This window comes from Hyperolius riggenbachi, chromosome 1 (genome assembly GCF_040937935.1).
Source record: "Hyperolius riggenbachi isolate aHypRig1 chromosome 1, aHypRig1.pri, whole genome shotgun sequence".
NCBI lineage: Eukaryota > Metazoa > Chordata > Amphibia > Anura > Hyperoliidae > Hyperolius > Hyperolius riggenbachi.
Genome location: NC_090646.1, coordinates 663,746,735 through 664,611,358, shown reverse-complemented (window position 1 = coordinate 664,611,358; position 864,624 = coordinate 663,746,735). Strand labels below are relative to the sequence as shown.

Here is an 864,624-nt window from a genome sequence, read left to right as displayed (position 1 = left end):
TGCGTGTGCTGCTTTTTTCAGAACGGAAATCGGCCCAGCAGGGCCTGAGCGGCGACCTCCGGCGGCATACCCCGAGCTCAGCTCGGGATTACCGCCAAGGAGGTTAAAGGGAACCAGAGATGAATGATTCACACAAAATAAACATATCAGTTGATAGTTTGTAAAGAATAAATGCTCTACCCGATAATTTCACCACTCTGGTGTGCCTTTTTGAGTGCTTTTTATCCATTATTGCTCCAGGAAATATCCAATATGGCCGCCGGCTCATATTCCTTCTGCTTCCAGGTTATGAGGTGTTCTGGATGTGCTGTCTACGCTATATGAGACTATAGACAAGCAGGGCTGCTGTAGGCTTTCATCTGTGTGCTTTCAACTTCATATTCTGGTATGCTTTGTGGCTGCCTGTAGGAAGTGTCTCTCATAGTAATGAAACTGCATACAGTAGATAATGATGACTGGCTGCACAGACAGAGCACACAGATCACACAGCCACACTTGTCTGTTAGACAGAGATTTTTCCTGCAGCAGCAGCCCCTCCCATGTCATCAGAGCTCTCAGTATGTAAAGTATGAAATTTGAGCCAGGAGGGGGAAGGCTTGGGCTTGAAAAGACTCCACAGAAGAGTGACTCAGCTATAATGATTCCAGGTCAAACCTCGACTGAATAGTCGGTGGATTCTTATCACAGTTGATAACAGATAGATTAGACTGAGAAGAATAAAACTAAAAGCAGGGTAGGTGTTTACTGTCATGTTCCCACTGATAAATGTAATAAAATACATGAGGGTGCTTCGTCTCTGGTTCTCTTTAAGGGGTAGAAAGACTGTGGTCCTCAAGTGGTTAACATGTTACATGGAAACAAACACATTGTGAAAAGTGCAGGAAATCATGAAACAGAAAGAAAATATAAGGAGAAAGAGAGTATTTTGTATACTCCTATCACATAGTTACATAGTTATTTTGGTTGAAAAAAGACATACGTCCATCGAGTTCAACCAGTACAAAGTACAACACCAGCCTGCTCCCTCACATATCCCTGTTGATCCAGAGGAAGGCGAAAAAACCCTTACAAGGCATGGTCCAATTAGCCCCTAAAGGGAAAAATTCCTTCCCGACTCCAGATGGCAATCAGATAAAATCCCTGGATCAACATCATTAGGCATTACCTAGTAATTGTAGCCATGGATGTCTTTCAATGCAAGGAAAGCATCTAAGCCCCCTTTAAATGCAGGTATAAATGGGGGCCAAAAGGACATCTCATCAGTTTGAGGTCTATCAGGCTTTGTTACCATAAGCAATGCCCTAAGTTTAGACAATACTGCATCCATCAAACCCCACTGTGTAGCCGGCCTACTCTGAAACCAGGACCTGCGTCAGGATGAATGCATAGTAATACATCTTGACATCGGGCAGGCTCATACCACCTCCCTCCTTGGGGAGGGGGGGGGGGGCAGAGGAGATTGGAATGAATACAATGAGGATTAAGGTGCCCATACATCAGACAATGTATGGGTAGATCGACCAAGAAACAGATCTCTCTCTGATTGAATATGTTTAGCGAGAGAACTGTGGGCTGACCATACACCTCAGGCCAATTCTCGATCGATTTAAGCATGAAATCTCTCTGAAATCGGGCTTGTGACTCCACCTCCCCACCCCGTGCTGTCACTTCTAATGTAAAATTTCCTCTGCCTCCTCCCCCTTCCTCCCCGGTGCTCTATACTTACATACACGTGTCCCATATGGTTGCCGACGCATAAACGTGGCCACGTTACTCTGGCAACCACGTGGGGCGCATGTATGGGGATTGCACATGAAGTCAGCAAGGGACAGGTAAAGTATACTTCATCAGGAGGGCACATTTTACATTAGGGGGACAGCACTGGGGGTTTCGTCGCTCATCCCAATCTCGCTTGCCGTTACTGCCCTACATCTTGCAGCATGTCCGATTGATAAACACGGGACCGATTTCTTCCCAAAATTGGTAACATTATTGATCGGTCATGCTCTTGGCAGTACCGATTTAATTTAACCTCCCCGGCGTTCTATTGAGATCGCCAGGGCGGCTGCGGGAGGGTTTTTTTTTTTATAAAAAAAATCTATTTCATGCAGCCAACTGAAAGTTGGCAGCATGAAAGCCCACTAGAGGGCACTCCTGTTGCATATTTCTGATCGCCTCCGGCGATCAGAAGTAACAAGAAGGGCCGCGATGAGCGGCCCTCCTTGTTTTGCTTTTCTCGTTGCCATGGCGACGTCAGCCGCCCGTCCTGACGTCAGCCGCCTCCGATCCAGCCCTTAGCACTGGCCGGAACTGATTGGTCCGGCTGCGCAGGGCTCGGGCGGCTGGGGGGACCCTCTTTCGCCGCTGCTCACGGCGGCGATCAGGCAGCACACGCGGCTGGCAAAGTGCCGGCTGCGTGCTGCTTTTTATTTGATAAAAATCGGCCCAGCAGGGCCTGAGCGGCACCCTCCGGCGGTAATGGACAAGCTGAGCTCGTCCATACCGCTCAGGAGGTTAATCAAAAATTAGATGGTGAAACGGCCACCAAGTCAGTAGATGTATGGCTACCCTTATTGTCCCATATAAAGCAGGATTGTATGATTACAGGAATGTTGTGGAAAGCCAGGCAGGTAAAGCCTGCATAACAAATAACAGTTTAGGCATAATATCCATTCAGTCTCACCTCCTTTGAAATGAAAAATACCCCATCAGTGTTTGAATCTATTGAACCCTCAGAGCATTTGACAATAAGGACCCATTTACACTATAGGCAAATCCACATCGAAAAAAACGCACACGAATATGGTTTTTCCATGCAAATTCACATGCGTAAGCAAATTTTTTTTCTAGGCAAAAAGGTATTCGCAGGCAAAACACGTACACAAAAGATCAAGCCAAAACGAGTAAACGGCATAGAAAATGGCTACAGAGGTGGCCAATTTTTTTCGCCTGTGGGGGGAAAGCAAATTTCGCTTGTAATGGAAACAGGCCCATGGAAATACATTTCATATGCAAATTTGCATGTCGCTAATGCACAAAAATTCGGCATAGTGGAAACAGGCCCTAAAGGTAGCCACAAACAATAATCAAATTACCTTTCAGCCAGAGAGCAGCAACAGATAATGGGCTTGATTCACTAAACCGTGCTAACACATAGCACGGCCGTGCTATAGTTACATAGTTACATAGTTATTATGGCTGAAAAAAGACATACGTCCATCGAGTTCAACCAGTACAAAGTACAACTCCAGCCTGCCCCCTCACATATCCCTGTTGATCCAGAGGAAGGCGAAAAAACCCTTACAAGGCATGGTCCAATTAGCCCCAAAAGGGAAAAATTCCTTCCCAACTCCAGATGGCAATCAGATAAAAAATCCCTGGATCAACATCATTAGGCATTACCTAGTAATTGTAGCCATGGATGTCTTTCAACGCAAGGAAAGCATCTAAGCCCCCTTTAAATGCAGGTATAGAGTTTGCCATAACGACTCCCTGTGGCAATGCATTTCACATCTTAATCACTCTTACTGTAAAGAACCCTTTCCTAAATAAATGGCTAAAACGTTTTTCCTCCATGCGCAGATCATGTCCTCTAGTCCTTTGAGAAGGCCTAGGGACAAAAAGCTCATCCGCCAAGCTATTATATTGCCCTCTGATGTATTTATACATGTTAATTAGATCTCCTCTAAGGCGTCTTTTCTCTAGACTAAATAAACCCAGTTTATCTAACCTTTCTTGGTAAGCGAGACCTTCCACGTATACCATCCCACGTATCAATTTTGTTGCTCGTCTCTGCACCTGCTCTAAAACTGCAATGTCTTTTTTTGTAATGTGCCCAGAACTGAATTTCATATACCAGATGTGGCCTTACTAGAGAGTTAAACAGGGGCAATATTATGCTAGCATCTCAAGTTTTTATTTCCCTTTTAATGCATCCCAAAATTTTGTTAGCTTTAGCTGCAGCGGCTTGGCATTGAGTACGATTATTTAACTTGTTGTCGATGAGTACTCCTAAGTCCTTCTCCAAGTTTGATGTCCCCAACTGTATCCCATTTATTTTGTATGGTGCTAGACCATTGGCACGACCAAAATGCATGACTTTACATTTTTTCAACATTGAATTTCATCTGCCATTTATGTGCCCATATAGCCATCCTATCCAGATCCTGTTGCAATATGACACTATCTTCCTGAGAGTTGATGATTCTGCACAATTTTGTATCATCTGCAAAAATAGCAACATTGCTCACTACTGCATCTACCAGGTCATTAACCACTTGAGGACCGTGGGCTTTACCCCCCTTAAGGACCAGGCACCTTTTTTCCATTCAGACCACTGCAGCTTTCACGGTTTATTACTCGCTCATACAACCTACCACCTAAATGAATTTTACCTCCTTTTCTTGTCACTAATAAAGCTTTCTTTTGGTGCTATTTGATTGCTGCTGCGATTTTTACTTTTTATTATATTCATCAAAAAAGACATGAATTTTGTAAAAAAAATGATTTTTTTAACTTTCTGTGCTGACATTTTTCAAATAAAGTAAAATTTCTGTATACATGCAGCGCGAAAAATGTGGACAAACATGTTTTTGATAAAAAAAAAAACCCATTCAGTGTATATTTATTGGTTTGGGTAAAAGTTATAGCGTTTACAAACTATGGTGCAAAAAGTGAATTTTCCCATTTTCAAGCATCTATGACTTTTCTGACCCCCTGTCATGTTTCATGAGGGGCTAGAATTCCAGGATAGTATAAATACCCCCCAAATGACCCCATTTTGGAAAGAAGACATTCCAAAGTATTCACTGAGAGGCATAGTGAGTTCATAGAAGATATTATTTTTTGTCACGAGTAAGCGGAAAATGACACTTTGTGACAAAAAAAAAAAAGTTTCCATTTCTTCTAACTTGCGACAAACAAAAATGAAATCTGCCATGGACTCACCATACCCCTCTCTGAATACATTGAAGTGTCTACTTTCCAAAACAGGGTCATTTGTGGGGTGTGTTTACTGTCCTGACATTTTGGGGGTGCTAAATTGTAAGCACCCCTGTAAAGCCTAAAGGTGCTCATTGGACTTTGGGCCCCTTAGCGCAGTTAGGCTGCAAAAAAGTGCCACGCATGTGGTATTGCCGTACTCAGGAGAAGTAGTATAATGTGTTTTGGGGTGTATTTTTACACATACCCATGCTGGGTGGGAGAAATATCTCTGTAAATGACAATTGTTTGATTTTTTTTTTACACACAATTGTCCATTTACAGAGATATTTCTCCCACTCAGCATGGGTATGTGTAAAATTACACCCCAAAACACATTATACTACTTCTCCTGAGTACGGCGATACCACATGTGTGGCACTTTTTTGCACCCTAACTGCGCTAAGGGGCCCAAAGTCCAATGAGTACCTTTAGGATTTCACAGGTCATTTTTGTTTCAAGACTACTCCTCACGGTTTAGGGCCCCTAAAATGCCAGGGCAGTATAGGAACCCCACTAATGACCCCATTTTAGAAAGAAGACACCCCAAGGTATTCCGTTAGGAGTATGGTGAGTTCATAGAAGATTTTATTTTTTTGTCACAAGTTAGCGGAAATTGATTTTAATAGTTTTTTTTCACAAAGTGTCATTTTCTGCTAACTTGGGACAAAAAATAAAATCTTCGATGAACTCACCATACTCCTAACGGAATACCTTTGGGTGTCTTCTTTCTAGAATGGGGTCATTTGTGGGGTTCCTATACTGCCCAGGCATTTTAGGGGCCCTAAACCGTGAGGAGTGGTCTTGAAACCAAATGCCGCAAAATGACCTGTGAAATCCTAAAGGTACTCATTGGACTTTGGGCCCCTTAGCGCAGTTAGGGTGTAAAAAAGTGCCACACATGTGATACCGCCGTACTCAAGAGAAGTAGTAGAATGTGTTTTGGGGTGTATTTTTACACATACCCATGCTGGGTGGGAGAAATATCTCTGTAAATGACAATTGTTTGGTTTTTTTACACACAATTGTCCATTTACAGAGAGATTTCTCCCACCCAGCATGGGTATGTGTAAAAATACACCCCAAAACACATTATACTACTTTTCCTGAGTACGGCGGTACCACATGTGTGACACTTTTTTTGCAGCCTAGGTGCGCTAAGGGGCCCAACGTCCTATTCACAGGTCATTTTGAGGCATTTGTTTTCTAGACTACTCCTCACGGTTACGGCCCCTAAAATGCCAGGGCAGTATAGGAACCCCACAAGTGACCCCATTTTAGAAAGAAGACACCCCAAGGTATTCCGTTAGGTATATGGCAAGTTTATAGAAGATTTTATTTTTTGTCACAAGTTAGTGAAAAATTACACTTTGTGAAAAAAAAAACTATAAAAATCAATTTCCGCTAACTTTTGACAAAAAATAAAATCTTCTATGAACTCGTCATACACCTAACAGAATACCTTGGGGTGTCTTTTTTCTAAAATGCGGTCACTTGTGGGGTTCCTATACCGCCCTGGCATTTTACGGGCCCAAAACCGTGAGTAGTCTGGAAACCAAATGTCTCAAAATGACTGTTAAAGGGTATAAGCATCTGCAAATTTTGATGACAGGTGGTCTATGAGGGGGCGAATTTTGTGGAACCGGTCATAAGCAGAGTAGCCTTTTAGATGACAGGTTGTATTGGGCCTGAACTGAATAGGATAGGAGTGCTAGGGGGGTGACAGGAGGTGATTGATGGTTGTCTCAGGGGGTGGTTAGAGGGGAAAATAGATGCAATCAATGCACTGGGGAGGTGATCGGAAGGGGTCTGAGGGGGATCTGAGGGTTTGGCCGAGTGATCAGGAGCCCACACGGGGCAAATTAGGGCCTGATCTGATGGGTAGGTGTGCTAGGGGGTGACAGGTGGTGACAGGAGGTGATTGATGGGTGTGTCAAGGTGTGATTAGAGGGGGGAATAGATGCAAGAAATGCACTGGCGAGGTGATCAGGGCTGGGGTCTGAGGGCGTTCTGAGGGTGTGGGCGGGTGATTGAGTGCCCTAGGGGCAGATAGGGGTCTAATCTGATGGGTAGCAGTGACAGGGGGTGATTGATGGGTAATTAGTGGGTGTTTAGGGTACAGAACAGATGTAAACAATGCACTTGGGAGGTGATCGGACATCGGATCTGCGGGCGATCTATTGGTGTGGGTGGGTGATCAGATTGCCCGCAAGGGACAGGTTAGGGGCTGATTGATGGGTGGCAGTGACAGGGGGTGATTGATGGGTGATTGACAGGTGATCAGGGGGGATAGATGCATACAGTACGCAGGTGGGGGGGGGGGTCTGGGGAGAATCTGAGGGGTGGGGGGGGGTGATCAGCAGGGGGCAGGGGGGGGATAAAAAAAATAGCGTTGACAGATAGTGACAGGGAGTGATTGATGGGTGATTAGGGGGGGGATTGGGTGCAAACAGTGGTCTGGGGGGTGGGCAGGGGGGGGTCCTGAGGGGTGCTGTGGGCGATCAGGGGGCAGGGGGGGAAATCAGTGTGCTTGGGTGAAGACTAGGGTGGCTGCAGCCTGCCCTGGTGGTACCTCGGACACTGGGACCACCAGGGCAGGAGGCAGCCTGTATAATACACTTTGTAAACATTACAAAGTGTATTATACACTTTGTATGCGGCGATCCGGGTGCTAGTAACCCGCCGGCGCTTCCGAACGGCCGGCGGGTTACAGCTCGAGGGGGGCGGAGCCAGTCGCCGGCGGCCGATCGCATCACGAATGACGCGATCGCGCCGCCCATGCCCCTAAAAGGACCGCCGTCTTTGGGCATGAGCTGGTCCTTGCGGGATCCACTTCCCGGCCGCCTCTGTGCGTTAGGCGGTCGGGAAGTGGTTAATAAATAAATTAAAGAGCACTGGACCCAGTATAGACCCCTGTGGGACCCCACTGCTAACAGTCTCCCATTTTGAGTACGATCCATTGACCACAACTCTTTGTTTTCTGTCCATTAGCCAGTTCCCTATCCATGCACACAGACTCTTCCCCAGTTCTTGCATCCTCACCTTTTGCACCAGACTTTTGTGGGGAACAGTGTCGAAGGCCTTTGCAAAGTCCAAGTATATCACATCTACAGCATTCCCAATATCCATATTAGCATTCACTACCTCATAAAAGCTGAGCATGTTAGTCAAACAGGACCTGTCTTTAGTAAACCCATGTTGATGCTGAGAAATAAGATTATTTTCTACTATGAAGTCATGTATAGTATCTCTTAGTAACCCCTCAAATAGTTTGCATACAACTGATGTTAAGCTTACAGGTCTATAATTTCCTGGATCTGATTTTTGCCCTTCTTAAATAATGGGAAAACGTGGGCTGTACGCCAATCCACTGGAACTCTGCCAGTTGAAAGAGTCACAAAAGGTAAGATAAAGGGGTTTATCTATAACTGAACTTAATTCCCTTAAGACCCGAGGATGCATGCCATCCGGGCCAGGTGCCTTGTCTATTTTTAATTTATTTAGTCTTGCCTTCACTTCTTCCTGGGTTTAGTATTTAATATTACAGTTAGAAGATTGAGTCTCTTCTGCCTCTGTAATTTGCAACAGTGCTGTTTCCTTTGTGAAGACAGAAGCAAAGAAAGCATTTAATAACTCTGCCTTACCTTGGTCATCCACCATTGAGTTCCCACCCTCATCCTTTAGGAGTCCTATACAGTCAACCTTTCTTTTTTTAGAGTTGATGTACTTGTAAAACTTTTTTGGGTTAGATTTGATATCCCTAGCGATTTGATTTTCAGCTTCGATCTTTGCCAGCCTAATTTCTTTTTTACAATTTTTATTGCACTCCTTATAATTGCTTAGTGCAGCCTCGGTCCCCTCCTGTTTTAGGACCTAATAGGCATTATTTTCCCTCTTCATTTTATCCCTAACCTTTCTATTCATCCATAGAGGCCTTTTTTTATTCCTAGACATTTTGTTTCCATATGGGATATACATACTACAATATTGATTGAGAATAAGTTTAAAAGCTTGCCATTTCCCTTCAGTGTCCTCCCCTTGTAGTACATTATCCCAGTTCACCAAACTTAGTGCATGCCTAATTTGATTGAACTTTGATTTTCTAAAATTCATAGTTTTAGTGGTCCCGCTGCCCCGTGGCCTATCAGTCACCAGATCAAACGTTATCATGTTGTGATCACTATTTCCCAAATGTTCTTGAACCTGCACATTTGATACATTATATGGTCTATTAGAAATGATCAGATCCAGTAACGCATTCCCCTAGTTGGTTCCGTTACCATTTGAGTCAAGTAATTGTCCTGTAGTGCTGACAGAAATCTGCTGCTTTTACCAGAATGGGTAGCCTTAATACTCCAATGTCTGGAAAGTTGAAATCGCCCATAATTATGACCTCATTTTTACTTGCAGCTTTTTCAATCTGCTGTAGTAATCGCAGTTCTGCAGCTTCATTAATAAGAGGTGGCCTGTAGCATACCCCAATAAGCAATTGGCAACTTTTATTTCCACCATGAATATTTACCCAAACAGACTCCACATGTTCGCAATCTTCCTCCATCTCATCGTTGAGGACAGCTGTAAAATAATTCTTAACAAAGAGACAAACCCCTCCACCTTTTTTCCCTGTTCTATCCTTCCTAAACACATCGTATCCTTTTAAATTAGCTATCCAGTCATGGCTTTCATCCATCCATGTCTCGGTTATTCCCACAATGTCATAGCCTTTGTCATTCAGAATGAACTCTAGTTCGTCTATTTTATTTGCAAGGCTCCGAGCATTGGTTACCATGCACTTTATATTTTTACCACCACATTTACCAATTTTGTTTACATGAAATAGGCTACTTGAAGTTTTACCAACCTCCTTAATCTTTACACTGTCCCCACCCCCCTCTCCACCCCCCATAATGTTAGGCTTCCACTGTCTTTTTACCTTATCTTGTCTACATATTGAGACTTTATCCTCCCGCCTCCCCCCAGATCCTAGTTTAAAATCTCCTCCAACCGTTTAGCCATCTTCTCCCCCAATGCAGCTGCACCCTCCCCATTAAGGTGCAGCCCATCCCTGCTGTAGAACCTGTAGCCGACTGCAAAGTCTGCCCAGTTCTCCAGGAACCCAAACCCTTCCTTCCTACATCAATTTCTCAGTCACTTATTTAACTCCCTAAGCTCCCTCTGTCTCTCAGATGTAGCACGTGGCACTGGCAGTATTTCAGAGAACACCACCTTGGAGGTTCTTGCTTTACGTTTATCTCCAAGTACCTGAAAATCATTTTTGAGGACCTTCCATCTCCCACTAACTTTGTCATTGGTGCCAATGTGTACCATGACAGCTGGGTCTTCCCCAGCCCCATCCAATAATCTGTCAATTCTTTCCGCTACATGCCGAACCCGACCACCCGGGAGGCAACAGACTATACGGCATTCACGGTTTCTTCGACAGATTACCCTATCTGTGCGCCTAATAATTGAATCCCCTACCACCAGTACCTGTCTAGCCTTAGCTGCACTCCTATTCCCTTTCTCGTTACAGCAGTCTGCCCCTTGGTTGCTAAGGAGCACATCCTGCTGCAGCATTGCTACTCCTGAATCCTCCTCCCCAATATTACGCAAACAAGCATACTTATTAGTGAGTGACAACTCGGGACTAGCCTCCCTGCCACTTTTTCCCCTACCCCTTCTAACTGTGACCCAACTAGCGGCTACCTCTGCTTCTTGCTCCGGCTTTACTCCACCCACCTCATCTTCACCGGTTCCATCCAGTGTCTGGATCGTGAAATCCAAGCTCATCTCCATGTTGTGTATGCGTCTCAGTGTTGCGAGATGCTTATACTTCACGCGCGTTTCACCAAGCGTACAGGTTTACGCACGCTATAACAAACATTTGCGCTGGTTAACGCACCACAACCCATGTAAAAATACACGCTGCACTGCGTTAACTTGCACAAACTTTATAGCGCACATAAACCTGTGCGCACGGTAAAAAGCACACAAAGCATAGCGCGATCGTGCTATGTGTTAGTACGGTTTAGGGAATCAAGCCCAATGAGAGATTGGGAAGTGTGAGGAAGTCGGCCTGCAAGTCTCCCAGTCTGACAGGACACAGCCATGAAATGTAAAAAAGGGTGCCGAGCTCTAATGACTGCATCAAGCAATGAGAATACATGTCAGCAAATAACAGATGTATTGTTAGGGCAGGGGACAGCAGGAGATCGGGGATGTGTGAACGTTTATATGTTTATGACAGGCAGATGTTTATCTGGCTCATAGTTTATCATAAAGCAGGTATTTCTTGGGCTTATAGTTATGCTTACAGCGCAAACTATGAGCTCTGGAAACATTTGCCTGACATAAACATATAAACTTTTGCACATCCTAGTCTCTTGCTGTCCCCTGGCCTACCAATACATTTGTTAAAACCAATGTAAATTGAAGGTTCAAGTAACAATTGGGCCCTAGGGCAAAATTACCCTGGGGGCCCCCCAACAGGCACCCCCTGACCAAAAAGCGTCATTAGAGGCCCTTTGTTGCAGCTAAATTTCCCTCCTGGGTCCCTGAGCTGGCTGCTGACCCTCCCCCAATCACCTCCCAACTTAACAGACTCTGCAGAGTCCCTGGGGAACAACAGTTAAGATGGGGAGGGACAACTTGGGGGCCCCCACAGGCTCTGAGGCCCTGGGGCAATTGCCCATTTGTTCCTATGGTAGCTCCGGCCCTACAAATGCAATCCCCTTGTTGCAGCGCCCTCAGCTCTGTTACATCACTTGTGTTCATAGGGAAGAAAGGGGAGAGCGCCGGCACTGCTGTCACATACTTTTATTTCAGAATCATTGGAAAGTTAAAAATACATTGTCCGTACAAAAATTGAAAAGACAATTGGAGGTCAATATACATAGGTTAGGATTTAGTTAGTGTTAGGCCCCTCCCATGGAGGATTGACTTCTTCGCAGTGGGAGGGACGAGTACTTAATAGGTTGCATGCAAGCTGTTACAGGAAACCAACATCCTCCAGTGGTAGACAGGTCATGTGTATGCTCGGTGTGTATTATATCCCACAAATGGGGCTTGCACTCTTTTGCAGGTAGGCACTTGCCTGTTTTTAAGTAGCGCTGTTCATTTCCTTGCTAGGAATTATCTGTTTACAGCTGTCTCTAACAGCCAAAACAGCTAGGAGCAGCTACATAACCTGCCCACAGTAACAATGTCACCATGTAATAAATGTCAGAATGTAAATCGGAGAGAGGAAAGATTTTACAATGAGCAAACACTGACTAAATCATTTATACATAATTATTGTAAAAGTGAAGCACTTTTTTTACTACATTATTTTCACTGGAGTTACTCTTTAAAGCTTGTGTTTTCTCTAGGGTGGCCATACATCTAGCAATTTGCCGTCCAATCTACCAACAATTCAATAATTTGAAAGGGGGCACTAGGCACGTTTCATGCTGGAATCTATAGGGTATCACTGCTTTACTGCTTGCCACAGAAGGTGCCTGGTTATATGTTCTGTCATCAGAATGGACAGGATTTGGTTAAACAGACAGGTCCCGAGCGCTGGCTGAAGACATTAATCTAGCTGTGAATGACGAGTAATCTTCCCTCGTGAGATGCGTCACCGCTGGCGGGTGACAATTTTCTCCAAAGGAGATACCTGCAACTATAAAAAGGCCCACAAGAGGGAGCACTGCGTATGTGTATTTGCCTTGAGAAAGTCAAAAGGATTTGATGAATCGCGTTGGCTAAAATTGGAACATCCAGGCTGCCGTAGTTAGCAACCGCGGAAGTACGAGTCCCTTCTGAGCCGCTGGAACTGCCTGGGGTGCAGCGTGGAGCCGGGGACAGGAGTGTGCAGCTCAGCGGACCCAAGTCAGCAATGCTGGAGGTCATGTGTTGAAAGCGGGGACGCCCGCAAACATGGGACACGTGAGTGTATGACCGGCTGACACCGGCGATAAAGTTGAAAGGGGACTAGCGGTTGCCAAGGGAACCCCCCAAGTGCACTGGGGAGGGTTACTACGGACTAACCTGTAATGCATGTGAATTGTATCCGTCTGGTGAAGTGGTGAGCCGTTCTCCCTAACCTCTATTAACACGCAGCATGCTATATAAGGACTGTCATTGTTGATCTGAGACTGTGGAAAGCAGGTGCCCGGCTGGGGGCAAGCTGAAGGAAATTGTCATTGAAACCCTTCCTGGATGTGGACAGCGTCCATTATTTGCTATGCCGGCCGGCAGGGTGTGAACTCAGAGGCATGTGGGGTTATGGGGGAATAGTACAGGTGATCACCTGCTCCAGGGTTTTTATGTAAGGGGTAGTGCAATTCTTGGGGGTGGTTTGTATTGTGTGTATTTAATATTGTGGATAATAATACAGCACATTTGAAGCAATCATGTCCTCAAGGTTTTTATTCAGTTGTGATTCTGTGTTAGGCACAGGGAGTAGTATGTTATATTAGTGTATTAGGTACTAGGCACGTACCCCAGGTTGATACGGAAATCGGTGGAGGGGGGGACCCAGGGGGGATTTAGGGACGCCGCCATAGTTTGGCTGCAGCACTATTTAGTTTGAGCCAATTTTAAGAAAAGATAATCAAATTGGGATTCCTTCAAGTAGCGGTTGATCGATTGAATATTGAGACATGGCGTATGTACCGGTCATTAACGTGGAGGAAGAAATTAGTGCTACAGTAGAAATAGTCCAGCGAGGAGATGGTGACATCGGTCTGGACAAAAAATTCAGAATGTACCAAAAAATAGCAGTAAAACTAGTTAAAAGAAAGTGGAACATAATCTACATGGAAAAATATATAAAAGCAAAAATGATCCCCAGAGGGATCAGGGAAAGGGTGATTCCAGCAGCCCATTTACTTACGGAAAGATTTCTTCCTAATTGGAAGAAGGAGTGTATTGAGCATGGGTTGAGAGTTATGACCATGATGGTGATAGAAGAAAAGATACAATTGGAGGAAATAGAACAAAATGTACAGAAGCTGCTTGAGGAGGTTAATCAACAAAAGTCGGATAAACTATTTGATAAATATAATGAAAGGACTAAGAAGATCATTGAAAAAGAACAAAACAACATTAAGAGGGTAAAAGCAGACAAATTCCTGAGAGATCAAGATGATTGGACTAAGGGAAACATCTTTAATACCCACCCCAAACCTGTCAATCCTAAAAAGGAAAGACAAAAAAGATATAAGGATAGGAAAAATAAATCTAAGAGAGTTAGATGGGGAGAAAATACGTACAGTTCCTCAGAGGGAATTAGTGACAGTGATATGTCATCAGGTCCGGAATCAAATACAGAGGAGGAGTTTTTGATGACGGCACAGCAGCTAGTACAAGAAATTGATAAAGCCCTGGATCAACAAAATAAAAAAGCTTTTTTAGACAAAGAAATAGAGGGGACCCAATTACAAATGACAGAGGGGGCCTTGACGAGAGCACGAGCGAGTGCGTTAGAGAAACAGGTGGGGGACCTTCAGCTGACAAATCAGTAGAATTTAGTGTGGTAAACCTCACCGACCTCACCTTGTCAGAGGATCATTTGTTCGTATTGAGTAGGGGATTAACGTTCTGCCCCACAATGCATGGGGACGAATTTGAGGTTTTCAAGGATCTAAATCTATTTTTGAGACGAATACTCTTAAAGAAAATGTTTTCTAAAAGACCGGGGGAGGTACAGCAGGAAATGCTGGATGTCTAATCCCCGACGGATCAAGGTGAACAAATGGTGGGTGAGCTTTGCCACTGGGATGATTAGACGGATGAATTTGAGGAAGGACAGAGTGATGTGAAAATGTATACAGACTTGAAGTCAAGGTCTAGATTTATGCCCTCGCTATATTCAAATCGATCAACCGCAGTGTTCATGGAGGTAATGGAAAAAGAATTAAAAACCATTAGGTGGAATGATAATGGAAACAGTAATTTGACTATGGGGCAACAAAAGGCATTGAGGGAGTTACAAGCGATGGACAATGTGGTAATAAAAAAAAGTGACAAAGGAGGAAATGTCGTTTTGATGAGTGTTGAAAAATATGTGGGGGAGGCAGAGAGACTACTGGCAGATGGTGATTGTTATAGGAAAATTAGGGGGAACCTCTTCGTGCAATTGGTAAAGGATATAAACATGAAATTATCATGGGGGTTGGTGGAAGGTATTCTATTGGAAAGGGAATTCAAATATATGGAAGTAAAGGAATTTAATATTCCGACATTCTATATTATCCCCAAATTACATAAGAATTTAACTGATCCCCCTGGGAGGCCAATTATTTCAGCAAATGGGGGCCCTCTGGAAAGAGTAGCCCAATATGTGGAAAATAAGTTGAAGCCAATGGTGGTCTCTCTGCCCTCCTACGTTAGAGATACAACAGAAGTGTTGAATAAAATTGAAAAGGTGGAGTTGCCGGAGAATTGTCTCCTTGTAACCTTAGACGTGGAGTCTCTTTTTACATCCATTCCTAATGTAATAGGTTTGAGAGCAGTATCATGGTTCATGGAAAAATATTATGGGGAGGAAGAAGAAGCCCATAATAACTATGTATTGGATTTGATGAAACTGATTTTAACAAGAAATTTCTTTCAGTTTAATGGAGAATATTACCAACAGCTGAGGGGCATAGCCATGGGGGCGGTGCTGCCCCCCCCTCCCTGCTTCCTGGATGGTAGACGGTCTGCAGTGCCAGCATTTCTTTTCCCCCTATCCTCCTCTCAAAAACATCACTTGTGTACAGCTCTGATCCAGTTCTGTATCGAGCCTGAAGAAGAAATTGAAAGTCTTGAATGCTTGCAGAGAAATCTTGTACAGTCATGAAAGGTATCACCTTGAGTGAGAGTGGTTAAAATCTGGACTTACCTCAGGAAGTGGAGAAGCTGGGACATGGAGAGGTAGCGGGAACACAGGAGATGGAAGCGGGGAGACAATGGAGGTAGCAGGGAATGAGGAGGGAAGCAAAGGCACAGGAGAGAGCGGCACACAGGCAGGGAATCCCCGACGTGGAGGCGGGCGGCAGTTCGTAAAGGTGGGCATGTGGATGTCAGGGATTCCCTGCCTTTGCCATGCAGGGACTTTTTCTCCGCATTTTTGGGGGAGAAAAAGTGTGTTTGATATTGCAGAAAATACAGTAATCCCCAGAAGAGTTGATCAAGAGATTTATCTGAGTGCCATCTGGAGCCAGGAAGGCATTTTTTCCTTTTTAGGGCTGATTGGTCCAGGCCTTGTAAGGTTTTTTGCCTTCCCTGGATCAACTGGGATATGTGCGGGTTCAGGATAGTGTTTTTCATTTATTTGGTTGGGGTTTTTTTGATGGACGGATGTCTTTTTTCAACCAAACTATTTAACTTCTGTTGCTATGTCTTTTAATTCTCTCCATGACTAACACCAACTTGTCTATTAATCCCCTATGTCACAAAGCATTGAATGGTGATGAAATGTAATTTTGAAATAAAGGTGTCATTTTTCAGCATGTACTTTTTTTGCTTTGACCTTTAACCATATTTTAAAAAATAAATAAATAAAAACTGGGTGTGATAATTCTTACTGACAATTTTTACCTTTCAGCATGTCACTATTAATTGATACAGCAATAACTTTTTTTCATTACTTATGAAATCCAAGTGAAAAAAAAAATACATATTTATTTATTTTTTCCAGGACAATCTAGGCTTTCTCTGGGTAGTATTTTCCCCACATTTATTCTATATTATGGCCATTTTATAGGGGAGAATAGACATAAATGCAGGAAATCCCTTTTCCCAGGTTTCATCCTCCCCAGTTATATAAGGAGTGCAGCTGCTATAAAACACCTCACAATACAGTCTTCCACTGTTCCCAGCTGAAATCAGAATCAGAATCTTTATTTTCGCCAAGCACGACTGGGTCGTGCCCGGAATTGGTCTTGGCATGTACAGGATACAGGTAGGATAGAGGACACAGAAAACATCAGAAAGGGTCAACACTTATCATACATTTCATACAGAGAAAACACACAAGCAAAAACCAACACTCAATTTTGTATAGTTATACAACCCTCAAGTTATTCACTGGGCTTGGCGCTGCTATGGATATGTGTGACGGCAAACCATGATCACGCTGTGGTGGAGAGCGCGTGGAGGGAGTTTAGTGAGTTTACAGCTGAGGGGAAGAAGCTGTTTCTGTGTCTAGTGGTCCTGGTGTAGATGGACCGATACCTTCGGCCCAAAGGGAGCTGGCTGAAAAAATGGTTGCCTGGGTGTGAGGGGTCATTTGCAATCCTCAAAGCTCTGGAGCTCAGCCTTGAGTGGTAGAGGAGGTCCAGAGCAGGTAGCGGTTTTCCTATAATTCTCTCCGCTGATCTGATGACTCTCTGTAATTTGTGTCTGTCGCTGGCGGAGGAGCTGGCGTACCAGACTAGGATGGAAGAGCAGAGGACAGATGCAATTGTAGCAGAGTAGAAGCTGGTCTGAAGTTTCGGGGACATGCCAAACTTCTTCAGTTGGCGGAGAAAGAATAACCTCTGCTGGGCTTTCCTCTGGATATAGGAGGTGTTTTCCTTCCACTTCAGGTCGTTGGAGATGGTTGTGCCCAGAAGTCGGACACAGGGAACTACTTCAACTTCTTTGTCCTCAATAAGGATTGGAGGGGGGGGCGTTTGCGTGCTTCCTGAAGTCAACAATCATCTCCACAGTTTTTGCCGTGTTTAGGACTAGCCCGTTCTCCCTGCACCAGTGGCAGATGCTCTCAACCTAGAGGCGGTACGCTTCCTCGTCATTTTATTTTTGACGGAGTCCGCTGTGGATCTGCAAGCATTCGTGTACAGGGAGAACAAGAACGTCGACAGGACGCACCCTTGTGGTGCTCCTGTATTTGTAATCCGAGGTTGAGAGGAGATGGTGCCTAGCTTTACGACCTGGGATCTGTTTGTGAGGAAGTCTGTGATCCACAGGCGTAGAGAGGGGTGGACCCCGAGTGCGGCAAGGTTCACCTGGAGTATTTTAGGGCTGATGGTATTGAACGCTGAGCTAAAGTCAAGAAGGAGGATCCTGGCATACGTGCCAGGTTTGTCCAGATGATCATGGATGAGCTCCAGGCAGATATTGATGGTGTCGTCAGTGGACCCGTTTGCTCTGTATGCAAACTGGTGCTGATCCAGCAGGGCCTCAGTGGTGAGCTTGAGGAGGGGGAGCACCATACTCTCAAGAACCTTCATGATGACTGATGTAAGTGCCACGGGCCTGAAGTTGTTGAGGTCTGTGACGCCTTGCTTTTTGGGGACAGGGATGATGGTGGACCTCTTGAAGCAAGCGGGGACTTTACCGCTCTGATGGGACTTGTTGAAGATGGAGGAAAGAATAGGGGCGAGCTGTCGAGCGCCGGTTTTCAGGCAGGCTGGTGACATTCCATCCGGGCCAGAGGCTTTCCTGACATTTATCCTTAACAAGTGTTGCAGAACGTCTGTCTCATTCACCGGTGGAGGGGGCGAGTTTGGACTCGGGGCCCCAGAGGCAGGGGAGCGGGGAGGTGTCCGTAGCTGTGGGGGAGACTGGTTCTCAAATCTACAGTAGAATTCACTGAGATTCTCGGCGAGCTCAGCGCTTGGTGTTGCATGCTGCGGGGGAGGCTTATAGTTGGTGGCGGCCTTGAGCCCCTTCCACACAGCTCGCGTGTCGTTTGAGGAAAGGTTCTGTTCCAGTTTATCCGCAAAGCCCTTCTTGGCAGCCCTCAGTTCTCTGTTCAGGTCATTTCTTGGCCTTCTGTACCACATGTGCCTTTATCATTATTAGTCAGGCAATTAGCAGACCATCATCCCCAAATTACACCTCTGTAGCAATCGGATCTGATCACTAGGGTGGCAGTTTAGGTCTTGTAAGTTATTCATTATTTGATTTCCTAATATTGTAAATTCATTCAATATGAATAAGGGACCAGAATAGTATCTCCTTTAACTACAATGAAGGAACAGATGTGTCACTTCAAAAAGATCCTTGGACAAACTTAATCCATTTATCACCTCAGGGCTAATTCAAATTTCCCATTCTTCCACGATTTGCGATTGTGATTCTCATTCAATAGAAGGAGGATCACAACACAATCGCCCCCAAAGCTCTGCATGCAGCATGTTTGCTTCCAATCGCAATCACTGCAGTGAGAATGTATCCATAGGGATCCATTAGCAGTAGTGTTGTGCTGATCGCCGGTGATCAGCAAAACGCTACCAAAGCGCCCAGTGTGAACCAGGCCTGAGAAATGCGGAGCCGTCTATTGTAAACTTTGCATGACTGGGAATGACACCCTACTGAAACTGTATTCTATTGGCCAATGCTTCCTACTTGTAACTTTCACATGTAAATGTAAACATGTTACAATTACCCTACCTCACAGTTGTAGAGCAGCTGGCCACTTAAAGGGAATTAAGCACCCTTTTTTTCCCTGGAATTTCTCCTGGGTTGTAATAGCTATAGGCATTGCCAATGTTCCCCCTCCCCTTCTCACCTCCCTATTTACAGAAGTCACAGATGCTATCTTCACACCTCCCTTCTGGATAAACTCTTTGAAGCAATTGTCCTAATACCAACCCCCCGATGATGAAAAGGTATTGTTTACTTCTGGTTTATGTGTGCAATAATACAATTATATTAGCCTTTAGCTGTCTGAAACCTCTGTGGTCGCGAAGTCTGGCTTAAAGGGATACTTAAGTCAAAAATAAAAAATGATTTTTACTCCCCTGGGGCATCCCTCAGCCCCCTGAAGTTGTATGGTGCCCTCGCAGCCTCGCTCCGATCCTTCTGTCCCCGCCGGCGGCTACTTCCGGGTTCCCAGCCTGTCAGCGGCTGTCGCCGAACCAGGAAGTAGCCGCCGGCGGGGACAGGAGGATCGGAGCGAGGCTGCGAGGGCATCATACAGCTTCAGGGGGCTGAGGGATGCCCCAGGTGAGTAAAAATCATTTTTTATTTTTTACTTAAGTATCCCTTTAAAGAGACACTGAAGCGGAAAAAAAATGATGATATTATGATTTGTATGTGTAGTACAGCTAAGAAATAAAACATTAAGATCAGATATATCAGTCTAATTGTTTCCAGTACAGGAAGAGTTAAGAAACTCTAGTTGTTATCTCTATGCAAAAAAGCCATAAGCTCTACGACTTTCAAAGTCGTAGAGAGGGCTGTTTTCTGACTTTTATTATCTCAACTGTAAGTGAACTAATTACTTTTTCTCTGCCAGAGGAGAGGTAATTAGTTTGCAGACTGCTCTGAAAGAATCATTTTGAATGCTGAGTGTTGTGTAATCTGCACATATTATAGAATGATGCAATGTTAGAAAAAACACTGTATACCTGAAAATAAAAATATGAGAATATTTTCTTTGCTGCTAATCTTCTAGTAATTATTCATAGTACACAACCAATTCACTATATCATATATTTTTTTTCGCTTCAGTGTCTCTTTAAGTAGGCTAATAAACACTCTGCTACACTTCAAATGTAAAAAGAAAAGGTAAAAGTGAAAGGTTTTTTTTTTTTTTTTTTTGTAATAATAATCCACATTGTTGGCATGCATTTTTAATGTGCTATTGAGATGCCCTGGGTGCTAAAAATGGTGCTTAGTTTACTTTAGGGGGAGCAACACCATCATGTTGATTGAATATTTCCTGAATGAACTTTGTCCCGTGGTAAAGTTGTAAACTGAAACAGTATCTGTATTTGCATTTGCTTGCCTGAAAGTGTATATATACTGGACCCTGAAGGTGGATAAGCCGGAGTATAGGATGTACATTTGAGGGTGCTAGCTCTATGCTTTCCTGCGCAGATAAGACAGTATTTTGGCATCTTGGAAGTCTGAGGGTGGAGGCCACACAGTTGAGGTTCCCCTATGTCCTCTCGGCTCCTCTCCTGGTCCTACTGGCGGCTCCATTAATTGGCAACTTCTGCCTGAAGTCACCAGTACGAGTCCCCGCACATTACGCGTCATCATGCGGGTCGTCACGGGTCATGCCAGGCGGCGAGAGAGTCCTGCGCATGCGTGGTTCCCTAACTGAACCACGCATGCGCTGGACTCTCACGCCGGCCAGCGTGATGAAGCATAGCGGCCGGCGTGATGATACGTAACGTGCGGCAGGGAACGCCAGCGGGACCAGGAGAGGAGACAGGAGGACGCCGGGAGACCTTGCGGCCTACGGTGGGCTGGAGGAAGCCCCAGGTAAGTAAGTACAAATTGTGATTTTGACACCCCCCCCCCGGCGGTAATCCAAAGCGTAGCTCAGGCTAAGAATTAACAGCCACGAGCTATGCTCAGGCTAGCAAAAAGCACCACTCCAGCTTCTTACCTGGGCCCCTCATGCGATCAGCGCTATCCAGGTCTCTCCTGCAGGCCACTGGGATCCCCAGCTTCTCTTTTCTTCCTGGATCCTGGTGGTCAATCAGCAGCGGTGCACGTGACATTTTCCCAGTGAAATTTGTCTCCAGCCACTGATTACCTGGCGTTGCCCGTGTATGTATTTGACTGGTTTTGGTTCCACCCACTTTTTCTAACCCTAACGCACAAACACTCAATGACCAAATTTGTGAGCTTTGGGGTCTTTGGCATCAATAATTTGTATATTCCCATAGAAATTAAACAAATCAGATTGGCTGTTTGTGGCTGCACCCCTCTCCAGCATTTGAACCCCAGTCACCCAACGACCAACTATAGCAGGTTTGAGGCATCTGCTATTACTAGTGTAAAAATGGCAGCAATTTAAATGTTCCCCTTGAAAATCAACAGGTGAATATTGATTGACTATTAAAGGCTCCACCCACTTCCCTGAATATTAATCTCAGTAACCCTGTGACCATCTGGGCAAGGTTTAAGATCCCTGCCATTAACAGTGAAGAAGGGCTGCAGTTTACATTTTAGGTAATGACCCTGCCATTAACGGTATAAGAATGGCTGCGGTTTATATTTTCCCAGTGAAACTTGTTTTGGGCTCCGCCCACTTTTTGTAACCTGGACACACAGTCAGTAAATGACCATGTTTGTGAGCTTTGGGTCCTTGGCATCAATAATTTGTATTTTTCCAGTGACATGAAACAAATCTGATCGGCTGTTTGTGGCTCTGTCCCCTTTTCTGAATTTGAACCCCAGTGATACAATGACCAACTGTATCAGGTTTGAGGCTTGTGCCATTAACAGTGCAAAAATGGCAGCAATTAAATATTCCCCTTGAAAATCAATAGGTGAATTTTGATTGGCTTTTGTAGGCTCCACCCACTTTCCTGAATATTAATCCCAGTCACCCAGTGACCAACTGTGCAAAGTTTGAAAACCCTGCTACTAACAGTGAAGAAGGGCTGCAGTTTACATTTTCCCAGAGAAATCTGTTTTTGACTCCACCCAGTTTTTGTAACCTTGACACACAGTCACTCAATGACCAAGTTTGTGAGCTTTCGGGTTCCTGGCATCAAAATTGTGCTAATGGAAGCAGTTTATCCAGCAAAGAAATCTGTCTGTGACTCTGCCCCTATAGTGAATTTGAACCCCAGTCACTTAACGACCAACTGTAGCAGGTTTGAGGCCTCTGTCATTAACAGTGTATGAATGGCAGCAGTTTCAATATTCCCCTTGAAAATCAATAGGTGAATTTTGATTGGCTGTTGTAGGCTCCACCCACTTTTCTGAATATCAATCCCAGTCACCCAGTGACCAAATGTGTCAAGTTTGAGAACCCTGCCATTAACAGTGTGAGAATAGCTGTAGTTTATATTTTCCCATGTAAAAAGTCAGTTGTTTTTGTCATCAATAAGTTGCATTTTCTCATTGCAATTAAACAAATCTGTTTTTGGCCTGCTCCCTTTTCAGCATTTAAACCCCAGTCTCCCAGTGACTGACTGTACCAGATTTGAGGCCTCTGCCATTAAGAGTGTATGAATGGCAGCAATGTAAATATTCCCCTTAAAAATCAATAGGTGAATTTTGATTGGCTGCTGTAGGCTCCACCCACTTTCCTGAATATTAATCCCAGTCACCCAGTGGCCAACTGCGTCAAGTTTGAGAACCCTGCCAATAACAGAATGGCTGAAATCAATCTAACAAATCTGCTTGGCTGTTTGTGGTTCCACCCACTTTAATGAATTCGGACCCCAGTCACCCAATGACTGACTGTATCAGGTTTGAGGCCTTAGACATTAACAGTGTAAGAATGGTAGCAATGTGAATATTCCCCTTGAAAAATCAATAGGTGAACTTTGATTGGCTGTTGTAGGCTGCCTCAACATTTCTGAATAATAATCCCAGTCACCCAGTGGCCAATTGTGTCACGTTTGGGAACCCTGCCATTAAAAAATTATGATGCTGGCACCGCCCACTTTTTCTAACTTTGACATACAGTCACTTAATTACCAAGTTGATCAGCTTTGGGGTCCTTGGCATAAATACTTTGTATATTCCCTTTGAAAAATAAACAAATCTGATTGGCTGTTTGTGGCTCCGGCCTATATTTGAATTTGAACCCCAGTTACCCTAGCATCTGCTATTAACAGTATAAGAATGGTAGCAGTTTCAATATTCCTTTTGAAAATCAAAAGGTGAATTTTTATTAGCTGTTGTAGGCTCCACCCACTTTCTAAAATCTTAATCTCATTCACCCAGTGGCCAACTGTGCAACGTTTGAGAACCCTGCCATTAGCAGTGTAAGAATGGCTGCAGTTTATATTTCCCAGTAAAATTTGTTTTTGGCTCCGCCCACTTTTTCTAACCTTGGCACACAGTCACTCAATGACCAAGTTTGTGAGCTTTCACGTTCCTGGCATCAAAAATGTGTGAATTGAAGCAGTTTATCCACCAAGGAAATCTGATTGGCTGTTTGTGGCTCCATCCCTTTAGTGAATTTGGACCCCAGTCACCCAATGACCGACTGTAGCAAGTTTGAAGCCTCTGCCATTAACAGTGTAAGAATGGCAGCAGTTTAAATATTCCCCTTGAAAATCAATAGGTGAATTTGGATTGGATGTTGTAGGCTCCACCCACTTTTCTGAATCTTAATCTCATTCACCCAGTGACTGAGATGTGTGTCAAGTTTGAAAACCCTGCAATTAACAGTCTAAGAATGGCTGCAGTTTACATTTTCCCATTTAAAATGAATGGCTGAAATTTGATTGGCTGTTTTATGCTCCGCCCACTTTTCCTAGATTTGTAACCTCGGTTACCAAGTGACCAACTGTGCCAAGTGTGGGGACTCTGGTTACTGTGAGAATGGCAGCCTTTTAAATTTTTTCCATTGACATGAATGGGTGAAATCTGATTTGCTGTTTGTAGTTCCGCTCAGGTGTGCAGGGGGGACACGAGACCAGGCACGTGCACAGGGGGGTGCTCTGGGTGCCCAGGCACCCCCCTTTTCAAAATCCTCAAAAAAAAAGCCCCACTCGCGTGCAAAATAAGCTCCGCCCCCGGCCGCGATAAGCCCCGCCCACCCGGGGAAGCTCCGCCCCCGCCTGGGACACTTTCAAAGTGAAGAGGCCCAGACAGAAATCCTAGTGTGGCATACTGACCTCTCCCTCCACCTAGGACCCATATTGACCTCTCCCTCCCCCAGCACCCATAGTGACCTCTCCCTCCACCTAGTACCCAGTGACCACTCCCTCCCCCAGTCACAGTGACCTCTCCCTCCACCTAGGACCCATAGTGACCTCTCCCTCCACCTAGTACCCAGTGACCTCTCCCTCTACCTAGGACCCATATTGACCTCTCCCTCCCCAGTACTCATAGTGACCACTCCCTCCACTTAGTACCCAGTGACCTCTCCCTCCACCTAGACCCATACTGACCTCTCCCTCCCCAGTACCCACAGTGACATCTCCCTTCACCTAGTACCCATATTGACCTCTCCACCCTCTGTACCCATAGTGACCTCTCCCTCCACCTAGTACCCAGTGACCACTCCCTCCCCTAGCACTCACAGTGACCTCTCCCTCCACCTAGGACCCAGTGACCTCTCCCTCCACCTAGGACCCAAATTGGCCTCTCTCTCCCCAGTGCCCATAGTGACCTCTCCCTCCACCTAGTACCCAGTGACCTCTCCCTCCACCTAGGACCCATACTGACCTCTCCCTCCCCAGTACCCACAGTAACATCTCCCTTCACTTAGCAATCACAGTGACCTCTCCCACCACCTAGGACCCATTCTGACCTCTCCCTCCCCAGTACCCACAGTGACATCTCCCCTACCCAGCACCCACAGTGACCTTTCCCTCCATCTAGCACCCACAGTGACCTCTCCCTCCCTAGCACCCACAGTGACTTCTTCCTCCACCTAGCACCCACAGTGACCTCTCCCTCCCCCAGCACCCACAGTGACCTCTCCCAACCCCACCACCCACAGTGACCTCTCCCTCCACCTAGCACCCACAGTGACCTCTCCCTCCACCTAGCACCCACAGTGACCTCTCCCTCCCCCAGCACCCACAGTGACCTCTCCCTCCCCCCAGCACCCACAGTGACCTCTCCCTCTCCAGCAGTGATCCTGCCTACCCCAGCACCCACACTGACCTATCCCTCCCCCAGCACCCACAAAGATTTTTCCCTCCCCCAGTGGCTACCCTCCTGTCCCCTGCAGCACCCACAGGGACATTCCATCCCAAAAGCAGCACCTACAGTGACCTCTCCCATTGCCAGCTCCCACAGTGGCCTTTCCCAACACCCAGCATCCACTCCTTCCTCCCGTAACCACTCTGACTTCTTCCAGCACCCACAGTGACCTCCCCTTCCTCCAGCATCCATACTGATCTCTTCCTTCCACAGCACCCACAGTAGCCTACCCTTCCCCCAGCACCCACACTGACCTCTACCTCCCTTAGCAGCAACTATGCCGTTCATAGCAGCACCCAAAGTGACCTCCCCTTCCTCCAGCACCCACAATGACCTCTACCTCCCAAGACCCACAGTGATCTCCCCCAAAGGACCCACAGTGACCTCCCTTTCCTCCAGCACCCATACTGACCTCTACCTTCCACAGCACCCACAGTTACTTCTCCCCCCAGCACCCACAGTGACCTACCCTTCCCCCAGCAACCACACTGACCTCTACCTCCCCTAGCAGCAGCTATGCCATTCATAGCAGTACCCACAGTGATCTCCCACCCCTTGCACCCACAACAATCCCACCATATATTCAGCTCCCACATACATTACACTCAACCAGTAACCCCCACTATAGCAAGCACCCAGTACTTGCACCGAGCACCCTCCACCCAATACTCACATCCGGCCTCAACATGGCACTGAGTACTTGCATCAAACAGCCACATGACACCCAATACCTGCACCCCTTCACCCTATAGCTGGCACCCAGTACTCACACCTACATGGCACAGTACTTGCACCCAGCCCCAACATGGCACCCATTACTCACACCTGCACACAGCCTCCACATGGCACCCACTATCTGCACCCACATAACTAGTACTAGCACCCAAAGTACCTGCACTCAGAACCCACATGACACAATGCCCAACAATAGCTAGCACCCAGGCATGGCACCAAGTATTTGCACCTATGTGATACCCAGTACCTGCACCCAACACCCACATGTTTCATCTGCAGTAGTTCCAGTTGCACTAAGCCTTCACTTGGTGCCCAGCACCCACACCAAGCACTCACATATGACATCCAGTACTTGCACCCAGAACTCACAAGCGACTGAGTACCTGCAATCAACACTTACATGATGGTTGATACCCACCCATACAGCCAGAATCCACATGACACCCTGTGCCAGCACCCAGAACCCACATGGCACCCAGCATCTGCCTTTAGCACCCACATGACAACAAATACCCCACTAGCCAGCACCCATCACCCATATGTCACCATGTACTCACTCCCAGTACCCACTTGGCACTCAGTATTTGCACCTAAGACCCACATACCCCCATAATCAACACCCACATGGCACAGTACTCACACGTCACCAAGTTTCAAAGCCATTACATGCACCTAGGCTAGTTCCCATCCATGGCCAGCACCCAAATAGCACCCAGTACCCATCCTTGGTCCGAACCCATATAAGACTCAGTACTCTCCCATGGCACACATCCAGACCACACATGGCACTCCCTACTCACTCATGTCCAACACTCACATGGCTCCCTGTACCAATTAGCACTCACATGGCACCCACTATTGTTTATCACCATCTGCTACTCATTCAGCACTCAATACTGCATAGCACCCACTGCAAAAAAACACCCAATACAAACTAGACCTTGGTACCCAAAGCAGCTTGATACAGACTTTACTGCTAACTTGCTAACACTTAGCACCGGTTAGTGAATCAAGCCCCAAGTATCTGCACCCAGGCCTAAAATTGCACCCAGTACTCACACCTGCACACAACTTCCACATGGCACCCGCTATCTGCACCAAGCACCTACTTAACCCGTACCCAAAGTACCTGCATTCAAAACCCATGTGATGCCCAAAGCATTCACACCCATGTCACATCCAGTACCTGCACCCAGCATCCACATGACATCCAGTACATGCATCCAGATCTTACATGGCACTAAGTACTTTCAATCAACACCCGCATGGCACTCGATACCCAACCATAGCCAGAACCCACATGACACTCTGTACTCACACCCAGAACCCACATGGCACCAAGCATTTGCATTCAGCAGCATGACAATCAATACCCCCTCGCCAAAAACGAGGGGGGGGGGGGCATGCGGGGGAAGGCATTGCCAGGCCCCTTTTTTAAATTTGAGCACCCCCCACTTAAGGACCCTCTGCACGGCCCTGCACGAGACCCCCAGAACATATCATCCCAGGTAGTAAGGGCTCTGTGTACTAAGTTTCGTTCAAATCGATCAAGCCGTTTTCGAGTGATCGCGGCACATACACACATACATACACACACACATGCATCCAATTTTATATATATATATAGAAAACACAGAGACCCCAACAACCAGGACCTAAGGGAAGCCCATGACCACCTACAGAGACAATACAAAGACACCCTCAGGCGGAAAAAACAGAGCCACATCTCCCACAAACTCCAACAGCTGGAGGACTCCCTCCAAGACAACTCATTCTGGGAGACCTGGAACCACATTGGGACTAAGCCCAAGAAAAGCCCTCTACACATCCAAAATGGCCACATCTGGCTCCACTACTTCAGGGACCTCTACAAAGACATCCCAGAAAATGCTTTGCATTAACCAACTGGCTGTAGCCCTGGAATCCTCCCCAGCACCAGGCCTCCTCCTGCATGACCACGAGGTGAAGTTCCTGCTGTATGCAGATGATCTCCTGCTGCTCTCCCCAACAGAAAGGGGCCTACAAGACAGCCTGGCAGTACTGGAGAGTTTCTGCACCACATGGGCACTGCCCATCAACCCAAAGAAGACAAAAGTGATGGTGTTCCAGAGAAAAAATCTAAAAAAGCCCACCTCCTCATTTATATTAAATGGCTGCCCACTGGAGACCACAAACAGTTACACCTACCTGGGGCTGGAAATTAACCAAACGGGGAGCTTTAAACCAGCAGTAGAGGCCCTGAAGGAAAAAGCCGGCAGAACGTTTTATGCCATTAGAAGGCAACTTTACCACCTAAAACCACCGGTGAGAGTCTGGGTAAAGATATTCAACAGCATCATCACCCCAATCCTGCTCTATAGCAGTGAGGTATGGGGCCCGGTCACCTACCCTGACCAATCAAAATGGGACTCCAGCCCAACAGAAATCTTCCATCTAGAGTTCTGCAAGTATCTTCTCCAAGTCCATCGCAGCACTTCGAACTCAGCTTGCCAGGCAGAGCTAGGCAGATTCCCACTATGGCTGACTATCCAGCAGAGGGCGCTCTCATACTGGGCGCATATACAGAGCAGCAGCCCCAGCACTTACCACCATAAAGCCTCACTGAGCCAGGGTGGCGAGGCCATACCACGCGTCTTGAAACAAGGCGTCAACAGCCAGCCCAGCCAAGACCACCAACACAGGCTGACAAAAGCCCAAATAAAGGGAATGATAGAAAGCTGCAAGGACCAATACCTAGAGGAATGGAGAAGTGACATAAAGAACTCCCAGAAACTCACTATCTACCAATCACTACAGAGGGGGTACACAATGGCTCCATATCTGGAGAGGCTACACCACCACAAAGACAGACAGGCCTTGAGCCTGTACCGTCTGAGCGCCCACAACCTGGAGATAGAGAAAGGACGACACAGACAGACATGGAAGCCCCGGGAGGAGAGACTGTGCAGGCAATGTGACCAGGGGGTCCTGGAGGATGAGGCCCACTTCCTGCTACACTGCAGCAAATATACACCGTTGAGGACCACCCATTTCCAAAGACTCTCCGCCCACATCGCAGATTTCACCTCCACAGATAAGGAAAGGAAACTCTATATCCTACTGGGGGAAGAGGAAAAAACTGTGCAAATAGCAGCCCGATATGTCACAGCCTGCCACCAACTGAGAGGAACATGATACCACATGGACTGTATAACCCCATACTCCCCTCCCCTATGGACTGTATGCCTATACCCCCCTCCCCTATGGACTATATATCCCATCCCCCCCATACCATCCATTACATCCTCCACACTCCTATGGACTGTATACCTATATCCTCCCCCTATTCCCACAATACCCCCCCCCCCCCCCCCCATGTTAATGTTTTGTTTTGTTTTGCTTTGGCAATGCTAAATGTATTTGGTCCTGCCAATAAAGCTTTTTGGATTTGGATTTGGATTACCCATGCTTTATCTATTATATGGGTTACAAGAAATAGATCTTATATATTATTTTTATAAGATTTAATGCTGAATAGGGAAATCCAGAGAAGATGGTTTAGTTAGTGACAGACTGCTGAATCAGAAAGATTTCCCTCTGTCTGAAGAATGTTTACTGGAGTAATAATCTTAAACTTTAAAGAGACTCTGTAACAACATTTTCATCCTTATTTCTTCTATCCTATAAATTCCTATGCCTGTTCTAATGTGGTCTGGCTTACTGCAGCCTTTTCTAATTGCACAGTGGCTGTGTTATCTCTGTTATATGATCTAATCTGGTTCCTTTTGTCGGCTCTGTCGGACTGAGACAGTCAGACTGGAATGTGCAGGGCTGCTTGTGATTGGATAGAAGCTATACACACCCTCTCCAGGCCCCATGCAGGCTCTGTATGACTCACACACACTGCTTATGTGAGCCTATCACCAGCTGGTTAGTTTGTTTGTAAACACTGCCTAAAACTGGCAATTACAAGCCAGGATTGCAGCAGGGAGTGGCAGAAACAGCACAGAGGGGCCCAGGAGAACATAATGAATAGAATGGTATGCTTTTTGCTGTAAGAATTTTAGAGTACAGATTCTCTTTAAGCAAATCTTAAAAGTTTACCCTGACTCTCTGACAATATTGAAGTCCCAGTGTCTTTATTTGCCATCCAAAGGGTAGGAGTGGAGACGGCTTGAGAATTTCGGAATGTGAACAGTGATATATTTCTTTTATGCATCATTCTTCATTATTGAAAATATATAATTGTTCATAGAAAGTTCCACATATGTAGTGATAAAATAAACATACATAATTTTAAAAATCTAAATGTGTGGTTTGTATTTCAGGATATACTGGAACATTAGTGACCTTTTAAATGGTGAGCGCAAGACCCTTATATTCCAGGAGGTAATTTTTAGGGGGATCTCCATTTAGGAATAATATGTAATCTCATATATAGCATCTTATTCAAAAAGACTACTTTCAGGGGAGGTGTCACCCCAGAGACCAAAAAACTAAACATTAGCTTACCTGGTAATTTAATTTTAAGTAACCCTCCAGGACAGGTATACATCGAGATTTGGCCCCTCCCAGGAAACAGGAAACATCCACAAGCCTCTCTATAAATAAAAAAACTTTGTCAGGTATCCGGCAGTATTAAATAAAGAAACATTCCAACAGGTCTTAACTACCTGACACCTAACCATTAACATAGTGTCCCACATACATTTATATATAATTCATATCTCTACATTTTAACACTATTTATCATACAGAAAAAAGTTGGGGTGGGTTACCCCACCTGTCCTGGAGGGTTACTTAAAATTAAATTACCAGGTAAGCTAATGTTTAGTTTTTTCCATTAACCCTCCAGGACAGGTATACATCGAGATGATTCTCAAGTAAACACTAACCTTAGGGTGGGCTGACTGCCTCCAAGACTTTTCTTCCAAAGTCTTGGTCTGATGAAGATATCCGATCCAATCTGTAATGCCGCATGAACGTTCCCAAGTTCTTCCACGTTGCTGCCTTACAGATTTCCAGAGGAGAAGCACCAGCTCTGAAGGCCCAAGTTGTTGCTGTCCCTCTAGTAGAATGAGCTTTTAGATCTTTCGGAGGAGCCGTTTCCATTACTTTATAGGCTTCCATAATACACAATTTGATCCAGTTAGCTATCGTTCTTTTCGAAGCCCTCTGCCCCACTAGTTTTCCCGTGAAATTTACAAAAAGGGCTTCAGTTTTCCTTAAACTCTCTACTCTCTGCAGATAATCTTTAAGTATTTGTCTTACATCCAATAAGTGTCGTTGTTTCTCATTATCATTTGTTGGATTCGGATAAAAAGATGGTAGTATAATTTCCTGTGACCGGTAGAAAATATCACCCACTTTCGGAATAAATTCTGAACTGGTTCTAAGGACTACCCTATCGTTATAAAAAATACAATAGGGCTCCCTACAGGATAAGGCCTCAAGTTCACTCACCCTCCTTGCTGAGGTGATTGCTACTAAAAAAATAGTTTTGAAAGTTAACAAACGTAAATTCATGTTACTGGCACAGTCAAAAGGAGGCTTCGTTAAAGCCTTCAAAACCAAAGATAGATCCCACTTCGGGAATGGTTTAACAGCAATTGGTCTATTCCTCTCTATTGATTTGACAAAACGAGCAATCAAAGGATGGCCAGCCAATTGTCTGTCCAAAAAAACAGAAAGTGCTGAAATTTGTACCTTAATCGTACTTAAGGCCAATTTCTTATCAACTCCATTCTGGAGAAATTCTAAAACAGTAGCAACTTCATTAGACCTAAATCCTGACTGTTCCTTCCATAAATTATAAGTTTTCCAATATTTCAAGTATATTGCTCTAGTGTTCTTTTTACGACTCTTGATCAGAGTATCTACTACCTTATCTGAAAGTCCGTAGGTTTTTAGAATACGCTCTTCAGTAACCAGGCTGTTAACTTCCATTTGTTGATGTCTGGAACAACCTGTTTCTGAATCAGAATTAAATTGTCTAGAAAAGGAAGTAGTATCGGCTCCGCCACTTTTAATTTCAGAAGCAGAGGATACCACGACCTTCGTGGCCAGTTTGGAGCAATAAGAATCACCTTTGTTCTGGATATTGCAATCTTTCTCAATACCAACGGTAACAGATTCAGAGGAGGGAATGCAAATGCTAGATTGAAATCCCACGTCTGTGACAAAGCATCCACTGCCGTTGGATTGTCTTTGGCGTTCAGGGAAAAAAACTGACGACACTTTGTATTTTCCCTGTTGGCAAACAGATCTATGACAGGCGTCCCCCACACAGATGTTATCCACTGATATACTTCGGGGTTCAATTGCCATTCTGCATTCGACAGCTGTTTTCGACTTAGTAGATCTGCTAGTATATTCATGGACCCCTTCAAGTGAATTGCTGTAATTGACAACAGCGTCTGTTCCGCTATGTCCAGTATTTCTAATGCCAGGGTCAATAGCTTGTGTGACCTCGTTCCCCCCTGGCGATTTATATACGCCACAACTGTGGAATTGTCCGTCCTTATCTGAACATGCTTGAATGCTATTAAGTGTTGAGATGCTATCAGAGCCAACTTCACTGCCATCAATTCCCTGTAGTTTGAAGACTGATTTTTCATATGATGTTGCCAAAGACCCTGTGTTTTGAAATTCTGAACATGGGCCCCCCAACCTAATAGGCTTGCATCTGTGGTCAAAACTACCTGTGTTGGAAACTGCCAAGGTCTGCCCTGTGATAGCGAGTGGGGAACAGTCCACCAATCTAGACTTTCCTTTACTGGCACTGGAATCTGTACCAACTGATCCAAAGTCTCGACTGTCTTGCTCCAATTTTTCAAGACCCAACTTTGTAGGATTCGTGAATGCTTCATTGCCCATTGTACTGCTGGTGCCACTGAGTTTAACAGTCCCAGGAGTCTCATTGCATCCCTTATCGAGATGACATCCAATTTTTTGAAATTTTCCACCTGCTGTATTACCTTCGCAAGCTTTTGCTCTGGTAAGAACATCTTCTGTTCTATTGAGTTTATCATAAATCCCAGAAAAAGAATATTCTGAGTGGGCTCTAACTGTGATTTTTCCAAGCTTACAATCCATCCTGCTTGCTGGAGTTCCCTCACCACTATTTCTCTGTGGAGCAATAATGTTTGCTTTGATTCTGCCATCACCAGAAGATCGTCCAAATAGGGAACAATCATAATACCCCTTTTGTGCAGATGTGAGATCAGCTCGGCAATCACCTTGGTGAAAATTCTCGGAGCGGACTTTATGCCAAAGGGGAGGCAACGGAATTGGTAATGAGTCACCATGGAGTTTTCTTTCACTGCGAACCTTAGAAATCTTTGGGATTTCAGTTCGATTGGGACATGCCAATAGGCGTCCTTGAGATCGATACTGAGCATGAAGCAATTGGCTGTCAGCAGATTTCTCAGTGAATAAATTGATTCCATTCTGAATGTCTGATGCTTTATAAAAGGATTGAGTGGCTTGAGATTCAGAATAAGACGATACTTGCCCGACGGTTTTTTCACTAGGAAGATTTTTGAATAAAACCCCTTTCCCTGCTCCAGAACTGGCCCCAGAGTGACCACCTCTCTTGCTAACATATCTTGTAGAATGCAAGATATGGCTCTCTGTTCTTCGTTTGACCTTAACTGTTTTGTCACTATGAACTTTGATGGAGGTCTTTGTTGGAATACAATATGGTATCCCAACTCGATCAGATTGAGAATGAATGGACTGGTCGCAAATTTCTGCCACTGCGGAAGGAAGGAGCCCAACCTTCCTCCCACAGCTTCTTCGCTGTCACTGCTGCTTTCTTGTAGTGGAGTCTGAACCGCCAAACAATGCATTTGGCTTGTTCTGCTCGCGCGAGAAGGACCAGGGTTTACGTCTGTTTTGGGGTCTAGTTTTATTCTCTTGTCGGTTCTTTCGAAAAAACTGTTTCCCCTGTCTAAATTGCCTTTTCTTAGGGAATCCCTTCTTTTTATCTGATGTCCTTTCAAGGATTTCATCCAACTGGGGACCAAACAACAGGTCACCTGAGAATGGAATGGTACATAACTTGTTTTTAGAAACATTACTCCCCTCCCAGGTTTTCACCCAGATGTTTCTTCTAGCCACGTTAGACAATGCTGCCGCTCTTGCGGTCAAACGGATAGACTCCGTTGCCGCATCTATAATGAAGTTTATAGCTTTAAACATTACGGTAAATGAATTTAAAATAATTTCTTTACTTGACCCCATTTTAATATGATGCATTACTTGATGCATCCATAAATCTAGTGTACGGCCTACACATGTAGCAGCAGCAGGACGGAAATTTGCGCAGATAGCTGACCAGGTCTTCTTTAAAGCAAACTCAGCTTTTTTATCTGATTGCTCTTTTAGAAAACCTAGATCCTCAAAGGACAACTCATTCTCCTTGTGGACCTGCGAAAAGGCTGCATCCAACTTAGGGCATTTATCCCACTGTTTACAGTCCTCTTCTGCAAAAGGGAACCTTCTTTTAAAGCCTCTTGACAAAAAGACCTTCCTATCGGGGTTCTTCCACTGACTATTAATCAATTGTTTAGTAGATGAATGTACTGGAAAAACCATCGGTTTCTCCCCTTCCATGCCCGCATATAATGCATCATGCGTGGACACTGAAGAAGGAGCGTCATCCTTCAAACCTAAAGAATCGTAAATTGCTTTTAATAATTCGTCTGTCTCATTAGCAGAAAATCTAAATTTAGACATTTTAATCTGATCTTTTCCAGACAAGTCCTCATCAGAGTCACACTCAGAGATATCATCAGAATATTCCTCTGGTTCAGAGTCTGACAAAACAGGACGATTTGTTTTAGCGGATGCTTTCCTATGTCCTGTTACAGGTGGTGTAGATTCTTCCATAGGTCTATCAGCAGCTCCGTCAGCAGGCACTGCTGTTTGATCTATGGGATAGTTAGGCAAAGCAGTAGGTGACTGAGTAATGACTACTGGTTGCTGTACAATTGGCTGTGGCACCGTAGCAGCTGACGATATGGTCCCAGAAGCAGACGGTACTTGTGCAATAACAATAGGTGGAGGGTTAACAGAAGATTGAGCCGACATGGATTCTCTAAATACTTTCATTGACTCTGCCATCTCTTTGCGAACCATTCTAAGGAAATCTTTATAAGCCACAGCCGACTCTTCATTTAAAACACGAGTTGCACACTGCTGACATAATAACTTATTCCACGGCACTGGCAGCTTCACATTACAAGAGGGACAGCGTTTTTTAGGCCTGGCAGTATCTGATGCTTCAGTAGCAGTAGCAGATGGAGCCGAGGATGAAGCTGCAGTGCTCTGTAATACAATAACACAATACAGATATTGTTTTAACTGCCCTGCAGCCAAAGTAATCATAATTCACCACAGTGTGAGGCAACTTCCCACAAGAAGCTATTCACCAAACAATTCCCCATAACACAGCCAGTACAGTGAGCCTTAGAAAAGAAGCCTTCACACAAACAACAGTTTTACATGTGATACCATAAGATACCTTAGTATCCGGCTTAGGCTCATGTGCCCTGGGATCCTCCTGAGCAGCCTGCTGGCCTCCGCTCGTCCCAGATGCTGGCTGTGCCTCCATGCTGCGTCTGTACGAGTGCCCAGACGCGGGGAACGCTGCGCATTCTTCACTCCGGCGGGCGGAAATGACGACACAGGCGGAAGCGGAAGTAACCCATCCGCCATCTTGGATACTGGCACGCTGCGCCCACTCGGCCTCCGCCTTCCCCGCAGCGTGCTCTCATCATTCCAGCCGGCGGCGCCTGCCAAACCAGAAGCTACCACAGCCATCTCTCTCCCCAGACCCTCCACAGCGGCTTATAGAGAGAGGTAAGCGGCTGGCAGCAGATAACATTGCCTAATGATCCTCACCTGCCCCCGCAGCACCAACAGTCCCTAGCCCCCCAGGCTCTCCAGGACATGCAGCGCAGGTATAGAGAGACCTGTCCCTGGAACAGGAAACATCCATACTGCCGGATACCTGACAAAGTTTTTTATTTATAGAGAGGCTTGTGGATGTTTCCTGTTTCCTGGGAGGGGCCAAATCTCGATGTATACCTGTCCTGGAGGGTTAATGGAAAAATATTGTTTCAGAGGCATTCAACCGAGGACAGGACATGTGCATTATTCGACATTTTATCATTTTGGCTAGATTAATTAAAGTACTATACCCTACTGTAGTACCAACAAACAATACCATATACCACAGCTTTATTCCCAACAAAAACACAAATCAATATTCGAATCAAACCTGTGATAACGAATATCGATTTGTGTTACAAACCAAAGACCCGTTGCCTTAAAATAGAATATAAAGAGGTGAGAGTAAGAGGAAGTATGAGCAAGTACCGTATATACTCGCAAGCAAGCCGAATTTTTGACCCCCAAAAAGTGGGCCAAAAGTTGGGGGGTCAGCTCGCTTGCGAGTCATGTTGGTCCGCGATGTTCTCTCCCCCCCCCCCCCCCCCCACGGCCGCCGCTGCTATTAGCTTACCTAGCGGCTTCCTCCATTCCCCTCTCTGTCTCCTGCTCGCCCCGTGTAAATAATTCACTGCAGTTCGCCCCACGGCGGCTGCTGTGTGATGAGGGAGGAAGCCGTAGAGAGAGCGGTTCCCATAGTAACGGCGATACACATCGCCGCTACAGGAAGCCGCTCTCTCTACGGCTTCCTCCCTCATCACACAGCAGCCGCCGTGGGGCGAACTGCAGTGAATTATTTACACGGGGCGAGCAGGAAACGGAGAGGGGAATAGAGGAAGCCGCCGGGTAAGGTAATAGCAGCGGCGGCCGTGGGGGTGGGGGGGGGGGGCACTACCTACCCATACTGGGACGCTATACTGAGCACTACCTACCTATACTGAGTACTATACTAGCTATACTGGGGCACTATACTAGCTATACTGGGGCACTACCTACCCATACTGAGCACTATACTAGCTATACTGGGCACTATACTAGCTATACTGGGCACTTTACTAGCTATACTGAGGCACTACCTACCCATACTGGGCACTATACTGGGACACACTGGGGGGGGGGGGGGGAATCACGCGGCCAGCATTTCCTACCCCCGGCTTATATGAGGGTCAATCATTTTTTCCTGGTTTTTCAGGAAAAAGTTGGTGGGGGTCGGCTTATATGCAGGTCGGCTTGCTTGCGAGTATATACGGTATACAGAAAAAAGAGATGGAAGAGAAAGAAAGCGATGAAATTAAATCTCCTTACAGGAGTTTCTTGCTCTGTCGAAAGATGGGATGGGGTGGGCCTCACTCTGGAGGACCGTCACCCAGCCTCAACAGTAGGCTGAGGGTAAACTTATGTTAACCGTACCGACTTATTGGTACTATCATAAATAGTATATTGTTTGCTAACCTCGTATTGGATTATCCAGGTACCTATTGGTTCAGTTGGAATATAGTGATATGATATCATAGTTACAGTTAATGAGTAAGCAATTCACAGGGTACCGGAAAAAGTGAAATCACCAAAGAGGGAGAAAGGAATGATACAGCCACATCTAAACTATATATCTGCCCATCTAACTTGTCCTAGAGCAGTACAATATAGGAGAATGTTTGATATCTAGTATGCTGACAAATCCACTTCCCTAAATAAACCCATTAAGTCAGACAATGTTATAATTAGGCCAGTTTGGGCTAGCACCACACATAAAGAAGATACGTAAAGCAGCATAGAGTCTAACCAAGTAATGTGATGGAATTCGTTGCTCAATGGTAAGATTAGGTTTCTACCAATTCGGGCCTGAGCCCACTAACGCAGTTGTGCGTAGTTGTGTCCGCTTTTCAGCAACACATCAATGTTACAGATTCTGAAAAGCAGACAGAAGTGGACACAACTGCAAACAACTGCATTGGTGGGCTCAGGCCCTTAGTGACACATTAGTCCTCTGACCTCTAGTGGTGCAATAAGGGTATTGCTTTTAAAATAAGGCTATATTAGGTCATTTCATAACCCAGTTACTATCTCAGCATGCAGATCCTCAGTGAATTATACTGCATACAGTATATTAGTTCATAGCCAGGAGTGACAATATCTGTTGAGACAGCAGGGAAATCCAGATATGGCACATCACACTCCCTTCCTCAACAGTCATATACCTAATAGTATTTGATAATGGTCACTGTACCACTAGCAATGCAACGCTTAGCAGATATATTTCAACTGCATTAATTAGAGGTCAGCATTATTCATAGTACAAGCGTTAAACATCCCGGCACACGGGAACTAAACTCAAACTTCGCCCGTGGCTGGGTATAAAAGAAGTATTTAGTTTATTTATTTATTTAAGTATTTATATATCATATTACGCAGCGCTGTACAGAGTATATATTGTCTTGTCACTAACTGTCCCTCAGAGGGGCTCACAATCTAGTTCCTACCATAGTCATATGTCTATGTATATATCATGTAGTGCATGTATCATAGTCTAGGGATAATTTAGGGGGAAGCCAATAAACGTATCCGTATGTTTTTGGAATGTGGGAGGAAACCGGAGTGCCCGGAGGAAACCCAGGCAGACACAAGGAGAACATACAAACTCCTTGCAGATGTTGACGTTTCTGGGATTCGAACCAGGAACCCGGTGTTGCAAGGCAAGAGTACTAACCACTATGCCACCGTGCTGCATGTTATACCTGTGTTATACCTGTGTAACGATCAGTAGTGTCAGCTAAGCTCAGTTATCTGATCATTTGATGATCTGCAGAATCATCAAATAATACAGATATATGATGGTTGGAACAGACAGTATTATACTGATGGTAGATCAGCGGAAACCTCACCAGTGACAGCTCACTAGCACAAATGTCAGTACTTTAATTAGAGTGTGATCACACGTGTATTAGGTGCATAGTAACACAGGAGTACTCCTATGTGATAGCCCTTGGCAGTAGGGACTATCACTAGTAGAGTGGTCGTACAGGCAAGGTCGGCAACGGGTCGGTCAGCAGCGGTACAGAATCGTCAGGCAAAATCATAGTCAAATACAAGCCGGGGTCGGCAGCGGGTCGGACAGGTGAGGTACAGAATCAGGAGGCAAAAATCAGAGTCAGAGGTTCAGGCTAGAAATCGGCAACAAATCAGATAAGCGAAGTATAGAATCGGAAGGCAGGAGAATAGTCAAAAGTACAGGCAGAGTTCAAAACACAATAGGATAGCAATGGTATTGAATACTACTGATTACAGCTATCAAAGGTCTGAGCGCTAACACGAAGTATTCGCAACAACAGACAAAGAACAACTGACAGGCAGATCCTTATATGCTAAGGATCATTCAGCAGAGCCGCCCAGAAGCCCAGCCAATCAGAGTGCTTGCTGAAGTCAGCTGACCGGTGGGTCAGCTGACACTTCTCAAAGAATAAAGGTCCTGTCGCTGGGCGCACGCGCGCGTAGCCCTGAGCCTGTGAGCAGCCGAAGGACCTGACTGAGGCGTACTGTACGCCTGCGAGGCGGGGACGGCCGCCAGCTGAGATGCAGAAGCGGCGGTCATGCCGCTCTCCACCGTGGCGGTGTCCCCGCCGCTCGTGACAGTACCCCCCTCTTGAGGACTGGACTCCAGACACCCTTTACATGGTTTCTCAGGATGTAAGTCATGAAACTTTTGTCTCAACTCCTCTGCATGAAGGCGATGTGCCGGAACCCACAATCTTTCCTCCGGCCCATACCCCTTCCAATGGACCAGGTATTGCACTGAACTCCGCACCCACAGCAAATCCAAAATCTCCTCAATCTCGAACTCAGGCTCCCCATCAATCACCATGGGGGGGGGGGGGAGGGGGGAGGAATCAACATGCACAGCAGGTTTTAACAAAGACACATGGAATGTTTTAACACCTCTCATACCTGCTGGCAAAGACACTCTGTATGTCACGTCATTAATTTTTTCAGAAATGGGATATGGCCCAATGTATCGGGGTCCCAATTTAGCTGAGGGTTGTCTCAAGGAGTTGTGACATGTCGAGACCCAGACCATATCCCCAGGTTCAAACTCCCACTTAAGTGAACGTCTCCTGCCTGCCTGTCTCTTTTGCACCTCAAAAGCTTTCCTTAAATTATCCTTCACTAATAACCAAATCCTTTTGAGTGACTTCTGCCATTCCTCCAAGACAGGAAATGGAGATGACACCACAGGCAGTGGGGAGAACTTAGGTGACCTTCCTGTGACCACCTGAAAGTGAGAGAACCCTTATGACCCGTTCTTAAGGTTGTTATGTGCAAACTCTGCGAATGGAAGGAACTCTGCCCACTGGTGTTGGGCATCTGCCACATAACACCTCAAGAACTGCTCCAATGACTGATTAAACCTTTCTGTTTGTCCATTAGTTTGTGGGTGGTAACCAGAAGAAAATGACAATGACATTCCTAAACTCGGACAAAATGCCCGCCAAAATCTAGCCACGAATTGGACTCCCCTATCTGATACCACATTCTCCGGTATGCCATGGAGATGAAAGATGTGTTTAACAAATAGTTCTGCCAATTCCTGGGCAGACGGGAGTCCTTTAAGGGCCACAAAGTGAGCCATCTTGCTAAACCTGTCAGTTACCACCCAGATGACGGTTTTCCCCTCAGAACTGGGAAGCTCACCCACAAAGTCCATGGAGATGTGGGTCCATGGTTCCTCGGGCAACGGCAATGACTGTAAAGTTCCAGCAGGAGCCTGTCTGGAGGGTTTGCTCCTGGCACATACAGTACATGCCCTTATAAACTCTTTACAGTCTGATCCCATACATGGCCACCACACAGATCTGGACAGCAACTCCTGAGTCCTAGCAACTCCAGGATGTCCAGCATTTTTATGATCATGAAAGATCTGCATAACTTGAAATCACAACTGTAATGGGACAAAAAGTACCCCCTCTGGTTTTCCCTCAGGTATCTCTGATTGATACAGTCTCAACATGACCGCTAAATCCTCAACCGTTTCTGTAGCAGCCAGAATAATTTTATCAGACAGGATGCTTTCTGGGGGTGAGGGCTGAACCGTCTCTGACTCGAAACATCGAGACAAAGCATCTGCCTTGACATTTTTGCTCCCTGGCTTATAAGTTATGACAAACTTGAAACAGGAGAAAAAGAGGGCCCACCGGGCTTGTCTTGGGCTGAGTCTCTTAGCACCCTCAATATATTCTAAATTTTTATGATCAGTATAGACCGTGATCACATGCTCAGCCCCCTCTAGCCAGTGACGCCACTCCTCAAATGCTAATTTTATGGCCAACAATTCCCTGTAGCCAATGTTGTAATTTCTCTCGGCCGGAGATATTTTTTAGAAGAAAACACACATGGATGCAGTCTGCCTTGATGTCCTGAGTGCTGAGACAGAACTGCCCCAACTCCAATTTCGGAAGCATCTACCTCCACTATAAATGGACAGGTAACGTCCACGTGACGCAATATAGGAGCTGAACAGAACAATTTTTTAATAAAGAAAAAGCAGCACATGCTTCCTCAGACCAGTTGTAAGTATCAGCTCCTTTTTTTGTAAGATCAGTGAGAGGAGTGACTACCGTGCAAAACCCTTTAACAAAGAAATCTCTGGAGTGCTTTGAGCCCGGCTGGCTGCGGCCAGTCTAGCACTGCAAATACTTTTTTTTGATCAATGGACAAACCAGAGGTAGAGATGATATATCCTAAAAAGGAGACCTCATTCACCTCAAACAAGCACTTTTCAAGTTAAGCGAATAACAAATTCTATTTGAGTTTCTGTAAAACAAATTTTACATGTACCCTGTGTTCCCTAATATTTTTAGAAAATATTAATATATCGTCAAGATATACCACAACGAAACGGCCTAAGACTTCTCTGAATATTTCGTTAACAAACTCTTGGAACACTGCAGGGGCATTACACAACCCGAAGGGCATCACCAGATATTCGTAATGCCCGTCGGGAGTGTTGAAGGCCGTTTTCCATTCATCCCCTTGTCTTATACGTATTAGATTATACGCTCCTCTCAGGTCCAGTTTAGAGAATATACAGGCATTAGTAATTTGAGAGAACAAATCGTCAATTAAGGGAAGAGGATAATGATTTTTAATCGTGATTTTGTTCAATTCCCTATAATCAATGCAAGGTCGAAGACCGCCATCTTTCTTTTGGATGAAAAAGAAACCGGCCCCTGCAGGGGACTTAGAGGGACGGATGAACCCCTTCTCTAAGTTCTCTTTATTGTAATCCTTCATAGCCAACTTTTCTGGACCTGAGAGATTGTATAAATGTCCTCTAGGAGGCATAGTACCCGGTCTCAGCTCTATAGGGCAATCAAAACTCCTATGAGGAGGAAGTTTGTCTGCTGACCGGGGACAAAAAACATCTGAATAGTCTGCATACTGAGAGGGGAAACCTTCAATGTGAATTTTGGCAGAACACAGCGTAACACTCTCCAAGCAGTGATGATGACAATGGGGAGACCAGGCTGACAGTTGCCCGTTGCTCCAGTTGATCTGAGGAGAGTGCTTACGCAACCAAGGTAAGCCCAAAATCACAGAAGAGGTGGACATTTTTAGTACATAGAATTGAATATTTTCTTTATGCAGAATTCCCACATGAAAAATGAGAGGTGGTGTCTGAGAGAGGGGATGCCTGTCTTGTAGTGGAGAGTCATCAATGGCAGTAACATACAAGTGTTTCTCCAGTGGGAGAATTGGAATATTCCATTTTACAGATAAATCTTTATCGATAAAATTAGCTGCAGAGCCTGAATCGACAAAGGCCTCAGTAAGAAAAGGTTTGCCCTTTCCAAGAGATAGAACAGGGCAACAAGACTTTATCTTGATGCAGAGGTAAAACTGGTTTGCTTAGGGTAGAACCTCCTTCCACACCCAAGCGGAGAAGTTTTTCCGACTTCTTATTACATTTTTGTAGATGATGAGCCAACTGTATGGGCCCTTCAGAAACACATGCGACTGAACTAGTGGGACCACCAAAGATGTGCAATTTGTCACGTTTATGATACCTTAATCGTCTATCAATTTTAATAGATAGAGAAATGGCCTCATCAAGAGTTTTAGGCTCCGGATGACTAATCATCACATCCGAAACAGCCTCTGATAGCCCTGACAGGTATAAGTCTAGTAAGGAAAAATGCTCCCATCTAGAGCATACTGCCCACTTCCTGAATTTGGAGGCATAATATTCAGCCATGCTACATCTCTGACGGAGATCCTTTAATTTACTTTCAGCCATGGCGGCAATATCGGGATCATCGCAGATCACCGCCATGTTTTTAAAGAACTCCTGAACAGAAGATAGAGCCACCTGCCCCTCACATAGACTATATGCCCATGTTTGAGAGTCACCATGCAAGAGTGTCTTTATGAGTGTCACTCTCTGTAACTCTGTCCCTGAAGAAATTGGTCTCATTTCAAAATAAGACAGACACCTGTTTCTAAAGTTTGTGAAATCTGATCTAGACCATGAAAACCTCTCAGGTAACACCATCTTAGGCTCTATGACAGGAGTGGGAGGCAGTGAATATGTATATATCTCTAGATTACGCATAGCCTCAGTCAACAGGGCCAATCTATCCCGCTGTAGAACAACTGAATGATTCTGTTGATCTATGGCTGTGTTTAAATACTGCGCGGAAATAAATTGCCAAACTTCAAGGTTAAAGTCATATTCGTAAAAATATTGTGGGATCTTATTAGAGATGGGCCGAACGGTTCGCGGCGAACTTCGGTGGTTCGCGTTCGCCTCCCGCAGGCGAACGTTTCCGGAAGTTCGGTTCGCCCCACAATGCACTATGAGGGTCAACTTTGACCCTCTACATCACAGTCAGCAGGCCCAGTGTAGCCAATTAGGCTACACTAGCCCCTGGAGCCCCACCCCCCCTTATATAAGGCAGGCAACGGCGGCCATTACGGTCACTCGTGTGCCTGCATTAGTGAGAGTAGGGCGAGCTGCTGCAGACTCTCTCTCAGGGAAAGATTAGTTAGGCTTAACTTGTTCCTGTCTGGCTGCATACCTGTTCTGTGAACCCACCACTGCATACCTGTACTGTGAACCCACCACTGCATACCTGTGCTGTGAACCCACCACTGCATACCTGTTCTGTGAACCCACCACTGCATACCTGTGCTGTGAACCCACCACTGCATACCTGTTCAGTGAACCCACCACTGCATACCTGTGCTGTGAACCCACCACTGCATACCTGTTCAGTGAACCTGCCACTGCATACCTGTTCAGTGAACCCACCACTGCATACCTGTTCAGTGAACCTGCCACTGCATACCTGTTCTGTTCAGTGGACCCGCCACTGTATACCTGTGCTGTGAACCCACCACTGCATACCTGTTCTGTGAACCCACCACTGCATACCTGTTCAGTGAACCCGCCACTGCATACCTGTTCTGTTCAGTGGACCCGCCACTGTATACCTGTTCAGTGAACCCGCCACTGCATACCTGTTGTGTTCAGTGAACCTGCCACTGCATACCTGTTCTGTGAACCCGCCACTGTATACCTGTTCTGTTTAGTGAACCCGCCACTGTATACCTGTTCTGTTTAGTGAACCCGCCATTGTATACCTGTTCTGTTTAGTGAACCCGCCCGTGAGTTTGGTGTGTCAGTGTGAAGCAGTACCTTAATTACACTACCTGATTGATGTATACACATGCAAGATGTTTGAAAGCACTTTAGGCCTGTCATTTAGCATTCAATGTGATTTCTGCCCTTAAAACGCTGCTTTGCGTCAAATCCAGATTTTTCCCGGGGACTTTTGGCATGTATCCCACTCCGCCATGCCCCCCTCCAGGTGTTAGACCCCTTGAAACATCTTTTCCATCACTTTTGTGGCCAGCATAATTATTTTTTTTTTTCAAAGTTCGCATCCCCATTGAAGTCTATTGCGGTTCGCGAACTTTACCGCGAACCGAACCTTCCGCGAAAGTTCGCGAACCCGGTTCGCGAACCTAAAATCGGAGGTTCGGCCCAACTCTAGATCTTATATTATAGAAGAGTAGCTGGCCCGAGTGCATTATTTAGCATTACTTAACATCGGCAGAGAGTTATAGGCTTATTTAGGGTGACCATATTTTGATTTCCAAAAAAGAGGACGATCACAACAGCATGTGGGCGTGGTCATGGGTGGGGCCAAATATACAAAACCTTAGCATGGAGGGCCGGTTTTTTTTTCCAGACCACATGGTGGAGGGCCGGCTGACCACAAAATGCAATCTTATTGGCAGCACATTTCCCCACAAATGCAATCTTATTGGCAGCACATTTCCTCACAAATGCAATCTTATTGGCAGAAGATTTCCCCACACACAACAGATGGGATAAAAAGTTTAAAAATTAGTTATTGCTGTATGCTGCTTATGGTGATGTAGACAGAAGTGCAGGGCAAGAAAACTATCATATCATTGAAAAGAGTGAAAATGCACATATCCCAACTAAGAACTCCTAACCAGCAGTGAGGAAGTTAATGCAGAACGCTGAAGTGAGAGAGCTTGGAGTGATTAGTGAGGGGAGAAGAAACAGCACAGATAAGCAGCTCACCCAAAGGAATGCCAAGCATGTATGTTGTGTCCTCATCCCGATCTGTCTGGCTGCATCATGCAATTCTCTTTTGAATTCACCCGCACTGGCTCTGGAGGATGTGTCAGAAGCAGCCCAGCCAGGCAGCATGTGACAGCATTACGCTGAGAAGTAGTGAAACAGGAGAAGAGGAAGCGTCTGCATAGAGGTGAGGAGGGAGAGGAGAGAGACACTCAGGGAGGGGAGGGACCCGCCTCTCCTCCAATCAGGCGCCTGTAGGCTCTGTGCCTCGTACTTTAAAGCATCGGCTCTTCCAGCTTGCTTGGCTGCCCAGCTCCCAAAGAGTCGGCTCGTGTTCGGCTCTCTGTCTCTTCAAGCGGCTCTTCTGCCGCTCGGCTCGCTGGTGTTCGGCTCTCTTCACCGGACATTTCAAAAACCTGGGAGGACAGCCCTGACAGGTCTGAAAAAGTGGACCTGTCCGGGCAAAAGGAGGACACCTGGTCAGCCTAGCTTATTGCAGAAACACACATAAAGTTAGGGAAGTGACTCCAGCCACGACATGGCTTCCTCTGGTCTATCAAAGAATGGAACAGACTCACCATTCTGGATTCTTAATTTTGCAGGAAACAGCATAGCATAGATGAGCCCCTTTTCTCTCAACTTAGCTTTAACTTGAATGAACTGTGTGACTATGGGCGCTCTTCAAAGCTATTAGCAGTTATTTATGAAAATAACCTGAGTGCAAAGCACACAGATATAACAATACGGGTCGCCACACACTGGGAGGGGAACACCTCCCTAACGGACAAATAAAGTATATGTGTGCAGGCGCTCAACGTAAGACATGTAAAAGTCCAGAAATTCAAAAGTCAATGTCCATCAGAAACAGCAACTTCAAACAGCGATTCCACTAAATCCCTCACCAAATTAGATGGCTGATTATGTTACAGATCAGCATATAGAGCAGCTTATACACATCCACTTCTTTTTCCAGGACTAGACCCCTGGGTGAGCATATAGTTATACTTTTGGCACGGACGGTGGTAGGATCACAGTGTGATTTGTCACCCAGTACCAGAGTGTGGCTGAGGGCTTTCAGTCAAAAATGTCCAATATTTGAAACTGTATTACGCTATGTCTGCACCATCTGCTTAAGTTTTAGATACTAAGAAAGCCAGAAGATCACTGGATGTGTATAAGCTGCTCTATATGCTGATCTACAACATAATCAGCCATCTAATTTGGTGAGGGATTTAGTGGAATCGCTGTTTGAAGTTGCTGTTTCTGATGGACATTGACTTTTGAATTTCTGGACTTTTACATATGTCTTACGTTGAGCGCCTGCACACATATACTTTATTAGCTTTAACTTGATTAAAGGATCTACGTAGCTTCTGGGTCTCAGTTGTGAAGTCAGCAAACAACATCAGGTGGACATTTTCATAGAAAAGGTCTCCCACTTTCCGTGCTGCAGCCAGAATATCATCTCGATTGCGGTAGTTTAGAAATTTGAAGACAAGTGCTCGTGGCAGAGTCCCAGGGGGACCCCTGCGAGCCGGCATTCGGTGGGCTCTCTCGATGACAAAATGTGGGGAGAAAATGTTGTCCGGCAGCAACTTCCGTAAAATCGCTTTCACAAACTCCAGGATTTTATCTCCTTCAGAGCCCTCCGGCAACCCAAGGCGAAGATTATTTGATGGCTTCGGTTCTCTGCATCAATGGCTCTGGCCTCCAGCTCCGTAAGACGCTTCTCTATCCGCGGTATGGAGCGCAAGTACATTTTCTGGGTGTCCTCTGCATTAGAGACTCTTTGTTCCACCTCCCCCATTTGGTTTCTGAGGTTTGGCATATCTTGCCTCAAGAGGCTTAGTCCAGCCTTGTAGTTGACCATTTTTGAAGTTAACATAGTTTGGCATTGTCTTATGGCATCTAGGATTTCAAACGGATTTGGTGGCAGCAGCTGATCGCCATCTTGATTTTCCACGAGGTCTGGCTCAGTGGCTCCATCTGGGCTTGCTTGTTTTAGGTTGCAGATTTAGCGGGCTTCGGTATAGAGATTGATCTTTCAGGAGATTTATGTTTGTATCCCTTCACTTTGATTGATTTATTTGCCTCTGCGTCATGTCTTCGATGGTGTAAGGGGAGAAGCGCTACGTGTCTCTACATAGTCTATGCGGGCCCGGAGAGTCCTGTCTGCGTGGGAGCGGAGATATATCTCCTTCTCTATATACCTGTGGTTAGGTGCTGGCAATTAGCTAATTTGTTTAACGTGTGAATGTCTCTACCTATTGTGTAGAGCCTTTAGAGTGAATAGATCTAAGCTGTGATGGGATCATTTACATTTCAAAAATAGAGGAAGACTAAGATGAGATCAGATTGCAGGAGACTCTACAAAATAATATATAAAGCCTGTGCATGTGATAGTACTTTGTATGGTTCTGATCTAGGTAAGACTAAGGAAGCAGGAGGAAATAAATTATATATAAAAGTACAAATTTTATTACCGTTATTTTCGGACTATAAGACGCTCCGGACTATAAGACGCACCTAGGTTTAGAGGTACAAACCAGGGAGAAAAAATATATACTAAACCTGGTGCATCCATGGTCGAGGAGCGTCTTGTAGATGTTCTCCCCCACTTATTGTCCTCCTCCTTTCCCCCTCAGTTTCCTCCTCCTGTTCCCTTGGTGCCCTCCACTCCCTCTAGTTTCTTTCTTCTGTCTTCCCAGTTTCCTCCTGTCCCCCAGCGTCCTCATTCTGTCCTAATGCTGTCCTGCTTGTGTTCTCTTCGGTGTCCTGCTCCAGTTCCTCGTGTCCTCCTCCTGTCCCCCCAATGTTATTATATGGTCCAGCAGTGTAATAATGCTATTCCCCTCAGTTTCCTCCTTGTGTCTTCCTCCTGTCCCCCAGTGTCCTTCTCCTGTCCTCGCAGTGTCCTCATGCTGTTCCCCGTGCCTTATTACTGTCCCCCAGTGTCCTATTTCTGTCCCCCAGTGCCTGCCTATGTGCCCCCTAATTGCGCTGAGCGTGCAGTAATTAGCGGCATTAAAATCACTCACCGGTTTCTGTCTGCCGCTGCCTCCTTTTGTCCGCTCGCAATGTCGGGTCCCCGCTGCTGCACTGTCACTCACTATACCGATCGTGCCCGCGATGAGCAGCGGCTCCTCTCTTACACACGCTTTCCCCCTGAAGCCGCACTTCCTGGTCGCGTGCGTGGCCGCGTCATTATCTCCAGTCATGTGCATAATGACGCGGCCACGCACGCGACCAGGAAGTGCGACTTCAGGGGGAAAGCGTGTGTAAGAGAGGAGCCGCTGCTCATCGCGGGCACGATCGGTATAGTGAGTGACAGTGCAGCAGCGGGGACCCGACATTGCGAGCGGACAAAAGGAGGCAGCGGCAGACAGAAACCGGTGAGTGATTTTAATGCCGCTAATTACTGCACGCTCAGCGCAATTAGGGGGCACATAGGCGGACAAAAGGAGGCAGCGGCGGGCACAGATGACAGTGAATGATGCTAATGCTGCCAATTACAGCAAGGAGAAGGCATACCAACGGGGCCCCGACACAATGCGGGTGGTCACAAGGTGGGCGGACACAGGCAATAATGAGCAATGCAAGCGGCTGCTGCCGCTAATTGCAACATGCAGAGGCACAGCAACGGCCCCGAAACAATGCGGGCGGACGGACACAGATGCTTTGGTTGATATTCGGACTATAAGACGCAGGGACTTTTTCTCACACCTTTTGGAGGAGAAAAAGTGCGTCTTATAGTCCGAAAAATACGGTAATGACCAAAATACAAACACATATATATGCAAATCTATTTAAAATTGACCAGAACACACAGGTGTGCCACCACGTCTAGGCCAGATGAAAAGATGTAGGGGATCCCCTAAAGAAAATATTGATAGTGCGCAATACATCAAATATCTTAATGCAAAAAGAGGTGGAAGCGACTCCTAGCAGGTAACATTGAAACAAAACAAAACAAAAAAAAAAAGGAAAAAAAAAAAACCCTTGGAGAAAAATATATCATTGGTTTTAAAGGCCAAGTGTCCAGGACCTAAATGGGAAAAGACATCCTAGTAGAAAAAGCACAGGTGTATCAGATTCCGGCTGTGTTGCTGCAATGTTTCATTGGTTTTAAAGACCAAGTGTCCAGGACCTAAATGGGAAAAGACATCCTAGTAGAAAAAGCACAGGTGTATCAGATTCCGGCTGTGTTGCTATAATATTTCCAGTGATTTGCAGGATCAAAAAGCTGAATAACGGCTGATAGAGAGATTCAATCCATCACAATAGGTGGTCTTACTGCATATGTAATCACAAAATAATTGATGTGCAGGTCCACAGGTCAGGCAAGCTGTCTCATTTTAGAGCTATAACAATGGCCAGGTGCACAGAGGTAGATTGATAGGCACACACTGTATGTGGCAAGCACTTCGGGCTAATAAACAAAAAATTAAAAAATTATATTCACAGCGAGCCTGACACATCCGCAAGCCCCAGGAGCAACAAGCAATTCACCAGAGTTAGTGCCCCAATCAGAAGTATATTCTGAGACAGATTCACAGGTAAGTGTTTAAACCACAGACATATGCAGGTATGGATGGTGTGATATTAAAGTTGATATAGTTCATCCATGGAACAATCCGCCAGTCATCCCTTCAGCAGCATCAACTTGACATCGACAAACTCAAAGTTTCAGCAAACAACAGCATATAGCAGCATATAGGTGCATCCTAGGAAGCTGTTTCAATGATCATATGGTAAGCAGTGGTTACTCCATAGGAGGCTGTTTTCAAGTCACCAGTAGAAATGCATATCATTGAGGTATACTCATCTGAGTAGCTGGTCACTGCAAAGTCCATCCACAAAAGCCCATGTGCTGCCACCACAAGTGTGTCTGGTCACAAAGAGAGCCTTAGAGGCCAACCGGTTTCACTGGTGAGATTACCAGCATCATCAGGGCAGGCTCAGAAGTTTTGCTGTCTGTGGGAGAGAGGAGCCGGCCTAAAATGGCACTGGGCGGCCAGAGGATGCTACCACGCCCCCCCATGACCACTTCCACCCCACCACCACAGGATGCAGGTGGTGAGTGAGAGGTGGAGGCAGAGGCGTGATGCATCCAATTCTCCGCATGTACGCACGGCGTTCCCCACGCGTCCGCATGCGGTGATGCAGATCAAAAGGAGGGAACGCGTTTCCCTCGCGTCCGCATCCGCCAAGCGGATCAAGTAGGAGGGAACGCGTATATGCGTACGACTGTACGCGACCCACAGAGACCCCCAACAGGGCCGCTGGGGAATGCGGCCGACGCAAAAGGGCTCCAGGAACGCTGAGGGGCACGGACTGTCAGGACCGCACCCCCAGATAGACCCCTGTCCCCTATCGGCAGGACAATAGTCTATTTATTATCATTTCATTATACTTTCGTATTCAATTTTTTTGCTTATGATTATTTAATTATATATATATATATATATATATATATATATATATATATATATATATATATATATATATATATATATATATATATATATATATATATACCGTATTTTTCGGAATATAAGACGCACTTTTTCTTCCCCAAAACTGGGGGTAAAAAGTGGGTGCGTCTTATATTCCAAAGGTACGGTATTTTTGCCCCATAACATACTTACCGGATCCTGCCACCGCGATCCTCGCCTCCTTCGTCTGTCCGCCGTCATCCAATGTGGCAGCAGCAGTCATCAGAGGGTCCAGCAATCCCATCCAGTATCCCCGCTCTTCAGTGTTGCCAACTCATCCCTTTAAATACGGACACTTATGAATTATACATGTCTTGTGGCTAGTTAGAGGCAGTTTAGGCACTGATTATGTGTGAGAAGCCCCAGAACCTGTATAACTTAGATGTGTCAGTATTTAAAGGGATGAGTTGGCAACCCTGCCGCTCTTTAAGTGTCCAAGTCGCCGGCTCCTTTTCACTGCAGCCATGCTTGTATGCAGGCTCACGGTGATCACGCGGTGATTACGCGCTGCCGGGGCCGCCTTCCTCCATAGTTACGGCGTCCTCTTCTTAGATACAGTGACCCCTTCTGTGTGACGAGCGGCGCATGTGCGCCGGGGTCACGCATGACGTCAGGCGCACGTGCGCCGCTCGTCACGCAGAAGGGGGCACTGTAACTAAGAAGAGGACGCTATAACTATGGAGGAAGGCGGACCCGGCAGCGTGTAATCAACGCGTGATCACCGCGAGCCTGCATACAAGCATGGCTGCAGTGAAGAGAAGCCGGCGACTTGGACACTTAAAGAGCGGGGATACTGGATGGGATTGCTGGACCCGCTGATGAAACCTAATGGGACCCTCAGATGACGGCTGCTGCGACTCTCGGGTGATGACAGGCAGATGGAGGAGGGGAGGATCGCGGCGACAGGATCAGGTGAGATGCAGCAGGGGTGTAGTGTAGTGTAGTTTGGGTTGGCTGGAGGGGTTACTTAGTGAAGTGTAGTGTAGTTTGGGTTGGCTGGAGGGGTGACTTCGTGAAGTGTAGTGTAGTTTAATTTGGCTGCAGGTGTTAGTGAGGGAAGTGTAGTATACTGTAGTGTAGTGTAGCTGTTGTAGTAGGGGTTAGTGAAGTAATGTGTAGTTGATGGGGGCAGCAGGGGTAAGGGAAGTGTAGTGTAGCAGGTGTTAGTATAGATGGGCATTGTAGCCTAGATAAAGACAGTTTTTGTGGAGTTAGAGGTCCATAAGAAGCCCCTGCACCATAGATGCACCTAGGTTTAGTTTATATTTTTTTCCTGATTTTTGCCCTCTAAATCTAGGTGCGTCTTATATGCCGGAGCGTCTTATATTCCGAAAAATACGGTATATATATATATATATATATATATATATATATATATATATATGCGTACAGATGCACGCATAGCGTTTCCCTCGCGTCCGCATCCGCCAAGCGGATCAAGTAGGAGGGTACGCGTATATGCGTACGACTGTACGCGACCCACAGAGACCCCCAACAGGGCCGCTGGGGAATGCGGCCGACGCAAAAGGGCTCCAGGAACGCTGAGGGGCACGGACTGTCAGGACCGCACCCCCAAATAGATGGTAAGGAGAAAAGGGTGGCCCGAGTGTCCCGCAAGGCGGGGCCCCAGGTCCCCTGGGCCGCCCAGTCGCCATCACCACCGGAGCGCCACCATAGCCGCGGCCAAGTGTGGCCCAGGGCAACAGGAAATGGGGTAGGGGGGGGGGGAGGGGAGGGCCACGGGGGGAGGGGAACGGGGAAGGCCCACAGGCAGGCCAAGGGCCAGCAGGCATTAGCCCAATATATGGTCCATGTCAAGCCAAAGACTGGGCCGACCCCGAGCACCCCCCCAGGGCGCACCGATCCCCCACCGACCACACCCCACATCCAGGACCACCAGCCAGTGTGGCGCGCCGGGGGGGCATAGCTACCACCTCCCACAGGATCAGCAAAGTCATCGAGAAAAGTTACATATTGAAAAAAAACAATATAATAATGCAGAAATATTTCCATTAATAATAAATCCCCAATAGCTATATATATGCGTTCCCTCCTTTTGATCCGCATCACCGCATGCGGACGCGTGGGGTACGCCGTGCATACATGCGGAGAATTGGATGCATCACGCCTCTGCCTCCACCTCTCACTCACCACCTGCATCCTGTGGTGGTGGGGTGGAAGTGGTCATGGGGGGGGCGTGGTAGCATCCTCTGGCCGCCCAGTGCCATTTTAGGCCGGCTCCTCTCTCCCACAGGCAGCAAAACTTCTGAGCCTGCCCTGATGATGCTGGTAATCTCACCAGTGAAACCGGTTGGCCTCTAAGGCTCTCTTTGTGACCAGACACACTTGTGGTGGCAGCACATGGGCTTTTGTGGATGGACTTTGCAGTGACCAGCTACTCAGATGAGTATACCTCAATGATATGCATTTCTACTGGTGACTTGAAAACAGCCTCCTATGGAGTAACCACTGCTTACCATATGATCATTGAAACAGCTTCCTAGGATGCACCTATATGCTGCTATATGCTGTTGTTTGCTGAAACTTTGAGTTTGTCGATGTCAAGTTGATGCTGCTGAAGGGATGACTGGCGGATTGTTCCATGGATGAACTATATCAACTTTAATATCACACCATCCATACCTGCATATGTCTGTGGTTTAAACACTTACCTGTGAATCTGTCTCAGAATATACTTCTGATTGGGGCACTAACTCTGGTGAATTGCTTGTTGCTCCTGGGGCTTGCGGATGTGTCAGGCTCGCTGTGAATATAATTTTTTAATTTTTTGTTTACTAGCCCGAAGTGCTTGCCACATACAGTGTGTGCCTATCAATCTACCTCTGTGCACCTGGCCATTGTTATAGCTCTAAAATGAGACAGCTTGCCTGACCTGTGGACCTGCACATCAATTATTTTGTGATTACATATGCAGTAAGACCACCTATTGTGATGGATTGAATCTCTCTATCAGCCGTTATTCAGCTTTTTGATCCTGCAAATCACTGGAAATATTATAGCAACACAGCCGGAATCTGATACACCTGTGCTTTTTCTACTAGGATGTCTTTTCCCATTTAGGTCCTGGACACTTGGTCTTTAAAACCAATGAAACATTGCAGCAACACAGCCGGAATCTGATACACCTGTGCTTTTTCTACTAGGATGTCTTTTCCCATTTAGGTCCTGGACACTTGGTCTTTAAAACCAATGAAACACTGCAGCAACACAGCCGGAATCTGATACACCTGTGCTTTTTCTACTAGGATGTCTTTTCCCATTTAGGTCCTGGACACTTGGCCTTTAAAACCAATGATATATTTTTCTCCAAGGTTTTTTTTTTTTTTTTTTTTTTTTCCTTTTTTTTGTTTTTTGTTTTTTGTTTCAATGTTACCTGCTAGGAGTCGCTTCCCCCTCTTTTTGCATTAAGATATTTGATGTATTGTGCACTATCAATATTTTCTTTAGGGGATCCCCTACATCTTTTCATCTGGCCTAGACGTGGTGGCACACCTGTGTGTTCTGGTCAATTTTAAATAGATTTGCATATATATGTGTTTGTATTTTGGTCATTAATAAAATTTGTACTTTTATATATAATTTATTTCCTCCTGCTTCCTTAGTCTTACATTGGTCATATTGAGAAGTCTCAGACTTGTGGAGGATTATCTGTGATAGGAATCTTTAGGACCCATTTGTCTAAAAAATGGTTCTGATCTAGCTCTGAAAGATGCCTGAAGAAGAAACTTAACCACTTCCCGACCGCCGTATTGACAATTGGCGGCCGGGAAGTGCACCCCGCAAGGACCGCCGTATTGACAATTGGCGGCGGTCCTTGTAGGGGCATGGGCGGAGCGATCGCGTCATCAGTGACGCGATCCTCCGCCTCCGCCTGGCGCCGCTCACCCGCCGCAACATCCCGCCGGCCATACGGAAGCGCCGGCGGGATGTTAACCCCGCGATCGCCGCATACAAAGTGTATAATACACTTTGTAATGTTTACAAAGTGTATTATACAGGCTGCCTCCTGCCCTGGTGGTCCCAGTGTCCGAGGGACCACCAGGGCAGGCTGCAGCCACCCTAGTCTGCACCAAGCACACTGATTTTACCCCCCCCCCCTGCCCCAGATCGCCCACAGCACCCATCAGACCCCCCCCCCTGCCCACCCCCCAGACCCCTGTTTGCACCCAATCACCCCCCTAATCACCCATCAATCACTCCCTGTCACTATCTGTCAACGCTATTTTTTTTTTTTTATCCCCCACCCTGCTCCCTGCCCCCTCCTGATCACCCCCCACCCCTCAGATTCTCCCCAGACCCCCCCCCAGACCACCCCCCCTGTTTACTGTATGCATCTATCCCCCTGATCACCTGTCAATCACCTGTCAATCACCCATCAATCACCCGTCAATCACCCCCTGTCACTGCCACCCATCAGCCAGCCCCTAACCTGCCCCTTGCGGGCAATCTGATCACCCCCCCACACCAATAGATCGCCCGCAGATCCGACATCAGATCACCTCCCAAATCCATTGTTTACATCTATTCTCTCCTCTAAACACCCACTAATTACCCATCAATCACCCCCTATCACCACCTTTCACTTTTACCTATCAGATCAGACCCTAGTCTGCCCCTTGCGGGCACCCAATCACCCGCCCACACGCTCAGATTGCCCTCTGACCCCCCCTTATCAATTCACCAGTGCATTAATTACATCTGTTCTTCCCTGTAATAACCCACTGATCGCCTGTCAATCACCTGCCAATCACCTATCACCCATCAATCACCCCCTGTCACCCCCTGTCACTGCCACCCATCAATCAGCCCCTAACCTGCCCCTTGCGGGCAATCTGATCACCCACCCACACCATTAGATCGCCCGCAAACCCGCCGTCAGATTACCTCCCAAATGTATTGTTTACATCTGTTATCTTCTCTAAACACCCACTAATTACCCATCAATCACCCATCAATCACCCCCTATCACCACCTGTCACTGTTACCTATCAGATCAGACCCTAATCTGCCCCTTGCGGGCACCCAATCACCCGCCCACACGCTCAGATTGCCCTCAGACCCCCCCCCTTATCAATTCGCCAGTGCATTAATTACATCTGTCCTTCCCTGTAATAACCCACTGATCACCTGTCAATAACCTGCCAATCACCTATCACCCATCAATCACCCCCTGTCACTGCCACCCAACAATCAGCCCCTAACCTGCCCCTTGCGGGCAATCTGATCACCCACCCACACCAATAGATCGCCCGCAGATCCGACATCAGATCACCTCCCAAATCCCTTGTTTACATCTATTCTCTCCTCTAAACACCCACTAATTACCCATCAATCACCCCCTATCACCACCTATCACCACCTGTCACTGTTACCCATCAGATCAGACCCTAATCTGCCCCTTGCGGGCACCTAATCGCCCGCCTACACGCTCAGATTGCCCTCAGACCCCCCCCTTATCAATTCGCCAGTGCAATATTTACATCTGTTCTCCCCTGTAATAACCCACTGATTACCTGTCAATCACCTATCAATCACCCCCTGTCACTGCCACCCATCAATCACCCCCTGTCACTGCCACCCATCAATCACCCGCTGTCACTGCCACCCATCAATCAGCCCCTAACCTGCCCCTTGCGGGCAAACTGATCACCCACCCACACCAATAGATCGCCCGCAGATCCGACATCAGATCACCACCCAAGCGCAGTGTTTCCATCTATTCTCTACCCTAAACACCCACTAATTACCCATCAATCACCCCCTGTCACTGCTACCTATCAGATTAGACCCCTATCTGCCCCTAGGGCACTCAATCACCCGCCCACACCCTCAGAATGCCCTCAGACCCCAGCCCTGATCACCTCGCCAGTGCATTGCTTGCATCTATTCCCCCCTCTAATCACACCTTGAGACACCCATCAATCACCTCCTGTCACCCCCTAGCACACCTACCCATCAGATCAGGCCCCAATTTGCCCCGTGTGGGCTCCTGATCACTCGGCCAATCCCTCAGATCCCCCTCAGACCCCCTTCCGATCACCTCCCCAGTGCATTGATTGCATCTATTTTCCCCTCTAACCACCCCCTGAGACACCCATCAATCACCTCCTGTCACCCCCCTAGCACTCCTATCCATCAGATCAGGCCCAATACAACCTGTCATCTAAAAGGCCACCCTGCTTATGACCGGTTCCACAAAATTCGCCCCCTCATAGACCACCTGTCATCAAAATTTGCAGATGCTTATACCCCTGAACAGTCATTTTGAGACATTTGGTTTCCAGACTACTCACGGTTTTGGGCCTGTAAAATGCCAGGGCGGTATAGGAACCCCACAAGTGACCCCATTTTAGAAAAAGACACCCCAAGGTATTCTGTTAGGTGTATGACGAGTTCATAGAAGATTTTATTTTTTGTCAAAAGTTAGCGGAAATTAATTTTTATTGGTTTTTTTTCACAAAGTGTCATTTTTCACTAACTTGTGACAAAAAATAAAATCTTCTATGAACTCGCCATACACCTAACAGAATACCTTGGGGTGTCTTCTTTCTAAAATGGGGTCACTTGTGGGGTTCCTATACTGCCCTGGCATTTTAGGGGCCCTAAACCGCGAGGAGTAGTCTAGAAAACAAATGCTTCAAAATGACCTGTGAATAGGACGTTGGGCCCCTTAGCGCACCTAGGCTGCAAAAAAGTGTCACACATGTGGTACCGCCGTACTCAGGAAAAGTAGTATAATGTGTTTTGGGGTGTATTTTTACACATACCCATGCTAGGTGGGAGAAATTTCTATGTAAATGGACAATTGTGTGTAAAAAAATCAAACAATTGTCATTTACAGAGATATTTCTCCCACTTAGCATGGGTATGTGTAAAAATACACCCCAAAACGCATTATACTACTTCTCCTGAGTACGGCGGTACCACATGTGTGGCACTTTTTTACACCCTAAGTACGCTAAGGGGCCCAAAGTCCAATGAGTACTCACCTATGGTGAGTTCATAGAAGATTTTATTTTTTGTCACAAGTTAGCGGAAAATGACACTTTGTGAAAAAAAACTATTAAAATCAATTTCCGCTAACTTGTGACAAAAAAATAAAATCTTCTATGAACTCACCATACTCCTAACGGAATACCTTGGGGTGTCTTCTTTCTAAAATGGGGTCATTAGTGGGGTTCCTATACTGCCCTGGCATTTTAGGGGCCCTAAACCGTGAGGAGTAGTCTTGAAACAAAAATGACCTGTGAAATCCTAAAGGTACTCATTGGACTTTGGGCCCCTTAGTGCAGTTAGGGTGCAAAAAAGTGCCACACACGTGGTATCGCCGTACTCGGGAGAAGTAGTATAATGTGTTTTGGGGTGTATTTTTACACATACCCATGCTGGGTGGGAGAAATACCTCTGTAAATGACAATCTTTTGATTTTTTTTTACACACAATTGTCCATTTACAGAGGTATTTCTCCCACCTAGCATGGGTATGTGTAAAAATACACCCCAAAACACATTGTACTACTTCTCCCGAGTATGGCGATACCACATGTGTGGCACTTTTTTGCACCCTAACTGCGCTAAAGGGCCCAAAGTCCAATGAGTACCTTTAGAATTTCACAGGTCATTTTGAGAAATTTTGTTTCAAGACTACTCCTCACGGTTTAGGGCCCCTAAAATGCCAGGGCAGTATAGGAACCCCACAAATGACCCCATTTTAGAAAGAAGACACCCCAAGGTATTCCGTTAGGAGTATGGTGAGTTCATAGAAGATTTTTTTTTTTGTCAAAAGTTAGCGGAAATTGATTTTAATTGTGTTTTTTCACAAAGTGTCATTTTCCGCTAACTTTTGACAAAAAATAAAATCTTCTATGAACTCACCATACTCCTAACGGAATACCTTGGGGTGTCTTCTTTCTAAAATGGGGTCATTTGTGGGGTTCCTATACTGCCCTGGCATTTTAGGGGCCCTAAACCGTGAGGAGTAGTCTTGAAACGAAATTTCTCAAAATGACCTGTGAAATTCTAAAGGTACTCATTGGACTTTGGGCCCTTTAGCGCAGTTAGGGTGCAAAAAAGTGCCACACATGTGGTATCGCCGTACTCAGGAGAAGTAGTATAATGTGTTTTGTGGTGTATTTTTACACATACCCATGCTGAGTGGGAGAAAGATCTCTGTAAATGGACAATTGTGTGTAAAAAAAAATTAACAAATTGTCATTTACAGAGATATTTCTCCCACCCAGCATGGGTATGTGTAAAAATACACCCCAAAACACATTATACTACTTCTCCTGAGTACGGCAATACCACATGTGTGGCACTTTTTTGCAGCCTAACTGCACTAAGGGGTCCAAAGTCCAATGAGCACCTTTAGGCTTTACAGGGGTGCTTACAATTTAGCACCCCCCAAAATGTCAGGACAGTAAACACACCCCACAAATGACCCCATTTTGGAAAGTAGACACTTCAAGGTATTCAGAGAGGGGCATGGTGAGTCCGTGGCAGATTTCATATTTTTTTTGTCGCAAGTTAGAAGAAATGGAAACTTTTTTTTTTTTTTTTTTTTTCCACAAAGTGTCATTTTCCGCTTACTTGTGACAAAAAATAATATCTTCTATGAACTCACTATGCCTCTCAGTGAATACTTTGGGATGTCTTCTTTCCAAAATGGGGTCATTTGGGGGGTATTTATACTATCCTGGAATTCTAGCCCCTCATGAAACATGACAGGTGGTCAGAAAAGTCAGAGATGCTTGAAAATGGGAAAATTCACTTTTTGCACCATAGTTTGTAAACGCTATAACTTTTACCCAAACCAATAAATATACACTGAATGGGTTTTTTTTTATCAAAAACATGTTTGTCCACATTTTTCGCGCTGCATGTATACAGAAATTTTACTTTATTTGAAAACTGTCAGCACAGAAAGTTAAAAAAATCATTTTTTTGCCAAAATTCATGTCTTTTTTGCTGAATATAATAAAAAGTAAAAATCGCAGGAGCAATCAAATAGCCCCAAAAGAAAGCTGTATTAGTGACAAGAAAAGGAGCCAAAATTCATTTAGGTGGTAGGTTGTATGAGCGAGCAATAAACCGTGAAAGCTGCAGTGGTCTGAATGGAAAAAAAGTGGCCGGTCCTTAAGGGGTAGAAAGCCCTAGGTCCTCAAGTGGTTAAAGTTTCGAAAGCTTGCAAAGGAATCTTGTACAGTTAGTCATTAAAGGTATCCCCTAAACAACTTTTGTTGTTATGTCTTTGGATTCTCTCCATGACTAATACCGGACCTGATATCTCCTTCTGTCTCTGCAGGCGATTCGTACCACTCCAATTTGCTCTCAGGAGGTTCAGCAAGTGATCAGGGATCAAGTGAGGTAATTTTCTGCTGGAACATAGTGGTTTTTTTTAACTTTAATTAGAGGCTAGGCAACGGAGCTCTCAAGAATGCATGCTATCTCGTTGCCATCTTGTGTGAAGAAATGGTTAGCAGAAAACAATATTAATGTTTTGGAGTATCCTAGCCAGAGTCCTGAATTGAATCCAATTGAGAATCTGTGGAGGGAGCTAAAGATCAGGGTGATGGCAAGAAGACCCTCCAACCTGAAAGTTGAATGTGCAAAAATGCATGTGGAGACTTGTTAAAAGCTGGTCTGCAATTATAGGAAGCGTTTGATTGCTGTAATAGGCAATAAAGGCTTTTTTTATTGATTACTTAGAAGGGTATGAATAATTTTCGACTGGACTCTTTTTGCTCAAATGTAAATAGAAGCTGAGAATGTTTTTTCCCACAATAATGCCTCTTGTACATCGTCTTATCTTTTGGGAGACACCTACAGTACAGACCAAAGGTTTGGACACACCTTCTCATTCAAAGAGTTTTCTTTATTTTCCTGACTATGAACATTGTAGATTCACTCTGAAGGCATCCAAACTATGAATTAACACATGTGGAAGTATGGTACACAACCAAAAAGTGTGAAACAACTGAAAATATGTTATGATCTTCAAAGTAACCACCTTTTGCTTTGATTACTGCTTTGCAGACTCTTGGCATTCTCTTGATGAGCTTCAAGAGGTAGTCTGAAGGAGAAGGTGTGTCCAAACTTTTGGTCTGTACTCACAGGCGTCCGCATGTATGGCAAAATAGGGCGGACGTCACCCCCTGGCCAGCTGCTGCCCCCCCCCCCCCTCCCAGCCACCTGAACCCGGAAGTATCGATCTGCCAGTCAAAGACAGCTCTCAGGGGGACAGTCACTCTCCCTGGGCAGCTGGATGGTCAGTGACAGCGTGGAGGGGCGGGTGGCTGTGCTGCCAAATTTCTGTCACTGCTGGATCCATAAATAATTGGATGGGCCGGGAGCTGTGGGCTGGGCGTGATTTCATGCTCTGATTCTGAGCTAAGGGCCAATCAGAAGCTGCTGTTTATGTGCTGGGCTACAACAATATGGCGGCACACAGTTGCAGGGACGGAAGCCGCTCTTTCTCAGGGGTGATTATTCAAGCAGCACACTGTACAGGATGGGAAAGCTGCCTACAGCAGCCAGTTGTGCAGGGAGGCTGAGTGATGACAGGGTTCCCAGTGCTCTTTAGCATCCCTGGCTCGCCTTGCTGACACAGCTGAGGAGGTGAGAGAAGATTGCACAGCAGGGGGATCTTGATGTTCTCACAGCTTGCTGGCTTTCCTGTACACGCCGCCCCCCTCCTCCACTATCCTCCTGCAATCTCAGAATCCCCGGGCTGAATATAGCACACTGGAGCCACACAGTCACACTCTCCTGCACTGCATGAGGCTACAAAACAGTCTACAGGTACAACAGTGTGCTGCTGGACAAATGGCTTTTTTTTAATTAATTTTCTGCGGACGCCCAAGTCTGTACTGTATGTCATTTCCCATCAAAAATTACTTGCTGGTTGAACAGAAGTAACTTTAAGTCAAAAGTTGCCAGGGCTATGAATAATAATGGCCAGCACTGTATAACTTTCATGTACAGCAGCCCCCTCTTCTATATATTACTTGCATATAATGCAGCCCCCTCTCCCATATAAAACTTCCATGTAGAGCAGCCCCCTCTCCCATATATAACTTCCACTTACAGCAGCCCCTCTCCCATATACAGTATTCGGCCCCCTTGAAGTTTTCCACATTTTGTCATATTACTGCCATAAACATGAATCAATTTTATTGGAATTCCACGTGAAAGACCAACACAAAGTGGTGTACACGTGAGAAGTGGATTGAAAATCATACATCATTCCAAACATTTCTACAAATAAATAACTGAAAAGTGGGGTGTGCATAATTATTCAACCCCCTTTGGTCTGAGTGCAGTCAGTTGCCCATAGACATTGCCTGATGAGTGCTAATGACTAAATAGAGTGCACCTGTGTGTAATGCAATGTCAGTACAAATACAGCTGCTCTGTGACGTCCTCAGAGGTTGTCTAAGAGAATATTGGGGATATTATATATATAGGGATCACGTTATTGAGAATTTAAAGCAGGCTTAGGCTACAAAAAGATTTCCAAAGCCTTGAACATCCCACGGAGCACTGTTCAAGTGATCATTCAGAAATGGAAGGAGTATGGCACAACTGTAAACCTACCAAGACAAGGCCGTCCACCTAAACTTACAGGCCGAACAATGAGAGCACTGATCAGAAATGCAGTCAAGAGGCCCATGGTGACTCTGGATGACCTGCAGAGATCTACAGCTCAGGTGGGAGACTTTGTCCATAGGACAACTATTAGTCGTGCACTGCACAAAGTTGGCCTTTATGGAAGAGTGGCAAGAAGAAAGGCATTGTTAACAGAAAGCATAAGAAGTCCCGTTTGCAGTTTGCCACAAGCCATGTGGGGGACACAGCAACCATGTGGAAGAAGGTGCTCTGGTCAGATGAGATCAAAATGAAACTTTTTGGCCAAAATGCAAAACGCTATGTGTGGCAGAAAACTAACATTGCACATCACTCAGAATGCACCTCCACTGTCAAATATGGTGGTGGCAGCATCATGCTCCGGGGGTGCTTCTCTTCAGCAGGGACAGGGAAGCTGGTCAGAGTTGATGGGAAGATGAATGGAGCCAAATACAGGGCAATCTTGGAAGAAAACCTCTTGGAGTCTGCAAAAGACTTGAGACTGGGGTGGAGGTTCACCTTCCAGCAGGACAATGACCCTAAACATAAAGCCAGGGCAACAATGGAATGGTTTAAAACAAAACATATTCATGTGTTACAATGGCCCAGTCAAAGTCCAGATCTAAATCCAATCGAGATCTGTGGCAAGATCTGAAAACTGCTGATCACAAACTCTGTCCATCTAATCTGACTGAGCTGGAGCTGTTTTGCAAAGGAGAATGGGCAAGGATTTCAGTCTCTAGATGTGCAAAGCTGGTAGAGACATACCCTAAGAGATTAGCAGCTGTAATTGCAGCAAAAGGTGGTTCTACAAAGTGTTGACTCAGGGGGGCTGAATAATTACGCACACCCCACTTGCAGTTATTGATTTGTAAAAAATGTTTGGAATCATGTATGATTTTTGTTCCACTTCTCACATGTACACCACTTTGTATTGGTCTTTCACATGGAATTCCAATAAAATTGATTCATGTTTGTGGCAGTAATGTGACAAAATGTGGAAAACTTCAAGGGGGCCGAATACTTTTGCAAGCCACTGTATAACTTCCATGTACGGCAGCCCCTCTCCCATATATAACTTCCATGTACGTCAGCCCCCTCTCGCATGTATCACTTCCATGTACGGCAGCCCCCTCTCGCATGTATCACTTCCATGTCCGGCAGCCCCCTTTCCCATATATAACTTCCATGTACGGCAGCCCCTCTCCCATATATAACTTCCATGTACAGCAGCTCCCTCTCGCATGTATCACCTCCATGTCCAGCAACCCCCTCTCCCATATATAACTTCCATATACAGCACCCCTCTCCCATATATAACTTCCATGTACAGCAGCCCCCTCTCCCATATATAACTTCCATGTATGGCAGCCCCTCTCCCATATATACTTCCATGTACAGCAGCTCACTCTCCCATATATAACTTCCATGTACAGCAGCTCACTCTCCCATATATAACTTCCATGTACAGCAGCCCCTCTCTCATATATAACTTCCATGTACAGCAGCTCCCTCTCGCATGTATCACTTCTATGTACAGCAGCCCCCTCTCCCATATATAACTTCCATGTATGGCAGCCCCTCTCCCATATATACTTCCATGTACTGCAGCTCACTCTCCCATATATAACTTCCATGTACAGCAGCTCACTCTCCCATATATAACTTCCATGTACTGCAGCCCCTCTCCCATATATAACTTCCATGTACAGCAGCTCCCTCTCGCATATATAACTTCCATGTCCAGCAGCCCCCTCTCCCATATATAACTTCCATGTATGGCAGCCCCTCTCCCATATATACTTCCATGTACAGCAGCCCCCTCTCCCATATATAACTTCCATGTACAGCAGCTCACTCTGCCATATATAACTTCCATGTACAGCAGCCCCTCTCTCATATTTAACCTCCATGTACTGCAGCCCCCTCTCCTATACATAACTTCCATGTATGGCAGCCCCTCTCCCATATATACTTCCATGTACAGCAGCCCCCTCTCCCATATATAACTTCCATGTACAGCAGCTCACTCTCCCATATATAACTTCCATGTACAGCAGCCCCTCTCTCATATTTAACCTCCATGTACTGCAGCCCCCTCTCCTATACATAACTTCCATGTATGGCAGCCCCCTCTCCCATATACAGTATAACTTCTATGTACAGCAGCCTCCTCTCCAATATGTAACTTCCATGTACAGCAGCCTCCTCTCCCATATATAACTTCCATGTACGGCAGCCCCTCTCCCATATATAACTTCCATGTACGGCAGCCCCTCTCCCATATATAACTTCCATGTACGGCAGCCCCTCTCCCATATATAACTTCCATGTACATCAGCCCCCTCTCCCATATATCACTTTCATGTCCAGCAGCCCCCCTCTCCCATATATAACTTTCATGTACAGCAGCTTCCTCTCTCATATATACCTTCCATGTACGGCAGCCCCCTCTCCCATATATAACTTCCATGAACGGCAGCCTCCTCTCCCATATATAACTTTCATGTATGGCAGCCCCCTCTCCCATATATAAGTTCCATGTACAGCAGCCCCCTCTCCCATATATAACTTCCATGTACGGCGGCCCCCTCTTCTATATATAACGTTCATGTACGGCAGCCCCCTCTCCCATATATAACTTTCATGTACAGCATTCCCCTCTACCATATATAACTTCCATATACGGCAGCCCCCTCTCCCATATATAATTTCCATGTATGGCAGTCCCCTCTCCCATATATAACTTCCATCTATGGCAGCCCCCTCTCCCATATATATCTTCCATGTAGGCAGCCCCCTCTCCCATATATAACTTCCATGTACAGCAACCCCCTCTTCCATGTGCAGCGGCCCCTCTCCCATATATAACTTCCATGTACGGCAGCCCTCTCTCCCATATATAACTTCCATGTACAGCAGCCCCCTCTCCCATATATAACTTCCATGTACTGCAGCCCCTCTCCCATATATAACTTCCATGTAGAGATGCCCTCTCTCCCATATATAACTTCCATGTACGGCAGCCCTCTCTCCCATATATAACTTCCATGCACGGCAACCCCACTCCCATATATAACCTCCATGTACAGCAGCCCCCTCTCCCATATATAACTTCCATGTACTGCAGCCCCCTCTCCCATATATAACCTCCATGTACAGCAGCCCCCTCTTCCATGTACGGCTGCCTCCTCCCCCATACATAACTTCCATGTCTAGCAGCCTCCCTCCCATATATAACTTCCATGTATGACAGCATCTCTCCCATATATAACTTCCATGTACAGCAGCCCCTCTCCCATATATTACTTCCATGTACGGCAGCCCCCTCTCCTATACATAACTTCCATGTACGGCAGCCCCCTCTCCTATACATAACTTCCATATACGGCAGCCCCCTCTCCCATATATAACTTCCATGTACAGCAGCCCCCCTCCCATATATAACTTCCATGTACAGCAGACCCCCTCCCATATATAACTTCCATGTACAACAGCCCCCCCCCATATATAACTTCCATGTACGACAGCCCCTCTCCCATATATAGTCTCCATGTACAGCAGCCCCTCTCTCACATATAACTTCCATGTACTGCAGCCCCTCTCCCATATATAACTTCCACGTAAGGCAGCCCCCTCTCCCATATATAACTTCCATGTACGACAGCCCCTCTCCCATATATAGCCTCCATGTACAGCAGCCCCTCTCTCACATATAACTTCCATGTACTGCAGCCCCTCTCCCATATATAACTTCCATGTACGGCAGCCCCCTCTCCCATATATAACTTCCATGTACAGCAGCCCCTCTCCCATATATAACTTTGTACAGCAGCCCTCTCCCATATATAACTTCCGTGTACTGCAGCTCCCTCTCCCATATATCATTTATTGGCTAACTTAGAGATGGATAAACAGTGAGCTTTCGACTTATAAAAAGCCTTCGTCGGACTGGTCGAAAGCTCACTGTTTATCCATCTCTAAGTTAGCCAATAAATGGTATCATCCTGATTCAAAACTTTTTGCTTTTACTCATGGCTAACACGGTACAACACTTTACTGCTTCTCCCATATATAACTTCCATGTACAGCAGCCCCCTCTCCCATATATAACTTCCATATACAGCAGCCCCATCTCTCCCATATATAACTTCCATGTAGGGCAGCCCTCTCTCCCATATATAACTTCCATGTACAGCAGCCCCTCTCCCATATATAACTTCCATGTACGGCAGCCCTCTCTCCCATATATAACTTCCATGTACTGCAGCCCCCTCTCCCATATATAGCTTCCATGTACTGCAGCCCCCTCTCCCATATATACCTTCCATGTAAGGCTTCCCCCTCTCCCATATATAACTTCCATGTACTGCAGCCCCTCTCCCATATACAACTTCCATGTAAGGCTTCCCCCTCTCCCATATATAACTTCCATGTACTGCAGCCCCTCTCCCATATACAACTTCCATGTACTGCAGCCCCATCTCTCCCATATATAACTTCCATGTACTGCAGCCCCCTCTCCCATATATAACTTCCATCATAGCCCCCAACCGTCCCGGATTGGTCGGGATTCTCCCGATTTGGGGGGGCCCTCCCGCTGTCCCGGGCCCCCCCCTCTTGAATCCCGGCCGGCTGGGCAGATAATGGAGGCGGAAAAACTGATCGGGGCTCCAGCCGCGGTAATGACGGATGCGGGAGCTTCACTGCTTCCTCCCTCCCTCTGAATGCCCCCCTATGTATGTCTGTGTGCCCCCCTCCCCTTCCTGTAGGCAGAGTGAGCGCAGCGGAGCGGCCAGTCGGGTCCTCTTACCGCTGATGCACGCCGCGCGTACTGTCTCTCTGGCATCGGACCTCCATGTGCTTCCTGTGACGTAGGTAAACAGGAAGCACATGGAGGTCTGATGCCAGAGAGACAGTACGCGCGGCGTGCATCAGCGGTAAGAGGACCCGACTGGCCGCTCCGCTCACTCTGCCTACAGGGAGGGGGGCACACAGACATACATAGGGGGGCATTCAGAGAGAGGGAGGGAGGAAGCAGTGAAGCTCCCGCATCCCTCATTACCGCGGCTGGAGCCTCTATCAGTTTTTCCGCCTCCATTATCTGCCCAGGCAACCCCCCCCAACCTAAAAGTGGCACCCTCCTCCCCACCCACAGGCACCCTTACCCTCCTCCCCACCCACGGGCAGGGTGTATGAGGGTGTCTACTTATAAAAAAAAAAAATAAGGGTATAAATATTTAATTAAAAAAAATCTTCAAAAAACGATGGTAGGCGTGTTGGGGGTGTGGTTAGGGGTGTGGCCAGTGTCCCGGTTTGTTATGTTAAAATGTTGGGAGGTATGCTTCCATGTACGGCAGCCCCTCTCCCATATATAACTTCCATGTACGGCAGCCCCCTCTCCCATATATAACTTCCATGTACGGCAGCCCCCTCTCCCATATATAACTTCCATGTACGGCAGCCCCCTCTCCCATATATAACTTCCATGTACGGCAGCCCCCTCTCCCATATATAACTTCCATGTACTGCAGCCCCCTCTCCCATATATAACTTCCATGTCCTGCAGCCCCCTCTCCCATATATAACTTCCATGTCCAGCAGCCCCCTCTCCCATATATAACTTCCATGTACAGCAGCCCCATCTCTCCATATATAACTTCCATGTACGGCAGCCCCTCTCCCATATATAACTTCCATGTACGGCCTCCCCTCTCCCATATATAACTTCCATGTACAGCAGCCCCCTCTCCCATATATAACTTCCATGTACTGCAGCCCCCTCTCCCATATATAACTTCCATGTACTGCAGCCCCCTCTCCCATATATAACTTCCATGTACTGCAGCCCCCTCTCCCATATGTCACTTCCATGTACTGCAGCCCCCTCTCCCATATGTCACTTCCATGTACAGGCAGCCCCCTCTCCCATGTCAGTCGCAGCCTCCAGCAGCTGTAATGGAGCAAATAATGCGATGGGTGGAGCTGTTTGTGTTGATTTTACTTCTATCTCCGGCAATGAGAGTGTAATCCCCGCATCATCTGCTTATTAGATGACGTTCATTTCCATACTGCGTATTTAACCTGCTCAACATGGAGGATTTCCTCTGTGCGTGCGAGATGCAGAGACATCACCCCAACACGCGCCGCCCTATTCTCCATTCTCGTATAATGCTCTGCTGTGGTTGGCTGCTGCCTGCCCTATACTGCGCTGTGATTGGGCGATGCAGTTGGGCGTGTTTGTCTAGTTGAAGTAGCGCGCGGGAATGCGGAAGTGATTTCCCTCTGCGCTGTGACAGGTGTGGTCTCCGTGTGTCTCTGAGGTGATTCTCCTGTGCAGGTGAGCCCGTGTCCCCCCGCCCCCTGCTAACATCATCTCTCCTGTATATAAGTGTGGTCAGTGTACCTGTTACTATTATAGGCAGCGATAGACAGGGATAAGGCTATTGAGATACAGGACATTCTTATAGCTGGTTTCTCCCGACCGGCTAAAAGCTGCAGCCACTAAGGCACGCTGTATAGGCAGGAGCAGGGTTAGGGAGTCTTTCCCAAGGTCTCCTATTGAATAGGTGCTGGTTTAAAGGAAACCTGTAATGGGAAGAAAAAGGAGTAGAAACACTTCAAGTACCCCTGACCTCCCTGAAAAGCAGCACATTTTTTATGATATTTTATTTTCTGCGCTGTGACATATATCACAGCACTTTCCTCCCTCTTCAGTCCCCCCATCTCTTCCCCCTCTGCCACACCCCCGACCCCCCTCTGCCTCCTCTCTCTCTCCCCGCCTGCCCCCCTCTCTACCCCCTCTGCCCCTCCTCTCTGCCCCCCCCCCCCCCTGCCTCCCTCCCTCTCTCCCCCCCCCTCTCTCTGCCCCCCCTCTCTCCCCACCTCTTCCTCCCTCCCCCCCCCTGCCCACTGTTTTGCGCATCCAAAATCTTCGACTTGAACAGAACATTGAGGACGAGCTGGGAGGAAGTATCAGTACTTCCTGCTCTCTTCCTGTCATGAGAAACGTCCCCTGAACTCGCCGCTATTAGTTCCGCTGCGCTGTGTGCGGTACTGAGGTCATTTAGCTCAGACCGAAAGTGTACCCTCAGTACCGCAAGCAGCGCGCGGGGAAGTTATTCATGAAGCAGGGGAAGTTACTCATGATGGGCAGAGAGGAGGAAGTACTGATACTTCCTTTCAGCCCTTCCTTGAGCTCTGCATCTCTACAAAGCGTGTGTGGGGGGGGGGGGGGGGGGATTGTGCTGTAACTCTTGAGTCATAGCACAGATAATATAGATCAATTAAAACATTTTATCTGAAAACGAGGTCAGTGGTGCTTACACCTCCAAGGGTTTTTCCCCTTAAAGTGAACCAGAGGTGAATAATACTGTTTTATACATACCTGGGGCTTCCTCCAGCCCCAGGTGCACGGATCGCTCCCACGCCGCCGTCCTCTGCTGCCTGCAGCTCTGGTATTGGATCCCATTAGTTTGGCCAGTCTGGAGGATGCGCAGTGCAGTCCTTCTGTCTTTCTCCGGCAGAGATTAGTGCTGCTTCTGCGCAGTACTATTCTCCACTGGAGGGAGATCGAAAGAGCGCACTGCGCCTCCAGCCCAATACCATAAAGAGAAACCCTGGTGCATGGCGTGGAAAGTGCGGAGCCCAAAGAGCATGTGGCTAAGAATTTTATCTGCCGTTATGCAGGGTACACACCATACAATTTCCTGTCAGATCGATGGGTCCAATCGATAATTTACAACGGGTCTGATCACCTACCGATTAATAATGGGTTGAATTTTCCTATCTCTACTGTAGAATATTGATCGCATTATCTATCGGGAGATGATCGGACCTGTCAGAAATTATCAATTGGACTGAATCTGAAGGGAAATTGCATGGTGTGTGCCAGGCATAAAGGCCTGAAGAAGAGACCTTCTATAGACACGAAACAAGCTGCCATTGTCGCCTAAACACTGTATTGTAGAAAACCTTCAATCCTGCACACTGCATATCTGCAAGTGTGGTGCGGCCCGAAAATAGGCCTTTAGGGATTACTACGTTAATACGCGGTAATCCCTGTCTGACAGTAGGCCAAGCAGGAAGTAATGTTCACTTCCTGTTGCCAAATCAATGATGTGCACAGAAGTGTATTTCTAAAAAAACGTTTCAGTCCATGTGCGATGCGTAACACTTTTAAAACACGTGAATCGCAATACACTTGTGTGACTTCCAGTCTGCCGCACGTTGCTGTAGAGGTCACATGGTAACGTGGGTTTGTCGCTTGTGTTAGAGTACCTGTGCAGTGTAATATGACCGGTAAAATGCAGCACTGCACCGCACCAGTGTGACGGGGTCCTCAAAGAGGAGTGCATGAGTATTTATTGCAGTACTGTCTGCTTAGAACTTGATTATTATTATTATTATTTATTGTACTTATAAAGCGCCAACATATACATTTTTGATACTTGGAAAAAAAAAAGACATTTTTATAATTGTTCAAGATTTGGTTCGGTGAGGTCTCTTTTCCACGAGCAGTTGATCTGTGTGCTCAGCAAGCAGTTACCAGGCAGCAATGAGCAAGCAGTTACCAGGAAGTGGTGAGCAGTTACCAGGTAGCTGCGCGCAGTTACCAACTTACCAGGTAGCGGCGAGCAGTTACCAGGCAGCGGTGAGTAGTTACCAGATAGCTGCGAGCAGTTACCAACTTACCAGGCAGCGGCGAGCAGTTACCAGGCAGCGGCGAGCAGTTACCAGGCAGCGGCGAGCAGTTACCAGGCAGCGGCGAGCAGAAACCAGGCAGCAGCGAGCAGTTACCAGCAGGGCTGTGGAGTCGGAGTCGGGCAATTTTGGGTGCCTGGAGTCGGAGTCGGGAAAAAATGCACCGACTCCGACTCCTAATGAATTTGTAACTGTAATTAAAATAGAAAATATGATAAAATGTTCTATTTCTCAGATAATAGTCATTAAAAATAATGTATATATACAGTAATAGCTGTGCTTAGTCCACAAAAATGAAATAAACCAAAATTAGTTACCGTACTTGTGCTGCTTCAATAAAGCAGTCGCCGTATTTTTAAGGTCAGATATACACAACTGATTGTGACTGTATATATGATGTGTACACAGGAATCTCTTATATATACTAAATAACATCTATACTGTAAGAATAAAGCCTGATGTGTAGCTGTGTCACTAATAGAGATGGTCAACGAGATGGAAATAATTCTGCATTGATGCTGATTTATGCAAATGTATGCACTCCCTTTGCTGATGAAATCAAATAATTTGATATGTTGTTAAAATTTGGTTTGGTGACTACAAATTAAAGGGTACCTGAGACGGATGAAAAGTAAAGTTTTATACATACCTGGGGCTTCCTCCAGCCCCCTTCAGGCTAATCAGCCCCTCGCTGTCCTCCACCACCCGGATCTTCTGCTATGAGTCCTGGTAATTCAGCCAGTCAGCGCTGTCCGGCCGCATGCCACTCCCTTAGCCAGTAACATTCTGCACCTGCACAATAGTGCTGCACAGGTGTAGTATGCTCCTGGCGGTGGAGTGTGTGCATGCGCACTACGCCTGACTGGCTCAAGTACCTGGACTCATAGCAGAAGATCCAGGTGGTGGAGGAGGACAACGAGGGACTGATTATCCCGAAGGCGGCTGGAGGAAGCCCCAGGTATGTATAAAACTTTAATTTCATCTGTCTCAGGTTTACTTTGTTACACAGTAGTACTATACTCTACATATGCACTCCCCACAGAGCTGCAGGGAATCCACTGAGAATGCTGTGCACATTGAACACAGAGGTGTTGTCACCCATAAACCTTGTTCAGATTGTTCATGAAGAATGTGTAATAGAGAAAGAATCTCCTCATTCCCCTGCAGAGTACCTGCACATTATTCTTACATGTACCCACAGTTACATTGCCTAGGGCCTGATAGATGTTCTTTGTTCCAGTTTGTACCTTTTACAAGTACTCTTACCAAGGACTAGTTTTAGTCTAAAGGGAATAAATATAGTAGTCTCCATATCCTTCTCCCTTCAGTTGTCTTGTAAAATTCCTAAGCGTTGGCAGTTAAGAGACAAATTTCATGTTACATACTTTTAATCAACAAAATTGTAATATGCAAATTAGAGGAGTCGGAGTCGAGGAGTCGGTGGAATCCTAAACTGAGGAGTCGGAGTCGGTGGATTTTTGGACCGACTCCACAGCTGGTTACCAGGCAGCGGCGAGCAGTTACCAGGTAGCGGCAAGCAGTTACCAGGCAGCGGTGAGTAGTTACCAGGTAGCTGCGAGCAGTTACCAACTTACCAGGTAGCGGCGAGCAGTTACCAGGCAGCGGTGAGTAGTTACCAGGTAGCTGCGAGCAGTTACCAACTTACTAGGTAGCGGCGAGCAGTTACCAGGCAGTGGCGAGCAGTTACCAGGCAGCAGCAAGCAGTTACCAGGCAGCAGCAAGCAGTTGTGAGATTTTGAGAGGAAAAGCCTAATTTCCATGGACGGTTGATAGGCCGTGAAATGCCACTCAAACTCTCACAACTGCTCACTGCTGACTTATAACTGCTCACTGCTGCCTGGTAACTGCTTGCTGAGCACACAGCTCAACTGTCCGTGGAAAAGAGGCCTAAAAGAGAAGTAAATTTTTGCTGCAACAATCTGTGTGTATGTGTATTTTTTTATTAAGAAGACTTGAAAGGAATAAAGTGCCCAGAGGGGCCACTTACCACGGGAGGGGAAGCCTCTGGATACTGATGAGGTCCCCCCCCCCCCCTCATCGGGGGTCCAGCGGTAGCAGTCCCTGGAAAAAAAACAAAAACATGCACACTACCAATTTACTGCTCAGTCTCCAGCAGAAGTAGCAGAGCCCGATCAGGTCCGTTGCACTGCGCAGGCACATGGACCCAATCAGAATAGGCTATTTCCACTGGAGCTGGGGGGAGAGCCACTAGTGTGCATTTGCACACTGCCGGAAAGCATATCTTTGGGGGTTCCAATGCAGGATCCCTTCTACTGACGGGGGGAGCCCCTTTAGGATCCAGAGGCTTCCTCTTCCCAGGGTAAGTATCCTCTAGGGTAGGGGTCTCAAACTCTTGGCCCTCGATACAATATTTTGTAGCCGGCGCCAGCAAAAGCAAAAGAGACACGGAAGCAAACTATTTTACCTTATAGTTCGCTTCAGTGCTCCCAAGTAATCCGCCGCATCCCCGCCGCTAAACGATGGCTGCAGAGCCCCCAAATCCCCTGGGCAAACATCCACGACTGCGCTGAGGGGCAGAGATTCCAGCTGTAGCTCTGCCCCTCCTGACGTCAATCGCCGCCTCTCCCCGCTCCTCTCTGTGAAGGAAGAGTGAGAGGGGCGGGCAGAGGCGGTGATCCGCCGCGATTGACGTCAGGAGGGGCAGAGCTGAAGCTTAAAGCTCTGCCCCTTCCAGGAAATGCTGGCGGATTGGCCCGGGGCGATTTGGGGGCTCTGCAGCCCTCGTTTTGCAGCGGGGACACGGCGGATTGCTTGTAATGGGAGCACTGTAGCGAACTATAAGGTAGGACACTTCATGTTCAGAAGAAATAATTAAAACCGTTAATAATGACATTTGAGGACTTTTTTTGTGAAATCCCTTATGCGGCCTAGCCTCATCCTGACTTTGCCTCCTGCGGCCCCCAGGTAAATTGAGTTTGAGACCCCTGCTCTAGGGGCGCTTTTTGTCACTACAGGTACTTTTTAAAGAACACCTGTAGGGAAAAAAATATCCACTATGGGGTACTCCCCTCTGGAGGGGGAAGCATCTGGATCCTAAAGAGGCTTCCCCTGTTGTCCTTTGCAGACTTCTTCCACCTCTGGCACCCCCAAAGGCAGCCTCCTCACACATGCTTGCTAGTTTTGGCGTTTGGGTCTGTCCTACTGCGCAGGAGCAGACCTGATCCAGTCCAGCTTTTTCTGAAGAAAGCCGAGCAGTACAAAGCTACTGTGCCTGCGCTAGCTGCAGTAATGCATCTACCAGCTCTTTGTCGTGTTTGCCAGCGCTGGGAGGGAAGAGGATGGGGGCAGCCTCTTTTGGATCCAGAGGGTTCTCCCTGCTGAGGTAAGTACCACATAGGGGCACTTTTTTCCCTTACAGGTAGATTTTAATATTTTCTCATGTACAATATCCTTTTTATATTCATAGACACTAAGGACTTGGCTAATAATTGTGGGTACATTTTGAGATCCCAGATGTAGAGATATTGGACAGAAGTTGAAGGGAGCTGTGGGGTCCTTCCCTCGTTTAGTATAACTGTAATTATAGCTTTAAGGTGGCCGCACACCATACAATTTTTTTAAATATCTGTTCAATTCAAGAATAGCAATCAATATTTCTAACTGATTGTAACAATTCAAAAATCTGACCAATGTACCACACATGCATGTTCAATTTTTCCCCCAATCATGAATAAAATAATTGAAAGCTCAGAAAAAATTTGTTGGACCTGTACATCAAGTAATTGACAATCCATCACACACCATACAATCTATATATAATAAAATCGGATGTGGGTATGTGTGTGTGTGTGTGTATGTGCCGCGATCACTCAAAAACGGCTTGACCGATTTTAACGAAACTTGGTATACAGATCCCTTACTACCTGGGATGATATGTTCCGGGGGTCTCGCGCCCCCCTGCACACCTGGGCGGAGCTACAAACAGCAAATCAGATTTCACCCATTCAAGTCAATGGAAAAAATGGAAAAGGCTGCCATTCTCACAGTAATCAAGCCACAGTCCCCACACTTTGCACAGTTGGTCACTTGGTGACTGAGGTTACAAATCCAGGAAAAGTGGGCGGAGCATAAAACAGCCAATCAAATTTCAGCCATTCATTGTTAATGGGAAAATGTAAACTGCAGCCATTCTTACACTGTTAATCGCAGGGTTCTCAAACTTGACACAGTTGGTCACTGGGTGAATGCAATTAAGATTCAAGAAAGTGGGTGGAGCCTACAACAGCCAATCAAAATTCACCTATTGATTTTCAAGGGGAATATTTAAACTGCTGCCATTCTTACACTGTTAATGGCAGAGGCTTCAAACTTGCTACAGTCGTCATTTGGGTGACTGGGGTCCAAATTCACTAAAGGGGCGGGGCCACATACAGCCAATCAGATTTCCTTGGTGAATAAGCTGCTTCCATTCACGCATTTTTGATGCCAGGAACCTGAAAGCTCACAAACGTGGTCATTGAGTGACTGTGTGTCAAGGTCACAAAAAGTGGGCGGAGGCAAAAACAGCTTTTACTGGGAAAATAAAAACTGTAGCCATTCTTACACCGTTAATGGCAGTGTTCTCAAACTTTGCACAGTTGGTCATTGGGTAACTGAGATTAAGATTTTGGAAGGTGGGTGGAGCCTACAACAGCCAATAAAAATTCACCTTTTGATTTTCAAAGGAAATGTTTAAGCTGCTACCATTCTCTTATAATGTTAAAAGCAGATGCCTCAAACCTGGTACAGTTGGTCACTGGGTGACTAGGGCCCAAACTCAGAAAGGGGGCGGAGCCACAAACAGCCAATAAGATTTGTTTATTTTTAAATGGGAATATACAAAGTATTGATACCAAGGACCCCAAAGCTGATAAACTTGATAATTGAGTGACTGTATGTCAAGGGTAGAAAAAATGGGCGGTGCCAACAACTACATTTTTAACATGGCAGGGTTCCCCAACTTTACACAATTGGCCACTGGGTGACTGGGATGAATATTCATAAATGTGGGTGGAGCCTACAACAGCCAATCAAAATGTACCTATTGATTTTCAAGGGGAATATTCACATTGCTACCATTCTTACACTGTTAATGGCAGAGGCCTCAAACCTGATACAGTCAGTCATTGGGTGACTGGGGTCCAAATTCACTAAAGGGGTGGAGCCACAAACAGCCAATCAGATTTGTTAGATTGATTTCAGCCATTCTGTTATTGGGAGGGTTCTCAAACGTGACACAGTTGGCCACTGGTTGACCGGGACTAATATTCAAGAAAGTGGGTGGAGCCTACAGTAGCCAATCAAAATTCACCTTTTGATTTTCAAGGGGAATTTTGCAACTGCAGCCATTCTTACACTGTTAATGGCAGAGGCCTCAAACCTGCTACAGTCGATCGTTAAGTGTTTGGGGTTCAAATTCAGTAAAGGGGCGGAGCCAAAAACAGCCAGATTTATTTGCTGGATAAACTGATTCCATTACCATAATTTTGATGCCAGGAACCCAAAGGCTCACAAACTTGGTCATTGTGTAGTGACTGTGTGTCCAGGTTACAAAAAGTGGGTGGAGTTAAAACAGATTTTTCTGGGAAATTGTAAACTCCAGCCCTTCTTCACTGTTAATGGCAGGGTTCTCAAACTTAGCATAGCTGGTTACTGGGTGACTGTGATTAATGTTCAGAAAAGTGGGTGGAACCTAAAAATGCCAATCAAAAATCACATGTCGCTTTTCAAGGAGAATATTACAATTGCTGACATTCTTGCACTGTTAATGGCACAAGCCTCACACCTGGTACAGTTGGTCATTGGGTCACTGGGGATCAAATTCAGAAAAGGGGGTAGAGCCACAAACAGTGAATCAGATTTGTTTCATTTCATGGGAAAATACAAATTATTGATGCCAAGGACCCCAAAGTTCACAAACTTGGTCATGGAGTGACTGTGTGTTCAGGTTACAAAAAGAGGGCGGAGCCAAAAACAAATTTCTCTGGGAAAGTGTAAACTGCAGCCCTTCTTACACTGTTTATGGCAGGGTTCCCAAACTTTGCCCAGATGGTCACTGAGTGACTGAGATTAATATTCAGGGAAGTGCGTGGAGCCTATAATAGTCAATCAAAATTCACCTGTTGATTTTCAAGTGGAATATTAAAATTGCTGCCATTTTTACACTGTTAATAGCAGATGCCTCAAACCTGCTACAGTTGGCCATTGGGTGACTGGGGTTCAAATGCCGGAGAGGGGGTAAAGCCACAAACTGCCAATCTGATTTGTTTAAGTTCTATGGGAATATACAAATTATTGATGAGAAGGACCCCAAAGCTCACAAACGTGGTCATTGAGTGTCTGTGCGTTAGAGTTAGAAAGTGGGCGGAGCTAACACCAGCCAAATGCATACACGGGCAATGCCGGGTCATCAATGGGTGGAGACAAATACAAATTTCACTGGGAAAATGTAAACTGCAGCCATTCTTACACTGTTAATGGCAGGGTTTTTAAACTTTGCACAGTTGGTCATTGGGTGACTGGGATTAATATTCAGAAAAGTGGGTGGAGTCTACAAAAGTGAATTAAACTTCACCTATTGCTTTTCAATGGGGAATATTTAATTGCTACCATTCTTGCACTGTTAATGGCACAGGCCTCAAACCTGGTACAGTTGGTTATTGGGTGACTGGGTTTCAAATTCAGAAAAGGGGGTGAAGCCACAAACAGCCAATCAGATTTTTTCATTTCAATGCAAATTGATACCAAAGACCGCAAAGCTCACAAACTTGGTCAGTGAGTAATTGTGTGTTAGGGTTGGAAAAAGTATGCAGAGCCAACACCAGCCAAATACATACCCGGGCAAGGCCGGGCAATCAGCTAGTTCTTGATAAAGTTGGTCTGAAATTTCCAACATGTCCAATCACCAAAAATCAAAATAAAAAATTGGGAAATTGTACTTTTAATTGTATGGTGTGTGGCCACTTTTAGTATAATCAGAAGGGTTATATCCTGCGATGATGCGCACCCCGCGTAGCGATAATTTGCGGCTCTGACAGCTGCCATTACATCTCCTTCCCAGTTGTGGCAACTCAGAGGAGGAATAGTGTTTAACGCCACCTCGGAGTTTAGCGGCAGCAGGGAGAGCCGTCATTCAGCTCACCCCACGCCAAACTGAGCCCCACCCAGACTACTCAATATCCTGTGGAGATAAAATAGTAGAATAAGGCTCCATACACACATCCAATTTGTATCTGGCTGGCCAATTTTACCACCTCCATGTAGTATGAAGACTTACCTACACAATCTGCTCATAGTATTCTAAATCTGTCTCCCCTCATACTACATGGCAGTGGTGAAATTGGTCTGTCATCTGTGGATTAAAGAGAACCCGAGGTGGGTTTGAAGAATATTATCTGCATACAGAGGCTGGATCTGCCTATACAGCCCAGCCTCTGTTGCTATCCCAAACCCCCCTAAGGTCCCCCTGCACTCTGCAATCACTCATAAATCACAGCCACGCTGCTGACAAACAGCTTGTCAGAGCTGGCTGTGTTTATCTCTATAGTGTCAGTCTACTGCTCTCCCCGCCTCCTGCAGAACTCCAGTCCCCGCCTGCATCCTTTCCCTCCCTGCTGATTGGAAGGAAGGGACGGGGGCAGGGACCGGAGCTATGCAGGAGGCGGGGGAGCAGCTGAGACTGACACTACAGATGTAAACAAAGCCTCACAGCATGGCTGTGATTTATGAGGGATTGCAGAGTGCAGGGGGACCTTAGTGGGGTTTGGGATAGCAACAGAGGCTGGGCTGTATAGGCAGATCCAGCCTCTGTATGCAGATAACATTTTTTAAACACACCTCGGGTTCTCTTTAAAGAGACTCTGTAACAAAAATGTCATGCTTTGTTCTACCATCCTACAAGTTCCTAAACCTATTCTAATGTGCTCTGGCTTACTGCAGCACTTTCTACTATCACCGTCTCTGTAATAAATCAATGTATCTTTCCCCTGTCGGACTTGTCGTCCTATGTCTGGAAGGCTGCCAACTCTTCCGTGCTGATCTGTTATGCATACACCTCTCCAGGCCCCTCTATGCACACTCCAGTGTGTGTGTTATTTACATAAGCCAGCAGCGTCTCTGCTTATCAGTGAAAGAGAGCTGGATAAAAATCCTCCTCTGTTAGGCTGTGAAAGGAGCTGGCTGACACATACTGAGGAATTACAAACTCAGGCACAGGCAGACCTGTCTACAGGAAGCCTGTCACTTCAGTGCATGAGAGCTGCAGGGGACAGAAGGTAAACACACAAATGATCTCTTGAGATTCAAAAGGAAGGCTGTGTACAGCCTGCTTGTGTATGGATGTATTGTCTATGTGTGGACATACTGTACATCAACCTACTTCCTGTTTTGGTGGCCATTTTGTTTGTTTATAAACAAACCTTTTAAAACTGTTTTTGACTACTTTTAATGTGGCGGGGAGCGGCGAAAATTGTGACAGAGGGGAATAGGAGATTTCCCCTAAAGCCGCATCTACACGCGTAGATGCGGCCGCGATGTTCCTAGCGCGGCGAGCGGGGACGCGGCGGGCACGCGGAAGAGGCGATCCGGTGGCTAATTGAGCCGCCGGATCGCTGCCTCATCTACTCGTGTAGATGAGGCTTTACGCACTGGTATGTTTACTTTTGTGCGATTTTAACAATACAGATTCTCTTTAAATTTGGCTGTGTGTACGAAGCCTAAAGATGAATACTCACCACCCAACTGAGATAGATGGATCCAGTGACATCCTCCTCTGGGCAAGCATTCCATGATCCATCTTCCGGCTGGCAGGTATGTGCGACGTCACACAACGGGCGCGAAGGGGAAGTAAAGCAATTGACGTACTTTGCGCAGAGTCATCAAGGATCATCTGATACATGGTGACGGACATTATCGGCATTGCAAAGCTAAACAACGTTCACATGATCGCACCCCTGTACTCACATTGCGAGATCGCGGATGCGATCACTTCTCACTCAAACTATCACCGGTCGTGGAAACACGGGAAAATAGCATAGTGGATACTGGCCTTAAAGAAAATCAATATACAGTGGGTTGCGAAAGTATTCGCCCCCCCTTGAAGTTTTTCACATTTTGTCATATTACTGCCACAAGCATGAATCAATTTTATTGGAAATCCACATGAAAGACCAATACAAGGTGGTGTACACATGAGAAGTGGAACGACAATTATACATGGCTCCAAACGTTTTTTTTTTTTTAAATAACTGCAAAGTGGGGTGTGCGTAAATTTCGGCCCCCTGAGTTAATACTTTGTAGAACCACCTTTTGCTGCAATTTCAGCTGCCAGTCTTATAGGGTATGTCTCTACCAGCTTTGCACATCTAGAGACTGAAATCCTTGCCCATTCTTCTTTGGAAAACAGCTCCAGCTCAGTCAGATTAGATGGACAGCCTTTGTGAACAGCAGTTTTGAGATCTTGCCCCAGATTCTCGATTGGATTTAGATCTGGACTTTGACTGGGCCATTCTAACACCAGGATATATTTTGTTTTAAACCATTCCATTGGTGCCCTGGCTTTATGTTTAGGGTCGTTGCCCTGCTGGAAGGTGAACCTCCGCCCCAGTCTCAAGTCTTTTGCAGACTCCAAGAGGTTTTCTTCCAAGACTGCCCTGTATTTGGCTCCATCCATCTTCCCATCAACTCTGACCAGCTTCCCTGTCCCTGCTGAAGAGAAGCACCCCAGAGCATGATGCTGCCACCACCATATTTGACAGTGGGGATGGTGTGTTCAGGGTGATGTGCAGTGTTTGTTTTCCGCCACACATAGCGTTTTGCATTTTGGCCAAAATGTTCCATTTTGGTCTCATCTGACCAGAGCGCCTTCTTCCACATGTTTGCTGTGTCCCCCACTCGGCTTGTGGCAAACTGCAAATGGGACTTCTTATGCTTTTCTTTTAACAATGTCTTTCTTCTTGCCACTCTTCCATAAAGGCCAACTTTGTGCAGTGCACGACTAAGGCCCCGTTCAGACTGCAGAACGCAGACCGCAACGCATGCGGACCGCAACGCGTACGAACGCACGCCATCCGCGTTCGTATGCGTTGCGTGGCTGATCCCATCACTGAAAAGTGAATGGGACAGCCATGCGTTTTTACAAAAAATGCGTGCAGCATGCGTTTCCGGACCGCACAGGTCCGGAACGCATGCAGTGTGAACATCAGACATTGCACTCTATGCAATGTCTGATGTCGTGCGTGTCGGCCACCTGCACGCGTTTCCAAAACGCGGCTGGAAACGCGTGCAGTGTGAACGGGGCCTAATAGTTGTCCTATGGACAGATTCCCCCGCCTGAGCTGTAGGTCTCTGCAGCTCGTCCAGAGTCACCATGGGCCTCTTGACTGCATTTCTGATCAGCGCTCTCCTTGTTCGGCCTGTGAGTTTAGGTGGACGGCCTTGTCTTGGTAGGTTTACAGTTGTGCCATACTCCTTCCATTTCTGAATGATCGCTTGAACAGTGTTCCGTGGGATGTTCAAGGCTTTGGAAATCTTTTTGTAGCCTAAGCCTGCTTTCAATTTCTCAATAACTTTATCCCTGACCTGCCTGGTGTGTTCTTTGGACTTCATGGTGTTGTTGCTCACAATAGTCTCTTAGAAAACCTCTGAGGCCGTCACAGAGCAGCTGTATTTGTACTGACATTAGATTACACACAGGTGCACTCTATTTAGTCATTAGCACTCATCAGGCAATGTCTATAGGCAACTGACTGCACTCAGATCAAAGGGGGCTGAATAATTATGCACACACGACTTTGCAGTTATTTATTTGTAAAACATGTTTGGAATCATGTATGATTTTCGTTCCACTTCTCATGTGTACACCACTTTGTGTTGGTCTTTCATGTGGAATTCCAATAAAATTGATTAATGTTTGTAGCAGTAATATGACAAACTGTGGAAAACTTCAAGGGGGGGGGGGGGCGAATACTTTTGCAACCCACTGTATATAAAAGTGTATGTACAGTGATGTGAAAAACTATTTGCCCCCTTCCTGATTTCTTATTCTTTTGCATGTTTGTCACACTTAAATGTTTCTGCTCATCATAGACCGTTAACTATTAGTCAAAGATAACATAATTGAACACAAAATGCAGTTTTTAATGATGGTTTTTATTATTTAGTGGGGAAAAAAAACTCAAAACCTACATGGGCTTGTGTGAAAAAGAAATTGCCCCCTGAACCTAATAACTGGTTGGGCCACCCTTAGCAGCAATAACTGCAATCAAGCGTTTGCGATAACTTGCAACGAGTCTTTTACAGCGCTCTGGAGGAATTTTGGCCCACTCATCTTTGCAGAATTGTTGTAATTCAGCTTTATTTGAGGTTTTCTTAGCACGAACTGCCTTTTTAAAGGACTTACAAGCCCAATAGCGGAAAAAAAGATAAGTACCTTAATCAGTTTTAAATGCACGGAGGACGCCGTCCGCGCCCTCCGTGCAGTTCCGCCGGGTCCCCGCAGACTGATCGCCCCCCGTGCCGCTCCCGACCCCACGGACGGGGTCGGGCTCCCCTTCCTCTCCCAAGATGGCCGCCGCAGCCGGCCGCGGCTGCGCAGTCCGCATACGCGTTAGTGCGGCTGCGCAGCTCTAGGGCCTCCCCCCTCGATCCACGCTACTGTGCGTGGATTGGGGGGAAGGGCCCTAGAGCTGCGCAGCCGCACTAACGCATATGCGGACTGCGCAGCCGCGGCCGGCTCCGGCGGCCATCTTGGGAGAGGAAGGGGAGCCCGACCCCGTCCGTGGGGTCGGGAGCGGCACGGGGGGCGATCAGACTGCGGGGACCCGGCGGAACTGCACGGAGGGCGCGGACGGCGTCCTCCGTGCATTTAAAACTGATTAAGGTACTTCTCTTATTTTCGCTATTTGGGCTCGTAAGTCCTTTAAGGTCATGCCACAACATCTCAATAGGATTCAGGTCAGGATTTTGACTAGGCCACTCCAAAGTTTTCATTTTGTTTTTCTTCAGCCATTAAGAGGTGGATTTGCTGGTGTGTTTTGGGTCACTGTCCTGCTGCAGCACCCAAGATCGCTTCAGCTTGAGTTGACGAACAGATGGCCGGACATTCTCCTTCAGGATTTTTTGGTAGACAGTAGAATTCATGGTTCCATCTATCACAGCAAGCCTTCCAGGTCCTGAAGCAGCAAAACAACCCCAGACCATCACACTACCACCACCATATTTTACTGTTGGTATGATGTTCTTTTGCTGAAATGCTGTGTTACTTCTACGCCAGATGTAACGGGACACGCACCTTCCAAAAATTTCAACTTTTGTCTCGTTGGTCCACAAGGTATTTTCCCAAAAGTCTTGGCAATCATTGAGATGGTTTTTAGCAAAATTGAGACGAGCCTTAATGTTTTTACTTAAAAGTGGTTTGCGCCTTGGATATCTGCCATGCAAGATGTTTTTGCCCAGTGTCTTTCTTATGGTGGAGTCGTGAACACTGACCTTAATTGAGGCAAGTGAGGCCTGCAGTTCTTTAGATGTTGTCCTGGGGTCTTTTGTGGCCTCTCGGATGAGTTTTCTCTGCGCTCTTGGGGTAATTTTGGTCGGCCGGCCACTCCTGGGAAGGTTCATCACTGTTCCATGTTTTTGCCATTTGTGGATAATGGCTCTCACTGTGGTTCGCTGGAGTCCCAAAGCTTTAGAAATGGCTTTATAACCTTTACCAGACTGATAGATCTCAATTACTTTTGTTCTAATTTGTTCCTGAATTTCTTTGGATCTTGACATGATGTCTAGCTTTTGAGGTGCTTTTGGTCTACTTCTCTGTGTCAGATAGCTCCTATTTAAGTGATTTCTTGATTGAAACAGGTGTGGCAGTAATCAGGCCTGTGGGTGACTACAGAAATTGAACTCAGGTGTAATAAACCAGTTAATTTATTTTTTAACAAGGGGGGCAATCACTTTTTCACACAGGGCCATGTAGATTTTGAGTTTTTTTTCTGACTAAATAATAAAAACCATCATTTAAAACTGCATTTTGTGTTCAATTATGTTATCTTTGACTAATAGTTAACGGTTTTTGATGAGCAGAAACATTTAAGTGTGACAAACATGCAAAAGAATAAGAAATCAGGAAGGGGGCAGATAGTTTTTCACATCACTTGTATGTATGTATATGCGCGTGTATGTGACGCGATCACTCGAACAGCTTGACCGATTTGAACAAAACTTGGTACACAGACCCCTCACTACCTGGGATGATATGTTCTGGGGGTCTCGCGGCCCCCTGCACACCTGGGTGGAGCTACAAACAACCAGTCAGATTTCACCCATTCATGTCAATGTAAAAGGCTGCCATTCTCACAGTAATCAAGCCAGAGTCCCCACACTTGGCACAGTTGGTCACTTGGTGACCGAGGTTACAAATCCAGGAAAATTGGGTGGAGCATAAAACAGCCAATCAAATTTCAGCCATTCATTTGTAATGGGAAAAAGTAAGCTGCAGCCATTCTTAGACTGTTAATCACAGGGTTCTCAAACTTAGCACACTTGGTCACTGGGTGGCTGGGATTAAGATTCAGGAAAGTGGGTGGAGCCTACAACAGCCAATCAAAATTCCCCCATTGATTTTCAAGGGGAATATTCAAACTACTGCCATTCTTACACTGTTTATGGCAGAGGCTTCAAACTTACTACAGTCAGTCATTGGGGGACTGGGTTCCAAATTGACTAAAGGGGTGGGGCTACAAACAGCCAATCAGATTTCTTTGCTGGATAAACTGCTTCCATTCACACATTTTTGATGCCAGGAACCTGAAAGTTCACAAACTTGGTCATTGAGTGACTGTGTGTCAAGGTTACAAAAAGTGGGTGGAGCCAAAAGCAAATTTCACTGGTCAAATATTAACTGCAGCCAAGGGCCTGTACACATTGCTGTGCTTGCACTGCATTTTTAAAAGGGCAGCACAAGCACAGCAGTGTGTACAGGCCCTGTCAATGGCAAGGATCTCAAACTTTGCACAATTGGTCACTAAGTGACTGGGATTAATATTCAGGAAAATGGGTGGAGCCTATAACAGCTAATCAAAATTCACCTGTTGATTTTCAAGGGGATATTTAAATTGCTGCCATTCTTAAACTGTTAATAGCAGATGCCTCAAACCTGGTACAGTTGGTCACTGGGTGACTGGGGTTCAAATTCAGAAAGTGGGTGGAGCCACAAACAGCCATTCAGATTTGATTAATTTCAATGGAAATATACAAATTATTGATACCAAGGACACCAACGCTCCTAAACTTGGTAATTGAGTGACTGTGTGTAAAGGTTAGAAAAAGTGGGCAGCGCCAACAACTAATTTTTTTTACATGGGGAAATATAAATTGCAGCTTTTCTTACACAGTTAATGGCAGGGTTCCCAAACTTGACACAGTTGGCCACTGGGTGACTGGGATTAATATTTAGAAAGTGGGTGGAGCCTACAACAGCAATTCAAAATTCACCTAATGATTTTTTAAGGGGAATATTTACATTGCTACCATTCTTACACTGTTAGGGCCCTTTCACACGGGCAGTTGAACTGTATGCTCAGCAAGCAGTTGCCTGGCAGCAAGTGAGCAGTTACCAGGACGCAGCGAGCATTTACCAGGCAGCAGCAAGCAGTTGTGAGAGTTCGACAGGCTTTTCACTGCCTATCAACTGCTCGTGTGAAATGGCCCTTAATGGCAGAGGCCTCAAACCTGATACAGTCAGTCATTGGGTGGCTGGGGTCCAAAATCACTAAAGGGGTGGAGCCACAAACAGCCAATCAGATTTGTTAGATTGATTTTAGCCATTCTGTTATTGGTAGGGTTCTCCAACTTGACACAGTTGGTCACTGGATGACTGGGATTAATATTCAGGAAAGTGGGTGGAGCCTACAACAGCCAATCAAAATTCACCTATTGATTTTCAAGGGGAATATTTAAACTGCTGCCATTCTTACACTGTTTATAGCAGAGGCCTCAAACCTGCTACAGTCGGTCATTAAGTGACTGAGGTTCAAATTCACTAAAGGAGTGGAGCCACAAACAGCCAATCAGATTTCTTTGCTGGATAACCTGCTTTCATTCACAGTCATTGAGTTACTGTGACTCAAGGTTACAAAAATTGGGGGGAGTCAAAAACAGATTTCCCTGGGAAAATGTAAACTGCAGTCCTTCTTCACTGTTAATGGCAGGGTTCTCAAACTTTGCACAGTTGTTTACTGGGTGACCGGGATTAATATTCAGAAAAAAATGGGTGGAGCCTAAAAAAGCCAATCAATATTCCCCTGTTGATTTTCAAGGGGAATATTAAAATTGCTGCCATTCTTGCACTGTTAATGACACAAGCCTCAAAACTGGTACAGTTGGTCATTGGGTCACTGGGGTTCAAATTCATAAAAGGGGGCGGGGGCCAAAAACAGCCAATCAGATTTGTTTTTATTGATGTCCAGGACCCAAAAGCTCACAAACTTGGTCATTGAGTGACTGTGTGTCCAGGTTACAAAAAGTGGGCGGAGCCAAAAGCAAACCTCACTGGGAAAATATAAATTGCAGCCATTCTTACACTGTTAATGGCAGGGTTCTCAAACTTTGTCGAAATGTTCACTGGGTGACTGAGATTAATATTCAGGGAAGTGAGTGGAGCCTATAATAGCCAATCAAAATTTTATGTGAATTAGCTGTGATATTCCTGTCATTCTCGGTGTCCTGGTAGAAAAAAAATGAATTGTGATTTGCTGCATAGTACCACTTTAAAATCATGTACTGTACTGCTGACAAGATGAGGAACCATGCAGCAGCTAGTCTCTCCATCAGCACAATTGCTTGACATTCACTCACCCACCCCCTGATGTGCTGCATTGATGGATGCAAAGAGTTAAACTGTCAGCATCACATAAAGTAGCTGGAGAGGGATAGCTGTTCATGATGTGGGTACTGACACTTCACTGTTAGCTTCATGTTTCAGTGATTTCTGGGTTATGCAAACAGCCCATACACTAACAATAAATGCTTGTTTACAATGGAAATGCTTCCTCTCACCTCAATTTCTCCTGTGGCTGGTTAGTTATTCATGTGACGTCAGAGCTACAGCACCCAGCTAGTGTTTCCTCAAAGGATCCTGTTAGTTTAGGTTAACTCAAAGATAAGTGTTGGCAAATAAAAGCAGCCACATTTCTTAGTGCTTTTCAGACTGCGCACCACTTTGGCTTCTGGGACCCAGAATTCAATAGCATACAAATAGTGCTGTTAAGAATTCACCATGCCTTCTAACCACACCCCTTTTGGGAAATGGAGAGAGCAAAAGCATTGCATTATGGTCTGTTCCTTTTAGTGCAGTTTGTGGAGAATGGCTCTGTCGCTGCAGAGGAAACTTGTGTTCTCTGCACTGTTCTAATGTGCTCTACATCTCCTGCCCAGTCTCTTGCCTTGTGTTTTGACAAAAAGCATTAGAGAAGATAGAGGTCTACAGAGGCCAGGGTGCCAAAGGTCTTATGCGGACTATTGCAGTACCGTGAAAGATCATTTCTACTGGGCTGTGGTTGACAGATATTGGTTGACAGATATTATTGGCTATTGGGTTATTGGTTGACAGAAAATGGTTGACAGATATTAAATATCCTGTTTCGCTAGCATTTGCTATATTATTTTCACACGGTATAATAGTGCCAAACTAAATGATGACATAACATAAAGAGCACAGATCATGTTACCCCTCCTCACACACCTCACTATGAATGGGGACTGGTGCTCTCAAGTAGCCCAAACTCGCAAGCACTTCCAGGCCAAGCAGCACTTTCATGGGAGCAGGTTCCACAGCTATTTAGGGGGTCAGGCGGTGTGGTGGGTGACTGCAGCAGTTCCTCAATGACAGCGCTAGCCCAGGATATGCGCTGCCGCCCGCTCACACAGAGCGAATCTCGCTCTTCATAGCTGTTCCGGCTGCGCTGCCTGCCCATACAGTCAGACCTCTAGATCAGCGGCAGTCCGCAGGGATGAGAGAGCGGAGCGATGTGCAGTAATGTGCCATAGACTTCAAATACAGGCGTGACAAGTGATGTCACTTTCTGTATTTGAAGTATACGCCACGTCACCACACATCGCTCCGCTCTATCTCATCCCTGCGGGCTGCCGCTGATCTAGAGGTCTGACTGTACGGGCAGGCAGCGCAGCCGGAACAGCTATGAAGAGGGAGACCCACTCTGCGAGCAGGCAGCAGAGCATACAAATAAATGACAGAGCGGAACTGTGTGGCGGGCCTTGGATAGCACCCGGGCGGGATTTCAAAAGAGCCGGGTGGCCCGCCCACCTAATTAGCCCTGGGGAGAACACTGAATTTTTACACTGTTAATAGCAGATGCCTCAAACCTGCTACAGTTGGTCATTGGGTGACTGTGGTTCAAATACTGGAGAGGGGCGGAGTCACAAACCGCCAGTCTGATTTATTTAATTTCTATGGGAATATACAAATGATTGATGCCAAAGCTCACAAACTTAGTCATTGAGTGTTTGTGAGTTAGGGTTAGAAAAAGTGGGCGGAGCCAACACCAGCCAAATATATACCCAGGCAACGCCGGGTCATCAGCTAGTGCATGTAAATATGTATATACGTATATACATGTGTATATACGTGTATATACATATACATATACACGTGTATATAATATATATATGTATGTATGTATGTATGTATGTATGTATGTGTGTGTATATATATATATATATATATATATATATATATATATATATATGTATGTACCGACCGACGTCTGCCTGGGTTTTGACTACTCTCTGCCTGCTGCCTGCACCGACATCTGTCTGGATTTTGACTACTCTCTGCCTTCCTTATTTTTACAGTTTCAACAGTTTTGTGCTCCAGTCTTTTATTTATATGCAGAATGTCTACCAGGCCTTTATTCTTATATACTTTGCTGAGTTATGACTTAAAGGAAACATCCAAGGTATCTGAAAAAAAAAGATCCACTTACCTGGGGCTTCCTCCAGCCTGTGGCTGCTGTCCTGTGCTCTCGCCGCAGCTCTGGAGGCTCCTGGTCTTCTCCGTTGCAGAATCCGACCTCGCCAGGTCGGATTCCGGGTCGGCATCTTCTGCGCTCCACAGCGCGGGTCACGTGGTCCCTGCGACGTCATCAGGATGGTATTGCACAGTAGTAGTAGTTCTGTGCCTGCGCAGTACCGTCCTGATGAAGGCGCAGGGACCATGTGACCCGCGCTGTGGAGCGCAGAAGAGGCTGACCCGGAATCCGACCTGGCGAGGTCGGGTTCTGCAACGGAGAAAACCGGGAGCCTCCAGAGCTGCGGCGAGGGCACAGGACGGCAGCCACGGGCTGGAGGAAGCCCCAGGTAAGTGGATTTTTTTTTTTTCAAATACTTTGGATGTTTCCTTTAAGAATCGGAGCCCTAAAATTCTTGAAGAAGAAATGTACCGCTTTTGACTCATAATTCCAGTTACAAATGCACCACCAGGGATGTTAAAGGACATTATCCCTGCACTTTGATTGGCTCAATAGGCTGTCCTTCACTTGACAGGAAACTTGACAGGCAGCCTATTGTGCCAATCAAAGTGCAGGGATAATGTCCTTTGCTGCCCGGGGGAGGCAGAGCTTAGAGCTATAGCTCTGCCTCCATTCACGTCAATCTCCTCCTCTCCCCGCCCCTCTCAGTGAAAAAATATTGAGAGGGGCAGGGAGAGGCGGCGATCAGCGGGGATTGATGTGAGGAGAGGCAGAGCTACTGCACAAAGCTCTTCCTCTTCCAGGAAGGAGCCCTGCAATTGGCCCCAGGGATTTAGGGGTGATTAAAGCCTCATTTTGCCACGACAATACGGCGTTTCAGCACTGCCATTAATGCTGAAAAGGTCTGTCTAATAAAAACAAGTCATTTTGAAGGCTTCCGACTCTCTTTAACCACTTCCACACCATGACATTTTATGCTGATCTGTGCAGCGTGGGCTCTCCAGCCCACAGCACAGATCAGCTAGCAGCCAGGGCGATCAGACTTCCCCCCTTTTTCCCCCACTAGGGGGATGTCCTGCTGGGGGGGTCTGATCGCCGCCGGCTGCTTGCGCTTGCGGGGGGGGGGGCTCTTCAAAGCCCCCCTCCGCAGCGCTTCCTGGCCTCCTTCCCCTTCCCTCCCTCTCCCTCCCCCTGTGAGCGGCGCAGGACGGAAATTTGTCCTGCGCCTGATGGGATAGGCTTTAGCCTATCAGATGCCGGTGATCCCCGGCCAATCAGAGGCCGGGGATCGCCGATCTCCTCTACGGCGCTGCTGCGCAGCAGCGCCGTATACATGTAAACACCGGGGAAGATCTTCCCCGTGTGTTTACATTTACCCTGCGAGCCGCCGATCGGCTCACAGGGTGTTCACGGAGACACCCTCCGTGAGCTGACATGGAACGGCCGCTCATACGAGCGGCCGTTTCCATGGTATACACTTCTGGATTCAGGGGCGTGTATATACGCTCCGAGAATCCGGAAGTGGTTAAAGTGATTGGGCCCAAAGGGGCTCTGGGCAGGACGATTGGAGCTCTTGTCATTGCCAATTAGCAGCCATAAATTTGTAGCGCTCGCTCTGTTACTCTGATAAGGCATGCTAACTCTAATGAGACATGTCAGCTCTGATAAGGCACACTATTTGTTATAGTGAATCAACCCCTATGCCACATATAAAATGCAGAAACTGTTACCCTAGATGTCAAATGCAGAAACCATTTATCACGCTGGTGCGTGATGAGATAACTGACACAGATATAACAGTAATATAAGGTCTAGACCTGTCCGTACTTGTGCACAAGTATAATATCGAGGAACAAAGTCGTAAGGCGTAAATCATAGTCAAATTCAAGCAGGGTCATACACGTGTATCAGATGTCTGTCGTATTGCAAGGATCAAACGGAAGCAAAGTCAGGGACAGGCCGAAGTCAGTAACGTAATCAGATGGCTGTCGTACAGAAGGATGAGGCTAAAGCAGAGTCAGGAGGCAGGCAAAAGTCGGTACACAGATAAATACACAGAATGATAAACTCAATAATATCAGGAGTATATTACGAGAAATTACAATTACAGCTATCAATAGTAAGCAACAACAAGACTAACTGGAGTACTTATATATGGTGAGTCAGTATGGTGGTGAGTAGGGCCGAGAACCAGCGAACTGATTAGTATCAAAGCCAGTGAGCTACTGAAGCTCCTGGCCTTAAGTATTCCCTGGCAATTTCCGCACAACTATTCCCCCAGGTGATGTCATCGAATGACGTCACCTCAGATTCTCGTCCTCAGCCTGTAAAGGCTGCTCTGACTCGCGCGCGTGCGTCTGGCTGAAGTGCGCAGGTGCGCGTCCTGATTCACCGCCGAGGAGATGCCGGGGATGCCGCCCAATGTTGAAGATCCAGCCGAGGACTCCAGCGCACAAGTCCCGCCGCTCGCCCAGACCACGCCGGAGACGCCGCGGGACCTGCCACTGGAAGGTAAGGAGGTTACATTACCCCCCTTCCCCCGAGGAGTGGTCTCCGGACACTCATTTTCAGGTTTATCAGGAAATTTCAAATGAAAATCATGGATTAATAGATCCGCATGGATTTGTCGGGCTGGAAGCCAACATCTTTCCTCAGAGCCATAACCCTTCCAGTCCACTAAATATTGTAATGAACCACAAACTTTTCTAGAATCCAGAATCCTTTCGACCTCATATTCTGGTTCTCCATCCACCTCAACAGGTGGGGGAGGAGTTGAAGGTATGGTGTTGGCAGCTGGTTTTAATAAAGAAACATGGAAAGATTTAATTCCCCTAATTGACTGAGGTAATGCTACCCTGTATGCTACATCATTGATCTTTTCTTGAATGGGGTAGGGACAGATAAATCTGGGACCCAATTTTGTAGAGGGCTGACGTAGGAGAATATTACGGCTAGACACCCACACCATATCTCCCGGTGAAAACTCAAACTCTGGTAAGCGTCTGGCATCAGCATAAACTTTCTGACGGGAAACAGCATCTTGTAATTTTTTTGTACCTGAGGCCAAATCTGCTGAATATGTGTACTCCATTGCTCTAACACAGGAAATGGAGAGGTAGAGGATGGGAAGAAAGTAAACTTGGGATTCTGACCTGTAACTACCCAAAATGGTGATAGTTTGGTAGAGGAGCTGACAAGTTGTTAAGCAAACTCTGCAAATGGTAAATACTCTAACCACAACTCTTGACAGGCAGAGACGAAACAGCGGCGATACTGCTCTAAGGACTGGTTAGTTCTCTCCGTCTGTCCATTAGTCTCTGGATGAAAACCAGAAGAGAAGGACAGTTTGATTCCCACCAAAAGGTCACAGAAAGCACGCCAGAAACGAGAAACAAACTGGACCCCTCTGTCTGATACCACGTTTTCAGGAATGCCATGCAATCGAAACACATGTATAATGAAAAGTTTGTATGAGGGAGGGAGGCGAGGTGAGGCCAGCACTGCGATTCAGAATGTTTATTAGGATAATCAATAGTGAAGATCACTTACAGTCAGCATTTGGTCGGATGCAATGCGGATGTGGTGGGCGCCAGGTCTAGATCCCCCTGCGGACATCCGTTTCGCGCGTCTAGCGCTTGTTCACCGCAATGGGTAAAGATTGAAATGAAAAGTTTGGCTAATTCCTGCACAGGGGGCAATCCAGCGAGTGGCACAAAATGTGCCATTTTACTGAAACGGTCGACTACGACCCAAATTACTCTTTTACCTCCAGAGGAGGGCAAATCTACCACAAAATCCATCGAGAGATGGGACCAAGGTCTCGATGGAATGGGTAGTGGCCTAAGATGACCCCGGGGGGCAGCCCGGGAAACCTTACTTCTGGCACGGGTAGGACAAGCTGCTACAAAAGCTTTACAATCCTTGCTAATAGAAGGCCACCATACATGGTGGGACAACAGATCGAGACTTTTAGTCTCTCCCGGGTGTCCTGCCAATTTTGAGTCATGGAACACTTGATGTACTTGAAGTCTTAACTGCAATGGTACAAACTCAAGGCCAGGGGGTTTCTCAGGAGGGCTATCCTGTTGAAAAGGCTGTAATGTCTCATACAAATCTGAAAATTCTTGTGTGTGGGTGGCAGCCAACACACATCGTGTGGGCACAATACTTTTTGGAGGAATGTCCTGAGACGTCTCAGTTTCAAAGGTTCTAGATAGTGCGTCTGCTTTTACATTCTTGGACCCTGGTTTGTATGTGATTATAAAGTTAAACCGGGAAAAGAAATGTGCCCACCGTGCCTGTCTGGGGTTAAGTCTTTTGGCCCCCTCAATGTATTCCAGATTCTTATGATCTGTATAAACTGTGATGGGATGATTTGCTCCCTCTAACCAGTGCCTCCACTCCTCAAACGCCATTTCAAAAGCCAATAATTCACGATTACCAATGTCGTAATTACGCTCTGCTGAATTAAATTTCCTAGAAAAGAAGGCACAAGGCTGTAGACGTTCCGGCCGGCCGGAATACTGAGACAGGACCGCTCCCACCCCTAGTTTTGAAGCATCAACCTCCACAATAAAAGGTAGATTAACATCCGGGTGAGTGAGGATGGGAGCAGAGCAAAAGGCTGTTTTAAGGTCAGAAAAAGCCTTGTAGGCCTGCGGAGACCAATTTTCTGGATCCGCATCTTTTTTAGTCAGGTCAGTTAGAGGGGCAACCAATGAAAAGAAATTCTTAATAAATCTGCGGTAGTAGTTGGCAAAACCAATGAACCACTGAATAGCTTTAAGCCCCTTAGGAGGAGACTATTCTAGTACAGCTGACAGTTTTTTCTCGTCCATAGACAAACCGGTATCGGAAATGACATACCCCAGGAAAGGAATACTTGTAACTTCAAACAGGCATTTCTCCAGTTTAGCAAATAAAGAGTTTTCTCCTAACTTCTGCAGTAGCATTCTCACATGACCCCGGTGTTCAGGCAAAGATTTGGAAAAATTTGGATGTCATCTAAATAAACGACAACAAATTTCCCCAACATGTCTCTGAAAATATCGTTTACAAAATCCTGGAAGACGGCGGGTGCGTTACAGAGCCCAAACGGCATTACTAAATACTCATAATGGCCGTCGTGAGTATTAAAAGCCGTCTTCAACTCGTCCCCTTGTCTTATTCTGACTAAATTGTATGCTCCCCGTAAATCAAGCTTGGAGAAGATCCTAGCACCTGACACCTGAGCAAATAAATCATCAATTAACGGCAAAAGGTACCGCTTCTTTACCGTAATTTTATTCAACCCTCTGTAATCAATACATGGCCGAAGCCCACCATCTTTTTTTTTTCATAGCTACCTTTTCGGGCCCTGTGAGATTATACAAATGACCTCGAGGTGCCATCATCCCTGGTATAAGTTAAATGGGACAATCATAGGGTCTATGAGGTTGTAATTTGTCGGCAGACTGAGGGGAAAATCCATCAGAGAAATCTGTGTAGGGTTGTGGAATTAAATTCTGTTTAAGTTCGAGACTGAAAAGAGGAACGCCCCTTAAACACTCATCCTGACAGTGATGTGACCAGTTTGTGAGTTGTCCTGTGGACCAGTTTATGTGAGGGTTATGCAGTTGCAGCCATGGTAACCCTAACACAATAAGACTAGACGGCATTTTAAGCATGTATAACTGAATTTTTTCATGGTGCAAAGCTCCAACTTTGAGTGAAATTTCAGGTGTAATAGTGATCGGTGTTTTGGCCTGTAAAGGCGTATCATCAATAGCCGTGACGTACAACTTGCTCTGCAGAGGTATGGCAGGAATCCCCAGATCAGAAGCTAGGGTAGCATCAATAAAATTCCCTGCCGCACCAGAATCTATAAAGGCTTCAGACTGAAGCGACTTATCGCCCCAGTGTATGGTAACAGGAACCAAAATTGTCTTCATTTTAAGGGGAAAAACCGGCTCGCCCAGATGAAGTTCCCCAACTTCACCTAGGCGCTGGAGTTTTCGAAGCCTTCGTTGCTGAGCAAGTGTGAACGAAATGGCCCTTCTCTCCACAGTACATACACAATCCCTCCAGCTTCCTCCTAAGTTTCCCCGTTGGTGACAGTCGGGAGAAACCTAGTTGCATTGGTTCCTCATCGGTAGTTGTTTTGTCTGCCCTAAGGTTCCCTGAGGAGGAATAGACCCTACCCGGACGACGGTATCTAATCCGTCTGTCAACCTTAATGGCTAGAGAAATGGCCTCCTCTAGATTCCTGGGCTCAAGATGGCTAACCAATGCATCGTTAACTGAATCTGCTAAACTGAAAAGGAATTGGTCCAGGAGTGCTGCCCCACCCCATTTGACTGATACAGGCCACTTCTTAAATTCAGCCGCATAATCCTCAACAGTATGTTTCCCCTGCTGTAAACCTTGTAATTTACGCGCATATGTGGCTGAAACATCAGGCTCATCATATATAATGGCCATGGCCTCAAATAATTTTTCTACTGAGGATAAAGCTTCATGACCTGGCTCCAACCCATAAGCCCAGGTCTGAGCATCACCCTGCAACAAGGTCTTAACCAATGTAATATTCTGGGACTCAGTTCCCGAAGATCTGGCCCTGACTTCAAAATAGGACATACATCGATTACGGAAGTTACTGAAATCAGAACGTACCCCTGCAAATTTCTCTGGTAACGGCATTTTAGGTCCAATAATGGGTTGAATATGAACATTAGGCTGCGAGTTATTAGCGTTAACGGTGGCACTTAGCTGAGCAACAGAGTTGGTTAAATAGAACCAGAGATGAAGCACCCTCATGCATTTTATTACATTTATCAGTGGGAACATGACAGTAAACACCTATCATGCTTTCAGTTTTATTCTTCTCAGTCTAATCTATCAGTTATCAGCTGTGATAAGAATCCACCGACTGATTCAGTCTAGGTTTGACCTGGAATCATTATAGCTGAGTCACTCTTCTGTGGAGTCTTTTCAAGCCCAAGCCTGCCCCCTCCTGGCTCAGATTTCCTACTCAGAGCTGTTGACATGGGAGGGGCTGCTGCTACCGAGAAAGAAGCTCTGAAACAGACAAGTGTATCTGTGTGCAGTGTGCAGCCAGTCATTATCTACAGTATGCAGTTTCATTTCTATGAGAGACACTTCCTACAGGCAGCCACACAGCATACCAGAATAATAAAGTTGAAAGCACACAGATGAAAGGCAGCAGCAGCCCTGCTTGTCTATAGTCTCATAGAGGCTAGACAGCACATCCAGAACAGCTTATAACCTTGAAAGAAGAAGGGATATGAGCCGGCGACTATATTGGATATTTCCTGGAGGAATAATGGATAAAAAACACTCAAAAAGGCACACCAGAGTGGCGAAATTGTCAGGTAGAGCATTTATTCTTTACAAGCTATCGACCGATAAGTTTATTTTGTGTGAATCGTTCATCTCTGGTTCCCTTTTAACTGAGTCAGCTGATTCTGCTGAGTGGCCACTTGCTCAGAAAGTTGATTAACCACTCCGGCTAAAGAAGCAATCTGATTTTGCAGCTCATCCATTTTATGGGCCTTGATTGATAATATCACACTGGTGCGTGACGCGATAACTGACACAGATATAACAGTAATATAAGGTCTAGACCTGTCCGTACTTGTGCACAAGTATAATATCGAGGAACAAAGTCGTAAGGGGTAATCATAGTCAAATTCAAGCAGGGTCATATACGTGTATCAGATGTTTGTCGTATTGCAAGGATCAAATGGAAGCAGAGTCAGGGACAGGCCGAAGTCAGTAACGTAATCAGATGGCTGTCGTACAGAAGGATGAGGCTAAAGCAGTGTCAGGAGGCAGGCAAAAGTCGGTACACAGATAAATACACAGAATGATACACTCAATAATATCAGGAGGATATTACGAGAAATTACAATTACAGCTATCAATAGTAAGCAACAACAAGACTAACTGGGGTACTTATATATGGTGAGTACCACCATATATGATGTAGCTCAAAGCTAGCTAGGTCAAGAACCAGCAAACTGATCAGTATCAAGGCCAGTGAGCTACTGAAGCTCCTGGCCTTAAGTATTCCCTGGCATTTCCTCCACAACCACTCTCCCAAGGTGATGTCATCAAATGATATACCCTCAGATCCTCCTCCTCAGCCTGTAAAGGCTGCTCTGACTCGCGCGCATGCGTCTGGCCAATGTGCGCACGTGCATGTCCTGATTCACCGCAGAGGAGATGTCGGGGATGCCGCCCGACGTAGAAGATTCAGCCGAGGACTCCAGCGCAGAAGTCCCACCGCTCGCCTGGACCACGCCGGAGATGCCGCAGGACCTGCCACTGGAAGGTAAGGATGTTACACCATTACTCAAAATATCAAATGCATACACCATTACCACACATGTGAAATGCAAAAATCATTTACCAGTACCACAAATGTAGAAACCATTACCCAGATGTAAAATGCAGGAACCATTACCATGGATGTGAAATGCAGAAACCATTACCGTGGATGTGAAATGCAGAAACCATTACCAAACATGTGACATGCAGAAACCATTATCACAGAAATGGATGCAGAAACCATTACCACAGATGTGAAATGTGGAAACTGTTACCACAGATATGAAATGCAGACACCGTTACCATAGATGTGACATGCAAAAAAATGTTTGCCTCCGACACGTGAAATGCACATATTACTCCACATACATGAAATACAGCAAATGTTACCTAAATTCACATAACCCCTTATTTGTACTGTGGGGTGGATAAATGCGGGCTGTGGGAGGGAGAGAGAGAGAGGGAGGGAGGAAGGCTTAATTGCTGTTGGGGTGGAAAGGAGAAACGCTGGGTGCTGGTGGGGTGGGTGGGAAGAAGGGATAAATAGAGGTGGGAGAATTGCTGTTGGGGTGGGTGGGAAATGACGCTGCAGTATGTTGGATACGTGGATGGGAAATGCCACTGTGGTGGGTGGAAAACACGGGTGGAAAATGCTGGTGGGGTGGGTCACACTGGTGGCTGGGGGGGAGGGTGGGTCATACTGATGGGAAGGGTGGGGAATGGGTCAGGCTGGGGGCTAGTGGGTGGGTGAGGGGGGTGGGTCAGACTGATGGCTGGAAGGTGGAGTCAGGCCGGTGGCTAGTGGGTGGGTAGTAGTTGTGGGTCAGGCTGGTGTGGTGCCTAGTTGGTGAGTGGTTGTTTGGGGGTAGGTCAGACTGGTGGCTAGTGGGATTGGTTGGGCAGGCTGGTGGCTAATGGGGTGGGTGGGTCAGGCTGGTGGCTAGTGGGATTGGTTGGTCAGGATGGTGGCTAGTGGGGTGGGTAGGTCAGGCTGGTGGATAGTATGGTGGGTGGGTCAGGATGGTGGCTAGTAGGGTGGGGTAGGCTACAGCCTGGTGGCTAGTGGGGACAGTGGATCAAACTGTAGGCTGATGGGTCACACTGGTGGGCTGGTTGGGCGGGTGTGCAACTCACTTTGGGGCCCCTCTCCTGTCAATGAGCTCTCTTGCCACAGAAGATACAGCTTCACAGGCTCTGGGCTCTCTCAGACGCTAGAGCGTCAGCCAGCTGCCTGGTCCCTCTGTCTCTGCAATGCTGTGCACACTGAAACAGGAAGTAGTGTGAGCAGCATTGCAGAGGAGACAGTGTGGACCAGGAAGCTGGTAGCAGGTAACTAGCATCTGAGGGAGCTGGTGGCTAAAAGTCGGGCCCCTCTCCCCGTGCCCGGGCATTCCTGCGCCCCCCTACACCATCACCTGCAGTGATACCGGCCCATTGCGCCCCGCCAGAAACATTCGAGGGACTGTGGGAGGAGATTTGGGATAAGTGCCCTGAATCTCTTGCCCTATCTACGTGCCTGCTATGAGCAGATTGTGTAGGTAAACCCTCATACTACTACATGGAGGTGGTAAAATTGCTTAGTGATTGGCCAATCATAATTGAAAATCTGTACCAGGCTTTATGCCTGTTTGGTAAAAAATTCATGGGAGATAAGTTAACTCTACTAGGGGGAGGAGCCTGGCCTTATGAGCTTACATTCTAGAGGGGAGTGGGATGGAGACACTAGGGGGAGGAGCCTAGTCTTGTGAGCTTACAATCTAGAGGGGAGTGGGGTGGAGACACTAGGGGAGGAGCCTGGTCTTTTGAGCTTACATTCTAGATGGCAGTGGGGTGGAGACAGTAGGGGAGGAGCTTGCCCTTGTGAACTTACGGTGTAGATGGCAGTGGGATAAAGACAGTAGGGGGAGGAGCTTGCCCTTGTGAACTTACGGTGTAGATGGCAGTGGGGTAAAGACAGTAGGGGGAGGAGCTTGCCCTTAGTCTGCTGAAAGTGTGGTGGAGACACTAGGGGGAGGAGCCTGGTCTTGTGAGCTTACAATCTAGAGGGGAGTGTCATGGAGACACTAGGGGAGGAGTCTGGTCTTGTGAGCTTACAATCTAGATGGCAGTGTGGTGGAGACACTAGGGGAGGAGCCTGGCTAGGGGGAGGAGCCTGGTCTTGTGAGCTTAGAATCTAGAGGGGAGTGGGGTGAGACAATGGGCTCAATTCTGGTAGCTCTGTGAGGTAAATATTTTTTTGTAGGTAAAATACCTCATGAGGCATTTTCCTCTTCTTTTATCAATTCTGAAAGATTTTTCTCCATTTCCGAACATGAGGTAAAACATGAGGTAAATGCATAGAGTGAGGTAAAACATGAGGTATTTCAGTGGTAAGCCTACAGCAAATAAGTAATAGTCTTTAATTGTCTTCCATAACTTAGGATAGTCTTTGGAAGTTTTTTTTTTTGTTTTTTTTTGAGGTAAGGTGTATTTGATTATGTAGCAACCTATGAAAAGTAAATTTATAGGCATCCATTTAAAAAAAAAAAAAAAAATATCCAGCTCATTTACCTTTAGAGGCGGGGGGGGGGGGGGGGGGGGGGGGGTTAGGAGCACTTTTAGAGGCTGGGGGGAGGGGGGTCGGAACACTTTTAGAGGCTGAGGGAGGGGTCAGCACTTTTAGAGACTGGGGGTGTGAGTACTTTTAGAGGCTGGAGGTCTGGAAGGGGGGTTACAGCACTTTTACTTTTAGAGGCTGCTGGGGGGGGGGGGGGGGGGGGGCTCGGAGCACTTTTAGCCAGAGGGGGGGGGGATAGGAGTTTGCCGCAGTTTTACTTAATTTTTTTAAAAATAGAGGCTGTGGGTTGGAGCATTTTTTTTTTTTTTTTTTTTCCAACCAGAGGTTGGTGAATGGTGATGTTGAGGGGGGGGGGGGGGGGTTGTTATGTGACAGATATCACAATTCTGTCACAGCACTGCATTTATCATGTGGTAGAGGTAGGTCTAATTATGTGAGGTAAAAGACATGCAAACACGCACCTTATTTCACTTTAGAATTCAAGTGTGAGGTATTTCACTACTAAATACCACACATTTTTAGTAGAAAATTACCACATGCATTACCTCATGAAATTACATGAGGTAAAACTTTACTTAATCCATTCTCGTTCCGTCGTTTTCACTTGAGCAATGTTCACCTCCCATTCATTAGCCTATAACTTTATCACTACTTATCACAATGAACTGATCTAGATCTTGTTTTTTCCGCCACCAATTAGGCTTTCTTTGGGGGGTACATTTTGCTAAGAGCCACTTTACTGTAAATGCATTTTAACAGGAAGAATAAGAAAAAAACGGAAATAATTCATTATTTCTCAGTTTTCAGCCATTATAGTTTTAAAATAATACATGCCTCCATAATTAAAACTCACGTATTGTATTTGCCCATATGTCCCGGTTATTACACCGTTAAAATTATGTCCCTATCACAATGTATGGCGACAATATTTTATTTGGAAATATAGGTGCATTTTTTCCGTTTTGCATCTATCACTATTTACAAGTTTAAAATAACAAAAATAGAAATATTTCATCTTTACATTGATATTTAAAACGTTTAGACCCTTAGGTAAATATTTACATGTTTTTTTTTTTTTTATTGTAATGTTTTTTTTTTTTTTTTTTTTTTTTGTATTAAACATTTTATTTGGGTAGTTTTGGGAGGGTGGGATGTAAACAATAGGTTTATAATGTAAATGTGTGTTGATTTTTATTTTTTTTACTTTTAGTTGTAGTATTACTTTTTGGCCACAAGATGGCGGCCATGAGTTTGTTTACATGACGTCACTCTAAGCGTAACATACGCTTAGAGAGACGCATGGGGGACGCTACAGCCAGAAAAAGCGAAGCTTCCGAGAGAAGCTGTCGCTTTTTCAGCGGGGGAGAGGAATCAGTGATCGGGCACCATAGCCCGATTCACTGATTACCTGGCTAACGAACCGGGGGGCGGGAGCTCGCGTGCACGCGCGCGATCGGCCGCGGGATCGGGCATGGTTCCTGGACGTAGTTTCTACGTCCAAACTACGTCCAGGAACTAAGATAGGTTAAACTACCAGAATTCAAAAGTTGATTTCCCTCATGAGGTAAACCCAATTCCATGAGGTAATTATTTACTAAAACGCTACCAGAATTGAGCCCAATGAGCCTTGGCATCTGGCGATAACAAATGAGAAGCTTGTATGAAGAGATGCATTATAAAATGTGTCAGTGCCTCCCAGTGTTCTGTCCCGGGCGAAATGATGTTACTGTAGCCACTATAGAGACATGCAGCATTCACCTGTAATATTGTACCATGAGAAGTAATATCTGCTTCATGTGAGTCAGTAATGGTGCTTGTGTTGTTGTGTTCAGGTCTTCAGGCTGGCTTCAGCTGAACAGTAATACCCAGCAGCTGACAAGATGGCGGCATCCAGCACTTCAGGTAAAGAAACATAATTGTCTGCTGTCTGATGTTTATATGTGAGGCAGCGGCAGCACCGGCGCACACCCAGTTTAATAGGACACTTACAACTTTGTATAGGATTTGTTTTATAAAGGTATGTATTATAGGCCGCTGGATTCGGGGAGCAGTAAGTAATCAGCAGTCACATCAAGGTGCCAGACTGAAGTGACAGCAGAGTGTCCGGCACCTTGCTAAGTGCAGTGGCTACTTGTTCAGGAGGCACTTAAATATTCACTATATAGGTAGTCCCTGGTTACTGAACAAGATAGGGACTGTAGGTTCATTCTTAACCTGAATCTGTTCTTAAATTGGAACACTGTACCATCCCTGTCCCTCTGTCCTCCTCTGTGTCACCTCTGTCTCCTGTATCTCCTTAAGGTGCCCATACACTCGTCAGATTGGCAGCAGATAGATAAGAAATGCATCTGATGATCTATCTCAGTGTTTCTCAACATTTTATAAGTGTGTACCCCTTTTAAAACCCTGAACTCATCTAGTACCCCCTAGCATAGTAAACATGATCACAAATACCCCTTGACAAATATATATTTAATCGTAGTACATGCTAATTGCTTCTAAACAATGTGCAAGCATTTATTATTGCTTTTAATTAGCTAAAATACTAATTTGGTGTTGTTTAAATAAGAATTATAATTTTCTAAATCTCTAAATTTGTTATTCTTGGTTAAGTATATCAAGCCCGAGTACCCCCTGGACCCATCAGAAGTACCCCCTGGGGTACGCGTACCGCATGTTGAGAACCTAGGATCTATCTGATGCGTTTTTAGAACATTTTTTACCAGGATAGAATTCCAATAGATTTCAGTTTGAAATCTGTTGAAATTCGATCTGATGGCATTTTTTTGCCATCAGATTTCCATTAAGGCCAATGCAAACTGATAAGCAATCTCATCAGATCGACCTAAATTTTCCACCCTGCTAGTTCGATGGAAATCCATCGAAATCGGCCATCGATCGGTCGATTAGCCAAGCGATTTGCAATCGATCTATCGATCGATCGATTGGAATCGATCGGTCGGCCAGAAAATCGGCTGAGTGTATGGGCCCCTTTATACAAGTTTAAAAGCCATTTTTTTTTCTTTGAATTTTTTAAAATCGATTTTCTCAAAAATGATGTCCAATTTGAAAAATGTTTTTTGACTTGTTCCCACAAAATCACATAATCCACGCCGTTCATAAGTTGGGGACTACCTGTAGGGAGAACTTTGGATTAATATTCACCCATAATAATAATAAAGCATCCCTCCTTATCTGAGATTTGAGATTGTACTTCCATAGGAAAACTATTGTTAAGGAGTGTAATAACTCCCCTGTGTTTAGATGTTGATGATATAAAGTATCTTTGAGGCCTCTTGCACACTGCACGTGATTCCGATTCAGATTCCGCTTTTTAATCAGTTTTTACATCCGATTCAGATTCCGATTTGCAGTGTGCAGGGAGCAGACTGCAAATCAGAATCTGAATCGGATGTAAAAACTGATTAAAAAGCGGAATCTGAATCTGAATCGCGTGCAGTGTGCAAGAGGCCTGATAGTGTTTGTTGAAGTACATAGGGTGGGAAGACACCATGAAGTGGGTTTCTGTATACATGATACGTGTGTTTTAAGAAGGCAAACCTGTTTTGCATAACATTTTTAGTAAGAGGGCTTTTTGGCCCATTGTCGCCCCTTACACACTCCTGGGGGTTCTGGTTCACCATGAGCTTGCTGGTTAGTCTGTACCTCTGGGTGTTACAAGCCCTACTGCATAGAGCCAAATTAATCCATGCCATGCACTGATGAGGATCAAACAATCCAAAACAGTCTGTATGCATGTTGGATTATTGTGGCTCTGTACTAATAACAAGCTGACACACCATTGCATTCCAGCGGATCTGGAGGTGTGTCTAGCTTACTGGGGCAACAAAGAGTGATTTACATATTTAACAGTGATGCTATTTGCATATTCAGCTGTGTTGCATTGTGGGAGACATCATATGCTCCCTCCAATCTGAATGATCACAAATACCTTCTGTTTTAAGAAGGCAAACTTTTGTTTTGCATAACATTTTAGTAAAGCTGCATCCGCACGGTACAATTTTGCATCAGATCGACGGGTGATTTGATAAGAAGTTGCATCGTAGGTAGGCGTCCAAACTGCTCCCGACTGATAATGCGATCGATTTTGCATTTATAACTACCCAAAATTGGCCGTGTTATCAATCGCGATCCAGTCGGAGCGGTTGGAAATTATCGGATTGATCCGTTAATCATACTGAAAATTGTTCTGTGTATATGTAGCTTAAAGGGAAGGTTCAGGGTGGCTGTTAAAAAAATAAAAATGCCCATCCACTTACCTGGGGCTTCCTCCAGCCCGTGGCAGCCAGAACGTGCCCTCGCCGCCGCTCCACAGGCTCCCGGAGGCCGACCCGACCTGGCCAGGCCGGCGGCCAGGTCGGGCTCTTCTGCGCTCCAAGGCCTGGCACTTCTGCGTCCCACGCCGGCGCGCTGACGTCATCGGACGTCCGCCGGGCTGTACTGCGCAGGCGCAGAACTACTGCTACTACGCCTGCGGTTCAAATCCCAGCCAGGGCTCTATATGCATGGAGTTTGTATGTTCTCCCTGTGTCTGTGTGGGTTTCCTCCGGGGACTCTGGTTTCCTTCCACATCCCAAAAACATATACATGCGCTACACAATACACAAAGAGACACATTTCATTCTGAAATCTATTAGAAATCTGTTCCTAGTGTGTGGCACACATCAGATAAGTTCCTGTCAGATTCGACTTGACAGGCATCTGCCAGAAATCTATCTGATGGTCGAATCTGCTGCAAATCTATAAGTGTATGGCCACTTTTACACATCATCACAGCACAGCTCAGGCACAGTTCACAGCCCTCATTACCCTTAGGGCTGGTTTACACGGACGGCAGGTGACGTTGGGGCGGCCGGGAATCAGCGTCGTCCTTTGACGTCTCGTCTGGGGGCGGCGGTACTGCAATAGTCTGCTTCCCGTCGCAATGACGTTTCTCGTCCCCATAAGGGGACATGAAGCCGCGGTGGCTAGCCGGCCCTGGATGTCGCATGCGGCTTCTAAAGCCGGCCGAAAAGACGCAATAAATCGGGATCGGAAAAAAAAATTATATAACCAAAGCAGTTCATTACCCCCTGCTGGACTCACTTTTGCCCTCTCTCTGCTTGGCTCTCATGCCTGCTGGGCTTCTTGTAATGCTGCCTCTGCCTGTCTCTATGCTGTGTTCTCTCTCTGCTTGGCTCTCATGCCTGCTGGGCTTCTTGTAATGCTGTCTCTGCCTGTCTCTATGCTGTGTTCTCTCTCTGCTTGGCTCTCATGTCTGCTAGGCTTCTTGTAATGCTGTCTCTGCCTGTCTCTATGCTGTGTTCTCTCTCTGCTTGGCTCTCATGCCTGCTGGGCTTCTTGTAATGCTGCCTCTGCCTGTCTCTATGCGGTGTGCTCTCTCTGCTTGGCTCTCATGCCTGCTGGGCTTCTTGTAATGCTGCCTCTGCCTGTCTCTATGCTGTGTTCGCTCTCTGCTTGGCTCTCATGCCTGCTGGGCTTCTTGTAATGCTGTCTCTGCCTGTCTCTATGCTGTGTTCGCTCTCTGCTTGGCTCTCATGCCTGCTGGGCTTCTTGTAATGCTGTCTCTGCCTGTCTCTATGCGGTGTTCTCTCTCTGCTTGGCTCTCATGCCTGCTGGGCTTCTTGTAATGCTGTCTCTGCCTGTCTCTATGCGGTGTTCTCTCTCTGCTTGGCTCTCATGCCTGCTGGGCTTCTTGTAATGCTGTCTCTGCCTGTCTCTATGCGGTGTTCTCTCTCTGCTTGGCTCTCATGCCTGCTGGGCTTCTTGTAATGCTGTCTCTGCCTGTCTCTATGCGGTGTTCTCTCTCTGCTTGGCTCTCATGCCTGCTGGGCTTCTTGTAATGCTGTCTCTGCCTGTCTCTATGCTGTGTTCTCTCTCTGCTTGGCTCTCATGCCTGCTGGGCTTCTTGTAATGCTGTCTCTGCCTGTCTCTATGCTGTGTTCTCTCTCTGCTTGGCTCTCATGTCTGCTGGGCTTCTTGTAATGCTGTCTCTGCCTGTCTCTATGCTGTGTTCGCTCTCTGCTTGGCTCTCATGCCTGCTGGGCTTCTTGTAATGCTGTCTCTGCCTGTCTCTATGCTGTGTTCTCTCTCTGCTTGGCTCTCATGCCTGCTGGGCTTCTTGTAATGCTGTCTCTGCCTGTCTCTATGCGGTGTTCTCTCTCTGCTTGGCTCTCATGCCTGCTGGGCTTCTTGTAATGCTGCCTCTGCCTGTCTCTATGCGGTGTGCTCTCTCTGCTTGGCTCTCATGCCTGCTGGGCTTCTTGTAATGCTGTCTCTGCCTGTCTCTATGCGGTGTTCTCTCTCTGCTTGGCTCTCATGCCTGCTGGGCTTCTTGTAATGCTGTCTCTGCCTGTCTCTATGCGGTGTGCTCTCTCTGCTTGGCTCTCATGCCTGCTGGGCTTCTTGTAATGCTGTCTCTGCCTGTCTCTATGCTGTGTTCTCTCTCTGCTTGGCTCTCATGCCTGCTGGGCTTCTTGTAATGCTGTCTCTGCCTGTCTCTATGCGGTGTTCTCTCTCTGCTTGGCTCTCATGCCTGCTGGGCTTCTTGTAATGCTGTCTCTGCCTGTCTCTATGCGGTGTTCTCTCTCTGCTTGGCTCTCATGCCTGCTGGGCTTCTTGTAATGCTGTCTCTGCCTGTCTCTATGCTGTGTTCGCTCTCTGCTTGGCTCTCATGCCTGCTGGGCTTCTTGTAATGCTGTCTCTGCCTGTCTCTATGCTGTGTTCTCTCTCTGCTTGGCTCTCATGCCTGCTGGGCTTCTTGTAATGCTGTCTCTGCCTGTCTCTATGCTGTGTTCGCTCTCTGCTTGGCTCTCATGCCTGCTGGGCTTCTTGTAATGCTGTCTCTGCCTGTCTCTATGCAGTGTTCTCTCTCTGCTTGGCTCTCATGCCTGCTGGGCTTCTTGTAATGCTGTCTCTGCCTGTCTCTATGCTGTGTTCTCTCTCTGCTTGGCTCTCATGCCTGCTGGGCTTCTTGTAATGCTGTCTCTGCCTGTCTCTATGCTGTGTTCTCTCTCTGCTTGGCTCTCATGCCTGCTGGGCTTCTTGTAATGCTGTCTCTGCCTGTCTCTATGCTGTGTTCTCTCTCTGCTTGGCTCTCATGCCTGCTGGGCTTCTTGTAATGCTGTCTCTGCCTGTCTCTATGCTGTGTTCTCTCTCTGCTTGGCTCTCATGCCTGCTGGGCTTCTTGTAATGCTGTCTCTGCCTGTCTCTATGCGGTGTTCTCTCTCTGCTTGGCTCTCATGCCTGCTGGGCTTCTTGTAATGCTGTCTCTGCCTGTCTCTATGCGGTGTTCTCTCTCTGCTTGGCTCTCATGCCTACTGGGCTTCTTGTAATGCTGTCTCTGCCTGTCTCTATGCGGTGTTCTCTCTCTGCTTGGCTCTCATGCCTGCTGGGCTTCTTGTAATGCTGTCTCTGCCTGTCTCTATGCTGTGTTCTCTCTCTGCTTGGCTCTCATGCCTGCTGGGCTTCTTGTAATGCTGTCTCTGCCTGTCTCTATGCTGTGTTCTCTCTCTGCTTGGCTCTCATGCCTGCTGGGCTTCTTGTAATGCTGTCTCTGCCTGTCTCTATGCGGTGTGCTCTCTCTGCTTGGCTCTCATGCCTGCTGGGCTTCTTGTAATGCTGTCTCTGCCTGTCTCTATGCGGTGTTCTCTCTCTGCTTGGCTCTCATGCCTGCTGGGCTTCTTGTAATGCTGTCTCTGCCTGTCTCTATGCGGTGTGCTCTCTCTGCTTGGCTCTCATGCCTGCTGGGCTTCTTGTAATGCTGTCTCTGCCTGTCTCTATGCTGTGTTCTCTCTCTGCTTGGCTCTCATGCCTGCTGGGCTTTTTGTAATGCTGTATCTGCCTGTCTCTATGCTGTGTTCTCTCTGCTTGGCTCTCATGCCTGCTGGGCTTTTTGTAATGCTGTCTCTGCCTGTCTCTATGCTGTGTTCTTTCTCTGCTTGGCTCTCATGCCTGCTGGGCTTCTTGTAATGCTGCCTCTGCCTGTCTCTATGCTGTGTTCTCTCTCTGCTTGGCTCTCATGCCTGCTGGGCTTCTTGTAATGCTGTCTCTTCCTGTCTCTATGCTGTGTTCTCTCTCTGCTTGGCTCTCATGCCTGCTGGGCTTTTTGTAATGCTGTATCTGCCTGTCTCTATGCTGTGTTCTCTCTGCTTGGCTCTCATGCCTGCTGGGCTTTTTGTAATGCTGTCTCTGCCTGTCTCTATGCTGTGTTCTCTCTCTGCTTGGCTCTCATGCCTGCTGGGCTTCTTGTAATGCTGCCTCTGCCTGTCTCTATGCTGTGTTCTCTCTCTGCTTGGCTCTCATGCCTGCTGGGCTTCTTGTAATGCTGTCTCTGCCTGTCTCTATGCTGTGTTCTCTCTCTGCTTGGCTCTCATGCCTGCTGGGCTTCTTGTAATGCTGTCTCTGCCTGTCTCTATGCTGTGTTCTCTCTCTGCTTGGCTCTCATGCCTGCTGGGCTTCTTGTAATGCTGTCTCTGCCTGTCTCTATGCGGTGTTCTCTCTCTGCTTGGCTCTCATGTCTGCTGGGCTTCTTGTAATGCTGTCTCTGCCTGTCTCTATGCTGTGTTCTCTCTCTGCTTGGCTCTCATGCCTGCTGGGCTTCTTGTAATGCTGTCTCTGCCTGTCTCTATGCGGTGTTCCCTCTCTGCTTGGCTCTCATGCCTGCTGGGCTTCTTGTAATGCTGTCTCTGCCTGTCTCTATGCTGTGTTCTATCTCTGCTTGGCTCTCATGCCTGCTGGGCTTCTTGTAATGCTGTCTCTGCCTGTCTCTATGCGGTGTGCTCTCTCTGCTTGGCTCTCATGCCTGCTGGGCTTCTTGTAATGCTGTCTCTGCCTGTCTCTATGCTGTGTTCTCTCTCTGCTTGGCTCTCATGCCTGCTGGGCTTCTTGTAATGCTGTCTCTGCCTGTCTCTATGCTGTGTTCTCTCTCTGCTTGGCTCTCATGCCTGCTGGGCTTCTTGTAATGCTGTCTCTGCCTGTCTCTATGCGGTGTTCCCTCTCTGCTTGGCTCTCATGCCTGCTGGGCTTCTTGTAATGCTGTCTCTGCCTGTCTCTATGCGGTGTTCTCTCTCTGCTTGGCTCTCATGCCTGCTGGGCTTCTTGTAATGCTGTCTCTGCCTGTCTCTATGCTGTGTTCTCTCTCTGCTTGGCTCTCATGCCTGCTGGGCTTCTTGTAATGCTGTCTCTGCCTGTCTCTATGCTGTGTTCTCTCTCTGCTTGGCTCTCATGTCTGCTGGGCTTCTTGTAATGCTGTCTCTGCCTGTCTCTATGCTGTGTTCTCTCTCTGCTTGGCTCTCATGTCTGCTGGGCTTCTTGTAATGCTGTCTCTGCCTGTCTCTATGCTGTGTTCTCTCTCTGCTTGGCTCTCATGCCTGCTGGGCTTCTTGTAATGCTGTCTCTGCCTGTCTCTATGCTGTGTTCTCTCTCTGCTTGGCTCTCATGTCTGCTGGGCTTCTTGTAATGCTGTCTCTGCCTGTCTCTATGCTGTGTTCTCTTTCTGCTTGGCTCTCATGCCTGATGGGCTTCTTGTAATGCTGTCTCTGCCTGTCTCTATGCTGTGTGCTCTCTCTGCTTGGCTCTCATGCCTGCTGGGCTTCTTGTAATGCTGTCTCTGCCTGTCTCTATGCTGTGTTCTCTCTCTGCTTGGCTCTCATGCCTGCTGGGCTTCTTGTAATGCTGTCTCTGCCTGTCTCTATGCTGTGTTCTCTCTCTGCTTGGCTCTCATGCCTGCTGGGCTTCTTGTAATGCTGTCTCTGCCTGTCTCTATGCTGTGTTCTCTCTCTGCTTGGCTCTCATGCCTGCTGGGCTTCTTGTAATGCTGTCTCTGCCTGTCTCTATGCTGTGTTCTCTCTCTGCTTGGCTCTCATGCCTGCTGGGCTTCTTGTAATGCTGTCTCTGCCTGTCTCTATGCGGTGTGCTCTCTCTGCTTGGCTCTCATGCCTGCTGGGCTTCTTGTAATGCTGTCTCTGCCTGTCTCTATGCGGTGTGCTCTCTCTGCTTGGCTCTCATGCCTGCTGGGCTTCTTGTAATGCTGCCTCTGCCTGTCTCTATGCTGTGTTCTCTCTCCCTCTTTCTGCTGGGCTATCTGCTGTGCAAGGGGAGGAGGGTCTCATCCGTGCTCTTGTACTGGTCTGTCTCCACTCTGCTTTATGTCCCTTCACTTCTCTGCACTGACAGTTTCCCTCTTTCGCTTTCCACACCTCTCTGAGTCTCTATCCTCCCTCCAGCTTTGTGGTCGCCTCCCTCCATCCCCTCGTCTACTCAGTTCTTTCCCTCCCCTGACACTTTGCATCTCTCTCACATCTCTTCACATTCCTGCTCGCTGCTGTCTGCTTGCTGTAATATCCCTACTGTCAGCATTCTTTTTACATTGGATGTCAAGGGGAAATTTCCCAACCCCCCCAGTTAGTGTTAGTGGGCTGAGATTTCCCCTCTGATATAGCCCTGTGTGCAGAGCCCACTAAATCTGTGACTGCTCATGATGCGCTGTGCATGCTCCCCCAGCAATTTTTTAAAGCATGTCATTAGAAAAGTGAAAAGGTTAAAGTGACTAGGGGTGCTTGGATACCCCCGATCATGTACTGTATATACATGTATACATGTATATACGTATATACATGTGTATATATACACATGGGCGATCTTAGTAAAAGAAATAAAAAAAGCACCACTTTCATTTTTCCCTCCCCCCCCCTCATGTCACGCCGCCCAATGTCACACCGCACCACCGCTCGGCCGTCCTGATTGGCTGGAAGAAGATCGGAGCAGAAAGGGATCCCGCCGGCTAGGGAGAGACGCCTGGATCCTGCTGGCAGCGCCGATCGCGTGCAGGACCCAGGAAAATGCAGTGCATGGCAAATTTGGGCCAGCCCGAGCTGAGCTCGGGAATACCGCTCTGGGTAAGTGAAACCCAGCCCGAGCTCAGCTCGGGAATACCGCCAGGGGGGTTAATATGTGTGTGGTGACTGGTGACAATTGGACAAATGTACGTTTTTGTTGTTGTTGTTTTTTTACGGACCAATATACAAATACAGGTCCTTTTCAAAAGATTAGCATATTGTGATAAAGTTCATTATTTTCTTTAACTACTTTCGCCTCCTGGACGTACTAGCTACGTCCAGGAGGCCATGTGCGCATGCGCCCGCTCCTTGCCCGCGGTTCGTTAACCAGGCAATCAGTGAATCGGGCTATGGCGCCCGATCACTGATTCCTCTCCTCCGCAGAAAAAGCGTCAGCTTCTCTCGGACGCTTCACTTTTTCTGGCTCTAGCGTCCCCATGCTTCCCTCTAAGTGTGTATGTCACGCTTAGAGTGACATCATGTAAACAAACTCATGGCTGCCATCTTGTGGCCAAAAAGTAAAACTACTGTACAACCAAATGTAAAAAAAAAAAAATCAACACATATTTACTGAAACAAAATTACTGTTTACATCCCACCCTCTCAAAAATACCCAAATAAAATGTTTAATATTAAAAAAAACAAATAAAATGTACATAAAAAAAACATGTAAATATTTACCTAAGGGTCTAAACTTTTTAAATATATATTTTTTTTTTTTTTAATTTTAAACATGTAAATAATGATGGATGTAAAAAGGAAAAAATGCACCTTTATTTCCAAATAAAATATTGTCGCCATACATTGTTATAGGGACATAATTTAAACGGTGTAACAACCGGGACAAATGGGCAAATACAATACGTGAGTTTTAATTATGGAGGCATGTATTATTTTAAAACTATAATGGCTGAAAACTGAGAAATAAGAATTTTTTCAGTTTTTTCTTATTCTTCCTGTTAAAATGCATTTACAGTAAAGTGGCTCTTAGCAAAATGTACCCCCCCCCCCCCCAAAGAAAGCCTAATTGGTGGCGGAAAAAACAAGATATAGATCAGTTCATTGTGATAAGTAGTGATAAAGTTATAGGCTAATGAATGGGAGGTGAACATTGCTCGGATGCATAAAGTGAAAATGACTGAAGGCTGAAGTGGTTAATGTACTGATAAACATTACACTTTCATATATTTTAGATTCATTACACACAACTGAAGTAGTTCAAGCCTTTTATTGTTTTAATATTGATGATTTTGGCATACAGCTCATAAAAACCCCAAATTCCTATCTCAAAAAATTTGCATATTTCAATCGCCCAATTTAAAAAAAAAAGTGTTTTTAAAACAAAAGTCAACCTTCAAATAATTATGTTCAGTTGTGCACTCAATACTTGGTCGGGAATCCTTTTGCAGAAATGACTGCTTCAATGCGGCGTGGCATAGAAGCAATCAGCCTGTGGCACTGCTCAGGTGTTATGGAGGCCCAGGATGCTTCGATAGCGGCCTTAAGCTCATCCAGAGTGTTGGGTCTTGCGTTCTCTTCACAATATCCCACAGATTCTCTATGGGGTTCAGGTCAGGAGAATTGGCAGGCCAATTGAGCACAGTAATTCCATGGTCAGCAAACCATTTACCAGTGGTTTTGGCACTGTGAGCAAGTGCCAGGTTGTGCTGAAAAATGAAATCTTCATCTCCATAAAGCTTTTCAGCAGATGGAAGCATGAAGTGCTCCAAAATCTCCTGATAGCTAGCTGCATTGACCCTGCCCTTGATAAAACACAGTGGACCAACACCAGCAGCTGACATGGCACCCCAGACCATCACTGACTGTGGATACTTGACACTGGACTTCAGGCATTTTGGCATTTCCCTCTCCCCAGTCTTCCTCCAGACTCTGGCACCTTGATTTCAGAATGACATGCAAAGGTTGCTTTCATCCGAAAAAAGTACTTTCGACCACTGAGCAATAGTCCAGTGCTGCTTCTCTGTAGCCCAGGTCAGGCGCTTCTGCCGCTGTTTCTGGTTCAAAAGTGGCTTGATTGGGGAATGCGGCACCTGTAGCCCATTTCCTGCACACGCCTGTACACGGTGGCTCTGGATGTCTCTACTCCAGACTCAGTCCACTGCTTCCGCAGGTCCCCCAAGGTCTGGAATCGGTCCTTCTCCACAATCTTCCTCAGGGTCCGGTCACCTCTTCTCGTTGTGCCGCGTTTTCTGCCACACTTTTTCCTTCCCACTGAGGTGCCTTGATACAGCACTCTGGGAACAGCCTATTCGTTCAGAAATTTCTTTCTGTGTCTTACTCTCTTGCTTGAGGGTGTCAATGATGGCCTTGTGGACAGCAGTCAGGTCGACAGTCTTATGCTGGGGATACACGGTACGTTTCTGTACCGTGTATCGACCAGCTGATCCGGCCAGCATAATATTCAGCTGGCCTGATCAAGCCGCTCGACCCCCACCCGCTCGGGGACACGGGGACGCGGCTGGGGTCGATCCGGCGGCTAATCGGATCTACCTGTGTATTCCCGGCATTACCCATGATTGCGGTTTTGAGTAATGAACCAGGCTGGGAGTTTTTAAAAGCCTCAGGAATCTTTTGCAGGTGTTTAGAGTTAATTAGTTGATTCAAATGATTAGGTTAATAGCTCGTTTTGAGAACCTTTTCATGATATGCTAATTTTTTGAGATAGGAATTTTGTGTTTTCATGAGCTGTATGCCAAAATCATCAATATTAAAACAATAAAAGGTTTGAACTACTTCAGTTGTGTGTAATGAATCTAAAATGTATGATAGTCTAATATTTATCAGTACATTACAGAAAATAATGAACTTTATCACAATATGCTAATTTTTTGAGAAGGACCTGTAGTAGTAGCTCACTTCACTACATGTACACAGATGGTCAGTGACGGTGAGTAAACTACTAGTATACTACAACGCAAGTGAAAGTAACAGTCAGTAAGTCTAGTCAGTCACTAAACTGAACTGACTCTGGTAATGAACAGAACACTAATGACAGAGAGAGTGACAGTGAGTGCAATGGTTTGTTTGTGTGGACACGGCAAGAGACGCAGACTGTCTGCAGACACAGCCATGTTTGAGCGATTCAACTGGTGAAACTCTTGTGATTTTTGTCTCACAAACCGTCACTTAGTCTGTTGATGTCCTGTCATGTGTACGAAAATCTTCTACAGACAGCAGAGTCGCTACCATAGTACTACTACTATACATAGTCTGTGGCAGACAGCTTCCGGCGTGATACATTTGGAGAGCCTGCATTTTTACCATACGGTCTTGGTGTGAGCAGGAAGCATGGAGGGGTGCACTTATTTTTGCATGTGGAGGTGTTGGTGAAAGGAAGTTGTATCAACTGGATTACGCTATGGTTTGTACGATTTTGTCTTTGAGTTTTATATAGGAAGAAGCCGATCGACTGATAAGTTATATGAACAAGTGCAGCACGGTGGTGTAGTGGTTAGGGCTCTCGCCTTGCAGCGCTGGGTCCCCGGTTCGAATCCCAGCCAGGGCACTTTCTGCAAGGAGTTTGTATGTTCTCCCCGTGCCTGCGTGAGTTTCCTCCGGGTACTCCAGTTTCCTCCCACATCCCAAAAACATACAGATAAGTTAATTGGCTCACCCTTAAATTGGCCCTAGACTACAGTACTTACACTACATAATACAAACATAGACATATGATAATAGTAAGGATTAGATTGTGAGCTCTTTTGAGGGACAGTTAGTGACAAGACAATATATATATACTGTACAGCGCTGCGTAAGATGTTGGCGCTATATAAATACGAAATAATAATAATAACTAGCCGTATGCATACGAGGGTAGAGGGCAGGAAGGGGGTATTGGGCACAACGGCAGGGAGGGGGGTTGGACCCCCCTCAACTGGGTCCCCCATGTGCACTCCCCCTCCAGCTTAAGCTCAGCAGGAACCCCCCTCACCTGGGTCCCCCATGTGCACTCCTCCTCCTGCTTAAGCACAGTAGCAGCCACCACTATTAGTAAGAGGCAGCGGGCGGGGATGACTCACCTCTTCCGTGTTCCATCGTGCGTTCCACTGTCATCACTTCCTGCAATGCCGCACGCTGTATTGGTGTAATTTGCCTTTTTAAAACATTAGAAAATCTGCAATAATTCAGCTATAAGTGAACATTTGTGGTTACCCACAATGCACTGCTACTAAATATGCAAATTACCCCTTTTCCCCCTTGGTAAGCCAAGCAAGCATCTAGAGCCGCTGGTGTATAGCAAGCATATAGCTTTAAATTTTACACAGTTATATCAAACCCACATGTAGACAGCCTGTTTCAGACTTTTGGTCCTCATCAGTACATGGCAGGGATTGATACAGCTGTATGAGATAGGGCTTGGACCAGTACAACAGAGTAACCAAGCAGCTCAGGGTGACCCAAACCACTCGGAATGTATAGGGGGATAAAAGGGACCAAAAAGACCTCCTACTAAAAAAAGCAAAGCTTGGTGTAATTTGCCTTCCTAAAACAGAAGAAAATATGCAATAATTGAGCTGTAAGTGAACATTTGTGGTTACCCACAATGCACTGCGACTAAATATGTAAATAATTCCTTTTCACCCTTAGTAAGCCAAGCAAGCATCCAGAGCCACTGGTGTATAGCAAGCCTATAGCTTTACATTTTACACAGCCATATCAAACCCACATGTGACAGCCTGTTTCAGACTTTTGGTCCTCATCTGTACATGGCAAGGATTGATATGGCTGTATGAGATAGGGCTTGGTAGTGTTGTCCGGATCATGAACGATTCGGATCTTTGATCCGAATCTCTTTTGTGAGTCGAATCATCCGAATCATCAAAATGAGTGATTCGGATCGCAAAGGGGGCGGGGCCAGGAGCGACACGCCCCCTCTCAGCGGCCAGCGGGGTCCTGGAAGCAGAGCAGAGATGGATCGCTCTGTTGGAGGGGAGCCAGCCTTGCAGGGACAGGTAGATAAGAGAGAGGGGACATCGGTGCCACTGCCAGATATGTGTAGAGCACACATACTGGCTGCAATATGCTGCTCATTATAGGCTGTCTGATCCGTAGTTGTGCAGTGAACAAATTGGAAACTTTTGGCACAGCTCAGTAACTTTGTAGACAGTGTGCTGGGCTAGGACAGGGCAGGCACTGTGATTGCTGCGCAATATGATCCTCCTGCACTCTGCTCTAAACAGCTGCACGTCACTTCTGGGAATGCTTTGGGGAATGCTTTCTTTCACTGTGCGACGTTTGCATTCAAAGTATACAGATGAACATATAGGTGAAATATATGTAAAGCATATGATTGCAGCATGTGGGTATTGTGTGCAAACAAACATTTCTACTCCCTGCTCGTCCCTCCTCCCTTCTCTGTCCACTCCCTGCCCTCTGTCCATCTTCTCCCCTTCTCTGTGTGTCCACCCCCTCCCCTTCTCTGTCCTCTGCAGGGAAAGTCCTGTCCTGCTAGTCATTTCACCCCCGAATGCTTCCGTAGTAAAATGATCCGAGATTCGGATCAAAGATCCGGAGCTTTTCAATGATCCGATTCGAATCATCCGGATCATTGAAAAGATCCGAACTTCGCATCTCTAGGGCTTGGACCAGTACAACAGAGTAACCAAGCAGCTCAAGGTGACCAAACCACTCGGAATGTATAGGGGGATAAAAGGGACCAAAAAGACCTCCTACTAAAAAAAGCAAAACTTGGTGTAGTTTGCCTTCTTAAAACAGAAGAAAATCTGCAATAATTCAGCTAGAAGTGAACATTTATGGTTACCCACAATGCACTGCTACTAAATATGCAAATTATTCCTTTTCACCCTTTGTAAGTCAAGCAAGCCTATAGCTTTAAGTTTTACACAGTCATATCAAACCCACATGTGACAGCCTATTTCAGACGTTTGGTCCTCATCAGTACATAGCAGGGATTGATAAGGCTGTATGAGATAGGGCTTGGACCAGTACAACAGAGTAACCAAGCAGCTCAGGGTAACCCAAACTACTAAGAATGTATAGGAGGAAAAAAAGAGACCAAAAAGCCCTCCTACTAAAAAAACAAAGCTTGGTGTAGTTTTCCTTCTTAAAACAGAAGCAAATCTGCAATAATTTAGCTATAAGTGAACATTTGTGGTTACCCACAATGCACTGCTACTGAATATGCAAATTATCACTCTTTGCCCTTGGTTTGATATGACACTACTTCGTCTTCTTGCTTGGACCAGCCCCTTCTTCTTGCTTGGACCGGCCCTGGGGGCAGGGCACTACTTCTTCTTCTTGCTTGAAGGTTGAGGCACTTACTCTATTATATATATATATATATAGATTATGCTGATCTGTGATCCAGACAGCCATTTGAGTCGGTGAGAGAGTTTTTTGTACTAATTGTGATTGGACATACAGACTAGAAAAGACTGTGGGACTGTTGTTACGATCATTTAATGTGGGAAATTACAGGACACACAGCTGGCTATCCATGGGGGAGGGGGAGGGAAAAGGGCACACACCTGGCTATCCATGGGGGGGAGGGGAGATTTAAAACCACACCCGGACAACTATTGGGGTGGGGAGGGGATAAACTGCCTCATCTAAACTTTTATTGTAGGTTTGAGGTTCCGGGTACCTCTGGGGGGCAGTCAACTTCCTCTGCCCCTCCCCCCTCTGCCTCTGAGAGCATTGAACCTAGCTGGAGCACATGCTCGTCCCCGACAGTATCCGAGGCCGATGTTCTGCACCTGTTGTCTTCCTTGAATGCCAGGAAAGCATCAGGCCCTGATGGCGTGTCACCTGCATGTCTGAAGTCCTGCTCACGTCAGCTGGCCCCCGTCCTGACCTCCATCTTTGCCAGGTCCCTCACCGAAGGGAAAGTCCCTACTTGCTTCAAAGCATCCATCATCATTCCTGTCCCGAAAAAGCCCGGGGCTTCTGACCTAAACAACTTCAGGCCCGTGGCGCTAACATCAGTGGTCATGAAGACCTTTGAAAGAGTGGTCCTGGCGCTGCTCAAGAACGCTACCCTGGACCGACTGGACCCTCTCCAGTTCGCGTACAGGGCATACAGGTCCACTGACGATGCTATTAACATCGGCCTGGAGTTTATCACTGACCACCTCGACAGGCCGAACTCATATGCTAGAATTCTTCTCCTGGACTTCAGCTCGGCCTTTAATACCATCTGTCCCCGGATCCTGCATGACAATCTCACAGAGCTAATTGTCCATATAACCCTTGGCCTCTGGATCATAGACTTCCTCTCGAACAGGTCCCAGGTTGTTAAGCTGGGCAACATATTCTCCAGACCCAGAGTGACCAACATTGGAGCCCCTCAGGGCTGCGTCTTGTCACCATTTCTGTTTTCTCTATACACGAATAACTGCATATCCACAGAGGACTCTGTCACAATCATCAAGTTTGCGGACGACACCACAATTGTTGGCCTTGTCAGTGAGAACGATGAGCAGGCTTACCGCAAGGAGGTAGACAGAATCTGCAATTGGTGCAATGAGAATGGGCTAGTTCTTAACACTGCCAAAACAGTAGAGATGGTCATTGATTTTAGGAAGCACGCCAGTATTCCTCCCCCAATACATATTGAGGGCACTGAGGTCACTAGGGTTCCCAGCGTTCGCCTCCTGGGTACAACCATCTCTGATGACCTGACCTGGAGGGCAAACACTACTGCAACCCAGAGGAAGGCACAACAAAGACTCTTCTTTCTTCGCCAACTAAAGAAGTTTGGTATGGCCCATGAACTTCTGAGGTCCTTCTACTCTGCTACAATCGAGTCAGTCCTCTGCTCATCCATTCTGGTCTGGTTCGCTAGCTGCACCACCAGCGACAGATATAAACTCCAGAGGGTCATCAGCTCAGCGGAGAGGATTATTGGAAAACCCCTCCCCCCTCTAGATCCCATCTACAACACCAGACTGCGAAATAGAGCACTGAAAATTGTGGACGACCCCTCTCACCCTGGTCACAGTTTCTTCAGCCGTCTCAAACTAGGCCGGAGGTTCCGGTCCATCCCTGCTAAGACTACCAGGCGCATGAACACTTTTTTCCCCACAGCCGTTAGACTCCTGAACTCTGCCCATTCCACTGACCCCCCCCCCCACCCCGCTGCCGCCTACGGATTAATACCTGACTTCGGCTGCGGCCGCTCTTGTTTACCGCCTTGCCTGGTCGTACTAGGACTATTATCCTCTGTCACACACTGCTATTCCTGCTAGACCCGCAATCGCGCTACTGCATATGTTGCATTACTCCTGTTCTGTTGCATTGCTCTGTTCTGTTGTACTACTCTGTAGCATCTTGCCTGTTGTATTACTATCTATGCCAAATTATGTGCCAAATCCAATTCCGTGCACGGTCCAACCGTGCTTGGCGAAATAAATTCTGATTCTGATCTGGCTAACTGAGGTGGGGGGTTGCAAAGGCACATCTGGCCAACTATGGGGGAGAGGGGTAATATACAGGAGCACATCTGGCTAACTAGGGGTGGGGGTTGCAGAGGCACATCTGGCTAACTAGGGCTGTGAATGGGTACAGAGGCACATCTGGCCAACTATGGGAGAGGGAGATAATATACAGGAGAACATCTGGCTAACTAGGGGTGGGGGGGATACAAAAGAGCCACATAAATTGCAGGTAAGGCCAAAGACACAAAATGGAAAAAAATTACCTTTATTTTCAAATAATATATTGTCGCCATACATTGTACTAGGATCATAATTTAAATGTTGTAATAACTAGGGCAAACAGGTAAATTAAATGTGTAGGTTTAATCTACAGTAGCACTTATTATTTTCAAACTATAATGGCTGAAAACTGACAAAAAATAACTTTTTTGATTTTTCTTCCCTTATTCCCTTTAAAATGCATACAAAATAAAATAATTCTTAGCAAAAAGTAACGCCCAAAGAAATCCTGGTGAAAAAACAAGGTATAGATCATTTATGTGAGAAAAGTATTGATAAAGTTATTGGCTAATGAATGCGAGGAGTGTGAAATGCAGAAAATTGCTCTGGTTTTTAAGGGGGAATAACCCAGGGTAGGGAAGTGGTTAAATTATGTCCCTAGTACAATGTATGGTGACAATATTTTATTTGGAAATAAAGGTGCATTTTTTCTGTTTTACATCCATCACTGAGCACAAGCCCGTAATTTAATAATAATATACCCTCTTGAGATGCATATAAAAAAAAAAAAATATTCCCTATTGTATGTAGGTGTAATTTTATATTTGGCCACAAGATGTCCTTGCACATTATTTCCTATAAGCGTACAAAAGTACGCTAAATAGGAGGTAATGCATTACAGTTTTACTTTGGAGGTGACGCAGGCATCCATGCATGACTGTAATCACAGTGGCCTAGAAGGGAGATGAATGAATGGGAACAACGTTCCTATTCATTAATCTAATGATTGGTGGCTGGAGCGTCAGAAACGAGCGAGCGGGACGCAGTGCAGTGGCACTATTTAACCACTTGCCGACCGCCCACAGCCGATGGGCGGCGGCAAAGTGGACACCGAAAGGACCGCAATACGCCCATCGGCGGCGCGTCCTTTCGGCTCTGCGGGGCAGCGATCGCGTCACTGGTGACGCGTGCTGCCCCTGGCAACAGGCTCCGCCCACCCGTGACAACATCCCGCCGGTCGTACGGAAGCGCTGGCGGGATGTTAACCTCCGATCTGCCGCAATACAAGCGTATATTACGCTTTGTATTGTATACAAAGCGTATTATACAGGCTGCCTCCTGCCCTGGTGGTCCCAGTGATCGAGGGACCACCAGGGCAGGCTGCAGCCCTCCTACTGTGCACCCAATCACACTGATCTGCCTCCCCTTCCCTCTGATCGCCCACAGCACCCCTCAGACCCCCCTTCCCACCCCCCAGACCTCTGTTTGCACCCAATCACCCCCTAATCGCCCATCAATCACTCCCTGTCACTATCTGTCAATGCTATTTTTTTAGGTTAGGTCCTAACTGCCCCCTGGGGGCTTCTGATCACCCCCCACACCCTCAGATCCTCCCCAGACCCCCCCCCCCCCTGTGTATTGTATACATCTATTCTCCCCTGTCAATCACCCATAAATCACCCCCTGTCACTAACGCCCATCAGATCAGACCCTAACCTGCCCCTTGCGGACACCTGATTACCCCCCCCCCCCCCCCACACACCCTCAGATTGCCCGCACACCCGTCCTCAGATCGCCTCCGAAGTGCATTGTTTACATCTGTTCTCCCCTCTAATTACCCATCAATCACTCCCTGTCACTATCTGTCAACGCTATTTTTTAGGTTAGGTCCTAAACTGCCCCCTGGGGGCTCCTGATCACCCCGCCCACACCCTCAGATCCTCCCCAGACCCGCCCAGACCCCCCTTCCCCCCCTGTGTACTGTATACATCTATTCTTCCCTGTAATCACACACTGATCACCAGTCAATCACCAATCAATCACCCCCTTTCACCACCTGCCACTAACACCCAACAGATAAGACCCTAACCTGCCCCTTGCGGGCACCTGATCACCCGCCTGCACCCTCAGATCGCCCGCAGACCACACTCAGATCGCCTCCGAAGTGCATTGTTTACATCTGTTCTTCCCTCTAATCACCCACTGAACATCCATCAATCACCCATCAATCACCCCGTCACTACCTGTCACTGCTACCCATCAGATCAGGCCCTAATCTGCCCCTTGCGTGCACCCAATCACCCGCCCACACCCTCAGAATGCCTTCAGGCCCCAGCCCTGATCACCTCGCCAGTGCATTTCTTACATCTATTCTCCCCTCTATTCACACCCTGATCACCTATCAATCACCCCCTGTCACCACTACCCATCAGATCAAACCCTAAGCTGCCCCTTGCGGGCACCCACACACCCGCCCACACCCTCAGATCACCCTCAGACCCCGCCTGAACACCTCTCCAGTGCATTATTTACATGTGTTCTCCCCTCTAATCACCCATCAATCGCCCATCAATAAACCCCTGTCACTGCTACCCATCATACCCATCAGATCAGACCCTCATCTGCCCCCTTGCGGGCACCCAACCACCCGCCCACACCCTGGATCGCCCTCAGACACCCCCCCCCCAAATCACCTCCCCAGTGCATTGCTTGCATCTATTCCCCCCTCTAATCACACCTTGAGACACCCATCAATCACCTCCTGTCACCCCCTAGCATACCTACCCATCAGATCAGGCCCTAATTTGCCCCGTGTGGGCCCCTGATCACTCGGCCAAACCCTCAGATCCCCCTCAGACCCCCTCCCGATCACCTCCCCAGTGCATTGATTGCATCTATTCTCCCCTCTAATCATCCCCTGAGACACCCATCAATCACCTCCTGTCACCCCCTAGCACTCCTATCCATCAGATCAGGCCCTAATCTGCCCCCTGCAGGCTTCTGATCACCCGGCCAAACCCTCACCTGCCCCACCGCAGTGACAGTTTTTTTTTTTCTGATCACTGCTGGTCTCTATGACTTAATTGTCGCTGAGACCAACCGTTATGCCACACAATACGCAACCGCCAATCCAAGAAGCTACAATCCCCCAGTCTTTTCGGTGGAAACCACTCCAAGTTTCCGAACGTAACATTTTTTGGGGCCTTCTCCCTAACATGGGTCTAGTCAAAAAGAATGTATTGCGGTCTTATTGGTCTACGCACCCAATACATCACATGCCCATGTTCTCTGCTGTCATGTCCAGGTCACGATTTGAGAACATCCTGCGCTTCCTGCACTTCAGTGCCAATACAACCTGTCATCTAAGAGGCCACCCTGCTTATGACCGGTTCCACAAAATTCGGCCCCTCATAGGACCACCTGTCATCAAAATTTGCAGATGCTTATACCCCTGAACAGGCATTTTGAGGAATTTGGTTTCCAGACTACTCCTCACAGTTTTGGGCCCCTAAAATGCCAGGGCAGTATAGGAACCCCACCAAGTGACCCCATTTTAGAAAGAAGACACCCCAAGGTATTCCATTAGGTGTATGTTGAGTTCATAGAAGATTTAATTTTTTTGTCACAAGTTAGTGGAAAATGACACTTTGTGAAAAAAAAACCAAAACAAAACAATACAAATCAATTTCCGCTAACTTGTGACAAAAAATAAAATCTTCTATGAACTTACCATACTCCTAACAGAATACCTTGGGGTGTCTTCTTTCTAAAATGGGGTCACTTGTGGGGTTCCTATACTGCCCTAACGTTTTAGGGGCCCTAAACTGTTAGTAGTCTAGAAACCAAATGCCTTAAAATGACCTGTGAATATGTCATTTGCCCCTAATTTGCCCCTTAACGCACCTAAGCTGCAAAAAAGTGTCACACATGTGGTATCGCCGTACTCAGGAGAAGTAGTATAATGTGTTTTGGAGTGTATTTTTTTCACATACCCATGCTGGGTGGGTGAAATATCTCTGTAAATGACAATTTTTTTTATTTTTTTACACACAATTGTCCATTTACAGAGATATTTCTCCCACCCAGCATGGGTATGTGTAAAAATACACCCCAAAACACATTATGCTACTTCTTCTGAGTATGGCGATACCACATGTGTGACACTTTTTTGCAGCCTAGGTGCGCTAAGGGGCCCAACGTCCTATTCACAGGTCATTTTGAGGCATTTGGTTTCTAGACTACTCCTCACGGTTTAGGGCCCCTAAAATTCCAGAGCAGTATAGGAACCCCACAAGTGACCCCCATTTTAGAAAGAAGACACCCCAAGGCATTCCATCAGTTGTATGGTGAGTTCATAAAAGATTTTATTTTTTTGTCAAAAGTTAGTGGAAAATGACACTTTGTGAAAAAAATAAAATAAAAATTAATTTCCACTAACTTGTGACCAAAAATAAAATCTTCTATGAACTACCTATACTCCTAATGGAATACCTTGGGGTGTCTTCTTTCTAAAATGGGTTCACTTGTCGGGTTCCAATACTGCCCCGGCATTTTAGGGGCCCTAAAGCGTGAGGAGTAGTCTAGAAACCAAATGCTTCAAAATGACCTGTGAAATCCTAAAAGTACTCATTGGACGTTGGGCCCCTTAGCGCACCTAGGCTGCAAAAAAGTGTCACACATGTGGTATTGCCATACTCAGGAGAAGTAGTATAATGTGTTTTGGGGTGTATTTTTACACATACCCATTCTGGGTGGGAGAAATATCTCTGTAAATGGACAATTGTGTGTAAAAAAAAAAATCAAAAAATTGTAATTTACAGAGATATTTCTCCCACCCAGCATGGGTATATGTAAAAATACACCACAAAAAACATTATACTACTTCTTCTGAGTACGGCGATACCACATGTGTGGCACTTTTTTGCACCCTAACTGTGCTAAGGGGCCCAACGTCCTAGAGTACCTTTAGGATTTTACAGGCCATTTTGAGACATTTGATTTCAAGACTACTCCTCGCGGTTTAGGGCCCCTAAAATGCCAGGGCAGTATAGGAACCCCACAAATGACCCCATTTTAGAAAGAAGACACCCCAAGGTATTCCGTTAGGAGTATGGTGAGCTCATAGAAGATTTTATTTTTTTGTCACAAGTTAGCGGAAAATGACACTTTGTGGAAAAAAAAACAGTAAAAATCTATTTCCGCTAACTTGTGACAAAAAATAAAATCTTCTATGTATTTTTGGGGGTCCTATACTGCCCTGGCATTTTAGGGGCCCTAAACCGTGAGGAGTAGTCTAGAAACCAAATGCCTCAAAATGACCTGTGAAATCCTAAAGGTACTCATTGGACTTTGGGCCCCTTAGCGCACCTAGGCTACAAAAAAGTGTTACACATGTGGTATCGCCGTACTCAGGAGAAGTAGTATAACGTGTTTTGGGGTGTATTTTTATACATCCCCATGCTGGGTGGGAGAAATGCCTCTGTAAATGGACAATTGTATGTAAAAAAAAAAATAAAAGAATTGTCATTTACAGAGATATTTCTCCCACCCAGCATGGGTATGTGTAAAAATACACCACAAAACACATTATACTATTTCTCCTGAGTACGGCAATACCACATGTGTGGCACTTTTTTTGCAGCCTAGGTGTGCTAAGGGGCCCAACGTCTTATGATCACCTTTAGACTTTACAGGGGTGCTTACAATTTAGCACCCCCCAAAATGACAGGACAGTAAACACTCCCCACAAATGACCCCATTTTGGAAAGTAGACACCCCAAGGTATTCAGAGAGGGACATGGTGTGTCCGAGGCAGATTTTTTTTTCGTCACAAGTTAGCAGAAATGGAAACTTTTTGTTTTGTTTTATTTTTGTTTCAAAGTGTCATTTTCCGCTAACTTGTGACAAAAAATAAAATCTTCTATGAACTCACCATGCCTCTTAGAGAATACTTTGGGATGTCTTCTTTCCAAAATGGGGTCATTTGGGGGGTGTCACAAGAGCCCTTAGTGGTCAGACCGCAGTTGGCCTTCTAGACGGTGCCAGCGCACAGATCGTGCAAACTCTGGTCGCAGTCAATGCTCAGGAACCGTTAAGAATTAGCCGCAGACAAACCAGAAGGGAGCCTGTGAGATATGGGTAATTACAACTTTACACGATTTCAGGGTATCTGCCACCACCTCGGTTACCCTGGGACCGAGGAGCCCACTGACTGACTAGTCCTGCGAATAAAAACGGTTAAACACACTCTATTCTGTCTAGGTAACCACAATACAATAGTAGTAGCGTCTCTCCAGAGGTCTGGTTCAGTTGTGCGGCTGATAAGCAGGGTAGCGGACAGTGAATGACTTGATAAAGTCGTTTATTCACGGCAATATAAATAATTAATATATACAGACAATTATTAAAATCAACAATTATTAAAACAGTGATAGCCAGTATGAAAAATAAAAGAAGGGAGAAAAAATACTTAGTTCCTGGAAAGATGTCCTTTTTGTGGGAAGAATCATAAAGTTCTTGGTTTCAATCAAAGTCCAGAGTTCAGACCAGGTGGATGCCAGCATATCTTCAAGCTGGCACAGATGAGTTCAAGATGTTTCAGGGTGGAGGACACTGAGTTTGGGTCCTCTGCCATTCTTATGCCCCTGATTCAGTAGGAGGGAGTGAGGGCGGGGAGCCACACACCCCCTTAGAAGATGAGATGAGCCCTCCCCTTGTCCTGGGGACCAGAAATCATATCTACCCATATATGGGCTCTATCTCACAGAACCGTACAGGTCAGGGCAGATTTATTAACATTTTCAGGTCTGTCTCGATTTACCCAGCGCCCTGATACCAGACATGAGAGGTGGGACCCCTGTGGTATCATCAGGGCACTTTCAAACTGCCTAACTGGCAGTCTTTACCTTAGAATGTTCTGAAACTTCCTCAGAACCAGCACTGGGACTCATGCTACACTTCCCCCACGTTTGGCGAAGCTGCCATCTCAGGAACCCCAGAAATATGACAGATCTGGGAAGTTATGGATTATGCTATGAGACTCAGGTTATTCAGGATGTGTGCTAGCTGCCAGCAGCTGGCTTCCCTTTGATCCTTACCAGGGAGCAAGGTGTCAAGACCTCCCGGGGATTCGTAGCCTGCCTGGCTGCACCTAGGCATCCTTATCACCCTTTGGTTAATTAACATCTAGGTGTCACCTGGTTCCCAGAACAGAAAAGGGGAATTAATGCCTCCATGTTATTCTGCCTTCCACAGGGAATATGTCCAAGCTAATTAACACCTCCCCCCAGGCTTTTACTCAGCTGAGACAAATCCCCCAGCTGTTCCTAGGTAGAGGGATACTACACATCAAATCTTGGTTCTATTGATCTGAAGCACAATCGATGCAGGGAATCGAGTGCGATCGCTTTTTCTTCACGGGCGGTTCCAGGACGCGCCTGCGGCCCCACAACCGTCCGTGACAGCCCCCCTCTTGTCTGCGGCTTAGCCACATATCCGCAAGATGTGTGGCGGCGCCGCTAACCTGGCTGACGGGCCTCGAGTTGCCGTTACGGTGGGAAAACCCATTGGAGCCTGTGGCTCGGTTCCCCTGGACCAGTCGCAGTCCGCTACCCTCAGGCTTGACCCGACATGGACCGTTCTGGACAGGGTGTTTGCGCCACTGCGGTCGGATGTGGCGTCTGCCGGAACTGCTGACAACGGGCAGTGGATTGGTTAAGCCAACAGCCAGCCCACGCAGGGTTCCCCTGCTAAGTGGCTGTGGACCTAAGGGAACCCCGCGGGAATCCCTGGACCTTCCCAGCTCCCGACAGACGGCACATGCTTTGCAGTAGTTCGCTACATCCCTGTTCATCCGGGGCCAATAAAACTGTTTCCGAATACCGGCAAGTGTCTTGCGGACACCTGAGTGCCCTGTCAGAGGATTACCATGTGCGGATTTCAGCACATGTCTCCTGAACGCACTCGGGACCACAAGCCATTTAGTATTCGTGTGTGATCTACCTGTATGGGGCTGTACAGACTCACTGTACAGTCTCCCACCTTCCCAGTACACCTTGAAAGCGGCCCCGTCTGCGAGGGGCTCAGAGGCTTGCTGCCTGAGCATCTCCAGGCTTGGGTCGCTTTGTAGTGCTGCTGTGAGTACAGTGCTGTCAGTTTTAGCCAACTGGCTCATGTCACACAAGGCCAGCGGCTGAAAGGTCTCATCCCTGCGGTCAGAGGAGGGGGAGGAGGCCGGAACCCCCTCCACCTGTTCTGAGCTCGGGTTCTGAGCAGTGTAGCTGCGCGGTACTGCTAGCACAGGTACACTTTCAGAATGGAACAGACGGGCATTACTCAAATCATGAGTGCATGCATTAATGACATTGACAGGTATAGACATTTTTTCATTACAGACAGGTTGTACGGTAAACTCAGGTACAGTTACATCATCATCACAACAGACAGTCTGTACATCAAACTCAGGTGCCCTTGAAGCAGGCACTATCGAACCGGGTACCCTTGAACTGGGCACATTCAACCCACCTCCCCCTGGTGCTCCCCCAAGTGTATAAAGTACCTGGTGGTGGGTGGAGAGTCCGTCTCCTTCCGTGAGCGACAAGGCGGTCGTGGCAGGTTCGTAGTAGGACACAAGCTTGCCCAAATCAGTCCCTAGCAACACAAGGACGGGGAGATCCTTCATAACCCCAACAACCCTTTCTTGGATTCTCACCCCCCAATCCATCTTCACTCTCGCGTGGGCTATGTGAAAAAGGATGCCCTCTACTCCAGTGAGGGCAAGGGATCGGCTGGAGCTGATGCTCTCCTTTGGCACAAGGCGAGAGTGAACTACTGTGATGTCAGCTCCGGTGTCTCGGAATCCGGTGACAACTTTGCCGTTCACTCTAACAAGTTGCTGCTGGTCGGTTCGGTCGCGGATTTCCTTTCCGCGGGCAAACAGAACAAAATCTGAGAATCCAGGCGGTGGTTCGCTGGCGGGTTGCCTCTGCTGTGGGTGAGGTACAGGGGATCCAGGTGATGCAGGTGCTGGTGGTGTCTGTCTCCACTCCGGACAGTCGAATTTCATGTGTCCGGGCTGGCGGCAGTAGTGACAGTTGACCTCTCCAGGGGCTGCAGGCCTGGGTGCAGCAGCTGCGCTGAGTGGCCTCTGTGGCTGACTGCTCACAGGGGCAGGAGAGTCTGCCAGAGTATTGGGCTGACCTCCTCTCCAGGTGGATGGGGCAGTTCTGCGGGCATCAGACACCCGGGTAGTTGCAAAAGTTTCAGCAAGATCTGCAGCGACAGTTGCTGACGCCGGCTTGCGCTCTAGCACAAACTGTCGTACATCAGCAGGGCAAATGTTCAGAAATATTTCCAGGACTATCAAGTCCTCCAGGACATCATAAGACCCTTTGGTGAGGCCTCGAGTCCACTGGCGGAGTGTGGTGAGCAAGCTGCTGACCACATCTCGGTACGAATCAGAAGACTTTTTCTGCCAGGCCCTGAACTTTTTCCGATAGGCTTCTGGCGTCAGCTGGTACTTAGTAATGATAGCGTCTTTTATAGCAGCATAATCATTATCCTTCTCCGCAGGCAATTCTGCGAAGGCATCAATCGCTTTGTAGCGCAGCAAAGGTGTCAGATGTCTGGCCCACTGGTCTTGGGACAGACGATACTGACGGCATGCTTTTTCAAAAGATCGCAAAAACAAGTCAATGTCTGTGTCTTTCTCAATATTAGCAAATTTAAATTTTGCACTTACGGGTGGTGCAGCTCCTTCAGCAGGGGGGCTGGGCGAAGAACTCCGGCTGGCCTGTTGCACTTTTGCCATGTTTAGCTCATGCTGTCGTTGGCGCTCCCGTTCTCGCTCAGCGGCATCCCTCTCCGCGTGGCGTTCTGCAGCAGCAGCCTTGCATTCTGCAGATTGGCGCTCCCGTTCCTCTCGTGCTACCATGCACTGCATGTACTTTTCCAGGTCAGTCTCCATCAGCTTTCGTAATGCCTGCTGCATTACCGGGTCAGCACCCATGGACAGTCCAGTACTGGCCAGTTCCGGGCGAGTACTTTCAGAAACTCTGGGATTGGGGACCATACTGACATTCTCCTGTGTAACTGTTAATGCAGGGCCCTCAGGATGCACAACCTCTGTATGGTCAGGATTCTCAGTCTCTGGTTCCCCTCGATTTGAGTCAGATGGGCTGGTATCCACTTCAGCGGACACTCCCGGCTCCCGCAGTTGCTGGGTATCTCATTGAAACAAGTCCGTGACCAGGTCCTGGTGTTTCTTGCGGCCGACTTCAATGCCTCTCGCTTGGCAAAGAGTTTGCAGGTCGGCCACGCACATTTGCTGGTAGTTCCCGGACATTTCCATGCCAAATAAAATAAAACTTTTGGGGAGGGGTACTGGCTATACAGTCTCTCTGTATATATAAAAAATATATTGCCTTCCAGCTACACCAACGAATTAGTTTGTTTCTCGATAGCGCTAGCGCTATCTTAGATACTTTCAGCACAACACAGGTCCCAACCGCTGCCTAACACTGTCACAAGAGCCCTTAGTGGTCAGACCGCAGTTGGCCTTCTAGACGGTGCCAGCGCACAGATCGTGCGAACTCTGGTCGCAGTCAATGCGCAGGAACCGTTAAGAATTAGCCGCAGACAAACCAGAAGGGAGCCTGTGAGATATGGGTAATTACAACTTTACACGATTTCAGGGTATCTGCCACCACCTCGGTTACCCTGGGACCGAGAAGCCCACTGACTGACTAGTCCTGCGAATAAAAACAGTTAAACACACTATATTCTGTCTAGGTAACCACAATACAATAGTAGTAGCGTCTCTCCAGAGGTCTGGTTCAGTTGTGCGGCTGATAAGCAGGGTAGCGGACAGTGAATGACTTGATAAAGTCGTTTATTCACGGCAATATAAATAATTAATATATACAGACAATTATTAAAATCAACAATTATTAAAACAGTGATAGCCAGTATGAAAAATAAAAGAAGGGAGAAAAAATACTTAGTTCCTGGAAAGATGTCCTTTTTGTGGGAAGAATCATAAAGTTCTTGGTTTCAATCAAAGTCCAGAGTTCAGACCAGGTGGATGCCAGCATATCCTCAAGCTGGCACAGATGAGTTCAAGATGTTTCAGGGTGGAGGACACTGAGTTTGGGTCCTCTGCCATTCTTATGCCCCTGATTCAGTAGGAGGGAGTGAGGGCGGGGAGCCACACACCCCCTTAGAAGATGAGATGAGCCCTCCCCTTGTCCTGGGGACCAGAAATCATATCTACCCATATATGGGCTCTATCTCACAGAACCGTACAGGTCAGGGCAGATTTATTAACATTTTCAGGTCTGTCTCGATTTACCCAGCGCCCTGATACCAGACATGAGAGGTGGGACCCCTGTGGTATCATCAGGGCACTTTCAAACTGCCTAACTGGCAGTCTTTACCTTAGAATGTTCTGAAACTTCCTCAGAACCAGCACTGGGACTCATGCTACACTTCCCCCACGTTTGGCGAAGCTGCCATCTCAGGAACCCCAGAAATATGACAGATCTGGGAAGTTATGGATTATGCTAATCCCCCAGCTGTTCCTAGGTAGAGGGATACTACACATCAAATCTTGGTTCTATTGATCTGAAGCACAATCGATGCAGGGAATCGAGTGCGATCGCTTTTTCTTCACGGGCGGTTCCAGGACGCGCCTGCGGCCCCGCAACCGTCCGTGACGGGGTATTTATACTATTCTGGAATTCTAGCACCTCATGAAACCTGACAGGTGTTCAGAAAAGTCAGAGATGCTTCAAAATGGGAAAATTCACTTTTGGCACTATAGTTTGTAAACGCTATAACTTTTACCCAAACCAATAAATATACACTTATTGGATTTTTTTTTTTATCAAAAGACATGTAGCAGAATAAATTTGGACAAAAATGTATACAGAAATTGTACTTTATTTGAAAAATGTCAGCACAGAAAGTTAAAAAAAATCATTTTTTTGACGAAATTCATGTCTTTTTTGATGAATATAATAAAAACTAAAAATCGCAGCAGCAATCAAATAGCACCAAAAGAAAGCTGTATTAGTGACAAGAAAAGGAGGTAAAATTCATTTAGGTGGTAGGTTGTATGACCGAGCAATAAACCGTGAAAGCTGCAGTGGTCTGAATGGAAAAAAAATGTCTGGTCCTTAAAGGGAAGGTTCGGGGACACTAAAAAAAAAAAACAAAAAAAACAACGAAATCCACTTACCTGGGGCTTCCTCCAGCCCGTGGCAGGCAGGAGGTGCCCTCGGCGACGCTCCGCAGGCTCCTGGTGGTCTCCGGTGGCCGACCTGACCAGGCCGGTGGCCAGGTCGGGCTTCTTCATGCGCTCCATTATGCGTGTCACGCCGGCGCGCTGACGTCATCAGACGTCCTCCAGGCTTTACTGCGCAGGCTCAGAACTACTGAGCCTGCGCAGTACAGCCCACATCCCAGCGGCAGAAATGGTTAAATACAAATTGCAGCAACAAAGTACGCTATGTTAGTTTTGGATAACGTAGGAGGGGCTTAGAACATCATTTGGGTGTTTAGTCCTGTCTGGGATCCCATTTGTATGATGCTGTGCCTTACATTGCCATGGCCTTATATGTTCTAAAAAAATCATCATTGTTATCTAAGATTCAGCCCACAAGCCTGAAAATGTGTTTCTTGTGTGTTCTCTAGCTGATATAATCCACAAGCTGTCTACCTGGGATGCGGCACCTCTGAGGATAATATGGGAATATTATAAGGAGGATCTGAACATTATTGTACAGAATACGAACACAGCAGCCTTACTGAGCAGAATAACATCTGAGACAGCCTTAGATACAGAGGTAAGACAGAGCGACATCTACTAGAGATGTGCAGAAATGATCTCCTGCTAGGCATATTTTATATTTCAAGTCATTGTTATTAGGAGGATAGGTACAATTTTTTTTCTCATAAGTTTATTTTCACCTTGGATGTCTTTTAAGTAAGTATACACACCAATAGACATGTTTTATTTTTTATTTATTTATTTTTAATATCAGTTCAGGTGTGCTTTAACCACTTCGCCACTGAGAGGTTTTTACCCCTTGAACACCAGAGCAATTTTCACCTCAGCACTCCTCCCATTCATTCGCTAATAACTTTATCACTCTTATCACAATGAAATGATCTGTATCTTGTTTTCTTCGCCACCATTTAGGCTTTCTTTGGGTGGTACATTATGCCAAGAATTATTTATTCTAAATGTTTTTTAACAGGAAAAAAATCATTATTTTTCAGTTTTCAGCCATTATAGTTTTTAAATACTACATGCTACCATAGTTAAAATCCACATATTTTATTTGTCCATATGTTCCGGTTATTACACCATTTAAATTATGTTCCTATCACAATGTCTAGCACCAATATTTTATTTAGAAATGAAAGTGCATTTTTTCAGTTTTGCATCCATCACTATTTACAAGCCCATAATAATAAAAAAAAACAACAACAAAAAAACAGTAATATACACTCTTGACATGCAGTACATATTAAAAAAAAGTTTTGTCCCTAATGTAACTATTTTTTTTTAATTGTCTTTTTTTTTATGTAAAAATGTTTTATTGGGTACTATGGGAGAGTGCAGTAGGGAAACAGTTAATTTTAAATGTAATTGTGAGTCTTTACTATTTGGCCACTAGATGTCATTTTTTTTTCCAATGCGTCCTGCAAGTGTACTATGGATGTGTAACTTTTTTTCAGAACGATCGCGGCTTCTCATAGAAGCTGCCGATCATTGCAGTGGGAACTGTGTTCCCATTCATTGATCTCTGAGCACATGGACAAGGATATGTACCCCACGGTTGCGCATGCATGTGCAAGCGGGAATGTGGACAGCGGCAGTGATGCCGGGGATGCGTATATCTACTCCCCAGGCACGGAAGTGAAGTCTGGAGGGGCGTAGATATACGGTCCCCGGGTGCCGAAGTGGTTAAAGTACACATCCGACCTATGAAAAAAATGAAATCTACTTACCCGGGGCTTCCTCCAGCCCCTAGCAGCTGATCTTTCCCACGCCGCAGCTTCCCACTCTGCCGCTGTCTCTTGGACCTGGCGGCACCTTGCCAGCCTGTCCTCTACTGCACTTGCGCGAGCGCCGCTGTCAATTAAATCCACGTTGTCCGGAGCATACTGCGCAGGCTTAGAACTACTACGCCTGCGCAGTACACTCCGGCCACGATTTGATTGACAGAAGCGCTCGTGCAAGTGCAGTAGAGGACGACCTGCAAGGCACCACCAGGTCCGAGAGACAGCGGCAGAGTGGGAAGCTGCGGCGTGGGAGAAATCAACTGCTAGGGCCTGGAAGAAGCCCCGGGTAAGTAGATTTCATTTTTTTTCATAGCCCTTCTCTTTAAGCTAAAAATTTGAATTTTAATGTGAATGAAGGCTCCTCCCACCTGGCCATCCTGCTGATAACAGTAGCTTCTGCCCTCTAGTGGCTGACAGAGATGAGTATGAGAGCTTTGTAAAGTGTTGCTGCCATGCACAGGAGGTTTTCTCTCAAGCCAGCTGTCCTCTCCTGCCTGTGGTCGGCTCCAGATGTGCACAAAAGAAAGCTGATCATCCATGGTGGAGTGTCATGCTTATACAGAGTATGTTGTTTAGTAATAATATCTACGTGTGTTCCAGAAATACCAGCTCATGAGAGATGAATGGGGGACCTCCACCTTCTCTAGCCGTCTGTTACGAGATATATCAGAGCTGGGAAGAGAAGCTGTGATTGGATTCTGGAAGTGTCTCTGGGAGCTGCAGGAAGTGAGACCTCATCCTAATTTCCGGGCAGTTCTGGGGGAAATCCAGCATACAGGTAACTGGGCTTTGTATCTTCTCTCCAAATTCTTACAGAGTATTAACACTAATGCTGGGAGAGCTGGTCATTATGCATCCGGGACCTGCTGTCTTCTAAACTATTGACGATGACCACTGTTGATGACCACTTACCAGTTCACATTCTTTCTACCCACAGTCCATTGCATGAGAATAGCATAGTTACCTATAATTGATTGGACCCGTCTGACGGGAAATTGCATGGTGTGTACCAGGCATAAGATCCTTGTGCTCCGAACTATTCCAGTGAGCCCAGACAAAGTCCCCCATTGGGCGGCCTCTGATGGTGTGCGCCTGGTGACAGCTGTCTGCCTTGTGTGTGGAAATCCCACTATGGGCTTTCCTGAATGTAACAGGACACACCTTCTGGCATATAGTTAAGGTTCCCATGCATCAGATGTATGGGCAGATCAACCGAGAGACAGTTCTCTCTCTGATCCAATCTGATTAGAGAGATCTGTTGCCTGCCCATACACCACAGACCAATTCCCGATCAATTTCATGCTGAAATCGTGATAACAAGAATCACATCACAATTGCCCCCAAAATGCTGCATGCAATGTGCTTGCAATGTATGGAAATCGCAAGCGCTGCAGTGAGAGTTTTACATTTTATACGATATACCTAATGGTATTATTGTATTTTTATATTGTATCTTGTGGAGATGTGTATATCTCTTTAAGAGGTGGTCTGTGTGTCTCCGGGGGTGGAGTTCTCTCTCCCCTGGTCCCATATAAACTTCCTCTTGCACTGGTTCACTTTAACTACGACTAAGGGCAGATGGAAGGCCCGATACGCGTTAGTTGATCCTGTGATTTTATTGTACTGTCTGTGGATTTTTGAATAAACTTTCTAGCCCTTTTACCTCAACCTATCCTGGTTTGCGGATCCTCCTTTGTACACCGCTGCAGTGAGAATGATCCCAATAGGGACACATTAGTAACAGCGGCGCCAAAAGGATAAAAACAATGTTTAAAACGTTAAAAAATTGGAGTAACACCTGGCGCCTTTGTGTTACTCTGACACTTGCTGTGTGCTCCTATTTTATACTGCCTGATGAAGCGGGTGTAGACCTGTGAAACGCGTTGTACTAAACCCCTTGGAGTATACTATTAAAATTTTTTGTCTATGTTGAATTGCACAGCTTCCTGTGTCTGCTTGAGGGAGGTAAGTCCACCACTGCCTCCTAAGCAATTTTTTAACGTTTTAAACATTGTTTTTATCCTTTTGGCGCCTCTGTTCAGTCTATAACACATTATATATCCACCTTTGGCGGAGGGGGATACCCCTTCTTTTCACGTCTACAGAGAGCGACTTCTTAATCCTGAGTGGGGACAGGTCAATTTCCTCACCTGCTTATACAGTGGTTGCCTGGAGGTAACCCGTGTTTGTGAGTATACAATTTACTCCTTTCTCAAATATACCAATTGCATTGACATACTACACCATATTGGGCTCTCGGTTCTCCTTTCTTTTTACATTAGTAACGGCCACTGTTCCACCACTGCCGAATTCAGCACAAATCTGCAGCGTTTTCCTGCCGGCAAGATTTTGGCTTTTTGTTGTCCAGATCACACTGTTATGTAAATCTGGATGACATGCTGCAGATTTCTGCATCACACAGATGAATCTCCATAGCTGTCGCAACAGCAAGAGAAGACAGTGGGCCGGCACTCAGAAATCAAAGATGGTGGAGAGGATGACTGAGGCTGCTGTGTGCAGCTTGTCAGTGTGTTCAAAGCCAAAACAGTTCAATGCAGCAATAACAAGACAGTGGAAATGCTTGGCACTACTGAGCGTAATTTATTGCTTCATTCACTTGAATTCACAAAGCATGCATAGAGAGTTCATATTGTGCATAGCATACAGTATAAAAGGTGATACTTATCGTGAGCAGCGTTGTGAGGATGGCAGGGGGTGCTGCAGGGTGCACGGCTTGACGACCGTTTCACTTAATCAGCTTCTTCTGATGCTTAAAACTGCACACTGTGCTGGATTTGTGCTGCTCAGCGAGGAGATGTTATGTTGGGAATACATGATGAGATTTTTCAACAGATTTACTGTCCGATTGATTTTCCGATTCTGTTTTTGATCGTTTTTAATTCACAAAAAAGGAGAACAGGAAGTCCCCCCATATATAAGCAGCACCAGACTAATAATCAAAATATTATAAATCTTTATTATTTTTTCAAAAACCATCCAAAATTTCATAAAAACAATTAAAAAATGTCACACAATGTGACCACCAAGGTCTCTCAACACAATATGTCATGTAATACAATATATATATATATATATATATATATATATATATATATATATATATATATATATATATATATATATATATATATATATATATATTGATCGGTGTCAGCACACGGAGAGAATCTGATTATTGATGATCTGCAGAATCATCGACAATACAGATGTATACCTGATTATGGATGATCTGCAGAATCACCAATAATACAAGTATGACTAACCTCTGGACACCTAATGAGGTGTAAGTGTTTGGTGCAACTGTAGGGTATCTCCCGTGAGGCGGGAGATACAGGCAGCTTAGCCAAGAACCACCTGAGGAGCAGGTGGCCCTGGGAAGTGCAGGAACTATTTCCTAGAGAGAGGGAATAGAGAGAACCTGGCAAACAGGGATTTCTGGAGATCAGATAATAGACTGTACTGCAGCCAGTGGACTCCAAGGGAAGAGGCCACTGGCTGCTAACAGGCCGGACTCCCTGTGGAGCAGGAGTCCTAGTTGCAACTGACACTTGGTGGAATTGTGTCACTGCTAGTACAGATAGACTGAGCACTCAAGGAGTGAGTGACAGCCTGGAAGGTCGGGCAGGCCAGGTCGGCAACACACAAGCAGATAAGGTACAGAGACAGAAGGCTGATTCGGTAACCGGGTACAGGCAGGGTATGGCAACAGGAAGGCAGATATGCAGGGGTACCGAATCAGAAGGCAATAGAAAGGTCAACAGAGCAAATAGTCATAACAGAAATAGAGCAGAGTCCTAGTCTGGGGTGTGAGGTCCGTGGTCTCGACACCCAGGAACTAGTCTAACGAATAACACAGCAATGACACAGTAATCCTAAGCTTGGGTGTGAGGTCCTCGGTCACAACACCCCGGAACTGGTCTAAAGTATCACACAGCAATGACACAGTAATCCTAAGCTTGGGTGTGAGGTCCTTGGTCACAACACCCCGGAACTGGTCTAAAGTATAACACAAGCGTAATCTGGCTAAGTGTGAATTCCCAGGTCCACCTGGTTCTAACACACTGTGGGATCTGACTATGGTCTGAGTGCTCACACGTATGTATTCGCAACGGCAGACAACTTGAGACTTACCAGCGAGATCTATATATAGTGCAGCGCTCCTCAGCGCCATCCAGCGCTACTCGGCCAATCAAAGCCTGCGCTGGGATCAGCTGATCAACCAGATCAGCTGATCCCTCTCCTAGTAGCATAAAGGTCCTGCCTCCCAGCGCGCGCGCAGCTCTCCATCTGTGTGCACTAGAAGGCTCAGCCAAACCAGATGCATGCTGCTGTGCGGAAACCGCCGATCTGAACGCGGAGACAGCTGCCCCGCTGCCAGACCGCGCGGCGGCGTCTCAGCAATCCATTACAATAGGTAATACACCAACTGGCGTCTGGAGATTATATAACTATATAAACAGCGTGCAGCCACCTAATGGTATTGAAGATAATTGATTAAGAAGTGCACACCTACAAACTATGATAAATAGACCCAGAAAATGATGATCCCGATAGGGGAACTATATAAAATTGATTACCATAAAACGTGTATGTGCACACAAAATCAATAATATATTACATGGTAAAAATGCATAACCAGGTGCAGGGTAATGCTGATAATAGGTAACCCGTAAAGGTATAAATAAAGTGCTGAGCGCAAGGCAGTGAAAACCATAAGAAATAAGTAAGTGGAACTCACACAGCAATGGAGGCAACCGACAGTCCAAACAGCCAGAGGGAGGAAGAGAGACGCCTGGAAGACAGCCTTAGTGCACCACGCGGGCTCGACCCGCTTCAGAGGAGGCCTGTAATATTGTATTACATGACATATTGTGTTGAGAGACCTTGGTGGTCACATTGTGTGACATTTTTTAATTGTTTTTATAAAATTTTGGATGGTTTTTGAAAAATAATAAAGATTTATAATATTTTGATTATTAGTCTGGTGCTGCTTATATATGGGGGGACTTCCTGTTCTCCTTTTTTGTATACTATTTAAGTGTTTTGTCCCCCTTCCAGCACATTCTAATTTTTGTACTATTATTTTCAAATATTTATTCATATTTGCATGGTGCTGGTCCCAATTTTTATGAGTAAATTCGTTTTTAATTCACTTCTATGAGAAATTGATCAGAAAAACTATCGAAAAATTAGATTGGACCTGTCGGAAATTATCTATCGAACCGTCTATCTGCCAAAAAAATATCATGGTGCATTCTCAGCATTAGTCATGTGACACATAGATCCGCCTTTCAAAAAACCAGACTACACCTCCAATATGGCAAAATTAGCCAGTTGAATGATCAAATATGTGGTATGGCCTTTTAGGAAGATTTTCTCAGCTTAGAGTTATAATATGCCACCGTGTAGACGTGGAACCACAAATAAATGCTGGAGAAATTTCTCGAGCCAAGCTTATTAGCTCATACGAGGGCACATTAGTGACACCTGCTGGCAATAATGAAGTCATAACCACATAAAGCAAACTTATGCAATTTTTGAATAAAATTGCTTGCAGGAAGTAAGCATGCTGTATGGTTAGAGAATGGCGGAATAGAGAAGTGCACCAGTGCTGTGACGTGAATAAATGAGTGACATGTCACAAAAGGAGTGGAGGGTGGAGCACTATCCTGTCAAAATGCAACTTTTATGCAAAGCATAAAAGTGTGTTAAAATGCATTAAAATAGGTGGGCATCTCCCAAAGAGGACCTCCCACATAGGGCTATAGGAGAGTTGCTACAAAAAAAAAAAAATACTGAAAGGGACATAAAATAAAGGGACATTGGGCAGCACGGTGGCCTAGTGGTTAGCTCTCTCGCCTTGCAGCGCTGGGTCCCTGGTTCGAATCCCAGCCAGGGCACTATCTGCAAAGAGTTTGTATGTTCTCTCCGTGTCTGTGTGGGTTTCCTCCGGGCACTCCGGGTTCCTCCCACATTCCAAAAACATACAGATAAGTTAGTTGGCTCCCCCTAAAATTGGCCCTAGACTACAGTACTTACACTACATAATATAGACATATGGCAATGGTAGGGATTAGATTGTGAGCTCCTTTGAGGGACAGTTACTGTACAGCGCTGCGTAATATGTCGGCGCTATATAAATACTAAATAATAATAAAAAATAATAATAAAAGATCTTACTCAGAGATGCACACCAAGCCGCTCACTCTGCTCCTCCAAAGAACTTCGCCTGACCGTCCCCCGCATCACCCAGTCCCATGCACGCCTCCAGGACTTCTCAAGAGCTGCTCCAACACTATGGAACTCCCTACCTCCACCCATTAGGGAAGCCCCCTCCTTCAAGAAGGCCCTCAAAACTCACCTTTTCACTCTGGCCTACCACCCCTCACAATTGCTCTAAACCCACAGCTGAACTCTGGTCCCCTACCTCTCCCTCTAGATTGTAAGCATTTGGGCAGGATCCTCCTCCTTTTGTGTCCTACCTGATCATGCACCTCCATTACTGTGCACCCATGCTATGCATCTGAGTGAACCTAACTTGCCTAATCTCCATGCTCCCCTCCAGTGACTGACTAAGCATTACCTTATACTCATACTGTGCTGCGTGATCTGGTCTTCTTGTATTCCTGTATTGTCATAGTGCTGTGGCTGGATGGTGTAATGGTTAAGGGCTCTGCCTCTGACGCAGGAGACCAGGGTTTGAATCTCGGCTCTGCCTGTTCAGTAAGCCAGCACTTATTCAGTAGGAGACCTTAGGCAAGTCTCCCTAACACTGCTACTGCCTATAGAGTGTGCCCTAGTGGCTGCTGCTCTGGTGCTTTGAGTCCGCCAGGAGAAAAGCACGATATAAATGTTATTTGTCTTGTCTTGTGTCTTGTAAATATTGTCTGTAACCTAAATTGATGTCCAGCGCTGCGTAATATGTTGGCGTTTTATAAATACAATACATAATAATAATAATAATAATAATAATAATAATAATAATCTGTGCGGGAAACTGCAGTCACCGAAAAAGTTCACTTGCAAAAAATAAAAAATGCAAAAATGAACATAATTGGAAAGGGATACATAAACCTGTGAATAGGACCTCCATCTATTGGTGGCGGAGACATTCACGTTAGTCCCGGGTGGCCACGCCTTATGTGCAACACCACTGCCGCCAGTGGCTTTACATGGGCGGAGGCAGCCGGGACAGCATCTCCTGATTTTCCAAAAAATCAGGATGCATCAGGTGAAATGACACTGAAGGCTGAAGTGGTTAAACCTACTTTTTGATACTTGTTTATTTTAACCACTTGAGGACCGCCCCCAGCCGATGGGCGGCGGCAAAGTCCGGGCCCAAACGACCGCAATACGCCCATCGGCGGGGGCGGAATCAGCGGTGGCTGTGCGGCGATCGCGTCATCAATGACGCGATCGCCGCCGGCAATAGGCTCCGACCACCCTGCTCGGAAACCCGCCGGCCAATTAGCAGCGCTGGCGGGTTTCAAATGCGGCGATCCGTCCAATCAGAGGAGTATAATACACTTTGCTATTGTAACAAAGTGCATTATACTGCCTGCCTCCTCCGCTGATGGTCACTCGTCGTGCGACCATCAGAGAGGACAGGCAGCCCGCAGATAAGTTTCCAAAATACCCGGTTTTCGCCACACAGACCCCCGATCGCCCACCCCAGCCCTCAGAACCCCCCCTGACCACCCCAGCACACCACTGCTAGCACCCCACCACCCACCTAAAAACCCATCAATCACTCCCTGTCACTATCTAGGGACGCTATCCCCTAGGTTAGGTCCCTAACTGCCCCCTAGGGTCCCCTGATCACCCCCCTTACCCTCAGATCCCCCCCAGACCCCCCTCCCAGACCACCCCCCTGTATAGTGTATACAGCTATATAGCTGCCTTACCCACTGATCACCTGTCTATCACCCATCTATCACCTGTCTATCACCCCTTGTCACCACCACCCATCAGCGCAGACCCTAAACTGTCCCTTGGGGACACCTGATCACCCACCCAGATCCTCAGATTGCCCTCAGACCCCCCCTCCTGATAACCTCCCCAGTGCATTGTTTACATCTATTCTCCCCTGTAATCACTCACTGATCTCCCATCGGTCACCCCCTGTGTCTGCCACCCATCAGATCAGGACCCAATCTGCCCCGTGCGGGCACCTAATCAACCCCCCATAACCCTCAGATCGCCCTCAGAAACTCCCCCCCCCCCCCCCTTTAATCACCTTCCCAGTGCATTGTAGTTGATTGTGCTGTAATTGTATTTCATTGTGCTGACATTCAGTTTCATTGTGCTGTAATTGTATTTGATTGTCCCGTGATTGGCTTTGATTGTCCCGTGATTGCCCTGTGATTGTCCCGTGATCGGCTTTGATTGTCCCGTGATCGGCTTTGATTGTCCCGTGATCGGCTTTGATTGTCCCGTGATCGGCTTTGATTGTCCCGTGATCGGCTTTGATTGTCCCGTGATCGGCTTTGATTGTCCCGTGATCGGCTTTGATTGTGCCGTGATTGGTTTGATTGCCCTGTGATTGGCCTGTGATTGGCCTGTGATTGGCTTTGATTGTCCCGTGATCAGCTTTGATTGTGCCGTGATTGGTTTGATTGGCCTGTGATTGGCTTTGATTGGCCTGTGATTGGCCTGTGATTGGCCTGTGATCGGCTTTGATTGTGCCGTGATTGGTTTGATTGCCCTGTGATTGCCCTGTGATTGGCTTTGATTGACCTGTGATTGGCTTTGATTGTGCCGTGATTGGTTTGATTGCCCTGTGATTGGCTTTGATTGTCCCGTGATTGGCTTTGATTGTCCCGTGAATTGAGTGCCCTGTGATTGGCCTGCGATTGCCCTGTGATTGCCTTTGATTGTCCTGTGATTGTTTCTGATTGCCTCTGATTCCCCACTCGCCACCACCCCCCCTGTCACTATCCTAGTGATCTAAAAACAGTGATCAGTGAAAACTGTCACTTTTTTAGTATCACTAGTGTTAGCAGTTAGGCCAGTTAGCTTGGCCCCTTTGTGTCAGTTAGTGCTCAGCCCACTGCACCACAGTCACTAATTAGCGTCATCACTGTCGCTAATCAACATTGGTACCATATAGTATCTGTAAGTGATCATTACTGATCGCAGTCAGATCTATTAGGGTCACTAGGATCCACAAAAAAAACGCAGTGTTTGCCCGATCAGGCCTGATCGTTCGCCTGCACTTGCGTTCAGCCCGCCCCACCGCAGTGACAGAATTTTTCTTCTGATCACTGCAAAAAACACTGTACAATAGCTGTGGCACTGTAAACCTCAGTTTTGATTTATTTTTTTATCAAAACTCAGTGACCACAGCTTTCTACCTCTCAAATACTCCCTTTTGCGAGGTAGGTGCTCTTTTTTTCTGGGTAGTCTCAGAGAAATACCCCCTAAATTTAGCAGACCACCATGGCAAGAAAGGGGTATTCCGATGATGAGGTTCTCAGGTACATGGCCCAGTCGGATGAGGACGATTGGGACGCCTCATTCGACGAATCTTCCGGGTCAGAGTTTGAACCTGAATTGAGCAGTGGCTTACTGACCGATAGTGATGATGAGGTTGAGGTCCCGGCTAAAGCCAGGCGTACCACACCCCATGTTGTTGGACCACAGGTGGCGCAGGATCGGCCTCAAGGGCAGCAGAGTGGTGTTCGTGCTGGTCTGAGATTTCATGGTGGGGCAGGCACCAGCAGCACAGCATCTCCTGGACCTAGCACCAGTACTTCCGTAGACCCTGGTGAAGTGACGAGCACCAGCATGGAAGTTGAAACTGGTTCGGTGGCACGTGCAGTAAGATCCCAGTCGCAGCCACCAAGAAGACGGGCCCGTACTACCCCTAGTTTACCAGAGGTGCTGGCAAACCCAAATTGGCAATCCCCTGATTCCGCCGCACCCGTACTTCCCCCTTTCACCGCCCAGTCTGGAGTCCAGGTGGAGACAGATAATCTAGGATCGGCCCTAGACTTCTTCTATCTGTTCTTCACCCAGGATCTCTTAGACTTAATTGTGGCAGAGACCAACCGTAAGGCCACACAATATATAACCGCCAATCCGGAAAAGTTCCTTGCCCAACCTTTTCGGTGGAAACCAGTCCAAGTTTCCGAAATTAAAAATTTTTTGGGCCTTCTCCTTCACACGGGACTAGTAAAGCAGAATGTGTTGCGGTCTTATTGGTCTACGGACCCAGCATATCATGTTCCCCTGTACCCTGCTGCCATGTCCAGGACACGATTTGAGAACATCCTGCGCTTCCTGCACTTCAATAACAACGAAACCTGTCATCGAAGTGACCACCCTGCTTTTGACCGGCTCCACAAAATTCGACCCCTCATAGACCACCTGTCATCCAGATTTGCAGATGCTTATACCCCTGACCAGGACATCTGCGTAGACGAGTCCCTCATACGATTTACCGGGCGCCTTCGCATCAAACAGTACATCCCAAACAAGCGCGCCCGGTATGGGGTGAAACTGTATAAGCTCTGTGAAAGGGCCACAGGCTATACATCTTATTTTAGGTTCTATGAGGGAAAAGACTCAAAATTGGAGCCGGTCGGATGCCCTGACTACCTGGGGAGCAGTGGAAAGGTTGTGTGGGACTTGGTGTCACCCTTGTTCCAGAAGGGGTACCATCTTTTTGTGGACAATTATTACACAAGTGTGGCCCTCTTTCAGCACTTAAAAATAGAAAAAATCCGATGCTGTGGCACCGTGCGGCCTAGTCGCCGGGGCTTCCCCCAACGGCTCATTACCACCAGACTTCAACGGGGGCAGAGGGCCGCCTTGTGTGCTGACGACCTGCTCGCGGTGAAATGGAAGGACAAGAGGGAGGTTTACTTCCTGTCCACCATTCACGCAGACACGACAGTTGAAATTCAACGGCGAACTGAGGTCATTGAAAAACCCCTTGTCGTCCACGAGTATAATACTAACATGGGAGGGGTGGACTTCAATGACCAGAGGTTAGCGCCCTATTTAGTTGCCCGAAAAACAAGACGCTGGTATAAAAAAGTGTCTTTTTACCTCATTCAATTGGCAATTTACAACAGCTTTGTTCTCTACAGTAAGGCTGGGAGAACTGGATCGTTTATTCAATTTAATAAACAGATCGTGATGGAACTCCTGTATCCAGGAGGTGCCGTGGCCCAACCCCAAGATGCAACTAGCCGGCTGCATGGAAGGCATTACGCCTATCCAATTCCGAGTACCCCAGGTCAACGAATCCGAAGAAAACGCTGTCGTGTCTGCAGCAGTGCTGGAATAAGGCGTGACACCACTGTTTATTGTCCCACCTGTCCTGACCAGCCTGGCCTATGCCTAGGGGAGTGTTTTGAGAGGTACCACGAGCAGGTACACTATTAGAGAGTAGGGAACTCCACACACAGCGGTAGGCACACAAGGGTCTCTCAGTGCTATTTCACACTGCTGCGATGCGTTAGGGCAAAATGCCTAGCAAAAGTCACACTTTGCGGTCCCCCCCCTCTACGCCGGAAGTGCTTGACTTAACGCTAGTGCATGCCTACGTTACTGCGTGGCTTCTGTGGCAATATCGATCGGCCCGGAAGTCATGTTGGTCTATGGCGACGCAGTTCATTACTAGGCCGAATGCTACTCTTGTGGTATTGCCTGAAGGTCTGTTTTGGACGATACGGTGCGGCGGGCTCGACCCACCGGGTATGTCAATATGCAGTGTGAAACCAAACATCGGGTTTCCAGAGACCCTAATACACAGGGCTGCCAGAAACCTCTCCTTTCACTTGGGACAAATTGCGTAATGTACTTCGCCACAATTCTGTGCGATTTGCACTTCGCACATTGTTCCATGGGGGAGGAGAGGTTTGTCCTCGGGAGGTAAGCTAAAAAAAAAAACAAAACAAAAAAAAAAACAGGTAAGCAAAGAAGTTAATGTTTGGTTTGCAATGTTAAGATTTTATTAAAAATAGTTCAAAGTTTATTAATGTTAATGAAGTAATTGCTTTGCTGCTTGCTTGTTTTTTGGGTTGTTTTGTATTTTTTTTTTCTCTTTTTCCATCCAATAACCTTCCAGGTGGACCGAGCGAACGACTAACCAGCTGCAGCACTGATGGTGCATCCTGACAGAACATTGCGCGTCTGTCAGCTTACACACAAGTCGGTGCATGCAGCGCTGCAGAACGAGATTTCTCCCCCGCAGTCAAAAAGATACGTTTGCCGAGGCATATGGGCCGAGGAGTGGTGTTGGGGTTTCATATGCTTTGGCAAACACTTTGTATCAAAAAAGAACTCTGGCAATGATTTGTTCATCCACATCGATCGGTGTGAATGGATAAATCAGGTTTGCCAGGGCATACGAGCTGGTGGGTTTGGATTTTTGGTGCGGCAGCTCCTATGTCCTGGCAGACACCTTCCCCTCTTTATTTTTTTCAAATTTTTTTGGCAGATATTTTTTCATCCACATTGATTGATTGATTGTTTGACGTTCATTTTTCCTTTCAGCCCAGAGTGCATTACCCTTATGCCCAATATAAGGCGTATAGCAGAAACTCCTAATACTGGCCATACATGTAATGATTGCAGAGACCCTAAAATGCCAGGACAGACCCCACGAATGATGCCATTTTGGAAAGAGGACACCCCAAAGTATTCCGTTAGGTGCATGGTGAGTTCATAGAATATTTTATTTTTTGTCACAAGTTAGCAGAAATTGTGTATTTTTTTTTTTCACAAAATGTCATTTTCCGCTAACTTGTGGCAAAAAATAAAATTTTCTATGAACTCACCATGGCCCTCATGGAATACCTTAGCGTGTATTCTTTCCAAAATTGGGTCATTTGTGGGGTTTAACTGTCCTGGCAAGTGGGGGGGGGGGGGGGGTGCTAAATTGTAAGCATCCCTGTAAAGCCTGAAGGTGCTCATTGGACTTTGGGCCCCTTAGCACAGTTAGGGTGCACAAAAGTGCCACACATGTGGTACCGCCGTACTCAGGAGAAGTAGTATAATGTGTTTTGGGGTGTATTTTTACACATACCCATGCTGGGTGGGAGAAATATCTCTGTAAATGGACAATTGTGTGTAAAAAAAAATAAAAAGATTGTCATTTACAGAGATATTTCTCCCACCCAGCATGGGTATGTGTAAAAATACACCCCAAAACACATTATACTACTTATCTTGAGTACGGCGATACCACATGTGTGGCACTTTTTTGCACCCTAACTGCGCTAAGGGGCCCAAAGTCCAATGAGTACCTTTAGGATTTCACAGGTCATTTTGAGAAATTTCATTTCAAGACTACTCCTCACGGTTTAGGGCCCCTAAAATGCCAGGACAGTATAGGAACCCCACAAATGACCCCATTTTAGAAAGAAGACACCCCAAGGTATTCCGTTAGGAGTACGGTGAGTTCATAGAAGATTTTATTTTTTGTCACAAGTTAGCGGAAAATGACACTTTGTGAAAAAAACTAATAAAAAGCAATTTCCGCTAACTTGTGACAAAAAATAAAATCTTCTATGAACTCACCGTACTCCTAATGGAATACCTTGGGGTGTCTTCTTTCTAAAATGGGGTCATTTGTGGGGTTCCTATACTGTCCTGGCATTTTAGGGGCCCTAAACCGTGAGGAGTAGTCTTGAAATGAAATTTCTCAAAATGACATGTGAAATCCTAAAGGTACTCATTGGACTTTGGGCCCCTTAGCGCAGTTAGGGTGCAAAAAAGTGCCACACATGTGGTATCGCCGTACTCAGGAAAAGTAGTATAATGTGTTTTGGGGTGTATTTTTACACATTCCCATGCTGGGTGGGAGAAATATCTCTGTAAATGACAATGTTTTGCTTTTTTTACACACAATTGTCCATTTACAGAGATATTTCTGCCACCCAGCATGGGTATGTGTAAAAATACACCCCAAAACACATTATACTACTTCTCCTGAGTACGGCGATACCACATGTGTGGCACTTTTTTGCACCCTAACTGCGCTAAGGGGCCCAAAGTCCAATGAGTACCTTTAGGATTTCACAGGTCATTTTGAGAAATTTCATTTCAAGACTACTCCTCACGGTTTAGGGCCCCTAAAATGCCACGGTTTAGGGCCCCTAAAATGCCACCCAGCATGGGTATGTGTAAAAATACACCCCAAAACACATTATACTACTTCTCCTGAGTACGGCGATACCACATGTGTGGCACTTTTTTGCACCCTAACTGCGCTAAGGGGCCCAAAGTCCAATGAGTACCTTTAGGATTTCACAGGTCATTTTGAGAAATTTCATTTCAAGACTACTCCTCACGGTTTAGGGCCCCTAAAATGCCACGGTTTAGGGCCCCTAAAATGCCACCCAGCATGGGTATGTGTAAAAATACACCCCAAAACACATTATACTACTTCTCCTGAGTACGGCGATACCACATGTGTGGCACTTTTTTGCACCCTAACTGCGCTAAGGGGCCCAAAGTCCAATGAGTACCTTTAGGATTTCACAGGTCATTTTGAGAAATTTCATTTCAAGACTACTCCTCACGGTTTAGGGCCCCTAAAATGCCAGGACAGTATAGGAACCCCACAAATGACCCCATTTTAGAAAAAAGACACCCCAAGGTATTCCGTTAGGAGTACGGTGAGTTCATAGAAGATTTTATTTTTTGTCACAAGTTAGCGGAAAATGACACTTTGTGAAAAAAACTAATAAAAAGCAATTTCCGCTAACTTGTGACAAAAAATAAAATCTTCTATGAGCTCACCGTACTCCTAACGGAATACCTTGGGGTGTCTTCTTTCTAAAATGGGGTCATTTGTGGGGTTCCTATACTGTCCTGGCATTTTAGGGGCCCTAAACCGTGAGGAGTAGTCTTGAAATGAAATTTCTCAAAATGACCTGTGAAATCCTAAAGGTACTCATTGGACTTTGGGCCCCTTAGCGCAGTTAGGGTGCAAAAAAGTGCCACACATGTGGTATCGCCGTACTCAAGAGAAGTAGTATAATGTGTTTTGGGGTGTATTTTTACACATACCCATGCTGGGTGGGAGAAATATCTCTGTAAATGGACAATTGTGTGTAAAAAAAAGCAAAAGATTGTCATTTACAGAGATATTTCTCCCACCCAGCATGGGTATGTGTAAAAATACACCCCAAAACACATTATACTACTTCTCCTGAGTACGGCAATACCACATGTGTGACCCCTTTTTGCAGCCTAGGTGCGCTAAGGGGCCCAACGTCCAATGAGCACCTTTAGGCTTTACAGGGGTGCTTACAAATTAGCACCCCCCCAAAATGCCAGGACAGTAAATACACCCCACAAATGACCCCATTTTGGAAAGTAGACACTTCAAGGTATTCAGAGAGGGCTATGGTGAGTCCGTGGCAGATTTCATTTTTTTTTTGTCACAAGTTAGCAGAAATGGAATTTTTTTTTTTGTTTTTTTTTTTTGTCTCAAAGTGTCATTTTCCGCTAACTTGTGACAAAAAATACAATCTTCTATGAACTCACTATGCCTCTCAGTGAATACTTTGGGATGTCTTCTTTCCAAAATGGGGTAATTTGGGGGGTATTTATACACCTCATTTTAGCACCTCATGAAACATGACAGGTGGGCGGAAAAGTCAGAGATGCTGGAAAATGGGAAAATTCACTTTTGGCAGTATAGTTTGTAAACGCTATAACTTTTACCCAATCCAATAAATATACACTGAATGGGTTTTTTTTTTTAATCAAAAACATGTTTGTCCACATTTTTCGCGCTGCATGTATACAGAAATTTTACTTTATTTGAAAAATGCCAGCACAGAAAGTTAAAAAAATCATTTTTTTTGCCAAAATTCATGTCTTTTTTGATGAATATAATAAAAAGTAAAAATCGCAGGAGCAATCAAATAGCACCAAAAGAAAGCTTTATTAGTGACAAGAAAAGGAGCCAAAATTCATTTAGGTGGTAGGTTGTATTAGCGAGCAATAAACCGTGAAAGCTGCAGTGGTCTGAATGGAGAAAAAGGCTCTGGTCCTTAAGGGGCGAAAAGACTGTGGTCCTCAAGTGGTTAAACTGAAGTTGAAAAATTATCTCCTAGTAGAAAAAGTGAATTGCATATGGCCCCAGGAATGCACATATATCATATTCTTTTCTGCCTGACATGACAGAGGGTGGAGCTGGGGCAGGTAGCAGAACTGCCCATCTCACATTACCATCTTCACCCTCCAGCGAAGAAAAGGTTAAAAACTGCTGGACACTCAGGCTGAAAAAGAGAGTCCCAGCCTATCCATATAACATGAAGGATTTGGCTGTTTAACAATGGAATATTACCCACAGAACTTTCCATAGTTGGAAATACTATTCCAAAGGACACGGTAACTTGACACACTGCTCGGACTATAACTAGGTATCATTTTTCACTTTTAATCCTTATTATTTTTACTGTATTGATCTGTATAAAGAGCTGTATTTAGTTTATGCATTATGTTATTATAAAATGAACTATAAAAATTGTTTGGCTAAGTGCTTGTCCTGAAAGCTCCACAAAGAGCTCCAGCCTCCTAAGGGGAACATTTCCATGACCATTTTTATTATTAGTTTCCTATTTTGCTGTCTAGAAATGATGTTGAATTAATCCTTTTTTCCTCCAGGATTTAGCTAGAGTTAGATTTGCATATTCGCATGCTTATTGCAAATTAGTGGCAGCGACCTGTTCTTTATATCACAGATCGTATCAGTTGTACATACAATCATAACTGTACTGTGTGTGGACTCCCCAACCAATCCAAAAGGTTACTGAAAGGTTTTTATTAATGTGCTGCTTGAATCGCCCTGATATTAAAAGATATACAGCACATCAAAATGTCTTAAATTACATTTTGTCTCCAACTAGTCAGAAACACATTCTTGTGCTTTACAGGTAAATTACATTAACACTTTAGAAGAAAATAAATTGGTTCAAGGCATCCCTGCCAGACAGGATAGAAACCTGTATTTGTATAACCACTTGGTGTATTACCATAAAAGCCAATTTAACAGAGATCTGAAGACCTTTTCATGCATTGTTGTTAAAGGGACTCCGAGCTCATCTAAAAAATTAAAGTTGTACTCACCAGGGGCTTTCTCCAGCCCAGTGCTGGTCGGGAGGTCCCACGCCGGCGTCCTGGCTCCTCCTCTTCACCCCGCTCCGGAATGGCTGACAGGCCGCAGCCCGGGCGACACTCTCCCGAGTGTCGGGCTGCTCCTTCCGCATATGACGCGGATTACGTCACACGCCAGCCGCCTCGCGTCATCACGGCGGCCGGCGTGAAAGTACTGCGCATGCGCGATTAAAGAGCGCATGCGCAGTACTTTCACGCCGGCCGCCATGATGACGCGAGGCGACCGGCGTGTGACGTAATCCGCGTCATATGCGGAAGGAGCAGCCCGACACTCGGGAGAGTGTCGCCCGGGCTGCGGCCTGTCAGCCATTCCGGAGCGGGGTGAAGAAGAGGAGCCAGGACGCCGGCGTGGGACCTCCCGACCAGCACTGGGCTGGAGAAAGCCCCTGGTGAGTACAACTTTTATTTTTTAGTTGAGCTCGGAGTCACTTTAAGAACCTGGTGTATTGAAAATGAACACTTGTAACCAATTCTACCTCTACAAGTGTTGTCTTTTCACATGTTCACTCCAGCTCAATCTATTTTTCTCCATCATCAGTGTATATAAGATTTATCCTACATAATAAAACCTCACTGTCGCTGCGTCCAGCAGCCAGCTGTCCCTGTGTCCCAGGTTTTTTGTTACTGCACATGTGCGCAGTAACTGACAGCTGGGACCAGGGAGCTGGGAGGACGAGCGAGGTGGGCGGGTGCGTGCCCGGCATGCGGCGGTTGCGCGGGAAAAAGACCTACAGCCCGTTTTTAAACGGAGTGGGTCTACTAGTTTGTGAATAAAGAGTTCAGATGCTGTTCCATCAACTTGAATGTTGTGTAGTTCTGTATCTCCCAGCTGGAGAGAGAGTACTCGCTTCGAAGGTGGGGGGGGGAATTTAACGTGGGTTGCAGATCTTGGATCTGCTAAATCATCTTGTAGCTGCCTCCCATGAAATCAAGTTATCAGTTATTTTGCCTGCAGTGCTGAATGCCTTCAGGATTCCCTCAGGGTCTGAGGCTAAATGGTAAACTGCAGCAAAGGGAACAGGAATTGGAATTACAATGTAGGGCACCTAGGAAGATTCTGTAGGTGTGAGGACACTGCAGGGCACCTGGGAACATTCTATGGGATGGGAGGGCATTGCAGGGCACCTGGGGACATTCTATAGGATGGGAGGATACTGCAGTGCACCTGGGGACATTCTATAGGATGGGAGGACACTGCAGGGCACCTGGGGACATTCTATAGGATGGGAGGATACTGCAGGGCACCTGGGGACATTCTATAGGATGGGAGGACACTGCAGGGCATCTAGGAAGATTCTGTAGGTGTGAGGACACTGCAGGGCACCTGGGAACATTCTATGGGATGGGAGGACACTGCAGGGCACCTGGGGACATTCTATAGGATGGGAGGATACTGCAGGGCACCTGGGGACATTCTATAGGATGGGAGGGACACTGCAGGGCACCTAGGAAGATTCTGTAGGTGTGAGGACACTGCAGGGCACCTGGGAACATTCTATGGAATGGGAGGACACTACAGGGCACCTGGGGACATTCTATAGGATGGGAGGATACTGCAGTGCACCTGGGGACATTCTATAGGATGGGAGGACACTGCAGGGCACCTGGGGACATTCTATAGGATGGGAGGATACTGCAGGGCACCTGGGGACATTCTATAGGATGGGAGGACACTGCAGGGCACCTAGGAAGATTCTGTAGGTGTGAGGACACTGCAGGGCACCTGGGAACATTCTATGGGATGGGAGGACACTGCAGGGCACCTGGGGACATTCTATAGGATGGGAGGATACTGCAGGGCACCTGGGGACATTCTATAGTATGGGAGCACACTGCAGGGCACCTGGGGACATTCTATAGGATGGGAGGACACTGCAGGGCACCTGGGGACATTCTGTAGGATGGGAGGACACTGCAGGGCACCTGGGAACATTCTACAGGATGGGAGGACACTGCAGGACACCTGGGGACATTCTGTGGGATGGGGGGACACTGCAGTGTACTTGGGGACATTCTATAGGATGGGAGGACACGGCAGGGCACCTGGGGACATTCTATAGAATGGGAAGACACTGCAGGGCACCTGGGGACAGTCTATAGGATGGGAGGACACTGCAGGGCACCTGGGGACATTCTATAGGTTGGGAGGACACTGCAGGGCACCTGGGGACATTCTATAGGATGGGAGGATGCTGCAGGGCACCTGGGGACATTCTGTGGGATTGGGGGGACACTGCAGTGTACCTGAGGACATTCAAAACACACCAATTATCATGGGATATCAACCCGAACCAATTAATCAAATCTCTGTCTCACCTATTAGGAAAAGGTTAAGCAAACATAGATCATAGGGAGCTGAGATATATAGAAAAATTGCAAAATTTTATTTATCAAAAATTACATAGCAAGTGCATAATCAATTACCACATGATTAAAATCAATTAAAACTCACGATTCCATAGCCCTAATCATAAACCAGACCAATTAATTGCGGGCAGCATAACTTGCAGGTGCACCTATTGTCCCGGTATATGCATGCATTAATAATCTTCAGGCCCCTTTAATTTCAGATATGATAGGCTATAGAGCGTCATCCATTCATTCATAGAGCAATATCTTCAATTCACCCTATATTCACATTGAATTGTATTGCCTCTCATCCACATAAAGATTCACTGGAAACACCCCCATTACATGTAGCATCTAGCTACACAACCTTGTTGGCCTTAAACTACCACCAGAGCGTGATTTAGGCATATAGCATTCAGCAGATAGCAAAGCAATAGTAAGCCGGCACTTTCCTTATATCAAACTTTGATGAGATCATTCCGATCAATGTAGCAGTTACTCGCGTGCCCTAGCAGATAAACCAGGGACTAGGTCAGCAGCACAACAAAGTTCATATTGGAACAATCTTCTGCGGCGGTCCTGTCCAGCCGCCGCATCTGCGGGACGCCCGGGAGTCCGGCCAAACTAAAAAAGAGGGGCGGAGGCTAGGGTGAATCGCTGCAGCCACAGAGGTGGCGGGATGACGTCACAGAGCACGTGACGTGTTTCGCCAATAGGCTTCTTCAGACGTGCATGGACGGAAGCAGAGTACATCTCATACTTATATTCATCTGATAGATGCCGCCCACTCCCTTGCGTATAGCGTAGATACTGACTATGCTGATTATGAGACAAACAGACTCCATCTAGTGGCTATTTTTGAAAGAGGCAGGTGGAACAGTTCAGATAGGAGAATACTGGAACTCCCAAACCATTTTTAAAGGAATACTTTTAGATTCATATCACAGTTCATGCCTTTTGGCTGCATAGAGCCACATTTATAAATCCAGAATGATTCTTTTTTCAATAACTGACAGTCAAAATCACCTCTGCTTGGGCTTATATTCAATTTATAAATTCCTTTTGCTTTTAGGAATCTAGGGTCTGAATTATGAAACATTTTAAAGTGCATTGCCACTGGGCTTTTTTCACAGCCGGATTTAATGTTGTTGACATGTTCCTGTATCCTATCTCTCATAGGTCTGTATGTTTTACCAATATAGATTTTATTGCAGCTGCACCTCAACTGGTACACTACTTTGTCTGTACCGCAATCTATATATTCTTTAATCTTAAAGGTTTCTGAACCATCATAATTAGGAAAAACATCTCCCTTTTCCATATATGGACACATAGAGCAGTTACAATAGCGAAACATTCCCTTTTTATTTCTCCTCACCAATCCTGGTCGATTTTTTTGGTTTAAACTCACTGCTCACAAGCACATCCGAAAGATTCCTACCACGCCTTGCTGCAATATGAGGGTATTCTCCTACCAATTCTCTAATAATTGGATCTCTGCCTAACAGATGCCAATGTTTAGAAAGTATATTTTTAATTTCGTTATAGTGAGATCCGTAGGTGGTCACAATTCTGAACACATCTGGATCGTTATTGGCCCCCCTAATGTTTGATTTTTTGGATAACAATTCAGCAGGGCTGTGGAGTCGGAGTCGTGGAGTCGGGCAATTTTGGGTGCCTGGAGTCGGAGTCGGGAAAAAATGCACCGACTCCGACTCCTAATGAATTTGTAACTGTAATTAAAATAGAAAATATGATAAAATGTTCTATTTCTCAGATAATAGTCATTAAAAATAACGTATACATACAGTAATAGCTGTGCTTAGTCCACAAAAATGAAATAAACCAATCAAAATGAGTTACTTGTGCTGCTTCAATAAAGCAGTCGCCGTATTTTTAAGGTCAAATATACATATCTGATTGTGACTGTATATATGATGTGTACACAGGAATCTCTTATGTATACTAAATAACATCTATGCTGTAAGAATAAAGCCTGATGTGTAGTGTCACTAATAGAGATGGTCAATGAGATGGAAATAATTCTGCATTGATGCTGATTTATGCAAATGTATGCACTCTCTTTGCTGATGAAATCAAATAATTTGATATGTTGTTAAAATTTGGTTTGGTGACTACAAATTAAAGGGTACCTAAAAAGGATGAAAAGTAAAGTTTTATACATACCTGGGGCTTCCTCTAGCCCCCTTCAGGCTAATCAGTCCCTCGCTGTCCTCCACCACCCGGATCTTCTGCTTTGAGTCCTGGTAATTCAGCCAGTCAGCGCTGTCCGGCCACATGCCGCTCCCACAGCCAGGAACATTCTGCACCTGCGCAATAGTGCTGCACAGGTGTAGTATGCTCCTGGCGGCGGAGTGTGTGCATGCGCACTACGCCCGACTGGCTCAAGTACCTGGACTCATAGCAGAAGATCCAGGTGGTGGAGGAGGACAACGAGGGACTGATTATCCTGAAGGCGGCTGGAGGAAGCCCCAGGTATGTACAAAACTTTAATTTCATCTGTCTCAGGTTTACTTTGTTACACAGTAGTACTATACTCTCCCCGCAGAGCTGCAGGGAATCCACCGAGAATGCTGTGCACATTGAACACAGAGGTGTTGTATGTTTACAATCTCCTCATTCCCCTGCAGAGTACCTGCACATCACTCTTACATGTACCCACACTTACATTGCCTAGGGCCTGATAGATGTTCTTTATTCCGGTTTGTCCCTTTTACGAGTACTCTTACCAAGGACTAGTTTTAGTCTAAAGGGAATAAATATAGTAGTCTACATATCCTTCTCACTTCAGTTGTCTTGTAAAATTCCTAAGCTTTGGCAGTTAAGAGACGGATTTCATGTTACATACTTTTAATCAACAACATTGTAATATGCAAATTAGAGGAGTCGGAGTCGAGGAGTCGGAGTCGGTGGAATCCTAAACTGAGGAGTCGGAGTCGGAGTCGGTGGATTTTTGGACCGACTCCACAGCCCTGCAATTCAGAACGCCTCTTTGAAAGAGCCTTATGATAGGCTCTATTAATAATATGTCTAGGGTACCCTCTAGCTAACAATCTAGTTTCTCTGGACATCCTCGGACAGCACCCTGAGAAGATGTCCACTCCCACATTCACTGGACAGGACCGCACTAAAGAATTTGCATAGTTAGGCAGTATAAAAGGCAGCATTTCACATACCACATCAGTTTTTTGTCCTGTCCACGCAGGATGCACTTCGTCGAAACGTCTGAGGCTTTCCATGCCAGGGAGCAGGGGCTGCTGCCAGAAGGCTGCCAGGAATACCGTAAGCCAGGCTGGTCTAAGGTGGGGAGCTTTCCGCAGCATAGACGCCAGACGCTACGGAAGCCCGCCCAGAGCGCGCGCACACGCGGAAACCGGAAGTTCCGGTTTACTCGCCCTCTGTCAGCTGATCGGGTCATGTGAGGCAGCCAGGAGGGGAACGCCGAGCGCCATTGCGGGCTCAGGAAGCCTGTCAGCGTCCTACGGAACTTGCGGACGGCAATGGTTGTAGGTAGGCACCTCTTTCGGCTGCACAGGGGGCGTTTTGGCTGGGTGGGCTTGTGGGTATTTAAGGCTCCTGGTTTTCAGCCTCCAGTGTGAATCGGCTGACCATGGAGCAGGCTGCTGGATCCTCCTCTCAGGCTGCGGAGCAAGGTTCCAATTCCTCTCTGGTAAACTAATCCTGCTGGTGGGATTGCTTTACATTTATATTTTATATACTATATTAGTATATTTTACTGAGGGGCCTTTTTTTCTGTTTTGTTCTCTCTCCTTCTCTTATACAGCCCAATCCAAGAGATAAAGGAGAAAAACATAAGAAAGCAGAACAGAAAACTGATACAAAGAGATGTTCAATTTGTTCCACTAGGATTCCTATATCTTCAAAATCTTTATGTCAGAAATGTGCTGATAAGGTTGTGAAGCAAGAATCTTCTGGGGTATTAAAGGAGTTTGTGGGATGGATGAAATCTGAACTATCATCTACCTTTCAAGCTTTCAAAGGAGTGGCTACCCACACCTCTCCTCCCCCTCCTACCCCTCCCCTTCCTTCAGCACCTACAGAGGTTACTTCTGATAAAACGCAACATCCATCTAAGAAAAGGAAGCTTGATAGAGAGGAGGAAGTATCAGATCTCTCTGAGGGAGAGGTGAAGGATTCATCTTTTGAGGGTAGTTTTATTGATTCGGAGGAAGAAAAGGAAAAGGCATTGAAATCTGCAAAGTTTGCTTTTGCTGTTGATGACTTGGATAAGTTACTGTCTACAATGCATATTACTATGGGTGTTAAAGCCGAACATAAGGAATTGTCTGCTATGGATAAAATGTATGAAAGCCTGTCAGTGGTACAATCAACCTTCATTCCGGTTCATGAGAACCTTAAGGAGATGATAGACAAAGAATGGAATGTACCAGAAAGGAGAGTATTTTGGCCAAAATCGTTAGCTAGAAGATATCCTTTTAGACTTGAGGATCAGAAATTTTGGGGTCCAGTTCCGAAGCTGGATCCCTCAATTTCTAGAATGTCTAGAAGTTCAGACCTCCTGTTTGAGGACTCAGGTGTTTTAAAAGATATCATGGATAAAAAGATGGACAACTTATTGCGTAGAGCATGGGAGTCATCTACTACAGGGTTTAAACCTGCTGTTGCATCCACAGCCATGGCACGTTGCTTAAAAATCTGGTTAGAACAACTTCATATGCATATAGCAGGAGATACGCCAAGAGAGGAGATCTTGAAAGCATTCCCTACCTTGTTTCTAGTAGTAAATTATCTTTCTGATGCAGCAGATGAATCTGTAAGGCTGTCAGCTAGGACATCAGCATTAGTAAATTCTACAAGACGTGCGGTTTGGCTAAGAACATGGCAGGGAGATTCATCATCAAAATCACGTTTATGTGGCATTCCGTGTGAGGGAAACCTTTTGTTTGGTAGCAAGTTGGAGGAGACCCTTGACAGATCATCAGATAGGAAGAAAAATTTCCCAATTAAGAGGAAAACTTTTCGTTTCCAGAGATCCTTTCGTAACCAGAAGAAGCAAAGCAATACCTCTACAGGAAGTGGTAGAGGAAGATGGAATACAGCAAAAGGTCCAAGAGCCAGATCAAATTTCCTACTTAATCCCTCCAGCTCAGTTACAACGCCAAAGCAACAATGACGCCATAATTCCAGTAGGAGGAAGGATCACGCATTTTTTCGAGACTTGGCAGGAACATTTCCAGAACAAATGGATAAGATCGATTGTATTAGAGGGATACGATCTGGAGTTTGTAAGGATTCCTCATTCAAGATTTTGTGTAACCCCCCACCCAAAGGATATGATTGTTCAGAAGGCACTGATGGAATCGATTGCCTCCCTACTGGAGAAGAAGGTGATACGCCAGGTACCCGCCTCTCACATGCATGCAGGCTTCTACTCCCCTGTCTTCCTAGTCAAAAAACCCAAAGGAGATTACAGGTTCATCATAAATCTAAAGTCATTGAACAGATTCATCTTATACAAAAGATTTCGAATGGACAATATGAGGACAGTAGTGAACCTACTACAGAGAGACTGTTATATGGTGTCCCTAGACCTCAGAGATGCATACTTACACATCCCCATGAGTCTGAGATCACAGAGGTTTCTGAGATTTGCCATCAGGACTGCAGGGGAGGTAAGACATTACCAGTTCACTTCTTTACCATTTGGGTTATCATCAGCACCATGGTTATTTACTAAGATAATGGCAGAAGTTCTGTCAGTGCTTAGAATACGATCTATTCAGGTTATATCATACTTAGATGACCTGCTGATATGGGGCCCTTCTACAGAGTCCGTTTCATATCAGTTGAGCTATACAATTAACTTTCTGGAGTCATTAGGTTGGCTCATGAACTGGGAGAAATCTTGTCTTCAACCTTCAAAAGTCATGAATTATTTAGGCCTTACGATTAATTCTTCTGTTCAGAAAGTTTTTCTGCCTGTTGATAAGGGTCAAAGATTAATCAATTGTATTCTTTCCTTTCAGAGTGCTCAGACCACAACAATAAGAGAAGCTATGTCACTTCTGGGGCTCATGACTTCTGCCTTCATGACTATGGTTTGGGGACAGTTTCATTCAAGGCAACTCCAGGTATGGATCCTGAGGGTATGGAACAAGAAGAAGTCTTCTCTAGACGACAGGGTACTGATCCCTCCCAAGGTGAAGCTTTCTTTGGACTGGTGGAAGGAACAAGTACATCTCTCGACAGGCCGTCTCTGGAACTTTCCAACAGAATGCATTCTGACAACAGATGCAAGTGCAATAGGGTGGGGGGCACACTTCAAGAATATGCCAGCCCAGGGTCTATGGTCTCAAACTCTAAGCAGCATGCCATCGAACAACAGAGAGTTGGAAGCAGTCAGATTGGCTCTAGAACATTTCTCCTCATTCCTCCAGATGAAACATGTGTTGATCCAGACAAACAATTCTTCAGTAGTGGCATACCTGAACAGGCAGGGGGGTACCAGGAGTGCTTCCCTTTGGAGTCAGACTCAAAGGATAATGTCCTGGGCGGAACTATGGACTTGTTCTCTAAAAGCTATACATTTGAAAGGTTCTCGAAATTGCATGGCAGATTTCCTCAGTCGGGAGACTTTGTTACAGGACGAGTGGAGCCTTCACCAGGAAGTGTTTCAAGAGATTCTGCAGAAATGGGGCAGTCCAGACATAGACTTATTTGCTTCCAAGCACAACAACAAATGCCCTCAGTTCTGTTCCCTCTCTCGGGAGGACAACTCAAAGGTCATAGATGCCTTCTCAATCAAGTGGGAGTTTCCTCTGGTCTATGCCTTTCCACCAATTACAGTGATTCCGAAAGTACTGAACAAAATAATGCAGGAGAAGGTCAGAGCGATATTGATAACTCCTTTTTGGCCAAAAAGACCTTGGTTTTCGCTGCTGAAAAGGTTAGCTGTAGAGGATCCCTGGATATTACCGAACAGACCAGACTTACTATCTCAGGGCCCGTTCTTCCATCCACAGCTGACCATGTTCAAGCTAACAGCGTGGAACCTGAATGGACACTCCTGAAACAAAAGGGATTTTCAGAAGAACTTATAAAAACTTTGATTTGCAGCAGAAAGGAGGTAACTAGAAAAATGTATGCGAAGGCTTGGAGAACTTATTCTGATTGGTGCTCAAGGAAAGGGGTCTCAAGAACTTTGATATCCTCTGTATTAGAGTTTTTACAGGCAGGATTCGCAATGGGCCTAAGCATCAGCACATTAAAAGTACAGACGGCTGCATTAAGTGTATTCTTGGAGAAAAAATTGTCAGAAGATCGCTTTATAATTCAGTTCTTCCATGCAACGTGTAGGTTGAAACCAAAACAGAGAATAAGGACCCCACCTTGGGATTTAAACACAGTGTTACAGGCATTTTCATTACATCCCTTTGAGCCATTATCAGAAATATCGGAGAAAAACCTTACTTTGAAGGCAGTGTTTCTACTAGCAATTTGTTCTGCAAGGCGTGTAAACGAGATCCAGGCCTTGTCGATTGATGAACCATACTGCATTGTTTCAGACGATCACATCACTTTAAAGATGGACCCTACCTTTCTACCAAAAGTGGTCTCGGATTTTCACCGGTCACAGGAGATTTACTTACCTTCCTTTTGTCCAAATCCTTCAAATGACAAGGAAAGGAAGTTGCAGGCTGTTGATGTTAGACGCTGTATCTTACAGTATATGGAGGTCACTAACAGTTGGAGAAGGTCTAGGGCGATGTTTGTCCTTCATTCAGGACCAAACAGAGGAAGGCAAGCTTCAAAAGCTACCATAGCACGATGGTTAAGACAGGCCATTTCCCTGGCCTACAGCGTGCAGAATAAGAGAGTGCCAGCATCCATCAAAGCTCACTCCACGAGATCGATGTCAACTTCTTGGGCAGAGAGGGCAGGAGCCAGTATTGAGCAGATTTGCCGAGCAGCTACCTGGTCTTCTTCAAACACTTTTGCTAAACATTATAAGCTAGACGTATCTGCTAGTAGAGATTTAGCCTTTGGCAGAAAGGTTTTACAGGCAGTTATCCCTCCCTAGATATCAGGTTCTTGTTTATCTTCTCAGGGTGCTGTCCGAGGATGTCCAGAGAAAGACTAGATTACTTACCGGTAATGTCTTTTCTGGTAATCCGAAGGACAGCACCCGTTGACGCCCACCCATGTAAATAAAAAATTTATATTGAAGCATCATTTGGTGTCTTGTCTTTTTTTATAACTGATGTGGTATGTGAAATGCTGCCTTTTATACTGCCTAACTATGCAAATTCTTTAGTGCGGTCCTGTCCAGTGAATGTGGGAGTGGACATCTTCTCAGGGTGCTGTCCTTCGGATTACCAGAAAAGACATTACCGGTAAGTAATCTAGTCTTTTAAGGTCCTCTGCTTCAATTTTAAAGTCTTCAATTTCACTACAGTTGCGTCGCAACCGCATGAACTGTCCAGTAGGTACAGCCCATTTTTGTGACGGCAAGTGTGCACTTTTGGCAGCTAACAAGGTGTTACCTGCAGTCTCCTTACGGAATGTGCTTGTGACCAACGAGTTCCCAACTTTCTTGATCTTCAGATCCAAGAATGAAATCTCTAAATCACTGACGGTATAAGTCAAAAATATATTTCTATCGTTGTTGTTCAATTCATCAACAAATTCTCGTAATTGGCTTTCAGTACCTTTCCAGACAACAAGTATGTCGTCCACATACCTAAGCCAGAGGGCGACGTGCTCCCGGTACCCACACATACCCCCAACCACGACCTCCTCCCAGAAGCCGAAGTGTAGGCATGCGTAGGACGGGGAGCAGGGCGCCCCCATAGCTACGCCCTTTTTCTGTCTGTATAGTTCCCCTTTAAATTCAAAGTAATTGTAATTTAGTATTAATTTCATCATGTCCATAACATATTCAGAATGCTCTTGCCGATCTCCTGTGAAGGATTGCGGAAAAGCCGCCACGTGCTCTGACGGCGTGGCGGCTAGTTCCGCGTCCAGCCCGGCGGTTTACGCGCGGCGACATGTGTCTGATGTAGTGCAGCCTTCCTGTGCACATAGGCTGAGGAATACACGCGCGCGCGGAGAGACAGAAGCTTTATGGGAAGCAGAGAGGAATCAGCTGACTCCCTTGGTCAGCTGATCTCAGGATGTATGCAGATTGGCTGGAGGGGACTGGGCGGCGCTGATCAGCGCTGCACTATATAACCACTCGTCCCTCAGTCTCACGTTGTCTGCCGTTGTGAATGCTATGTGTTGGCACACAGACCTCAGTCAGATCCCACAGTGTGTTGTAACCAGGAGGGCCTGGGAATTCACACTGAGCTAGATTATTCTCGCATTGTTATGTTATGCTATAGACTAGTTCCAGGGTGTTGTGACTACGGACCTCACACCCAAGCCTAGGATACTGTGTCATTGCTACGTTATGCTATAGACTAGTTCCAGGGTGTTGTGACTACGGACCTCACACCCAAGCCTAGGATACTGTGTCATTGCTACGTTATGCTATAGACTAGTTCCAGGGTGTTGTGACTATGGACCTCACACCCAAGCCTAGGATACTGTGTAATTCTATGTTATGCTATAGACTAGTTCCAGGGTGTTGTGACTACGGACCTCACACCCAAGACTAGCATTGTGTACTTGTATTACTTTAGCACGGTTACAGGGTGTAGAGAGCTAGGATCTCACATCCAGTTAGGGCAAGTCTGTTCATCTTAGCAGCAGGGCATCCTGCAACCAAGCCTAGGTCCCTCTCCTAGGGAGCCTTTAGGCTATAGGGATTCACCCACAGTCTGGGGTGAATTCCCTTCTTCTTCTAACCTCCAGCTCCTCTGGTGGTCCTTACTCAAAGTGGTACTGTTACACCAAACACTCATATCTCAGGTGTCCAGAGGTTAGACATACCTGGATTATTGGTGATTCTGCAGATCATCCATAATCTGGTGTTAAACTGTATTACTGGTGATTCTGCAGATCACCAATAATCAGATTCTATCTGCGTGTTGACACCAATCGTTACATCTCCATATTTGTTTCCCAGATAATAGTTTAGTGCTTCTAGGCCCTTTTGGTGCGGGATGGACGTAAAGAGAGACTCCACGTCCAGACCCACCAACAGCCAATCTTTTTCCAAACGCACGCCAGTAATCTCAACCAGAACTGCCTTTGTGTCCATCACAAAAGATGGTAATCTTTGAACTATATCTTTAATTTTGGACTCGACAAATTGAGCGACCCTCTCCAGAGTGCCATTGTTACCTGACAATATAGGGCGTCCAGGAGGATTTTTTATATTATTATGAGTTTTTGGTAATATATAAAACGTAGGGATAGTATGTACATCAACTTTAAAAAATTTCATTTCTCTCTCCAACAGGACTCCATCCAAATATCCCCATATTATTTTATCATTAATTTTATCTATTAATTCTTTAAATGGATTCTTGTATATTCTCTCATAGGTAAGTTTATCGCTCAATAGCCGTCTAATCTCTTTTTCATACATATCTTTACTCATTATCACTACGTTTCTTCCTTTGTCACTTCTCTTAATTTCTATTTCTTTATTGTTTTGTAACTCCTCCAAGGCTTTTCTCTCCATATTGTCAAGGTTATCTACCCCTCTTCTTTTCCAATTGATCATTTTTAGGTCCTCTGCAACTAGGTCCATAAACATGGCCGTGTATTTGTTACTGCTTAGTGCAGGCATGTAGTTAGATTTTGGGCGTAAATCAGTATGTAGAACGGGGGGAGGTTCCCCATGTTCCACCTCATAGAGAAGATCGCTCAAGTAAAGTGTATCAACATTCAATTCATGATTATCGATTGAGGCGTCTGAAGGAGTAGTGGCGTACATTCTTTTTAGAAGAACCCGTCTTAGAAATAATTGAACATCCTTATACGTCTCAAATTCACAGCTAGTTTGCTTAGGACAAAATGATAGGCCCTTTTGCAACACCTTAATTTGTGGTTCACTTAAAGGTATATCAGTCAAATTAATCACATCAAAGCTTGAATTTGTTACCGGGAGCAATTGCTGACTCTCGCCTGATTCCCCCGTGTTTGCATGCCTTCTCTTCTTCCCCCGCTTACCTCTTCTTCTAAATTTCCGTCTAAATAAATAATCATTTTCACTGAATTCATCATTATCCTTATTCCTATTTCTATTTCTTGGGTTTCTCTTCCTATTTTTCTTCCTATCTTTATTCCTATTCTTATAACTATTCTTTCCTGACTTTTTTAAGATCCCTGATTTTCCAGACCCCCCACTTTCCTGTCCTGAGGAGTCTCCTGCTGACTCTTCAGAGGTATTGCCCCAGCCGACTCTTCTACCTTTCCCTCTCCTTAAACCATATTTTTGGCCACTTAAATTAAAAATATCGCCACGTTTGTAATCCTCAACATCTCTCAAAAATTTATTTTCTTTATTATTTTTAATTCGTTCATTTTCTTTTTCTATAATATTCTTAAGTTTAGTGTTTAAACCGTCAAAATTAGGATCATTTTTGAATTCATTGAGCTTCAGAGTACTAATCTCGAGCTCTTTTTCTACATCTTTAAATTGTATTTTTTCTTCTTTGGCGAAAATTTTCATTACACGGATACCATGCAATTTGCATTCAATTTCCCATTCTGGGAGCATTCGAAGGGTCTGTAGATGTTCAGCTGGGGCTACCCTCTCTCTGATTCCCCGGGGGATAATCTGTGTATCAATATAGCGGTCCATCCCTAGGATTTCCCACTTTTTTTGACAAATTTAATGGATATTTTTTGGTGTTGTCGGAAGAGACATACTAAACTTAATTTGACTTCATTAGCTACTTCAACCTGCATTTCATCATAGACTTGCTGCTCATCAGAATCTAACTCGAAGACTGGTACATATGCCATTTTAATCTTGCTTAGAATCAAAAAATGGGGATATCAACCACAATTACACTATAAATTCAAAACACACCAATTGTCATGGGATATCAACCCGAACCAATTAATCAATTCTCTGTCTCACCTATTAGGAAAAGGTTAAGCAAACATAGATCATAGGGAGCTGAGATATATAGAAAAATTGCAAAATTTTATTTATCAAAAATTACATAGCAAGTGCATAATCAATTACCACATGATTAAAATCAAACATACTAATTTACGCCCAAAATCTAACTACATGCCTGCACTAAGCAGTAACAAATACACGGCCATGTTTATGGACCTAGTTGCAGAGGACCTAAAAATGATCAATTGGGAAAGAAGAGGGGTAGATAACCTTGACAATATGGAGAGAAAAGCCTTGGAGGAGTTACAAAACAATAAAGAAATAGAAATTAAGAGAAGTGACAAAGGAGGAAACATAGTGATAATGAGTAAAGATATGTATGAAAAAGAGATTAGACGGCTATTGAGCGATAAACTTACCTATGAGAGAATATACAAGAATCCATTTAAAGAATTAATAGATAAAATTAATGATAAAATAATATGGGGATATTTGGATGGAGTCCTGTTGGAGAGAGAAATGACATTTTTTAAAGTTGATGTATATACTATCCCTACGTTTTATATATTACCAAAAACTCATAAAAATATAAAAAATCCTCCTGGACGCCCTATATTGTCAGGTAACAATGGCCCTCTGGAGAGGGTCGCTCAATTTGTCGAGTCCAAAATTAAAGATATAGTACAAAGATTACCATCTTTTGTGATGGACACAAAGGCAGTTCTGGCTGAGATTACTGGCGTGCGTTTGGAAAAAGATTGGCTGTTGGTGGGTCTGGACGTGGAGTCTCTCTTCACGTCCATCCCGCACCAAAAGGGCCTAGAAGCACTAAACTATTATCTGGGAAAAAAATATGGAGATCAGCAAGAGCATTCTGAATATGTTATGGACATGATGAAATTAATACTAAATTACAATTATTTTGAATTTAAAGGGGAACTATACAGACATAAAAATGGCGTAGCTATGGGGGCGGCGTGCTCCCCGTCCTACGCATGCCTACACCTCGGCTTCTGAGAGGAGGTCGTGGTTGGGGGTATGCGTGGGTACCGGAAGCACGTCACCCTCTGGCTTAGGTATGTGGACGACATACTTGTTGTCTGGAAAGGTACTGAAAGCCAATTACGAGAATTTGTTGATGAATTGAACAACAACGATAGAAATATATTTTTGACTTATACCTTCAGTGATTTAGAGATTTCATTCTTGGATCTGAAGATCAAGAAAGTTGGGAACTCGTTGGTCACGAGCACATTCCGTAAGGAGACTGCAGGTAACACCTTGTTAGCTGCCCAAAGTGCACACTTGCCGGCGCAAAAATGGGCTGTACCTACTGGACAGTTAATGCGGTTGCGACGCAACTGTAGTGAAATTGAAGACTTTAAAATTGAAGCAGAGGACCTTAAAACTAGATTGTTAGCTAGAGGGTACCCTAGACATATTATTAATAGAGCCTATCATAAGGCTCTTTCAAAGAGGCGTTCTGAATTGTTATCCAAAAAATCAAACATTAGGGGGGCCAATAACGATCCAGATGTGGTCCGAATTGTGACCACCTACGGATCTCACTATAACGAAATTAAAAATATACTTTCTAAACATTGGCATCTGTTAGGCAGAGATCCAATTATTAGAGAATTGGTGGGAGAATACCCTCATATTGCAGCAAGGCGTGGTTGGAATCTTTCGGATGTGCTTGTGAGCAGTGAGTTTAAACCAAAAAATCGACCAGGATTGGTGAGGAAAAATAAAAAGGGAATGTTTCGCTGTTGTAACTGCTCTATGTGTCCATATATGGAAAAGCGAGATGTTGTTCCTAATTATGATGGTTCAGAAACCTTTAAGATTAAAGAATATATAGATTGTGGTTAAGACAAAGTAGTGTACCAGTTGAGGTGCAGCTGCAATAAAATCTATATTGGTAAAACATACAGACCTATGAGAAATAGGATACAGGAACATGTCAACAACATTAAATCCGGCTGTGAAAAAGCCCAGTGGCAATGCACTTTAAAATGTTTCATAATTCAGACCCTAGATTCCTAAAAGCAAAAGGAATTTATTAATTGAATATAAGCCCAACGAGAGGTGATTTTGACCGTCAGTTATTGAAAAAAGAATCATTCTGGATTTATAAATGTGGCTCTATGCAGCCAAAAGGCATGAACTGTGATGTGAATCTAAAAGTATTCCTTTAAAAATGGTTTTGGAGTTCCAGTATTCTCCTGTCTGAACTGTTCCACCTGCCTCTTTCAAAAATAGCCACTAGATGGAGTCTGTTTGTCTCATAATCAGCATAGTCAGTATCTACGCTATACGCAAGGGAGTGGGCGGCATCTATCAGATGAATATAAGTATGAGATGTACTCTGCTTCCGTCCATGCACGTCTGAAGAAGCCTATTGGCGAAACGCGTCACGTGCTCTGTGACGTCATCCCGCCACCTCTGTGGCTGCAGCGATTCACCCTAGCCTCCGCCCCTCTTCCTTAGTTTGGCCGGACTCCCGGGCGTCCCGCAGATGCGGCGGCTGGACAGGACCGCCGCAGAAGATTGTTTCAATATGAACTTTGTTGTGCTGCTGACCTAGTCCCTGGTTTATCTGCTAGGGCACGCGAGTAACTGCTACATTGATCGGAATGATCTCATCAAAGTTTGATATAAGGAAAGTGCCGGCTTACTATTGCTTTGCTATCTGCTGAATGCTATATGCCTAAATCACGCTCTGGTGGTAGTTTAAGGCCAACAAGGTTGTGTAGCTAGATGCTACATGTAATGTGGGTGTTTCCAGTGAATCTTTATGTGGATGAGAGGCAATACAATTCAATGTGAATATAGGGTGAATTGAAGATATTGCTCTATGAATGAATGGATGACGCTCTATAGCCTATCATATCTGGAATTAAAGGGGCCTGAAGATTATTAATGCATGCTTATACCGGGACAATAGGTGCAGGGGCAAACGCAGGATTTTTAAGGGGGGGATTCCTGAAAGGTCCAGAAGCACTTATGTCCCCGAGTGTTTCCGAATACAGGTGGCTCCATACTGCCCATGCACAAAAGTGCGCTGGCGTATTACGGAGCTGCCTATCTTTGGAAGTACTCAAGGACACGAGTGTTTCTGAGGGCTTCTGGAAGCAGCACATTTGAACGGGGGACATCGCTGGAACAGCTCCTCGAGAGAGGAACGGGAGATAGACTTAGTTTGGACAATTCAGTGGAATATGCTACATAGTGTCACATAGCACAAGCGATAGCCATATGATGCAGGGATATATGCATCTGCGGAAGATGGCGGCGCTATATAAATACTAAATAATAATATTTTGCCTCACCAGGATTGCACTTTTATTTAGCTTTCCTGTATGACAAGAAGATACAGCCAGCACTAGGGGAAGAGGGAAACAAAGGTGAATGAAGGAGGCTGGTGCACACCAAGAGTGCTTCTGAGCGTTTTTCAAATCAACAGTGATTTGAAAAGCGCTTGGCTAATGTTACTCTATGTGGGTGTTCCCACAGCAGCGTTGTGACTTTTTCAAAATCGCACGTATACTGCATGTAGCATGTTTTTGAGCGATTCATTCAAAAATCGCTGTGAAAATTCGCTTCACAAACTCACACTCACAAATTGCTAGCGATTGCTATTGTCATTTTGGCATTGCACTAGCCCAGAGATAGGAGTGGAGAAATTGAGAATAGCTTGAGATGGAGCAGAGAACTTATCTGTATTGCAGTCCCACATCAGACATGTTACTTGCCTGTAATCGGACTCCTGTCCCTGTCAGTCTCTCACCCAAGTCAGAAAGAAGCCCTCCTGGAGTCTAGGGACTGTCAAAAACTTTTCAACTTGTTTAACACCTTATCCACACATGCAGTCATTATAACAATGAGGAGAGACCAGACAGATGTTTGCCCACGGACCCTGAGTCCAGGCAAGCTCTGCATCATGCTGTGTATATTTACCAGCTTGCCTGCCCTCTAATTGCATCATGTCTGACACTTCTGTGCTGTGGAGAGTCTGGGACTCCAGAATCAACATTCTCTCACTGCAACCAGCATCTTCTTGTGGGGGAAGCTGGGCTGCCTCTCTCATTCTATTAGCTGGAGGGAGGCACCTGAAGTAAGAAGGGAGGGAAAATGAGGCTGTTTATATTATGCTGGCTTCCCTGGCTGAATACACAGCTCTCAGCAGGGGGGAGGTTCCAGACACCCGGAATAGCCCCCTCCGTTCGCCAGTGAGGTGCACCTGCAAATTATGCTGCCCGCAATTAATTGGTCTGGTTTATGATTAGGGCTATGGAATCATAAGTTTTAATTGATTTTAATCATGTGGTAATTGATTATGCACTTGCTATGTAATTTTTGATAAATACAGTTTTGCAATTTTTCTATATATCTCAGCTCCCTATACCTGAGGACATTCTATAGGATGGGAGGACACTGCAGGGCACCTGGGACATTCTATAGGAAGTGAGGACACTGCAGGGCACCTGGGAACATTCTGTAGGGTGGGAGGACACTGCAGGGCACCTGGGAACATTCTGTAGGATGGGAGGACACTGCAGGGCACCTGGGGACATTGTATAGGATGGGAGGCACTGCTGGGGACATTCTATAGGATGGAAGGACACTACAGGGTACGTGGGAACATTCTATAGGATGGGGGACACTGCAGGGCACCTAGTAACATTCTGTATAATGGGAGGACACTGTAGGGAACCTGGAGACATTCTGTAGGATGGGAAGACACTGCAGTGCACCTGGGAACATTCTGTAGGATGGGAAGACACTGCAGAGCACCTGGGAACATTCTGTAGGATGGGAGGAAACTTCAGGGCACCTGGGGACATTCTATAGGATGGGAAGACACTGCAGTGCACTTGGGGACATTCTATAGGATGGGAGGACACTGCAGGGCACCTGGGGACATTCTATAGGATGGGAAGACACTGCAGTGCACTTGGGGACATTCTGTAGGATGGGAGGACACTGCAGGGTAACTGGGGACATTCTACAGGATGGGAGGGCACCTGGGGACATTGTGTAGGGTGGGAGGACACTGCAGGGCACCTGGGGACCTTCTATGGGATGGAAGAAGACTGCAGGGCGGCTGGGAACATTCTATGGGATGGGAGGACACTGTAGGGCGCCTGGGGACATTCAATAGGATGTGAGGTCACTGCAGGGCACCTGGGGACATTCTATGGGATTTGAAGACACTGCAGGGCACCTGGGGACATTGTATAGGATGGGAGGCACTGCTGTGGACATTCTATAGGATGGGAGGACACTACAGGGCACCTGGGGACATTCTATAGGATGGGAGGACACTGCAGAGCACCTGGGGACATTCTATAGGGTGGGACGACACTGCATGGCACCTGGGGACATTCTATACGATGGAGGGCACTGCAGGGCACCTGGGGACATTCTGTAGGATGGGAGGACACTGCAGTGCACCTGGGAACATTCTATGGGATGGGGGGACACTGCAGAGCACCTGAGAACATTCTGTAGGATGGGAGGAAACTTCAGGGCACCTGGGGACATTCTATAGGACGGGAAGACACTGCAGTGCACTTGGGGACATTCTTTAGGATGGGAGGACACTGCAGTGCACTTGGGGACATTCTGTAGGATGGGAGGACACTGCAGGGTAACTGGGGACATTCTACAAGATGGGAGGACACTGCAGGACACCTAGGAACATTGTGTAGGGTGGGAGGACACTGCAGGGCACCTGGGAACCTTCTATGTGATGGGAGAAGACTGCAGGGTGGCTGGGGACATTCTATAGGATGGGAGGACACTGCAGGGCACCTGGGGACATTCTGTAGGATGGGAGGACACTGCAGGGCACCTGGGGACATTCTATAAGATGTGGGGACATTACAGAGCACCTAGGAACATTCTATAGGATGAGAAGACACTGCAGGTCACCTGGGGACATTCTATAGGATGGGAGGTCACTGCAGGGCACCTGGGGACATTCTATAGGATGTGAGGACACTGCAGGGCACCTGGGGACATTCTATAGGATTTGAAGACACTGCAGGGCACCTGGGGGCCATTGTATAGGATGGGAGGCACTGCTGTGGACATTCTATAGGATGGGAGGACACTACAGGGCACCTGGGAACATTCTATAGGATGGGAGGATACTGCAGGGCACCTGGGGACATTCTATAGGATGGGAGGACACTGCAGGGTAACTGGGGACATTCTACAGGATGGGAGGACACTGCAGGGCACCTGGGGACATTGTGTAGGGTGGGAGGACACTGCAGGGCACCTGGGGACCTTCTATGGGATGGGAGAAGACTGCAGGGCGGCTGGGAACATTCTATGGGATGGGAGGACACTGTAGGGCGCCTGGGGACATTCTATAGGATGGGAGGACACTGCAGGGCACCTGGGGACATTCTGTAGGATGGGAGGACACTGCAGGGCACCTGGGGACATTCTATAAGATGTGGGGACACTGCAGAGCACTTAGGAACATTCTATAGGATGAGAAGACGCTGCAGGGCACCTGGGGACATTCTATAGGATGGGAGGTCACTGCAGGGCACCTGGGGACATTCTATGGGATTTGAAGACACAGCAGGGCACCTGGGGACATTCTATAGGATGGGAGGCACTGCTGTGGACATTCTATAGGATGGGAGGACACTACAGGGCACCGGGGAACATTCTATAGGATGGGAGGATACTGCAGGGCACCTGGGGACATTCTATAGGATGGGAGGACACTGCAGAGCACCTGGGGACATTCTATAGGATGGGAGAACATTGCAGGGCACCTGGGGACATTCTATAGGATGGGAGGACACTGCAGGGCACCTGGGGACATTCTATAGGGTGGGACGACACTGCATGGCACCTGGGGACATTCTATACGATGGAGGGCACTGCAGGGCACCTGGGGACATTCTGTAGGATGGGAGGACACTGCAGTGCACCTGGGAACTTTCTATAGGATGGGGGGACACTGCAGAGCACCTGGGAACATTCTGTAGGATGGGAGGAAACTTCAGGGCACCTGGGGACATTCTATAGGATGGGAAGAAACTGCAGTGCACTTGGGGACATTCTATAGGATGGGAGGACACTGCAGTGCACTTGGGGACATTCTGTAGGATGGGAGGACACTGCAGGGTAACTGGGGACATTCTACAGGATGGGAGGACACTGCAGGGCACCTAGGGACATTGTGTAGGGTGGGAGGACACTGCAGGGCGGCTGGGAACATTCTATGGGATGAGAGGACACTGTAGGGTGCCTGGGGACATTCTATAGGATGGGAGGACACTGCAGGGCACCTGGGGACATTCTGTAGGATGGGAGGACACTGCAGGGCACCTGGGGACATTCTATAAGATGTGGGGACATTGCAGAGCACCTAGGAACATTCTATAGGATGAGAAGACACTGCAGGTCACCTGGGGACATTCTAGAGGATGGGAGGTCACTGCAGGGCACCTGGGGACATTCTATAGGATGTGAGGACACTGCAGGGCACCTGGGGACATTGTATAGGATGGGAGGCACTGCTGTGGACATTCTATAGGATGGGAGGACACTACTGGGCACCTGGGAACATTATATAGGATGGGAGGACACTGCAGGGCACCTGGGGACATTCTATAGGGTGGGACGACACTGCATGGCACCTGGGGACATTCTATACGATGGGGGGCACTGCAGGGCACCTGGGGACATTCTGTAGGATGGGAGGACACTGCAGTGCACCTGGGAACATTCTATAGGATGGGGGGACACTGCAGAGCACCTGGGAACATTCTGTAGGATGGGAGGAAACTTCTGGGCACCTGGGGACATTCTATAGGATGGGAAGACACTGCAGTGCACTTGGGGACATTCTATAGGATGGGAGGACACTGCAGGGCACCTGGGGACATTCTATAGGATGGGAAGACACTGCAGTGCACTTGGGGACATTCTGTAGGATGGGAGGACACTGCAGGGTAACTGGGGACATTCTACAGGATGGGAGGACACTGCAGGGCACCTGGGGACATTGTGTAGGGTGGGAGGACACTGCAGGGCACCTGGGGACCTTCTATGGGATGGGAGAAGACCGCAGGGCGGCCGGGAACATTCTATGGGATGGGAGGACATTTAGGGCGCCTGGGGACATTCTATAGGATGGGAAGACACTGCAGTGCACTTGGGGACATTCTGTAGGATGGGAGGACACTGCAGGGTAACTGGGGACATTCTACAGGATGGGAGGACACTGCAGGGCACCTGGGGACATTGTGTAGGGTGGGAGGACACTGTAGGGCGCCTGGGGACATTCTATAGGATGGGAGGACACTGCAGGGCACCTGGGGACATTCTGTAGGATGGGAGGACACTGCAGGGCACCTGGGGACATTCTATAAGATGTTGGGAGACTGCAGAGCACCTAGGAACATTCTATAGGAAGAGAAGACACTGCAGGGCACCTGGGGACATTCTATAGGATGGGAGGACACTGCAGGGCACCTGGGGACATTCTATAGGATGTGAGGACACTGCAGGGCACCTCGGGACATTCTATAGTATGGGAAGACACTGCGGGGCACCTGGGGACATTCTATAGGATGGGAGAACATTGCAAGGCACCTGGGGACATTCTAGAGGATGGGAGGACACTGCAGAGCACCTGGGGACATTCTATAGGATGGGAGAACATTGCAGGGCACCTGGGGACATTCTAGAGGATGGGAGGTCACTGCAGGGCACCTGGGGACATTCTGTAGGATGGGAGGACACTGCAGGGCACCTGGGGACATTCTATAAGATGTGGGGACACTGCAGGGCACCTGGGGACATTGTATAGGATGGGAGGCATTGCTGGGGACATTCTGTAGGATGGAAGGACACTACAGGGTACGTGGGAATATTCTATAGTATGGGGGACACTGAAGGGCACCTAGTAACATTCTGTATAATGGGAGGACACTGTAGGGCACCTGGAGACATTCTGTAGGATGGGAAGACACTGCAGTGCACCTGGGAACATTCTATAGGATAGGGGGACACTGCAGAGCACCTGGGAACATTCTGTAGGATGGGAGGAAACTTCAGGGCTCCTGGGGACATTCTATAGGATGGGAAGACACTGCAGTGCACTTGGGGACATTCTATAGGATGGTGGGATACTGCAGGGCACCTGAGAACATTCTATAGGATGGGAGGACACTGCAGGGCACCTGGGAACATTCTATAGGATGGGGGGACAGTGCAGGACACCTGGGGACATTCTATAGGATGGGAGGACACTGCAGGAAACCTTAATCTTGGTGGTGGGCTGTTTCACTTCACTGCTGGGAATTGTGAGCTCTGATTATATTATATTGCTGTTGTTTGTAAATTTGTGTTTTGCTGCTTTGATATCTGGTAGGCTTGTGCATTGCAGTTCATCAGATATCTAGCCGCAAGTGTTCGTTTTAAAAGTTTTTAAAAGTACATTTTTTTTCCCTCTAGTGTGCTTGCAACAGGCAGGTAATTAGCTAGGGGGAGGGATTAGCTGTAACTGGAGGTATTTGGTCAGCTTCAGGACTCAGTACTGAGCTTGCTCAGTCTGTGGCTTGCTCACTAAGTGGCTTCAACACAAGTGGCATAGGCGTTAAAAACAGGCGTTAGAACACAGGCACAAAGATAGAGGTGAGAGGAAGCAGGTAAAAAAAAATAAAAAAAAAAGTTAAATATTGCGGTTCCTTGCATTGGTTAGGATGTGCTAACACGTTGTGGTGTAGTCTTTAAGTTTTGAGGACTCCACCCCAGCTTCACTCACTCCCCCTCCTCCACCCCAACTTTACTCACTCCCCCTCCTCCACTCCCCCTCCTCCACCCCAACCTTACTCACTCCCCCTCCTCCACTCCAACTTCACTCACTCCCCCTCCACCCCTCCCCCTCTTCCACCCCAGCTGCACTCACTCCCGAACTTCACTCCCTCTCCCGTTTCAACTTTTACCGCCACAGTTTACTTTAAATAAAATTTCCCCACACAATAGTCATCATGTTGGACTATGCTGTACAGTGTACATCCTGTGACATGTATGCATGCCTTGATCAGCGGATTGAGGGTGTTTACTGTTGCCCTGGGTGTGTGCGTGTTGCTCAGTTAGAGGCGGAAGTCGCAGAGCTAAATAAGCATCTCGCAACACTGAGACGCATACACAACATGGAGATGAGCTTGGATCTCACGATCCAGACACTGGATGGAATCGGTGAAGATGAGGTGGGTGGAGTAAAGCTGGAGCAAGAAGCAGAGGTAGCCGCTAGTTGGGTCACAGTTAGAAGGGGTAGGGGAAAAAGTGACAGGGAGGCTAGTCCCGAGTTGTCCCTCACTAATAAGTATGCTTGTTTGCGTAATATTGGGGAGGATGATTCAGGAGTAGCAATGCTGCAGCAGGATGTGCTCCTTAGCAACCAAGGGGCAGACTGCTGTAACGAGAAAGGGAATAGGAGTGCAGCTAAGGCTAGACAGGTACTGGTGGTAGGGGATTCAATTATTAGGCGCACAGATAGGGTAATCTGTAGAGATGAGCGTAATGGAGTAATTACGATTTCGCGAAATTTCGCGTAATTAGTGTAATTACGTTTATGGCCGTAAGTACATAATCGTAATGAAGAAGGATTTCGCGAAATTTCGCGTAACCGTAATTTTCGCGTAATTTTCGCATTGCAACGGTTATTACGAAATGAATGCGTATGGTCATGCTCCCGAAGCGGAAAAGTTGACGCATGTATCAATGTTAGGTAGCCGCCGACTTTAAGGGTTAATAGCAAAGCCCCCTTAAATGCTAAGAGCCTCAAATTTGGAGAATATATTAAGGAGATCAGGTGGAATAAGAGGAAAAAATTTTTTTTTTCAAAAAGACCTTATAGTTTTTGAGAAAATCGATGTTAAAGTTTCAAAGGAAAAATGTAAACATTTAAAAACCCGCCGACTTTAACGGTTAATAGCAAAGCCTGCTTAAAGTTTAGGAACACCAAATTCCCAGGGTATATTAAGGGGATCAGTGGGAATAAGAGGAAAAATTTTTTTTTCAAAAATACCTTATAGTTTTTGAGAAAATCGATTTTTAAGTTTCAAGGGCGAAAATGTCTTTTAAATGCAGAAAATGTCAGTTTTTTTTGCACAGGTAACAATAGTGTATTATTTTCATAGATTCCCCCAAGTGGGAAGAGTTTTACTTACTTCGTTCTGAGTGTGGGAAATATTAAAAAAAAACGACGTGGGGTCCCCCCTCCCAGACCTCTTTAACCCCTTGTCCCCCATGCAGGCTGGGATAGCCAGAATGCGGAGCACCGGCCGCGTGGGGCTCCGCACCCTGACTATACCAGCCCGCATGGTCCATGAATTGGGGGGTCTCGGAAGGGGAGGGGCAGCCAAGCTTTCCCCTCCCCCTCCGAGCCCTTGTCCAATCCAAGGACAAGGGGCTCTTCTCCACCTCCGATGGGCGGTGGAGGTGGAGGCCGCGATTTCCTGGGGGGGAGGTTCATGGTGGAATCTGGGAGTCCCCTTTAAAAAGGGGTCCCCCAGATGCCCACCCCCCCTCCCAGGAGAAATGAGTATAGAGGTACTTGTACCCCTTACCCATTTCCTTTAAGAGTTAAAAGTAAATAAACACACAAACACTTAGAAAAAGTATTTTAATTGAACAAAAAACATAACCACGAAAAAAGTCCTTTAATATTCTTAATTAACCATTAATACTTACCTGTCCCTTTAAATAAATGATCCCTCGAAATAGCCTCGGAAATGTTCTATCAGTTACAATGTAACAAAGTTATTACAATGTAACAACTTTGTTACATTGTAACTACGCCGCACCCGACATCACCCGCCGCTCACCCGCCGCACGGACCCGACAGAGCTCTGAGCTATATAGCTCAGAGCTCTGAGAAGCATCTTTGTATTTTGGCTCCAAGGAGCCCCATTGGTCCTTAGCAGACCAATGGGGTTCCTTCAAATCAAAAGGAACCCCATTGGTCTGCTAAGGACCAATGGGGCTCCTTGGAGCCAAAATACAAAGATGCTTCTCAGAGCTCTGAGCTATATAGCTCAGAGCTCTGTCGGGTCCGGACTCAGTCCGTGCAGGACGCTAAGTCCCCGCCGCCTCCGCTGCCCTCCCCGCCTCTCCCACATGTCACCCACATGTCACTCACATGTGGGTGACAGATGTGGGCGGGGAGGGCAGCGGAGCCGGCGGGGACTTAGCGTCCTGCACGGAGTCCGGACCCGACAGAGCTCTGAGCTATATAGCTCAGAGCTCTGAGAAGCATCTTTGTATTTTGGCTCTAAGGAGCCCCATTGGTCCTTAGCAGACCAATGGGGTTCCTTTTGATTTGAAGGACCCCATTGGTCTGCTAAGGACCAATGGGGCTCCTTGGAGCCAAAATACTAAGATGCTTCTCAGAGCTCTGAGCTATATAGCTCAGAGCTCTGTCGGGTCCGTGCGGCGGGTGACGTCGGGTGACGTCGGGTGCGGCGTAGTTACAATGTAACAAAGTTGTTACATTGTAACTGATAGAACATTTCCGAGGCTATTTCGAGGGATCATTTATTTAAAGGGACAGGTAAGTATTAATGGTTAATTAAGAATATTAAAGGACTTTTTTCGTGGTTATGTTTTTTGTTCAATTAAAATACTTTTTCTAAGTGTTTGTGTGTTTATTTACTTTTAACTCTTAAAGGAAATGGGTAAGGGGTACAAGTACCTCTATACTCATTTCTCCTGGGAGGGGGGGGTGGGCATCTGGGGGACCCCTTTTTAAAGGGGACTCCCAGATTCCACCATGAACCTCCCCCCCCAGGAAATCGCGGCCTCCACCTCCACCGCCCATCGGAGGTGGAGAAGAGCCCCTTGTCCTTGGATTGGACAAGGGCTCGGAGGGGGAGGGGAAAGCTTGGCTGCCCCTCCCCTTCCGAGACCCCCCAATCCATGGACCATGCGGGCTGGTATAGTCAGGGTGCGGAGCCCCACGCGGCCGGTGCTCCGCATTCTGGCTATCCCAGCCTGCATGGGGGACAAGGGGTTAAAGAGGTCTGGGAGGGGGGACCCCACGTCGTTTTTTTTTTATATTTCCCACACTCAGAACGAAGTAAGTAAAACTCTTCCCACTTGGGGGAATCTATGAAAATAATACACTATTGTTACCTGTGCAAAAAAAACGGACATTTTCTGCATTTAAAAGACATTTTCGCCCTTGAAACTTAAAAATCGATTTTCTCAAAAACTATAAGGTCTTTTTGAAAAAAAAAATTTCCTCTTATTCCCACTGATCCCCTTAATATACCCTGGGAATTTGGTGTTCCTAAACTTTAAGCAGGCTTTGCTATTAACCGTTAAAGTCGGCGGGTTTTTAAATGTTTATATTTTTCCTTTGAAACTTTAACATCGATTTTCTCAAAAACTATAAGGTCTTTTTGAAAAAAATTTTTTCCTCTTATTCCGCCTGATCTCCTTAATATATTCTCCAAATTTGAGGCTCTTAGCATTTAAGGGGGCTTTGCTATTAACCCTTAAAGTCGGCGGCTTTTTTATATTATACGGAGCGTTACGGTTTAACGCGAAATTACGGTAGCGTTTAATGCGAAATTACGGCATGAATGAAACGCGAAATTACGCGTTGAAAATTACGCTTACGGTATTTTCAATTACGATTTTAATGGCAATTACGCTACTGTAATTTCGCATCGTAATCGCAAATTTCGCATGCGTAATTTTAGTAATGCAAAATTTCGAAAATTTCAGCTCAACTCTAGTAATCTGTCGAAGAAACCGTGAATGCCGTACAGTCTGTTGCCTCCCGGGTGCTCGGGTTCGGCATGTAGCGGAAAGAATTGACAGATTATTGGGTGGGGCTGGGGAAGACCCAGCTGTCATGGTACACATTGGCACCAATTACAAAGTTAGTGGGAGATGGAAGGTCCTCAAAAATGACTTTCAGGTACTTGGAGATAAACTTAAAGCAAGGACCTCCAAGGTGGTGTTCTCTGAAATACTGCCAGTGCCACGCGCTACATCTGAGAGACAGATGGAGCTTAGGTAGTTAAATAAGTGGCTGAGAAATTGGTGTAGGAAGGAAGGGTTTGGGTTCCTGGAGAACTGGGCAGACTTTGCAGTCGGCTACAGGTTCTACAGCAGGGATGGGCTGCACCTTAATGGGGAGGGTGCAGCTGCATTGGGGGAGAAGATGGCTAAACGGTTGGAGGAGATTTTAAACTAGGATCTGGGGGGAGGCGGGAGGATAAAGTCTCAATATGTAGACAAGATAAGGTAAAAAGACAGTGGGAGCCTAACATTATGCGGGGTGGAGAGGGGGGTGGGGACAGTGTAAAGATTAAGGAGGTTGGTAAAACTTCAAGTAGCCCATTTCGTGTAAACAAAATTGGTAAATGTGGTGGTAAAAATATAAAGTGCATGGTAACCAATGCTCGGAGCCTTGCAAATAAAATAGACGAACTAGAGTTCATTCTGAATGACAAAGGCTATGACATTGTGGGAATAACCGAGACATGGATGGATGAAAGCCATGACTGGATAGCTAATTTAAAAGGATACAATGTGTTTAGGAGGGATAGAACAGGGAAAAAAGGTGGAGGGGTTTGTCTCTTTGTTAAGAATTCTTTTACAGCTGTCCTCAACGATGAGATGGAGGAAGATTGCGAAGATGTGGAGTCCGTTTGGGTAAATATTCATGGTGGAAATAAAAGTTGCCAATTGCTTATTGGGGTATGCTACAGACCACCTCTTATTAATGAAGCTGCAGAACTGCGATTACTACAGCAGATTGAAAAAGCTGCAAGTAAAAATGAGGTCATAATTATGGGCGACTTCAACTTTCCAGACATTGACTGGGGTATTGAGGCTACCCATTCTGGTAAAAGCAGCAGATTTCTGGCAGCACTACAGGACAATTACTTGACTCAAATGGTAACGGAACCAACTAGGGGGAATGCGTTACTGGATCTGATCATTTCTAATAGACCAGATAATGTAGCAAATGTGCAGGTTCAAGAACATTTGGGAAATAGTGATCACAACATGATAACGTTTGATCTGGTGACTGATAGGCCACGGGGCAGCGGGACCACTAAAACTATGAATTTTAGAAAAGCAAAGTTCAATCAAATTAGGCAGGCACTAAGTTTGGTGAACTGGGATAATGTACTACAAGGGGACGACACTGAAGGGAAATGGCAAGCTTTTAAACGTATTCTCAATCAATATTGTAGTATGTATATCCCATATGGAAACAAAATGTCTAGGAATAAAAAAAGGCCTCTATGGATGAATAGAAAGGTTAGGGATAAAATGAAGAGGAAAAAGAATGCCTATAAGGTCCTAAAACAGGAGGGGACTGAGGCTGCACTAAGCAATTATAAGGAGTGCAATAAAAATTGTAAAAAAGAAATTAGGCTGGCAAAGATCGAAGCTGAAAATCAAATCGCTAGGGATATCAAATCTAACCCAAAAAAGTTTTAAAAGTACATCAACTCTAAAAAAAGAAAGGTTGACTGTATAGGAATCCTAAAGGATGAGGGTGGGAACTCAATGGTGGATGACCAAGGTAAGTCAGAGTTATTAAATGCTTTCTTTGCTTCTGTCTTCACAAAGGAAACAGCACTGTTGCAAATTACAGAGGCAGAAGAGTCTCAATCTTCTAACTGTAATATTAAATACTTAACGCAGGAAGAAGTAAAGGCAAGACTAAATAAATCAAAAATAGACAAGGCACCTGGCCCGGATGGCATGCATCCTCGGGTCCTAAGAGAATTAAGTTCAGTTATAGCTAAGCCCCTTTATCTTATCTTTTGTGACTCTCTTGCAACTAGCAGAGTCCCAGTGGATTGGCGTACAGCCCACGTTTTCCCATTATTTAAGAAGGGCAAAAAATCTGATCCAGGAAATTATAGACCTGTAAGCTTAACATCAGTTGTATGCAAACTATTTGAGGGGTTACTAAGAGATACTATACATGACTTCATAGTAGAAAATAATCTTATTTCTCAGCATCAACATGGGTTTACTAAAGACAGGTCCTGTTTGACTAACATGCTCAGCTTTTATGAGGTAGTGAATGCTAATATGGATATTGGGAATGCTGTAGATGTGATATACTTGGACTTTGCAAAGGCCTTCGACACTGTTCCCCACAGAAGTCTGGTGCAAAAGTTGAGGATGCAAGGACTGGGGAAGAGTTTGTGTGCATGGATAGGGAACTGGCTAATGGACAGAAAACAAAGAGTTGTGGTCAATGGATCGTACTCAAAATGGGAGACTGTTAGCAGTGGGGTCCCACAGGGGTCTGTACTGGGTCCAGTGCTCTTCAATTTATTTATTAATGACCTAGTAGATGCAGTAGTGAGCAATGTTGCTATTTTTGCAGATGATACAAAATTGTGCAGAATCATCAACTCTCAGGAAGATAGTGTCATATTGCAACAGGATCTGGATAGGATGGCTATATGGGCACATACATGGCAGATGAAATTCAATGTTGACAAATGTAAAGTCATGCATTTTGGTCGTACCAATGGTCTAGCACCATACAAAATAAATGGGATACAGTTGGGAACATCAAACTTGGAGAAGGACTTAGGAGTACTCATCGACAACAAGTTAAATAATCGTACTCAATGCCAAGCCGCTGCAGCTAAAGCGAACAAAATTTTGGGATGCATTAAAAGGAAAATAAAAACTCGAGATGCTAGCATAATATTGCCCCTGTTTAACTCTCTAGTAAGGCCACATCTGGAATATGGAATTCAGTTCTGGGCACCACAATACAAAAAAGATATTGCAGTTTTAGAGCAGGTGCAGAGACGAGCTACAAAATTGATACGTGGGATGGAAGGTCTCGCTTACCAAGAAAGGTTAGATAAACTGGGTTTATTTAGTCTAGAGAAAAGGCGCCTTAGAGGAGATCTAATTAACATGTATAAATACATTAGAGGGCAATATAATAGCTTGGCGGATGAGCTTTTTGTCCCTAGGCCTTCTCAAAGGACTAGAGGACATGAGCTGCGCATGGAGGAAAAACGTTTTAGCCATTTATTTAGGAAAGGGTTCTTTACAGTAAGAGTGGTTAAGATGTGGAATGCATTGCCACAGGAAGTCGTTATGGCAAACTCTATACCTGCATTTAAAGGGGGCTTAGATGCTTTCCTTGCGTTGAAAGACATCCATGGCTACAATTACTAGGTTATGCCTAATGATGTTGATCCAGGGATTTTATCTGATTGCCATCTGGAGTCAGGAAGGAATTTTTCCCATTTGGGGCTAATTGGACCATGCCTTGTAAGGGTTTTTTCGCCTTCCTCTGGATCAACAGGGGTATGTGGGGGACGGGCTGGAGTTGTACTTTGTACTGGTTGAACTCGATGGACGTATGTCTTTTTTCAACCAAAATAACTATGTAACTATGTAACTATGAAAGGGGTGGTGCTCAAATTTGGAAAAAGGGTTCCTAGTCAATTAATTATGCTTAATTGTGTATGCAATACCCTCTCTCCAGAATGTAGTCTTTGCCCCCTTACCACCACCCATGAGTGGGTACTGGTTACTGTTTTGGTGCCATCCATGGAGGGGTACTAGGTGCATATAACTTGGTTCTGTGTGAGTACTGTGCCATGCGGATGTGGGAGTTGATTATGGGTGGTATAGGGTGTCCTGTGAGTTCTAGGTGCAAATATTGGGTGCCAAGTGAGTTTTGGGAGTGAGTACAGCATGCCATATGGGTATTGGCTAGTGTAGTACTGGTTGTCATGTGGGTGCTGAATGCAGATGCCTGTGTTTCACGTGGGTTCTGAGCGGGGGCAAAGGGTTTCATGTGGGTTTTAGCTATGGGTGGGTATAAAGCAGCATGTGAGTGTTGATTGCAGGTACTCGGGGCCTTGTGAGGTCTGGGTGTGTGTACTGGATGTCATGTGAGTGCGTGGTGTGGGTACTGGGTACCAAGTGGAGGCTAGATGCAGCTGAAACATGGGTGCAGGAAAAGGAGTAAAGGATACACAATCTCAAAGAAGATTTATTTGTTTCAGGTGATGATCTGGTGCAGCAGATTCTGCTGGATGAACATGGCCACACACTGCCTGCACAGCTCAGAGGTAAGTAGACTGTTCTGTATATGAAAATCAGAAAATTAACAATTGGCTCAGTTTCTCCAGAGCTTTTGCCATGAACAAAAAATAGCAAATTCAATTTTAAATGTCATTCCAGTTTACATACCGGATTCTAACTTAAATTTGAATTTTTGCAAAATGCATTGAAGTTAATGTCAACTTAAAAGATTTATAGATACCTGGGGCTTCCTCCAAGCCCCATGGACACACATCGCTCCCACGCCGCCTCCCTCAGCCTTCTCCTCCTCTGGTATCGGGTCCCGTTAGTTCAGCCATTCAGGGCCTTCGCAATAGGAAGTGCGCCCTCTACGTATCTCTCCAGCAGCTGCTGGATATATATGCAAAAAGCGCACTTCCTTTTGCGTAGACTGGCCCCGACTGACTGAACTAACAGGACCCAATACCAGAGGAGGAGGAGGCTGAGGACGGCGGCGTGGGAGCGATGTGTGTCCATGGGGCTTGGAGGAAGCCCCAGTGTCACGGAACAGCTGTGAGAAACGCAGGCGATTTGGGAAGATTTGCGCAGTTGATTTTCTGATCGCTTCCCGGTTAGATTTGCGCAGTCATTGCAGCGATCAGAATGACATTTTTTCTTTTCCTGAAGTATGTTTGCTGATCAGTGAAGACATGTTGGTTTAAATTAACTTGATCAAAAGAATGCAGTTCACACGTACCTGTCACAACTCTGAACAGGTAATTAACCTCATCACAGTTACCTGTGAAGGACAGCATACACAGGAATAGTCAGGAAAGCCACAGCAGGGGTCCTCTTCAAAAACTGCAGTGCCATAGACAGAACGGCAGCAACACAGCAGGACATTGTCATATGGACAGCCCAAAGTGAAAATATAGCCAGTCATTTTTTGGTAAGATTGTAGCAGAATGCCACTGACTATCTCTACTAAAATAACACATTTAGGCACAGTTGAAATTGCGCACGTTTTAAGAGATTGTGGGAGTTTGTAGCCCATTCCTAAGCAGAGTTTTTAATCTTGGTGCAACCACTTGGGCTAGACTCAGGATTCTTGGTTTTTGTAGGATTCCCCAAATCCACTGTGTATTAATCTGTTATCAGCGCAAATGTGGCATTTATCGGTTTTGAGTTACAGCTTTTTATAAGTATAAACCTAAATCTCTCTCCAAGGACTTGAACTGTGATTGCTTTGTCAACCAGAGGGGCGGGCTTGGTCCCACCCCAAAACTAGCTTCCATAAAACCAGGATGCATACAAGGAGGGGCAGTCCTCCCCTGTGTACCATCACCTGATCAAGCCAGCCAGCCGGAGGACCATGGGGCTGGTGGCCATTTTGCCTGAACTGAAACAAAGGAACTTAACGAGTTTTCCCAGAAAGGACATATTTTCACGAACTTAAGTATTTTCTCCCTTTTTATTTTCATACTGGTTACTATTGTTGATAGCTAGACAAAATAGCTTGTGTTTACCCGTTTTTATTTGCAGGTCTAGAATCAGCCAGTCAATGGGTTCCTCTGTCCCATTCAAACAGAGGTGGTGGCAGTTATACCCTGAAATAGTGTGTAATTTGTATTACCGTAACTCACAAGCTCCCTTCTAGTCCGTCCGCTGCCAAAATCCCAGCAGTTTCTGCGTACCGATTACGACCAGAGATTGCATGGTTTGTGTGCTGAAACCGATTGGAAGGCATTGTGCGGTCCGGCCACCAGGGGGCTTGTGACACCCAGGTATGTTTTTTGTTATGTAAACTGGACCAGAGGTTTAACCTCCCTGGTGGTAAGCCCGACCTGAGCTCGGTTTAGGAAAAATGAGTTGCAAGCGGTAAGCCCGAGCCCAGGTCGGGGTAACTAATTCCCTGCTTTTAATGCACTTTTGGAGTCCCGCGCGCGGTCGTCGCTGCGCTGCGGGACTCCAGCCTTTCCCCTCGGCTACCTGCTATCTTCTCTGGCCGCCGGGATCCCCATAGCCCCGCTCATCTTTCCTGATGACCTGAAGAGTCCTCATGCTGTTTGTATAATTTTTGATACAAAAAGCGCCACCTACCGACCTGTATGCAGAAAGCAGCCCACAAAACATACTACACACACACACACACACACACACACACACACACACACACACACACACACACACACACACACACACACACACACACACACACACACACACACACACACACACACACACACACACACACACACACACACACACACACACACACACACACACACACACACACACACACTGTGTATATATGTATATATATATATATATATATATATATATATATATATATATATATATATATATATATATATATATATATATATATATATATATATATATATATATATATATATATACTAGCTGATTGCCCGGCATTGCCCGGGTATGTATTTGGCTGGTGTTGGCTCCGCCCACTTTTCCTAACCCTAACACACAATTACTCAATGACCTAGTTTGTGAGCTTTGTGGTCTTTGGCATCAATAATTTGCATTGAAATGAAACAAATCTGATTGGCTGTGGCTCCACCCTCTTTTCTGAATTTGAACCCCAGTCACCCAATGACCAACTGTAACAGGTTTTAAGCTTGTGTCCTTAACAGTGCAAGAATGGCAGCAATTGAATATTTCCCCTTGAAAAGCAATACATTAATTTGGATTGGCTTTTGTAGGCTCCACCCTCTTTTATGAATATTAATCCCAGTCACCTGTGACCAACTGTGCAAAGGTTGAGAACCCTAACGTTAACAGTGTAAGAATGGCTGCAGTTTATATTTTCCCAGTGAAATTTGTATTTGTCTTTTTCTAACAGTAACAGACAATTACTTAATTACTAAATGACCAAGTTTGTGAGCTTTGCAGTCTTTGGCATCAATAATTTGCATTGAAATGAAACAAATCTGATGGGCTGTTTGTGTCTCCACCCCTTTTCTGAATTTGAACCCCAGTCACCCAATAAATAACTGTACCCAGTTTGGGGCTTGAACCATTAACAGTGCAAGAATGGCAGTAATTAAATATTCCCCTTGAAAATCAATAGATGAATTTTGATTGGCTTTTGTAGGCTCCATCCACTTTTATGAATAATAGCTGGTCGCCCAGCGTTGCCCGGGTATGTATTTGGCTGGTGTTAGCTCCGGCCACTTTTTCTAACCCTAACACACAAATACTCAATGATCAAGTTTGTGAGCTTTGGGGTCTTTGTCATCAATATTCCCATAGAAATTAAACAAATCAGATTGGCGTCACCCAGTGACCATCTGGGCAAAGTTTGAGAACCCTTGCCATTAACAGTGTAAGAATGGCTGCAGTTTAAATTTTCCTATTGAAATGTATTTTTGGCTCCGCCCTCTTTTTGTAATCTTGACACACAGTCACTCAATGACCAAGTTTATGAGCTCTGGTGTCCTTGGCATCAATAATTTGTAATTTACCAGTCAGATTAAACAAATCTGATTGGCTGTTTGGAGCTCCACCCCTTTTCTGAATGTAAACCCCTGTGATCCAATGACCAACTGTACCAGGTTTGAGGCTTGTGCCATTAACAGTGCAAGAATAGCAGCAATTTAAATATTCCCATTGAAAATCAACAGGTGAATTTTGATTTTATTTTTAGGCTCCACCCACTTTTCTGAATATTAATCCCAGTCACCCAGTGACCAAGTTTTAAGCTTTCGGGTTTCTGCCATCAAAATTGTGTGAATGGAAGCAGTTTATCCAGTAAAGTAATCTGATTGGCTGTTTGTGGCTTCACCCCTTTAGTGGATTTGAACCCCAGCCACTTCATGACCGACTGTAGCTGTTTTGAGGCTTCCGCCATTATTAGTGTAAGAGTGGCAGCAGTTTCAATATTTCCCTTGAAAATTAATAGGTGAATTTTGATTGGCTGTTGTAGTTTTCACCCACTTTCCTGAATATTAATCCCAGTCATCCACTGACCAACTGTGTCACGTTTGAGAACCCTGCCAATAACAGAATGGCTGAAATCAATCTAACAAATCGGATTGGCTGTTTGTGGCTCCACCCCCTTTAGTGAATTTGGACCCCAGTCACCTATCAAGCAAGAGGCCTCTGCCATTAACAGTGTAAGAATGGTAGCAATGTAAATATTCCCCTTGAAAATCAATAGGTGAAATTTGATTGGCTGTTGTTGGCTCCACCCACATTTCTGAATATTAATCCCAGTCACCCAGTGGCCCACTGTGTCAAGTTTGGGAACCCTGCCATTAACAGTGTAAGAATGGCTGCAGTTTATATTTTCCCCTGTAAAAAATGGATGTTGGCTCCACCGACTTTTTCTAACCTTGACATACAGTCACTCAATGACCAAGTTTATGAGCTTTGGGCTTTTGGTATCAATAATTTGTATATTCCCATTGAAATTAAAAAAAATCTGATTGACTGTTTGTGGCTCCGCCCCCTTTTTGAATTTGAACCCCAGTCACCCAGTGACTAACAGTACCAGGTTTGAAGCATCTGCTATGAGCAGTGTAAGAATAGCAGCAATGTAAATATTCCCTTTGAAAATCAACAGGTGAATTTTAATTGGCTGTTGTAGGCTCCACCCACTTTCTTGAATATTATTATTATTATTATTTAGTATTTATATAGCGCCGACATCTTACGCAGCGCTGTACAGTATATATATATTGTCTTGTTACTAACTGTCCCTCCAAGGAGCTCACAATCTAATCCCTACTATTATCATATGTCTATGTTTTGTATTATGTAGTGTAAGTACTGTAGTCTAGGGCCAATTTAAGGGTGAGCCAATTAACTTATCTGTATGTTTTTGGGATGTGGGAGGAAACCGGAGTACCCGGAGGAAACCCACGCAGACACGGGGAGAACATACAAACTCCTTGCAGATGGTGCATTCACCCAGTGACCAACTGTGCAAAGTTTGAGAACCCTGCCAGTAACAGTGTAAGAATGGCTGCAGTTTATATTTTCCTAGTGAACTTTATTTTTGGCTCACAGTCACTCAATGACCAAGTTTGTGAGCTTTCAGGTTCCTGGCATCAAAAATGTGTGAATGGAAGCTGTTTATCCACCAAGAAAGTCTGATTGGCTGTTTGTGGCCTCGCCCCTTTAGTGAATTTGGACCCCAGTCGCCCAATGACCGACTGTAGCAAGTTTGAAGCCTCTGCCATTAACAGTGTAAGAATGGCAGCAGTTTTAATATTCCCCTTGAAAATCAATAGGTGACTTTTGATTGGCTGTTGTAGGCTCCACCCACTTTCCTGAATATTAATCTTATTCACCCAGTGACCAAGTTTGCCAAGTTTGAAAACCCTGCGATTAACAGTGTAAGAATGGCTGCAGTTTACATTTTTCCATTTAAAATGAATGGCTGAAATTTCATTGGCTGTTTTATGCTCCGCCCACTTTTCCTGGATTTGTAACCTCGGTCACCAAGTGACCAACTGTGCAAAGTGTGGGGACTCTGGCTCAATTACTGTGAGAATGGCAGCCTTTTCCATTTTTTCTATCACTTTAATGGGTGGAATCCAGAACATATCATCCCAGGTAGTAAGGGATCTGTATACCAAGTTTCGTTCAAATCGGTCAAGCCGTTTTCGAGTGATCGCGGCACATACATACATACACACACACACACACACATACATCCGATTTTATATATATAGATTATATTATTTTACATTTAAAATTAGCAGTTTCCCTCCCACACCAAAAATTACCCGCATACATTATTTATTAAAAAAAAAAAAATACAATAAAAACAAAAAAAAAAACAAATAGTTACCCAAGGGTCTGAACTTTTTAAATATGCATGTCATGTTATTATATTATTTAAAATTATAATCTTATAAATAGTGATGGACGCAAATTGAAAAGATGCACCTTTTATTTCTAAATAAAATATCCGCACCATAAATTGTGATAGGGACATCATATAAACGGTGTAATAACCGGGACAGATGGGCAAATAAAATACATGAGTTTTAATTACAGTAGCGTATATTAATTTCAAACTATAATGGCCAAAAACTGAGAAATAATGAATTTTTTTCATTTCTTTCTTAAGCTTCCTGTTAAAATAGATTTAGAAAAAAATAATTCTTAGCAAAATGTACTACCCAAAGAAAGCCTAATTAGTGGCGGAAAAAACAAGATATAGATCAATTAATTGTGACTAGCCAAACCGCGGCGTAGCATACGCCGCATAAGGGGGTAGAGGGCAGGAAGGGGGTATTGGGCACAGCGGCGGGGAGGGGGGTCGGACCCCCCGCAACTGGGTCCCCCATGCGTGCTCCCCCTCCAGTTTAAGCTCAGCAGGAACCCCCCCCCACCTGGGTCCCCATGTGCACTCCCCCTCCAGCTTAAGCTCAGCAGGAACCCCCCCTCCTCCCTCACCTGGGTCCCCCATGTGCGCTCCCCCTCCTGCTTAAGCTCAGCAGGAACCCCCCCTCCCTCACCTGGGTCCCCCATGTGCGCTCCCCCTCCTGCTTAAGCTCAGCAGAAACCCCCCCTCCCTCACCTGGGTCCCCCATGTGCACTCCCCCTCCTGCTTAAGCTCAGCAGGAACCCCTCCTCCCTCACCTGGGTCCCCCATGTGCGCTTCCCCTCCTGCTTAAGCACAGTAGCAGCCGCCACTATTAGTAAGAGGCAGCAGGCGGGGATGCCTCACCTCTTCTGTGTTCCAGCGTGCGTTCCACTGTTGTCACTTCCTGCAATGCCACCCACTGTATTGGTGTAATTTGCCTTTTTAAAACAGAAGGAAATCTGCAATAATTCTGCTATAAGTGAACATTAGTGGTTACCCACAATGCACTACTACTAAACATGCCAATGATTCCTTTTCATCCTTAGTAACCCAAGCAAGCATCCAGAACCACTGGTGTATAGCAAGTCTATAGCTTTAAATTTTACATAGCCATATCAAACCCACATGTAGACAGCCTGTTTCAGACTTTTAGTCCTCATCTGTACATGGCAAGGATTGATACGGCTGTATGAGATAGGGCTTGGACCAGTACAACAGAGTAACCAAGCAGCTCAGGGTGACCCAAACCACTCGGAATGTATAGGGGGATAAAAGGGACCAAAAAGACCTTCTACTAAAAAAAAAATCAAAGCTTGGTGTAATTTTCCTTCTTAAAACAGAAGAAAATCTGCAATAATTCAGCTATAAGTGAACATTTGTGGTTATCCACAATGCAACGCTACTAAATATGCAAATTATTCCTTTACACCCTTGGTTAGTCAAGCAAGCCTATGGGCCTGATTCACAAAGTGGTGCAAACTGTTTAGCACGGGTGTGCTAAACAGCACGTGAAGTACCGTTCGCATACTTTTGCGTGCGCAAAAGTCCACAATCGTGCGAATCGAGGCAAATTGCGCACGCAAAAGACCGCGATCGCACAAATCGCAGGACTTTGCGCGCGCAAAAGTCCACAAACAGCACACCCATGCTAAACAATTTGCACTGCTTTGTGAATCAGACCCTATAGCTTTAAATTTTACACAGCCATATCAAACCCACATGTGACAGCCTATTTCAGGCTCTTGGTCCTCATCAGTACATGGCAGGGATTGATATGGCTGTATGAGATAGGGCTTGGACCAGTACAACAGAGTAACCAAGCAGCTCAGGGCGACCAAAACTACTAAGAATGTATATAGGAGGATAAAAGGGACCAAAAAGCCCTCCTACTAAAAAAAAAGCAAAGCTTGGTGTAATTTTCCTTCTTAAAACAGAAGTAAATCTGCAATAATTCAGCTATAAGTGAACATTTGTGGTTACCCACAATGCACTGCTACTAAATATGCAAATTATTCCTTTTCACCCTTGGTAAGTCAAGCAAGCCTATGGGCCTGATTCACAAAGCGGTGCAAACTGTTTAGCACGGGTGTGCTAAACAGCACGTGAAGTGCCGTTTGCGGACTTTTGCGCGCGCAAAGTGCCGCGAATATTGGCATTTTGCACGCGCAAAAGACCTCAATCGCACAAATCGCAGCACTTTACGCGCACAAAAGTCCACGTACGGCACTTCACGTGCTAAATAGTTTGCACTGCTTTGTGAATCAGGCCCTATAGCTTTAAATTTTACACAGTCATATCAAACCCACATGTGACAGCCTATTTCAGACTTTTGATCATCATCAGTACATTGCAGAGATTGATATGGGTGTATGAGATAGAGCTTGGACCAGTACAACAGAGTAACCAAGCAGCTCAAGGTGACCCAAACTACTAAGAATGTATAGGGGGATAAAAGGGACCAAAAAGCCCTCCTACTAAAAAAAGAAAAGCTTGGTGTAATTTTCCTTCCTAAAACAGAAACAAATCTGCAATAATTCAGCTATAAGTGAACATTTGTGGTTACCCACAATGCACTGCTACTGAATATGCAAATTATCCCTCTTTGCCCTTGGTTTGATATGACACTACTTCTTCTTCTTGCTTGGACCAGCCCCTTCTTCTTGCTTGGACCGGCCCTGGGGGCAGGGCGTTACTTCTTCTTCTTGTTTGAAGGTTGAGGCACTTACTCTATTATATATATAGATAAGTAGCAATAAAGTTGTTGGCGAATGAATGGGAGGTGAACGTTGCTCGGATGCATGAGGTTTCCGACACTGCGGTGCTGAACCGGTTAAAGAACTGCAAATGGGACTTCTTATGCTTTTGTGTTAACAATGGCTTTCTTCTTGCCACTCTTCCATAAGAGCCAACTTTGTGCAGTGCATGACTAATAGTTGTCCTATGGACAGATTCCCCCACCTGAGCTGTAGATCTCTGCAGCTCATCCAGAGTCACCATGGGCCTCTTGATTGCATTTCTGATCAGTGCTCTCCTTGTTTGGCCTGTGAGTTTAGGTGGACGGCCTTGTCTTGGTAGGTTTACAGTTGTGCCATACTCCTTCCATTTCTGAATGATCGCTTGAACAGTGCTGCGTAGGATGTTCAAGCCAAATCAGGACCCCCCTCCTGATAACCTCCCCAGTGCATTGTTTACATCTACTCTCCCCTGTAATCACTAACTGATCTCCCATCGGTCACCCCCCTGTGTCTGCCACCCATCAGATCAGGACTTAATCTGCCCCGTGCGGGCACCTAATCAACCCCCTCACCCTCAGACACCCCCCCCCCCCTCCCCCCCCAATCACCTTCCCAGTGCATTGGATTTGATTGTGCTGTCATTATATTTGATTGTGCTGACATTGTATTTGATTGTGCTGTAATTGTATTTGATTGTGCTGTAATTGTATTTGATTGTCCCCTGATTGGCTTTGATTGACCCGTGATCGGCCTTGATTGACCCGTGATTGGTTTTGATTGTCCCGTGATTTGAGTCCCCTGTGATTGGCCTGCGATTGCCCTTTGATTACCGTGTGATTGGCTTTGATTTCTCCTGATTGGCTTTGACTGTCCCGTGATTGTTTCTGATTGCCTCTGATTCCCCACTCGCCACCACCCCTAAACCCCCCACACCACCCCAGATCAGATCACCCCCCTCCCCCCTGTCACTATCCTGGTGATCTAAAAACAGTGATCAGTGAAAACTGTCACTTTTTTTGTATCACTAGTGTTAGCAGTTAAGCCAGTTAGCTAGGCCGCCTTGTTAGTGTCAGTTAGTGCTCAGCCCACTGCACCACAGTCACTAATTAGCGTCATCACTGTCGCTAATCAGAATTGGTACTATATAGTATCTGTAAGTGATCATTACTGATCGCAGTCAGATCTATATTAGGGTCACTAGGATCCACAAAAGAACGCAGGGTTTGCCTTTTCAGGCCTGATCGTTCGCCTGCACTTGCGTTCAGCCCGCCCAACCGCAGTGACAGAATTTTTTTTTCTGATCACTGCAAAAAACACTGTACACTAGCTGTAGCACTGTAAACATCAGTTTTGATTTTTTTAATCAAAACTCAGTGACCACAGCTTTCTACCTCTCAAATACTCCCTTTCGCTAGGTAGGTGCTCTTTTTCCTGGGTAGTCTCAGAGGAATACCCCCTAAATTTAGCAGTCCACCATGTCAAGAAAGGGGTATGCCGATGATGAGGTGTTCAGGTACATGACCCAGTTGGATGAGGACGATTGGGACGAACCATTCGACAAATCATCTGGGTCAGAGTTTGAACCTGAATTGAGCAGTGGCTCACTGACCGATAGCGATGACGAGGTTGAGGTCCCGGCTAGAGCCAAGCATACCACACCCGATGTCGTTGGACCGCAGGTGGCGCAAGATCAGCCTCAAGGGCAGCAGAGTGGTGCTAGTGCTGGTCTGATTTTTCATGGTGAGGCAGGCACCAGCAGCACAGCATCTCCTGGACCTAGCACCAGTGCTTCCTTATACCCTGGTGAAGTGGCGAGCTCCAGCATGGAAGTTGAAACTGGTGCGGTGGCACGTGCAGTAACACCCCGGTCGTTTTTTATCTGTTCATCACCCAGGATCTCTTAGACTTAGTTGTGGCAGAGACCAACCGTAAAGCCACACAATATTTAACCGCCAATCCAAATGTCTTTCTTGCCCAGCCATTTCGGTGGAAACCAGTCCAAGTTTCCGAACTTAAAATTTTTTTGGGCCTTCTCCTACACATTTGAATAATCAAACAGAATGTGTTGCGGTCTTATTGGTCTACGGACCCAGCATGTCATGTCATGTTCCCCTGTACTCTGCTGCCATGTCCAGGACACGATTTGAGAACATCCTGCGCTTCCTGCACTTCAATGATGACGAAACCTGTCATCAAAGTGACCACCCTGCTTATGACCGGCTCCACAAAATTTGGCCCCTCATAGACCACCTGTCATCCAAATTTGCAGATGCTCATACCCCTGAACAGCAAATCTGCGTAGACGAGTCTCTCATACGTTTTACCGTGCACCTTGGCATCAAACAGTACATCCCAAGCAAGCGCGCCCGGTATGGGGTGAAACTGTATAAGCTCTGTGAAAGGGCCACAGGCTATACATCTTATTTTAGGGTCTATGAGGGAAAAGACTCAAAATTGGAGCCGGTCGGATGCCCTGACTACCTGGGGAGCAGTGGAAAGATTGTGTGGGACTTGGCGTCACCCTTGTTCCAGAAGGGGTACCATCTTTATGTGGACAATTACTACTCAAGCGTGGCCCTCTATCAGCACTTAAAGTTAGAAGGAATCCGATGCTGTGGCACCGTGCGGCCTAGTCGCCGGGGCTTCCCCCAACGGCTCATTACCACCAGACTTCAACGGGGGCAGAGGGCCGCCTTGAGTGCTGTTGACCTGCTCGTGGTGAAATGGAAGGACAAGAGGGACGTTTACTTTCTGTCCAAATTGAACTCAGGTCACTGAAAAACCCCTTGTTGTCCACAACTATAATACTAACATGGGAGGGGTGGACTTCAATGACCAGAGGTTAGCGCCCTATTTACTTTCCCGTAAAACAAGACACTGGTATAAAAAAGTGTCTTTTTATCTAATTCAATTGGCAGTTTACAACAGCTTTGTTCTCTACAGTAAGGCTGGGGGAACTGGATCGTTTCTTCAGTTTCAGATACAGATCATCATGGAACTCCTGTGTCCAGGAGTAGTGTTGGGCCGAACAGTTCGCCTGGCGAACCTCTCTGGGCCTCTTACTACTTCCGGGTCGCAATGACCCGGAGTAGTACGCCTGCGCTGCCCGGCGGAGCGCGTCCTAGATCGCGCTCCTGTTGCCGGGCACTCTCTGCGCATGAGCGTGACGTCACTCATGAGTAGTAAGAGGCCCATGGATTTAGAGATGTTCGCCGGCGAACGGTTCGGGAACCGTTCGCCACATCTCTATCCAGGAGGTGTCCGGGCCCAACCCCAAGATGCAACTAGCTGGCTGCATGTAAGGTATTACGCCTATCCGATTCCGTGTGCCCCAGGTCAACGCATCCTAAGAATACGTTGTCGTGTCTGCAGCAGGGCTGGAACAAGGCGTGACACCACTGTTTATTGTCCCACCTGTCCTGACCAGCCTGGCCTATGCCTAGGGGAGTGTTTTGAGAGGTACTACGAGCAGGTACACTATTAGAGAGTAGGGAACTCCAGACACAGCGGTAGGCACACAAGGGTCTCTCAGTGCTATTTCACACTGCTGCGATGCGTTAGGGCAAAATGCCTAGCAAAAGTCACACTTTGTGGTCCCCCCCTACGCCAGAAGTGCTTGACTTAACGCTAGTGCATGCCTACGTTACTGCGTGGCTTCTGCGGCAATTTCGGTCGGCCCGGAAGTCATGTTAGTCTATGGCGACGCAGTTCATTACTAGGCCGAATGCTACTCTTGTGGTATTCCTTGAAAGTTTGTTTTGGATGATACGGTGCGGCGGGCTCGACCCACCGGATATGTCAATATGCAGTGTGAAACCAAGCATCTCGTTTCGAGAGACCCTAATACACAGGGCTGCCAGAAACCTCTCCTTTCACTTGGGACAAAATGCGTAATGTACTTCACCACAACTCTGTGCGATTTGCACTTTGCACATTGTCCCATGGGGAGGAGAGGTTTGTCCTCAGAAGGTAAGTAAAAAACAAAACAAAAAAAAACCAGGTATGCAAAAAAGTTAATGTTTGGTTCGCAACGTTAAGGTTTTGTTTAAAAAAGTTCAAAGTTTATTAATGTTAATGAAGTAATTGCTTTGCTGCTTGCTTGTTTTTTTGTTTTTTTTTCTCTTTTTCCATCCATTAACCTTCCAGGTGGACTGAACGAACGACTAACCAGCTGCAGCACTGATGGTGCATCCTGACAGAACATTGCGCGTCTGTCAGGTTACACAAAAATGGTGCATGCAGCGCTGCAGGACGAGATTTCTCCTCCGCAGTAAAAAAGATATATTTGCAGAGGCTGAGGAGCGGTGTTGGGGTTCATATGCTTTGGCAAACACTTTGTATCAAAAAAGAACTCAAGCAATGATTTCTCCATTCACATCGATCAATGTGGATGAATAAATCAGGTTTGCCAGGGCATACGAGCTGGTGGGTTTGGATTTTTGGGGCGGAAGCTCTTATGTCCAGGCGGTCACCTTCCCCTCCTTTTTGTTTTGTTTTTTTTCTTCTCTCTTTTTTCTATCCAGACCGACCGACCAACCAGCTGCAGCACTGATGGTGCATCCCGACAGAGGCATTGTGCGTCTGTCAGATTACTCACAAGTCGGTGCATACAGCGCTGCAGGACAAGATTTCTCCTCCGCAGTAAAAAAGATACTTTGCCGAGGAGCGGTGTTGGGGTTCATGTGCTTTGGCAAGCACTTTGTATCAAAAAAGAACTCTGGCAATGATTTTTTCATCCACATCGATCGGTGTGAATGGATAAATCGGGTTTGCCAGGGCATACAAGCTGAGTGGGTTTGGACGTTTTTGGGCGGCAGCTCCTATGTCCTGGCAGACGCCTTCCCCTCTTTTTTTTCACATTTTTTTGCAGATATTTTTTCATCCACATTGATTGATTGATTGTTTGACGTTCATTATTCCTTTCAGCCCAGAGTGCATTACCCTTATGCCCAATATAAGGAGTATAGCAGAAACGCCTAATACTGGCCATACATGTAATGATTGCAGAGACCCTAAATGCCAGGACAGACCCCACGAATGATGCCATTTTGGAAAGAGGACACCCCAAAGTATTCCGTTAGGTGCATGGTGAGTTCATAGAATATTTTATTTTTTTGTCACAAGTTAGCAGAAATTGTTTTTTTTTTCTTTCACAAAATGTCATTTTCCGCTAACTTGTGACGAAAAATAAAATTTTTTGATGAACTCACCATGGCCCTCATGGAATACCTTAGCGTGTATTCTTTCCAAAATGGGGTCATTTGTGGGGTTTGTTAACTGTCCTGGCAAGTGGGGGGGGGTGCTAAATTGTAAGCACCCCTGTAAAGCCTGAAGGTACTCATCGGACTTTGGGCCCCTTAGCGCAGTTAGGGTGCAAAAAAGTGCCACACATGCGGTATTGCCGTACTCAGTAGAAGTAGTATAATGTGTTTTGTGGTGTATTTTTACATATACCCATGCTGGGTGGGAGAAATGTCTCTGTAAATGAAAATTTTTTGATATTTGTACACATACCCATGCTGGGTGGGAGAAATCTCTCTGTAAATGGACAATTGTGTGTAAAAAAAATTCAAAAGATTGTCATTTACAGAGATATTTTTCGTCCAACCCTCCAGGACAGTGACATTGAGATTTGGGCTCCGCCCCCCAGAAACAGGAAACACCCAGCGTGAGCTCTATAAATCTGTTCCCAGGTATCCACACCTCAGTTGTGTGTTTCCTTCCCTGGGAACATGAGCTCTGTAAAGGGAGCTAGCTGGTCAGCAGCCTGGGAGTGCTGAGGCTGGTAATAGTTCCCTGAGGGAGCCTGCTTCACTACCCTGGAGGGTTGGAACATTGTTGCAGCAGAAAGCTCCTTACCTGCTTAAACAGGTTTTTCCCCTCTAGCAGCCACCTGAGCGGCTGTGCGTGCTAGAGGGAGGACAACGCGGAGCAGCCCTGACGGAGGTCCTGGACGCAGCGGTGGGGGAATATCGGCTCTGCACGGAGGAAGGATGGCTTTGCCCCCAGTCTAGCGGTACTTACGCCGATGAGTGACTTCACTTCCGCATTTTTGCGCGGCTGCAAAACAGCGTTGTGTGCGTTCCTTGTGGCACTTAGCGTTTGGCCTTTGCCGAGGATGGACGCACGAAAACTTAAGGATCAGGTAAGCCGGCGGAGATCTTGTGGGGAGCCGCGTTTTGATCACGGTCTGACTGGTCGCCGCACTGGTCTGAGGTTTGATTATGCTGCTTAGATGTATTTAGTCAGCATATTAATGACAGTGGCTAGATCAAGGATATTTGCTGAAGCTGTCTTTTTGTGGTGGCACATTGTTGTTTAAAACCAGTTAAACATGGATAACTGCACTGATCTTAAGTTTAATTAATAGATCAGAAAAAGCATGTTAGACTACTTGGTGATTTGATTACTTAAATGGAGCAAGATGTTTGTTACCAGTTTAAGTATTGTAAAAGTCCTGATAGTTCAGAAAAGCATTTGTTCACATGTGACTGATTGGTTTTTGTGCAGCTCAATGTGTTTTGCATAAGTAATTGTTGCATAAGCTACCTGAATGAATGTTAACTACATGGTGCATTCATTGTGGGGAGTGAGCTGGTTACTGGGTCAGCTGCATATAATGTTGGATGTTTTCCTTCTAAGTTTGCAGGAGGGATTTATTGGTGCAGTATCACCAAATATATTAAGTTTTTAAAAAAAAAAAAAAAAATAAAAAAAAAAAAATTTTTTTTTTCCTCTCTCTCTCCTGCAATACATTTTAGCAGCTGTATGCATCTACATTCTGTCTAGATGAGCTACACTTCAGTTGATATGCATCCTAAATTATCTGTCTGATTGCTGTACTTAAGCTTATTTTACAGATAATTATATTCCTTTTTTTGGTAAACAGCTCACTATATACACAGAGTATATATGAATAAACATCACATCTGTTCAGGAGAGGATTTATGTGATTAATTACAGGCTTTAATGAATTATAGTAATTAATCTCATGGTATTATTCTCTTCATATGTTTTTCAGGAGACTTCGGACTTATCCGATAGCTCTAACAGGTCCAGGGGTTGCCTTGTCTGTAAGGTTGTTTTGCCAACTAGCTGGACAAAAGCATCTTGCCAAGGATGTGTTACAAAGTTAATTAATGAAGAGAATACTGCCTCCTGCAAAGAGTTTATGACTACCATGAGGCATGAAATGGTAGAGACATTTAGAGCATTCAGGGAAAATCTGCCTACAGGGTCAGCTCCTGTGGTACCTCCTGTGGCAGTTATTCCCAAGGAGAATCCTAAGCCAAGAAAAGCTCTTGTAAAAACTACAAGACATTTAATTTCTTCAGATGAAGAAGAAGAGGAAATACAGGATGTTCTTCCTGGAGGACAGGTTAACAGGGATTTATCACAGGATGATATGTCAGACCAAAGTGATACGGATGAGAAACTTATGTTTTCAAGATTCAGATTTCCGGTGGAAGAGACTGATGAATTAGTGCGGGCTATTCACACTACCTTGAATATTAATCAGACCACTCCCGCTCCTGTGTCCATACATGATAAATTATATTCTGGAATGGATCCCACACCACATTTAAATTTTCCTGTACATCCCTCAACAAAAAACCTAATTAATACGCAATGGAAATACCCAGAGAAAAAACTTTTTATTTCCAGAGGGTTTAGAAAGCGATTCCCCTTTTCAGAAGAAGATGCAAAACTATGGGAAGGTTGTCCCAAGTTAGACGCAGCGTTCAGTCTAATGAATAGGGAGAATGAACTTGCTTTTGAGGATTTGGGTTTCCTTAAAGACCCAGCAGACAAGAAAATTGATTTGTCACTTAAAAAAGCTTATACAGCAGCAGTAACTAACTTTAAGCCTGCTGCAGCCACCACCTGTGTCTCTAGGACCACTTTATTATGGATAGAGAGGGTGGAAGAATTAGTCAAAACTGATGCTCCTAAAAAGGACATTTTAGAAGCTCTGAGTGTTGTTAAGAAATCTAATAATTATGTTACTGATGCTTCAACAGAGTCACTAAGAGTTACAGCAAAGACAACAGCACTAGTTAATAATGCCCGCAGAAATCTGTGGCTCAAGACATGGGACGGTAGCCAATCGTCCAAGTCTAAGGCATGTAATCTACCCTTTACGGGGGATCTGTTATTTGGCCCTCAGCTCCAAGAAGTCTTGGAGAAGACGGGAAGCAGGAAATTATCATTTCCGAAGAAAAAGAAATTCAAGCCGAATAGGCCCTTTTTTCGCCGCAATAACCAGGCGAGAGATAAAGGGGTCCAAAAAAGGACTTGGCCAATTAATAAGGAAGGGCCTAGGAGGACTCCGCTGCATAAGCCAGCGGAGCCCCAAAGCAAGCACCAGTGACGCCAGGCTGAAAGTAGGGGGCAGGTTATCTCGCTTTTATCCAGAGTGGAGAGAGATAACCGCGAATCAATTCATTTTAGACCTAATAAAAGACGGGTACAAGATAAGATTCATAAAAAAGCCCCCGGTGAGATTTGTAAAGACTTTAATGCCGAAAGACAGAGAAGCCAGGATGGCATTACAGGAATTACTAAGAGACATGATGGACAGAAATGTCATAAAAGAGGTACCACCTCAGGAAAGAAACCGAGGGTTCTATTCTCGAATTTTTCTGATCAAAAAGCCAACCGGAAAATTCAGAATGATTCTGAACTTAAAACCACTAAACCCCTTTATTGTATACGAAAAGTTCAGAATGGAAACTGTGTATACGATGAGGAACTTACTGAATGCAGACGTGTTTATGGTGAACATAGATCTGACAGACGCTTATTGGCACATCCCAATCAGAAGGGAGTCTCAAAAGTACCTAAGATTCAGTGTACAAGGAGACGGTGGAGTGCTGCATTATCAATTCTCGTGCCTTCCTTTCGGAATATCTTCAGCACCAAGAGTGTTTACGAAAGTAATGGCAGAGGTGGTAGGAAATCTTCATCTCCAGAACATTATAATAATCCCTTATCTGGACGACCTATTAGTTCTAGCAGACAATGCGGTACTGCTTCAAAGAGATCTGAAGAGGGTGTTAGGTCAGTTAGAAACCCTGGGTTGGTTAGTAAATTACCAAAAGTCACATCTGGATCCATCCCAGGTGATCAAATTTTTGGGGTTCATAATAAATTCACCCCTTCAAAGACTGTTCTTGCCAGAGGACAAGGTGACAAAAGTGCAGTCGACAATAGTCAGCCTTCTAGAGGCAGACGCCATCTCAGTACGGCAGTGCATGAGTATAGTGGGTCTTCTAACCTCAACAGCACCAGCAGTAGATTGGGCAATGGCTCACGTAAGAGTTCTCCAGAACTGGCTACTGGAAAACTGGAACAGAAATCAGGGCGATTTAGAAAGCGTGTTATCAATACCAACCTGGGTAAAGGAATCACTGCCTTGGTGGATGGATATAAAAAATCTTCAGTTAGGAAGACTATGGCGGTCTCCTCCAACAAAGATTATAACAACAGACGCAAGTTTGATGGGTTGGGGAGCCCATGTGGACGGACTATACCTGCAAGGGTCATGGACAGACCCAGTAAGGGGAGAGTCATCCAACTTCAGAGAAATGAAGGCAGTTCATATGGCCCTATTACAAGCATCAGAGTGTCTAAAGGGGCATCATCTTCAGGTTCGTTCAGACAACATAACAGTAGTAGCCTATCTGAACAAACAAGGAGGGACAAGGTCCAGAAAACTCCTAGAAGTGTCACTGAAGATCTTAGATTGGGCAGAGCTGAATCTGCTATCGTTAACAGCAGTCCATCTGAAAGGGACATTAAATCGAATGGCCGACCTTCTAAGCAGACAAAGACTGTCAAATTCCGAGCTGAGGCTCAACCCGGAAGTATTCAGAATGATAACGGCCAGATGGGGGTGGCCCGAAATAGACCTTTTTGCCAATCAGACGAACTCTCAGTGCAGAAGGTTTTTCTCTCTAGATCCGAAGGGAGCATGTGCAATAGATGCGTTGGGCCAAGATTGGATCTTCAGCAAAGCATATGCCTTTCCACCAATCCCCTTGATTCCGCTTGTATTACAGAAGTTGAAACTGTCCAGAATGACTCTGATATTAATAGCACCAGATTGGCCAAAACGATCATGGTACCCGTTGTTACTAAAAATGCTGAAAAAAGATCCTTTACTCCTCCCTCAGGAGGAATTACTTTTAGATCAAGAGGAACACAGATGGGTACATGTTCCAAATCTGCATCTAAAAGCGTGGTTTCTGAAAGGGATGTTCTGAAGTCCAAGGGCCTGTCAGACAGAGTGATCAAGACGGTTCTGAATAGCAGAAAGAAAGTAACCAGATCGATCTATTCTAAGTATTGGAAGACTTTTTTAGACTGGAAAAAGAGAAATAAAGTTAAAGACAATAAATTACCGACAATTCTTGAGTTCCTGCAAGATGGAATTGAGAGGGGTTTGGCCTTAAGTACAATTAAGGTACAAGTAGCAGCAATTTCTGTTTTCGTTGATAAGAAATTAGCCTTAGATCCTTGGGTGATCAGATTTATGAAATCGGTAGAAAGATCAAGGCCAATAGTTAAGAAATCATGTCCTAGGTGGGACCTATCTTTAGTTCTCAATGTACTTATGGAAGAGCCATTCGAACCTCTAGAAGAAATTTCGTTAAGGAATCTTACAATTAAAACCATATTCTTAGTAGCGATTACCTCTGCAAAAAGAGTAAGCGAATTAGAGGCACTAAGCAGTGATGAACAATTCTGTTCTATATTTGAAGACCGAGTGATATTGAAGACGGTAACTGATTTTTTACCAAAAGTATCATCAGTGTCTAATAGGGGGCAAGAGATAATATTGCCTACCTTCTGCAATAAAGCAGTTCATCCAAAAGAGAAGCAGTGGCACAAGCTGGATGTAAGGAGGTGCTTACTAATATACTTAAAAAGAGTGAAGCAACTCAGGAAAACAGACAGGTTATTTGTTAATTTCACTGGAAATAAAGTGGGAGAAAAAATGACCAAAGCTTCGATAGCAAGATGGCTCAAGGTTTGTATTGAGGAAGCTTACAAATTGAGGCAGTTGGAGTCACCTAAAGAGATCACAGCACACTCTACTAGAGCTATGGCAACCTCCTCGGCCTATAGAGCTGGGGCATCGGCATCGGAGATCTGCCGGGCAGCAACATGGAGGAGTGTCAACACGTTCGTCAGACATTACCGTCTAGATCTGATGACAGCAGGAGAACAGTCCTTCGGGAGGAAAGTTCTACAGGCTGTGGTCCCGCCCTAAGGTGGGTGATTCCTTGTTTATCATCTCAATGTCACTGTCCTGGAGGGTTGGACGAAAAAACCAGGATTACGACCTGGTAATTCTATTTTTGACAACCCTCCAGGACAGTCCTTAGTTCCCACCCGTTAAGCATCATGTATTTTGATGTGGGTAAGAAGTATTAGGGTATCCAGTATGACTAGGTTCAGGTCTTGTGCACAACTGAGGTGTGGATACCTGGGAACAGATTTATAGAGCTCACGCTGGGTGTTTCCTGTTTCTGGGGGGCGGAGCCCAAATCTCAATGTCACTGTCCTGGAGGGTTGTCAAAAATAGAATTACCAGGTCGTAATCCTGGTTTTCTCCCACCCAGCATGAGTATGTGTAAAAATACACCCCAAAACACATTAAACTACTTCTCCTGAGTACGGCAATACCACATGTGTGGCACTTTTTTGCAGCCTAACTGCGCTAAGGGGCCCAAAGTCCAATTAGCACCTTTAGGCTTTACAGGGGTGCTTACAATTTAGCACCTCCCAAAATGCCAGGACAGTAAACACACCCCACAAATGACCCCATTTTGGAAAGTAGACACCCCAAGGTATTCAGAGAGGGGCTGTAACGATTGGTGTCAACACGCAGAGAGAATCTGATTATTGGTGATCTGCAGATTCACCAGTAATACAGATATACACCAGATTATGGATGATCTGCAGAATCACCAATAATCCAGGTATGTCTAACCTCTGGACACCTGAGATATGAGTGTTTGGTGTAAAAGTACCACTTTGAGTAAGGACCACCAGAGGAGCTGGAGGTTAGAAGAAGAAGGGAATTCACCCCAGACTGTGGGTGAATCCCTATAGCCTAAAGGCTCCCTAGGAGAGGGACCTAATCTTGGTTGCAGGATGCCCTGCTGCTAAGATGAACAGACTTGCCCTAACTGGATGTGAGATCCTAGCTCTCTACACCCTGGAACCGGGGCTAAAGTAATACAAGTACACAATGCTAGTCTTGGGTGTGAGGTCCGTAGTCACAACACCCTGGAACTAGTCTATATCATAACATAGAAATGACACAGTATCCTAGGCTTGGGTGTGAGGTCCGTAGTCACAACACCCTGGAACTAGTCTATAGCATAAGGTAGCAATGACACAGTATCCTAGGCTTGGGTGTGAAGTCTGTAGTCACAACACCCTGGAACTAGTCTATAGCATAGCATAACAATGCGAGAATAATCTAGCTCAGTGTGAATTCCCAGGTCCTCCTGGTTACAACACACTGTGGGATCTGACTGAGGTCTGTGTGCCAACACATAGCATTCGCAACGGCAGACAACGTGAGACTGAGGGACGAGTGGTTATATAGTGCAGCGCTGATCAGCACCGCCCAGTCCCCTCCAGCCAATCCGCATACATCCTGAGATCAGCTGACCAAGGGAGTCAGCTGATCCCTCTCTGCTTCCAATAAAGCTTCTGTCTCTCCGCGCGCACGCGTGTATTCCTCAGCCTATGTGCACAGGAAGGCTGCACCACATCAGACACACGTCGCCGCGCATAAACCGCCGGGCTGGACGCGGAACTAGCCGCCACGCCGTCAGAGCACGCGGCGGCTATTCAGTAACCCTTCACAGTACCCCCCCGAGGAGTGGACTCCGGACACTTCCCACCAGGCTTCCCAGGATGTAAGTCATGGAACTCTTTCCTTAATTCCTCTGCGTGCATGCGGCATTCTGGTACTCAAGTTCTATCCTCCACACCATAACCTTTCCAGTGTACCAAATATTGCACAGAATTTTGCACCAGCCGGGAGTCCAGAATCTTCTCAACCTCATACTCAGGTTGATCATCAATCAATACAGGGGGGGGGGGGGGGGGGGGGGGGGAGTGGAATCCACCTGTACTACCGGCTTCAGCAATGACACGTGAAATGATCTTACACCTCGCATACTGGTAGGAAGATCAACAGCATAAGTGACAGCATTAATTTTTTTGGTGACTGGAAACGGCCCAACAAACCTAGGCCCTAATTTGGGTGACAGCTGTTTCTATGCCAGATGTCGCGTAGACACCCAGACCAAATCTCCTGGTGAAAAGTCCCATTCAGCAGAGCGTCTTTTGTCAGCCTGCTTTTTCTGAGACTTGAAAGCCTTCATACACTTAGTCCTTAAGACCAGCCCTATGGGTACATATACAGCCAGCAATAAGCTGAACCTAAAATTGATAGTTCAAGGTGCTGGATAGATGTATTACTATGTTGTGAAAGGAAGTGGATTAGCCGGCACTTGCTGTGAACTGTCATTTATTTCAAAAGGTGGTAACATATCACATCATATTCATAGGTGCAATGGAGGTAAACCTACCATATGGAAGGCTGTGCGGTGGTGGTGGGTGCTGGGCACAGATGATCCTTACGGCCATTTCGCGCTAGGCATGCGCTTCTACGGAGGCTGTGCAGATATATATTGATATATATTGAGACTCAATATACAAGCACTTTGTAAATAGACACCTTCACTTTTATATAAAGCCTTCCCCAAATTTGTTTTCACCACAGCCCAAATTTGTTTTAACGCCACCTGCCAATCCTCTAATGCTGGGAAAGGAGTAGATGCCACTGGCAAAGGAGCAAACTTAGGGGACCTTCCCGACACCACCTGAAATGGGGAAAACCCGGAGGAAGAACTTTTCAGGTTGTTGTGCGCAAACTCCGCGAAAGGTAAAAACTTTACCCAGTCGGTTTGCACATCAGCCACATAGCATCTGAGAAACTGTTCCATGGATTGGTTGACCCTCTCGGTCTGGCCATTTGTCTGCGGGTGGTAGCCTGATGAAAATGAACGACCCATGCCCATAAGATGACAAAATGCCCTCCAGAACTTAGAAATGAATTGGACTCCCCTATTTGACACTACATTCTCCGGAATGCCATGCAGCCGGAAAATGTGCTGAATTAAGAGGTTAGCCAGCTCTTGGGCGCAGGGGAGTCCTTTCAGAGGAACAAAATGGGCCATCTTGCTGAATCTGTCTACTACCACCCAGATGACAGTCATGCCTTCAGATCTGGGGAGTTCACCCACAAAATCCATGGACAGATGAGTCCACGGTTCACTTGGAACCGGCAAAGGCTGCAAAGTTCCCACCAGTGCCTGTCGAGAAGGTTTGCTCCTAGCACACACAGCACACTCTCTCACAAACTCCTTACAATCTGTGGCCAACGATGGCCACCATGCACACCTGGCAAGGAGATCCTGTGTCCTGGTGGCCCCCGGATGACCAGCATTCTTATGGGAGTGGAACAGCTGTAAGAGCTGTAGGTGAAAGGGCAGGGGCACAAACAACACTCCCTCTGGCTTTCCCTCTGGGACATCCTGCTGATATGGGGCCAGGGTGGCAGCCCAATCCTTCCAGGTTTCTGTGGCTGCCAAAACCACCCTCCGAGGCAGAATAGTCTCGGGTGGCGAGGGCTGTGCCGTCTCGGGCTCGAAACACCTGGACAAGGCATCAGCCTTAACGTTTCTACTACCAGGAGTGTACGTAATTACAAAACTGAATCTGGAAAAGAACAGTGACCACCGGGCCTGTCGGGGACTGAGTCTCTTAGCATTCTCTATGTACTCCAAGTTTTTATGATCTGTAAACTGTAATAACATGTTCTGCTCCCTCTAACCAATGTTGCCATTCCTCAAAGGCTAACTTGATGGCCAGGAGTTCTCGGTTGCCTATATCGTAGTTTCTCTCCGCTGGGGAAAACCTACGGGAGAAGTAGGCGCATGGATGAAGCTTACCCTGCAAACCGGAACGCTGAGACAGCACAGCCCCCACCCCCACCTCAGAGGCATCAACCTCTATTATGAACGGGAAGGTGACATCGACGTGTCTCAGAATAGGAGCAGAACAGAACCGTTTTTTTAGGGTATCAAAAGCCGTGAGAGCTTCCTCGGACCAGTGGTGAGTATCAGCCCCTTTCTTAGTGAGACTGGTGAGGGGCGCAACCACTGTAGAGTACCCCTTAATACATCTCCTGTAGTAATTCGCAAAACCCAGGAATCTCTGGAGGGCCTTCAGACCTACAGGCTGTGGCCAGTCCAGTACAGCAGAGACTTTCCCAGGGTCCATAGAGAGGCCCGAGGTAGATATTACATACCCCAAAAAAGCAACAGAGGTCACCTCAAAAATGCACTTTTCCAGTTTGGCATACAATTGATTCTGTCTTAGTCTTTCCAACACATACTTGACATGTCTCCGATGTTCGGAAAGAGTGGCTGAAAAGGGTAGTATATCATCAAGATATACTAATGCAAATTTACCCAAAATTGGTCTGAAAACTTTGTTAATCAGCTCCTGGAAGACGGCCGGGGCGTTGCATAACCCGAAGGGCATCACTAAGTACTCGTAATGCCCATCGGGTGTATTAAAAGCCGTCTTCCACTCATCACCGTCCCTGATGCGCACCAGGTTGTATGCACCCCTTAAGTCCAATTTCGAGAAAATTTTAGCATTGGTGATCTGGGAGAATAAATCGTCAATCACGGAGCGGGTAACGATTTTTCACAGTGATCTTATTTAGGCCCCGATAGTCAATGCAGGGACGGAGGCCTCCATCTTTCTTTTTAACAAAAAAGAATCCAGCGCCCGCAGGTGACCGAGATGGGTGGATAAATCCCATAGCTAAATTTTCTTTGATGTACTGCTGCATTGCCAGCTTCTCTGGCCCGGACAAGTTATAAAGGTGACCCCTAGGAGGCATACAACCAGATCTTAAATCAATCGGACAATCAAAGGGACGGTGAGGAGGTAGTCTGTCTGCTGACTTAGGACAAAAGACATCAGCAAAATCTTTATACTGCGCTGGCAATCCTTCCACCTGAATTCTGGTGCTACCCATGGTTACCTTCGCCAAACAATGACAATGGCAGCGGGTAGACCAGCTCGTTAGCTGACCAGAGACCCAATCAATCTGAGGAGCGTGAAGTCGTAACCATGGCAGACCAAGGATAATGGTGGAAGTTGCCATTTGTAACACAAAAACTGCAGACTCTCTCTATATAAAACTCCTATGGTGACCCCCAACTCCGGAGTCTGAGACAGAGGGTATTTACTCTGCAGAGGAGAGTCATCCACCGCAGTAACTAACACCTTATGACTTAATGGGACAATAGGAATTCCCAATTTTCTAGCAAAATCATAGTCAATAAAATTGGCGTCCGAGCCAGAGTCGAGAAAGGCCTCAGTAGAAACTGTCTGGTCCTCCCATGAAATGGCGCATAGGAGGAGCAAGCGATCATCTTTGAGAGGCAAATTCTGCGCGCCTAGGGTATTACCTCTGACTACTCCTAGACGGCAGCGTTTCCCGACTTTTTGGGACAGTTCTGTGCTTTATGACCCTCCTCTGCACAGTACAAGCAGAGCTGTTCAGCTTTTCTATGACTCTGCTCGACCCGGGACAATTTTGACCGACCAATCTGCATGGGTTCAGGGGAGGTGACGTGGGTGGAGAGGAAGCATAGGAAACGTATCTCACACTATTCCTGCCCCGACTTTGTCTCTGATACCGTAGGCGACGGTCCACTCTGACTGCTAGAGAAATGGCCTCATCAATAGTTTTTGGTTCAGGATACCCCAACATCAGATTAGACACTGCATCTGATAATCCTGACAAGAAACAATCTAATAATGCAAATTAGCCCCATCTAGCTGACACCGCGCACTTCCTGAACTCAGCTGCATAAGTCTCAACCGAATCCTTGCCTTGCCGCAACATCTTGAGCTTCCGCTCAGCGGTCGAAGCAAAGTCCGGATCATCGTAAATTCTAGCCAAAGCTTTGAAAAATTCCTCCACAGTGGTCAGGGCCCCATCCCCTGGTTGAAGACCATATGCCCAGGTCTGGGAATCCCCAGTCAACAGTGTCTTAATAAAGATAATTCTCTGTGCGACAGTACCTGAAGCATTAGGTCTTAACTCAAAGTAAGATAATGTGAAGGATTGCGGAATGGCCGCCGCGTGCGCTGACGGTGTGGCGGCCGTTTCCGCGTCCAGTCCGGCGGTTTACACGCGGCGACATGTGTCTGATGTGGTACAGCCTTCCTGTGCACAGAGGCTGAGGAATACGCGCGCGCAGCAAGACAGAAGCTTTATGGGAAGCAGAGAGGGGTCAGCTGACTTTCCTTAGTCAGCTGATCCAAGGATGTATGCGGATTGGCTGGAAGGGACTGGGCGGCGCTGGCCAGCGCTGCACTATATAACCGCTCGTCCCTCAGTCTCACATCGTCTGCCGTTGCAAATGCTTCATGTGTTAGTGCTCAGACCTCAGTCAGATCCAACAGTGTGTTTGAACCAGGAAGGACCTGGGAATTCACACTGAGCTAGATTACCTTCTCATGTTTTGCTATGTTATGCTATAGACTAGTTCCGGGGTGTTGTGATTATGGACCTCACACCCAAGCTTAGGAAACTGTCTCAATGCTATAATATGCTATAGACTAGTTCCGGGGTGTTGTGATTATGGATCTCACACCCAAGCTTAGGAAACCGTCTCAATGCTATGTTATGCTATAGACTATTTCCGGGGTGTTGTGATTACGGACCTCACACCCAAGCTTAGGAAACTGTCTCAATGCTATGTTATGCTGTAGACTAGTTTCAGGGTGTTGTGACTACGGACCTCACACCCAAGCTTAGGGAACTGTCTCAATGCTATGTTATGCTATTGACTAGCTCCAGGGTGTTGTGACTACGGACCTCACACCCAAGCTTAGGGAACTGTCTCAATGCTATGTTATGCTATAGACTAGCTCCAGGGTGTTGTGACTACGGACCTCACACCCAAGCTTAGGAAACTGTGTTCATGCTATGATATGTAATAGACCAGTTCCGGGGTGTTGTGACTACGGACCTCACACCCAAGTCTAGGCTACTGTTTCTATGTTATGAGATGAAACGATAGAGACCGAGAGCCCAATATAGTGTAGTATGTACTGGCAAAATATAGAAAGTATGAAAAAAGTAAGTATTATACTCACAAACCAGGGTTGCCTCGAAAGCAACCACTGTCCAAGCAGGTGGGGAGAACAAGCCTGTCCCCACTCAGGAATAAAACGTCGCTCTCCGTGGATAGAGGAAACAGTAGGGTAAAACACCCTTCCACCAAGGGTGGACTTCTGGATAGGTAAACGGTGTACAGAGGCGCCGATAGTATAAAAGTAACTAAAAAGTTAAAAGTGTTTTGGTTGCGGTGGTGGACCAGCTAACCATAAACGGACGACAAGGTTGTCGAGTATCAAAATATACAATTTATTCCAAAGCTCCCAATTAACATTCGCAACGCGTTTCACGGGCAATATCCCGCTTCTTCAGGCAATAAGGGTCAGGAGCAACAACACTGAAAATGACAGAGATACATGACATGCATCAGCACACTGTGTGTGGTACAAATGTATAGTCAGTTACAAACATCATGTATAATCTTTTTGGTATGAAAAGTGTTAGTGCTTGCATGTCTTTAATGACAAGTTATACATCATCCTTCATCTTATGTTAAACATTGCACTAGTCCATGTGTGTTCTTGGATGATTATATTTACATATATAGCTAGAGAACCTATGTGCCTTGGGCTGTGCAGGTTAGGTAAGGAAAAGTATAGTGCAGTGGTGTGGATAGCAATGTATATGAAATGAACAAATCTACAAGCATTTAGTGAGAGGAGGGAGATAAAAAATAAAAAACTTACCAGCGTTTCGTCTGGATGAATGCTTGGCACCTCTGTGCCGTTATGGCGTGTGCGCGGGGTATATGAATGAATGGTGGGAGGTGCCATGTTCGTGAAGGGGGTGGGGCGGTGGAGGCAGCGTGATTGGGCCAATCTCCACTACTCGGCCAATGCGGGAGGGCTGGGCGGGGACCTATACACAACGGTGATGCGCGCGCTGCTGGGTATGGGCATGGCAGCAGCGCGCAGGGGATTGTGGGGCGAGTACGACGTGGCCTGATCGTGGTGCGCATGTGGTTAAATGTGCGGAGAGTGTGGAACGCACCACACTTCCGCAAATCTAATGGGCAACTGATAAGAGGGAAAAAAGGAAGGGGGTAATGTGAGGGGCGAGTTGCCCAGACCTGTGATAAAAAGGCTCCATATTCAAATCTGCATATAGACAATTTCACACTTGTTTCGTAAACATCTCTTTTTCATATATATGATAGTATAGTTTTAGTCAATGAAGAGCGCTGCTGCCCTCCAGTGGACAATACATACAATGGTCCATAAATCATATGCAATTGTAAAGAACATCACATTGTGTCCATAAAAGATTGTTTATGTCAGTAGTGAGATTTGCTTCTAACATTGTGTAACCAGTCTGCTGTAACAAAAGGACTTTGAACCGCAAGTAGGTATATAGACATAACATCATATAAATGTACTTAGATACATCTGCATCATATCCATTGATCCATACATGTCATAAAAGCAGTGTTCTGACCTAAATGGCCATAATGACCAACTAGATATGGGTAATATTCTCGATGAAAAATATAGTAGGAGAATATATTTAAAAAACAGCCTAAATAAACAACAATCTAACTAAAACTACGATCTCGACATAAAATGGTAAATAATTTAAAATGGGTCATCAGGCGACTATTTTGTAAAAAGAGAGGACGGTTAAAAAGCATAAGCTAAAGTCTGTGAAGGGATGATATGTTAATAAATTTTTTCCAGCTGCTCGTTAAGGCCGCCTGGAGTAAGAGATTTAAGAATTTGGATCCAGTACATCTCACGTGATTTCAGGAGCTCAAACGAGTTGAAACGGTTTTGTGGGATTGTGTCAATGAGTGTGATATGGAATAGTTCTGGGTTACTGTTGTGGTGGGTAGTGAAGTGTCGTGATACACTATGCAGGGGGTATTTATTGATAATATTCCTTTTATGTTGTCCTATTCTTGATCTCGCGGGTTGGGTGGTTCTCCCCACATATTGGAGCTGGCATGGGCAAGAGATAATGTAGATTACATATTTTGATTCACAGTTAAGATGGTGTCTGATCTGGTACTCTGTTTTGGTGATCTGGGATTGGAATGTCGTGGTTTGGTGGACGAAACTGCAGGCTAGACATTTTTTGTGGTTACATGGCCCCGATCCTGCGGGAAAACGTGTTGGAGTCGGGGGGTTGGTTTCCTGGGGTGTGCGTAGTTTACTAGGAGCCAGTAGACCACGTAGGTTAGGGGCACGTCTGTAGGTAACTGCTGGTTTGGGGGTCAGGATGGGGCGGAGGTGGGGATCCTGTAGTAGGATTTCCCACCTCTTGTCAAGTATGTTGCGGATGGCTGAGTGTTGGGCACTGTATTTTGTGATGAACCGGGGTGTGTCGTTGGTCAGGGCTTTGATGGTGGGGAGTGGAGGATTGTGTGTCTTAGCTTTCATTTGCGCGTCTTTTAGTAATTTTTTGGGGTATCTACGATCTGAAAATTTTTTGTTAAGATTTTAGATTGAGTATTGTACATTTGTATTTCTGTGCAGTTACGGTATATCCTTCTGTATTGGCTATATGGAGTGTTCCTCGTCCAGGGGCGATGGTGGAAGCTGTGGTAGTGTATGTAGTTGTTTGCATCAACCGGTTTAAAATAAGTCTTGGTTAAAATACGGGACGAGTTGGTGTGTAGGACTAGATCCAGAAATTCTATGGAACTGGGGTCATGGTGGAAGGTGAATTGTAAGCCTGCTGGATTTGAGTTGAGGAAGTCAACAAAGGGCTGAATCAGACTGTTAGGGCCTTTCCATATAAACACTAGATCATCGATATATCTTTTGTAGAAAACGATGTTACTAATAAAAGGGTTTTCGTTGTACATTTTTAATTGTTCTAGGTATCCCATTGCCAGGTTTGCATAAGAGGGCGAGAAAGAGCTCCCCATCGAAACCCCATTTATTTGTTGGTATATGTTGTCACCAAATGTAAAGAAATTGTTTTGGAGGATGAATTCAACGCAATTTATCAGAAAGGTTTGTTGTATTAGGGGCATGTCGCTATTCGTTTTTAGGTAATATTGTAGGGCAGTGAGTCCGAAGTGATGTGGTATGTTGGTATACAGGGACGTGACGTCGCAGGTTAGCCATGTGTAGTCATCCTGCCAGGGTATATGCTGTAAAAAGCTGATGAGATGCTGTGAGTCTTTGATGTATGAAGGGAGAGCTTGAACGTGAGTCTGTAAGTGTGCATCTATGAATCTGGACAGGTTGCTGGTAACTGAGTCCATTCCTGAAATGATGGGCCTTCCTGGAGGTTTATGGAGGTTTTTGTGTATTTTTGGGAGATAGTAAAAGAAGGGGGTTTTAGGGTGCTGGTTAATAATGAAATTCCTTTCATTTTTGGTGATAATATTATTAAGCAGAGCATTATTTATGAAATCTTTTAGAGTTTTGTTGAGTTCTAATGTGGGGTCAGTCTTCAGTAGGGTATAGTGTCTGGAGTCGCTTAATAGTCTGGTGGATTCCTCTAAATAGTCTGTTGTGTTGAGGATGACTATCCCTCCCCCTTTGTCGGCGGGCTTGATAGTAATGTTGGTATTGTTACGTAGGGTTTTGAGGGCCACCTTTTCAAAAGGTGTGAGGTTCGATTGAGGTAGAGAGTCGGGAGTGAATATTTCTTGTAAATCATTAAGGACCAGGGTGTAAAATGTATCGATGAAATTGCCCTTGGAGGCCGTGGGGTAGAATCTTGAACGACCTTTCAGGTTCGTACTAATACATTTTTCTACGGCTAGGTCCGCAGGGGATGCTGTGACTAGTGGGATGGAATCGTTATTGGTGATGATTAAGTTAGTTGGGTCTGGGTGTAATGAACCTTGGAGTTTTTTTATGGCAAAATGTCGTTTTAACGTTAGTTTGCGGATGTATGTGTTAAGGTCACTGTAGAGTTCAAATAGATCGGAATTGTTTGTGGGACAAAAAGACAAACCTTTTTGTAAAAGATTGGTTTCATATTTTGTCAAGATGTGGTTAGATAAATTGAAGATGCTTCTTTTACTGTTAGTTAAAGCGTTGGTGGATACGATGGGGTTGGGTATTGCTAGCGTTTGTTTCTTTTTTCTTTTCCCTTGACATCCTCGTTTTCTGTGTCTGAAAATTGGCGTTTTGTTTTCCGAATTGGTTGCATCAATGTGCGAGTCGTGATGGGGCTGGGTAGTTGAGTGGCGAGAAGGTTCTGGGAGAGGGAGGTTGGTAGGTCTAAAAAAGACGAGGACATATTGATATTATGATTTTGAGGCCCCTCGGTTACAGTTGTATCCGTGGGTTCGGGGTGTTTGTCGTTATTGGTGGTCAGTTGCGGATTCGTGATGGTAGATGGTTGACTCAGGGGGTCGGGTGATGCGGTGGGTTGACTAGGTGATGTGGTGAGGCTGGAGTCTGACATGTATGTACTGATTTGAGATACCCTCAGGTCAGTAGGGGACGGATTTTTATCTGGGTTGGGTAGGGGTGGAGAGGGGCTGATGGTTGTGGGGGGTTCAACAGTGGGGGCCTCGTCAATGACCCATTTTTTAAAACTGAACTTGTAGGAGGAGGGAAGTGTAGCAGTATTGGTTTTTGTTTGATCCGCTCCAATATGTGGGTTCTTGGAGTTGACTGTTGTATGTGGAGACACGGTGGACAGTAAGTGCGGTTTAGAGGGTTTCGGGTGTTGCGTCTTAGGTGCATATTTGTCATGGATGGATTTAGTGTATATGAAACTGTGAGGTGGTGGTGCTATGAACTTGGGTTGGATTATGGTGTTCGGGGGTGCCGGATTGTGAGGTGGTGGTGGAAGTGTTGGGTAGACTATTGGGGTCGTGGAGGTGAGGGGGGGGGGGGGGGAGGGTACGGTGGATATTTGATTTGTGTGGGCTTGGGTATAGTCAAGCTCATTAATGGGGGTGGTGGTATGGTGGGCCCGGTTGCCGGTGTAGGTGGAGCTGGTAGATTTGGTACAAATCGTGGTTTGCGTTCCCGTTCTCTGTGTTCAGCGTAGGCCAACCTATCACGGTTTAATTTTTTTAATTTTGTTTCAGTGGTGTCCTGCTCAAATCGTTTGAGTCTGGATGTGAGGTTGGATAGGAGTGGATAATATTGGGGGTTAGTCTTATGTTGAGCTATGAAATTTTTACATTCATTGATGTTTGGTTGGAGTTCAGTGACTAGGGATTTTCTTTTTTTGATAATTCTTTCCATGATGCCCTGGGTACATATTTCTAGATAATTATAAAGTTCTGATGTAAACACTGTATCTTTTGGGAAGGCGGACAATATTTTAATGCGTATGCCATCGGGGGAGATCTTTTCATTAATGTATGTCTCCTGCATGGCTACATCGGCTAAGTTGAAAAATTCGTCTTTCAGGGAAGCTTCTAACTTTTGGAAGGTGGGTTTCAGATCGACATGGGGAGTGGTATCAGGAGTTGAAATAGTGTTGATGGGTTCCGCTGCGGAGACATTGTTCATTTTAAATTGCGCCAATAGGGCCTTCCTGTGTGAGGTGTGTTCTTCAAGGAAATCCATTCTGTAATGGGCTGCAATCGAGTCAGGGTTGCCGTGTCGTCGTCGAGAGACTTGGCCAAGCTTGCTTGCAAAATATGAAACGATAGAGACCGAGAGCCCAATATAGTGTAGTATGTACTGGCAAAATATAGAAAGTATGAAAAAAGTAAGTATTATCCATTTAGGGACAATGTAACGCATTAAAACGTCATGTTCGCCGCTATTAATGGCAACAGGACGTTTTAATAAGTTACATTGTAACTCTGCTGCTGTGTGCGAGCGGGCGCGCTCCCGCTGCGCGCGCACGTCGGGTCCCGCGGCTTGGTGATTGGACCAGGGAATCACATGGTCCCTGGGCCAATCAAGTGCCAGTAACAAGGCAGATCATTGTTACAAGCCAGTAACAATGATCTGTCCTGTAGTGTCAGTAAACAAAGTTGCTTTCTCCCTCCCAGCTCATCTGTCACCTCAGACTGCTGTCAATCAGCATTCAGAGGTGACAGGAGCTGTGAGGGAGAAAGACTGTGTGATTGTGGTAGGATTTTTATATTTTTAAATAAAATTTTATCCCCATACTTTTTTTAACCCCTTATCCTCCCCCTCCTTTGCCATTTACTGGTTTTCTGTTTTATTTTAGTACTTTTTAGTACTTCTTAGTACTTTTCTGTACTTTTTCACCCCTCTTTTACCCTCACTCTGATATTTCTATCTATACTTTCTATCTATATTCTTTCTTTTCATCTTCATATAAAAATAAATAAATAAATAAATAAATCTTTCTGTTATTGATCAATCGCTTGGTTGATCGATCGATCTGTCTGTCTGTCTGTCTATCCCATCCATCCATCCATCCCATCCATCCCATCCATCCCTCCCATCCATCCATCCATCCATCCATCTATCTATCTATCCCCTTTGCTTACTATGGCGAGGAGACTGTATTCTGTTGAGGAGGCAGCCGCCTTCCTCCAGCAGAGCAGCAGCAGTGGGGACGATTCAGGGAGCGAATGGCACCCAACGAGCAGCAGCTCTGAGTCAGATTCTGACAGTTCAGAGAGCGTTGGGCAGCCATCTCGCCGCTTCAGGAGGGATGATGAGTCCACTGTTCAGGGCCCTTCAGAATCCACCGCAGGGGGCTCGGTGGGTAGCACAGCTGCAGCTAGCAGCACAGGCCAGAGGGGAACCACTGTCCAGGGCCCTTCAGATGCCACCGCAGGGGGCTCAGTGGGTAGCACTGCTGCAGCTAGCAGCAGAGGCCGAAGGGGAGCCAGGCAAAGGCAGGTACGCCCACCGGTACCTGAGGACATAATTCGGGGCACCTGGTCACCCGCTAACCTTGTAGCACCCAACATCCCGCCTTTTACAGGGGCAAGCGAAATATTAGTGCCCACTGACAACTTCGGGCCTGCTGACTTCTTCCAGCTCTTTGTGGGTGATGATTTGCTGCAGCACATTGTGGAGCAAACTAATTTGTTTGCGCAGCAGTATATTGCCCAGAAGCCCACCTGCTATTTGGCTGAGAAATGGGAGCCCACCACCATACCTGAGCTAAAGGTGTTTCTGGCCCTAACACTACACATGGGCATACTCCAACAGCCAGAAATAAGACTGTACTGGTCTAAGGACTTTATGCACGCAACACCCCTGTTTCCAGCTTCCATGAGCAGGCAGCGCTATGAGGCTCTTATGAAGTGCCTGCACTTTGCCGACAATTCGGACAATGTCCCCAAAGGTGATCCTGTCCATGACAAGCTTTTTAAGCTGAGGCCCATCCTCACCCACCTCAGTACAAAATTTAGCGAGGTGTACACCCCAGAGAGAGAGGTTGCAGTGGATGAATCCCTCCTACCCTTCCATGGCAGATTAGGGATAAACAATATATTCCAAGTAAGGCTGCCAAGTATGGGATAAAATTTTATAAACTATGTGAGAGCAGCACTGGCTACACCTATTCTTTTTTTCTGTATGAGGGCAAAGATAGCCATTTGCAACCAGCTGGGTGCCCACCATACATGCCAACCAGTGGGAAAATTGTGGTGGAACTAGCCAACCCACTCCTCCACCAAGGCTATCATCTGTACGTGGATAACTTCTACACCAGCATTCCCCTTTTCAAATTTTTATATTCTGCAGAGACTGGTGCCTGTGGGACAGTGAGGCCAAACCGCAAAGGCCTCCCACCACAGGTGGTTAATAAAAAATTATCCAAAGGGGAAACACACAGTCTCAGAAGTGGTGAGCTCCTGGCTATAAAATTCAGGGACAAGAGAGACGTCATGGTCCTGACTTCAATTCACAATGAAGAAGTGGTTCCTGTCACAACCTCCAGAGAGCGGATCGAGAAGCCAATGGCATTGGTCGACTACACAAAAAATATGGGTGCGGTGGATCTTGCGGACCAAATGCTCTCCTACTACTTTAAAAAAAAAAAAAAAAGAGGGCCTGGTACAAAAAAGTTTTTTTTTTTTTACCTCCTGCAGATGGCCATGCACAACGCATTTGTGCTTTATAAAAAGAAATGCCACGGTGACAGCTACCTCCCGTTTATGCGACAAGCTTTGAGATCGCTGATCAATGAAAGCGTAAACCTTATGGAGGAATTCAATCCAATGCAACTGGATGGAGCAGTTCGCCTAAGGGGAAAACATTTTCCTGCCCTGATCCCCCCGAACCCAATTAAGGCGAAGCCACAGAAGCGATGCCGGGTGTGCACCAAGCACAAGAGGCGGAAAGACAGCAGATACCACTGCCCAAAGTGCCCCCTCACAGCCGGGACTCTGCGTTGTCGACTGCTTTGAGGCATACCATACCCTCAGCAGCTATTAGACTTTTTTATTTTTATTCTATTTTTTTCTTCTTCATTACCCTAAAATTTCCACTGGACTTTTTCCGCTCTACTTTTATTTGCCACTTACTGTCCCTCAAAGGAACTCACAATTACCACTAGTTAACATTACCACCTTTTTTGGGGGTGTGGGAGGAAACCCAGAAGCTTAGAGGAAACCCAAGACTCCTACAACCTGCAAATAGTTTTTTCCCATTTGGACTTGCTGCTGCAAGGTGAGAGTGTTCGCCACAAGACTTTACTCTGCAGACCACCCCCCATCTTCTGACCACTGGCTTGCCTTGGCGTATGACCTCTGGCCTTTCTCCATCCTGCTAGACCTGCAATGGTGAGTTCCAATGTATTTGTCATTCATGTTATGGATAGTGATTTAGGCCTCACCTAAATTATTCTATTTGCAACTGAGTAGGCCTGAGTCTCTAGTTTTCAGAATGGTAACATTTGTGTCTTTTATTGCATGGGTACACTCCTGGGGCTTTGAGAAGAAAGAATTACATTGTTGCATTTGGTAAAAAAGGGCCTTAAAAAAATACATTGGCGCTGCTCATGATTAACAGTGTATTATGTGGCCAAAACACTATCTGATGATGTGTGTAGGGTATCATTTTAACCGTGACAAGCAAGAGAAGAGAATTTGGGGTGTTTGAGAGATTATGCATATGTCATTTGAATTGTTTTTTCATGCCAAAGTAAAGAAAACTGTAAAAAAAAAAACATTTTCAAAGTTACGGTGCAATTTCATCAAAACCGCAAAAGTGCAAATGTTACAAAATATGTATATTTGGGTAGGTCTGGTTCTCTAGTTTTCAGAATGGTATAATTTATGACCTATATCCAATGTTCTGAGACACCAGGGGTTTTGCTAGGAAAGTATGACTGTATTGTTTCTGGTGCAAAAAATGGCCTTGAAAAATACATTGGCGCTGCTCATGATTAACAGTGTATTATGTGGCCAAAACATTATCTGATGATGTGTATAGGGTATCATTGTAACCGTGACAAGCAAGAGAAGAGAATTTGGGGTGTTTGAGAGATTATGCATATGTCATTTGAATTGTTTTTTCTTGCCAAAGTAAAGAAAACTGTAAAAAAAAAACATTTTCAAAGTTACGGTGCAATTTCATCAAAACCGCAAAAGTGCAAATGTTACAAAATATGTATATTTGGGTAGGTCTGGTTCTCTAGTTTTCAGAATGGTATAATTTATGACCTATATCCAATGTTCTGAGACACCAGGGGTTTTGCTAGGAAAGTATGACTGTATTGTTTCTGGTGCAAAAAATGGCCTTGAAAAATACATTGTGCTGCTCATGATTAACAGTGTATTATGTGGCCAAAACACTATCTGATGATGTGTATAGGGTATCATTTTAACCGTGACAAGCAAGAGAAGATAATTTAGGGTGTTTGAGAGATTATGCATATGTCATTTGAATTTTATTTTTTGGCAAACTGAATGAGAAGCAATAAAACTGTTATTTCCATATACTCTGTACCAAAATAAAACACTTGTAAAAAACACCAAAAGTGACAGAATTGAAAACCGAATGCATAAATAGTTACCTTAGGGACTCAGCTTTTAAAATATGTATGCTATGAGGGTGAACTACTGTTATATTTGCAAATAAGGGCTTGAATTCATTGGTAGTATGCAATGAGAAAACAAAAAACACAACATAGGAAAAATACACCTTTATTTCCAAATAATATATTGTCACCATACTTTGCACTAGGGACATAATTTATATATTGTGATAACCAGGACAAATAGGCAGATAAAATGTGTGTGTTTTATGCACATTAGCAGTGTTTATTTTAAAACTATAGGGGATGAAAATGGAGAAATCGTGTATTTTTTCATTTTTTTCCTTGTTTTTCCCTTTAAAATGCATAAAAAGAAAAGGTATTACTGAAAATAAATATCGCCTCCAAAAAGCCTATTTAGTGGCAATAAAAACAAGGTATTGATCAATTTGCTGTGATACGTAGTGAAAAAGTTATTGGTGAATGAAAGGGAGGAGCGCTGAAAGGTGAAAATTGCTCTGGTCTGTTAGGGTAAAAACCCTTGGGGGTGAACTGGTTAAACTCACAAACCAGGGTTGCCTCGAAAGCAACCACTGTCCAAGCAGGTGGGGAGAACAAGCCTGTCCCCACTCAGGAATAAAACGTCGCTCTCCGTGGATAGAGGAAACAGTAGGGTAAAACACCCTTCCACCAAGGGTGGACTTCTGGATAGGTAAACGGTGTACAGAGGCGCCGATAGTATAAAAGTAACTAAAAAGTTAAAAGTGTTTTGGTTGCGGTGGTGGACCAGCTAACCATAAACGGACGACAAGGTTGTCGAGTATCAAAATATACAATTTATTCCAAAGCTCCCAATTAACATTCGCAACGCGTTTCACGGGCAATATCCCGCTTCTTCAGGCAATAAGGGTCAGGAGCAACAACACTGAAAATGACAGAGATACATGACATGCATCAGCACACTGTGTGTGGTACAAATGTATAGTCAGTTACAAACATCATGTATAATCTTTTTGGTATGAAAAGTGTTAGTGCTTGCATGTCTTTAATGACAAGTTATACATCATCCTTCATCTTATGTTAAACATTGCACTAGTCCATGTGTGTTCTTGGATGATTATATTTACATATATAGCTAGAGAACCTATGTGCCTTGGGCTGTGCAGGTTAGGTAAGGAAAAGTATAGTGCAGTGGTGTGGATAGCAATGTATATGAAATGAACAAATCTACAAGCATTTAGTGAGAGGAGGGAGATAAAAAATAAAAAACTTACCAGCGTTTCGTCTGGATGAATGCTTGGCACCTCTGTGCCGTTATGGCGTGTGCGCGGGGTATATGAATGAATGGTGGGAGGTGCCATGTTCGTGAAGGGGGTGGGGCGGTGGAGGCAGCGTGATTGGGCCAATCTCCACTACTCGGCCAATGCGGGAGGGCTGGGCGAGGACCTATAAAAAGTAAGTATAATACTTACTTTTTTCATACTTTCTATATTTTGCCAGTACATACTACACTATATTGGGCTCTCGGTCTCTATCGTTTCATATTTTGCAAGCAAGCTTGGCCAAGTCTCTCGACAACGACACCCTGCAACCCTGACTCGATTGCAGCCCATTACAGAATGGATTTCCTTGAAGAACACACCTCACACAGGAAGGCCCTATTGGCGCAATTTAAAATGAACAATGTCTCCGCAGCGGAACCCATCAACACTATTTCAACTCCTGATACCACTCCCCATGTCGATCTGAAACCCACCTTCCAAAAGTTAGAAGCTTCCCTGAAAGACGAATTTTTCAACTTAGCCGATGTAGCCATGCAGGAGACATACATTAATGAAAAGATCTCCCCCGATGGCATACGCATTAAAATATTGTCCGCCTTCCCAAAAGATACAGTGTTTACATCAGAACTTTATAATTATCTAGAAATATGTACCCAGGGCATCATGGAAAGAATTATCAAAAAAAGAAAATCCCTAGTCACTGAACTCCAACCAAACATCAATGAATGTAAAAATTTCATAGCTCAACATAAGACTAACCCCCAATATTATCCACTCCTATCCAACCTCACATCCAGACTCAAACGATTTGAGCAGGACACCACTGAAACAAAATTAAAAAAATTAAACCGTGATAGGTTGGCCTACGCTGAACACAGAGAACGGGAACGCAAACCACGATTTGTACCAAATCTACCAGCTCCACCTACATCGGCAACCGGGCCCACCATACCACCACCCCCATTAATGAGCTTGACTATACCCAAGCCCACACAAATCAAATATCCACCGTACCCTCCCCCCCCCCCCCTCACCTCCACGACCCCAATAGTCTACCCAACACTTCCACCACCACCTCACAATCCGGCACCCCCGAACACCATAATCCAACCCAAGTTCATAGCACCACCACCTCACAGTTTCATATACACTAAATCCATCCATGACAAATATGCACCTAAGACGCAACACCCGAAACCCTCTAAACCGCACTTACCGTCCACCGTGTCTCCACATACAACAGTCATCTCCAAGAACCCACATATTGGAGCGGATCAAACAAAAACCAATACTGCTACACTTCCCTCCTCCTACAAGTTCAGTTTTAAAAAATGGGTCATTGACGAGGCCCCCACTGTTGAACCCCCCACAACCATCAGCCCCTCTCCACCCCTACCCAACCCAGATAAAAATCCGTCCCCTACTGACCTGAGGGTATCTCAAATCAGTACATACATGTCAGACTCCAGCCTCACCACATCACCTAGTCAACCCACCGCATCACCCGACCCCCTGAGTCAACCATCTACCATCACGAATCCGCAACTGACCACCAATAACGACAAACACCCCGAACCCACGGATACAACTGTAACCGAGGGGCCTCAAAATCATAATATCAATATGTCCTCGTCTTTTTTAGACCTACCAACCTCCCCCTCCCAGAACCTTCTCGCCACTCAACTACCCAGCCCCATCACGACTCGCACATTGATGCAACCAATTCGGAAAACAAAACGCCAATTTTCAGACACAGAAAACGAGGATGTCGAGGGAAAAGAAAAAAGAAACAAACGCTAGCAATACCCAACCCCATCGTATCCACCAACGCTTTAACTAACAGTAAAAGAAGCATCTTCAATTTATCTAACCACATCTTGACAAAATATGAAACCAATCTTTTACAAAAAGGTTTGTCTTTTTGTCCCACAAACAATTCCGATCTACTTGAACTCTACAGTGACCTTAACACATACATCCGCAAACTAACGTTAAAATGACATTTTGCCATAAAAAAACTCCAAGGTTCATTACACCCAGACCCAACTAACTTAATCATCACCAATAACGATTCCATCCCACTAGTCACAGCATCCCCTGCGGACCTAGCCGTAGAAAAATGTATTAGTACGAACCTGAAAGGTCGTTCAAGATTCTACCCCACGGCCTCCAAGGGCAATTTCATCGATACATTTTACACCCTGGTCCTTAATGATTTACAAGAAATATTCACTCCCGACTCTCTACCTCAATCGAACCTCACACCATTTTAAAAGGTGGCCCTCAAAACCCTACGTAACAATACCAACATTACTATCAAGCCCGCCGACAAAGGGGGAGGGATAGTCATCCTCAACACAACAGACTATTTAGAGGAATCCACCAGACTATTAAGCGACTCAAAGACACTATACCCTACTGAAGACTGACCCCACATTAGAACTCAACAAAACTCTAAAAGATTTCATAAATAATGCTCTGCTTAATAATATTATCACCAAAAATGAAAGGAATTTCATTATTAACCAGCACCCTAAAACCCCCTTCTTTTACTATCTCCCAAAAATACACAAAAACCTCCATAAACCTCCAGGAAGGCCTATCATTTCAGGAATGGACTCAGTTACCAGCAACCTGTCCAGATTCATAGATGCACACTTACAGACTCACGTTCAAGCTCTCCCTTCATACATCAAAGACTCACAGCATCTCATCAGCTTTTTACAGCATATACCCTGGCAGGATGACTACACATGGCTAACCTGCGACGTCACGTCCCTGTATACCAACATACCACATCACTTCAGACTCACTGCCCTACAATATTACCTAAAAACGAATAGCGACATGCCCCTAATACAACAAACCTTTCTGATAAATTGCGTTGAATTCATCCTCCAAAACAATTTCTTTACATTTGGTGACAACATATACCAACAAATAAATGGGGTTTCGATGCAGAGCTCTTTCTCGCCCTCTTATGCAAACCTGGCAATGGGATACCTAGAACAATTAAAAATGTACAACGAAAACCCTTTTATTAGTAACATCGTTTTCTACAAAAGATATATCGATGATCTAGTGTTTATATGGAAAGGCCCTAACAGTCTGATTCAGCCCTTTGTTGACTTCCTCAACTCAAATCCAGCAGGCTTACAATTCACCTTCCACCATGACCCCAGTTCCATAGAATTTCTGGATCTAGTCCTACACACCAACTCGTCCCGTATTTTAACCAAGACTTATTTTAAACCGGTTGATGCAAACAACTACATACACTACCACAGCTTCCACCATCGCCCCTGGACGAGGAACACTCCATATAGCCAATACAGAAGGATATACCGTAACTGCACAGAAATACAAATGTACAATACTCAATCTAAAATCTTAACAAAAAATTTTCAGATCGTAGATACCCCAAAAAATTACTAAAAGACGCGCAAATGAAAGCTAAGACACACAATCCTCCACTCCCCACCATCAAAGCCCTGACCAACGACACACCCCGGTTCATCACAAAATACAGTGCCCAACACTCAGCCATCCGCAACATACTTGACAAGAGGTGGGAAATCCTACTACAGGATCCCCACCTCCGCCCCATCCTGACCCCCAAACCAGCAGTTACCTACAGACGTGCCCCTAACCTACGTGGTCTACTGGCTCCTAGTAAACTACGCACACCCCAGGAAACCAACCCCCCGACTCCAACACGTTTTCCCGCAGGATCGGGGCCATGTAACCACAAAAAATGTCTAGCCTGCAGTTTCGTCCACCAAACCACGACATTCCAATCCCAGATCACCAAAACAGAGTACCAGATCAGACACCATCTTAACTGTGAATCAAAATATGTAATCTACATTATCTCTTGCCCATGCCAGCTCCAATATGTGGGGAGAACCACCCAACCCGCGAGATCAAGAATAGGACAACATAAAAGGAATATTATCAATAAATACCCCCTGCATAGTGTATCACGACACTTCACTACCCACCACAACAGTAACCCAGAACTATTCCATATCACACTCATTGACACAATCCCACAAAACCGTTTCAACTCGTTTGAGCTCCTGAAATCACGTGAGATGTACTGGATCCAAATTCTTAAATCTCTTACTCCAGGCGGCCTTAACGAGCAGCTGGAAAAAATTTATTAACATATCATCCCTTCACAGACTTTAGCTTATGCTTTTTAACCGTCCTCTCTTTTTACAAAATAGTCGCCTGATGACCCATTTTAAATTATTTACCATTTTATGTCGAGATCGTAGTTTTAGTTAGATTGTTTTTTTTTTTAAATATATTCTCCTACTATATTTTTCATCGAGAATATTACCCATATCTAGTTGGTCATTATGGCCATTTAGGTCAGAACACTGCTTTTATGACATGTATGGATCAATGGATATGATGCAGATGTATCTAAGTACATTTATATGATGTTATGTCTATATACCTACTTGCGGTTCAAAGTCCTTTTGTTACAGCAGACTGGTTACACAATGTTAGAAGCAAATCTCACTACTGACATAAACAATCTTTTATGGACACAATGTGATGTTCTTTACAATTGCATATGATTTATGGACCATTGTATGTATTGTCCACTGGAGGGCAGCAGCGCTCTTCATTGACTAAAACTATACTATCATATATATGAAAAAGAGATGTTTACGAAACAAGTGTGAAATTGTCTATATGCAGATTTGAATATGGAGCCTTTTTATCACAGGTCTGGGCAACTCGCCCCTCACATTACCCCCTTCCTTTTTTCCCTCTTATCAGTTGCCCATTAGATTTGCGGAAGTGTGGTGCGTTCCACACTCTCCGCACATTAAACCACATGCGCACATGCGCACCACGATCAGGCCACGTCGTACTCGCCCCACAATCCCCTGCGCGCTGCTGCCATGCCCATACCCAGCAGCGCGCGCATCACCGTTGTGTATAGGTCCCCGCCCAGCCCTCCCGCATTGGCCGAGTAGTGGAGATTGGCCCAATCACGCTGCCTCCACCGCCCCACCCCCTTCACGAACATGGCACCTCCCACCATTCATTCATATACCCCGCGCACACGCCATAACGGCACAGAGGTGCCAAGCATTCATCCAGACGAAACGCTGGTAAGTTTTTTTATTTTTTATCTCTCTCCTCTCACTAAATGCTTGTAGATTTGTTCATTTCATATACATTGCTATCCACACCACTGCACTATACTTTTCCTTACCTAACCTGCACAGCCCAAGGCACATAGGTTCTCTAGCTATATATGTAAATATAATCATCCAAGAACACACATGGACTAGTGCAATGTTTAACATAAGATGAAGGAAGGATGATGTATAACTTGTCATTAAAGACATGCAAGCACTAACACTTTTCATACCAAAAAGATTATACATGATGTTTGTAACTGACTATACATTTGTACCACACACAGTGTGCTGATGCATGTCATGTATCTCTGTCATTTTCAGTGTTGTTGCTCCTGACCCTTATTGCCTGAAGAAGCGGGATATTGCCCGTGAAACGCGTTGCGAATGTTAATTGGGAGCTTTGGAATAAATTGTATATTTTGATACTCGACAACCTTGTCGTCCGTTTATGGTTAGCTGGTCCACCACCGCAACCAAAACACTTTTAACTTTTTAGTTACTTTTATACTATCGGTGCCTCTGTACACCGTTTACCTATGTTATGAGATAGACTAGTTCCAGGGTGTCGTGACTACGGACCTCACACCCAAGACTAGCACTGTATACCTGTACTTCCTTAGCCCGCCACTAGGGTGTAGAGAGATAGTATCTCACATCCAGTAGGGCGAATCTGTTCTTGTTAGCAGCAGGGCTTCCTGAAACCAGGCCTAGGCCCCACTCCTAGGGAGCCCCTGGCCTAAGGGATTCACCCACAGTTTGGGGTGAATTTCCTTCTTCTTCTTGCCTTCAGTTCCCCTGGCGGTTCTCTCTCAAAGGGTTACTGTTACACCGTACACTCATATCTCAGGTGTCCAGAGGTTAGACATACCTGGATTATTGGTGATTCTGCAGATCATTCATAATCTGGTGTATATCTGCATTACTGGTGATTCTGCAGATCACCAATAATCAGATTCTCTCTGCGTGTTGACACCATTCATTACAGAACGGCAGACCAAAACAATATGAATGCACTGGACAGTCGTCTGCTTGCACTCACCACCTCGGTGGAGAATTGCATCAGCGTGCTGGATGGTCATCAGACCCTGATTAGTGCTTTGTCTGGGTCTATACAAGCCCTTCAGACGACTGTTAACACAGTGCGATCCCCCCTTGTTACAGACTTACGTATGCCTGTGCCTGAGAAGTTTTCTGGTCATAGATCTGACTTTCGAAACTTTATAAATCGTGTGCTATCTTACTTTGAGTTGAGACCTAATGCTTCAGGTACTGTGGCCCAGAGAATTACCTTCATTGAGACACTGTTGACTGGGTATTCCCAGACCTGGGCATATGGCCTTCAACCAGGGGATGGGGCCCTGACCTCTGTGGAGGAATTTTTCAAAGCTATGGCTATAATTTACGATGATCCGGACTTTGCCTCGACCGCTGAGTGGAAGCTCAAGATGTTGCGGCAAGGCAAGGATTCGGCAGAAACGTATGCAGCGGAGTTCAGGAAGTGGGCGGTGTCAGGTAGATGGGGCTCATTTGCATTATTGGATTGTTTTTTATCAGGATTATCAGATGCAGTGTCTAATCTGATGTTAGGATATCCTGAACCTAAAACCATTGATGAAGCCATTTCACTAGCAATCAGAGTAGACCGTCGCCTACGGTATCAGAGACAAAGTCGGGGTAGGAGTAGTGTGAGATACGTTTCCTATGCTTCCTCACCACCTACCTCACCTTCCCCTGAACCCATGCAGATTGGACGTTCAAAATTGTCCCGGGTCGAGCAGACTCGTAGAAAGACTGAGCAGCCCTGCTTGTACTGTGCAGAGGAGGGTCATAAAGCACAGAACTGTCCCAAAAAGGTCGGGAAACTGTAACGATCGGTGTAACACAGAGAGGATCTGATTACCGGTGATCTGCAGTATCACCGAGAATGCAGATATATACCCGATTATTGATGATCTGCAGTATCAACAATAATCAGATATATCTCTAACCTCTGGACACCTGAGAAGTGAGAGTGTTTGGTGCAACAGTAATACTTGAAGGTCTGCACCTCATGAGTTGGTACAGAGGCAGTAAGGAATACTGCACTGAAGTATGTTCCTTCCGATAGTCTAAACTCTCCCGGGGGAGGAGTTTAGGCTGAGAGTGAGAAGGATCACGAGTGAGCGACACCAGAGAGGAGGTGTCACTAACAGGTCTGGGAACTGCCTCTAACAGTAAGGCCAGTTCTCAAAGTCGGGCAAGCCAGGTCGTTAACACACAGACAGATAAAGTACAGATTCAGGAGACAGATGCGGAATCCAATAAACAGGCAGGGTCTGGCAGCGGAGTATCAGATATAGCGAAGTACAGAATCAGGAGGCAGATACAGAGTCCAGGGACGAGCAGAGTTTGGCAACAGGATATCAGAAATAGCAGGGTACAGAATCAGAGTTCAGAGGGATAGTCAGGCAGGCAGAAGGTCATAACAAATAATACAGTTCAATATTCCTAGCGCTAAGGTGTGAGCTCCTTGATCATCAACACCTTTGGAAACTATGCTAGAACACAGATACTGACAAGGTCTGAGTGCTACCACGTAGTGATCGCAACGCCAGACACCAGAGAAATGACCAGCACCCAGTATATATATACTATAGCGCTCTCCAGCGCCACCCCTAAGTGCTGGACCAATGGAAGATGGTAAAAATGTCAGCTGACCAGCTTGGTCAGCTGACTCTTCTCTGGCTGTCATATAAGTTCTGCCTCTCCGCGCGCGCGTCCTTCTGAACCTGTGTGGACTAGCAGTCCCAGCCACACCAGACATATCTTGCAATGTATCTGCTGATACGGGCGTGGAAGCCGCCGCACCGCTCTCCAAGCAAGCAGTGGCTTCCCCGCGCCCACCTACAGTGTTAGTAGTACTGCTATGCACACAATCCGCCGCATCCGATGCGGACTCCACCGCTCTGCCCATGCGCCATGCGGCGGTTTCTTCGCGTTGTGCCGCCATGTCAAACGCGGAAACAGCCGCCTCATCCTGAGTACTTGTGGCGGCTTTTCCGCGTTTCCTCACAGTACCCCCCCCCCTGAGGAGTGGACTCCGGACAGCTCCTACCAGGCTTATCAGGATGCAATGCGTGGAATTCCCTCCTTAATTTGTTAGCATGCATGCGACCCTCAGGTACCCATGGTTCTCTCCTCAATACCATACCCTTTCCAGTGTACCAGATATTGTACTGAGTTCTGAACTATGCGTGAGTCTAAAATCTTCTCTACTTCATACTCAGGTTGGTCATCTATCATCACAGGAGGAGGAGGAGTGGGACCCACATGGACTGCTGGTTTAAGCAGGGACACATGAAAGGATCTTACGCCACACATACTGGCAGGAAGATCGATGGCATAAGTAACATTGTTGATCTTCCTAGTTACCGGAAATGGACCCACAAACCTGGGCCCCAACTTGGCTGAAGGCTGTTTTAAGGTCAAGTGGCGTGTGGACACCCAGACTAAGTCTCCTGGTTGAAACTTCCACTCTAAGGAACGTTTTTTGTCAGCTTGAGCTTTCTGACTTTGAAACGCCTTCTCCAAATTATTTTTCACGATCCACCACACGTCCTTAAATGACCTTTGCCAGGCCTCCAGAGCTGGAAACGGAGTGGAGGCGACTGGCAATGGGGAGAATTTAGGCAGCTTCCCAGTTACTATCTGAAATGGACAAAATCCAGAGGAGGAACTTTTCAAATTATAGTGCGCAAATTCTGCGAAGGGCAGAAACTTGACCCAATCACTTTGCGCTTCTGCAACGTAACACCTCAAAAACTGTTCCAACGATTGGTTGACTCTCTCAGTCTGACCATTGGTCTGTGGGTGGTAGCCCGACGAAAATGACAGTTCCATGCCCATTTGGTGACAAAATGCCCTCCAAAATCTTAAAACAAATTGGACTCCCCGATCTGACACTATGTTTTCCGGAATGCCATGCAATCGGAAAACGTGGATGATGAACAAATCGGCCAGCTCCTGGGCCGAGGGGAGTCATTTCAAGGGCACAAAATGGGCCATTTTACTAAAGCGGTCGACTACCACCCAAATGACCGACATGCCCTCAGACCTGGGAAGCTCACCCACAAAATCCATGGACAAGTGGGTCCACGGCTCACTCGGGGTGGGCAAGGGCTGCAACAAGATCCCGTGTTCTGGAGGCCCCAGGGTGTCCCGCATTTTTGTGTGAGTGGAACATCTGTAAGATCTGAAGACGGAATGGCAGTGGTACAAACATAACCCCTTCCGGCTTCCCCTCTGGGACATCCTGCTGAAAGGGCCCTAACGTCTCCGTCCAATCTTTCCATGTCTCAGTTGTTGCTAGTACCAGTTTCTGTGGGACAATGGTCTCTGGGGTGGAGGGCTGTGCTGTCTCTGGCTCAAAGCATCTGGACAGGGCATCTGCCTTAATGTTTTTGCTACCTGGAGTGTACGTAATTATGAATCTGAACCTCGAGAAGAACAATGACCATCGAGCCTGACGGGGGCTTAATCTCTTAGCTCCCTCGATGTATTCCAAGTTTTTGTGATCAGTGTAAACTGTAATCGTATGTTCTGCTCCTTCCAACCAATGACGCTATTCTACAAAGGCCAACTTGATGGCCAGGAGCTCCCTGTTGCCTATGTCGTAGTCTCTCTCTGTCGGAGAGAACCTACGGGAAAAATAGGCACATAGGTGTAATCTACCCTGCAACCCTGATCGCTGAGACAGCACAGCCCCCACCCCAACCTCTGAGGCGTCCACCTCAACAATAAAGGGGTAGGAAATGTCAACATGTCTTAGGATGGGTGCAGAGCAAAACAAGTCTTTCAAAGTGGAGAATGCCTGCAGAGCTTCTGGAGACCAGTGGGTAGTATCTGCCCCTTTTTTAGTGAGACTGGTGAGGGGTGCAATGACAGTGGAGTACCCCTTTATGAACCTTCTATAGTAATTGGCAAAGCATAAAAATCTTTGAAGAGATTTTAACCCCACTGGTTGAGGCCATTCTAACACCGCAGAGACCTTGGCAGGATCCATAGACAGGCCCGAGGTGGAAATTATGTACCCTAAGAAGGCGACAGATGTTACCTCGAAGATGCATTTCTCCAATTTAGTGTAAAGCATGTTTTGTCTTAGTTTGTCCAATACAAACTTGACGTGTGTCCTGTGCTCAGAGAGGTTGTTCGAGAAAATAAGTATATCATCTAGGTATACTAACACGAATTTGCCCAACACCTCCCTAATTACCTCATTATTAGTTCTTGGAAGACGGTCGGGGCGTTACACAGCCCGAAGGGCATCACTAAGTACTCGTAATGCCCGAGCGTGTTAAAGGCCGTCTTCCATTTATCGCCCTGTCTAATCCGCACCAGGTTGTATGCACCCCGTAAATCCAATTTTGAAAAGATCTTAGCGTTGGTAACTTGTGTAAACAGGTCATCTATCAGGGGCAAAGGGTAGCGATTCTTCACTGTGATTTTATTCAGACCCCGGTAATCAATGCATGGCCGCAGGCCTCCGTCCTTTTTTTTAACAAAAAAGAACCCTGCGCCAGCGGGCGACCGAGAGGGGCGAATGAATCCCTTTGGCCCAGACAAATTGTAGAGATGACCCCTAGGGGGCATACAACCAGATCGGAGATCGATGGGGCAATCAAACGGGCGATGTGGAGGTAACTTATCCGCAGCCTTGGGACAGAACACATAGTTACATAGTTATTTTGGTTGAAAAAAGACATACGTCCATCGAGTTCAACCAGTACAAAGTACAACTCCAGCCTGCTCCCTCACATATCCCTGTTGATCCAGAGGAAGGCGAAAAAACCCTTACAAGGCATGGTCCAATTAGCCCCTAAAGGGAAAAATTCCTTCCCGACTCCAGATGGCAAGCAGATAACACATCAGAATACTCGGAATATTGTACTGGTACACCCTACAAATGAATCCTGGTCTGGCCCAATGTCACCTTCCCTAAACACTGCTGGAAACAATGAGTTGACCAGCTAGTTAGCTGCCCAGTGGCCCAATTGATCTGTGGGGAGTGAAGGTGCAACCATGGCATGCCAAGGATAATTGTGGAGGTGGTCATATGCAATACAAAAAACTGTAACTTTTCCCTATGTAGCACCCCTATAGTGACTTCCACCTCTGGTGTCTGAGACAGCGGATGATCACTCTGCAGGGGGGAATCATCTACTGCCGTAACCTGAATGGGTGGTTTTACCGGGGTGAGCGGAATACCTAATTTCTTTGCAAATTCGAAATCCATAAAATTCGCTGCAGAGCCTGAATCAACAAAGGCCTCAGAATCTTCGGTTTTATCTCCCCATGTAACTGTACAAGGAAGAAGCAACCATTTATCTTCTAGGGGTAGAAGTCGTGCGCCTAGGGTGTTACCCCCTACAACTCCTAGGTGGTAGCGTTTCCCGACTTATTAGGACAATTACGTACTCTATGACCCCCCTCTGCACAGTAAAGACACAGCTGCTCAGACATCCTACGTCTTCGCTCCACTCGAGATAGTTTTGACCAACCAATTTGCATTGGTTCGGGTGGAGGCGAGACGGGAGGAGGTGGAGTTACTGGAGGCGCAGCGTAGGACACCATTCTTACATGACTACTACCCCGGGTCTGTTTCTGATAGCGCAGCCTGCGGTCGACTTGAATAGCCGATGTAATGGCCTCATCGACTGTTTTGGGTTCAGGCAGACTTAACATGAGATCTGAGACCTCATCTGACAACCCCGATAAGAAACAATCTAAGAGGGCATAGGTGTCCCACCTGGCTGAAACTGACCACCTCCTAAATTCTGCTGCGTAATCCTCGACCGGACCCTTGCCTTGACGCAAAAGCTTGAGCTTCCGTGCAGAAGTCGCGGCAAGGTCTGGGTCATCGTAAATTACTGCCATAGCTTTAAAAAATTCATCCATTGAGGTGAGGGCTAAGTCTCAGGTGGGCAAACTGTACGCCCACGTCTGAGAATCGCCTGATAACAAAAGTCCTCACAGAAACGCTGTCGCTTAGGAGTGGTCAGAGGTAACACCCTAAACGCGCAGAGTTTACCTCTCAAAGATGATCGACTGCTCCTCCCATGCACCATTTCATGGGAAGACCAGATTGTTTCTACTGAGGCCTTTCTCGACTCTGGCTCGGCTGCCAATTTTATTGACTATGACTTTGCTAAAAGATTGGGAATACCTATTGTCCCATTGAGCCATAAGGTGTTAGTTACTGTGGTGGATGACTCTCCTCTGCAGAGTAAATACCCTCTGTTTCAGACTCCGGAGTTGGGGGTCACCATAGGGGTTTTACATAGAGAGAGTCTGCAGTTTTTTGTGTTACGAATGGCAACTTCCACCATCATCCTTGGTCTGCCATGGTTACAACTTCATGCCCCTCAGATTGATTGGGCCTCTGGTCAGCTAACGAGCTGGTCTACCCGCTGTTATCATCATTGTTTGGTGAAGGTAACCATGGGTAACACCGAAATCCAGGTGGAAGGATTGCCGGAACAGTATAAAGATTTTGCTGATGTCTTTTGTCCTAAATCAGCAGACAGATTACCCCCTCACCGTCCCTTTGATTGTCCAATTGATCTAAGATCTGGTTGTATGCCTCCTAGGGGTCACCTTTATAACCTGTCCGGGCCCGAGAAGTTGGCAATGCAGGAGTACATCAAAGAAAATTTAGCTAAGGGTTTTATCCGCCCCTCCCGGTCACCTGCGGGCGCCGGGTACTTTTTTGTTAAGAAAAAAGATGGAGGCCTTCGTCCCTGCATAGACTATCGGGGTCTAAATAAGATCACTGTGAAAAATCGTTACCCATTACTTCTGATTGACGATTTATTCTCCCAGATCACCAACGCTAAAATTTTCTCAAAATTGGACTTAAGGGGTGCATACAACCTGGTGCGGATTAGGGACGGTGACGAGTGGAAGACGGCCTTTAATACACCCGATGGGCATTACGAGTACTTAGTGATGCCCTTCGGGTTGTGCAATGCCCCGGCCGTCTTCCAGGAGCTAATTAACGAGGTTTTCAGACCAATTTTGGGTAAATTTGCATTAGTATATCTTGATGATATACTAGTCTTTTCAGCCACTCTTGCCGAACATCGGAGACATGTCAAGTATGTGCTGGAAAGACTAAGACAGAATCAATTGTACGCCAAACTGGAAAAGTGCGTTTTTGAGGTGACCTCTGTTGCTTTTTTGGGGTATGTAATATCTACCTCGGGCCTCTCTATGGACCCTGGGAAAGTCTCTGCTGTACTGGACTGGCCACGGCCTGTAGGTCTGAAGGCCCTCCAAAGATTCCTGGGTTTTGCAAATTACTACAGGAGATTTATTAAGGGGTACTCTACAGTGGTTGCGCCCCTCACTAGTCTCACTAAGAAAGGGGCTGATACTTACCACTGGTCCGAGGAAGCTCTCACGGCTTTTGATACCCTAAAGAAACGGTTCTGTTCTGCTCCTATTCTGAGACACGTCGATGTCACCTTCCCGTTCATAATAGAGGTTGATGCCTCTGAGGTGGGGGTGGGGGCTGTGCTGTCTCAGCGTTCTGGTTTGCAGGGTAAGCTTCATCCATGCGTCTACTTCTCCCGTATGTCTTCCCCAGCAGAGAGAAACTACGATATAGGCAACCGAGAACGCCTGGCCATCAAGTTAGCCTTTGAGGAATGGCGACATTGGCTAGAGGGAGCAGAACATGTTATTACAGTTTACACAGATCACAAAAACTTGGAGTACATTGAGAATGCTAAGAGACTCAGTCCCCGACAGGCCCGGTGGTCACTGTTCTTTTCCAGATTCTCTTTTGTAATTACGTATACTCCTGGTAGTAAAAACGTTAAGGCTGATTCCTTTTCCAGGTGTTTTGAACCCGAGATGGCACAGCCTTCGGCACCCGAGACTATTTTGCCTCGGAAGGTGGTTTTGGCAGCCACAGACACTTGGAAGGATTGGGCTGCCACCTTGGCCCCATATCAGCAGGATGTCCCAGAAGGAAAGCCCGAGGGAGTGTTGTTTGTGCCCCTGCCCTTCCGGTTACAGCTCTTGCAGCTGTTTCACTACCATAAGAATGCTGGTCATCCAGGGGCCACCAGGACACAGGATCTCCTTGCCAGGTGTGCGTGGTGGCCATCGTTGGCCACAGACTGTAAGGAGTTCGTGAGAGAGTGTGCTGTGTGTGCTAGGAGCAAACCTTCCCGACAGGCTCCGGTGGGAACCTTGCAGCCTCTGCCGGTTCCAGGTGAGCCGTGGACTCACCTGTCCATGGATTTTGTGGGTGAACTCCCCAGATCTGAAGGCATGACTGTCATCTGGGTGGTGGTAGACAGATTCAGCAAGATGACCCATTTTATCCCTTTAAAGGGACTCCCCTCCGCTCAAGAGCTGGCTAATCTTTTCATCCTGCACATTTTCCGGCTGCATGGCATTCCGGAAAATGTAGTGTCAGACAGGGGAGTCCAATTCGTATCTAAGTTCTGGAGGGCATTTTGTCATTCCATGGGCATGGATCTTTCATTCTCATCAGGCTACCACCCACAGACGAATGGCCAGACTGAGAGGATCAACCAATCCATGGAACAGTTTATCAGATGCTACGTGGCTGATGCACAAACTGACTGGGTAAAATTTTTACCTTTTGCAGAGTTTGCGCACAATAACCTGAAAAGTTCTTCCTCTGGGTTTTCCCCTTTTCAGGTAGTTTCGGGGAGGTCCCCTAAGTTTGCTCCTTTGCCAGTGGCATCTACTCCTTTCCCAGCATTGGAGGATTGGCAACAAAAAATTGGATGCAGGGAAAGCAGCAATCCAAGTAGTTTCTACTTGGGACACAATGCCGGTGCCTTGCCTCAGCTGGACTGCTCAAACAGCTCGTAACACATCAAACATAAAAAAGAGACGGCACTCCACTGGCTGCAAATCAAGTTGCTGTGTATTACTCGAACAGGAACACTACATGTTACGGAGGAACATCCTCCTTCATCAGGTGTAAACAGCAATGAAACATACCCAGGCATATTTATACAAACACATGTAAAGGACCACACCCTTAGTGGATCCACCCACCAGTCAATTAACCCCACAAAACCAGGTTATATAATTCAAGCGGTCATATGGCACTCCTCATCGGCTACCAATAAAAATTGTAAAGAAACTGACCGTGTACAGGCACTTCCGATCAAGGACTGCCACAAGACCACCTGTGAATAAAACATACAATAAAAATTGATGTACATACCAACTCCTACAGCAATATTAAATGACATGTTTAGCAAACTGAGTACTGGCTCTACAAGAAACAATTGAGCGGTAACCGTTCATTCATCCCCCTAGGGGCCACTACGTCCAAACTGTGGATCCAGCGTGCCTCTTTTTGTTTTAATACCTTCTCTAGATTCCCTCCTCTGCTCATGGGTGTCACAGCCTCCAAAACACACCATCTAAGCTGTGCTGCATTGTGCCCTGCTGCATCAAAGTGTCTGGCTACCGAAGTATCGTAGCTACCTCGCTTCCCTTCTGCAAAATTGCTAATGGCTCTTTTGTGCTCCTGTATACAGGACCTTACTGCTCTAGTAGTCTCCCCTACATACATGAGCCCGCATGGGCACTTAAGCCCATAGATGACCCATGCAGTAGAACAGTAATGTCTCCCTTTGATCACAATGTTGCGGCCTGTGTGTGGATGCCCAACTGTGCTACCTCTAATGAAGTTTTTATGTTTGGAGGATTGGCAGCTGGCATTGAAACAAATTTGGGCTCTGATGAAAACAAATTTGGGAAAGGCTTTTTCAAGTCTCAGAAAAAGCAGGCTGATAAGAGACGCACTGCTGAATGGGACTTTTCACCAGGAGATTTGGTCTGGGTGTCTACGCGGCATCTGGCATTGAAACAACTGTCACCCAAATTAGGGCCTAGATTTGTGGGGCCGTTTCCAGTCACCAAGAGAATTAATGCTGTCACCTATGCTGATCTTCCTACCAGTATGCGTGGTGTAAGATCATTCCACGTGTCATTGCTCAAGCCGGCAGTGCAGGTGGATTCCACTCCACCCCCCCCCCCCTCCCGTACTGATTGATGATCAACCTGAGTATGAGGTTGAGAAGATTCTGGACTCCCGGCTGGTGCAAAATTCTGTGCAATATTTGGTACACTGGAAAGGTTATGGTGTGGAAGATAGAACTTGGGTACCAGAGTGCCGCATGCACGCAGATGATTTGAGGAAAGAGTTTCATGACTTACATCCTGGGAAGCCTGGTGGCCACTCCTCGGGGGGTGTACTGTGAAGGATTGCGGAATGGCCGCCGCGTGCGCTGACGGCGTAGCGGCCGTTTCCGCGTCCAGTCCGGCGGTTTACGCCCGGCGACATGTGTCTGATGTGGTACAGCCTTCCTGTGCACATAGGCTGAGGAATACACGCGTGCGCGCGGCAAGACAGAAGCTTTATGGGAAGCAGAGAGGGGTCAGCTGACTTTCCTTAGTCAGCTGATCCAAGGATGTATGCGGATTGGCTGGAAGGGACTGGGCGGCGCTGGCCAGCGCTGCACTATATAACCACTCGTCCCACAGTCTCACATCGTCTGCCGTTGCAAATCCGTCATGTGTTAGCGCTCAGACCTCAGTCAGATCCAACAGTGTGTTTGAACCAGGAAGGACCTGGGAATCCACACTGAGCTAGATTACCTTCTCATGTTTTGCTATGTTATGCTATAGACTAGTTCTGGAGTGTTGTGATTATGGACCTCACACCCAAGCTTAGGAAACTGTCTCAATGCTATGTTATGCTATAGACTAGTTCCGGGGTGTTGTGATTATGGACCTCACACCCAAGCTTAGGAAACTGTCTCAATGCTATGTTATGCTATAGACTAGTTCCGGGGTGTTGTGATTATGGACCTCACACCCAAGCTTAGGAAACTGTCTCAATGCTATGTTATGCTATAGACTAGTTCTGGGGTGTTGTGATTACGGACCTCACACCCAAGCTTAGGAAACTGTCTCAATGCTATGTTATGCTGTAGACTAGTTTCAGGGTGTTGTGACTACGGACCTCACACCCAAGCTTAGGGAACTGTCTCAATGCTATGTTATGCTATAGACTAGCTCCAGGGTGTTGTGACTACGGACCTCACACCCAAGCTTAGGAAACTGTGTTAATGCTATGATATGTAATAGACCAGTTCCGGGGTGTTGTGACTACGGACCTCACATCCAAGTCTAGGCTACTGTTTCTATGTTATGAGATAGACTAGTTCCAGGGTGTCGTGACTACGGATCTCACACCCAAGACTAGCACTGTATACCTGTACTTCCTTAGCCCGCCACTAGGGTGTAGAGAGATAGTATCTCACATCCAGTAGGGCGAATCTGTTCTTGTTAGCAGCAGGTTCTCTCTCAAAGGGTTACTGTTACACCGTACACTCATACCTCAGGTGTCCAGAGGTTAGACATACCTGGATTATTGGTGATTCTGCAGATCATTCATAATCTGGTGTATATCTGCATTACTGGTGATTCTGCAGATCACCAATAATCAGATTCTCTCTGCGTGTTGACACCATTCATTACAGATAACACTCGATTTTTAAAAGTTTCGAAAGTCAGATCTATGACCAGAAAACTTCTCAGGCACAGGCATACGTAAGTCTGTAACAGGGGATCGCACTGCGTTAACAGTCGTCTGAAGGGCTTGTATAGACCCAGAAAAAGCATTGATCTGGGTCTGATGACTATCCAGCACGCTGATGCAATTCTCCACTGAGGTGGTGAGTGCAAGCAGACGACTGTCATGTGCGTCCATATTGTTTGGGTCTGCCATTCTGTAACGATTGGTGTCAACACGCAGAGAGAATCTGATTATTGGTGATCTGCAGAATCACTAGTAATACAGATATACACCAGATTATGGATGATCTGCAGAATCACCAATAATCCGGGTATGTCTAACCTCTGGACACCTGAGATATGAGTGTTTGGTGTAACAGTACCACTTTGAGTAAGGACCACCAGAGGAGCTGGAGGTTAGAAGAAGAAGGGAATTCACCCCAGGCTGTGGGTGAATCCCTATAGCCTAAAGGCTCCCTAGGAGAGGGACCTAGACTTGGTTGCAGGATGCCCTGCTGCTAAGATGAACAGACTTGCCCTAACTGGATGTGAGATCCTAGCTCTCTACACCCTGGAACCGGGCTAAAGTAATACAAGTACACAATGCTAGTCTTGGGTGTGAGGTCCGTAGTCACAACACCCTGGAACTAGTCTATAGCATAACATAGAAATGACACAGTATCCTAGGCTTGGGTGTGAGGTCCGTAGTCACAACACCCTGGAACTAGTCTATAGCATAAGGTAGCAATGACACAGTATCCTAGGCTTGGGTGTAAGGTCCGTAGTCACAACACCCTGGAACTAGTCTATAGCATAGCATAACAATGCGAGAATAATCTAGCTCAGTGTGAATTCCCAGGTCCTCCTGGTTACAACACACTGTGGGATCTGACTGAGGTCTGTGTGCCAACACATAACATTCGCAACGGCAGACGTGAGACTGAGGGACGAGTGGTTATATAGTGCAGCGCTGATCAGCGCCGCCCAGTCCCCTCCAGCCAATCCGCATACATCCTGAGATCAGCTGACCAAGGGAGTCAGCTGATCCCTCTGTGCTTCCCATAAAGCTTCTGTCTCCGCACGCGCGCGTGTATTCCTCAGCCTATGTGCACAGGAAGGCTGCACCACATCAGACACACGTCGTCGCGCGTAAACCGCCGGGCTGGACGCGGAACTAGCCGCCACACCGTCAGAGTATGCGGCGGCCATTCCGCAATCCTTCACAGTGGCATGTTGAGTCCGTGACAGATTTCATTTTTTTTGTCACAAGTTAGCAGAAATGGAAACTTTTTTTTTTGTGTGTCACAAAGTGTCATTTTCCGGCTAACTTGTGACAAAAAATAAATTCTATGAACTCACCATGCCTCAGTGAATACATTGTGATGTCTTCTTTCCAAAATGGGGTCATTTGGGCAGTATTTATACTATCTTGGAATTCTAGCACCTCATGAAACATGACAGGTGCTCAGAAAAGTCAGAGATGCTTCAAAATGGGAAAATTCACTTTTTGCACCATAGTTTGTAAATGCTACAACTTGTACCCAAACCAATAAATATACACTGAATGTTTTTTTTTTTATCAATGACATGTAGCACAAAAAATTAGGACAAAAATATATACAGAAATTTTACTTTATTTGAAAAATGTCAGCACAGAAAGATGACAAAAATGACAAAATTCATGTCTTTTTTTGATGAATATAATAAAAAGTAAAAATCGCAGCAGCAATCAAATAGCACCAAAAGAAAGCTGTATTAGTGACAACAAGAGGAGCGAAAATTCATTTAGGTGGAAGGTTGTATGACCGAGCAATAAACCATGAAAGCTGCAGTGGTCTGAATGGAAAAAAAGTGCCTGGTCCTTAAAGTGAATGTTTACCTATTAAAAAAGAAAAAAGTCAGATACTCACCTAAGGAGAGGGAAGGCTCGGTCCTAATGAGCCTTCCCTCTCCTCTCCCGGTGCCCGGTCCCGCGCAGGATCCCCCGTGGCAGTATTCGACCAGTTCGGTCAAATACTGCCACTTCCGCAGTCGAAGGGAGCTTTCGGAAGCCTTCGGGAGCACTCGGGCTCCCAAAGACTGGCCGCTCCATACTACGCATGCGCGAGCGCCCTCTATGACGCACTCGCGCGTGCGTAGTATGGAGCGGCCCGTCTTCGGAAGCCCGAGTGCTCCCGAAGACCTCCGAAGTACCTGCGGCGGCGGACGCGAACGGGGGAGCCAGCGCAGCACCGAGGGCACCGGGAGAGGAGAGGGAAGGCTCATTAGGACCGAGCCTTCCCTCTCCTTAGGTGAGTATCTGACTTTTTTCTTTTTTAATAGGTAACCACTGGCTTTAAGGGGTAGAAAGACTGTGGTCCTTAAGTGGTTAAAGGAGTAAGTGCAGCAGTATGTTACGATAAAGCAAAAAAGCATACTAAGAAACTACTGTGAGAATGGCAGCCTTTTCCATTTTTTCCATTGACATGAATGGGTGAAATCTGATTTGCTGTTGTAGCTCCGCCCAGGTGTGCAGGGGGGCCACGAGACCCCCAGAACATATCATCCTAGGTAGTAAGGGATCTGTATACCAAGTTTCATTCAAATCGGTCAAGCCGTTTGAGTGATCGCGGCACATACATACATACATACACACATCTGAATATATATATATATATATATATATATATATATATATATATATATATATATATATATATATATATATATATATATATATGCAGTACAGCTTTAACGGTTTATTGCTAAGTCATACAACTTACCACCAAGATGAGTTTTACCTCCTTTTCTTCTCACTAATAGAGCTTTCTTTTGGTGCTATTTGATTGCTGCTGTGATTTTTAGTTTTTATTATATTCATCAAAAAGAAAGGAATTTTGTAAAATAAAAAAAAAGATATTTTCAACTTTCTGTGGTCAAATTTTTCAAATAAAATAAAATTTCTATACAAGTTTTTGTCCAAATTTATTGTGCTAAAAAATCCAATAAGTGTATATTTATTGGTTTGGGTAAAAGTTATAGCGTTTACAAACTATGGTACAAAAAAGGGAATTTGCGCAGTTTGAAGCAGATCTGACCTTTCTGAGCACCTGTCATGTTTCTTGAGGTGCGGGAATGCCAGGATAGTATAAATACCCCCCAAATGACCCCATTTTGGAAAGAAGACACCCCAAGGTATTCGCTGAGGGGCATGGTGAGTTTTATTTTTTGTCACAAGTTAGCAGAAAATGACACTTTGTGACAATAAAAAAAAAGTTTCTATTTCTGCTAACTTGTGACAAAAAAAAAAAAAAAAGCGCCCTGCCCATGCTCCTCAGTGAATACCTTGAGGTGTCTACTTTCCAAAATGGGGTCATTTGTGGGGTGTTTTTACTGTCCTGGCATTTTGGGGGGTGCTAAATTGTGAGCACCCCTGTAAAGCCTAATGGTGCTCATTGGACTTCGGGTCCCTTTGCGCAGCCAGGCAGCAAAAAAGTGTCACACATGTGGTATCGCCATACTTAGGAAAAGTAGTATAATGTGTTGTGGGGTGTCTTTTCACACGTACCCACCCTGTGTGTGAGAAATATCTCTGTAAATGACAACTTTTTCAAGTCACATACATGACTTTTTTGCAGCCAAAGTCCAATAAGTACCTTTAGGATTTCATTGGGGATTTTTCGGCATTCGGTTTTCAGGCTTCTTCTCATGGTTTAGGGCCCCTAAAATGCCAGGGCAGTACAAGTAACCGTCAAGTGACCCCATTTTGGAAAGAACGCACACAAGGTATTCCGTGAGGGTTATGGCAAGTTCATAGAAAAAAATATTTTTTGTCACAATAAAAAGAAGGGACATCGAGAGCCCAATATAGTGTAGTAAGTAGAGTAATGGGTAAATGAAAAAGTATATGATAGATATACTCATAAGTCAGGGTCACCGTATAGGCAACCACTGTATAGGCAGGTGAGGAGATTAGACCTGTCCCCACTCAGGATTAAGATGTCGCTCTCTGTAGATTAGGAGAAGAAAAGGGGATTTGACCCCTCCACCAGGGGTGGAAGCTGATATTGTAAGGAGAACCGAGGCGCCAAAAGACTAAAAACATATATCTAAAAGTTTTAAAATTCCTCAGGAGGTGGTGGTGGACTCACCTCCCCGAAGTAGGCATGATACTGTCGATTTTAGCACAAACAAATTTATTTTTTATACTCCATATATGTTTTTATGCTTTTGGCACCTCTGTTCTCCTTACATTTATTTTGTATCACAACTTGTGACAAAAAATATAATCTTCTATGAACTCGCCATACCCCTCACAGAATACCTTGGGGTGTCTTCTTTCCAAAATGGGGTCACTTGTGGGTTTTTATACTGCTCTGCAAGTAGCCTGAAACCAAATGCCTAAAAATAACCTATGAAATCCTAAAGGTACTCATTGGACTTTGGGCCCCTTTGCACAGCTAGGCTGCAAAAAAGTGTCACATACTCAGGAGGAATAGTATAGTGTATTTTCACACATACCCATGCCTTGTGGGAGAGATATCTCTGTAAATAACAATTTGTTCAATATTTTTTTTTTTTTACACAAAGAGAGATACAGAGATATTTCTCTCACCCAACATGGGCATGTGTAAAAATGGAAATAAAAATACAAAAAAAATACACTCCAATTCACATTATACTACTTCTCCTGAGTACGGCGATACCACTTGTGAGACTTTTTTGCAGCCTAGGTGCGCTAGCGGGGCCCAAAGTCCAAAGCTTTACAGGGGTGCTCACAATTTAGCCCCCCCAAAATGCCAGGGCAGTAAACACACCCCACAAATGACCCAATTTTAGAAAGAAGAAACCCCCAAAACAACAAAAAAAACAATTTTTGCTAACTTGTGACAAAAAATAAAATATTTTATTAACTCACCATGCCTCTCAGTGAATACCTTAAAGGGATGTCTTCATTCTAAAATGGGGTCATTTGTGGGGTCTGTCCTGGCATTTTAGGTTCTCCGCAATCATTACATGTATGGCCAGTATTAGGAGTTTCTGCTATACTCCTTATATTACGGGTGATGCACTTTTTTCCGTTCAACCTCTGGGCTGAAAGAAAAAATGAACTACAAAGATTCCTTCATTCGCATCAATCAATGTGAATGAAAAAATATTTGCCAAAAATGTGCACACACAAAAAAAGATGGGAAAGGCATCTGCCAGGGCATAGGCGCTCCGCCCATCACCCAAACCCACTTTAGTTTGTATGCCCTGGCAAACCCGATTTCTCCATTCACATTGATCGATGTGGATGAAGAAACTGTTACCAGTTTTGATACAAACTGCTTGCCAAAGCATGTGAACTCCAACACCACCCCTCAGCTCATATGCCTCTTCAAACGTATATTGTTAACCGCAGAGGAGAAATCTTGTCCTGCAGCGCTGCACGCACCTACTTTGTGTAATCTGACAGACTTGCAATGCTTCTATCAGGATGAACATCAGGGCTGCAGATGGTCGGTCGGTTGACCTGGAACAGTAATGGTTGGAAAAAGAACAAGCAGCAATTCAATAAATTCATTAACATTAACTTTTATAAACTTTATTGAACATTTTTAAACCAGACATTAACATTTGGAACCAAACTAACTTTTTTGCTTACCTGTTTGTTTTTGTTTTTTTGTTTGTTTTTTTGTTTTTTTTTATACTTATCTTCCGAGGACAAACCTCTCCTTTCTCATGGGACAATGTGCACAGCGCAAATCACACAGAGATGTGGCGAAGTACACTATGCACTTTGTCCCAAGTGAAAGGAGAGGTTTCTGGCAGACCTGTGTATTAGGGTCTCTCGAAACCTGATGTCTGGTTTCACACTGCATATTGGCATAACCGGTGGGTCGTGCCCGCCGAACCACATCACCAAAAACAGACCTTCAGGGAATACTGCGTTAGTACATGGTATTCCCTGTCTTGCATTTGGCAAATTGGGAAGTGAACATCTTTGTGTCGCCATAGACTCACAGGACTTCCGGGGCTGATGCAGATCGCCGCCGGAGTTGCGCAGTAATGTAGGTATGTGCTAGCATTAAATTGGGACACAACAAATAGAGAGCAAAAAGCCCACACAAAGGGCAACTGCCATGAACCTGTTAAACCTCATATATTCAAAAAAAGAGTCCATCTAGGCAAAATAGTCAATAACCATCATCAGCCGCCAAATATATAATAATATAATACTTTATTAAGGACTTGTCCCAATACAGTTAAAATCATTTAAAACCATCCAGTGCACAGGTAGAACGTTGCGGATCAAGATAAATGAATACATGATACAATCATATCTGCAGAGAACTGGTAATTTGTAATTTGTAAGCATTAAATTGGGCACTTTCCGGCCCAGCGTACTGCAACGTTGGGAAATGTGAACTTCCCGAACATTTTCATTACGCAATTTGCTGCAACGCATCGCGGCAGTGTGAAAGAGCCCTGAAAGACCCTTGTGTGCCTACTGCTGTGTCTCGCATACCCTACACTAAGGGCTCGTTCACATTGCGTAGCGTTCGTGTTTGGCTTTTTTTCCGATTCCCACTGCTTTGGTGGTGCGTTTTTTGTGAAAAGCGTTTTTATAAGTTATTTTCGTTTTTTTGTATTCACTCCCTGTCACAAGTCAGGTAGTGAACTCTTTGATCTGGAAAATAATGCATACAATGGGCTCAATTCTGGTAGCTCTGTGAGGTAAATATTTTTGGGTAGGTAAAATACCTCATGAGGTATTTTCCTCTTCTTTTATCAATTCTGAAAGATTTTTCTCCATTTCAGAACATGAGGTAAAACATGTGGTAAAACATGAGGTAAATGCTTAGAGTGAGGTAAAACATGAGGTATTTCAGTGGTAAGCCTGCAGCAAATAAGTAATAGTCTTTAATTGTCTTCCATAAGTTAGGATAGTCTTTGGAAGATGTTTTTGTTTTTTGTTTTTTTGAGGAGGGAAGGTGTATTTGATTAAGTAGCAACCTATGAAAAGTAAATTTATAGGCATCCATTACAAAAAAAAATCCAGCTTATTTACCTTTAGATGCTGGGGGGGGGGGGGGGTGGTAGGAGCACTTTTAGAGGCTGGGGGGGGGGGTCGGAGCACTTTTAGAGGCTGGGGGAGGGGTCAGCACTTTTAGAGACTGGGGGTGTGAGTACTTTTACTTTTAGAGGCTGGGGGTCTGGAGGGGGGGGTTACAGCACTTTTACTTTTAGAGGCTGCTGGGGGGGGGCTCGGAGCACTTTTAACCAGAGGAGGAGGGGGGGAGAAATCGGTGTTTGCCGCAGTTTTACTTAATTTTTTTAAAAAATAGAGGCTGTGGGTTGGAGCATTTTTACTTTTTTTTCCAACCAGAGATTGGGGAATGGCAATGTTGAGGGGGGGGGGGGGGGGGGCAGATGAAGGATTGTACAGGGTTTGGAGCACTTTTTCTTTTTTAAAACAAAATGGAAGCTGTGGGGGGGTGGGGGGTGGGGGGGATTCGTTGGTCAGATCACTTTTACTTATTTCAGCAAAATATGGGGGCCCTGAACACAGAACAAGCTGAAAAGGCTCCATGTTATGTGACAGATATCACAATTCTGTCACAGCACTGCATTTATCATGTGGTAGAGGTAGGTCTAATTATGTGAGGTAAAAGACATGCAAACACGCACCTTATTTTACTTCAGAATTCAAGTGTGAGGTATTTCACTACTAAATACCACACATTTTTAGTAGAAAATTACCACATGAATTACCTCATGAAATTACATGAGGTAAAACATTACTTAAACTACCAGAATTCAAAAGTTGATTTCCCTCATGAGGTAAACTCAATTCCATGAGGTAATTATTTACTAAACGCTACCAGAATTGAGCCCAATGTATATATTCTTAAAAAACAAACGCAATCTCTGCACAAAGCGATTTTGTGAGAGTGTTGCGTTTTTCTTATACCTTCCATTGAGGCTGGATCGCCTCAAAAATGGTTCAGGCACCACTTTGCTGACTGCAAAGCGGGCACAACGCGCTGATATGAACCTTCTCATAGAGATTTTTCGCACAAGCGTTTTGGGGGCAATTTTGAAAATCGTTTGCGCTTGAAAAGCATGAAAATGCCCCTAGTATGAATGAGCCCTAATAGTTTATCTGTGAGTGATATTTCTCGAAACACTCCCCTATGCATAGGCCAGGCTGGTCAGGACAGGTGGGACAGTAAACAGTAGTGTCACGCCTTATTCCAGCTCTGCTGCAGACACTATAACATTTTCTTGGGGAACGGTGAGATGGGGTACTCTGCCAGCTAACTACATCAGGGCGTTGGGGCACAACCCTCCTGGATACAGGAGTTCCAAAATGATCTTTTCCTGAAATTGAAAGAAGGATCCTGTTCTCCCAGCCTTGCTGTAGAGAACAAAACTGTTGTAAAAAGCCAATTGGATTAAATAAACAGACACTTTCTTATACCAGCGTCTGGTTCTGTGGGAAACTAAATAGGGAGCCAACATCTGGTTGTTGAAGTCCACCCCTCCCATGTTAATGTTATAGTTGTGGATGGCGAGGGGCTTTTCAACTACTCCAGTTGCCCCTTCAATTTGGACTGTCGTGTCTCTGTGAATGGTGGACAGAAGGTAAACGTCTCTCTTGTCCTTTCATTTCACTGCAAGCAGGTCTTCATTACACAAGGCAGCCCACTCCACCCCCTTTCAAGTCGGGTAGTAGTGAGCCGTTGGGGGAAGCCCCGGCAAATAGGCTGCACGGTGCCACAGCAGCAAATTCCAACTATCTGTAAATATTTATGGTGATAGAGGGACATACTTGTGTAGTCGTTGTCCACGTATAAATTGTACCCCTTCTGGAATAAGGGTGACACCAAGTCCCACACAATCTTGCAACTGCACCCCAGGTAGTCAGGGCATCCAACTGGCTCCAATTTTGATTTTTTTCCCTCATAGACCCTAAAATGATAAGTATAGCTTATGACCCTTTCACAGAGCTTATACAGCTTGATCCCATACCAGGCGCACTTGCTTGGGATGTACTTCTTAATGCCAAGGTGCCCGGTAAAATGTACAAGGAACTTGTTTATGCAGATATTCTGTTTGGGGGGTATGCACATCTGCAAATCTTGATGACAAGTGATCTATAAGGGGCCAAATTTTGTGGAGCCAGTCATAAGCAGGGTGGCCTCTTGGACGACAGGTTGTGTTGTTGTTGAAGTGCATGAAGTGCAGGATGACCTCAAAACGTGCCCTGGACATGGCAGCAGAGAACAAGGGCACGTGATATATTGGGCGCGTAGACCAAAAGGACCGCAATTTTTGTTTTAAGTTAAACCGATGTTGACGAGAAGGCCCCCAAAAAAATAAAATTCGAAAGCTGTGACTTGTTTTCACCGGAAAGGCTAAATATAGTAGCCTCCCGGATTGACGCTTATGTATTGTGTGGCATAACGGTTGGTCTCTGCCACGACTTAGTCGTAAAGCAGTGCTTTTCAACCTATGGTACGGGTTCCAGCAGTGGTGCCTTGTGTCTGGCCAGGTGGAGATGAAAAGGAAGTGTTGGCTGGTGGGGGAGATCAAAGGGAAAAGTAATTTAGGGCTTGTCCAGTGTCTGGTGTAATTATGTTTGTTTTTGTATAAGACAATGTGAAGAACTAGGCTAGCTGATAAAAGTGCAATTACAGAGCAATGAGAGGGCAAGTTGGCAAATGAACACAGCATGATACAGAGCTTGTCTGGAGGGTCTGTGGGAAAAAATCTGTCTGGTCTCTCCCCACTGTTATGACTGCATGTGTGGATAAGGTGTTAAACAGGTTGAAAATTCTTGACAGTCCCTAGACTCCAGGAGGGCTGCTGGCAGCTTGTTTGAGAGAATGGCAGGGACAGGAGTCCTATTACAGGCAAGTAGCCTCTGTGTAATGTGGGACTGCAATACAGATAAGATCTCTGTTCCATCTCAGGCTATTCTCAGTTTCCCTCCACTCCTCTCTCTGGGCTAGTGCACGCCAAAATCGCAATAGCAATCACTAGCAATTTGCGAGTGCGATTTTGTGAAGCGATTTTCAGATCGATTTTTGAATGAATCGCTCTAAAAAATGTTACATGCAGCGTGTTTGTTATTTTGATAAAAACAACAATGCTGCTGTGAGAACACCCTCATAGTGTAACATTAGCCATGCACTTTTTAAATCGATGGCTGTCATGATATAGCAGCTAGTTAGGAGGTTGGGGTAATACAGAAGCATATTTTTCATTTTTCTGACTGTATCATATGTGATGTCGGCTACAGCCATTCTGGCTTTGGGGAAAGCTGTGTTTGTTTGTATGGCAGAATTAAGTACTTTGAGCTTTTGTAGTCAGTTCCTCTGGAAGTTGGATGCTGCTAATTGAATCTCCTGTAGTACATTTGCATTTCAGGGGGTACAATAGCAGACAATCTCAGATGTGATTGTCTGTGTCTGTTTACAGGTAATTACAGGCAAACTGCTACCTGTAACCAAAATACAATATTTTGATGTACAGACTAGACTATAGTTGCCTGTGGGAATTGGATTTTGAACAAACACAGGATTGCTTTAAAGTCTGCAAAGTGTGACAGGAAAAGCTTTGAAGTTTGCCTGTCACAGTCTGGGAAATTGCATTAGATTGTGGGATGAAACATCCTTTGCCCTGGGCAACACTTGGGACTATAAAACAGCAGCTAGGACAGTCACAACTTGTAGTCTTTGGAGATAGCACAACGCTAGGACTAACCTGGTTCCTGACCCGAAGTTGCGTCCTCCTGCAAACAACGTTCAGATCGATAAGCTGGTAACGTTATCCCATTTTTATTTATATGCAAATATCGTGTGTATCTTTGTAACTTTTATCTTTGTAACTTTTATCTTTGTAACTTTTATTTGGTAACTTTTATTGTTTTTGTAAATCTTTTGTATATATTATTTTCTGCATTGTTCCTCTTTTTTCCGGGAATATTAAATCGTTATTTAGTAAGTTTGACTTCTGCTGTACTAAACTAACACTCATAGCCTAGAAGAGACTAAAGTGTAACTGTGTATAAGTCCATGCCTGATTGTACATTTGAGAAACATTACAGTATGAGATTGTAATTGCATTGTGTGTATGGGGCACTTTTGCGCTCGACAGCAGAGTGGCTAACAGTATCGTTCGGAACGACTGTTAGTTGTTTTGCTGCACGACAGTGTAACTTGCATTACAAGTCAGTGCCTGACAGTGCTGTGTTACTGTACAACTGTACTGTGTGTGTGTGTGTATGTGTGCGTGGCGTTCCCGTATTCGGCCTAAAGCGCAAAGCTGACCCGAATACGAAAACGCGGATTGCGTGCTGAGCACTCAACAGCTGAGTGGACGTGTCTAGCAACAGCTAGTGGTGGCAGTGAGAAGTGTTTGAGGGGTCACAGCCTTGTGGTAGCTCGACTAAGGCTGCTTCCCCTCTCGATCTTTTCAAACCCGCAGTCGGGAACCGTATACGCAGGCGTGCCGTGGCCCGGTTCCTGACATAATTGGCTGGCAGTGGTGGGAACATTTAGTACATTAGTACGCAGTTTAGCTCACTATTCTTAGTACTAAAGGTTGGAAGCTTGCTAGAAGCGACTAGCCTACAGAAGTCTTCTCAGTGCAGAATCTATATACTTTTTTTTCAAGGATACACACTTGGTATTTTGCGTTCCCTCCCCCTTTTTCTTTTTATTGTGCAACACGATGGCTCAGAAAGAAACCAGCTATGCAAGGCAAAGCAAAGAAATACTACTCAACCTGTGTGAGCACAAAGGCATCGAGACGGAAAGCGGCCAGGTTAAGGAGCAGTTAGTTTGTGCCCTCGGGGAGTATGATGAGGCAGAGCAAGCCTGTGCTCCACCGCCAGCGTATGCAGCTCGCAACACGTCAGGGGAGGAATTGCTCCCGCCGCAGGATGCGAGTGGAGACGATGTCCTGGATGATCCACTGAACACGGAGATGACATCTCTGGAAGCTGATGTACAGCTACTGAACTCAGCTGATCCTGAACTGCGCCTAAAGCTGATCCTACTGCACCGACAGGCAGAGAAGGAACAAGCTGCACAGAGACGCCAGGCCGAGAGGGAACAAGTTGCCCAGCGATACCAGGCCGAGAGGGAAAGAGCTGAACGGCAACACCAGCTGGAGCTGGCTAAACTTCAGCAGCAGAACCGGTCTGCTGGACCCGCAGAACGCGAAGGTGAGCGAGTACACAGAACCCCTGGATAAGTTCCCCGCTATGGACAAGGACTCTGACATAGAAACTTTCTTACAGGGGTTTGAAAGGACTTGTCGTCATTATTGGGTGCCCCGTGAGCAGTGGGCAAGATACCTCACACCAGGGCTGAGAGGCAAGGCCCTGGAGGCGTTTGTAAGTCTCCCCCAGGAGGAAGAAACAGACTTTGAGGCAATTAAGAAAGACATCATTGCGCGATACCACCTCATGCCAGAGGTGTATCGCAAATGTTTCAGGACAGTGCAGCGAGGTCCTAATGACAGTTACCTGGATCATGTGTGCAACCTGCGTACTGCCTTCCAGCAGTGGCTAAAAGGACTGTCAGTTGAAACCTTGGATTCCCTGCAGGAACTGATGATAAAATACCAGTTCCTCCACACGTGTCCTGTGGATGTACGGCTGTTTGTGCTGGACCGAGGACCAAAGACAGTGGATGAGGCTGCAGAAATGGCCGATTCCTACATGGCCCATAGAGCACCCGAGTCCCAGAGGACTACTTCATCCAGCTGGAGGGGAGAACAGATTGCTAAACCTGTTTCACCCAGCACCCAGAGGAGGCAAGCACCGCTGTCTCCTGGGTTCAAGCAACCAACCACTGACACTCGGAAATGCTTTGTAGGCGACAGGGTGGGTCATACCAGCACGACTTGCCCAGAGAGGAAGAAGGAGGCCCCAAAATCCAGTGAGGCCTCAAACCCCAGTGAAGTCCCAACTGCTTTGTGTGCTACCAGAAATGCCACTGGCTATGCAGAGAATCTGCAGCTTGTCACGGTTGGGGGTACAGTTGCCACTGGGCTGAGAGACACTGGAGCAGAAGTGACTCTCATTCATCCCCAGCTTGTGAACCCGGAGCAGTACATACCTGGGAAAATGATTGCTGTCAGAGGAGTTGGGGGTGTCACCCCAGCCATACCCACCGCCTTGGTCCACCTGGATTGTGGGGCCGGCAGCGGAATGAAAGAAGTTGGGGTAACTGACAAAATCCCCACCAGCGTTTTGCTGTGTACTGACCTGGGACGGTTAGTAGCCCGATATGAGCCTAATCTAACCCCTGTGGAGCCTGCCTCCCCAGCAGAAGTTCAGGACTCTTGCAAGGTACTGTTTGATAACTTTGTGCAAGTGGGGGGTGCTGGTGGGCCTCCCAGGGCTACGGACTGTATACTAGGAGCCAGCCCTAGTGTGTCTCCAGTGCCTAGGCCTGGAGTGGGACATGTTGATACAGAGAATGCAGAAACTGATGATGTCATTTATGATGCACGGACTATCGAGGCGATCGATGCAGGAACTGTTGATGCTACTTGTGAAGTGCTGAGTAGCAATGGGTGCAATGCTGCAGATAATGTGGATGCTATATGTGATGTTTTAAATGACAGTGTGTGTAAGATAGATCCTGCTGATGTCATATGTGTTGTGCTGCAGGAATAACCAGCAGTGTTCGCTGGCCTATAGCAAATGAACTGCCCACTGAAGGGGCAGACGGCACCAGGCCAGATCTTCCCCCTTCAGATGTTTTTAAAACCAAATGTGATGTGGTTTATGATATGTGTGATGTGGGCGCTTCCTCAGCTGCAGTGGTAACCAGCAGCGCTAGCCGGTCTACAGCAGAGAGACTGTCCACTGAAGTGACACATGTTGCTGGGTCAGCAACATCCACTTCGGAACCTGGCCCTGAGGGCCCGGGAGCCTCTCCGTCTGCAGCCTTCCTGGAATGTGTGACAGGCAGCACTGAGCTCTCTGGGGCTGTTCGATTTGACAGCAGCCTGGAAGAGCTCAAGGGTCTGGCCAGCAGGTCACCAGCTGGGAGGGGCGGGCTGAGAGGGTTCAGGGAAGTTATTCCCTCGGAGCTGTCCAAGGTGGAGGAGGCAGACCAGCAGATAATCGTTCCCCAAAGGGACCGAGAGATAGCCCCTGCCACTATAGAGAAAGTGCGTGTAGCGACGGTTGGAACCCTTCCCCAGCTGCAGCACTGTCTCTATAGTCGCGAACTCACGGTCGTCCTTGACCCTCATTCCCCTGGTTGGTTACGTCAGGTTGCCAGAGGCAACGACACATTGCAGAAACCTGACCTAGCTTTCCAGTCGTGTAGCTTGGAGCTAACTGACAGGTGGGGAACCCTCCTGAGGATGCTAAGGGGTTACCCCACCTGGCCAGGCCATCAGTGTAGGCTTTGGCAGGACGATTCGTTAGAATCATCTGCCAGCGCCATCTGGAAGAGGGGGCGTGTCATGATATAGCAGCTAGTTAGGAGGTTGGGGTAATACAGAAGCATATTTTTCATTTTTCTGACTGTATCATATGTGATGTCGGCTACAGCCATTCTGGCTTTGGGGAAAGCTGTGTTTGTTTGTATGGCAGAATGAAGTACTTTGAGCTTTTGTAGTCAGTTCCTCTAAAAGTTGGATGCTGCTAATTGAATCTCCTGTAGTACATTTGCATTTCAGGGGGAACAATAGCAGACAATCTCAGATGTGATTGTCTGTGTCGGTTTACAGGTAATTACAGGCAAACTGCTACCTGTAACCAAAATACAATCTTTTGATGTACAGACTAGACTATAGTTGCCTGTGGGAATTGGATTTTGAACAAACACAGGATTGCTTTAAAGTCTGCAAAGTGTGACAGGAAAAGCTTTGAAGTTTGCCTGTCACAGTCTGGGAAATTGCATTAGATTGTGGGATGAAACATCCTTTGCCCGGGGCAACACTTGGGACTATAAAACAGCAGCTAGGACAGTCACAACTTGTAGTCTTTGGAGATAGCACAACGCTAGGACTAACCTGGTTCCTGACCAGAAGTTGCGTCTTCCCGCAAACAACGTTCAGATGGATATGCTGATAACGTTATCCCATTTTTATTTATATGCAAATATCCTTGTGTGTATCTTTGTAACTTTTATTTGGTAACTTTTATTGTTTTTGTAAATCTTTTGTATATATTATTTTCTGCATTGTTCCACTTTTTTCCGGGAATATTAAATCGTTATTTAATAAGTTTGACTTCTGCTGTACTAAACTAACACTCATAGCCTAGAAGAGAATGAAGTGTAACTGTGTATAAATCCATGCCTGATTGTATGTTTGAGCAACACTACCGTATGAGATTGTAATTGCATTGTGTGCATGGAGCACTTTTGCGCTCCACAGCAGAGTAACTAACAGTATCGTTCGGAACAACTGTTAGTGGTTTTGCTGCACGACAGTGTAACTTGCATTACAAGTCAGTGCCTAACAGTGCCGTGTTACTGTACAACTGTACTGTGTGTGTGTGTGTGCATGGCGTTCCCGTATTCTGCCTAAAGCGCAAAGCTGAACCAAATACTAAAACGCGGATTGCGCGCTCAGCACTCGACAGCCGAGTGGACGTGTCTAGCAACAGCTAGTGGTGGCAGTGAGAAGTGTTTGAGGGGTCACAGCCTTGTGGTAGCTCGACTAAGGCTGCTTCCCCTCTCGATCTGGTCAAACCCGCAGTCGGGAACCGTATACACAGGCGTGCCGCGGCCCGGTTCCTGACAATGGCGATTTGAAAAGCACTCAGAAGCACTGTTGGTGTGCACCAGCCCTCCCTTATTCACCTTTGTTTCCCCCATTTCCCCTAGTGCTGGGTGTCTTCTTGTCATACAGGAAAGCTAAATAAAAGTGCAATTCTGGTGAGGCAAATATCTGCTTCCCTCTTTTTCAGCTTTTCCCCCTCCCTCCTTACAGTTTCTCCCCTTCTCTGCATAAGTATTTCTACACCGCCAGTGAGCTGGGCGCAGGTTGAACTGAATGACGACTCTCCCTGCTGCTACTAATCTCCCCTGCGACGTTAAATACTATTCCCCCTCCGAGTCTGTACTTTACCTGTCACACTATCCCTTGGATGTTCTTGCTGTATTCACCCCACGTGACAACTGGCATATACGATGTGGGGTGCGTGTGTGACGTCATTTGAGCTGATGTTGCCCTGATAACAGGCCTCTAGTTTGAGTTTTCCCCCCAGGCCAAACGGTACCAGTCCTCACCTGGGGGGAGGGGGGGGGGGAGATGAAAAATAATTGTCTGCCAGGGTGGTTGAGAGAAGATAAGGAAAAGTGGAGGAAATCAATAGGAGGAGAGCAGCAAGGTCTCCAGGAGTGTTCCTTCCTTTCTCTGGGTTGCTATTTGCCATATCGCGTGGCAGGAGAGGCTCATATGTGCTGTTCGTGAGTGCCCCGACAATGTGGAAGGCTGCAAGGTAATGTAGAACAATTTCTATATATAGTATATTTGGAAAAATGTACAAAATGCATCATTATATTCCTGGTTGGACCTGATTCCAAGGCACAACCAAAAGGCAACCATGATCAGTGTTTCACCATGTTCATACAATCAATTCTTATCCTGTGACCTAGTTCGGCATCATGGTTTTAAAATCTACTGTGTAGTCAGTGACATGTATAAAAACTAAAAAAAGGAACTGTCTTCAGCTGGAATCAGACTTGATTTTATCAGTAAGCACTCTCCAGCCACGACTGCAAAGACTGATGTCAGAGAAACAGGCACAAATTTCCCCTTAAGTGTAATATTGGTTAATACGGTATGTATCCCTAATTATTGGCCAGCACTGCATAATATGTTGGTGCTTTAATAAATAATAATAATAGTGTTATTATTATTAAATGTACATACTTTATTAATGTTTCTTTCACTTATTGAGTTGTTGACATCTTGCAAAATCACAGGTGTTACTTGAAAAATATCATGCGATAAAAGTGGTACAATTTCTGAAAAAGGTTGAAAAGCCCTGTCGTAGAGAACCTCGCTGAAGAACAGATCAAAAAACTCAAGGGCCGATCCTAAATGATTTGTCTCCACCTTGACTTCAGACTGGTGAAAGGGGGCAATATGGGTGCGGCAGAATCAGGGAATTTCCAATCTGAGTTTGCCAGCGCCTCTGGGAGTATAGGGGTAATACGGGACTGTGTTTCTGGTGATTGCAATGGGGGTCTTACTGCACGTGCCACTGAACCAGCTTGAACTGCCATACTGGTGCTCGTCACTTCACCAGGGGATATGGCAGTGCTGGTACTAAGTCCAGGATGTGCTTGCACTGCTGGTGTATGCCTCACCATGAAAACCTGGATCAGTGCTAGCACTTCTTTGCTGGGGATCCTACACAACCTGCAGTCCACTGACGTGGTCGGATACGCCTTGCCATAGCAGGGACTGTCGGGTTATTTACTAAATTAAGGTGTGGTTATAAACCTGCTGATGATGATGTCACACAAACTGTGACTATGCTATCAAAATAACTTAAGATCCCTTTTAAAGTTTGATCTCTGATATACAGATATGCCCACTCTATGAGTTCTTTTTCCGAACTATTCCTATTATACTGGTACAAATATGAAAAAATGCAACAAACCTATAATAAAAAATATAACAATAATTTATTACATAAATATATTAATTCAATAAAAAGATGTAATTAAGTTGTTTTTCAGATAAAATGTAACAATACTTCAAGTGGTAAGCTTATTTATAAAACGTTACTTTACAGTTCAGGCATTAGATAAAACCCTGCAAACAATACTTGCAAAACAATAGGCTTGGTTTGAGCCTTCAAGCCTGTCTAATCAGATATTATTGTGCAGCAAACCCAATACAAAGAGTACAAAGCACATACCATGAGTCATCACTATCCATAAACTGAACAGGGCATGTCAATCATACAGCTTACCACAGGACTTATGGAATCAATATGGCTGAATCAATAACAGTCTATTTACCCAAAAACTAAATGGTGGACGAAAACAAAATGGCGGATGCCAGCTATCCCATATAACTATAACAGGTTAGGATGACTCAGTTGATATAATAATTGGGCGTTGTCCCACACGTAAAATCAGTATGCAATTAATTATCTAGCCGTCATACCATCTTTATCAGCATTTTAGCTAATGCTGGTCTATATTACTATACAGAGCAAGAGGGTAACAATATAATTCATTTTTGAATGAAATATCCAATGAGTCAGCATAAACTTTGCTAGGTGTGGCCTGATAATGATATGGTAGATAGTTTGAAATATCTAGTGCTTACTTCCAGAAATGAGTTATACAACAGCCAGCTATCAATGAACATATGGTAAGCATAAATATTTACTATGAATTTGTCCAATTTGCAACGTTTGGGAAATTCATCCCTTTTCGGGTGGTTATAAACTATCAAATAATGAAACACAATGAATACATCATATGTTCAGATATGCTGCGCTTGTGATAAGCAATATAACTAAAATTATCATTATTAATATTTACCAAAATGGCATCTAGGGCATGCTCCTTTGGGCGTGGCAGTTGTGATAATCACTCAGATGGCATGGATTCCTTATGATGACCTGTGATGATCTGATGATCCCTTGTGCTCTCTGCACATATATACCCCCTTACAATCTTTTCAACCCTGCTTTCAGGCTTATTGGTAACCAATCAGCAGCATAAGGGGAGTTTTTAGAGATTACCTTTTCACCAATCAAGAAGCAGGGGTGTAACTTGGAAATTCACCTGCATTGATTCTTGTGACCAGAGATGGCGCCCAAGCTCATCGATCACTAACTTGTTATATGAATATTTGACACTAGGGGCATTTCGATTATGTTCCTATTAATTATAGCCCACAGTGAATTAATCAATGATATGATATAAATTCCCTGTTCTATGGATAGCTGATTTTAATTGGATCACTGGTTATCATTTAGTATACAGTGACGTTTTCCCATAATCAAGATAAATCCAATAGTATCTGAAAATTATAGTGGCATATTTAACCACTTGCCAATGGGCATCGGCAAAGTGGCACCTCCAGGAGCACGTAACGCCAATTGGCGGTGGCTCCTGGGGGACTGAATTGCCAAGGATCACGCGCAGTGATGCGCGCGCATCCACCGGCATTAGGCTTCGCCCACCCGCGACGTCAACCTGCCGGCCGATTAGCTGCGCCGGCGAGTTGTTAACCCCCGATCTGCCGCATAGTAAGCGTATAATTCGCTTTGTAATGTATACAAAGAGTATTATACAAGCTGCCTCCTGCCCTTGTGGTCCCAGTGATCGAGGGACCACCAGGGCAGGAGGCAGCCCCCCTAGTAAGCACACACACACTGATCCTGCCCCCTGATTACCCACAGCCCCCCTCAGACCTCCCCTGATCACCCCCTCAGACCACTGTTTGCACCCAATCACCCCCCTAATCACCCATCAATCACCCCCTGTCACTATCTGTCAATGCTACATTTTAGATTAGGTCCTAAACTGCCCCCTGGGGGCTCCTGATCACCCTCCCACACCCTCAGATCCTCCCCAGACCCCCACCCCCTCCCTGTGTACTGTATACATCTATTCTCCCCTGTAATCACCCACTGATCACCTGTAAATCACCCATCAATAACCCCCTGTCACCACATGTCACTGCCACCCATCAGATCAGACCCTAACCTGCCCTTTGCTGGCACCTGATCACCTGCCCACACCCTCCGATCGCCCACAGACCCGACCTCAGATCACCTCCCAAGTGTATTGTTTACATCTGTTCTCCCCTCTAATCACCCACTGATCACCCATCAATCACTCCCTGTCACCACCTGTCACTGCTACCCATCATACCCATCAGCTCAGACCCTCATCTGCCCCTTGTGGGCAGCCAATCACCCGCCCTCACCCTCAGATCACCCTCAGACCCCCCCCCCCCTAATCACCTCCCCAATGAATTCCTCTAATCACACCCTGAGACACCCATCAATCTCCTCCTGTCACCAACTGCCACCCCTAGCACACCTACCCATCAGATCAGGCCCTAATTTGCCCCTTGTGGGCTCCTGATCACTCGGCCAAACCCTCAGATCCCCCTCAGAGCCCCTTCCGATCACCTCCCCAATGCATTGATTGCATCTAATCTCCCCCTGAGACACCCATCAATCACCTCCTGTCACCACCTGTCACCCCCTAGCACTCCTATCCATCAGATCAGGCCCTAATCTGACCCCAGCGGGCTTCAGATCACCCAGCCAAACCCTCACCCACCCCACCGCAGTGACAGAATTTTTTTTTTTCTGATCACTGCTGGTCTCTACGACTTAATTGTGGCTGAGACCAACCGTTATGCCACACAATACGCAACCGCCAATCCAAGAAGCTACAATGCCCAGCCTTTCTGGTGGAAACCACTCCAAGTTTCTGAACATAACATTTTTTGGGGCCCTCTCCTTAACATGGGTCTAGTCAAAAAGAATGTATTGTGGTCTTATTGGTCTATGCACCCAATACATCACATGCCCATGTTCTCTGCTGCCATGTCCAGGTCACGATTTGAGAACATCCTGTGCTTCCTGCACTTCAGTGCCAATACAACCTGTCATCTAAGAGGCCTGCTTATGGCCGGTTCCACAAAATTTGGCCCCTCATAGACCACCTGTCATCAAAATTTGCAGATGCTTATACTCCCTGAACAGTCATTTTTGAGGCATTTGGTTTCCAGACTACTCCTCACGGTTTTGGGCCCCTTAAATGCCAGGGCAGTATAGGAACCCCACAAATGACCCTATTTTAGAAAGAAGACACCCCAAGGTATTCTGTTAGGTGTATGATGAGTTCATAGAAGATTTTATTTTTTGTCACAAGTTAGTGGAAAATTACACTTTGTGAAAAAAAAAACAATACAAATCAATTTTCGCTAACTTGTGACAAAAAATAAAATCTTTAATGAACTTACCATACTCCTAATGGAATATTTTGGGGAGTCTTCTTTCTAAATGGGGTCACTTGTGGGGTTCCTAAACTGCCCTGGCATTTTAGGGGCCCTAAACTGTGAGGAGTAGTCTGGAAACCAAATGCCTCAAAATCACCTGTGAAATCCTAAAGGTACTCATAGGACTTTGGGCCCCTTAGCGCACCTAGGCTGCAAAAAGTGTCACACATGTGGTATCGCCGTACTCAGGAGAAGTAGTATAATGTGTTTTGGGGTGTATTTTTACACATACCCATGCTGGGTGGGAGAAATATCTCTGTAAATGGACAATTGTGTGTAAAAAAATAAAAAAATTGTCATTTACAGAGATATTTCTCCCACCCAGCATGGGTATGTGTAAAAACACATTATACTACTTCTCCTGAGTACGGCGGTACCACATGTGTGACACTTTTTTGCAGCCTAGGTGCGCTAAAGGGCCCAATGTCCTATGAGTACCTTTAGGATTTCACAGGTCATTTTGAGGCATTTGGTTTTTAGACTACTCCTCACGGTTTAGGGACCTAAAAAGCCAGGGCAGTATAGAAACCCCACAAGTTACCCCATTTTAGAAAGAAGACACCCCAAGGTATTTGGTTAAGTGTATGGTGAGTTCATAGAAGATTTCCTTTTTTGTCACAAGTTAGTGGAAAATGACACTTTGTGAAAAAAAAAATAAAAATCAATTTCCGCTAACTTGTGACAAAAAATAAAATCTTGTATGAAATCACCATACTCCTAATGGAATACCTTGGGGTGTCGTCTTTCTAAAATGGGGTCACTTGTGGGGTTCCTCTATTGCCCTGGCATTTTAGGGGGACCTATGCCGTGAGGAGTATTCTAGAAATCAAATGCCTCAAAATGACCTGTGAAATCCTAATGGTACTCATAGGACATTGGGCCCCTTAGCGCACCTAGGCTGCATAAAAGTGTCACACATGTGGTATCGCCGTATGATACCACGTGTGACACTTTTTTGCAGCCTAGGGGCGCTAAGGGGCCCAAAGTCCTATGAGCACCTTTAGACTTTACAGGGTTGCTTACAATTTAGAACACCCCAAAATGCCAGGACAGTAAATACACCCCACAAATGACCCCATTTTGGAAAGTAGACACCCCAAAGTATTCAGAGAGGGGCATGGTGAGTCCGTGGCAGATTTCATTTTTTTTTTTTGTCACAAGTTAGCAGAAATGGAAACTTTTTTTTTGTCACAAAGTGTCATTTTCCGCTAACTTGTGACAAAAAATAAAATCTTCTATGAACTCACCATGCCTCTCAGTGAATACTTTGGGATGTCTTCTTTCCAAAATGGGGTCATTTGGGGGGTATTTATACTATCCTGGAATTCTAGCTCCTCATGAAACATGACAGGTGCTCTGAAAAGTCAGAGATGCTTCAAAATGGGAAAATTCACTTTTTGTACCATAGTTTGTAAGCGCTATAACTTTTACCCAAACCAATAAATATACACTTATTGTATTTTTTTTTTTATCAAAGACATGTAGTACAATACATTTGGACAAAAATGTATATAGAAATTTTACTTTATTTGAAAAATGTCAGCACAGAAAGTAAAAAAAAAAAATCATTTTTTTGACAAAATTCATGTCTTTTTTTGATGAATATAATAAAAACTAAAAAATCACAGCACCAATCAAATAGCACCAAAAGAAAGCTGTATTAGGGACAAGAAAAGGAGGTAAAATTCATTTAGATAGTAGGTTGTATGACCGAGCAATAAGCTGCAGTGGTCTAAATGGAAAAAAAGTGTCTGGTCATTAAAGGGTTTTATGACTGCAGTCCTTAAAGGAGTTGTAAGGCAAATTTAAATAAAATAAACGCTACTTACCGGGGCTTCCTCCAGCCCCAAGCTCCCAGGACCTCCCTCGCCGCATCTCTGCGCGCAGCCGTTTGCCGGAGCTCCGACCCGGTCCCCGGCGATGACGTCAGAGCGACCTGGAGGTCACTCTGTATTGCGCCTGCGTGATCGGCGCTGTCAATCACCGCCACGTGGGCCGGAGCAGACTGCGCAGGCGCAGAACTACCCCAGGTCGCTCTGACGTCATCGCCGGGGACCGGGTCGGAGCTCCGGCAAACGGCTACACGCAGAGATGCGGCGAGGGAGGTCCTGGGAGCTTGGGGCTGGAGGAAGCCCCTGGTAAGTAGCGTTTATTTTATTTAAATTTGCCTTACAACTCCTAAATTGCAATGGATCTTTCTCTTTATAAAATTTTAGCAGAGTCTTTAATGTTTCTAACTATTAATATGATTGTATATAAAAGGGTTTAAGTTTATATACTTTTACATAACATTCTGGATACACTTATTCAAATTATTTTGATATTAATATACAAAACGGGTTTATATAGATTCTTATTGAAACCTGATTGTTTGTAAGATACACAAGAGGTCTAAGTCTTTAAGTCACATATAATGCTGGGAATACACGAGTCGACCCGGCGGCTTGATTAGCCGCCGGATCGACTCCTGCCGCGTCCCTGCGGGCACTTCCTTATCAGCGGTTAGTTTTTAACCATTGTACGCTCGCAGGGATCGAGCGCGGAATCGATCTGCCACGTGATCGGACACGTCGGAAATTATCAATTGAACCATCAGAAACGCACCGTCTATTCCCATCATTACTGGCCTAGTATAACATGTCTAGTTTTAAAGGAACAGAGGTAATATATAAAGCCATAACATTTTAGACATATCTCATTTTTAATTAATAAGAGTATTCATGCGTGCAGATGTGTGTTGTCCAAATTAAATCCGATTAAATCCGACATGTCCGATCGTGATTCGATTCAATTCGATTTGCCATTGCAAAACAATGGCAAATCGAATTGAATCAAATCGATTCCCGATCGGACATGTTGGATTTAATCAGATCATAAATAGAATTGTAATCGAATTGTACAAAGAATCGTATCGTGTAGATGGGGCTTTATGCTGGGAATACACCATACAATTTTCTGCTAGATTTACCTGCCAGATAGATAAAGTTCAGCATGTTGGAAATGTATCTATCTAACCATCTATCTACCAAACAATTAGGCATTGTTATACTCAGCAGGAGATAACCAGAAGACAATGCACCAGAGATAATTACCATTCTCTACAGAAAATAATCTATTTATGCATTCTAACAGAATGGCGAGCAGGGACGCACCGGCATCGAGCCAGCGGCTCAATTCCGGTGCATAAAGGTCCGTACACACGCCGGACTTTAGGCAACGACGGGTCTGTCGTTGCCTCCCGCTGGGTGGGCGTGCCAGCGACAGTCCGGCGTGTGTACAGTCTGTCGTCAGACTGATACGGCTGTTTCTGAGCGATCCGCCGGGCGTCGTTGCCTAAAGTCCGGCGTGTGTACGGACCTTAAACGTGCCGTGTATGCCCAGCATAAGAGATTGTATACAGAGATTGAACTACCCAGCAAATATATCTGCCACTGAGACGTCTCTGTTCATTGTTTCTTAATCCTCTGTTGTTTGGCAAAGCAAGGTAACTGCGTTAAATATTAGGCAGATTGTGGTCTCCAAGTCAGTAGACTAGGGGCCTGATTCACAAAGCGGTGCTAACAGTTAGCACGCTGGTGAAAAGCCCTTTATCATGCCTAAACTCAGTTTAGGCATGATAAGTTTAGGTGTGATGAGTTTAGGTGTGATAAGTTTAGGCATGATAAGTTTAGGTGTGATAAGTTTAGGCATGATAAGTTTAAGCACCAACTGCGTTAGCACCGCAGTGCACAGCTGATCAAAAGTTTTGCGCTAGCAAAGTCTGGTGCACTTCACATAGAGTTTAATGGCGCTGCTTTGCGTGCGGGACTTTGCATGCGATCTAAACTTATCTAAACTTAGCATGCCTAAACTTATCACACCTAAACTTATCACACCTAAACTTAGCACGCCTAAACTGGCTTTTCACCATCATGGTGCAATGGTTATCACGCCTAAAGTCTCTAACTGGGTTAGCACCGCTTTGTGAATCGAGCCCTATGTGTTATGAAACTTTCCTGGGGTGAAATGCTTGATTCATTATATTGCTATACTAGCTGATTGCCCGGCGTTGCCCGGGTATGTATTAGGCTGGTGTTGGCTCCACCTACTTTTTCTAACCCTAACACACAATCACTCACTGACCAAGTTTGTGAGCTGTGCATTGTTTGGCACCAATAATTTGCATTGAAATGAAACAAATCTAATTGGCTGTGTGTGGCTCCACCCCCTTTTCTGAATTTGAACCCCAGTCACCCAATAACCAACTGTACCAGGTTTGAGGCCTGTGCCATTAACAGTGCAAGAATCGTAGCAATTAAATATTCCCCTTGAAAAGCAATAGGTGAAGTTTGATTCACTTTTGTAGGCTCCACCCACTTTTCTGAATATTAATCCCAGTAACCCAGTGACCAACTGTGCAACGTTTAAAAACCCTGCCATTAACAGAATTGCTGCAGTTTACATTTTCCCAGTGAAATTTGTATTTGTCTCCAGCCACTGATGACCCGGCGTTGCCTGTGTATGTATTTGACTGGTGTTGGCTCCGCCCACTTTCTAACCCTAACACACAAACACTCAATGACCAAGTTTGTGAGCTTTGGGGTCCTTGGCATCAATAATTTGTATATTCCCATAGAAATTAAACAAATCAGATAGGCTGTTTGTGGCTCCACCCCTCTCCAGCATTTGAACCCCAGTCACCCAATGACCAACTGTAGCAGGTTTGAGGCATCTGCTATTAACAGTGTAAAAATGGCAGCAATTTAAATATTCCACTTGAAAATCAACAGGTGAATTTTGATTGGCTATTATAGGCTCCACCCACTTCCCTGAATATTAATCTCAGTCACTCAGTGACCATCAGGGCAAAGATTGGAAACCCTGAAATAAACAGTGTAAGAATGGCTACAGTTTCACTTTCCCAGTGAAATTTGTTTTTGGCTCCGCCCACTTTTTGTAACCTGGACACAAAGTCACTACTCAATGCCCAAGTTTGTGAGTTTTGGGGTCCTTGGCATCAATAATTTGTATTTTCCCATGAAATGAAACAAATCTGATTAACTGTTTGTGGTTCTGTCCCTTTTCTGAATTTGAACCTCAGTGACCCAATGAGCAACTGTACCAGGTTTGAGGCTTGTGCCATTAACAGTGCAAGAATGGCAGTAATTTTAATATTCTCCTTGAAAAGTGACATGTGATTTTTGATTGGCATTTTTAGGCTCCACCCACTTTTCTGAATATTAACCACTTAACGACCGCCCCCAGCCGATGGGCGGCGGCAAAGACCGGTCCCAAACGACCGCAATACGCCCATCGGCGGGGGCGGCTGCGGGAGTGGCTATGCGGCGATCGCGTCATTCGTGACGCGATCAGCCGCCGGGGACTGGCTCCGCCCCCCGTTCGCCGTAACCCGCCGGCCGTTCGGAAGCGCCGGCGGGTTACTGGCATCCGGATCGCCGCTGCAACAGTGTATAATAGGCTTTGTAATGTATACAAAGCCTATTATACTGGCTGCCTCCTGCCCTGGTGGTCCCAGTGTCCGAGGGACCACCAGGGCAGGCTGCAGCCACCCTAGTCTGCACCCAAGCACACTGATTTCCCCCCCCCCTGCCCCCTGATCGCCCACAGCACCCCTCAGACCCCCCCCTGCCCACCCCCCAGACCACTGTTTGCACCCAGTCACCCCCCTAATCACCCATCAATCACTCCCTGTCACTATCTGTCAACGCTATTTTTTTTTTAAGTCCCTAATCTGCCCCCTACTCCCTCCTGATCACCCCCCCACCCCTCAGATTCTCCCCAGACCCCCCCCCAGACCCCCCCCCCGTGTACTGTATGCATCTATCCCCCCTGATCACCTGTCAATCACCTGTCAATCACCTGTCAATCACCTGTCAATCACCCGTCAATCACCCCCTGTCACTGCCACCCATCAATCAGCCCCTGATCTGCCCCTTGCGGGCAATCTGATCACCCCCCCACACCAATAGATCGCCCGCAGATCCGACATCAGATCACCTCCCAAATCCATTGTTTACATCTATTCTCTCCTCTAAACACCCACTAATTACCCATCAATCACCCCCTATCACCACCTGTCACTGTTACCCATCAGATTAGACCCTAATCTGCCCCTTGCGGGCACCCAATCACCTGCCCACACGCTCAGATTGCCCTCAGACCCCCCCCCCTTATCAATTCGCCCGTGCAATATTTACATCTGTTCTCCCCTGTAATAACCCACTGATTACCTGTCAATCACCCATCAATCACCCCCTGTCACTGCCACCCATCAATCACCCCCTGTCACTGCCACCCATCAATCAGCCCCTAACCTGCCCCTTGCGGGCAATCTGATCACCCACCCACACCAATAGATCGCCCGCAGATCCGACATCAGATCACCTCCCAAATCCATTGTTTACATCTATTCTCTCCTCTAAACACCCACTAATTACCCATCAATCACCCCCTATCACCACCTGTCACTGTTACCCATCAGATTAGACCCTAATCTGCCCCTTGCGGGCACCCAATCACCCGCCCACACCTCAGAACGCCCTCAGACCCCAGCCCTGATCACCTCGCCAGTGCATTGCTTGCATCTATTTCCCCCCTCTAATCACACCTTGAGACACCCATCAATCACCTCCTGTCACCCCCTAGCACACCTACCCATCAGATCAGGCCCTAATTTGCCCCGTGTGGGCTCCTGATCACTCGGCCAAACCCTCAGATCCCCCTCAGACCCCCTTCCGATCACCTCCCCAGTGCATTGATTGCATCTATTTTCCCCTCTAACCGCCCCCTGAGACACCCATCAATCACCTCCTGTCACCCCCCTAGCACTCCTATCCATCAGATCAGGCCCAATACATCCTGTCATCTAAGAGGCCACCCTGCTTATGACCGTTTCCACAAAATTTGCCCCCTCATAGACCACCTGTCATCAAAATTTGCAGATGCTTATACCCCTGAACAGTCATTTTGAGAAATTTGGTTTCCAGACTACTCACAGTTTTGGGCCCGTAAAATGCCAGGGCAGTATAGGAACCCCACAAGTGACCCCATTTTAGAAAGAAGACACCCCAAGGTATTCTGTTAGGTGTATGATGAGTTCATAGAATATTTTATTTTTTGTCAAAAGTTAGCGGAAATTGGATTGTTATTGTTTTTTTCACAAAGTGTCATTTTTCACTAACTTGTGAGAAAAAATAAAATCTTCTATGAACTCACCATACCCCTAACGGAATACCTTGGGGTGTCTTCTTTCTAAAATGGGGTCACTTGTGGGGTTCCTATACTGCCCTGGCATTTTAGGGACCCTAAACCGTGAGGAGTAGTCTAGAAAACAAATGCCTCAAAATGACCTGTGAATAGGACGTTGGGCCCCTTAGCGCACCTAGGCTGCAAAAAAGTGTCACACATGTGGTATCGCCATACTCAGGAGAAGTAGTATAATGTGTTTTGTGGTGTATTTTTACACATACCCATGCTGGGTGGGAGAAATCTCTCTGTAAATGGACAATTGTGTGTAAAACAAATAAAAAAATGTGTCATTTACAGAGATATTTCTCCCACCCAGCATGGTTATATGTAAAAATACACCACAAAACACATTATACTACTTCTTCTGAGTACGGCGATACCACATGTGTGACACTTTTTTGCAGCCTAACTGTGCTAAGGGGCCCAAAGTCCAATGAGTACCTTTAGGATTTCACAGGTCATTTTGAGACATTTGGGTTCAAGACTACTCCTCACGGTTTAGGGCCCCTAAAATGCCAGGGCAGTATAGGAACCCCACAAGTGACCCCATTTTAGAAAGAAGACACCCCAAGGTATTCTTTTAGGTGTATGATGAGTTCATAGAAGATTTTATTTTTTGTCACAAGTTAGCGGAAATTGATATGTATTGTTTTTTTTTTCACAAAGTGTCATTTTCCGCTAACTTGTGACAAAAAAAAAATCTTCTATGAACTCACCATACTCCTAACAGAATACCTTGGGGTGTCTTCTTTCTAAAATGGGGTCACTTGTGGGGTTCCTATACTGCCCTGGCATTTTAGGGGCCCTAAACCGTGAGGAGTAGTCTAGAATCCAAATGCCTCAAAATGACCTGTGAATAGGACGTTAGGCCCCTTAGCGCACCTAGGTTGCAAAAAAGTGTCACACATGTGGTATCGCCGTACTCAGAAGAAGTAGTATAATGTGTTTTGGGGTGTATTTTTATACATACCCATGCTGGGTGGGAGAAATCTCTCTGTGAATGGACAATTGTGTGTAAAAAAAATCAAATAATTGTCATTTACAGAGATATTTCTCCCACCCAGCATGGGTATGTGTAAAAATACACCCCAAAACACATTATACTACTTCTCCTGAGTACGGCGGTACCACATGTGTGGCACTTTTTTGCACCCTAAGTGCGCTAAGGGGCCCAAAGTCCAATGAGTACCTTTAGGATTTCACAGGTCATTTTGCCACATTTGGTTTCAAGACTACTCCTCACGGTTTAGGGCCCCTAAAATGCCAGGGCAGTATAGGAACCCCACAAATGACTCCATTTTAGAAAGAAGACACCCCAAGGTATTCCGTTAGGAGAATGGCGAGTTCATAGAAGATTTTATTTTTTGTCACAAGTTAGCGGAAAATGACACTTTGTGAAAAAAAACAATTAAAATCAATTTCCGCTAACTTGTGACAAAAAAAAAAAATCTTCTATGAACTCACCATACATCTAACGGAATACCTTGGGGTGTCTTCTTTCTAAAATGGGGTAATTTGTGGGGTTCCTATACTGTCCTGGCATTTTAGGGGCCCTAAACCGTGAGGAGTAGTCTTGAAACGAAATTTCTCAAAATGACCTGTGAAATCCTAAAGGTACTCATTGGACTTTGGGCCCCTTAGCGCAGTTAGGGTGCAAAAAAGTGCCACACATGTGGTATCGCCGTACTCAGGAGAAGTAGTATAATGTGTTTTGGGGTGTATTTTTCCACATACCCATGCTGAGTGGGAGAAATATCTCTATAAATAGACAATTGTGTGTAAAAAAAATAAAAAAATTGTCATTTACGGAGATATTTCTCCCACCCAGCATGTGTATGTGTAAAAATACACCCCAAAACACATTATACTACTTTTCCTGAGTACGGCAATACCACATGTGTGGCACTTTTTTGCGGCCTAACTGCGCTAAGGGGCCCAAAGTCCAATGAGCATCTTTAGGCTTTACAGGGGTGCTTACAATTAGGCACCCCCCAAATGCCAGGACAGTAAACACACCCCACAAATGACCCCATTCTGGAAAGTAGACACTTCAAGGTATTCAGAGAGGAGCATAGTGAGTCCGTGGCAGATTTCATTTTTTTTTGTCGCAAGTTAGAAGAAATGGAAACTTTTTTTTTTTTTTTTTTTTTGTCACAAACTGTCATTTTCCGCTAACTTGTGACAAAAAATAAAATCTTCTATGAACTCACCATGCCTCTCACTGAATACTTTGGGATGTCTTCTTTCCAAAATGGGGTCATTTGGGGGGTATTTGTACTATCCTGGAATTTTAGCCCCTCATGAAACATGACAGGTGCGCAGAAAAGTCAGAGATGCTTGAAAATGGGAAAATTCACTTTTGGCACCATAGTTTGTAAACGCTATAACTTTTACCCAATCCAATAAATATACACTGAATGTTTTTTTTTTTATCAAAGACATGTAGCAGAATAACTTTCGCGCTCAAATGTATAGGAAATTTTACTTTATTTGAAAAATGTCAGCACAGAAAGTTAAAAAAGTCATTTTTTTGACAAAATTCATGTCTTTTTTGATGAATATAATAAAAAGTAAAACTCGCAGCAGCAATCAAATAGCATCAAAAGAAAGCTGCATTAGTGACAAGAAAAGGAGGTAAAATTCATTTAGGTGGTAGGTTGTATGACCGAGCAATAAACCGTGAAAGCTGCAGTGGTCTGAATGGAGAAAAAGGCTCTGGTCCTTAAGGGGCGAAAAGACTGTGGTCCCGAAGTGGTTAATCCCAGTCACCCAGTAACCAGCTATGCTAAGTTTGAGAACCCTGCCATTAACAGTGAAGAAGGGCTGCAGTTTACAATTTCCCAGAAAATTCTGTTTTTAACTCCACCCACTTTTTGTAACCTTGACACACAGTCACTACTCAATGACCAAGTTTGTGAGCTTTTGGGTTCCTGGCATCAAAATTGTGCTAATGGAAGCAGTTTATCCAGCAAATAAATCTGGCTGTTTTTGGCTCCGCCCCTTTACTGAATTTGAACCCCAAACACTTAACGCCCGACTGTAGCAGGTTTGAGGCCTCTGCCATTAACAGTGTGAGAATGGCTGCAGTTTCAATATTCCCCTTGAAAATCAATAGGTGAATTTTGATTGGCTCTTGTAGGCTCCACCTACTTTTCCAAATATTAATCCTAGTCACCCAGTGACCAACTGTGTGAAGTTTGAGAACCTTGCCATTAACAGTGTAAGAAAAGCTGCAGTTTACATTTCCCCATGTAAAAAGTTAGTTGTTTTTGGCTCCGCCCACTATTTCTAATCTTGACATACAGTCAGTTAATGACCAAGTTTATGAGCTTTGGGGTCTTTGGCATCAAAAAGTTGCATTTTACCATTGAAATTAAACAAATCTGATTGGCTGTTTTTGGCCCGCTACCTTCAGAATTTAAACCCCAGTCTCCCAGTGACTGACTGTAGCAGATGCTAGGCCTCTGCCATTAAGAGTGCATGAATGGCAGCAATGTAAATATTCCCCTTGAAAATCAAAAGGTGAATTTTGATTGGCTGCTGTAGGCTCCACCCACTTTTCTGAATATTAGTCCCAGTCACCCAGTGGCCAACTGTGTCACGTTTGAGAACCCTGCCAATAACAGAATGACTGAAATCAATCTAACAAATCTGATTGGCTGTTTGTGGCTCCACCCCTTTAGTGAATTTGGACCCCAGTCACCCAATGACTGACTGTATCAGGTTTGAGGCCTCTGCCACTAACAGTGTAAGAATGGTAGCAATGTGAATATTCCCCTTGAAAATCAATAGGTACATTTTGATTGGCTGTTGTAGGCTCCACCCACATTTCTGAATATTCATCCCAGTCATCCAGTGGCCAATTGTGTAAAGTTTGGGAACCCTGCAATGTAAAATATGTAGTTGTTGGCACCGCCCACTTTTTCTAACTTTGACATATAGTCACTCAATCATCAAGTTTATCAGTTTTGGGTTCTTGGTATCAATACTTTGTATATACCCATTGAAAACAAAACAAATCTGGCTGTTTGTGGCTCCGCCCCCTTCCTGAATTTGAACCCTAATCACCCAGTGACCAACTGTACCAGGTTTGAGGCATCTGCTATTACCAGTATAAGAGAATGGTAGCAGATGAAACATTCCCTTTGAAAATCAAAAGGTGAATTTTTATTGGCTGTTGTAGGCTCCACCCACCTTCCAAAATCCTAATCTGTCACCCAATGACCAACTGTGCAAAGTTTGAGAACCCTGCTATTAACAGTGTAAGAATGTTTGCAGTTTATATTTTCCAGTGAAATTTGGTATTAGCTCCGCCCACTTTTTGTAACCTTGACACACAGTCACCCAATGACCAAGTGTGTGAGTTTTCAGGTTCCTGGCATCAAAAATGTGTGATTTGAAGCAGTTTATCCACCAAGGAAATCTGATTGGCTGTATTTGGCCCCGCCCCTTTAGTGAATATGGACCCCAGTCACCCACTGACTGACTGTAGCAAGTTTGAAGTCTCTGCCATTAAAAGTGTAAGAATAGCAGCAGTTTAAATATTCCCCTAGAAAATCAATAGGTGAATTTTGATTGGCTGTTGTAGGCTCCACCCATTTTCTTGAATCTTAATCTCATTCACCCAGTGACCAAGTGTGCCAAGTTTGAGAACCCTGCGATTAACAGTGTAAGAATGGCTGCAGTTTACATTTTCCCATTTAAAATGAATGGCTGAAATTTGATTGGCTGTTTTATGCTCCGCCCACTTTTCCTGGATTTGTAACCTCGGTCACCAAGTGACCAACTGTGCCAAGTGTGGGGACTGTGGCTTGATTACTGTGAGAATGGCAGCCTTTTACATTTTTTCCATTGACTTGAATGGGTGGAATCTGATTAGCTGTTTGTAGCTCCGCCCACATGTGCAGGGGGGCCGCGAGACCCCCAGAACATATCATCCCAGGTAATAAGGGATCTGTGTACCAAGTTTCGGTCAAATCGGTCAAACCGTTTTTGCGTGATCGCGGCACACACACACACACACACACACACACACACACACACACACACACACACACACACACACACACACACACACACACACACACACACACACACACACACACACACACACACACACACACACACACACACACACACACACACACACACACACACACACACACACACACACACACACACACACACACACACACACACACACACACACACACACACACACACACACACACACACACACACACACACACACACACGATTTTATATATATATAGATTACATAGGATATTCACTTCTTAAAGGGAACCAGAGATGAAGCACCCTCTTGTATTCTACCTTATAAATCAGTGGGAACATGACAATAAACACCTAATCTGCTCTTTGTTTCATTGTTCTCTGTTTAATCTGACTGTTATCACCTCTGATAAGAATCCCCAACTGAGCACTCAGTCTAGCTTTGCTACGGAAAGATTATAGCTGAGTCTATCTTCTCTGGTGTCTTTTCAAGCCCAAGCCTGCCCCCTTGTGGCTCTGCTATAATAACTCAGCTAAAATGATTCCTGAGCAAAGCCAGATTGAATGCTCAGTCGGAGATTCTTATCACAGCTGATAACAGACACTTTTAGCAGTGAGGATGAAATGGAGAGCAGGGTAGGTGTTTTCTCTAATGTTCCCACTGATATATATGGTAAAATACATGAGGGTGCTTCATCTCTGGTTCCCTTTAAAGGGACTCTGAGCAGTGCAGAAACTATGGAAAGATGCATATCATTTTGAAGCTCTTTTTTCAATGATATACAAACCGCCACCCTATACCTTTTAGTTTTCGCTATTTTTGTGATCGAAATCGTGACTGGCAATTTCGATCGTGAAAATAGCGAAAACTAAAAGACGTAGGGAGGTGGTTTATATATCACTGGAAAGAGGAGAAAGAGAGCTTCAAAATGATATGCATCTTTCCATAGTTTCTGCACTTTTTGGAGTCCAGCATTGTATTACACAGGACGGCACTTTCCCCAGTGTCGGCAGCTCGATTCAGCACAATGCAATGAAATATAAGGAACCCAGGGGGATATCATTACAAATATCATGCTGGTAGGTGTGAGGATGTAATTAGTTGTGGGTATGCTTAAAGGAACTGTATCGAAGAATGTATTTTTGTGGCAACATTGGTAAAGGATGTAAAAGAATTGTAAATAAAGGACTCTACATATATTTTCGTCATTTAATGCTTTTTTTTGTCAAGAAACCTGTTTTGCAGTTTCCTATAGACAGCAGCGGACAGAGGAATAGTCCACTTTTGTAGGTGCCGGCGCTGAGGGTAAAAATGTGTTAAAGCTTCCCCCCACTCCACACACACACACACATTGTAACTTATGTGGCCGCAGTAGAATTTACTCATATGCGATACGATGTAACAAGAGCTGAGAGCTTCTCTCCCCTTCTCGCACTCCTGTCTTGTGTATTTCTGCTAATATGCCCGTCAATAGGCTGTAACAGTAGCTGAGAGCTTCTCCCTCTTATCTCGCTCCTGTCATAAATTACTCTGAACACACTGTGTCCAGTGCGTCATTGTTGGTATGCGGTTGCTATGCAATGGCAAACTAGGCAAAGGGGAGCAGAAACATTCCATTCTGCAGAGCAATTTGAACATGTTTTAGTACAGATGATGCGCTGCAGAGTGGGACACCTCTACCCTCCTTTGCATTAGTTTGCTTTTGCATATCAACCACAGCACACAATGACGGGGCAGACTCAGTGCGTGCACAGAAGATACAGGGCAGGAGCGAGAGAAGGGAGATAGCTCTCCCTCCTCTTACATACTATTGCCGGGCACAATAGCAATTTCTGCAGCGGCCACCTCAATTAAAACTTGCATTGAGGAGGGGTGGTCTGCATCATAGGAGCGAGAGAGGTTGCCTCTCCTTCCTCAAACCTAACTGCGTGTTGGGAGAGGGGGCGGAGCCAGGATATACACTGTGGCGCTCAGATTTTACATCAGCTGCATCCCCTATGAATGTGGACTGTTCCTCTGTCCCGACGCAGTCAGTTAATTCAGGGTAACCTGATGTGCAGGTACCTGGGATGTAAAAAGCATTATATGACAAAAATATATGCTGAGTCCTTTTTGAATAAACTTTCTAGCCCTTTTACCTCAACCTATCCTGGTTTGCGGATCCTCCTTTGTACACCATTACTATTGTTAGCACACTAATGATTTCTTTGATACTATTCCTTTAAAGGCATACTCACAGGCACTGCTCGGAGTCCCTTTAATGCTAAAGGAAAATCATATACATTACTAATCAATACAACTACATAAAACCATAATAATCATACATCAAAAGTCTTTGTCTTCTGTACCTAAGGGAAGGAAAATACAACAATCTTTGTTCATATATATATATATATATATATATATATATATATATATATATATATATATATAAACGACTTTCATAATCATACGATTGGTCATCCGCCATCTTGAATAATCCTACAGGACCTCAACCTCCTAGTCAGAGCTAGCAGTCAGAGTGCCACTGCTATCTACAGGTTCATATTGTGACCCGGATGATTCGTCAGATGAGGCGTCCCAGTCGCTCTCATCCGACTGGGTCAGAATCCTGTTGGCCTCTTCAGTGGAATACCCCTTTCTTGCCATGTTAGACTGCTAAGTTTAGGGGGTAATCCTCTGAGACTACCCAGGAAAAAGAGCACACCTACCTAGCAAAAAGGAGTGCTTGTGAAGTAAAAAAGCTGAGGTCGCTCAATTTTGATAAAAACAAATCAAAACTGATGTTTATCAAGCCGCAGCTGTTGTATTGTGTTTTTGCAGTGATCAGAGAAAAAAATGTCTGACACTGCGTTTTTAGTGGAGCCTACACTAAGGAGACCCTAATCTATATACAGTATATAAAATCGGATGTATGTGTGTGTATGTATGTGCCGCGATCACTCGAAAATGCCTTGACCAATTTGAATGAAACTTGGTATACAGATCCCTTACGACCTGGGATGATAGGTTCTGGGGGTCTCGCGGCCCCCCTGCACACCTGGGCGGAGCTACAAACAGCAAATCAGATTTCACCCATTTATGTCAATGAAAAAACTGTAAAAGGCCGCCATTCTCACAGTAATCAAGCCAGAGTCCCCACACTTGGCACAGTTGGTCAATTGGTGACCGAGGTTACAAATCCAGGAAAAGTGGGCACAGCATAAAACAGCCAATCAAATTTCAGCCATTTATTTTAAATCGGAAAATGTAAACTGCAGCCATGCTTACACTGTTAATCACAGGGTTCTCAACCAGCACAGTTGGTCACTGGGTAACTGAGATTAAGAGTCAGGAAAGTAGGTGGAGCCTACAACAGCCAATTAAAATTCACATATTGATTTTCAAGGGGAATATTTAAACTGCTGCCAATCTTACACTGTTAATGGCAGAGGCTTCAAACGTGCTAAAGTCGGTCATTGGGTTCAAATTCACTAAAGAGGCGGGGCCACAGACAGCCAATCAGATTTCCTTGGTGGATAAACTGCTTCTATTCACACATTTTTGATGCCAGGAACCTGAGAGCTGACAAACTTGTGGTGCCCATACATAGTACAATTTTTTCTTTTTTTTTTTCTTTTTTTTTAAACATTTTGTTTTTTATTTAACCCATACAAAGCATTACAGGTTGTTGGCCGTAGGCCCATACAGTGGTAAATATATGTACATAAACCCTCAAGCTCTCCCACCCTACTAACCTCCCACCAAACCTATCCCTCCCCTCCACCCCCCCCCCCCCCTGCTGTCACCAAGAGGCCGCCCTCCCTTAAGTCACAGACTGAAGTAAAGCAATTTTACCAAGGTCCACCACAATATATCCAGAGCAAAGAAAATAAACTAGGATTTCAGACAGGCCTTATTACGGTCCACAAATCTCACCAGCACACCACCAGTCAAAGCACACCGTTTATTGTGCCAGTTTCCACAGTTTTCCAACAATTGTTTCGGGGGCCTCGCAGGGTCCCCCTTTCTCAAGGCATGTGGTTACACTGCACATACAAAACAATCCCTCTATATACATTTCTAATCCCCAATACCCCACCTAGAAAACGTGACCTCATAACGACATCATATTAATTAGCATAGATAAACACCGTCCTATTTCACATGCTGTAAAAGATCACAATACAATTTGTTTCAAATAAACATTGCTGGATGCACAATATGCAATCCTGCATCAAGACCTACCGTCATGAGATGTGCCCAGATCGCCCTCGGTGTATTTCAAAGTTGCTTAGAGAATTTTGAATTTCCATGCCTTCCCCTCCGTCCGTTAACCTGTACACGTCGTCTCCTTCGGGTGGAGTTTCCATCATCAAACCCGAGTGCTTACGAGTCTGTGGGCGTTCCCACAGTGTCGCCCCACAATTCCCTGCCAAAGTGTCGTCATGGGGCGTGGTAGCACGGAATCCGTGTCTCCAGCCCCCATGCGCGTCACCGCTGTCCAGCCCCATCATCCCCTAACTTTGCGCATTGATGGGATGACGAGATGCGGAATCCGCATCCTAAACCCATCAGCGCTGTTGCGGTGCGCCAATCACGGGTCATGGATGAGGTGGGCGGGTGACTCCACCCCAGCCCCGCCTCCGTCCATCGTTAGGCCGCTCATTTGGGTGTCACTTAGTTACATCAACGTGGTGTGTCCACGTGGTGTGTCCACGTGTGTTCTTCAGTCAAAGAAGTCAGTGTTGTGAGATGCTCCGAGATCGCCAGTGGTGAGTAATAAATTAAATTTGTATTATAATCTCTTTGTCCCCATGCCTTTCCACCAGAAGTTTGACTAGTCCTGTGGGCAGTCACTACAACGTGTATAGCTAGGCTGCATCGTTCAAGATGCAGCAGTTACACTTACATGGGGTTTGTTTACATCACGTGGACACACCACATTGATGTAACTAAGTGACACCCAAATGAGCGGCCTAACGATGGACGGAGGCGGGGCTGGGGTGGAGTCACCCGCCCACCTCATCCATGACCCGTGATTGGCGCACCGCAACAGCGCTGATGGGTTTAGGATGCGGATTCCGCATCTCGTCATCCCATCAATGCGCAAAGTTAGGGGATGATGGGGCTGGACAGCGGTGACGCGCATGGGGGCTTGAGACACGGATTCCGTGCTACCACGCCCCATGACGACACTTTGGCAGGGAATTGTGGGGCGACACTGTGGGAACGCCCACAGACTCGTAAGCACTCGGGTTTGATGATGGAAACTCCACCCGAAGGAGACGACGTGTACAGGTTAAAGAGAATCTGTATTGTTAAAATCACACAAAAGTAAACATACCAGTGCGTTAGGGGACATCTCCTATTACATTCTGTCACAATTTCGCAGCTCCCCGCCGCATTAAAAGTGGTTAAAAACAGTTTTAAAAAGTTTGTTTATAAACAAACAAAATGGCCACCAAAACAGGAAGTAGGTTGATGTACAGTATGTCCACACATAGAAAATACATCCATACACAAGCAGGCTGTATACAGCCTTCCTTTTGAATCTCAAGAGATCATTTGTGTGTTTCTTTCCCCCTGCATCTCTCATGCACTGAAGTTTCAGGCTGCTCTTTTCTTCCTGCAAACAGCTTTGCCCTTGTCTGTAATTCCTCACTATGTGAAAGCTCAGCCAGCTCAGAGGACGATTTATCCAGCTTGTAAAAGAGAAGAGAGAAGCTGCTCTAATCTAAATAACACACAGGCAGTGTGCATAGATTGGCCTGGAAGGGGGAGTTCATAGCAGAACCACAACACTGAAGAACTTGGCAGCCTTCCAGACACAGGCTGACAAGTCTGACAAGAGAGAGATAAGTTGATTTATTACAGAGACTGTGATAGTACAAAGTGCTGCAGTAAGCCAGAACACATTAGAATAGCTTTTGGAACTTGTAGGATGATAAAAAACAGGATGCAATTTTTGTTACGGAGTCTCTTTAACGGACGGAGGGGAAGGCATGGAAATTCAAAATTCTCTAAGCAACTTTGAAATACACCAAGGGCGATCTGGGCACATCTCATGACGGTAGGTCTTGATGCAGGATTGCATATTGTGCATCCAGCAATGTTTATTTGAAACAAATTGTATTGTGATCTTTTACAGCATGTGAAATAGGACGGTGTTTATCTATGCTAATTAATATGTCGTTATGAGGTCACGTTTTCTAGGTGGGGTATTGGGGATTAGAAATGTATATAGAGGGATTGTTTTGTATGTGCAGTGTAACCACATGCCTTGAGAAAGGGGGACCCTGCGAGGCCCCCGAAACAATTGTTGGAAAACTGTGGAAACTGGCACAATAAACGGTGTGCTTTGACTGGTGGTGTGCTGGTGAGATTTGTGGACTGATTTGGAGTGTGGCATTGCCTATGCCACTTCACCAAGCACCCCGGAAAACTTGATGGATGGTGTGCCTGCTTCAACTGGAAAACACTGTATCTGAGGCCTTATTACGGGGTATTACTAGTTGGTAGCATGCTCCCCTACATATACCAAGAACAAAACTAGCGACCCGGAACCTTTAACCTGCCAAGTTTGTCCTGCAAGTCGAGAACTGCATACCAAGAGGTATATTGAAAGTGTTCCATCATTTTGTGGATCTCGGCATCTGAGTATGAATAAAGAATAAACTGTTTCCATGTGTTGAATAAAGATTTTGTGAATTTCTCCTTATGTTGTAGCGTCTCCAGTTTGGCCAGGTTGAAAATGTGCATTAATTCCTCTTTTAGGTCCCACAACTTGGGGGGACTGGAATAAATTAATTTATGGTAAATCGTTTTTCTTGCTGCAGCCAAAATTAAGTGAGCCAATTTGTTGGTTCCCTTGGGGGGAGGTTGAGAAGGTACCCCTGTATTAGCTGGATCTTCCTTGTAGTGAAATAGAAAAAGTTGAGGGGTGAGTGTCCAGTCAATATTGCAGACGTCCTTGATATACCTTTGGACTTTCATCCAGAACCAAGAAATGGGAGCACAGGTCCAGATGCAATGGAACATATCCGCCCCTGGTTCTCCACATTTAGGACATACTGGAGAATACTAAGAAGGGGGAGTTGTATATTTCAGATTGAAGGCATATTTTGCCTTATTTATCATCTTATAGTGTGATTCTCTGCAGGATTCACTGATCATTATATATCTAAACACATTATTCCCCTCCATTACCTTATGTCCGATCAGAGGATCATTTATATATTTTGACCAGATCTTTTGGTATACCTCGCTTGCTCCACTCAATGTTCTAAATTCTAATTTTTTCTGGATATCCGCTAAAGATAGTTTTTGGATTGTGGGTGAAAAGAAAAGATCAAAATCATTTATGGAATATACTTTGGACATATCCCGCGTCTGGGAGGTGATATATGAACGCAACTGAGCGTAGAATAGGAAATGAGAGTGGGGTATACCAAACTGATCTCGGATTTCCCTAAAAGATAACCACCTATGTTTGTCCAGTACTAGAATGTTTCCCAACTTAGTTATACCCATCTCCTCCCAATCACTAAAACCACTATGTGCCATGCTGGCCCTAAAACCAGGATGTCCCCAAAAAGGCATATATTTGGATACGTGCATAGGGACCTGGAACAATTTGCGTGTTTCCTTCCAGGTAACCCATGTATCCCGAATTAGTCTACTGCACTTCAGTCTCGCTGGTAGAGACTTATATGGAGTGTGAAGTGCAGCAGTCAGTGACCATGGCTCTACATAGGCACTCTCTAACCTAAAATTAGAGAAGACGCTCGTCTGGCGGACCCAATCTCTCACATGTCTGAACAAGCAGGCTAGGTTGTAACGGCGTATATCTGGCAGTCCCAATCCACCCTTGTCTTTAGGAAGTTTTAATTTGGACAGAGCAATCCTCGCCTTCTTTCCCTTCCATAGAAAGCGTGTGAATGATTTCTCCAGCTTTTGAATATCCACATGTTTAACTAATAGGGGAATTGTTTGGAGTGGATAGAGCAGTTTGCCGAAGCAAACCCGATTTAAGGATTGCCACCCTTCCCTTTAAGTTAATAGGTAAACGGGGGCGTGGCCTGGCAGCGCTTGAGGACGGCTGACTGAAAGGAGAGCTCCGCGATCCAGCCTCACGAAACGGCACACCGCAACTCCAAATCTCGGCAGAACCTACATCCATGGACGGGGAACAGTGGATGGACACAGACGCTACCCGCAAACGCAAAATGGGTAGCGCCAGACCCCAGAAACTTACAGACTACTTTCCTCCACGCTCTGATGAAGGCCTCCAAGATGGCGCTGGCACGAGCGCCCGAGGTACGCACACAGCTCCAAAGGACTCTGGCACCTGTACACAAGCGGCAGAGCTGGATGCAGAAGCAGAGTGCACTTCTTCAGCATCCGAATCACCGCAGAGTGGCAGCCCTGCAAAGTCCAGACCTAGGCTGGCTGATACGAACCAGAAGCTGCCTCAGGTAGGCCAAACAACACTGTCTGTCCCTGCAGACACCAGAGCTGACCTAACGCTTGCTGATATCAATACCTCTGATCAAACATTAACACCAGACAGCCTAAAAACCATGCTCTTATTGCTGCAGCAATCTCTCTCCGCTGACTTTGCTTCTCTTTCCAAATCAGTACAATCTTCAGTAAATGTACTAGGAGAGAGAGTCGCCATGAAGGAGGACAGGCTATGCGCTTTAACACAAGAACACAATGAAATAGTGGACACGCTGGACCATAACTCAGACGATATGGACCAGATAAAACTAAAAATGATAGATATGGAAGACGGACAGAAGACAAAATTTGAAGCTAAGAGGCATACCAGAGACAGTACCAGATGACCAAATCAAGCCTTACATCCTGAAACTAACCAGATCACTAATACCATCTATTCCGGAGCGAGATGTTATTATTGAAAGGGCACACAGAATCCCAAAACCAAAGCATCTACCATCAGCGACTCCAAGAGATGTGATCGTGCGCTTTGCTTTCTACTTTGTGAAAGAGGCCATCCTACTCGCCCTACAAAAGTCTAATACAATGCCAGAAACCTACAAGAACATCCAGATCTTTCCGGATTTCTCAGCGGCCACCCTAAAATTTCGGAGATCACTACAACAGATCACGGCTACTTTAAGAAATCACCAGATAAAATACAAATGGGGCTACCCCTTAAAGCTGCTGATCACCTGAGCAGGTTCAACACATGTAATTGTCGACACAGAAGGAGGTCATAAGCTGATAAAAAGCTGGAAGCTCAAGCTGGAAGAACCTCCTATACATGCCATTGTTACTTCCTCCTCTAGAAAAATCTTCCAGGGAAGGAGATCTAACAACTGAAAGCTGGATCAGGTATCCCACTACCAGACACCTAGTTGTCCTATTGCTGCACTGTATCCTGAGTGTTGCTACTTACCATAAGCAATACTCCAATCCCCGAGATATTGTCACCTTCTTCCACCCAGGTGAATATAATTTTTGTTTCATCCTAAGACTGTGTTTTTCAAGCGCCTTACAAGAAACGTCTACTGCTTATCTCTCTCTCGACACCTCCTGACACCCAGAGAGGTTCACCTCCTAAACCTGGTCATACAACAGGTATCACACACATCACAAATCTGAAAGAAACATGTCTCTCAGCTTTATATCACTTAATGTAAATGGACTGAACTCCCCTATAAAAAGGTTCTCATTCAAAAAGGAGATACAACAGCTCCACCCTGACGTTCTGATACTACAGGAGACACACCTTCTAGATTCAACACAGCACTATTGTAAACTGCAGGAGTTTCCTACCATCCTTTTCAATAATTTTTGTAAGAAGAAAAGAGGTCTGCTTATAGCCTTCCATCAGAATCTGGCTTTAACAATCTTGGAAGAAGTAAGGGATCCACAGGGGAGATTCATCTTGGTGACTTGCAAAATCAACAACCAATTATACACCATTGCAAATGTGTACGCACCCAATACAAAACAACTGTCATTCCTTAAAGCTAAAATCAAAAAAATTAAACACTCAGGTAAAGGCTCCATTATAATTGGGGGTGATATGAACATATGCACTGATCCTAAACTGGACTCAACACACCCTAACCGAGACTCAGTGCCCTCCCTACAAGGAACTCTACATAAGGAACAACTTTATGACGCATGGAGAGTGATGAATGCATCCGAAAGAGACTTCACGTTCTATTCGCGGGTTCATAAGTCATGGTCCAGAATTGATCTATTTCTATTAGATAAACATACACTACAGAAGGTTAAAGATGTTAAGATACATCAAATAACATGGTCGGACCATGCTCCCGTTTCACTGACCTTGAGTTTTTCGGGTCCATCGCCGGATAGACCTGCATGGAGGCTCAATACAACATTATTAGCTTCTAACACCAACAAAGAGAATATAATTAATGTTTTAAAAGAATTTTTTGAAATAAACGAGAATGGTGAAGTTGGAATGGCTACGATTTGGGCAGCCCATAAGGCGCAAATAAGAGGCTATCTAATAAAACTAGGGGCAAACAAAAAAAAGGACCAAAAAGCAAAAATGGAAGCATTATCAACAGAAATACATAAATGTGAAACTACCCTGAAGCGCACATTCTCCCAACAAACATCTAACACCCTCTTCCAGCTAAGGCAGGAGCTTAGGCTACTTTTACAAAATGAATATGAGTTCCTCCTCAAAAAATATAAAACCAATCATTACTCCCAAGGTAACAAAGCCAGCAAAAAATTAGCTAATATTATCAAAAGTAGACAAGCCAAAACCAACATTAAAATGTTAATTCACCCCACTACCAAGGTAAAACTGTTCAAACCCAGAGACATAGTTAACGCATTTAGCGATTACTATAGCGCCCTTTATAACACCAAACAAGATCCGAACACCACCCAACCTACCCCCCAATCTATCACTAAATTCCTGGATACTATAAATTTACCTCACATCTCAACAGAGGACTTAGAACACCTTAATAAACCCATCTCTCTCTCTGAAATCTTCCATGGCATCAAATCTATAAAATCAAACAAAGCGCCGGGCCCTGACGACTTTAGGGGGGAATACCTCAAGACTTTTTCTGATATATTAGCCCCTAAGCTCCAAACTTTATACAATATATTTCTGCAATCTGGTACAATACCGCAGGAATACCTATCAGCCACAATATCCATTTTACCCAAACCTGGAAAAGACCTAAGTAGCCCTTCCAACTACAGGCCGATCTCTTTCCTGAACGGAGATTTGAAATTGTACGCTAAGATATTAGCCTCAAGACTATTAATGGTTCTTCCTAAACTAATCAACTTAGATCAGGTTGGCTTTATGAAGGGCAGGCAGTCAGGCGATGGCACTAGGAGATTTATAGACCTCTTAAGGTTCACTGAGCTCGGTCGGATGCCTTCTCTGTTCCTATCCTTGGATGCGGAGAAGGCATTCGACCGGGTAAACTGGACATTCTTGAGAAGCATCTTACACAGGTCCGGCTTAACAGGAAATATACAGACTGGTATTATGGCCCTCTACACATCCCCCACAGCCAGGGTGGTGTCGTCTGGCTTTCAATCTAAAATATTCACAATCACCAATGGCACCCGTCAGGGGTGCCCCTTATCCCCTCTCATATTCACACTCATCATGGAGACTATGGCTCAAAAAATATGAGAAAATCCTTTAATCAAAGGAATACAGTGCCATGATCAAACTCACAAAATAGGCCTATTTGCAGACGACACCATCCTGGCTATCACTGATCCCCTAAACTCCATGAAATACCTCATGAAGGATCTTGAGGCCTTCTCTGGGGTATCATATTATAAAATTAACGGGTCTAAGTCATATATACTAGGGTCTAATATTCCCTTCGAGGTGCAGAAAATACTTAAAGCACAATATACCTTTCCATGGGCAAAGGACTCAATCCAATATCTAGGCATTAAATTGTCAGCCTCAGCAAATAAATTATTCAAGCTAAATTTCACCCCCTTACTGCAGACAGTTAAGACTGAACTCCAAGATTACGCCAAACATCAACTATCATGGGTAGGTAGACTAGCAGCATTAAAAAATGTTTACCTTACCTGAAATAACATATATATTTCGGACTGTCACAATCCCAATCCGTAAGAATTTTTTTGCAGACCTCAATAAAATCACTCTAGAATATATATGGGGCAAAGAAAGGAAACACAGACTAGCTCGTTAAAAATTTAATAATTCCAAAACACTCTGGAGGTTTTGGACTACCTTGTTTCAAATCCTTATATATAGCTTGCAACCTAGAGATCTCTAAGGCTTGGTGGATGGATAAGGATAGGCCCCTTTGGGCCACACTTGAAAGCAACATACTGAACCACCACCCCAAAGATGTATTGATAGCTAATTGCATCCAAAGTAACACGCAAATTCCCAACTATCCTACTATTAAGGCCACTATTAGTGCCTGGAAAACGTTATCAGAAACTAAATTTATAGGGCACAAATTGTCCTGCCCAAACATACCTCTATCCTGTCTCAAAGTCCTAATAGACAATATTAATATAGCAGAACTAGCCGTCCCGCGGCGTAGCATACGCCACATAAGAGGGTAGAGGGCAGGAAGGGGGTATTGGGCACAACGGCAGGGAGGGGGGTTGGAACCCCCTCAACTGGGTCCCTCATGTGTGCTCTACCTCCAGCTTAAGCTCAGCAGGAACCCCCCTCACCTGGGTCCCCATGTGCACTCCCCCTCCAGCTTAAGCTCAGCAGGAACCCTTACCTTGGTCCCCCATGTGCGCTCCCCCTCCTGCTTAAGCACAGTAGCAGCCGCCACTATTAGTAAGAGGCAGCGGGCGGGGATGACTCAGCTCTTCCGTGTTCCATCGTGCGTTCCACTGTCGTCACTTCCTGCAATGCCGCACACTGTATTGGTGTAATTTGCCTTTTTAAAGCAGAAGAAAATCTGCAATAATTCAGCTATAAGTAAACATTTGTGGTTACCCACAATGCACTGCTACTAAATATGCAAATTACCCCTTTTCCCCCTTGGTAAGCCAAGCAAGCATCCAGAGCCACTGGTGTATAGCAAGCACATAGCTTTAAATTTTACACAGTTATATCAAACCAACATGTAGACAGCCTGTTTCAGACTTTTGGTCCTCATCAGTACATGGCAAGGATTGATACAGCTGTATGAGATAGGGCTTGGACCAGTACAACAGAGTAACCAAGCAGCTCAGGGTGACCCAAACCACTCGGAATGTATAGGTGGATAAAAGGGACCAAAAAGACCTTCTACTAAAAAAATCAAAGCTTGGTGTAATTTGCCTTCCTAAAACAGAAGAAAATATGCAATAATTCAGCTATAAGTGAACATTTGTGGTTACCCACAATGCACTGCGACTAAATATGTAAATAATTCCTTTTCACCCTTAGTAAGCCAAGCAAGCATCCAGAGCCACTGGTGTATAGCAAGCCTATAGCTTTAAATTTTACACAGCCATATCAAACCCACATGTGACAGCCTGTTTCAGACTTTTGGTCCTCATCTGTACATGGCAAGGATTGATATGGCTGTATGAGATAGGGCTTGGTAGTGTTGTCCAGATCATGAACGATTCAGATCTTTGATCCGAATCTCTTTTGTGAGTCGAATCATCCGAATCATCAAAATGAGTGATTCGGATCGCAAAGGGGATGGGGCCAGGAGCAACACGCCCCCTCTCAGCTGGCAGCGGGGTCCTGGAAGCAGAGCAGAGATGGATCGCTCTGTTGGAGGGGAGCCAGCCTTGCAGGGACAGGTAGATGAGAGAGAGGGGACATCGGTGCCACTGCCAGATATGTGTAGAGTACACATACTGGCTGCAATGTGCTGCTCATTATAGGCTGTCTGATCCGTAGTTGTGCAGTGAACAAATTGGAGACTTTTGGCACAGCTCAGTAACTTTGTAGAAAGTGTGCTGGGCTAGGACAGGGCAGGCACTGTGATTGCTGTGCAATATGATCCTCCTGCACTGCTCTAAACAGCTGCACTTCACTTCTGGGAATGCTTTGGGGAATTCTTTCTTTCACTGTGCGACGTTTGCATTCAAAGTATACAGATGAACATATAGGTGAAATATATGTAAAGCATATGATTGCAGCATGTGGGTATTGTGTGCAAACAAACATTTCTGCTCCCTGCTCGTCCCTCCTCCCTTCTCTGTCCACTCCCTGCCCTCTGTCCATCTTCTCCCCTTCTCTGTGTGTCCACCCCCTCCCCTTCTCTGTCCTCTGCAGGGAAAGTCCTGTCCTGCTAGTCATTTCACCCCCGAATGCTTCCGTAGTAAAATGATCCGAGATTCGGATCAATGATCCGATTCAAATCATCCGGATCATTGAAAAGATCCGAACTTCGCATCTCTAGGGCTTGGACCAGTACAACAGAGTAACCAAGCAACTCAGGGTGAACCAAACCACTTGGAATGTATAGGGGGATAAAAGGGACCAAAAAGACCTCCTACTAAAAAAAGCAAAACTTGTTGTAGTTTGCCTTCTTAAAACAGAAGAAAGTCTGCAATAATTCAGCTAGAAGTGAACATTTATTGTTACCCACAATGCACTGCTACTAAATATGCAAAATATTCCTTTTCACCCTTGGTAAGTCAAGCAAGCCTATAGCTTTAAGTTTTACACAGTCATATGAAACCCACATGTGACAGCCTATTTCAGATGTTTGGTCCTCATCAGTACATAGCAGAGATTGATAAGGCTGTATGAGATAGGGCTTGGACCAGTACAACAGAGTAACCAAGCAGCTCAGGGTGACCCAAACTACTAAGAATGTATAGGAGGAAAAAAGAGACCAAAAAGCCCTCCTACTAAAAAAAGAAAAGGTTGGTGTAATTTTCCTTCTTAAAACAGAAGCAAATCTGCAATAATTTAGCTATAAGTGAACATTTGTGGCTACCCACAATGCACTGCTACTGAATATGCAAATTATCCCTCTTTGCCCTTGGTTTGATATGACACTACTTCTTCTTCTTGCTTGGACCAGCCCCTTCTTCTTGCTTGGACCGGCCCTGGGGGCAGGGCGCTACTTCTTCTTCTTGCTTGAAGGTTGAGGCACTTACTCTATTATATATATATAGATGGTTGAAACCAGGAGTTTACACACTACAACAGGTCTTATCCACAACAGGGGTAAAGTTGTTCCAAGAACTAAGAGAGGAATGTGGTTTGAATAATAGAGAATTTCATACGTATCTTCAGATACGCCACTTTATACAATCGACACAATCTAAATGGCCCCTATGGCCAAAAAGTCTCTACACCTGTTTCGCAGACCCAGGTAAATTTAAGAAAGGAATCGCTATTTGTTATGAAACCCTTACACGTGACTCCTCTACAAGCCTAGAGAAATATTTACAATACTGGACAGTATCTCTTAGAGAAAATATTACAATAGAAAAATGGTGCCAGGCCTCAAAAAACATAACACACTTATCCAAATGCATATCGCATTGGGAAACTGTATTAAAAATAATGTACAATTGGTATATTACCCCCTCTAAGATAGCCAAATATTCCAAATCACAACAGGGGCTTTGCTGGAGAAACTGTGGAGAGGAGGGAACCCTAACGCATATATTATGGGAGTGCCCATACATAAAACCAATATGGGCCCAAGTGTTTGAGGAAATATCGGACCAACTGGGGAAACACATAATACCCTTCCCCAGTCTAGCATTACTACATATAGACTTGGACACCATGCCAAAGCCACACAGATTAAAAATAACCCACCTACTATGTGCCACAAGACAAGCAATATGCTCACATTGGAAAGATCCTGATCCTCCCGCTTGGGTATACATAAAAAACCTAGAGGTGCTAAACTTAGAAATGGAATTCAAACTACGCAATATATCCAATTGAAATGCCACAACAGGGGAAATCCAGAAACTCAAAGAGTTATAGACATGATATAGGTTTTAGACTGTAAAAACCAAGTCACCCACCACACGAGAGTGAACACCCTAAGAGGAGACTGGTAAGGCAGCTTGATACATGTTATAGTTCATTATCTGTTAAGGTTTCGTTGTTCTATGTTAATTTAATGTGCTATTATCCATATATAAGGAAAATTATCGAGCTTGGTACTATGGAACTATTAATAACTATTTGACATACCATATAATTGATGTAATAACTCAGTTTTGAATACACATATGTCAAGTTGCAGAAGTGAATATATGTACACGTGTTTTTGTATTGCCATATAGCGCATTTGAGATTTGTTCTACTAAGCTTCATAGTACTTACTGTATGTATTCTTGAAAACCTTCAATAAAAAATTACGTTTAAAAAAAAAAAAAAAGTCAATAGATAAACTCTCCCATCTGTGTAGTTTATCTTGGAGGTCTCGCACTAGTGGGTCATAGTTCAAAGAGTAGAGTGAAGATAGGTCCCTATTACAGTAAATACCTAGGTATCGTACCTTATTGGTAATTTTTACGGGTAAAGCTCCTACTCCTGATTGTGCTTGGCCCGCCCCTGTAAGAAACAACAGCTCACTTTTGGATTGGTTTATCTTGAAACCACTAAGGGGGCTGAGTTCCTCTAATAATTCAAATATTATCGGGATCTGAGCTATTGGGTCGGCCAGAAAGAGGACTAGGTCATCTGCAAACGCTGCCTGCAGAACTTTTGTTGAGCCAATGGGTATTCCCTTCAGTTTGGATTGGAGTAGTCTGAGAAGGTGCTCAAGAGCCAAATTAAACAATAAAGGGGATAAGGGGCATCCCTGTCTTGCCCCTTTAAATAACGAAAATTTGGGAGAGAGGAAACCTGGAGTATAGATTTTGGCTGTAGGATGTGCATGCAGTATAGCCAATATATTCAGAAACATTGGGGGAAATTCAAGCTTATGCATAATTCTTTCTAACCAAGGCCATTTGACATTATCAAATGCCTTTTCCGCGTCGAGGAACAGTAAGGCATATTTTTTTGAAGTTACTGGATAATTCTTTGCATAATCAAGAAGAGTAAGAACCCTGCGTACATTTGCCACTGCAGATCTATGATGCGTGAAGCCTGATTGACATGGGCTCACCAATTTAGGCATGATGTCAGCTAGTCTATTGGCTAATATTTTTGTTAGTATTTTCCTGTCCACGTTTATTAGTGAAATCGGTCGGTAAGACTCTGGGAGGGTGTTATCTTTGCCTGGTTTTGGCAATAATTTAATATAAGCTAATTGTGAGGCTTCAGTGGCTTGTTGTTTAGATATAGAGGTGGTATATACTTTTTGCAATGTGTTACTAATCTCATTTTTTAGGATTTAAAAAAATTCCCCTGTCAGGCCATCGGGACCAGGGGCCTTGTTATTTGCTAGTGAGGTAATGCATAGCCTAATTTCCCCTTCCATTATATCTGCATCTAAGCACTCCTTGTCTTCTTCAGATAGCTTTGGCAGGTTAATCCTGGATAATATACTATAAATTTTTAGTACTAAAGAGAAAAGATACCCCTATACACAGCACCACTGCAGACCATATGTATCAATCAAAAAAATATATTTTTATTACAAGCTTTGCAAACACATATCAATGATACACAAAAATTTAAAAACATCTAAAAACAGCATAATATTGTATTTCCAGCCATATTCAACATAATGGGCCTGCTAGATATAATAATCTATTATGTTCAGTCTCAGTGGATGTATAACCTGTAACCACTGGGGGCTCAGAGAATGAGCCCCCTCGTGGATGAACCCGGGTTCAGTAAGAATTATAAAGTGCAAAAAATTGGAACCATGAAAGTGCATATAGTGCTACACAAAAATAATCATTCAACATATGCAATAACTGTGCAACCTATCAGACTAAAAGTGCAGTTTAAATACAGTCAGAGTCACTAATGACTAAGTGGAAGCAGCCTATTAGGATCTGCAAAGAAGTGAATAAGTAAAAGATACTTAGCCGGGTATGAAAAGAAAGGCAGGCAGACTGGCATGGAAAGACGGAAGTATCCCCTCAGGACATAGCCCACATGCTCCGCGGTCGTCACTCCGCTTTGAAAGGTGAAGTAGATAGCCGTGCTGTGTAGCCGCCATTGCAGCTTTAAATAAGAAAGAGAAGGGTGAACCACTCCCTACATCATCTCCAGCTGCCGGAAATGATGTAAGCCAGGAGGAAGAGGAAGAACCAGTGTGGAGAGCAAACCTCAGAGCAATGAAAAAGCCATATAAGGAGATGTCTCAGAGAGATGTGGGCTGCAAATCCGCGCCACCCAGTGGTAGAAAGCAGAAATGCAGATAATACACATCTATATCAGGTTACTGCAATAAGATATAGGATATTCTTTCTACCACTGGGTGGTGCGGATTTGCAGCCCACATCTCTCTGAGACATCTCCTTATATGGCTTTTTCATTGCTCTGAGGTTTGCTCTCCACACTGGTTCTTCCTCTTCCTCCTGGCTTACATCATTTCCGGCAGCTGGAGATGATGTAGGGAGTGGTTCACCCTTCTCTTTCTTATTTAAAGCTGCAATGGCAGCTACACAGCACGGCTATCTACCTCACCTTTCAAAGCGGAGTGACGACCGCGGAGCATGTGGGCTATGTCCTGAGGGGATACTTCCGTCTTTCCATGCCAGTCTGCCTGCCTTTCTTTTCATACCCGGCTAAGTATCTTTTACTTATTCACTTCTTTGCAGATCCTAATAGGCTGCTTCCACTTGGTCATTAGTGACTCTGACTGTATTTAAACTGCACTTTTAGTCTGATAGGTTGCACAGTTATTGCATATGTTGAATGATTATTTTTGTGTAGCACTATATGCACTTTCATGGTTCCAATTTTTTGCACTTTATAATTCTTACTGAACCCGGGTTCATCCACGAGGGGGCTCATTCTCTGAGCCCCCAGTGGTTACAGGTTATACATCCACTGAGACTGAACATAATAGATTATTATATCTAGCAGGCCCATTATGTTGAATATGGCTGGAAATACCATATTATGCTGTTTTTAGATGTTTTTAAATTTTTGTGTATCATTGATATGTGTTTGCAAAGCTTGTAATAAAAATATATTTTTTTGATTGATACATATGGTCTGCAGTGGTGCTGTGTATAGGGGTATCTTTTCTCTTTAGTACTATGTATACATGCTCTACCCCAGCACACGCAGTCATTATTACTTGGGGTGCTGACAAACTCTTTTGTATACTATAAATTTTTCCTATATCTAAACTGTGGGAGTCTGGACCATATAAATTAGCATAGTACTCGCGAAATATTAGATTTATTTGTTTCGGGTCAGAAGTATATATATTTGAGTTTGTTTTGAGAGATAGTACATGGGAGTTAGCCTTGGAGCCCCTGATCAGACCACTCAGAATTTTCCCCATCTTATTCCCATATCTTTTAAACTTGATTTCTCTAAATGAGCCTTGTAGGACCTCCTTATATTTAAGAAGTTTATCAACTTCTAATTTAGCTTTCACCCACTTTTCTTTATTAGGAATTGTAGGGTGTAACTGGTAATCGCATATTGTTTTACGTACCCTCGCTACTGCTTGGTGATATTTCTCATTAGCCTGCTTTTTTTCTCCCGCCATGCAAGCAATTATCCTTCCTCTAAGGACTGGCTTGGCAGCTTCCCATAGCAAAATCGAGTCATTTAAATGTGCCCTATTGTCATGTACATACTCCTGCCACCACTGGATTAGCTGATTAGCAAAATTCTCATCTGTGTATAGCTGGGAGGGAAATCTCCATAAGATATAATTTCCCCTGGGAGCTATTTCGCGTAGGTGTACGTAATGTAATGTAATGTATACTGGCGAATGAGCTGAAATGAGTAAATCTGCAATTTCTGACTTTTCGATCCTTGTAGTTAAAGAAGACGAGATAAATATATAATCAATTCTCGAACACACATCGTGGGGAGAGGAAAAAAAAGAGTATTGTCTATCGTATGGGTGCAGGAAACTCCAATAGTCAAGTTGACATCAGCTGCAAACTGACTGAATCTTTCTGACTTTTTAACTATGGGATGCATTGTTGATTTCTTATGCGTTCTATCCTCTAACTCATTCATTACTGAATTAAAATCTCCTCCTACTATGAGATGAGATCCCGAGGAACTTAGTAATAGTGTTGTAATATCAGTCAGAAATTGCTCATTATCATTATTCGGCCCATAAATATTTAGAATTTCTACTATTTCTGCTGCCATCTTAATCCTTACTTTGACCCATCTGCCATTGTCATCTGCCTCGTGGTCTATTACTGCACCTCGTAAGTTTTTATGTATGAGGGTTAGGACCCCCACTTTCCTGCCTTGTGCAGCAGAACCATAAACCTCCCCTACCCAGAATTTCTTCATTTAACAAAACAGTTCTTTTGGTAGGTGGGTTTCCTGAAGTACCGCTATGTCTACTTTATGTTTCTTAACCTGCTGAGCGGTCTGGACAAGCTCAGCTCGTCCAACACCGCCAGAGGCTGCCGCTCAGGCCCTGATGGGCCGATTTTCGTCAAATAAAAAGCAGCACACGCAGCCGGCACTTTGCCAGCCGTGTGTGCTGCCTGATCGCCGCCGCTCTGCGGCGATCCGCCGCGAGCAGCGGCGAAAGAGGGTCCCCCCAGCCGCCTGAGCCCAGCGTAGCCGGAACAAAAAGTTCCGGCCAGCGCTAAGGGCTGGATCGGAGGCGGCTGACGTCAGGATGTCGGCTGACGTCGATGACGTCACTCCGCTCGTCGCTATGGCGACGATGTAAGCAAAACAAGGAAGGCCGCTCATTGCGGCCTTCCTTGTTTATTCTGGGCGCCGGAGGCGATCGGAAGAACGCCTCCGGAGCGCCCTCTAGTGGGCTTTCATGCAGCCAACTTTCAGTTGGCTGCATGAAATAGTTTTTTTTTAATTTAAAAAAAACCCTCCCGCAGCCACCCTGGCGATTCAATCAGAACGCCAAGGTGGTTAATATGGTGTAAAACTATAGATTTCTTTGCCGGGGTGCGTAGCCCCTTAACGTTCCAAGTTAATACCTGGAGAGGCATTTTCCGCCATTATGTGATTTTGACAGAGGTTACATACATATTCATATACACGCGGCAGATTAATAAGACACATTGCAGTATGACCATACATAACTCAATATAAGATTGGACGACTGAACTTGGTGACAGCCCCTCTTCCCCCCCCCCCCCTCCCTAACCCCCCTAACACAAACTCCCCAACTGGAGCACATAGTCACAAGATCTGAGATGAACTCAGATCCTAGCTCCTAACTTTTCCGTGACCTCACTTCTTCCCTGTGAGGCAAACTATACTTTTCTGATCGCTGAGGATCCAAAAACGGTAACACCAAAAGGGAACTAGAAACAGATATCCTCACGAGCCAGCCCGCCCTTCTGTATAAGGTATATACCAAGTATATGAAATGATGATTGTCAGTGCCCGATGAAGAAAAGAGAGACTCCATAGAGTCTCGTTGTTGTTAATGAGCTGTGGAGTTAAAGTTCCTGAAATCAGGGTAACCTCGAGTTCATCGTGGCGCAGCAAATAACTAGGTTTCTTCATTGCTAGCCAGTTCCTCCACGTATTTTTCTGCTTCTTGAGCCGTTTTGAACACGTGCTTATTTTTTTTATCATCAGTGATTTTCATAGTGGCAGGGTACAGAAGCATGAATCTCAGATTTTTAGTAATGCACATTGAACATGCTTTATTGAATTGTTGTCTTGCTTTGGACACTTCTAGGGAATAGTCATTAAAGAGTCTCAGAGTGTGTCCTTGGTATGATAGAGCCTGTTTGGATTCTTTATAAGCTTTCATTATGGCTACCTTCTCCATGAAGTCCAAGAACTTCATGATGACTACCCGTGGACCTTTCCGTGTGCTGTTTTCCTTAGGGGGCCCAATCCTGTGTGCACGCTCAATTTTACATGGTGATGGTAGTCCCCGTAGTTGGGGAAGGGTTGCTGAGCAGATATCATGTAAAGTATTAGCTGCAAAAGATTCAGGGAGACCCACCATTCTAAGGTTGCTTCTACGTGACCTGTTCTCCAAGTCCTGCATCTTGTCATACATCTCCTTGTTGTTAGTCTCCAGCTTTTTAATACGCTCCTTATTCTTAGCTCTGTCATCCTCTAATTTAGAGATTCTGCTTTCTGCCTGTTTAAGCCTGTTTGAGTGGGCCTGTATATCTTTGTGAATCTGCTTCAGGGATTGTGCTAGGGCGGATTGTATCATACTGTGCAGTTCTGGAGTCAGTTTGGATACTACTGCGTCAGCTATCTCTGCGTAGTCTAATGATCCTGCAGGGTTTTCACCTTCATCTACGGGATCATCCGAGTCACTGGCCCCATCTTGCACATGCTTGCTCGCCGTCTCCTTACCAGATGGAGAGGTCTGTTTATCCTGCTGAGTCCTCCGCTCTTTGCCTTTAGGCGCCATCTTGGAATCCCCGGCCATGGATGATCTAGCGTCGGACCGAAGTAAGTACCGGTCCATGCCACGTCCCCCGAGCCCTAGGGGTTGTCTGCCGTCTCCCCTTGCTCTTGCACTGTAAAGCAGGCACTTTTCGCGGTGTTTGAGCGGGCGGGCGGAGGTCCGCAAGCGGAGCTCCTTACACTGCCGTCTTCCCTCACAGGCGCCAGAACCGGAAGTCTTCATTTTTTTTTCGATCAGATAAATTAGATAGATTAGTTTGATTATCCCGTTAGATCGAAAAAATTGCATAGTTGTTTTCGAGGTACCATACACAAACATTTAATTCGGCTGAAAATCAGGATGAAAAAAATCAATTTGAGAAATAAGATCAAGACAAAAAATAAAGTATTCGATCTAATGGTTTATTCGATCGGAGGTGACATTTTTTCTCAACCGGATTTGAATGAGTCATAGCCCATAGACAATACTGGTCAGTTTATGCCTAGTCAGTAGTCATAGCTGTGACTCTACTTGATCACAAACCAGATCTTACCTGAAGTGCTCGGACAGTACAAGTCCATTTGTTGCTGTGAGCACAACATCAAACATTACTATACCTGTCTTTCAGAAATATGCAAATATACTAGCTGATGACCCACCGTTGCCCGGGTATGTATTTGGCTGGTGTTGGCTCCGCCCACTTTTTCTAACCCTAACACACAAACACTCAGTGACCAAGTATGTGAGCTTTGGCATCAATAATTTGTATATTCCCAGTGAAATTAAATCAGATTGGTGGTTTGTGACTCTGCCCCTCTTCAGCATTTGAACCCCAGTCACCCGATGACCAACTGTAGCAGGCTTGAGTCATCTGCTATTAACAGTGTAAAGATGGCAGCAATTTAAATATTCCCCTTGAAAATCAACAGGTGAATTTTGATTGGCTATTATAGGCTCCACACACTCCCTGAATATTAATCTCAGTCACCCAATGACCATATGGGCGAAGTTAATAATTTATCAGTTAGCCAGTAAAAAGGTATTACTTTTACAAGACTTTGTTTTTTTTCTACCTACATATATTGTTTGGCTAACACGGTACAGAAACATTTTTACTACTAATAATCAACTTGAAAATCAGCAGGTGAATTCTGATTGGCTTTTTTAGGCTCCACCCACTTTTCTGAATATTAATCCCAGTCACCCAGTAACCAACTGTGCAAAGTTTGAGAACTCCGCCATTAACAGTGAAGAAGGGCTGCAGTTTACATTTTCCCAGTGAAATTTATATTTGACGCCAGTCTAGGGTTGCAACGGTATGAAATTCCACGGTATAACCGTCAAAAAAAATACCACGGTATGACGGTATTATGGTATACGGTATTGTAAAATTATTTGGACCCGGGGCCCCCCTCTGTAGCCAGTAGTAGGTTGCCGCAGCATAGGTAGCCAGGGATAGGTGTAGCCAGTAGTAGGTGGCCGCAGCATAGGTAGCCATAGGCAGCAATTTTAATATTCCCCTTGAAAATCAACAGGTGAATTTTCATTGGCGTTTAGGCTCCACCCACTTTACTGAATATTAATCCCAGTCACCCAGTAACCAACTGCGCAAAGTTTGAGAACCCTGCCATTAACCGTGAAGAAGGGATGCAATTTACATTTTCCCAGGGAAATTTGTTTTTGACTCGACCAACTTTTTGTAACCTTGGAACACAGTCACTCAATGACCAAGTTTGTAAGCTTTTGGGTTCCTGGCATCAACATTGTGTTAATGGAAGCAGTTTATCCAGCAAAGAAATCTGATTGGCTGTTTGTGGCCCCACCCCTTTAGTAAATTTGAACCCAAGGAACTTAATGAACGACTGTAGCAGGTTTGAGGCCTCTGCCATTAACAGTGTAAAGGCTCATACACACATCAGACCATAGTCTTTTGAAAATGAAAGATCACAGACCAATTTTACTCCCTTCCATGTAGTATGAGAGCCATACCTACACAGTCTATTCTATGGAGCTGAACTCCCCATCAGACAGAAATCTTTGCAAGATGCTGCACACAAAGATGCTGTAGACATTCATAAGATCAGTATCTGCAAAAGATCTGTTCCTGCAAAATGCATTCATAGTCTATGAGATCTGCAGATCATCATACACACCTTGTTTAACAGACATTCATCTGCAGATCAGATCCACCAGGATGGATTTTCAGATCTGCAGATGATTGTCTGATCTGCAGATGAATGTCAGTTAAACACGGTGTGTATGATGATCTGCAGATCTCATAGACTATGAATGCAATTTGCAGGAACGGATCTTTGGCAGGAACAGATCTTTTGCAGGTACTAATATTTTGTGTCTGTACAGCATCTGTGTGTGCAGCATCTTGCAAAGATTTCTGTCTGATGGGGAGTGCAGCTCCATAGAATAGACTGTGTAGGTGTGGCTCTCATACTACATGGAAGGGGGTAAGATTCCTGTCTGATGGGGAGTTCATCTCCATAGAAAAGACTGTGTAGGTATGGCTCTCATACTGCATGGAAGGGGGTAAAATTGGTCTGTGATCTTGAATTTTCAAAAGACTATGGTCTGATGTGTGTATGAGCCTTAAGAATGGCAGCAGTTTATTCCCTTGAAAATCAATAGGTGAATTTTGATTGGCTGTTGTAGGCTCCACCCACTCTTCTGAATATTAATCCCAGTCACCCAGTGAACAACTGTGTCAAGTTTTAGAACCCTGCCAATAACAGTGTAAGAATGGCTGCAGTGTATATTTTCCATGTAAAAAGTTAGTTGGTTTTGGCTCTGCCCACTGTTTCTAACTTTGACACACAGTCACTCAATGACCAAGTTTATGAGCTTTGGGGTCCTTGGCATCAATAAGTTGCAAATTCCCATTCAAGTTAAACAAATCCAATTGGCTGTTTGTGACCCGCCCCCTTTTCAAAATGTAAACCCCAGTCTCCCAGTGACTGAGTGACTACCACAATTGAGGCCTCTGCCATTAAAGGGAACCAGAGAGGAACCTTATCTAAAAAAATAAAAAAGCAGTTATACATACCTGGGGCTTCCTCCAGCCCCATACACGCTGATCGATCCCACGCCGCTGTCCACCGCTGCCCGCATCTATGAGAACGGGCTCTCGTCGCTGATGTCATCGGAGCTGGGCTACGCAGGGGAAGTGCGCCCTCTACGTATCTCTCCATACACTTCTGCAGAGATACGCAAGGAGCGCACCTCTGCTACGCTTAGACTGACTCCGACTGACGGATCAGCGTGGAGCCGGTTCTCGTAGCTGCGGGCAGAGGAGGACGGCAGCGTGGGATCGATCAGCGCGTATGAGGCTGGAGGAAGCCCCAGGTATGTATAACTGCTTTATTTTATCCTCTCTGATTCCCTTTAAGAGGGTAAGAATGGCAGCAATGTAAATATTCCCCTTGAAAATCAATAGGTGCATTTTGATTGGCTGTTGTAGGCTCCACTGTGTCAAGTTTGAGAACCCTGCCAATAACAGAATGGCTGAAATCTATCTAACAAATCTGATAGGCTGATTGTGGCTCCACCCCCTTTTGTGAATTTGGACCCCAGTCACCCAATGACTGACTGTATCAGTTTGAAGCCTCTGCCATTAACAGTGTAAGAATGGTAGCAATGTAAATATTCCCCTTGAAAATTAATAGGTGAATTTTGACTGGCTGTTGTAGGCTCCACCCACATTTCCACCCATTAACAGTGTAAGAATGGTTGCAGTTTATGTTTTCTAATGTAAAAAATGTAGTTGTTGGCGCCGCCCATTTTTTCTAACCTTGACATACAGTCATTTAAACACCAAGTTCATGAGCTTTAGGATCCTCGGTATCAATAGTTTGTATTTTCCCATTGAAAGTAAACAAATTTGATTGGCTGTTTGATGCTCTGCCCCCTTTTTATTACTAGGTTAATTACTAGGTAATGCCTAATGATGTTGATCCAGGGATTTTATCTGATTGCCATCTGGAGTCGGGAAGGAATTTTTCCCTTTGGGGGCTGGTTGGGCCATGCCTTGTAAGGGTTTTTTCGCCTTCCTCTGGATCAACAGGGATATGTGAGGGAGCAGGCTGGTGTTGTACTTTGTACTGGTTGAACTCGATGGACGTATGTCTTTTTTCAACCAAAATAACTATGTAACCCCAGTCACCCAGTGACCAACTGTACCAGGTTTGAGGCATCTGCTATTAACAGTGTAAGCATGCCAGCAATTTAAATATTCCCCTTGAAAATCAGCAGGTGAATTTCGATTGGCTGTTTCAGGCTCCATCCATTTTCCTGAATATTAATCCCAGTCACCCAGTGACCAACTGTGAAAAGTTTGAGAACCCTGCTATTAACCACTTAAAGGGGCACTATGGCGAAATATTTTTAAATTTAAAATGAGCCATAAATTACTTTTCTCCTATGTTGCTGTCACTTACAATAGGTAGTAGAAATATGACAGAAGTGACAGGTTTTGGACTAGTTCATCTCTTCATAGGGGATTCTCAGGGATTTATTTATTTTCAAAAGCACTTAATGAATGGCAGTTGCTCTGTCCAACTGCCAAAAAACTATGTAGCGAGCAGGGAAGCTGGCCAACATCATTGTTTAAATCCTTTTTAGGGAATAGAATATATTTATAAAGAATAAAAGCCTGGCTGAGAATCACCTATGAAGAGATGGACTAGTCCAAAACCTGTCACTTTTGTCAGATTTCTACTACCTACTATAAGTGATGGCAACATAGGAGAAAAGTAATTAATGCCTCAGTTTACTCTGAAAAAAACATACTGATTTGTTTATATTTTCACATATTTTAAATTTTACAATTTCTCGCCATAGTGCCCCTTTAAGGACCATGGGCTTAAACCCCTTTAAAGACCAGGCCATTTTTTACAAAATGGGCCATTGCAGCTTTAAAGAGAACCAGAGACGGAAAAAAAACATATTTATACATACCTGGGGCTTCCTCCAGCCCCATCAGGCTGGATCGCTCCCACGCCGCCTTTCTCCGCATCCTCTGTCCGCCCGTACCGGGTCCCGTCATTTCAGCCAGTCGAGCCAGTCGATGCAAGCGCACTGCGCTCCCAGGCGCATTGCGTACAGAGCCAGAGGGAGCCCCTGTGCATGCGGAAAACTGGCCGCGTCCGGAGGAAGTGACTGGACCCGGTACCGGTGATAGAGGCAGAGGAGGACGGCGGCATGGAAGCGATCCAGGCTTATGGGGCTGGAGGAAGCCCCAGGCATGTATAACATCTTTTTGTCATTTTTAAAAGTCGTTCGTCTCTGGTTCCCTTTAAGGCCTCGCTGCAATGCCGCACAACTCACCACACAAGTGATTCCCCCCCCCCCTTTTCTGCCCTCTTAAAATAAGCCTCTTTTTTACAAATGTTCCCTCTCCCCCTTCTTTCCTTCCCCCTTGCCAGCCAATCCCTGTGATCGTCTGTAAGATCGCCCCTGAGCCTGCCAGGGGGACAGCCATGTGAAACGGCTGTCCCCAGTACAGCAATGCCATAGATCGCAGTGCTGTACCAAGTAAATAGAAGGCGGTTTCACCATCTAACAGTCTCCTAGCGGTAATCGCTGCTGGGAGACTGATGGCAGGGCGGAGCTCTGTCATCCATGCAGAGATTCCTGCAAATCCCCGCCCCAGGACTTTACACCCATTGGCGTGACGCGGTCGGCAAGAAGTTAAAAGTGTAAGAATGGCTGCAGTTGGCTTAGCCCACTTTTTGTAACCTTGACACACAGTCACTCAGTGTTTGTGAGCTTTCAGGTTCCTGGCATCAAAAATATGTGAATGAAAGCAGTTTATCCACCAAGGAAAGAATGTAAGAATGGCAGCAGTTGAAATATTCCCCTTGAAAGTCAATAGTTGAAATTTGATTGGCTGTTTTAGGCTCCACCCACTTTCCTGAATCTCTGCCCAATTTTCCTGGATTTGTAACCTCGGTCACCAAGTGAGCAACTGTGCCAAGTTGGGGACTCTGGCTTGATTACTGTGAGAATGGTAGCGTTATACATTTTTTCCATTGACATGAATGGGTGAAATCTGATTTGCTGTTTGTAGCTCCACCCAGGTTTGCAGGGGGGATGCGAGACCCCCAGAACATATCGTCCCAGGCAGTAAGGGCCCATTCACACTTGAAAGCGCAAAACGCCGGCGCTTACTGAAAAATCACTGAACACTGGGGAGATTTTTCAGCAATCGTGTTTAGCGCTTCTCTAGCACTGAAACACGATCGCCGGGAAATCACCTAAAAATAGTGCAGGCGACATGTTTGCATTTCACATTTTTGGGTGATTTGCAGCAATTAGCGCAAATCGCCCAAGTAAGGCCCGGTTCACATTAGCGGTGGCTATCCGGAATCGCCGTGCCGGAGCCGCACCGCATGCGGAACGGATGAAACGGACGCACGGCATAGCAATGTAAGTCTATGCCACCGTTCACATGCGTCCGTTTCGTCCGGACCGGAGCCGGACCGGATCCGGACTCCGGCGTCCGTTCCAACATGCGCTATTTTTTGGTCCGGCTCCTCCGGCAGCCGTATCCGGGGCGGAGCCGGACTGCACCATCCGGCCAATACAAATCAATGAGAACCGGATAGCGCACAACACACTGGCTAAAAATCCGGATGTTCTACCCCACTTCCTATGAGGATTGTTGCGGCGATATTGGATCGGGGACACATGGGCAAGCATTTTGGAGTGGAGCAGCACGAGCTGGAGATGTTGGCAGCATGTTGGAGGTGGAGGTGAGTGCTAAACAGCGGAGGGCCTGATTCCACAGGTCCCCCTTCTGCTGACCTCCCAGACCCCAACATTTTTTTTGTTTTTTACGTAACTTTTGCCAAACGGATCCGGATCGCATCCTGATGAACACCTGATGCAACCTGACCGGATCCGGATCGGATCCGGATCAGAACCGTACGGTTCCGATCCGGATCCGGTCTGGATCCGGTCAGGTCATCCGGTCCGTTTGGCAGACAACCGCAAGTGTGAACGGGGCCTAAGAATGGGCCGAAAGACTTATTACACTAGAGCTTTCAAAAACGTTAGTGTTTAAGGGTTTTGCTGAAATCGCCAGCAAAACGCTCAAGTGTGAATGGGCCCTAAGGGATCTGTATTCCAAGTTTCCTTGAAATCGGTCTAGACGTTTTCGAGTGATCACGTCACACACATACGTTTTTATATATACAGTGGCTTGCAAACGTATTCGGCCCCCTTGAAGTTTTCCACATTTTGTCACATTACTGCCACAAACATGAATCAATTTTATTGAAATTCCACGTGAAAGACCAATACAAAGTGGTGTACAGGTGAGAAGTGGAACGAAAATCATACATAATTCCAAACATTTTTTACAAATATATAACTGCAAAGTGGGGTGTGCGTAATTATTCAGCCCCCTGAGTCAATACTTTGTAGAAGCACCTTTTGCTGCAATTACAGCTGCCAGTCTTTTAGGGTATGTCTCTACCAACTTTGCACATCTAGAGACTGAAATCCTTGCCCATTCTTCTTTGTAAAACAGCTCCAGGTCAGTCAGATTAGACAGACAGCGTTTGTGAACAGCAGTTTTCAGATCTTGCCACAGATTCTCGATTGGATTTAGATCTGGACTTTGACTGGGCCATTCTAACACATAGATATGTTTTGTTTTAAACCATTCCATTGTTGCCCTGGCTTTATGTTTAGGGTCGTTGTCCTGCTGGAAGGTGAACCTCCGCCCCAGTCTCAAGTCTTTTGCAGACTCCAAGAGGTTTTCTTCCAAGATTGCGCTGTATTTGGCTCCATCCATCTTCCCATCAACTCTGACCAGCTTCCCTGTCCCTGCTGAAGAGAAGCATCCCCAGAGCATGATGCTGCCACCACCATATTTGACAGTGGAGATGGTGTGTTCTGAGTGATGTGCAATGTTAGTTTACCACCACACAGCGTTTTGCATTTTGGCCAAAAAGTTCCATTTTGGTCTCATCTGACCAGAGCACCTTCTTCCACATGTTTGCTGTGTCCCCCACATGGCTTGTGGCAAACTGCAAACAGGATTTCCTATGCTTTTCTGTTCACAATTGCTTCCTTCTTGCCACTCTTCCATAAAGGCCAACTTTGTGCAGTGCACGACTAATAGTTGTCCTATGGACAGATTCCCCCACCTGAGCGGTAGATCTCTGCAGCTAATCCAGAGTCACCATGGGCCTCTTGACTGCATTTCTGATCAGCGCTCTCCATGTTCGGCCTGTGAGTTTAGGTGGACGGCCTTGTCTTGGTAGGTTTACAGTTGTGCCATACTCCTTCCATTTCTGAATGATCACTTGAACAGTGCTCCGTGGGATGTTCAAGACTTTGGAAATCTTTTTGTAGCCTAAGCCTGCTTTAAATTTCTCAATAACTTTATCCCTGACCTGTCTAGTGTGTTCTTTGGACTTCATGGTGTTGTTGCTCCCAAGATTCTCTTAGACAACCTCTGAGGCCGTAACAGAGCAGCTGTATTTGTACTGACATTAGATTACACACAGGTGCACTCTATTTAGTCATTAGCACTCATCAGGCAATGTCTATAGGCAACTGACTGCACTCAGATCAAAGGGGGCCGAATAATTATGCACACACCACTTTGCAGTTATTTATTTGTAAAAAAAATGTTTGGAATCATGTATGATTGCTGTTCCACTTCTCATGTGTACACCACTTTGTGTTTGTCTTTCATGTGGAATTCCAATAAAATTGATTCATGTTTGTGGCAGTAATATGAAAAAATGTGGAAAACTTCAAGGGGGCCGAATACTTTTGCAACCCACTGTATATACACACACACACACACACACACACACACACACACACACCACTTCCTGGTTAGCGGCCATGTTTTTTGTTTGTAAACACTGCCTAAAACTGCCGATTAAAAGCCAGGATCGCTGCAGGGAGTGGTGGAAACGGCAAAGAGGGGCCTGGGAGAACATAATGAATAGAATGGTATGCTTTTTATTGTAAGAATTTGTGAGTACAGATTCTCTTTAAGTCCACATGGCATCATATTACATCTCCCTTGAAAATGACACCTATTGTACCTAATATTGCAGTAATTTCAGTGAGATAAATAAGTATGTAATGTTCTCTCAACCCATCATGTTCTCAGTAATTATACTGTTTATTTCTCCCCAGATATACAAGAACAGCACAAGACACATCTGCTGGAGAGAAGTCAAACTCTAGTGGAGCACAGACCACCAGGATCTACTCTGGTGGAACAAAGCTTCCTCATCAATGAGCGTTATGTGAACCTGGTTGTTGTCTCCACTGACCAGTTCAGGAAGCGTCCCCAGAATGAGCTATTAGAGACCGGGAGAAAACATGAGGAATGCATGCAGAAAGTACAGACTGGACTGGAGCACATCTCCCCTAGCAGGCTGTTCCGCTGGACCCCCCAGTCACAATGTATCCCTCGTGCAGTAATGGTGAGCGGAGTGCCAGGAATAGGGAAGACCACGCTGATGCAGAAGCTTGTCTATGACTGGGTGACTGGAAATCTCTACCAGAGATTTGCTTTTGTCTTCTTCTACAGATTCCGGGAACTTAATAAACTGGCTGAGGTCAGCTTAGAGGAGATGATTCTTCATAAATATCCACATCTGGAGGGGCACCTGGGAGATATTTTATGTCATCCAGAAAGACTTCTGTTTATATTCGATGGTTTAGATGAAAGTATTCACCAAATGGATTTCACATCAAGTAAACTATCCAGCAGCCCAAAACAAAGAGGAGATGTTGGTGTGATTGTGGGTAGTTTAATCACAAAGACACTGCTTAAGGGTTGTTCTGTACTGTTAACCAGCCGTCCTACCAGACTGGCAACAGTGGATACTCGTGTTTTCCAGAGAGTAACAGAGATCCTGGGATTTCTCCATGCAGATAGGCTGGCTTACTTTGAACATTTCTTTAATAATAAGGAATTGGGAGAGAAGAATTTTCACCATGTGCAGGAGAATGGCTCATTGTACACTTTCTGCTACATCCCAGCCTACTGCTGGATCATCTGTACCGTGTTATCAATGTGCTACAGAAACCAACCAGCAAATACTGACCAGCTGGTGACACCATTGCCCAAAACTGTGACACAACTATTTGTGGCTTTTGTCTCCAACATTCTGGCCAATCACAACCAGAACAGAGATGACCCTCCCGCTGCTCGGAATATCCTGACATCTCTGGGGTGGATGGCAGAACATGGAGTCATGAATCACAGGATTGTGTTTGATAAGCATGATCTGGAGTCATTCAATGTGACGGCTGATAAGCCTCTCCTTTCATGTTTCATGATGGAATCTGGTCACCCTCCTGATGTGGATTACTCCTTCTTACATCTCACTCTGCAGGAGTTTTTTGCTGCTTTAGCTCATTTTATTAACTATAATCCTGACAAATTACATGAATCCCTTAACAAGGCTGATTCCTATGAAGATGGTCGTGCTGAAATATTTCTCCGTTTCCTCTGTGGTCTCTCTGACAACTCTACTAGATCCATGCTGAAACCTTATGTGGGGGAGTTGTCTCCTGAGGCTTCCAGATGGGTGATCACCTGGTTACAGCAGAACTTTACAGAAAAACAAAGACATAAAAAATATACTAGGAAGCTTCTTAATGTTTTCTACTGTCTGTATGAAAGCAGGAATAAGGCTCTGGTGTCACAGTGTGTCGGGTCACAGAAGCTTATTGACTTCTCAAATGTTCGGCTCACCCCTCTGGACTGCTCTGTGGTGTCTTACATCCTGAAATACTGCAAAGTGACAAGAAAAGTGAAGCTGTGGAGATGTGATATTCCAGATGAAGGACTGAGGAAACTTGTACCAGCCCTGAACAACGTCAGGGATTTAAGGTACATTTAAAAAAAATATAATTTTTTCCCCTAAAATTCCTGTTTTTAGGAACTATCCCTGTTCATCTATACTGCCATAGTTTTCCGAATATAAGACACACCTAGGTTTACAGGGCAAAAATCAGGGGAAAAAAAATTAACTTAACCTAGGTGTGTCTATAGTGCAGCGGAGTCTTATGGACCTTTTACCCCCTAAAACTGTCTCTACGCTACTCTACACTACACTAATCCTTGTTTCCCCTACCAATTACTTTACACAATACACTATGCTACACTATACTTTAACTTTCTGCCCTACCAACTAAGCTATACAGCAATACACTACATTGCACTTAAACTACATTAACACTACACTTCACTAAACTACACTGCAATTAGCTGAACTACACTCCACTGCCCTGAACTACACTGCACTGCACTACAATATCATACTATACTAGCTCCTGCCGCTTCGAACCTCTTCCCCCGGCTCCAGGTCCTGCAGCCTCCGCGATCCTCCCCAATATTCTCCTCCTGCAGTGCGCTCCTCTTCTGTTGCAGTGGTAGGTAGGGACACCAGCCACCTACCGTTGTGCAGAATCGCCGGGGTCCACCCTGCCGCTGCCACCGTGGTCCTCCAGCCGCTGTCTCTAAACATGCTGATCCTAGCAGGTATAGTATACCCATAGCTTCCCAGTGTGCTCTGCATAGTAAAATTCGGTATCTTTGTAATATAAGACATGTCCACTTTTCTCCCCAAGTTTTGGGGCAAATAATTTGTCTTATATTCTGAAAAATACGGTATGTTCTCTAGTACTATGTGACAATGAGGCTGAACATTTCATTACAAGTGCCCATACACACATCAACCTTCCCATGTGATTCCCTCCAGATTCCATCACTCTTATTAATTCTGATGGGACTTGATTCCTCAAAATTTTAGATCAGTTGCACTTCAATCAATTTTAGCCTAAAATCAATAGTATTGATTGGACAGGATGGAAAACCCACAGTAGGTGAATTTGTGTTGGGGCCGGAGTGACTTTAGATCGATGGCCCATAACGTTGCATTGTATCAAACATGGCAACTCTGTGGTTAGATCTATTTTCAGTAGATTCTTTGCTGGAATGAAAACTGATGTGGTGAGAGTGGCAGGAATGGATTCCTTTCTGAAGTGATTGTGTTTTGAATGGAATCAATTCTTTTAGAACACTGAATGGGAAAATATACAGTATTTTTTGGAATATAAGATGCTCCGGAATGTAAGACACACCTAGGTTTAGAGGGGGGGGGGGGGGGGGGGAAAGGCGAAAAAATACTAAACCTAGGTGCATCTATATTTCAGTGGTGTCTTATGGAGCTTTGCCCCCCCCCCCCTTCCCCCAAGCTGTCTATCTAAACCACACTATCCAGCTACAATAACCCCTGCTGCTCCCACCAGCTATACTATTCTCCCTCCAAACAATGTAGAATTATGCCGCACTTAGGCTATAAGATACCAGTCTCAGTATAAATAGTGGAGCGCTATAATAAAAAGTCACTTACAGCTTCAAAGTGATAAAAAATGGGTATTCCAGATGTATACCAGTATACCAGATATATACCAGTATATACAGGCTCACAGTCCCATTGGATGTAGACACTTCCAGATGATCAGCAGAGTAGTTCATCCACGGCCACTGTGTAAGACACTTAAAAAGACAAAAAGAATTCCATAGGGTAGTACTGTAGGCACTCAATATGAGTACTGTAGGCACCCCAATATGGATTCCACACCCCGTCTACAAGCACAAAGTGAGTGATAGGCACTCCCACACTTAGCCCACACTCACCCAGTTAACCTCTCAAACAAGAGATATATAAGCGCTCAGGGGGGATCAATACATAAGGTTCTGCAATCAGCTTTGTCTTTAGAAGGAGGTCCATTACGGGCCTCAGCCAGATCCAAAGTCTAGGGCTCAAACAAATTGTATATAGTGAAGTACAGTTTAATAAAATCACAAGCAAGCGGTATTGCACTTACAAACATCGAAGATAAGCGAGCATGTAACAAGTGGTGTTCCCGGGACACCGCACCCAATGCATCTGCCTCTGCAGGTTCAAAGAAAGCCAAACCGTGCTGCCATAAATGACTCCCACTCCTCGCACCTCTCAAGGCTCCGCCCTACTTTTTTCAACCCTGAAGTCTCATCAGGTGCTACTGATTGGCTACAAGGATGAACTTTAACCTCCGTGGCGGTAATGATGAGCCTAGCTCGTCCATTATCGCCGGAGGGTGCCGCTCAGGCCCTAGTGGGCCGATTTTCTTAATTTTTTTTAAAACATGCTGCCAGCACTTTGCTAGCTGCGTGTTTACGACGATCGCCGCCGATGCGCCGCTACCCGCCACGTTATGCCGCCCCCCCCCCCCAAGACCCCGTGCGCAGCCTGGCCAATCAATGCCAGGCAGCGTTGAGGGGTGGATCGGGACTCCCGATCACGATCATCGCCATGGCAACGGGGAAGCCCCAAAGGAAATCCCGTTTAGAACAGGATTTCCGGATGGGACTTCGCGCCGGCGGCCATCAGAAGGGTGTGAGGGAGGGAGCAGGGAGGGGGGAATCATGTAGCTAGCGCTAGGTTAGCTACATGATTTAAAAAAAAAAAATACTGCTGCGCTGCCACCCTGGCGCATTTAATAGAATGCCAGGGTGGTTAAAAATCCCCTCCTCAAACTTTATTGGTTAAAACTTGTGAAGAAAGGCTGCAGTACCAAGAATCACCTGTCTGCGTCACCACCATAAAAATCAAACTGCAATACCAAAAGATGACTGTCTGTGCCACCCCAATTACACCTTAGGCTGCAGTACCAGCTGCTGCCTGCCTGCTCCACCCTACCCCCAAGATATAATTAGAAGGCTGCAGTGCCAGTATTCTATTATCTGCGCCACAGTTCTATTCTATTAAAAAATAAAATATAAAAAAAAAATTAAGCCACTTAATTAAAATTTTGTCATGATCTCCTACTTCTGTACAATTTTTTTTTATAAATTTTTATATATAATTTAATATGCCTTTAGTGTGTTTTCTATATATTATAGTGCAATTGAATTCATAACATGGGTGTTTAAAAGCTACCGTCTTCCCCCAAAAATAAGACAGTGTCTTATATTAATGTTTGCTCTAAAAGATGTGCTAGGGCTTATTTTGAGGGGGTGTCTTATATTTCTATAAGGAAGTGTCTCTCAGCAGAACCTTTCCTGTTCCTTTGTACTGTGATGTTCATGGATTTGAAAGTATGCTACTGTACTGATCAGGCACCCGCCCTGTCTTCCCTGCACACAGCTGATAACCTTGCTGTGTGCTGGGATGACAGGACCAGTGCCCGATTGGTACTGCACCACTGTGTCCCCACTTACTGACTGCCTCTTCCTCCTCTTTAACTTCCACTAGGGCTTATTTTCGGGTAGGGCTTATATTTCAAGCATGCTCAAAATTCCAGCTAGGGCTTATTTTCAGGGTAGGTCTTATTTTCAGGGAAAGAGGGGTAATAGGGGTGCTGGTAAGAAGAAAAAGATCCCATTAGAAGTGTGGCGCAGATAGTAGAATACAGGTACTGCAGCCGTCTAATTAAATCTTGGGGGTAGGGTGGAGCAGGCAGGCAGCAGCTGGTACTGCAGCCTACCCTATGGAACTCTTTTTGGCCTCAATTCACTAAGCTTATCTCCTGTCTTTAATAACGTTTCTAGAGTTGTTACCATGGTGATAAGGCATGTAGTATTCAGGAAACATTTTACCTCAGGCAAACCTAAAGTTAACTCTTCTGTCTTTAAGTTAACTCTCCAATCCTTAAAATAACTCCAGAGTTAAAGACAGACTGTTAATTAACTGCGTGTGAAAATAACTACAGAGGAGGTAACTTAACTACAGAGGAGGTAACTTAACTACAGAGGAGGTAAATTAACAACAGAGGAGGTAACATAAGGAATGAAGAGATAAGATAACTCTCTGTATGGAGGTAAGTTTTCTCTTGCCTTATTATCTACAGCATGATCTTAGTGAATTGAGGCCTTTGTCTTTTTAAGTGTTTGACACAGTGGCCGTGGATGAACTACTCTGGTGATCATCTGGAAGTGTCTACATCCAATAGCACTGTGAGCTTGTAGTGCGATTATGCCCAATTTTTATTACTTTTAAGTGACTTTTTATTATTGCGCTCCACTATTTATACTGAGACTGGTATCTTATATCTTAATCACTTATTTACTGCAGGTATGGATGCTAATATGGATGTTTTTGAATCTAGGAGAAAATGAAAAATCAATTTGGATGAGGTGTTTGGTTATGGGATTCTGACTGCAAATACTTTAGATAATGATTTTAAACAATTACAAGGTGTAATGCTTAAAGGGAACCTTAACTGAGAGTGATATGGATGTTTCCTGTTAAACAATACCAGTTGCCTGGCAGTCCTGCTGATCTCTGTGGCTGCAATAGTGGCTGAATCACACCCTGAAACAAGCATGCAGCTAATCCAGTCTGACTTCAGTCAGAGCACCTGATCTGCATGCTTGTTCAGGGGCTGTGGCTAAAAGTATTAGAGACACAGGATCAGCAGGTGATTCAGGCAACTGGTATTATTTTAAAAGGAAAAATCCATATCCTTCTCAGTTTAGGTTCCCTTTAAAGAACAGCAAACCTGGTGGGATGTCGCTGCTCTGACAAAATGTCATAAAGAAGGGATCGTACCTAAAAAATTAAGGTGGGGTGGTGAAGAAAATTAGGTTAATGATGCAGAGTGGTAGGAGTATTTCCATAAATGTGGGATGGGGTTTATTGAATTATTAATTAATCAGAAATAAGGTCGGTTGGAGCGGTTGGGGAATGAAATAGAAACATTAAAGAGGAACTCCAACCAAGAATTTAACTTTATCCCAATCAGTAGCTGATACCCCCTTTTACATGAGAAATATATTGCTTTTCATCCAGGCCGCAGAGCTTTGCATCCAACCCTCAGAGCTTTGCATTCAACCTTCAGAGACTTGCATCCAGGCCGCAGAGCTTTGCATCCAACCCTCAGAGACTTGCATCCAGCCCGCAGAGCTTTGCATCCAGCCCGCAGAGCATTGTATCCAGCCTGCAGAGCGTTGCATCCATCCCGCAGAGCATTGCATCCAGCACGCAGAGCATTGCATCCAGCCCGCAGAGCGTTGCATCCAGCCTGCAGAGCGTTGCATCCATCCGCAGAGCATTGCATCCATCCCGCAGAGCGTTACATCCAGCCTGCAAAGTGTTGCATCCAGCCTGCAAAGTGTTGCATCCAGCCTGCAGAGTGTTGCATCCAGCCCGCACAGGCTTCATTGGGATTTCAGCCAACGGCCCAGCCAGGTGCTCAGCCAACGATCCAGATCCCTAATGTTGTTCAGCCTGCTGCCTCCCTGTCTGAAGCTCACCAGCCTGCTGCCTCCCTGTCTGAAACTCACCAGCCTGCTCCCTCCCTGTCTGAAACTCACCAGCCTGCTGCTTCCCTGTTTGAAGCTATTCAGCCTGCTGCTTCACTGTCTGAAGTTGTTCAACCTGCTGCTGTCCTGCCTGAAACTAAGTAGCATGTTTCCCTGCCTGCCGGTCTCCAGGTCATTGTTCAGCCAGATGCTTTCCGGCCTCCTGCCATCCAGCTTCCTGATGCTCAGCCTTTTATCCAGTCAGTTTCATGGTCCTCTGCTGACCCCCAGTTTATGCAAACTTTAGTTGGCATGCATACTCTAAAGATTTTTTTTTGGCACCCTGCTCCCACAAGCTATTGTTGGCATCCTGTTTGCAAAGACTTTTGATAAAGCTCAGTTACTACATACTCATGCTGGCATTCAATTTCCTCCTGTTTATGCTGCTATCCAGTTGATACAGACTTTTGTTCCTGCTGCTATATGGCCATTATGGACTTCTACTGTGGCTCAGCTATTACAGACTTTGTCTGCTGTTCCTGCTCTTGATGGCATCCAGTCTGCTGTTCCTGCTCTTGATGGCATCCAGTCTGCTGTTCCTGCTCTTGATGGCATCCAGTCTGCTGTTCCTGCTCCTGATGGCATCCGGTCTGCTGTTCCTGCTCCTGATGGCATCCAGTCTGCTGTTCCTGCTCCTGATAGCATCCAGTCCGCTGTTCTTCCTAATGGTGCCCAGTTCAGTGTTATTCCTGGTGGGGCTCAAGCTGCTACCCAGCCTGTGGTTCCATCTCATGATCTCCAGTCTGTTGTCAAGTCTATAGTCTTGCCTGGTGGTTTGCAGTCTTTTTCAAGCTCATTATTCTGCATGACTCTTTTAAGTCACTTACTGTCCAGCTTCTCCAGTGTCCAGCAGCTCAGTCTCCAAAGACTTGTGGTTTTGTTTTTGAATCATATCCCTCTCTGCCCATGCAGAATTGAGCCAGCACTGTTGCCTGCTCTGCCATGGTATTTGCTGCATACCACTTTGCCTGATTATTGGGACCCAGGTGGGTGTAAGTTAGAGGTCTGGTGGAGCGTCCAGAGGCCACTCCTAAAGGGGGAGGGGGGTAATGTCATGCTGCTTGCTGTTTGAATTCCTGCTGGTGTCACACTATGGTTTTTACATGAACTTCCGCTGTCCACCAGCAGAGCTCTCACCTCATCTCTGGAACCCTGTGAACAGTCACCTGACCATTGTGCAGTATTTAAGACTGCCTCTAGCTGAAGAACATTGCTAGATCATTGTGTGCTGTAGGCCTTGTGCTCTGGTCACCCGTCTTTGCTCCTAGCTCCTGGCCTCCTGTATTTGTATTGATCTCCCGGTATTGACCTTTTGCATTGTCTAACTATTCTCTTGTCCACTGTCTGTATACTTTTGATATTCTGATAATTGATCCTGGCTTGTACGACTATTCTCCTGTGTGCTGATTCTGCTGATATGAGTCTGTATATATTTTATTATTGTATATATATTATGATCCGGGTTTCTGTGTGCTGCTATTGTATATATTGTGTGATCCGGGTTCCTGTGTGCTGCTACTGAGTATATATTGTGTGACCCGTGTCTTTGCATATTCATTGTAAATATTAGTTAGTCAGTCAGGGTGATATCGGGGCACGGTGGTCATATTGTACGATTGCATGCATATTGTTTGTATGTGTATATATGTTCATTTGCACTCTGTAATTAAACACGTTTATCCACCATCTCTATTTCTTGTTTTGCCTTGATATGGATCTGCATGCGCAGATCCTTACACTCCAATCTCGGAAGCATCCACTTCAACAATAAACGGACATAGCACGTCAGGATGTGTGAGCACTGGAGCAGTGCAGAAGGCCCTCTTCAGTTCCTGAAAAGCCTCTACTGCCTGAGTAGGCCAAACTGAAGGATTAGCGCCCTTCTTGGTGAGGTCAGTAAAAGGTGCAGCTTTGGTAGGAAACTGTAATGGATTGCGGAGATGCCGCCGCGCGGTCTGGCAGTGGGGTGGCTGTCTCCGCGTTCAGACCAGCGGTTTCCACACAGCAGCATGCGTCTGGTTTGCCTGGGACTTCTAGTGCACACAGGTGGAGAGCTAAGGCAAGCCCTTTATGCCAGTAGGAGAAGGATCAGCTGATCAGGTCGATTGGCTAAGTGGCGCAGGGTGGCGCGGAGGAGCGCTGCAGTATATATAGATCTTGCTGGTCAGTCTATGGTTGTCTGCCGTTGCGAATACTTACGTGTGAGCACTCAGACCTCAGTCAGATCCCACAGTGTGTTAAAACCAGGTGGACCTGGGAATTCACACTTAGCCAGATTACCACTGTGTTATACTTTAGACCAGTTCCAGGGTGTTGAGACCAAGGACCTCACACCCAAGCTTAGGTTTACTGTGTCATTGCTGTGTTATACTTTAGACTAGTTCCTGGGTGTCGAGACCACAGACCTCACACCACAGACTAGGACTGTGCTTTATATATGTTATGACTATTTGCTCTGTTGACCTGCTCTTGCTTTCTGATTCGGTACCTCTGCATGTCTGCCTACCTGTTGCCAAACCCTTCCTGTACCCGGTTACCGAATCAGCCTTTCTGTCTCTGTACCTTATCTGCTCGTGTGTTGCCGACCTGGCCTGCCCGACCCTCCAGGCTGTCACTCATCCCTTGAGTGCTCAGTCTATCTGTACTAGCAGTGACACTATTCCACCAAGTGTCAGTTAGCTATTAGGACTCCTGCTCCTCAGAGAGTCCGGCCTGCTAGCAGCCGGTGGCCTCTACTCCTCTTGAGTCCCCTGGCTGCAGTACAGTCTATATTTGATCACCAAGTATCACTGGTTGCCAGGATCTCTCTATCCCCTCTCTCAAGGAGATAGTCCCTGCACAGCCAAGGGCCACCTGCCCCTCAGGTTGGTCCTGGCCGAGCTGCCTGTGTCACCCGCCTCACGGGAGATAGCCTACAGTTACTCCAAACACTTACACTTCATTAGGTGTCCAGAGGTTAGTCATACTTGTATTATTGGTGATTCTGCAGATCATCCATAATCAAGTATACATCTGCATTATTGGTGATTCTGCAGATCATCAATAATCAGATTCTCTCTGTGTGCTGACACCAATCATAACAGAACGGCAGACCTGAAAAACAAAATGGACGCACTCAACAGCCGTCTTGATGCACTCACCACCTCGGTGGAGAATTTCATCAGGGTGCTGGACGGTCATCAGACCCAGATTACTGCTTTGTCTGGGTCTATACATGTCCTTCAAACGGCTGTGAATGCAGTGCGATCCCCTTCAGTTACAGACTTGCTTATGTCTGTACCCGAAAGGTTTTCTGGTCATAGATCTGACTTTCAGAACTTTAGAAATTGTGTAATGTCGTATTTTGAGTTAAGACCCAATTTGTCAGGAACTGAGGCACAGAGAATTACGTTCATTAAGACCCTGTTGTCAGGAGATTCTCAAACATGGGCATATAGCCTTCAGGCAGGGCATGAGGCTTTGACATCGGTTGAGGAATTTTTTAAGGCCATGGCCATAATTTACGATGATCCGGACATCGCTTCTACTGCTGAGCGGAAGCTTAAGACTTTGCGTCAGGGTAAGGATCCAGTAGAGGTCTACGCAGCTGAGTTCAGAAAGTGGGCTGTGTCAGCTAGGTGGGGGACATTTGCGTTATTAGACTGCTTTTTATCAGGGTTATCAGACGCAGTCTCTGATTTGATGTTGGGACACCCTGAACCGAAATCTATTGATGAGGCAATCTCTTTAGCAGTACGGGTTGATCGCCGTTTACGCTATCAGAAACAAACCCAGGGTAAGAACACTGTAAGATATGTCTCCTACGCCTCTCCTCCACCCGTTTCACCTCCGCCAGAGCCAATGCAGATTGGACAGTCAAAATTGACACGGGTGGAAAAGAATCGCAGGAAAACAGAACAGCTCTGTTTGCACTGTGCAGAGGAGGGTCATAAGGTACAGAATTGTCCTAAACAGTCGGGAAACGCTGCCGCCTAGGTGTAGTCAGAGGTAATACCCTAGGCGAGCAATTATTACCTCTAAACAATAATCGTCTGCTCCTTCCCTGTTCCGTCACATGGGAGGGTCGGACTGTCCCCACTGAAGCTTTTATAGACTCTGGTTCAGCGGCTAACTTTATTGATTACGAGTTTGCAAAGAATTTGGGGGTTCCCATACTTCCGTTAGACCAACAGGTTTTGGTCACTGCGGTAGATGACTCTCCTCTGCAAAGTAGACATCCCTTATCACGGACCCCGGAGTTGATGTTCAGTGTTGGGGTGCTACATTAAGAGAGCCTACAGTTTCTGGTCCTGCGTATGGCAACCTCCACCTTTATTCTTGGCATGCCATGGTTACAACTTCACTCCCCTCAGATAGATCGGTCTTCAGGTCAGCTAACGAGCTGGTCGACCCATTGTCATCGTCACTGTTTAGCAAAAGTAACCGTGAGTAACACCAAGATTCAGGTTAAAGGTGTGCCAACTCAATACGCAGAATTTGTTGACGTATTCTGTCTCAAATCAGCAGATAAACTTCCCCCCCCACCGTACTTTCGACTGTCCCATCAATTTAAGATCTGGTTGTATGCCCCCTCGGGGTCACCTCTATAATCTATCTGGGCCTGAGAAACTGGCAATGCAGGAATACATCAAAGAGAACTTGGCCAAGGGTTTCATCCGCCCCTCTCGTTCACCAGCAGGGGCAGGTTTTTTTTTTGTAAAAAAAAAGGATGGAGGCCTTCGTCCCTGCATTGATTATCGAGGCTTAAACAAGATTACAGTGAAAAATCGTTATCCTTTACCTTTGATTGACGATTTGTTCACTCAGGTTACCAACGCCAAGATTTTCTCTAAACTGGATTTGAGAGGCACATACAACCTACCGTATATACCCGTGTATAAGCCGACCTGAGTATAAGCCGACCCCCCAACTTTTACCCCAAAAAACTGGGAAAAATGATCGGTATAAGCCGATGGTGGAAAATGCATTAAGCGGACCTGAACTCAGAACTTCTTCCCTGCTCTAAAAGATATCCAACAGCATAATAACCTTTAAAAAAAACATTTTAAAGGGACTCCGAGCAGTGCAGAAACTATGGAAAGATGCATATCATTTTAAAGCTCTCTTTCTCCTCTTTCCAATGATATATAAACCGCCGCCCTACGCCTTTTAGTTTTCGCGACAATAGAGAAAACTAAAAGGCGTAGGGTGACGATTTAGGTGTCGCCAGAAAGAGGAGAAAGAGAGCTTTAAAATGATACCCATCTTTCCATAGTTACATTGTATTACACAGGGCGACTTTTTCCTAAAGTCAGCAGCTCCATTCTGCTGAATGGAGCTGCTGACACTGGGGAAAGTGTCGTCCTGTGTAATACAATGTAACTATGGAAAGATGGATATCATTTTAAAGCTCTCTTTCTCCTCTTTCAGGCGACACCTAAATCGTCGCCCTACGCCTTTTAGTTTTCTCTATTTTCGCGATTAAATTCGCGGCCGCGGCAATTTCTATCGTGAAAATAGCGAAAACGAAAAGGCGTAGGGCGGCGGTTTATATATCATTACAAAGAGGAGAAAGAGAGCTTTAAAATGATATGCATCTTTCCATAGTTTCTGCACTGCTCGGAGTCCCTTTAACCTTTAAAAAAAAACATTTCTTTGTAACATCTGATACAAAACCCTCAATAAATCTGCAGTGTGCCCACTTCCTGCTTTCATGGAAGCAGACATAGCATTAACATCCTGTGTGCACCTATTAACTCTCTGCTGAGACAGACAACTGAAGTACAACTTGTGCTTAGCCACAGAAGTGGAAATGAAGACAGGCTAAACCCTCTGAAACCATGCAGGGTGCATGAGAGGGAATTAGACAGGCTAAACTCTCTGACAACATACAGGGTGCATGAGAGGGAAAAAGACAGCCTAAACTTTTTAAATACATACATGGAGCATTTCACTCCCTCTGTCCTGTGCAAGAGTTCAGGTCCACTCAGCCAAGTAGCTCAGTGCGGCCGCATAAGTCCCGCCCACCGCCACCATTGCCAGTGTTGTAAAGTGGTACGATTGCTACCTTGTTCTCCCCCACGCTCCGTGCGCTGCCTCATAGGAATATGTCCTGCAGCCCTCTGTGTCCAGGTCTGGGTATGCAGAGCTGCGGTGTGGGGTGCATGCGTTTCACTTACCGATGCACGCATTGATTCCTCTCCAGGCCAGTCGCAGGCTCCTTGTTATGACGCCCTCTAGTGGCGCCTCTTATGCATCACTGGAGGGCGTCATAACAAGGAGCCTGCGACTGGCCTGAAGAGGAATCAATGCGTGCATCGGTAAGTGAAACGCACGCACCGCACACCGCAGCTCTGCATACCCAGACCGGGACACGGGATAGAGAGGGCTGCAGGACATATTCCTATGAGGCAGCGCACGGAGCGTGGGGGAAAACAAGGTACCAATCGTACTACTTTACAACACGTGGCGGCAGGGGGCGGGGCTTACGCGGCCACATTTAGCTGTTACATTGCGGCGCAAGATGCAGGGACGGGGGTCGGGGGGGGCACCACAAGATACTATTGACTCGTGTATAGGCCGGGACCCCCACTTTGGGGGCATTTTTTAACACAAAAACTCGGCCTATACACGAGTATATACGGTAGTTCGAATTAGGGATGGTGACGAATGGAAGACGGCCTTTAACACACCCGACTCGCACTACGAGTACCTGGTGATGCCCTTCAGGTTGTTTAACACCCCGGCCGTCTTCCAGGAGTTGATTAATGAGGTATTCAGGGAGGTGTTGGGGAAGTTCGTCTTAGTATATCTGGACAATATACTGATCTTTTCGTCCAATCTCTTGGAACATCGAAAACATGTTAAGTTTGTCCTAGGGAAGTTAAGACAGAATCTGCTTTACGCTAAATTAGAGAAATGTCTTTTCGAAGTAACTTCTGTTGCCTTCTTGGGGTACATTATCTCTACGTCTGGCCTCTCCATGGGTCCTGGAAAGGTTTCTGCTGTCTTGGAGTGGCCTCAGCCTGTGGGACTGAAGGCGCTCCTAAGATTTTTGGGCTTTGCCAACTACTACAGGGGGTTTTGTTCTGCACCCATATTAAGACATGTGGATGTCTCCTTCCCCTTTATCGTGGAGGTTGATGCCTCAGAGGTGGGGGTGGGAGCTGTATTGTCTCAGCGATCGGGTTTGCAGGGCAAACTCCACCCATGCGCCTACTTCTCTCGTAGGTTTTCACCCGCAGAGAAAAAGTATGATATAGGCAAATGGGAGCTCTTAGCTATCAAGTTAGCTTTTGAGGAATGGCGACATTGGCTACAAGGGGCAGAACATACTATCACAGTTTATACAGATCATAAAAATCTGGAGTACATAGAGGGCGCCAAGAGACTTAGCCCTCGTCAGGCCCGGTGGTCTTTGTTCTTTTCAAGATTCAGATTTGTAATTACGTATACCCCTGGTAGTAGAAACGACTTGTCCAGGTGTTTCGAGCCCGAGACAATACAGCCCTCAGCCCCTGAGACCATTCTACCTCAGAAGGTAGTTTTGGCAGCCACTGAGACCTGGAAGGATTGGACAGTCACTCTGAGTCCCTACCAACAGGATGTTCCAGAGGGGAAGCCCGATGGGGTTATGTTTGAACCACTGCCTTTTTTCGTCTGCAACTCCTACATTTGTTTCATTCCCACAAAAATGCGGGTCATCCCGGGGCCACCAGAACTCAGGATTTACTGGCCAGATGTGCTTGGTGGCCTACATTGGCAACAGATTGTAAGAAGTTTGTAAGAAAATGTGCAGTGTGTGCTAGGAGTAAACCTTCTCGCCAGGCTCCTGCTTGTACTTTACAATCCCTGCCAGTGCCAAGAGAACCATGGACTCATTTGTCCATGGATTTTGTAGGAGAACTCCCCAGGTCTGAGGGAAAGATGGTCATTTGGGTGGTAGTAGACAGATTAAGTAAGATGGCTCATTTTGTTCCATTGAAAGGACTCCCCTCGGCTCAGGAATTGGCCGATCTCTTCATCCAGCACTTTTTACGGCTGCATGGCATTCCGGAAAATGTAGTGTCAGATCGGGGAGTCCAATTTGTGACTAACTTTTGGAGAGCTTTTTGCCATCAGCTGGATATGGACCTTGCATTCTCATCAGGCTACCACCCACAGACCAATGGCCAGACCGAGAGAGTTAACCAGTCTCTAGAACAATTTCTCAGATGTTATGTTGCAGATGCTCAATCCGATTGGGTAAAATTTTTGCCGTTTGCGGAATTTGCGCACAACAACCTGAAAAGTTCCTCCTCAGGATTTTCCCCATTCCAGGTAGTGTCAGGAAGATCACCCAAGTTTGCCCCGTTGCCTGTGGCGTCTACACCATTCCCAGCCTTGGAGGATTGGCAGAGGGCTTTGAAGCAGATTTGGGGAATGGTTAAGAGGAACTTGGGGAAAGCTTTCCAGACCCAGAAAAAAACAAGCAGACAAGAGGTGGTCTATAGAGTGGAAATTTTCTCCAGGAGACTTGGTGTGGGTGTCCACTCGGCATTTGGCCCTGAAGCAACTGTCACCCAAACTGGGTCCTAGATTCATAGGACCATTCCCAGTGACCAGAAAAATTAATAATGTCACTTATGCAATTGATCTCCCAGCCAGCATGCGAGGTGTGAGATCATTCCATGTGTCTCTGTTAAAGCCGGCAGTGCACGTGGATTCCTCTCCCCCCCCCCCCCCCCCCCCCTGTGATGGTTGATGATCAACCTGAATATGAGATTGAAAAGATTCTGGACTCTCGATTGGTGCAGAATTCTGTGCAGTATCTGGTCCACTGGAAAGGATATGGTGTGGAGGAAAGATCTTGGGTGCATGCGGAAGAATTAAAGAAAGAATTTCATGACTCACATCCTGGGAAGCCTGGTGGAATGTGTCCGGAGCCCACTCCTCAGGGGGGGTACTGTAATGGATTGCGGAAATGCTGCCGCGCGGTCTGGCAGCGGGGTGGCTGTCTCCGCGTTCAGACCGGCGGTTTCCGCACAGCAGCATGCGTCTGGTTTGCCTGGGCCTTCTAGTGCACACAGATGGAGAGGTACGCGCGCACGCTAGAAGGCAAGCCCTTTATGCCAGTAGGAGAAGGATCAGCTGATCAGGTCGATCAGCTGATCCCAGCGCAGTTACTGATTGGCTAAGTGGCGCAGGGCGGCGCGGAGGAGCGCTGCAGTATATATAGATCTTGCTGGTCAGTCTATGGTTGTCTGCCATTGCGAATACTTACGTGTGAGCACTCAGACCTCAGTCAGATCCCACAGTGTGTTAGAACCAGGTGGGCCTGGGAATTCACACTTAGCCAGATTACCGCTGTGTTATACTTTAGACCATTTCCGGGGTGTTGTGACCAAGGACCTCACACCCAAGCTTAGGATTACTGTGTCATTGTTGTGTTATACTTTAGACCAGTTCCGGGATGTTGTGACCAAGGACCTCACACCCAAGCTTAGGATTACTGTGTCATTGCTGTGTTATACTTTAGACCAGTTCCGGGGTGTTGTGACCAAGGGCCTCACACCCAAGCTTAGGATCACTGTGTCATTACTGAGTTATCCTTTAGACTAGTTCCTGGGTGTCGAGACCACGGACCTCACACCACAGACTAGAACTGTGCTTTATATATGTTATGAATATTTGCTCTGTCGACCTCGCTCTTGCTTTCTGATTCGGTACCTCTGCATATCTGCCTACCTGTTGCCAAACCCTGCCTGTACCCGGTTACCGAATCAACCTTTCTGTCTCTGTACCTTATCTGCTCGTGTGTTGCCGACCTGGCCTGCCCGACCCTCCAGGCTGTCACTCATCCCTTGAGTGCTCAGTATATCTCAGTATACTAGCAGTGACACTATTCCACCAAGTGTCAGTTAGCTATTAGGACTCCTGCTCCTCAGAGAGTCCAGCCTGCTAGCAGCCGGTGGCCTCTACTCCTCTTGAGTCCCCTGGCTGCAGTACAGTCTATTTTTGATCACCAAGTATCACGGTTGCCAGGATCTCTCTATCCCCTCTCTCAAGGAGATAGTCCCTGCACAGCCAAGGGCCACCTGCCCCTCAGGTGGGTCCTGGCCGAGCTGCCTGTGTCTCTCGCCTCACGGGAGATAGCCTACAGTTACACCAAACACTTACACTTCATTAGGTGTCCAGAGGTTAGTCATACTTGTATTATTGGTGATTCTGCAGATCATCCATAATCAAGTATACATCTGTATTATTGATGATTCTGCAGATCATCAATAATCAGATTCTCTTTGTGTGCTGACACCAATCGTTACAGAAACCCCTTAATAAACCTTCTATAAAAGTTAGCAAAACTAAGGAAATGCTGTAAGGACTTCAAATCATGGGATTGAGGCCAGTCTAAAGCTGCCTTGAGTTTCCCAGAATCCATGGGCAACCCCCTATTGGAGACAACCTATCCCAAAAAGGCAACCTGATCGGTTTCAAAAATGCATTTTTCCATTTTAGCATATAATTGGTTTTCACAAAGTTTCTGCAACACCATCCTTACATGTTCACGGTGTTCAGAAATGGAGGCGGAATTGACCAACATATCGTCAAGATAAACAATGACAAATTTACCCCAAAATTCTCTAAAAATGTTGTTTACGAAGTCTTGGAAAACTGCTGGGGCATTGAAAAAAACAAAGGGCATAACTAGGTATTCAAAATGTCCCTCTTGAGTGTTAAATGCAGTCTTCCACTCGTCCCCCTGTCAGATACATATGAGATTGTAAGGCGCCCCCCCCCCCCCCCCCCCCGTAAATCTAGTTTGGACCATCTTAGTAAAAAGATCATCAATGAGAGGTAAGGGGTACCTATTCTTCACCGTGATCTTGTTCAAGGTTTGATAGTCTATACAAGGTTGCAAACCGCCATCTTTTTTTTCAACAGAAAAGAATCCTGCCCAAGCAGGGGAGAATGAGGGACGGATGAAACCCTTACCTAAATTTTCTTTTATGTAATCCTTCATGGCCTGTTTTTCTCGGCAAGAGAGATTATACAAATGTTCCCGAGGTGGCATGGTACCGGGTAACAGATCAATGAGACAATCATATGGTCTGTGGGGTGGGAGCTTATCGGCAGCCTGAGGAGAGAAAACATCTGCAAATTCTTTGTAACTGGAAGGCAGTCCCTTGATTTTAATGTCAACATTATACAATGGGAGTGACTTAAGACAGTTGTCAAAAAAATAGGAAGACCAATTAGTAAGTTGACCAGAAGACCAGTTAATGTGTGGGTTATGTAGTTGTAACCACGGAAGACCCAAAACCAGTGGACTAGATGGCATTTTTAACAAATAGAATTGTAAACTTTCACAATGCAATGCCCCAATTTGAAAACAGATTTTTGGAGAAATAATGATAGGCTGATTTGCCTGAATAGGTGAATCATTAATGGCTGTGACATAAACTTTATCCTGCAAATCTAAAGCCGGAATTCCAATTTCGGAGGCGAAATTGGAGTCCAGGAAATTTCCAGCTGCCCCCGAATCAATAAATGCTTGACAGTGATAGGATTTATCCTGCCAGTATATGGTAACAGGTAAGAATACCTTCTTCATTTTTAGGGGAAAAACCTGATCGCCCAAGTGAAGTTCCCCAACTGCACCTAGGCGCAGGAGTTTTCTGGCTTCCTCTTTGCAGGACAGTTAACAGCAATATGTCCTTTAACCCCATAGTACAAACATAGGCCCTCTCTGCATCTTCTGAGTTTTTCTGTGGACGAGAGTCTAGACAGCCCTATCTGCATGGGCTCTTCTTCAGATAGAGACACCTTGCTACCTGAGCCCGAGGCCCCTAGAACAGGCAACAAAGCCTTGCCTTGACGTCGATGCCTAACCCGCCTGTCTACTCAAATGGCCAAAGAAATGACATCCTCCAGAGTCTGTGGATCTGGGTAACTGCCTAATACGTCATTGACAGAATCAGATAACCCCAAACAGAAATTGATCCCGTAATGCGGCCTCCCCCCACTGGGTTGAGACTGACCAACGCCTGAATTCTGCAGCGTATTCCTCTGCAGTACGGCGACCCTGGCGTAGTTCCCTTAACTTGTGTACTGCAGTAGCAGAAACATCAGGATCAGAATAAATTATAGCAATAGCCTTAAAGTTTTCCACAGAGCTGAGAGCTTCATGGCCAAGAGGTAAGCCATAAGCCCAGGTCTGTGAGTCCCCCTGCAGTAGAGACTTGATCAAAGATACTTTTTGAGTCTCAGTACCAGTAGACCTAGGGCGAATCTCAAAATAAGTCAGACAGTGGTTTCTAAAGTTATCAAAATCTGATCTAGAACCAGAAAACTTCAATGGTAGCGACATTTTTGGCTCTAGTGGAATTTGTACCGGAGAAACAGGAGGAGGTACAGACTGAGCGTTAGGAGCCGCTGATTTCTCAACACGGGGCTGTATATTAGCCAAATGGGTCAACTGAGCTTGTTGAGCAGCCATTTGTTCAGTGAGCTGGTTAACAGCCCCTGTGAGCAACATGACCTGTTGTTGTAATTCCTCCATAGTAAAATGTAGTCAAGGAGTAGCAAAAGTCATACACAGAATATCAAGAAAATAATAACACTAGTCTAAAGGATAGATATATATCGCAAACACTGCATATATATCTATCAGCGCAACCAGACTAAACACAATATATATCACAATGACATAGTGCCCTGCACCAGCATACTGATTGCTATCACGGGCAAAGACTGACTGAGAGACAGGGGTTTAAATATCCCAAAGCCAGCCAAACCCACAGCAACCAATCAGCACCAAGCTCAGTGTCAGCTGACCAATTCTCAGCTGACACCATCATTGCTGACGGCAAGGGGCATAAAAGCGGCACTTAGCAGCATGCGCCCGCCCAGGGATGCAGGGGAGATGCACTCCCAGTCACCGCCGCAGGGGTGCTGGGGATGCCGCCATACGAATAGGAAGAGGAAGCTCGCTGCCGCACCCTGTCATCTGAGCCGCCCGAACCAGCGCTGGAACCGTTGACAGGTGAGTCCCTTACAGTTGGATGGGTGATGTAACTATGTGAAGCTTAGAGGGACATTCATTTCCATTAAAGTGTCAGTACACAGGATCCAACAAAGCATCTTACAATGGGACTTCATAAGTCAACATAGACAAACAGCAGCTAGCTGAGGCCTCTGTGGTGTGCGTCTTTGGTGGGTCCACACATGAGCCATCATTATTGGTGGCCAAGACGATTTTCATAGGCCTTGGCTGGGCGATCGATCTTCAGCATTACCTGATGGGGATCAGTAGAAATAATGAAGGAGCACTCTTTCCAACCCTAGCATGTTTTTAGATGTTTTTATTTGTTGGGGATTTCATGCTGTTGGACGTGATATTTTTGTAACAAACATTTTTTGACAAGCACGTGCAGAGTCACCAGACCTATTTATATCAATATATGCATGACAAATTTACTGGTTGACACTCCCCAAACAGTGCAGTGCTGTAATTTTTTCGAGCTTTGGCTGTCCACTTTAATATTAAATTTATGGGAAAAAATGACAGGTAGAGGCAGGCCACCCCGCAGGTCTTTTCGAGGTTGTGCTGGCGTGATTTTGTGTGGCCCTCGACCAATGCACAGTGTTCAGAGGGCACATATCCTCAACCCCAAAAATTCCGAGGTGATAGTTGACAGCAGCACACCTCAGCTTCCGCACGGAACTGTGACATATCTTCTTCCTCCTGCTCTGATTTAGGCACCCCACAACTACTTACCACTCAGCTGGCAGCCACTACTACTAGCACCACAGCTGATGTCGCAGGAGTTATTCACACATGTTAGTGGTGAATTTACTGATGCACTAGCATTATTGGTACAAGATGAAGGCGCTAAGGATGGTACACCCAACACCACCATATATGTCTGAGTTAGGCGTCACTACACACATGGACGTAAGGTGTGAGTATGATGATGAACTACCTGTAGTTGGTGCAGTTTTGGAAGTCTGATATAAGTGAAGCTATGGATGATGATGATAATGTGGGCATGGATGCCACATGGGAGCTCGGAACACTAGATGAACAGGGGGAATGTTTAGAGGGGGAGACAGAGAGGATCAGGAGACAAGTTGATGTAATCAGCAGGGGGAGCACGTCGCTAACAGCTTGTGACAGTATCCGACAGCATGTATCGCCACCTAAGGTCAGCCAGCCAACATGCCCTTCAGTACTAGCTGCTGCTGCCACTATCAAAATGCCACCATACCAGAGCTCACCAGTGTGGCATTTTTTTTGTCTCTCTGCCTCAGATTACAGCGATGCCATCTGTAATCTCTGCCACCAAAACTGAGTTGTGGAAAAAGCAACACCCACATAGGGGCAAATGCCTTACGAAGGCACTTAATCTCAAAGCACAAACAACAATGGGATGATCACATAAGGAAAAGCAGCACACAAAAGCAAAGCCACCCTCCGCCTCCTCTTCTTCCTCCAGGTGCAGCATCTTCAGCTGTTTTATCCTCTGCGGCCCTTGCACTTTCACAGCCACCCTCCTGCCCGAAGTCTTAGTCAGTCCCCACACAGCATCTCTGCCTGCAGGCTGCTTGACTGTTTTCTCTGCCACCACCAATAGGGTCCAGGACTCCAGGTGGATTGCTGAATTTTTAAGACCGCTGCTAACCAATTATACAGGCTAAATTTTACCCTTATATTGGAAAAAAATCAAATCAGAATTGCGGAGGTGAGAATCATTACCCCTTTCTTTGACTGGGAGGATCTACCTTATTAAAATGATTAGCTTCACTCGACTCTTATACCCACTCCAAACTATTCCATTATTAATTCGTCATAAAGACGTCCAGATGTTTGAGTCTGCGTTTACAAAGTTTTTATGGCTACATGGAAAACCTAGAATGTCCCTGGCCAAATTAAAAAAATCTAAGGAGATGTTAGGATTTAATTTTCCTGACGTAAGGGGGTACAATTTAGCCCCATTGATTCACCATGCCCGAGACTGGTTGGGAGGTACATCTTTTTAGTCTAACTACTCCCTGGAAATAGAGATGGTGGCTCCTTGGTTGCTAAGAGGCGTTATACACACTAAATTATCTCAGATACCTACTTTTATAAAACAAAATGCAGTATTACGAAATACTATTATAGCATGGAGAGACACTAGAAAACTGTTTGGTCTACCTGGTCCCTTGTCCCCAAGAGCAACTTTGTTAGGGAACCCTGGTTTTCTGCCAGGCGCACTGCATCCAATTTACCAGACATGGGCAACACGGGGTGTGGAATATCTATCCCAGCTGCTTCGACCAGATGGGTCCCTTAAGACCTATTATGAAGCTGTTTCACAATACCCCTTTTTAAAGCCGTATGCCTTTTATTATAATCAGATACAGAGTTTTTGTTCCACAGTTCTGGGGAGGCAAGGTACATTTTTACGAGTACAAGCTTTCGATAATTTGATGACGAACTTGAACACCAAACTGTAACGATCGGTGTCAGCACGCAGAGAGAATGTGATTTTTGGTGATCTGCAGTATCAACAAGAATACAGATATATACCTGATTATTGATGATCTGCAGAATCACCGATAATCCAAGTATAACTAAACTCTGGACACCTGTATATATCGTGAGTGTTTGGTGCAACAGTAATGACTTTGAGTAAAACCACCCGAGGAGCAGGTGGTCCTTGGCAGTATGGGCAATACTGCTCTTTGAGAAGCACAAGAGCCTTCCAGCAGCCTGAGACCTTCCAAGGGGTGGAGTCCCAGGCTGAAGGTAGGAAGGGCCAGTGAGTGAGTGACACCTGAAGGTGGATGTCACTAGCAGGTCTGGAGACTATCTCTTAAAGGAGAGAGATAGCTCTCGAGGTCGGGCAAGCCAGGTCGGCAACACACGGACAGACAAAGTACAAAGACAGAAAGATGATTCGGTATCCAAGGCAGGCAGGGTTGGCAACGGATAATCAGATATGCGTAGTTACCGAATCAGAGAGCAGAGAGATAGTCAGGAAAGCAATAGGTCATAACAGATATCAAGCAATGCCTAGTCTTGGGTGTGAGGTCCGTGGTCTCTACACCCTGGAACTAGTCTGAAGTATAACAGAATGATAACACAAGTTCCCTAATCTTGGGTGTGAGGTCTGTGGTCTCTACACCCTGGAACTAGTCTGAAGTATAACAGAATGATAACACAAGTTCCCTAATCTTGGGTGTGAGGTCTGTGGTCTCTACACCCTGGAACTAGTCTGAATAATAACACAATGATAATACAAGTTCCCTAATCTTCGGTGTGAGGTCCGTGGTCTCTACACCCTGGAACTAATCTGAATAATAATACACTGAGGTAATCTGGCTCAGTGTGAATTCCCAGGTCCTCCTGGTTCAAACACACTGTAGGATCTGACTAAGGTCTGAGTGCTTCCATGTAGTGTTCGCAAAAGCAGACAACTTGAGACTGGCCAGCAGTAACTATATATAGAGCAGCGCTCTCCGGCGCCACCCATCAGTGATAGTCACTTGCTCTGAGGTCAGCTGACCAGCCTGGTCAGCTGATCCCCCTTTGGCTGTCATAAAAGTTCTGCCTCTCCGCGCGCGCGCGTATTCCTGAATCTGTGTGAACTAACAGACCCAGCCACACCAGACGCACGCTGCTGCGTACAAACCGCCGCGCTGGACACGGAATCAGCCACCTTGCTGTCAGTACACACAGCGGCTTTTCCGCGTTCTCTTACAGTACCCCCCCTGAGGAGTGGACTCTGGACACTTCCCACCAGGCTTTCCAGGGTGCAAGCTATGGAACTCCTTCAATTCCTCTGCGTGCATACGACAGTCTGGCACCCAAGCTCTCTCCTCTATGCCATACCCTTTCCGGTGAACCAAATACTGCGCGGAGTTCTGCACAAGCTGTGAGTCCAGAAATTTCATACTCAGGTTGGTCATCAATCAACACGGGGGGGGGGGGGGGGGGGGTAGCGGAATCCATGTGCACCGCCGGCTTGAGCAAGGACACATGAAATGATCTCACACCTCGCATGCTGGTAGGGAGATCAATGGCATAAGTGACATTATTGATTTTTCTGGTCACTGGAAAAGGACCCACAAATCTGGGACCTAACTTGGGTGACCGTTGCTTTAGAGCCAAATGTCGTGTGGACACCCAGACCAAGTCTCCTGGACGAAATTCCCATTCTATGGAACGTCTCTTGTCAGCCTGTTTCTTCTGGTTCTGAAAAGCCCTCCCCAGATTTCTTTTAACCATTCCCCAAATCTGTTTTAAAGACCTCTGCCAATTCTCCAGGGCTGGAAACGGAGTAGAAGCCACTGGCAATGGGGTGAACTTAGGTGACCTTCCCGTCACCACCTGAAATGTGGAAAATCCTGAAGAGGAACTTTTCAGATTGTTGTGTGCAAATTCTGCAAACGGCAAAAATTTGACCCAGTCGGTTTGTGCATCTGCAACATAACATCTCAGAAACTGTTCCAGGGACTGATTGACTCTTTCGGTCTGGCCATTGGTCTGTAGGTGGTAGCCTGATGAAAAAGAAAGCTCCATGTCTAACTGATGGCAGAATGCCCTCCAAAACTTAGATACAAATTGGACTCCCCGATCTGACACTATATTTTCCGGAATGCCAAGCAGCCGGAAAATATGCTGGATGAAGAGAACAGCCAATTCCTGGGCCGAGGGGAGTCTTTTCAGGGGGACAAAATGAGCCATCTTACGGAATCGATCGACTACCACCCAAATGACCGTCAGACCCTGGGGGAGTTCGCCCACAAAATCCATGGACAAATGGGTCCAAGGTTCACTTGGAACTGGTAAAGGCTGCAAAGTTCCAACAGGTGCCTGACAGGAGGGTTTGCTCCTAGCACACACTGCACACTCTCTTACAAACTCCTTACAGTCTGTTGCCAATGACGGCCACCAAGCACATCTAGCAATTAGATCCTGAGTTCTGGTGGCCCCAGGATGCCCAGCATTCTTGTGGGAATGAAACAGCTGCAACAGTTGTAGGCGAAAAGGCAATGGTACAAACATGACCCCCTCAGGCTTCCCCCTCTGGAACATCTTGTTGGAACGGACTCAGAGTGACAGTCCAGTCTTTCCAGGTCTCAGTGGCTGCCAGGACCACTTTCTGAGGGACAATGGTCTCTGGGTCTGAGGGCTGTGCTGTCTCGGGCTCAAAGCACCTGGATAAGGCATCAGCCTTGATGTTCTTACTACCAGGGGTATACGTGATTACAAAGCTGAAGCTAAAGAAAAATAATGACCACCGGGCCTGTCGGGGGCTAAATCTCTTAGCGCCCTCAATGTACTCCAAATTTTTGTGGTCAGTGTAAACAGTAATGGTGTGTTCTGCCCCTTCTAGCCAATGTCGCCACTCCTCAAAGGCCAATTTGATGGCTAGACGTTCCCTATTGCCTATATCGTAGTTTTTCTGTGGGTGAAAACCTACGGGAAAAATAGGCACAAGGATGCAGTTTTCCCTGTAAACCAGAACGCTGAGACACCACAGCCCCTACCCCTACCTCTGAGGCATCTACCTCCACGATAAAGGGAAAGGTGACGTCTACATGTCTCAGTATGGGTGCAGAACAGAACAATTTCTTCAGAGTGGAGAAAGCAGCATGGGCCTCTGGGGACCAGTGGTGAGTATCTGCCCCTTTCTTGGTGAGACTGGTGAGAGGTGAGATCACCGTAGAGTACCCCTTTATAAACCTCCTGTAGTAGTTGGCGAACCCCAGGAATCTCTGGAGAGCTTTCAGTCCTACAGGTTGGGGCCATTCCAAGACAGCTGAGACCTTTCCAGGGTCCATAGAGAAGCCAGAGGTCGAGATTATGTACCCCAGAAAGGCGACAGAGGTCACTTTGAAAATGCACTTTTCCAATTTAGCATACAGCATATTCTTTTTTAACTTCCGTAACACAAACCCCACATGTTTCCTGTGTTCTGAGAGGTTGGATGAGAAAATTAGTATATCGTCTAAGTACACTAAGACGAATTTGCCCAATACCTCTCTGAAGACGTCGTTAATCAGCTCTTGGAAGACGGCCGGGGCATTACACAACCCGAAGGGCATCACCAGGTACTCGTAATGCCCGTCGGGTGTGTTAAAGACCGTCTTCCATTCATCACCGTCTCTGATACGCACAAGGTTGTATGCACCCCTTAAATCCAGCTTCAAGAAAATCTTAGCATTGGTGACCTGGGTAAACAAATCGTCAATTAAAGGCAGAGGATAACGATTTTTTACTGTAATGTTATTTAAGCCCCGATAATCAATGCATGGATGGAGGCCTCCATCCTTCTTTTCCACAAAAAAGAATCCTGCCCCTGCTGGTGACCGAGAGGGACGAATAAAGCCTTTAGCTAAATTTTCTCGGATGTATTCTTGCATAGCTAATTTCTCTGGCCCAGATAAATTATAGAGATGACCTCTAGGAGGCATACAACCAGACCTGAGATCAATGGGACAATCAAAAGCACGGTGCGGAGGAACTTTATCTGCTGACTTGGGACTAAACACGTTTGCAAATTCTGAATACTGGTCTGGCAAACCTTCCATCTGAATCTTGGTGTTACCCAAGGTTACCTTCGCTAGACAATGATGATAACAATGGGTAGACCAGCTCGTTTGCTGACCTGAAGCCCAATTGATCTGAGGAGAGTGAAGTTGTAACCATGGCATACCAAGAATGATTGTGGAAGTTGTCATCCGCAAGACCAGAAACTGTAGATTCTCTTTATGTAACACCCCCACCGTAACCCTTAACTCTGGGGTCTGAGACAGAGGGTATTTACTCTGCAGAGGAGAGTCGTCCACTGCAGTGACCAGAATCCGTTGATTCAACGGGGAAATAGGAATCCCCAATTTCTTAGCAAATTCGTAATCCATAGAATTGGCTGCTGAGCCAGAGTCAATGAAGGCCTCAGTGGTCTCTGTCTTATCCTTCCAAGATATAGTACAAGGGAGGAGCAAATGTTTATCATCTAGAGGTAAAGATTGCGCGCCTAGGGTATTACCTCCGACTACACCTAGGCGGCAGCGTTTCCCGACTTCTTGGGACAATTCTTTACTCTATGACCCTCCTCTGCACAGTATAGACAGAGCTGCTCTGTTTTTCTGCGCCTCTGCTCCACCCGGGACAATTTCGACCCGACCAATCTGCATTGGTTCTGGTGGAGGTGAAATGGATGGGGATGAAACAGATGGAGGCGCGGCGTAGGAAACATATCTGACATTGTTCCTACTCCGAGTCTGTCTTTGGTAACGTAAGCGATGATCAACCCTGACTGCTAATGAAATGGCCTCATCAATAGATTTAGGTTCGGGGTGACCCAACATTAGATCAGAGACCGCGTCTGACAACCCTGACAAAAAAACAGTCTAGAAGTGCGATCTCGCTGAAACTGCCCATTTCCTGAACTCAGCTGCATAATTTTCCACCGGACCCTTGCCCTGCCGTCTTGAGCTTCCGCTCAGCGGTAGAGGCAATGTCCGGATCATCATAAATTATAGCCATAGCTTTAAAGAATTCCTCAACTGAGGTTAGGGCCTCATGCCCTGTCTGAAGACTATATGCCCAGGTCTGGGAATCCCATGACAACAGAGTTTTAATAAACGTAACTCTCTGTGCCACGGTTCCTGATGAATTAGGCCTTGACTCAAAGTGTGATAACACTCTATTTCTAAAATTCTGGATGTCAGATCTGTGACCAGAAAACCTTTCGGGTACAGGCATATGTATGTCTGTGCTAGGAGGAGATCGCACTGTATTCACAGCCGTCTGAAAGACTTGTACAGACCCAGACAAAGCGTTGATCTGGGTCTGATGACTGTCCAGCACTCGGGTGTAATTCTCCACCGAAGTGGTGAGTGCATCAAGACGGCTGTTGAGTGCGTCCATTTGGTTTTGGTCTGCCGTTCTGTAATGATCGGTGTCAGCACACAGAGAGAATCTGATTATTGGTGATCTGCAGTATCGTCCAAAAATATAGATATATACCTGATTATTGATGATCTGCAGAATCACCGATAATTCAAGTATAACTAACCTCTGGACACCTGTATATATCGTAAGTGTTTGGTGCAACAGTAATGACTTTGAGTAAAACCACCCGAGGAGCAGGTGGTCCTTGGCAGTATGGGCAATACTGCTCTTTGAGAAGCACAGGAGCCTTCCAGCAGCCTGAGACCTCCCAAGGGGTGGAGTCCCAGGCTGAAGATAGGAAGGGCCAGTGAGTGAGTGACACCTGAAGGTGGATGTCACTAGCAGGTCTGGAGACTATCTCTTAAAGGAGAGAGATAGCTCTCGAGGTCGGGCAAGCCAGGTCGGCAACACACGGACAGACAAAGTACAAAGACAGAAAGCTGATTCGGTATCCAAGGCAGGCAGGGTTGGCAACGGATAATCAGATATGCGTAGTTACCGAATCAGAGAGCAGAGAGATAGTCAGGAAAGCAATAGGTCATAACAGATATCAAGCAATGCCTAGTCTTGGTTGTGAGGTACGTGGTCTCTACACCCTGGAACTAGTCTAGAGTATAATATGATGGAATACGGTATTCCTAGTCTTGGGTGTGAGGTCCGTGGTCTCTACACCCTGGAACTAGTCTGAAGTATAACAGAATGATAACACAAGTTCCCTAATCTTGGGTGTGAGGTCCGTGGTCTCTACACCCTGGAACTAGTCTGAATTATAATACAATGATAATACAAGTTCCCTAATCTTGGGTGTGAGATCCGTGGTCTCTACACCCTGGAACTAGTCTGAATAATAATACAATAACAGAAGTAATCTGGCTCAGTGTGAATTCCCAGGTCCTCCTGGTTCAAACACACTGTAGGATCTGACTAAGGTCTGAGTGCTTCCACGTAGTTTTTTGCAACGGCAGACAACTTGAGGCTGGCCAGCAGTAACTATATATAGAGCAGCGCTCTCCGGCGCCACCCATCAGTGATTGACCAATAGTCACTTGCTCTGAGGTCAGCTAACCAGCCTGATCAGCTGATCCCCCCCCCCCCCCTTGGCTATCATAAAAGTTCTGCCTCTCAGCGCGCGCGCACGTATTCCTGAATCTGTGTGAACTAACAGACCCAGCCACACCAGACGCACGCTGCTGTGTGCAAACCGCCGCGCTGGACGCGGAATCAGCCGCCTTGCTGTCAGCACACGCGGCGGCTTTTCCGCGTTCTCTTACACAAACAATCACTATCTTGGATATTTTGTTTTATCAGAGATAGACAACTGTCTAGGAAAAAAGGCCTGACCTCACATTTTTTGAAATGGGCTGCACTGGGGAAAAAAATCACTAGAAGATACTCAAGAATCTATTGTAGATGCTTGGGGAAAAACTATGAGTAGTATAAGTGCAGATTGGTGGGAGATGCAGCTTAAAATAATAAATAGGGCATATCTTCCCATAAAAGGCCCTTACACTCACCCGGAATCTACAAAGGACTTAATACAATGTCCCAAATGCCCTTCGGTGGAACCAAACCTTGACCATATGTTACGGACATGTCCTGCTATTGAATTGGTTTGGAAAGATTTCCTTGAACTAATCCATTCCATAGGAGGCTGCAAAAGAGAATATAATATGTTTTACTGTCTCTTCCATAGCCCAGATTATTTAGAAGGTGACCAAGTAAAATCTCTCACACGATTTGAACACTTAGTCCTTCTGGCGACCAAGAAGTCGATCCTCCGTCATTGGCTCTCTCCAACAGTTCCAACTAGAGCCAGGCTCAAGGAGAGACTGGGGTTTCTGATACAAATGGAGAGTATAAACATAGAACGAGAAAAAAAGCACTCTGTTAAGAAATTCTTTAAAACATGGAGAAACTATATCCAAAAGGAGTGCTCTAGAGAACAAATTGTGGCCATCATGACACCTTTACAGAATACCACTTGGTACCTGACACAAAAGATAGGAGGTTACCTGGGGAGATTGGAAATATGACTTATACTCTTATAAGGTATCAACGTGTGTGACGTGGGAGCTAGGGGGAGAGAGGGGAAAAAGAGGTTCATATAGGGAGCGACCCAACTATGTACACAGTTTGTTATGTTTCTAGATTGGTTTAACTTTTAGCAGGAGGTCGAGAAGTACCTTAACGGGTCGGCCTCCTGATCTTTATTTAACCACTTGAGGACCCACCCTTTACCCCCCCTTAACGACCAGCGCTGTTGTTGCTGATCTGTGCTGGGTGGGCTCTCCAGCCCCCAGCACAGATCAGCGTGCAGGCAGAGCGACCAGATCGCCCCCCTTTTTTCCCCACTAGGGGGATGATGTGCTGGGGGGGTCTGATCGCTCCTGCCTGCGGGTGTTGCGGGGGGGGGGGGGCACCTCAAAGCCCCCCTCCGCGGCGAAATCCTCCCCCTCCCTCTCCTACCTGGCCCCCCCCTGGAGATCCGGGCTGCACAGGACGCTATCCGTCCTGTGCAGCCAGTGACGGGACGTCCCCTGTCACATGGTGGCGATCCCCGGCCGCTGATTGGCCGGGGATCGCCGATCTGCCTTACGGCGCTGCTGCGCAGCAGCGCCGTACAAATGTAAACAAAGCGGATTATTTCCGCTTGTGTTTACATTTAGCCTGCGAGCCGCCATCGGCGGCCCGCAGGCTATTCACGGAGCCCCCCGCCGTGAATTGACAGGAAGCAGCCGCTCACACGAGCGGCTGCTTCCTGATTAATCAGCCTGCAGCTGGCGACGCAATACTGCGTCGCTGGTCCTGCAGCTGCCACTTTGCCGATGCGCGTTATGAGTGCGCGGTCGGCAAGTGGTTAAAAGAACTTTCTATTCTAAAGGGATGAAGCCTTGCAATAATATGTTCACATGCATTGCACTGGATAATGATAGAGGTGGCTGCACCTGCTTAGTTATATTTACCATTACTTCACTATGTAAAAGGTAAAATGTTGGGATATGTTATGTTTCTGCCATATCTGTCTTCAGACCTGTAAGCTTTGATGTCATATGCAAATGTGATATTTATGTTATGTGACTAATTCCCAATAAAAATCTTAAAAAAAAGACAGCTGCTAACATCGGCCGCTACCAAAAATAATAATAATTTTTCTGGTGTATGAACATGCCTAATTTTTCTGGCTGCACTGTGGCTGCAACAACAACAAAACAAAAGGCATGTACATGTGTCAATTCCCCTTCGTGATCGTTACCTTGCTGCGGTGAAGGGGCTTGCTTATCACAATGAAGCAATGGCCTATATGAGTGTATTGGGGGCACACCCAAGATAATAAGGTCATTGCTTCATTGTGGACAGACCAAATTTGATCATCTGGACTTTCACTGTTGTTCTGTCATTGAGCTACCTCAGCCCGACCATATGAGCTAAAAAACTGCCATCGCCTGCAATCTCGCCAACGTGCGCACCAGCACGGCCATCACTACACAAACCTCTGTTTGTGGTGTTAAACAGTGAGTTTGGTCTGTCAGTGTGAAGCAGTACACTACTTACACTACCTGATTGATGTATACCCACACAAGATGTTTTAAAGCACTTTATGCCTCCAATTTAGGAATGCAATGTGATTTTTGCCCTTTAGGGAGTATAACCCTACTCTTGTGTCAAATACGTTATTTTCCAAGGGACTTTTGGCATGTATCCCACTCCGCCATGCCCCCTCCAGCTGTTAGACCCCTTGAAACAACTTTTCCATCACTTTTGTGGCCAGAAATAGTTCCTGTAGGTTTTAAAATCCGCCTGACCATTGAAGTCTATGGCGGTTTGCACAAACAAACATTTTTGAGGATGTTCGTGTTCGCAGTTCATGAACCCAAAATCTGAATTTCGGGCCATCTCTATACAGTTCTTTACATCCTAGCAAAGCAGATTCTTCTGTAGTAAGTCTTTGCATTACAGCTTCTTGAGTCCATTCCTGGTGAATGGTAATCAGGTTATCTTCTGTCTATACTATGTTACATCTATATTACATAGCCCAGAGGCCTCTCTACTATATACAGCATACAGTTATATAAGATGACAAGACCTAAATAAGAGTAAAAGGTTGAAAGCCAGCAAAGAGAGAAGTGTCTCTCTGGAGCCCGCTTGCTAAATATGACATCACCTGAGCCATACCCCCAAGCCTACCATTGGCTCAGACCCCTCGTGGTATCATGACATGCACCTAATTAATTAATATTCCGGTTGATTTCTAACCTAGTTACAAGGAATGCAATGTTTGGTAAATATTGGCTATGTTTACCTCTCTGTCGGTCTGGGGGCAGCTTAGGCCTATGGCCTTCCACCAGGAACATGTTCCTGGTACCTGACCGCATCATTTCTTCTGCGAGTAACTGCTTAAAGGAGACTCTGCGAATCAAGCCTTTCAACTAACTCAGTTCAAGTAACTGAGGCCTACACATATAATACTTAAATTATAACAGATACCACCCACCTCTTGAACAAACTGACAGCCATTGGCCCAGTACCTGATGGAACCATTCTGGACACGATGGATGTGGAGTCCCTATACACAAACATCCCCCAGGATGGGAGCAAACCCTCGATCGAAGGCAACTCCCCGGTTCTCTGATTCACTGAGACCTGGTTAAATGACAACATCCCGGACAACTCCCTCATCCTACCGTGCTTTAATCTTTTCCGAGCACACCTTGACCACCCTCTCTCAGGGAAAAGTAAAGGCGGTGGAATCTGCTTTTACATCAACGGCGCTTGGTGCTCCAACACAACCATCCTGCACAAAAGTTGCTCTCCAGATGCCGAGCTTCTAATTATCAACTGCAGGCCTCAGTACTTGCCAAGGGAGTTCACCTCCTATGTCCTAGCAGGCGTCTACATCCCCCCAGTTGCGGACACCAAGAAGGCCCTGTGTACACTCAGCGACACCATATCACTGTGGGAGACCTCCCTCCCGGACTCCCACTTAATTATTTTAGGGGATTTTAATAGGGCAAACCTTCGCCAGGAGCTGCCTCGATACAAGCAACACGTCACCTGCCGTATGTAATGCACTTACCTTCCAGCGGCAGATCCCGCCGCATCTCCAGCGTGGTCCGGGCGAGTGGCGGGGCTTCTGCGCTGGAGTCTTCTGGCGGCATCCCCGGTATCCCTACGGCGGTGTCTTCTAACTCGTGCGTGCGTCATTTGACAATTGGGTAGCGCGTGAGTTCAAGTGAGCCTTATAGGCTCTGGAGGAGGATCTAGGATGACTGCAGGTGATGTCACTAAGTGACATCACCAAATGGGAGTGGCTACTGGTGGAGTATTTTTGTGTATAAGGCCAGAGCATTCAGTGCTTGCTGACCTTGATACTAATCAGTTCGCTGGTTCTAGCTCTAGCTAGCTACTTTGAGCTACATTGATATATTGTGTAGACGCACAATATATATGTACTCCAGTTAGTCAGTCTTTAATATTTTCCTATATATTTTCGTAATATTATTGTAACATCATATTGTATATTTTCTGTGTACCGACCTCTCGCTTGCCTCCTGACCTCGCTTTTGTCTAGTCCTTCTGTACCGCTGCTATCTGATTTACGTTACCAACTCGGCCTGTCCCTGACTCTGTTACTGCTTGATCCTTGCAATATGACTGACATCTGACTCACGTGTATGACCCTGCTCGAATATTTGACTACGATTTAGCTTACTGCCTTGTACCTAGATATCTCTGACCTGTACTTGACCTTAGCCAGATTTGTCTACGCTTTGTACTATTGTTGTATTTATCTGTACGCTACCTCACGTACCTAAACGCTAGCTCATCACGCACTAGCGTGATACCCCACCAGGAACCAAAACACCCTGGACTATTGCTACACGGTCCTCAAAGATGTGTACAAGGCTACTCGCCGGGCTGCCCTAGGCAACTCCGACCACTGCCTAATTCTCCTGATCCTCACCTACAGAAGGCCCCTTCAATCCTCCAAGCCGATTGTCAGGACTGTTAAAAAGTGGACTGAGGAGGCTAAGGATCAACTACAAGCCTGCTTTGACAGCACTGACTGGTTGGTCCTGGAGGCTCCCTGCCTAGATGAATGGACGGAGAATGGCACCTCCTATATCCGCTTCTATGCTTCTATCCGCTTCTATGCATCCCAACAACGAACAGCAAAGTCTTCCCAAACAATAAACCCTGGTTTAATGGCAGGCTACACCACCTACGGAAAATCAAAGATTAAGCACACAAATCTGGCACTCCATAGTTCAGGGAAGCCAGGAGCTCCTTGAACCGAGAACTAAAGGCGGCAAAGCGAGACTACTCAAACAAACTAAGACAGGACCTTCAGTCCAACAACACACGGGACGTCTAGAAAGGCCTCAGGGCAGCCACTAATTTCAAGCCCCCTCCCCAACACACACTACCTAGCATCGCGCTAGCCGAGGAGCTCAACAAATTCTATTGCAGGTCCGAGCACCAACCCACCCACTCCGGGGACCTACTACTCTCATCCTCACCCAGGGAGCCTCCCACCACATCCCTCCCAAGCTGCCACTGCCCTCCAGACACCGGTAATTGTCTAGGAGGCTGACATACTACTGCACCTCCAGAAGCTCAACACCAGAAAGGCTCCAGGCCCGGACGACATATCCCCAACCTGCCTGAAAACCTGTGCAAGCCAGCTAGCCCCGAACCTCACTTCAATCTTCAGCAAATACCTGACAGTGAGCAAGGTCCCTTCCTGCTTCAAGAAAGCTAATATCATACCGGTCCCCAAGAAGCCAGGTGTCACAGATCTAAACAACTACAGACCGGTTGCCTTAACTCCAATCATCATGAATACCTTTGAAAGACTGGTTCTCTCCCATCTGAAGGGGCACACAACCACTAAAATGGATCCCCTGCAATTTGCATACAGGGCCAACTGGTCCATGGAGGATGCTATTAACATCAGTCTAGCACACATCATGGAACATCTGGACAAACCCAACTCCTATGCCAGGATCCGGCTCCTAGACTTCAGCTCCGCTTTCAACACCATTTGTCCGGCCATCCTGTATGACAACCTGTTACGACTTGGTGTTGACCCTAATCTGGGCACCTGGATCTAAGATTTCCTTACTAACAGGTCGCAGTTAGTCAGGATTGGCGGCTGCTCTTCCAGTGCTAGAATCGCCAACACTGGTTCCCCGCAAGGGTGTTGTGAGAAAACGCGGAAAAGCCGCCGCGTGTGCTCAGAACAAGGCGGCTGATTCCGCGTCCAACGCGGCGGTTTGCACGCGTAGGCCTACATCTGTCAGTGTAGCTAAACGCGGAGAAACCGTCGCATGCCCTGATAGCGGTGCGGCTGGTTCTGCGTCTAGCGCAGCGAGTGGTATACAACACATGTCTGGTGTGGCTGGGACTGATAGTCCACATAGGTTCAGAAGGACGCGCGCGCGCGCTGAGAGGCAGAACTTTTATGACAGCCAGAAGGGAGTCAGCTGACCAAGCCGGTCAGCTGACGATTCAACCAGTTCCCATTGGTCCAGCACTTAGGGGAGGCGCTGGAGAGCACTGTGCTATATATACTGGGTGCTGGTCATTCACTGGTCGTCTGCCGTTGCGATCACTACGTGGAAGCACTCAGACCTTTCTGTCAGAATCTGTGTTACCATTCTGTTATACTTCAGACTAGTTCCAGGGTGTTGATGATCACGGACCTCACACCCCAGTTTAGGGACTTGTGTTATCATCCTGTTATATGTCAGACTAGTTCCAGGGTGTTGATGATCGTGGACCTCACACCCAAGATTAGGGACCTTGTACATATTACTCTGTTATACTTCAGACTAGTTCCGGGGTGTAGAGACCAAGGACCTCACACCCAGACTAGGCATTGTTTGATATCTGTTATGACTTTCTGCTTTCTTGACTATCCCTCTGATCACTAAGTCGGTACCTCGCATATCTGATACTCTGTTGCCAAACCCTGCTTGCCTTTGATACCGAATCAGCCTTCTGTCTATGTACTTTATCTGACCGTGTGTTGCCGACCCGGCTTGCCCGACCTCGAGAGCTATCTCTCCCTTTAAGAGATAGACTCCAGATCAGTCAGTGACATCCACCTTCTGATGTCAATCACCTTCTGGCCTTTCCTACCTCCAGCCCGACTCCACCCCTTGGAGAGTCAGGCTGCTGGAAGGTTTCTGTGCAGTATCACTATACTGCCTTTGTACACCTGCACTGCAGGTACATCACTCAAAGTATTACTGTTACACCAAACACTCATATCACTCAGGTGTCCAGAGGTTAGTAATATATCTGATTATCGGTGATACTGCAGATCATCAATAATCGGGTATATATCTGTATTTTTGGTGATACTGCAGATCGCCAATAATCAGACCCTCTCTGTGTTACACCGATCGTTACAGGTGTGTGCTGTACCCGATTCTCTTTTCACTGTACACGAACAGCTGTACCTCATCCGCTGACTCCGTCATGGTCATCAAGTTTGCGGATGACACCACCATACTAAGCCTCATTGACAAAAACGGTGAGCATGAATATCGCAAGGAGATTGAGCGGATCCTCAGGTGGTGCAAGGAAAATAAACTCGTATTAAATATGGCAAAAACTGTGGAACTAATTGTGGACTTCAGAAGAAACTCTCCGTCTCCCAGTCCGGGCTCCATTGATGGTACTGAGGTCTCCAGGGTACACAGCGCTCGGTTCCTTGGTACTATCATCACAACAACCTGAAGTGGGATGTGAACTCCTCCGTAACTCAAAAGAAAGCCCGGCAGAGGCTGTTCTTTCTCAGGCAGCTGAGGAAGTTTGGGATGTCGCAGGAGCTTATGATCAGCTTCTACTCTGCCACCATCAAGTCTGTCCTTTGCTCCTCCATCATTGTCTGGTACTCCGGGGCCAACGCAAGAGACAAGCACAAACTCCAGAGGGTAATCAGTGCTGCTGAGAAGATCATCGGGCCACCCCTGGACATCCTTCATTCATCTAGAATGAGGTCCAGGGCAAACAGGATCACTCAAGACCCTCATACCCGGGCAGTTGCTTCTTCGACACCCTTCCCTTAGGTCGCTGTTATAGGACCATTCTCACCAAAACCACCAGGCATAAAAACACCTTCTTTCCCCAAGCGGTTGTCCTACTCAATTCATGCACTCTTCCAACTGACATCCCCTAATCTTCCTCGGCCACCCCCTGCGGAAATGCGCACGAAAGAAACTGTCTTCAGCTGGGCACGCTGCACCATATGCCACCATACTTTGGCCTCAATTCACTAAGCTTATCTCCTGTCTTTAATAATGCTTCTAGAGTTGTTACCATGGTGATAAGGCATGTAGTATTCAGGAAACATTTTACCTCAGGCAAACCTAAAGTTAACTCTTCTGTCTTTAAGTTAACTCTCCAATCCTTAAAATAACTCCAGAGTTAAAGACAGGCTGTTAATTAACTGCGTGTGAAAATAACTACAGAGGAGGTAAATTAACTACAGATGAGGTAAATTAACTACAGAGGAGGTAAATAACTACAGAGGAGGTAACGTAAGGAATGAAGAGCTAAGATAACTCTCTCACTGTGTGAGGTAAGTTTTCTCTTGCCTTATTATCTCCAGCATGATCTTAGTGAATTGAGGCCGTCTCTTTTGCAAAACATAATCCTGCCCATCTGAGCTACGAGCGTCTGCTGTCTGTTAAATTGACGTTATGATGTCTCTGGAGCTAAGACCTGTACCGTGTTGATGTTGCTATTTTTGCACTACCTGCTTTATGCCAATTGCTGATACTGTCAAATTGATGTTGTGTCCATATAGCTATTATCTGTACCATGTTGTTGTAGCACTCGGCGGCACTGGGTGGCCAAGATTTGTGCAGAGAGAAGTGCTGATAAGGAATGTGTGCAGTAAGGAGACACAATGGGCTTGATTCACAAAAGCGTGCTAACAGTTAGCACGCTGGTGAAAAGCCCCTTATCACGCCTAAACTCAGTTCAGGCGTGATACGTTTTGGCATGATAAGTTTAGGCATGATAAGTTTAGGCGTGATAACTTTAGGCGCGATAACTATAGCACCAACTGGGTTAGCACCGCAGTGCACAGCTGATCAAAAGTTTTGCGCTAGTAAAATCTGGTGCACGCAAAATTTGCATAGAGTTTAATGGCGCTGCTTTGCGTGCAGGACTTTGCGCGTGATCTAAACTTCGCACGCCTAAACTTATCATGCTTAAACTGAGTTTAGGCATGATAAGGGGCTTTCCACCAGCGTGGTGCAATGGTTATCACGCCTAAAGTCTTTTAGGCGTGATAACTGGGTCATCACCGCTTTGTGAATCGAGCCCAAGTGTCTAGATTAAAACAAAAAAGTGGGGTTTTTTTGCAATGCGTTTCAGGAGCCCTTTCTCCCTTTATCAAGCTGACAAACAGTGTATATAGGTAAAAGCATTATTTAAATACAAGGCTGGAAACATTGGTTGGTCGGGTGATTTCCAGAACGACCTATCACAAGTCTCTATGCAAATTAACTCCCATAATGCCTCTTTGGAATCAATAAGGGCTAATGTGGGGATATATATATATATATATATATATCTTTCCTTATGCCTTCATGGCAGCACTTTGGGCAGTGGCTCCGCCCCCACTACCTCATTGGACCAGTAGATATTAAAAAGAGTCTGAGAGGAGGAGCTCGCTGTCTTTGTTTTTTGTCCTCACCTCATAGGATCAGCATTCTGGGTGTAAAGCTCAGAAATTTTTTTATTCTTTTTTGCGCCTACCTGACTGTTTTCTTACAGTCCCCACACACATACTCCCCTGTGTGAAGGCCCCCTGTCTGGCCTATAAATTAGGTCTAAGAGGGGCACCCCGTTCTGCTGGTCTTGGGGGTTATGGGTGGCCTGCTGTAAGCACACTAATAGTGTGTGGGAAGATGCAGCCGTACCCTGTCTCTATTTAGACTCTAAATGAGTCTCTACCTTTGCGCAGTGTCCCCTTCCCTGCTTTCCTACCTTCTTCTTCCTCCAGCCTTCCTCGTGGTGGTAGCGTGCGCTCCACAGTCGCATGGTGGAGCGCAGTGACGTCAGGGGGCGGCGCCATACGCGTACTTCCGGTCGCATCGATCGCGGATTGGACGGGCCGCTGCAGGAAGGCCAGTGATTGGTGGGGCGGGGAGGACAGCACTCTGGGTCTCCCATCCAGCCATTGGGCAGCTCATGCGCGTCTCCCATTGGTCGCAGCGGCGAATCTGGTAGGGGGGCGCGCCGCTTAAAGAGCTCAGACTATTTCAGCCTCAGGGCTTAGTGGTCACGCTCTGCGAAGCTGCATCCATGTCGGGCTCTGCTGATTCAGACGCAGCTGCGTCTCTCTCTGCCTCGGAGGGTCCCTTTTCTGAAGAGCTGGATTCAGACAGCATGCAGTAAGTGTGATATCTGCATGGCTTGTTTATGGTACCTAACCTCTTTTTGCTTGGCAACTTTGCCTCACTTTCTTGCTATCTCTATGATTTTCTTGTAGACCTGATTTGCCTGCTCGGCCGGTTCTATCTCCCCTTCCTTCGGACACTGTTGCGCTCCAAAAAGACCAGCGTATTGTTGATAGGTAGGTGCATTTCACGTAAGTATATGTGTATTTTTGGGAGTTTATGAACAAGTTAGTCATAATATGACTATTGTTTTTTTCAGCCCTGGAAGACGACCGCCTCCAAGGATAGAAGGGAAGAAAGCGGCGAAAAAGTCTTCTCCACCTCGCCAGCACCGCTCTAAGGACAGAGACAGGAGTCGCTCAAGGAGCAGATCCCGTTCTCATCGCAGAGAGCACCACTCGGAGCGTTATTCGTCTCATAGACGTAGCAGATCTCCCAGACGCCGCTATTCGCCAGAGCCTCATGCACGGAGAACACGAGGGTGTTGGGCATGTGGAGACATTGTCCTTCCCGGGAAACTTGTATGTGCATCTTGTTTCAGCCAAATGTCTGGAGAACCAGCACAATCTCCGTTAGATGTATCGGAATTAATCAAGAAGGCGGTGCAAGAATCTATGCAGTCTTACATCACAAAGCTTCCACTAACCCAAGTGGATGGACAACAATTACAGACATCGACAGCTGCTGACCCTACATTGGAAGATACTTTACAATGTGGGTTTGACTTCACCTTAGTGCAACCATTTATAAAATCAGTGAAGGAGGCCATACAATGGGAATCTGATGATGATGCGGGAGAAGGAACTTCAAAGCGTAAGGAGAAAAAGCGATATTATACCCACCTAAATAGGTCAAGGGAATACTTTCCTTTCCTTGCAGAGATGGAAGATGTAATGAAGGAGGAATGGCAAAAACTGGAGAAAAAGCCACCTTTGACTAACAGATTGTCGAAACTATATCCGTTACCGACAGAGGAGTCTAAAGCACTAGACAACGCTCCAGTAACCGACGCCTCTGTGATAAGATTGGCGAAACATGTGACTTTACCACTTGATGACTGTGTGTCCTTCAGAGATGTCATGCTAAGAAAGGCGGATTTAGATCTCAAAAAATCATATTTGGCAGCCGGGGGCGCTTGTAAACCAGCTGTGGCGCTAGCCGCAGTTGGGAAGGCTGTCAGGTCATGGACAGACAACATAGAAGCAGATATAAATTCAGATGTAGACAAAGACGCAATTGTCTCAGCTCTGGAAGATCTAAAACTATCAGCTGATTTTATTGGAGAAGCGGCCTTTGACGTAGCAAGATGTGCCCCACGTTCCATGCTCTATTCTGTAACAGCCAAGAGAGCACTTTGGTTGAAGTCATGGTCGGCCGATCCAAACTCCCGACAAGCATGGTGTAAGATTCCATTTGATGGGAAGTCGTTATTTGGGGAAAAAATGGATACAGCCATTTCCAAAGTGACCGGAGGAAAATCTGGCTTACTACCGCAAGACAGGCGTCCACCAAAGCCAAATCCCTCTAGTTCACAGCAGAACCGATACAGGAACGCCAGAGCATACCGGCCAGGGAAGAACTTCAAAAGGAACTGGAAGAGCACACAAAGCACTTTACAGTCGCTAACCAAGAAAAAATCCGCAGGTCCTTCAAGCAATCAAAAGAAGTCTTTTTGACAATTTCCGGGTCCAGGAGACACCAGTGGGAGCACGATTAAAGGCTTTCAAGGAGGTGTGGAGGTCGGAAATAGACTCATGTTGGGTAAACAGGACAATATCTGTCGGCCACTCCTGGACTTTCAAGACGATTCCCCCAAAGACTTTCATCCCTACCAGAGTTCCAGACTCAGATCAGAAGAGACTCATCTTGTTCTCCTATCTGGAGGAGTTGATGCAAAAACAGGCCATATCACCGGTTCCTTGGGAGCAAAGAGGAGAGGGGTTTTATCCCCATTATTCTTTGTTCAGAAAAAATCAGGGAAAATGCGGCCAGTACTAGATCTAAAGAGGCTAAATCGCTTCATAAATCTAGACAGCTTCAAGATGGAGTCCCTGCAGTCAATAATTCAGGCAGTTTCCCGCAGAGATTGGCTACTATCAGTAGACCTCCAAGACGCGTACCTGCATGTCCCAATAAAAACAGAGCTACAGAAATATCTGAGGTTCGCGGTCGGCGAAAATCATTTCCAGTTCCTATGTCTGCCTTTCGGCATCTCGACTGCCCCAAGAACCTTCACGAAAATCCTTGTCGCAGTCATCGCCACGTTAAGAGTCCAAAACCTACGCGTTTACCATTACCTGGACGACATCTTACTGTTAGCAGAAAGTCGAGAAGTTCTCCTCAGGCACAGACAGATTCTTCTTCAGACTCTGATCAGATTCGGTTGGTTGATAAACGAAGAAAAAAGTCAACTAGAACCAAGCCAAGACATGGTGTTCCTAGGGGCCCAATTCCGGACACAGGAAAATTCAATAGCCATCCCGGAAGAAAAAATCCCGACAATTCAGCGTCGGGTGCAATCGGCAATGGATCAGAATTGGGCGACAGCAAGGGATTGCCTCAGGCTGCTGGGAACCCTTTCAGCGACCATTCCTATGCTGCCGTGGGCCCACTGGCATATTCGGGGCTTCCAACAGGGATTCCTTCGCCAATGGAAAAAAGAATGCATGCAGCAGCATATACTAATTTCCAAAAAGATGAAGCACAGCCTGGCTTGGTGGATGTCCGACACTGCCATTCGCCAACACGTTCAAATTACCCCGGACCCGCCGATTATAATCACGACGGATGCCAGCAAAAAGGGATGGGGAGCAACTTGCAGAGGCCTGGTAGCTCAGGGCAGCTGGGAAGCGGATACAACCTGCCAGTCATCAAACCTGTTGGAGCTAAAAGCCGTGCTGTGCGCCTTACAGACTTTCCTCAGTCAGATCCAACACAAACATTGCCTACTGAGAATAGACAATATGACGGCAGTGGCCCATATACAGAGACAGGGGGGGGGGGGGGGGGGCGCGCAGTCAGTCCCTAATGAAGGTTACAGATCAGATCTTTCAGCTAGCGGAGGAGAATCTGACATCGCTCAAGGCTGTATATATCCCGGGAGCACAAAACACGGAAGCAGACTATCTAAGCAGAAAGACTCTGGACAACAACGAGTGGTGTTTGGATCACAAGACGTTCAGCATGATCTGCTCTTTATGGGAGAAGCCGGAGATAGACATGATGGCATCCCACAGGAATGCGAAACTGACGAGGTTTTTTTCGAGATACCCTTCCCCGGGCACGGAGGCAGTGGGCGCTTTGACAGTTCCATGGAACTTTCAAGTTGCATACATATTCCCACCGGTACCAATGATTTACAAATTCCTCAAGAGATTACAGCAGGAGGAGGTCATAGTGCTGGCCATAATCCCGAATTGGCCAAGACGTCCATGGTTTCCATTACTACTCCAAATGTCAACACACAGTCCGGTTCCAATACCGGTCAAGAAGACGCTACTGTCGCAAGGGCCGATATTACATCCCAATCCAGCCCGGCTCAACCTGATGGCATGGAGATTGAGAGGAGGAAACTGGAGAACATAGGATGTAATCCGCAAGTGATAAACACTCTTCTCCAAGCTAGAAGACCTTCTACTAACAGAACGTATCATAATATCTGGGATAAATTCAGAGAATTTGCTGCCAACTCATCCTTCGACCCACTACGGCCAGAGGCACAACAACTTCTAGCCTTTCTTCAATCAGGAATAGAAAAGGGCCTTAGCTACAGTGCTATCAGAGTACAAATTTCAGCAATCTCGGCATTAACAGACTATAGATGGGCTCTCCATCCATTAGTAAAACAGTTCATGTTGGCAGTCATAAAAATCAGGCCTCCAAGGAGAGCAGTATATCCACAGTGGGATCTTCCGCTAGTACTAAATTCCCTGATGGGAAACCCCTTTGAGCCAATACAGGACTCATCTCTATGGAATTTGACTTTAAAAACATGTTTCTTGGTGGCAATAACATCGGCCCGAAGGGTTTCGGAGCTAGGAGCCTTGAGTTGCAGAGAACCATACCTGCTTTTCTTTCATGACCGAGTACAACTTAGGCCAGTGGAACATTTTTTACCAAAGGTGGCAAAAACTTATCACATAAATCAAGAGCTATCATTGCCAGTATTTAGGGAAGAGGCAAATGCGGCCATACACACCTTAGATGTGGCGAGAGCTTTGACGCACTATATCGCGGCAACAGAACCAATACGGAAATCGGATCATCTGTTCGTGGTCCCAGCAGGCTACAGAAAGGGTCAAGCAGCTACCTCAAGGACTATAGCATCATGGTTGGTTAAAACCATACAAGCATCCTACAGGGCTATCAACTTACAACCACCAGTGGACGTCAGAGCACATTCGACTAGAAGCGTGTCATCTTCCTGGGCGGCGTACTCAAATGTTTCCGTGTCGAAAATTTGCCAGGCAGCCAACTGGTCCACCATTAACACATTCATCTCACACTACAAAGTGGACGTGTCATCAACAACGTCTCTTGAGTTTGGGAGAGCTGTTATCTCCTCTTCTATGTCTACCTTGTGAAATAACATTTTCTGTTCTTTTGAAGCATATCTTTGACTCCCTCCCTATTTGTTTACTAGTTAGATCCCAATGTGCTGCCATGGAGGCATAAGGAATACGGAAAATTGTATACTCACCTATGGTAATTTTCCTTTCCTGATGCATCCATGGCAGCACATGGGTCCCACCCATATTCGGTGAGTTAAGAGTTTCAAAAACAGCGAGCTCCTCCTCTCAGACTCTTTTTAATATCTACTGGTCCAATGAGGTAGTGGGGGCGGAGCCACTACCCAATGTGCTGCCATGGATGCATCAGGAAAGGAAAATTACCGTAGGTGAGTATACAATTTTCCGTAATCTATATATATAATAGAGTAAGTGCCTCAACCTTCAAACAAGAAGAAGAGGTAGCGCCCTGCCCCCAGGGCTGGTCCAAGCAAGAAGAAGGGGCTGGTCCAAGCAAGAAGAAGAAGTAGTGTCATATCAAACCAAGGGCAAAGAGGGATAATTTGCATATTCAGTAGCAGTGCATTGTGGGTAACCACAAATGTTCACTTATAGCTGAATTTTTGCAGATTTGCTTCTGTTTTAAGAAGGAGAATTACACCAAGCTTTGCTTTTTTTAGTAGGAGGGCTTTTTGGTTCCTTTTATCCTCCTATACATTCTTGGTAGTTTGGGTCACCCTGAGCTGCTTGGTTACTCTGTTGTACTGGTCCAAGCCCTAGCGCATACAGCCATAGCAATCCCTGCTATATACTGATGAGGACCAAAAGTCTGAAATAGGCTGTTACTTATGGGTTTGATATGACTGTGTAAAGTTTAAAGCTATAGGGCCTGATTCACAATGCGGTGCAAACTGTGTAGTGCCTTTCGTGGACTTTTGCGCACTTAAAGTCCCAGGATTTGTGCGATCGCGGTCTTTTGTGCGTGCAATTCGTGCGATCTCGGACTTTGGCGCGCACAAAGTGCCGCAATTCGCGGCAAATTGCGCGTGCAAATCGCGGCACTTTACGCGCGCAAGAGTCCGCGAACGGCACTTCACGTGCTAAACAGTTTGCACCGCTTTGTGAATCAGGCCCATAGGCTTGCTTGACTTACCAAGGGTGAAAAGGAATAATTTGCATATTCAGTAGCAGTGCATTGTGGGTAACCACAAATGTTCACTTATAGCTGAATTATTGCAGATTTGCTTCTGTTTTAAGAAGGAAAATTACACCAAGCTTTGCTTTTTTTAGTAGGAGGGCTTTTTGGTCCCTTTTATCCCCTATACATTCCGAGTGGTTTGGGTCACCCTGAGCTGCTTGGTTACTCTGTTGTACTGGTCCAAGCCCTATCTCATACAGCCGTATCAAGCCCTGCCATGTACTGATGAAGACCTAAAGTCTGAAATAGGCTGGCACATGTGGGTTTGATATGACTGTGTAAAATTTAAAGCTATAGGGCCTGATTTGCAAAGCAGTGCAAATTGTTTAGCACATGAAGTGCCGTTTGCAGACTTTTGCACGCAAAGTGCCGCTATTTGAGCGATCGCGGTCTTTTGCTTGCGCAATTTGCCGCAATTCGCACGATCGTGGACTTTTGCGCGCGCAAAAGACTGCGATCATGCAAATTGCGGCACTTTGCGCGCGCAAAAGTCTGCGAATGGCACTTCACATGCTAACTGTTTAGCACACCCGTGCTAAACAGTTTGCACCGCTTTGTGAATCAGGCCCATAGGCTTGCTAGACTTACCAAGGGTGAATAGGAATAATTTGCATATTTAGTAGCAGTGCATTGTGGGTAACCGCAAATGTTCACTTATAGCTGAATTATTGCAGATTTTCTTCTGTTTTAAGAAGCCAAATTACACCAAGCTTTGATTTTTTTAGTAGAAGGTCTTTTTGGTCCCTTTTATCCCCCTATACATTCAGAGTCGTTTGGGTCACCCTGAGCTGCTTGGTTACTCTGTTGTACTGGTCCAAGCCCTATCTCATACAGCCATATCAATCCTTGCCATGTACAGTTGAGGACCAAAAGTCTGAAACAGGCTGTCACATGTGGGTTTGATATGGCTATGTAAAATTTAAATCTATAGACTTGCTATACACCAGTGGTTCTGGATGTTTGCTTGGATTATTAAGGGTGAAAAGGAATAATTGGCATATTTAGTAGCAGTGCATTGTGGGTAACCACAAATGTTCAGTTATAGCTGAATTATTGCAGTTTTTCTTTTGTTTTAAAAAGGCAAATTACACCAATACAGTGGGCGGCATTGCAGGAAGTGACAACAGTGACAACGGAGGAGGAGGAGGAGGAGGTGAGGGGGGGGGGGGGTTCCTGCTGAGCTTAAGCTGGAGCACACATGGGGGACCCAGTTGAGGGGGGTCCAACCCCCCTCCCCGCCGCTGTGCCCAATACCCCCTTCCTGGCCTCTACCCTCTTATGCGGCGTATGCTACGCCACGAGTCGGCTAGTCACCAATAATACAGATACTATGTCTGATTATACGGTGATCTGCAGAATCACCAATAATGCAGATATAGTAAATAATGACGTATGAGATGTGACACAGGTCACTAGCTTTATTGCACAAGTGTAGTGATTGGTGCAAACAATATTTTACTGATAGATCAGTGGTAACCTCACCAGTAGCAAGGGCCCACTGGTGAGAGAGTAGTCAGGCAGAACTGGTTGGCAGCAGACGGGCAGATTGAGGAACAGAATTGACAGGCAGATACGTAGTGAGGTACAGGCAAAGGTCAGCAACTAGGTCAGATAAGCAGAGGTACAGAATCGGCAGGCAGATTCAGAGTGAGGTTCAGGCTAAAGTCGGCAATGAGATCAGATAGGCAAGGTACAGAATCACTGGGCAGAAGAATAGTCAGAAAACAAGCAAGAGTCAAAACACCAGTAAATACAATAATATTGAATACTACTGGTTACAGCTATCAAGGTCTGAGTGCTAACACGAAGCATTCGCAACAACAGACAGCGGGCAACTGACAGCCCGTGTCTTTTATACAGGCAGGGATTCCCAGCGCCTGTCCAGCCAATCAGCGGCGAGGCGCATCCCCGTGACGTCAGCCAACCCGCAGGTCAGCTGATGCGTCTACGGGAAGCGTAAAGGTCTCGCCGCTGGCCGCGCGCACGCGTAGCTCTGAGGCTGTGCGCGGGCGAGAGTCCCGTGCACGACGTGCGCTGCCGAGCGGCGGGGATGGCGGCGGCCACACTGCTCTCCGTGACCGCCGTATCCCCGCCGCTCGTTACAGTACCCCCCCTTGAGGCGTGGACTTCGGACACGTTTTACACGGTTTCCCTGGATGTAATTCATGAAACCTACATCTCAACTCCTCCGCATGGAATCCACATGCACAGCAGGTTTCAACAAAGACACATGAAAAGACTTCACACCTCTCATACTAGATGGCAGTGCAATCACATATGTCACATCATTGATCTTTTTGGAAACGGGGTATGGGCCGATAAATCTGGGGCCGAGGGTTATTTCAGTGCCAGATGCCGGGTCGAAACCCAAACCATGTCTCCAGGTACAAAGTCCCATTCCACTGACCGTTTCTTATCTGCCTGTCTTTTCTGAGACTGGAAAGCTTTTTCCAAGTTATTTTTGACCATACACCACATTTTCTTAAAAGATCCCTGGCAATCCTCCAGAGCAGGGAAAGGAGAGGACACTACAGGCAGTGGAGAAAATTTGGGAGATCTCCCTGAGACCACCTGGAAAGGAGAAAAGCCAGATGAGGTGCTTTTCAAGTTGTTGTGTGCAAATTCCGCGAATGGCAGAAACCTTGCCCATTCCAATTGGGCGTCCGCTACATAGCACCGAAGGAACTGCTCCAGAGTGTGATTAACCCTTTCCGTTTGCCCATTGGTCTGTGGTTGGTAGCCGGATGAAAACAACAGGTTCATCCCCAAATGCTGACAGAAGACTCTCCAGAATTTGGATAAGAACTGGACTCCCCTATCAGACACCACATTCTCCGGAATACCGTGTAAACGGAAAATGTGTGGAATAAAAAGATCTGCCAGTTCCTGAGCAGAGGGGAGTCCGTTCAAAGGGATAAAATGAGCCATCTTGCTGAACCTGTCGACTACCACCCAAATGACCGTCTTCCACTCAGAGCTGGGGAGTTCGCCCACAAAGTCCATGGACAAGTGGGTCCAAGGTTCCTCGGGCACTGGAAAGGACTGGAGAGTACCCGCAGGAGCCTGCCTGGATGGTTTGCCTCTGGCACAGATCGAGCAATCCCTCACAAACTCTCTAAAATCCAGGGCCAGAGATGGCCACCAAACACATCTAGAAAGTAGATCCTGGGTTCTCGCAACCCCAGGATGCCCTGAATTCTTATGTGCATGAAACAACTGCAAAATCCGCAATCGGAAGTGTAGAGGTACAAACAGGACCCCATCAGGTTTCCCCATCTTGTTGATAGGGGTCTAATGTACGTGACCAATCTTCCCAAGTTTCAGTGACTGCCATCACGACTTTCTCGGGCAGGATATTTTCGGGGGTTGGTGACTTTACTTTCTCAGACTCAAAACATCTAGACAGTGCGTCAGCCTTAATGTTTTTGTTCCCTGGTTTGTAAGTAATGATAAATCTGAATCTCGAGAAGAATAACGACCAGCGAGCCTGTCGGGGACTGAGCCTCTTGGCCCCCTCAATATATTCCAAGTTTTTATGGTCCGTGTAGACCGTAATAACATGTTCTGCCCCTTCGAGCCAATGTCGCCATTCCTCAAACGCAAGTTTGATGGCCAACAATTCTCGGTTTCCAATATCGTAACTTCTCTCTGCGGGAGAGAATTTACGTGAAAAAAATGCACATGGATGTAATCTGCCTTGGAAACCAGAATGTTGGGACAGTACAGCCCCAACCCCGACCTCCGAGGCATCCACCTCCACTATAAAGAGACAGGTAACGTCCACATGTCGCAAAATAGGAGTGGAGCAAAACAATTTCTTCAAAGACGAAAAAGCAGCATGTGCTTCGGGTGACCAATTGTAAGTGCCCGCCCCCTTCTTGGTAAGATCAGTGAGAGGCGATACCACGGAAGAGAACCCCTTGATAAATTTTCTATAGTAATTGGCAAAGCCCAAAAATCTCTGGAGTGCCTTTAGCCCCATAGGCTGTGGCCATTCCAGAACTGCCGAGACCTTTTTGGGATCCATGGAGAGCCCGGAAGTGGAAATGACATACCCCAAAAAGGGAACTTCAGACACTTAAAAAAATGTTTTTCAAGTTTAGCATATAACAGGTTTTGTCTAAGCTTCTTTAAAACAAACTTTACATGCTCCCTGTATTTTGTCAAGTTAGGTGAGAAAATCAGTATATCGTCCAGGTACACCAGAACGAACCGCCCCAGTATCTCTCTGAAGACCTCATTGACCAACTCCTGGAAGACGGCGGGAGCGTTACACAACCCGAAGGGCATAACAAGATACTCGTAGTGCCCGTCGGGTGTGTTAAACGTCGTCTTCCATTCGTCACCCTCCCTTATGCGTACCAGGTTGTATGCCCCTCTCAGATCAAGTTTAGAGAAGATACATGCATCAGTAACCTGGGAGAATAAATCATCAATCAAAGGGAGTGGGTAACGTTTTTTAATGGTAATCTTGTTCAATGCTCGATAATCGATACATGGGCGAAGCCCACCGTCCTTTTTCTGGACGAAAAATAATCCTGCTCCGGCCGGAGACTTAGAGGGACGGATGAAACCCTTTGCTAGGTTTTCTTTTATGTAATCCTGCATAGCAAGTTTTTCAGGACCGGAAAGGTTATACAAATGACCTCTAGGGGGCATACAACCTGGTCTTAATTCAATAGGACAATCAAAACTCCGGTGCGGAGGAAGTTTGTTGCTGACTTGGGACAAAAAACGTCAGCGAATTCTGCATATTGGGAGGGAAAGCCTTCCAACTGAACCTGGGTGGCACAAATCGCAACTCTCTGTGCAATGTTGATGGCAAAATGGAGACCAGCTTAACAACTGGCCAGAGCTCCAATCTATCTGGGTAGAGTGTTTTTGTAGCCACGGCATCCCAAGAATCACGGTGGAAGTGGCCATTTTGAGCACAAAAAACTGTAAACTCTGTTTGTGTAATACTCCCACGTGACACCGGAGACTGGGCATTCGTGAAATGGCCTGACTGCCCTGTAATGGTGAGTCGTCAACTGCTGTAACAAAAATTTGCCTGTCTAAAGGAAGTGGTGGTATACCCCATTTCTTAACAAAATCATAATCAATAAAATTGGCAGCAGAACCCGAGTCTATAAATGCCTGGGTAGACAAAACTTGGTCTTCCCAGGTGATAGAACACGGGAGCAATAAACGATTATCGGTTAGAGGTAAAACTGGCTCGCCTAGGGTAATACCTCTAGCTAAACCAAGGTGGCAAAGTTTTCCGACTTCTTAGGACACTTGTGTGCTACATGACCCTTTTCCGCACAGTACAAGCAGAGCCTCTCCGTCCGTCTCCGATTTTTCTCTACCTCTGAAAGCTTTGAATGTCCGATCTGCATCGGCTCATCCTGAGGAGGAGAAGGAGAGGCGGTGGGAAAAGATCTCTCGGAGTATCTACCACGAGTTTGCCTTTGGTAGCGAATGCGGCGATCAATTTTAACTGCTAATGAGATGGCCTCGTCAACGGTTTTAGGCTTCGGATGACTCAGCATCACATCAGAGACGGGGTCAGACAAACCTGATAAAAAACAATCTAATAAAGCAAAGGGTCCCCATCTAGCCGACACAGACCACCTTCTGAATTCTGCGGCATAGGTTTCCACAGTGTTATGTCCCTGCCTGAGGGTCTTAAAGTGGACCCAAATTAAAAATACAAGATTTCAGAAATAAAATCTATTTTCTAAATTATAATAATAAATAGCAGCCTTTTTTCAGCTGCATGATGACAAATATAAAATATTTTACATTTATTGGAGGAACCCCTCCCTTTCTTTCAAATTGCCGGGATTTTTCCGGCAAACTGGTGGAGTAGATGGTGTCCGGCAATGGAGGAATTGCTAATGGCTGCCCCCAGTATAACCCTAGCTATGAAAAGAGAAGGGTGAAAAGCATGCACTGAAATGATCATAGGTTTGAAGGAGTGTTTATCTTTGTATGTGTCAGAATAGTGCAACTAAATATTTTTAATTAAAAAAATGTTTGGTTTAGGTCCGCTTTAAGCTTCCTTTCAGCAGTAACTGCAATGTCAGGATCGTCGTATATTATCGCCATGGCTTTAAAAAATTCCTGAACTGAAGATAAAGCCTCATGACCAGAGGGTAGACTGTAAGCCCAAGACTGTGAATCCCCTGATAACAGTGTCTTAATAAAAGTCACTCTCGGGGTCTCGGAACCGGAAGACACGGGTCTCATTTCAAAATAAGAAAGACAGCGGTTTCTGAAATTCTGAAAATCAGATTTATGTCCAGAAAATGTTTCGGGCATGGGCATTCTGGGTTCAACGACTTGAGGGGACTGCCCTGGTGCGCCCACAGTCTTGAGGGTCCGAACGGCCTCCGACAAGTGGTTGATCTGGGCCTGTTGGTTATTGACCGTCTCGGTTAAAGTGTTCACCGCTGTGGTCCAGGCCTCAACCTGGCTGCACAAAGCGTCCATAGACATGTTGTCTGTTTTTCTGTAACGATAGTGTCAGCAGGAACAAATTTCTGATTATGTGGTGATCTGCAGTATCACCAATAATACAGATACTATATCTGATTATACGGTGATCTGCAGAATCACCAATAATGCAGATATAGTAAATAATGACGTATGAGATGTGACACAGGTCACTAGCTTTATTACACAAGTGTAGTGATTGGTGCAAACAGTATTTTACTGATAGATCAGTGGTAACCTCACTAGTGGCAAGGGCCCACTGGTGAGAGAGGCAGGCAGATTCAGAGTGAGGTTCAGGCTAAAGTCGGCAATGAGATCAGATAGGCAAGGTACAGAATCACTGGGCAGAAGAATAGTCAGAAAACAAGCAAGAGTCAAAACACAGGTAAATACAATAATATTGAATACTACTAATTACAGCTATCAAGGTCTGAGTGCTAACACGAAGCATTCGCAACAACAGACAGCGGGCAACTGACAGCCCGTGTCTTTTATACAGGCAGGGATTCCCAGCGCCTGTCCAGCCAATCAGCGGCGAGGCGCATCCCCGTGACATCAGCCGACCCGCAGGTCAGCTGATGCGTCTACGGGACGCGTAAAGGTCTCGCCGCGCACACGTGTAGCTCTGAGGCTGTGCGCGGGCGAGAGTCCCGTGCGCAGCTGAGTGGTGGGGATGGCGGCGGCGGCCACACTACTCTCCGTGACCGCCGCTCATTACAAAGAGGGGTCAAAAAATCACTATAAAAGTAAGACGAATTTCCTTTTATGGTATAAAATGTTAAGGTTATGGATAAAGTAAGATGTTGATCTTGGGGCTGACAGTTCCACTCCTCAATAACAAGAAGCAGCAAAGTACCTGTACATTACAAAGCATTAGACATATGCATAGGTACGTGATGTATAAAATCCTGCACATCACAATGCAATAAACATATAATTGATAGAGTCCACAATTTGATCTGTGAATAAAGATTAATTATGCAGAAAATTACTCCTTACATTCTCATAAAAAGTGCATAAAAATTGTATTAAATAAAAAAAAAAAGATTAAATAAAAGGGTTTTTATGAATTATTTCACTGATTCGTATTTTCTATAGCAATATTCAGTCCATTTGGCATTAGTGTCTACATTTGTAGTATCCAGAAAGTCTCTCTGTTACAAAGAGTTCTGAAGTGGTCAAATTTGTTTGTTCCAATTGTTTGCTCTATGATTGTAATGGTCATCTTGAATGGATCCCTATTGTGAAATTCATTAAAGTGTTTGGAAACACTATGGGCTCGATTCACAAAGCGGTGCTAACCCAGTTAGCACGCCTAAAAGACTTTAGGTGTGATAACCATTGCACCACGCTGGTGAAAAACCCCTTATCACGCCTAAACTCAGTTTAGGCGTGATAAGTTTAGGCGTGATAAGTTTAGAACGCACGCAAAGTCCCGCGCGCAAAGCAGCGCCATTAAACTCTATGCAAAGTTTTGCGTGCATCAGACCTTGCTAGCACAAAACTTTTGATCAGCTCTGCACTGCAGTGCTAACCCAGTTGGTGCTATAGTTATCACGCCTAAACTTATCACGCCTAAACTGAGTTTAGGCGTGATAAGGGGTTTTTCACCAGCGTGCTAACTGTTAGCACCACTTTGTGAATCAAGCCTCATGTTTTAGGAAACCTTTTCTAATATTTTCTCTATGTTTATTTATCCTTTTATGAAGTTTTGTGCATCCTATGTATTGCAGGTTGCAGGGGCATTCCAGAACGTAGACAACATAGTCTGATTCGCATGGCTTGATGGATCTGACAGATTTTTTTGGTTATTATAGATTGAAACGTTTTTTGACCATTTTGGATATTTTTGCAACATAGGCATTTTCTTCCTTTGCATGCATATGACCCTGTTTTTTGTGTGGCTGGAAGTGTAGTGAGGGGGACGTTTTTTGTAGGTTTTAATCTGCATGGAGCTATAATGTTACGGATTTTTTTGGCCCTTCTAAAAGTGATTTGTGGTTTTTGAGGTAGAACTGTTTTCAGTAGGGGGTTGTTGATTAGAAGGCTCCAATGTTTTTCAAGGATTTCTCTTCATTCTCTGTGTTGACTTGAATAGTTTTGTCATACTCACCAGCCTGCCCGTCCTGTTTATCGGCTCCGGTGTCCGTCTCGCGCAAATGTGCGCACGCATAGCCGGCATTTTGTTTGCCTGACGCATGGCATCACGCCGTTTGGCGTGTTGGCCACTTCCTGTTTTGGATCCCGGGGGCAACGCGCCTGCGCGGGTGTATGCGGTCATATGTACGCATGCGCGGCAGATGATTGCTGACAGATGTACGCGTGCGCAGCAGGTTGTCCCTGTCAAAAGTACGCATGCACCGAGGGTTAATGCGGACGTTAGTTTGCATGCATAGCATCATCAATTGGCGCCAAAGGCCCTATATAAGCCAGTCTGCCCTGCATGTTAGTGCTGTCTGTTTGTACAGCTTGCCAGCAGTGTACCTTGTGCTCTGTCAGCTATTACCTTGATTGCCTTCTCGTTGCCGACCTTAGCCTGTTCCTGTTTGTGCCTGCCTGCCGCCTGCCCAGACCTACTGCCTGTTTACCCGTTCCTGATTGTACTCCGCCTGCCTCGACCTTTGCCTGAATTATCGTGTTGATTGAACTCTGCCAGCCCTGAACCCGGATTGTCTGACTACTCTTCTGCCTGCTGATTCTGTTCCCTGATATCTTTCCTCCACAACGCAGTGTCAACTGTTCTCCCTTGTCTCCGGTGGGGCAATCCTGAGGGTCGTGACCTTTGGCTACCAGGCAGCAAAGTAGTCCGTTGCCCACTAGGGGTAGCGGCCCATCATCCCTTGCGGGGTGCTCTGGTGAAGACCCGTAGGCACATAGACTCCACGCCTTGGGAGAGCCCACGCCAACCACTGGTGACAGGGTCAACAGCACCTGCTCAGAACGTGACAAGTTTAACATCATGTTCAGACCCCGTCTGAATGTTTCGTTTTCTATATTTTCCTTCTATTTTTGATGTTAGGCAGTCTTTTTGTGTGAGTTCTGCTGCTCTTTTTTGTGCCTCCTCCACAAGTTATGGGGGTATATTTTATATAGGAACCTATTTTTGACCAGATCTGATTGTAGTTTGTAGTCTTCCCCCCTGGTACAGTTCCTTCTTATCCTCTTAAATTGTCCATGGAGGATGTTTTTGAGTCAGGATTTGTAATGGTCACTGTTAAAATCCAGATATCCGTTACAATCTTTTGTTTTAACCACTTACGGACTGCAGTCATAAAACCCCTTAAGGACCAGACACTTTTTTTCCATTTAGACCACTGCAGCTTTAAAGGTTTATTGCTCGGTCATACAACCTACCACCTAAATGAATTTTACCTCCTTTTCTTGTCACTAATACAGCTTTCTTTTGGTGCTATTTGATTGCTGCTGTGAGGTTTAGTTTTTATTATATTCATCAAAAAAGACATGAATTTTGTAAAAAAAAAAATGATTTTTTACCTTTTTGTGCTGACATTTTTCAAATAAAGTAAAATTTCTATATACATTTCTGTCCAAATGTATTGTGCTACATGTCTTTGATTAAAAAAAAATCCAATACAGTAAGTGTAAGGTGCAAAAAGTGAATTTTCCCATTTTGAAGCATCTCTGACTTTTCTGACCACCTGTCATGTTTCATGAGGTGCTAGAAATCCAGGATAGTATAAATACCCCCCAAAATGACCCCATTTTGGAAAGAAGACATCCCAAAGTATTCACTAAGAGGCATGGTGAGTTCATAGAAGATTTTATTTTTTGTCACAAGTTAGCGGAAAATGACACTTTGTGACAAAAAATAAAAGTTTCCATTTCTGCTAACTTGTGACAAAAAAATGAAATCTGCCACAACTCACCATGCCCCTCTCTGAATACTTTGGGGTGTCTGCTTTCCAAAATGGGGTCATTTGTGGGGTGTGTTTACTGTCCTGGTATTTTGAGGGGTGGTAAATTTTAAGCACCCCTGTAAAGCCTAAAGGTGCTCATAGGACTTTGGGCCCCTTAGCGCAACTAGGCAAAGTGCCACACATGTGGTATCGCCGTACTCAGGAGAAATAGTATAATGTGTATTGGGGGTGTATCTTTACACATACCCATGCTGGGTGGGAGAAATATATCTGTAAATGAGATTTTTGAGATTTTTTTTACACACAGCCAGCATGGGTATGTGTAAAAATACACCCCAAAACACATTATACTACTTCTCCTGAGTACGGCGATGCCACATGTGTGACACTTTTTTGCAGCCTAGGTGCGCTAAGGGGCCCAAAGTCCTATGGGTACCTTTAGGATTTCACAGGTCATTTTGAGGCATTTGGTTTCTAGACTACTAATGGTTTAGGGCCCCTAAAATACCAGGGCAGTATAGGAACCCCACAAGTGACCCTATTTTAGAAAGAAGACACCCCAAAGTATTCCGTTAGGTGTATGGTGAGTTCATAGAAGATTTAATTTTTTGTCACAAGTTAGCGGAAATTGATTTTTATTTTTTTATTTTTTTCACAAAGTGTCATTTTCCACTTGTGACAAAAAATAAAATTTTCTATGAACTCATCCTCCTCCTACCGGAGGCAAAAGCCCGCTTCCTCAGGCAATAGTGGACGGAGTACACAACAGCATTAGGTCCGGGTAACACGAGGCGCCAGGTGTTACCCGGACCTAATGCTGTTGTGTACTCCGTCCACTATTGCCTGAGGAAGCGGGCTTTTGCCTGCGAAACGCGTTGCGACTACCCCCGGAGTGTACCAATAAATTTAATTTGTTCTAAATACACAGCTTGTTGTGTCTGCCTGCTGGAGGTAAGTCCACCACTGCCTCCTCAGCAATTTTTAAACCTTTTAAGTATTGCTTTTATTCTTTTGGCGCCTCTGTCTTTGTCATATTGAATATCCACCCTTGGTGGAGGGGGATACCCCATTTCTTCCTATCTACAGAGAGGGACTTCTTAATCCTGAGTGGGGACAGGCTAATCTCCCCACCTGCTTATATAGTGGTTACCTGGAGGTAACCCGTGTTTGTGAGTATATTATTGTACTCTGCTTTATTTTCCCATTATCATAACCTACTACACTATATTTTGGCTCTCGGTTCTTCTTTTCACATCCTCCTACCGGAATACCTTGGGGTGTCTTCTTTCTGAAATGGGGTTACTTGTGGGGTTCCTATACTGCCCTGGCATTTTAGGGGCCCAAAACCGTGAGGAGTAGTCTGGGAACCAAATGCCTCAAAATGACTGTTCAGGAGTATAAGCATCTGCAAATTTTGATGACAGGTGGTCTATGAGGGGCCGAATTTTGTGGAATCGGTCATAAGCAGGGTGGCCTCTTAGATGACAAGTTGTATTGGCACTGAAGTGCAGGAAGCGCAGGATGTTCTCAAATCGTGACCTGGACATGGCAGCAGAGAACATGAGCATGTGATGTATTGGGTGCGTAGACCAATAAGACAGCATTACAATCTTTTTAACTAGACCCATGCTAAGGAGAAGGCCCCAAAAAATGTTACGTTCGGAAACGTGGAGTGGTTTCCACTGAAAAGGCTGGGCATGGTAGATTCTTGGATTGGCGGTTGCGTATTGTGTGGCATAACGGCTGGTCTCAGCCTCAGTCGTAGAGGCCAGCAGTGATCAGAAAAAAAGATTCTGTCACTGCGGTGGGGCGGGAGAGGGTTTGGCCGGGTGATCAGAAGCCCGCAGGGGGCAGATTAAGGCCTGATCTGATGGTTAGGAGTGCTAGGGGGCGACAGGAGGTGATTGATGGGTGTCTCAGGGGGTGATTAGAGGGGAGAATAGATGCAATCAATGCACTGGGGAGGTTATCGGAAAGGGGTCTGAAGGGGATCTGAGGGTTTGTCCGAGTGATCAGGAGCCCACACAGGGCAAATTAGGGCCTGATCTGATGGGTAGGTGTGCTAGGGGGTGACAGGTGGTGACAGGAGGTGATTGATGGGTGTCTCAGGGTGTGATTAAAGGGGAGAATAGATGCAAGCAATGCACTGGGGAGGTGATCAGGGGGGGTCTGAGGGCGATCTGAGGGTGTGGGCGGGTAATTGGGTACCTGCAAGGGGCAGATTAGGGTCTGATCTGATGGGTAGCAGTGACAGGTGGTGACAGGGGGTGATTGATGAGTGATCAGTGGGTGATTAGAGGGGAGAACAGATGTAAATAATACACTGGGAGGGGGTGATCAGGGGGGGGGGGGGGGGTCTGAGGGTGATCTGAGGGTGTGGGCGGGTGTTTGGGTGCTCACAAGGGGCAGATTAGGGTCTGATCTGATGGGGAGCAGTGACAGGTGGTGACAGGGGGTGACGGGGTGATTGATAGGTGATCAGGGTGTGATTAGAGGGGAGAATAGATGCAAGCAATGCACTGGCGAGGTGTTCAGCGGGAGTCTGAGGGCGATCTCAGGGTGTGGGCGGGTGATTGGGTGCCCCAAAGGGGCAGATGAGGGTCTGATCTGATGGGTATGATGGGTAGCAGTGACAGGGGGTGATTGATGGGTGATCAGTGGGTGATTAGAGGGGAGAACAGATGTAAACAATGCACTGAGGAGGTGATCTGAGGGTGTGGGCGGGTGATCAGGTGCCCGCAAGGGGCAGGTTAGGGTCTGATCTGATGGGTGGCAGTGACAGGTGGTGACAGGGGGTGATTGACGGGTGATTGACAGGTGATCAGTGGGTGATTACAGGGGAGAATAGATGCATACAGTACACGGGGGGGGGGGGGGGTCTGGGGAGGATCTGAGGGTGTGGCGGGGTGATCAGGAGCCCCCAAGGGGCAGTTTAGGACCTAATCTAAATTTTAGCGTTGATAGATATTGACAGGAGGTGATTGATTGATGATTAGGGGGGTGATTGGGTGCAAACAGTGGTCTGAGGGGGTGATCGGGGGGGTCTGAGGGGTGCTGTGGGTGATCAGGAGGCAGGATCAGTGTATGTGTCATTAGATACACTGCTACCTCCTGCCCTGGTGGTCCCTTGATCACTGGGACCACCTGGGCAGGAAGCAGCCTGTATAATGCACTTTGTATAAATTACAAAGTGTATTATACGCCTTTAACGTGGCAAATCGGGGGTTAACAACCGGCCAGTGCTGCTAATTGGCCGGCGAGTTGATGATGTGGGTGGGCGGAGCCTAATGCCGTCGGATGCGCGCTCATCACTGTGCGCGATCCCCGGCTATTCAGTCCCAAAGGAGCCGACGCCGTTTGGCGTTAGGCGATCCTGGGGGTGCCACTTTGCCGCCGCCCATAGGTAGTGGGCGGTCGGCACGTCGTCAAAAAAGGTTTTAGTATAAATATTATCCGATGTTTCGTCTGTAAAGATTGTGGGATCTAAAAAGTCAATTGTTTTTTTTTTTATGAATATTGGCTGTGAAGGTCAGTCCAAAGGGGTTATCATTAAGGTAATTGATGTATTCATGTTCCATAGGGCTGTTCCATATACATATGATGTTGTCTATGTAACGTCTATGGAGGACTAGGTTCGCGCCAAAGGGGTTGTCAGAGGACCAAATCATTATATCCTCCAACCAGCCCATATAAAGATTTGTATACATGGCGCGAACCGCGTCCCCATAGCTGTGCCCCGTAACCAGTGGTGCTCATCTGGATTCTGGATATCCGGATTACCCGGATAATCAGAAATTTTTCCACTATCCGACTCGGACTCTAATTCCGAATAGTTGGGGCAAATCCGCATAGCACTATGTGGATATTTATCTGCAACACGGATATCCGACCAGATATCTCGGATATCCGAATCTCAATACTGTAACTAAGGAGATGACATCATTGAGCCAATCAGAGGGCTCCCAGCCTAAGCCCTAGCACCCAATCACAGAAGGGAACCCTGGCCAGCCCCTCCTGACCTCATTGAGCCAATCAGAGGGCTCCCAGCCTAAGCCCTAGCACCCAATCACAGAAGGGAACCCTGGCCAGCCCCCCGTATATTAAGGAGGGGTGCCATGATGAGAAATGTCCTGGCTTGTGACTGCTCACTGAGACACATGCTCCAGTGCTGCTGGCCTAGCAAGTGCTGTATACAGTGATAAACCTAAAGCTGTTCAGCTCTTCACTATCACTACACTATTGTTCTATTGTTTATTATGTAGCTAGCTTGATTTCATTCAGTGACAGAGTGTGTGCTGCAGGCCTGCTGCAGCAGCTGCTATGTGTCTTTGTGTGTGCTATGCACAGACCAGGCCAGCGGCCCGCCTGCTATTAGCCTTAGCTACAGTATAGGTTAGGGAATAGGATTACTGTGTTATTATGTAGTTAGTAGTACTGCAGTCAGTTCTAGTTAGTTGTTAGATTAGTAGTACTGTGTTAGCTTACTACAGAACTGCTGTGCTGCTGAGCAGTGCCAATGTGACCGTTGTTCACTAGTGTCTTCTCCTCTGCTGTCTGACTGTCACTCCGTGCTGATTTGCTTTAAAGTCCAACCCCAATTTTAATAAAGTACAAGTACCCCACATAATGTGGCTGAAGCAAGCTGGAGCACCGGAACCCCCTCTGCCACTCCTGCCGACACTGAGGCCTGTTCAAGCAGCCAGTCCTCAGTGGCCTTCTCTGCTCCCTCCATCGCTTCCCGTGCAAGGAAAAACCACCACTAGACCCTGTTGGGCGAGTCTTTCCCTATTGTTGGCAAGAGGTGGACATGAAGTGGCTGAGAATCACTTTGCCGGCCTTACCACCCTTTACCACCACCACCACATCCTCCTGGCTCTTCCTGATTAACTATTACTAACTAAGCCGCCTGGTTCACAATTTTTTTTACAGCTGTGGTACCACCAACGCTACGTGTCACATACACGTGCCACGTACACATGCCATGTGGCACTTGGCACGTGCCACTGCCAAGTGCCACGTCCGGCATGCTTCTGGCAGACGTTACACCTGCTGCTGCTGCATTGCCCTGCTCCTGCTGCCTTTGCTGCTCCCACTGCCAGGGTGCCACAGGCCACTGCTGCTGTGCTGATACCACCTATATTTAACCCAAAACACAATTGCTGCGTAATTTGTTGGAGGTGTCCAGCTTGAAAACTGTCATGACCCAGTTGTGCGGTTGGACTTTGGGCACAATGTGGGCTGCACGACGACCTGATGTTAATTGATAGCCATATTTTTTTTTTGGGGGGGGGGGGATTTTAACCATTTCAGCTGTGCTCCCGCGCTCGTGTCCCCGTGGTGTCCCCCGGTAGCCCTGGGATCAGTGAACGGGAACATGGTTCCCGATCACCGATCCTTGTCCCCCCGCAGAAAATCCGAAGCGCTCACACATGAGGCTTCAGTTCTTCTGCCCGGAAAAATTTTTGCATCCCCCTTGTACTTCCGCTTAGCGAGAAGTACAAGGAGGGAAAACAAAAATGAAGGTGGCCATCTTGTGGCCAAATAGTAAAACTACATCTACATATTTTTTACGTTACAATTTACACATATAACAACATTAAAAATTAACTGTTTATGTCCCACACCAAAATATTACCCAAATAAAATTTTTAATGAAAAAAAAAAAAAATTAGAATAAAAAAAAAAAGACAGAAATAGTGTAGGGGGTATACTACAATCATTTTTTAAATTATAAGCTTGAAAATAGTGATGGACGCAAAACGGAAACAATGCACCTTTATTTCCAAATAAAATATTGGCGCCATACATTGTGATAGACAAAATTTAAATGGTATAATAATCAAGACAAACGGGCAAATAAAATACATAGGTTTTAATTATGGTAGCGTGGATTATTTTAAAGCTATAATGGCCGAAAACTGAGAAATATTGAATTTTTTATTCTTAATCCAGTTAACACTAGAATTACAGAGTTTTCTATTTTCTGTTGCAAGGCTAGAGGTGTTATTCACCCCTGCTGAGATGTTCACAGGTCTTCAGGGTTGATTATCTTCAATCTATTGTTGTGCAAACCACCCATTACCTGTAAGGCCTTGCACATTTGAATTTGTGTACAGAGTACTGTGTGAGACTTGGAAACCTTCAGAAATGCCTGCCCTATCTATACAAAATATCTCTTACATTCACTGACCTGCAAATTCGCAATATATGGAAACACAAGTCTTTTATAAAGAATTGTGTAAAAATAGAATGAAAAGTTGCTGATACAATGACATGAATACAATGAAAACTTGCAGATTGTATTTAAGTATTTATATAGTGCCAACATATTACGCAGCACTGTACAGAGTACCGGTATATTGTCTCGTCACTAACTGTCCCTCAGAGGGACTCACAATCTAGTCCCTGTCATAATCATACAGTATGTCTATGTATGTATCATGTAGTGTATGTATCGTCATCCAGGGCCAATTTTATGGGGAAGCCAATTAACTTATCTGTATGTTTTTGGGATGTGGGAGGAAACCGGAGTGCCCGGAAGAAACCCACGCAGACACAAAACTCTGTTGCCGATTCATGCAGCAAAATGCAATCAGAGGGCAATTGGTACTTTTGGCAGTGTTCCATTGACATGACAAATGATGACAGACTGAGGCATTCCATTGCCATAGCATTGATGGCAGTATGGCAGATACTGTAATGCAATAAGGCTGGCTTTTCACAACATATGAATGCTGTAGAGGTGGCCAAAAGGTGTGATGCTGTCCATCCATTGTAGCAGTGTATGTAACGGAGTGGCATGACACAGTGCTGTGCATAAAAGCAGACCGACGCAGGTGGGAGAATCATTTCTTCTTCGCATTTCTAAGAACACACATCAGGATGGCCTGCGCATCACTGCCACGCAGGAAGAACCTCCCGTGCAACAGGCTTTGGCCTGGCTTCAGGAAATGGACGAAGCAGACTCTGATGGAGGAGAGATTTCATTTGTCCAGCAGGCCACTGATACCTCCTCAGAAGAATCAGAAAAGGAGACAGAAGAAGAAGAACCCAACATGCCTCCACGGAAGATGCTGGTACTGGGAAGCCCAGTCTGAGCCAGACAGCAAAAGACGGCACTGTGTGGGTAGAGGAGGAGTGTCCAGTGCAGTAGCAAATCACTTGTGCTTCACTGCGCAAGCTGGACCCACAAAGTCTGCTAAGGTTTGTCATAGACATAGTACATATAATGTTTATATAAACCCATTTAGAGTGAGGTTCTTGTAAATTTACCAGTCTCTATTTGTTTATCTTCCAACAGCGTAAAATTACAAGCGTGCTCCAAAGCTTCCTTTGCCTGTTAGACATGGGAATGCTGCAGACCATCATGGAGTGTATGGTCCATCAAGCCCGCAGAACAGAGCCGGACTGGAATTTGGCAATTCATGAACTGATGGCATTCATTTCAATTCTGTTTGTAAGAGCAATCATGTGTCCTGTTGGTGCCATTGTGGATTGCTGGTCAGAAAACTTTCTGGTGCCAGTAATCAAAGAGACAATGCCCCGAAATAGATTCATTTCAATTATGCAACACCTTCGATTTGATGACAAGGACACGCGGGAAGAACGGGTGAAAACAGACAAATTTGCTGCAATCTCCGACATCTGGACACGCTTCAAGAAGAACTGTGCTGAGAGTTTCACTCCAGGAGAACACATGACCATAGATGAACAACTGTTCCCTACCAAGGTTCGTTGTCCATTCACACAGTATATCGCAACCAAGCCAGACAAATTTGGGATCAAGTTCTGGATGGCCACGGATTTGGAGACCAAATATCTCTGCAATGCATCTCCTTACTTGGGAAAGGACCCCAGTCGTCAGAAGGGAGAGAGGCTGGCAGAGAACGTGGTCATGAATCTGATGGAGCCATTTTTGGATGATGGGAGAAATGTCACGACGGACAATTTCTTTACTTCACTGTCACTGTCGCACAGACTGCTGCATCGCAAAACAACGCTATTGGGCACGGTGAATAAAGTCCGGCGTGAACTTCCTCAGCTTGCAAAAGACACGGCACAGCGAGAGGTATTCTCCACTTCAGTGCTTAGAAGTGGCAGTGTCTCCTTGACAATTTATGCACCTAAAAAAAAACAAGACTGTGTGTGTTCTAAGTTCCATGCACCAAGACGTGACGATCGGTGACGGCAGAAAGAGGAAACCCAACACGATAACAGACTATAACCACATGAAGGTATGTGAATGTGTGTATAATTTTATACCAGTGCTCAGTGGCGTCGCTATCGCTATTTTGGGGGGCCCGTGCCCCCGACATTTTCTGGGGTGACCCCAATCTATTTCCAGGGTTGCCCCGGCCCTGCTGCCCCCCCCCCCCCCCCTGGCTGCCGCAGCTGTCCCCGCTGCCAGACAGCCAGCAGCGTCAGACCTCGATCAGCGGGCGACCAGTTAGAGCGGGCGCTAGCACCTAGCAGACACCTCTGATATGCGGAAGTGACATCACTTCCACAGATTTGCGCCCGGCGCCCGCTCTAACTGGTCAAGTCGCCCACTGATCGAGGTCTGACGCTGCTGGCTGCGAGGTGAGGGGTCACTGTCACTCACTATCTAACGGGGGTCCCTGCTGTCACTCACTACCTAACAGGGGTCCCTGCTGTCACTCACTACCTAACTGGGGGACCCTGCTGTCACTCACTACCTAACTGGGGTCCCTGCTGTCACTCACTACCTAACTGGGGGTCCCTTCTGTCACTCACTACCTAACTGGGGGTCCCTGCTAATGTCCCACCATTGCTAAGTTCATGTAAATGTATCTCCACCCGTGACCACACCCACATTTTGATCCATGGCCACACCTATTTTTAACGTTATCCTCATATTTTTCGGCGCGCTAGCTGCAGTGTGCGGATCTCTGCTGCCTACAGTATGTACAGTATAAGCTGTTCTCTAGTGCCTGCACTGTGTGCTGATCTACCTTCAGTGTGTACAGTGTAAGGTATTACTCTGTGCCTTTATTGATTGTAAACCAGCTGTATTGTATGCTGGTCCCTGCTACATTCAGTATGTACAGTATTAGCTGTAAAGCCTGGTACACACATACAATTTTGATTAGCCAATTTTAGCTCTGTTCATCAAATTCATTGTCTGTTGGCCCACTTACTGCATGGGGGTGGTAAAATTGGTCAGTGATTGACCAATCAAAATTGTATGTGCGTATACATCTTTGATCTATGCCTATACTGATTGTAAATTATCTAAATAAAGGACAGGGGGCTCCATCCAATATTTTGATGGGCAGGCCCGTTATCTGTAGCTTACACCACTGCTGGCCACGCCCACTCATTACATGACCACACCCAATTTTTGTTGGGACTGCACAGGTGCCCCCGATCTCCAAGGACCCAAGGAACGCCCCTGCCAGTGCTACAATGTTTTCTGATGTGTACTATACAGGCCTATAGAAAAAAAGCACATATACTCATGTCTCTCTCTCTCTCTCTGCTTTTACAGTGTGGTGTAGACGTGTTGGACCAAATGGCACGGATGTATTCCGTAAGAGCAGCAACACGCAGGTGGCCAGTAGCGGTTTTTTACAATATGCTGGACCTGGCGGTGGTGAATGCCTACATTTTGTACAAGGCATGTACAGGGTGGACAGGCAAAAGAAGATTGTTTCTGAGTCTTCTAGCTAAGGAACTCCGTTGCCGATTCATGCAGCACAAGGAAATATTGGCACAAAGGCGGGCTGCTGAAGCTGTTGCAGCTGCTGTGCCAGGGACTGTACAGACAACACAGTGCCAGGTGCAAGAGAGCTGCAGCAGGAATCGCAGCAGGTTTACCTGTGCAACATATCAGAAATTAACCTGTGCCAAATGCAGGGACGATGGACACTGGGTCGGCAAACGCTGTAAACTCTGTAAAGTTTGAGACACTGAAATATAAAACAGAATTTTTGCGTTTTGCGTGATCATGAATTTTCACGTGAAACGATAACATTTTCGAGCGCAAACGAGAATTTTCGCGCTAAACCAATATCTATAAACGTTATCGATACACACCAAGCCGCTCACTCTGCTCCTCCAATGAACTTCGCCTGACCGTCCCCCGCATCACCCAGTCCCATGCACGCCTCCAGGACTTCTCAAGAGCCGCTCCAACACTATGGCACTCCCTACCTCCACCCATTATGCTGGATACACACGGTGAGTTTCCGCATCGAATGCGCCACTCGATTCCCATTGATTCGAATATTTCCGAGCATTTCCGAGCGCATTTCGATGATTTTTAGGTCGATTGCCATGTAAAGTATGGCAAATCGACCTAACGATCCATCGAAATGCGAATTGGACATGTCGGAAATAAACGAATCGACGGGAATCGAGCGGCGCATCGAGTGCAGGAACGCACCGTGTGTATCCATAGCTATGCACTTGAGTGAACCTAACTTGCTTAATCTCCATTCTCCCATCCAGTGACTGACTATGCATTACCTTGTACTCATACTGTGCTCACACAAAGAACAGAATTCTCTGGTTGTGGGGGATGGGAGGTGGGCAAATGAACTAAATCACCTTGGATCTGAGTTACTCTAAAGGTCCGTACACACGCCGGACTTTAGGCAACGATGGGTCCGTCGTTGCCTCCCGCTGGGTGGGCGTGCCAGCGACAGTCCGGCATGTGTACGCTCTGTTGTCAGACTGATAAGGCTGTTTCTGAGCGATCCGCCCGGCGGGAGGCACGCCCACCCAGCGCACGCCCACCCAGCGGGAGGCAACGACGGACCCGTCGTTGCCTAAAGTCCGGCGTGTGTACGGACCTTAAGTAAACAAATGTAAATGTGCGTGTTTTCAGAACAAAAGAAAGAGAACAATGGAGTTGATAGCATGTTAAAAAACTCAGCAGGGGTGCTAGGAGGTGTGAGGTCAAGGGAATTTACGCAGATCTGCGCAGCCCTGGTAAATCTAGTGTTAAAATGCATTTCCAGTAAAGTGGCTCTAACAAAATGTACCACCCAAAGAAAGCCTAATTAGTGGCTGGAAAAACAAGATATAGATCAATACATTGTTTTAAGTAATGATAAAGTTATTAGCGAATGAATGGGAGGTGAAAATTGCTACGATGCATAAGGTGAAAAATCCCCGCGGGCTGAAATGGTTAAGTCCCCACATCATTAATTAGTGTTTCCTTTTAAAAAAACATGATGATACATGCCTCATTTACCCTAAAAAGAAGTTTTAAAAGCAATTTAAAGGCCACTACCATTTAGATAATATGGAGGCCCTTATCTTGTGGTGTATTGCTGTACAATGAACAATCGTCTATAGTGGCCCATATATATTCAGGTTTCTATTTTATTGTTTAATGTGTTGATAACATGGGTTGAAAAGATAGGATGGTAATGCTTGTACACATTTTTGAAGATGTAAATCAATGTAGTGAGAAAGATGGCAAGTAATAGAGTTTATTTCAGATATAATTGGTCAGCCTGGTGGATTTTGTGCATCTTTATGGATTTTAGGTACATTATAAAAGAAGGGAATTTGAGGAGTATGTACTGTAAGAAATCTGAATTCATCTTTGTTGAGTATGTGGTCTTTATATGCCTGGTCAATTAGTGATTTGTATTGGCATAAGAAGGTTTCAGTGGGATCATGTGTTAGTGTTCTATAGTAGTTTTTGTTGTTGAGAATTTGTCTCACTTCTGTATAAGTTGTTCTGTTTTGTATTATGATGCCCCCCCCCCCCCTTATCTGCTTCGCGGAACACTATTTTATCATTACTTCTAAGTTTTTTTAGGGTCATCTTCTCAGATTTTGTGAGATTACTCCTTATTACTGGATTTTCTTTGAGAGAGTTGAAATCTCGAGTCACCATAGTCCCAAAAGTTTCCACAAAGCTTCCTCTGAAGTTGGTAGGGTTGAATGTGGATTTTCCTTTTAAACATGTACTAATGGGAAGGGTAGCAATGTTCTTCGCTGTTGTAGTTGGATCATTTGTATCATATTATTCAGTGATTATTGCAAGTGGTATATTTGTATTGCCTGTATTTTTGTTCTTCAATTTTTGGGTTAACAAATAACACTGTAATGAGAGTTTTCTGATGTATGTTTGAAGGTCCACTAATACTTTGTATATGTTTATTGTGTTACTTGGACATAAAGACAGTACTCTACCTAGAACTCTATTTTCATCAGTGCTGAGGGTATAGGTAGAGAGGATATATATTTTTGTTGGTTTGTCCTTTAGCTTAATGCTCTTTTATTTTGAGTTCACGGGCTCAGATGTATTTTCCCCCTCTTTTTGACCAGCTCTCTCTGGGCAGCTATACCATAGTTCTTCCTTCCAAATTTCCACGGCCAGTGACACCGCACAAGTGTGCCCCACCAGCCAGGACACCACTCTCGCCGTTCCACAGGTGAGGCTGAATATACCTGGCTACAAGAGGCACTGGGCGCATAGTCACCTGTGCCACATTACTATCCATTCCCTCCTCTTCACCTCTCTGCTTTATTACTCCACACATTCCACCATCACCTATCCCCAAACTGGGAGGATTACAAGTACCAGCCAGCTTGGAGACCACACCTGGAAGTACCAAGGCGGAGTTATCCTGTGACCAAAAGGAGACAGCAGGCGAAGGCAACACTGTATCCAGAGCCTATGTCTCTGGCCTAAAAAGGGACAAAAGAGCTAACACTGACCAACCCATACGGGCGAGTCAGAAACTTATAGAGGTGAGAATATTCCACGGAGAGGCTTGTCGTCTATATTGTTTTAATATTGAGTGTGCTCTTCCCCTTTTGTCTTGTCCCTACTCCATCCCTGTCTACACAGATATTCTGCTAACCAACCAAACAAACAAACACAGAACATTTATATCGCGCTTTTCTCCTGGCGGACTCAAAGCGCCAGAACTGCAGCCACTAGGACGCGCTCTATAGGCAGTAGCAGTGTTAGGGAGACTTGCCTAAGGTCTCCTACTGAATAGGTGCTGGCTTACTGAACAGACAGAGCCGAGATTCGAACCCAGTGAGTGGTCATCATAGAGCCACACCACGCCACCATCATACAACTGTTGTTTCTACAAATCCACACCACCTATCCAGATCGCTCCTCCTGTGCACATATGAATAATTGTATACCACACAGTATATAGGATCATCCACCTTAAAACAACTTTGGATAACGTTTGATAACGTGTGATATTTTTGATAAGGTGTGATATTTGTCTTATCACGGTTTAGTGAATCAAGCCCATAGTGTGGGAAATTTTAAAAAGAAATAACGTGGGGTCCCCCATCCCAAGCCTCTTTAACCCCATGTCCCCCATGCAGGCTGGGATAGCCAAAATACGGAGCCCCGGCCAAGCGGGGCTCTGCACCCTGAGCTATACCAGCCCGCATGGTTCATGGTATGGGGGGCTCCAGGGGAGAGGGGCAGCCAAGCCTTCCCCTCCCCCCGGAACCCTTGTTATATCCATGGACAAAGGGGCTCTTCCCCACCTTCGGTGCCCCAGGAGGAGGTGGGGTTCGCTGACTCTTTAGGGGGGGGGTTTAGAAGGGTCCCCCAGATGCCTACCCCCCTCTCAGGAGAAATGAGTATTGGGGTACAAAGTACCCCTTACCCATTTCCACAAAGGGTTAAATGAAATAAAAACTCTACGACAAAAAATGTCCTTTATTAATCTTAATTAACCAGAAATACTTACCTGTACCTTTAAAAAAATGTTCCCATGCCAATATCCTCTTGCGATCTTGTGATCTTCTTTAAAGTGGAACTTTAGCCTTAAAGAGAACCCGAGGTGGGGTTCTTCCATCACAATCCCCATACAGAGGCTGGGTCTGCCTATAGAGCCCAGCCTCTGTTGCTAGTTAGTTCCCTCCAAAGCCCCCCCTGCACGCTGTCAGACCCCATAAAATACAGCCACGCTACGCGGCTGTGTTTACCTCACTAACGTCAGTCTCGGCAGCTCCCCCGCCTCCTGAATCGCTCCGGTCCCCGCCCGCGTCCCTGCCCTACAATCAGCGGCGAGGGAAGGGACGTGGGCGGGGACCAGAGCGATTCAGGAGGCGGGGGAGCGGCGAGACTGACAGTAGTGAGCTAAACACAGCCGGCTGCGACACGCTGCGTGTCGCCAGTGCGGCTGTGTTTTATGGGGTCTGACAGCGCGCAGGGGGGGCTTTGACGGAAACTAACTAGCAACAGAGGCTGGGCTCTATAGACAGACCCAGCCTCTGTATGGGGATTGTGATGGAAGAACCCCGCCTCGGGTTCTCTTTAACAAACAGTCATTAAAGAGAGTCTGAAGCCATAATTAAAATGGCTTTTTTGCTTATATATAGCAGGGGCATGTGTGCCCCTGCTAAAACGCCGCTATCCCGCGGCTAAACGAGGGTCCTTTCCCCTCCAAATCCCCCCCGTGCTGCCCGGGGAGCGCTTCCGTGTGAAGCGGGGCTATGAGCTGCAGCCCTGCCTCACACGCATCTATCAGCGGCGGATCTCCGCCTCTCCCCCGCCCCTCTCAGTCTTCCTTCACTGAGAGGGGCGGGGGAGAGGCGGAGATCAGCCGCTGATAGACGCGTGTGAGGCAGGGCTGCAGCTCATAGCCTTGCCTCGCACGGAAGCGCACAGGGGTAGCAAAATCTACGACCAAGTTGGTCGTGATTTGGAGGGGAAAGGACCCTCGTTCAGATGCGGGATAGCGGCGTTTTAGCAGGGGCGCACATGCCCCTACTATATATAAGCAAAAAAGCCATTTTTATTATGGCTTCAGACTCTGTTTAAGTGACATTAGTTATGTTAATTAAAATAAATAGGTAATATAATCTCTTACCCACCCTGTTTTAAAAGAACAGGTAAATGTTTGTGATTACATGGGGGCAGCCATCTTTTTGGTTGAAAGGAGGCAACAGGGAGCATGAGACATAGTTCCAACTGTCCTGTGTGCTGATCACCTCTCCCAGCTGCACGCGCTACGATTCAAATCTCAAATTCAAAGTTAATAAAAAAAATTGTGCCAAAACAGTAGAAGGAGAACAACAGAAATCTCATCATGCTTTGCACAGCATTAGGGGAAAAATGCCCAGGCAGTTTTCTTCTGTGCAGCTTAAAATGAGGCTTAGGTCAGATAAACAAAGCTCTAATGCTGTGAAATTGGTAAAGAAACACCAAGCCTTTTCAATGCTGCTGAGTAGATTTTAAGTCTGGAGGTTTAAGTTGATTGACGATCTCCGCCAGCCGCCGCCACAAACCGATCCTGCCGCACTGCTCTCGGCTATACTAAGTATAGCTGAGAGCGCGTCCTATGCGGATGCTTTGCCACCAGCTCTCGTTGTATTTTCCGCCCCCCACACCTGTCACCCCCACCTATGCTAGCACCCAGTACATGGGTGCACTGGGTGATAGGTGTGGGCAGATGGAGAGGACAGCGGGAGCTGGCGGCAAAGCATCCGCATGACGCGCCCTCAGCTATACTTATTATAGCCGAGAGCAAAAGCATCTTTACATTTCCCTCCAAGGCTCTCCATTGGTTTTTTAACTACATTGTACAGTCCTGCGATCTACTGTAGTGGGGACAACCGTGTCGGCTGTCCCCTAGAGAGGCTCCGGCTCTGAAGCCTATGAGAGAGGATCACCCTGATTGGCTGTCGGGGGTAGGGAGGGAAATAGGAAAAAGAAATAAAAAATAGACACATTTATTTAAAAAAATACAAATACCGTATATACTCAACTACAAGTCGAGAAATTTAGGTCTGATCTACTTTTGTGAAGTAGGGGGGTCGACTTATACTCGCGTCAGACCTACATTTCTGACTTGCAGCCGAGTATCAAGAGTCCCCTCTACTCTGCATCTACTGTATTCTGCCCTCCTAGTGCTGCCAGCCAGTTAGATCGTATCCCCCTGCTGTAATAAAATGTTTAGTTGCCATAATGTCGCTCACCCCTCCATGCAGGAGAATAGGCTAACCCCCGCTCATTACATATGCCTTCAGGCAGCTGATCCCCGCTCAGCACGTGATCCTCCATAGCTGCGGGGGTAGGAGCTGCTCACTGTGCCTCACTCTTACAGGATAGCTGAGATGATTTATGCAGCTCCCTCCCCTGCAATCACTCTATAAACAGCGCTGGCACTTCAGGGAGAGCAGCTATTAGCCAGGCTGTGCTTATGACAGTGATGCAGGGGCGGAGCTTAAATCGCGGGGGGCGGAGCTTAAATTGCCGGTTTATTGTTAAAAAAAAGCTGCTTGCATCAGGGACAGCTGGTAAGGACAATGATTGGAGATAGGAGCCGCTCTAAATCTCTCCGTTCCAGCCACCGATCATTGTCCTCACCAGCTGTCCCTGATGCAAGCAGCTTTTTTTAACAAGACACCGGCGATTTAAGCTCTGCCCCCCGCGATTTAAGCTCCGCCCCCACACCACTGTCATAAGCACAGCCTGGCTAATAGCTGCTCTCCCTGAAGTGCCAGCGCTGTTTATAGAGTGATTGCAGGGGAGAGAGCTGTATTAATCATCTCAGCTAGACAGGCATAGCTCCCAAGTGTCCCTCTTTCGGAGGGACAGTCCCTCTTTTGGGAGCCCTGTCCCTCTTTCCTCCTCATTTGTCCCTCTTTCAGGACTTTGTTCCTCTTTCTATGTAAATATATATATTTCTCAACTAAAAAATGTGTTTGACTCTAAACTTTATTCCCAACATTTAAATTGATATAATAATAATTTTAAAATGTTAATATGAAGGAAAATGAACCAGGACAGAAAGGACCAGTGTGGTTTGTTTTATAAAACAACATATTTTTCTTATGAAATCTGTATGGTATGCGTGACTAGGGGTGTGACAGGGCGTGATCAGGGGTGTGGCTAAAGTGTCCCTCTTTCTCATCTCAAAAAGTTGGGAGGTATGGACAGGTACAAGTGAGGCAGTGAGCTGGGTCGACTTATACTTGAGTCATCAAAAAAATCCAGCTTGAGAGGGTCAAATACTTGGGTCGACTTATACACGGGATCGACTTGTATTCGGGTATATACGGTAAAAGAAATAAACAAAAATTACACAGGGGACCAGAAGGCTCTGTTGGTGGGCAGAAAAGGGGGTGGGGATTCTCTTGCCTGCTAAGTGATATGGCTCTGCAGCAAGCTATTACGCTATGTTTCCACTGTAGCGTGACATTTTCGCCTGCAAAAAATCATATAAGATTTTTCTGATTGGCGTAAATTTGCATTAGTTAAATAAAATAATCTGCCTAGTAACAGCTTAGTCATGACTGCTGACAACTTCCTGTAACCATTGATCTAATGTGAATTTTCGAACGAATAACTCAAAAATTCGCATTGCCCATATGAAGCATTGTACGCGAACCGAACGTGATGTCCGAAAATATGATGCAATATTTTTCACACGTACGAACGCTAACGAAAATTTGCATGGAGTGGAATCGGCTGCATTGACCTACATTAGTTTTAAAATCTATGCACATTTTCTGAGCAAAAAAACTGACACAAAACGCACAAGTGGAAACATAGCCTTAAAGCTGCAGAGCACTAAATTGTAAAAAATAGCCTGGTCACTAAGGGGTGTAAGCCTGTGGTCCTGAACTAGTTTTAAAATGCCTCAAATGAAAGCTTTGTGGTGTATCGGCAGCAGTGGGGGCTGCATTTTAGTGCTGAGGACCGAGAGCTCTCCTCTCAAGCGTCCGGCATAGGGCACAGCAGACAAGGCCCTCTTTAAGGATTGATTAAAATTATTAATTCATGTTAAATTAATTAAACAATTTTTAATTTTATATACGGAGCATAAATCATACAAATTGTATGGAGTTTTTTTTAGATTTATGGTAACATTCTTCTCTTTTTCTACAGTCTGCGGGAAAATAATCTGCGCTCCAGTTGCTGCCCCCACCTGGCATCCTGGATAAGGAATAACCAGACTCTGAGGAAGCTAGGCCTGCATAGTAACAGGCTGGGGGGTGATGACCTCGGTGTCCTGATGGCGGCTCTGCCAACAAGCCAGATAGAGGAATTAGAGTGAGTATAACAGCTCTGATTGCAGCAGAGATCAGCAGATTTATTTCCCTTTATTTCATCATTTTCCATTCTCACATTCCTCAATAGTGACACCCATTGCAGTGACTGGGGAGGGATTATGGGGGATTGTGGCTGGTTTGGGGGTACATCCATACTGCAGCCCCCAGTACACCTGCCTCTGTGTATATGTGACACCCATTGCAGTGCCTGGGGAGGGATTATGGGGGGATTGTGGCTGGTTTGGGGGTACATCCATACTGCAGCCCCCAGTACACCTGGCTCTGTGTATATGTGACATCCATTGCAGTGACTGGGGAGGGATTATGGGGGATTGTGGCTGGTTTAGGGTACATCTATACTGCAGCCCCCAGTACACCTGGCTCTGTGTATATGTGGCATCCATTGCAGTGACTGGGGAAGGAGTATGGGGGGATTGTGGCGGGTTTGGGGGTACATCCATACTGCAGCCCCCAGTACACCTGGCTCTGTGTATATGTGACACCCATTGCAGTGACTGGGGAGGGATTATGGGGGATTGTGGCTGGTTTGGGGGTACATCCATACTGCAGCCCCCAGTACACCTGGCTCTGTGTATATGTGACACCCATTGCAGTGACTGGGGAGGGATTATGGGGGGATTGTGGCTGGTTTGGGGGTACATCCATATTGCAGCCCCCAGTATACCTGGCTCTGTGTATATGTGACATCCATTGCAGTGACTGGGGAGGGATTATGGGGGGATTGTGGCTGGTTTGGGGTACATCCATACTGCAGCCCCAGTACACCTGACTCTGTGTATATGTGACTAATAAGGCCATTTCCAGGCTGTAGACAAGTGAATAAAAGGACATGTCTGCAGGTTCCGTGTTGTCTATAAGATCAGTTCAGACGTGTCCATAGTCACCATATCCATTGTCTACCACAATATTTTTGCACCCCCATACACTATATATGCCAACACTCACAGCGACAGTCTACAGAGATGGCCAACATCTGTTCTCACTAGTGGTTTCTATGGAAATCGGACATGACCAAAAATATCAACACCCCCCCCCCCCCCCCCTTCCCAATCAGGTTTCCCTTGCTGTGCATTGTCAGTGAGTCATTGTTATGTCCAGTGTGAGCCCGGCCTCATCCCTATATATATATATATATATATAAAGAGGAGTGACGTCACACCCGGAAGAAACGCCCTAAGCGGCGTGAAACGCGTCGGTGGGCGGAGCTACGCCACGTCTGGCCAGGCCTGGAAAAGTCACGTACTGCATAGGACGCCAGTGATGCGGAAGACACCGAGCGAGGAGGAAAGGTGTTAGCGGAGACCCGATGGAGGATTAGGCTGGGACGCCAGCCGCGAAAGGGTCCGCACACCGCCGCTCGGCGTGAACCCCTCATATAGCAACTGCTGTCTACAGCTGCCTGAGATGACCTAAACCAAAAGGAGTGGTGAGATATAGGTCTAGTACCTTTTCAGTGCAATACCGGACTGCTATGGCTGCCTGCTTATTTATGACAGATAAGAGAACTGCTTGCTATTTTTTGCCCTAAAGCTAATGTGCATTAACACTTGCTTAATATAGCTAACTGAACTGGACTATCATTATGCTACTAGGAACAAGCAGCCCAACTATGCTAATGGCCTTTGACTGTTAATTATTGATCAGAGGATTTCCATATGCCATATTGCGCAAATGAACTGCCTAGGTGGTACCACCTCAGACTAAACTTGCTAACAAATTGTATGTCTGTGGCGTATGCATGTATGAATGGCTTTTGACTTATGAAGCTGGCCAGCAAAGTGGAACATATAGCTCCGCTGCGTTTCTATTGATTTTATCTGTTTTCCTTCCCTTCCTATCCCTGATCCCAGATTTTTAAACATTTTGTTAACTCATAAATAAAGAAATTGCTAATTTTGTCAAAATTACACGTGAGACCATATATTTATTTATTCCATATAAGACTGGTTGTGTATTGAAGTGCAGCGCTGTCAATTTTGCATATCGCACATAGTGGACTGTTAGCCCACAAGAAAGGGATGCTACAGCGTGCACTGCTATGCAGATCCAAGAGGTTTAGTCACCTCAAATATTAAGTAATATATTTTTTGGATAGATTGTCAATTTTTCTGCAATTAAGAGTTTACATTTAATTTTGGTTGAAATATTTGCTTCTCATTGGTGTTGTGTCCTGTGCCCCAAATCACCCCTCCTCCTCACCTCCCCAAAACAACCCCCCACCTTCCCTATTCTGCTTTTATTTCAATCTCCCATTCTTCCCTTTCATTATCCTACATATCTTTAGGACCATGGCTTATTGTATTAGTGAGGATTTTGATGAAGAAATCAGAGCCTAATTTAATGAAAACAATCTAACAGATAGATCAGGTTTTCAAGAACTCAGAGGTCATTTCCAGATACATAAAAATTTACTGGTGAAACAGCTCAAAAGAAAGTGGAATTTGTCATTACTCGATTCCTACTCCAAAGCCAGGGTCATACCGGAGGGTATCCTAGAACGCATCATCCCAGCAGAAAATCTGCATACAGAAAGATTCATAGAAAAATGGAAAGTTAGTGCCTTGAAAAGGGGCTTGGAAATTTTAGAACTCTTTGCTGAAGAGGAAAAACAACAATTGAAGGAAATTACCCAGGAAGTTCAGGAAAGTGTAACGGTACTGAACTTGTTTCAGGGTAATGAGCATTTTTCTTCCTTCAATGAACAATTAAAAAATCAAATTCAAAAAATTCAAAGTGAAATCAAAAAAGATAAACAGGCAAAATTTGCCAAAGATTTAGCGAATTGGGATGTTGATGAGGCATTGGATCCCTCCGTGAGACTTTTTAAGAAAAGGAATAGGAATTAGAGAGGTAAAGATAGAAGATCCTCAGGAGAGGGCTCAGGTGGAGAAACTGACACTTCTATAGTATCAGGAGCCAGCTCGAGGAAAAATTTTACTTTTTTAGGCGAAGATCACCCAGAGAGGAGATGGAGGGGAAGAGGACGTGGAGCAACCCGCAGAGGAAGGGGGGGCAGATACAGGCGAGGAAGGGGGAGATGGGAGGGAGCGAGTTACGAGGAGGAGGAAGAAAGTTATCAAGAGAGGCAAAACAGACAGGAAGAGAGGGGCATGAAAACACGGAGCAAAGACAGTCAAGGAGCAAAATAACTGATACAAATATGGTTATAAATCTGTCTGATTTTCAGCTAAATGACAGCCATTTGTCAGTTTTGAACAAGGGGCTGTCATTTTCTCCCCAAATAGGGGGCGATCCTTTTGAAATTTTTAAGGATCTAACCTTGTTCCTACGTAAAGTGGCATTCAGACTATGGCATCAGAAAGGGGAGGATACATTGGAGAGGATTGATGGTGGAGATGATACCAATTCCCAATTAGATACTAACGATCAAATGGTTCTGACAGATCTGATTGAGCTCTGTGAAAGTAGAGAGAATAGTGATGAAGATGAAGATGATCACTCAGATGATTATGTAGAAGAACCTCTGAGCTTTTCCTCTGAACCCTCCTCAGATCTGCCTCTCTCAACTAAATTACGTAAAAAATCAATAAAAATGCCCCCTTTGTCTAAAAATAAGTATATATCAGTATTTTTGGAAACTATTAAACAAGACCTTGATAGATATGACTGGACTAAAAATGTGCAAAAATCCAATTTGACGAAAAATGAAAGACGAGCCTTAATGGAATTGCAACAGGCAAAAGATCTGGTAATAAAACTAGGAGATAAAGGTGGCAACATAGTCCTCCTTAAAGAGGGGGACTATGTTGCAGAGATAAAAAGACAGCTAAAAGACGAGACGACCTATTGCAAATTGGAAGGAAATCCCTTTACTTATGTTGTCCAGAGGGTCAATGATCTGGTAGATGATGCATGGCATAATCAGGTAATTACAGAGACTGAAAGGAAATATATGAAGGTAGAGTCCTTTAATATTCCTACGTTCTACATCATCCCCAAAATCCATAAAAATCCTACTAAACCACCTGGACGGCCCATTGTGGCTGGAATAGGAGGACCGACAGAAAGGCTGGGCAAATATATAGATAAACGTCTGAAGCCATTGGTAAAAAAACTTCCCTCTTTTGTTTTAGACACCAAAAGTCTCCTGGGAGAGCTGGACAAATTTATCTGTCCCCCTGGGTCCCTCCTTGTCGGAATCGACGTGGAATCTTTATACACGTCGATCCCCCACGGGGAGGGACTCAGGGCAGTCAGATTCTATCTCGAGGCATTCCATTCAGAAGCTGTCACGACCAATCAGTTCGTGATTGATGCAATGGAGCTAATACTTAATTACAATTGCTTCTCATTTGATGGTAGATTCTACAGGCAGACCAGGGGCACGTCTATGGGGCCGGCGTGTGCTCCAGCATATGCCTGTCTCCATTTGGGCCTATGGGAACATCAAGAGGTCTACAGGGATGAGGGTTATCGAGCACACGCTGCCCTCTGGCTTCGCTATATAGATGACGTGCTCCTGGTCTGGACAGGTACTAGAGAGGAATTGGATAGATTCCTTGAAAGGCTCAACATAAATGATAAAAACATTAAATTGACCTACACTGCCAGTGACCAGTCGCTGACATTCCTGGACTTAAGGGTGACAATACAAAATGACAGGCTAACGACATCTACTTATAGAAAACCAACTGCGGGAAACCGCCTGCTGCATGCCTCTAGCCACCATCCTCCCTCTCTAATTAGAGGCATACCATATGGACAATTTGTACGCTTGGGTCGCAACTGCTCAACGGATGAGCTGTTTAGAAATGAAGCACGCGAGATGTACCAAAGATTTCGCGAAAGGGGTTACCCCCATCGCACACTCAGAAGGGCTCTCAAAAGAGCCTGGAATCTGAATAGATGTTCCCTGATTCAGGCTCCATCAGTGCAAAAAGACAAAGATGAAAGTGATCAATTCATTAGGATGGTGTCTAGGTATGGGTCGCATTGGGAAGACTTTAGAGAAATGTTAGTTAAAAATTGGGGGATTTTGACTTCATCCCCAGAAATAGCGCAAATTATAGGTCCTAGACCATTACTAACTGCTCGACGGGCACAAAACCTAAAGGACAAATTAGTCCATAGTGAATATGTGAGAGACAATACCACCTGGTTAAATAAGACGATTCCCAATGGGACCTATAGATGTGGTAGGTGCAAACTGTGTCCATTCATCAGCAGACACGATAATAAAACATTCACTAATAGCTCTGAGACTAAAACTTTTGAAATAAGATCTCATATAAATTGCCAAACCAAAAGGGTAATCTATATGATTGAGTGTCCCTGTAAACTCAAATATGTAGGAAAAACTAAAAGAAAGGGTTCTAGAGCACTTACGTCACATAGAGGAGGGCGATGAGGAAAAGAGCCAATTAGCAGCACATTATGCTGAGGTACATGGAGGAAGTCTAGAAGGTACAGTCATTAAGGGGCTATATAAACTTAATGTGTCGGCCCGAAGAGGTGACTATGATGACTTGCTCTATTGTAAGGAGGCCATGTGGATATATAAGTTGGGGACTCTGTATCCGCATGGCCTCAATAGAGAGCTGGACCTAAAGGCATTTTTGCGCTTGGAGGCATATAGGTAGATGTCTCTGTTTTTGCTATGGTGGGGTCTGCATGGTATGTCTGTGTCGTGTTGATTGACATATGGTGTCTTGCAAAGTTCCCCCCCCTTCATCTGTCCTTTTTCGAACTTCAAATGTATTTGGTTTAAATCCAAAAAGAAGAAATGCTACTGCCCTGTTGTAGGGATGAAAAATCTATAAGTGGCTATGTTTGAGCTTTTCTGTTGCCTTATTGCCATCTAATGGCAGCTTTGAGAATTGTCTCGCTCCCTTGTAGAAGTCAAGTGTTCTAAATAGAATAGACTCCTGGTCCTATCAGAATGGAGAGGGGAGGAGACGACACTGAGTATAAGAGAAGCGCAAAGAGGAGTGACGTCACACCCGGAAGAAACGCCCTAAGCGGCGTGAAACGCGTCGGTGGGCGGAGCTACGCCACGTCTGGCCAGGCCTGGAAAAGTCACGTACTGCATAGGACGCCAGTGATGCGGAAGACACCGAGCGAGGAGGAAAGGTGTTAGCGGAGACCCGATGGAGGATTAGGCTGGGACGCCAGCCGTGAAAGGGTCCGCACACCGCCGCTCGGCGTGAACCCCTCATATAGCAACTGCTGTCTACAGCTGCCTGAGATGACCTAAACCAAAAGAAGTGATGAGATATAGGTCTAGTACCTTTTCAGTGCAATACCGGACTGCTATGGCTGCCTGCTTATTTATGACAGATAAGAGAACTGCTTGCTATTTTTTGCCCTAAAGCTAATGTGCATTAACACTTGCTTAATATAGCTAACTGAACTGGACTATCATTATGCTACTAGGAACAAGCAGCCCAACTATGCTAATGGCCTTTGGCTGCATATAGGTAGCCAGGTACAGGTGGGGCTCTCAGTATTGGTAGTGAGTTATAAGTGTTGCATATAGGTAGCCAGGTACAGGTGGGACCCTCAGTATAAGTAGTGAGCTATAAGTGTTGCATATAGGTAGCCAGGTACAGGTGGGACCCTCAGTATAAGTAGTGAGCTATAGGTGCTGCAGCATAGGTAGCCAGGTACATGTGGTGCCCTCAGTGTAGGTAGTGAGCTGTAGGTGCTGCATATAGGTAGCCAGGTACAGGTGGGACCCTCAGTGTAGGTAGTGAGCTGTAGGTGCTGCATATAGGTAGCCAGGTACAGGTGGGGCTCTCAGTATCCTTCCTACTAATATAATAAATGGGAAAGTTTGGATATTTGGATGTTTGGATGTTTGTTACTCAATCAAGCAAAAATGGCTGAACGGATGTGAATGAAATTTGGCACACACATAGTACATTACCTGGAATAAAGTATAGGATACTTTTTATTCCCATAACCAAAAAGAGACAAATACAAATTTCACTGGAAAATGTAAACTGCAGCCATTCTTACACTGTTAATGGCAGGGTTCTCAAACTTTGCACAGTTGGTCACTGGGTGACTGGGATTAATATTCAGAAAGGTGGGTGGAGTCTATAAAAGCCAATCAAAATTAACCTATTGATTTTCAAGGAGAATATTTACATTGCTGCCATTCTTGCACTGTTAATAGCAGAAGCCTCAAACCTGGTACAGTTGATCATTGGGTGACTAGGGTTCAATTTCAGAAAGGGGGTGGAGCCACAAACAGCCAATTAGATTTGTTTCATTCCAATGCAAATTATTGATGCCAAACACCGCAAAGCTCACAAACTTGGTAATTGAGTAATTGATTAATTGTGCGTTAGGGTTAGAAAAGTGGGCACAGCCAACACCAGCCAAATACATAAGCGGGCAACGCCGGGTCATAAGTGGGCGGAGACAAATACAAATTTTACTGGGAAAATGTAAACAGCAGCCATTCTTACACTGTTAATGGTGGGGTTCTCAAACTTTGCACAGTTGGTCACTGGGTGACTGGGGTTAATATACAGAAAAGTGGGTGGAGTCTATAAAAGGCAATCAAAAATTACCTATTGATTTTTCAGGGGAATATTTCATTGCTGCCATTCTTGCACTGTTAATGGCACAAGCCTCAAACCTGGTACAGTTGATCACTGCGTGACTGGGGTTTACATTTATAAAACGGGGTGGAGCCACACACAGCCAATATGATTTGTTTCATTTTAATGCAGGTTATTGATGCCAAAGACCACAAAGCTCACAAACTTGGTCATTGAGTAATTGAGTAATTGTGTGTTAGGGTTAGGAAAAGTGGGCGCAGCCAGCACCTGCAAAATACATAATCGGGCAATGCCGAGTCATCAGTAGGCGGAGACAAATGCAAATTTCACTGAGAAAATGTTAACTGCAGCAATTCTTACACTTTTAATGGTAGGGTTCTCAAACTTTGCACAATTGGTCACTGGGATTTATATTCAGAGAAGTGGGTGGAGCCTACAAAAGCCAATCAAAATTCACCTATTGATTTTCAAGGGGAATATGTAATTGCTACCATTCTTGCACTGCTAATGGCACACGCCTTAACTCTGGTACAGTTAGTCATTGGGTGACTGGGGTTCAAATTCAGACAAAGGGGTGGAGCCACAAACAGCCAATCAGATTTGTTTAATATCAATGCAAATTATTGATGCCAAAGACCGCAAAGCTCACAAACTTGGTTATTGAGTAATTGTGTGTTAGGGTTAGAAATAGTAGGCGGAGCCAACACCAGCCAAATACATACCTGAACAATGTTAGGAAATAAGTGGATGGAGAAAAATACAAATTTCATTGCGCAAATGTAAACTGCAGCCATTCTTACACTGTTAATGGTAGGGTTCTCAAACTTTGCACAGTTGGTCACTGGGTGACTGGGATTAATATTCTGAAAAGTGGGTGGAGCCTATGAAAGCCAATCAAAATCCACCTATTGATTTTTAAAGGGAATATTTAATTGCTGCCATTCTTGCACTGTTAATAACCTGTACCTGGTACAGTTGCCCATTGGGTGATTGGGGTTCAAATTCAGAAAAGGGGTGGATCCAATCAGATTAATTTTATTTCATTGCAAATTATTGATGCCAAAGACCGCAAAGCTCACATACTTGGTCATTAAGTAATTGTGTGTTAGGGTTAGGAAGAGTGGGCAGAGCCAACACCAGCCAAATACATACCTGGGCAACGCCGGGCGTCCAGCTAGTAGGTAATAAGCTGTAAGTGCTGCATATAGGTAGCCAGGTACAGGTGGGGCTCTCAGTATAGGTAGTGATCTATAGGTGATGCATATAGGTAGCCAGGTACAGGAGGGGCTCTCACTATAGGTAGTGAGCTATATGTGATGCATATAGGTAGCCTGGTACAGGTGGGGCTCTCAGTATAGGTAGTGATCTATAGGTGATGCATATAGGTAGCCAGGTACAGGAGGGGCTCTCACTATAGGTAGTGAGCTATATGTGATGCATATAGGTAGCCTGGTACAGGTGGGGCTCTCAGTATAAGTAGTGAGCTGTAGGTGCTGCATATAGGTAGCCAGGTACAGGTGGGGCTCTCAGTGTAGGTAGTGAGCTATATGTGATGCATATAGGTAGCCTGGTACAGGTGGGGCTCTCAGTGTAGGTTGTGAGCCATAAGTGCTGCATATAGGTAGCCAGGTACAGGAGGGGCTCTCACTATAGGTAGTGAGCTATATGTGATGCATATAGGTAGCCTGGTACAGGTGGGGCTCTCACTATAGGTAATGAGCTATAAGTGCTGCATATAGGTAGCCAGGTACAGGTGGGGCCCTCAGTATAAGTAGTGAGCTGTAGGTGCTGCATATAGGTAGCCAGGTACAGGTGGGGCTCCCGGTATAGGTAGTTAGCTATAAGTGCTGCATATAGGTAGCCAGGTACAGGTGGGGCTCTCAGTATAAGTAGTGAGCTATAAGTGCTGCATATAGGTAGCCTGGTACAGGTGGGGCTCTCACTATAGGTAGTGAGCTATATGTGATGCATATAGGTAGCCTGGTACAGGTGGGGCTCTCAGTGTAGGTAGTGAGCTATATGTGATGCATATAGGTAGCCTGGTACAGGTGGGGCTCCCGGTATAGGTAGTTAGCTATATGTGATGCATATAGGTAGCCAGGTACAGGAGGGGCTCTCAGTGTAGTTAGTGAGCTATAAGTGCTGCATATAGGTAGCCAGGTACAGGTGGGGCTCTCAGTAGAGGTAGTGAGCTATATGTGATGCATATAGGTAGCCTGGTACAGGTGGGGCTCTCAGTGTAGTTAGTGAGCTATAAGTGCTGCATATAGGTAGCCAGGTACAGGTGGGGCTCTCAGTATAGTTAGTGAGCTATAGGTGCTGCTGCATATAGTAGTCAGAAGTGGTGCCCAGCACCCAGGCAGAGTGACTTACTTGAATCTTCGTTCCAATGCAGACTCCTCAGTGCGCTCTCCTGCTCTTCCCATACTCTCCTCCTGTCGCCATCTCGCTGCATCCTATGCCATTGTTACTTCCGGTGACACCTCTGATGTCATTAAAGGCGCCACAGTGTAACCATGGAGATAGGATGCCAGCAGCGGCGACAGGAGGAGAGCGCGGTGAGAGGAGTCCATGCAGGAGCGAGGTTGTGTAAGTAATTTTCTCTGGGGACCCCCGGGACCACACAGAGCAGGTCGGCGGCCACCAGCAGCAGAGTGAGGCCCCCCACCACAGTGAGGCTTAAAGCGGGGGCTTGCTTCACTTGTATGCTGGCGGCGCCCCTGCAGACCTTACACATAAACATGCACATAGTTTACACAACACACACCACTATGTACAACTATTAGCAGGGTGTGTGAAAAAAGCATATGAAAATCCGTCTAAGCTCCCTTAGGGATATAAAGTGTTTCCTTTAACAGAAATGCTGTTTTCAGCACTATTTCACAGCATCATAGGGCTGTGGAATCGGAGTCGTGGAGTCGGAGCAATTTTTGGGTACCTGGAGTTAGAGTCGGGAAAAAGTGTATTTAAACTGCAATTAAAATAGAAAATATGATAAAATGTTCTATTTCTCAGATAATAGTCATCATAAATTATATATCCAGTAATACCTGTGCTTAGCCCACAAAAATGAAAACAAAAAACAATCAAAAATAGTTACTTGTGCTGCTTCAAAAAAGCAGTCCGCGTATTTTTAAAGTCAAATATACACATCTGATTGTGACAGTACAGTATATATGATGTGTACACAGGAATCTCTTATATATGTTACGGCCAGAACCCGAAGTCTGGCCACTTCGGGTTCTGGCCGGTCAAAACTAGAAGTGGCCGGCTGATCCGGCCAGTGTGCAAAATGAGGGTTCATATCGGACTTTGGCCGGCCAGAACGCATTATGACTAGATGTGGCCGGCCAAGTTCCGAAGTCCCCACTCGCAGCTTCTCTTCCATGCCGAAAGTGAGCAAACAGCTGCCACCACCGCCCAGATATTCCCATTCCAAAGCACCGTCTTCGTCACAGGACCCAGGGCTGCCCTTAATGCTGCCGGCTGCATCTCTGCCACCTTCTTCTTCCGTCTCATCTGCATTCCGTCTTCAGCACTTCACCGCTCCCCACTGGCTCATTCTCACAGAGACCGTGCAAAGCTATCGGCGGCTGGAGCTGCAGTGCCGATAATTCGTATCACTAGCCGCCTGGCAGCGGCAGCGCCCCTCCCGCCACCACCCGGTGCCTTGAATTATCGCGCACCTCTTTAGTCTGTATCCTCCCTGATGTCTCTGTTTCTGCGCACCGACAGCACAATTTCTTCCAAAACTTTCACGGATGTCACACGTGATGCCCGCACATCATTGCCTGGTGGAGCTGCTGACTGTGAAAGGCAGATTGCGATTCCTCCAATGTGTGTGTGAGGGGGATCTATAACAGGTAGCAATGGCTGTAATTATTTCTCAATCATCATTATATAATCCGATCCATGTGGCTGTGCCTCTAAATCCAGGTGCATGTCACCCTGAAATGCACCCTGTATGTATTTAGAGAGTTTATCCTGTCTAATTCACCCTAATCTGTGACTAAGCACAAATTGTAATTTGATCTCTCAGGCATGGCAGCAGATCAGTAAATTGTAAACACGGGATTGTTAATAGAGATGTAGCGAACTGTTCGCCGGCGAACGGTTCCAGGCGAACTTTGGGGGTTCGCGTTCGCCTGCACTAGGCGAACTTTTGCGGAAGTTCGATTCGCCCCATAATGCTCTATTGAGCAAAACTTTGACCCTCTACAACACAGTTGTAACCCTGTGTGCGTGTCATTGCAACGGACACACACACCAAGGGTTAAATATGCATTAACTTTTTGTGGGGAGTGCTGCTATAAGGGGAATCTCTCAGGTGCCGCCAGGGGGAGCCCATGAGCAGGAAAGAGGAGAGAGAGGCTGGGCATGTGCAGGGTGGAAGTAACAGGTTTTGGCAGTTGAAGGCTAGTGAGGGGGAGGAGTCAAGTAGCCGTGGAGACTGAGCTGATGAGGCAGCAAGAAATAAGCTTGATTTGTGAGGAGATAGAGGGGAGACACAAGAAGAGACCAGCTATTGGTGAGACAGTCTGAGCAAGGCAGAGCCACAGACAAGTGAGCACTACTGAAAACTAAAATAAGGAAGAGAGAGAGCTGCAGACATTACATGAGAGGAGAGCGACCACTCACAACTACAGGCCAGTAAAGAGCAGCGATACTGGAGAGATAAGCCAGAAGAGAGAGAGAGCTGCAGACATTACAGGAGAGGAGAGAGGCCACTCACAGCTACAGGCCAGTAAAGAGCAGCAATACTGGAGAGATAAGCCAGAAGAGAAACAGTAAGCAATAAGAATGAAAGACAAGGATATTAAAATGTACCTGTAACAGAGAGAGATAACAGAAACCAGCAGAGACATTACAGTGACACAGAGACAGCAGGACAGCAATGCATACAAGAGTGAGACAGAGAAACAAGTGACAGGATTACAGAAAAGGAGTGAAGACTGCAGTGCAGTGTCTGGAGAGATTGTGTGATAACAGCTGGCAGACAATACAGAGGAGACAGCAGTGCTTCTTATATGTTAAGTGTTCATTCACAATCATCAATTTCACATATTCTGTCCCATCCTGGATGTTGCTAGGTAACCGCCAGACATTTCTCTACGTTTCCTTCTGTCCTGTGCAAGAATTCAGGTCCACTTTAAAAAGACAGTGGTGAAGAAGTGGCAGACAGCGGAGCGCTGTGTGAGGAAAATTCTGGCAAGTTAATGCAAATAAACTGTATCACATATATGTTTCCTGAGCTAGCCCTGATCCTAGCAGGCGGATGTATACAGAGGCCTACCTATACTCATCTGCTAAGAAGAAGTTTATGAATGTGTTTTGTCACTAAACTTTTTTATCCATATGATTTAATACAAATATTTCTTAAAAAGAACTTAATTGGTGTCTGGAGGATTTCTTTGCAGTTCAAGCATTATAGAGGTGTTACACAGTCAGCAAGCACATTATTACCAAACACACTGCTGGAGGCCCGACCCCCCCTCCAAGCAAGGTCCTTATACCATTTGAATCACTTGTCTGCCTACACTAATTAGTTAAGGGACAGCTGCTACACACTCTGCTAGGGAGATTTTAATTAGCCTCTTGTGGCTCGCTCCCTCCTCCCTTCACCCCTTCTACCATTCTACCTATTCCCTCCTACCGGAGGGAGGAGGGTCTCATCTGCCAGGGAATTCCAGTATTTCAAAAACCAGCTTATATACCGTGACAGGGATTTGAACCCAGCTCTCAGTGTATGGTAGGTAACTAACATATCCATTATACCACCAACACTACTAGCTGAAAGTAGCTGAAAGTAGCTGAAAGTAGCCTAGCATGTACCATTTATGCTCAATGCAAGAGAAAAATTAGACAAGACAAATAACATTTATATCACACTTTTCTCCTGGCAGACTCAAAGCACCAGAGCTGCAGCCACTAGGGCATGCTCTATAGGCAGTAGCAGTGATAGGAAGACTTGCCTAAGGTCTCCTACTGAATAGGTGCTGGCTTACTGAACAGACTGAGACAATATTCAAACCCTGGTCTCCTGTGTCAGAGGCAGAGCCCTTAACCATTACACCATGCAGCCACTGCTTACAGATATGTAGCCAGACATGGCCTTGTCTTTTGTGTTCAACAGTTGTCAAGAGAAAGATTAGACAAGATAGCAGTGTTAGGAAGACTTGCCTAAGGTCTCCTACTGAATAGGTGCTGGCTTACTGAACAGACAGAGATGAGATTTGAACTCTGGTCTCCTGTGTCAGAGGCAGAGCCCTTAACCATTACACCATCCAGCCACTGCTTACGGATATGTAGCCAGACATGGCCTTGTCTTTTGTGTTCAACAGTTGTCAGTTGTCAAGAGAGGGTTTGAATCTCGTCTCTGTCTGTTCAGTAAGCCAGCACCTATTCAGTAGGAGACCTTAGGCAAGTCTTCCTAACACTGCTACTGCCTATAGAGCGCGCCCTAGTGGCTGCAGCTCTGGTGCTTTGATTCTGCCAGGAGAAAAGTGAGCTATAAATGTTATTTGTCTTGTCTAATTTTTCTCTTGCATTGAGCATAAATGGTACATGCTAGGCTACTTTCAGCTACTTTTAGCTACTTTCAGCTAGTAGTGTTGGTGGTATAATGGATACTAGCCGACCCGCAGCGTAGCATACGCCGCATTAGGGGGTAGAGGGCAGGAAGGGGGTATTGGGCACAGCGGCGGGGAAGGAGGTGGACCCCCCCTCAACTGGGTCCTCCATGTGTGCTCCAGCTTAAGCTCAGCAGGAACCCCCCCTCACCTGGGTCCCCCATGTGTGCTCCCCCTCCAGCTTAAGCTCAGTAGGACCCCCCCTCACCTGGGTCCCCCATGTGCACTCCCCCTCCAGCGTAAGCTCAGCAGGACCCCCCTCCCTCACCTGGGTCCCCTATGTGTGATCCCCCTCCAGCTTAAGCTCAGCAGGACCCCCCCCCCCTCACCTGGTTCCCCCATGTGCGCTCCCTCTCCAGCTTAAGCTCAGCAGGACCCCCCCTCACCTGGGTCCCCCATGTGTGCTCCCCCTCCAGCTTAAGCTCAGTAGGACCCCCCCCTCACCTGGGTCCCCCATGTGCACTCCCCCTCCAGCTTAAGCTCAGCAGGAACCCCCCCCTCCCTCACCTGTCCCCCATGTGCACTCCCCCTCCAGCTTAAGCTCAGCAGGAATCCCCCCCTCCCTCACCTGGGTCCCCCATGTGCGCTCCCCCTCCTGCTTAAGCTCAGCAGGAACCCCCCCTCCCTCACCTGGGTCCCCCATGTGCGCTCCCCTCCTGCTTAAGCTCAGCAGGAACCCCCCCTCCCTCACCTGGGTCCCCCATGTGCACTCTCCCTCCAGCTTAAGCTCGGCAGGAACCCCCCCTCCCTCACCTGGGTCCCCCATGTGTGCTCCCCCTCCAGCTTAAGCTCAGCAGGAACCCCCCCTCCCTCACCTGGGTCCCCCATGTGTGCTCCCCCTCCAGCTTAAGCTCAGCAGGAACCCCCCTCCCTCACCTGGGTCCCCCATGTGTGCTCCCCCTCCAGCTTAAGCTCAGCAGGAACCCCCCTCCCTCACCTGGGTCCCACATGTGCGCTCCCCCTCCAGCTTAAGCTCAGCAGGAACCCCCTCCCTCACTCACCTGGGTCCCCCATGTGCGTTCCCCCTCCTGCTTAAGCACAGTAGCAGCCGCCACTATTAGTAAGAGGCAGCGGGCAGGGATGCCTCACCTCTTCCATGTTCCAGCGTGCGTTCCACTGTTGTCACTTCCTGCAATGCCGCCCACTGTATTGGTGTAATTTGCCTTTTTAAATATATCATATCAAACCCACATGTGACAGCCTGTTTCAGACTTTTGGTCCTCATCAGTACATGGCAGGGATTGGTATGGCTGTACGAGATAGGGCTTGGACCAGTACAACAGAGTAACCAAGCAGCTCAGGGTGACCCAAACCACTCGGAATGTATAGGGGATAAAAGGGACCAAAAAGCCCTCCTACTAAAAAAAGCAAAGCTTGGTGTAATTTTCCTTCTAAAAACAGAAGCAAATCTGCAATAATTCAGCTATAAGGGCTGGAACCCACAGGAGCGCTTTTAGCAGCGTTTTGGCAGCACTGCGATACGCTAGCAGTTTGCCAAAACGCTGTGCTAATGTTAATGGATGGGGCAACTTCCACAGGAGCGTTTGCGTTTCTCAGAAACGCAAACGCAGGACCTGCAGCATTTTGGGAGCGCTAGCGCTTCAATGTAAAGTATTGAAACGCTAGTGGAAACGCTCAGCAAAACCTAAACTGAGCGGTTCTGCTAGCGTTTTGCGGTGCAGCGCAATGTAACAAAATGAAAAATTATTCACACGACCAATCAGGATAAAACCGCAAACCGCAAAACGCTACGCACCCGCTGGGCAAAAAAATACAATGTTGCAAAACGCGACCGCAAACGCGCATGAATCCGCTTGCAAACCGCTGTTACAAATTGCTAGCGGTTGCGTTTAGCGTTTGCGGTTTGCAGTGGGTTCCAGGCCTTAGTGAACATTTGTGGTTACCCACAATGCACTGCTACTGAATATGCAAATTATTCCTTTTCACCCTTGGTAAGTCAAGCAAGCCTATGGGCCTGATTCACAAAGCGGTGCAAACTGTTTAGCACGTGAAGTGCCGTTCGCGGACTGTTGCGCGCGTAAAGTGCCGCGATTTGCACACGCAATTTACCGCGAATCGCAGCACTTTGCGCACGCAAATGTCCGAGATCGCACGAATTGCACGCACAAAAGACTGCGATCGCACAAATCCCGGGACTTTGCGCGCACAAAAGTCCACGAAAAGCACTTCACGTGCTAACTGTTTAGCACACCCATGCTAAACAGTTTACACTGCTTTGTGAATCAGGCCCTATAGCTTGAAACTTTACACAGTCATATCAAACCCACATGTAACAGCCTATTTCAGACTTTTGGTCCTCATCAGTACATAGCAGGAATTGCTATAGCTGTATGAGCTAGGGCTTGGACCAGTACAACAGAGTAACCAAGCAGCTCAGGGTGACCCAAACTACTAAGAATGTATAGGGGGATAAAAGAGACCAAAAAGCCCTCCTACTAAAAAAAGCAAAGCTCGGTGTAATTCTCCTTCTTAAAACAGAAGCAAATCTGCAATAATTCAGCTATAAGTGAACATTTGTGGTTACCCACAATGCACTGCTACTGAATATGCAAATTATCCCTCTTTGCCCTTGGTTTGATATGACACTACTTCTTCTTCTTGCTTGGACCAGCCCCTTCTTCTTGCTTGGACCAGCCCTGGGGGCAGGGCACTACTTCTTCTTCTTGTTTGAAGGTTGAGGCACTTACTCTATTATATATATAGATGTTAGTTGCCTACCGTACACTGAGAGCTGGGTTCAAATCCCGGTCATGGTATATAAGCTGGTTTTTGAAATACTGGAATTCCCTGGCAGATGAGATCCTCCTCCCTCAGGAGGGGAGAGGGACTTTTGATGTGTATCTCACTCAATCATGTCTGCCTCCAGGTATTAGAGCTCTCGAAACATGTTTTCTATCATTTTTCCAGCCATCAGAATTTTTTGTATTTTTCAAAGTTCACCTCCCCATTGAAGTCTATTGTGGTTCGCGAACTTTTTCGCGAACCGAACCTTTCGCGGAGGTTCGCGAACCGAAAATCGGAGGTTCGCGACATCTCTAATTGTTAACAATAGGTCTACTTCCATGAAAGCAGAAAGTAGACAAACTGCAGATTGTCGGATTTGTATCAGCTGTAACAAAGAGAGATTTTTCTGTAAAGGTTATTATGCTTTTGAGTATATTTCAGAGCAGGGAGGAAGTTCTGAATGCCATTCATGCTGCCAGACAGGACCCAGGATGTTCTGGGATTTGTGCGTTTTGGACTTTGGCCGACTGACTTTGGCCGTTTCTAGAACTGGCCGGCCAATGTCAGAAATTCCCAGCATTTTGGACTTTGGCCGACATTAAATCGGCCAGTTCTAGAAATGGCCGGCCAATTCTAGAATTGGCCGATTTCTGGTTTTGGCCATAACATATATACTAAATAACATCTATGCTGTAAGAATAAAGCCTGATATGTAGCCGTGTCACTAATAGAGATGGTCAATGAGATGGAAATAATTCTGCATTGATGCTGATTTATGCAAATGTACGCACTCCCTTTGCTGATGAAATCAAATAATTTGATATGTTGTTAAAATTTGGTTTGGTGACTACGAATTAAAGGGTACCTGAGACGGATGAAAAGTAAAGTTTTATACATACCTGGGGCTTCCTCTAGCCCCCTTCAGGCTAATCAGTCCCTCGCTGTTCTCATCCGCCACCTGGATCTTCTGCTATGAGTCCTGGTAATTCAGCCAGACAGCGCAGTCCGGCCACATGCCGCTCCTACAGCCAGGAGCATTCTGCACCTGCGCAATAGTGCTGTGCAGGTGTGGTACGCTCCCGTTGGCGGAGTGTGTCCATGCGCACTACGCCAGACTGGCTCAAGTACCTGGACCCATAGCAGAAGATCCAGGTGGTGGAGGAGGACAGTGAGGGGCTGATTAGCTTGAAGGGGGCTGGAGCCCAGGTATGTATAAAACTTTCATCTGTCTCAGGTTTACACAGTAGTACTATACTCTACATATGCACTCCGCAAAGAGCTGCAGAGAATCCACTGAGAATGTTGTGCACATTGAACACAGAGGTGTTGTCTATCACCCATAAACCTGGTTCAGATTGTGCATGAAGAATGTGTAATAGAGGAAGAATCTCCTCATTCCCCTGCAGAGTACCTGCACCTCACTCTTACATGTACCCACACTTACATTGCCTAGGGCCTGGTAGATGCTCTTTGTTACGGTCTGTACCTTCTACAAGTACTCTTGCCAAGGACTAGTTTTAGGCCTCATTCACATCTATGCAGCGCAGATGGTCGTGCGTTCGGAATGCAACGCATACGATCGCACGCCATCTGCTACCCGCTGCACTGCTGATCCCATCAATTGACAGTGAATGTGTCAGCTGTGCTCTTGCGGGCAGAATGTATGCAGCAGTACGCAAGTGCATCATAGCGCATCGTACTACTGTGAAGCACATTTGATGTGAACGGCAGAAGGGCTGTCTATATCCTTCTGCCGTTCTTGCATGTTACCATGTCATATGCGCTTCCAAATGCGCACAGAAGCATGTATGATGTGAACAAGGCCTAAGTCTATGTCTAAAAGTATTAGAGGCAGAAGATCAGCTGGATAGCCAGGTAACTGGTATTGTTTAAAAGGGAATAAATATGGCAGCCTCCATATCCCTCAGTTCAGTTGCCTTTTAAAATTCCTAAGCGTTGGCAGTTGCATTTTATGTTACATACTTCTAATCAACAAAATTATAATATGCAAATTAGAGGAGTCGGAGTCGCAGGATTTTTGTACCGACTCCACAGCCCTAGTAAGCAAGGACATCCGTACTGAGAGACTAATTGTGATTTCTGATATCAGTTTAGGGACACCTTTATTTAGCACATGATGGAGTCTCCTGTAATTGTCTGATAACATCTCCTCTGTGTCTGCAGTCTGGAGTATAATAAACAGACCTCATATTCTGCACAGGTGATAGGAGGCATCCTGGGTTTCCAATAAGTAAAAAGCACCCCCTTCATGCCCAGAGGCACCCCCTGTAAAACTGATATAAATGGGACAGAGCTCATCCCATTTACTCTATTCTGACAATGTGGGGGATGGGTGCCCTCCTGTGTGAGTCAGTCTGCTGTGTGAGGTGACCTGAACTCTCTGTAGCATGGCTGTACATTGCTGCTTGCCTGCAAGTGGTAATAATGGAATATTCATGTCACATATATACAGTGTGTTAAATTAAAATAGGATTGTTTTGTGTAACACAGAGCAAACAGTATTACTTATGAGTAGAGGTAATCCCTGACTTACGAACACCAGCCGATATGAACAGCATGCATTATGTGGGAACAAGTCAATAAAAAAAATATTTTTAAATTAGATTTTTAGTTTTTAAGAAAATTGATTTTTAAAAATTCAAAGAAAAATATGTGTATAAGCAGGTACAGGGGGCAGAGGTGACACAGAGGGGGGCACAGGGGGAGACAGAGGAGGTACAGGGGGGAGAGGTGACACACAGGGGGACACTGGAGGCACAGGGGGGCACAGAGGAGGTAAAGGGAGCAGAGGTGACACAGAGGGAGGCACAGAGGAAGTAAGGAGGGCAGATGTGACACACAGGGGGACATTGGAGGCACAGAAGGGCACAAAGGAGGTACAGGGCGCAGAGGTGACACAGAGGGGGACACTGGAGGCACAGGGGGCACAGAGGAGGTAAAGGGAGCAGAGGTGACACAGAGGGAGGCACAGAGGAAGTAAGGAGGGCAGATGTGACACACAGGAGGACACAGAGGAGGTACAGGGGGCAGAGGTGACACAGAGGGGGACACTGGAGGCACAGGGGGCACAGAGGAGGTAAAGGGAGCAGAGGTGACACAGAGGGAGGCACAGAGGAAGTAAGGAGGGCAGATGTGACACACAGGAGGACACAGAGGAGGTACAGGGGGCAGAGGTGACACAGAGGGGGGCACTGGAGGAACAGGGGGCACAGAGGAGGTAAAGGGAGCAGAGGTGACACAGAGAGAGGCACAGAGGAAGTAAGGAGGGCAGATGTGACACACAGGGGGACACTGGAGGCACAGGAGGACACAGAGGAGGTACAGGGGGCAGAGGTGACACAGAGGGGGACACTGGAGGCACAGGGGGCACAGAGGAGGTAAAGGGAGCAGAGGTGGCACAGAGGAAGTAAGGAGGGCAGATGTGACACACAGGGGGACACTGGAGGCACAGGAGGGCACAGAGGAGGTACAGGGGGCAGAGGTGACACAGAGGGGGACACTGGAGGCACAGGGGGCACAGAGGAGGTACAAAGGCAGAGGTGACATACAGGGGGACACTAGAGGCACAGGGGGCACAGAGGAGGTACAGGGGACAGAGGTTACACACAGGGGGCACTGAAGGCACAGAGGAGGTAAAGAGGGCAGAGGTTACACACAGGGGGACACTGGAGGCACAGGGGGACACTGTGGAATTACAGGGGGCAGAGATGACACAAATGTGGTCACTGGAGCAACAGAGGGGGGCACAGAGGAGCTACCAGGGGCAGATGTGACACACAGGGTAACACTGGAGGTACAGGGGGGCACAGAGGAGGTACAGGGGGCAAAGGTGACACAGAGTGGGACAAAGGACAGAGATGGCACAGAGGGGGGATATTGAAGGCAAAGGGGGCACATAGGAGACACAGAGGACAGAGAGAGGTGGAACAGTGTTCCGACTTAAGAACAGATTCAGGTTGAGAACAAACCCACAGTCCCTATCTCATTCATTAACCTAATAACATTGTACTGCCCTCTAGCTGAGGATATATGTAGGGACGGCATTTTCATTTTAAAGATTGTTTAAATACAAATTGTATGCAGATTTTATAGACTTCTTCTCTTCTCCTGCAGTTTGGGGGATAATCATCTGCCCTCCAGTTGCGGCCCCCACCTGGCATCCGGGATAAGAAATAACCAGACTCTGAGGAAGCTAGACCTGTCATATAACAAGCTGGGGGGTGATGAATTCAGTGTCCTGATGAAGGCTCTGCCAACAAGCCGGGTAGAGGAATTACGGTGAGTATAACAGCCCTGATTGCAGCAGAGATCAGCAGAAATATTTCCCTTTATTTCATCATCATTTTCCATTCTCACATTCCCCAATAGTGACATCCATTGCAGTGACTGGGGAGGGATTATGGGGGATTGTGGCTGGTTTGGGGGTACATCCATACTGCAGCCCCCAGTACACCTGGCTCTGTCTATATGTGACACCCATTGCAGTGACTGGGGAGGGATTATGGGGGATTGTGGCTGGTTTGGGGGTACATCCATACTGCAGCCCTCAGTACACCTGACTGTGTATATGTGACACCCATTGCAGTGACTGGGGAGGGATTATGGAGGATTGTGGCTGGTTTGGGGGTACATCCATACTGCATCCCCAGTACACCTGGCTCTGTGTATATGTGACACCCATTGCAGTGACTGGGGGAGGGATTATGGGGGGTGTGGCTGGTTTGGGGGTACATCCATACTGCAGCCCCCAGTACACCTGGCTCTGTCTATATGTGACACCCATTGCAGTGACTGGGGAGGGATTATGGAGGATTGCGGATGGTTTGGGGGTACATCCATACTGCATCCCCAGTACACCTGGCTCTGTGTATATGTGACACCCATTGCAGTGACTGGGGGAGGGATTATGGGGGGTGTGGCTGGTTTGGGGGTACATCCATACTGCAGCCCCCAGTACACCTGGCTCTGTGTATATGTGGCATCCATTGCAGTGACTGGGGGAGGGATTATGGGGGATTGTGGCTGGTTTGGGGGTACATCCATACTGCAGCCCCCAGTACACCTGGCTCTGTGTATATGTGACACCCATTGCAGTGACTGGGGAGGGATTATGGGGGATAGTGGCTGGTTTGGGGGTTCATCCATACTGCAGCCCCCAGTACACCTGGCTCTGTGTATATGTGACATCCATTGCAGTGACTGGGGAGGGATTATGGGGGGATTGTGGCTGGTTTGGGGGTACATCAATACTGCAGCCCCCAGTACACCTGGCTCTGTGTATATGTGACCCCCATTGCAGTGACTGGGGAGGGATTATGGGGGGATTGTGGCTGGTTTGGGGGTACATCCATACTGCAGCCCCCAGTACACCTGGCTCTGTGACTGGGGGAGGGATTATGGGGGGATTGTGGCTGGTTTGGGGGTTCATCCATACTGCCGCCCCAGTACACCTGGCTCTGTGTATATGTGACATCTATTGCAGTGACTGGGGAGAGAATATGGGGGGATTGTGGCTGGTTTGGGGGTACATCCATACTGCAGCCCCCAGTACACCTGGCTCTGTGTATATGTGACACCCATTGCAGTGACTGGGGAGGGATTATGTGGGATTGTGGCTGGTTTGGGGGTACATCCATACTGCAGCCCCCAGTACACCTGGCTCTGTGTATATGTGACACCCATTGCAGTGACTGGGGAGGGATTATGGGGGGATTGTGGCTGGTTTGGGGGTACATCCATACTGCAGCCCCCAGTACACCTGGCTCTGTGTATATGTGACATCCATTGCAGTGACTGGGGAGGGATTATGGGGGGATTGTGGCTGGTTTGGGGGTACATCCATACTGCAGACCCCAGTACACCTGGCTCTGTGTATATGTGACACCCATTGCCGTGACTGGGGAGGGATTATGGGGGGATTGTGGCTGGTTTGGGGGTACATCCATACTGCAGCCCCCAGTGTACCTGGCTCTGTGTATATGTGACACCCATTGCAGTGACTGGGGAGGGATTATGGGGGGATTGTGGCTGGTTTGGGGGTACATCCATACTGCAGCCCCCAGTACACCTGGCTCTGTGTATATGTGACACCCATTGCCGTGACTGGGGAGGGATTATGGGGGGATTGTGGCTGGTTTGGGGGTACATCCATACTGCAGCCCCCAGTACACCTGGCTCTGCGTATATGTGACAAATAAGGACATTTCCAGGCTGCAGACAAGTGTATAAATGGCCATGTCTGCAGATTCTGTGTTGTCTATAAGATTTATACAGATGTATCCATATTCATTATCCATTGCACAACGTCAGTCTACAGAGGCAGGGGTGCTCGCCAGAGATCGCAAATTCGAATTTACCCGTGATCATGGGTTGTTTTGCTTGGTTTCCGAACTCGAATTTGAATTTGAAGATCGCTGCTGATCCCAAATTAGAATGTACCCGAATAGTCACTCTCGAATTCAGCCGTGATCACGGGTGTTAACCCGTGATCATGAATTATGATTCGGTATCCAGGGGATGACGTCATTTGGCCAATCAGAAGGCCCCCAGTTGAGGCCCTAGCAACCAATCAGAGGAGGGGAGCCTGGCCCTCCCCTCCTCTATATAAGGTGGCGGCCATCTTAGGTAGCCGTCCTTGCTGTGTGACTTTGTGTGGTACTGAAGGCCAGGGGTGCTCGGATACCAATTTTTAAAATCCGGATAGATACGGATCCGCATACCCAGATATCCGGATCCGAATCCAAACTTTTGGGTATCCGAGTAGAATGGGATATCCAAACCCAATATCCGGTCAGATTCAGATATCCAGGTTGAAAACCGGAAGTGGTCCCTCCTCCTCACTGTTCATGGATCTTGTCTTCCGGAGATTTGTAGGATGTCAAAAGCAAGCTCACATACATTGGCCAGGAATCGAACCCAGGTCAACTGCTTGGAAGGCAGCCATGCTCACCACTATACCACCAACACTACATGCTGAAGCCAACCTAGCATGTACTATCGCGATATACCTGTAATAATCTTACCTTCCAGCAGCAGGTCCCGCAGCGTCTCCGGCGTGGTCCGGGCAAGCGGCGGGACTGCACAGCAGTTATCTTCTGGTGGCATCCCTCCGGCAGTGTCTTCCAGCTCATGCGCGGCTCGAAGGTCGCATTACGCGCGCGCGCCTAAGTGAGCCTTATAGGCTCAGGAGGAGAGTTAGGGAGGACGGCAGGTGACGTCACCGTGACATCACCTAAAAGGGGAAGTGACTGCTGGATTGGGAGTTTGTATATAAGGCCAGGAGCTTCAGTTGCTCGCTGGCCTTGATACTAATCAGTTCGCTGGTTTCAGGTCTAGCTAGAAAGCCTATTAGAGATACATTGATATATTGTGTAGACGCACAATATATATGTACTCCAGTTAGTCAGTCGTTTGTTATTTTCGTTTTGATTATTGTTACCACTGTATTTTTCTGTGTACCGACCTTGCTTGCCCTCTTACTCTGCTTAATCCTCTCAATTCTGTACCTCAGTCATCTGATTCCTGTTACCGACCCGGTCTGTCCCTGACTCCGTTATTCTTTGACCCTTGCAATACGACTGACATCTGATTCACGTTTATGACCCTGCTCGAATTTGACTACGATTAAGCCTGACGATTTTGTACCTTACTTTGTAAAACTTGTGCACAAGTTATGACTGAATATCTATCTTGATTGTACATTTATTGTATACTACCTGTGTTATTATCCTGTCAAGCACCAGCGTGATAATTGTATTATCTGTGTATATTGTCTGATCACGCCCTGCGTGATATTATCAAGGCCCATAAACATATATATCATGGAGGTCATGCAGGAACAAATTTAGACTCTTAATTGGCACGGTAAATCATCTTACTGAGCAATTGAATAATCAACAGACACAAATTACGCAGCTTTCTAATGTGATTGCTCAGATCAATATACCCGCCAATGTTTCGCAGGCTTCTCCACCGGCTCTTGTTCCACCTATCGTAGAGCAGAAAATTCCATTACCTGAGAAGTTTTCAGGGCTCTGTGTTGATTTCAGTAATTTTCGTAATAGGTGCATGTCATATTTTGAAGTCGGACCCAGATCTTCTGGTACAGAGGCACAGAAAGTCACCTTAGTCAAAACATTGTTACAGGGTGATTCACAAACCTGGGCATATGGATTATCTTCTGAGGATGTGACTCTTACCTCGGTAGAAATATTTTTTGACGCTATGGCTGTAATTTATGCAGACCCAGATATTACAGCTACAGCAACTCGCAAGCTGCGAGATTTACGTCAGGGAAAGCATACCGTGGAAGTGTATGCAGCTGAGTTTAGAAAGTGGTCGGTATCTATTAAATGGGGAGAAGCAGCACTCCTCGACCAGTTTCTTTTTGGGCTAACCGATTCAGTTAATGATATGTTAGTGAGTCATCCTGAACCCAGAACTCTGGAGGAGGCTATCTCCCTGGCTATAAAGGTTGACAGACAGATTAGACATAGGCGTCAACACAAAGTTTACTCCGTCTCAGGGAACCTTGGGGCAGGCAGTACTCCTTCCATGGAAGAGCCAATGCAATTGGGGTTCTCGCGTTTATCTCCAGCTGAGAAACTTAGGAGGAGAAATGCTGGCCTCTGTATGTACTGCAGAGAAAAAGGTCATTTTGCTCAGAAATGTTCTGCAAAGAGACAGGCTCCGGAAAACTCCAGCCCCTAGGTGACGTTGGGGAACCTCACCTGGGCGGGCAAATTGTTCCCCTCAAAATAAAAAAAAAAATTGTTTCCTATCACCTTACATTGGGGTATGGCCTCAATTCACACCGAGGCCTTTATTGATTCTGGGGCGGCTGGAAATATCATAGATTCTGTCCTTGCAGCCAACCTGGGAATTCCAGCACTCTCTTTGCAGAACAAAATCTATGTCACTGCCATTGATGACACTCCTTTGCAGCCAAAACAACCAATCTCTATAACACCTGAGATCTCTTTGCAAGTAGGGGCATTGCATCATGAGTCTATACAGCTGTATGTGTTTCGTATGCCATCTAGTCCACTCGGGTTGGGGTTACCTTGGCTGCAGAAACCCAATCCCTCTATTGATTGGTATTCAGGACAGCTTACAGGTTGGTCACAACAGTGCCAGGAAATGTGTCTTCACACTATAGAGGTTAAACAGCTATCTATTCCCTCACAGTATCTTGATTTCATGGATGTGTTTTCCCCTCAGTCGGCAGATAAACTACCTCCCCACAGACCGTATGATTGTCCTATTGACTTACTTCCTGGTACTATGCCCCCGAGAGGTCATTTATACAATCTCACCGGTCCTGAGAAAGTCTCCATGAAGGAGTACATTAGAAAAAATTTAAAGAAAGGTTTTATCAGACCGTCTACATCACCAGCTGACGCCGGCTTTTTCTTTGTCGAAGAAAAAAAGATGGGGGTTTACACCCTTGTATTGATTACCAGGGTCTGAATAAAATCACTGCAAAAAAACAGATATCCCTTACCTTTGATTGACGACCTATTTGCACAGGTGTCAGGGGCAAGGATTTTCTCTAAACTTGATCTACGAGGGGCATACAACCTGATCAGAATTCGTGAAGGGGATGAATGGAAGACGGCCTTCAATACTCAAGATGGCCACTATGAGTATTTAGTGATGCCTTTTGGGCTGTGTAATGCCCCGGCCGTCTTCCAAGATTTTGTGAACAATGTGTTCAGGAATGTATTGGGAAGATTTGTGGTCGTGTATTTGGACGACATCCTGTTATACTCCCAGCCAGTGTCTGAACATCGAGGTCATGTGAAATTTGTATTACAAAAATTAGGAGAGAACTCATTGTATGCTTGTGATGATCCGCTCAGCTGGCTGCACAGGCAGAAAGCTGTTTGTCCATTCCTCTAGTCTGTGGGCTGCAGGTCTCTGGAACAGAGACCTGTCTTTCCATTGCAAGTTTCTGGTCTGTTTTCTTGCTGGGAAATTTGCATACATTCGTTATGCAAATCCCCTACCTGCCTTCTTTGATGACTGGCACTATAAGAGCTTTATGTTTCCCAGAAGGCTTTGCTAGTCATTTCCCTTCCATGCTTAGTTCCTGATGGACACTGCTGGAGTGTCAGCCATTGCTATCTAGTATAGTTAATTCCTGGGGGTTGCTTTAGGCTCCCCTTCTAGCCCAGTCAGGTTGTATTATCTGTATTGCCTGTTCTGTTTTGTCTTGCCTTGTTGCCATTGTCCTGTCCCTATGGTGGTGGACAGGAAATGGTTCTGATCTCTGTTCTTGGAGTATAGCTGGTGCAGCGGTTGCTACCAGCTATCTCTTCTGTTCTGTTTCCTGGGATCGCGCTAGCTACTTTTTGCTAGCGCTGGGGATCCTTCTGTTCTGTCTTGTCTGTCGCGATTGCGCTGTCACCAGCGGCGGTTGATAGCGAATCGTTCTGCCTTGTTTAGATCGCACTAGCCGCTAGCGTTAGCGGCTGTGGATCTTTCTGATCTGTGTTCCTGCTTGGATCGCACTTGCTCTGGCGGAAGAGCGGTGGATCCTTTCTGCCTAGTTCCTGTTTTTCGTGTGTCTGTCTTGTCCGCTACGCTTGCTGCAGGCTCGGTGAGGTAACCGTTAAGCAAGTGCTCGCGTCCTCTGTTTCATGTTTGTCTGTCGATGGTTAGTTAGGCGTGCTTGTCTCTGTTGTGCTTATCACGTGGAGACCGCGCATAACCGCGTGCACTGTTGCGAATGAGTGCGGTGTTCGCGGTTAGCTAGCGTTTTATTTTCCATATCTCCTTATTGTATTATTTGCTGTGCCTTTGCTACCCTCGTATTCTATTCTGATCTGCCTTGTGTCACGTCTGGCGATCGCACCTCTCGCGATCGCGTTCCTATTTCATATCTGCTGTGTGTGTGCGCGGTCGTGGAGTGGCGACTGGATTGGCGCACACACATACAATCTATCCCTTTGCTCAATCTCATTCGCAATCGCCTCTCTTGCGATTGTGTTCTGCGTTTCGTACAATTCCTGTCTGGCACTTGTGGAGGTACAGAGGATTGGTTCCTCTGCACTCCCCAGCGCCATCTGCCGACAGGAATTTCCCTCTACAGGTGCGTAGCACCTTTTGCTGGGTTCCTGCAAATTATACGCTTGTGGAGGATTTCCGCCGTGTCAGCGCACGCGTTGTGTGCTGATCACGGGGAAAGTTCCACAATCGTTACAATGCTAAACTGGAGAAATGTGTATTTGAGGTTTCGCAGGTTCCTTACTTAGGATATGTTATTTCGGACACTGGTCTACCCATGGGCGAAAATAAGCTTTTAGATTAGCCACCTCCTAAAGGTCTTAAAGCTATCCAGCGATTTCTTGGGTTTGCCAATTATTATCGCAGATTTATTAAAAATGTTTCATCCTTGGTGGCTCCCTTAACTGATCTGACCAAAAAAGATGCAGATCCAGTTAATTGGTCTCCACAGGCTTATAAAGCCTTTTCCGATTTAAAAACGGCCTTTTGTTCTGCTCCCATTTTGACACATCCAAACGTGAATTTTCCTTTCATTGTTGAGGTAGATGCCTCAGAGTTAGGAGTGGGAGCAGTCCTCTCACAATATTCTGGTCGACCTAAACGTTTCCACCCCTGCGCCTTCTTCTCCAAAAAATTTACCACTGCTGAGAAAAAATATGATATCAGTAATAGAGAGCTATCAGCTGTAAAGATGGCGTTTGAGGAGTGGAGGCACTGGTTGGAGGGAGCTGACCATCCAATTACAGTTTTTACTGATCATAAAAATTTACAGTATATCGAGGGGGCTAAAAGGCTAAATCCTAGACAGGCCAGATGGGCATTGTTTTTCACTCAATTTAATTTCATAATAACCTACAAACCAGGTTCCAAGAATGTCAAGGCAGGTGCCTTATCCAGAACTTTTGAACCCGAAATTGCACCTGATCTGTCTCTTAAAGAAATTATACCCACACATTGTGTTCTGGCCGCTAATCATAGCCAAGAACTTCCAGAATTAGCTGAAATTTTACAATCTTTCCAGCAGAATCGACCCCAACATACACCTTCGGGTCGCTTATTTGTACCATTACATTTACGTCTACAAGTTCTGCAGATGTTTCATGATTCTAAATTAGCAGGACATCCAGGGGAAAGCAAAACATTTAATCTGTTGTCTCGTCATGTGTGGTGGCCTTCCATGAGCAAGGATTGTAAGGCCTTTGTTGTAGCCTGTCCTACCTGTGCCCAAAGCAAAGTGTCCCAGGCTGCTCCCCGGGGTCAGCTCATGCCACTGCCCATTCCATCCAAACCATGGTCCCATCTTTTGATGGATTTTATAGTAGATTTACCTCTATCAGATGGTAAAAAAAGTTATCTGGGTGGTGGTGGATAGATTCAGTAAGATGGCACACTTTGTGCCACTCCCTGGGTTACCTTCTGCCCAGGGACTGGCTAAATTGTTAATCGAACACATTTTTCGCTTACATGGAATCCCGGAGAATATTGTTTTAGATAGGGGGGGTTCAATTTGTCTCAAGATTGTGGCGTGCCTTTTGTGAATTATTGGGTATTAAGTAGTCCTTCTCTTCTGGGTTTCACTCGGAGACCAATGGTCAGACAAAAAGGACCAATCTGTCTTTAGAACAATACCTCCGTTGCTTCGTATCTGATTGTCAAGAATCATGGACAGAGTTTTTATCATTTGCCCAATTCTCATTTAATAACTTAAAAAAAAGGAAAATGGAGGGCGCTTGTATGGGTACTCCTGTATAATATTGATTTCACCCTCTGCTAACCGATTAAATGTGGGCTCCCACTTCACCACACATGAAGGACAAAATATTCAACATGAAAAAGTAGGTTGCGCTGGGTTAGTGTATTGTTGTATAACAACACTAGTAGTTATATAGGTAACTATAATCAGACCACATAAAAGATCATGTATTCATAAAAAATATATATATACTTTAATGTTGTATTGAGATTAAAACTTCCTTTTCTTGCTGAAATATATAATTCACATTGGGACACATAGGCATATACAATAATCAAAACATTTCCAAAGGTCAATATTCCCACATGTACTCGTTCATTCACACTCGGACCATCCAATGTGTGCAAAAAAATCCCTTGCTAGTATAGGGAGAAGTTAAAAAATTGAAAAATGAAAAGACCTTATGGTACCAATTGAATAGCGAGGTCACCATGTAAAAAGCAGGAAAGGCATGCCTGCACTCAAAGATGTTTATAAATATATACAATAGGTTCCTCCTGTGAGCAAATGTAGATTCCTAAGGCAGATGTCAAAAGTATAGTGCCTTAATTGGGATAGTTCTGGGTAGGTGCTTCTATTAAGTTCAAATAATTCAACCTCAGTGGGGCTTCCAATCCAATAGGCAGTGCTCACACTGTAGTTAACTCCGGGGTTAGAACCATTCAGAGGGTACTCACACTTCCCATTAGATGTCATTTAATAACTTGCCTAATACCTCCACCAAACTGTCTCCATTTTGGGTGGTCACGGGTCAAAATCCCAAATTCACATGTTTTTCCTCTATCAACTCCTCTTTTCCGGTTTTAGAGGAGTGGAGCACACATGTCCAAAACATCTGGACACAAGTACAGCAAAATTTGAAAGAGGCGCTCTCCCGTCAGAAGTTGTATGCTGATGCCCACAGATCCCCAGAATATGTGTTTTTCCCAGGAGATTTAGTGTGGGTATCTACCCGTAACATCCCGTAATGTCAACCTTCGGTTAAACTAGCGCCTAGATTCATTGGTCCTTACCCTATTCAGGAAAAAATTAATGATGTGGTTTATAAAGTGACACTTCCTCGGTCTACGAGGGGTGTCAAGTCATTTCATGTCTCCCTGCTGAAGCCTGCCACCAATACCATTTTACCAACAGCTCCCCTCCTCCTGTCGAGGTGGATGGGGAAATGGAATATGAGGTAGAGAAGATTTTGGATTCCAGGAAAGTTAGAGGGTCCTTACAGTATCTAGTTGACTGGAGGGGATATGGCCCTGAGGAGAGATGCTGGATTCCAGCCCGTCAAGTCCATGCCGACTGGTTAATTATTTAATTTCACACGAAATTTCCTGATAAACCCAGTAATGTGTTCGGAGACCACTCCTCAGGGGGGTAATGTAATAATCTTACCTTCCAGCGGCAGGTCCCGCGGCGTCTCCGGCGTGGTCCGGTCAAGCGGCAGGACTGCACAGCAGGCATCTTCTGTTGGCATCCCTCCGGCGGTGTCTTCCAGCTCGCGCGCGACCTGAAGGTCGCATTACGCGCGCGAGTCTAAGTGAGCCTCATAAGCTCAAGAGGAGAGATAGGGAGGACGGCAGGTGACGTCACCTAAAAGGGGAAGTGACTGCTGGATTGGGAGTTTGTATATAAGGCCAGGAGCTTCAGTTGCTCGCTGGCCTTGATACTAATCAGTTTGCTGGTTTCAGGTCTAGCTAGAAAGCCTATTAGAGATACATTGATATATTGTGTAGACGCACAGTATATACAGTATGTACTCCAGTTAGTCAGTCGTTCGTTATTTTCAGATTGATTATTGTTACCACTGTATTTTTCTGTGTACCGACCTTGCTTGCCCTCTGACTCTGCTTAAGCCTCTCGATTTTGTACCTCAGTCATCTGATTCCTGTTACCGACCTGGCCTGTCCCTGACTCCGTTATTGTTTAACCCTTGCAATACGACTGACATCTGATTCATGTTTATGACCCTGCTCGAATTTGACTACGATTAAGCCTGACGATTTTGTACCTTACTTTGTAAAACTTGTGCACAAGTTCTGACTGAATATTTATCTTGATTGTACATGTATTGTATACTACCTGTGTTATTATCCTGTCAAGCACCAGCGTGATAATTGTATTATCTGTGTATATTGTCTGATCACGCCCAGCGTGATAATACCCAAGAGAAAAATGAGCTTGGGTACATTAGTTGAAATAGTTACACTACAATCTATGTTTTACAGGAAGGCCCTAATGACACTTTCTCTTAAGGGGCTATGGCCGCCGATTGGCCCATGTGGTAAAGCAAGCTGAAAAAAACAAAGTACACCTAGCAGAGGATGTGTAACGATTGCGGAATAATCTCCGTGATCAGCGCACAAGGCGTGCGCTGACACGGCGGAAATCCTCCACAAGCGTATGAAGGGGGGAACCCAGCTTTGGTGCAAGCACCAGTAGAGGGAAATTCTCACCGGCAGGTGGAGCTGTGGAGCGCAGAGGAGCAAGGTCTCCACGCTACCACAGAAGCCAGATGAGAAGTGTCCGATTTGCAACCGGGTAGGGCAAGATAGCCCTTAAAGAGAAGGAGCACAGATATAGGATGAATGTGTATCCACCAATCTAGTCGCGACCCAGCGACGGTGAACACACATCAGCAGAAACCATAGCAAGAACGCAATAGCAGAGAATGGCGATTGCCAAGAGACACCAGACAGAAAAAGGACAGGGCACGAGAGGAGCAAAGGCACAGCAAACAACAATGAGAAAACAACAAAAACAACAAACGCTAACTAAAAGCGAACACCGCACTCATTAGCAACAGCGAACGCGTTTACAGCGCGATCGCCGCACGTTAAGCGCAACAGAGACAAGCACGCCTAACTAACCACTGACAGACAAACACGAAACAGAGGACGCGAGCGCTTGCTTAACGGTTACCTCACCGAGCCTACAGCAAGCGTTCGTATCAGACAAGACAGACAAACGAAAAACAGGAATACGAGAGGAAAGATCCACTGCTCTTTCCGTCAGAGCGAGTGCGATTCGAGCTCAGAAACAAGAAAGCAGATCAGAAGGATCCACAGCCGCTACCGCTAGGGGCTAGTGCGATCCAAACACGACAGACAGATGAGGTAGCCGGTAGCAACCGCTGCTCCAGCTACACTCCAAGAACAAAGATCAGAAGGATCCACAGCCGCTACCGCTAGAGGCTAGTGCGATCCAAACACGACAGAAAGATGAGATAGCAGGCAGCAACCGCTGCTCCAGCTATACTCCAAGAACAAAGATCAGAAGGATCCACAGCCACTACCGCTAGAGGCTAGTGCGATCCAAACACGACAGACAGATGAGATAGCAGGGAGCAACCGCTGCTCCAGCTACACTCCAAGAACAAAGATCAGAAGGATCCACAGCCGCTACCGCTAGAGGCTAGTGCGATCCAAACAAGACAGACAGATTAACAGAAGGGACTACCAGTAGCGACCGCTGCTCTGGTTAGCACCCCAGACAGACAGAACGATTTCCTGACAACCACCGTTGGTGACAGGACAATTGCAACAGAGAGGCAATACAGACAAAACAGATAGCAAGCTAACTGCACTAGGGAAGCTGCCTAGTGCAGTCCCAAGAATTACTCTGAGATAACTTTAACAAGAAATAGCATGGCTAACACTCAAGGAGTGTTTCAACAAACCCTGAAAGGATGACCAGCAAAGGACTCTGGGAAACATAGCTTTTTATACTGCCAGCCTACAAAGGAGACAGCTAGATGATTTGCATAACCAATGGATGCAAATTCCTCAGCAGCAGAGCAGATCTGAAACTTGCAAAGCAAAGCCAGGTCTCTTATCCAGAGACCTGCATCCTTCAGACATAAGGAATGGTCAAACAGCTGTCTGCCTGTGCAGCCAGCTGAGCGGATCCTTACAGTACACCCCCTCTAGGGACGGATTCCAGACGTCCCTCGAAACTGGTATTTCCACAAAACTCTAACTGAAGACTGATGAAGGTCGGGACAGCTCGACAAGGCCCAATTCCAGAGTCAGTCCAGCCGAAACCGACCTCATCGGAAGCAAAAGCCACCGAAACATGCCCATCAGTACTACAAGTCTCAGTGTAACACCCATCAGGACTGTGAATGCCAGAGAAGAAGCCACCGACACCCTCCAGACAATACCCACCACCTTCCAGGGAGCGTCCGAAAATACCAAACCTGCCACAATACCTGTTCGAAGTGTCCCTTTCAGCACAAAAGCCACTGTTGATCTTATCCAGGGTACCAAGCAAAATTTTTCCTGGAATCTCCCAGAACCCTTTGAAGCTCCGCAGAGATCCCAAGAGGCCAGAACGCTCACCAGGCTCACATGGAGAACTATCATGAACCCCTATGGAACCTATGATTATTCTGGATTCAGAATTACCAGGATACCCATCAAGATCAGGACTTTCAGGGACCACTTCTGGGCATGCAAGCAGGCAGGCAATATCAGAGCATGTCTCCACCGAGGAAGCATCTGAGCATGCTGGTAACCGAGGCACACTTGGGCTTTCTGGGTCACAGAGCATATCGGGGTACATCAGCACAGGAGAAACCTCAGGACATGTCGGGGAACTGCCAACCTCAGAGTCCGACACGACAAGACCAAAACCAGTACCGGGCAGAAAATCATCATGAGTAGAGGTCACAGGTACTGGTCTTTCAAAAGAAGACTCGGACTTAAGTTCAGAATGTTCTGTGACTGTAATATCATCGACTACACGAGTGAAGCGCCACAAGAGCTGCAAAGGTAGTCAGCACAAGAGCAATGCCTACCGAAGTGGGCAAAACCTCAGACGGATCTGGGGGGCAGGAGGTATCTCCTAGAAGTTCTGCACCCTTTAGGAGGTACTTGGAAACCTCCAAAACATCAACTAAGACCTCAGAAATGTCATTTTCCAAGTTTTCTATGAAGGATTCTGAACTATCCATGTTACAGAGCTGAACATTAAATACCTCCTGCAGGCAGGGCAGATGTCCCAGGAATGGTTCCACCATAAGCTGAGACTGAATTTCATCATCATGAGCGGGATGTACAGGAATATTTACTGGAACACACACGGACTCCCTAACTTCAATCTCACTGCACCCAGAATTCTGCGTAGCAGTCAAACTAGCTTGCAACTCCAAAACTGCAGAAAAACAGGTGAGAATAGTAGCAATACCTAGACGAGCCTCTAGGGTCACTGCAGGAGATTCTAAGCAAGGCCATATTGACTCATCCAAAGTACAGGGTGCAGAATCAGCACTTTCCTCAGAGCAATAAAGGGACTCACAGATGTCAGTGCGAGTGGAAATCATGTTTTCATTCATGGTACAGGGCAGGCTCAGAGAAAGCTTCTCTGGACAAGGCAAAGAAGCTTCAGCATCAGATTCGCAAAACCGAAGCGCTGTCTCACTCTTAGATTCGGCTAACAATGTCGAATCCGAGGAGTCAGAACGCAAAACTTGCGAATCCAAGACCGCTTTAGGTTGTGAAACTGACGCTTCCACAGCGCAAACCTCCGCGATCTGCGGAGCAGACTGTAAGGCGTTCAAGACAGAAACACTGGAGCAACTGTCATCAGGCAACAGGCCCCCACAGGTGTGAACAGGGTGAGACAGAGACTCATTTGCAGAAGAAATAGCAACATCAACAGGATAAACTTTATTAGACATATTAATTTTACTTTTGATGCTGCATAGTTTAGGACTTTTCCCCATAGCAGGATCATAGATGGAAGATCTTAAAGATCTGTTTTTAGATGACAAAGGATCCTGCATATCTTTGAGAGAAATTACACATTCATGTTGAACACACTTTGCAGGAACATCTGAGAAACAGGCATTAGATCACATAGATTCAAACTGCACACAGTCAGGAGAGAATCTTTCAGGATTCGCACAGGAATCAACCACAAAGACACACCCATTCATCTCAGATCGCATGCTTTACCCCAGGAAGGCAGGAACAATCATCCGATAACGATGTCTCTTTATTGGAATCAATTGACTGGTGTGTGTGCAACTCATCCAAGATCGTCTGCCAGACACACATCACTGGATCCACAAAACATTTGTCACACTCATCCGAATCTATCAGAGTGTACACAGAATTTATACAAGCGTTTAGCGTCTCTGCGCTTTCTGCGATGTAGAAATCGCAAAACGCCTTCCAATCAATCTCAAAATCATCAATTAACGCTCCAATATCCCACAGAGCAAATGGGGGCTCAAACAACCCGGTATCTAAGTAGCACTCATAAGGGTTGGGGTCTGGAACATGCATAGACTTTCTTACTCCTTTAATATAGAAAACTAGCCGACCCGCTGCGTAGCATACGCCGCATAAGGGGGTAGAGGGCAGGAAGGGGGTATTGGGCACAGCGGCGGGGAAGGGGGCGGACCCCCCCTCAACTGGGTCCTCCATGTGTGCTCCAGCTTAAGCTCAGCAGGAACCCCCCCCTCACCTGGGTCCCCCATGTTCACTCCCCCTCAAGCTCAGCAGGAACCCCCCCTCCCTCACCTGGGTCCCCCATGTGTGCTCCCCCTCCAGCTTAAGCTCAGTAGGACCCCCCCTCCCTCACCTGGGTCCCCCATGTGCACTCCCCCTCCAGCGTAAGCTCAGCAGGACCCCCCCCCCCTCACCTGGTTCCCCCATGTGCGCTCCCTCTCCAGCTTAAGCTCAGCAGGACCCCCCTCCCTCACCTGGGTCCCCATGTGTGCTCCCCCTCCAGCTTAAGCTCAGTAGGACCCCCCCCCTCACCTGGGTCCCCCATGTGCACTCCCCCTCCAGATTAAGCTCAGCAGGAACCCCCCCCCCTCCCTCACCTGTCCCCCATGTGCACTCCCCCTCCAGCTTAAGCTCAGCAGGAACCCCCCTCCCTCACCTGGGTCCCCCATGTGCGCTCCCCCTCCTGCTTAAGCTCAGCAGGAACCCCCCCTCCCTCACCTGGGTCCCCCATGTGCGCTCCCCTCCTGCTTAAGCTCAGCAGGAACCCCCCCTCCCTCACCTGGGTCCCCTATGTGCACTCTCCCTCTAGCTTAAGCTCGGCAGGAACCCCCCCTCCCTCACCTGGGTCCCCCATGTGTGCTCCCCCTCCAGCTTAAGCTCAGCAGGAACCCCCCCTCCCTCACCTGGGTCCCCCATGTGTGCTCCCCCTCCAGCTTAAGCTCAGCAGGAACCCCCCCTCCCTCACCTGGGTCCCACATGTGCGCTCCCCCTCCAGCTTAAGCTCAGCAGGAACCCCCCTCCCTCACCTGGGTCCCCCATGTGCGTCCCCCCTCCTGCTTAAGCACAGTAGCAGCCGCCACTATTAGTAAGAGGCAGCGGGCAGGGATGCCTCACCTCTTCCGTGTTCCAGCGTGCGTTCCACTGTTGTCACTTCCTGCAATGCCGCCCACTGTATTGGTGTAATTTGCCTTTTTAAAACAGAAGGAAATCTGCAATAATTCAGCTATAAGTGAACATTTGTGGTTACCCACAATGCACTGCTACTAAATATGCCAATTATTCCTTTTCACCCTTAATAACCCAAGCAAACATCCAGAACCACTGGTGTATAGCAAGCCTATAGCTTTAAATTTTACACAGCCATATCAAACCCACATGTGACAACCTGTTTCAGACTTTTGGTCCTCATCAGTACATAGCATGGCTGTACAAGATAGGGCTTGGACCAGTACAACAGAGTAACCAAGCAGCTCAGGGTGACCCAAACCACTCGGAATGTATAGGAGATAAAAGGGACCAAAAAGCCCTCCTACTAAAAAAAGCAAAGCTTGGTGTAATTTTCCTTCTTAAAACAGAAGCAAATCTGCAATAATTCAGCTATAAGTTAACATTTGTGGTTACCCACAATGCACTGCTACTGAATATGCAAATTATTCCTTTTCACCCTTGGTAAGTCAAGCAAGCCTATGGGCCTGATTCACAAAGCGATGCAAACTGTTTAGCACGTGAAGTGCCGTTCGCGGACTGTTGCGCGCGTAAAGTGCCGCGATTTGCACGCGCAATTTGCCGCGAATCGCAGCACTTTGCGCGCGCAAAAGTCCGAGATTGCACTAATTGCACGCGCAAAAGACCGCGATCGCACAAATCCCGGGACTTTGCGCGCACAAAAGTCCACGAAAGGCACTTCACGTGCTAACTGTTTAGCACACCCATGCTAAACAGTTTACACTGCTTTGTGAATCAGGCCCTATAGCTTTAAACTTTACACAGTCATATCAAATCCACATGTAACAGCCTATTTCAGACTTTTGGTCCTCATCAGTACATAGCAGGAATTGCTATGGCTGTATGAGCTAGGGCTTGGACCAGTACAACAGAGTAACCAAGCAGCTCAGGGTGACCCAAACTACTAAGAATGTATAGGGGGATAAAAGAGACCAAAAAGCCCTCCTACTAAAAAAAGCAAAGCTCGGTGTAATTCTCCTTCTTAAAACAGAAGCACATCTGCAATAATTCAGCTATAAGTGAACATTTGTAGTTACCCACAATGCACTGCTACTGAATATGCAAATTATCCCTCTTTGCCCTTGGTTTGATATGACACTACTTCTTCTTCTTGCTTGGACCAGCCCCTTCTTCTTGCTTGGACCAGCCCTGGGGGCAGGGCACTACTTCTTCTTCTTGTTTGAAGGTTGAGGCACTTACTCTATTATATATATATAGATAATTTTGCCTATTAAAGGATCCACAAATGCTTCAGATTGGGGCAAAAAATCCTGACATTGAGCAACATCATTGTCAACATCAATAGGAAAGGTTTTATTCAGATGTTTGTGTTTTTTAGATTTTTTCTTTTTAGCAACTTTGGATGGCTGCTGTTTAAACGCAAGAGAGGAATCAAAGCATTCCTCTTGCATCGGCTTAAAACCTGAAGTGGCAACAGAAACATTGAACTGATTGTCATACTGCATTGTTTTGTATGGAAGGGATAGATCAGCTGACTTATTAACAGCTACAGACTCAAACAGAGCAGGTGGTAAGCAAGGCAGCTTAAACCAGTGAGAGAAGATAAATGTAAGAAATTGATACAGATTATTATTCCAAGGATTGTCTTTTAATACATTATAAGCCCAGGAGAACAGATCCCCTTGCAAGAGCACATAGGCTAACTGGAGAGCTGACGTGGACGGATCAGTAATCTGAAAGGTAGGATTCAGGCAAAATCTCACACATTCAGAGAGGAATTCCGTCTTGGTCTCTGAATTTAGCCTTTTAAAGCTCTTAAAGACATAGGACCCATACTCGACAAAAGTGTACAAATCAGAAATTCCCTCTACACTGGGAATTTCGGTTTGGCTGGTCATTCTGTAACGATTGCGGAATAATCTCCGTGATCAGCGCACAAGGCGTGCGCTGACACGGCGGAAATCCTCCACAAGAGTATGAAGGGAGGAACCCAGCTTTGGTGCAAGCACCAGTAGAGGGAAATTCTCACTGGCAGGTGGAGCTGTGGAGCGCAGAGGAGCAAGGTCTCCGCGCTACCACAGAAGCCAGATGAGAAGTGTCCGATTTGCAACCGGGTAGGGCAAGATAGCCCTTAAAGAGAAGGAGCACAGATATAGGATGAATGTGTATCCACCAATCTAGTCGCGACCCAGCGACGGTAAACACACATCAGCAGAAACCAAAGCAAGAACGCAATAGCAGAGAATGGCGATTGCCAAAAGACACCAGACAGAAAAAGGACAGGGCACGAGAGGAGCAAAGGCACAGCAAACAACAATGAGAAAACAACGAAAACAACAAACGCTAACTAAAGGCGAACACCGCACTCATTCGCAACAGCGAACGCGTTTACAGCGCGATCTCCGCACGTTAAGTGCGACAGAGACAAGCACGCCTAACTAACCACTGACAGACAAACACGAAACAGAGGACGCGAGCGCTTGCTTAACGGTTACCTCACCGAGCCTACAGCAAGCGTTCGTATCAGATAAGACAGACAAACGAAAAACAGGAATACGAGAGTAAAGATCCACTGCTCTTTCCGTCAGAGCGAGTGCGATCCGAGCTCAGAAACAAGAAAGCAGATCAGAAGGATCCACAGCCGCTACCGCTAGGGGCTAGTGCGATCCAAGCACGACAGACAGATGAGATAGCAGGGAGCAACCGCTGCTCCAGCTATACTCCAAGAACAAAGATCAGAAGGATCCACAGCCGCTACCGCTAGAGGCTAGTGCGATCCAAACACGACAGACAGATGAGGTAACCGGTAGCAAACGCTGCTCCAGCTACACTCCAAGAACAAAGATCAGAAGGATCCACAGCCGCTACCGCTAGAGGCTAGTGCGATCCAAACAAGACAGACAGATTAACAGAAGGGGCTCCCAGTAGCGACCGCTGCTCTGGTTAGCACCCCAGACAGACAGAACGATTTCCTGACAACCACCGTTGGTGACAGGACAATTGCAACAGAGAGGCAATACAGACAAAACAGATAGCAAGCTAACTGCACTAGGGAAGCTGCCTAGTGCAGTCCCAAGAATTACTCTGAGATAACTTTAACAAGAAATAGCATGGCTGACACTCAAGGAGTGTTTCAACAAACCCTGAAAGGATGACCAGCAAAGGACTCTGGAAAACATAGCTTTTTATACTGACAGCCTACAAAGGAGACAGCTAGATGATTTGCATAACCAATGTATCCAAATTCCTCAGCAGCAGAGCAGATCTGAAACTTGCAAAGCAAAGCCAGGTCTCTTATCCAGAGACCTGCATCCTTCAGACATAAGGAATGGTCAAACAGCTGTCTGCCTGTGCAGCCAGCTGAGCGGATCCTTACAGGATGGTTTCGATCCATCGACCTTTGGGTTATGGGCTCAGCACGCTTCCGCTGCGCCACTCTGCTGCCATACAGCAGACACTTTGTTATAGGAAAAAGTGAGTGAGACTGCTTAGCCGTACGTGAAAATGGGCACTCCTTTGCCTACTTCTTTCTGGCCTTTGTCATCATGAAAGGATCATAGAAAGACCAAAATTACTTACGGTAATTACTTTTCCAGTAGTCAGGAGGACAGCACCCCTGAATGAGACTTGTCTCCCTCCCTCACCGTGGACAGGAAGCTGAAACAATAAGAATTTGCATAACAAATAGGCAGCAGTATATCAGGCAGGCAGGTCAGACCTTATCTCAGTTAATACAAAAGAAGACACGGACACCAAGGATATAAATCTTTATCTTTCACCCCAAAACAGGGTGGGTTGTAGGGGTGCTGTCCTCCTGACTACTGGAAAAGGCATTACCGTAAGTAATTTTGGTCTTTCCCAGGACGTCACTCGGACAGCACCCCTGAATAAGACGATATACAAGATATAGTTTACCTAGGGAGGGACCACTGCCTGCAAGACCTTTCTCCCAAAGGACAGATCCGAGCTTGCCGCCACGTTAAGTCTATAATTCTTCACAAATGTGTTGTGGCTGGACCATGTTGCAGCCCTGCAAAGCTGCTCAATTGTGGCACCTGCCCTCTCTGCCCATGAAGTAGAGACTCCTCTAGTTGAATGAGCTCTGATGGTTGAAGACAACTGTTTACCTTGAACTTGATAAGCCTCTGCAATGACCTGCTTGATCCATCTGGCCAATGTACTTTTTGAAGCTCTCTCTCTCCTATATCTCTTCCAGGAAAATAGAACAAAGATTGCCTATGACTTTCTCCAAGGTCTAGTTCTCTCTATATAATGGAGCGGACACCTTCTAACATCCAGGCATTGAAGATGTTTCTCTTTATCATTAACTGGATTCTCACAGAATGAAGGAATATATATCTCCTTAGATCGATGGAACTTAGAGACTACCTTAGGAAGGAAAGCTATATCCAGACGTAATGTACAGGTCCTGCTCAAAAAATTTGCATATTGTGATAAAGTTCATTATTTTCTGTAATGTACTGATAAACATTAGACTTCCATATATTTTAGATTCATTACACACAACTGAAGTAGTTCAAGCCTTTTATTGTTTTAATATTGATGATTTTGGCATACAGCTCATGAAAACCCAAAATTCCATCTAAAAAATTTAGCATATCATGAAAAGGTTCTCGAAACGAGCTATTAACCTAATCATCTGAATCAACTAATTAACTCTAAACACCTGCAAAAGATTCCTGAGGCTTTTAAAAACTCCCAGCCTGGTTCATTACTCAAAACCGCAATCATGGGTAAGACTGCCGACCTGACTGCTGACTAGTGATGGGCCGAACCTCCGATTTTAGGTTCGCGAACTTCCGCGGAAGGTTCGGTTCGCGGAAAAGTTCGCGAACCGCAATAGACTTCAATGGGGAGGCGAACTTTGAAAAATAGAAAAAATTATGCTGGCCACAAAAGTGATGGAAAAGATGTTTCAAGGGGTCTAACACCTGGAGGGGGGCATGGCGGAGTGGGATACATGCCAAAAGTCCCGGGTAAAAATCTGGATGTGATGCAAAGCAGCGTTTTAAGGGCAGAAATCACATTGAATGCTAAATTGCAGGCCTAACGTGCTTTAAAACATCTTGCATGTGTATACATCAATCAGGGAGTGTAATTAGAGTACTGCTTCACACTGACACACCAAACTTACTGTGTAACGCACCGCAAATAGCTGTTTGTTGTGTGTTGTGACGGCCGTGCTGGACTACTGCGCAACATGGCGAGATTGCTCTTCCTCACTCAGTGATGTCAGGTAATGTGTGACTTCCTTCTCAACTTTCCATGGCATTGTTAAAAAGCTTACATTTTGTTTTTAAATTACATTTTCTACTTGCTGTGTACTTGTTCAGTACCGCTACAATGAGAATCCTATGGAGGCGGGCAAGTCTGACATTGTGACTAGACCCCGGGTAATGGCCGGGGAATGAGGGATGGAATCCGGTGTGGAGCCTGAGCAACGGCTACCACTACACATCCAAGGAGGGCAGCAGGCAGGCATGCACGCCCGCCCCGAGGTAGTGACCAAAAATAACAATACAGGAGGAGGACTTTCGAGGCCCTGCTGTGTATTTGAAATGAATGTACTTTAAATCCTTTAACGAGAACCAGTTATGGCAGGCAAAGATGACACCACATTCCTTTCACGAGAATCATATGGAGGCGGGCAAGTCTGCCATTTGTGACCCCGGGTAATGGCCGGGGAATGAGGGATGGAATCCGGTGTGGAGCCTGAGCAACGGCTACCACTACACATCCAAGGAGGGCAGCAGGCAGGCATGCACACCCGCCCCGAGGTAGTGACCAAAAATAACAATACAGGAGGAGGACTTTCGAGGCCCTGCTGTGTATTTGAAATGAATGTACTTTAAATCCTTTAACGAGAACCAGTTATGGCGGGCAAAGATGACACCACATTCCTTGCACGAGAATCATATGGAGGCGGGCAAGTCTGCCATTTGTGACCCCAGGTAATGGCCGGGGAATGAGGGATGGAATCCGGTGTGGAGCCTGAGCAACGGCTACCACTACACATCCAAGGAGGGCAGCAGGCAGGCATGCACGCCCGCCCCGAGGTAGTGACCAAAAATAACAATACAGGAGGAGGACTTTCGAGGCCCTGCTGTGTATTTGAAATGAATGTACTTTAAATCCTTTAACGAGAACCAGTTATGGCGGGCAAAGATGACCCCACATTCCTTTCAGGAGAATCATATGGAGGCGGGCAAGTCTGCCATTTGTGACCCCGGGTAATGGCCGGGGAATGAGGGATGGAATCCGGTGTGGAGCCTGAGCAACGGCTACCACTACACATCCAAGGAGGGCAGCAGGCAGGCATGCACGCCCGCCCCGAGGTAGTGACCAAAAATAACAATACAGGAGGAGGACTTTCGAGGCCCTGCTGTGTATTTGAAATGAATGTACTTTAAATCCTTTAACGAGAACCAGTTATGGCGGGCAAAGATGACACCACATTCCTTTCACGAGAATCATATGGAGGCGGGCAAGTCTGCCATTTGTGACCCCGGGTAATGGCCGGGGAATGAGGGATGGAATCCGGTGTGGAGCCTGAGCAACGGCTACCACTACACATCCAAGGAGGGCAGCAGGCAGGCATGCACGCCCGCCCCGAGGTAGTGACCAAAAATAACAATACAGGAGGAGGACTTTTGAGGCCCTGCTGTGTATTTGAAATGAATGTACTTTAAATCCTTTAACGAGAACCAGTTATGGCGGGCAAAGATGACACCACATTCCTTTCAGGAGAATCATATGGAGGCGGGCAAGTCTGCCATTTGTGACCCCGGGTAATGGCCGGGGAATGAGGGATGGAATCCGGTGTGGAGCCTGAGCAACGGCTACCACTGCACATCCAAGGAGGGCAGCAGGCAGGCATGCAATACAGGACTTTGAGGCCCTAATTGTAATGAATCAACTTTAAATCCTTTAACGGGAATCCGTTATGGAGGGCAAGTCTGCCATTGTCACCACGGGGAATGAAGGTTGTATTGCAGCCCAAAGTGGGAGCCTGCTGCGACCCATGCTGTAGCTGCCCTGACCGTGCTTTGCAGACCAGGCATTTGTGGTCAGATGGACCCTTGACCCAGCGGAAGACAAACCAAGTCGAAAGCATTTGCCAAGAATGTTTTACGGAGGGCAAGTTTTTTTGGGCATTTTTTAAAATTGTTTGAAAATGTAGATGGTTGTATTTTTAAATTAATTTAAACTTTAGATGGTTGTATTTTTAAATTGTCTGAAAGTGTAGATGGTTGTATTGCGTTCTGGATTTGGAGCCTGATCAACGGCTACCACCAGTCCACCACACATCCAGGCAAGGAGGGCAGCAGGCAGGCAGGCATGCATGCCCGCCCCGAGGTAGTGATCAAAAATAACAATACAGGACTCAGGAGGACCTTTTGAGGCCCTAATTGTAATCAATCAACTTTAAATCCTTTAACGGGAATCCGTTATGGAGGGCAAGTCTGATGGTGCCTTCACTGCGATTCACCAGGTTGAGATGGCAAGTCTGCCATTGTCACCGCGGGGAATGAAGGTTGGATTCCGGCCCGAAGTGGGAGCCTGCTGAGACCCATGCTGTAGCTGCCCTGACCGTGGTTTGCAGACCAGGCATTTGTGGTCAGATGGACCCTTGACCCAATGGAAGACAAACCAAGTCGAAAGCATTTGCCAAGAATGTTTTACGGAGGCAAGTTTTTTTTGGCATTTTTTAAAATTGTTTGAAAATGTAGATGGTTGTATTTTTAAATTGTTTGAAACTTTAGATGGTTGTATTTTTAAATTGTTTGAAAGTGTAGATGGTTGTATTTTTCAATACAGTTTTTTTAAAACTGTATCCATTCAAGTGCAAGTTATGCACTGACTGCCAGGTATAATGTGCAGTCAGTCACAGATGCAGTGAAAGGTATGCAGTGACTGCAAACAGCCGTTTGTGTAGTGACGGCCGTGCTGGACTGGTGCGCACCATGACGAGAGTGCAGGTGATGGTGGCTTTTTTTGGTGGCTTTTCAGCCCATATGCTCGCCCGGCTGATGTAGCTGAATGACAGAACAGTGACTTTCCAGCTGATCAAATTTGGTCTGACCACAATGAAACAACGACCTTATTATCTTTGGTGTGCCACCCCCACCCGAGACACTCATATAGCCGGCGGCCATTGCTTCATTGTGATACGCAAGCCCCTTCACCGCGGCAAGGTAATGATCACGAAGGGGGATGGGCACATGTACATGCTTTTTTTTTGTTGCAGCCGCCTGCAGTTCAGCCAGAAAAATTAGGCAGGCATGTGCATGCCCAAGAAAAATTAGTATAGCGGCCGCTGCTAGCAGCGGCCTTAAAAATTCTGGAATCCGCCTAGAGTCCTGGACCCTGGTGGTGGTGGTGGCGGGGTGGTGGTGGCGGAGAAGGCAGTCAAGCGGCATGCAGGCATAGATGCTGTGTGTGTGGACTGACTTAGTCTTCGGTCGTGCAATAGCCCTCAGGGATCCATGCCTTGTTCATTTTGATAAAGGTCAGGTACTGAACACTGTCATGACTTAGGCGACTTCTCTTCTCAGTGACAATGCCTCCAGCTGCACTGAAGGTCCTTTCTGACAGGACGCTTGCGGCAGGGCAAGAGAGAAGTTGGATGGCTAATTGGGACAGCTCTGGCCACAGGTCAAGCATGCGCAACCAGTAGAGCAAGGGTTCATCGCCGCTGCTCGCAGTCGCAGTGTGTACATCCACACTTAAGGCCAGGTAGTCGGCTACCTGCCGGTCCAGGCGTTGTTGGAGGGTGGATCCCGAAGGGCTACTGCGAGGCGTTGGACTAAAGAATGTCTGCATGTCCGACATCACCCCGAGATCGCTGGAACGTCCTGTCCTTGCCTGCGTGGACTGGTGAGGAGGAGGATTACTGCCAGTGGTACTTTTATTGCGTTGTACTGTCACATAATTGTCACATAAATGCATTGTAAAGCATCATTGACAGCTTGTTCTGCAAGTGCTGCATCCTTTCCACCTTGTGTTGAGTTGGTAACAGGTCTGCCACTTTGTGCCTGTACCGAGGGTCTAGTAGCGTGGCCACCCAGTACAGGTCATTCCCCTTGAGTTTTTTGATACGGGGGTCCCTCAACAGGCTGGACAACATGAAAGAGGCCATCTGCACAAAGTCAGATCCAGACTTACTCTCCATCTCCTCTTGCTCTTCCACAGTGACGTCACGCAACTCCTCTTCCTCCCCCCAGCCACGGACAATACCACGGGAACGTGGAGCAGCAGAAGCCCCCTGTGACGGCTGCTGCGGTTGTTCTTCTGCCGCTGCCACCTCTTCCTCCTCCACAGAAACACCTTCCTCATAATCATCCGAGTCGGACTCCTCTCCTTCCCCACACGACTCCTCTTCTTCCTCCTCCTCCCCCTCTGTGGTGCCGCAGGTGTTGAGGAAACCTGTGCTTCGGCTGAAAATTGGTCCCACGCCTGCTCTTGCCGTAGCTGTTCCTGTAACCGCTCCTCCACAGCTTCATCCACCACTCTACGCACGTCACGCTCCAGGAAGTAAGCGTAGGGGATCAAGTCGCTGATGGTGCCTTCAGCGCGACTCACCAGGTTGGTCACCTCCTCAAACGGCCGCATGGTCCTGCATGCATTTTGCATCAGTGTCCAGCTGTTTGGCCACAACATCCTCATCTTCCCAGATTGTGTCCTTCTACTGTAGTTGTACAGGTACTGGGTGACGGCTTTCTCCTGGTCTAGCAGGCGAGAGAACATGAGCAGGGTGGAATTCCAGCGAGTCGGGCTATCGCATATCAAGCGTCTCACCGGCAAGTTGTTTTTCCGCTGAATGTCTGCAAAGCGTGCCATGGCCGTATAAGACCGCCTGAAATGCCCACACAACTTCCTGGTCTGCTTCAGGACGTCCTCTAAGCCGGGGCACTTGGACACAAATCTATGCACGACCAGATTAAGCACATGTGCCATGCAGGGTATGTGTGTCAGCTTTCCCAAATTCAATGCAGCAATGAGATTGCTGCCGTTGTCACACACCACGTTGCCGATCTCAAGCTTGTGCGGGGTCAGCCATTGCTCCACCTGTTTGTTAAGAGCAGCCAGGAGAGTTGCTCCAGTGTGACTCTCCGCTTTGAGGCAAGACATGTCTAAAATTGCGTGACACCGTCGTACCTGGCATGCAGCGTAGGCTCTGGGGAGATGGGGCTGTGTAGCTGGAGAGGAAGAGGAGATGGCAGCACCGCTAGAGTTCAACCGACACTCAGCCAAGGAGGAGGAGGTTGACAGCAAAGAGGATGTAGCTGGAGGAGAAGGAGAGGAGGTGGCAGGAAGCCTGCCTGCAAGCCGTGGAGGTGTGACAAGTCGGTCCGCTGCGCAGCCACGTACTCCCTGCTTGCTGCCATCGGTCACCAGGTGGACCCTTGACCCAATGCTCTTCGCAATAGATGACACCACTTGACTGTGAACTGCACGGTACAGTTTGGGTATGGCCTTTCGTGAAAAATAAGTGCGGCCTGGTATCTTCCACTGTGGTGTCCCAATGGCCACAAATTTACGGAAAGCCTCTGACTCCACCAGCTTGTATGGTAATAGCTGGTGAGCTAATAGTTCCGCCACACCAGCTGTCAGACGCCGGGCAAGAGGGTGACTGGCTGAAATTGGCTTCTTCCGCTCAAAGACTTCCTTCACGGACACCTGGCTACTGCTGTGGGCAGAGGAGCAGGAACCGCTCAAGGGTAGAGGCGGTGTGAAGGAGGGTGGCTGTGAAGGTTCAAGGGAGAAAGCGGATGAAGACGATGCACCTGAAGGAGGAAGATGAGAAGGAGGGTGGCTTGTCTTTTGAGGGGTGCTGCTTTTCCTCAGGTGTTCTTCCCATAGCTGTTTGTGCCTTTTCTCCAGGTGCTTTCGTAAGGCACTTGTCCCTACGTGAGTGTTGACCTTTCCACGGCTCAATTTTTGGAGGCAGAGAGAACAGATGGCTTTGCTCCTATCTGAGGCACACACCGTAAAAAAATTCCAAACCGCAGATCCCCCCTGGGGTGATGGCACTACGGTGGCATCAACAGCTGACCTTGAAGGGCATGTTGGCTGGCTGGCCATAGCTGGTGATACTTGGCGCCGGACACTGCCCCCAGCTGTTTCTGAGGACGAGCTCCCTCTGCTTCTATCATGGAGTCGTCTCCTCCTACTCCTCTCTGGCTCCCCCTCTGAACTGTCCCCCTGGTCATCTCCTCTATTGGGAACATACGTGACATCCGTAGAATCGTCATCATAATCCTCCTGCCCAGCTTCGCTTTCCTCAGACGAGGTGTCTGAGGAAAGCGAAGCTGGGCAGGAGGATTATGACCTCCTCAACTGCACCAACTTCAGGTGGTTCATCATGCCCCTCCTCACACATTACGTCCATACTATCACCACCTAACTCAGACCTATGAGGTGGTGTACCTGCGCCTTCTTTTTTTTTTTTTTTTTTTCTTTCTCAATACATTTTTATTGAATTTTATAACAGTACAGCTTATCGTTGTGAGTAATTACAGTTTAGATAACAATCGTAGATTTGAAACAACTGATAATTAGCATGTGGTATAACATTGTAACAGAATCTAATAATATAACAGAGTATGACAGTAGATTATTAAAGTGAGATAATAATGATTTCGTTGGAGAGATAACCTTTGATCGTTCTCAACCAGGGTCTGGGGTTGCTGGGGGACTAATGAGGGGTTTTAATAGTTTGAGTAATGGTGTACGGTGAGAGGGAAAGGTGTGACCTGACTGTCAGACCTTAGTAATGATAGTTTGTAGAGGGGGTTATTATTGTTGGCTGCAGGGGCAAAGCCATCTACCTGCAGCTTGGTCTAAGGGAGGGAGGGGGCTTTGGACGGTTTATTGGCTCTTAGTGGGTTTTGAAAGTGAGTAAGGGATTACTCGGTTGTTTGATAGAACTGGTTGAGGATGATGAGGGGTCTTGGCGGTATACCAGGGAAGTAGGACTAGGTATACCCATGAGTAGACATGAGAAGGGTAAGGGAAGGGGAAGGGAACCAGGGGAAGGGGTTTTAAATGACTATATATAGTAACTAAAGTTCAAAAGAGAACAGAAACGAAAGAAATTTTTAGCAACATTAACAAGAGATTTCAGTTGGAAGTAGTCACCATGTATAAAATAACCTGGCTTCCTGTATTTCAGGTCTGTCTGTTTGTGGTAGTAGGTTTTAATGTTGTTTTGTTTTACATTTATAGGTTTGATAGGTCTAAATGAGATATTGTGTGAAGGGATTTGTTTGTGTCTTGATTTTTCTTGAAGATGAGTTCAAGCTTTAAATTGTTGAGGGCGAGTGTCCTTATTTTTGGGAGGGGAGGGATTATGGGGGTGCCCCATTGTTGTAGGAGAGCTTGTCTAGTAGCACAGATTAGGTGGGAGATTGAGGTGCGGGAAGTTGTTGGGAATGAGTTAATTCCTATGTGGAGCAATGCAAGCTCAGGGGGGATTATAAATTCATATCCCAGAATTTGTTCTATTAATTTCCTTATTTTACCCCATAAAATTTGCGCTGGGGGACACTCCCATAGTATGTGTAAGAGAGAACCTGGGGATTTGCAGTTCCTCCAGCATAGGTTAGAGTTTTGGGGAGCAAATTTGGAGAGGGAGATTGGAGTTAAGTACCAATTCAGGGTGATTTTTTGGAGAGTTTCCCAGTGTAGAATATTGGAGGAAGTCTTAGTGATGATGTGGTTGGCTTTAATTATTTGGTTGATGTCTATGTCACAACCTATTTCTTTTGACCAGTGAGTTGCATACTTTTGAAGGGGGGTGGGGTTAGTATGTATGAGGAAATCATACCAAAGTGAAATACCTTTTTTAAGCTGCAGGTCGGAGTGGAGATGAGCATGCAGTGATCTGGGCAGAGAGGGGATTGTGATCTGCTTCTTGGGGAAGAGGTGCGAGAGTTGGGCGTATTTAAAGAAGTCCTCTTTTGGGAGTTTATATTGGGACTCTAGTTTTGGAAATGATTTGATAGTATTATCTTCCAGCAGGTTGTTAATGAGATTGATGCCTGCTTTGGACCAAGTTTTGGTGGAGAGATTGGGGATATAGTACTGGAGTAAGGAGATTGGAATTTTTAGTTGGTTGTGATCAGGATTAGGGGATTGGATGGAGCAGACGGTTTTCCATACTTTTATGGTGGCGGTCATAGAGGGAAGTTGGGGTAAAGAATATGGTAGGTTTAATGCGACTGCTGAGAGGAGGGCTCTGAGCTCCATTTTATGATGATCTTGTTCTACTTTAACCCAGAGATTGTGTGAGGAGGGGGACCACCATTGCTTAGAGGTTTCTAGTAGAGAAGCTTGATAGTATAGATAAATGTTGGGAGGGCCAAAGCCTCCGTCTTTTTTTGGTGTATATAGAGTGTTAATAGCTATTCTATGTTTTTTCTTTTTCCAGAAGAAGGAGGCTAATAAGGATTGAATTTTATTAAAAAAGGATTTCGGGACCGGGATGTGTATTGTTCTGAAGATATAGAGAATTTTGGGTAGGATGATCATTTTAAAGGCATTTGCCCGCCCTACATGCGATAGTTCTGTTCTGGTGATTTTTGGATATTTCATTTGAGATCATGGAGATAAGTGGAAGGTAATTGGTTTTATAGAGGTCCTTTGTCTGGTTGGGTAGTGTGATTCCTAGGTAAGGTAAGTTATTTTTGGTCCATGGGAAGGGAAATTTTTCTGATAAGGTGCTAATTGTTTGAGTGTCAAGGTGTTTCCCTAATAGCAGCGATTTCCCTTCGTTTATCTTGTAGTTAGAGGCTTGGGCAAATGAGTTGAGAGTGGAGATGATATGCTCTAATGAATGGAGAGGGTCTGTTATTGTTAAAATAACATCGTCGGCAAATAGGCCGATTTTGTGGTTGTGACTTCCAACTTGTAATCCAGAAATGTCTGGGCTCGATCTAATGGCCTCCGCCAGGGTCTCCATCATTAATACAAATATAATGGGGGATAGAGGGCATCCCTGGCGGGTGCCATTGGATATGTTGAATGGCTGAGAGTTAAACCCTGCGTGGTTGACCGATGCAGAGGGGTTTTTGTATAACGCTAATATGGCAGAGGCAAAGGTACCGGTAATACCAAATGCGTTTAATGTGTGGTGTAGAAAGGACCAGTGCACCCTGTCAAATGCCTTCTCTGCATCTAAAGTAAGATACAGAGAAGGCACTTGCTTGATTTCAGCCAGCCTCATTAGGTCGATCACCCTTCTTGTACCATCAAGAGTTTGGCGGCCCTTGACGAAACCTACTTGTTCTGGCCCTATAATTTCGGGGAGAATGTTAAATAGTCGGTTGGCCAAAATTTTGGCATATATTTTCGTGTCGGAATTTAGGAGGGAGATGGGTCTATAATTGGTTACACAGGTAGGGTCCTTCCCTGGTTTAGGGATAACCGAGATTGAGGCGGCTAGGAATTCTTTGGGTGTAGTGTTGGTGGTAATAATGTCGTTGAACATGCTGACCAGCCTGGGAGCCAAGACTTTGCGAAAGGAACGATAATATTCGTTTGTAAAACCGTCAGGGCCAGGGGCTTTATTGCTTTTGAGGTTTTTTATAACTGAGAAGACTTCTTCGAGGGAAATGGGGGTATTGAGATGGTTTAATTGGGAGTTTGAGATTTTGGGTAGGGAGAGAGGTTCTAAAAAGGCGTTGATTGTCTGTGTTGTGGGTTGGAGGGTTTTGGGATCGTTAGCTAGATTGTAGAGTGAACTATAGTAGTCGCTGAATGCGTCAGCAATTAGTTTGGGGTTGGTGATAAGTTTGCCAGAGGTGGGGTGCAGGATCGACTTAATGTTGCGATTAGCTCTTTTGTTTTTGATTTTTTGGGCTAACAATTTCCCTGCTTTATTGTTTTGGGAGTAAAAGAGGGATTTAGATTGGGTTATTGACCATTCATATTTAGTCAAGAGTAATAATCATAGCTCCTGTCTTAGGTTGAAAAGGGCTAATTGGATTGAGGTAGAAGGGTTGCTAATATTTGCCTTTTCTTTTTCTTTAATTTGGAGTAAAAGGTCTTCAGTTTGTTTGTAAATATTTCGTTTGTGTCTGGCTCCCAGCTTGATCAGCAAACCTCTCGTGTATGCTTTATGTGCATTCCAAACACTGGAGGGGTTAGCTTGATCAACTTCATTAAAGAGGAAAAATTCTGATAGTTGGTTTTGTAGGAGGTCACTATTAGCAGGATTGTTTATAAGAGAGTTATTAAGTTTCCAAGACGTGTGCTTGGTGTGACGTTCAGGGATATCCAGGGATAGGAAAATGGGGGCATGATCAGACCAGGATATCGGACCTATTGAGCAGTTGGAGGCATATTGTAAGGTAAAGGAGTTGAGAAGAAAAAAGTCAATTCTACTGTAGGTTTTATGGACTAGGGAATATAAGCTGTTCGTTACTATGAAGAGCTCTTCATGGATCAAACAACTGTTCTTTGTGTGACCAATTGAGCAGTGAAGGTATTTTACGTCCACCAGAGTAGGAAGAGTCCAGGGAGGGGAATAGACATGTATTAAAGTCTCCTCCTATTATTAGGTGACCAACTTTGATGGCATTTATTTTATCCAGGCATTTGTTAAGGAAGGGGACTTGCGCTGAGTTGGGAGCATAAATGCACGCCAGTGTATACTTAACTCCAAGGATAGAGCAAACAACCACTAGAAATCTGCCTTGCGGGTCTCTAATTATTTTGTCGATGGAGGGTGACAGTCTGTTGTGAAATGCAATTAGGACCCCTCTCTTCTTCTTTCTAAAGCAGCTCAAAAGAGGAGACGAAAAGTTCTTGTGGGAACATTTGGGGACTTTCCCTTCGGCAAAATGAGTTTCTTGGGCCATTACAATATCAGAGTTGGATCTGACTGCTTCAGACCAGAGGAAGGCCCTCTTTTGCGGGGAGTTCAACCCGTGGGTGTTGATGGAGAGAATGTTAAGTTTCATAAAGGAGTAGGAAGAGGGCTGCAGGTGTAGCGGAGTCTGCAAGGATTATGGGGTAGACCTGATGGAGGAAGCATGTTAACCAGACGAGGACCTTAAAACAGGGAACAAAGTGACCAACTATGAACTTTAATATTAAAGGTAACCACAGAACTGGGACTGTGGGGAAGGACTGAGAGATCTTACGTCTCATATTGGGGGCTAGCGCAAAGAGCGCTACAAGAAGGACAAAGAGAAAATGACAATGTACTCCCCTGTTTAATGAACTGTGTGCCATTCCAAGGCTAGCTTTTGGGCTGGGGACTTTGTGATGGACTTGAGTTGTGGATGTGGTGGAGTGATGTTCCAGCTTTGGATTAACTTCAGACCTTCTTCCAGTGATTTAATAATGTGGGTGGAGCCATCTTTATTAATTAGCAGCTTAGTTGGGAAGCCCCATCGATATTGTATGCTATTGCTTCTGAGGGCTCTTGTGATTGGTTGAAGGGCTCTTCTGGCTGATAAAGTGGCCTGCAAAAGGTCAGGATAAACTTGTATGTTCTTGTAAGGGTCTGGGAGAGATCCGTTCTTTCTAATTGCTTCTAGGAGGTTCTCCTTGGTGGTGAAGCATAGGAATTTGGCTATGACATCTCGGGGTAGGTTTTCTGGGATAGCGGCAGGCCTAGGAAGTCTGTGGGCTCTTTCAATCATTAGCTGATAGTCAGCCAGGCCTGGTATTGTGGCTTTGATTATTTTGGTTAGGAGGGGTTTTAGTTCAGTCGGAGTTACCTTTTCGTTTATACCCCTGAATTTCAAGTTGGAACGCCTATTTCTATCCTCTGAGTCAGCAAGTTTGGCTTTCAGCCATCCAATGTCATTGTTGTGATCAGAGATTGAGTCGACTGTTTTATTGTGCTCTGTAATGAGCTCCTCCATACGTGTTTCTGTGTGGGATACTCTCTCTCCTAAGTCATCTACTGATTTCTGCAGATTGGTCGTTATGGGGAGGATTTCTGATAGTAAGGAGCGTTTGAAAGCAATCAGCATTTCTTTCATTAAGGATTGCGTGAGAGCTATGTCTGAGGCTGGAAAGGCTTCTATGTTTAGTAAAGGATCGGTGTCCTGTAGGGCCTCATGATCAGACAGGTCGTCAGTGTGAGTCTCCTGTGGGGGCTGTGCAAGCCGTGGTCTGGCTTTCAGGGGGCTCCTGAGGTCAGGGGAAACAGAGTCTGGAGTTGAGGTACCTGAGTCCGCTTTGTCTCCTCTGTGCTCTGCAGGGAACGAGGGTTCCTGAAGTGATGCGAAAGATCCCTTATTCCGCCTCGTGGAGTCTGAGCCGCCGCCATCTTTGGAGCCGCTCGTGCTTCTGCGGGAGCCGGAGAAGAACTCTGTGAGTTTACGGGGCACAGAAGTGGTTTTTTTTTTCCGTTTTCGGATGCTGTCTGTGTCCATCCCTTCTTCCTCCACTTCAGCGTGAGGATTAGGCTTGGGTGGCATTGCGGAGAGTCGCTTTGGTAGATCGGGGAGTACGGAGCGAGGGATTCAAGCGTCCAGTCTCTACTTCCGGCGGACACGACCCCCCCCCCCCCCCTGCGCCTTCTTCTTGTTGTTGTTGCAGTAGTGGCTGTGAATCAGTGATTTCACCTCCACCACCACCACCACCAAATAACTCCTGCGAAGTGTCAAATGCAGCGGATGTGGCTGCAGGAGGTGAGGTGTTCTGTGTTAAAAACTCAAGCAAGTCCTCACAATTTTGGGAAGTGATGGCACGTGCCTTCTTCTGAGCACTGTACTTTGGGGCAGGTCCGCACAAAATCACAGCAACACCACCTCGCACAGACCTGCCAGTGCCAGGTGGCCTTCCTCTGGGTCTGCCTCTACCTCTTCCTCTACCTGGTTTGTCCATTTTGTCCATCTCGGGGGGAAGCTAGGTGTATGCAGTCAGCTGAGTTCACTCAACACAAAAGGTAGCTATATGCAGTGAGGTGAGATTACTGAACACAAAAGGTAGCTATGTGCAGTGAGGTGAATTCACTCAACCCAAAGGTAGTTATATATGCAGTCAGCTGAGTTCACTCAACACAAAGGTAGTTATATATGCAGTGAGGTGAATTCACTGAACACAAAAGGTAGTTATATATGCAGTGAGGTGAATTCACTCAACCCAAAGGTAGTTATATATGCAGTCAGCTGAGTTCACTCAACACAAAGGTAGTTATATATGCAGTGAGGTGAATTCACTGAACACAAAAGGTAGCTATGTGCAGTGAGGTGAATTCACTCAACCCAAAGGTAGTTATATATGCAGTCAGCTGAGTTCACTAAACACAAAGGTAGTTATATATGCAGTGAGGTGAATTAACTGAACAAAAAAGGTAGCTATGTGCAGTGAGGTGAGTTCACTCAACCCAAACGTAGTTATATATGCAGTGAGGTGAGATTACTGAACGCAAAAGGTAGCTATGTGCAGTGAGGTGAGTTCACTCAACCCAAACGTAGTTATATATGCAGTGAGGTGAGATTACTGAACACAAAAGGTAGCTATGTACTGAACACAAAAGGTAGCTATGTGCAGTGAGGTGAGTTCACTCAACCCAAACGTAGTTATATATGCAGTGAGGTGAATTCACTGAACACAAAAGGTAGTTATATATGCAGTGAGGTGAATTCACTCAACCCAAAGGTAGTTATATATGCAGTCAGCTGAGTTCACTCAACACAAAGGTAGTTATATATGCAGTGAGGTGAATTAACTGAACAAAAAAGGTAGGTATGTGCAGTGAGGTGAGTTCACTCAACCCAAACGTAGTTATATATGCAGTGAGGTGAGATTACTGAACACAAAAGGTAGCTATGTACTGAACACAAAAGGTAGCTATGTGCAGTGAGGTGAGTTCACTCAACCCAAACGTAGTTATATATGCAGTGAGGTAGTTATATATGCAGTGAGGTGAGTTCACTGAACACAACAGGTAGTTAGTTAGATGCAGTCAGCTGAGTTCACTCAACACAAAGGTAGTTATATGCAGTGAGGTGAGTTCACTCTACAGAAAAGGTAGATATGAAGTGAGGTGAGTTCACTCAACTTAAAAGGTAGTTATATGCAGTGAGGCATGTTCACGCAACACAAAAGGTAGTTAATAGTTATGTGCAGGGAGGTGGGTTCACACAACACAAACGTAGGTGTATGCAGTGATGAGGTGGGTTAACTAAACACAACAGGTACTAGTAGTAGGTAAATGCAGTACTGAGTAGGTAGTACAATGTGCAGCTCCCTGTCACACACACAGGTGTCACTGAATGTGCTGCTGAATGCTGGTGGGCTGCTGGCAGTGGTACACACACATTATGAATTAGCAATGCTGTCTAAGCAACACAAGTGTCTCACACACACAGGTAGTAGTCAGTCACTGAATGTGCTGCTGCTGCTGGTAGTGGGACACACAGTATGAATGAGCAATGCTGTCTAAACAACACAAGTGTCAGTTTCAAACACAGAAAAAAACAATTTCGCACGAGCAGGATGAGCTCTAAAAAGAGCTTTTCTGGAGCGCTATTATAGCAATAAGATTCAGCTAAGCAAGCTAAGAAGGCAAGAGCCTGACTAATCTGTCCCTAGGAGAACAAGTCTGCATCAGCTGTCCCTATTCTGTCTCTAGCAGGCACACGAGTGAATGTAATGGCCGGCGGACGCTGCCTTATATAAGGGGGTGTGGGGCTCCAGGGCTTAGTATAGCCGGATTGGCTACAATGCGCCTGCTGACTGTGATGCAGAGGGTCAAAGTTGACCCTCATAGAGCATTATGGGGTGAATCGAACTTCTGGGAAAGTTCGCCTTCGCCAGCGAAGGGGAACCACCTAAAGTTCGCCTGGAACCGTTCGCCGGCGTACCGTTCGGCCCACCTCTACTGCTGACCAGGCCATCATTGACACCCTCAAGCAAGAGGGTAAGACACAGAAAGAAATTTCTGAACAAATAGGCTGTTCCCAGAGTGCTGTTTCAAGGCACCTCAGGGGGAAGTCTGTGGGAAGGAAAAAGTGTGGCAGAAAACACTGCACAACAAGAAGAGGTGACCGGACCCTGAGGAAGATTGTGGAGAAGGTCCGATTCCAGACCTTGGGGGACCTGCGGAAGCAGTGGACTGAGTCTGGAGTAGAAACATCCAGAGCCACCGTGTACAGGCGTGTGCAGGAAATGGGCTACAGGTGCCGCATTCCCCAGGTCAAGCCACTTTTGAACCAGAAACAGAAGCAGAAGTGCCTGACCTGGGCTACAGAGAAGCAGCACTGGACTGTTGCTCAGTGGTCCAAAGTATTTTTTTCGGATGAAAGCAACTTTTGTATGTCATTCGGAAATCAAGATGCCAGAGTCTGGAGGAAGACTGGGACGAGGGAAATGCCAAAATTTCTGAAGTCCAGTGTCAAGTACCCACAGTCAGTGATGGTCTGGGGTGCCATATCAGCTGCTGGTGTTGGTCCACTGTGTTTTATCAAGGGCAGGGTTAATGCAGCTAGCTATCAGGAGATTTTGGAGCACTTCATGCTTCCATCTGCTGAAAAGCTTTATGGAGATGAAAATTTCATTTTTCAGCACAACCTGGCACCTGCTCACAGTGCCAAAACCACTGGTAAATGGTTTACTGACCATGGTATTACTGTGCTCAATTGGCCTGCCAACTCTCCTGCAGCAACAAAACAAAAAAATGACTGGGTCTCCACCTGGATAATGCAGTTATAGCATAAATGTATTGCACCATAGTAGCAGAAAAACACGACGTTGTTGCCATGACTCGATTAGATTTACTCTTGAGTTTCACCCCACCAATTTACACTTCTTGGATGTGGATGTACAGTTCGATGGGGAAAAATTTCATACCGATTTATTTAAAAAAAGCACTGATCGTAATAATGCCTTATTGGCAACGAGCTGCCATCCACGTTCCTTGATACGGGGACTCCCCAAGAGTCAATTCATTCGAGCAAGACGAATTACATCTGATGATGATGCTTATGCTAAGCAAGCAAAAAAATTGGTTAAGGATTTTACTGTACGTGGGTACGCTAAGAAGGAAGTTGTGGATGTAGCACACTCTGTTGCACAAATTGATAGGGAAGATCTAAGAAAGAAAAATGTTAAGATACAGGATTTCAGGAAAGTACAGTTTATTTCCACATATGATAACCACGCAACTTTGGTGAAAAAAACCATCCTGGAGAACTGGTCATTGATTGAGGCGGACCCTTTGTTGTCCAAGGTGTTTTCCTCTCCTCCATCATTTGTCTATAGGAAAGGAAAAAGTCTACGTGATAAGTTAGTGCGTGCAGATATTAAGAAATGCACCACACGTCAAAATACCTTCCTGCCACAAAAAATGGGCACGTTTGCCTGTTTGAGTTGCCAAAATTGTTCCAGTATTATTAAGGGTGACCACATTAGACATCCCACTAGGGGCTACAAAATTAAAATTAACGGATGTTTTTCATGCGTTACGTCTAATGTAATCTATTTTTTAAAATGCCCCTGTGGGATTGGTTATGTGGGTCAAACCTCTCGTGAGGTCAGAGTGAGGATCAATGAACACCGAAGTAACATCCGTTTATATAGAAAATATCGGGATGATCCTAACAGAAAATATGATTCTCCTATAGGGAAACATTTTTACGACTGTGATCACATGGTTGGTGAATTGCGATGGTGTGTACTTGAAAAAGTCGTTATTGCAGAGGGAATGGACGGACAGACATCCCTGCTTAGACGCGAACATAAGTGGATTAATAAGCTAAGTACTTTAGCACCCAATGGACTGAATGATGAATTCAATTTGAAATGTTTTCTATAATGGGTTTCCACTTACTGTGTTGGTCCTTTAAAAATGCATTCTTGGTCAAACTGCTCTTTAAGTATGTGCCCGCCTTTTTAAGGCGTGTTTTTTAACTAGGTAGTGTGTTATATATTTGTGAGTATCTACTCTGTTTTGTAACACTTGATAAAGGCCTGCTGGCCGAAACGTCGTGTTTTTCTGCTACTATGGTGCAATAAATTTATGCTATAACTGCATTATCCAGGTGGAGACCCAGTCATTTTTTTGTTTTGTTGCTGTGGATAGTGACACCCTTAAGGATCCGAGTGTAGACTGGTCGACTCCCTGGTTCATCCCTGGATCACTAGGAATAAAAAAAGGCCTCTATGGATGAATAGAAAGGTTATAGATAAAATGAAGAGGAAAAAGAATGCCTATAAGGTCCTAAAACAGGAGGGGTCCGAGGCTGCACTCAGCAATTACAAGGAGTGCAATAAAAATTGTAAAAAAGAAATTAGGCTAGCAAAGATCGAAGCTGAAAATCAAATCGCTAGGGATATCAAATCTAACCCAAAAAAGTTTTACAAGTACATCAACTCTAAAAAAAGAAAGGTTGACTGTATAGGACTCCTAAAGGATGAAGGTGGAAACTTAATGGTGGATGACCAAGGTAAGGCAGAGTTATTAAATGCTTTCTTTGCTTCTGTCTTTACAAAGGAAACAGCACTGTTGCAAATTACAGAGGCGGATGAGTCTCAATCTTCTAACTGTAATATTAAATACTTAACGCAGGAAGAAGTAAAGGCAAGACTAAATAAATTAAAAATAGACAAGGCACCTGGCCCGGATGGCATGCATCCTCGGGTCCTAAGGGAATTAAGTTCAGTTATAGATAAACCCCTTTATCTTATCTTTTGTGACTCTCTTGCAACTGGCAGAGTCCCAGTGGATTGGCGTACAGCCCACGTTTTCCCATTATTTAAGAAGGGCAAAAAATCTGATCCAGGAAATTATAGACCTGTAAGCTTAACATCAGTTGTATGCAAACTATTTGAGGGGTTACTAAGAGATACTATACATGACTTCATAGTAGAAAATAATCTTATTTCTCAGCATCAACATGGGTTTACTAAAGACAGGTCCTGTTTGACTAACATGCTCAGCTTTTATGAGGTAGTGAATGCTAATATGGATATTGGGAATGCTGTAGATGTGATATACTTAGACTTTGCTAAGGCATTCGACACTGTTCCCCACAAAAGTCTGGTGCAAAAGATGAGGATGCAAGGACTGGGGAAGAGTCTGTGTGCTTGGATAGGGAACTGGCTAATGGACAGAAAACAAAGAGTTGTGGTCAATGGATCATACTCAAAATGGGAGACTGTCAGCAGTGGGGTCCCACAGGGGTCTGTACTGGGTCCAGTGCTCTTCAATTTATTTATTAATGACCTAGTGGATACAGTAGTGAGCAATGTTGCTATTTTTGCAGATGATACAAAATTGTGCAGAATCATCAACTCTAAGGAAGATAGTGTTATATTGCAACAGGATCTGGATAGGATGGCTATATGGGCACATACATGGCAGATGAAATTCAATGTTGACAAATGTAAAGTCATGCATTTTGGTCGTACCAATGGTCTAACACCATACAAAATAAATGGGATACAGTTGGGGACATCAAACTTGGAGAAGGACTTAGGAGTACTCATCGACAACAAGTTAAATAATCGTACTCAATGCCAAGCCGCTGCAGCTAAAGCTAACAAAATTTTGGGATGCATTAAAAGGGAAATAAAAACTCGAGATGCTAGCATAATATTGCCCCTGTTTAACTCTCTAGTAAGGCCACATCTGGAATATGGAATTCAGTTCTGGGCACCACATTACAAAAAAGATATTGCAGTTTTAGAGCAGGTGCAGAGACGAGCAACAAAATTGATACGTGGGATGGAAGGTCTCACTTACCAAGAAAGGTTAGATAAACTGGGTTTATTTAGTCTAGAGAAAAGACGCCTTAGAGGAGATCTAATTAACATGTATAAATACATCAGAGGGCAATATAATAGCTTGGCGGATGAGCTTTTTGTCCCTAGGCCTTCTCAAAGGACTAGAGGACATGATCTGCGCATGGAGGAAAAACGTTTTAGCCATTTATTTAGGAAAGGGTTCTTTACAGTAAGAGTGATTAAGATGTGGAATGCATTGCCACAGGAAGTCGTTATGGCAAACTCTATACCTGCATTTAAAGGGGGCTTAGATGCTTTCCTTGCGTTGAATGACATCCATGGCTACAATTACTAGGTAATGCCAATGATGTTGATCCAGGGATTTTATCTGATTGCCATCTGGAGTCGGGAAGGAATTTTTACCTTGTAAGGGTTCTTTCGCCTTCCTCTGGATCAACAGGGATATGTGAGGGAGCAGGGTGGAGTTGTACTTTGTACTGGTTGAACTCGATGGACGTATGTCTTTTTTCAACCAAAGTAACTATGTAACTATGTAACACTGCCACAGTTGAAGCTCCAGGGACAATTGTTTTTTTCCGTTGGACTGCCAACTCTCCTGACCTGAACCCCATAGAGAATCTGTGGGATATTTCGAAGAGAAAGTTGAGAGACGCAAGACCCAACACTCTGGATGAGCTTAAGGCTGCTATCGAAGCATCCTGGGCCTCCATAACACCTGAGCAGTGCCACAGGCTGATTGCCTCCATGCCACGCCACATTGAAGCAGTCAATTCTGCAAAAGGATTCCCGACCAAGTATTGAGTGCATAACTGAACGTAATTATTTGAAGGTTGACTTTTTTTGTTTTAAAAACACTTTTCTTTTATTGGTCGGATGAAATATGCTAATTTTTTGAGATAGGAATTTTGGGTTTTCATGAGCTGTATACCAAAATCATCAATATTAAAACAATAAAAGGCTTGAACTACTTCAGTTGTGTGTAATGAATCTAAAATATATGAAAATCTAAAGTTTATCAGTACATTACAGAAAATAATGAACTTTATCACAATATGCTAATTTTTTGAGAAGGACCTGTAATCCTATCAGCAGAAATCACGCAGTAGGGTTCTTGTAACAATGTGTGTCAGCACGACAACCGATATCTGATTATTTGACGATCTGCAGTATCGTCAAATAATACAGATGTACAAACAGGAACGTAACTTTATTGCACAAGTGTAGTGATTGGTGCAAACAGTAATTCAGGAGTACTCCTTTAGTGATAGCCCTTGGTGACTGAGGCTATCACTAGACAGAGAGTGGTCGTACAGGCAGAGTCGGTAACTGGTCGGTCAGCAGCGGTACAGAATAGTTAGGCAAAATCGTGGTCAAATACAAGCCGAGTGTAGTGAACTCCACTCTAAGGGCTGAATGAAGCACAATATCCAAACCCAGAGGACTCTGATCATGAGCGAACCACATATTGTACTGTAGGTTACTTGCCTGTCTTGCTTATATGCTTGTATTGCTGTTATTGTCTTATGCCTGTCTCGCTTGTATTATTGTTATTGTCTTATGCCGATGTCTGTCTTGCTCTGTTGCTACTGCCATGTAAACCACAACCAATGCCGGGTACGACCTCGGTCGCACTTGGCGAAATAAAGTTCTGATTCTGATAATGATCCGCTCAGCTGTCTGCACAGGCAGACATCTGTTTGACCATTCCTTAAAGAGAATCTGTAACGTCAAAACGTCCCCTGGGAGGTACTCACCTCGGGTGGGGGAAGCCTCAGGATCCTAATGAGGCTTCCCACGCCGTCCTCCTTCCCTCAGGGGTCTCGCTGCAGCCCTCCATACAAGATGACGTCAATATTTACCTTCCCAGCTCCTGCGCAGGCGCTCTGACGGCTGTCGGCTCCGAAGTAGGCGGAAATATCCAATCGCCCTCGGGTCTGCTCTACTGCGCAGGCGCAAGTTTCCGGCGCCTGCGCAGTAGAGCGGACCCGACTGAGATCGGGTATTTCCGTCTACTTCGGAGCCGAAAGCAGCCACAGCGCCCCCGCTGGAGCCAGCAAAGGTAAATATTGAATTGACAGTCGGGTCTGTCGCCGGCTGTTCGGAGGGCTGCAGTGAGACCCCCGTGGGACAGAGGACGGCGTGGGAAGCCTCATTAGGATCCCGAGGCTTCCCCCACCCGAGGTGAGCACCCCCCAGGGGATGTTTTTGATGTTACAGTGTCTCTTTAAGTCTGAGGGCTGCAGGTCTCTGGAAAAGAGACCTGTCTTCACTTTGCAAGTGCCAGACTTGCTCTGCTACTGAGGAATTTGCATACACTTGTCATGCAAATTGCCTAGCTGCCTCCTTTGATGGCTTGCAGTATACATACCTTGTGCTCCCAGAATTCCTTGCTGGTCATGATGGTTTGTACCTGCTAACACCTGGAGTGTCAGCCTTTGCTATTGTTTGCTAAAGATTATCTTAGAGTAATTCCCTGGGACTGCACTAGACATCCCTTCTAGTGCAGTCAGGTTGTATGATCTGTTTTGCCTTGTTCTGTTTCTCTGCCTCGATTGTCTTGTCGCCAGCGGCGGTCGACAGGAAATCGTTCTGTCTGTCTGGGAGTGTAGGCCAGAGCTGCAGTTGCTACTGGCTGCTCCATCTGTTCAGATTGCATTCGCCCTAGTGGTAGTGGCGGTGCTTCCTTCTGTATTCTGCCTTAGGGGTGCTAACCAGAGCAGCGGTTGCTACTGGTAGCCCCATCTGTTTGTCTGTCTGGATCGCATCCGCTCTAGCGGTAGCAGCGGAGGTTCCTTCTGTATTCTGCCTTAGGGGTGCTAGTCAGTTGCTACTGGTAGCCCCATCTGTCTGTCTTGTCTTGTACGAACGCTTGCTGTAGGCTTGGTGAGGTAACCGTTTAGCAAGCGTTTGCGTTCTCTATTTCGTGTTTGTGTTCATTGGTTAGTTAGGGTGGCACGCTTATCACTGGGCGCCTAACGCGCGGTGATCATGTCTTAAATGCGTTCGCTGTTGCGAATGAGTGCGGTACAATTCCTATCTGGCATCTGTGGCAGAACATGTCTTTCCTGCTACACTTGTGCTCTGTCTAATTCGGTCTTGTGTCTCTATTGGCAATCGCCACTCTTGTGATTGCGTTCCCACTTCGTTTCCGTTGTTGTGTGTTCACCATCGCTGGGTGGCGACTAGATTGGTGGACACCCATACATTCTATCTCTGTGCTCTTTCAGTCTTGTGTCGCTGTTAGCAAACGCCATCTCTTACGATTGCTTTCCCACTTGGTCGTCACTGTTGTGTGTTCATCGTCACTGGGTGGCGACTAGATTGGTGGACACACATACATCCTGTCTCTGTGCTCTCTCTCTTTAAGGGCTATCTTGCCCTGCATTGCTTTCCCTCGTACAATTCCTATCTGGCATCTGTGGCCGAACAGAGGGGTTGTTCCTCTGTTCTCCACAGCTCCATCTGCCGGCGGGAATTCCCCTCTACAGGTGCATAGCACCATTGCTGGGTTCTCTCAGATTATACGCTTGTGGAGGATTTCCGCAGTGTCAGCGCGCATCCTGTGCGCTGACCACGGAATTAATTCCACAATCGTTACAGTATGACCAGCCAAACCGAAATTCCCAGTGTAGAGGGAATTTCCGATGTGTACGTTTTTGTCGAATATGGTTCTTATATCTTTAAGAGCTTTAAAAGACTAGATTCTGAAACTAAGGAGGACTTCCTTTCTGAATGTGTAAGATTTCTTCTGAATCCTACCTTTCAAACTACTGATCCGTCCACGTGAGCTCTCCAATTAGCTTATACGCTGTTGCAAGGAGATCTGTTTGTGTGGGCTTATGAGATTTTGAAAAACTATTCCTGGAATGATAATCCTTATCAGTTTCTTACATTGATTTTTTCCCACTGGTTTAAACTGCCTTGTTTACCACTCAGTCTTGAGGAGTGTGTACCTGCTAATCAGTCAGCTGTTCTATCCCTTCCATGCAAAACCATTCATTGTGATAATGAATGCAGTAACAGCTCCCTTGTATCCAAAAAGCAGCCATCAAAAGCTACTAAGTTTAAACATAAAAGGTCTAGAAAGGCTTCTCAGTTAAAAAATCCCTTGCCCATAGCAACCACTAATAAAGAAATGATTTCTGTAAAGTCTGAAATGTGGAAAACACTTGAATATGATGAATCCAGGGAGACTTCTCAGTCTCAGGTTTTGTTGCCCCAAGCAAAAGCATATGTGGATCCTATGATGGGCAGGATTATACATTATATTGAAGCTGTAAGAAAGTCTATGCTTGTTTCTGATCCCAACCCGTATGAATGTTTCTTTGATACAGGGTTGTTTGAGCCTCCATTCGCTCCGTGGGAGATTGGGACTTTGATGGAAGAGTTTGAGTTTGATTGGAAGGCATGTTGCGATTTTTACATCGCAAAAAGCGAAGTAATTCTTAATGATTGTATTGAATCTGTGTACGCTTTGATTGGATCTCATGAGAGTGACAAATGTTTTGTGGATCTGCTGATTTGTGTGTGGCAGACGATTTTGGATGAATTGCACACACATCAACCAATTGACTCCAATAAAGCGACACCGTTGTCTGATAATTGTTCTTGCCTTTCTGGGGTAAAGCAAGTGAGTTTAGACACTGTGCGATCTGAAATGAATGGGTGTACTACTGTGGTGGACACCTGTGTGAATTCTGAAAGATTCTCTCCTGCTTGTGTGGAGTTTGAATCTGCACGATCTGATGTCTGTTTCTCAGATGATCCTGCTATGGTAAAAATTCCTAAACCATGCAGCCTCAAGAGTAATATTAATATGACTAATAACGTTTCTCCTGTTGTTGTCACAACTTCTTCTGCAAATAAATCTATTTCTCACTCTATTCACACCTGTAAAGGCCTGTTGCCTGATGACAGTTGCTCCAGTGTGTCTGTCCTGAACACTTTACAATCTGGTCTGCGGATTGCGGAGGTTTGCGCTTTGGAAGCGTCAGTTTCACAACCTAAAGCGATCTTGGATTCGCAAATTTTGCGTTCTGACTCCTCGGATTTGACATTGTTAGCCGAGTCTAAGGGTGAGGGTTTTTTTTTTTTTCAATAGATTTTTATTGAGTTTTTAACAAAAATCATACATAATATGATAGACCATTCGTTACAGTCCATTTGTAGTAACCATTACATTTACATTTACAATCCGTTTATTATTAACATACCACTCTGGTTTGTGTTTAGTCTTTATATCCTGTAATATAACTTCAAATAGGTATTGTGGCAGGTTTAGCATTTTTGGACGGTCCCTGGAAGGTGGTGGGTATTGCTCGGAGGGTGTCGATGGGTTCTTCTCTGGCATTCACGGTTCTGATGGGTGTTATGTTGAGACTTGTAGTACTGATGGGCATGTTTCGGTGGCTTCTGCTTCCGACGAGGTCGGTTTCGGGAGGATTGACTCTGGAATTGGGCCTTGTCGGGCTGTCCCGACCTTCATGAGTCTTCAGTCAGAGTTTTTTGCAAATATCAGTTTTGTTTTTTATGTTTTTTTTCAATAGATTTTTATTGAGTTTTTAACAAAAAACATACATAATATGATAGACCATTCATTACAGCCCATTTGTAGTAACCATTACATTTATATTTACAATCTGTTTATTATTAACATACCACTCTGGTTTGTGTTTAGACTTTATATCCTGTAATATAATGGCTTTTATGTCATATCCTTAAGCTTAGCATATATTTTAACAGTTTCTATTCTATAAACCAATTAACAAAAACTTATTATAGTAGGCCTATCCGGTACCTACTTGAAACTTATGAACCTTGGGAGTATCTATTACTCCCCTAGATCGCTTTGTTGACACATATTTGCCTCATGAGGTTAAGACTGGAGGAGACCTAGGAACTTATTTTACCCTAGGGCTCCAGTCAATCGAGAAGGGCACAACTAGCAGAGGGTGGATAAGGGGGAGGGGAGGGTGTAGCGGAAATTGGGGATGAAAGGGATCCTGATGTTTGCCGGTGGATTGGAGCAGTCAAGTCTATCTACCTAATTCTTCTCTTACGTCCTGAAAGGGGTATTACATGAAACTTTGGGTCAAGTTATTCCAGTCATAATTCCATTCGTGTGTGTGGACATTTTGGTTATTTCGACTTCTGAGAAGTTTTTCCATTTGCAGGTTGTGTTGTAGTATTTGAATTAGTTGTGCAATATAGGGTCTCTCCATTTGTTTCCAGTCTGATAAGATCAGTGACCTGGCTATACAGCAGATCTGTGTGGTTATCAATCTAAATTGAGGGGGGAAGTTATCTAAACTTATAGATAGTAGGACTAGTTTAGGGGAAAGGTCTATTCTAGAGCCTATTATTTTAGAGATTAACTCATTTACTTCTTCCCAGAAGGGGGATATTATTTTACAATCCCACAAGAGATGTAGCAGAGATCCGGTTTGTGAACACTCTCTCCAGCAGTCTTTAGATGTGTTGTGGGAAAATCTGGAGAGTTTGAGTGGGCTAAAGTACCATTTAGACAGGATTTTCTGTGCCTCTCACTCTGTTTACACCTTTAAAGGCCTGTTGCCTGATGACAGTTGCTCCAGTGTGTCTGTCCTGAACACTTTACAATCTGGTCTGCGGATTGCGGAGGTTTGCGCTTTGGAAGCGTCAGTTTCACAACCTAATGCGATCTTGGATTCGCAAATTTTGCGTTCTGACTCCTCGGATTCGACATTGTTAGCCGAGTCTAAGGGTGAGACAGCGCTTTGGTTTTGCGAATCTGATACTGGGGAATCTTTGCCTTGTCCAGAGAAGGTCTCTGTGAGCCTTCCGTGTACCATGAATAAAATTATGATGTCCACTCGCACTGACATTTGTGAGTCCCTTTCTTGCTCTGAAGATAGTACTGACTCTCCACCCTGTACTCTGGATGAGTCAATATTGCCTTGCATAAAATCTCCTGCTGTGACCCTAGAGGCTCGTTTAGGTATTGCTACTATTTTCACCTGTTTTTCTGCTATTTTGGAATTGCAGTCTAGTTTGACTGCTATGCAGAATTCTGCGTGCAGTGAGATTAGACTTAGGGAGTCAGTGTGGGTTCCAGTAAATATCCCTGTGTATTCGGTTCATGAAGATGAAACTCAGTCTCAGCAGATTGTAGAACCACCCCTGGGACATTTGCTCTGTCCGCAAAATGTATTTGATGTTTTGCCCTGTAACATGGATAGTTCAGAATCCTTGTCAGAAAATTTGGGAAATGATGCTTCTGAAATATTGTTTGATGTTTTGGAGGTCTCTGAGTTCCTCCCAAAGGGTGCAGAACTTTTAGGAGGTGCCTCCTGCCCCGCAGGGCCATTTGAGGTTTTGCCCACTTTAGTAGGCACTGCTGCTATACTGACTACCCTTGCAGCTCTTGTGGAGCTCCAGTCATGTGTAGTCAATGATGAGTTCTGGTTGGATACAATTACAGTCATAGAGACTTCTAAGTCTGAGTCCAGGTCTGCTTTTGAAAGACCAGTGCTTGTGACCACTACTCGTGATTATTCTTTGCCCGGTCCTGGTTTTGGTCTTGTCATGTCGGACTCTGAGGTTGGCAGTTCCTCGACATGTCCTGAGGTTTCTCTTGTGCTAGTGTACCCCGATGTGCTCTGTGACCCAGAAAGCCCAAGTGTGTCTCGGTTACCAGCATGCCCAGATGCTTCCTCGGTGGAGACATGTTCTGATATTGCCTGCCTGCTTGCATGCCCAGAAGAGGTCCCTGAAAGCCCTGATCTTGATGCTTGTCCTGGTAATCCTGAATCCGGAATTGTCATTGGTTCCATAGGGGTTCTTGGTAGTTCTCCATGTGAGCCTGGTGATCGTTCTGCCCTCTTGGGATCTCTGCAGAGCTTCAAAGTGTTCTGGAAGATTCTGGGAGAAATATTTCCTGGTACCCTGGATGAGATCAACAGTGGCTTCTCTGTGGAAAGGGACACTTCAAATAGGTATTGTGGCAGGATTAGCATTTTTGGACGGTCCCTGGAAGGTGGTGGGTATTGCTCGGAGGGTGTCGATGGGTTCTTCTCTGGCATTCACAGTTCTGATGGGTGTTACGTTGAAACTTGTAGTACTGATGGGCATGTTTCGGTGGCTTCTGCTTCCGACAAGGTCGGTTTCGGGAGGATTGACTCTGGAATTGGGCCTTGTCGGGCTGTCCCGACCTTCATGAGTCTTCAGTCAGAGTTTTTTGCAAATATCAGTTTTGTTTTTTTTGTTTTTTTTCAATAGATTTCTATTGAGCTTTTAACAAAAACCATACATAATATGATAGACCATTCATTACAGTCCATTTGTACTAACCATTACATTTACATTTACAATCTGTTTATTATTAACATACCACTCTGGTTTGTGTTTAGACTTTATATCCTGTAATATAATGGCTTTTATGTCATATCCTTAAGCTTAGCATATATTTTAACAGTTTCTATTCTATAAACCAATTAACAAAAACTTATTATAGTAGGCCTATCCGGTACCTACTTGAAACTTATGAACCTTGGGAGTATCTATCACTCCCCTAGATCGCTTTGTTGACACATATTTGCCTCATGAGGTTAAGACTGGAGGAGACCTAGGAACTTATTTTACCCTAGGGCTCCAGTCAATCGAGAAGGGCACAACTAGCAGAGGGTGGATAAGTGGGAGGGGAGGGTGTAGCGGAAATTGGGGATGAAAGGGATCCTGATGTTTGCCGGTGGATTGGAGCAGTCAAGTCTATCTACCTAATTCTTCTCTTACGTCCTGAAAGGGGTATTACATGAAACTTTGGGTCAAGTTATTCCAGTCATAATTCCATTCGTGTATGTGGACATTTTGGTTATTTCGACTTCTGAGAAGTTTTTCCATTTGTAGGTTGTGTTGTAGTATTTGAATTAGTTGTGCAATATAGGGTCTCTCCATTTGTTTCCAGTTTGATAAGATCAGTGACCTGGCTATACAGCAGATCTGTGCGGTTATCAATCTAAATTGAGGGGCGAAGTTATCTAAACCTATAGATAGTAGGGCTAGTTTAAGGGAAAGGTCTATTCTAGAGCCTATTATTTTAGAGATTAACTTATTACTTCTTCCCAGAAGGGGTATATTATTTTACAATCCCACAAGAGATGTAGCAGAGATCCGGTTTGTGAACACTCTCTCCAGCAGTCTTTAGATGTGTTGTGGGAAAATCTGGAGAGTTTGAGTGGGGTAAAGTACCATTTATACAGGATTTTCTGTGCCGTCTCTATGTGGTTGGCACATTTGGAGTGTTTTTGGATATTTGAGAAGGCTCTTTCTATATCTGAGTCTGAAATACTAGTGTTTAGGTCATATTCCCACACTTTTATATATTTACGCATGGAGGACCCATCTGATTCCGATAGTAATTTATACCAGAATGAAATGCCCCCTTTTCTTTTTTTTTTTTTTTGTAACACTGTTTTTATTAAAGGCAAATCGTCTCTTACAAACATTTGAAGAATCGGCATATAACTGTATAATAGCTGTAAGATACAGGTTATTTCCAGAATACCAATAAATGAGAGTTCTTAACAAATGCTAGTCACATCTAATTGCATATTTTATCTTTATCCAATGTCTATACTGGTATTCACATTTTGCTTAATATAATGAAAGTGATAGAATGAAAACAACATAACCTTATAAGAGCTTGTATATTTGGTCTGTTCATCTAGGTGGAAAGCGGTATTGTATATATGGTTTAATCCGTGTCCCACAAAAGGAGAAAAGTAGGCACATATGCCAATAAAAGGTAGATTTTCTAAACAGGTTTGATTACGTTATTATTTAAGACCCTCCTTAAAAAATTGTTCTGGTTGTGTCATAAGGAATCAAGGGGGAGTATAGTTGAGGAAGTAAGTTTCCCATGGATCCCATATTTGTTGGAATCTCTCCTCTGTATCTCTTAACATAGCTGTGAGATATTCCATAGTCTTAGTCCATTTGATTTTGCTATAACAGTAGAGATCGTAGGAGATAGGGAGTTACGCCAGTTAGATGCTATTGACAGTCTATTGGCAGTCTATTGGCGGTAAGAATATGTGTAACCAGTCTCATATTATTTTTCTTTAGTCGCGGTATTGGTTTACCTAAGACCATATAGATAAGATCAAGGGGAATCTTAGAGTCTAATATTTTGGAAATCAGAGATTGGGTTTCAACCCACAGTGGCTGGATCATTGGGCATGACCAGAAAATATGCTCGAGGGAGCCTATATGACCGGAGTCCCTCCAGCACTGATTGGACATTTCTGGATATATTTTTGACAGTACTTCCGGTGTTCTATACCATCGGAAAAGCAATTTGTATATATTTTCCTTTGTTTGTGTACATATGGACGTATGTTTGGCATTTTCCCATATTGAGGTCCAACTTTCCCAATCTATAGATTGCCCAATAGCCTGTTCCCATTTCTCCATATAAGAGTGTTTAAGTCTAGTAGTACCAGAATTATCTAAAAGCAAACCATAAATTGTTGATATAAGACCTTTTTGATGACCTTTGAAGTCGTATAATCGTTCAAATGGGGTATGTGTAGGCAAGGGGTGTACTCCCTTAGTATAATTCCTAAGGGAATGAGTGATCTGGTTATATTCCATGGTCAGTTGTGGTGTAAAAGTTATCTTTTCCTCTAATTAATTTTTGGTAAGAATTTTTTTAGTTGATGCATTTGACCAGTTGTGGAGATTGGTGTATTTAAAACTATACCATTTACCCATAAATCCCTCAGTCATACCTGGGGTGAAAGCAGGGTTTCCCAGCACAGGGTATAGAGGAGAGGCCGAAGATCTAAGATTAGCCTTTAGAACTGTAGAACGCCATATCTGAAGAGTAAACTTGACCGTTGGGAGAAGTTTAATTTAAAGTAGCTTGGGGGGAGATCGAGACCATATCAAGGATGCCAATGAAATTGGGTATATACTTAATGCTTCAATGAGACCCCATTTGGTGAATACTTTCAGATCCGACCATTCAGGAAGTTGGCGTAAATGAGCAGCTTTATAATATTTCTTCAAATGGGGCAAACCTAGTCCCCCATATTCTCTTGATGCTGATAGCACAGAAGAGTGGACTCTTGGTCTAGCATTATTCCACACAAATTTAAGGAATGCTCGTTGTAAAATTTTAAATTGTAAGGGGGGGACCTGAATAGGAAGTGTCTCGAATAGATATAATAAACGCGGGAGTATGTTCATTTTCAATGAGTAAATCCTACCTATCCACGAGATTTTATAAACCGACCATTTGTGAAGGTCTTGTAGAATAGACTGGATTAGGGAGGGGAAATTAGCTTTATATAAAGTATTGTATGTGGGTGTCAGCTGGATACCTAAATATTTAATAGAATGTGTCCTACATTTATAAGGAAAGGATTGTTTTAAAATTTGTAACATATTTGCTGGTATTTTGATAGGGAGTGCTTCTGACTTATCCTGATTTAGTTTGAATCCAGATATAGATTCGAATTCTTTTAAAATTGAGTGTAATACTGGAAGAGAGGTAAGCGGGTTGGATAATGTTAGTAGAACATCGTCGGCGAAAAGTGAGATCTTATATTCTTGGTTTTTTTGTTTAATTCCTGTAATGTCTGAATTTTGCCTGATGGCACAAGCCAGGGGTTCAATACTAATAGCAAATAGCAGTGGGGATAGAGGACATCCCTGGCGTGTGCCATTTTTTATAGAAAAGAAAGACGGGGTAGCAGAGGGGAGTTTGACCATTGTGGAAGGAGAAGAATATAAATAACGAACTAAAGTCATAAAGGATCTACAAAAACCTTGGCGTTCCATAACTTTGAATAGGAATGGCCATGATAGTCTATCAAAGGCCTTCTCTGCATCCAAACTAAGAAGCAGAGAAGGCCTCCCAGACCTATTCATCAGTTCAATTAGATTGATAGCTTTCCTTGTGTTGTCTCCTGCCTGTCGGCCTAATATAAAACCCACTTGGTCGTTATTAGCCAAAGATATGAGGATTGGGTTCAATCAATTTGCTAGGACTTTTGTTATAATCTTTAGGTCAGAATTAAGAAGAGAGATAGGTCTATAATTTTGTGGGAATTGTGGATCCTTCCCTTCCTTGGGTATCATAGTGATTAATGAATTGAGAAATGACTGAGGTGGAATAAGTATAGATTGGAATTTTTTGTAGTAAGAGTATGGTAGGCCGTCAGGGCCAGGTGCCTTCGTAGAAGGTAGGTGTTTGATTACCTCTAAAATTTCTTCACTGGTTATTGGAGCATTAAGTATTTTGATATGATCTTCTGTTAGGTAGGGCATAGATAACTGGTCAAGAAACGCATCAACTTTAGATATATGTTCAGAAAGGCCAGACTTCTGTGGTAGGTTGTATACGTTTTTGTAATAATCTGTAAAAATTTGGGCTACTTTTTGCGGATGGTATTGTATTGTTCCATGAGGATCTTTCATGGAATGAATATAACTATGGGAGGATTTTGGGTTTAGTTTTCGAGCAAGGATTGTGTGTGGCTTATTTCCCCTTTCATAAAAAAGTTGTCTGGTCCATCTTAAGCTTTTCTCTAATTGTGTACACTGTATTGTTTGAATTTCTTGCCTAAGGGCCTGAATTGCAGAGTGGTTTGCTCGGTTTGGGGTGGATTTGTATAAATTTTGGGCTGTTGCAAGGTCTAGGTGTAATTTTGATAGTTTAAGGGAGGACATTTTTTTACGTTTGGTGCCTTCTGATATGAATAGCCCCCTAATAAAGGCTTTGTGTGCCTCCCAGACCATCCCAAAAGAAGAGACCGAGTCAGAATTAATTGTAAAATAAGATTGCAATTCATCCGTAAGTTTAAGCAGGATTTCTTTATCTTGTAACATGGTTTCGTTCAGCCTCCAAAAATGTGGCTTATGGGCATAAGAATATAGATCAATATCTGTGATAACAGCTTGGTGATCTGTCCAAGCAATTGGGAGTATTTCAGTATTTTTAAGTAAAGGTAGAATCACAGACGTGGAAAAAAAATAATCCAATCGGGAATGGGATGCATGGGGGGGAGAAAAAAAAGTATATTCAATGGTAGTGCGGTTGGATATCCTCCATAGATCCAGTAGTTTGTACTGTCTTAAGAGAACTCTAAACTTACGGGAATTGCGACTATGTGTAGCTGTTGTGGTGGTGCTAGGTGGGGTATAGCGATCCTTGACGTTAGAAACTGCCAGATTAAAATCCCCTCCCATCAGCAGAGTCCCTTTAATATTTTTGTATATTTTTCTAAAGAATGATGTTAGAAAGGATATCTGGTTCTGGTTGGGGACATAAACATTAACCAGAGTAATATCCTTGCCTGCCAGATTGCCTATAAGGATTAAGTAATGGCCATTAGGGTCAGTTATAGTTTAAGTAACCTGTAAAGGAAAGTCTTTTTTATGTATTATGGCCACTCCCGCCCTCTTTGCAGGACCAGAGGCCAAATACACCCCAGAATACAGTTTATTATATAAACGTATTTGATCTGTTTTACGTAGGTGAGTTTCTTGAATGAAAGCCAAATCGATATTTAACCTTTTCAGATCTTTAAATAGAGAGAATCGCTTCTGGGGTGTATTTAGGCCTTTGGAGTTCAATGTCATGAAATTAACCATTTTCGGTATAGGAGCGAATTGGCATAGATAATTTGTGAACAGACCATATTAACCTTAATTAAACAAAAGGATAGAAAAAGAAAGATTAATAAGAACATCATAAAAAATCAAAACAGATTCGCGGAATGTACATTGAGTATGTAATTGGAGTAATTTACACCATTTATCCAAAAGTGAGCCATAGGTAATCCAATGGCAAAACATACGGGCAACATAAAACTGTTGCCAACGTGGATAACGTCCCGAGTTGACTGGATGTCGCAACAACCAGGCAAGGGGGGTCTCCCGAGGGTACATGTAGAGTCCCAAGAATATTAACATAAAAACAAATATGTTCATAAACATTTTACGTGTCATTGAACCGTATCAAGCAAAGCTCTTTCCCGCCACATTTAGAGAAAATCTTAATTAGGGGCAAATGAACAAAAAGAAGAGCCCCGCTAGTCCAGGTGGAGCCGGATAAAGACAGTATTGAACTTAATTGAAGTCGGGATGTAGAAAGTGATCGTAAAAATTGGAAAAAACATAGAAACTAGGTTGTCTCGAAGTATTTAAGAATCGCAGTGATCGGAAAACATCTTCAGGCAGGATGATCGTCCATATTCTCTGATCTATCTGGAAACGTGATGCTTCGTATCGGTTGTTTAGTCCATTCAGATATGTGGCGGATTTTTCTCGGAGGAGAGGACGTTAGTGCTTGGCGGGTCGGTGAAATAGAAGTGTTAGGGAATTTGAGGCCAAGCTGTTTAACCTCCTTGCCGGTCTAAAAAATCCGGCAAGGAGGCAGCGCCGCACTTTTTTTTTTATTTATTTTTTTTTAAATCATGTAGCGAGCCCAGGGCTCGCTACATGATAGCCGCTAAGCGGCGGCATCCCCCCACCCACTCCGATCGCCTTCGGCGATCAGAGTATGCAGGGAATCCCGTTGAGAACGGGATTTCCTGCAGGGCTTCCCTGGTCGCCATGGCGACCGGGCGGGATGACGTCACCGACGTCATAGACGTCGTGACGTCAGAGGGAACCCCGATCCGCCCCTTAGCGCTGCCTGGCACTGATTGGCCAGGCTGCGCAGGGGTCTGGGGCGGGGGGGGCGGCGGGTAGCGGCGAATCGGCGGCGAGCGGTGGCGATCGCGTACTACACGCAGCTAGCAAAGTGCTAGCTGCGTGTAGGGAAAAAAAATTATGCAAACCGGCCCAGCAGGGCCTGAGAAATCCTCCTGCGCAGGTTACCCCGAGCTGAGCTCGGGATAACCGGCAAGGAGGTTAAGAAACATCGGTGCATCATCCAAATCAGTCAGTGTCAGTATCAGACCCTGTTTGTTTACAATCAAGCGAAAGGGGAAGCCCCATTTGTATGAGATGCCAGCATCCCTGAGAAGCTGTGTAACAGGTTTAAGTTGCCTGCGTTTTGTAAGAGTGATTAAGGATAGGTCATTATAGATAGCAATCTCATCTCCTTTAAATGCGATATTAGTAGTGTTCCGTAGAGCTTTAAATAGGGCCTCTTTTGCTTCATAATAATGTAACTTAGCAATGATGTCCTTAGGTGTTTTTGAGCCTGGTTTTCTCTCCCCCAGGGATCTATGAGCTCTCTCTATTCTCCACATCTCTTCTGGTAAATCAGACACAATAGTATGAAACAGTTCTTTCAGGTATGGAACGATATGTTCATTTTTCAAAGACATTGAGACCCCCTTAATGCGAACATTCTGCCTTCTCTCCCTATTTTCCATATCTTCCTGAGATAAACGCATTGATTTTATGTCAGATATCATAAGTTGTTGTTCTTCCACCAAGTCTGCCTGTTTTATAGCCAGGGCTTCTACCCTTTCTTCCAGCAAGTGTGTGCGCTCCCCTAGGCCTGCCATATCAGCGCACAGTTCCCCCACAGCAGCCATAATAACTTTTTGTAAGGAGTCTTGTAGGCTGTGGTAGTGTTTTTCTAGGGTTAGTTCAAGAAGAGCAGCCGTTAATGGAGCTTTCCTCTAAGGGCGGCCATCTTGGGTGGCTCGCGCATGCGCCCTCTATGCCCCCTTTTCTTAGTTTAGGTCTAGCTAGAAAGTTCCAGATAGAAGTAGGAATTTGGGGTATGGATGGTGGATGATTCTTAATCAGGTGTGCCAACTGTAGGTAGCCATATTTGTCTGCATCCTTAAGCTTATATTTCCATTTCAGGAAGTCAAAGGAGCTCAGTTGATCTCCTTCAAATAGCTCATTCAACCATGTTATATTTGACCCCTGCCAGATATTGGTATGCCAGTAGGGTATGACATGTCTCAGGGTACTGATTGGAACATTCAAGGTGGTCGTATCAGTAGTACCAAACTTAAGTTTTGTGACATATTTCCATGCCAGGTTTGTGGCAGAAACTATCGGATGATTCGAGAAATTTGTAGGTAGTTTCAAAAGATTGAGATATATAATGTCCTGAGTTGGGCTACCAATGAGGTCTTTTTCTAGTTTGGCCCAGAGTTTACTTGGGGAATCCTCCCACCAATACTGAGACATGTCTAATAAGGAGGCTCTATAATAATTTTGAGGATTTGGTAACCCAAATCCTCCTAATTTAGTTGGGGTGAAGAGGGTCTTAAGAGATATTCTGTGTTTTCTTTTGTTCCATATAAATTGTGAAACTAGAGAATTGAGATCCGAGAATTTTTTTGTGTGGAAGAATTATTGGAATAGTTCTAAAATAGTATAGTATGTTAGGAAATACTGACATCTTGTACGCTGCAATTTTGCCCGAAATTGAAAAATCATGGGGACTAAGATTTGTAAGGTCAGCTCTCACAGATTGTAATAATTTTGGAAAGTTGGCAGAATATATCTTGGCAAATATCAGTTTTGAGAGACGTCTAGAAGCCGTTTCTAGAGGGGTGGGGTGGGGGTACTGTAATGACTCGCTCAACTGTCTGCACAGGCAGACAGCTGTTTGACCATTCCTTAAAGTGAACCTTAAGTCCCCAAAAAAAAATGAGATGAACTCACCTGGGGCTTTCCTCAGCCCCCTGCAGCCGATCGGTGCCCTCGCAGCTCCGCTCCGATGCCTCTGGACCCGCCGGCGACGACTTCCGGTTTCGCCGTCACCGGCCGACAGGCATGGGAACGCGAGTGATTGTTCGCGTTCCCAGCCTGTATATCGCCCCCTATGCTGCTATTGCGGCCAGGAGGTCGCAATAGCAGCATAGGGGGCGATATACAGGCTGGGAACGCGAACAATCACTCGCGTTCCCATGCCTGTCGGCCGGTGACGGCGAAACCGGAAGTCGTCGCCGGCGGGTCCAGAGGCATCAGAGCGGAGCTGCGAGGGCACCGATCGGCTGCAGGGGGCTGAGGAAAGCCCCAGGTGAGTTCATCTCATTTTTTGGGGGGGACTTAAGGTTCACTTTAAGTCTGAGGGTTGCAGGTCTCTGGAAAGAGACCTGTCTTCACTTTGCAAGTTTCAGACTCGCTCTGCTACTGAGGAATTTGCATACACTTGTCATGCAAATTGCCTAGCTGCCTCCTTTGATGGCTTGCAGTATAAATACCTTGTGCTCCCAGAATTCCTTACTGGTCAAGATGGTTTGTTCCTGCTAACACCTGGAGTGTCAGCCTTTGCTATTGTTTGCTAAAGATTATCTTAGAGTAATTCCCTGGGACTGCACTAGACATCCCTTCTAGTGCAGTCAGGTTGTATTATCTGTTTTGCCTTGTTCTGTTTCTCTGCCTCGATTGTCTTGTCGCCAGCGGCGGTCGACAGGAAATCGTTCTGTCTGTCTGGGAGTGTAGGCCAGAGCTGCGGTTGCTACTGGCTGCTCCATCTGTTCGGATTGCATTCGCCCTAGTGGTAGTGGCGGTGCTTCCTTCTGTATTGTGCCTTAGGGGTGCTAACCAGAGCAACGGTTGCTACTGGTAGCCCCATTCTGTTTGTCTGTCTGGATCGCATCCGCTCTAGCGGTAGCAGCGGAGGTTCCTTCTGTATTCTGCCTTAGGGGTGCTAGCCAGAGCAGCGGTTGCTACTGGTAGCCCCATCTGTCTGTCTTGTCTTGTACGAATGCTTGCTGTAGGCTCGGTGAGGTAACCGTTTAGCAAGCGTTCTCTATTTTGTGTTTGTGTTCATTGCTTAGTTAGGGTGGCACGCTTATCACTGGGTGCCTAACGTGCGGTGATCGTGTCTTAAACGCGTTCGCTGTTGCGAATGAGTGCGGTGTTCGCGTTTAGCTAGCGTTTGTTATGTTCCTTGATGTTCTGATCATTGTTATTTGTTATGTCTTTCCTGCTACACTTGTGCTCTTTCTAATTCGGTCTTGTGTCTCTATTGGCAATCGCCACTCTTGCGATTGCGTTCCCACTTCATTTCCGTTGTTGTGTGTTCACCGTCGCTGGGTGGCGACTAGATTGGTGGACACACATACATTCTATCTCTGTGCTTATTCAGTCTTGTTTCCCTGTTGGCAATCGTCATCTCTTGCGATTGCGTTCTTACTTGGTTTCCGCTGTTGTGTGTTTGCCGTCGCTGGGGGGCGACTAGATTGGTGGACACACATACATTCTATCTCTGTGCTTATTCAGTCTTGTTTCCCTGTTGGCAATCGTCATCTCTTGCGATTGCGTTCTCACTTGGTTTCCGCTGTTGTGTGTTCGCCGTCGCTGGGTGGCGACTAGATTGGTGGACATACATACATTCCTTCTCTGTGCTCTTTCAGTCTTATGTCGCTGTTAGCAATCGCCATCTCTTGCGATTGCTTTACTACTTGGTCGTCACTGTTGTGTGTTCATCGTCGCTGGGTGGCGACTAGATTGGTGGACACACATACATCCTGTCTCTGTGCTCTCTCTCTTTAAGGGCTATCTTGCCCTACATTGCTTCCCCTCGTACAATTCCTATCTGGCATCTGTGGCCGAACAGAGGGGTTGTTCCTCTGTTCTCCACAGCTCCATCTGCCGGCGGGAATTCCCCTCTACAGGTGCATAGCACCATTGCTGGGTTCTCTCAGATTATACGCTTGTGGAGGATTTCCGCAGTGTCAGCGCGCATCCTGTGCGCTGACCACGGAATTAATTCCACAATCGTTACACCGAGGTCGGCAGCGTGTCGGACAGGTAAGGTACAGAATCAGGAGGCGAAAATCAAAGTCAAAGGTTCAGGCAGGAAATCGGCAACGGGTTAGACAAGCGAAGTACAGAATCAAAAGGCAGGAGAATAGTCAAAGTACGAGCAGAGATCAAAACACAATAGGAATACAATGGTATTGAATACTACTGATTACAGCTATCAAAGGTCTGAGCACTAACATGAAGTATTCGCAACAACATAGCGCATAGCCCTGAACCTGTGAGTGGTCGAAGGACCTGACTGCGTACTGTACGTCTGCGAGGCAGGCACCGCCACCAGCTGGGATGCAGAAGCGGCGAAAATGCCGCTCTCCACCGCGGCGGTGTCACCGCCGCTCGTAACAGTACCCCCCCCCCCCCTTGAGGAGTGGACTCCGGACACCTTTTACATGGTTTTTCAGGATGTGACTCATGAAACTTCTGTCTCAACTCCTCAGCATGGAGGCGATGTGAGGGAACCCACGATCTTTCCTCCGGCCCATACCCCTTCCAATGGACCAGGTATTGCACTGAATTCCGCACCCACCGAGAATCCAAAATCTCCTCAATCTCAAACTCAGGCTCCCCATCAATCCACACAGGGGGGGATGTGGGAGGGGAGAGGAATCAACATGCACAGCAGGCTTTAACAAAGACACATGAAATGATTTGACTCCTTTCATACTTGCCGGCAGAGTCACTCTATAAGTTACATTATTAATCCTCTCAGACACAGGGTATAGGCCTATGAATCTGGGTCCTAACTTGGCTGAGGGTTGCCTTAAAGCAGTAGGATCAGCCATAATGTGCCAGGGAAAAAAAACACATACATAAGTAGATAAATACTTGATCTACTTACATAACACATGTATTATACTGTCCACGTTTTGATTTCAGTGAATGTTATATAGTAAATGACGAGAATTCTGTTCCTGGTGGGGGCCATGTCTTTTGCCCACAGTTAAAGCTAACTCGTGATGACACTTCTGCCTTTTACTTTTTTTCTTGTCTCCTCCAATCGCTGAGTCACCTCAGCCTTGCTTGTAAACACAAGTGAGTAGAGGATTAGGTTTCAGATAAGCAACTGGCAGGGAAACAAAGAGAAGAGGAGGAATAGATTATAGATACAAAGAACCCCCAGCATGCAATTCTTTGGCATGACTACTAAAGGGCCAGTGCTCCTTAAGTATGTAATAACTCCAAATCATAACAGCAGAAAAAGTTTTGAAAGTTTTGAATGCAGGATTAGCATCTTGCTGTTGAAATTTGATTTTTATGGTGACGATACCGCTTTAAGGCAATATGACGTGTAGAGACCCACACCATATCACCTGGTTCGAATTTTCATTCCAAAGAACGTTTCCTGTCTGCCTGTCTGCCTGTTTCTTTTGAATCCCAAATACCTTTTCCAAATTGGCCTTCACCATAGTCCAAATTCTTTTCAACGACCCCTGCCAGTCTTCCAGAGCAGGAAACGGAGAAGCCACCACCGGCAATGGAGAAAACTTAGGTGTTCTACCAGTGACTACCTGAAAAGGAGTGAACCCTGAGGATGCGTTTCTGAGGTTGCGTTTCTGAGGTTATTATGTGCAAATTCCGCAAATGGAAGGAATTTTGCCCATTCATGTTGCGAATCAGACACATAGCACCGAAGGAACTGTTCCAAAGACTGATGTTTTCTGGAATCCCGTGCAGACGGAAAACGTGATGCACAAACAGATCTGCCAATTTTTGAGCCGATGGGAGACCTTCCAATGGAACAAAATGGGCCATTTTGCTGAAACGGTCTAGCACGACCCAGATGACCATCATCCCTTCGGATCGGGGAAGTTCACCGATGAAGTCCATGGATACGTGCGTCCCTGGCTCCTCAGGTACAGGAAGCGGCTGCAAAGTACCTTACCTTCAATAGTAATAGAGCTTAAATAGAGCTTAAACGGGATATGTAGTTTGCAGAAAGCCTTTCCTATATGGTGACCTGGCAGACAAAGCGATAGAGGGGGACCCCCAGAGACTACAACCTACATATCCCCTCAACCTAACAGTATATCCTAGCAGCGCTGTGGAAGTCTGAAGCCAGTGTGGTGAGATCTATGCTTTTCTATCATGCCATGCACGCTATATGCTAAATGCTGAAACTTGCTATTGGCTGCTTTCTGCTTTTTGAACTTTCGTTTGGATGCTAACGCACCGTTTAAGCTCTATTACTATTGAAGATGTATCGGTGACTTACTGGACTCTGAATCATGTTATTCTGTGAAGTATTTCCCAGCGCTGAGCTCTATTAGGTTGTATGGGGGGATTATTGGTGTGTTTGGAGTGAGTGGTCTGTAGTGAGTGATTGGCCGGCCATGCATTATGCTGTATTTGACTCCGCAACATTCCTTCCCCAGTTTTTAATTATCCTTATTTTTTACTCTCCCTGAATTTTGATACAATAAAAGTATTTATATGTTGGATTTAGTGTTGGGCGAACAGTGTTCGCCACTGTTCGGGTTCTGCAGAACATCACCCTGTTCGGGTGATGTTCGAGTTCGGCCGAACACCTGACGGTGCTCGGCCAAACCGTTCGGCCGCATGGCCGAACTAAGAGCGCATGGCCGAACGTTCGGCTAGCGCTGTGATTGGCCGAACGGGTCACGTGGTTCGGACCCGAACGCGCTCTGATTGGCCGAACGGTCACGTGGTTCGGGTAAATAAATACCCGAACCACGTCATATCTCCGCCATTTGTCTGTGGGTTTAGCTTTGGGTAGGCAGGCAGGGTAGTTCGCGCTCCAGCCACGCTAGCCAGGGTCCCCCCCCAGTCATTGTGTGTCGCTGCTGGGAACAGTAGTACACCGCTCGCTCAGCCAGACTATATATAGCATTGTTTACTGCCACTGTGTACCTCGCTCAGCCACGCTATATATAGCATTGTGTTTTCTGACACTCTGTGTACACGGCTTAGCCTGACTATATAGCATTGTGTGTACTGCCACTGTGCACCTCGCTCAGCCACGCTATATATAGCATTGTGTTTTCTGACACTCTGTGTACACGGCTTAGCCTGACTAATATAGCATTGTGTGTACTGCCACTGTGCACCTCGCTCAGCCACGCTATATATAGCATTGTGTTTTCTGACACTCTGTGTACACGGCTTAGCCTGACTATATAGCATTGTGTGTACTGCCACTGTGCACCTCGCTCAGCCACGCTATATATAGCATTGTGTTTACTGACACTCTGTGTACACTGCTCAGCCAGACTATATACCATTGTTTACTGACACTCTGTGTACACGGCTCAGCCAGACTATATAGCATTGTTTACTGACACTCTGTGTACACCGCTCAGCCAGACTATATACCATTGTTTACTGACACTCTGTGTACACCGCTCAGCCAGACTATATAGCATTGTTTACTGACACTCTGTGTACACCGCTCAGCCAGACTATATAGCATTGTTTACTGACACTCTGTGTACACCGCTCAGCCAGACTATATAGCATTGTTTACTGACACTCTGTGTACACGGCTCAGCCAGACTATATACCATTGTTTACTGACACTCTGTGTACACCGCTCAGCCAGACTATATAGCATTGTTTACTGACACTCTGTGTACACGGCTCAGCCAGACTATATAGCATTGTGTGTACTGCCACTCTGTGTACACCGCTCAGCCAGACTATAAAGCATTGTTTACTGACACTCTTTGTACACGGCTCAGCCAGACTATATAGCATTGTGTGTACTTCCACTCTGTGTACACCGCTCAGCCAGACTATATAGCATTGTGTGTACTTCCACTCTGTGTACACCGCTCAGCCAGACTATATAGCATTGTGTGTACTTCCACTCTGTGTACACCGCTCAGCCAGACTATATAGCATTGTGTGTACTGCCACTCTGTGTACACGGCTCAGCCAGACTATATAGCATTGTGTTTACTTCGACTCTGTGTCTGCTGGGCCTGGGAACAGTAGTACACCGCTCACCCGCCACTGTATAGCATTGTGCTCTGTGTCGCTGCTGGCAATAGTGGTACACCGCTCACCCACCACTGTATAGCATTTCTGTACTGCCACTGTACTGCTGCCAGTCAGCGTGTACTTTAAGGATAAGTGAAATGAGGAAGAAATCCGGTGAAAGAGGGAGGGGCAAGGGAAGAGGTGTTTCCCCTGACGGTTCACGTACAGGCCACAGGGGAGCACCCAAGAAAACCCACTCAATACCGCCCATGTTGTCCAGGACAACAACCCTCACAGATCCAAAAGAACAGGACCAGATAATTACTTGGATGACATGACCTCTCAAGCGTCCAGCAGTGGGTTAAGCAGCACCAGCACATCACGCACGAGGTCCAAGTCCTCAGCCAGTTACAAGGAGCCAGTGGGCACAAAGCTGACACAACCGGCAGCGACACCACGCACACAACTGCCAGATAACCAGTCCGATGAATTACCTCAGGACACAATGGGGTATTCGCAGGAGCTATTCCCAGCCCAACAAATTTCCACCTTTGAAAGGTCAATGGAGGAACAGCCAGAAATGTTGTGCCCGGATTCACAACCATTAACTGTGGGAAATGCACCGGGCACTGAAATACAAGGCGAGTCCGAGGACTTTGAAACCCAAATTCCAGAGCAAGTTGGGCAGGAGGGGTTGCAATTGCAGGAGGTCGGCCGAGAAGCTCTGGAAGACGACGTTGGAGTGAGCTGCGCAGAGGTTGTTCTGGGGAGCTCTACTCCACGGCGGCGGCCCCCCACAATGACATATGACGAGTTTGAGGAGATGGAAGAGGAGGGTATGGACAATGTGGACATAGACCCAGATTTTGTTTGTGAACGAGAACATCGCCGTCGTAGCAGCAGCACAGATGAGTCTGTTGAAGAACCCACTGCTGCACGTGCACGAGTTCGCCTTGTGCCACAAGGTAGGCGGCGCGCAATTTCAGGCACCACAAGCGTGGAAGTTCAAGTGAGAGGCAAAAGAGGCGCAAACAGAAATCGCCAGCAAGGCAGGTGCTCCAAAGTCTGGGCTTTCTTTGAAGACTGCACTGAGGATGTTACCATGGCGATTTGCAAGGTGTGCAAGACCCGCCTGAGCAGGGGGGAAAGTATTAACAACCTCTCCACCACCAGCATGAGCCGCCACATGCTATCCAAACATCCCACTCTGTGGGCAAACGCGGCAGGACAGGGTACCACCAGCAACACTGCCTCCCTTGGGTTCACCAGACTCACCACCAGACCCGCCTCAGCAGCAGCAGTAGCCCAGCCATTGCGTGGTTCACAACATTCGCAAACATCAGACGACGCTGACACTGTCACTTTCCGGAGTAGTGCTCTTGAGGTCTCCCAGTGTTCATCATCAAACACAACAACCAACAGCCCTTCCGTGTGCAGCCCTACGGTTCAGTTGTCTGTGTCGGAGATGTTTGAGCGCAAGAGGAAATTGCCAGCAAATGACCCCCAGGCCGTGGCAGTAACAGCCAGCATAGCCAAGCTTCTGGCCTGCGAAATGCTGCCATATCGAGTGGTGGAGACAAACAGCTTCAAGGGCATGATGTCAGTGGCCATCCCACGTTACGTGGTTCCCAGCCGCTACCACTTTGCGCGCTCTGCAGTGCCTGAGTTGCATGAGCACGTGGTCAGCAAAATAACCCGAAGCTTGAAGAATGCCGTTGCCTGCAAGGTTCACCTCACTACTGACACCTGGACGAGTGCGTTCGGCCAGGGTCGATACATCTCCCTTACCGCGCACTGGGTGAACCTTGTGGAGCCTGGCAGCGATTCCTCACCTGCTACGGCGCGGGTGTTGCCCACGCCGCAAACAGCTGCACCGCCGTCCCTCCCACTGGATAACAACAGCAGCACCTACCTCTCTGACTCCTTCTCCTCCAACGCATCTCAAAGCTGTACCTCATCCGGAAACGCTAACCCAGCAACAGCAGCAGTAGGATCGTGGAAGCAGTGCAGCACAGCTGTTGGCATGCGTCAGCAAGCATTGCTGAAGCTGATCTGCCTTGGGGATAAGCAGCACACAGGGGAGGAAATTTGGAGGGGAATAAAGGAACAGACGGATTTGTGGCTGGCACCGCTGGACCTGAAACCGGGCATGGTTGTGTGTGATAATGGGAGTAATCTCATTCGCGCTTTAAGGTTGGCTAAGCTGACACACATCCCTTGCCTGGCGCACGTGATGAACCTAGTAGTTCAGCGGTTCCTGAGGACGTACCCAGGCGTGCCCGATCTTCTGTTGAAGGTGCGTCGAGTGGCCAAACATTGTAGAAATTCCAGTACTGCTTCGGGGGCACTCGCCAAGATGCAGGAGCGCTTCAATCTCCCCCACCATCGCTTGCTGTGTGATGTCCCTACGCGCTGGAATTCTACGCTGCACATGCTAGCCCGCTTTTGCGAGCAGAAGAGTGCAGTGGTCCAGTACATGACGGTGCAGTACCGAGGCGCATCCGGACAGCTGCCAAGCTTCTGTGGATCCGATTGGGCCAACATGTTGGACCTCTGCCAAGTCCTCCAAAATTTTGAGCAATCCACGTTGCTTGTGAGCAGTGACAACTCTTCAGTCAGCATTACCATACCACTGCTGTGTTTACTGAAGAGGTCAATGTTGAAAATCAAGGAAACAGCTGTCATGATGCAACTGGGGGAATCTGAAGGAGAAAACGATCAGCGTGATGGTACCAACATCAGGCCATCCGCCTCAGGAAACGCTGGCCCCAGCAGCTATGACGAAGAAGAGGAGGAGGAACAGCTGGAGTTGGAGCAGGAATTTCCTGCCACCACTGACGAGGGCCAGAGCGGTGCACGTTGGACTTCCACAATTCAGCGCGAATGGTCAGCAGAAGCAGACCAGGAGGAAGGTGACGACTATGATGCATCACAACAACTATCACAACGCTCACAAGAGGATGATGAGGATTCTGGTAGGACTCTGGCACACATGGCTCAATTCATGCTAGACTGCATTGAACGCGACCCACGCATTGTGCGTATTCTGGACAACACCAATTACTGGGTTTATACCCTTCTGGATCCACGGTACAAACACAATGTTCCAAAACTGCTTGAAGAAAGAGTCAGACAGGTCAAAATGGAAGAATACCAGCAGGCCCTTGTGGAGACTTTAGAGAGGAGATTGACATCCTCCCCCTCCTCTAGCCAGTTGTACGCCGACAGACTGACTTCCGCAAACCCAGGACAACCAGGTGGGCAGCAAACAACGCAAGCCGCAGCTAGTGCCCAAAAGGGAATGGTATTGGCAGTGTCCTTGGAGTGGGAACATTTTCTGACACCCATGCAGCAGCAGCCCACTAAACAGCAAGCGTGCAGATCCACCTCCAACACCGATCGCCTGGAGAAGATGGTCAAGGACTACATGTCAGATGGCGTAGCTGTGTCGAACAATCCATCTGCACCCTTCAACTATTGGGTATCGAAGCTAGACACCTGGCACGAACTGGCAATGTACGCAATAGAGGTGCTGGCTTGCCCGGCAGCCAGCGTTATGTCGGAACGCTGTTTCAGTGCTGCGGAGGCATCGTCACAGATCGGCGTATCCGCCTCTCCACAGAAAATGCAGACCGTCTGACTCAAATTAAAATGAATCAATCCTGGATTGGAAACGACTACGCAACACTCCAGGACCCCAACCAAGTAACATGACCAATGAACATCTGGGATGGTTTAGCGTTTTTCCGGTCCCTGTTTATTGAACCTCTCATCTTTATTACATTTATGACTGCATGGCGGCAAAAAGTATTGCTGCTATATCCGCACGCTTTTTGTCCTCATGCAAGGCCGGTGTTGTTGTGTCTCAAAAAGCATGGCCTTCTCCTCCTGCGCCTGCTCCTGTTCCATCACGTTTGCTGCTGCTGCTGCGTTAGCGTTGCCGGTCCCTGTTTATGGAACTTCTTATCTTTATTACATTTATGACTGCATGCATGGCGGTACAAAGCATGATATCCGCACGCTTCATTGTCCTCATGCAAGGCCTGGGTTGTTGTCTCACAAAGCGTGGCCTTCTCCTCCTGCGCCTCCTCCTAGTCCATCACGTGTGCTGCTGCTACTGCGTTAGCGTTGCCGGTCCCTGTTTATGGAACCTCTTATCTTTATTACATTTATGACTGCATGCATGGCGGTACAAAGCATGATATCCGCACGCTTCATTGTCCTCATGCAAGGCCTGGGTTGTTGTGTCTCACAAAGCGTGGCCTTCTCCTCCTGCGCCTCCTCCTGTTCCATCACGTCTGCTGCTGCTGGGTTAGCGTTGCCGCGTGGTCCCTGTTTATTGAACCTCTTATCTTTATTACATTTATGACTGCATGGCGGTACAAAGCATGCTATCCGCACGCTTCTTGTCCTCATGCAAGGCCTGGGTTGTTGTGTCTCACAAAGCGTGGCCTTCTCCTCCTGCGCCTCCTCCTGTTCCATCACGTGTGCTGCTGCTACTGCGTTAGCGTTGCCGGTCCCTGTTTATGGAACCTCTTATCTTTATTACATTTATGACTGCATGCATGGCGGTACAAAGCATGCTATCCGCACGCTTCATTGTCCTCATGCAAGGCCTGGGTTGTTGTGTCTCACAAAGCGTGGCCTTCTCCTCCTGCGCCTCCTCCTGTTCCATCACGTCTGCTGCTGCTGGGTTAGCGTTGCCGCGTGGTCCCTGTTTATGGAACCTCTTATCTTTATTACATTTATGACTGCATGGCGGTAAAAAGTATGCTATCCGCACGCTTCTTGTCCTCATGCAAGGCCTGGGTTGTTGTGTCTCAAAGCGTGGCCTTCTCCTCCTGCGCCTCCTCCTGTTCCATCACGTGTGCTGCTGCTGGTGCTGGGTTAGCGTTACCGGTCCCTTTTCCTGGAACCTCTTCTCTGTATTACACTTATGACTGCATGGCGACAAAAAGCATGTTACCTGTGCAAAGAAACATGACATTCTCCACATTTAAAAGACAGTTTTTCCTTTGAAACTTTACAATCGATTTTCTCAAAAACTATAAGCTCTTTTTCAAATATTTTTTTCCCCTTGTACCCACTCCCAAGGTGCACATACCCTGCTAATTTGGGGTATGTAGCATGTAAGGAAGCTTTACAAAGCACGAAAGTTCGGGTCCCCATTGACTTCCATTATGTTCGGAGTTCGGCGCGAACACCCAAACATCGCGGCGATGTTTGGCGAACGTTCGCGAACCCGAACATCTAGGTGTTCGCCCAACACTAGTTGGATTACACTTGAGACCAAAGTATCTTGAGTCATGTTTCATAGTTCTCATTAACTGGTTGTGTTCACGGCAGTAAGACAGATCCCTATATTTTTTTATTTTGTTGGAGACTATATGCCCCATACCTATGTCTAAGAAATTTGCTTACTGCAATGGATCTTTAAATTATTAACATTGTATTTTGGGATTGACTGTCCCCCACTTAGATCCCTGTGGAGAATTTTAGCATTTATCCTTTTTAAAAATTATTCCCCTGTGCATTTAGAGAAAAATTGGGACCTACTGTCTAATCATAATGGCATATTGTATACCTGATAGCCTGGAGGACGAAATTGGTATTTCCTTTAAAGAAAATGTAATTAAGGACCAATCAGCCTATCAGGAAATTAAGGGACACTTTAAAATTCACAAAGCAATACTGATTAAGCAATTGAAACGCAAATGGAATCCTCATTGTTAGACTCTTATTATAAAGCAGGTGTGATACCTGAGGGAATACTGGAGAGAATTATCCCAGCTGAAAATTTGCTTACTGAACGTTTTGTAAAGAAATGGAAAGAAAGTGCATTGAAACGTGGGTTGGAAATAGTTCAGCTGTTCGCAGAAGAGGAAAAAGAACAATTAAAAGAAATTACCTCAGCGGTTCAGGAGAGTGCTTCTGTCCTGAATCTATTTCAAAATAATGAACATTTTGCTCCTCTCAATGAACAGCTGAAACAACAAATGGAAAAAATACAGATAGAAATTAAGAAAGACAAACAGGCGAAATTTGCAAAGGACTTAGCAAAATGGGATATGGACAAGGCCCTTGATCCGGTAGAGAGATTAAATAAAAAAAGAGATTATAATAGGAGAAGGAGGGGTAATAGAACCTCAGATGAAGGATCAGGAGGGGAAACAGACACCTCGGCAGGATCAGGCACAAGTTCAAAAAAGTCGGTATCTTTTTTAGACAAAGAGGAAAGAAAAAGTCAGAGGGGGAGGAGTTATACAAGAAAAGAAAGAAACAAAAGGACCAGAAGCAGACAGAGGAAATGGCAAAATTGGGGGAGGGACCAGTCGAGAGAAGAGGACAATGGCAGACAGGGAAAAGACAGAGAAGAAAGACAGGGAGCTACAGGGGGTATGTTGACCCGGAGCAAAACGGATCAATGGAAAAAATAGGAGAAGATGATTTAACAGTCATAAATCTCTCCAGATTCCAATTAGGCAAACACCATCTGTCCCTATTAAGAAAAGGCTTATCCTTCTCACCAGTGACTAAGGGTGATTGTTTTGAAGTTTTCAAAGATGTAAATTTATTTTTGCGCAAACTGACTTTAAAATTATGGCATCAAACCAGAGATCAAAATAATCAGACTGAAGACCCTGAATATGACCCATCCCCGGACCGAAATGAAATAGATCTGTCCATTTCCATTCATAATGACCACTTACAGTCCCTTGACATGGACGCTATGGGGCGCCTTGACTGCATAGAGGGTGGGAGTGATGACTGGATGCATGAACTTGAGTTAATTGACTCCCAGATTGATGCCCCCCTGGTCCCTACCAAATTAAAAAAGAGATCTATAAAAATTCCCCCTTTGTCGAATAATAAATATATAGCAGTCTTTCTAGAAACAATTCAACAAGACATAAAAACATTGGATTGGTTGAAGAGGCCGGAGAAATTTAATCTAACAAGGGATGAACAAAGAGCTCTTAAGGAGCTTCAAGAAGCCAAGGGTTTGATTATAAAACCAGGCGATAAAGGAGGTAACGTGGTCCTTCTCAATGAGGAGGACTACGTTGCCGAATGTAAACGATTACTCGGGGATCAAGATACCTATCAGAAATTATCTGACAATCCATTTTCCCTAGTAGTTCATAGGGTCAATTCCCTGGTAGATGACGCATGGAATAAAGGTGTCATCACAGAGGAAGAGCGTAACTATATGAAGGTAGATACCTTCAATATACCTACCTTCTACACAATACCAAAGGTTCATAAGAGTATGTCCAGGCCCCCGGGGCGCCCGATTGTGGCGGGCATAGGGGGTCCAACACAGCGTTTGGGCAAATATGTGGATGAACGCTTAAAACCATTGGTAAGTCAATTACCATCTTTTGTATTAGGCACTAAAAATCTTTTGGTTGCATTTAGGGACCTGGTGATCCCCCCGGGGTCCCTCCTTGTCGGAATCGACGTGGAATCATTGTATACGTCGATTCCACATGAGGAGGGACTCCGGGCTGTACAATTTTTTCTGCAAGGTCACTACCCAGAATTTACTGATTTCAATCAATTTATTTATGATGCGGTTGATCTAATCCTGCATTTAAATTGTTTTTCCTTTGATGGAGTTTTCTACAGACAGACCAGGGGCACGTCGATGGGGGCGGCGTGTGCACCGGCTTATGCTTGCCTTCATTTAGGCCTTTGGGAACACCAGGATGTCTATGGTGACCCTGGCTTCCGGGCACACACCGCCCTTTGGCTTCATTACATGGATGACGCGCTCCTGGTCTGGACTGGGAATGAGAAAGAACTTGAGAAGTTCATGATGAGAATGAATCAAAATGGCAAAAATATCAAATTAACTTATACAGTGAGCAAACAAATATTAAGCTTTCTGGATCTACAGTTGAAAGTTGATGGAGATAAACTATCTACCTCTACATTCCGCAAACCGACAGCAGGCAATAGCCTGCTTCATGCATCCAGCCATCATCCCTCCCCTTTGATTAGGGGGGTACCATACGGACAATTCATTCGTTTACGACGTAATTGTTCTAACGACGAGACTTTTCGTATGGAAGCTAGATCAATTTATGATCGCTTTAGACAAAGAGGGTACCCACATCGCACCCTACGCAGAGCTCTGCGGAAGGCGTGGGATGTGGACAGAACTGACCCTTTGAGTAGTCAAGTGACTACAAAAGGGGAAAATGACAATTATTTGCGCTTAATTAGCACTTTTGGGTCCCATTGGGAGCCCTTACGTAATGTTTTGGAAAAAAACTGGAACATTTTGACTGCTTCGCCAGAGATTTTAAAAATAGTTGGGCCCAGACCCCTCATGACAGCCAAGCGTGCACCTAATCTCCATGACAAATTGGTTAAAAGTGAGTACAAGAGAGATACAGCTACCTGGCTAGACAAACACATACCCAATGGGACTTATAGATGCTCTAGGTGTAAGCTATGTCCATTCATAGACCGTAGAGATAATAAAAACTTTTATGACAGTTCTGGCCAAAACATGTATGAAATTAGATCACATATAAATTGCCTAACTGAGAAAGTCGTATATATGATCGAATGTCCCTGTGGACTAAAATATATAGGGAAAACTAAAAGAATGATGAAAGACAGAGTTCTAGAGCATCTGCCCTTGATTGAGGATAACAATGAGGAAAAAAGCTTCCTGGCGGTACATTATGCCCAATTTCACAATAGTGATCTAACTGGGACCAAGGTGAAGGGCATATACAAGCTGAACATTTCAGGTAGGAGGGGGGATTATGATGATGTCCTATATTGCAAAGAGGCCATGTGGATATATAGGTTAAATACCTTGTATCCACATGGCCTCAACAGAAAATTAGATCTGAGAGCATTCTTGCGCTTGAATGCGTATATGTGATGGAATGCATGTGATAGGTTCATATGGCATGACTCTCTGAAGATTAACCCTTGGATGGCCCTCTCCTTGGCTCTATACTTGATGATGGAACTTTATATAAGATGTCCCTTTAAATGAGTGATATGAGATAATTGTGCAGCCAAAAATATTGTCAGAGCTCTGCTGCTGAAGTGCCCTCCATGAACTCTGATACTGAAGTAGAGGACACTTTGAATCTTAGAAAATATGAGTAAAGAATATTGATGTTTCTGAGATAAAAGCAGGGGACTTGTACTCCATCAGTTACAATATAAATATGAATGACATTAGAAATTGATTGCTGAAGTGAAAGGTATATCCCCCCCTGATGTGGGAATAATTTTGAAACTGACAACTTCAATTGCTTGATTAATATCACAATACCTCCTCTGTATAACAGTACTAGGAGTCTGCCTCCCCTTTTTGATTGAATGGAGGTTGTACATGTTTGTGCTGGGTGCTTTAAGCTGCAGTGGCTATAGCGAACGCTGACCAATAGTGGAGGAGCGGTGACGACAGAGGAGGAGGTCCCAATGAAGTAAAAGCGAATGCACAGGGGGGAGGGAATCACACCCTGAAGAAACGCCCACGGCGTGAAATGCGTCGGTGGGCGGAGTCAAACGCAACGTCTGGCCGTACTGACTACTCCTCACAGGGAACTACCCTACCCAGGAGCCATTGCAGGCAATAGAGCGGGCGTTCCCATTGGAGGATCGTGGAGACTGCTGTTGGAGCTGTGCTGGGACGCCAGCCAACCTTGATCCCACGCTGTGCCTTGCAGAAAGCCTTTCCTATATGGTGACCTGGCAGACAAAGCGATAGAGGGGGACCCCCAGAGACTACAACCTACATATCCCCTCAACCTAACAGTATATCCTAGCAGCGCTGTGGAAGTCTGAAGCCAGTGTGGTGAGATCTATGCTTTTCTATCATGCCATGCACGCTATATGCTAAATGCTGAAACTTGCTATTGGCTGCTTTCTGCTTTTTGAACTTTCGTTTGGATGCTAACGCACCGTTTAAGCTCTATTACTATTGAAGATGTATCGGTGACTTACTGGACTCTGAATCATGTTATTCTGTGAAGTATTTCCCAGCGCTGAGCTCTATTAGGTTGTATGGGGGGATTATTGGTGTGTTTGGAGTGAGTGGTCTGTAGTGAGTGATTGGCCGGCCATGCATTATGCTGTATTTGACTCCGCAACATTCCTTCCCCAGTTTTTAATTATCCTTATTTTTTACTCTCCCTGAATTTTGATACAATAAAAGTATTTATATGTTGGATTACACTTGAGACCAAAGTATCTTGAGTCATTTTTCATAGTTATCATTAACTGGTTGTGTTCACGGCAGTAAGACAGATCCCTATATTTTTTTATTTGGTTGGAGACTATATGTCCCATACCTATGTCTAAGAAATTTGCTTACTGCACTGGATCTTTAAATTATTAATAATGTCGTAGCTCAGATGTCTGATTATATGGTGATCTGCAGAATCACCAATAATACAGACGCTATACCCGATTATGAGTGATCTGCAGAATCACCAATAATACTAGTATAGCAGACAATGAGCAGAGAGTGTAGTGATTTGGTGCAACCGTAACGTTAATGGTTAATGAGACCTCACCAGAGGGGCTGGTGAGGTACAAAACAGTACACTGACCGTGCACTACCGTACAACCTCCAGCAAGCTGGAGGAACAATACTGAAGAGGCTGAATCTCCCGGGGAGCGGTTGATTCAGAATATACTGCAGGCAAATCAACACCCGAGGGGCGGGTGAGACAGACTGTACTGCAGCCTGCGAGACACAGTAATACTACAATGACAGGTACCTAACGAGCAGGTAATAAGGCTGAACTATAGCCTAGCAGAACTGCTTCACCAGCGGAGCTGGCATAGTTAACACCTCACCAGTGGCGAGGTCCCACTGGTGAGTAGAATGGTCAGGCAGGCATGGTTCGGCAACAGAGAGGTAAGTATCAGTACAGGATCGTGAGACAAGAGAGTAATCGGTAATCAGGCGGAGGTTCAGCAACAGGAAGGTACGTCTCGGTACAGAATCGTGAGACAAGAGAGTAATCGGTAATCAGGCAGAGGTTCAGCAACAGGTAGGCAGATAAGCGAAAGTACAGGATCGGAAAGCAGAATCAGAGTCTGGGTAATTGCAAAGAGTCATACACAGGAGATCAAACAGTAAGCAATGTCCTAGTCTGGGTGTGAAGTCCTTGGCATCAACACCCGGGAACTAGTCTAAACAATAACAATAACAAGATAGCAATATCCTAGTCTAGGTGTGAAATCCGTAGCATCAACACCAGGGAACTAGCCTAAGGTATGAGCGCTAACACGCAAGCATTCACGACAACAGACAAAGAACAACTGGCAGCAGGGCTCTATATATGCTGAAGAGGACTCAGCAGAGCCACCCATTAGCTCAGCCAATCAGAAGGGCTTCCAGAGTCAGCTGACCGGAGGATCAGCTGACTCCCCTTCTAGAAGCATAAAGGTCCTGACGCTGGGCGCGCACACGTGCAGCCCGTATTCTATGCGTGACTGAAGGACCTGTAGGAGGCACACTGTCACTAAGAGCAGCGTGGACCGCCGCCAGCTGGGACGCGGAAGCGGCGGATCTGCCACTCTCTGCTGCGGCGGTGTCCCCGCTGTTCACTACAACCTGTCAGAAAACAATCTAACAAGGCAAATTGTCTCCATCTAGCCGAAACCGCACACTTCCTAAATTCTGCTGCATAGGTCCACAGTGTTATGTCCCTGCCGGAGGGTTTTCAATTTCCTTTCAGCTTTAACCGCGACATCAGGGTTGTCATAAATTTTTGCCATAGTTTTAAAAACTCCTGCACTGAAGACAATGCTTTATGGCCGTCTGACAAACTGTATGCCCAAGTTTGGGAGTCCCCAGACAACAGGGTTTTAATAAAGGTTACCCTCTGTCTTTCCGAACCTGAAGATATGGGTCGCATTTCAAAATATGATAAAAAACAATTCTTAAAGTTACTAAAGTCTGACTTATGACCTCTCTGGGAGAGGCATTCTCGGTTCCACAACAGGAGGGGATTGCACTGGTAATGCAGGAGTCTGTAAAACGCGTATCGCTTCAGACAGTTGATTGAGTTGTGTATGTTGCGTATTGACCGTGGCAGTTTGGCTGTTTACTGCAGTGGTCAAAGCCTGGACCTGATTACACAGTGCTTCCATAGACATTTTGGTCTGTTGTTATGTAACAATGTGTGTCAGCACGACAACTGATATCTGATTATTTGACGATCTGCAGTATCGTCAAATAATACAGATGTACAAACAGGAACGAAACTTGCACAAGTGTAGTGATTGGTGCAAACAGTAATTCAGGAGTACTCCTTTCGTGATAGCCCTTGGTGACTGAGGCTATCACTAGACAGAGAGTGGTCGTACAGGCAGAGTCGGTAACAGGTCGGTCAGCAGCGGTACAGAATCGTTAGGCAAAATCGTGGTCAAATACAAGCCGAGGTCAGCAGCGGGTCGGACAGGTAAGGTACAGAATCAGGAGGTGAAAATCAGAGTCAAAGGTTCAGGCAGGAAATCGGCAACGGGTCAGACAAGCGAAGTACAGAATCAGAAGGCAGGAGAATAGTCAAAGTACGAGCAGAGATCAAAACACAATAGGAAATACAATGGTATTAAATGCTACTGATTACAGCTATCAAAGGTCTGAGCGCTAACACGAAGTATTCGCAACAGCAGACAAAGAACAACTGACCGGCAGATCCTTATATGCCAATGATCACTCAGCAGAGCCGCCCAGCAGCCCAGCCAATCAGAGTACTGCTGAAGTCAGCTGACTGGCGGGTCAGCTGACTTTTCTCCTCAAAGAATAAAGGTCCTGCCGCTGGGCGTAGCCCTGAACCTGTGAGTGGCCGAAGGACCTGACTGAGACATACTGTACGCCTGCGAGGCGGGGACCGCCGCCAGCTGGGATGCGGAAGCGGCGGACATGCCGCTCTCCACCGTGGCGGTGTCCCTGCCGCTCGTAACAGTTCTCTAATAGAAAGAGCCTGTAGTTCTCATATTCTTCTTGCTGTAGTAATAGCCAGAAGAAAGGCTGTCTTTAGCGAAAAAGATTTATCAGAAATCTGCTCCAAAGGCTCAAAGGGAGCTTCACATAATCCCTGTAATACTGTATTCAGATCCCATAAAGGAACCTTAGTTACATAGTTACATAGTTACATAGTTATTTTGGTTGAAAAAAGACATACGTCCATCGAGTTCAACCAGTATAAAGTACAACACCAGCCTGCTCCCTCACATATCCCTGTTGATCCAGAGGAAGGCGAAAAAACCCTTACAAAGCATGGTCCAATTAGCCCCAAAGGGAAAAATTCCTTCCCGACTCCAGATGGCAATCAGATAAAATCCCTGGATCAACATCATTAGGCATTACCTAGTAATTGTAGCCATGGATGTCTTTCAACGCAAGGAAAGCATCTAAGCCCCCTTTAAATGCAGGTATAGAGTTTGCCATAACGACTTCCTGTGGCAATGCATTCCACATCTTAATCACTCTAACTGTAAAGAACCCTTTCCTAAATAAATGGCTAAAACGTTTTTCCTCCATGCGCAGATCATGTCCTCTAGTGTTAAGCTTGGGGGTGTAATCTCCACAGTCAGCATACAACACATAAGCTGACGTGAAGGAGGTACACACACCAGCACAAGGGATCAGGATATCCCCAGTTTAGTGGAGGAGAGGACTGACTCCAATAGGAGATTGTGGTGCACAGAGCCGGTGCAGATCTGAACAGCCACAAACACTTTCGTAATAACGTCTCAGCGCAAGGTAGCGCTGAGCGCATAAACCAGGACTGAGGAGACCAGGACAGGTAGATAGAATGAACGCTTGCTAGCTAGCGATTACTTAGCGACAGCAAGCGTCCAAAACCAGACAGACTGGAATGAGGCAGCCAATGCGTTGCGGCGATGGCGTGCCTCACAAAGACAGGACAGGAGAGACAGGAAATAGCAGGATCGAGATAGATGAACGTAACACAGATAAATATACAATAAGTATGTTTTCCTAGCGTATTACAATTACAGCTATCAATGAAACTATTCGTAACGTCTGACTAACATATGTATATATTGGCAATGAACCGATATATGACATAAGCAGGAACTCTGACTAAGACTGAAGTAATACAGGGATCAGGACTCAGAAGGATTCGCTATCTCTTCGCAGAGATGAACGCAATCCACAAACAGGACCAGGAACAGGATAACTAGCTCAGCACGGGTGTTCACGATACGCGCAAACTACCAAAACGTGCTGGAAAACTGACTAGCTGAACACAGGAAATAAACAGTTCGTGTACGTATATATCAGCGACACTGATATATTAACGTAACACGAATACAAGGAAAATAACAAAATGCGCAAGTATGCGTATATATTGGCGATGAACCAATATATGACACAAGACAAGCAAGTAGCAACTTCTAGAACAAGAGCAGAACTAGGAGGACTCGCTGACCCCTTCGCAGGAGTCAGCGCAGTCCACACGGACCAGGAACGAGGTGGGGCACGAGCAGAGTAACAGATAGAGTCTGAAACTATGATAGCCCATGAGGCATTGCAGGAAGCAGTTCTTTATACTGAGGTCATCCAATGGGAGCAGACCTGCAGATTCCCACACAAGTGAATGGTAATTAATCACAGGCTGATAGCAGGAAAAGGCAGACAATGATATGCAGCCTGCAGGAAAGGGACCGCCCCTCCACTGCAGCAGACAATGTTTGTTTACACAAAAGCATATTAAACTGTCATAAACTTCAGAGCGACTGCAGATGGAATCAGCAACTAGTTTAAGTGCAAACCAAACTATGCAAGCAAATGCATGTAATGACATTAGAACTGCTTGGTTTGCAATACCAGTGCAGTCAGCAGTAAACGCTGCAGAAGCGATCATAACAGTACCCCCTCCCTTAAACGCGGCCTCTGGACGCCTATGAAAACTGACATATTTCTCCTGAACCACCCAAACCAAAAAATCAGAAGTGGGAAATCCAGCAAACTGATCTGACTGAAAATTCATGAAGGTCGGATCCGTCCGACAAAACCAAATTCCCGAATCAGTCTCACCAAAACTAGACCAATTGGAACCAGAACCTACCGAACCATGCCCGTCAGCACTACAAGCCTCAGTGTGACACCCATCAGAACCACGACTTCCAGAAAACAACCCCAAGAAACTCTCTGCGCGATACCCACCGCCTTCCAAGGACTGTCCAAAAACGCCAAAGCCTTTGCAATGCCCACCGGAACTGTCCCTACCAACACAAAACCCACCGTTGAACCAGTCCAAGGTACCAGGACAAATTTCCTCAGAGATCTCCCAGAACACTTGGAAGCTCCAAAGAGATCCCCACAGGTCAGAACGCCCCTTAGGCTCACATGGAGAACTATCAAGAACCCCTATGGAACCCAGGGCAACTCCAGAGTCAGGGTCACAAGGACAAACATCAAGATCAGGGCTTTTAGGGACCAGAACCATCTCCGGGCATGCAGGCCAACCGGCAACATCAGAACATGTCTCCACTAGGGAAGCACGTGAGCACGCTAACACAGACACATCTGGGCAGTCTGGCATACGAAGCACATCTGGGCACACCGGCACAAGAGAAACCTCTGGGCATGTCAAGGAACTGCGAACCTCAAAGTCAGTCAAGACAGGACCGAAACCAGAACTGGGCAAAAAAAATTCATCATGACTAGACTTCATAGTTACTGGATTCTCACTAAAAACTGCAGGATCAGACTTAGATGTCGCTGATTCCAGCAGGGTTATTAACAAATCATGTTCAGGGGCATTTACAAGACAGGGCAAATCTTCTGATGTATGCACTGAACTAGACAGGGTTCCCATAGCTTCTTCTGGACTAGACAGAGACTCATCAAATACACTGGACTGGAGCTCATGAAGGGCAGCAAAGCAAGTCAATATTGCAGCAATCCCCACTGAACTAGGCAAAACTGAGTAACTCACTGGACAGGAAGGGGGCTCTGGAACTTCTGCCACACCGGCCAGAGAACCAGAATTTTCCAGGATACAGGGCTGGGTTTCAGAAACACTCATTAACCCGGACTGAAATTCTGAGATTTCTATTATTTTTTCCAGCGAGTCAGAATTATCCATGTTACAGGGCAAGACCTTTGAAACATTCAGAGGACAGGGCTGGAGTTCCTCGGCTGTTACAACACTGGAGAGGGACTCAACAACATTGGTTAAATCAGACTGTGTACAGGGCAAGGTATCTAACACACTTGCTGACAAGGACAATATTTCAATGACCTCTGCTTCGCTGGGCAGAAATTCATCAAGTTTTATTAGAGCAGACTGTAATTCCAAAACAGCTGCTAGACAAGTGAATATTACTGCAACACCAACTGAGGTAAGCAGTGCCTCAGACTGTTCTGCTAGAGGGTTTGAAGTATCCAAAGTACTGGGTGAAGCATAAGACTCTGTGACCACAGCTTCACTGGACAGGATCACCGAACAGTCCACACTGCAGGGCAAAACCATGGAAGCACCTGCTGGACAGCATAATGATTCTGTGACCTGAGTTTCATTGGAGAGATCTACTGCACAATTCATGGTACAGGGCAAGTTCACTGGAACATTTTCTGAACACGGTAATAATTCTGCGATTTCGGACTCACATAGCAGACGCTCTGAGTTATTCATGAAACTAGAGTGAGGTGTAGAAACAGGAAGATCAAAACACAATGTTTGCGCATCTAAATCACCATTCAATTGTGAAATTGGAAAATTCAGATGCTGGGGTTCTGAGATTTCTGGACAGGATTGTTGGGACTCAGAAACTGATGTAGTGCATCTATTGGCATCTGCTGGATCAGACAGGAGTTGAACTTTATTAACACAGGTAATTTCTGCAGAAGTGTTTTCAGAGACAGGTAAGATTTTTCTGGTGTCTGTTTCACTGAACAAAGATTCATGAGTACTGGCTAGGCTGGACTCAGAAGTCAGCAGGACCTCTGGGTCCTCTGCTGAGAAATTTGTGCAGGGCAAGATTAAGGAAGTATTAGTAATTTCTGTTTTACTGGGAAGTAACACTGAGTTATCCATGGTACAGGGTGGAATTACAGGAACTTCGATTTCACACAAAAGGAGCTCTGAATCACTCGCTGAATCAGCCAAAGGTGCTGAAGCAGGCGAGTCCTCAGGAACTGAGGAAGTGGAACAATCTCCACTTGACAGTGTGTCTTCCCTGGTATCAACTGATTGAATCGCATAAAAATCGTCCAGAATCATTCTCCACACATCGATCAATGGAGCCACAAAGTCATACCCACACACACCAGTTTTTATTAGGTTATAGGCAGACTTAATGCATGCATTCAATACTAATTCACTTTTTGCACTGTAAAACTGACAAAATGAACTTGCATCTTTCTTCCATTCATAGACCAGAGCTTCCATCTCTCCTTTCTCAAATGGAGGATCCCATGCATATTTAACAGCTGAGCATTCCGGCTGATCATAGTTTGCAAATGTGTTAGTGGCAGAAACATACATTGGGTTATTTAGCAGGTGATTGGCCGATTTCTTATTCCTAAGGATCTCCAATACCTGTAGCAAGTATTGAACTGTAGTGTATGCAAATTTCCCTTGCTGCACGAATAAATTGATCTGTTCAATACTCTGTAATATATCTTCATAATCATATTCAGATAATTCATTTAAACAAGAACTTTTATTTTCCCTGGCTAGCAATGAAAGTTCATTAGTAGTTTCATAGGTCCATTTGACTCCCCTGAATGGTGACTGAATTTCATTATCTACTACTGGCGGAGTCTCATTACAGATCTGATGCGCAGTCGCCAAGGGCAACGACTCCGCTGATTGTAACGCTTTTCTTTTGGAGCGTTTACGTTTGGCTTTAGACCCTGCTGCCTTAGCAGAAGAAAAGTTATCAGAACAATTATCTGCTTGCTGATTATTTTTGTAGGCAGTAGAAGGAGCAGCTGATTGACAAGCTGCCAGGAGCTTATCAAAAGGGCTAGGCAAATCGGTTTTGCGCAGCCAGTTATGGATCACAAACGCTAGAAATTCCAGTGGTCTTTCTTTTAAATTGGTATGATCCAAGACATCGTAGGCCCACTGAAACAATCTTCCCTTAAATAAAACATAAACTAGCTGGGGGGCCCACGTTGAAACAGGAGTAGCCTGGAGCTCAGGATTGGCCAGGAACCTGGCACATTCAGAAAAAAACTCATTTTCTGTTTCAGAATTGAGCTTCTCAAATTTCTTAAAGGAACAGGAACCATAACAAACAGTGTCATTTTTGCTGGGAACCCCCCCCACAATGGGGATTGGTAATGGGGCTATCATAATGTTAAGCTTGGGGGTGTAATCTCCACAGTCAGCATACAACACATAAGCTGACGTGAAGGAGGTACACACACCAGCACAAGGGATCAGGATATCCCCAGTTTAGTGGAGGAGAGGACTGACTCCAATAGGAGATTGTGGTGCACAGAGCCGGTGCAGATCTGAACAGCCACAAACACTTTCGTAATAACGTCTCAGCGCAAGGTAGCGCTGAGCGCATAAACCAGGACTGAGGAGACCAGGACAGGTAGATAGAATGAACGCTTGCTAGCTAGCGATTACTTAGCGACAGCAAGCGTCCAAAACCAGACAGACTGGAATGAGGCAGCCAATGCGTTGCGGCGATGGCGTGCCTCACAAAGACAGGACAGGAGAGACAGGAAATAGCAGGATCGAGATAGATGAACGTAACACAGATAAATATACAATAAGTATGTTTTCCTAGCGTATTACAATTACAGCTATCAATGAAACTATTCGTAACGTCTGACTAACATATGTATATATTGGCAATGAACCGATATATGACATAAGCAGGAACTCTGACTAAGACTGAAGTAATACAGGGAACAGGACTCAGAAGGATTCGCTATCTCTTCGCAGAGATGAACGCAATCCACAAACAGGACCAGGAACAGGATAACTAGCTCAGCACGGGTGTTCACGATACGCGCAAACTACCAAAACGTGCTGGAAAACTGACTAGCTGAACACAGGAAATAAACAGTTCGTGTACGTATATATCAGCGACACTGATATATTAACGTAACACGAATACAAGGAAAATAACAAAATGCGCAAGTATGCGTATATATTGGCGATGAACCAATATATGACACAAGACAAGCAAGTAGCAACTTCTAGAACAAGAGCAGAACTAGGAGGACTCGCTGACCCCTTCGCAGGAGTCAGCGCAGTCCACACGGACCAGGAACGAGGTGGGGCACGAGCAGAGTAACAGATAGAGTCTGAAACTATGATAGCCCATGAGGCATTGCAGGAAGCAGTTCTTTATACTGAGGTCATCCAATGGGAGCAGACCTGCAGATTCCCACACAAGTGAATGGTAATTAATCACAGGCTGATAGCAGGAAAAGGCAGACAATGATATGCAGCCTGCAGGAAAGGGACCGCCCCTCCACTGCAGCAGACAATGTTTGTTTACACAAAAGCATATTAAACTGTCATAAACTTCAGAGCGACTGCAGATGGAATCAGCAACTAGTTTAAGTGCAAACCAAACTATGCAAGCAAATGCATGTAATGACATTAGAACTGCTTGGTTTGCAATACCAGTGCAGTCAGCAGTAAACGCTGCAGAAGCGATCATAACATCTAGTCCTTTGAGAAGGCCTAGGGACAAAAAGCTCATCCGCCAAGGTATTATATTGCCCTCTGATGTATTTATACATGTTAATTAGATCCCCTCTAAGGCGTCTTTTCTCTAGACTAAATAAACCCAGTTTATCTAACCTTTCTCGATAAGTGAGACCTTCCATCCCACGCATCAATTTTGTTGCTCGTCTCTGCACCTGCTCTAAAACTGCAATATCTTTTTTGTAATGTGGTGCCCAGAACTGAATTCCATATTCCAGATGTGGCCTTACTAGAGAGTTAAACAGGGGCAATATTATGCTAGCATCTCGAGTTTTTATTTCCCTTTTAATGCATCCCAAAATTTTGTTAGCTTTAGCTGCAGCTGCTTGGCATTGAGTACGATTATTTAACTTGTTGTCAATGAGTACTCCTAAGTCCTTCTCCAAGTTTGATGTCCCCAACTGTATCCCATTTATTTTGTATGGTGCTAGACCATTAGTACGTCCAAAATGCATGACCTTACATTTGTCAACATTGAATTTCATCTGCCATGTATGTGCCCATATAGCCATCCTATCCAGATCCTGTTGCAATATGACACTATCTTCCTGAGAGTTGATGATTCTGCACAATTTTGTATCATCTGCAAAAATAGCAACATTGCTCACTACTGCATCTACTAGGTCATTAATAAATAAATTGAAGAGCACTGGACCCAGAACAGACCCCTGTGGGACCCCACTGCTAACAGTCTCCCATTTTGAGTACGATCCATTGACCACAACTCTTTGTTTTCTGTCCATTAGCCAGTTCCCTATCCATGAACACAGACTCTTCCCCAGTCCTTGCATCCTCAACTTTTGCACCAGACTTTTGTGGGGAACAGTGTCGAAGGCCTTTGCAAAGTCCAAGTATATCACATCTACAGCATTCCCAATATCCATATTAGCATTCACTACCTCATAAAAGCTGAGCATGTTAGTCAAACAGGATCTGTCTTTAGTAAACCCATGTTGATGCTGAGAAATAAGATTATTTTCTACTATGAAGTCATGTATAGTATCTCTTAGTAACCCCTCAAATAGTTTGCATACAACTGATGTTAAACTTACAGGTCTATAATTTCCTGGATCAGATTTTTTGCCCTTCTTAAATAATGGGAAAACGTGGGCTGTACGCCAATCCACTGGGACTCTGCCAGTTGCAAGAGAGTCACAAAAGATAAGATAAAGGGGTTTATCTATAACTGAACTTAATTCCCTTAGGACCCAAGGATGCATGCCATCCGGGCCAGGTGCCTTGTCTATTTTTAATTTATTTAGTCTTGCCTTCACTTCTTCCTGCGTTAAAGAGACTCTGTAACGACAAAAAGATCCCCTGGGGGGTACTCACCTCGGGTGGGGGAAGCCTCAGGATCCTAATGAGGCTTCCCACGCCGTCCTCTGTCCCACGGAGGTCTCGCTGCAGCCCTCCGAACAGCCGGCGACTGTGCCGACTGTTCAATTCAATATTTACCTTTGCAGGCTCCAGCGGGGGCGCTGTGGCTGCTTTCGCTCCGAAGGAGGCGGAAATACCCGATCTCAGTCGGGTCCGCTCTACTGCGCAGGCGCCGGAGACTTGCGCCTGCGCAGTAGAGCGGACCCGACTGAGATCGGGTATTTCCGCCTCCTTCGGAGCGAAAGCAGCCAGAGCGCCTGCGCAGGAGCCTGCAAAGGTAAATATTACGTCACCGCTGTACGGAGGGCTACAGCGAGACCCCCGAGGGACGGCAGACGGCGTGGGAAGCCTCATTAGGATCCTGAGGCTTCCCCCATCCGAGGTGAGTACCCCCCAGGGGACGTTTTAACGTTACAGATCCTCTTTAAGTATTTAATATTACAGTTAGAAGATTGAGACTCTTCCGCCTCTGTAGTTTGCAACAGTGCTGTTTCTTTTGTGAAGACAGAAGCAAAGAAAGCATTTAATAACTCTGCCTTACCTTGGTCATCCACCATTGAGTTCCCACCCTCATCCTTTAGGAGTCCTATACAGTCAACCTTTCTTTTTTTAGAGTTAATGTACTTGTAAAACTTTTTTGGGTTAGATTTGATATCCTTAGCGATTTGTTTTTCAGCTTCAATCTTTGCCTGCCTAATTTCTTTTTTACAATTTTTATTGCACTCCTTATAATTGCTTAGTGCATCCTCGGTCCCCTCCTGTTTTAAGACCTTATAGGCATTCTTTTTCCTCTTCATTTTATCTTTAACCTTTCTATTCATCCATAGAGGCCTTTTTTTATTCCTAGACATTTTGTTTCCATATGGGATATACATACTACAGTATTGATTGAGTATAAGTTTAAAAGCTTGCCATTTCCCTTCAGTGTCTTCCCCTTGTAGTACATTATCCCAGTTCACCAAACTTAGTGCCTGCCTAATTTGAGTGAACTTTGCTTTTCTAAAATTCATAGTTTTAGTGGTCCCGCTGCCCCGTGGCCTATCAGTCACCAGATCAAACGTTATCATGTTGTGATCACTATTTCCCAAATGTTCTTGAACCTGCACATTTGATACATTATCTGGTCTATTAGAAATGATCAGATCCAGTAACGCATTCCCCCTAGTTGGTTCCGTTACCATTTGAGTCAAGTAATTGTCCTGTAGTGCTGCCAGAAATCTGCTGCTTTTACCAGAATGGGTAGCCTCAATACTCCAGTCAATGTCTGGAAAGTTGAAGTCGCCCATAATTATGACCTCATTTTTACCTGCAGCTTTTTCAATCTGCTGTAGATCTGCCTTAGATCTTATAACTGGTCTTAGCCTTTTGAGCGCCTGAAAAAAACGGATGACTAGCTCTTCCTGAGCCAGTTTCTTATCCAGAAAAACACTTAGTGCGGAAACCTGAACCTTCAAAGTACTTATGCTGAGACCCTTTTTATAACCATCCTGAAGAAATTCTAAGATGGACGTTAACGATCTGTTGCTTACTGAATTCTCTGTACACCATATATTAAAGACTTTCCAAGCTTTGAGATATATTTGACGTGTTACCTTCTTTCTACTCTTGATTAAGGTTTCCCTTAAATCATCTGAGAATCCCTTAGATTTCAGGATGCTCCACTCAGGTTCCATGCGGAAAGATGAAGAAGTTCCGAGGTGGAAGAATGATCGGATCTGACACTGCTAAAGCTTGTAGTGATGTGAACCAAGATCTCTTTGGCCATAGAGGAGCAATTAGAATAACCCGAGCTTGGTCCTGCACAATCTTCTTCAGAACTCTTGGTAACATTGGAAAGGGAGGAAACCCGTACATTAGACCCGTACATTAGACCCTGATTCCAATTGATTGAAAAAGCGTCCACTCTCCAAGGTCTGTCCTCTGGATAAAGAGCACAGAACTTGCGACACTTTGCATTTTCTTTTCTGGCTAATAGGTCCACCTCCAGAGACCACCAATGAGCTACAATCTGCTGAAAGATCTCCTGATTGAGAGACCATTCGTTTTGGTCCAGAATTCTTCTGCTCAAGAAATCTGCTACTTGATTTGATACCTGTAACGATTGTGGAATTATCTCCGTGGTCAGCGCACAAGAAGTGCGCTGACACTGCGGAAATCCTCCACAAACGCCTGAATAACAGAACCCAGCTGTGTTGCAATGCACCTGTAGAGGGAGAATTCCCACACAAGAGTGAATAAGCACAGAGATAGAATGTATGTATGTTCACCAATCTAGTCGCCACCCGGCGACGGCGAACACACAACAGCAAAAACCAAGTGGGAAAGCAATCGCATGAATGGCGCTTGCTAACAGCGACACAAGACTGGGTTAAGACAGAGCATAGACGTAGTAAGAAACAATAATGATCAAAACGCCAAAGAAAATAACTAAACGTGGTCGCCGCACGAAAAGCGCAACAGCGACAAAACACGTTAATGGCGCGGTCTCTGCACGAGAAGTGCAACAGAGACAAAACACCCCAACCCTAACTATCAAATGAACCTAGAAACACAAACAAACAAACAACAGAAACGCTTGCTAATCGGCTGCCTTACCTCAGGCAACAGCAAGCGTTTGCTCCAGAACAAGACTGAAAGAATCCACTGCTCTCCCGCAAGAGCGAGTGCGATCCAAACAGACAGAGCGGTCCTCTGTCCGCAGCCACCGGCGACAGAACAATCTCAACGGAAAGAAAGAGCGATTCGCTACCGCCAACCGCTGGCGACAGCGCAATCGCAAGAACAAGACACGACAGAATAGGCAGTACAAATATACACAATCCTGACTGCACTAAACAGGAATGTGCAGACAGCTGAGCAGATCATTACAGTACCCCCTCCCCCCCTCCTCTAGGGACGGATTCCAGACGTCCCTCAAAACTGATATTTCCAACAAAACAGTCTGACTGAACACTCATGAAAGCCGGGGCAGCCCGACAAGGCCCCAATTCCAGCGTCAATCCTCCCGAAACCGAACTCATCGGAAGCAGGACCTACTGAAACATGCCCATCAGTACTACAAGTCTCAGTGTAACACCCATCAGAACCGCGAGTGCCAGAGAAGAACCCATCAAAACTCTCCGAGCAATACCCACCACCTTCCAGGGACCGTCTAAAAATACCAAACCTGCCACAATACCTATTTGAAGTGTCCCTTTCAACAGAGAAGCCACTGTTGATCCCATCCAGGGTACCAAGAAAAATTTCTCCCAGAATCTCCCAAAACACTTTGAAGCTCTGCAGAGATCCCAAGAGGCCAGAATGCTCAGCAGGCTCACATGGAGAACTATCAAGAACCCCTATGGAACCTATGACAATTTCGGATTCAGGATTACCAGGACAATCATCAAGATCAGGGCTTTCAGGGACCACTTCTGGGCATGCAGGCAGGCAATATCAGACCATGTCTCCACCAAGGAAGAATCTGAGCATGCTGGTAACCGAGACACACTTGGGCATTCTGGCTCACAGAGCGCATCGGGTTACACTAGCTCAAGAGAAACCTCAGGACATGTCGAGGAACTGCCAACCTCAGAGTCCATCACGAAAAGACCAAAACCAGGACCGGGCAGAGAATCATCACGAGAAGTGGTCACAAGTACTGGTCTTTCAAAGAAGACTTGGACTCAGACTTAGAAGTCTCTATGACTGTAATAATATCTAACCAGAACTCATCATTGACTACGCATGACTGAAGCTCTACAAGAGCTGCAAAAGTAGTCAGTATAACAGCAATGCCCACTGAAGTGGGCAATACCTCAGACGGCCCTGCGGGGAAGGAAGCATTTTTCCAAAAGTTCTGCACCCTTTGGGAGGAACTCGGAGACCTACAAAACATTAAACAAAATCTCAGGAGCATCATTTCCCAAGTTTTCTGACAAAGTAATCAAGGATTCTGAACTATCCATGTTACAGGGCCGAACATCAAATACATTCCACGGACAGGGCAGATGTCTCAGGGATGGTTTTACCATACGCTGGGACTGAATTTCATCTGCATGACCAGGATGCACATGAATATCTAGTGAAACCAACACTGACTCCCTGAGGCTAGTTTCACTGCAGGCAGAATCCTTCATAGCAGTCAAACCAGACTGCAATTCTGAAATGGCAGAAAAACAGATGAGACTAGTTGTAATACCTAGACGAGCCTCTGGGCTCCCTGCAGGAGATTTCCTGCAAGGTAGCATTGACTCATCCAGAGTACAGGGTGGGAAGTCAGTACTTTCTTCAGAGCAAGAAAGGGACTCACAAATGTCAATGCGAGTGGACAACATTCATGGTACAGGGTAGGCTCACAGAAATATTCTCTGGACCAAGCAAAGATCCCTCAGTATCAAATTCACACAAACAAAGCGCTGTCTCACCCTTAGACTCGGCTAACAATGTCGAATCCGAGGAGTCAGAACGCAAAATTTGCGCATCTAAGATCGTTTTTGGTTGTGAAGCTGAAGCTTCTAAAGCGCAAGCTTCCACAATCTGAGGCCCAACCTGCAAGGTGTTCAAGACAGAAACATTGGAACAATTTTCATCTGGCAACGAGCTTTCAACGGTGTGAACAGAGTGAGACATAGGTTTATTTGCAGAAGAAGTAGCGACAACAACATGAGAAATTTTATCAGTCATATTAACATTACTCTTGAGGTTGCATAGTTTAAGAATTTTCCACATAGCAGGATCATAGATGGAAGATCTTAAAGAACTACAGGGAGAAAAAGATCTGTTTTTAAATGACAAGGGATCCCACATATCTTTGACAAAACTGACACATTCATGTTGATCACAATCTGCAGGAACGCCTGAGAACCAGGCACTAGATCGCACAGATTCAAACTCCACACAAGCAGGAGAGAATCTCTCAGAAGTCACACGGGTGTCAACCACAGTAGTACACCCATTTATTGCAGATCGCACAGTGTCTAAACTCACTTGCTTTACCCCAGAAAGGCAGGAACAATCATCTGATAACGGTGTCTCTTTATTGGCGTCAATTGGTTGGTGTGTGTGTGCAATTCATCCAAAATTGTCTGCCACACACAAATCGCTGGATCCACAAAACATTTGTCACACTCATTAGATTCAATCAAAGTGTACACAGAATCAACACAAGCATTAATAATCTCTTCGCTTTTTGCGATGTAAAAATCACAAAACGCCTTCCAATCAATCTCGAACTCCTCAATCAAAGCCCCAATCTCCCATGGAGCAAATGGAGGCTCAAACAAGCCTGTATCAAGGTAACACTCATACGGATTGGAATCAGGAACATGCATAGATTTTTTTACTCCTTTAATACACTGAATAATTCTGCCTATCACCGGATCCACATATGCTTTTGCTTGGGGCAACAAAACCTGAGACTGAGAAGTCTCTCTGAATTTATCACATTCCTCCTGCATATGCTTAGTAACCAAAGCAGTAACAGGAACATGTATAGGTTCGGATTGCACAAGGTCAATGTTCACACACTCAGAGATTTTACATTCAGTAGCTTTAGATATAGGAACATTACACTGATTGTCACACTGAATGGTTTTGCATGGAAGGGATAGGACAGCTGACTGATTAGCAGGTACGTACTCATCAAGGACAAATGGCAAACAAGGCATATTAAACCAATGGGAAAAATCAATGTAAGGAACTGATAAGAATTATCATTCCAGGAATGATTTTTCAAAACCTCATAAGCCCACGTGTTACAATCTGCATCTGCTGGTAAATTCCTGTATGTACTACCTTTGCTTCACCAGCAGATGTCACCAGCCTCTGTGAATTTGCAGCCTGAACTTTCCTCTGCCCACCAGCAGAGGGTGGACTTTCTGGATATCTCTCCACAGACAGGGAGGAGGCCTGGACTATCACATGGTCTTTCAGCATGGCATTTAAAGTGGATCCGAGACTAAGCAAGGATGTCCGCATTTTTGTGCTGGTGGACATATTTTGGGGGCATTAAACGCTTTAAATAGCTTTTTTTTTTATTTCCCAATAAAAGCCTTATAAAAATATTAAGCCATGCCCCCATCGCATGTAACGCCGCGGCGTTCAGTCCTGGGATGCAAAGGGTCATGGGATCTAATTATAGGCAGGAGGAGGCAGAGGCGGAGATTCTAGTCTGCAGCTGCTGAACTCACGCGATATTAGCGTGAGCAGCACAGTGGTGATTCTTAGGGGAGTGACACCCGGACACAGTGTAGTAAGGATGCAGAGAGGGGGGACCGACCTTACTCCTCCATCACTCACCATGGACCCCCTTCCTGTCAGAGCGCAGCGTGTAGTCTCAATCAGCTCTGCTCCCATCCCTCCCTCACCATGGCCCCCCTCCTCTGCTTGTGTGTGTGTATCAGAGCGCAGCGTGTCTCTTACCAGCTCTGCTTCGCTGCTCCTAGACGTTCCCTCTGTGTTGAATCCGTGCAGGCAGAAATTATGGTACCGTCCAGCCAGCAGCTGTCCGCTCTCTGCCTTCTCTCCCGCATGTCTGTATAAACACGCGACATGCAGAGAATAGGAAGTGGTGAGAGTTGCCAGCTGCTGGCTGGACGGTGTACCATAATTTCTGCCTGCAAGGATTCAACACATAGAGAATGTCCAGGAGCAGCGCTGATAAGAGACGCTGTGCTCTGATACACACACAGGCAGAGGAGGGGGGCCATGGTGAGGGAGGGATGGGAAGAATTTCTATAGCAGCCTCACTGCCTGGAGCTGGAGGATCGGATGTCAGGTGGTACTTTAGCTGCAGCCCAACGACTATCCCTCCAGCTTTTATTGCTCCCCCATCCAGAATTCTCAAAGCCCCCCACCCTGAATGACCCTTTCCTCACCCTCACCATGCTGCAGCCTGTCACCACTTTTCCCTTCTCTCCCATCACCTTCAGCATGAATTTCTCATCTACTCTCCCCTCCTCTACTACTACCTCTCTCTCTCTGCCACCTTTCTGACATCCTCCCCTCCCTTTGCGGTGCCCTCTCTGCCACCTTCCCCCTCCTGTCACCCCTATACCCACCCCCTCCCCTCCTGTCACTCCTATACCCTCCCCCCCCCCTCCTATCTCTTCTCTGCCATTCTCCCCAGCTCACACTGAGCATGCACGGGATTTCAGAGGCGAAGGGGAGGAGAGGGGCGTGACGTTATCACAGGTTGAGGTGTGGAGATGCATAGCTAATTACCTGTGTAATGATTACAAGCCTAACATGGCAGCTCTCGTTGTATCACAGGAAGAAATGTTCATATATTGTTTAAGCTGTATGCAGCTAGATTTGCTGTGTAAACCATCTAAACTTTAGATAAGATACAAAGACAAGTTACTTGTTATAGTTAGTTTTTCACCTCGGATCCGCTTTAAGCCACACCTGAACACTCAGTACTTGCTAGCTCTTTGTTCCTGGTTCTAGCCATCCTGTCCTGAGTTCCCTGTTCCTGGTTATCTTGTTCTTTGATTCCCTGCTCTATTGATCTCCCAGTTTGACCTTGTGCTTTGTATTACCGACTATTCTTTGCCTAGCGATTACTGTACTGTTTGATCTCCTGTGTATGACCTATGCTTGCTGAATATCCGTGTGTCTCCTCCTCGATTGTTAATCTTGCATTTATATATATATATATTGTGCTTACTATTCTGGATCCAGGGTCCGTGTGCACACAGTTCTATACACTGGATCTACTCTGCATAACTTGCTTTATGCAGAGAGGTCCTTGTATAAACCCCGATTTTCATACCTTTTGTATGCTTATTGAATGTATCTGCCTGTATTATTTGATGCAGTGTATGTATGTGTGTAGAATACATTGCCTGCAAGTCAATGCTGATTGTTTCCATGCATGAGGTTAATGCACAGCATTACTTTATTTTCATTTAATAATAAATTCTTATTATTCATTTACTCCTGGTTTTGTCAGTCTTTTCCTAAACAGTGACATCTCTGCCTGGTTGCGGGTTTGTGCGTTGGTTTCTGTTTGCTTCAGGTGCAGCGCACAAACTCCATGCAAAACATAACACCACGAAAACAGATCCCCCTGCAATAGAACACAAGCCAATTGGAGAGCCCATATGGACAAATCAGTAATTTGAAAGGTAGGATTCAGAAAGAATTTTACACATTCAGACAGGAAGTCCTCTTTAGTTTCAGAGTCCAGTTTTTTAAACCTCTTAAAGGTATAAGAACCATAACTGACAAAATCGTACAAATCGGAAATTCCCTCTACACTGGGAATTTCGGTTTGGCTGGTCATACTGTAACGATTGTGGAATTATCTCCGTGGTCAGCGCACAAGATATGCGCTGACACTGCGGACATCCTCCACAAACGCCTGAATAACAGAACCCAGCTGTGGTGCAATGCACCTGTAGAGGGAGAATTCCCACCGGCAGATGGAGCTGTGGAGTGCAGAGGAATAAATCCTCTGCATAGCCACAGACGCCAGACAGGAATTGTACGAGAGGAAGCAATACAGGGCAGGATAGCCCCTAGTGAAGGAGAGTGAGCACAGAGACAGAATGTATGTATGTCCACCAATCCAGTCGCCACCCGGCGACGGTGAACACACAACAATGAAGATCAAGTGGGAAAACAATCGCAAGAAATGGCGATTGCTAACAGCGACACAAGAGTGAATAAGCACAGAGATAGAATGTATGTACAGTGGTGTGAAAAACTATTTGCCCTCTCCCTGATTTCTTATTCTTTTGCATGTTTGTCAAAGATAACTTAATTGAACACAAAATGCAGTTTTAAATGATGGTTTTTATTATTTAGTGAGAAAAAAAACTCAAAACCTACATGGCCCTGTGTGAAAAAGAAATTGCCCCCTGAACCTAATAACTGGTTGGGCCACCCTTAGCAGCAATAACTGCAATCAAGCGTTTGCAATAACTTGCAAGGAGTCTTTTACAGCGCTCTGGAGGAATTTTGGCCCACTCATCTTTGCAGAATTGTTGTAATTCAGCTTTATCTGAGGGTTTTCTAGCATGAACCGCCTTTTTAAGGTCATGCCACAACATCTCAATAGGATTCAGGTCAGGACTTTGACTAGGCCACTCCAAAGTCTTCATTTTGTTTTTCTTCAGCCATTCAGAGGTGGATTTGCTGGTGTGTTTTGGGTCATTGTCCTGCTGCAGCACCCAAGATCGCTTCAGCTTGAGTTGACGAACAGATGGCCGGACATTCTCCTTCAGGATTTTTTGGTAGACAGTAGAATTCATGGTTCCATCTATCACAGCAAGCCTTCCAGGTCCTGAAGCAGCAAAACAACCCCAGACCATCACACTACCACCACCATATTTTACTGTTGGTATGATGTTCTTTTGCTGAAATGCTGTGTTACTTCTACGCCAGATGTAACGGGACACGCACCTTCCAAAAAGTTCAACTTATGTCTCGTCGGTCCATAAGGTATTTTCCCAAAAGTCTTGGCAATCATTGATATGTTTTTTAGCAAAATTGAGACGAGCCTTAATGTTCTTTTTGCTTAAAAGTGGTTTGCGCCTTGGATATCTGCCATGCAGGACGTTTTTGCCCATTCTCTTTCTTATGGTGGAGTCGTGAACACTGACCTTAATTGAGGCAAGTGAGGCCTGCAGTTCTTTAGATGTTGTCCTGGGGTCTTTTGTGGCCTCTCGGATGAGTTTTCTCTGCGCTCTTGGGGAAATATTGGTCGGCCGGCCACTCCTGGGAAGGTTCATCACTGTTCCATGTTTTTGCCATTTGTGGATAATGGCTCTCACTGTGGTTCGCTGGAGTCCCAAAGCTTTAGAAATGGCTTTATAACCTTTACCAGACTGATAGATCTCAATTACAGTACTTTTGTTCTCATTTGTTCCTGAATTTCTTTGGATCTTGGCATGATGTCTAGCTTTTGAGGTGCTTTTGGTCTACTTCTCTGTGTCAGATAGCTCCTATTTAAGTGATTTCTTGATTGAAACAGGTGTGGCAGTAATCAGGCCTGGGGGTGACTACATAAATTGAACTCAGGTGTGATAAACCACAGTTAAGTTATTTTTTAACAAGGGGGGCAATCACTTTTTCACACAGGGCCATGTAGATTTGGAGTTTTTTTTCTCACTAAATAATAAAAACCATCATTTAAAACTGCATTTTGTGTTCAGTTATGTTATCTTTGACTAAGGTTAATGGTTTTTGATGAGCAGAAACATTTAAGTGTGACAAACATGCAAAAGAATAAGAAATCAGGAAGGGGCAAATAGTTTTTCACACCACTGTATGTCCACAAATCTAATCGCCACCCGGCGACGGCGAACACACAACAGCGAAAACCAAGTGGGAAGCAATCGCACGAATGGCGATTGCTAACAGCGACACAAGACTGAGTAAAGACAGAGCATAGACGTAGGAAGAAAGACACAGTAAACAATAATGATCAGAACGCCAAAGAAATTAACAAACGTGGTCGCCACACGAGAAGCGCAACAGAGACAAAACACGCCAACCCTAACTATCAAATGAACCTAGAAACACAAACAAACAAACAACAGAAAAGCTTGCTAATCGGCTGCCTTACCTAAGGCAACAGCAAGCGTTTGCTCCAGAACAGGACTGAAAGAATCCACTGCTCTTCCGCAAGAGCGAGTGCGATCCGTACACGGGAACAGAACTGAAAGGGTCCACTGCTCTTCCGCAAAAGCGAGTGCGATCCAAACAGACAGAGCGGTGTTCTGTCGCCGCCGCCAGCGACAGAACAATCGTAACAGAAAGACAGAACGATTCGCTACCACCAACCGCTGGCGACAGCGCAATTGCAAGAACAAGACACGACAGAATAGGCAGTACAAATATACACAATCCTGACTGCACTAAACAGGAATGCAAGGAGCACTCCCAAAGGGTATCTACTCTAAGCTAGAAATAATAGCCAACAATGAGCAGAGGGCTGAGACTCCAGGCAAGTTAGCAGGAACAAACCATCATGACCAGCAGGGAATTCTGGGAAGAAATGGCATTTATACTGCAAGCCATCAAAGGAAGCAGCTAAGCAATTTGCATGACAAGTGGATGCAAATTCCTCACCAGCAGAGCAACTCTGAAATTTGCAGAGTGAAGACAGGTCTCTTTTCCAGAGACCTGCAACACTCAGACCTAAAAAATGGTCAAAAAGCTGTCTGCTTGTGCAGACAGCTGAGCAGATCATTACAATACCCCCTTCAGATGGACTGCTGAAAATGAACTGAGGTTCCTTTCTGCCCAAAACAAAATTTGAGAAGTCTGTTCCCATAACCGAGGACTCCTTGTGCCTCCCTGACAATTCAGAAAAGCCACCACGCTTTTGTTGTCTGTTTTTACTACCACATGAGATGCCTTGATCCGAGTACTGAAATGTTGTAATGCATGCCATACTGCTTCCAACTCTCTGCTGTTTGAGGATTGTGAACTCATCTCCCTGGACCATTGACCCTGTGCTGGAAGGAGATCCATGTGAGCTCCCCATCCCCAAGCTCTTGCGTCCGTAGTGATTGTTGACTGAATTGGGTAACACCATAGACGTCCCAAGGATAGGTGAATCCTTGTCTGCCACCAGAGTAGAGCAACCTTTATGCTGTGAGGAATTAACACTGATCTGTCCAGAGTCAAAACTTAAAGCTATAGGCTTGCTATATACCAGCGGTTCTGGATGCTTGCTTGGCTTAACAAGGGAGAAAAGGGATAATTTGCATATTCAGTGGTAGTGCATTGTGGGTAACCACAAATGTTCACTTATAACTGAATTAATGCAAATTTCCTTCTGTTTTAAGAAGGCAAATTACACCAAGCTGTCCAGAGTCGATAGACTTCTGTTCCATGCTTTTAGGATCCATAATTGTAGATTTCTTGAGTGGAAATGACCCCATTGAACTGCTGGAAATGAAGCCGTCAGGAGACCTAATAAAGTCATCGCTTTTCTTAGGGTTATTGCCCTTGTATTCTGAAAAGAAAACACAGTATTTATAATAGAAGTAATATTTCTTTCAGGTAAATAAACTCTCTCAACAGAAGAGATGCTGAAACCTAAAAATTACATAACTTGGGATGGAAGTAAATCAGATTTCTCCCAGTTAATCAGCCACCCCAACTCCTGAAGTAAAGTTAAGGAGGAGTCCAACTGAGAATGGACAGAGACTTTCGAGGGGCCCCACACTAAGAAATCATCCAAATAACCCACCACATTAATGGATCTAAGTCTAAGAACTGCAAGAACCTCAGCCATAATTTTAGTGAATAACTAGGGTGCTGAAGAAAGTCCAAAAGGTAATGTGTTGAACTGAAAATGTCTTACCTCCTTTCCCATAAGAATGGCAAACCTCAGGAACTGCTGTATTGAAGGATGGATTGGTATGTGCAGGTATGCATCCTTCAGATCTAGCGATGCTAGAAAACAGTCCTTCTGTAAAAGATAACTCACAGAACAAATATTGTCCATTCTGTACCTCCTATATTTTATTGCCTTGTTTAGACCCTTGAGATTTAGAATGAAGCTGAAGGTTCCCTGAGGCCTTTTTACTAAAAAGACTGGAGAGTAATAACCCTTTCCTTGCTGACAGAATGGAACCTGTTGGATAACTGTTTTTTGAAGAAGACTCTGGACTTCCTCTTGAAGTGCCGGGTTTCGAACGGGATATTTAGGGAGGGGAGTCACACAAAACTTCTGAGGTGGAGGTTGATCGAACTCTTAATATGTAGCCTTCTAGAATAATCTTTAGTAACCACTGGTTTGTGAAGATCTGTTGCCATGTTTTTTTTTTCAACAATAAAGCTTTTATTGAAAAATCTTCATGTACATACAGCGTGATTCAATATGCAAAAGTTTCATTTTGGTATCAGTCATTGATTAACTACAGAATAATATCAAGACAATATCCATGCCATAGTGACTGCAAATACAATGGTATATTAGCCCCATATATCTACAGCGAGCATATAAAACATATAATAACTACTTGACTCAGAGGGTCTGAAATGTCCGGAAGCGTTGTCATGGGAGAAGAAAAGATAGTTAGAAACATAAGCCCTCTGGGTAAAACTTTCTTACAAAAATCTGTCCGCCCAGGGTGACCATATCTTATCAAACCGATCCTCTTCATCATACAAAGAAGCTGTTATCTTCTCCATCCAATAGTATTCATTAATTTTGTGCTTAAGGGCATTTTTTACCAGGGAAGAAGATTTCCATTCTTTTGCAATAATGGCTTTGGCGGCATTACAAAAGTGTACTAGCAATTTATTATTATGATTGGAAAGGAGAGGATCAGTGTGGCCAAACAGGGCCACCCATGGGTCAGGCGTAACCTCTACGTTCAAAACTTCAGAAGCCAGTTGGAAGCATAGTTTCCAGAAATCCTGCACTATCTTGCAGAGCCACCAACAATGTGCATGGTCTGCCTGCTGTGCACAGCCTCTAAAGCAGATATCTGTAGGGGAAAGACCCCTTCTAAAGAGGAGTGCGGGAGATCTGTACCAATCGTAAAGAATTTTGTATCCCCTTTCTCTGACTAGGCTGTTTCTGGAGGATTTAGCTAGACCCAGAAAGATAGTTTCCCAGTCATCTAGGGACCATACTTTCTGGAATCTCTCCTGCCACTTAATCATGGCAGGGGAGATCTCTTCCAGATGTCGGTACCAGATTTCGTGATAAAACAATGATATCATACCAGGAGTATGTTTATAAGAATGAAATTCTTTAGCGATGGGTAGTGTTGAGGTCTCGAGACCCTCCACTGCGCAACTCTGCACAAAGTGCCTAACCTGCAGATATCTGAAGAAATCTTGTGCTTGTAGCTTAAATTTAGTCTGGATTTCCTCCCAGGGGGCTATGATACCTCCAGGAGCAATATCTTTAAGCAAAGGGGAACCCGACTTCATCCAGTTTACCCATGGTTGGATCTCTAAACCCGGTGGAAAGTCCCGATTTAAGAGGATGGATTCATCTAGTGAGCGTTTGTAGAGGAGCCCAAGTCTAGATTGTTGTCTTTTCCAGATAGATAGGGATTCTAGGATTACAGTTATAGGGCCTGATTTATTTAAAAAAGGGCGTTTCGTCCAGAGTAGAGATGGCAGAGGGAAGGGATGTAATAGGGCTGCCTCGAGGTCGACCCATCTAATTGTACCCCTAGGGGCTGACCATTGTGCTAATTGAGCTAGCCTAGAGGCATAGAAATATTTTAGTAGCATAGGTGCTCCCAAGCCACCCTGATTTTTCCCTCTGGCCAAATATTGATAGCTGATTCTAGGGACTTTTCCTGCCCATAAGAATCTCAGGAAATGTGACTGTAGTTTTTTGATGTCGAGGAGGGAAATCCTAATGGGGAGAGCTCGAAAGAGGTAGAGGATTTTCGGCAAGGCTGTCATCTTAAGGGCATTTATACGGCCGGTTAAAGAGATGTTGTATTGATTCCACTCATTCAACAGAGTGTGTAGCTTTGCGAAAATGGGGGTGTAATTAGCTGCATAGAGTTGCGCAATAGAGGGCGTCAGGGTAACCCCTAAGTATTTCAGACCCTTGTTTTGAATCTTAAATTTGAAAGAGGTGGCCAATGCTTCTTGTTGCAGCTGTGACAGCCCAAATGCCATTGCTTCGGACTTAGAGCGATTAATTTTGAAGCCAGATACAGAGCAAAACTTGTCTATAAGCTGAAATAAGGCCGGCAAGGAGGTGTGAGGACTGGAGAGGGTGAACACTGTATCATCTGCAAACAATGCAATTTTAAATTCCTCCCCTCCAATCCTCACACCTCTAATATTATTATCACTTCGAGCCAGTATAGCGAAGGGCTCGAATCTGTTGCCATGTTTTGAAGAAGTGTGCCAGCCTTCCGCCTACTGGAAGCCTGGCGTCATTGTTTATTTGATTTATTGGCAGAATTAGGGTTGGGTCTAGCCTTCTGTGTTCTGTAAGGGGCCCATCTTTTTCTTGTGGAAGTCTTATTTTCTGATTCATCTCTAGTGGGTCCACAAAAGGACCGCTTAGACTGATGGGGTCTCTTTTTGGATGAAAAATTTTTCTTGGCGTCTGCAGTTCTGTCTAGAGTCTCGTCTAGCTTAGAACCGAATATTAATCCACCTTCACAGGGTATACCACAGAATCTGGATCTAGATGAGTTATCGCCATTCCAGGTCTTAACCTACACTCCTCTTCTAGCTGAGTTAACTAACTCTGTGGTTCTAGCAGTCAATTTTACAGTGTCATCAGCTGCATCTGTCATATACCGTAATTAGTAGCATTAATAATATTAGGAAAATCATTAAGGATCTCCTCCCTTGGCACTCCAGAAGCAATCTTGGCCTGAACATCCAAGATCCAGGATTTTAAGGACCTTCCTACTGCCGTAGATGCAACAGCAGGTTTAAATGTTAACGATGAAGATTCCCAAGCTCTTCTTAGGATATTGTCCATCTTTTTATCAATAGGATCCTTAAGGTTCCCAAAGTCCTCAAACAAAAGATCAGTCTTTCTTGACACCCTGGATAAAGATGGATCAAGTCTAGGCGGAGGACCCCAAAACATTTGATCCTCAGAACTGAAAGGATAACGTTTAGCTAAAGATCTAGGCCAAAAAGCCCATTTCTTAGGGTTACTCCATTCCTTCTTAATCATTTCTTTTAGAGTACAATGGACTGGAATAAATCAAGATTGAGGATCCGCCAAACCCTCATACATCTCATCCAAAGGTGTCAAAGACTTCCGCTCAGTTTTATTTCCCATGGTATTATGCATGTCAGATAAAAGATCTCTCATTAAATCAGGTGAAAAGGCAAACTTATGCGATCTATCAGTCTTTTCCACATTTTCTTCCTCAGAAATTTCCTCCAATTCTGAGATCTCTCCCTCTGACAGTTCTGAACCCTCAGAATCTATTGCTCTCCTTTTTCTCTTAGTGGCAAGAGGAACAGAGGTTGGAGAGGTAAGGATAGGAGGGATCCCAGAAACGGCAGATTCCGTGGATCCCTGCGCAGGTTCAGGTATAGGCACCTGTGAAGTAGCAGTTATAGTAGAAATATCAGAAGAAGCAGAAGCTGAGGTAGAGGCAATGGCCGAATCCTTTATATCTTTAATGGCATTAGACATTTCAGATTTCATCCAGCTCATTAAATCTTTAAAAACGACTGGAGATTCGTCCTTAAAAATCTTCTCGGTACAATGTTTACATAATTTCTTAGAAGATGAAGATGAAATGTGATTGCCACAAATAGAACATTTCTTCTCAGGTCTAGCAGTGTGCTGACTGGATTGACTGGACTGACTAGACCGGGCAAATACTATTAGCCTAATCCCTCAAATCGTCATAAAAGCTAGCAAAGCAGAAAAAAAACATAATCTACTTGCCAGAGAGGGATCCTGACCGCACTCCGCAGACTACACAGGAGATGGGCCAGCTGCGTCCTCCATGTTCACAGAAGCAAAAGGCTCCAATCCATCCACTGTCTGGTTCGCAATGAAGTCTCGCCAACGCCGCCCCTGCCGCCTGACATGGATAGCCCCTGGAGACCTCTCCCTGCATTCCGTCCGGGACAGGAAACTGAAATGAGGTAATGTCTAACCTGCCTGCCTGATACACTGCTGCCTATTTGTTATGCAAATTCTTATTGTTTCAGCTCCCTGTCCATGGTGAGGGAGGGAGACAAGTCTCATTCAGGGGTGCTGTCCGAGTGACATCCTGGGAAATATATGTAGAAATTTGATATATACAGGTTTTGTTTAAAGTGGCGTTAAACTTCTTGGAGCAGACTTTTTTCCTCCCTCCACAAGACACACATGCATCCACATAAAATTGTTTAGCAACAACTGTGTGCACAGTCTCTGTGGTGCAATCAGTTAGCGTGTTCGGCTGTTTACCTGAAAGGTGCATGGTTCAAGCCCACCCAGGGACGGCCTTGCCTTTTGTCTTCAACAGTTGTCCGAAGAGAACCCCAGATAGCCATGTAGAATCATCTCTCTCTCTCTCCTCCCCCCCCCCCCCCCCCCCCGAATTCTCAGCTTAAAACCATCAACAGATACCGGCAGAATTTCACATGTAATTTCGGAATCCCGCCGGATTGAAAAAGCAATTCCGTTCCAACAAAACGGAACGAAATGACCAATTTCCGCCCGTAATCGCAGAAAATACAATTCTGCGGAAAGTGGTGACCATCCCTACTAGAGAGAGAGAGATTAATCTACATGGCTATCTGGGGTTCTCTTCGGACAACTGTTGAACACAAAAGGCAAGGCCGTCCCTGGGTGGGCTTGAACCACCAACCTTTTGGTTAACAGCCGAACACGCTAACTGATTGCACCACAGAGATTGTGCACACAGTTGTTGCTAAGCGATTTAATGGGGATGCATGTGTGTCTTGTGAAGGGAAGAAAAAAGTCTGCTCCAAGAAGTTTAACGCCACTTTAAGCAAAACCTGTATATATCAAATTTCTACATATATTTTTATGATCCTTTCGTGATGACAAAGGCCAGAAAGAAGTAGGCAAAGGAGTGCCCATTTTTCCGTACGGCTAAGCGGTCTCACTCACTTTTTCCTACAACGAAGCCTCTGCTGTATGGCAGCAGAGTGGCGCATCGGAAGCATGCTGAGCCCATAACCCAGAGGTCGATGGATCGAAACCATCCTCTGCTAGGTGTACTTTGTTTTTTATACCTTGCTTTACCACATGGGCCAATTGGCGGCCATAGCCCATTAAGAGAAAGTGTCATTAGGGCCTTGCTGTAAAACATAGATTGTAGAGTAACTATTTCAACTAATGTACCCAAGCTCATTTTTCTCTTGGGTATATTGCAATAGTACATGCTAGGCTGGCTTCAGCATGAAGCGTTGGTGGTATAGTGGTGAGCATAGCTGCCTTCCAAGCAGTTGACCTGGGTTCGATTTGTGGCCAATGTATGTGAGCTTGCTTTTGACATCCTACAAATCCCTGCAAGAGAAGATCCATGAACAGGGAGGAGGAGGAGGGAGAAGGAGGGGAGGTAGGAAGAAGGGGAGAGAATTTTTTTCCCCGCCGGAACGGAAATTGCACTATACGGATCTATGCTGCCAGAAATCCGCATAGTGCTATGCGGATTTCAGCCCAGGTATCCGAATTCAGTCGGATAGTGCTAAAAAGTTTGGATATCCGGGTTACCCGGATATCCAGAATCCGGATGAGCATCCCTGCTGAGAGCATCTCCAGTGCTGCTGTGTGTCTTAGCAAGTGCTTTCTCACTAATGAAGAAATGTGTCTGCAACACCTGTATATGCCTGCAGTGTGCTAGGGTCCAACAACATGTATATACAATAGAAGAGAAAAGAAACCCTTTAAAAAGCACCACTGAGGATAATGTATTGAAATTTATCAAAAATAGTAATATTTATTGTTACAAAAAATTCTATATAGGGTACACTTCACAAAACATTCATGATTAAAATCAATTAAAATACACACAATAACCCCCATGTCTCAACTCTCTGCCAGAGAAATACATATATCAAAAACATTCTCACCATGCATATGTAAATGTTTACAAACTACCTATATCTAATAATAATACTTATCCTCAAAGGGCTCAGGAACTGTGCCCTAATCGGAAAAAACCCGGGTTCAGCATAAATATGAGGTGTGTGAAAATAGAGACAAAGTTCCCTTGTCATATGACCTGTGCTTAATGAATAAATCAACAAAAATATACAACTAATTGCACAAAAATTCCTGAAATATATGAATAAAAAACAATTTACCCTGAAAAATAGTGACACAATTAGTTATAGGCAGGACCAGTGAAACTACTGTGGCAGTCCATAGTGAAATAAGGAGATATACTTAGCCCAGTAATGGTGGATAGGAGGCAGGCAAGGTGAAGGCAGAGAGAGGCAGAGGGTTCCCTCAAATGGACCCACTAGTTTTGCGGGCGTTTCGCAAGGAAGGAGGGAGACATCCGTGATCAGTGGTGCTCATCACAGCTAGGATATCCGAGATACTCGGATATCCTAGCTCTTTTTTCACTATTCGAGCTCGAATACCGAGCTCGAATAGTATTAGCTATCCGGGCTGTGCTATCCGAGCGCACCCGGATAGCAAGCAGATATCCGGAGATATCCTAGCTATCCGAGCTCGGATAGCGTCACCAGCTCGGATAGCGTCACGACAGACGTCACCCCGAGTCCTCACAAGTGAATCAGAGGGCTCCCAGCCCTCTGACTGCAGCCAATCACAGAGGGGGAGCCTGGCCAAGCCCCCCTCTATAAATAGCGGACGCCATCTTGCCTCACTCGTCCTGCTTGCGACTTACTGACTGATAGTACTGAGAGACTGCTCCAGTGCTTTTTGTCTGTGTGCAAGTGCATTTCTGTTGTCCTAAACCAAGCATTTTTACACTCCAACACTTGATATTCAACTGTATTGCTTTGTATTGTAGATAGATTGTATTTTAGGCAGTTTAGTTTGTGTGATTACTAGGGACTAGGGAGGGAGACAGTCTGTCACTGGTGCTGCTGCAGGCCTGCAGCCAGCAGCTAGGCCCTGTGCCTAGGCAAGGCAGCCTGCCCTGCTCTGTGCTCTAGTCTCTAGTTACCTTACCTGTGCTCTCACCTGTCCTACTCTACTCCTGTACTACTACTACTTCTGTGTTAGGTAGATTTGTACTATTTTGTAGTTAGCAAGGCCCAGCTTTACTGCTATACCTGTCCTGCTGTATCTGCTCTCTGTAATCTAGTCACACCTGTTCTATTATTTAGCTAGATTATTCTATTGTTTAGTTAGTAGTACTGTAGTGTACTGTACTCTAGTCTGTGTATAGGGACCGTCCGTCACCGCGTTACCTAGGGTCTTTGTGTGCGGAGTGCACATCTGCGTTATCCGCACCCTCTCGTTAGTGCTACACCCGTCCTATTGTTTATATATTACTTCTATTGTGTATTCGCTGAATTGTACTGTAGTCTGTGTATAGGGACACCGTCAGTCAGCGTCAGCTAGGGTCTTTGTGTGCGCAGTGCACATCTGCGCTGTCCGCACCCTCTCGTTAGTGCTACACCCATCCTATTTTTTCTATTACTTCTATTGTGTATTTGCTGACTTGTACAGTAGTCTGTGTATAGGGACACCGTCACTCAGCGTCAGCTAGGGTCTTTGTGTGCGCAGTGCACGTCTGCGCTGTCCGCACCCTCTCGTTAGTGCTACACCCATCCTATTTTTTTCTATTACTTCTATTGTGTATTTGCTGACTTGTACAGTAGTCTGTGTATAGGGACACCGTCACTCAGCGTCAGCTAGGGTCTTTGTGTGCGCAGTGCACGTCTGCGCTGTCCGCACCCTCTCGTTAGTGCTACACCCGTCCTATTGTTTATATATTACTTCTATTGTGTATTCGCTGAATTGTACTGTAGTCTGTGTATAGGGACACCGTCAGTCAGCGTCAGCTAGGGTCTTTGTGTGCGCAGTGCACATCTGCGCTGTCTGCACCCTCTCGTTAGTGCTACACCCATCCTATTTTTTTCTAATACTTCTATTGTGTATTTGCTGACTTGTACTGTAGTCTGTGTATAGGGACACCGTCAGTCAGCGTCAGCTAGGGTCTTTGTGTGCGCAGTGCACATCTGCGCTGTCCGCACCCTCTCGTTAGTGCTACACCCATCCTATTTTTTTCTATTACTTCTATTGTGTATTTGCTGACTTGTACTGTACTGTAGTCTGTGTATAGGGACACTGTCAGTCAGCGTCAGCTAGGGTCTTTGTGTGTGCAGTGCACATCTGCGCTGTCCGCACCCTCCACCCATCCTATTTTTTTCTATTACTTCTATTGTGTATTTGCTGACTTGGACTGTACTGTAGTCTGTGTATAGGGACACCGTCAGTCAGCGTCAGCTAGGGTCTTTGTGTGCACACTGCGCACTCTCTCGTTAGCGCTACACCGATCTCTGCTGTAGAGTACACCTGTCCGTCACCTCACACACCAACCACCACCAGTCCCACCCCATTAAAGTACCCCACTTGTCCCACCCGCCTTTACATACATACGTTTTTTTTTTCATTTGTATAATATTAAAAATATATGATGTCTGGCACTGGCAGCCGCGGTTTGGGCAGGGGCAGCAAGGGCATCGCCAAGAGAGGAGGTCGTGGGCGTGGCAGCCACGCCACCACCACCATGCGCAGTTCTGCGTCTGCACCAGTGGCTATTCCGCCATTAGCCACTGGCCGTGGACGCCTTGGCCGCCCAACAGCTGGGAGTCACGCTGCAGAGACACAGCAGCAGCGTGTGGCACAGATGTTCCTCCCACCGCCAGGTCGTAGCCGTCCTATTGAGGAGAAGGACACAGACGCTGTGGTGGAACTGATGGTGGATGAGCAGGCCACCATTAGCTCTGGAACTGAGTCCTCCACCCCCGCCACCACTCCTTTTTGCAAGAGCAGCAGCAGCCGCCCAGCACTGCCTGGGGGGAGGAGGAGGAGTGCAGTTCTCCAGCCCCAGCGGGCAACACCAGCACCCTGTCACTCAGCAGCACCTTCATGTTATCCCCAAGCACAGCGGGGCTATGGAGTGCTGTTGCGGCAGAATTGGAGGAGGAAGGAATGCTCATGGGCACTTTGGGGGATGATGCTTTGGACAGTCAGACAGTGGTGACTGTCCATCCGCCCATGCATGCAGCAGAAGGGGAGTTTGGGGGATCCCAGCAGGACATGTTTGTGGAGGGGGAGGATGATGATGACAGGGTGAAGGACAAAGACTGGGTGCCAGGTCCTGGGAGTGGGGATGTCATCAGCTCTGAGGAGGAGGAGGAGGATGCGTCTGCGGGCCTTGCTAGAAGGATCAGCATCGCAGGCATGGGCAGGATCACAAGTGGGCGTGGTATGCAGGCCACACAGCGTGCTGATCAGGAGACGAGTTCTGCCAGTGCCACCACCAGCCGCACCAAGGACCCCCCCAACCACCACAGGGAGACCAGCGGCAGCAGCACCTTCCAGCCGAAGGGGAAACTTCACCTCCCCAATATGGAATTTTTTCACCCTGCCATATTTGGAGTGCAAGTATGCCACCTGCAACCAGTGCCGCAAGCAGCTCAGCAGAGGGAAGGAGCCCTCTGCGTTTGGCACCACCTCTCTGGTCAACCATCTTGCAGGGAAACACTTTCATGAGTATGAGGAGTTCGTGAAGTTGAAGGAAGCTGGCAGTGGCAGACCCGCCACCACTACAAAGCCGTCGGCAGCAGCCACCCGCCCTCCTCCACCTCCTCCAGCAGCACCAGCAGGAGTGCGTCAGCAACGCACTGCTCCTCCTACCTCTGCAACTCCTGCCACCGACACTGAGGCCTGTTCTGGCAGCCAGTCCTCAGTGGCCTCCTCTGCTCCCTCCACTGATTCCCGTGCCAGCAAAAGGCGTCGCCAGACCCTGCTCAGCGACACCTTCCAGGGGGTGGTCAGGGTTTTGCCTGAATGGCTTGCTGGCACGGGCCATGTGCTCCCAACTCCTGCCTTATTCCCTTGTGCAGGAGGGGAGCGACATGCGTGCGCTCCTGATGTGTGCAGCCCCCGATTGGCCAATCCCCAGCCGACATTTTTTCGCACGCACGGCCATCCCTGCACTTCACCGCTCTGTGATGGCCAATGTCGGGAGAGGGCTGGATCACGCGGTGGGTCAACAGGTCCACGTCACCATGGACTCGTGGAGCAGCCGGTTTGGGACAGGCTGCTATCTGTCCTTCACCGCGCATTGGGTCAGCTTGGTGGAAGGGGGTGAGGAGGGGGGAGCAGCATCGGGTACTGTCAGAGCAGCAGCACCAACAACGCAGTGGGTGGTGCCACCATGCAGGGTCAGCGGAACAGCAGCAGGTTCCTCTGTTCCGCTTCCATCCTCCGGCACACCAGCCCAAACTCCCCGCCTCAGCAGCAGCGTGAAGCCCCGCCACTGCCAAGCGCTGCTGGAATTGGTCAGCCTGGGGAAGACCAAACTGACGGCGAACCACGTCCTGGCCAAACTCCGAGAGCAGGAGAGGAATTGGCTGACCCCCAGAGGCCTCAGAGTCCGAGAGGTGGTGTCCGACAATGGGGCAAACCTTGTTGCTGCCATCAACAAGGGAGACCTGACCCACATCCCCTGCCTGGCACACATCCTAAACCTGGTAGTCCAAAAGTTGCTGCGGACCTACCAGGGGATGGACCGACTCCTTGAGGCGGCAAGGAAGGTTGTGTGTCATTTCCGGCACTCGCCTGCAGCCGTGGCGAGCCTGAAAGAGGTGCAGAAGGAGCTGCACCTGCCACAGCACCGGCTCATGATCGATGTTCCAACTCGCTGGAACTCCACCCTGGCGATGTTGGAGCGTCTGGTTCAACAGAGGCAGGCTGTCAGCCAGTACGTTGCATGAGCAACAGTTGCCTCCCTCACTGCAACTGGGCGTGCCGCCACCAACCTCCCGTCCTTCATCATCTCCACGGAGGACTGGGGGCACATGCAGCAGGTGTGCTCAGTCCTGGCACCCTTCCTGCAGGCCACCAACATGGTGAGCAGGGACCATGCAATGGTGCGCGAGTGGGTCCCCTTGGTGTGTGTGCTGGACAGGGCCCTGTATGCACTGGTGGAAGAGGGAGCGGCAGCCTTGGACCAGCAGGAGCTGCAGGCAGCTTCACAGGCCACCTCTGAGGAGGAGGGCTCGTAGTTGGTGGAGGTCCCTGACCTTGCTGCTGATGAGGGGGAGCAGCAGAGCGCAGCTATACTGGTGCGGGGGTGGAGAGAGGATGAGGTGGAGGGGGCAGAGGAAGAGGAGGACAGCCCTGTCGGCTCTGGGGCTGCCGATGATGTGCCAGCAGACGTGGCCAGACTCTTCCCAATGGCAGCGCACATGCTGAGGTGCCTGCACAAGGACCCAAGGGTCATCCAGATGAAGAAGAGGGAGGACATCTGGATCTGCATGATGCTGGACCCACGTCGGAAGGGGAAGCTCAGCCAGTTCCTGCCTTCAGGAGGAGACCGTGCGCAACAAATGAGGGATTTGCAGCTGTCCCTTGTTAAGCGCTTGCAGGAAGCCTTTCCTGAGCCATCCACGCCCACTGTCCAGCCAGCACAGAGGCAGCAGCAGGTGCCTGCATCCACCAGCAGCAAGCGCACACGCACCACAGACCTGCTGTCTCTGACCAACAAGCTCTATATGAGTGTAGAGCTACCAGGGACTAGAGAGGAGGTGCCTGCAGCAGCATCCTTCTCCAGTCACAGACAGCGCTTGACCCGCATGGTGGCTGACTACATGGGGTCCTTCAGCGGGCTTGACAGCGTGGCCCCTGTTGATCTCATGGAGTACTGGGTCAAGACCCTGTCGATCTGGAGCGAGCTTGCGCAGTACGCCCTGGAAGTGCTCTCCTGCCCCCCTTCCAGCGTACTGTCAGAGCGTTGCTTCAGTGCAGCCGGTGGAGTCGTCACTGAGAAGCGATCTCGTCTGTCTCACAAGTCTGTAGACAGACTGACGTTTCTCAAAATGAACCAGGCTTGGGTGAAAGGCGAATTCCTGGCCCCTGTTGTCGGCGAGAGGGGGACATGAAGTGGCGCACACACACATTACACCTGCTGCTGCTGCTGCTGTATTTCTTCCTGCTGTCTGTGTGTCTCCACTGCCAGGGAACACATTACACATTACTGCCCTCCTGCCTGCTGCCAAATCCCAGTCTGCCACACACTTATCCTCCTCACGCTGCCTGCTGTTATATTTCCTCCTGCTGTCTGTGTGTCTCCACTGCCAGGGAACACATTACAAGGTGGTGCTGCTGCCATGTGCCACCAGCTATTACGCTCAACAATAGCTGCATTAATTTGAAAAAAAAAATTTTTTTAATTAATTTAGAGGTGTCCGGGTTGAAAACTGTGCTGTCCCAATTGTGTATTGGACACAATGTGGGCTTCACGACCGCTGTCTGGAACCTCATGCTGTTCATTTACGGCCCTAGAACCACCGCTAGGACCCAGGGCCTACTATGTCTCGCTGCCTGCCCTCCTGCCTGCTGCCAAATGCCAGTCTGCCACACACTTATCCTCCTCACGCTGCCTCCTGTTATATTTCCTCCTGCTGTCTGTGTCTCCTCTCCACTGCCAGGGAACACATTACAAGGTGCTGCTGCCCATGTGCCACCAGCTATTACGCTCAACAATAGCTGCATTAATTTGAAAAAAAAAATTGTAATTATTTTAGAGGTGTCCGGGTTGAAAACTGTGCTGTCCCAATTGTGTATTGGACACAATGTGGGCTTCACGACCGCTGTCTGGAACCTCATGCTGTTCATTTACGGCCCTGGAACCACCGCTAGGACCCAGGGCCTACTATGTCTCGCTGCCTGCCCTCCTGCCTGCTGCCAAATGCCAGTCTGCCACACACTTATCCTCCTCATGCTGCCTGCTGTTATATTTCCTCCTGCTGTCTGTGTGTCTCCACTGCCAGGGAACACATTACAAGTTGCTGCTGCCCATGCGCCACCAGCTATTACGCTCAACAATAGCTGCATTAATTTGAACAAAAAAAAATTGTAATTAATTTAGAGGTGTCCGGGTTTAAAACTGTGCTGTCCCAATTGTGTATTGGACACAATGTGGGCTTCACAACCGCTGTCTGGAACCTCATGCTGTTCATTTACGGCCCTGGAACCACCGCTAGGACCCAGGGCCTACTATGTCTCGCTGCCTGCCCTCCTGCCTGCTGCCAAATGCCAGTCTGCCACACACTTATCCTCCTCACGCTGCCTGCTGTTATATTTCCTCCTGCTGTCTGTGTGTCTCCACTGCCAGGGAACACATTACAAGGTGCTGCTGCCCATGCGCCACCAGCTAATACGCTCAACGATAGCTGCATTAATTGGAAAAAAAAAATTGTAATTAATTTAGAGGTGTCCCGGTTTAAAACTGTGCTGTCCCAATTGTGTATTGGACACAATGTGGGCTTCACGACCGCTGTCTGGAACCTCATGCTGTTCATTTGCGGCCCTGGAACCACCGCTAGGACCCAAGGCCTACTATGTCTCGCTGCCTGCCCTCCTGCCTGCTGCCAAATGCCAGTCTGCCACACACTTATCCTCCTCACGCTGCCTGCTGTTATATTTCCTCCTGCTGTCTGTGTGTCTCCTCTCCACTGCCAGGGAACACATTACAAGGTGCTGCTGCCCATGCGCTACCAGCTATTACGCTCAAAAAAAGCTGCCTCCTGCCTGCATCAATTTGAAAAAAAAATTGTACTTAATTTAGAGGTGTCCAAGACACATAATATAATGATAGAGAAGAAGATGATATAGAAGAAGAAGATATAGAAGAAGAAGATGAAGAAGATATAGAAGAAGAAGATATAGAAAACAAAGAAGAAGAAGATATTGAAGAAGAAGAAGAAGATATAGAAGAAGAAGAAGGAGAAGGAGAAGATATAGAAGAAGAAGATCTAGAAGAAGAAGAAGAAGAAGATCTAGAAGAAGAAGAAGAAGATATAAAAGAAGAAGAAGATATAGAAGAAGAAGAAGATATAAAAGAAGAAGAAGATGAAGACGACGTAAATGAAGACTGTTCCAACAACCATTTTGGACACACCTTCTCATGCAAACACTTTTCATGAAGTTAATTTATTATTTTTGATACCTTTTTTATAACTACTACATCACCACATAATCACTTGATGTTTTTCTTCATAAAAAAAGGTGGTTTCATGCATCATTGACCTCCAATAAAAGTTTTACAAGCAATTTAAGGCCAGCTCGAATATTTTACTCGAATACAGACTCGGATAGTGACGTCGGATATCCGAGGTCGGATCGGATATTCGATTAACTCGAATATCAAACTTCGAGTGAATTCGGATAGTTTACTATCCGAATTCGACCAAACTCGAATAGGATAATGAGGTATCCGAGCAACACTGTCCGTGATCTCATATTTATGCTGAACCCGGGTTCTTTCCGATTAGGGCACAGTTCCTGAGCCCTTTGAGGATAATTATTATTATTAGATATAGGTAGTTTGTAAACATTTACATATGCATGGTGAGAATGTTTTTGATATATGTATTTCTCTGGCAGAGAGTTGAGACATGGGGGTTATTGTGTATATTTTAATTGATTTTAATCATGAATGTTTTGTGAAGTGTACCCTGTATAGAATTTTTTGTAACAATAAATATTACTATTTTCGATACATATCAATACATTATCCTGAGTGGTGCTGTTTAAAGGGTTTCTTTTATCTTCTGTTGTATATAAGTGCTTTCTCACTGTAAAACCCAGCGTTTTACATCCTACACACATTCTCTACACATTGATTATATTATACTAGCCGACCCGCGGCGTAGCATACGCCGCATAAGGGGGTAGAGGGCAGGAAGGGGGTATTGGGCACAGCGGCGGGGAGGGGGGTTGGACCCCCCTCAACTGGGTCCCCCATGTGTGCTCCAGCTTAAGCTCAGCAGGAACCCCCCCCTCACCTGGTCCCCCATGTGCACTCCAGCTTAAGCTCAGCAGGAACCCCCCCTCCCTCACCTGGGTCCCCCATGTGTGCTCCCCCTCCAGCTTAAGCTCAGTAGGACCCCCCCTCACCTGGGTCCCCCATGTGCACTCCCCCTCCAGCGTAAGCTCAGCAGGACCCCCCTCCCTCACCTGGGTCCCCTATGTGTGATCCCCCTCCAGCTTAAGTTCAGCAGGAACCCCCCCCCCCCTCACCTGGGTCCCCCATGTGCGCTCCAGCTTAAGCTCAGCAGGACCCCCCTCCCTCATCTGGGTCCCCCATGTGCGCTCCCCTCCTGCTTAAGCTCAGCAGGAACCCCCCTCCCTCACCTGGGTCCCCCATGTGCACTCTCCCTCCAGCTTAAGCTCGGCAGGAACCCCCCCTCCCTCACCTGGGTCCTCCATGTGTGCTCCCCCTCCAGCTTAAGCTCAGCAGGAACCCCCCCCCTCCCTCACCTGGGTCCCCCATGTGTGCTCCCCCTCCTGCTTAAGCACAGTAGCAGCCGCCACTATTAGTAAGAGGCAGCGGGCAGGGATGCCTCACCTCTTCCGTGTTCCAGCGTGCGTTCCACTGTTGTCACTTCCTGCAATGCCGCCCACTGTATTGGTGTAATTTGCCTTTTTAAAACAAAAGGAAAACTGCAATAATTCAGCTATAAGTGAACATTTGTGGTTACCCACAATGCACTGCTACTAAATATGCCAATTATTCCTTTTCACCCTTAATAATCCAAGCAAACATCCAGAACCACTGGTGTATAGCAAGCCTATAGATTTAAATCTTACACAGCCATATCAAACCCACATGTGACAGCCTGTTTCAGACTTTTGGTCCTCAACTGTACATGGCAAGGATTGATATGGCTGTATGAGATAGGGCTTGGACGAGTACAACAGAGTAACCAAGCAGCTCAGGGTGACCCAAACGACTCGGAATGTATAGGGGGATAAAAGGGACCAAAAAGACCTTCTACTAAAAAAATCAAAGCTTGGTGTAATTTGGCTTCTTAAAACAGAAGAAAATCTGCAATAATTCAGCTATAAGTGAACATTTGTGGTTACCCACAATGCACTGCTACTAAATATGCAAATTATTCCTTTTCACCCTTGGTAAGTCTAGCAAGCCTATGGGCCTGATTCACAAAGCGGTGCAAACTGTTTAGCACGGGTGTGCTAAACAGTTAGCATGTGAAGTGCCATTCGCAGACTTTTGCGCGCGCAAAGTGCCGCGATTTGCATGATCGCAGTCTTTTGCGCGCGCAACAGTCCACGATCGTGCAAATTGCGGCAAATTGCGCATGCAAAAGACCGCGATCGCGCAAATAGCGGCACTTTGCGCGCAAAAGTCTGCAAACGGCACTTCATGTGCTAAACAATTTGCACTGCTTTGCAAATCAGGCCCTATAGCTTTAAATTTTACACAGTCATATCAAACCCACATGTGACAGCTTATTTCAGACTTTAGGTCTTCATCAGTACATAGCAGGGATTGGTATGGCTGTATGAGATAGGGCTTGGACCAGTACAACAGAGTAACCAAGCAGCTCAGGGTGACCCAAACCACTCGGAATGTATAGGGGATAAAAGGGACCAAAAAGCCCTCCTACGAAAAAAAGCAAAGCTTGGTGTAATTTTCCTTCTTAAAACAGAAGCAAATCTGCAATAATTCAGCTATAAGTGAACATTTGTGGTTACCCACAATGCACTGCTACTGAATATGCAAATTATTCCTTTTCACCCTTGGTAAGTCAAGCAAGCCTATGGGCCTGATTCACAAAGCGGTGCAAACTGTTTAGCACGGGTGTACTAAACAGTTAGTACGTGAAGTGCCGTTCGCGAACTCTTGCGCGCGTAAAGTGCCGCGATTTGCACGCGCAATTTGCCGCGAATCGCGGCACTTTGTGCGCGCAAAAGTCCGAGATCGCACGAATTGCACGCACAAAAGACCGCGATCGCACAAATCCTGGGACTTTGCGTGCGCAAAAGTCCACGAAAGGCACTACACAGTTTGCACCGCTTTGTGAATCAGGCCCTATAGCTTTAAACTTTACACAGTCATATCAAACCCACATGTAACAGCCTATTTCAGACTTTTGGTCCTCATCAGTATATAGCAGGGATTGCTATGGCTGTATGCGCTAGGGCTTGGACCAGTACAACAGAGTAACCAAGCAGCTCAGGATGACCCATACTACCAAGAATGTATAGGAGGATAAAAGGAACCAAAAAGCCCTCCTACTAAAAAAAAGCAAGAAGTTTTAAACCAGGATGATACCATTTAGTTTAAACTTCTTGCTTTTACTGATGGCTAACACGGTACAATACCCTACTGCTACTAAAAAAAGCAAAGCTTGGTGTAATTCTCCTTCCTAAAACAGAAGCAAATCTGCAATAATTCAGCTATAAGTGAACATGTGTGGTTACCCACAATGCACTGCTACTGAATATGCAAATTATCCCTCTTTGCCCTTGGTTTGATATGACACTACTTCTTCTTCTTGCTTGGACCAGCCCCTTCTTCTTGCTTGGACCGGCCCTGGGGGCAGGGCGCTACTTCTTCTTCTTGTTTGAAGGTTGAGGCACTTACTCTATTATATATATAGATTAAGAGATCAGCTGTGTTTTTTAGCTATGATTAAGGGCATATCTGGCCTGAAACATGTCAGCTGTGCTTTTTTACTGATATGAGGATATGTCATAAATAAACATTGAGCATTAAGAAGAGACATTGTTGCGGACCTTCCTTACTACTTTGTATATTGATTGGATCAAGCAACCAAGGGTCCAGCACTGTCTCTGGCAGCTTGCAGTGAAGCGGTTAACCCTTTCTTTTGATACATTGATTATATTGTTGTATTATATTGTTGTATAGTTAGTTAGTGATTTGATTGTTATAGTTCAGTCGGCTAGTGTAGTGTACTGTATACTGTATACTGTTAGTCTGTGAGTTTATTAGCTTCAGTACTGTGTTAGTTACTTTACAGGCCAGCATCTGTTGTGATCTGTGACTGTCTGTCATCTGCCCGACCCTATTGATTGTGTCTGTGTGTGACAGACTTTTATTGTCACTATCTGTCACCCGAGTTACTTATCGACTACTACTACACTACTACTAGGGATTTGTAACGATTTTGGAATATCTCCGTGGTCAGCGCACAAGATGTGCGCCAACACTATGGAAATCCTCCACAAACGTCTGAATAACAGAACCCAGCTGTGGTGCAATGCACCTGTAGAGGGAAAATTCCTACCGGCAGATGGAGCTGTGGAGTGCAGAGGAATAAAGCCTCTGCACTGCCACAGACGCCAGACAGGAATTGTACGAAAGGAAGCAATACAGGGCAAGATAGCCCCTAGTGAAAGAGAGTGAGCACAGAGACAGAATGTATGTATGTCCACCAATCCAGTCGCCACCTGGCGACGGTGAACACACAACAATGAAGATCAAGTGGGAAAGCAATCGCAAGAAATGGCGACTGCTAACAGGGACATAAGACTGAATGAGCACAGAGATAGAATGTATGTATGTCCACCATCTAGTCGCCACCTGGCGACGGTGAACACACAACAGCAAAAACCAGGTGGGAAAGCAATCGCACGAATGGCGATTGCTAACAGCGACACAAGACTGAGTAAAGACAGAGCATAGACGTAGTAAGAAAGACACAGTAAACAATAATGATCAAAACGCCAAAGAAAATAACAATCTAAACATGGTCGCCGCACAAAAAGTGCAACTGCGACAAAACACGTTAATGGCGCGATCTCCGCACGAGAGGCACAACAGAGACAAAACACGCCAATCCTTACTATCAAAAGAACCTAGAAACACAAACAAACAAACAACAGAAACGCTTGCTAATCGGCTGCCTTACCTCAGGCAACAGCAAGCGTTTGCTCCAGACAAACAGACAACAGGAACAAGTCAGATTGGATCCACTGCTCTTCCGCAAGAGCGAGTGCGATCCGTACACAGGAACAGGACTGAAAGAATCCACTGCTCTTCCGCAAGAGCGAGTGCGATTCGTACACAGAAATAGGACAGATAGGATCCACTACTCTTCCGCAAGAGCGAGTGAGATCCGTACACGGGAACAGAACTGAAAGGGTCCACTGCTCTTCCGTTGGAGCGAGTGCGATCCAAACAGACAGAGCGGACCTCTGTCCGCCACCACCGGCGACAGAACAATCGCAAAGGAAAGACAGAACTATTCGCTACCGCCAACCGCTGGCGACAGCGCAATCGCAAGAACAAGACACGACAGAATAGGCAGTGCAAATATACACAATCCTGACTGCACTAAACTGAAATGCAAGGAGCACTCCCAAAGGGTATCTACGCTTAAGCCAGCAATAATAGCCAACAATGAGCAGAGGGCTGAGACTCCAGGCAAGTTAGCAGGAACAAACCATCATGACCAGCAAGAAATTCTGGGAGGAAATGGCATTTATACTATAGCCATCAAAGGAAGCAGCTAAGCAATTTGCATGACAAGTGGATGCAAATTCCTCACCAGCAGAGCAACTCTGCAACTTGCAGAGTGAAGACAGGTCTCTTTTCCAGAGACCTGCAACACTCAGACCTAAAGAATGGTCAAAAAGCTGTCTGCCTGTGCAGACAGCTGAGCAGATCATTACAGGATTATAGTTAGTTGTTTACCTACGTACTAGTTTACTTAATTTGTACTGCTAGTCTGTGAGTTTATTTAGTGCCGCAGCTTCACTAGTGTGTAATAGTTACTTCATAGGCCAGCATCTGTTGTGATCTGTGACTGTCATCTGCCTAACCCTATTGATTGTGTCCGTGTGTGACAGACTTTATTTGTCACTGTCTGTCACACGAGTTAGTTATCGACTACTGTAGACTACACTACTAGTACTACTACTATTTAACTACTATTTTAAAAAAAAAATTATTAAAGTTTACAGCCTTTTGCCCTATATATATATATATATACAGTGGAGGAAATAATTATTTGACCCCTCACTGATTTTGTAAGTTTGTCCAATGACAAAGAAATGAAAAGTCTCAGAACAGTATCATTTCAATGGTAGGTTTATTTTAACAGTGGCAGATAGTACATCAAAAGGAAAATCGAAAAAATAACCTTAAATAAAAGATAGCAACTGATTTGCATTTCATTGAGTGAAATAAGTTTTTGAACCCTCTAACAATAAAAGACTTAATACTTAGTGGAAAAACCCTTGTTTGCAAGCACAGAGGTCAAACGTTTCTTGTAATTGATGACCAAGTTTGCACACATTTTAGGAGGTATGTTGGTCCACTCCTCTTTGCAGATCATCTCTAAATCCCTAAGGTTTCGAGGCTGTCTCTGTGCAACGCTGAGCTTGAGCTCCCTCCATAGGTTTTCTATTGGATTAAGGTCCGGATACTGACTAGGCCACTCCATGACCCTAATGTGCTTCTTCTTGAGCCACTCCTTTGTTGCCTTTGCTGTATGTTTTGGGTCATTGTCGTGATGGAACACCCATCCACGACCCGTTTTCAGTTTCCTGGCAGAGGGAAGGAGGTTGTCGTTCAGGATTTCACGATACATGGCTCCGTCCATTTTCCCGTTAATGTGATTAAGTTATCCTGTGCCCTTAGCAGAAAAACACCCCCAAAGCAAAATGTTTCCACCCCCATGCTTGACGGTGGGGACGGTGTTTTGGGGGTCATAGGCAGCATTTTTCTTCCTCCAAACACAGCGAGTTAAGTTAATGCCAAAGAGCTCTATTTTGGTCTCATCAGACCACAGCACCTTCTCCCAGTCACTCACAGAATCATTCAGGTGTTCATTGGCAAACTTCAGACGGGCCTGCACATGCGCCTTCTTGAGCAGGGGGACCTTGCGAGTTCTACAGGATTTTAATCCATTGCGGTGTAATGTGTTTCCAATGGTTTTCTTGGTGACTGTGGTCCCAGCTAATTTGAGGTCATTCACTAACTCCTCCCGTGTTGTTCTAGGATGCTTTTTTCACCTTTCTCAGAACCATTGACACCCCACGAGGTGAGATCTTGCGTGGAGCCCCAGAGCGAGGTCGATTGATGGTCATTTTGTGCTCCTTCCATTTTCGAACAATCGCACCAACAGTTGTCACCTTCTCTCCCAGCCTCTTGCTAATGGTTTTGTAGCCCATTCCAGCCTTGTGCAGGTCTACAATTTTGTCTCTGACATCCTTGGACAGCTCTTTGGTCTTTCCCATGTTGGAGAGTTTGGAGTCTGCTTGATTGATTGATTCTGTGGACAGGTGTCTTTTATACAGGTGACTAGTTAAGACAGGTGTCCTTAATGAGGGTGACTAATTGAGTAGAAGTGTCTAACCACTCTGTGGGAGCCAGAACTCTTAATGGTTGGTAGGGGTTCAAAAACTTATTTCACTCAATGAAATGCAAATCAGTTGCTATCTTTTATTTAAGGTTATTTTTTCGATTTTCCTTTTGATGTGCTATCTGCCACTGTTAAAATAAACCTACCATTAAATTGATACTGTTCTGAGACTTTTCATTTCTTTGTCATTGGACAAACTTACAAAATCAGTGAGGGGTCAAATAATTATTTCCTCCACTGTGTATATATATATATATATATATACATATATATATATATATATATTATTATTTTTTTTCTTGTTGTATTTGCATATTGTACAATGACTGACAGAGGTAGAGGTACCACCAGGAGAGGCAGCGCTGTTGCTGCAGCCACTGCCAGCACCAGCAGGTAGGTGACTGGTCCGCCGCCAGCCACTGACCGCAGAGTTGTGGCGGAGGGTACAGAGGTGCAGCAGCAGCGTGTTGCGCCCATCTTTGCCATGGGTCGTCGTCCCCGGCCCATTGCGGAGATTCAGACACAGGCTGTGGTGGAAATGATGGCGGAGCAGCAAGCCACCGTTTCCTGCCAGACCTCCAGCGCCAGCAAGACCAGTGCAACCACCTGCACTCCGGTCCGCAGCAGCAGCCGCCCTCCACCACCGCTTGAGGTCACATCGACCCCAGCGACCGGTCTGCCCTCAATGAGCGGGCTCTTCACCCCAGGGACCGCAAGCATTTTGAGGGATGTGGTTGCCCAGTTTGAGGATGACATCATGAGGACATGCAAGGAGGAGGAGGATTTTGAGGTGGAGGAGTTTGTTGTTGGTGGCGCACAACAACTGGAATTTCATTAAGAGGAGGAGGGGCCTGATGCAGGGGATGTTGGGGCAGAGTTGGTTGAGGGCTCAGAGGAGACTTTTGGGGATGATGATGATGATGAGGTGCTGCCACCACCAGCACAGTTGGGTGAAGGCGGCTTGTCATCGGAGGAGGAGGCGTCTCTGGCACAGAGGCATGGAGGTGGGCACAGAGCGTGGAAGGCAGGAGCCACAGCTTGCTGCTTCAGCCGCTATCACCACACGCACCAAAACTCCTCCAAGCAAAGGGGGAAAAAAAGTAGCCCTCCAAACTCAAAAAAAGCTCCTCAGCCCTCAGGTTTGAAGGGCAAGTTAAAATCCCCAGTCTGGTGTTACTTCACTAGCTGCAAAGATAAGACCCGTGCCGTTTGCCACAGTTGTGGTGACATCCTGAGCAGAGGTCACGATCTGAACAAGTTGGGTACCTCGTGCCTGCAGACCCACTTGCAGACAAAACATTTTGAGGACTACAGTGAGTTTCTGAGGCTGAGGGACAGTGGCGCAGGCAGTGTTCAGAGACAGACAGCCACTGCACAGCCTTCAGCAGCATCAGGAGCACAGAAAGTCACTGCTCCCCCCCCCTCCCCCCCCAGCAGCCAGTCTTCAGTGGCCTAATCTGCTCCCTCCACAGTCGCCTCCTCTTCCTCCCATGCAGGCAAATGCCGCCAGACCCTTCTCAGCGAGTTATTTCCCAGTGTGACCAAGAGTCTGCCTGACACCAACAGGCGCATCCGGGTGCTGAACGGGTTGCTTGCCCGGGCCATGTGCTCCCAGCTCCTGACGTACTCCTTTGTGCAGTAAGGGAGTGACATGAGAACGCTCCTGCAGTATGGGATCCCGGAGTGGCAAATCCCCAGCCACCATTACTCCTGCATGGCGATCCCAGCACTGCACCGGTTCGCTATGACGAACGTGGGCCAATCACTTGATCACTCCATGAGTGAGCAGATCCACATTACGATGGACTCCTAGAGCAGCCGTTTTGGGACAGACCGCTACCTGTCCTTCACGGCTCACTGGGTCAGCCTGGTGGAATGCGCCAGCAAGTAAGCAGCAGGTCCATCCTGGGGTGCATCAGCAGCACCAGTAGTCCACTATGTGGTGCCACCACGCGGGGTCAGGGGAGAAGCAGCAGCTCCCACCGCCAAGCGACCCTGCTTCAACAGCAACGTGAAGGCCCGCCACTGCCAAGCGCTGCTGGAGATGAGAAGCCTGGGAAAGAACAGTCTAACAGCAGCCAACATGCTCCGTTACCTGAGAGAGCAGGAGAAGACGTGGCTGACCCCCAGAGGCCTCAGTGTCAAATTGGTGGTGTCCGACAATGCGACAAACCTGCTGGCTGCTATCACCAGGGAACACTTGACCCACGTCCCCTGCTTTGTCCACGTCCTGAACCTGGTGGTGCAGAAGTTCATGCGCACCTACCACGGGATGGACAATCTGTTGGAAGGGGCTTGGAAAATTGTTTGCAGTTTCCGGCACTCAGCCGCTGCCGCAGCAAGCCTGGCCGACATTCAGCAGCGCGAGGGCCTACCACGACACAGGCTAGTCATCGATGCGCCAACTCGGTGGAATTCCACCCTGGCGATGTTGGAGCGGCTGGTTGAGCAGAGGAGGGCTGTCAACATCGTTGACGCCACTTTCGCCGGCACCACCAAACTCCAGCTCCTCTCCAATGCACAGTGGGGTCAGATGCAGCAGGTCTGCTTGGTGTTGGCTCCCTTCCTGCAGGGAACCAACCTGGTGAGCGAGGAAAGGGCATCCCTCTGCCAGTGAGTTCCCTTTGTTTGTCTGCTAGACAGGGCACTTTGTGATTTGATGGATGTGGGAGAGGAGGCCCTGATCCAGCTGGAAGGGCAGCCGCCTGTGCAGTCCACTTCTGCGCAGGAATTTGAGTTGTTGGAGGAGGAGGAGTTTGAGGTGCTGGATGTTGCTGTTAAGGGGCAACAGCGGAGCGCAGCAGCAGTGGTAAGAGGGTGGAGAGAGGAGGAAGAGGCTTAGGGGCCAGACGAGGAGGAGGACAGCAAACTTGTGGCCACTGACCCTGATGTCTCTGCTGGACGGTCCACCCTGTTCCCCATGGCAAGGCACATGCTGCGGTGCCTGCGTACAGACCCTGGGGTTAAGCAGATGCTAGCTCGGAAGGACGCCTGCATCAGCATGATCCTGGACCCACGGCTGAAGAGGAAGGTGGCTCAGTTCCTGCCTGCTGGAGACCGTGAGCAGCGAACAAGGGAGTTGCAGGAGATCCTTGTTTGGCAATTGGAGGAAGCCTTCCCCCAGCCTTCCACCCCCTCTGCCCCTGTCCAGCCAGTACAGCAGCCAGCAGAAGCAGCAGCATCAGGCACCCAGGAGACCTGCTGTCATTGACAAAGGCACTCTACATGACGGTAGAGCAGCCGAGAGAGGAGATGCGTGTAGCAGCATCCTCCTCTCAAAGTCTCAGCCAGCGCCTGACCTGGATGGTGGCCGACTACATGGGCCCTTCAGCGGGTTTGACACCGGCGGTGAGGAGCCTGTGGACCCCTTGGAGTACTGGGTCGAGCTCTTGCAGATCTGGAGTGAGCTGGTGCAATATGCCCTGGAAGTCCTGTCTTGCCCCCCTTGCAGCGTGCTGTCCCGAGAGGTGCTTCAGTGCGGCCAGTGGCATGGTCACCAAGAAGCGCTCTCATCTGTCCACAGAGTCCGTGGACAGACTGACATTCCTAAAGATTAACCAGGCCTGGATTGAAGGCACGTTCCAGGCCCCTGTTGTCTGCGACAGGAGGACATGAGGTGCCAGGGAATTATTTTTGGAGAACATCAACCTTCAGTCCCCTGCTAATTTTGCCTGGTTTTTCTTTAGGTGCTGTGGTACCACCGCTAGGTGCCATGGCCTAGGCTGTCTGCTGCCATATATGTCCTTCTGACTGCTGCTGCATTAAACCTCCTGTCTGTGTTACCACCACCAGGGTCCACTCCGTTATGCACTGCTGCCACTAGCTATTTTACACACCCTCAAAATTGCTACTACTATTACTGTTCTTGTGTAAAAAAAAATCTGAGGTGTCTGGGTTGAAAACTGTGCTGTCCCAGTTGTGTATTAGACACAATGTGGGCTGCACGATTGCTGTCCGGAACCTCCTGCTATATGGTGTTTATTACTACAGCCGTGGTACCAAGAGCTAGGTGCCATGGCTTGTTACATTGCCTGCTGCCACACGTCACTCCTCCTTCTCCTCCTCCTGCTGCTGCATTTAACATCCTGCTGTCTGTGTTCCCACCGCCAGGGTCCACAGAATTATGCGCTGCTGCCATGTGCCACTAGCTATTACGCTGCAACAATAGCTACATTTTTTGTCAAAAAAAAAAAATACTGAGGTGTCTGGGTTGAAAACTGTGCTGTCCCAATTGTGTATTGGACACAATGTGGGCTGCACGATTGCTGTCCGGAACCTCCTGCTATATGGTGTTTATTGGACTATTTACAAATTTATAGGGAGCCAAGGTATCAATTTATAAATCTTTAATTACTCTAAATAACAAAACCAGATACGACATACACTTAAGATCAATTAAAACTCATGAACATAGTGGCACAAGTAACAATATTACCCTCAGAGCTCATATAGGTGCACCTATTATAATTCTAATACCGGTATGTACCGTATTTTTCGCCGTATAAGACGCTCCGGAATATAAGACGCACCTAGGTTTAGAGGTCAAAAACCAGGGAAAAAAATGTATGCTAAACCTGGTGTGTCTATATACTGGAGCATCTTGTATATGTTCTCCCCCAATTAAAGTCCTCCATGTGACCTCAGTTGTCCCCCATGTGCCCTCAGGGGTCCCCAGTGTGGTCCCCGTGTCCCCAGTGTGGTCCCCCTGTGTCCTTAGGTGTCCCCAGTGTGGTCCCCCTGTGTCCTTAGGTGTCCCCATGTGTCCGCAGTGTGGTCCCCCTTTGTCATTAGGTGTCCCCATGTGTCTCTGGTGTCTGCAGTGTGGTCCTTAGCTGTGCCCCATGTGCCCATAGCTGTACCCCATGTGCCCATAGCTGTGCCCCAGGTGCCCATAGCTGTGCCCCAGGTGCCCATAGCTGTGCCTCAGGTGCCCATAGATGTGCCTCAGGTGCCCATAGATGTGCCCCAGGTGCCCATAGCTGTGCCCCAGGTGTCCATAGCTGTGCCCCAGGTGTCCATAGCTGTGCCCCAGGTGTCCATAGCTGTCCCCCAGGTGTCCATAACTGCCCCCCAGATGTCCATAGCTGTCCCCCAGGTGTCCATAGCTGTCCCCCAGATGTCCATAGATGTCCCCCAGGTGTCCATAGATGTCCCCCAGGTGTCCATAGATGTCCCCCAGGTGTCCATAGATGTCCCCCAGGTGTCCATAGCTGTCCCCGCTACATGTGTGGTCTGCTCTCCATGTACGGTAATGTCTGCAGGGGCATGTATGTATCTGCTGCCCCTATGTGTTCCTGGCTCCCCCCATGTGGTGCGCAGACTCGTTCCCCTGCCTGCTTGTCCGTTACCGCATAGGTGCGCTCCCCTCCCCGCAATTGTACTCTACCCTCCCCGCTCGTTTCTGCAACCCTCCCCGCTCGTTTCTGCTACCCTCCCCGCTCGTTTCAACTACCCTCCCCGCTCGTTTCAACTACCCTCCCCGCTCGTGTGCGCTGCCCCCATGTCAGCATAGCAGCCTCAGTCTTACTATGCCAGCGGCTCCCGGGATCGCAGACCTGGTCTTCTGTCTTGCCGCTCTAGTGATGGCTTCTGCAATACGCGTCATCAGCAGAAGCCATCACTAGAGCGGCAAGACAGAAGACCAGGTCTGCGATCCCGGGAGCCGCTGGCATAGTAAGACTGCGGCTTCTATGCTGACATGGGGGCAGCGCACACGAGCGGGGAGGGTAGCAGAAACGAGCGGGGAGGGTAGAGTACAATTGCGGGGAGGGGAGCGCACCTATGCGGGAACAGACAAGCAGGCAGGGGAACGAGTCTGCGCACCACATGGGGGGAGCCAGGAACACATAGGGGCAGCAGATACATACATGCCCCTGCAGACATTACCGTACATGGAGAGCAGACCACACATGTAGCTAAATGCAGGGAATTCCCGACGTGGCGGCGGTTGGTATCGGCGGGTGTTCCTAAGTCGGGGATTCCCTGCATTTGCCGTATAAGACGCAGGGACTTTTTCTCCCCATTTTTGGGGGAGAAAAAGTGCGTCTTATACGGCGAAAAATACGGTAATTTCTTCGGGCCCCTTTAAGGATAAACTTGTAAGCACCACAATGTCAGCCATCAATCAAAGCCATGTCTTCAATCCAGCCCGTGTGCTCATATGCACGCCTCTTATTCACAAAGAATACGCTCTCATTACAGGCATTATTATGCCTAACCTTTTGGCATTAGCATCCACCAGACATATTGGACAAATAGAACCATAAACACAAGCGGCAAGCAAATGCACAGCTCCCCTTAAGTGAGCACAAGCGGGCAGAAAGCTTCAGCACGTAATGCTATTCTGATCTTCCGGAAATTCGGTACTCACGTAACCTTAACAAGGCTTTGCGGTATCAGCTGTTGCTTCAAACTACTCATTTTCCGGGCGCAGTCCTCTTTCAAGATACGCGCTATACCGGCGTCCAGGTGCACAGCCTAGAGGAAGAGAGCGGAGGCACGGGCGGATCAGCGTGATGGCGTCAGGACACGTGACGCGTTTCGCCTATCGGCTTTTTCAAACGTGTATGAGTGCTGATTGGTCAGTGGCTTGCTTTTATGCTACGGCCTGGCCAATCCACATATTCATTGTATATCGTTAGCTGTAAGCTGCGGATTGGAGCCATCTTGTGGTCTTTTTGAGAATGCATCCTCGCTTTATTTTATAGAAATACTTTCAAATTCATGTCGCTATTTAAACCATATGGTTGCATAGAATTGCACTTATAAATCCATAAGGACTCCTTTTTTAACAATTGCTCATCAAAGTCTCCTCTCCTGGGGCTTATCTTCAGTTTATACAGTATAAACCCCCTCACCTCGGGGCTCTCCCCTCTGCGGTCCCCTCCAGTTTAAAAAAGTGTGTGGTGAGCAGCGGCGGGCAGCGGGCAGATACATACCTTCCATGCGTTCCACCGCATACTCCTCGCTCTAGCGTCTGACGCAACTTCCGGTTATACCAGAAGTTGCGTCAGACAATAGAGTGAGGAGTATCTGTAGAACGCACAGAAGGTATGTATCTGCCCGCTGCCCACCACACACTTTTTTAAGCTGAAGGGGACCGCAGAGGGGAGAGCCCCGAGGTGAGGGAGGGGGGGGGGGGGAACCGTCTGTTGCCATGGCTCTCCCCTCATGCTGCGACCCCTCCAGCAGGCAAGCTGCTTGGGTCCCCGTTGACTTACATTGGGCTCGGTGTTTGGCCGAATATGCCGAACATCTAGACGATGTTTGGCCGAGCCCGAATATCTGGGTGTGCGATCATCACTACATAGTACCCCCACCTGTAGGTCTGCCGCATAGGTAAGAATATCACATTTATATTCATAAACCATGAACAATACAGATGCACCTAGCGCTGCCTTACAGTCCACTAAAATGTCCACAAATTCCACCTTATAACAGGGTTTTTTTCTTCCAATATTTAACTCTAATGCACCTCAAAAGTGTAATAGATAGCGGACATGCTGCCGCAGCGGTGAGCGGCATGGTGGCTGTCTCCGTGTCTCAGCTGGCAGTTGCATGGTGGAGTTTTGCCTGGTCCTTCAGTTGCACATAGACTGAGGGCTACGCATGCGCGCACCAGGCGACAGGACCTTTATGCGAATAGAAGGGGAGTCAACTGATTGGCCGGTCCGCTGACTCCAGCAATGCTCCTGATTGGCTGAGTGACTGGGGCGGCGCTGTGCGGCGCTCTCAGTATATATAGGACCTGCTTGTCAGTAGCTCCTTGTCTGCTGTTGCAAATGCTACGTGTTAGCACTCAGACCTTAGCCAGATCCCAAAGTGTGCTAGAACCAGCAGGAGCTGGGGATCCACACTTAGTCAGATTCTGTTGATAGCTAAAGTACTAATTGAACTGTATTATTTGTTATGACCTTCTGCTAGCCTTGACTACTCTTCTGCTTACTGATTCTGTGCTTCTGCCTATCTGATCCTGTTGCCGACTCAGCCTGAACACTATTCTGATTTAAGCCTTCTGTCTTTGTACCGTATCTGTCCGTTTGTTGCCGAATCTGCTTGTCTGACTCTCCTGCCCTCACCAGTGAGCCTAGTCCCTGGTGAGGGATTCTCTGTACAGTCTTAATCACCTGCTCCTCAGGTGACCAGTAGCTGCAGTACAGTCTTAATCACCTGCTCCTCAGGTGACTAGTACTACGGTACTGTCCTCATCACCTGCTCCTCAGGTGATTAGGAGCTGCAGTACAGTCTTGATCTCCTGCCCCTCAGGTGATCACCTGCTGCAGTACAGTCTGAATCACCCGCTCCACAGGTGATCAGTATATGTTGTCTTACTGAGCACCACCTGCTCCTCGGGTGAACTGATTACTAGTTCATCTGCATCTCCAGCTTGCTGGAGTGCTGATCCCTGTGTTCTATAGAGATATCTCCCTCTACCAGCTTCTCTGGGGGAGTTGGTATCTCTATCTGTATTACTGTTGCACCAAACACCTATCTTTACATCTGGTTGCCCTGTGTCTCGCTATACTAGCATTATTGGTGATTCTGCAGATCACCACATAATCAGGTATAGTATCTGTATTATTGGTGATACTGCAGATCACCAATAATCAGAAAATCTGTTCTTGCTGACACCAATCGTTACAGAACAGCAGACCAAACATTACGGACGCACTGAGTAGTCAGGTTGAAGTCCTGACCACCGCGGTAAAGAATCTTACCGGGGTGATCAATACTCAACAGACTCAGATCACTCAACTGTCTGGGACAGTACAGGTACTTCAAACGACTATTGATACAGTGCGATCCCCTTCAGTCACAGACCTTCATATGTCTGTACCCGAAAAGTTTTCTGGGCATAGATCTGACTTTCAGAATTTCAGAAACCGTGTGCTATCCTATTTTGAGTTGAGACCCAATCTGTCAGGATCTGAGAACCAGAGGGTAACCTTTTTATAGACCCTTTTGTCAGGAGATTCACAAACATGGGCATATAGTCTTCACACAGGGTATGAGGCATTATCCTCAGTTCAGGAGTTTTTTTAAGGCCATGGCCGTTATATACGATGATCCGGATATTGCTATCACGGTTGAGAGGAAACTAAAGACTCTCAGGCAGGGTCTTAATCCAGTCGAGGTTTATGCCGCAGAATTTAGGAGGTGGGCTGTATCAGCTAGATGGGGAATGTATGCTTTATTAGATTGTTTCCTGTCAGGGCTATCCGATGCAGTTTCTGATTTGATGTTAGGTCATCCTGAGCCTAAATCTCTAGATGAAGCAATTTCATTGGCGGTGCGGGTTGATCACCGCCTTCACTATCAAAAACAAACCCGTGGCAGAAATGCTGTAAGATCTGTTTCCTACGCTTCTTCTCCACCCTCGTCACCTCAGGACAAACCGATGCAGATCGGTCAGTCTAGGTCAACACAAGTGGAGAAGAATCGCAGAAGGTCAGAAAGACTCTGTCTATACTGTGCTGAGGAGGGTCACATTGTCCAGAATTGCCCTAAAAAGTCGGGAAATGCTGCCGCCTAGGTGTAGTCAGAGGTAATACCCTAGGCGAGCCGTGTTTACCTCTAGATAATAACCGCTTACTCCTCCCTTGCTCCATTACCTGGGAGGGTCGGGCCACGCCACAGAAGCATTCGTAGACTCAGGCTCTGCAGTTAATTTTATAGATTATGACTTTATCAAAAAATTGGGGATTCCCTTACTTCCTTTAGACCGTCAGATTTTGATCACAGCGGTAGATGACTCTCCGTTACAGTGTAGACAGCCTCTCTCCCAGGCCCCCTTATTCTTGTGTAATATAGGGGTTCTAGATACGGAGAAACTACAGTTCTTTTTCCTGTAAATGGCAACCCCCACCATAATCCTCGGTATGCCTTGGTTGCAACTACACTCCCCTCAGATCGACTGGGCTTCAGGTCAGCTACTGAGCTGGTCAGCCCATTGTCATCATCATTGTTTGGAGAAAGTTGCTGTTTGTGCCACCAGGGTTCAGGTGAAAGGGGTGCCAGTGCAGTACGCAGAATTTTCTGATGTGTTTTGTCCAAAATCAGCAGAGAAACTCCCGGCTGGGTTCTTTTTTGTACAGAAAAAGGACGGTGGGCTTTGACTTTGTATTGACTATCGGGGTTTAAATAAGATCACAGTGAAAAATCGCTATCCACTGCCTTTGATTGACGATTTGTTTGCTCAGGTGACTAATGCCAGTTTCTTCTCTAAGCTAGACCTACGAGGAGCATACAACCTGGTACGCATTAGGGACAGTGATGAATGGAAGACGGCATTCAACACGCCCGATTGGCACTACGAGTATCTGGTCATGCCTTTCGGGTTGTGTAATGCTCCTGCCGTCTTCCAGGAGTTGATCAATGAAGTCTTTAGGGAAGTTCTGGGAAAATTTGTGCTAGTGTATCTAGACGATATACTGATTTTCTCACCCAATCTAACAGAACATCGGAAACATGTGAAGTTCATTTTAAGAAAATTGAGGCAGAACTCGTTGTATGCAAAGTTAGAGAAATGCCTCTTTGAAGTCACTAAGGTCCCTTTTTTGGGATATATTATTTCCATTTCAGGTCTCTCCATGGATCCTGAAAAAGTCGCTGCTGTATTGGAATGGCCTCAACCTGTAGGATTGAAGGCACTCCAAAGATTTCTTGGCTTCGCCAATTACTACAGGAAGTTCATCAAAGGGTTTTCTTCTGTAGTGTCACCCCTCACCAACCTTACCAAGAAGGGGGCTGACACTTACCATTGGACAGTAGAGGCACAGTCTGCCTTCGCTACGTTGAAAAAGTTATTTTGTTCTGCTCCCATCTTGAAACACGTGGATGTCACCTTCCCCTTCATTGTTGAGGTGGATGCGTCGGAGATTGGGGTTGGGGCTGTGCTGTCTCAACGCTCTGGCCTTCAAGGCAAACTACATCCCTGTGCCTTCTTTTCTCGTAGGTTCTCTCCAGCCGAGAGGAACTACGATATTGGCAATAGGGAGCTCTTGGCCATTAAGTTAGCCTTTGAAGAATGGCGCCATTGGCTGGAAGGGGCAGAACATACGATCACGGTCTATACTGATCATAAAAATTTGGAATACATCGAGGGGGCCAAAAGACTTAGCCCCCGACAGGCTCGCTGGTCCTTGTTCTTTTCAAGGTTCAGATTTGTCATCACGTATACATCGGGAAGTAAGAATGTCAAAGCAGATGCATTATCTAGGTGTTTTGAGCCCGAGACAGTTCAGCCATCAACCCCTGAGACCATCTTACCTCAAAGACTGGTGGTGGCAGCCACGGAAACCTGGTAAAACTGGGCAGTTACCCTAGGGCCTTACCAGCAAGGTATTCCAGAAGGGAAGCCCGAGGGGGTTCTGTTTGTGCCACTTCCTTTTCGCCTACAACTCTTGCAATTGTTCCACGCCCATAAGAATGCAGGGCATCCCAGGGCTGCTCGAACTCAGGACCTATTGGCCAGATGTGTATGGTGGCCTTCGTTGGCTCTTAATTGCAAAGAGTTTGTGAGAGAGTGCTCTGTGTGTGCCAGAAATAAACCCTCTCGTCAAGCACCAGTAGGTACGCTACAACCTTTTCCGGTGCCAAATGAACCATGGACCCACTTGTCCATGGACTTTGTAGGAGAACTTCCCAGGTCTGAGGGCAAGTCGGTCATCTGGGTGGTAGTTGATAGGTTCAGTAAAATGGCTCATTTTGTCCCTCTGAAGGGACTCCCCTTGGCCCAGGATTTGGCTGATCTCTTCATCCAGCACATTTTCTGGCTGCATGGCATTCCGGAGAATGTGGTGTCAGATAGGGGAGTCCAGTTTGTGTCCAAATTCTGGAGAGCCTTTTGCCACCAGCTCGGTATGGACCTATCATTTTCATCAGGCTACCACCCACAGACCAATGGACAGACCGAAAGAGTTAACCAGTCCTTGGCGCAATTTCTCAGGTGTTATGTGGCAGATGCGCAGTCAGATTGGGTAAAGTTCCTGCAATTTGCGCATAATAATCTGAAGAGTTCCTCTTCAAATTTTTCTCCTTTCCAGGTGGTTTCGGGGAGATCTCCCAAATTCTCTCCAATACCAGTGGCATCTATCCCCTTTTCCGGCTCTAGAGGATTGGCAAAGGGCATTAAAGGAAATTTGGGTGCTTGTAAAAAGGAATCTGGGAAAAGCCTTCCAGACGCAGAAAAAACAGACGGATAAAAGGCGGTCTGTTGAGTGGAAGTTTTCCCCAGGAGACATGGTGTGGGTGTCTACTCGGCATCTGGCGTTAAAGCAACCATCACCTAAGTTAGGACCCAGATTTGTAGGCCCATATCCTGTGTCCAGAAAGATTAATGACGTGACATATGTGATTGATCTCCCAGCCAGCATGAGAGGTGTGAGATCATTTCATGTTTCTTTGTTGAAACCTGCTGTACATGTGGATTCCTCTCCCCCCCCCCCCCCCGTGATGATTGACGACCAACCTGAGTATGAGATCGAGAAGATTTTAGATTCTCGATTAGTGCAGAATTTTGTACAGTACCTGGTCCATAGGAAGGGGTATGGCCTGGAGGAGATAACTTGGGTTCTGGATTGCCGCATGCATGCCGAGGATCTAAAGAAAGATCCTCATTAGTTACACCCTGAAAAGCCGTGTAAGAAGTGTCCGGGGTCCACTCCTCAGGGGGGAGGGGGGTACTGTAATAGATAGCGGAGATGCCGCCGCAGCGGTGAGCGCCATGGCGGCTGTTTCCGCGTCTCAGCCAGCGGCCTTCGCCGCGCAGTTACATGGTGGAGTTTTGCCTGGTCCTTCAGTTGCACATAGACTGAGGGCTACGCGCGCGCGCCAGGACCTTTATGCGAATAGAAGGGGAGTCAGCTGATCGGCCGGTCAGCTGACTCCAGCAATGCTCCTGATTGGCTGAGTGACTGGAGCAGCTCTGTGGGGCGCTCTCAGTATATATAGGACCTGCCTGTCAGTAGCTCCTCGTCTGCTGTTGCAAATGCTACGTGTTAGCACTCAGACCATAGCCAGATCCCAAAGTGTGCTAGAACCAGCAGGAGCTGGGGATCCACACTTAGTCAGATTCTGTTGATAGCTAAAGTACTAATGGAATTGTATTATTTGTTATGACCTTCTGCTAGCCTTGACTACTCTTCTGCTTACTGATTCTGTGCTTCTGCCTATCTGATCCTGTTGCCGACTCAGCCTGAACACTACTCTGATTTAAGCCTTCTGTCTTTGTACTGTATCTGTCCGTTTGTTGCCGAATCTGCTTGTCTGACTCTCCTGCCCTCACCAGTGAGCCTAGTCCCTGGTGAGGGATTCTCTGTACAGTCTTAATCACCTGCTCCTCAGGTGACCAGTAGCTGCAGTACAGTCTTAATCACCTGCTCCTCAGGTGACTAGTACTACGGTACTGTCCTCATCACCTGCACCTCAGGTGACCAGTAGCTGCAGTACAGTCTTAATCACCTGCTCCTCAGGTGACCAGTAGCTGCAGTACAGTCTTAATCACCTGCTCCTCAGGTGACTAGTACTACGGTACTGTCCTCATCACCTGCACCTCAGGTGACCAGTAGCTGCAGTACAGTCTTAATCACCTGCTCCTCAGGTGACCAGTAGCTGCAGTACAGTCTTAATCACCTGCTCCTCAGGTGACTAGTAACTACGGTACTGTCCTCATCACCTGCTCCTCAGGTGATTAGGAGCTGCAGTACAGTCTTGATCTCCTGCCCCTCAGGTGATCACCTGCTGCAGTACAGTCTGAATCACCCGCTCCACAGGTGATCAGTATACTTTGTCTTACTGTGCACCACCCACTCCTCGGGTGAACTGATTACTAGTTCATCTGCATCTCCAGCTTGCTGGAGTGCTGATCCCTGTGTTCTATAAAGATATATCCCTCTACCAGCTTCTCTGGGGTAGTTGGTATCTCTATCTGTATTACTGTTGCACCAAACACCTATCTTTACATCTGGTTGTCCTGTGTCTCGCTATACTAGCATTATTGGTAATTCTGCAGATCACCACATAATCAGGTATAGTATCTGTATTATTGGTGATACTGCAGATCACCAATAATCAGAAAATCTGTTCTTGCTGACACCAATCGTTACAAAAAGTATGCAAAAATAGAAGGTTAGTCGCATAGATCGTAATGCAGCAGGAATCTTCCACTTTTCCCCGTGTGGTGTATTACAATTCACCGCCTTTTCGTGCTCCACAGCCATTAGGGACTGCTCTCACCTTTTGCTATGACTCCCCCGACCCACAGACATCTCACTGCAGGCACGTGCAGAGGGGGGTGCTCTGAGTTTATTTGAATGAAAAAGGCCCCTTTGACCGAACAAAATAAGCCCCACCCCTACTGTGGTAAGCACCACCCACTACCCGCAGGTGACTTTCCCTCCAATCAGGACGCTGGTTGAGAGGCTGCCCCCCACAGGAGACCTTCTCTAGCTAAGTTTGGGAGCAGGTAAGACCCTGATGGCCTCCCTCCTCAGCACCCACAGTGACCTCTCCCTCCCCTCATCTGCACTTTGACCTCTTCCATCGGCACCCACACTGACCTTTCCCATGCCCAGCATGCACAAGGACCTCTCTTGACAGACACACTGACCTCTCCATCCCCTAGCACCCACACTGACTTTTTCCTCCCTGAGCAGCGCTTTGACTGTTTCCAGCACCCACAGGGACCTCTCCCAAGCACCCACAGGGACCTCTCCCTCCCCCTGCACCCACAATAACACCCCCATACCCAACATCCACATTACATTGAACCAGGAGCCCCCATCCTACCCCCTATACCAAGCACACACATGCTACCCAGAACCCGCACCATTTCCTCCCACATCTGGCACCCAGTACTTTCACCCACATGATATCCAGTACCTGCACCCAGCCTTGACATGGCACCCAGTACTTACACCTGCACCCACGTGATATCCAGTACCTGCACTCAGCCTCAACATGACACCCAGTACTTACCCCTGCACTCAGCCTCCACATGGCATCCACTATCTGCACCAAACACCCACATGATAACCAGTACTCACACCCAAAACCTTCATGGATCTGAATACGGTACTTGCACTAAGCACCCACATAATACCCAATGCCCACCCATAACCAGCACCCAGTGCAGGCATGGCACCAAGTATTTGCACCCATGTGGCACCCAGTACACGCACCCAGTACTCACACCTAGCCACCATATGGCATGCAGTACTTGCAACCACCACCCACATGGCACCTAGTAGTTTCACTTGCACCCAACCTTTATTTGGCACCCAGCACCCATTCCTAGCACCCCGACTACATCTAGTACCTGCACCCAGAACCCACATGGCACTGAGTACCTGCAATCAACACCCACATAATGAACAATAGCCCTCCCCCCCATAACCAGCACCCACGTCTACATCACAACCAGTAATCACATGGCACTAAGTTTTCCCCATAGCCAGCACTCAACCCCCACGTGGGATTTAATATTTCCCATACCTAGCAACTAGCTAACATATGGTACCCAGTAGCCAGTACCCACCTAGGCCAACACCCACATGGCACCAAATAACCTTCATGGCCCATATCCAGTACCCAACCATGGTTTGTACCCACATAGCACCCAGTACCTAGTCATTATGCACCTAGTACCCTTCCATGGCCTGCACCCAGTACCCACCAATGGTCCAAACCTATATGACATCCAATGTAAGAGTGAACAGAGGTGCCAGCAGGATAAAAGGTTCTAAAAGGCTTAAAATCCATCAGGAGGTGGTGGTGGACTCACCTTCCCGAAGCAGACAAGATACCGTCAGTTTTATGACAACAGGTTTATTAATATACCCCAAAACAAACAGTGCAACGCGTTTCACAGATATGTTTCTACTTCCTCAGGCAATAAACAGATAGGAGTACACTGTAAAGACAGAGACAGATAGCGTGTCCTTAGACCAATGCAGTGTTCTCCCCAGGCTCTTTTAGCCGGGTGCTCCACCCGGCTAGTTTTGGTGAGCACCCGGCTGTCATCGGCTCACCTCCTGCAATGATGTAAGCATAGTTGCTCACAGAAGCACTGGCCCTGCATTCTCTCATCTCGCCCCACCCGGCTACCATTTCCTGCCACCCTGCTGGTAAACATTTTTGGGGAGAACACTGCAATGTATATGTGAGCTGATGATTTTTGGTGTATAGTTACGTTAACATGAATAATGGGTAAACAATGCTATGGTTAGAGGTATATTGGGAGAGGGGGTGAGGGGCTGTGCAGGGATTGTTATATGAGTAAAAATCGTAGTGAAAAAGGGGGTGAAAAAGGGGGAGGGGACTTTTAGGGGGGTTTAGGGAGAAAATAAGGGTGGCAAAACACAATGCAATCAAATGTAGTAAAATGCAGTAAAACAGACTCACCAGTATAGTCTCAAGGTCACGAATAGCGCCTCTGTTCTGGTGAGTCTGGAGATCAAGGTTTATATACCTAAGAGTATATGGGTGGACCAATTGCATGGTTTGTAAGGGGTGGGGGCTGTTTGATGGGCAGGTAATGTGTTTCTATGGGTAGGGAGGAGGCAAGCTGGGGGGGCGTGTTTGTGGGCTAATAGGAGCAGGGGACAGGTTATGTAACCTATGTTGGGCCAATAGCAAGAGGGGATGTGGTTGTATAACTTCGGAGAACAGAAAATAGACAAATGTGTACAAAGTGTATCTATTCAGTGGCTGAATAGAGTACTGCTTAAGGGCACTGCCCCCGACATGGGGGACCAGGGTTCAAACCCTGACCAGGGTCAGTACCTATTCAGTAAGGAGTTCAAGGCAAGACTCCCCAACACTGCTGGGTGGCCTCCCGAGCGTGTCCCAGTGGCTGCAGCTCCTGAGCGCTTTGAGTCCAACAGGAGAAAAGCGCTATACAAATGTTCGGATTATTAGATGTACAGGATGCATGTTGCTGCCCCCAAGTGGTTATTTTTTAGACTGCTTGGGGAAATAAAGTATAGATAACAAATATCATTCATTCTAACAGATACAAAGTGCATATTGGTGCATCTTTGGCCCTAAAAGACTGTAGGTATAAAAGGCATAATTAATCATTGACATACAAAGTATGTACAAGTATATAAAGAAAATAATATATAAAAAATGTATAAGATGAAGTTTAATTTAAAAGAGAGGACCATTAAAAAAAACTAGTATTGGATGAGTATTCATGAATTTTTTCCAGTTGTTCGTTGAGACCTTCTGGGTTCTCGACATCTGTATCCAGAACATTTCACTTTTTTTAGCAGGTCAAAGGAATTCGAACAGTTTTGTGGTATGGATTCAATGAAGGTTATCTGGAATAGGTCTTGATTGCTATTGTGTAGCATAGTGAAGTGAAGTGATACGCTGTGCAGTGGTTATTTATTGAGGATGTTGCTTTTATGTTGACCGTTTCTGCATCTTGCCAATTGGGTGGTTCTGCCCACATACTGGAGTTGACAGGGGCATGTGTTAATGTAAATGACAAATTTAGATTCACAGTTGATGGTGTTCTTTATTGAATAGGTTAATTCTGTAATTTTAGATCGAAAAGTGTTGGTAGGGGTAATAAACTTGCAGGCTTGGCATTTTGAGTGATTGCAGGCCGAGCAACCTGGTGAGTCGGTTGATGGAATGGGGTTGATGTAGTGGGTGTCGGAGCGTAAACGACTGGGGGCCAGAATGTTGTGAAGGTTGGGTGCTCGTCGGTAAGTGATGGCTGGTGTGGTGCGGTGGGAATGATGGAACGGAGGTGTGGATCCTGTAGGAGGATTTACCATCTATTTATTGAGGATTTTCCATATATTCTGGTGTTGCGCACTGTACTTTGTAATGAATCTTGGTGCGGGTTCTGTGTTCTTGGTATTAATCATATTCCGTTTTTTTTTTATTGTTTTGGCTTTATGACTAGCATCTTTGAGTAGTTTCTTGGGGTAATCTTGGGTATCGGTGCAGTTTCTTTAAATTCTTTTATATTGGCTGTGGTAATCTTGGGTATCGGTGCAATTTCTGTAAATTCTTTTATATTGGCTGTAAGGTGTATTTTTGGTGCAAGGGCGGTGGTGGAAACTGTGGTAGTGGATATAATTGTTGGCATCAACGGGTTTGAAATAAGTTTTGGTTTTGATTTGATCTGTGTCTATTGATAATGTTAGGTCTAGAAATTCTATGGAGGTGGGGTCATGGTGTGATGTAAACTGTAGACCCGCTGGGTTGGCGTTGAGGAAATCTATGAAACTGGGGATGGTGGTAATGTCTCCTTTCCAAATGAAAATCAAATCATCTATGTAAAATTTCTAAAAGAGAATGTTATGGGAGAATGGATTGTCTGGAGTCATTTTGAGTTGTTCAAGATATCCCATGGCCAAATTTGCGTAGGAGGGGGAGAACGAGCTTCCCATCGAAACTCTGCTCGTCTGACGATAGATATGGTCTTGGAAAGTGAAAATGTTGTTATTGAGTATAAATTCTGTACATTGTGTAATGAAGGTTTGTTGTAATGGTGGCATGGGGGATTGGGCACAGAGGAAATATTGTAAAGCAGTAAGACCAAAGATGTGTGGGCTGTTTGTTTAGAGAGATGTGACGTCACAGGTGAGCCCGATGTAGTCTGGCTGCCAGATAATAGGCTGTAGGAGATCTATGAGGCATTGGGAGTCTTTTAGAAATGAAGGCAATGCTTGTACGTATGTTTGTAAGTGTGCGTCAACAAACTGGGATAGGTTACTAGTGACTGAGTCGATACCGGAAATGATGGGTCTACCTGGTGGTTTACTGATGTTTTTATGAATTTTGAGAAGATAATAAAAAAAATTGGGTTTTCGTATGGTGATTAATTATAAAATTCCTTTCATTTTTTGTGATGATGTTGTTGAGGTAGGAGGTGTTGATAAAACTCGAGTGCTTCATTGATATCTGGGGTAGGATCCATGGTTAATGTTTCATAATATCTGGAGTCACCCAAAAGGCGATGTAGTCTGATTTGTTAAGAATGACAATCCCTCCCCCTTTGTCAGCTGATTTTATAAACTATTTCTGTTTTCAATGCAGTTTTTTCTATTTTTGTAAGGTTGGTGGGGGATGGGGTATTGTCGTTTTGTAGTTTTTGTAGGTCATGGAGGACTAGGGAATAGAAGGTGTTGATGTAGTGTCCTTTGGATTCAATGGGATAGAAACGGGATCGTCCTTTCAGATTGGTATTAATATATTTTTTCTGTTTGTAGTTCTGCAGTTGACACTGAACAAATGGGGAGGTCTTTATTGCTGGTGATAATTAGGGACGTGTTGTCTGGATGGAGGGATGGAAGGTGTTTTTTTATTGTGAAATGTCGTTTTAGGCTGAGTTTTCTTATATAGGTGTTGAGGTCACTAAAGAGTTCAAACATATTAGACTGATTTGTGGGACAGAAGGAGAGGCCCCTCTCTAATAGGTTTGTTTCATGTTTCGTGAGGTTGTGGCTGGAAAGGTTAAATATACTCCTAGTAGGTATGGTTGGCGGGGGTTCGCTAGTGAGTGGATCGGTTAAAGTATGTTTCTTTTTTCTTTTCCCTCTCCCTCTGCACCCTCTTTTACTTTTTCCTCGAGTGGGCATTAGTTTGGTTGTTTCACAGATTGGGGTGTGAGTGGTAGATGGAGGATCGTGCAAGTGGCTATAGAACTTGGTAGTTGGTTGGACAGAAGGTTCTGGGATATAGTGGAAGGAAGATCTAAAAAAGAGGAGGTGAGTGAGTTACTGTCCTGATCTAGGTTTTCTGGGTCTGTGTTTTTTGTTGGCTGGAATAATTTTCCAAGGGTCATTTGTTGTGGCAATTTTTTATTATTAATCTTATTTCTTTTAGTGTTTTGGGGGTTTGTCTGGGGGGTGGTGTCGGTGGGTATGGGAGGTGTTACGGACTGTGTGGGGGATATGGGGGGGCTAGGGTGTGTGGAGTAAATACTGATCTGTGAGCGTGGGGAGTTGGTAGCAGAATTTGGAGAATTGGAAGGGGAGGGATTGTAATTCTCTTGGTCTATAATGGTGTTGTTATTGTTAGAGGTGTTGATGTTGTTGCGTGGGATTAGGGAGTCGGGAGGGTTTAGGATGGAGAATTGGAACTTTTGAAGTGTTTGGTTTAAAAGTGCTTTCAGCCCTACCAACTTCAGTAAGTGGGCTGTTGGTGGAGGGATGCGTGGTCTTGGTGTAGGTTTTTTTTTTTTTAAGGAAATCTGCATTGTGGGGGGTGCGTTGGACGGGGGGTGGTTTAAGATTTGTGATGGTGGACTTGAGGTAATCAAAACTATGTGCTGGTGGTGGTAACAATGTGTTGGGGTTGGTGTTAGGAGAAGCTAAGGTGTGGTTCGGTGGCGGTGGAGTGGGGTTAGTGTATGTAAGGGGGGGTGGATAGGGAGGATATTTCATAGGGGGAGGGGGCAGGGTGAGGCTCATGAGTGCAGGTAGGGGGTTGGTGGTTGGTGCCTGTGCGACAGGACCGGCTGGTGGGGGGCGTGGATTACGCTCCCTCTCTCTATGCTCAGCATAGGCCAGCCGGTCCCTGATAAGTTTTTAAGTTTCATGTCAACTTAAAACTCAATAACAACATTTTTACTTTCCAAGACCATATCTATCGTCAGGCGAGCGGAGTTTTGATGGGAAGCTCGTTCTCCCCTCCTACTCAAATTTGGCCATTGGATATCTTGAACAACTAAAAATGACTCCAGACAATCCATTCTCCCATAACATTCTCTTTTACAAACGGTACATAGATGATTTGATTTTCATTTGGAAAGGAGACATTACCACCATCCCCAGTTTCATAGATTTCCTCAACGCCAACCCAGCGGGTCTACAGTTTACATCACACCATGACCCCCCCTCCATAGAATTTCTAGACCTAACATTATTTATAGACACAGATAAAATCAAAACCAAAACCTATTTCGAACCCATTGATGCCAACAATTATATCCACTACCACAGTTTCCACCACCGGCCTTGGACCAAAAATACACCTTACAGCCAATATAAAAGAATTTACAGAAACTGCACCGATACCCAAGATTACCACAGCCAATACAAAAGAATTTACAGAAACTGCACCGATACCCAAGATTACCACAGCCAGTCCAATATCCTAACCCCAAAATTTCTCGATCGTAAATACCCCAAGAAACTACTCAAAGAATCTAGTCCTAAAGCCAAAACAATAAAAAATCCCCCGAATACGATTAATACCAAGAACACAGAACCCACACAAAGATTCATTACAAAATACAGTGTGCAACACCAGAATATACTGAAAATCCTCAATAATAGATGGGAAATCCTCCTACAGGATCCTCACCTCTGTTCCATCATTTTCACCGCACCAGCCATCACTTACCGACAAGCACCCAACCTTCGCAACATTCTGGCTCCCAGTCGTTTACGCTCCGACACCCACTACATCAACCCCATTCCATCAACCGACTCACCAGGTTGCTCGGCCTGCAATCACTCAAAATGCCAAGCCTGCAAGTTTATTACCCCTACCAACACTTTTCGATCTAAAATTACAGAGTTAACCTATCCAATAAAGAACACCATCACCTGTGAATCTAAATTTGTCATTTACATCAACACATGCCCCTGCCAACTCCAGTATGTGGGCAGAACCACCCAATTGGCAAGATGCAGAAACGGTCAACATAAACGCAACATCCTCAATAAATAACCACTGCACAGCGTATCACTTCACTTCACTATGATACACAATAGCAATCCAGACCAGTTCCGGATAACCCTCATTGAAACCATACCACAAAACTGTTTGAATTCATGAATACTCATCCAATACTAGTTTCTTTTAATGATCCTCTCTTTTAAATTAAACTTCATCTTATACATTTTTATGTATTATTTTCTTTATATACTTGTACATACTTTTACAACGATTTTATATGTCCTATAGAGCAGAGTTCCCCAACCCTGTCCTCAAGGCCCACCAACAGTACATGTTTTGCAGAAAACCACAAACATGCACAGGTGAGGTAATTAGTGTCTCAGCAGAGCTGATTAACTACCTCTGTGAATTTCCACAAAACATGCACTGTTGGTGGGCCTTGAGGACAGGGTTGGGGAACATACTATACTATTTATATTATATACATTTTTTTATATATAGACTTTTATTATTCTTTGTATGTCAACAATTAATTATGTCTTTTATGCCTACAGTCTTTTAGGGCGCAAAGATGCACCAATAAGCACTTTGTATCTGTTAGAATGAATGATATTTGTTATCTATACTTTATTTCCCCAAGCAGTCTAAAAAATAACCACTTGGGGGCAGCAACATGCATCCTGTACATCTAATAATCCGAATAATAATCCGAACATTTGTATAGCGCTTTTCTCCTGTTGGACTCAAAGCGCTCAGGAGCTGCAGCCACTGGGACGCGCTCAGGAGGCCACCCTGCAGTGTTTTGGAGTCTTGCCTTGAACTCCTTACTGAATAGGTACTGACCCTGGTCAGGGTTTGAACCCTGGTCTCCCATGTCAGGGGCAGTGCCCTTAAGCAGTATTCTATTCAGCCACTGAATAGATACACTTTGTACACATTTGTCTATTTTCTGTTCTCCGAAGTTATACAACCACATCCCCTCTTGCTATTGGCCCAACATAGGTTACATAACCTGTCCCCTGCTCCTATTAGCCCACAAACACGCCCCCCCATCTTGCCTCCTCCCTACCCATAGAAACACATTACCTGCCCATCAAACAGCCCCCACCCCTTACAAACCATGCAATTGGTCCACCCATATACTCTTAGGTATATAAATCTTGAGCTCCAGACTCACCGGTACAGAGGCGCTATTCATGACCTTGAGACTATACTGGTGAGTCTATTTTACTACATTTGATTGCATTGTTTTTTTCCACCCTTATTTTATCCCTAAACCCCCTGAAAGTCCCCTCCCCCTTCCCCCCCCCCCCCCATTTTCACTATGATTTTTACTCTTATAACAATCCCCGCACAGCCCCTCACCCCCTCTCCCAATATACCTCTAACTACAGCATTGTTTACCCATTATTCACGTTAACGTAACTATACACCAAAAATCATCAACACGCATATACATTGGTCTAAGGACACACTATCTGTCTCTGTCTTTACAGTGTACTCCTATCTGTTTATTGCCTGAGGAAGCGGGAACATATCTGTGAAACGCGTTGCACTGTTTGTTTTGGAGTATATTAATAAACCTGTTGTCATAAAACTGATGGTATCTTGTCTGCTTCGGGGAGGCGAGTCCACCACCACCTCCTGGGGGATTTTAAGCCTTTTAGAACCTTTTATCCTGCTGGCGCCTCTGTTCACTCTTACATTATCAATATCCACCCCTGGTGGAGGGGTGTTGCCCCTTATTTCCTTATCTACAGAGAGCGACTTTTAATCCTGAGTGAGGACAGGTCTAATCTCCTCACCTGCCTATACAGTGGTTACCTAGGAGGTAACCCACGTTTGTGAGTATATACGTTATATACTTTTCATTTCCAACCCCTTACTACACTGTATTGGGCTCTCGGTATTTCTTTTTGTCTTTATCATATATGACATCCAGTACCCACCCATGGTGCACATCCAGAACCTACATAACACTCACTGCCCACTCATGTCTTATCAATAGCACCTACATGCACCCAGTACCCACCTTTGGCCTGTACCCATAACTCACATGGCACCCTGTACCAATTTGCACTCATATGGCACCCACTACTGTTTAGCACCATCTGCTGCTCAGTCAATACCCAAAACTGTTTAGCATCCACTGCAAAATAACACCCAATACTTCCTAGCATCCACTACAACTTATCACAAACTAGACCTTGGTATCCACTGCAACTTGACACAAACTGTACTTTGGCACCTCAGCACCCACTGCAACTTAGGACAAAGTGGACTGTAGCATCTTAGCACCTGCTGCAACTTTGCACCTACTGATGGTTAGCACTTATCAAGTGTATATTGGCAACCACTTCCTTTTTGCCTGAAATACAGCCTGGAAGCTTATCAAGAGGGACAAAGATCCTAGTCATATAGGTGAGGCTGGGCCTTCATCAGGTTCCACTATGCCCACTCTAATAGTGGGATCCTATTACTGTTGATTTAGATTGGTGGAGCAAAAAAGCTTCCTAATGCTGCTACACAATTGAAACTCCCAAAATTAGAATATCATGCAAAAGTCAATTTATTTCAGTAATTCAACTTAAAAGGTGAAACTGATATATAAAATAGACCCATTACATGCAAAGCGAGATATTTTAAGCCTTTATTTGTTTTAATTTTTATGGTTATTGCTTAAAGCTTATGAGAACCCCCAAAATCAAAATCTCAGGCCATTCGAATATTGGGAAAATGTTAAATATTCTCGGCTCAAAGTGTCAGTCTCTAATCAGCTAATTCATCCAAAACACCTGCAAAGGGCTCCTATTTCATATATTAGTTTCACCTTTAACCACTTCCCAACTGAGGGGTTTTACCCCCTGACCACCAGAGCAATTTTCACCTTTCAGTGCTCCGTCCTTTCATTCGTATATAACTTTATCATAACTTATCACAATTAAATGATCTATATCTTGTTTTTTCCGCCACCAATTAGGCTTTCTTTAGGTGGGACATTATGCCAAGAATTATTTTATTCTAAATGTGTTTTAATGGGAAAATAGGAAAAATGTGGGAAAAAAAATAATTATTTTTCAGTTTCCGGCCATTATAGTTTTTAAATAATGCATGCTACTGTAATTAAAACCCATGAAATGTATGTGTCCTTTTGTCCCGGTTATAAAACCGTTTAAATTATGTCCCTATCACAATGTTTGGCGCCAATATTTTATTTGGAAATAAAGGTGCATTTTTTTCAGTTTTGCGTCCATCCCTAATTACAAGCCCATAGTTTATAAAGTAACAGTGTTGTACCCTCCTGATATAAATATTTAAAAAGTTCAGTCCCTAAGGTAACTATTTATGTATTTTTTTTAATTGTACATTTTTTATTTTATTTTTTAATTACAAAAGAAAAAAATTTGGGGAGTGTGGGAGGTAATGAGTTAATTATTTGTGTATAAGTAATGTATGTGTATGTGAAAAATAGTTTGGGTGTAGTTTTACTATTTGGCCACAAGATGGCAACAGTAACTTTTTGTTTAATGCGACCTCCAAGCTTCCTTCCGGAAGCTTGGAGGAAGTATAAAGAGGCTGGGATTTTTTTTTCTGTTTCACAATGATCGCGCTGCTTAGCGAAAGCAGCAGATCATTGCGGGGGCAGAGATCAACGAACGGGAATGTATTTTCCCGTTCATTGATCTCCGGGCGAGCGGGCAGCGGCGTACACGATCGCGGGAGTGCGAGCGGGGAGCGCGGACAGCGGCGGTAGCGGCGGGGGGTGCGTATATCTACGCTCCGGGCGGGGAAGTGAAGTCCAAAGGAGCGTAGATATACTGTACGGCGGCGGGGAACCAGTTAAAGATGAATTACTGAAATAAATTGACTTTTACCACAATATTCAAATGTTTCACCTGTACAGGGGGTTGGGAGAATGGACACAAAATCTGCCTGACACTGCTATTAAGGAAAGGAGGGCTGGGGGGGGGGGGGGGGGGGGGTGTGGCGGGAGACGGCCTAATACTGCTTTTACATGGAATTATATACATAATGTTTGACAATTGATTTCTCCTCTGCATGGCCCTGGCACACTGAGCTTATGTACTCCAAACTTCTAGGCTCTCCGATTCCTTAAGCCTTACAGCGATCCTCGTATAAGGCAAATAGAAACAACATCATAGTGTGGACTGTTTTAAACACCTTCTGGCAGAGCCGGGTTATCCACCAGGCAACACAGACAGCTGCTTTGATCTATTGAAAGGTCAGGGCCCTGGCAGCCCCAATAAAGATTTATTGCCCCGGTTGATGTAACTTTATGGTCTTCAGGATTTCTCTCTGTAACAGATATTAAGACACATACAAACAGTGTTTCCTCCTGGATATTCCCCTCCCTCCCCTCCTTAGTTTAGCTGTCAGACACAGGCTAGGGTCTGAAATGACTAATGTTATTTGTGTGATCTCTGTCCAGCATTCTCCACTAATAAAAATGTTTTGACACAAAGTAATAGTTTGACACACTGTGGCATTATTTGCAGACTGTGAACAGAGAGGAGCAAAGCATCTATTACAGGGGGGAAGGGGGGAGATTTCCACCAGACCTTTCATTCAGTGATTTAGGGCTGGTCCAGCTCTGGTGTATTCAGGTTTGTTGTTGTAAGGCAAAGTGAAACACTAGGCTAGCTGTTAAAAGTGCAATTAGAGGAAAGGCAAGCTGGTAAATATACACAGCATGATGCAGAGCTTGCCTGGAAGGTCTGTGAACAAAAATATGTCTGCTATCTCCCCATTGTGATAATGACTGCATGTGTGGATAAGGTGTTAAACAAGTTGACAAGTTTTTGACAGTCCCTAGACTCCAGGAGGGCTGCTTTCTGACTTGTGTGAGAGACCAGCAGGGACCGGAGTCCTATTACAGGCAAGTAGCCTCTGTGTGATGTGGGACTGCAATACAGATACGATCTCTGCTCCATCTCAGGCTATTCTCAATTTCTTTCCACTCCTCCTCTGGGCTAGTGCAATGCAAAATCGCAATAGCAATCGCTAGCAATTTGCAAGTGCGATTTTGTGAAGCGGTTTTCAGAGTGATTTTTGAATTAATTGCTCCAAAAAATGCTACATGCAGCATGCTTGCGATTTTGAAAAAATCACAACGCTGCTGTGGGAACATCCTCATAGGGTAACATTAGCCAAATGCTTTTCAAATTGCTTTTGGTGTGCACCAGCCCTCCCTCATTCACCTTTGTTTCCCTCTTTCCGTAGTGCTGGCTGGCTGTGTCTTCTTGTCATACAGGAAAGCTAAATAAAAGTGCAATCCTGGTGAGGCAAATATCTTCTTCCCTCTCTGGCCCAGTGCACACCAAAAACCTGTAGCAGATCCGCAAAATGCTAGAGGTTTTTGAAGCAGATTTCAGAGCGATTCAAGGCATGTTTAGAGAGGTTTTCTAAACATGCCTAGCGTTTTTTGGAGCGTTTTTGTGTAGCAGATTTCATATATTGTTACAGTAAAAGCTGTTACTGAACAGCTTCTGTAAGAAAAACGCCTGGAAAACCGATCTGATACTGTATAGCGTTTTTCAGAGCAGTTTTCCACTTTCCTATACTTTAACATTGAGGCAGAAATGCCTCAGAAATCTAAAAAAGGCTGCAGCCCCCGAGTTTGTGTTTGTGGAAAAAACAAGCCGCTCTGGTGTTCACCGGCCCATTCACTTTCATTAGCCAAGCGGTTTACCCCCTGCAAGCGTTTTAAAAAAACGCTTCAGAACCGCTCTGGTGTGCACCAGCTCTCTTTCAGCTTTTCTCTCCTCACTTTCTTTCCTTCTCTGCATAAGGGCTCAGACACACTATAAGCACTTTTCTGAGCGATTTTACCGCAATCACGATTTTACCATAAATTTAATGTAAGTCAATTTGTTTTTTAAAAAAAGCTCTCAGAAAGCTCTGATAGCTAAAAGCGATCAGAAAATCGCTTATAGTCTGTCTGAGCTCCTAGTATTTGTACGCTGCGGGTGAATTGGGCGCCAGGAGCGCTGAATTGACAGCTCTTCCTGCTGCCACTAAACTCCCCGGTGGTGTTAAATACTATTCCTCCTCCAAGTCGTTGCAACTCTGAGGGAGGTGTAATTTGGGGTATGGCGATCACCGGAGCCCGAATTTTCCTTGTGCGACCCACGCAGCATATTATTGCTGCTATGGGGCTCCTGGTTTAGGTAGCCGGTGCTGAGCGCCGACGCTGTGCACCAAAACCGCCTGCTTTGCCTTCTTCCTTCTCTAATCTTGTTATTAGAAACTATAATCTAAAGCATGCATAAATGGTTGCAGGCAGATTCTTTCTCTATGTTCGGATCATAATGGCTTTTCCACCTGTCAGTACTGAGTATGGATGTTGCCTATAGGGTTTCATACTATAGTAAAGTGGGTTGTGTGCGGGCAGTGATGCACTGCCACTGACCACCAAAAAGGCATGGATGTTAAGGGGGGCTGTCAGGAACCAGCCTCGCGGCACGCCTGCAGATACGGTTCCCGACTGTGGGTTTGACCAGATCAAGCGGGGAGCAGCCTTATCCAAGCTACAATAAGGCTGTCACCCCTTAAACACTTCTCACTGCCACCCCTAGCTGTTGCTAGACACGTCTACTCTGCTGTCAAGTGTTCAGCACGCAATCCGCGTTTTCGTATTCGGGTCAGCTTTGCGCTTTAGGCTGAATACGGGAATGCCACGCACACACACACAGTACAATCGTACAGTAGCACGGCACAATCAGGCACTGACTTGTAATGCAAGTTACACTGCAGTCTCTTCTAGGCTAGGAGTGTTAGTTTAGTAAAGCAGAAGTCAAACTTTTAAATAACGATTTAATATTCCAGAAGATAGTGGAACAATGCAGAAAGTAATATATACAAAAGATTTACAAAAACAAAGTAAAAAAGTTACAAAATAAAAGATACAAGGATACACAGCTGTAACGATCGGTGGGCGCAGAGAGTATCTGATTACCGGTGATCTGCAGTGTCACCGGAAATACAGATATATACCAGATTATAAGTGATCTGCAGTCTCACCGATAATCTGATATACAACTAACCTCTGTTCACCTGAGTAGAGTGTAGTGTTTGGTGTAACAGTATCACTTTGAGGACTAGGCCTCAGTGCAGCAAGGAGTACTGCACAGATTCCTTCCGCAGACCTGAGCTCTCCAAGACGGGAGGAGTCAGACTGACAGTAGGAAGGATGTCTGAAAGTGACCCTCAGGAGAAGGGTCGCTAACAGAGCGAGGAACCGCCTCCAACGGTAAGGTCGGTTCTCGAGGTCGGATAAGCCAGGTCGTACACACACGGACAGATAAAGTACAAGATAAGGAGGCAAAGGCGGAGTCAAAGTACAGGCAGGGTTCAGCAACGGGGTATCAGATATATCGGGGTACAAAATCAGGAGGCAGAAGCAGAGTCAAGGAACGAGCCGGGGTTCGGCAACAGAGTATCAGAAATATCGAGGTACAAGATCAGAGTTCAGAAGGGTAGTCAAGGCAGGCAAAAGTCATAACAGATAATCACAATCAAACTAGTACTTTAGCTATCAACAGAATCTAGCTAAGTGTAGGATTACAGCTCCAGCTGGTCCCGGCACACTTGCGGATCTGACTACGGATCTGGGTGCTCCCACATGTGTGATCGCACGCCAGACAAAGAGCAAGTGAACAACCAGCAGTATATATACTCTAGGATCTTTCCAGGACCTCCCTAATTGCTGGTCCAATGAGAGCAGTGGAATTTGTCAGCTGACCCAGCTGGTCAGCCGACTCCCTTCTAACTGCTATTTAAACTCTGCCTCTGTGCTCGCGCGCGTGTAAGTCTGAATCTTGGTGGACTATCAGTCCCAGCCACACCAGTACTGTCATGCAATGTATCTAATGCGGGGGCCGCCTCTGATGCGGATTCCGCTGTTACCAATGCGGATTCCGCCGTTACCAATGCGGATTCCGCCGTTACCAATGCGGATTCCGCCGCACTGCCTATGCGGCATGCGGCGTTTTTTCCGCGTTGTGACGCCATGCTGGACGCGGAAACAGCCGCCTCACCTCGAGAGGCCTTTCCGCGTTTCCTTACAGTACCCCCCCCCCGAGGAGTGGACTCCGGACAACTCCCACCAGGTTTCTCGGGATGTAAGGTATGAAACTCCCTTCTCAACTCGTCTGCATGCATGCGTGAACCCGGTACCCATTGTCTCTCCTCAATGCCGTACCCTTTCCAATGTACGAGGTACTGAACCGAGTTTTGTACCGTGCGGGAATCTAAAATCTTTTCCACTTCATATTCAGGTTGGGCATCTAGTAACACAGGAGGAGGAGGAGTGGGACCCACCTGGACTGCGGGTTTAAGAAGTGATACGTGGAAGGACCTCACTCCCCGCATGCTGGTGGGAAGATCAACGGTATATGTGACCTCGTTGATCTTCCTGGCAACCGGGAATGGACCCACGAACCTGAGACCAAGTTTGTCAGAAGGTTGTCTCAGGGTCAAGTGACGTGTGGATACCCAGACCAAGTCCCCTGGTCTGAACCTCCACTCCACTGAGCGTTTTTTGTCAGCTTGACCCTTCTGACTCAAAAACGCCTTTTGTAAACTATCTCTCACCGTGCGCCAAATGTCTTTAAAAGACCTCTGCCAGGCCTCCAGAGCTGGAAACGGGGTGGAGGCCACTGGAAATGGTGAGAACTTGGGCAATTTTCCAGACACAACCTGGAACGGAGAGAATCCGGTGGAAGAGCTTTTCAAATTATTTTGTGCGAACTCCGCGAAGGGCAGAAATTTAACCCAGTCGCTCTGCGTCTCCGCAACGTAGCACCTCAAAAATTGCTCCAATGACTGGTTGATTCTCTCCGTTTGCCCATTGGTCTGTGGGTGGTAGCCCGATGAAAATGACAGCTTCATGCCCATCTGTTGGCAGAATGCCCTCCAGAATCTAGAAACGAACTGGACTCCCCGATCCGACACTATGTTCTCCGGAATGCCGTGCAGCCGGAAGACATGTGTAATAAACAAGTCAGCCAATTCCTGGGCCGAGGGGAGTCCTTTCAAGGGCACGAAATGGGCCATTTTACTGAAGCGGTCGACTACCACCCAAATGACCGACATACCTTCTGACTTGGGAAGTTCGCCCACAAAATCCATGGACAAATGAGTCCATGGCTCACTCGGGATGGGTAAAGGCTGCAAGGTACCCACAGGTGCCAGCCGGGAGGGTATACTCTTAGCGCAAACTGCACACTCCCTAACGAACTCCTTGCAGTCTGCTGCTAAAGAAGGCCACCAAGCACACCTGGATACTAGATCCTGAGTTCTAGATGCCCCAGGGTGTCCCGCATTCTTGTGAGAATGAAACATCTGCAAAGTGCGGAGACGAAAGGGTAGGGGTACAAACATCACCCCTTCAGGTTTCCCTTCGGGGACATCCTGCTGAAAAGGCCTCAGGGTCTCTGTCCAGTTCTCCCAAGTCTCAGCTGCCGCTAACACTAGCCTCTGTGGGATAATGGACTCTGGGGCAGGAGGCTGGGCTGTCTCTGGCTCAAAGCATCTGGACAGAGCATCTGCCTTAACGTTCTTGCTGCCCGGTGTGTATGTAATCAGGAACCTGAACCTCGAAAAAAATAACGACCATCGAGCCTGACGGGGACTTAACCTCTTAGCCCCCTCGATGTATTCCAGGTTTTTGTGATCGGTGTATACCGTAATCATATGCTCTGCTCCTTCCAGCCAATGACGCCACTCCTCAAAGGCAAGTTTAATGGCAAGGAGCTCTCTGTTGCCTATATCGTAGTTTCTCTCTGCCGGAGAGAACCTACGAGAGAAATAGGCACAGGGATGTAATCTTCCCTGCAACCCTGATCGCTGAGACAGCACAGCCCCTACCCCGACCTCTGAGGCGTCCACCTCAACAATAAAGGGGTAAGAAGTGTCAACGTGCCTCAGAATGGGTGCTGAGCAAAACAAGTCTTTCAGAGTGGAGAATGCTCGTAGAGCTTCTGGAGTCCAGTGGTTAGTATCTGCCCCTTTTTTTGTAAGACTGGTGAGGGGTGAAATGACCGTGGAATACCCCTTTATGAACCTTCTGTAATAGTTCGCAAAGCCTAAGAACCGCTGTAAAGATTTTAACCCCACGGGTTGGGGCCACTCTAACACAGCAGAGACTTTGGCGGGATCCATACACAGGCCCGTGGTGGAAATAATGTAACCCAGAAAGGCGACAGATGTTACTTCGAAAATACATTTCTCAAGTTTAGCGTATAACGAGTTTTGTCTTAGTTTGCTGAGTACAAATTTCACATGCGTTCTGTGCTCAGAGAGGTTGTTGGAGAAAACAAGTATATCGTCTAGATAGACCAGCACGAATCTCCCCAACACCTCTCTGAAGACCTCGTTGATGAGTTCCTGGAAAACGGCCGGGGCATTACATAACCCAAAGGGCATCACTAGGTACTCGTAATGCCCGTCTGGCGTGTTAAAGGCCGTTTTCCACTCATCACCCTTTCTTATGCGTACCAGGTTGTACGCGCCCCGTAAATCCAGTTTTGAGAAGATCTTGGCGTCTGTGACCTGCGTAAATAAATCGTCTATCAGGGGTAACGGATATCGGTTCTTTACCGTGATTTTATTCAGTCCCCGGTAATCGATACAGGGCCGCAGGCCCCCGTCTTTCTTTTTAACGATAAAAAGAAACCTGCTCCAGCAGGCGATCGGGACGGACGAATGAAACCCTTGGCTAAATTCTCACGGATATATTCTTGCATGGCCAACTTTTCTGGCCCAGATAAATTGTACAGATGACCCCGAGGAGGCATACAACCAGAACGGATATCAATGGGGCAATCAAAAGAGCGATGTGGGGGTAATTTGTCTGCTGCCTTGGGACAGAACACATCAGAATATTCTAAATATTGCTCAGGTACCCCTTGTACATGAACCCTGGTTTGGCCCAGTGTCACCTTCCCTAAACATTGCTGAAAGCAGCGTGCTGACCAAGAAACCAGTTGGCCAGTGGCCCAATCGATGTGTGGAGAATGAAGGTGCAACCATGGCATGCCGAGTATAATGGTGGAAGTAGACATATGCAACACAAAGAATTGTAATTTTTCCCAGTGCAGAACCCCTATGGTGACTCCCACCTTTGGTGTCTGAGACAGTGGGTGACTCCCTTGCAGAGGAGAGTCATCCACTGCCGTAACCTGGATGGGTGGTTGTACAGGTGTGAGTGGGATACCCAATTTCTTAGCAAACTCAAAATCCATAAAATTTGCCGCGGAGCCTGAATCGATAAAGGCTTCCGTGACCTCGGTTTTATCTTCCCACGTAATGGTGCAGGGAAGAAGCAACAGTTTTTCTTCTAAGGGTAAAAGTCGGACGCCCAGGGTGTTACCCCCTACCACTCCCAGGCGGTAGCGTTTTCCCGGCTTATTAGGGCAGTTTCGTACTATATGCCCCCCTTTAGCGCAATACAGACACAGCTGTTCGGTCATTCTCCGTCTTCGCTCCACCTGGGTCAATTTTGACCGACCAATCTGTATTGGCTCGGATGGAAGCAAGACCGGAGAAGACGAAACAGTAGGAGGTGGAATCACTGGGGCTGTGGTGTAAGACACCCCTCTGACACGGGAACTACCCCTGGTCTGCCTTTGGTAGCCCAGCCTGCAGTCGATCCGGATGGCCGCTGAGATGGCCTCATCGACTGTTCTGGGTTCGGGCTGACTTAACATCATGTCAGAGACCTCATCGGACAGCCCTGACAAGAAACAATCTAACAGGGCATGAGTGTCCCACCTGGCCGTAACTGACCACCTCCTAAACTCGGCCGCGTAATCTTCGACCGGACCTTCGCCTTGACGCAATAGCTTGAGCTTCCGCTCAGAAGTCGAGGCAAGGTCTGGATCGTCGTAAATTACCGCCATAGCCTTAAAGAATTCCTCTACAGAGGTAAGCGCTTTGTCTCCGGTGGGCAGGCTATATGCCCATGACTGGGAGTCGCCGGACAACAAAGTTTTAATAAACGTGACCCTCTGGGTCTCAGTACCCGAAGATTGGGGTCTCAACTCAAAATAGGACAATACTCTACTCCTAAAATTCCGGAAGTCAGATCTGTTATAATTTAAGTAGGCCTCAGTTATTTGGACTGAGTTAGTCAAAAAGGCTTGATGAGCAGACCTGCCCTTTAAGGGGATTTTCTCTGAAGAGAGAAAACCTGCAGTTCTGTCAGCAGAACTAGAACATACCAAGAAGCTGTTCTGAACAAGGCCGCAGGTCTCCCTGACCTGGGCCTGGAACAATAAACATCAGTCATGTTTTGTAAATATTCACATTCCTGCATGTATGTCAAATGTCTCATTGATTATTAATCGAGTAGGTGTGTATGATGACACCACAAGTGGGTCCACCAATAGACTTATCTAGGGGGTGGCGAAGATGATGTCATATTTAACTCTTTCCTAGTCGGTATTAAATCTGGAGCAAGCGATGGAGAGGGCACTTCTGCTTCTTCCTTACGCACTAGCTCGCAAGGCTGACTGGGACCTCTAACCTCTAAGCATGTTCGTCCTTTATGTAAGCTGATATAATGTATGCTATGTACATAGGTAGTTTAGTGTAACGTAGGTAGGAAGAAGGTACCTGATAGACTTCAGCAGGGAGTCTAATCATGAGCTTATAATGCAACATGAAGATTTGCATAGCTAGGATATGATGACTGTATCTATCTGTCTTTCTGTGACTTGAATAAATAACGTAAACATTGGAGAAGCCTGAGAAAGTCTATTTCCTGTTTGCTGTGTGGAGAGTCAAGTGATCTCACAGTCTGTGAGACGATGGTGTCGAAGCAAGGTGATAAGAACAGTTTATAACAATTGGTGCCTGAAATCCTTCCCTGCCTAGCAGTACAGGCAGACGGGGCCGAAGGAAAATGGTTTCAAGATATTCCACAGCAAAACAAGCGGAATGGACGGACACGGACTGTAAAGCTTATCAAGCTGAGACTGATAAGCTGGTGTGAGTGTGTGGGAGCCGAGCACACACGGGCTGCAATTCGAGAGAACCAGCGGCGACACTCGTGGATGTTAAACTTAGACTGAAAGTGCACATCAGTCCTAGCCTAAACCGGATCGCAGGTGTCTGGAAGCTCCGAGGCCGGCTGGCAGCTGCCGCTGGAGATTGATCCGCTGAGCCAGTGTGGGTACACAGAGCTGACGCTCAGTAGTTCCAGAGATCCACTCAGTGTCGTGGAAAGTTGCCAAAAGCTGGTCGAATTCGCAGGCTTACAAAGTCTTCTGCTCAGGCAAGTATGTTTTACGTTGTTGTGTTGCATTATCTTTATTGTATGAGAGGAGGATAATGTGTTAATGTGTATATTCTGTGTTAATTGCAGCATGGTGGCTGCGGGCTGTTGTATATTTACGTAGTGGTTATCTCTGCATTTGTCTCAGGCATGTTTTTGCTGGAAAGAAGTCGATTGGGTTTTTTTTTTTTTTTTTTTTCTCTTCTCTCCCCGTCTCTACAGAGGCTGGGAAAAAGGGGGGGGGGGGGGGTCCCCCGCAGCAGGAGATAAGCCAGCGGTGCTTCTGTTAGTACTGGATGGGAGGGAGAGGTGATAGAGAGGAGTGTAGTGAGAGGTGCAAGCTTATCTATTTCCAGTCAGAGCTGCTAACATGCTTGTAAATATCTGCATCTGTTATGTTGTTCAGCCAGCTCGTCTGTTGTTCTGTTGTTCTGATGTTTTGTGAGGAGGGAGAGGGTTCCACGTTCCTGGGTGATGCTAGGATGTAAAATATTTAGCATTGCAGCTGTGACGCGGTTGGTCTCAAGTTTGGCAAGCATCCCAGAGAGTATAGGTAGCGGAAACTCTCGGTAAAATGTATAGATGCTGTGTGTAACTATGCATAACAAATGTATGTTTGTGTGAGTTTTGTTTTCTCTCCTAGGTCTATAGGAACGAGAGGCTGCTATGGGAGCAGCCATCTTGGCTGGCAGTCCAGGACTCAAAATGGCGGCGGTGGAGAGAGCCCGCCCCCGTGAGTCATGGCCCCCACACGTCATGGCAGGGGGGAGGAGAGGCTGGGGGATCCACGTCACGTCAGGCTGTGCTCGCGGCTCCGGGCAGAGCAGCTGAAAGGAAGGGGGGTAGAAATACAGAGACATTCTCCTGTGTGTCTCGGTTCTCAAAGTATTTCCCCAGAGCTTTTCCCTGGGTCCATGGAAAGGAATGCCAGAATAGGAAGTGTTTCCCAGCTAGGTGCGGGGACACACGTAGCAGTGCAGATCAGGAAAGGGTCTGTACTGAGTTGCTTATGGGATTATTCCTGTAAGTGGGGCACCTTAATAAGTGGTGCAGCATGAGTTCCCAATAGCGTATAGGGGGGGACAGTGCATCAGGGGGGTGCCGGAGTTGGAAAAAAGGGAGTTGACCAATTCGGGTTTCCGTCGCCGCTTCTGCAGAGCGGTAACGTTTTTTTCCGGTTTTTGTCGTGGACAGGGCCAGAGCTTGACTGAGTAGTCTATGCTGGGCTGGGGCTGTTTTTTTGTGCGTTTTTTTCGTCCACTGATTGGTCAAATATGTTTTTTTCCAGCTCCTATCAATTGTAACACAAAGAACAAAAACTGACCGCAGTTCTTGGGGCAATTATACAGATGATAGAATTGCCATGTACAGAGTGACAGTGTATCAGTACGCTGTTTGCCATGTGACTACCTACCAAGTGGGCATTCAGGGATCTGCATACAGGCATGTGACGCTGGTATGCTTAGCCCTGCACCCTGTGTAGTTTAAGTGCAAAGTGCTCCTTCCGACAGGGAGGCAGCAATTTTTTGGTAGTTTAGGTGGTGGCACGGCAAACATTGATCAGAGGGTACAACACACAGAACTTTTAGCAGAGCTGGTATCGCAATGAAGTTCTAGATAAGTAAATGCGATAATGAGTAAGAGCATTGCAGGCTCACCTGCAAAGCAGCAACAGGTGTGGCATCCGTAATCTGTGCATGCGACGGCCGCGCATGGACAGATAGGGGGGGATGTGGAGTGAGCTGCAATGGGGTGAGAGCTTCCAAAGGTGAAGCGAGCTTCCAAAGGTGAAGTCCGCGGGAGCATATTTAAAACAGGTAAGTACTGAGGATAGTACTGAGGTAGGGGGGTGAAGTTTAACTCCAATCTACCAATAAGAGTAAACAGAGTTCATGAGAACCATAAAGCAACGAGATCAATTACGATATATATTGATCAATTTAAAGTGTAAAGAGTACAAGCCGCAGGGCGAATCCCAAATCATTAATAAGAATTGATTTGTTTGTATTTCGATTTCAGGTGTTTGGCAATATGGATTTGAGACAGATGCCGTGCTGGCAGCGAAGCTGGAGATGTCAGTCGGATACGCGAAAGGTTCCAGATGCCAATCTAAGCTTGGAGAACAGCGAGATTCCTGAGAGTGGAAAGAGACTAAAACACGAGATTCCTGAAATGGGAAAGAGACTAAAAACCGAGGTTCCTGAGATCGGAAAACGTCTAAAAGAACTGTCTGAGCAAAGCATAGTGCAAATTGCTAATGTTTTTCTTTCCCAAGGTGGTGCTTTTATAATGAGGAGTACCGTGCTGATGGTGATCCTAGGTTGCCATTTCGTCCTAGGAGAACGAAGAGAGGACATTCTCATGTATAATAAGGGGTTAATGAGAATGCAAGGCCCAAGCATGTTAATGTTGGGTGACAAAGGTACTAATCCTTTCACACCTCCCTCCGCTTGGCACAGATGGACCATGCAGGGACGGAGGAAAAGAGCACTTGTGCCAGGAGAAAGCAAATTTCATGGCACAAGGTGGGTGAAAGGTCTGAAGGGTCAGGTGTGTGGGCAGTGGGAATTTAATGGCAGTGTAAATCTGCTATTGAATGCCACACTCCCAGAATCAATGCACCGATCCAAAGGTTTGTTAAAAGGTACATTGCAGTACAATGGGTACATGCAAAAGGTGGAGTGTGTGATTCAGGGGTACCTTGTCTTGGTTATACAGAGTGAGATGGTTCCAGATTGGAGAGGAACGAGCAGGAGGCGTCAATTCTCTTACCAGAGAGACGCAAGTGACCACATCACACTCTGGAGCTACCAACAGAGAGTGCCTCTGAAACAACTATACACACGTAAAGGCTGGAAAGCCAAGGGTGGGTGGTTCTCGAAACAAGAAGTAAAAATCGAGATCAAGCCACATTTCCAGGTGACAAAGAGGGTGGGGAGAGCGGTCCCGGGGGAGGGAAAGCCCACACAGGGAACCCCATCCACACTACACGGGTCACAACAGGGGACGATATTACACAGTCCATATGCAGCAGCTTATCCTCATGATAGTTGGGTAAGTGAAGAGGTACTCTTAATCGAAAGATTGCAGAGAGTACAGTCTTCCCGACCTCAGGTACATATTGTGCCTCAGGATGTAAGGGGGGAAGAGGTCCAATCAGGACAGCTGGGGACATATTTTGTCAGCGAGAGATTGGACAAGGGGAGGTATATTAATTTTTCTGGAGAAGGATCTTTTGCATGGCAGCTTCGAGATGTTTGGGTGAACAAATGGAAACGGTGCAACATTCCTTTAGGCACCGCTACTTCCTTAGTTCCCACCTCAACCCGTGTCTTACACCAGGACCTGAGAGGTCAACCTTTTTTGGTGCTAGACGGGGTGGTGAAGCAAGTAGAGTTGTCCTCATGTGGGCAATTCTTGCAGAAGTACCTGCGTTGGCCGGGGCAAGTCAAATTTAGTGAAGAAGCCTGCAGGCTCAATAACGCAGAATGCGAGGCTACCATTCAAAAGATCCACCCTGAAGCCAAACCGATAATTCCGGTGGCTGAAGGAAAGGTTTGGTTTTTTAACATAAGGTCTAATGATACATTCAAGGTATATTCTCATAATTGTTCCGATAAGGGGGAGTTTCCAAGGGGAACATATTGTGTGAGTGGAGATCCCATATGGATCCTGTCATCCAGGTTTGATGACGTTGTTTCTCAAATTGTTAAGAGAACTCTAAAGGTCAAAGTTTCACGGGTAGTTCCCGTCCTGAAAGAGAACACGACATGGGACGAAGGGGAACAGGGTTTGATCCAAGACGACCACATTTTGTTACAAAGGTTAAACAAACAGTACACTAAGTTAAAGGTAAGATTTCACCATGATACAGGTGATCTTAACGAGGTAGAACACAAAAATGAGCAGGTGAGTTCCAGTCTGCCCTGGTGGTCAAAGGTTCTGGTGATGTTCCAGGGACACTCGGACTGGGCCTCTGCAGTTCCAAAGTTCTTTCTACACCCACTGGTCGTCTGGATGGGGATGACAACGTTAGGCATCATTATCCAGGTGAGGTTGCGTGTTGAAATTACGTAAAATAAATTAACCTGGTCCAGAGATTGGTGCCTCATAAACAATCTACTGAACCAATAGTTTAAATTAAGGGATCTACAGGGTTACGGGTATAGGTTTAGTAGTACCTGTGATGGAGCTGATTGTATAAAGGCGCTCTTTTAGAAGGCACCTGGCACTGCTCCCTCGAGTAACAAACAAACGAGTTTCACTTTTCTGTGGTCATGCAAGTTTGTGAGTGATACGCAAGTGACGCAAATGCTGAGCATGAGGTATTGAGGGACTTAGAAGTAGGGCCTCCCCAGAGAGCCTGGTTACAGGAAGACCAAGAGGTCTTGCTCTCTCTCTTCCAGGGGTAACCGCCTAGAGCAGAGAAGTTGTGTGAGCACGAACATCGAAAAGTGAAACATACAAGAAAGAAACCAGGTACTGGGAGGTTCAGACGCTGGGATCTGCGGGTCAAGCCGTTTTAGGGGGGATTGTTATAATTTAAGTAGGCCTCAGTTATTATTTGGACTGAGTTAGTCAAAAAGGCTTGATGAGTAGACCTGCCCTTTAAGGGGATTTTCTCTGAAGAGAGAAAATCTGCAGTTCTGTCAGCAGAACTAGAACATACCAAGAAGCTGTTCTGAACAAGGCCGCAGGTCTCCCTGACCTGGGCCTGGAACAATAAACATCAGTCATGTTTTGTAAATATTCACATTCCTGCATGTATGTCAAATGTCTCATTGATTATTAATCGAGTAGGTGTGTATGATGACACCACAAGTGGGTCCACCAATAGACTTATCTAGGGGGTGGCGAAGATGATGTCATATTTAACTCTTTCCTAGTCGGTATTAAATCTGGAGCAAGCGATGGAGAGGGCACTTCTGCTTCTTCCTTACGCACTAGCTCGCAAGGCTGACTGGGACCTCTAACCTCTAAGCATGTTCGTCCTTTATGTAAGCTGATATAATGTATGCTATGTACATAGGTAGTTTAGTGTAACGAAGGTAGGAAGAAGGTACCTGATAGACTTCAGCAGGGAGTCTAATCATGAGCTTATAATGCAACATGAAGATTTGCATAGCTAGGATATGATGACTGTATCTATCTGTCTTTCTGTGACTTGAATAAATAACGTAAACATTGGAGAAGCCTGAGAAAGTCTATTTCCTGTTTGCTGTGTGGAGAGTCAAGTGATCTCACAGTCTGTGAGACGATGGTGTCGAAGCAAGGTGATAAGAACAGTTTATAACAAGATCTGTGGCCGGAAAAGCTTTCAGGGACAGGCATACGTATGTCAGAGCTAGGAGAGGATCGCACATGATTCACTGATGTCTGGAGGGTTTGTACAGACCCTGATAGGGCATCAATAAGAGTTATGTGGGTGCCCAGTACTTGATTGATGTTGTCCACCGAAGCGGCAAGTACACCCAGACAATCAGTGTTTGCGTCCGTTTTGTATTTGGGTCTGGCGTTCTGTAACGATCGGTGGGCGCAGAGAGTATCTGATTACCGGTGATCTGCAGTGTCACCGGAAATACAGATATATACCAGATTATAAGTGATCTGCAGTCTCACCGATAATCTGATATACAACTAACCTCTGTTCACCTGAGTAGAGTGTAGTGTTTGGTGTAACAGTATCACTTTGAGGACTAGGCCTCAGTGCAGCAAGGAGTACTGCACAGATTCCTTCCGCAGACCTGAGCTCTCCAAGACGGGAGGAGTCAGACTGACAGTAGGAAGGATGTCTGAAAGTGACCCTCAGGAGAAGGGTCGCTAACAGAGCGAGGAACCGCCTCCAACGGTAAGGTCGGTTCTCGAGGTTGGATAAGCCAGGTCGTACACACACGGACAGATAAAGTACAAGATCAGGAGGCAAAGGCGGAGTCAAAGTACAGGCAGGGTTCAGCAACGGGGTATCAGATATATCGGGGTACAAAATCAGGAGGCAGAAGCAGAGTCAAGGAACGAGCCGGGGTTCGGCAACAGAGTATCAGAAATATCGAGGTACAAGATCAGAGTTCAGAAGGGTAGTCAAGGCAGGCAAAAGTCATAACAAATAATCACAATCAAACTAGTACTTTAGCTATCAACAGAATCTAGCTAAGTGTAGGATTACAGCTCCAGCTGGTCCCGGCACACTTGCGGATCTGACTACGGATCTGGGTGCTCCCACATGTGTGATCGCACGCCAGACAAAGAGCAAGTGAACAACCAGCAGTATATATACTCTAGGACCTTTCCAGGACCTCCCTAATTGCTAGTCCAATGAGAGCAGTGGAATTTGTCAGCTGACCCAGCTGGTCAGCCGACTCCCTTCTAACTGCTATTTAAACTCTGCCTCTGTGCTCGCGCGCGTGTAAGTCTGAATCTTGGTGGAGTATCAGTCCCAGCCACACCAGTACTGTCATGCAATGTATCTAATGCGGGGGCCGCCTCTGATGCGGATTCCGCTGTTACCAATGCGGATTCCGCCGTTACCAATGCGGATTCCGCCGCACTGCCTATGCGGCATGCGGCGTTTTTTCCGCGTTGTGACGCCATGCTGGACGCGGAAACAGCCGCCTCACCTCGAGAGACGGCGGCCTTTCCGCGTTTCCTTACAACTGCAAGACAAGTTGCAAAATAAAATAACGTTACCAGCGTAGGTTAGAACGTGGTTGGCGGGAGAACGCCGTTTCCGATTCGCTCGGGATCCTCCCTAGCTATGCGCTACCTCCAAGAGAAGATGATTTGTGAGAGTCTTCTGCTGGGTCTTATAGCCCCATTTGTTGCCCCGGGCAATGGATGTTCAGTCCCACAATCTAATGCAATTTCCCCAAAGTGTGACATCACCGTCATATCCTTTCTGTAACATGCAAACTTCAAAGCTTTCCTGTGTTAGCTTCTAAAGTTTGCAGAGATTTCAAAACCACTTCCAGCAGGCTGTCATATGTACATTCCTGGCTCAGGCTGGTGTGGTGTACAGCCAGTCTAGGTGACACATCTGAGACAGTACTTCACAGCAGATCACAGCAGATTAAAGGTGGGGACTTGACTGCTCTTGGCATAATAAGCCATTTCCTGGCCAGAGGCTAGTTAGCCAATTAGCAGTTCCTGCTCCTATTCACCATCGGTCACCTTCAGATGCAAATGTAGTTGTCATTGACATACAGACAATGCAAGCTTCCTTGAGCCAGGTGACAATACCTTCAAAAGCTATGCAGACAATCCAATTAGCAGTCAGTTTCCTCCAAAGCCAGAATGGCTGTAGCCCACATACACATATGATACAGTCAGAAAAATGAAAAATATGCTTCTGTATTATCCCAACATCCTAACTAGCTGCTATATCATGACAGGGGCGAGGGGGATTGGAGTGAAAACAGTGATGGAAGGAGGGGTACCAAAACTTTTGGAAATTAGAATTAGCGAGGTAGGGATCATGGTGCCAGGAGGGAGGTCAGTAAATATGTGGGGCATATTTGAGGGATTAGTAGAGATGGTGGTGAAGGGGAGGACATAAGTGGGGGTGGGGGGAAGGGATGAGCCTTGGGGAATTAAAATGACCATACATCTGTTGGCATCTGGCTACCTATACTGGGGGGTGACAGCTGGCTATATATACTGTGGGGTCTTCTGACTACCTATAGTGGGGGGGTCACTTGGCTACCTATACTGGGGGAACATCTGGCTACCTTTCCTGGGGGGTTGTCTTTCTATCTATTCTGGGGGGACATCTGGCTACTACCTATAGTAGGGGGACATCCAACTACCTATACTGCAGGGACATCCGACCACCTATATTGGAGGGGCATCCTTTCAACAGGGTGGCAGAAAAAGGTGGCCCCAAATTTATTGCTCTGCTTAGGGCCCTGTGTGGTCTTAATCCGGCTCTGCCTTCTGGGGCGACACCACTGCCAGGTAAATCACAGTGTATAAACTTAGGGCCACCGCAACCACAACCGTGCACCAGCACCTCCAGGGACCGTGCTCACCTTATATCTCACGAAAAAGGCGGTGATTGTAATACACCACACGGGGAAATATAAGGTCGAAGATTCCTGCTGCATTACAATCTATGCGATGAACCTTCTATTTTTGCGTTCTTTTGAGGTGCATTGGAGTTGAAGATTGGAAGAAAAAAAAACTTTTATAAGGTGGAATTTGTGGACATTTTAGTGGACTGTAAGGCAGCGCAAGGTGCATCTGTATTGTTTATCTATATATATAAAATCGGATGTGTGTATGTATGTATGTATGTGCCGCGATCACTCGAAAACGGCTTGACCGATTTGAACGAAACTTGGTATACAGATCCCTTACTACCTGGGATATGTTCTGGGGGTCTCAGGTCCCCCCTGCACACCTGGGCGCTCTCATACTACATGGAAGGGGGTAAAATTGGTCTGTGATCTTTCATTTTCCAAAGACTATGGTCTGATGTGTATATGAGCCTTAAAGAGGAACTGTAACGAAAAAACGGCCCCTGGGGGGTACTCACCTCGGGTGGGGGAAGCCTCAGGATCCTAATGAGGCTTCCCACGCCGTCCTGCGTCCATCGGGGGTCTCGCTGTAGCCCTCCGTACAGCGATGACGTAATATTTACCTTTGCAGGCTCCTGCGCAGGCGTTCTGGCTGCTTTCGCTCCGAAGGAGGCGGAAATACCCGATCGCCGTCGGGTCCGCTCTACTGCGCAGGCGCAAGTCTCCGGCGCCTGCGCAGTAGAGCGGACCCGACTGAGATCGGGTATTTCCGCCTCCTTCGGAACGAAAGCAGCCACAGCGCCCCCGCTGGAGCCTGCAAAGGTAAATATTGAATTGAACAGTCGGCACAGTCGCCGGCTGTTCGGAGGGCTGCAGCGAGACCTCCGTGGGACAGAGGACGGCGTGGGAAGCCTCATTAGGATCCTGAGGCTTCCCCCACCCGAGGTGAGTACCCCCCAGGGGATCTTTTTGTTGTTACAGAGTCTCTTTAAGAATGGCTGCAGTTTACATTTTCCCATTAAAAATTAATGGATGAAATTTGATTGGCTGTTTTATGCTCCGCCCACTTTTCCTGGATTTGTACCCTCGGTCACCAACTGACCAACTGTGCCAAGTGTGGGAACTCTGGCTTGATTACTGTGAGAATGGCAGTCTTTGACATTTGTTCCATTGACATGAAAGGGTGAAATCTGATTGGCTGTTTATAGCTCCTATAAACAGCCAATCAGATTTCACCCTTTCATGTCAATGGAACAAATGTCAAAGACTGCCATTCTCACAGTAATCAAGCCAGAGTTCCCACACTTGGCACAGTTGGTCAGTTGGTGACCGAGGGTACAAATCCAGGAAAAGTGGGCGGAGCATAAAACAGCCAATCAAATTTCATCCATTAATTTTTAATGGGAAAATGTAAACTGCAGCCATTCTTAAGGCTCATATACACATCAGACCATAGTCTTTGGAAAATGAAAGATCACAGACCAATTTTACCCCCTTCCATGTAGTATGAGAGCCATATCTACACAGTCTATTCTATTGAGCTGAACTCCCCATCAGACAGAAATCTTTGCAAGATGCTGCACACAAAGATGCTGTACACATGCAAAAGATCAGTATCTGCAAAAGATCTGTTCCTGCAAAAGATCCATTCCTGCAAAATGCATTCATAGTCTATATCTGCAGATCCTCATACACACCTTGTTTAACAGACATTCATCTGCAGATCAGATCCACCAGGATGGATTTTCAGATCTGCAGATGATTGTCTGATCTGCAGATAAATGTCAGTTAAACAAGGTGTGTACGATGATCTGCAGATCTCATAGACTATGAATGCAATTTGCAGGAACGGATCTTTGGCAGGAACAGATCTTTTGCAGATACTGATCTTTTGTGTCTGTACAGCATCTGTGTGTGCAGCATCTTGCAAAGATTATTATCTGATGGGGAGTTCAGTTCCATAGAATAGACTGTGTAGAGTATGGCTCTACTAGATGAAGGGTGGTAAGATTGGTCTGTGATCTTTCATTTTCCAAAGACTATGGTCTGATGTGTGTATGAGCCTTTAGACTGTTAATCGCAGGGTTCTCAAACTTGGCACACTTGGTCACTGGGTAAATTGGATTAAGATTCAGGAAAGTGGGTGGAGCCTACAACAGCCAATTAAAATGCACCTATTGATTTTTAAGGAGAATATTTAAACTGCTGCCATTCTTACACTGTTAATGGCAGAGGCTTCAAACTTGCTACAGTCGGTCATTGGGTGACTGGGGTCCAAATTCACTAAAGGGGCGGGCCATAAACAGCCAATCAGATTTCCTTGGTGGATAAACAGCTTCACACATTCTTGATGCCAGGAACCTAAAAGCTCACAAACTTGGTCATTGAGTGACTGTGTGTCAAGGTTACAAAAAGTGGGCGGAGCTGCGATTTTTAGTTTTTATTATATTTATCAAAAAAGACATGTATTTTGTCAAAAAAATTATTTTTATTTTACTTTCTGTGCTGCCATTTTTCAAATAAAGTAAAATTTCTATATACATTTTTGTCCAAATTTATTGTGCTACATGTCTTTGATAAAAAATAAAAAAAAACATTCAGTGTATATTTATTGGTTTCGGTAAAAGTTATAGCGTTTACAAACTATGGTGCCAAAAGTGAATTTTCCCATTTTGGAGCATCTCTGACTTTTCTGAGCACCTGTCATGTTTCATGAGGTGCTAAAATTCCAGGATTGTATAAATATCCCCCAAATTACCCCATTTTGGAAAGAAGACATCCCAAAGTATTCACTAAGATGCATGGTGAGTTCATAGAAGATTTTATTTTTTGTCACAAGTTAGCGGAAAATGACATTTTGGGACAAAAAAAAGTTTCCATTTCTGCTAACTTGTGCCTAAAAAAAAATGAAATCTGCCAGGGACTCACCCTGCCCCTCTTTGAATACTTTGGGGTGTCTACTTTCCAAAATGGGGTCATTTGTGGGGGTGTGTTTACTGTTCTGGCATTTTGGGGGGTGCTAAATTGTAAGCACCCCTGTAAAGCCTAAAGGTGCTCATAGGACTTTGGGCCCCTTAGCGCATCTAGGCTGCAAAAAGGGGTCACACATGTGGTATCGCCGTACTCTAGAGAAATAGTATAATGAGTTTTGTGGTGTATTTTTACACATACCCATGCTGGGTGGGAGAAATATCTCTGTAAATGAGATTTTTTTCACACACAATTGTCCATTTACAGAGAGATTTCTCCCACCCAGCATGGGTATGTGTAAAAATACACCCCAAAACACATTATACTTCTTCTCCTGAGTACGGTGATACCATATGTGTGACACTTTTTTGCAGCCTAGGTGTGCTAAGGGGCCCAGCGTCCTATGAGTACCTTTAGGATTTCAAAGGTCATTTTCAGGCATTTGGTTTCTAGACTACTCCTCACGCTTTAGGGCCCCTAAAATGCCAGGGCAGTATAGGAACCCCACGAGTGACCCCATTTTAGAAAGAATATACCCCAAGGTATTCCGTTAGGAGTATGGTAAGTTTATAGAAGATTTTATTTTTTGTCACAAGTTAGCGGAAATTGATTTTTATTGTTTTTTTACAAAGTGTCATTTTCCACTAACTTGTGATAAAAAATAAAATCTTCTATGAACTCACCTTACACCTAACTGAATACCTTGGGGTGTCTTCTTTCTAAAATGGGGTCACTTGTGGGGTTCCTATACTGCCCTGGCATTTTAGGGGCCCTAAACCATGAGGAGTAGTCTAGAAACCAAATGCCTCAAAATGCCCTGTGAAATCCTAAAGGTACTCATAGGACGTTGGGCCCCTTAGCGCACCTAGGCTGCAAAAAAGTGTCACACATGTGGTATCGCCGTACTCAGGAGAAGTAGTATAATGTGTTTTGGTAACCACAAGAAAATGTATGCGTGCTCAACACCAAGCTTAACCCTTACAAATCTGTCTGTGCAAATCTGGCTAAATTGGCTTATCATGAGGCATTGCTCATGCAAAATTGCATTTACTTTCGCATGCCAAACTTTTCAGGGTCAAAAACTAATACCGCGAAGCGGTTGCCCTGCGGGAATTAGTTCATGCTACATAGCACTATCCAGGAGCGCCACGGGGAGGCTTCCCAATGCCCCCATACAACCGGGGGGCTGCGGGGCCCCAGGCTCTCTTACTGCCTAGGGACCACAGCGACACCCCAGAGGGGGAGGCTGGGTGGCGCAGACGGCCCCCCAAGCGTGGCCAGCGCGGGGAGGGCCATCCGCACCCACCTCCCAAAATTAAAAACAGGCACTTACCTTAACGTTCATTGCGTTCTGCTACTGCGCATTAACTTGGGGGCACTGTATGGGAAAGGAGTGACGTATGGGTCACCCCGAGCTATAGGGCTCAGGGCTGGCTCACACATATCACTCCAGAAGGGGGGGGAGGAAGACAGGCACAGACAGCCCACTCCAGGGCTCACACTACCTAGAGCAAGCCATCCACCACCTGCCTCCAAGGACAGAAATTGCAAAATGCTAACCACAAGAAAATGTATGCATGCTCAACACCAAGCTTAACCCTTACAAGTCTGGCTATGCAAATCTGGCTAAATTGGCTTATCATGAGGGATTGCTCATGCAAAATTGCATGTGCTTTCGCATGCCAAACTTTGCAGGGTCAAAAACTAATACCGCAAAGCGGTTGCCCTGCGGGAATTCGTTCATGCTATATAGCACTATCCAGGAGCGCCACGGGGAGGCTTCCCAATGCCCCCATACAACCGGGGGGGGGGGGGCTGCGGGGCCCCAGGCTCTCTCACTGCCTAGGGACCACAGTGACACCCCGGAGGGGGAGGCTGGGTGGCGCAGACGACCCCCTTAAGCGTGGCCAGCACCGGGGAGGGCCATCCGCACAAGTTAGTGGAAAATGACACTTTGTGAAAAAAAACAATAAAAATCAATTTCTGCTAACTTGTGACAAAAAATAAAATCTTCTATGAACTCACCATACTCCTAACGGAATACCTTGGGGTATATTCTTTCTAAAATGGGGTCACTTGTGGGGCTCCTATACTGCCCTGGCATTTTAGGGGCCCTAAACCGTGAGGAGTAGTCTAGAAACCAAATGCCTCAAAATGACCTGTGAATAGGACGTTGGGCCCCTTAGAGCACCTAGGCTGCAAAAAAGTGTCACACGTGTGGTATCGCCGTACTCAGGAGAAATAGTATAATGTGTTGTGGTGTGTATTTTTACACATACCCATGCTGGGTGGGAGGACTATCTCTATAAATGGACAATTGTGTGTAAAAAAATCAAAAAATTGTCCATTTACAGAGATATTTCTCCCACCCAGCATGGGTATGTGTAAAAATACACCCTAAAACACATTATACTACTTCTTCTGAGTACGGCGATACCACACGTGTGACACTTTTTTGCAGCCTAGGTGCTCTAAGGCAGTGTTTCCCAACCGCTGTTCCGCGGCACACTAGTGTGCCGCGGAACGTTGCCTGGTGTGCCGTGCTCTTATCCCCCCTCCCGCCCGTCCCCGCGGCCGCCGCTGTTATTACCTTAGCAGCGGCCGCTCTCCCCTCTCCGGCGCATGTATATGCTAGCAGCGTATCTCCGGCTGCTCTGTGTGATGCACTGATGCGGAAGGAGGCAGGGCTCGGTTACCATAGTAACGGCGATACATATCGCCGTTACAGGAAGCCGCTGCCCTCCTTTCTTCCGTATCAGTGCATCACACAGAGCAGCCGGAGATACGCTGCTTGAATATACACGCGCCGGAGAGGGGAGAGCGGCCGCTGTTAACAAGGTAATAACAGCGGCGGCCGCGGGGACAGGCACTAAACTGGCTATACTGGGGCACTATTCTAGCTATACTGGGGCACTATTCTGGCTATACTGGGGCACTATACTAGCTATACTGGGGGGCTATACTGGGGCACTATACTGGCTATACTGGGGCACTATACTGGGGCACTAAACTGGCTATACTGGGGCACTATTCTGGGGCACTATACTAGCTATACTGGGGCACAATACTGGCTATACTGGGGGGGCTATACTGGGGTACTATACTGGGGCACTATACTGGCTATACTGGGGCACTATACTAGCTATACTGGGGGGCTATACTGGGGCACTATACTGGCTATACTGGGGCACTATACTAGCTATACTGGGGGGCTATACTGGGGCACTATACTGGCTATACTGGGGCACTATACTGGGGCACTATACTGGGGCACTAAACTGGCTATACTGGGGCACTATTCTGGGGCACTATACTAGCTATACTGGGGCACAATACTGGCTATACTGGGGGGCTATACTGGGGTACTATACTGGCTATACTGGGGCACTATACTGGCTATACTGGGGCACTATACTAGCTATAATGGGGGGCTATACTGGGGCACTATACTGGGGCACTATACTGGCTATACTGGGGCACTATTCTGGGGCACTATACTAGTTATACTGGGGCACAATACTGGCTATACTGGGGCACTATACTGGCTATACTGGGGGGCTATACTGGGGTACTATACTGGCTATACTGGGGCACTATTCTGGCTATACTGGGGCACTATACTGGGGCACTATACTGGCTATAGTGGGGCACTATACTGAGGCAACTAAACTCCCTACACTGGGGCAACTATGCCAGCTATGCAGCCGCACCCCAGCCCCCCCCCCCCCCCCCCCCCCCCATAGCGGCACTGTCCACTAGGTCACGCAAACAACCGGGGGCCGCATCGCCCCCACCGCGCGCGCGCGCCGTTCCCCGGAGAAAAATTTGGTCAGACAGTGTTCCCCGGGCCGGAAAAGGTTGGGAAACACTGCTCTAAGGGGCCCAACATCCTATTCACAGGTCATTTTGAGGCATTTGGTTTCTAGACTACTCCACGCGGTTTAGGGCCCCTAAAATGCCAGGGCAGTATAGGAACCCCACAAGTGACCCCATTTTAGAAAGAAGACACCCCAAGGTATTCCGTTAGGAGTATGGTGAGTTCATAGAAGATTTTATCTTTTGTCACAAGTTGGCGGAAATTGATTTTTATTGTTTTTTTTTATTCACAAAGTGTCATTTTCCACTAACTTGTGACAAAAAATAAAATCTTCTATGAACTCATCATACACCTAACGGAATATCTTGGGGTGTCTTCTTTCTAAAATGGGGTCACTTGTGGGGTTCCTATACTGCACTGGCATTTTAGGGGCCCAAAACCGTGAGGAGTAGTCTGGGAACCTAATGCCTCAAAATGCCTGTTCAGCGTTATAAGCATCTGCAAAATTTGATGACAGGTGGTCTATGAGGGGCCGAATTTTGTGGAACCTGTCATAAGCAGGGTGGCCTCATAGATGACAGGTTGTATTGGCACTGAACTGCAGGAAGCGCAGGATGTTCTCAAATCGTGACCTGGACATGGCAGCAGAGAACATGGGTATGTGATGTATATGTGCCTAGACCAATAAGACCGCAATACATTCTTTTTGACTAGACCCATGTTAAGGAGAAGGCCCCAAAAAAGTTACGTTCAGAAACTTGGAGTGGTTTCCACCTAAAAGGCTGGGCATGGTAGCTTCTTGGATTGGTGGTTGCGTAATGTGTGGCATAACGGTTGGTCTCGGCGACAATTAAGTCGTAGAGACCAGCAGTGATCAGAAAAAAAAAATTCTGTCACTGCAGTGGGGCGGGTGAGGGTTTGGCCGGGAGATCAGAAGCCCGCAGGGGGCAGATCTGATCTGATGGATAGGAGTGCTAGGGGGGGGGTGACAGGAGGTGATTGATGGGTGTCTCAAGGGGTGATTAGAGGGGAAAATATATGCAATAAATGCACTGGGGAGGTGATCGGAAGGGGATCTGAGGGTTTGGCCGAGTGATCAGGAGACCACACGGGGCAAATTAGGGCCTGATCTGATGGGTAGGTGTGCTAGGTGGTGACAGGAGGTGATTGATGGGTGTCTCAAGGTGTGATTAGAGGGGGGAATAGATGCAAGCAATGCACTGGGAAGGTGATCAGGGCTGGGGTCTGAGGGCGTTCTGAGGGTGTGGGTGGGTGGTTGGGTGCCCTAGGGGCAGATAGGGGTCTGATCTGATGGGTAGCAGTGACAGGGGGTGATTGATGGGTGATCAGTGGGGGATTGGATGGCAGAGAGATGTAAACAATGCACTTTGGAGGTGATCTGAGGGTGGGTCTGTGGGCCATCTGATGGTGTGGGTGGGTGATCAGATGCCTGTAAGAGGCAGCTTAGGGTCTGATCTGATGGGTGGCAGTGACAGGGGGTGATTACAGGGGAGGATAGATGTATACAGTACACAGGGGGGAGGTCTGGGGGGTCTAAGGGGATTCTGAGGGTGTGGGCGGGTGATTGGGTGCCCTAGGGGCAGATAGGGGTCTGATCTGATGAGTAGCAGTGACAGGGGGTGATTGATGGGTGATCAGTGGGGGATTGGATGGCAGAGAGATGTAAACAATGCACTTTGGAGGTGATCTGAGGGTGGGTCTGTGGGCCATCTGATGGTGTGGGTGGGTGATCAGATGCCCGTAAGAGGCAGGTTAGGGTCTGATCTGATGGGTGGCAGTGACAGGGGGTGATTACAGGGGAGGATAGATGTATACAGTACACAGGGGGGAGGTCTGGGGGGTCTAAGGGTGTTCTGAGGGTGTGGGCGGGTGATTGGGTGCCCTAGGGGCAGATAGGGGTCTGATCTGATGAGTAGCAGTGACAGGTGGTGACAGGGGGTGATTGATGGGTGATCAGTGGGTGATTAGATGGCAGAACAGATGTAAACAATGCACTTTGGAGGTGATCTGAGGGTGGGTCTGCGGGCGATCTGATGGTGTGGGTGGGTGATCAGATGCCTGTAAGAAGCAGGTTAGGGTCTGATCTAATGGGGGGCAGTGACGGGGGTGATTGACGGGTGATTGACAAGTGATTACAGGGGAGGATAGATGTATACAGTACATGGGGGGAGGTCTGAGGGGGTCTAAGGGTGTTCTGAGGGTGTAGGCGCGTGATTGGGTGCCCTAGAGGCAGATAGGGGTCTGATCTGATGAGTAGCAGTCACAGGTGATGACAGGGGGTGATTGATGGGTGATCAGTGGGTTATTAGATGGCAGAACAGATGTAAACAATGCACTTTGGAGGTGATCTGAGGGTGGGTCTGCAGGCGATCTGAGGGTGCGGGCGGGTGATCAGATGCCCATAAGAGACAGGTTAGGGTCTGATCTGATGGGTGGCAGTGACAAGGGGTGATTGACAGGTGATTAGTGGGGAGAATAGATGTATACAGTAAACAGGAGGGGGGTTCTGGGGAGGATCTGAGAGTATGGGGGGTGATCAGGAGCCCCCAGGGGGCAGTTTAGGACCTAAGCAAAAAAAATAGCGTTGACAGATTGTTGACAGTGATTGATGGGTGATTAGGGGGGTGATTAGGTGTAAACAGGGGTCTGAGGGGTGGGCAGGGGGGGTCCGAGGGGTGCTGTGGGCGATCAGAGGGAAGGGGGGAGGCAGATCAGTGTACTTGGGTGCTTACCTGGGTGGCTGCAGCCTGCCCTGGTGGTCCCTTGATCACTGGGACCACCAGAGCAGGAGGCAGCCTGTATAATACGCTTTGTATACATTACAAAGCGTATTATACGCTTTGTATGCGGCGATCGGGCAGCTAGTAACCCGCCGGCGCTTCCGAATGGCTGGCGGGTTTCTGCATAAGGGTGGCGGAGCCTGTCACGTGACGCGGTCGCCGCTTAACCACACCTGCCGCCGCCGATGGGTGTATTGCGGTCGTTTGGGTTTCAGATTTGTTTAATTTCATTGAGTGACTGTAAGTTACATGAGAAAATATAAACTGCAGCCATTCTTACTCTATTATTGGCAGGGTTCTCAAACTTAACACAGTTGGTCACTGAGTGACTGGGATTAATGTTCAGAAAAGTAGGTGGAGCCTACAACAGCCAATCAAAATTCACCTATTGATTTTCAAGGGGAATATTGAAACTGCTGCCATTCTTACACTGTTTATGGCAGAGGCCTCAAACCTGCTACAGCCAGTCATTAAGTGACTGGGGTTCAAAATCACTAAAGGGGTGGAGCCACAAACAGCCAATCAGATTTCTTTGCTGGATAAAATGCTTCCATTCACACCATTTTGATGCCAGGAACCCGAAAGTTCACAAACTTGGTCATTGTGTGTCAAGATTACAAAAAGTGGGTGTAGTCAAAACAGATTATCCTGGGAAAATGTAAACTGCAGCCCTTCTTCACTGTTAATAGCAGGGTTCTCAAACTTTGCACATTTGGTTACTGGGTGACTGGGATTAATATTCAGAAAAGTGGGTTTAGCCTAAAAAAGCTAATCAAAATTCACCTGTTGTTTTTTAAGGGGAATATAGAAATTGCTGCCATGCTTGCCCTGTTAATGGCACAAGCCTCAAACCTGGTACAGTTGGTCATTGGGTCACTGGAGTTCAAATCAAAAAAGGGTGCGGAGCCACAGCCAATCAGATTTGTTTCATTTTATACAAATTATTAATGTCAAGGACCCCAAAGCTCACAAAATTGGTCATTACTGACTGTGTGTCCAGGTTACAAAAAAGTGGGTGGAGCCAAAAAAAATTACTGGGAAAATATTAACTGCAGCTATTCTTACACTATTAATGGCAGGGTTCTCAAAATTTGCCCAGACGATCACTGGGTAACTGATTAATGTTCAGGGAAGAGGGTGGGGCCTATATTAGCCAATCAAAATTAATTTGTTGTTTTTCAAGTGGGATATTTACAGTGGCTTACAAAAGTATTCGGCCCCCTTGAAGTTTTCCACATTTTGTCACATTACTGCCACAAACATGAATCAATTTTATTGGAATTCTATGTGAAAGACCAATACAAAGTGGTGTACACGTGAGAAGTGGAACGAAAATCATACATGATTCCAAACATTTTTTACAAATCAATAACTGCAAAGTGGGGTGTGCGTAATTATTCAGCCCCCTTTGGTCTGAGTGCAGTCAGTTGCCCATAGACATTGCTTGATGAGTGCTAATGACTAAATAGAGTGCACCTGTGTGTAATCTAATGTCAGTACAAATACAGCTGCTCTGTGACGGCCTCAGAGGTTGTCTAAGAGAATCTTGGGAGCAACAACACCATGAAGTCCAAAGAACACACCAGATAGGTCAGGGATAAAGTTATTAAGAAATTTAAAGCAGGCTTAGGCTACAAAAAGATTTCCAAAGCGTTAAACATCCCACGGAGCACTGTTCAAGCAATCATTCAGAAATAGAAGGCATATGGCACAACTGTAAACCTATCAAGACAAGGCCGTCCACCTAAACTCACAGGACGAACAAGGAGAGCGCTGATCATAAATGCAGTCAAGAGGCCCATGGTGACTCTGGACGAGCTGCAGAGATCTACAGCTCAGGTGGGGGAATCTGTCCATAGGTGTAATAGCAGCAGCGGCGAGCGGTGCCGGCGCTGCAGCTGCCTCCACGGAAGAGACCTGGGGGATATCGGCTGCGGCGAACGCTTCCGCCGCCGCAGCCGTCTCGGTGCTCCTGCCCGTGTCCTCGGCGTGTAGGACGCCGAGGACAGGGCTTTCTGCCGTTCATAGGGTCGCTGTATTGCGCGGGCGCGCGCATAGACAGGACCTTTATTCCGGGAGGAGAGGCGTCAGCTGACCGGCCGGTCAGCTGACGTCAGGGGAGACCCACGGCGCCCAGGATTGGCTGATGAGAGAGGGGCGTGCCAGTGAGGTCTCCTCTGCTTCATAAGCCTCCAGCCTGCATTTCCACTTTGTCTGTCGTCGTGAATACTTGCGTGTTAGCGCGCAGACTTTAGATAATTCCCTGGTGTTGATGCTACGGATTTCACACCAAGTTAGGAATATTACCCTTGTTATTGTTATTGTGTTCAGATTAGATCCAGGGTGTTGATACCAAGGACGTCACACCCAGGCTAGGATATTATTACTGTACTGATCTCCTGTATACGACTCTGGCTAGCACTCAGACTTTGTATCTGTCTTCTGATCTTGTACTTCTGCCCATCTGTCTACCTGTCGCTGAACCTCTGCCTGATTACTGATTACTCTCTTGCCTCACGATTCTATACCAATACGTACCTTCCTGTTGCTGAACCTCTGCCTGATTACCGATTACTCTCTTGCCTCACGATTCTATACCAATACGTATTTTCCTGTTGCCGTACCTTGTCACTCTACTCACCAGTGGGCCCTCGCCACTGGTGAGGTACTGCTTACACCAGTTCCGCTGGTGGAACCATTTTGCTAGCTGTTGCACAGCCCCAATTCCTGCTATAATAGGGCATCTGTCATTAAAGTTGTTTTGTATCTCCTTGACTGCTGTTCATTCTGGGTCACCCGCCCCACGGGTGTCCTTGAGCCTGCAGTAGTATCTGAATCACCCGCTCCCTGGGAGATTCAGCCTCTTCGTTACTGTTCTCTCCAGCCTGCTGGAACTTACGCTAGTGCACGTATAGTGTACTGATAGTTCCTCACCAGCCTCTGGTGAGGTCTGGTCTAACTATTAAAATTACTGTTGCACCCAAACACTTACACTTGTTACGTGTCCAGAGGTTAGTCATACTTGTATTATTGGTGTTTCTGCAGATCATTAATAATCAGGTATACGTCTGTATTGTTGGTGATACTGCAGATCACCAATAATCAGACACTCTCTGTGTGCAGACACCCATCACTACAATAGGACAACTATTAGCCGTGCACTGTAAAAAGTTGGCTCTTATGGAAGAGTGACAAGAAGAAAGCCATTGTTAACAGAAAAGCATAAGAAGTCCCGTTTGCAGTTTGCCACAAGCCATGTGGGGGACACGGCTAACATGTGGAAGAAGGTGCTCTGGTCAGATGAGGCCAAAATGGAACTTTTTGGCAAAATTCAAAACGCTATGGGTGGCGGAAAACTAACACTGCACATCACTCTGAACACACCATTCCCACTGTCAAATATGGTGGTGGCAGCATCATGCTCGGGGGGTGCATCTCTTCAGCAGGGACAGGGAAGCTGGTCAGAGTTGATAGGAAGATGGATGGAGCCAAATACAGGGCAAACTTGGAAGAAAACCTCTTGGAGTCTGCAAAAGACTTGAGACTGGGGCGGAGGTTCACCTTCCAGCAGGACAATGACCCTAAACATAAAGCCAGGGCAACAATGGAATGGTTTAAAACCAAACATATCCATGTGTTAGAATGGCCCAGTCAAAGTCCAGATCTAAATCCAATCGAGAATCTGTGGCTAGATCTGAAAACTGCTGTTCACAAACGCTGTCCATCTAATCTGACTGAGCTGGAGCTGTTCTGCAAAGAAGAATGGGCAAGGATTTCAGTCTCTAGATGTACAAAGCTGGTAGAGACATACCCTAAAAGACTGGCAGCTGTAATTGCAGCTAAAGGTGGTTCTACAAAGTATTGACTCAGGGGGCCGAATAATTACGCACACCCCACTTTGCAGTTATTGATTTGTAAAAAAATGTTTGGAATCATGTATGATTTTCGTTCCACTTCTCACGTGTACACCACTTTGTATTGGTCTTTCATGAGGAATTCCAATAAAATTGATTCATGTTTGTGACAGTAATGTGACAAAATGTGGAAAACTTCAAGGGGGCCGAATACTTTTGCGACCCACTGTAAATTTCTGCCCTTTTTGCACTGTTAAGAGCAGATGACTCAAACCTGCTACAGTTGGTCATTGCTTGACTAAGGTTCAAATGCTGGAGAGGGGCGGAGCCACAAACAGCCAATCTGATTTGTTTGATTTCTATATACAAATTATTGATGTCAACGAACCCAAAGCTCACAAACTTGATCATTGAGTATTTGTGTGTTAGGGTTTGGAAAAGTGGGTGGAGCCAACGCCAGCCAAATACATACCCGGGCAACGCCGGGTCATCAGCTAGTTGTCTATAGAGATGGCCAACATCTTTTCTCACTAGTGCTTTCTATGGAAATCAGACGTGACAAGAATATCAAAACTCCGCCCCAGCTCCGCCCAAATCAGGTGTCCCTTGCTGTGCATTGTCAGCGGATCATTGTAATGTCCAGTGTGGGCCCGGCCTCATCCCTATATATGATGGACACACTGGCTTGTCTCACAGAGCAAATCTCCAAACAGCATTATAATCACAGAGTAATTTTATAGAGGGTATTTTTCCTTTTTTTTTTCTGTCGCAATTTTTAGGCACTATGGCCACATTCACATTACACGCGTTGCTGTCCTGATTTTGGCAATTCGTACGGGAGGCAGATATGCATGAACATCAGACGTGCATAGACTGCACTGTCTGATGTTCACACTGCATGCGGTCCAGACCAGTGTGGTGCACGAACGCATGCTGCAAGCATTTTCTGACAAAACGCCCGGCTGACCCATACACTACAAGTGAATGGGATCAGCCACGCAACGCTTTGAAACACAGATGGCGTGTGTTCATGTGCGTTGCATTCCGATCACACGGCTATCTGTGTTTGATAATATGAATGAGGCCTTAGGGCTGGAACCCACAGGAGCGCTTTTAGCAGCGTTTTGGCAGCACTGCGATACGCTAGCAGTTTGCCAAAACGCTGTGCTAATGTTAATGGATGGGGCAACTTCCACAGGAGCGTTTGCGTTTCTCAGAAACGCAAACGCAGGACCTGCAGCATTTTGGGAGCGCTAGCGCTTCAATGTAAAGTATTGAAACGCTAGTGGAAACGCTCAGCAAAACCTAAACTGAGCGGTTCTGCTAGCGTTTTGCGGTGCAGCGCAATGTAACAAAATGAAAAATTATTCACACGACCAATCAGGATAAAACCGCAAACCGCAAAACGCTACGCACCCGCTGGGCAAAAAAATACAATGTTGCAAAACGCGACCGCAAACGCGCATGAATCCGCTTGCAAACCGCTGTTACAAATTGCTAGCGGTTGCGTTTAGCGTTTGCGGTTTGCAGTGGGTTCCAGGCCTTACAGTTTTGCAGTATTCTGGCATGTTTGACAGAAGCACAATCACTGAATAATGCTGCCGGCACCGAGTGTATCAGTTTTTAAAAGTTGAATGTCCAGTGGGATCACCCTTAGGCCTGGTTCACACTGCAAGAGCTTTTTAAGCGCTAGTGGTTTGATAAGCTCTTGCTAATATAATGCTATGTGCAATTTTTTATAAAATGATATTGCTCCAGTGAACACACACAGATAACATTAGCAAGAGGTTTAAAAATCACATGCACTTAGAAAAACTCTTATAGGATCACATTGGCAAAGCACTTGTAGTGTGAACCAGCACTAACACATACACATAGCTTACACAGCACACACACCACTATGTACAACAATTTACTTAGCAGGGTGTGTGAAAAAGCATATGGAAATCCATGTAAGCTCCCTCAGTGATATGAAGTGTTTCCTGTAACAGAAATGCTGTTTTCAGCTCTATTTCACAGCATCATGTAAGCAAGGACGTCCGTACTGAGAGACTAATTGCCATTCCTGATATCAGTTTAGGGACACCTTTATTTAGGACATGATTGAGTCTCCTGTAATTGTCTGGTAACATCTCCTCTGTGTCTGCAGTCTGGATTATAATAAACAGACCTCACATTCTGCACAGGTGATAGGAGGCATCCTGGGTTTCCCTATAAGTAACCCCACCCCACCCCTGCATGCCCAGAGGCACCCTGTAACACTGATATAGATAGGACAGAATACATCCCATTTACCCTATTCTGACAATGTGGGGGATGGGTGCCCTCCTGTGTGAGTCAGTCTGCTGTGTGAGGTGACCTGTACTTGCTGTAGCATGTCTGTACATTGTTCACTAATATCTGTGAGGTTCCAACTGCTGCCTGCAAGTGGTAATAATGGAATATTCATATGTCACATATCATTTACAGTGGGTTAAATTAAAATAGGATTGTGTTACACAGAGCAAACAGTATTCCTTATGAGCAAAAACATTATGCTGCCCTCTAGCTGTGGACATATGTATGACAGCATTTTTATTTTAAGTATTGATTAAAAGCATACATTCATGATAAATGTTATGAAAACTATGTTTAATTCATTTGATGAAAAATCATACAAATTGTATGCGGTTTTTATAGATTTCTGGTAATATTCTTCTCTTCTCCTGCAGTTTGAGTTATAATTATCTGCCCTCCAGTTGCTGCCCCCACCTGGCATCCGGGATAAGGAATAACCAGACTCTGAGGAAGCTGAACCTGTATAGGAACAGTCTGGGGGGTGATGAATTCAGTGTCCTGATGGCGGCTCTGCCAACAAGTCGGATAGAGGAATTATAGTGAGTATAACAGCCCTGATTGCAGCAGAGATCAGCAGAATTATTTCCCTTTATTTCATCATCATTTTCCATTCTCACATTCCCCAATAGTGACATCCATTGCAGTGACTGGGGAGGTATTATGGGGGATTATGGCTGGTTTGGGGGTACATCCATACTGCAGCCCCCAGTACACCTGGCTCTGTGTATATGTGACATCCATTGCAGTGACTGGGGGAGGGATTATGGGGGATTGTGGCTGGTTTGGGGGTACATCCATACTGCAGGCCCCAGTACACCTGGCTCTGTGTATATGTGACACCCATTGCAGTGACTGGGGAGGGATTATGGGGGATTGTGGCTGGTTTGGGGTACATCCATACTGCAGCCCCCAGTACACCTGGCTCTGTGTATATGTGACACCCATTGCAATGACTGGGGAGGGATTATGGGGGGATTATGGCTGGTTTGGGGGTACATCCATACTGCAGGCCCCAGTACACCTGGCTCTGTGTATATGTGACACCCATTGCAGTGACTGGGGAGGGATTATGGGGGATTGTGGCTGGTTTGGGGTACATCCATACTGCAGCCCCCAGTACACCTGGCTCTGTGTATATGTGACACCCATTGCAGTGACTGGGGAGGGATTATGGGGGGGGTTGTGGCTGGTTTGGGGGTACATCCATACTGCAGCCCCAGTACACCTGGCTCTGTGTATATGTGACACCCATTGCAGTGACTGGGGAGGGATTATGGGGGATTGTGGCTGGTTTGGGGTACATCCATACTGCAGCCCCCAGTACACCTGGCTCTGTGTATATGTGACACCCATTGCAATGACTGGGGAGGGATTATGGGGGGATTATGGCTGGTTTGGGGGTACATCCATACTGCAGGCCCCAGTACACCTGGCTCTGTGTATATGTGACACCCATTGCAGTGACTGGGGAGGGATTATGGGGGATTGTGGCTGGTTTGGGGTACATCCATACTGCAGCCCCCAGTACACCTGGCTCTGTGTATATGTGACATCCATTGCAGTGACTGGGGAGGGATTATGGGGGATTGTGGCTGGTTTGGGGGTACATCCATACTGCAGCCCCAGTACATCTGGCTCTGTGTATATATGACACCCATTGCAGTGACTGGGGAGGGATTATGGGGGGATTATGGCTGGTTTGGGGGTACATCCATACTGCAGGCCCCAGTACACCTGGCTCTGTGTATATGTGACACCCATTGCAGTGACTGGGGAGGGATTATGGGGGATTGTGGCTGGTTTGGGGTACATCCATACTGCAGCCCCCAGTACACCTGGCTCTGTGTATATGTGACATCCATTGCAGTGACTGGGGAGGGATTATGGGGGATTGTGGCTGGTTTGGGGGTACATCCATACTGCAGGCCCCAGTACACCTGGCTCTGTGTATATGTGACATCCATTGCAGTGACTGGGGAGGGATTATGGGGGATTGTGGCTGGTTTGGGGTACATCCATACTGCAGCCCTCAGTACACCTGGCTCTGTGTATATGTGACATCCATTGCAGTGACTGGGAGGGATTATGGGGGTATTGTGGCTGGTTTGGGGGTACATCCATACTGCAGGCCCCAGTACACCTGGCTCTGTGTATATGTGACACCCATTGCAGTGACTGGGGAGGGATTATGGGGCATTGTGGCTGGTTTGGGGGTACATCCATACTGCAGACCCCAGTACACCTGGCTCTGTGTATATGTGACACCCATTGCAGTGACTGGGGAGGGATTATGGCGGATTGTGGCTGGTTTGGGGTACATCCATACTGCAGCCCCCAGTACACCTGGCTCTGTGTATATGTGACATCCATTGCAGTGACTGGGGAGGGATTATGGGGGATTGTGGCTGGTTTGGGGTACATCCATACTGCAGCCCTCAGTACACCTGGCTCTGTGTATATGTGACATCCATTGCAGTGACTGGGAGGGATTATGGGGGTATTGTGGCTGGTTTGGGGGTACATCCATACTGCAGGCCCCAGTACACCTGGCTCTGTGTATATGTGACACCCATTGCAGTGACTGGGGAGGGATTATGGGGGATTGTGGCTGGTTTGGGGGTACATCCATACTGCAGCCCCCAGTACACCTGGCTCTGTGTATATGTGACACCCATTGCAGTGACTGGGGAGGGATTATGGGGGGATTGTGGCTGGTTTGGGGGTACATCCATACTGCAGCCCCAGTACACCAGGCTCTGTGTATATGTGACATCCATTGCAGTGACTAGGGAGGGATTATGGGGGGATTGTGGCTGGTTTGGGAGTACATCCATACCGCTGCCCCCAGTACACCTGGCTCTGTGTATATGTGCCACCCATTGCAGTGACTGGGGAGGGATTATGGGGGATTGTGGCTGGTTTGGGGGTACATCCATACTGCAGCCTTCAGTACACCTGGCTCTGTGTATATGTGACATCCATTGCAGTGACTGGGGAGGTATTATGGGGGATTGTGGCTGGTTTGGGGGTACATCCATACTGCAGCCTCCAGTACACCTGGCTCTGTATATATGTGGCATCCATTGCAGTGACTGGGGGGGGGGATTATGGGGGTTGTGGCTGGTTTGGGGGTACATCCATACTGCAGCCCCAGTACACCTGGCTCTGTGTATATGTGACACCCATTGCAGTGACTGGGGAGGGATTATGGGGGATTGTGGCTGGTTTGGGGGTACATCCATACTGCAGTCCCCAGTACTCCTGGCTCTGTGTATATGTGACACCCATTGCAGTGACTGGGGATGGAGTATGGGGGGATTGTGTCAAGTTTGGGGGTACATCCATACTGCTGCCCCAGTACACCTGGCTCTGTGTATATGTGACACCCATTGCAGTGACTGGGGGAGGGATTATGGGGGGATTGTGGCTGGTTTGGGGTACATCCATACTGCAGCCCCCAGTACATCTGGCTCTGTGTATATATGACACCCATTGCAGTGACTGGGGAGGGATTATGGGGGGATTATGGCTGGTTTGGGGGTACATCCATACTGCAGGCCCCAGTACACCTGGCTCTGTGTATATGTGACACCCATTGCAGTGACTGGGGAGGGATTATGGGGGATTGTGGCTGGTTTGGGGTACATCCATACTGCAGCCCCCAGTACATCTGGCTCTGTGTATATATGACACCCATTGCAGTGACTGGGGAGGGATTATGGGGGGATTATGGCTGGTTTGGGGGTACATCCATACTGCAGGCCCCAGTACACCTGGCTCTGTGTATATGTGACACCCATTGCAGTGACTGGGGAGGGATTATGGGGGATTGTGGCTGGTTTGGGGTACATCCATACTGCAGCCCCCAGTACACCTGGCTCTGTGTATATGTGACATCCATTGCAGTGACTGGGGAGGGATTATGGGGGAATGTGGCTGGTTTGGGGGTACATCCATACTGCAGGCCCCAGTACACCTGGCTCTGTGTATATGTGACATCCATTGCAGTGACTGGGGAGGGATTATAGGGGATTGTGGCTGGTTTGGGGTACATCCATACTGCAGCCCTCAGTACACCTGGCTCTGTGTATATGTGACACCCATTGCAGTGACTGGGGAGGGATTATGGGGGATTGTGGCTGGTTTGGGGGTACATCCATACTGCAGCCCCCAGTACACCTGGCTCTGTGTATATGTGACACCCATTGCAGTGACTGGGGAGGGATTATGGGGGATTGTGGCTGGTTTGGGGGTACATCCATACTGCAGCCCCAGTACACCTGGCTCTGTGTATATGTGACACCCATTGCAGTGACTGGGGAGGGATTATGGGGGATTGTGGCTGGTTTGGGGGTACATCCATACTGCAGCCCCCAGTACACCTGGCTCTGTGTATATGTGACACCCATTGCAGTGACTGGGGAGGGATTATGGGGGATTGTGGCTGGTTTGGGGGTACATCCATACTGCAGCCCCAGTACACCTGGATCTGTGTATATGTGACATCCATTGCAGTGACTGGGGAGGGATTATGGGGGGATTGTGGCTGGTTTGGGGGTACATCCATACTGCAGCCCCAGTACACCAGGCTCTGTGTATATGTGACATCCATTGCAGTGACTAGGGAGGGATTATGGGGGGATTGTGGCTGGTTTGGGAGTACATCCATACCGCTGCCCCCAGTACACCTGGCTCTGTGTATATGTGCCACCCATTGCAGTGACTGGGGAGGGATTATGGGGGATTGTGGCTGGTTTGGGGGTACATCCATACTGCAGCCTTCAGTACACCTGGCTCTGTGTATATGTGACATCCATTGCAGTGACTGGGGAGGTATTATGGGGGATTGTGGCTGGTTTGGGGGTACATCCATACTGCAGCCTCCAGTACACCTGGCTCTGTATATATGTGGCATCCATTGCAGTGACTGGGGGGGGGGGATTATGGGGGTTGTGGCTGGTTTGGGGGTACATCCATACTGCAGCCCCAGTACACCTGGCTCTGTGTATATGTGACACCCATTGCAGTGACTGGGGAGGGATTATGGGGGATTGTGGCTGGTTTGGGGGTACATCCATACTGCAGTCCCCAGTACTCCTGGCTCTGTGTATATGTGACACCCATTGCAGTGACTGGGGATGTAGTATGGGGGGATTGTGTCAAGTTTGGGGGTACATCCATACTGCTGCCCCAGTACACCTGGCTCTGTGTATATGTGACACCCATTGCAGTGACTGGGGGAGGGATTATGGGGGGATTGTGGCTGGTTTGGGGTACATCCATACTGCAGCCCCCAGTACACCTGGCTCTGTGTATATGTGACATCCATTGCAGTGACTGGGGGAGGGATTATGGGGGGATTGTAGCTGGTTTGGGGTACATCCATACTGCAGCCCCCCAGTACATCTGGCTCTGTGTATATGTGACACCCATTGCAGTGACTGGGCAGGGATTATGGGGGATTGTGGCTGGTTTGGGGGTACATCCATACTGCAGCCTTCAGTACACCTGGCTCTGTGTATATGTGACATCCATTGCAGTGACTGGGGAGGGATTATGGGGGATTGTGGCTGGTTTGGGGGTACATCCATACTGCAGCCTTCAGTACACCTGGCTCTGTGTATATGTGACACCCATTGCAGTGACTGGGGAGGGAGTATGGGGGATTGTGGCTGGTTTGGGGGTACATCCATACTGCAGCCTCCAGTACACCTGGCTCTGTGTATATGTCACATCCATTGCAGTGACTGGGGGAGGGATTATAGGGGATTGTGGCTGGTTTGGGGGTACATCCATACTGCACCCCCCCAGTACATCTGGCTCTGTGTATATGTGACACCCATTGCAGTGACTGGAGAGGGATTATTGGGGATTGTGGCTGGTTTGGGGGTACATCCATACTGCAGCCCCCCAGTACACCTGGCTCTGTGTATATGTGACATCCATTGCAGTGACTGGGGAGGGATTATGGGGGGATTGTGGCTGGTTTGGGGGTACATCCATACTGCAGCCCCAGTACACCTGGCTCTGTGTATATGTGACATCCATTGCAGTGACTGGGGAGGGATTATGGGGGGATTGTGGCTGGTTTGGGGGTACATCCATATTGCAGCCCCCAGTACACCCGGCTCTGTGTATATGTGATACTTATTGCAGTGACTGGGGAAGGATTATGGGGGATTGTGGCTGGTTTGGGGTTACATACATACTGCAGCCCCCAGTACACCCGGCTCTGTATATGTGACATCCATTGCAGTGACTGGGGGAGGGATTATGGGGGATTGTGGCTGGTTTGGGGGTACATCCATACTGCAGCCTCCAGTACACCTGGCTCTGTGTATATGTGACATCCATTGCAGTGACTGGGGAGCAGTGGTGCTCATCCGGATATCCGGATTACCTGGATAAACCAAACTTTTTCCACTATCCGACTCGGATTCGGATTCCGGGTAGTTGGGGAAAATCCGCATAGCACTATGCGGATATTTATCCGCAACCCGGATATCCAGTCGGATATCTCGGATATCCGAATCTGAATACTGTAACTAAGGAGATGACGTCATTGAGCCAATCAGAGGGCTCCCAGCCTAAGCCCTAGCAACCAATCACAGAAGGGAATGCTGGCCAGCCCCTCCTGACTTCATTGAAGCAATCAGAGGGCTCCCAGCCTAAGCCCTAGCACCCAATCACAGAAGGTAACCATGGCCAGCCCCCCTGTATATAGGGATGCTCGCTGAATTCCACGGAATTGTTAATTCTGTGATTCCGGCCAGAATTAGGTAAATTCCGATTCCGGCACTCGGAACGGAATTGCTAAACCTCTCAAACGGAATTCCGTGGAAATTTTTTTATTTCCGCGGAATTTTCCGGAAAAGCACAAAATCTGTCTCTCTTCCTCCTCCTCCTCCTCCTCCTCCTCCTCTCCATCCATCCTCTTGTGTCATCCATCATCTTGTAGGGAATTGCAGTTTTTCAAAAGCCAGCTTACATACCATGGCTGGGATTTGAACCCAGGTCTCAGTGTGTAGTAGGTATCTGACTTACCCCCTAGACCACCAACCACACTACATGCTAAAGCCAGCCTAGCATGTACCATTATGATCAATCCAATAGAAAAAGTAGCATGTTTAAGGATTTGTACTTTTTCAAAAGCCAGCTTACATACCTTGGCCGGGAATTGAACCCAGGTCTCAGTGTGTAGTAGGTATCTGACTTAACCCCTAGACCACCAACCACACTACATGCTAAAGCCAGCCTAGCATGTACCATTATGATCAATCCAAGAGAAAAAGTAGCGTGCTTAAGGATTTGTACTTTTTCAAAAGCCAGCTTACATACCATTGCCGGGTAATTGAACCCAGGTCTCAGTGTGTAGTAGGTATCTGAGGTATTTGACTTACCCCCTATACCACCAACCACACTACATGCTGAAGCCAGCCTAGCATGTACCATTATGATCAATTTAAGAGAAAAATGAGCTCTCTCTAAGGATTTGTAGCCAGGCACGGCCTTGCCTTTTGTGTTCAACAGTTGTCTGAAGAGAACCCCAGATAGCCAGGTAGATTCATCTCTCTCTCTCTCCCTCTCTCTCTCCCTCTCTCTCTCCCTCTCTCTAGTAGGGATGGTCACCGCTTTCTGCGTAATTGTATTTTCTGGAATTTTTAGGCGGAAATTGGTCATTCCGTTCCATTTGGTCAGAACGGAATTGCTTTTTCAATCTGGCGGAATTCCGAAAATGCCTGTGAAAATCTGCCGGTATCCGTTGATGGTTTTAAGATGAAAATTCAGTTCAATGGCATCAAGTCCTAGAGAGAGAGAGAGAGAGACAGAGCTCATTTTTCTCTTTGATTGATCATAATGGTACATGCTAGGCTGACTTCAGCATGTAGCGTGGTTGGTGGTATAGGAGGTAAGTCAGATACCTACTACACACTGAGACCTGGGTTAAATTCCCAGCCCAGCCTGGGTTCAATTCTCGGCCAAAGTATGTAAGATGGCTTTTGAAAAAGTACAAATCCTTAAGCATGCTACTTTTTCTATTGGATTGATCCTATTGGTACATGCTAGGCTGGCTTTAGCATGTAGTGTGGTTGGTGGTCTAGGGGGTAAGTCAGATACCTACTACACACTGAGACCTGGGTTCAATTCCCGGCCAAGGTATGTAAGCTGGCTTTTGAAAAAGTACAAATCCTTAAGCATGCTACTTTTTCTATTGGATTGATCATAATGGTACATGCTAGGCTGGCTTTAGCATGTAGTGTGGTTGGTGGTCTAGGGGGTAAGTCAGATACCTACTACACACTGAGACCTGGGTTCAATTCCGGGCCAAGGTATGTAAGCTGGCTTTTGAAAAAGTACAAATCCTTAAGCATGCTACTTTTTTATTGGATTGATCATAATGGTACATGCTAGGCTGGCTTTAGCATGTAGTGTGGTTGGTGGTCCAGGGGGTAATTCAGAAACTTACTACACACTGAGACCTGGGTTCAAATCCCAGCCATGGTATGTAAGCTGGCTTTTGAAAAACTGCAAGTCCGAGGAGGAGGAGGGAGATTTTTTAAAAATTTCCGACGGAATCCGGAATTCCGCGGAATTTAATACAAATCCGGCAGAATTTTCATAGTGACGGAATTTATCACTGACGTAATCCGTGATTTCCGGCGGAACGGAATTTGCTGGTTCCGATCATCCCTACCTGTATATAAGGAGGGGTGCCATGATGAGAATTCTCATCCTCACTTGTGACTGCTCACTGAGAGACTTGCTTCAGTGTTGCTGGCCTAGCAAGTGCTGTATACAGTGATAAACCTAAGGGCCTGTTCAGACTATATGCGTTCCTAGCCGTTTTCAGGGAACGCGTACTGGTACCAAAAACGCATAGAAACGGCTCCTAATGCTTTTGAATGGGCTAGTTCACATGTATGCGTATGAGACGCATACGTTTCTCATCCGCATTGCTGCACGCAGTTCTGTGCGATACGCATAGAAACGGACGCAATGAAAGTCTATGGACGCGTATCAAAAACGCGTACTATTGCGTTTTTAGCGTCCGTTTTCCTCTGCGGTTCCCATAATTCTTTTTTTTCCCCTGGGTCACGTGTTTGTGCAAAACGCAGTAGAAAACGCATTCAAACGCAAGAAAAACGCATGCGTTTTTCAACTTGCGTTTCTTTGAATTTATACGCGTTCTACAAACGCAACAAGTATGAACAGGCCCTAAAGCTGTTCAGTGATTAACACCTTCACTATCACTACACTATTGTTCTACTGTTTATTAGGTTGATATAGTGGGGAACACTGCTTTGATGGATTTATCCAGGTGATCCAAATTAATGTTAACCTGTTTCTAAGCATGCATTAGAAACCTGGAATCATAGAGACACAGACACCATCTCTCATAGATTCATAATTAACAAGTGTTTATTCAGACGTAGTCCTTACTTTTTATAGATTACGGTACATGACGTACAATTAATGTTTATTCATTTTTAGGGAGGGTTTATTGGTTAGTAGAGGTGTGCATAATTATTAGAAGGTGTGTTATGGGTGTACATATTTAACATAATTAACTATGATGCAATCAACCAAACTCAATCCTGTAATGTATGCTCTGGGTAAAGCTGTCCTTGCAGCCTTCCTCTTAACAGCGTCTATGCTGCTGACCTTCACCGCTGACTTACATCACTCGAACAGAGCTGGAACATTCAACATCCCAGGAACAGAGCTGAACGGATTACAGCACATTGTAGCAAATTACACATACAAATACACAGTATAAAGCGACATATATGAATATTGAAGAATATGAGCAATGGCTGTTTGAGGGAGGGGTTTAATCAATCAATCAATCCTGGATTTAATCAATAACCTATGAGGTAAAGAATGTTATTCAATACCTAATCAATAATATGCCTATGACAGCTCCCTCCTCTGGATCACATTATTTACCGAAGCTAACCATAGGTTTTCAAATTGGAGATAATTAATGATTTTATTAATTTTTCAATTCAGGCTTTTAGGATTGAAATCTAAACTACTCTTGTACTATTGTAACATTATCCCCTAAATTGGTTTAAAACTAAACTAACCTTTAACATGACACTACCCAAACACTAGGGCCTAACACTAATACTGAAACCCACCCCTCTTTGTGGCTGATGCAATCATTGATTGTAAATTGGCATTAAAAATATCCAGCCCCAAATCAGATAAGTGTACCCGATCTGAGCGAAATGAGCTAGGGTTAAAACCTTCAAGCGTATGGTGTCTATTGATAAATCCCCCAATAGATGGTAAAAATCTGGATAACACCCTATTAATACGCCTTTTAATGTGGAACCTAAAATTATTCTGGGGGGAAACCCACAACCGTCTAGGAATTATTTCAGAAAAGACCAGAACACATTCAGGTATAATATTATGAATGCGCATAACATCATACCTCATACGGCGTAATAGAACAACAGTGTTAGAATTTCCCACATCATTTCCCCCCAAATGACAAATAAAAATATCTGAAAAAGAAAAAACCTGCAATAAATAAGAAAATCCTCAAACAAACTTTCCCATCGCATTCCCCTTATACCATACCAATAGACAGAAAAATTGTCCTTAGATAAAGCAAGATGTTCCCCATATTCACTGTCACTAGCCCTTCTTTGAGCCCAGAATATAAAAGAATGGGCCACAGTCCAAACAATCCTTCTGCGATGAGAGGACTGCCGTCCAAGGTTCAAATTGGCTTCCATTCTCTAGTGCAGGCAAACTAGTTGTATCCTAGCACTCTCTTCTATCAGGGAGGGGGGGGGGCTAGGTGTACTGTCACTATCACACTGATGAAAGTCTTTTACAGATAGAGGTGCTTCCTCAGAATCCTGCCAAGCCAAACTCTTCAGGCTGTGGCAAGCCACTTTTCAGGGATTTTACACCTGTTTCACCCTCTTTGTTCGGGGTGTTTCTACCTGCTTCGCCCCCTTTACCTGGTACCTTCCTTAATCTCTTCAGATTAAAAGGGTGGATCCTTTTCCCTCTGCTGTTGTGGATCCCTCTGTATGGACAACGATCCTGGTCACGGCTACCACTCTCATCAAAGGCCCAAAAGGAAAATTGCCTTGTTCACTACCTGTGGACAGGTTCTGGTGTATGATCACATCTCCTGCCTCCGAAAAGACATATACTGTCACCTGCAGAAGTGTGAAAAATAAAAACACATCACCATAGTGGCCATTCAATTTATCAACAATTTTTATTACATTTTTATCCCGTATAAGGCCAGGAGCAAACCACAAATCTGACCCGTGACTCTGACTTCCCTCATTACATCAAAAGAAAAACGCAGAAAAACATAGCATCCTTCCCCCGGAAAATCGATAAATCGCTCCTTGTCAAGTCTCAGCTGTAAAGGAGCTTTACCTTTTAAAAAGGCTTGCGCCATTCAGGGCTGTGGAGTCTGAGTCGTGGAGACGGAGACGGAGCAATTTTGGGTGCCTGGAGTCGGAGTCAGGAAAAAATGCACCGACTCCGACTCCTAATGAATTTAAACTGTAGTTAAAATAGAAAATATGATAAAATGTTCTATTTCTTAGATAATAGTCATCATAAATAATGTATACTTACAGTAATAGCTGTGCGTAGTCCACAAAAATGAAATAAACCAATCAAAATTAGTTACTTGTGCTGCTTCAATAAAGCAGTCCCTGTATTTTTCAGATATACACATCTGATTGTGACTGTATATATGATGTGTACACAGGAATCTCTTATATATACTAAATAATGTCTATGCTGTAAGTATAAAGCCTGATGTGTAGCCGTGTCACTAATAGAGATGGTCAATGAGATGGAAATAATTCTGCGTTTATTCTGATTTATGCAAATGGATGCACTCTCTTTGCTCATGAAATCAAATAATTTGATATGTTGTTAAAATTTGGTTTGGTGACTACGAATTAAATGGTACCTGAGAAGGATGAAAATAAAAGTTTTATACATACCTGGGGCTTCCTCCAGCCCCCTTCAGGCTAATCAGTCCCTCGCTGTCCTCCACCACCTGGATCTTCTACTATGAGTCCTGGTAATTCAGCCAGTCAGTGCAGTCCGGCCGCATGCCGCTTCCACAGCCAGGAGCGTTCTGCACCTGCGCAATAGTGCTGCGCAGGTGTAGTACGCTCCCGGCGGCGGAGTATGTGCATGCGCACTACGCCCGACTGGCTCAAGTACCTGGACTCATAGCATAAAATCCAGGTGGTGGAGGAGGACAGCGAGGGACTGATTAGCCTGAAGGGGGCTGGAGGAAGCCCCAGGTATGTATAAAACTTTAATTTCATCTGTCTCAGGTTTACTTTGTTACACAGTAGTACTATACTCTACACATGCACTCCCCACAGAGCTGCAGGGAATCCACTGAGAATGCTGTGCACATTGAACACAGAGGTGTTGTCTATCACCCATAAACCTGGTTCAGATTGTGCATGAAGAATGTGTAATAGAGGAAGAATCTCCTCATTCCCCTGCAGAGTACCTGCACATCACTCTTACATGTACCCACAGTCACAATGCCTAGGGCCTGAAAGATGTTCTTTGTTCCAGCCTGTACCTTTTAAAAGTACTCTTACCAAGGACTAGTTTTAGTCTATGACTAAAGGGAATAAATATGGCAGTCTCCATAGCCTTCTCACTTCAGTTGTCTTTTAAAATTCCTAAGCGTTGGCAGTTAAGAGACGAATTTCATGTTACATACTTTCAATCAACAAGATTGTAATATGCAAATTAGAGGAGTCGGAGTCGAGGAGTCGGAGTCGGTGGAATCCTAAACTGAGGAGTCGGAGTCGGGGGATTTTTGTACCGACTCCACAGCCCTGGCGCCATTATCTTAAAATCTGCTGTTAACTCAGTCTGCATTGACAGGCATGCTGTTTCCCATGCAGTACCCCTAGCATGTGCAATCATCTTCTGAAAAATTATTAGAATGTGCCTTGAGTGTACCCCGGAACTTTATATGTGTTGTGTGTTAACTGTTCCAAGACCAAGTTCAGATGATGTTGGGTACCCACATTCTGTTGTCCCAATGTGCCTAATTGTTGAAACCAAAAATGGATAAAAGGCTGCGCATCCCTGACCTAATACTGCAGTTGAATGGTTAATCGCTGTGGCGTGCACCGCTCCTCCTGGACTAAAATGCACGCCCCGCATCCAAACAATGCAATACTGGTTTATGGAGAAAGTTTAGCTTCGATCATAGTTTGCATGCAAAATACAATTTACTGGACATCTGCACCAACATTGAGGTAATTCTCTGGAGCAGATGGCCTACACTATCTGACCTAAGTTAAAAGCATATATCATAACCCTGGTAGCAGCTAAGCAGAAATGTGTAACATTCAATATGGACAGCAGAAAATAAAGCCAGCGCTCACCACATGGGCTGCATCTGAATGACTTATCACCTTATGTGCACCGCTTATGTAGCTCAAATACACACTCAGCAATCAATCAAACGCAAAACATATGCATACCTAAAATACCTACCATACAAACATTATTGGTGCCTAATTGTTGAATGACCTCTGTTATACCTTCTATGTCTACACTGTTTGCTACCCCCATCTCAGCTCTTATGCCTCCCAAGATTGTATCTGCTAGATCCCGGGACCGTTCTTCTGGCTACACTATTCCCTGTGGAATGTGCCCATGACATAAAAGCCTGTACCAGGGTGGCAGTGACAGTGCTGCAGTTAGGGTAGATATTACCCACTCTTCGAAGTTAATCTGCCAAGTGATCAATTGTAACTGGGCCTCCATGATAACTGGAGTCGCCCTCAGTTGATTTAACTGAAAAGGGACACTTTTTACAACTTGATGTGTATCACATGACAGTAGGTGGGTTTCCTGGGTAGTCACTGGCAGACTGACTACCTGAGCTTTAGGAGTCATGGGAACCCCAAATTTTACTGTCACGGTTCCCCTTCTCATTATGCAAGATCTATTTGGACCTTTAAACTCTAGGGACTGTGGGATGCAAAAACCGTATGTCCATGGTCCCTCATCCTCCCGGACTAAGGGCGCTATTTTTATACTCCCCCGTTTTAGCCCCATCTGTAGGAATGGCGGCTGGGGACACGCAGGGAGTACCCGCAGCCGCCTTTGTTCCCTCTTCCCAGACCTCATCCGTTCCGTCGGCGTCTAGCACGCCAGGAACGGTATTGTCATCTGTTCATAGGGTCGCTGTCTCGCGCGCGGAGACAGGACTTTTATGCTGGGAGATGGCGCGTCAGCTGACCTGCCGGTCAGCTGGCGTCAGAGGTGACTCTCGCCGCTCGGATTGGCTGTTCCGAGATGGGCGTGGCTTAGAGCCTTCCTCTGCTTTATAAGCCTTCGTTCGCCATTTGCAAACTGTCTGCTGTCATGAATACTTCATGTTAGCGCTCAGACCTTAGACTAGTATCCGGTGTGCTTTGATCTGGGAGGAAACCAGGAATTTCACACAAGACTAGGACTATTGTATATTGTTGTTATTTGATTACCTGTGTATGATTCTGTCTATTCTGGGACCTCGCATTTGCTTACTGATTCTGTACTTCTGCCTATCTGACCCTTGTTGAACCTCTGCCTGATTACCTATTATTCTCCTGCCTATCATTTCTGTACTGATACTGCCTCTCTGTTGCCGAACCTTGCCTGTCTGACCTCCCCTCTCACCAGTGGGCCCTTGCCACTGGTGAGGTGTTATTGTATGCCCACCAGCTCCTCTGGTGAGGTGACACTTGTTACTGATAGTACCTTACCAGCTCCTCTGGTAAGGTCTTGACAAACTATACAGTTACCGTGTCTGATAGTACCTTGCCAGCTCCGCTGGTAAGGTCTTGTCAAACTATACAGTCACTTATCACTGATAGTACCTTACCAGCTCCTCTGGTAAGGTCTTGTGAAACTATACAGTCACTTATCACTAATAGTACCTTACCAGCTTCACTGGTAAGGTCTTGCCAAACTATTCCGTTCAGTTGTAGCTAGTACCCACCAGCTCCTCTGGTGAGGGCTAGCGTTGATCTCAGTTAGTGCCCACCAGCTCCTCTGGTGAGCACTCAGTACTTTCTTATAGGATCTTGCCAGCTCCTCTGGTAAGGTCTTGCTTATCGTAGCCATTACCTGTACGGATAGTACCTTACTAGCCCCTCTGGTAAGGTTCATTCAAACTATTAAAGTACAGTGTTGCCAGGCCTCCCAGCTCCTCTGGGAGGCTCTAGCTTTTATTGTTTACTGTTGCACCAATCACTATCACTCAATACCTTGTGAGCTATACTTGCATTATTGGTGATTCTGCAGATCACCACATAATCAGGTATAGTGTCTGCATTATTGGTGATACTGCAGATCACTCAATAATCAGACGTCTGTGTTGCTACACCAATCATTACAGAACAGCAGACCAGAAAAAATATGGAGACACTGTGCAATCGGGTCGATGTTTTGGCCACCACTCTTAATGAACTTATCAAAACGGTTAACACACAGCAGACTCAGATAGATCAGCTAGTTGAGTCAGTTAACCGTCTCATAGACCCTAATGCACAAGTGTCATCCCCTTGTGCGATTGAGCCTAGGGTGCCCCCTCCTGAAAAATTCTCGGGGCATCGGTCTGATTTTCGAAATTTTAAACACCGTTGTTTATCATATTTCGAGCTACGGCCAGTCTCGTCAGGATCAGAAGGTCAGAGAGTGACATTTATTAAGACATTATTATCTGGTGATTCGCAGTCTTGGGCCTACAGTCTTCCCCAGGGGCATGAGGCTTTGCCTCAGTTGATGATTTCTTTAAGGCACCCTTTTGTGTCATGGACTGTTATTAATTTAATTGCTTGCACACTGTTAGACATTTATACATTTTAGTCGTCATGTTAAATCAAATTGTAATCAGCAATGCTGTATCTTGTATCAGTGTCCATATTTGATGTATATCATTGTCTGTATCATTATGTATCCCTTGTTTGTTTTCTTACATTGTACAGCGCCACGGAATATGTTGGCGCTTTATAAATAAATAATAATAATAATAAAAGGCAATGGCAGTTATATACAATGATCCCGATTTGGCAATGACCGCAGAAAGGAAATTAAAGACCCTCAGGCAGGGGCATAATCCTGTCGAGACTTACGTAGCTGAGTTTTGGAGATGGGCAGTGTCAGCCAGGAGAGGGCAGTATGCACTTCTAGATTGCTTTTTATCGTAGTTATCCGATGCAGTAGCCGATTTAATGTTGGGACACCCCGAACCTAAATCAGTGGATGAAGCCATTTTACTGGCTATTAAGATTGACAGGCGAGTTTGCTATCAGAGACAGACTCGGGGGAAAGTTCTAGGCAGATTTGCTTCTAGTACTTTCACGGCTCCTGTGCCGTCTTCTCCACCTCGTGATGAGCCAATGCAGATAGGACAAGCCAAACTCATGGAGGTCGAAAAAAACAGGAGACGTAACGAGAAGTTATTTTTGTATTGTGCTGAGAAAGGGCACATGGTGTTTACCTGTCCCAAGAAGGCGGAAAACTCTATCGCCTAGGAGTAGCTGGAGGTACTAGCCTAGGCGATCCAGTCTTACCTCTAACCAATAAACGTCTTTTGCTCCCATGTTCCATTTCCTGGGAGGGGCAGGTTCACCCCACTCAGGCCTTTATAGACTCGGGTTCGGCTGTTAATGTTATGGCTTATGATTTTGCTATTAAGTTTGGTTTTCCTTTGACTCCTGTGGGACGACAGGTTCAGATTACAGCAGTGGATGATTCCCCATTGCCCCTTAAAGAGAACCTGTACTGAGTAAAATTATTTAAAATAAACACATGAGGTAACTTCAAATGAACATTACATAGTTACCTTACCATCAGTTCCTCTCAGAAGCTCACCATTTTCTTCTGACAATTATCCCTTCCAGTTCTGACAATATTTTGTCAGATCTGAAATATATCAGTTGCTGTCAGTTATAGCTGAGAGGAAAACTGACGTACCAGGTAATGTCCATGTTTCCCTATGGCTCAAGTGGGCGATGTTACAGTTTAACTGTGTGCTGACCAGGAAGCTGTTATGGGTAATGGCCATTTTCAAAATGGAGGACGGAAAATTACCTTGATCACAGTGAACAAACAGGATGCGGGACAGGAGAAAGACACTGAGGAGTAGACTACATGGAAGGTAAGTATGACTTGTGTATGCTTATTTTGACTTTTAATTTTCAATACAGGTTTTCTTTAAACAGTCCATTACCCAGACACCTGTATTATCATGTCAATTAGGGGCCCTGCATAAGGAACTAATTCAGGTTCTGGTCCTCAAGATGTCCACCTCCACTGTCATTTTGGGTATGCCGTGGCTTAAAAAACATTCTCCTCAGATTGACTGGAGTTCCATGCAGTTGTTGAGCTGGTCTCCGTATTGTCATCATCATTGTTTGGAGAAAGTTAACATAGCCGCTACCGAACTTCAAGTGGAGGGGACCAATGAGCCATCCTCTGAACACCCTGAGATAGATACCTGGGAGGAATGGGTATCTACGTTAAGCCCATTCCAGCAGGAGGTACTGGAAGGGAAACCAGAGGGGGTTCTGTTTGTACCTTTACAGTTCAGATTAAAAATTCTTCATGTTTTCCATACCTATAAGACTGCTGGTCACCCTGGGATTGCTCGCACTCAGGAGTTGTTAGACCGTTGTATATGGTGGCCCTCAATAGTATCTGATTGTAAGGAGTTCGTTGGGAATTGCTCTGTGTGTGCCAGAAGTAAGGCATCCAGACGGGCTCCTGTAGGTACCCTACAGCTCCTGTAGGTACCCTACAGTCACTTCCGGTGCCTGAGCAACCATGGACCCATGTGTCCATGGATTTTGTGGGTGAACTGCCCAGATCTGAGGGTAAAACAGTCATATGGGTGGTAGTCGATAGGTTCAGTAAGATGGCCCACTTTATCCCACTGGATGGACTCCCCACTGCACAGGAACTGGTGGAACTCTTCATCCACCACATCTTTAGACTACATGGGATTCCTGAGAATGTGGTGTCAGATAGGGGAGTCCAGTTCGTGTCCAGGTTTTGGAAGGCCTTCTGCCATCACATGGGAATGAACCTATCATTTTCCTCCGGCTACCACCCACAGACGAACGGGCAGACCGAAAGAGTCAACCAGTCACTAGAGCAGTTCTTAAAGAGAATCTGTACTCTAAAATTTTTACAGCAAAAAGCATACCATTCTATTCATTATGTTCTCCTGGGCCACTCTGTGCTGTTTCTGACACTCTCTGCTGCAATCCTGGCTTGTAATTAACAGTTTTAGGCAGTGTTTACAAACAAACTAACCAGCTTGTGATAGGCTCACATAAGCAGAGTGTGTGAGTCATACAGAGCCTGCAGTAGGCCTGCAGAGGGTGTGTATCGCTTCTATCCAATCACAAGCAGCCCTGCACATTCCACACATTCCAGCCTTAACCCGACAGAAGAAAACAGATTAGATCATATAACAGAGATAACACAGCCACTGTGCAATTAGGAAAGGCTGCAGTAAAACAGACCATATTAGAACAGGCAAAATAACTTATAGGATAGAAGAACTAAGGCTGAACATTTTGTTACAGAGTCTCTTTAAGGTGTTACGTGGCTGATGCTCAGATGGATTGGGTCAAATTCTTGCCTTTTGCAGAATTTGCCCACAATAATTTGAAAAGTGCTTCCTCGGGTTTCTCCCCTTTTCAGGTGGTAACGGGGAGATCACCGAAATTCTCTCCATTGCCGGTGGTGTCATCACCACTCCCAGCCTTGGAGGAATGGCAGGAAACTTTAAAAGAGATCTGGGGGAGAGTAAAAAGGAATTTGAAAAAGGCCTTTACCACCCAGAAAAAACAGGCAGACAAGAGACGTTCCGCGGAGTGGGAGTTTGTTCCGGGGAGATTTAGTGTGGATCTCTACTAGACACTTGAGTTTAAAGCAGCCCTCTGCTAAATTAGGTCTCAAATTTATAGGGCCATATCCTGTGTCCAAGAGGGTCAACAGTGTCACTTATGTTGTTTCACTCCCACCCAGCTTCAGAGGTGTTAGAACGTTCCATGTATCCCTCTTGAAACCTGCTGTGCATGTGGATTCCTCACCCCCCCCCCCCTCGGGGGTGATTGATGGAGAGCCAGAGTACGAGATAGAGCAGATATTGGATTCTCGGGTGGTGTGTAACTCCATACAGTACCTGGTCCACTGGAGAGGGTATGGGGCAGAGGAGAGATCTTGGGTACCAGCTTCTCGCATGCATGCGGAGGAAGTCAGAGAGGAGTTTCACAGTTTGCATCCTGATAGGCCAGGAGGATCGTGTCCGGAGTCCACGCCTAGAAGGGGGGGTACTGTAACATCTGTAGGAATGGCCGCTGGGGACACGCAGGGTGTACCTGCAGCCGCCTTTGTTCCCTCTTCCCAGACCTCATCCGTTTCGTCGGCGTCTAGCACACCGGGAAAGGTATTGTCATCAGCTCATAGGGTCGCTGTCTCGCGTGGAGACAGGACCTTTATGCTGGGAGATGGCGCGTCAGCTGACCTGCTGGTCGGCTGACGTCAGAGGTGACTCTCACCGCTCGGATTGGCTGTTCCGAGATGGGCACGGCTTAGAGCCTTCCTCTGCTTCATAAGCCTTCGTTCGCCATTCGCAAACTGTCTGCTGTCATGAATACTTCGTGTTAGCGCTTAGACCTTAGACTAGTATCCGGTGTGCTTTGATCTGGAAAGAAACCAGGGATTTCACACAAGACTAGGACTATTGTATATTGTTGTTGTTTGATTACCTGTGTATGATTCTGTCTATTCTCTGACCTCGCATTTGCTTACTGATTCTGTACTTCTGCCTATCTGACCCTTGTTGCTGAACCTCTGCCTGATTACCTACTATTCTCCTGCCTATCGTTTCTGTACTGATACTGCCTCTCTGTTGCCAAACCTTGCCTGTCTGACCTCCCCTCTCACCAGTGGGCCCTTGCCACTGGTGAGGTGTTATTATATGCCCACCAGCTCCTCTGGTGAGGTGATACTTGTTACTGATAGTACCTTACCAGCTCCTCTGGTAAGGTCTTGCCAAACTATACAGTTACCGTGTCTGATAGTACCTTGCCAGCACCGCTGGTAAGGTTTTGTCAAACTATACAGTCACTTATCACTGATAGTACCTTACCAGCTCCACTGGTAAGGTCTTGCCAAACTATTCCGTTCAGTTGTAGCTAGTACCCACCAGCTCCTCTGGTGAGGGCTAGCGTTGATCTCAATTAGTGCCCACCAGCTCCTCTGGTGAGCACTCAGTACTTTCTTATAGGATCTTGCCAGCTCCTCTGGTGAGGTCTTGCTTATCGTAGCCATTACCTGTATGGATAGTACCTTACTAGCCCCTCTGGTAAGGTTCAATCAAACTATTAAAGTACAGTGTTGCCAGGCCTCCCAGCTCCTCTGGGAGGCTCTATTTTCTATTGTTTACTGTTGCACCAATCACTATCACTCAGTACCTTGTGAGCTATACTTGCATTATTGGTGATTCTGCAGATCACCACATAATCAGGTATAGTGTCTGCATTATTGGTGATACTGCAGATCACTCAATAATCAGACGTCTGTGTTGCTACACCAATTGTTACACCATCACCCTTCCATCATAGAGAGTCCCCGGGGTGCTACCTGATGTATCCCAGGATTCTACCTCTCTACTCCAAAAAGTCCCCTGATCCATTAAACTCACATCCCATGCTAACCCTTGTGGCCCTCCCCAGAAGAATACGGTAGGTACTCTTTCTTCTGGGAAATTGATTAGCACATCAATGACAAAAGATGTTCCCAACTGTCCTGATTGGACCTTTGCCCCCCTTATGTCCTGAGGCAAAATGCGTACCTTAGGTCGGGAAGAATGTACTCTTTGCAATCTTTCAATTAAGAGTACCTCCTCACTTACCCATCTAGCATGAGGATAAGTGCTTGAATATGGACTGTGTGGTATTGTCTCGTGTTGTGACCTGTGTAATGAGGACGGTGTTAACTGTGTTGACAAAAATGTGGCTGGATCTCGATTTTTTTACTTCTTGTTCCGAGAACCAAACCCTTCTGCTCTCCAGCCTTTACGTGTGTAGAGTTGTCTCAGAGGCACCCTCTGTTGGTGGCTCCAGAGTGTGGTATAGTTCCCTGTTCCTCTCCTGTAGGAGAAGTGACGCTTACTGCTCATTCCTCTCCAGGCTAGAACCATCTCACTCTGGAGAACGAAGACAAGGTAATCCCTTACCACACACTCCACCTTTTGCATGTACCCATTGTAATGCAATGTACCTCTTAACAAAGCTTTGGATCAGTGCATTAGTTCCAGGAGTGTGACATGCCAGAGCAGATTTACTCTGCTGTTCACATCCTACTTCCAGCACACCTGACCCTTCATACCTTTCACCAACATTGTGCCATGAAATTTGTTTCCACCTGGCACGAGTGATCTTTCCCTCTTTCCAGCTAAACTCCTCTCCACTACTTAAGTACTATCCTAAGTATTTACCTTTTTAAAAAAATATATATATGCTCCCGCGGACTTCACCTTTGGAAGCTCTCACTGCACTGCAAACTCTTCCCACATCCCCCCTTCTGTACATACTCAGCCGTAGTATGCACAGAGTACGGATGCCACACACCTGTTGCTGCTTTGCAGGTGAGCTTGCCATGCTCTTACTCCTTTTCGCATTTACTTACCTAGAACTCCAATGATCGCAACCAGCTCTGCTAGAAGTCCTGTTTGTTGCACCCTCCTACCAATGTCTGCCAATGCTACTCCCTCCATACTACAAGAAACGGCTACCTCCCTGTAGGAAGGAGCGCTTTGCACTTAAACTATACAGGGCGTAGGGCTACACATGCCAGCCTAAGATGCCCGCATGATAATCCCTGAATGCCCACTTGGTAGGCAGTCCCATGGCAGACACTGTACTGGTACACTCACAATGGCAATTCCTTGCTTACTTGTAATTGCCCCATGAACTGCTTCCAGTTCTGTTCTTTGTGCTACGCTTGGTAGGAGCTGGAAAAAAAACACTTGACCAATCAGTGGACGAGGAAAACACACAAACAGCCCAGCATTGACCTCTTTGTCAAGCTCTGGCCCTGTCCACGACAAAAAACGAAAAAATGTTTACCGCTCTGCAGTCGCGGCGACGGACACCTGGATTGGTCAACTCCCTTTTTACTCCAACTCCGGTACATCCTTATGCACTGTTCTCCCCCTTTCACTCTATTGGGAACTCATGCTGCACCCCTCGTTAAGGTGCCTCACTTAAAGGAATAATCCCATAAGTAACCCTGTCCAGATACCCCCCCCCCCCCTTGCATATCACTCCCTGGGAAATATCTGACTGCTACGTCTCTCCATATTGAGTCCTAGAATGCCAGATAAGATGGCTGCAGTGCACTCGCTCATAACAACCTCTTAATCCTATACACATTTGGAAAGGGAGAAAAAAAAGAAAAAACAATCAGAAAAAACATAGCAATACAATACCGACCAAAATCGCAAATCGGAATCACATGTAATGTGCAAACGGCCTAACTACTTTACCAGACTTGAACATAAACATGTGTACTATCACCAATAAGTACTTATTTTCTCCTAATAATTAAAATCACTTTCATTTTACACACGGCATATAACATTCAGACTGCTATCATTCTTCCATACTATCCTACACAATACCATTCAACCACACCACAAATACTAAACAGCTAATCTTGAGAAGTATTTTTTCTAAAATCTCGGTAATAATCAAATCCCAATAATTGAGTTACCCCCACCATCCCTTCTTTTTGACCAAAAAATCAAGTTTTAATCTTCCTACACTAGACCAGATATGTAATAACTTTCGGTGATGCTGGAACTTGTAGTCCCTCAAAAATATATTATTATCAAGAAAGAAAAATATGGAAAACTGCTAGCATCAGAAATGGGAGTAGCTTATTAATTTGCACTTAGACCTTAAAAATGTATCATCATGTTACTCCTAAATAGGGATATGGACATTTTTTTTTTCTTCTAAACTTAAAACTCAAATACAAAAAATTAAATGACTTCATATCTTGTAAAATATCATATGTCACAAGACATGCTAAACATGATATGTGATATGCCTAATAACAATGTGACCCATAATTACATGTTGCCTTAACGGCCTGCTGTTAGCGCATGCAGCAAGCTGCATACCGCAGTGTTGCCAACTCATCCCTTTAATTACTGACACATATGAATTATACAGGTTTTGTGGCTAGGAAGATGCAGTTAAGGCACTGATTATGAACAAATAGCCCCAGAACCTGTATAACTTAGATGTGTCAGTAATTAAAGGGATGAGTTGGCAACACTGGCATACCCCATACAGATTTTTTGGTAACCTCAATGTTTTCCCTACAAATTTTTTCCCAGATGAATATTGCTTACACAGTTTTACAATATTCTCTAGAATACATACATACAATACACAATGCAACATTTCCTCAGCAGTGGCATTTAGAAACATTGATTTTACAATATCTGTGCTTTATTAGTGCGGTGGGGAGGAGCATTTTTCACTTTTAACCTCTGGGTGGCGCAGAGGAATGTGGTGCTTACTGGCTGGGCAGACCAGATTTTATTATTGTCTTATTTTTTGTTTGTGGAGCATAAAAGTCAAACATTGTACAGTTGCAAGACAAATAGTATTTCAACAATGAGGTAGCAGCGACTCTGCATGGCTATCTGCTAGGATTCATTACAGGATTTGACAAAAACATAACCTGATAACCATGTTACAATATTCAAAAAGAAATCAACTCACGAAGCACCACTGAGTAACGATATATGAATGTATATACATCTGCAGCATAAGCTACATCAAGCATATATATTCTGCTCAAAAATGAACACTTCTACTGACTAAGATTTCTTATCAGCAAAACCTATGCCAAACTTTACTTTACTTTACTTTAATCACACACATTATAGGTCTGGGTGACAACTGTCATTATAGCAATAACTGACAAAAGGTTAACCACTTCCCGACTGCCGCATGTACAAATGGCGAACGGGAAGTGGATCCCGCAAGGACCGCCGCATGTACAAATGGCGGCGGTCCTTGTACGGGCATGGGCGGAGCGATTGCGTCATTGTGACGCGATCCTCCGCTGATGTAACCCGCCGGCCGTTCGGAAGCGCCGGCGGGTTACTAGCACCCAGATCGCCACATACAAAGTGTATAATACACTTTGTAATTGTAACGATTGTGGAATTATCTCCGTGATCAGTGCACAGGACGTGCGCTGACACTGCGGAAATCCTCCACAAGCGTATAATTTGAGGGAACCCAGCAAAAGGTGCAAGGCACCTGTAGAGGGAAATTCCTGTCAGCAGATGGAGCTGTGGAATGCAGAGGAACAGATCCTCTGCCCTACCACAGACGCCAGACAGGAATTGTACGAAGGGAAGAAACGCAATCGCAAGAGAAGCAATTGAGAATGAGCACAGAGACAGATTGTATGTGTGTGCACCAAACTAGTCGCCAACCCGCGACGGTGCACACACAACAGCAGATATGAAGTAGGAACGCAACTGCGAGAGAGGCGATTGCCAGAGGTGACACAAGGCTACAGCAAGGCAGAGCACGAAAGTAGCAAAGGCACAGCAAATCATACAATGAGAATGATAAGGAAAATAACAAACGCTAACTAAACGCGAACACCGCACTCATTCGCAACAGTGCACGCGTTTATGCGCGGTCTCCACGTGATAAGCACAACAGAGACAAGCACGCCACCCTAACTAACCACCGACAGACAAACATAAAACAGAGGACGCGAGCGCTTGCTTAACGGTTACCTCACCGAGCCTCCAGCAAGCGTTCGTACAAAACAAAACAGGAATACGATCCACTGCTCTATCCGTCAGAGCGAGTGCGATCCAAGTAAGGCAACAACGGAACAGAAGAGGTCTACCAGTAACAACCGCTGCTCTGGTTAGCACCCCACAGATGGACAGAACAGGCAATACAAATAATGCAATCCTAACTGCCCTAGCAAGGATGCCTAGTGCAATCCCTGAGAATTACTCTAAGCTAATCTTCAACAAGAAGTATGGCTGACACTCCAGGAGTGTTTCACAGGAAGAACCCTTATGACCAGCGAAGGTCTGTGATATCACATGGTATATATAGAGCAAGCCTACAAAGGATGTGGCTAGGCAATTTGCATGACAAACGTATGCAAATCCCTCAGCAACAGCAAGCTGCAAAACTGACAAAAGGTCTCCTTTCCAGAGACCTGCAGAATGCAGACCTGAACAGTGGTCAAAAAGCTGCCTACCTGCGCAGGCAGCTGAGCAGATCATTACAGTAATGTATACAAAGTGTATTATACAGGCTGCCTCCTGCCCTGGTGGTCCCAGTGTCTGAGGGACCACCAGGGCAGGCTGCAGCCACCCTAGTCTGCACCCAAGCACACTGATTTCCACCCCCCTGCCCCCTGATCGCCCACAGCACCCCTCAGACCCCCCCCTGCCCACCCCCCAGACCCCTGTTTGCACCCAGTCACCCCTCTAATCACCCATCAATCACTCCCTGTCACTATTTGTCAACGCTATTTTTTTTATGCCCTAAACTGCCCCCTGCTCCCTCCTGATCTCCCCCCACCCCTCAGATTCTCCCTAGACCCCCCCCCAGACACCCCCCCCCCTGTGTACTGTATGCATCTATCCCCCTGATCACCTGTCAATCACCCATCAATCACCCCGTCACTGCCACCCATCAATCAGCCCCTAGCCTGCCCCTTGCGGGCAATCTGATCACCCACCCACACCAATAGATCGCCCGCGGATCCGACGTGAGATCACCTCCCAAGTGCAGTGTTTACATCTGTTCTCTACCCTAAACACCCACTAATTACCAATCAATCACCCCCTATCACCACCTGTCACTGTTACCCATCAGATCAGACCCTAATCTGCCCCTTGCGGGCACCCAATCACCCGCCTACACCCTCAGATTGCCCTCAGACCCCCCCTTATCAATTCGCCAGTGCAATATTTACATGTGTTCTTCCCTGTAATAACCCACTGATCACCTGTCAATCACCTGTCAATCACCCATCAATCACCCCCTGTCACTGCCACCCATCAATTACCCCCTGTCACTGCCACCCATCAATCAGCCCCTAACCTGCCCCTTGCGGGCAATCTGATTACCCACCCACACCAATAGATCATCCGCAGATCCGACGTCAGATCACCTCCCAAGTGCATTGTTTACATCTGTTCTCTACCCTAAACACCCACTAATTACCCATCAATCACCCATCAATCACCCCCTATCACCACCTGTCACTGTTACCCATCAGATCAGACCCTAATCTGCCCCTTGCGGGCACCCAATCACCCGCATACACGCTCAGATTGCCCTCAGACCCCCCCTTTTCAATTCGCCAGTGCAATATTTACATCTGTTCTTCCCTGTAATAACCCACTGATCACCTGTCAATCACCCATCAATCACCCCCTGTCACTGCCACCCATCAATTACCCCCTGTCACTGCCACCCATCAATCAGCCCCTAACCTGCCCCTTGCGGGCAATCTGATTACCCACCCTCATCCGCAGATCTGACGTCAGATCACCTCCCAAGTGCAGTGTTTACATCTGTTCTCTACCCTAAACACCCACTAATTACCCATCAATCACCCATCAATCACCCCCTATCACCACCTGTCACTGTTACCCATCAGATCAGACCCTAATCTGCCCCTTGCGGGCACCCAATCACCCGCATACACGCTCAGATTGCCCTCAGACCCCCCCCTTATCAATTCGCCAGTGCAATATTTACATCTGTTCTTCCCTGTAATAACCCACTGATCACCTGTCAATCACCTGTCAATCACCCATCAATCACCCCCTGTCACTGCCACCCATCAATTACCCCCTGTCACTGCCACCCATCAATCAGCCCCTAACCTGCCCCTTGCGGGGAATCTGATCACCCACCCACACCAATAGATCGCCTGCAGATCCGACGTCAGATCACCTCCCAAGTGCATTGTTTACATCTGTTCTCTACCCTAAACACCCACTAATTACCCATCAATCACCCCCTGTCACTGCTACCTATCAGATTAGACCCCTATCTGCCCCTAGGGCACTCAATCACCCGCCCACACCCTTAGAACGCCATCAGACCCCAGCCCTGATCACCTCGCCAGTGCATTGCTTGCATCTATTCCCCCCTCTAATTACACCTTGAGACACCCATCAATCACCTCCTGTCATCCCCTAGCACACCTACCCATCAGATCAGGCCCTAATTTGCCCCGTGTGGGCTCCTGATCACTCGGCCAAACCCTCAGATCCCCCTCAGACCCCCTTCCGATCACCTCCCCAGTGCATTGATTGCATCTATTTTCCCCTCTAACCACCCCCTGAGACACCCATCAATCACCTCCTGTCACCCCCCTAGCACTCCTATCCATCAGATCAGGCCCAATACAACCTGTCATCTAAAAGGCCACCCTGCTTATGACCGGTTCCACAAAATTGCCCCCTCATAGACCACCTGTCATCAAAATTTGCAGATGCTTATACCCCTGAACAGTCATTTTGAGACATTTGGTTTCCAGACTACTCACGGTTTTGGGCCCGTAAAATGCCAGGGCGGTATAGGAACCCCACAAGTGACCCCATTTTAGAAAAAAGACACCCCAAGGTATTCTGTTAGGTGTATGACGAGTTCATAGAAGATTTTATTTTTTGTCAAAAGTTAGCGGAAATTGATTTTTATTGTTTTTTTTTTCACAAAGTGTCATTTTTCACTAACTTGTGACAAAAAATAAAATCTTCTATAAACTCGCCATACACCTAACAGAATACCTTGGGGTGTCTTCTTTCTAAAATGGGGTCACTTGTGGGGTTCCTATACTGCCCTGGCATTTTAGGGGCCCTAAACCGTGAGGAGTAGTCTAGAAAACAAATGCCTCAAAATGACCTGTGAATAGGACGTTGGGCCCCTTAGCGCACCTAGGCTGCAAAAAAGTGTCACACATGTGGTACGGCGATACCACATGTGTGGAACTTTTTTGCACCCTAACTGCGCTAAGGGGCCCAAAGTCCAATGAGTACCTTTAGGATTTCACAGGTCATTTTGCGACATTTGGTTTCAAGACTACTCCTCATGGTTTAGGGCCCCTAAAATGCCAGGGCAGTATAGGAACCCCACAAATGACCCCATTCTAGAAAGAAGACACCCAAAGGTATTCCGTTAGGAGTATGGTGAGTTCATAGAAGATTTTATTTTTTGTCACAAGTTAACGGAAAATGACACTTTGTGGAAAAAAAACAATTAAAATCAATTTCCGCTAACTTGTGACAAAAAAATAAAATCGTCTATGAACTCACCATACTCCTAACGGAATACCTTGGGGTGCCTTCTTTCTAAAATGGGGTCATTAGTGGGCTTCCTATACTGCCCTGGCATTTTAGGGGCCCTAAACCGTGAGGAGTAGTCTTGAAACAAAAATGACCTGTGAAATCCTAAAGGTACTCATTGGACTTTGGGCCCCTTAGCGCAGTTAGGGTGCAAAAAAGTGCCACACATGTGGTATCGCCGTACTCAGGAGAAGTAGTATAATGTGTTTTGGGGTGTATTTTTACACATACCCATGCTGAGTGGGAGAAATCTCTCTGTAAATGGACAATTGTGTGTAAAAAAAAATCAAACAATTGTCATTTACAGAGATATTTCTCCCACCCAGCATGGGTATGTGTAAAAATACACCCCAAAACACATTAGACTACTTCTCTTGAGTACGGCGGTACCACATGTGGCACTTTTTTACACCCTAAGTGCACTAAGGGGCCCAAAGTCCAATGAGTACCTTTAGGATTTCACAGGTCATTTTGCGACATTTGGTTTCAAGACTACTCCTCACGGTTTAGGGCCCCTAAAATGCCAGGGCAGTATAGGAACCCCACAAATGACCCCATTCTAGAAAGAAGACACCCAAAGGTATTCCGTTAGGAGTATGGTGAGTTCATAGAAGATTTTATTTTTTGTCACAAGTTAGCGGAAAATGACACTTTGTGAAAAAAAACAATTAAAATCAATTTCCGCTAACTTGTGACAAAAAATAAAATCTTCTATGAACTCACCATAATCCTAACGGAATACCTTGGGGTGTCTTCTTTCTAAAATGGGGTCATTAGTGGGTTTCCTATACTGCCCTGGCATTTTAGGGGCCCTAATCCGTGAGGAGTAGTCTTGAAACAAAAATGACCTGTGAAATCCTAAATGTACTCATTGGACTTTGGGCCCCTTAGCGCAGTTAGGGTGCAAAAAAGTGCCACACATGTGGTATTGCTGTACTCAGGAGAAGTAGTATAATGTGTTTTGGGGTGTATTTTTACACATACCCATGCTGAGTGGGAGAAATATCTCTGTAAATGGACAATTGTGTGTAAAAAAAATCAAACAATTGTCATTTACAGAGATATTTCTCCCACCCAGCATGGGTATGTGTAAAAATACACCCCAAAACACATTATACTACTTCTCCTGAGTACGGCAATACCACATGTGTGGCACTTTTTTGCAGCCTAACTGCGCTAAGGGGCCCAAAGTCCAATGAGCACCTTTAGGCTTTACAGGGGTGCTTACAATTAGGCACCCCCCAAAATGCCAGGACAGTAAACACACCCCACAAATTACCCCATTTTGGAAAGTAGACACTTCAAGGTATTCAGAGAGAAGCATAGTGAGTCCGTGGCAGATTTCATTTTTTTTGTCGCAAGTTAGCAGAAATGGAAACTTTTTTTTTCTTTTTTGTCACAAAGTGTCATTTTCCGCTAACTTGTGACAAAAAATAAAATCTTCTATGAACTCACCATGCCTCTCAGTGAATACTTTGGGATGTCTTCTTTCCAAAATGGGGTCATTTGGGGGGTATTTATACTATCCTGGAATTGTAGCCCCTCATGAAACATGACAGGTGGTCAGAAAAGTCATAGATGCTTCAAAATGGGAAAAATCACTTTTTGCACCATAGTTTGTAAACGCTATAACTTTTACCCAAACCAATCAATATAGGCTGAATGGGTTTTTTTTTATTTAAAAACATGTTTGTCCACATTTTTCGTGCTGCATGTATACAGAAATTTTACTCTATTTGAAAAATGTCAGCACAGAAAGTTAAAAAAATCATTTTTTTGACAAAATTCATGTCTTTTTTGATGAATATAATAAAAAGTAAAAATCGCAGCAGCAATCAAATAGCACCAAAACAAAGCTTTATTAGTGACAAGAAAAGGAGCCAAAATTCATTTAGGTGGTAGGTTGTATGAGCGAGCAATAAACCGTGAAAGCTGCAGTGGTCTGAATGGAAAAAAAGTGCCTGGTCCTTAAGGGGGGCAAAGCCCACGGTCCTCAAGTGGTTAAATTAACAGCTCTCAGATTCTAATCTATATCTGAAATAATGGTGCATTTCCTTTTAAAAATATCTGTTTCAAAAAAGATTCGAAAAGCTGAAGCCTGTCACGGGAAGAGACAGACTTTAGATGCTCTGTTCAGTTCGGCATTTCATCACAAATCTAATACTCTGATGGCAAAGGGCATGCTTGGAGATATAGTCCTCCCTGTATATCCACATATATACATACACACATTTTGTACAGCTGCCCAGAGCAGAGGAGGCACAAAACAAAACAAACTGACTTCTCTCCCAGCATGCACCAAAGAACTTGTGGATACTTCGGATGGATGAGGGCAAAGCGAGTCAATGACAAATTGAGCCAGCAGTATTACTCACTGTATGGCTGCAGGCTGGGGTTAGTCTCCCCTGCACACAGATGACAGTCACATTTTACATGTTTAATCGCAGCTCTGTTCATTTCACACAGAGCTGCAACTCGAAATTGGGATGGATGGATGTCTGGATCAGTGTGCACTTATAAACATTCTAGTAACAAAATAAAGAGCCGGACTTCCCCTCACGCGGAAAGAAAATCAAACAATCGCTCAGCGCAGTCAGTTTTTTTTCTTTTTCTCTCGCTGGACATTCCCACAAACCAACACAATAGCACATTCCAGGAACATCACATTCCTCCATGTACAACCAGGAACTACATACTTTCTTCCTCAATCCCTCCACCTACAAAGATTCTGTTTCAATATATTTTTATTAACCACTTGCCGACCAGGGGATTTTTCACTGATCGGTGCTGCGGGGGCTCTGCAGCCCGCAGCACCGATCAGGAGTGCAGCAGGGCGATCAGACTACCCCCCTTTTTTCCCCACTAGGGGGATGTCCTGCTGGGGGGGTCTGATCGCCGCCGGCCATCTGCGTTTTGCGGGGGGGCTCCTCAAAGCCCCCCTCCGCAGCCATTTCCGCCCTCTGCCTCCTTACCTCCCTCCCTCCCTCTCTCCGTAATGCGCAGGATGGAGTTCCGTCCTGCGCATTGAAGGATAGGCTTCAGCCTATCATATGCTGGCGATCCCCGGCCAATCAGAGGCCGGGGATCGCCGTTCTGCCGCGCCGTATGATGTAAACAGCGGGGATTTCTTCCCCGCCTGTTTACATTTTGCCGGAGAGCCGCGATCGGCGGCTCTCCGGCTGTTCACGGAGACACCCTCCGTGAACTGACATGGAAAGGCCGCTCTATCGAGCGGCCGTTTCCATGGTAACCCGCAGATGACCAGTTTACGCCAATCGGCGTTAGCTGGTCGTCAAGAGGTTAAAGTAGAAACATAATAAGGATATACAGTTACAACATTGTGAGGTTCTGTGTACATTGTAATACAATTGCCATTGCATAAGAATATATAGTTACAGCATATTAAGAGGTATAGCCGTTAACGTTTGCATTTGGGTTGCGGTACAATGTTGTAGATAGGAAGGTGTAGGATGCTTATGACAAAGTAAGGTATTAAGCAGTAAGAGCAGCTTGATTTACTGTGGGTTTTTATCCTTAACAGATCACTTTGGAGTGTAGTAACACAGTATTGCTTGGGAGGAGGTAGTATAGAAAGTGTGGAAAGTGTGAAGCGAGAAATGGAAGAGGAGAGTAGGGAAGAAGTAACGAGAGTTAAACTTGGGGTTGAACACGCGGTGGAGGAGGTAGCATGAGTTCCTGTGGACAATTTTTTAAAGCATGATGTTCTTAAATTCTAGAGATTCTGTATATTCGTGCCAGCGTGCCCAGGTTTTTGAAAATTTATCAATTTGATCATGTGCCGCTAGGACTATCTCTTCTAGTTCTTCGACTCTCTCCACTCTTAAGAGCCATTGTTTTACTGAGGGGATTGTTTTTGTTCTCCATAGTGCAGGAATGGTAGATCTGGCTTCTGAGATCAAGTGGGGAAGTATGGATTTTTTATATTGAGTTGGTGGTATGGGCGAGTTATGTAGTAGGAAAGTGTCCGGGTGATAGGGAAGAGTATGTCCTGAGATGTGCTGGGTTATTCTATGGACCTCCCTCCAGAATCCGCTCAGAAGGGGGCATGTAAAGGCGATGTGGAGTAGATCCCCAGGTCCGCTTTCGCATCTCCAGCAGGAGTTAGGTAGATTGGGTAGAAAGTTGTGAAGCTTTTCTGGGGTTCTGTACCATTGGGTTAGGATTTTATAGTTTTGTTCCTTAATTCTAGTGCATCTAGTTGATTTGTGTGTGTTTAGGAAAATTATGGACCATTGGTCATCTGGTAGAGGAGAACCTAATAATTTGTTCCAGTGTTTTTTTGAGGGCTTATCTGAGATCGGTAAAGCGTTTAGCAAGAGATTATAAAGCCATGCAAGAGCATGTCGTTTCTCCCTCTTTGAAGTGCATTTCAGGTCAAATTGAGTTAGGCTTGATGTTACTTCCTGTTTGAGTTGCTTGGTGTTTAGGAAGTGGCGGATCTGGAGGAACATCCACAGGGGTATTGGCTCTTCTGAGCTAGGGTGTTTAATTGCTTCCTGAGGTTTAAGTTTACCTTTTGAGATAAAGTGGTGTGCCCGAGGGATTTTGGTCACTGCCCAGGTTTTTAGGTATGGTGATTCATTGCCCGGTAAGAAGAGGGGATGCCCTATCAGGGGGGTCATAGGCCCTGTCAATGAGGATATTTTGGTATTGGTTGCAGCATACGGTAAAAGCTTTCTTAGTTGCCGTTATGAGAGGGTGGTCAGTCTTTGATTCGTTTGGGGGTGGAAAGTCAACCCATGGGAGGGCCCCTGATCTAATTCCGCAGGTTTCTTGTTCTATTAGTACCCAGTCTTTCTGTATTGGGTGGGTAGTCCAGTCTAATATTCTGAGTAAGTGAGACGCAAGGTAGTATAGCTTTACGTTTGGTAGACCAGAGCCCCCTTTATCAATTGGGAGGGAGAGGGTTTTGTTGGAGATTCTAATTTTCTTGTGCTCCCAGATGAATTTGTTGAGGGAGCCTTGTAGGGATTTGATGAAGGCCGAGGGTAGGTGAATGGGCATGGTCTGAAAGAGGTATAACAGTTGTGGCAGGATAGTCATTTTGATAGAGGCCATTCTGCCAAACCAGGATATTCCCTTAAGCTTATTCCAGTCAGTGATTTCCTTTGTGATTTTGTCTTTTATGGGGGTGTAATTACAGTCGAATAGGTTTTCATATTTGGCAGGAAGCTTAATCCCTAGGTATGTGATTGCTTTTTGCTCCCATTTAAAGGGAAATCTCTCTTTGCATAGGGTTAAATTGGTTGAGTTGAGTGAGACGTCTAGCGCCCAGGATTTGTCGAAGTTGATTTTTAAGTTAGATATTTTCCCAAAGTCTTAAAGTGCCTTTACTAGGTTGGGTAATGTGATCAGGGGTTTTGATAAGAAAAAGAGCATATCGTCAGCAAAGGCTGCGATTTTGTACTCTTTTTGGGCGATATGGATACCATGTATGTTGACGTTAGATCTAATTAAGTTCAAGAACGGTTCTAGGGATAGTACGTATATTAAGGGGGATAGGGGACACCCCTGTCTTGTCCCATTTGAAATGGGGAAAGAGTTAGATAATGAGAGATTTGCCTTTACTTTGGCTGTTGGATTGCTATATAACAGGCATATCCATGACAGTAGATGAGGGCCCAGACCCAGGCCAGACAGAACTGCCTGAACATAGTCCCACGCCACCCTATCAAAGGCCTTCTCGGCGTCGGTGGAGAGAAAGAAACCCTCCACTCGACGCCGAGAAAGCCAGTGGAGAACCCCCACCGCTTTGGTGGTGTTGTCCCTTCCCTCCCTGCCAGGGACAAATCCTGCCTGGTCCTGATGTATCAGTTGAGGGAGTAGTGGGTTGATCCTATTCGCCAAGATTTTCGCGAAGATCTTAATGTCACCGTTGAGTAGTGAGATTGGTCTGTAGTTATTACAGAGTTGAGGGTCTTTGCCCTCTTTATGGATAACTGTCACATGTGCTTCAAGCAGTTGCGTAGATGGTAATGTATTTGCTGTAACGCTATTAAAGGCTATCGTAAAGCATAGAGCTAGATCTTTGGCGAAAAGCTTATAGTATTGGGACGTTAGTCCGTCAGGTCCTGGGCTCTTTCCTGCTTTTAGGCCTTTAATCACGGTTAAAAACTCTAGTTGGTCAATGGGTTGGTCTAGTTTTGTGATAGTTTCAGTGGGCAGGGATCGTAATCCATGTTGTTTTAAGAAGTCTTGGATTTGGGTGAGTCTGCTTGCCTGTAAGGTCGGGCTTTTTTGGTTAGGGTAGAGGTTATAGAGACCCATATAATAGTTTCGAAATGCTTCTAAGATTGCGGGGGTAGTTATATGGTCAGGGCCCTTGGTGTTTTTAATTCTAGTGATAAGGTTTCTAGCAGTTTTCTTTTTGAGTTTTCTAGCAAGAAAGGTACCTATTTTGTTGTCCCATTCATAGAGCACTTTTTCTGAGTGAAGGATGGTATTTTTAGCCTTTCTGTTAAGTGTTTTTTTGAGCTCTGACCTTTTGTTCTGAAGTTTGCTTAGGATTTCTTCATTGGAATTTTTTTTGTGCAAAGATTCCAGTTGTGCGATTTCTTTTAGGAGAGTGGTTATTAGGGCGAATTTGTCTTTTTTTTTTTTCTAGCTCCTAATTTGATTAGCTCCCCTCGTAGGACCACCATGTGGGCTTCCCAGATGGCTACTGGAGAAGCTTCGCAGTTTAACCCTCCTGGCGGTATAAAAAATTCCGCCAGGAGGCAGCGCAGCAGTATTTTTTTTTTTTTAAATCATGTAGCGAGCCTAGGGCTCGCTACATGATAGCCGCTGCTCAGCGGCATCCCCCCGCCCTCTTCGATCGCCTTCGGCGATCTCCAATTAGGAAATCCCGTTCAAAGAATGGGATTTCCTAGAGGGCTTCCCCCGTCGCCATGGCGACGGGGCGGGATGACGTCAGCGACGTCGTGACATCATTAGGAGTCCCGGCCCACCCCTCAGCGCTGCCTGGCACTGATTGGCCAGGCAGCGCAGGGGCTCTGGAGGGGGGGGGGGCGGCACGGCACGACGGATAGCGGCGATCAGGCGCGGGGCGGCGGCGATCGGTATGCTGACGCAGCTAGCAAAGTGCTAGCTGCGTCCAGCAAAAAAAAAATTACGCGAATCGGCCCAGCAGGGACTGAGAAAACCTCCTGCGCGGCTTACCCCGAACTACGTTCGGGGTTACCGCCAGGAAGGTTAAGTTACATTTCATGTAGTCTGAGATAAGCTTGGATATAGTGTGGAAGGCCTCTGGATCCTCCAAAAGCTCTGAATTCAGTCTCCAATTGAACTGTGAAGTTTTTAGGAAGGGGATTCTTAGATGTAAGAATACAGGCGCGTGATCTGAAAAGGCTATAGAGCCTATGGAGGCTTTTTAAACATATTCTACATCTAGTTGGGTGATAAAGAGGTGGTCGAGTATTTTTCGTGAGGAGCAGAGTAGTACGTGAAGTCTTTGTTTTGGGGATTCAGAGCTCTCCACACATCTATCAGAGAAAGGTCTGAGAGCTTTTCTTTTATTCTCTTAATTGCTTTGAACGAGAACAGTGTTTTACCATTAGAGGTGTCCAGTGGAGGGTGTAGGGGTATGTTGAGATCGTCTCCCCAGATAATCATGCCTTTAGCGTAATCTAGTAATTTGTTAGTGAGGGAAGTTAGAAATGATTCTTGTTTGTTGTTTGGGGCGTATACAGAGACTAAGGTAATGTCTCTATTACCCAGTGTGCCTAGGACAAAGATAAATCTGCCTTCTGGGTCTGATAGGTGACTTTTCACCTGGAGTTCACAGGATTTGTGCAATAATATTGATACTCCTCTTGTCTTCCCTGTCGGTGAGGTGGAGTGGTAGCCTCTAGTGTAGTTATTATCCCTCAAATAAGGGGTGTATTTGTTTGAGAAATGCGTTTCCTGGATCATTGCGATCATAACTTTTTGGCTTTGGAGAAGATGTAGTAAGGATGAACGCTTCTCTGGCGTATTAAGTCCATTGACATTGTGTGATGTGACAGTCCAGGAGACTGTGTCTTTATTTTTATGCGTCATTTTGGGTTGAGAGGGTTCACCACTCCACCAAACCGTTCCTCCACCGCAGGGGAGAGTATGAAAGCGGACAGATAGGGAAAAGAAAGAAAGAAAAGAGGAAGCAGAGCGATATCATAAGTTGGTGTGAGTTTATTCCGGTAAAGATGAGAGAGTAAGAGAGACAATTTCCCTGGAGAGGGATAAGGTATCAACAACGGTGTAGGCGTACCAGCCAGTGGGACGCCTAGTTCTTAGACCGAATGGAGGTCAGTGCAATAAACGACACTGTTTGGGGTAGTAAGGTGACAAGAACTCAGTGAGTGGAGCTCGAAGAAATTACTGGTGCTACCCCACTTCTTAAACCACGGTTTCGTTTTGCTAAATAAGAGTAGGAAGTCTATAAATATGAGGTGTAATGCTAATTTTATATGTAAATTGGATGAAGTATATCGGGGGACTAGTCGATCCTATGGCCATCTGTATTTAGCTATTAGGTGAGTTATCAGCTTCCCTCTGCTGGGGAGATTTAGTACTTTTTGCATGGTGTAGTTAGCAAGGCATGGCCGGGAAGTGTTTCAGTAACTGAGCATTTACTTCTTAATTAAGCGGAGATAATGGTTGTTTATGTCTAAGAGATTATAATTAACATGAAGCATTTTTAGTCTTATAACTTCTACAGCAAAACAGATTAAACATCAAACTTTGCATGACATGGCAACTGTCCGATTAGGCAATGAAGCTTATACAAAGATGCTCAATGTCCATTGTTAGGGATTGCATTCGGCCCAGTCTATTATGGAACGGGGACAGTCGGTATCAGAACTGGGATTAACAGGGTGAAGTAGTTTCAGAGAGGGGAGTTATAACTTGCATAAAAAAGGTTGGGTGGTGCAATGTTCTAATCTAACAGACCATATATAATGCCATTGAGCATAACGGGGACTGTTGCTAAACATAGATGCATGGGTTACCGTACGTTCCTCAGCATGGTGGTGTTAAGGACACAGGATCATCTTGCACGGTGGATGTCTGTTCGTTGTCGCTGTCTTCAGCTTCTGAACCTTCAGCATTTGGCGATGGGCTCTGTTCGCCAAGGTCAGATGATTGGCTTTGGCGTCTTCTGCGAGGGTGTTGTTGGAAGCTCTGTTCGCTTGGGAAGCGGTCTCGCCTTCTGATTGCTCCCGGGCACTCCATGGTTGTTAGGGTAGGTGGGCCGTCGTTTGTGGTTAACGGTTGCCAGTCCGGTAACTCCACCGTAGGTATATTAAGTGATCTGCAGAAGTACTCCAAGTCTAGCGGGTGTTTCAGGTTGACTGTGTTCGCGCCCTTTGTGGCTTGAAGGCAGAAGGGAAAGCGCCATCGGTACGTTATAGCGTTCTCTCTTAACACTTGGAGAAGCGGTCTTAGGGCCCTTCTTGTCTGGAGTGTGATAATGGATAGTTCTTGGTATAGTTGTATTGTGAAGTCATTAAAATGGATCTCGTCTTGTTCCCTCGCCTTCTTCATTATCTCTTCTTTAAGTGCAAAGCTGTTTAGGCAGCAGATTATATCACGGGGCAGTCCGCCCTCTCTTCCCTTGGGGCGAAGTGCCCGGTGAGCTCGTTCGATCTCTATAGGGGAGTCCTTAGGTCTCTCGAGTAGTTGATTAAAAATGACGGTAACTGCAGAGAGAATAAGATCCTGCGACCATGTCTCCGGTAGGCCTCTGATCCTTATATTGTTCCCGCGGCCTCTATTATCAAGGTCTTCTAACTTTTGTTGGAATTTGAGCATCTTAAGGTCAAGCTGGTTGGATTTAACCTGGAGATCGCTTACTTGGGAGCGGGTGCCTTTCTCTTCTTTCTCTAGAGTGTCCAGCCTGGTGTGTATGTGCGACACTTCGTCTCTCAGGTCTGCTATAGCGGTGGCAAAAGTTTATTTGATGTCATTCGCTATTTCTTTCATCATGGCGACAGTAGGCATGTTGTTTAGATTTTCCAACACCTTGTGAGGGTCAGAGGATCCCGCTGTGAGGTTCTCCGACACATTGGGAGGAGAGGGCGCCATGTTAGACTGGCTGCAACCTGGGCCTGAGTTCTTTTGTGCCCTGAACATCACGGGTACTTGCTTGGAGGGTTGTACGGAGGGGTCTCCCTGGGCTTTGGGGTCCCCTGATGTCTTTTTGTCTTCCTTCATGTTTAGTATTAAGGCTGGAAACCGGGTTTTAGTGGGCGCAGGAGAGGAGCTCTTTCAGCAAGCAGCCATCACAGAGCGGTGCCAGGCCACGCCCCCACCTACAAAGATTCAACATACCAGATACGCTATGTGCACTAGAACCAAATACTTAAAGGTGAATAAACACATTACAAATTTCAAAAATAACCAATGATTTACATTAGAAATCCACACATGAATCATACAGTTTATCTTCCTGATATTGTCACCATGGCTCAAAAATCACTTGATAATACATTTCTATCCTCCCATTTATATTATTGATAAATGGATAATGACAAATTTACACTAATTTAATTCTAACTGATTAAAGGTATGGCTCTATATGGCTCTAACACAACACAATTAACCTTTCCAGACCAATAACGGTGGTCTCAGTACAAAACCCAGTATGACAGATGTTTAGGAACACAAGGTATCTAAAACCCATCTATGGTAGCTACTTTCTCATACTGGTAATTCTGTCTCTGACCGCTCAATCTGTCAAGGTTTTCTTGAGGTGTCATCATTTTTAATTTTAAAAATAATATCTGTCTACATGAGATACCTAATTCCTATCTAAACTCAAAGCACTAATGGTAAAAATATTCAGAAAACAAACAATAATCTATTCTTCCAACTATTATACTACAAACTACAGTACCTTCAAATCATAAACAGCATAGATAAAAACTGACCAAAAATGTTCTAAACCTATACTTACCACACAATCTGCTTACCTTCAGATTAATATGTGTAATGATCCGCTCAGCTGGCTGCACAGGCAGACAGCTGTTTGACCATTCCTCTAGTCTGTGGGCTGCAGGTCTCTGGAAGAGAGACCTGTCTTTCCTTTGCAAGTTTCTGATCTGCTCTGCTGCTGAGGAATTTGCATACATTGGTTATGCAAATCACCTAGCTGCCTCCTTTGAAGGCTGGCAGTATAAAAGCCCATGTTTTCCCACAATCCTTTGCTGGTCATCCTTTCATGATTTGTTACTGAGAAACACTCCTTGAGTGTCAGCCTCCTCTGTTGGTTGTTAAAGTTATCTTAGAGTAATTCTTGGGACTACACTAGGCAACTTCTCTAGTGCAGTTAGCTTGTTTATCTGTTTTTGTCTGTGTTGCCTCTCTGCTGCGATTGTCCTGTCGCCGACGGTGGTCGTCAGGAAATCGTTCTGTCTGTCTGGGGGGTGCTATCCAGAGCAGCGGTTGCTACTGGTAGCCCCTTCTGTTCATCTGTCTGTCTTGTTTGGATCGCACTAGCCTCTAGTGGTAGCGGCTGTGGATCCTTCTGATCTATGTTCTTGGAGTGTAAGCTGGAGCAGTGGTTGCTACCGGCTACCTCATCTGTCTGTCGTGCTTGGATCGCACTGGCCCCTAGCGGTAGCAGCTGTGGATCCTTCTGATCTGCTATCCTGTTCCTGTACCCGGATCGCACTCGCTCTGGCGGAAAGAGCAGTAGATCTTCCCTATCCTGTTCCTGAACCCGGATCGCACTCACTCTGGCGGAAAGAGCAGTGGATCTTTCCTAGCCTGTTTCTGAACCCGGATCGCACTCGCTCTGACAGAAAGAGCAGTGGATCTTTCCTATCCTGTTCCTGAACCCGGATCGCACTCGTTCTGGCGGAAAGAGCAGTGGATCTTTCCTCTCATGTTCCTGTTTTCCATTTGTCTGTCTTGTCTGATGCGAATGCTTGCTGTAGGCTCGGTGAGGTAACCGTTTAGCAAGCGTTCACGTTCTCTCTTTTCGTGTTTGTCTGTCTTTGGTCAGTCAGGGTGGCGTGCTTGTCTCTGTTGCGCTTTTCGTGCGGAGACCACACTGTAAACGCGTTCGCTGTTGCGAATGAGTGTGGTGTTCGCGTTTAGCTAGCGTTTGTTGTTTTCATTATTTCTCGTTGTTGTTTGCTGTGCCTTTGCTCCTCTCGTGCTCTGTCCTTTTCTGTCTGGTGTCTCTTGGCAATCGCCATTCTCTGCGATTGCGTTCTTGCTTTTGTTTCTGCTGATGTGTGTTCACCGTCGCTGGGTGGCGACTAGATTAGTGTACACACATTCATCCTGTATCTGCTCTTTCTCTTTAAGGGCTGTTCAGCCCTGCATTGTCTTAGATCTGTACAATTCCCATCTGGCATTTGTGGCCGTGCAGAGTCTGTGCTCGTCTGCACTCCACAGCGCCATCTGCCGGTGGGAATTGCCCTCTGCTGGTGCACTGCACCTAGCCTGGGTTCACCCAATTATACGCTTGTGGAGGGTTTTCGCTGTGTCAGTGCGCATCTTGTGCGCTGACCACGAAAACGATTCTGCAAACGTTACAATATGCAGACAATATAACAAACTCATGCATAAACATGCACTATGTCTATAACAAAACATACATATATTCATGCAGCATGCAACATATATTTAGACAAACAGTTTTTGGTACTTATCCGTTAGCCGGGCGCATCCGGCAGGTGGCGCTGTTGATGTTAATTCCAATCATAATTACTTCACATAACTGTGAATGCAAACGCCGGATGCGCCCGGCTTAACAGATCAAGCCGCCGGCTTGCTTCGTGTCTCGCTCTTCTCCCCCCCCCCCCCTTGCCCTCTCTCCTATAGAACACTGGGGAGGGGACATGCGTGTCCTTCCAGAGTCGTTCGTCGCAATGCCGCGACGAACGACTCTGGGGGGACACGCATGTCCCCTCCCCAAGGCTCTATACGAGAGAGGGCAAGAGGGGGAGGAGAGCGAGACACGAAGCAAGCCGGCGGCTTGATCTGTTAAGGCGGGCGCATCCCGCGTTTACATTCACAGTTACGTGAAGTAATTATGATTGGAATTAAAGGACAAAACTAGGTTGCGCTAGGCTAATATAGCAATAATAATATTTTAATAATATCAAATATACATAAAATCAAATAAGGTTTTATTACTTCATGTATGGACATAAAATATAAAATCAATTATCAGCTTAATGTCACCTCCAAATTCATATATACACTTCACAATAAAAAATCAATCATGCATGACCCTCAGATACACATAGACTACCCAATGTGTGCTCATAAAAAAGTATATATACAATTAAGTAAGGAATGTCACTAAAAAGTAGAAAAATACGTATGTAAAATCAACAAAAAATGATAGATTGTAGGTAGCAGCATGATTGGAATTAACATCAACAGCGCCACCTGCCGGATGCGCCCGGCTAACGGATAAGTACCCAGTTTTTTTTTTTGTTTTTTTTTTACCGAGTCCAGTGTTATACAAACCTAGTTCCATTCTAACCTACTAAAAAACAGTATTTCATTATGTAACGGAAAACACAAGGGATCCCATAATAACACTGGAAAAACAACAATCAACTACAAATTCAAAAACTTACATCAAATTCATAGATACTCAATTTACCCCATTTACAACACAATCAACTGACAATTCAAATAACTATGAGTATTCCAACGTTCACCCATTGTACATACACAGACATGAGCACAAACGGATCACCCAGAACAACAATCAAAAAAATCAAATACATTTATCCGCAGACTTCAACTTCAAACAGTCACCCTGTGCCTTAGCACAGCTCACAGATATACTCAAACTCACAGCTACTCAAACAGATGCATTCCTTAATCATACATCCACAAATTATTTCCTGACAAACAGCTCAGAAAACCACAACAACAAATGTGTCCTCACATAAAACAAAACTCCCACTAATATGTTCTCATATAGAAACATAAATAAAACTTTATTTGTATCAAACAGTGATACACGGTGCAAACTTTGTTACAGAAACGTATCTTGAAAATAACATGGATAGTAGCGGGAACACAGAATATAACTGACATCAGCATATAACAAAACTGGATATGGGAAAGACCTGAGTTTAATATGAGCGCTCTCTACGACCTTTAGAAATACATCTTATTAGTGTTGGGCGAACACCTAGATGTTCGGGTTCGCGAACGTTCGCCGAACATCGCCGCGATGTTCGGGTGTTCGCGCCGAACTCCGAACATAATGGAAGTCAATGGGGACCCGAACTTTCGTGCTTTGTAAAGCTTCCTTACATGCTACATACCCCAAATTAGCAGGGTATGTGCACCTTGGGAGTGGGTACAAGGGGAAAAAAATATTTGAAAAAGAGCTTATAGTTTTTGAGAAAATTGATTGTAAAGTTTCAAAGGAAAAACTGTCTTTTAAATGTGGAGAATGTCATGTTTCTTTGCACAGGTAACATGCTTTTTGTCGCCATGCAGTCATAAGTGTAATACAGAGAAGAGGTTCCAGGAAAAGGGACCGGTAACGCTAACCCAGCACCAACAGCAGCAGACGTGATGGAACAGGAGGAGGCGCAGGAGGAGAAGGCCACGCTTTATGAGACACAACAACCCAGGCCTTGCATGAGGACAAGAAGCGTGCGGATAGCATGCTTTGTACCGCCATGCAGTCATAAATGTAATAAAGATAAGAGGTTCAATAAACAGGGACCACGCGGCAACGCTAACCCAGCAGCAGCAGCAGCACACGTGATGGAACAGGAGGAGGCGCAGGAGGAGAAGGCCACACTTTGTGAGACACAACAACCCAGGCCTTGCATGAGGACAAAAAGCGTGCGGATAGCATGCTTTGTACCGCCATGCATGCAGTCATAAATGTAATAAAGATAAGAGGTTCAATAAACAGGGACAGGGCGGCAACGCTAACCCAGCAGCAGCAGCAGCAGCAGCACACGTGATGGAACAGGAGCAGGCGCAGGAGGAGAAGGCCACGCTTTGTGAGACACAACAACCCAGGCCTTGCATGAGGACAAAAAGCGTGCGGATAGCATGCTTTGTACCGCCATGCAGTCATAAATGTAATAAAGATAAGAGGTTCCATAAACAGGGACCGGTAACGCTAACCCAGCACCAGCAGCAGCACACGTGATGGAACAGGAGCAGGCGCAGGAGGAGAAGAAGGCCATGCTTTTTGAGACACAACAACCCAGGCCTTGCATGAGGACAAAAAGCGTGCGGATATAGCAGCAATGCTTTTTGCCGCCATGCAGTCATAAATGTAATACAGATGAGAGGTTCAATAAACGGACCGGAAACGCTAAACCATCCCAGATGTTCATTGGTCATGTTACTTGGTTGGGGTCCTGGAGTGTTGCGTAGTCGTTTCCAATCCAGGATTGATTCATTTTAATTTAAGTAAGACGGTCTGCATTTTCTGTGGAGAGGCGGATACGCCGATCTGTGACGATGCCTCCGGCAGCACTGAAACAGCGTTCCGACATAACGCTGGCTGCCGGGCAAGCCAGCACCTCTATTGCGTACATTGCCAGTTCGTGCCAGGTGTCTAGCTTCATGCCCGGTTTCAGGTCCAGCGGTGCCAGCCACAAATCCGTCTGTTCCTTTATTCCCCTCCAAATTTCCTCCCCTGTGTGCTGCTTATCCCCAAGGCAGATCAGCTTCAGCAACGCTTGCTGACGCATGCCAACAGCTGTGCTGCACTGCTTCCACGATCCTACTGCTGCTGGGTTAGCGTTTCCGGATGAGGTACAGCTTTGAGATGCGTTGGAGGAGAAGGAGTCAGAGAGGTAGGTGCTGCTGTTGTTATCCAGTGGGAGGGACGGCGGTGCAGCTGTTTGCGGCGTGGGCAACACCCGCGCCGTAGCAGGTGAGGAATCGCTGCCAGGCTCCACAAGGTTCACCCAGTGCGCGGTAAGGGAGATGTATCGACCCTGGCCGAACGCACTCGTCCAGGTGTCAGTGGTGAGGTGAACCTTGCAGGCAACGGCATTCTTCAAGCTTCGGCTTATTTAGCTGACCACGTGCTCATGCAACTCAGGCACTGCAGAGCGCGCAAAGTGGTAGCGGCTGGGAACCACGTAACGTGGGATGGCCACTGACATCATGCCCTTGAAGCTGTTTGTCTCCACCACTCGATATGGCAGCATTTCGCAGGCCAGAAGCTTGGCTATGCTGGCTGGCTGTTACTGCCACGGCCCGGGGGTCATTTGCTGGCAATTTCCTCTTGCGCTCAAACATCTCCGAGACAGACAACTCAACCGCAGGGCTGCACACCGAAGGGCTGTTGGTTGTTGTGTTTGATGAACACTGGGAGACCTTAAGAGCACTAGTCCGGAAAGTGACAGTGTCAGCGTCGTCTGATGTTTGTGAATGTTGTGAACCACGCAATGGCTGGGCTACTGCTGCTGCTGAGGCGGGTCTGGTGGTGAGTCTGGTGAACCCAAGGGAGGCAGTGTTGCTGGTGGTACCCTGTCCTGCCGCGTTTGCCCACAGAGTGGGATGTTTGGATAGAATGTGGCGGCTCATGCTGGTGGTGGAGTTTGTTAATACTTTTCCCCCTGCTCAGGCGGGTCTTGCACACCTTGCAAATCGCCATGGTAACATCCTCAGTGCAGTCTTCAAAGAAAGCCCAGACTTTGGAGCACCTGCCTTGCTGGCGATTTCTGTTTGCGCCTCTTTTGCCTCTCACTTGAACTTCCACGCTTGCGGTGCCTGAAATTGCGCGCCGCCTACCTTGTGGCACAAGGCGAACTCGTGCAGCAGTGGGTTCCTCAACAGACTCATCTGTGCTGCTGCTACGACGGCGATGTTCTCGTTCACAAACAAAATCTGGGTCTATGTCCACATTGTCCATACCCTCCTCTTCCATCTCCTCAAACTCGTCATATGTCATTGTGGGGGGCCGCCGCCGTGGAGTAGAGCTCCCCAGAACAACCTCTGCGCAGCTCACTCCAACGTCGTCTGGTTATCTGGCAGTTGTGTGCGTGGTGTCGCTGCCGGTTGTGTCAGCTTTGTGCCCACTGGCTCCTTGTAACTGGCTGAGGACTCGGACCTCGTGCGTGATGATGTGCTGGTGCTGCTTAACCCACTGCTGGACGCTTGAGAGGTCATCCAAGTAATTATCTGGTCCTGTTCTTTTGGATCTGTGAGAGTGGTTGTCCTGGACAACATGGGCGGTATTGAGTGGGTTTTCTTGGGTGCTCCCCTGTGGCCTGTACGTGAACCGTCAGGGGAAACACCTCTTCCCTTGCCCCTCCCTCTTTCACCGGATTTCTCCCTCATTTCACTTATCCTTAAAGTACACGCTGACTGGCAGCAGTACAGTGGCAGTACAGAAATGCTATACAGTGGTGGGTAAGCGGTGTACCACTATTGCCAGCAGCGACACAGAGCACAATGCTATACAGTGGCGGGTGAGCGGTGTACTACTGTTCCCAGCAGACACAGAGTGGCAGTAAACACAATGCTATATAGTGTGGCTGAGCCGTGTACACAGAGTGGCATTAAACACAATGCTATATAGTCTGCTATATAGTCACCCCGAACGGGGTGATGTTCTGCAGAACCCGAACAGTGGCAAACACTGTTCGCCCAACACTACTGGGAACGCAGATTTTAGTACCTAAACACACGATACAACATGTTTTCCGGGGTCGGACTCTGAGGCACATACAGATGGTCCCGATCATCATCCTCATCATACAACTCTTGTCCTGAGTCTGACCCACCCACCACCTCTGCCACCCCAACATCCCCAGACACAGACCCCTCATCGTCCTCAACATTAACTTGGGATGCTGGCCTGAGCCAGACCTCCTCCTCCACATCAGGCCCCATCATCTCCTCAATGGCAGCCCTCATTAATTGCTCTGGCGACGGACCGATGGACACAACGTTCTCCTCCGGGGAGGGCTGCTGCTGACCACTGGCTGCTGGGGTGGATGTTATAGCTTGCGTGGGGCGTTGGCTGTTGCTGTTGTTGGGAGTGCTGCTCACAGCGGAGGTCTCTGGGGAACTCATGTTGAGCTCATATAGTGGTTGACGGTGAGTGGAGTATTACTGATCCCAGCAATATACACACTGACTGGCAGAGTACGCAATGCTATATAGTGTGGCTGAGCGGTGTACACAGAGTGGCAGTAAACACAAAGCTATATAGTCTGGCTGAGTGAGCGGTGTACTACTGTTCCCAGCAGAATCAGAGTGGCAGTAAACAATGGTATATAGTCTGGCTGAGCGGTGTACACAGAGTGTCAGTAAACAATGCTATATAGTCTGGCTGAGCGGTGTACACAGAGTGTCAGTAAACAATGGTATATAGTCTGGCTGAGCGGTGTACACAGAGTGTCAGTAAACAATGCTATATAGTCTGGCTGAGCGGTGTACACAGAGTGTCAGTAAACAATGGTATATAGTCTGGCTGAGCGGTGTACACAGAGTGTCAGTAAACAATGGTATATAGTCTGGCTGATCGGTGTACACAGAGTGTCAGTAAACAATGGTATATAGTCTGGCTGAGCGGTGTACACAGAGTGTCAGTAAACAATGGTATATAGTCTGGCTGAGCGGTGTACACAGAGTGTCAGTAAACAATGCTATATAGTCTGGCTGAGCGGTGTACACAGAGTGTCAGTAAACAATGCTATATAGTCTGGCTGAGCGGTGTACACAGAGTGTCAGTAAACAATGGTATATAGTCTGGCTGAGCGGTGTACACAGAGTGTCAGTAAACAATGGTATATAGTCTGGCTGAGCGGTGTACACAGAGTGTCAGTAAACAATGGTATATAGTCTGGCTGAGCGGTGTACACAGAGTGTCAGTAAACAATGGTATATAGTCTGGCTGAGCGGTGTACACAGAGTGGCAGTAAACAATGGTATATAGTCTGGCTGAGCGGTGTACACAGAGTGGCAGTAAACACAATGCTATATATAGCGTGGCTGAGCGAGGTGCACAGTGGCAGTACACACAATGCTATATAGTCAGGCTAACCCGTGTACACAGAGTGTCAGAAAACACAATGCTATATATAGCGTGGCTGAGCGAGGTGCACAGTGGCAGTACACACAATGCTATATTAGTCAGGCTAAGCCGGAGCTGGGAAAAAAGGGCGCAGGCAGCTAGTGGACAAAAAGGGCGCCGCCATTCACTCCCATAATAAATAACGTTTAATGGGCGCCGAGCAGGAAAAAAGGGCGCCGGAGCTAAATAAAGTTTACAAACGGCGCCCGGTGCTAAATAAAGTTTACAAACGGCGCCCGGAGCTGTTTAATGATTTATAACTGAGCTTGTGTTGATTTACGTTTATAAAATGCACCCGTGCAGAATAACGTTTATGAAAATACTAAATATATTTATCTTATTTAAATAATTTAAACATTATTTAAAGTTTTATCCCTTACTGTTTTTAAAACATTATTAACAAAATAAAGCGATCAGTATGTAATGTAAATTGCAATATATTTTTTTATTTAAAGTTTTATCCCTTACTGTTTTTAAAACATTATTCACAAAATAAAGCGATCAGTACGTAATGTAAATTGCAAAATATTTTTTGCATCCATAATTAGTAAAACATTATTATCCACATAATAAAGGGGGGTCTTAGGTTTAGGCACCAACAGGGGGGTCTTAGGTTTAGGCACTAACAGGGGTGTCTTAGGTTTAGGCACCACCCGGGGGGGTCTTAGGTTTAGGCACCAACAGGGGGGTCTTAGGTTTAGGCACCAACAGGGGGGACTTAGGTTTAGGCACCAACAGGGGGGTCTTAGGTTTAGGCACCAACAGGGGGGACTTAGGTTTAGGCACCAACAGGGGGGTCTTAGGTTTAGGCACCAACAGGGGGGTCTTAGGTTTAGGCACCAACAGGGGGGTCTTAGGTTTAGGCACCACCAGGGGGGTCTTAGGTTTAGGCACCAACAGGGGGGTCTTAGGTTTAGGCACCAACAGGGGGGTCTAGGGGTTAGGGGTAGGTACAGGGAGGGTTACTTAGGCACCAACAGGGGGGTCTTAGGTTTAGGCACCAACAGGTGGGTCTTAGGTTTAGGCACCAACAGGGGGGTCTTAGGTTTAGGCACCAACAGGGGGGTCTAGGGGTTAGGGGTAGGTACAGGGAGGGTTACTTAGGCACCAACAGGGGGGGGGGCTTAGGTTTAGGCACCAACAGGGGGGTCTTAGGTTTAGGCACCAACAGGGGGGTCTAGGGGTTAGGGATAGGTACAGGGAGGGTTCTGTGTAAGAGTAGGCTTAGGTATAGTTTTAGTAAAATTTTAGTAATAATTACTAATGTTTTACAACACTTATTACGAACGTACTTATATTTATATCATCGTTATAAAGAATATTTTCAGATTTTATTATAAGAACAAACCATAAATGAAGGTTATTCACAATAATATACAATTATAACAATTAAACATATATTATTGTTTTTTTAATAAACGTAATTATAAGTTTAACTTTACAAATAGGGAAGATTAACGTTTTCACAATTTCCGATTTTATAAACATTATTTAATGATTTATAATTTTGTTAAACTTTATTTGTAAACGAAATATAGCACACTATTTTTATAAACCCTATTAAAGATTAATTATTATTTAGAGTTTACACCCCGCGCCCTTTTTGTCCAGGCGCCCTTTTTGTACGTACGCGGCTAAGCCGTGTACACAGAGTGTCAGAAAACACAATGCTATATATAGCGTGGCTGAGCGAGGTACACAGTGGCAGTAAACAATGCTATATATAGTGTGGCTGAGCGAGCGGTGTACTACTGTTCCCAGCAGCGACACACAATGACTGGGGGGGACCCTGGCTAGCGTGGCTGGAGAGCGAACTACCCTGCCTGCCTACCCAAAGCTAAACCCACAGAGAAATGGCGGAGATATGACGTGGTTCGGGTATTTATTTACCCGAACCACGTGACCGTTCGGCCAATCAGAGCGCGTTCGGGCCCGAACCACGTGACCCGTTCGGCCAATCACAGCGCTAGCCGAACGTTCGGGGAACGTTCGGCCATGCGCTCTTAGTTCGGCCATGTGGCCGAACGGTTTGGCCGAGCACCGTCAGGTGTTCGGCCGAACTCGAACATCACCCGAACAGGGTGATGTTCTGCAGAACCCGAACAGTGGCGAACACTGTTCGCCCAACACTACATCTTATATATATATGAAACCCTCGAAATGAACAAATATTAACTACCTCTGAGAATGGGATATCGCACCCGATCCAGATGTCACCAGTCTCACGCTCTCTACTGCGCAGCTGCGAAAACCCATGACCATACTGAGAATGTTGTGGAACATAGACAATGTTTACACTTACCAATCCCAGGCCGAAACAGCCAGTCTGCACATCGAGTAGATACTGGTGCATTTACAAGATCTTACAGAACAAATGTTCACTGTTCTCCTCAGAATACTGCTCTCTTAACCGAGAAAACTCTGCATCCAATATTTTACTGAAACAATGATTAGCTTAGCTAAAATAAATGAGGGTAACACCTGACAAATACTGGGTGGCGACTAGATTAGTGTACACACATTCATCCTGTATCTGCTCTTTCTCTTTAAGGGCTGTTCAGCCCTGCATTGTCTTAGATCTGTACAATTCCCATCTGGCATTTGTGGCCGTGCAGAGTCTGTGCTCGTCTGCACTCCACAGCGCCATCTGCCGGTGGGAATTGCCCTCTGCTGGTGCACTGCACCTAGCCTGGGTTCACCCAATTATACGCTTGTGGAGGGTTTTCGCTGTGTCAGTGCGCATCTTGTGCGCTGACCACGAAAACGATTCTGCAAACGTTACAATATGCAGACAATATAACAAACTCATGCATAAACATGCACTATGTCTATAACAAAACATACATATATTCATGCAGCATGCAACATATATTTAGACAAACAGTTTTTGGTACTTATCCGTTAGCCGGGCGCATCCGGCAGGTGGCGCTGTTGATGTTAATTCCAATCATAATTACTTCACATAACTGTGAATGTAAACGCCGGATGCGCCCGGCTTAACAGATCAAGCCGCCGGCTTGCTTCGTGTCTCGCTCTCCTCCCCCCCCCCCCCCCCCCCCCCACCCTTGCCCTCTCTCCTATAGAACACTGGGGAGGGGACATGCGTGTCCCCCCAGAGTCGTTCGTCGCAATGCCGCGACGAACGACTCTGGGGGGACACGCATGTCCACTCCCCAATGCTCTATATGAGAGAGGGCAAGAGGGGGAGGAGAGCGAGACACGAAGCAAGCCGGCGGCTTGATCTGTTAAGCCGGGCGCATCCGGCGTTTACATTCACAGTTACGTGAAGTAATTATGATTGGAATTAAAGGACAAAACTAGGTTGCGCTAGGCAAATATAGCAATAATAATATTTTAATAATATCAAATATACATAAAATCAAATAAGGTTTTATTACTTCATGTATGGACATAAAATATAAAATCAATTATCAGCTTAATGTCACCTCCAAATTCATATATACACTTCACAATAAAAAATCAATCATGCATGACCCTCAGATACACATAGACTACCCAATGTGTGCTCATAAAAAAGTATATATACAATTAAGTAAGGAATGTCACTAAAAAGTAGAAAAATACGTATGTAAAATCAACAAAAAATGATAGATTGTAGGTAGCAGCATGATTGGAATTAACATCAACAGCGCCACCTGCCGGATGCGCCCGGCTAACGGATAAGTACCCAGTTTTTGTTTTTTTGTTTTGTTTTTTTACCGAGTCCAGTGTTATACAAACCTAGTTCCATTCTAACCTACTAAAAAACAGTAGTTCATTATGTAACAGAAAACACACGGGATCCCATAATAACACTGGAAAAACAACAATCAACTACAAATTCATAAACTTACATCAAATTCATAGATACTCAATTTACCCCATTTACAACACAATCAGCTGACAATTCAAATAACTATGAGTATTCCAACGTTCACCCATGTAAATACACAGACATGAGCACAAATGGATCACCCAGAACAACAATCAAAAAAATCAAATACATTTATCCGCAGACTTCAACTTCAAACAGTCACCCTGTGCCTTAGCACAGCTCACAGATATACTCAAACTCACAGCTACTCAAACAGATGCATTCCTTAATCATACATTCACAAATTATTTCCTGACAAACAGCTCAAAAAACCACAACAACAAATGTGTCCTCACATAAAACAAAACTCCCACTAATATGTTCTCACATAGAAACATAAATAAAACTTTATTTGTATCAAACAGTGATACACGGTGCAAACTTTGTTACAGAAACGTATCTTGAAAATAACATCGATAGTAGCGAGAACACAGAATAAAACTGACATCAGCATATAACAAAACTGGATATGGGAAAGACCTGAGTTTAATATGAGCGCTCTCTACGACCTTTAGAAATACATCTTATATATATGAAACCCTCGATATGAACAAATATTAACTACCTCTGAGAATGGGATATGAGTGCGTTCCAGATGTCACCAGTCTCACGCTCTCTACTGCGCAGCTGCGAAAACCCATGACCATACTGAGAATGTTGTGGAACATAGACAATGTTTACACTTACCAATCCCAGGCCGAAACAGCCAGTCTGCACATCGAGTAGATACTGGTGCATTTACAAGATCTTACAAAACAAATGTTCACTGTTCTCCTCAGAATACTGCTCTCTTAACCGAGAAAACTCTGCATCCAATATTTTACTGAAACAATGATTAGCTTAGCTAAAATGAATGAGGGTAACACCTGACAAACACTGACACCAATACACAAACAGCTGCACTCACTTGCAGAATTAATTTATTCACACATTCACAGAGTACTCAAAATACAGGCATTTTCAATAAGATATATATCTTTACAGTACAGAAAATTAGAAACCCAGTTAGTCAAACCATGTGAAGGTAATCAATATGAGATCAGCTAGCTACTTCTTAATATCACCTCCCAAGAAATAGCCCAAAGAACTCTGAAAAACCCTCTTCCTGAAGTAATCCCCCTGTACCACCCAGACCACTTACTCTGGCCCTGTCCAACCAAACAATTAGACCAGCTAACTGCTAATTGCACAGGACCCCTGGATGCAGGCGTGAATTTTTCCCCGCAATCATGTGTAAATGTTTAACTAACCGACTTACAACCTAGGCTAGGTTAACTTTATGAGTCAAGAATAATTCCAATATTAACCATAGGAAATATCAAGCGTTCTCCTTATCGACTCAATCCACACAGGATATACTTTACAACTACCAGTTTAAAGATAAACAGCAAAGGTCCTGTGACATTAACCACCAGCCAAACAGTAATTAAAGGGACTCCGAGCTCTGGAAAAAAAATAAAATTTGAACTTACCTGGGGCTTTCTCCATCCCAGCCCTGGTCGGGACGTCCCACGCCGGCCTCCTGGCTCTTCTCCCGGCGGCTGTCCGCATAGCGCGGACAGGCCGGCCCCCCGGGCGACACTGGCGAGTGTCGGGGCTTCTTCTTCCCTATACGTCACGAATGACGTCACACGCCGGCCGCCGCGCGTCATGAGTACTCTGTGAATGTGTGAATAAATTAAAAGAAGAAGCCCCGACACTCGCCAGTGTCGCCCGGGGGCCCGGCCTGTCCGCGCTATGCGGACAGCCGCCGGGAGAAGAGCCAGGAGGCCGGCGTGGGACGTCCCGACCAGGGCTGGGATGGAGAAAGCCCCAGGTAAGTTCAAATTTTATTTTTTTCCAGAGCTCGGAGTCCCTTTAACTAACTTCCTTCACACAAATCCACTGTTCACTCACCTCACAAACAACAACAGTCCAACATAACATATCAAATACCCCACTCATACACACACCATGGATAAATCCCTTATACAGGGTAAATTCAATCCCTGGAGCTTTTAACACCCCCTGTAGAAAGCAGTAACAATGTTTGGACTGAGTCAACAACACAGCAACACATTTTACAGGCTTAGGTAAGCATTTTTTCTCACCTCCTTATAGTGGAATGCGCATTCCCTGTACAGCCCAGAAAGTTGCAGCTATGCTGTTCCTCCAAAGTGTCCGACCAGAGGTGCTGCTAATCGCTCCAGGGCCCACCCAGGGACACCAAATTGATATAGCGGAGAACAAATTAATGTTAACCTGTTTCTAAGCATGCATTAGAAACCTGGAATCATAGAGACACAGACACCATCTCTCATAGATTCATAATTAACAAGTGTTTATTCAGATGTAGTCCTTACTTTTTATAGATTACGGTACATGACGTACAATTAATGTTTATTCATTTTTAGGGAGGGTTTATTGGTTAGTAGAGGTGTGCATAATTATTAGAAGGTGTGTTATGGGTGTACATATTTAACATAATTAACTATGATGCAATCAGCCAAACTCAATCCTGCTCTACCCAGAGCTTTGCTCTGGGTAAAGCTGTCCTTGCAGCCTTCCTCTTAACAGCGTCTATGCTGCTGACCTTCACCGCTGACTTACATCACTCGAACAGAGCTGGAACATTCAACATCCCAGGAACAGAGCTGAACGGATTACAGCACATTGTAGCAAATTACACATACAAATACACAGTATAAAGCGACATATATGAATATTGAAGAATATGAGCAATGGCTGTTTGGGGGAGGGGTCTAATCAATCAATCCTGGATTTAATCAATAACCTATGAGGTAAAGAATGTTATTCAATACCTAATCAATAATATGCCTATGACAAGGTAGCTAGCTTGATTTCATTCAGTGACAGAGTGTGTGCTGCAGGTCTGCTGCAGCAGCTGCTATGTGTCTGTGTGTGTGCTATGCACAGACCAGGCCAGCGGCTGGCCTGCTATTAGCCTTAGCTACAGTATAGGTTAGGGATAGGATTACTGTGTTATTGTGTAGTTAGTACTGTAGTACTGCAGTCAGTGTGCTAGTAGTTGTTAGAGTAGTAGTACTACTGTGTTAGCTTACTACAGAACTGCTGTGCTGTGAGCAGTGCCAGTGTGACAGTTAGTGTTCACTAGTGTCTTCTTCTCTGCTGTCTGACTGTCACTCCGTGCTGATTTGCTTTAAAGTCCAACCCCAATTTTAATAAAGTACAAGTACCCCACATCATGTGGCTGAAGCAAGCTGGAGCACCGGAACCCCCTCTGTCACTCCTGCCGACACTGAGGCCTGTTCAAGCAGCCAGTCCTCAGTGGCCTTCTCTGCTCCCTCCATCGCTTCCCGTGCAAGGAAAAACCACCGCCAGACCCTGTTGGGCGAGTCTTTCCCTGTTGTTGGCAAGAGGTGGACATGAAGTGGCTGGGAATCACTATACCGGCCTTACCACCCTTTACCACCACCACCACATCCTCCTGGCTCTTCCTGATTAACTATTACTAACTAAGTCACCTGGTTCACAATTTTTTTACAGCCGTGGTACCACCAATGCTACGTGCCACATACACGTGCCACGTACAACTTCTAGCATGCTCCTTCAGATGTTACACCTGCTGCTGCTGCTGCATTGCCCTGCTCCTGCTGCCTGTGCAGCTCCCACCACCAGGCCAGGGTGCCACAGGCCACTGATACCACCTATATTTAACCCAAAACACAATTGCTGCGTAATTTTGTGGAGGTGTCAGGCCTGAAAACTGTCATGTCCCAGTTGTGTGGTTGGACTTTGGACACAATGTGGGCTGCACGACTGCTGTCTGGAACCTAGGCCTAATGTTAATTGACAGCCATTTTTTGGGGGGTGGAGGGATCTGAAGTTCCCACTTCATCAATTAGTGTTTCCCTTTAAAAAGAAACATGATGCTACATGCCTCATTTACCCTAAAAAAAACTTTTTAGAAGCAATTTAAAGGCCACTTCCGGTTTTCTATCCGGATATCCGAATCCGGGCGGATACCTGGATACTGGGTTCAAATATCCAATTCTATTCAGATACCAAAAATTTCGAATTCGGATATCCAATTCGGATTGGATTTCTGGGTACCTGGATACAAATTCAATTCGGATTTTGAAAAGGGGTATCCGAGCAGCCTTACTGGGGAGAGATTATGGGTGATTGTGGCTGGTTTGGGGGTACATCCATATTGCAGCCCCAGTACACCTGGCTCTGTGTATATGTGACACCCATTGCAGTGACTGGGGAGGGATTGTGGTTGGTTTGGGGGTACATCCATACTGCTGCCCCCAGTACACCTGGCTCTGTGTATATGTGACATTCATTGCAGTGACTGGGGAGGGATTATGGGGGATTGTGGCTGGTTTGGGGGTACATCCATACTGCAGCCCCCAGTACACCTGGCTCTGTGTATATGTGACATCCATTGCAGTGACTGGGGGAGAGATTATGGGGGATTGTGGCTGGTTTGGGGGTACATCCATACTGCAGCCCCAGTACACCTGGCTCTGTGTATATGTGACCTCCATTGCAGTGACTGGGGAGGGATTATGGTGGGATTGTGGCTGGTTTGGGGGTACATCCATACTGCAGCCCCCAGTACACCTGGCTCTGTGTATATGTGACACCCATTGCAGTGACTGGGGAGGGATTGTGGTTGGTTTGGGGGTACATCCATACTGCTGCCCCAGTACACCTGGCTCTGTGTATATGTGACATCCATTGCAGTGACTGGGGAGGGATTATGGGGGATTGTGGCTGGTTTGGGGGTACATCCATACTGCAGCCCCTAGTACACCTGGCTCTGTGTATATGTGACACCTATTGCGGTGACTGGGGACGGATAAGGGGGGATTGTGGCTGGTTTGGGGGTACATCCATACTGCAGCCCCAGTACACCTGGCTCTGTGTATATGTGACATCCATTGCAGTGACTGGGGGAGGGATTATGGGGGGATTGTGGCTGGTTTGGGGGTACATCCATACTGCAGCCCCCAGTACACCTGGCTCTGTGTATATGTGACATCCATTGCAGTGACTAGGGAGGGATTGTGGCTGGTTTGGGGGTACATCCATACTGCAGCCCCAGTACACCTGGCTCTGTGTATATGTGACATCCATTGCAGTGACTGGGGAGGGATTGTGGCTGGTTTGGGGGTACATCCATACTGCAGCCCCCAGTACACCTGGCTCTGTGTATATGTGACATCCATTACAGTGACTGGGGAGGGATTGTGGCTGGTTTGGTTGTACATCCATACTGCAGCCCCCAGTACACCTGGCTCTGTGTATATGTGACATCCATTGCAGTGACTGGGGAGGGATTATGGGGGATTGTTGCTGGTTTGGGGGTACATCCATACTGCATCCCCTAGTACACCTGGCTCTGTGTATATGTGACACCCATTGCGGTGACTGGGGACGGATTATGGGGGGATTATGGCTGGTTTGGGGGTACATCCATACTGCAGCCCCCACTACACCTGGCTCTGTGTATATGTGACACCCATTGCAGTGACTGGGGATGGATTATGGGGGGATTGTGGCTGGTTTGGGGGTACATCCATACTGTAGCCCCAGTACACCTGGCTCTGTGTATATGTGACATCCATTGCAGTGACTGGGGAGGGATTATGGGGGGATTGTGGCTGGTTTGGGGGTACATCCATACTGCAGCCCCAGTACACCTGACTCTGTGTATATGTGACACCCATGCAGTGACTGGGGGAGGGATAATGTTAGATTGTGGCTGGTTTGGGGGTACATCTATACTGCAGCCCCAGTACACCTGGCTCTGTGTATATGTGACATCCATTGCAGTGACTGGGGGAGGGATTATGGGGGGATTGTGGCTGGTTTGGGGGTACATCCATACTGCAGCCCCAGTACACCTGGCTCTGTGTATATGTGACATCCATTGCAGTGACTGGGGAGGGATTACAGGTGGATTGTGGCTGGTTTGGGGGTACATCCATATTGCAGCCCCCAGTACATCTGGCTCTGTGTAGATGTGACACCCATTGCAGTGACTGGGGGAGGGATTAAGGGGGGTTTGTGGCTGGTTTGGGGGTACATCCATACTGCAGCCCCAGTACACCTGGCTCTGTGTATATGTGACATCCATTGCAGTGACTGGGGAAGGATTATGGGGGGATTGTGGCTGGTTTGGGGGTACATCCATACTGCAGCCCCCAGTACACCTGGCTCTGTGTATATGTGACACCCATTGCAGTGACTGGGGGAGGGATTATGGGGGGATTGTGGCTGGTTTGGAGGTACATCCATACTGCAGCCCCCAGTACACCTGGCTCTGTGTATATGTGACATCCATTGCAGTGACTGGGGAGAGATTATGGGGGATTGTGGCTGGTTTGGGGGTACATCCATACTGCAGCCCCCAGTACACCTGGCTCTGTGTATATGTGACACCCATTGCAGTGACTGGGGAGGGATTATGGGGGATTGTGGCTGGTTTGGGGGTACATCCATACTGCAGCCCCCAGTACACCTGGCTCTGTGTAAATGTGACACCCATTGCAGTGACTGGGGGAGGGATTATGGGGGGATTGTGGCTGGTTTAGGGGTACATCCATACTGCAGCCCAAAGTACATCTGGCTCTGTGTATATGTGACACCCATTGCAGTGACTGGGGGAGGGATTATGGGGGGATTGTGGATGGTTTGGAGGTACATCCATACTGCAGCCTCCAGTACACCTGGCTCTGTGTATATGTGACACCCATTGCAGTAACTTGGAAAGGGATTATGTGGGATTGTGGCTGATTTGGGGGTACATCCATACTGCAGCCCCCAGTACACCTGGCTCTGTGTATATGTGACACCCATTGCAGTGACTGGGGAGGGATTATGGGGGATTGTGGCTGGTTTGGGGGTACATCCATACTGCAGCCCCCAGTACACCTGGCTCTGTGTAAATGTGACACCCATTGCAGTGACTGGGAGAGGGATTATGGGGGGATTGTGGCTGGTTTGGGGTACATCCATACTGCAGCCCCCAGTACACCTGGCTCTGTGTATATATGACACCCATTGCAGTAACTTGGGGAGGGATTATGTGGGATTGTGGCTGGTTTGGGGGTACATCCATACTGCAGCCCACAGTACACCTGGCTCTGTGTATATGTGACACCCATTGCAGTGACTGGGGAGGGATTATGGGGGATTGTGGCTGGTTTGGGGGTACATCCATACTCCAGCCCCCAGTACACCTGGCTCTGTGTAAATGTGACACCCATTGCAGTGACTGGGGGAGGGATTATGGGGGGATTGTGGCTGGTTTGGGGGTACATCCATACTGCAGACCCCAGTACACCTGGCTCTGTGTATATGTGACACCCATTGCAGTGACTGTGGAGGGATTATGGGGGGATTGTGGCTGGTTTGGGGGTACATCCATACTGCAGCCCCCAGTACACCTGGCTCTGTGTATATGTGACACCCATTGCAGTGACTGGCGGAGGGATTATGGGGGATTGTGGCTGGTTTGGGGGTACATCCATACTGCAGCCCCCAGTACACCTGGCTCTGTGTATATGTGACACCCATTGCAGTGACTGGGGGACAGATTATGGTGGATTGTGGCTGGTTTGGGGGTACATCCATACTGCAGCCCACAGTACACCTGGCTCTGTGTATATGTGACACCCATTGCAGTGACTGGGGGAGGGATTGTGTGGGATTGTGGCTGGTTTGGGGGTACATCCATACTGCAGCCCCCAGTACACCTGGCTCTGTGTATATGTGAGATCCATTGCAGTGACTGGGGAGGGATTATGGGGGGATTGTGTCTGGTTTGGGGGTACATCCATACTGCAGCCCCAGTACACCTGGCTCTGTGTATATGTGACACCCATTGCAGTGACTGGGGAGGGATTATGGGGGGATTGTGGCTGGTCTGGGGTACATCCATACTGCAGCCCCCAGTACACCTGGCTCTGTGTATATGTGACACCCATTGCAGTAACTTGGGGAGGGATTATGTGGGATTGTGGCTGGTTTGGGGGTACATCCATACTGCAGCCCACAGTACACCTGGCTCTGTGTATATGTGACACCCATTGCAGTGACTGGGGGAGGGATTATGGGGGATTGTGTCTGGTTTGGGGGTACATCCATACTGCAGCCCCCAGTACACCAGGCTCTGTGTATATGTGACATCCATTGCAGTGACTGGGAGAGGGATTATGGGGGGATTGTGGCTGGTTTGGGGGTACATCCATACTGCAGCCCCAGTACACCTGGCTCTGTGTATATGTGACAGCCGTTGCAGTGACTGGGGGAGGGATTATGGGGGGATTGTGGCTGGTTTGGGGGTACATCCATACTGCAGCCCCCAGTACACCTGGCTCTGTGTATATGTGACACCCATTGCAGTGACTGGGGCGGGATTATGGGGGGATGTGTCTGGTTTGGGGGTACATCCATACTGCAGCCCCCAGTACACCAGGCTCTGTGTATATGTGATATCCATTGCTGTGACTGGGAGAGGTATTATGGGGGATTGTGGCTGGTTTGGGGGTACATCCATACTGCAGCCCCAGTACACCTGGCTCTGTGTATATGTGACAGCCGTTGCAGTGACTGGGGGAGGGATTATGGGGGGATTGTGGCTGGTTTGGGGGTACATCTATACTGCAGCCCCCAGTACACCTGGCTCTGTGTATATGTGACACCCATTGCAGTGACTGGGGGCGGAAATATGGGGGGGATGTGTCTGGTTTGGGGGTACATCCATACTGCAGCCCCCAGTACACCTGGATCTGTGTATATCACACAAATAAGGGCATTTCCAGGCTGTAGACAAGTGAGTAAATGACCATGTCTGCAGGTCCTGTGTTGTCTATAAGATCCATTCAGACGTATCCATATTCATTGTATCCATTGCCTTCTGGCCCCCTTCCCCATATACTTTATATGCTGACACACACACAACAACAATCTTATTTCTATGGAATATCAAAACTCTTCCCCCAGCCCCACCCACATCACCAAATCAGGTGTCCCTTGCTGTGGTTTGTCAGCGGATCATTGTAATGTCCAGTGTGGGCCCGGCCTCATCCCTATATATGATGGACACACTGGCTTGTCTCACAGAGAAAATCTCCAAACACCATTATAATCACAGAGTAATTTTATAGAGGGTATTTTTCCTTTCGCTATTTTTAGGCACTATGGCCACATTCACATTACACGCGTTGCTGTCCTGATTTTGGCAATTCGTACGGGAGGCAGATATGCATGAACATCAGACGTGCATAGACTGCACTGTCTGATGTTCACACTGCATGCGGTCCAGACCAGTGTGGTGCACGAACGCATGCTGCAAGCATTTTCTGACAAAACGCCCGGCTGACCCATACACTACAAGTGAATGGGATCAGCCACGCAACGCTTTGAAACACAGATGGCGTGTGTTCATATTCCGATCACACGGCTATCTGTGTTTGATAATATGAATGAGGCCTTACAGTTTTGCAGTATTCTGGCATGTTTGACAGAAGCACAATCACTGGATAATGCTGCCGGCACCGAGTATATCAGTTTTTAAAAGTTGAATTGCTCCAGTGGGATCACCCTTAGGTCTGGTTCACACTGCAAGAGTTTTCTAAGCGCTAGTGGTTTGAAAAGCTCTTGATAACATAATACTATGTGCAATTTTTTATAAAAAGGACATTGCTTAAGTGAGAACACACACAGATAACATTAGCAAGTGCTTTACCAATCATATGAGCTTAGAAAAACTCTTATAGGATCACATTGGCAAAGCAATTGTAGTGTGAACCAGACCTAACACATACACATAGCTTACACAGCACACACACCACTATGTACAACAATTTACTTAGCAGGGTGTGTGAAAAAAAGCATATGATAATCCAGGTAAGCTCCCTCAGTGATATGAAGTGTTTCCTGTAACAGAAATGCTGTTTTCAGCACTATTTCACATGTAAGCAAGGACCTCCGTACTGAAAGACTAATTGCAATTCCTAATATCAATGTAGGGACACCTTTATTTAGCACATGATGGAGTCTCCTGTAATTGTCTGGTAACATCTCCTCTGTGTCTGCAGTCTGGATTATAATAAACAGACCTCACATTCTGCACAGGTGATAGGAGGCATCCTGGGCTTTCCAATAAGTAAATAGCACCCCCTGCATGCCCAGAGGCACCCTCTGTAACACTGATATAGATGGGACAGAAATCATCCTATTTACCCTATTCTGACAATGTGGGGGATGGGTGCCCTCCTGTGTGAGTCAGTCTGCTGTGTGAGGTGACCTGAACTCGCTGCAGCAGGGCTGTACATTGTTCACTAATATCTATGAGGTTCCAACTGCTGCCTGCAAGTGGTAATAATGGAATATTCATATGTCACATATCTTATACAGTGGATTAAATTAAAATATTATTGTGTTGCGTAACACAGAGCAAACTGTATTTCTTATGAGCAATAACATACTGCCCTCTAGCTGTGGAAATATGTATGAAAGCATATTTATTTTAAGGATTGGCTAAAAGTTTACATTCATGATAAATACTATTAAAAATATATTCAATTCATTTCATGAAAAATCATACAAATTGTATGCAGATTTCATAGACTTCCTGGTAACATTCCTCTTTTCTCCTACAGTTTGCAGTGTAATTTTCTGCCCTCCAGTTGCTACCCCTACCTGGCATCCGGAATAAGGAATAACCAGACTCTGAGGAAGCTGTACCTGACTGAGAACAGGCTGGGGGGTGATGAATTCAGTAAACTGATGGAGGCTCTGCCAACAAGCCGGGTAGAGGAATTATGGTGAGTATAACAGCCCTGATTGCAGCAGAAATCAGCAGAATTATTTCCCTTTATTTCATCCACACTTACCATTCTCACATTCCCCAATACTGACACCCATTGCAGTGACTGGGGAGGGATTATGGGGGGATTGTGGCTGGTTTGGGGGAACATCCATACTGCAGCCCCCAGTACACCTGGCTCTGTGTATATGTGACACCCATTGCAGTGACTGGGGGAGGGATTATGGGGGATTGTGGCTGGTTTGGGGGTACCTCCATACTGCAGCCCCCAGTACACCTGGCTCTGTGTATATGTGACACCCATTGCAGTGACTGGGGGAGGGATTATGGGGGGATTGTGGCTGGTTTGGGGGTACATCCATACTGCAGCCCCCAGTACACCTGGCTCTGTGTATATGTGACACCCATTGCAGTGACTGGGGAGGGATTATGGGGGATTGTGGCTGGTTTGGGGGTACATCCATACTGCAGTCCCAGTACACCTGGCTCTGTGTATATGTGACATCCATTGCAGTGACTGGGGAGGGATTATGGGGGATTGTGGCTGGTTTGGGGGTACACCCATACTGCAGCCCCAGTACACCTGGCTCTGTGTATATGTGACACCCATTGCAGTGACTGGGGAGGGATTATGGGGGATTGTGGCTGGTTTTGGGGTACATCCATACTGCAGCCCCAGTACACCTGGCTCTGTGTATATGTGACACCCATTGCAGTGACTGGGGAGGGATTATGGGGGATTGTGGCTGGTTTTGGGGTACATCCATACTGCAGCCCCAGTACACCTGGCTCTGTGTATATGTGACACCCATTGCAGTGACTGGGAGGGATTATTGGGGATTGTGGCTGGTTTGGGGGTACATCCATACTGCAGCTCCCAGTACACCTGGCTCTGTGTATATGTGACATCCATTGCAGTGACTGGGGGAGGGATTATGGGCGGATTGTGGCTGGTTTGGGGGTACATCCATACTGCAGCCCCAGTACACCTGGCTCTGTGTATATGTGACACCCATTGCAGTGACTGGGGAGGGATTATGGGGGATTGTGGCTGGTTTGGGGGTACATCCATACTGCAGCTCCCAGTACACCTGGCTCTGTGTATATGTGACATCCATTGCAGTGACTGGGGGAGGGATTATGGGGGGATTGTGGCTGGTTTGGGGGTACACCCATACTGCAGCCCCAGTACACCTGGCTCTGTGTATATGTGACACCCATTGCAGTGACTGGGAGGGATTATGGGGGATTGTGGCTGGTTTGGGGGTACATCCATACTGCAGCTCCCAGTACACCTGGCTCTGTGTATATGTGACATCCATTGCAGTGACTGGGGAGGGATTATGGGGGGATTGTGGCTGGTTTGGGGGTACACCCATACTGCAGCCCCAGTACACCTGGCTCTGTGTATATGTGACACCCATTGCAGTGACTGGGGAGGGATTATGGGGGATTGTGGCTGGTTTTGGGGTACATCCATACTGCAGCCCCAGTACACCTGGCTCTGTGTATATGTGACACCCATTGCAGTGACTGGGAGGGATTATGGGGGATTGTGGCTGGTTTGGGGGTACATCCATACTGCAGCTCCCAGTACACCTGGCTCTGTGTATATGTGACATCCATTGCAGTGACTGGGGGAGGGATTATGGGCGGATTGTGGCTGGTTTGGGGGTACATCCATACTGCAGCCCCAGTACACCTGGCTCTGTGTATATGTGACACCCATTGCAGTGACTGGGGAGGGATTATGGGGGATTGTGGCTGGTTTGGGGGTACACCCATACTGCAGCCCCAGTACACCTGGCTCTGTGTATATGTGACACCCATTGCAGTGACTGGGGAGGGATTATGGGGGATTGTGGCTGGTTTTGGGGTACATCCATACTGCAGCCCCAGTACACCTGGCTCTGTGTATATGTGACACCCATTGCAGTGACTGGGAGGGATTATGGGGGATTGTGGCTGGTTTGGGGGTACATCCATACTGCAGCTCCCAGTACACCTGGCTCTGTGTATATGTGACATCCATTGCAGTGACTGGGGGAGGGATTATGGGCGGATTGTGGCTGGTTTGGGGGTACATCCATACTGCAGCCTCCAGTACACCTGGCTCTGTGTATATGTGACATCCATTGCAGTGACTGGGGGAGGGATTATGGGGGATTGTGGCTGGTTTGGGGGTACCTCCATACTGCAGCCCCCAGTACACCTGGCTCTGTGTATATGTGACACCCATTGCAGTGACTGGGGGAGGGATTATGGGGGGATTGTGGCTGGTTTGGGGGTACATCCATACTGCAGCCCCCAGTACACCTGGCTCTGTGTATATGTGACACCCATTGCAGTGACTGGGGAGGGATTATGGGGGATTGTGGCTGGTTTGGGGGTACATCCATACTGCAGTCCCAGTACACCTGGCTCTGTGTATATGTGACATCCATTGCAGTGACTGGGGAGGGATTATGGGGGATTGTGGCTGGTTTGGGGGTACACCCATACTGCAGCCCCAGTACACCTGGCTCTGTGTATATGTGACACCCATTGCAGTGACTGGGGAGGGATTATGGGGGATTGTGGCTGGTTTTGGGGTACATCCATACTGCAGCCCCAGTACACCTGGCTCTGTGTATATGTGACACCCATTGCAGTGACTGGGGAGGGATTATGGGGGATTGTGGCTGGTTTTGGGGTACATCCATACTGCAGCCCCAGTACACCTGGCTCTGTGTATATGTGACACCCATTGCAGTGACTGGGAGGGATTATTGGGGATTGTGGCTGGTTTGGGGGTACATCCATACTGCAGCTCCCAGTACACCTGGCTCTGTGTATATGTGACATCCATTGCAGTGACTGGGGGAGGGATTATGGGCGGATTGTGGCTGGTTTGGGGGTACATCCATACTGCAGCCCCAGTACACCTGGCTCTGTGTATATGTGACACCCATTGCAGTGACTGGGGAGGGATTATGGGGGATTGTGGCTGGTTTGGGGGTACATCCATACTGCAGCTCCCAGTACACCTGGCTCTGTGTATATGTGACATCCATTGCAGTGACTGGGGGAGGGATTATGGGGGGATTGTGGCTGGTTTGGGGGTACACCCATACTGCAGCCCCAGTACACCTGACTCTGTGTATATGTGACACCCATTGCAGTGACTGGGAGGGATTATGGGGGATTGTGGCTGGTTTGGGGGTACATCCATACTGCAGCTCCCAGTACACCTGGCTCTGTGTATATGTGACATCCATTGCAGTGACTGGGGAGGGATTATGGGGGGATTGTGGCTGGTTTGGGGGTACACCCATACTGCAGCCCCAGTACACCTGGCTCTGTGTATATGTGACACCCATTGCAGTGACTGGGGAGGGATTATGGGGGATTGTGGCTGGTTTTGGGGTACATCCATACTGCAGCCCCAGTACACCTGGCTCTGTGTATATGTGACACCCATTGCAGTGACTGGGAGGGATTATGGGGGATTGTGGCTGGTTTGGGGGTACATCCATACTGCAGCTCCCAGTACACCTGGCTCTGTGTATATGTGACATCCATTGCAGTGACTGGGGGAGGGATTATGGGCGGATTGTGGCTGGTTTGGGGGTACATCCATACTGCAGCCCCAGTACACCTGGCTCTGTGTATATGTGACACCCATTGCAGTGACTGGGGAGGGATTATGGGGGATTGTGGCTGGTTTGGGGGTACACCCATACTGCAGCCCCAGTACACCTGGCTCTGTGTATATGTGACACCCATTGCAGTGACTGGGGAGGGATTATGGGGGATTGTGGCTGGTTTTGGGGTACATCCATACTGCAGCCCCAGTACACCTGGCTCTGTGTATATGTGACACCCATTGCAGTGACTGGGAGGGATTATGGGGGATTGTGGCTGGTTTGGGGGTACATCCATACTGCAGCTCCCAGTACACCTGGCTCTGTGTATATGTGACATCCATTGCAGTGACTGGGGGAGGGATTATGGGCGGATTGTGGCTGGTTTGGGGGTACATCCATACTGCAGCCTCCAGTACACCTGGCTCTGTGTATATGTGACATCCATTGCAGTGACTGGGGGAGGGATTATGGGGGATTGTGGCTGGTTTGGGGGTACATCCATACTGCAGCCCCCAGTACACCTGGCTCTGTGTATATGTGACTTCCATTGCAGTGACTGGGGAGGGATTATGGGGGATTGTGGCTGGTTTGGGGGTACATCAATACTGCAGCCCCCAGTACACCAGGCTCTGTGTATATGTGATACCCATTGCAGTGACTGGGGAGGGATTATTGGGGATTGTGGCTGGTTTGGGGGTACATCAATACTGCAGCCCCCAGTACACCAGGCTCTGTGTATATGTGATACCCATTGCAGTGACTGGGGAGGGATTATGGGGGGACTGTGGCTGGTTTGGGGGTACATCCATACTGCAGCCCCAGTACATCTGGCTCTGTGTATATGTGACATCCATTGCAGTGACTGGGAGGGATTATGGGGGGATTGTGGCTGGTTTGGGGGTACATCCATACCGCAGCCCCCAGTACACCTGGCTCTGTGTATATGTGACACCCATTGCAGTAACTGGGAAGGGATTATGGGGGATTGTGGCTGGTTTGGCGGTACATCCATACTGGAGCCCCCAGTACACCTGGCTCTGTGTATATGTGACACCCATTGCAGTGACTGGGGAGGGATTATGGGGGATTGTGGCTGGTTTGGGGGTACATCCATACTGCAGCCCCCAGTACACCTGGCTCTGTGTATATGTGACACCCATTGCAGTGACTGGGGGAGGGATTATGGGGGGATTGTGGCTGGTTTGGGGGTACATCCATACTGCAGCCCCCAGTACACCTGGCTCTGTGTATATGTGACATCCATTGCAGTGACTGGGGAGGGATTATGGGGGGATTGTGGCTGGTTTGGGGGTACATCCATACAGCAGCCCCAGTACACCTGGCTCTGTGTATATGTGACATTCATTGCAGTGACTGGGGAGGGATTATGGGGGATTGTGGCTGGTTTGGGGGTACATCCATACTGCAGCCCCCAGTACACCTGGCTCTGTGTATATGTGACATTCATTGCAGTGACTGGGGAGGGATTATGGGGGATTGTGGCTGGTTTGGGGGTACATCCATACTGCAGCCCCCAGTACACCTGGCTCTGTGTATATGTGACACCCATTGCAGTGACTGGGGAGGGATTATGGGGGATTGTGGCTGGTTTGGGGGTACATCCATACTGCAGCCCCCAGTACACCTGGCTCTGTGTATATGTGACATCCGTTGCAGTGACTGGGGAGGGATTATGGGGGGGTTGTGGCTGGTTTGGAGGTACATCCATACTGCAGCCCCCAGTACACCTGGCTCTGTGTATATGTGACACCCATTGCAGTGACTGGGGAGGGATTATGGGGGATTGTTGCTGGTTTGGGGGTACATCCATACTGCAGCCCCCAGTAGACCTGGCTCTGTGTATATGTGACATCCATTGCAGTGACGAGGGGATTGTGGCTGGTGTGGGGGTACATCCATACTGCAGCCCCCAGTACACCTGGCTCTGTGTATATGTGACACCCATTGCAGTGACTGGGGGAGGGATTATGGGGGGATTGTGGCTGATTTGGGGTACATCCATCCTGCAGCCCCCAGTACACTAGGCTCTGTGTATATGTGACATCCATTGCAATGACTGGGGAGGGATTGTTAGGGGAATGTGGCTGGTTTGGAGGTACATCCATACTGCAGCCCCAGTACACCTGGCTCTGTGTAAATGTGACACCCATTGCAGTGACTGGGGAGGGATTATGGGGGATTGTGGCTGGTTTGTAGGTACATCCATACTGCAGCCCCCAGTATACCTGGCTCTGTGTATATGTGACACCCATTGCAGTGACTGGGGAGGGATTATGGGGGATTGTGGCTGGTTTGGGGGTACATCCATACTGCAGCCCCAGTACTCCTGGCTCTGTGTATATGTGACATCCATTGCAGTGACTGGGGAAGGATTATGGGGGATTATGGCTGGTTTGGGGTACATCCATACTGCAGCCCCCAGTACACCTGGCTCTGTGTATATGTGACATCCATTGCAGTGACTGGAGGAGGGGTTATGGGGGATTGTGGCTGGTTTGGGGGTACATCCATACTGCAGCCCCCAGTACACCTGGCTCTGTGTACATGTGACATCCATTGCAGTGACTGGGAGGGATTATGGGGGGATTGTGGCTGGTTTGGGGGTACATCCATACTGCATCCCCAGTACACCTGGCTCTGTGTATATGTGACACCCATTGCAGTGACTGTGGAGGGATTATGGGGGATTGTGGCTGGTTTGGGGGTACATCCATACTGCATCCCCAGTACACCTGGCTCTGTGTATATGTGACACCCATTGCAGTGACTAGGGAGGGATTATGGGGGGATTGTGGCTGGTTTGGGGGTACATCCATACTGCATCCCCAGTACACCTGGCTCTGTGTATATGTGACACCCATTGCAGTGACTGGGGAGGGATTATGGGGGATTGTGGCTGGTTTGGGGTACATCCATACTGCAGCCCCCAGTACACCTGGCTCTGTGTATATGTGACATCCATTGCAGTGACTGGGGAGGGATTATGGGGGGATTGTGGCTGGTTTGGGGGTATATCCATACTGCAGCCCCCAGTACACCTGGCTCTGTGTATATGTGACATCCATTGCAGTGACTGGGGTGGGATTATGATGGATTGTGGCTGGTTTAGGGGTTCATACATACTGCAGCCCCCAGTACACCTGGCTCTGTGTATATGTGACATCCATTGCAGTGACTGGGGAGGGATTATGGGGGGATTGTGGCTGGTTTGGGGGTACATCCATACTGCAGCCTCCAGTACACCTGGCTCTGTGTATATGTGACACTCATTGCAGTGACTGGGAGGGATTATGGGGGGATTGTGGCTGGTTTGGGGGTACATCCATACAGCAGCCCCAGTACACCTGGCTCTGTGTATGTGTGACATTCATTGCAGTGACTAGGGAGGGATTATGGGGGATTGTGGCTGGTTTGGGGGTACATCCATACAGCAGCCCCAGTACACCTGGCTCTGTGTATATGTGACATTCATTGCAGTGACTGGGGAGGAATTATGGGGGATTGTGGCTGGTTGGGGTACATCCATACTGCAGCCCCCAGTAGACCTGGCTCTGTGTATATGTGACATCCATTGCAGTGACGGGGGGGTGGTATGGGGGGATTGTGGCTGGTTTGGGGGTACAACCATACTGCAGCCCCCAGTACACCTGGCTCTGTGTATATGTGACACCCATTGCAGTGACTGGGGAGGGGTTATGGGGGATTGTGGCTGGTTTGGGGGTACATCCATACTGTACCCCCCAGTACAGCTGGCTCTGTGTATATGTGATACCCATTGCAGTGACTGGAGGAGGGATTATGGGGGGATTATGGCTGGTTTGGGGGTACATCCATACTGCAGCCCCCAGTACACCTGGCTCTGTGTACATGTGACAACCATTGCAGTGACTGGGAGGGATTATGGGGGATTGTGGCTGGTTTGGGGGTACATCCATACTGCAGCCCCCAGTACACCTGGCTCTGTGTATATGTGACACCCATTGCAGTGACTGGGGAGGGATTATGGGGGCATTGTGGCTGGTTTGGGGGTACATAGATACTGCAGCCCCCAGTACCCCTTGCTCTGTGTATATGTGACACCCATTGCAGTGACTGGGGGAGGGGTTATGGGGGATTGTGGCTGGTGTGGGGGTACATCCATACTGCAGCCCCCAGTACACCTGGCTCTGTGTATATGTGACACCAATTGCAGTGACTGGGGGAGGGATTATGGGGGGATTGTGGCTGATTTGGGGTACATCCATCCTGCAGCCCCCAGTACACTAGGCTCTGTGTATATGTGACATCCATTGCAATGACTGGGGAGGGATTGTTGGGGGAATGTGGCTGGTTTGGATGTACATCCATACTGCAGCCCCAGTACACCTGGCTCTGTGTATATGTGACACCCATTGCAGTGACTGGGGAGGGATTATGGGGGATTGTGGCTGGTTTGGGGGTACATCCATACTGCAGCCCCAGTACACCTGGCTCTGTGTATATGTGACATCCATTGCTGTGACTGGGGAGGGATTATAGGGGATTATGGCTGGTTTGGGGTACATCCATACTGCAGCCCCCAGTACACCTGGCTCTGTGTATATGTGACACCCATTGCAGTGACTGGAGGAGGGGTTTTGGGGGATTGTGGCTGGTTTGGGGGTACATCCATACTGCAGCCCCCAGTACACCTGGCTCTGTGTATATGTGATACCCATTGCAGTGACTGGGAGGGATTATGGGGGGATTGTGGCTGGTTTGGGGGTACATCCATACTGCAGCCCCCAGTACACCTGGCTCTGTGTATATGTGACACCCATTGCAGTGACTGGGGAGGGATTATGGGGGCATTGTGGTTGGTTTGGGGGTACATCCATACTGCAGCCTCCAGTACACCTGGCTCTGTGTATATGTGACATCCATTGCAGTGACTGGGGAGGGATTATGGGGGGATTGTGACTAGTTTGGGGGTACATCCATACTGCAGCCCCCAGTACACCTGGCTCTGTGTATATGTGACATCCATTGCAGTGACTGGGGAGGGATTATGGGGGGATTGTGGCTGGTTTGGGGGTACATCCATCCTGCAGCCCCCAGTACACCTGGCTCTGTGTATATGTGACATCCATTGCGGTGACTGGGGACGGATTATGGGGGATTGTGGCTGGTTTGGAGGTACATCCATACTGCAGCCCCCAGTACACCTGGCTCTGTGTATATGTGACATCCATTGCAGTGACTGGGGAGGGATTATGGGGGGATTGTGGCTGGTTTGGGGGTACATCCATACTGCAGCCCCCAGTACACCTGGCTCTGTGTATATGTGACATCCATTGCAGTGACTGGGGAGGGATTATGGGAGGATTGTGGGTGGTTTAAGGGTACATCCATACTGCAGCCCCCAGTACACCTGGCTCTGTGTATATGTGACATCCATTGCAGTGACTGGGGAGGGATTATGGGGGGATTGTGGCTGGTTTGGGGGTACATCCATACTGTAGCCCCCAGTACACCTGGCTCTGTGTACGTGTGACATCCATTGCAGTGACTGGGGAGGGATTATGGGGCGATTGTGGCTGGTTTGGGGGTACATCCATACTGCAGCCCCCAGTACACCTGGCTCTCTGTATATGTGGCATCCATTGCAGTGACTGGGGAGGGATTATGGGGGATTGTGGCTGGTTTGGGGGTTCATCCATACTGCAGGCCCCAGTACACCTGGCTTTGTGTATATGTGATACCCATTGCAGTGACTGGGGAGGGATTATGGGGGGATTGTGGCTGGTTTGGGGGTTCATCCATACTGCAGCCCCCAGTACACCTGGCTCTGTGTATGTGACACCCATTGCAGTGACTGGAGGAGGGGTTATGGGGGATTGTGGCTGGTTTGGGGGTACATCCATACTGCAGCCTCCAGTACACCTGGCTCTGTGTATATGTGACACCCATTGCAGTGACTGGAGGAGGGGTTATGGGGGATTGTGGCTGGTTTGGGGGTACATCCATACTGCAGCCCCCAGTACACCTGGCTCTGTATATATGTGACATCCATTGCAGTGACTGGGAGGGATTATGGGGGGATTGTCGCTGGTTTGGGGGTACATCCATACTGCAGCACCCAGTACACTGGGCTCTGTGTACATGTGACATCCATTGCAGTGACTGGGAGGGATTATGGGGGATTGTGGCTGGTTTGGGGGTACATCCATACTGCAGCCTCCAGTACACCTGGCTCTGTGTATATGTGACACCTATTACAGTGACTGGAGGAGGGATTATGGGGGATTGTGGCTGGTTTGGGGGTACATCCATAATGCAGCCCCCAGTACACCTGGCTCTGTATATATGGGACATCCATTGCAGTGACTGGGGGAGGGATTATGGGGGTGTGGCTGGTTTGGGGGTACATCCATACTGCAGCCCCCAGTACACCTGGCTCTGTGTATATGTGACATCCATTGCAGTGACTGGGGTAGGGATTATGGGGGGATTGTGCTTGATTTGTGGGTACATCCATACTGTAGCCCCAGTACACCTGACTCTGTGTATATGTGACAACCATTGCAGTGACTGGGGGAGGGATTATAGGGGGATTGTGGCTGGTTTGGGGATACATCCATACTGCAGCCCCAGTACACCTGGCTCTGTGTATATGTGACACCCATTGCAGTGACTGGGGAGGGATTATGGGGGGATTGTGGCAGGTTTGGGGGTACATCCATACTGCAGCCCCAATACACCTTGCTCTGTGTATATGTGACATCCATTGCAGTGACTGGGGGAGGGATTATGGGGGGATTGTGGCTGGTTTGGGGGTACATCCATACTGCAGCCTCCAGTACACTAGCTCTGTATATATGTGACATCCATTGCAGTGACTGGGTGTGACGGATTGCGGAAAAATAATGTCACGTATGCCATTGATCTCCCAGCCAGTATGAAAGGTGTGAGATCATTCCATGTGTCCCTGTTGACGCCAGCAGTACAGGTGGAATCCTCTCCCTCCCCCCCCCCGTGTTGATGGATGACCAACCAGAGTATGAGATTGAAAAGATACTGGATTCTCGCCTGGTACAGAATTCTGTGCAGTATCTGGTCCACTAGAAGGGATATGGCATAGAGGAGAGATCTTGGGTGCCAGATTGTCGCATGCATGCGGAGGAATTAAAAAAAAGAGTTCCATGACTTACATCCTGGGAAGCCTGGAGGAAAGTGTCCCGAGTCCACTCCTCGGGGGGGGTTACTGTGACGGATTGCGGAGAAACCGCCGCGCGCTCTGACAATGAGGAGGTGGTATCCGCACACAGAGCGGCGGTTTCCCCGCAGCAACATGCGTCTGGTTTGTCTGGACCTAGTGGTGCACACAGAGGGAGAGCTACGCGCGCGTGCGCCGCAAGACAGGCTCTTTATGCCAATAAGAGAAGGGTCAGCTGATCAAGGCGGTCAGCTGATCCCAGCTCAGCAGATGATTGGTTGATGGGAGCTGGGCGGCGCTGGGGAGCGCTTCACTCTAAATATCTCTTGCTGTTCAGTTGCTGGTTGTTTGGCGTTGTGAATACCTATGTGTTAGCACTCAGACCTCAGTCAGATCTTCAGTGTGGTGGAACCAGGTGGACCTGGGAATCCACACTTAGCCAGTTTACTGTGTATCATCTGTGTTATTCCTTAGAACAGTTCCAGGGTGTAGAGACCACGGACCTCACACCCAGACTAGGAATACTGTGTATCATCTGTGTTGTTCCTTAGACCAGTTCCAGGGTGTAGAGACCACGGACCTCACACCCAGACTAGGAATACTGTGTATCATCTGTGTTATTCCTTAGACCAGTTCCAGGGTGTAGAGACCGCGGACCTCACACCCAGACTAGGAATACTGTGTATCATCTGTGTTATTCCTTAGACCAGTTCCAGGGTGTAGAGACCACGGACCTCACACCCAGACTAGGAATACTGTGTATCATCTGTGTTATTACTTCAGACTAGTTCCAGGGTGTAGAAACCACGGACCTCACACCCAGACTAGGGAACTTGTGTTATTCATCAGCCTAATTCCAGGGTGTAGAGACCACGGACCTCACACCCAGACTAGACATTGTTTGATATCTGTTATGACTTATTGCTTTCCTGACTACTCCTCTGATCTCTGATTCGGTACCTTGCACCTCTGATTTCCCGTTGCCAAACCCTGTTTGTCTTGGATACCGAATCAGCCTTCTGTCTTCGTACTTTATCTGTCTGTATGTTGCCGACCCGGCCTGCCCGACCTTTCTGGCTGTCACCCACTCCTTGGGTGCTCATTTCTCCGGCAGGGGCCCCTGCTCCTCAGAGGGGGCACTGCTTTAAAACCAGTCAGGGTCTCCTCCTCCTGGAGCCCTTGACTGTAGTAGAGTCTGTCTCTACTTATTGGACCACCTGCTACCCCGGTGGTCCAATTCATATTGTTACACCAATCACTTACACGCTTCAGGTGTCCAGAGGTTAGTAATATATCTGTATTATCGGTGATTCTGCAGATCATCAATAATCAGGTATATATCTGTATTCTTGGTGATACTGCAGATCACCAATAATCAGATTCTCTCTGCGTGCTGACACCGCTCATTACAGAACGCCAGACCAAACCAATATGGACGCACTTAGCAGTCGTCTTGACACACTCACCACTTCAGTTGAAAACCTCATCAGAGTGATGGACGGTCAGCAGGCCCAGATCTCTGCTTTATCTGGGTCACTACAGGTCCTTCAGACGACTGTAAATTCAGTGCGATCCCCTCCAGTTACAGACTTGAGAATGTCTGTACCCGAAAAGTTTTCTGGCCACAGATCTGACTTTCAGAATTTTAAGAATCGTGTAATGTCATATTTTGAACTGAGGCCTAACCTGTCTGGAACAGAGGCACAGAGAATTATCTTTATTAACCTCCCTAGCGGTATGGACAGAAATGTCCGTTCAAAAAAACATGCTGTGAACAGTATAAACATGCATACACATCAATACTCTCCTGCACTGTATACTAGACCCTTGCTTGACACATTTTGGCAAGTTACAGGGAAAAAAAAGTTTTAAAAATAAATTTTATCACTGTTTGCACAGAAATCCTGGGGAAATTGAACGCTGGGAAGGTTAAGACTTTACTCTCAGGGGATGCTCAGACCTGGGCGTATAATTTAGAATCAGGGCATGAAGCACTCAGGTCAGTTGAGGAATTTTTTAAGTCCATGGCCGTAATTTATGATGATCCAGACATTGCCTCTACCGCTGAGCGGAAGTTGAAGACATTGCGCCAAGGCAAGCAACCAGTGGAGGTTTATGTAGCTGAGTTCAGGAAGTGGTCGGTACCAGCTAGGTGGGGGGCTTTTGCGTTGCTGGATTGTTTTATGTCAGGGTTATCAGACGCAGTCTCTGGGTTGATGTTGGGATACCCTGAACTGAAAATCATTGAGGAAGCTATCTCTTTGGCAGTACGGGTTGATTGTCGGTTACGATATCAAAAACAAACCCGTGGTAAGGACCGGATCAGATATGTCTCCTATTCCTCTCCCCCACCTGCATCACCGCCACCTGAGCCAATGCAAATTGGTTAGTCCAAACTGACGCGGTCAGAAAGGTATCGCAGGAAAACAGAACAGCTCTGTTTATACTGTGCAGAGGAGGGTCATAGAGTGCAGAATTTCCCCAAGGTTGAAGGTGTACCGAGACAATACGCAGAATTTGTTGAAGTCTTCTGTCCTAAGTCAGCGGACAAACTTCCCCCCCCCCCCATCGTACCTTCGATTGTCCCATCGATCTGAGATCTGGTTGTATGCCACCCAGGGGTCATCTTTATAACCTATCTGGGCCAGAGAAACTAGCTATGCAGGAATACATCAGGGAAAACTTGGCAAAAGGGTTCATCCGTCCCTCTCGTTCACCAGCAGGGGCAGGTTTCTTTTTTGTAAAGAAAAAAGACGGAGGCCTCTGTCCTTGTATTGATTATCGAGGCCTGAATAAGATCACAGTGAAAAAACGCTACCCGTTGCCATTGACGATTTGTTCACGCAAGTGACCAACGCCAAGATTTTTTCCAAGCTAGATCTCAGGGGTGCATACAATCTAGTCCGCATCAGGGATGGCGACAAATGGAAGACGGCCTTTAACACACCCGATGGGCATTACGAGTACTTGGTGATGCCCTTCGGGTTGTGCAACTCACCGGCTGTCTTCCAGGAGTTATTCAATGAGGTGTTGGGGAAGTTTGTTCTGGTTTACTTGGACGATATACTAATCTTTTCGTCCAGTCTCTCTGAACATTGCCAGCATGTTAGATGGGTGTTGAAAAAGTTAAGACAGAATCAACTTTATGCCAAATTGGAGAAATGCCTCTTCGAGATAGAGTCAGTAGCCTTCTTGGGATACATTATCTCCACTTCTGGCCTCTCGATGGACCCAGGGAAAGTTTCTGCTGTTCTGGAGTGGCCTCAGCCTGTGGGGCTGAAGGCACTTCAGAGATTCCTGGGGTTTGCCAATTACTACAGAAGGTTCATTAAGGGGTACTCTACCATCATCTCCCCTCTCACCAGTCTCACCAGGAAAGGGGCTGACACTCATCACTGGTCCACAGAGGCTCATGCGGCCTTTTCGACCTTAAAAAAAATGTTTTGTTCTGCCCCGATACTGAGGCATGTTGACGTCGCCTTTCCTTTCATTGTGGAGGTTGATGCCTCAGAAATAGGGGTAGGAGCTGTCTTGTCTCAGAGGTCAGGCTTGCAGGGCAAGCTGCATCCATGTGCCTACTTTTCTCGCAGATTTTCACCCGCCGAGAAAAACTATGACATCGGCAACCGGGAGCTCCTGGCCATCAAATTAGCTTTTGAGGAATGGTGACACTGGTTAGAAGGTGCAGAACACATTATCACAGTTTATACAGATCACAAAAATTTGGAGTACATTGAGGGGGTAAGAGACTTAGCCCTCGCAAGGCCCGGTGGTCCCTGTTTTTTGCAAGATTCAGATTTATAATCACGTATACTCCCGGAAGTAAGAATGTCAAGGCCGATGCTCTCTCCAGATGTTTTGAGCCCGAGTCAGTGCAGCCTGCAGCCCCTGAAACCATCCTACCTCCAAAGGTAGTTTTGGCAGCCACTGAGACATGGAGAGATTGGACAGCCACGTTGAGTCCCTACCAACAGGATGTTCCAGAGAGAAAACCTGAGGGGGTCTTGTTTGTGCCACTGCCTTTCCGTTTTCAAATCCTGCAATTCTTCCACTCTCATAAGAATGCTGGTCACCCTGGAGCCACCAGAACTCAGGATTTATTGGCTAGATGTGCCTGGTGGCCTACCTTGGCTACAGATTGCAAGGAATTTGTAAGAGAGTGTGCGGTATGTGCGAGAAGTAAACCCTCTCGTCAGGCCCCCGTTGGCACGTTACAGTCCTTGCCAGTCCCCAATGAACCCTGGACTCATATATCCATGGATTTTGTGGGTGAACTCCCTCGGTCTGAAGGCAAGTCAGTCATTTGGGTGGTAGTGGACTGTTTCAGTAAGATGGCACACTTTGTCCTAGTGTTGGGCTAACAGTGTTCGCCACTGTTCGGGTTCTGCAGAACATCACCCTGTTCGGGTGATGTTCGAGTTCGGCCGAACACCTGATGGTGTTCGGCCAAACCGTTCGGCCACATGGCCGAACTAAGAGCGCATGGCCGAACGTTCCCCGAACGTTCGGCTAGCGCTGTGATTGGCCAAACGGGTCACGTGGTTCGGACCCGAACGCGCTCTGATTGGCCGAACGGTCACGTGGTTCGGACCCGAACGCGCTCTGATTGGCCGAACGGTCACGTGGTTCGGGTAAATAAATACCCGAACCACGTCATTTCTCCGCCATTTGTCTGTGGGTTTAGCTTTGGGTAGGCAGGCAGGGTAGTTCGCTCACCAGCCACGCTAGCCAGGGTCCCCCCAGTCATTGTGTCGCTGCTGGAAACAGTAGTACACCGCTCACCCACACTATATAGCATTGTGTTTACTGCCACTCTGTGTACACCGCTCACCCAGCACTATATAGCATTGTGTTTACTGCCACTCTGTGTCTGCTGGGAACAGTAGTACACCGCTCACCCGCCACTGTATAGCATTGTGCTCTGTGTCGCTGCTGGGAATAGTGGTACACCGCTCACCCACCACTGTATAGCATTGTGCTCTGTGTCGCTGCTGGGAACAGTAGTACACCGCTCACCCACACTATATAGCATTGTGTTTACTGCCACTCTGTGTACACCGCTCACCCAGCACTATATAGCATTGTGTTTACTGCCACTCTGTGTCTGCTGGGAACAGTAGTACACCGCTCACCCGCCACTGTATAGCATTGTGCTCTGTGTCGCTGCTGGGAATAGTGGTACACCGCTCACCCGCCACTGTATAGCATTGTGCTCTGTGTCGCTGCTGGGAATAGTGGTACACCGCTCACCCACCACTGTATAGCATTGTGCTCTGTGTCGCTGCTGGGAACAGTAGTACACCGCTCACCCACACTATATAGCATTGTGTTTACTGCCACTCTGTGTACACCGCTCACCCAGCACTATATAGCATTGTGTTTACTGCCACTCTGTGTCTGCTGGGAACAGTAGTACACCGCTCACCCGCCACTGTATAGCATTGTGCTCTGTGTCGCTGCTGGGAATAGTGGTACACCGCTCACCCACCACTGTATAGCATTGTGCTCTGACTCGCTGCTGGGAACAGTAGTACACCGCTCACCCACACTATATAGCATTGTGTTTACTGCCACTCTGTGTCTGCTGGGAACAGTAGTACACCGCTCACCCGCCACTGTATAGCATCGTGCTCTGTGTCGCTGCTGGGAATAGTGGTACACCGCTCACCCGCCACTGTATAGCATTGTGCTCTGTGTCGCTGCTGGGAATAGTGGTACACCGCTCACCCACACTATATAGCATTGTGTTTACTGCCACTCTGTGTACACCGCTCACCCAGCACTATATAGCATTGTGTTTACTGCCACTCTGTGTCTGCTGGGAACAGTAGTACACCGCTCACCCGCCACTGTATAGCATTGTGCTCTGTGTCGCTGCTGGGAATAGTGGTACACCACTCACCCACCACTGTATAGCATTGTGCTCTGACTCGCTGCTGGGAACAGTAGTACACCGCTCACCCACACTATATAGCATTGTGTTTACTGCCACTCTGTGTACACCGCTCACCCAGCACTATATAGCATTGTGTTTACTGCCACTCTGTGTCTGCTGGGAACAGTAGTACACCGCTCACCCGCCACTGTATAGCATTGTGCTCTGTGTCGCTGCTGGGAACAGTGGTACACCGCTCACCCACCACTGTATAGCATTTCTGTACTGCCACTGTACTGCTGCCAGTCAGCGTGTACTTTAAGGATAAGTGAAATGAGGAAGAAATCCGGTGAAAGAGGGAGGGGCAAGGGAAGAGGTGTTTCCCCTGATGGTTCACATACAGGCCACAGGGGAGCACCGAAGAAAACCCACTCAATACCGCCCATGTTGTCCAGGACAACAACCCTCACAAATCCAAAAGAACAGGACCAGATAATTACTTGGATGACCTCTCAAGCGTCCAGCAGTGGGTTAAGCAGCACCAGCACATCACGCACGAGGTCCGAGTCCTCAGCCAGTTACAAGGAGCCAGTGGGCACAAAGCTGACACAACCGGCAGCGACACCACGCACACAACTGCTAGATAACCAGTCCGATGAATTACCTCAGGACACAATGGGGTATTCGCAGGAGCTATTCCCAGCCCAACAAACTTCCACCTTTGAAAGGTCAATGGAGGAACAGCCAGAAATGTTGTGCCCGGATTCACAACCATTAACTGTGGGAAATGCACCGCGCACTGAAATACAAGGCGAGTCCGAGTACTTTGAAACCCAAATCCCAGAGCAAGTTGGGCAGGAGGGGTTGCAATTGCAGGAGGTCGGCCGACAAGATCTGGAAGACGACGTTGGAGTGAGCTGCGCAGAGGTTGTTCTGGGGAGCTCTACTCCACGGCGGCGGCCCCCCACAATGACAAATGACGAGTTTGAGGAGATGGAAGAGGAGGGTATGGACAATGTGGACATAGACCCAGATTTTGTTTGTGAACGAGAACATCGCCGTCGTAGCAGCAGCACAGATGAGTCTGTTGAAGAACCCACTGCTGCACGAGTTCGCCTTGTGCCACAAGGTAGGCGGCGCGCAATTTCAGGCACCACAAGCGTGGAAGTTCAAGTGAGAGGCAAAAGAGGCGCAAACAGAAATCGCCAGCAAGGCAGGTGCTCCAAAGTCTGGGCTTTCTTTGAAGACTGCACTGAGGATGGTACCATGGCGATTTGCAAGGTGTGCAAGACCCGCCTGAGCAGGGGGAAAAGTATTAACAACCTCTCCACCACCAGCATGAGCCGCCACATGCTATCCAAACATCCTACTCTGTGGGCAAACGTGGCAGGACAGGGTACCAGCAACACTGCCTCCCTTGGGGTCACCAGACTCACCACCAGACCCGCCTCAGCAGCAGCAGTAGCCCAGCCATTGCGTGGTTCACAACATTCACAAACATCAGACGACGCTGACACTGTCACTTTCCGGAGTAGTGCTCTTGAGGTCTCCCAGTGTTCATCAAACACAACAACCAACAGCCCTTCAGTGTGCAGCCCTACGGTTCAGTTGTCTGTCTCGGAGATTTTTGAGCGCAAGAGGAAATTTCCAGCAAATGACCCCCGGGCCGTGGCAGTAACAGCCAGCATAGCCAAGCTTCTGGCCTGCGAAATGCTGCCATATCGAGTGGTGGAGACAAACAGCTTCAAGGGCATGATGTCAGTGGCCATCCCACGTTACGTTGTTCCCAGCCGCTACCACTTTGCGCGCTCTGCAGTGCCTGAGTTGCATGAGCACGTGGTCAGCAAAATACCCCGAAGCTTGAAGAATGCCGTTGCCTGCAAGGTTCACCTCACCACTGACACCTGGACGAGTGCGTTCGGCCAGGGTCGATACATCTCCCTTACCGCGCACTGGGTGAACCTTGTGGAGCTTGGCAGCGATTCCTCACCTGCTACGGCGCGGGTGTTGCCCACGCCGCAAACAGCTGCACCGCCGTCCCTCCCACTGGATAACAACAGCAGCACCTACCTCTCTGACTCCTTCTCCTCCAACGCATCTCAAAGCTGTACCTCATCCGGAAACGCTAACCCAGCAGCAGTAGGATCGTGGAAGCAGTGCAGCACAGCTGTTGACATGCGTCAGCAAGCGTTGCTGAAGCTGATCTGCCTTGGGGATAAGCAGCACACAGGGGAGGAAATTTGGAGGGGAATAAAGGAACAGACGGATTTGTGGCTGGCACCGCTGGACCTGAAACCGGGCATGGTTGTGTGTGATACTTGGAGTAATCTCATTCGCGCTTTAAGGTTGGCTAAGCTGACACACATCCCTTGCCTGGCGCACGTGATGAACCTAGTAGTTCAGCGGTTCCTGAAGACATACCCAGGCGTGGCCGATCTTCTGTTGAAGGTGCGACGAGTGGCCAAACATTGTAGAAATTCCAGTACTGCTTCGGGGGCACTCGCCAAGATGCAGGAGCGCTTCAATCTCCCCCACCATCGCTTGCTGTGTGATGTCCCTAAGCGCTGGAATTCTACGCTGCACATGCTAGCCCGCTTTTGCGAGCAGAAGAGTGCAGTGGTCCAGTACATGACGGCGCAGTACCGAGGCGCATCCGGACAGCTGCTAAGCTTCTGTGGATCCGATTGGGCCAACATGTTGGACCTCTGCCAAGTCCTCCAAAATTTTGAGCAATCCACGTTGCTTGTGAGCAGTGACAACTCTTCAGTCAGCATTACCATACCACTGCTGTGTTTACTGAAGAGGTCAATGTTGAAAATCAAGGAAACAGCTGCCATGATGCAACTGGGGGAATGTGAAGGAGAAAACGATCAGCGTGATGGTACCAACATCAGGCCATCTGCCTCAGGAAACGCTGGCCCCAGCAGCAGCTATGACGAAGAAGAGGAGGAGGAACAGCTGGAGTTGGAGCAGGAATTTCATGCCACCACTGTCGAGGGCCAGAGCGGTGCACGTTGGACTTCCACAATTCAGCGTGAATGGTCAGCAGAAGCAGACCAGGAAGAAGGTGACGACTATGATGCATCACAACAATCACAACGCCCACAAGAGGATGATGATGGTTCTGGCAGGACTCGGGCACACATGGCTCAATTCATGCTAGACTGCATTGAACGCGACCCACGCATTGTGCGCATTCAGGACAACACCAATTACTGGGTTTATACCCTTCTGGATCCACGGTACAAACACAATGTTCCAAAACTGCTTGAAGAAAGAGTCAGACAGGTCAAAATGGAAGAATATCAGCAGGCCCTTGTGGAGACTTTAGAGAGGAGATTGACATCCTCCCCCTCCTCTAGCCAGTTGTACGCCAACAGACTGACTTCCGCAAACCCAGGACGACCAGGAGGGCAGCAAACAACACAAGCCGCAGCTAGTGCCCAAAAGGGAATGGTATCGGCAGTGTCCTTGGAGTGGGAACATTTTCTGACACCCATGCAGCAGCCCACAGAACAGCAAGCGTGCACATCCACCTCCAACACCGATCGCCTGGAGAAGATGGTCAAGGACTACATGTCAGATGGCGTAGCTGTGTTGAACAATCCATCTGCACCCTTCAACTATTGGGTATCGAAGCTAGACACCTGGCACGAACTGGCAATGTACGCAATAGAGGTGCTGGCTTGCCCGGCAGCCAGCGTTATGTCGGAACGCTGTTTCAGTGCTGCCGGAGGCATCGTCACAGATCGGCGTATCCGCCTCTCCACAGAAAATGCAGACCGTCTGACTCAAATAAAAATGAATCAATCCTGGATTGGAAACGACTACGCAACACTCCAGGACCCCAACCAAGTAACATGACCAATGAACATCTGTGATGGGTTAGCGTTGCCGGTCCCTTGTTACGGAACCTCTCATCTGTATTACATTTATGACTGCATGGCGGCAAAAAGCATTGCTATATCCGCACGCTATTTGTCCTCATGCAAGGCCTGGGTTGTTGTGTCTCAAAAAGCTTGGCCTTCTCCTCCTGCTCCTGTTCCATCACGTGTGCTGCTGCTGGGTTAGCGTTGCCGGTCCCTTGTTACGGAACCTCTCATCTGTATTACATTTATGACTGCATGGCGGCAAAAAGCATTGCTATATCCGCACGCTATTTGTCCTCATGCAAGGCCTGGGTTGTTGTGTCTCAAAAAGCGTGGCCTTCTCCTCCTGCGCCTGCTCCTGTTCCATCACGTGTGCTGCTGCTGGGTTAGCATTTCCGGTCCCTGTTTATTGAACCTCTCATCTGTATTACATTTATGACTGCATGGCGGCAAAAAGCATTGCTATATCCGCACGCTATTTGTCCTCATGCAAGGCCTGGGTTGTTGTGTCTCAAAAAGCATGGCCTTCTCCTCCTGCGCCTGCTCCTGTTCCATCACGTGTGCTGCTGCTGGGTTAGCGTTGCCGATCCCTTGTTACGGAACCTCTCATCTGTATTACATTTATGACTGCATGGCGGCAAAAAGCATTGCTATATCCGCACGCTTTTTGTCCTCATGCAAGGCCTGGGTTGTTGTGTCTCAAAAAGCGTGGCCTTCTCCTCCTGCGCCTGCTCCTGTTCCATCAAGTGTGCTGCTGCTGGGTTAGCGTTTCCGGTCCCTGTTTATTGAACCTCTCATCTGTATTACATTTATGACTGCATGGCGGCAAAAAGCATTGCTATATCCGCACGCTTTTTGTCCTCATGCAAGGCCTGGGTTGTTGTGTCTCAAAAAGCGTGGCCTTCTCCTCCTGCGCCTCCTCCTGTTCCATCACGTGTGCTGCTGCTGCTGCTGGGTTAGCGTTTCCGGTCCCTGTTTATTGAACCTCTCATCTGTATTACATTTATGACTGCATGGCGGCAAAAAGCATTGCTATATCCGCACGCTTTTTGTCCTCATGCAAGGCCTGGGTTGTTGTGTCTCAAAAAGCGTGGCCTTCTCCTCCTGCGCCTCCTCCTGTTCCATCACGTGTGCTGCTGCTGCTGCTGGGTTAGCGTTACCGGTCCCTGTTTATGGAACCTCTTCTCTTTATTACATTTATGACTGCATGGCGACAAAAAGCATGTTACCTGTGCAAAGAAACATGACATTTTCCACATTTAAAAGACAGTTTTTCCTTTGAAACTTTACAATCAATTTTCTCAAAAACTATAAGCTCTTTTTCAAATATTTTTTTTTCCTCTTGTACCCACTCCCAAGGTGCACATACCCTGCAAATGTGGGGTATGTAGCATGTAAGGAAGCTTTACAAAGCACAAAAGTTCGGGTCCCCATTGACGTCCATTATGTTCGGAGTTCGGCGCGAACACCCGAACATCGCGGCGATGTTCGGCGAACGTTCGTGAACCCGAACATCTAGGTGTTCGCCCAACACTACTTTGTCCCTCTGAAAGGACTCCCCTCGGCCCAGGTATTGGCTGATCTCTTCATCCAGCACATCTTCCGGCTGCATGGCATTCCGGAAAATGTAGTGTCAGATCGGGGAGTCCAATTTGTTTCAAAATTTTGGTCGCATCTACTCCTTTTCCAGCTCTGGAGGATTGGCAAAGGGCCCTGAAAGAGATTTGGGGAATGGTTAAAAGGAACTTAGGGAAAGCTTTCCAAACCCAGAAGAAGCAGGCAGATAAACATCGGTCTGTAGAGTGGAGATTCTCCCCAGGAGATTTGGTGTGGGTGTCCACTCATCACTTGGCCTTAAAACAATTGTCACCCAAGCTGGGTCCTAAGTTTATAGGACCTTTTCCAGTGGCCAAGAAAATTAATAATGTCACGTATGCCATTGATCTCCCAGCCAGTATGAAAGGTGTGAGATCATTCCATGTGTCCCTGTTGAAGCCAGCAGTACAGGTGGACTCCTCTCCCTCCTCCCCCCCTGTGTTGGTGGATGACCAACCAGAGTATGAGATTGAAAAGATTCTGGATTCTCGCCTGGTACAGAATTCTGTGCAGTATCTGGTCCACTAGAAGGGATATGGCATAGAGGAGAGATCTTGGGTGCCAGATTGTCGCATGCATGCGGAGGAATTAAAAAAAGAGTTCCATGACTCACATCCTGGGAAGCCTGGAGGAAAGTGTCCCAAGTCCACTCCTCGGGGGGGGGGGGGGGGGGGGGTTACTGTGACGGATTGCGGAGAAACCGCCGCGCGCTCTGACAATGAGGCGGCGGTATCCGCACACAGAGCGGCGGTTTCCCCGCAGCAACATGCGTCTGGTTTGTCTGGACCTAGTGGTGCACACAGATGGAGAGCTACGCGCGCGTGCGCCGCAAGACAGGCTCTTTATGCCAGTAGGAGAAGGGTCAGCTGATCAAGGCGGTCAGCTGATCCCAGCTCAGCAGATGATTGGTTGATAGGAGCTGGGCGGCGCTGAGGAGCGCTTCACTATATGTCTCTCTTGCTGTTCAGTTGCTGGTTGTCTGGCGTTGCGAATGTGTTAGCACTCAGACCTCAGTCAGATCTTCAGTGTGGTGGAACCAGGTGGACCTGGGAATCCACACTTAGCCAGTTTACTGTGTATCATCTGTGTTATTCCTTAGAACAGTTCCAGGGTGTAGAGACCACGGACCTCACACCCAGACTAGGAATACTGTGTATCATCTGTGTTATTCCTTAGACCAGTTCCAGGGTGTAGAGACCACGGACCTCACACCCAGACTAGGAATACTGTGTATCATCTGTGTTATTCCTTAGACCAGTTCCAGGGTGTAGAGACCACGGACTTCACACCCAGACTAGGAATACTGTGTATCATCTGTGTTATTCCTTAGACCAGTTCCTGGGTGTAGAGACCACGAACCTCACACCCAGACTAGGAATACTGTGTATCATCTGTGTTATTACTTCAGACTAGTTCCAGGGTGTAGAGACCACGGACCTCACACCCAGACTAGGGAACTTGTGTTATTCATCAGACTAGTTCCAGGGTGTAGAGACCACGGACCTCACACCCAGACTAGACATTGTTTGATATCTGTTATGACTTATTGCTTTCCTGACTACTCCTCTGATCTCTGATTCGGTACCTTGCACCTCTGATTTCCCGTTGCCAAACCCTGCTTGTCTTGGATACCGAATCAGCCTTCTGTCCTCGTATTTTATCTGTCTGTGTGTTGCCGACCCGGCCTGCCCGACCTTTCTGGCTGTCACCCACTCCTTGGGTGCTCAGTCCTCCGGCAGGGGCCCCTGCTCCTCAGAGAGGGCACTGCTTCAAAACCAGTCAGGGTCTCCTCCTTCTGGAGCCCTTGACTGCAGTAGAGTCTGTCTCTACTTATTGGACCACCTGCTACCCCGGTGATCCAATTCATACTGTTACACCAATCACTTACACGCTTCAGGTGTCCAGAGGTTAGTAATATAACTGTATTATCGGTGATTCTGCAGATCATCAATAATCAGGTATATATCTGTATTCTTGGTGATACTGCAGATTAGAGTTGGGCCGAACGGTTCGCCTGCGAACGGTTCCATGCGAACTTCAGTGGTTCGCGTTCGCGTCCCGCAGGCGAACCTTTGCGGAAGTTCGGTTCGCCCCATAATGCACATGGAGGGTCAACTTTGACCCTCTACATCACAGTCAGCAGGCCCAGTGTAGCCAATTAGGCTACACTAGCCCCTGGAGCCCCACCCCCCCTTATATAAGGCAGGCAGCGGCGGCCATTAAGGCCACTCGTGTGCCTGCATTAGTCAGAGTAGGGCGAGCTGCTGCAGACTGTCTCTCAGGGAAAGATTAGTTAGGCTTAGCTTGTTCCTGTCTGGCTGCATACCTGTTCTGTGAACCCACCACTGCATACCTGTGCTGTGAACCCACCACTGCATACCTGTGCTGTGAACCCACCACTGCATACCTGTTCTGTTCAGTGGACCCGCCACTGTATACCTGTTCATTGAACCCACCACTGCATACCTGTGCTGTGAACCCACCACTGCATACCTGTGCTGTGAACCCACCACTGCATACCTGTGCTGTGAACCCACCACTGCATACCTGTTCTGTTCAGTGGACCCGCCACTGTATACCTGTTCTGTTTAGTGAACCCGCCACTGCATACCTGTTCTGTTCAGTGAACCCACCGCATCAGTGCGCATACCTGTTCTGTTCAGTGGACCCGCCACTGCATACCTGTTCTGTTTAGTGAACCGCCACTGTATACCTGTTCTGTTTAGTGAACCGCCACTGTATACCTGTTCTGTTTAGTGAACCCGCCACTGCATACCTGTTCTGTTCAGTGAACCCACCGCATCAGTGCGCATACCTGTTCTGTTCAGTGGACCCGCCACTGCATACCTGTTCTGTTTAGTGAACCGCCACTGTATACCTGTTCTGTTTAGTGAACCGCCACTGTATACCTGTTCTGTTTAGTGAACCCGCCACTGCATACCTGTTCTGTTCAGTGGACCCGCCACTGCATACCTGTTCTGTTTAGTGAACCCGCCACTGCATACCTGTTCTGTTCAGTGGACCCGCCACTGTATACCTGTTCTGTTTAGTGAACCCGCCACTGCATACCTGTTCTGTTCAGTGGACCCACCGTATCAGTGCGCATACCTGTGCAGTTAAGTGAACCCGCCACTGCATACCTGTTCTGTTCAGTGAACCCACCGCATCAGTGCGCATACCTGTGCAGTTAAGTGAACCCGCCACTGCATACCTGTTCTGTTCAGTGAACCCACCGCATCAGTGCGCATACCTGTGCAGTTAAGTGAACCCGCCACTGCATACCTGTTCTGTTCAGTGGACCCGCCACTGCATACCTGTTCTGTTTAGTGAACCCGCCACTGCATACCTGTTCTGTTTAGTGAACCCGCCACTGCATACCTGTTCTGTTCAGTGGACCCGCCACTGCTTACCTGTTCTGTTTAGTGAACCGCCACTGTATACCTGTTCTGTTTAGTGAACCCGCCACTGCATACCTGTTCTGTTTAGTGAACCCACCGCATCAGTGCGCATACCTGTGCAGTTAAGTGAACCCGCCACTGCATACCTGTTCTGTTCAGTGAACCCACCGCATCAGTGCGCATACCTGTGCAGTTAAGTGAACCCGCCACTGCATACCTGTTCTGTTCAGTGAACCCACCGCATCAGTGCGCATACCTGTGCAGTTAAGTGAACCCGCCACTGCATACCTGTTCTGTTCAGTGGACCCGCCACTGCATACCTGTTCTGTGAACCCGCCACTGTATACCTGTTCTGTTCAGTGAACCCACCGCATCAGTGCGCATACCTGTGCAGTTAAGTGAACCCACCTACCTACGTGAGTGCACGCAGTGTGATATACCACTCCGTGCATACCCGATATGGACAAAACAGGTAGAGGAAGAGGTAGTGGCAGAGCCAGAGGAAGGCCACCCGGCAGGTCTGCGCGAGGTCGTGTAAATGTAATTTCGTGTGGACCTGGCCCACAGTACAGTGCTCGGAAGAAGGCACGTCCCATCACCTCCCAAGATTGTCAGGACGTGGTTGAGTATTTAGCGACACAGAACACCTCATCTTGCTCAGCCACCAGTGCTACTACTAGCACCACTTCCGCTGCATTTGACACTTCGCAAGAATTATTTAGTGGTGAAATCACTGATGCACAGCCATTGTTGTTACAGCCAGATGAATTTTCACCAGCTCATATGTCTGAGTTACGCGGCAACATTATGGATGTAACGTGTAAGGAGGATGAAGGACCTACTGATGTTGGTGCATGTTTGGATTTGTCTGAGGCCAGCGAAGCTGGGCAGGATGATTACGATGATGACGATGATAGGGATCCACTGTATGTACCCAATAGAGGAGATGAAGAGGGGGACAGTTCAGAGGGGGAGTCAGAGAGTAGGAGGAGGAGAGAAGTTGCTGAAAGAAGCTGGGGCAGCTCTTCGTCAGAAACAGCTGGTGGCAGTGTCCGGCACCATGTATTGCCACCTATGTACAGCCAGCCAACTTGCCCTTCAGCATCAGCTGCTGAGGTCCCGATAGTGCCCACATCCCAGGGTGGCTCAGCGGTGTGGAAATTTTTTAATGTGTGTGCCTCAGATCGGACCAAAGCCATCTGCTCGCTCTGCCAACAAAAATTGAGCCGTGGAAAGGCCAACACTCACGTAGGGACAAGTGCCTTACGAAGGCACCTGGAGAAAAGGCACAAACAGCAATGGGATGGCCACCTGAGCAAAAGCAGCAGCAGCACACAAAAGCAAAGCCACCCTCCTTCTCCTCTTCCTCCTCCATCAGGTGCATTATCTGCTTCTGCCGCTTTCTCCCTTCCACCTTCACAGGCACCCTCCTCCACTCCGCCTCTGCCCTTGAGCGCTTCCTGCTCCTCTGCCCACAGCAGCAGTCAGGTGTCCGTGAAGGAAATGTTTGAGCAGAAGAAGCCAATTTCGGCCAGTCACCCCCTTGCCCGCCGTCTGACAGCTGGCGTGGCGGAACTGTTAGCTCGGCAGCTGTTACCATACCGGCTGGTGGACTCTGAGGCCTTCCGTAAATTTGTGGCCATCGGAACACCGCAGTGGAAGATGCCAGGCCGCACTTATTTTTCGAGAAAGGCCATACCCCAACTGCACCGTGAAGTTGAGAGGCAAGTGGTGTCATCTCTTGCGAAGAGCGTTGGGTCAAGGGTACACCTGACCACGGATGCCTGGTCTGCCAAGCACGGGCAGGGCCGCTACATTACCTACACAGCCCATTGGGTGAACCTGGTGGTGAACGATGGCAAGCAGGGCGCAGCGGACCAAATTGTGACACCTCCACGGCTTGCAGGCAGGCCTCCTGCCACCTCCTCTCCTCCTGCTACATGCTCTTCGCTGTCCTCCTCCTCCTTGGCTGAGTGGCAGTTCTCCTCTCCAGCTACACAGCCCCAGCTCCGCAGGGCCTATGCTGCATGCCAGGTACGACGGTGTCACGCCATCTTAGACATGGCTTGTCTCAAAGCGGAGAGTCACACTGGAGCAGCTCTCCTGGCTGCTCTTAAGAAACAGGTGGATGAGTGGCTGACCCCGCACCACCTGGAGATAGGCAACGTGGTGTGCGACAACGGCAGCAATCTGCTTGCCGCTTTGCATATGGGGAAGCTGACACACATACCCTGCATGGCACATGTCATGAATCTAGTGGTTCAAAGATTTGTGGCAAAGTACCCTGGCTTAGCGAATGTCCTGAAGCAGGCCAGGAAGTTCTGTGGGCATTTGAGGCGGTCTTACACAGCCATGGCACGCTTTGCGGAAATTCAGCGCAAAAACAACATGCCGGTGAGACGCCTCATTTGCGATAGCCCGACTCGCTGGAACTCGACCCTGCTCATGTTCTCCCGCCTGCTAGAACAGAAGAAAGCCGTGACCCACTACCTCTACAACTGGAGTAGAATGAAACAGTCTGGGAAGATGGGGATGTTCTGGCCCGACAACTGGACACTGATGGAGAATGCATGCAGGCTCATGCGGCCGTTTGAGGAGGTGACCAACCTGGTGAGCCGCAGTGAGGGCACCATCAGCGACTTAATTCCCTACGCTTACTTCTTGGAGCGTGCTGTGCGTAGAGTGGCGGATGAAGCTGCGAATGAGCGTGACCAGGAACCGTTACGGCAGGAACAGGCATGGGACCAATTTTCATCAGACCCAGCTGTTTCCTCAACACCTGCGGCAGCACAGAGGGGGGAGGAGGAGGAAGAAGAGAAGTCGTGTGCAGAAGACGAATCAGACTCAGAGGATGATGAGCAAGGTGTTTCTTTGGGGGAGGAGGAGGAGGAGGAGGAGGGGACAGCGGCAGGAGAACAACCTCAGCAGGCATCGCAAGGGGCTTGTGCTGCTCAACCTTCCCGTGGTATTGTTCGCGGCTGGGGGGAGGAGGTTGACTTACCTGACGTCACTGAGGAAGAGCAAGAGGAGATGGAGGGTACTGGATCCGACTTTGTGCAGATGTCGTCTTTTATGCTGTCCTGCCTGTTGAGGGACCCCCGTATAAAAAACCTCAAGGGGAATGAGCTGTACTGGGTGGCCACACTACTAGACCCTCGGTACAGGCACAAAGTGGCGGACCTGTTACCAACTCACCGGAAGGTGGAAAGGATGCAGCACATGCAGAACCAGCTGTCAACTATGCTTTACAATGCCTTTAAGGGTGATGTGACGGCACAACGCCAGCAAGGTACCACTGCCACTAATCCTCCTCCCGTGTCCACGCAGTCAAAGACAGGACGCTCCAGCGATCTCATGGTGATGTCGGACATGCGGACGTTCTTTAGTCCAACGCCTCGCCGTAGCCCTTCCGGATCCACCCTCCACCAACGCCAGGAACGGCAGGTAGCCGACTACCTGGCCTTAAGTGTGGATGTAGACACTGCTGTGAACAGCGATGAGGAACCCTTGAACTACTGGGTGCGCAGGCTTGACCTGTGGCCAGAGCTGTCCCAATTTGCCATCCAACTTCTCTCCTGCCCTGCCGCAAGCGTCCTCTCAGAAAGGACCTTCAGCGCAGCTGGAGGCATTGTCACAGAGAAGAGAAGTCGCCTAAGTCACAAAAGTGTTAAGTACCTCACCTTTATCAAAATGAATGAGGCATGGATCCCGGAGGGCTGCTGCCCGCCCCAAGACTAAGTCAGTCCCCGCACATACAGCATCTCTGCCTGCACGCCGTGTGACTGGCTGCCTGGCCTGCCCCAAGAAGACTAAGTCGCTCCCAGTCCCTCCACACAGCATGTCTGCCTGCAGGCCGCTTGACTACCTTCTCCGCCACCACCAACAGGGTCCGGGACTCCAGGCGGATTGCTGAATTTTTTAGGCCGCTGCTAGCAGCGGCCGCTGTAATAATTTTTCGGGTGCGTGTACATGACTGCCTAATTTTTCTGGCTGCACTGCGGGCAGCTGCAACAACAAAAGAAAAGGCATGTACATGCGCCCATTCCCCTTCGTGATCATTACCTTGCCGTGGTGAAGGGGCTTGCGTATCACAATGGAGCAATGACCGGCGCCTAGATGAGTGTCTCGGGGGGCACACCCACGATAATAAGGTCGTTGCCTCATTGTGGTCAGACCAAATTTGATCAGCTGGACAGTCACTGTTCTGTCATTCAGCTACATCAGCCAGATGACCATATGGGCTGTAAAGCCACCAAAACCTGCACTCTCGCCATGGTGCGCACCAGTAAAGCACGGCCGTCACTACACAAACAGCTGTTTGCGGTGCGTTACACGATGAGTTTGGTGTGTCAGTGTGAAGCAGTACCTTAATTACACTACCTGATTGATGTATACACATGCAAGATGTTTGAAAGCACTTTAGGCCTGTCATTTAGCATTCAATGTGATTTCTGCCCTTAAAACGCTGCTTTGCGTCAAATCCAGATTTTTCCCGGGGACTTTTGGCATGTATCCCACTCCGCCATCCCCCCCTCCAGGTGTTAGACCCCTTGAAACATCTTTTCCATCACTTTTGTGGCCAGCATAATTATTTTTTTTTTCAAAGTTCGCATCCCCATTGAAGTCTATTGCGGTTCGCGAACTTTAACGCGAACCGAACCTTTCGCGAAAGTTCGCGAACCCGGTTCGCGAACCGAAAATCGGAGGTTCGGCCCAACTCTACTGCAGATCACCAATAATCAGATTCTCTCTGCGTGCTGACACTGCTCGTTACACTGGGGAGGGATTATGGGGGATTGTGGCTGGTTTGGGGGTACACCCATACTGCACCCCCCAGTACACCTGGCTCTGTGTATATGTGACATCCATTGCAGTGACTGGGGAGGGATTATGGGGAGATTGTGGCTGGTTTGGGGGTACATCCATACTGCAGCCCCCAGTACACCTGGCTCTGTGTATATGTGACATCCATTGCAGTGACTGGGGAGGGATTATGGGGGGATTGTGGCTGGTTTGGGGGTACATCTATACTGCAGCCCCCAGTACACCTGGCTCTGTGTATATGTGACACCCATTGCAGTGACTGAGGAGGGATTAAGGGGGGATTGTGGCTGGTTTGGGGGTACATCCATACTGCAGCCTTCAGTACACCTGGCTCTGTGTATATGTGACACCCATTGCAGTGACTGGGGAGGGATTATGGGGGGATTGTGGCTGGTTTGGGGGTACATCTATACTGCAGCCCCCAGTACACCTGGCTCTGTGTATATATGACACCCATTGCAGTGACTGGGGAGGGATTGTGGTTGGTTTGGGGGTACATCCATACTGCTGCCCCCAGTACACCTGGCTCTGTGTATATGTGACACCCATTGCAGTGACTGGGGAGGGATTGTGGTTGGTTTGGGGGTACATCCATACTGCTGCCCCCAGTACACCTGGCTCTGTGTATATGTGACACCCATTGCAATGACTGGGGAGGGATTATGGGGGGATTGTGGCTGGTTTGGGGGTACATCCATACTGCAGCCCCCAGTACACCTGGCTCTGTGTATATGTGACTTCCATTGCAGGGACTGGGGAGGGATTATGGGGGGATTGTAGCTGGTTTGGGGGTACATCCATACTGCAGCCCCAGTACACCTGGCTCTGTGTATATGTGACTTCCATTGCAGGGACTGGGGAGGGATTATGGGGGGATTGTGGCTGGTTTGGGGGTACATCCATACTGCAGCCCCCAGTATACCTGGCTCTGTGTATATGTGACACCCATTGCAGTGACTGGGGAGGGATTATGGGGGATTATGGCTGGTTTGGGGGTACATCCATACTGCAGCCCCCGGTACACCTGGCTCTGTGTATATGTGACATCCATTGCAGTAACTTGGAAAGGGATTATGTGGGATTGTGGCTGGTTTGGGGGTACATCCATACTGCAGCCCCCGGTACACCGAGCTCTGTGTATATGTGACATCCATTGCAGTGACTGGGGGAGGGGTTATGGGGAGATTGTGGCTGGTTTGGGGGTTCATCCATACTGCAGCCCCAGTGCACCTGGCTCTGTGTATATGTGACATCCATTGCAGTGACTGGGGAGGGATTATGGGGGGATTGTGGCTGGTTTGGGGGTACATCCATACTGCAGCCCCCAGTACACCTGGCTCTGTGTATATGTGACACCCATTGCAGTGAATGGGGAAAGATTATGGGGGGATTGTGGCTGGTTTAGGGGTACATCCATACTGCAGCCCCCTGTACACCTGGCTCTGTGTGTATGTGACACCCATTGCAGTGACTGGGGAGGGATTATGGGGGGATTGTGGCTGGTTTGGGGGTACATCCATTCTGCAGCCCCAGTGCACCTGGCTCTGTGTATATGTGACATCCATTGCAGTGACTGGGGAGGGATTATGGGGGGATTGTGGCTGGTTTGGGGGTACATCCATACTGCAGCCCCCAGTACACCTGGCTCTGTGTATATGTGACACCCATTGCAGTGAATGGGGAAAGATTATGGGGGGATTGTGGCTGGTTTAGGGGTACATCCATACTGCAGCCCCCTGTACACCTGGCTCTGTGTGTATGTGACACCCATTGCAGTGACTGGGGAGGGATTATGGGGGGATTGTGGCTGGTTTGGGGGTACATCCATTCTGCAGCCCCAGTACACCTGGCTCTGTGTATATGTGACACCCATTGCAGTGACTGGGGGGGGATTGTGGCTGGTTTGGGGGTACATCCATACTGCAGCCCCCGGTACACCTGGCTCTGTGTATATGTGACATTCATTGCAGAGACTGGGGAGGGATTATGGGGGGGATTGTGGCTGGTTTGGGGGTACATCCATACTGCTGCCCCCCCCCCCCCCCCCCCCAGTACACCTGGCTCTGTGTATATGTGACATCCATTGCAGTGACTGGGGTAGGGATTATGGGGGGATTGTGGCTGGTGTGGGGGTACATCCATACTGCAGCCCCCAGTACACCTGGCTCTGTGTATATGTGACACCCATTGCAGTGACTGGGGAGGGATTATGGGGGGTGTGGCTGGTTTGGGGGTACATCCATACTGCAGCCCCCAGTACACCTGACTCTGTGTATATGTGACTAATAAGGCCATTTCCAGGCTGTAGACAAGTGAATAAATGGACATGTCTGCAGGTTCTGTGTTGTCTATAACAGTGGTGCCCAACCTTTTTTGGCCCGAGGGCCGAACTTGAAATCAAGAAAAATCTCGAGGGCCGGAACACATGCATACAAATTTTCGATGTAAAACTTTAAACGTTTTTCTAGTAACAGTTAACATGGTGTTGGAAATGGAAAGAAAACGACAATATAAGAATTGTTGTACTCACCGTTTGATGCACATTTTCTTAATGAGAAGTTTGCGGCTGTTTTTCAGAAACCAATTTCTGGATATTTGGCTCCAAATTTGTAACATTTATTCTTAATACAGAATGAAGATGATCATCTGTGATGCGAGAACGTGAGCCAGTTTCTGTGTGGGGCTGCCCACTCTGTGTGGGGCTGAGGGGGCTGTCTGCTCTGTGTGGGGCTGAGTGGGCTGCCCTGTCTGTGTGGGGCTGAGGAGGCTGTCCTGTCTGTGTGGGGCTGAGGAGGCTGCCCTGTCTGTGTGGGGCTGAGGAGGCTGCCCTGTCTGTGTGGGGCTGAGGAGGCTGTCCTGTCTGTGTGGGGCTGAGGAGGCTGCCCTGTCTGTGTGGGGCTGAGGAGGCTGTCCTGTCTGTGTGGGGCTAAGGAGGCTGCCCTGTCTGTGTGGGGCTGAGGAGGCTGCCCTGTCTGTGTGGGGCTGAGTGGGCTGCCCTGTCTGTGTGGGGCTGAGGAGGCTGCCCTGTCTGTGTGGGGCTGAGGAGGCTGCCCTGTCTGTGTGGGGCTGAGGAGGCTGCCCTGTCTGTGTGGGGCTGAGGAGGCTGCCCTGTCTGTGTGGGGCTGAGGAGGATGACCTGTCTGTGTGGGGCTGAGGAGGCTGCCCTGTCTGTGTGGGGCTGAGGAGGCTGCCCTGTCTGTGTGGGGCTGAGGAGGCTGCCCTGTCTGTGTGGGGCTGAGGAGGATGACCTGTCTGTGTGGGGCTGAGGAGGCTGCCCTGTCTGTGTGGGGCTGAGAAGGCTGCCCTGTCTGTGTGGGGCTGAGGAGGATGACCTGTCTGTGTGGGGCTGAGGAGGCTGCCCTGTCTGTGTGGGGCTGAGGGGGCTGCCCTGTCTGTGTGGGGCTGAGGGGGCTGCCCTGTCTGTCTGGGGCTGAGGGGGCTGCCCTGTCTGTGTGGGGCTGAGTGGGCTGCCCTGTCTGTGTGGGGCTGAGTGGGCTGCCCTGTCTGTGTGGGGCTGAGGAGGCTGCCCGGAGGAGGAGAGGATCTGGTGGTATTGCGTAGTAAAGTATCGGCGTAGTCCCGCGCATACTTGAGAATGTGCTGGTATTCAGCCCCGGGTAGCGCTGGGATAGTTAGAAAGCCTCGCTCATTGGTTAGTGCAGGAACCTTCCTGCAATAGGAATCAGCCTAATTCCTATTGGAGGAAGGTTTCTGCACTAACCAATGAGCGAGGCTTTCTAACTATCCCAGCGCTACCCGGGGCTGAATTCCAGCGTGTATGCGCGGGACTACGCCGATACTTTACTACGCAATACCACCCGATCCTCTACCCCTCCGCGGGTAGCCTCCTCAGTCTCCCCCAGCCTCCCCCTCTGCAGGACACCGCCGCGCGGGCCACAGAAACTGGCCTCGCGGGCCACAAATGGCCCGCGGGCCGTAGGTTGGGCACAGCTGGTCTATAAGATCAGTTCAGACGTGTCCATAGTCACCGTATCCATTGTCTACCACAATATTTTTGCACCCCCATATACTATCTATGCCAACACTCACAGCGACAGTCTACAGAGATGGCCAACATCTGTTCTCACTAGTGGTTTCTATGGAAATCGGACACGACCAAAAATATCAACACCTCCCCCCCTTCCTTCCCAATCAGGTTTCCCTTGCTGTGCATTGTCAGCGAGTCATTGTTATGTCCAGTGTGAGCCCAGCCTCATCCCTATATATATATATATATATATATATATATATATATATATATATATATATATAATGGACACACTGGCTTGTTTCACAGAGCAAATCTCCAAACACCATTATAATCACCAAGTGATTTTATAGAGGGTTTCCTCCCTTTTTTTTTATGCTGTGATTTTGTGGGCACTTGTGGTTTTGTTGTATTCCAGCATGTTTAACAGAAGCACAGTCACTGCATAAATGCTGCTGGCAGCGGGTGTGTCAGGTTTTAAAAGTTGAATTGCTTCAGTGGGATCACCCTTAGGCCTGGTTCACACTGCAAGAGCTTTTTAAGCGCTAGTAGCTTGAAAAGCTCTTGCTAATGTAATGCTATGGGTAATTTTTTTTTCTAAAAGGATATTGCTCAAGTGGGATCTAGGTTGTCGCGGTATACCGCGGTTTGATTATGCCTGGTAATCATACCATGCACAATCGCACTTTACTGGGGGTGGGGCAAAGCAGCGGCTGGCGTACAAACTGTGCTGGGGTTAAAAAAATACTCACTTCGCCAGTTTCTTGCACACATGTGCTACTTACGTCTTCCTTCTTCCTGTTCTTGCATTCTTTGTCCTTGTAACAGCGCTCCCTGGGCACTGTTAAAATGAGATGTACGCAAGAACAGGAAGAAGTAAGTAGATCACGTGTGCAGGACCTCGGCGAAGGGAGTATTTAACCACACCACTGTGTCCCCCCTCCCCTCCACCTGGCTCTCTATACTGCGGGCTCTTCTCCTGGCTAACTATACTCCGGCCACCCATTATTGGCTGCACCTATCCTGGCTACCTATTCTCTGGCCACCTCTTACTGGCTGCACCTATTCTGGCTACCTATACTCCGGCTACCTATTACTGGCTGCACCTATCCTGGCTACCTATACTCCGGTTACGTATTACTGGCTGCACCTATCCTAGCTACCTATACTCCAGTCACTTATTACTGGATGCACCTATCCTAGCTACCTATACTCTGGCCACTTGTACTCTGGCTGACTGTACTGTACTGGCTGCACCTATCCTGACTACCTATACTGCAGCCACTTATTTCTGGCTACACCTATTCTTGGCTACCTATACTCCGGTCACCTATTACTGGCTGCACCAATCCTTACTACCTACACTGCAGCCACCTATTACTGGCTACACCTCTTCCTGCCTACCTATACTGTGGTCACCTATTACTGGCTGCACCTATCCTGACTACATAAACTGCAGCCACTTAATACTGGCTACAATTATTCCTGACTACCTATACTGCGGCCACTTATTACTGGCTACACCTATCCTTGGCTACCTATACTGCGTCCACCTATTACTGGCTACACCTATCATAGGTACCTATACAGCAACCAGCTATTGCTGGCTGCACCTGTTCCTGGCTACCTATACTCCAGCCACCTATTACTGGCTGCATCTATTCCTATCTACTTATACTGGGAGCACCTATACTTAAAGGGACTTCAAGCTCTGATTAAAATCAAAATTTGAACTTACTCGGGGCTTTCCGCAGACACGAGTTTCGCGCTCCTCTTCCGCATTCGTCACGTCTTACGTCACTACGCCGGCCGCCTTGTGTCGGCCGGGAGCCGGCGGCCAGCCATTTCTGTCCAGGCCCTGGGAGAAGACCCGGATGTACGTCGTGGGCCCTCCCGACCAGCACTGGGCTGCGGAAAGCTCCGGGTAAGTTCAAATTTTGATTTTATCAGAGCTCGGAGTCCCTTTAAGCACTTCACATTCAGTCGTTTTCATTTTATGCATCCGAGCAGTGCTCACCTACCATTCATTAGCCTATAACTTTATCACTACGTATCACAATGAACTGATCTATATCTTGTTTTTTCCACCACCAACTAGGCTTTCTTTGGGGGGTACATTTTGCTAAGAGCCACTTTACTGTAAATGCATTTTAACAGGAAGAATTAGAAAAAAACTGAAAAAATTCATTATTTCTCAGTTTTCGGCCATTATAGTTTTAAATTAATACATGCCTCCATAATTAAAACCCACGTATTGTATTTGCCCATTTGTACCGGTTATTACACTGTTTATGGCGACAATATTTTATTTGGAAATAAAAGTGCTTTTTTTCCGTTTTGCATCCATCACTATTTCCAAGCTTATATTAAAAAAAAAAAAAAAAAATTTCATCTTTACATTGATATTTAACCACTTCAGTGCCAGGGGGGGGGGGGGTTGCCTGATCGGTGCTGCGTGGGCTCTCCAGCCCGCAGCACCGATCAGCTGGCAGCCAGGGCGATCAGACTTCCCCCCTTTTTTCCCCACTAGGGGGATGTCCTGCTGGGGGGGTCTGATTGCCGCCGGCTGCATGCGCTTGCGGGGGGGGGGGGGGCTCTTCAAAGCCCCCCTCCGCAGCGCCCCCTGGCCTCCTTCCCCTTCCCTCCCTCTCCCTCCCTCTGTGAGCGGCGCAGGACGGAACTCCGTCCTGCGCCGGATAGGATAGGCTTCAGCCTATCAGGTGCCGGCGGTCCCCGGCCAATTAGAGGCCGGGGATCGCCGATCTCTGCCACGGCGCTGCTGCGCAGCAGCGCCGTTTACATGTAAACACCGGGGAAGATCTTCCCCGTGTGTTTACATTTACCCTGCGAGCTGCGATCGGCGGCTCGCAGGGTGTTCACGGAGACACGCTCCGTGAACTGACATGGAACGGCCGCTCGTATCGGCCGCTCATACGAGCGGCCGTTTCCATGCAATCCACTTCAGGATTCAGGGGCGTAGTTAAGCGTACGCCGAATCCTGAAGTGGTTAAAAAGTTGAAATCCTTAAGTAAATATTTACGTGTTTTTTTTATTATTATTGTAATTTTTTTTTTTTTATTAAACATTTTATTTGGGTATTTTTGGGAGGGTGGGATGGAAATAGTATTTTTTATATAAATATATGTGTATATATTTTTATTTATTTATTTATTTTTTACATTTAGATGTAGTTTTACTTTTTGGCCACAAGATGGCAGCCATGAGTTTGTTTACATGACGTCACTCTAAGCGTAACAAGTATGCTTAGAGCGACGTAGGGAGACGCAAGAGGCAGAAAAAGCGAGGCTTCCGAGAGAAGCTGTTGCTTTTTCTGCAGGGGAGGGGAATCAATCATCGGGCACCATGTCACGATTGATTGAATCCTGGGCTAACAATCCACGGCCGGGAGCGCGCGTGCACGCACGATTGGCCGCGGGAGCGCACATGGCCTCCTGGACATAACTTTTACGTCCAGGAAGCTTAAATGGTTAACTATCTATACTGGAGGCACCTATACCTAGGGGGGTGAGAGAGTGGAGCTCTGTAACAACAGCGCCAGAGATTTGGGTGCAGCTGGCGCCACCATAGGCCGTAATAGGAATTACGGCTATTGCGGCTCTCGGTGAATAATTTGTGCGCTGTCAAAAGACAGAGCAGAAATTACTACAAAAACGCTGTAATTCAGCCACCAGCAATAGCTGGAAGCTGAATAACATCTTTCACCACTATCCATGGCGACCTGGAGGGGGAATAGTATTGAACTCCACTAGGATTTATGCAGGAGCAGCGTGCAACATTTTACAGCTTTACCCTGTTCCTAAATCTCCCGGCGGCTGAATCATAGGTATGCCGAGGAAGTGGGGCACATCTGGCTACCATACTGGGGGGGCATGGCACATTATTTAATGTAAAAGGGAGGCCCGGGTCAAAATAATTGTGTAATACCGTATACCGTGGTATTTTTTTAGATGGTTATCATACCGTGGATATTCATATCTTTGCAACCCTAGTGGAACACTCACATAGGATAACATTGCCAAGAGGTTTTCAAATAACCAGCGCTTAGAAAAAGTGCTTGTAGTATGACCAGCCTTACAGGGGTGCAGCTAAGGTTTTGGTGGCCCCAAGCAGCCCATGACTTGAGGCCCAACTTCCACCCCCAATAAGTGAGGCAACACCGCCGAATAAATCCGCACAAAGTGGGTGTGGCCAAGATGTGATGTGGGTGGAGCCAAATACTAGCAAAACACAGGTAGTTCCCGGTTAAAATATGAGATAGGGTACAGGTGGTGACCTCAGTATAGGTAGTGAGCTATAAGTGCTGCATATAGGTAGCCAGGTACAGGTGGGGCTCTCAGTATAGTTAGTGAGCTATAAGTGCTGCATATAGGTAGCCAGGTACAGGTGGGGCTCTCAGTGTAGTTAGTGAGCTATAAGTGCTGCATATAGGTAGCCAGGTACAGGTGGGGCTCTCAACGTAGGTAGTGAGCTATAGGTGTTGCATATAGGTAGCCAGGTACAGGTGGGGCTCTCAGTATAGGTAGTGAGCTATAAGTGCTGCATATAGGTAGCCAGGTACAGGTGGGGCTCTCAACGTAGGTAGTGAGCTATAGGTGTTGCATATAGGTAGCCAGGTACAGGTGGGGCTCTCAGTATAGGTAGTGAGCTATAAGTGCTGCATATAGGTAGCCAGGTACAGGTGGGGCTGTCAGTATAGGTAGTGAGCTATAGGTGCTGCAGATAGGTAGCCAGGTACAGGTGGGGCTCTCAGTATAGGTAGTGAGCTATAGGTGTTGCATATAGGTAGCCAGGTACAGGTGGGGCTCTCAGTATAGGTAGTGAGCTATAAGTGCTGCGTATAGGTAGCCAGGTACAGGTGGGGCTCTCAGTATAGCTAGTGAGCTATAGATGCTGCATATAGGTAGCCAGGTACAGGTGGGGATCTCAGTATAGTTAGTGAGCTATAGGTGCTGCATATAGGTAGTCAGGTACATGTGGGGCCCTCAGTGTAGGTAGTGAGCTATTGGTGCTGCATATAGATAGCCAGGTACAGGTGGGGCTCTCAGTATAGGTAGTGAGCTATAGGTGCTGCATATAGGTTGCCAGGTACAGGTGGGGCTCTCAGTGTAATTAGTGAGCTATAAGTGCTGCATATAGGTAGCCAGGTACAGGTGGGGATCTCAGTGTAGATAGTGAGCTATAAGTGCTGCATATAGGTAGCCAGGTACAGGTGGGGCTCTCAGTGTAGGTAGTGAGCTATAAGTGCTGCATATAGGTAGCCAGGTACAGGTGGGGCTCTCAGTGTAGGTAGTGAGTTATAGGTGCTGCATATAGGTAGCTAGGTACAGGTGGGGCTGTCAGTATAGGTAGTGAGCTATAGGTGCTGCAAATAGGTAGCCAGGTTGGGCTCTCAGTATAGTTAGTGAGCTATAAGTGCTGCATATAGGTAGCCAGGTACAGGTGGGGCTCTCAGTATAGTTAGTGAGCTATAAGTGCTGCATATAGGTAGCCAGGTACAGGTGGGGCCCTCAGTGTAGGTAGTGAGCTATAAGTGCTGCATATAGGTAGCCAGGTACAGGTGGGGATCTCAGTATAGTTAGTGAGCTATAAGTGCTGCATATAAGTAGCCAGGTACAGGTGGGGCCCTCAGTATAGGTACTGAGCTATAAGTGCTGCATATAGGTAGCCAGGTACAGGTGGGGCTCTCAGTATAGGTAGTGAGCTATAGGTGCTGCATATAGGTTGCCAGGTACAGGTGGGGCTCTCAGTGTAATTAGTGAGCTATAAGTGCTGCATATAGGTAGCCAGGTACAGGTGGGGATCTCAGTGTAGATAGTGAGCTATAAGTGCTGCATATAGGTAGCAAGGTACAGGTGGGGCTCTCAGTGTAGGTAGTGAGCTATAAGTGCTGCATATAGGTAGCCAGGTACAGGTGGGGCTCTCAGTGTAGGTAGTGAGTTATAGGTGCTGCATATAGGTAGCTAGGTACAGGTGGGGCTGTCAGTATAGGTAGTGAGCTATAGGTGCTGCAAATAGGTAGCCAGGTACAGGTTGGGCTCTCAGTATAGTTAGTGAGCTATAAGTGCTGCATATAGGTAGCCAGGTACAGGTGGGGCTCTCAGTATAGTTAGTGAGCTATAAGTGCTGCATATAGGTGGGGCTCTCAGTATTGGTAGTGAGCTATAAGTGCTGCATATCGGTAGCCTGGTACAGGTGGGGTTCTCAGTATAGGTAGTGAGCTATAGGTGCTGCATATAGGTACCAAGGTACAGGTGGGGCTCTCAGTATAGGTAGTGAGCTATAGGTGCTGCATATAGGTAGCCAGGTACAGGTGGGGATCTCAGTATTGGTAGTGAGTTATAAGTGCTGCATATAGGTAGCCAGGTACAGGGGGGCCCCTCAGTATAGGTAGTGAGCTATAAGTGTTGCATATAGGTAGCCTGGTACAGGTGGGGCTCTCAGTATAGATAGTGAGCTATAAGTGCTGCATATAGGTAGCCAGGTACAGGTGGGGCTTTCAGTATAGGTAGTGAGCTATAAGTGTTGCATATAGGTAGCCAGGTACAGGTGGGGCCCTCAGTGTAGGTAGTGAGCTATAAGTACTGCATATAGGTAGCCAGGTACAGGTGGGGATCTCAGTATAGTTAGTGAGCTATAAGTGCTGCATATAGGTAGCCAGGTACAGGTGGGGCCCTCAGTATAGGTACTGAGCTATAAGTGCTGCATATAGGTAGCCAGGTACAGGTTGGGCTCTCAGTATTGGTAGTGAGCTATAAGTGCTGCATATCGGTAGCCTGGTACAGGTGGGGCTCTCAGTATAGGTAGTGAGCTATAGGTGCTGCATATAGGTAGCAAGGTACAGGTGGGGATCTAAGTATAGTTAGTGAGCTATAAGTGCTGCATATAGGTAGCCAGGTACAGGTGGGGCTCTCAGTATAGATAGTGAGCTATAAGTGCTGCATATAGGTAGCCAGGTACTGGTGGGGCTTTCAGTATAGGTAGTGAGCTATAAGTGTTGCATATAGGTAGCCAGGTACAGGTGGGACCCTCAGTATAAGTAATGAGCTATAGGTGCTGCAGCATAGGTAGCCAGGTACACGTGGTGCCCTCAGTATAGGTAGTGAGTTATAAGTGCTGCATATAGGTAGCCAGGTACAGGTGGGGCTCTCAGTGTAGGTAGTGAGCTATATGTGCTGCATATAGGTAGCCAGGTACAGGTGGGGCTCTCAGTGTAGGTAGTGAGCTATATGTGCTGCATATAGGTAGCCAGGTACAGGTGGGGCTTTCAGTATAGGTAGTGAGGTATAAGTGCTGCATATAGGTAGCCAGGTACAGGTGGGGCTTTCAGTATAGATAGTGAGTTATAAGTGCTGCATATAGGTAGCCAGGTACAGGTGGGGCTTTCAGTATAGGTAGTGAGGTATAAGTGCTGCATATAGGTAGCCAGGTACAGGTGGGGCTTTCAGTATAGGTAGTGAGGTATAAGTGCTGCATATAGGTAGCCAGGTACAGGAGGGGCTCTCAGTATCCTTCCTACTAATATAATAAATGGGAAAGTTTGGATATTTGGATGTTTGGATGTTTGTTACTCGATCACGCAAAAATGGCTGAACGGATTTGAATGAAATTTGGCACACACATAGTACATTACCTGAAATAAAGTATAGGATACTTTTTATTCCCATAACCAAAAAGGGGGCGGAGACAAATACAAATTTCACTGAGAAAATGTAAACTGCAGCCATTCTTACACTGTTAATGGTAGGGTTCTCAAACTTTGCACAGTTGGTCATTGGGTGACCGGGATTAATATTCAGAAAGGTGGGTGGAGTCTATAAAAGCCAATCAAAATTAACCTATTGATTTTCAAGGGGAGTATTTACATTGCTGCCATTCTTGCACTGTTAATAGCACAAGCCTCAAACCTGGTACAGTTGATCATTGGGTGACTAGGGTTCAATTTCAGAAAGGGGGTGGAGCCACAAACAGCCTATTAGATTTGTTTAATTTCAATGCAAATTATTGATGCCAAACACCGCAAAGATCACAAACTTGGTAATTGATTAATTTTGTGTTAGGGTTAGGAAAGTGGGCACAGCCAACACTAGCCAAATACATAAGCGGGCAACACTGGGTCATAAGTGAGCGGAGACAAATACAAATTTTACTGGGAAAATGTAAACTGCATCCATTCCTACACTATTAATGTTACGGTTCTCAAACTTTGCGCAGTTGGTCAGTGGGTGACTGGGATTAATATTCAGAAAAGTGGGTAGAGTCTATAAAAGCCAATCAAAATTAACCTATTGATTTTCAAGGGGAATATTTACATTGCTGCCATTCTTGCACTGTTAATGGCACAAGCCTCAAACCTGGTACAGTTGGTCATTGGGTGACTAGGGTTCAATTTCAGAAAGGGGGTGGAGCCACAAACAGCCAATTAGATTTGTTTCATTCCAATGCAAATTATTGATGCCAAACACCGCTAAGCTCACAAACTTGGTAATTGAGTAATTGATTAATTGTGCGTTAGGGTTAGAAAAGTGGGCACAGCCAACACCAGCCAAATACATAAGCGGGCAACGCCGGGTCATAAGTGGACGGAGACAAATACAAATTTTACTGGGAAAATGTAAACAGCAGCTATTCTTACACTGTTAATGGTAGGGTTCTCAAACTTTGCACAGTTGGTTACTGGATGACTGGGGTTAATATACAGAAAAGTGGGTGGAGTCTATACAAGGCAATCAAAAATTACCTATTGATTATTCAGGGGTATATTTCATTGCTGCCATTCTTGCACTGTTAATGGCACAAGCCTCAAACCTGGTACAGTTGATCATTGCGTGACTGGGGTTTACATTCATAAAACAGGGTGGAGCCACAAACAGCCAATATGATTTGTTTCATTTGAATGCAGGTTATTGATACCAAAGACCACAAAGCTCACAAACTTGGTCATTGAGTAATTGATTAATTGTGTGTTAGGGTTAGGAAAAGTGGGCGCAGCCAGCACCTGCAAAATACATAATCGGGCAATGCCGAGTCATCAGTAGGTGGAGACAAATGCAAATTTCACTGAGAAAATGTTAACTGCAGCAGTTCTTACACTTTTAATGGTAGGGTTCTCAAACTTTGCACAATTGGTCACTGGGATTTATATCCAGAGAAGTGGGTGGAGCCTACAAAAGCCAATCAAAATTCACCTATTGATTTTCAAGGGGAATATGTAATTGCTACCATTCTTGCACTGTTAATGGCACAAGCCTTAACTGTGGTACAGTTAGTCATTGGGTGACTGGGGTTCAAATTCAGACAAAGGGGTGGAGCCACAAACAGCCAATCAGATTTGTTTAATATCAATGCAAATTATTGATGCCAAAGACCGCAAAGCTCATAAACTTGGTTATTGAGTAATTGTGTGTTAGGGTTAGAAATAGTAGGCGGAGCCAACACCAGCCAAATACATACCTGAACAATGTTAGGAAATAAGTGGATGGAGAAAAATACAAATTTCATTGCGCAAATGTAAACTGCAGCCATTCTTACACTGTTAATGGTAGGGTTCTCAAACTTTGCACAGTTGGTCATTGGGTGACTGGGATTAATATTCGGAAAAGTGGGTGGAGCCTATGAAAGCCAATCAAAATCCACCTATTGATTTTTAAGGGGAATATTTAATTGCTGCCATTCTTGCACTGTTAATAACCTGTACCTGGTACAGTTGCCCATTGGGTAATTGGGGTTCAAATTCAGAAAAGGGGTGGATCCAATCAGATTAATTTTATTTCATTGCAAATTATTGATGCCAAAGACCGCAAAGCTCACATACTTGGTCATTAAGTAATTGTGTGTTAGGGTTAGGAAGAGTGGGCAGGGCCAACACTAGCCAAATACATACCCGGGCAACGCCGGGCGTCCAGCTAGTAGGTAATAAGCTGTAAGTGCTGCATATAGGTAGCCAGGTACAGGTGGGGCTCTCAGTGTAGGTAGTGAGCTATAAGTGCTGCATATAGGTAGCCAGGTACAGGTGGGGCTCTCAGTATAGTTAGTGAGCTATAGGTGCTGCTGCATATAGTAGTCAGAAGTGGTGCCCAGCACCCAGGCAGAGTGACTTACTTGAATCTTCGTTCCAATGCAGACTCCTCAGTGCGCTCTCCTGCTCTTCCCATACTCTCCTCCTGTCGCCATCTTGCTGCATCCTATGCCATTGTTACTTCCGGTGACACCTCTGATGTCATTAAAGGCGCCACAGGGTAACCATGGAGATAGGACGCCAGCAGCGGCGACAGGAGGAGAGCGCGGTGAGAGGAGTCCATGCAGGAGCGAGGTTGTGTAAGTAATTTTCTCTGGGGACCCCCGGGACCACACAGAGCAGGTCGGCTGCCACCAGCAGCAGAGTGAGGCCCCCCACCACAGTGAGGCTGAAAGCGGGGGCTTGCTTCACTTGTATACTGGCGGCGCCCCTGCAGACCTTACACATAAACATGCACATAGTTTACACAACACACACCACTATGTACAACTATTAGCAGGGTGTGTGAAAAAAGCATATGAAAATCCGTCTAAGCTCCCTTAGTGATATAAAGTGTTTCCTTTAACAGAAATGCTGTTTTCAGCACTATTTCACAGCATCATAGGGCTGTGGAATCGGAGTCGTGGAGTCGGAGCAATTTTTTGGGTACCTGGAGTTAGAGTCGGGAAAAAGTGTATGTAAACTGCAATAAAAATAGAAAATATGATAAAATGTTCTATTTCTCAGATAATAGTCATCATAAATTATATATCCAGTAATACCTGTGCTTAGCCCACAAAAATGAAAAAAACAAACAAAAAACAATCAAAAATAGTTACTTGTGCTGCTTCAAAAAAGCAGTCCGCGTATTTTTAAAGACAAATATACACATTTGATTGTGACAGTACAGTATATATGATGTGTACACAGGAATCTCTTATATATGTTACGGCCAGAACCCGAAGTCTGGCCACTTCGGGTTCTGGCCGGTCAAAACTAGAAGTGGCCGGCTAATCCGGCCAGTGTGCAAAATGAGGGTTCATATCGGACTTTGGCCGGCCAGAACGCATTATGACTAGATGTGGCCGGCCAAGTTCCGAAGTCCCCGCTCGCAGCTTCTCTTCCATGCCGAAAGTGAGCAAACAGCTGCCACCACCGCCCAGATATTCCCATCCCAAAGCACCGTCTTCGTCACAGGACCCAGGGCTGCCCTTAATGCTGCCGGCTGCATCTCTGCCACCTTCTTCTTCCGTCTCATCTGCATTCCGTCTTCAGCACTTCACCGCTCCCCACTGGCTCATTCTCACAGAGACTGTGCAAAGCTATCGGCGGCTGGAGTGCCGATAATTCGTATCACTAGCCGCCTGGCAGCGGCAGCGCCCCTCCCGCCACCACCCGGTGCCTTGAATTATCGCGCACCTCTTTAGTCTGTATCCTCCCTGCTGTCTCTGTTTCTGCGCACCGACAGCACAATTTCCTCCAAAACTTTCACGGATGTCACACGTGATGCCCGCACATCATTGCCTGGTGGAGCTGCTGACTGTGAAAGGCAGATTGCGATTCCTCCAATGTGTGTGTGAGGGGGATCTATAACAGGTAGCAATGGCTGTAATTATTCCTCAATCATCATTATATAATCCGATCCATGTGGCTGTGCCTCTAAATCCAGGTGCATGTCACCCTGAAATGCACCCTGTATGTATTTAGAGAGTTTATCCTGTCTAATTCACCCTAATCTGTGACTAAGCACAAGTTGTAATTTGATCTCTCAGGCATGGCAGCAGATCAGTAAATTGTAAACACGGGATTGTTAATAGATATGTAGCAAACTTATATACTATTGTCACCAGGCGCTGATGGGTTCTTAGCTAGATAAGCAGCGTTGTTAAGACAAGGGATCCCTTAAAACCCAAAAAGTAAATTGCAATAATGTATTAAGTCTAACACGCGCTAAAAGACATATGTACTTTTTATTCAAATGTTAAAACATTCAACAGAACTTTACCTCACACTCCATCCTATTCATACCATATCCTAGTAGAAGGGCCCTTCCAAATATACTTCTCTCTAAATGTGCACAAAAAATTAAAAAAGATAAAAAATCAAAGTACCACTGAAAAATGTGAAAACATCCACATATGGGTAGAAGATGTTATTAGTAAGACTTGTTATGTGCAGACCAAGATAGCGTCTGCCAACCTCAATAGGGTACAGTCTATACGCATTCAGAGTTGCAACTTACGGTACCGCAGAGCCTCTGATCACATTGGGCACTACTGCCGGTTTCTCCGGAACTTCCTGGCAGTCTGGTTCACTGCCCCAAAATCCAGCGTGTTCCCGCTGTACTGACAGCACTCAGTCTCTTCGTCCTTCCAGGCGGGTTTTACCGCCAGAGAGTCCGGCCTCCTTGTAACAACCTTCCCGTGTGATGCTGGTATCCGGGCGCGGCCTGCGTCACTTCCTGCTGCTAAACACCGAAGCCCGCTCGCCACACTTCCGACCAGTGAGTTAGATCCACACAGTTACTCAGGGTGACGTCACCACTCTGGTCTCTTGGATCTTTGTATAGAAACGGCCGTTGCGCGCTCCACAGCACGTATCTCATCCAAGACCAGTCCTCTTGTTACAAAACAAATAGATATGTTAAAACCTCTACGCGTTTCTGCCAATCAGCGTTGGCCTTCTTCAGGAGGGTTTCCTTAACAGTCTGAGGCTGCCATCTTTCACATTGCTTTTATGTGTCAGAAGTAGTTACCACCCCTCAGTTTAATGAGGTCAGGGGTCACGATTTCAATGGCGTTTTTTCTATACAGTAAGTGTTTGTCCATATATTCCCATTTGTTCGATATTCCACCAAGGGGAAAAGATGTACATTCTTATATCAACATTATTCAGTACCTAAATACATTATTCAAATCACAGTCTCCACCCATACGTTTACAGTCAAACCTCTAACCCTCCATTTATCCTACTATAACAGACATTTCATATATTTACAAGATCTAATATCTCATGTGTTACCTTGTAGGTGAAAGGTGAAGATATTTCAATTAAATGAACATTACTTGAAAAATGCAAAGAATTCCATTTCGCTGTTGAGTCCCTTAGGGATTAGTGAATCCAGCTGAAAGATCCATTTTGATTCATATCTTGACATTTTATCTATATAATTGCCTCCCCTCTCACTGCGTTCCACTACTTCAAGACCAAAAAAGATAGTCCCCCATACACGACCCCCATGTTGTTCTTTATAATGCTTGGATAGCGGGTGTCCCTCATATTTGTTCTTAATATTATTAAAGTGCTCCCCTATCCTCCTATGGAGGGACCTCTTTGTTCTCCCCACAGAAGGGAATGATTTTAGTATTGTCTTACAATATACATCCCAATCAAATAAAATATCAAATATTATTCGTAAACATTGGGACGTACTGAAGGAAGATAAGTTTTTGGGTGAAAAATTGCCTGATATTCCTAAGATGATATTCAGGAGGGCACCTAATCTAGGACTCTCGATAGCTACAGCAGCTAATGAAAGGAAAAAGGTGGGGAGGGACGGTGCCAGGAAAGGCAAGGGGGGTTTCACCAGATGTGGAATATGCCTCAATTGTAAGAGGACCAGAAATCCAGGCAGGATAGTAGAGATTGAGGCAATGGATTCTGTAAAATATAGAATTAGGGATTCAATGACATGCACGTCATGTGGTGTCATTTACTGTATACAGTGTCCTTGTCAGAAAAGATATGTGGGGAGAACAAAGAGGTCCCTCCATAGGAGGATAGGGGAGCACTTTAATAATATTAAGAACAAATATGAGGGACACCCGCTATCCAAGCATTATAAAGAACAACATGGGGGTCGTGTATGGGGGACTATCTTTTTTGGTCTTGAAGTAGTGGAACGCAGTGAGAGGGGAGGCAATTATATAGATAAAATGTCAAGATATGAATCAAAATGGATCTTTCAGCTGGATTCACTAATCCCTAAGGGACTCAACAGCGAAATGGAATTCTTTGCATTTTTCAAGTAATGTTCATGTAATTGAAATATCTTCACCTTTCACCTACAAGGTAACACATGAGATATTAGATCTTGTAAATATATGAAATGTCTGTTATAGTAGGATAAATGGAGGGTTAGAGGTTTGACTGTAAACGTATGGGTGGAGACTGTGATTTGAATAATGTATTTAGGTACTGAATAATGTTGATATAAGAATGTACATCTTTTCCCCTTGGTGGAATATCGAACAAATGGGAATATATGGACAAACACTTACTGTATAGAAAAAACGCCATTGAAATCGTGACCCCTGACCTCATTAAACTGAGGGGTGGTAACTACTTCTGACACATAAAAGCAATGTGAAAGATGGCAGCCTCAGACTGTTAAGGAAACCCTCCTGAAGAAGGCCAACGCTGATTGGCAGAAACGCGTAGAGGTTTTAACATATCTATTTGTTTTGTAACAAGAGGACTGGTCTTGGATGAGATACGTGCTGTGGAGCGCGCAACGGCCGTTTCTATACAAAGATCCAAGAGACCAGAGTGGTGACGTCACCCTGAGTAACTGTGTGGATCTAACTCACTGGTCGGAAGTGTGGCGAGCGGGCTTCGGTGTTTAGCAGCAGGAAGTGACGCAGGCCGCGCCCGGATACCAGCATCACACGGGAAGGTTGTTACAAGGAGGCCGGACTCTCTGGCGGTAAAACCCGCCTGGAAGGACGAAGAGACTGAGTGCTGTCAGTACAGCGGGAACACGCTGGATTTTGGGGCAGTGAACCAGACTGCCAGGAAGTTCCGGAGAAACCGGCAGTAGTGCCCAATGTGATCAGAGGCTCTGCGGTACCGTAAGTTGCAACTCTGAATGCGTATAGACTGTACCCTATTGAGGTTGGCAGACGCTATCTTGGTCTGCACATAACAAGTCTTACTAATAACATCTTCTACCCATATGTGGATGTTTTCACATTTTTCAGTGATATGTAGCAAACTGTTCGCCGGCGAACCAGGCGAACTTTGGGGGTTCGCGTTCGCCTGCACTAGGCGAACTTTTGCGGAAGTTCGATTCGCCCCATAATGCTCTATTGAGCAAAACTTTGACCCTCTACAACACAGTCAGCAAGCACATTATTACCAAACACACTGCTGGAGGCCCGACCCCCCTCCCTCCTCCAAGCAAGGTCCTTATACCATTTGAATCACTTGTCTGCCTACACTAATTAGTTAAGGGACAGCTGCTACACACTCTGCTAGGGAGATTTTAATTAGCCTCTTGTGGCTCGCTCCCTCCACCCCTTCTACCATTCTACCTATTCCCTCCTACCGGAGGGAGGAGGGTCTCATCTGCCAGGGAATTCCAGTATTTCAAAAACCAGCTTATATACCGTGACAGGGATTTGAACCCAGCTCTCAGTGTATGGTAGGTAACTAACATATCTATTATACCACCAACACTACTAGCTGAAAGTAGCTGAAAGTAGCTGAAAGTAGCTGAAAGTAGCCTAGCATGTACCATTTATGCTCAATGCAAGAGAAAAATTAGACAAGACAAATAACATTTATATCACACTTTTCTCCTGGCAGACTCAAAGCACCAGAGCTGCAGCCACTAGGGCACACTCTATAGGCAGTAGCAGTGTTAGGAAGACTTGCCTAAGGTCTCCTACTGAATAGGTGCTGGCTTACTGAACAGACAGAGCCGAGATTTGAACTCTGGTCTCCTGCGTCAGAGGCAGAGCCCTTAACCATTACACCATGCAGCCACTGCATATGGATATATAGCCAGACATGGCCTTGTCTTTTGTGTTCAACAGTTGTCCAAAGAGAACCCCAGATAGCCAGGTAGATTCATATCTCTCTCTCTCTCTCTCTTTCTCTCTCTCTCTCTCTCTCTCTCTCTCTCTCTCTCTCTCTCTCTCTCTCTCTCACCAACACTACATGCTGAAGCCAGCCTAGCATGTACCATTTATGCTCAATCCATTTATGCTCAAAAATACAATTCCGCGGAAAGCGGTGACCATCCCTACTAGAGAGAGAGAGAGAAAGAGAGAGAGAGAGAGAGAGATATGAATCTACCTGGCTATCTGGGGTTCTCTTTGGACAACTGTTGAACACAAAAGACAAGGCCATGTCTGGCTACATATCCATATGCAGTGGCTGCATGGTGTAATGGTTAAGGGCTCTGCCTCTGACACAGAAGACCAGGGTTTGAATCTCGTCTCTGTCTGTTCAGTAAGCCAGCACCTATTCAGTAGGAGACCTTAGGCAAGTCTTCCTAACACTGCTACTGCCTATAGAGTGTACCCTAGTGGCTGCAGCTCTGGTGCTTTGAGTCTGCCAGGAGAAAAGTGAGCTATAAATGTTATTTGTCTTGTCTAATTTTTCTCTTGCATTGAGCATAAATGGTACATGCTAGGCTACTTTCAGCTACTTTCAGCTACTTTCAGCTACTTTCAGCTAGTAGTGTTGGTGGTATAATGGATATGTTAGTTGCCTACCATACACTGAGAGCTGGGTTCAAATCCCGGTCACGGTATATAAGCTGGTTTTTGAAATACTGGAATTCCCTGGCAGATGAGACCCTCCTCCCTGAGGGAGGAGGAGGAGGAGGAGGGGAGAGGGACTTTTGATGTGTATCTCACTCAATCATGTCTTCCTCCAGGTATTAGAGCTCTCGAAACATGTTTTCTATCATTTTTCCAGCCATCAGAATTTTTTTCACCTCCCCATTGAAGTCTATTGCAGTTCGCGAACTTTTTCGCAAACCGAACCTTTCGCGGAGGTTCGCGAACAGGGTTCGCGAACCGAAAATCGGAGGTTCGCGACATCTCTAATTGTTAACAATAGGTCTACTTCCATGAAAGCAGAAAGTAGACAAACTGCAGATTGTCGGATTTGTATCAGCTGTAACAAAGAGAGATTTTTCTGTAAAGGTTATTATGCTTTTGAGTATATTTCAGAGCAGGGAGGAAGTTCTGAATGCCATTCATGCTGCCAGACAGGACCCAGGATGTTCTGGGATTTGTGCGTTTTGGACTTTGGCCGACTGACTTTGGCCGTTTCTAGAACTGGCCGGCCAATGTCAGAAATTCTCAGCATTTTGGACTTTGGCCGACATCAAATCGGCCAGTTCTAGTAATGGCCGGCCAATTCTAGAATTGGCCGATTTCTGGTTTTGGCCATAACATATATACTAAACAACATCTACACTTAAAAACAGATGAATGCTTACCTGCAAAAAAGTGCAGACCCCACTCATGGGATACAAATACACAATGAGCACACATACAACCTGTCTGCCACTTGGAGTTAGTGTTAGGTCCCCTCCCATGGAGGAAAGACTTCTTCGACAGTGGGAGGGACGAGTACCTAACAAATTGCATGCAAACTGTTAGTGGAAACTAACATCCTCCAAGTGGCAGACAGGTTGTATGTGTGCTCATTGTGTATTTGTATCCCATGAGTGGGGTCTGCACTTTTTTGCAGGTAAGCATTCATCTGTTTTTAAGTAGCGCTGTTCATTTCTTTGCTATGTTTGATTTAATTCTGGTCAGCTGCTCCCACTTGATAGTTTTTCTTTGGTGTATATGCAGAGCCTCTGTTTGGGTTCAAGGTGCGTTTTGTAGTTCCTGGGGGGGCTCAGCGCATCTCTGAGCTGAGGCCATCCAGAGGCGGCCTGGTGATGCGCTGATCCCACTTTTTCTGCGTAAATAACATCTATGCTGTAAGAATAAAGCCTGATGTGTAGCCGTGTCACTAATAGAGATGGTCAATGAGATGGAAATAATTCTGCATTGATGCTGATTTATGCAAATGTATGCACTCTCTTTGCTGATGAAATCAAATGATTTGATATGTTGTTAAAATTTGGTTTGGTGACTACGAATTAAAGGGTACCTGAGGCGGATGAAAAGAAAAGTTTTATACATACCTGGGGCTTCCTCTAGCCCCCTTCAGGCTAATCATTCCCTAGCTGTTCTCATCCGCCACCTGGATCTTCTGCTATGAGTCCTGGTAATTCAGCCAGACAGCACAGTCCGGCCACATGTCGCTCCTACAGCCAGGAGCATTCTGCACCTGCGCAATAGTGCTGTGCAGGTCTGGTACGCTCCCGGCGGCGGAGTGTGTCCATGCGCACTACGCCAGACTGGCTCAAGTACCTGGACCCATAGCAGAAGATCCAGGTGGTGGAGGAGGACAGTGAGGGACTGATTAGCTTGAAGGGGGCTGGAGCCCAGGGATGTATAAAACTTTCATCTGTCTCAGGTTTACACAGTAGTACTATACTCTACATATGCACTCCGCAAAGAGCTGCAGAGAATCCACTGAGAATGTTGTGCACATTGAACACAGAGGTGTTGTCTATCACCCATAAACCTGGTGCAGATTGTGCATGAAGAATGTGTAATAGAGGAAGAATCTCCTCATTCCCCTGCAGAGTACCTGCACATCACTCTTACATGTACCCACAGTTACATTGCCTAGGGCCTGATCCATGTTCAGATGTGTAATAGAAGAAGTATCCCCTCATTCCCCTGCAGAGTACCTGCACCTCACTCTTACATGTACCCACAGTTACATTGCCTAGGGCCTGATAGATGTTCTTTGTTTCTGTCTGTACCTTCTACAAGTACTCTTGCCAAGGACTAGTTTTAGGCCTCATTCACATCTATGCAGCGCAGATGGTCGTGCGTTCGGAATGCAACGCATACGATCGCACGCCATCTGCTACCCGCTGCACTGCTGATCCCATCAATTGACAGTGAATGTGTCAGCTGTGCTCTTGCGGGCAGAATGTATGCAGCAGTACGCAAGTGCATCATAGCGCATCGTACTGCTGTGAAGCACATTTGATGTGAACGGCAGAAGGGCTGTCTATATCCTTCTGCCGTTCTTGCATGTTACCACTTCATACGCGATTCCAAATGCGCACGGAAGCGCGTATGATGTGAACGAGGCCTAAGTCTATGACTAAAAGTATTAGAGGCAGAACATCAGCTGGATAGCCAGGTAACTGGTATTGATTAAAAGGGAATAAATATGGCAGCCTCCATATCCCTCAGTTCAGTTGCCTTTTAAAATTCCTAAGCGTTGGCAGTTGCATTTTATGTTACATACTTTTAATCAACAAAATTATAATATGCAAATTGGAGGAGTCGGAGTCGCAGGATTTTTGTACCGACTCCACAGCCCTAGTAAGCAAGGACATCCGTACTGAGAGACTAATTGTGATTTCTGATATCAGTTTAGGGACACCTTTATTTAGCACATGATGGAGTCTCCTGTAATTGTCTGATAACATCTCCTCTGTGTCTGCAGTCTGGGTTATAATAAACAGACCTCACATTCTGCACAGGTGATGGGGAGGCATCCTGGGCTTTCCAATAAGTAAAAAGCACCCCCTTCATGCCCAGAGGCACCCCCTGTAACACTGATATAAATGGGACAGAGCTCATCCCATTTACTCTATTCTGACAATGTGGGGGATGGGTGCCCTCCTGTGTGAGTCAGTCTGCTGTGTGAGGTGACCTGAACTCTCTGTAGCATGGCTGTACATTGCTGCTTGCCTGCAAGTGGTAATAATGGAATATTCATGTCACATATATACAGTGTGTTAAATTAAAATAGGATTGTTTTGTGTAACACAGAGCAAACAGTATTACTTGTGAGTAGAGGTAATCCCTGACTTACGAACACCAGCCGATATGAACAGCATGCATTATGTGGGAACAAGTCAATAAAAAAAATATTTTTAAATTAGATTTTTAGTTTTTAAGAAAATTGATTTTTAAAAATTCAAAGAAAAATATGTGTATAAGCAGGTACAGGGGGCAGAGGTGACACAGAGGGGGGCACAGGGGGAGACAGAGGAGGTACAGGGGGGAGAGGTGACACACAGGGGGACACTGGAGGCACAGGGGGGCACAGAGGAGGTAAAGGGAGCAGAGGTGACACAGAGGGAGGCACAGAGGAAGTAAGGAGGGCAGATGTGACACACAGGGGGACATTGGAGGCACAGAAGGGCACAAAGGAGGTACAGGGGGCAGAGGTGACACAGAGGGGGACACTGGAGGCACAGGGGGCACAGAGGAGGTAAAGGGAGCAGAGGTGACACAGAGGGAGGCACAGAGGAAGTAAGGAGGGCAGATGTGACACACAGGGGGACACTGGAGGCACAGGAGGGCACAGAGGAGGTACAGGGGGCAGAGGTGACACAGAGGGGGACACTGGAGGAACAGGGGGCACAGAGGAGGAAAAGGGAGCAGAGGTGACACAGAGGGAGGCACAGAGGAAGTAAGGAGGGCAGATGTGACACACAGTGGGACACTGGAGGCACAGGAGGACACAGAGGAGGTACAGGGGGCAGAGGTGACACAGAGGGGGACACTGGAGGAACAGGGGGCACAGAGGAGGTAAAGGGAGAAGAGGTGACACAGAGGGAGGCACAGAGGAAGTAAGGAGGGCAGATGTGACACACAGGGGGACACTGGAGGCACAGGAGGGCACAGAGGAGGTACAGGGGGCAGAGGTGACACAGAGGGGGACACTGGAGGCACAGGGGGGCACAGAGGTGGTACAAAGGCAGAGGTGACATACAAGGGGACACTAGGGGCACAGAGGAGGTACAAAGGCAGAGGTGACATACAAGGGGACACTAGGGGCACAGAGGAGGTACAGGGGACAGAGGTTACACACAGGGGGCACTGGAGGCACAGAGGAGGTAAAGAGGGCAGAGGTTACACACAGGGGGACACTGGAGGCACAGGGGGACACTGTGGAAGTACAGGGGGCAGAGATGACACAAATGTGGTCACTAGAGCAACAGAGGGGGGCACAGAGGAGCTTCCAGGGGCAGAGGTGACACACAGGGTAACACTGGAGGCACAGGGGGGCACAGAGGAGGTACAGGGGGCAAAGGTGACACAGAGTGGGACAACGGACAGAGATGGCACAGTGGGGGGATACTGAAGGCAAAGGGGGCACATAGGAGACACAGAGGACAGAGAGAGGTGGAACAGTGTTCCGACTTAAGAACAGATTCAGGTTGAGAACAAACCCACAGTCCCTATCTCATTCATTAACCTAATAACATTATACTGCCCTCTAGCTGAGGATATATGTAGGGACGGCATTTTCATTTTAAAGATTGTTTAAATACAAATTGTATGCAGATTTTATAGACTTCTTCTCTTCTCCTGCAGTTTGGGGGATAATCATCTGCCCTCCAGTTGCGGCCCCCACCTGGCATCCGGGATAAGAAATAACCAGACTCTGAGGAAGCTAGACCTGTCTATTAACAGTCTGGGGGGTGATGAATTCAGTGTCCTGATGGCGGCTCTGACAACAAGCCGGATAGAGGAATTAGAGTGAGTATAACAGCCCTGATTGCAGCAGAGATCAGCAGAATTATTTCCCTTTATTTCATCATCATTTTCCATTCTCACCCCCCTCCCCCAATAGTGACACCCATTGCAGTGACTGGGGAGGGATTATGGGGGATTGTGGCTGGTTTGGGGGTACATCCATACTGCAGCCCCCAGTACACCTGGCTCTGTATATGTGACATCCATTGCAGAGACTGGGGGAGGGATTATGGGGGGATTGTGGCTGGTTTGGGGGTACATCCATACTGCAGCCCCCAGTACACCTGGCTCTGTGTATATGTGACACCATTGCAGTGACTGGAGAGGGATTATGGGGGGATTGTGGCTGGTTTGGGGGTATATCCATACTGCAGCCCCCAGTACACCTGGCTCTGTGTATATGTGACACCCATTGCAGTGACTGGGGAGGGATTATGGGGAATTGTGGCTGGTTTGGAGGTACATCCATACTGCAGCCCCAGTACACCTGGCTCTGTGTATATGTGACACCCATTGCAGTGACTGGGGAGGGATTATGGGGGGTGTGGCTGGTTTGGGGGTACATCCATACTGCAGCCCCCAGTACACCTGGCTCTGTGTATATGTGACACCCATTGCAGTGACTGTGGGGGGATTATGGGGGATTGTGGCTGGTTTGGGGGTACATCCATACTGCAGCCCCCAGTACACCTGGCTCTGTGTATATGTGACACCCATTGCAGTGACTGGGGAGGGATTATGGGGGATTGTGGCTGGTTTGGGGGTACATCCATACTGCAGCCCCCAGTACACCTGGCTGTGTGTATATGTGATACCCATTGCGGTGACTGGGGAGGGATTATGGGGGATTGTGGCTGGTTTGGGGGTACATCCATATTGCAGCCCCCAGTACACCTGGCTCTGTGTATATGGGACACCCATTGCAGTGACTGGGGGAAGGATTATGGGGGATTGTAGCTGGTTTGGGGGTACATCCATACTGCAGCCCCCAGTACACCTGGCTCTGTGTATATGTGACACCCATTGCAGTGGCTGGGGAGGGATTATGGGGGAATTGTGGCTGGTTTGGGGGTACATTCATACTGCAGCCCCCAGTACACCTGGCTCTGTGTATATGTGACATCTATTGCAGTGACTGGGGAGGGATTATGGGGGGATTGTGGCTGGTTTGGGGGTACATCTATACTGCAGCCCCCAGTACACCTGGCTCTGTGTATATGTGACATCTATTGCAGTGACTGGGGAGAGAATATGGGGGGATTGTGGCTGGTTTGGGGGTTCATCCATACTGCAGCCCCAGTACACCTGGCTCTGTGTATATGTGACACCCATTGCAGTGACTGGGGAGGCATTATGGAGGATTGTGGCTGGTTTGGAGGTACATCCATACTGCAGCCCCCAGTACACCTGGCTCTGTGTATATGTGACACCCATTGCAGTGACTGGGGAGGGATTATGGGGGATTGTGGCTGGTTTGGGGGTACATCCATACTGCAGCCCCCAGTACACCTGGCTCTGTGTATATGTGACACCCATTGCAGTGACTGGGGAGGGATTATGGGGGATTGTGGCTGGTTTGGGGGTACACCCATACTGCAGCCCCAGTACACCTGGCTCTGTGTATATGTGACACCCATTGCAGTGACTGGGGAGGCATTATGGAGGATTGTGGCTGGTTTGGAGGTACATCCATACTGCAGCCCCCAGTACACCTGGCTCTGTGTATATGTGACACCCATTGCAGTGACTGGGGAGGCATTATGGAGGATTGTGGCTGGTTTGGAGGTACACCCATACTGCAGCCCCCAGTACACCTGGCTCTGTGTATATGTGACACCCATTGCAGTGACTGGGGAGGCATTATGGGGGATTGTGGCTGGTTTGGTGGTACATCCATACTGCAGCCCCCAGTACACATGGCTCTGTGTATATGTGACATCCATTGCAGTGACTGGAGGAGGGATTATGGGGGGATTGTGGCTGGTTTGGGGGTACATCCATACTGCAGCCCCCAGTACACCTGGCTCTGTGTATATGTGACATCCATTGCAGTGACTAGGGAGGGATTATGGGGGGATTGCGGCTGGTTTGGGGATACATCCATACTGCAGCCCCCAGTACACCTGGCTCTGTGTATATGTGACATCCATTGCAGTGACTAGGGAGGGATTATGGGGGGATTGCGGCTGGTTTGGGGATACATCCATACTGCAGCCCCCAGTACACCTGGCTCTGTGTATATGTGACATCCATTGCAGTGACTAGGGAGGGATTATGGGGGGATTGTGGCTGGTTTGGGGGTACATCCATACTGCAGCCCCAGTACACCTGGCTCTGTGTATATGTGACACCCATTGCCGTGACTGGGGAGGGATTATGGGGGATTGTGGCTGGTTTGGGGGTACATCCATACTGCAGCCCCCAGTACACCTGGCTCTGCGTATATGTGACAAATAAGGACATTTCCAGGCTGCAGACAAGTGTATAAATGGCCATGTCTGCAGATTCTGTGTTGTCTATAAGATTTATACAGATGTATCCATATTCATTATCCATTGCACAACGACAGTCTACAGAGGCAGGGGTGCTCGCCAGAGATCGCAAATTCGAATTTACCCGTTGTTTTGCTTGGTTTCCGAACTTGAATTTGAATTCGAAGATCGCTGCTGATCCCGAATTCAAATGTACCCGAATAGTCACTTTCGAATTCAGCCGTGATCACGGGTGTTAACCCGTGATCATGAATTATGATTCGGTATCCAGGGGATGACGTCATTTGGCCAATCAGAAGGCCCCCAGCCGAGGCCCTAGCAACCAATCAGAGGAGGGGAGCCTGGCCCTCCCCTCCTCTATATAAGGTGGCGGCCATCTTAGGTAGCCGTCCTTGCTGTGTGACTTTGGGCCTGATTCACAAAGCGGTGATAACTCAGTTATCACGCCTAAAAGACTTTAGGCGTGATAACTTTTGCACTAGCTAAACAGTTATTACGTGAAGTGCATTTCGTGGACTTTTGCGCACGCAATTTGCCGCGATTCGCGCGATCGCGGACTTTTGCGCGCGCAATTTGCCAAATTGCACGCGCAAAAGTTCGCGATCGCGCGAATCGCGGCAAATTGCGTGCGCAAAAGTCCGCGAAATGCACTTCAGGTGATAACTGTTTAGCTAGTGCAAAGGTTATCACGCCTAAAGTATTTTAGGCGTGATAACTGAGTTATCACCGCTTTGTGAATCAGGCCCTTTGTGTGGTACTGCGGCCAGGGGTGCTCGGATACCAATTTTTTAAATCCGGATAGATTCGGATCCGCATACCCAGATATCCGGATCCGAATCCAAACTTTTGGGTATCCGAGTAGAATGGGATATCCAAACCCAATATCCGGTCAGATTCAGATATCCAGGTTGAAAACCGGAAGTGGTCCCTCCTCCTCACTGTTCATGGATCTTGTCTTCCGGAGATTTGTAGGATGTCAAAAGCAAGCTCACATACATTGGCCAGGTATCGAACCCAGGTCAACTGCTTGGAAGGCAGCCATGCTCACCACTATACCACCAACACTACATGCTGAAGCCAACCTAGCATGTACCATCGCGATATACCTGTAATAATCTTACCTTCCAGCGGCAGGTCCCGCAGCGTCTCCGGCGTGGTCCGGGCAAGCGGCGGGACTGCACAGCAGGTATCTTCTGGTGGCATCCCTCCGGCGGTGTCTTCCAGCTCGTGTGCGGCTCGAAGGTCGCATTACGCGCGCGCGCCTAAGTGAGCCTTATAGGTTCAGGAGGAGAGTTAGGGAGGACGGCAGGTGACGTCACCGTGGCATCACCTAAAAGGGGAAGTGACTGCTGGATTGGGAGTTTGTATATAAGGCCAGGAGCTTCAGTTGCTCGCTGGCCTTGATACTAATCAGTTCGCTGGTTTCAGGTCTAGCTAGAAAGCCTATTAGAGATACATTGATATATTGTGTAGACGCACAATATATATGTACTCCAGTTAGTCAGTCGTTTGTTATTTTCGTATTGATTATTGTTACCACTATATTTTTCTGTGTACCGACCTTGCTTGCCCTCTGACTCTGCTTAAGCCTCTCAATTCTGTACCTCAGTCATCTGATTCCTGTTACCGACCCGGCCTGTCCCTGACTCCGTTATTCTTTGACCCTTGCAATACGACTGACATCTGATTCACGTTTATGACCCTGCTCGAGTTTGACTACGATTAAGCCTGACGATTTTGTACCTTACTTTGTAAAACTTGTGCACAAGTTATGACTGAATATCTATCTTGATTGTACATTTATTGTATACTACCTGCGTTATTATGCTGTCAAGCACCAGCGTGATAATTGTATTATCTGTGTATATTGTCTGATGTAGTAGAATATGAAGAGGAGGCACACCTTCCAATAGTAATAAGGATGTGCCAAGGCCGTCCGGGGACCAACCGGATAAAGCTTGTAGTGAAAGATAGGCCGGCACCATCCAAGGTAACTTATAGCTCTTTTATTGAAGTATCATCGAGACAAACTTGTCACAAAGATGCGATGTTTCGAAAAGGATTTCTTTCTCAAGCAAGTGTTCAATTGTATACATAGAACAAGCAGTTAATATACCCCACCTATTTACAAACCACACCTACATTGTGACTCACTAACCAATCATTGGTCCTCTCTCTCCAGCGGACCTGAGGGGAAACTAGTAGTGGTATATAGCGGCCTGTGTGTATAGCACCGCTTACCTGTCCTGGCCTCCACGCCCCATGCAGATAGGGACCACTGGGATAGCGGCGCCGCCGTCTGCGGCAGGGCACGCCCACCGAAGGCGGACGCGTCCACCACATTGGAGTGCGCCTGACGCCAGCGCCTTGTGACCAACCCGGAAGTGGTAGGCCACGCAACAGGGCAACGCATGGAGCGCAGAGGTCGCACGCTATGCAGATGTTATTGCGTGTACTGCGTACCCCTACGCATATACGTCACCCCATAGACATCTGTGCAGACGCATCTCCCTGGCGACGTCCATCCCCGCGCGAGCCATCTCCATGGAAACGGGGAAGCCAGTAAACCAGCAGGGTCTGTAGAAAGAAAAAGGCCATAATATAGGGAAAAGCCAAGTTAAGCCTAGTTAAAGGGGACAAACATAAAATATCAAAACTAAATATATAAAGAGACCTAGACGGGTGATGGCACAGTGTCGAACGTGGCCACCCATCACAGGAGCGGTGACAGGTCATATTCTTTATTGAGACCTCTCGGATGAAGACAGTCAAGTGTCCTGATCCAAAAGGCCTCCCTGTAAAGGAGTCTTTTTAATCTACTACCCCCTCTTTTATTGGGAGGGATTGCTTCAATAATAATGGCAGTATTTGTATAGCACCTTTCTCCTGTCAGACTCAAAGCGCTTGCGAGGCAGCCACTAGAGCGCACTCAGTAGGCAGTAGCAGTGTTAGGGAGTCTTGCCCAATGAACTCCTTACTGAATTACTGGCTTACTGAACAGGCAGAGCCGAAATTCAAACCCAGGTCTCCCATGTCAGAGGCAGAGCCCTTAACCAGTACACCATGACCTGATATCGCAACTGATTGACGCTGTGACCACATTCAACAAAATGCGCCGGAACCGATTGATCAATTCGTTTGTTACGAATAGCAGATTTATGGGCTGATATTCTGACTTTAACCTTGTAGGTCGTTTGACCCACATAGATAAGCCCACAGGGGCACTTAAAGAGACACTGAAGCGAAAAAAAAAATATGATATAATGAATTGGTTGTGTACTATGAATAATTACTAGAAGATTAGCAGCAAAGAAAATATTCTCATATTTTTATTTTCAGGTATATAGTGTTTTTTCTAACATTGCATTATCCTATAATATGTGCAGATTACACAACACTCAGCATTCAAAATGAGTCTTTCAGAGCAGTCTGTGAAGTAATGAATTCTCCTCTAGCAGAGGAAAAGTAAACAGTTCAATTACAGTTGAGATAATAAAAGTCAGATAACAGCCCTCTCCACGACCAAGTTAGTCGGAGAGCTTAATAGCTTTTTTGCATAGAGATAACAACTGGAGTTTCTCAACTCTTCCTGTACTGGAAACAATTAGACTGATGTATCTGATCTTAATGTTTTTTTTCTTAGCTGTACTACACATACAAATCATAATATCATCATTTTTTTTTCGCTTCAGTGTCTCTTTAAGTAGGTAAACCACATATTGTGTATCACAATTAAAACATCCCCTAATATAAAATCTTTTACCAGAGTGAGGGTGAACAAAGTATGGGGACCTAATGACTGAGTGACAGTGCACGCAGTTGAGACAAGGGAATGTACCCCTGCGAGTAGAAAGTTCAGGAGGTCTAACAAGTGTCCTCATTTCAGCGTGTACCAACCTATCACGTAAGGTAGGTGCACGTTTATATGAAAGCAGGGGGGGCTGTTGAAATTCGCTAACCGAGGGGAAGGAGTGCGACAAAGAAGGCCAATGCTTTTTTAAAATATTACCAATGGAATTACTCCAAATGTTGAACTGTGAGACAAAAGGCAAACGGTTGCCCGCACTCCTTCTCATCTGTCGACCAGCCAGAGATTCACTCGCCTCACCGCGTGCAGCCCGCACCAAGTCAGAAGAATACTCAAAGGCCAAAAATTTACTGGACATCTCATCGAATCTAGATTCACGTGTCCTATCATCACACACTATACGGCCTATTCGCATAAACTGGCTTTTTGGAATGGCTCGTTTTGTATTAGTGGGGTGAAAGCTGTCATAAGACAGAATGGCATTGCGGTCTGTCAGCTTAGTATAAAGATCGGTGCGTAAGCTGCCTGATTCAAAATATACCATCGTGTCTAAAAAGTTAACACGCTGGCAATCACTATGAAATGTAAGGCGAATAGCTTCGCACTGTTGATGTAAATAGGTCACAAGCTCGTCAAGGGTCGAACGCGGCCCCGCCCACACGCAAAATATATGTCCGCTCCCTTCCCAATAAACTAGATGAACTTCGCCTCCTTGGCGATAAGCGGGAGATCGGCAGCAACACCCCAGTACTCTGTTTTACAGAGACATGGCTACACGAGAACATTCCAGATAATGCTCTACTTCTCCCGGGTTTCAACCTCATCCGAGCGGACCGAGACCATACACTGTCAGGGAAACGGAAAGGCGGTGGGGTCTGTCTTTACATTAACTCCTTATGGTGTCCGAACACATCGGTATTGGCCAGGAAGTGCACCCCCGAACTTGAACTCCTACTTGTCAACTGCAGGCCGACGTACTCACCCAGAGAGTTCGCCTCCTATGTCTTCGCAGGAGTATACATCCCGCCTGATGCCGACGTCAAACTTGCTGAACGTGACCTTAGTGATATCATAATGCAGTGGGAAACGACCCTGCCGGACTCCTTGTTCATAGTTATGGGCGATTTTAACAAAGCCAACCTCCGCCGGGAGCTGCCACGGTTTCATCAACATGTATCCTGCCCCACCAGGAATGCCAGCACACTCGACCACTGCTATACAATCCTGAAAGACGCTTATAAAGCCATCCCATGGGCAGCACTGGGCTCATCCGACCACTGCCTCATCCACCTGGTCCCCACCTACAGGAGGCGACTGGACTCAGCAAAGCCGGTCCTAAAGTCTGCAAAAGTGTGGTCAGACGAGGCAAAAAGCCAGCTCCAGGCCTGTCTTGATAGCACAGACTGGAAAGCTCTGGAATCACCAAACCTGGACGAGTGGGCAGACTCTGTCACATCCTACATAAGATTCTGCGAGGAATCCTGCATTCCCTCAAAGTCCTTTAAAATCTACCCGAACAATAAACCATGGTTTTCGAATAAGCTACGCCAGCTGCGTAAGAGTAAAGAAGCTGCACACAAGTCCGGCTCCTTAGAGGACTTCAGGAAGGCTAGGAACTCCCTCAACAAGGAACTAAGAGCTGCAAAAAGGGCGTACGCAGAAAGGATAAAACAGAACCTTAGCTCAAACGACCCACGGGCCGTTTGGAAGGGGCTCAAGTCGGCCACAAATTATAAGCCTTCCCCTCAACATGCAACACCAACTGCTGAGCTAGCCGAGGAACTCAGCAACTTCTATTGCAGGTTCGAGGACCCGGCAGACTCACAGAGGCAGACAGCAACCTCTGCCCTCCTCTCCGCAACCCCGAACGCTCCCCCTCTAGCAGTGAGCGAGGCTGAAGTTTTGCGGCACCTTTCCACGCTGAATGCCAGGAAAGCCTCAGGCCCGGATGGTGTGTCTCCAGCCTGTCTGAAAACCTGCTCACGGCAGCTGGCCCCCGTCCTCACTTCCATATACTCCAAGTCCTTAAAGGAAGGCAAGGTTCCCACATGCTTTAAAAAGTCCACCATTATCCCTGTTCCAAAGAAGCAAGGAGTCTCAGACCTTAACAATTTCAGACCAGTGGCCCTCACTTCTATTGTCATGAAAACCTTTGAGAGAGTGGTCCTATCCCTTCTTAAGCACTCCACACTGCACCGAATGGATCAGTTCCAATTCGCATATAGAGCAAATAGGTCCACTGACGATGCGATTAATATCTGCCTGGAGTACATAATGGACCACCTGGACAGACCGGACTCATACGCCAGAATGCTCCTCCTGGATTTCAGCTCAGCATTCAATACCATTAGCCCACGCATACTGCACAACAACCTCATGGCACTTGACGTCCACCCTACCCTCCGCTGTTGGATTACGGACTTTCTCACAAACAGGTCCCAAACTGTGAAGCTGGGTGACATCTCCTCCAGTCCAAAAATCACCAACACTGGAGCCCCACAGGGATGTGTCCTTTCACCTTTTCTGTTCTCGCTTTACACAAACAACTGCGCATCCATGGCCGACTCAGTAAAGGTCATCAAATTTGCTGACGATACCACCATTGTTGGCCTCATAAGCAAGAACGATGAGCGCACCTACCGTCAGGAGGTGGAAAGAATCTGCCATTGGTGCAGGAAAAACAAGCTGGTCCTCAATACTACCAAAACCGTTGAGATGCTCATTGACTTCAGAAGGCAAAACACCACCCCCCGTCCGATCCATATTGATGGGTCTGAAGTTGAAAGAGTATCAAGTGTTCGTCTCCTGGGCACCACGATCTCCGCGGACCTGAACTGGAAAGCAAACACCATCTCAACCCAAAAGAAGGCTCAGCAGAGACTTTTCTTCCTGCGCCAACTAAAAAAGTTTGGCATGACCCATGAACTACTTAAGTCTTTCTACTCTGCCACCATCGAGTCGGTCCTTTGCTCCTCCATCCTCGTCTGGTATGCCGGCGCCTCGGCCAGCGACAGATACAAACTACAGAGGGTTATCAGAACAGCAGAGAAAATAATTGGAAAACCCCTCCCCCCGCTGGAGCTCATTCATAACTCCAGGATGAGGTCGAGAGCAATGAAAATTGTAAATGATCAGTCGCACCCAGGCCATCGGTTCTTCAAACGACTTCCATCGGGCCAGAGGTTCCTGGCCCTCCCCACCAAGACATCGAGGCACAGGGACACTTTTTTCCCCACAGCGGTGAGACTCTTGAACTCCCTCCAAACCAGGACCCCCCCTATAGTCGCACCCCTTTAGGGGCCGCACCCATGTCACCGAGTGGGTTCTGCACTACTACTGTTATGTGTGTTTATATCTTTTATTTTTTGTCTCAGTGGTCTCCCGCTGTTTCTGTAATGTCATTGCATCATTGTACCTATAGAGCATTGTCATCTGTCTTTCACTGTCTTGTTTTCTCGCTTTGACTACCAGTGAGGCCTGTTTTGTTGCTAAAACCAATTCCGGGTATGACCCAGTCATGCTTGGCGAAATAAATGATTCTGATTCTGATTCTGAAATATATCATCTATATATCTAAGCCAAATTTTGGCATATTTTTGAAAAATACGATTCGTGTATACAAAACTTTCTTCGTAAACGTTCATGTATATATCTGCGTAGGACGGAGCGACGTTCGACCCCATCGCTGTACCCCGAACCTGTAAATAGAATTGATCGTTAAAGGCAAAGTCGTTACAATTGAGCACTATACATAACAGTTCAATCACAAAAAAACGACCGATACGACCGAGACAGCCCCCCAAACAGCCCAAGGGAGGACCTCAGGCACCTAAACCTATTGAACAACAACCAGGAGATGGTTCCTCTGATTTTTTGCCCGTCAGTACCCCAGAAGACTCCACCGATCCATCCAGCCAAGACGAAAACGGCGTGGTGGACGCCGCAGGAAACATCAAAGAGAGACTGCTCCAAAGACAGAAGCCAAGGAAATAGGTCCTAATAACATTGTGGTGAACATCTCTGCCATCACACTTACGAAACCACAACAACGAGTGCTCAACAAGGGACTTTCTTTTTCCCCCACACATTGGCCTGATCGTTTACAGCTGGACATTGAGCTACAGCAGTTCTACAGACGGGTTAAGTTGAAACATTACTTCAGCCAGCCACGATTTCTACCGACGTCTCATAGCGATGGAGAGTCATCTACGCTTACCTTGAGGGATACCCCTCTACGTATCAAAAGTTCCTTCAATCCCCCATCATGTCAAGTGATTGATAACTACATTAGAAATGTGACAGAGGACATTGACACTTTATTTAGAAGTAATAACCCAGGTATCCATGTGAAACATAACCTCACATCAGAGGAACGTCTAGCGATTTCAGAATTGGAGAACATTAAATCCATCATTATTAAACCGGCGGACAAGGGGGGAGCAGTGGTTGTGATGGATACTACAGATTACCTGTCGGAGGCATTTCGCCAACTTGGAGATATCAACACTTACCAGCCACTACCCTGCGACCCTCTGCCTGATATCAAAAAACGGATTTCACTTATTATAGAGAAATCCTTGAGAGACAATCTCATAGATGAGCATTTAGCTAAATTTTTGCAGATTGAATATCCAAGGATACCGGTTCTGTATCTATGTCCAAAAATCCATAAGTCACTCAATCACCCCCCTGGCCGACCCATCGTGTCGGGCATAGACTCGGTACTATCACCTCTAGCAAAATATTTAGATTACCTGTTAAGGCCCTATGTTCTAGCTCAAAAGTCATACCTAAGGGACACAGCTATGTTCCTTGAGTCTATAGACAAACTTGGGGATCTCCCCGAGGATTGCCTATTAGTTACCATGGATGTCGAGAGCCTCTACACCTCCATCCCACATGATGGGGGTGTAGAGGCGGTGCGACACACATTATTTGTGGCTTCTGATTTTTCCGACCCTCAGATTGACTTTGTGATTGAACTGTTACGTATAGTGCTCAATTGTAACTACTTTGCCTTTAACGATCAATTCTATTTACAGGTTCGGGGTACAGCGATGGGGTCGAACGTGGCTCCGTCCTACGCAAATATATACATGAACGTTTACGAAGAAAGTTTTGTATACACGAATCGTATTTTTCAAAAATATGCCAAAATTTGGCTTAGATATATAGATGATATATTTTGCGTGTGGGCGGGGCCGCGTTCGACCCTTGACGAGCTTGTGACCTATTTACATCAACAGTGCGAAGCTATTCGCCTTACAGTTCATAGTGATTGCCAGCGTGTTAACTTTTTAGACACGATGGTATATTTTGAATCAGGCAGCTTACGCACCGATCTTTATACTAAGCCGACAGACCGCAATGCCATTCTGTCTTATGACAGCTTTCACCCCACTAATACAAAACGAGCCATTCCAAAAAGCCAGTTTATGCGAATAGGCCGTATAGTGTGTGATGATAGGACACGTGAATCTAGATTCGATGAGATGTCCAGTAAATTTTTGGCCCGCGAGTATCCTTCTGATTTGGTGCGGGCTGCACGCGGTGAGGCGAGTGAATCTCTGGCTGGTCGACAGATGAGAAGGAGTGCGGGCAACCGTTTGCCTTTTGTCTCACAGTTCAACATTTGGAGTAATTCCATTGGTAATATTTTAAAAAAGCATTGGCCTTCTTTGTCGCACTCTTTCCCCTCGGTTAGCGAATTTCAACAGCCCCCCCTGCTTTCATATAAACGTGCACCTACCTTACGTGATAGGTTGGTACACGCTGAAATGAGGACACTTGTTAGACCTCCTGAACTTTCTACTCGCAGGGGTACATTCCCTTGTCTCAACTGCGTGCACTGTCACTCAGTCATTAGGTCCCCATACTTTGTTCACCCTCACTCTGGTAAAAGATTTTATATTAGGGGATGTTTTAATTGTGATACACAATATGTGGTTTACCTACTTAAGTGCCCCTGTGGGCTTATCTATGTGGGTCAAACGACTTCCAAGGTTAAAGTCAGAATATCAGCCCATAAATCTGCTATTCGTAACAAACTAATTGATCAATCGGTTCCGGCGCATTTTGTTGAATGTGGTCACAGCATCAATCAGTTGCGATATCAGGTCATTGAAGCAATCCCTCCCAATAAAGGAGGGGGTAGTAGATTAAAAAGACTCCTTTACAGGGAGGCCTTTTGGATCAGGACACTTGACTGTCTTCATCCGAGAGGTCTCAATAAAGAATATGACCTGTCATCGCTCCTGTGATGGGTGGCCACGTTCGACACTGTGCCATCACCCGTCTAGGTCTCTTTATATATTTAGTTTTGATATTTTATGTTTGTCCCCTTTAACTAGGCTTAACTTGGCTTTTCCCTATATTATGGCCTTTTTCTTTCTACAGACCCTGCTGGTTTACTGGCTTCCCCGTTTCCATGGAGATGGCTCGCGCGGGGATGGACGTCGCCAGGGAGATGTGTCTGCACAGATGCCTACGGGGTGACGTATATGCGTAGGGGTACGCAGTACACGCAATAACATCTGCGTAGCGTGCGACCTCTGCGCTCCATGCGTTGCCCTGTTGCGTGGCCTACCACTTCCGGGTTGGTCACAAGGCGCTGGCGTCAGGCGCACTCCAATGCGGTGGACGCGTCCGCCTTCGGTGGGCGTGCCCTGCCGCAGACGGCGGCGCCGCTATCCCAGTGGTCCCTATCTGCATGGGGCGTGGAGGCCAGGACAGGTGAGCGGTGCTATACACACAGGCCCCTATGTACCACTACTAGTTTCCCATCAGGTCCGCTGGAGAGAGAGGACCAATGATTGGTTAGTGAGTCACAATGTAGGTGTGGTTTGTAAATAGGTGGGGTATATTAACTGCTTGTTCTATGTATACAATTGAACTTGTCACTTGCTTGAGAAAGAAATCCTTTTCGAAACGTCGCATCTTTGTGACAAGTTTGTCTCGATGATACTTCAATAAAAGAGCTATAAGTTACCTTGGATGGTGCCGGCCTATCTTTCACTGTATATTGTCTGATCACGCCCTGCGTGATATTATCAAGGCCCATAAACATATATATCATGGAGGTCATGCAGGAAATTTAGACTCTTAATTGGCACGGTAAATAATCTTACTGAGCAATTGAATAATCAACAGACACAAATTACGCAGCTTTCTAATGTGATTGCTCAGATCAATATACCCGTGTAACAATCGGTGAAGCACAGAGAGGATCTGATTACCGGTGATCTGCAGTATCACTGGGAATACAGATGTATACCAGATTATAAGTGATCTGCAGTATCACCGATAATCCGATATACTAACTAACCTCTGTTCACCTGAGTAGAGTGTAGTGTTTGGTGTAACAGTAACACTTAGAGGACTAGGCCTCAGTGCAGCAAGGAGTACTGCACAGATTCCTTCCGCAGACCTGAGCTCTCCAAGACGGGAGGAGTCAGACTGACAGTAGGAAGGATTGTCTGAAAGTGACACTCAGGAGGAGGTGTCACTGACAGGACGGGGAACCGCCTCCAATAGTAAGGTCGGTTCTCGAGGTCGGACAAGCCAGGTCGTACACACACGGACAGACAATGTACAAGATCAGGAGGCAAAGGCAGAGTCAAAGTACAGGCGAGGTTCAGCAACAGGGTATCAGAAATATCGAGGTACAAAATCAGGAGGCAGAGGCGGAGTCTAGGAACGAGCCGGGGTTCGGCAACAGAGTATCAGAAATATCGGGGTACAAGATCAGAGTTCAGGAGGATAGTCAAGGCAGGCAAAGGGTCATAACAGATAATCACAATCAAACTAGTACTTTAGCTATCAACAGAATCTAGCTAAGTGTAGGATTACAGCTCCAGCTGGTCCTGGCACACTTACGGATCTGACTACGGATCTGGGTGCTCCCACATATGTGATCGCACGCCAGACAAAGAGCAAGTGAACAGCCAGTGGTATATATACACAAGGACCTTTCCAGGACCTCCCTAATTGCTGGACCAATGAGAGTGGTGGAAAATGTCAGCTGACCCGCCTGGTCAGCTGACTCCCTTCTGGCTGTTATTAAAGCTCAGCCTCTGTGCACGCGCGCGTGTCACTCTGAATCCAGGTGGACTATCAGTCCCAGCCACACCAGTACTGTCTTGCAATGTATCCAGTTCCAATGCGGATTCCGCCGCTCCCGATGCGGATTCCGCCGTTCCTAATGCGGATTCCGCCATTCCCAATGCGGATTCCGCCGCCCTGCCTATGCGGCATGTGGCGGTTTTTCCGCGTTGTGACGCCATGCTGGACGCGGAAACAGCCGCCTCACGTTGAGGGACGGCGGCTTTTCCGCGCTTCCTCACAGTACCCCCCTCCCGAGGAGTGGACTCCGGACAACTCCTACCTGGCTTCTCTGGATGTAGAGCATGAAATTCCCTTCTTAACTCATCCGCATGCATACGAGTCCCCGATACCCATTGTCTCTCCTCAATGCCGTACCCCTTCCAATGCACTAGGTATTGTACCGAGTTCTGAACAATGCGTGAGTCCAATATTTTTTCCACCTCGTACTCAGGTTGGTCCTCCACCATCACCGGAGGAGGAGGAGTAGGACCCACATGAACCGCAGGTTTGAGTAGGGACACATGAAACGACCTTACGCCCCGCATGCTGGCAGGAAGATCAATGGCGTAAGTGACGTTATTAATTCTTTTGGCCACTGGGAATGGACCCACAAACCTGGGACCCAGTTTGGCAGAAGGCTGCTTCAGGGTCAAGTGACGTGTGGACACCCAAACTAAATCCCCTGGCTGAAACTTCCACTCCACGGACCATCTCTTGTCTGCTTGACCCTTCTGACTCTGGAACGCCTTCTGCAAGTTCCCCTTAACAACTCCCCAATTGTCCCTGAGTGACCTCTGCCAATCCTCTAGTGCTGGAAATGGAGAAGAGACAACTGGAAAAGGGGAGAATTTGGGTGACCTCCCTGTCACAATTTGGAATGGAGAGAACCCAGATGAGGAATTCTTCAAATTATTTTGTGCAAATTCTGCGAAGGGCAAAAATTTTACCCAGTCACTCTGTGCCTCCGCAAGGTAACATCTTAGGAATTGCTCCAAAGACTGGTTGATACGTTCCGTCTGCCCATTAGTCTGTGGGTGGTAGCCTGACGAAAAAGACAATTTCATGCCCATTTGGTGGCAAAATGCCCTCCAGAATCCAGACACAAATTGGACTCCCCTATCCGACACAATGTCTTCCGGAATGCCGTGCAGCCGGAAGACGTGAATGATGAACAACACGGCCAGTTCCTGAGCCGAGGGGAGTCCTTTCAGGGGCACAAAGTGGGCCATTTTGCTAAAAAGGTCGACTACCACCCAAATGACCGACATTCCTTCAGACCTGGGCAATTCTCCCACAAAATCCATGGACAAGTGGCTCACTCGGGGTGGGCAAAGGCTGCAGCTTACCTACAGATGCCAGCCGGGAGGGTTTACTCTTGGCACAGACCGCACACTCCCTGACATACTCCTTGCAATCTGTTGCCAAAGAAGGCCACCAAGCACACCTAGCAATCAGATCCTGCGTTCTGGCAGCTCCAGGATGACCAGCATTCTTATGGGCGTGAAAGAGATGCAGGACTTGTAAACGAAAAGGCAGAGGGATAAACATAACCCCTTCGGGTTTTCCCTCAGGAACATTCTGCTGAAAGGGGCCCAAAACCTCCGTCCAATCCTCCCAAGTCTCCGTGGCGGCTAACACTAGTTCCCGTGGGATGATCGACTCAGGAGCGGGCGGCTGTGCTGTTTCTAGTTCAAAACACCTGGAGAGGGCATCTGCCTTGATGTTTTTGCTGCCTGGGGTGTACGTGATTATAAACCTAAACCTTGTAAAAAATAAAGACCATCGGGCCTGACGGGGGCTTAGCCTCTTCGCCCCTTCGATGTATTCCAAGTTCTTGTGGTCGGTGTAAACTGTGATCGTGTGTTCTGCCCCCTCTAACCAGTGGTGCCATTCCTCAAACGCTAATTTAATGGCCAGAAGTTCCCGGTTGCCTATATCGTAATTTTTTTCTGCAGGTGAGAACCTACGGGAAAAGTAAGCGCACGGGTGTAATCTGCCCTGCAAGCCTGATCGTTGAGACAGCACCGCCCCCACCCCAACTTCTGAGGCATCAACCTCCACGATAAAGGGAAAGGACGTGTCCACATGCCTCAAAATTGGTGCTGAGCAAAATAATTTCTTCAGAAGAGAAAATGCTGCCACGGCTTCAGGGGACCAGTGGTTGGTATCCGCCCCTTTTTTTCATCAGACTGGTAAGGGGGGCAACTAACGTGGAGTACCCCTTAATGAACCTCCTGTAATAGTTCGCAAAACCTAAAAATCTTTGTAGGGCTTTTAACCCCACCGGCTGTGGCCACTCCAACACAGCTGTGACCTTGGCAGGATCCATTGAAAGGCCTGAGGTGGAAATTACGTACTCTAGGAACGTGACAGTGGTCACCTCGAAAATACACTTTTCCACCTTAGCATAGAGCCTATTTTGTCTTAATTTGTTCAAAACAAACTTCACGTGGACCCTGTGCTCGGAGAGGTTATTGGAATAGATTAGTATATCATCAAGGTATACCAGCACGAATCTACCCAATACCTCCCCCGAAATACCTCATTGATTAATTCTTGGAAGACGGCTGGTGCATTGCACAACCCGAAGGGCATCACTAAGTACTCGTAATGCCCGTCGGGTGTGTTGAATGCCGTCTTCCACTCATCGCCCTCTCTAATGCGGATTAGATTGTATGCCCCCCTCAGATCCAACTTAGAGAAGATTTTCGCGGCTGTGACCTGCGTGAATAAATCGTCTATCAAGGGTAACGGATAGCGATTTTTCACCGTGATTTTATCGAGGCCCCGATAATCAATACAAGGTCGAAGACCCCCGTCTTTCTTCTTAACGAAAAAGAAACCGGCCCCAGCAGGCGACCGGGAGGGCGGGATGAACCCCTTGGCCAAGTTATCACGAATGTATTCCTGCATAGCCATTTTCTCTGGACCGGACAAGTTATACAGGTGACCCCTAGGAGGCATACAACAAGCACGGAGATCAATGGGGCAATCGAACGGGCGATGAGGAGGTAATTGATCAGCAGACTTAGGACAAAATACATCAGAGAACTCAGAATACTCTTCGGGAACCCCCTCCACACAAATCTTGGTCTGACCCAATGTCACCTTCCCTAAACACTGTTGGTGACAATGATCGGACCATCTGGTTACCTGACCCGTAGCCCAGTCTATGTGTGGAGAATGGACTTGTAACCACGGCATGCCTAGGATGATAGTGGAGGTTGACATACACAATACAAAAAACTGTAGTTGTTCCCCATGTAGTACCCTTAACGTGACTTTCACCTGCGGGGTCTGTGACAGGGGACGATCCCGTTGCAGAGGGGAATCGTCTACTGCCGTGATCTGAATAGGGGGACTTACTGGAGTGAGGGGAATACCCAACTCCTGAGCAAATTCAAGGTTCATAAAATTAGCCGCTGAGCCAGAATCAATAAAAGCCTCAGTGTCTACAGACTTATTCTCCCATGTAATCGTACAGGGGAGAAGCAATTTTTTCTCTTTTTGGGGTGAGAAAGGTGTGCCTAGGGTGTCACCCCCCACTACTCCTAGGCAGACTCGTTTCCCGGCTTGTTAGGGCAGTTTCGCACTCTATGCCCCGCTTCTGCACAGTACAGGCACAATTGTTCAGCTATTCTCCGCCTTCGCTCCACCTGGGTCAGTTTTGATCGACCAATCTGCATTGGCTCGGGTGGAGGCAGGGGCGGAAAGGAAGAAACAGACGGAGATATCGTTACTGGGGGTGCAGCGGAAGGTGCCGCATAAGATGTCACCCTGACACGGTGACTGCCCCGAGTCTGCCTCTGATGGCGTAGCCGACGGTCGACTCGAATGGCCGATGAGATGGCCTCATCGACTGTCTTGGGCTCGGGTAAGGTTAACATTAGGTCGGAGACCTCCTCCGACAACCCAGACAGGAAGTAATCCATCAAGGCATAGGTGTCAAATATGGCGGGAACTGACCACCTAAAAGTTTGAGCTTCCGCTCAGAGGTTGCCGCAAGGTCAGGGTCGTCGTATATCACTGCCATGGCCTTAAAACATTCCTCTACCGAGGTCAAAGCTATATCTGTGGGAGGCTGGTTGTATGCCCAGGACTGGGAATCACCAGTTAACAAGGTTTTAATAAAAATGACCCGTTGGGTCTCAGTCCCCGAGGATCGGGGTCTCAACTCGAAATATGATAACACTCTACTCTTAAAATTCCGGAAGTCAGACTTGTGGCTGGAAAATTTGTCTGGTATGGGCATACGTATGTCATCACTAGGAGGGGATCGCACCGAATCAACTGACGTCTGAAGGGTTTGCACAGAGCCTGTTAGGGCATCAATTAAAGCTTTGTGCTGGCCCAGTGCTTGATGGATAGTATCCACCGAAGTGGCAAGCACAGTCAGAGGGTCAGCGCGTGCGTCCATCTGTTTATTGGTCTGGCATTCTGTAACGATCGGTGAAGCACAGAGAGGATCTGATTACCAGCGATCTGCAGTATCACTGGGAATACAGATGTATACCAGATTATAAGTGATCTGCAGTATCACCGATAATCCGATATACTAACTAACCTCTGTTCACCTGAGTAGAGTGTAGTGTTTGGTGTAACAGTAACACTTAGAGGACTAGGCCTCAGTGCAGCAAGGAGTACTGCACGGATTCCTTCCGCAGACCTGAGCTCTCCAAGACGGGAGGAGTCAGACTGACAGTAGGAAGGATTGTCTGAAAGTGACACTCAGGAGGAGGTGTCACTGATAGGACGGGGAACCGCCTCCAATAGTAAGGTCGGTTCTCGAGGTCGGACAAGCCAGGTCGTACACACACGGACAGACAAAGTACAAGATCAGGAGGCAAATGCAGAGTCAAAGTACAGGCGAGGTTCGGCAACAGGGTATCAGAAATATCGAGGTACAAAATCAGGAGGCAGAGGCGGAGTCTAGGAACGAGACGGGGTTCGGCAACAGAGTATCAGAAATATCGGGGTACAAGATCAGAGTTCAGGAGGATAGTCAAGGCAGGCAAAGGGTCATAACAGATAATCACAATCAAACTAGTACTTTAGCTATCAACAGAATCTAGCTAAGTGTAGGATTACAGCTCCAGCTGGTCCCGGCACACTTACGGATCTGACTACGGATCTGGGTGCTCCCACATATGTGATCGCACGCCAGACAAAGAGCAAGTGAACAGCCAGTGGTATATATACACAAGGACCTTTCCAGGACCTCCCTAATTGCTGGACCAATGAGAGTGGTGGAAAATGTCAGCTGACCCGCCTGGTCAGCTGACTCCCTTCTGGCTGTTATTAAAGCTCAGCCTCTGTGCGCGCGTGCGTGTCACTCTGAATCCAGGTGGACTATCAGTCCCAGCCACACCAGTACTGTCTTGCAATGTATCCAGTTCCAATGCGGATTCCGCCGCTCCTGATGCAGATTCCGCCGTTCCTAATGCGGATTCCGCCGTTCCCAATGCGGATTCCGCCGTTCCCAATGCGGATTCCGCCGCCCTGCCTATGCGACATGCTGCGGTTTTTCCGCGTTGTGACACCATGCTGGACGCGGAAACAGCCGCCTCACGTTGAGGGACGGCGGCTTTTCCGCGCTTCCTCACAACCCGCCAATGTTTCGCAGGCTTCTCCACCGGCTCTTGTTCAACCTATCGTAGAGCAGAAAATGCCATTACCTGAGAAGTTTTCAGGGCTCTGTGTTGATTTCAGTAATTTTCGTAATAGGTGCATGTCATATTTTGAAGTCGGACCCAGATCTTCTGGTACAGAGGCACAGAGAGTCACCTTAGTCAAAACATTGTTACAGGGTGATTCACAAACCTGGGCATATGGATTATCTTCTGAGGATGTGACTCTTACCTCGGTAGAAAATTTTTTTGACGCTATGGCTGTAATTTATGCAGACCCAGATATTACAGCTACAGCAACTCGCAAGCTGCGAGATTTACGTCAGGGAAAGCATACCGTTGAAGTGTATGCAGCTGAGTTTAGAAAGTGGTCGGTATCTATTAAATGGGGAGAAGCAGCACTCCTCGACCAGTTTCTTTTTGGGCTAACCGATTCAGTTAATGATATGTTAGTGAGTCATCCTGAACCCAGAACTCTGGAGGAGGCTATCTCCCTGGCTATAAAGGTTGACAGACAGATCAGACATAGGCGTCAACACAAAGTTTACTCCGTCTCAGGGAACCTTGGGGCAGGCAGTACTCCTTCCATGGAAGAGCCAATGCAATTGGGGTTCTCGCGTTATCTCCAGCTGAGAAACTTAGGAGGAGAAATGCTGGCCTCTGTATGTACTGCAGAGAAAAAGGTCATTTTGCTCAGAAATGTTCTGCAAAGAGACAGGCTCCGGAAAACTCCAGCCCCTAGGTGACGTTGGGGAACCTCACCTGGGCGGGCAAATTGTTCCCCTCAAAATAAAAAGAAAATGTGTTTCCTATTAGTGTTGGGCGAACAGTGTTCGCCACTGTTCGGGTTCTGCAGAACATCACCCTGTTCGGGTGATGTTCGAGTTCGGCCGAACACCTGATGGTGCTCGGCCAAACCGTTCGGCCACATGGCCGAACTAAGAGCGCATGGCCGAACGTTCCCCGAACGTTCGGCTAGCGCTGTGATTGGCCGAACGGGTCACGTGGTTCGGACCCCGAACGCGCTCTGATTGGCCGAACGGTCACGTGGTTCGGGTAAATAAATACCCGAACCACGTCATATCTCCGCCATTTGTCTGTGGGTTTAGCTTTGGGTAGGCAGGCAGGGTAGTTCGCGCTCCAGCCACGCTAGCCAGGGTCCCCCCCAGTCATTGTGTGTCGCTGCTGGGAAAAGTAGTACACCGCTCACTCAGCCAGACTATATAGCATTGTGTGTACTGCCACTGTGTACCTCGCTCAGCCACGCTATATATAACATTGTTTACTGCCACTGTGTGTACACGGCTCAGCCAGACTATATGGCATTGTGTACTGCCACTGTGTGTACACCGCTCAGCCAGACTATATAGCATTGTGTGTACTGTCACCCTGTGTACACCGCTCAGCCAGACTATATAGCATTGTTTACTGCCACTGTGTGTACACCGCTCAGCCAGACTATATAGCATTGTGTGTACTGCCACTCTGTGTACACCGCTCAGCCAGACTATATAGCATTGTGTACTGCCACTGTGTGTACACCGCTCAGCCAGACTATATAGCATTGTTTACTGCCACTGTGTGTACACCGCTCAGCCAGACTATATAGCATTGTGTGTACTGCCACTCTGTGCACACCGCTCAGCCAGACTATATAGCATTGTGTACTGCCACTGTGTGTACACCGCTCAGCCAGACTATATAGCATTGTTTACTGCCACTGTGTGTACACCGCTCAGCCAGACTATATAGCATTGTGTGTACTGCCACTGCCACTCTGTGTACACCGCTCAGCCAGACTATATAGCATTGTTTACTGCCACTGTGTGTACACCGCTCAGCCAGACTATATAGCATTGTGTACTGCCACTGTGTGTACACCGCTCAGCCAGACTATATAGCATTGTGTGTACTGCCACTGTGTGTACACCGCTCAGCCAGACTATATAGCATTGTGTACTGTCACCCTGTGTACACCGCTCAGCCAGACTATATAGCATTGTTTACTGCCACTGTGTGTACACCGCTCAGCCAGACTATATAGCATTGTGTGTACTGCCACTCTGTGTACACCGCTCAGCCAGACTATATAGCATTGTGTACTGCCACTGTGTGTACACCGCTCAGCCAGACTATATAGCATTGTTTACTGCCACTGTGTGTACACCGCTCAGCCAGACTATATAGCATTGTGTGTACTGCCACTCTGTGTACACCGCTCAGCCAGACTATATAGCATTGTGTACTGCCACTGTGTGTACACCGCTCAGCCAGACTATATAGCATTGTTTACTGCCACTGTGTGTACACCGCTCAGCCAGACTATATAGCATTGTGTGTACTGCCACTCTGTGTACACCGCTCAGCCAGACTATATAGCATTGTGTACTGCCACTGTGTGTACACCGCTCAGCCAGACTATATAGCATTGTTTACTGCCACTGTGTGTACACCGCTCAGCCAGACTATATAGCATTGTGTGTACTGCCACTGCCACTCTGTGTACACCGCTCAGCCAGACTATATAGCATTGTTTACTGCCACTGTGTGTACACCGCTCAGCCAGACTATATAGCATTGTGTACTGCCACTGTGTGTACACCGCTCAGCCAGACTATATAGCATTGTGTGTACTGCCACTGTGTGTACACCGCTCAGCCAGACTATATAGCATTGTGTACTGCCACTGTGTGTACACCGCTCAGCCAGACTATATAGCATTGTGTACTGCCACTGTGTGTACACCGCTCAGCCAGACTATATAGCATTGTTTATTGCCACTGTGTGTACACCGCTCAGCCAGACTATATAGCATTGTGTGTACTGCCACTGCCACTCTGTGTACACCGCTCAGCCAGACTATATAGCATTGTTTACTGCCACTGTGTGTACACCGCTCAGCCAGACTATATAGCATTGTGTACTGCCACTGTGTGTACACCGCTCAGCCAGACTATATAGCATTGTGTGTACTGCCACTGTGTGTACACCGCTCAGCCAGACTATATAGCATTGTGTACTGTCACCCTGTGTACACCGCTCAGCCAGACTATATAGCATTGTTTACTGCCACTGTGTGTACACCGCTCAGCCAGACTATATAGCATTGTGTGTACTGCCACTCTGTGTACACCGCTCAGCCAGACTATATAGCATTGTGTACTGCCACTGTGTGTACACCGCTCAGCCAGACTATATAGCATTGTTTACTGCCACTGTGTGTACACCGCTCAGCCAGACTATATAGCATTGTGTGTACTGCCACTCTGTGTACACCGCTCAGCCAGACTATATAGCATTGTGTACTGCCACTGTGTGTACACCGCTCAGCCAGACTATATAGCATTGTTTACTGCCACTGTGTGTACACCGCTCAGCCAGACTATATAGCATTGTGTGTACTGCCACTCTGTGTACACCGCTCAGCCAGACTATATAGCATTGTGTACTGCCACTGTGTGTACACCGCTCAGCCAGACTATATAGCATTGTTTACTGCCACTGTGTGTACACCGCTCAGCCAGACTATATAGCATTGTGTGTACTGCCACTGCCACTCTGTGTACACCGCTCAGCCAGACTATATAGCATTGTTTACTGCCACTGTGTGTACACCGCTCAGCCAGACTATATAGCATTGTGTACTGCCACTGTGTGTACACCGCTCAGCCAGACTATATAGCATTGTGTGTACTGCCACTGTGTGTACACCGCTCAGCCAGACTATATAGCATTGTGTACTGCCACTGTGTGTACACCGCTCAGCCAGACTATATAGCATTGTGTACTGCCACTGTGTGTACACCGCTCAGCCAGACTATATAGCATTGTTTATTGCCACTGTGTGTACACCGCTCAGCCAGACTATATAGCATTGTGTGTACTGCCACTGCCACTCTGTGTACACCGCTCAGCCAGACTATATAGCATTGTGTACTGCCACTGTGTGTACACCGCTCAGCCAGACTATATAGCATTGTGTACTGCCACTGTGTGTACACCGCTCAGCCAGACTATATAGCATTGTGTGTACTGCCACTGTGTGTACACCGCTCAGCCAGACTATATAGCATTGTGTACTGCCACTGTGTGTACACCGCTCAGCCAGACTATATAGCATTGTGTACTGCCACTGTGTGTACACCGCTCAGCCAGACTATATAGCATTGTTTACTGCCACTGTGTGTACACCGCTCAGCCAGACTATATAGCATTGTGTGTACTGCCACTCTGTGTACACCGCTCAGCCAGACTATATAGCATTGTGTACTGCCACTGTGTGTACACCGCTCAGCCAGACTATATAGCATTGTTTACTGCCACTGTGTGTACACCGCTCAGCCAGACTATATAGCATTGTGTGTACTGCCACTGCCACTCTGTGTACACCGCTCAGCCAGACTATATAGCATTGTTTACTGCCACTGTGTGTACACCGCTCAGCCAGACTATATAGCATTGTGTACTGCCACTGTGTGTACACCGCTCAGCCAGACTATATAGCATTGTGTGTACTGCCACTGTGTGTACACCGCTCAGCCAGACTATATAGCATTGTGTACTGCCACTGTGTGTACACCGCTCAGCCAGACTATATAGCATTGTGTACTGCCACTGTGTGTACACCGCTCAGCCAGACTATATAGCATTGTGTGTACTGCCACTCTGTGTACACCGCTCAGCCAGACTATATAGCATTGTGTACTGCCACTGTGTGTACACCGCTCAGCCAGACTATATAGCATTTTTTACTGTTCTGTGTCTGCTGGGAATAGTGGTACACCGCTCGCTCAGCCACACTATATAGCATTCTGTTTACTGTTCTGTGTCTGCTGGGAATAGTAGTACACCGCTCGCTCAGCCACACTATATAGCATTCTGTTTACTGCCACTCTGTGTATCTCGCTCAGCCACATTATATAGCATTCTGTTCACTGTTCTGTGTCTGCTGGGAATAGTGGTACACCGCTCGCTCAGCCACACTATATAGCATTCTGTTTACTGTTCTGTGTCTGCTGGGAATAGTAGTACACCGCTCACCCGCCACTGTATAGCATTGTGCTCTGTGTCGCTGCTGGGAATAGTGGTACACCGCTCACCCGTCACTGTATAGCATTGTGCTCTGTGTCGCTGCTGGGAATAGTGGTACTGTATAGCATTTCTGTACTGCCACTGTACTGCTGCCAGTCAGCGTGTACTGTAAGGATAAGTGAAATGAGGAAGAAATCCGGTGAAAGAGGGAGGGGCAAGGGAAGAGGTGTTTCCCCTGACGGTTCACGTACAGGCCACAGGGGAGCACCCAAGAAAACCCACTCAATACCGCCCATGTTGTCCAGGACAACAACCCTCACAAATCCAAAAGAACAGGACCAGATAATTACTTGGATGACCTCTCAAGCGTCCAGCAGTGGGTTAAGCAGCACCAGCACATCACGCACGAGGTCCGAGTCCTCAGCCAGTTACAAGGAGCCAGTGGGCACAAAGCTGACACAACCGGCAGCGACACCACGCACACAACTGCCAGATAACCAGTCCGATGAATTACCTCAGGACACAATGGGGTATTCGCAGGAGCTATTCCCAGCCCAACAAACTTCCACCTTTCAAAGGTCAATGGAGGAACAGCCAGAAATGTTGTGCCTGGATTCACAACCGTTAACTGTGGGAAATGCACCGCGCACTGAAATACAAGGCGAGTCCGAGGAGGACTCGGAAACCCAAATCCCAGAGCAATTTGGGCAGGAGGGGTTGCAATTGCAGGAGGTCGGCCGACAAGATCTGGAAGACGACGTTGGAGTGTGCTGCGCAGAGGTTGTTGTGGGGAGCTCTACTCCACGGCGGCGGCCCACAATGACATATGACGAGTTTGAGGAGATGGAAGAGGAGGGTATGGACAATGTGGACAGAGACCCAGATTTTGTTTGTGAACGAGAACATCGCCGTCGTAGCAGCAGCACAGATGAGTCTGTTGAAGAACCCACTGCTGCACGAGTTCGCCTTGTGCCACAAGGTAGGCGGCGCGCAATTTCAGGCACCACAAGCGTGGAAGTTCAAGTGAGAGGCAAAAGAGGAGCAAACAGAAATCGCCAGCAAGGAGGCAGGTGCTCCAAAGTCTGGGCTTTCTTTGAAGACTGCACTGAGGATGTTACCATGGCGATTTGCAAGGTGTGCAAGACCCGCCTGAGCAGGGGGAAAAGTATTAACAACCTCTCCACCACCAGCATGAGCCGCCACATGCTATCCAAACATCCCACTCTGTGGGCAAACTCGACAGGACAGGGTACCAGCAACACTGCCTCCCTTGGGTTCACCAGACTCACCACCAGACCCGCCTCAGCAGCAGCAGTAGCCCAGCCATTGCGTGGTTCACAACATTCACAAACATCAGACGACGCTGACACAGTCACTTTCCGGAGTAGTGCTCTTGAGGTCTCCCAGTGTTCATCAAACACAACAACCAACAGCCCTTCCGTGTGCAGCGCTACGGTTCAGTTGTCTGTGTCTGAGATGTTTGAGCGCAAGAGGAAATTGCCAGCAAATGACCCCCGGGCCGTGGCAGTAACAGCCAGCATAGCCAAGCTTCTGGCCTGCGAAATGCTGCCATATCGAGTGGTGGAGACAAACAGCTTCAAGGGCATGATGTCAGTGGCCATCCCACGTTACGTGGTTCCCAGCCGCTACCACTTTGCGCGCTCTGCAGTGCCTGAGTTGCATGAGCACATGGTCAGCAAAATAACCCGAAGCTTGAAGAATGCCGTTGCCTGCAAGGTTCACCTCACCACTGACACCTGGACGAGTGCGTTCGGCCAGGGTCGATACATCTCCCTTACCGCGCACTGGGTGAACCTTGTGGAGCCTGGCAGCGATTCCTCACCTGCTACGGCACGGGTGTTGCCCACGCCACAAACAGCTGCACCGCCGTCCCTCCCACTGGATAACAACAGCAGCACCTACCTCTCTGACTCCTTCTCCTCCAACGCATCTCAAAGCTGTACCTCATCCGGAAACGCTAACCCAGCAGCAGTAGGATCGTGGAAGCAGTGCAGCACAGCTCTTGGCATGCGTCAGCAAGCGTTGCTGAAGCTGATCTGCCTTGGGGATAAGCAGCACACAGGGGAGGAAATTTGGAAGGGAATAAAGGAACAGACGGATTTGTGGCTGGCACCGCTGGACCTGAAACCGGGCATGGTTGTGTGTGATAATGGGAGTAATCTCATTCGCGCTTTAAGGTTGGCTAAGCTGACACACATCCCTTGCCTGGCGCACGTGATGAACCTAGTAGTTCAGCGGTTCCTGAGGACATACCCAGGCGTGGCCGATCTTCTGTTGAAGGTGCGTCGAGTGGCCAAACATTGTAGAAATTCCAGTACTGCTTCGGGGGCACTCGCCAAGATGCAGGAGCGCTTCAATCTCCCCCACCATCGCTTGCTGTGTGATGTCCCTACGCGCTGGAATTCTACGCTGCACATGCTAGCCCGCTTTTGCGAGCAGAAGAGTGCAGTGGTCCAGTACATGACGGCGCAGTACCGAGGCGCATCCGGCCAGCTGCCAAGCTTCTGTGGATCCGATTGGGCCAACATGTTGGACCTCTGCCAAGTCCTCCAAAATTTTGAGCAATCCACGTTGCTTGTGAGCAGTGACAACTCTTCAGTCAGCATTACCATACCACTGCTGTGTTTACTGAAGAGGTCGATGTTAAAAATCAAGGAAACAGCTGTCATGATGCAACTGGGGGAATCTGAAGGAGAAAACGATCAGCGTGATGGTACCAACATCAGGCCATCCGCCTCAGGGAACGCTGGCCCCAGCAGCTATGACGAAGAAGAGGAGGAGGAACAGCTGGAGTTGGAGCAGGAATTTCATGCCACCACTGACGAGGGCCAGAGCGGTGCACGTTGGACTTCCACAATTCAACGCGAATGGTCATCAGAAGCAGACCAGGAGGAAGGTGACGACTATGATGCATCACAACAACTATCACAACGCTCACAAGAGGATGATGAGGATTCTGGTAGGACTCTGGCACACATGGCTCAATTCATGCTAGACTGCATTGAACGTGACCCACGCATTGTGCGCATTCTGGACAACACCAATTACTGGGTTTATACCCTTCTGGATCCACGGTACAAACACAATGTTCCAAAACTGCTTGAAGAAAGAGTCAGACAGGTCAAAATGGAAGAATATCAGCAGGCCCTTGTGGAGACTTTAGAGAGGAGATTGACATCCTCCCCCTCCTCTAGCCAGTTGTACGCAGACAGACTGACTTCCGCAAACCCAGGACGACCAGGAGGGCAGCAAACAACGCAAGCCGCAGCTAGTACCCAAAAGGGAATGGTATCGGCAGTGTCCTTGGAGTGGGAAAATTTTCTGACACCCATGCAGCAGCAGCCCACTGAACAGCAAGCGTGCAGATCCACCTCCAACACCGATCGCCTGGAGAAGATGGTCAAGGACTACATGTCAGATGACGTAGCTGTGTCGAACAATCCATCTGCACCCTTCAACTATTGGGTATCGAAGCTAGACACCTGGCACGAACTGGCAATGTACGCAATAGAGGTGCTGGCTTGCCCGGCAGCCAGCGTTATGTCGGAACGCTGTTTCAGTGCTGCCGGAGGCATCGTCACAGATCGGCGTATCCGCCTCTCTACAGAAAATGCAGACCGTCTGACTCAAATTAAAATGAATCAATCCTGGATTGGAAATGACTACGCAACACTCCAGGACCCCAACCAAGTAACATGACCAATGAACATCTGGGATGGTGTAGCGTTTCCGGTCCCTGTTTATTATTATCTGTATTACATTTATGACTGCATGGCGGTACAAAGCATGCTATCCGCACGCTTCTTGCCCTCATGCAAGGCCTGGGTTGTTGTGTCTCACAAAGCGTGGCCTTCTCCTCCTGCGCCTGCTCCTGTTCCATCACGTCTGCTGCTGCTGCTGCTGGGTTAGCGTTGCCGGTCCCTGTTTATGGAACCTCTTATCTTTATTACATTTATGACTGCATGGCGGTACAAAGCATGCTATCCGCACGCTTCTTGCCCTCATGCAAGGCCTGGGTTGTTGTGTCTCACAAAGCGTGGCCTTCTCCTCCTGCGCCTCCTCCTGTTCCATCACGTCTGCTGCTGCTGCTGCTGCTGCTGCTGGTTTAGCGTTGCCGGTCCCTGTTTATGGAACCTCTTATCTTTATTACATTTATGACTGCATGGCGGTACAAAGCATGCTATCCGCACGCTTCTTGCCCTCATGCAAGGCCTGGGTTGTTGTGTCTCACAAAGCGTGGCCTTCTCCTCCTGCGCCTCCTCCTGTTCCATCACGTGTGCTGCTGCTGGGTTAGCGTTACCGGTCCCTTTTCCTGGAACCTCTTATATGTATTACATTTATGACTGCATGCCGACAAAAAACATGTTACCTGTGCAAAGAAAACAGACATTTCCCGCATTTAAAAGACAGTTTTCCCTTTGAAACTTTAAAATCGATTTTCTCAAAAACTATAAGCTCTTTTTGCTAATTTTTTTTTCCTCTTGTACCCACTCCCAAGGTGCACATACCCTGTAAATTTGGGGTATGTAGCATGTAAGGAGGCTTTACAAACCACAAAAGTTCGGGTCCCCATTGACTTCCATTATGTTCGGAGTTCGGGTCGAACACCCGAACATCGCGGCCATGTTCGGCCTGTTCGGCCCGAACCCGAACATCTAGATGTTCGCCCAACACTATTTCCTATCACCTTACATTGGGGTACGGCCTCAATTCACACCGAGGCCTTTATTGATTCTGAGGCGGCTGGAAATATGATAGATTCTGTCCTTGCAGCCAACCTGGGAATTCCAGCACTCTCTTTGCAGAACAAAATCTATGTCACTGCCATTGATGACACTCCTTTGCAGCCAAAACAACCAATCTCTATAACACCTGAGATCTCTTTGCAAGTAGGGGCATTGCATCATGAGTCTATACAGCTGTATGTGTTTCGTATGCCATCTAGTCCACTCGTGTTGGGGTTACCTTGGCTGCAGAAACACAATCCCTCTATTGATTGGTATTCAGGACAGCTTACAGGTTGGTCACAACAGTGCCAGGAAAGGTGTCTTCACACTATAGAGGTTAAACAGCTATCTATTCCTTCACAGTATCTTGATTTCATGGATGTGTTTTCCCCTCAGTCGGCAGATAAACTACCTCCCCACAGACCGTATGTTTGTCCTATTGACTTACTTCCTGGTACTATGCCCCCGAGAGGTCATTTATACAATCTCACCGGTCCTGAGAAAGTCTCCATGAAGGAGTACATTAGAAAAAATTTAAAGAAAGGTTTTATCAGACCGTCTACATCACCAGCTGGCGCCGGCTTTTTCTTTGTCGAAGAAAAAAAGATGGTGGTTTACACCCTTGTATTGATTACCTGGGGTCTGAATAAAATCACTGCAAAAAAACAGATATCCCTTACCTTTGATTGACGACCTATTTGCACAGGTGTCAGGGGCAAGGATTTTCTCTAAACTTAATCTACGAGAGGCATACAACCTGATCAGAATTCGTGAAGGGGATGAATGGAAGACGGCCTTCAATACTCAAGATGGCCACTATGAGTATTTAGTGATGCCTTTTGGGCTGTGTAATGCCCCGGCCGTCTTCCAAGATTTTGTGAACAATGTGTTCAGGAATGTATTGGGAAGATTTGTGGTCGTCTATTTGGACGACATCCTGTTATACTCCCAGCCAGTGTCTGAACATCGAGGTCATGTGAAATTTGTATTACAAAAATTAAGAGAGAACTCATTGTATGCTAAACTGGAGAAATGTGTATTTGAGGTTTTGCAGGTTCCTTACTTAGGATATGTTATTTCGGACACTGGTCTACCCATGGGCGAAAAGAAGCTTTTAGATTAGCCACCTCCTAAAGGTCTTAACGCTATCCAGCGATTTCTTGGGTTTGCCAATTATTATCGCAGATTTATTAAAAATGTTTCATCCTTGGTGGCTCCCTTAACTGATCTGACCAAAAAAGATGCAGATCCAGTTAATTGGTCTCCACAGGCTTATAAAGCCTTTTCCGATTTAAAAACGGCCTTTTGTTCTGCTCCCATTTTGACACATCCAGACGTGAATTTACCTTTCATTGTTGAGGTAGATGCCTCAGAGTTAGGAGTGGGAGCAGTCCTCTCACAATATTCTGGTCGACCTAAACGTTTCCACCCCTGCGCCTTCTTCCCCAAAAAATTTACCACTGCTGAGAAAAAATATGATATCAGTAATAGAGAGCTATCAGCTGTAAAGATGGCGTTTGAGGAGTGGAGACACTGGTTGGAGGGAGCAGACCATCCAATTACAGTTTTTACTGATCATAAAAATTTACAGTATATCGAGGGGGCTAAAAGGCTAAATCCTAGACAGGCCAGATGGGCATTGTTTTTCACTCAATTTAATTTCATAATAACCTACAAACCAGGTTCTAAGAATGTCAAGGCAGGTGCCTTATCCAGAACTTTTGAACCCGAAATTGCACCTGATCTGTCTCTTAAAGATATTATACCCACACATTGTGTTCTGGCCGCTAATCATAGCCAAGAACTTCCAGAATTAGCTGAAATTTTACAATCTTTCCAGCAGAATTGACCCCAACATACACCTTCGGGTCGCTTATTTGTACCATTACATTTACGTCTACAAGTCCTGCAGATGTTTCATGATTCTAAATTAGCAGGACATCCGGGGGAAAGCAAAAAATGTAATCTGTTGTCTCGTCATGTTTGGTGGCCTTCCATGAGCAAGGATTGTAAGGCCTTTGTTGTAGCCTGTCCTACCTGTGCCCAAAGCAAAGTGTCCCAGGCTGCTCCCCGGGGTCAGCTCATGCCACTGCCCATTCCATCCAAACCATGGTCCCATCTTTTGATGGATTTTATAGTAGATTTACCTCTATCAGATGGTAAAAAAAGTTATCTGGGTGGTGGTGGATAGATTCAGTAAGATGGCACACTTTGTGCCACTCCCTGGGTTACCTTCTGCCCAGGAACTGGCTAAATTGTTAATCGAACACATTTTTCGCTTACATGGAATCCCGGAGAATATTGTTTTAGATGGGGGGGTTCAATTTGTCTCAAGATTGTGGCGTGCCTTTTGTGAATTATTGGGTATTAAGTAGTCCTTCTCTTCTGGGTTTCACTCGGAGACCAATGGTCAGACAAAAAGGACCAATCTGTCTTTAGAACAATACCTCCGTTGCTTCATATCTGATTGTCAAGAATCATGGACAGAGTTTTTATCATTTGCCCAATTCTCATTTAATAACTTGCCTAATACCTCCACCAAACTGTCTCCATTTTGGGTGGTCACGGGTCAAAATCCCAAATTTACATGTTTTTCCTCTATCAACTCCTCTTTTCCGGTTTTAGAGGAGTGGAGCACACATGTCCAAAACATCTGGACACAAGTACAGCAAAATTTGAAAGAGGCGCTCTCCCGTCAGAAGTTGTATGCTGATGCCCACAGATCCCCAGAATATGTGTTTTTCCCAGGAGATTTAGTGTGGGTATCTACCCGTAACATCCCGTAATGTCAACCTTCGGTTAAACTAGGGCCTAGATTCATTGGTCCTTACCCTATTCAGGAAAAAATTAATGATGTGGTTTATAAAGTGACACTTCCTCGGTCTACGAGGGGTGTCAAGTCATTTCATGTCTCCCTGCTGAAGCCTGCCACCAATACCATTTTACCAACAGCTCCCCTCCTCCTGTCGAGGTGGATGGGGAAATGGAATATGAGGTAGAGAAGATTTTGGATTCCAGGAAAGTTAGAGGGTCCTTACAGTATCTAGTTGACTGGAGGGGATATGGCCCTGAGGAGAGATGCTGGATTCTAGCCCGTCAAGTCCATGCCGACCGGTTAATTATTTAATTTCACACGAAATTTCCTGATAAACCCAGTAATGAGTGTTCGGAGACCACTCCTCAGGGGGGGTAATGTAATAATCTTACCTTCCAGCGGCAGGTCCCGCGGCGTCTCCGGCGTGGTCCGGTCGAGCGGCAGGACTGCACAGCAGGCATCTTCTGTTGGCATCCCTCCGGCGGTGTCTTCCAGCTCGCGCGCGACCCGAAGGTCGCATTACGCGCGCGCGAGTCTAAGTGAGCCTCATAAGCTCAAGAGGAGAGATAGGGAGGACGGCAGGTGACGTCACCTAAAAGGGGAAGTGACTGCTGGATTGGGAGTTTGTATATAAGGCCAGGAGCTTCAGTTGCTCGCTGGCCTTGATACTAATCAGTTTGCTGGTTTCAGGTCTAGCTAGAAAGCCTATTAGAGATACATTGATATATTGTGTAGACGCACAGTATATACAGTATGTACTCCAGTTAGTCAGTCGTTTGTTATTTTCAGATTGATTATTGTTACCACTGTATTTTTCTGTGTACCGACCTTGCTTGCCCTCTGACTCTGCTTAAGCCTCTCGATTCTGTACCTCAGTCATCTGAGTCCTGTTACCGACCCGGCCTGTCCCTGACTCCGTTATTGTTTAACCCTTGCAATACGACTGACATCTGATTCATGTTCATGACCCTGCTCGAATTTGACTACGATTAAGCCTGACGATTTTGTACCTTACTTTGTAAAACTTGTGCACAAGTTCTGACTGAATATCTATCTTGATTGTACATGTATTGTATACTACCTGCGTTATTATCCTGTCAAGCACCAGCGTGATAATTGTATTATCTGTGTATATTATCTGATCACGCCCAGCGTGATAATACCCAAGAGAAAAATGAGCTTGGGTACATTAGTTGAAATAGTTACACTACAATCTATGTTTTACAGGAAGGCCCTAATGACACTTTCTCTTAAGGGGCTATGGCCGCCAATTGGCCCATGTGGTAAAGCAAGCTGAAAAAAACAAAGTACACCTAGCAGGGGATGTGTAACGATTGCGGAATAATCTCCGTGATCAGCGCACAAGGCGTGCGCTGACACGGCGGAAATCCTCCACAAGCGTATGAAGGGGGGAACCCAGCTTTGGTGCAAGCACCAGTAGAGGGAAATTCTCACCGGCAGGTGGAGCTGTGGAGCACAGAGGAGCAAGGTCTCCACGCTACCACAGAAGCTAGATGAGAAGTGTCCGATTTGCAACCGGGTAGGGCAAGATAGCCCTTAAAGAGAAGGAGCACAGGTATAGGATGAATGTGTATCCACCAATCTAGTCGCGACCCAGCGACGGTGAACACACATCAGCAGAAACCAAAGCAAGAACGCAATAGCAGAGAATGGCGATTGTCAAGAGACACCAGACAGAAAAAGGACAGGGCACGAGAGGAGCAAAGGCACAGCAAACAACAATGAGAAAACAACAAAAACAACAAACGCTAACTAAACGCGAACACTGCACTCATTCGCAACAGCGAATGCGTTTACAGCGCGATCGCCGCACGTTAAGCGCAACAGGGACAAGCACGCCTAACTAACCACTGACAGACAAACACGAAACAGAGGACGCGAGCGCTTGCTTAACGGTTACCTCACCGAGCCTACAGCAAGCGTTCCTATCAGACAAGACAGACAAACGAAAAACAGGAATACGAGAGGAAAGATCCACTGCTCTTTCCGTCAGAGCGAGTGCGATTCGAGCTCAGAAACAAGAAAGCAGAACAGAAGGATCCACAGCCGCTACCGCTAGAGGCTAGTGCGATCCAAACACGACAGACAGATGAGGTAGCCGGTAGCAACCGCTGCTCCAGCTACACTCCAAGAACAAAGATCAGAAGGATCCACAGCCGCTACCGCTAGAGGCTAGTGCGATCCAAACACGACAGACAGATGAGATAGCAGGGTGCAACCGCTGCTCCAGCTGTACTCCAAGAACAAAGATCAGAAGGATCCACAGCCGCTACTGCTAGAGGCTAGTGCGATCCAAACACGACAGACAGATGAGATAGCAGGGAGCAACCGCTGCTCCATCTACACTCCAAGAACAAAGATCAGAAGGATCCACAGCCGCTACCGCTAGAGGCTAGTGTGATCCAAACAAGACAGACAGATTAACAGAAGGGGCTACCAGTAGCGACCGCTGCTCTGGTTAGCACCCCAGACAGACAGAACGATTTCCTGACAACCACCGTTGGTGACAGGACAATTGCAACAGAGAGGCAATACAGACAAAACAGATAGCAAGCTAACTGCACTAGGGAAGCTGCCTAGTGCAGTCCCAAGAATTACTCTGAGATAACTTTAACAAGAAATAGCATGGCTGACACTCAAGGAGTGTTTCAACAAACCCTGAAAGGATGACCAGCAAAGGACTCTGGGAAACATAGTTTTTTATACTGCCAGCCTACAAAGGAGACAGCTAGATGATTTGCATAACCAATGTATGCAAATTCCTCAGCAGCAGAGCAGATCTGAAACTTGCAAAGCAAAGCCAGGTCTCTTATCCAGAGACCTGCATCCTTCAGACATAAGGAATGGTCAAACAGCTGTCTGCCTGTGCAGACAGCTGAGCGGATCCTTACAGTACACCCCCTCTAGGGACAGATTCCAGACGTCCCTCGAAACTGGTATTTCCACAAAACTGTAACTGAAGACTCATGAAGGTCGGGACAGCCCGACAAGGCCCAATTCCAGAGTCAGTCCAGCCGAAACCGACCTCATCGGAAGCAAAAGCCACCGAAACATGCCCATCAGTACTACAAGTCTCAGTGTAACACCCATCAGGACTGTGAATGCCAGAGAAGAAGCCACCGACACCCTCCAGACAATACCCACCACCTTCCAGGGAGCGTCCGAAAATACCAAACCTGCCACAATAACTGTTTCGAAGTGTCCCTTTCAGCACAAAAGCCACTGTTGATCTTATCCAGGGTACCAAGCAAAATTTCTCCTGGAATCTCCCAGAACCTTTTGAAGCTCCGCAGAGATCCCAAGAGGCCAGAACGCACACCAGGCTCACATGGAGAACTATCAAGAACCCCTATGGAACCTATGATTATTTTGGATTCAGAATTACCAGGATACCCATCAAGATCAGAACTTTCAGGGACCACTTCTGGGCATGCAAGCAGGCAGGCAATATCAGAGCATGTCTCCACCGAGGAAGCATCTGAGCATGCTGGTAACCGAGGCACACTTGGGCTTTCTGGGTCACAGAGCATATCGGGGTACATCAGCACAGGAGAAACCTCAGGACATGTCGGGGAACTGCCAACCTCAGAGTCCGACACGACAAAACCAAAACCAGTACCGGGCAGAAAATCATCATGAGTAGAGGTCACAGGTACTGGTCTTTCAAAAGAAGACTCGGACTTAAGTTCAGAATGTTCTGTGACTGTAATATCATCATTGACTACACGAGTGAAGCGCCACAAGAGCTGCAATGGTAGTCAGCACAAGAGCAATGCCTACCGAAGTGGGCAAAACCTCAGACGGATCTGGGGGGCAGGAGGTATCTCCTAGAAGTTCTGCACCCTTTAGGAGGGACTTGGAAACCTCCAAAACATCAACTAAGACCTCAGAAATGTCATTTACCAAGTTTTCTATGAAGGATTCTGAACTATCCATGTTACAGGGCTCAACATTAAATACCTCCTGCAGGCAGGGCAGATGTCCCAGGAATGGTTCCACCATAAGCTGAGACTGAATTTCATCATCATGAGCGGGATGTACAGGAATATTTACTGGAACACACACTGACTCCCTAACTTCAATCGCACTGCACCCAGAATTCTGCGTAGCAGTCAAACTAGCTTGCAACTCCAAAACTGCAGAAAAACAGGTGAGAATAGTAGCAATACCTAGACGAGCCTCTAGGGTCACTGCAGGAGATTCTAAGCAAGGCCATATTGACTCATCCAGAGTACAGGGTGCAGAATCAGCACTTTCCTCAGAGCAAGAAAGGGACTCACAGATGTCAGTGCGAGTGGAAATCATGTTTTCATTCATGGTACAGGGCAGGCTCAGAGAAAGCTTCTCTGGACAAGGCAAAGAAGCTTCAGCATCAGATTCGCAAAACCGAAGCGCTGTCTCACTCTTAGATTCGGCTAACAATGTCGAATCCGAGGAGTCAGAACGCAAAACTTGCGAATCCAAGACCGCTTTAGGTTGTGAAACTTACGCTTCCACAGCGCAAACCTCCGCGATCTGCGGAGCAGACTGTAAGGCATTCAAGACAGAAACACTGGAGCAACTGTCATCAGGCAACGGGCCCCTACAGGTGTGAACAGGGTGAGACAGAGACTCATTTGCAGAAGAAATAGCGACATCAACAGGATAAACTTTATTAGACATATTAATTTTACTTTTGATGCTGCATAGTTTAGGACTTTTCCCCATAGCAGGATCATAGATGGAAGATCTTAAAGATCTGTTTTTAGATGACAAAGGATCCTGCATATCTTTGAGAGAAATTACACATTCATGTTGAACACACTTTGCAGGAACATCTGAGAAACAGGCATTAGATCGCATAGATTCAAACTGCACACAGTCAGGAGAGAATCTTTCAGGATTCGCACAGGAATCAACCACAAAGACACACCCATTCATCTCAGATCGCACAGTGTCTAAACTCACATGCTTTACCCTAGGAAGGCAGGAACAATCATCCGATAACGATGTCTCTTTATTGGAATCAATTGACTGGTGTGTGTGCAACTCATCCAAGATCGTCTGACACACATCACTGGATCCACAAAACATTTGTCACACTCATCCGAATCTATCAAAGTGTACACAGAATTTATACAAGTGTTTAGCGTCTCTGCGCTTTCTGCGATGTAGAAATCGCAAAACGCCTTCCAATCAATCTCAAAATCATCAATTAACGCTCCAATATCCCACAGAGCAAATGGGGGCTCAAACAACCCGGTATCTAAGTAGCACTCATAAGGGTTGGGGTCTGGAACATGCATAGACTTTCTTACTCCTTTAATATAGAAAACTAGCCGACCCGCAGCGTAGCATACGCTGCATAAGGGGGTAGAGGGCAGGAAGGGGGTATTGGGCACAGCGGCGGGGAAGGGGGCGGACCCCCCCTCAACTGGGTCCTCCATGTGTGCTCCAGCTTAAGCTCAGCAGGAACCCCCCCCCCTCACCTGGGTCCCCCATGTTCACTCTCCCTCCAGCTTAAGCTCAGCAGGAACCCCCCCTCCCTCACCTGGGTCCCCCATGTGTGCTCCCCTTCCAGCTTAAGCTCAGTAGGACCCCCCCTCACCTGGTTCCCCCTTGTGCACTCCCCCTCCAGCGTAAGCTCAGCAGGACCCCCCTCCCTCCCCTGGGTCCCCTATGTGTGATCCCCCTCCAGCTTAAGCTCAGCAGGAACCCCCCCCCCTCACCTGGTTCCCCCACGAGCGCTCCCTCTCCAGCTTAAGCTCAGCAGGACCCCCCTCCCTCAACTGGGTCCCCCATGTGCACTCCCCCTCCAGCTTAAGCTCAGCAGGAACCCCCCCTCCCTCACCTGTCCCCCATGTGCACTCCCCCTCCAGCTTAAGCTCAGCAGGAACCCCCCCTCCCTCACCTGGGTCCCCCATGTGCACTCCCCCTCCTGCTTAAGCTCAGCAGGAACCCCCCCTCCCTCACCTGGGTCCCCCATGTGCGCTCCCCTCTTGCTTAAGCTCAGCAGGAACCCCCCCCCCCTCCCTCACCTGGGTCCCCCATGTGTGCTCTCCCTCCAGCTTAAGCTCGGCAGGAACCCCCCCTCCCTCACCTGGGTCCCCCATGTGTGCTCCCCCTCCAGCTTAAGCTCAGCAGGAACCCCCCCTCCCTCACCTGGGTCCCCCATGTGTGCTCCCCCTCCAGCTTAAGCTCAGCAGGAATCCCCCCTCCCTCACCTGGGTCCCCCATGTGCGTTCCCCCTCCTGCTTAAGCACAGTAGCAGCCGCCACTATTAGCAAGAGGCAGCGGGCAGGGATGCCTCACCTCTTCCGTGTTCCAGCGTGCGTTCCACTGTTGTCACTTCCTGCAATGCCGCCCACTGTATTGGTGTAATTTGCCTTTTTAAAACAGAAGGAAATCTGCAATAATTCAGCTATAAGTGAACATTTGTGGTTACCCACAATGCACTGCTACTAAATATGCCAATTATTCCTTTTCACCCTTAATAACCCAAGCAAACATCCAGAACCACTGATGTATAGCAAGCCTATAGTTTTAAGTTTTACACAGCCATGTCAAACCCACATGTGACAGCCTGTTTCAGACTTTTGGTCCTCATCAGTACATGGCAGGGATTTGTATGGCTGTACGAGATAGGGCTTGGACCAGTACAACAGAGTAACCAAGCAGCTCAGGGTGACCCAAACCACTCGGCATGTATAGGGCATAAAAGGGACCAAAAAGCCCTCCTACTAAAAAAAAAGCAAAGCTTGGTGTAATTTTCCTTCTTAAAACAGAAGCAAATCTGCAATAATTCAGCTATAAGTGAACATTTGTGGTTACCCACAATGCACTGCTACTGAATATGCAAATTATTCCTTTTCACCCCTGGTAAGTCAAGCAAGCCTATGGGCCTGATTCACAACGCGGTGCAAACTGTTTAGCACGTGAAGTGCCGTTCGCGGACTGTTGCGCGCGTAAAGTGCCGCGATTTGCACGCACAATTTGCCGCGAATCGCAGCACTTTGCGCTCGCAAAAGTCCGAGATCGCACGAATTGCACGCGCAAAAGACCGCGATCGCACAAATCCCGGGACTTTGCGCGCACAAGAGTCCACGAAAGGCACTTCACGTGCTAACTGTTTAGCACACCCATGCTAAACAGTTTACACTGCTTTGTGAATCAGGCCCTATAGCTTTAAACTTTACACAGTCATATCAAACCCACATGTAACAGCCTATTTCAGACTTTTGGTCCTCATCAGTACATAGCAAGAATTGCTATGGCTGTATGAGCTAGGGCTTGGACCAGTACAACAGAGTAACCAAGCAGCTCAGGGTGACCCAAACTACTAAGAATGTATAGGGGGATAAAAGAGACCAAAAAGCCCTCCTACTAAAAAAAGCAAAGCTTGGTGTAATTCTCCTTCTTAAAACAGAAGCAAATCTGCAATAATTCAGCTATAAGTGAACATTTGTGGTTACCCACAATGCACTGCTACTGAATATGCAAATTATCCCTCTTTGCCCTTAGTTTGATATGACACTACTTCTTCTTCTTGCTTGGACCAGCCCCTTCTTCTTGCTTGGACCAGCCCTGGGGGCAGGGCGCTACTTCTTCTTCTTGTTTGAAGGTTGAGGCACTTACTCTATTATATATATAGACTAGCCAACCCGCGTCGTAGCATACGCCGCATCTATCTATCTAATAGAGTACGTGCCTCAACCTTGAAGCAAGAAGAAGTAGGCTTTCCATGAGAAAATGTATGTGTGCTCAAACACCAAGTTTAACCCTAGCAAGTCTGGCTTTGCAAATCCGACCTAATTGGCTATTCATGAGGCAATGCTCATGCAAATTTGCTTTTGCTTTCGCATGCCAAACTATGCAGGGTCAAAAAACCAATACTGCAAAGTGCTCTCTCGCTGCCTGGGAACCACAGCGGCACCCCGGAGTGGGAGGCTGGGTGGCGCAGCCGCACCCCCCCCACAAGCGTGGCCAGCGCTGGGGAGAGCCGTCCGCACCCACCTCCTAATATTAAAAACAGCCACTTACCTTAACGTCCATTGGGTTCTGCTACATGCGCATTAATTTTCTCATGGAAAGCATTTTGTGCAGTTCGTATCCTTTGGAGGCAGGTGGTGGATGGCTTGCTCCGGTGGTGTGAACCCTGGAGTGAGTGCGCCTGTCCCCCCCCCCCCCCCCCCCTCTGGAGTGCTGTATGTGAGCCAGCCCTGAGCTCTAAAGCTCGGGGTGACCCATGCTTCTCTCCTTTCTCATGTGGTGCCCCCAAATTAATGCGCATGTAGCAGAACGCAATGAACGTTAAGGTAAGTGCCTGTTTTTAATATTGGGAGGTGGGTGCAGACGGCTCTCCCCGGCGCTGGCCACACTTGGGGAGGGTCATCCACGCCACCCAGCTTCCCCCTCCGGGGTGCCGCTGTGGTTTCCAGGCAGTGAGAGAGCCTGGGACCCTGTGGTCCCTACAGTTGTATAAAAAGGGGGCATTGGGAATCCTCCCCGTGGCACTCCTGGAGGCCTGCAGCACACCAAAAACTGCTAGCAGATCCGCAAAATGCTAGCAGATTTTGAAACGCTTTTTCTTATTTTTCTGTAGCATTTCACCTAGCATTTTGCGGTTTTGTAAAGCGTTTTTGGTGTAGTAGATTTCATATATTGTTACAGTAAAGCTGTTACTAAACAGCTTCTGTAAAAAAAACGCCTGCAAAACCGCTCTGAACTGCCGTTTTTCAGAGCGGTTTGCGTTTTTCCTATACTTTACATTGGAGGCAGAAACGCCTCCGCAATCCAAAAAATGCCTCACCTCGGGAGTATGTGTTTCAGCAAAACGCCTCCCGCTCTGGTGTGCACCAGCCCATTGAGATACATTACCCAAGCGTATCCGCAGCCGCAAGTGGATCGCAAAACGCTGCCGAACCGCTCTGGTGTGCACTAAGCCGGATAGTGCTAATGTAGCATGTAGCAGGGTGACTGCTTTGTGGTATTGGTTTGTGCATGCATTTGCATGAGCATTGCCTCATGAATAGCCAATTAGGCCAGATTTGCAATGTCAGACTTGCTAGGGTAAGGCCTCTTTTCCATGGACTGTGAATAGGCAGTGAAATGGCTCTCAAACTCTCACAACTGCTCGCTGCTGCCTGGTAACTGCTCGCTGCTGCCTGGTAACTGCTCGCTGCTGCCTGGTAACTGCTCGCTGCTGCCTGGTAACTGCTCGCTGCTGCCTGGTAACTGCTCGCTGCTGCCTGGTAACTGCTCGCTGCTGCCTGGTAACTGCTCGCTGCTGCCTGGTAACTGCTTGCTGATGCCTGGTAACTGCTTGTTGCTGCCGGTAACTGCTTGTTGCTGCCTGGTAACTGCTTGTTGCTGCCTGGTAACTGCTTGTTGCTGCCTGGTAACTGCTTGTTGCTGCCTGGTAACTGCTTGTTGCTGCCTGGTAACTGCTTGTTGCTGCCTGGTATCTGCTCACTGCTGACTGATAACTGCTTGCTGCTGCCTGGTATCTGCTCACTGCTGCCTGGTAACTGCTTGCTGAGCACACAGCTCAACAGTCCGTGGAAAAGAGGCCTTAAACTTGGTGTTTGATCACGCATAAATTTTCTCATGCAAAGTACTTCTTCTTCTTGTTTGAAGGTTGAGGCACTTAGTCTATTATATATATAGATAATTTTGCCTATTAAAGGATCCACAAATGCTTCAGATTGGGGCAAAAAATCCTGACACTGAGCAACATCATTGTCAACATCAATAGGAAACGTTTTATTCAGATGTTTGTGTTTTTTAGATTTTTTCTTTTTAGCAACTTTGGATGGCTGCTGTTTAAACGCAAGAGAGGAATCAAAGCATTCCTCTTGCATCGGCTTAAAACCTGAAGTGGCAACAGAAACATTGAACTGATTGTCATACTGCATGGTTTTGTATGGAAGGGATAGATCAGCTGACTTATTAACAGCTACAGACTCAAACAGAGCACGTGGTAAGCAAGGCAGCTTAAACCAGTGAGAGAAGATACATGTAAGAAATTGATACAGATTATTATTCCAAGGATTGTCTTTTAATACATTATAAGCTCAGGAGAACAGATCCCCTTGCAAGAGCACATAGGCTAACTGGAGAGCTGACGTGGACGGATCAGTAATCTGAAAGGTAGGATTCAGGCAAAATCTCACACATTCAGAGAGGAATTCCGTCTTGGTCTCTGAATTTAGCCTTTTAAAGCTCTTAAAGACATAGGACCCATACTCGACAAAAGTGTACAAATCAGAAATTCCCTCTACACTGGGAATTTCGGTTTGGCTGGTCATTCTGTAACGATTGCGGAATAATCTCTGCGATCAGTGCACAAGGCGTGCGCTGACACGGCAGAAATCCTCCACAAGCGTATGAAGGGGGGAACCCAGCTTTGGTGCAAGCACCAGTAGAGGGAAATTCTCACTGGCAGGTGGAGCTGTGGAGCGCAGAGGAGCAAGGTCTCCGCGCTACCACAGAAGCCAGATGAGAAGTGTCCGATTTGCAACCGGGTAGGGCAAGATAGCCCTTAAAGAGAAGGAGCACAGATATAGGATGAATGTGTATCCACCAATCTAGTCGCGACCCAGCGACGGTGAACACACATTAGCAGAAACCAAAGCAAGAACGCAATAGTAGAGAATGGCGATTGCCAAGAGACACCAGACAGAAAAAGGACAGGGCACGAGAGGAGCAAAGGCACAGCAAACAATGAGAAAACAACGAAAACAACAAACGCTAACTAAACGCGAACACCGCACTCATTCGCAACAGCGAACGCGTTTACAGCGCGATCTCCGCACGTTAAGTGCGACAGAGACAAGCACGCCTAACTAACCACTGACAGACAAACACGAAACAGAGGACGCGAGCGCTTGCTTAACGGTTACCTCACCGAGCCTACAGCAAGCGTTCGTATCAGATAAGACAGACAAACGAAAAACAGGAATACGAGAGGAAAGATCCACTGCTCTTTCTGTCAGAGCGAGTGCGATCCGAGCTCAGAAACAAGAAAGCAGATCAGAAGGATCCACAGCCGCTACGGGCTAGTGCGATCCAAGCACGACAGACAGATGAGATAGCAGGGAGAAACCGTTGCTCCAGCTATACTCCAAGAACAAAGATCAGAAGGATCCACAGCCGCTACCGCTAGAGGCTAGTGCGATCCAAACACGACAGGCAGATGAGGTAGCCGGTAGCAACCGCTGCTCCAGCTACACTCCAAGAACAAAGATCAGAAGGATCCACAGCCGCTACCGCTAGAGGCTAGTGCGATCCAAACAAGACAGACAGATTAACAGAAGGGGCTACCAGTAGCGACCGCTGCTCTGGTTAGCAACCCAGACAGACAGAACGATTTCCTGACAACCACCGTTGGTGACAGGACAATTGCAACAGAAAGGCAATACAGACAAAACAGATAGCAAGCTAACTGCACTAGGGAAGCTGCCTAGTGCAGTCCCAAGAATTACTCTGAGATAACTTTAACAAGAAATAGCATGGCTGACACTCAAGGAGTGTTTCAACAAACCCTGAAAGGATGACCAGCAAAGGACTCTGGGAAACATAGCTTTTTATACTGCCAGCCTACAAAGGAGACAGCTAGATGATTTGCATAACCAATGTATGCAAATTCCTCAGCAGCAGAGCAGATCTGAAACTTGCAAAGCAAAGCCAGGTCTCTTATCCAGAGACCTGCATCCTTCAGACATAAGGAATGGTCAAACAGCTGTCTGCCTGTGCAGCCAGCTGAGCGGATCCTTACAGGATGGTTTCGATCCATCGACCTTTGGGTTATGGGCTCAGCATGCTTCCGCTGCGCCACTCTGCTGCCATACAGTTATAGGAAAAAGTGAGTGAGACCGCTTAGCCGTACGTGAAAATGGGCATTCCTTTGCCTACTTCTTTCTGGCCTTTGTCATCATGAAAGGATCATAGAAAGACCAAAATTACTTACGGTAATTACTTTTCCAGTAGTCAGGAGGACAGCACCCCTGAATGAGACTTGTCTCCCTCCCTCACCGTGGACAGGAAGCTCAAACAATAAGAATTTGCATAACAAATAGGCAGCAGTATATCAGGCAGGCAGGTCAGACCTTATCTCAGTTAATACAAAAGAAGACACGGACACCAAGGATATAAATCTTTATCTTTCACCCCAAAACAGGGTGGGTTGTAGGGGTGCTGTCCTCCTGACTACTGGAAAAGGCATTACCGTAAGTAATTTTGGTCTTTCCCAGGACGTCACTCGGACAGCACCCCTGAATAAGACGATATACAATATATAGTTTACCTAGGGAGGGACCACTGCCTGCAAGACCTTTCTCCCAAAGGACAGATCCGAGCTTGCCGCCACGTTAAGTCTATAATTCTTCACAAATGTGGTGTGGCTGGACCATGTTGCAGCCCTGCAAAGCTGCTCAATTGTGGCACCTGCTCTCTCTGCCCATGAAGTAGAGACTCCTCTAGTTGAATGAGCTCTGATGGTTGAAGACAACTGTTTACCTTGAACTTGATAAGCCTCTGCAATGACCTGCTTGATCCATCTGGCCAATGTACTTTTTGAAGCTCTCTCTCTCCTATATCTCTTCCAGGAAAATAGAACAAAGATTGCCTATGACTTTCTCCAAGGTCTAGTTCTCTCTATATAATGGAGCAGACACCTTCTAACATCCAGGCATTGAAGATGTTTCTCTTTATCATTAACTGGATTCTCACAGAATGAAGGAATATATATCTCCTTAGATCGATGGAACATAGAGACTACCTTAGGAAGGAAAGCTATATCCAGACGTAATGTACAGGTCCTGCTCAAAAAATTTGCATATTGTGATAAAGTTCATTATTTTCTGTAATGTACTGATAAACATTAGACTTTCATATATTTTAGATTCATTACACACAACTGAAGTAGTTCAAGCCTTTTATTGTTTTAATATTGATGATTTTGGCATACAGCTCATGAAAACCCAAAATTCCATCTAAAAAATTTAGCATATCATGAAAAGGTTCTCGAAACGAGCTATTAACCTAATCATCTGAATCAACTAATTAACTCTAAACACCTGCAAAAGATTCCTGAGGCTTTTAAAAACTCCCAGCCTGGTTCATTACTCAAAACCGCAATCATGGGTAAGACTGCCGACCTGACTGCTGACTAGTGACGGGCCGAACCTCCGATTTTAGGTTCGCGAACCGGGTTCGCGAACTTCCGCGGAAGGTTCGGGTTCCGCGAACCGCAATAGACTTCAATGGGGAGGCAAACTTTGAAAAATAGAAAAAATTATGCTGGCCACAAAAGTGATGGAAAAGATGTTTCAAGGGGTCTAACACCTGAAGGGGGGCATGGCGGAGTGGGATACATGCCAAAAGTCCCGGGAAAAAATCTGGATGTGTTGCAAAGCAGCGTTTTAAGGGCAGAAATCACATTGAATGCTAAATTGCAGGCCTAACGTGCTTTAAAACATCTTGCATGTGTATACATCAATCAGGGAGTGTAATTAGAGTACTGCTTCACACTGACACACCAAACTCACTGTGTAACGCAAGCGCAAATAGCTGTTTGTTGTGTGTTGTGATGGCCGTGCTGGACTACTGCGCAACATGGCGAGATTGCTCTTCCTCACTCAGTGATGTCAGGTAATGTGTGACTTCCTTCTCAACTTTCCATGGCATTGTTAAAAAGCTTACATTTTGTTTTTAAATTACATTTTCTACTTGCTGTGTACTTGTTCAGTACCGCTACAATGAGAATCCTATGGAGGCGGGCAAGTCTGACATTGTGACTAGACCCCGGGTAATGGCCGGGGAATGAGGGATGGAATCCGGTGTGGAGCCTGAGCAACGGCTACCACTACACATCCAAGGAGGGCAGCAGGCAGGCATGCACGCCCGCCCCGAGGTAGTGACCAAAAATAACAATACAGGAGGAGGACTTTCGAGGCCCTGCTGTGTATTTGAAATGAATGTACTTTAAATCCTTTAACGAGAACCAGTTATGGCGGGCAAAGATGACACCACATTCCTTTCACGAGAATCATATGGAGGCGGGCAAGTCTGCCATTTGTGACCCCGGGTAATGGCCGGGGAATGAGGGATGGAATCTGGTGTGGAGCCTGAGCAACAGCTACCACTACACATCCAAGGAGGGCAGCAGGCAGGCATGCACGCCCGCCCCGAGGTAGTGACCAAAAATAACAATACAGGAGGAGGACTTTCGAGGCCCTGCTGTGTATTTGAAATGAATGTACTTTAAATCCTTTAACGAGAACCAGTTATGGCGGGCAAAGATGACACCACATTCCTTTCACGAGAATCATATGGAGGCGGGCAAGTCTGCCATTTGTGACCCCGGGTAATGGCCAGGGAATGAGGGATGGAATCCGGTGTGGAGCCTGAGCAACGGCTACCACTACACATCCAAGGAGGGCAGCAGGCAGGCATGCACGCCCGCCCCGAGGTAGTGACCAAAAATAACAATACAGGAGGAGGACTTTCGAGGCCCTGCTGTGTATTTGAAATGAATGTACTTTAAATCCTTTAACGAGAACCAGTTATGGCAGGCAAAGATGACACCACATTCCTTTCACGAGAATCATATGGAGGCGGGCAAGTCTGCCATTTGTGACCCCGGGTAATGGCCGGGGAATGAGGGATGGAATCCGGTGTGGAGCCTGAGCAACGGCTACCACTACACATCCAAGGAGGGCAGCAGGCAGGCATGCACGCCCGCCCCGAGGTAGTGACCAAAAATAACAATACAGGAGGAGGACTTTCGAGGCCCTGCTGTGTATTTGAAATGAATGTACTTTAAATCCTTTAACGAGAACCAGTTATGGCGGGCAAAGATGACACCACATTCCTTTCACGAGAATCATATGGAGGCGGGCAAGTCTGCCATTTGTGACCCCGGGTAATGGCCGGGGAATGAGGGATGGAATCCGGTGTGGAGCCTGAGCAATGGCTACCACTACACATCCAAGGAGGGCAGCGGGCAGGCATGCACGCCCGCCCCGAGGTAGTGACCAAAAATAACAATACAGGAGGAGGACTTTCGAGGCCCTGCTGTGTATTTGAAATGAATGTACTTTAAATCCTTTAACGAGAACCAGTTATGGCGGGCAAAGATGACACCACATTCCTTTCACGAGAATCATATGGAGGCGGGCAAGTCTGCCATTTGTGACCCCGGGTAATGGCCAGGGAATGAGGGATGGAATCCGGTGTGGAGCCTGAGCAATGGCTACCACTGCACATCCAAGGAGGGCAGCAGGCAGGCATGCAATACAGCACTTTGAGGCCCTAATTGTAATGAATCAACTTTAAATCCTTTAACGGGAATCCGTTATGGAGGGCAAGTCTGCCATTGTCACCGCGGGGAATGAAGGTTGTATTGCGGCCCGAAGTGGGAGCCTGCTGAGACCCATGCTGTAGCTGCCCTGACCGTGCTTTGCAGACCAGGCATTTGTGGTCAGATGGACCCTTGACCCAGTGGAAGACAAACCAAGTGGAAAGCATTTGCCAAGAATGTTTTACGGAGGGCAAGTTTTTTTTGGCATTTTTTAAAATTGTTTGAAAATGTAGATGGTTGTATTTTTAAATTGATTGAAACTTTAGATGGTTGTATTTTTAAATTGTCTGAAAGTGTAGATGGTTGTATTGCGTTCTGAATTTGGAGCCTGATCAACGGCTACCACCAGTCCACCACACATCCAGGCAAGGAGGGCAGCAGGCAGGCAGGCATGCATGCCCGCCCCGAGGTAGTGACCAAAAATAACAATACAGGACTCAGGAGGACCTTTTGAGGCCCTAATTGTAATCAATCAACTTTAAATCCTTTAACGGGAATCCGTTATGGAGGGCAAGTCTGATGGTGCCTTCACTGCGATTCACCAGGTTGAGATGGCAAGTCTGCCATTGTCACCGCGGGGAATGAAGGTTGGATTCCGGCCCGAAGTGGGAGCCTGCTGAGACCCATGCTGTAGCTTCCCTGACCGTGGTTTGCAGACCAGGCATTTGTGGTCAGATGGACCCTTGACCCAGCGGAAGACAAACCAAGTCGAAAGCATTTGCCAAGAATGTTTTACGGAGGGCAAGGTTTTTTTTTGGCATTTTTTTAAATTGTTTGAAAATGTAGATGGTTGTATTTTTAAATTGTTTGAAACTTTAGATGGTTGTATTTTTAAATTGTTTGAAAGTGTAGATGGTTGTATTTTTCAATTGTTTAAAACTGTATCCATTCAAGTGCAAGTTATGCACTGACTGCCAGGTATAATGTGCAGTCAGTCACAGATGCAGTGAAAGGTATGCAGTGACTGCAAACAGCCGTTTGTGTAGTGACGGCCGTGCTGGACTGGTGCGCACCATGACGAGAGTGCAGGTGATGGTGGCTTTTTTTGGTGGCTTTTCAGCCCATATGCTCGCCCGGCTGATGTAGCTGAATGACAGAACAGTGACTTTCCAGCTGATCAAATTTGGTCTGACCACAATGAAACAACGACCTTATTATCTTTGGTGTGCCACCCCCACCCGAGACACTCATATAGCCGGCAGTCATTGCTTCATTGTGATACGCAAGTCCCTTCACCGCGGCAAGGTAATGATCATGAAGGGGGATGGGCACATCTACATGCTTTTTTTTTTGTTGCAGCCGCCTGCAGTTCAGCCAGAAAAATTAGGCAGGCATGTGCATGCCCAAGAAAAATTAGTATAGCGGCCGCTGCTAGCAGCGGCCTTAAAAATTCTGGAATCTGCCTAGAGTCCTGGACCCTGGTGGTGGTGGTGGCGGAGAAGGCAGTCAAGCGGCATGCAGGCATAGATGCTGTGTGTGGGGACTGACTTAGTCTTCGGTCGTGCAATAGCCCTCAGGGATCCATGCCTCGTTCATTTTGATAAAGGTCAGGTACTGAACACTGTCATGACTTAGGCGACTTCTCTTCTCAGTGACAATGCCTCCAGCTGCACTGAAGGTCCTTTCTGACAGGACGCTTGCGGCAGGGCAAGAGAGAAGTTGGATGGCGAATTGGGACAGCTCTGGCCACAGGTCAAGCATGCGCAACCAGTAGAGCAAGGGTTCATCGCCGCTGCTCGCAGTCGCAGTGTGTACATCCACACTTAAGGCCAGGTAGTCGGCTACCTGCCGGTCCAGGCGTTGTTGGAGGGTGGATCCCGAAAGGGCTACTGCGAGGCGTTGGACTAAAGAATGTCCGCATGTCCGACATCACCCCGAGATCGCTGGAGCGTCCTGTCCTTGCCTGCGTGGACTGGTGAGGAGGAGGATTACTGCCAGTGGTACCTTTATTGCGTTGTACTGTCACATCACCCTTAAACGCATTGTAAAGCATAGTTGCCAGCTTATTCTGCATGTGCTGCATCCTTTCTGCCTTCAGGTGAGTTGGTAACATGTCTGTCACTTTGTGCCTATACCGAGGGTCTAGTAGCATGGCCACCCAGTACAGCTCATTCCCCTTGAGTTTTTTTATACGGGGGTCCCTCAACAGGCTGGACAGCATGAAAGACGCCATCTGCGCAAAGTTGGATCCAGACGTACTATCCATATCCTCTTGCTCTTCCTCAGTGACGTAGGGTAAGTCCTCCTCCTCCCCCCAGCCTCGAACAATACCATGGGAACGTCGAGCAGCACAAGCCTCCTGCGACGTGATGAAGTGGGTTCACTGAACACAACAGGTAGGTAAATGCAGTGATGAGGTGGGTTTACTGAACACAACAGGTAGGTACAGTTGTGTTCAAAATTATTCAACCCCCACTGAAATTGCGTGTTTTGGCCAGTTTGACATTGATTTTTATTATTTCAGTCATCTTGTTTACAATTAAATCAAAGAGGCACTTGTAAGTCAGACAAATATAACATACATAATATAATTTCATTATAAATAACTACAAATGTCTTTTCTGTGCTCACATCATTATCAGTTTTATTCAACCCCCAAGTGACATTCATTCTTAGTACTTAGTACAACATTCTTTTCCAGTTATAACAGCTTTTAACCACTTGAGGACCACAGTCTTTTCGCCCCTTAAAGAGGAACTCCAGTGAAAATAATGTAGTAAAAAAAGTGCTTCATTTTTTACCATAATTATGTATAAATGATTTAGTCAGTGTTTGCTCATTGTAAAATCTTTCCTCTCCCAGATTCACATTCTGACATTTATTACATGGTGACATTGTTACTGTGGGCAGGTTATTTAGCTGTTTCTAGCTGCTCTGTCTGTTACAGACAGCTAATAACAGCTATTTCCTGTCTCTGAACATTGTTACATTGTGGCAGTTTGCCAGCAGTACCGCGGTATTCAGAGCCTCTTGTGGGAGGGGTTTCAGCACAAAATCAGTCACACAGCGCCCCCTGATGGTCTGTTTGTGAAAATCATTGTCTTTCTCATGTAAAATGGGGTATCAGCTACTGATTGGGAAAAAGTTCAATACTTGGTTGGAGTTTCTCTTTAAGGACCAGAGCCTTTTTCTCCATTCAGACCACTGCAGCTTTCACGGTTTATTGCTCGGTCATACAACCTACCACCTAAATGAATTTTACCTCCTTTTCTTGTCACTAATACAGCTTTCTTTTGGTGCTATTTGATTGCTGCTGCGAGTTTTACTTTTTATTATATTCATTAAAAAAGACATGAATTTTGTAAAAAAAAAATGACTTTTTTAACTTTCTGTGCTGACATTTTTCAAATAAAGTAAAATTTCCTATACATTTGAGCGCGAAAGTTATTCTGCTACATGTCTTTGATTAAAAAAACCATTCAGTGTATATTTATTGGATTGGGTAAAAGTTATAGCGTTTACAAACTATGGTGCCAAAAGTGAATTTTCCCATTTTAAAGCATCTCTGACTTTTCTGAGCACCTGTCAGGTTTCATGAGGTGCTAAAATTCCAGGATAGTATAAATACCCCCCAAATGACCCCATTTTGGAAAGAAGACATCCCAAAGTATTCACAAAGAGGCATGGTGAGTTCATAGAAGATTTTATTTTTTGTCACAAGTTAGCGGAAAATGACACTTTGTGAAAAAAAAAAATTCGATTTCTGCTAACTTGTAACAAAAAAAAAATGAAATCTGCCACGGACTCACCATAGCCCTCTCTGAATACCTTGAAGTGTCTACTTTCCAAAATGGGGTCATTTGTGGGGTGTATTTACTGTCCTGGCATTTTGGGGGGTGCTAAATTGTAAGCTCCCTGTAAAGCCTAAAGGTGCTCATTGGACGTTGGGCCCCTTAGCGCACCTAGGCTGCAAAAAGGGGTCACACATGTGGTATTGCCGTACTCAGGAGAAGTAGTATAATGTGTTTTGGGGTGTATTTTTACACATACCATGCTGGGTGGGAGAAATATCTCTGTAAATGACAATCTTTTGATTTTTTTTACACACAATTGTCCATTTACAGAGAGATTTCTCCCACCCAGCATGGGTATGTGTAAAAATACACCCCAAAACACATTATACTACTTCTCCTGAGTACGGCGATACCACATGTGTGGCACTTTTTTGCACCCTAACTGCGCTAAGGGGCCCAAAGTCCAATGAGTACCTTTAGGATTTCAAGGGTCATTTTGAGACATTTGTTTTCAAGACTACTCCTCACGGTTTAGGGCCCCTAAAATGCCAGGACAGTATAGAAACCCCACAAATGACCCCATTTTAGAAAGAAGACACCCAAAGGTATTCCGTTAGGAGTACAGTGAGTTCATAGAAGATTTTATTTTTTGCCACAAGTTAGCGGAATTTAATTTTTATTGGTTTTTTTTCACATAGTGTCATTTTCCGCTAACTTGTGACAAACAATAAAAACTTCTATGAACTCACTGTACTCCTAACGGAATACCTTTTGGGTGTCTTCTTTCTAAAATGGGGTCATTTGTGGGGTTCCTATACTGCCCTGGCATTTTAGGGGCCCTAAACCGTGAGGAGTAGTCTTGAAAACAAATGTCTCAAAATGACCCTTGAAATTCTAAAGGTACTCATTGGACTTTGGGCCCCTTAGCGCAGTTAGGGTGCAAAAAGGTGCCACACATGGGGTATCGCCGCACTCGGGAGAAGTAGTTTAATGTGTTTTGGGGTGTATTTTTACACATACCCATGCTGGGTGGGAGATATCTCTCTGCAAATGACAATTTTTTGTTTTTTTTACACACAATTGTCCATTTACAGAGATATTTCTCCCACCCAGCATGGGTATGTATAAAAATACACCCCAAAACACATTATACTACTTCTCCTGAGTTTGGCGATACCACATGTGTGGCACTTTTTTGCACCCTAACTGCGCTAAGGGGCCCAAAGTCCAATGAGTACCTTTAGGATTTCACAGGTCATTTTGAGAAATTTTGTTTCAAGACTACTCCTCACGGTTTAGGGCCCCTAAAATGCCAGGACAGTATAGGAACCCCACAAATGACCCCATTTTAGAAAGAAGACACCTCAAGGTATTCCGTTAGTAGTATGGGGAGTTCATAGAAGATTTTATTTTTTGTCACAAGTTAGCGGAAAATGACAATTTGTGAAAAAAACCAATAAAAATCAATTTCCGCTAACTTGTGACAAAAAATAAAATCTTCTATGAACTCACCGTACTACGAACGGAATACCTTGGGGTGTCTTCTTTCTAAAATGGGGTCATTTGTGGGGTTCCTATACTGTCCTGGCATTTTAGGGGCCCTAAACCGTGAGGAGTAGTCTTGAAACGAAATTTCTCAAAAATGAACATCAAACAATCAATCAATCAATGTGGATGAAAAAATATCTGCCAAAAAAATGTGAAAAAAAAAAAGAGGGGAAGGCGTCTGCCAGGACATAGGAGCTGCCGCCCCAAAAATCCAAACCCACCAGCTCGTATGCCCTGGCAAACCCGATTTATCCATTCACATCGATCGATGTGGATAAACAAATCATTGCCAGAGTTCTTTTTTTGATACAAAGTGCTTGCCAAAGCGTATGAACCCCAACACCACTCCTCGGCCCATATGCCTCGGCAAACGTATCTTTTTGACCGCGGAGGAGAAATCTCGTCCTGCAGCGCTGCATGCACCGATTTTGTGTAACCTGACAGACGCGCAATGTTCTGTCAGGATGCACCATCAGTGCTGCAGCTGGTTAGTCGTTCGCTCGGTCCACCTGGAAGGTTAATGGATGGAAAAAGAGAAAAAAAAATACAAAAAAAAAACAAAAAACAAGCAAGCAGCAAAGCAATTACTTCATTAACATTAATAAACTTTGAACTTTTTTAATCAAAACCTTAACATTGCGAACCAAACATTAACTTTTTTGCTTACCTGTTTTTTGGTTTTTTTTAACTTACCTCCCAAGGACAAACCTCTCCTCCCCCATGGGACAAAGTGCGAAGTGTAAATCGCACAGAGTTGTGGCAAAGTACATTACGCAATTTGTCCCAAGTGAAAGGAGAGGTTTCTGGCAGCCCTGTGTATTAGGGTCTCTGGAAACCCGATGTTTGGTTTCACACTGCATATTGACGTATCCGGTGGGTCGAGCCCGCCGCACCGTATCGTCCAAAACAGACCTTCAGGCAATACCACAAGAGTAGCATTCGGCCTAGTAATGAACTGCGTCGCCATAGACTAACATGACTTCCGGCCGATCGATATTGCCACAGAAGCCACGCAGTAACGTAGGCATGCACTAGCGTTAAGTCAAGCACTTCCGGCGTAGGGGGGGACCGCAAAGTGTGACTTTCACTAGGCATTTTGCCCTAACGCATCGCAGCAGTGTGAAATAGCACTGAGAGACCCTTGTGTGCCTACCGCTGTGATTGGAGTTCCCTACTCTCTAATAGTGTACCTGCTCGTGGTACCTCTCAAAACACTCCCCTAGGCATAGGCCAGGCTGGTCAGGACAGGTGGGACAATAAACAGTGGTGTCACACCTTATTCCAGCCCTGCTGCAGACACGACAACGTTTTCTTCGGATTCGGTGACCTGGGGTACTCGGAATAGGATAGGCGTAATGTCTTCCATGCAGCCGGCTAGTTGCATCTTGGGGTTGGGCCACGGCACCTCCTGGATACAGGAGTTTCATCACGTTCTGTTTATGAAATTGAATAAACGATCCAGTTCTCCCAGCCTTACTGTAGAGAACAAAGCTGTTGTAAATTGCCAATTGAATGAGGTAAAAAGACACTTTTTTTATACCAGCGTCTTGTTTTTCGGGCAACTAAATAGGGCGCTAACCTCTGGTCATTGAAGTCCACCCCTCCCATGTTAGTATTATACTCGTGGACGACAAGGGGTTTTTCAATGACCTCAGTTCGCCGTTGAATTTCAACTGTCGTGTCTGCGTGAATGGTGGACAGGAAGTAAACCTCCCTCTTGTCCTTCCATTTCACCGCGAGCAGGTCGTCAGCACACAAGGCGGCCCTCTGCCCCTGTTCAAGTCTAGTGGTAATGAGCCGTTGGGGGAAGCCCCGGCGACTAGGCCGCACGGTGCCACAGCTTCGGATTTTTTCTATTTTTAAGTGCTGAAAGAGGGCCACACTTGTGTAATAATTGTCCACAAAAAGATGGTACCCCTTCTGGAACAAGGGTGACACCAAGTCCCACACAACCTTTCCACTGCTCCCCAGGTAGTCAGGGCATCCGACCGGCTCCAATTTTGAGTCTTTTCCCTCATAGACCCTAAAATAAGATGTATAGCCTGTGGCCCTTTCACAGAGCTTATACAGTTTCACCCCATACCGGGCGCGCTTGTTTGGGATGTACTGTTTGATGCGAAGGCGCCCGGTAAAACGTATGAGGGACTCGTCTACGCAGATGTCCTGGTCAGGGGTATAAGCATCTGCAAATCTGGATGACAGGTGGTCTGTAAGGGGTCGAATTTTGTGGAGCCGGTCAAAAGCAGGGTGGTCACTTCGATGACAGGTTTCGTTGCTACTGAAGTGCAGGATGCGCAGGATGTTCTCTAATCGTGTCCTGGACATGGCAGAACAGTACAGGGGAACATGATATGCTGGGTCCGTAGACCGATAAGACCGCAACACATTCTGCTTTACTAGTCCCGTGTGAAGGAGAAGGCGCAAAAAAATTTTAATTTCGGAAACTTGGACTGGTTTCCACCGAAAAGGCTGGGCAAGGAACTTTTCCGGATTGGCGGTTATATATTGTGTGGCCTTACGGTTGGTCTCTGCCACAATTAAGTCTAAGAGATCCTGGGTGAAGAACAGATAGAAAAAGTCTAGGGCCGAGCCTAGATTATCTGTCTCCACCTGGACTCCAGACTGGGCGGTGAAAGGGGGAAGTACGGGTGCGGCGGAATCAGGGGATTGCCAATTTGGGTTTGCCAGCACCTCTGGTAAACTAGGGGTAGTACGGGCCCGTCTTCTTGGTGGCTGCGACTGGGATCTTACTGCACGTGCCACCGAACCAGTTTCAACTTCCATGCTGGTGCTCGCCACTTCACCAGGGTCTACGGAAGTACTGGTTCTAGATCCAGGAGATGTTGTGCTGCTGGTGCCTGCCCCACCATGAAATCTCAGACCAGCACGAACACCACTCTGCTGCCCTTGAGGCCGATCCTGCGCCACCTGCTGTCCAACAACATGGGGTGTGGTACGCCTGGCTCTAGCCGGGACCTCAACCTCGTCATCACTATCGGTCAGTGAGCCACTGCTCAATTCAGGTTCAAGCTCTGACCCGGAAGATTCGTCGAATGAGGCGTCCCAATCGTCCTCATCCGACTGGGCCATGTACCTGAGAACCTCATCATCGGAATACCCCTTTCTTGCCATGGTGGACTGCTAAATTTAGGGGGTATTCCTCTGAGACTACCCAGAAAAAAAGAGCACCTACCTAGCAAAAGGGAGTATTTGAGAGGTAGAAAGCTGTGGTCACTGAGTTTTGATAAAAAAAAAAAAAAAAAAAAACTGATGTTTACAGTGCACAGCTAGTGTACAGTGGTTTTTGCAGTGATCAGAAGAAAAAAAAATCTGTCACTGCGGTGGGGTGGGCTGAACGCAAGTGCAGGCGAACGATCAGGCCTGATCGGGCAAACACTGCGTTTTTTTGTGGATCCTAGTGACCCTAATAGATCTGACTGCGATCAGTAATGAGCACTTACAGATACTATATAGTACCAATGTTGATTAGAGACAGTGATGACACTAATTAGTGACTGTGGTGCAGTGGGCTGAGCACTAACTGACACTTACAAAGGGGCCTAGCTAACTGGCCTAAATGCTAACACTAGTGATACTAAAAAAGTGACAGTTTTCACTGATCACTGTTTTTAGATCACTAGGATAGTGACAGGGGGGTGGTGGCGAGTGGGGAATCAGAGGCAATCAGAAACAATCACAGGACAATCAAAGGCAATCACAGGGCACTCAATTCACGGGACAATCAAAGCCAATCATGGGACAATCAAAGCCAATCACAGGCCAATCAAAGCCAATCACAGGGCAATCAAACCAATCACGGCACAATCAAAGCCAATCACAGGCCAATCAAAGCCAATCACAGGGCAATCACAGGGCAATCAAACCAATCACGGGACAATCAAAGCCGATCACGGGCCAATCAAAGCCAATCACAGGGCAATCACAGGTCACAGTGCAATCAAAGCCAATCACGGGACAATCAGAGCCAATTACGGGACAATCAAAGCCAATTGCGGGACAATCAAAGCCAATCACGGGACAATGAAATACAATTACAACACAATCAAATAGAATGTCAGCACAATCAAATTGAATGTCAGCACAATGAAATTGAATGTCAGCACAATCAAATACAATTACAGCACAATCAAATACAATGCACTTGGAAGGTGATTGGGGGGGGGGGGGTCTGAGGGCGATCTGAGGGTGTGGGGGGTTGATTAGGTGCCCGCACGGGGCAGACTGGGTCCTGATCTGGTGGGTGGCAGACACAGGGGGTGACGATAGGAGATCAGTGAGGGATTACAGGGGAGAATAGATGTAAATAATGCACTGGGGAGGTTATCAGGAGGGGGGTCTGAGGGCAATATGAGGGTCTGGGTGGGTGATCAGGTACCCCCAAGGGACAGTTTAGGGTCTGCGCTGATGGGGGGTGGTGACAAGGGGTGATAGACAGGTGATAGATGGGTGATAGACAGGTGATCAGTGGGTAAGGCAGCTATACAGCTGTATACAGTATACAGGGGGGGGGTCTGGGGGGGATCTGAGGGTAGGGGGGTGATCAGGGGACCCTAGGGGGCAGTTAGGGACCTAACCTATTGGATAGCGTTGCTAGATAGTGACAGGGAGTGATTGATGGGTTTTTAGGTGGGTGGTGGGGTGCAGATACTGGTGTGCTGGGGTGGTCAGGGGGGGTTCTGAGGGCTGGGGTGGGCGATCGGGGGGTCTGTGTGGGGCAAAGTGCGCTGGTATACTTCTCTGATAGGACTGCCTGTCCTCTCTGATGGTTGCACAACAAGTGACCATCAGCGGAGGAGGCAGCCAGTATAATACACTTTGTTACAATCACAAAGTGTATTATACTCCTCTGTTTGGCCCGATCGCCGCATTTGAAACCCGCCGGCGCTGCTAATTGGCCGGCGGGTTTCCCGAGCAGGGTGGGCAGAGCCTATTGCCAGCGGCGATCGCGTCATTAATGACGCGATCGCCGCACAGCCACCTCTGATGCCGCCCCCGCCGATGGGCGTATTGCGGTCATTTAGGCCCGGACTTTGCCGCCTCCCATCGGCTGGGGGCGGTCCTGAAGTAGTTAAACGTGAAACATAGCTTGACACAAGTGTCTTGCAGCGATCTACGGGTATCTTAGCCCATTCTTCATGGGCAAAAGCCTCCAGTTCAGTCACATTCTTAGGCTTGCAACTGCTTTCTTTAAGTCCCACCAGAGGTTCTCAATCGGATTTAAGTCTGGTGACTGCGATGGCCACTTCAAAATGTTCCAGCCTTTAATCTGCAACCATGCTCTGGTGGACTTGGAGGTATGCTTGGGATCATTGTCCTGTTGAAAGGTCCAACGTCTCCCAATCCTCAGGTTTGGGAGGACTGCATCACATTTTCATCCAATATCTCCTGGTACTGAAGAGAATTCATGGTATCTTGCACATGCTGAAGCTTCCGTGTACCTGCAGAAGCAAAACAGCCCCAAAGCATGATTGACCCCTCCGCCATGCTTCACAGTAGGCAAGGTGTTCTTTTCTTCATAGGCCTTGTTCTTCCTCCTCCAAACATTGCATTGATCCATGGGCCCAAACAGTTCTAATTTTGTTTCATCAGTCCACTGAATACTACCAGAAAAGTTTTGGGATAGCGTTCTGTGGACTGATGAAAACAAATTAGAACTGTTTGGGCCCATGGATCAACGCTATGTTTGGAGGAAGAAGAACAAGGCCTATGAAGAAAAGAACACCTTGCCTACTGTGAAGCATGGCGGGGTGCCAATCATGCTTTGGGGCTTTTTTGCTTCTACAGGTACAGTGAAGCTTCAGAGTGTGCAAAGTACCATGAATTCTCTTCAGTACCAGGAGATATTGGATGAAAATGTGATGCAGTCCGTCACAAACCTGAGGCTTGGGAGACGTTGGACCTTTCAACAGGACAATGATCCCAAGCATACCTCCAAGTCCACTAGAGCATGGTTGCAGATTAAAGGCTGGAACATTTTGGAGTGGCCATCACAGTCACCAGACTTAAATCCGATTGAGAACCTCTGGTGGGACTTAAAGAAAGCAGTTGCAGCGCGCAAGCCTAAGAATGTGACTGAAGTGGAGGCTTTTGCCCATGAAAAATGGGATAAGATACCCGTAGATCACTGCAAGACACTTGTGTCAAGCTATGCTTCACGTTTAAAAGCTGTTATAACTGGAAAAGGATGTTGTACTAAGTACTAAGAATGAATGTCACTTGGGGGTTGAATAAAACTGATAATGATGTGAGCACAGAAAAGACATGTGTGGTTATTTCATTATAAATGTTATATTTGTCTGACTTACAAGTGCCTCTTTGATTTAATTGTAAACAACATGACTGAAATGATCAAAATCGATGTCAAACTGGCCGAAACACTCAATTTCAGTGGGGGCTGAATAATTTTGAACACAACTGTATATGCAGTGATGAGGTGGGTTCACTGAACACAAAAGGTAGGTATGTGCAGTACTGGGTATTACAATGTTCACACAGGTAGTCACTGAATGTGCTGGGCCTGGCAGTGGCACACACACAGTATGAATTATCAAGGCTGTCTATAATGCAACACAAGTGTCAGTGGGACTCACAGAAAAAAATAATCATAAGAACAAGATTAGCTCTCAAAAGAGCTGTTGTGGGGTGCTATTTTAGCAATTAGAATCAGCCAGGAGAAAGCTAACAAGCCTACAAGAGCCTAACTAATCTTTCCCTATGAGAGTCTGCCAGCAACTGTCCCTTCTCTCACTACTGCAGGCACATGAGTGAGTGTAATGGCCAGCGCTCCCTGCCTTATATAAGGGGGTAAGTGGCTCCAGGGGTGAGTGTAGCCTGATTGGCTACAATGTGCCTGCTGACTGTGATTTAGAGGGTCAAAGTTGACCCTAATGGAGCATTATGGGGGCGAACCGAACTTCCAGGAAAGTTTGCGGTTATCCGCGATCGCGAACCCCCGAAGTTTGCCGGGAACCGTTCGCCGACGAACCATTCGGGCCATCTCTACCAGTGACCATTTGGGCAAAGTTTGAGAACCCTGCCATTAATATACACTTTTAAGGGCTGCAGTTTATATTTTCCCAGTGAAATTTCTTTTGGCTCTCTTTAGTGAATTTGAACCCCGTCACTTAATAACTGACTGTAGCAGGTTTAAAGGGAAGGTTCACGGTGGGGGGAAAAAAATAAAAATGCACATCCACTTACCTGGGGCTTCCTCCAGCCTGTGGCAGGCAGGACATGCCCTCGCCGCCGCTCCACAGGCTCCCGGTCGCCTCCAGTGGCGCACCCGACCTGGCCAGGCCCGGCTGCCAGGTCGGGCTCTTCTGCGATCCAAAGTGCGCCTCACGCGGGTACGCTGACGTCATCGGACGTCCTCCAGGTTGTACTGCGCAGGCGCAGAACTACTGAGCCTGCGCAGTACAGCCTGGAGGACGTCCGATGATGTCAGCGCGCCCGCGTGATGCGCACTTTGGAGTGCAGAAGAGCCCGACCTGGCAGCCGGGCCTGGCCAGGTTGGGTGCGCCATCGGAGGCGACCGGGAGCCTGCGGAGCGGCGGCGAGGGCACGTCCTGCCTGCCACGGGCTGGAGGAAGCCCCAGGTAAGTGGATGTGCATTTTTATTTTTTTGCCCCCAACTGTGAACCTTCCCTTTAAGGCCTCTGCTATTCACCGTGTAAGAATAGCAGCAGTTTTAATATTCCCCTTGAAAAGCAATAGGTGAATTTTGATATGCTGTTGTAGGCTCCACCCACTTTGCTGAATATTAATCCCAGTCACCAAGTGACCAACTGTGTCAAGTTTGAGAACCCTGCCATTAACAGCGTACGGCTGCAGTTTATATTTTCCCATGTAAAAAGTTGTTTTGGGCTCTGCCTACCATTTCTAACCTTGACATACAGTCACTCAATGACCAAGTTTATGAGCTTTGGGGTCTTTGGCATCAATAAGTTGCATTTTCCCATTGAAATTAAACAGATCTGATTGGCTGTTTGTGGCCCACCCCCTTTTCAGAATTTAAACCCCAGTCTCCCAGTGACTGACTGTACCAGATTTGAGGTCTCTGCCAAAGAAAGAAAGAATGGCAGCAATGTAAATTTGCCCCTTGAAAGTCAATAGATGAACAGTGGTGGGCTCACGAGTCCCTAAGCACTCGAATACATGATTTAGATGTGGCTTAATTGCCTCAGCTGTGCGACTGGGAGAGAGGGGGTTAGTTACCCATAAGTCCATTGTCTTTCCTGCGTTCCAAACGTCTTGCACGCGTCCTATTGGACAGGTTGCAAAACTCACTACCGCGCACTTCCTTCTTCCGGCTTGAAGGAAGAGGTGCGCGGTAGTGAGTCTTGCAATGCGTCTAATAGGATGCGTGCAAGACAGTTGGCTGTTTGTGGTTCCACCCCCTTTAGTGAATTTGGACTCCAGTCACCCAATGGCTGACTGTATCAGGTTTGAGGTCTCTGCCATTAAGAGTGTAAGAATGGCAGCAATGTAAATATTTCCCTTGAAAATTAATAGGTGAATTTTGATTGGCTGTTTTAGGCTCCACCCACATTTCTGAATATTAATACCAGTCACCCAGTGACCAACTGTGTCAAGTTGCAGGACCCTGCCATTAACAGTGTAAGAATGTCTGCAGTTTATATTTTCCCATGTAAACAATTTAGTTGGCTCCACCCACTTTTTCTAACCTTGGCATACAGTCACTCAATGACCAAGTTCATGAGCTTTGGGGTCGTTGGTATCAATAATTTGTATATTCCACTTGAAATTAAACAATTCTGATTGGCTGTTTCTTGCTTTGCCCCCTTTCTGATTTTGAAGCCCAGACACCCATTGACCAACTGTACCAGGTTTGAGGCCAGGGGGGTAACTAGAAATCACTGGGCCCCCCTGCGAAAATTTGGATGGGGTCCCCCCCAATAGGTGCCAAATAATTGTAATGGGGCAGCATTTAACTATAAAATAATTGTAATGGGGCAGCGTTTCACCTTAAAATAATCCTAATGCAGCAATGTTTCACCAGAAATTAATCGTAAAGTGGGCAGCATTTCACCAGAAATTAATTGTAAAGTGGGCAGCATTTCACCTTAAAATAATTGTAAAATGGGCAGAATTTCACCATAAAATAATCCTAAAGTGGGCAGCATTCACTAGAAAATCGTAATGTGGGCAGCATTCACCAGAAAATCGCATTGTGGGCAGCAGTCACCAGAAAATCGCAATGTGGGCAGCAGTCACCAGTAAATTGCAATGTGGGCAGCATTCACCAGAAAATTGCAATGTGGGCAGCAGGCACCAGTAAATCGCAATGTGGACAGCATTCACCAGAAAATTGTAATGTGGGCAGCATTCACCAGAAAATCGTAATGTGGGCAGCAGTGACCAGTAAATAATCATAAAGTGGGCAGCAGTCACCAGAAAATCGCAATGTGGGCAGCATTCACCAGAAAATCGCAATGTGGGCAGCAGTGACCAGAAAATAATCGCGATGGGGGCAGCAGTGACCAGAAAATTGCAATGTGGGGAGCAGTCACCAGTAAATCGCAATGTGGGCAGCATTCACCAGAAAATTGCAATGTGGGCAGCATTCACCAGAAAATCGCAATGTGGGCAGCAGTCACAAGAAAATCGCAATGTGGGCAGCATTCACCAGAAAATCACAATGTGGGCAGCAGTGACCAGAAAATAATTGCAATGTGGGCAGCAGTCACCAGAAAATCGCAATGTGGCAGCATTTCACCAGAAATTAATCGTAAAGTGGGCAACATTTCAGCATAAAATAATTGCAAAGTGGGCAGCATTTCACCATAAAGTAATCGTAAAGTGGGCAGCAGTCACCAGAAAATAGTAATGTGGGCAGAATTTCACCATAAAGTAATCGTAAAGTGGGCAGCAGTCACCAGAAAATCGTAATGTGGGCAGCATTCGCCAGAAAATCGCAATGTGGGCAGCATTCACCAGAAAATCGCAATGTGGGCAGCATTCACCAGAAAATCTCAATGTGGGCAGCATTCACCAGAAAATCGTATTGTGGGCAGCAGTCACTAGAAAATCGCAATGTGGGCAGAATTCACCAGAAAATTGCAATGTGGGCAGCAGTGACCAGAAAATAATCGTAAAGTGGGCAGCAGTCACCAGAAAATCACAATGTGGGCAGCATTCACCAGAAAATCGTAATGTGGGCAGCAGTAAGCAGAAAATAATTGTAAAGTGGGCAGCAGTCACCAGAAAATCGCAATGTGGGCAGCATTCACCAGAAAATCGCAATGTGGGCAGCAGTCACCAGAAAATCATAATGTGGGCAGCAGTCACCAGAAAATCGCAATGTGGGCAGTATTCACCAGAAAATCGCAATGTGGGCAGCAGTCACTGGAAAATCGTAATGTGGGCAGCAGTCACCAGAAAATCGTATTGTGGGCAGCAGTCACCAGAAAATCGTATTGTAGGCAGCAGTCACCAGAAAATCGCAATGTGGGCAGCATTCACCAGAAAATCGCAATGTGGGCAGCAGTGACCAGAAAAAAATCGCAATGTGGGCAGCATTCACCAGAAAATTGCAATGTGGGCAGCATTCACCAGAAAATTGCAATGTGGGCAGCATTCACCACAAAATCGCAATGTGGGCAGCAGTCACAAGAAAATCGCAATGTGGGCAGCATTCACCAGAAAATCACAATGTGGGCAGCAGTGACCAGAAAATAATCATGAAGTGGGCAGCAGTGGCCAGAAAATAATCACAATGTGGGCAGCAGTCACCAGAAAATCGCAATGTGGCAGCATTTCACCAGAAATTAATCGTAAAGTGGGCAACATTTCACCATAAAATAATCGTAAAGTGGGCAGCATTTCACCATAAAGTAATCGTAAAGTGGGCAGCAGTCACCAGAAAATCGTAATGTGGGCAGCATTTCACCATAAAGTAATCGTAAAGTGGGCAGCAGTCACCAGAAAATCGTAATGTGGGCAGCATTCGCCAGAAAATCGCAATGTGGGCAGCATTCACCAGAAAATCGCAATGTGGGCAGCATTCACCAGAAAATCGCAATGTGGGCAGCATTCACCAGAAAATCGCATTGTGGGCAGCAGTCACTAGAAAATCGCAATGTGGGCAGCAGTCACCAGAAAATCGCAATGTGGGCAGAATTCACCAGAAAATTGCAATGTGGGCAGCAGTGACCAGAAAATAATCGGAAAGTGGGCAGCAGTCACCAGAAAATCACAATGTGGGGGGCATTCACCAGAAAATCGTAATGTGGGCAGCAGTGAGCAGAAAATAATTGTAAAGTGGGCAGCAGTCACCAGAAAATCGCAATGTGGGCAGCATTCACCAGAAAATCGCAATGTGGGCAGTAGTCACCAGAAAATCATAATGTGGGCAGCAGTCACCAGAAAATCGCAATGTGGGCAGTATTCACCAGAAAATCGTAATGTGGGCAGCAGTCACCAGAAAATCGCAATGTAGGCAGCATTCACCAGAAAATCGCAATGTGGGCAGCAGTGACCAGAAAATAATCGCAATGTGGGCAGCAGTGACCAGAAAATAATCGCAATGTGGGCAGCAGTGACCAGAAAATCGTACAGTGGGCAGCGTTCACCAGGATAAAATCCACCTGTAAAAAAGAAAAAACAATTCACTCACCTGGCAGAAGTCTCCGCTCCCGGCCGGCATCTGGCTCGCACATCCCCGACGATCCTCCTGCAGCACATCTCCCGCACTGACAGGCAGAGAGCAGGGCTATAGGACAATGGCGCCAGAAGCCCTGTACTGGAGACACAAATAGTCTCCAGTGCAGGGCTTCGGCAGCCATCTTTCTGTAGCCCTGCTCTGCCTCCTGGGAAACTGCAGGCTGCGGGGAAAGAACTGGCGTGGCGTCTAATAGATGCCTTGGCAGTTCCACACCTGGCTGGGGGTCCCACAATTGGGGGGGCGGCAGCGTTTCCCCCGCACACGGCTGGTGGGCCCCAGAGGGGTTGCATCTGTCATTAATAGTGTAAGAATGGCAGCAATTTAAATATTTCTCTTGAAAATCAACAGGTGAATTTTGATTGGCTGCTGTAGGCTCCACCCACTGAATATTAATCCCAGTCACCAATTGTGGCAAGTTTTAAAACCCTGCCATTAACAGGTTAAGAATGACTGCAGTTTACAGTTTCTCATTTAAAATGAATGGCTGAAATTCGATTGGCTGTTTTATGCTCCGCCCCTTTTTCTGAATTTGTAACCTCGGTCACCAAGTGTCCAACTTTGCCAAGTGTGGGGACTCTGGCTTGATTACTCTGAGAATGGCAGCCTTTTCCATTGACATGAATGGGTGAAATCTGATTTGCTGTTTGTAGCTCCACCCAGGTGTGCAGAGGGGAGGCGACACCCCAAGAACATCTCATCCCAGGTAGTAAGGAATCTGTATACCAAGTTTCATTCAAATCTGTCAAGGCGGTTTTGAGTGATCGACACACACACACGCGCACACACACACATACACACACACACACGTATTCGGCCCCCTTGAAGTTTTCCACATGCATCAATTTTATTGGAATTCCACGTGAAAGACCAATACAAAGTGGTGTACACGTGAGAAGTGGATCGAAAATCATACATCATTCCAAACATTTTTTACAAATAAATAACTGCAAAGTGGGGTGTGCGTAATTATTCGGCCCCCTGAGTCAATACTTTGTAGAACCACCTTTTGCTGCAATTACAGCTGCCAGTCTTTTAGGGTATGTCTCTACTAGCTTTGCACATCTAGAGACTGAAATCCTTGCCCATTCTTCTTTGCAAAACAGCTCCAGCTCAGTCAGATTAGAAGGACAGCGTTTGTGAGCAGCAGTTTTCAGATCTTGCCACAGCTTCTCGATTGGATTTAGATCTGGACTTTGACTCTAACACATAGATATGTTTTGTTTTAAACCATTCCATTGTTGCCCTGGCTTTATGTTTAGGGTTATTGTCCTGCTGGAAGGTGAACCTCCACCCCAGTCTCAAGTCTTTTGCAGACTCCAAGAGGTTTTCTTCCAAGTTTTCCCTGTATTTGGCTCCATCCATCTTCCCATCAACTCTGACCAGCTTCCCTGTCCCTGCTGAAGAGAAGCATCCCCAGAGCATGATGATGCTGCCACCACCATATTTGACAGTGGGGATGGTGTGTTCAGAGTGATGTGCAGTGTTAGTTTTCTGCCACACATAGCGTTTTGCATTTTGGCCAAAAAGTTCCATTTTGGTATTATCTGACCAGAGCACCTTCTTCCACATGGTTGCTGTTTCCTCCACATGGCTTGTGGCAAACTGCAAACGGGACTTCTTATGCTTTCTGTTAACAATGCCTTTCTACTTGCCACTCTTCCATAAAGGAAAACTTTGTACAGTGCATGACTAATAGTAGTCCTATGGACAGAGTCTCCCACCTGAGCTGTAGATCTCTGCAGCTCGTCCAGAGTCACCATGGGCCTCTTGACTGCATTTCTGATCAGCACTCTCCTTGTTCGCCCTGTGAGTTTAGGTGGACGGCCTTGTCTTGGTAGGTTTACAGTTGTGCCATACTCCTTCCATTTCTGAATGATCGCTTGAACAGTGCTCCTTGGGATGTTCAAGGCTTTGGAAATCTTTTTGTAGCCCAAATCTTCTTTAAATTTCTCAATAACTTGACCCTGACCTGTCTTGGACCTGTCTTGTGTGTTCTTTGGACTTCACAGTGTTGTTGCTCCCAATATTCTCTTAGACAACCTCTAAGGCCATCACAGAGCAGCTGTATTTGTACTGACATTAGATTACACACAGGTGCACTCTATTTAGTCATTAGCACTCATCAGGCAATGTCTGTAGGTAACTGACTGCACTCAGATCAAAGGGGGCCGAATAATTATGCACACACCACTTTGCGGTTATTTATTTGTAAAACATGTTTGGAATCATGTATGATTTTCGTTCCACTTCTCATGTGTACACCACTTTGTATTGGTCTTTCATGTGGAATTCCTATAAAATTGATTCATGTTTGTGGCAGTAATATGACAAAATGTGGAAAACTTCAAGGGGGCCGAATACTTTTGCAATCCTCTGTACATACATACATAAATCCGATTTTATATACATACAAACATCCGATTTTATATATACAGGTCCTTCTCAAAAAATTAGCATATTGTGATAAAGTTCATTATTTTCTGTAATGTACTGATAAACATTAGACTTTTGTAACGATCGGTGAAGCACAGAGAGGATCTGATTACCAGTGATCTGCAGAATCACTGGGAATACAGATGTATACCAGATTATACGTGATCTGCAGTATCACTGATAATCCGATATACTAGCTAACCTCTGTTCACCTGAGTAGAGTGTAGTGTTAGGTGCAACAATAACACTTAGAGGACTAGGCCTCAGTGCAGCAAGGAGTACTGCACAGATTCCTTCCGCAGACCTGAGCTCTCCAAGGCGGGAGGAGTCAGACTGACAGTAGGAAGGACAGACTGAAAGTAACCTTCAGGAGGAAGGATCACTAACAGAGCGAGGAACCGCCTCTAACAGTAAGGTCGGTTCTCGAGGTCGGACAAGCCAGGCCGTACACACACGGACAGATAAAGTACAAGATCAGGAGGCAAAGGCGGAGTCAAAGTACAGGCAGGGTTCAGCAACGGGGTATCAGATATATCGGGGTACAAAATCAGGAGGCAGAAGCAGAGTCAAGGAACGAGCCGGGGTTCGGCAACAGAGTATCAGAAATATCGAGGTACAAGATCAGAGTTCAGGAGGATAGTCAAGGCAGGCAAAAGTCATAACAGATAATCACAATCAAACTAGTACTTTAGCTATCAACAGAATCTAGCTAAGTGTAGGATTACAGCTCCAGCTGGTCCCGGCACACTTGCGGATCTGACTACGGATCTGGGTGCTCCCACATATGTGATCGCAACGCCAGACAAGGAACAAGTGACCAGCCAGCAGTATATATACACAGGTGCCCCCCCCCCAGCACCTCCCTAAGTGTTGGACCAATGGGAAGTGGAGCTAGAGTCAGCTGACCAGCCTGGTCAGCTGACTCCTTCTGGGTGTCATAAATACTGCTTGAGTGCGCGCGCGCGTCACTCTAAAACCTGAGGGACTACGAGTCCCAGCCACAGCAGCCCCGCTCTGCGGTGTCTCCGCAGCGGAGGTATGGGCACCAACCGCCGCGTCCAACGCGGCGGTTGCTCCGCGGACGCCTGCACGGAGACAGCCGCCTCATGCTGAGGGGAGGCGGCTGCCTCTCCGTGCGTGGTGCGTCCGCGGGCGGAAAGAGCCGCCCGCCGCTGGGTCATGGCGGCGGCTCTTCCGTTGCCTCACAGTACCCCCCCCCCCCCCCCCGAGGAGTGGACTCCGGACAGCTCCTTCCAGGTTTTTCTGGATGTAAAGCATGAAACTCCCTCACTTACTCATCCGCATGCATACGGTTCCCAGGTACCCATTGCCTCTCCTCAATGCCATACCCTTTCCAATGTACGAGGTACTGTACCGAGTTTTGTACCCTGCGAGAATCTAAAATCTTCTCCACTTCGTACTCGGGTTGGGCATCCACCAACACGGGAGGAGGAGGAGTGGGACCCACCTGGACTGCTGGTTTAAGAAGGGACACGTGGAAGGACCTCACCCCCCGCATGCTGGTGGGAAGGTCAATGGTATAAGTAACATGGTTAATCTTTTTGGTCACAGAAAATGGGCCCACAAACCTGGGACCCAGTTTGGCAGATGGCTGCTTCAGGGTCAAGTAACGTGTGGACACCCAGACTAGATCCCCTGGCTGAAACTTCCATTCCACGGACCGTCTCTTATCTGCTTGACCCTTCTGACTCTGGAACGCCTTCTGCAAATTCCCCTTAACAATTCCCCAATTGTCCCTGAGTGATCTCTGCCAATCCTCCAGTGCTGGAAATGGAGACGAGACAACTGGAAAAGGGGAGAATTTGGGTGACCTCCCTGTTACAATCTGGAATGGGGAAAACCCAGACGAGGAATTCTTTAAATTATTTTGGGCGAATTCCGCGAAGGGCAAAAATTTCACCCAGTCACTTTGTGCCTCCGCAACGTAACATCTTAGGAATTGCTCCAGGGATTGGTTAATGCGTTCTGTCTGCCCATTGGTCTGTGGGTGGTAGCCTGACGAGAAAGACAATTTCATGCCCATTTGGTGGCAAAATGCCTTCCAGAATCCAGACACAAACTGGACTCCCCTATCAGACACAATGTCTTCCGGAATGCCATGCAGCCGGAAGACGTGAATGATAAACAATTCGGCCAGTTCTTGAGCCGAGGGGAGTCCTTTCAGGGGCACAAAATGGGCCATTTTGCTAAACCGATCGACTACCACCCAAATGACTGACATGCCTTCAGACATGGGCAATTCCCCCACAAAATCCATGGACAAGTGGGTCCATGGCTCACTCGGGGTGGGCAAAGGCTGCAACCTTCCTACAGGTGCCAGCCGGGAGGGTTTACTCTTGGCACATACCGCACACTCCCTAACATACTCCTTGCAATCTGCTGGCAATCAGATCCTGCGTTCTGGCAGCTCCAGGATGACCAGCATTCTTATGGGCGTGAAAGAGTTGCAGAACTTGTAACCGGAATGGTAGTGGTATAAACAAGACCCCTTCGGGTTTCCCCTCAGGAACCTCCCGCTGAAAGGGACCCAAAATCTCTACCCACTCTTCCCAAGTCTCCGTGGCGGCTAACACCAGTTTCTGCGGGATGATGGATTCAGGAGCGGGGGGCTGTGCTGTCTCCGGTTCGAAACACCTGGAGAGGGCATCTGCTTTGACGTTTTTGCTACCTGGAGTGTACGTGATTATAAACCTGAATCTCGTAAAAAATAAGGACCACCGGGCCTGACGGGGACTCAGCCTCTTAGCCCCCTCGATGTATTCCAAGTTCTTGTGGTCGGTGTAAACAGTGATCGTGTGCTCTGCCCCCTCTAACCAGTGGCGCCACTCCTCAAATGCCAACTTAATATCCAGAAGTTCCCGGTTGCCTATATCATAATTTTTTTCTGCAGGTGAAAACCTGCGGGAAAAATAAGCACATGGGTGTAATCTGCCCTGCAGCCCAGACCGTTGAGACAGCACCGCCCCCACCCCAACTTCTGAGGCATCAACCTCCACAATGAAGGGAAAGGACGTGTCAACATGCCTCAAAATAGGTGCTGAGCAAAATAATTTTTTCAATAGAGCAAAGGCCGCCACGGCTTCAGGAGACCAGTGGTTGGTATCCGCCCCTTTTTTCGTGAGACTGGTAAGGGGGGCAACTAACGTGGAGTATCCTTTAATGAACCTCCTGTAATAGTTTGCGAACCCTAAAAATCTCTGCAGGGCCTTCAACCCCACTGGCTGTGGCCACTCCAACACGGCTGTGACCTTGGCAGGATCCATTGAGAGGCCCGAGGTGGAAATTACGTATCCCAGAAACGTGACCGTGGTCACTTCAAAAATACACTTCTCCACCTTAGCGTAGAGCCTATTCTGTCTTAATTTGTTTAGGACAAATTTCACGTGGACCCTGGGTTCGGAGAGGTTATTGGAATAAATTAGTATATCATCGAGGTATACTAGCACGAATTTACCCAATACCTCCCGGAATACCTCATTGATTAGTTCCTGGAAGACGGCGGACGCATTGCACAACCCGAAGGGCATCACTAAGTACTCATAATGCCCGTCGGGTGTGTTAAAGGCCGTCTTCCATTCATCGCCCTTTCTAATGCGGATTAGGTTGTATGCCCCCCTCAGATCTAACTTAGAAAAGATCTTTGCAGGAGTGACCTGTGTGAATAAGTTGTCTATCAATGGTAACGGATAGCGATTCTTCACCGTGATTTTATTGAGACCTCGGTAATCGATACAAGGTCGAAGACCCCCATCTTTTTTCTTAACGAAAAAGAAACCGGCCCCAGCAGGTGACCGAGAGGGCCGAATAAACCCCTTGGCCAAGTTGTCACGAATGTATTCCTGCATGGCCAACTTCTCGGGACCGGACAAGTTATATAGGTGACCCCTAGGGGGCATACAACCAGCACGGAGATCAATGGGGCAATCGAACGGGCGATGAGGAGGTAATTGATCAGCAGACTTGGGACAAAAGACATCAGAAAAATCGGAGTACACCTCGGGAACACCCTCCACGTACACCTTGGTCTGACCCAATGTCACCTTTCCTAGACACTGTTGGTGACAATGATCAGACCATCTGGTTACCTGACCCGTAGCCCAGTCGATTAGTGGAGAGTGGGCTTGTAACCAAGGCATGCCTAGGATAATAGTGGAGGTTGACATATGCAAAACGAAAAACTGTAGCTGTTCCCCATGCAGTACCCCTATCGTAACCTTCACCTGCGGAGTCTGGGACAGGGGACGATCCCGTTGCAGAGGGGAATCGTCCACTGCCGTGACCTGAATGGGGGGACTTACTGGAGTGAGAGGAATACCCAACTCCTGAGCAAATTCAAGGTTCATAAAATTGGCCGCTGAGCCAGAATCAATAAAAGCTTCGGTGGCTACAGATTTATCATCCCACGTAATAGTACAGGGGAGAAGTAACTTCTTCTCTTTTTGGGGTGAGAATGAAGTGCCTAGGGTGTCACCCCCCACTACTCCTAGGCAGACCCGTTTCCCGACTTGTTAGGGCAGTTTCGCACCCTATGCCCTGCTTCTGCACAATACAGGCACAGTTGTTCTGTTATTCTCCGCCTACGTTCCACTTGGGTCAGTTTTGATCGACCAATTTGCATTGGTTCGGGTGGAGGTAAGGCCGGAGAGGGTGACACAGGCGGAGATGCCATTACTGCGGATGTAGCAGAAGGTGCCACATACGAAGTCACCCTGACCCGGTGACTGCCCCTAGTCTGCCTCTGATGGCGTAGTCGACGATCGACTCGGATGGCCGATGCTATGGCCTCATCGACTGTTTTGGGCTCGGGTAAGGTTAACATCAAGTCAGAGACCTCCTCCGACAACCCAGATAGAAAATAATCCATCAGAGCAAAATTGTCAAATCTGGCGGTAACAGACCACCTACGAAATTCTGCCGCGTAATCCTCGACCGACCCTCTGCCTTGCCGCAAAAGTTTAAGCTTCCGCTCAGAAGTTGCCGCAAGGTCAGGGTCGTCGTATATCACGGCCATAGCCTTAAAAAATTCCTCGACTGAGGTCAGAGCTGTATCAGTGGGAGACAGGTTGTATGCCCAGGACTGGGAATCACCAGTTAACAGTGTTTTAATGAAAATGACCCGTTGGGTCTCAGTCCCCGAGGATCGGGGTCTTAACTCGAAGTATGACAACACTCTACTCTTGAAATTCCGGAAGTCAGACTTGTGGCCGGAAAATTTATCAGGTACAGGCATACGTATATCATCACTAGGAGGGGATCGCGCTGAATCATCTGACGTCTGGAGGGTTCGCACGGAGCCTGAAAGGGCGTCAATCAAGGCTTTGTGCTGGCCCAGTGCTTGATGGATGCTATCCACCGAAGTGGCAAGCACAGTCAGAGGGTCAGCGCGGTTTTCCATAGTTTTTTGGTCTGGCGTTCTGTAACGATCGGTGAAGCACAGAGAGGATCTGATTACCAGTGATCTGCAGAATCACTGGGAATACAGATGTATACCAGATTATACGTGATCTGCAGTATCACTGATAATCCGATATACTAGCTAACCTCTGTTCACCTGAGTAGAGTGTAGTGTTAGGTGCAACAATAACACTTAGAGGACTAGGCCTCAGTGCAGCAAGGAGTACTGCACAGATTCCTTCCGCAGACCTGAGCTCTCCAAGGCGGGAGGAGTCAGACTGACAGTAGGAAGGACAGACTGAAAGTAACCTTCAGGAGGAAGGATCACTAACAGAGCGAGGAACCGCCTCTAACAGTAAGGTCGGTTCTCGAGGTCGGACAAGCCAGGCCGTACACACACGGACAGATAAAGTACAAGATCAGGAGGCAAAGGCGGAGTCAAAGTACAGGCAGGGTTCAGCAACGGGGTATCAGATATATCGGGGTACAAAATCAGGAGGCAGAAGCAGAGTCAAGGAACGAGCCGGGGTTCGGCAACAGAGTATCAGAAATATTGAGGTACAAGATCAGAGTTCAGGAGGATAGTCAAGGCAGGCAAAAGTCATAGCAGATAATCACAATCAAACTAGTACTTTAGCTATCAACAGAATCTAGCTAAGTGTAGGATTACAGCTCCAGCTGGTCCCGGCACACTTGCGGATCTGACTACGGATCTGGGTGCTCCCACATATGTGATCGCAACGCCAGACAAGGAACAAGTGACCAGCCAGCAGTATATATACACAGGTGCCCCCCCCAGCACCTCCCTAAGTGTTGGACCAATGGAAAGTGGAGCTAGAGTCAGCTGACCAGCCTGGTCAGCTGACTCCTTCTGGGTGTCATAAATACTGCTTGAGTGCGCGCGCGCGTCACTCTAAAACCTGAGGGACTACGAGTCCCAGCCACAGCAGCCCCGCTCTGCGGTGTCTCCGCAGCGGAGATATGGGCACCAACCGCCGCGTCCAACGCAGCGGTTTCTCCGCGCTCCGCGGACGCCTGCACGGAGACAGCCGCCTCATGCTGAGGGGAGGCGGCTGCCTCTCCGTGTGTGGTGCGTCCGCGCGCTTAAAGAGCCGCCCGCCGCTGGGTCATGGTGGCGGCTCTTCTGCGTTGCCTCACAACTTTCATATATTTTAGATTCATTACACACAACTGAAGTAGTTCAAGCCTTTTATTGTTTTAATATTGATGATTTTGGCATACAGCTCATGAAAACTCAAAATTCCTATCTCAAAAAATTAGCATATCACGAAAAGGTTCTCTAAATGAGCTATTAACCTAATCATCTGAATCAACTAATTAACTCTAAACACCTGCAAAAGATTCCTGATGATTTTGGCATACAGCTCATGAAAACCTCAAATTCCTATCTCAAAAAATTAGCATATTTCATCCGACCAATAAAAGAAAAGTGTTTTTTTTTTTTTAAAAAGTCAACCTTCAAGGCTTGAACTACTTCAGTTGTGTGTAATGAATCTAAAATATATGAAAAGTCTAATGTTTATCAGTACATTACAGAAAATAATGAACTTTATCACAATATGCTAATTTTTTGAGAAGGACCTGTATACTAGCTGATGGCCCAGCATTGCCCGGGTATATATTTGGCTGCTGTTGGCTCTGCCCACTTTTTCTAACCCTAACACTCAAACACTCAATGTCCAAGTTTTGGAACGTTGAGGTCTTTGGCATCAGTAAATTGTATATTCACATAAAAATTAAACAAATCTGATTGGCTGTTTGTGGTTCCGCCCCTCTCAAGTATTTAAACCCCCGTCACCCAATGACCAACTGTACCAGGTTTGAGGCATCTGCTATTAACAGTGCAAAAATGGAAGGAGTTTCAATATTCCCTTTGAAAATCAACACCTGAATTTTGATTGGCTGTCAAAGGTTCCACCCGCTTTTTTGAATAATAATCCCAGTCACCCAGTGATTAACTGTGTCAAGTTTGAGAACCCTGCCATTAACAGTGTAAGAATGGCTGCAGTTTATTTTTTCCCATGTGGGGCTTGATTCACAAAGCGGTGCTAACCTACTTAGCACGTCTAAAGTCTTTAGACGCGCTAACCAGGGTGCTAAGTAGGTTAGCACCGGATTTCTCAATCAGATCGTGCGCTAACTTTGCGCGCGCAAAGTTTTACGCGCGCAAAGTTTTACGCGCGCTAAGTCCCATAGGCTTTAATGGGCACTTCGCGCGGAGCGCCCTGCGCTCTGTGCAGTACGCGCTTAAAGTTTTACGCGCATAAAGTTTTGTGCGCGTAAAGTTTTATGCGCGAAAAGCTTGTTTAGACGTGCTAAGGGGGTTTTCACAGGCGTGCTAACAGTTACCACCGCTTTGTGAATCAAGCCCGTAGAAGTTAGGTTTTGCTCCGCCCACTATTTCTAATCTTGACATACAGTCACTCAATGACCAAGTTTATGAGCTCTGGGGTCCTTGGCATCAATAAGTTGCATTGAAATTAAACAAATCTGATTGGCTGTTTGTGGCCCACCTGCCCCCTTTTCATAATTTAACCCCCAGTCTCCCAGTGACTGACTGTATCAGATTTTAGGCCTCTGCCTTTAACAGCATAAGAATGGTAGCAATGTAAATATTCCAACTGAAAATCAATAGGTGAATTTTGATTGGCTGTTGTAAGCTCCACCCACTTTCCTAAATATTAATTCCAGTCCCCCGTGACCAACTGTGTCAAGTTTGAGAACCCTGCCATTAACAGTGTAAGAATGGCTGCAGTTTATAATGTCCCATGTAAATAATTTAGTTGTTGGCTCCACCCACTTTTTCAAACCTTGACACACACAATCTCTTTATAACCAAGTTTATGAGCTTTGTGGTCCTTGGCATCAACAATTTACATTTTCCCACTGAAATGAAACAAATCTGTTTGGCTGTTTGTGGCTCTACTGCCTATTCAGAATGTGAACCCGTCACCCAATGACCGACTGTACCAACTGTACCAAGTTTGAGGCCTCTGCCATTAAGAGTGTAACAATAGCAGCAATGTAAATATCCCCCTTGAAAATCAATAGGTACATTTTGATTGGCTGTTGTAGGCTCCACCCACCTTTTTCAATATTAATCCCAGTCACCCAGTGGCCAACTGTGACAAGTTTGAGAACCTGCCATTAACAGTGTAAGAATGGTTGCAGTTTATATTTTCCCATGTAAACATGGTAGTTGTTGCCGCCACGCACTTTTTCTAACCTTGACAAACAGTCACTCAATTACCAACTTTATAAGCTTTGGGGTCCTTGGTATCAATAATTTGTATATTCCAATTGAAATCAAACAAACTAAGAGTGTAAGAATAGCAGCAATGTAAATATCCCCCTTTAAAATCAATAAGGGAATTTTGATTGGCCATTCTTAACAGTGTAAGAATGGCTGCAGTTTATATTTTCCCATGTAAAAAATTTTGTTGTTGGCTCCGCCCACTTTTTCTAACCTTGACATACAGTCACTCAATGACCAAGTTTATGAGCTTTGGGGTCCTTGGCATCAATACTTTACATTTTACCATTTCAATTAAACAAATATGAGTGTTTGTGTCCCCAACCCCTTTTCAGAATTTGAACCCCAGTCACCCAATGACTGACTGTATCAGATTTGAGGCCTCTGCCATTAACAGTGTAAGAATGGCAAATATTCCCCTTGAAAATCAATAGGTGAATTTTTATTGGCTGTTGTAAGCTCTACTCACTTTTCTGAATATTAATCCCAGTCACTCAGTAACCAACTGTGTGAAGTTTGAGAACCCTGCCATTAAAAGTGTAAAAATTGCTGCAGTTTATATTTTCCCATGTAAAAAGTTTAGTTAACAGACATCTGGTTATTGAGTGATCTGCAGTATCACCAATAATCCAGACACTATACCTGATTATGTGGTGATCTGCAGAATCACCAATAATGCAAGTATAGCAAGCAACAGATGTGATAGCAAAATCAAGATAGGTGCTTGGTACAACAGTAAATACTGCTAGATTTAACAACACCTCACCAGAGGAGCTGGTGGATACTAACAGTATAGAGCCCCTCACCAGTGACAAGGGTCCACTGGTGAGAGTAGAGTGGTCAGACTAATCGGATTGGCAACACACGGACAGATAAGGTACAAAATCGGAAGGCAAAGATAAACAGGCAGAGTCGGCAGCAAGATCAGAATGGCAGGGTACAGAATCAATGAGCGGAAGAGTAGTCAGAACGAGACAGAGTCATACACAGTTAATACAATACAGCCTTTCAATGCTACACATTAAGCTATCAAAAGGTCTAAGCGCTAACACAAAGTATTCGCAACAGCAGACATGTTGCGAGTGACAGACCTAGGCTTATGAAGCAGAGGAGACCCCTCCGGCATGCCTACCCCTATCCGCCAATGAGGAGCAGCGAGCGTCACCTCTGACGTCAGCCGACCAGTCGGTCAGCTGACGCGCCTCCTCCCCGCATAAAGGTCCTGTCTATGTGCGCGCACGCGACAATGCGACCTTATGTGCGGCTGACAGACCCGTCCTCGGCGTGCTAGACGCCTGAGGCACGGGTAGATTGCTAGGCAGGGAGATGGAGGCAGCTGCGGTGGTAGTGCTGTTCACTGCAGCTGCCTCTCCAACGTTCATTACAGTGACCAAGTTTATGAGCTTTGGGGGCCTTGATATCAATAATTTGTATATTCCCATAGAAATTAAACATGTAAATATTCCCCTTGAAAATCAATAGGTGTTTCTTCATTGGCTGTTGTAGGCTCCACCCACTTTTTTTTTAATATTAATCCCATTCACCCAGTGACCAACTGGGCAAAGTTTGAGAACCCTGCCATTAACAGTGTAAGAATGGATGCAGTTTATATTTTCCCTGTGAGATTTGTTTTTGACTCCGCCCACTTTTTGTAACCTTGACACACAGTCACTCAATGACAAAGTTTGTGAGCCTTCGAGTTCCTGGCATCGAAAATGTGTGAATGGAAGCAGTTTATCCAGCAAAGAAATCTGATTGGCTGTTTGTGGCTCCACCCCTTTTCAACCCCAGTTACCCAATGACCGACTGTAGCAAGTTTGAAGCCTCTGCCATTAACAGTGTAAGAATGGCAGCAGTTTAAATATTCCCCTTGAAAATCAATAGGTGAATTTTGATTGGCTGTTGTAGGCTCCACCCACTTTCCTGAATATTAATACCATTAATACCATTCAATAGTCTAAGAATGGCAGCAGTTAACATTTTCCCATTGAAAATTAGTAGCTGAAATTTGATTGGCTCCTTTATGCTCAGCCCACTTTTCTTGAATTTGTAACCTCGGTCACCAAGTGACCAACTGTGGCAAGTGTGGGAACTCTGTCTTGATTACTGTGAGAATGGCAGCCTTTTACATTTTTCCCATTGACTTGAATGGGTGAAATCTGATTTGCTGTTTGTAGCTCTGCCCAGGTGTGCAGGGGGGACGCGAGACCCCCAGAACATATCATCCCAGGTAGTGAGGGATCTGTATACCAAGTTTCGTTCAAATCGGTCATGGCGTTTGAGTGATCGCGGCACATACACACACACATATACACACATACATACATACTCACACACATACATCTGAATATATATATATATATATATATATATATATATATATATATATACTAGTAGACCTAAGCCCTTTTAAAAACAGGCTCTGGGTATGTGTCTGAACTCCCTCCCCTGTGACCGCCACCGCACACAGTCAGTGCGCATGCGTGCGCCCCCACACTCCCGCCGCGCACACACCTGCACGGCCAGCCCCCTAGTCCGTCCTGCTCCCTGGCCCAAGGGTGTCCGTGCGGCACATGTGCAGTAGCTCAAAGCACGGACACACACACACAGGGACGCAGAGACACTTGCAAGTTATTATATAGAATAGATTTGTCTTCCTGTGGACTGATGAACTGCAGCGCTTTTTGAGATACTTTTATAACCCTTTCCAGCTTTATGCAAGTCAACCAGGGCCGGCCTTAGGTTTCACAGCGCCCTGAGCGAAACCTGATTTTTGTGCCCCCCCCCCCCCCGCCCCTTCATCCTTTTCCTATACAAGCACGCACGTATACACACACACACATGCCCATATGCAATTCCCCTTTTCTCCTGAGATATCTCCTAGAATAGTGGTTCCCAACCTTTTTGATGTCGTGACACATCATGCCAAATGCTCAGATCTCTGTGACACGTCACATATGTATAATAGAATAATACTATTAATAACCATGAATGGATGGAAAGAGTGCATTATCATGAATACACTTAAAAATGAAGGCTAGAACCTTTCAGGAATATTAATAAAAACAATCAGTGGGACAGTTAGGCGCCTCCTCCCCCATTTAGAATGATAGCACAGCACTGACAATTTGCACCACGCATTATAGCTGCAGTGCGCCCCCCCCCAAGTGCCCTCAGACTCAGTATAGATAGGTAGCCAGGTATAGGTGCCCCCAGTACAGGATCTCATGTATAGGTGCCCTCAATATAGGTTGCCAAGCATAGGTGCCCCCAGTATAGGAAGTCAGTTGAAGGTCTCCATCCCCCCATAGGTAGCCAAGCGTAGGTGCCTCCAGTATAGGTAGCCAGGTGTAGGTGCCCTCAGTATAGGTAGCCAGCTATAGGTGTCCCCAGTATAGGAAGTCAGGTGTTGGAGCCCTCAGTATAGGTGGCCAGCTATAGGTGTCCCCAGTATAGGAAATCAGGTGTAGGTGCCCTCAGTATAGGCAACCAGCTATAGGCGCCCCCTTGGAAGCTGGCGCCCTGAGCGACCGCTCCACTCGCTCATATCAAAAGCCGGCTATGAAGTCAACAATTCCTCATTGGTTGGACTCCATCTGGCTGACACCTCACTCCAATTAGCTGTTGGAGATGTCATTAGTTTTGAAATTCACATACCTTTTCCATCCACGCTGTGAATGTTTACATGGTGTTCAATAAAAACATGGAAACATTTCATTATTTGTGTGGTATTAGTGTTCCGAGATGAAAAACTAACTATAACAAGTAACTTGTCTATATATCTTATCTAAAGTTTAGATCATTTAAACAGCAAATCTAGCTGCAAACAGCTTCAACCCCATATGATTATTTCTTCCTGTGATACAATGAGAGCAGCCATGTTCTGCTTGTGATCATTACACACAGGCAAGCTGCCCTGCATCTCTAGCCCTCAGCCTGTGAAAACTTCACTCCCCTTTCCCCCCCTCCGCCTCTGAAATCCTCAGCTAGTAACACCTCCTCCTCCTCCTGCCCAGACTGAGCTCCCATAAGCCCTTGATACATGGCTCTCAGAGTGCCAAAGCACTGGAGGAGCTGTTGGCGAGGCTTGTTTAGTTATTAGTGAATTAGGGTATTAAAAAAAAAGTATTTGGCTTGAGGTATGCCCTATAAACTACATGAAAGGAACACAATTATGCAATGAGTAAAAGTTTATCTCGGATCCACTTTAAGCAGACTGTGATTGTCTATTGTTGTGACTTAGATGAAGATCAGATCACATTTTATAACCTACTAGCTGATTGCCCGGCGTTGCCCGGGTATGTATTTGGCTGGTGTTGGCTCTGCATACTTTTTCTAACCCTAACACACAATTATTCAATGACCAAGTTTATGAGCTTTGTAGTCTTTGGCATCAATAATTTGCATTGAAATGAAAAAATCTGATGGGTTGTTTGTGGCTTCACCCCCTTTTCTGAATTTGAACCCCAGTCACCCAATGACCAACTGTACCAGGTTTGAGGCCTGTGCCATTAACAGTGCAAGAATGGTAGCAATTAAATATTCCCTTGAAAGCAATAGGTGAAGCTTAATACACTTTTGTAGGCTCCACCCACTTTTCTGAATATTAATCCCATTCACTGAGTGACCAACTGTGCAAAGTTTAAGAACCCTCCCATTAACAGTGTAAGAATGGCTGCAGTTTACATTTTCTCAGTGAAATTTGTATTTGTCTCCACCCACTGATTGCCCGGCGTTGCCCGGGTATGTATTTGACTTGTGTTGGTTCCGCCCACTTCTTCTAACCCTAACACACAAACACTCAATGACCAAGTTTGTGAGCTTTGGGGTCCTTGGCATCAATAATTTGTATATTCCCATAGAAATTAAACAAATCAGATTGACTGTTTGTGGCTCTGCCCCTCTCCAGCATTTGAACCCCAGTCACCCAATGACCAACTGTAGCAGGTTTGAGGCATCTGCTATTACCAGTATAAAAATGGCAGCAATTTAAATATTCCCCTTGAAAATCAACAGGTGAATTTTGATTGGCTATTATAGGCTCCACCCACTTCCCTGAATATTAATCTCAGTCACCCAGTGACCATCTGGGCAAAGTTTGGGAACCCTGCCATTAACAGTGTAAGAAGGCCCGCAGTCTACATTTTCCCAGTGAAATTTGTTTTTTGCTCCGCCTACTTTTTGTACCCTGGACATACAGTCACTCAATGACCAAGTTTGTGAGCTTTGGGGTCCTTGGCATCAATAATTTGTATTTTCCCAAGAAATGAAACTGTTTGTGGCTCTGTCCCCTTTTCTAAATTTGAACTCCAATGACTAACTGTACCAGGCTTGAGGCTTGTGCCATTAACTGTGCAATGAATGGTAGCATTTTTAATATTCCCCTTGAAAATCAACAGGTAATTTTGATTGGCTTTTTTAGGCTCCACCCACTTTTCTGAATATTAATCCCAGTCACCCAGTAACCAGCTGTGCAAAGTTTGAGAACCCTGCCATTAACAGCGAAGAAGGGCTGCAGTTTACAATTTCCCAGAAAAAAATCTGTTTTTGACTCCACCCACTTTTTGTAACCTTGCCACACAGTCACTACTCAATGTCCAATTTTGTGAGCTTTTGGGTTCCTGGCATCAAAATTGTGTGAATGGAAGCAGTTTATCCAAAAAAAGCAAATCTGATTGGCTGTTTGTTTTACTGAATATTAGTCCCAGTCACCCAGTGGCCAACTGTGTCAAGTTTGAGAACCCTGCCAATAACATAATGGCTGAAATCAATCTAAAAAATCAGATTGGCTGTTTGTGGCTCCACCCACTTTAGTGAATTCGGACCCCAGTCACCCAATAACTGACTGTATCAGGTTTGAGAACTCTGCCATTAACAGTGTAAGAATGGTAGCAATGTAAATGTTCCCGCTTGAAAATCAATAGGTAAATTTTGATTGGCTGTTTTAGGCTCCACCCACATTTCTGAATATTAATCCCAGTCACCCAGTGGCCAATTATGTCAAGTTTGGGAACCCTGCCATGTAAAAAAATTAAGTTGTTGGCCGCACACTTTTTCTAACCATGACATACAGTCACTCAATGACCAAGTTTATCAGCTTTGGGGTCCTTGGTATCAATACTTTGTATATTCCCATTGAAAAATAAACAAATCTGATTGGCTGTTTGTGGCTCCGCCCCCTTTCTGAATTTGAACCCTAATCACCCAGTGACCAACTGTACCAGGTTTGAGGCATCTGCTATTAACAGTATAAGAATGGTAGCAGCTTAAATATTCCCTTTGAAAACCGAAAGGTGAATTTTTATTGGCTGTTGTAGGCTCCACCTACCTTCCAAATTCTTAATCTCATTCACCCAGTGACCAACTGTGCAAAGCTTGGGAACCCTGCCATTAACGGTGTAAGAATGGCTACAGTTTATATTTTCCTAGTAAAATTTGTTTTTGGCTCCGCCCACTTTTTTTAACCTTGACACACAATCACTCAATGACCAAGTTTGTGAGCTTTCAGGTTCCTGCCATCAAAAATGTGTGAATGGAAGCAGTTTATCCACCAAGGAAATCTGATTGGCTGTTTTTGGCCCCACCCCTTTTGTGAATTTTGACCCCAGTCACCCAAAGACCGACTGTAGCAAGTTTGAAGCCTCTGTCATTAACAGTTGTAAGAATGGCAGCAGTTTAAATATTCCCCTTGAAAATCAATAGGTGAATTTTGATTGGCTGTTGTAGGCTCCACCCACTTTCTTGAATCTTAATCGCATTCACCCAGTGACCAACTGTGGCAAGTTTGAGAACCCTGCGATTAACAGTCTAAGAATGGCTGCAGTTTACATTTTCCCATTTAAAATGAATGGCTGAAATTTGATTGGCTGTTTTATGCTCCGCCCACTTTTCCTGGATTTGTAACCTCGGTCAGCAAGTGACCAACTGTGCCAAGTGTGGGGACTCTGGCTTGATTACTGTGAGAATGGCAGCCTTTTCCATTTTTTCCATTGACTTGAATGGGTAGAATCTGATTAGCTGTTTGTAGCTCCGCCCACGTGTGCAGGGGGGCCGTGAGACCCCCAGAACATATCATCCCAGGTAGTAAGGGATCTGTATACCAAGTTTAGTTCAAATCGGTCAAGCCGTTTTCGCGTGATCGCGGCACATACATACATACATACATACATACACACACACACACCCACCCACACACATACATACACACATCCGATTTTATATATATAGATTTGTGCAGATATCGATATAATTCCAAAGGGTTCACATACTTGTGGGAAATATAACAAAAAATGATGTGGTGTCCCCCCTCCCAAGCCTCTTTAACCCCTTGTTCCCCATGCAGGCCAGGATAGCCGGTAGGCGGAGCCTGGACTACATCCTCAGCTATACCAGCCTGCAAAGTACATGGTATGGGGGGGGGGGGGGGGCTCTGGGGGAGAGATCTCCGCCAGCTGCCGCCACACTCGATACTTCCCTCCGTGGCTCTCAGCTATACTGTATAGCTGAGAGTCCTGTCCTGTGCGGAGGCCTGGGAAACCATGCTGGCTCCATGTTTAGCCTGGGAAGGAGGAGGTATGGTGAGCAGGTTATTGATGGTTTGTGTGTTCCCCCTGGCACCTGGCTTGTCACCGTTGACGTTGTGGCCTAGTACTCAAGTATTCCACACGAACTAGGTCTTTTAGCGGTGGGTACATTCCTAAGCGAGTTAGACCTGGAATTTGTGATACACAATAGGTTTATGTTGACACTTTTACAATTCTTGTTAACAAATAATATTTTGATTTTTGATGGTGACCACTACCTCCAGGTGCAGGGCGCGGCGATGGGGACAACCTGTGCCCCGTCTTATGCTAACCTGTACCTGGGGGAGTGGGAACGGGAACTTTTTGCAGATGATGGTGTGATATATGATATATGATATGACTGTATTTTTACTAATTGTATGTTATTCCTGCATTGTTTGTTTGCTGTGATTAGGCTATGTCTCTGCATTGATTGTAAGTTATTGGAGTCAGGTGGGGCATTTGCCATTGTTCTATTGTCTGTTAGCAGACTGGCCTTGCTCTTATCATCTGTTAAAGAGACACTGAAGCGAAAAAGAAATTATGATATTATGATTTGTATGTGTAGTACAGCTAAGAAATAAAACATTAAGATCAGATACATCAGTCTAATTGTTTCCAGTACAGGAAGAGTTGAGAAACTCCAGTTGTTACCTCTATGCAAACAAGCCATTAAGCTCTCCGACTAACTTAGTCGTGGAGAGGGCTGTTATCTGACTTTTATTATCTCAACTTTTCCTGGACTGTTTACTTTTCCTCTGGCAGAGGAGAGGTCATTACTTCACAGACTGCTCTGAAAGACTCATTTTGAATGCTGAGTGTTGTGTAATCTGCACATATTATAGAATGTTGCAATGTTAGAAAAAACACTATATACCTGAAAATAAAAGTATGAGAATATTTTCTTTGCTGCTAATCTTCTAGTAATTATTCATAGTACACAACCAATTCACTATATCATTTTTTTTTTCGCTTCAGTGTCTCTTTAACATTTGATGTCTGTTTACTAAGCTTGATATACTGTCTGGTAGAGAGAGAGAGGGAGTCATTCTGGTGTGGGACAGCTAGGTGAAAGCTGTATGCTCCCGTATTGATGGAAGTTCTCTGATGTATGGATCAGAATAAAGTGTTTGTCATTGGATTCCATGTCTGCTCACTGTTTATGGACAATCCTCATGTCATATCATGACATATTGGTGAGCAGTGGTGGGATAGAGCAGACTTTGGAAGACCAGAAGCATGGAGTAGATGCTGCAGGAGCTGAAAATCACTACCCTTTGGAAATTATGTCATAAGAGGGGCTTACATCCTGATGGACTGAAGAAACCTCAGCTTGTGGGACTTTTGATGGAGAGGATACAAGCTGCCAGTAATGGTGAGACACAGAGTGGAAAGTGGACTTGTGCAGACCGATGAAGGCTTGGAGGAACAGTCTCAGGATCAGACCCAGGAAGGTGTTGCCAGAGGTGAGGACATGCTTCACACATTGCTCAGAGTGTTGAGTGAGATGATGGCACAGAATGTGAACCGATCTCAGGAGGGAATGTCACAGCCACATACGGACACTGTCAGACTGTATTCCTTATTCCCCATGTTTGATGAAAGTAAAGAGGAAATTGATACCTGCTTGGGAACTTTTGAACTCATTTGTGAGACGCACTGTATTCCAACCAGTGACTGGCATCGCATTCTGTTAGGAAAACTGACTGGGCGTGCCAGTGACACTTTTAAATTGCTGCCTCTGGAGCAAAGAATTAACTTTGTGGAAGTGAAACGGGCATTGCTGGCTCGGTATGCCAAAACTCCAGAGGCATACAGAGAGTCTTTCCGATCCTTGTTTAAAGAGGAGCTGTTAGGTATAAGGTCTCAGAGAAAAAAAACACATATATCAGTAGCTAAAGATTGGCTGTACTTACATTACATATGCATTTCACTGTCCACGTTTGGATTTCACAGAATTTTTATATAGTATTTGCAGAGAATGATGCTCCTGACAGCTCATGGCAGGTTCCATGTTTGTCTGCCTCCTATGAAGCCAAATGTGTCGTCATGTCCTACCTGCTTCCTGATGATTCAGAAAAAATACAACACTACTGTGCAGTGAATATTAATTAGCCATGTGGCTAGGAACAATAGCGGACTCCTGCAGTGTACTCTGCCTTGAGATTTTTCAGTGCTGGCTGTTGTAACATGAGCCTGTGACTTCTCACTAGCAGCCGAGGGGAGGACCCAAGCAGCCCCAGAATGCTTTGCAGTATGGTATGCGGCCTGTCGTCCTTTTAAGAGCTTGGGTCTAACATCCTTGCTGTTCAGCACGCATCAAAAGTAAGAGAGATTTTTAACTTCAGTATTGCCTTTTTGGCTTCCTTCTAAACTGTTTAACACAGGAGAATAGAGGTTTAAATTAGCTTTTGCAGCCTGACAGTTACTCTTTAAGACCTCAAAAGACTCTTTTGTTGAATTTGGAGTGAAGCTGACACACATGTTTAATCAGCGGATTCAGGGCAGCAATGTCAGGACTTTGGAAGACTTAACAGAACTGTGTTTGAGGGAACAATTCCTGAGCTGCTGCCCTCCAAAGGTGAAAATGTGGGTGCTGTATCGCAAGCCTCTAACAATGAAGGAGGCTGCAAAGCTGGCCGATCAGTTTGTGGAAAACCGCTCCCAGGTGTGTCATCTGCCAGAGGATCGGTGTGTCTGTGAAGCATCCAGGACACCATCCTGTGTAGAGCCCAGGCCCACCACTCCAGAGAGGAGTTCTGCCACTTCAGCTGACAGAAGGAACCAGGTGAGGAAATTGTGTTTTGGCTGTGGGTCGACTGAGCACCTGGTAGCAGCATGCCCGTATGTCATCAGAGACAATGGAACTGCTCAGAGTCCTCAGCCTGCTGTTGGCAGGAATGTGGCAACCAATTCCACAGATGTTTCCCCACTCTTAAAGATAAACTCCAACCTAGAATTGAACTTTATCCCAATCAGTAGCTGATACCCCCTTTTACATGAGAAATATAATGATTTTCACAAACAGACCATCCCCCTGATGTGTGACTGATTTTGTGCTGAAACCCCTCCCACAAGAAGCTCTGAATACCGCGGTACTCTGGGCAAACTGCCACAATGTAACAATGTTCGCAGACAGGAAATGGCTGTTTACAGCTGTCTGTAACAGACAGAGCAGCTAGAAACAGCTACATAACCTGCCCACAGTAACAATGTCACCATGTAATACATGTCAGAATGTGAATCGGGGAGAGGAAAGATTTTACAATGAGCAAACACTGACTAAATCATTTATACATAATTATGGTAAAAAATGAAGCACTTTTTTTAACTACATTATTTTCACTGGAGTTCCTCTTTAAGAACAATAGCGGAAAGAGAACATGCCAGAGGGGTTAATTATGTTCGTGTGTCGAATAATATCTTGACCACTGACTCATCTGACTTTGCCCAATCCTATTGAGCTTGCAGGACAAATTCCAAGGTGTACATTGGACACTTGGGAAGCCAAAGCAACAAGTGGGAGTTGAGGCAAGCGTTTGGCTGCTATGGACCTGTGCGCAATATCTGGATCTCCAGGAGTCCACCTAGATTTGGCTTTGTTGAGTTTGAGAGTCCGGACGATGCAGCGAGGGCTGTATTTGAATTGAATGGACAAATCATATGTGGACAGCGAGTAAAAGTGCAACCAGCACATATGAAGACAAGGACAATTAATTATGAACTCCCACCTAGACTGAGAAGGAGTAGATGGACAGAATTGCCACATACCTGTACCTCAGTCTCACCCAACTAATGGGTTCACCTGGGGGTCCAGGAACGTATGGGGGAGGAATGTGATATATGATATGACTGTATTTTTACTAATTGTATGTTATTCCTGCATTGTTTGTTTGCTGTGATTAGGCTATGTCTCTGCATTGATTGTAAGTTACTGGAGTCAGGCGGGGCATTTGCCATTGTTCTATTGTCTGTTAGCAGACTGGCCTTAGGGCTGGTTCAGACGGACGTTTGCAGAGCGTTTACAGCCAGTGTTCAGGGCTTGGTGTTAAACGCTCCCATTCAAGTGAATGGGAGCGTTTGTACCAAGCTTTCAAGCGCGTTTACACAAACGCGGCGTTTGGGTCCCGATTTTCCCTGGCGTTCAAGGAGCCCCTGGAAGCTACATGTAGCTTCCAGGGGAGGTTAACCGCGACGGCTAATGTCCCCCTAGGGGAAGAAAAAACGCGACCGCATCCAAACGCACACGAACGCTGCTGAACGCGACGCCAGCAAACGCAACGCCTCCAAACGTCCGTCTGAACCAGCCCTTACTCTTATCATCTGCTAACATTTGATGTCTGTTTGCTAAGCTTGATATACTGTCTGGTAGATAGAGAGGGGGAGTCATTCTGGTGTGGGACAGCTAGGTGAAAGCTGTATGCTCCCGTATTGATAAAGTTCTCTGATGTATGGATCAGAATAAAGTGTTTGTCATTGGATTCCATGTCTGCTCACTGTTTATGGACAATCCTCATGTCATATCATGACAGATGGTCTCTCTATGTACCTGTGCCGGATCTTGGTCTGGCACAGGTACATAGATGACATCTTCATGCTGTGGACTGGCAGTCTTACAGAACTGACTGAATTTGTCGGACGTATAAACAAACTGTCGAAATTTAAAATTCACAATGAATTATCACCACCACGAAATCCCATTTCTAGACCTTCAGGTAATGTGTGATGCTTTAGGCAAAGTAAGCACTCGACTGTATAGGAAAGAAACTTCTACAAATGCACTATTACAGGCAGACAGCTGCCATCCGCAGCACACAATTAGAGGTATCCCTGTGGGCCAGTATATAGCGGTCCGCCGGAATTGTAGTGATCAAGAATCTTTTATGCACGAGGCGAACGAATTGCGCACCCGTTTTCGGGCACGGGGATACGACGATACAACCCTAAAGAGGGCATATAAAAGAGCATTTAATAGTGATTGTGACAAATTACCTAATCCCAATAGGACGGTTGCTTCTTCCAAACAACAGGAACTCCAAAGGAAGAGACCCAGCACCGTCTTCAAGCGTATTATAAGCTCTTTTATATATTTAAAGCATCAAAAAGACAAAAAGGGCAAGTCTATGCGACGTTTCGAGAGGAGACTCCTCTCTTTCTCAAGCTGACAAGCCCTCTGAATACATGAAACACAATCGGCTTTAAATAGTGCTTGCTCCACTAGGGAGCCAATCAAACTGGTCTGGACGCCCTATCATCAACCAATCAGGCTAAGTTCCTGCTTGTAAGCCCTCCCATCAGGTAGAGGACCTGATGGGGAACTGCATCTATTTATACCCTCCAATCATTTTAAAATGGCCACTGCAAGGCCGACCTATAAGGGTGGAGCATGTTCTGAATAGGAAAAACGTCATTCAACCGCCACGCGGAAACCCGCATTGAAAATCCGCATGTGGTTAGATGTTATTGCGTATGCGTAAAAACGTACGCGTAAAAACCCGGAAGCGTACATCGTCTGAGACATAGACGTTCCAATTCAATTGCCACGCGGAAAACTGCATTGGAAATCCGCATATGGTTAAAGTCAATGCGTATGCGTACAAACGTACGCGTTAAAACCCGGAAGCGTTAGTCGTCTAAGCCATAGACGTTCCAATCCAATCGCTTATACCGGTCACGCATTAAACATATCTTTTCAGAATACAACATATGCATGCTCCTAACCCCTAATAGGGATAAATATAATAAGAAAAAAACAAAAAACAAAAAATAAAAAGAAACAAACTAGCGCTAGGTGTCTGGCGGCCACCCACAGCAGCGGCCAGACACCGAACGTATCAACAATAACAATAATCACATCTCACCCTCCCAGACTGGCGTCCGCCTCGATTGCGGCGGCCAGTCTGGGCTGGCGAGACCAAAAAAAATGCCAATTCCAGCACGACTGGCGGCCACCCGTGGCGGCCAGTCGGAATAGAAGCAGGCAAAAAAGAGAAAAATGATCTGAAGGCCAGCCCGGACTGGCGGCCACATTCCAGCAGCAGCCAGTCCAGGATAGTCAACAAATCAACCTAATCACAAAAACAAAAAGGTTAATTAATCTCTCTATAAAACCCCTCTCCCTCCCGATCGGCGGCCACCAAATGTGGCAGCCGGTCGGGGAGGATCGGGGAGAAAAAGCAACAGAACCAACCCAAAAAGGAGACTCCAGGCGTCCAGACCAAATTATTATCAGCAAGACATCTATCTATAAACACATGGACCCAACTCACATTCCCGGTTGAGACCCCCCGGACCAAGGGCATCCAGCTTCCTAATCCAAAACAACTCCCGTCTCAATAATAATTTGACCCTATCACCCCCCCCCCCACCCCCCGTCGAGGCGGGGGGACAGAGTCAATCACCTGGACTCTCAATTGGCTGACATTATGGCAACAGGCAGAAAAATGGCTCGCAACCGCTTGCTCAGATGTGCCAGAGCGGATAGCTGACTTATGCGCTGAGATGCGCATTTTAAGTATCTGTGTGGTCATCCCCACATAAATCAATCTGCAGGGGCAACGAAGAAGATACACAACATATGCAGAGTCACATGTGTAATAATCACTGATTGAAAAATGTTTCCCAGTAGTAGGGTGTGTAAAAGTATCTCCTTTAACAATGGAATTACACATATGACACGACAAACAGGGAAAAGTCTTTTCTTATAGTAGTTAAATTAGCTGTCCGAGAGCCAATATCTGCCCTTACCAAAGTGTCTCCAACTGTAGGAGCCCGTCTATATGACATGAGTGGATATTCCTGAAATTCTCTAACCTGTGGAAAGCCTTGTTTTAACAAAGGCCAATGCTTTCTGACAATTTTCTCAATCTGTTTAGACTTAGTCGAAAAGGTAGTAACGAGAGGAATTCGATTGATCTGTCTGGAGCGTGGTCTCTTGGTTGAGGAGGATCGACTAAAAGGGTTGCACAAATTTAGCACTCTCCCGAAACCAACCCAGGTTCCCTTACCAACTATGGGACCCTTGAGGCTTAAGGACACTCCATTACGAAATAAGATCTCTTTTTGCCCCCCGTCCAACCAAGTGATTGACACATTCTTAGGGAATGTGCAACGGGACATTCAGCAGCTACAAGGCTCTGGTTCTCAAACAATGAAGAATCTTAACAAGCAAGAACAGGAAGCTCTGAAATACCTTAAGGCCAATAAGGCCCTAACAATTAAGCCCGCTGATAAGGGGGGCTCAGTTGTCGTAATGGACACTGCTAACTATCGTGCTGAGATTTTACGTCAGTTGGGGGATAGAAGTGTTTACAAAGTTTTAGATCGAGACCCAATTTGGGATCTGAGGAGATTGATAGATCGTTTGTTGAAGAATGCTCTGGACAAAAACATCATAGATAGGGATCTAGCTACTTTTCTGGTTCAGGACAACCCTGTGACTCCTGTTATGTATGTGCTTCCGAAAATACACAAACGATTGGTCGATCCACCTAGTCGGCCAATCGTTGCAGGTGTAAATTCATTATTTTCTCCAATTGCTAAATACTTAGATTGCATTCTTAGACCTATGGTAGTAGCTTTACCGTCTTACCTTAGGGACACTCAAGTGTTCCTGGAGGTGATCAATAAATTTGAGAATCTAGATGATGATGATTTGTTAGTTACAATTGATGTAGAGTCAGTCTACACCTCCATTCCTCATGATGGAGGTGTGGAGGCGGTCTCTCACTATTTACAAACTTGCTCAGATGTATTTGATGATCAGAGACGTTTTCTTATCGATCTGTTGGAGGTGATCTTGAGGAGGAATTATTTTTTGTTTGAGGATACGTTTTATGAACAGTGCAGAGGTACAGCCATGGGGTCAAACATGGCCCCTACTTATGCTAATTTATAGATGGGTCTTTACGAAGATTCATTTGTAAATACGAATCAATTGTTTCTCTGCCATTCCAAGGGATGGTGGAGATACATTGATGATCTTTTTTTGATTTGGGCGGGGCCACGTTTGACCCTTGAATGTTTTATTAAAGATTTACATGCATGTTGTTCATACATTTCTCTTACGTACACTTGTAGTACACTTTCCGTATCCTATCTGGATACGGTGGTCACGAAAGTTGGAGGAAAATTGACCACCGATCTATTTAGGAAGACAACTGACAGGAATGCATTGCTCCATTACAGGAGTTTCCATCCCACTCATATTGCTAATAATATTCCTAAAAATCAATTTGAACGTGTAAACAGAATAGTGTCTGATGTTACATTGAGAGATACACGGTTGAAAGAAATGGCCAATAGGTTTGTTCAGAGAGATTATCCTCTGGATTTGTGCAACAAATACAACATATGCATGCTCCTAACCCCTAATAGGGATAAATATAATAAGAAAAAACAAAAAACAAAAAATAAAAAATAAAAAGAAACAAACTAGCGCTAGGTGTCTGGCGGCCACCCACAGCAGCGGCCAGACACCGAACGTATCAACAATAACAATAATCACATCTCCCCCTCCCAGACTGGCGTCCGCCTCGATTGCGGCGGCCAGTCTGGGCTGGCGAGACCAAAAAAAACGCCAATTCCAACCCGACTGGCGGCCACCCGTGGCGGCCAGTCGGGATAGAAGCAGGCAAAAAAGAGAAAAATGATCTGAAGGCCAGCCCGGACTGGCGGCCACATTCCAGCAGCAGCCAGTCCAGGATAGTCAACAAATCAACCTAATCACAAAAACAAAAAGGTTAATTAATCTCTCTATAAAACCCCTCTCCCTCCCGATCGGCAGCCACCAAATGTGGCAGCCGGTCAGGGAGGATCGGGGAGAAAAAGAAACAGAACCAACCCAAAAAGGAGACTCCAGGCGTCCAGACCAAATTATTATCAGCAAGACATCTATCTATAAACACATGGACCCAACTCACATTCCCGGTTGAGACCCCCCGGACCAAGGGCATCCAGCTTCCTAATCCAAAACAACTCACGTCTCAATAATAATTTGACCCTATCACCCCCCCCCACCCCCCGTCGAGGCGGGGGGACAGAGTCAATCACCTGGACTCTCAATTGGCTGACATTATGGCGACAGGCAGAAAAATGTCTCGCAACCGCTTGCTCAGATGTGCCAGAGCGGATAGCTGACTTATGCGCTGAGATGCGTATTTTAAGTATCTGTGTGGTCATCCCCACATAAATCAATCCGCAGGGGCAACGAAGAAGATACACAACATATGCAGAGTCACATGTGTAATAACCACTGATTGAAAAACGTTTCCCAGTATTAGGGTGTGTAAAAGTATCTCCTTTAACAATGGAATTACACATGACACGACAAACAGGGAAAAGTCCCTTTTCTTATAGTAGTTAAATTAGCTGTCCGAGAGCCAATATCTGCCCTTACCAAAGTGTCTCCAACTGTAGGAGCCCGTCTATATGACATGAGTGGATATTCCTGAAATTCTCTAACCTGTGGAAAGCCTTGTTTTAACAAAAAAGCAGTATGGAGCTAGTGTGTGCCCCTTAAATGCGATCTGGCCCCCACAGTCTGGGCTCGGCTGCTCCCGATGAAACCACTGTAGTAGAAGAAGAAAAAAGAGGGGCGCTCTGAGTCCGTTGCACCGCTGTACTGTGCACCAATAGGACAGGTCTCACCTGTTTACGGTGGGGCTGGCACAGCGTACACAGCCCGGATCCGCCTTGTCCTTCTTAGCCGAGCCGGGGACTGAGCTCTAACGCGGGGCGGAAGTGTCGTCACTCGCTCCAGGAAGTAGTAGGTCAGTTGCCGGGTAACGCCATAGAGCTGTCTGGCGTTACCCGGCAACTGACCTACTACTTCCTGGAGCGAGTGACGTCACTTCCGCCCCGCGTTAGAGCTCAGTCCCCGGCTCGGCTAAGAGGGACAAGGCGGATCCGGGCTGTGTACGCTGTGCCAGCCCCACCGTAAACAGGTGAGACCTGTCCTATTGCTGCACAGTACAGCGGTGCAACGGACTCAGAGCGCCCCTCTTTTTTCTTCTTGTTTTAACAAAGGCCAATGTTTTCTGACAATTTTCTCAATCTGTTTAGACTTAGTCAAAAAGGTAGTAACGAGAGGAATTAGATCGATCTGTCTGGAGCGTGTTCTCTTGGTTGAGGAGGATCGACTAAAAGGGTTGCACAAATTTAGCACTCTCCCGAAACCAACCCAGGTTCCCTTACCAACTATGGGACCCTTGAGGCTTAAGGACACTCCATTACGAAATAAGAGCTCTTTTTGCCCCCCGTCCAACCAAGTGATTGACACATTCTTAGGGAATGTGCAATGGGACATTCAGGAGCTACAAGGCTCTGGTTCTCAAACAATGAAGAATCTTAACAAGCAAGAACAGGAAGCTCTGAAATACCTTAAGGCCAATAAGGCCCTAACAATTAAGCCCGCTGATAAGGGGGGCTCAGTTGTCGTAATGGACACTGCTAACTATCGTGCTGAGATTTTACGTCAGTTGGGGGATAGAAGTGTTTACAAAGTTTTAGATCGAGACCCAATTTGGGATCTGAGGAGATTGATAGATCGTTTGTTGAAGAATGCTCTGGACAAAAACATCATAGATAGGGATCTAGCTACTTTTCTGGTTCAGGACAACCCTGTGACTCCTGTTATGTATGTGCTTCCGAAAATACACAAACGATTGGTCGATCCATCTGGTCGGCCAATCGTTGCAGGTGTAAATTCATTATTTTCTCCAATTGCTAAATACTTAGATCGCATTCTTAGACCTATGGTAGTAGTAGCTTTACCGTCTTACCTTAGGGACACTCAAGTGTTCCTGGAGGTGATCAATAAATTTGAGAATCTAGATGATGATGATTTGTTAGTTACAATTGATGTAGAGTCACTCTACACCTCCATTCCTCATGATGGAGGTGTGGAGGCGGTCTCTCACTATTTACAAACTTGCTCAGATGTATTTGATGATCAGAGACGTTTTCTTATCGATCTGTTGGAGGTGATCTTGAGGTGGAATTATTTTTTGTTTGTGGATACGTTTTATGAACAGTGCAGAGGTACAGCCATGGGGTCAAACGTGGCCCCTACTTATGCTAATTTATAGATGGGTCTTTACGAAGATTCATTTGTATATACGAATCAATTGTTTCTCTGCCATTCCAAGGGATGGTGGAGATACATTGATGATGTTCGTTTTATTTGGGCGGGGCCACGTTTGACCCTTGAATGTTTTATTAAAGATTTACATGCATGTTGTCCATACATTTCTCTTACGTACACTTGTAGTACACTTTCCGTATCCTATCTGGATACGGTGGTCACGAAAGTTGGAGGAAAATTGACCACCGATCTATTTAGAAAGACAACTGACAGGAATGCATTGCTCCATTACAGGAGTTTCCATCCCACTCATATTCAGTGTTCTCCCCAGAATTTTTTTCCAGCCGGGTGGCATGGAAAAGTAGCCGGGTGGTGAAGTAAGGTCACACTGTTTGCTATTGAGTGAGGAAGTAAACTAATACTGAGGGCAGAGGGAGAGTTACGCTGGGTCGGAAGAGGTTGGCACCAAGCTGCGTGGAGAGGGGGACATCTCTTTTGGGAAAGAGCGTCACATTGTGAACGCTCCCACAATGCTGCAGGCAGCACATTAGCGATTTTAAACAAATCACAACTGCAGAATTATTGCTACCATAAAGTAACATTGTCCTAGCACTTTGCTGATCACTGATGATCAGCAAAGCGCTGAAAACCCCCCTGAAAAGCATTCCGGTATGAATGCCATAGCCCTATCAAAACATGTATGACTGACAAAGACCAGATAACATTCACCGTGCATGCTATGTGCATGACTCCTGCTGCTGGACATACACTAGGAGTCAGAGAAGAGTGCTGACTAACTAATCACACAGGCAGCACCAGCAGTGGTGAGAACCCCAGTAGGGACTTAGTAAAAACTAGGCTAATTTTAAGCACAGTGATTTGTGAGCATACAAGTTGGATTGTGTGTACTAAGCATTATAAAGACAATGCAATTTTCTGTCAGAATTGACAGTCGAATCGATTATTTCTGACTGGTCTGATCTGATTCTCGATCGTTGTTCTGATTCATTTTGTATAGACGTGATTAGAAAAGCGATTGGGAATAAGATCAGACTTGACGGAAATAGATTGGACCGTCAATCAGAGAAAATTTCATTGTTGTAAAATAAGCATAACAGCTGAGACCAGGCAGGCGAACTGAACATTTAGCCATCCATGTGCAGATTCTGAAAGCTGGAGAATCAGGGGTTAATGTAAACTAGGGAAAGACATTTGGTGTTAGATTACAAAGGTTTGTGTAGTGAGATAGGAGGCTGAGTGATTGCCATGTACCAGACTTCTCTCGCAGCTGGCTGTAAACTGCTCCTTATATCTCTCATGGCACATCCCTGGCAGTGTTTAAATGGGGTTTATTTTAACTGTTGTAAACTCTCAATGCTTAAACGTTTTGATTTGTTAATGAACCCACAGACACAATAAAGCTTATCTGATGAAGGGAAGGGAGGGGGAGGAGAGGAAGGGGCTTTGTGCTTCTGCACTGACAGAGCGAAAAGGAGGAGAAGAGCTTCTGCCATTGCAGTGGCCCGGGAGATAACCTACTTACTCAGTACTCACCAGAAGGAATTGAGCCATGCAAGTCAGTCTCTGCTCCCTCCGGTGTACGCCCCGCCCTCCAGCTCCTTCAAAGCTCCCGTGGTCAGACTCCTCTGCTCTGTGCTGTTCCTAGCTTTCCCCGCCCCTCTCCCACGCTGCTGATAGTAAGAATCTGAGGAGGAGGGGGAGATCATGTCTCTGACTGACAGCAGTGGGCTGTCTGCTCTGCGTTGACGCAGCCGCTGCCCGTTGAACTAAATAGAGAAGTGAAGAAGATCAAAGACCTTCAGCCAGCCGTGGAAGGAGGCTATAAATAACGTCCGGGCGGGAAAAGCATTTACCCGGGCGGCCCGCCCACTTAAAGGGCTCTAGGGAGAACACTGATATTGCTAATAATATTCCTAAAAATCAATTTGAACGTGTAAACAGAATAGTGTCTGATGTTACATTGAGAGATACACGGTTGAAAGAAATGGCCAATAGGTTTGTTCAGAGAGATTATCCTCTGGATTTGTGCAACCCTTTTAGTCGATCCTCCTCAACCAAGAGACCACGCTCCAGACAGATCGATCGAATTCCTCTCGTTACTACCTTTTCGACTAAGTCTAAACAGATTGAGAAAATTGTCAGAAAACATTGGCCTTTGTTAAAACAAGAAGAAAAAAGAGGGGCGCTCTGAGTCCGTTGCACCGCTGTACTGTGCAGCAATAGGACAGGTCTCACCTGTTTACGGTGGGGCTGGCACAGCGTACACAGCCCGGATTCGCCTTGTCCCTCTCAGCCGAGCCGGGGACTGAGCTCTAACGCGGGGCGGAAGTGACGTCACTCGCTCCAGGAAGTAGTAGGTCAGTTGCCGGGTAACGCCAGACAGCTCTATGGCGTTACCCGGCAATTGACCTACTACTTCCTGGAGCGAGTGACGTCACTTCCGCCCCGCGTTAGAGCTCAGTCCCCGGCTCGGCTAAGAAGGACAAGGCAGATCCGGGCTGTGTACGCTGTGCCAGCCCCACCGTAAACAGGTGAGACCTGTCCTATTGGTGCACAGTACAGCGGTACAACGGACTCAGAGCGCCCCTCTTTTTTCTTCTTTTACTACAGTGGTTTCATCGGGAGCAGCCGAGCCGAGACTGTGGGGGCCAGATCGCATTTAAGGGGCACACACTAGCTCCATACTGCTTTTTTGTTAAAACAAGGCTTTCCACAGGTTAGAGAATTTCAGGAATATCCACTCATGTCATATAGACGGGCTCCTACAGTTGGAGACACTTTGGTAAGGGCAGATATTGGCTCTCGGACAGCTAATTTAACTACTATAAGAAAAGGGACTTTTCCCTGTTTGTCGTGTCATGTGTAATTCCATTGTTAAAGGAGATACTTTTACACACCCTAATACTGGGAAACGTTTTTCAATCAGTGGTTATTACACATGTGACTCTGCATATGTTGTGTATCTTCTTCGTTGCCCCTGCGGATTGATTTATGTGGGGATGACCACACAGATACTTAAAATGCGCATCTCAGCGCATAAGTCAACTATCCGCTCTGGCACATCTGAGCAAGCGGTTGCGAGCCATTTTTCTGCCTGTCGCCATGTCAGCCAATTGAGAGTCCAGGTGATTGACTCTGTCCCCCCGCCTCGACGGGGGGGGGGGGGGGGGTGATAGGGTCAAATTATTATTGAGACGGGAGTTGTTTTGGAATAGGAAGCTGGATGCCCTTGGTCCGGGGGGTCTCAACCGGGAATGTGAGTTGGGTCCATGTGTTTATAGATAGATGTCTTGCTGATAATAATTTGGTCTGGACCCCTGGAGTCTCCTTTTTGGGTTGGTTCTGTTTCTTTTTCTCCCCGATCCTCCCCGACCGGCTGCCACATTTGGTGGCCGCCGATCGGGAGGGAGAGGGGTTTTATAGAGAGATTAATTAACCTTTTTGTTTTTGTGATTAGGTTGATTTGTTGACTATCCTGGACTGGCTGCTGCTGGAATGTGGCCGCCAGTCCGGGCTGGCCTTCAGATCATTTTTCTCTTTTTTGCCTGCTTCTATCCCGACTGGTCGCCACGGGTGGCCGCCAGTCGGGTTGGAATTGGCATTTTTTTTGGTCTCGCCAGCCCAGACTGGCCGCCGCAATCGAGGCGAACGCCAGTCTGGGAGGGTGAGATGTGATTATTGTTATTGTTGATACGTTCGGTGTCTGGCCGCTGCTGTGGGTGGCCGCCAGACACCTAGCGCTAGTTTGTTTCTTTTTATTTTTTGTTTTTTGTTTTTTTCTTATTATATTTATCCCTATTAGGGGTTAGGAGCATGCATATGTTGTATTCTGAAAAGATATGTTTAATGCGTGACCGGTATAGGCGATTGGATTGGAACGTCTATGGCTTAGACGACTAACGCTTCCGGGTTTTAACGTGTACGTTTGTACGCATAGGCATTGACTTTAACCATATGCAGATTTCCAATGCGGATTTCTGCGAGGCAATTGAATTGGAACGTCTATGTACGCTTCCGTGTTTTTACACGTACGTTTTTACGCATACGCAATAACATCTAACCACATGCGGATTTTCAATGCGGATTTCCGCGTGGCGGTTGAATGACGTTTTTCCTATTCAGAACATGCTCCACCCTTATTGGTCGGCCTTGCAGTGGCCATTTTTAAAATGATTGGAGGGTATAAATAGATGAAGTTCCCCATCAGGTCCTCTACCTGATGGGAGGGCTTACAAGCAGGAACTTAGCCTGATTGGTTGATGATAGGGCGTCCAGACCAGTTTGATTGGCTCCCTAGTGGAGCAAGCACTAGTTAAAGCCGATTGTGTTTCATGTATTCAGAGGGCTTGTCAGCTTGAGAAAGAGAGGAGTCTCCTCTTGAAACGTCGCACAGACTTGCCCTTTTTGTCTTTTTGATGCTTTAAATAAATAAAAGAACTTATAATACGCTTGAAGACGGTGCTGGGTCTCTTCCTTTGGAGTTCCTGTTTGCTGTTCCTGGAGACAGAGGGACAACGACCAAAAACACGTCGCATCTAGATGGTTGGGTGCTGCCTGTAACTACTTGTCCACTCTTCCAAACAACATACTAGATTCTGCACTCGGTACTGTGTGGAACATGATGAAATCACACATAAACTAGATAAATATTGGTATATTCTAGTCAATGATTCGCAGTTGTCTCTGTTCCACCAAGACCAAATGTTACTTTTAGGAGAGCCCCTTCCTTAAGGGATACCCTGGTTAGGGGTCATTTTGAGGGGTTAGGGACTCCCAAACCACACTGTTGTGTCCTGGGGACATATACCTGTGGTGGTTGTAAATTTTGCAGATGTATGCATGTTGGTGCGTCTGCTCTGCTCTGCTCCCCGACGGGAGACAGTGGAGTCTTTCACATTATGTTAACTGTGTCACTGTTAACCACACTACCATTCGCCCTACCTCTCAAGCCCGCTGTCTGGGTGTCACCCTGGACTCCGCACTCTCCTTCACTTCCCACATCCAAAACCTCACAAAGTCCTGCAACTTCCACCTTCGTAACATCTGTAAGATTCGCCCTTTCCTGACCTCTGCCACCACCAAACTCCTCATCCATGCCCTCATAATTTCCCGCCTTGACTACTGCAATGCCCTGCTGTCTGGTCTCCCTATGACCCGAACAGCCCCACTGCAGTCCATCATGAATGCGGCAGCCAGAATTATCCACTGCTCCCATCGCTCCACCACGGCAGATCCCCTCCTAGAATCCCTCCACTGGCTTCCTATCCAGTCCAGAATCAGATTCAAGATACTGTGTCTGACCTAGAAATCTGTCCACAAAACCTGTCCAACCTACATTTCCGATCTTACTCAGAGGTACACACCTAGCCGCTCACTCCGCTCTTCCAATGAACTTCGCCTAACTGCCCCCCGAATCACCCAGTCCCATGCACGCCTCCAGGACTTCTCAAGAGCTGCTCCAACACTATGGAACTCCCTACCTCCACCCATTAGGGCAGCCCCCTCCTTCAACATCTTCAAGAAAGCCCTCAAAACTCACCTTTTCACTTTGGCCTACTACCCCTCACAAGTGCTCTAAACCTACAGCTGAACTCTGGTCCCCTACCATTCGTGTCCTTAACTCTCCCTCTAGATTGTAAGCCTTTGGGCAGGGTCCTCCTCCTTTTGTGTCCTACCTGATCTTGCACCTCCATTACTGTGAACCCATGCTATGCATCTGAGTGAACCTCACTTGCCTAATCTCCATGCTCCATCCAGTGATTGACTAAGCATTACCCGGTACTGATACTGTGCTGTGTGATCTGGTTTTCTTGTATTCCTGTATTGTCATCTTGCTGTATCTCACCCCTAAATATTGTCTGTAACCTAAATTAATGTTCAGCGCTGCGTAATATGTTGGCGCTTTATAAATACAATAAATAAATAAATAACTGTGCAACAAAGTTTGCTGTCTATTTGCTCATGTGCCCCTGTGGGGCATTTTATGTTGGTAAAACAACACGAGAACTCGGGAAAGTATCTCTGAACATGTTAAGAGCATAAAGAGTGTGAACTCCACTGCCCCAGTCGGGGTGCATTTCAGACAGTACCATAACGGGGACCCTAGGGGGCTTAAATTCATCGGCATAGATCGCATTCATGGATCGATAAGGGGTGGGAATCCTGATAGAAGGTTGCTGCAGAAGGAATGTGTAAGAGAACGCAGAGACGTGCGTCTGATACTTTAAGAGATTGCGGAAAAGCCGCCGCATGCACTGACAGCAAGGCGGCTGATTCCGCGCCCAGCGCGGCAGTTTGCACGCAGCAGCGTGCGTCTGGTGTGGCTGGGTCTGTTAGTTCACACAGATTCAGGAATACGCGCGCGCGCGCTGAGAGGCAAAACTTTTATGACAGCCAAGGGGGGTTCAGCTGACCAGGCCGGTCAGCTGACCTCAGAGCAAGTGACTATTGGTCAATCACTGATGGGTGGCGCCGGTGAGCGCTGCTCTATATATAGTTACTGCTGGCCAGTCTCAAGTTGTCTGCCGTTGCGAACACTACGTGGAAGCACTCAGACCTTAGTCAGATCCTACAGTGTGGTTGAACCAGGAGGACCTGGGAATTCACACTGAGCCAGATTACTTCTGTTATCATTGTATTATTATTCAGACTAGTTCCAGGGTGTAGAGACCACGGACCTCACACCCAAGATTAGGGAACTTGTATTATCATTGTATGATTATTCAGACTAGTTCCAGGGTGTAGAGACCACGGACCTTGCACCCAAGGTTAGGGAACTTGTGTTATCATTCTGTTATACTTCAGACTAGTTCCAGGGTGTAGAGACCACGGACCTCACACCCAAGACTAGGAATTCTGTATACCATCATATTATATTCCAGACTAGTTCCAGGGTGTAGAGACCACGGTCCTCACACCCAAGACTAGGCATTGTTTGATATCTGTTATGACCTATTGCTTAAAAAACACACGATTGGTTCGCATGATGACCAGGGGCCCAGGACCTCTCTCACTGGCCGGGGCCCCAAGGCCAACACGCGATACCTGGAGGGGAGTGCAGGTGGGCCTGGTCATCATGCGAACCAATCGTGTGTTTTTAAACGTCTTTTTTTCAGCTCTAGGACATGGCGGACAGGTGAGCGGTTAGGGAGGGACCCCTGTGGGAGGAATGCCTGCACGGGGCGGTCCTGCTAGCGACGCAATCTTGCGATTTGCGTCCAACTGAAGCCTCCCACCTGAATGCTAATGGCTGCTGGATGTGGTATGGCAGGTAAAGGGTGTATGACAGTGCATCCTGATTGGCTGACGAGCACCTGCTGGCCACTTATATGTAGCTGGATGCATGTATTGCTGTGTTCTATTGCTTGTGTGTGTCAAATGACCTATTGCTTTCCTGACTATTCCTCTGCTCTCTGATTCGGTAACTACGCATATCTGATTATCCGTTGCCAACCCTGCCTGCCTTGGATACCGAATCAGCTTTCTGTCTTTGTACTTTACATAGTTACATAGTTACTTTGGTTGAAAAAAGACATACGTCCATCGAGTTCAACCAGTACAAAGTACAACTCCAGCCTGCTCCCTCACATATCCCTGTTGATCCAGAGGAAGGCGAAAAAACCCTTACAAGGTAAAAATTCCTTCCCGACTCCAGATGGCAATCAGATAAAATCCCTGGATCAACATCATTGGCATTACCTAGTAATTGTAGCCATGGATGTCATTCAACGCAAGGAAAGCATCTAAGCCCCCTTTAAATGCAGGTATAGAGTTTGCCATAACGACTTCCTGTGGCAATGCATTCCACATCTTAATCACTCTTACTGTAAAGAACCCTTTCCTAAATAAATGGCTAAAACGTTTTTCCTCCATGCGCAGATCATGTCCTCTAGTCCTTTGAGAAGGCCTAGGGACAAAAAGCTCATCCGCCAAGCTATTATATTGCCCTCTGATGTATTTATACATGTTAATTAGATCTCCTCTAAGGCGTCTTTTCTCTAGACTAAATAAACCCAGTTTATCTAACCTTTCTTGGTAAGTGAGACCTTCCATCCCACGTATCAATTTTGTTGCTCGTCTCTGCACCTGCTCTAAAACTGCAATATCTTTTTTGTAATGTGGTGCCCAGAACTGAATTCCATATTCCAGATGTGGCCTTACTAGAGAGTTAAACAGGGGCAATATTATGCTAGCATCTCGAGTTTTTATTTCCCTTTTAATGCATCCCAAAATTTTGTTAGCTTTAGCTGCAGCGGCTTGGCATTGAGTACGATTATTTAACTTGTTGTCGATGAGTACTCCTAAGTCCTTCTCCAAGTTTGATGTCCCCAACTGTATCCCATTTATTTTGTATGGTGTTAGACCATTGGTACGACCAAAATGCATGACTTTACATTTGTCAACATTGAATTTCATCTGCCATGTATGTGCCCATATAGCCATCCTATCCAGATCCTGTTGCAATATAACACTATCTTCCTTAGAGTTGATGATTCTGCACAATTTTGTATCATCTGCAAAAATAGCAACATTGCTCACTACTGTATCCACTAGGTCATTAATAAATAAATTGAAGAGCACTGGACCCAGTACAGACCCCTGTGGGACCCCACTGCTAACAGTCTCCCATTTTGAGTATGATCCATTGACCACAACTCTTTGTTTTCTGTCCATTAGCCAGTTCCCTATCCAAGCACACAGACTCTTCCCCAGTCCTTGCATCCTCATCTTTTGCACCAGACTTTTGTGGGGAACAGTGTCGAATGCCTTAGCAAAGTCTAAGTATATCACATCTACAGCATTCCCAATATCCATATTAGCATTCACTACCTCATAAAAGCTGAGCATGTTAGTCAAACAGGACCTGTCTTTAGTAAACCCATGTTGATGCTGAGAAATAAGATTATTTTCTACTATGAAGTCATGTATAGTATCTCTTAGTAACCCCTCAAATAGTTTGCATACAACTGATGTTAAGCTTACAGGTCTATAATTTCCTGGATCTGATTTTTTGCCCTTCTTAAATAATGGGAAAACGTGGGCTGTACGCCAATCCACTGGGACTCTGCCAGTTGCAAGAGAGTCACAAAAGATAAGATAAAGGGGTTTATCTATAACTGAACTTAATTCCCTTAGGACCCGAGGATGCATGCCATCCGGGCCAGGTGCCTTGTCTATTTTTAATTTATTTAGTCTTGCCTTTACTTCTTCCTGCGTTAAGTATTTAATATTACAGTTAGAAGATTGAGACTCTTCCGCCTCTGTAATTTGCAACAGTGCTGTTTCCTTTGTAAAGACAGAAGCAAATAAAGCATTTAATAACTCTGCCTTACCTTGGTCATCCACCATTGAGTTTCCACCTTCATCCTTTAGGAGTCCTATACAGTCAACCTTTCTTTTTTTAGAGTTGATGTACTTGTAAAACTTTTTTGGGTTAGATTTGATATCCCTAGCGATTTGATTTTCAGCTTCGATCTTTGCTAGCCTAATTTCTTTTTTACAATTTTTATTGCACTCCTTGTAATTGCTGAGTGCAGCCTCGGACCCCTCCTGTTTTAGGACCTTATAGGCATTCTTTTTCCTCTTCATTTTATCTATAACCTTTCTATTCATCCATAGAGGCCTTTTTTTATTCCTAGACATTTTGTTTCCATATGGGATATACATACTACAATATTGATTGAGAATACGTTTAAAAGCTTGCCATTTCCCTTCAGTGTCCTCCCCTTGTAGTACATTATCCCAGTTCACCAAACTTAGTGCCTGCCTAATTTGATTGAACTTTGCTTTTCTAAAATTCATAGTTTTAGTGGTCCCGCTGCCCCGTGGCCTATCAGTCACCAGATCAAACGTTATCATGTTGTGATCACTATTTCCCAAATGTTCTTGAACCTGCACATTTGATACATTATCTGGTCTATTCGAAATGATCAGATCCAGTAACGCATTCCCCCTAGTTGGTTCCGTTACCATTTGAGTCAAGTAATTGTCCTGTAGTGCTGCCAGAAATCTGCTGCTTTTACCAGAATGGGTAGCCTCAATACCCCAGTCAATGTCTGGAAAGTTGAAGTCGCCCATAACTATGACCTCATTTTTACTTGCCGCTTTTTCAATTTGCTGTAGTAATTGCAGTTCTGCAGCTTCATTAATATGAGGTGGTCTGTAGCATACCCCAATAAGCAATTGGCAACTTTTATTTCCACCATGAATATTTACCCAAACGGACTCCACATCTTCGCAATCTTCCTCCATCTCATCGTTGAGGACAGCTGTAAAAGAATTCTTAACAAAGAGACAAACCCCTCCACCTTTTTTCCCTGTTCTATCCCTCCTGAACACATTGTATCCTTTTAAATTGGCTATCCAGTCATGACTTTCATCCATCCATGTCTCGGTTATTCCCACAATGTCATAGCCTTTGTCATTCAGAATGAACTCTAGTTCATCTATTTTATTTGCAAGGCTCCGAGCATTGGTTATCATGCACTTTATATTTTTACCACCACATTTACCAATTTTGTTTACCTGAAATGGGCTACTTGAAGTTTTACCAACCTCCTTAATCTTTACACTGTCCCCACCCCCCCCTCCACCCCCCATAATGTTAGGCTCCCACTGTCTTTTTACCTTATCTTGTCTATATGTTGAGACTTTATCCTCCCGCCTCCCCCCAGATCCTAGTTTAAAATCTCCTCCAACCGTTTAGCCATCTTCTCCCCCAATGCAGCTGCACCCTCCCCATTAAGGTGCAGCCCGTCCCTGCTGTAGAACCTGTAGCCGACTGCAAAGTCTGCCCAGTTCTCCAGGAACCCAAACCCTTCCTTCCTACACCAATTTCTCAGCCACTTATTTAACTCCCTAAGCTCCCTCTGTCTCTCAGATGTAGCACGTGGCACTGGCAGTATTTCAGAGAACACCACCTTGGAGGTCCTTGCTTTAAGTTTATCTCCAAGTACCTGAAAATCATTTTTGAGGACCTTCCATCTCCCACTAACTTTGTCATTGGTGCCAATGTGTACCATGACAGCCGGGTCTTCCCCAGCCCCACCCAATAATCTGTCAATTCTTTCCGCTATATGCCGAACCCGAGCACCCGGGAGGCAACAGACTGTACGGCATTCACGGTTTCTTCGACAGATTACCCTGTCTGTGCGCCTAATAATTGAATCCCCTACCACCAGTACCTGTCTAGCCTTAGCTGCACTCCTATTCCCTTTCTCGTTACAGCAGTCTGCCCCTTGGTTGCTAAGGAGCACATCCTGCTGCAGCATTGCTACTCCAGAGTCGTCCTCACCAATATTACGCAAACAAGCATACTTATTAGTGAGGGACAACTCGGGACTAGCCTCCCTGCCACTTTTTCCCCTACCCCTTCTAACTGTGACCCAACTAGCGGCTACCTCTACTTCTTGCTCCGGCTTTACTCCACCCACCTCATCTTCAAGGGTTCCATCAAGTGTCTGGATCGTGAGATCCAAGCTCATCTCCATGTTGTGTATGCGTCTCAGTGTTGCGAGATGCTTATTTAGCTCTGCGACTTCCGCCTCTAACCGAGCAACACGCACACATCCAGGGCAACAGTAAACACCCTCAATCCGCTGATCAAGGCATGCATACATGCTGCAGGATGTACACTGTACTGCATTGTCCAACATGATGACTATTGTGTGGGGAAAATTTATTTAAAGTAAACTATGGTGGTAAAAGATGAAACGGGAGAGTGAGTGACGTTCGGGAGTAAGTGTAGCTGGGGTGGAAGAGGGGGAGGGGTGGAGGAGGGGGAGTGAGTAAGTTGGGGTGGGGGGGAGGAGGGGGAGGAGGGGAGGGGGAGTGAGTGAAGCTGGGGTGGAGTCCTCAAAACTTAAAGACTACACCACAACGTGTTAGCACATTCTAACCAATGCAAAAAAACCGCAATATTGGTTGAAGGTTTTTTTTTTTTTTTTTTTTAGTCCTTACCTGTTTCCTCTCCCTTCTCTCTTTGTGCCTGTGTTCTAACGCCTGTTTTTTAACGCCTATGCCACTTGTGTCGAAGCCACTTAGTGAGCAAGCCACAGACTGAGCAAGCTCAGTACTGAGACCTGAAGCTGTCCAAATACCTCGTGTTACAGCTAATCCCTCCCCCTAGCTGATTGACAGCCTGCTGCAAACAGAGAAAAAAAAATTGTACTTTTAAAACAAGCACTTGCTGTTAGATATCTGATGAATCGCTATGCACAAGCCCCAGATATCAAAGCAGCAACACACACACTTTACAAACAACAGCAATATAATATAATCAGAGCTCACAATCTCCCAGCAGTGAAGTGAAAGCAGCCCACCACCAAGATTAGAGCTGTAGCTTACACTTCCTGTTAATTAATCACCTGTGTTACAGCTAATCCCTCCCCCTAGCTGATTGACAGCCTGCTGCAAACAGAGAAAAAAAAATTGTACTTTTAAAACAAGCACTTGCTGTTAGATATCTGATGAATCGCTATGCACAAGCCCCAGATATCAAAGCAGCAACACACACACTTTACAAACAACAGCAATATAATATAATCAGAGCTCACAATCTCCCAGCAGTGAAGTGAAAGCAGCCCACCACCAAGATTAGAGCTGTAGCTTACACTTCCTGTTAATTAATCACCTGTGTTACAGCTAATCCCTCCCCCTAGCTGATTGACAGCCTGCTGCAAACAGAGAAAAAAAAATTGTACTTTTAAAACAAGCACTTGCTGTTAGATATCTGATGAATCGCTATGCACAAGCCCCAGATATCAAAGCAGCAACACACACACTTTACAAACAACAGCAATATAATATAATCAGAGCTCACAATCTCCCAGCAGTGAAGTGAAAGCAGCCCACCACCAAGATTAGAGCTGTAGCTTACACTTCCTGTTAATTAATCACCTGTGTTACAGCTAATCCCTCCCCCTAGCTGATTGACAGCCTGCTGCAAACAGAGAAAAAAAAATTGTACTTTTAAAACAAGCACTTGCTGTTAGATATCTGATGAATCGCTATGCACAAGCCCCAGATATCAAAGCAGCAACACACACACTTTACAAACAACAGCAATATAATATAATCAGAGCTCACAATCTCCCAGCAGTGAAGTGAAAGCAGCCCACCACCAAGATTAGAGCTGTAGCTTACACTTCCTGTTAATTAATCACCTGTGTTACAGCTAATCCCTCCCCCTAGCTGATTGACAGCCTGCTGCAAACAGAGAAAAAAAAATTGTACTTTTAAAACAAGCACTTGCTGTTAGATATCTGATGAATCGCTATGCACAAGCCCCAGATATCAAAGCAGCAACACACACACTTTACAAACAACAGCAATATAATATAATCAGAGCTCACAATCTCCCAGCAGTGAAGTGAAAGCAGCCCACCACCAAGATTAGAGCTGTAGCTTACACTTCCTGTTAATTAATCACCTGTGTTACAGCTAATCCCTCCCCCTAGCTGATTGACAGCCTGCTGCAAACAGAGAAAAAAAAATTGTACTTTTAAAACAAGCACTTGCTGTTAGATATCTGATGAATCGCTATGCACAAGCCCCAGATATCAAAGCAGCAACACACACACTTTACAAACAACAGCAATATAATATAATCAGAGCTCACAATCTCCCAGCAGTGAAGTGAAAGCAGCCCACCACCAAGATTAGAGCTGTAGCTTACACTTCCTGTTAATTAATCACCTGTGTTACAGCTAATCCCTCCCCCTAGCTGATTGACAGCCTGCTGCAAACAGAGAAAAAAAAATTGTACTTTTAAAACAAGCACTTGCTGTTAGATATCTGATGAATCGCTATGCACAAGCCCCAGATATCAAAGCAGCAACACACACACTTTACAAACAACAGCAATATAATATAATCAGAGCTCACAATCTCCCAGCAGTGAAGTGAAAGCAGCCCACCACCAAGATTAGAGCTGTAGCTTACACTTCCTGTTAATTAATCACCTGTGTTACAGCTAATCCCTCCCCCTAGCTGATTGACAGCCTGCTGCAAACAGAGAAAAAAAAACTGTACTTTTAAAACAAGCACTTGCTGTTAGATATCTGATGAATCGCTATGCACAAGCCCCAGATATCAAAGCAGCAACACACACACTTTACAAACAACAGCAATATAATATAATCAGAGCTCACAATCTCCCAGCAGTGAAGTGAAAGCAGCCCACCACCAAGATTAGAGCTGTAGCTTACACTTCCTGTTAATTAATCACCTGTGTTACAGCTAATCCCTCCCCCTAGCTGATTGACAGCCTGCTGCAAACAGAGAAAAAAAAATTGTACTTTTAAAACAAGCACTTGCTGTTAGATATCTGATGAATCGCTATGCACAAGCCCCAGATATCAAAGCAGCAACACACACACTTTACAAACAACAGCAATATAATATAATCAGAGCTCACAATCTCCCAGCAGTGAAGTGAAAGCAGCCCACCACCAAGATTAGAGCTGTAGCTTACACTTCCTGTTAATTAATCACCTGTGTTACAGCTAATCCCTCCCCCTAGCTGATTGACAGCCTGCTGCAAACAGAGAAAAAAAAATTGTACTTTTAAAACAAGCACTTGCTGTTAGATATCTGATGAATCGCTATGCACAAGCCCCAGATATCAAAGCAGCAACACACACACTTTACAAACAACAGCAATATAATATAATCAGAGCTCACAATCTCCCAGCAGTGAAGTGAAAGCAGCCCACCACCAAGATTAGAGCTGTAGCTTACACTTCCTGTTAATTAATCACCTGTGTTACAGCTAATCCCTCCCCCTAGCTGATTGACAGCCTGCTGCAAACAGAGAAAAAAAAATTGTACTTTTAAAACAAGCACTTGCTGTTAGATATCTGATGAATCGCTATGCACAAGCCCCAGATATCAAAGCAGCAACACACACACTTTACAAACAACAGCAATATAATATAATCAGAGCTCACAATCTCCCAGCAGTGAAGTGAAAGCAGCCCACCACCAAGATTAGAGCTGTAGCTTACACTTCCTGTTAATTAATCACCTGTGTTACAGCTAATCCCTCCCCCTAGCTGATTGACAGCCTGCTGCAAACAGAGAAAAAAAAATTGTACTTTTAAAACAAGCACTTGCTGTTAGATATCTGATGAATCACTATGCACAAGCCCCAGATATCAAAGCAGCAACACACACACTTTACAAACAACAGCAATATAATATAATCAGAGCTCACAATCTCCCAGCAGTGAAGTGAAAGCAGCCCACCACCAAGATTTGTCTGTCCGTGTGTTGCCGACCTGGCTTGCCCGACCTCGAGAGCTATCTCTCTCCTTTAAGAGATAGTCTCCAGACCTGCTAGGGACATCCCCCTTCAGGTGTCACTCACTCACTGGCCTTTCCTACCTTCAGCCTGGGACTCCACCCCTTGGGAGGTCTCAGGCTGCTGGAAGGCTTTTGTGCTTCTCTAAGAGCAGTATTGCCCATACTGCCAAGGACCACCTGCTCCTCGGGTGGTTTTACTCAAAGTCATTACTGTTGCACCAAACACTCACGATATATACAGGTGTCCAGAGGTTAGTTATACTTGGATTATCGGTGATTCTGCAGATCATCAATAATCAGGTATATTTCTGTATTCTTGGTGATACTGCAGATCACCAATAATCAGATTCTCTCTGTGTGCTGACACCGATCGTTACAGAACGGCAGACCAAACCCAAATGGACGCACTTAACAGCCGTCTTGAGGCACTCACCACTACGGTGGAGAATTACACCCGAGTGCTAGACAGTCATCAGACCCAGATTAATGCTTTATCTGGGACTGTACAAGTCTTTCAGACGGCTGTAGGTACAGTGCGATCTCCTCCAGGTACAGATTTACGTATACCTGTGCCCAAAAGGTTTTCTGGTCACAGATCTGACTTCCAGAATTTCAGAAATAGAGTGTTATCTTACTTTGAGTTGAGACCTAATTCATCGGGAACCGAGGCACAGAGAATAACGTTTATTAAAACTCTGTTGTCAGGGGATTCCCAGACCTGGGCATATAGTCTCCAGACAGGGCTCTCACCTCAGTTGAGGAATTTTTTAAAGCTATGGCTATTATTTATGATGACCCGGACATTGCCTCTACCGCTGTTGTTGCGGCAGGGCAAAGGTCCGGTTGAAGATTACGCAGCTGAGTTCAGGAAATGGGCAGTGTCAGCTAGATGGGGGACATTTGCACTTCTGGACTGTTTCCTGTCAAGGTTGTCAGATGCGGTCTCTGACCTTATGCTGGATCATCCTGAGCCCAAATCTATTGATGAGGCCATTTCGTTAGCAGTCAGGATTGATCGATGTCTTCGCTATCAGAGGCAGACCCATAGTAGGAACAATGTGAGATATGTTTCTTATGCTCCTCCCCCACCCGCGTCACCTCCACCAGAACCCATGCAGATTGGTCGGTCGAAGTTATCTCGGGTGGAGCAGAATGCCAGAAAAGCAGAACAGCTCTGCTTATACTGTGCAGAGGAGGGTCACAGAGTGCAGAATTGTCCCAGAAAGTCAGGAAACGCTGCCGCCTAGGTGTAGTTGGGGGTAATACCCTAGGCACACAGTCCTTACCTCCAGATGATAAACGTTTGCTTCTCCCTTGTTCGATATAATGGGAGAATCAGACAGTTACTACTGAGGCTTTTGTAGACTCAGGCTCAGCAGCTAACTTTATGGATTGCGAATTTGCAAAAAGATTGGGAGTTCCTATTTTCCCTTTAAAACAACAGATACTGGTCACAGCTTTGGATGACTCTCCTCTGCAAAGTAAACACCCGCTATCTCAGACCCCAGAATTAAGGGTCACGGTGGGAGTGTTACATACTGAGAGTCTACAGTTTCTGGTTTTGCGGATGGCAACTTCCACAAACATTCTTGGCATGCCATGGTTACAACTTCACTCTCCTCAGATCGATTGGGCGTCTGGTCAGCTAACGAGCTGGTCTGCCCACTGCTATCAACATTGTTTGGCGAAGGTAACCATGGGTAACACCAAGATTCAGATGGAGGGTTTGCCAAGTCAGTATTCTGAATTTGCTGATGTGTTTTGTCCTAAGTCAGCGGATAAACTTCCTCCCCACCGTCCCTTTGACTGTCCCATTGAACTCAGGTCCGGTTGTATGCCCCCTAGAGGTCATCTCTATAATCTGTCCAGGCCAGAGAAATTGGCTATGCAGGAGTACATTTGAGAAAATTTAGCTTAGGGGTTTATTTGTCCCTCTCGGTCACCAGCAGGGGCAGGATTCTTTTTTGTGAAAAAGAAAGATGGAGGCCTCCGTCCTTGAATTGATTATCGGGGCTTAAAGGGAATGTCCAAGCAAAATAAAAAAATGAGTTTCACTTACCTGGGGCTTCTATCAGCCCCATGCAGCCATCCTGTGCCCTCGTAGTCACTCACTGCTGCTCCAGTTTACCGCTGGCAGCTTGCCGACCTCGGAGGTCGGCGGGACGCATTGCGTACATTTTTACGCATTCCCGCTAGTGCAGGAACATTAACACATACATTTTTACGTATTACTGGTTCAATGCGTAAAAATTTATGCATTGAACCAGTAACACGGAAAAATGTATGTGTTAATGTTCCTGCACTAGCTGGAATGCGTAAAAATGTACGCAATGCGTCCCGTCGACCTCCGAGGTCGACAAGCTGCCAGTGGGGGACTGGAGCAGCAGTGAGTGACTACGAGGGCACAGGATGGCTGCATGGGACTGGTAGAAGCCCCAGGTAAGTGAAACTCATTTTTTTTATTTTGCTGGAACCTTCCCTAATTACAGTAAAAAAATCGTTATCCTTTGCCACTTATTGACGATTTGTTTACTCAAGTCACTAATGCAAAAATTTTCTCGAAGCTGGAATTGAGGGGTGCATACAATCTTGTGTGTATCAGGGACGGTGATGAATGGAAGACGCCCTTTAACACACCCGACGGGCATTACGAGTACCTAGTGATGCCCTTCAGGTTGTGTGACGCCCCGGCCGTCTTCCAGGAGCTGATTAATGAGGTGTTCAGGGAGGTGTTGGGCCGGTTCGTTCTAGTGTACCTAGACGATATTCTTATTTTTTCATCCAACCTCTCAGAGCTTAGGAAACATGTCAGGTTTGTGTTACAGAAATTGAGACAGAATCAGCTGTATGCTAAATTGGAGAAATGCATTTTTGAAGTGACCTCTGTCGCCTTTTTGGGATACGTCATCTCAACCTCTGGCCTCACCATGGACCCTGGGAAAGTTTCTGCTGTCTTGGAGTGGCCTCAGCCCGTGGGACTGAAGGCACTCCAGCGATTCCTGGGGTTCGCCAACTACTACAGGAGGTTCATAAAGGGGTATTCTACGGTAATCGCACCGCTCACCAGTCTCACTAAGAAAGGGGCAGATACTCACCACTGGTCCACTGAGGCCCATGCTGCTTTCTCCACTCTGAAGAAACTGTTTTGTTCTGCACCAATTTTGAGACATGTTGACGTCTCATTTCCCTTTATCGTGGAGGTTGATGCCTCAGAGGTAGGGGTGGGGGCTGTGTTGTCTCAGCATTCTGGGTTGCAGGGAAAACTCCACCCATGTGCCTATTTTTCCCGTAGGTTTTCACCCGCAGAGAAAAACTACGACATCGGCAACCGAGAACTCCTAGCCATCAAGTTGGCCTTTGAGGAATGGCGACATTGGCTAGAAGGGGCAGAACACACCATTACAGTTTACACAGACCACAAAAATTTAGAGTACATTGAGGGTGCTAAGAGACTTAGTCCCCGACAGGCTCGGTGGTCATTGTTCTTTTCGAGATTTGTTATAAATCGCCTTAACTGTTTCGACACCAGCAACTTCTTATAGTTGCGTCTCACAGACTGTGAGATAACTTGACTCTCAACACAGCAAGCAGGAGATAGACTTTCCTCAGGCTTCTTCAATATTTAAGGAGTTTATTCACTACACAGATATACAGACAGTTCATCATATCCTGGCAAAGCAGATCCTCATGTTTAAGTTCTTGGCGTTACAGCTCTTGACTAACCTTCCTCCTGAATGTTAGTCAGTTACCTTCTTTCTAGACTACGTTACTCTAGACTACCTATGTACAGCATACATTAGATCAGATTACATAAAGAATGAAAATACTTAGAGGTCCCAGTCAGCATCTAGATAGCATGAAGTAGGAAGCAGAGCAGGAATCAGAATGAGCTCCTTCAGCTCGTCCGGCTCTTTAATACCGACTAGGAAAGAGTTAAATGTGACCTCATCTTCGCCACCCCCAGACCGGACTATTGGCTTAGCCCCCTCGTGGTGTCATAATACACACCTACTCGATTAATATTTAATGAGGCCTTTCCTTTACATACTGGAATTTGGTATTTTGTAAATATGGCCTATGTTTACTGTTCTTGTGGTGTACATGTTGAGGTCAGTGAGACCTGTGGCCTTCCTTTAGGAACATGTTCTCAGTATCTGCTTGTTATTCAAGCAGACACTGAAATGCTTATGCCTGCATCACAAGAAATTCTACTTTAAAGAGATACTCTGCGGACAAGCCTTTTACCTAAACTCAGGCCAAGTAACTGAGGCCTACTTAAATTATAACAATCCCCCCTAAAATGGCTTGATCCGCAGATCCCAACTTCTGAACCCAACCGTACCTGTTTCTTTTTCTTTATGTTTCACTTTTCGATGTTCGTGCTCACACAACTTCTCTGCTCTAGGCAGTTATCCCTGGGAGAGAGGGCAAGACCTCTTGGTCTTCCTGTAACCAGGCTCTCTGGGGATGCCCTACTTCTAAGTCCCTCTATACCACATGCTCAGCATTTGCGTCACTTGCGTATCACTCACAAACTTGCATGACCACAGAAAAGTTAAACTCGTTTGTTTGTTACACAACGGAGCAGTGCCAGGTGCCTTCTAAAAGAGTGCCTTTATACAATCAGCTCCATCACCGGTACTACTAAACCTATACCCGTAACCCTGTATATCCCTTAATTTGGAAATATTGGTTCATGAGATTGTTTATGAGGCACCAATCTCTTGACCAGATTAATTTGTTTTGCGTAATTTGACACACAACCTCAGATGGATAATGATGCCTAAAGTTGTCATCCCCATCCAGACGACCAGTGGGTGTAGGAAGAAATTTTGAACTGCAGAGGCCCAGTCCGAGTGTCCCTGGAACATCGCCGGAAACCTTTTCCACCAGGTCAGACTGGAACTCACCTGCTTATTTTTGTGTTCTACCTCGTTAAGATCACCTGGATCATGGTGAAATCTTACCTCTAACTTAGTGTACTGTCTGTTTAACCGTTGTAACAAAGGGTGGTCGTCTTGGGTCAAAACCTGTTCCCCTTGGTCCCATGTCGTGTTATCTTTCAGGATGGGGACTACCCGTGAAACTTTGAACTTTAGAGTTCTCTTAACAATTTGAGAAATAACGTCATCAAATTTGGATGACTCGATCCATATGGGATCTCCGCTCACACAATATGTTCCCCGTAAAAGATCCACCTTATCGGAACAATTGTGAAAATGTACAAAACATGTGTCATTAGACCTCCTCTTTAAAAAACAAACCTTTCCTTCAGCCACCGGAACTATCAGTTTGGCTTCAGGGCGGATCTTTTGAATGGTAGCCTCGCATTCTGTGTTATTGAGCCAGCAGGCTTCTCCACTAAATTTGACTTGCCCCGGCAAACACAGGTACCTCTGTGAGAATTGCCTGCATGAGGACAACTCTACTTGTTTCACCTCCCCGTCTAGCACCAAAAAAGGTTGACCTCTCAGGTCATGGTGTAAGACATGTGTTGAGGTGGGAACTGAGGAAGTGGCGGTGCCTAAAGAAATGTTGCACCGTTTCCATTTGTTCACCCAAACATCTCGAAGCTTCCATGCAAAAGATCCTTCTCTCCAGAAAAATCGATATACCTCTCCTTGTCCAATCTCAGTTGTACAGGATCTTTAAGCATCTCCCTGACAAAATATGTCCCCAACTGTCCTGATTGGACCTCTTCCCCCCTTATGTCCTGAGGCACAATATGTACCTGAGGTCAGGAAGACTGTACTCTCTGCAATCTTTCAATTAAGAGTACCTCTTCACTTACCCAACTAGCATGAGGATAAGTGGCTGCATAGGGTCTGTGTAATATCGTCCCCTGTTGTGACCCGTGTAGTGAGAATTGGTGCAGGTATTCTGGCATTCCTTTCCCTGGACCCAGGCTCTGGGGAAATACTACGGGATCCGAGATACTCAGTAGAATGTCTCATTATCTCTACCCTCTGTAGGGGCCATCGGGGCTGGGTAGTAGATGGGAGGTACATTTCCCTGGTATTTGGACTATGGTCACTTTAAAACCCTGTGTGGTCCTAGGAAGGGAGTCCGGATTTTAGCAGCAAGCAGTTGCTGCTTGTTTTTTTTCTTTTCAGGGCCGGACTCCTGGGATGGGAGGGAAGGAAGGGCGGGCCTTCCCATCCCACCTAGGTACACACCTGGTTGTCAGTGGGGCTGAGAGCCTCACTAATTTGGTATTGATGAGATGCAAATTTATGCTTAAGAAGCAGTCTCACAGGCAGTGTGAGGAGAGGTGTTGAAGGAGTAGCATGTATGCTGTGGAATCTCCTGACAAGAAATATTGGAGTATTTGATGGAAGCCAAACCATACAGTGCTATGTTGTTTGTATGGTATTGGCCTGATGAAAACTGAACTTTGTTTGATCCTGCTGGACTTTATATTACCAAGCTGAAGTAAGCTGAACTGTTATTTTCCACTTATTACTGCTGAACTGAAGCTGTTTTCTTCTACTGCACAATAAACGGACTTTGTTTTATACATCTGTGTACTGCGTGCTGGCTGCGACCCCCTCTAAACTTCACAACTGGTGCTCGGATGCGGGCAGCGCAGCACTGCAGGAAAAGAAAAAGTTCCGTTTAAAAAGTGACATTTAAAGGGCCAGTCTCCTTGTATGCATGATGGAGGAATTGCTGAAACAAATGGCCTTAGCAACTGTGCAGCTACAGCAGAGTATGGTGTCTCAGCAGGCGAGTATGGTGACTCAACAGCAAGCCACGGAAGCCCTGCGAGAGGCCTCAGAGGCGCAAGCCAAAATCCTGCTTGAGGCGGTGCAGAAGCTGGCCCAGGGGAGAGAGACAGCAGGAGCTGCCCCTAGCAACCAGGCGATGGTGAGAGCCAGCCATTTTCTGCAGAAACTAACCCCCACAGATGATGTGGAAGCCTTTCTGAAAACGTTCGAAAGGACAGCAGAGCGGGAAGGATGGCCGAAAGACAAATGGGCTGGTATCCTTGCACCGTTCCTGACGGGAGAAACCCAGAAGGCCTACTACGATCTCAACTTTGCAGACGCCCTCAACTATGATCGACTACAGGCAGAGATCCTGGCCCGACTAGGTGTAACAACAGCGGTCCGGGCACAGAGGGTGTACAGCTGGCAATACCAGATGGATCATCCAGCCAGATCGCAGATGTATGACCTCATCCAACTGGCGACAAAGTGGCTGCAACCAGAGGTACTGACCGGCCCTGAGATGGTGGAGCGATTCGTGCTGGATCGTTTTCTGCGTGCCCTGCCGGTGGGACTACAGCGATGGGTCAGTCATGCGGACCCCAAAAAAGCGGAGCAGCTGGTGGAGTTGGTGGAGAGATATACCGTAGTGGAGGATCTACTCTCTCCAAAGGGCCAGGTGGGCCCCCTCTTACCCCGTGTTGCAAGGTTCCCTGACTCTGGAAAGGGTGCTTCACGGAACCCCGCAACCAGCATCACCAGAAATAGGGAAGTATTCCCAAAAGCCGCTCCGGGGTTGCCACCTGCTATGGCGATACCTCGGAAGGGAGGTGCGATCCAGTGTTGGAGATGTTCTGCTTGGGGCCATACCAGAGCCCAGTGTCCACTGCAGGAGGAACCCATGCAGTGTGACGTGCTACAGAGGGTGTCATTTTTTGCCCAGGAGGTATGCCTGGCAGAGTGCCAGGAGAGCTTTGTGTGTCCCGTTAGTGTGAACCAGGTACCTGCTAAAGCCTTGCTGGACTCAGGCAGTATGGTAACCATGGTGCACGCTGACCTGATTGGAACAATTGACACTGTGCTAAAGCCGCTTAAGGTGGTGTGTATCCATGGAGACACAAAGACTTATCCTGTGGTGCCAGTGTCGATTTCAACTGACTGTGGGACAATCACTCACGACGTCGGAGTGGTAAGAAACCTAATGTGTCAAGTTATATTGGGTCGAGACTTTCCACTGTTTTGGGTACTATGGGAGAATGTCAAAGGGAAGTTATTTAAAGAGACTCTGAAGCGAGAATAAATCTCGCTTCAGAGCTCATAAATAGCAGGGGCACGTGTGCCCCTGCTAAAACGCCGCTATCGCGCGGCTAAACGGGGGTCCCTTCACCCCCAACCCACCCCCCGTAAAAGTGTGTCGTAGAAAGGTCGCAGAATTTCCCTTCCTGGAGGCAGGGCTAATGGCTGCAGCCCTGCCTCCAGTCGCGTCTGTCAGCGGCGCATCGCCGCCTCTCCCCCGCCCCTCTCAGTGAAGGAAGACTGAGAGGGGCGGGGGAGAGGCGGAGATACGCGCTGACAGACGCGCGTGGGGCAGGGCTGCGGCGGTTAGCCCTGCCCCAACCAGGAAGCGCTCCCCGGGTGTATCGAGGGGGATTTGGGGGTGAAGGGACCCCCGTTAAGCCGCGCTATAGCGGCGTTTTAGCAGGGGCACACGTGCCCCTGCTATTTATGAGGTCTGAAGCGAGATTTATTCTCGCTTCAGACTCTCTTTAAGGACTCTGATAATAACTTAGCCCCTCCTCCCCCTACCAGAGAACTTGATGCACCAAGTCTGGATACAAATGTTGCAGAAAATGTATTGCCAAATGATTATGTATTATTGCATAATGATGATGTAATGTTGCCAATGGATGAAAATGGGACTGACCATCCTTGTCGGGACCCTGAGCAGGTTACTGAGGGGGGGGATGATTCCCCATTACAAGTTATGTTGGGCGAGGATGATGAGGAATCTTCCCCCCAATCTATGCTCCCTGACCTGGATGTGTCAAAAGGGATTTTTATCACTGCACAGATGCGGGATCCAACCTTATCCCATGCTAGAGAACAGGTATCTGTGGTAAATGGAGTTCCCCAGGAACCTGGGGCAGAGGAGAGATTTCCTCATTTTTCAGTTCATGGGGATATGTTATATCGGGTTACAAAGGTCAGAGAAGAGGTTGTTGAGTAGCTGCTAGTGCCTCAGGAGTTTCGGAGGATGGTACTAGACTTAGCTCACAATGAAGCATTGGGAGGTCACCTGGGTGCCGAGAAAACGGAGGCGCGGATAACTGACAGGTTTTACTGGCCTGGGTTAAAGGCCGAAGTAAAGAATTACTGCGTTTCTTGCCCCACCTGTCAGTTAACCGCGCCAGTGTCCCATTTTCGAAGCCCTTTGGTGCCCTTGCCAATAATCGAGGTGCCATTCGAGCGCATTGCCATGGATATAGTGGGGCCACTGGTAAAGTCTGCCAGGGGGCACCAATATATCCTTGTCATACTCGACTATGCCACTCGCTAACCGGAAGCCTTTCCGTTAAGAAAACCTACGTCCAAAGCTATCGCCCGAGAATTGTTTAATATGTTCACTCGGACGGGTTTTCCTAAGGAAATTCTTACGGACCAAGGAACCCCGTTTATGTCTAAAGTGATGGCTGATGTATGTAAACTGTTCCAGATTAAGCAGATGAGAACCTCTGTTTATCACCCTCAGACCGATGGCCTGGTTGAACGGTTTAATAAGACTTTGAAAATGATGTTAAAAAGAGTGGTTCAAAGGGACGGAAAAGATTGGGATTGTTTATTGCCTGCGGTGATGTTTGCTGTTCGGGAGGTACCTCAAGCCTCCACAGGTTTTTCACCATTTGAACTGGTATATGGGCGCAGACCTCGAGGGTTGCTTGACTTGGTAAAAGAAACCTGGGAAAGTGAGTCCAGTCCCCACAAAAGTGTGGTGGAACACGTTTCCCAGTTGCAAGAACGCATTGCCAAGGTGATGCCCCTTGTCAAGGAACATTTACTGGCAGCCCAAGAAGCGCAGAGTCGGGTATACAACCGCTCCGCGAAAATCAGGCAGTTCCAGGTGGGGGATAGAGTGGCAGTATTGATCCCAACCATGGAGAGTAAATTCTTGGCCAGGTGGCACGGTCCCTTCGAGATCGTTGAAAAAGTGGGGGAAGTGAATTATAAGGTACATCAGCCAGGGAGACGGAAACCCTATCAACTGTATCACGTCAATTTGTTAAAGCCCTGGAAAGAGAGAGAGACCGCTCCGGTTAGGGTGGGTGTGAGTGTTGTACCCCAAATAAGCATTGAGGATGTGAAAATAGCCCCCACTCTGTCCAAATCCCAGGTCCAACAAGTAAAAGAGTTTCTTCAGAGAAACAAGGGAATATTTTCGGATTTGCCTGGACTCACGGGGATGGTTGAGCACAACATTATTACTGAGCCCCGGGCTAAAGTGTTTGTCAGGCCCTATCGCATCCCGGAGGCCCGCAGAAAGGCGGTGTCAGAGGAAGTAAAACGCATGTTAGAATTGGACGTCATTGAAGAATCGCAGAGTGAATGGTCAAGCCCGATTGTGTTGGTACCCAAGCCAAACGGAACTCTGCGATTCTGTAACGATTTTCGGAAATTAAATGAAATTTCCAAATTTGATGGTTATCCCATGCCCCGTGTGGATGAACTGATAGAGAGGTTAGGCCCAGCCCGCTACATCACCACGTTAGACCTGACCAAAGGATATTGGCAAATACCCTTGGCCAAAGAAGCCAGAGAGAAAACGGCATTTTCTACACCTGAGGGCCACTTTCAGTACAAAAGAATGCCGTTTGGGTTACAGACCGCCCCGGCCACATTTCAGAGAGTTATGGACAGACTGTTGCGTCCACACCAAAGATACGCGTCGGTCTATTTAGACGACATCGTAATCTTCAGTTCAGACTGGGAGTCTCACCTTCCCAAGGTTCAAGCAGTCCTGGATGCGTTAAGGAAGGCGGGTTTTACAGTGAACCCTGAGAAATGTGCCCTAGGTATGGAGGAAGCAAAATACTTGGGGTACATTGTCGGAAGGGGGTTGGTAAAACCCCAAATTAACAAAATTGAGGCAATCCAGGAATGGCCCCGCCCCATCAGTAAGAAACAGGTTCGAGCTTTCTTGGGGATAGTGGGCTACTACAGACGGTTCATTCCCAATTTTTCTACCCTAGCAGCTCCCTTGACTGACTTGACCAAGGGCCGGAAGTCAGTGATGATACAGTGGACGGCAGAGACACAAAAAGCGTTTTTGGAGCTGAAATCGGCATTGTGTAGTCACCCTGTCCTGGTAGCCCCCGATTTCACTCGAGAATTCGTAGTGCAGACAGATGCCTCAGATGTTGGGTTGGGGGCGGTTCTGTCACAGGTGATTGATGGAGAAGAACATCCCATAGTTTTTCTCAGTCGGAAACTGACGGCCGCTGAGAGAAACTATGCGGTAGTGGAGAGGGAATGCTTGGCCATAAAATGGGCCCTGGACTCCCTGCGCTACTATTTATTGGGTAGGAAGTTCAGGTTAATCTCTGACCATGCCCCGCTAGCGTGGATGAAAAGGAACAAAGGAACGAATGCAAGAGTGTCCCGGTTGTTTCTCTCTCTCCAGGAGTTCAACTATGTGGTGGAACATAGGCCGGGTAAAGTGCACCAGAACGCTGATGCCCTTTCCCGAGTCCACTGTTTAGTGGGTCTATGTGCCTCCACCGCCTCGGGTTGAGGCAGAGGGGGGGGGGGATATGTAGGGGCCATCGGGGCTGGGTAGTAGATGGGAGGTACATTTCCCCGGTATTTGGACTATGGTCACTTTAAAACCCTGTGTGGTCCTAGGAAGGGAGTCCGGATTTTAGCAGCAAGCAGTTGCTGCTTGGTTTTTTCTTTTCAGGGCCGGACTCCTGGGATGGGAGGGAAGGAAGGGCGGGCCTTCCCATCCCACCTAGGTACACACCTGGTTGTCAGTGGGGCTGAGAGCCTCACTAATTTGGTATTGATGAGATGCAAATTTATGCTTAAGAAGCAGCCTCACAGGCAGTGTGAGGAGAGGTGTTGAAGGAGTAGCATGTATGCTGTGGAATCTCCTGACAAGAAATATTGGAGTATTTGATGGAAGCCAAACCATACCCTGCTCTGTTGTTTGTATGGTATTGGCCTGATGAAAACTGAACTTTGTTTGATCCTGCTGGACTTTATATTACCAAGCTGAAGTAAGCTGAACTGTTATTTTCCACTTATTACTGCTGAACTATAGCTGTTTTCTTCTACTGCACAATAAACGGACTTTGTTTTATACATCTGTGTACTGCGTACTGGCTGCGACCCCCTCTAAACTTCACACCTCCCTTCCTCTCAGCTGCTCTGCCTGGAGCCGCGAGCGCAGCCTGACGTGACGTGGATCCCCCAGCCCCTCCTCCTCCCTGCCATGCCGCCATTTTGAGTCCTGGACTGCCAGCTAAGATGGCTGCTATACAATCTCCCATAGCAACCTCTTAATCCTATACACATTAGGAGAAAATACAAAATCAACAGAACAAACATTTCATGCCTAGTTACATATAGCATCCATACACATTGCAGAAGATCAGCATTCCGCTACATACACTCTTGGATACCTGCGTGAAAAACTTAGAAAGAACCCGTCCCAGCTGTAATCCTAAATGCTACAGACATTAGTATCACCCAGTGACATGGAAATCTCTCTCTCTACAAAACCAGCCTTCAGCTTATCTCAGACACCGCTCAGAACTACTAGAGCGTGAAAACATTAAACCTATGCAGACATTAAAAACATTTTAGCAGCACTGACTGGAACTAGAGAAGCTTGCTTTTCCTCTACTAGCCTCTCTCTCTCTCCCAACCTCTCCCTCTCTCCCTCATCCACTACTAATAGACTGAAACCTCGCTGGCTTATATCTGCTGCGGGGGGACCCCCCCACACACACACACCTCTGGCATGCTTCTGTGAGATGAGAGCGAAGGAAAGACAAAAAAAAACCCAGCAAATAACACCGTTAACAACTGACACATTAAAGTCAGACACATTAAAGCCAGTACTATGTACGCTTTACACCGAAGCTGCACATTAAAGCACAAACCTCTGAAAACAGCACTATAAAAAGTATGCAGCCTCCATCAGCTGCACATAACACTGAACACGTTATCAATTCCTTGTACAATTCCAAATACAATAAAGATAATACCACATAACAACGTAAATCATACGTGCCTGGACCCGGACTTCTTACGCCTGCCAATTCATCAGCCTTTGCAACTTTTCCCGCGAAACTTCTGATTGGACCCCCGGAACTTCGGAGTGGGCCCCCACTCCCCCTCAGTGGATCGATCTCCTGCGGCAGTTGCGAGCCGTAGCCTCGGAGCGTTCCTCCCGATCCTGTTTAGGCTTTTAACTGCTGCATGTGCACCTGCAGCTTAAGTTTACCGTCCAAGAGTTTTGCCGCTGATTTCCTCGAATTGCAGCCCGTGTGCTGGCTCACGCACACCACTTATCAGTCTGATAAGCTTTCCAGTGCGCGTCTACTCCGCTTGTGTCGCTGTGGAATATCTTGAAAACTTCGGCCCCTGGCCCCTGTCTGCCTGTTTCGCTAGACAGTGAAGGGTTTTGGCACCACTGTTATAAATCGCCTTAACTGTTTCGACACCAGCAACTTCTTATAGTTGCGTCTCACAGACTGTGAGATAACTTGACTCTCAACACAGCAAGCAGGAGATAGACTTTCCTTCAATATTTAAGGAGTTTATTCACTACACAGATATACAGACAGTTCATCATATCCTGGCAAAGCAGATCCTCATGTTTAAGTTCTTGGCGTTACAGCTCTTGACTAACCTTCCTCCTGAATGTTAGTCAGTTACCTTCTTTCTAGACTACGTTACTCTAGACTACCTATGTACAGCATACATTAGATCAGATTTCATAAAGAATGAAAATACTTAGAGGTCCCAGTCAGCATCTAGATAGCATGAAGTAGGAAGCAGAGCAGGAATCAGAATGAGCTCCTTCAGCTCGTCCGGCTCTTTAATACCGACTAAGAAAGAGTTAAATGTGACCTCATCTTCGCCATCCCCCAGACCGGACTATTGGCTTAGCCCCCTCGTGGTGTCATAATACACACCTACTCGATTAATATTTAATGAGGCCTTTCCTTTACATACTGGAATTTGGTATTTTGTAAATATGGCCTATGTTTACTGTTCTTGTGGTGTACATGTTGAGGTCAGTGAGACCTGTGGCCTTCCTTTAGGAACATGTTCTCAGTATCTGCTTGTTATTCAAGCAGACACTGAGATGCTTATGCCTGCATCACAAGAAATTCTATTTTAAAGGCATACTCTGCGGACAAGCCTTTTACCTAAACTCAGGCCAAGTAACTGAGGCCTACTTAAATTATAACAAGATTCAGATTTATAATTATGTACACCCCTGGAAGTAAGAACATCAAAGCTGATGCCTTATCCAGGTGTTTTGAACCCGAGACAGCACAGCCCTCAGCCCCTGAAACCATTCTCCCTCAGAAAGTGGTTGTGGCAGCCACTGAGACCTGGAAAGACTGGACAGTCATTCTAAGTCCATTCCAACAGGATGTACCAGAGGGGAAGCCTGAGGGGGTTCTGTTTGTTCCATTGCCTTTTAGCCTACAATTACTGCAGCTGTTTCATTCCCACAAGAATGCTGGGCATCCTGGGGCCACCAGAACTCAGAATCTATTGGCTAGATGCACTTGGTGGCCGACATTGGCAACAGACTGTAAGGAGTTTGTAAGAGAATGTGCAGTATATGTTAGAAGCAAACCCTCTCATCAGGCACCTGTTGGAACATTACAGCCGTTACCAGTTCCGAGTGAACCCTGGACTCATTTGTCCATGGATTTTGTGGGAGAACTCCCCAGGTCTGAGGGCATGTCGGTCATTTAGGTGGTAGTTGATCGATTCAGTAAGATGGCCCATTTTGTCCCTCTGAAGAGACTCCCCTCGGCCCTGGAATTGGCTGACCTCTTCATCCAGCACATTTTCCGGCTGCATTGCATTCCGGAAAATGTAGTGTCAGATCGGGGAGTCCAATTCGTGTCCAAGTTTTGGAGGGCATTCTGCCATCAGTTAGGCATGGATCTTTCTTTTTCATCAGGCTACCACCCACAGACCGAGAGAGTCAATCAGTCCCTCGAACAGTTTCTTAGATGTTATGCTTCAGATGCACAGACTGATTGGGTGAAATTTTTGCCATTTGCAGAATTTGCACACAACAATCTGAAAAGCTCCTCTTCAGGTTTTTCCCCATTCCAGGTGGTGTCAGGAAGGTCACCCAAATTTGCCCCTTTACCAGTGGCTTCGACTCCGTTTCCAGCCCTGGAGGATTGGCGGAGGGCTTTGAAGCAAATTTGGGGAATGGTGAAAAGAAATTTGGGGAAAGCTTTTCAGAACCAAAAGAAACAGGCGGACAAGAGACGTTCCCTAGAATGGGAATTCTCACAAGGGGACTTGGTCTGGGTGTCTACGCGACATTTGGCTCTAAAGCAATTATCACCCAAACTGGGCCCCAAATTCATAGGCCCTTTTCCAGTGACCAGAAAGATCAATAATGTCACGTATGCTGTTGATCTCCCTACCAGCATGCGAGGTGTGAGATCATTTCATGTGTCCTTTCTCAAGCCGGCAGTGCACGTGGATTCCGCTCCTCCCCCCCACCCCCCCCCCCCCTGTGATAATTGACGACCAACCTGAGTATGAGATAGAGAAGATTATAGACTCCCGGCTTGTGCAGAACTCTGTGCAGTACCTGGTTCACTGGAAGGGATATGGTATAGAGGAGAGAACTTGGGTGCCAGATTGTCGCATGCATGCAGAAGAATTGAAGAAGGAATTCCATAACTTGCACCCTGGAAAGCCTGGTGGGAAGTGTCCGGAGTCCACTCCTCGGGGGGGGGGGGGAGGGGTACTGTAAGAGAACGCGGAAAAGCCGCCGCTTGTGCTGACAGCAAGGCGGCTGACTCCGCGTCCAGCGCGGCGGTTTGCACGCAGCAGCGTGCGTCTGGTGTGGCTGGGTCTGTTAGTTCACACAGATTCAGGAATACGCGCGCGTGCGCTGAGAGGCAGAACTTTTATGACAGCCAAGGGGGGATCAGCTGACCAGGCTGGTCAGCTGATCTCAGAGCAAGTGACTATTGGTCAATCACTGATGGGTGGCGCCGGTGAGCGCTGCTCTATACATAGTTACTGCTGGCCAGTCTCAAGTTGTCTGCCGTTGCGAACACTACGTGGAAGCACTCAGACCTTAGTCAGATCCTACAGTGTGGTTGAACCAGGAGGACCTGGGAATTCACACTGAGCCAGATTACTTCTGTTATCATTGTATTATTATTCAGACTAGTTCCAGGGTGTAGAGACCACGGACCTCACACCCAAGATTAGGGAACTTGTATTATCATTGTATGATTATTCAGACTAGTTCCAGGGTGTAGAGACCACGGACCTTGCACCCAAGGTTAGGGAACTTGTGTTATCATTCTGTTATACTTCAGACTAGTTCCAGGGTGTAGAGACCACGGACCTCACACCCAAGACTAGGAATTCTGTATACCATCATATTATATTCCAGACTAGTTCCAGGGTGTAGAGACCACGGTCCTCACACCCAAGACTAGGCATTGTTTGATATCTGTTATGACCTATTGCTTTCCTGACTATTCCTCTGCTCTCTGATTCGGTAACTACGCATATCTGATTATCCGTTGCCAACCCTGCCTGCCTTGGATACCGAATCAGCTTTCTGTCTTTGTACTTTGTCTGTCCGTGTGTTGCCGACCTGGCTTGCCCGACCTCGAGAGCTATCTCTCTCCTTTAAGAGATAGTCTCCAGACCTGCTAGGGACATCCACCTTCAGGTGTCACTCACTCACTGGCCTTTCCTACCTTCAGCCTGGGACTCCACCCCTTGGGAGGTCTCAGGCTGCTGGAAGGCTTTTGTGCTGCTCTAAGAGCAGTATTGCCCATACTGCCAAGGACCACCTGCTCCTCGGGTGGTTTTACTCAAAGTCATTACTGTTGCACCAAACACTCACGATATATACAGGTGTCCAGAGATTTGTTATACTTGGATTATCGGTGATTCTGCAGATCATTAATAATCAGGTATATTTCTGTATTCTTGGTGATACTGCAGATCACCAATAATCAGATTCTCTGTGTGCTGACACCGATCGTTACAGAATGTCAATGGATTTTTAATTTAAATGCTACCTCCCCTCCAGGTTTAAATGAGATGGAGGGATTTGCCAAATTTTTACCAGTCTAATTTGTGACTGTCTTCCTGTTTGCAGTTTTCTTCTTTCTTTTTTCTTTTCTTTTTTTGTTTACCTTTTTTTTGTTTTTCTTTCATGTCTGTGTTTTTGCGTGCCTTGCGTTCCCTGTATCTGCCTGGGATCCGGGGTGTCTTGCTGCTTCATGCCTCACAGCTACAATCATAGAACCTTTTTTGTATTTGTTAAGAGGCAAGTCGCCACTAACGGTGTGCTGCCTTAATTGATGCAGGCCAGACTTTACTGACTAGATTTCTTGTTTTTTGTTAGTTAAAAGAAATGTAGAGTTGAGCTTACATAGAGTTTAAAATGTGAATGTTTGATGAGTGGGGACTCAGAGTGGCCCCTTACCTGCACGCTTCTCTGTCTGTTTTAGGTGTCCGCTCCTTCCTGCTATCTTCCATGGCGTTTGGTTGCCTGGGAGCTTCGGGGCTGGGCGGGCATCGCTAGCGGCTGCACACGCCTCCTCTCTCTTCCCCGGCCTGCTGGTTTGATGTGGGCGGAGTTAGAGTGTGTGGGGTGATGGTGCGCGCTGCCGTTGGCCAGCGGGGAGGCCAATGGGAGGGGCTAGCTCTGTGCGCCCTGATTGGGCGCAAGATTGAATGAAGGCATACTGATGACGATACGCAGTGAGCCACGCCTCCTGAGGAAATGAGCAGGCGCTCGTGAAACATGTCAAGGCTGCGAGTGGCGTCACCGCATGTTTGCTGGGCCGTCTGATCCCTCCCGCGGCACCAAGGATTCAGCACCTCCTGCTCTACAGAACGATCCCGGCTTTGTGACCTTTCATAGGGACTCTTTGACCGGCCTCCACCTATGCCCCGTCGGATTCTACCACACACGAGCAACGTGAGGGCCTGTGGGTGAGCATGTCTGCATAAACTGCAGTGTCAAACCTGGTATCGCTGACCAACCCATTACCTCTGCTTTATCTGTTGACGGCTTTATCTTCTCACCAGAAGCGCTTGTCTGGATTGCTATTCTGCTTGCTTGTATGTGCTACACACCTATGCAGGACTGAACTGTCTCTATGACTGGCTTGCTTGCTTGCCTCTCTGGTGATGCTGATGCTGTTGCACGTCTCATGAGTTTGCTGGGACTCTAAGGAAGCATCATTGAACTGCTTTATATATATATATATATATATATATATATATATATATATATATATATATATATATATATATATATATATATATACTAGCTTATTGCCTGGTGTTGCCCGGGTATGTATTTGGCTGGTGTTGGCTCCGCATAATTTTTCTAACCCTAACACACAATTACTCAATTACCGAGTTTGTGAGCTTTGAGGACTTTGGTATCAATAGTTTGCATTGAAATGAAAAAAATCTGATTGGCTGTTTGTGGCTCCACCCCCTTTTCTGAATTTGAACCCCAGTAACCCAATAACTAACTGTGCCAGGTTTAGACACAGAATCAGTAGGCAGAAGAGTAGTCAAGGCAAGCAAGCATTCAATTAGTACTTTAAGCTATCAACAGAATCTGGCTAAGTGTGGATCCCCAGCTCCTACTGGTTCTAGCACACTTTGGGATCTGACTAAGGTCTGAGTGCTAACACATAGCATTTGCAACAGCAGACAAAGAGCAACTGACAGGCAGGTCCTATATATACTAAGAGCGCTCTGCAGCGCCGCCCCAGTCACTTAGCCAATCCGGAGCACTGCTGGAGTCAGCTGACCGGCTGGTCAGCTGACTCCCCTTCTACTTGCATAAAGGTCCTGTCGCCTGGCGCGCGCGTGCGTAGCCCTCAGTCTATGTGCAACTGAGGGACCAGGCAAAACTCCAACATGTAACTGCGCGGTGGAGGCCGCCGGCTGAGACGCGGATACAGCCGCCATGCCGCTCACCGCCGCGGTGGCCTCTCCGCTATCTATTACAATTCCCCCTTGAAAATCAATAGGTAAATTTTGATTGGCTGTTGTAGGCTCCACATACATTTCTGAATATTCATCCCAGTCACCCAGTGGCCAAATGTGTCAAGTTTGGGAACCCTGCCATGTAAAAAATGTAGTTGTTGGCATTGCCCACTTTTTCTAACCTTGACATACAGTCACTCAGTTATCAAGTTTATCAGCTTTGGGGTCCTTGGTATCAATACTTTGTATATTCCCATTGAAAAATAAACAAATCTGTCTGTGGCTCCGCCCCCTTTTTGAATTTGAACCCCAGTCACCCAGTGACCTATTGTACCAGGTTTGAGACATCTGCTATTAACAGTATAAGAGAATGGTAGCAGCTTAACCACTTGCCGACCGCCCACAGCCCATGGGCGGCGGCAAAGTGGATGCCTTAAGGACCGCAATACGCCTTAGGGCGTTGCGTCCTTTTCCTATGCCGGGGGAGCGATCGCGTCATTGATGACGCGCGCTTCCCCCGGCAACTGGCTCCGCCCACCCGCCGTAACATCCCGCCGGCCATACGGAAGCGCCGGCGGGATGTTAACCCCGCGATCGCCGCTACAAAGTGTATAATACACTTTGTAATGTATACAAAGTGTATTATACAGGCTGCCTCCTGCCCTGGTGGTCCCAGTGTCGGAGGGACCACCAGGGCAGGCTGCAGCCACCCTAGTCTGCACCCAAACACACTGATCTGCCCCCCCCGCCCACTGAACGCCCACAGCACCCCACAGCACCCCTCAGACCCCCCCCTGCCCCCCCCCCCGACCCCTGTTTGCACCCAATCACCCCCCTAATAACCCATCAATCACTCCCTGTCACTATCTATCAACGCTATTTTTTTTTTATCTCCCCCCCTGCCCCCTGCCCCCTCCTGATCACCCCCCCACCCCTCAGATTCTCCCCAGGACCCCCCCCCCAGACCTCCCCCCCCTGTGTACTGTATGCATCTATCCCCCCTGATTACCTGTCAATCACCTGTCAATCACCCATCAATCACCCCCTGTCACTGCCACCCAACAATCAGCCCCTAACCTGCCCCTTGCGGGCAATCTGATCACCCACCCACACCAATAGATCGCCCCCAGATCCGACATCAGATCACCTCCCAAATCCATTGTTTACATCTATTCTCTCCTCTAAACACCCACTAATTACCCATCAATCACCCATCAATCACCCCCTATCACCACCTGTCACTTTTACCTATCAGATCAGACCCTAATCTGCCCCTTGCGGGCACCCAATCACCCGCCAACACGCTCAGATTGCCCTCTGACCCCCCCTTATCAATTCGCCAGTGCATTAATTACATCTGTTCTTCCCTGTAATAACCCACTGATCACCTGTCAATCACCTGCCAATCACTTATCACCCATCAATCACCCCCTGTCACCCCCTGTCACTGCCACCCATCAATCAGCCCCTAACCTGCCCATTGCGGGCAATCTGATCACCCACCCACACCAATAGATCGCCCGCAGATCCGACATCAGATCACCTCCCAAATCCATTGTTTACATCTATTCTCTCCTCTAAACACCCACTAATTACCCATCAATCACCCCTATCACCACCTGTCACTGTTACCTATCAGATCAGACCCTAATCTGCCCCTTGCGGGCACCCAATCACCCGCCCACACGCTCAGATTGCCCTCAGACCCCCCCTCCCCCCCTTATCAATTCGCCAGTGCATTAATTACATCTGGTCTTCCCTGTAATAATCCACTGATCACCTGTCAATCACCTGCCAATCACCTATCACCCATCAATCACCCCCTGTCACCCCCTGTCACTGCCACCCATCAATCAGCCCCTAACCTGCCCCTTGCAGGCAATTTGATCACCCACCCACACCAATAGATCGCCCGCAGATCCGACATCAGATCACCTCCCAAATCCATTGTTTACATCTATTCTCTCCTCTAAACACCCACTAATTACCCATCAATCACCCCCTATCACCACCTGTCACTTTTACCTATCAGATCAGACCCTAATCTGCCCCTTGCGGGCACCCAATCACCCGCCAACACGCTCAGATTGCCCTCTGACCCCCCCTTATCAATTTGCCAGTGCATTAATTACATCTGTTCTTCCCTGTAATAACCCACTGATCACCTGTCAATCACCTGCCAATCACCTATCACCCATCAATCACCCCCTGTCACGGCCACCCATCAATCAGCCCCTAACCTGCCCCTTGCGGGCAATTTGATCACCCACCCACACCAATAGATCGCCCGCAGATCCGACATCAGATCACCTCCCAAATCCATTGTTTACATCTATTCTCTCCTCTAAACACCCACTAATTACCCATCAATCACCCCCTATCACCACCTGTCACTTTTACCTATCAGATCAGACCCTAATCTGCCCCTTGCGGGCACCCAATCACCCGCCAACACGCTCAGATTGCCCTCTGACCCCCCCTTATCAATTCGCCAGTGCATTAATTACATCTGTTCTTCCCTGTAATAACCCACTGATCACCTGTCAATCACCTGCCAATCACCTATCACCCATCAATCACCCCCTGTCACCCCCTGTCACTGCCACCCATCAATCAGCCCCTAACCTGCCCCTTGCGGGCAATCTGATCACCCACCCACACCATCCGATCGCCTGCAGACCCGCAGTCAGATCACCTCCCAAGTGCATTGCATCTGTTCTCTCCTCTAAACACCCACTAATTACCCATCAATCACCCCCTGTCACTGCTACCCATCAGATTAGACCCCCATCTGCCCCTAGGGCACCCAATCACCCGCCCACACCCTCAGACCCCAGCCCTGATCACCTCGCCATTGCATTACTTGCATCTATTCCCCCCACTAATCACACCTTGAGACACCCATCAATCACCTCCTGTCACTACCTGTCACCCCCTAGCACACCTACCCATCAGATCAGGCCCTAATTTGCCCCGTGTGGGCTCCTGATCACTCGGCCAAACCCTCAGATCCCCCTCAGACCCCCTTCTGATCACCTCCCCAGTGCATTGAGTGCATCTATTTTCCCCTCTAATCACCCCCTGAGACACCCATCAATCACCTCCTGTCACCCCCCTAGCACTCCTATCCATCAGATCAGGCCCAATACAACCTGTCATCTAAAAGGCCACCCTGCTTATGACCGGTTCCACAAAATTCGGCCCCTCATAGACCACCTGTCATCAAAATTTGCAGATGCTTATACCCCTGAACAGTCATTTTGAGACATTTGGTTTCCAGACTACTCACGGTTTTGGGCCCGTAAAATGCCAGGGCGGTATAGGAACCCCACAAGTGACCCCATTTTAGAAAAAAGACACCCCAAGGTATTCTGTTAGGTGTATGACGAGTTCATAGAAGATTTTATTTTTTGTCAAAAGTTAGCGGAAATTGATTTTTATTGGGTTTTTTTCACAAAGTGTCATTTTTCACTAACTTGTGACTAAAAATAAAATCTTCGATGACCTCGCCATACACCTAATGGAATACCTTGGGGTGTCTTCTTTCTAAAATGGGGTCACTTGTGGGGTTCCTATACTGCCCTGGCATTTTAGGGGCCCTAAACCGTGAGGAGTAGTCTAGAAAACAAATGCCTCAAAATAACCTGTGAATAGGACGTTGGGCCCCTTAGCGCACCTAGGCTGCAAAAAAAGTGTCACACATGTGGTATCGCCGTACTCAGGAGAAGTAGTATAATGTGTTTTGGGGTGTATTTTTACACATACCCATGCTGGGTGGGAGAAATCTCTCTGTAAATGGACAATTGTGTGTAAAAAAAATCAAACAATTGTCATGTACAGAGATATTTCTACCACCCAGCATGGGTATGTGTAAAAATACACCACAAAACACATTATACTACTTCTCCTGAGTACGGCGGTACCACATGTGTGGCACTTTTTTACACCCTAAGTGCGCTAAGGGGCCCAAAGTCCAATGAGTACCTTTAGGATTTCACAGGTCATTTTGCGACATTTAGTTTCAAGACTACTCCTCGCGGTTTAGGGCCCCTAAAATGCCAGGGCAGTATAGGAACCCCACAAATGACCCCATTCTAGAAAGGAGACACCCAAAGGTATTCCGTTAGGAGTATGATGAGTTCATAGAAGATTTTATTTTTTGTCACAAGTTAGCGGAATATGACACTTTGTGAAGAAAAACAATTCAAATCAATTTCCGCTAACTTGTGGCAAAAATAAAATCTTCTATGAACTCACCATACTCCTAACGGAATACCTTGGGGTGTCTTCTTTGTAAAATGGGGTCATTAGTGGGGTTCCTATACTGCCCTGGCATTTTAGGGGCCCTAAACCGTGAGGAGTAGTCTTGAAACAAAAATGACCTGTGAAATCCTAAAGGTACTCATTGGACTTTGGGCCCTTTAGCGCAGTTAGGGTGCAAAAAAGTGCCACACATGTGGTATTGCCGTACTCGGGAGAAGTAGTATAATGTGTTTTGGGGTGTATTTTTACACATACCCATGCTGGGTGGGAGAAATACCTCTGTAAATGACAATCTTTTGATTTTTTTTACACACAATTGTCCATTTACAGAGTTATTTCTCCCACCCAGCATGGGTATGTGTAAAAATACACCCCAAAACACATTGTACTACTTCTCCCGAGTACGGCGATACCACATGTGTGGCACTTTTTTGCACCCTAACTGCGCTAAAGGGCCCAAAGTCCAATGAGTACCTTTAGGATTTCACAGGTCATTTTGAGAAATTTCGTTTCAAGACTACTCCTCACGGTTTAGGGCCCCTTAAATGCCAGGGCAGTATAGGAACCCCACAAATGACCCCATTTTAGAAAGAAGACACCCCAAGGTATTCCGTTAGTAGTATGGCGAGTTCTTAGAAGATTTTATTTTTTGTCACAAGTTAGCGGAAATTGATTTTAATTGTGTTTTTTCACAAAGTGTCATTTTCCGCTAACTTTTGACAAAAAATAAAATCTTCTATGAACTCACCATACTCCTAACGGAATACCTTGGGGTGTCTTCTTTCTAAAATGGGGTCATTTGTGGGGTTCCTATACTGCCCTGGCATTTTAGGGGCCCTAAACCGTGAGGAGTAGTCTTGAAACGAAATTTCTCAAAATGACCTGTGAAATCCTAAAGGTACTCATTGGACTTTGGGCCCTTTAGCGCAGTTAGGGTGCAAAAAAGTGCCACACATATGGTATCGCCGTACTCAGGAGAAGTAGTATAATGTGTTTTGTGGTGTATTTTTACACATACCCATGCTGAGTGGGAGAAAGATCTCTGTAAATGGACAATTGTGTGTAAAAAAAATTAACAAATTGTCATTTACAGAGATATTTCTCCCACCCAGCATGGGTATGTGTAAAAATACACCCCAAAACACATTATACTACTTCTCCTGAGTACGGCAATACCACATGTGTGGCACTTTTTTGCAGCCTAACTGCGCTAAGGGGTCCAAAGTCCAATGAGCACCTTTAGGCTTTACAGGGGTGCTTACAATTTAGCACCCCCCAAAATGTCAGGACAGTAAACACACCCCACAAATGACTCCATTTTGGAAAGTAGACCCTTCAAGGTATTCAGAGAGGGGCATGGTGAGTCCGTGGCAGATTTCATTTTTTTTTTTTGTCGCAAGTTAGAAGAAATGGAAACTTTTTTTTTTTTTTTTTTTTCCTCACAAAGTGTCATTTTCCGCTTACTTGTGACAAAAAAATAATATCTTCTATGAACTCACTATGCCTCTCAGTGAATACTTTGGGATGTCTTCTTTCCAAAATGGGGTCATTTGGGGGGTATTTATACTATCCTGGAATTCTAGCCCCTCATGAAACATGACAGGGGGTCAGAAAAGTCAGAGATGCTTGAAAATGGGAAAATTCACTTTTTGCACCATAGTTTGTAAACGCTATAACTTTTACCCAAACCAATAAATATACACTGAATGGTTTTTTTTTTTATCAAAAACATGTTTGTCCACATTTTTCGCGCTGCATGTATACAGAAATTTTACTTTATTTGAAAAATGTCAGCACAGAAAGTTAAAAAAATCATTTTTTTGCCAAAATTCATGTCTTTTTTGATGAATATAATAAAAAGTAAAAATCGCAGGAGCAATCAAATAGCACCAAAAGAAAGCTTTATTAGTGACAAGAAAAGGAGCCAAAATTCATTTAGGTGGTAGGTTGTATGAGTGAGCAATAAACCGTGAAAGCTGCAGTGGTCTGAATGGAAAAAAAGTGGCCGGTCCTTAAGGGGTAGAAGCCCTAGGTCCTCAAGTGGTTAAATATTCCCTTTGAAAATCAAAAGGTGCATTTTTATTGGCTGTTGTAGGCTCCACCCACCTTCCAAAATCTTAATCTTATTTACCCAGTGACCAACTGTTCAAAGTTTGAGAACCCTGCCATTAACAGTGTAAGAATGGCTGCAGTTTATATTTTCCCAGTAAATGTCGTTTTTGGCTCTGCCCACTTTTTGTAACCTTGACACACAGTCACTCAATGACCAACTTTGTGAGCTTTCAGGTTCCTGGCATCAAAAATGTGTGATTGGAAGCAGTTTATCCAGCAAACAAATCTGATTGGCTTTTTGTGTCCCTGCCTCTTTAGTGAATTTGAACCCCAGTCACCCAATGACCGACTGTAGCAAGTTTGAACCCTCTGCCATTAAAAGTGTAAGAATACAGTTATGTTGTAGAGGTGGCACACCTTACCCTAAGTACGGGTGCTGTAACCTGTGGATGCTGAGCCCAAACATCCAACAATATAACAAGCAAGTAGAAAGTCCAGGTTAGCACACCGTTTGAAGATACAAATTGCTTCAATTTATTGCTTCATTAGCACATGAATATGACAATTGTTTCGGGGCCACAGCGGGTCCCCTTCTTCAGATAGTGCAAACAAACAATACACCCATTAGTGCACATCAATTATATACTCTATGAGGTGGAAATCCACCCATGACAATCAAGACAGTAGCCCCTCCCATCATTCCTGCATCAGATGTAAACAAACAATGCTACACTTCACGATATAAACAATCAAGCATGCCATAGCAATGTCATACAAATGTCATCAAAGGTTGCATGTACTCATGAATGCCCTGCATGCTCGATATCCAAATTGGTTACAATATTGCTGCCAGTCAATGGTGTCAACAGGAGTAATGCTCACTCACCCAAATGTGTCAATCAATGTCTACCAGGGCGGGGATCCATTCCCATTCAAACCTGATGGGTTCCTAATTCGCGCCACGGCCGCTACAGCCGTTACCGTGCGCTCTGCATACTCTCCATAGGGAAACTGCATCACTTCCGCAATGCGCGACATCCCCATGACGTCACTTCCGCTGTACGCCGGGAGCATCGCGTGTAGCGTCGCCATAGCGACCGCCGGGTCGGCCCGTCGCCGTGCACAATAGACGTCGTTAAGGGAAATCCCAGCCCATCCCACTATGCGGACTCTGTCATACAGTGGGTATGGGCCTGGGAGTCGCCGGCCAATCCTTGCTCTCATTTGCTGATCGACGCTGCGGGTGCATTGTGCGGCTGCCATGGCAACCATCAACAACGCACCCCACACGCATGAAACTGCATAAGGCTGCCCATGGGGAAGGCTATCCAACGATGCAATGGCATACTGTTGACACATGAAGAGGAGCACTGGTCCATGGCACCACAGATCTGTCTAAAAAGTAAAACATATGTATATAAAACTGCTGGTCAGCATCAAAGCAAGGGCAAATTGAAACCTTCCTAACATTCAATTCTGGTCGGCGCCAGATATACATCAATGCAGAGAAATGGAGGGGGGGGGGAGGGAGGGAAAAGAAGGAAAAAGAGGGGAGAAGGAAAACGAGGGGAGGGGGGGGGAGAAAAGAGGGGAGGAAAAGGAGTGGGAGGGTAAAAAAACAACAAAAGAAGGGAGGAGGGAATAAAAAAGAAAGAAAAAGATTGCCAAAAACAAGTGACAAACAATCCCAAGCAGATAGTGCAGCATGATTATTGTAACAGGGGAGACCCCCTCTAAATACTCTGTGAGGTTAGACAATCACAACGTCGATCCCACTATAAGTCAGCCAAGCAGACAATGTCCCATTGGCCATTAAAGGAATACTGTAGGGAGGTCGGGGGAAAATGAGTTGAACTTACCCGGGGCTTCTAATGGTCCCCCGCAGGCATCCTGTGCCCGCGCAGCCACTCACCGATGCTCCGGCCCCGCCTCCGGTTCACTTCTGTAATTTCTGACTTTAAAGTCTGAAAACCACTGCACCTGCGTTATCATGTCCTCGCTCCCGCTGATGTCACCAGGAGCGTACTGCGTAGGCACAGACCATACTGGGCTTGCGCAGTACGCTCCCGGTGAAATTAGCGGGAGCGAGGACACGGCAACGCAGGTGCAGTGGTTTTCAGACTTTAAAGTCTGAAATTCCAGAAGTGAACCGGAGGCGGGGCCGGAGCATCGGTGAGTGGCTGCGCGGGCGCAGGATTTCTGCGGGGGACCATTAGAAGCCCCGGGTAAGTTCAACTCATTTTCCCCTGACTCCCCTACAGTATTCCTTTAAGGACAGAATGGATTAAACTGTCCATTAGGCTATCTCTCGCTCAGGAAACAGTTCAATGAATTATATTGATTGAGCCCTCTTGGGGAAACCGTATCGAGAGTGTGTATCCAGTACGCCTCTCTCTGTAACAGTAGTCTGTCCCGATCACCACCCCTCCGAGGTTTCTTAACACAGTCAATGACCAGCCCTTTCAGGTCGCTGGTGCAGTGTCCCATATTGGCAAAATGGACTGCCACTGGTTTAGTGACTTCAAAAGTTTTACCTTTCTTGAGTACCTCAAGAGCCAATCGGATATCACTCCTGTGATGTTGGAAACGTACTTTAAAAGCATTTGTAGTTTTCCCCACGTATGCCAGTCCACAAGGACACTGCAACATGTATGTACAGTATTCTGTATTGCAATTGTAATAATCCTTAAGGGCCCTTTTCCACTAGCAATCGCTAGCGTTCACGCTGAATGCTAGCGATTGCTGAATCGCAAAATGCAGGAAAGTTCCAGCGATTGCGTTCACGATTTTGCTATGCTGTAGTGTGCATAGCAAAATCTCGGCAAATATCGCTCCGCAGCGCGATCGCGTTTGAGCCAAAAAGGAATCGCGGTAGTGGAAATAACCTACCGCGATTCCTATGTTATTTAGCAAACCGTAGCGATTTAAAAAATCACTAGCGGTTTGTGATTTTGCGATTCAGCATCGCAAACGCCGCTAGTGGAAAAGGGCCCTAAGATAGTATCTCCTTCCGCTCCCAGGATCAGAAAAATGTTTGCCTGTAATTAATAAATTGCATACATTGCATTTATAACATTTGTAGCATCCCTTTCTATCTGAAAAAGTAAAGGGAGATTTTTCATATTTATATACTGGATCAGCCTGTACCAAGATGTCCCGCAAGCTTTTACTAGCCCTGTATGAAAATAGGGGAGGTTCATGCAAGATTGGATTCAAAGCTGCATCGGATTGCAATATGGTGAGGTTTTTGCCCACTGATTTTTTAATAGTAGTTACGATTGGGCTGTAGTCATGGACCAATGCTAGGCTATTTTTAGCTGGTCTTTCTTCCTTCCCTTCCATAATATCTTTGGCCCTACAAAGGGCCTCAGTCAGTACACCATCAGGGTATCCTCTTTCAAGGAACCGTTCTTTCATGACCTCTAATTCCCTAGAAACCTCATCTTTTTCATTGCATATCCTAAGTACCCTTAAGAATTGTGATATAGGAAGGCTGTTGATCAAATGTTTCGGGTGGGCGCTGTCGTGATGCAACAAGGTATTGCGGTCTGTCGGTTTCCTATAAACACTGGTGCTCAATCCTCCACCCTTCTTTGTAACCATCACATCCAAGAAGGGAACATTTGTTTCTGATACTTCAGGATTAAACACTATCCCCTCGAACAGTGAATTCAAAAACTTAACAAACATTTCAAGTTCGTCAGATGTCCCCCTCCACAGCACGAACACATCGTCAATGTACCTCGTCCACAGGACCACATGAGCGAGGTACACCGGCGAGTCGATGACCCTGGTCTCCTCCAGGTAGCCAACGAACAAATTGGCAAACGCAGGGGCTGCCGAGCTACCCATGGCAGTGCCCCTGCACTGTCTGAACCAGTCCTTCTCGAAACGGAAGCAGTTCTCAGTGAGGATCAGATCCAATCCTGCTAAAACACATTCCGCACATTCCGCAGCTTGTCATCCTGTTTGGACAAAAAATGTCTTACGGCCTTCAATCCCTCACTGTTGGGGATCGAGGTATACAAGGAACTAATGTCCATTGTGCACAACAACATTTCATCACTCACCTCTCCGACGGCTGTTAACCTTTGCAGGAAATGCCCCGTATCCTTAAGGTGTGCTGGCAATGACTGGACCAGGGGTTGGAGGTGAAAGTCCACAAACCTTGCTAAAGACTGTGTGACCGAGTCTGTACCCGAGATAATCGGTCAGAACCTGAGTGGTGTGGTGCCCTTGTGGACCTTAGGCAGTCCGTAGATCACAGGTCTTTGGGGGTATTTGGGCAAAAGGTATTCATATTCCTTTTCGGATATCCATCTGTTGGAGATCGCCAAGTCGAGTAGGTTGTGCAATTTCCTCAGAGTAAGAATAGCAGCAATTGAAAATCAATAGGTGAATTTTGATTGGCTGTTGTTGGCTCCACCCACTTTCTTAAATCTTAATCGCATTCACCCAGTGACCAACTGTGGCAAGTTTGAGAACCCTGCGATTTAACAGTCTTAAGAATTCCCATTTAAAATGAATGGCTGAAATTTGATTGGCTGTTTTATGCTCCGCCCACTTTTCCTGGATTTGTAAACTCGGTCACCAAGTGACCACCTGTGCCAAGTGTGGGGACTCTGGCTTATTTACTGTGAGAATGGCAGCCTTTTACATTTTTTCCATTGACTTGAATGGGTGAATTATTTGCTGTTTGTAGCTCCGCCCAGGTGTGCAGGGGGGACGCGAGACCCCCAGAACATGTCATCCCAGGTAGTAAGGGATCTGCATACCAAGTTTTGTTCAAATCGGTCAATCTGTTTTCGAGTGATCGCGGCACATACACACACACATACACATATACATCCGATTTTATATATATACACTAGCTGATGACCCGGCGTTGCCCGGTTATGTATTTGGCTGGTGTTGGCTCCACCCACTTTCTCTAACCCTAACCCATAGAAATTAAACAAATCAGGTTGGCTGATTGTGGCTCCGCCCCTCTCCAGCATTTGAACCCCTGTCACCCAATGATCAACTGTAGCAGGTTTGGGGCATCTTCTATTAACAGTGTAAAATGGCAGCAATTTATATATTACCCTTGAAAATCAACAGGCGAATTTTGATTGGCTATTATAGGCTCCACCCACTTCCCTGAATATTAATCTCATTCACCCAGTGACTATCTGGGCAAGGTTTGAGAACCTTCCATTAACAGTGTAAGAATGGCTGCAGTTTATATTTTCCCAGTGAAACTTGTTTTTGGCTCTGCCCATTTTTTTGTAACCTGGACACACAGTCACTCAATGACCAAGTTTGTGAGCTTTGGGGTCCTTGACATCAATAATTTGTATTTTCCCAGTGAAATGAAACACATCTGATTGGCTGTTTGTGGCTCTGCCCCCTTTTCTGAAGTTGAATCCTAGTGACCCAATGACCAACTGTACCAGGTTTGGGGCTTGTGCCATTAACAGTGCAAGAATGGCAGCAATTTTAATAATCCCCTTGAAAATCAACAGGTGAAGTTTTTTGGGGGGAAGGGGTGGGGGGGGGCCTTTCCCCACTTTTCTTAATGTTAATCCCAGTAACAAACCATGCAAAGTTTGAGAACCCTGCCATTAACAGTGAGGAAGGGCTGCAGTTTTTTCCCCAGGAAATCGGTTTTTAACTCCACCCACTTTTTGTAACCTTGACACGACTGTGTGACCAAGTCAATGACCAAGGTTGTGAACTTTCAGGTTCCTGGCATTAAAATCGTGTGAATGGGAGCAGTTTATCCAGAAAAGAAATCTAATTGGCTGTTTGTGGCTCCGCCCCTTGAGTGAATTTGAACCCCAGTCACTTAATGACTGACTGTAGCAGGGTTGAGGCCTCTGCCATTAACAGTGTAAGAATGGCTGCAGTTTCAATATTCCCCTTGAAAATCAATAGGTGAATTTTGATTGGCTGTTGTAGGCTCCACCCACTTTTCTGAATATTAATTCCAGTCACTCAGTGACAAACTCTGTCAAGTTTGAGAACCCTGCCATTAACAGTGTAAGAATGGCTGCAGTTTTCCCATGTAAAAGGTTAGTTATTTTTGGCTCCGTTCACAATTTCAAACCTTGACATATAATCACTCAATGACCAAGTTTATAGGCTTTGTGGTCCTTGGCATCAATAATTTGTGTTTTCCCATTGAAATTAAACAAATCTGATTGGCTGTTTGTGGCCTGCACCCTTTTCAGAATTTGAACCCCAGTCTCCCAGTGACTGTATCAGATTTGAGGCCTCTGCCAGAGTGTAAGAATGGCAGCAATGTAAATATTCCCCTTATAAATCAACAGGCGATTTTTGATTGGCTGTTGTAGGCTCCATCTACTTTCCTGAATGTTAATCCCAGTCATCCAGTGACCAACTGTGTCAAGTTTGGGAACCCTGCCAATAACAGAATGGCTGGAATCAATCTGATTGGCTGTTTGTGGCTCCACCCCCTTTAGTGAATTTGGACCCCAGTCACCCAATTACTGACTGTATTAGGTTTAAGGCCTCTGCCATTATCCATGTAAGAATGGTAGCAATGTAAATATTCCCCTTGAAAATCAGTAGGGGGATTTTGATTGGCTGTTGTAGCCTTCAGCTTCACCCACATTTCTGAATATTAATCCCAGTCACCCAGGGGTCAACTGTGTCAAGTTTGGGAACCTTGCCATTAACAATTTAAGAATGGTTGCAGTTTATATTTGCCCGTGTAAAAAATCTAGTTCTTTGCTCTGTCCACTTTTTGTAACCTAGACACACAGTCACTCAATGACCAAGTTTGTAAGCTTTGGGGGCTTAGCATCAATAATTTGTATTTCCCAGTGAAATGAAACAAATCTGACTGGGTATTTGTGGCTCCGCCCCCTTCCCAAATTTGAACCCCAGTCACCCAGTGACCAACTGAACCAGGTTTGAGGCATCTATTAACAGTGTAAGAATGGCAGCAATTTAAATATTGCCCTTGAAAATCAACAGGTGAATTTTGATTGGCTGTTGTAGGCTCCACCCATTTTCCTGAATATTAATTTTAGTCACCCAGTACCTAACTGTGCAAAGTTTGAGAATCCTGCCATTAACAGTGTAAGAATGGCTGCAGTTTTCCCATGTAAAAGGTTAGTTATTTTTGGCTCCGTTCACAATTTCAAACCTTGACATATAATCACTCAATGACCAAGTTTATAGGCTTTGTGGTCCTTGGCATCAATAATTTGTGTTTTCCCATTGAAATTAAACAAATCTGATTGGCTGTTTGTGGCCTGCACCCTTTTCAGAATTTGAACCCCAGTCTCCCAGTGACTGTATCAGATTTGAGGCCTCTGCCAGAGTGTAAGAATGGCAGCAATGTAAATATTCCCCTTATAAATCAACAGGCGATTTTTGATTGGCTGTTGTAGGCTCCATCTACTTTCCTGAATGTTAATCCCAGTCATCCAGTGACCAACTGTGTCAAGTTTGGGAACCCTGCCAATAACAGAATGGCTGGAATCAATCTGATTGGCTGTTTGTGGCTCCACCCCCTTTAGTGAATTTGGACCCCAGTCACCCAATTACTGACTGTATTAGGTTTAAGGCCTCTGCCATTATCCATGTAAGAATGGTAGCAATGTAAATATTCCCCTTGAAAATCAGTAGGGGGATTTTGATTGGCTGTTGTAGCCTTCAGCTTCACCCACATTTCTGAATATTAATCCCAGTCACCCAGGGGTCAACTGTGTCAAGTTTGGGAACCTTGCCATTAACAATTTAAGAATGGTTGCAGTTTATATTTGCCCGTGTAAAAAATCTAGTTCTTTGCTCTGTCCACTTTTTGTAACCTAGACACACAGTCACTCAATGACCAAGTTTGTAAGCTTTGGGGGCTTAGCATCAATAATTTGTATTTCCCAGTGAAATGAAACAAATCTGACTGGGTATTTGTGGCTCCGCCCCCTTCCCAAATTTGAACCCCAGTCACCCAGTGACCAACTGAACCAGGTTTGAGGCATCTATTAACAGTGTAAGAATGGCAGCAATTTAAATATTGCCCTTGAAAATCAACAGGTGAATTTTGATTGGCTGTTGTAGGCTCCACCCATTTTCCTGAATATTAATTTTAGTCACCCAGTACCTAACTGTGCAAAGTTTGAGAATCCTGCCATTAGCGGTGTAAGAATGGCTGCAGTTTATATTTTCCCAGTGAAATTTGTTTTTGGCTCCGCCCACTTTTTGTAACCTAGGCACACAGTCACTCAATGACCAAGTATGTGAGCTTTCAGGTTCCTGGCATCAAAAATGTATGAATGGAAGCAGTTTATCCACTAAGGAAATCTGATTGGCTATTTGTGGCCCCGCCCCTTTAGTGAATTTGGACCCCAGTCACACAATGACCGACTGTAGCAAGTTTGAAGTCTCTGCCATTAACAATGTAAGAATGGCAGTAGTTTAAATATTCCCCTTGAAAATCAATAGGTGAATTTTGATTGGCCATTGTAGGCTCCACCCACTTTCCTGAATCTTAATCTCATTCACCCAGTGACCAAGTGTGCCAAGTTTGAGAACCCTGCGATTAACAGTCTAAGAATGGCTTCAGTTTACATTTTCTCATTTAAAATGAATGGCTGAGATTTGATTGGCTGTTTTATGCTCCGCCCACTTTTCCTGAATTTGTAACCTTAGTCACCAAGTGACCAACTGTGCCAAGTGTGGGGACTCTGGCTTGATTACTGTGAGAATGGCAGCCTTTTCCATTTTTTCCATTGACATGAATGGGTGAAATCTGATTTGCTGTTTGTAGCTCCGCCCAGGTATGCAGGGGGGCCGTAAGACCCCCAGAACATATCATCCCAGGTAGAAGGGATCTGCATATCAAGTTTCGTTCAAATCGGTCAAGCCGTTTTCGAGTGATCGCGGCACATACACACACACATACATCCGATTTTATATATATAGATATTGGTGCCCATTACGTGAACGAGGACTCAGCTTGCATAGCCCTTGCACTGCCTTGACCTTTCTGGACAGTCTTGAATTGTATTAACAAGGGCTTTACCTTCTGGATCCGAAAACAATGTATGAATAACGTATGCTCTGGTGCAGACTATATTGCTTACAAAGCAGCCCCCACAAGTGAATCCAGGGGTGCTATATGAATAAGGCCTTGATGGTTGCATGATGTATGGTGATTGGTTGGATGGGGGACCCGTTATGGATTATAGGGGGTAGTTGGGATTGGGTGCTGCAGGGTTGGGGGTCAGGAATACAGTTCATGCAATTTTAATTAATTTTTCTATAAATAAAATGTATACAGTTTTTCATAAGCATTGTCTCTTTTGAGGTTTGTTGGTTTGTACAGTCCACTATTCATTTTTCCTTCCTAATTGGTTTTTGTTCTATGGTGAGCAGGGGAATGCAGGGTTAAGCAACACACGCATGCTCCAGGTGGTCAGGAAGGGCGGAGTGAATGTGCAATCACACGGGGAGGTAGATGTGGGCAGGTAGGGGTGGTGCAGAACTGCCTACTTGTGACCAGCATGTGCATGAAGGAGTGCAGTGAGCAGGGGGACTACACACTCCTATTTTTAATCCTAACTGTATGATAGCGTACACATTTTTAAATAGGATTTAAGTACGGTAACTTTTGAAAATTTGCCGTCCCCAAGAAATATGGGTAATAACATTTGCATACCAGCCATTGATAGGAAAACACATCAAGTGATTAACCAATTAATCTATGTGACCTTGTATTATTGTGTACAAATATTTTCCTGATGAAACTCTGCAATAAAGTTACGTTTTGGCCCTGTTTTTTTTCTCACTGCACGCATTGCCTCAATAGAGTTACTCTAACACTCCATCGCTCACTGCCCAAACACTGCGGATCTGTGGACAGATGGGAGTGCCACACCAAAGGGTATAAATTCCACAGAGCCCCGTCAGGAATGCAGAATCCGCACATTTGCCCATACAGTGCTAATAGCTGCATGCAGCTAGCAGTGGGCGGCGTCATCTACACCATGCCACGGCGTTGACAGCTGATGAGGAATCCACCAGCCAGAGAGCCCAGTCCCCAGCATAGAGGGACAAAGCCCACAAGCTGACAGCTAATGAGGACTAGCCAGAGAGCCCAGTCCCCGGCATAGAGGGACAAAGCCCACAAGCTGACAGCTAATGAGGACTAGCCAGAGAGCCCAGTCCCCGGCATAGAGGGACAAAGCCCACAAGGTGACAGCTAATGAGGACCAGCCAGAGAGCCCAGTCCCCGGCATAGAGGGACAAAGCCCACAAGCTGACAGCTAATGAGGAACCCGCCAGAGAGCCCAGTCTCCGGCATAGAGGGACAAAGCCCACAAGCTGACAGCTAATGAGGACCCCACCAACCAGAGAGCCCAGTCCCCGGCATAGAGGGACAAAGCCCACAAGGTGACAGCTAATGAGGACCAGCCAGAGAGCCCAGTCCCCAGCATAGAGGGACAAAGCCCACAAGCTGACAGCTAATGAGGACCCCACCAGTCAGAGAGCCCAGTCCCCGGCATAGAGGGACAAAGCCCACAAGCAGACAGCTGATGAGGAATTCACCAGCCAGAGAGCCCAGTCCCCGGCATAGAGGGACAAAGCCCACAAGCTGACAGCTAATGAGGACCCCACCAGCCAGAGAGCCCAGTCCCCGGCATAGAGGGACAAAGCCCACAAGCTGACAGCTAATGAGGACCCCACCAGCCAGAGAGCCCAGTCCCCGGCATAGAGGGACAAAGCCCACAAGCTGACAGCTAATGAGGACCCCACCAGCCAGAGAGCCCAGTCCCCGGCATAGAGGGACAAAGCCCACAAGCTGACAGCTAATGAGGACCAGCCAGAGAGCCCAGTCCCCGGCATAGAGGGACAAAGCCCACAAGCTGGCAGCTAATGAGGACCAGCCAGAGAGCCCAGTCCCCGGCATAGAGGGACAAAGCCCACAAGCTGACAGCTAATGAGGATCAGCCAGAGAGCCCAGTCCCCGGCATAGAGGGACAAAGCCCACAAGCTTACAGCTAATGAGGATCCCACCAGCCAGAGAGCCCAGTCCCCGGCATAGAGGGACAACACCCACAAGCTGACAGCTATTGAGGACCCCACCAGCCAGAGAGCCCAGTCCCCGGCATAGAGGGACAAAGCCCACAAGCTGATAGCTAATGAGGAACCCGCCAGAGAGCCCAGTCCCTGGCATAGAGGGACAAAGCCCACAAGCTGACAGCTAATGAGGACCAGCCAGAGAGCCCAGTCCCCAGCATAGAGGGACAAAGCCCACAAGCTGACAGCTAATGAGGACCCACCAGCCAGAGAGCCCAGTCCCCAGCATAGAGGGACAGAGCCCACAAGGTGACAGCTAATGAGGACCAGACAGAGAGCCCAGTCCCCGGCATAGAGGGACAAAGCTTACAAGCTGATAGCTAATGAGGACCCCACCAGCCAGAGAGCCCAGTCCCCAGCATAGAGGGACAAAGCCCACAAGCTGACAGCTAATGAGGACCTCACCAGCCAGAGAGCCCAGTCCCCGGCATAGAGGGACAAAGCCCACAAGCTGACAGCTAATGAGGACCCACCAGCCAGAGACCCCAGTCCCCGGCATAGAGGGACAACACCCACAAGCTGACAGCTAATGAGGAACCCGCCAGCCAGAGAGCCCAGTCCCCGGCATAGAGGGACAAAGCCCACAATGTGACAGCTAATGAGGACCAGCCAGAGAGCCCAGTCCCCGGCATAGAGGGACAAAGCCCACAAGCTGACAGCTAATGAGGACCAGCCAGAGAGCCCAGTCCCCGGCATAGAGGGACAACACCCACAAGCTGACAGCTATTGAGGACCCCACCAGCCAGAGAGCCCAGTCCCCGGCATAGAGGGACAAAGCCCACAAGCTGATAGCTAATGAGGAACCCGCCAGAGAGCCCAGTCCCTGGCATAGAGGGACAAAGCCCACAAGCTGACAGCTAATGAGGACCAGCCAGAGAGCCCAGCCCCCGGCATAGAGGGACAAAGCCCACAAGCTGACAGCTAATGAGGACCAGCCAGAGAGCCCAGTCCCCAGCATAGAGGGACAAAGCCCACAAGCTGACAGCTAATGAGGACCCACCAGCCAGAGAGCCCAGTCCCCAGCATAGAGGGACAGAGCCCACAAGGTGACAGCTAATGAGGACCAGACAGAGAGCCCAGTCCCCGGCATAGAGGGACAAAGCTTACAAGCTGATAGCTAATGAGGACCCCACCAGCCAGAGAGCCCAGTCCCCAGCATAGAGGGACAAAGCCCACAAGCTGACAGCTAATGAGGACCTCACCAGCCAGAGAGCCCAGTCCCCGGCATAGAGGGACAAAGCCCACAAGCTGACAGCTAATGAGGACCCACCAGCCAGAGACCCCAGTCCCCGGCATAGAGGGACAACACCCACAAGCTGACAGCTAATGAGGAACCCGCCAGCCAGAGAGCCCAGTCCCCGGCATAGAGGGACAAAGCCCACAATGTGACAGCTAATGAGGACCAGCCAGAGAGCCCAGTCCCCGGCATAGAGGGACAAAGCCCACAAGCTGACAGCTAATGAGGACCAGCCAGAGAGCCCAGTCCCCGGCATAGAGGGACAAAGCCCACAAGCTGACAGCTAATGAGGACCCCACCAGCCAGAGAGCCCAGTCCCCGGCATAGAGAGACAAAGCCCACAAGCTGACAGCTGATGAGGACCAGCCAGAAAGCCCAGTCCCTGGCATAGAGGGACAAAGCCCACAAGCTGACAGCTAATGAGGAACCCGCCAGCCAGAGAGCCCAGTCCCCGGCATAGAGGGACAAAGCCCACAAGCTGACAGCTGATGAGGACCCCACCAGCCAGAGAGCCCAGTCCCCGGCATAGAGGGACAAAGCCCACAAGCTGACAGGTAATGAGGACCCCACCAGCCAGAGAGCCCAGTCCCCGGAATAGAGGGACAAAGCCCACAAGCTGACAGCTAATGGGGACCAGCCAGAGAGCCTAGTCCCAGGAATAGAGGGACAAAGCTCACAAGCTGACAGCTAATGAGGACCCCACCAGCCAGAGAGCCCAGTCCCTGGCATAGAGGGACAAAGCCCACAAGCTGACAGCTAATGAGGACCCCACCAGCCAGAGAGCCCAGTCCCCGGCATAGAGGGACAAAGCCCACAACTGACAGCTAATGAGGACCAGCCAGAGAGCCCAGTCCCCAGCATAGAGGGACAAAGCCCACAAGCTGGCAGCTAATGAGGACCCCACCAGCCAGAGAGCCCAGTCCCCGGCATAGAGGGACAAAGCCTACAAGCTGACAGGTAATGAGGACCCCACCAGCCAGAGAGCCCAGTCCCCGGCATAGAGGGACAAAGCCCACATGCTGACAGCTAATGAGGACCAGCCAGAGAGCCCAGTCCCCAGCATAGAGGGACAAAGCCCACAAGCTGGCAGCTAATGAGGACCCCACCAGCCAGAGAGCCCAGTCCCCGGCATAGAGGGACAAAGCCTACAAGCTGACAGGTAATGAGGACCCCACCAGCCAGAGAGCCCAGTCCCCGGCATAGAGGGACAAAGCCTACAAGCTGACAGGTAATGAGGACCCCACCAGCCAGAGAGCCCAGTCCCCGGCATAGAGGGACAAAGCCTACAAGCTGGCAGCTAATGAGGACCCCACCAGCCAGAGAGCCCAGTCCCCGGCATAGAGGGACAAAGCCTACAAGCTGACAGGTAATGAGGACCCCACCAGCCAGAGAGCCCAGTCCCCAGCATAGAGGGACAAAGCCCACAAGCTGGCAGCTAATGAGGACCCCACCAGCCAGAGAGCCCAGTCCCCGGCATAGAGGGACAAAGCCTACAAGCTGACAGGTAATGAGGACCCCACCAGCCAGAGAGCCCAGTCCCCGGCATAGAGGGACAAAGCCTACAAGCTGACAGGTAATGAGGACCCCACCAGCCAGAGAGCCCAGTCCCCGGCATAGAGGGACAAAGCCTACAAGCTGGCAGCTAATGAGGACCCCACCAGCCAGAGAGCCCAGTCCCCGGCATAGAGGGACAAAGCCTACAAGCTGACAGGTAATGAGGACCCCACCAGCCAGAGAGCCCAGTCCCCGGCATAGAGGGACAAAGCCCACAAGCTGACAGCTAATGAGGAACCCTCCAGCCAGAGAGCCCAGTCCCCGGCATAGAGGGACAAAGCCTACAAGCTGACAGGTAATGAGGACCCCACCAGCCAGAGAGCCCAGTCCCCGGCATAGAGGGACAAAGCCTACAAGCTGACAGGTAATGAGGACCCCACCAGCCAGAGAGCCCAGTCCCTGGCATAGAGGGACAAAGCCCACAAGCTGACAGCTAATGAGGACCCCACCAGCCAGAGAGCCCAGTCCCCGGCATAGAGGGACAAAGCCCACAACTGACAGCTAATGAGGACCAGCCAGAGAGCCCAGTCCCCAGCATAGAGGGACAAAGCCCACAAGCTGGCAGCTAATGAGGACCCCACCAGCCAGAGAGCCCAGTCCCCGGCATAGAGGGACAAAGCCTACAAGCTGACAGGTAATGAGGACCCCACCAGCCAGAGAGCCCAGTCCCCGGCATAGAGGGACAAAGCCCACATGCTGACAGCTAATGAGGACCAGCCAGAGAGCCCAGTCCCCAGCATAGAGGGACAAAGCCCACAAGCTGGCAGCTAATGAGGACCCCACCAGCCAGAGAGCCCAGTCCCCGGCATAGAGGGACAAAGCCTACAAGCTGACAGGTAATGAGGACCCCACCAGCCAGAGAGCCCAGTCCCCGGCATAGAGGGACAAAGCCTACAAGCTGACAGGTAATGAGGACCCCACCAGCCAGAGAGCCCAGTCCCCGGCATAGAGGGACAAAGCCTACAAGCTGGCAGCTAATGAGGACCCCACCAGCCAGAGAGCCCAGTCCCCGGCATAGAGGGACAAAGCCTACAAGCTGACAGGTAATGAGGACCCCACCAGCCAGAGAGCCCAGTCCCCAGCATAGAGGGACAAAGCCCACAAGCTGGCAGCTAATGAGGACCCCACCAGCCAGAGAGCCCAGTCCCCGGCATAGAGGGACAAAGCCTACAAGCTGACAGGTAATGAGGACCCCACCAGCCAGAGAGCCCAGTCCCCGGCATAGAGGGACAAAGCCTACAAGCTGACAGGTAATGAGGACCCCACCAGCCAGAGAGCCCAGTCCCCGGCATAGAGGGACAAAGCCTACAAGCTGGCAGCTAATGAGGACCCCACCAGCCAGAGAGCCCAGTCCCCGGCATAGAGGGACAAAGCCTACAAGCTGACAGGTAATGAGGACCCCACCAGCCAGAGAGCCCAGTCCCCGGCATAGAGGGACAAAGCCCACAAGCTGACAGCTAATGAGGAACCCTCCAGCCAGAGAGCCCAGTCCCCGGCATAGAGGGACAAAGCCTACAAGCTGACAGGTAATGAGGACCCCACCAGCCAGAGAGCCCAGTCCCCGGCATAGAGGGACAAAGCCTACAAGCTGGCAGCTAATGAGGACCCCACCAGCCAGAGAGCCCAGTCCCCGGCATAGAGGGACAAAGCCCACAAGCTGACAGCTAATGAGGACCCACCAGCCAGAGAGCCCAGTCCCCGGCATAGAGGGACAAAGCCCACAAGCTAACAGCTAATGAGGAACCCTCCAGCCAGAGAGCCCAGTCCCCGGCATAGAGGGACAAAGCCTACAAGCTGACAGGTAATGAGGACCCCACCAGCCAGAGAGCCCAGTCCCCGGCATAGAGGGACAAAGCCTACAAGCTGACAGGTAATGAGGACCCCACCAGCCAGAGAGCCCAGTCCCCGGCATAGAGGGACAAAGCCCACAAGCTGACAGCTAATGAGGACCCCACCAGCCAGAGAGCCCAGTCCCCGGCATAGAGGGACAAAGCCCACAAGCTGACAGCTGATGAGGACCAGCCAGAGAGCCCAGTCCCCGGCATAGAGGGACAAAGCCCACATGCTGACAGCTAATGAGGACCAGCCAGAGAGCCCAGTCCCCAGCATAGAGGGACAAAGCCCACAAGCTGACAGCTAATGAGGACCCCACCAGCCAGAGAGCCCAGTCTCTGGCATAGAGGGACAAAGCCCACAACTGACAGCTAATGAGGACCCATCAGGCCACATCTTATGTTTTTGGTATCTCGGTGATGGGTTTGTTTTGTTTTTTCAGCCTAATGATGGCTTGCTTCACTGATAGTGACAGCTCTTTGGATTTCATCTTGAGAATTGACGCCAAATGCAAATATCACACTTGCAATGAACTCTGGACCTTTTATCTGCTCATTGTAATTGTTATAATGAGGGAATAACACACACCTGGCCATGAAACAGCTGAGAAGCCAAATGTCCAATTACTTTTACTCCCTTAACAAGTGGGAGGTACATATGAAAATTGTTGTAATTCCTACACCGTTCACCTGATTTGGATGTAAATACCCTCAAATTAAAGCTGACAGTCTGCAGGTAAAGCACATTGTGTTCCTTTCATTTCAAATCCATTGTGGTTGTGTATAGAGCCAAAATGTTAGAATTGTGTCAATGTCTCAATATTTAGGAACCTGACTGTATATCTGTGTGTCTGTGTGCTTGTGAGTCTGTGTGTATCTGAATGTGTTCTCGTGTGTGTGTCTGTGTGCATGGTGTATATGTTGCATAAGATCACTTTCTCAATGTGCGATGATAACATTGGTCCTTTCTTCTAGTTTCAGAGGTGAATGGTTAGAGGAACAAAAACAACAACTAGAAGATCTGAAACGCTGCAGACCAGACATGAAGATTGTGTATTGAGAAGAATAATGATCCTGACTTTATAAGGACTGTTCATGCTTATGTTGGGTCTAATGAATATGGTCCCACCCTGTAAAAGGCCTAAAATACATGGATAATGCTTTATCTCAGAGGCTAAATGTAAATAGGTTTTGTTAACAACATAGAAAAAAGATTTTTAACTGCTATACGACCGCGTTACGCCGAAGGACGTGATCGCTGAGGCAGGCCCAGGACCGCCTAACGCCAATTGACGTCAAGTCCTGGGGCGGGGATTTGCAGCAGATCATACGCGCTGATGCGTGCGCATCTCCGCTTAGTTGACGGAGCTCCACTCCACCATCAGTCGCCCAGTGGTGATCACCGCTAGGAGACTGATAGATGGCAAAACTGCAGTCTATTTAGTCTGTACAGAGATGCGATCTACGGCAGCACTGACGACGATCTGCTGTCATAGGCTGATGCCTATGACAGCTGATCGAACCGATTGGCTGACGGGGGGAGGGAGGGTTATTAAAATAATAGAAAATAGGTATATTTATTGAAAAAAATAAATACATTTTTATAGAAGAATAAATGAACATCCTGGATGCTATCGCAGAGATTTCTGTTGGTGGGCAGTGTTGTGCTGAATTGCAGCGAGGCCTTAAAACTGCAGTGGCCTAGATTGTAAAAAAAATGGCCTGGTCACTAGGGGGGTGTAAGCCCAGGGTCCTCAAGAGGTTAAACCTTTTAACCACTTCACCTCTAGAGCTTGACTTCCTATGGACCAGAGCAGTGCTGACATTCTAGCTATGTCCCTATTTAATCAAAAATGACTGTGCTATTGTAATGAACAGCGGAGATGCCGCCGCGCGATCTAGTGACAGGGTGGCTTACTCTGCGTTCAGACCGGCGGTTTCCGTGCAGCAACACATGTCTGGCTTGTCTGGACCTTCTAGTGCACACAGATGGAGAGCTACACGTGCGCGCGCCAGGTGACAGGACATTTATACCAGCAGAAGGGGAATCAGCTGATCAGGCCGATCAGCTGATCCCAGTTGGACTCTGGATTTGCTAAGTGGCTCGGGCGGAGCTGCACAGCACTGCAAGTATATATAGATCTTGCTTGTCAGTTGCTGGTTGTCTGCCGTTGCGAATACTTACGTGTGAGCACTCAGACCACAGTCAGATCTTACAGTGTGTTAGAACCAGCAGGAGCTGGGAATTCACACTTAGCCAGATTACCATTGTTTATACTCTGTTATTCTTTAGACCAGTTCCAGGGTGTTGAGACCAAGGACCTCACACCCAAGCTTAGGATTGCTGTGTCATTACTCTGTTATACTCTAGACCAGTTCCAGGGTGTTGAGACCAAGGACCTCACACCCAAGCTTAGGATTGCTGTGTCATTACTCTGTTATACTCTAGACCAGTTCCAGGGTGTTGAGACCAAGGACCTCACACCCAAGCTTAGGATTGCTGTGTCATTATTCCGTTATACTTTAGACCAGTTCCCGGGTGTCAAGACCAAGGACCTCACACCTCAGATTAGAATTGTGCTTATGTATATCTGTTATGACCTGCTTTGCTGACCTCTCTCTTGCTTTCTGATTCGGTACCTCTGCCCATCTGTCTACCAGTTACTGACCCTGCTTGTATCCGGTTACCGAATCAGTCTTCTGTCTTTGTACCTTATATGCTCGTGTGTTGCCGACCTGGCCTGTCTGACCTTCCTGGCTGTCACTCGTTCCCAGAGTGATTAGTCTGTCTGTACTTCCTTGGCACTAATCCACCAGGTGTCAGTTAGCTGCAAAGACCTCCTGTGCCTCAGAGAGGCCTTCCTGCAGTGCAGTCCGTGGTCTCTTCTCATTAGGAGTCCATTGGCTGCAGTACAGCCTGATTCCATTCCATCAGGGAATCACTGGCTGCTGCTCTATCGCATCTCTAGAGATAGCTCCTGCTCGGCCATAGGTCACCTTCTCCTCAGGTGTCCACTGGCTGCAGTGGTGTCTGTATCTCCCGCTCCACGGGAGATAGCCTTCTACTGTTGCACCCAAACATTTACACATTATTAGGTGTCCAGAGGTTAGTCAAACTTGTATTATTGGTGATTCTGCATATCATCAATAAAAAGGTATACATCTGTATTCTTGGTGATACTGCAGATCACCAATAATCAGATTCTCTCTGTGTGCTGACACCAATCATTACAGCTATTTATTCAGTGCTGCCCATAATGACATAGGTGTCTCACAAAACATAAAACGATGTACAAGAGGCATTATTGTTGGAAAAAAGAAAAAAAACATTTCTCAGCTTTTATTTACATTTGAACAAAAAGTGTCCAGTCCAAACTGATTCATACCCTTCAAAATAATCAATAGAAACGCCTTTATTAGCTATTTCAGCAATCAAATTCTTCCTATAATTGCAGACCAGCTTTTGCATGTCTCCACAGGTATTTTTTCCCATTCATCTTTAGCAATGAGCTCCAATTTTTTAGGTTGGAGGGTCTTCTTGCCATCACCCTGATCTTTAGCTCCCTCCATAGATTCTCAATTGATTTCAAGTTAGGACTCTGGCTGGGCCACTCCAAAATGTTAACGTTGTTGCCTGCTAACCATTTCTTCACCACTTTTGCTGTGCGTTTTGGGTCACCAGTGATCAAATTCGCTGACGACACCACCATTGTTGACCTCATCAACAAAAATGACGAGAGGGACGGACTTCCGGTTCCGGCGCCTGCATGTAAGGAGGACGAGAGCGGAGCTCCGATAAGCCTGACTCACAACAGCGGGAAAACTGACCCAAATCACTCGGCAATTGCATCCCCAAGTGGCCCACACTACAGTCCACCAACCAGGCTCAGAATGGACCGCTACCTGACTCGATCCTCATGCAAGGATCAGGAGCAAAGGGACACCCGAGCCAGAGACAAGATGGCGCCCGCCTCGAGGAAGCACGGCCTACGATCCGATGACCGCTCTCTGCAAAGAGACTGGGACGAAGAGTCAGACGCACCATCGGAGGACGGTAAGGGCACATCCCCTCACATAAGCTACAAGAACATGGCACAAGAAGTCATGAGAATCTTAGCGCCCGAACTCCAAACAGCCGTGGAAGCAGCCATTTCTAAGGCTCTCACGGGCATTAACCAAAAACTCCATGATCATGCTTCCAGAATAGATGAAGCCGAGCAGCGCCTCTCACAGTTTGAGGATGATTTAGATAAAGCCTTTCACACCATAGACTTTATCACCAGACAAAATAGAACATACCACAGCAGGATTGAGGATTTAGAAAACAGGTCGAGGCGGAATAACTTGCGCATTGTAGGCCTCCCTGAAGCTTGTGGCCCGGACACGCTAATTGACTTTTGTGAAACTACCTTGCCTCAGCTGCTAAAACTAACAGGAGAATTCAAAGCTGAGAGAGCACACAGAGTCGGACCCCCTCGCCCTGCCACATCGAGAGCCCCTCCAAGGGTTGTGATGGTGAGATTTCTAGACTATGGCGCCAAAGCTAAAATACTACGAGCTTTTTAATCTGGCAATGCATCCTTATTATATATGGAGACTCGTATCCGTCTATTCAATGACTATTCCTTAGAAGTTACGGAGAAGAGACAGTCTTTTACCAAAGCGTGCTCTTTCTTGGCCCTAAAAAAGATCAAGTTTGCTCTCTTGTATCCCGCAGTGCTTAGAATCACGGAAGAAGATGGCCAGACTCACTTTTTCAAAAGTGCCAAGGAGGCAGACAAGTTCCTGCTGGCAAAATACTCTACTCCCTCTTCGTCACGCAAAACAACTCCTCCACTGACCCACGGGTCGCCTCCTAAATCTCCTCAACGAGACAAGGAATGAATTAAACCCCATACCTCACATTCCGATACTAGGACAATGCTCCTTATTATATTCATGTTCCCTTGCCTCCCTGTCCACCATATACTTCCATCATAGCCTACATACTGCTGTAGTGAGTAAACTGATCTCAGGCTTCAGAAGCTAAGATGCTTAGTGGATGCAGGGAAGAAGCGAAGTCCAAAATAAGATTGTTTCCCTTGTGACTTTCTTTTTCCTTTCCTTTATACTCCCTCTACCTTCTATCTGGTATATACAATTGTGTTTGAAACTGAATTTAGCTATATTGGTAAGTTCTGACATAATGGCTGTGATGCTTTACAATCAATCAGTAATGCAGGTTTATAGTTTGGGGTTCAGGTCTCTACTCTCTCAAAGGTCACTCTTAATTATGCAACACAGAGCTAATACACTCTTTTCCCACATTAGAAATACCCATCGACACTGGCAGAGTCTAATGCCTACTGCTGAACACCACCTAAATTATACATATGTCTAACAAGTCAATAATAAAAGTGGTATCCTGGAATATAAAAGGACTCAAATCCCCAATCAAAAGAGCTCAGGTATTGCGTCATCTTAAATCCCTTAATGCAGACGTAGCTCTACTCCAGGAGACCCATTTAAAGTCCCATGAACTCAATTATATGAAAAAAAAAATGGGTGGCCCATTGCATAGGATCTCCCACCCAAAACAAAAAAGGGGGAGTTCTTACTCTGATAAGCAAGCGACTACAGTGCCAAGTAGACCCAATATACTGTGACAAACAGGGAAGGTATTCAGCCGTACGCATCATGCTACCTGGTGACACTATTGTGATTTTTAATGTTTATGGACCTAATGAAGGTAAAAAAGAATTTCTTCAACAACTACTACCTGTCTTATCACAGCATTTAAATTCTAACTTAATAGTAGGAGGTGATTTTAATGATATTATGCATACGATGGAAGATAAATCTAATACAACACTAAAGAAAAATCACACCCCAATCAAGGCTACACCACTGGCAGAGATGATCAAAACTCTTTCTCTACAGGACATCTGGCGATATCTCCATCCCTATGACCGAGAATTTACATTTTATTCACACCCACACTCATCCTTTTCTAGGATAGATTATCTATTCACTAATCATTCCCTAATTCATAGGCTATCGGAAGCTACTATTTCCGATCTCATTATCTCAGACCATTCGCCAGTAACAGCAGTGCTCGCCCTACAAAATCCTAAGGGTAGCGATATCCTCTGGAGATTTCCAACACAGCTATATGCAGATGAAGAATTCCACTTATTACTTCAGAATTGGTGGTTAGAATATTACTATGATAATAAAAAACACATAGACACACCCCAACTATTTTGGGACACAGCAAAAGCGGTGCTGAGAGGCCGCATTATGGCATACACTTCAGCTAAAAAGAAAACAGCAAATCAACAATATGATAAATATGTGCAAATCTCCAGAGAGGCATATCGCACCTATAAAAGATCACCATCTACCCAAAATAGAACTCATTGGCTTAAAACTAAGACCCAAACAGACCAATGGTTTAAAATGAGAGAAATTTACTCTCAGCCATACAAAAAGCTACAATACTTCAAATATGGCAATAAAGCCGGACGCTTACTGGCTATTATCGCTAAAGGAGGGTTTGACCCTTCCCCTATCTCTGCAATGCGAGATGACTCAGGCATTTGTCAAAGTCACCCAAAAGAATTTAATAATATCTTTAGACAATATTTTGCCAAGCTATATACTTTCCCTACGACATGTAATAAGATAAAAAGCACCCACATACTTAATAACTTAACCCTACCTAAGCTAGATTCAGATGAATTAGCTTTGTTAAACGCCCCAATCACAGCTCAAGAAATAACCGCCACTATTACAAACTTAGCAAATAATAAAGCCCCTGGCCCAGACGGACTCTCCTCAGAATTTTATAAAATTCTTAAGACACAAATATCCCCCACACTGGAGACGCTTTACAATGACATACTGTCTGGGAAAAAGTTTATCCCATCTGGAAACGAAACCTATATCAAACTAATACACAAAAAAAATAAGGACCCATCATTACCCGACTCTTATCGCCCCATTTCCCTTATAAATCAGGACCTCAAAATTCTCACTAAAATCATGTCAGATTGTCTGGCCATCTTTATGCCTAAACTTATTCATAATAACCAGGTAGGATTCATTAGAGGCAGATCCGCCATATCCAATATTCGCAAACTCTTAGTAGTCATGGAGCAGGTTAAGGCTTATCCCATCACTCATCAAAATACAGCTATATTACTCCTTGATGCTCAGAAAGCATTTGATGCAGTCAATTGGGATTGGCTTAAACTTACTCTTGATAAAATGGGATTTTCAGGCGAATTTCTCAATCTTTTTAATTTAATGTACGCCGCCCCCAAAGCACGCATTTATACCCCAGGTTTTCTGTCTGCCCCCTTTTCAACAACGAGGCACCAGGCAGGGGTTCCCCCTTTCGCCCTTACTCTTTAATATAGCTCTTGAGCCCCTTACTAGATTAATAGACTCAACCATTCCAGGATTTAAAATAGGAGAGACTAGGGTATCCCAAACACTCTTCGCTGACGACATTCTTATATTTTTAACTGATCCCACCACAGAGGTCCCAAAGATACTTCAAATAATTTCAGAAGTGGGCAAAGAATCAGGATTTAAAATTAATCAATCCAAAAGTGAACTACTTTTTCTCTCGTCTAAAGCCCATATCCCCTCACCCAATCCATTAGGAGTACATATAACTAAGGGCCCAGTCACATATCTTGGAATACAATTAAATAGAGATCCACACTCCCTTTATCAACTAAATATATCATCTCTCATCCCCAAACTGGTATCACAAATCCGTTCTTGGCACAATCTCCCCCTAAACGTTTCAGGACGTAGTGCATTGATCAAGATGATCACTTTCGGTAAACTATTATATCCTATGCAAACCCTACCCCTCCTAATAAAACACAAAGATATTATGTTACTCAATAAGGAGATCGCTAGGTTCCTGTGGAGAAATAAAAGATCTAGGATTGCACTCCATAAACTACAACTACCCAAAGAACTAGGAGGATTGAATCTCCCTAATATCAGACTATACAACCTTGCGTGAATGACACAACATATTCGAGACTGGGTATCTCATACTTCCGAGTTCTCCAATTATGATCTAGAAAGCTCACTTGCTGATCCCTGGACTCTCCCTGGTCTATTGCACTCCTCTTACCCGAATCTTCCTCTTAGGCTAAAACAGAGCATTGTGATCAGGGGCACAATAGTCACCTGGAAGGAACTAAGAAAAATCTTTAAGCTCCCATGGAGAATTTCCAAATATTTACCCCTATGGGGCACACCTGATTTCTCACCAGGTATGCAACATAATGACTTTATTAGATGGGAAACTAGAGGTATCAAATGCTTAGGTCAATTATTTAATATTACGGAAAATCGGTGGTGGAAATTTTTAGAGCTGAACAGATCTTGGGGCATACCGAGGTCGGATTTTCTGGTATACGGTCAGATACGATCGTATACACACAAACACCTAAGCTCGATATCCCCAATAGCGCAGCTAACATCATTTGATCATTTTCTCCAACCGGGAATCGAGAGACAATCCCTATCCGACCTACATAAAGGCCTACAAAATCTCAACTCAAAAAAAATTAGCTCCCAGACGTTTCAAACATGGACAAAGTATTTCTCCCATCCTCAACTTGTAGACAAAATTCTAGATGGCCTGAGCATATACAAGAGTACTATTATTAATGAAACATGGCAAGAATCTCATTTATTCCTTCTGCATAAAGCCAAATATGCCTTTAATATTAAATATAAACAACCCCCTCCTAACTACAAACCTGAATGTCCCAAGTGCAGACACTCTAATACTGGAATAGCACATTGCATATGGTTTTGCCCTAAAATAGAACTCTTCTGGGAACAGGTCACTCGATTCCTTTATAGATTGGGATGTGGACACCACACGTGACCTAATGCTATATTTATTCCATTCATTTGATAAAACAGATGCTGCATCATCAAATCCCCATAGAACGCCAGACATCCTGCATCTGACTCTTGCGGCAGCCAAAAAGGCCATCTACAACAGATGGATATATTCCACCACACCTACTGTTCAAGATGTTATAGATGAAATGCTAGATCTATTCACTATGGACAAAACTGATACCTTACTGCATAAGGAAAAAAATGCAAAAAAATTCTTCAAGAAGTGGAAGCCCTTTATTAAACTAAATTTCTCCCGAGAGGTGATAAACAGGTTAATGGAACCTTTCAAATACACTTCATGGTACTGCAACGAGCAGCTACTAGGAACTTTGGGTCCTTTGGAAATTTCTCCTTAAAAATCTTCTTTTCTCCCAGATATCTAAATATACAGGGATTGCAGAGTGGATAAGGCCCCCATAGAGAGAGAGTAGAGACCTTTTTGTTAAGCGGGGGTGGGTGTTTAAGTTGGGGTAGCATAGAAGGTTAATTCAATTCAGGTTATGTGTGTACATTGTATTATAAATCTACCATGGATGGCCTACCTAAAGTGTAGCCTCCCAATGTTCTAGTCACTCAAACTATCATATTATTCAAATCCTATAGATGATCACCTATGGTGCTGTAACTTGACTAGTCCATTGAATATTATTCCTTTGCTGTATTTGAAAGTTGTTCTTTCTGCTGTTCAAATGTAAAATTCTAATAAAACACTTTAAAAAAAAAAAAAAAATGACGAGAGGGAGTACCGCCACCAGGTTAGGAGAATTTACCACTGGTGTAGAGAGAATGGCCTTGTCCTCAACACCGCAAAAACCGTTGAGGTGGTTGTCGACTTTAGGAAGAGTGCCCCCACCCCTCCACCCCTAATCTGCATTAACAGCTCAGAAGTGGAGATAGTCTCCTGTGCACGCCTCTTAGGCACAACCATCTCCAAGGACTTGACTTGAAAAACCAACATCACCTCTACCCAGTGAAAAGCCCAGCAGAGGCTTTTCTTCCTCCGCCAACTGAAAAGGTTTGGTATGTCCCAGACGAGTTTCTACTCCGCCACAGTTGAATCAGTCCTCTGCTCCTCCATCCTGGTTTGGTACTCTGGCTCCTCCGCCAGCGACAGACGCAAACTTCAGAGGGTCATCAGATCAGCGGAGAGGATAATTGGGAAACCTCTCCCCACTCTGGAACTCCTCTACAATTCAAGACTGCGCTCTAGAGCATTGAGGATCGCCAGTGATCCCTCTCACCCAGGCTTCCACTTTTTTAGCCAACTGCGTTCAGGCCGGAGGTTCCGGACCATTGCCACCAAGATCTCTAGGCACAGGAATAGCTTCTTTCCCTCTGCCGTCGATTCTCTGAACTCTATTCTCACCTTCCCTATTTAAGAGCACCGAAGCACCTTACGCAATCTATAGCAAACTTCTTGGCGGTATTCAGGGTTGAAATGTTGCCTCCTGCAGATGCTTAATTGTTCAAGTTGGTATTGTATTGTATTTGCACTGTACTTGTGTTTGTATTGTATCTGTACTTTTGCTGTATTGCTGTTTGTCAGCCCTGTATGCCAAGCCAAATTCCGGGCACGACCATGTCATGCTTGGCGAAATAAATTGATTCTGACTCTTATTCATTGTCATGCTGAAATGTCCACTGGTGCTCAAGGCCAAGTTTCTCTGCAGACTCCCTGATGTTGTCATTGAGAATCCTCATGTATTGCTCTTGTTTTATGGTGCAGTTTACTGTGATTAGGTTCCCTGGTCCATTGGCTGGAAAACACCCCCAAAGCATTAGGTTCCCACCACCATGTTTGACAGTGGGGATGGTGTTTTTGGGGTTGAAGTCTTCTCCTTTTTTACGCCAAATGAAGGAAACATCATTGTGACCAAACAATTCAATAGTTGTTTCATCTGACCATAACACAGAAGACCAGAAGTCTTCTTATTTGTCCAGATGAGCATTTGCAAAGGCCAAGCAAGCTTTTGGGTGCCTTATCTGGAGAAGTGACATCCTCCTTGGTCTGCTTCCGTGGAACCCAGCAGTGTGCAGTGTCCATTGGATTGTCTGCCTTGAGACATTGCCACTAGCAAAGCTCAGATACACCAGGATGGCCTTGGTAGTGATCCTTGGATTCTTTTTTCACCTCTCTTACTATCCTCCTGACCAGCACAGGTGTCATTTTTGGCTTCCGACCACATCCTCTGAGATTTTCCACAGTGCAGAACATCTTGGTTTTTTTTTTTTTTTTTTTAATATTCAAAGCATCTTGTATTTTTTATAATACTTTGCACTGGAACTTGAAAACATTTTAAAATTGCCTTGTAGCCTTTTCCTTACTTGTGAGCAGCCACAATGCGCAGCCGCAGGTCCTCACTGAGCTCCTTTGTCTTAGCCATGACTGTCCACAAACCAATTGCAGAGAGCTGCTGTTTTTCTCCTGTTGAGTTGAGTAAAACACCTGTTCCCAATTAATCAGGGTAATTAGGATGCTTTAGAACAGCTTGGACTATTTGGAATGGTATAGAACTTTGGATTTTCCCACAGACTGAGACAGTTTGTGAGGGATATGAATAATTTTAGACTGGACACTTTTTGCTCAAATGTAAATAAAAGTGTAACAGTTAGTGTCAGCTAGTGACAGAGTTCTGATTATTTTGTGATCTGCAGTATCGCCAACAATACAGAAACTATATCTGACCATGTGGTGATCTGCAGAATCACCAATAATGCAGAAATAGTAACAGAAATGTCAGTACTTTAATCAGAGTGAGCACACATGTTCAGGTGCACAGTAGCTCAGGAGCACTCCCAAGTGATAGCCCCTGGCTGTGGGACTTATCACCAGGACAGGAGAGGTCGTACAGGCAGGGTCGGTAACTGGTCGGTCAGGCAGCAGTACAAAATCGGCAAACAGAACATAGTCAGAGGATAGCTAAGGTCGGCAGCAATCAGATATGCGGAAGTACAGAATCAGAAGGCAAGAGCAGAGTCGAGGTCGGGCCTGGGTCGGCAACAAGACAGATAGGCAGAGTACAGAATCGTGAGGCAAAGGATAGTTGAGAGTTCAGGCAAGGTTCATACACATAAAGACAATAATATTAATTATAATTATAGCTATCAAACAATTCCTATCTTGTGTGAAATAGCCGGTTTCCTCACGGATCAAAGCACACCGGAACTATCTAAGGTCTGAGAGCTTAATCGCAAAGTTTCAGCAACAGCAGACAATTATGCACTGACAGTTTAGGCCTTAAATACAGACAGAGCATTCACAAGTTCCGCCCAGCAGATTCCAGCCAATCAGTGCCAAAAGTCAGCCACGCCCTGTCAGCTGACCAGCAGGTCAGCTGACCCGCCTCCTCAAAGCATAAAGGTCCTGTCTCCTGGTGCGCGCGAGTGCTGCCCTGCTTTGAGGGACTCTGGAAAGACCTGACCTGGTGGGAAGCGATGCCAAGGAGGCGGCGGCGGAATCCGCCATGACGTCTGATGCAAGAGCGGTGGCCGTGCCGCTCTCCGCTGCAGAGGTAATTTTGCTGTTACTGACAAAAAGCTGATATTTTTTTTTCTTTTTCCCTATATTGCCTATTGTACATTGTCTTATTATCTTTTGGGAGACGCCTGTGTCATTTCCCTGGCTGAATAAAAGTAACTTTAAATCAAAATTTGCCAGGGGTATGAATAATTATGGGGAGCACTGTATATAAACCTATATGTTTTTATATGTTGGAATGCATCTGTATAAAATGCATTATTTCAAGTGTGCCTTCAAGGATAAGTGTGTCTGGATGTCTTACAAGCAAATATCAGGGAATCACTTGATGGGCATGTGCCTTCAGCAAGCCTGAACAGCTGTGTGTCATTAATACTACTTATGCTTAGCTAGCGCACACACGCACACGCACACACACACACACACACACTGTATACACACACAGGGCTGCCATCAAAAAATTTTGGGGCCCCTCACACATCATCAAGCCTAAACCCCCCCTCCCTGGGCCCACCCACTGGTTGCTGTGCCTGCCCATTAGCTACCCCAACCCCGTGTCCTTGTGTGAAGTGCGCTGCTGCGAAAAATGTGCATGGCTCCGACACTGAAGAAAGTGGCATGCACAGCGTGATGCGGCAAAATGTGGGAGTGGCCATGGCATGTTGTGGGTGGAGCCAAATACTAGCAAAATACAGGTAGTCCCCGGTTAACAAGCCCAGTATAGGTAGCCAGGTATAGGCGGTGGCACAGTATAGGTAGCCTGTAGCCAGATATAGGTGGTGCCCCAGTATATGTAGCCAGGTATAGGCGGTGGCACAGTATAGGTAGCCTGTAGCCAGATATAGGTGGTGTCCCAGTATAGAAAGTCCACTGTAGTGGGCTCACTCATCTGCTCCCCACGTTCAAGCACTGATGTCACTCTTTTCTTAGTGCTCGAACACGGTGTGCTGGTTAGTGAGTCACAGGCCCGCAGCCAGCACATGCGGCCCTTCCAGCTCTTTTGGGGGGCCCAGGGCCCCCAGAAGCCCTAGGCCCCTCACTGCAGTGTCAGTTGTACCCCCTGATGGCTGCCCTGCACACACACACACACACACACACACACACACACACTGTATACACACACACACTTACTTCCATGTGCCATAACTGAAATTACTTCAAGTTTCCAGTCATCAATAAGTAAGTAACTAAAGCTAGAGTACATTCTAATAATATATTTATATATGTAAGTGTCCCTGCATCCTCCTTTGTCCCTGGATCCGTGTGTTTGCGCTACTGCGCATGTACATGGACAGCTGTTGGGATAGGGGAAGGACGGGGACAGGGGGCCGGCCGGGCGGGTGTACTGACATGCAGCGGGGACAGACCTAGAGCCCGTTTTTAAATGGGATTAGGTCTACTAGTACATACATGCATATATACAAATATATATATACTAGCCGTCCCGCGGCGTAGCATACGCCGCATAAGTGGGTAGAGGGCAGGAAGGGGGTATTGGGCACAACGGCAGGGAGGGGGGTTGGACCCCCCCTCAACTGAGTCCCCCATGTGCGCTCCCCCTCCTGCTTAAGCACAGTAGCAGCCACCACTATTAGTAAGAGGCAGCGGGCGGGGATGACTCACCTCTTCCGCGTTCCATCGTGCGTTCCACTGTCATCACTTCCTGCAATGCCGCACGCTGTATTGGTGTAATCTGCCTTTTTAAAACAGAAGAAAATCTGCAATAATTCAGCTATAAGTGAACATTTGTGGTTACCCACAATGCACTGCTACTAAATATGTAAATTACCCCTTTTCCCCCTTGGTAAGCCAAGCAAGCATCCAGAGCCGCTGGTGTATAGCAAGCATATAGCTTTAAATTTTACACAGTTATATCAAACCCACATGTGACAGCCTGTTTCAGACTTTTGGTCCTCATCAGTACATGGCAGGGATTGATACAGCTGTATGAGATAGGGCTTGGACCAGTACAACAGAGTAACCAAGCAGCTCAGGGTGACCCAAACCACTCGGAATGTATAGGTGGATAAAAGGGACCAAAAAGACCTTCTACTAAAAAAATCAAAGCTTGGTGTAATTTGCCTTCCTAAAACAGAAGAAAATATGCAATAATTCAGCTATAAGTGAACATTTGTGGTTACCCACAATGCACTGCGACTAAATATGTAAATAATTCCTTTTCACCCTTAGTAAGCCAAGCAAGCATCCAGAGCCACTGGTGTATAGCAAGCCTATAGCTTTAAATTTTACACAGCCATATCAAACCCACATGTGACAGCCTTTTTCAGACTTTTGGTCCTCATCTGTACATGGCAAGGATTGATATGGCTGTATGAGATAGGGCTTGGTAGTGTTGTCCAGATCATGAACGATTCGGATCTTTGATCCGAATCTCTTTTGTGAGTCGAATCATCCGAATCATCAAAATGAGTGATTCGGATCGCAAAGGGGGCGGGGCCAGGAGCAACACGCCCCCTCTCAGCGGCCAGCGGGGTCCTGGAAGCAGAGCAGAGATGGATCGCTCTGTTGGAGGGGAGCCAGCCTTGCAGGGACAGGTAGATGAGAGAGAGGGGACATCGGTGCCACTGCCAGATATGTGTAGAGCACACATACACTGGCTGCAATGTGCTGCTCATTATAGGCTGTCTGATCCGTAGTTGTGCAGTGAACAAATTGGAGACTTTTGACACAGCTCAGTAACTTTGTAGAAAGTGTGCTGGGCTAGGACAGGGCAGGCACTGTGATTGCTGCGCAATATGATCCTCCTGCACTGCTCTAAACAGCTGCACTTCACTTTGGGGAATGCTTTCTTTCACTGTGCGACGTTTGCATTCAAAGTATACAGATGAACATATAGGTGAAATATATGTAAAGCATATGATTGCAGCATGTGGGTATTGTGTGCAAACAAACATTTCTGCTCCCTGCTTGTCCCTCCTCCCTTCTCTGTCCACTCCCTGCCCTCTGTCCATCTTCTCCACTTCTCTGTGTGTCCACCCCCTCCCCTTCTCTGTCCTCTGCAGGGAAAGTCCTGTCCTGCTAGTCATTTCACCCCCGAATGCTTCTGTAGTAAAATGATCCGATTCAAATCATCCGGATCATTGAAAAGATCCGAACTTTGCATCTCTAGGGCTTGGACCAGTACAACAGAGTAACCAAGCAACTCAGGGTGACCCAAACCACTTGGAATGTATAGGGGGATAAAAGGGACCAAAAAGACCTCCTACTAAAAAAAGCAAAACTTGGTGTAGTTTGCCTTCTTAAAACAGAAGAAAATCTGCAATAATTCAGCTAGAAGTGAACATTTATTGTTACCCACAATGCACTGCTGCTAAATATGCAAATTATTCCTTTTCACCCTTGGTAAGTCAAGCAAGCCTATAGCTTTAAGTTTTACACAGTCATATGAAACCCACATGTGACAGCTTATTTCAGACGTTTGGTCCTCATCAGTACATAGCAGGGATTGATAAGGCTGTATGAGATAGGGCTTGGACCAGTACAACAGAGTAACCAAGCAGCTCAGGGTGACCCAAACTACTAAGAATGTATAGGAGGAAAAAAGAGACCAAAAAGCCCTCCTACTAAAAAAAGAAAAGGTTGGTGTAATTTTCCTTCTTAAAACAGAAGCAAATCTGCAATAATTTAGCTATAAGTGAACATCTGTGGTTACCCACAATGCACTGCTACTGAATATGCAAATTATCCCTCTTTGCCCTTGGTTTGATATGACACTACTTCTTCTTCTTGCTTGGACCAGCCCCTTCTTCTTGCTTGGACCGGCCCTGGGGGCAGGGCGATACTTCTTCTTGCTTGAAGGTTGAGGCACTTACTCTATTATATATATAGATAGATAGATAGATACAAGTATGATCTTGAAATAAATAGCAGCCAAATGACCGCAAATCCACACCACCACTCCTTAAAGAGAAACTCCAGCCTAAACAAACACACTGTCATTAAGTTACATTAGTTAAGTTAATTAAAATAGATAGGTAATATAATCTCTCACTCACCCTGTTTTAAAAGAACAGGCAAATGTTTGATTGGTTGAAAGGAGGTTACAGGGAGCATGAGACTCCGTTCCATCACCCCTTCCAGTTGCTAGGCAATGTGAATAACATCATCAGAAATCCCATCATGCTATGCACAGCATCAGGGGGAAAAAGCCCGTGCAGTTTTCTTTGATGGGTGGAGCTTAGCTAAAAATGCAGCTAAAAATGATGCTTTGGTAAGAAAAACAAAGCTCTGATGCTGTGAAACGGTTAAAGAAACACCAAGCCTTTTCAGTGCTGCTAAGTAGATTTTTAGTCCAGAGGTTCACTTTATTGTATATAATATCAATATTGGCTGAATAGAAGATTGATATAAACAGCCACATCACAGTAAGAAATGATCATTGGTATGTACCAGCAATATTAAAGTGCAAATTATTACAATGTGCATAAAAGCATATAAGACAACATAAAAAAAATCCTGTGCAAAGGTCCCAAACAGGGATAAGAAAGGTGTGCAAAGGAGCAGAGTGAAAGTGCAAGATTGTACAAAGGACAGTGCTTACCAAAATAGATGTAACTCAAGGAGTTCACCGCTCAAAATATGGCAGCTTCCTCTGGGTCAGAGAACTGTGGGCTGTCCATACACCGCAGGCCAATTCTCGATCCATTTAAGCATGAAATCTCTCAGAAATCGGGCTTGTGACTCCACCTCCCCACCCCTGTGCTGTCACTTCTAATGTAAAATTTCCTCCGCCTCCTCTCCCACTCCTTCCCCAATGCTCTATACTTTACCTGTCTCTGTCCGTTACTAGCTCTGGGCTCTGTCTGCAATCCACATACACGTGTCCCATATGGTTGCCGGCGCATACATGTGGCCACGTTTCTCTGGCAACCACGTGGGGTGCATGTATGGGGATTGCGCATGGAGCCAGAAAGGGACAGGTAAAGTATACTTCATCAGGAGGGCACATTTTACATTAGGGGGACAGCACAGGGGGTTTTGTCACTCATCCCAATATCGCTTGCTGTCACGGCCCTACATCTTGCAGCATGTCCGATCAATAAACACGCGACCAATTTCTTCCCAAAATTGGTAACATCGTTGATCGGTCATGCTCTTGGTGGTACCGATTTAATTTAATTTAATAAAAATGGAATGGTCAAACGGCCACCAAGTCAGTAGATGTAAGGCTGCCTTTATTGTCCCATATAAAGCAGGATTGTATACCTGACAGGAATGTTGTGGAAGGCCAGACAGGTATAGCCGGCATAACAAATAACAATTTAGGCATAATATCCATTCAGTCTCACCTCCTGTGAAATGAAAAAGACCCCATCAGTGTTTAAATCTATTGAACCCTGAGAGCATTTGACAATAAGGACTCATTTACACTATAGGCGAATCCGCATAGAAAAAAGCGCACACGAATGCGGTTTTTCCATGCAAATTCACATGCGTAAGCAAATTTTTTTTTTTACTATTTTTCCGTCGCCATTCACCAATATAGACATTCGCAGGCAAAACACATACACGAAAAATCAAGCCAAAACGAGTAAACGGCATAGCATATTTCGCCTGTAATGGAAACAGGCCCATTGAAATACATTGCATATGCAAATTTGCATGCAGCTAATGCACCAAAATTTGCCATAGTGGAAACAGGCCCTAAAGGTAGCCACAAACAATAATCAAATTAGCTCTCAGTCAGAGAGCAGCAACAGATAATGGGCTTGATTCACTAAACCGTGCTAACACATAGCACGGCCGCGCTATGCTTCGTGCTCCTTTCACCAAGCGTACAGATATACGCGTGCTATAACAAACGTTTGTGCGCGTTAACACAGCACAACGCATGTACAAATACACGCTGCACCACGTTAACGCGCGCAATCGTTTGTTATTGCGCACATAAACCTGTACATGCGGTAAAACGCGCGCAAAGCATGGCTGTACTATGTGTTAGCACGGTTTAGGGAATCCCAATGAGGTATTGGGAAGTGTGAGGAAGTCGGCCAGCAAGTCAGCCAGGATGACAGGACACAGCCATGAAAATAAACATTGTATAGAAGGGTGCCGAGCTCTCATGACTGCATCAAACAACGAGAATACATGTCATCAAACAACAGATGTATTGGTAGGGCAGGGGGTAGCAGGAAATTGGGATGTGTGAACGTTAATATTTTTATGTCAGGCAGGCTCATCGTTTATCATTAACCTACTTGGCGGGAATGACGAGCTCAGCTCGTCCATTACCGCCGGAGGGCGCCGCTCAGGACCCGCTGGGCCGATTTTGACAATTTTTTTTTAAAAACACGCAGCAAGCACTTTGTTTGCTGCGTGTTTACATCGATCGCCGCCGCCGATGCGCCGCTACCTGCCGCGTTATAGCGCCCCCCCCGAGACCCCGTGCGCAGCCTGGCCAATCAGTGCCAGGCAGCGCTGAGGGGTGGATCAGGACTCGCGATGATGGCACGATGTCAATGACGTCATCACGATCGTCGCCATGGTGACGGGGAAGCCCTAAAGGAAATCCCATTCAGAACGGGATTTCCTTATGGGAAGACGCACCGGCAGCCATCGGAAGGGTGGGAGGGACGCCGCAGGGAGGGGGGAATCATGTAGCTAGTGCTAGGCTAGCTACATGATAGAAAAAAAGCCAAAAAAATAGTGCTGTGCCGCCCCCTGGCGCATTTAATAGAACGCCAGGGTGATTAAGCAGATGTTTCTTGAGCTTATAGTTATGTTCATAGCGTAAACTATGAGCTCTGGAAACATTTGCCTGACATAAACATATAAACTTTCACACATCCTAGTCTCTTGCTGTCCCCTGGCCTACCAATACATTTGTTAAAACCAATGTAAATTGAATTTAAAACAACGACAAATGCAATCCCCTCATTGCAGTGCCCTCAGCTCTGTTACATCACTTTTGTACAGCTCTGACCCAGTTCTGTATCAAGCCTGAAGAAGAAATTGACAGTTTTGAAAGCTTGCAGAGAAATCTTGTACAGTTAAAGTCATTAAGTCATAAGTATCACCTTGAGTGAGAGTGGTTAAAATTTGGACTATCTTACCTCAGGAAGTAGTTATGGCAAACTCTATATCTGCATTTAAAGAGGGCTTTGATGGTTTCCTTGCATTGAAGGGCATCCATGGCTATAATTATTAGGTACCTTATTTTTCGCCGTATAAGACGCTCCTAGGTTTAGTGGGCAAAAACCAGGGAAAAAATATATACTAAACCAGGTGCATCTATATTCCAGGAGCGTCTTGTAGATGTATTCCCCAGGTGGTATCCTCCTGTGTCCCCTTCTGTCCTTCCAGATGTCCCCTACAGTCTCCAGATGTCCCATTCTGTCCTCCCAGATGTCCCCTACAGTCCCCAGCGTAAGGGAGCGGGGACACAGAGGAGGAAAGTTGGGACACGGAGAGGTGTTGGAGAGGCAGTGGGGAGTCTGGGAGGGAAGCTGGGACATGGAGAGGCAGTGGGAAACGGGAGGAAAGCTGGGACATGGAGAGGCAGCAGGGACATGAGAGGGAAGCAGGGAGACAATGGAGGTAGCGGGGAATGAGGAGGGAAGCAAAGGCACAGGAGAGAGCAGGCACACAGGCAGGGAATCCCAAACGGGGAGGCGGTTCGTAAAGGCAGGCATTTGGAAGTCAGGGATTCCCTGCCTTTGCCATGCAGGGACTTTTTCTCCCCATTTTTGGGGAGAAAAAGTGTGTCTTATACTGTGGAAAATACAGTAATCTCTAGAAGAGTTGATCCAGAGATTTATCTGAGTGTCATCTGGAGTCGGGAACCAATTTTAGGGCTGATTGGTCCAGGTCTTGTAAGGTTTTTTGCCTTCCCCTGGATCAACTGGGATCTGTGCGGGTTCAGGATAGTGTTTTTCATTTATTTGGTTGGGGTTTTTTTGATGGACGGATGTCTTTTTTCAACCAAACTATTTAACTTCTGTTGTTATATCTTTGAATTCTCTCCATGACTAACACCAACTTGTCTATTAATCCCCTATGTCACAAAGCATTGAATGGTGATGAAATGTTACTTTGAAATAAAGATGTAATTTTTCAGCGTTGTGTTCTTTTTTGCTTTGAACTTTAACCATAATTAAAAAAAAAACTGGGTGTGATAATTCTTACTGACAATTTTTACCTTTTAGCATGTCACTATTAATGGATACAGCAATAACTTTTTTTTAATTACTTATGACATCCAAGCGAGGGGGGGAAAAAAATATATATATATATAATTTTTTCCAGGACAATCTAGGCTTTCTCTGGGTATTAATTTTCCCTAACATTTATTCTATATTATGGCCATTTTATAGGGGAGAATAGACATAAATGCAGGAAATCACTTTTCCCATGTTTCATCCTTCCCAGTTACATACAGAGTGCCGCAGCTATAAAACACCTCACAATACAGTCTTCTGCTCTACCCAGCTGAACATGTGCCTTTATCATTATTAGTCAGGCAAGTAGCAGGCCATTATCCCCAAACT

General features: G+C 46.5%; 3 protein-coding genes across 9 annotated transcripts; 2 read left to right on the top strand and 1 right to left on the bottom strand.

The window, feature by feature from the left end:
- Positions 1 to 30,751: 30,751 nt before the first annotated feature.
- LOC137561003 (uncharacterized) lies at positions 30,752 to 33,790 on the bottom strand. Its single transcript, XM_068272211.1, has 2 exons — positions 31,137 to 33,790; positions 30,752 to 30,842 (listed from the first exon to the last, which is right to left on the bottom strand). The coding sequence occupies exon 1, from the start codon at positions 33,334 to 33,336 to the stop codon at positions 31,138 to 31,140; it is 2,199 nt and encodes a 732-aa protein (XP_068128312.1). The 5' UTR covers positions 33,337 to 33,790; the 3' UTR covers positions 30,752 to 30,842; position 31,137.
- A 26,869-nt stretch (positions 33,791 to 60,659) lies between these two features.
- Positions 60,660 to 844,862, top strand: LOC137532296 (NACHT, LRR and PYD domains-containing protein 3-like). 7 transcript variants are annotated; one of them, XR_011023906.1, is made up of 13 exons: positions 69,201 to 69,282; positions 102,362 to 102,431; positions 132,496 to 132,647; positions 134,473 to 134,650; positions 183,475 to 183,540; positions 304,063 to 305,773; positions 377,477 to 377,641; positions 398,699 to 398,863; positions 575,111 to 575,275; positions 636,749 to 636,913; positions 692,506 to 692,670; positions 737,897 to 738,106; positions 844,693 to 844,772. XR_011023906.1 is itself a non-coding variant. In XM_068252693.1 (12 exons), the coding sequence occupies exons 2-12, from the start codon at positions 102,410 to 102,412 to the stop codon at positions 844,775 to 844,777; spliced, it is 3,039 nt and encodes a 1,012-aa protein (XP_068108794.1). In that variant the 5' UTR covers positions 60,660 to 60,683; positions 102,362 to 102,409; the 3' UTR covers positions 844,778 to 844,862. The 7 variants fall into 7 exon arrangements, 6 of the variants coding, with proteins under 6 accessions (XP_068108794.1, XP_068108786.1, XP_068108803.1 ...); XM_068252693.1 differs by lacking the exons at positions 69,201 to 69,282; positions 737,897 to 738,106 and adding an exon at positions 60,660 to 60,683 and having other exon boundaries at positions 844,693 to 844,862; XM_068252685.1 differs by lacking the exon at positions 737,897 to 738,106 and having other exon boundaries at positions 844,693 to 844,862.
- Positions 157,627 to 160,683, top strand: LOC137532320 (uncharacterized). Its single transcript, XM_068252735.1, has 2 exons — positions 157,627 to 159,059; positions 159,414 to 160,683. Exons 1-2 carry the CDS (start codon positions 158,721 to 158,723, stop codon positions 160,455 to 160,457), a joined length of 1,383 nt encoding a protein of 460 aa, XP_068108836.1. The 5' UTR covers positions 157,627 to 158,720; the 3' UTR covers positions 160,458 to 160,683.
- Positions 844,863 to 864,624: the final 19,762 nt, after the last annotated feature.

Coding starts and splice junctions, on each gene's coding strand:
- LOC137561003 (XM_068272211.1), bottom strand. CDS start 33,336: ATGGATTGTAAGCTTGGAAAAATCACAGTTAGAGCCCACTCAGAATAT.
- LOC137532320 (XM_068252735.1), top strand. CDS start 158,721: ATGATTGTTCAGAAGGCACTGATGGAATCGATTGCCTCCCTACTGGAG. Junction 159,060..159,413: donor CCATCAGGACTGCAGGGGAG/GTAAGACATTAC, acceptor CTTTCCTTTCAG/AGTGCTCAGACCACAACAAT.
- LOC137532296 (XM_068252693.1), top strand. CDS start 102,410: ATGGCGGCATCCAGCACTTCAG. Junction 377,642..398,698: donor AGCCAGATAGAGGAATTAGA/GTGAGTATAACA, acceptor CTTCTCCTGCAG/TTTGGGGGATAATCATCTGC. Junction 636,914..692,505: donor AGCCGGGTAGAGGAATTATG/GTGAGTATAACA, acceptor CTTCTCCTGCAG/TTTGGGGGATAATCATCTGC.